The sequence below is a fragment of the Balaenoptera physalus genome (assembly GCF_965194825.1).
Source record: "Balaenoptera physalus genome assembly, chromosome: 15".
Taxonomy (NCBI): Eukaryota; Metazoa; Chordata; class Mammalia; order Artiodactyla; family Balaenopteridae; genus Balaenoptera; species Balaenoptera physalus.
The window spans coordinates 2023792-3177224 of NC_138894.1; the positions used below are offsets into that span (position 1 = coordinate 2023792).

General features: G+C 44.0%; 7 protein-coding genes, 5 long non-coding RNA genes and 1 pseudogene across 71 annotated transcripts; 5 read left to right on the forward strand and 8 right to left on the reverse strand.

Annotated features, from left to right (window-relative positions):
• Positions 1 to 27886: 27886 nt before the first annotated feature.
• Positions 27887 to 86877, forward strand: EDAR (ectodysplasin A receptor). 4 transcript variants are annotated; one of them, XM_082426493.1, is made up of 12 exons: positions 27887 to 28139; positions 64037 to 64105; positions 64609 to 64731; positions 65109 to 65290; positions 70211 to 70296; positions 75564 to 75650; positions 76862 to 76990; positions 77075 to 77149; positions 77268 to 77340; positions 78006 to 78147; positions 78974 to 79034; positions 80433 to 85350. In XM_082426493.1, the coding sequence occupies exons 2-12, from the start codon at positions 64055 to 64057 to the stop codon at positions 80753 to 80755; spliced, it is 1332 nt and encodes a 443-aa protein (XP_082282619.1). In that variant the 5' UTR covers positions 27887 to 28139; positions 64037 to 64054; the 3' UTR covers positions 80756 to 85350. The 4 variants fall into 4 exon arrangements, with proteins under 4 accessions (XP_082282619.1, XP_082282618.1, XP_082282620.1 ...); XM_082426492.1 differs by lacking the exon at positions 27887 to 28139 and adding an exon at positions 58115 to 58782; XM_082426494.1 differs by lacking the exons at positions 27887 to 28139; positions 64037 to 64105; positions 80433 to 85350 and adding an exon at positions 85365 to 86877 and having other exon boundaries at positions 64154 to 64731.
• CCDC138 (coiled-coil domain containing 138) lies at positions 86418 to 146769 on the reverse strand. 13 transcript variants are annotated; one of them, XM_082426482.1, is made up of 15 exons: positions 145768 to 146767; positions 145269 to 145326; positions 144654 to 144779; positions 142156 to 142278; positions 140281 to 140468; positions 134922 to 135080; positions 131724 to 131843; positions 128623 to 128700; positions 128402 to 128509; positions 125785 to 125949; positions 114960 to 115076; positions 105057 to 105249; positions 97946 to 98122; positions 89925 to 90063; positions 86418 to 87562 (listed from the first exon to the last, which is right to left on the reverse strand). In XM_082426482.1, exons 1-15 carry the CDS (start codon positions 146266 to 146268, stop codon positions 87514 to 87516), a joined length of 2301 nt encoding a protein of 766 aa, XP_082282608.1. In that variant the 5' UTR covers positions 146269 to 146767; the 3' UTR covers positions 86418 to 87513. The 13 variants fall into 13 exon arrangements, with proteins under 13 accessions (XP_082282608.1, XP_082282607.1, XP_082282602.1 ...); XM_082426481.1 differs by lacking the exon at positions 86418 to 87562 and adding an exon at positions 87803 to 88272 and having other exon boundaries at positions 140281 to 140465; XM_082426476.1 differs by lacking the exon at positions 86418 to 87562 and adding an exon at positions 87803 to 88272 and having other exon boundaries at positions 145768 to 146765.
• An 848-nt stretch (positions 146770 to 147617) lies between these two features.
• Positions 147618 to 202524, reverse strand: RGPD4 (RANBP2 like and GRIP domain containing 4). Of its 6 annotated transcripts, XM_082426459.1 has the most exons (30): positions 202321 to 202515; positions 197341 to 197408; positions 195929 to 196040; positions 195264 to 195416; positions 190797 to 191027; positions 190318 to 190463; positions 188234 to 188426; positions 184249 to 184336; positions 181898 to 182107; positions 180698 to 180879; positions 180437 to 180612; positions 180155 to 180278; positions 179296 to 179457; positions 178890 to 179027; positions 178667 to 178813; positions 177613 to 177792; positions 177442 to 177525; positions 174650 to 174785; positions 171254 to 171348; positions 165420 to 170400; positions 164656 to 164733; positions 162332 to 162502; positions 161625 to 161717; positions 161147 to 161325; positions 154040 to 154244; positions 153356 to 153457; positions 149902 to 150047; positions 148952 to 149225; positions 148500 to 148825; positions 147618 to 148130 (listed from the first exon to the last, which is right to left on the reverse strand). In XM_082426459.1, the coding sequence occupies exons 1-30, from the start codon at positions 202390 to 202392 to the stop codon at positions 147825 to 147827; spliced, it is 9558 nt and encodes a 3185-aa protein (XP_082282585.1). In that variant the 5' UTR covers positions 202393 to 202515; the 3' UTR covers positions 147618 to 147824. The 6 variants fall into 6 exon arrangements, with proteins under 6 accessions (XP_082282585.1, XP_082282588.1, XP_082282587.1 ...); XM_082426462.1 differs by lacking the exon at positions 195264 to 195416; XM_082426461.1 differs by lacking the exon at positions 153356 to 153457.
• Positions 202525 to 202565: 41 nt separating this feature from the next.
• On the forward strand, positions 202566 to 225546 carry LOC309643650. Of its 3 annotated transcripts, XR_014253945.1 has the most exons (4): positions 202567 to 202656; positions 204616 to 204849; positions 214847 to 214996; positions 225416 to 225546. It is a non-coding gene; the product is annotated as an uncharacterized lncRNA (long non-coding RNA). The 3 variants fall into 3 exon arrangements; XR_014253944.1 differs by lacking the exon at positions 225416 to 225546 and having other exon boundaries at positions 202566 to 202656; positions 214847 to 217314; XR_014253946.1 differs by lacking the exon at positions 225416 to 225546 and having other exon boundaries at positions 202572 to 202656; positions 204612 to 204849; positions 214847 to 217314.
• On the reverse strand, positions 216471 to 321011 carry LIMS1 (LIM zinc finger domain containing 1). Of its 15 annotated transcripts, none has more exons than XM_082426520.1 (12): positions 320939 to 321011; positions 320819 to 320893; positions 233637 to 233796; positions 226814 to 226880; positions 226050 to 226170; positions 225543 to 225692; positions 224134 to 224284; positions 223605 to 223697; positions 222753 to 222801; positions 221559 to 221634; positions 221179 to 221370; positions 216471 to 219169 (listed from the first exon to the last, which is right to left on the reverse strand). In XM_082426520.1, exons 2-11 carry the CDS (start codon positions 320848 to 320850, stop codon positions 221223 to 221225), a joined length of 1047 nt encoding a protein of 348 aa, XP_082282646.1. In that variant the 5' UTR covers positions 320851 to 320893; positions 320939 to 321011; the 3' UTR covers positions 216471 to 219169; positions 221179 to 221222. The 15 variants fall into 15 exon arrangements, with proteins under 15 accessions (XP_082282646.1, XP_082282647.1, XP_082282645.1 ...); XM_082426521.1 differs by having other exon boundaries at positions 320930 to 320948; XM_082426519.1 differs by lacking the exon at positions 320939 to 321011 and having other exon boundaries at positions 320819 to 320927.
• GCC2 (GRIP and coiled-coil domain containing 2) lies at positions 308611 to 371575 on the reverse strand. 14 transcript variants are annotated; one of them, XR_014253919.1, is made up of 26 exons: positions 371440 to 371574; positions 371270 to 371326; positions 370258 to 370342; positions 369067 to 369134; positions 364969 to 365073; positions 361744 to 364200; positions 360936 to 361005; positions 358325 to 358425; positions 358132 to 358230; positions 354079 to 354198; positions 353454 to 353618; positions 353054 to 353158; positions 352249 to 352411; positions 349108 to 349208; positions 348934 to 349011; positions 348050 to 348187; positions 347142 to 347263; positions 345618 to 345794; positions 343675 to 343892; positions 342017 to 342211; positions 340556 to 340695; positions 338772 to 339046; positions 337613 to 337782; positions 314731 to 314849; positions 312718 to 313026; positions 308611 to 312603 (listed from the first exon to the last, which is right to left on the reverse strand). XR_014253919.1 is itself a non-coding variant. In XM_082426471.1 (23 exons), exons 1-23 carry the CDS (start codon positions 371443 to 371445, stop codon positions 337779 to 337781), a joined length of 5013 nt encoding a protein of 1670 aa, XP_082282597.1. In that variant the 5' UTR covers positions 371446 to 371575; the 3' UTR covers positions 332724 to 337778. The 14 variants fall into 14 exon arrangements, 7 of the variants coding, with proteins under 7 accessions (XP_082282597.1, XP_082282596.1, XP_082282591.1 ...); XR_014253920.1 differs by having other exon boundaries at positions 308611 to 313026; XR_014253921.1 differs by having other exon boundaries at positions 308611 to 313026; positions 314731 to 314873.
• A 318-nt stretch (positions 371576 to 371893) lies between these two features.
• LOC309643647 lies at positions 371894 to 617471 on the forward strand. Of its 8 annotated transcripts, none has more exons than XR_014253930.1 (12): positions 371894 to 372034; positions 392687 to 392799; positions 421130 to 421233; positions 421885 to 422022; positions 422455 to 422518; positions 431090 to 431393; positions 431699 to 431926; positions 435055 to 435316; positions 454790 to 454916; positions 613032 to 615757; positions 616514 to 616730; positions 617383 to 617471. It is a non-coding gene; the product is annotated as an uncharacterized lncRNA (long non-coding RNA). The 8 variants fall into 8 exon arrangements; XR_014253931.1 differs by having other exon boundaries at positions 613032 to 613224; positions 615549 to 616730; XR_014253928.1 differs by having other exon boundaries at positions 421130 to 421237; positions 613032 to 616730.
• On the reverse strand, positions 379969 to 390352 carry LOC309643645 (sulfotransferase 1C4). The gene is made up of 7 exons (XM_082426523.1): positions 388804 to 390352; positions 386242 to 386367; positions 385652 to 385749; positions 385241 to 385367; positions 384929 to 385023; positions 382078 to 382258; positions 379969 to 381211 (listed from the first exon to the last, which is right to left on the reverse strand). Exons 1-7 carry the CDS (start codon positions 388955 to 388957, stop codon positions 381096 to 381098), a joined length of 897 nt encoding a protein of 298 aa, XP_082282649.1. The 5' UTR covers positions 388958 to 390352; the 3' UTR covers positions 379969 to 381095.
• On the reverse strand, positions 398893 to 412193 carry LOC309644136 (sulfotransferase 1C1-like; annotated as a pseudogene). Its single transcript has 6 exons — positions 411491 to 412193; positions 409525 to 409933; positions 406724 to 406808; positions 402861 to 402985; positions 401927 to 402021; positions 398893 to 400847 (listed from the first exon to the last, which is right to left on the reverse strand). The product of its transcript is annotated as a sulfotransferase 1C1-like (transcript).
• On the forward strand, positions 483382 to 488014 carry LOC309643653. Its single transcript, XR_014253949.1, has 2 exons — positions 483382 to 485582; positions 485927 to 488014. It is a non-coding gene; the product is annotated as an uncharacterized lncRNA (long non-coding RNA).
• Positions 598787 to 612164, reverse strand: SLC5A7 (solute carrier family 5 member 7). Its single transcript, XM_082426524.1, has 6 exons — positions 612009 to 612164; positions 608027 to 608175; positions 606951 to 607094; positions 603687 to 603840; positions 600806 to 601023; positions 598787 to 599805 (listed from the first exon to the last, which is right to left on the reverse strand). The coding sequence occupies exons 1-6, from the start codon at positions 612139 to 612141 to the stop codon at positions 599176 to 599178; spliced, it is 1428 nt and encodes a 475-aa protein (XP_082282650.1). The 5' UTR covers positions 612142 to 612164; the 3' UTR covers positions 598787 to 599175.
• Positions 617472 to 639905: 22434 nt separating the features above from the next.
• LOC309643649 lies at positions 639906 to 885389 on the forward strand. Of its 3 annotated transcripts, XR_014253942.1 has the most exons (5): positions 731234 to 731603; positions 763256 to 763400; positions 828359 to 828502; positions 876209 to 876786; positions 885094 to 885389. It is a non-coding gene; the product is annotated as an uncharacterized lncRNA (long non-coding RNA). The 3 variants fall into 3 exon arrangements; XR_014253941.1 differs by lacking the exons at positions 731234 to 731603; positions 876209 to 876786; positions 885094 to 885389 and adding exons at positions 639906 to 640349; positions 843321 to 850103; XR_014253943.1 differs by lacking the exon at positions 885094 to 885389 and having other exon boundaries at positions 731239 to 731603; positions 876209 to 877192.
• Positions 699292 to 715570, reverse strand: LOC309643652. Its single transcript, XR_014253948.1, has 2 exons — positions 709376 to 715570; positions 699292 to 709053 (listed from the first exon to the last, which is right to left on the reverse strand). It is a non-coding gene; the product is annotated as an uncharacterized lncRNA (long non-coding RNA).
• Positions 885390 to 1153433: the final 268044 nt, after the last annotated feature.

The following is a 1153433-nucleotide window of genomic DNA, read 5'->3' on the forward strand; positions in this document are numbered from 1 at the left end:
TAGTACTATCTTGAGTGTATTGCCTGACTTTTAAACGCAAAAGCTGATGAGTGAGATACGTGAACTGTATGATGTGTCTTAAGGGCCGCCAGCTCCACCTCTCAAGCACCTGTGTGTGGGGGGCTGTGGGGTGGCTTGTGGGCAGAAAGGAAACCCTCTGAGTTGCAGTAAGGGGCCCCCACCACTGGGCAGTGTCGGCCGTGGTAACATCAGCAAGCTTTTCTATTTTGCAGAAGGCACCATGTAAAGGCAATAATTTAAAGGTATTCTATGCTGAAAGCACTTTGACACATGATCGTACCTGCTCATTCCATCAGTATGACAGATAAAAAGAAAAACAAATTTTATTCCACCCAGTGGACGAGGAAATGAAATCCCAGAGAGGTGAAGGGACTTGCCCAGAGACACACAGCTCCTATGGCTGAGCTGGGCCCAGATGGGCTCCTGGGCTCCAGGTCCACCACCTGCCCACTCGGCTGCACTGCCCAGGAGACGGGCAGCGGTCATTCGGAAAGCCCTAGGCTCAGAAACTACACAAATCTGTCAGAAAGAATAATAATACCAAATATAGGGCTTCCCGGGTGGTGCAGTGGTTGAGAATCTGCCTGCCAATGCAAGGGACACGGGTTCGAGCCCTGGTCTGGGAAGATCCCACATGCCGCGGAGCAACTGGGCCCGTGAGCCACAATTACTGAGCCTGCGCGTCTGGAGCCTGTGCTCCGCAACAAGAGAGGCCACAATAATGAGAGGCCCGCGCACCGCGATGAGGAGTGGCCCCCGCTTGCCGCAACTAGAGGAAGCCCTCACACAGAAACGAAGACCCGACACAGCCAAAAATTAATTAATTAATTAATTTAAAAAAATAATAATACCAAATATTTACCAAGTGCTGAGTATGTACCAGACTCTGCTCGTTCAACATTCACGGGGCGCCTCTTGTATGGAATCCTGTTCTGGGCTCTGGAGACACAACAGTGACCACAGAGGGGAGCAACCTGCCCTCGTGGTGCTTCTGTGCTCCACGAGCGCACCTGTCTCTGCAGGTGACCCAGGGGCCCCTCCTGCACACTTCTGCCCCCACCCACCAGGTGCCAGCATCACCCACTCCCAGTTAGAATGACCCAGCGTCCCCAGACGTGGCCAAGGTCCTGAGGTCGACACTGGGTTCCAGACGGAAGAGCCGGGCTCCCCTTGTCACCTGCTGACCCTCCTTCCTTTAAGGCTCAGCCCCAAAGTCACCTCCTTGTGCATCTTGGGGTCCTGGCCACAGCCCCCAGCCCAGGCTCCCACCATGGCATCACGGGTGGTGCGGAGGGGGACAGGGGTAGGACACGCAGACCCGGGCCTCCTCCCTGAGGAGCTGGGATGGATCTGTGGGCAGGAGGAACCAAGTGCATTTTTTCAGCAGGAAAGAGACGTGATCAGATTTAGTTTTAGCGACTCAGCCGCCTCCACGCTGGGTGCAGAGGAGGGGCCTTTCTAAAGAAGGATCCGAGGCAGTGATGACAGAAGCCTAGACTGGAGGACGAGAATGATGGCGTCTCAGGATGGGGACCCTTGGCTGCCTCACCTTTGCTCTGCGTGCAGGAGCCCTGGGCAACCTTTCCGACAGACATGAGGCAGCTGCTCAGACACCTCCCCAGAGGGCGAGTAGACCCTTCCCTCCTGCACAAGGTCCCGGGTCTCTGCCACTTCCCAGCGGTTCCTTGTGCTTCTCTTTGGAGCCACTCGGTGTCAGACCACCACGCTTTTTAGACAGCCACCACATCCCCACCAGGCCTCCCCTTTCCAGGTCAAGGACCACCAGTGTCTGACCTTCACCAGCTCGCTCACGTCCAGCCGGTCCCCGACACTTGGGGCTGCAGTGACACAGCACCGTGGGCTGGCCAGGGAGGGATGCGGGCTCACACCATCCCTCCAGCAACATGAAAAAAATGAGCAAAAACTCAGGATCAACCTTGTTGGAACTCTGGAAAATAGTCAAAGGTCTGCAGCAAGCAAGTGAATGTTCAATCCAGAAAGGGTGACTTGGTGTGTGAGGAGCCCGTCGGACGGGGAGCCGGGGGACCAGACACTTCCCAGAGCTCTCGGGACAGAGGACAGGCTCCGACCAGGACGCCACCCAACTTTGCGACAGTGTCGTGTCGGACATCAGGGCATCAAAGGACGTCAGCCTTTGCTCCCGTGGTCTGTGGTCGACTCCGCCCTCTGCATTCGGCCTCGCGATGGACCAGGACCCCCGAGCCCACACATCTCAGCTCAGTCTTTGATCTAAGTTATAGGTGTTACATGAATCCTATCAGGTTCCATTTTATTTATTTAAGCCCCCAGACACCTGTCTTTCAAGTGTTTTGAAATTTTACTTTGTAACCAGCTCATAAACTATCCCTCCTAGATTTGCGTTCTCTGTCATTTCTAAAGCACCCTGTCTACGTCTTCCCTGAAATTGATTAAAAAGTGTTACACAGAACTGGACAGTACGGAGCTTCCATGGGAGTACCCCTGGTTCCGTGGGTACATTCATCCATCAAACGCACCCCCACGGACGTCTTACACCCCAGACGGCTGTGCTCAGGAAAGAAAATTGGTTTATTTTGTCTCGGCTTAAATCTGTTTAAAAGTCTACTCCAGAATTTTGCTGAAAACTGACTCACTCCAGAGATCATAGCTTCCAAGATTTCTCTTTCCACATTTAGAAAACTGAGCCAGTGCTGACTCGCCAGCCTCGGCCGTCCCAACTTCCGCCTGTGGTGTAAAGAGCTCCCGCCTCCAGGCTGCAGTGGGATGGACTCTGGGCTGTGAGGTTAATTGGTGGGCTCTTCCCCAGCAGCGAGAGATCACCGGGGCGGGGAGATGCCTTCCGGCTGGAGCCTCGAGGGCCACTCAGTCACCGTCCTGGGCAGAAGAAGAAGGAGGAGGTGCAGGTGGAACAGCCGTCCTCCCTCCCCCGGGGGCCCCGGTCATGCCCGACCCTCGCTCACCAGCTCCCCGCTCCTTGCTCCAGCCAGAAGGGGCTTCCACTCTTTAAAGAGCCTCTGAAACACTTGCTCTGTGTTTCCATTGGAGCAAACTTAGCTCTACCGTGTGCTGAAGGAAAAGGCTGCATCGAGAGGACTGGGCCCCTGTCCACACTCTGCCACTTACCAGCCCTTATTCTCTTTCAGCTTCTGTTTCTTCATGTCTAAAATGAGAATAACAGTGACACCTATGTTATAGAATTACCATAGGATTAAATGAGATAATGCTTGTAAGCACAGTGCTTGGCACTTAGTACACGTTTCTCTTCTCTTAAGGAGCCCAGAGGGGCACAGCCAGAAACCAACACAACCACCTTGAATGGATGTGACAGCTGGAGCTGGGGCAGCTGTTCTGTAGCCATGCAGCAACAGGCATGAGTATGAGACCAAAAGAATCGCCGTTAACGGTTATCACTGAACCCCTGAAACAAAGCCTTAGCTTAGTATTTGGTGAGAAAAAAAAATTCCATTTGTTAAAGGCACTAACAATTTTCCGGTTTCTCAGTTACTTGCAGTTACCCCTTTCAACCAGCCTGCCTAAGTCAAGCCACTAATTAGATGTGATTTGTCATAAGTCAAGAAAGAAAATCATCTTCATTTAAGACAGCAAACCAGAGGTTTGTAGTGCATGTGTGGGGCAAACGTGCCCAGTGTGTGTACTCAGGTGCCGGCAGGAACACTCGAGCTCTTTGTTCCCCAGCCAGGTCTCCCCCTCCTTGCTGGGCAAGATGGCCAGGGAGCTCGCCCTGCACACGAGGAGGGGCAGGCGGCAGGTGCTCCTGGAGGGGAAGCTGTGCGGTCCCGCGTTCTGGCGTCACAAGGGCGCCTGGGCAGGGAAAGGAGGCCCAGCCTGTGATTGGAGGCAGGGTCAAAGCTGGCAAGTGGGTGGCTCGCTCTCCCCCCCGCCCTCCACCCCTGGCCCCCGGGGATGTACAAGTGCAGCTGGAAAACCTACAGGTCCCACAGGCGCGGCGAGGGGGTCTGTGGCATCCCTGGGGCGCGGCAGGCCCTCTTGGGTCGGCGTGGGGGGTGCTGCACACCCGGCAGGTGGACGGAGCGGCGTGGGCGTGCGCTGGGGGGCTCTGCCCGCACAGGTGGTCGCCCTGAGGCCCCCGAGCGCGAGAGGCTGCCAGCACTCGCCCACAGCCCCCCAGCCCCATCGAGACGTGGCTGCGGGCCGCGGAGCCGCTCGGCCGAGCTGGTCACCCGAGAGGGCAGTGCCTCTAAGGGCGGGGGGCTGCCCAGGGCCAGGGCCTCCCTCCTCCAGCCACGGTGGGCCCTCCGTACGTGGGCCGGAGCCGCCAGCTGAGCCGGGCTGAGGGGCAGCAGTCGGAGTGCTCTGTGTTGACCCCCCGGGGGGCTCACCAGCTGCGCGTCAAGACGGCGCGCCGCTCTGGGTGCCGACGAGGGCTGCCCGAGGCCCCGGCAGGGCGGCCGCCTCCCGCGGGTCTGGCTTAAGGGCCCGGACACGTCTTTGGTGCTGTTACTGAGGAGGAGTGGGGCTCAGGGCTGCGGAGGAAGGACTGGGACCCATCTTCCCGCATCACCTCTTTGCCCAAAGGGCCTGCGTGAGGGCCTTTGCTCCGTCCTCTGAGGCGGGGGGAGCAGGCCCAGCGTCAGGCCCCTGCCGGCCCTTCCTCCTGTGAGGTGACCGTGGGCTGGGCTCCTGGGGCCCTGGCGAGGGAGAGCCCGGCTCGGGGCAGCAGGCAAGGGCCCTGGGATGTGACCGCTCCCGTCTCCCCCCACCCTCCCCTCCCCCGCCTCCCCCCACCCTCCCCTCCCCCGCCTCCCCCCACCCTCCCCTCCCCCGCCTCCCCCCACCCTCCCCTCCCCCGCCTCATTTGAATCAACCAGAGGGAGGCGGGCCAAGTTCCCAGAACTTCAACCTGTGGGGTGCGGTGCAGGGGCGTTGGTCGCCCACATGTTGAGAATATGGATTAACCACTTTTCAGTGCCCCCCGTTGTATGCCCCCACACACATAACAGGACTTGTATCCTTAGCAGAACATTCATGATTTCCGAAGTCACTGTGAATTAAGGGATTTAAAAAATTACTTTGCATTTGTCAGCCATGACGATGTGCACCTGTGTTTGAAAGATCATTTGACAGGTGTCCAAGCCGAAGAGTTTCAGCCCACACCCAAGGCCGGTGCCTTTCCGCCGAGTCCAGGGGGCCGAGGCTGCGTGTGGACTCCCACCCAGGACAAACGCCAACCTGACAGAGGTGAGAACACGACCAGCAGTGACACGGGAGGTGAAGCAGGCTCCCGGGCTGCACCAGGCACGCAGCGTCCCTTTGCACATGACTCACCAGCATCCCTGGAACCCCAGCAATGCTGCTGCAAGGGGGGCCCGGCCTCAGCTTGTGCACGTTCGTGTGTGTACGAGTACACACTCACACAGTCATTCACACGCTCACACGCACTCACACCCCAGCCCACGTGGCACCTCTCAGGATCCCCATTGGGGAGGACAGAGTCTCCTACCTGAGTGATTTCCGTCCTGCGTGGCTGGAATCAGGGAAATCACATGGGAATTCCGAGCCAAGGCTGCAGAAAAAGACAGGGGGACGGTTAGGAAAAGTCCTAAAATGGAGGAAAGTATAAGCAACACACAGAACTGCCAGAGAACTGGCCTCACCTCAGGAACGAGAAAGTGAGCAACTAGATAGTAACTGGACACTGGTGATCCTTCCCGAGTTCACAAATAATGAATCATCGTGTGTGCACCCGAAACTAACCTAACGTTATACATCAGTTACACCTCAATAAAGCATGAAGCTCATCCTCTGAAAAATAAAATAATATACAGTAAGCAACCCAGTTCTTAAAAATGGGCAAAAGACTCGAACAGACACTTCACAGAAGAAAATAAGCACATGAAAACATGCTCAGTCTCACCCGTCATCATGGAAACGCAAATTAAAACCATCAGGAGACAAGGCTTCACACTCACTGCCATGGCTGATGTTAGGAAGACGGACACAGGGAGTGTTACACATTCCCAGGGAAAAAGGGAAATAATGACGCAGCACCTGGGAAAACAGCCCAGCACTGTCTTATTCAATCAATCATGCACCTGATCTATGAACCAGCCATTCTTCTCTCATTTGTCCGGTAGAAATGAAGACCTCTGTCCTCTCAAATCCTAATAAAGAAAGTTCATAGCAGCTCTATGCATAATTAGCAAAAAGCTGGAAATAACTCAGAGGTTATTTATAGACAAATTGAGGTACGTCCGTACAACAGAACACTACTTTGTGATAAAAAGAACTATTGAAACTCAAAACACCTACAGTGTACCCCACGAGTGTTACATTGCAGAATAAGTAAAACTGGGCCCTGGTGATAGAAACGGGAGGGGTGGGGGGCCTGCAAGGGCCGGGGGGTTCTGGGAGAGGGAGGGGGTCTTGACTGGAGTGGAGGCTACACAGGTGTATGTATTTGTCCAAACTCATTCAGCTGAACTCTTCAGATCTGTGTGTTTTACTTTATGCAAATTATACTTCAATCAAGGAAACAAAGGTATGAGGCAGGGACCAGGGAGTCTGCCCCGGTCCCCCGGGAGGGAGGGACTTCCCTGCCCTTTGAAGTTCGGTAACAGATCAGCTCAATTAAGAGCAGAGGCAGAAAAAGAGGCCAGTACCTCCAGGAGGTTTGGTGCTGAGGGGAGAGGGACCTGCCCTGGCGGTCCAGGCAGGACGCCAGACTTGGTGGCCGAGGAGCCCCCTCGGGGCTGCCCGCACGCTTAACCCCGGGCACAAGAGTAAAGGGGTCAGCCAGGCAGGGGTGCTGAGACCCCTGCTGGGTGGGACCCAGAACCCAGAGGAAAAGTGGTGTGCCTGGCCCACCTCATGGGCAGAGACTCCCAGACGCCCGTCTGAGGGCGGACCTGAAGTAGAACGGCGGGTTTGTGCAATCCAAGAGCCAAAAACAGCCCTGACCAATACGCCCGTGCTTTCCAAGTGGATTCTCCCATCAACACTTATTTAGTATTTATGTCACCGTGATTGAAGGGATTCAGCGTCTGTTATGTGTCGCGCACGCACCAGGCTGGACACGGAGCCCCAGCGGTAACCGGAACTGATAAATCCTCGTGGTCATGACGGGAGAGGAACACGTAGCTAAACTGTCAGGTGGAGAAAACAAAGCAAGAAGAGAAGACGATGCATTCCGGGGCTGGCAGGGTCCTCTGCATGAGGGAGGGGAGGGTCTGGACAGTGGGACAGGCACATCCTGGCCCGTTGAGGGGGCGGGAAAGGAGCGCAGCGGGCAGAGGGCGGCGGGCGAGGTGCAGATTGACGATGGAGCTTCTGAGCTGAGGACTGACCAAGGCCGAGGCCAGGGCAGGTCTGTAAGGCCTGCCTGCCTGGCAGCCCAGCCCTTCCCCAGAGCCGAGACCCAGGAGGGCTGCTGTGTCCTCTTCGTGCGTGGGCCCGTCAGCGAGCCCGGCCGCGCTCAGTGTGACCACGACGGAGAAGAGCAGGAACCTGCCCCCAGCATGGCCGCGGCCGGTCCTCACGGCCTCCTCGGAGGGCCGGCTCTCCGACCTGGCCTCCTGCAGACGGGCTCTGCCCCCGCGTTTCCACCAGCTCGTTGGAAGCTTGGATCGGCTCTGAACAGACAGCAGCTCCCGAGGGACTGGGACTTGGGATGGGCGTGAAGTGAGACGTGTCACCCTCTGCTTCTCGGCGAGAGCGATCTTGGCCGGACCAGGAGCTCCAGGGCCACCGGGGGCAGCAGAGGGCGAGCCAGGGGCGGCTTTCCAGGCAGCCAGTCCCCTGGGCCAGGTGGCAGCCAGACCCCCACCTCCCCGTCCTGTTAGTATAGCCAGAGGCCACACCTGGGAGAGGGACTCAGCCCAGCTCTGCTGCTCTTGGGCACAAAGCCCGAGGCAGCTGGGTGAGCACGTTGAGATGCTGTTCCAATAAATTTGGGGAATTTTTGTGTTTTACCATTTTTGCCCCAGAGAACATTCAGAACTAAGAACTGGTTCATTTGCTGCTTCAGAAAATCAGACTATGTTCAGTCAAATCTTACTCCAAAAAAGAAAAATTGTGACTCCCCCAAAGTAAAAATAGTTTAATATGTTGAGCCCATGCTTAAAGCACTAATATAACCCCTCTCTCCATAAATTACGCCATCTGGGCTTATTTTTATGAAAAGGAATTAAACTTAAGTTTGAAGGACTTTCTGACATTTCTTAGGAGACTGGAGGATTCCTGGAGCATCAGAAAACCAATGTTAGTGATTCTGGTTCAATACTGTGATTACTGTTAGTGATTAAATTTCACAGCTGAACCAACACGAGCGAATAAACACATCGCCTTTCCTTCAGTTATTCACACAGTCAATCACCATTCGTTAAGCACTCATTGTTTGACGAGCACCGCAAACCTCTTTAAAAGATGGTCAGGACCCCACAACCAGCAGTGCGGTCCTGACCCGAGGACACACGCCTTGCACCCTCCAATGTGGGGAGTAACCACGAGTCAGCCCTGTCCGCTTCTCCCTGGAGTTTGTCTCCATTTGTCTCTTGAGCTGTCCAGAAGCAATCCAGAAATTTCAGTTACCCTCGCCCCCCCCCCCAAAGAAAAAGAATTTAAAATGTCACAAACATGAAGTCTTCTTGAGCAATCATAATGAGAGCCGATGGACCCTGGTGACCCAGCCACCTGCTTTTTTTCTTGTATTTGAAAAGCACATTCTTTCCTATAACTTACCCCTCTCCCTCTTGGGTTATTATTTCTAAGGGTCATATACCAAATATTGATTTGAGCCAAGAAATATTCAGAAAATATTCTAAAACAAACATTCCGCATACTTTCCTGCACACTGTGGAGACTGGAGTGGGTCGGCGTAAGGAAGTGGAGAAATCCCCCTCTAGGGAGAGAACTGGGTTAGGGATAAACGTTTCGATCAACTGTTTGTGACCTCGATGGAGGAGGGGGAGATTTAACAGCGAAGCAGAAAAGCATGGCAGAGCCTGGTCTTTCTGGGGAAGCGGCCAGGATGGGGCCCGAGGCTCCTTGTGTGACAGCAGCTCAGGGCGGATGAGAGATGCAAATGGGGAGGAGAGCGGCTTCCTCTACGTCGTCCGGGTTGGGAGCGGAGGGGGTCCACCTCCACCAGCGTGGAGAAGCCCCCTGGGCTCAGAGAGCGGGGTGGGGCAGACTGAGCTGGGGAACTGCAGAACTGGGGAACTGAGGCGGCTGCAGACCCTTCTGTGTAAGGCGCCCACCAAGCGACACAGACGGAGTCTCCCTCTGCAGCCAGCGTCCGGACATGGCGAGGGGAAGCCAGGGTCCCAGACGGAAGGCTCAGGGCACACAGACACACAGCAGAAACCCAGGGCGGGGAGAGCGCAGGGGGCCCTTCCCTGCTGCGGCCACGTGGCCTTCAGGGGGCGGGGGGCCTTTGTGGTCATCCTACGTCTGTGCAGGTCCTAAGTATGCAGCAAACTTATAGTCTCCTTCCACATTCTTTATAGTTAACACTTTGTTGTCTCTTAAAAAACAGTTAAGAACATCTAGCTAACATGTAATACGTAATATGTAAAAAAGACATATTGAGTCCAAAAGACTCATTGAACCCAAAATGATCACTGCAGTCAAGCATTAGTTGCCTGCAGAGGGAATGTCAGATACACAGCCCCTCAAAATCCTGGCTTTTAGGCCATGGGTGTACTACCCACACCAGTGCTGTCCAAGGGAAATAGAATGTGAGCCACAGATGTATGGTAGAAAGAAACAGGTAAATTAATTTTAATACTGTGTTTTATTTAACCCAATGTATCCAAAATATCAATATTATTATTGCAACATGTAATCAATTGTAAACAATTGAGATATTTTACACTTTTTTCGTGCTTAGTCTTTGAAATCCAGCGGGTGATCTATGCCTACAGCACATCTCAACTTAGACCAGCCGTTTTCAAGAGCCAGAGAGCCACGGGGGCCAGTGGCTGCACAGACACCCAGCACACTTACACACACACACACACACCCTCCTAATTTTGTTGTTTATTCTGAGCAAATGAAGAATAGCTCCAAAGAGGGAAAAGCTGAAGTTCTGATGAGGTTTTCCTGGCAACATTTTTGCGCTAGCATGATCCACAGATTTTATGTAAAAGCTCCATAAATCTCCGTGTTCCATAAAAGCTCGGCAGAGAAGAGAGGCACTTTCTCAGAATCGAGGGCCCCCTTGAGTGCCTGCATAATGACAGTCCCATGGCATTGACAGAAATAAACATGAAAACCAACTTAATCGGATCACATAGAGCTTCTTAAATCAAAGGAAGAGGGGCTCGGTTGCATCTCTGTTCTCAGATTCTAAGAGAAATGCCCCTAGAAGAAGCCTGGCCCAAGCGTCCCTCGGGTTTTCTCCAGGGGGCCAGGAGAGTGGCTCCAAACAGGACAAGCAGAGAAAAGCTTGCTGTTCTGTGAACCCGACTGAGATGGTCGGACAATTGGCTGCTCTGAGGAAAGCACACCCTAAAAATACACCTAAGCGCCCCTCCCAGAGGCATGCTTGGCAGACCTCGGGGGGAAGGGGGCGGCGAGGAGAGGAAGACAGGCTGCCGAGGACGGCTGGACTCTGCCCTTGGCCTCCCTGCACTGCCCCAGCTCCCTGGTTCCAAACAGCCCATAATGAACCCATAGTCTCCTAGGATACCTTTACTTCAAAACACCTTTGTTTGAAATTCTTGCCTTCTGGGTCCTTCAGGAAAAACGGTTTTCTTTCTTCTCCATCTTATTCACAAAGGGCACATTTCACACTGTAAACAAAACGGTTCTTTTAAAAGGAGACAGAGGGGAAACGGTGGATGGTCCAAAAATGAGGAACATGACACTACCTGGTAATGAGATCTCTTCTAAAACATAGGAACTGCTCAGGTTCGTTAACTCTCTTCACTGTTTTCATGGTCCAGACACAGGACTATATTGTGTGTGAGGTGGACCTCTCTCCTACTCTCCATCCACCCAGAGGTGAACCCACAGGAAAAGCTAAGGTGTGGGCACTTGCAGGACGCGGCTGTCAGGGGCCTCAGAGACACCCAGAGACTGGAGAACAGCAGCCTGTAGAGGTTCCTACTCCCCAAAAGATCGGTTCGCTTTTTACAAAAATTAAGAGAAAAATGGAAAAGGAATATGAACAGTCTCAAAAGAGCTAGACCCTGGAGGCTGCCCATGAATGCCCTGCAGTTCCCTGGTCCTGAGGGCAGGACATGTGGTCCTGGGGCCGGAGGGTCAGTGGGCGGCATGGCAGGGCCTCAGCTGCAACTTCACCGCAAGTTAACGCAGAGGAAGACCTGACTCTGAGAGTTCACAGCTGCTCTGAGCTGATGCTCCAGGACTGCATCGGATAATTGCCCAAGGTGGTTAAATTTAATCTCCCCACCATGTTATGTTACCTCTTTGGGGAGAGAGCCTGAGCTTAATTTTTAACGCCAAAGATGTGATTAAACCCTGAAAAGTTAATAAATTAATCATGCCTAGCAAGAGAGAGCAAAAATATTCTGCTGCAGCTATTATATTTATGGACAAAATTAATGGCCTGAATGCTTAGAAAAATTGGATTACACAGAATTTCTAAGTGTTTATCAAATTACTTTTTCTTCAGCTTATGCAGATATACTCAGAGACCTATAAAATCCTGTTGCACTTCAGTAGACAGAAACAGCTGGTTGGGACGGTAGCGTGTCCTCAGAAACAACGACAAGAGGGGCCATCACCCTCCCACCACCCAGGACCAGGGTCCAGCTGGGCTGAGGAGCTATTTGTTCATTGGGTGCTGTAACTGGAACACCGAGCTGTCCGGAGAGAGACCAGAGACCGTGGCAGGGCCCCCTCGGGGACGGGGGGCAGAGCAGGGCATCAGGTGCTCAAAGTGAGAGTTTCCTTTTCCTCTCGGGTAGTCAGGAGCCCTGAAGACAGTGGGAAAAGGCCCCTCTGGCTCCGAGGAAAGTCGTGGAGGGGTTTGGGGTCACAGAGGGTGGCCAGCGGGGGAACCAGGGATAGCCGGAGGAGGGGCACCGGGTGGTGCCCAGCTGCTCCAGTGCCCGGCTCGGTCCAGGCAGGTCCCCGGCAGGTGCAGAGGGCGGGCGGGGAGGTGGGAGAGGCTGCCATGCCTCCGGCTCCCCTCCCCCTTCAACCCTGCAGACTCTGGCTGCTGCCCCCAGACCCCAGCTCATAGAAGCCTCTGGTCAAGACGGGTCTGGAGCACAGCCAGAGCCCCTCCCACAGGGAGGACCAGGACAGGACGGGTGAAGCGGTGATGCTGTCTCTCTCCCATTTGTTTAAGTGGAAATAGCCTAGGAGTTTGCTTTGCTTTGTTTTGTCTTATTTTGGAAAATAAAAAGCTATACATGCTCATAAAATTTTCACCTAATTCAAACACAAATTTTTAAAAAAGTAAACACAAACACACAAAAATCACCCATGATCTCACCACCAAAACCAAAAACCAGTTTGGATATTTTGTATAAATGACTGTGCACAGACTGAGGCCTGAAGACGCTCAGACTTTGATTTCCTGTAACTGGGCTCCTCTTGTCTGGACCCCCAGTCCCACTGACGTGGGGAGGTTTGGTGGGAGGAAGATACTTAGATTTCCAATTCCAAACAACAGACTCGTTTTGGGTCGAAAACAGTGTCTTTCAGGTTAACGCAACCTCCTCAGAAGTAACTGGTCAGAGCTTCAGGGTTTCCAGGCCAAGAAAACTGGAAGTTAAAAGTAAACACAAACACACCGGCACGTGCTGTTTTCAGGCAGCCAGGCTGACCCCATCAGGGGTCACGCGTCAGGGAGGGCGTTCCCCCCCAGAGTCCACCTGCTTCTGCCCCGTTGTCGAGAGGGACGTCCTACCCACCCGGACCTCGGCCCTCACATCCACGTCCCACATCCTGGCCCAAGTCCAGTCACCTCTGCTGGTGGGACAACTCTCTGTTCAGCCCCCAGACTTGGACGTGAAGGCCCTTCCTCCTGGGGGTGGCCGTCCTCCTGGCTCAGCCCTCACGGTGAAGGGGAACAATGAAAAGTAATTGATTCCGTGCTTTCGAAACACCGTTCCTGTTGGACATGAAGCGCAGTGCTGGTACCCTTTCTGTTTTAACTGCGGACTTTGAATATCACCGGCCCCCTGCCCCCTGCCCCTGGGGCCTTGCCCCGCCATCTCCACCCCGTTAACCTCTCACACTTCCAGGCTGTTTATCACCACCCGCTCCCGGCCCCCCGCCTCTCAGGCATCCCTGCTCGAGACCCCCACGCACATCAGAGGTTCCCTCAGGGGGTCTTCCCGCTCCTGTCCTCACAGCTCACAGAGCCAGACATTTGGGATAAAACTCAGAGGGAGCGGCCCCCTGTTCACTCATTCCTAACACACTGGGTCCTGCTCAGATGAAGACTTCGGTAGAGTTACTGGTTTGCACAAAAGAAACCACCCTTTCATGTGACAGAAATACTCTGGGGTGCTTCCCATCAAAACATTACAGGCTTGCTTCCCAGACACAGACTGTGCCTTAATTGCGCTCAGAATGCCCGAACGTGAGCTGAACAGACAGGAGTCAAATCCCCTTCTTTCCTCCAGCCCCCGAGCTCCCCCCTCCCCCCGACCTCACCCCACACAGACACTTCAAAGCAGGACTTCAGAGGGAAAAGAACTGAACAATCTAACCCTCATTTGTTTAGGTTCCACCACCTTATAGTTTGGTGATGCTGTAAAATTTTATTTTAACAGAATGAGTCAGATAAAGACAATTCCATGAATACTGTTTTTTCACTTAAAATTGGCAATTCATCTTATTAATTTTATTTTTTTAATTCTGTTCTAATTAAACTATAATGAGAGATAACCCCATGGTTTCTCTCCCCTTAATAACTTATTTGGGGATGAAATAATTCTGTTTTTCTATTCTATAAAGTTCCTTTAAGCACCGTCGCAAGTTTCCTTACTGGAGCGAGGCTGAAGGAAGGGCCTCTTCTGATTCCTCCTCTTCATCACCTTCCTGCTCATCAGGCAACAAGCTGTGTGGAGATTCTGCCCCTGAAGCCTGCCCCACCTCCACCCCAGCCTGCCCCCAACCCTGGTTGGGCCACACCAGCACGGGACCCCAGGGCCACGTGGCCTCCTGGCAGCGGGAGCCCAGCTCCGTCCGGGCTGCCCCCATCCTTCCAATTACTCTAAAATAGCCCCAGCGTAAACCCAGGGAAGCGGTAACCATGGGACAAAACCCAACTACTTCAGTGTGTGGCTCAGTCTCCACCCTGAGCCTTCCACCTGGATCAAGGGCTCATTCATTTCATCTTCTAATGTCTGTCTTCCAACACCTGGCCAGGTGACATTTGGATAACTGTGCCATGGGTGCTTATGAAATCCATTCATGTCAGGAAATCATTGTTTCTACTAACGTGCTCTTATGCAAACATGGGATTTTGCTGCAATTCAAAGGTAAACTGTAGTGAAGTTTACTCTTGTATTAACTATTCTTAAAAAATAAAAGTTAGGCACATGAACAACGTAAATAAAATTTCAAGAAATAGCCTCTTAAGTGAATAGATTTCATAAAGTAATTCGGAAAATGAAAGTGGCATACAAATGACTAATTAGAAGTCATTCTTGGCTATTCGTTAATTCAGGAAGCCTGTTACTCTACCTGCCTCTGGGTAGGCAACGTGTTTCCAGGCCTCCTGCAGATTCCGGGGACAAACTTCACCTTATTTACCTCTGCAGTGGCAGTTCCTAGCTAGGGCCACGGTTAGTCCTCACACATGTTGCACAAAGGTGCCTCGTCTGGGTGGAGAAAACGCCACTCATGAGGGTGGCCAGCTGTGCATGGACTGGACTGAAGTCCCCACCTACCCCCTCGCCCAGGAGCCCGTGCAGTTGAACATCGGACATAGCTGGATGTAGGGGCTGTCTTCCTATCACGGGGCCTGGCCAAGCAGAAGTGCTTCATAAGTGTTGGCTGAATTATATAATAAAGTGAATTCCTTTACTCAGTAATATTTATTTAGTATGTGGACCAAAGAATTTAGGGCAGCTATTATGAGTAGTTCCTGATTCAAAAGGAATCATTACCAGGAAAAATTACCTCCTGGTCACGTGTGGGGCAACTGTTGGCTCCCCACGGGGGGCTCCCCTTCAAGCCCACGGAATCAGCAAGCTCGGCTGTGGCCCCCTGCAACCGGGGGAATTGATTTTCCATCCTGACCTGTGAGTCCCAATCAATGTTCATTTTAATCAAGGGCTTGGTGACCACAATCTAAGTTTCATGTGAAGCACCTGCCTGAGCGAGCGGTGACAGAGGCGCCTGAGTGTGGCCGCCCGGAGGCCTCTGGTCTCAGCTGGAGGGAAGGGCACCGCCTGGGGAGGGGCCTCGTTAGTGGGAAGCGATGGGGAAAGGCAAGTGCACTCGGTGTACACGTCACCGCAGGTAAGTTTCACAAGACTGAGCCCCGGGCACAGGACTGGGTGGGGGGCCTGAGCTCTGACCCTTTCCTTCGCCCTGTTACACCTTCCTCGGATGGGGGAAGCAGAACAATCGCTGTGCAGAAGCTCGCTCTGGAAAATACCTTGAAACAGAATCCAGGAGGTTGATGTGAAGGCCGACAGGTCGTAACTTTAGAAGTGAAAGAAATCTCGGAAGATCTGTGGCATGTTTAACACAAGGGTGGGAGGTGGGCAGCCCTCAGAAGGGAGCGGTGGTAATTACACCAGAGGAAGCCCTGAAGAGCCTGCAACAAAGCCCCAGAGACAGAAAGGAGACAGTCCACGCACTGTTTGCGTGACCCTGGGGGTTTGAACACGGAGGCCTCACCGTGCCCGACACACTGCAGTCCGGGCACTGGCGGGCGGCCGCGCCTGGAGAAAGAGAGTTTTTGGCAGAAGGTCAGAGAGTGAATGGATGTGAGGAGAGGGGTGGCGAGGAAATGGGGGTGGGCACAGCTCTCAGGTGAAAGAAATCTAGAAAAGTAAAAGCTTGTTTGCTGAAGAAAACGCGCACCTAATCTGCTGACTGGGGGCCAAGATGGGTGTGACCCCCAGGGCGTCGGGGGCCTCCAGTGGGGCTGAGTCTCCGGTGGGAAAGAGCAGAAACCCAGGGCGACCTGGGGCTGTGCACCCACCTCCGTGTTCGTTGAGTGGCAGTCGGGCCAGGCCGGACAGGGAGAGGCCAGGTGTGGCGGGGAGGACTGGACCCATGGCGACCGAGTGACCACAGGGGGCCCTGGGCGTGAGCGTCTTTGCAAAGTCCTTCCCCGTGTCAGCTCTGGGCCCTCACGGTGACCCGGGAGACAAAAGGCACAGAGGCTGCTGATTCCAGGACCATCCACACCACGTCAGTGGTTCCCCTCCCCGGGGCCCTCCCCGTCGGCAGGTGGACCTGTTTCTCCATTCATTCATTCACTCATTCATTCATTCAGCTATCATTTCCTGCTCCCCTGCCTGCACCAGGCACTGTTACATGCTGTGATGTCCATCACACGGTGGACGGGCTATGGCACCTCTTAACTTTAAACTAACCCTCCCGAGGATATTAAAAGTCCTGCTTTGTTTATGTGAAATCCACTTAAAAGAGAAATTTAAGGGATTTTAAGTAGCATACCACGATTTGGTCCGAGAGAGGGTGGAGCTTTCTAGGGAAAGCGCTAAAACACAGGGTGAGCAGAGGACAGAGCCTGGTCCCCTGGTTGCGAGGCTGGGGGTTTAGGCCGAGGTCACCTTCAGGAGCCCTTGAATCCAGGCCGGTTGGAAACTTTGTTCGCACAGGCTGGGCGTTGCAAGGTAGCAAGGGGCAGTTAGAGGTGGGCCCATTCTCTTTGGAGAAGCACGTCGGGCAGTAAATCTGAGACCGTGGCACAGGCTCAAGTGGACACTGGATGGAGGCTCCCCGAGGGCGTGAAGGAAGGAACCGGGGTGACCAGGTATAGAGTCGGCACCGGGATCCCTGACCCGAGATGGCTAGTGTCACATTCACAGGGCCCTCCAGCCTGGGAGCAAACCACCAGGCCGCCCCGATGGCTGTAGGGTCACCCCCCGGGCATCCCACCTCCCACTGGGCGGTCACAGCCTCAGTGTAACCCTCAGCCCAGGCCATCAGGGATGGTGGCGGACACGCTGTGCGGGCCTCCTTGGCCGCAGCTCCAGTGAGCACAGGAGAGACGCACAGAGAAGGGAGCCCAGAACACCCTCCCTGGGGGTCTGGGGGGGTCGGGGGATTCGGCGGGCCGGCTTCCTGTTCCTGCAGGTTGCCCCCCCCCTCAGCTTCTGGTCCCGTAAGTGAGATCCAGAGGACAGACCCCCGTCCCCGTGGACCGGAAGGGCCGTTTTCCTTTGGAAACTGCTCTTTCCACGCATGTGGGAGGGTCCACGTTAATAACTTGCAGGCCAGGAGCGGCCTCACGTTGCCAAAGTACGTTACAGGGATGCTGTGGGCTGAACTGTGCGTCCCCAGATTCCTCTGCCGAAACCCTGATCCCCAGTGCGGGGGTGTTGGGGCCTGGGGGGGCTGATGAGCTCACGGGGGTAGAGCCCTCCCGACGGCGCTGGCGCCCTGATGAGAAGGGCTTGCTTCCTCTCTCTCTGCCGCGTGAGGGCACACAGGAAGGTGGACGTCTGCACACCAGGAGGAGGGTCCTGAATCTGCAGCCCCCTGACCTCAGACGTCCAGCCTCCAGAGCTGTGAGAAATAAGTTTCGTGGTTTAAGCCCCTCAGTCTATGGCATTCTTGTCATGGTGGCCCGAACAGACTGAGACACCTCAGCACCTTCTGTTTTAGAATCTACCTTGAAGGTTCTGAGAGTCACTGTGAAAAGATTCAAAGAGATTAAGGACTACTTCCAATTTCACCAGCTTCTTATAGACACACCGGCAATATTATGTGTAAGATGCAGTTTATAAATTGCCCCAATTTCATATTTCTATTGAATACTGCCATAGAGAAATGCTTTCGTACATTCACGATGACATTGATCTCATCTTCTTGAAACCCCAGTGCCGTTTTAACCAGAAATAGAAACAGCAGTCGCAAGGCACGTCACCTCGAAGTGACGCTGAGGAACCCGGGGTAGACGCCGAGAGGGATTTCTAACAGGCGCAGCCGCAGGCGTCAGCCGAATGTGACAGGAATGGCCGGCAGCAAAGCGCCGTTTTACATCTCATTTCAGTGCTTTATTTTTCCTTCTGTCACTTTGTACATAACAGCTTTCTGCAATGAACATGCATTACTGTTGTCATTAGGAGAAGAGCGATATTTTAAAACCGCCCAGTTGTCCTGTTTTCTAGACTTTTTTGAGGTTTGGGGTCGCTCGCTGCAGGGACAGCAGTTCCACGAGCCCGTAAGTCCTCGGGGCCCTGCCACTGGCTTAGGGTCACCAGCAGTCAGTGTTCACGACGCTGCTCCTGTGTCATCCCCAGAAGGCGAGTCCCGTGATGTTTCTGTTCAGAAAAGCACAGAAGCATCTGCACGGATTATGTGAGTTTTCCATCAAACAGCGTGACTCTCTCAGTTCTCACGCTGCAGGAGCCTGAGCTGTCGGTGAAGGACAAGCACCTTTGTGAGGCCCGTCCGGGGCGCTGCCAGGCAGAGGGGCCACGCACACGTCTGCTCTGAATGGTCCACTCCTAGCAGACAGGCAAACAAGAGGCCGCTCAGGGAAGCAGCGTCGGGGAGGGCCTGCGGCTTACTAAGGTATTTAGTATTTGGCCGGAAGCTCACTTCCTGACCTTCGTGTTGTTTCCCCAGGGCAGCCGGTACCTGCAGACCTCCCCTCGGACTGGGGCCCTGCCCCCTGGAGGCTGGAGCTGGCGGGATGGCCGTGGTGGGGTCATCGTGTCAGTGTGGCCGGGGCAGGGTCGCCGTACGGTTCCTGGGTTCTGTCGCCCCAGGAGCACCCCAGAGCCCTGTCGGTGGGGATACAGACGATGTCTGTGCTGACTTCGATGGTCTCGGAGTTACATTAACTACAAAGACCCACTTGAATAACTTGAAGAGTTTGAATAGGGGCCAAACTCAGTAACAAAGCACAGAACCCCAGACTGGACCAATCCGTAAAGTTAGCTTCCTTTACTGCAATGTGGGCAGGATAAGCCAGAGGCGTTTAGTTGATTTGCCAGATAATTAAGAGTGAGATGGATGGATAGATAAATGAGTAGAGAGACTGATTATCTTTTTAAGGCCATATGAAGCTGAACAGTGGTTGCATTTTGGCAAGAATCAGTGAGTGAAAAGATCAAGCCAGCACGTCTAAATCCAGTGGTATTTGAGTCTGACCACAAGACGTCTCCTCCAAGATGACCTGGATGTTATGTTCTTTCCTGAGGAAGGAGGCAGAGCAGCCCCCCCCAAAAAAAGATTCCCCCCGGCAGCTGGGAGAATGGGGCAGCCGGGCCGAGCACCTTTCTAAGACCAACAATGCCGGAATGTTCCCAGACACTTTACTTATTTCAAGGTGTGAGCATAGGCCCTGGACAAACATGTCTCCCCAGATGTTTTCTCCAGCTGACCTAGTGCATTTGAAACCCAGTCCTGCCCCGGCACCAGCTCCCACCCTGGACACACACCATGGACACAGGAGCAGACATGCCGTAGACACAGGAGCAGGCATGCCGTGGACACAGGAGCAGACACGCCGTGGACACAGCCGCAGGCACGCAGGAGCTCAGCTTGGCCTGTTGTGATCACACACCCTGACTGGCACCATCTCCCTGCCCTCAGATAGAAGCCAAGGCCAGGAGCAGTTGTGTGATTTGCCGAGTGGCACAGAGGTTCGCCTTAACCCACGCTCCTTGCCGGAGCATTGCCAAGAGGTCTTCGACACAGCTCAGGGTCTTACATTGTTCCCTTTGGGATCCTTGCATCTCTCAGCCTACCTTTTCCTAAAGCAGTGGCTACTTGGGCAGCCACAAGGAAAAGAAAGCCTGTGTTCTCATGGATAGGAGATGTTTCCTGTCTGGCAGGAGATAATCTGGTTGATTCCATTGGCTTAATAAAAAAATAAATGTAGAGCTGAAGGGCTTACTGATCAGTAAACAATGCACATCAAATTTTGTCTTCAAAACACTAGCTTGCCTGTCAAATTGTCTAGTAAACTCAACTGGAATATTTCCCTGTTGTTCAAAAGTGGGGAAAAAAATAACTGAGACTTACTTCTGAACTTCAGACTTTATCTAGTAACAAGTCAGGATGGGAGTAGGCAGAGCCATTAAGAATGATTGGAGAGAGATTAGCCTGCACTTTGCAATACAAACAGGTTTGAATAGACACCTGTGTGTGTCACAGGGCTGCTCGAGGGCACACATTCCTCCGGTTTTCAAATGACGTGTTTGTATATTATTAAATCGTCTGTAACCCTAGTGCACTGAGGCCTCTCATGAACTTCTCAAGGTGGGCAGGTGTGCCTCTAAAGTGAACTATCCATTTACTCATAAGAAAAGCACTTCCTTCAGAGAAGCAAATCACTACACTGAGAATGATGCGGACAGCCTCAAGCTGTTAACAATTACCCCTGTATCAAGAGTCCATTAAAGTTCTCTAAAAGGAAGCAAACAAAACTCTAAACCCCTTGCTTTTTGAGAGAAATCAGTTGTAAAGTTTAAAACGAATCAGGCTATCACAGTGACAGCTGTTGGATGAAAAAAAAAATCCTAAAATACAAAGTAAATCACATGGAAAAAATTGCTTTTTGTGCTGATGATAAAAATGTATTTTTATAAAAATCTGCTGTGAATTTGGGCTCACTTTTCACCTCTGAGCTATATGACTCAGAAGATTCTTCTCTGCAGAGGTGAATCCCTCGCTGGTTTCAAGTGGAGAAGGACCTGGGTGTCCATACTGAGGTGCTCCCCCAAGGAAGGGACCAGACATGAATGCAATTAGAGGTACAGGAATTCTGAGAACCAGTCTGTGCCGTCCCCGGTGGGCCCCTGGCCGGAAGCAGGCAAACTGGCCCAATGGGCTTCGGGCGGACACAGCAGCTCTTTTCACCCCAGCAGCTGGAGCTGCATCCTGAGTGGTTCCAGAGTAACCTTGGCCAGAGGGACGTTTTGTGTGGGGTTTGGAGGGTGAACGTGGAGTAGCAGGTGTGTTCTCGGAGCTGAGAAGGTGGGTGCCGGGCGCCAGGAGCTGCCGCAGCCCACACGTCGTCACCCGTGTGCGGCTCCCCTGGGGCAGCAGGGCTGCTGCTTGGTCTCCTCCTCTGGCTTCTCTGAATCCCAGGGAAACAGAAAGACGCGCAGGGAGGGAGAAGGACGCGTAGCCTGCCACGTGCCTCAGCAGTGAACAGAGTGTACGCGCACAGCATAACGTGATGTAGATGCTGAAGGTAATCTCGCCCAAGTTAGGAGCAGCTGCGCTGGGGAGGCCGCAGGGAAGGGAAACACGTGTGTTGAGGGATGAGGTGTGTCGGAGAGCCCGTGGAGGTGGTAAATAAACGTTCGGCTTCCTAGGAGGAAGCTGGCGCTAGCGCCCAAAACTAGAAGTCCAAGACGGAGTGATGTAAGTGACTCGTTGGAAGATATGCAGGTGAATTCCAAAATAATCAGAAAAGAAAGTGTTTGCCTCAAAGGATCTAAAGGAAGAGGGCAGGGGATTGCTACCTTCATAGGAGCCACTCTTCTCTGTAACCATGTAAATGCACACATTAAAATTTTTGAGTGGAAGTATGCATTGCCAACGTCCAAACTTAGAAGAATTGTTAAATGTTCTATCCAGTGATAGAACATTAAGTAGCTGTTAAAATTATGTTTCCAGAGGATTAGGTAAAGTGAAATACTCAAAATGCAGATAAAGAGGACAGGACACGAAGTTGCACTTACAGCGTGATTGCAATTATGGAACCGAAAAACGCTGAGAACAAGGTCGAAATAATTAACATCCAGACGTTAACTGGTGATCTTTGGTGGTGAGATTATGAACGTTTTAGGTTATTCTCTGTTGCCCAAATCACTTTCGACATGCCCAGACTGTTCTTACAGGAAAAAATAAGTGTAATTATTTTTAAGCTCTCATATAACAAAAATCCCCCACTGAAATTTACCAGCCTGTCTTTTTACCTAAGTATATAAAATGTAAATAGTATCAGATATAAGAGAGGTCATTGTACGTGGAGTTTTTCTCTTGTTCGCTTCCCAGCAGCTGCTCAGCCATTCACTGGCAACACAGTCAGACGTGGGTGGGAGCACTGAGCCCCCAGGGCCCCCCCAGCGCCCAGTGCCCGGCAAGCATTACAGCGAAGGGACACGGTACTTCTGTTAAAATATTGCATTTGTTTTGGCAGGTCAGCGTTTGGCAGGTGCAATCTGGAGGTTGATTAGACTGTGGTCTCCTTCATCTGTGTGACTTCCTCACGCCCACCTTATTCGCTCACTCGTTCATTCATTCACTCCGCAGATGTGAGCTCACACGCGCGTGACGCTCCGTGTGGGGCGCCAGGATGCATCCTTCCTCACGGGCTTCCTCTTCAGCGGGACACGCACGAGCACACAGAGGACTGGGACACGGGACCCCACGTGGGAAGGGCCCTGAGGAAGGGTCTCCGAGGGAGTGCAGAGTGTGGGAAATACTAATTCTCAACTCTTGGCACTTCTGTATGGGGTCAGGCCTGTGAAATATTCTCCTGTTACCCATTCCCTACATGATTCACCATTTCACAGAAGTGGGCTCTTTATAAAATCAGTGTTTAGACAAAGAAACAGCAGTCAGCCCCGTGCAGCGGGAGCGGCGCACCCTGTGATGCTGGCTGGAGTGGGGGCGGGGAGAAGGAAAGGAGGGAGGGGGAAGGAGAGAGGAGCCCCTGCCCCCAACCCCGCCCTTGGTTACCCAGGCTGCCCACCGGTGGGCGTTTCTCTCTTAGTCTCCTGATTTTCTGAGCGTGCGGGGCTTCTAACCTTTCGCAGTAGATAAGAGAGCTTATCTCCGTTTCCTAAGACAGCACATTTCTCCCCATTCCCACCCCAGGGAAATGTCAGTTACTAGTGGGGGCTGTCTTTCCACCACCAGTAAGGCTTACACTCACTCAAGATGCTGAGTCTGGTTTTAGATGTTTCAGATCCAAAGCTGTGGTAGGCTCTGCAGATGGAAATAACTGGGGGGAACTAAGGAGCTCAAGGAAGAAGTGAGGACAGAAATCAGAGGTGAGAGATGCTCTCCAAGGAGGTGAGAGGTGGAACCGAGTGTGGATTAACCCCAGGAGAGCGGAGAGAGAAGGGCCGGGAAACACCCTCCATCCCACCCTCTCCGCTCGGCCCCCTGCATCATCCCCCGGGCGGAAGCCACCCCCTGGCCTCCAACTCTGTCCCAAAGAGGATGCCCTAAGGTTGGACCATGACAGAGCTTTCCAAGCTTGAGCGAGCAAGGAAGTCACTTGGAACAGGAAGGTCACCTGGAGTAGGGAGGTCAGTGGGATCGAGGGAATAGATTAGAAAAGCGTCCAGGAGGTCAAACTGAAGGTGGGGCCACACGGAGCTGCAAGGGCGCCTCACCTGGAGGAGAGCTGAGACAGAGCCTGGGTGCAGCTTGGCCAGCCGGGTGGGATCGCATCAAAATTAACCCATTCGGGGTTTGCTGCCCACAGTTTCTGAGGAGTATGAGGGCATATCCCTGACAGGTGAAGAGGGAGGGCTGTAGAATTAAACGCCCCCAAGAACACATAAGCCTCGTAAACTGATGATTCTTCTGCTTTCAGGTAAACTTCAAAACGTTCTCATAGGGACTTCCCTGGCAGTCCGGCGGTTAAGACTCTGTGCTTCCACTGCAGGGGGCACGGGTTCGATCCCTGGTCAGGGGAACTAAGATCCTGCATGGCGCGTGGCCGAAAAAAAGAAAATGTTCTCATAAATAAAATCCCATTAATAAACTTTGTTAAATATGACGCAATGAACTGACAACTTTACATGTTTATACTATGGGCTCATATTCCCCATATGCTGAGAGTTTCCACTGATTACAGGGTGATTATTTCTTGGACCACTAACCCCATTTCCCCAAAGCCATGAATAATGGTAGAAATATGAATCTGTCTAATGGAAGAATGAATTTGTTGATTTTTAAACGAAGACATCAATATTCCACATTTCCAAGTTCAGTGTTTCCCCCCTCTGTTAATTTTTCTGATGCAGTGCAAATAGGTTTTATAAGACTCCTGTGGTTTCCTTTATTAAAAAAGCACACTGATCTGTGCTACAGAGCTGAATGACAATATTACAGGTCATGAAAAACATTTCGCATTTTGAACATTTGTGCTATTTAAGCTCCCAAGGTCATTCACAGGAGGATCAATTTCAATTACATTTCAATTTACCGCTGACATCATGGGGAGAGGGCGTCACATTGTGAGAAGGGGAACACAGGGAGCTAAGAGCACGGACGGACGCTCACCTGTGCCCCCTCCCAGCCCTAATCGGAGCCTCCTCTCCACCCAGGTCTGCGTCCCCCTCCCTGGAGAGGGTTCCTTTGTAAGAAGCAGTGTCCAGGGTACAAATCCTGGGCAAACGGGGAGTAAAGAGAAGCCAGACGTTTATTTCTTTATTAGCAGCACGTGTTGGCATGGCCAAGTTCAGTCAAATAAACGCAGAACCTCATTGCTGGGGATAAAAGCAGGTGAAGCCCTCCTCGTTCACTCTGCCTTTGACCTGGAGCAGGCCCTCTTGTTCTGCGCTGGGGTGGGGAGGGGGTGGGAGGTGGGGTCACACCGCAGGCAGGCTGGCTGCTCACTTAGCATCTCCCCTCCCGCCTCCAGCTGGCAGGTGCCCCCCGGACTCGGTCTCTCTGCTTCTCACCCTGCCAGGACAGAGGCTGCTCCTCTCCTGAAATAAGCCCATCATCTTTCATCAGGATAAACTCGGTATAAAATCCAACCCCTCCCCTGGCGCACGGTGCCCGCTCCCTCCGAGCCCGGCTCAGCCCTCTCGGGTCGGCTCCCCGCTTCTCCCCATGTCCCAGGCACGCCGGGGTCCTCTCCCCGTGGGGCTGCGGCACAGCCCTGCTCCACCAGAACACCTCTCTGCCTTGCCCTGCAAGACTCTGTCCTTCCCTCTCAGAACCATCCAACCCCCTGTATCGGCCAGAGGCCACCTCCTGGGCTCTCTTCCCCGTCTCGGAGGCCTGCCTGTCCCCTGCGTATCACCTCACTCCACTCTGATATTTCAGGCATCTGTTTGTAAGCCGGGGCCCTCGTCAGGATCTGCACTTTTAGGAAGACATGGTGAGCGCTTAAGTCATGAATATTTGTTTTCCTGCCTTTTCTGTCCACGGAGCCATGACAAGCACGGGCGGCCGGGCTCTCAGGAGGACCGGTCTGGCACCCTGACCACGAGCAGCTCCAGGTCAGAGCACCTCCAGGGAACGGGGAGGGGCTGGGCCAGGACGGGCCTGAGAAGCCAGCTGTCCGGTCCGCTCCATTTCTGCACAGTCTCCGAGCTGCCAATTCCACACCACAGACGTAGCTTTGGTCATTTTACTCTGAATAACTTATCACTGAGCACCCACGTGGGCATAAAAACATTTTATCCAATACTCATAACTTGAGTAGTAGCTCTAATTTATGCAGCATCATTTACTGGAAGGAACTTGGGGATAAACTCTGTTTGTAGGTAACCAGAAGGACACTTGCTGGGGAGTCGTTACAACAGATAAAGGCAGGTAACGTCGGGGGTCAGCTCCAGGAAAGGAGCTTCCTGGTTTGGCGTGTTTGGTCCGATGCCACCTTTTCAGACAGTAATTAGACAGCAGGAAACTGTCACCAGCAAACGATAACAATCCCGCCCACACAGCCCAGGTGTCCTCCACCCCAGCCTGCTTATCACCTCCAGAAAGTATATTTCCGTTCCTTGGTACCTCGATGGCCCTGCCTCTCCCGAGTGTAGACACCTCCAGGCCAATTCCTCCTGGTGGTACCCAGCACCTCTCGTCGTGCCCGCTTCCTGGGGGTTCTCCGTAGGCATTCGCTGAATGAGTACGTGACACGTGAACACATCAACACAGGAGATGCCGTTTTGATGGAATGAGTGTGTATGCAGAGTCTCTCCCTGCCCACCCAGCAGGAGCCTGGTGTTAGGACACAGAGGCTGAGCACCGATGACCAGGATGTGGGCAGTTGCACTCACTGGAAAGTATCCAATCTGCTGGGAGAGCGTCCCTCCCAACCTGGGCATGTTTCCTACGGGCACGGGAGTCCCACCGAATCTCTACGATCACGTGCAGAGGTGGGGTTGCCCTCAGCCCCTCCGCTGGGTCCCAGCCGGGCATCTGTGAACGCTTGACGGTCGGGTGGACGGGGGGGATAGGCAGGTCGGCTCGGGTGCGAGTGTCCAGCACATCTCCGTTCTGCACAGACCCCGAGACCCATTCCCCCAACCGTGCTCTGCAATCTTGATTTACGATCTTTTTTTCTTTTTTTAATGCTATTTTTAACCTTCTGCTGTTGCTGCCTCAGTCTTTCAGGAAAGTCAGAAAAACAGACATCACATATTTTCAGATCTCCAAAGCCTTAAACGATGAAGATAAGCAATAATCTCACTTGTTTCTTTCCTTCTCTTAATCAATAAAATTACTTTGTACCTTCATTTTCATTGGACATGGTGGCATAATGTTTTAGATTTTTCAAAGAGAGGAAAAAACCTCTTTGGCTTCTACTGCAGCATCCATATTCTGTGCCCATTCTAATATTTCTCCTTTTTACCTCTCTTGCAGTATCAGTGTCATCTCTTTTTGGTAAATTTTAAGTCACCATTTAATTTCCAGTAGAAAAAAAAAGTTACACCGAAGATAATCTTCATCCTCAAACACACGTAACAAAACGAGCATGGCAAAAAGTCAAAATTGTACGCAATAGAAATTCTAGATTAGCCCAGAATATGTAGTTACCGTTCGTTTCCCTAGGTTCCTACATTAAAAATTTTAGTAATTGTAATTTATCACAAACCTTCAGTTTGGGCTCAGCATGGGATGTGTAAAAGGAGCAAATTTCAACATTCAGGGTAAAATTCTCATTTAAACCTTGTCTGTCTGGATAATCGTTATGTTGGCAAATAAGTCGGATGAACTGGGATCTGTTCATCCTCAGAAAGGAGTAGATGCTGCACTCGGGACCCTCACCCAGTCCACACATTTCTGTTTCCCTCTAAGCTGTTTCCTTTCTCACGTATGAAGTAAGATGCATGTATCTGGGCTGAGGAGACCAGAGGGAAAAGGAGGGGCTGGAAGCCGAGCCGGGAGGGGCCACCCCCGTTTGCGAGTGGGCTGGGGGTGGGAGGGCAGGAGACACTGCCTCCTTCTTAAGGATCACAGAACTTTGGAAAGCATTGACCAACCCTGAAAGGCAGGTCTTTTCAAAATGTTTGTTTCAAATGTCTTCCTCATCCCTCGTTCCATGGGGTGTATATTTGTCTGGAGTTTCACGGAGTGTGTATGGTTATCTGGAGTTATATGGGGTGTGTGTTATTTGGAGTGATTCGGCGTGTGTATGATGATCTGCAGTTGCATGGGGGTGTATGGGGGGGCGGGGGACAGGAGTGCAGTCCTGGTGACTCTGCCTGCAGCAGCTGTGGGGAGAGGAGGGCAGGACCGGGCAGGAGCAGTGAACGGCCATCTCGGTGGGGGCCCTTGGGTGCACACACTTTGATGAATGTGGTTTTAATGCTAATTTAGCTTTCTGGTGTTCCCGTGCCCAAAGGCTCCGGTTGTCCTGAGAGAAGCAAGACCCCCCCCACTCCAAAGAAGGGAGTCAATGATTTTACAGATTCCACGGGTGTCTTTGGGCAGGAAGTCAGAGCCAGGCGCGAGGGGCGGTGGGGAGGCCCCTCCGCCCGCCGCCCCCTTCCCGGGCCCTGCGTCCAGTGCAGGGAGATGCCTCTAGATGGTGCAGGTGAGTCTGCGTGCGGAAGGCTCCAGGAGGTGCGGGAACAGTCAGGGAGGAGGCCCAGGAGCCCGGGAGCAGAGAGGAGTGGGCTGACAGCACGCAGGGCAGAGCCCCGGCAGCTCTGCCGGCCACCAGCCACTCCACACCTGCTCCCGGGACACGGCCAGCGGCCACCGGGGAACCCGGTGGCCCCGACAGGACGGAGCCTGGCTTTCTTCCCGGACCATCTTCTGCTGGGATTGGAAACGGATCCCCCAGTGGGGTCCAGGTAAGCCTTGTCCTTCCCTCTTGGTTTCCTGAGCTCTTGGGCTGTGGATGAGACAGAGATGTCACTGCCGGGAGACAGCCCGGGTGCATTTTTGAAATGCGTGTCATTTTTAGGTTGCGTTTGAACAAGCTTTCCCGGTTACTGTACGTCTGCGCTACTGGTTCTAAGACCTGAGATTGTTCTTTGTTTTCAGGAAAACAGCAGAAACCCCATTTTGCTCTGGGCTGTGCATCTGGCGAAGGAGCCATACTCTGTGTGCCCAGCGGGCTTGGGATCTCGGCTACTGAGACGCCAGGGTCTCCAGGAGCCTGAAAGTTTGCTTCCTGGGGAGGCAAGCAGCGGCTGGGGTCCCACCCCGGGTCCCCTGAGCCACCTTCCCCTCAAGACTGAGGCCGAGGTTATGGCCGCCGTGTTTTTGGGGTGCGGGGGACAGAGAGTGAGCGGGTGAGGATGCACGTCTGGTGGCTTCAGCTCTCACTTCAGCCAAGAGTTTCCACTCGATGCCCTGACAGATCAGGGGCGGCTTGGGTTCCGGCACCAGAGCGGCTGATTCCCCATCTCCCTGCCGTAAATGCACCTGCTCCGTGGAGGCTGGAGGTGTTAGGGGAGCAGGGACAGCGGTGAGGGTCCAAGAGGGATGTTAAAGCCATAAGGAGTGGAGTGAGTTGATACATCAGCAGAGAGGAAGCCCCGTCCGTCCATCAGGGGAGCTTGATGGAGTTGGAGAGACTTGGGATAGGAGGTGACGGCTGACAAACGGGGTGGGGAGGGCCTGAGGAAGCCCGGCCTCTCCTGCCCTGAGGTTCTGAAGTCTGAAGTCGCATAGTGAGACATTCTCTAACCGAGAGTGAAACTGCAGCTAATTCAAAATATTTAAGAGGTAAAAATCCATCATGAGCTAAAGGAGAAAAGGGATCAATTCAAATAACAGAAATATTTCCCACCCAATTTCATGCGCTGAGATTTCTAAGCCTTAAAACCTTCCAAGTTACGTCTCAACAGGGTCCACCATAAAGAGAGCAACTCAGCAAAGCTGGGGAATGAGCATTAGTCCCGACGGCTGCCCCGTGTCCCTTGTCACTGGAGGAGAGGATGGGGGCCCTGCCTGGGCTTGGTCAGCTGGGGTCTCTCTGTGCCTAACCCCCCCCCCCCACCCCGCCAAGTGAGCCAGGCTATGACAAGGGAGAATTCTCTGACAGCACATTTGGAGGGTAATCCTGGAAGCACATGTCTTTGGGAGGAAAGAGTCAATAAAATTTCCCTGAAATGTTTGATTTTCACCCTCTGGCTACTATCCAGTTTCTGAAAGTAAACAGGGTTTTCATGTTGCGGCATGTTCGTATTTGTGAAGCTCAGACGTGGGGGCTCGCCCTCCTCCTTGGGTGTCACTGTGTCCCACGCCTCGTGCAGCCCCACCATGCTCAGACCTGGCCTGTCCCCCACGTCACGGGGTGCAAAGCCCACTGACTCTTTTAACTGGGGAGCATCCTCCCATCAAAGTTGCTGAGGTTCCAAAGGACCACAGATGAAAGCCAGGTCACCCGAGTCTTCTTTCTGACTTCTGTGGCTTCCAAAAAATGAAGTTCATTCTCAAGCAAATGCCCAGGAACCCAACTTCAAAGACTCCGGTAAACCTGAAATTCAAACACAGAAGCGGTAAACAGGATGGCGCTTTGGAAGCCAGCCCGGTGATGAAATGTTCACCCCGCCGTCTCCCTCCTGGCACCCCCCCCGGGTCCTGCCTACACACCTCCCTGCAGCTCTCCCCCTGGCCCTGGTTTCCTCAGTTATCCCCGCGGACACCTGCCTGCTCGTTGCTTTGACGCTGTTCTCGGCTCTGCCTAGGTAATTCCGCCCACCAAGAGCATCGTTAATTAACTTGCATTAAGCTCACTTAGCACATTAGATCCACTAGGAAACGAAGGCCAGGCCTCCACCCTCTGAGAGCCTCCCCGCCATGGCCGAGGTTGCTGTCCACAGTGAGCTCACATGCCCGGGTGGGACCTGTATTCAATCTCAGATTACTTCCCCCGGAATAAAGCAAGCGACGATGAGCTGACACCCGGGCCCTTAGCCTCTGCCCTTCGTTTCTATGGCACTTTACATGTTCATGCTTGTCTTCCCTGCTTTTCAAATAAGGGGGTCGGGCCCTAGAAAGGGGAAGGGACTTGTCCGTGGCCACAGCACAGGTGGCGATGTGACACCAGCCGTGGCTGACGAGGGCGGAGCACCGGGCGACCAGACTCAGGCTGTGTCCCTCGAGGGCAGGAAGGGGAGCTGACACCAGACGCTCAGTTGCTGCCTCTGTGGGGATGAGCAGAGAAAGTGCCAGGACCACCCCGCCCCCAGGTGCGACAAGTAGACCTCAGGTCCGGGGTCGTGTCAGCCTAGACGCCACACGTGTCTCCCTAGACGCCACACATGTCTCTGGGAGTCTCCCCGACAAAGGTTTGGTGGCAGAGGAAAGCGGGGTGGAAAGGTGGCACTGCTGTTCGTCTACAGAGCAAATGGGTGACTGTGGGTGATTTCAGGCGGTTCAGTCTGATGCACTCGAGCAATGAAGAGAGATTTTCATGGGGCCTTGGGGGTCAGGCCCGGCCTCTGTCAGCACAGAGAGTGAGACTGCACTGCGTTTCTCTCCACTGTCTGTCCCAAGGGCACCAGGCGTTGTCCGGGGTGGGCGCCCCACGTGGTCGGAGCTCAGGAGAAGCGTGGCCAGGGTCTCGGGAGCAGGGTGGGCCTCACCCAACAGCGCTCGAGGGGTCCCACCCTCCAAGGCGGCTTTGGTGCCCCCCTCGAGCACGGAGGGCGCTCGGTGCACATACGTCTGGGTGGTAGGTAGGTGGGATCCATCATGTCAGAGAAAGGTCGCCAGCCATTCTAATCACACCATGGGGTCAAGGGGCCCAGGAACGGCCAATAGGCAGCAGATCCCATTGGAGCCAGCCCTCTGGGTGCAGAGATGCAGTACTCCAAGCCTGGCGCTCAGGTCATCCAAGGTGGGACAGGCACACGCCAGGACCCGCGGAAATGCCCAGAGCTCTGGCACATGGTTCTCGCAGAACTAACTACCAGGAGGCCTTCCTCCGTCTCCGGCAGATGGGTCACTGGGTGTGTCCAGTGGGGCGGTGGAGACCAGCCTTCCCCGGGGAGACGCACTTGCAGTGAGAAGGCGGCCATGCCCCCTGGCCAGCTTGGTCCTCCAGACGCTCTCGGGCGGTGAGTCAGGCCGGGCCCCTCACTTGGCAGGGAGGGGCCCTGCTGGCGAGTCCCTCTCCCCACGGACTCAGCAGCCCCCGCCCGGCTGCCTTCACTGTGGCCGTGAGGGCCCTGTACTCGGAAGCCCAGCTCAGCTGCGGTGTTTCCAGATCCCTCAGGGTCGACACCTTTCAGAGGCTGGATACAGCAACTAAAAGGTGAGCCCAGACGCTGAAATAAGATATTAGTCTCCCGAAAATAATAGGGAGAGAATTCTGCCAACAGCACCTTAATCCTGGCATAAAGCACTTTCTCAGGATGTGAAGACAGACACGCGAATCCAGATTACAAATGCAAACCGAGAGGCCACCGTTTGACAGCTATCGGGCTAAATCTTTTCTACTAAAATGTCCATGTTGCCATATTTCCAGTTCCATATTTCTTAAAGTTTGTGCCCGGGAGAGAGAAGAAGGTAGGATTTCATGGTGGGTTTAATGTATGTTTAATGTTCACTCATTCATCCAAGTCTTTTCTGAGCATCTGCTCCACGGTAGGCACTGCCCTGGGACCCGCAGGCGGTGGGGAAATGCCCCTACTTTGGGACACTTGCCTTCTAGTGAGGACAGAGGAGCCACAGTCCAGAGACATGAATGACACTCCCGTAAACCCAGTGCCAGGAAGATATAAGTGGATGAGTGGAGAAGTGCCTGGGTGAGAGTGAGGGGCGTCCTGAGAAGTGGAATCTGAGGGGTGGCCAAGGAAAGCCCGGGTGGGGTGGACCCGAGACGCCTCGCCCCAGCTGGAGGGCAGTGTGGCTACAGCAGAAGGAAGGCGGGGTGAACAGGAGGAGGTGCGAGAGGAGACCAGGGATGGAGTGAGCAGGGCTGGAGGCCATGGTGAGAAGTCTGGGTTTCAGCGAGGACAGTGGGAAGGCAAACAGAACAGTGACTCAGGGCTGCCCGTGTCATTCTGGGGCCGTCAGTGCCCACAGCAAGACCAGGTGGTGTATTTTGAAATCCACCCCCACCCCCCACCCCGCCTTGAGTCAGTCTGTAGGAGCTTCTTTCTGAGAGCGCTGCTGGGGTTGGAGGGGCAGGATGGCCGCTGGCGCTGGAGGGTGGGAGTCGGGCAGTAGGGGCAGTTGGGTTTTCAACTCGACATCTGCTCTCTTTGCAATGAACAATGACAGAGGGACCCTTTCTGAGAAAACCTTTAAAGACTCCAACTTGAAACATGCTTCATTTTTTTTTTTTCATGTAAACTGCTCATTTATTAGCACTGGTAGCTTATATTTTTAAAAGGCTCAAACTGGAAAGGAAACACTTAAGGTTCTTGTAGAGTCAAACATGGCCCTCCACCCCTTTGCAGCCCTGCTAGAGACTCCCGCAGTCAGCCCAGGGGTCCTTGTCAGCTCCACTCCCCAAGTCTCACCTGGAGAGATGGAAACTTGCTTCCCAGCACTGGCAGAGAGATGGAGTTGGATGGACAGAACACTGCCCTGATGGTTCAATTCAGAAACCTCTCCTTCCAGGTGAGCTGTTAGGGAACTGAGCTAGGGATCGGTTTAGCACCCGGCTGGCAAGTCAGAGCTGCCAACCGTAGATAGGGTTTTACGGTTTAATGGTTTGATTGAGGCCTGTGTTCTTGCCTAACGAACAACACATCTGGCCCAGAAAAACCCTAAGTTTTAAAACTATGGAGACACGCTTTCTTAAATGCACTTCAGGACTCTCAAAGTCCATTTTCTTTAAGATTCAGTTCTTAATAATGACTCAAAATGGCTGTTCATAAAACTTCCTGCCCGTAATGAAGAAAATCAATCAGAATGTACACTTTGGGGCTACTTAGATGCTGCATCCTCTGCAGAAAGCCAGCCTCTCCAAGAAGTGCAGCCCAGAGTGGGCAGCGGCTGCTGGGTGCAGGGCGGCATCTGTAAACGGCACATTTGCACAGTGTGGTTTTCTCAGATGGGTTCCTTTATGGGAGATAAAATGTCCAATAAGTGTCACTTAAGTTCAGCAGAACCTCTTTTAAAGTTTAGCTCATTCTTAGAGGGACTTGGAGAGAGAGACCTGTGTGAACACACAGCAGGCATCTGATCTACCCGGTGCCCTCCAGCAGGGCCAGCCCTGTCCCCATGACCCCTGAAGTCCGAGCAAATGCCTTGATGCCCTGTTAGCTCTCATTTAAGTTATTTTGCTCCCCGTTTTACGGCCGGAGGAAACCAAGGCAGGGATGTCCCAGTGACTGGGGACACTCAGTTTTGAGTCAACTCTCAACACTAAGAAACCAAACTTTCCCCCAAATTGCTGCCTGTTGGTTTCCAGCCTGAGCTTTCCACATGAAAATCATCATCCAAAGAGACCACACGCAGCTCTCGCCCCTGACTTCTTCGACTGGCTGGGGCGTGGGGAGACAGTGCTTGAGAACATTACCCTGATGGCTTTCCCAGTTGTTGTTTTGAAGGCAAATATTTATTCTGTGAAGATTGCAAAAGTCAGAACAGTAGAATGTTGGCCTCTCCTTATGTTTACAGAATCAACAGAATCGAGACAACCACAAATGTGTGTCCTTGTTCCCTAAGGAACCGCCTGTTTGCCTCCTGTGGCACCAATTAAATAAAAGTGGGGCCTCTGGAGATGCAGGCCTCCGTCAGGCCAAGCATCCTTCTGCCTGTCTTCTGGTTCTCAACGGTGGCCTGGTCGGTGCATCTGGGGCTGTCCTTCCTGTTTACCTGAAGAACACTCCTCAGGGCTTCTCTGGAGGCTTACTTTATGCTCTGAATCTTGCTCCAGGTTTTGTAAGAGGATCTAAAAGAAATAGAAAGCCTGACCTCTGCTCTCATGGCCCACAGAATGGAAAGGAAGAAGCAGGACAGACAGCCTCACAGTCACACAAACAAGGGGACAGAGTCCTCTGGGGACGGGACAGCAGTGCCCACCACCCGCCCGGCACTTTGTCTGTGCCCTCTCTGAGGACGGGGGGCTCCCTCTGGTCTGTAGCAGGTGCCTGGCACACAGTAGGTGCCCGGCACACAGTAGGTGCCCGATAAGTGTTTACATAAACCAGCCTTTGTGGACACTGATTGCCTTCCAATGTTTTCCTTTCATTTACTCTGCTTAACAATCCGTGAAGTGGGTCACCACCACTCCTCGCAGACACGCAGTGGAGGCTCAGGGGTCAGTGAGGCCCAGGAGCTGTCCTGCTAAGTGGCGGCACTCCCACGCGGGCCACTTGACCCTGGTGTCCTCCCCGGGCTCCCCCAGAGGTCAGGTCTGGGATGGGGGGGCGGTGGCTGCTGCAGATTAGATCGAAGTTTAACTTTATATCATAACCATTTCGGGGGCGGGGAGATTTGGAGGGATTTCTAAAGCCCCAGCGACGCTGAGTTCCAGGTCCCTTGGCAGCCGCTCCTGCCGGCCGGGCCCCAGCGCCCGAGTGCGTGTGGTTTGGGGTGGGAGGACACAGGGAGCTTGAGCAGAAGACAGAACCTTCTCTTTCCAGAGCCAGGCAGCCTCCCTGTTCCCAGCGGCAGCGCCGGGACAGCAGGAGACCCGAGACCAGCCAGATCTCCTCAACTCCAGAAGTCTTGCCTCTCCTCGGGGGTTGGACTGGACGTGCCCCGCTGGGGTTGGAGCAGAGTGGGCACGGCCGTGGGAGGCAGCAGAGCTTGGGAAATGATGCTGGTGGGGCGGAGAGGGAGGTGGGTGGGAGCACAGCCTGTGTGTCCGCTGGACGGGAGCCCACATCCTGCTCCGCGTGCTGGGGCTGGTACCCTGGACGGTCGTCACTGTAACGACTCCCAGTTCCCTGAGAAAGGACAGTAGTGCTAACTCCTGGGATTACTGAGCGGATTCCAGTGCGACGAGGTCAGCAAAGGACTGAGAACGGGGCGGGGGCTCCGTTAGCCCTGTCCATACTCGGCGTGCCCTCGTGGGCTGAAGTTACTACAGCAGCCGGACCTCTGCTTCTCAATCATAACTTTGGTTTCATTTACCCATGTCCATCTGAGATGTCTGTCTTTCCCCGGAAGAGCCTGTCAATCTGTCCCGGCTCCAGAAAGCCACTGGGACCCTGCAGTGACAGGGCCGGGTCTGCGAGCCCCATGGAACACGGCGCCTGGCAGGCTAACCCCCGTCCACCCAGTGGCACCCTGACCACACTCCAGCCATGCCACCTCCGCTGCCCCTCCTCCCCCGCCCAACACACACAAGCCGCAGGCGCTGCATCCGCTCTTCCTCCTGCCCTGGGCTCTCACCCAGGACGTCTGTGCCGCCTCCACCCCTCAGGTCTCCTTGTCACAGAAACCCTCCCTGGCCGCACTCTATAAACAGCAGCTCCGACCCCAAAACTCCTGTGTAAGGCCTTGCTCACACCATGTCGTGTAAATGTGCCCGCCTGTGTGTGAGCCCAGACTGGGCAGGCGATCAGTGAGTCTGTGTGGAGATGCGGATCGCAGCAGGGACCGGGGTGGGCACCCTGCCACCGCCAGAGAGGGGGCTTCCTCCCGGGTCCTCGGGGCCACCCGGGGAGGTTGCAGACGTGACTCTCCTGAGCCCCCAGGTCTGTCTGGAATCAGTGAAGCACGTCGGGGAGGGGACGGAACGAGCTGAAGTTAAAGAACAACCAGGAGACGGACCGGCTGGGCTTCAGGCAGAGGACAAGGGGCAGCGGGTGGCTCCCCAGGCCCGCCCCTCGGACCCTCCAGCACTGGGCCCCATGTCGCAGGCGCCCGGGGCACACGCACTGGACACCGGACCAGGGAGGAGGGTCGCCGCAGCCCCGTGCCCACGCCCGCCACCTGTCCGCCGTCGGGAAACGGGGTCAGAGTGAGGAAACGCCACTCAGGGACCAGTCGTTCTCAGGGCAAGAGCTGCACTTCTCCCCAAACGGTCCTCGCGCTGACCGTCACTGCCCGAGACCCTCGGGTCCTCTGGTTGTCCGCTCTCATCTCGTAATTAATCTCACCCCGGTGGGAGGCAGGAGGGCTCTCCCTCCCCGCAGCCCTGCCGCTGACTGACATCTCCCCGCCGCTGACATCTCCCTGCCCAGGCTCTCTCCCTCCGTCCCTCCCCTTGCTCCTCTCCTCACTCACGGCGTTTTGGACAAACAGCTTGTCTGAACTGTGCAACTCTGGCCTCAGAATTCTGGTGGTAGGGGTGTCTTACAGTCTCTGCTCCTGGGGTGCCATAGGTAGGGTGCATGTGTGTGAAATGCAAAAACAAACAGCTTGGGATGAGGCTGGGACCAGTCTGGGGAGGTGGGGGGAATGAGGGCCCAGGGCAGCCTCCTGTGGCCCTAGCAAAGAGGGCAGAGGTTTGCCAAACTCAAGTGGCAAGTCTGGCTCTCAGCACCCCAAGCTGGATGGCACCTTAACCAACAGCCAGAGAGGTCTGTCCTGGGCATGAGTTTGATACTCAGGGAGGAGGATGAAGAAATGCTTTGGGGGTGGGGACAGGAGCCTTCGTATCCCTGGATGGCTGAGCATCTAGGAGTTTCAGGTGAATCTCGTTTTCTTCATCACTGAGCATTTTGGAGTTGGCACTTCTTGGCCGTGGGAAGTAGCAGACACCTGAGCCCCCCTGGAGATGTAATGTCTGCTCCTTACACACCCCTGCCCCTGCAAGAACTCCTGAGGGTTAATGGTTTCCTCTTGGAAAGCTTTCAAATTGTGTTCATTTGCGTTTACATGATCTGCTTCCTTCAGCTCTGTGTGTGGATTATTCTCCTGTTGGGTTTAATTTAACCAAGTTTGCAGCTGTGCTAACAAATTCACCGATGCCCCCCTGCTTTCAAATGGCTTTTTCTGACTTTTTTCTGGCTTTACTTCAAGACCAACTCCACACTGAAACGCGCCAGCATCAGGACTGTCTGCTTGGAGTACCTACTTCTTCAAAACCCATTTCCTGTGACTGAGCTTCACTGTGTCTCTGATTCTAACAAGTTAGTTTAATATTTTAATGGTCAAAATTAATGATTTCTAAAAATCACTGTTAAAAACAAACCAAAAATGCACCTTCTCTAAAGCAGTCAGCTTCAGCCTCTAGCAGGAGAGTCTGCGTGTTTCCTAAACATGAGGGTCCCTTGCAGGCCTGCTCGTCACAAACATACTGTGAAACTGAATCTTTAAGAAAATATCACAAACATGCAGATGTGCAAAGACACCAGAACCTGCCAAGTTTATTCTTTTTGTGATTTTTTAAATGAGCTCGTTGTATTTAATTAGACTTAGGAGAGACCTGGCCACCTGGTAAGGAGGTGATCATTAGGAACCACAGAGATTTAAGGGGCGTTTTGGGCCTGAGTGTCACGTGAGCCCTTAAAACACTCCTCCTAAACTCTGCCTGGATCCGTTTGTACTTCAAAGACCAGTAACCTGTTTTTAGAAGACACTCGGCTCTTCTCAGAGCAGACAGAGCCCAGCAGGCTTCCCCTGGAGGTGAGGTCAGGACCCACACAGCCGCCCTCCTGCCCGGGCAGACCCTAAGAAGAGAGAGATGCCCGTCCCCAGGAGAGGGGACTGAGCACCGCAGCCCAAGCTACAAGACGACGCTTGTTGGAGCTTGTCTGTTAAAAACAGGCTCCTTGAGACTGTGGGTCCAAAGATGCCATAAACCCTGTCGGTATAAGAATTCACTCCTGGGTTCATCGACAGTGTGATGTCTTGCTGTCTTGCATCTAATAAGGGCTAAGAAAGTGATGAGTTTGTGTGAGTGAGAGACTGAGCAAGAGAAGATAGTCTGCCTCTCAGCGGGAGCTCGCTCAGCCCAGGAAAGCCCTCCTGGCCTTTCACAAACACCGAAGGCCCCGCCGCTCTCGGCTCGGACGCCTCATGTTAACGAGGTGGTCTTCCCGTGAAAAGGTAGTGTGTGTCTCAAAGTGGAGAAAGCACCGAGCCCGTCATAACACCTAGACTCATTTTCCTATTGAAAGAATAATCAGAAAGGGCAAGTTCTTCAAGAGCCAGAGGTGAAAGGCCACCGGGCCTCTCGGGGAGGCTCCGGGCAGAGCTCTGGGCCACAGTCCAGGCCGCGTCTGTCCACCTTGGCTCGTCCACCTGGCAAACGCCAGGGCAGCCCCGCGAGCGACGGCATCCACTTCCCGTCGAGGCACAGCTGCCCCCGCAGCGCGAGCTCCGTCCCCAGGGCAGTGACGGGCACGCCGGCCCCTTGGGCAGCCCCTCCCTGACCAGGTCCGGGTCCTGACGCCATCCTCGGATAAAGGAACAGGAACTCCCGGAGAAATGGCTCATCCCGGGGCGGAGCAGGGACCGCTCGGTGTAGTGAGACGTGCCTGCATCCTGGGTGGGGTCCTGGGACAGAAAGGGGACATTAGGGAAAAGCCAAGGAAATCTGATCAAGTATGGACGTTAGTAACAACCACGATGCACCCGTATAGGCTCAGCGGTTGAGAAAACGTTTCCTACTGATGTAAGATCTTAACAAAAGGGGATCTAGCTGTGAGGCACCTCCCAGCTCTGCACTGTATTTGCAGCTTTCCCAGAGATCTAAAACTGTTCTACGGTAAGAAGTTTGTTTTAGTAAAAACCCCTTGTTTAGACTCAGTTGCGTCCTCTGCTCCTGAGCCATCTTCCAGCATCGGGTCCTGGGCCGTGTCCAGCGGGAGGGCCTGGAAGTCGGAACAGACCTGGAACCAGACCTCCTGCGTCCGGCCCTGCTCCTCGCTCTCAGTCCCTCGGTTTCCTCCTCTGTAAACGGGGGTAACAGCTGCCGGCGTGGGCGCCGCATGACTCACGCGTGGCGAGTGTTGTGTGCGCCATGCGTGTCGCTGTAACCCCTCCTTACTACCTGCTGGCCCCCAGTCGTTGCTTGTCACCTTGCAGCTCAGGAAGAGGGTGGCTCTCCTGTCGCTTTGCACGCCTGCCCCCTGGCGTCACCTAAAACTCTGGGGCCACTGGCCTCTGTGGGAGTAGATTGGGTGGGATGGAGGACCCGGGGTCCTTCCCTGCAGGACAGTCGGACGGCCGCTGTCTTACCACGAACATTAAGGGCAGTCAAGCTTGTGGCTCCAAGGAGGACAGTTCCCAGTGCTGGGGGTCGGTGCGGGGCTGTGAACAGCGATACTTACGTGTGCGGCCGGGACTCCCGACAGGCCCTCCAGAAATGCACCCTCACTTTCCTCCCTGGGCAGGTGGGTCCAGGAGCCACTGGTTGCAGGCTGGACCGGCCAGCGCCTACTCCCTGCTGGGGCTCAGGCCCCGAAAACCCTGGAGGCTGAGCCCCGGCCAGCCTGGAGGACCATCCGGCATCTAGCGGCCTATTTGCACTAAAGGCAGGGAGGTGCATTATAAACACCTGGTGAAGCACCCTCGTAGGAAATACTTTAGATTTGGGGTGCAGGTTGCCGTGTTCTGGGCACGTCTCTGCAGAAAGTTCTAGAAGAAAATTCAAGAAGGCCAAGGGGAGAATAGCCAGGTGGGGCGGGTAGAGCACAGATGCAGGAAGAGGCATGGAGATGCAGGAGCCCGCCATGCCCGAGGCCGCCCTCTGGGTCTCTGCGACTCCGTTCTGGGCCAACCCCTGCTGATCATTAGCAAGTCAGCCGGGCGGCGCTATTTGTTTGTTTTCAATTTAGCCAAGTTCTCACTCTGGTGCCGCCACAGCCATAGCTACGAGAGGCAGAGCAGGGAAAATCCACCCACCTCGTTCAGACTCTGGTTTGGCAACACTCGGCCTGTGGGCCAGACGCCCTGTTTCTGAACCAAGCCCACATCCTCTTTGGCTGGGCTGCTCCCAGGCCCGGCGGGCTGGGAGGGGCAGTGGCTGCAAGGCTGGCGCGCACACCAGCCAGGAGGGCTGGGCGGCCGCCTCTTCAGCCATCACACCCGTGAGCCGTACAAATAAATACAGCAAAAATAGGATGGGGGGAAATGGGTCATTTCAAATGAGGTCTTGGAGAAACAGAACCTGACTGTGTATCTAAAAAGGTGGGGTGGGGTTGGGACCGCAGCAGAGAGAGGCGCAAAGCAGAGGAGGGGAAACTTCACACTGATGTTGTCTTTGACCCAGCAATGCCAAGGGAGGGGGCTGAGTCCCACGGGCTCATTTCTCCGAGGTGGTGCCTGGTCACCGGGATGAAGCAGATGCTGCCCTTCACTGGGCACGTGGGGTCCAGCTGTCGGGGGCTGAAACCACGGCTCCTGTAAACTGAGCGTAAACAGTGATTTCTTCAGCTCATGGATGAGGACCTGCAAGGCAGCAAAGCTGCTTCCAGGAGCATCTGAGGAACTGGATACTTAGAGGCGGTTTTTCAAGGATGTTAGGATAATAAAACAGTTAAGGTCCTGCAGAGCCATGAACTTATCATCTTTGGGGTTATCTTTTCTACGAGGCCAAAATCCGCCCTTCAGATGCCTGGGCTTCCCTTTGGTGCAGCAAAGCCTGGGCCCCCTCCCCTCGGGCCCCCGGGGGGCCGTGCTGTCCTTCCAGGGCCCTCATTTCCCAGGTTGGGTAGTTTTCTGAGTCCGGGTCAAGCTTCAGCCCCGGGTGACGAGGGTGCACACAGTAGCCAGAGGACAAGCCGGCCTTGGACCAGGAGGTGGAGGCTAGACCAGCGCCCGCAGGGCTGCCGAGATGCCTACTTCCAGAATCCCGCCTGGGGGCAGCAAGGCTCAGGCGGGGATGGGAGGGGTCTTCCTGGCCCTTCTGCTTCAACCCCCAACAAGCACAGGGGCTCCGTGGGGCCCTGTCCCCTCACTGATCCTCCAGGCCATGGCCGAGGAGAAGAAACCTCCCCACCACAAACACGAGTTGCTACAACCCCGGTTTTCAAAGTTTAAACAACTGAAACGATTTTTGCACCATTAGGAAATAAATACTGCTTTTCCATCTTTGACATCCTGCTTTTTCCTCTCCACGTGTGTGAATATGTGTAATGTACGTAATAGCATGATAGGTATAGCGGGACATCACATACATATTAGTCTTTTTTTTTTTTTTTTTTAAACCAAAGGCACATATGGCCAACCCAATTTTTTTTTTAATTTTATTAATTAATTAATTAATTTTTTTTTTTTTAATTTATGGCTGTGTTGGGTGTTCATTTCTGTGCAAGGGCTTTCTCTAGCTGTGGCAAGTGGGGGCCACTCTTCATCACGGTGCGCGGGCCTCTCACTATCGCGGCCTCTCTTGTTGCGGAACACAGGCTCCAGACGCGCAGGCTCAGTAATTGTGGCTCATGGGCCTAGTTGCTCCGCTGCATGTGGGATCTTCCCAGACCAGGGCTCGAACCCGTGTCCCCTGCATTGGCAGGCGGATTCTCAACCACTGCGCCACCAGGGAAGCCCCATATTAGTCTTTTTACTGTCGGGGACATGCCCCCGAGCAGAGCTTGGAGCCCTGGGTGAGAATCCACCCGCCCCAGGTGTCTGTGTGTATCTGAGTCACCTGGAGACCTAATCAAACAGCAGATTCTGGTTCAGTGGTGAAGCCAGGGTCAGGGGTGAGGGAGCTCCGCCCTGCTGACAGGGGATGATGCTGGGGTGCTGGTCTGCGGACACGCACCGAGCAGAGCACAGGCTCAGGCCCTAACCCGTAGGAAGCCGCTGGCCCAGAGGCCCACCTGGAGGTGGTGTGGCCCAAACACCGGCCGAGGGGGAGGCCAACCCCACTCCCCCACGGCTGGCGTAGGAACTGTTCGGGCACTTCAGGCTCTGCTGCATCTCAGGTTCAGTGCTCTTTAAAAAGCGGGTATTTAGATAATCACCCAGAACATCACGCTGCAGGGTCACCCACACCTGAGGAACCCAGACGGGGTCAAGTCCCCGACCCACCGCAGTTTAGTTGTTACGACCTGGCTCCCCACGTGTGACTGAGACCGACTGCAGCTCCGCCCCTACGCTGGTCCCCGAGAACCAGGTGAGACGGTCCCCGGGGGGCGCTTGGCACAATGCCCGGGGCCAGGCGGGGGGCTCTCCACCCGGACCCGGGATGGCCCCGCGCGCTGGGCTCAGGCCCGCATCCTCACACCCGCCCCGCGTCCATCCCCACGTGGGCGCGAGCACGGCCCTGCTCTGTGTCCAGATGTCCTACACGTGCCGTGCACTGGGCTGGGGCGGGGGCCCTGAGGCGTCTCCTTCTCGCTCATCCGCAGGGTTTCCGTCCTTTGTCTCTGGGAAGTTGCTGTTCTGCTCACATTGTTCCTTGGGGAGAATTTTATCCCGAGGGCTCTTACTTTCCTTCTAAAAAATCCGCATATGAAACCCTCAAACAAACAGAGATACACAGGGAATCCCCTGGTGGTCCAGTGGTTAGGACTCAGCGCTTTCACTGCTGTGGCCCGGGTTCAGTCCCTGGTCGGGGAACTAAGATCCTGCAAGCCTCGCAGCGTGGAAGGAAAAGAGAAAGAGAAATCCACAGTCTAGTTTTACCCAGTGATTGTGTCCTCGGAAGCTTTGAGGGAAAGAGGGAAAGAAATTGGTCTGAAGTAAAATTGAGGCAATTAAAGGATCAAACTCACAACTTCTTCTGCAGACACTTTCACCTGCAGCCTCAGCACCTAATCCTTTTCAACTTTTATAACCACCTTGTTTGGCAGAAAGATCAGGAAGTCACTTGTTGCACACAGGACGGTTAGAAGCCTCTTGGATAATAAAAAAGGATGAAAAGACAAGCAAGAAACCTGTAAACGCTAACTGGGAAGACCAGAGAGGAGCAGGCACCCCCTCCTGCCCTCCCATCCTGCAGACCCTCGAGCCCTTGTCCCCAGCACATTCATCGCAGCCTCGGGCAGCACTAAGCGCCGAGCAAAAGGAAATTCTACCTTTGATATTCTTAATTTTTTTCCTGGTTTTCTCTGTGAAATATGAAGCCGCAACTGACTTGACCACAGATGTACAGGATTGGCTGGTGTCCGCTCAGCCCCAGTGAAGGGGTTCTGCTTGGCGTCCCTCTGTGGCCCGATCCCGTTGGGGAGCTGCTGTCCTGCGTGGGATCGGGGCCCCTTTCCAGGGGCCTGGGCTCCTGCTTGCAACCCCACACGCAGCTCGGGGGGAGGATGGACCACCCAGCACCTGCCCACAGGCAGAGCCCGCCGAGCTGAGGTCTTACGACAAAGCGCTGTGGCCAGGTGTCCTGGAGAGACGGGGTCCCTCTGTGGGACTGAACCAGAGACAGCAGAGCTGAACTCCACTGTCCCGAGGTCAAGGCTCTGGCCCCGCGGGGACCTGGTGAGACGCCAGGCAGTGGACTCCCTGCGCCCCACAGGGTGTCACCCCAGGGGCCCAGCGGGGACAGGCCTCCAATGCCCTGCTCATCCTGACGTCTGGAAGCTTGTTGTACAGCTCAGCCAACAAAACATGTTGACAACAGAGATAACAAAGACAGCCCTTGAGCAGCTAATAGAATGCGACGTGGAAACATCTTTGAGTTCTTGAAATTTAATACGAGATGGAAGTGGGTGCAGAACAGACCAGGAGGAGAGGATTCTTCAAAGTCAGCCCGATCAGAACCCCTAGGCGTGCTAATGGCCCGACCGCCGTCCATCCAGGGCTTGGGTGGTGATACATTTATTGTGCATGTTGGGTCCCAGGTGCAAATGGGGAGGTGTCCCTCACAGATAAGGGACCTGGGCCTGAATTTTATAGCCTAATTTCATTAGCACTGATCTGAGGCTGGTAGTACCTGGTTTTTCCAGTTTTCAGGAAATATACCTTTGCCTGGGGGTGGGTGGTGAGCGGGTACAGAAGACACGGGCTGGGGGAGGGCCAGTGTGGGGAGGGGCCAGGGAGGTGGGCTGTGAGACATGAAAGGCCCAATATTGAATTTCAGCTGTGATGTGATAAAACCCCAGGCCGGGCTCTCTTCACGTGCCAGCCAGCACCGGGAGCCGAAAGCCCGGGAAGGGCAGAGACTGCCCTCTGCAGCAGTGCCTGAGCGGAGGATGAAAGGGAGCACAGACAGCCCAAGGTAGGAGGGAAACCCAAGTCCCTCTGAGGCCTGCGGAGGTCGGGGAGACGGTCCGCAGGGCTGAAGCCCCCTAGGGTCTTGCTTGTTTGCAGTCTCTCTGGGACGTTTGTGGTTACTGAAGGACAGAACCATGACCTTGGGGACTCAGGGAAAACCACACCCCAAGACACAAATTTTAACTCTCTGGGGGAATATGAAATAAAGAGCAAGGTTTTAGGAAGTTAGTGTAAAACAAGCAGGTTGCGTAACTGAGGACAAAAAGCCTCAGATTGTTAAAAAATACATTTTCAAGTCTAAGCTGAACTTCGTAGGATTTAATTAGAATGAATGAAGTACCCCTACTCTAAGCGTGTTTTTGCGAGGCTGCGTGGTGTGTAGAGTTGACTGCAGTTTGGGGGCTTTGATGGAGAAGGACTGGGTCTCCCGGGAGAAGCCTCCCCCCACCAGGGCGGGGACACTCCTGCATGGGCAGTGGGTTCACCTAACAAATGGCGTCGAAGCCAGCGTTTTGTGAGCTCTCGTCTGAATTTACTTCAATGCTCTTGGCTTCCTAGAATTGGTTTGCTATTTGCTGTTCCTTTTGCTCATAGAAACTTGGTTCTTTAAATAGGGGTCTCTTAGTTGTCAAAAAACGATCCTTGTTTCCATCACTGGTTCCCGTGGGGTTTTTTTCCCAAAAGTGTCTGCCTTGCTGTTTAGAATATGAACTTTCATTTCCCATATTTTGGGTTTCACACTCCATTTAGGGGAAGGATGAGAGAAATGTTGGTGGGTTGGTCATGTGACCCGGGCATGGAGGTCACGTGACCGGGGCGTGCATCCAGCTGGGGCACAGACTCACTGAAGGCCCGCAGAAAAGTCCTGGACCACTCGGAGCCTCAGTTTCCTCGGGACTGAGCCTCACTGCCCATCCCACAGGGAGGTAGATGGCCACCTAGACAAGCCTAGATACTTAGAACATCTGAGAGGTGAGAGATTGAAGGGCCTTCTCTGTCCTGCCCGGTGGGGTCTCCACTAGCCACAAAGGACTGTATATTTAAAGTGATTAAAACTAGTTAACATTCAAGACACAGTTCCCCAGTCACACCAGCCGTACTCAAGGGCTTAGCAGCTGTGTGGACAGTGGCCATCGTCCTGGATGAGGCCGGGCTCAGAAAGCAGTGGGGAGGTGAGTGTAGGACCGGCCGGGGCGGGAGCCGGGGCTGGACTCTGCTGGAGCCCGGCCCACAGATAGTCCAGAGAGCGCGGGCGTCCTTGCTTCCGCCTTCTGTCCACGTCTTTTCAGGTAGAACTGACAGAATGAAGGGCCCCCCGTTTGCAGGTGGCAGGTCGGGGCTAGGCACTCCCGTGAGACCCTCGGCCTGGGAATTGCCCTGCACTGGTCAGAACACCCGAAGAGCCCAGGCTCATTCTTCTGCTGAAATGGCAACTCACTCTTGTGGTTGACGGAGTGTTATAAAGAGTCTCTAGAAAGTTCTCTCGTAGCTGTTCTGTACCACAACTCTGGGAGACACCCGACTACAAAGTTGTGAGATGAGACCATTGGGGTCAAGGGGACATGGGTCTCTCCATTATTTCTCACAACTGCATGTGAATCTACAGTTACCTCAGAACGAAAGGGTTAATTTTTTTGAATGTTTCCCCCTTGTAGTTCCTACAATGCAAGTCTTTTTAAAGTTAAGAATGTCTGCCCTGGGAACCCGAGGAGCAGATTGTGAATGACCTTTAAAAGCACATTGAATTTTTTCTCACAGCTCCTACAAACGTCCCCTTGACTAAACCTGGACTTCGTGAAGGTCTTTTTGCACTTTACATTTGCCCAAATTTCAAACAAGGACTCAGCATAAAACTACTTGATGGCATTTCCCAAACTCTGAAGCGTCTCTGTGTGTGGGCCCCAGCGATCTGAGTCAGGGCTACGAGGGCCTGGAGCCCCTTCCGGGCTGGATGTGGGCCTGTGAGTGACCGGCGACCTTGACCGCCAGCAGAGCCACAGCATTTGGTTCCCTTTGATGGTTTGTTGCTGACGAAATCACTGCAGGAGCTAGGACATGGCAGCCCCTCCCCTCGGCGTCCCCGTGAGGCGCCTTCCTTATCCTAGATCAATGCCAGGGGTGTTGGTAGGTCTTCATCATAACCGTTACAGACCGAGGGTCTTGGAATTTGAATTCAGTGTTTCTGCTCCGTCTCTTGGATGAGGTGGTGGCACGTGGCCTTGACGTGTGTGTGTGTGTGTGTGTGTGTGTGTGTGTGTGTGTGTGTGTGTGTGTGAGAGACATCATGCCGGCCGGGGGTGGGGGGGGCAGGGTGGTGGCCTTGGGTGGGAAGCCCTGGTTTGACTTCCTTCATCCCTTCCTGGTTGTGTGAATGTAGACAGTGACCTGACCTCTTTAATCCCCAGTTTATCAGTAAGATGCACACAATGAACCCACCTGTTTCATAAGATTTTCACGGGCAGTAACTTGGGTTAGGATTGGGGAGTTAGTGACTCGCGGCGGGCAGGGCGCTGGTGGCCTCAGGAAGCCCGGAGGAGAGGCAGGGGTGGTCTGAACGCGGCCCACGCGGCCCCTGGCAAGTTCACGTTCCCACCTGGTGTCTCCGTGGATTTCCCCTCTGCGCTTTACAGATAGAGTCTGCACAGGGAGACCATCTCTCCAGGGGTTTACCAAACTGCAGGACGCGGGGAGAGCCGGGGGTGGGAGGAAGGACCCAGCTTCCGGCCGCATTCCCCCCACCCCGCCCCCAGTTTCCCGGAACACAGCAGGGGTCCTTCTTACAAACAGCAACTTGGAAACGTAAGCGACAGCCCGGACACACGACACGGGGCTCCTGCCTGTGTCCTTTGGCAGCACAAGGACCCCTCGCGCAAGGCAGTGGCCTCACGCTCAGGCCAGAGCGGTTAAGAGCCACCCTTGCCGTGAACCTCCCTGCAACCCACCACCCACCTAAGCCTGAGCGGCCCAGGGCCCCTGCATGAGAACCGAGTTCATTCTGACCACAGGGCTTCAGGAAAGGAACAATTATAACCCCTCTGCCAGTAACAGTCACTTGGTGCGTCTGTACTTCTCAGAATCGCTGTAATCAGAAAGGCAGTTCCACCTTGGACGTGCAAATCTGATGTTTGTCCCCCAAGACCTTGGCTCGTCCCCCTCTGGGTCCCCCTGCGCCTTGCAGAGATTCCAGGTGAGGGCGGCCTGGGTGTAAGCTTGCACTCTGAGCGGGCCGGGTGGCTCCTTCCCCCCGCTCCAGGTGAGGAGGGAAGGGCTGGGTGGGGCCTTTGCATTTGCATCCTCTTCACTCTGTGTCTCCAAAGTCGAGCGGACCGGGCCTGGCAGTGGTCGCTTCTCTGCAGACTTCGCCCCACTCCCCGCCCCCACCCCCCTGCATCTCTTGGTCTCGGACCCAACAGTCCTGCCGCCAGGAGTGTTTTCTAAGGAAGAATCAGAGTCCCTCACACTGTGTGATTTGTATACGTTGTCGTCACATTGATGACAATAGTGGAAGACACTGGGATAAACACGAATGTCCAGCCAGGGGTTGGGTTACCTGCTCCTGGACCTGTGAGGTGGGATCCACGTCCTCATCCGTGCTCCTGCTGACCATGTCGTGACAGACGGAGATGCTGGTTAAATTATTAGGCAAAAAGGATACAACGCGCTGTATACAACATGACTCTCAATTCTGTATGTATATAAAATGGAAGGAAATATATCAAAATCTCAATAATGTTTCGAAGAGTAGGACTCTAAGTGACTTTTAAGTTTCTTCTTCATACTTCTACATATTTGAAAACTTTCTACGAAGTTTTTATAGTCAGGAAATTATGAAAAAAACGGAACAAATGTCGGAGACCGAGGCCGGGTGATGAAGTCCCCATCCACCTTTCCTGAGGGGCCAGTGGAGGCGGAAGTGAGTCCCCCATCTGGCACCTCAGGCCCCACCCCCCCCAAAAGCTCCGGAAAATATCTGTCCTTGATGGTCTTGTCTTGAGAACTTCTCTTCTGCACCGTTTGGGAGGATAACGTTTGACTACCATCCCCAGCGCCTATGACCTCAACCCACCCTCATTAAACATTCTGAGGTTCCGATCGCCTTTGTTCAGTAAGTGTCACATCAGGTCCGAAAACCAGAGTTAGAACGTGGCGACCGTCGAACACAGGGCTGTCAGTTACCGCCGGAGAAACCGCCGCCGGGAGACGTGGTGCGCGTGTGGGCGGGGCTGAGCCAGGACTGCCCCTCGGAGCCCGGCCTGCTCGCGTGTGGTCAGGAGCCCCTCCCCGGAGCTGCCTTCCTCCCCGGTTGCTGGTGGGAGTTCCGTGCCCGTCCCCCCTGGGGCAGTGTGTCCTCAGCTGCCAGCCCCTCCCTGAGGGCCTCGTGGAATCAGTTCACTCGTGGGTCACGACTCGCACCCTGCCCAGGACCGGGATGCGGTGTGTGCGGTTCCACGTGGCAGAGAGAAGTGCAGGCCGCAGGTGCCGACCGTGGGTAAGTCTCTTATTTCACTTAGACGCGCGCGTGCTGGTGTTTTACGAGGGGCCCGAGCCCCGGGGTGAAGGCCTGCGGGAAAGCCCGCATCTCAGAGGGTGCGTCGTCCCCGTTTCCCTGCACCGTCTGTGCCAGGCTCTGCGTGACCACGCAGGACATGGTGGGGGAGAGCCTGGCCCGGGCATCAAGACAGCCCGGTGGCCCGGCCACTCCCTCCGCTTCCAGGGCCACGTTCGCAGGGGCCCCTCGTCCCGGCGACTTCCTTGGAACCAGGGTCCCTTGAAAGCTTACAACTTGAGTCGTTTCATCCCAGAAAAGTGAGGTGCGGAGGGACGCAGCGTCAGGTTGTGACAATCGGGAGGCCCCCTCACGGGCCACAGGGTGACCCCTCGTCCGGCTCCTCTTGTCCGGGCCGGACCCCTCCTCCGCACCTCCTCCCTGGACTCTTTCCCCTCCGCCACGGGCGGTCTGGTGTCCACTTTCCAGACTTGCCTCCAGGGGCCGCTGCTGTAGCCCCTGCGTCACCAAACTCGGAAAGTCCCTCTCCTCCCCAGCCCCTTCCTCTCTGGGAGAGCACGGCGCCCACCCCAGGGCGCAGCCCCGGCCGCCTCTGCTCCCGCCAGCCCCGTGGGTGCCCTGACCCCGGAGCAGACTCGGCCCCCAGAGGCCCTCTCTGGCCTCACGGCAGCTGCTGCTCTACCCCCGTCACCCCCGACCAGCACACACTCTGCCAGGCCTGATTCCAGCACGTTCTCAGCGGGGAACCCCTGGCAGCCACGGGGCTGGGCGCCAACTCCACTGCTTCCCTCCCTGGTCCCTGAGCTCCGTGTCTGCCCTCCAGCCACGGAGGCCAATTCCTGGGGACGTGCCAGCGGGGAAGGCTCTTATTTCATTAGCCCTGCAGCTCCCAGATGCTCACGACCTGTGCCTTCGTCCTGCCCCGAACCCACTGCCTTCTCTTGTCCGGGAGCCTGCGGGACCCGCTCCCCCTGCCGGTCTTTTTGACGCGCCTTAAGCTCACAGCATCCCGGTCCAAAGCCTTGCTCTGGAACTTTACCCCGGGGGTGGGGGGTCCAGCAGAGGGCAGCCCGCAGGCCCGGGGTGGACTCCAGGAGCCCCTTAACTGGAGGGTGACGGGCGGAGAGGCAAGTGCCTGGCTCAGCTCCGCCACCGCCCAGCCGCGGTCCTGGAGCCACAGAGTGGCTGTGAGATGCCCGCCAGCTGCCCCTCTGCCCTCGGCCCCCTGCCGCCACAAGCCTCGGTCCATGGAGTGCATTCGCCTGTTTGGGTTTTGTACCTGCTGAAGGAAGGGATATTTCACGGTTATTAATGAAAGTGATAGCGATCCCGGGTGTTTATCTTGGATTATGCGATCGTTATAAGATGAAGCACCCAGCCCATCGGCCTGTGGCTGATGCGAGAGCAGGCGAGTCTGGACGACGAGCATGAGGGGAGGTGTTGGGTGTAAACCTGGTCTTCAAACAGCCAGGCTGCATTCCAGACTTCGGAGGCGCTGCTGTGTGCAGGGGCCTTCTCCCCCCTTCTTGTCCTCAGCCCCAGCCTGGAGGAGGATGAAAGTGGGGGCGGGCGTGCGTTTAGGCTGATAATGAGGGCGAGGCTCGCGGGCATGCTAATGTGGCAGCTTCAGTGCTTCCTGTAACAGTTTTATTTTTTTTTTTTTTATCCAAAGCCTGCTTAAAGACAAACATTTTTTGTTAAACTGCTGGTAGTTCATTTTCTGCAGGAACCGTGCAATTAATCTTGTTTACATTAAAGAGACAGGTTGCCTTTGTCAGCTTTCCTGAGCTATAATTAATGAAAATCAAAAATGTTACAAAGACACAATACTTAGCTCAGTGCAGATGCCGCCGAGCCACAGCTGCACCCATTAGAGGAGCACAAGGAAAGCCAGCATCCTTCCCTTCCGAATAACTCGGATCCATCAGAAAGCGAGGGTCCTGAGGTGTCTTCCCTCCACAGGTTCCCTGGTGGGCCTGGTGAGAGAGGCGGCTTGGGCGTCGAACGGTTTTTTATGCCCCGTCAATTATGCTTTAAATGCAGCTGGAGGCAAGAGCGTCTTTCCTCACTCAGCTGAAGCGCATCCAGGTGTGGGGCTGTGGATCCGAGGCTCGGAGTCTGGGCACTTAAAGCAGAAGGTGGTGAGGAAGGTGGCGGCCACGGACCCTGGTAGAGTCATCGAGCCCATGGCGGGGGTTTGATTTAGAGCCCTCGTTTGACGACTATTGTTAGGAAACGAGAGATTAAATATGTAATTATCTTCCCAGTGACCCTTGGCTAAAGTCACTGAGGGACAGGGTACAGGTAAGCAGGTAGAGAATTCTGAGGCTGGTAAAACACCAGATGAGATGCAGGTCTGCGCAGAAGAGGCGTTGAGTACGATGGAAGGGCAGGCATGCGTTTCACCATTTTTCCAAGAGGAGTGGGTGCGGAGTGTTTTTCCAAGCATAGTTTCAGGGCTGGTGGCCGCATGGATGCAGCAGGGGCCGCACCGACCCAAAGGTAGCAGGGTCTCCAAACCTGGAAGAGGGAAAGTCGGCTTCAGAACATCTGGGAAATTCTGTTAATTAATGAACCATTCAAATGATAAAACATTAAGATGGGGAAATTGCAGCGCATATATCGCAGGTCTCATCAGAACCATCTGCCGAGGGCACCCCCATCCTCCTACTGGATCTGGAACAGGGTCCTTGTTCTGAAGAGCAAATAGTCCAGGACAAGAATTTATTGCATAGAAATGCTTCCTGGGCTACCCGGGCTGCCATAAGTGAAAGATTTTAAGTAGATTCTCTACAGCACATCATTACAGTGTGCAGCATGCAATAAAACATTCCCAGACATATGAAGAAGACGGAAAATGTGACCCAATAATCCAGGAAAAAGCAGGACCCGGAGACAACCCAGATGTTGGAATTCACAGACAAGACTTAGGACGTCCAATATTAGTAGTGTTGCCAAGAGCTTTCGCTGTGTAGCGTGCATGTAACCATGGGCTAGTAGAGGTGGAAGGACACAGAAATCGTCTAGCCTGAGACCCTCGTTTCCCAGTTGAAGAAACAAGCCTCTTAGTGGGGTTCTTACCCAAGGCCCCACCCTGGTCCAGCACTCTTTCCTCTACAGCACATTACCTCCATCTCTATAGGGTTATACAAAGGATGTGACACAAAGGCCTCAGACATGCATGTAAATTCTGATAAGACTAACCCCCTTCCATCAAGATTGCTTTATATCGAATTCCTTTCAATTTCCCTGAAGTTCACTACCTGTTGGAACGATCATCACAGAAGCCTGTGGTTGAATTCTTGTCTGACCTCGGACACAGCGTTGCCCAGAAAAGAGGAATAACAGGAAGCTCAGCTCTTTGCGATCATCTGCCAAGTTTAGAGGTTCTCTGGGACCAGCCCTGTGGTGTGGCCACTGGAATTGGGGCCCACTAGTCTGGATGTGCACGTGGGACAGATGCTGAGACAATTCAACCCCAGCTCCTGTTGGGGGACTGAACCAGCATAACCAGGAGGAAGGGAAAGAGGGCGCCCCCAAGACAAGAGCCCCAGGCTGCACAGAATCCTCTCAGGATGCTGGGAACCCCCAGGATAGGTAGTTATCAGCCTGCGGAAGAAGCACAAGAAATGGGGGTGTAGTAGAGCCTGGGGTGTGCCTCCCAGATGCTGGGAGGATGGATGGCGGGTGGCTCGCAGCTGAGTCCCCCAACCTGGCCACTGCCCTTGGGTGGAGAAGGCCGCCTCGCCCGAGTCACAGCCCGTCCTGGTGCCCTTGCTCCCATCCAGGGCAACTCTGTGGGCCCACACCAGCCAATCTGAGGTCTCTGCTGGGACTGCATCACAGCCCCACTTCTCAAGCCCACCTCCCGGTAAGCATCTTGCACGCAGATCTCCAGTTCAGGGAGTCTCCTGGGGAAGAAGAAAAGCAGATGACGGAGGAACTCAGAGCCAAGGGGAAGCTCAGGCAGAGCTAAGGGGAGAGCATCTGGCAGGCATCAGGCAGGGAGCCAGAGCCCGGGGGAGTTGAGGTCTCCTTGTCCCACCTGCAGGCACCTTATGTTGGAACGTGAAAGAATGGAGGTCCCTCGCACCCCCTGACTGACCAGCCCTGGCTGCCCACCTGCTGGTGACCGGCTTCAGTCCTTGTCAAGAAACTCGGTCTTAGAGGCTGTTGTCAGCTCTGCTGCACCTGTGGCAGCAGCTCCCCAGCCAGGAGGCACCGTCCTGTGGTTGGAAGTCGCCAGGGCACCGTGGCCACTGCGGAGCCCGTGACCGTGAGCATCGACGATGGATTTGTCCCGCTCGCTGCACCCACAGTTCCAGAGGCAGGAGTTCCAGCTGCTCCCAGACACACCAGAGTCTTCAGAAACCTCAGGACATGAGGGCACTGGCCTCAGTCAGCTCACAGGCCTTTAATGTGGAAGGGGCGTGTTATCCTGAGGTCATTTCCAGCCCCATCTGCCTCAAAGGCAGCATGAAGACCTAGCCCGTGAGAAATCATAGGCTGTGTCCGGCACTGTTTCAGCTGAGTCACTCCGGAGTTCGGGAAGAAATGAGAACATCTGTTTCCCGTGTGGCCTTCAGGGCTGGCGGGAGTGGACGTCACTTATGTGGGCTCCTCAGTTGGCAAGATTATTTCCTGCAGCCCCGAACCAGTCCTCCAGCCTCAAATGATTCTTGTTTATGGGCAAGAGTAGGGATCTCATCACAATTGTTAGGAAAAAAAGTTTTCATGGTCAAGTAAATCACAAGTCATGCACCGGTTCTGAGGCTGGTCCTGAGGAGCAACGGCAGGAGGATGGTGGTCACGGGGGCAACTGGATGCACCAGGCGACGTTCTGACGGATGGGACACAGGCCTCTACCAACACAACACTTCGTAGGCTGGGAAGACTGGCCTCACGGTAGCCCTGTTCTCCCATTAACTGAAAAGCAAAATCATCAAATATTTCATGTGTGTGTGATTATCAATGCCATTGCTTTAGAGTATGCTTTAGAATAATTATTTTTTCAAGATAGCCTATGTCTGTAGAAAAAAAAAATATCAAGCAATATAAAAGTATGAAGAAGAAAGCAACAAAAAAATTCTACTTTTGCCACCCAGAAACAGTCATTACTAACATTAAGTTGATGTTCGAAGCGCGTGCATATACGTGTGAATGTGTGAGCGTGCCTGTGCAAGTGTGTGTGCATGTGTGTGCGTGTGTGTGCATGCACTTGTGTGTGCGTGTGTGTACCTGTATGTGTGCACGTGTGTGTGTGCGTGCATGTGTGAAGTCCTCAGCACACCTCCAGTGATGAGTTTCTGTCGGCCTTTCTTGCACTGTTTCCACCATGCGGCCTGGGCCCCGTGGAACCCATGGCGGGGCCCCTCCCTCAGGCTGTGACGGCAGTTGTGGTCTGAGACCCTGGACATATGACAACCCTCCCTTGATATCTTCAATACATACATATTCACATCTTATTCCTCCCAGCCTTGGGTGCAAGTCAACTCAGGTTTAAGGAATAGAATGACTACTTACCAAAAAAGTTAAATTAGCCTATGTTCCTATGGAATCGATGGCACTTTTTATTGTGATAAAAAGCACATAAAAATATTTACCACTTTAACCCTTTTTAAGTGTACAGTTCAGTGACCTTAAGTGCATTTACATTAGCGCCAGGGCTGGCAGCTAACATCAACTCAATGGCAAAAAAACGGAAAACTTTTCCCATAAGATCAGGAACAAGTCAAGGCTGCCCACTCTCACCACTTTTGTTCAGCGTAGTATTGGGAGTCCTAGCCACGGCAAACAGAGAAGATAAAAGGAATCCAAACTGGAAACTAAGTAAAACTGTCGCTATCTGTGGATGACATAATTTTATATATAGAAAACCCTAAGACCCCAAGTCAAAACTGTTAGAACTAATAAATGAATTCAGTAAAGTTGCAGCATAGAAGATCAATAGAGGGCTTCCCTGGAGGCTCAGTGGTTGGGAGTCTGCCTGCCAATGCAGGTGACGCGGGTTTGAGCCCTGGTCTGGGAAGATCCCACATGCCACGGAGCAGCTAGGCCTGTGCGCCACAACTGCTGAGCCTGCGCTCTAGAGCCTACGAGCCACAACTACTGAGCCCGTGTGCCGCAACTACTGAAGCCTGGGCGCCTAGAGCCTGTGCTCTGCAACAAGAGAAGCCACCTCAATGAGAAGCCCGCGCACTGCAATGAAGAGTAGACCCCGCTTGCCGCAACTAGAGAAAGCCTGCGTGCAGCAACAAAGACCCAATGCAGCCAAAAATAAATAAATTAAAAATAAATTTAAAAAATATATCAATAGATAAAAATCTCTTTTATTTTTACACACGAAGAGTGAACTACCAGAAAGAGAAATCAAGAAAACAATACTATTTACAAGTGTATCAAAAAGAATAAAATACCTAGGAATAAACTTAACCAAGAAAGTGAGAGACCTGTAAACAGAAAACTGTACGACATTGAAAGAAATTGAAGATGACACAAAGAAGTAGAATGATATACTGTGCTCATGGATTGGAAGAATTAATATTGTAAAAATGTTCATACTACCCAAAGCAATCTGTGGATTCAGTGCAATCCCTATCAAAATTCCAATGGCATTTTTCACAGAAATAGAACAAAAAATCTTAAAATGTGTATGGAACCACGAAAGATTCTGAACAGTGAAAGCGATCTTAAGAAAGAAGAACAAAGCTGGAGGCATCACACTTCCTGACCTCAGACTATACTACAAAGCTGCCAGTCATCAAAACAGTGTGGTACTGGCATGAAAACAGACACATAGATCGATAGAACAGAACAGAGAGCCCAGAAATAATCCCACACATACAGTCGGCCCTCCAAATACACAGGTTCTGCATATGAGATTTAACCAACCACAGATCAAAAATATCCACCACGACCATGCCCCACCCCCCAAATTCCAGCAAGTTCCAAAAAGCACAACTTGAATTTTCCTTGTGCTGGCAACTATTTACATAGCTTTTATGTTGTATTAGGTATTATAAGTATTCTAGAGATGATTTAAAGTATACAGGAGGATATACATAGGTTCTATGCAAATATTATGTCATTGTATATAAGGGACTTGAGCCTCTGTGGATTTTGGTACCTTCAGGGGATCCTGGAACCAATCCTCGTGGATACCAAAGGACAACCATATGGCCAATTAATTTACGATAAAGGAGGCAAGAATATACAGTGAGGAAAGGACAGTCTCTTCAATAGATGGTGCTGGGAAAACTGGACAGACACATGAAAAAGAATGAAACTGGACCACTGTCTTACCACACACAAAAAACTAACTCAAAATGGACTGAAGACTTGAATGTAAGGCCTGAAACCATAAAACTCCTAGAGGAAAACATGGATCGTGAGCACCTTAACATTGTAATTGGTGATTATTTTTCTGAGTCTGATGCAAAGGCAACGGCAACTACAGCAGAAATAAACAAGTGGGACAATATCAAACTGAAAATCTTCAGCACAGCAAAGGGAACCACCAACAAAATGAGAAGGCAGCCTACTGAATGGGAGGAAGTGTTTGCAGATCACTTTCCAACAGGGGCTGGTGCAGGGAGCCACCGTTTCCGTGTGTGCGTGGGGGACCAGCAGGACCTCCCTTCCGGTGCAGCGTCTGGCCCGGCACCTTCAGTGGGTACAGCACCTCTTCACTGAGGGCCCCAGTCCTTCCCCCACAGGGAGAGTTTGCTTTGAAAGAGCCGCCACCTCACCCACAGCAGGAATAACAGCCACTTCAGGTTAAAGACAGCAGTGTGGGGACTTCCCTGGAGGTCCAGTGGTTAGGACTCCGTGCTTCCACTGCAGGGGGCGCGGGTTCGATCCCTGGTTGGGGAACTAAAATCCTGCATGCCGTGTGGCATGGCCAAAAAAAAAAAGAAAAAAAAAAAAAAGGCAGCAGTGTGAGCCCCGTGGCCGTAATTCTCATGGTCACAGTTAGACTGTTCAAACTTTTCGCAAAGAAAATACGCTCCTTCAGAGCAGAGGTGCGTTTGCTCCATGTGGCTGGACAGTTACTGCCCGTGTGCCCCCGAGTAACCTCAGTCCACACTGAGCCCCACGTGCAAAACCCTCCCACATAAATTCATCTCGTACAACGTCCTGAGGAGCGGGCAGGCAGGGACCCCCCTGTGCCCCCAACTTAGAGGAAAGGGGATGAGGCTCAGGCCAGGCCGCAGGTCTCGGCCAGGCTGCTCCGTGTGCAGCTGCGGTGGACACAGCGTCCACCCCGTCCCGCTCGCCCTGGACGTGCTGGGAGCGCACACTGTGCAGCCTCCAAGGAAGGAAGTGCTGGGCGGTGATCAGACACCAGCACCAGGCAGAGAGACAGACAGACAGCCCAGCGTGGACTCGGGCTCCTGCACCATCAGCCAAGGAAGCCGCACGGCCAGTTCCGCTCAGAATTGCGGTGCGCGTGGCAGATCTTCACATGCAGACGAGTGGCTGCCTGTCTCAGCTCAGCGATGCCACCCCCTCCAGTGTCTCTAAAAGGACCCTCAGGACACCGGCAGTGACCCCGGCTCCTCGCCTTAGAGAAAGGACAGGCTGGGACACGAACGTGGTGAGCTTGTAGACGACTCTGTCTCACACCAACGTATAGTTTAACCCCACGGGGAACGAGCCGGGCGGGAACAGGGGGCTTGGACCAGCCAGTGGCCCGTGAGGCTGTGACCTTCCTCCGTCCCTGCGGCCTCAGGGCACTCCTGGCTGACCCCCAGGGGCCTTCCCTGGGTCACCTCCTCACTAGCCCGTCCCTGAACAAACGTGAAGAGAGCACGAAAAACAACTCCTCTCAAAGCAGTAGAACAAGCCCCTGAGCTTGACAGGAAGGATCCGAATTTACAAGACCCTGGCTTCCTGCTGGGACCCCAAGTCGGGGCACCTGGTGGTTACTTACCCCCGGTACCACCCACCTCCTCCCTCCAGCCTGGCCACATCAGCGGGACTGAGACGGGATGCTCGGAGCAAACAGACACACAAGCCCCTGCCCCTCCGCTGCTGGGGGTCCTCTCGCCCCTCCGTCCTCAGGGGGGTCTTGGGGAGCATCCTCACTGCCCCGTGTGCCTGGGTTCCAGGCATCTGGGGAGCTGACGCCCCGTCCAAAGGGGAGAGGAGAGAACAGGATGCACTGGAACCAAACAGCTCCCAGACTCTTCAAAGGGCTGGGGGGGGCGGGGGGCGGGGAGAGGGGCCTCACAGTAACAGAGCCGCCAAGGGAGGCTGGGGGTCAGCAGCTGTGCCAGCCCCGGCTCCCGTGAAGAGTCCAGCTCTCGCGGGGCCACAGAAGGAAGATGAGACCGAGTCCACGTTGAGCCGACGTGGCCCTCCGACCCTCCCTGCTCCAGCCCCACCCAGCCCCTCCTGTGCCCCCAGGACGCTTGGCAGAAACAGGAGCAGGTCTGGGCCGGGGCCCCGGCTCTGCCACCTCGTACGCTGGGGCCTCAGGCAAGCTGCGCAACCTCTCTGAGCCTCCACGGGCTCAGCCAATCAGCAGGGGCCCAGTGAGTGCCCACCTCCTAGTCTCGCGGGAGTAACTGAAGCGTGTGCACGCGCGAGGCCTGGCCGGGGCTGCGTCGCCCCCCACTCACCCTCCACAAAGTCGAGAGACGGGTGTCTGCCCGCGGCAACGCCTGAGGGCTCCGCTCCTGACAGACACTCGGGCGCCTGAGGAAACCCGCTGAGGTTCCTCTTGGCCCCCGTGGTTTCCGCCAGCGGAGGGCAGGCAGGGGCTGCGGCTTCCCCACCAACGGAACCTGTGAGGGGAGAGACCTCCCCGCAGCCCCCTCGCCAGCTGGGATCCCACGGTCTGGCCCGCTTGCCTGCCGGCCACGCGGTCATCCCCAGGCCGGGCGAGGGCCCGGGCCGCGCTGGGAGCGCCTCCTCGGCGCCGAGTCTGCGTGAGCGCAGGACGTGTCAGGATGGAGGATGCTTCGCGCGGGCGAGCGGGCTGCCGCTCTCAGCACGCGCACCGTCTGTCCCAGGTGAGCTCTGGGGAGGCAGCGCCTGCACGGCGCTCCGGCAGACGCTGTCATCGTCTTCCCTTTCGCGTGCTCACGGCTGGTGCGGGGAGGCGCTGCGGGTTTCCTCGTGGAGCTGCAACCGGCAGACGTGTCCGTGGTGACCAGCACGTCCGCGGGGCAGGGTGGCGAAGGGGCACAGGAAGGCTTCCTGTAGGCGGCAGGCGCCAGTCTGGTTGGGGGTGGCCACCTGGTGTAGACCGTCCAACTCACCACCTGCATGATGGAAATGAGTGGGCTTTATTGTGCGTTAACTGCACCCCAATGAAGCTGGTTGCTTTTTAAAGTACAGTCTCAGCGATAAGAACACAAGTGTCTGTGCCGTGAACCAGAGCGACAAGCCGTCGGTTCTGAGGGCATTCGAGACTCTGAGAGTTTCTAGCCCGTCTGCACGCAGGGCCGCCACGTGGTGAAGGGTGGCCCCGACCCGTCCCCTCCAGCCTTGGGAGGCCGGGGGCGGCCGAGAGCCCAAGGGCACAGCCCCGCCCGTCCCCGCACCGAGAGCCCCTCTTCCCTCTCGGGGCTCCAGGCCTCAAAGGGGGGCTCCAGGGCAGGAGCAGACTTGGGGGCAGGCGGCTGTCTCAGCACCCCCCCGCCTCCCCCTCCCTTTCAGGCCACCATCTGGAGGCCCCCATGGCCTCTGCCACCCGTGCGGGAGCCGTCTAATTACCCGCGGTCACATCCCGGAGCGGGAGCCAGCTGAGGGCCTCTCAGGGGCAAATAATAATAGCGGTGGTTTCCAGGTCCTTCTTGCTTCATCGCTGCTTGGTACCGATTTACAACCTATGGATCCCACTGCCAATGGAGTATTTCCTTCAACTTCCTTTACTTGAAGGGTATCTTCACCGTCAAGTGAGTGTCTCTTATTTGCCTGAGGTGGTTGGGATTCCAGGGTGTGTCTTACGGAATCGCCTGTCACGTCCTTGTTTTGGTCGTGCTGTTGCGCAGAACCGCTGTGGCCAAGCTCCACCCGGGCTCTAAGCCTCACGGCCCTGCCAGCTCCGTCCTCCAGGGGTCCAGGTACAGGAAGAGCTGGACTGGGGGTGGCAGGGTGGGCTGGGAGGGTTGGCTTCCCAACATCTCTGAGCAAAGAAAGGAGATTGATGAGCTGGGGGAGACGTGCACAGCGGTCCCTGGGCAGAAAACGAGAGCGATGCTTGACTTGATGGAACGCGGTGTAGGCGATGACTCACTGTCTGCTGCTGAGACAAGAGGACAGAGCAGTGACCTGGAGCGAGTGTGCCCTCCCGGGTCCCAGCCTGCAGGCCCTCCTAGCCCTCTGCCTTTCCAGGGCGATTCCTGGCTGACTCCCGGCCGTGCTCCCTTCTCTGGGCCGGGGGCAGCCTTCCTGACCTCCCCACACATGACACCCCACGTGCTCCCGTGGCACCCACTGCTCGTTCCCCTTCTCAGTGTTTATCTCACGGTCCCACCAAACTGGGGGACATCACCTGGCAGGGACTGTGTCAATTTGTGGTTCAGCCTGGTCTGGAGTAGGTGTTCAATAAATATTGCATGGATGGATGGATGGATGGATGGATGGACAGATGGTTGGATCACGGATGGGCAGATGGATGGATATGGTGTGGATGGATGGCCTGCATATTTAAGTGCTGGAGAGCAGCTGCTATTATGTTTCAACAAAATTTCATGTTTATGTTTATATAAGAGTCCTAGAAAAACTTCCCTTTTGTAATTTAAAGCGATGTATTTTAGTTAAAACAACCTTCCTGATTTCACCCTGGAAATGCTTTCCCTCGATTTTGATAAGGCAATAAAATAGGGACTTTTTTTTGAAGTTTCACCAGGCCCATCAATTCTACAAGGTCCTTTCAGCTGTGAGGCATTAAATGAAGTAGAAATGAATCTATGAGCACAGATCTTATGGCAGGAGGTTTGGACAAGGATAACTGCCCTCCCTCTGAACTTTCTGGATGAATAAATCTTGGCCACATTATTTTCACAAGCCCCCTCCTCGGGGTCCAGCCCCACTTCTATCGCTGAGCAAATGCACAAGCTCCTGCTGAATATGAAGTAGCTTCTGAGAAGCCCAAACAGGGGCTGACAGACAATAATAATACTGCTGGTGTTTAGGGCATCTTCTGAGGCCACGGCTGGGCACAGCACCTCAGAAAAAATTGCCATCGTCACTGGTCTATATGTAGGAAAATAAAAGCAAACAGGAAAGGCTGAGTGACATAGAAGATGTGAACAGAAATGTCCAAGATACCAGTTTCCTCGCTCTTTCCTGCCTTCCTGGATTCTGCTGCAGAAGAACAAATGCCCCAGATAAGATTCAAAATAGCTCGGCATGCTTATCTGTGTTAGCAGTGACCCTTCAAAAGAAAAGTCAGAAGTGGTCAAAGATTAATGCATGTTGCATGCATTATATTTATTCTATGTGTGCAAGAATATCTATTTTCTGAGTATTATTTCAATTGAAACTAACAAATGAAAATAGGGGATTCTCATTTTAAACTTTCAACTCAAATCACCAGATGCTTTGTCAACTTCTCCTGGGAAGGCCCCAACCAAGGGTTCAGGCCTGATGCGTTTGACCTTCTGTGGCCTCTTGGAGCCGGACAGCGTGGCGGCTGGGTTCACGGGGCAGTTTGCTGACCCTGAACCAGACCATCCCCACGGCCGAGTCCACCGGCTGACGGGAGGAGGTGTTTCCGTGCCCCCGACCGTTTCCCCACCACTGCCATGGTTACCGGGCTCAGAGTCGGTAACAGGTGGGGGGCAGGGCGCTGCCCTGCACAGGGTTGGGGACCCCCAAAGTGAAAACAATCGGGGGTCACGACGGGGAGCCACTCGGCTCCACCAGCTCCCAGGCGCCGCTGGAGCAGGGCCACCCTCTGTGACGGCTCAGACCTCGGGGCTGCACTCCTGACCGGGCACTGCCCTCGCCTCCCTTCCTGACCCCCTTCTTTCTTGGGCAGTTGGGGTTGATGATGGAAATGCAACCAAAGCCACAGGCTCTGCTTCGCTTTCTGCGTCCGTCTGAGGGTTTACTCATCCAGGAGCCTGGACGGCCCTGAGCTGCGGCCCGGCCCTTCTCAGGTTTACAGGGAAGCCCTCCCAGGTGCAGCTATATTTAGAAGTCAGTTAAGTTAGAAACCTTCGGCCTTGTCCTTGGAAGGGCCCCAGGGCTGCCGGCAAGGGAAACCCACCGTCCCGACCCAGGCCGGCTGACCCAGGGGCCGGTTCCTAAGTTCCGGCCTTTGTTTGCACCTTCCCTCCCCACCTGGCGGGAGCAGACCCAGTCCCCTCGCTTGCCCCAGCTTGCTCTTTGCTGGAAGGAAAACATCCAGGAGTTCACCACCAGGTGGCTGGTGCTTTAATCTAGCCTCGTCCACTTGGTGTTTTCAACCGTAAAGGTAGTTCTGAGGGCAGGACTGTGTGTGGGAACGTGGGGAAGGCACTTTTTGTGTCTCTTCAATAGATTTCGGAAAACCAGCCCCTCCCCAGAGCCACCTGATGTTACTGGGGTGAGAGGCCAACAGGGGAGTGATCCGGAAAGATCTCAGCCCAGGGCCCTGCCCGCGTCCCCGTGCCTCTCCCTGGGGTCGGCGGGGCATCCTCCCCAAACCGTCCTGCCTCTCCTCCTGGTCACACAGCTCACAGGGCCGCCCCTAATTCGTGGAAAGGGGTCGCTCCCCATAACCTCCCTCAGTCCGCGGTCACCCCTCCCTCCTCCCTCCTCCCTCCCTGCCAAGAAGTCTTTGTTGAAAAGCCAGAGGCTGTTGCTGCAGAACTGCTTCCACCTGTGTGTGGGGAGCTTTACAAACCAGCCGGAGCCGCCTCTGGGGAGCCGAGCCTGTCCTGCACCCGCTGGGCCGGTGGCCCACGGGATGGCGTTTGTGAGAGTGATGAACAAGCACCGACACCCACGGCCCCGCCTGGACCTCACCGACCCCCTTCGCGTGGGGAGCATGGGGTCGGGAGGCTGACGGGGCCGCTCGGACGGCCCGCCAGGGTGAGAGGCGGGTGGACTCAGAGTTCCCAGGACAGGCCCCGCGCCGGCCGCCGGCCACGTGTGTGTGTGTGGGGTGCTTCTCCCGAAAGTGCGTGTTCCCCAGAAGTCTCACTGAGCAGAGTCCTGGCGGTTTAGAGAAGAAGGCCCGTCTCGCATCGCCGTCTGCCCCCGCCCTTCCCCGATCCCCAGCTTTCTCGAACAGTGAGCTCGTGGCAGCTTTTCTCCCGGGGCCGTGAGGAACCTGATCTGTAGACACGAGGTCCTCGGAGCAGGAGTGGGTCCCCGCGTCAGGGCTATGGCTCGAGGCACCTGCTCCGTCTCTGCGTGGGTTTCCGTGACCAACGGTGGTCGCCCAAGGGACTAGGGGTGGGGGTGACCTTGGGGGCTTCCCTAGAGGAGCCGACCGGAGTCTTGAGTCGGTGGTTGATTCTGGAAGCTCCTCCCACAGGCCAGAGTCAGAACGGGGTGTGTTCTTTTGTCACGAATTCAAACCCCGTGTCCAGGCGAGACAGCAGTGGCCCGAATGTGGCTGCTGGGGAACGAGGAGCCCAGGTGAGCCCACCATCGCTCCGTGCACCAGGCTCCCAGGTAAAATCGCTGTGCGTCGGAAACACAGGCCTCTGATCCTGAAAAAGGAGAAGTGACAATAACGGCAGGGCATTGGTTTGGTTGGTGAAGCGGGCTGCGGTCGCCCTGCCCATGTGGCAGCTGTGTGGCCTTGGGCCAGCCCCTGACCTCTCTGGGCCTCAGCTGGCTCAACAGTAAAACTACAGGGTTGGACCCAAGTGTGCTCTGAATGGCTCCAACGGGTGCCAGGGAGGAAGCTCACATCGGGCAGGGGCGGCAGGAAGCGGGGGCGATGGGGGGTCTGGATTCTGACCTCTCTCTCAGGGCTCCCCCGCGGCTGGAGGATCAGGACCTGCTTCTTCAGACCCTCCGAGCAGGAGGACAGTAGCCGTCACCCTGGGCTTTTGCACCGGCCCTCAGTGGGCTCTGGCCCTTCCTCTCTGGAGCTCTTTCCCCGGGAGGGCACGATGCTACGGGGGCCATGGGTGGAGGCCGTCCAAGGGGCCTGGGGCTCAGCTTAAAACCTGCCTTTTCTTTTAGGGTGTATTCATTTCTGCTGCGCCTGCCGGGAGGCCCTCAGACCCGGGGACAGTGAAGGTGGGGCTGGGCGGGCCGGGCTCCCGGAGCAGCCCTCGCCTGCAGCCCCCCGCATGGATGAAGTGTGTTTTTCAGGTGACCCCTCGGGAGAGAATGGCCCACAGGGGAGGCGGCACACGGATGGCCTGGCTGCCCATCCTGGTGGTAAGTGGCCAGGGCACCTGGGTAGGTTCCAGTGGGAGCTCCCACCCGGCCGTGCCCTTCACCAGCCGTGTCCTTCTCGGCCTGTTTGTGTGGCAGCGACACGGGCGATCACACACCCCCTTCACTGCGCTCTCCTAGGCGCCAGCAAAGCGCGGACTGGCCCCGGGCCCGAGGTGGCCGCTGCTCGGAGTTCCCCTCGCCGGCTGCGTGCTCTGCGCTCCTGCAGCCACGGAGCTGGGGAAGCCAAGCCCCCGGGCTCCCCAGGAGTAGGTGCCCGTGGGGAGGGGAGTGGGGGGAGCTCCTGGGGTGGAGCGTTTGGGATGGAGCCTCCGACAGCAGGGCGGGGGCTGCCTGGTCATTACCGAAGGCGTCCAATCAGCGCCGGGGGCCGCAGAGCCCCGCCAGATCCTTCCGCCACAACTTCCGGACGTAGAACCCGAGTCGGGGGGGGGGGGCGTCTACCAGGGCGCGTAGAGGCCAAAGGAGCCCCTTACTCGAGGCAGGCGTCCCTGGCATGCTGGGCCGGAGCGGAGGACGCTACCTGCGGCGAGAACGAGTTCTACAACCAGACCGCGGGTCTGTGCCACGAGTGTCCCCCGTGCGGCCCGGGGGAGGAGCCGTACCTGGTAAGACCCCGCGCCGCGCCCGCCGGGGAGTGTAAGGAGCGCAGGCCTGGGTGGGGGGGTGTGGCCGGAGGCCGCGGCGTCCTGCCCCGCGTGGCTGGCGGCCTGGACGCGGCCTCTCCTCCTCCAGACGAGCTGCACGCCGATGATCTCAGCTCCGGGAGCCCCAACGCGGCTGCGGTATTTGGGGTCCTCGCGCAGCCCCGAGAGTCGGGCGCCCGGGCCTGCAGCTCCACCGGCTTGGCCGGTTGAGTTTATCCGGGACCGGCGGGAGCGGCAGCGTGGGGCCGGGCGCCGCGGGGCAGGAGGGCTTAGAGGGACCGCCATCGGGTCGTGGCGGGCGCGGCCGCTGACTCACATGTGTCCCCGTCCCTGGCCAGTCCTGCGGCTACGGCACCAGAGACGAGGACTACGGCTGCGTCCCCTGCCCCGCGGAGAAGTTCTCCAAGGGCGGCTACCAGATCTGCCGGCGCCACAAGGACTGCGAGGGCTTCTTCCGGGCCACGGTGCTGACGCCAGGGGACACGGAGCACGACGCCGAGTGTGGACCCTGCCTGCCCGGGTGAGCTCAGGGCCGCCCCGGCCCACCTCCTCTGCCGCCCCGGGCCCCACGGCAGGCAGCCAGGCCTGCGGATCAGCGGGGCGCACATGTCCAGGGTCGGGGTCCGTCCCTCCACCTTCCCCGGGATGGGCTGCCCACCCAGGCTCCACGTGTGTGTCCCTAAGTGGACATCGTCATCATAGCACCTCTGAGTACTCAAATCAAGGAGATCTGTTGAATACTTTCAATGAGACAACACATGTGGAATGCTCTGGAGGAAAGAAAACCAAGATTCCATACCAATGTATTATTTTTGGTATTTTTAGTATTCTAGGAAAAACTTAGTGTAAAAAGCTACTAATAGAAGTATTTGAGACATATGGTGCCTGTAATTCCACCACAATTCTGTTATGTGTCAAAAGTCTTCCCAAAAAAGCAAAGTGAAAGTACAATTAGCCTAAAAGACAGAAAGAGTCTTCCTTCTTACAGACAAGACAGTAGCAAGTTCCCCTTGGGAGAAGGAAAGTACAGCCCTGACACCCAGTGACTACCTCCCTCTGGTGGCCACCCAACCTGTGCTCACAAGGGCTGCAGATAGAGACTGAGAGCAGTGGTGAAGGCCACTGGTGGTGGTGACAATGGTAGAGGTGATGGAGGTGGTGGAGCTGGTGGTGACAGAGGTGATGATGCAGGTGGTGGTGATGCAGGTGATGATGCAGGTGGTGGTGATGCAGGTGATGAAGGAGGTGATAGAAGTGATGGAGGTCATGGTGGTGGTCATGGTGGTGATGCAGGTGATGATGGAGGTGGTGGTGATGGAGGTGGTCATGGTAATGACGAAGGTGATAGAAGTGATGATGGAGGTGATGGCAGTGGTCATGGTGGTGATGCAGGTGATGTTGATGGACATGGTGTTGATGGCAGTGGTCATGGTGATGATGGAGGTGATGATGGCGGTGGTCATAGCAGCAGTAGTGTGAACAATGCACCATATTTCGCAGCCGGCTTGTCGCTTGTTATCTGCCTGCTCCTCCCACCTGGAATCACTGTATTGAATTAAGAGGAGATAGAAAATAAGAAGACTACATGCAAACAAGAGCAGTGGACGTTAGTCTATAAAAAAAGGGAAGTGCACAAAGATCCTCCAAGTTAGAGACAGATTGAAAGTGAAAGACTCTTTAAGATGAGGGAGATATTTTAAACTTGCAGAAATTAATCTTAGTTCAAATTTATGCTGGGAAGCATCCATTTCCTCTGCCATCCCCCTGCTGGTGACCATCCCCACCCCGAGTCTCTGCAGCTTTCGGCCTTCGGTTCAGACCCGCCTCCTGAGCTGCAGACCTGCATGGCCATGTATCTGCCTGATAAGTCCACATCCCCATCCCTGACACAGAGTACGATCCAAACATATTTGTCAAACAGGTAAAGAAAGCAGGGGAACATTATTTCTCAGTATGCAAAAAAACAGGTAGCTACACCCAGGGAGGATATTAGGCTGTTCTTTTAGAAAGTTTGATAAGAATAAAAGTTCTGTAGCTGCCAGCCTTTAATTTAGTAGTGGAGGTTATTGTGTTGCCGTGTGCCCACCAAAACGAACATATTGGAAGAAGCAGAATCGAGGTTTTCCCACCAGTGACACAAGCATTGCTGAGGACTTTGTGCAGACACTGCCTGAACAAGAGAACTTCAGTAGGACCTTGACTTTAGGTGGCTGGAATCAGTCCCTCGTAACATACACTTCTAGGTCTTTGCCTTGACTGGTTTTTATCGGTGCAGACACATAATTCACGAGGGAAATGCAGTTTCGAGGATTAACTACAGCTGTGCCGAGGAAAAGCTTGCACACCTAGCCTTGCTCACCTTGGGAAGAAAATAATGCTCTTTGCAAAACCTCAGCTTACTTTGAGAGCTTCCGGGTGTGAGAATCGGATCTGACAGTCACAACCTAGCGTAGCAGCTCTCGCACTTACTTTCGTAAACCTCTGACTTGAGAGCCCGCCAGGTGGGTAGTAGTGAGACAAAGAGGAGAACTTCTTTCCTCTCTTTGCAGTGGAAAATTGGTGACTGCAGCCCAGTGGGGCAGGCATGCCCAGTCGTCTAGGGGTCCAGGAAGGACCCTCCTTGGTGTCTGGGGACGGGGGCCAGGAAGAGGACAGGGCTGTCTGAGGCAGATGCTCAAGACAAAGTACAAGGGGCCATGGGGCTGTGGTCCCTGTGGCCAAGCGGAAGGTGCAGGCAAGGCTGTGGGGATGGGCAGGGGGCAGGGATGGAGGGAAGACGGTGCTGATGAGGCAAGTCTTCACTTGGTGCCGCTGCAGGTCCCGTACAGACTTCGCGGCCGCGTAGGGCGCTGTCGGGCTGTGTCCAGAACAAGGAACCGGGCCGCTTGGGGAAGAGACAGAGCCGGGACCAGGGCAGGGGAGTCGTGGGAGCGGGGGGAGCAGAGGCAAAGGAAGCCTTTAGAGCGGCTGGAAGATTCTGGTGACGGAACTGCAGACCGGGTCGTGTGGGATGCCTGCCCAGCCAGCCGTGAGGGTGGTGACGCCTCTTGCTGGGACGTGGGTGCAGGAGGTGGAGAGGAGATGGAGGAGGGGTGTGTGGAATTCGAGGCGGTTGTAGTGTCCAGACCGGGACACCTAACACGTGGATGGAGGCAGGTGTGGAGCTCAGGTCTGACCTGGGAGTCACCTGCACATTCGTGGTCTGGATGGGATGATTCCACGTTGTAGGGCAGGAAGCGGGTGGGTGAGGCTCGCCTGGGCCTCTCCGACCCAGCTCAGCCCTGCGAGTGCATCCTGGGATCTGTGTGGCCGTGTCCCTGCCTGTGGTTTGGCAGGCGCTGTGTGTCGGCAGGCGGCCGGGCCCCGGCTGCACAAGGAGCCGTCCACGGGTTTTCCTGTGAGAAAGGCTGTGCAGAGGCCGGGGAACAAAGCACGCAGAGAGGCTGGATTTCACTGCCTCCCCACGACAAGCTCCCGCTGGCCGCGGCCACTCCCTGCCGGGCCTCCTAGGACAGAGGGAGGACGGGGTGAAGTTCGTGGTGGCTTCTGCCGGCCAGCACGGGGGGAGGGCAAGGGAGCGTCAGCTAGCCTAGGAGCCCCGAGCGGAGGAAGTCCTTGGGGAGAAGCTACACCCCATCGACTCGGAGGAAGATTCCAGAGGCCCCGTATGAACCGAGTCTTGTCTTGGGCCCCTCACCTTAATCAACCCTTGAAGAACAGGAGCAAAAAGAAAAAAGAACTAGGGGAAAGTCACAGTGTAGACCAAAGTGTAGGCAATCTGACCTTTGCATAAAGGCAAAGGGCCACGGGGCCCGAAGGGAACAGCCAGCTTCGGGTGGAGGGAAGTGAAGCAGCTGAGCCGCATCCTCACCCCCGTCCCGCCCAGGACAGGCTGAGTGACCCCAAGGAGAAAAACCTAACGTTTCTGAAAATTTCTGTGCGCAGCAGGTGCTAGAGACCAGCGAGGGGTTGAATGCAGACCCAGTTAGGAGGAGGCCCCTGACAGCTCCTGGAGGAACATGCCAGAAACCCTGAGAACCTGTTTCTCACCGGGCCTTCAGCTCATCACACCGCTTGGCCCAGGAGCCTCGTCAGGAAGGGGCAGAGCTCAGAGAGCCTCCCCGGGAGGGACCTGTGTGCCAGGAAGACGGAGGAGGGCCAGGGTGGGGGAGGGTCTCACCTAGGCAGAGCCCATGCCCAGGGCCAGTGGCCGGGCCCGGAGGGGAGGAAGGCCCATGAGACACCCTGGGGCCCCATCAGCTTCTGTGCCGGAGCCCCGGCCCCACCCATCCCTGCCCGCGCCTCCCCCGCAGCACCCAGCACAGGGCACCGGGGACCAGGACGGCTGGGCTGGAGGGGAGGGGTCACCCCGGGGCCCTGGCCCAGCCGGCCCGGAGCAGACGCGCCGGCAGGTGGCTCTGGAGATGGCAGACGTGCGTCTGAGAGCTTAACTGTGAGCCTGCCTGATGCGGCTTCTCTGGCGGGTGTGTTGCGATCGGTTAATTCACGTTTACAGGATGCGCGGGGACCTGGGGATGAAGGGCCCTAAGGAAGGGCAGGCGGTTACGATCATCACGGTGCTGGTAACCATCCAGCTCTCGGGGGCTGGAGTCCAGACCCCTCCGGCCTCACCGCTGCCGTCACGGGCTGGGGTGGGCACGGCTAATAAAAAAGAGATTGAAAAACAACCGCAGGCAGGTTCAGTGGTGGGGAGGAGTTTTCATCGCTTGAACTGAACTAGGGAAGACATTGGCAGCAGCTCACTTGTTCAGTGACTTCTCACCATGTGGCGAATGGCTCCGCGTGTGTTTACGGGAAACGGGCCCAGAGAGGGGCTGAAGCCTGCGGTGGGGGGGTGAGGTGAGGGGGCCTGGGCGGGCCCGGGGTGCGGCCTGCAGGGAACTCAGCCCTCGTGGAGGGCCCCGCGGGCTGCAGGGTCCCGGCTGGCACGCCGACATCAGTGGGGCATCACTGGGCGTGAAGGCCTGCGGGCAGCCGCACCTGAAGGCCTTGACGTTTTCTTTAAGTGGGTGCAGCCGCAGCGTGGGCTCACCAGGCGTCCTTATCTGAGGAGAAAGCGGGGGACTCTCGGTCGCGACCTGGCTGCGCTTCAGGCCGTCTGCCCTGACCGCTCTAGACGTGGCCACGGTCTCTGCTGCTGCCACGCCCTCCAGCCAGCCCCGCTCGGTCTCGGTCAGCAAGCGTCCGTGTGGTCCAGGAGGTCCCAGAGTCCCAGGGGCTCCTGGACACCCCTGCCCGTAACGCCGCCAGGCTGCAGGCTGTGCCCGTGCTGCAGGGGCGCTCCTCCTCCGAGGGGCCTGCCCGCCCTCCCCCGTGTCCGGCTTTGGTGGCGGGCATGCCGAGTGGTCAGCGCGTGCCGTGCTCACGCCTGCTCACCTGTCTGCTTTGTCTTCTCTCCGCCCCTCCCCCCCCCCCACAGCTACTACATGTTGGAGAACAGGCCTCGGAACATCTACGGCATGGTCTGCTACTCCTGCCTGCTGGCGCCCCCCAACACCAAGGAATGTGAGTGTCTGCGCTCTGGCAGCGGTCCTGGCTCAGCCCGATACCTCGCGTTACGCGGGAGCGTCCCACCCTGGCTCGTTACCGTGAGGGCACAGAGATGATGTGCGCGCTGGCCGGCAGGCTGCAGGTCCGTGGGGCGGGGCAGGGTTGCAGTGGCAGAACCACGAGTCAGATGCAGGTCAGCACCAGTCGTGGGACCTCTGTGAGCCTCAGTTTTCTCATCCGTAACGTGGACCATCCATCTCTCGCGATCTTTGCAAACGCGATCTTTGCAAATACCCACAATGCCAAGGTGTTTTGTTGAGTGCTGCAAAGGGCTCAGCAATTGTGAGTTCTCACATGTGTTTTATAAACCAGACAAGGCCAAGGGAATATGAGGAGTGATCACAAAGCACGTGCAGTAACCGTGAGTCTCTCAAGTTTAGAATCTCACCTCGGGCTGCTTCTTTCCTGCTCTAATTTTGGTTTGACGTTCTTGGGCGTCCATTTATGAGGAAGGGCCAGGAATCTCTGCTTCAGAGAAGGCGGTGTGTGGCCTCTCAGGTCTGTGGTCGGGAGACACGAACGAGGTGGGACAGGTGGACGGGTGGACGACGGGACGGCTGGGAGGGAAGTGGGAGTCTGGTCCTGGGCTGCGGCCCCGCTGCTCCCATTCCAGAGAGCTTGAGGGTCTGCACTGGGGCCCTGCCCTCCTGCTTCTCCATAAGGCCTTGCCCACCCCACTTTCTCACAATATCTTGTCAGGGAGACTAGAACAAGGGCCTGCCTCCTGAAAGCACCAGGAGGAAGGGGCGGAGGGCAAGAGGAGAGAGTGGCACCGCTCCTGCCCTTGGGATCGGCTGGAGGAGGTGCCTTGGGCGGTGGGAGGGCGTTCCCTCCCTTCCAAAGTCCTTAAGTAGATGAACCTGGCAAGGACAGTTTGCATGTCTTTAAAGCTGAGCTTTCCCACCCAGCCAGATGCTAATTAATTCAAAAATTAGAGGAGGTCCAGAGGCCTGGGCTGCCACTTCTGTGGCTTCTGCTGGGGAATCTAAACAGTTCAATCCCAGGGGGCTTTGGGATGAAGTCCTATCTGGGAAGACGGCAGACACTCCCCCACCTACTGAGAAAAAGCTCTTTGCTGTGTAACCTGGGATTCATGCAGCTCTTCCCCATGGGCCTTCATCTGAAAGCTCACGGGGCCTGTGTCCTCGTCCGGGAGGGACCCCACTAGCCACCCCGAAGCCGGAGAGCTCTCAGCCCGGGAAGCAGCCCCTCCTCTTCTCCAACACGTGGCCCATCACATGGGGAAAGACAGCAGAGTCCCCAAATCCAGCAGACTTCGACAATGAGCGCGTAACCTCCGGCCCCCAGCCCGTAATTAACTGCTTATCTCAAGAGCAGCCCCCAGCCGGGCCCCCAGTGGGTTTGCAGGATCCAGCCCCGAAGGAGGCCAGCAAGGAAGGGAAGCTGAGAGTCAGGGGACCTGGAGTCCTTCTGTGCGACCTTGAAAGTCACCTGACCTCTATTTGTCCCTCTGGGAAATGGGGAGATGCAGCCAGGAGAGACTTTGTGGGCTTACGTGGGGAGTGGAGCCTGCTGGGTAGGGGGTCTCCAGAGTGGGCTCCACCTCTGGGGTCGGCAGCTTCCTCTGCGCTGACCTTTTATCTGGGGCTCCTGCTCAGGGGCCAGCAGACAGGGCCAGAAAGGCTGATTGTGACCAACTCACAGGGCTGCCAGCAGCCCCATCCCGGGAAAGCCAGGAGTTGGTCAGGTCCCCGGGGTCGCCGGCTGGATGCCTGGGTCCCACCGATCGGGGGCCCAGAGCCCCTTTGCTTCCAGCCTTTGGTTGGATGTGATCGCCTGGGCTGGACCCCCGTGAAGCCAGCCCCTTGACACCCTTGGTTGCTGGACAGTGGATCCTACAGACCACATCAAAGAGAGCATGGCACGGACCCCAGGGCGGCATGTGACACAGACCCACGTCTCAGTGCTGGAGCAGCCCAGCCAGGCCAGGCCGCGGGAAGCTGTCCTGCAGGCCGAGCCCTGGGTGTGCCCCCTCCCTGCGTGCAGTGCCTGTCCTTGAAGAAGGAGGAGCAGTGCAGGGCGGGGCCTCGCGATGAGCTTCCACTCCTGGGAAGGTCCTTGACTTTGTGCCCAGTTTCTTCGTCCGTCAGGCGGACACCCTGACCCCCGTCCAGCATTGTGGGGACAAAGGTGCCCGAGGTGCCCGGTCCAGGGCCAGCTCTCTGCCCAGCAGTGGTGCCACTCGAAGGTGAAGCCTTGGCCCCAGCGGCGGGATTCCAGCTGTTTCTTAAGGCAGAGCTTCTCAGCCGGGAGGGCGCACACCCGTCGCCTGCTCCTGTCGCAGCCCCCGTGGGCTCCAAGCTGCGTCCCCCGAGAGCAGCCAGGCCCTGATGCTCCGCCGCTGCCCCAGCGTCTGCACCGGGGCCACCCCGTGAAGCCGTACGAATCCATCAATCGTCCCTAAAAATCCAAACTGTGCCCTACATGGAGGATCCCAGCCAGACGCTGATACAAACTGGTGTATTCACAGCTTGTGGATTAACAGACCGAGGGCCCCAGAAACTCCGGTCACCCGCGCCCCCCAACCCCGGCATGGAGGTGCGGCCTCATTAAGCCACGCGCTTGGGGCTCAGAGTCCCCAGAGGACGACCCCCACTCAGCGGAGGGCCGAGCAGACCCGGACCCAGACGCAGACACACCTGCTCTCCTCTGGGGTCTCCTGCCTCGCCTCAGCCCGGTTACAGAACGCCTCCTCTTCGCTCCCTTGTGGATGGAGGGACGGAGCGCCGACCACCCCACCCCGAGGAACATTCTTATCTCAGGAGCCAACCCGGGAGGCACGCACTGGATGGACAGAAACCTCTCGACACCAAATACTGGTGCTGGTGCCGAGTCGGTCATCGTGGGACCAGAGCGGAGCCTGGGGCGGGAACTCGGAGACTCGGCTGTGCAGGGTCCTGGTGGTGCTGTCCCGAGGGCGCCCGCCCACAGACATGCCCACCCCTCGATGTGCCCAGAACAGTCTGTCTGATCCACTGAAGATCAGCGAGGAGCCCAGGGCTGTGCAGGCAACACCAGCTGGAGGCCCCTGGGGGTGTCGTGAATCAGCGCAGAGGCCCAGCTGCCACCCGGCGGGGGCGGGGCACCTGCGGGGCAGGGGATGTGGTCACTGTGTGCCAGCCCCTCCCGTCGGGGGGGCAGAGGCATTTCCTAAGTCCAGCCGCCGGCAGCTCTGGCTGTCTCTCTCTAGACCACAGGCCTGGGCGCGTCTGTGTCCCCAAGCCTGTCAAACCAGCGGCACGGGCAAGCCCAGCAGAGAGGGACAGGAACAGACAGAGACGACAGACACCCACACGCAGAGCCCACGGGGATTTGTCTTTCTGAGACGCGGCTTCAGCTGCCTCAAGCCCCTTAGATGGCCTGGTTCCCAGCAACCTATTTGCTTTTGAAAGGAAATCGGGTGGTGCTTGAAGCTGCCCCCCGCCCCAGGAGAGATGGTGAAGTCAATGCCGTTTAAATCTCGCTTCAGTCACGAGATGTGTCGGACATTGGTGGGTGGGGGAAAGGCCAAGGGACGTCCCTCTAGGCCCTGGACGCACTCAGGAGCCCACCCGGGAGAGGATGCGAAGACCCACCGCGGCCACCCGCACCCCTCGGCCCCACCCTCTCAGCGGGAGAGCTAGGACTCACCCGAGGGCCAGTAGTCGGCAGTGGTGGGGACCTTGGGCGCCGGCCTGGCGTGGGGAAGGGGCTGCCCCGCTGTGTGCAGAGGGTAAAGGGCAAAGGCTGGGAGCTCAAAGGGGTGAAGGCCCTGGGCTGCAGAAACCGAAATCTCCAGCGGAGGTGCCTCTGGTCCTGGGACATCTGAGCAGCCGGCGGTGTTCTACGGACGAGGGAGGCCGCCCAGGAGGACAGAGGCCCGGCCGGGCTGCGGGGACCGCGTGTCCTCCCCCCTCCCCCACCGCGGGGGTCTCCAGGCACAGTTCAGTTTCTAACAAACAGAAGTGTGGTCACTCGGGGCCAGTCCCCCACTGCCCGTCCCTCCCAGCCTCCACCCTCTCCACCCGCCCGCCTCCAGAGCTGCCCAGGTCCTGGAGGGCCAGGACGGCCAGCTGTGGACATGGGGGCCCCGCACACCTGTCCTCACTCAGGCAAACCCGAGGCGCGAATGACCCCGGACCCGGAGAGACAGAAGCCAGACAGCAGGAAACTTTTTTTTTTTTTTTTTAATTAATTAATTTTTTTTGGCTGTGTTGGGTCTTCGTTTCTGTGCGAGGGCTTTCTCTAGTTGTGGCAAGCGGGGGCCACTCTTCATTGCGGTGCGCGGGCCTCTCACCATCGCGGCTTCTCTTGTTGCAGAGCACAGGCTCCAAACGAGCAGGCTCAGTAGTTGTGGCTCACGGGCTTAGTTGCTCCGTGGCATGTGGGATCTTCCCAGACCAGGGCCCGAACCCATGTCCCCTGCATTGGCAGGCAGACTTTCAACCACTGCGCCGCCAGGGAAGCCCAGGAGGAAACTTATAAAAACATGATCCTCTTTACGAATCACAAAGCTCAAGTCTGACCTAAGGAAGGTCTACCATCTGGGCGATTTAACAGGACAAACCCCTGCTGACTCAACCGACCCCAGAATCAGACTGCGACACCGTTTACGAAGGAACCAAGTTTGTGAATCACAGTTTTGAGGGAAGGAAACCTCATCTCGGTTCTTAAACCGTTTGGTCACAACTATTTTTAAAACGTATCATCAGAGGAAAATTCTAGAGGAAAATACATCAAAATGTCAACTTTAGACCATGAGGCGATGGGTGATCCTTTCCCTTCTTTCTTGGGTCCCGATATTTTCCAGGTGTTTAATCACGAGCATGTATTCGTTTTATAACTAGGAAAAGTATTACAAGTACGCCCCTGTTCGATGCAATGGAAGGACTCCCTCAGGTGTCCCCCCAAACACACGCGGGCACACACCTGCTTCCCTCTTCCCCACGAGTGCTCGTGGAGACCGAGTCTGAATCCCTCGGACTGAGCAGCTGTGAACCCGTGTGGCCCACGTAAGGAGCAACAACACCGGCGAGGTCAGGGCACTCTGCAGGGTTGTCACGAGCTCTAAGAGGTGAAGGGGCCCCCCAGCCCAGCCCCTTCCCCACGAGAATTCTGGATCCCTGGGGCCGGGGGCACTCAGCCCATGGCCTGTGCTCCGTCTCCAAGGCTGGGGCGTCCGGGTCCTTTCGAGGGACCCATGGTCACTGCCGTCCCCACAGGTGTGGGAGCCGTCTCGGGAGTCTCTGCCAGCTTCCTGCGCACGCCCGGCAGTAGCACCCTGTCCCCGTCCCAGCTCGCCCACAAAGGTAAGGCGGCGAGGGTGCCGGCCCCAAGGGGTGGCCGAGAGTGGGGGGGGGCAGGAGGGTCATCAGGACAGGACCTTCCCCACCTGGGATCACTCCCCTCACGTGACAGCCGCGCTCGGGCCCCGGCTGCTGGAAGTTAGCAACTTTCTCTGCAAGGAGGGGAGCCGATCCCTCCACGGGTGCCGGCGGCCCCTTGGACCACGCTGGTGATCCAGGCGTGCGCGGCAGCGAGCCGGAGGGGAGGCCAGCCCCCTGGGCTTTGGGCCTGACTCGGGGAGCCTTGCTGGCTTTCAAATGAACCTGCCCACCTGACACTTCAATACTTGTTTCCAGTAACTGTGCTTCACCCCCAAGCCCTCAAGGCTGGGGGCGCTGCAGGGCCCCGGCCTTGGTGTCTCTCGGAGCAAAACTGGGCACTGTTCCCGTGCTGCCCGGTTGGGAAGCACGTTCAGGGCCCAGGTCTCAGAATCCCAGGGTGTGCGGCCCACCAGCCTGACCCCTGCGTTCACACAGAGCACCAAGGCAGGAACTTAGCTGAAGTTCTGGACCTCACTTTCTCCAGGACGGAGGTGGCACCAGCACAGAGGAAAGGAAAACACGAGGACCACCCAGATGCACCCCACCCGGAGGGGCAGCGCCTGGCTACCGGCTCTAGTGCCTTTTAACAAAGAGGGGCCGGCCTCCCTCCAGGGTCCGGGGGCCTGGGTACCCGGATCCTGCTTTGGGAGAGCGGGCCCTGCTTGGTTCCCTCAGAGAATTAGGACGGGTCTCCCCTTTTTTGGGGAGACATGCAGAGGAGGTGCGTGCCAGCCTGGGCACACCTCTGCCTGGGCCCTGGGCACACGGAGCCCGAGGCTGCAGGAGAGGCTGGAGCCACACCGGGTATCAAGGCTCGGCCCTCGGAGGCGACGCTTCCACCCTGGCTCTTGCTGGGAAAAAGCTGGGGTTGAACTGTTTTCAGGACAGTTTATTAGCACGTGGGCCCCCTTCTCTCCACACCCACCTGCCGGGTCCCCAAAGAAGTAGAACCGAGAGCAAACACCAGGGAGCAACCTGGGTATCTGCCGCCGCTGGCCGGCAAGGGGGCCGGAGTGGACTTTTAGGTCTCGGTTCTCAGACGAAGCCAGCCTTTTGGATCCCGAGGGTCCCCGGGAAGGTCAGCGGCAGGGGCGCCCGAGCCCCGAGTTCACGGCCTTCTCTCCCGACCGCAGCAGAGCTCTCGGGCCAAGGACACCTGGCCACGGCCCTGGTCATCGCTATGTCCACCATCTTCACCATGGCCGTCGCCCTCGTCCTCATCATCATGTTCTACATCCTGAAGGCCAGGCCTCCCGCCCCAGGTGCCGCCCCCGCCCCCGCGCCCGCCCCCCCATCGCTCCCCACCCCGACGCGAGCCGGCCGCCCACGCCCTCTGTCCCCCGCAGCCTGCTGCCCCAGCGCCCCCGTGAAGAGCCTGGAAGCCCCCGTGAGCGAGGAGGAGGAGAAGAAAGAGGTCCCAGGTTGGGGGCAGCCCCTGGGCCGGGCGTCCGGGAGGGCGTGGGCTGAGGGCCGGGCGCGCGCGGCCCCTCCGGGGAGGCCGGACGCTGACGCCTCCCCGACCCTCTCCCGTCCCCACAGACAGCGTGGTGATGTTCTCCGAGCAGGACGAATTCGAGAAGCTGACGGCAGCTCCGGCGAAGTCGGCCAAGAGGTGAGTCGGGCGCGGCAGCCCCCAGCGCAGGCGCAGGCGGGCTCTCGGGGGTGCGAGCGGGAAGGGGCGCCAGGCCGCACGCGCCGCCCCCGCCTGCTGTCCGCGCCGGGCTCCGGGTCCTGCACCTCCAGGTGGCGCTGTGGCGGGGCTTCGCTTCTGTGACCCACTTGCTAGGACACAGGGCTCTGTGTTTTTAAATCGCTCTTCAGCCAAACCACAGGAGGTGAGCAGGGTGCCTATACGGAAGAATGTTGTTCTTCGTCCGCGTGGAGTGATTTTGAGAGCGTGACTAGGGCCGCGGGCTGGGTCGGGGCAGGGGGGGTGACGTGAGCCCCCCTGCCCCCCGTGGGAGGTCCCGAAGGCCCCCGCCCCACCCCCGTCTTAGGGGGTCCCCGGGCGCAGGCTGTGTTCAGCTTTGTTTCCAGTAACTCCAGGCGTCTGCGGGGTGCGGCGCCGGCCCGGGACCCCGTCTGTGCGGTGGAGACTTGGGTGTGGATGGCCGGGAGGTGGGGAGGCCCCAGAGCCGTGTCTCTCCGTCTCGAGTCCCGTGCCCAGAGCCGCTCGGTAAAAAGCGGACAGCTGTCGGCGCCCACAGGCCCCACTGCTGGGGCAGCGGGTGAGGCCAGCCAGCCCGGGCGCCCTTAACCCTAACCCTGTCTCCGTAGTGAGAACGACGCCTCGTCGGAGAAGGAGCAGCTGCTGAACCGGAGCCTGGACAGCGATGACGGGCAGGGCCCCCCGGAGCTGTGCCTGCTGTCGCTGGTGCACCTGGCCAGGGAGAAGGCCACCGCCACCAAGGCGGCCGGGGTGAGGCCCCCGCCCAGCCCCCAGACACGCCGCCCTCCGCTGAACGGGCACTGCTAAGTCCGGGGTTCCTCCCACGAGCCCCGCCAGGAGACAGGTTCAAAAGGAGGCATTAAGGACAGAAAAGTTAGTTCCCTTATTATGCAGCTTTACAGAAGAAAAGTAGAAATAACAAACCAAGAGGAGAAAGTTTAAATGGCTTGGAAAGCACAGGACAGCAACATCCTTTGTAAACATACTGGAATATACCCACCCAGACAAGACGCACGCACGCGCACACGTGCACATGCGCACACGTGCGGCTGCCGCCCAGAGAACGGCCGGGCGCCGCGGGGGCCGAGGTGCAGCCTCGGGGTCACTCCTGACAAGGATGCGCCCTGGCTGCCCAGCTCAGCGACCCCTGGAGGGGGCCTGTGGGGTCATCCCAAGAGATGGTGGCTCCGAGGGCCACGTGTGCACCCCGAGCCGCCCGCTCTGGAGAGGAGAGCGCCACATGGCTCCGCGCCTGCAGGAACCCGCCCACAGGCTGGGGCCCCCAGGTCCGTCCTGCCACACAGACCGAGGCCAGACGTGGCCTCTGGTCGTCTTTGAGTCTGAATGTCCAGTGGAGCCCAAGAAGGCCCTGTGAGCAATGAGGGCGCCGGAGCTGGGTGACCCAGGGGAGAGGCTTCCTTCTGCAAATCTGACAGCTGTTCCTGCCAGGACGCGGTTCAGCGTTTCTGATGGGAAACTGGGGAAGGCGGCTGCCCGGCAACACTGAGGTGGAGGATTAGGTCCTTTGCTGCCGTTTTCCCGCTTTCTGAAACTTAATACTCACCTTTTTTCGTAGATTCAGAGTCGAAGGAAGAAAATACTGGACGTGTATGCCAACGTGTGTGGCGTCGTGGAAGGTAAGCGGAGGGCCAGGGGGCACTTACTTCCCGGGGACCCTCTCCGGCCGTCTGGCTGGGTTTGGCTCTTGTGACTTTAAGTTTCTCTCTCTTGTTCAGGTAGGTAATTTCTGTTCTGCTATTCAGTTCACTAATTCTTTCCTCTTTATTCTGCTCTATCTACTGAGCTTTTAATCTTATTACATTTTTCAGTTCTAACATTTCCATTTCGTTTTTTATACTTTCTTTTGTTAACCTTTCGATTTTTTCTTATCTGTTTCAAGTGTCAATATGTTTGTAATTACTTGTTGAAGCACTTTTATCGCAGCTTCTCAAATCTTTGTCAGATATCCCAACATCTCGTTATCTCAGTGTCGGCATTTACTGATTGTCTTTTTTCACTCATTTGAGATCTTCCTGGTTCTTGGCCGTGATGAATTGAGTTTCTATGGAAACCTGAACAGTTTTATGTGATGTTCTGAGACTCAGGGTCTTACTTGAAGCTTCTGTGCAGCTGGCTTCCTCTGACACACCTGTGCGGGGGAGGGGCACCCCTTGTCACCGCCAGGTGGCCGTGGATGTGTGGGTTCCCAATCGGCCTTCACTGACACCCATGGGGGTGCGGGTGGGCATCTGCTCCTCCGAGTGGCCTCCACCAACACCATGGGGGCGGGGAGGCTTGTTACCAGCTGACGAGGAGGAAGCCCACGTCCCCACCTGGCCCTCCCGACACACCTGGTGCTACGGCCTCCTGGGGGTGGACGCCCAGGCTCCCGCTCAGCTTTGCTGGCCTCAGAGGGAGTGGGAGCAGGGCTGTTCTGGGTGTCTGGCTGTAAGAAGGCAGTTACCGTCCGAGTGTTTTCTTCTTGCTGAGAGAGCAGACTTCTGATGGGCGTTTTGTCTGTGCTTGTGGGTGTGTCCCGGGTCGTCAGCTGTGCTACCAGGAGGAAGAGGGCCGAGCATGTCTACTGCATCTTCCAGAAGTGGAAACACGTTCTTTTTTAAGTGCCCCTGGCTGAGTCTAACGTACAGCGGGGTCTGAGGAACGCTAGGCCACTGACTTGGCAGTGACTTGGCTCAGATGACACCCACGCCAGGCTGTCCTTGGAGCACCTTTCATGAAGGTGACCGTGGTCCCCATAAAGGGACTTGATACTGGCAGGAGCACCTAAGGGTGGCCTGTATCAAAGGCGTTGGTGATGGCTCACCACGTCCTAGAGGGCATCCGACAGGGCTGCTTGGATCAGGGGAATGGAGGGGCTTCGCGTGTGGCTGGCAGTGTCCCGGGAGTTGTTCGCGTTCAGCATATATTCTGTGTGGTTTTCTGCATTTGTGTTTTGTTTTAAAAAAGAGTCTAGAAAGCCTTTTCGAAGATGTCACACTTCTGCCGATCTCTGACTGTGGTCCTTTGTCGCACAGGCCTCAGCCCCACGGAGCTGCCGTTCGACTGCCTGGAGAAGACCAGCCGGATGCTCAGCGCCACGTACAACTCGGAGAAGGCCGTGGTGAAGACGTGGCGCCACCTGGCCGAGAGCTTCGGGCTCAAGCGGGACGAGATCGGGGGCATGACGGACGGCCTGCAGCTCTTTGACCGCATCAGCACGGCCGGCTACAGCATCCCGGAGCTGCTCACCAAGCTGGTGCAGATCGAGCGGCTGGACGCCGTGGAGTCCCTGTGCGCAGACATCCTGGAGTGGGCGGGCATCCCGCCGCCCGCCGCCCCGCTGCCCCCCGCGTCCTGAGCGGGGCCCGCGGACCCCGTGGGTGGGTGGTCTCCTGCGCACCAGGGACCCCTCGCTGGTTTGAGGAACGGGAGGAAACAGGCCCATCTCCCGGTCTAACCAAAGACAGAAATCCACGTGGACATGCCGGCCCGCCAGCCTCGCCGGCCCCAGCGAGTCTGCGCATCCGTGCGGCCTGCCTGCCACTCCCTCCTCCGCGGACACGGTCGGCGCCACCCGTGTGCACCAGCAGTGCTGGGAGGACAGACGTGAAGCCTCTGGTCCCTGGCTGCGGGGAGTTCACAGCCCGGGAGAGACAGATGTTCACCTGGAAGACGGCACACAACCTGAGGGGGGAGCGCTTCCTCTGGGAGATGAAGCAGGTGGGCGGGTGTCCCCACGAGGAACACAGCTCCAAGGCTGGGAAAGCTGCAAGAGGCAGGCCCCGTGCCACGCCCTCCTGCTCCAGGCTCAGGCGTGGGTCTGAATCACCCACGTGGCCCTGGGGTCACTGTCTCCCTGTGGCCCTTCCAGTCACACGGAAGCCCCTGCCACCTGCCCCACGCGCTGGTCCGCAGGGCATCCGGTCAAGGGCTGCCACAACCGACCTCACCGCTGCACGAGTCCTGCCTGGGGGCCAGGGGTCCCTGCACCGCTTCCCGCTCTCATCCGCACTCGGATGGCACCCTCTGCGGCCACAGTGCTCAGGGACACAGGCCACTGGCTTCAAACAGAAACAAGTGGTCGGCTCTGCTTGGAAAAGGAAATCACGACTTCCTGAGAGGCCAGCCGCATAACCCCAGGTTTCCTAGTGGCACCTTCCGAGCCCGTCACGGAATGTGGGCCTGCAGCCATGGAGCGCCTGGGCTCGGGGTCCGGGGACCTGGTCTGCTCGTGCCAATGTGGGCCATTTTCTTCCCCTGCCAAGCCTCAGTTTCTGTTCTGCAAATAAGAGGTTAGTCTGTGATTCTGCATCAGGGAAAATAAAGTTCAAGTGAGTAAAAATGAAATGGAGCTGGAGGAGATGCCAGGCCTTCCATGGACGTGAGCACAGTGTGAATCACCGGGTGAAATGTGGATACAAACTCTCAGAACAGGCGTCCTCCCAGTAACTACAGTGTTTCGCAGAGGCTGGGAGAGCAAGTTAGTAGACAGGCCTTCTTGGCAGATTCTCTCACTATACCTGCTGTCGCCGGGAACCGGGCAGAGACCACACCAGGGGGTTAATTTTGAGTTCACTGCTCAGCCCCCAGGGACAGGTCTGATCCTGGTTGTTCCTAAATTAAAACCAGTCTCGGGTTTATGTTTGTAAAATTACAAGTCACATGACTGAGCAAATACTTCTGGGGAGGAAGTCATCGTCGTATGCTTAAAGCAACCAGTGAGTTCCCACCAGTGAACATGGAACACACTGTGACAGGATCACAGTTAGGCCCTGAATGTTTAGTATTGTCATGTGCTGCGTCTGTCTGCTGCTGTTCTTCAGAACCTACTTGGTGTATCCTGCAGGCTGCGTTCTCCACAGCACAACCTAAGTATCCTTCTCGTTCCTCCGTGGACCCTTGGTGCCCCTTTCCCTGCTCTGTGATGATGGTGATGAGGCCCCCACCTCGGCGAGGCTGCAAACGTCAGGGGAGGAGCAGGGGCGGCCTCGGTTCACTCGGTTCTCGGTTCTCGCTGGGCCAGAGGTCCAGCGGCACCGGGCCTGTTTCGTTGGCTCAACCTGCCATTTCTAGGGCGTTCATCCTCTCAGAGCGACACGATCCCTTGTCATTTGCTTCTCTGGAAACAAATCCAAGAACAGGTTTTACTCTGGTGAGCTTTAGCCTACGTGGTGGGATTCAGATCAGTGAGACCCCAAGAATGATCACTGAGCAAGGCTGGGGTCCACTGCCAGTCTGTACGGAGATGGCCACCACTTCTGCTGGAATAAAAACACTTAGAGCACACCCAGGCCGGAGCAGTGGCCCTTGGCCAGTGAAGTCTTAATCATCAGTATTTGCGTCTAACTCTGTACATGTCGCTTATTTTACAAGTTCAGTAAACAAACCAATACAAAGGAGACTCCGGACTGCTCCAGGGAGCCCTCTCGGGGGTGGAGGGGGAGGCAGGGTGAGTCGGGTGTGGTCCCTCTGCTCCTGGCTGGCGCCTGTGTGAGACGAGCAGCCCCGTCAGAGGCCGGGCGGGGGTCCCAGCCGGCCCTATCCCCTCCAAGGGCACGCACCCTCCTCGGCAAGGGCCACCTCCCTGTCAGCGGGAGCAGAGGGGCTGGAGCAGAAGCCCGGGTGGCGGGGGAGTGTCGGGGAGGCAGGATGCGAAGAGGAGGCCCAAGGAGGGGAACAGTGAAGGGGCCCGTGGACACCAGACGGCCAAGGGACCACACGAGGAGGAAAGGGGCTCGGGGACTTGGCGACGACATAGCGGAAGGTCCACGGCGGGTCAGCAGTTAGAACAGGTAAAGACCAGAGAGAGAAACACAACTCCTGGAGAACTCCCAACCCTGAAAACCTCTGCTGGCACGAGACACAACCCGCACCTCGGTGCCGCCACGGGAAGGCAGCCAGCCCTGTCCTGGCCGGCACCCTGGTGTCCTGCAGTCGCAGGGCACCTGAGCACGGCAATCACAGGTGACAGGGACAGCCACCTGCGTGGCCTTGTTTTCTGCCGCCCAGGGCTCTCCTGCCCGTAATCTTCACAACAGTCCTGTGCAGGATCGTCCTGACTCTAGTCTCCTCATTCAAACAAAACCTTTTGTGAGCGTGCCACACACGGGCACGGTGCCTGACACACCCCTCCCTCCGTGTCCTGAAACAACAGGGCAGCCCAGCTTCCAGATGCAAAACCTGCGACTCAGAAATGCCGCTGCTCAGGGTCACACCACCTGGGCCAGCACTTCCCAGCCCACCTGCCGAATCTACGACCAAGATCCTGGGCGGGGCTTCCACACACACCAGCTTCACACCTGGACGAGCCCCTCCCCCAGAGCCCTGGTGGGGACGATGTCACACTTAGAAGGACCTGAGGCACTTCCACACCCTCCAGGACACCCCAGGATGGTGAACTCAGACGTCAGGGGTGGGGCAGGATGCTTTAAAGCCCACCCAGGCGACTGTAATGTGCATCCAAGATTGACAGTCACTGTGTGAGACAAATGACTGCTAATTGCTGGAAAATGGGACTACAAGGGTCAGCTGTGGAGTCATGGAGAATGAGACCAGCGGCTGGAACATACTCCACTACATGCACCTGTGTGCTTACATATATGTAAACTTTTAAACTGCACACGTGTACAAAAACACCTTCAAACAGCAGCAAAGCATTAAAAATGAGAATAGGAGTTCTGTTTTCTTTCTGCATCCCAGACTGTGCTCCCTGTACCTGGAGACCCCTTAGACCTGCACCCTCACAGGTTTTAGTTCTTTTTAGCCATAGTAAATATGGCTGTTCACAGTTTAGTTTTACTCACGTATTTACCACTTTCTTCGCTATTTCATCTTGCCTCTTCAACCTTCTGAAACCATTCTGCTTTTTCCTAAAGTACACCCTTTAGAGGTTGAAGTGGAATTTATTGGTAGTGAATATTTGGTTTCTCTGAAATGTCCTCCTCTTGCCCCTGTCTTGGGAAGGGTGTTGATGAGAACCCCCAGGCTGACGGCCGGCCCTTTGAATCAACCTGTCTTCTCTCTTGGGCCACGTGTAAGCATCTGGTCTTCAGTGTTCTTTCATTTCTTCCTATACGATGTTTCTAGGTAGCGATTTCTTTGTACCTCTCTCGCTTCTAATTCATTTGGCTTCTTGAACTGGAGATTCATATTTTCCATCCTTCCTCCGTAATTTATCCTTAGCCATTACTTTTTCAGATCTCTCTGCTGTTCTTCTTTCTGGAGCTTGTTTATACGTATGTTAGCTCTTTTTATGCTTTATCCTTTATGTAAGAGAGTCTTTTAGGTTTTTCTTGTTTCCCTATGGGCATTCTGCATAATCACTATGACCAATTTTCCTTTTAATCTTATCCGTTGAATGTCTAATTTCATTGGTTATATTTTCACTTCTAGAAGTTATTTTTCAAAACTTTGCAGTCAGTGTTGTTAGTCCCTTGTTTCTTCATTGTATCTGCAATCACCTCGTTTCTTTAAACCTAGGCAACAGGACTCATACCGTACTTCAGCATCTCCACTGCTCAGGCAGGCACCCCCCACTCACCCTCCGCAGACCAGAGTTTCCCCAATTTCATCACACGTGTTGCCTTCAGGGGTCCCAACTCTGCAGGGATCACGGTTCAACCCACCCCACTGATGGCCCCTCGTCTCTGCCTTCCTGGCTCAGGGCCCCTGGGCCCCAGGCCTCCATTACCCACCTGATTCTTCTGCGTCGCCCTCAGTTCTGGCTCCCAGGGATCCTCTGCTTTGCCACCAGCTCGGGGCGCGGGGCAGGGGGCAGTGTCCCCGACATTCTTAGCTGCACCAAACCTGGGGGATGGAGTCCGCCACCCGCTGGAATCAGGCTCTCTACTCGACTTGCTTCTCACTCCAGCAGGCATGGGGGCTGGAGGAGAGGTCGTGAGCCCCACCCAGAGCCGGGTGAAACCCAGCACCGCGAGCGCTCGCCTTCCCCTTCCCCCTCACGGCAGGTCTCCCCAGCCCGTGTCTCTTCCAACCTGTGTGAGGGCGACAATGACAAGACCCAGTGCAAGGCTCTGACGAGGATTAAACAACAACACAGGTAAGAACTCAGCTCAGTGTTGACAAGTACCAAAAACTTCTTTCTCTAATCCTGCCTGTTAATTTTTCCAGATGAGTTACGATGATTTTCCCAAGTTCTAAAAAGAATTCTTTTGGAATTCTGATTGGGATTAGTTTTAGTTGAAATGTAGAGCAACTCGGGGAGATGTGGCCTCCCACCCAGAACACGGAGTCCGTCCCCATCAAATCCTCCCCAATGTCTGGCAGCCAAGCTTGGACAGTTGCTCATTAGGTTCTGAACCTTCCTTGTTAACGTTTGATTCCTGTTTCATAAAAGTTTATTATGTAAACTATTAACTTCACTACTAACACTGAAGTGAAACAGTAATTTCTAATTAGTGATTGCTGGAGTATTTAAAAGCTCTGCAATTGTACGTTTATCTTGTAAACGGACATCCTGCTAAGGTTCCGTAAGCTCCCCAGGTGGGCACCTCACCTGCACCTCCTTCCCCAATGTTACGCTTCCTTAAACATCCACCATGTGTCACAGGACTTTTAACAGGCATGTGTCCAGTGTTTCACAGTAACTTTGCTGATTTCATGGCCCTTTAAACATACTGTAGTGAGTTTTATCAGGAATCTAAGTTGAATTATAGAGTGTATGGCTTTCTACCTTTGCTCAGCAAATACAGGAAACTATATATTTTTTTATTACCAGAAAGCCAACCTGGTATTTCTAGAACGCATGCTACCCTAGTTGGTCGTGGATTAATGTTCCTGTAACATACGGTTGGTGTTGATTTGTTCACATTTCTTTGAAACTTTTGAACCTTTTATTCTTTCTTTCTTTGACAATTTTTGGTACTGGGTTCATGCTATCTGTATAAAATGAATGTTTTTTCCTACATTCTGGGCCAGTTTAAATAGCTTTAAATATTTCCTCTTTGAAATGTTAAAACAATTCACCTGCAAAACATCTGGAATTAATGTCATTTTAAAAATTAATTTTCACGCTTTTATAAGACTTTAATGATTTTCTATTGCAGACTTCTTGAGGCAATTCTGATAGTTTGTCTTTTTCTAGAAAACAGTCCATTCCATCCAGATTTGCAAATTTATCAACATAGGGCAATACAGAATTTATTCATAATTTTAAAAACCTCCCTTACTTATCCTAAATATGTATTTTTATTCTTCACATGTTCCTGGCTTTCTATGTTTTGCCATGTCTGTATACGTATTTTAGTTTTCAGTTAAAAGCAATCTCTTCTGCTTTTAATAGTGGTTACTCTGACATTTTCCAAAAGCATTCTTTATCCTTCATTTTTCTGTCAAAGTCAGTAGTGAAATGGAATGGTGAAAATGTAGAAAACTGCTCCTAACTAGCTCCCCCTCTCCACCTAGATCCCAGGGCCCCTGTTAATTCTGTTTTTGACATCGATTAATAGAGTCTCATCCAAATACTCTCAACTACTGCTTTCCCCATTATTTACCCTTTTGAGGAATTTAACATTTCATTCCATTTTATACACAAATTACAACAAACCTTTAAACCTATTTATGTTTCAGAGCCCACTACAGTCTTTTGGTACGAGGTTGAGTTAATAAACTCAATTTTAAGTTGGTTAGAATAATCTGTGCAGTTTCTTTCCTCAGGAATAGTACGTAAGCGGATAACTTCTGAACACCTGCAAACCTGAAAACACCGACGACAGGCATGCTCACTAGGTGTAAGTCCTCCCGATCGACCTCTGGCATCGCAGGAGCTGGCTTGCTTTTCTTCTCCTGCAGGTGGCGGCCCATCATCCCTGGCGTGTGCTCACAGGCCTTCAGTCCCCACTCGACTCCGGCTCTCAGCTCAGCTCCTGCTCGGCCTGTGCCCTGTGGCCCCTTCGGAAAGAAGCACCAGCCCCGACGCTGTGCGCCCGCCGCCCTCTCCCGGCACCTCCCCTGCTGCCCAGCACTGGCTCCACCTCCTGAAGCACTGATGATGGGTTTGTTTCTCACGTTCACTGTCGCTTCTGCATTTTTAAGTGCCACATTAGCCAGCTCTTTCTTTATGGATTTCTGTTTCTACTTCACAAACAGCACAGTTTCTTACCTTCTTTTGAAGAGGCCCAAATTTCCTGAGACTTTCTTCCTGATTCTGAAAATGAGATTAAATGCTGATAGAGGATAATCTCTGTGAGTCTTCAGTATGATTTCTTCTGTGTATCAGTTTTCTGTCCTACGCCCCGAGCTCTACCCAGACCTCTGGCTACATCACTCACCTCTGATGGCAAGAGAGCTCTCTGGGTGCGGGAACTATGGCGGCTAAAGTGTGTGTACATATGCTTCTAGAAGGGGCACTTTTAACATATTAAGAAAACAGAACGATGACATGCTCTAACCTTGTTCCCATATGCATGCCAATTTATTCCAAAGAATTTTCCTACAACATTTTTACAAAACGTAACCCCAGGGTCATTAACCCTGAAAATTCCATCGTGTACATTAGTACCACCTTAGCTGAATGGAAGAAATCCACATTCCACAGCTTCTACAGGTTTCATTTTAAAGGTTAAAAAAATTTTCCATTTTTCATGATAAATGATGCTACTCGTAACTTTACTTGGTAGTTACTTTGGTGATTTTTACAATCTTACAAGTAGCGACACATAGGTAATACCTATAAATAATAATGAGCCAGCCTAAGGGTTTGCACTGGCGGCCAGGGAGTTGCATTTTGTTAAACCCAAATTGAACAGAGTTGAATTCAGGTTAATACAGAGAAATGCATGCTCTGGATGTGTCGTCCTTTGTATTTCTTGAAGCATCAGATGAACTGTAAAGAGTTCAAAGAGCTTCTTATTACTCCTGTAAGAGAATGAGCACATTAATTGAATTACGCGCACTTAGGGACAGTGAGAGATACGTTATGTGTAAATGTGGGCAAATGGGTAACTAAAGGATTAACATGCCAAGACAAACAAAACAGCTTGTATGAAATAGGCCTAAAGTGGAAAAGTATTCAAGGAGAAAAGAGAATGCTTTATCATCCTGAAACCTGCACCCTATTCACTACTAGAGCGGACTTTTCCCTCACAGCCGGAAAGAGTGAAATACTTGACCACCTTATTTTAAGTAGGCTGGGCTTCCTAATGTAGCAGAATATTACTTGGCCTCTTGACTTGGCTCCAAAATACCTTTGCAACCATCCTCTGTATAGTAACCAGTCAGTAACTTCACTTTCGATTAGTGAGAATGACACCTGGTAGCATATTTCCTATTTCCTTGTGTACATCTATCTCTTTGCCTCTCCAGTAACCCACGTGACCACCACCCGATACAGAAGGGTTTACAGATTTACGCTAAGACTTGCTTGGGCGTCAACTACTCCCAACTCCTCATTCAAGCTTCGTTCTAGTTCTTTATCTACGTCTGAAATGAACACAAACTACAAAACACATCGCCAGCCGTAAAGCACTCTGGCCGAAGGACACAGCTGCACTGGGCACTACTTCAACAAAGCCCAGGGATTAAGAGCTGAGAAGAAATTAAACCTAAGTGACGCCACTGCAGCCTTGTGCCACCACAGAGGGTAAACGGCAACAGGCCTCCTCGAGAATTTACTGATTACAAATCAAGACAATCACAGCTAGTCAGCCTGCAGGAAAAGGAAAACAATGAACTGACAAGTTTAGCTGATACCAGAGCTAAACTAATAATTTGGTGAGTTGCGTATGAGGTTACAATTTGACAATTAATAATTCCCTACAGTGTGGTACGGTGTGCGACACCAAACAGAACAGACAGACCTGCGGTCACACAACCACAAGTAATTTCAGGATGCGTTGTATTCACGATCCCTGCATGCTGAGGCCTGGCGAGATAGCCCGTTTCACTGCCATGGAGGTCACAGGCGGGGGGACGGGGGCGGGGTGGGCAGAGGAGCTGAACTGGCCCAACACTGCACTGTCATAAAAACGCAATGGACAGAAGGTGCTCAGAGGTGCCTCAAGAGAAACACGAGCGTATACAAGATTCCAGGAGAACACAGCTTAAAGTCTATGTCCTTTTTTTATAATTTAAAAACTGGTTATACCAGTGTGTGCATTGGGGAAAGAAGAAATATGAAAAGAAAGCCCTCAATTCTTGCAATAAAACCAAACTAGTGGCAGTAGCATGCCCATGAGAGTTTGTTACCAGCATCATTTAAAATCTTTTCTGCCTGATTCATTCTCTTCCCTAAACTCACTGCAGTCAATAATAAGGATCTACAAAATATATTCTTTTATTCTCTCCCTTATTTTCACCTGTTGCATCACAGAACACCAGTGTGCAGGAAGCTGTTCGAGGGTTCACTCTGTCACTAAGCGCGTGGTCTTGGATCAGTGTTAATATTCTACACATTTATTGGAAACTTTGATTTAGTCATCACAGTTGAGCCACTACAGGATTCGGAAACATCTAAATGATCACAGTAAGATATGTTCTAATAAAAAATGTTAGAAATACGAAATTCTTACTTGATTTTGGACAGTTTCTGTAGGATGATGCTGAGCTTCTCTAGGATGTGGAGATCAAGCTTTGGGCCCCGGAGCAGCACCGAGCAGGTCCGGAAGAAGAGGGAGCAGCTGCACACCTCCAGGAAGGGCTGCAGGAACCCTGCAAGACAGGCAGGTCCGCGGTGAGGGGCCAGCGCACCTGGGGGCGGGGCTTACCAACACTGAATTGGGTTTTCATTCTTTCCCCTCTTAAACTATGGGGAAAAGTGCCATCATCTGAAGAATTAAAATACTACTGGCTCTTGCTGAACGATGCAAACCGAAGGTAAGACCATTTCCCCTGGTGTCAAACTTCCATTAAGCGGAATCTAGAAGAAAGTCCGTAAGAGGACGCTGTTTAAATACTTAGCGGTAAGAAATCCTGTTGGGGTAGTAATTTTTTAAAAACCCTAAATTTAAGAATTGCATTTACGTGCTAATGACAACTTACATAATTGCTGAATAGGAAAAAAAACTTTTTAAAGCATAAAAGCAAAAGTGGGAAAGATTCATAAAAGATTGAAAAATTTTATAAAGTAAAAAACGTAAATGTCTATGTAAAAGAAATTAGAACAAATTAAAAGGCGAATGCTCTAAAAAGCAAAACAAAAGGGAAATGCCAAACTTGGTGGGGCGGGAGTGGGGGGCAGAAATCTCCTCGTAATATATTTGCCAGAAGAATTGATATTTTACTATAAAAAGAGCTCTTATAAATCATTAAGAAAAAGATGGACCTAATATTTTTAGAAATGAGCAAAGGGTACAAGCAAGCAACTCAAAACAGAACAAAAGCAGTAAAAATATTCAACTCAGTATTGATGTAATGAAATAACTGGAATTTGCCAAATTCGTATGAAAAGACTTAAGTGTGTATATCCTTTGACAGAGACGTATACAAAGGTGTATGAAAAAGAGTCCCTGTAAAGTCTGTAACCGTGAAAACTGAAAGCTCCACTGAACAAAACAATGTGTAAAAATGCTTTCCAAGGTGTAAATCACTTATATTTGTAATTAGGGAAGCTTGGACAGAAACAAAAATCATACAATAACATTAAACTGTGGCCTTTAAAATAGTTAAATTCCCCTGTAAAACTCAGGGGCTCCCACAATGGAGACAGAACTTTATTTCAAGCCAAATCAGTGACTAAAGGACATAAGAATAAGAGAAATTTGCACTCATCATTCTTTTTGAGCACATAAGCACAGCCGGAAAGACTCTATGTCAGTATTTTGATGGTGTACTGAGTAAAATAAACTATTAAGTAGTGAAATTGGCAAAACCCAAGATAACAGTCGGAGGAATGTTCTGGTAACAGGAAGTGAAAGCTGGTGCATGGAGACAAGGTCAGTGTGCCCTTTGCACGGGACCCCGAGGTGAGAAGCAGGAGGGGAAATGCACACCTCCCCACAGGAGTCCACCAAGTGTCTACATGTGTTTCGATCTCAGACACACAGACTCTTTCTGAAGAATGAACTTTAGGTTACGAGTATGGTGCACATAATCTGCAAATAGATTAAAAATACACCGAGAGTTCAAGCAGCTTCGTTAAGCAATGGTACACCTTCTTTGGTTCACATCCTGAGACCCGTGGTGCAAGTCACTCTCAACCGGAAGGCTGACCACTGCACGGCTGACGAGTGAGGTCCGGGGAGAGGGACCAGTCCCCAGTCACTGCCGGAGCCACCTCTGGGGGTTCTCGACACTGCTACAGGCCACAGTATCAATGCTTTCCATTTAAAAGCCCCCAAAACACCTAAGAAAGTTATGATAGTTGTTTGTAAATTGCAAAAGTGTAAGAGAGTGCATCTCCCTTTATTTTGCTTTACTTTACGTGTAAATCAGGTCCTGGCATGAATAAAAACACAGACATTTACAAGTAAGCACTTCCAAATAAAAGTGAACTTCCTTGTATGACCTCTGTAATGGAAAAAGGCCAAGACCATCCAAAGAGTTTAATATACCCGCATATTTTAAAAGTAAAGCTTATAAAGGTCTTTTAGAAGCAAAAGAGGTTCACTGGCTTGATTTCCAATCTCTCTTCTGACCTGTGAGACAGACATTAAATAAGAGAAAGGAAATTCTAAGATTCATATATGCCTTAGGTTAGGTTTACCTATAAGGGTGAAACATTGTAGTCTTAACATTTTTTTCAGTACTACAGTGTTTAACTTTATGTATTTTTTAAGCTTAGAAGAATTTCAATTTGAATACACGTGGCCAGTACGAGAGAGGAAAAGAAGAACGGAAGGCCCAAAAGGCCAGGTGATTCCTCTTCTAAACTTCACTGATGTCTTCACTGATTAAAATGGGAAGATAAAAGTGCTTGAGAGAATTTCTCTCCCCAACACCTAGTCATATGGATCAAAAATCGTAAAACAAATGAAACAAAAAACAAAAAACCTCATTTACAAAACCAAACCCACACACAGACACAGGAAGGGGAGAAGTCCTCGTCACGACCTTAAAACTGGCAGCAGGCGGCCCAGGACAGAAGCACCAAGTTCCAGAGCAGGGCCTGAGCCCACCTCGACGCCCCTCTTCCGCAAGACACGGGGGAGGGGACACAACCTCGGGAATTCTCACCAACCCCCCCCCCCCCCCAGCAAACCCGCAGGGGAGCCACTGCCGCCTCTTCACTCTTCCGACAGACAATCAACTGAAAACAAAGTCCCAGAGCGAACTGTACTGGGAACCAGCTGAAGCCAAGAGAATTTCTCTATGGGAACAGGACACCCACGCCTCCCACTAACTAGATTAAATGAACCCAAATGAGATATTTTAGCAGAATCTGAGAAGTGAGAACACAGCCCTGAGAATCTGGCAAAGAGCATGTCACCACCAGAGCCACCGGCTACAGGAAAGAATGGATACATTAGGGAAAAGGGCTTTCAAACTGTGGCACGGAAGGGAGAGAACACCTGGACGGGGACGAATGGTAGGCAGAGCGTAGAAGGCCCGCCCCGTCCACGAGGACAGGGAACCAGTCATCAGAGACAGATGAACCGGTTTGCAAGGCAGAAACAGAGACACAGATGTAGAGAACAAACGTATGGACACCAAGCAGGGGGCGGGGGGGGGAAGGATTGGGAGACTGGGATTGACATATATACACTAATATGTATAAAATAGATTTAAAAAAAGAGAGAGAGACAGCACGTCAACTCGGTGAGCATGTTACAGCAATCAATCAACCAATCAATCGGAAAGGGATATAGCACACACAAGGCAGAGTCAAACCTAAAAGAAAACACAAAGAACAGAACAGTTTTCCACAAGAGTTCTGAGGTCTCAGTTAACCTAATAAGAACAAGGCTAGTCAATAAAATAAGAAAGAAAAGATGATAAACAACAGGATTTAAGAGAGAGAGAATCAAAACACCACCATTAAAGAAGTAATAAATTAAAACATCAAGAAACCGAAAGGACAGAGCTGAAAATTAGATTACTATCGTAACAATCCGATCATCACAGAGAGTGAAAACCAAAATGAAAGGACCAGAAAGAAGCCAAGATATGGAAAACCATCAAAAAAGATCCATGAGGACAACTAGTGTTCCGAACAATATAAAGTTAATAAAAGAAAAGTATTACATATTATGTTATATGTGAAATGCTAAGTGGACACAGAACTGAACCTGCAGATCCAACGAGCACAACAGCAACCGAGACAACGTCCAAGGGCTACACCCTGGGCTTGCGGGAGGAAGCAGCCATCAACCACCCAGGAGAGCAGCAGGGCACCACTGCTGGGAAGGCCGGGTTGCCCACTGGCCTCTCGAGACAGCTGCAAAGCACCGCGTGTGACCCAGCATGAGCACTCAGACGGGACCTCCGTGAGTGTAGGCGCCCCGGCAGCACTTCCAACACACGAAGCAGCCTCCACAGCACCTCCTAAACTGGGGGTGCACACAGGCGAGGGAGCAAGATTAAGAGATTGTTCAGGGGCTTCCCTGGTGGTGCAGTGGCTAAGAATCCGCCTGCTAGTGCAGGGGACACGGGTTCAAGTCCTGGTCTGGGAAGATCCCACATGCCGCGGAGCAACTAAGCCCGTGCGCCACAACTACTGAGCCTGTGCTCTAGAGCCTGCGAGCCACAACTACTGAGCCCGCGAGCTACAACTACTGAAGCCCACGTGCCTAGAGCCTGTGCTCCGCAACGAGAAGCCACCGCAGTGAGAAGCCCGCACACCGCAACAAAGAGTAGCCCCCGCTCGCCACAACTAGAGAAAGCCCACGCACAGCAATGAAGACCCAACGCAGCCAAAAATAAATAAATAAATAAATTAATTAATTTAAAAAAAAGAGATCATTGAGAATTAAGAACAGAAATGCAGAGGCTGCAGTCAAAGGACTAATCCTGAGCCCTGAATGTGATTAAATGTGAAACTAACATAAAGCGAAGAAGAAACTAGCATGAAGCAAATGTGCAGATTCTGCGGTCACAGGAAAGATACAAACTAAAGGGCCGGGAAGTGGAGGTGGGGGAAGGAGAGAGCGGTGGTGCCAGTGCCCCTCCCTCCACGGCTGGGTGTCAGCACTGCCTAAACTGAGTGGTGCAACCAACAGGGCACACTTAAAAATGGTTAAAATGGGAGATTTCGTGTTGTATGTATTTTACAATAAAAAAGGTAAAATAGAGAGACTCGATGTCTTTCACCTTATTTCTTAACAGAAGGAACTTGTGATCATTTCTGACTCAACTCCGCTTCATTTTTCCTATTAGATTAAGCACGTCTCATTAAATAATGTGTGTAACGAGTCCCCTGTGTTACAGTGTCTCCACCTGCCACCCACCCACCCGCCCCCCTCCTCCAAGGACACACGCACAGGACAGTGTCTGCAATCACATCCACCAAACGCTGATGATGGTATTTCCAAATGACAAGCTTTCTGGGGATTTTTTTGGAAAAAACACTTAATGCTCTCTACAGTTCTTCCTTGCTTGAATTTTTTTCTTTTTGAGTACTAAAAGTTCATTTATATTTAATTTTCAAATTGTGGTTAAACATGCGTAACATAAAATTTACCATTTTAACCATTTATAAAAGTGTAGTCTTTGTTAGTGTGAAGTGCATTCACGCCATTGGGCAAACATCCCCCCGATCCCCCCCCCCCCGAGCTGTTCATCTTCCCCAGCTGACTCTGTCCCCGTGAAACACTAGCCACCCCTCCAGCCTCTGCCCCCACCATCCTACTTCCTGTCTCTATACATCTGATGATTCTAGGGCGCTCACATGAGTGGAATCATACAGGATTTATTCTTCTGTATCTGGCTTATTGCACTGAGCATAATGTCCTCAAGGCTCATCCAAGGTGTAACAGGTGCCAGAATTTCCTTCCTTTTTAAGGCTGAATAATATTCCATTGTGTGCAGACCACACTTCCTCTTGCTGCCTTCAAGATTCTCTGTCTTTGACTTTTGACAGTTTAATATCATGTGTCTCCGTGTGGGTCTCTTTGGGTTTATCCTGAACTTCACTGAGCATTGGAATTTGGTTAGCTACTTAGATTTGTAAAACCATGTCTTTCCTCAAATTGGTAAGCTTTCAGCCATATTGTTTCCTAGCACCTTCATGAATTCTCTTAGCTGGATCTTCTGGATAACCCGCTGCAGCTTCTCCATCAGCACTTGCTGCTTCCTCGCGTACTTTTATGTTATGGAGGCGGCTTCTTTCCTGAAACCTCATGAACCAACCTCGGCTGGCTTCAGGCTTTTCTCCTGCAGCTTCCTCACCTCTCTCAGCCTTCACAGAATTGAAGAGAGTCAGGGCCTTGCTCTGGATTAGGCTTTGCCTTAAGGGAATGTGGTGGCTGGTTTGATCTTCTATCCAGACACCGAGACTTTCTGCAATCAGCAAGAAGGCTATTTTACTTTCTTATCATCTGTGTGTTCGCTGGAGGAGCACTTTTAATTTCCTTCGAGAACTTTTCCTTTGCACTCACAGCTCGGCTAAGCGTTTGTTGCAAGAAACCTGCCTTGAGGCCTATCTTGGCTTTCGACATGCCTTCCTCACTAAGCTTCATCATTTCTAGCTTTTGATTGAAAGTGAGAGACGTTTGAGTCTTCCTTTCACTTGAACACTTAGAGGCCATTGTAGGGTATCAATTGGCCTAACTTCAGTACTGTTGTGTGGCAGGGAAGAGCGGCCGGCAGAGCAGTCAGAACACACACATTAGTAAGTTCACCATCTTCTAAGGGTGCAGTTCACGGCCCCCCCAAACCATTACAAGAGTAACATCAAAGACCACTGATCACAGATCACCGTAACAAATATAATAATAATGAAAAAGTTTGAAACACTGTGAGAATTACCAAAACGTGACACAGAGACAGGAAGTGAGCAAATGCTGGGGGAAAAATGGTGCCAACAGGCCTGCTCAAGGCAGGGTTGCCACAAACCTTTAGTATGTTTAAAAAAAAAAAAAAAAAGAGTGCTTGCAAAAAGCACAATAGAGGAGGGTGTGCTTGCAAATGTACATATTTTTGGATACTAAGACTTCCTGGCTTTTTGCCAGTTTCCGAATTTCTATTACTTTTATAATAAAAGTAAATTCTACTTAAAAAAAACAAGGTGTGCAACACGTACTCAAATACATCACTGCCATTCAGGTGTGTCACCTTGGACAAGGTGAATTCTGGGGCACACAAGAGAATAAACTAACAATACAAACACAAACTTAAATGTTCTATTTAAACTACGTCTGACAAGAACAGGAAGGTGTTCTTTAAAATAAAGTAAGACTCATGTTCTTACACAGCTAAACCCAGAGAAGTAACAGCTTTCACCATTGACAGGAAGGAAAAAAAGAAACCGCAGAGTAGTTTTCTAAAAGCACATTGCTCAGTTACTGTATGATTTACATTCACGCCCCAAACAGATGATCAGAAGCCCTCAATCTAAAAGTGACAGTGTGCTCACAATACGCATGTTCAGGTAAATCAACGCAGACCTCAACTTACACTCACGGAAACGCGTCACAGCAGCTTCCAAAGAGCTCTGCCTGCACAGCGAAGGGCAGCCCTCACGCCTGGGGAGCAGCGGGGGTGGGCGGAGAAGGGGCCCTGCGGCAGCAGGAGCCCAGGACGGGCGGAGCTCCTACCGCTTCTCCACCTCCGCACCAAGGACCAGTCTTCTTGAGCTTCCCACCCAGCGCCGGGAACCCAGCACACTTTCCCCAAATACTGTCACGACAGTCAGTAAACAAGGCGGCCACCAGACTAGGTGGATCCAGTCCCCCCAGGTCACAGCCCACCAGACAGAGCAGAACCCAACCAGAATCTGAGAAACCGAACTCAAGAACAACGATCCTAACAGCCAAATGAGGCAAACATTACATTAGAGACAAATACACAGGTGCTTCGCTTTGCTTCTGTGTCTTGCCTACAAACCCTCTGCCCAAGGCCGGCCACCGGGCACCCGCCCTCGTGCGCTCACTCCCAGGCGGAGCTCAGGCTTCCCGTCTGCGGTCTCCGCTTCCTGAAAGGCATCATCAGAAATGCAACACAGGGAAGAGGAGCAGCTCCACGTGAAAAAGAATGGCCGAAGCTAAATGGCTGCTTCGTGTAAGTCGGGAGCTTACCTGGGGTCCAAACAACAAGGCAGCCAAAGCAAATCAGAGCGCCGGGCTCGGCACCCTCGTCCGTATCCGGGCTGCGTGAGGAGCCAACACCCGCAAGTCGGAAGAGCGCGTTACACCAGCACTACCACCGGAGGGAACCGGGTCCCCACCCCCTGCAGGTGGGGGCGTGTCTGAGGGCCCCGCTCCCCCACAGCCTCAGGGACGACACGGGACACAGAGCGCAGAGAGAGGCTCGAGGACAGGGGTGACGCTGCAGAGCGAATCCGCACAGCCGGGGGCCCCTGGAAACTGTGCCGAGTTAGTGGAGATGTGGACGAAAGGCTGGGGTGGGACTAAAGACTCTACCGCACAGCATGTAGCGTGTAAGAGGCCCCAGGGCCTGACCCGCAGAGCCACACTTTCAGGACGGATGTGACACTCACTGGACTCCACTGTCATCTGCAGCAGGCTGTCGATGGCGCTGGACAGGAGCCCTTTGCTGGAGACCTTCAGGTGGCTCAGCACCACCGGGACAGCCTGGCACTCCAAGAACAGGTTCTTCCCTTCATCCGCCTTCAAGTCCAGACACAGGGAGTCAAACGCCTGCGCCAGAAGGTCGGCTGAAAGACAGGGCGCCAAGCAGCACTGCGTCAGTGGTCCAGCTGGTAACAGAGGCGGACGGCAGGAAGGGAACACCGCCACTCCACGGATCCAAGAGGAAAGGAAACTGCACGACCAGAGGCGACAGGCTGAAGGCAAACGGGGAGAGGCATTCCGTTATATGACAGGGCAAATGTCGTTCAGAATTTCCCTACTGTAACGCCGCAGTCACAATAAACACCATTCCTTTTTTACATCAAGAAAGAAAACAATGGATGTGTAACAGTAAATACCACAAGTAATGTTAGTTCCCACATCTGACTGTCACTGCCACATGCTTCCACAAATCTCAACAGCATTAGTACCACGATCTTGACAAGGCTCCTGAGATGACGTTTTCTCGCTACTGCTGCCACGCGGTCACCTGTTTCAAAATGTAAGTTTATACAAACGTGCTCAATGGATTTTAAACGAGGGTTTCTGCCTTCTGATCCAGACCAAACAGGAGCCCCTCAAAGAGCCTCAGGAGACTGACCTGCCCGGGGTCTCTCGTGATGCCTCCACCGTGACGAATGGCTGGAGGTCCGACCACGGCCGACGCAGGGACGGCACCTGCGCTCAGGGGCCCTGGAACGTTCTCCAAGATGTTCCACGGGTGACCGGGAAGCACTGATGTGGCCAGGATCAACGCAGGTGAGTTAAGATGCTTCAATGGCTACAACAATTCACACCGCGCTTTCAAGTGTGCAAGAACATTCCAGTTTTCTAAAAGTCTTTCAACACACTATTCGGAGCAATAGAAACTGTTCATGCTGTTCACGCACTAGTGAGTTAATTTTTCTGCTGAAAGTTCTGTTTAAAGAAGGCTCAGAAGTGTTCTGAAACACACTGAAAATATGATAGGATCACCACTAAAATTCCTGTCCTCTGGCCTCAGGTTTTGTCTCTTCTTTGGTGTCCATGCTATGTAAACTAAAGAAATAATTAGAACCCTAATTACTAAGAATGAGAAGCTGCTGGGACTTCCCTGGTGGCGCAGTGGTTAGGAATCCGCCTGCCAATGCAGGGGACATGGGTTCAAGCCCTGATCCGGGATGATCCCACATGCCGTGGAGCAGCTAAGCCCGTGTGCCACAACTACTGAGCCCGCGTGCCACAACTACTGAAGCCTGCGCGCCTAGAGCCCGTGCTCCGCAACAAGAGAAGCCACCGCAATGAGGAGCCCACGCACCGCAACGAAAAGTGGTCCCCGCTCACCGCAGCTAGAGAAAGCCCGCGTGCAGCAACGAAGACCCAACACAGCCAAAAATAAATAAATAAATAAATTTATTTATTTAAAAAAAGAATGAGAAGCTGGGAATAACCTGTGTGAAATTAAAACACATGTGAAAGAATTTTTAGAACTTAAGATCTGTGCCTCTGCGTCAATTTATAACACCCTTCATCTTTACTTCTAGTAGCATCTAGCCCAAGGCACACTAGTGCACTTAACTTCTGAGCTTCACAGACCACTGCAAAGCGACTGTGTATCTAGGTCGGCAAAGCCGCAGCTGCTCTCCGGAGCTGCCTTGCTGAGGCAGGAGAGCGCAGACGGCCCCTCCCGGGGACAAGCACCTCTATTGGTGCCGCCCCGCTGCATCTGACACTAAGTCCTCTGCCTTCTCATTTGGCATTGCCTCAGATTAAACGGGCCGACGGCTGCACGATACAGCAGATTTGCAAACTTAAAAAGTAGTAGTCCTTTATTAATTTGGAGGGGGTAGAAAGATGGTATTTGGTTATTTTTTTAAAGTGGTCTAATCTTTCGGGGGAAATTAAAAGTTACCTCCTTACTTTAATTTCCCTAATAGTGAAGATTTCCTAAAACCCAATTTAACCTCTAAGAGTATTCTAAAAAAGTTTAGTTACCACCTGTGCCAAACCTGGTTTCTTTCTATACACATGCCGTACTACGGAGTGTCTAAGAAACGTCCCGACGTTCAACGAGACCACCTTTTTAGTCCTGATCAGAGGCCATCGGTGGGCGACGGCCGGCTTGAGAGGATCGCATGGAGTCTCGGCAGCGACTCCGCCTCTGCGGCCGGGCCCACCTGGGACTGTGACTGCAGAGGTGGCAGAGACGGCCTGGGGCTCCCTCGCTCCAGCCAGGCAGCCCCTGGTGCGGTGTAGACAGGCGCAGGCAAGGGGCCACGTGGGGGAGGAGCCCAGCCCAGCCCCGCCCAGCCTCCCAGCGGAGCTGAGCCCAAAGAACCAAGGGTTTACATGGTCCATATGAGCAGCGACAGAAACCCAACGGCATCCAACAGATCGATTCTGTCTCAGGTGAAACCAACCCTGAGCGGTTTAATAACAGCAGACAGTAATGACGGCCACGGCGAGAGTGGCTAGCGTACTGCTTAGGGGCCTGCTGGACGCCAGACTCTTGGCTAAACCTTCTCATTCAATCTTGAGAACACAACGTCGCGGTGGAAACACAGAAAAGGGAGGGGCCGATCTGCACACCATGGACGGGGCTGAGCGTGCGGCTGCAGAGCTGAGCTCTCACCTGCCGGTCACGCTGCCGCCTCCCCAGGCCAAGCCTTCCTGCCCCCGAGCACGGCAGTCACCCCGCACCCCTCTAAGCCGGAGGCGTGAGGGCATAATCACAAGCACACAAACCCGCGCAGGTCGAGGGCCGAGGTGGGTAGGGCAGGACCACAGAACAAGCCCTGACGCACGCGTTAAGTCAGACAGGAGAGGCTGTCCCCAAGACAGGTAATCCAGCAGGTAAGATTCTTACCACTTCTTCTAATCCTCGTATCCTTACACGGATCAAGCGAGTGTGCATGCACGGAGAGTTGTATTAAAATGTTTCACGCTGATTCCCACACCTATGCATTATCATTGTTGATGACGCAGGACATTTCTCTGTCCTCGAGAAAGATCTGGCTCCCTTCCAGTTTGTTCTTCTGTAAAAATGAGAACCCCACGTCCCCCCTCAGATTCCCGTGGGGAGTAACCCTGAAACCACCGTGTGTGGCTAGAAAAAGACCGGCAACAGCGCGAGAACCCACCCACTTTCTCCACCATCGAGACAGCACACCAGCAACCTGGGACTTCCTTCCCTTTTGAACTGTTTCCTTACAATAAGTCTTATTAAAGGTGATGATGCATCTTGGTGGCTCCTGAAACCAGAATGCACTTCAAAAGTGATCATAAATTACAGTGCAATCAAAGCTGTACATGTCCCCTCCGGTGGCACATCCCCCGATCACTTAGCTTTGTGTGACGGGTTGGAGAGCCGCACAGCAGTGACAGAGGGCGCAGGCTTAGCCTCCACGTGTCACCTGCAGGACGCAGGTGAGAGAACGCTGACCCCTCGCCACCCTGCTGGAAGGCTCAGAGCAGCCAGTACGCAGCGCTTAGCCCAGGACTGCAGGCGCTGTGGAGGCATTTGCTATTATTACCTCTTTGATGGTCTCGGGAAGTCACACTGGAGGGTCACGAGGTGGGATTTAGAAACGGACAGAGCTGAGCTGAACCACGCTGTCAAACACTGCTGTGTGGCCCTGGCACAAAGGTCTAGGCTCTGTGACCTAATAACCACTCAAATGGGGATAACTATATTCAGACAACATACAAAGGGCTTGACATGACAGTGTCAAATCCACACCAAGGATCACTACCTGCGTCGATTCTCAGGAACAATCTACCCGCGCTGTCCAGTCAATGGAACAGGAAATCACCTTACAGACCCACATATGTTTGGGTTATTAAGCATTTAATATTATGTGTATTATCCAACACATCTATGCTCCACTGTTTCTACTAAATTTACCGATCTTGTAACAGACACTTCTATTTTATAAGTAGGAAATGTCCTCTCACCAAGTCTACTGTTTAATTTAAGAGCTTTTCTTATGTTTACTTGTTTACTTCTCCCGGAACTTGCTGCAGTGCGCGGCAAGACAGCGTGCCTCAATCCCCTTTCCCCACACTTGCACCGCCGCCCCTAACGGCACTTCCTACATGCCCTCCTGCTCTCCTGGCTCTTCCTCGGCTTTCTGGCTGAGACCCAACAGCCCCCTCCTAGCCCTCACGACCTCTCTGGGGCACCTGACAAATGAAGGCTAACAGGGAACCAGGGGACCAGCTCCACAGGGACTGGCTTATGATTCTATGTTCTTAAAAAACTGACTTGGGGGCTTCCCTGGTGGCGCAGCGGTTGAGAATCTGCCTGCCAATGCAGGGGACATGGGTTCGAGCCCTGGTCTGGGAAGATCCCACATGCCACGGAGCAACTAGGCCCGTGAGCCACAACTACTGAGCCTGTGCGTCTGGAGCTTGTGCTCCGCAACAAGAGTGGCCGCGACAGTGAGAGGCCCGCACACCGCGATGAAGAGTGGCCCCCACTTGCCGCAACTAGAGAAAACCCTCACACAGAAACGAAGACCCAACACAGCCAAAAATAAATATAAATAAATAAAAACTAAAAAAAAAAAAGAATGGTAGCAGAACAAATTATTAATATAGATTCCAGATTTTTTTTTAAAAAAAAAACTGACTTGGACCAGGAAGCAATCAAATTCATTAATTCAGTAAGTCCACATGAAGTGCCAGTTGTGTGTCAATTCTGGACTATTTTCCTATTATCATGTTCTATATCAATATTACTCATTTTTTATTACACATCACAATAGTTTTAAAATCTGCTAAGGCAAGCCTCTGCCCCAGTGCTGCTATTTCACTTGTTTCCTTTAAATTATCAAGCTCACTGCAAATATTTCTTCAAATAAACTTTTCTACTACTCTCTCAACTTACACAAACCATACTGGAATTTTAATTGGTATCATTAGATGCAGCCACCTGGGGTGTCTTATAGATTTTAATACTCTTGGTCTTCCCGGGTAAGAAGAATAAAAGTCCTTTACTTCTGCCCTTTAACTTCGGCGATAATCTTTATCAACCTGTTCATTCACCCATTATTTACCAAATCTTTACTTATGTCCTGTTATATTTCACAACAGATGAGGTTTTACAGACACCATGTTAGATTAATATCCACATTTTTTACATTATTTTGTTTTGCTTACATGAACAAGATCTCTTTTTTTCACACATTACAGCCGCTTGTTACTGATGCTCGCGGTAGTTACGCTCTAGTCACGATTAGTAGTCAAAATCAACAGATTTTTGTGAATTTCCTCTGGAGCCCATTTTCTGAAACCCAGCTTAGGCCTTAGTCCACTCGGGCTGCTGTAACAAAATGCCAGAGACTGGACGTCTGGGAAAGGACAGAAGAGTCCTGCTCGCGGCTCTGGGGGTCTGAGGTCGAGGTGCTGGCCGGTTTGGTGTCTGGCGAGGGCCCTCCTCCCCCTTCACGGTCTTCTTGCTGTGTCCTTGCGTGGTGGAGGCCCGAGGGAGCTCTGTGGGGTCCTGATCATCTGGGCACCACCCTCACGACCTGAGCGCTTCCCAAAGGCCCATCTCCTGACACCACCTCCCTGGGGATTAGGGTCTCCTCGTGTGAACTTTGAGGGCGACACACATTCAGACCACAGCACACTGATCTCTCAGCCAGTTTCTCTGTCTGACTTACACAGAGTACCCATGAGTTACCAGTTTTCTCTATTCCTTTCCAATGTTCATCCCCGTTTGTTTAAGGTCACCACAGGTGGTCAGCACGTCCAATACTGTGCTGCACAGAAGGGGGACAGGAGGCACCGAGTCCCTTCCTGCTTATTTCTCCCTTCCATTCGTTTCATCGGTAATGAGTATCACCTTGTATCAAATGACGCTATCATGTATGTTGACACGTGGTGAACTCTGGCTTTGGCTAATACCCCTTCTCACAAGCAACCTTTCAGACAGTCACCACCCGATCTGTTAGAACTCTGGGAACCAGAACCGTAAGGAAGAAGATAACTAACACAGACGCACAGTTTGGTTTTTCCCTTAAATTCCTTACAATCAGGAGAATACACTTCAGAGAAAGTAGTCACTGCGCACTTAAAAAAACAACCACCCAGACTGAGTTATATAATTTAACAGGGACGACAGAAAGATGGTCTATTTATTGTTTGACTACTTTGGTATCACTCACCTTAACACAAGTTCTCATATTTAATAATCCAAAAAAGATAACTACTTAGAGCTGTATTTCAAAACTGTACTAAAAACGGCCAACTTTGATGGAAACATTTTTTTTTTTGGCCGTGAGGCATGCAGGACCTTAGTTCCCCGGCCAGGGATCGAACCCGCACCCCCTTGCAGTGGAAGCGCGGGGCCTTAACCACTGGACCGCCAGGGAAGTCCCTGAAGGAAACATTTTTAATGCGTTCATTTCCTCGTTCCCTCGTATACATCAAGCACCAGGCTGGGTGCAGGGTGTGCAGTGGGCAACAAGGCGGTAAACTTACACACGAGTGTGGGGGCTGAGAAACTTTTTCTGTGAAGGGTCACATAATAACTTTATCGGCTATGGAGGGCAGGCTGTCTCTGTTGCCAACTACTCATCTCTGTTGTTATACAGCAAAAACAGAGACAACAGGAAACAAATGAATATAACTGTGTTCAAATAAAACTTTATTGACAAAACAGGTGGTGGGCCACATTTGTCCCATGGGCTCTAGTCTGCCAAGTGCTGCTCTAGTGGGAATCAGTAAACTATTAATAGCAATCTCAATACCATGTGGGAGAGGCAAGGGCGGTGGCAGCAAAGGTTGCTATGGGCACGTGATCTAAGAGCATCAACAAGGGCCTCTGGGAGGTGCAACAAAGCCAACCCACCACTCATTTTTCTCAAATTCAGCAATTAAAGTAGTTTTTAACAATGGGTCACCAGTATAAAACAACACAAAAGCTCATTCTGAAAACGTAAAATATATTTAACTATGTAAGAACTGCTCCACTACAGAGGATTCTCTTCTGGTTATTGACAAGAAATTATACCACAAGCACATCTGAAAGCTTACCTTGTGTGACTGTTTTGAGAACAATTAAAGTTGATAAAAATCTCAGCGGTAAACTGGAGCTCTTAAAGAAAGCAGCTGTCTTTGGTTTACTCTCCACAGAATGCTCGAAAGAATTATCCTGAAGGCCCTTAGTCACTACTCCTTTGAATATGTCTTCACCCAATCTCCTCAATGTGGACGTCATAGTCGAATGCTGTTAAAAACATGTACTATCTTAGTACACTTACTCATGTTCAGAAAATATGTATTTTAAATACTACAATCCAACATATGAACTAAAAATAAGCCAATCTTTTGCTAACTAAAAACAGATTAAATGGAGATGAAAATATGCAAGACTGGAAAGCAGTAATTTTATAATCAACTTTAAAAAATTATTTATACTACATATTTCTCTAAAAGAAATGGGTACAACTAAGAAATTAGAAACAGTAATTTCCAAAGAATTAAATTAGGAGAAGCACTATGACAAGATTCCATTTCAAAACATTTTAGAGCAGATCGTGAGAGATCTCTGGCACAGAGCAGCCAAAGGCACAGGGGGAGGCCCGTGGGGTCTGTGCTGCCCACTTTCACCACTGCTGGTGAAGAGCCCAGCATCCCACAGTGCCGGCTCACATGCGATCATCTAGCGCCTCGCTGCTTTACAGCCCAGACTGTAAATGTCACCATGATTGCGATACATTTTATCAATTTCAGAAGAATAAAATGCTGGGTTAGAACCATGGACAATTCTCAGGGCGAATCAACTCAAACAAGAAAATGTGCAAAACAGAAATGATGGCGTATTAACTACCTCTAAAACAACACAGGCTCTGACGGTTTTCCACAAATACGGTAAGAAGCCAACACAGGAAAAGCATTCAAACTGCTGCAGATGGGAGTGCTGAAGCCACACTCAGAAATAACTTAAAATTCCCTCTGTTATAAACCCATTCTCCAAACCCATATCACTGACTTTTGTGACAGCTTCCCCCATCTTCTGGGGATTTCTGACCCATCTGTACCCAAATCAGCACTGATCTTGCAATGTGGATAAAAAGTATCAGCTCTAGAATTTCTGCACATAAAATCAGAGACAGATATACTGAGATTTTGTAAGTGTCAGAGGCCAAATGATTTGGTGGTGAGTCACACAAGCAGTGCCATCTAATTCACATATATTATCAATAAGCTTTTGATATCATTAGGAAGAGATAATACGTTTGTGCTTTAAAGCCTCAGTGTAAAAAGGTAATAGAAGAAAATATTTCAAAATCCTACTCAGAATAATGCATTAGAAAGACAGGATTAAGGGAATTTTGCTTATGTTTAAAAATAAGCTTTTTGTTTTCTTAAACGTGTGTTGATACTACCTCCCTCTAAGTGGAAACAGAAGAGAAACCAAAGTCTTTGCTGAAGAACAACGTGAGGTCTCATGCATCTGTGCTCAGTGTGGCCCAGGACCTGCCTCCGGGGCTTGCTCGTCCCAGGACTTCAACCATATTTTGTAGGACAGGTTGCCTTCTCTACTATAAGGCAAAAAACATGTCAAAAACAACTTTGACCCCCCCCCAGGTTAACAAATTTTTTAAAACAGAAAATCAGATTTCTGGCCACAAGACTGAGTAGGTGTTACCTCCCCCTAGCCTTCCTGCTCTGAGGACAACGAAACCCCCTGGACACTGTACAGGAAACCACCACCAGATGACTAAAAGGCGGACAGAAGAAAGCAGGCTGGCTGGGGCCCCAAACACCCAACACGGCTTCACACTGCCCGGATCTGGAGCCGAAAAAGCAGCCACCAAAGGACAGAGTATGCCCACCCTAACGCCAAGCGCTGATCTCTGGCCACAGGAGGGGGAAAGGGCAGACCTGCGAGACAAAAAATGTGCAGACAAAACTGCGCTCCAGCCAAACACCACAGAAGAGCCTGTGGCCCAGCCCCCCAAAGCCAGCAAGGTCGTCAGGAAGGCGGGGACTCCCACCCCCGCCAGGCGGAAAGGCAGCGTCAGCGGAGGCCACGCGGGAGCAGTGAGGCGCCCCCAGCCCCGCCCCAGGTAGGGAGGGGCCCAGACCCCGCCCCACGGCCTTCCATGGCCACACAGGCGGGGCTTTGACTGAGGAGGCCCCTCGTCTGCAGAGCAGTGCCAGCCAGGCGAGACAAAATGTTTACTAACATCCGGAGTCTCATGACACAATGCCGGAATGTCCAGTTTCCAACAGAGAATCACTAATCACACCAGGAGGACCTCAAACTGAATGAAAAAGGAAAACCAATACTTGCCGACACCAGCATGACAAACACGCTCGAGGAGCTGTGACGAAATGAGAAATTACAGACATTTTTGAAACAAATGAAGAAAAAAACAGAAAATCTCATCAAAGAAAAAGAAAGCCTTACCAAAGAAAACATAAAGAAGAACCAAATAGAAGTTTCATAACTGAAAACACAACAACCAAAACAAAACACTCAATGAACAGCCTGAACAGCAGAACAGAGAGAACAGAGGGAAGAATCAGTTAAGTGGAAAATACAATAACAGAAATTACCCGATCTGAGCAGAAAGAAGAAAAAAAAAACTGAGGGAAAAAAATAAGAGACTCAAGAAACTGAGGGACTGTCACAAAAGCTGCGACAGTTGACGACAGTCAGAACCCTGAAAGCAGCAGCAAGCCAAGCGGGGCCAAAGGAACAGCGGAAGGACGGCGGCTGGGAACCCGGCAGATTCAGCAGAAAACCAGCTACAGAGGCTGAGGGAGCCGAGCAAGCCCCAAAGAGGACAGACCCAGAGACCAACGAGACACAGCACAGCCAAACTCATGAAAACTGAAGAAAGAGAACAAAACTGAAAGCGGTGTCAGAGAAATGAACATATATGGGAAAGCAATTCAAATGGCAGCAGATTTCTTAACAGAAACCACAGAAACTGACTAAAAGGAATTGGCACATTTTTCAAATGCTGCAAGAAAAGAATTATCATCCCCAAATCCGATATCCAGTGAAAATATGCTTTAGAAATAAATGATGGGGAAATCAGAGCATTCTAAGATGAAGGAAAAGCTTCTGCACAGCAAAGGAAACCATAAACAAGATGAAAAGACAACCCACAGAATGTGAGAAAATATTTGCAAACGAAGCAACCCACAAGAGATTAACCTCCAAAATATACAAACAGCTCAGCAACTCAATAGCAAAAAAACAAACAACCCAATCAAAAAATGGACAGAAGATCTAAATAGACATTTCTCCAAAGAAGACACACAGATGGCCAAAAAGCACATGAAAAGATGCCCAACATCGTTAATTATTAGAGAGATGCAAATCAAAACTACGAGGTATCATGTCACACCGGTCAGAATGGCCATCATCAAAAAATCTACAGACAATAAATGCTGGAGAGGGTGTGGAGAAAAGGGAACCCTCTTACACTGTTGGTGGGAATGTAAATTGGTGCAGCCACTATGGAGAACAGTATGGAGGTTCCTTAAAAAACTAAAAATAGAGCTACCATATGACCCAGCAATCCCGCTACTGGGCATATATCCCGAGAAAACCACAATTCAAAAAGACACATGCACCCCAGTGTTCACTGCAGCACTATTTACAATAGCCAGGACATGGAAACAACCTAAATGTCCACTGACAGAAGAATGGATAAAGAAGATGTGGTATATATATATACAGTGGAATACTGCTCAGCCATAAAAAGGGATGAAATAATGCCATTTGTAGCAACACGGGTGGACCTGGAGATTATCACACTAAGTGAAGTAAGTCAGACAAAGAAAAACAAATATCATATGATATCGCTTATATGTGGAATCTAAAAAAAAAAAAAAATACAAATGAACTTATTTACAAAACAGAAACAGACTCACTGACTTCGAAAACAAACTTATGGTTACCAAAGGGGAAAGGTTGGGGGAATAAATTGGGAGTTTGGGATTAGCATATACACACTACTACATATAAAATAAATAAACAATAAGGACCTGTCGTATAGCACAGGAAACTCTGCTCAATATTCTGTAATAACCTAAATGGGAAAAGAATTTTAAAAGGAATAGATACATGTATATGTAGAACTGAATCACTATGCTGTAGACGTGACAATAACACAACACTGTTAATCAACTATACTCCAACATAAAATTAAAATTAAATTAAAAAAAAAAAAAAGAAAAGTAAGACAGCTTGTCATCAGACTGCCTAAGGGAAGCTCTCCAAACAGGAGAGACGGAAGAAGGAGCCTCGGAACATCGGCAAGGAAGAGCACGGTGCGCTCAAACACGGGTGAGCAGACAGACTTCCCTGCTCATCTTGAGGTCGTGTGTGACAGCTGAAGCAAAAACGGTAACACCGTCCAGTGTCAGACTTGTCCTCAAGAAAACCTACTTTACCAGAGCCTAACCTACTGGAGTTTTATCGGAGTCTAATCAGACTAGGGGAAGGGAAATGACACCCAACTCCAGTGAACTCTATGCTCCTGCCCCACCTCAGGGGCAGAAGACCCGAGAGGCACCTGTGAAGTTCACAGGCCAGCGACACGTGCGCCCTGGAAGACTGAGACTTGATCACACAGCCACAGAGCACTCCCCTCCACCCACCTGCCACCGCAGCACTAAAGGCCTGTTTGCAGCAGCTCCGGTGCACAGTACGGCAGGTCCAGGTAGCAAGAAAGAATGACAAGGCACACCGAAAGGCAAAACACAGTTTGAAAAGCCAGAGCAAGCAACAGAATCAGACCCAAATACAGTAGGAATGTTGGAATAATCAGACTGGGAATTTAAAACAACTATGATTAACATGCCAAGAGCTCTAATGGAGAAAGGAGACAACATAAAAGAATAGACGGATAAAACAGGCAGAGAGATGAAATTCTGAGAAAGAACCAAAAGGAACACTAGAGATGAAAACCACTGCGAATGCAGAACAGCTTTGCTGGGCTCATTAGTGGAATCTACGTGGCTCCAGAAACAACCTCTGAGCTTGACGATACCTTCTACAGAAACTTCAGACACTAAAAAGCAAAGAGAGGGACTTCCCTGGTGGCGCAGTGGTTAAGAATCCGCCTGCCAAGGCAGGTGACACAGGTTCGAGCCCTGGTCCAGGAAGATCCCACATGCCACGGAGCAACTAAGCCCATGTGCCACAACTACCAAGCCAGCGCTCTAGAGCCCGTGAGCCACAACTACAGAGCCCGTGAGCCACAACTACTGAGCCCGTGTGCCACAACTACAGAAGCCCACGCGCCCAGAGCCTGTGCTCCGCAACGAGAGAAGCCACGGCAATGAGAAGCACTCACACCGCAACGAAGAGTAGACACCGCTCGCCGCAATTAGAGAAAGCCCGCGTGCAGCAACAAAGACCCAACGCAGCCACCCCTGCCAAAAAAAAAAAAAAAAAAGCAAAGAGAAAAAAAAAAAGACTGAAAAAATGGAACAGAATATACAAAAATTATGGGACAACTACAAAAGGTGTGACATACGGGTAATGGGAATACCAGAAGGGAAAGAGAAAAAGAAACAGAAGAAATACTTGAAGCAATAATGACTGAGAACCTCCCTCAAATTAACGTCAGAAATAAAAACACAGAACCAGGAAGCTCAGAGAACACCAAGTAGGATAAGTACCAAAAGAAAAAACAAAACAAAACACTACACCAAAGTGTATCATAAACTACAGAAAATAAAAGCTAGGGACTTCCCTGGTGGTGCAGTGGTTAAGACTCTGCACTTCCACCGCAGGGGGCACAGGTTCAATCCCTGGTGGGGGAAGTAAGATCCCACATGTCGCACAGCTGGAAAAAAGAAAGAAAAGAAAAGCTAATGAAAAGAATCCTAATAGAAGCCAGAGGAAAAAACAGCTCACCTATAGCAGAGCAAAGATAAGAATTACATCCAGGTTCTCTTCAAAAACCACAGAAGTACAAAGAGAGCAGAAGGAAATATTTATTAAAGTGTTGAGGGAAAAAACCTGCCAACTCAGAATTCTATATACTGCAAAATCATCCACCAGAAATGAAGTGGAAATAAAGATTTTCTCAGATCAACAAAAACTGAAGGAATTTGTTACCAGTAGACCTGTCTTGCAAGAAATACTAACAAAAATTCTTTAGAGAGAAGGAAATTATATATCTTGGGAAACCTGGATGTACACAAAGTAAGAGCATTAGGGAAGGAAGAAGTGCAAGTAAAATAAAAACACTTATTTTTCTTATTCTTAATTGGTCTAACAGATAACAGTTTGTTGAAAATAATAGCAATGTATTCGATTATGTATGCATGTGTGTTTATATGTGCATGTGCGTATAACATATATACACACTTGTGTGTGCTTATGTATAGGGGTAATGAATGACAGCAATGATACAAAGGAATAAAACACAGAAGGAAAGAATTAGGAATATTTTGTTCTAATAAGGTACTCAACCACTAAAAAAAGTAAAAAAAAGTAGTACAATTGACATGCTAAGAAAGGATGGAAAGTAGACTATCATATGTCCAGTTAAAGCCACAAAAGAAAGGAAAAGAGTAGAAGAACAAAACAAAGAACAATGTCAACAAATAGAAAACTGGCAACTAAGGTAAATATTAACCAAACAGTATCAATAATCACTCTAAATAACAACAGTCAAAACACACCAATTACAAGAGACTGTAATAGAAGATCCCTATACACTGTCTACAAGAAACCCACTTTAAATCTAAAGACACATACAAATTAAAAGTATTCAATAAATGGATAAAGAAAGATATACCATGCTGACAGTAATCACAAGAAAGCTGGAACAGCTTTGAAATCTTAATTTCAGACAAAACAGGCTTCAGAGCAGGGAACGTTACCAGGGAAAGGAGGGGCATCACATAGTGATGAACGGGTCAATTCTCCAAGAGGGTATAACAACACTTTGGGTACGGTGATCACTTTTTAGATACACCACCAAAGGGCACGATCTGTGAAAAATAATTGATAAGCTGGACTTCATTAAAATTAAAAACTCTTGCTCTGTGAAAGGCACTGTCAAGAGAATGCAAAGACAAGCCACAGAGAAACACCTAGGCTAGGAGGTACACCCTAGGAGAAAATACCTGCAAAAGACACATCAGACACAAGACTGTTATCCAAATATACAAAGAACTCTAAAAGCTCAGCAAGAAGAGAACACACAACCCAATTAAACAGCGCACGAAGGACCCGGACACCTCACCAAAACAGACACACAGACGCCAGGCAAACAGAAGAGGCTCCACGCCACACGTCATCAGGGAGACGCAAATTAAAACCTCCGTGAGACACCGCTACACACTCACTATGAGAAGGGCCCAAACCCAGAGCACAAACAACACTGAACGCTGGCGAGATGTGGAGCAACAGGAACCCTCATCACTGCTGGTGGGAACGCAGAATAGCACAGCCACTTTGGAAGACAGTTTGTAGTTTCTTAAAAAAAAAAAAAAAAAAAAGCACATTCTTACCATACTATCCAATAATCATGCTCCTTGATATTTACCCAAAGGAGGTGAAAACTTATATCCACACAAAAACCTGCACATGGATGTGATAGCAACTTTATTCATAATTGCCAAAACTTGGAAGCAACCAACATATCTGTCAGTAGGTGATGGATAGACAAACTGTGGTCTATCCAGGCGATGGAATATTATTCAGGGCTAAAAAGAAAAGGGTTATCAAACCATGAAAAGACAGGGAGGAACCTTAATTACATATGACTAGGTGAAAGAAGCCAATGTGAAAAGGGTACATACTGTATGATTCCAGCTCTATGACATTCTGGAAAAGGCAAAACTCTGCAGACAGTAAATGGACCGGTGGTTTCCAGGAGTCAGGGGTTGCGGGGAGGGCAAGAATAGGCACAACACAGAGGATTTTTAGGGCAAACGATTTTTTGTATCAAATTATCCTGTGTGATACTACAATGACGGTTACATGCCCTGATACACCTGTCAAAACCCACAGAACGTACAACACCGAGAGTGACCCTGATGTGAACCTCACACTGTGGGTGATGAGGACGTGCACGTGCAGGTCCATCGACTGTGACAAAGGTCCCATCTGGTGGGACGCTGGTAGTGGGGAGGCTGTGCACGTGTGGGGCAGGGGTTTACGGGAACTCTCTGTGCTCCATTTTGCTGTGAACCTAAATTCATTCTAAAAAATAAAGTCTAGGGCTTCCCTGGTGGCGCAGTGGTTGAGAATCCGCCTGCCAATGCAGGGGACACGGGTTCGAGCCCTGGTCTGGGAAGATTCCCACATGCCGCGGAGCAACTAGGCCTGTGAGCCACAACTACTGAGCCTGCGCGTCTGGAGCCTGTGCTCCGCAACAAGAGAGGCTGCGATAGTGAGAGGCCCGCGCACCACGATGAAGAGTGGCCCCCGCTTGCCAAAACTAGAGAAAGCCCTCACGCAGAAACGAAAACCCAACACAGCCAAAAATAAATAAATAAAAAAAATAATTAAAAAAAAATGAAATAAAATAAAGTCTATATATTAAAAAAAGCAACATAAGAAATCTTCATGGTGATGAAACTGTTCCGTTACCTTGACTATAGCCATGTCGGTATCATGGTTGTGGTACTGCACTAGTTTTGGAGTATGTCACCTTTGGGGGAATGGAAACAAGTGATCGCTCTATTATTTCTTATGACTACAAGTGAATCTACAACTATCTCAAAATAAAAAGCTTAATTTTAAAAAAAGTACTTGCAATTAGACAATTGTTAAAACTAAAATGTTAAAAACCCATCAGTAAATGTTGAGCCAACGAAAGGGAGAGGGGCAAGAATGGAGAGTGGCTACTTTTCACTAGAAAGTGGGTGCAGGCTGGCAGTGCAAACAGAGTGGTGCTGAGTGGAGATCTGAAGACAAGAACAGAGTACAAGTTATCTGAAGAAAAATGAGAAGACTCTTCTGGAAGGAAGATAAAACAAAGTTTCACTCAATTCTGTGAGTCTAGCCTTTTGCGGCTGAAAGCAAGCATTCGGCCAACCTTTCTCAGAAACCATCACAGGAACAGCAAAGTCAACAGTGACGTTAACAGACCAGATGATTTATATAACTTTGGTGAGACACACAGTTAAGGTCAACTGTGTGTATGTGCGTGCATGTGTGTGCACACACACATGCACACGTACTCGCTCGCGTGGGCCATGAAGGCAAAATATTTAGGATATCCTCAGGAAAGACATTTCCCCTAAACCTCAACCACCCCACTACTTACCCACCAGCCCTGCACTTAGCAGTTTAGCGGTGCGCTTCCTGAGCTCCACAGGACCAAGAGTAAGCTACCCGAGCGCTAATCTGTTTTTCTCCATGTTTAACCAAATGAAAGCTGTAACAGCATTTATCAATACTAACTGGGGAAGTAACATTTTGCAAACCTACTACAACTCATAGCACAACTGGTTATATATGTACGTCATATTTGGATTAAATAACCCTTACATGAGTTGGTAACACCTACCCTTCATTTTATAAGATGCTGGAATAATTTTCCCTCTTTGATTAGGTTATCCTAATAATCACTGTTCCATTTAGCTAGTGTGTGTTTACTGGCATAAACACAAAAAAACCAATTTTTGTTACCTTCAGAACAATATGAAAAACTATAAAATAAATAATGAGGCAGGGGGGGGGCAGTTGGTTTCAACAATAACCTAACACAGTGAAACTCCTTATTACACAATTCTGAAACTCAAAAACAATGTTACACCCTGAATCCGATCTACAGCATTGAGAAATAGGATAGTAAAAGAGGAAAGAAGAGAAAGTGGTGAACAAAGCAAGGGAGGCGAGGAAAAGTCCCGAAACAGAACAGGACACGTGGGGAAAGCTGTGAAAGAGTAAGATCAAGAGCAACAGGGTTTTTACTTGCAGATAGACTCCCATTCACCAATTACCTGTGTTCCAGCATCGAGCTGCCTTAGAGACCAATATATAAACTTTACAAAAGGCTCGTGAAGCTTGGCATTCACAAAAGGCATCCACTGTAGCTGCTCTGTCATCACAGGCAAAAGCTAGAGATAAAATGATGGAAAATACAAACACACACTATTTTTAGATGTCTGAAATCAATTATCACAATTTTCCAAAAATTATCTTTTTCCAAAAGAAAAAAAAGAGTTCTCTAACAAAAAATCTTCACTTTAAAACCATATGTAATACAATAAGGAAATATGTATTTGAAACATTACATATGTATTCTCTTGACCCAGCAATGGCACATCTAGGATTTTAAGATTAACCTATAAAAACACACTCTGAATCTTAAATGGTTAAATAAACTTATGGTGCATATATAACCATTAAAAATGATAATGGCATCTATATTTATTGCCATGGCATATCCTGAGGTTATAAAAGCAGGTTACAAAAAGTGTAATAAGATTCCATCTACATAAAATATGTCTGTATGAACTTATATTGAAAAAGAGATAAGAAAAGTTGTTTTCAAAAAATATTAACAGTGAGATTTCAGTAACTGGAGTGATATTTACTTTCCTCTTTATATGTCTGTCTTTCATAAACATCTTAATTAATGTCAACTTATAAAAATAATGCAAATTTTTTAAAAAGGTATTTATGAACACTGCTTCAACAGTATGTCATTTTGCTGAAAGATTAAGACCACAGTGATACATTCTAAACCTCTGATGAAGTAATCCCACTTCTGTTATACTAGCCTAAGAAAATCACCTAAAATAAACCCTTTCAAAAGCACATGCACAAAGACATTTATTATTACATTGTTTCTAAAACATGGAAGTAACTTAATTGTCTAGCAAAGGCTAGGTCAAGTAGATAGCTAGCTACTCAGTAGACTAAAGATTATGAACAGAAAAATATTAATGATAAAAATTAAGTAAAAATAATGAAAGCTAGGATATAAAACCATATGCAATTGGACCCCAGATGTGATAAATAAGGTATAAAGATAAACCTCTGAGTCTGGAAGGACATATATGACCTACGCTCTCCTCTGGAAACAGCCGCCCTGACTTCTCTGTCACCAACTTCTCCCGCGACACCCAGCTCTCCTCTACTTCTCGGGCCACTACCATTCTCTCCTGCTGGCTGGTCCTCACTCACCTGACCATTAAACACCGGAGTTCCTCGACTCAGCGCTAGCCAGTCCGGACTCACAACTCCCACATCCACACGCCCAGCTTGGGCCTCTCCGCAGAGCCCCAGCCCCCGGAGCCACACCTACACCCACACGCACTCCAGTGTCTGCAACTCAACTCGTCTAAAACTAACTTACCAACAGTGGAGGCTCAAACCCAGATCTCGTGTAGTATTTCCTACTCGCAGTGAACGCGACCAACGTTCATCCTGGTGCAAAGTCAGGAGCCTGGGCGCCAACCCTGAGAGCCCACCTTTTATACGGGATCCATCACCAAGTCTCATCAATCTTCCCCCCATAGCATTCTCTAGACGGCCCATTTCCAGCTCACGGCCACACTGTCCTTTCCCTGAACCACCTGCATTTCCTAACTGTCCTCCAGACCCGCTCTTGCATCTCTTCGACCCTCTTGCCGCGTCACAGCAGACACGACCCTTTCAAAGCATAAACCTGACGCTATTTTCTCCTGAAAGCTCTTCATTAATTTCCTCCTAGTCTTAGCTACTTTCTAGAATGAAATTTCAAGCAAAACTGAAAACTTACAGACACCCGAAACTGAGTACTTTTGTGGATGAACAGAATTTGATAACCACCTACTCTGTTAAGGTCATAATCACAGGAACATTTTGTATTCTTAATTCCCCCACCCTTAAATTACAGTATTTAAAACTGGTAAGGAAGGAAAGTGTTTCGTTGCAGAGAGAAATCTTTCAACCGGGACCACACACAGGCATACAAGATAAGGTACACAGAACTACGTATAAAGTGCTTCTGTCACAAACAAGGTACATAACACAAGGAAGCACGCAGGAAAATTACAAGTGTGAGATATTCACTAAGTTCACTAGGTTACCAGCATGAAGCTGGGGAGGGGAGGCGAGGGGAGCGGGGAGGAAGCGGAGTGTCCCAGGCCTAAGGACCCAGGGAACGCCAAGACCAAGAGCACCTCGTGTCGGTCTGGTGTCTTTCCTGTCTTTCACGGTGGTGGTGGTGAATTTTCTGGTAATCGTTTTAGTGAGATATAATTCACATACCATACGAGTCACCCATGTAAAGTGTACAATTCAGTGATTTTTAGTACATTCAGCGAGTTGTGAAACCATCGTGAGACTCCGTTTGAGAACATTCCCATCACCCTCCCTCCCCCCCCCCCACAAGACCCTAACCATTAGCAGGCACCTCAGCATCCAGTCCTCACAACCACTCGGCTACCTTCTCTGCACTGATTTACACGGTTCCAGGATTTTCCTATAAATGGGATCACACAACATGTGGTTTTTGTGACTTGCTTCTTTCACTTACAGTATTTTCAGAATTCACTCACGTTGTAGTATGCAAGGATACATCATCCCCTTTTACCACCAAGTAATATTCCACAGTCTACATACACCATTTTATTGAGCCATCTGTCAGCTGATGGGCATCTGGGTTGTCTCCACGTGTTGGCTATCGTGCGTCACGTTGCCATGAACATTCACATATGAATCTATGTGCGCACACGCCTGCATTTCTCTTGAGTACACACCTCAGAGTGGAACTGCTGACTCGTTTGGTAAATCCACGTTTAATCTTCTCAGGAACTGCCAGGCCATTTTCCAAAGTTCCTACTACACCTTTTTACATTTTCACCAGCAGCGCATGAGAGTTCCGATTTCTTCACATCTTGGTCAATGCTTAACATTATCTGGCTTTTTGATTTTAGCCATCCCAGGGGGTGTGAAGTGACAAAACAAAGTGACTCTGATTTGCATTCCCCAAATTACTAACGTTGCTGAGCATCGTTTGACGTGCTTATCGACCATTTGGGTGAGTGTCAGAGAACCGTCTATTCAGATGCACTGAGCGTTTTCAATTACGCTGTCTTTAATTACTAAGTTGTAAGGTCTTTTTGTTTAAATACTCGAGATGGAAGTCCCTTATCAGATCGATTTGAAAAATATTTTTTCCATTCACTGGGTTGCCTTTGACTCTCACGATAGTAAACTTTGAAGCATAAAAGTTTAAAAAAATGTTTTGACTCAAACTTCACTTTTTAATTAGTTAGAATTTTCTCTATAGTGAAGGTCTGTCTGTCTTCTGTTTTGGTCTCAATATCTGCTTTTATCAAGGCACTGCCAGGTGAGCAAAGGATGGAAAGTAGGCATTTTGAGTAGGCAGAGCACTCTATTCTCCCTAACAAAGGAAAGTGTTTAACCAAGCAGGATACAAGCCAAAAAACCCTACACCTAGGAATATCACATTCAAATTTCAGAAAATCAAAGAGAAAGAAAAATCTTGGGAAAATACCGGACCATACAGAGGTGCAAGAATAAGCATTACACTGGACGACTCCTCAGAAACCACATGAGGAAGAGGAGAAGGGAGTGAGACATTCCAAGTGATGAGAGAAAAACCACCAACACAGAATTCTGTATTCAGTAAAGTCATCCTTCAAAAGGAGAAATAAAGACTTTTTCACCAAACAATAATTCAGGGAATTTCTCACCATTAAACCCACCATTCAAGAATGTTGAGAAGTTTCCTGGTGGCCTACGGGTTAGGATTCCAGGCTCCCACTACCGTGGCCCAGGTTCAACCCCTGGTTGGGGAACTAAGATCCCGCAAGCCGTACAGCACCACCAAAAAACATACACACACACACACACACAAAATCAAAAAAAAAAAATGTTGAAACAAGTTCTTCAGAGCAAAGTAAAACGATACAGGTCAGAAACTGTGATCTACATAAAGAGCATTAGAGAAGAAATAAATGAAAGTAAAATCAAATCTTTTATTTTTCTTAGTCTTAATTGATCTAACAGACAACAGTTTGTTCAAAATAATAAGGGCAATGAGGTGTTCAGTGATTATATACCTTATGGCTCAGTGACGTGAATGACAACAAAGTGCAGGAATTGGGAATACAGCTGACCCTTGACCTGTGCAGGTCCACTTAACACATGGACTTTTATCAATGAATATACAGTTGGCCCTCTGTATTCGTGGGTTTCACATCCATGGGTTCAAGTTTCCATCTGTGGCTGGCTGAATCCAAGGATTCGAAACTTGAAGATACACAGGGCCATTTTATAGAAGGAGCCTGAGCACCTGCAGATTCTGGCGTACCCGCGCTCCCAGACCCAACTCCCCCGATACGGGTGTTACAAGGTGTTACAAGGTGTCTGCACTACCCTTGAAGTTACGGTCAAGGGTTATTTGATAGTGGACTTGGATTAGTTGTAAACACAACTATCGCAAACTCAAGAGCAATTGCTAAAAAAAGGAAAAAAAAGAAGTATAACTGATGTGCTAAAAGGGGAGAAAAAATGGTGAACAAAATTAAAACCAGAAAAGGCAGAAAGAGTGGAAAACAAAGAGAAACAAGTAACAAGGACAATGAAAAGAAAACAGTTAACACAGAGGGTACATACTAATCCAACTGTATCAATAATCACTTTAATGTCAATGTTCTAAATATACCAGTTAAAAGACAGGGACTGCCAGAATGAATACTAAAATGATACTACTTCTCCTTCTGTTCTTTCTAGTTCTATTTCTTCTATATTCATTTCTTTATCCTGTATTTCTACGTCTCCTATTCCTGGTTTGTTGAGTGTTTTTATCATGAGAAGGTGCTGAATCTTGTCAAATGCTGAACGTGTGGTTTTTGTTCTTCATTCTGGTAATGTGGCGAATTACAATGATTTTTTCCATATGTTGAAACATCCTTGCATTCCAGGAATAAATCCCACTTGATCATGATGTATATAACCTTTTCAATGTGCTGTTGAATTTGGTTTGATAGTACTTCATTGAGGATTTTTACATGAATCTTCATGAGAAATGCTGGCCTGCAATTCTATTTTCTTCTATCTGTGTCTGGCTGTGGTATCAGGGTAATGATGGCCGTACAGAATGAGTCTGGAAGTGCTCTTCAACTTTCTGCAAGAGTCTGAGGACGACTGGGGTGAGAACTTCTTTAAATGTTTGGTAGAATACTCCAGTGAAGCCATTTGGTAGAATACTTCAGTGAAGCCATTTGGTCCCAGGCTTTTGTTTGTTGGCAAGCTTTTCGACTACTGATTCAATCTCCTTACTACTTGTAAGTCTGTTGAAATTTTCTATTTCTTCATGATTCAGCCTTGCTAGGTTGTGTGTTTCTAAGAATTTATCCTTTTCTTCTAGGTTATCTAACTTGTTGGCATACAATTTTTCATAATATTCTCTTATAATCCTTTTCATTTCTGTGGCACCTGTTGTAATGCTTCTTTCATTTCTTTCTCTTTTTTATTTTGGCCACACTGCACAGATTTCGGGATCTTAGTTCCCCAACTAGGGATCGAATCCAGGCCCCCTGCAGTGGAAGTGCAGAGTCCTAAACCCTGGACCACCAGGGAAGTCCTACCTCCTTCATTTCTGATTTTAGTTGTGTCTCTGACTCTTCTCTTTTTTCCTTAATTTAGCTGGAGGTTTGCACATTTTTAAAAACTTCAAAGAACCAACTCTTAGTTTCATTAATTTTTTTCTATTGTTTTTCTATGGTCCGTTTTATTTACCTTTAATCTTTATTATTTCCTTCCCCCTGCTAACGCTGGGTTTAGTTTATTCTTTTTCTAGTTCTTGGGGTATGATATTAGGTTGGTTTCTTCTTTCTAATGTAAGCAGTAGATACAAATTTCCCTCTTAGCATTCATTGCTTTGACTGCATCCCTTAAGCTTTGGGTACATGTTTTTATTTTCATGTCTCAGGCATTTTCTAATTTCCCTTTTTAATTTATTCTTTGACCTCCTGGTTCTTCAAGAGTATGTTGTTTGTCTTTCCCATATTTGTAGATTTTCCCATTTTCCTTCTGCTACTGATTTCTAGTTTCATCCCACTGGGATCAGAAAAGATATATAAGGTCAGTCTTTTTAAATCTGCTAAGAGTTGTTTTGTGGCCTAATGTATAGTCTATCCCAAAGAATATTCCATGTGTCCTTGAGAAAAATGTATATTCTGCCACTGCTGGGTGAAATGTTCTGTATATGTCTGTTAGGTCTAACTAGTCTACAATGTTATTCAAGTCCTCTGTTTCATTTATGATCTTCTGTCAGATGTTCTTCTATCCATTATGGGGTACTGAAGTCTCCTAATACCAACCACATGTGTTGCTATTTATTTCTCCCTCTAAGTCTGTCAATGTTCGTTTTATATTCAGGAACACTAATGTTTTAGGCATAAATATCATTGTTATACTTTCTTGGTGAATTGATTCTTTTATCATACTAAAATGTCCTTGTCTCTTGTAAGTTTTTGATTTAAGGTTTGTCTATTTTGTCTGAACCACTCTGCTCTCTTTTGGTTACTGTTTGCATTGATTATCTTTTTCTACACTTTTCACTTTCAGCCTATGAGTGTCCTTAGATCTACAATGAGCCTCTTATAGACAGCAAATAGTTCAATGCTGGGTTTTTTCCATCTATTCAGACAGTCTTATGCCTTTTGACCTGGGAGTTTAATCTGTTTACATTTAAAGCAATTACTAGTAGGGAACGACTTGCTATTGCCATTTTGTTAACCGTGTTCTGCTTGCCTTACGGCTTTTTGTTCCTTTCTTCTTGTACTGCCTTCCTTCCTTTATGTTTCACTGATTTTTTTGTAGTGATATGCTCTCATCTGCTTCTCATTTCCTTTTGTGTAAAGTTAGAACAATTTTTTAAAGCGATAAAAACTAAACTTCAGTTATATACCAAAACACAACTTTTCTACAGCTCCTCCACCCCACTTCTATTATTCATGTGACAAATTACATCTTTATATGATGCATAACCCATTAACACAGATTTACAGGGTTTTTTTTTAATACTTTTGTTTTTTAAACTCCATGCAAGAATTAAAAGTGGATTTATGCACCAAACTTACAAGTTACTATATTTGTCCATGTATTTCCCTTTACTGTAAACTCTACAATATAGCTTCATGTGGCTGTTCAGTGTGTTTCATTTCAAATGGAAGGACTCCCTTTAGCATTTCTTACAGGGCAGGTCTATTACTAATGAACTCCCTGAACTTTTGTTTACCTGAAAAGTCTTAATTTCTCCATCATTCCGAAGGACAATTTTGCCAGATAATTGTATTCTTGGTTGATGGGTTTTTTCTTTCAATACCTTGTATATACCACCCACTGCCTTCAGGCCTGCAAAGTTTCTCCTAAGAAATCCGCTGACAGAGCCATATCTCATTTTATTGTGCTTCGCTATATTGCACTTTGCAGATATTGCAGTTTTTACAAATTGAAGGTTTGTGACAATCCTGCATTGAGCATGTCTATTGGCACCATTTTTCCAGCAGCATTTGTTCACTTCCTCTGTGTCACATTTTGGAATTTTCACAATATTTCAAACCCTCCACCAGCAAAAAGATTACAACTTGCTAGCATTTTGAAAGGTATGTACAATTTTTTTCTAGACATAAAGCTACTGCACACTTAATAGACTACATTACAGTGTAAACATAACTTTTATATGCACAGGGAGACCAAAAAATTCATCTGACTAGCTTTATTGCAATGGTCTGGAACCAAACCCACAGTTATCTCCCCAAGTGTGCTGTATTTTTACAAAAGCTCACTTGAATATGAAAAGTCACTTTTCTCTTGCTGATTACAAGAGTCTGTCTTTGACTTTCAACAGTTTAATTATAATGTGTCCCAGAGTGGGTTTTTTGGAGTTTATCCTAGTTGGAGTTTGTTAAGCTTCTTGAATTGTATGTCCATTTATTTTGTCAGACTTGGGAAGTTTTTGGCCATTTTTTTTTTCAAATAATCTTCAAAACAAATCTCTGCCCCTTCCTCTCTCTTCTCTTTCTGGGTCTCCCACGGTGTACATGTTGATCCACTTCGTCCACCTGCCAGGGTTCTGCAAGTCCGTCAGGTTTTCTTCAGTTTTCCCCATTCTCTCTCTCTTTTATTGCTCCTCTGACTTAATGACTTCAAATAACCTGTCTTCATCTTTGCTGATTCTTTCTTCTGCCTGATCAAGTCTGCTGTTGAGCCTCTCTAATGAATTTTTTCAGTTCAAATTATTATATTCTTCAGCTCCCAAATTCATTTGGTTCCTTCTTATAATTTCTACTTTTTGATATTTTCAGTTTGCTCACACTTCATTTTCCTAATTTTGCTTAGTCGTCTATTTGTGTTCTCTTTTAGCTCACAGAACATCTTTAAGAGAGTTTTACAGGGTTTTTTTGTCTGGAAGTTCAGAGAGCTGTGTTTCCTTATAGTCGGTTTCTGGAGCTCTGTTTCATTCCTTTGATAGAACCATATGCCACTTTTTCCTTGAATGCCTTATGACTTTTTTTGGTTTTAATTTTGGCATTTGGAAAAAACCACAACCCCTCCCAGTCTTAACGAGTGGCTTCATGGAGGGGAAGACCCTTCACCAACCAGCCCACCAATCAGCTTGTGGTTCTGGGACCTCTCAAAACTTTTCTAGGGATGTGTCTTCTCTGGGCTTGTGTGTGTGCTTTAACTACAACTTGAAGCTGCAGATTACACTCCAGGTTGTACTGAATTACTCCTTTTGCAATTTCTTTGAAAATACTCCACCTACCTATTTCTGAGTCCCACAAGAAAAGCAGTCTTATTAAGGCATACCATACTCAGTTTGATCATCTACTTAAATGTACCATACTTAGTCCCCATTGGCTTTTTGTGTTTTAAAATATTAAATCGATCTGCAAATGATAATGGGTCATGACTGTGATAAAATATACAACAAAGTATGTCAGAAGTTCCCAGAGGCAACTGGTAGAGCCATCATTCTGCAGAAGTATTTTCACAGCTATACTAGTGTTCTTAAAATAAATATAGGGATCATCAAAGTTTTTCAATACATGCTGTCAGAAAAAAGGCTTCATTATTTTAAAATCACAAATTGTACATACTCCTAAAAAGATCTGAATAGTTGCTTCTGTGTTGGCCACAAGTATATGCAGTTAAGTAATTCATTAGTTTGGTACTATTTATCCTTCTCTTATTCTATTAAGAAGGCTATTAATAAGTTTTAACATTATTCTACCTTTACTAATATACCAGGGACCATATATTAAAAATATTTTAGTTAAAGATCTAGGCTCAACAAAAACTGTAAATCCAGAATAAGTTAATAAATAACGATCCTCACTTAAGGATGATGACAAGAATCCCATGCCAAATATGTGCTCAACATTCTCCTCTTATGCCATTAACCTGATGTAAAAACAGAATATTACATGACCCATATTCCATCTGCTAAAATGATCGACTGTTAGCCTTAATATCCTAGGACTGCCCTATTGCCTCTAGCTCTAACAGATGATATTTCTATACAGAACTTTAATACCAGAAGCCTTCCTCATTAGCAGCTACTTCTAAAATGTGGTTAGATATAGATAGAATAGTTGATGCAAATTCTAAACGAAGATGTATTTGTTTCCCATTCCTGCCATAACAAATTACCACAATCTTACTGGTTTAAAGAACACAAATCTATTATCTCACAATTCTGTAGGTCAGAAGTCTGACTGAGTCTCAACCAGGTAAAATCAAGGTGTGAGCAGAGCTGAGTTCCTCCCTGGAGGCTGGGAAGGATCCCTGTTTTGCTCCTTTGGGTTGTGGTTGTAGGATGGAGGTCCTCGTTTCCTTGCTGGCTGTCGGCAGAAGGTAACTCCTAGCTTCTAGAAGCAGCTTGCATTCCTTGGTTAATGACCCTCTTCCTCATCTTCACAGCCAGCGAGGATGCAAGGATGCGCTGAGTGTCTCGCCTCCTCTTCTGCCTCTTTTGTCTGGCCTGAAGTGCTCACGTGATTACTGGACCCACCCAGATCATCCTGATTAATCTCTACTTGAGGGTCAGCTGATTAGTAACCTTAATTTACTTTTGCCATGTAAATGTGACACACTGACAGGTTCCAGGGATTAGGTTATGAACATCTCCAGGGCCATTATCCTGCCTAGCACAAAAAGCATTTAGAAGAAACTTTTTAGGTAAGGATGAAAACTGGAAATAATTTCCTCAAATGAAATCCTGGCCTGTATTTAATAATTCGTTAAACCAAACAAACAACTTTAGATATCCACTCTTCAGAATTTTAATGTATTTCTTGTAGAATGCAACCGTCAATCTCTAATGACAATTTATACTGACTGGAAATCCTGAGTATCAATATCCAAATTAATGTCTGTAATTTAAGAAAATGGTCATTTCTCTTTGTTAATGAGAAGTCCCTTGAAAATACTATTTAACCCTTCATGACAAAAGGCAAAATAAAATTATTTTAGTGGGATCTGAATCCTAAAATGATGTGTATCAGGAATTGTTCCTATCACTGATTATCTGCCTAACTCTAATACACAATTATTTTACCATTTTTGGAGTAGGTTTTCAATTTCTGGTCTGCCTTTAAAAAGAAATTCCCATCATGTTACAAAAAATATAAGTATGAATTAATTTGAATTAAGTCTGAAATGAATCTTTTTAGAACTGACTATTGGTATAATCAACTTTCTATCAAAAATACTTTCAATATTTTTTCTCTTGTAAAATGTACCACTTTTTCAATCTTCGTGTCTACTGAGTCATATATTTCAAATTAAAAAACAAACCTTCACACACTTCTGCTGAATATCATTTCTCTGAGAAGCAGATGTGGGTAGTGCCTTTTCACCATCCATTCCAGATTCTTCATGTTTCAATTTGCTAAGGTGATGATCCGAAATCCAGTCCATGAAGACAGTTAGAAGTTCATAAACTTGTCCATTAAGTGGTACCTATATGCCAAAAAACTAAATCAAGCACTTCTTTCAATTCACAGCCTCCTAAAACTTCAAAGGCAAGTTTTAAATTTGGTAAGTGACTACGGAATAATTTATCTAAAACACTAAAACATGTATTGGATGACAAAGCTTCTCCAAATGAAAGAAATTCCAAATCAAGTATCTCTAATTAATATTAGAAACATGTTAAATGCTGGCTGACAGAAGGGGAGAAACCCACCATAACAAGGAAATTGAAAGAACTGCACCTTATAACCAAAAGAGAGAATTTTCATTAAAATTCTTTATCCAAGTTTGATAACCGAGAAGAGTAAAATTGGCCTTAACTCAAGAGCATGAACCACCATAACTAATAGATTTTAATAAATTTAAAGGTCTCAAAAGCTAAACAATTTCCACCATGAAACTTCAAATCTTCTTTTTCCCAAAAAAGTTGTTTTCCTTTACACCATAACATTCTATAAATAGGGTATGAAAAATTTTTCCTGGAAATCCTGTTCTCTGAGAGTCTACCAAAATGGGAGGAAAATAAGAACAAAGTGCCATAAAAAAATTATAAATTCAACTAAACTGATTTCCGTGTTCCTTCAAATCACTTTTAGTCAGTTTAATTCAACATTTATCACACATGTTCCTTAAACAGGAACTGTGCTAGATTTAATTTTAGACAGAGAAATACAAAAGCAAATTAATAAAAAGGCAAAATTAAGCAGACAGCAATCCACAAAAACAGAATCAGATGAATGAAAACAAAGTTATACTATTCTGACCAAGAGTCACTTTTAACTTTCTCAATTTTCTTCACATAGGAACTTTTGATGAAAACTGCAATCATCTTGACTAACCTGAGTATAAATCTCCACTTTTTCCAATTTACTTTATTTTTTTTTTAATTAAAAAAAATTTTTCACGGGACTTCCCTGGTGGTGCAGTGGTTGGGAATCTGCCTGCTAATGCAGGGGACACGGGTTCGAGCCCTGGTCCGGGAAGATCCCACATGCCGCGGAGCAACTAAGTCCGTGCGTCACAACTACTGAGCCTGTGCTGTAGAGCTCGTGAGCCACAGTTACTGAGCCCGAGTGCTGCAACTACTGAAGCCTGGGTGCCAAAAGCCCGTGCTCTGCAACAAGAGAAGCCACCGCAATGAGAAGCCTGCGCTCCGCAACGAAGAACAGCCCCCGCTCGCTGCAACTAGAGAAAGCCCGCGCGCAGCAACAAAGACCCAATGCAGCCAAAAATAAAATTAATTAATTTAAAAAAAATTTTTTTTTTTACAGCCAGCATCCATGACAGGAAAAAGGCGGGGGTGAGTTAAATACGACCTTTTCCAACCACTAAACCCTCTGCACACAGCCGGGGCCTGGTAGAGGCGAGGGCAGGCGGGGCGGCCACAGGCTGGGGCAGCCCCATTGGGAGCGCAACGTGGGGCCCAGGAGGGGTCCTTGCAGGTCAGAAGGGGACCCTAGGCCTGGAGTCCCCGGGAGGGCCATGTGGCCAGTGCTGCCGCCCTTGCTGTGGCCGCCGTGCTCCTCTTGGACGAGACGCGGAGGCCGGGCCAGCGATGCTGTGGGCTTGGCTCCCTCCCCGCCCGACGTCGACAGCCCGCCCCGAGCTGACCTCCCACTGCAGGTGCCGGAGGGGATGCAGGCCGGGTCCTCTGTGCTCTCGGCAGCACGGCCCAGAGCCGCGGCACCTCCCTGCTGACACCCCGCAGCACCGCCAAGCGGGGGACCCGAGAGCTCGGCACAAGCAGCTCCCCCAGGCCTGGCCCTGCGGATGGACGAGGTCCCCGGCCTTCCGTCGAGGAGGTGCTGTGCGTGGACCCGTGCGCAGGACTGGGAGCGCGGCAGCTCCTGCTGGATCCGGCCCTGCCGCACCGCGCCGGCCCGTCACAGGCCAGACGGTGCCCATCCCGCCTCTGCTGCTGGGGCTCCCGTTGCCTTCCTGAAACAGGGCCATCCCCCCAGTTCACTCTATGAAAAACTAGAGCATTTATCAAAACCACTGAAGCCCAGTGAGGTATCACTACCCACCCACCGCAAAGGTCAAAATGAAAAAGACTGCGAACACCAAATGTTGGCAAAGTTGTCATACACACATTGCTAGCAGGAGTACGAATGGTACAACCGCTTTGGAAAACTGGCAGTTGCCCCAAAAGTTAAACATACCTCTACCTTATGACCCAGAAATTCCAGTCTTGGCTATATTTCCAAGAGGAATGAAAACACATGTCCCCAAAAAGCCTTATACACGAATATTCTTAGCAGCTGAATGTTTTGTTTTGTTTTTGCAAACAAAAGCATATTTGAAATATTATAGCAATACTTTTCTACAAAGAAATTATCACAGTGAATCCTTTCACACCAAGAAGAATGTTTGCTAAAGGGAAAAAAAAATAAGGAAGAGAAAAATGTCCTGGCTTTCCAATGGAGAAATCATATCATACCTTATAAGGTTTTGAAACTGGTACTTTTTCCTGTTTTAAACTTTTTGCTTCGTGAGCAGCGTGGGGATTTCCTTTCAATCTCTGTATTGTCATAAACTCATACTTCCTCTGTGACAGTACATATCCATGAATTTTAAAAAAAATTATATTAAAAGTGAGAAAGTCCAAAGGCAGTCATTTTAAATTTCACTTGTGTCTCAAGAGAAGAGCAGGTACCTTACCTGTAAATTATCTAAACGAGCTTGAACTCTTTTAGCCTGAACCTCCAGCTTCCTGTTTTCTTCACTTACTTCATTTAACTAAAGTAGGAAAACATTAGATATATCAATAGAAACCTCAAGCCGATTTCCTACTAAAGTTTTCCCAGTACTATCTTATCTAGTCTGTGTTACCAAGCAACATAACACAACAGACAGAGGTAGCACCCGTGATTAAAGATCACAGCTAAAACCACCATTTGGTCCTAAAACATTAAGAGTTTCTAAGAAAGTTTACTTCATTCTATGAAAAATGTGCAAGTCTCCTAACATCTTACACGTATACATTTTAATAGGAAACGTCTTTCAGTAGAACTTTTTATTGAACTATAATGTATGTACAGAAAAGTGTACAAATCATTAAATATCACCGTAATGAATTACTGGGATTGGAGTAAATGTATCTGTTAATTTAGGAAAACTGACATCTTTACCATATTGAGTCTTCTCATCCCTGAACATAACATAGACTTCAACTTATTTTGGTCCTCTTTAGCTGCTTTTAATAACATTTTGTACTCTTCACTATGTATGTTCTATACATGTATAATCTTTCTTTAGATTTATTCCTGGATAGCCATTGCTTTTTGATGCTACTACCCATAGTATCTTTTCAATAAACATTCACTACTTGATTATTGTTGATATACAGAAATACACTTGGTATTTTATATACTGAACTTATACCCAAAGATTCTCCTAAATTTGCTTAATTCTAATAACTTGTCTGTATGCTCACTTGGATACTTACTACATCTGTGCATAATCATGTCATCGGAGGATAATTCTTATTTCTTCCTTCCCGACCCTGCCTTTCCTCTCCTCACTGCACTGACTGGGACTTCAGCACAAAGTTCAACAAAACTGTAACAGTGAACACCTTTATCTTGTTCTGATCTCAAGGGAGAAGATTTCAATAACTTACATTAAGTGTGATTCAGAAGTTGGTTTGTTTTTTTTTTTGTAGATACTCTATGAGAATTAAGTTCTCTTCTATTACTAGTTATTATCTTTGAGTTGGTGCTGAATTTTAAATCAAGGAATTATATGATTTTTCTCCTTTTATTAGATGATGTGTTAATTTTCAAATGATAAACGACCCTTGTATTCCTGGACTAAGTCCACTGAGTTGTATTATACATTTTTTTTTTTTAATTAATTAATTTATTTATGGCTGTGTTGGGTCTTCGTTTCTGTGCGAGGGCTTTCTCTAGTTGTGGCAAGCGGGGGCCACTCTTCATCGCGGTGCGCGGGCCTCTCACTATTGTGGCTTCTCTTGTTGCGGAGCACAGGCTCCAGACGTGAAGGCTCAGTAATTGTGGCTCACGGGCCCAGTTGCTCCGCAGCATGTGGGATCTTCCCAGACCAGGGCTCGAACCCCTGTCCCCTGCATTGGCAGGCAGATTCTCAACCACTGCGCCACCAGGGAAGCCCCTGTATTATACTTTTTGTGTACCTCTGGATTCAATTTGCTGATATTAAAAATTTTTGCATCTGTACTCATGGGAGACTGGCTTGCATTTTTTTTCCTTGTAATGTTCTTGACAGGTTTAGTTTCAAGGTTATGCTGGCCTCATACAACAAGAAAGGGAGCATTTCTCTTTTTCTGTTTATGTAAATAAGGTACATGATATTTCCTCCTTAAAAGTTAGCCATTAGTCTTACTGCTCCTTCTTTGAAGGTAAGGTGTCTTATTTTTCTCTGATTTTATCTTTATCTAAAGTCTTTGTGTCTTAAAATAGCGTGCGTATATGGTTTTCCTCAGTATTTACCCTGCTTAGGGTTAACAGAATTTCTTAGAATCTACAGGTTGGCATCTTTCACCAGCTTTGGATATCACCTCTTCACATATTATATTTTTGCCTTATTAACTACTTTTGGAACTCCCGTGTTAAACTTCTTCATTATGTCCCACATGCCTCTCTTGTGAATTTTCCAACCTTTCTCCACTCCTATCAATAGGTTCAAACTCGTAATAATGCACACTTCCCGTCACCACACACTCATCAAACACACGCAAGATTATCAAGGATTATATCCACCTAAGAGACACATATGGGCAACAATGCACCTATACTAGCAGTTAAAGAAACCCTTCTCAAAAAAGAGTGCTCGCCTGAGACTGTGATGGGAAAAAGCAGTCTCTCCAGGATAAGGAGGCTTCCAGACAACAGTGAGTCAAGGTGACACTCTAATTGTGGGAGGTTAGACCTGATTCAGAGAAGCCAGAGCATCACATCAAGTGAGAAATGGGGGACCTAGTTATCACTGCCAAGGGGAAAGGTTGTAACAAGTAGTGAAGAACACACAGCTAGCCAAGGGATTCCAGGAGCCCAGTTCTATCCCAGAGTACGAGCTCACCAACATGTGGGAATCCACGAAGCTCCCCAGCCCAAGGCCTTAACCACTGAAGTGACGAGCTTTACCCGCTTCTGCTCATCTACGCTTCCCTCCCCACGAACACACACGATCACTCTCCTGTCCCTCTTCCACAGAGCCCTTCACTTTCACATCTTTCAGGCAAAAACTGGCAAAGGGAAGTGGAAAAAAAAAAAATACAACTCATAAGAATTTTGTGCAACTTGAGTATTATTAAGCACTGAGCTAAACCACAGCACTTAATACATAAGGGCAGTGCAATGTGACACGGTGGGCATGAGCTCACGCTCCCCAGCACAGGATCAACACATCACAGACACTCCAAACATAAAGAGTGGTGTGTAACAGCAGGTGCAAGAACAGCACAAAGCTACAAATCAGCGCCTAAAGTACCCAGGTTAGCAGGTTTTCTTTTGCTTGTTTTTAATCTAAGTCATTGCTATTAATAGTTTAAAAAATTTCAAGTTGTCAAACATCTCAGCTGGTTGTCAGAACAGATGATGAGAAACCAAGAGCTTAAGAATACTTTATTTATATTTGGAAGTATTTTATAATAAAGGTAACAAATAAAGACAAGCAAGGTTTTCTCAAGCCAGAATATGTTCTAAGATTTTGACTTAACAATTTGTTAATCTATATAGTTCTAAGAATGTCTTATAATCTAATATAGATATAATAGGTCTTACCTGTTTTTTTAAGCTATCATTCAATTCTTTCAATGCATCAAAAGAGGACCTTAGCCTCCTGCTTTCTTTATTTCTTTCCTTAAGAACTTCAGTTAAGTGCTCCACTTCTGCATCATGTTGCTAGGAGGGAAAAAATACAGATTCTATGTCACTAATGCCACTGAACATAAATTAATTAAAAATTAAAACTCCTTGAATCACACGGACTTTAATCAGAGTATTTAAGCATAACAACTAATACTGCAAATGATTTATAAAAACTGTATAATCAACCAAACTAATAACAAAGCATTAAAAACATATGTTAAATACCTATTAAAACATAGGACACAAATTAATTAGCAATTAGGCTACTTTCTGCTTCTGCTCAGAAAAATCCACAACAGAAACACACTGAAATAATTTCTATTTGACATCATGGAATGATAAAACAATGAAGGATTTCTGATCCTTTTCAAGAGACTAGTTAATTATTCATAGCTTTTTGAATTAAAATTTAAGGTTTAAATTACCCTTGTGGAGTAGAAGAAATATGCCATAGACAGAACAAACTAATTTCTTGTTCTCATAAATTAGCTAAAATTGTACATCTCAGAAAACTTAAATAATAAAACTTCCTGAGCCCCAAACTATTCGACTTTCCTTAACCAGTTTTATAGATGATTAAAATCAATTTCCCCTCTAATTCCATTTAAATGAGAGCGCTTTTAGATTTAAATTGTGAATACTTACATAGTTTCTTTCACCTTTTACTCTCAAATTTATGCATAATGTGTTAAAACAAGCAAGTTTCCACAGGAAATCAAGAAACTGAGTTAATTTCCTTCTTTCAAGTAATCATCTAGGTTCCATTAAAATAAAGCAGTTAGCTTTATACTTACTACAAGTAGCAAACACACAAATCCAAAGAGAAAAAAATCAAGGCTAAAACTGGGATGGAGAGCGCTGAGAATCCAAGCATTCATTCTTTGCCCTGTTTAAAAATCCAAGCTTGTGATGGGGAAGGGTAAGCTGGGACGAAGTGAGAGAGTGGCATGGACACATATACACTACCAAAGGTAAAACAGATAGCTAGTGGGAAGCAGCCGCATAGCACAGGGAGATCAGCTCGGTGCTTTGTGACCACCTGGAGGGGTGGGATAGGGAGGGTGGGAGGGAGGGAGACGCAAGAGGGAAGAGATATGGGAACATAGGTATATGTATAACTGATTCACTTTGTTATATATATAGCAGAAACTAACACACCACTGTAAAGCAATTATACTCCAATAAAGATGTTTAAAAAAAAAAAAATCCAAGCTTGTGAAAAAAACTAGCTTTATGCAACTTTATTATTACATTAAATGACTCCCGAAATAACTTAGGATATGGTCACAAATACTATACGTATTTTAAAAATTAAATTAATATTCTCACTGTACAAATCTTCCACCTCCAGAAGAGATTAAAAATGTATGACATGGGTTCCATTTCCAGAGGGCTCTCTTACCGATTACAACTAATTAAAACTAAAAACCGTACACAAAACACAAAAAGCTACTACCTAAGGAATGTCAAAGGGAAACAAAACCAGGGAATAGTAGAAAGGAGGGAAAACCTGGAGAAGAAACCATCAAGGGGCTGAAGTTTCCTGGGTTTCGTTTTCCCTTGCAGTCTTGCCCCAGGGCAGGCTCCAGACACTGCTAATCGGAGAGAAACTGCTTTTCAGGGCTGCGAAACCAGGAAGAGGGGACCCCACGAGCCAAGGAACGTGCTCAAATCTGGATCAGCCCTGAGCCGGCGAAAGCAGCAGAGCAAAGGAGCAGAGACAGGAATTCAGTTTAAAAACAGCCCCACTGCGCAGTAGGCACCTTAAAGACCCAGAGCATCACAGCAGAGGCTGAGAACCCCCAGCGGTGCCCGCGTGACAGGCTCCAGAGCAACAGCACAGGCTTTGGAAACCGAGCGACGGGGGCACAGCCCACACGGTGAGAAAACACTCAGCCTCGACCCACTGGGCTCACTGCTTAAGAAATGAATACATACAACCAACATTCTTCAGAGTGTTATGAAAGGATCCAGAATCTATACAAAATTAATAATATCCAAAAGGTCCCGAAGACAATCCCAAACTCACTGCACATACAAAGAACCAGAAAAATGTGATTAGGTTTCAAGAAAAATGCCAACCCTCAGGTGATCTAGAGTGGAATTTTTAACTGAATTCCAAATGCCAATGAATGCAAATGGAAAGACAGAAATTCTCGTAAGAAAAACTGAAAATAATTGGAAAATTTAGAACTTTAAAATGCCAGAAATAAAAAAATTCTCTACGAGCTCAATTGCAACATGGAAATGAAAGAAGAAACCGTGATCCCGTGATCAAATCTGAAGGACGCACAAGAAAAGGACTGAAGAGAGGAACAGCCTCAGAAACCTGCGGGGTGACAGCAAAGTGGGAGAGGGGGGAGGGTGCTTGCTAGGGGGTGCAGGGAGGCGGGGGGAGACGGGCAACTACAAGGAGCGCGTGGGAACTCTGGGGGCCGGGATACTCTTCTTCTTGATCACGGCGCCCATCACGAGACTGCACGCGCTTTCTAAACAAATAGTAAATTCTCCTCTATATAAGTTACATGTATAGTAACCCATCTCTTGATATGAAACAAAGAACAATACCATACCAACTACCTGACAGTCTTGATAAAAATATTTAATCTGAATATAAATGTTAGGAAACGATCAGGCAAATACAGAATAAGACACACTCTTTTAAGACTACAGGCCAAAAGTCTTCAAAAAAAGCCTCACAAAAAGCAAAAATGGTGACGTGGATTGCTCTAGATCCAGAGAAACCAATGAGATTTGCCTGCATTTTGTCTAGTTCTTTGATCAGAGAACAAAACAAAAAGCAATAAAAGACAATTTGGGGACCCACTGGGAAAGTGAGCGTGGACTGTGTGTGTATTTTAGGTTAAACTATACAATTAGCACGCATTTCCTGTTCAACAGTGGTGTGGAGAACGCCCTCATCCTGAGGCGATCCACAGCACGGAAGAAGGACTTAGGGTGCTGGCTCTTGATTTTTGCAACCCACCTTCAACTGGTCCAGGAGAAAACGTGAGGGCGGAGAGGCTGAGCAAACGTGCAAATGCGAACGAGCAGGGAGCCCAAACCAGAGGAGGAGGGCCCTGCGCGCTAAAGTCAGCGCCATGCGCTTACCTCCTTCAAGATCTGGAACCTTGTAAAAACCTCTTCTCTGACACCTTTAATCTTATTCAAGGCACTTTCATGTCTGAAAAGCAGCTCTTCTCTCTCAGCCAGAAAACGTTCTCGCTTTTGAAGCTCTTCAGCAAATTCCTGTTGTGCTGCAGTTTCATACTGTATGGAAAGGGCAGAGTTTAGTGTTTTTCAGAAGCACACGCACCAGCGGTACAAGTGAGAGTCTCATTCACTGAGATGGCAGCTCAATCGAACGGCGTTTCGGACGCAGGGGAACCGAGTGAGCGCAGACACAGCAACAGCCAGACTGGCGTGCAGGTGACCCTGTACTTTGCAGGATCCACCGGTGAGATTCCACCGTGAGGACTCGAGAGAATTTGGGGTGCAAGCGAGGGGAGCACCGCGGAGCTCCCCGCGCCCGCCGGGATGCCCTCCACCCCTCCCCTTCCCATCACCTGGGCTGCCCTCCAGCCACCTTCCCTGCCCCGACGCCACCAGCTGAGCTCCCCTGGAGAAGAAAGCCTCACACCTGAAGAGGCGCTCCTGTGCGGCCCAGAAATCCTCTCCCACCTCCCCCCATTCCCCACGGCGCCTATGCAAACCTTCTCCACCCTCCACCCTGAACCCATCACCTCCTCCAGCCTCTGTGCAGGCAGCCTGGTCTCTGCCTTCACGGGGGCACAGAAGACAGTGCGGGGAGGCAGCCTTACAAAGGGAGGCCGGCCTCCCACTGCCTCTGCCTCCTGGGGAGACTGCTGCCACGCAGTGCTCTATTATTTCCAACACTGCCGTCGCATCAGAAATGAAATCTCTCTGGACCCCGCCCACTGGCCTCCCCTGCTCACAAACTTCTTTAAAATGTTGTCTACGTTTGCTGAGCCCTCTTGACATCCCAGTCACTCCTCGACGTACTGATACTTTCATCTGGCCTCAACCCACGTCCCCCACTGAACCAGCTGCCCAATCACTGAACCCGCAGGTCCCGCTGCAGCCCTGGTTTCACGCATCGCACACTCTGGTCCCCTCCTTCCTCGCCTCCCTGACACCACCTCCTCCGGGTCCCCTTTCCCCTCCGCGGGCTCTACTCCCTCCCCTGCCCTTCAATTACTGCGCTCCTCAAGATTGGGGATTAGGCTGCTTTCTTTCTCCATACTTCCTCTGCTTGGTTCCATCCACCCAGGGTCTAAAAGCACTGCGTACGCAACTCACTGTTTCCAAACTGCGGTGCTCAGCTCTTTCCCCCAAGCTCCAGACTCAAGTCCAAGCTGCCTATTAACATCTCCACCTGTGTGCTTTCAGGTAGCACAAAATAGTCATGTCCAAAATTGAAATCAATTCGCCATCAGGGCAATGCAAATCAAAACCCCGAGACAGCACTTCACATCCACTAGGATGGCTAGAATCACAAAGACAGCGAGAAACTGGAACCCTTGCTCAGCACTGGTGGGGCGTAAAATGGTGCAGCCGTTTTGGGAAACAGTTTGACAGGTCCTCAAAAAGAGAAACACACAGGGCTGCCGTACGACCCAGCAACTCCACACCCAGGTACACACCCAGGAGAGGTGAAAGCACATGTCCACACAAACCTTAAACACGAGTGTTCACAGCCGCGTTAGTCTTAATAGCCAAAAGAGTGGAAACAACCCGAATGTCTACCAGTTGATGAATGGATAAAGAAAATGTGGAACATCCTTATAATGGAATACTATTCAACAATAAAAAGGAACAAGGTACTGATACATGCTGCCACATGGATAAACCTTGAAAATACCATGCCAAGTGAAAGAAGCCAGTTACCTCATGCTTATATGAAACATACTTACTACATATTTATATGAAAAATCCAAAACAGGCAAATCCATCGAGACAGAAAGTAGATTAGTGGTTACCTAAGGCTGAGGCGAGTATGGGGAGACATGAGGAGAGACATGCAATGGGTAAGGGAGTTTCATTACTGGATAATGAAAATATTCTAAAATTGGCTGGGGTGATGGCCAGTGTAACTCTTTGAGTATACCGAAAATAAATTGCACACTTTAAAATAAAGAGGCCCTTCCACCATGTGACGACACAGCAAGAAGATGCTGTCTATGAACCCGGAAGCGGGCTCTCATCAGACCCTGACCTGCTGCTTCCTGCAGTGCCCGGCAGGCCCTGTGAAGGTACACCTCCCTCCTCCCTTTCCTGGGATGGCTCACGGTCAGGCTCTCCTCTGACCACCAGTTCTGGACGCGGAAGCTTTCTGCACAGGACCAGCCTCCCCTCTGAACACCCAGCAAGGCCTCAGTCCCAGCAGTTCCTGAGGCAGATGGATGAGGCCCTCAGAGGGATGGGTTCTACTACAATCACTGGAAGATTCCCCATCATCAGTCAACCACTGGCAGAAACGTGCTGCAACCTTTTCACCTTAGCAGATGATGAAAGCCAAAAAATTCTGACATGGTGCTTATGTTGTCTGATTAACAAAGAACCACAGAATTCTGGAGAATTGAAACTGAACTCCTGGACACAGTCTTGTTACCTCGTGTACTCTCAAGGTCTTTAGGTTTGCACTGTAGGTTACTATCCTGGTTGGCTTAAAAATATGGTTTTATCATTAGTGTCTGAACTCAAGAGAGAATCACGTTAATGGAACGTAAGCGAACGGGCACTACCCGCCCCCCCCGGAGGACCACGTGGTGCCCGTGTTGCCTTTCCTCACGCGTCAGGGAGCAAACGGAGCTGCCTGCGGGGCGCACTCTATCCTGCTGCGCATCTACACAGAAATCAAGTCCTGGCGGTTTATTTACAGGCTGGAATACAAAACGGCAATTAAAACGAACGAACTAGATCTACATTTTCCACGTATGTAAATCTCAAAAATGTAATAATAATGACGCAAGGGAAGTTGTGAAAACATATCCACAATGTGTCATTACATAAAATTTTAAAACACTCAAAAACAACGCATACATACGAATACATAAAGGGTTTAGTTAAAACATAACAGAAATGATCCACACTAGCTTTAGGGGAGGGCTTTATCCTGGGAAGAGAAGAAACGGGATGGGAGACGGGTGCTTCATCTGTAATTGAAACGCTTTACTTCTTTAAAAATATCAAATAGAAATATTAATAAAATGTTAATATACTAAAATACTGGCAACAGGCACACTGCTGATGTTTCTCTACATGTCGTATTTTTTTAAAAACTAAAATACAGGGAATTCCCTGGTGGTCCAGTGGTTAAGACTCTGTGCTTCCACTGCAGGGGGCACGGGTTCGATCCCTGGTCGGGGATAATAGGATCCTGCATGCCACGTGGTGCAGCCAAAAAATACAACATTAAAATTTAAGAAAACAAATTAAAAAAACAAAAATACAGTGTTACCTTGTAAAATAAAGAAAATGAAGAAATTATTTCCTGCACAAAAAGTTAGAATTGTTTAAAAAATGGAATTAATTAATCCTCTCCTTCTCTAGTTTTGTCCCCTATCTCAGCAAAAAGCAGCCCATTTCCAATACCCAAAGAACTGACCTGCATTTCCCCCTGAACTACAAGCCTATCGCACATCTCCCAAATTGAAACAATCTCCAAGACCTTCTGATCCCACCTCTTCACGATGCTTAGAGCCCCTGGCTCCCCTCCACCCCCAGGGCCCTCACCCTAGCCCAGGGCACTGCTCCTACCTCTTCACACTGCACCTGCTCCAGGCCTCACCTACTTACCGCGTGAGACCTGCGTCTCCATTTCACTCTCAAACCTGATCCATTCCAGATGAAAATCTCGATCTTTCTCCCTAAATCCATTCTTCCTCCAAGTGGTACAAACCAGAAACGCGGGAATCATCCTCAACACCTTATTCTCTCTGCACCATATCCAACACTTCACCCCAAGTCCAAAATAAATCTCCAATCTACTCACTTCTGTTTCTCTGCCGCCATCCCAGTCCGAGTGACCAGTATCGCTCAGCGGGACCACTGCAGTAGAATACCCTATCTGGGCTATCAACTTCCACACCCGTCCCCTCCAATCCATTTCTTTAAGCAACTCTGCAGAGTCCCCTGCTACATTTCCCTTGAATGAGTGTTACCAGGCCTCAGGGGCTTCTCATACCAGAACGTCTGTCTACAATGGACCTCTTTCACTGGGCTAAACGCCACCCAACCTTCAGCGTCTGACTTCAATGTTATTTTCTTAGAAATACCTTGCCTGGTCTCTCAGTCCACTCCAATCAGGTGTTCATATTATAATTATATCATTCACTAAAATTTGTACAACTGTAACTACATGGGTACTTATGCATCACTTCTAATAAGCTATGCATGGCAAGGACCATATACTCTATTTACTTCTATATACTCAGCACTTAGCATCAAAAAGCATATTAAGAGGTGTTCAAATATTTGTTGAATGAATGATATCACACAACATACCAAAAATGTATGTTTAATGACAACACGATAAAAGACCACAAAGTAGTTTTTTAAATCAGATTAAACTACAGATTAATTAAACAAGATTAACCCACTGTACTTCATTTTTTAAATTAAATATTTATATCTTTATTGTGTTTGCTATACACGATAGCTATGTCCTTAGAACCCTTACTCTTTTTTACCCTGTAAAGTACGGTCGAAGGCATCTTCTTAACACACTGGCTTCACCCTGGCACTCCTTGGCCTGAGCTGTCAGCATCTTCTCTCCCGACAGGCTGGTGACCTCACAACCTGATAAAGCCCTCCTTCCAAAGTGTCTCACCTCCAACTCCTTGTACCAAGAATGTCCTCCCCGCTCCTCTCCTCTTGAACTTCTGCCTCTCTGTCAAGTTACCACATTAAGTCTCTCCCTGAGCTTTCCCCCAGCGATTTTAGGCCAAAATAATCTTCTGAAATGCTACAGTAATTATAATCTTATTTTTTATTTAGAATTATTTAGACAAAATGATACTGGCTTTTAAAAAACGTTTATTTCATGTGTATAAAAATGTAACGTATTTCCAACTAGAAGAATTTCAAACAGAAATTGTTATTACATATACTTCTGCTTCCTTCTGTACTCCCACTTAGTGGATGCTTGAGAAAGACATGAATTACATCCTTTAGAGACAAAGAAGATAAAGGCCACTGTTCTGAACTGAATTCTGGTGAGAGCTGACAGGAGAACTTTTTACATATAGGTATTTAAAACAATGAATCTAGAACACCTACTTCAAAAAGCATACTTTACCAGCAAATTCTCTTTTATTTCTTCAGTAAGGATGGAATGGAAATAAACACTTAACACAATTAAAACGAAACACCAGTGTTCGTGTTTCCTCAACGTTCGGCGCTGACAACATCAACATTTCCGGACCCTCAGTTCAGCCTGCGGGCTCACCTGCAGTTTCCGGTATATCTGGAGTAACTCATCGTAGATCTGGTTGACCTGACGCGGAAGCACACCCTGCCTGTTTGAGGCTCTGGACGCTGGGGAGCTGACACGTTTCGAAGGAGAGTCACTGGCATCACTGCAACAGTCAGTCCAGTTCCTTGAATCTGAGGCCGAATTAGTTGGCCTGGCAACTGCTAAGAAAATTAAACTTAAATTAAAAACTGAATTTATAGTTTTAAATATCCTCATAGTATTGTTAAAAAGTTTCAAGGACTATATGCAGAGAGAAAGAATGATACAGCAAACGGTTAACATTTAGAAAATTTGGATGAAAGCCACACAGGAATTCTTTGCGGTCTTTTTGCAACTTCTCCATAAATCTGAGATTACTTCAAAAATGAGTGCGCGAAAGCACTTATGGATTAACTGCCTAGACCAAGAAATGGAAAGTTACCTCAGAAACCCCGGAGCACATTCCCTTCTCTCCCTTACACCAAATTAACCACTAACCCAAATACAGTGTTCATCATTGTTTCCCTTCTTTTTAATTTTTACTACTTATGTTTAAAAAATTATTTGTTTTGCCTGTCTTTAAACTTTATGTAACGTCTGTAGTTAAATAATCATATAATGACGTAACCTCTATAACCTCCCCCGTTAAATAACACGTTCCTGCATTAACGACGGCGGCAGGTGCACCACCCTCCACTGCGTCACCTGTGCTGTGTTTTTCGTGCACGGACACCCGAGCGGGGCGGCCTCGCCCCTGGCCCCTGGCGCCCACGGGGAGCGCTCCCCTAGAGCACACGATTGGCAGCAACACTGCGGGGTGGCAGGGTACGCGTGCAGAGTCCACTGCCCGGGGCCCAAAGCTAACCAACTCCCCTGACAGCAGTGGAGAGCGAGGCCCTCCTGCTTCGCTTCTCGCCAGCACTGAGCTATCAGAACTCACGCTCTGCGAACACCGAGCACAGTGGTTTTCCCTTGCGTTGGCCTCCAGCTGGGGCAGCGGCCCCGGCTTTAAGAAGGGCTCTCCCACAGTACTCCCCGTCTTGGACAGACTGGGGAGCCAACACAAAAAGTAGGAATGTTTAAAAAGGAAAATGTCTCCCTTCCCTCACTCAGCAGACGCTCTTCAAGGGGAGACCCCCCTCTCCAGGCTCCCGTCCACCCAGCACCGGCCTGAAGACTCCTTAGTTCTGTCAGCCTTTACACACACTCAGCATTTGTTCAATGGTCATCCGTGGGAAAATCCACCGCACAGCAGGAAACACAAGCCGGCAGAAGTATTCTTCGTGCTCCCCGTACACTGAGATGAATGGCGAAGAGGACGGAGCCGCAAGTGTCCTGTGTGTGTGGGAGATGCATAGGCTCCCGGGGGCAGCCGGGTCCTGCAGCCAAGAGGGGAGGGCACCACCCCGGCTGCCTCTGTTCCTGAAATCCTGGCAAAACTAGGATAGGCAGCCAGGTACAGAGAGCAACCACCGGCTCAGGGCCAAAGGAAGCCAGACCTCAAGTGATCTGGACTATTTTCCTAAAATGTTTAAGGAAGAGGCATCTACTACCATAATTTTACTCACTTCCTAACAAATACTGACATGAAAAAGAACTGAAAAAATTATAAAAATATTCAGTTGATTATTAAGCACTTTTGATAAACTTTGAGAGTGTAGAAATTCTACTGGAAAATCATGAAGTTTATTTTTTCTTCTCCTTTAGCTTCATGACAAGCACAGTAGCCAGCTCATGGCTTACAAAGCTCCAGGACACAGATATACAGACCCCTGAGAACCAGCGTTATTACTATGGGGTAAGCTTTACGCGCCCTACTGGACAGAGGTACTGTTTAAATGACTGTTCTAAAATGAGTATTTCTCTTACCTTTGTTTATCTCTTTAAAAGACTGCTTGTTTATTTCGGAGGTACTAACTCTATGATCATTCCCAATGAACTCTTCCTCTGTTTCCCGTTGTTCTAAATCTTGAAAAGAATCCAGTTCATCATCTAGGCTTTAAAAGAAATTCTATCACAGCATTCTGGAAGATTTCTACAGCATTTAAAGCAGGTGAGACTGCTTTTCAAATATTAACAGCATAACAACTGAGAAAAATGTAACAAGTAAACATGTTTAAAAAAGCAAAAGGAAAAATTATAAAGTACCAGTCACTGATGCTGAAAACTCACTACAAAGATCCTTCTACACATTCAAACAGGCTCAACTGCAAACTGCTGAAAACTCACTACAAAGTTCCTTCTACACATTCAAACAGGCTCAACTGCAAACTGCACACCCTGCCGACACTCCACACTCCTCCTTCTGACCCCGGACACTGCTGTGAGGCAGATCTGACAGGCACTGCTTTGTCTAATTGTAACTAAGAGAACCAGTGTTTAAGGTGACAAAACGGAACCCTAAAGTTCAATTAGCTGACAGGTGACATAACCAGCAAAAGGTGAAGCAGAACTAGAATCCCAGGTGTTCTCTCCAAAAAGATCACCTGAACGTTGACATTTCCAGACCAGTGCTGTTCAAAAGGAATATACTGCAAGTCACAAAAGATAACTTAAAATTTCTGGGAACTCCCTGACAGTCCAGTGGTTAAGACTCTGTGCTCTCACTGTCGACCGCCCGGGGTTCAATCCCCCGTCGGGGAACTAAGATCCCGCGCAAGCCTCTCGGTGCCGCAAGAAGAAAAAACAAAATTCTAACAGCCATACTGAAAACATAAAAAGACATGAAATTTTAACAATATACTATATTTAACCCAGTATATCTAAAAGACTGTTATTTTAACATACAATCAATATTTTAAAATAAGACATTTTACATTCTTTTAGCCATCTTTAAAATCAGCTGTGTATTTTATACTCAGCACATCTCAATTCAGACCAGCCCCATCTCAAGAACTCAACAGACACCTGCGGCCTGTGCTGGGCAGTTCTACGACTCCACACTAGATCACAACTAGGGACTGTGGAAAAACTGTCGAATGTTAGAAACTTTCACAGTCCACAAGCTTCAACTTGTAACTTGAAATTACACCCAGACCGCTTACCTTAAAAATAAAACTATCAGTTAAATATATGAAAATAATTTCCATGAATTCATAATTAACTTCCAGCAATTTTCTCTTTCCTTCCTCTATATTCGATCAACCCCATGTCCAAATCTTGACTCCAGATCAACTAAGTGACTTTGTGAGCACCAAAGGAAACGGCAGTAACAGTAATGATGACAAATAGCGGTGCATCTGAGCGCTTCTCTACGTACTGAACACTGTTCTAAGTCCTTTACATGGATTAATTCGTTTAATCAGAGAATGAAGCAATTCAAGCTCCAAAATATCAATCACATTAACAACAGATACCTTAGGCACAATTTTCTGTTTTTCTCTCCACAATTACCCCGTTTCATTTTGTATACGTACACATTTTTATGGTTTAACGTTATTTCAAAATGTCTGCTCCCTCTCGATACCTAAGCACTTCCTTCTGCCACATATTTTTGGCACTAATAGTATTCAACTTAGAACTTTATTTCACCTCAGCCTCCATTGTTTTTACAGTGGTTTTACCCAGAGTAAAATCTCTTCTACAAAACTGCTGACTCCTCACAGCCCAGCACCACATCATACGTATGCTGTAGGCACTGATACCAACCCCCTGGGCTGACTTCTTCCGTCTCTCTGCTACCTGGGACACAGTACTCACCACACCAGGAGACACACGACACAGACTAAGTTAATACCGCCGCCTAACAAACTTGTACTCGTTTTTACCCTAATTCCTTAGTTAATTAAAAAAAAGGGGGGGTGATTCCCTGGTGGCGCAGTGGTTGCGAATCTGCCTGCCAATGCAGGGGACACGGGTTCGAGCCCTGGTCTGGGAAGATCCCACATGCCGGGGAGCAGCTGGGCCCGTGAGCCACAATTACTGAGCCTGCGCGTCTGGAGCCTGTGCTCCGCAACAAGAGAGGCCGCGATGGTGAGAGGCCCGCGCACCGCGATGAAGAGTGGCCCCTGCTTGCCGCAACTAGAGAAAGCCCTCGCACAGAAACGGAGACCCAACACAGCCAAAAATGAATAAATAAACAAATACTTTAAAATTAGAATATCACCATTAAAAAAAAAAAGGGGGGGGGGAGCAAGGTCTTCATTTGGGTCCTGGATGAAGAGCCATCTATCACACAGTGTAACTCTGCATTATGCCTGCAAACACAACGCTAGGTTTGTGCTTTTATCAAATTCTCCGTAACACTCACTCAGTTTCTCCAACCACTCAGCAGGCTCCTCTCAGAGAAAAGCAAACACACAGGCAGCCCCTGACCCTCCTTAGTTTCCCGAGATGCCCAGGGGAGGCCCGAGCAGGACTCGGGGTACCTTGCCAACTGACGGTCCCGCGCTTGAGGGCACCACGGGGGGATGCGGGGCCGCGCCTCCTCTCATCAGAGTAACATCTCAGCGACGGACCAGCTTCATCTCCACGTGAGTAGAAACCGAAGTCCTCTGTGAACAGGAAAGAAGACGGCAGAGGCTGCTCACTAAGGTCAGATATCAACGACCTCATTCTCGACCCCGAAACGTAGGAGAACAAAACTACGTAGCGATTTCCTGTCTGTGTGTCTCCCTAATGCAGACTTCCAGAAAACAGGCATCAAGTCTGCTCTTCAAACAGCACTGACGTTCATCCCCGCCCCCCCCCCCGCACGTGACGCCGGCAACGACGCGGGGAAGCAAGCCGAGCAGGTGCCTCTAACCCTGTTCTATGGGTCGGAACCTAAGGACCGCAAGCGATAGGCGAACTCCCCGAACGTTCAGAATCCGCCCTCCTTCCACCTCGTCACGACATCCCGCCAGTGCCCAAACGTTCAACACTTTATTTCTCCCCTTTATGCACTTCAAGCATTAAACGCTGCGCAATAAACTACATCTGCTGCGGTGAAAAAAAGACCGAGCGCCTCCCCAGCCGCGCGGACACCCGGCCCGCCTCCCTACCTGGGGTGCGGGGAGGCCGCCGCCGCCGCTCCGCCACGTCCGGCCGCCGGCGCCCGGGCTGAAAGAGAACGACGGAGCGGTGACCGGGGCGGGCCGGGCCGCCCGGCGCCCCCGCCCGGCACAACCGGCCTCATCCCGGTCCCCTCCCTGCCGCCCCGACACGCGCGCCGGGTCTGCGCACAGAGGCGGCCACCGCGGATCCACCGGGCCGCGCGCCCGCACCTTTAGGCGTGAAACCGCCTCGGACTCGCCGCTCTGGGGCGGGACCGAGGCGGTTCCGACCCGCATGCAAGTCACAGCCGGGAACGCCTGCCACGCATCTGCGCGCTGACGCGCCCGGCCCTTCCCGCTCCCGGTGCCCGTCGAGAGCACCCTCCCCGCAAGCGCACGCACGCCGCCGCCGCCGCCGCCAGGGGCCCTGCCTCGCGCCCACGCTCCGACCCGCAGATCCGGCGACCCGCGGACTTGGCATGGGCCGACAGGCAGGGCGGGACCTCACCTCGGCGGGGCAGCCGCCCCCCACGCCGTAGCGGCTTTTGAGGCGCTCCACCATCAGGTCCTGCCCGGGCGGCTTCACCACCCTCAGCTCCATGGCCGCGGCCGCCGTCGTCTCCCTGGTAACGGCGCGCGGCCGGGCGGGGCGGACGCAGTGGATTTGCGCCGTGACGCACGGCGCGCCGCGGCCGCCTACGTCTCCCCGGCAAAAGTGCTCTGATCTGCGGTTGGGCGGGCGCCTCGGACGTGCGTCACGACGCGCGCACGCCCCGCCCCCGGCGTTCCGTCGGCGCGGACGTGGCTGGGCCCGGCCGCTGGCGCAGGTCCGTGCTCGCAGGCCGTGAGGGCGCGTTGCGGGCCGGCGCGCGGGGCTCTCCTGTTTTCCTTTCTTTCCCAAGGGTCGCGCCGAGGCGCAGTCCGCGCGGGTCCGTCTCATAAGCGCTCGAACCCATCGGAAGCAGCTGTGAGACACTAATCCTGGAGAAGTCGGTTTCGGCCAAAGCATTCGTTACCAAGCTTGTGAGTCCACAGTTGGGATGCTTTAGGGCGCCTCCGAGTGCCTCCCGCAGCCTGGAATCCCTCGGGAGGCGCCCCGAAACGTGACAGGCACCCGTGTCCCCGCCGGGCAGCCGCGCGCGGGGACCCGCATCCACCCACCCAACCCGCATCCACACACAAACACACCCACACACCCACCCACACCCGCATCCACACACCCACACTCGGAGGGTCAGGGCCGTCCACCGCGCCCGGCACACGGACCCCACGTGACCCCCGCACTACGGGCGGTCAGCAGGTGCTGTCCCAGGACAGCCTGTTTCCAAACCCCAAACGGCGCGACAGCCCCACTGCCTCACTACCCAAAACGAGGCGGCTCCGCTGGAAAGAACCCCGGGGGGCGGAAGGCACCCGGCAGTGGTTGGAATACGCAAAATGTGCTCTCCCGGGGTGCTCTGTGGTGGCACGCGAGTAGGCTGATGAGAACGTCCCTCTTTTTCTGTCGAACTTCTGACACTAGCCATTTCCAAGTAAGTTTTCAGTGTATACCCAACTGGAAAACAGTCCTCTCTCTCCTTGGGAGCTCTGGAAATTAGGTGGCAGTTTGAGTTTACAGATCTTTAATTATCTCCTTACTTTGGTTCCAGAATGAAAAAACAACTAGATGCACAAGTAATGAATATTTTAAATGTCATGGCTGTTAACAATTGTCACTTTATTTTTGCTACAAAATTCACCAGAAAAAGGTACTGCAACAATCTAGTATAAACCAAATCTTTAACCAAAGAACATGGTATAGACCTTTTTAAAATACTCATACTTTATCACAATAACTGCAAGGAAAAATTCAAGTTCTATCAGAACCAAATGCAGTTTGAGGTAGTAGAAACAGATGACAGGTTTTTTAAAAAGTCTAAATACTCTACTTAAAATGTAAAAATTAATTTAATACCTTGGGAAGAGCACAGGAAGCTACATAACATTTTAAGGAAAGAAGGTACTCTGTTGGCTATACAGGAGGTGCAAGAATTGATAGAAGAGCACTTTGGTTAAGTCTCTACCCTCTGGCTCTACCCACTCACAAGTGAATCTTTATTCATAAATGAGCACACCAAAAGTGAAAATTACCAAATATATTCCAAATCTGAAATAAAAACTATCCAAGTCATGGTCCCTTTATCCAAACAGTAAGTATATCCATGCAGGAAGTCTAATATCTCAGAAGAAACTAAAGTTAAATTGCATATATCATATTCCTTCAATAGTTTGAGAAGGTCTATTGCTTTTAACAAGATTAGTATTACTCCATTTTAATACAAATATGTCAGGAGTACATAAACACAAGTACACCTGAAATACACCAGTGTTTAAACTTTTATTTCACACCATGCAAGGTCAATTATAACACATTAAAAAGTGACAACAGCTATAAGCTGCAATTTTACATTTATACATTGGAAATGTCCATTTTCAAAAGCTGAACATAATTACCATGTTGTCATAACAGCTAGGCTTCAATTCAACTGTTTATACAGGTAAAATCTACTATGAAAAACAATGATTTTATATCTGTCCACATTCTGTGATAATAATTCTTCGACTAACAGACCCTTTAGGAGAACCAAATGATTCAATCTTTTTCACAGTATCCATGCCATCTTTAACAAACCCAAATACTACATGCTTAAAGTCCAAATGCTCTGCTTTTTTCAGTGTTATGAAAAATTGAGAATTATTGGTATCCTTGCCTCGATTGGCCATGGATAGTAAGCCAGGACTGGTATGTTTCACATCAAAATTTTCATCTTCAAATTTATCTCCATAAATGGACCGTCCTCCTGTTCCATCGTGTTTGGTGATATCTCCCCCCTGAAAAAAGATTTCAATTAACAGGAATCTCAAATAAAATGTTAAAATACATACAGAACTAACCACTAAAGGGTAGGTCCTAAACACCCAGCTTCTTTGAGAATGTAGTCTGAAAACTCAGAAATACCCAGTTGTGAAAGAAGACAAAAAATGAAACGATCTTCTTCCCACCCTTGATTTCTAGCAGGTTCAAGGCATTAAAAATATGAACCGTTTTAGGCTGAAAGTTCTTGTGGGGACAGAAGCTGGGGGTGTGGAAATGCTAAAGAAGTCTAAAGAAAATTATAAGCACAGAGAAACACCCAAATTTCCCAAGTTGGTGTGCTGCACATTTCTAGACACCCATTGTGATGTAGAGTTAAGACTTACTTGGCAAACAAAATCTGGAATCACTCTGTGAAAAATGGAGTTCTTGAAACCAAAGCCCTTCTCTCCAGTGCACAGTGCTCTGAAGTTCTCAGCAGTTTGAGGAACAATGTTTGAAAACAATTCAATGGTTATACGTCCCAGAGGCTCATCATCTGCGCAAACATCAAAAAACACCACAGGATTTGTCTCCTTTGCTCTCGGTGATACCTGTTCTTCCTGGAGTTTCAATAAATTCTGTTGACATTCTTCAAATTTTTTCTTAAAACAATCAGCCATTTCTTTAGTTTTAAATCTCACTGCAAGCTGTTCCACTTTGGCTTCTCCATCTATTAAACAACAAACAACACAGTGACCTTTGTGTTATAATAACTGTTATAAATTGTTTTATGTATTTGTTATCAATTTTAGAAAAATCCCCAAACCGGAAAGAAGCATTTGCGTGTAGAGCTCACCAGCATAATCTGAGGCAGTCCAAACTAAAGCATTGTTGGAAACATTCAAGGGTTTCAGTTCCATTGTTCTGGTGATGACGTGGTTTGCACACACTTTGAGCACCTGGTCTCTTCTCATGAGGACCCGGTAGTAATTCTTCATCGTGTGCCAGAGGATCTTCATGTCTCCAACCCCACGCTCCTTCCACTGACTGGCCTCTCGATCCCACCTGTAAAGTTTGGCTCTCTCTTTAAATAAAATTTCTTCATCTTCTTCTCCAGATTTTACTTCTACCTGTGACAAGAGATGAAATTATCTATAAGCTGCTGCTTATAAAATATTCCATAACAAATTCCAAGATCCAAATTCCTTAAGACACTGGCATGAACAGAATTTGAAACCTGTTAACATCCTAGGGTTACAAATACATCTGATTTGGATGAGGCAGGAAAAATTTGTCATTACACATTTTCCTCTTACGTAACATTCTTCCTCATTTTGGAAACTAAATACATTCTTTTACAGGAGAGGTTTCAAAAAAATGCTTGTTCTTAAATATTATCTGCTGATTGAGGTTGAAACTGATAAGAGTAATTTGCCTAAAACAACATTCTTGTCCAGAAAAAGTACAATTTACTTTTTATTGAAAGGACTGTGGCAAATATGAGATTAGATGTTGGTTGGGGTTTTTTTTTTTTTCCCCTAGAATTATGTTACTGAAAACAAACATGAAAAATCAAGTTCTTCCCAAGGATTTCATATAGAATTTACCAAATAACATTTGTATATAAATTTTTTTAAAAAGACTATTTGAACTTAAAGGCTGAACTTCTAATAAAGAGCTTCCATTTGAAATGGTCAATGTTCTGAAAGAAATGCAAATAAGGCCAGCCCTACAAATCAAGCCCATGTCAAGTTTTAAACTTAAAATGTGAAGTTATTAGTAAGGTTTTCATTCTTCAATATTTACCTCTGGTAATGACACTATTGGTTCAAAATGGATATCTTCATTATGAACTACCTCTTCATCACTACCATCTTCATCTTCGCCAACTTTACTGGTTGACTGTGCTCCGAACACAGCTGCTCCAGTATTTGCCCACTGGAAATTTTTATCTGATGAATAAATTAGGATACTTAAACAGTGGTATCCATTTTAATGAGCTTTTAATCCCAGTTAGATTACTTTATGAATGAATCTAATTTCCAATGATGTAACATACTTCTAATAAAAATGTTTAAACTTGTACTCTTCTGGCATGTTAAACTCATGTAGTGAGTACACAGGACTTTTAGTAACGTTTATGCCTGGATATACAGATAGGGTCTAGGATCGTCTGAGCCTTAGGTCTTCATGATACTAAACTACACAAGAACTTTCAGTAATGAAGCAGGTTCTTAATTAAAAGTACATACTTTGAAACTCTGAAAACCCAGCTCAGCTCCAAAGGTAGTTCATTTCATAAAACATTCTATCACATGAAAAATATAACTTTTGAACCTAAAACTCTTCTCAAAGAAGCCAAATCTGCTACTTCCATATTAGCCGAAGCAGACTAAACACATGTTTATAACTTCTCTACCTCAACTTCCTCCTAAGGTAACTAGAGCTGGAGCTTAAACTTCTTGGCCAGGTGGCACTGGCAGCCTTGGGAGAAGCTGACCCCCACTGTCCTCAAGCAATACTAGGCTTAACTTAGTTAAGGGGTGAAAAGGCTCCCCACTCCCACACAGAGGAACAAAGACTTTTCCTCTCCCTCACAGGGAGAAGGTGAAAACTAAAAGCTTCTTCACCCACATCTCAAATTAAGGACCTAGCCTGCTAATACATTCCCCACTATCTTAGAGGAAAGAAACCTCTCAACTCTTCATCTCTTGCTGACAAATCACTGCTCTCTAATCCTACATCTGATGCAAAAACTCAGGAGAAGGCAAAAATGTCACAGATCAGTTAAAAACTCAGCACCCTGAAGAAAGAACAAAATGAGTGTCTAAAGCAGTAACTCCTATGCCAGGTTTAATGAGGAGAAAAAAACAAGAAAAAAGAAAGAAATTCTTAAGAAGACACAGCAAAAGAGTGCTCTGAAACAAGAAGAGCACAATCTCAGGTTGTGTGGGAACAGTAACCACAGATTTACATGATACACAGGCGTAGGGCTCAAAAATAACTGGCTCAGGAACTCCCAAGCAGAAAAAATTTTTAAATTACCCCAATACCCTGAGAGGTATGGCAGAAAGTCTCAAAATTCCTCTGAAGCAATGGTTCTTAACACTGGGTGCATATTAAAATAACACCAACAGCTTCTGTAAAATACCAATGCCTGGGCCGCACACCCAGAGAGCCCAACATAACTATCAGGTGTTTCTTTTTTCTTTAAAAAGCTCCCAAGAAATTCTAATATGAAGCCAAGAGTTGAAAACCACTGTTCTCAAGGGACAGGAGAAAGAACTTACACAGTAAGAGTATAAAGATGTGCACGTCAATAATACCAAGTTAACAACAACTGTGTTCTAGATAATAGTACCTAGGAAGATTCTACTCTGTGTCCGGTTTAATGAAAACATTACCGAATCTCAAGGAAATACGATAAAATGTGTCAAATCACGGACAAAGGGGAGCAGCAGATAAACAGGTGTTCCTTGTGTTCTCTTAGTTTCCATATGAAATATTACACAAAAGACAGGGAGTGACCGACAGACCTGCCTGTGAAGAGGACTTTCAGGAGAAGACAGGAAAAAAAAGGAACAAAAGAAAACGTGAAACAAAAATAAAATGAACATAACAGAAGAGGAGGAAAGGATTAAAAAAAAAAAAAGACTCCTGGTAGCTTAAAACCAACCAAAACAAAAAGTTTAAGATCAAAAAGGTCCACACAATGCCAGAAATAAGTTTAAAAAAAAAAAAACCATTCTGGTGAAATTGATTACCTTAAAAAAAAAAAAAAAAATCCCACAAGCTCTTAATCAAAGAAGGCAAGATGAAATTCTAAAATATTAAAAAAACTTACAGTAGTGTGAAAATTCCCCATGAAAAGCTATGAAATTGATTCCAGGGGAATTTAGTTTCAAAATGCTATTCTGTGCTTATTAGCACAACCTAAATTAAATAAAGCAGGCATTCAACACGCAAGAAAACTAATGATAATTTAAAGGAAAGTAATGACCAAATCTGAAGATAAATAACAAACATAAACAAAAGAACTGATAAAACCAAAAGCTACTTCTCTGAAAAGACAAAGCACAAATTCCTGTCAGATCTAAGAACAAAACAAGAAATGTAGTTTAAAAAAGAGCTTGGTAAATAATCTCACGGAAAAAGGAGTGAACATCAGCAAATAATACTCAGGGCGAGCCTCCCACATGGCATTTGAGTCTTGCCTACCTCACACTTTATTGTACAGTACTGATGGAGTACTTTGAAAAAGGTGTACCAAGTATCAAGCAACCTAACACATCAATTTTTATTTGGCTTTTTATTTGTGGATAATTATACCCACTATACTGTTGTATCTGTTGACCTATGACCCTGTGACTTCAGGCTACTTATTAATAAATCAAAAATAAAGCAACCTGACATCAGTGAAGCTATGAATTCCAACATAATGTAGCATCTGAAGGTAATTTCTAAAAGTTTTATATTGTGTTTCCATAATGACAGGAACTGTTTTTTTTGTTTTGTTTTTGCTGATTGGCTAAACCCAGTGTTAGTGAAACAAGTTAAAATATGTGAGAGGGAAGAACACTATTCTGAATTAGATTAATCAGTAAGTATGTATCTTCAATAAAATTTATTCGACAAATCAAGCATCGTGTTCAATTTAGGTGGTGCTATAATCAGATACATGAAAGCTATCTTAAGAATGAGAAAATATGCTAATTGTTTCAAGCTTTTGAAACAGTCAAGGAAAAGGATTATTTTCTACAAATGATACCCAAATGGACCAAAAATAGAAAAAATCACTGGAAAAGATGGGAAAGCTCACCAGTTATAAATGATCACAACCCTTATATTAAAAAGCACAATCAAGGATACTGCAAAAATAAAAAACTGCAAAAATAAAAAACTGCAAAATCTCCTTAAAAATTACTGATGCACAAATCTTGAAATATTAGTAAATCAAAAGTGTAACTAAAAGAACAATCTGCCAATCCCAAGGTTATTCCAAAACTGGAGTGACGGTTCTGCATTTCAGGATGGGAAAGACTAGCACCATGAGTTACAATGAATTAAGAGAAAATTCTTATGGTTATATTAATAGTAGCAGAAATAACAATAAAACAGAAGCCCTTCCTTTATTACAACACTAGACAGCTGGAGGGTAGGGCTGGGGAAACAAATGGCCAGGTGAGTAACAAAGGGCTTGCTCCTCCAGGTGTGCATATTTCTGTAATACAATCATTAAAACCGCTCCTCCTGATCTTACCTTTGGACCCAAAAGCAAAATCCCCAGAATTACTGGAAGCCAAGTCTGCAAATGACAGCCCTGTGCTACTTCCAAATCCAAATGAAACTGTTTTGCTTTCCACTGGCAAAAGGAAAAGAGCAATTTAATATTTCATTTAATACACGTTGAATATCAAAGCTTTACTCAGGACCCAAAGAGAATGGGGGTAGGACCTGCTGTACTACTGAGAGGGATGGGGTGGGATGGGGTGTGGAACATTTATAATCTGGTTATCTCTCTGAAGAAAACTTATAAAAGACATCCAAGTTCTGAGCTTCTTCATTGTTATTAAGTTTTCAGGTACTGTTCTCAATGAACAATATACCAAAATCATACCCAAAATCATTTTTTAAAAATGAGATGTAGATCTATACTAAGTCAGACAGAGAGCTATACAGTTTCCGCTTTACACAATCTAATATAATCTAAAACATTCATTCAAAGGCAGGATTTCAGGAAATATCTAAAGATTTTTTGTATTCTCAACTGTAAAAAATAAGCTCATAAAAGCGAAATATTTCATGCTCCTTTATACATCACAAATTTTGTTTTAAGAAAGGGAGTTTCTGGATCTGCATTTAAAAGTCTATCTTCTCAAAATCACAGGTGTACCTTATGTAGTAATGCATGCCTAGGTTTTTATAAACATATATCAAATTGTACCTTGACTTGTAGAATCTGCATCATTTTCCTTTCTAGTAGATAAATCCACAGGTTTATCGGCAGTTTCAGAAGAAATAGGTGGTGAACTAATAGATTTGGTAGTAAACTCTGGTTCTTCAGATTTACACAAAAATGGTACAGTCACTTTACTGCCATCTGTACACACACTGTCAGCCGTGCTAGTTATGTCCTCATTCTGGGATTTCTGCAAAGGGGAAGTAACAAATAACTATGCCATTAAGTACTGATTGACAAAAAGAATCATATACCCTATTTTAAAACAAATTGAGGACTTGGAGTTCTGGACAAAATGGAGTAAGCACTTTTCTCTCTCCCATTCCACCCTCCATCCTACCTCTCCCAGCACCTACAGCTGAATTGGACTGAAACAGATAAAGCAACTAGAAGAAGCCTCTGAAAAGTGGATGAAAGCAGAAGGATTAAAAATCTCAAGACATGGGACTTCCCTGGTGGCGCAGTGGTTAAGAATCCGCCTGCCAATGCAGGGGACACGGGTTTGAGCCCTGGTCCGGGAAGATCCCACATGCCACGGAGCAACTAAGCCCGTGCACCACAACTACTGAGCCTGTGCTCTGGAGCCCGTGAGCCACAACTGCTGAGCCCACATGCCACAACTACTGAAGCCCTAGCGCCTAGAGCCTGTGCTCCGCAACGGGAGAGGCCACCGTAATGAGAAGCCCGCGCACCACAACGAAGAGTAGCCCGCACACCACAACGAAGACTAGCCCTTGCTCGCTGCAACTAGAGAAAGCCCGCACACAGCAACAAAGACCCAACACAGCCAAAAAAAAAAAAATATATGTATATGTATATGGCCCACCGGTGAGGAGCACTGGCTGAGATGCAGGTGGCAGCTAGGCCCAGTGATGAGACCACGGACAACTTGGCCTCCACAGGCCAGCCCGTCGGGGTCCCCACACCACAGCCAGAACCCGAGGAGGTACTGGCCTGAGCCACGTGCCCCCATGCACACTGCTGGGGCGTGGGGGCACCTCCAGGCCACGTGGCCCATCATCCACAGGTGCCTGCCCCCAGCCAATGAGGCCAGTCCCTGCCTCCCGGACACAACCTCCTCCCAAACCCCCATAGCAACCATGGGTTCCGGAAATGGACTGGGCTGAGCCAAGGAGGAGAAAAGCGAGGTCGTGCCTGAGCCCCTTTGCTGACCCGCTTCCTACCTGCCTACAGCGGGTGTCACAACAAGAAAGTACTGAACCTGGAGGAAGAGGGTTTCTGGCCAGAGCTGCTGGATGGTGGCAAGAGATTTGAGATTTTCTCTGACTGTCCCCCAGTTTTACAGAAAAAAGAAAGCCCCTCACTATGGTGGATGGTCCCCAGGTGTAAAGACTACTGGAGAGACAGGCAAAGTGACAATCTGAAATTCTGGCCTTACCAAATTCACTTTCAATCAAGACACCACAAACTTCCCCCCTCCTAAGAGCCATCTCATTAGAAAATGTATTTATAGTAAACTTCTGTTTTTAACTTAGGAAAAAGAGAAAGAAGAAAAAAAAAAAAAAAGACTCTCAAGACCTGAGGGATAATCTTGGTGAGAACCCTGTGGGAAATTTTTCCTGCCCCCACCCACTAACCCACATCCCAGGCAGGGTACCAGAGCTGTCCAAAACTGCAGCTGCCGACGGCACAGATGGAAAAGGGTCCAAGAAAAGTCAACTCTCCTTGGCCGAGGGTGGGGAATGTCATGAAATGATCCGTGTGCTGAATGATCAGAAAAACTCTGAAAAGCTGTTCTAACAATGTTCCAAGTAAGGACAAATACTCTTAAGACAAATGAAAAGATAGGTGTCAGGCAAAAAAATATAAAGCACAAAAGAAAATCAAATGGGACTTCACAATTGAAAAATACAATAACAGAAATAAAAAAATTTACAGAATGCTCCATCCAACTGCAGCAGTATACACGTTCCTCTCAAGCACGCATGGAACATTTATGAAGAAAGACCACGTTCTAGACCATAAAACAAACTTTAGCAAGTTCAAGAGAACAGAAACCATACAAAGTATACTCTCAGTCCATAATGGAATTAAACTAGAAATCACTAACAAATATAGCTGAAAAAAAATCTCCAAATATCTGGAGATTAAACAACACATTTTTAATACACATGTCAAAGTCTCTGGACAAATTAAAAATACTTTGAACTAAACAGAAATGAAACTACAGCTTACCAAAATTTGTGGTATGCCAACAAAAGCAAGGAAGGGGAACTCTGTACCACTAAATGCATATATTAAAAAGAAGATCTAAAATCGGTAAACTTTCACCTTAAAAAACTAGAGAAAGAAGAGCAGTATAAACGGAAAGCACAAAGAACTAAAGAAATAATGAAAAGCAAAGCAGAGATCAATAAAACAGGAAACAGAAAAATTAACAAAATAAAAAACGGATTCTTTGAAAAGGTCAATAAAATTTGACAAACCTCTAGCCAAGCTCACCAAGGAAACAAAATAGATGCCATAAATTACTAATATCAGAAACAGGAGCTATCAACACTGATCCATGGACATTAAACAGGTAATAAATTTCAATGAACTTCATACACTTCACAAACACTGTTATGCCCCAAAATTTGATAATGTAGAGGAAATGGACCAACCAATTCCTCAAAAGACACAACCTACCAAAACTGACATAAGAAATAGATAATATGAATAGGCCTATATTTATTAAAGAAAATGTTACCATCAATTAATATCCTTCCAAAAAAAATAATAATGATAATAAGTACCAGGGGGCTTCCCTGGTGGCGCAGTGGTTGAGAATCTGCCTGCTAATGCAGGGGACGCGGGTTCGAGTGCTGGTCTGGGAAGATCCCACATGCCGCAGAGCAGCTGGGCCCGTGAGCCACAATTACTGAGCCCGCATGTCTGGAGCCTGTGCCCCGCAACAAGAGAGGCCGCGACAGTGAGAGGCCTGCGCACCGCGATGAAGAGTGGCCCCTGCTTGCCACAACTAGAGAAAGCCCTCACACAGAAATGAAGACCCAACACAGCCATAAATAAATAAATAAATAAATAAAAATTTAAAAATAAGTACCAGGCCCAGATGGTTTCAGTAGTAAATTCTATCAAACGTTTAAGAAAGAAATATTACCAATTCCTACAATGTGTTCCAGAAAAGAGAAGCAGAGGGAACACTCCCTAACAGAGTATGTGAAGCAAAAACTGATAGGAGAAACAAACATGCTCGGCAACACTCCTCTCAATAATCAATAGAACGAGCAGAAAAAAATCAGCAAGGATAGACTGGACTTGTACAACACAGTATCAACTGATTGGATCTATTTAGAAACCTGTTTTCCCTGCAAAAACAATAATGAATGAACTGTGGTACATCCTCACAAGGGAATACCACCCAGTGACAGAAAGGAACATACTCTCACTACACACAGTAACTGGGCCAAACCTCAAAGGCATTATGCTTTTGAGCTTAATGAGTGAGTGAAAAAAGCTAGTATCAAAGGTTACATAATGTATGATTCCATTCATGCTAGTCTGGAAAAGGCAAAAACGTAGAAACAGAAAACAGATCAGCAGTTACCAGAGGTTCTGGGTGGGGGAGGATCTGAACCGAAAGGGACAGTAGGAAGGAATTCTTTGGAGTGTTGGAACAGTTCTGTACACTGCCTGCCTGTGGTGGGGATTACAAGAATCCAGGCATGTGTAAGAACTCACAGAAAACATACACACAGCGAAAAGTGAATTTTCCTTACGTAAATCTATAAAATTAATACAAATGAAAAAAGTCGTTATTTCTTTTTTTTTTAAATTTTTATTTATTTACTTATTTATGGCTGTGTTGGGTCTTAGTTCCTGTGCGAGGGCTTTCTCCAGTTGTGGCAAGCGGGGGCCACTCTTCATCGCGGTGCGCGGGCTTCTCACCATCGCGGCCTCTCCTGTCGCGGAGCACAGGCTCCAGACGCGCAGGCTCAGCAATTGTGGCTCACGGGCCTAGTTGCTCCGTGGCATGTGGGATCTTCCCAGACCAGGGCACGAACCCGTGTCCCCTGCATTGGCAGGCAGATTCTCAACCACTGCTCCACCAGGGAAGCCCAAGTCATTATTTCTTAATGACTGAAGCACAAGAAGAAGACGGTCCATTCTGTTCGTGTCAAATGATTTAGGCTAACACAGCAGTATTATTCATAATAGCCAAAAAGAAGAAACAACCCAAATGACCATTAACAGATGAACGGGTAAACAAAATGTGGTATGTTCATACACTGGAATATTATTCGGCCATAAAAAGGAATGAAATACAGATAAATGCTACAATGTGGATATACCTCAAAAACTTACTTAGTAAAAGAAGACAAACACAAAGGACCACACATTATTATGTTTATATGAAATGTCAGAATAGGCAAATCTACAGAGACAAAGTACATCAGTGGTTATCCAGGCCTAGAGAAGATGGGTGGAAATGGGGAAGGGTGGTGACTGCTAGAGGTTAACAGGGCTTCTTTTTGGGATGATGAAAATGTTCTAAAACTGACTGTGGTAAATATACAAAAAACCACTGAGCTGTACATTTTTAAATGGGTGAATTATATCACAATTAATGTTACCCCAAAAATGCAGGGTAGATTACTTGGGGGAGGGGCGTGCGTAATCCAGCTCCTAATACATTCGCCACCTAAGAGTCCATGAATGAACAACTCTTGTAGACAAATCAAATACTGTATCCCCAATCCTCAGCACAGTGCCAGCTCATAGGAAGCACTTACAAATACAGTACACTTAGGTGTTTTATGCAAGGGATGCCTATCTGAAGATCTCGCATAGTCCAAGATGAATCAGACTGAGTATAAATCAGGAAGGGTGCATCCTAAGAGGATGTATACCTACACCCATTGCACAGCACGTCTCAGCTTTAATGGCTGTTAGTTCTCTGTTTTGTCTCTGTGTATCAAAGGGTGCCCTCCTCCAAAATTACAATCCATCTTGGCAATTTCTTTTCAACCCTTACAGTGGCTTATCATGTTTAATTTCTGTACCAAAGGTATTTCTGAACAGCCCCTAGGACCGTTATTTAATGAACACTATGAGAATGTTACAGGGTATTTTACAAAAAGATTTTAAGTTATAACAATGATAACACAATAGTCACTCAAATAAGCCATTTCAACGCCTATAAACAGCACAGTTCACAAAACACTGACAAAAGATACCAAGTCCTGTGTGCACCACAGCTGGGAAAAGAATAAACAATGTACAATTCAGTCCGTGCATCAGCACAGAGATTATTTTTCAGTGTTGTAAGTTTTGAAAAGCATAAATTTTAAATAAATATTTTTAAGTTTTGCACACAAAAGAGTGAGGCCAAATTTAAAATGCATTGTTTCAATCTGCATAACCCAACTTTATATTATGACTGTATTGTATCTGCTGAATGAAAAACTGGATGCTAAAAGCCTCCAGCAGGGAATTCCCTGGTGGCGTAGTGGTTGAGAATCCGCCTGCCAATGCAGGGGACAAGGGTTCGACCCCTGGTCCGGGAAGATCCCACATGCCGTGGAGCAACTAAGCCCGTGCGCCACAACTACGGAGCCTGCGCGCCCAGAGCCCAGGCTCCACAACGAGAAGCCACCACAATGAGAAGCCCGCGCACCGCAATGAAGAGTAGCCCCCGCTCGCCGCAACTAGAGAAAGCCCGTGCACAGCAATGAAGACCCAATGCAGCCAAAAAAAATTTTTTTTAATAAATAAATTTTTAAATAAATAAATAAAGCCTCCAGCAGCAGCAATCAGAGAAGATGATTAACAGAAATCGCGTATCGTGTACTTCCACCGAGTCCAGGGAAACTGCTGAGGGATTTAAAATATACTTCAGATTTAGCATAGCAAGGCCGCTGACGGAAAAACTTCAGATAGGGCTTCCACAAATCTATTTGGTTATAAACAAGGAAGTAATGTCTTTGCATCAGCTGATGGCCATTAGCTATATGTGCACTGATGAATAAGCTGAAGCCTATGGAAGAGGCGGCATATCCTAGGTGGAGAGCTAAAAAAGCAGGCCAGCTAGACTCCTCAGAGTCACACAGACGGTGAAGGGTAGTAAGTCTCCTACAGACTCAGGCCATGTGTTGGGCCATGTCTCTCTCCACCCATGAATCCTTTAAATAAAACACTGCATTCATAACTAACTCCAGGACTCTATTTCATTTTAACCATCTTTCCAACAATTTTTAAAAAACAGTATTTCGGGCTTCCCTGGTGGCGCAGTGGTTGAGAGTCTGCCTGCCAATGCAGGGGACACGGGTTCGAGCCCTGGTCTGGGAAGATCCCACATGCTGCGGAGCAACTGGGCCCGTGAGCCACGGCTGCTGAGCCTGCGCGTCTGGAGCCTGTGCTCCGCAGCAGGAGAGCCTGCGACGGTGAGGGGCCCGCACACTGCGATGAAGAGTGACCCCCACTCGCCGCAACTAGAGAAAGCCCTCGCACAGAAACAAAGACCCAACACAACCAAAACTAAATTAATTAATTAATTAATTAAAAAAAAAAAACCAGTATTTCTTGAGAGGCAAGGAACCTTTCTGAATATGTCAAAATTAGATTGTAAACAACTACAAGACAGGGACCTTGTCTTCTAGTTTCTGTGGAATACAAATTAAGACACCAAGGTGTTGACAGCTACTAAAATTGCTACACCTGAGCTAAGAAAGTAACCAAATCACGAAGTTACTGGCCAAGCAAGGTATACAGGTAAGGGGAGCTAGGTTTCAGATGCTGCTATTTCCTATCCACTCTGCCCACTCCACCATCAATTAACTTGCACAGAAAATGAACTACTTAACACCGTTCTTTGCAGGGCGTAGACCTTCTTAGGGACCTCTGCACCGCCATGCTGCCGCCCTGACTCCCCAAGCCCAGCACACACACCGGTCGCAGGGGGGCCTCCGGTCCTCCGGGCAGAACACGAGTCCTCCTCCTCTGGCCAGAGCTGCCTGAGGTGTCCGACCACTTGCCAGACGCACCCCATTATTACCACGCGGTGAGGACCCTCTAGCTTATCGCGTCAACAGAGGCAACTGGGCCAGAAGGAACACACAGAGACGGTCTTACTTGAGCTTCCTGAACTTTGTGAAGCTCCGACTGAAAGTCTTCCCCACTTCCATTGTCCTCGTCAGTGTCACTGCAGACTCCACAAAAAAATGTAGGTGGAAGCTTTAACGTATCTGCTTTTGCCTTTTCTTCAACTGTTGGTTTCTTTTCCCAAATAATAATACATTCTTTCTCATTATCTGAAAATCCCATACAACACAAGAAAAGAAAGTTAAGATGAAAGTAGATGAAGTCCAACTACTCCACCATGGCCCTCAGTGTCATCGACAGATTCCAGACCCAAATAACAAGACCCTGGATGCTGATGGAGAACAAGCACCACCAGGAGCACCATGTTTTTCACTTCACATTATTTTTAAATATTTTAAATCACCAAAAAGGCAAAATCGGTAATTACAGAGGTGACCAGATTGCGAGATTCCTTTTAAACAGAAGATTTTTAAAAAACATTGTAACTAGTAATTTTAATGTTACATACCTGTTAGATTTTCTTCTAACGGTCTACATTCTTCTGAGTCATCCAAATATAGTTTTCCATTAAGCTTCTTGACAGCTGTGTCGAAATCTTCATCTTAAAGTATAATTTGGTTTATTAAATAAAAGAACTTCCAGTAAATTTCAGGAGATTTTCCAGCCAGGAATCTAGGAAAATTATCTCCAACTTCACACTTTCCCTTACTCCCCACATCCAAATAGCAACCAACTTTGCCTATTCTACACCCCGAATGCCTCGTCTGAGCTGCTCTGGCATTTTAGCTCCCCTTCACACCTCCACTTCCCACAACCCAGTCCTCCACACCACTGCCCAACTGCCCTGCTGAAATTATTCTGAGCACGTAACTCCCCTGCTTGAAAACTTGGACAGGGCCCACAGAGCTTTCCCCAATCAGACCCTGTCTCTGCCTCACAGTTCGCCCACCCCTCTGAGACCCCAGGGAAATGAGAATTGCTTTCAGTCCCCTCAACATGCCTGCCCTGTTCACGGCAGCCACCCAGGGAATGCTAATAAATGAATGCAGCTCTTTCAGTCATGACATCCACTGACTGTTCACACATACATTTAGGATCAGTATCGACCTGCAGGGCGGCAGGGGTGGGCTCCAGGAAGCAGGCTGAAAACAATTCCGTCACCCCATTCACTATGATGAGCAGGAGCAGAATGCTTTAAAGCAACAGAAGACTTACCGTCCTCCTCCTCTTCGCTGACGTAGTCTGGCCTGTTCTTGTAACAGAAGAAAGTGGGAGGAAGCTGAAGTTTGCTTGCAAGAGCTTTTTGCTCAGGGGTCGGGGTCAGCTCATACACAATGAGAACATCGTCATCTGAGGGAAGATCTTCAGGCTTTTTCTTCTCTTCCACTGTAAGACAAGTCAAAAAAATTGATGAAGACAAGATGTTAAGTAATTAATTAATTAATGTCAATATTCTAACTGAAAATAAAAATCATGGAACTTAATCTTTAGGTTAAAACAGCATGCTGATAAAAACACACATACTTTGATTGGGACACAGCTCATAATAACCATGAATTAGAATTAGAAACCCGAGGTAATGTTCTATCAAAAACCCTTAGTGGACACAGAATCTACTAAATAACCAAAAAAAAATCCTGCTTTTACTTACTGATCATTGAAAACAATACTATTAACGGCTATAAATTAAAAAGGTATTTAAAAAGTGCAGCCACAACCATACTTGGAATACTCAATGGTTTAGCAAAATATCCATACATTTGCGATAGCTGAAACATTAAAGAAATCATAAGCGAAGATTAGTATAAATACAAAACTAAAGCAAAGCCAACCTCGATGAGACCCTACAAGGAAAGTTAACAACTGCCAAGGATGGCGGGTGATTAGAATTACATCCAATTTTCTGTATTTCCAAGCATGATAATAGATAAAATTAAATTAAACCTGTTATCCTCTGGGTAAATAATCCTGTAGGAACCTAAGACCATTTCTATTAGCTGAAAAACCAAAAACAACAAAAAGGCAAAAGATGGAGAGAAAAGGAACTCTTCGTACAGTATGCTCTGGTCTATAAAGAAGGACTTCTGGCTAAAGGAACTGGTAAGAGTAAGCAAACCATGAAGCATGCTCTGTACCAACTGGCGCTGTCCAATATGGCCGCCTGGCCACACTTGGCTGTGAAACACCTGCGGTGCAACCAGTCCAAACTGAGATGTGCTGCAAGTGTAAAAATACACACTGGGTTTTGAAGATTGGTAACAACAAAAAACAAACAAAAAAAAACCCCACCAAAAACAAGGGGGAAAACATCTCATTATTAATTTTTTATACTGATTAGAAGTTGAAATGGTATTTTGGACATAATGGGTTAAGCTGAATAGACTAATAAAATTAATTTCATCTGTTTCTCTTTTTAGTTTTAAATGTGACTACTAGAAGCTTTTTAATTACACACACAGGTCATATTTTATTTCTATTGGATGATGCTGACCCAGAGAACAGCCCTTTTGCAATGTTGAACTTGCCTTTCGCCCTCCTTTGTTACAAAAACGTAGCATTAATTCCTAGCCAAGGACCACAAAAAGACATGGTGAGATAAGAGATTCTTGTTTAGCAGACAGCCTCAAGTCTTCATCTCTACGGTCCTTTGAAACCATGACATTCTCAGACTTGAAACAGAACAGGACTCTTTGTCCTGCAGCAGTATTTTGGTACATTTGCTCTCAGACCAGGGACTTTTCACCTAGGGCCCCCAGAGTCTGTGTACAAGTATGTACCCTTTACAGAAAAAAGTCCACACTATTCACATAATTTTTCAAAGAATGCATCCTTAAGAATAAAGGCTAAGAGCTGCTGTAGCAAGTAGTACGACTGGTGCACTTTAAAACTGAGGGTCCCAGAACTCACAGGTTGTCATGTGATCACTGTAGTTGTTTGACAACTTTTAACACAGCTGTGTTGCTCAAGATATATTATTGAACCGTAACAGTGAGTTTTCATCTCCACAACCTGCTCCTGACTGTCTCTAACAGAGCCAGCTGCCAAGTACTCCATTACAGCACCAACACTCTCTCCCACAAGTGGTCTGTACTACACGGGGAACACACCAGGATATAATGGTAGCTCTTATACGTGGGGCCTACTTTCAGACACAGCATCTTCCATGTCCAAAAAGAAAGCGCTAAAAGCAACACTCGGTTCCCTGTGGTACACACGCTGCTGCCATCACGTTTGGACACTGGCAGACGATCAAGGTTAGGTAACATACAGGTCGTCATTAATCACAGTTGAAACAGCATCTGATGTGCAAAACAGAAAGGGAAAGACCACACGGATCTACCTCAAAACAGTGCTGTACAACATGTGAGAAAACATGACATCCAAGTACACGAGAGCAGCATTAAGGGGTCACGCCGGCATTCTGTCACATGCATGCTGCAGTGTTAAGCCCTTAGCTGCACACAGCCAGTTACTCTGCTGAGGACGAGCAGCTGCTGGAAAACGGATGTCCTCTCACACTGCCAGTGCCAGCTCTGTACCTTTGTTCTCAGGCTGGGAGGAAGGAGTGCTGCTCCAAAATGCCATTGGATTAGATTTAAAAAGGCTAAAATTAAACCCTAGAAAATAAAGAGTATTTCATTTTTGAACATTTGGAGAATCAAAATGAGTATAATTTTAAAATATAAAATCCAGAGTCCATCCATTTACACCAATGTGGCCGTCTCACGTACCCATTTATCCCGAGGGCTTCGTTCTTTGCTCATTTAACAAGCGGTGGCAAGACTGCCTTACATGAAACGTGAACATCTCAGTACCATGCTCTGAGTGACAAGAACGTAAGGGTAATAACCTGAAGAAGGACCCTGCTCGTGATTCACGCTCAAGGCCCTAAGCTGGACCCAGTGCTGAGCTGAGTCCTTGTGCTCTGCTCCGACACACGCGTCTCCCGGGAACCGACAGCTAAACAACTTACACACAAGCTCTCTGCTGCTGTCTGAACATTTGAACACTCACCAGTAAACTGCTTTAGGGAGGAAAAAAATCCGCACAAATATTTTTTGGCTGTTCACAGAGCACTGTGTTTATGAGCTGACTTCTACTAAAACATTAGCCTGCTACAAAGAGTCCACACCAAGATAAACGTTAAAAAAAAAAAAAATGAGGGCGGGAGAGAGGGAGAGAGGGAGGGAGGGCGAGAGAGAAAGAAAGAAAAAGGAAGGAAGGAAGGAAGGAAAGGAGGGAGGGAGGGAGGAAGGAAGGAAAGAAAGACAAATTCTGCTTAATCTAAAGGCTAAGTGCTTACCCTTTTCTGGTGTTTTAAACGTGTGACTGGTTGAGGACTGCTCCTTTGGAAAAGCAGGAGAGGAGTTTTTGACTTTGCTGTCGGAAGACGGTGTGAGATCAGAGCTCTGCGACTCTTGGTGACCACCAGGCTCCGCTCTTTTTTCAGATCCACTCTGGGCTGCTGAACTGGCCTCACTACTGTTATTTTTCAAAGGTGCATTAAAACTAAATCCAAACAAAGACCCAGTAGCTGAACTGTTGCCAAATGCAAATGGTTTTGACTTTTCACTGCTAAAAATGCTTTTAACAGACTCAGAACCAAATACAAACTTTGGAGGTGAAACCACTGCTTTTGTTGTCGTTTCAGGTGTGCCAGACACCCCGCCAACTTCTGAGGTTGCACCTGCCGCGTCATCACCCTGTGCCGAATCCGTCCGTTCTCTGGTGGTTTCCTCTAGCACAGCTACGGCGACTTTGCCGCAGGGTGACTCTCTGGGAGTGGTCGAACGAGAAACATGAGGTGTTATCAAAAAATCTTTTTCTTGGGCTATTTTTGCTTCATCAAATATTTTCTTAAACGAGTCTGCAACATCCTGTAGTTTAAAACGGACAGCTAAATGCTCTACTTTTCTTTCTCCGTCTGCAAAATCACATGCGGTCCACACCCACACTCTTTCTGTCCCTTTCATATTTTGCAAAGTCATGTCTGGAGTTATTCTGTGGTTGGCACAAAGCTTTAATACCTGGTCCCTTCTCATCACTATGCGAACTTGCTTATTATCATAATTCTGTAAAATCTTTATGTCGCCAATGCCTCTTTCTTTCCACTGCCCAGCATCTTTATCATACCTATAGAGTTTGGCTCTGTGACTAAAAACAACTTGTTCATTTTCCTCACCACTGGACACCTCGACTAGATCAGGCAAAGGTACGACGGGTTCAAAGTGCTGTCCATCTCTCTCCTCCTCCTGAGTGACATCAGAGTCTTCATCTGTGCCCACTGAGGCCCCACTCTGATTCAACTTGGCAGGAGACTTAGACGGACTCAAAGCAGATTTAAAACTGAAGTTAAACCCGGTGGTTGACTCACCGAAGCGGAAGAGATTTTTCCTCACGGGGCTGCTGGCCAGCGGGGAGGCATGCACTGAGCTGCTACTCACACTGTCGTCCAGAGCATCTTCCCTTAGGTCGTAGCTGTCCCACTCTAGGGTGGGCCCGGTGGTCTCAGGATTTGGCATGCCGCTCGCGTCTGCAGCACTGGCAGCTCCCGCTCCTGAACTCTTACTCTCTTCGTCAGTGACTTTTGTTTGATCATTCGTCAAAAACGTCTTGAAATCTTTTAGTCCGCTCTTCATCTCTTCCGCCCTCTGGATTAACTTGGCAGCTCTGCCAGTATCCACAAGCTTATGGGGAGTCTGCAGTGGAATATCTAACAGAAGTCGCTGGCACTCCTCAAATTTCTGTTTGAATTCTTCAGCCAGCTCGGGTGTTTTGAATTTTGCTGCCAGCTGCTCTAGTTTGGCATCGCCATCAGAAAAATCACTAGCCAACCACATCCAGGCCCTGTCCGACCCGGAGAGGGGCTTCAGGTGCATGGTGGTGGTGATCCAGTGGTTGGCACACACCTTCAGCACCTGCTCTCTCCGCATCAGCATTCTCAGTTTGCCATTAACTTCATTTTTGAGAATTTTTAAGTTCCCCAAACCCCTTTCTTTCCACTGACTTATCTCAGCATCAAACCTAAACAATTTTACCCGCTGTGAGTAAAGAACTTTCTCATCTTCTTCTCCTGTGACAAGCTCCACTTTCTCAGGCATCTGGACGACTGGTTCAAAATGGATATCGTCACTGTCCTCAGTCTTATCGGCGTCATCATCTTTCTCAAGGTCAGCACAAGTGTCGGCTTTATCAGCCATTCTACTACTTTGTGAGGAGAATAACTTCTCTCCAGCACCCGAAAAGCCCTTGAAATTGGGGTCTTTTTTGCCAAACTGAAACCCTTCTCCTGAATTTGATTTTGCAAGATCTGCAAATGTAAAAGTGTTGCCAGTTTGACCAAGAACCACAGCACTCCCGTCTTTCTGACCACCAGCATCCTGAGCCTGACAACCAGCGTCATTTCCAAAGGGCTTTTCACTCTTCCTCCCCTGACTTCCCGGCTCCTGAATGCCAAATTTAAACCCGTCAGCAGACACAGGGACAGAAAAACTAAATCCTTCTTTTGTTGACTTAGAGTCTGTATTAGAAGAACTCTGAAATGTAAACGAAGGTGCATTTTCTTGATCCACACGCCCAAATTTAAATCCTTGTTCTGCATTGCCAAACTTAAAGGCTTTTTCTGAAAAGTTACTTTTAAATCCTGTTCCCATCTGACTTTCAGAAGAGTCATTTGCCTTAGTTGTTGAGCCCAAAGCGAAAGCTGAAGGTTCTTCTGCAACAGGTTTATGGGCTGGTTTAGAACCATCACAAGCCACACATTTTAAGGAAGAACTCTCATTTCGCACAAAGCAAACGCTGCAATCCCACTGTCCTTCCTTCTTGGTGAACATCCCTTCAAGTCCACTGTTTGGAGCCTTGCTTGTCTCTGAGGCGCCAAACGTGAAAGAGGCAGGTGCTGGGACAGCAGAAGCAGGTAAACTCTGTTTTCTTGGATTCTGACAAGCCACACATTTTGTAGAACTTCCTTCATTTCGTACCAAACAAATGCTGCAATCCCACTGTCCTTCCTTCTTGGTGAACATCCCTTCAAGTCCACTGTTTGGAGCCTTGCTTGTCTCTGAAGCGCCAAACTTGAAAGAGGCAGGTGCTGGGACAGCAGAAGCAGGTGAACTCTGTTTTCTTGGATTCTGACAAGCCACACATTTTGTAGAACTTCCTTCATTTCGTACCAAACAAACGCTGCAATCCCACTGTCCTTCCTTCTTGGTGAACATCCCTTCAAGTCCACTGTTTGGAGCCTTGCTTGTCTCTGAAGACGCAGGTGCTGCAGCAGCAGAAGCTGGTGGATTCTGACAAGCCACACACACGGCCGCACTTGCCTCATTTCGCACTAAGCACAAACTGCAATCCCATTGTCCTTCCTTCTTGGCGAAAACTCCTTCAAATCCACTCTTTGGAGCCTTGCTTGTCTCTGAAGCACCAAACTTAAAAGAGGCAGGTGCTGGGACAGCAGAAGCAGGAAAACTCTGTTTTCTTGGATTCTGACAAGCCATACATTTTGCAGAACTTCCTTCATTTTGTACCAAGCAAACGCTGCAATCCCACTGTCCTTCCTTTATTGAAAAAACAGATCTGAAATCACTGCTGGCAGACTTAGGAAGATCTCCCTGGCCAAATTTAAAGGAAGGCTGCTGAACAAATGAAGATCCACTTTTGTTAGCAGACCTTGTATTCTGACATGCAATGCATCTAGATACAGTGGGTTCATTTTTTACTAAACAAATACTACAATCCCAGTGACCTTCTTTCTTTGGAGTCATCAATGCAAATCTATCTGGAGTATTTTCTGAGCCAGGTTTAGGAGTGGAAACAGTTTCAACTAATGGTGAGCCAAGGAGCTCTTTACTGCTTGGGTTTAGATTTTGGCAGGATACACACTTCTCAGCAGTTGCAGCGTTCTTTAATGAGCAGCTGTTACAATGCCACCAAGACCCTTCTTTCTTTGCAACCTGAAATTCAAAGTTCATGCTTCCGGCAGCAGATTTGCCAATATCCTTATTGTCAGGACCTGTGGGTTCTTTTACAGTTCTCGTAGCCTGACTGGAGGTTGTGGCTCTGTTTGCTCCTGAGGCTTTTAACATGCTCTGGGCCTCTTCAAACTTGCACTTAAAAAGTGCTGCCTCCTCAGGTGTCTTGAATCTAATAGCAAGCTGTTCTGGTTTGGGCGACTCGTCTGCATAGTCCAGAGCGTACCACACAAAGGACCTGTCTGAGCCGGCGTTGGGCGCCAGGGCCATGTCTGGGCTGATGTAGTGATTTGCACAGATTTTCAACACTTGCTCGCGTCTCATCAGTAGGCGGATTTTACCGGAGGTTTTGTGCCTTAGTATCTTTACGTTGCCAATTCCACGCTCCTTCCATTCTCTTGATCCCGCATCAAAACGATACAACTTGGCACGATTGCAGAAGAACTCTTCCTCATCCTCCTCACCAGTTCTCACTTCAATCTTATCGGGAAGAGGCACCACTGGCTCAAAGTGAGGGCCGTCGTCGTCCTCGTCCCCATGCGCACTACCCCCATCAGTGTCAAGACTCTTGTTGGCCGGCTCTGTGGCAGGCGTTCCAAACACTGATTTCCCTAGACCGTGGAAAGTAAACATATCTTCACTGCGTCGAAAACAAGAATTCTTTTGCTGATTTGGGCCCATGTTTTCAGTAAATGAAATTCCAGACACATTTTTGCTTCCAAAATTGAATGTATTTCGAGGTCCAATGGTCTGAGCAGCTTTTGGTCCACTGTAGCTATCTCCTTGCAAAGGTCTGTCTGAAGTCAGGAGACCTAAAAGGCTTTCACTATTAGTGTAAGTCGTAGAAGGGGGCTGTGCCACAACCTGCGGTGAGGAAAACGTGAAGTCGCCATCATTTGATTTGAAATTTGAATTAAATTTAAAAGGAGTTGGCTGTGATGTACGCACAGGTGCTGCCAAAGATGGCCCCATGCCTTCACCTGGCACGGGCTGGACAAAATTGGGTTTTCCAAATTCCATAACCTTAGATTCTGCAGATCTTGAAGCATGAGCTGCAACTGGAGGTTTTGTAAAATAACCTGGTTCTGGCAAAGGTGGATTTGTGCTTGTCTGTTGAACATTGTAATTAAAGTAATCATCACCCCTAGGTGATAGAATTCCTGTTGCAGGAGACTCAAAACGCAATGGGGGACCATACATCTCTTGAGAGAACATACAAGCAGACGAACTCTGCACTGGTGGTGTGTGCATCTGCTGTGGGTAGGTGTAGACAGGCTGATGAGGTGGAAGCCTATTCATGCCATAAACTGGTCCCTAGAAAAAAAAAAAATAAAGCGCACATTTTTGTAGGTTGTCTATAAAACTACAGCTTAACTAGATACCACCCAATTCTCATAAACCTCAAGCCTGAGTACAGGGTAAATACATCACTAGGGCATACAGTGCATCCATAAGAGAAGACACTTCTACATTACTACAAAGATACTTACAGGTCTAGTCCTGCTTGGCATATAATGAAAATTGCCTTAACTAATGACAGCACCTTAGAGACCTAATTCTCCTACAACAGATCCATAGAATAAGTACCTTCCTCACTCCTGAACAAGGTGTCCAATGATGTTAACAATGATGATGATGACAATGAAGACTAACATTTGTTAACGTGCCAACTGGGCACAGTTCTAAGCACTGTACATATATTATCTCATTTCAATATCCTCGAATACCCTATGAATTAAGGCATTATTATCCTCATTTTACATATGAGGCAACTAATGCACAGAGAAGTTAAGAACTGAAGAGCCAGGGTCTTTGCCCGGCTCTGCTGGATGCCGGTCTCCGTGGACACTTGGTCACAGCGCCCCAGGCCTGCAAGTTACACACAGCGCTCCAGTGAGGACAGCACCGTCCTGCTTCTGTCACGGCCGAATGACGAAGGACCCACCACCACCCCAATTTAAAAATATTCTACATGTTCACACTTATTGTAACACAGAAATTAACTAACTGAGAAACATACTTCTGTATCTGGAGAGAAATTTAAAATATCTGTTATCTGGTGGGACATTTAAGTTTTAATGCTGAACTACTTCTTGAATTTCTCTGTAGGAAGCCTGGACAATTAAAAAGGAGATACTTATAAATGTATAAATTATTCCTTTGTTACCTTTGTGGGAGTAACATTAGCTGCTGGTCTGAGTAGATACTGGGAATTATATGCTGGTGACTGACTATAATACATTGAATGGCCAGTAGTTGCAACTAAAAAAAAAAAAAAAAAAGAAAAGAAAAAAAAAGAAAGAAAACACTGTTAAAAAAAGTCTATGCTGCAGTTAGGACTATCTAGGCAAGAACTATAAATACAAAAGCAGTAGAAATCAAAGAGAGATTTAACTACATAGATTTTTTTTTTAAATTTCTAAACATCAAAACACATCATCATAAAGATTATCAAATGACAAACTAGGAGTAACTGCTAGGAGTGACACAGGAGGAGCGAGAGCAGCAGCAGGGTGGTCAACAAGAGCAGTCCCCACAAGCAGCACCACAAGGAGCCAAGAGGAGTGGCGGGGCCGCTCCCTGAGGAAGAGGGGCACGACGCAAAGGCACAGTCGTGCCGTGCCAGAAACACGGGGGGTACACTAGCCACAGGAAGGACTTAAGGAACCAAAACGCACGTGAGGGTCTCAGGGCCACATTTTTGAAGTGAGCCTTGAAAATGTGCAGAATGACAAGGCTGCACTTTTTAAACTCAAGCTGAGAACGTTCAGGTCAAAAATCACCTAACAAATTCATGCAAAGGATCTCACAAGTAACACAAAATGTGTTCCCTGGCTTAATAAAAAGGGCACAGCATGACTGACACTCATGCTGGTGTCCAAACTATCTGCTCCATCTGTTTTGTGTGTGTGTTATCAGGAAACCAGCAACTAGAAGACACTCATGTTGATGGTGAAAACAACCAACAATCATTTGCTTGATCTGTTTTAAGAAAGTTTTACCAGAAAACAAAACAACTTAAAGATCATTTAAGATCATTTATACCTTTACACAGAAGAGGAAGCAGAAATTGTGACCCAAGAGGTACTGGGCAGCTGATTGTGGAAAGCCCTGAAAAAGACCCAGTAAAGGCGAGCCAGGCTGTCTGTCCTCTCTGCAGTTACCAGAGAAACAGAGCCACTGCAGAGGCCCAAGCCTGAGCGTGGAAAACTAATGGGCTGCCTGATGATGGCTACCATGACATATTCTGGGGAGAAAACAGGCAAAGAACACAGAACAAGATGATGGATATAAGCCAAGAATCATAAAGTCTGAAACTTAACTGGTGACTTTATCAGGGATAGTGAAAACAAGTACTAAAAACATCCTATAGAAAAAAAGCACCCAATGAACAGATAACTCATGAAATATAAAGGATTATGAAGTGTTGAGCATGCCTAGTACTAAAAAAACAAAAACTTAAAAGCTGGTATTATTTTTGTTTTTAAAAATAGGCAAGGTTTTTATAAACTGGTAATAGCAAACAGTTGGCAAGAGTGCAAAGAGATAGGCACTACCAGATACTGGTGGTAAGAGTGTAAAACCGGCACAGCTTCTCAGGAAAGCAATTTCCCAACACAAGAAATTTTACAAAACCCTAAAATCCTAGGACTGTGTTCACAGCATTATTTACAATAGCAACAACTGGAAATTTAAAAATAAGGGAATAAAATCTGCAGAGCTTCCACATGACGGATACCTTGTATTCATTAACAGTACTGTCAAAAAAAAACGTTGAGTAGAAAACTGCTCACAACTTAAATATTTAAAAACAGGCTACTCGTCTCCATACAACGTGATAAAGTTCTCTAATATCCAAAGAAAAAGGACCAGAAAGAAATGCTCCAAAATGTTAGCAGAACTCAGTGTGATATGGTTAGTGTTTAGTTTTCTTTACACTGGTCAGTACTTCTGATTATTTCTTTATTATAAGCTTATTGTTTTTTAATCATCTTCTTTTAAAAAGACAAGGACCATCTTGGCACATCTGCACTTTCATTAAGAAAAACAGTCTGTGAACACAGGAATGGGAATCAGGAGACCTGAGCTCTCCTCTCAGGGCCACAAAGCTGCCTGTGACTTTGTCAAGTAGCCACTTGGGGTCTCCATTTTTCTCACTTGTAAAATGAGGATGTGCTGCTTCTACCCATTTCATAGAGTAACTGCAAGAATAAAATGAGACAATGTGAATGTTATGCTTATATATGTGTTTAACAACCAGAAGACCTGTTACGCCTGTACAAAGAAGAAGAAAACAGAACTTGTGACCAACAGGTGCCAAATGATGGCTCCACACAGCACTCGGAGAGCCCAGGAGAAAGCCAGCCTGCTTGCCTATCTTCTGTAGTCAAGGCTCTGCGCACTGCACAGGGTTTAGGTAACAATATTTAAACCCTGACGTCTCATATATTTATCTATGACTTACATACGACATTCAGTGAGTCTGACTTCACAAAGATTTTTCTATTACTTTGCGTGCACTTGGAGGACACTGTTACAAAAGGACCGTGAGTCTGCCTTAAGTATGGCCCTATGGACCATCACACAAATGTATGAAACTAGGCCACACCATTCTGAATCTGTTTTTGAATTTAAACCATTTAATCTAATTACCAACATTTCAGGAATCTGTCTCATGTGAAAGAAACCTGTTTTCCCCATCACTCTGGCTGCCTGGGGACAAGTGGCTTTAAAGTTATAGCACCAGAGTTTGAACCCCGACTCTACCAATAACTATCTGTACAATAATGGGTAAGTTATCTAACCCTTCCAAACCCATTTCCTCATCTAAAAAATGTGCATTCATAATGGTACCCACCACTCTGGGTCATTGTCATTAAATAAAATTACATACACAAGCACCTTGGCACACAGACAACCACAGGAGACACAGTCCGTACCCTTTGGTTCATTAGGTGTTTAATGCGTATTCTAAGTAAATGCCTAACGCACACCACCCACACACAAATGTTCACAATAATCATGTGATGCAAAGTATTAGTTCCAGGTTTCAAACAAACTGGCTCAGAGAGTTAAGAGAGCACAACCTAAAAATCCAGTATGCTCTAGCTCCACACTCTTTCCTTCTATATATGACCACAGTATTTCAAAATAAAAGGTTTCCCATGACTGTCATACCTCTCAGTATGTCATCAAAATAATTCCCAAGACGTTTAAGTTCTTAATTAGGCATCTCTTAATGAATAACGCTGTCAGTTAACATTTTTTCAATCATAAGGCATAGTTCCAACTCAGTCTCAGCTCCTCTGAGATGTGCATTAAAAGGTTCTTTAAGCCTTTAGCCTTCATATAACCAGGATCAGATAAAGCTTGTTTTGTTTCTGCTTAGAGTTATAGAAATCTTGGTAATACCAAATACAGCTTAAGTAACATATAGGCAGACATAGACAGACATGTATATAGATAAATGTATACAGACAAGGTGATTTCACAAGTTACCTATTCAAAGGAGGAGAAAGTACAGACTTCACTAATACCTGGGAGTATCCAGTTGCCAACTCACCTGTTAGTGGGGCCCCATGAAAATTCTGTGACCCCTGATATCCATCAGGCACTGAATCTGGTCCATAATTCTCTGTAGGCCAACGATGAGGGGACCCTGAGTTACTGCTATTTAGTTTCAACTCCTGCATTTCTTTCTGTTGCAAGAGAAAACAATTTTAAGCAATTATATCACAGCAGAAACAGTGCTAGAGCAAACTTAATACTTGATGATGCCTTTAAGAGATTCTGTACTCCAGTAGGATCTGAGTACCAGGTGCTGATTTAAAACATGATCCTTAATTTGTCAAAGCTTGTTATTTGCTCCCATTCTTTCACTCCTTAGTACCATTACCCAATTCATTCATTCTAGAGTCAGCTCTAACCTAAACAATGCCCTCATCTCCCTTTCCATTCTTCATTGGCTTAAATTAATCTTTCTGAAGTTCAGCTCTAGCCAAGACACTTACCTGCTCAAAAAAACAAGTACCTACGAAGTGGACGTCTTTCTCTGACGCTGCCGGTGCTCAGCGGCATCGCCCCAAACGCCCTTCCAGCGCCTCACTGCACCTGCTCTGCTCTTCAGTCCACCTGGACTGCCCTACACCCCACATTCCCTCCCAGACTAGCTTCCCCCTCAGCCGCATACGCGGTGCCAAACACTGCCAACCTCTCAAGGTAAAGCTCCAATGCTCTACTGGGAAAGGGAAAACCGCTAACATTTGCTCGGAATATATTACCTATAGTATACTGTATATATTACATATATACGTTGTATACAGTGATATATTCCAGACAATTTACTTACGCTCTTAGCTCTTAACTCTTACTAAGTTCCACACCGGCAGACACAATGCCTTCCAATGACAGCTAGTGGTCAGCAATCAGACCCATCACTCTGTAGACAACCAAATGGCAACGCCCTCCCCAACCCCAGAACCTACAAAGCAGGCACTTTTCAGGAATAGTAAAATTAACAAATGAGGCCAGAGACAAATCCAGAATGTCTGCTCTCTTCTTCTAGAAATGTTCTAGAGGGAATTCCCTGGCAGTCCAGTGGTTAAGACTCAGTGCCTTCACTGCCGTGGCCCCGGGGTTCAATCCCTGGTTGGAGAACTAAGATCCCACAAGCCACACAGTGTGGCCAAAAAAAAAAAAGTGTTTTAGGCAAAGAAATTTCCTGAAAACCGTAACTCTTGAGGTGAAAAATATCCTGAATTTTCAAAACAAAATTTTCCCTGTTCATCCATCTACTGTGTCTAGTCCAGATGCTACATCCAAAAATAAGAAACTGATGGAATCAACTGTAAAATTTTACTGGTCACTACTGGTATCTGGACCATAGATTTAAATATGCAATTAAAGCTATAAACATAATTTTAAACATTCAAAAAACTAGAACACATGATGAAAACCGGTTTCAACAATTCTCACTCACTTTACAGATGAGAAGCCAAACAGAAAGATAAGGAACTCCCTGACCCGAGATCATTCATCAAAGGCAGTTAGTACCGGAACTCAGCTTTCTAGGCACACGGACTAGTCCTCCACTACTAGTGCTGCCAAGAATACAATGTTGGGTGCCAGAAACCTACATGGTAAGTATGTAATATCATTAACAGGCCAGGATTATAGAAAATTAACATACAAAATCTTTGTGCTGGGACTTCCCTGGTGGCACAGTGGTTAAGAATCCGCCTGCTGATGCGGGGGACATGAGTTCAATCCCTGGTCCGGGGAGATCCCACATGCCGTGGAGCAGCTAGGCCTGGGTGCCACAACTACTGAGCCTGTGCTCTAGAGCCCTTGAGCCACAATTATTGAAGCCCATGCGCCCTAGAGCCCGCGCGCTGCAACTGCTGAGCCCGTGAGCCGCAACTAGTGAAGCCCGTGCGCTCCGGGGCCTGTGTGCTGCAACTACTGAGACCGAGTGCTGCAACTACTGAAGCCGACACACCTAGAGCCCGTGCTCTGCAACAAAAGAAGCCACTGCAATGAGAAGCCCGCGCACCACAACGAAGAGTAGCCCCTGCTCGCCACAACTAGAGAATGCCCACGCGCAGCAACGAAGACCCAACACAGCCAAAAATAAGTTTAAAAATTAAAACAAAAAAACTGTGCAAATTCACAAGTGCAAAAAATACAAATAGTATTCAGTCTCACAAATTGCTGACAGCAGTGCAATAGTCATACACATACCAATACTTCCTTGCTGTAACTTTAGAAGTATGAATGATTTAGTTCTTTGTCAACGAGCGTGAAACAACTTACCTGTACTTCCAATCTCAAAGAAGTAAAGCTCCTTTGAGTGCTATAGTTAAGGTCACTTCCATAAAGTTAAAATAAAATCATGTTCACATAACTATTTCTTTACATAATTAAGTCAAGTTCATATGAAATATTAAAAAGATAAAGAGACCTTTTGAAGTTTAGACCACTTGTGAAGTCCTAGCTATAAATTTAACATACACAACCACAGTCAGTCTGAGACAAACTCACAGACCAAGGTATGAGTAGTATATTTCACTAGTTCAATTCAATCACCTGGGAACCTCCTCTATGCCAGAAACAAGGCTATGTTTTAGATATAGGAGTCTCTACCGTTGAAAGATTCATATCTAGTGGAGGACGCAGACACTTAAGTAATTTCAAAAATATGCTAAGTGTCAAGACGAAAGCACATAAAACACAGTATGATTCTACAGTCACGTGGCAAAGGAACATTTTGAACAGTTTTAGAAATAAGTGAGAAAGTGGGCAAGGAAGGAATCTAGGAATATGAGAGGCACAGTTTAGAGAAATCAAGTGATTTACCTTAATGGCCTCTACTTGTTGGCAGATCATTTTCAATAAAGAATTTTGATCTTCTGCCCATGGAGGTGGTGTTTTGGGAGAATACTGAAAAAATAACAACAAAAAAGTACTTAAAATATTTAGAACAGAAACATATTCCACAGTGGAGTGACTCATTTCTTCCCCACTTACCTTGTAACTTTTATTTGGTGATAGAGAGTATTTGGTGGGAGACGGTGTAGAATGTTTTATTTCTGAATCTGCATTTCGCAAAGAACCATTTCTATAAAGAGGCCCTCCTTCACTGAAGTCATCGAGCTCCTGCATGACTAAATTAAGCATCTCTTTTACAGATTCCAGGGGCACGGGCAACTAAAAACAAAAGGCATGAATCAATGGCTTTAGCCTGCAAAATTACCAAAGTAAGAACTCTTTCTAAAATAAACACAGATTTTTTTTTTCTTACTAATTTACATTTTTCACTTTTGTGTAACAAGCATATTATACTTTATGTAACAACAAACATGAAACTGCTGTGTAATCAAAGGCTTCCAACCCTCAAGTCCATGCTGTTTCTATCCCTCCTGTTAGCCACAGTAATGGCAGAGCAATGTTAACTGGGGAAGCTTTTCGAAGTGAACAAAATAAGTTACTGACGTTTACCAACTGATTTTGAATATGAGGAGAAACACAGATGTTGGAATGCACCAAACATAAATCCTAATCCAAGAGCAGCAACACAACTAATCAACAAAACAGGTGGAAGGTTGAATGCAGTTGAGGTTAATACCATCACGACAGCCTCAAACTGCTGACAGCTGGGAAAAGGTAGTCACATCAGATGGTCATGATGAGAGAAACACTCTCAAGTAGTCAGCAACCACCTTTGATTTCAGTGACATGTTTAACTGCGAAGTCCATGCAGAACTAGTCCTTAGGTGGCAATATTTGTTGATTTCATTGCCGAGATAACAAAAATAAATGCGTGCCTTGGAAACCTTTTCTAATTCCCTAACAAGCATTTTTTTAAGAGTATAAACTTAAATGCCCAAGTTTAAAAAAAACACACACACCCCACCCCACCCCACCACCAAACCTAAGGCAAAGCAATGCTAATTAAATATTTAAACACCCTCCCTTTTGCGCATTAAGGCATCACTAAGCATTTTTGAAATTACCAAAATATAAAACCAAGGCAAAAGTACGTATCAAAATAATAAGAAAGTACAAACAACCTGCAACTTACTTTCTTAACCACTGAGAGATCTGAATCACTGTCATCTAAAATCTTTATCAGGTAGTCTCTGGTCCTTCTCAGGTAATTTTTGCATTCTTCCTGTTCTTCAGAAGAAAGTGCATCATTTTCAATGTCTTCTGCTTTTCTGTGAAAAATCTATACACAGAGTGCTTTTATGAAACAATTATGTTTTAAAACAAAAACCATTTAATTCAAGTACCACACTACTTACCAGTGCAAGATTCCAATAAGAAACGACATTATTAATAGATTCAAAAGCAGCCACAGCATCGTCTATATTCCCATTAACTGCATCCAATATAGCACATGTTATCTGTGCTTCCTCTTCATATTCACCCATTTCAGATACCTAAACATATTGGATAATTTTTAGTCACATTGCCTCTACCCAGAATATCAAACCCAAATGATTTCCCGAAGATTTTATACGATCTAGTGAGATTAGCATCTCAGTACTCTTTTCTGCCATACTGTATTTGTGACAGCTAGTGGACTTAGAAAACAAGACTTCCATGAAATAGCCAAGCAACAAATTTAAGCAGTTTATACTTCCATTTCTTTGTTTATAAACTGGAAATCCACATTTCCAGTTACTTCACAAAGGGATCCTCCATTACCTGAATGTCTGCACTATGAAAATGTTTAAACAGAGGGTCAATAGGTTCAGGGATACTGCTCTTCTTTTTGAGTATCTTCAACAATGGCAAAACCTTCTTCCAGTAATGAACACTTCTGCCTATGTATTCTCGTTGATCATAAAAAGAATTAAGACCACTGCCCTAAAAAAATACAAAGTTAGAAGAGACACAAATGATCAGATCCAAAAATTCATTTATAGATGGTCTGAACAACTGGTTAAAATTTCAAATCAAGGCAAAATAGAATCTCAAAAGTCATATGCTCACCTTTCCAAATACTGGAATAACTAACCACTTTAATACTGGTATACTTTAATACCAGTGATTATTCTAGAACCAACTTTTACACACTTTCAATGACACTAACTAATCAGGCAGCCCACTTTATTTTTCAGAAGTTGCTATTTTTAGATAGCCGAAACCTGCCACTCTTATAGATGCCACAGTTTGGTCAAAGGGCTAAACTAATCTAATCTGCCACAGAACAGACCTCAACTACTTAGCAAGAGATCTATAATGCCCTTACCTACAGAACCTTGTGCCACCAAACACGTAAAAAAATCTTCAGGCTGGACAATATTTATCGTAAGGTAATTGTAAGTAATAATAACAATGGCTAATACTTAAGTAACATTTACTGTGCCAGGCACTGTTCTAAGCACTTATATATTAACTAGACTAACTACTTTGTGGCAAGATTAAGAAAATACATTTCACCCGACATAATATGAGTAAGTTGCTACTGTTTTTAAAACTGAAAGGCTTTCAATGTAAAGTCTGTGATTTTAAAAAATAACGGTAATGTTCTTAAAAACTGCTTCCACTTCAGTGAACTCACCGTTTTCTGAAGGCACTTTGCCCAGTGCACAAGTAGAGCAGGCTGAAGGCCATGTTTTTCCTGGGCCCTTAGAGTGTTTATGTCATGCTGAACTAGAAGTCTCAATTTTGCTGAGGTTCCAGGTCTAAAAAAAGTTTTATTTAATAAAATTGATTTATAAACATGGAGTTCAACACTTACACGTATGTTAATCATCACATGATAATTAAAAATTAAAACTTCACATGAGAATTAAAGTCCCTAGGCAATAAGTCAAAGGAGTATTTTTATTTGACTACTTACATTGCTTTTCTGTGGATTAGATTACAAACTGCATCCCACCAAGATTTCTGTCTTTCTGTGCAAAGCTGTTTACACACAGGAAGTGGCAAGCACAGAGGCTGATAAAAGCTGTAGTGAGAATTACATTTCTCCTTTAATTGTAAGTGGCTGGTATATATTACTCCAAGTAGAAATACCTGTTTTATTTAAAGAAAAATCAATTTAAGTAGAAAAAAATCAAACAATACTCATAATATTTAAGTTGTTAAAATCTCTGCTTACTTCAAGATCTAAAATACATATTGATTCAGGTGCATTTGTTTCAAGTCTTGAGGTTTCCTGGGGCAAATGATGAAAAAGCTGTTTTAGCCATTTTCGAATTGCAGGTAAGGCAGGCAATGAATTCCACTGTAAGCCAAGCCAGGTGAGGTGCTGAAGACTACCATTATGTGCTCGAATGGCACCTGAAATACAAAAAAAAAAAAAATTGGCTTGAGGTTTTGGAAATCTTTGTGTCCCATCAGCTTTGCCAACATAAACAACTGACTCATATTAAATGTACCTTAATTTTATAACTGCTTTTCTATATCAGAGCACAGGGGAAATCTATGATAAGCAAAGTCTTATGTTCTTATTAAAAGTATTCAAACTCCATCTAGGAACTTTAATAAAGACGGTTATGATGGAAAACGTTCTTTTGAAGTCCAGCTAAGAAGAAAAAAGAGCCTCACTAGAACTCAATAAAACAAAATCTACTGACAGGTAAAATAAAGAATAGCCACCCAGTAAGAAATCTTGAAACAACAGACTTTCCTTTCAGTAAAGAAATATTAAAACAATGGGATACCACTACATTAGTCCATTAGGATAATAAATAGATCTTTTCCTCTACAAGAAATTCAATACTAAAAAAGTTATGGGCAAAAAAAAAAAAAAAGTTATGGGCTTAGGAAAGCATAAAGAGGTACAAGTTTTCTTGTAATATGGCAATTTGCAAGAGACTTAAACATGTTCATCAACTTTATCCCAGTAATTCTGTTTTTAGGAATCTCTACGGAAAAAATTGAAATGGAGGCACTTTAAAGTTTTCATCAGTATTTTAATATAAGTGAAAAAACTGGAAACATCTTCGATACCCAACAATAAAAAGTGGCAAACAAATTATGCCTACTTCACTAAAAAGATCATATTGCCACTATAAGTGATATTTAGAGAGACAGGATGAGAAAGAATTCATGAGACTAATCATGTGTACAGTATAAACAACTATTTACAAGAAAAACATATGCCACCACTACGGCTACCCCGACCCCTCATACTACCCCAACCCTTCAAAAAACTTGCAAGGAATACAGGAAAATATTAAGTCATTATTTCTGGGTAATGAGATTATGGGCAATTTATTCCCCTTGTTGCTATTATTTGTCTCCTAGTATAAAAGGATTAAAATGCAAAATGTTTCCTTAGAAAGACACAACTTACCAACATCATATCGAGCCAAATCCTCAGGATCTGGTGCTTGTACATCAAGGTTTCCAATATCATCGCTACCAAGGAAAGATCTATCCTTAGGTGACTGACTAGAAAACAGAGCATCATATAAAGCAGACTGCCCACTTTCATTGGCAAAGGATTCTACAACCTCTTTTAAAAAGTCTTGCTTGTCACGACTTAAGTTTAGCAGCATATGCCCTGAAAAACAAATTATTTCCATCATTTAAAAAATACAGATTGTTTTTATTCATCTCTCTCAATAGTTTCATTCACATACCCTAAGGGGAAATAACATGACTATCTCAGACCCAGCCCGCCAGCCCAACAACCACAGCTGGATCCAAAAGGGTGCTGATGCGAAAAATAAATAGACTACAGGTGTAACAGTATCTGTATCTACATGCTAGAATAAAAGGAAAGAAAAAAATGTGTGCGAAAAATACCAAAAGGATTTCCATTTTAGATGGAAAAGTGTGGGATTCAAGTGGCCAGAGGAGAACAGGACCAAGCTCAAATTTTCTGACCTGATAAACCTAACTTCTAAACCTGGCTGGTCAGAATCATCCTTTAAAAAGCTTAAAAAATTTCTTTTTTTATTTCCAGGCCCCACTCCCAGAGATTCTGATTCCACAGATTTGGGGTGAAGAATCTATTTTAAAAACACTCCTTGGATAAAGTTCTAGGTCACATTACAATATGGATGCACTTTGAAAACACTACGCTAAGTGAAAGAAGACAGTCACCCAAAGACCACACTTTGTATGATTCAATTTATATGAACTGTCCAGAACAGAGAGATATAAAGAGACAGAAAATTAGTGGTTGCCTAGGACGAGGGGGTCTGGAGGGAAATGGGGAGTGACTGCTAACGGGTACGAGGTTTCTTTATGAGGTGATGAAAATATCCTAAAATTGTGGTGATGACTGCACAACTCTGAACATACTAAAAAACCACTAAACTGTACACTTAAAATGGATGAATAATATCATATGTGAATTTTACACAATCAAGCTGTTTTTAAAAAAAAAACGTGGAGTAATTCTGCTGGTCAGTCAGGTTTGGTTACCACCAGACCATTATCTCTCTGAAAATTTGCAAAGACAAGCCCAGTAAGGCCCAGATCAAAGATAGTAAAACAAGTTCATTTTACAAACTGTGCAAACGTAGACGGGACACCTAAGAAAAAAACAGAAGGTCACTTCTTCAAGGACTCAAAGTCTGTCTCTCACAAAAAAGTAAGCTGTGGGACAGAGGGGCCTTGATCAACAGTCTACCCACAGACAACAGCTTATAGCTACTCTGATTTAAGACAACTTCTTAACTCTTAACAAAGTCCTTTCAACTTTATATGAAAATTGCTTCTTATAGAAACATTTTCCAATGGAGTTTTCAGTTCACTGCCTGATTCACTGCCTACGTGAACACCTGCAAGTTTCTGCCTTAGCAAAGCCAGATGGTCTGTAACAGACCTTTAGGATCCATCCCAAATAGTCAAAACTGGGAATAAATCTAAAAATTCCAAGAGCCTAACAGAATGTGAATATATACCTTCTATCTCTGTTACTATGATGTCAGTTCCTTAAGAAGGAGATCCATAACTTTTTCATCTTTATATCCCCCATAGTAATGTCTTATAAGCAACTGATGAGTAACTTATTCTTAGTTCAGGAAGTGCTTTAAAATATTCTGGATGGAGGGACTTCCCTGGTGGCGCACCAGTTGAGAATCTGCCTGCCAACGCAGGGGACAAGGGTTCGATCCCAGGTCTGGGAAGATCCCACATGCCACGGAGCAACTAAGCCTGTGCACCACAACTACTAAGCCCTCACGCCACAACTACTGAAGCCCGCGTGCTCTAGGGCCCGCATGCCACAACTACTGAGACCGTGTGCTGCAACTCCTGAAGCCCAAGCACCTAGAGCCTGTGCTCCGCAACAAGAGAAGCCACCGCAATGAGAAGCCCATGCACCACAACTAAGAGTAGCCCCCGCTCGCCACAACTAGAGAAAGCAAAAAATAAACATTAAAAAAAAAAGTTTTTTTTAAAAAGGAAAAAAAATATTCTGGATGGAAGCTCTAGCAGCTAGATTAAGGGCGGGGAGGCGGGGGGCCAGTAAGGAGTTTCTCTACCTGGGAGCAAACAATATTTGTTCCTTTTAAAGAATATACAATTTCTTATCATTCTTTCTATATCTCCTCCCTAATCCAATATGGTAAAGAGAAACAAATGATTATGACAAATTATCTCCTGGACAGAGAGAAGATACTATCATAAGATGTGCTCAAACAGAAATTTTCTTTTCTTTTTAAAATAAAATCAGTTAAACATTACTATTACCTGATTGGCTCAGACGATCACAGGCCATCATTTCCAGTAGATTTTGTCCAGCTTCTCCTTTAATAAATTTAATCTTTGGTCTTGGAACCTGATCATTTTAGAATCAAAAATCTTAATTTAGTGATACTCACATTTCTAATAGTAAGATGTTCCTTTCTATTACACTGTACTTTTTCGATAAAGAATAAACAGTTAGCCAATGTTAAACAGAGTTGGAAATCTAACTGCAAAACACTCGGAACCAGGGAATTTAGGTAATCTATAAAAGATGCCTACAAAGAGCACTTCTGAGAAACTACTTTCTACTAAAAGCACATTTAAGTTACAGTTGGGCAAACGGGAGTACTTGGTTAGAGACCTTTTCTACCCTGCATAAACAGAATGAGAGCAGTGGAAGAGATGACAGCTCTCCATGACCTGGCACTGGTGGACCCACACTTGGAAATGCCACACTGTGGACAGCACATTTCCAGAGAATATGAGATACCACTGGGATAACTGGGACAACCAAGAGAGTAAAAGGGCTCCAAGCCATATCCTATGAAGAAGAGCTGGAACAATTATGAATAAACAGAATGGTGAAAAAAAGACAGCTGCCTTCAGATATTAGGAAAATTACCTTGTAAAAGAAGGGCTAGACTTTTTAATAGCACCAAAAGAAAAAAACACCACCAATGGGTAGCAGCTTGAGAAATATTTTTACTCCATATAAGGAAGCACCAAGAACCAAATTATCCAAAAACGCAACAGGCTATCTTGAAAAGTAGCAAATGTCCATCACTGAAAATGTTCAGTTCCAGACAATGAACACTTACTGGAGATATCCTAAAACTTAACTATATGGATGGTGGGTGTAACTGCTGTTAAACCTCTAATGACTTTCTTAAATTGGTAGTGGGAGTATAATTTGGTACAACCTCTGTGAGGCTAGAAATTTGGCAATAGCTCTAAAACTTATAAATGCATAGATACACTTTGATCCTGCCATTCTTCTCTCAAGAATTTATTCCACCCGCAAATTTTCACATGTGAAATGGCATAAATTAGTCATTGCAGAATTATTTTGAAGTAGCATAGCAAAAAAGGAAAACCTGGTATCGTGGTTTTAGGGCACTGGTTTAAAGAAACCCAATCTATGGTACATCCATAGAATGAAATAACATGCAAACGTCAGAACAAATGAGGGTGCTGTACTCATGCTATGTTTTCTGGGCTGATATGGAAATATCACCAAGATATATTTCATGGAAATAAAGTAAAATAGATAGAATGTACAGAATTTCTTCTTTCTGTATTTTCTAAGAAGAGTGTGCATGCATAAAACATTTCTTGAAGAACTCATAAGAAGCTAATGACATCAGTTCCTCCAGGGAAGAGAAGTAAATGACTAAGGAACAGACACAGGAAGGAGTTTTCACTGTATATTCTTACATGCCACTACAATATGAAACCATGTGAATATAACCACCTTTCCAAAGATAATTTTTCAAAATAAATATATTACTTATGAACCTAAAAACTTCCGATTTTGAATTTTAGAAACATTAGTTTGACCTATGCTTTTACCCAGAAGTTTTTTAAGCATGAAGCTAAACTTCGTCATCTATAGATAAGATGTTGAAGACCACAGAAAATAAGAAACAAAATGTGACATAATTCTTTTTGCTTTCAAACCGACCTCAATTCATAAAACTGGCACCTTTTCCAGAACTACTCAACCGCTATCATTTGGGACCAGTAAATTAGTTATGAATGTACTCAGTCACATCATCTCAAATCAACACTTCCTCATCTTAATTAAAAGGTTTCAAAAGAGGGAATTCCCTGGCAGTCCAGTGGTTAGGACTCGGCGCTTTCACTGCCGAGGGCCCCGGTTCAATCCCTGGTCAGGGAACCAAGATCCCGCAAGCTGCACAGTGCGGCCAAAGAAAAGGTTTCAAAAGAGAATTTGCTTAAAGCCTAGCTGAAACACAGACACGCAGCTCTTCCTCAACTTACGATGGGGTTATGCCCCAATAAAGCCGTAAGTTGAAAATAAACTAAGTTGAAATGCATTTAATACACCTGACCTACCAAACATCACAGCTTAGCCTCACCTACCTTCAACATGCTCAGAGCACTTACATTAGCCTACAGTCGGGCAAACTCATCTAATGCAAAAAGCCCATTTATTATAAAGTGTTGAATATCTCATGTGATTGACTGAATACTGTACTAAAAATGAAAAGCAGGACTGTTGTTGTCTGGGTACAGATGGCTGTAAGTCCTCAAGGTTGTGTGACAGATGGGGGGTGCAGCCTGCTGCCACTGCCCAGCATCACAGGAGAGTATGTACCACGTATCGCCAGCCCAGGAAAAGATCAACATTCAAAGTACAGTTTGTACCGGATGCGTAGTACTTTCACACCGTTGTAAAGTTGAAAATCTGTAAGTCAGACAATCATAAGCAGGGGACTACCTGGACTCACTAGAACTGCAGCAGTCCCCTGAGCAAGGGTTTGAAAACCCTACCATTAAAAAAGTTAGCCTCACGCAATCAATTAAGAGGGAGATTTAGTTTTTACTATTTAAAAAGGTCAGAGTTTAATACAATAAACTAATGAATACAAGAAAAAAGAAAGACTCACAGATATATAGAACAAACTAGTGGTTACCAGTGGGGAGAGGGAAGGAGGGAGGGGCAAGGTATTGGTGGGGGGTTAAGAGATGCAAACTGTTGTGTATAAAATGAGCTACAAGGATATACTGTACAACACAGGGACTAGAGCCAATATTTCACAATAACTATAAAGGGAGTATAACCTTTAAAAATGGTGACTCACTATATTATATACCTGTAACTTATTCAATACTGTATATCAACTATGCTGCAATTTCAAAAAGGTCAATGTTTAGAATGGTTGACTGTGTGTTAACTTAAAAATACACATTTTTAAAAAATTTAATACATTTTAGTTTCCATTAAAAATAAGAAAACTGTCAACTACTTGAGGATTCTGTAAAAATATTAATCATAAGTACCTTTTAGTGCTTATATAAATTAGCAAACTTCATTAACTTCACTAATTTTCACTAAAACATATTCCTTATGAACCAAAATGCTTCCACTGAGCACACCGTAGCACCGTGGACCACATATCAACAGGTTTTTAAAAGATCTAGGTAATATGAACTAGAAGGAGGAACATTCCCTACAAGTAAATCTGTAGTGAACCCCTTTTTCTTTCTCTCAGGCAAAAGATTATTCTCCAAGCTAACAGTAATTTTTACAAGCTGGGCTTAATTCATTTTTTGGAAGATTGCTCATCTCTTTTCACTTCAGAATTACTACAAGCTCACTAAAGAAAACATTAAAACTACAAAAATGAATTAGGGAAGGGATAAGAGCCAGCATCTCATCATCTAAAAATAATGGTTAATATTTTGGCGTATTTTCTTCACGTCACGTTCTATGTATAAAGAAGTTTCATGTTTCCAAAGATGAGTAAGTATACTGCTATACATTAAATATACTATTAATGTTGTATACATATTACATATGTATGTTTCCAATTAACATGTTGAAATGCGTGTGGTAAACACATTCTTCTATCATAGCTTACGCAACCATACCCCAAAATTTACTTACTTAGTTTTTCGTCCAAGTTATGCGTATCTTTTTGAATGAAGTTTTATCCATACTTGAGACTATTTCCATACTACAGGTTCCCAGAAATGGCAGAGTAAAAAGATCAAATTCTTCAAACTGATCTTCCAAAAAGCCATAGCAATGCCAACTGCCACCAGCAATGCATCAATGTACCTGTTTCACCAGCCTCACCAGTACTGTATAAATCTTGTTATTCTTCACCCATCAAAGTAACTATTTCATCTTAATTTTACATATTTACCCATATTTTCATTATGTACCAGGACACACCTCCATGTGAAATACAACAAAGTCTCACTGAAATGTCAATTGCATGCAAAACTGGGAGTGGAGTACCTGAAAGGCTATGAGATAGCACAACACAGCCAGCTCAGAGAGCGCTCGCCACTGCACGTCACTATGCTGACCCATCTTCAAAAGCAGAGAACCAGCATGCATGTAGAAATGTCCTCTCACTTCGAAGAAAGTAGCTGAGAGTTCATCATTTCCACCCACACAAGGTTTCACAGACTGAAGAGCACTATCAAAACTGTAATATTAAAGTAATAAACATGCATTAAACTACTGCATTGTGAATAATCAGTTTCATTATTTAATTCAAAATAAAATTAATAACAATTTATTTCAAGCTTCATCTTCCACATTCTCTCAATAATCCATATTCTGTTTTATGAATTACAAATCATCTAGTGCTTATTGTTATTCCACACACTTCCTATACTTCAAGCTTAACCTCTAGAATGTCTTATTCCAAAACATCTTCTCCATATGGTTTTGTTATTTAATTCAGTTGAAATTTCTCAAATTAAACATGCCATTTTCAAATTATAATAACTAAAATATGTGCATTATCAATGCCATAACTGCTCTTACTATATACATAACTACAGAGTTAAATAAATTATATTTCTCACTATTATTTGTAATCTATGTACTAATTAATGCTTTTGAATCCTAATGGTTCTCAGAATCTTCATTTTGTAAGAAAATCAAAAGCAAACACAATAGAAATGTGAAGGATGATTTTAAAGTAGATTATAAGAAATCTGAACAACAGATATTTCTTCTAGCAGGTGAGTTCCTGGAACCCCTAGAGCAGGGGTCCCCAAACCCAGGCCTCGTGCCGATACAGGTCTGCAGCCTGTTAGGAACCGGGCCGCACGGCAGGAGGGGAGCGAAGCTGCATCTGCGGCTCCCTATCGCTCGCATCACTGCCTGAACCGCCCCCCAACCCCACCCTCCCCGTCCCCGCCCTCGCCCCACCCCCCCCAGTCCCTGGAAAAAACTGTCTTCCACGAAACCAGTCCCTGACGCCAAAAGGGTTGGGGACCGCTGCCCTAGAGGGTCTTAACACCCCTCCTAGGGATCCATGAAGTTAAAACTTTTTTTTAGTACTACTAAAAAATTGTCTCTTTCTCCTGCATTTCCTCATGTAACCAAGTCTTTAAGTATATAACCACACCAAAATAAAAAAAAACAAAAAAACCTAAATATTTTCTAAAATGATCTAAAAGTTCAATTTAGTTTTTTTTGGATACTCCCTTACCCTACCCATGTTAAGACACTAAGTACTTCCTCAAGAAAACTACCTCTACACTTCAGTGAAAAGAATTACTTTTCAGACAAATGGAGAGTGTAAACCAGGGAATGTCAAACTTTTCCTATAAAGGGCCACATACTAATGTGGCTTTGCAGGCACACCACCTCTGTCACAAGTGCTCAGTTCTACCACTGCAGTGTGTAAGCAGCCATAGATAACACACAACAATGAACATGGCTGTGTCCAGGAGAACTTTATTCATACAATCAGGCTGTTAGCCTTGTTTAGCCCACAAGCTCTAGTCAACCCCTACTCTAAACTAACACGCAAATCCAAGTGATGTTTCTGTTCAGTGGAATTTATTTTAATCAAGTGGAGATACTGGTCCTCAAAATTAAAACGTGGAAAACAGAAAAATCATGTATTATATTTTAGTTATCTTGTTTCTAAGCTAAAACACTGTTTTCTGAAATATCAGTCACGTTAACAGCTTATACTAGAATATCTGACAAATGAAGTTTATTCTCTGATTTTCAATCAAGATTGTATCATTTTTTTTGAAACAAAATATGGAACAGCAGTTAGAACATTCATTTTCAGGCTCAACTCTTTATTAAGTATGTCAAAACTAAATATTTAACTATAACTTAATAAAGCCTAAGCAGTAATACAGTTCTCTAGAAATCAAAGTCACACAAAACCAATTACAATATCCCCACAAAAGAAGATTCCTACTAAGTAGTTCATTATGGTAACTATTACCTCTGGATATATTACAGAAAAAATAATGCCATTAAGATGTTTAGACCAATGAACGGAATTACCACAAACAGAAAATCTGTAGTTGACACCGAAGTACTCTTTCCGTAGGTCAACATACCTCTCCAGTAATTCCCTGCTCTCGTGCACATCTCTCGTGGACAGCGTGAGTAGCATAAGGTTAGCATAGGCTAGAAGTAAGTCCTGATTGGTTGCTCGCCAGTTACTTTTATCAGACTCCAAACACTGTGAAGATTCCAGATATTCCTATTTTGCAAAAAGAACTCCAAGTTACAAAACTTTATCATGTGTTACAAAACTGAGTGCTTTACGCCTACAAATTCCTTTGCCCATTCCTATGCTGTAAAACCATGTCGATTTTAAATCAGCCTATAAAAACAAAAAATATATAAACGTATTTCTCATATTTATTTCTCCAATCCACCCATTATAAATTGAAATCATGCTAGTAAATATCTCATTTCACAGTTGCTATACATAAATGAAAGAAATTTAGGTCTTGGAAGGCAGCGCTTAAATACAAAGGGATATATGGTAACTGTCCATAAAGAAGTGTGAGACCCAACAGTTTTTACCCACCTTAAGGGTCTGTACAACACAGGAATTCCACTCTAAACTTGAACGCAAGGCTGTGTTTCTCTCTGCCTGGTGGCAGTGGGCCACAGCATCCTTCAGTCTATTGTTCGAGCGATACAGCTCTACTAGTCGGATGTTCATGTGGACATCATCAGGTCTTGCATAAAGTTCTGACTGAATCAAGTCGAAAAGTTTATTCCATCCATCTTCACCTTTACAATCTAAAAGCTGCTCCTATTTTTAAAGAACCGTTAATTAGAGAAACATCTGTGCAACTTCAAACACATCATGGCTCCTAGGAGCATCATCCCACTGCATCTGGCTTTAGTAAATTCCCACTCTACATACCTCATTAGCCCCTCAGAGTCACTTCCAGCCCAGAAGCTAAACCTCAAGAAATGTACGTGGGGAGAAACACCTGGGATGACACAGCAGCAGTGGCTGCCCATGCTCACCTCAGAGTGCGCCAGGACGAGCGGCCCGCGTCCCTGCACACTCCGGGCACTACCAGGAGCCTAGCCTCCCAGGAAGCTGCCATCAGGGTCCTCACCCTCAATGTGCTCTGCATCTCCCTACGGCCGACCCATCCCTGCCCCCTCTGCTCCCACTGTGGAGCTCCTACTGCTCTGCTATCTTCTCAAAGTCTTCACCTTCTGGCCTTTCTGAATGGGGTCCCATTCCAAGACAGCTGCCATCACTTCTCTGTTAGCCTACGCACAAGTAGAGGAGGTGGGGGTCTCCCGGCATCACCACCAGACCATGTCCCCGCCCCACCCCCACATCCCTGCTCCTAACTCTGTTTTCTAAAGGACTTGCTATCCGGCTACTCCTCCCGGTCCCTCCTCATCAGTAACTGGAATAGAACCGTCCTCCTTTATCCCTAACAACTGCCACCATCCGTGGCAACTGAGAAGTGCACAAGACACATAATAGCCTGGCCATTCTGCTCTTTAACGACCTCATCTCCACTGCTCCACACTCCAGCCTCAACCATCCATTTGGCAAAATCTGTACTTTGATCAAAGCGCTCAGACCGCCACACCCTCTCATTTTCCCACCTCACTGGGGCTCACATACCCTCACTGCCACACCTCTTTGCCTCTACCACATGAAAAGCGTTCAGTACACTGACATCACCAAGTTTTAATTTTCCATGAAATACACACATACACTTTCCTTCCATGTCAAGCTGAAATGCCACAGTCCCAATATCCACAATTACTCCTTACTTACAGATGCCTTCAATTAACTCCCTCCACCTTTCCTGGAGACCCCGCCACCTGCTTTCTCTGCGCCCATACACTAACAGATGAACAAGTGAGTGCAGGGCATTCGGGAATTTGAGAAATCACAAGCAAGCTAATTGGTTTACTTGCACAATCTCAAACTGCCAAACTGGTGATGCCTAGAAAAAATAAAGCCCTACTTTACTTCTAATAAACGCACTTTCTCCATTCCCTGAAGAGTTCACTTCATACTCCTCTTTCCTCCAACCCTCACTTTCGACTTATGATCACACCTCATCCCCCGCAGAGAAAATGGAAGCCATCACCTCTAAGCTCCACTCTACCTTCCTGCACTCACCTCCCCACCCTGCCGCCTCGCAGACCATGCTCGCCATTAGTGCCCTTTCTCCCTCACCAATCTCTCTCCTCCTGGATAAGTTCTGTAACTTACACTTGGTGTGTCTATAACTGCAAAAAAGCCCTAGACTTCAATTATATGTTTAAAAATAAGTAAGTAAAAGATCAACACCATTACGGATGCTTTTCAAAAATTCTACTCTCGGGACTTCCCTGGTGGCGCAGTAGTTAAGACTCCGCGCTCCCAATGCAGGGGGCCCAGGTTTGATCCCTGGTCAGGGAACTAGATCCCACATGCATGCTGCAACTAAGAGTTCGCATGCCACAATTAAGGAGCTGGCGAGCTGCAACTAAAGGAGCCTGGCAGCCACAACTAAGGAGCCCGTGAGCCGCAACTAAGACCCGGTGCAACCAAATAAGTAAATAAATAAATATTAAAAAAAAAAAAAATTCTACTCCCATACCCAAGAGAAAAAGCTCTCTCATTAATAATATTGAGTAGTTTTGTTCATTAAAGAAATGCCAAAAAACTATTTACTGTAAGTAAGCCTCAAATTTTAGGAGAAATAGAATTACTTTGCTAAATAGTTACAAATCTCATGGATTTCTATTCCAAAAGATGGGGGGGAAATCTGACATAAGATTTAGTTTTAGACAACACTGTCTTTAAAGAGTCATTAAAGAAAATCAGGATGCTTCAGAAACATTTAACTTTTGGTTATACTGCAAGAAGAATAATCCCCTCCCAGTTATACATGGTCCGTAATGTCACAATGGAATGGACTGTCATGGCCGATAAGGAAATTATGTTTGAGGCATAAAACAAAGATAATAAGGTAAAGAAATCTACACACTGAAACCTAACATTTTAGATTAATATTTAAAATCCAGGTGCTTATCACAGGGAGGAAAACTTAATGTTACTAGTATTTATCTCTAGGGGCTTTTAAAACACCTCTGATTTAAAAATCTGTGCACAATTGCTCATACCAGATTTGTAATAGGTAAAAATTGGAAACAACTGAAATTTCCCTCAAAAGTAAATGGTTAAACTGTGGAACACACCCATATGACGAAATACTACTCAGCAATAAAAGGAAGGAACCAACTACTGACTGATACACACAACCTGAATGGGTCTCAAGGGCATTGTACAGAATGAAAAAAGCCAACCTCAAAAGGTCACCCGATGCCTGATTCTATTTACACAACATTTTTAAATTACAAAATTATAAAGACAGAACAAATTCACAGTTGGCAGAAGTTAAGGACGATGGGAAGGAGAGGTGGATGTGACCACAGAAGGGCAAGCATGAAAGACGCCCTGTGGTGATGGGGCAGTTCTGTCTCTTTTTTTTTTTTTTTTTAATTTTATTTATTTATTTATTTATTTATGGCTGTGCTGGGTCTTCGTTTCTGTGCGAGGACTTCCTCTAGTTGCGGCAAGTGGGGGCCACTCTTCATCGCAGTGCGCGGGCCTCTCACTGTCGCGGCCTCTCTCGTTGCGGAGCACAGGCTCCAGACGCGCAGGCTCAGTAGTTGTGGCTCACGGGCCTAGTTGCTCCGCGGCATGTGGGATCTTCCCAGACCAGGGCTCGAACCCGTATCCCCTGCATGGGCAGGCAGATTCTCAACCACTGCGCCACCAGGGAAGCCCCGCAGTTCTGTCTCTTGACTGCAGTGCTGGTTATGCAAATCTACACACGTGATGAGATGAACAAGAACTGAACACACGCTGCACCAACGCCAAAATCCTGGTGTGATATTGCATTATAGTTACATTAAGAGGTAACCACTGGGGAGAGCTGGATGAAGTAAACTCAGGACCTCTCTGTACAATCTTTGCAACTTCCTGAGAAAAATCTATAATTATTTCAAAATAAAAAAGTTTTAAAAATTCTATCGGACACATGTATAAGTCGGGATGGAGGGGGTCCTGTTAAAAACAATGTACACTGGGACTTCCCTGGCGGTCCAGTGGTTAGTACTCAGCACTCTCACTGCCGGGGCCCGGGGTTCGATCCCTGGTCGGGGAACTAAGATCCTACAAGCCACCCAATATATTGGTTACGACCCAACACACACTTAAAATTGTTTGCCTAGTATATTTGGAAAGACTTTCTCCAGAAGAATCACTTAATAAACTATATTTCACTCAGTAAAGAATAACAAGCATAATGAGTTAATATATTAGCAACAAGTTTCTATCATTTTTAGAAATTACTTATAACATGTTAGAGAAACTGTCTTTTAACTTTTGCTTGAAAACCTCACAATCCATAACACAGTCCTTTCCAAATTTAGATAACAGTTCTTTAAAAACTTTATAACTCTAAACTGTCACCCTATGGGTAATTTTCACCCAATGAAGCAAAAATTTCATATCAGATAGAAGTCAGTTTAATCTTAGCTCCACCATCTAGCTAACAAACCGTAAAATCCCTAAAATATTAATCATTCCAAAGGGTAAATGAGATGCCATGTGTGAAGCAAACTCGTGCCTAATGAAACAGCATATTGTGATAACGTACGTACCGTGAAATGGCCTCCACAATAAGTTAACGTCCATCACCTCACCCAGCTACAATTACTTTTTCTTGTGATGAAAACTTTTAAGATCCACTCTTAGCAACTTTCAAATGCACAGTGCAGTACTGTTCCCTATAGTCACAAGCTGTACTTCACATCCCCAGAACTTATTTATCTTGTAACTGAAGGTTTGTACCCCTGTGACCCCCTTCACCCATTTCCCACACTCCCCATCCCCACACACACCGGTTTAAAGGTTACTACTGAAATCATTTAAACTCCAAATATTAGAAATAGCTGTGTCTTAAGTTCTCCCCAACTGCTTTTATTATATGCTTTCTTTTGCTTAATTTTTTACCTTTAGTTTATAAATTGCAGGACTTCCTGGAAAAAGTTTAGCTGCTCTTTCAACCCAGTATTTAGTTCTTCCATCACTAACATCATTTTTACAGAGCAATTCTGCAATCTTCAACACAAGATCTTTTTGTGTTGGGTTTAATTCCACTGAACGCTGATATCAAAAAAGAATTAAGAAATTAGTAGGATTCCTAAAGTCCATACACTCATACACAAAAATTAAAAATTTATCAAGTGACTCTATTAAAACTCTATTTCTAAATGACAGCATGTTATTTCAAGGCTGTTAAAGTGTCTGCAAGTTTTCTGAAGATGAATTAAAAAAATTATCTTTTTATTTGGTAAACGCAAAACAGAAAAGGAAGGGAGGGAGGGAGGGAGGGAACCACACACATAAGAACAGCATTTCTGATCATGGTAAACTTGAAATTTATAGGTGTTAATCTTCTTTTACAATCGCTAATCTCTTAATGATAAAATACAGCATTCTTTGGGCTAACTACTTTAAAATCTGTTTCAAGCTGTTTCACTTAATAGTACGATGATACCAGTGCTTGTTTTCAAGACATCCATAAAATATATTTGAATTATTTATTACATAAATTAATCTGGGCATTATGTGTGTTTGGCTGTGCGAAGGCTATGTTTTAATCTTATATAGTTTACCTTATAACATTCAACCGCTTTCTCTATGTTTTCCTCCACTTCGTAAAGAAGGCCGAGAAATCTGTGAGCTTTGGGATCCCTTTCTTGCACATTAATGTATGTAGATATATATCTGTTTAAAAATAATAATAATATAAAAACAATCTTTAAATTATCACATTTAGAACTGCATTTAACTGAGAGAATATGCTGAGAGAATATCTTAAGCCAAGCAACCACTAAACTAACATATTGTTATTCTAATTGTTGACTACCACTGTTTAAAGTAGAATATGCAGATAACTGAAAAGCATCCACAGAAAGAAAGAGATAATACTTAAACACAAGCACACGTACAAAGTTGACAACATACTCATTTTACCATTAAATGGTACATTTACCAAATTTTTTTTTCTAGTGCTACCCATTCTTAAGACATGAACACATAAATTACTTTTTTTCTATTATTACATTTTGGTAATAGCACTAAGTTTTGCACAGAAATTAGAAAGTGATTACAATATATCTTTGAACTATCATAATGCAAAACACTAAAGAGCAACAATTTCCAAATAACAACTAAGGGAATGTATTCACCTTTTAAACAAGAAAATAACATCTAACGGGACTGTACCCAGCTAAAACAGCACAGAAGAAAAATCACTCACTACACCACCAAATGCCAGTTACTTCCATTCCTTAACTCAAGTGACAACTAAAAATAAGCATATTCTAGGCCCAGTGAATGTTATCACAGGCGATATTAGACCAAAGATCAACACTGGAGGAAAAAGTGTCATATTAATAAGGAACAGGGTTAACAGCTCCAATGCTGCTAGTTAAATAAAGGCGCTAACACTTTCCTTATCAGAATTTTCATCTTCCCATCAATGCCTTTAATAGCCTGCCTCCCTCAGAATTTCCAACTTTAAGCCACTATAAATCAGGAAATCAGACCACCAAGCTTCCTGGTTCTATGGTGAGACAAAGCCTCACAGGATCACCTATCCAGTCAATTAAAGATCTTTTACACAAGCTATTCTCCTGCTCAGAAATTAGTTTAATTTTGTATTCATTGTCATTTTTTTTCAGCTGATAAAAGCAGCAGATATCTAACCAGGAAGAAATTAAAATATAGGCATGGTTCTCTTTTTATTCTAACCCAGGACAATCTTTAGAGAAAGTTTAATGCCAAACGATTTCTTGTCCCAGGTGTAAACAAGCAGCAGGCGTGCAGAAAGTATCATTCTAGACTCAACCTGCATATGGAATCCAGACTAGTTCTTATCACCAATCTGAGTGATGAATCCCTTATTTCCAGGACATACTTAGGAAGAACTGCTAAAAACGTGTACTTAACCATTTCAAAGAAGAACATGAGGTTAAAGCACCGGTTTTAGAAAATTAAGGCATGTTTACAGTTTGGTACTTACTTTTTAGCAAGATCATATTCTTTAGCTTCGTAATACAGCTTTGCAAAATAGAATCCTTTCATTGACTTCTAAAAAAAATTAAGAATTCTTTTATTTATCATATTTTGAATTCTGCATATTTTTCACAAGAGCTAAAATCTGTCCTAGCAAGGTTAATATTAATATATTTGATTTCTGTTCACTTAAAAGATTTTTAAAAATTGCCTGTAGAAATGCACATGTTCTAAAAGTCCTGAGTGCATATTTTCTAATTTTCATGAAACAAAAAAATAAATTTAAGAACATCAAGACAAGATGACATCAGAAATTAAGAATTTATATCAGCAAGAAACCGTGTGGTGCCCCTCTCTCACTTTACAGATAAGTAAACAGACAGAAGCCCACTTTTCTAGGGAAGGAGAGGTACACGAGAGACTTCACTTCTCCTGCCACGTGTAAGCCTTTATGGGGAGAGTACCGAAGTACTTCAGACCCATTAAGGCACTGGGGATTCCCTGGTCCAGTTACTGACCGCTCCACAGATCATTATTCTACACTCAAGGAGCTAAAGAGGCAGAAATAAAAATTGAACTCTTCTGGTAATAATCCAAGTCCACACCCTGGCTCTTTTATTTCTATAAGCTCCAAAGTCCAGCCTGCTGGGACACACCAGATGATGTTACACACATGTGATAACAGTACACAGCCATCAAGCATCTTATTTTTGAAAGCTATATAAGGACACAGAAAAACAAAAATCAACATACTAAGTGAAAAAGCAGCCTACAAAGCAATGTTTTCATTTACTGATTTTATTCCTAAAAATACAGGTGTTAGATTTGTTCGCTGTGCCTGCTATTCACCAGGCACCATTCTGGGACCTGGGGAATGGGCAGGAAATTAAGTCTGTCTTCATGCACGAAGCCTGCAGTTCAGGAAGGGTGACAAGCACAGAAGCAGGAGAGAGTGCTATTTTACCGTATTTCACCAATTATGTACAGTGCCCTGCATTTTCACAAGGCTACAATCAGATTCAGCTCACGAAGCACAGGCACCCTAAGGCTGTGCCTGTCCAACTGGCAGAGCCCCAGGAGTAGGTCCTAAGTCCTCTTCCCTCTCAGAGCATCGCATCTGGGATACATAATCCATCTCACCCATGACTATGCTGACTCTCAAATGTGTATCTCTGGCTCTCAGCTCTCCTGAGCTCCAAACTTGTGTGTAAAATAGTAAGACCTGTCAGTTCTACCTTCTGTGTCACCTCAATCCATCCATTTCTCTACATCTCTACTGCTGCTACCAAAGTACAAGCCTGCTATGATCTCTCTGTGGGACTACCAAAACGACTAATTCCTTCCTGTTTCCCTCCCAAAATTAATTCGCCAAAACATAAGACAAACCACATTGTGCCTTTCTTTAAAATTTTAAATCCCTTTATGGCTTTCATTACACTTTGAAAATACCCATATTTCTCACCAAAGACTAGCATGACATGGCACCTGCCCAGCTCTACAACTTTACTTCATCTGCCCCTTGCATACTATGGTCTAGCCTGTGACTAACACCAGAATGCACCTCTCCAACTGGGGCAGCCCTGAGGAGTCTCACTGCTTAATTAAAAGAGGCAACTGTAGGTATTGATGTGATGTGATTTCTGCCCAGTACATCCAATGTCAGAGTAAAGAAATTCAATGAAGGTAATAAATGGCAGAGTAACTATGAGTCTCTTAAGGTAGTCAAATGCCTTATCATCTAATTATAGAGACGTACGAATTAACGACCAAGATTCTCACTAACCTAGTCAAACAACAGCTAAGGGGCAGTGAGTTTGAGAGGATCAGCTGACAAGGAGGACCACGTTAAGCATGACTCACGTCTGGCACATAAACGGATATGAAAAGTAGAGTGAGTGGAAAGCCCTCAGTGCCACTCACCTCCCTCCCCTCCACACCTTGGGGAGGCAGAGCTGGGTCCAGTACACCTGCCAAAAGCATAACACAAGTATATCCATCACATTAAAAGAGCAAAAGAAATAAACCACAAGATCATCTCAAATGCCACCAAAAGAAAAAAAGCATGTGACAAAATCCAACACCCGGGCTTCCCTGGTGGCGCAGTGGTTAAGAATCCTCCTGCCAACGCAGGGGACACAGGTTCGAGCCCTGGTCCGGGAAGATCCCACATGCCGCGGAGCAACTAAGCCCGTGCGCCACAACTACTGAGCCTGCGCTCCAGAGCCCGCGAGGCACAACTACTGCAGGCCGCACGCCTAGAGCCCACACTCCTCAACAAGACAAGCCACCGCACCGCAACAAAGAGTAGCCCCCGCTCTCTGCAACTAGAGAAAGCCCACACGCAGCAACAAAGACCCAATGCAGCCAAAAATAAATTAATTAATTTAAAAGAAAAAAAAGGAATACATCATACGAAACTAAACCAACCAAAAAAATAGAGCAATTATTATTTACTCTAGGAAAAATAAAACTACACAATAAAGGTGACTTAAATGCAAAACTATTTACCTTACCATAATTATATAAACACTAGATATTCATTTAACTAAAATTTACAAGAACAGAACTGAAAAAAGGAGAGGAAAAGTAAATACATCCATGGACAGGTCTGGAGGAAAGGTGAAAGCCAGTAGAAAGTGTCTAAAATGAGGAACAGGAAATAAAGAAATAAAACTACAGTTGACCCTTGAACAAAGCAAGGGTTAGGGGCACTGACCCTCTGCCCAGTTCAAAATCCACATATACTTACAGTCGGCCCTCTGTATACACACTCGGTTCCTCCAGAACCTTGGCTCCTCCATATCCAAGTTTCCACACCCTCAGATTCAACCAACCATGGATCGCACAGTACTCTAGTACATATTTATTGAAAAAAAACCCACATATACTTACAGTCGGCCCTCTGTATACACACTCGGTTCCTCCAGAACCTTGGCTCCTCCATATCCAAGTTTCCACACCCTCAGATTCAACCAACCATGGATCGCACAGTACTCTAGTACATATTTATTGAAAATAAACCCACATATAAGTGGACCTGTGCTGTTCAAACCTGTTTTGTTCAAAGGTCAACTGTACACATGTATGTTATTCAGAAGTATGAAGTACAGATGTTAATGGTAGAACAAACACCTAAGAGCTGTCAAGTTGCCTCTAAAGAGCAGAAAATCAGGGGTGCAGAATAAAAAGCCAACTAGACAGAAAACTAGGAAAACTAAATAGAAGCCATCTGGAAAAAAAAAATTGAAGAAACATAAGTGACATTTTCAACAAGAACAAAAGCAGATGTAAAGGAGTAGAAAATGGCAGAACAAAAGATGAGGTGAACAAACGAAAGCACAGTGAAGCCTGGGAAGACAGGAAACTATGGACCCATCATGGCACCTAGAACTTGGACATCCTAGAAAGCCTGGTCTGTTCACATATGGCCAGTCTCTGCCAAACTGGCTACCAAGTAGATACTAATCTCTTCCTACTCTTCACAGTTGCTGTCTCTGCTCACTCCACCATCTCCCTCCCAACCTGTCCACAGCGCCCTGTTTTGTCATTTCACTGAGACCCAAGTCTATAGAATTACTGTCACATGTTCCAAAGTTATGCACTTGCTAATCAATATTCCACTGAAGGCCCCAGGTTCTAAAATCAATGATTTCTCCTTGTCTGAAAAAAAAAATCTGATTAAAATACTCTTTATAAATGCAAAAGAAGTGACAATAATGACCAATCCTTAAAGTTTTGTCCCCTTATTTACTTGACGGAAAAGTTCCTTAGTTCGAAGAACATTCTAACTCCTGTCTAGACAGTGGTTCTTACTCTTTTGAGAGCCAGGGTCCCCACTTAGAATTTCATAAAAGCTCTCAACTTGCTTTAGAAAAAAAAGTTATACTGGTTTCAGGGGTACAGGAACGTTCAATGAGGTTCTGGTACCGCATGTGTATTCATGACTACGGCAGCAGCTGGGAATTACAATCTGTATGTAGGCACCTGGTCCCCTCCTCCGGAGAGATGGGCTGTCCGCCACTCCACTGGTTCTAAAAGAAACTAAACCACAACCACTGCCAAGATCCTGCCAAAATCCTGCCGAGCCACCTGTCTCCCCCGGACAAGTATCTTTCATCCCTCCAGGTCTCACTATCCACAGGGTCGTAGGCAGTAACACAACATACGCCTAATATGTGGCTAAAGACACAATTACGGTGCCATTATATTCATGACTGTCACTCGGTTTTCGGTTTTTAACTTCCTCATGCATCTTTATTCGCGTAGGCCCCTGCCCAGAACACCTTGAACGACCGTGCCTTTAACAGCCACATCTGAGTGCTCACCAAACGCGCCGAGCACTGCCCCTCAATGTTTAACAAAGACCCGCCTAAAACTCCTGTCGATACCCTAACTCCACCCTACTAATGAAGTAAGCTACACTGGCCTCAAACCCCACAGCGCGTGAAGGGCAGGGTTGCGATTCGACCCCGGGCAGCGACCAGGGATCCGACCGGCGACTGTCGGATCCACGGTGCACCCAGCTCGCTATCTGCCCCCAAAGAGGGAAAGTACCCCGAGAGGCGTCGCCGGCAGGCCACAAAGTCTGCCCCAGACACAAGGCCCGGGAGGAAATTCACACACCCCCCCCCCCAGGGCTCCGCTGAAAAACAAAATGCCGGTAAAAGGAGCTGTGAGGGGCGGCGGGGTGTGAGGAGCGGCGGGGTGTGAGGGGCGGCGGGGTGTGAGGGGCGGCGGGGTGTGAGGGGCGGCGAGGCGGCCGGGCCTCGGCGCGGAGCCCGAGCCGTGGGCGCAGCGGTGTCGCCTCCCTGGCCGCCCGGGCGCCGGGAACGAAGAGGAGAGAAAGTGAAAAAAAAAGGGAAGAAAGAAGAAAAAGCGCCAACGCCCGCCGCCCACCGCCCGCCCCGCCGCCGGCCGCGCCTCAACGCGAGCCATGGCGCCGCCGCCCGCGGGCCCGCCCGGAGGCCGCGCGTCCCGGCCCGCTCACCTCCCGGGGAGACGGGGCAGAGCCCTGTACCGAGGCGATATACCGCTCCACGTCGGCCTTACTGCGCCTCATCCCGCCGCCAACCGGGGTTCGGGCGCGGGACGCCAGTGCCTAGGCCGCAGCGGCCGCAGTCTCGGGAGCGCGGCGCCCAAATGTCCGTGACGCAGCGCCGTCGCCGGCGAGAGGCCGACGCGCCTGCGAGTGTGCGTGCGTGCGTGCGTGCGTGTCGCGTCAGCCCTGTGCGCCGCGCAGGCCCGCGGGCGCCGGCGTGCGGAGGTGACTGCGCTTGCGCGGCGCGGGAATGAGAAGCTCGCGGGCTGTGTGACGCGGTAGAAGGTGCGCAACGACGACGCGGGTCGCGAGTAGCTGCGTCCGTGAATAGCCCGCCCCGCAGGCGCTGGAGGCGGACGGGGTGTAGCCGGTGCCGACGTCACTCTTCGGCGCCAGTCGTGTGCGTCAAAGCGCTCGTTTTTGGAATTTGAATTTTTAGGTCTTAGCTCTAAACAAGTTTCATAAAATGTTTTCAGTAGGTTTTAGGGTTAGAAAGAGCACATCCGTGTATACAGGGAGTTTAGGATTTATGGTTATGGATAATTTTGATCCTTTTTTTTAATAGACAATACAGTTTTATCCAACACATGGAACTAACCTGGCCTCTTACAGCCGATCCTTTTTGATTTTTCAATTTTTACAAATTTTCCACAATGAGCAATTATTGCCTTTATAAAGAGGGAAAATAAAACAGAACATTCTGGTTCTGTTTTATTTCAATCGTATTGGATGTGAATAAGGGTGGCTGGTTTGGGAGGGAAGAGCCTACCTTGGGTAGTTGATCTTCCTAGTATTGGGTGGGCCGAAAAGTGCCTTCCGTTTTTTAAGTAAAAATAAAAGACACATTTTTCGTTTTCGCCAACAACTACATTGAACAACGTATTCACCCTTTTGTTCCACTACCTTCTGCCATTTTTCAGGCAACTTCGTAATCCCATCTTCCCAAAACTTTTAATCTTTTTGAGCAAAGAACTGTTCCAGGTGCCTTTTACAGTCTTTCAGTGAACTGAATTTTTTTCCATTAAGAGAATTTTCTAAAGACCGAAATCAATGGAAATCCCCAGGCGCAATGTCTGGTGAATATGGCAGATGAATCAGAACTTCCCAGCCAAGCTGTAACAGTTTTTTTTTTTTTTTTTTTTTTTTGCCTGGTCATCAAAGAAACACGCAGTCTTGCATTTTCCTGATGGAAGATTATGCGTTTTCTGTTGACCAATTGCGGATGCTTTTCGTCGAGTGCTGTTTTCAGTTGGTCTAGTTGGGAGCAGTACTTGTTGGAATTAATTGTTTGGTTTTCCGGAAGAAGCTCATAATAGAGGACTCGCTTCCAGTCCCACTATAGACACAACACCGCCTTCTTTGAATGAAAACTGGCCTTTGGTGTGGTTGGTGGTGGTTCATTTCGCTTGCCCCACACCCCACAATCTCTTCCGTTCCACGTTGTTGTACAGTATCCACTTTTCATCGCCCATCGCAATTTGTTTTAAAAATGGAACGTTTTTATTATGTTTCAGTAGAGAATCACGTGTGAAAATATGGTCAAGGTTTTTTTTCGCTTAACTTATGTGGAACCCAAACATCAAAGTGATGAACATAACCAATCTGGTGCAAATGATTTTCAATGCTTGATTTGGATATTTTGAGTATGTCGGCTATCTCCCGCGTGGTATAACAATGATTGTTCTTAATTATTGTTTCAATTTGATCGCCATCAGCTTCAGCTGGTCTACCTGACCATGGAGCATCGTCCAGCGAGAAATCTCCAACACGCAACTTCACAAACCACTTTTGACACGTTTGATCAGTCACAGCACCTTCTCCATACACTGCACAAATCCTTTTTTGCAATTCGGTTGTGTTTTTACCTTTCTTGAAACAATAGAGCATAATATAACGAAAATGTTGCTTTTTTCCCTTCCAACTTCAATATTAAAATGGCTACACAAAAATTCACCAATTTTGATAAGTCTTTTTTTAAATGCACGTTGATATGACAGCTGTCACATACAGTCTAACAAAATTGTTTCAAATGAAGTTAAAGACCACTAAGTGCTGCTAGAGGCATCTTATAGAAAAAACCAAACGAACCTTTGGCCCACCTAGTACTTGCCCCAGGTCCCAGCTAATGATAGCTTATCAAGGGAGTGGTGAGGGGCCTGCCCCTATACTGGTTTCCCTGGTAACTAATGAGCCCACCTGACTTCAGTTCCCCTATAACTGGTAATCTCTCTTTCCCCGAGGAAGTGAAGACGCCACCCCGTCCTGCCCTCGGTCCGCTGGACACAGTGGGGTATTGCTCCAGGATCTTGCTTCAGACGCGTAAGCTCCCCCATCCATTAAACCATCGATGTCTCTGTTGCTGACTCCGGGCTCTTCCGTCTTGAAGCTGGGCAAGCACAGGGCTTGTAGGCCTGCGGGGTGCAGCCCAACAGCTTCACATGTATTGACTCATTTGATGCTTCCAACAACTTCGTGAAGGTAATGTTGTTTGTTATTATGCTCAAGTCGACAGATAAGGAAACCAAAGGAGTGGACAGGAAAGCAACTTTGCCAAGCACACCTGGTAAAATTACTACCTTTAATCTGTTTTACTAGAATATACTGAAATGGAGTAAGCCAAAGAGAAAACCTTGAGGCACTCAAGAGGCTTTTCTTACATACATTTATTAAGCTTTGAAACTTCAGTTTTCACCAAATGGGAGGATGAATCTGTCCTGCTGGGCTTTAAAAATAGACATTCTTCTCCAGGAATATGTCCATCCTAGCCCACATCTTTTCCCAGCATGGACCAGATCCATCCCAACTTGTTCTCACAAGTAATTATCCTTCCGCCAAATCACACAGCTAACTGTAATGTTCTCTACGAGGACCACCTTACCAGTGGGATGGATTCCGCTCTAATGGCTGCATCACTCATGTTGATGCACTGCAAATTTAATTCAAATGAGAGTTGAATCCATAGAAATATCTGACTTATGACGTCTTTCATCAGCCACAGTTTTACCTGATTAATCTGAGTCCTCAACTTCTGAATTAATTGAACTGACAGGCATCCAGCATTGATGCTGATCAAAATCAAGAGTTTTTTCATCTCCTCAAGTCCCCCTGTCCTCTGTTGCTGATTATCTTCCCTGGCAGACACCTTGTCTTTCGTGTAATCACATGACTCTTTCTTTCTTCAGAATCACTCATACTGTCAGTTCATCCCATCATTTTCTCAGCGCTCTTATTTTGTATGATTCTACAGTAATCCTAAACTACTTGTAGGTAGCACTGTGAATATTCTCATGAGTTTTGAACTTAGTAGACATGACGAGGTTAAAATGTTCATAAAGAACCTCAGAAACAGGAGGAACCAACAGGACTGCTCGTTGCCACCGATGCTATCTTTTCTTCTTGGACATAATTAAGTTTTCATTTGAAAACTTTTGCTTTCATCACATCTGTGAAAATAGAGGCTTTTGTACATACTACTCTCAATGTCTGTACAACCTAAACTGCCTTAGAGGTGCAGAAATGGATCTTTCACCCATGAGCTGAGGAAGGATTTAGAACTATCACATGATAGAACAACCCTGCCTGGGATCATGGAGGCAGAGCTTGCACAAATCATAAATTAAGAAATGTGTATACACACACGTATGTATATGCATTTGTATGTGTACATCTATATGTGTATACATATAGATGTATATATATGCACGCACATGTGTGTTTGTGTATGTGTCTCTGGAAATTGAAGTCCCTAAATCAGTGCTGTCTAATATAAATAAATATAAATAAAATGTGACCCAACATGGATTTAAAAATTTTCTAGAAACCACACTTTAAAAAGTAAGAAGGAACAGGAGAAATTAATTTGAATAACCTTTTATTCAACCCAGTATATTTAAAACATTATAATTTCAACATGCAATTAATATGAGCAAGTTGTTAATAAGCTATCTTACATTCTTTTTTTTGTACCAAGCGTTCAAAATCTGGTCTATGGAAATTGAATCTGTGTTTAGATTTCATAAAATTTAGGGTTGAAAAAATAGATGCATATACCCAAGTTGTTCCAAACATACTTAGAAGTTCTCAATAATTGAATAGCAAGTTTTAAATTTTAAATTAATTAAATTAAAAATCCAGTTCCTCAGGAGCACCAGCTACATTTCAAGTGCTCAATTGCCGTGTATGTCTGGTGTGTTGGATGGCAAAGCTCTCATAATTCTATTGACGTCAAACTTAAAAAGGAACAAGTTGTGTTGGAAAATAGATACTACCTGTAGCAGTCAGTGTGGCTGACAGAAAACCCCAAAACTACAGCATCCCAGAAGCTAAAAAACAGAGCTTTAAGGAGAGAATAATCAACAGTGTAAAATGCTGCAAAAAGATCAGGAATGATGACTGAGGAAAACTCTTTAGACTTGTTTCCTGTAAGTTGATTTTTGAAAGAAATGGTGCAGGCAAAAAGCAGCCTGCAAACAGTGGAGGGATTAGGTGGTGAAGAAATGAACGCACAAAGTGATAATTACTGTCTTTTTAATAGGGAAAACTGACGTCCATATTTTTGGTAAATAATCACATAGAAAAATTGCGCATTTGGGGGTGTATAGTTTTATGAATTTTAAGGCATGCATAGATTCATGTAATCACTACCACAGTTGGGATACAGAACAACTCCATCATTCCCCAAACTGATTCACACGAGTGCTTTAGAGTCACGCCCTCCCAGCACTGATCAGTCCCCCCACTATAGTTTTGTCTTCTCAAGAATGTCTTATGGATGGACTCATACAGTGTGTTTTCATACTGGCTTTGTTCACTCAGCATAATGCCTTTGAAATTCATCCAGGTTTTTGCATCCTCAATAGTTCATTCTTTTTCATTGCTGAGTAACATTCCACAGGTGAGCGGACCACAGGGTTATCCACTGACCAGTTGTAGGGCATTTGGGTTGTTGCCAGTTTCTGGTGGTCATGAAGAGAGCTGCTGTAAACATGTTTTTACCAGTTTTTTCTTCAATGAACACAAGTTGTCATTTCTCTAGGGCAAGGGTTTGAAAACTATGGCCTGTGTGTGGACTGGCTGCCTGTTTTTTTTTTTTAAATAAATTTATTTATCTATTTGTTTTTGGCTGCGTTGGGTCTTCGTTGCTGCATGCGGGCTTTCTCTCGTTGCGGTGAGCGGGGGCTACTCTTCGTTGCGGTGCGCGGGCTTCTCATTGCGGTAGCTTCTCTTGTTGCGGAGCACGGGCTCTAGGCGCGCGGGCTTCAGTAGTTGTGGCTCACTGGCTCTAGAGCACAGGCTCAGTAGTTGTGGCTCACGGGCTTAGTTGCTCCGCGGCATGTGGGATCTTCCCGGACCAGGGCTCGAACCCGTGTCCCCTGCATTGGCAGGCAGATTCTTAACCACTGCACCACCAGGGGAGTTCCCTGGCTGCCTGTTTTTGCAAATAAAATTTTTCTGCAACAAGACCATGCCCATTCGTTTATGTGGTGTCTTATGGCTGTTTTGCACTGTGACAGGGTTGAGTAGTTGGTTGTGACTGAGACCTATGTCCTATAAGCCTAAAATATTTACTCTCTGGTCCTTTAAGGAAAACTTTGCTTATAAGTCCTCTAAAAAAAGACTCAGGCCTCCAAGCCAGGGTCTCGCCCACGCCTCTCACCTCATTCGTGCCACCTCCCTGCCTTTCCAGCATCCTCCTCTCCCACGCCCTCCTCTCTGTGTGCCTCAGTCTCCTGCCGGAAGAAATGGGTTGAGCCCCCAAGGAGGCTATCTGAGGAGGGATGGGGGAGGGCCTGGGGTGGGTTCTACCCACCGCCCACCCCAAGCCATAGGGGCTCTAGCCAGGGCCTAGGAGAGGAGGGAGCTGGCTCTGTGGTGTAGCTGCCCCCATTATTGCTGCTGCTGTCTTGCTGTAGCCACCTCTCCCGTCCCCTCCCTCTTTCCCACTGCTGTCCGTGGTGAGGAGGAGGGAGGTGCAGTCCCCAATCCCTACCCCCCAGGTCTGTGTTACTCGGTTTTTAAACGACTGGTTGGGATAAAATCCTAAAGAAATAAAACTTCCAGTGGATTAAAAAAAAAAAAAAAAGACTCAGGAGTGGGATTGTTAGATCCTATAGTGGGTGTTCCGTCTGGCTTTACAAGAAACTGCCAAGCTGATAGAGTGGCCATCTCAAGTTTGCATTCCCATCAGAAGTACATGAAAGATCTGGTTGCTCGGCCTGCTTGTCGTCACTTGGTATCGTCAGCATTTTTTAATTAAACCATTCTAACAAGTGTGTAGCAGAATTTGTCATGGTTCTGTTTTAGCCCCTCACAGGTAATATTGCTGGACATTTTTTCATAGGCTTATTTGCCATCCATATATCTTGTTTGGTAAACTCTGTGTTTTACTTGTTGCCCGTATTTTAATCAGGTTGTTTGTTGTGATGAAATAAAATCTACATTTTAAGGCAGGACAAGAAAATTTAAACATCAAGTTCTCTCTCTGTGTCCCCTGGGCTTTCCCCCTCCCTCCCTAATGAGCAGTGTGCATCTGCATCACACATTAACCAGACTTCCTCAAACATGGGAGTGCCTGCTCGAAGGTAAAGAGCTTTCCTTTTTCCTTTCTTCTGAGCTAGCAATGTGACTTCTTAAAAGAATCGTGCTCTTTCCCAGCTCTGCACGGGGTCATGGTGACTTGCTCACCTGGGCTATATATCCTTGGTGAACTTTATGTGAAATATCAGTAAGTCATTTTGATTTACGATCCTTTGTCTTGAAAACTGTTTATGACTGTGCCTTCGACATCTAACAGGTGGAACAGTTCTCAGAGCTTCTGAGAGTCGGCTTCCCAGGTTATAATCCTCAGTTTGGCTCGAATAAAATTCCTTTTTTTTCTTCTTACCTTGATTGTTAATTGAATTTTCATCAACAGTTGTCTCACGGTTGAGTTTTGAGTGGGCTTTAGGTATTCTGACTGCAAGTTCTCTGTCAGACATGTAACTGGGAAACATTTTCTCCTAGTCTATAGTTTGTTATTTCATTCTCTCAACAGTGTCTTCCACAAGGCAGACATTTTTTGATTTTGATAAAGTGCAGCTTATCAATTCTTTTGTTTTCTGAATCATGCTTTTGCTGTCACATCTAAGGACTTATGACCCCTGGTCACGAAGGTTTTCTTCTGTCTTACACTTTAGATGTATGACCCACTTTGAGTTAATTTTTTCATTAAGTGGAAGGTTTTTGTCAAGAGCCTTTTTGCTTATGGATGTCTAATTGCTATAGCAGTATCCTTTTCCATTAAATTGCTATGGCCCCTTTATAGAAATCAAATGACCATGTTAGCATCTGTATCTGGGCTCTCCCTTTTGTTTCATTGATTTATACATCTAACTTTTTACAGATACCTCACTGTCTTGATTGCTGCAGCTTTATATATGTCTTAAAATCGAGTAGTGTGATTCTTCCAACTTTGCACTTCTTTGTCAGAATTGTTATATTCTAGTTCCTTTGCCTTTCCACATCCATTCTACAATCACATTTTCTGTATCTATAAAATATTCTGGAGGAACTTGATTGTAGACGTGTTTAATCTGTAGATTAGGGCAGAGAGAATCACCATCTCTACCATGTCTTCCAATCCACTGCATGGACCAGTTATTCAAGGTCTTCAGTTTCATCAGTGTTTTGTGGTTTTAAGTATATACATCCTGACATGTTTTGTTAGGTTATAGCTATTTCATTTTTCATAGAGCTGATGTAAATGTTGTTTTTTAGATATTAGCTTACAACTGTACATTGCTCATATAGAGAAATACAGTTGATTTTTGTCTGTTGACCTTGTATCCTGTGACCTTGTTAAAACTCACCTATTAATTCAAGGAGTTTTAAAAAAATTTTTTTATAGGTTACTTGGGATTTTACACATAGACAATCATGTTATCCAATCTGTATGCCTTTTATTTCTTTCTCTCGCCTTACATCATGGTCTAGGAATTTTAGTACAATTTTGAATGAGACAGGTGAGAGAGGACATTTTTCCTTGTTTCCAATCTTAAGGAGAAAGACTTTCACCAATAAGTACAATGTTAGCTATAGGTTTTTTGTAGATGCCTTTATCAAGTTAAGGAAATTTCCATTTATTCCTGGTTTGCTGACAGTTTTTATCATGAATGGACATTGAAATATGTCAAATGCTTTTTCTGTATTAGTTGATACGATCATGTAATTTTTTAAGATGTTAATATGATTACATTGGATTTTAGAATGTTAGGCCTTCCTTGAATTCCCAGGATACACCCCACACGGTGGTGTTGTGTTTTGCTTGTTTCTTTTTTTTTAAAGATAGAGAGGGACTTCCCTGGTGGCGCAGTGGTTAAGAGTCTGCCTGCCAATGCAGGAGATGCAGGTTTGGTCCCTGGTCCGGGAGGATCCGACATGCCGCGGAGCAACTAAGCCCATGCGCCACAACTACTGAGCCTGTGCTCTAGAGCCTGCGTGCCCCAGCTACTGAGCCCGCGTGTCCCAGCTACTGAAGCCTGCCCGCCTAGAGCCCGTGCTCCGCAACAAGAGAAGCCACCGCAGTGAGAAGCCCGCGCACCGCAACGAAGAGTAGCCCCAGCTCACTGCAACTAGAGAAAGCCTGCGTGCAGCAACGAAGACCCAACACAACCAAAAATAAATTAATTAATTAAAAAATAAAAAGGTAGAGAGAGAGAAAACATTTTATTCTTTCTATAATGAGCAGCATCAGTCAGTTAAGCTTCACATTCTGGTTAGGACTTTTAAGTATGATTTTTTTTTCATAATGTATTTTATTTTTTAAAAAGGAAGCACAGGTGTATTTTGAGAGAGAAGTAAAATATAGAAAATGCAAAATTTGTCTTAACAATTGGTATACCATATTTTGAAACAGTATAATTATTTAAAAATACAGCATAGCCAACAGCCTATAAAATTTCTTTTGGCATTTCATTTGGTAGAGTTAAGTAGGAAATCTTTCTTAAATAAAAATTAGCTATCAACACAGTCCATAAGTTAGATTGTATGTTTTTTGGGTTTTAAAAAATTTTTATTTTATATTGGAGTGTAGTTGATTAACAATGTTGAGCCAGCTTCTGGTGTACAGCAAAGTGATTCAATTATACATATACATGTATCTATTCTTTTTCAAATTCTTTTCCCATTTAGGTTATTACAGAATATTGAGCAGTATTTCCTGTGCTATACAGTAGGTCCTTGTTGGTTATCTATTTTATAATTTTATTTTTTTTGATATTGCTTCTTTTTTTAAGTTATTTATTTTATATTTTGGCTGCATTGGGTCTTCGTTGCTGAGCGTGGGCTTCTCTAGTTGCTGCGAGTGGGGGCTACTCTTCGTTGCGGTGCATGGGCTTCTCATTGCTGTGCCTTCTCTTGTTGCAGAGCATGGGCTCTAGGCGTGCGGACTTCAGTAGTTGTGGCGCACGGGCTCAGTAGTTGTGGCGCACAGGCTGAGTTGCTCCGTGGCTTGTTTCTTTATCGTGGTAAAATACACATAACATTAAATTTACCATTTTAACAATTTTTTAGTGTATAATTCAATGGCATTAAATACATTCACAGTGTTGTACAGCTATCAGCACTATCCATCTCCTGAAGTTTTTTAATCATTCCAAACAGAAACGCTGTACCCATTAAATAGTAACTCCCCATCCCCCCATCCCCATCTCCTGGTACCCTCTACTCTATGTCTCTAATGAATTTGCCTATTCTAGGAACCTCATATAATGGGAATCATACATTATTTGTCCTTTTGTGCCTGGCTTATTTGACTTAGCCTTATGTTTTCAAATTTCATCTACGGTACAGCATTTTTCAGAATTTCATGACTTTTTATGGATGAGTTTGTATTAACCTTTTATATACTACCCAATTCAATTTGCTAATTTTTCTTGAGGATTTTGCGTTTAAGTTCATGAGGGATATGGACATTTTCTAATTTCCCTTGACTTTCTCTCTTTGATCCATCGATTATTTAGAAGTCTGTTGTTTAACCTCCAAGTGTTTAGAGATTCTCTTGTTATGTTTGTCTTATCGACTCCTGGTCTACTTGCATTAAGGTCAGAGGACTAACTTTACACGATTTTAGTTACTATTTTTAAATGGATAAGGTTTGTTTTATGACCCAAGATACAGTCTACCTTGGTGAATCTACCATGTGCACTTTAAAAGGATGTGTATTCTGCTGTTGATGGGTGGAGTGTTCCACAAATGTCGATTAGATCCACTGGGTTGATGGTCTGTTCAGTTCTGTGTCACTATTGACTTTCTGTCTCCTGATTATGTCAATTACTGAGGGAGGAGTATTGAAGTCTTCAGCTATAATTTTGGATTTGTCTTTCCCTCCCTTTAGTTCTGTCAGTTTTTGCTTCATGAATTTTGAAGCTCTGGTGTTAGATGCAAACACATTTAGGATAGTTGTGTTTTCTTGGTGAATTGACCCTTTATTATTGTGTGATGTCCTTCTTTATCCCCGATGATCTTCTTTGCTCTGAAATCTACTTTGTCTGATACTAATATGGCCACTCTAGCTCTTTTGATTAAAGTTTCTATATTTCTTTTTCATCCCTTTACTTTTAATGTACGTATGTCATTATATAATGACAAGAAAAGCTAAAGCTAGTTTCTTGTTCAACATATAGTTAGGTATTGTTTTATCCACTCTGACAATGTCTTTTAATTGTTACGTTTAGTCCATTTATATTTAACATAATTATTGATGTTTAGATCTATGTCTCCTATTTTATTATTTGGATTCTGTTTATTCCATTTTTAATTCCTCTGTTTACTCTTTTCTGCCTTCTTTTTGGTTATTTGAGTATTTCGTATAATAATATTCTCATTCTGTTTTGATTTATCTATTGTTTTTGAATATATCTCTTTGTATAGTTGTTTTTTAAATGGTGGCTCTAGGGCTTCCAATATAGATAATTATTCACAGAGTACTCAGAATGAATACTTCACCATTTCAAGTAGAATGTAGAAACTTTATGGCCATATAGATAGCTTTACCTTCCCCCCTTTATGTTGTAGATGTCTTATATTACATGTACATGAACTATAAATGCCACTGAACAGTGTTATAATTTTTTCTTTGTCATCAAATATATTTTAAAAATAGAGGACAGATCCACTAGACAGAGATCACCAAGGAAAGAGAAGACTTTAACAATACCCTAAACAAACTAGACCTAAATGACATCTATTGACAACTCCACCCAACAAGAGCAGAATACACGTGCCTCTCAAGTGCACATGGAACATTCTCCAGCATAGACCATATGCTAAGGCATAAGAGAAACCTCAATAAGTGCAAAAAAAATTGAAATTATACATACGAAGTATGTTTTCCCACAACAATGGAATGAAATTAGAAATCAACTACAGAGCAGAATTTGAGAAATTTACAGATATGTGCAAATTAACAGCATACTTCTAAATAACCAATGAGTCAAGACATCACGAGGGAAATTAGAAAATACCTTGAGATGAATGAAAATGAAGAGTCAGCATGGTCTGTCGTAGCACATATGTGTCCAAGGGCCAGCTGGGGGCCATGGGCGCTGCTGCTTCTGAGCTCTAGAAGTTCTGATAGCTTTGTGGAATGCTGGAAACTGCTCAGGGTGGAATGCGCTTTGCCAAGTATCCAGCAATCGCCGAGCTCCTCCTGTGAGTGGCAAGGGTACAAGGACAAAACGAGTCCTTCCGTTGGGAGCCATCCTTTTGTCAGGAACACAAATCAATACATACAAGTGCTCAAAACAACTACTGAATCAGAGGTGTGAGCAGAGGATTTGGGGAGCAAAGGAGAGTGACTAGTTTTGCTTGAGGAAGTCGGGAAAGGTTTAAAAAATGGGGTGAATTTGATGTGAGTCTCAAAAGTGAGGAGGGTACATGGATCTCAGGAGGGCAGGTGAAGGTCCGGGAAAGATAGTCCTGCGTGATGGGCATGGCCATTGGGAGAAAACAGACTCAGCAATAGGTTGGGACCTGCTTGTTCAGTGAGCCTAATGAGGCTGGTAAACAAGGGGAGTCGAGTGATGGCTGCTTGGAGGTCAGAGCAGAGTGAGGACAGTGTGGAGCCAGCCAGGGCGCCAGCTGGGAGGAAGAAGGGCTCTGGGACCTTCTGCAGCTGAAGGGCTGGACTTTGGAGTCCTTAGCTGTGGGGATGGGAGGGGTGGGGGAGGGGAGAACAGACGGCAACTCGACCTTAGCCCGGGAGCCTGGAGAGGTGGTGATGCCACTAAGGGCAGTGGGAAAATGGAGGAAATGGGAACTGGAAGAGGGCCAGGGCCCCTGCTCCCAGGCCGGGCTAGTGGGTATTTATTCTCCTTTCAAGATCCAGCTCCAGGAGACCCTCCCCCGCCACCTGCGGGGTGCTGCCCGTGTGATCCTGCAAAACCTTATGCTTCCTCCCATGCTGTGCTGTAATCGCCCGTCTCTCTTTCTTGGGCAGGAGGAAGCCAAGGCCTGCACCTGCCCAGGGGAGGACAAGGCGTGCAGGACTCAGGTCGGACGTTTGAGGAAGGAGAGGAGGAGCCCAGGAGCGATGGAGCCCCAAGAGCATGGGGCAGCTGAAGGGTGTGAAGATAAAGAACTGAAGCAGGTCAGAATTCACAGTGAACGGTGGGAAGACTCCACCACCAGCGTACCTGGTTCTAAGATTTGCCTTGTATACAGCAATCAGGCCACTTGCTTTTATTCATATACATGAATGTTTCTGTGATATACTCAAGAAGACTTGAATTTTTCACACACACAGACATCCACCAAGTAACGGGGCAGAAATGTGCACAAGCTCGGAAGCACAGGAACCACCTGGGTTCAGGTTCTGGACACGCCACGTCTTGCCGTGCAAGCTCAGAGGGCCTCCTTGACTTCACAGCCCTGGGTGATTGTCAGGATTAAACAACACCGTGTTACCTACAAGGAAGCTGCCCTGTGAATGCACAGAGGCTGTTTGACATTTTTACATGGTTTTAGATATAGTACCACTTAAACTGTGTTCCAGAAAAAAACTACATACAAGTAAAAGTTTAAAATGGCTTTAAAAAAAAAATGTGGAACTCTTTTTAAAATTGAAGTGTAACTGACCTATAACATCAAGTTAGTTTCAGGTGTACAACATAATGATTCTGTATTTGTACGCACTGCAAAATGATCACAATGTCTAGTTAACATCTATCACCATGCAGTTTTTTTTTCCCGGAATTTTAAAAAAATTAATTAATTTTTGGCTGCATTGGGTCTTCGTTGCTGTGTGCAGGTTTTCTCTAGTTGCGGCGAGCGGGCCTCTCATTGCGGTGGCTTCTCTTGTTGCGGAGCACAGACTCTAGGTGCGCGGGCTTCTGTAGTTGCAGCATGCGGGCTCAGTAGTTGTGGCTCACGGGCTCTAGAGTGCAGGCTCAGTAGTTGTGGTGCACGGGCTTAGTTGCTCCGCGGCATGTGGGATCTTCCCGGACCAGGGATCGAACCCGTGTCCCCTGCATTGGCAGGCGGATTCTTAACCACTGCGCCACCAGGGAAGTCCCCACCATGCAGTTTTAACATGTTTTTCTTATGATGAGAACTTTTAAGATCTATTCTTTAGCAACTTTCAAACGTGCAACTCAGTGTTAATAACTATAGTCACCATGCTGTACATGATGTCCCTATGAATTGTTTATTTTATAACTGGAAGTTTGTATCTCTTGACCCTCTTCACCCATTTTGCCCACCTCCACCCTCCCACCCCACCTCTGACAACCACCAGTCTCTTCTTGTTTTTTTTTATGATTCTTGCTTTATGATTATTGGAGTTTTTTTTTAATGATTCCACATGTAAGTGAGATCATACAGTATTTGTCTTTCTCTGACTTATTTCACTTAGCATAGTGTCCTATCCACGTTGTCATAAACGGAAAGATTCCCTTCTTATCTCTGGCTGAATAATATTCCATTGTTATATAGACCACATTTTTTCATTCATTCATCCATCAATGGATGCTTAGGTTGTTTCCAAAACAACTTTCTTAGGCACTAGTCCTATATTCTCATGGTTCCATGTCTCAAAGCCATTCAAGTTAAGCAAAACACAACAGTATTTTTAACAATTATGAACATTTATTAAGCACCAAGAGTATACTGCACGGGTTGCTATGTAAAAACACAATTATTGACATAGTGTCCCTGCCACTGAGCTTACAATCTAAAATGAAATACAATAACAATGCTGTAAGCTGACCTCAAAATTTCCTTAATTTAGAAATTGCTATTTTGGCAAATAAATGAGGCAAAATGATCTACCATCAGTTACAATGTTAATAAGGCTTTGAACACGATCCAAAGAACGTTTGACTTGTACCCAAACGTTTTCCCAATTATCTTAGGCTTGATAAGAAAAAGACCACCTAGAAGTGGTAAACAGTGAATTATTTCAAACTGCCTTGTAGGATTTTAAGCCAAGATTTGCTCACTAGCCTGAGTTTCTCTCCGGCCAGAGGAAGCCGTGCAAAACACCGTGAAGTAAGCAATTCCGTCCTCTCGTCCACTGACAACTGTTCGGCCCTTCCTCCCCCCACGAGTGAGGGCTCTGTGTCCCCTAAAGCGGAGGAGGTGTGTGTCTGGATAAAACACCCCACAGCCTCGGAGGCTCAACGGGGCAGACTTGCAGGAAATACGAACTCGTATTTTATGAGAGGGGTGAGCAGTGGGGCCTCTGGCTGCAGGAGAGACGTAAACTTGGCAGCAGTTGAGCCCATGCCTCTTCCCAGTGATTAGGAACACAGGCAAATGGGCGCCTCTGCTCCGAATTTCTGGTGTGAGAGCATTTAGGAATTTAGCCTCAAGACCCCAGACTGAAAACCCTGCACTATTCTGCCTGTATCCACAGTACAGTATTTAATAAATACTTTGAAGATTTTTGTTGCTGGTCATATATTAGCTGACAAAGGCACACTGAAGGGATTTTGATTCTTGCTGTCAAATGCAAAGACAGTTTCAGACTTCTAAGCACAGTCTTAAACTATATATTGATTATCTTCAATCACTGATAATTCTTTGAACTCTAAAAGAACACTAAAAAATAAAGCAATTGGTTATAAATTAACTGAAGACTGACATACAGTTTACTCTGTAAAGTGCATGCACAAATGTTTAAAAAATACATGCATACAAATATTTTAATGGCAGACTGGTAGCATCCTGAGATTTTTTTTTAATGGTAAAACAATATTTCAGCAATTTTTGGAAAAACCAATAATTTTCCCCTAAGTCCATCTTGGCAACTTTCTTTTACGTCATAACATAGCAGCAGCAACATTTAAAAAATGTTCACAAAATTTGCTTTGCATACAAGTTTATCAGGAAAGACTGGTCCAGAAACTTCAGGATAAAACTTTTTACAAAGTGAAATAATTCACCACTTTTGACCTAAAATTGACACTTGAACATTCCTCTTCCAATTTAAAAGTGTCATTTATACCTCCTACTTATAGTAAATAAAATCTAATTATGAGATTTGTAATGAAAAATTTGAAACACACATCAACATCATTCTCTTCTAGTAAGATTACAGAAATTAATTTCAATGTGTTTCCCCAAAAAGTGAAAAAAATTTTAACATATAATCATAGCTGTGGTAAATGAATTTGAGTTTACAAATCTCAGTCAATGCACTTGTTTTTAGTTCGTAAGGTCTGAAACAGCTAGAATTCCTGATTAATGTATGTATTTTTCTAAGGCAAGGCAAGTTCATTTATGTATAAAGCATAGATATTAGCATGGTTATAAAGGCAATATGAGCAATACATATACATTCACTTTTTTTTGAAGTGATACATTCCAAACTACATAACATTTAATTTCATGTCCTATTCTAAGACTACATCTTTGACCTTAACCTTAGAAGCATAATTCCTGTAATACATTAAAAAATACTTCATTTTCCCAATATTGTAAAGTATACTGTATTTTCAAATACCTAGTATAAATTTTTTTGCAAAAATTTAGAAAGGAATACTATCAGCTAACTAACTACTATGTTAAGTAATTATTGTATGAAGAAGTTCACAAGGAGAATAAAATATAAAACTAAGCATAGTAATTATGGCATTTAACCATAACAACAAAAATCCCCAAATCAAGTAGTTCTGAATATACTTGTTTCTTATCTTAGTAATGTGTATATTCATTTTACAGCCACTAGTTTGATAAATGTACTAAGATTCTGTAAGGTCTCTTTTTCTTGATTGGTTGTTTTTCTTTCTTATATCCTCCCAAACTGCAGTTGCAATTAATTTGCTTTTGAGTACAAAGTTAAATAGTGTTTATATTTTTTATCTGAGTCATGTAAAAGCTGACTCCTTACTTTCATTTTTAAAAGTTATATTTAACTTTTTGGACCTCAATTAAAATTTAACATTTAACCATGTTTCTTTTGCTATTAAGTACAGTTGACATTTCAAATTGATAAGGGTTACTAACAAAGGCAAATTTTGATCTCATCCATGTTTTAAATATGATTACACAAACTTTTTTTAATGAGAAAAAGGAGATGAAGAAAACCATTCAATAGGTCCTCTTCACTCTCAACTATTTTGCGATGCAGCTTTAAGTAAGGGTGTATCAGGTCAAGCAATGTTGTAATCTCTTATCTTTGCATAGAAGAGAAAAAATAAAATGAAGTTATTTCCTTCCTAAGGTCTCAGCTAGCTTCTTAAGTCTTTTTTTCAGCTCCAACGGAAATTTCTCATAGCACTTCTTACAGACAGGCTTCATGTCAAACTCCACAAACTTATTCCTAAAGATAACAATAATAATAATAAAAAAGAAATTAGTGGAAATGTAGTCAACATTTGTATATAGACAGACAAATAATGTGCAGTAATTTTACTGAAGTAAATGAAGACACTATGCATATTACATCTATATTCGTATTAGCAAAAAACTTTAATTCTAATCTCAATTCTAATCATTATGGTAAACATAAAAAATTCACAATATCATTTGAAGAAAGTTGCCCTTGTAAATTGATCTTGTCCATCTATCTGTGTAATACAGAATGGATATTATTGATACATTTTAGTCTGTGCTAAGTATACAGGGCATATAATGTAAATAAAATTCAGATAATTAAAGTCAGTCACATTTTAAAGTACCATGAGAGCACTTTTAAAGAACAGTCATTCAAAGCAAAGAACTGTATTTCTGTAATTTGAATGATCCTCTCTTTATTGAAGGCAAAATCATCTTACTTAGTATTTTATATCATGTAGCTGTGAGGTTTCATCTTTCCTGGCCTCCCATCCCCACAACAACAACAAGCATCTTGAAAAAAAATCTAACATAATATATAGGTTATTTTGGTTGGCTGTCTGACAGAAAGCTTTAAATCACTCTTCAAGAGCACAAGTGGACCAGGTGGTCACATCTGTGACCTGTGGCCTGTGGTCACATCTGTGAATGGCGTATATACGGAGAACTCAACTCTTTTTAAAAAGCCAGGGCAATACACACTCTCAATTCACTTGTAAAACAGTTGTGGACACGTGTTGAGACGGCCTCCTAGCTATGGGTGATGCATCTCCAGCTGACAGTTATGAGGGCTTATCCCCGCTGAAATCATGGGTCCTTAATTGTGAATGAAGCAAATGCAGAACTTTACAACTTGCTCATTTTCTGTGAAATTACGTTTAGGAAGCATTTGTGGGACAGGTCCAGTGATATACTGTCAGCTGTGACAAATTATTATATCTGCTGATATAATTTTAAAGAACAACATTAATGACAAAGTTAATTCCTGACCACACATTTAAAGTGAAAAATCTTTTATTTTAAAGCACCACATGGGAATTATTTTCTACTGTTTTTCAGAGAGCCTAATGCTGACAGTTATTCAAATGATGTTACATTTCAACTGGCAATTTGATTTAAATAGTACCATTGAGTTAAAAGTTCTCCCAAAGTCTTCTTAGAACAAAAGCTATTAAAACCGCCATGTTTTTGATGAAAGAAATAAATTATCCCTGCTCCCAGAGATACTGCTAAACAAACCTTACGTTGTTTTAATCTTATATCTGAATTTTAATTCCTCTTTAATTTTAAACAATAAAAAAACTCTTAGAGCTCAGAACACAATGGTACTATGAAGGAACTGGGACAATCATGCTAGCAATTCAGGAGAATTTCAAAGATTGAAATATTTCCCATAAAAATCAGGAATACAATTGAGTTTGAAAACATCAAGAAAATGAGTTCATAATCAGTAGCATGTGGGCAGCGAATGAAAGCACAAATACACACACCAGGGATGCCGTATCTTATTATGTACCTTAGAGGGTCTCTGCTTAGACAGGAAACATGCTGAGAGGGTTCAGTTTAATACAGAACTTAGAACATGCAACACTGGAATTGATCAAATTATATTATTTTAGGCAAAGAAACCAAAAACCAGGATTTTAAAAGCTGCAATTATCAGACAAGAATACTTTGAAACTTTTCCAGTATCTATTAGGAGATTAGAATTCTTCCCTTTGAATCCATTGGAAAAAGAAAAAAAGAAATCTATACCATATTGTGATTAAAAAAACGAGCTGAGAGTCTACAGGTTCAGGGACGAAAGTGAAGTACAAGCCAGTGTTAAGTGTGAACCCTTCTCAAGGTGTGTAACTTTAATAATTAGGCAAAAGGACCAGCTCTACATGGGACAAACGCTTCTATTTCAGTCTCTCGTGGCTACAGATACATGCCCGAAAGTAACGAAAAAAGCAAGAGACAAAAACGAATGAAAACATATTCTAAAGGACTAACCAAAGGAGAAAGCAGTGAAAATGATGACAGAGGGATAGAAAAGTTTACAAACAGACTGGCTTTTTCTTTTTCTGCTTGTCCTTATCCTTTGCTTCTCTCTCCCGTCTGGCAAGTCGCCTCTTAAATTCTTCTGGCATTTTCTCATAACAGTGTTTGCAGACTGGTTTTAGATCAATTTCAACAAACTTATCCCTTTGCGCAGGACAGAGAAGGAACAGGAGAAAACAGGGAACAATTAAAGGAAGAACCTTTGCTCTTAGAAGGCCTGAACAGAGAGAAGAAATAAGGCATCAGATCATTCTTTTTAAACTCTGCGAATGTTTTTACAACGCCCCCTAAGTGTTGGTGGCGGCGCTCGCGGGAGCCGAGGGCGGACTTACTTGAGCGTTAACTTGGCGCTGCAGGTGGAACAGGCGAAGCAGTGCACGCACCAGGCCTTGTTGAGCGCGGAGACCACTAGGGGACAGGAGGGGGGCCGTCACTCAGCGCACCCGCCCGTCCCGGGCTGGGTGCCCTCCTCGAGGGCTTTTCTCACCGAAGAGCCACACACGGCACTGAAAATCTCGTGCCGTTAACTGACGTTCACAGGATCGGTCGACGTTATTTATTAATTTATCTCATCACGTTGTTAGAGCACACAACCCCAGGTCTGCATTTGTCTGCCACGACTGTAGGCTTCCCCTTAGGGAAGATCACCGTTGCCTTTTCAACCCGTGTTGGTGGTTCATGTTTTCTTCTCCCGTGAGGCATCCGAACGGCAGGTACCAGGTCTTCACGCCGACACCCCCCAGCCCCGCCCCCAACCGCCAAGCTGTGACGGCGCGGCCCGGCTTTCCTAGCACGGCAGGTAATTAAAACAAAGTCCAGACGCTAAGTCACCGGCCTGCAGGAGCCTGTCTGCCAAGCCGACACGAAGGCAAGAGCTTCCCTCCGGCAGCTGCCTCCCGTGGGCGGGGGTAAGATTTATTCCCAAAGGCACTAGAGATCACTTTCCTGAACCCACCCCTTCGTGAAGGGCACACGGGCAGTGTTTCAGAAAGCGTTTGCCGAGTTAGGCTCTCTGCTCAGAGGCTGAAGCAGGAATGTTTGCAACTTCGCCAGGAAACTTCTGGCAGAACTTGCTGCGCCTATTGGCAAACACAGCTGCTTCCTTCCCGTCCCCATCAATCAGGGGCGAGGGGGCGGGCCCTGGAAACACCTAGAGATAACTGCCAGGGTGAAGGGGACCCTTCCTAAGTGCTCCCAAGAAACCCGCCCTGCAGCTTCCGGAAGGAGGAACTGGAAGGAGAAGAGGCCTTGGGGTCAGCCGCTCCTATGGTAACGACCCTAGGTCAGCCGCTGCTATGGTAACGACCCTACGGCACTGGCCTAAAGTATCACCACAAACGAGCCACAAGCCCACCGCTGAGGAGTTAGCATCCCCCTGCTAGAGAATACTTGGCAAGTATGCAAAGAAAGAGGAAAAGTAACGGATAACCATCACATTGCAAACAACCTTTTTCAATCTTCACATGACCCAAGGGTTTTTGTGTCAAAATGGTGCCCTACAGGTTAAAATCCCTGCAGGTACTTACCATCACCTTCTATAACACGGTTGCAGTGGAAACAAACATCACCAAATAGCTGAAAATGAAAAAAAAGAAAAACAAAAAAGTAAAGATGTGTTACAACTAAGTATCAGAACACCAAACACTTAATATAAATAATTTCAGTTCTTTGTACAACTTAGAAACAAATAGCTGGCTACCTAAACCCAGAATTTGCCATTACTAGAGAGAGAATCAGTAAAAGTTCACTGACTAGTTTTTACTTCCTACAATGAAAAGAATTTACTCTTCATCATGATCAAAAACAAACAAAGGCTCTGGAAATGTTCTGGATTTCAGGAAGCTGAAGGAGCATGAAAACCCCACACTGGGTCCAGTTCTGGAGTGGAAAAAAGGCCAGAAGGATTGATTGGGTCAAGTGACAGAACTGGAATGGACAGACTGAAGTAATCAATACAGATAACCATGGTTACATAAGAGATTCCTGTATTCTTGGGAAATGTATACTGAAATATTTAGGGGTAAAGGACCATGGGGAACTCATCATCAAATGCTTCAGAAAAAATACGTGTGTGTTTATATGTGTACATAAACTTGTATATAATGAAACGTGCATTTACGTAAGTGTCGTCTTCATAGAGAGGGCAGGACACACACATGATGAAGCAGGTAGTAAACCTGAGTAAAACAGGTAGGTATTTTCTTTGTATTTTTTATTTTACAACCTTTCTGTGAGCCTGAAATGATTTTCCAAATAAAACGTTAAAAAGCAATCGCTATAGCCCAACGTATGTTCTCCCAGAGCTCTCCTTGTACTTAAGCATTGAGAAGCTCAAGTTCATACAAGTGTGTGTAGTATTCCACGAGCCCCGTCCCTACCTGGTTGTAGTGGGTTTCGCAGTACGCCAGGCCCTTCCTCTCGTAATGGCGATGTCCGAGAAACGGTTTCTCACACTTGGCACAAACAAAATGCTGAAAGAAATTGCGTTAGGTCTTACTTGGATTGCCATGTTTTATTTACACAGTGAAGCAAAACCCCGAAGCTGAAGTAGCTCAGAGGAGATCCATGACAGCCTGAGGTGCTTATGTCATTTGGGCCACAGGTGACCCTGTGGGGCATCCAGCCTTCGTCCAGGCGTCTGGAGGCCTTGACTCGACAGCACAGAGTGAGGACAGAGGTGAACGTGGGGACACATCTCTGGGCTGGACCAGGCCACCTCCTGCCTCAAGGATCTAGGAACCAAGAGCACTGCTTGCCTCGCCACTTGGAGGTCACGGAGCCGTGTAGAGTCTATGTTCTTAGTCTTCCATGAGGTCCACGTGTGCCCCTCAGCATCTCCCAGCCTCGCCAGCGCACCTGAGCCTCGGGCGTGCGAGGGCCCCGGCCACCCCTCCGCAGGGAACTCACCTCCACGTGCCACTGCTTGCCCATGGCGTTCACCACGCGCCCTTCGATGGGCCGGCGGCAGGCTCCACAGATGGGGACCCCCATCTTGTCGTGGCACGGCAAGCAGTACAGCTCCCCCTTCAGCTCCCGGGCGTCGGCGGTCAGCTCCTTCCTGCCCACGAGAAAGGGACCAGCTGAGCAGCGCCACCGCAAGGCAGGCAGGCAACCGGTGCAGCCCCTGTGCCTCCGAGAAGGTTTCCGAAGAGAACCCGCAACAACCCCTGTAGCTGCTTTCCTCCCCCTTGGAGGTGGTCAGAGTAGTCTGATCAAGAGGCTTGAACAGGCTTCATATTTGTATCCAAACATCAACATCATGCAGTGTTGATAGGCCGGACACACACCACCACGCCGGCCACAGCTACCGTCCCCTGTCTGCTGTCACTTTAGAGTCCCTCGTCTTCCTTAAAAAGCTGGGGAGGAGGATCCCAGTCGTGAGGACAGACGCGCCGATATTATCTTCCCAAAATAACCGAGGAGTCTGGACTAGTTCCGCTTACTGACACTCACTAGCACGCTGCTAAGAATAGTTTTAGGTTAATAGAAAATACACAAACGAGATGCTCAGGCCGTTCCTCCTCCAAATGCTTAAGTTCACTACTATTTTCAGTCTCCTGAGTCCATAAACAGAGATGGCCCCAAAGCAAGATGAATTTCATCGGTTTTAAAAGATTCTTTAGAAGTGCTCATGAAAAATGAACCGAGGGAGGACAGGCAAGAGGACGAGATAAGGTAGAAACTGAACTCCCAAAAGAAGCTGTCTGTCAGCCTTCACCCCAGCTCTCCACTCCCTACCGTAACTTAGCACGGATGGTCACGCTGACCACAGTAAAGTATCTTTTCCATTAAGTTCTTATATTAGATGGCAGATTCCGAAGCTCATAGCCTAACAATTTATCATGAGCTTTTGAGGAAAAAAAAAAAATTCCCTTTAGGTGTAAATACAGCAAAAGTAACAAATGTAATTTAAGATAACACTCTAATTGTCACACATTGTTATGCACGTATGAAGATAAGACCTTTTTAAGTTTTTTGTTTGCGGGGGGATCCTGTATTGGAAGAACACAGTGATGAAAAACAGTTGTGGGAATCATTAGGGGTATTTTAATACGAGCTGACTATTTAAAGGTATGTGTATACATTCATGTGTACACGCACACACACAAATGTGGCAACATGTTGCCTGGTGCAACTGAATGAAGGGTATGGCGGTTCTCTATGTATTATTCTCTTGACTCTTCCACAGGTTTAACGCTTTCCAGATTAAAAGTTGAAGGAAACCGATTTGGGTGCCAGAGTAACAGAAAGACTACAGCTCAGTGTGATCAGTGGCTCCCTCTATTTGCACAACGAAAAGGAAGGCACTGCAGTACCCGCAGTTGGCACAGTTGAAGTGGTCTGGATGGTAGGGGTCGTTCTTGAATATCAGAGGCTGCTCGTCGATGATGGCATGACACTTCTGGCAGATATATTTCCCAAGGCCTCGGGCTTTCTCTCGGTTATGGCAGGGGCGACACAGATGTCTACACAGACAGAGCCAAAACTGTTTTAGAAACTTACATTTAAAATCTAAGGTTCTTCCTAATAATAAAAAAAAAAAGATTCCCATATCTATGAAAAGAAATTAAAGAAACCATTTCTTTAAACATCACCGCTGGGCTTAAAAGAGCAGAACCGAGCCCCGACTTTTCACACGGGAAGTTATTTATCCCTCCCAGAGGACCAGACTGATGGCTGAGAAACTCCCTGCGGTAGCCTCTCCCGCAGACACCGGGCCCCACGCCCCAACTCCGTGTCCGAGGCCCCAGGGAGCACGCGCGACCGCGGAGCGCCACTCTGCCCACCCGTGCCCGACAGGTGACAGGGTGACCTGCTCCTACCTCCCGGCGCTCTTGACAAACCCGATGTCTGCCAGGACCCCCTGGCAGAGGTCACAGCGGAAACACTCGGGGTGCCAGCTGTTGTTCATGGCTTTGATCACTCGGCCGATGATGAATTCCCCTGCGGAGAGGAGCGCACGGGCTGCAGCGCGGCGTCCCCGCCCCCAGCCGCCGGCAAAACACCTGCCCCTTTCCCCACGTGTGCGGCGCCCGCACGAAGCGCTCCTAGAAAAGTGCTTCCGTGTCATCTGAGTCCTTGTTTTGGGTTCTGTAGCCGCCACACTTTCAGGCTGTCTATCACATCTCTGAATCTGCTTTTCCAGAGGAGGTACTGGGCTCTCCCTCTCCCGAAGGTCTTTTTGGTTTTTTCTGGTCACGGACACAGAAGACAGAAACCCACCGCACGTTTTCTTGTACCACATACTTAATTTCTTCCTTCATTCAACCTTGTCAGCATGCTACTCGGTGTCCCCCGTCTCTCCTGCCGTGTGACACGCAGGCCACCCCTGCGCGTCTCAAGGTCCCCGCTGAGGCCGCCCGGGCTGCACTGACAGGGGAGAAAGGAATCCTACGGGGGCATCGGACAGAAGTCCGGTGAGTCCTGGGGTTACCTTCACCCTACAGGCCCTGAGAAGCGTCATTAACATTACTGATGGGAAGAGGGCTGACAAAGCACCTGCACGCTTTCCTTCCTATGAGCACGTGCTATGAAGTCGTTCTGAAGGAGACTTACTTTTCACCCTGCTTTCCGCAGTGAAACTTACCACACTGGTGACAGCACGGAGCAAAGAGCATCTGAAAGTCATGTTCACAGTACTTCCTTCCTTCAAACTGAAACAGAAAGTACCGCCGGCTCGTAAATAGGAAACAATCCCGGGATGAATGGAATTTTTCTGCGGAGACTGGAGGAAAGAGCTTTCTGGACTAAAGTTCTGCCCAGAATCTGTAATCCTCCTGAGATCCGTAAAGGCGGACACACTTCGGTACCTTCCCGGCACCTAGTGTGGGCACAGGAAAGACCCGCTGAGGCCAGAACTGATCCTCCGCCCCCAGAGAAGGGTGAGCTCCTCCACACTGGCTCCACCCGGGGGGATCGGACGAGAGCCACAGACACCCCCCCGGAAAATGTGCACAGACGTACAAACCTCCCCCCACGTTGAAAATACGTACTTACGAACAGTAAATGTGCTAGCATATTTTTTTAAAATGTAAACATTTTTAAATGGGGCCAAAACCCGTTTTAAAAAATATTCTTTTCCTATAGGTGGAAAATGTATCCTTCATTTCTCTCCTTGAACTGTTTTCCTTTCATTTCCCCACAAAAGTTTTATGCTACAACAATACTTTTTCCACTAAGGTCTTTAACTGATCATCCTACCATATTTCTCTGCAATTAAAATGTATTGTGAAACTTTAAAATTTGTTTTACTTTCCAAATCCATAAGGCCCTAAGGGTTAACATTCCTTTTCTTCTGGATTAAGTTATCATTACAATGATTGTTGGTATACAAATGATGAAAACATAGGTATGTTACGAATGTTACATTTTATTCACTATTTAATTATTTACATGAGAAGCAAACCCTAATGAGATGAGCAGGGCCACTCTTTACCCTCACCATTATTTCATGCTTCCATGGATAAAGATGCCTGACCCCTGGGAGACTCAGGGTTCAACATTAATTCTAGATTTATTTTCTATTTTGGGGGTTGCTTGTACCCTTTTCACGTAAATAAGTTGTGGGAATTATATAATGCGTCCCTTTGAATCTCTGAGCTCCTTACAAATTATTTGTCAAAATCACATATTGTTTAATTATCAAAATCCATGCTTAATGATGTTCCAGTTGTCAACTCAATCTCCTCAATTATGGAAATTAGCTGCAGATTTAGCTCATTCAATTTATTAACCATATCCCCTACAGCTTAACTGGCATTCCGGGCAAAGCAGATTTATCTTGTGCCAGAAAAAGTCTTACTTCATTTTTAAACTCAAATGAATGAGCTCTGATACATTTAATGAGTCTATTTTTTAAAGTTACAAACAGAAGATATTAACTCAATACACTATTACTCAATATTCCGTCACAATGCATTGTAACGTGTAGCCCAAAGCAGAAGTTATTTATAAGTGAGATATGTTCCTTTACTGAGTGTATACTGTGTACATTCATAGAAATCTGATATTGAGCTTTTAGCAGTAATTTTTTAAAGAAACATAATATAAAAATGCAGAAATGACTGTGGTTAGAAATGATCAACTTTTTATCTGCCACCCTGTCTTGTTCAGTGGAGGAAGGAGACTCAAACTGTCTCAATTTGCCACTTAAGTTTACTAGTGAAAGGCTGGGTAATGGTAACAAGGCGTCGTAAAGCCTTCGGAAGCAGAGTGCCACTGCGCACGCGAGTGGCAGTTTTAATTTATCAGTTTTTAAAATCAGTATTTTCGATGGAAATAACTTGACCAAAGATCTGTCACAGACTTTTGAGACCCATTAAAATCAAATGTAAGGAGAAAAATAAATGATCAGCAATGACTCTGCATTTAATGAACAGAGAAAGACACATATTGCTTAAAAAAACAAAGCAAAAGGAGGCCAGCAGTTGGCATATATGTTGTATTTGTTAGTAGAAGACTGAAAAGCTTAGGGCCGATTGTGGCTGGAATAAGTCTTTAAAGCTGTGATTCAGGTGGGCAGGACACGGTGGGGCTTAAGGACGCTGCCGTGGACGCAGCCCGGCTGGACCGTGACCCGCTCGGGGCCCGGTGAGCGTCACGCCTGCTCTGCTCGGCTCCCACCGCGCCCGCCCTTCCGCAGCCTCTCTCCACGCCTCTCTCTGTCTTAAAACGATGAGTCCTTTTGAAATTAGGGGACGAGATTAGGGCAAAGTCCTAAAAGACAGTTGTCACGACGACTCCCCACATTCCCAAACCTGCCATCTATCTGCATACAGAACACCCAATACGATTCCTCAGCTGGGCTGCATCCTTAGCAAGAGAATACATAAGGCCGGGAAAGGTGGGTAGCCCTGTGGGTTTAGGGACCCCCCAAAAATCTCTTCTGATGGGGGTCCTAGAGCAATTCGTCAGAGTAAGATTTCAGATCCCTTCCTTTCGTCAAGGGCGAGGACTAAGCGCTATCGTGAATACAAAAATATCATCAGGCAAATCGATTTTAGGATGAACAGGCCCTGAGACCAGAATCTGAGGGTCCAGAAATGGGCCCTTGAAGCCATCCCTATGGCAACCCCCCTGCATGCCCGGGGTGTGCTCCCCCAAATGAAGACTTCAGCAAAGGGCGAGCTTCTTTTGCTAGAACGAGCTGCCTCTTTTCTAAGCATGTAGAAATGATCAGACATACTGTGGCTCGATTTCTGAGCGCAGGAGAAAGGCCGGAGGCTGATCCAAGGTAAAACTCTAGGGTGTGAAATGAAGAAAAGTCAGAACGCATCAAGTTGGAAGAATCAAACTTCCATGAATACTGTCTTTCTAGGTACAACCCAGAACTGGTTTATCATAGAACAAGCCTGTAGAATAAGAAAAACTAATGCTCCAAATTCGCAGTGTTTAACAAAATGCCAAAGAAGCCTGGGACCCGCCAGGATGGGGAGGGGACGCTAGCCAAGAACAGCCCTGCTTTTAATGGTTCTAAGTTTGGTTTGGAGTTCCGTGAAGATTCTCTTTGGGGGGAAAGAAGAATCCTGCCGCTTTAAAGAAAGCTCAGAATTTGAAACTGTGCTGATGGTCTCACCTCCAGCCACATACAGATGTGAGAAGTCTTCCCAGGTTTCCTGCCCACCAGCCTTGCCCCCAGGGTCCAGCTTCCTGAGGAATCACGATTCCTTCCATATTAGAGGAAACGAGGGAAGTAACCTCTTTGTAAAGTCTTCCCACCAAATCACTCACCACAAATGGGTCTTTCCTGTTATGCGTTTGTGATGGGGGTGCGGGGGTCATATTGGGGGAATTCACACTAAGGAGAGAGAAAGGTGAGGTGTCCTGAGCCGAGCTGGGCAGGCTGCCTGGCCTCCCCCGCTCCATCCTGTCGGTAACTTTTCTGGAATCACGTCACTCTGGAACTGTTGGTTCCCCTTTATTTCACAAACCATTTCCTTTGGGGAAAAATTAAGATAATCCTTCTGGAGGAAATCCCTGATGTCACAAAATGAGATTTAGGAAGTGGTGTCATGGCCACACACAGTGTCAGGGCCTGGGGGCCAAATGGGTGTTTCCCCCTGGAAATGGCATTTAATCAACCGCCTGTGACTTGGCCGTTTTACAAACACTTCTCCACGTTATTGGAGAATGATGGGCAAAACTGACAGCCCATGAAGACAGGCTTCTCTCTCAAGATTTAACCGCAACACCAAAGTAAGGATCACGAATCACACGCAGTGTTTTATTCTTACTTGATCACTGTCTTCCGATATGGATAAAGTTAAAAGATGGATAACTTTCAGGGACTTCCTTGGTGGCGCAGTGGTTGAGAATCCGCCTGCCAATGCAGGGGACACGGGTTCAAGCCCTGGTCCGGGAAGATCCCACATGCCGCGGAGCAACTAAGCCTGTGCGCCACAACTACTGAGCCTGCGCTCTAGAGCCCTCGAGCCACAACTACTGAAGCCCATGCGCCTAGAGCCCATGCTCCACAAGAAGAGAAGCCACCGCAATGAGAAGCCCGCGCACCACAACGAAGAGCAGCCCCAGCTCGCTGCAACTAGAGAAAGCCCGCGCGCAGCAACGAAGACCCAACGCAGCCAAAAATAAATAAATAAATTTATATTAAAAAAAAAAAGATGGATAACTTTCATAATCATCAGTAATTAAAAGTTATTTAAAATTAAAATGTAGAAGTAGAATCTTCAAAAAGAGAAAACTGAATTTCAGTGTGGGGAGCGGTTCTAGTTACTACACAGAAAGTGTGTCTTGGCTTCTGGTAAATGACGACGATGTTTTCGTTACAGCTGAGTGATGAGCTGCCCAAGGATGCGTACAAGCACATCTCACTTTATTGCATTCATTTCGCAGATAGCGTGTTTTCTACACACTGAAGGTTTGTGGCAACCCTGCTTCCCGCGAGCCTGTTGGCACCATTTTTCCAACAGCATTATTATTTTTTTTAATTAATTATTTATTTATTATTTATTTTTGGCTGCGTTGGGTCTTTCGTTTCTGCGCAAGGGCTTTCTCTAGTTGCGGCGAGCGGGGGCCGCTCTTCATTGTGTTGCGTGGGCCTCTCACTATCACGCCCCCCCCCACCCCCCGCTGCGGAGCACAGGCTCCAGACGCGCAGGCTCAGTAGTTGTGGCTCACGGGCCCAGCCGCTCCATGGCATGCGGGATCCTCCCAGACCAGGGCCCGAACCCATGTCCCCTGCATTGGCGGGCAGACTCTCAACCACTGTGCCACCAGGGAAGCCCCCAACAGCATTATTTTTAATTAAGGTGTGTATGTTGTTTTTTAGCCATTATGCTACTGTAACTTAATAGACTACATATAGTGTAAATATAACTTTTCTATGTTTTGGGAAACCAAAAAATTCGTGCGACTCGCTTTATTGCAATACTCGCTTTGTTGGGAGGTCTGCACCCAAACCCACACCATCTGAGTCTGCCTGTACTTACCTCCCTGTGCCAATTTACACAAGAAGGGGTATGCTTTCTTCAGGGTCTTTCTTAAGTGAGTTCTTTCTAGAAATACTTTCTAAGTACATTTTATGGCACAGGAATCCACTCTGACTGCAGTCAGAGTCTTAGAGACGGACCACGAGGAGGTCTTGCTCTGTGAAGGGCTCTGCGTACACGGCCTGGGGAACGAGCCATTGAGAACCAACCTGCTGCCAGCACGGGGGAGTTCATTACCAACGGGAAGAGGTGTTAGTGCAGCGGGTCTCGGCCGAGGGTGGCTGTGCTCCCCAGGGGACAGCCGGCAATGCGTGTAGGTACTTCCAGTTGTCACAACTGGGTATGTAAGGGGAGAGACTAGGGGCGTTTCTAACACCCTATGACACACGGGACGCCCCACAGCAAAGCGCCATCCAGCACAGAGGGCCAGCAGTGCGAGGACGGGGACCCTGCTTGGAGCGTGTCCGGGGCCGGCTAACCGACGGGCACTGCGCGTGCCGCCTGCTTCGCGCTCATCACCCGGTCCTGCTGCACGATGTGGCCGGCAGACGCACAGCATGGGAAAGAGAAGGCGACAGAGAGGGAACGGCGGGCCGTGGAAATAAGAAAAATGTCTGGAAAACAGAGCCTGCCTTTCTTCTCCCTTGCTCCCCTGGACTCTCTCTCCTGAGCCCTTTGTCATAATTACTCACTTCAATAAAAAGATCTTAGATTTGAAAAGAGTACGTCAGGGAAAGAACACCATATCGGATACTCAAGGACCACACTAGGTTCTAATCCCATTTATGCCACTATTCTGCTGTCAGCAAGGGCATTTCCGCCTCTCTGGGCCTCAGGGGAGAAAAGGCTTTCCCGGGTGTGGAGACCAGTGTCTGCTCGGGGGCAGGCTCCCTGGAGCCCCGTAAACATGTTCTGGGTCTGACCGCCCTGCTCCGGCTCAGGGGCCGGAGAGCCTCGTGAGACCTCAGGCCCCGCCCCACCCCCTCTCCTCCTGCTCCCCTCACCCTCCTCGGCACCCAGGGCAGCCCCACCCTCCGGCTGTGGGTCACTGGGTCCCCTCTTCCGCTCAGCCCCCCAAACTGTCCCCTGCCGTTCCCAGCCCGAAAGCCATCGCCCTTCACGGAAAGAGAGATTCTCGTTCCAATTGCACGGGTTTCTGTCGTAGGGAACGTGTGTTTCTGGGACACAGCAGGAGCTGGAAAAATGCGTTTGAGTGAATAACATGGTGTTCCCTGAGTTGTGTCCCGACACGCTGCGCCGCAGGCTGGCCGGGTGCTTCCCTCCCAGGGGCACTGTTTCTATGGGAAAATGCTGTCGAGTTGGCCAACAACTGACTTACTAATGACCTTTAAAAACCACCGTTCCTTCCTCAGGAATGGCCTATAAAACAGAAAAGTTTAAAATCTGCGTGGTAGAAGGAGAAGGAGAAATCAAACAGTGGCCATCTCTGGGTATCACATAACTCTACGTATATGTATTATCACATAGAGAGACACGTGCAAATGCGTAAGGAGGTGATCACACGCGCGCATGCGTGCACGCACGCACACACACACACACACACACACACACTGTCGTCCTCGCTCACAGCTCGGGGTCATCCCTAGACCAGCCCCCCCAAAGTAGATGTGAGAAGGGGGTTCCAGGACTGGTCAGAATGAACACACGCGAGCGCGGGCCACGTGGTGACACCACAGGATCAGGGAGAACAAGTGTTGGGGAAGAAGAGGAGACACAGAGAAGAGCTGGATACGGAGGGGGTGCCCCCTTCCCCCCCAAACAAGAGCCCCTTTAGGACACAGGTGCTGGGAGTCGTGGGGCCAGAGGAAGCGGGCTGTGCTGGGGCGGGGCGGGGGGCACCCGCAGGGCGGGCGGGCGAGCCCCCGGGACCCGCCAGCGTCACCGCCCAGGGCCACCCCCACCCTCGCGCACCGCCTGTGGCTGCTGCCCGCCGGCACCCACCTCGTAGAAGAGGCCCTCGGGGAACTGCTGGAAGCATTGGGCACACACGAAGCACTGCTCGTGGTACAGCTCGCCGTTGCTGTTGACGATCTTCTCGGCGGGCGCGAAGCCGCCCCGGCAGCGCTCACAGCTGGCGTTGGCCAGGGCGTTGGCCATGTTGCTGCAACACACAAGGGACACAGGTCACGGACGCGGCCCTTCCCAGGAGCTCAGTCTGAGGCCACAGCAATCGTATCTTGTCCATAAAGCCCGTTTCCCGCTTGCGACCCAAGGTCTCAACCCCACCCAGCGTCCGGGGTGCAGACCCTCTGGTTCGCCGACATTCCTGCACCTCCTGCCAAATGCCCACGAGCGCACCCACACCACCTTCCAGGAGGCAGGGACGCAGGGGGCACCGAGAGCCGCCTCAAGGGCTGAGCCGACAGCCTGACAAGCGGCCTCATTAAGTCCCCCCCACGTGGGTCAGGACACGCTGAAGGCCCGGCCAGACGCAGGCCCCCTCACACCCGCCGTGAGGGCCTGCGGAAAGCAGCTTCAGTAGCTCTACAACCCGCCAAACGCCTTAGCCCTATAATCCAATTGGGAAGACAAATGTTGAACACTAATATTACAAAATGTATCTTAAAAGCACAGAATCTTCCACTCTGAAGATCATTTTACAGATGGTGAAGTGCAGGTTCAGGGACGAACGAGCCCAACCTTGCAAAGCTGTCCAGTTCCCAGGAGACACAGGCCCAGAATCCAGGTCCCCCGCCCACGAGTCACAACCAGATGACGGTGTCACGTCAAATGCTCGAGAGGAACCGCTACAAGACCCCGGCTGGTGAGTCCGGGCCGGGGTCCCCCTGGACCCCAGCACACGCGGGTGTTTCCAGTAAAGGCCCACGTCCCACCCAACCCTGTGCAGCCTGGAGGAAAAGCATCCAATCAAGCCCGTGACCAGACCACTGCTTACTCTGAATCTCACATAAAGGAACGGCCTCCAGGTGGGAAGGTCCCCAGGCAGAGCAGGCACTGGCCCAGCCAGCTTCGTGGTTTGCAAGTTTATTTTCAGATATCCAGACCCCACTCAGAGCACACGCTCTGCTCTGTGGCCGGCCCCGGGGCAGCTTCTCTCCACCCAGACACCCAGTCAGCCCAGCTGGGGAAGTCATCGCCGACATCCTCCGAACCTTCCCAGCCCCCCAAGCGGCAGGTGGGCGGGGGTCCCTCCCGCAGGCAGATGGGCTGCCCCGTCCCGTCACAGCCTACATCTCAGCCTACATCTCGCTGCTTCCTTAGCAAGGTTGGCACGGCGCATGCTTCACCCCCGCCTACCCCAGCGGAAGACAACCCCGCCCTCTTCCCCCAAAGCTCTCACCCAGCAGTATCCTGCCCTGGGGTATTCACACTCCACCAGAAGTGCCATGTTCACAACCCCACCCCAAGCAAAACGCAATTCAAACACCACCAGAAAAGGAAGGAAGGGAGGCAGCCTCACTGCTTGTGGCAAACCTGACCTGAGTCTCATACCAAATTGAATTTTCTACTTTGTCACTGCAAAATTACTGTGGATCAGGGAGAAAAACCCATCAACTCCCTTCGTCACCTGGCTTTGCCATAAGCCAGACGAACGGTGGTAGTTTTATCAAAGCTCTGGAAAGGCTTGTTGCCCCCCTTCTCCAAAGGGGGGGGCCAGCATCCACAGGTGTCCCTCGACGAGGTGTGCTCAGCCCACAGCTGCCCCCATGGGCCTAGGACCATTTTGAGGATGAAATAAGAAAAAGTATATAAAACCACTTTGGAAACCAGAAGATGCTACTCAAATATGAAGCATTATTATTACTTTAAAACTTTCTCAAAAGAGTCACCAAATTCTCAATGATTTTAGTAGAACCCCAAGAGAGCTACAAAAGAAGAAATCCTGGAACATCCTGACTCATGATTTCCTAGATCAGTGACCCTCTCGGGGTGGAAATGTCCTCCCTTTTCCCACATCTCTGTGGGAGGCCACATTTTCTTTATAAACATCATGTGAAACAACAACATATTGCAGAAGGATGAATGCAGGTGAAACAGTTTTATCAAGACAGACATTAATGAGATTTGCAAAAATGTAATACAATGCCACTCTTCCCCCCAAGTTTTCTCATTTTGGAAACATTTTTCATAAAAACTTAATTAATATTAATATGTATTAATATTATTAATGTGTGATGAGCTTATTGTTATTTTAAATGAACTAATAAATACTTAAAATTTTTCTCAGTTTTATTTTCTAATACAGTAAATGCTGATAAAACAAAAGCTATCTGGAGACCTCAATATTGTTTTAAGAATGTAAACGGGTCCCAAGATCAAAATATTTATCATTGACCTATTTATACTCATTACACTATAGACCGTTTACATTCAAGTTCAAATACTCAAATAGTTAGAAAACAGATAGACACATTATACAAACAAGTTTTCCCCACACACAGGAAAAATAAAGTAGCTTTAGAGATAAAGTAATATGTATTTTTGAAGAAGTACTCATTTTAATAACAAGCAGGAAAAGAAAAGAAACAGAACATTAGAGGAATCTTCCAGGAAAACAACCAACCAATAGTCTCACCCACCTACTCAACTGTTTACATTATTTCCCTTCCTCTCTTGTCTCTGACCCTCTGGCACCGTGTATTTTTTTTTTTAATAGGCTGTTTTTAGAGCAGTTTTAGGTTTACAGCAAAACTGAGTGGAAGATACAGAGAGTTCCCATACACCCCCGACCCTGCAGGCACAGTGTCCCCAATTGGCCAGCATCCCCTGGATGGGAAACTGACACACACATTCTTTCCACAGCGACTGTCACAGTTAACACAGATGATAGAAGCTACTTATTAAAAGTCAGGGATGATAGAGCTGTCACTTGGTTAGTTATAATTAATAGGCTAATTTTTCAGAAAAGGATTTCCTTTTCCTTTTCCTTTCTGTCAGGAAACATACACCTCGGGGAACAGAAAAGCCTTTGTAACTGTCCGGTCAGAATTGCTTTGGCCGACCTGCTTCCACACATCAGCTGCACACAGAAAACCTCGAGCTTCCCCTTGTTCAAGTGCCTCGTTTATCAAAGCATGCGAAACAAAACCTCCAGCGTTAAAGTGCAGAAATGTAAACCCTAAAAGCCTCTTGACAGTTTACCAAGTGTTTTGGTTACAGTGTAATTATAATTGCCCAATTAGTCTTAAACAGAGCTCCTCAGGAGTTGTGAAGAGAAGCAACATCTGTTGCAAAAGCGCAGGGAACGGATGGGTGGAAACAGAGAATCAGGCCCGTTAAACGCTCCTTCTGGCTAATGACTCCTTGGAGGCCCCAGGCACTCCCAGCTTCCAACAGGGAGACCTCAGGGCTGCACGGGCAGCCACTGAAGGCAGAGCTGGACGCCCCCTCCACCCCGGGAGGCCCCACTGAAGGTGGGGTGATGTCAAAGCCCAAGGCAGGGAACTCGAGCCGCAGGAGAGGGCTGGGAGGGGCACTCACAATTTGATGTAGAAGTCACAAAACTCCTTGTAGACCCTGACGTCGCTGTGCCTGCGCTGTAGCCTGGACACGGCCCTCTCATCCTGGCCACAGGGCACCCGGTGTTCCCCGTTACAGGCCGCCGGGGGGACCTCCTCGCCCTCCGGGATGGCAGCGGGGCGCGGGCCCGGGAGCGCCATCGCGGAGCGGAACGGGGGACCAGAGGGACCCGGACGGAGGCACGACACCCAGGCGGCGTCCCGGTCACTCCCCTCCCCGCTCCCACACGTCAGCGGCTCCAGGGTCGCGCCGGCCCCTTCACATTAAGAGCTCCGGGCAAGGCAGTTGTGCCCGAGACGGCGTGGATTCGCTGAGGGTCTGGAAGCTCCAGGAACTTTCCCCCGCGCACACGGGACCGGCTGTGCGGCGGCCCGGCCGCCCTCGGGAGGATGGAACAGATGTGCGGGGGCTGCAGGCATGAACCCTGCTCCGTGACGCTGGCGAAGTGACAGCTCAGTCCCAGGCTTGGCAGGGGAAGAGCCGGCGTCCAGTTACACCTCCTTCCGTTTGGCCCCAGCTGAGCCTGTAACCAAGGCAGCCCGTCCTTCTGGGCCTTTGTCACGGATAAAAGATAAAGGATAAAGGATGCGCTGCGGGCTCGCTGTGCTCCTTCCACGCCACTGTCGGCTCCAGCGCACCAGGGTCAGCCGCAAAGCGATGAGGACACGGCGCCCTGGGGCGGTGAAAGGGGCCCGGTCTCTGCAAACCGACCTCTCGGCAGCCCTGTGCCTCCCGCCAGGCCAAGGCGAGCAGGTGGGAATCTAACAAATACAGCAGACTAGCGAACACAACAAAAAGGAAGCAGACTCACAGATGCAGAGAACAGAAGAGTGGTTTCCAGGGGGGAGAGGAAGGGGGGAGGGGGAGGCAGGGGCGGGGGGGTGCTAAGAGACACAGACTGCTACGTATAAAGCAAATAAGCTACAAGGCTACACTGCACAGCACAGGGAATACAGCCAGTATCTTCTAATAACTATAAATGGAGCATAACCTTTAAAAATGGTGACTCACTAGATTGTACACCTGTAACTTAAACAATATTGTACAACTATACTTCAAGTTTAAAACGTCAAGAAAATAATTTAAAAATTAAAAAAAAATGTAAACCTACATGGTTATATAAGATGCTGAAATTATATTTAGTGGGTTTTTAAAAAAAAAAAATTTAGTGTTTTAATCAATCAAAAAGAAAAAAAGAAAACCTAGGGAGCAGGTGAAAGGCACACTGACTGACAGAGCAGGTCACACGAGAGACAGAAGGGCCATGAAATCATCAGCAAACAGACAAAACGCGTCTGAGACGTCCGCAGCATGACGGCCAGAACTGTAAACAGCGTTCCTAGGTGCTCACTGCCGTGTCCCCAGGAGGTACAGGTGGGGAAACCGGGGCACGAAGAGGCTGGATGACCAGGAAGTAGGTGGTGGAGCCGAGATTTAAAGCCAGGTGGTCTGATGCCAGAGACGAGATGCTAACTCTCCGGGGGAGAACGGTTACACGTGGTCACTGGGGAGCAAAACAGGTTATCCAGGAGGGCTGGGTGGTGCATACAAAACGGGCTAGAGGCCGAAAAGGGGACACGCTCTCCCCACTCTGGACCCTAAGGATCTCAGGGTACAGGTGAGAATGGCCCCGGCCCAGGGCCTGCAGGGGATGGAGCAAGAGGCTCGCCATCTTCACACAGGAAAGAAACAGCCTCGGGGTTAAAACATTTTTGTTTACAGTGACCATGTGGAATAGAGAGGGAAGGAGACAGCTGGTGTGGAGAGACACACAGACACACACACTGACACACAGACACAGACACACTGACACACACTCAGACACACACTGACACACACACATAAACACGCACACACACACTGACACACACACTCAGACACACACTGACACAGACACACTGACACACATAGACACACAGACACACACTGACACACAGACACTCACAGATACACTGACACACACAGACACAAAGATGCGTGACAGGTACTTGTTGGTGAGTGAAAGGGGCTAATCATCTGTCTACCTGGTCTGGAAAACCATGAAAATCAGCTGCTGTTGGCACATCTAAAAACGTAGCCAATTATCCCATTCCCTCCATAACGACTAGTCCCATCTCTACTAGACAGGAAAGCAGGACTGCGGAGAAGCTGATGGTTCCCGAACACACGACGCGATGAAGTCTCTCATCCAGCAAGGAACTAAAGATAATGTGAAGGACCTGCAATCACATTTTAAACTTTTTATTTTGACATAATTATAGTCACAGGAAGTTACAAAGATTGTACAGAGAAGACCTTTGTACCCTTCACACAGCTTCCCAATCACTACATCTTATGTACAATCAAAACCAGGACTCTGGGCTTCCCTGGTGGCGCAGTGGTTGAGAATCTGCCTGCCAATGCAGAGGACACGGGTTCGAGCCCTGGTCTGGGAAGATCCCACATGCCACGGAGCAACTGGGCCCGTGAGCCACAATTACTGAGCTTGCGCGTCTGGAGCCTGTGCTCCGCAACAAGAGAGGCCATGATAGTGAGAGGCCCGCGCACCATGATGAAGAGTGGCCCCCACTTGCCACAACTAGAGAAAGCCCTCGCACGGAAACGAAGACCCAACACAGTCATAAATAAATAAATAAAAAAAAAAAAAAAAAAAAAAAGAACCAATGATCCATCAGATCAGTTGCTCCGCATTAAAAAAAAAAAAAAACCAGGACTCTGACGCCAGCGCGATGTGTGTACACTTCTGTGTCACCTTGTCACACCTTGTAGATTCGTGTAACCGCCACCCCCATCCAGACCTGGAGCTTTTCCATCCCCACAAAGACCTCTCTCACGTCCCCTCTGATGGTCACACCCACCCTCCAGCAACACCCTAGTCTGTTTTCCATCCATGTAACTATAATTTAGAGAATGTTTTTGCTGTGGACTGAATGTCTGTGTCCCCAGAATTCATACTGACAGCCTAATCCCAAGGCAATGGGATCTGGAGATGGCCCTGTGGGGTGTCACCAGGGTCGAATGAGGTCATGAGGGAGGGGCGTTAATCCCCCAGGATGGGGTCAGAGACACCCAGGCGAGAAGACAGCCAGAGACAGCCGCCCACCAGCCAGGACGTGGGCCCCCAGCAGACAGCATCCGCTGGAGCCTTGATCTTGAGTTTCCCAGGCCCCAGAACCTTGAGAAACAAACCCTTCCTTAAGCCATGCAGCTATGGCATTTTTGTTACAGCAGCCGAGCTGACTAAGACAGCTGCATAGAGGGAATCACGCAGCCTGTGACCGTCTGAGACTGGCCTTTTTCACTCAGCAAATGCCCGTGAGACCCACCAAGTTGTCACATATGTGGATTGCCTGTTCTTTTCACTGCTGAGTAGTATTCTGTGGTGTGCACACACCACAGCTTGTTTAACCATCACCCACTGGAGGACACTTCAGTAGCTTCCGGTTTGGGGCTGTTGTGAATCCAGCTGTGGGTAAGTTTCTGGGTGAATATAAGGTTTAATTTCTCTGGGATAAATGTTCCAGGGCGAGATTACTGAGTTGTATGAGAAGGGTACGTTTAGTTTTTTAAGAAACCGCCAAGCTGTTTTCTAGAGTGGTTGTACCACTGTACATGCCCACCAGCAAAGCATGAGAGATTCAATTCCTCCACATCCTCGCCAGCATTTGGTGTTATCATTATTTATTTTAGCTGTTCTAATAGGTGTGTAGTCCCAATTTTATTATGTATATGTATTAAGTTCACATATACGCAGGTAAGTACAAAGAAGAAGTCAGAAATGTCACTCCACCAGATAATCGTACTGACAGAAGGGAAAAAGAGTAATACATGTTATTTGGGAAAAAACTCAAACGCTACAGAGATGTACAGCATGAACAGTAAGGTGTCTTACTATTTACTTTGTGTTTGTCCTACTAATCTCAACTGTGCCTTTGACGGACTAAAGCGCTCACTAAAGAATGACTTGATTCTGATCACCAAGGCCAAGAGTTGAGGTTGCGATCAGGGCAAATCCGGTCTGTTGTGTGTTTTGTTTCCCCGGCGCCCTGAATGCAGCCAAGCTCGGCAATCTCTCCACGGACGGAGCCGCCAGAGGCTGTGCCTGGACAGGAAACGCGCCCCGACCCTCCTCCCCACCAGCTACTAACTGTTCCACACCCTCCACGAGGTCCTTCTTTCCAGACTGTGCTGGAAACTTCGTACAGAGTCCCTCCGCTCTTGAAGCTCTGCTGTTTCGGGAACACTGTGCGAAGGCGAAGCAGGAGGAGACCCTCCTTTTTCCCGGTTTCCTCTCCCTCCAGCTGGAACCGCGCTGACGAGGGCGCACAGTTGCCCCAGAGACACCGACCTGCCACAGTAGTCCAAGCCCCAGGTGCCCTCTGCCCATCAGCACAAGGGCACCGCGGCAGATGCGGAGGGGTAGATGAGGCTCCGTCTTACACTTCTGCCGCATCTCATTCTCTCCTCCTTTCATTTTTTTATCACCGAGGTGTAGCCTAACTGGGAGCTGGGTCGAGGGGCAGGCTGAGGTTTGAAGGGAGGAGACGGAAGAGCCGCGGCCCTTCATCACACATCTCCCCCTGCCGGCCTCGTCCCAGGAGCAGGTTCTCGCAGAGAAGCTCTCAGGGCAGAGGGGTCCCTGTGCCTTCCATGCGCCCCTCATGCTCAAACAACACAGGAGCGAGAGGCGAGGCTGCAGGGCCGCCGGCTGATGGGGAGGAGCGGACGGATGGTCGCCTCGGCCCCAAGGGCATCCCGGGGCGGGGGGGCGGGTGGACGCCTGGCCTCGGCAGCCCTACTGTTGGGGTCTCAGCTTCTTAAAAAGTAACTGCTCGAGTAACTTCCTTACCTCACACGTGTCACATCTGAACACACGGAACTTCTGCTACGCGCTCACGATTCTACAGACCTAACCGGTACGTAAGAGGCACCCGCTCAGCACACAGGCACGTCCACGTGTGACAGGAGCTGCCTGGGGATGCACGTGTTCCCTCCACCGCTCATGCAGGTGACAAGTGCGTCTCTCCCCGGGCCCTGGAGCCGAGGGCAGACCCGTGACTACGCGGCATCCACTGGTCAGGGCACCACACGCCCAAAGGGTTGCACAGGACAGTCGGCTGGTCCCGCACGTCCCCATCCAGCCATGCGGAGTGGAGCTCAAACACGCGTGTAATTTCTCCAAGAAGGCAGGGGGTAATCTGAGGCCAAGTAAACACCATTGCTCAATTTTCATAGCCAGGCATTTTGTTACTTTTAACCCATTTTTGGCACTTAATAATGTCACTCTTAGAAATGCAAACAATCCTTTTAGACTGTGGTTGTAACCATGAGAAAAACATTTATCTGAACTCCCTTGACTGAAATCACTGCAGCCCATGCAGCGCAGCAAAACAGCCCTTGAAGCAGGTGCGAAGCTGTTGTATAAAACATCCCAAAGCCATTTTTTTCTGAACAGTGGGCCTGTAAGGTGGTTTCCTGGGTCCTGGGTTCCCAAAGGTTCTTCCCGAGAGTTTCCATCACCGGCTCAGGCCTCCTCCTCACCAAGGCTGACCTGGATCTCTGGGGGATCCCCCAGGACAGGCCTGGACCCCAGACGTCCATCCAGAGTGGAGAGACTTGTTGTATGCTGGGCAGTGGCTCAGTCCTTTAGGGCCACTGTAACCAAACACCACCGACCAGGTGGCTTATACACAACAGAAATTCATGTCTCACGGTCCTGGTGGCTGGAAGCCCGAGACCAAGGCACCAGCGTGGCCGTGTGCGGTGAGGACTCTCCCGTTCCCCTGGGTCCTGGCCGGCACCTCCTCGCTGAGCCCACACACAGCGCAGGGGCAGGGGCTCTGTGCGTCCGTTCACGAGACCTTCACCCCGCCCCCCGACCTCATCACCTCTTAACACCACATCGCGCGTTAGGACTTCTGTACATGAATTGAGGGGGTGCACAAACACTCAGACCAGAGCAGGTAGGACCTGGGACCCTGGCTGAGTGTGCTTGACTGCGTGTTAGATGCCAAACCACACGCAGCACGTCTGCTGTTGAGCTGACCACTCCCGTGTCCTGCACAGAAGGGTTCAAGTCCATCGACCCAGCTAACGTCATGATTTCAGCCAGAACAAATTCCGCCCCTGAGGAAACACCCTGCCCAAGACAAATAACCTGCTCAGAGGCGACAGACCAAGAAAGGGCAGCTATTTCCACCAGCTCAAACACTGAGTGTAAGCCTGAGCATGGTTGGCAAAGTCAAAAACGCAACTTTTTAATAACTGGTACCTTTTAAATTCAAATTCCCTCAAATAGCAACAACTGAATTACACGCACCGCTATCAAATATTTCATCTACGTTTTAAAAAAAATTTTTATTGGAGTATCGCTGATTTACAACGTTGTGTTAGTTTCAGGGGTACAGCAAAGTGAATCAGTTATACATATACATAGATCCACTGTTTTTTAGATTCTTTTCCCATATAGGTCATTACAAAGTACTGAGTAGAGCTTCCTGTGCTCTACAGTAGGTCCTCATCTACGTGGCTGAACATGTTGACCGATTGCCTGTAAAAAGCGGGCCCTGACATAGGAAACGTGCTGTTAATGCTGCCCCTGTCACACAGGCAGAGTCGCTGTGTGGATGTGACCCCAGCGCCTGGGAGGAGCTTCTCCAACCTCTATCCACAGGAACCCGGGGCGTGCGGAGTGTGGGGATGGCAAACCAGCTATTTTCACTGTTTCTCTATTTCACTCAAATGGAAAACCTACTCTGATTTTCCTCTCCTATTAAAACAAAACAATCGTGACATGCAGTAAAGATAGCGGTGCTGGAAAGGTCCTTCTCATACCCCCGTCCTGCACAAATGCCCCGTTCCGTCCAACAGACGGGAGAGACAGGGCACTGCTGCTACCAGGACGCCTGCCCCATCCGTTAAACTGTTCCCAGCTCCTGGCTGCAGAGAAGGAAAGCATCCACCATGAGGGGCCAGAGAGAAGAGACTCGGCGTCACGCCTCCTCCAACCCAGTGGAAATGAGGGAGCTGCACACCTGTCACCTGCTGTGCAGGCCCAGCCCGGGCAGCAGGGGGACGGGGAAGCGTGGAAGGCGACTTCACACATGGAGGTCTGGGGAAGTCACTCTGGCTTATACACAAGTTAACTCAAACTTTATGCCCGTGTGTGGCCTATGAAGCAAACGCCGTACGTCTGCTTTCGTTATTAAAGAAAAGTGCGCAGTGACCAGAAGTAAAGAGCGTCCTTGTTAATACAAAGATGAACTGCCCCCCTTCCCGGGACGCCAGCGCTGGCCCTCCCTGGATGATAAGCCTCCCTCCCCAGGTGCCAAGGCCACGCTGACTCACTGCGTACGTGCTGGTCTGTTGTTTTTAAACCTTGAAGGAATGCATCCCTGGCTTGTTTAATGTTCTTTGTTCTGATGAAATATAAAACTGTGCTGGGGCTTCCCTGGTGGCGTAGTGGTTGAGAATCTGCCTGCCGATGCAGGGGACACGGGTTCGAGCCCTGGTCTGGGAAGATCCCACATGCCGCGGAGCAACTAGGCCCGTGAGCCACAACTACTGAGCCTGCGCGTCTGGAGCCTGTGCTCCGCAACAAGAGAGGCCGCGATGGTGAGAGGCCCGCGCACCGCGATGAAGAGTGGCCCCCACTTGCCGCAACTGGAGAAAGCCCCCGCAAAGAAACGAAGACACAACGCAGCCATAAATAAATAAATAAAATTAAAAAAAAAATTGTGCTGAAAACCCTGCTTCTCCAGAGCAGTTCCTCAGAGTTACCTGAGAGGCTGTCTTCCGGGCTAGAGTCCTCCCAGTTTGGCTCAGAAAAACGCCCCAAACTCCTTTCTATTCCTGTTCTAGATTGTTTATTGATTACTTCCATCAACAGGAGCAAAAGGCAAAATCTTTAATAGCAGAAAACTGGCGAATGATGTGTGCAGCGGGCAGCCCCGCGTGCAGGGACATGGGGCACCGGGACAGCAGGGCCCGACTGCACGGCTTTGTGGGGTGAGCTAGACTCCCCGACCCCGTCGGCCCACACACGGTGTAGCTTGTTACAGAAAGTGTACAAAAGGCAGAGAAGACTCACCACATTCCTGCCACACACAGAGGTCTGGGGAAGTCTTTGTATCTTTATATGAAGAAGGACTTGACTTCTGTCAGTGTGCACTTTTCTTTACTAATTAAAGCAAGTGTACGGCGTATGCCTGATAGGCCACAAACAGGCGTAAAATCTGAGTTAACTCGTGTATAAGCCAGAGGGACGTCCCCAGACCTCCGTGTGTGGAGACAGCCTGATAACACCCAATCCCTTTTCTTGTCAAAATGCACGCACACTCGAGAGGGCTGTTGCCACGTGGTTGTTTACAATCGCCTTTACTGGTGACGATCAAATGTTCCCAGCACTGAGGGCACCACTCAAGCGGACAGGGACACTCCAGGCCCTTTTCTGCCGAGCTTTCCCGGAGCTTCCGGCCCTCTGAGGCCCGCCCAGCGCTCAGATCCTCCTGTGAAGCTCCTCTGACATTCCGCCTGTGCTGACCTGCGGGCCCGGGAGCCGCGGGATCTGGGAAGATCTAACCCTGCTCCACCCTGGAGAGGGACCGGCGCCGCACGGAGACACTCCGCCACCGGCCCCGTCACGCTCCCCCATCTCCCAACAGCTGGACCAGCCCCGTGTGCAGTCGCAGGGGACGGGATGGGCCAGCTGGTGGGCAGACTGCCGCCCTCCCCCGGGACTGGATGACTCCATCTAAGGGTCTCACTCACCACCTCAGCCTGGTTTCATCCCCTCAGTAAAGAAACTGCCCCCACCCCCCGAACTGTCATCACGGCTGGAATCTGGAACTGGGCTCCCAGGTTCCCTCCCACTGGGTCCCCACGGTCACTCAAACAAGCAGGGTTCGGTCAGCTTGAAGAACATGCTCAGAATTCCTCTTACAGGCTGGGCCGTTTTCTCTGCGTGTTTAGCCGTCTCCGTGGGAAAACGCCCCTGGAGCAGCCCTCCACTCTCGGGTCACTTCTCCCTGGCACTCATACTGTGATCCACAAACACACCGTCTCACCCTGAAACATCCTTTTTACGGGATCTATCGTGTCCTGACCAAAACAGACAAACTTGAGAGGGTCTCGTATTTCAAATACAAAAGGCCAGCATTTTTAGCAAGAGTGTGGACTTCAGAGAAAGTCCGGTTTACGAGGAAATCCCTGCAGTGTGTCCACGAGCCCTTCCACGGCCATGGGGGCCACCGGCGCCACTTGCTTTCTGGCTCTCCGTTAGGTCCTTATTTTAGTTCTGACTCAGCCGGGACGGCTCCCTGAAAGCTGACCTTCAGCAGGCCTTCGGGGGAGGAAGCCAGCCCAGCTATCTTGTGACCGTGATGGAGCTAATTGTGAGGTCGGCCCTCCTCAAGGAAAAAAAACCCTGAGAATTTCAGGACAAAGGACAGAAAGAAACATTTCATTCAAGTGAAAACAACCCTTTCAAATTTTAATCTACATGTCTCACTGCTTTTCTTTTAAACAAAGAACATGTTTTCATGTATGTTTTAGCACATTAAGCAACATTTGAAAAATATCGGACAAGATAAAGTGGGGGAACTGCAAAATCCGTGTTTTTTTGATAACTTTAAAAAGCTTTCTTTTCTTTCACTCACTTCAAATTTCACGAGGTGTGCACAGCAAGGCCGGAGCCTTAGATGTTTCAGCTGCCGAGCCTTAGATGCCCCCGCGGGACCGTCGGAGGACGTGAGGGGCCCGAACAGTGGTGTCCGGCACCGGCCCGCGTCTCTCCGTGGGCCCACGTGTGTCCCGCGTGTCCCCCTCTTCTGGTCCGCCCGGCACCCCTCCCCGCACCGGGTGATCTGGGTTTCTGAAGGCCGTTCCGCAGGCTGAGGGAGAAGGCTCTCGGCCAGTCCCCTGGCTTTTCTCAGGGGGAGGGGGTCTGCGTGTCTGGAGGAGCGGTGGTCACGCCCGACCCGACCGGACCTCAGGCAGGCCCGCCGGCTCAACAGCATCACTCGGGTCTCTGCTCCGACCCGGTCCGGGCGCTGGGCCAGGCGGACATCCCACCAGCCGGCTCCCGGCTCCCTCTGCGGGCTCAGATCCTGCCCCTTCTTCCCGGCCCTGGGCCCCCAGCCCTGCGCCCTGTGGGATCCCTGCTGCAGCCCCTCTTCCCAAGCCCGTTAGAGTTAGGAACTTCATCGTTGCAGCGAACCTTCCTCCTTCTAATCTCTGTGTGGGTCTCCCCTCCTGATTGGACCCAGATCGAGGCACGAGGTCATGCTCAGACCCCAGGGCCTGGATCCAGTAACAGGCACGGGGCTCACTCAGCAGCTGGAAACATCCACACCTACACGTGAAACTGGGCAGGGTGGCGGGTCACGTGATGAAATCGCTGGGAGTCCAGGTCAGCTCCCACCCGTGCCCCGAGGAGCGGTCCCTCTGCCCCTCCCGTGCCGTCCTCTCCCATCCTGCGCCGTGTCTGTCCTGCCCCCCTCCCTCCCGCCTCAGCCATAAACTTCCCAGGAAGGTGTGGAAGGACAGGTCTGTGCAGGGGAAGCTCTGGAGCTCAGGGCAGCGCCTGCGCTGCGTCTTTCACATTTAATTACTTAAATGATATAAAAGCAACCTTAAGCCTTCCTGACTGCAGGGCTCCAGTTCTCTCGTAAATGGAGCTGATGGGGGGTGGGAGGGTTTCCGTGCAGGAGGCCACGTGCACCTGCCCCATCCTGGGTCCACACCAAGCACGGCAAAGCACAAACCAGAACAATCTCTCATCATGGCATAAAGGAAAGCAAATTTGCCATCAGAACTAGCCTGGCCCAGGTCACATGACTAAGCTGGGAAAAGAGAAAGAACAAAATAATCGAGTTTTCAAAGAGCTCAGTCTACTAAGAAAGTCCATCAAAAGACGGATGCTGAGAATAGTGCAAACAAACGAAGAGAACCACGTGGACGGAGTAAGAGTAAGAGCGGCTGGCCCTCCAGCGATGAGTCTGCGAGGCTGCACCACACATGGACTTAGTTCTATCAAGAGCGCGCCACGGATGGGAATGCTCTAAACCACGGAGACAAAGGACCAGGATTATTTCACGGGACCGTTTTCTCCTTTCAGATTCAGAAGAGAATTCTGTATTCAAAGGATAAATTTTAAAAACCCACCAAATTGGGGCTTCCCTGGTGGCGCAGTGGTTGAGAATCTGCCTGCCAATGCAGGGGACACGGGTTCGAGCCCTGGTCTGGGAAGATCCCACACACCAGGGAGCAGCTGGGCCTGTGAGCCACAGCTACTGAGCCTGCACGTCTGGAGCCTGTGCTCCACAACAAGAGAGGCCGCGACAGTGAGAGGCCCGCGCACCGCGATAAAGAGTGTACCCCGCTTGCCGCAACTAGAGAAAGCCCTCACACAGAAACGGAGACCCAACACAGCCAAAAATAAATAAATAAATAAATAAATTAAAAAAAAATTTCTGGGGTGAACTTTAAAAAAAAAAAAAAACCCACCAAATCAATTACTAAGGGTAAGATGCTGGCAAAAGTGACAGGACAGAAAAACAAGAACAGCTCTCAAGGACAAAATCCACACCTTACGTTGCCGTCATGGTAAAAACACTGAAGTCAGACGGATGGCTGAGCACCTTCAGCACGGAGTGGGGCGGGGACGGGGCATCACCTGGGCGGTCACCACCTGGGCACAGGCCGGAAGACAACGGCATGAAGGCTCAGGGGGCGACGTCCACGTTTCCTCATCCAGAAGGCAGTCTGTACACTCGCTGTGCAGGTGTAGATGGTGCCGAGGTGAACTGCTTACTCACGGAGTCCTGAATGAGCCAGGCTACCTTCCCTCCCCCGTCTGACGTTCCCCATGGACTTGGATGCCTGAGCACTGGTCCTGAGCCCCGAGGCTGCATCCGGGCTCACGCACCTACCTGGGCTCATGCACCTGGGCCCATGCACAGCTCTGGAAGCTCCTCCTCAGCCTGACTCGGTTTCTCTGGACCGCCCGCGTTCCCCGGACGTCCTCACAGCTGAGGAGGAGGCCACAGGCTTTGCCGCAGCCTGACCACCCTTCCCTTCATCCTGCGCCCTGAGGTCGGACCCCGCCCGTCCAGGAGCAGACTGTCCAGAACCATGGACCCTGAGCCCCTGGGGCTCTCTCCTGGTCCCGCAGGCCCAAGACCCTGGCTCCAGCACCTCACCGCCGATGAGGCGTCTTTAGGGACAGAAGCAGCTTAGGCGGCAGCACCGAGCTCCAGCCGGGACGCTTCGGTCCAGCTCCGGGACCTCGGCCAGGGTGCCTGCCGGGGGGTCTTCCAGCCTCCCGCCCCCCACCCCTGAGCCCGGCTCTTCCATCTGCGCATTTCTGTCAATTCTGTGAGCAACCTGAACTCTTTCCAGTAAAATTCTTTCCTGCCTCAGCCAGCCAGAGCCTGCTACTGTCACTGCCCCCCACCAGAACCAAGACTGATGAGGTGACGTGGGCCAGTGACGGGGGGTCAAACTCTGGGCTGCGAGGGCTCGGCAAGAAGAGACCAAAGTCACAGCGTTCCTGGGACCGTCTATCACCGAGGGCAGGGGGAAAGGTCAAAGAGGCTTGGGGAGGAGGGCCCTTGTGGGGCCGGGCAAGACCCACGGGGGCGGGGGGCGGGGGTGACCCCCAGGGATGCCGGAAGCAGTTACACCGACGCAAGAGAAGAACCGCGCACCGGCTGCGTAACATCCCTGCAAACCTGAACGTGTCCCCACGTGAAGTTCATCTGCACAAATACGAGGGGGACAGAGAGAGAAATCTTACACCATTGAGCTTCGGTGATTTCAGGAAAGCAGGTGAGGTGAAGAAAACCAATGATGGGGGAGGTTTCAAATAGTTACAATAACGAGGGTGATAGAAAAATCAATAAAAGAAGAAGACTGCCCAGCGGTAACCAGGAAGAAGGTGAGGCTGTAAGGACAGAAATCTGTCTTATATCACTTGTTCACCCAGCAATCAGAGTCTAGGAGTTACGTGAACTGGGAATCGGTCCAGGGAATAACTGGCCCGGGAAGGTGGCCATGAGGTGTGTAGGGCACTAAATGGCCCAAGGAGGCTGGCAGACTGGCCAGGGCAGAGGGTGTTGGGGCCAGAGGTCTGGACGGCCTCGCGGATCGAGGCTGCTGTCACAGCGGGGAAGCCACTCGACGGGGTGGCCCTGCATCAGGACGTGTGATGGGCCCTGCAGCGCCGTGCTGCTGTCAGGGGGACACGAGGAACCACGAAGCCGACAGCAAGGTACCAGGACCTTCATTTATTCCTGCAACTCAGCGACCCTGTACTGAGTGTGTATTAGCAAGAAGCCACCGTGATGGAAAACCTGGTCCCCGCACCTCTGTGCCCTCAGACGGCTTGCACTTCAGCAGAGCCGGGACGCCCGCCCGCCTGGCGGGGATGGTGACAGGGGCTCCCGGGCGCATGAGGGCACGTGGGCGGGGCGGCCGCGAGCCCCAGCACCCCCGCACCAACCGGGCGAAGGAGGGGTCAACCACGGACGTGGGAGAACGGCTGCGACTTTGCAGCGTCCTGTCTGCAGACGTCCGCTTCTTTCCTGTGTCTCCTTTGCTTTCATTCAGCAAGTGTTTACCTACGCCCGGCTGTGAAGTAATAAATGGAGCTAGAAGTCGGGGACGAGAGGAGCAGGACGGAAGGAAATGATGCGCCCGGGAGGCCAAGGCACCGTGACGACGACGGAGGCAGAGCCACAGACTCCGGACCAAGAGGAGCCCAGGCTGACTTGACAGCACAGCTGGTGGGCACGTGGGTCTCATCTCCCTGCACTGCATCCACTGCCTCTCCTCCGGGACCCCCTGCGGCAGCCCTGGGGCGGCCACCTCCAGGCACCCCCAAAGACTCCCTGCGGAGCCTTCTGACGAGGCCCTGACTCCTGAGTGTCCAGTTTCGCAGGAATCCTGCTGTCAGCCTGGCCAGAATCCCCTACCTGCAGATCAGATGGCCCTCTGTACCCGACCGGTTCCTCAGCCTCCACCCCGCCCCCAGGCGACGTCTGATGTCCTGGCCTGTCTTCAGCAGGAATCCTGGGAGGTCGGTTTAGCCAGAATCCCTCCACCCGGCTGTTCCCTCTCAGTATCTTTCCATCCGCTGACCCCCGCCTGCTCCTTCGCTGTGAATCCCCCGTTTTCCTTGGTGGATTCGGAGTTGAGCCCCGTCTCTCTGCCCCACTGCGGGGGTCCCTACATCCATCCTGGTGGTCCTTCCTGTTCTCTACCAGGCGTCATGAGTATTTTGCCTTTGACAGTATTCGCACCTGTGTGTAACGGCTCCCTCCCCGGTGTGGGCTGGACTCGCTGAAGGGCTCCTGATGAAGACAATTCAGTAGAGGTGGTCGGCACTCATTTCTGGAATTAGGCTACAAAACGCTCTGGGGCCACTCACCCCATTCCAGCCTCGAGAAGAGGCAGCCCTGACTCAGAGACCCTCAGCCAGAGGCGCTGGCCTGAGCTGAACCCGGATTCCTGACCCACAGCAACCCGGAGATAACCAACGACGGTGATTACAGGCCTGCCATCAGCAAATCCGTGCCCACAGGTCAGATCTGGCCCCCCGGCTGCTTTTATTAAGTTCAGCAACACATTCACTCACATGTTCCACGGCCCGTGTTCACACTACAACCGCAGGCCGAGCAGTTGTGACACTGACAGAGGCCTACAAAAGCCTGAAACATTTATTATACGGCCCTTTACAGAAAGTCTGCCAACTCCCACTGCCGCTAAGTGCTGGGTAATCTGTTTCTCACAATAGAGGATTAACGCACTTGCTCCTGCAGTGCTATGGGCCTCCCTCCAGCGATGCAGGGTCTTTAAGTATCTCGCTGTTGTCTGTTGTCCACACACAAGAACTTCTATGTTAGCAGATAATGAATGTTTCAACCAGCCTCACATCCCTGGCACGTGGCAGGACCTTAGCAAATGCAGACTGAACCACAAACGCCTAATTCAGAAAACCCATAACCTGACAATATATCCTTTAAATAAAGCACGACATTAAATCAAGAAGAGCCAAAACTGCAATTTGTGTTGAATAGCTGATATTTCCGGTTGAATCCATTTTAAAAGGCATTTGTTGACTGCCACACAAAGAATGATTCCATATCCAGGAAAATTTTTGATCTTTTAAATTGGCTATACTTTTATAAAACCTTGTTGTTTAAAATACCCATAACATCAGTTTATCTCCAATACTTCCAAGATGACTAACATTAGCTTTTACCATGAAACAAAGAATGTATTTCCTTGCACCTGGAAATGTTATTGAAATTTTCCAGAAAGGCTTATTTTTTTTTCTTTTCTTTTTTTTTAGTTCCCCAACCAGGGATGGCACCCGGGCCCTCAGCAGTGAAAGCGCGGAGCCCTAATCACTCCTGGAGGTCCAGTGGTTAGCACTCTGTGCTTTCACTGCCGAGGGCTCGGGTTCCATCCTCGGTTGGGGAACTAAACTAAGATCCCGCATGCTGCAAGGTGCGGCAAAAAAAGAAAGAAACAAAATTTTCCAAACCACTGCAGAATTTCTGTTTTGTCCCAGTTTTGTCTGTCTGTTAGAACTGAGAACTAAAGTTGGCAGCAGACACGCTCAGACATAAGCAAACATCCTCTGTGCCCCGATGCCTGGTCAATTCCTACGCTGTCCGTTCCCCCACATCCTGATGCCAGGGCAGGAGGACAAATGTTTTAGGTAAAAGGCTGGACATTCTTATAATGCTTAATTTTAAGTAATATATTCATTATGACACAAAAATATAATAGTTTTAGCTTTCTTAACCTAGATAGTTTCTCTGGCAAACATGTATGAATTACCTGCGAGGCAGAAAAATTCCACTTTTGTTTCAACGGGCATCACAGGAGGTCACCCTTGGTAAATTTTTAACTTTTAAGATATGATCAAGCGTGTTCAGACCTTCCAGGTAAGAAACCTTACCCTAAAACCTAAGTGAGGCTTCAGTGTGTAGTTAAGAGCGTAAGACACACGGGGAAGGAACAGCCCCGGCTCAACTCCCGAATTACCAGCCACGGGTCTCCAGGGCCCTTTTCCTTTCTTGTGAACTGCGCAGCAGCCCTGTGAAGACTCAGCATAGCCAGAAAAGCAGTAAAGGGCAAGAGAGGCCAAGCTGGTGTAAAGAAAGAATTAATGGTTTTACATTTATATGGAACATATTTATTAATAATCTTATTCACTGTGGGTTTGGGAAAGATTTCCTAAATAGGACACAGAAAGCACAAACTTTATATAAAGAAAAAGATCAATAAACTATCAAAATGAAAAAAAAAAAAACTTTTGCTTGTCAACAGACATTTATAAAAATGAGAAGACAAACCGAAGACTGGGAGGAGACATTTGCAAAATATGTAGCTGACAAAGGGCTTGTATCTAGAATATATGAAGCACTGTTTCAACTAAATACTATAAGAAATAACCCAGTAAAAGTTGGGCAAACACCTGAATGGTAAATTTGCCAAAGAAGATACAGGAATTGCAAATAAGCACAAGAAATGATACTCAGCTTCGTGAGTCATGAGGGAAATGCAAATAAAACCACAAGGAGATAGCAGGACACTCCCCCGAAAGGCCAAAACTGGAAAACATCAACCGTGCCAAGTGTGGCTGAGGATGTGGAGAAAATGGACCCTCAGACGCTGCCGGTGGGAACACGAAATGGTACAGCCTCTTTGGAAAACCGTTTAGCCGTTTCTCCAGATAGTAAGTGTGTGCCCACCAAACAACCCCACCATTCCACCCAAGAGAAATGAAAGCACAGGACTTGTATGCCAATGTTCACGCAGCTTCATCTGAAACGGCCAAGAGCTGGGCACCACTCAACGGCAACCAACAAACGCACTAAATCCATAAGCGGAAGGTGACTCAGCAGTAAAATGAATGATACTGACTCTTGCACCACGGACGAGTCTTAAAATAACGATGCTGAGTTAAAGGAGCCTAAAGAAAACAAAGGGTACGTGACCGAATGGTTCTATTTATACACAACTCCAGAAAATGCAAGAGCATCCAGAGCGACCAGCTGCCTAGGGATGTGGGAGGGCTACAAATGCAGGCAGGGACTTGAGGACAAGGAGGACGCGCGTGACCTTGACTCTGTGTACGTGTCAACACTGACCAAGCTGCACATTAAACTGTGCATCTACTGAGGCCCATTCGTTTCACCTCAATAACGCTGTTTCTAAAAAACTGCACACTGGAATGATCTTTAACCTTTGAAAAAACCACTGCTGTGGGTGGGATTCTGTCCCCTAAAAAGACGTGTTGAGGGACTTGCCTGGTGGCGCAGTGGTTAAGAATCCGCCTGCCAATGCAGGGGACACGGGTTCGAGCCCTGGTCCGGGAAGATCCCACATGCCGCGGAGCAACTAAACCCGTGTGCCACAACTACTGAGCCTGCACTCTAGAGCCCGTGAGCCACAACTACTGAGCCCATGTGCCACAACTACTGAGCCCGCATGCTGCAACTACTGAAGCCCACACGCCTAGAGCCCGTGCTCCGCAACAAGAGAAGCCACCGCAATGAGAAGCCCGTGCACCACAACGAAGAATAGCCCCCGCTCACCGCAACTAGAGAAAGCCTGCGCGCAGCAACAAAGACCCAATGCAGCCAAAAAATAAAATAAATAAATTAAAAAAAATTTTTTTTTAAATAAGAAAGCTGCAGTGTATCATGCAGACACCACTGTTAGGGCTCCTACTGCAAAAGACATGTTGAAGTCCTGACCCTGGTACCTGTGAACATGACCTTATTGGAAGTGGAGTCTCTGCAGATGTAATTAAGGCACAAGCTGAGGTCACACTGGAGCAGGTGGGCCCAACTCCCATGTGACTGGTGCCCTTACAAGAGGAGACACACATACAGAGGAGGACGCCACATGGAGACAGAGCCACGTGAGAGAGGCCAGGGTGGGGTGATGCCCCACAAGCTGGACACACAGCCCTGCAGCTGACATCAGAGGCACGAGGAGAGCTGCCACGCTGATTTCTGACCCCGAGTCTCCAGAACTGAGAGACCAAACATCTCTGCCGTCTGAAGCCTCCCAGGGTGTGGTACTTGTTACCACAGCTCTAAGAAGCTAATGCAACCACTGTTTCACATTAATTCATAATTCATAATATTAATTTCATAATTCATATTAATTAACTTATTTAATGATTGTTTCTAAAAGTAGATTTTATGTAAGAGAATATTTGTCTAAAGTCTGTTTTAATCACAGAATGGCCACTGGGTCGCACAGATACACAATTAAGTGGCTGTGTTTCCAAGATATATAAATACATATAAAATAAATAGCACTGTTTCATTTTAATAGCATCTCTCCAAAGTACTATAAAGCACACGTTTTAGCCAATTGTAATTTTTTTTGTTTTTATAAGTGATTTATAACTGATACATCAAGTTTTGTTTTTCTTTTAACCTACAGAAAAGCAATTTATAATGATTAAAATTTATAATGATTAAAATCTTGGCATTTATTTGTCATAGTAAATCATTTAGAAAACTTTATGTGAGTGACAGCAAATTTACAAATTGACTCTGCTGAGGCCGAGGTTCTCTCCCAAGGGTCTCTGAGCAGCACAGAGACACAGAACAGGACCTTCAACCCTTCAACCGTCCCTTTAACACACACTAACTTTAAGCATTAATACTATTTTTAATTTCAGCATATACCCCCTCAACTGTATGGAAATACTTTAGGTGACTGAGAGGAAAACATTTCCCTTCAGAAAATAAGCCTCCCAAAACCACTGAAGGAGGAAAACCGGAAGGTCAGGGTCCATCCTTTGGTAGATACATCCCTCTGTGTGGGACATCAGAGGGATGGACATCAATTTAACTTACTCTCTCAGAGTCAAAGGGGTTTAACCTGGAATAAAAGAGGCACCTCGAAGCCAGTGTGCTTTCATTCCTTCAGGGAGGAGCAGACCCTGGGCAGGGATGGCTACCAGGCTCCGGGGTGGACGGTGGGGCCTGTGGCTTGGATTCAATTAAGGGGGGGGGTGAGAAGGGTGAGGAAGGGGTGCCTGTAAAAGCTGTTATTCCAACAGGGACACTTGTGTGTTACACATTTTTTACAGTGAGATAATACTGGACACGTAACGTGCGAGTCTGAGGTCCACGGCTGCTGGTTTGACATGCTTAGTGTTGCTGTATTATCACCCCGGAGCATCAGTGACACCTCCGTCACGCCACGTGGCACAGCCCTGCTGACTGCTGTCACCGTGCCGTGTGGCAGGCCTCCCTCCAGAGCTTGTTCATCCTCTAGTTGCAAGTCTGTGCCTTAAAACACCCCTCCCCAGGCCTCCACTCCCTGCCCCTGGACCCTCTTCCACTCTGGTTTTAGATTCTGCATATAAGACAGAGAACACGCTGTCTGTCTTCCCCTGTCCGCCTCATTCACTTGGCACTGTCAGAGCCCATCCTTGCTGTCCGGACTGGCTGGATTTCCTTCATTCTCATGGCTGAATAGCACTCCAGTGCACGTGCGCGCGCGCGTGTGTGTGAGAATTACACCCTTAAACACATACGAGAAGGCGCTACTACCTTTCAAAAACCAACACTGGCCAGCTGACACCTCCCTGGACCAAAGAGAAGAAATACTTGCTATCGGTTGAGCTCACTGTTGGGAAGACTAAATGTGCTCTTGCTGAACCGTTAAATGAGGACAGACAAAATGGCCAAGCTGCAGTTTTATCCCTCTAATAGATTATGATCTATTAGATCATAGATCATAGATTATGATCTATTATGATCTATTAGTCTATTATGATCTAGACTAAAATACAGACGCTGGTTTTTCAGTCAAAAGATGGGTCCCGGCCTTCCCTGGTGGTGCAGTGGTTGAGAATCCGCCTGCCAATGCAGGGGACACGGGTTCGAGCCCCGGTCTGGGAAGATCCCACATGCTGAGGAGCAACTGGGCCTGTGAGACACAACTACTGAGCCTGCGCGTCTGGAGCCTGTGCTCCGCAACAAGAGAGGCCGTGACAGTGAGAGGCCCATGCACCACGATGAAGAGTGGCCCCCGCTCGCCCCAACTAGAGAAAGCCCTCGCACAGAAACGAAGACCCAACACAGCCATAAATTAAAAAAAAAAAAAAAAAAAAGATGGGTCCCCCAGATGATCGGCAAACAGCAGACAGGTTTGAAGGAAACGCTCCCCCAGCCCACCCCGGGCACCGGGACGGCCCAGTTCCCACCCGACAGGACGCTGAACCAAGGCCGGGAGCTGGGCCCCTTCACGGCCTGGGTCCTTCTCCCCCTTTCGGGACTGAGTTAAGAACAGAACCACGGAAGTTCTCACCACAGCGCCTGGCCCCCAGCAAGGGCTCAGTCAGCATGGGGGCCTGATCCGTGTTCCCTACTCTTAACCAAGCAAAGGCATCCTGCTGCTGGAAAATGACGCCATCCCAGATCTAGAAGGACAAGAGATCCAAAGCCTTCCTTAACCGCCATAAAGTAAAGGTTACTTTTGTCTGCACCCCCTTCCTGGTCCTGGTAACCCAGCTCCACCAGGAAAAGCGCAGGAAAGCACAGCACAAGCGAGTCCTCCCCAGTGGACCTCACAGAGGGGCCCAAACGCCAGCCGCACCATCTGATCCCCCTTTGTTTCATGCAGGCGGGGGGAGGAGGGGGGCACAACTGAAGGAACAAGAGGGGAGGACCCAAGGGTCCTTGATCTGAGCTCGAGACCAGGGGGCGACTGCAGAGCCAGAGGCCAGACCCGTCTTTGTGGCCACAGCTCAGCTCGGGCACCATGGCAAGAACCCACCAGAGACCACGTGTACTAATACGCCTGCTGTATGTCAATAAAACTTTATTTGTGGACACTGAGTTTCATGTAATTTTCCTATGTCATGAAATATTTTTTTCCTTTTTTTCAACCATTTGAAAAATATAAAATCCATCCTGAGCTCGTGGGCCACCTAAGGGTCATAATTCCCCAGCCCCTGGTCCTGCATTAAACTTCCTTTCTGAGCCGGCTGGCAAAGACTTGGTTCTGACATGTCCCCAGTTAGTTATAGACCCCATGTGTCTGAGGCAGAGCCAAGGTGACTCTGAGAATTTTTAACAGGGGGGTGGGGGGGGAGGGGCTGTGGATCGCACAGGTGTGTTTTTCATTCAGGTTTCCTCAAAAAAAAAACTGTGTTTGGGTGCAGCACAATTTAAGAGGGAGAATAAATAGCTAAGGAGTAAATACACACACACACACACACACACACACACACACACACACACACACACACACACACACACACACGGGTATATCTTGGATGGTATTTTCAGGCATCAGGCACTTTAGGAAAAAGGGTCCATGCCCGGGAAGGTACGAGGAACAGCTTCCGAGCCCACAGGGCGGGACAAGAGCTTCACTGAATGAACCCACGGCCAGAGCAGGAGGTCAGAAGTCCTGTCCCCGAATGAGGAGGTGGCACCAACGCTACCTGCACGCAGAGTCCTCAGGTCCACCTCCACGGAGGAAGGTGACGTCTAGGGGTCTCTCAGGCATGTTAGGTTCCAGCCACACTTAAGGACACGTTCTAGAGCTAAGAGGCTCCCGTCACACAACTTTTTCCTGTTGGGACAAAGTCTAAACGAGATGAACTGCCTGCCGTGACTCAGCCCTCAGGTGTGGAGGCTGACGGTCTGCTGTACAAAGCAAGGAGAGCACGTTTCAGGCTGTACTGGATACTTTAAAATAAAAATCGATACAGGCAGCGTTCTGTTCTAAACAGTTTGGAGTTTGAAGCCGGAAGCAGTTTCACCAACTCTTTTTTAATTTTTTAATTTTTTGGCTGCGTTGGGTCTTCGTTGCTGTGCGCGGGCTTTCTCTAGTTGCGGCGAGTGGGGGCTACTCTTGGTTGCGGTGCGCGGGCTTCTCATTGTGGTGGCTTCTCTTGTTGTGGAGCACGGGCTCTAGGCGCACGGGCTTCAGTACTTGTAGCGTGTGGGCTTCAGCAGTTGTGGCTCACTGGCTCTAGAGCGCAGGCTCAGTAGTTGTGGCGCACGGGCTTAGTTGCTCCGCGGCATGTGGGATCTTCCCAGACCAGGGCTTGAACCTGTGTCCCCTGCATTGGCAGGTGGATTCTTAACCACTGCGCCACCAGGGGAGTCCTTCACTAACTCTCATGTGCTCTTTAAACACTTGTGTTCTGTTTCAGAGCACAGTCTTCAATTTAAACTTAAACATGTTTTCTGGCAGTGAGCACAGCCCTGTTAGTCTCTGATGGTTTTTCTGCCAGAATCCATAAACGTGCTGAGAAAACGGTGTGTGAGTGAGGGGGTCAGAGTGGGAGTGGGTTTGTGCTACTTGGAGGTGCCCAATGTCACAGGTGCTCAGTCCAGTGACAGCTCCTGGGAGGAACACCTGCAGGTGACCCTCCAGGGCCCAGACGCCAGCGTCCCTGGGGCAGCCCTGAGTCTAATGTGGCCCAGCCTCGACGTGGCACACAGTAGGAGATGGATGAACAGTAGCCAAGTGAGTAATGCACGAGGTGCCCTTCACCAGATGACAATGCCTGCCATCAAGCTGGTGGCGAGGGTTTGATGAGATAATAAACGACACTCAATAGCAGCAGTGATTTTTATCCTCCTTTTAAAGAGGAGCCACCTGAGTCCATCAAGGTTATCTGCCTGACCCAGCGGCCTGAACTGGGCGTGTCTAACCTCAAAGTCACCCCTCCAGCTTCTATTACCTGAGGAACCCGACTTCATGCTAAAAACAGGCTTCCTATAAAACTAGGCAAAAACCCTGACTCTCTAAATCGATAAAAGGCTCTTTTCCTGGCTGAGCTCGAAGTCCTAAAATAAGTAAATGGTCACTTCTCTGAACCCGGGGACAGAGACATGGCAGAAGCCTAAGCCCCTTCTAATCACCAGGGGACAATACAGCAGAAAAAGTGGGAAAATGGCTCCTCAACCCAAGGCAACAAGCAATACACCTTAAGAATGATTCTTCCTTCTGTAATTTAAACTCGAGACAAAACAAAACAACCTAGTTGTTTCAAAGGCTATTATGACTATACAGATAACCACCCCCTCAGACATAACAGGTAATCTCATTCATGGGTACTTCTGCCACTGTCTGAAAATAAGTGAAAGTTGGCTGGTCTTGAATGTCATTTTACATATCTTATTTCTTTTAAAGTGAATTCCTTAGGACCCCGAATCTGAAATTAAAACTACTTTTGGTAAGTTTTCACTCTTGGATCAAGAGCAGATTGGAGGCAATTTCAGCGGTCACGTCCACCCGTGCCCATCTGGTCAAGCAAGAGGGGGCTCAGTATTCTCACTAACCTCATACTTAAAATTTACAAGTCAAACTCTGAAGCTTTAAAATTCTGTTTAATCCAGTCAATTCAAAGTTAATACACTAATTGTAGCTAAGAGACACCCGATGTGGCAGGGAATAATATCTAATAGTGTAAGTATCAGTACCAGCCAGAGTCAAAAATTTTCAAATCAACATCTCCCTCCCAAAGTACAGTTCCTGTAGTAAATTTGTAGACAAATTTAATATAAGTTTAAAGAGCTTCCTTGTCAATTTTTTCCTGTTAAGTTTAAATAATTTAAAATAAACTCTAAAAGCGAATTTATAGGAGAAATATATATATAGAGAGGATATAACTATTATATACTCTCTCTATATATAAAACGTATCTATTTCTCTCACCACCTGAGTGGAACATTCAAACGCGTGGATCAAGTGTCCACAAAGGCACTGAGGTGCCACCCAGCACGCGAGAGCCGGGAGGAGGGTCCCTGCAGCCTGCTGTCAGCTCAGGGTCCCCACCCCTCGCGGCACACACAGCAGTTTAAGCAACAGCTCAGTGCGCAGGGGCTGCTCAGAACCTGTAACCTAAAAAAAATTCAACAGTGGTAAGAAAAACTAACACCGTGTTGTTTTAGGCCAATTAACGGTGGAAACAGACAACCCCTAACCTTTTCAGTTAGAAAGGTCTCCCTCCCTCCCAGGTTACGTTCAAAAGTTGCCCTGCCTTCCTCTGTGAAATCCATGTCAATACCGAAGAACACCCTGCCGCCCACCCAAGACCCCACCCGCGACCCTCACCGTCAGAACGCAGAGAAAAATCCCTCTGAAACGCGCCCTGAGAAGCCCAAGCGATGTGCCTTCCGCCAGCGGCGGGCAGGTCTAACCCTCCCTCTGCGAGCCTCGGCCCTGGGGGTGTAGCGAGGCTGCGGGGCTGGGGAGCCGACGCCAGGAGCTCAGCCCGTCGCCCCTCGCCGCGCACCCCCTGGCCGGGCAGGGCCGGGGCTCGGGCTGCCGGGCCCCCCCCCCCCGCCCGGGCTCCACTCACCTGAGCGCCTGCTCCTGCGGCCCCGGGAGCCGCAGGCTGTCCGGCCGGTCCCTCCGCCGGCGGTACAGCCCCGACTGCGAGAGCTCTTTGAGCTGTAGAGCCGTCATGCTCGCGCACCGCGACCCTCGGAGCCCGGCACCGGAGGGCGGGCGGCCGCCAGGGCTGGGGACCGCCCCGCGCACACCTGGCCCGGGGAGCGGCCTGGGGCGGCGGCGGCGGCCGCGTTTCCTGCTTGCCGGGTACACACCCTCGCGCGGGCGGCCGCACCTCCGCGCCGGCACCTGGGAGGGCCTGGTGCTCACGTGCTGCCGCCGGGCAGAGCCCGGCCGCCCTGAGCAATCGCGCCGGCCCCTGCGTGGACCCTTCCGGCATCGTTCTGCATCAAAACTGGGCTAAAACGCTCCAGAGAGGTCGTGACTCAAGAAGGGTCCTGCTCTGTGCTCTGTGCCAGGAAATCCACCGACACTTCACACGCAGCCGTCGGTTTCAAGAAGTGCCTGGTCATCCTGAGCTCGTTGGGACGTTTTCCTTCCAACGGAAAAGCACAGTTCTGAAGGGCAGCAGGCCGGCTCTCTCCACGGTGCTCTAAATCCTCTTCGGAAAGGAAGGAAGTGTCTTTTTTCTCCCCCATTAAGTGTTACTCAAAAATTCATAACTGAAAGGGAGGTGGTTTCTTCTGCCATCCCCCACCCCGCGATTCTCTACACCCGAAGCCGCCCACCGGGACGGGTCCCCTCGCGGGAGATGCGCACGCTGTCCGCCTACGGCTGTCCCCGCGTGTTTGACCCCAGCGGCCACCGCGTCAGGAGGCAGGGTCTGGTTCCTGGGGTGTGGGGTGCGGGCGGGTGTCTGCAGCGTGGGGGACAGATCAGAGGGGCGCGTCCTTGTCCCCGGGCCCCGCGGGACGCCCGCGCGGCAGCAGGCGGGTCTGACTCAGCCCCTCTGAGGACCAGTCCCGCCGGCGCGAGCGCGGGCCTGCTCTCAGCCAACAGCTTGGCTTTGCGGTGCCGGCAGTTTCTCTGCGTGTCAGCATCTTTCTCCCAGAATCCCCTCTAGGACGAGAGCGCAGAGAAATGGGCCTGAAAGTTCTTTTCACAGCAAGCGTTAAAGAGTTAATGCATTCCCCTCTCTAGAAGGATCGGTATTATAAATTCAAATATTCAGGACCCCAAGGAAGGGGGGCTCTGCATCTCATCCCTTCACCCGGGACAGCGGCCCTGGCTCCTTTAGGGCTGCAGCCCTGGTCCCCACCCACGCCCACCCCAGTGGAAACACAACTTTTTACAGTCACCATCAAAGTGTAACATACGTTTTTAAAGAAAATGCAGGGGGAAAATTAGTAATTTTGTTACCACACTAGATGTAATTAGTGACAAAACATTACCAAAAAAAATCTAGGGCCAAATGTATCTCTTTCTCTCTCTGGAAGGATACACAGAAAACTGGTATCATCGGGTGCCTGGGGGACGGCAGAGCAGCATAAGACAGCTTCTCTGTAACCACTGCTCTATACCTGCTGGACTTGGAATGCCCTGCACATTCAAAAATAAATAGGAAAAATTTAGAAGGTTTACATATACCTTTTGTACAAAGCTCTAGGATCCTACTGAGACATAAAACACAGAAAAGTTTGAAGCATGCAGTAATAGAAACATAAAATTAGGATTCCTTAAAGCGCCTAATTCTTACATTTTTGTCATGACAGGTGAAAAATGCAGAGAAACAAGCAGCAATCTTTTTTTTTTTTTTTTTAACTGTAGGCATCAAAACAGAATAGATGCCTGAGGAATAAACTACAAACTAATTGTAGCCACTGCAAAAACAGAAGCCTCAACGTTGAAAAGGACTTGTTTCTATAGGAAAATGTACATAAGAGAGCTTGATTTTTAAAGAGAACTTGCAAAAGAGTAATGCAGCCCGCTGACAAGGGAAAAGGCTCGGAAACTAGCAAAGTTGACAAGACAGGAAACACTACTGTGTAGGACGAATCCTGTATTTGATGAGTCTAAAGTTAAAAGGATGTGAACAGGGGGAAGAAAAGTTATGTAAAACAAACGGAAACAACTCTCGCCTGCGGACTTTTCACATGGCTGTGCTGACGCACACAAGCTTCAGTAGATCTGTGCTTGTCACAACTGCAGAAAATTAAATCCTGGGGCTTTGGGCAAAGGTCTTTAACCACTGCCATTTCACTGACAACACAGACCGTGGGAGACAGTGGTACCCTTCCCTCCCCGCCACATGCAGCCAGAGAGGGGCCCCCATTTCTGGGAGGGAACAACCCCCTACCACACAATGGCTCAGGCTGCAGCCAGATGACACCCCCGAACAAAGGTTTCTGTGCATCTACGTGGGGGGAGAGAGGGAGAGAGGGCACAGCCCTGGGACGCGGCAGGTGACGTGACGCCAGGAGAGGCCCCACGTCCCCATCCCTGTCCCCGTGGTTCCCTCCTTTCACACCCTCCCGTAGAAAGTTATCAGTTGAGCCTGGATTGTAGATCAGGCCTATTTTAAGTGAGTTCTGAATTTCAAACGACTGTCTTAGCATTTGAGGGAGGCCCACGTGGGTGTCCATACAGGGATGTCCATTTCGCCGCGTAAACGGTCTCTGAAGGGCAGTGCTGCCACCCTTAGAGCCCAGCGGCTATCAACGAACAAAGGTTCACAGAACGTGTCGAGGGGGCACCCCGGCCCGCTCCCACCGCGGGGTGGCAGCTCTGTGAACCTGCCCACTGCTCCCCCCGACCGCCGGGCTCTCCTGGGACCTGAGCTCCGACTCCCAGCGAAATGAGACATCAGCTCAGCGGGTACTTTCTTCTGCAATAGGTTTGTGCTCTTGGTTGAAATGACTAAACAGGAAGGCCCTGGGAGCATCACACCGGGCCTCGCTCTGCAGGCTGACCTCTGACCCCGTCCTCCACCTTTCGAAGTGGAGGGGGTAGGCGGTCACGGACCTTCTGTGAATCCGAGGAAGGTCAGTGAGCCTCAGAAATGCATGCGAGCACAACACGCCCCCATCTCAGGGCACTGGCAGGCGGACTCACCTTCCGACCTGCACAGACGCCCCTGCCCCAGGGCAGGACCCTAACCTCAACCACAGGCCAGACCCTGGTTCAGAAGAGCCCCTATTGTCCCCCCCCCCCATTTCTCTCCACCTCCCAGTCATCTCTCTGCCTCTGGCCTCACCCTCCTCTACTCTATCCTCCAAATTTCCAGGAGTTCCTTCCAAATGTAAACCGGTCACTCGCGGGTCCTGGAAGACCCTGCGGTGACCCGACGGCTCCTCCCTGTGCTGAGCGTGGTCCCAGGACAGATGGGGCGTCCTGGCCCCGAGTCCTGCCTCTGGACTCAGCGCAGGGGTCCCTCTCACAGGAGGGCTTTGGAGACCCTTCACTCACTATCACCAGGGTCTCCATCCCCCCATCCCCCCCAGATAACAGCCCTCCCAGGGCAGCCGTGTAGCTACTGCATCGCTGTGTCTTACAAGGCCAGGTACGTGGTAGAGTGTGCGTTTGCTCAGTAAGTTCTCTGGTTAGTTGTTCGACCAATTGATTTTGAGAGCCTCGCCAATTTATGATGATGGTACGTTTCAGATGAATGCTCCAGAGCTTTGAAACTCGTTTTGCTTTGTTTTGTTTTTGCATTTAACACTCAACATTACCTAAATGAGATTCTTAAAAGGCACATCCATTCCACAGTTTTGGAAAGCTGTACTTTCCTGTGAGATTGCAGAAACTCAGATGCTGCACATTTGTAGAGCTGAGCAACACTTCCACCAGTGTGAACACTTTCCAGCGGGGCTAAGAACTAAAACACCACCCTCCACCTGACTCAGCCCAGTTCTCGGTGTACTTGGTCCCAGTACCCCCTTCAGGCTCTGGGGGGTAGAGAAACCTAATTAGGCATCAAGCCCCTAAGACCCATCCCCAGCGTTCCGGCGCTGACGGCTCCTTCTCGGCAGAACTGAGGGCTGCACCCTGGCTTCGGGGCCCAGCTGGCTGCTGGCCCGTCAGCAGACCTTCCAGACCAGGGGCCTCAGGCCTGCAGACAGTCAAGCAGCTGTAAGTTTCCAGGCCATTAATTTCCTTGTACACACGCGGTAAGAGAAGAATTTTGTTTTGCAACCACTCTGAACTTAATGGAAATGAATCCTTTTTAGTTTAAATTTTATCCTATGAATAATCCCCTACAGGGGAAGTAAAGTTTCTCTGATAAAGCAGAGCACCGTCCTCCCTCCTTCCACACTCCCGTCTCCAAAACTCTCACTTCCAGCCCCACGCCCTCCACACGGGCCCCCAGGCGTGTCCCGGGTGTCACACGAGGGCTCGGACCTCAGCGATTCTCAGGAGCAGGTTCAAGTTCAAGTCGACCAGAGCAGAGTGTGAGAGGGCAGAATCCACCGTCCAGAAGAGTCAGAAAAAATCACCAAAGACACGGTCCCTGGCCTGCTGCGAGCCCCTCTGAACAGACCCTCGACCCTCCTCTCGCCAAGCAGGTGGGGGGGGGGGCCTCGGCCGAAGTCTGAGACCCGACAGGTCAGCCGTCAGAAACACAGAGAATCTACACGGGTCACCCACCGTCTTCTGCGAGACAATCACAGAACATTCCCAAAGCCGCACCGCAACAAGCAAGCTTTCCTGCGTCCTTCAAAAGGATTTAAAACAAAACTCCCGGTCACCCTCCCACCCCCAACCTTTCTACGGGGCCGAGGGGGGGACAAGCTGGTGCGAGGGTGCAGGGGGAGCCCGGGGTCACCCGGCTGGTGGGTCCACACGGGCAACGTCCCGGCTGCGGCTGGCGGGCAGGCAGGCACACGAGTCACATCACTCCCGAAGGCCTCAATCTTTCCCTTCGGAAATAGAGCGGTCGAATCCGATGATCTGAACGGTCTTTTCTGCAGATTAAAATTTCAGCAAGGGCCCACGGCAGGGGAGGGCCCGAGGCTGGCAGGCTCCTGGCACGCTCACCCCTCCCCGCAGGTCAGGCTCCCACCCCGGACCCAGATGGGGCCTGAGGCTGGCTTCACACGCTCGGCCGGCTGTGCCCCCGACCCCCGGCCTGACCCCCGCCTCAGCCCGCTTCCCGGCTACCTGCTCCACAGCCAAGAGCCGAGCTGCACATAAAATCCAGGAAGGGACCCTGACCACCCGCCTGACACACGAGCCGCGGAGACGCTGAGGCCACGGGGAGAGACGCGGCAGAGTCAGCGGGCCCCAGCCTCCATCCACGGGCAAGTGCAAGCCCATGTGACACCGTCAACACGGTTTCAGAAGACTGCACATCAAGCTAAACTTCTGTAAATAAGATAATTTTTAATTCTCTGAAGGAATTCTAGTGGTCATCTGTTCACAAAAGAGAGCTTAGCTGAAAATCCAGATTTTCACATGATTTGACTTAAAATGTGTTTTGCCATCACCTTCTGTATAAAGTTGCTACACACACTGTTTCCACTCATTCCACCCGTCCACCCCGCAGCAGGAGTGGACCTGCTGAGCACATTTCTGCACTAAACGTTCCCGTGACAAAACCAACAGGCGAAGGTCCCGGAGCAAGAATCCCCGGATGGCAGAGTTACCGGCAGCAGTTATGAGCTTCTGAGGCCATGGCTCTTCTCCCTGGAATTCCAGGGGGTCGTGAGCGTGATCACAGCTCCTGCGCAGCCCCAGCCTGGTTTCAGTGCCGCAGTCACTACTGTCAACTTCCACCTCCAAACCCTTTCACCAGGGCATCAAAACATCCGCAGGTTCTGTGTAAAGTCTCATCCTAAAGCTTTCTGTCTGGGAGGACACCCTGCCAACCATCTAACCCACAAATAAATATGCAGCTGAAAATGTGTCACGTCACAAGAGACAAGGCCGCTGTGAGGACGGCAGGGACGCAGGGAACGCCTCCCGAGACAGAAACCTCGGGTCTGATCCCCCAGAGCTGGAGGGAGGGGCGGCTTGGGGAGAGAGCAGCTCAGCTCGTGCAAAGGCCCAGAGGCTGCAGGGAGGGGCTGGGGGGGTGAGGCGAGAGAGCCAGTCAGGGGTGTCTCTCCGGTCCAAAGACCCCTCTCCCAGGCCTGGGGAGGGGGGAGACCGAGCTGTCAGGGCGGAGACGGGGGTGGTGGCCGGGTTGGGGGCGTGGGGAGTGGGCGGGAGAGGCTTTCAGGGAGAGGAACCGGTGGCAGACCAGATGCGGAGCCCGGGCTGCACTCGTGCTGCCTTAGTCCTGCCCGCGGAAAGCCAGCATTTTAAACTGACTGAATCTAAGAAGACCGTTTTCAAAGAGTACTTACAAAAGAAAGGGCTGGGGCACAAAAACGCCCACGCCGTGCCGTATGCGGAGCTGATGTAAGTACTGCTCACAGCTGAGGAACACGCTCCCGTTTAACGTTCACCTCCGTCCTACCAGCCGTGGACCACTATTGTCCCCACTATGCATTTGAGGTAACTGAGTCTCCAAGCAGCTCAAGGTCCTGACAGGCAACACAGCCAACGAGGGAGACTGTGGATCCACAGCCAGGTCTGAACGCGGACAAGCCCAACCCAGGAAGCTTCGGGGACACACAGGAGCAGGACAGTGTTGGGGTCCAGGGTGAGCTGCCCCCAAATGTCCCTCAACAGCACATGGATTATTCTGAATTAAAGCTGCTTAAGAAACGGCCGATGTAAGAGGGACACTGTGACCCCCTCCTCTGTCTCCCTGAAGCAGGAGATAAGTCTCCATGTGAAGGATGGAGGACACCCTAATGGCCAGAGACGGGGCAGCCCGTACAAACAAACCCGCGACCTCTTTCGGTGACTAACCCCAGGGCCAAACCACTCAGATCCTTCACTAACTGGGCATCCAAAGCCTACGTTTCTTAGTCCTGTCAATTCCTCACAAATTTATTGTTTCTTTGTCTAAAAAAGCCACCTGCTTTGGCCACATCTTAGGTCCCATTTCTGCGAGATCTCCGTGCGCAGGAATTGAAACTTGTTTCTTCTTCTCCTGTTCATCTGTCTTGCATCAGTTTTACTATTAGTTCAGCAACGAGAACTCCAGGGGGCAGGGGAGGTGTCCCCTCCCCACTGTGGGCACAGAGGCCCTGGGGACAACCCCAGACTAAACACAGGCTGGAGACAGACTAAACCACGGTCCCTCCGCCTGCCCACTTTCTCTCCCAGAAATGAGCCAGGAGCCCAGCTGCACCTGGGTCCACGTGGTGGACAGGCCGCCGAGGGTTGGGAAGGAGGCCGAGGTCACTGACACAGACCTTCCTCCTATAGCTCCGGGGGCAGAAGCCAGTGGACGGCGTCAGACTTGAGCCTTGACGTCACTGAATTCCTGGACTCCTTGGAGGCTGTCTCCCTTCAGGGTACGTGTGATGTCTCAGGCCAAGCGTGTGGGGAAAGAGGCAAAGATTCTAATGAAAATGGGTGTTCTTGAGACCAAGTGTGTTGTTGGACAGCAACAGGGGACCTGACGGGGGCCCATGTCCCCAGCTCCCGGTCTGCCCTCCCTCCTGGTCTGACAGCCTCCTCAGTGTCTCTCAACAGGAAAGTGCATGTAACAAGTCGTGACCCCTTCCTGGAATACCACACAGCTATAGAAAAAAATAATTCACTAAAGCTGCACAAATCCACATGGATAAACCTACCTAAGAACCGAGAGAGTGAAAAAGCACAGCTTGCACAGTATCACAAAGAGCACACACTATTTAAAATCTAAAACAAAATAAACAACCCCATGAGTGCTAAGAATACACAGTGTGTAATAAAAGGATGAACAGGAGAGTGGTTCCCTCCCAGAGGAAAAGCGGGAGGGAAAATCATCACAACGGGAAGTGTACCAAGAGCTCAACTGTACTTGTAATGTTTTATTTAAGGTAGGTGGTGGGTATTTGGAGGCTCTTTCTATTAAATTCTACCTTCATCTAAAAAAAAAAAAAAAAAAAAGGATGAAGATGCAGAGCAGACGTTCTGTAAGAGCAGGTTTGTAAACCCACAAGTTTCAAAGCACCACTTCTGCCACCACGTGGCTTCTCAGGGTATTACATGCACACGATTTTCAGGAAATGAAAGTCTAAAAAAGGGCATTGTTAATTCTCAGGTGCAACGTCACAGGAATGTAACCCACTGCGAGAGCCTGAGTGTCCACCACTTGATAGGTAACCAACACTAAAAGCCTTTCTTACCACTTCTGAATGATGCTTAATAACACAGAAGACAGAAAGTATCACGCTAGGTGCAAAAGAATGAAACTGGACCCCTATCTTACACCATGCACAAAAATTAACTCAAAATGGATTAAGGACTACATGTAAGACCTGAAATTATAAACTCCTAGAAGAAAACATAAAGGAAAAGCAACTTGACATCTGTCTTGACAACGATTTTTTTGTATATGACACCAAAAGCACAAGCAACAAAAGCAAAAATCAACAGGTGGGACTACATCAAACTGAAAAGCTTCTGTCCAGAAAAAGAAACAATAAAAAAATAAAAAGGCAACCTACAGAATGGGAGAAGATATTTGCAAATCACATATCAGATAAGGGGTTAATATCCAAAATGTATAAAGAATGCATACAGCTCAACACCAAAAAAAAAAAAAAGAATCTGATTTAAAAATGGGCACGAGGGCTTCCCTGGTGGCACAGTGGTTAGGAATCTGCCTGCCAGTGCAGGGGACATGGGTTCCATCCCTGGTCCGGGAAGATCCCACATGCCGCGGAGCAACTAAGCCCGTGCGCCACAACTACTGAACCTGTGCTCTAGAGCCCGCGTGCCACAACTACTGAGCCCGCAGGCCACAACTACTGAAGCCCGCGCGCCTAGAGCCCGTGCTCCGCAACAAGAGAAGCTACCGCAATGAGAAGCCTGTGCACTGCAATGAAGAGTAGCCTGACGGGGGGCCCACATCCCCAGCTCCCGGTCTGCTGTCCCTCCTGGTCTGACAGCCTCCCCAGTGTCTGTCAACAGTATTGTTAATTGTTGTTATACCCCTGCCACAACTAGAGAAAGCCGGCACACAGCAACGAAGACCCAACACAGCCAGAAATAAATAAATGAATGAATGAATGAATGAATGAATGAGTGAAAATGGGCATGAGGGAATTCCCTGGCAGTCCAGTGGTTAGGACTTGGTGCTTTCATTTCCGTGGACCTGGGTTCGATCACTGGTTGGGGAACTAAGATCCCACAAGTCCTGGGGCACAGCAAAAAAAAAAAAAAAGGGCACCAGACCTGAACAAGCCATTTTTCTTTCTTTCTTTTTTTTTGGCCGTGCAGCATGTGGGGTCTTAGTTCCCCGACCAGGGATCGAACCCATGCCCCCTGCATGGGAGGCGTGGAGTGTTAACCACTGAACCGCCAGGGAAGTCCTTGAACAGACATTTTTCCAAAGACATACAGATGACCAACAGGTACACAAAAAATGCTCAACATCACTAATCATCAGGGAAATGCAAATCAAACCACAATGAGCTATCACCTCACACCTATCAGAAATGTTATTATCAAAAAGACAAGAAGGGACTTCCCTGGTGGTGAAGTAGTTAAGACTCCGTGCTCCCAATGCAGGGGGCCCGGGTTCGATCCCTGGTCAGGGAACTAGATACCACATGCATGCTGCAACTAAGCGTTCACATGCCACAACTAAGGAGACTGCCTGCTGCAACTAAGACCCACTGCAACCAAATAAATAAATAAATAAATTTTTTTAAAAAAAAGACAAGAAATAACAAATGTTGGCAAGGATGTGGAAAAAAAGGGAACCCTGCTGCACCATTGGTGGGAACGTCAATTGGTACAGCCATGATGGAAAAGAGTATGGAGGGTCCTCAACAAACTAAAAATAGAACTGCCATGTGACCTAGCACTTCCACTTCCGGGTCAATATATCTGAAGGAAATGAAATCACGATCTCAAAGAAATATCTGTGTCCCCTTGTTCACTGCAGCATTATTCACAATGACCAAGACATGGAAACCACCCAAGTGTCCATCGCTGGATGAACAGATAAAGAAAACCACACACACACACACACACACAGAGGAGTGTTACTCAGCCATAAAAATGAAGGACATCCTGCCACTTGCAACAACATGGATGGTCTTTAGGGCATTACACTAAGTGCAATAAATCAGAGAGAGACAAATACTATATGATCTCTCTTACATGTGCAATCTAAAAGCATTGAACCCATAGAAACAGAGTAGAAGGGAGGTGCCAGGGGCTGGGGAGTGGTGGGGGAGAAATGGGGAGATGCTGGTCAAAGAGCACAGAGTTCCAGTTACGAGAGGAATACGTTTTGGGGATGTGATGTCCAGCATGGTGACAACAATTAACAATACTGTATACTTGAAAGCCGTGAGAACAGTTTTTATGTTCTCATCACAACAAAATGGTAATTATGTGAGGTAATGGGTGGGTTAATTAACCTTATTGTGGTAAACATCTTGCAAAACTATATACATGTCTCAAATCATCACATTACACACCTTAAAATTACACAATGTTATATGTCAATTACATCTCAATAAAGCTGGAAAAAGAAACATTTTTTTGAAACATTATGCTGTGAAGCCCAAAGATAATGAGAAAGTTATTGGACATAAACTGTAGGAAAAGAAGGATGCATGTAGGCTGCATCAGAGATAAGAGGGTTAAATGAGTCATAAGACCAGCAAAACCAGGTGAGACGGGCCGGCTTCCAGACACAACTACCTGGTAGGTGAATGAAGACCTCTACTCCAAACCCAGAAGTAAAGCAGCAGGAAGAACACAGTAAAAAGAAACCTGTCCACAGTATGGACGCTGACGCGCAGAACATAGTACTTTTAACAGCAAACTTTGCCTGAGGTCAGCACCAGCACCACGGTTGGAGAGAAGCAAACCTAAAGCTTATACACGGGGGTCTTAACTAGACATGTAGAAACACGTCCTCGTGTGAGATGATTTGCACACATGCACTTATCTGGTGGAGGGAGCAGACAGCTGGCTTAACTGCAGTCCATGCATCCCTCGGGGGGGGGCGTACAGCGGCGCTCGCCCGACCCCTCATGCTGGTCAAGCTGCCCCTCGCACTACGCTGCCCCAAACCTCCAGTCGCCCTCGGCAGCCTCTTTCTCACCAGCCCAGCCACTGTGCGAAAGGTCATGTCGCCCCTCCCTTCATACGCACACCCCGCTGTCCCCGGTCCCCAGGCCCACCCTTCCGCGCTGGGCCAGGCGTGGTCCGTCAGCCTTGAACTCAGATCCCAGCCTGGCAGGGGTTTACTGGAGAGTTTTTCTTCCTCAGGGGATGGTTATACCCATGCCCCACGGAGCTACTGTGAAAAGGACGTGGATTAATGGAGTAATCAGCACATGGGGAGTGCTCGATGAAAAACAAGTATCACATCATCATCGATACTTCTCCTTTTACTCACTGCTGTCAAAGCTGTATTTTTTTTTAACTGCAAATCTGAGCATATTATGTTTCAGTTCGGAAGACGATGTCTATTTTCCAGGGGGCGAAGTCCAGAGACCCTGGTGTCGCAGGAGACACAAGCCTTCACCACCTCCTTACCTGCGGCCTCATTTCCAGCCACTTCTCCCTCCCAGCAGCGGCCCCCCTCCCAGAGCCCACACGCTCTGCGTCTCCCTCCCCTGTGATGAGCTGCCAGACACCCCTGCCCCACTGCGCCGGTAGCAGGTCTGGATCCCCACACGGTTCCACTCTGTGGGGACTCGCAGAGCTCCCGGAGGGGCTCCTGCAGACAAATCCTCCCCGTGGCACCTGCCACACTGTGGGGCTCGGAGCCAGCACACAGTAGGTCCAAGGAAAAGCCTGCTGAATGACTGACGTTTGGAAACTTCGCAGAAACACAAGAATGTTGATCGATCTTTCTTAAAGTGTCTCACAAAATTGTGATACTTTTTCTTACTAACGTATACACGCACGTAACTGGAGTTTACCCCAAAGAGGTGCGTGATTCATGGGGACAGCTGGCTGGGTGCTGGGAAGGTGAGCAGCTTCCCATAAAGAGTCTCTCCTTGGTGAATTTTCAAAAGCTTAAAAGCTTGACCTTCAGTTTCTGAAGGCTGGCAACCCCGTTTTGTCAGTTTATCCAAAGCGGATGCGTCTCAGCGGTTGTGATTAACACGTGCAGAGCGGATGTGAAAACCAGGAATCCAGGCTGTAACCACCAGGCCAACTAACACACTCAGCTTGCACGACCAGCCCGTCCCCTCCCGGGTGTAGACCAGGTGAGAAGTCAGATCACCGTGAGAAGGTTTGTCTGGTGGGCGTCCCGGGGCATCACACGAGCTACCAGGTTTGCTGCGGGGGAACCCGGTGCTCAGGCCTCACCTGTTTCCTTCTGTTTCTTTCTACATTCAGTCACTCATCCCTCAAGGTGACTACAGGTCTCTGTCCTGTACTGATTTCAAAGTCTGACCTCCTTCCTTCCTGAACTGCTCTCGGGCTCCTCACTGCTGTCCCCAAGTTGACACGGGCACAGAGAACCTGGGGACCGAGGTCGGGACCACCCCTCACGACATCCTCTAAGTGAGGCATCACTACAGCCCAACATGAAACGTTCCTCTGCTGACATTTAACCACGCGCCTGGCAGGTGGCAGGTACACAGTAGATAATTGTGGATAAAGAGGAAAAGGTGGACAACATAGGATATCAAGAGGAATAAATAAAAGTTTCAAAAAGAAAAAAAATTTTTTAATCCAAAATGTTTGACATTTTGAATGGGCACTTTCAGCTCAACACACGCAGGTTTTCTAGGATGCAGGCAATATAAACCACCTCAGGTTAATTTCAGCAGAAGAGGTACTTAAAAAAGGACGTGGGGTTGTTCACAGAATCTCCGGGATCAACAAGGCACTGAGCTCATAACAGCAAAGAGAGCCCCCTGCCCACTGGCCGGCCAGTCACAGACCTTCCCCAGACACAGACAGCACCGCAGGGGCGTCTGGCCCCCCAGCCCCGCCCCACCCGACCCCACTGCAGTCACGCCCTCTAGGAGTGATGGCGGGCATCCCTGCCTGCACCTCTGAACCCGACAGCCGGCAGTCACGCCTGGGTCTCAGCTGCACCCGGGGCTGGCGAGGCCGGGGCGGGGGGCTCAGCGCCTCGAGTGGGAGCAGGACTCAGCATCCCGTCCAGACTCATCAGATGGGGAAATCGACAAACAGTGGGATTCCATTAAAAAGGAATGATATAAATTCACCACCACCCCCAAACAAAAACAAACAGAAAGCTCCCCCCAGGGGAACTGTTCTTACCTGGTAGAGGTGCACATGTCTGAGTGCCACGTGCTGGCGAGACTCGGGTCGGTCTCGCAGCTCTACAGACACCCCAGCCCCCAGCCCCCTGGTCCTTGGTCGGCTCCGAGGAGCAGAGGGCAGGCGGCTCTGACGAGTCTCCAGTGTTCTTCCAGGACAGGAAGGAAGGAAGCTAGTTCACGCTGGTTACAAGAAACCCACTCGTGAGGATGGCGACCAAGTGAAGACTTGTTTCGATGTAATTAAAGTATGTCACTATCTAGTCATTTCCACAGAACTGGATTTAACTTGCGAGGATCTGAATGCAGGGATGTCTGAAACCTGACAACGTTAAACAGCGTCTTCACGATTGCTAACCTCCTCCGCGGCAGGGTCAGCAGACTGTTTCTGTAAAGGTCAGAGCGAGACTATTTCAGGCTCCGAGGGCCACACGGCCTCTGTCATGACTCTTCACCTGATCCTGTCCAGCAGACAAATGCTGGGCTGCGTCCCAAGACTGATGTTTGAGTTTCATGTAATTTTCACATCTTCTTTTCATTTTTTTCAACAATTTAAAAACGTCAAAACCATTGTTTGCTCACGGGCTGTGGGTTAGATTTAGCCTGCAGACTGAACCGTATCTGGCAAACTCACTCAAAGCACCATTTACTGGAGAGCCGTGAGAAAACAGATTTTTCTTTATAAGATGCTAACTCCTCAAGCAAAATATCCGACCCCACTTTCCCAAAGCGAATGCCCCAAAGAACCACAATCACAGCCTTCACAAGGACAAGGGCGGAATTACAAGAGGAAAACAGACTCCCAGCTTCCACTGCGCCTGCACACATGACAGCGTCAAGACGGGGTCTGACCTGCGCACACCCGCCTGACCGGGGCCTCACTCCCCACGGGACAACCTGCCCAGAGAGGAAGATGACAGCTGCGGAGTCGGGGAAGAACAGGGACTGCTGTGCCCAGGGGGCAGACACACCTTCCTCTCCCCAAATTGCTAGTGCCCAACAATCAGGACTCCATCCCACGCAGAATTCCAAACTGGGTGTTTTATCATCACTGACCTGCACCGGGATGCTCACCGCCCAGCGCTCCATCTTCAATCTCTCCTTCTAAGTACAGTACTAATCAATCTTTCCTTTCTCCCAGCTTATAAGAAGCCATGAGTTTCCTTCAATTCTATTAAAGCTGTGATAAGAAAAAAAGTCTGGCAAACTACTTTAAACTAAAACGTTAAGGATTGAAACTATAATTCCCCAGAACATTTTTACTTGACAGTTACCTTCATTCTTCTGACCACAACATGGAAATACCACCCACAGTGGGAGGTATTTTTTAGCAGAAAGCTTTCTTTGCCCCTCAGATCACATCTAAGACCCACCTGGTGAAAAAATCCACTTGTAAAGTAATAAATTTGGCGAAAGTAGATATTTATTTTGGTTCATGGTGAATTTGATACACTGGAAAATTGACTAGTTGGAGGGTCTCGAGCCAGCTTCTTACACATCAGGTCCTGATTCCAACATGCGTGCCCTGCAGGGCTGAGGCAGGGGTCAGAGGTGACGTGCACAGCCTCACACGGGGCAGGTACCCGCAAGTGGCAATTATCACCTTAAACAGGACGTCTAAGAAAGAGCTTAGAATTTAATGTGTAGAACATGTAGGAGAAGGCTTTAAAAGAACAGCATTTCTGTTTGCATTATGGAAAAGGGAGAAAAAGGAAATGGGAGCAAAGAAATTCTTCTGGTTGTGGAAGTGGAAAGACAGAGCCTGTGTGTGTCCCTGTCTCTCACACAGGCAAACACACACATACACAGGCACCTGCCGGAAAGTACCAGACCGCTCTGTGCTCGTGAATTTGCAGATAATTCAGTTATCAAGAATTCACAATATTTTAACTGTCCTATTTAATACAAGGCTTCTAAAAAAACCTCAGAAACGCAGTCGCCATTACAATCGTGTGTTGTGGTAGAGGCTGGGAGCACGAATCCCCTGACGTTATAAGAAAATTTTCGTGTACGTGCTTCTGTGCATTTTTCTGTGAAGGTCTATAAGCCTCAGCGCCTCAGAGTGGTCTGGACCAGTAAGTCCCACTAAGACTGTAATGACCCATCCAACTGCTCCAAGCACCTCCGGCCTCTTTTCTCCACGCCCTCGTTGTGCGCACCCCTACCAGGGATACAGGACAGGAGACCGAACCCACCCACATGTTATGTAATCATTTTACACTAAGCTAAGCTTCCTAAAGGGTCCGCCACGTCCCCACCCCGTCTGCACAACGCTGCCATTGTGTGCACCGCCACCTCCAGGGGGCGCGACCACTGATGCGACCACCTCATCTAACACAAAACTCTCATCTTCTCATCTGTGCAACTGAGAAAACTGCGCACGTCTTTCCAACTGGTTTGGCCAGCCTATCGCTGTGACATCTCAAGGCTGAGAGAAGGGGCTGACAAAGCCAGAGTGATGGGGGGCAGGGGGAGGTCTCCTGCCTCAACAAACAGCCCCTCAGCCTCTCCAGTAAGTTTCAACTGTGAACCCGCATTCTGGAATATGACCCTGTGGGGTGGATTAAAAAGGCTGAGTTTAAGGATCATTTTCTGGACTTCGGAATTGAGGTTCAGTAAGATTAACTGCCCCCCCCCAAACAAGCAAAAATACCTAAAGTGAGGGAACTCTGCTCTGGCCACTGGGCTCTGTTAACTTTAATTAGAACAAATTATTTTTGGTGTCCTGGCTAGAGAGGATGCTTAACGATGTACAATCGCTATCCCTTAAAGGCTGCACATCGTTAAAAAGTATTCTACAAAAAGAGGGAAAGTAAGTTGTATTGAAAATCCTCATCTTGCAGAGAATTGCCAAAATAAATAATTATTTTTAAAGCTATATTTGAGGTATATATTGAAGACTAACATTGAATAATAAATTATTGTTTTTGCTCTTTTTTCTTATCACAGAGTATCCTCAACAACTCATTTATGAATGGGAAAAAAAATGAGGCTCTAAACCCTAACAAAGTGATGTCTCTTGCAGGAATAGAAAAATCCATCCTAAAATTCATAGGAACTTCAAGGAACCCCAAAAAGCCAAAACAATTTTGAAAAAGATGAAGTTGGAGGTCTCACACTTCCTGATTTCAAAACTTACTACAAAGTTCCAGTAATCTAAATAGTGCAGTGCTGGCATAAGGACAGACACACAGACCAATGGAAGAGAACGGAGGGCCTGGGAATAAACCCTCACAAATATGGTCAAATGATTTTCAACAAGGGTGCCAAGGCCACTCAATGGGGAAAGTGCAGTCTTTTCAACAAACGGTGTTGGGAAAAATGTATATCCACATGCAAAAGACTGAAGCTGGACTCTTAATCTCATACTATAAACAGAAATTAACTCCAAATAGCCCACATAAAACTCTTAGAAGAAAATATAGGAGAAAAACTTCATGACATTAGCTTTGGTTATGATTTATTGGATATGACACCAAAAGCACAGGCAACAAAAGTAAAAACAGACAATGGGAACTACACCATCATTACAAACTTCTGTGCGTCAAAGGGCACAATCAACAGAGTGAAAAGGCCACCTACAGAATGGGAGAAAATATTTGAAAATCATGTATCTGATAAGGAGTTCATATCTAGAATCTATAAAAAACTCACACAACTCAACAACAGAAACCAACCAGATTAAGTGGGTACAGATGGGAAAAGACTGGAAGACAGAAGTTAAGTGGGGCCAAGAGGACAAAGTAGGCAGAACCACAGGAAGAAAAAGGAGGAAGGGGAAATTCCAAGAACATTTAAAAATAATTTCTGCTTCGCTGGAAGAGAAGTGTGCGCTGTGGTGGGTCTTGCCCCCAGTGGGGCTGAGGGCTGTGCAAATTCCCATATAAGGACGCCTGCTCACAGCTGCTTCCGCAGGCAGACGCTACATCTCCTCATCTGAGTAAGGCATTAGGCATTTGGAGGAAAAGATTCTTTGGCAACAGTGTCCATATATACATTAAAGGCTGTGGTTTCCATTCTTAATGGCCAGTAGATTTGCCAAGACAAGTCATCCCGCCCAAGTATGGTTCAGCGCCTGGCAGTCAAGGTGTCACAGTTTTCCTGTGGTCACTGCTGGCAGTGGAGACTGAGGCCGCAGGACTTTACTGCTCTCCACGAACGGCCCCTCAGTCGTGCGGTGACGTTCTGCCGTCCGTAAATGGGACCTTTCTATCTCAGGCGAAGCTGCTTCCTGCCCACCCAGAATCCCTCCCAAGGGTTTCAAACAGAGCCTCTATGTTTGGATGAGTCTCAGTAACTTCTCCTTAGGTCTACGCTGTGCAGCTTGGTAGCTACCAGCCACACACAGCAACTCAGGTGAGGCGAGTCCAAATCGAGGCATGCTTTCAGTGTAAAATACACTCGGGATTCCAGAGATTTAGCTCCCAAAAGTGTAAAGCATCTCAGTAATTGTTAATGTGACCACAGGATGTATATAGTTGGGACATGATAATAGTTTGGCATTTTGAGTTAAACCTAATATATTATTCAAGTTAATTTCACCTGCTCCTTTCTGCACGTGGCTGCTAGGAAACCTTAAACTACACAGTGGCCGTGGCTCACGTGACACGTTATTGGACAGGCCGTTCTAGATAAGGTCACAGGCCCCGTTTACGGAATCAAGAAATGTGGCCCAGAAATCATCCTGAGGATGAGGCACTGAAAACTCAGGCGTAACAGGAGCCTTTGATTCCTTTCACTGTAACCGCGCAGCCCGGGGTGGGGCTGGGAGGGCGGCCTGGGCTGGGACCCCCCCCCCATCAGCTGGGGCAGGCTAGACTCCGGCCGTAACGCCGCACACGAAGCTCCCTTGGGGGTTGCCGAGGACTAGAACCGAGGGAAGGCATTTCCACAGTCAGCGCGGGGAAGCGCGTTCTCAGTAAGGGTGCTGCCCTTTCTTTCAAGGTCTTAGAAATCCTGTGGACACGCTCAGTGGCTGACTCAGTCACCCCGGGGCTAGTCAGAGAGCCTGGATCCCGAGTCTCCTTGTTCCTTCCTCTCCACTCCAACCACGTCCATGGAATTCAGCCTCACCGGGCAGGGCGCGTGCAAAGCTTTCCGGCGAACCCATCCCCTCCCACAGCCGCGCTGCCGGCTCCGATCCTCCATCAGCTTCGCCCACCTCCTCGTGCTGGTCCATGAATTCACAAATCAGTACAATTAACTCCAAAATTCTAGCAGCGGCTCATGTTCTCCTTAGGACCGTTATTAATAACTTGCTGCTACCGCACACATTTAAGTGTAGCTCTGCCATAACTGTAGCTATTTCCTGCCCACGCCTGCAGCCTCCTAAGACGCATGGATACGTCCTTTATTTACCACAGGGTCTGATCAGATGCACCACAAATGAAGACCTTTACAGTGGCCTGAGAAATAAGTCAAGTCAGACTCAACACTGACTTTCAATTACTGGCCAGGCCAATCAGGATTACAAGGAATGAAAAGCACCCTGACTAAGACATCCTGACTTGGCAGTCTGGACTTTATTTCCGGCTGGTTTGTGGAAAAGCCACGTTTATGATTTCCTTGCAGCTGTTGCTAGCACCGTGCTGGGCTGGCAGCCCTGAAGACTGAATTCCCCGCTTCGATGATGCCATTTTCTTATTCTCCACCCAACTTTCCGCAAATACTCACCATCACTTATTACGAGCGCCAACCCTTCTGAAGGTCTGGCTTAAGGAAGCTCGTTGTGCGTGGGTCCCTCCCACGAGGACAGCAATGCCAGGTGGGGGCGGGGGGAGTAGAGGAGGAGGACCTGCAGGATCCCCCCCAACCACGCCCCTTTAGAGAAGGTGGGGGAGGGGCAGAGCAGAGGGAGGAAGGGGAAGGGAAGAGAGGAGAAGACTGAAGAAGGAAAAGGCAAAAGGAAGAAAGAGAAGGTCTCTGCAGCAGTGGTCGGGCTGTGGAGGCTCTGAACAGGAGAGATTCTCAGGTGCTAAACAGAACGTGGCTCCTTCCAACCCTGAGGTCCAGGAGGTCCAGGTCTTTAAGGAGACACGCTCAAATGGTGCAGAGTAAAATAAAAACCAAAGGGGGAGAAACAATGTGGTGGTCCCTCAAAAAGTTAAACACAGAGTTACCATATGCTGGGACTTCCCTGGTGGCGCAGGGGTTAAGAATCCGCCAGCCAATGCAGGGGACACGGGTTCGAGCCCTGGTCCAGGAAGATCCCACAGGCCGCGGAGCAACTAAGCCCGCGAGCCACAACGACTGAGCCCGCGTGCCACAACGACTGAGCCCGCGTGCCACAACTACTGAAGCCTGAACACTCTAAGGCCCATGCTTCACAACAAGAGAAGCCACCGCAGTGAGAAGCCCATGCACCGCAACCAAGAGTAGCCTCCGCTCGCCACAACTAGAGAAAGCCCACGTGAAGCAATGAAGACCCAACGCAGCCACAAATACATAAATGAAATAAATAAATTTATTTTTTAAAAAAAGGAATTACCATACGCCTCAGCAATTCCACCTCTGGGTACCCGCCCCACAGAACTGAAAGCAGGGACCCAGATACCTGTACAACCATGTTCACAGCAGCGCTACTCACAACAGCCAGTAGGCGGAAACAACCCACGTGTCCTTCGACAGATGATGGATAACAAAATGTAGTCCATCCATATGATGGAGTAACATCCGTCCAAAAAAAGGAAAGAATTCCAGACACGTGCCACACGGGGATGAACCTCAAAATCATTCTGGTGTGTGGGAGGAGCCGGACATCAAGGTCATATGTTGTGTGATTCCACTCATGTAAGATACACACACAAGGCAAGTTCACAGAGACAGGAAGCGGATAAGAGGCCATCGGGGCGGGCAGCAGGGAACGGGCAGTTGAGGCTTCATGGTGCACAGCAGCTGTTTGCGGTGATGCAAAGTTCTGTAAGTGGACAGTGGTGATGGTTGCACAACATCATGACTATAGTTAATGCCACTAAATTTTATACTTAAAAACGGTTAAAATGGCGAGTTTTATGTTAGAGGTATTTTACCACAATAAAAAAAAAATGGGGGTGGGGAGGGAACATTTGTCAACCACCTAGATGTCACCTAGAATCCTTTTACATACAATATCTCAAAGACTCCTCACTCCTCACAGATTAGGGGTTATTGCCATCCACAGATAAGGAATCTGCAACTCAGATATTAAATAACTTGTTCAAAATCATACAAGGGGCAGAAGTAAGATCTGACCTAAGTCTGGTAGCTGTAAAACCCACACTCTTTCAGCTACATCACAGTGTTTCAAGGATAAACAGTCTCAGTGGATGAACCAGTGAGGAAGGCAGATTCTCCTGAGCAGCCCTGAACTGTCACATCAGTAACAAGAAAGAGCACGAACAGCTGAACCCAGAGGACTCGGCGCCCAAACACCTTCCCAGGCTGCAGATGAACTTCTTTCCAGCAGCAAAGAAACTTCCTCTTAGCACAGTTTTTAAGCCCTAGCAATATACTGCTAAGGGCATCTTTGCCTCTTCTCACCTCACCAAGAAGATTTGGTAAATTTATTTTTCGATTTTTTCATGTTCTACATACCCTATCCCAAACTCTCACCAGGAGTGTTTTGGTTTTTTTTAAAATAAATTTATTTCATTTATTTTATTTTTGGCTGCGTTGGGTCTTCATTGCTGCACGCGGGCTTTCTCTAGTTGCAGCGAGCGGGGGCTACTCTTCGCTGCGGTGCGCGGGCTTCTCATTGCAGTGGCTGCTCTTGTTGTGGAGCACGGGCTCTAGGCACGCGGGCTTCAGTAGTTGTGGCACGTGGGCTCAGTCGTTGTGGCTCACGGGCTCTAGAGCGCAGGCTCAGTAGTTGTGGCGCACGGGCTTAGTTGCTCCACAGCGTGTGGGATCTTCCCAGACCCGGGCTTGAGCCCGTGTCCCCTGCATCGGCAGGTGGATTCTTAACCACTGCGCCACCAGGGAAGTCCCTCACTAGGAGTGTTAAAGGGCCCAATTCCCCCCAATGACAGCATGAGATATTTGTAGCAACATTTGGTACATACAATACTTTCCCATATGTCCCATCATGTCACCCACTCCATCACTCTGTAGACGACTGACACCTCCACTGTGTAAACGGATTAACTATCCCCGGAAATGACACACTAAGGTTGCAGCTATAATCTGTCCTCCAGGCAGAGGCAGTGAGAGGAACCCGGCTCCCGTGTCACCTTCCCTCTGACAGCGAGTCGGCCCACCAGTATGTTGCCAAGGACTCGGGGGCAAGACCTAATTCGAAATCGCTGCAAGGCCTCTGCTTTAAAAAACAAAACTGAAAATACTTTCCTAAAGTTCCCGTAAAGGCTCTATCTTTTCTCAGGGAACTCTCTCGGAGCTGCTGACATCAAGAAGTCGTTAGTGAAACTTAAGACTCCTTCCCCTCCCCCCAACCCCCAGGAGACCCGGGTTCCCACCCCATCACGGAGCCCTCACTTCAGGATGTCCACACACCTGGTCCCACCAGCTGCACCATTTCTTAGCGTCCCCAGGACCTAGCGCAGCGCTCAGCATGGAGCAGACGAGTCACTGTCACCTGGATGACGGAATTGGTGACACCACGTTTCATGTGCCACCACCTCCCAGTCTGCCCCAGGGCAGAGGGGGCCCAGGACAGAGGGGGTCCAGGGCAGGGCACAGAGCAAACACGCCCTCATGAACCAGCTGTCACTCTGGGAGAGGGAGGCAATGGAGGGTTCTGAACAGAGAAGCCAACCTGACCTGCAAACCTTCCTCCTGCTGTCTCGCCAAGCCCCCCTGAAGAGCCCCCTTCCCACTGCCTGTGAGTGTGAAACACACTCATTCTCCACAGCCCATCACCCACCACCCGGCGCCACCCCCGAGGATTAGAGCTCCCCCTCTCACCCCCAACGTGACCACACTCATGACGGTCTGATTGTGTTTGTTCTCTGCTGCGTTTTTACACCAAGTGTGTGTGTTCATCCACAGTGTTTTTATCCTACAAGCCATGCACAGTGCCTCTGGCTGCAAACTAAGGTATGCACCCTTTTTATTAACTGAAAGGCCAAACGGAAGTGATCAGTGATCGCCCTCTTTTTAACTTTTTCTTTCTTGTCCCTGAAAAAGATAATTCTCTTCTCCTGATCACTATAACTGTTCCATATTTCATGATTATGTATGCTTGTATTATATATGTATACAGATATGCATAACATAAATACATGTATATATATAAAAGAAACTCCCTTACCCATCACCCCAATCACCCCATCCTATACCACAGGACTATTCCTCTCAAGGTTATCATGTTCCTGAATATTAGCTGTAAAATAAACGTTTTCATAAATACATTTAAGTCTCTAAGGAAATTCACTTCATAGGGCAAATCATGTGTAAGGCCTGAGATTTTCTTGGGGTGAATAATCTCCTCTTGATAAACGTTTTACAAGTGCAGATCTGGCGCATTAAGTTTCCTCTAAAAGGCCCTCCCAGTTTTTAAACAGTTACCAGTTAATGAGTAAGAGCAGCTCCCCCACTAGTTAGGCTGCTTTTTTCTCACCACGGTTAAGACCAAAGTTCACTAACCACAGTGTTAAACAGTACACGTTTGCTGGTGTGTTTTAAGACCCTAGACAGAATTTGAGTTAAAAACATTTCATGTAATAAAATGCCAAAAAGCATCCCTGAGGTCTTGTATAGAAAAAGTCTCTGCAGGACCATAAACTATGGCACTGAACGTTATCAAGGTTGTTAATATTTTCTCTGCAAACATAGAGTATAACCTCCCTTTCTCACCCGCCCTTGCTGTGAAACCCATAAAGCATACAGTTGCTTTTACACACATTCGACGATACACACCCACAGGAAGTACGACCACATCATTGCCCTTTGCAGCAAGAAGCACACATTAGCGTGGCCAAAGGCTGCTAGGAGACCTTTCTGCTACTGTACTTGCAAGTTTAGACCAATGTCTTTGAGGTTTGCTTTCAAATGACTGAGAAGGACAGGTCAGGAGGGAAACAAACCCAGAAACACAACAGTAGCCTGTGACTGGCTGCTCTGGGCCGTCACCTCCACTTCTCTGGAGGCCACCGCCCATCTTCTCCCCTGTACATGCATGGCCTCACCTCTGCAAAGAGGTCCTTACCTGCTGCCTCCAGACTCAGGAATGGGGGACCCCTCTCTGTGCGTCTGCCCTTACTCCATTCATTTATCAGGGCTCCGGAAGCTGGGTTCCCATCACAGCGAGTTATCTTTAAAGCTCCTGTTTCCTACACTGCATAGAACTTCCTCATCTCAACTCCGTGTCTGTTGCCCTGAACTATATTTAAGCTGATGAAGCCACATCGAGGGTTCTTCCTGCACGCAGTTGAGCCATGTGACAGTGTTACAAGATAACCCCGCAGCCCTGAAGCAAGACAACACCCCCAATGTCACAACTCACATCCTGTTGGCTTGTTTTACATACTTTACTAAGTCAAGAAGTTCATCCGCAAACTTACTGAAAGCACTTGTAATACGCAGGAAAATATTGAGGAAAATAAATAATAACTGGTCAGCATGCAAGGAGCTGAACCCCTTTGGGTCTTGACGACACCTTCACATCTGAACTGACCGAGCATCTCTGAAGCCTTCTCTGGCACATCAGGTCAAGCAGCTGGTCTTTATTCATCTTCCCGGTGACGTGGCCCAACCCAGAGCCGGGCGGCCGCATTTCATCAGGCCGAGCGGTGGAAACAGCTCCTCCTGTCCTGGCTGAGTCACCACCAGGGCCGCCTTGCACCAAGTTTCCACGGAAGAATAAAGGGGTCTTTGCTGGAGATGCAGGAAGAACTCGGGAGCCACTAGGTCAACCTTTCTGCAAGAACACGGCTTCCCCACCTGGATTCACCGAGAACACAAGGCCGGTCCTTGACTGCCTCCTTCACTACAGAGCAGATTCCTGGGTTACAGGCCCTGAGGCTAATCTTTGAAAACAAGAAAACAACCCATGGCCTCTGCTTGTCCTCCAGCATGGCAGGCCCCTCTCAGGGCATCTGACCTCAGGGCGTCTGACGCCTAGTAGGCAAGTCAGGGCAGAGAAAGTTCTGAGATTCGGGGCTCAGCCCTGAGCTTCACCCTGACGCTCAGGGCTGGTGGGGATTTCTCACACGATACACGCACAGTAAACTTCCAGCCAGAATCTTCCTCTGGGGGCTTCCCTGGTGGCGCAGTGGTTAAGAATCCGCCTGCCAATGCAGGGGATACGGATTTGAGCCCTGGTCTGGGAAGATCCCACATGCTGCAGAGCAACTAAGCCCGTGCACCACAACTACTGAGCCTGCGCTCTAGAACCTGTGAGCCACAACTACTGAAGCCCGCGCGCCACAACTACTGAAGCCCGTGCGCCTAGAGCCCATGCTCTGCAACAAGAAGCCACCGCAATGAGAAACCCACGCACCGCAACGAAGAGTAGCCCCCGCTCGCCACAACTAGAGAAAGCCCGCGCGCAGCAATGAAGACCCAACGCAGCCAAAAATAAAATATTAAGTAAATAAATCTTTAAAAAAAAAAAAAAAGGGAGAATCTTCCCCTGGCCTTGATTTTTACTCCCTTTCAGGAAGCGGGCAGTACAGGGCGGTCTGTGGGGAGAAACAGGCCCTCACCCCCAATTCCTGCCCCAGACACAAACCCTAGGAAGCAGCCACGATCTCTCTCAGGAGAAGGAGAACAGAATGGAAGTCTCAGGAGCTGCAGCCCCGGGATGTGGAATTCTCCCTAAGAATGTACCTTATGCCACTGCAGTTAACACCCAAGAGGGGAACGCTGACATCTTGGCCCCATTCCTGACTGATCGTGGCCACCGCGAAGGACAACCACAGGGTGTGTGGGCAGGGTGTCCAGACAGCCACCTGGAGCCCCTCCTCCTTTCCAGATGGTTCTCTAAGGGCAGCCCAGTCATTCAACTCTTTGCCGTCGGGAAACACCTCTTATTAAGGTCCCAGTCACCTTTTAAAAGACAAAACCAGGAGGGCCGTTCTCAATCCTTCCCCTCATGTTTGACTTTATAAACAAGGCTCTCCAGCAAGTCCCAACTCAATTCCCTCGGCCTCCAGACAGCCCCGCCCGCATCAGGGTCACCCGTCACTGTCTCCTGCAGGATCCCTTCTGCTCCCGCCTTTAGGAGGGAGAAGCCCCCATCCTGGCTCCACTGTCTCCCCGTGACCCCCATCCTCACGGCTCCACCACCTCCTCTGTGCCAGCAACGCCAGCCAGATCCCCCCCAGCTTCACGGTCAGGCACCAAACTGTCTGCGGGCTACTTCTACGGGACATCCTCACCAGCAACTCAAAGCCCGGAGGATTAAAGGAAACTGCCCGCGCCGGCGCCTGCACCCTCCGGGCGAGCCTCCTGTGGCCAGGCATGCGCTCCACCCACCAGCCGGTGAGCTCCCGGCCACCCGTGCCTTCCCGTCCTCAGACCCCCCCCTTCTGCCCAGCCTGGCTCCTGAGCAGTTTTCCCATTTCTTCTCTCCCACCTCACCGTTGTTGGAGCCCAGCCCAGCCCAGGCCCCCTGCTGCCCTTCTGGCCTGCGGTTCCCGGGTGCCCGGCCGGTGCCTGTGATCAACCCCCAGAGACCCGGCCAGCAAGGACTGCCCCGGGAAGCGGGTCCCTAACCAACCAGCTCCGCTCAGCGCGGAAGCTCACCTGCAGCCCCCGGCCCACCCCGTCCCCATCCTCTTCTCTGGACACTCCCGCCACTGAGGCAGTGCAGCCCGGAAGCCGCACGCGCGCGCGCACACACACGTGCGCTCACACACGCACACACACGCGCACAAACAGTGCGCTCACACGCACACGCGCGCACATGCACAGACACACACAGACACACACAGGCACACGGTGCGGGGAGCTGCTGCACACACTGGCCTCTCGGCCTGGAAGACCCTCCCCACGTGCCCTCACCGACATCCCTGCACACGGAGGGGGCACCGGGTTCGCAGGACCCCTGACCCTCGCGCTTCTGCTGCACGGCTTCCTTTCCTGCGCTCCGGGGAGCTGGACTCCTGCCCGTCCAGGCCCCGGGCCCATGCCTGGCACACACTGGACACTTGGCAAAGTTCAACGAAACCGAGCCTGTAGGAGGGGTGGCGGTTTGCACCTCTCGAATGAGGACGGTGGTGCAGGCGGAGGTTCCAGACTCCCTCCGGCCCCCAGGGAGAAGCGTCAGAAGACAGCCACGGAGGTCAGAGCACAGCCGCCACGTGAAAGCCTGGTTCTCAAGAACAGGACGCCTCTCAGAGCGGGGACGGGGCTGTCACCCTGCAGCTGGACAGGGGCCGCGGCGCACAGCGGTGCCTGGTACCCCCGCAGGTGGCCAGCGAGTGGGAGGCCCAGCCGAGGCCCAGCATCGTCCACCAGGTGGAGCGTCTGCTCCGTGTCACCCCTGCCTCAGGCTGGGCGCCCAGGAACGGGACGTCTTCTCCGTCCATCCGCGGCCAAGCTTCTGTTTTCCTTCACAGGCCTCACACAGACAGAAAGCAGTCAGGTTAAATGCCTTCCACGGGGCACCCCCTGAGCGCACATGGATCTGGTGTACAACACGTTCCATGTCCTTGCGTGTCTCTTCCTCTCTGCCTTTTAAAAACTCTGGAGTAATTTCACCCAACTTGTTTTACTCAGTCTATCAAGTGCTACTGAATCTCTCCATCTTTAAATACTCTTCTTAATCCTGACTATGAATCACATTTATAACCCCCCAAATTTGTCATATTCATCCCTATATATAAGCTTTCCCTGAGGTCTCTGCTCTATTTCACTGAAAAAATATTAATTGACTTTACCAGCCATCTCTCGTTTAAAAACAAACAAAACAAAACAAAACAAAAACCTTTCCAATAGATTGTAATCAATGTCTTAAAGGCTTTGAGCTTCTAAATAGGATAAAAAAGAAATTAATACCACTTATGAGAGTAAAGATTAAAGTAAAATCCCAAGCAAACTTTGTGCTTCACTCAATTTACAAATCTCAGGGCATTCCTAGAAAACTTAGTGTTAATTAAAACTGTGTAAAAGTACTCTGTGATCATATCTAAGATAAAAGTATGTGCTATGCTCAGAGAATTATAAAAACGTTTTTCCCCTTTTTGTTTTAACTTGAACCACAGTCCTGTGGATGTAAACTTTGTGACATCCAGCATCCCTGACCTTATCCTGCATCCCCGGCCCCATCCAGCATCCCCAATCCCATCCAGCATCCCCGATCCCATCCAGCATCCCCGGCCCCATCCAGCATCCCCGATCCCATCCAGCAACCCCGATCCCATCCAGCATCCCCGATCCCATCCAGCATCCCCGGCCCCATCCAGCATCCCCGATCCCATCCAGCATCCCCGATCCCATCCAGCATCCCCGATCCCATCCAGCATCCCCGATCCCATGCAGCATCCCCGATCCCATGCAGCATCCCCGATCCCATCCAGCATCCCCGATCCCATCCAGCATCCCCGAGCCCATCCAGCATCCCCGAGCCCATCCAGCATCCCCGATCCCATCCAGCATCCCCGATCCCATCCAGCAACCCCGATCCCATCCAGCATCCCCGATCCCATCCAGCATCCCCGATCCCATCCAGCATCCCCGATCCCATCCAGCAACCCCAATCCCATCCAGCATCCCTGAGCTCATCCAGCATCCCTGGCCCCATCCAGCATCCCCGGCACCATCCAGCATCCCTGAGCCCATCCAGCGTCCCCGATCCCATCCAGCATCCCTGAGCCCATCCAGCATCCCCGGCACCATCCAGCATCCCTGAGCCCATCCAGCATCCCCGGCACCATCCAGCATCCCCGGCACCATCCAGCATCCCTGGCCCCATCCAGCATACCCGGCACCATCCAGCATCCCCGATCCCATCCAGCAACCCTGGCCCTAGCCAACTCCACATCTACGTGCCCCAAACCATCAAGGTAACAAAAAATGCCCACAAGTTCCCAGTGGCTCCTTAGGGAACAGCTCTAGCCCCACTGAGAACTACTGACCCAGAGGATTTCTGAGGCCATCAAGCTACCTAACGGCAAAAGCGCTGATCGAGTATCTGAGGGACCCTCTGTCGCAGGCCTCCCCTCCACCCCAAGCCCCCTGCTCTGCCTGCCCCTCCCCCACCGAGTGCAGACAAACGTCACACTGGCCTCGGTTCAGTCCCTCTGTCCCCTGAGGCAGGTGTCCTGTCAGTGTTACCCTGCAATTTCTCCTGTCCTGTTGGCACCTCTTTGGGGCTGGGTTTGGCTACAGACTCAAGAATGTTGTATCCCACATTATCCAAGTAGCCCCCCTGACTCTCAGGAAAGACTAAACAACCCTGGTGACTCAGATTGACTTCTGGACAGTCATTACAGATCAAAACATACAATTCTTTAGAGGAAAGAGGGCCTAAGAGGAAAAGGACCACAAGAGGGCGCAGCTGCACTGCCCCGCCCACGGGTCAGCGTCCTTTCCAGACCCTCAGCCCCACGAGGGCAGGACCATGAGGCCGCAGCGGAACAAAGGCCCCGACAAACTCCCCGGAGAGAAGGGGAGAGCTGAGGACGTCGGGATGGCTACAAGGCCGGGAACGGAGAGGGAGCCATGCTGGGTGGGCATGAGTGGGGAGCCAGGCCTGGCCGCACAGGCATCGGGGCCAAGCTTGCTGCCTTCTGTTGCCCACTGTTTGAAGAAAGGTTAGTTCCCGTTTTTAAGCATATCCTATGTTTGCAAATGTATAAAAAAATACACCACTCCGGGTTTAAAAATCCCATCCCCCGACCACGGAGGGGAAGTTACAAATGATAAAACAAACTAGTGAGGAAAAAAGTAGTGTGAGAAGTCACTCCACATGACTGATAACTCCAAGGGTGTTAGGGCCTGTTAACAAGGAAAAGTTACCGACAGCAGCTAGTACGTAAATTCCCAAAGTAATAAGAGTATCCCCCGCCAAACGTGGAAGCACACTTACCCGAATTATTACATTTCAACATCAAAAAAAAAAGGGAGGCATGGGGGTGGGTGGGGGAGGGATGAGGAGGCAAAGCACAGAGGATTTGGGGGCAATAAAAACACTCTGCATGAGACCATAACAGTGGATACATGTCATTACACACTTTCTCAAAACCCACAGAATGTACAACACCAAGAGTGAACCTTAACGTAAACTAGCAACTATGATCTATCAATGTAGGTTCATCAATTATAATAAATGCACCATCTGGGGGGGATGTTGATAACAGGGGAGGCTGGGCGGGGGGCAGGGGGTGTATGGGAAATCTCTGCATCTGCCCCTCAACTTTGCTGTGACCCTAAAACTCCACTAAAAAATAAAGTCTTTAAGAAAAATTAGCAAGGCTGTAAAAACTGAATGATACTCAAGTAGTCCCCAACTCAAGCATCAAAAATTTGAAGCCAATTCTGTTTACAATTTTGCAATTTCCACAGGAGCCATATAATAAATTTCATTAATAAAATCATGACCAACCCACAAAAGCTTGCTCAAGTCCAAACTGTAGCTGAAAAGGGAGACGGCATAGCAGCAATCCAGGGATGATCACCTCGGACAAATTACGTCATACTCCTCGTCTGTAAAACAGGTATGGGAATACCCGCCATGGGAATTTCATGTGGCGTTCAAGTTCAAGTGAGAAAGTTACACCTGACAGTCATGAGTGACAACCCCCCCGAACCCAATCTGGGGCTGAGTGACAGGCAGAGGGGAGTCCAAGATTCAGCAGCCTGGACGACGGGTACAGGGTCTGTGCGGAAGGGGGGTCCTGGGCAGTGGGAGCGGGGCCAGAGGGAAAAGAGCCCCCAGCCAGGGCGCCCGTCAACGCAGAGGAGAGGCGTCTGCTAAGTACGGGTCGTGGTGAGCAGGGAGCACCTTACACAGCCCTTCACTGCCAAATGCTCGTGCGAGAGCAACACCAAAAGGTTTCCAGAGCTTTAATCATCTGTTCTCCCGTGAAAAGTCCTTCCCTGACGTTGTGTAGCTCTCTATGGCCCCTAGAGAAATTTCATCCACTTAAAAATGGAAATTCAACCACAAAACTCATGTATTTTCTACCCTTAGGAAAAAGATATTCAAAGCCTTGGAAAATATCCAGACCTAATCAAAAGCAAAGTCCACAAAGAGAGCAGACTTTCAACCTATTTCCTTGACACACGTAAACTGCACTCCCAAATGGATTTCCACTGTATTTGGATTCAGGCATCTTTTAAACAGGAGCATGGAGACTGAATAAAGACTTTAAAGCATGATAAAAAAAAGCCAAATTTGAGTTCAAACCCAGATCAGCCATCTACTACCTGGGAGAAAGGTCTTTAACTTCACTGAGCTCCCCAAAAACTTCCAGGAGCCCCACCATCACTGCTGGCTTTGATGGTGGGGATGGGGGGGGGGTCTCTCCTCTGCCCCTTCGTATCTTTGCTCAGAGGTCACGGCGGTGAAACCTTCCCTGACCTCCCACCCCAGACCTTCCTCTAACTTACGTCTCTACCCATCACTTATCACCATCTAATGCGTCTCATTTCTTTGGTTATGATCTCTCCCCACAACAAAGACATAAGCCCCCTGAGTATGGGGAGTTTCATCTGCTCTACTTCCTGCTGTATCCCCAGAGACTGGGACATATCTGGCCCAGACTGAGGTTTCAGACATATTTAACTGAACATGTGAATTCAAGTGAATTAATTCACCCCTCCGCTGAGAATCATACACTGTGATCAAGCAGAATTTTATTCCAGAGATGTAAGAATGGTTCAATATCAGGAAATCAATCAATGTGATACAGCACGTTAACAAAATGAAGAATAAAAATCATATGACTATCTCAATAGATGCAGGAAAAGCCTTTGAGAAAATTCAGCATCAATTCATGAAAAAAAAACTCTCAACAAAGTGGGTACGGAGGGAACATACCTCAACATAATAAAGGCTGTACATGACAATCCCATAGCTAACATCATAAAAATAAAAATGTTTTGCACAGTGACCGGCACACAGTAAATACTCAACTATTGTTAGTTTCCTTTCAGTTCCCAAGTCAAGGTAATTGGCCAACAGCTGCTGAACACTCCAAGTGGGAAACTCTAAAAGCATGGTCAAAAGATCACTCTACCCAGTGAAACAAACAGGAAAAGCAGAGTTGCCTATCACAGTACTACTCAGCGTAGCTGTGACTGTGAGATTTTCTTTTCAACCTACAATGAGATCAGCGCAGAAGTTGAGAACAGGTAAAAAGTTACTAATTTGACAGAGAAATTTTACATCTTCCCAATCTAAAAAGAAAAAAATTGAGATTTGTACTCGTATGATTTTTTTTCACTTCATTTTTCTAGTAACCCATTTTTATTGCCTTTTACAGAAGCATCGGTCAACAATGGACCAGAATTTTTCTTTTTTTAAAGAAAAGCCTCACTCTTCACTACAGTCTGGGGAGCACTGGTCACGCCCACCTGCCGGGGCCCAGGAAGCCGCAGAGAACCAGCAAAGCTCGCTCGCACTGCATGTGCAGAACTGCAGATCGGGCCGGGTTCTAAGCCAAGAGAGGATGGACGAGGGGCGGGCGGAGACGTAGGCTCGGCCAGGAGCTGCCTCGGGGGTCCAGGCCGGTTCCAGAACATAAGAGAATTCCCTAAGACAATGTTTCTCAGATTCTCCTATGACTGCAGTGGCAAAGGAATCAGAGGCCCAGGGGTAGAGGATGACAAAGGAGCACGAGGGGCCTTGCGGCTGATGGGCTGCACGGAACCACCCTGTTGGCAGAGATGATGTCATGAGGAAAAACTGACAGTGTGAAGCTCAGTACGCGGCTTACGTGCGCCAGTTACACCCCAGTACAGGGAAATTCCTGGAAGGCGAAGGAGAGACATGAGGCACGGAAGATGGATACGAAGTCAGGTCAGGATGAGCAGGCTGCGGTTCCTCCAGCCCCCCGTCCCCAGCAGCTCTGACGGGCCACGCGCAGCACCGCCAGCGCGCAGACATGGGCTGCAGCGCACTCACTGCTCGTGTGTCTGTGTCTCATCAGAGTTTTGCAACCGCTGCACTAAATTCACACTGTCCGGGAGAACTTCACCCTTTACCCACCTTTTCTAGCATGTAAGGCTCAGCGATCCTTAACCTACAGGCAGGCTGTTGGTCAGATCTGGCCGAGCTCCCGAAGGACACATGACTCCGAGGGAGACCTTCCCTGTCGGTCACTTGCAGGACTGTCTCTGGGCTGCCTGCCCCTCCACCCCCGGAGCAGCTCCCGCAAATGAGGACTTGAGCCCACGCCACTCTGTGTGTACCTTCTTATCATACAGGATTATGTGCTAAATGCGCAAAAACTAAACAGCGAGAGTCTTCCAAGACAGAGCAGATGAAATGTTTGAGGTTCACTGTCTAAAACAGTTATCACTCTCTTTTACCACCGGCTGGTGAGCGTTTACGGAACATCACGCGAGGCTGCTTTGGTCCCTCCTGAATGCGACCCCAGAGGAAGGTATCACAGCGTTTCCGTGGGACTGTACTGCCCACCTGGAGTCAATCGTGTAGGGATGAGCGACTACATCCGTCCGTGTCTATTTTCGGGGGTAGCCACACTGTTTGCAAACAGCTCCAAGAGAACATCCAGAATAGTGGAACAGGGATGAAACGTGGCTCAAAACATTTCTCAGTTACCAACCGCCCCAATGGGACCCACAGAAGTCCTGCTACTTCCACACAAGACGCAATGTGGTCGAGGGCCTAGACCCATAAACTACATAATATTTCACCCCAGCCTTAAAAGACCTCTCTCTTCCTGCAGATAACCTCCGAAGACTATCTAAAAAGACCACCTTTTGTCTTATTATTGTTATTACTTATAAACATCTTGTCTTCTGTACCGCATTGTAACCCGAGGGAAGGATGCCTAACATTTAAATCCCTCACAATAAATAATACACACATGCGCTTAACACTTACTGCAGAAACGAAAGGGGTAAAAATACTAATACGGTTTCCATAAGCCTATTTATAGCCCAGAGATTTTAACAAGAGAATCAGACATTTGAAATGTTTAGCAACTTTGAGAAATGTTAGCACATTAGTAGAAAAACATATATATATTTATATATATGACACAAATGAGAGAGATACACCTGTCCCCCAGGTAGCTGTTCAAGAGTCCCTGTGGACCAGTTCTCCTGGAGCCCACGTCTCTGCGTAGCCTGAGGCCAGCGCTTCAGCTGCGGGAGGAGTGGCTCTGTGCCCCCGACCCCCGCCGGGGCCACAAGGCTGGGTACCTCAGTGGGTCCCCTTTCCTCAGGGTCTGTGCCCAGGCCCTCCAGGACGGTCACCCCCCCGAGACGCCGCTGCTGAGGCTCCAAGCGAGGCCGGTGCAGAACAGGGACACAACTTGTTGGAGGCATGGGCTCTGTTTCTCTCCTGCCGAGTGCAGGGCCTCATTACTCTGCCATTAAAAAGGTCTCCTGCCCCCCTCCACCAACCTGCCAGCACTTCTGGCTTCCAGAAACCCTGGGTTTCTGGAAAGTGGAATTCTTCAGGGCCAGAGAGAATATAGTATTACTGTCATGTCTTGACTTACTTTTCTCCACACAAATATAAACAACAGTTGAACTCTAAGTTGAGGAAGCAACTTCTCCATAATTCTTGTAAAGATGTCACACAGGCAAAGATTTAGACATGCCTTTCTCCATGAATGCAGCAGTAAACGAGCTAAAAAATATTTGAGCTTTATTTTTCCCCCAAATAACTATCTCCCCACCTTATCACTCTCTCTCTCCTACCCTTAAAAAAACAGCACGATGGGGCTTCCCTGGTGGCGCAGTGGTTGAGAATCTGCCTGCCAATGCAGGGGACACGGGTTCGAGCCCTGGTCTGGGAAGATCCCACATGCCACGGAGCAACTAGGCCCGTGAGCCACAGCTACTGAGCCTGCGTGTCTGGAGCCTGTGCTCCGCAACAAGAGAGGCCGCGATAGTGAGAGGCCCGCGCACCGCGATGAAGAGTTGCCGCCGCTTGCCACAACTAGAGAAAGCCCTCGCACAGAAACGAAGACCCAACACAGCCAAAAATAAATAAATAAATTAGTTAATTAATTATTTAAAAAAAAAAAAAAAAAAAACAGCACGATGGGAAAAGAATCTCTCCAACACATAATGCTGGGAAAACTGGATCTCCATATGCAAAAGGAGGAAGTCAGACCCTTACCTTGAACTATATACAAATATTAACTCAAAGTAAATTAAAGACCTAAAAGTAAAACCCAAAACTATAAAACTACTAGAAGAAAACATAGGGGAAAAGCTGCATGACGCTGGATTGGACAAGGATTTTCAAATATGACACCAAAAGCACAGGCAAGAAAAGCAAAAATAGACAAATTTGACTATATCAAACTTAAAAACTTTTGTGCATCAAAGGATACCATCAACAGGGTTAAAAAGGCAACCTATGGAACGGGAGAACATATTTGCAAATCATGTATGTGATAAGGGGCTAATCAGAATATATAAAGAACTACAACTTAACAACAACAAAAAAATTACATAATCCAACTAAAAACTAGGCAAAAGACTTAGAATTGACAATTCTCCAAAAAAAGACATACAAATGGCCAACAGACACATGAAAAGATGTTCAACATCACTAAGCATCAGGGAAATGCAAATCAGAACCATAATGAGATACCCCCTTCGCAGCCACTAGGATGGCTATTACAAAACAAAACAAAACAGAAAATAACAAGTGTTGGTGGGGATGTACAGAGCTGGCAGCCTTGTGCGCTGCTGGTGGGATCGTAAAATGTGCAACTGCTATGGAAAAATGTACGGCAGTTCCTCAAAAAATTAAAAAAACAGAACTACCAAATGATCCAGCAATCCCACTTCTGGGTGTGTATCCAGGAGAACTGAAAGCAGGGTCTCAGAGGGATATTTGACGTCCCATGTTCACGGCAGCATTATTCACAATAGCCAAGAGGTGAAAGCAACACAAACATCTATGGACAGATGATGGGTAAATACAATGTCGCCTGTCCCTTCAGGGAACACCGTGCAGCCTTAAAACGGAAGGGAACTCTGACACATGCTTCAAAATGGATGAATTCTGAGGACACTATGCTCAGTGAAATAAGTCCGTCACCAAAGGACAAATACTGTATGATTTTGCTTACGTGAGGTAAAGCAGTGCTAAAGTAGTGAGATCCATAGACAGAGAAAGCAGGAGCATGACTGCCAGGGACGGGGGATGCTGTTTAATGGGTACAGTTTCAGTTCCACGGGATGACAACGTGGAACTGGAGATGTGATTCACAACAATGTAAATATACTTAACACTACTGAACTGTACCCTTAAAAAATGGTTACGATGGTAAATTTTACATGTTTTTATCGCAATTAAAAAAAACCCACAACATATTTGAAACGGCACGAGTCAGAGCCTTACAGACCCACGTTTGAGCCCCGTCAGCCCTGCTACTCACTGGGTGGCCTGGGGCAAGCTGCTGTCTGAGTGCCAGCCTCCTCATCTCTATAAATGAGGGTATAAATAATGTATGACCCAAGACGCTGATCTGAAGCCTAGAGAAGAACGGCTGACACAGAAGACGTGCGCAGCGGGACGGTGATCCCACCTCCGGGGCTGCACCCCTGCATCACACCATCAAGGCAGCCTTCACCCCCCCGAAGGACACTCCGGGAGGTTCGCCAGGAATCCACATCCAACCCTCACAGGAAGGAAAGTCGGCAGGACTGTAATCCCCACTTTGCCGAAGAGGAAAGTGAAGCACTTACTTTGGGGCCTGACCTGCCCCGGCCCCGAAGTAAGTGACGGAGCCCCGACAAACCCTAGAACACTCACTTTCCTTCACAGACAGGAGTCGGAGCTGGCAGTGAGAGAAGAAAAGTGACAGCGTGGAAACAAGAGGGGCCTAACACAGGAAACAGGCCATAAGGACAGTGTCCCAAAGGTCAGTTAAATGATCAGACAGGATTAAGGAAGATACCTTTTCCATTTACAATCTCCGTTTCCAAACTTTGGTTGAAAGGCCATCTAATCCCAGGCCTAACTTTACACAAGGCCAGGCCCCCCCGCAGACACTCATTTCCATACTCAGCTGTCTTTCAAGGCAGTTTTAACTCCACCTCATGATGCAGTTTATTTTATTTTTTTGGCTGCACCATGCGGTTTTTGGGAGCTTAGCTCCCCAACCCAGGACTGAACTTGGGGGTGGTGTGAGCACCGAGTCCAAACCACTGGACCGCCAGGGAATTCCCATGGTTAAATCAATGTATTTTCTTACTTCTCTCCCCAGCTAAGCTGGAAAAGAGCTGGTTAACACCCAGGCTGAGCTGGAAGCATTTCAGAGGTCAGTCCAGTGCGGAGCAGCCCTGGGCGTAGACAGATCAGGCCGGAGAGAGCTCAACGCCCCAACTCTGCACACACCTCCTGAAGCTCTGCCCATGCCTTCCTGAGACCCGGGGCTCGGCCGCAGCCCCAGAGGCCCCTCCTGACGGCAACAGCGGGCCCTCGGACGGACGGACGCACTGTCACCCACGCCTCCTCCTGGGAAGGAGGTCAGGGATCAGGGACAGGAGGTCACAGCCATTGACAGGGGCGACGGAGTGGGCCCTGCAGCCAGCTGTGGACAGAGCGGCGGCTGATGAAAGCTTCTGGGCGGGGCCTGGCCAGTGAGTGGGAGGAGCCACAGGAACGCAGGCGGGGGCAGGGGCGGCTGTCGGCCATCTGCGAAGACCAGGGCTGCTCTACGGCCAGGGGACACCCGGGAGGCCTCTGAACCAGACAGGAAGTTACTCAGGGTTTACCCAGATCGCTCTGGCTGCTGTCTGAGCCGACAGGTGGGGAGCCAGGAGGAGGAAGGGGACCGTCAGGAGTCGGGGGCCAGAAGCCAGGTGCGCGGTGACTGTGACCTCATCAGACCCCCTCATTTATTCACTGGGGCCCGCCGTGAACCCGCACGCCCACCTCCTGCTGGGGCAGGGAGTGAAGAGGCCAGGACCGTCCAGGTGGGAACCCCACGGCGCTGGGGGAGGGGAGGGAGGGGCTCCATCACTCACTGCAGGATCCCCAGCGCCTAGGGCAGGCCCTGGGATAAAGGTGTGCAGAATAGACGACCTGCAGATAATGGCTCTCAAGGCTGATTTAGTGCCAAACCAGTTATAAATGTTTGCCTGTTTGTTTAAATGTTGACCAACTAACTCACTGAAAACATCGTAACACACACACACGTGTGCACACACAGCTCACAAGAGAGTGCTGAAGGGGGCTCCAGATCTCACACCAACCATACCACAGAGTAAGTTCCACTCCACAGAGGTTGTATTTGAGGGTGGAGGGTAATAGGCTGTTTTAAAAGGTCAAGACAAAATTATTTTAAGTGTGCAGACTGGGATACCTCTTCAGAGGTTAAGAGTGTCACCATACCCCTTCATAATTCCACAGTCATTTCTAATGGAATACAAACCAACACTGTGCTGCAAAATAAAAGTAACGGTTTGGGAAGTTATTAATAGTCGATTATAAGACAACAATTAGAAAGTTTTATTTTCTTACTCAAGCACAGCCAATTAAAATCAACTCATATTTACAGACTAAGAAACCAAAAGAAGCTTCTTCGATGCCATGCAGCGAGCTACCTGAGGACGACACACTTTGGTTATTTTCAGACACTTTAACACTGCTAAGGACATTTAGAAACTCTCAGGACCAATGCCCACGTTGTCCAGACGGGCATCCGTAACAGCCCGGAGCATCACAAGTCTCCACCTGCACAGCCTCCAGACAGGTGTCACCTGCAGGCTCTGAGCCGAGGCTGGTCTGCACGGGTGTGGACGTCAATCCACACAGAACAGCTTCTAGGAGGAGACGTGAGCTCAACCACCCCCGAGGGCGGGACCCAAGTGCTGCGTCACGCACCCTGGCAGGGCCGCTGTGGTGCTCCTTTCCGACGGACCGTTCAATGTGTTCTTAAAAGTTTTCTCACAGCTGATGTCAAAGGATGTTTGCCTCCAATACATTCTGCAGACTAAGCCAATTTGACTAAGTCACATTAAAAAAAAAAAAGAGAAAAGCCAGAACAACAGAGGCACTGAGCATTATAAAAACATGAGCAAGCTTTGCTGGGCTGTTAGAACGGAGCCTACAATCCAAGGAAGGGAAGGGTAAACACTTGTACATCTGTGATTACCTGCCAGTAGACATCAGGGACGCTGAGCAAGAATGCCCACAATGACCTTCCTCCTGCTCCGAACCTGCAATGTCTTAGGTGTCTAACAGTCCAAGGTCATTTCTCTTTGCTGGGAAGTGTTAACATCTAATGGTCCAAGGTCATCTCTCTTTGCTGGAAAGTGTTAATAGAGCGTAAGATCTTGTATTTTACGTCTTTATTTCATTAGACATTCAGCCCTTTGTTTATCGTGCATCATAAAGATGCCGTGTTTACTGGAAGAAATAAATCAATTCTTTCTCAAACACACACACAAAGTTGGGTACCCTGACATCAAAAATCTCATGAAGCATTTTACACTTCAAACTTTGAAACTTTAACTTGCAGAAACTGCCTATTCTCTAATTTTGATTAAAGAGGGTAATACATATGAATCTGACAGTATGTCCAGCGTGTTATAAAAAGGTCAGTTCACGAGTCCCGTGTTAAAATTGTAAGTCCTTGCAATCAACGAAAAAAATATGGTCCCAAGAAGAAAGGCATAGGTTCACCTTGTAATCTGTTTCTAAATATAAATAACAACTCAATTTAAAAAATGAATTTATTTATTTATTTATATTATATTTTTGGCTGCCTTGGGTCTTTGTTGCAGTGCGTGGGCTTCTCATTGCTGTGGCTTCTCTTGTTGCAGAGCACGGGCTCAAGGCGCATGGGCTTCAGTAGCTGCAGCACATGGGCTCAGTAGTTGTGGCTCGCGGGCTCTAGAGCACAGGCTCACTAGTTGTGGTGCACGGGCTTAGTTGTTCCGCGGCATGTGGGATCTTCCCAGACCAGGGCTCAAACCCTTGTCCCCTGCATTGGCAGGTGGATTCTTAACCACTGCGCCACCAGGGAAGGCCCAACAACTCCTTTTTTAAAAGACTCAAGTTTTTAACACTTTGGCAATTCCTCAAAAAGGTAAACACGGAATTACCATATGATCCAGCAATTCCACTCCTAAGTATATAGTCAAAAGAATTCAAAGCAGGGACTCAAACAGACATTTGCACACCCATGTTCACAGCAGCATTAGTCACAACAGCCAAAAAGTGGAAGCAACCCATGTGTCCAAAACAGGTAAACGGATAAACAAAATGTGATCCATACACACAGCGGAATGTAGTTCAGCCATAAAAGGAAGGAAATCCTGACACCTGCTACGACATGACGAGCCTGGAGGACATCGTGCTCAGTGACATAAACCAGACACTAAAAGGCAGATCCTGTGGGACTCCACTTACACGAGCTCCCCAGAGTCATCAGATTCGTACAGACAGAAAGTAGGACAGAGCTCCCAGCGGCCAGAGGCAGGGGAACAGGAGTTAGCGTTTAACAGGGACAGGGTTTGTTTGGGATGATAAAAAAGTTCTGGAAATAGTGGTGATGACTGCACACGTTTGGGGGTTTTTTTAGTTGTAGTATAGTTGACATATAACATTATTTTCGATTCAGGTTTACAACATAGCGGTTTGACATTTGTCTACACTGAGAATTGATCTCCACAATAAATCTAGTTACCATCCATCACCATACAAAGTTACAAAATTTTCTTTCTTGTGATGAGGACTTTCAAGATCGACTCTCTTAGCAGCGTTCAAATACACAGAACACTATTATTAACTACAGTCACCATGCTGTGCATGACATCCCCCGGACTTACGTGTTTCCTAAGTGCAAGTCTGTACCTTTTGACCCCCTTCACCCATTTTGCCCACCCTCCCTCCCCACTTCTGGCAACCACCAATCTGTTCTCTGTATCCGTGAATTTCATTTTGTTTTGTTTGATCATTTGTTTTTTGTTTTTTTAAGATTCCACATAAGTGAGATCATTTGTCTTTCTGTGGGGCTTATTTCACTTAGCATGACACCCTCTAGATCCATCCTTGTTGCTGCAAGTGACATTATTTCATTCTTTTTTATGGCTGAGTAATATTCCACTGCATACACACCACATCTTCTTTATCCATTCATCCGTCGATGGACACTTAGGTTGTTGGTGCCCTTTCTTCTCAGCTCAAAGAAGTCCCTTTAACATTTCCTACAAGGTCAGCGGAGTGTTGATGAACTCCTTCAGCTCTTGCTTGTCTGGAAAACTCTTTATCTCTCCCACAAATCCAAATGGTAACCAAGCTGAGTAAAGAATTCTTGGTTGGAAGGTCTTTCCTTTCATCACTTCAAATACGTCAAGCCACTCCCTTCTGGCCTGTAAGGTTTCTGCTGAAAAAAATCTGATGAACTTAACAGTTCTGAACTGTACACTTAAAAATGGTTAAATGGTAAACTTTACATTATGTATGTTTTAGCACCATAAGGAAAAAACAAAAGCAATTAGAAATGAGAAATAAACTGGGGAAAAAAAGGAGTCCAGTTTTCAAAGCGTTTTCACCTCCACCATTTCATTATTATTCTTTTCATTTTACAAATGAAAAACTGAGCTCCAAACACCAAATAAGGGCAAAGCACGGATCAGCTCCCCAGCCGGGGGGCTCTGCAGCCCAGCGCTCGCCCCCTCTCAGGACAGCCTTCTCGTTCTTCTTACTCCCCCTCTCTCCACCAACCTTCAACTGAACAATTTAATGATCACCCGGGGGCAAAAGCATTATTCATAAGACTAAGAGAAAAACCTGTAACCATCTGAAAAAGTAGGTATTTTACAGAGGATCGGCACATACAACACCTTGTGTGTCCAGCACCCATTTCCACGTCTGGATACATTAGGATGCTTTCAGCTGCAAGGAACAAAAAACACCCAAAGTCAAACTGGTGTAAACTATGAGAAATTTATCACACTTAATTGGGAGATCGGGGTTGGGAGAGACCCAGGCCCAGGGAAGATCAGCAGCTCACAAATCCAGGTTCCTTCCATCCTCTGTTCTGACAACTTCGTGCCAGATTTGTCTCAAGGCTGATCCCTTCATGGTCGCAGGATGGCTGCCAGGGGGGAACGAGGACTACCATTTCATCATCTGAAGATTCATTACTACCATTATTACAAAGGGCACTGAAAAAAGAAAACAACCCTGCATTTTGTTATTAAGAAGAACACAGGGAATGGATGCCGCCAGGCAGGCGACAATGCCCACTCTGCAGCGTCTCAAACTTTTACAGGTCCGTGAATCCCCCGAGGATCTCATTCAGTGGGTCAGGGCGGGGTTAGGTCACAGGTGATGCTGAGGCTGCTGCCCTCCCCCCGCCCCCAGCATCTGACAGCCTCGTCCTGTATCTGTCAGGCTGGCTGCCGGGGCGCTTGGGAGCTCACCACCCAGCTCTCTCTCGGCTGCACAAAACACTCAACGGTGACAAATCAACCATAAACTCCAGCCCTAACGCAGACCCCAGGGCCGCCTGGAGCGAAAGACATCAACACCGTATCAACCCAGCACCCCCTGGAGTCTGTGGCTTGGAAACATTTCTTAGTGAGAACTGTTCCTTCAAATATTGTTTACTGCATGAACTAGTCCCTCCCAGGGTTCAGGCTGCTGAAGGGCCCCCCGCCTGCTCTGGCATCCTGCTGCACCTATACTCGGTCCCAGGCTGCAGACTTTGCTCTCCTGTCTCTCTGGGTCTCTCTCTTTAACATACAGGAAATCCTTTGAAAGGAATACGCCTCAGCTGCGTCAGCAGACCCCACTGGGCACCTGGTGCTCAGATTAACAGCACCTGAATCACCTTTGTGTTTAAAAGGATGGACCACAGCCAGGCAGAAAACATTTGTTTTCCCTGATCCACCCCTGTTTCTAGTGCTGACGCCTCGGTTCTCCTTCTGTGAGACCGAGTGAGGAAGCCCTGCTCCCCCGGGTGGACACCCGCCCACTGAGGCCAGGCCGACCCGCTGCTCCCGACACCGGGATCCTGAGCCCAACGACACAGCGGGTGAGAAAGCCGGAAAGGACTCATCCCAAGAGAGGCAATCTGAAGACAGGGTGACTGATACCCCGGTGCTTTCCGAGACATGAATAATCAGTTTTCCCCTTATCTACAATTTCACAGCCTTTCCAATAACCCCCTTTCTTGACTTACGTTAGCCAGAGCTGCTTTCTGTTGTCTGTAACCGAAAGAGCCCAGTGGACAGACAGACTGACTACGGAGAACCACGCACTTCCCTGCACAGCAGGACGGGTCACTCAGCTTCAGAGACGACCTGACAAGGGGACGGGGTCCATCAGCACATGTACTCTGTGTCCCTTTGCAAACATGGAGCGATTCCTTCTGTGTTTTATGGCCAACAAAGAGGGCACTTCAGACATCAACAAACGGTACTTTCCCAAAGGAAAGCCCCAAACTGGAAGGGTCCACACTGCACGGCTGACACGGCTGTGAACGAGGCACAAGTCCTGCCACGAGGGCTCACCGCACACACTCTAGAAACAGAACTGTCTTCCTCAAACGTGCAAAGGAAAATGACCAGAGAAAGAAGCAAGCCACAGAAAAAGATACCCGGCTTCCCCTGAGACCAGAGACCGACCCTTCCCAAGAACCGTAACAAGAAGAACACGCCAGGAGCTGTGAATTCATGGCCAGTGGACATAACGGGCGTTGATCACATCCCAACTCCCCGCATGAGGCCAGTGCTACCTTGACACCAAAAACCAGACACAAAATAAGAAAACTACAGAACACAGCAATTATGAACACAGACTCAAAAATCCTCAAAAAAAAAAAAAAACCCAAAAAACAAAAAAAAGAAAACCTAAGGAAACCTAAAAAATAAAACACTGCAAACATCTAAAAAGGATTTTACACCATGATCAAGTGGAATTTACCCTAGGAATGCAAGTTTGGTTTAATATCCAAAAATCAATCAATGTAATATACCATATTTACAGCCTAAAGGACAAAAACCAAATCCCCGATTCTCTCAACGGGCGTAGAAAAAGGATTTCAGCAGCCTTTCATGATAAAAAACACTCCTTCAAAAACTAGGAATAAAAGAGATATACTTAATGGTCAAAAGATGAATGCATTCTCCAAAAGATCAGAAACAAGACAAGGAAGCCACTTGTAGTCATCCTTGTACTGGTGGGTCTACACATACCATGGATTATTGCTGAGCCTTAAAAAGGAAGGAAATTCTGACACAGGCTACAACACGGATGGACCTTGAGGACATTGTGCCGAGTGAAATAAGCCAGACACAAAGGGACAAATCCTGTGTGATACCCACTGAGACAGAAAGTAGATGGTGGGGCAGGGGCAGGGGCTGGGGGAGGGGACGGGGAGTTGATGTTTAGTGGGGACAGAGGTTCAGTTTTACAAGATGAAAGTTCTGGAGACGGATGGTGGGGACAGTTGCACATTATGAATGTATTTAATACCACCGAATGGTGCTCTCAAAAATGGTTAATTTTACACTCCAGGTGGATAGTGTCAGAATTGAATTAAACTGTAGGACAAACTGTAGTATAGATAATGCTGCCAAAGTATTTTCACATCAAATTCTCTTCACATTTACAATTACTTTCTTGGGTTTGATTTACAGAAGTGGATATTCTGGATTACAAGTTATAAATCATTTCAGACTTGATACATACTGCCAAATTATTTTCCTAACAAATTTTACAAATATACCCTCATACCAGCGATATAAGATAAGTATGTTTTTAATAAGATCTGCTAATATTGTAGGCAACTGATAATATCTATTTTATTTCTTTGAAGAATCACTAATCACGCTGGAACACTTTTTGTACTTTTGTACATTAATTACATTTCCTCTTTTGTTTCTATTTTGTTATAGTATCTCTGTTCATGTTCTTTCCCTTACACATGTACTAGGGTTTTCATATTCTGATCAACGCATAATACTAATATTTTTTATGTTGCTTTTGTTGCAAGTGTTTTTCCCAGTCTGTTTTTTGTTCTTAATTTTCAGAAATTTAATTTATTCTTATTCAAATGTCTTTCCTTCTGTAATTTGTTCCTAAAACTTCTGAATTTAAAAAGTACTTCTCATTCTAGGACTTCCCTGGTTAGAATCCACCTGCTGGGGCTTCCCTGGTGGCGCAGTGGTTAAGAATCCGCCTGCCAATGCAGGAGACGCGTGTTCGAGCCCTGGTCCAGGAAGATCCCACATGCCGCGGAGCAACTAAGCCCATGCACCACAACTACTAAGCCCACGTGCCACAACTACTGAGCCTGTACTCTAGAGCCCGCGAGCCACAACTACTGAGCCCACATGCCACAACTACTGAAGGCTGTGCACCTAGAGCCCGTGCTCCACAACGAGAAGCCACCGCAATGAGAAGCCCACTCACTGCAACGAAGAGCAGTCCCCGCTCGCCACAGCCAGAGAAAGCCCACGTGCAGCAACGAAGACTCAATGCAGCCAAAAATAAATAAATAAATAAATTTATTAAAAAAAAAAGAATCCGCCTGTCAATGCAGGGGATACAGGTTCGAGCCCTGGTCTGGGAAGATCCCACATGCCACAGAGCTACTAAGCCCGTGAGCCACAACTACTGAGCCTGCACCCTGGAGCCCGCGTGCCACAACTACTGAAGCCCACGCACCTAGAGCCCGTGCTCCGCAACAAGAGAAGCCACCGCAATGAGAAGCCTGCGCACCGCAACGAAGAGCAGACCCAGCTCTCCTCAATTAGAGAAAAGCCCACGCACAGCAACAAAGACCCAACACAGCCAAAAATAAATTAATTAATTAAAAAAAAAAAAGTACTTCTCATTCTGAAAAATTTAATAAACATTTCTATTTTATTTTAGCATTTATCTGGCTGAATTTTATAAGTAACTATTAAATATTATGCATCTGGAATTTCTTCTAATGTAATATAAGGCTATAAAGCTATAAACTGGTTTTTCCCCCCTAACTGCTAACAAATGATCTCACCATATGTGGGACATTAATTGAATAATTTGCCTCTTTCCCCCTGAAAACCTCGTTATCACAGAGCTTGTGTGATGAGCTATGATGTGTAAACAGCCAACACGGCTCATGTCCCCCGCCCACCACATTCTTCCCTGCAGTAACCAGCTTTCTGTTATTCTTGCCCCTGTATTCCTCCAAAGAAAGAAACGTCAGGATAATTCTATCAATTTTACCAGAAGACTCCCACCTGGAATTTTGATTAATGGTATTGAAGCTATATATTAATATGGAAAACTGAAGAAGTTCACAAGAAAAAATGTTCATGTTTGACCCAGAAGATTTCAGCCATTCACCTGGAAGCCTCACTGGTGCAGAACCGCATCTTCCCATGTCCGAGAACTGTTCCTGCACTAATCCCGAGGGAGAGAAGAAATACTGAAATACTGCACAGAATTACTGAAATTACATGGAGTTGAAATAAGCCTTCAAATCTATTTTAATGCTGACTGAAGGCATCTTTATTAGCATTTACTCACGTGTTATTATACGGCAACATTTAAAGAGCTCTACCTCACTAAGTCAAACCCCATACATACCAAATAAAACATACGACACCATTATTCATTCATTTGACACTTACTGAGTGCCTCCTGTGTCCTCTGCATTGTCACCTGGGCGTTGGTTACACAGGTATCCCAAAAAGCATCAGCAGCTTTTTGTGGGACAATGTTGCATTCTTACAAGTTAAGCCCTTTAATCAAAATTTATCTAACAAATCCAACCTCAAATTTTGACTTTCATCCCATTTGTTTAGCTAATCTCTAGCAATGCTTCCGCCTGGGAGGCATGATTAACCCAGACTGCGCAAAACAAAGCTTCATTTCTAAAAAGTTCCCAAGCCCTGTATCCTTGGCTTTCCCATCACCCACTTAATCTCTGTCTGCTGCAGCCTTCACGTTCCAGAAACTATCACCACAACTTCCTTCATAGAAAGCATCTAAATGACCAAACGTATTAACAGAAAGAGATGTGGGTGTTTCTTTATTTTAAAAATCAAAAGGGCTCAAGCTGGGAAAACGCTTCTTTTAGGTCTGGTCTCACGGTCCTCAAATGACCTTTGTGGGAAAAAACAGACCTCTGAAATTTTGAGGAATCGCTAGAAATTTTTTGTCTTTTGTCAAATTCAATAGACAGCTATATAATAAAATTAAGCACCGCTTGCTAAACTTCACTGATGTCCTTTGTCATCACCAGTAACACTAGAGAGGGGAAAGCACCTGACAAAGGCTGGAAAGCCCAGGTCTAACACAGGGAAGCAAAAAATCACGTAGCCTGCATACAACTGTGCATAAGTACCCATGCTAACACATTCTGTTAAAAGCATGAAGAAACTGCCTTAAACAGACATCTGCAGATGCCTCCTGCTTTGTGCAAATCTGGCAAATGCCCAAGAGACAAAAAGTGCTCTCATTTCCTGACGCGAGTAAGCCAGCATTTAAAAAAAAAAAAAAAAGACATTAAGTCCAGAACCACCATTAAATTATCTCAGACATTAGCCTGGCACCCACTTCAAAGTTACATCATTGTAATTCTGGTCTGTCTTATAAAACAGATAACCTAGTGTCCTATACATATATCTTTAAAAATTTTTTAAACATATTTTTTTCATCATCATCCTCAATCATGTAAATATATTCAATCACCCGAAACCGGCTAAGTGCTAACAGAACTCTCCAGATTCTAGTTGGAGCTGAAGCTCTTACTATCTTAGACTCATTTTTTAAAAAAATTTATTTATTTTTGGCTGCGTTGGGTCTTCGTTGCTGCACGCGGGCTTTCTCTGGTTGCGGCGAGCGGGGGCTACTCTTTGTTGCGGTGTGCGGCCTTTTCATTGCAGTGGCTTCTCTTGTTGTGGAGCACGGGCTCTAGGCGCGCGGGCTTCAGTAGTTGTGGCACGGGGGTCAGTACTTGTGGCTCACAGGCTCTAGAGTGCAGACTCAGTAGCTGTGGCACATGGGCTTAGTTGCTCCGCGGCATGATCTTCCCGGACCAGGGCTCGAACCTGTGTCCTCTGCATTGGCAGGCAGAGTCCTAACCACTGTGCCACCAGGGAAGTCCCTTAGACTCATTTTTGAAAACAGAAAACTAGTCTCAGCCATGTTCACAAAGGATCCCTGGCTTTTACAGAAACATCACTACCCACACTCCAAAAACAAAGGCTGCTCGTTTGGTGGATGAATCACTCCACCTCAAGATTCTAATGAAGACTACGCTCTAATCCCTGACACATGTCTCACGGTGACAAAATCTACACTGTGCTCCACAGAAAGAACAGTTCTGACGGCAATCCGTTAGGACCCAAGGGAATTGGGGTATTCTAATGTGGGCAATGACCTTAAACTGTGATGTTTTGGACACCATTTTACCACACACTCTCCGAATGAGAAAATTTGAAAGTAGTGAACGAATATTTATTTTGTTGTAAAATTTCCCATTAGAATATCAGAAAGAGGCATTCAACTCAAGCCTGAGGAGTCAGGCTCAATTTTAACCTATATTCAAACCTCTGAAGAATAAATCCAAGCTGGAAGGAAGGCATAAGCCAGACGCCAGAGGTCTCTTCTTTAATTATGTGCTCATTACTGATTAGCAGGGGTCGTTTTTGTGTTTCTGCATCTGCCTCTGTAAGCCCAGGACTGACAGCACGACTGCCCTTGAGGGCGTCCAGGCACTCGAGGCCGCGGCTGGTGATCTCCCCATCACGCTCCAAGGATTCGAGAGAGACATCCTCGACTGACGTCACCGCATCCCGCCCCTCCCCCGCTGTCCTCCGGTGGAGACGGCAGGACGCCCGGCAATTCCCACAGAAGCCCCGCCCGCAGGGCCACCGCCTGGCCGGGGTCAACCTCCTGGGCAGGCTCGGGGGCTCAGGAGCTCCTGGAGGAGCCCCTTCCCCACCGAGGGCGCACGGCTCAGAGCACGGGTCTTGGCCCCAGCCGAGCCCTCGCGGCACGGGAGCACAAAGATCACAGGCACCACAACCACGTGCTTGTCCGAGTGCAGGGCTCCCGTCCAGCACGAGGCTCAGGGGCTGAGCGTGGGGCAGCAGCAGACACGGAGAGGGGCCTGGACCGAGTCGCCTGACAGCGCGCATCATCCGACACCTGGTTCCGCCGGGTTACCAAGTAGTCCCGGAGGAAGAGGAAGCTTCTCTTCTCAGAAGTGCGGCAGCTAAGACGGGAAATGCCTTCAACTGCAGCATCACAACATCAGCCGAACCCTAAGGAGTTAACCATCTAGGTGGGAAGTCCGCAAAACGCGGCCCCCAGGCCTGTGAGCTCGGAGTTCTCACATGTTCACCCGTGTTCAGGAAACCTCCACTCCCCCCTCTTTCCTGACAACCAGCAGGGAGGGTGCGTGATGGGCGGGGCCCCGTTCGTTCTGGATGTCTCACACGTGGAAACTGGTCTAACTCCGTGACCAGCACACGAGACCAGCACTATTCCCTTTGCTCCGCACCCGAGGCAGAGGCGAGCCAGGCCACCCCCAGCGGGTGAGCGCAAAGCTGGGGTCTGAGCACAGGCTCTTTCCCATGGTAACATCTGATCACACAGCTCTTTTCATCCCGGTAACGTGGAGCTGGCAGGGGTACAGGAGCGCCAGTGGGCCGGTGCTCCAGCTGGAAAAACCAACATCCCTGGAATCAAGTCACCAGAATTCAAGCTCCAGCTCCTTCCTGGGTCAGCTTCCTACCCTGAGCGCATCTTTCAAATTCCCAAATCTCTGATTCTTCATGCGAAAGCAAGGATGTTCGTATTTATTCTTATTCGTCATTCACCTACTTACTGAGCATCTAAGAGGCGCCAGGCGTTGTCGCTAGATCCTGGGACACAGGCTGAACGGAGAAAAACCACCTCTGAAGGGAGTGGGGTGTAGGGTGGAGCTCTGGGGAGTCACCCCTCACAAGCGACGTGGCAGGTTTTATACCATCGGGGTCATGGTGCACGGGGCCGGCAGGGGGCTGGGGAGGGAGGAGGGGGAACAACAGGGCTGGACTGCCAAGGCCGCATGGAAAAGATCACTCCAGAAACGAACCCAGAGGGCTGGGAACACCTCACAAGGCACAAAACGTTGGGAAACAGGATATGTAAAAACCTGAAGACACAAAAGAAAAAGGTGTGTCCTAGTTTCAAACAGCTCTCAGAACACATTTCTCCCGGGCAGCTGGGGGAAGGAAGGGGCGGATGAATCACAAATGGGGCTGGAAAGGTAGGGACTGGGGACGAGACAAAAGGCTTCATAAACCCCAAAGCTCTGCACACACAGACGAGGTTCAGGACAGTCGTTACTAAGGCCCAAGTCATCACCAATGGTCAACATTCCCCTGTGATGCGAGGCTAGCACACACACAGCCCGGACAAGCTCAGACACAGGCTCCAAGACCAGTCCTGAGCTCTGCTCCAGAGGCACTGAGGTGCTTCATACCTTCCCACCCTTTCCATGCAAAATTTCAAATCCAAACAACTGCAGTTCTCAGCCAGACGGTCTGCATCTGGAGAAGCCAGCCTGTGTTTCTAACAGAAGCTTAGAGGAAGCTGAGATCTGTAGGGTCCTTATAAAGACCTTTCAGTCCCCCCTTCTGGAGATGTGAGGGTCCGACACCAAAAACACTGTGCCGCGTCCCTCTAACCTCCATAGTCTCTGATGAAAACCTGTTGTCTTTCCAATTCCTTCCCATAAACGAATGGTGTCATTTTCCTCTGGCTGCTTTCAAGGCTGGTTTTTGTTGTTGTTGCTTTAATATCTATCTCTTTATTTATTTGGCTACACTGGGTCTTAGTTGCGGCACGCGAGATCTTTAGCTGTGGCATGCGAACTCTTAGTTGCGGCATGTGGGATCTAGTTCCCTGACCAGGGATGGAACTCAGGCCCCCTGCATTGGGAGCACAGACTCTTAGCCACTGGACCACCAGGGAAGTCCCTTTCAAGGTTTTTTTTTTTTTTTTTTAATGTCTTTAGTTTTTAGAAGCTTAATTATGATATGTCTTGGCCTGAATTTTCTTGGGTTTATCCTATTTGTGGTGTGTGCAGCCTCTTGAATCTGTAGGTTTACATTTCTTGCCAATTTGGGGAAATCTTTAGCCATTATTTCCTCTGGGCCTTCTCCACCCCACGCTCTTCCTCCTCTGCTTTCAGAATTCCAAGGTCCCACAGGTCCCCAAGGCTTTGCTCTGTTCCCCAGTCTATTTTCTCTGCCGTGAGTGCGGGTGAGGCCACAGTTTTTTCTGGGTGTTTGGTTGAAGTCGAGCATTTACCGTCTAAACATTTTTCTTCTCGTTAGACTGTCTTTCCTGGTCCCACAGAGAACAGTCTTCGTTGTGACATGTTTTTGGTCTGTACCTGCTGGCATTTCTAGACGGCCAGAGTCTGGGATAAGACGGGGATAAGAAGGTAAAAAGAAAAACCAGACAACTCATCACCCCATTGTTCATCAGGCCCCGTGGTCCCTGCCAGCTTGCCTTCTTCTCTCCACATTTCAGAACTTTTTTTTTTGGCCGCGTCATGCAGCCTGTGGGATCTTAGTTCCCCGACCAGGGATCAAACCCAGGCCCATGGCACTGAAAGCACCAAGTCTTAACCACTGGACCGCCAGGGAATTCCCCACATTTCAGAGTCTTACGCTTGTTTTATACATAATGTCCAGCGTTTATTGTGCTTAGTGGGAGGAATAGGAAAATGTCCATCTGCTCCATACTCCCCAGCTTCTTAACAGTCTGAATGCTGGGAAAAAATCTAAAGGTTAATACTTGGCGATGTGTGAAAATTCTATGAAATTCAAATTTCAGTGTCTGTAGTTAAAAGGTCATTGGAATGCAGCTGTGCCCATTTACTTACATGCTGTCTACAGCGGCTTTCACGCTACAACAGCACAGCTGAGCCGAGGTGACAGTATCTACCACGTGGCCCTTTAGAGAAAAGGTCTGATCGAGGGCCCTGATCATCCACAGCTGCCGACATCCTCGCCTCCTGACGGGAGGACCCACCGCCTTCCCTCACGCAGTCACGGGTGTGGGAGCCCACTCAGGCTTCTGGGCCGCAGCTTCCAAGGAGACGTGCAGGTCGAGGCCACGTTCACACCAACACTAAGACGGCAACTGCCTCTCTCACTCTCCTCTCACGGGTCACTGTGAAGTCTTCCAGAAGCTACGTGACATGAAGTATTACAAAAGAATGAAAGCCAGCTGTCTTCCATTAAGACATTGACGAGATCTGCCCAAAAAGTATTTTTAAAGCCACTCTTCTCTCTACGTCTAAAGTATTTTAAAGCCACTCCACTCTTCACTATTTTGTTTCTTTGGAAAATAATCACAAAATATTTATGTTAACATACAAAAGGCTGATTAAATTTCAAATACAGCAAATATCAAGAAGCTCTTCAGGGTCCTCAATAATTTTTAAGAGTGGAAAGTGGTCCTGAGACCAAGAAGTTTGAGAACTGCTTCTTTAGATCCAACAATCAATTTATACACTTTATAGGGAACAAAGAAGTTAAACTATGCCCAGAGGATGTGACCTGCCAAATCCAGACTGTAGGAAATTCTTCAAGACAAGGAACCCGTTTCTTCAACAAAAAGAATCACAAGAACAGGAAGGGGGAAAAAAAAGATGGAAGGGGTACCTATATGTTAAAAGAAACTGAAAGACTTATCAAGCTCTCAAAAGGTATGAACCTTATTTAGATCCCAATTCAGAAAAAACTATAAAATGAATGTCTGAGATAAAACGAAAATTGAACACTAACTGGGTAGTTGATGATATACAGGAAATAGTACTAATCTTTTTCAGGTGGGATAATGATGTTGTAGTTATGTTTAAAAATCTTTTCTAGAAGAATCCTTACCATCTTAGGATACCTATTAAAATCTCTAGGGACTTCCCTGGCGGTCCAGTGGTTAAGCATCCTTGCTTCCACTGCTGGGGGCGCGGGTTTGATCCCCGGTAGGGGAACTAGGATCCCACATGCTGCGAGGTCAAAAAATAAAATAAAATAAACAAAATCTCTAGGATACGACACAGGGCAGAGCAGAGGGACAGGACTGGGCCTCAGTCACAGGTGAGGTCACGCCAGGCTGTGAGGACTGAAGCTAAGGTAGGACATGGGGACACATTATTCTACTTGTGTTTATGTCTGAACTCTCCATTAAAAAAAGTTTAGGGGCTTCCCTGGCGGTCCAGTGGTTAAGACTCCTCACTGCCACTGCAGGGGGCACTGGTTCGATCCCTGGTCCGGGAACTAAGATCCCACATGCTGCACAGCACAGTCAAAAAATTTAAAAATTTTTTTAAATTAAAAATAAAAAAAGTTTAAAAGTACAGACTTCATGACATTCTTCCCCAGAAGCAGGGGATGAGGCTGGCCAATCTGCACTGGCACGACCCCCGTGCAGGGAGGTCTGCAGCCCACGTTTCGGGAGCAGCTCTCCCCGGTTCCTGACTCTCCCCCAAGACATGCCAAGTAAACCGGGCTCCCGGTTGAAGGCTGGCACGTCCCTACCTCCTGAGGGGCTCAAGAGACACTGCCTGGGGCCCATGTCTTACATAAATGACAGCAAAGCTATAATAACTGGTGACAAATGATCAGTTCCTCCTTTAATTTCGCAAAGACTTTTTTAACTTCTCCTCTGGTACCTGGACACAAATAACCCCCATACAAGACAGACAACGAGCTCCACACTGCATCGTAACTACACACACCCCGGCCGACGCACAGGACAGACCTGCACTGAACTGGAACATCGGTCCCCAGATTTGTCAAGGTCACCACTACGTGCGCGGCACAGCCAGGAGCTCAAAATGAAAACAAATACACACAAAGACACCAAATTTAAGTGAAGAACATGATCTCACCTGATACGTTCTCTGCTGGGCCTCCAGAGTGAGATCCGGGACCCTCCAAGCTCAGAAAGAAGGACCATCTGGCAGTGAGATGATGTAGCTCCCTCGCGGCTGCCGTGCTCGGGGAGCAACTATTAACCACACGAAGAGGACGCCTTGAAAGCGAGAAGTGGGAGCCACAGCCTCGCCTGAACGGGAGGGGACACGGGGAAGAGACCTGGGGAGGGGGCACGGGGAGGGGACACAGCTCAGCATCGACCTCGGCTCAGCTCACCCTGACCCTGTGACGCGGGGACTTCGCAACCGCCTGTGCTGTTTCCTCATCTGTAAAATGGGCATAAAAATCCTGCCTCAAAGTGCAGCCATGTCAGATTTGTGAAACAGATGTTTAACTCCTTTAAAGTACTTGTGTCATTGCAGGTCATTAATAAAAGATGGTTACTACTAAGAAAGTTTCCAGAAGAGCGGCCTAGCCATGAAATGAAATAATCTAAACAGGGATGACATCATTTGAACTTCTTCCCAGTGGTCCGTGGATGCTGGGTCTCTGCCTGCAGAGTTAAGTTAAACCACATGTGAAGGCCATCTCGTCTTACGCCAAGTTCTGAGAGTTTATTCAAGCACTGTCACAGGCACTCAGAAGAGCTGGCTCTGGACTCTTCAATTCACTAATGAATGAAGGAATAAAAGGAGAAATAAAGCTCATTTAAATCCCGTTTGTTTTTCCTTGGACATCTAACAAACATGATGAAGACGTTCCTTTACTTCCAGAGCCTACAATTTGGCAGAGAAGATTAGATATCTATATGCGTAACTATAATATAAAACAGAAGTTGATAACTACCCGAAAAGAAGCCAAAGTGCTTTGGGAGGAAAGACACAAGCTCTGAGCCCTGAGTCCCCAGCACACAACCTCAGTCTACGTTGCAGGAACTCAGTATCCAGGGGCCAGAGGCAATCCTGCCCCGACTGCAGACAAGACACAGGAGAGGAAGGTTTTCCAGCCCAAGAGAGCCACATTGACAGAGGCCCTGCAATGGGAGAGCACCGGATGTTTTCAGAACCAAGGGGCCTGTGACCCGCTGGAAGGTGACAAACAGCCTGAACTCCAGGCACGGGAGTTTGGCCCTTATTTGACAGGCAATCGGGAGTCTTCTCAACATTCTGGAAAGAGGGGGGACATGACTGACGTGATGCTTCAGGAGACTCTGGAACCGACATGAATGACAACAAACTGAAAGATTCTCATGAGCTGGGACCACGTCTCATCCGCCTGGGAATCTCCGCGGCCACACCCACCTGGCACCTGAGAACCACATGCCGCATCCACCACGTGGAGAAGGAGAAGGACCCACCAACGGCCCAGTGCCACCACCAGCTGTGCCCACACGCCCCCCCAGGCGGGCCCTGTGCTGCACGGCGACACGCGCGGCCTCAGGAGTCAAAACAGACACACGAAACACGACACGAGGACCACCACTCTCCCCGTGAGAAATACCTCACGGTCTGTCTAAGCGGATGGTCAGACCTGTCCCCTAACAGATGCACCAGCAGAGGAGCCCGCCAACAGGAAGGACTCTCGGGCTGGCCCTGTGGGGACAGCGCACGGGGTGAAGAGGAGACCCAGGCCCCCGGGGGACGAAGAACCACCATCACCAGCACGAGGGCCTCAGAACCCCAAGTCCCCAAGGACGCGCTTCACAAAAGGAATCCACTTCAAAGAGGTTGACATCCGGGACCTTTGTGATACACTAGCTCTGGGGCAACATCTAATACTTCATCCAGACGTTTCCAGAATTACCATGTTCATGGGGCTCAGATACATCAGACAAGGTCTCACCTGGGCGTCTGCAGCCTATGGGGATGTCCCAGGGTCAGGACCGCAGGTAAAACTGGGGAAATCCGAATGAGATCGAGGGACTGCGTGACCGTCGATACTGTGGCTTGGATCGCGCATCACAATTTTGCAAAATGTTACGAATGGGGAAACGGGGTAAAGGATACACTGGATCTTTCTAAATTCTTTCTTACTGCTGCATGGGGCCCTACGTGACCTCAGGTGAGCTACGTCGCTCCTACGTGTCCCAGCCCAAGCTCACCCTCCACCCTCCGCTCCCCTCCCCTCCCACAGGATGCACTGGCCACGGCCGGCTGTGTCTGCAGCTCCCAACCCGCACACAGAATGTCCCTGTGGACGCATCAAGGCAAAAAGTATGCTTCGACATGAAAAGAATGCAGGAACGTGACCCCCTCTCCTGTGAGCTCCTGAGTGCAAACGTCTGATGAGATGAAACGAGAGATGAGTGGCCGTCGCACAAGGGGTAAAACCACAGCTGCTGGAAGGTCCACGGAACGTGGCAATGGGCACCCCAGCTCTCGCTTCTCAAGTATCTTAAAATTAAAGTTTTTGGAAGACAACCTGGCCACGGGCCAGCGTGTAATGTAGACGACATTTCTGTAGGCAGGAAACCACAGCTTAAAGCACAATTAACGAGAAATGTAAAATCAACCAGCAGTTTGAGATGCTTTTCCTTCTATTTAAGTGCAGCCCTAGTTGAGAACGTGACCTACGCTGAGGTTTATTTACTTGATCTTCTGAGGAACAGACACAAGATTACTGAAAACAGAGGCTCCTGGGGTAAAGCTCTGTGCTTCCATCACCGGCCTGGATCTGCCTTCCCCACTGCAGGCCCCCGGACCCTGAGGAGGGCAGGAAGGTCCCCTCGGGGAGGAAAGGGAAGGCCACTCACTGCACCCACATCCAGCAGGAGAAAAAGCGTCCAGGAGTGGTTCAGGGTCACCCCAAAGGAAAGGGGGGACGATGAATCGTCAAGACAGCGGTCCTGACAGTCCTAGGTCCGCAGGGCACACGGCAACCAGAACTGAGGCATCTTTCCTACTACCAAGTTTTCATTAGTTTCCTTAAACTAAGAGCTCAATTTCCTCAGCGCACAAACAGGCACAGAGCACTGAAGACCTACGAAGACCCTCACTGCCAGGACACCATCCCTCTTCATAACACGCTGGCATCGTGCCCGGAAAAATCCTTCAGGGCAAAAGTTGCTTTTCCCCTAGTGGTTCATCAAGTCCCACTAAAACTCCCTCCAACTAGAAAGCACTTACTACAACAAGCATTTGACACACATTTCTAAGAAAACTCTTTGTAGATATTCCTTTTTAAATATTCCAAATATCTGCATTTCCCTCATGATTTCAGATTATGTTAACAGTGGTTCTCAAAGGGTGGTCTCGAAACCCTGGAGGGTCCCCAGACCTTTTCAAGAAACCTGGGGATGAAAACTGTTTTCATAATAATGCTAAGAAGCTCCCGGAAGATGCCGAGCCCTCCGCGTGGTGCTGGCCCTTTCACTGATGGTGCAAAGGCAGCCGTGGGCCCAACGCCAGCCCCCAGCACCAATCAAGGCAGGGGCAGCAGCGGTGATGGGACCCAGCGCCTCACCCCCAGGCACCTGCAGGGAAAGAACGCCCCTTTCCCTTCTCAGTGTCCCTGTTGAAAGCGGTGTTGTCCCAGCCACTCTGGGAAAGTCTATGCTCCTGAGAAAGCTAAACATGGAATCACCACGCACCCGGCCACTGCTCTCCTGGACAATTATTCCAGAGAAAGGGACGCTTATGGTGACACCAAAAACCTGTCCACAAACGTCCATATGTCCTTATTATTAATAGCCAAAACCGGAAACAGCCCAAATGTCCTTCATTTGTCCCTCATTTGACAGTTAAGCTGTCCTATATACACCCACCCTGAGGAGGACTACTCAGTCGTAAAGGGAGAAACTACAATACACACAGCAGCCTGGACGGGTCTCCAGGGAATTAAGCTGACTTGTTTAAAAGGCAATCCCCAAAGGTTAAGAAGGGTATGACTCCACTCATACAGTATTTCTGAAATAACAAAATTTTAGAGATGCTGAATGGATGCGTGGTTTAATGAGCAGGCGGGGGAGAACACAGAGGAAAATGGAACAGGAGGGACCCTCGGGGCGAGGGCACTAGCTGTCCTCTAGCTGGACCACGGTGGGTACACACACCCACACTCGTGATAAAGTTACACACCACACACACGACTACAGGTGAAACTGGGGAAATCTGAATAAGATTAATGGATTGTATGACCATCAGTATTGTGGCTGAGACTGTGCACTACAATTCTGCAAAATGTTATCAATGGGGGAAACTGCGTAAAGGATACACTGAATCTCTCTATACTGTTTCTTACAACTGCATGTGAATCTACAGTTCTCTCAATAAAAGTTTCTATTAAAAAACGTACACCCACATAGCAGCGTTATTCACAATAGCCAAAAGGTGGAAACAACCCAAATGTCCATTGAAGGATGAACGAATAAACAAATGAATGGTATAAACAAACAATGGAATATTATTCAGCCTTAAAAAGAAAGGAAATTCTGACACAGGCTACACCATGGATGAACCCTGAGGACACTATATTGAGTGAAATAAGCCAGTCACAAAAAGACAAATACTGGATGATTCTACTTATATGAGGAACCTGGAATAGTCTAAATCAGAGACACAAAATACAACAGGGGTGTCCAGGGGCTGGAGGGAGAGGGGAATGGGAAGTTGTTTAATGGACAAGAGTTTCAGTTTTGCAAGAAAAAAGAGCTCTGGAGATGGACAGATGCCAGCGATGGCCACACAACATTATGAATGTGCTTAATACCACACAAAAAAGTAAGGGATTGCGAAGGGAAAGTTCAGGATGGGAATGGGATGGGATCAGGAGATGATCAAGGCTCTTAAAAGGAAATGGTTATACTCTTAATTCATACTGTATCCACTGTATTGTCATTCTTTATATCTTACATATATTTTAAATTTTGTATTGATTGAATTTTCAATAAATTTTTTTAAAAACAAAAAAGTGTCCTTGATGAAGCAATACAAATTATTGTTATTAAATCTCGAACTCTGACCTTGTATTCTGTTTCTTGTGATGAACAAAGCACTTGGGCTGCATACCACAGTAAGAGGATTGTCTGCAGGGAAAGCACGAGTGTGATCCAGTGCCGGCTGAATTAGATGCTTTTTTTCATGGTCTACCATTTTTACCAGAAAGAATAACAAACTATGGTTTTTAGACTTGCACTTGGCAGACATTTCTTGAAACTAAACAAAGTGAGTCTGTTACTTTGAAGAAAACAATTGACAAGAGTTTCCTATCAATAATAAAAATCAAGCTTTCAACTGAAAATTAGAGTGTTTGAAAACTTGTATCCACCACCTGGAGCTTGACAGCTTCTCAAACTTAGAGAGTTTCTGAGGAGATCAGCGGTGATATTAAGAAATGTTATTTAGTGATACTGTATAAAGAGATGTGTCAACATTTGGAAGAGCTGCCTAACTCAGTGAATCAACATTTTCCAAATGAGGGTGATGTTACAACGGGGCACAAGCCCCTTCCAACTGCAGGGCAGACGGTGAATTTCAATGTCATGGAGAGTGAAAACCTCCTTGGTAAGGCTTCAGACTCCACATCAAACTAATCTTTAAGAAACATTAAGCTTGTCTAGTTTTGGAGTAATAACGAAAAATACCGCAACTACGTGAAAAGCTATTAAAGTACTACTGCTCCCTTTTCCAACCACACGTCTGGTTAGGAGCAGATTTTCTTCAGACTTCAACCAAAACGGACCGCAATGGACTGAACGAGCAGGCAGGAAAATGCAGACATTTAGGAGATATGCAAAATGTAAGAGCAGGGCTCTCGTCGCACTAATTTTTTGTTTAGGAAAATGCTATTTTCATAAAGCATGCATTATGTATGTTGAGATCACAGACTTATTTTACGTTTAATGAATGAGTCAATGTCCTTTAAAGTCTCAGTTTCGTTTCTAATTCGGTAAATCTCGAGCCCTGAGACGTCCCGGCCCTCACGGACGCCTCTCGCAACACGAGCCGGGCTGCGAGCGCCGGGCGGGCGGAGCGCCGGGCCGGGACGCGGTCCACTCGGGCCGCCGGCTCTGCAGGCCCGTCCGCCAGCGCACGGGGAGGGGCCGGCAGCGCCGCCAACGTGGCTCCGGCTCCGGCTGCGGGTTCACGGCCGCCGCAGCCTTACCTGTTGGTCATTCCTGCCGCCACGCCCAGCATCTCCGGCGGCCACGCGAACCCGCACCGCGTACTCGCGCCGCTCCCGCCGCTGCCGCCGCTGCCGCCGCTGCCGCCGCTGCCGCCGCTGCCGCCGCTGCCGCCGCTCCGCCTCGCTGAGGGGACTGGCAGGAAGGGACGGGGGCGGGGGCGGGGGGCGGAGGCCACGCCCACCTAGGCTCTGCCCCGCCCAGAAGGCCCCACCCCCCACTCCCGGAACCGCCCGCCCGGATGTCGGCCCCGCCTCCAGCTAGGCCCCGCCCGCGTCGGCCCCGCTCCCGGAACTGCCCAGCCTCCAGCCCCGGTCCCCGAAACCGTCCGCTCGGAGGTCGACCCCGCCTCCAGATAGGCCTCGTCCCCTGGACCGCCCCATGTCGGCCGCGCCCCGATGTCGGCCCCGCCCCTATGTCGGCCCCGCCCCGCCTTGGCTCTGCCCTCGCCCTCAGGCCGCCCCGCCCCGCGCGCCGAGGCCCCGCCCTAGCGGAGGCGGACTCTGTCCCAGGGCTTGAGGGCCCGGCCCGGTCGGGGTGCGGGGTCGGGTTGCCCTCCGTCCTGCTACGCTGTCCCCGCACCTGAATCCCGCGGGCGGGGTGGGTGGGCGGTGTCGGTGCTGATGTGAAGTCAGCTACGCTCTGACCCAGTGCGCGCTGTGGGGCCGCTGCCGGAGCTGCAGCAGCGCTGAAGACCCCATTTACGGACGGTTCTCGCGGAGCGTTCCGGGGAACCCGGTGAGCCCCGAGGGGTGGCGGTGCTCCTTACGGAGGACTGCAGCGCGGGTGGGCGGCGTGCGGCAGCGGAACAGAACTGGCCACACGCTTGTACAGGGAGGGCCCATGCAGTTTGTTTTTAAGAGTAACTGAGGAAGTTTGTTTAACCAGGACATTAATTAAATAAATCACGGTTTCTACACATAATACTACACAGATGTTAAAAAAATAAGAATAGCCAACAAGCACATGAAAAGATGCTCAACATCACTGGTCATCAGGGAAATGCAAACACGCGCAGGGTGTTGTGTTGGTTGAGAAACTGGGGCCCTGGTGCACTGCGGGTCGGAATGTACACTGGTGCAGCCACTGTGGAGAACAGTACGGAGGGTCCTCAGAAAACTAAAAAGGGAGTTGCCATATGATCCAGCAATCCCACTTCTGGGTATTCATCCAAAAGAGTTGAAAGCAGGGGCTAGAGGAGATACTTGTACACCAGCATTATTCACAAATGCCAAAGGTGGAAACAGGTCCATGGATGGAGAAATGGGTAAACAAAATGTGGTCCATCCATACAATGAATATTATTCAGCCTTAAAAAGGAAGGGGGGCTTCCCTGGTGGCGCAGTGGTTGAGAATCTGCCTGCCAATGCAGGGGACACAGGTTCGAGCCCTGGTCTGGGAAGATCCCACATGCCGCGGAGCAGCTAGGCCCGTGAGCCACAACTACTGAGCCTGCGCGTCTGGAGCCTGTGCTCTGCAACAAGAGAGGCCGCGATAATGAGAGGCCCGCGCACCGTGATGAAGAGTGGCCCCCACTTGCTGCAACTAGAGAAAGCCCTCGCACAGAAACGAAGACACAACAAATCCATAAATAAATAAATAAATAAATAAATAAATTAAAGTAAATTAAAGAAAAGGAAGGAAATTCTACAACACGGATGAAACTTGAGGACATTGTGCTGAGTGAAATAAGTCAGACAAAAAAGTACAAATACTGTGTGATTCCACTTATATGAGGTCCCCAGAGGAGTCACACTCATAGAGACAGAAAGTAGATGGTGGGGGCCAGAGGCTGGGGGAGGTGGAAGTAAGGAGTTTTGATTAACAGGTACACTTTCAGTTTTGCAAGATGAAAAAGCTCTGGGACTTCCCTGGTGGCACAGTGGTTAAGGATCCACCTGCCAATGCAGGGAACACGGGTTCGAGCCCTGGTCCTGGAAGATCCCGCCTCCCGTGGAGCAACTAAGCCCATGAGCCACAACTACTGAGCCCACACGCTGCAACTACTGAAGCCCGCGCCCCTAGAGCCCGTGCTCCGCAACAAAGAGAAGCCACTTCAATGAGAAGCCTGCACATCGCAACCAACAGTAGCCCTCGCTTGCCGCAACTAGAGAAAGCCCGCGCGCAGCAACGAAGACCCAGCGTGGCCAAAAACAAATAAATAAATTTTTTTTAAAAAGATGAAAAAGCTCTGGAGGTTGGTTGTACAACAATGCGAATATACTTGACGCTACTGAACTGCACACTTAAAAATGTTTAAGGTCAATTTTATGTTATGTATATTTTACCACAGTTTAAAAAAAATAAGGCAGATGATTTGTAGTAATAAAGAATGACCTCTGCAATATATTTTAAGTAAGGAAATAATGAAAGGGAGAAAAGTTTGTTTAGTATGCTGCCGTTTGAGGGAAGAGAAAAGGGAGACACGACCCACAGGCACACACACACACACACACACACACACACACACACTCACCACTTGTATATTCAGAAATATCTGGAAATATTAGATATGCAAGAAACTAGTAACAGAAGTTGAATCTGTAGAGGGTCTAGGGATTAGAAAGAGGGGAGAACATGCACACAAAATATATTTCCTTAATGGAGTATTATAAATTCATTAAAAATTCAAGTTATAAGACAGTAGTAATTTGAGAAAATATGCAGTGTGGTTAATTGTATGGGATAAGTTAAAAATTTTATATACAGTGTGTGATTTACAACTGGTTAAAAACGCTTAAATATCAACAGTAGTTCTGATTTGTTTGGAGAACAGTCTATGTGATGTTTTCCTACATTTCTTTGTTTTCCAGAAAAGAATATGTATTAATTTTTAAAGAAAAAAATAAAAATATTTAGAGACTTGTCTTGATATCTCATCTCCCAACAAATTTCATCTCCCACTTCTTTTCGAATAAAGAGTTGGGGTTGTTTTGCATATATATTCCAAATGTTCCCAAAAGTAAGAGATTAATTTTCATATCAATTGCTTTGCTTAATTGTTGTTGTGGTTATATTTTATAAAGCAGGTTTCTTTTCATGGTAGCTTGCTTCCAACATGCTGTAGTTTGTGATCTATTAATCTTGCTGTCACTTCAGGACACTTGGCTAAAAACTGGCTACCTCTGGGTCTCTAATTGGTGGTTTTAAAGCAGTAGTGCATTTCATCATAGTTATCCTGTCTGTGGATGGTTATCTGGGAGAGCTGCTTCCGTGGTTGACCAATGCCCGTCACAAAGACGGAAAAAAATATTGTCTCTTGGTCTTAAATGTTAAAATGTATTTCTTATTCCATCTTTCCCTGGAGTCTCTCGGGATGAAAGCACGATGTCTCCAAGACTGCTTCATTCATTTTTGTTTTGACTCTCATTACTCAGCTTTTAAAAATGAAATTTGGTATTTGTAAGTTTATGTGTTATACGCATGTGGATACACGTTTACACACAAAAGGCATATGATTGGAAATAGTTTAGAGGTTGTATTCACAATAAACACTTATTTAATGTGGCTTTTCTTTTCATCCTCCATGAATCTCCAATAGACAAGTATATAATAGGAGGACAGGGAAAACAGTGTTTATCTGTCCAGAAATGGTGGGTTAGTTAGACAGCTTTTTCCTGCATCCTCAGGTGATATATACTCATCTCTTTTCTGGCTCCATACCAGAAAAGCTCTGCTCATATGTGATGTGTCCTGGTGGAGAGGGAAGGGTGTGGGCTCAGGCACATCCGGGTTCAAATCCTCCCAGCCACCTGCTGAGTGGTTTACCTTCTCCCTGCTTCAGACTCCTCCTCCTCAAAATGGAAATAATAACAGGGCCTACTTCAAAAGTTTGTTAGAGGATTAAATAAGATTCACCTTTCAACAAATATTGGTGCCAGGCACTGTTCTAGGCACTGGGGAATCAGTAGGGGAAAAAAAAGACACAATAGAAGCACTGAGAACAATGCCAGTTACATAGAAGCGTAACAATTGTCAACAATGTTTACTACTCAGGAATTCAAACATTACATAAACATGTAACTTATCAAGAGACAGCATATTGTAATACCTGTGATCTGATGTTGCAGAGATAGTAATTGAAAACAGGTTGGTGTCTGTTTTCCCAGATGTTTTCTATACGTTTAGCCACTGTGTATGTTTTCTTAAATGGCACTATATATACTACTTTGCATCTTAATATTTTAAAAATATATATCCTGGACAGTCTTCTACTTCAATACGGATATCTCTAGTTCATTCTTTTTAACAGCTGCACTGTATATTCCATTTATTTATAGATCAATGGATCTCGGCCCTGGCTGTTAGAATTACCTGAGAAGTTTTTAAAAACTGCCAATGTCACTCGGATTGACAGATACATGCTACCATATATAAAGTAGATAAACAGCAAGGATTTACCGTATAGCACAGGGAGCTATATTCAATATCTTGTAATAACCTATAATAGAAAAGAATCGAAAAAAATATATATATATATAACTTGTTTCCTCTCACTGTCCTCACACCAATTTCTTCTCTAATCTGACCTCAGCTCTCTGCAGGCTCCAGTGGATCCTTGTTGCTAAGTCCCACGGACCGCTGGTTCCCAAACTTGAGTGTAGACCAGAACCGCACAGCGTGCATGTTAAACCCTGCCTGCTGGGCCTCTGGCCTGCGGTTCTGATGCAGGGGGTCTGGGTGGGGCTGAGACTCGCATTTCTAACCAGCTCCCTGGAGATGCTGTGGCTGCTGTCTGGGGAGCAGACCTTGAGAACCACTGAGTAAAGGGAATGAAACGATCAGATTTGCAAGCAAGAACAGGCACGTGAAAAAATAGAGTCCTAATTGGTTTTAACCCTAGGGGGAAAGACTTGTTAATCATTCTACTATTGTTAGTAATTAATTATCAATTTAACTTAAATTTTCTTTCATTATTTCTCTCCCTTTTTTTTTCCCTTCACACTCATGCTCTCCCTCCCCATTGCTCCCAACTATAAGGAAGGATTCTCACAGTTTTGGTGTACGTCCTTTCTTTTGCTTATGTTGTTGGAGAATACATATGGTGGTTTGTAAATGTCCACATGTTACATTATGTGAGGGCTGTTTGGCCGTGGGTCTCGCTATCTCTTGCTCTGCCCTGTGTTGAAGCACCACCTGCACACGAGCCTCTATTTCAGGCACTACTGTAGCTCCGCAGACCCACCTCCACGCCGCCTACAGGTAGACACCAGCTTGCCTCCCCCCTCCCTGCTACCAGGGTGGACGCTTAGACGAAGACTCCCAGGCTCGAGCCTATGGCCTCCTGAAAACGCCCCATTTCACGTGGAAGAAACAGCCCGGGGCCAGGGGACATTGCACAGGGTGCTGAAAGGTGAAGAAGGCTCGGCTTTTATACAGGTTCCTGAAACGCTGCTCCTTTGAGCTACACAGGGACCAGCCCCTCCCCCTCCCCCTCGGGGCCATCTGCCACCACGAGGTCAGTGCAGTCCCAGCAGAAGCCAGTCTGGCTTCGTGTGTCCCCTGGTGACGTACGTCCCACAGTGTCACGGCCGGGGAGAGGCTGGTCAGGAGGGCGATGGGGGTGTGTGTGTGTCTGTGATCACTCATGCAGGAAAACACGGCAAGGAATGAACCACAATGTTAATAACGGCTTCCTCGGGGGTGATCTTTACACTGCTTGTATTTTTCAAGTTTTAAACTTTAGGGACATGGAACTGGTTGATCATAACACTTAGTTCCTGACACACTTTCATCCTTGGTCCATTAATGGCTCACTTTTAGTTCATCGTTTTGTTACATAGTTGATTATTTTTAATAATGTAGTAAGAACCCATGAAAACACTTAAAGAAAAGCTAGGTCCTTCATAGTAATTTACATAAATACATGGTTACCCACTGGAGCCATCCTCTTCCCTCGCTCCATCCAAGGCAGCTCTCATCCTGAATTCCTTGTTTACCGTCTCCTTGCTTTTCTTTTTATATAGTTTTATTGAATCTATATGAATTCTTGAACATACACTCACATATCTGCAAACAAGCAACTAAAATTTTAGTTTGGTTTAACTTTATACAGAGAATACACTATATAAAATCTATTGGAACTTATTTTTTATCAGTTAATATTATGTTGCTAAGATTCACTGATATTGTTCCATGTTGCTGTAGTTAATTTGTTTGACCACTGTGTGAATATATCACAATTAATTAATTCCACTGTTGCTGGGCTCTGGGGTTATTCTAGGTTTTTACGATTGTGAAGTGTTCTCCTACGAACATTCTGACTGTTTACTGTTGTATATATGCTGGAATCTCTCTTAAATATTTATCTTGGAGTGAGTAGAAGATAAGGCCAAGCCACTTTTTAAAGTGTTTGCTCCAAACTACTGATCTCGAAGGCAAACATCCTCCCCGATACTTGGTGTCACTTTTTCCTTTTGCCAATAAAATGGGGGTAAAATGGTATTTCAGTTCCCCAATCAGGCACTTCCCTGGTGGCACAGTGGTTAAGAACCCGCCTGCCAATGCAGGGCACATGGGTTCGAGCCCTAGTTCAGGAAGATCCCACATGCTGCAGAGCAACTAAGCCCGTGCGCCACAACTACTGAGCCTGCGCTCTAGAGCCCACAAGCCACAACTACTAAGCCCATGCACCACAACTACTGAGCCTGCGCTCTAGAGCCCGCGAGCCACAACTAATGAGCCCGTGTGCCACAACTACTGAAGCCTGTGTGCCTAGAGCCCGTGCTCTGCAACAAGAGAAGCCACCGCAATGAGAAGCCTGCGCACCACGACGAAGAGTAGCCCCCGCTCGCCGCAACTAGAGAAAGCCCGTGTGCAGCAACAAAGCGCCAACACAGCCAAAAATAAATTAATTAAAAAAAAAATCCTTTATAAAAAAAAAATTCCCCAGTCAATAATGAGATTGTCTATTTCCTCATGTATTTGTGGGCAGTATGTGATTCATCTTTTATGATGACTCTGCTCATCTTTTGCCTAAGTTTTGGTTGTGTGTGTGTGTGTGTGTGTGTGTGTGTGTGTGTGTGTGCTTTTCTTATTTATTTGAAAGAGATTTTTGTTCATAATATTGTGCTTTTATCAGTTATGTTTACTGTGACTATCTTCTCCCAGTTTATAATTGTCTTTTTACTTTCTTTAAAGTGTTTCTGAGAAACAAACAAAAAAACCCAACCTTACTACAATTTATCAGTTTTTTCTTTAATAGTTAATGTCTCAGGCATCTTTTTCAAATCTTCTGTACCCCAAGTTTTAAAAGGTATTCCTCTCTATATTCTAAGAGTTGTAAAGTTCTGTTGTTGACATTTAATCCTTAATCAATCTAGGGTTGTTCTTAAATTTTAGTTGTGATAAAATACACTTAACAGAAGGTTTACCATCTCAGCCATTTTCAAGTGTACAGTTCACACGTGTCAAGTACATTCTCACTGTTGCACAGCATCTGCAGTGTCCGTCTCCCAACTCTTTTCATCTTCCCCCATGGAAACTCCGTCTCCATCAAACAACGACTCCCGCCCCGCCGCCCCTGGCCCCCACCACCTTACTCTCTGTCTCTGTGAATCTGATGACCCTAGGGAGCTCTTATGAGTGGGATCATATAGGATTTTTCCTTGTGTGTCTGGCTTATTGCACTCACCACAATGTCCTCAAGGTTCACCCATGTTGTAGCCTGTGTCAAAATTGCATTCTTTCTTTTTTTAATTTTTAAAAGTAAAAAAAAAATTTTTTGGCTGTGCTGCATGGATGTAGGCTCCTAGCTCCCCGACCAGGGATCAAACCCGTGCCCCCTGCGTTGGAAGCGTGGAGTCTTAACCACTGGACCACCAGGGAAGTCCCCGGAATTTCCTGCCTTTTTAAGGCTGAATAATATTCTATTGTGTGTATGGACCACATTCTGAGTTGATTTTGTGTGTTGTGTGAAATAGCAGAGTTGCACGTACATGTGGGTCTGGCCTGGCTCACTATTCTAGTCCATTGGTCAGTGTGTCTTGTACCCACACTGTATCCATGTACTGCCTTAGTTACCATGGTTTTGTATGATTGCAATATTTGATGGGGCCAGTCCCATGTCCTTGGTTTTGTTTTTCAGAAGTGCCCTGGCTGTTGCCTGTTCCTCTTAATACATACAGTTTGCTATCATTTTATCAAGTCCCATAAAAAATCCTATTGCAGGAAATTCCCTGGCGGTCCAGTCTAACTAATTCCTGGTTGAGACTCTGAGCTCCCACTGCAGGGGGCACGGGTTCAATCCCTGGTTGGGGAACTAAGATCCCGTGTACCACGCAGCCGAAAGAAAAAAAAAATTCCTATTACATTTTGCTTGAAATTGCTCTGAATTTATGATTAGGGAAGAACTGACATCTTTATGATATTGAGTCTTTCTACTCATGAATATGATGCATTTCTCCATTTATTTAAGTCTTTAAAAATATATTCTAATAAGTTTTGTGACTTTCTGTCTAGGGGTGTTCCATATCTTTTGTTGTATTTATTCCTAGGTATTTGGTATTCTCTGATTTACAAAGGTGTCTTCTCTGTATTTCAGTTGTTTGCTAACAGTACAATAAAAACAAAACTGACCTTTTACATATATTAATCTTATAACCAGCCAACTTGCCAAACCCTCCTAAGTTTTCTAATAATTTATCTGTAGATTTTGTTTTTAATGTAAGCCATCTTATCAGCTGAAAATAATGTTTTACTTCTTTTCCAGATCATATGTCTGGAATTTCTCTTATTTTACTGCACTATCCAGGGCGGTCAGTGCCACGTTAAGTAGAAGTAATCCTAGCGAGTGCCACGTTATTTTTCCTTATTTTAAAATGAATGAGTCTAACAGTGTCCAGTTAGGATGACATTTGCTCTTCATTTTTCATTGATACTCTTTCCTCCTATTTTTAATTCACTAAGAGTTTATATCAGTGTATGTTGAATTTGGTCAAATGCCTTTTCTCTTTTCATCTGTAAATGTAATAAGACATATTTATGTATTTTCTAATATGAAAACACCCTTGCATACTGAGGATCCACCCAACTTAGTCATGAGGTATTAGCTTCTTTTATACACAGTTGGGTTCAATTTGTTAATCAAATGTTGTTTAGAATTTTTGTCGCTATATTCACTATGAAATGGCTTGCAATGTTCCTTTCCAATTATATCTTATCTGTGGTATCAGGGTTTATGCTGGCCTTATAGAGTAAGTTGGAGAATATTTCCTTTTTATTGTCTGAATAAATCTGTATGAAATTGGGTCAATTGTTACTTGAAAATTTGGTGGGACATGCCTGCAAATCCACTTGGACTCTGTGTTTTCTTCTTGAGAAGATTTTAAACACCATTTCAATTTCTATTGTAGTTATAGGGTTATTCAAGCTTTTAAAATCTACACAATCATCGCACACAGTAATACAGAGTAAATTTAAATTTTAAAGGAATTGTTTTATTTCATCTCTAAAGTTTCACAATTGTTAAGTTATTTATATCATTCTCATATCTTTTAAAATTCTACTTTATCTATTATGTGTCCCCTGTTTATTAATAAAGTTGTGTCATCTCTCTGCTTCTCTTGGTCAATCCTGCCAGAGTTGTGTCTATTTTACTACTTTTCTCAAAGAACCAAGTTATTTTTCGTATGCCTTTAAAATCTCATGTGTATTTTATACTTACAGTATATCTCAGTCTGGAATAACTACATTTCAGTCTTTCAATATCCACATATGAATAGTGGCTACTGTATTAGACACAGAAGTTCTAGAACAAAGGAGTTCATTCTAAAATATTTCAAAGTCGTCATATATAAGGCAGTTTGAAAGCTGATCTGAATGATTCCTCCTTTTCCAGGAAAGGAAGCAGAAATAGTGCAGTCATGAAATTAAGTTAGCTGCATATTTTATGGGTCCCAGGAGAAACGCACAAGGCCAGAGAGAGTGATCTCAGTCAGAAATTCAGAATGAATCATAAGAATTAAACATTGGACAACGTCCAGTGGTTAACATGAGTTTTCAGCTTACAATGAGATCACTCTATACTATAAAATGTAGAGAGTTCCTAATTATGCTTAGTGTAAGAGGTATACGGATACGTTGTTCTACAGATACTACAGATCCACACTTTGTGAAGAATGGTATTTCACTCTTTGGGAACTGTATCTTATAATCTTAAACTGCACTAAAATAAATAATATAAACTATCTGTTACATTGCTCAGAACAGGTCTGAATTCTAGCCTCTACTTTGGTTATAAGAGAAGTAATAAAAATCATGCTTTTGTATACAAACAAGGTATGGAAAGAAATAAATTGTGAATTAACAAGCAGTGCTCTTAGCAAAGGGTGGCTCTTTTTAGAACCTGGTACAGTATGGGCACAAGGTCTGTTTACTAATTGTTTTTCATGTTTATAAATTTTCTTAATTTTAAGAAGAATCCCTTTCACTGAAAGTCTGTGGTGTCTTCGGTTTTCTTCCATCTTTGCGCCACTAGACTTAATGCACCACTACCCCTCCCACCCCGTGCAGTGAGTCACATTTATACCTATGCTCAGACAAAGCAACTGGGAAATACATCACGGGATAATGTAGATACTCTGAAGCCAGGCAGACCAGGCTTCACGCACAGATCCACTTCCTCAGGGAAGTTACTAAGAGTAAAGACTGAAGTCGAAACAGAAGTGTTCTCCAGGGAGTGTGGCCTTCTGGTAATCTACTGGGGTAAGAAAAGGAGCAAGAAGGCATGGCCAGTTCTCAAGGGCCCCCCTAGGAAAGCGTACCCTGTATCTTAGCCAGCAACAAGTTAAGAAACAGCATAACATTTAAAGTTGATCAAAAGCCAAACAAAACCCAAACACCTGCTTTCTTCTAAGTTACCAAAAAAGATACAAGAAACACAGCTAGCAGAAATCGCAATATCTTGGATAAACTACATTTTAAATTGCTTTTGCTAATTAGGAAAGCAGTAACAGAAATGACCTAAATGTCATTGATATTAATTTTAAAAATATTTAATTTTTGCATTTAGAATTTAGTACATCCCTCAGAAAAGACTTGTAGCCACAAACAATGGTTTCACTGGATAACATTAATGTTAATCTTCTTGGCAATGACAGTGACAAGAGTGTGCTGAAACTAGTTTGTAATTATACATTGAAAGTGGAAAATAAAAACATCTAACATTTATTGAATGTGTCCTATGTCCCACATTTATTGTATGTGTCCTATGTCCCAGATAATGTGTTGAGTCAGCCTCTGACTGCACCATTTCATTTAATCTCATGAGATTATTATTTTTATTGGAAAATAAGGAATGAGTTAGTTGCAATGTAACAGGAATTATACAAATCAGCAAATCTACAGACAGAAGGCAGATTAGTGGTTGCCAAGGGTGGGATGGGTTACTGGGGGAGAGGCTAACAACGGGTAGGGAGTTTCTTTCTGGAATGATGAAAATTGGGGATGGTTTCACAATCCTGTGACTACACTGAAGCCATTCAGCTGTACAGTCTACACAGTGAGTTTTATGGTAGGTAAATTATATCTCAATATTTTTAAAAAACACAATGTACAGATTATGTAAAAAAGAGAAAACTGTGTGCTTCAGGTGTGTGGGAAAAGAATGCATAAAATGAACATGTTTGCCATGAGAAAACCATGAATTTATTGTTGATCCTCTTTCATTTACACTCTCACCCACTTTTCCCTCCTCCCATATTAATTTAGATCAAATGTGACTTCAATAAATATTTCAGCATGTTTTTAAAATAATTCTTTTTAAACATAAACATTATCAAAACTAAAAAAGCTAAAAATATTTCCTTAATATCAAATATGTTGTCAGTGTTCATGCTTCCATTTCCAACATCTTTTTTTTTCAGTAAAACTGTATTTTTTTTTAAATTGGAGTATAGTCGATTTACAATGTTGCGTTAGTTTCTGCTGTACAGCAAAGTGACTCAGTTATACATACACATATATCTACTCTTTTTTAGATTCTTTTCCCATACAGGCCATTACAGAGTATTGAGTAAGAGTTCCCTGCGCTATACGATAGGTCCTTATTAGTTTCAACATCTTTCAATAAAAGTTTACACATTAGCTACATCAAATAATCTATTAGTTCCACTTTTTTTTTTCCGAGGAGAACCCGCATCTGGAACCTTGTTTATTCGTCCTCAGCCTCTTGGCCGCTGCCCAGCCACCATCCGGGGACCCGGCTCAGTGCTCTCCCGTGTCGAGTCTCTGCTCGGCGGCTGCTGTTTTACGTGCCCTTCTCCCTCTGGAGCAGGTTCTCTCAAAGGTTTCTTAGAAAGGACATGGGAAGTAATTTTTTTTTTTTTTTTTTCAGTTCTTAAGGATCTGAAAATGTCTTTCTCTTTCCATTTAACTGAGAGCTTGTGTTTACAGAATTCCAGGCTGGAAATCATGTTTCCTCAGAATTTTGAATGAATTTCTCCAGTGCCTTGAGGTGTGCAGTGCTGCTGTCGAGAGGTCTGATGCAGCTCCCCTTTCCCTCCTGTGTCCTGCGTACGTGACTTGTATTTTTTCTCTTTGGAAACCTTTTAGGAGCCTCTTTTTCTCCTAAAAATTTACATCGATATTCCTGTTTCATTCATGTACAGACCTTCCTCCACTTACCATGGGGTTATGTTCCACTAAACCCACTGAAAGTGGAAAACACGTTTAGTACACCTGACCCCACAAGCGTCGTAGCCCAGCCCACCTTAAACGTGCTCAGAACACTTACGATAGCCTGCAGTTGGGCAAAATCATCTAACACGAAGCCTGTTTTATAACAGAGTGTTTACTGTCTCATGTAACTTGTTGAATTCTCTACTGAAAGTGAAAGCAGAATGGTTGTCAGTGTACCGACTGTTCACCCTCTGGTCGCGGGGTGACTCGGAGCCATGGCTCCACTGCCCAGCAGCACGGCAGGGGCCGGACCACGTATCGCCAGCCTGGGGGAAAAGAGCCAAATTCAAAATTCCAAGTACGGTTTCTACTGAATAGGTATCGCTTTCGTACCATCAAAAAGTCAAAAAATCTTAAGTCGACCCGTCGGAAGTCGGGACTGTCTCTGCTGGATCTTTGATCAGCCCTTTATTTTGAACTTGTCTTTTAGTTGCACAAAGCTTTCTTGCAATATTTCTTTGAAAATTTCTACTTCTTTTATTTTCAGAGACCAGAGACTATTAAGTTCTGAGCTTCCTAGATTAGAATGTCTGCTTCTTTTTTTTTTTTTTTTTTTTTTTTTTTTATTTATTTAATTTATTTATGGCTGTGTTGGGTCTTCGTTTCTGTGCGAGGGCCCTCTCCAGTTGCGGCAAGTGGGGACCACTCTTCATCGCGGTGCGCAGGCCTCTCATTATCGCGGCCCCTCTTGCTGCGGAGCACAGGCTCCAGACGCGCAGGCTCAGCAATTGTGGCTCACGGGCCCAGTTGCTCCGCGGCATGTGGGATCCTCCCAGACCAGGGCTCGAACCCGTGTCCCCTGCATTGGCAGGCAGATTCTCAACCACTGCGCCACCAGGGAAGCCCCTGTCTGCTTCTTTTTGTTCAATTTTTTTTTTTCTGTTTGAACTTTAATATCACGAGCTCATTCCATATTGTTAATTGAAGGCCCTAGAACTCTCGGCCCAGGTTTCCGTGATCTCTGCGTGTCAGCTTAGCCTTCTTGGCACTGGGCTTTGGTGGGCTTTCCCCGTTCCTTCTGGGCATCCGGAGCCCCTGCGTTTACACGTCTCAATTCTGGGTGCACAGACATGCTGACTTGACTCTCGGCCCCAAGTCCTCACCCTGAGAGAATCTAGGTGGTTTGGCTCAGGTAGGGCCCTGCACCTGGTCCAGGTGACTATGGCTGGGCCTCCCTGCATCTGTATGGTGTGTGTGGGGAAGGGGCAGTGACCGTCCTCAGAGAGGAGGGGTGAGGGCAGACTCTGGAGAGGTGGGTGGGAGTGGGCCCATCCTCCAAGGAAACCAGGTGGTCACCTGCATTACTGCACCTGAAATCACGTTTCCTCACCATATTCAGCATTCGACTCACAGGAGCCTTTCTATTTTTTTTTTTTTTAAATAAATTTATTTATTTATTTATTTATTCATTTTTGGCTGTGTTGGGTCTCGTTTCTGTGCGAGGGCTTTCTCTAGTTGTGGCAAGCGGGGGCCACTCTTCATCGCGGTGCGCGGGCCTTTCACTGTCGCGGCCTCTCTTGTTGTGGAGCACAGGCTCCAGACGCGCAGGCTCAGTAGTTGTGGCTCACGGGCCTAGTTGCTCCGCGGCATGTGGGATCCTCCCAGACCAGGGCTCGAACCCATGTCCCCTGCACCGGCAGGCAGACTCTCAACCACTGCGCCACCAGGGAAGCCCCAAAATATTTATTTATTTATTTTTGGCTGTGTTGGGTCTTCGTTTCTGTGCAAGGGCTTTCTCTAGTTGCGGCAAGCGGGGGCCACTCTTCATCGCGGTGCGCGGGCCTCTATCGCGGCCTCTCTTGTTGCGGAGCACAAGCTCCAGACGCGCAGGCTCAGTAGTTGTGGCTCACGGGCCTAGTTGCTCTGCGGCATGTGGGATCTTCCCAAACCAGGGCTCGAACCCATGTCCCCTGCATTGGCAGGCAGATTCTCAACCACTGCGCCACCAGGGAAGCCCTATTTTTTTATACAGTAACAACTTGAATGTCAGAACTTGATTCTATTCCCATGTAATCACATTTTGAACGCAGGAGAAAAACATTTCCCTCCTCTATATAACCAAATACGTAAACAACCAAATGCTTTTTAACACTCACGGGTGAAAATCAGCCCAAAGACACCACAAAGTTGTAGCAGGTTGTCCTCCTGGGCTTATGCCGAAGCCACAGCTGATTTTCAGACACCAAATCAAAACACAACAGTCTTGCACCAAGTGCCACCACCACGTTCCTATTTAGTCACACATGAGCATTTCTGTGTGCTCTGTTTACCAAACAGCAACTTTGTTGTATCTTCGTGGGACCTCTTGGATTCATCATTGGCTAACGTGGGGTAAAGGACCCGGCGCCGCTAGTGAGTACTCCGCTTCTGCCTAAAGGAATGTCATTCTCCACTTACGCTGTCTGGAGCATAAGCAGAGCTCGCTGCACAAGAAACCCTCACACCACCGAGGCCGGAACTTGAGAGGTGCCCACGGAAAGGCCAAGGTGGCCCGAGTTTCAGCTGGAAGGTGGGTGTCAGATGCGGCAGGCACCACCGACCCAAAGGGCGACCTGCGTTCCCTCCAAGCACCCAGGGTCTGAGGTCCCGACTGGTAAAGACAGCAGAGAAGGAACCCAAGATTCATTTCATAAAGCAACTCAAAGTGCCCAGGAGACCTCGGCTAATAGAAGATTAGCAGGCATAACAATGCAACACGTTTAATAGAAATATTAACCATGACATTTCCTCTCATTGCTGAAACCAGGGAAGGATACCCCTTTTGTAATCAAAGTAATAAATTTTTTTATCTTGCAAAAAGCCACTTTTGTTATTATGTCCATAGGTAGAGACTATATTTCAAAACAAGTTGTTATAGATTTCAAAGAGGCCTGGACTTGCAGAGCCAGTGAAATTTATTTAAATACTGTGACAGTTATAGCGCATACTGCTGGCATACTCATATTCACAGCTTATAAAGGAAAAAACTAAACTTAAACTTTTAAAGTCAGCTCTGAAATAGATGCATTTCATTAATACATTCACTAGTAGGTCTGTTCTTCTAAAACAGGAGGAAAGACAGACATTGAGATTTTTGTTTAAAGAACAAACTCAACATGTCAGCAGCAAATTTCAGTTAAATTAAATTGGAAACCAAAGTTCCCAGTCACCAAAGTACAAAGTCAGTTCACCAGCTGAGACTGAAGATCGGAGTATGAGCTGGAAGCTGAGAGAGCTTCCCAGAGCATACTGTGAGGCGACTTTTTCACAAAGAAACTCTGCAACTAGCATTCTCACGTTTATGATTTAAGGACACGTGTTTGATGGGCTCCATGGAATATTCAGAGGCGCCCAGGCAGGTGACCCGCACCTAGAGCTGCTCTCGGGGGCTGTGCGATCTCCCAGGGCCCCATGCAGCACGCAGCGACCTGTCCGCTGGGGCCGGGAGCACGCGGAGCCGCAGGCCGGCGCCCCGGTGAATGGTCATCTGGGGACGCGGCCCGGGTCCCGCCAGACTCCTGGCGCGGAAGCAGCTGAAGCACAGCAGGAGCCTGGGCAGGGCCCCAGGGCGCCCCCCCACCGCGGGAACGTGGCGACCAGGGCTTCTGATCTGATCCCAGAACAGGTTTTGAGGTAATACACTTCAGAGAAAAAAGAACAGCTCATTTGAAAGGAAATAACGAAATGAATCACATTTTAACTTAGTCTCGTAACGAACGGCAGCACATTCACTTTACATTCCTGTCATAAAGACGTCAGCGTTACTGATAAAGCATTTTCCTTCACACTTTAACTCACAAATTTTCTCTCATAATTTGTCACTAATAACAATCTATCTGGAAGTCTGACCTTGTGATAAGTGGTCTTCAAACATTATTTTAAAAGCCTAAATCCCAGCTGGTACAGGACCAAAATCTAGTTTAACTCCAGAATTCACAGTGCGGCCCCGACACAGGTGGCCTGAGGGTCCGGAGGAGGGAGTGGGGTGGCCTCGTGGCCCCTGGGTCTGGTGGCAGCGGGAGGGGCAGGGTCCCTGAGCCGCAGCCCCTCCCACACTCCACCTGCTGGAGTTAAACCCATCAGACACATGTATGGACACACACGGAGACGTGACTTACGTACACACGCTTCTGGACAAAAGAACGACAGCCATGTACGTGAACCTTTTTTGCCGAATGGATTCTATTTGGTTAATAAATAATGCTTTTCCCTTCGGTCTATCGAAGTCCAGACCAGCTGTGCAGATAGGACGCCCAGCCGGAGGAACGGGAAGCATTTTCCTCCTCACCTGTGGGGAGCAAAACAAACGTGTTAATCTTCTCACACAGCATTTCCATGCTACAGACCTGTCTGTCCTTACGCTTGCAGCACCTTCCTGTCTGTCTCAGACAGTCCCCGAACGCATCCCGAGCACAGCACGCAGCCCTGGGAGCCGTGGCTGGCTGGCAGCGCACGTGTACAGAAGCAAGGCTCAGTCTTGTCAGGCAGGGGCTGAGGTCCTGACGCTGCACAGAAAAATGCTGTGTGACTCACTTCCTGGGGGAGCAAAGCCGACGTATCACAAGTCATACGTCAAGTAGGAAAGACACACGCAGTCTGTGAACCTGCTGGGACCTGACACGCAGGGAGCAGGCGTGTGAACACGTGCACGGCCGGCAGAGCGCCAACCTTCCCCGCCCAGCAGTGCCCCCTGCACGCTGCTCGTGTAGGGACCAGGGTGGCGCTTTCTGTTGTCCTTCCTCACACAGAGGCTGGAAGTTTTCCCCTGTTCACATAAAAGTGCAACGGCCCCAGAGAAGGAGAGAGAAGACTCTAAGAGCAACCAGAGAAAGGAGACACACTGCCTCACTGCCTTCGAAGGAGTAACAGGCCCACAACGGCCTTCTCAGCAACGAATTCGCCCCGCTGGAAATTCTCCGCAATGCACTTCGGGTGTAAGGAGAGCTTTCTAGCGGAAGGTCCGAGAGGCAGGTAGGAATGTACGCTCCACGCACGGTCCTGGGCCCCGGCAGCCCCACTGGGACACTTCTCTCCCACGGCCCTGTGGGGAACGACTCCCGGGGGGTGGGTAGGGTGAGGACGTCTACCACGTGATAAAAAGTATGACACAAAAGGAAACTGTGTTCGCGGGCAGAATTCAACGCTAGGATCACAAATCCAATTTCAAAGAACTGGAAGATCGAACTGGACACTGCCCCGTTGCCCGCTGCGTGAAAATGACGCAAACACACCACGGCTGCCCTGAAACGTTAGAGCCAGCTTTTCAACCCTACTCACGGGGACACACACGGCAGAGCGCGTCCAACGGACAGAGTTTCAAAGCTCTGGTCTGCGCCCCAGGCGCGCGCACCTTGGGCGGCGGCGGCCAGCCTGGCCTTCTCCTCGGGGCTGAGCTGCAGCATCGTGCCCACGACGGGCAGTAGCCGTGCCCGCTCGCTCCCCGGCTTCAGGAGGACGAACTGCAGCAGCACGTTCTTCAGGTACTCCAGGTTGGCGGCCGACTGCTCTCGCGCCTGGTTCCTCTCCAGCCGCCGGATCTCACTCTTCAGAAGCTGGTGTCAGAGAAAGGAGTGCAGACGGGTTAACACGGCAGACTGGACGCACGCGGTCTTCTTCTCTCCCCCGAAACGCCCCCAAAATGGCAACAAAGGAGCGACCAGGCCGGGAGCAAAGAGCACATGAGAAACATCAAGAGGCCCTGGAAGTCGGGAAGCAGGCGCCGTGGGAGACGGGGCCCAGGGGCCCGGCCGCAGAGGGAGCACCGCGCACGGTGGGAAGCGCGGCCGAGACCGGGGACCGGGGCGGGGGGATAATGCGGGTCGGCGCCGCCTCCGCGCTCGGCAGAAGGGGTCCAGGGCTCAGGGCTCCGGGATGACAGGCTGTGGGCCACACCCACTGCCATCCCCACTCCCGCCCCCACCCGGCAGGCAGGCAGGGTGTCCACAGCCAGAGCCGCTACAACACGAACAGCACTTGACCAAACAAAAGTGGAGTCCAGGACAGAGAGAAAATCACAATGAATATCAATCAGAAACTAACAGAAAAGAGGGCACAGGACGATGTGAAAAAGATGCAGGATGGTGAATATTTGAGGAAGATTTCTGGGTTGAAACAAATAAAAATACATGGTTACATCTTATCATTTCAGGTTAGTCCATGAAAGTTGGCCAACTCTGTCCTCAAACATAGGGTCATTTAAAAAAGTGACACTAAGGTCTAAGAAATCATGGGACAATGTCAGTCCGTGGAAGCATAACATCTGAATAGTCACTCAGGTTCTGGGCTACTTAGTGATTTTTTTTAGCTGTGATAAAGCTTTGACAATGTGGGAAAATGTTATTTTATATATTTTATAGCGATGCATACTAAAATAGTTAGAGGTGGGATGTCATGATATATACAATTTACTGCAAACAACCGAATTAACTCAGCATTAAAAACATAATTTGACAAGGACAGCCTCTGGCCCTACACTGAGGTAGGACCATCTATTTGGAGAAGCAAGTCCAGGGCAGAAGCAGGCGCTTTTCAGACAGACACAAGTTTGAACTTTCTCCACCCTGATCAGCTTGTTCTCACCCAGAGATGATGAGGATTAAATATGATAACATAATGTAAAGTGCAGGGCCTGGCTTGTGAGAAGAGGTCAACGAACAACACGACTGTATTACAGAGAGTTCGGGTGCAAACAGCTGCGTAATCCTCAATCGCCTGGTTCCTACACGCTTACAGAGTCAACTTTAAACAGGAAAACCTCCCATGCCACTTTGCCACTAATTGGAAGTGCTCCACGGTCCATGTCTGGAATTTAGGGACTCACATCCGTTCAAGTTTTACTCAAGCAAACGTGGAACAAGGACTTGTGAACAGCTGTCTCATCTCTAAATCTTTTCTGGCTTCTTAGAAAAAGTAGGAATTAAAATAGTCTTTACATAAAAGATATAAAAGCCAAGAATATTTCTCCACTTCAGGAACGTAACATTGTAAGGGATCAAGGTGTGATGGACGCATGAGTGTGTGTATGTGTGGAGGGCTTCCTGGAGGTGGCATCCCGCCCTCACCTTAATCTGCTCCATGAGGATGGCGTTGGTGGCTTCTGTTTCCCGAAGCAGCCCGTTTAAGTGGTCGGCACTTTTTGTGGTGGAACTGAGCTTTTGAACCAATTCTTCTTTGGTGAATTCAGCGTGCCAGGAAGGAGGCTCTGCAAGGAATTGCCCCAACAATTAATTTCCAAAATGAGGGGTCACAGGAGAAGATTCTAAATAAGAAAATACCCAAGTATTGACACTTCGCTCTGCTCTCTGTCCCCCATGGCCCAGTTAAAAGGCTGCACGTGACAGAGGTAAGACAGACTCTGCCGTGGAGCGGGCCGCCTGCCTGGACACAGGCTCGACGAGCTCGTTCTGGAAGCTGTTGGGCCAGCGTGCAGGCACCAACTTACTGGTTTCATCCTCCTACATCTGTTAACGTCCCAAGAGCGGGTGTCACTTTACTTATAAAGAAGGAAGTACCAGCAGTTACTGATCACTTAAATCATGGTCTCTCACAAGGATTTTCTGCCAGGGAAGGAGCGGTATTATTACTCACATCTAATAAACGAGGGAAGAGGCTCAAAGTCAACTAGTAATTCTGGCAAAAATGGCAAAGCCAAGTCTGATTGTGGAGCTGTGGCCACAGCGTATCAGGACTAACTCTTCCTGGGTGACAAGGACCAACCACAGCCTAGGACTGAGGACACAACTGGTCCTCCTCACTCCAGATCCGGGAGCCTCCGAGATGACGAACAGAGTTATCTGAACTAGGAACATTCATGTGCATTATAGGTAAGAAGAAAACAGTCCAAAACTTTACTACAGTTAATAAGGCAAGTTTAGCATGACCACTTCATCAAGAGGAACAAACGGAAACTGTCAGTTTCTTAGAAGGGTGAGGGAAATTTATCCTATTTCTAACACCACCACAGAACTTCCAACCACCTATTTCTGGCTCAAGCTGTGGGCAGAACTTTTTATTTTGTTTAAAAAAAAAAAAATTTGTGTTTTTTGGTTTCATTCTGCAGGAAAGTTTTCCATTTGAAAAAGGGTGGAGGGCTTCCCTGGTGGCGCAGTGGTTGAGAATCTGCCTGCAATGCAGGGGACACGGGTTCGAGCCCTGGTCTGGGAAGATCCCATATGCCGCGGAGCGACTAGGCCCGTGAGCCACAATTGCTGAGCCTGCACGTCTAGGGCCTGTGCTCTGCAACAAGAGAGGCCGCGATAGTGAGAGGCCCGTGCACTGCGATGAAGAGAGGCCCCCACTTGCCGCAACTAGAGAAAGCCCTCACACAGAAACGAAGACCCAACACAGCCATAAATAAATAAATAAATAAATAAATAAATAAATAAATAAATAAAAAGAAAAAGGGTGGAATACTGAAAAAAAATGTTATTAGAGGAGCTCAAAAAAGCATTTATAAATCAGAGTAATATTAGCTGGATAGGACGGCAGAATTAACTAAAGGCACAATGGAGCAGGAAGCGTACCGAGTCTGGCTTCGGGAGAACGGAGCAGCTGCTCTAAGGACTGCGCGTGGATGCCGGCGGAAGATACGGACTCGGTGTCCGTGGTCTCCATCCCCTCCCCCTCCTCCCGGGTCGTGGCCGGCACATCCAGAAGCGGGAGGTCTGTGCTTCTCCTTTCTCGAAGGCTCCTCAAAGGTTGCTGGGAAGAAGCTGGGCCTGTTACATGTTATTTTTTTAAAGAGTAAGAGATTGTCCAAAATTATGGATTCAGCATCAACAGAGATACACAGTAAAGTTAAAATGAGTCTAGGGATGACAAATGATATGGTAGGGAATCTGAAAAACCAGAAGACAAGCAAACGGTGTAGAAAGAAAGAACTTCTGAAACAGCTCTGACAATTTAGTTATTGAACTTTTAACCACTTAAGTCAATTCAGCAAAAGTGGTACTTGCTACCAGAGTTAAGATAAACCATTAGATGACACAATGCAGAGGCCTGGCCAGCTGCTAAACAAGGGCAAGACCCCTTCAACCAGATTCTGAGGATTGGGTGTTTATGGCACTGCAAACTCTGGGACACCACCCTGTTGTTGAGATCAGCTCCGAGGATGCTCTCGCTGACCACTGGCCTCACACTCCGACCCTGCTGGTTCCTGCCACTGCCCGCTCCTTTTGCGGCATCCAGTAAAGAAGAGCCCCGAATCCAGGGCAGGCTGACTCATCACGGTGCCCGGGCCGGGCTCCCCTGCTTGCTGGTAAGCAGCACTGACTGGAACTGGGAGATTTATAAGGTACTTCCGAGCACGTTACTTTATTAATCGCGAGAAACCGCAAGGTCAGAGAAATTAAATGGCTTGGTCCAAGATTTCAGAGCTGCGTTAGGGACCAGAATTCTGACCAGATCTTTTCAAGTTTCCTTTATTCTCCTTTCCATGAAGTTCCCTCTCCCGCCCCCCTTTTCAAACACTAGCCCTTCGGCTGCCTTTGCTGAAGCACCTCCCTGAAAGTTTGCTGACTGCTTATGCTACTGCCAATTCCTGATTCCAGTGTCCCCCTGGCTGGTTACTTTCCTCTGATGACTCCTGCCATAGGTTTCGATCCTGAGGAGTGACCACAGCTGCCAATGCCCTGGTGACAAGGAATCAGTAACACGTATAAAGTGGATAGTTAATACTGAAGTGTGGCCTCAACTTGGCTGACGGGTTCCCATCTCTTCCAGGAAGCAGAACGGAAGTCGTGTGTGTGGTTAAACTCAAACTCCACTAATTAGAAACTTGAAAGGGAAGAAGCTGTGTTTGGCCAAATGATCCTACAAGTTCAGCGCTTTCTGGAATTCCTGATTAAAAGACAGACGTATTTGAAGACTAGCAGTTAAGAACACTAAATGAATGCAGTGGACACTGGAATCTGGACACAGGTCTTGAGACCGACAGAGTGTCCGTGAGTCGGAGGAAAACACAATTACGTGAAGGTCGGTATCCTGAGGGGTGCAGAGGCTGCTGTAAGTACTACAGGAGGGTTCAATGTCCAAGTCTCCTCTCAGTAAGCGGATACAGTATTCACTGACCGCAGCACTGACGCTGGTGGTCACCCAGTAAGTCACCTACTTCCTCAGGACTGTGGGAGCGCAGACACACAGGACAGGACAAGGATGGCAGTGTCCGAGCATACATACATACTTCTTGTGGACGGCTCGCTCCGGAGCTGGAAGAGCTGGGCCTCCAGCCTGGTCAGCTGCTGCTGCAGCGTCTCCACCGTCCGCCGGTGCTCCTCCTGCAGCTGCAGCACCTGGTCTCGGAAGCTGCCACGCAGGGCCTCGTGCTGGGCCGAGAGCTGACTCACGGTCTGCGCGTGCTCCGACTTCATCGCGGAGTTCTCCGACTGCACGGCGCACAGCCTGGGGAGAGGGCCGCACTGTGTGAGAGCTTCCACCCCAGACATGGCCTTGGCCTGAGACGTGGACCGCACGTGCACCTGGGGAACTGAGGCAGGACACAGACGGGCCCCTGGTCTGAGCCAACTGGAGCTTGTGTCCCCCTGACACTTCAACGAAAAGGTTAATGGCAGAGCAGAGAGAAACTAAGCTGCTGGGGTAAAAAGATACGACGACCGCATCTACCATTCTTGAGGTGAAGGAGACCTCCCCGACTGCACGTGCAGAAGAGCTTCTCAGGAGGGTCAAAAAGGGAGGGGGCGCTATCCCATAATACGTGCTGTCCATCTCCCAGAGACCCTCACGCTGAAGTCCATCTTGGCTAAAAGATGCACACGCATATTGGGCAGGGCCCTGGGTCAGATCAGATGTGGGAAATGAAGCAAGATGCTTGGCCAGAGGACAAGACAGACCCGGAAGATGGCCCCTAGATGAGCAATGTAAATCATCCCTTTAGTGCACTCCTCATCAGCAAGGATGCCCACGCCCTTCTCGGGGTGTATAGCTCTGCTCTGCTTCTGTCGTAAATAAACCGCTTCTCCGTGTGCTCCCCCTACGTGTGCTGGGCTTCTGATAAGCTCTGTGCCTGTATTACAGCCTTGGTCTTTCTGTAAAACTCTTTTGTTTTCAAAGAACATAAGAGCCAGGCCTCTGCTTCCAGCCTCCAGCCCCTGGGGGACTAGCGGTTAGGGTTCCTGGTTTTCACCCAGGCAGCCCAGGTTCAATTCCTGGGCAGGGAACTAAGATCTCTCTTCAAGCTGCTGCTCACTGCTGACACACGAGCTCAAAACCACCCCGGCCATCATCCAGTTCAGACAAGGGGCCTGAGCTGGGGAAGTACAGCGTGTGTTCAGATGAGGAGCCTCCTTCATAGTTTATCAGAACACAGGGCTACACGTGGAGCATGCAATAATTGCACTTCAGTTGTGTTAGCACTATAGTTGCAACGACCCTTCTAGAGTAAAGAATAAGTGCTGGAAACTTCTGACGTAAATAGCAAGTGACCATCACCGTGTAAGCTAATCTCATGGAAAACCTGGCGCCAGGCAGTCAGAAGACTGGTGGGTCTTCCTGGAACTGTGAGTTACATGATTAACACAGGTAAGTCACACTATGGAAAGGTCAAAAGCCAAGCAAACCAAGTGCTTCCAACTCGTAAGACGAGCACACCTGAGCTCTGCAGAGCATCCCCACACCCTGGACAGAAGGTGCTCCGTGAACCCAACTGCTGTATCCCGGGAGCTCAAACTTTCTCGTTCACGGTAATCCGTCTATTCTGCCGACACCCCAGCGACCCCTGGGAGCGCTGACTGACACGAGTGTGGCGAGGCGACAGGCCGAGGATGCAGCTGCACACGGAGCGCAGGCAGCAGCTTTCGGAATGTCTTCCTCTAGAGAGAAAGAAAAGTGCTTGTCCTCTGACACCTGGCTGGAAAGAGGCATCTGGCCATGAAGGCCACAGGAGCCAGAACACTGGGTGAGCAGATAACATTACTCTTAGAAAAGCGAAGTACAGAAACAATCAAAAGGGGGAGCTCTAAGGTAGAAGCAGCAAGTCACCAAGCCTGTGGAAACACCTATTTCCAACCATCAGCCTGCATCCTCCCCCGGAGCACCACGCCGGGAGCTCCAGCAAGCACATGCTCTGCTGCCCGGCACCCACGGGCCTGCTGGCGCCACCAGCCTTACTTCTCTCGGAGCCCGGTCTCCTTGGACACGGTCTCCTGCAGCATCCTGCTGTGCCTTTCTAGCAGGGCGTCGTGTTCAGACTGCAAGGTCTGCAGTTCAGAGACGTTGATCTGTAAGTTATTTTGGGTGTCTTGTAATTTGATCTTTAGTTGGTCAATCAGCATTTCCAGATGTTCTCTGAAACAGAAATAGTTAAAAAAAATTTTTTGAAAGATGTAAAACTGATTTTGTGATTTCAAATAAATTTTACTTTAATCATATAACCTTTCAATGTCATACTCTTTGCAATTATGGATGATTCTAAAGGAAATATAATAATCACAAGAATTCAGAGAATAGGATTAAATGTGAAATAAAAGACGCTATAATCTGACTTCAGATCGCAGACACTACACGCTTACAAAAGTCTCTGAATTTACAAATTTCACATTCAAATGGAGTAGACCAATAAATGGCATCAAAATAGTCTATTTTATATTACAGGACTATGTCATTAGTTGAAAAAAAAAGAAATGCAGTTCTAAGCTCACCATCCTGGGAACAGCATGTTACACCAAGTTACAGTGAAAGGAAGTCTTTGGAGAAAAACAGCTAAAACCTGCAACTCTGTCACAAGTGGTATAACACACTATTAATTTATTTTTAAAAAAACTATTTAATATATAAGAAAGAAGAAGGAACTTAAAACATTTATATTAAAATAATTTTAACACAAAATTCTGGCATGATCAAAATCGACTCTTGTAAGTGGTGATATTTTTATAGTAAGTGTGTCAATATTCAACTTCGGCTTTAAAATGAGCTATTGAAAGAAAAAATATCTCATCATTTTTTAGCCTACAGTTCCCTTGTTTATTAAATACTTAAAAAGTAACATAAGCATAAACACACAAATACTGCAGGATATTTAGTCCTACTGAGAACAGTAAGAGCCAGATATAAAATTGCTCTGAACAGCGGGTCTCTACGTACAAAAACAAAACACACATGCTGTAGAATGCCCTACCTATCTCTCATTCCTAGTATATTTTTGAATAACTCACAAAAGTGATCTGTATGCTAGTTTTTAAGGAGCATTAAATAATATACTGTTGAAACAGTATGTAATTGAGATTGTCATAAATTTAAGAAGAAAAATTTAATTCTAGATGAAAATTTAGTTCTTAACTTAAAACTTTTTGAAGTAAAATGTTTGTAATCAACTTATGCTTAGACTAACTAATGGTGAATAAGTACATCAAGGAAGCATTTTTATTCTCCTACTGTATTTTCAAAAGTGGAAAAACTGGTCCTGACGTAACGGTGACGTCTGTCCTTACACTGTGACCGGAACCGGCGGACAGGGTTGGACTGTGTGCCCCGGGTGGCCGGACGCCGCCTGGCTCCACGGCTCCTGCACACGTCTCTCCGTGTGAACAGTGCAGTGAAGCCAGCTCTGTCCTCACATGTAAACCTCCACAGTCAAAAGCAATCAGGGCAGGATCTCCCACCCTCGTGGAGGGTTCCCTGTAGCTCAGACTTTACCTTTCTTGTTTGGCTCCGTCGGTCTCAGTCTGAGACACAGACTTATTTTTCTGTTGTTTTAGAACATTGTGAACTCGGACTTTGTAGCTCTCAAATTCAGAGGTGACAGCAGCTTGTTCTGCCTGTAACAGTTCAGAGAGAGAGAAATTTACTGCATTTTCTAGGTTGTGTGATCCTCCTATTTTCTCTCGGAGACTAATGAATTAAGATGAAAACCTTTCTTTAAAAATAAGCAAAATGGCTGATACTTTTTAGCCCCCAGTTACCTTTCCCTAAAAAGTGTACTTCTGTTGGCCTTACACTTTTTTAAAGCCTTTGAACGACATAATTTTGTCTGACAAGAGGTACATTTCCACCTGTTTTCGTCCCATGTAGATTAATTTACTGCCCATAAATTTTATAATAGCACTATTTGCCTTTGGAACTTTAGAACAATTTTCACTTATGATAAATAAAAGAAAAATTAATTCAAAGAAATTAAGCTACTTGAACTTCAGTTTTCAAAAGACAGTGGGAAAAGTTAAATTCTAGGTCTTGGACTTTCTTGAAGTGACCTGTGACCTTCCAAGGCCCCTTTGCCAAGGTGGCTTAGACAGAGCTGCACCTGTAACAAAACCACTGCAGGGGTCTGTTCTGTACGTTGAAGAAAGAAAGTGGCTGTTCTAACAGAATATGATTTTATAATCACTTAGCCCTCAGAGAGAACTATAACCTTCCTAATGAAAAAACTAAAAAAAAGCCTTTCTTCCACACAGAAACTGCAAAACCAGGTTAAAATGGGAAGAGTATGTACCCATGTCTTTCCCTTTAGCAAAAAGAAGTTACGCAAGTGAGATTCAGGGCTGGGCTGGGGTTGGGGTCGGAGGGGCCCAGCCGGGTGGGAGCCGCGTGTCCTGGGGAGGACGCACCCTGGCAGCACGGCACTCCTCCTGCAGGGCCGCCACCCTCTGCTGGTAGGCGCCCAGCGTGCGCTGCTGCTGGTCCGCGGACGCCTTCAGGTGCTGGTGAGCTTTGTGCTTCTCCGACGTCATTTCCGCCAGCTGAATCTGGGGGCAGAGGCTTTCGGTCAGGCTCTGGTGAATCAGATCTTTGCTGGTTAAACCGACTTTCGTTAAACATCAACTTGGGTTTTGAGAGAGGACTATTATTTAAGGGACGTAATTAAATAGTAGGATTTTTAACTTATGATTATTGAAAGACTGGAGCCAATATGAGTAGAGCATTTTCACAATAAATTAACTTGGTTTTCCTTGAATCAAAATCAATCAAACAATCAATCATGAAAAAAATTCCAGACCACACGTTACAGTTCAACGTTTAATTAAATACCTAAAGATATTATATATAAACATAATGGATATAAAAAAATATAAACAATAAATAAACATAATAGATGTAATGTAACATGAATATATAAAACCTTTCTATGAACAGATTCCTGTGACCGTACTATCATTTAGAAAGTTCAGATGCAGGTTTGGGGCCATGTTTATTTTCTGCTGCCGTATTCTTAGTGTATTACGGGTTTTCAAATACATGAAAAGAGCCAGGCTTATGCTCAGTGGCAAACCCAGTTATAAGCCACACTTGGCTCACTGCTTCTCCTTCCTCAAAATGTTGATGAAGAATATTTAGGGGGAAAAATGTGTGTGTGTGTGTGTGTGTGTGTGTGTGTGTGTGCGCGCGTGCACATCTGTGTAATATATACATATATACGTAGAAAAATCCCCAAGTGGTACCTTACTTCCACATGCAAATTTTTTTAAATCTTAAAGAGTAAAAAGAATCTTACTTTATACATTTCTACTTGCTGCTGGCTTGCCTCCAGCTCGCCCTTTAAAGACGCTTGGAGTATTAAGTGATCAGTTTCCTGCAGAACAAGAAACTCGGTTAAATTAAATAGTGAAGTTATTCATAAATACTCTATGAATAAGGACTGAAATATGAAACTGAGAAATTCGCATACCGCTTGCTTTGAATCTGCCAGTTCTTTTTTGGTTTTCACAAGCAACTGCTTGATTTTGGTGTTTTTTTCCTCATACTGTTGTACTGAAGCCTGCAGCGAAGCTAGTGGGAGAGATCGTTTCAGGAGAAACAGTTTTATGAGTGAATTTAAGTGAACAAATGACAAGTCTTTTCTTTGTATTAGCCTATCTCTGAAAGGAACTTGTCTTAGATTTTTATTACGGACCATTTCAAACATATATGACACTAGTGACAATAACACACTAAACCCCACTGGACCCATCACCGCCTTTAACGATCACCAACACATGGCCAATCTCATTCCACCCAGAACAGGCGTCAGGCCCACAGGCCACTGTTGCTGCCTGTTTCTGTGAACAGTTTGTTTACATACTGTTTACGGCTGCTTTAGCGCAGCAAGAGACCACAGGGCCTGCAAAGCTGAAAATGCGTGTTGTCTGGCCCTTTACAGCAAATGTCTGCAACCCCAGACCCACACTCTCACTTACTACTGTGCCCCCTGGGCCCCCCACGCTTGAAATCCATTTGTCTGTATGTATTTTAGCGCGTATCTCTAAGATAAAGGCATATACTTACTGCGTATCTAAAACATAAAGACTTTACTTGTAAGAAATACCTCAAAAGAGGTGCTGTGTGTTTCCAATTATCTTAGAGGCACAGACCTGATCTGTGTTTGTGATACTAATTATTTTGTAGGACAAAGATAGTTCATTAAGGAACAGACTGAAACATGATTAAAACAAAAAACTTTTATGCTAACAGAGGTAAAGAAGAAACAAGCATCAAATGGGAATAAGTGGATTCACTGTCCAGATCACAGTACCAACCACACCAGCAGGCCAACCTGGCCACAGCCATTGTGAAGCAAATAAAGAATGTCCGACAGAGACCTTGGGGCCTGAGATTTATGACCTGGTCCTTTACAGAACAAGTGTGCCTGATGCTGAGTCTAGGCCACGAACGTGGCCATGTGACCGCTGCTGGAAGACCCCACCAGCAATGACTAACTCCATGAAGTTAAATCGACATGCAATGACTGTATCACTCAGTAAACAAGAGCAGGTGTCCTGTAAGAAAATACCTTAACTTGCCTTTATGATATGTTATCATCAGTTATTTCCTGGCAACTATTTACCCAGTCCTGAAAAGATTGTACAAGGCACAAATTACATACAAAGCCTTTAAGTGCTCCAGGAATTATGAGCTCCAAGAACACAGAATGAAATTAGGGGATACCGTCTGGGATAGTGTGATAATGTAAAGCAAAATATAACTATTAAAACAAATGCAAAAGGCCATGCGGGCCCACGTTGGCTAAAGGTTATATCCAGGTTATATCTGCTTGGGACAAGGAAGACTTCCTGGAACAGCAAACATTTAAGATTAGTAAGGATTCCAGAAGGTGAGCACAGGGGTAGGAGGGTGAGGGCATGGCAGCAGACACAGTCGTGGAAAAGCATGAGTCGCACTTCAGGAAGAAGGAAGGGCCTCTGCACCGAGGGAGTAACGAGGGTTAGGCTGAGAAGGTCCACGGGGGCCCGATGCTGGAGCGCCTGGGATTAAGAAGATGTGTGCTCCTCATGCCCCAGGCAGAGTGAGCTGGCTGAGGGTTTTGCATGGGCACTGTCCTAATGTGTCCTCACCCTCCTCCCCGGGGGTCCACAGCTCCCCCGCTCAGCCTTCCAGGGCCTGTGCTGCCCGAGGCGGGCAGCATTTCCAAGACTCCACACTGTGCTCACTGATCTGCCCCGCTGCCCTTCAAAAGGGCCCAAGTACATTCTGGTATGCAGGGCCTTTCTGAACTGGATAGAGAAGAGCTTCCTAATTACATTTCACTTCTCCCTAGCAGGGCAAGCCTTTTCCTCCAACTACTTAAGACTTCCAAAAGTACGTTATTTCGTCTCACTTTTGCTCGTAACTATGCTGCAGAAAGGACCACCCTTTCCCACCCTGCTTCTTCTCTTCAAATCTCAAGGCCCAACGCAAGCCCCGACTTCCACTCGCTTGTCTGCAGAAGCTTCCCCCCTGAGCTCCTGGCACCCACTGCCTGAACCTCTCTTTCCTGTACGTATTCACCAGTGACAGTGGGGGGCTTCTTGAATAAGCAGCTCTTTTTAGTTTTTCCCAGGTTCAAGACTCTTTTTCAGCTAGTTGACCAACTCGCAAAACCAAATGTTTGCAACGTGTGTGCCCTGGAGCCCTGCTACCCAGTTTGCACAAGAACGCAGCTGGAAGACGTGGTAGGTGCACAGTGAGGAGTTACAGAAACCGTTCACAGAAAGATATCTGAAAATTCCGTTAATTACTTAGGGATTAAAAAATCCATGGGCCAGGACTTCCCTGGTGGCGCAGTGGTTAAGAATCCGCCTGCCGATGCAGGGGACACGGGTTCAGGCCCTGGTCCGGGAAGATCCCACGTGCCATGGAGCAACTAAGCCTGCGAGCCACAACTACTGAGCCCACGTGCCACAACTACTGAAGCCCACGCGCCTAGAGCCCGCGCTCCACAAGAGAAGCCACCGCAACGAGAAGCCCATGCATCGCGACCAAGAGTAGCCCCCGCTCGCCGCAACTAGAGGAAGCCCGCGTGCAGCAACGAAGACCCAATGCAGCCAAAAACAAAACAAAACAAAACAAAAAACCCATGGGCCAAAGAAGAGATTCAAAGGAAATTTAAAAGTATTTTCAGCTGAACTAAAATAAAAATACAGCATATCAATTTGTTAGCTGTAGCTGAAGGAGTGCCTAAAGGGATACTTAGAGCTCTAGATGCTTACATTAGAAAATATTTAACAGATAAAATGGAATACAATCACCTTAAAAAGAAAGATTTCGCCGCTACTGCATTATCCCACTCTGCTGACAATCAGCAAAAGGTGGCCCAGGACCACCTGAGAAACGTTTACGGGAATGACTGCATTAAGCACCCACCTGGACTGCACACAAGGGTACAGGAAGTGGTTTCACAGCCCCCTCTCTGGTCCTCGGGCACGGTCCCTGCTGTGTGGATGACCTGGCCTCCAAGGGCTGGTGAAACCAACAACTAGCATCCCCCTAGCACCGACCCCGACTTCTGCTGGGGGCAGTGACCGCGAGCTAAAGTGGGTTCCATTTTACTCACTCATTTCTTCCTGCAGGGTTTCTTGTTTCTGTTTTTGGATTTTTATTTCTTGTTCCAAATCTTCTATCTTGCTGTTCTTATTAGCTAACTTTTGATTTAGTTCTTTCAACAAACGTTCGTAATCAGCAATTTCCATGTTCATCAATGTGGTTTGTTGGGCATCCTGCACATATTATAATAAAAGATCCACATAACACTAGATGAGTTAATTTTGTTCCAGAATTTCTAAAAGGATGACACAGGAACACACTGGTTCTATAGAGGAAGTTTATACATTAATGCAGAAACTACAAGTTGGATACATTCTAGTTTGTAATTTCATAAAGTATTTTTGTAATAATTTGACTTTTCAGTTTCATTGTATTTCATTATAGTTTTCATTAACTACAATCGGTCTATCTGCTCTTGTGGGGCTCTTATCTATAAATATTCATATTTAAGCATCTCTTATAGTACCTTTATTTTTGCCCTCATCTTTGAAAAAGTAGAGAAAAATTAGCCAAAGTTCTAAGCATAATACAAACTTCAGCTTTTGACATTAATTAAATCTTCATTTGTCATGCAACAATCACGTACGAAAAATAAAATAGCAAACAAGTCTAATAATTTGTGAGCCTAGATTCTTCTGGAGAGACGGGCACTCAGAACTAAGTTAAATTTTCAGTATTTGGAGGCAAATAATCTATAAAGCAGTATTTCAGCACCACAAATAACCTTGTTTTTCAAATATTTCTTTTCTATGTTTACAGAATAATTTAAGAATGTGAATATAGGTATCGGTTTTGAGTCTGGTGTTTCATTTTACCTTTCTAACCAGCTCTAATTCTTGCATGGTTTTCTGAAGCTGTTTCTTTTCCTTTTGCAGTTGTAGCTGAAGCTCTTCAAGTTCGTTTACAGAACTGGCATGCTCCTAAAATTAAAAATAAAAACATCGCCACCCCTAAGCCAACCAGCATTAAAAAAAGTATTTGTAAGGGGCTATAAAATAAATCTGACATATAAAGTACAGAAAGTTCCATACTTAAAAAAAAACATACCCAAAAATTATAACTTGGATTCTCAAATTCATAGTTGGCATACATTAAGGATTTAATAAACTTTGCTATATTAACAAACGCTACTCATTAGCAAGTCTTTCATTCACTTAAATACTTTGATAAAAATATCACTGTATAAATGAATTAATCCCACAGAATTGTTTTTACCTTTATTTTCTGCTCTTTCTTAAGTTTTTCAGCTTCCAACTCTTTGTCTGCCATGGCCTTGGCTTTGTGGACTTCCAAAATCTGCACTTCTAATAACCGGGTGTTAGACTGCAGTGTCCCAATACGGGCCAGGAGGTCTTCATTATCTGAGTTTAATTTTTCACACTAGAATGACAAATGATTCACTACTGTAAACATGCAGAAAATACACACAGGAGAGGAAGAATAAAATGCAACATTAATGAGAATATTGGCATAGCATAAAAAAGTGAAGATTTCAAAATCGATTCCACAGAATGAAAACGTAAAATCAAGAGTAAGTTTAAAACACTGTCACTGTTGATATTAACTTGGCAAACATTACAAGAGACCAGGAGCACTAACAGAGGAAAAGGCAAAAATGAAAAAATGAAAACAAAAACAAGAAACCCAGAAGAACTGAGATTACAGCAGTAAGTAAGACGGGATGGTGGCTAGTTTTCTGTCATATTCTTCTCCCAACAGTGGGAAAAAGAAAATAAAGTTTCTGACTATGTATTAATTTTAATTTTTTGTGCAAAAAATATTAGAATTGAAAAATACTTATTACAATTTCCATGTATGCATTTGCTCAGTTTAAAGTTACCTGAAAAGCCATATTCCTTAGTTGTCTTGTAAGGTCTTCTACTTGGTGCTCAAAATTATTAGCCCGTTCTTTCTCCAGATCCAACTGCTCTGACTGCTTATCATATTCCAATACAAGATTCTTCAACAAAAGACAAAAGGATTTAACTTTAGGGTATTATCATACATTCAACCAGCCAGACTGTATTACTGAGCCATCTTAATATAAGATTTATGAGTTCATTCTGGAAGCCTGAAATATTTACCTAGGTTCAACATTTGGCAGAATACCCAATGGCGTTATATAATACAATTAGCATAATCCAGACGACTTTTAGTATGGGTGGGGAAATCTATTAAAGGGAAGAGGATTTAAAATGTATACAATATAGCATCTCCCAGTTATAGATCCTAGTCATCAAAAATAAACTTCTGAAATGTATACAACATTTAAGGAGGGAGGAGAAAAAGTTTAACCTGGTCCCGTTAACTCCACCAAAAGAATTCTGCTGAGGGAGCTGTTTCGGGCCTGGCCTGAGGTGAGGCAGAGGTGCTAATCGAAGAACACAAGAAGACATTTTATACAGTCTCACCCTTTGATGCAAAACGTTCATCAATTTCCGAAGACTCTAAAACCAACTGAATTTTTTTCTTTGATATTCCTAGTTGGCCCCTACTCAAGGACAGAATCCTGGGACTGACCTTTGTGCTATACGCCAGCCTGTGGGGCTATCCTCCAAAATATATGAGAGTCACTGTTTCCAGATTGCCTGTAGTTTGTGTTTCCTCTCCCCGCTTCTTATAAATCCTGTTTTTGCCTTGTTCCTGACTGCTCTCCTGCACAAAAATGAATCCCTGTACAAAATAACTAACAAAATGGTTCTGAGTTTTCCTTGAAAGTGGCCTTCAAAGAAGTACAGCTTATCAGTTCCTTCATGGATTGTGCCTTTGGAGTCTTCCCCAAGGTCGTCGAGGGTGTAGATGACCTATGTTTTTCCTATGTTATCTTCTAGGAGTTTTATAGTTTTGTGTTTTACACTTACGTCTGTGATCCACTTTGAGTTAATTTTTGTGAAGGTGTAAGGTCTGTGGACAGATTCATTTTTTTTGCATGTGGATGTCCAGTTGTTCCAGCACCATTTGTTGAAGATTATCTTTGCTCCATTGTCAAAGATGAGTTGACTATATTTGTGGTCTGCTTCTAGGCTTTATTCTGCTCCACTGTTCTGTTTCTTTATTCTTTTACCAATATCACCCCACACTGTCTTGACTGCTGTAGCTTTATAGTAAGTCTTGAAGTCGGGTAGGATAATCCTCCCACTTTGTTCTTCTGTTCTTCTTCAATATTGTGTTGGGGACTTCCCTAGCGGTCCAGTGGTTAAGACTCCATGTTTCCACTGCAGGGGGCCTGGGTTTGATCCCTGGTCGGGGAACTAAGATGCCACATGCGCAGCACGGCCAAAAACAAAAAACAAAAAATATTGTGTTGCCTCTTCTGGGTCTGACCTTTATCATTTTCCTTCTCTCTAAAGAACTTTTAACATTTCTTGAAAGGCATGTTTACTAGCAACAAAGTCCCTCAATTTTTATCTGAGAAACTCTACTGCTCCTTCACTTTTGAAGGATAATTTTACAGGGCACAGAATTCTAGGTCGGTGGGTTTTTTCTCTCAACACTTTAACTCATTCCACGTGCTTCTTTTTTGTACGGTTTCTGAGAAGTTGGATGTAATTCGTATATTTGCTCTTCTATAAATAAGGTATTTTTTCCCCTATGACTTCTTTCAGGACTTTACCTTTGATTTTCTGTAGTTTGAAAATGACTGTTTTGGTATGTACCCCGTGTGGTGTTCTCTGAGCTTACTGGATCTGTAACTTGGCGTCTGACCTTAGTTTGGGTAAATTCTCAGTCATTATCGTGTCAGATATTTCTGTTGCTCTTTCTCTTCTCCTATGGCATTCATTACGCATATGCTATGCTTTGTGCAGCTGTTCCACAGTTCTTGGATGTTCTATTCTTTTTTTCCCAGTCCTTTGAAATACATATTTTAAACAAATAAATTGTTATACCTGGTCTACCTTTGCAGGAGATAATAAATCATATGGCTTCTGAAAATGTAAAGAAGCAAGCTCCTAATGGCTCATAAAAGACAACCCCATATATGAATTTCAAAGAAGTGTTTTTTAAAAAACGGACTTATATCTTTATATATTAAGGATACTAACCCCCTGTCATATTTTCATATGTCAATTTCATATTTTATCTAGTTGAATTTGTCTTTTCCCTTGTAACTTCTTTAACTGCTTCAAGTTGAGAAAAGTATTTTGTATCCAGAGCTTGAATGATCAAGTATTTTATTCTAGGTTTTAAAAAAATCACTTTCATTTTTTTTTTTTTTTAATTTTTATTGATTGATTGATTGATTGATTGATTGATTGATTGCTGTGTTGGGTCTTCGTTTCTGTGTGAGGGCTTTCTCTAGTTGCGGCAAGTGGGGACCACTCTTCATCGCGGTGCGCGGGCCTCTCACTATCGTGGCCTCTCCCGTTGCGGAGCACAGGCTCCAGACGTGCAGGCTCAGCAATTGTGGCTCACGGGCTTAGTCGCTCCGCGGCATGTGGGATCCTCCCAGACCAGGGCTCGAACCCGTGTCTCCTGCATTGGCAGGCAGATTCTCAACCACTGCGCCACCAGGGAAGCCCCCACTTTCATTTTTGACAAAACTGCAGAATTTATTTTGGTGTGTGGCATGAAGTAAAAACCTAACCAAATTTTCCTGAAGTAGTTTTCTGATTCCTTCTGCATTGGCTTCTCTGTTTTCAAATCTTACTGGGGTTGCATAGCTTAGCTGGTGAAAGAACAGATCTGGAACCAGACTGCTTGAATCCAACCCCAGCTCTACTAGTTACTTGCTCTGTGACCTCCGTGCCTCTGATTCCTTACCGGTGAATCAGCAATGTTAATAACATACTTATCACACACATATCAGGTGTGATAAGACATGTAAAGCACTTAGAAGAGAGCCTGGGGCCTGTAAGTGCTTGTTTTTATACACAAGTCTCTGTCTTCTTCTTTTTTTTTTTTAAGATTTTTTGATGTGGACCATTTTTAAAGTCTTTACTGAATCTGTTACAATATTCCTTCTGTTTTGGTTTTTTGGCCCCAAGGCACGTGGGATCTTAGCTCCCCGGCCAGGGTTCGAACCCACACCCCCTGCATTGGAAGGTGAAGTCTTAACCACTGGACCGCCAGGGAAGTCCCCAGAAGTCTCTCTCTTCTGTTCAATTAATCTGCCTTATTTTTGCATCAGAACTGTATCACATTATGTAGTTTTATAATAAATTTTAGTGTCTGGTAGAGCAAGATGTCAATTTTCTCTTTTCACTTAGTCTTATTAAAGTTCTTCCTGAAATTTCATTTTTTTGGACTACTTTGGTATTTTCTTCTTTCCATCAAATCCCACTTGACTACTGGCCACTCTACTCCCCCTACCCGCCTTTACTTTTCCACACAGTATTTTCTTGGATTTTTGTCTGCCACTGGAATTTAAGTCCCAAGCAGACAGGAACTCCGTCTACTTGGTTGACCGCCATCTCCCCAGTAATCAGTACTTAGCCTGGCTGTATAAATATTTGAATGCATAAAGAAATATAATGGTACTCTCTTATTTTTAATTCTTATATTTTTTATAATAGATTCTCATGTTATTTAGGTAGACAAGCAATATTGCCTTCAAATGTTTTCACTTTCGTGTTAGACATGTCTAACTTTCACATTTATTCATTTGGCCAGAAGACTATTAAATAATAACAGTAACGATAGCCATCTTTTTTGTTACTGATTTTATTTGGAAATCCCAAAACAGAAATTTAGTTTTAAAAAACAATAGCTTAAAGGCATATTTAAAGCTTAGCCACTTAAAATCTGATACTAGGATACATTACACAAAAAAATAGAAAAAGATTTACTAAAAAATACAAGGTGATTATGTTATGGACAAGAGTTTTACATTCCTAGTGCATTCCTTAACTTAGAAGTTACAAATATAACTTGTTATTAAAATAACTATTTTTACCTTATAGCTTTCTGCTCCTTGAATGAGATCTCTCATGGAAGTAGACACCTGATCCCTTTCTGAGCGAACAGATTCAAGTTCTTCCCGTAGCATCTGGGCCTATTTTAAATATACAATAGTTTTTTTATGTAGAGACAAACTTGATTTTCTAACATGTAAGTTCCTTAAACGTTGCCTTTTTAAGTCACCTTACCTCTTTTCTGCTAGAACCTAGTTCTTTCTTTGCCTTCACAGCAACTAGTTTTAATTTCTCTATTTTCTCCTCTTTGTCTTTGCATTCTTCTTCCAGATATGCTAAAAACATACAATGAAACAATTATCTATAGACTCAAAGGAAAATAGCGAAAATACTCCCATTATTTACTTACTTTAGCCCTAGAAATGGATCTTTAATCTGGAACACAAAATCTGCAATTTGAGATTAAAAGTAATAAAGTAAAAGCAAAATATTAATATCTAGTTTTTAAAGTAAAAGCTTAATTACTTATTTTCTAAATGAGGCAAACAATGTAAAGAATTTTCATTTTCTTCAATCTTCCACAACAGCCTACTGTTTTTTTTTTTTTTGGCCATGCCACGTGGTATATGGGATCTTAGCTCCCTGACCAGGGACAGAACCCGTGCCACCTGCAGTGGAAGTGCGGACCGCCAGGGAAGTCCCAGCCTACTGTTTTTAGCCATTTCGTAAGTGTCTATGAACTGGAGAGGCTGGCAGGACTCCTTTAACAGTAGAAGATCTCCTGGAGACGCAGGTATGCTAGGCTTTCAGGTGGTGACATGCACATCAGCATCAAGCAGAGGAGATATCAGATGCACTTAAACATTTATGATCCATAGGCACATGCCTCTTGGTTGGTGGGTCTGATTTTTACAACTGAACTTGCAATCTGCTTACATGTCCAATCTGGATCTCTCCCGTAACCTCTCTAGCCATCTCCCCGACTTAAACGCCAGTGTTCCAGATCTTACTTCTTGGTATCTCTGCTTAACTTCAGCTATGATCTGAATTTCTGTCCCTGCTTCTTCATCCAGGGTTCACAGCCCCCGTGTTCACTTATGCTGCCCTCCTCTGGCTGCGACAGGTGCACTGTCTGTGCACGTAGCACAGGCCAAGTGTTCCACTTCTGCATGTCATCCCGCACATTCTCACCTACTCAGGCTTCAGTGTAGCAATTCTCCCCTCTTGTGCAGCAAATCCCCCCCTCTAACAGATTTCTTCCCAACAGTTTACAAACATGCAGTAAGAAAAATATCACCAAGAGATTAAGGTCAGGAACAAAGAGTGGAAGCAGCTAAAGAGGGGAGGGGAGGGTCATGATAGGACAGGTGAAACATCACACAAAGAAAGGCAAAAGAGCACATCTCCCCTCTGGACACTGTCCCATGTCTTCTTTCTTTTACAGCAAAACTCCATCTAGGCGTGGTCTATACATGCCCTCACATTTCTCTTTGCCCATTTTCCCCTTGAACCTACTTCAACCAGGCTCTGGCTTCAGTACATCGTGGCAAGTGTTATCAAGTCGCCAATGAGCTGGATGCTGCTTGGCTCGGGTTAGCTCTGAGTGCTAGTGTGACCCTTCTTCCCTCCTCAAGCACTTCCTCCACCTGTACTTCATCTGTCTTAGCTTCAAAGACATCGTATGCTCTGGGCTCTACCTCACCGGCTATTCCTTCTCATTCTCCTTGGTTGTTTCTATCTTTCTGACTTTTGACAGAGAACTGTCTCTGGGCCTCGTCTTTTTTCCTACGCTCACTTCCTTGGGATCTCAACCTCGTGGCTTTTAATGCCCACTGTGTTAAGCACGGAGTTTTACCTGGTCTAACCCTCTCCCCATTAACTCCAGATTTGCACAGTTAGTAGTCTACTCGACATCTCCAGTTGGGGTGGTAATTAAGTTTCATTTGTCTAAAACTGAACTCATGCTCTCCCCTAACCCAACCTTCCCCAGTCACCCATTACAGAAAACTGTCGGTCATTCCAAATTCTTTCAACCACCCGTCCCCTCTCCCCCACCAATCCCACTGGGCATTAAACTGAGGAATTATGGGTACATCACACAACACTTTTTTAAGTTTGTTTCTCCATCTTAAAATGGGAATAAAAGAGCTACCTCCTAATGTTACTCTGAGGAGTAAATGGGTATGGGGAAGTCCCAGCTCTTCTGCACAACACACACCAGCCCTCTCATGCTCAGACTCCTGCCTCTCCAGAATTTCCTAGGAGGCTCCTGGACGTCATGGATGTTAACGTACAAGCACCTGCTGTTCCCTCCTGCTGCAGCACCTTTCTCCTCGTGTCAAATTTCTCATTCTTCAACACACAAGTACAGCCTATTCTGTGATGTTTTTCCTAACTCTAACGAGCAGTTAGTCATGTCTTTCTGTACTGTCACCAGCGTACCCTGTCCACACCCCAAAGTACTGCAGTAACAGCCCCTTCTTGCAGTGAGTTCTTTGAAGACACGGTCTGTGTGGTGTGTATCTTAGCCCCCTTCCTATTACCAGTGCCTAGGTAGTTGGGCATTCAAATAAGGTTGCTAAATGCATGAAAAATCCAAAACCAATCATGGAACCATTTATAAATGGAATCACATCACTCCTTTGGATTAAACAATAGAAAATGAGAGCTTTGAAAGGGAAGGCAAGCAGATGGCAGCGGGGCAAGAGTGGGGGCATCAGGAAGAGAGAGCTACTCATCATGTTTTTAACAACTCATTAATTGGTGACAATACTTCCCAATCTATTCTAACACTAAAAAGAATCTGTGTAATTAACTGTGACAACATATGCAAAACCATAGTTACCTATTTTTTCTTCAAACTCTTTTACTGAAGGTTGATCACTTTCTACAGAAGGTGATTTCTCTAAGGAATCCTAGATTTTACAGGAAAAACAAAGACAATCACTGCATTCCCCATGATGTACTGGCCGTCATGTTAAGCATGAAAAAAATCATTATCAAAGAGAATTCATACAAAAAGCAATGTGGTGAACAGTCTTTTTCTTCCCTTGATAGACCAGGTAAATCTGACCTTATCATGCACGTAGCATGATGTTTTTTACTATAAACATAGTATAGGTCATGTTTTTTACTATAAAAAACAGCAATATCCAAGACCAAGACGAACCACCCAACAGATATCAAATACATAATGCATCAAGGAAAAGATTAAATGATGATTATAGTTTATCCTGTCATGATTTGGGGAAAACACCCTAAATTTTTGGTTAAAATTAAATACCACTTTAGTCTACATTTTTGCTCAACAGTGCTCTTTAAGTTAATATGCATACCACACAAAGATGAAATTCCAATTTTTCCATGTTTACTTGTAGCTTTGCTGGTAACTAATTATACAATTTTAACATTTAACCCCCAATCATCTAATCTTATATAAAAACAAAATTCTAAAATGATCTAAAACCAAAAAGTGCTCACTGTGATAAAGTGTGATGTGAAAATGTTTAATGTACTTTCAGAAATATGCATTTGATCTTAAATGCTAAAAATTTACTTCTGACTTCAAAGTGCAATAATATATATATTTTCTAGAGTCTATGACTAGAACTAAGAATTTATTTTAAAATCAGTAAAATGCAAATTAATAGTACCTTTAATGATATCAACTCTGCTCTCACATCTTGCAATTCTGATTCTTTTTGTTCTAGTAATGGCCTTAGGTTTTCAAGTTCCTTTATAAAATATTTTTCTTCTTCATTATGGTTTTCATTTTTGCTACATAATTTTTGAGATAATTCATCAACTTGAATTAGGAGATTCTGATTTTCAAGCCTTGTTTGTTCATTAGCATTCTTCATTTCTAGAAGATCAGACTGCAGGGCCTCTTTTTCCAAGACGGTTTCTTCTAATTCTTTCCTTAAGAGAGCTTTCTCTAGCTCATGGTCTCTTAGTAAAGACCTAAGTTCCTCACATTGCATCACATTCTCTTCTTGGAGGAACTTAATCTCTTTTTCTAACTCTGCTACCCTTTTACCATACTGGAAGACCAAGTTGTGTTTTTCTTCATTTATTTTAGCTAAGGATTCACCTACAGCTTGTAGGACATTTACAACATCTTGTGCTTCACTTTTTTCTGAAACTTTTGACTCCATTTGTTCAAGAAAACCACACAACTGAGTTTTGACAAATAACTTCTGAACTTGCTCATTTTCCAACAGTTTATTTAAATTATCTCTTTCTTCAACTGTTAACTGAAGTTTCTTTTCTAATTCAGAAATCTGCTCCTTCAGCATAAAATCTCCTTCTTTTTGAGACAGGAGAGCTTCCAAATCCCTGCTCAACTGGTTCTTTTCTGAACTCAGTCTACTATTTTCCTCATGAAGAGACTTCACTTCAGATGACACTGCTTCCTGGTCTTCAGAGAGAGTTTTCAACTGAGCCATAAGCTTTTCCAGTTTTTGGTCCTTTTGATCCTTTTCTTCTAAGGTTTCTTCTAGTCGTGCTGTTAAATCGTTTACCTTTTGTTCTAGCTCACTGCTGTACTGGGTAGTCTGCTCCACTTTCTCCCTGGGTCCTACAATCAACCTTTCTTCCCTTTCACATTTGTGATAGACAGTCTCCACCTCTTCATGGTAACTTTTAATTTTACTTATGAGATCATCTTTTTCCTCAGTAAGAGAACTTATCTTTGCTTCAAATTCTTGTAACATGGTATCTCTCTGACTGAGACTAACTAAATACACTTCATTCTTTTCTTGAAGGTTCTTTATGGTATTTTCAAGTTCTGGTACAAATTGTTGCTGTGTTAATAACTTTTCATTTTCTCTCTGGAGACGATTCACAGTTTCAAGAAGAGCATCTTTTTCATTAAATGCAGTTCTGAGCTTCTGCTGAAGTTCATTAACATCAGATGCTTGCTGTTGCTTCATTGATTCAAACTCTTGACTTATTTTTCCAGCAGATTCCCCCAACTCTGTTTGTAAAATTTCCATAATCTCTCGTAAACTCTCATAATTTAAAATTGCTTCTTGCTTTTCTTTTTGTAGGTTTTCACACTGTTCCTTAAGACCCTGTATTTCAAACATCAATGTTAATTTTTCTTTTTCTGAACCTGACAAAAATGCCTCATTTAGTTCTGATATTTCTTTTTGATGTTGTTCCTTAAGACTCTGTACTTCTTTGTTATGTTGTTCTACGGTACAGCAAAATTGTTTATTTGAATCTTCTAGCTCAGATTTTAATTTTTCAATTACACACCCCTGCTCTTCTTTAGCTAGTAATAATTCATTAATTTTAAACTCTAAATCTTCCCGTTCGTGAAAAAACTCATCCTTTGTATGCTGGGCATCAATTTCAAGTTTTAATTTAAGATTATTCATGTAAGTTAACTCGTCTTTTAAGATGCTATGTTGAGACTTCAGTTCTTTTAGGGTATCTTCTAAGTGTTTGACTTTTTCATTTACTGCTTGTTCTACATGAGTATCTTCCTGTAAGGGCAAAGAACACATTTGATTTTCCTGGTCTGCGTTTTCTAATTCACGTTCATATTCCTCCTGAAGGTTCTTCTCACTTGCCTCACACTGTTTGACTAAGTTCTCCTTTAGCTGGTTTAAATGATTTACTTCTGCTTCGTGTTCTTTAGCAGATGCTTCAATTTGGCACTTCAATTCTTTCACCTCTTCTTGGTGTGTACATTTCAACCGTAAAAGTTCTTCTTGCAAACTATTAATTTCTTTTTGGTACTGCTGAGAATTAGCCTCAATGACTCCTTGGAGATGAGTAATTTCTTGCTCCTTTTCATTTGTGGCAGTTTCTAACTGCTTTTGCAGACATAAAATTTGCTCCTCAAAGGCTGGCTTAATTTTCTGAATCTCTTCCTGTAGTTTTTTAACATTATCTTCAGAATCACTCTGAAATTTGATTTGTTCTGAAAGCTCTAATTGTTTTTTTGCTGCTTCCTCCAGTTCCTTTTGCCAACCAGCTTTATCGTTACTGTATTTGGAATGTACTGCCATTAATTCATTTTTCAAATTTTCCATTTCTTTTGCATAGTTTCTTTCTGATTGTTCAAACTCCTTATGCACATCTTCCAACTTAGTTACAGAATCCTATAAAAGTAAGCACACAAGAATTAATTAAGACAAAACAAACCCCTGCCCTCAGGAAAAATATTAGACATAGGCTCAAAAAATAAGAAATGAGCAGAAATGTACATAAAGAAATACGATACTGAGATTCCAAGAATTCTGCTTAGAAGCTCTGACTACCTTAAGCAGTACTAAATAGGTTACTCAAAGCAATAACTAAAAGCTAGGAAATCTCTGAATTTAATTTTCCTTTAAATGGTAATAAATTATGTAAATTGTATTAAGTCATAGGCTTTAATGAATATCTCCTGAATAGAGTAATATAGCTTTTGGGAGAAAATTAGCACAGACCCAAAAGACACCTGAATATCCTAGAACTGAACAGTCAACTTTTCCTTTCCTTTCCCTCCCTCCCTCTCTTTCCTTTCTTTTTCTTCCTTCCTTCCTTCTTTCCTTCCTTTCTTTCTTTCTTTCGATAACATTTAGAGTATGTGTGACAATCAACTTATTTAAATAGGTAATTTTTCATAAAATAGGTATTTTTTTCCCATTTTTACTAAAGAATGATATTACAACTAAAATGAAGATTAAACAATGGAACAAGTAAATGTTAGCTCTATGTAGTTGGGTGATTTCAGTTATTTTCCTTTTTAAATATCAATCTGTTTCCTTGTCTGTAAATATTACAGTTAAAATCAGATCAGATGCTTTTTAAGGTCTTGGCTCTAAAATGCATAGCTATACTATATAAGTTAATAAAAAGCAAAATAAATTAAAGTGTTGCTTTACCTCAACCTCTTGCTTCATTTTAATATTTTCCTTCTTCAAAGAAACACACTGTTGCTCAGTCTCTGCTTTTTCCAAAAGAATAGCATCCAGACGTATGGTCAATGCCTGTTTTGGAACAGGATGATTTGTTTGCCTGAGGTTAAAAATGGTGGATTGACTTCATGCAAAATTATCTCCTCACCTTTTCCAAACCATGCTAAAGTAAGAATATTTAAAAAGCTATATACATAAGAGCAAAGAAAAAAGGAGAAAAGACATGAGGGTATGAGAAATTTCAATATATCTTCGGAAAACTGAAAGTGGAGGACGTGGAGGACGTGAATTAGAAAGAAGAAGAAAGCTATAACCTAAGGGCTCGCGCTGGGAAACACATGAGAAGCTGGCAAACACTCATTAGCAAACTAAATGCTCAGGAACTGGAGAGTCAGGTTCAAAAATCGGATTGACTGACAATCTCAATCGGGCGTGCTCAGAATAATGGGCAAGAAATCACCAGTGTCCCCCCTCCCCCAGAGAAAGTTTACGTCTTGCAGAAATGAAGCAGGAAAGGAAGTTAATGAAGTGGAAAATAGAACAGCCAAGAGTCAGTTCTTTGAAAAAAAAAAAGCTAACAAAATAGACTTCTTGTAAGACTGATCAAGAGAAGACAGAAGTCACAAACAATATTATGAATAAAAGGAGAACCTATCTATATATAAATTACAGATTATACAGTTAAGAAGAATATTATGATTATTAATCTGCCAATCATACTGAAAAGTAAAATGGTATGGAAAAAAATTCCTAGAAAAATGTAACTCAAGAAAAAAAATTAAAAAGCATCATCAATACTATTACTACTTAAAAATCAAACTAGTGGTTTAAAATTGTCCACCAAAGAAAACAGGAGGAATAGATAGTTTTATAGGTGAGTTCTATCAAGCTTTCAAAGAACAGATTATCCCAATTACATATGAATTTTTTCAGACAAAACAAAAAGCAAGAAGAATTCTCAAGTTATTCTACACAATTGGCATAACTTGATAACATTATGCAAGGACTTTACAGACAGGAAAATCACAGACCCATTTCACGTGAATTTAGATAAAGTTAATCTTAAACATTAAAACCGGGATAAAATCCTAAACAAACCTTAGTCAACTATCACTCCAGAACTGCCTCTGAACTTCTTTTGTGAAATAATAAAGAAAAACTCTGTTGTTCAAAAATACAAAAACAAAGCAGATGTAGAAAATATTTAGAGTTCTATACCAAGTTATAGCTATTATTCAAACATGAGAGTAGAATAAAGCCACTTTTAAATACAAGATGACAAAAATTTTCCTCCTATGCATCTGTTGTTAGGAAGCTGGAGAAGGACATGCTCTACCAAAATGAGGTTATCCAAGAAAGTGAATGACCTGTGACCCAGCAAACGGGGTGGGGGGCCAACACAGGAAAGCAGTATAATTCCCTGAATCATGGCAAAAGGCCGACTCCAGGAAAACCACAGCAGACCTGGAGAACAACCAGACCAAATTAGCACAGGACAGAAGGCTTTAGGAGGCAGGTGTCCAGAAAAAAATGTAAACGATTATTTGATCTGTTTGACCAGTTGGAAAGTAGGAGTCATTGTGAAAGATAGCGAAATTTTCATCTGTTATAACAGGAAGTTAATAGCTAAGTGTCCCACCAAGGGATAAATCAAGGAAAAGCAGTATAAGCATATTATTCAGAAATAGAGAGATAATTTCCATAAGCTATTTAGAATTATAAGTTATTTAGTTGTTAGTACTATTTCTAAATCATGAGCATATATTGCTTTTGTTAAAACAATTTTAGTTTTAAAATTAGTTTTTTCACATTATATAGTATTGCAATGTAAACTTCTGTTTGGTATATTATCAGGGGAAGCCTGAAAACATTAATAATTTTAGGAGATATACAGAAGGCATTATCTGAAAGCAGCTATAAATATCCTTAAAGACTAGAGGCACAAAATGGACAGTTATTTCCTAGGAAATACAAATTTGATTCCAGCAAAGAGAAAACAACAAGAGTGATACATTCTAGAAATTCCACATCTTGACGTGTAATTTTTACCTTTCTCTTGCATTTGGAAGCAGCGTATAAGTTCACTGTAATACCATACACCTCAAATTTTGACATGGAAAATATGGGTTTTTATTCCTCTTTTTTAAAAGCCAAATATGCCAGGTTTGCAATAAAACTTTAGATGTATTTCAATGCACTAGAAGATGACTATCAGAAATTTTAATAACTAAAACTTGTAAAAAGCCATACATTTTTATGGAGGACAGAAAATTCTGTATTCAAAGCCATGTTTTTCCAGTGTACTTTTCCCAGTGAAGAGATAAAACATAGCAAGAAAGTCTTTTCCCTTTTCCAGAGGTGCAGAGGACATATTACATTGCAGTACATGATTTTCCTAAAACAGAAAACTTACTTACAGCAACTGAATAACTGATGCACAGCTCCTTGAATCACTCCCCAATGTAATTTTCTCATTAACACTGGAAACCAAAGATTTCATTCTCATTTAATTTTACCAACCTTTACTTTCTGAGACTTGAGTGGTCAGGATAACATGCTTTAATATTAAATTAATAACCTGAAAGATAAAGTTAGCTAACTGAAAGAAATTTTCTACCCTTAAATTTTTAGGAGTAGTTTTGACAGAAGGGGAGAATACATTGATAAGGAGGAAATAAGGGACAGATATTTGAATATTCTGAAATGCAACAGCATGAAAAGTATTTTAAGGGCTAAGAGTTAACTGATCCAAAATTAGAACAGAATCTCTGGAGTGCTCTTTTCAAATACAAAAACCTCCTTTTTAGTGTGGGTGTGCATGTATGTATGTATGTATGTATACATGTGCGTAGAAAATATCCCCCAAATAATATATGGTAATAATAAGACCATTGAGTACTTATGTGACAGATCCAGCTCTACGTACTGTAGGTACTAACTCATAATACAACTCTATGAAAGTAGGTCTTATTATTATCCCTAGTCTACAGATGAAGGAAGAGAAAGAAGTTAAGAAACTTAGCCATGGTCACGCAGCTGGTGTGTGGCACAGCAGGGGTCTGAAGATCTGAATCAGGCGGTCTGGCTCCACAGTCGGTGCTCTTTAACTACATGGAGTTGTACTTTTGCTATCACTAATTAGGGAAATACATAGTGACCAAATAAACAAAACCATTACGAATTCAGTAATGCTTAAACCAATCAGCACATTACGAATCCAAATGGTACTTCTGCACACCATTCAGGATTCATACACTGTTTTAGCTAAATGAAGAACAAAATGGTAATGCAAGGTATGCACAGCGATTTAAAGACTCCTGGTAGTAGCTTCCTGGGAGTCCCTCAATTGTGCATGGCTCACAAGTCGGGAGACTAAGATAACATATAATCAAAGAATAGATAGATACCATGACTCAAATTACAAATATGCAAAAGCAAGGAAAAAAACTTCTGCAGAGCTTTGAGAAGCAAAGAAACTTTAAAGAAGGTAGGCCAAATGGGGGAAGGAAAAGCATTTAATTACCTTAAGGGCACATAAGTAAGAATGAGCAACTCAGGGTCTTAAACAGGGGATAACAATATAAAAACAACATTCTATCATCTGACGAGAATATGTAGAAGTAAAAGAGAAAGAGAGCCCAGTTTCGGGTCATCAAGGTAAGTATGGTTAGCAAGTAAGACATGACGTGTTTAACAAAGAACCATGGGAATGGAGAGAATCATCAAAGTCCTGAGCGTGGCAGGGTTTTCTGACGGGGAGAGGGAAGAGCAGGCCTGAGACTGAAGCAATAACCATAATTACAGAGTGTGTAAAGGATGACAAGGACAGAAAGGAACACCACTTCAGAACAGAAAGGGATGCAGAGGTCATTCACCTCTCTTTTTACAGTCAACCAGAAAGGTGAAGCATGTAACCAAGGGCAGAGAGGAAGTGGAACAAAAGGCTCGGGAGCCCGATAGCGCTCAAGTAGGCTGACAGCCCTCAAGGAAATCCGATTTATCATCCGGCATCTCCTCTAAGTAAAGACATGAAAATTAAAGCAATACGCACAACTGTTTCATTACCTTAATAATATCATCAGTTTCTCCAGCAACAGGTTTCGATCTCAATTCTTCAATTTCTTTCTCCAATTCTAAACAATTAAAAAAATAAAAGATACTAGTTCAGAAATGAAGAAAATAATTACTGGCTCAAGTGATAAGTACATTCTTAAAAAAAAACACTATAAATTAGAACACATTTAAGAAGCAGCAGATATTTTGAGAAAGCACTAAGTTCACCCAGCATTACCTTTTATTTTCCTTTTTATTATGGAAAACTCCAAACGAATTAAAAAACCCAGAGAGAATAGTGTGATTAATCTCTATGCTCCAACATCTTGGTTTAATAATTACTACATGACCAACCTTGTTTCATCCCAACCTGTATTCACTTCCTCCTTCCCCTCTTGTCTTATGCATCCTGATATTTTTGACGCAAATCCCAGACATTATTTCAGCTGTAAATAACTTCTTACTGTATAATCTTAAAGCAACAACTAACCTCATATTAAACACACATGTTAATCTATTTCATCAACTCATGTCTAGGTCTGGAGCCTAGAACATCTTTCCAAATAAATTACTCTCTTATCATAAGCTGATCCAACCTCCAGAAACACAGTTTGACCTTTTCTAGTAGTAAATAAGTCTTGGCTTTTAGGCTGGGCAGGTAAGTTACTGAAAATTCAAGAGCTCACCTACACATATTAAAAAAGGATACTAATATCTTCGTCTTTTTGGAATATAAAGAAAGGGAAACTGAATAGGCAATCAACCAACTTCAGTAAATAAATATACTTCAAAATTCCAGGAATAGAAATCTTTTACTACTTTACTTGGGGCCTCTTCTTACTTCCTTGGGCTCAGAACTTCATGTCTCTAACATTTCAACTGGCAACTCTAGAAAAAAATGCTTTACTCAGAAGAATATACGATCCACATGAGGAAAAAAAAAAGTGCTGAAGTTTAACAAACTGTTTCTTAAAATCCTCCTTCCTGACTTTATTAATTCAAAGGTAACTGCAGTTTAGGGATATGAGATAATAAAAAATATCAGACGCAAACTTTAGAATGTTAAGTAATAACAGATTCCACTACACTAATATTATTGGATTCAATGATAAACAAAACAAGCTAATGTACTATTAAAAAACTAATAGTTGTAACCATGATTAAACAAGATTGCGGTCAAGATGAATATTTTCAACCCAATACCTGTACATCTTGATTTAGCTTTCTGTATTAGCATCATCTGCTTCTTGGCAAACTTGATAAGATCTTCCTTGGGCAATGTTTCCAGCTGGAAGAGGCAGGGATGTTACCAATTTGCGAGAATTCATGTTTCTACTATACCACAAAAAAGAAACATAAAGTCTGCCTAAAAATAAAAAACATCCTATTGAATAGATCTTTATGTCAACCAAACACCACATTTTTTAAGATTAGCAAATGCAAGTTTCACTCAATAACTATTAGCTCGGCAACTACTATGAAACGTAGAGAAAATCGCACGTATCCTCTTACGTTACAGATATCCTTGTTACAGGTTAAGACACTTTTTAGATCTTGATTAATTGCAAAATTAGGGAACTGGGACTAATTCTACGTAAAGTTCCTTAGATCTGTAAAATTGCTTCGTCCTATTCAAGGCTGAAAGGAGTCTCTGGCCACAGAAAAACACGTAAGCCTAATTACAGCAGTAAGATGAATCCGGGTGCGTTTAGGCTTTACCTAAAAATCAGGGAAAGTTCCTTAACCCCTGCAAGCTCAGTTTTCTTAGGCGTAAAGCTGGGATAACCACGTTATTTATCTCACGGTTACCGTGAAGCTTCAATGCAGCCGAGTGTTTGGGCGAGTGTCTCAAAGTCAGCTTGAAACAATAAACCTCGGCGGCAAGTCCCCAACTCCTGGGCGCCCGTTCAGGGCCCCAGCGGTGACCTGTGCTCACATCAGCGGAGGCGCCAGCAGAGCCGAGCCCGCGACGCCAGCCCACCGCTCGGACCTCACAAACCAGACGGCTTCGTCTAACGTTGGGAAACTGCGGAATCTCTCAGCAGCGCTGAGCGGGGCGGCAAAGAGACGAACTCAGGCTTCACACCAGGGAGCTCCGAGAGGAGGGACTAAACGCGCGACCTCGACAGCTCAGGCCGAGAGCCCGGAGGAAAGCTGTCCCCCAGGGAGCCCCCTCCCCTCCCGGCAGGACCCCGCCGCTCCGGCGTCTCTTCACCTTGGATTTCCCGGTCCCAGGAGCGGCCGGCGAGGCCACCCCGTCGTGAACAGGCTCCTGCAAAACACAACGAAAGCCAGCCGGTCACATGCGGCTGTGCGGACCCCGGCGGGCGGGGAGGGCAGGCGGGGAGGGGCGGTGGTCCCTCGGCCCCCGGGATCACGCGTTACCTCCATGGCCACCCGCTGCCCGCACTTCCGCCCGCCGCCTCCCACGGAGCCCCGCCGCGGGTCAAAGGTCGCGCTTCTCCGCCGGCCCCGCCCCCGCGTCTCCAAGGCCGCGGCCCGGCGGCGCTTCCGCTTCCGCCTCGGGAGGTGGCTCCCCGCGCGCTCCGCCTCGCCCCCGGGCCGGCCCGCGATGGGGCGGGGCGTGGAGGGGCGGGCCCCGTGGGCGGGGCCCGGCGCGCCACCAGGGCAGTGGGGGGCCCGGCCCCTCCTGGGAGGGTCGGGCGCTGTGGGAGCGAGCGCGCTCAGGCGGCCGCCCTAGTCTCCTGTCCCCTCACCTGTCCCCTTAGCTGTCCCATCTCCTGTTCCCTCTCCTGTCCCTCACCTGTCCTATCTCCTGTCCTCCTGTGCCCTCAGCTGTCCCCTCAGCCCCCCTCAGTTCCCCCAGAGGCCCTTAGCCTCGGAACGGGCGCGTGGCTGTGCCCTGCGGCTGCAGGTGGCCGAGGGGACGAGGCGCAGCTGTTCCTGAGGCGAGTGGGTGACCGCAGAGCGGGAGCGCTGTCCCGTCTGGCAGCCTGGACGCCGGCCCTCCTCCTGGACGGTGAGTAGTCCCGGAGCCCAGCCCCGCTCCGGGTGGACGGGCGGGTTGGGGACCTGTGCTGACACCTGCCTTTCGTGGCCGGTAGCTCTTTCTTTGAGCGGGACTGAGGAAACAGGCCCGAGTGGGGGGACGCTGGCCGGGGGAGGGAGGCGGCCTGGGGGCCCCCGCCCGGTGGGGACGGGCGGCGCCAGGGTGGTCTGGGGCGAAGATGTGCTGCCGCAGCCGGTGCCTCCCCTCTGCTCCGTGAGCCACCAGCCTGGCACTGGCTGTCACTTGTCACGCCCTGACGCAGGTCGTGGGATGAAGTTCGCCAGCTTGGGGAAAGGATCCCCCTGCAGTGAGCTGGCTTCGGAAAATGCCCGTAAATCTGGACACTGGGCGGGGTTGTAAAATGAGTGACTTTCCTCGGGACTAGAGAAATAGCCTCAGACAGCTTTTTGGAAAAATCACGAGTAATTCGTGAAAGCCACCAAAGTTCTCAATGTTTACGTGGCAGTGAATACCGTTAAGGAAGACTGACTAAATGCGTTGGCAGGTCGTGTTGGTGAAACTCGAGACTTTGAGCACCTTTTGGAGAAAAAGAGGACTTTCTGGTGCCCCCTCTCCATCTAGTCCGTTGCCTTGTATATATATTCATGCATTGCACTGCATGAAGACTTAATTGAATCTATGAATTAATTGGTAGAGAAACCAATCAGCAGGACGGAACCTAAGATCACTGGTCATTTTCTTCTGGGTTTTGAGGCAACTTAGAACCGAGACTACAGGGATTTTGTTGTATCTATTAACATCAAGGACGTTATAGCATTTGTTTTTTCCCTTCCAGTATGGAATCCAGGCTAGAATCAGGTTTTGCATTTAATTGTCACATTTCTTTAGACTTCTTTAATCTGGAACATTTCCACAGCCTTTCTTTGTCTTTTATAAAATGGACATTTTGGTCAAATTTTGGACATTTTTGACATTTTATAAAACAAAACAAAAAAAACCCCCAAACAACCGAACTCATAGATACAGAGAAGAGATTGGTGTGGCAGAGGCAGGGTGTGGGAGTGGGCAAAATGGGTGAAGGGGGTCGAGAAGTACAAACTCTGATTTATGAAGCAAATAAGTCCGGGGGATGTTGTGCGCAGCATGGTGACTACAGTTAATAATACTCTACTGTATACTTGAAAGTTGCTAAGAGAGTCGATCTTAAAAGTTCTCATCACAAGAAAGAAATGATGGATATTTACTAGACTTATTGTGATGATCATTTCGCAATACATACAAATATCAAATCATTATATTGTACACCTGAAACTAATGTTATATGTCAATTATATCTCAATTAAAAAAGGAATAAGAAATTTGGCATTTTTGAAGTCCTCCCCACCTTTTATTTTATTTTTTCAATTAACGTACAGTAATATTATCTTTTCTTTTGGCATACAGTTCTTTGAATTTTAATACATGTACAGACTCTTGTAATCACTGGCATAATCAGTCCACAGAATAGTTTCATTACCCTCATCCTACCGCATCGTGGCCGACACGCCTCCCGTCCCTAATCTCTGACAACCATCATCTGTTCTTCATCACTATCACTTTGTCATTCATGAATGTCATATAAATGGAAACAAACCTTTCGAAACAGGCTTCTTTTCCTCAGCAAAATGCCTTTGAGATTCGTTCAGGTTGTCTCATTTGTCAATAATTTGTTCCCTTTCATCGCTAACTGATACTCATTGTACGGATGTGCCATTATTTATCCATTCACCAACTGCAGGACATTTGGGTTCGTTTCGAGTGTTGGGGTAATTATGAATAGAGCCACTGTAAACATTCACGTACAGAGTTTTGTGTGGACATAAGTTTTTATTTCTCTAGGGTACAGACCTAGGAGGGGAAATTGCTGGCTTCTATGGTAAGTACATGTTTAACTTTTTAAGGAACTGCCAACTGTTCTTCCTGATCATTACCCAGCAAGTGGCAGAGGGCATCTTTCTGGGGATAGCCACATTTCATGACCACCTGCCTTGGTAAGGTGTGCAGACCAGGATGTGAGGGAAGCAGTCAAACCCTTTTTGAGTTGATTTTTACAAAGGCCATTTCAATGCTTAACAATATCAAATGCCTGCGGAAGGCATGGGAGCTCCATGGAATACCCCCGGTCAGCCATTGTCGAGCTGCTTTTTTGGTAAAAGGCATGCTATGTTCAGGTTGCAAACTCCGCAAAACCAAACACACGACAAATTCTAGTTTCAGGGGCTGCAGTGGTGTGACTGCAGTTGGCTGACTGGACTGAAACAGCAGCACCAAAACCTGAAAAAGTGTCGTCGGTGATGAGGCTCCACCAATAGAACGCCTGGGAGGGGTCGGAGGTCAGTCTGCCAGGAGAGGCCAGAGCAGCTCTGGGCAGGAGTCACCAGTCTGGAACCCAGTGGCAGCCTCTGCAGAGACGGAGCCCTTCACTTTGTGCCTTTCCTGTGACGGCGGCTGCGTTGTCACGTCTGATGTGATGGTGGATCCGGGCAGCAGGATGGTAGCAACCAGGACAGCGCGTGCCCACCTAGCAGTTTAGTTCCCGTGTGTCCCATCAGAGAAGGGCCCTTTCTGTGGACATCCACATGACGGCCCTGGAAAGTGCAGTCAGCAGTCATCATTTGTTTCCACGGTTCACAGCCCCACGGGGGGCGTCTTCAATGCTACTCTAGTTTTCATAATGGCAGCCCCGGTAGCTAGGCCACTGGCAAAGCCCAGGGGTCAGTAAGCACAGAGCAAGGTTCACCGAGGCAGGCACTGGCCAGAGCCCTGAGAGGGGCCTGGGTTCCGGCCTCTGGGTGGAGGGGCCGTGTCCGCCTTTGGTGTTGCAGGGCCGGCACTGCAGTCCAGTGCAAATCAGTGAGCTTTCGCTTAGCCAAAGCAGGCTCAGCGTTTAGGGGCGTCTGTGAATTGAGGGCTCCAGTGAGCCAGTGCAATGACTCACCTGGCTCAGCGGGGGGCAGAGCTTTCCCTGGAGAGGTAGCTGCTGCTTTCGCAGGTAGGGCCCAGATGCCTGCGTGGCCAGGCCGCCGCTCTTGAATCCACCATTTGCACTTGACAGGCAAGGTTTTGTGAGTCGAGCCACCCCAAAATGGGAGTATCAGGCTGGAGGTTCACGAGGCCTACCGGGGTCAGTCACCCAGTTTTGACAGGGGCTCCCGGGCCGCTGATGGCTGCTCTTCAGGGGGGACGCGGCCGGCAACCATCCCGGGAGGCACCGAGGGCAAACCCCCAGGGGCACTTGCAGGTGGGGCCCCTCCCTTCCCCAGAGGCTCTGTCGGCGGTCATCAGTCACAGCGGCTTCTGGCTCAAACTGCTTACTGGGCGTGCAGAGCCACCAGAGTAGCCAGCGTGCCACAGCTTGCCGGACACCTTCAGGGGAAGCCTGTCGTTCTGCACGACGCTCAGATGGTACCAGTTTATGGACTAGCCAACGTAAAGGACCAAGAAGAACGTCCCCAGTACCCCTAGTAAGGCTTTTGGCCTCTATGTTGGTGATGGTGAGGGTAGGGCAGAGAGAAGGCAGTCTGGAGCCATAGTTCCAGAAGCTTTACTTGTTGTCAGGCCCCTGACTTTCACCGGGGAGGCTGCCTGTTAGGAGGGCGTGGTGAGTCCCCCTTCAGGGCCATTGAAATGGGGGCTTCTAACCTGCCAGCTGAGAGCCGTCATCTCTGTCGGGGTGCTCTGGATGTAAGACGCATCGCCACAAAATCCCCTGCCCCTGCACACACACGCACACACGCACACACACGCGCACACACACTGGTAGCGAATGGCAAAGGGGTTTCTCCCACTCCCCCTTTTTACAGGAGGCTCTTTCTTACGGGGACGATCCCCTCTGGCACTCGGGACGGAGAAGCACAGACGTATGACGTGTCAGTTCCCACATAACATTCAGACGTAGGGACAGTAGGACATTGAATCAACCGAAAGCGCCCCTCCCGTAGGGTCCCTTTGGCTTCCTTTCTCCTGGTGAACCCTGTCCAGACCCCGCCAGGAGAATGTGGGCGCTCCTGCCCTACCAGGGCCCGGGGAAGATGGTGACTTGGGTGTCTTTACCTAACAGAGTCGTAGAAACTTGAGCCCCTCGCTCTTGGTGTTCCTGAGCATGTTCGTGTGGATGCATACGGACTCATATCCATCTTGGAGGGAGCGAGACCGCTGCCCATACCCTAATCATCTTTCTTTTTCAAGGATCTGGGTAGAGGGGACAGATGTGGAGGGAGGGGTCCGGGAAGCAGAGGGCCAGAGCAGCTCCATGTCAGTAAACAAGGCTTTATATTAATTACACTTTATTTAAGCAGGGAGGTGGCTGCTCAGGGCTTAACCAAGTGAACTTCTGATTTTTCGATCCATGGAAAGCTCTACATCCTCGTTGCTGACACCCTTTGTTTCAGCTCCCCAGTGTCTTTGAAAAGATAGTCCAGATCAAAGACCGTAATTGCCGCTGCCTGAAAGATGCTCAGAAATGTGAGAAATCCAAGCAGAACTGCCTCTCAACACCTTGTATCTTGTGAACTCACTTTTTTGTTTTATGAGGCTTTTTGTACGTTTTTCCTCTGGATTTTTCACACAGACAATCATGTCATCTAAGAAGAGGGACAGTTTTATTTCTTCCTTTCCAAAAGTATGCGTTGTATGTATTATTTCTTTCCCCGCCGCATAGGCTGAGGCCCCCAGTGCTGTGTTGGAAGGGGTGTGAGTGCACATTCTTGCCATGATCCGATCTAAGAGCAGTGGTGTTCAGTCTTTGACCGTTAGGTATCATGGTGAAAGTAGGTTTTGTGTGGATGCCCTCTATCAACCCTCTGCACCTGCAGTTAAAAAACAACAACTCTCTGTTTTCACAGTACCACTGTGTCTTTATTATGAAAATTAAATGTAGGTCTGGTGAAATTAAAAGGATTTGCCTCAGTCCACTACCCTTATTCTTGTCGTGTTCCCTTCGTCCCACTTCTCCGACTATCTGTTGATTTAAATTGGTACACCTTTTAGTAAACTCAACAAGGCAACAGCGGGCAAACCCCTTCTCCCAAAGATTTGGTTGTGTGCTGGATCTCCAGATGCAATTACTTTTCGCAAACAAACGACCTTTGCTTGGTATCTAAATTTTACTCTTAGTGGGACCTCCCTGGTGGTCCAGTGGTTAAGGCTCTGTGCTCCCAATGTAGGGGGCATGGGTTCGATCCCTGGTCGGGGAACTAAGATCGTATGCACACGGTGCGGCCAAAACAAACAAAACCAAATTTTACTCTTGGTAAGCCTTACATCCCTTTATGAAAACTGAAAAAATCATGTTAAAATCTCAGAAGAAGTATAGTCCTATCCGTTAGATAATTATCTTTAATCCATTGAATTCTGCAGATATCTCAGCGCACCTTGTTTACAGCCCTTAAGGACTTCTTGTTTCTATTCGCGTGAAATAAAACCCGACACAGAGACCTTTGTCAAGCTGAAGGAATTTATAAGAAATCACACCTATAGTCTCATTTCTTTAACAACTGCATGTTGAGTTTTGGGTCTGATCATTTCAGATTATCTATTATTATAGGACTGAATTTGAGTAGGGTTCAAAATAAGGAGCCTGCTGTGTTTAGATGGATTCAACTCTAATGTGTCAGAAGGACAGTGGCCTCAAGAAGTGCTCCTGCTACTTTTGAATGCGATGTTTTTTAGCATCATCTGAAGACCCAGACACAGAGGAGGCACATGATCCAGGCAAGGGTCTGTTAGGTAAAGTTTGGTCCCTTTCTGCCTATTTCCAGATAACTGGCAAAGAAACTAAGCATGGGTAACTCAAGCACAAGAGAAGGTTCCAGGCACCGTGGTCATTAGGCAGGGTGGCTCTTCTGGGCTAAGACTGCAGGTCCAAAGCAGTGGTGCGCTAGGTTGTCTCCGAACTCCACTGGCCAATAGAGGGGGCAAGGAGGTCAGCCTGGCACTTCCCGTCGGCTCAGAGACTGAGGAGGACATCCTGCAGCTGGTGGTTAATTGGGTTGGGCTAGAACAGGAAAACATGGGGGCTACTGCTGTGTAGTGGTTCATTCGGTCCACACACATTAACAGAGCATCTTCTGTGTGCACCAAGCATTCTGCTAGGCACTGGGTGGGGGAAGTACAGCTGTAATTAAGACAGAAAAAGTCTCCCTGCTGAACTAGTGGTAGAGACACACCATAAGCAGGGAAACCATTAATTTAATAGATACACGAGTTATGTAGAAAGTAAAGCATATTATATAACAGGGTCTGTTTTATTTTCATTTTAATTAAAAAAAATTTATTTTATTTTCTAACAGTAATTGTATATATTTAAGGTGTACATGATTTGATATGCATAAACATAGCAGAGTGATTACTACAGTCAGGTAATTAACACATCTCCACATACACTTACAATTTTTGTGTGTGTGATGAGAGTATCTGAAATCTACTCTCTTAGCAATCTCCAGTATTCAGTCATATTAACTGTTGTCGTCATGCTGTGCACAAAATCTCTAGACTTATCCTACATGACTGCAACTTTGTACCCTTTGACCAGTATCTCCAAGTTTCCCCCTCCACCAGCCCCTGGTTGCCACAGCTCTGCTCTCTGCCTCTACATATTTGACTTTTAAACTTATTTTTAATTTTTAAAAAATTTGTGAATAACAGTTTATTATTTTCATTTAGACAATATTTCAGTGTAATCGTCTAAACATTTAACAATGTAATTATTTATTTTAAAAGCAATATAGACAAATTATTTATGTAAACCCACGGCTGTAGACTTGAAAATACCCAGATGTTTTTCTTTTTCTTTTTTTTAAGTTTTATTATTTTTTAAAAAATAAATTTATTTATTTATTAATTATTTATTTTTGGCTGTGTTGGGTCTTTGTTGCTGCGCACGGGCTTTCTTTAGTTGTGGTGAGCGGGGGCTTCTCATTGCGGTGGCTTCTCTTGCTGCGGAGCATGGGCTCTAGGCGCACGGGCTTCAGTAGTTCTGGCACACGGGCTCAGTAGTTGTGGCTCGCAGGCTCTAGAGCGCAGGCTCAGTAGTTGTGGCGCACGGGCTTAGTTGCTCCGCGGCGTGTGGGATCTTCCCGGACCAGGGCTCAAACCCGTGTCACCTGCATTGGCAGGCGGATTCTTAACCACTGTACCACCAGGGAAGCCCTCTTTTTACTTTTTTTAATTGAAGTATAGTTGACATACAATATTATATTAATATTCAAGTGTTCAACATAGTGATTGGACATTTATATTCATTAAGGATTGATCACCACAATAAGTCTAGTAACCATCTGTTACCATATAAAATTATTGCAGTGCTATTGACTATATTCCCTATGCTGTACATTACATTCTGTACCTGTGAGTCAGTTTCTGTTTTGTTATGTTTGTTTGTTTTGTTTTTTAGATTCTACATGTAAGTGTAATGATATGGTATTTGTCTTTGATTATTTCACTTAGTGTAAAATCCTCTAGGTCCATCCATGTTGTCACAAATGACAAGGTTGCATTTTCTATGTCTGAGTAATATTCCATTGTATATATGTACCACATCTTATTTATCCGTTCATCTATCAATGGACATTTAGGTTGTTTCCATGTCTTGGCTATTGTAAATGTGCTGCTGTGAACATTGGGGTGCATGGATCTTTCCAAATTTTAAATAATTTAAATAGCCACACGCAGCTAGTAGCTAACACAGCACAGCTATAGATGATAGCTGTTCCAGGGACTACTTAGAATATAAAAAGTTAGCTTTTTAGATTTCCTTAACTGATATAGTATTTAAGTTACTTATTTTTGAGCATATTGTTTGCCATTTGGTGTGCAGTGAAGTATCTAGCAATGTCCCTATCTTGGAGTAAAAATAAACAAATGAAAATTTAAATATGCACAAAAGAGACAATATAGACATCCAAGAGAGAGCATGATATACTTTAATCTGAATCACAGAAGAATTATGCTAAATATAAAGGACTTCATAAGAGCAGCTGGTCCCTTCAGGTTGCAGTATCTGTAGGAAGATGGGAGACCTGTGCTGGTTATTGGACTTGTTGTCTATGTTTTGGATGGGTAGGAAGGAAGGAAAGGAAATGTCAGGAGGAGGTGGGGTGAAAGTGAAACTCATCGTCTGGGAACCTGTGAGATGTGCTCGGGCCCAGCGCGGGGACTCGTCGCTGAGGCAAGGAGGGTGGTTGGCAGAATGAAATCCAGCTGGAAGGTGGTTTGGAAGGTCAGTCAACCGTGTCATATGGTTGTAGCTGCCTTTGAATTTATGGCTAAAAAGCTTGGGATTTATCTTCTAGGCAGTGAACATTCAGAATCATTGAAGGATTCTGAGCTAAAGAGAAATGTAATGAGTCTTGTTGTGGGAAAACAAGCTTGGCAGATGTATGATGAACAGAGAAGAGTCAGGTAGCTTATAGGCAAGAGGGAGAGGCTTCTGAACCAGGGGGGTGGCTGTAGAGATGAGACTTCCTGGAAGTAAAACCGACAGATGTTGCTGATGGATTAGAACAGGATTGCAGAGGCGCTGGAGGGAGGGAGGTTAAGATGGGAGACCGGGACGGTTTGCAGCGCGGCTGGGCTGAGGGGGGCGAGTCCCGTTAAATGTAGAGGCTGCGGCGAGAGGCTGGGGTGGATGCACTGGAGTGACTTAGAAACAGAGTCACCTGATGGTTACTTGGCTACGAAGAAATTGCTAGAAATAACTGTTTACACATTTTAGTGCTGCATTTAAAAATTGGCTTGAACTTAATCTGTAAATTTTAGTGTGTTTTTGTGTGATGACCGAAGCATTTTTAATACGTTAACAAGCGCACGATCTGTGGAAAACTGACATGTGATGCTGATTAGCAATGAGGCCATGGTCTTCACGCTGCCACCCTGCCCACCCTCCACCTTGCCCTGGCCTCTGATAGCCCTGTCACCTTTTTTAGGGTGAACAAAAGCAAACACAAGGAGCACTAGTCTGACCACCTGAATCCAGTATCACGTGGTCGGGGTAATCAGCTTCCACACCGATGACTCTGGTTCTTTTTCTTCCTTACAAGAATCGGAAGTGGGAAGTTAGAGTGGTGTCTGCCATCTTCTTCTCGTGATCTTCATCAAATCTCTCGTTCTGGGCCACAGTGAAGTGGTTCTTCCAATCTCCCACGGCCCCTGAAACAGACGTGGGGTGGTGGGTGTCAGTACCGTGGGGGGATTTGGATTTCTCTGTTCTCCCGCTTCTGTGTGAGGATTTCTACTCCCCGTCAGGGAGGGACAGAGTTGGGCAAACATTTCTCTGGCTGGTCTGGCAGCATCTCCTCCTGGAAGGGGGCGGAATCGCCTGTCTGGCTTGTGGGTCGGGAGGTGACACGGCCGCGTGAACAGCAGGTCTGAGGAGCTCTCTTGTCTTTCCCTCCTGCCCGTCACAGCATGCTCGGTGCTTGTGCCTGTGGCTGGCATCCTGCAGGCAGACCAGGCAGGGCCTGCTTCTGGAAGGACTCAACGTGTGGTTTTGAAAAAGGAGGGAAGAAAAAAGAATATTCCCCCCCAGTTCTGCAAGTGCAATCCCTGTTACCTTTCCCAGACTGCTTTTTCTCCATAGTACGTACTAGCAACTATTATCCTGAATTTTCGTGTGTTTTGTTCACTGCTCTGAACATTGCCCAGAACAGTGCCTGGCACATAGTAGCCACTCCAGTCAGTGAGTATTTTGGAGTGAATGGACCTCTCTGATAGCTTAGAGCCCTCTGTAAAGTAGATTCTTTGCTCCATCTGACTTAATTCTGTATATTTTCACCTTATCAGCCAGAACTCCAGAAGGAAGGTGAAGATAAAGGGTTGGACTTAGACACCAAACCTCACTCTCCAGTTGTGGCTGAACATTGATTTCATTTCATCTGTGGTTTCTTAAATAATTCTTTTCCCAGAACCAATTATTTTTGATCTTATTTTTCTTATCTATAGAAAAGAAACTCCCCAAAGACTCTGAAATATTGGACAGTTCCTTTAAGATTATGGTGAAAAGGAAACATAAAAACCTTTTCTCATGAATGGAGAAATAGAGTGGTTCATGAATTCAGCTGGAATCGACGTGTAGTTTGCCATTGGGTTCTGCTTCATGACGTCAAATGAACTGTAATGGACAATTTTATCCAGAACTTTATCGTCTAGGCTCTTTCCAATAAATTCTGCCAGCTTCTGAATTTCATGCTTTGGGTTCTATGATCAGAGTCAAAAGAAAAGACTTGATATAATTTATATCAATAAATAATAGTTTTAAAAGACTGTTGGAATGAATGCTAGTAATCAGTAACATGTCATGAATTAAAATTTTAAAATATCGTGTCTCACAAATGCTCAGCTTTTCAGAAATGACTCATTTTGATGTGGTGACTGTATCAATTGGAGTCATTACGCTCTTCTTGTTCTAACATGGAAGCGTCAACTGAGCGTGTCGGTGAGACACTCACCACACAGTGACGTGCAGCGCACAGGGCGCGTGCCATGGAGGGATATGTCCGGAGTCAGGCCCAGATGTCCTGCTCTAGCCCGTCCAGCTAAACGCCCCGTGGGGACAGCCACTGGACTGATGCTGAGAGCAGGTGTTGTGGCAGCGTCGGGGACCCGGCCACAGCGGCCCGTCTCCTGCTTCTCATGTGGACAGAAGTGGCCCCAGACCTTCCCAGTGGTTCCGGTGAGGGGGGCACGAGGGTGGGAGGGACTTCTTTGCACCCAAGAGGCCCCGTGGCAGCAGCTGCAGTGCCCAGCTGGTCCGGGTGCTTCGGTGTCTCTGAGAAGGTTTCAGCCCCATTGTTGCCACTGTTTCCTCCTCAGAGGGACGTGGCCCAGGGGCGCTGCGGTGTGGGAAGGCCCCTGTGTCCGGGAGGAGTGGTGCGTTGCCGGTGGGAGCGTTTATCCCCGCCACTGTGTCTCCAGCTTTAAAATGGGCTCCTGCTTTGAAGCTTGGATGTCAAAAGTGCTTAATTTAGTTGGCCTCACACAGACTAGGAATCAGCAAGAGTGCTGAGAACGGCGTGCTCTGAGTGACCACAGGCAGGTGACGGTCCAGAGCATGATAGCAGAAACATGTAAGAGGGCGCTGGAGACCCTGAGGTTAGACTGCCCATTTCGGTAAAGTCTCTTCCTGGCATTCATAATGCATTAGGATCTACCCCAGGGATCTATCCACCGTTCCCAGGGACACATCCTCCTTTGACACTGCTCTGACGATATGTGGGCAAGCGTCACCTACATGGACTTTCCCTGATCTTAGCTTAGTAGCATCTGATATCATGGCCCCTGTTTGTCACATCCAGTCATAAAAGAGCAAACCCTTTCTTATAACCCCTGCCATAATATTCCTTAGTTGAGTGTCTATATCTGGAATCCTGTGATGAGACAGCTCTTGAACTGCAGCAGTACATATATGTGTATGTGACCAGAGTCTCCTTTTGTATGCCCTCCTGTTGTTTAGTTTTTCGGTGCTCTCTGTGGTGTCTCCACACTTTTGTACCAAGTAAACACGAGGGAGAGAATTTTATACAGATGCGTGTATGGGTTGTCCTGCTAGCCCTTGAATCATGGTTCTGAGCCTCCTAGAAATGGAATCCTAGAAACTTACCTGTTTAGAAAAACCATACAGAACAGATCAGTGGTTGCCAGAGGTGGGAGGCGAAGTGGGTGAAGGGGGTCAAAATGTTCAGAATTCCAGTTGTAAGATAAATAAGTCCTAGGATGTAGTGTACATCATGGTGACTATAATCACACTGTATTGTATAATTGATAACATTGTACCGTACAGGAAAATAACACTGTACCGAGAATAGATCTTAAAAGTTCTCACCACAAGAAAGAAAATTTTTGTCACTATGTGTGGTGACAGATGTTGACTGATTATGGAGATAATTTCTCAGTACATACAAATATCAAATCATTACCCTGTACACCTGAAACGAATATAATGTTACATGTCAGTTGTATCTCAATAAAAAACATAGAAAAATGATGCTGTGTTTTTCACTCTTCAGATATTTTGTAGACACAACTGGATAAAGCCCAGTAGTGGTGGAGCCTAAGAGAAATGCAGCTAAACTAATGTGCACAGGAATCCCCGAGGAATCTTTTAAAACTGCACGTCTGACCTAGCAGGCCTGGCATGGGCTCTGAGAGGCCATGCAGCTGTCTGTGACGTACCTTTTGAGAACCAGGCTTTCAGTTATAAATTCGAGAACAGAGGCTGTAATTCTGTATAGATCCCTGTATTCAGTGGAGTCACAGAAAGGACTGGGTAGATGACCATTTACAATATACTCTCATGACACCACCTCATTTAGTCGTTATAACAGCTCTTGGAGTGCATATCACTATCTCCTTTCTGCATGTAAGGAAACTAAATTCCTAGATGCTAAGCATCTTCACAAAGAATAATTGCCAGCAGGCAGTAAAGCCAGAACTGGGATTCAGGAATTTTGACCCTAAACCATTAGCGTTTCCCACTGCACCATAATTTCTTAAACTGTTTCTTGAAACTATGACGTTCCTCAAGTACTAATAAAAAAACCCAAAATATGCTAGATTTTTTTCCCCCTTCTAAATGGAATTTAAAAATCTACATACAAGGAGAAAAAAAGGCATCCCTCATTTTGCCATCCTCTGCCTATAAGGAAAAGGTGTCCCAGAGCCCAGAGCTCCAGGAAGCTCAGGTGAGACTGTGTGATACAGAAACTCATGACGTCCCAGGTGTGCTTTGATGTGTGGACAGCTGCAGCCAGTGAAATGTAGCGTCTTCCGTGCCCTGTTTCAATCCGTGAGTCCCTGATGGGGTCTGCACATTATGACTGAAATGTTTTACGGTCAGAGGGGAACACGTTAGGCGGCCCTGCTCCTTACCCTCTTCATGTCCTCGTAGAAGAGGTAGAGGATGCGGTGCTGGTCCTTGGCGTCCCACCACCCCTTCACGTGGTCGTACCAGGAGCCCCAGCACACTGCAGGGCGGGATCAGAAATAGGGCAGTGAGTCACAGAAACCCAGCTGACAAGCACCCCCCTGGGAGGAGAATCCTGAAGAGAGGGAGAAGGTCACACTGGTGATTCCCTCACTGTAAAGAAGGCAGAGCCCCTGCTGTTCTAAGGAAATGATGACTTCTTTGTAGAGTATTTGAGGATTTTGAGAAAGGATGGGAACAAAGCTGAGTTCTCTCACCGTTCCCAGCCAGAAAACTCTCAAAGTACTCTTCCCAGGTTCCTGGAGCAGGAAGCCCTTTATTCATCCTTTGGAAGTGGTAATAAGACACCATGCTGTCCTTGGGGTTTCTTGCTACGTAGATTATCTGGGAGCAGAGGGAGGGAGGGAAGAAGCAAAACCAGGATTAGACCAACAGTTATGTTAGGGTGGGTATATTCCATACCGATGAATTTTTCCGATGCTGCATTTCTGTGATTTGGCTTTTGTGGGAGGTGGAAAGCATTCATATTAATTTGCATATTGATGATGTGACAAGGTGGACTCTTTTTTTTTTTTTTTTAACAAGCGAAGTGTTTTAAGAGGAAATTGACTGAGGACCAGTCTGAGGTCCTTCTAAGGGATCAACTCTGAATTCCTTTGGCTCTTTACCTTACAGTTTTTCTCCAGGAAGGATGGTGGCAGCAAGTGCATGGGAAGGTGCGTCTTCAGGATCCGTGGTGAGGGCATTGCATTAGCTTGTTCCAAGCCTGTAAAATTGATTTTCAATGACTGCCCATTATTTTTCTCTATTTGCTTCAGAATCTTGCTGCTTTGTTATTACTACGTTAGGAACAGTTCCAGGCCGCCTGTAACTCTCTGTGGATCTCATCTGAGAGAATACTTGTAGCCCACGAATGGGTTTTTTGGGCTAGAGCAGTTTTTAACCATAACAATAAACCAAATAAAGAAGAACCTAAAAAATTCAAACCCTTCCACCATAAAATTATCTTACCTAGGCTCATCCTTGTGGAGTGAAGTTAATTTCTAATTGGAGAATCAAAACTTAACTTACTTTTGCATAAACGGTAACTTGATTAGAAAATGTCTGGAGTTAGAACGATGGCCAGACGGTGAGAAAGATAGTCACAGAGTCCATCGATGGTTGTTTGAATGCCTAGGATTCTGAGAGGGCTACTGGATAGTAAAAATCCCTGGTGGGTGTCTAGGCCCGGGGTCAAGTGCAGCTGTGCCGTACTCACCAGATTCCATGCCCGGGACTTTCCACTCGATGAAGGGGAATCGCTTGTGAGTAGGTGCCCGCTGGCTTCTGTCAATATCACCCTCGTTTTGTATCAAGTCCACGATCTCCTGCGTCCAGGTCGTTCCTTATTCCCCAGGAAGATGAGGAAGCACAGGCTTTATCTACTGCAGTTCTTAGAATGTGACCAAACACTTGTTAGAGCAGCTGTGTGCACTTTAAAGCCAGCTTTATAATGGAATTCAGAAACCATCCTTCTTTGTTTATATCTTGTGTTATCATAATATGGTATGATATGGATTTTTACACAAAGACTCCAATTTGGAGTGGACGTTAGATTCATAAATATGTAGTTCTTTTTTTATTCTGTACAACCAATAATTAGGATTGTTATGCTATTGAGTTAGCTGCATAGTTCCTTAGAAAGGCAGAACGAGCGTCTTTCTCACCAGCCTGTGATGTGGAGAGTCATCACGGTGTGGTCTTCAGACTCGGTTTCCCAAGTGCATAGCGTGGGGTTGCTACGCAGAAGGAGGCTCTTGTTATATGTTGGCCGAATGAATGAATGATTAGGGCTTAGTCTCCATTTTTACGCTTTCCTTTATTTTACCTGAAAGGCTAAAAAGTGCATCCCCTAGGCTCCTTTGCCGCTGAGATTCTAAATGTCCTGAGATCTGATTTACATTCTGGGATTTGAGGGAAGGAGGTAGAGGTCTGATTGATAGAAGATGTGCAGAGGCCACTCCTCATTTTGCCACCTGGAACCTCGACCCAGAGGCTGCGCCCTCACTGCCCCCGCTGCCCCCGAGAAGGGCCTCTGTCTCCTAGCTCCGGTCAGCTCCTGCGGGCCGCCCCATCCTGACCAGCGTGGGGTTGCCACCTGACCTTCGGCCTTGGCTGAAGACTACTGACCAGACACCTGACTGAGTCCGTGGCGGGAGGAGGCTGGGAGACTGAGCTCTGAGTCCTGGGTCTGGGCTGATCGACTCTGGTTACGAGACCCTTTCTCATGCTCCCAATTCAGCACTTCTAGGTCTACCAGGGGGCACAGCTTAGAAAACAAGAGAGCAACTGCAGTTTGTATCCTCGATGAGTTGGTTTCTAATATTTTCTGGCACCAACTCTTTCATTACAGGATCCAGGACCGATATTTCTTTAGCTATTGACTCAAAGGAAGTTCGAGTGTACTCGTTTTGTGTGTTTATTCTGAATTGACAGCCACGGGCTAACGCTGGGGCAGGCTCCAGTGCGACTGGAGGTTCAGGGTCAGATTGTCCCCCAGCAGTCAGCGGTTCTACAGTGTGTTTGTCTCGCCTCAGTCACAGAGTATTTATTATTCTGCTAAAAATTTAGGTGTAAACCATTCCATCATCTGAGCTTGTTTCTTCTTCCCTCTGATCAATATAGCCTTTATTAGTGTACGAGTTTTGAGTGATTGACTAAATATCACCTTAGCTGGCAAGTGCTTCACTTTTTGAGTGTGTTGTTTGGATTGTACAGTCCTGCTCGCCCCTAACCCATGAAAACCCTACATGAACCGAATCTTAATGCTCACATTTGGCAGGTGGAGGAAAGATGAACGATTAAGCATTGTACTGAAATTATGGTAATAAATTAAGAGTTGTGGGTGAAATTAAGGCAGTGAGATGTGATCCCCACCAGTGAGTACTTTCAGAAATTCACATTTAGAAAATTTTAATTCTGAACAGACTTATGAGTAAGATCAGAAAATCAGGGCCGATATGAAACCGATGGACGGGTGAGTCCAGGGCCCCTTCTGCCTGTAGAGCCTTTTGTCAGACTGTTACAGATAAAGGCAAAGGGGGTGGAGCGTGTGTGCGTGCATGTGTGTGTGTGCGTGCACGTGTGTGTGAGCATGTAGCAGAAGTTATTGACATGGAGCTTGACTTTGCAAAGAGCAAATGTCTATGCAATCGGGGTATGAGTTGAATACTGTATTTTTGGTTTAACTGTAGATGTACACAAATAACTGCAGAGAACTCTTTTTCTCTGCTCGCCCCCGCATTTTTATGATGCAGTGGCTGAGCTCAAGTTTGTCTTGTTTCTTCAGTGACTTTGTTAAACCGACTATTGAAATAAGAAACTAGGTTCACAACATACCACCAGGGAGGGTGGAAATTAAGAGAGTATTTCTGGGACCCTGAGCTGGGAGACTTACAAGCTCAGCATTGCAGAGCCCAAGCCCCTCCTCTTCCCTAGATCAGGCAGGGGTACCCTGTCTGGCTCTGCTATAAGGGCCTGTGCTGGGAACAAGTAAGGCAGCAAGTCTGGCCCCTTTGTTTTGGGCTGTTTGATTCATTCTCTTTCAGGGAAGTAAAAAAACAGGTACATCACAGAAAGAATTAAATTCTTAAGATGTGTAGGTCATTTTAATACTTTTTGTGTGGTTTCAGTTACTACCTGTGATTTGTCTTGGCGGTATCACTCTGCCCAGGAAACAGCTTTCCACTCAAATCCAGGTTGGTTTATTTCATTATTGATGCACCCTTCCCGCTTCTCTTCCTAACCCTCCTCTGCGTCTCCCCCCATCCCTCCCGCCTACCTGCTTTCGGGTAGGTGGAAATGAGCAGATCATCAGGCCTGGCTTGGAAGTTCCAGATCTGATCCCAGGTGTCACAGGTGGGCGTGGGCTGCAGAATCCCCTCCACGTAGTCCACAGCCAGGCGCGCCGTGCTGTCAAATTTTACATCCTCCATCTTGTTCAAGGCCAAGAGCGTTGGATATCAGATTTCTGCTCCAGGAGAGTGTTACTCTCAGTCAGCTCAGAGCTGCGTTCTTGGCATCGTACAGACAGGGCAGAGCTCAGACCTCAGGCCCTGCCTTGGGCTGGCAGTCGAGGGGGGAGCCAGCCCATCCAGGGAGCTGGGACTCTTGTTTAGGACTTTGCACACAGCGCAAAGGCCTACACAGCCCCAGCGGGGCTGTGATGTAGCCGCCAAGCCCTTGGCTCCTGGCTGCCATCCAGGGTCCTGTGCGCATTCAGCCCTGCTGTTCTGTACCGTCAGCAAGAGTCAGTGCCACCTCGCTTGTAGTTCTCCTCTGTGTTCACAAAATAATTCACAGATCTCCATTAATTGTTTCTTCTGGGAATTTTAAGCTAATTGAGAAGTTGCAGGGAATCTGCCCGTGGGATTACAGGTTGCAACGCAGAATGCCTACACCGAAAGGCTGCAGGGAAGTTTCTGTGCTACTAACAATGACAGCCTAGATTGAACCTCCCAGCACAGATGGCCGAAGGGGTCAGCGATGTTATTTTATTTATTTATTTATTTTTAAAATTTATTTATTTATTTATTTGTTTATTTATGGCTGTGTTGGGCCTTCATTTCTGCACAAGAGCTCTCTCTAGTTGCGGCGAGCAGGGGCCATTCTTCATCGCGGTGCGCGGGCCTCTCACTGTCGCGGCCTCTCTTGTTGCGGAGCACAGGCTCCAGACGCGCAGGCTCAGTAGTTGTGGCTCACGGGTCCAGCTGCTCCGCGGCACGTGGGATCTTCCCAGACCAGGGCTCGAACCCGTGTCCCCTGCACTGGCAGGCAGACCCTCAACCACTGCGCCACCAGGGAAGCCCAGCGATGTTATTTTTACGAGTAAAGTAAACGAGGCTCTAATAGGGAAGGTTCCCTTCCTGTTGTAGGCTGTTCAGTGTCCATATCAGTCGGGGTCTGTCCACAGCTAATAAAACATGTTTGTCTTATTCGAAGCCAAGTGGATGCAAAAACTTGGGAGCTACAGAACACACACCCTCTGGCTTCTTCCTTCCTGGAGTTCACCTCCAGGCTCGTGCCACATCCCCTGTAAGCCCCTTGTTTTCCTAAAAGCCCTGGTGCTTATTTATCCTCCTCGTGCCTTTCCTTGGAATCATTCCTGGCTCCAGCGGAGGTTTTTTTCCCTCCTATTTCCACCACAACCCTTCTCGGCTGACCACCTCGAAAACAAGACCAGACCCGCCCAGCTTTCCTGTTTCTCCTTGTGATATAATCGAGAACACGTCTGGTCTTTGTCTCTGGTTCCCGATGCCGAGTTTCAAAAGCTCTTGGAAGTCCCTGAGTGATTGGAGCCTTTGGTTGTTCACCATTGAGTCCCTTTAGACCACACCTGAGTTTGTGCCAACGAGGTGACACCTGCTGGGCCCATAGACAGTTCCAGGGGAGGGGCCACCACGGCAGAAGATCAAGCACGTGATCACAGGGTTGGGCCTTTCCGTCCCATGCCCCCTCCAGGGAGAGGAGAGGGGCTTGGAGAGTGGGGTCAGCCGTGTGACCCGTGACATGAGACCCCACGAATCCCGGACCCCGAGGCTCTGTGTAGCTTCCCGGCCGGTGAGCACAGTGAGGGGCCGGGGCAGGGGTGTGCTGTGCCTGGGCTCCACAAGGACAGGGGATAGGGCACGGCAGCTCTGCTCCCTCTGCCCCAGACCTTGCCCGCAGCACCTCTTCCATTTGGCTGTACTGATCTGAATCCTCTATGATGGAACTGTAATTGTAGGTGTAGCGCTTTCAGTGAGTCCTGAAAGCACCATTATGGACGCTATGGGCGTCATGGGGACCTTCCACACTTAGCGCTGGTTGGTCAGAAGCACAGATGGTCCCCATGACTTGTGGGTGCATCTGGGGAGTGTCTTGGGAAAGACTGCCCTTGACCTGTGGGGTCTGCGCTAACCCCTGGTGCTCAGTGTCAGCACGGAAGCGAGTTGACAGAGAACCACCCTGAGATGCCTCTCCCGCCCCCAGCTGCCCCAGATGCTGTTCCTGCCGGCAGGAGTCTCCTTTCTTGCTTAAACCGCTTCCCACCCAGACCTTCACAGCACCCCATGAGCACAGCACACCCATGACTCAGCATGAAGGGAAGTACCATCCATGCCTGGCAACGGTTCCCAAGGTGACCTGAGAGTGCATCTCCATCTCTGTGTGCCTGGGCTGAGCCTGGTTCTGACTCCCTCCATGGGTGGATCGAAGGGCCCAGAACAACTTACATTGGTCTCGTGGGGTATAAGTTTTTCTTTTCTTTGCTTTCCTCTTCCCTCCTTCCCTCCTTCCCTCCTTTCCTCCCTCCTTCCCTCCTTTCCTCCCTCCCTCCCTCCTTCCCTCCCTTCCTCCCTTCCTTCCTCCCTCCTTCCCTCCCTTCCTTCCTGCATCCTTCCCTCCCTCCCTCCCTCCCTTCCTTCCTCCCTCCCTCCCTCTCTCCCTTCCTTCCCTCCTTCCCCTCCTCCCCCTTCTTCTTTGTTATAAACCAGTCTTCCGTAGTACCAGGCATAGGTACACCACGGTATTCTTTGGTTGGAAATCTGGCGGGGTGTGGGCCCAGGAAGTGCTTGTGCCCACAGGTGACCTACATTTCCTGAGTGCTTTTAGTGTTGTTTACCCAAATTTCAGAAACAGAGACCTGATGGAAACACAGAGGCGTTTATTTGGGGTTTGTTAGGACTGTAACCAGGAGACGCAGAGCTGAGAAGCACCTGAATTGTGTTCTGACGGACGATGAAGTGGGAGAAGCTTATACAGGCAAACCCAGCTGAGGCCACAATTAGTTCCCTGTGCTGTTTGTCAGTAGTTAGGATCTGATTGGCTGGAACTAAGGGAGCTGGTTGAGCAGGCTTGGTTGGGGTCTGATGTTGTTGCCCAGTTACCAGGGGACCGGCCTTGAGACCAAAGTGGGCAGCCTGCAGGTGTTTTAGGAAAGGCTGGTGGCCTTGGGGTTGTTGCAGGTCTCAGAAAGTTCAAGTTCTCATTGCTGCAGGGACGCGTCTGAGACCAGGCCGCCCGGCTCCATGTTTGTCTGCCTGATCTGGGGTCGCTCATTATGATTTCAGTTTGTCATCAGTATCTTCATTTCCAAACGACCCGCCGTCTTGTATTGTACTTTAAGGAGGCGGGAAAGTCTTCCCGGACTTTCCTGCTGACTCTCAGGCAGACAGAGCTTCAACGCCATTGCGTAGTAGGTGTTATCTCTTCCCTGGGGTGGGAGCTGCCTGGGGCTGGGACTTTGATCAGTTCTGGGTCCCCACTGCCAGTACCCACTCTGATGATTGGAGGAATCAGATCCTGCCCTGTCCTCCGGTTTTGGGTTCCCAGTTACCTTCAAATGTCATCCCACACAGAGAATGATGTCATTAAGACTAAATTGATTGTGATGATAATAAATCCTTTTAAGGAATGTTGCTTTTGGAATAGGAGGTAATATGGGCTTATTCTTTGTGTGGTTATTCTGTGTAGTGTGTGTGTGTGTGTGTGTGTGTGTGTGTGTGTGTGTGTGTGTGTGTGTGATGTTGGGGGGTGGTTTACAGGATGAGGAGGATTGTACTTGCCCTGCTCTCGTGTGCGGGTTTATACACACATACTGAGGCAGGGGGTTGTCTTATTAGAGCTACTTGGTTGCAAGCAACAAGAACGGACACAAGTTAGACACAAAAATGCTTTATTTATAGGATACCGGACAGGTCACAAAACTGAAAGAAAGAAGAAGCGCGAGGCCAGGCAGTGGAGTAGCTCCGGGAGCCATACCTGGAAGACAGCCTCTCCTCAGGGCACTTCTCTCAAGGTAAGTGAGCACCGAATAAAGTCAGTTTCTGCTGTAATTAAAATTCCAGGCAGAGTATCTGACTGGCCTAGTTTGGGACATGTGTTTACCCTTTGGCCAGAGAAGGGTGCAATTGTATGCATTTGGGGAGGGGCCGTTCCCCGAAGCAAAATCAGGTGGGATAGCAGGAGGGGAGATTAGCGTTGGGATGGAGAAAACAACAGGTGTGTAAGAGAAAGGAACAAGGTAAATAAGTGAACGTGAACGGCAATCACGGAAGGACACAAATACCAGAAAGGAGTTGTCAATAAACTAAATACTTAGAAGATTCTGAGGAAGGAAATGCACAGACAGACACACAGACACACACATGTCGTGGTCTGAATGCAGGTTGGAAAAGAATTTCCAGACACAAGGCAGAATGTAAAGAAGATAGAATTTATTAGAGGGAAGGGTCGCTGCCAGACCGACTTCCTAGTAGTCTGGGAGAGTTGAGCCCGAACATGTGCTATTGATCAGTTTTTATAGCCAGAAAACAAAGGAATGGTCCGAGATGAGAATTTCATTTACTGATTGGTCGAGGCACATATACCTTCCTTCTACAGCGTGAAAGTGGGATAGGGCAGATGCCTTTCCTTATTTGGGACAGGTCCCATCACCCAGGTGGACTCAGGAAATTCGTAACCACGGCAACATGGCGGGGAGGGCGATTAAGAGTCCGGTAGAGGGTGAAAGGCTGAAACTTTTTCAGGCAGGGTCGTCCTTTGTCCTTGAAGCACCTTTGTCCTTGGAGCACCACACCACAGAGACACAGACACACAGACATACACACACACACACACACACACACACACACACACACACACACACACAAACACACGCAAGTGGTGGTGGCCAGCATGAAAAAGCGCACAAAAGGGATGACATTTAAGTTCCTCTTTCAGAAAAGAATGCAGAGTCTCTGACATGGGATGGAGGGCAGGGCAGAGAAGACTCAGATTCATAAAGACAAGGAGGTGGGATGGTGTGAATCTGTTTGGGGCCCGGAGACCAGTCCTGTTTGATTTTAACTTGAACAGCAATTTCCCAAGTGCTCTGGGAATCCCTGGTGATCCCTCTTTCAGGGGTTCTACAACATCAACACTGTTTCCATGGTAATAAGACGGTGTTTGCCTGTTTCACACTCCCTCTCTCAGGAGTGTAGGTGGGTCCAGAGCTGTATTGTGTGTGATGATGTCAGTATTTTGATGACCAATGGGAGGATGGAATGAGTGTGTGTGTTCCTGTGTTTTAAAAATTTCTCAGCTTTAGTTTCTAATATTGAAAACATTGATAGATATAACCCACACAGACAAGATCTAGTGGGGGTCCTCAATAATTTTTAAGAGTATGTAGGGATCCTAAGACCACTGGTGTAGAGCATGCGGGAAAGAGATATGGAGATAAACTTTGGAGGCCAAGGAGAGGGGTGAGTTTGATGGTCAGCAGATGACCGCTGAAGTGTGTGCGCAGGAGGATGACATACTTGACGCTGCCTTCTAAGACTAGTATGAAGTCAGCTGTAGGGTGGGTTGGGGAAACCCGAGTAGAGGCTGGGAGGGAACTGCAAGTTGCCATAAGAGCCCAGGTGAGGGGTATGTGCCACTGAGGCAGAAACTAGAGGACCAGCAGAGGTGGACTTTCCTGGACCCAGCGTGTGACTACGTGGGGAAGCTAGAGGTGAGCTGGTAAGAACACATGACCTCAGTGTGGAAGCCTGCATGCTTGTGATGGTTGGTTTCATCTTAACTGGGCTGTGGGGCACCCAGACATTTGGCCAAATGATATTCTAGGTGTTCCTGTGAGGCGTTTCTGGGTGAGACTAACATTTGAGCTGGTAATCAGAGTGAAGCAGATTGCCCTCTGTCATCAGGGTGGGCCTCATCCGATCAGTTGAAGACCTGACTGGAACAAAAGACTGACACGCCCCAAGTAAGAAAAATTCTGCCTGAGAGCTTCAAACCAGGACATCAGCTCTGCAGCTTTTGGGCTTGTTAGCCTCTGTAACAGAGTGAGCCAGTTCTTCTGTATATACATAGGTTCTGTTTCTCTGGAGAACCTGACTAATACAGATTTTGGTGCCAAGAGTGGTTCTAGAGGAACAGAGTCTTGAGGATGAAATTTCTGAATTAGTTTTGGGGGTTTCTGGAATTCGTTCTCTAATCCGATTAGATGTAAAGACACTAGTGATTCTATTTCCAGTAGTGAAGAGAGCACTTTAGACCATGGCATGTACTGTCAATAAACCAGTAGAGATGTGCAAAATATCACCATTGTGTATGTCTAATGAACACTTGTAGGAAGCAAAGATCTGAGTGACCATGTGTACAGCACGTCCTAACATCTTTGTCAGCCTGATGTGTACCCTGTGATTGGCTGGTTGCTCCCAGTGTCCCTGGACACCAGGCTGAGTACACTGGACCATGTCCACCACGGAAGGGGCAGCGTTTTGTCCACAGTGGAAGAGACACGGACTGGTGCGATCTGCCTTCTCTGTGTGCAGTGCTGCTGCCAGAACTACCAGAGGGGTTAGTCCGAAGGGAGGGACGCTTTCTCCAGAAGACTCACAAATGCCTCCATTGAACTGGAAGTTAAGACTTACCGGCCACGCCGGGCTCCTTGCGCCTCAGAATCAACAGGCAGAGAAGGGAGGTCCTGTCCTGACCTCCAGGGGGATTTGGGCTGTGTCTGCATCCACACGGGAGGTGAGGACCAGCGAGTCTGGATCACGGAGACCCCCGTGGGGCGTCTCAGTGTCACCACGCCCTGTGCTCAAGGTCAGCGGGAACCAACAAGAACCCCACCCAGGCAGGATGGCTGATGGCCCAGACCCTTCAGGAATGGAGGCCTCAGTCACCACCAGGTCAGAAGCACGGCAGCCGAGCTGCTTGCTGAGGGCGAAGGGGAGACGGAGCGGGTAGGGGGAGAAGGTGGTTATAGAAACCCGCCGTGACCAGTTGCAGAGACAAGGGTTGTAATCATCATGACGATTTCCTTCTTGCTTTGTTATAAGTGTGTATTTATACACAAATATCTCTATTTCCTTCCCTCTTGTATCCACTTTTCATCTAACATACCATGTATTGGCTTTCCATCATTTTATTTAAGTATTAGCTTTACCTCATAACATCAGAGTATTTGAGTTGTGGGAGATCAAGGAGAAGAATGCCCAGGAAAGTCGTGCCTTCATGAACAGCAGGTGGAAATCAGGGGCAGTAGATGGTGTGTGAGGATGGGGTGGGGACCAGGAGGGGACGGACTCCGGCTCTACCATCTCCAAGACTGAGGGGCTGGAGGTACCACATGTGAGAACACCTCCCCAGAAGCTGCAAACACAACAGTCCTGGAGAAGGTTGGGTGTGGGAGCAGATCACACAGAGGCGCCATCCGGAGTTTTGGAGAGAGGGGAGTGTACGTTCCTGTTGAATTCCAGGTCCACAGGCTCCAGCTTGGAAGAAGCTGAGACAGGTTGGCAGCCTGTGGTCTTCAATCTCCTTCTGACAATGAAGCCCAGTCTCTCAATAAGAAATGTATTAATCAACTATACTCTAATATAAAATAAAAAGTTAAAAAAAAATAAACGTTTGGTGGAATTCACCAGTGGGGGAAAAAAGCCCGCAAAACGCCCTTGGACTAGTCAGCAGAGCTGTAACCTGCTCTCACGGTTTGCAGGAGAAGCAGAGTCAGATCCTGGGCACCCGAGACTCCCAGCCCTGCTGACGGCTGACACTTACAACAATTTCCAGAAACAACGCTGACATCCAAGGGCTTTCATCGTAAATCGACAGGCTTCCAGTGCGAAGCTTTGTGTTCAGATTGCTTCACGATTTCGAAGTATTTTTTTTCCGTTTTAGATCAACGTGGAGGTAACTGCACACCAGCCTGAACGCCCCAAGGCTGTTTGTTAAGGAAAATCTTTGAAAATCAAAACATCCTGCTGGGGGTTGACGGGCCAGGCAAACCTCATTGTGAATTCTCGTGGTGTGGAGGCGTTAAGATACACCCACGCGACCCAATACGCTGGAAAGCAGTGACACATCCCCTCCCCCATCTGTCCCTCTATCGCAGTGAAAGGTTTCATGATAAAATTCAATGTCAGGTGGAGAAGTATAAGTGTTTTCATATTTTCAGCTTTCTTTCAGAAACTAGGATCTATTTAATACATTCAGAAAATAAAGCAATATTTCGTCCTTTAGTTTGAGTGAAGCTGCTCTGTTGCGAGTTGCGCCGTCTCGTACCCTGGGGTTCAGGTGTTGCCCCAGACCCTCCTGTTTGCTCCCTTCCCATCCTCCCACCCCGGCCGTCCTCCAAGCCTGCGAGCTTCCTCCTGATCACACGGGGCCCTCCCCAGGCCGACTGCCCCATCTTCTCCGGCTGCCCTGTCTCAGTCCCTCGGTTCAGACCTGACCCTGAGTCTCTGCTCCCCTGAGCACAGCAGGACTCGTGCCCTGAGTAGGGGACGTGCTCTCCCGGGGCCCCACCGGCTGGGCCCTCCCCTCTGCCCTGCAGGGAGCAGGTGCTGGGTGGTCCCACCTGAGAGGCCACGTGTCCGGCAGCAGGATGGGGTGGGGTAAGGGGCCAGGGGTCGGGGCAGAGCCCACCGTGCTGGGCTGGCAAATCCACCCAATGAGCATCGGCTGCTGCCCCATCCCACCCGCTACCCTCCCGACCACCCAGCTTCCCACTGCAGGATGAGGCTGTCAGGCACACAGAGCTCGGGGTTCCTGGTAGGGAGCTTTCCACATGGGACTCAGAAGGGGGCTATTCCCCACTGGCGCTCTGGAAACGTGGGGACCCGCAGGTGCTCTGCCCAGATGCCCCCAGGCTGCTGCGTCCCAGCTCTGTGCTTCCTTCTGACGGGCCTGGGCGGCTTCCTTCAGAGGCAGGGTGCCCTGGGTGCTGGGCGGCTTTGCCCAATGCTCTGAGGGCACGAGAGCCTGGGAGCTGACCTCTCCCCCCAGGGAGGACCGATGCCTCGAGGACGGGCCCTCCCCAGGGCCCCTGAGGATCAGGCAGGGCTGAGCTGGGCTAAGTCCCCACCCCTTCCTGCCCCTCCAGCCTGCTCCCCCTTCCCCCTCCCCGAACCATGAGTCTCTCTTGGGAGCACGTGGTCCTCAGCTCAGGGTCTGCCTCTGGGAACCAACCCCAGGTGGGGCCTCACGTCTCCCAAGAGCAGCCTGAGGCTGGTGGCAGCTTCTGGCTGGGCTGGAAGCCGGGAGTGACCCGACGTTCCACCAACTTCCATCTCCCTGGGACCTGGATGGTGGAGGGTGCTGGGAGGGGTTGTGCTAGTTTTCTGTCCCCCGCCTGGAACAGGAGTTGGGTAACGGGGAGCACAGGCCTTGCTGGGTTGATGGGGCCTCAGGGGCTCTGCCCACAGGATGGACCTGGCTGGGCTTCTCCTGGACCAGGGCTCAGTAACCCCCTTCTGTACGAGACCAGATGGTGGAGGTTTCAGGCTCTGTGGGTCACATCCGTGCTGTTGTCTCTGTAACACCTTTTGAAAATACAACAGCCTTCTCATCTTCCAGCCATACCAGACACTGGGTTTGGCCCACGGGCCATGGTTTTCCAACCCCTGTGACCCTAGATCAACAACCCACAAAGGGAGAGAGAAGAGAGGATGAGGATGATGAGGAAGAGATGGCGGGTTTTCCAACTAAAAGTAAACCTCTTAGGAGGAGAAAGCTGGTCACCAGATTCCTCCAGTGAAGCTCTAACTCCACGGAGCAAAAAGAGAGAGAGGGAGAGAAGACGCCTAGAAAGGTTTAAGAATTAATCCACTGGGACTTCCCTGGTGGCGCAGTGGTTAAGAATCCACCTGCCAATGCAGGGGACACGGGTTCTATTCCTGGTCCAGGAGGATTCCACATGCTGCGGAGCAACTAAGCCCGTGTGCCACAACGACTGAGCCTGCGCTCTAGAGCCCGCGAGCCACAACTACTGAGCCTGCACGCCTAGAGCCTGTGCTCTGCAACAAGAGAAGCCACTGCAGTGAGAAGCCCTCACACCACAACGAAAAGTAGCCTCTGCTCGCCGCAATTAGAGAAAAGCCTGCACACAGCAGTGAAAACCAACGCAGCCAAAAATAAATAAATAAATAAATTTAAAAGTAAACAATTAATCCATTAATTCTTCCTCACAGTACTGCAAGTATTTTTTAAGAAGACAGAGCAGAGCTTTGTAAGAGAGAAATCCATATTTTCTGTACCTGAGATTTATTGAGAATATGAGTGGAATTTACTTTTACAATGAAATCAAGAAGAATTTTACAATTTATAAAAGAAGAAAGACAAGCTTTGCCTATGCCCAGGCCACACTGTGCGCAGGACGGGAGCTGTTATGTGCTTGCTGTCTGAATTTTTAGGAGCTCCCAGAGGTGAACTGCAGACATTAGGTGTGGGTGTTCAGCGATGGAAATGTATTTGCTGTTTAATCTCGCAGGCTCAGCGCCCCCTCCCTTTCCTCGGTGCAGCTCAGTGGTCGGCACAAACACCACACGGGATTATCTGTCCTGTGGTTAATGATTTGCACGCTTGCCTTAGAAGGTAAACGACCAAGGACTGCAAACAGGGCGTACGTAGATCCTGGGAGGAGGAGGTGATTTTCAGTACCAGACGATCTGGTGGCATAGGAAAGCACCAATCCCACAGAAGGAACCTTCCTGACTTTCTTTTAAAGTAAAGCACTGACCTTTGCACGAATTGTGTGAATGAGGCTGGGCACTTTCTCAGGCAGGTTTTAACAACAACAAAGAATCAGAACATTACATGTGCAGCTAAACAAATTGGCCGTCCTGACAATCCTGCTTAGAGCGTCTGTTTACGAAGCATAATGTGGGATTGATTCCTCCCAGAGACCCGACGGTCACCTTGTCCTTTACGTGCACATGGTGCTGGGTGTTTTCCTCTAATTCATTTCTCTTGGGTTAATTTGAGGCTTTTTTCCTCTCTCTCGAAGAAGTCTACCTGGAATGTGAAATCTCCCTGGCTTTCAGGCCTGCTTTTACCGTGCGCTCCTCACACTTTGGTCTCTGGGCTTCAGACCATCCCTGTCTCCGTCAGACCCCATCCCCTGTTCCACCCTCTGAGCCTCGCGACCCCGAATCTCCCTCATTCTGGACGCTGGGGGATAAGACCTGGTGCCTCTCACATTCTCCCCGGGGCGCCGTCCTCATCTCTTTGCGTCTCACGTGCCTCTTGTGTCAAGGGTCTGATCTGACTCTTTTCTCTCTTTTCACGAGCATTGACCCTGGGAGGCCAGGCGCTGTGCACTAGTTAGGGGGTTAAGTCGTGTGCTTATTTTGCTCCAGCATCGCATGTGGCCGGGCCTCTGTGAACGACCGTGTGATTTAATTTTAAACTTCTTTCTACCCAGGGTGTGATCGCATTTTGTGTATCACGTGGCATGGGATCTACAGACAGTGTGCGAAGCTCAGGAGGGGGGAAGGGAGTCATTGTTTTCAGTGTCCTGATCATGAGGCTCAAGCGTCTAAAGTCTAGTGAGGGGCTCTGCCAGGCTCCCCAGCGCTCAGACGCTGTGCGGAAGGTCAGCGTGCTCCCGGCCGTCTTCCTCTCGTAGTTCTGCCCAAGTCCTCGTTCTGAGGCACCTGAAGTAGTTCTTCCAGGCCCCCGGCATCCCGGCAACGAGGCGAAGCCTCAGTGAGTCCGGCGTGGTGGGGGATGGTGGGTGAGCCCGCCCGCTCGGGGCCGGCACAGGGCGGGGAAGGGAGTCTGCTTCTCCCGGCAGCGTCACCCACAGAACAGGCACAGGAGCACGAAACGTCACCCAGAAACTGGGAAATGGGCCGGAGTCCCGCCTGGCCTCTGAGAGTGTGGGCCTCACGCACCTCTCCTCGTGAAGGCGGAGATGCGTTGGTCCATGATGCTGGTGGGCAGGGTGCTGTAGCTGGCCATCGGGTTTTGCTTCATTACATCGAAGGAGGAGTCATAGATGATTTTATTCAGAACTTCCTCTGATACGTCTTTCTCCAGGAACTTCAGCATCTTCAGAATTTCCCGCTTTGGATCCTGTACGTAGAATAGTCACACAAAACAAATAATTGGGAGTTTTCCATTAGGGGATGACATTCTGTTTGGACAGACTGTGTTTGGGGAGGGATGAGTTAAAGGATCAGCTCAAATTTAGTCAAGGTGTCTTCCTCAAGGGATGGCTGTGGACAATGCCGGACGGTCCCAGGGCCGCAGGACACGGAGGTGAGGGCCGTCCCAGCCCCGAGGAGGCTGACCACCGTGCAAGGGGGGAGAGAAACATGAACACGGCCCTGCGACGCCCGCCCAGGAAGCGCGCTGCCCGCGGGCATGCAGGGAGGGCACGCGCTTCCATGGGAAGGCGCGGGTCCATCCCTTGGAGGAGATCACAGAGGCGCAGAGGAGGGAAAGTGACTGTAGAGACTGCACAGGGTCTGCCGAGAGTTTAACAGAAGGTCAGTAAGAGGGTGAACAAGGGATCTCACGCTGACCCAGAAACGAGAGCCCTGTGGCCCGGTTCTTTCTGATCACAGAGGTGCCGAAGGAGGACCTGTGGCGTCTGACTAGATTCCAGAGGACCTCTCAGCGCCGGCCCAGGAGGTAGCTTTGTAATTCTAGGGCACTGATTCCTGGGTCACGAGAGTGACTGTGCGATGCCTGAATGACAATGAATGCAGAGAGCAGCCCTGTGTCCCCACGTGGGAGCAGTCCTGCCGGCGGCTGTGTGGACGGCACTTCAGTGTGAGATGTGGGTCTTGAGTGAGGAAGCCGGACGCTTTACAGTGTGATCTCATAAATCGTCACCATAATTTCCCGAGACACAGACAGAGCTGACGCATGTTTTGTAGGTGAAGAAACATGGTTCGTAAGTGCCAGGATCAATCAGGTTATAAAGGCATGTGATATTTCCTGAGCGGAAGGATCTTCTGGAAATTGTGAACGGAAGGAAAGTTACAAGATTTTTTAAAAAGTAGTTGCAGCGTTTGAGGGTAAGGCTGAGTTGGAAAGGGTGTCAGGGAGAGAGGGGGCCCTTGTGTGGTCACGCCCGCCTACAGGCCTGACTGGTTGGTTCCACTGGAGGACCTGGTGGGAAGTGATGGTGGCCGCACGCCCCTCACCTCCCTCATGTCCTCGTAGAAGAGGTAGAGGATGCGGTGCCGGTCCTTGGTGTCCCACCATCCCTTCACGTGCTCGTACCAGGAGCCCCACAGCACTGAGGGGAAGGAGAGAGATGGGGCGTCGTATCAACCTGAAGCTCATAAAGCGAGCATGGGTGTCTCAAATGAAAAAGGACGTTTAGTGAAGATAACCAGAATTCTTATTTGCAGAGACAGGGATTTTTAATATTTAGAGAGATGATAAAAAGTACCCTGGATTCCCTGGTTTATGTTTCCACCCTTGAACTTGCTAGCCCGTGAGAGACTGTCCCAAGGGCAGGGATGCAGGCTCTGTATTCCTCTTGCATCGCTGCATGGTACCCAGACCAGCGTTTTGCGATAAATATTGTTCCCTAACAGGCTGATTGTGAAAAGAAGCCTTGAATTAATTCTGAAGAATCACAGTGACCAGCTGTTTGGGCCCCTTTCCCCACTGTGATGGTGAATGGGAGGAAGCGAGGTGCATGGTGTCCTCTGCCGGCCCCAAAAGCCACCCTCTGTCTCCTTCTGCTGCGAGGTTGACCCTGGCGTCAGTGTCCCTGGGGTTCTCCGTCCTCAGGGTCCCACCTGGGGGGCAGGAGGGTGACGATGGTGTTTATTTCCCTGCAGGCTCCCTGTGGCTGACTGTCTCCTACCAACCTACCTGCTAGGGACCCTCCCCTCCTCCCCATCGGCCACACCCCAGAGTCCCGTACCATCGCCTGTCGGGTTCGGTACACTGCCCACAGCTTTCTACATAATGTCTTAGCTAAACCCTCGCCAGTGACCCTGTCTGAGAGCCACCTGCATCCTCCCAGAACCTTGAGCAACACAGTTGGTCAGCGAAAGCCCTGCCTCTCTGATGTCCGCGGCTGAGGGAACAGGGAGGCGTGAGCCACCATTTCCTCTTACTCACCTTTCCCCTTTGAATGTCTCAGCATATTCCCCCCAGGGACCAGGGTCCGGCACCATCCTAGTCATTCTTGAGAAATGGTAGTAGGACACCAGAGAGTCCTTGGCATTTCTGGCCACATGGATGATCTGAAGTCAGCCAGGAAGGGGATGGAGACACTGAGAAAACAAGACAGAAAAGTTACTGAGTGATTAGAAGAATCTTAGACCATCCCGCCTGAGTGACTAGACTTGCATTTTCTGTGACTGTTTCTTCCAGTTTGCCTGGCACAGTTCCAGTTTACAGCTGTGGTCGTAGCGTAGTCAGTGACAACCTGCCCTTCTCTCTCAGAGTGTCCTGGTTTGTGTGACAAGTGCTGCAGCCACCCTCGCTCTGATGCTCCTGGAGGTCAGAGAGGCCACGGGGCATTTCTCAGGGTGTGAGAGGGGGGTCCCCTGGCTTTCACTGAGCAGGGGCTGTAACCAGGTTGTAGGGCGGGAGCCTCTGCCTTATCCGCACACCAGGAACCGCAGCCTCACAGATGACTGTTATCCGTGATAAGATCACAGGACGGCGCTAAGTCCGCCTTGGAGCTGCTGGTGACCTGTCCCCTCCTGGGAGTGGCAGAGCTGTGGTCCGGCTGCTGGCCTGCTGCACGCCTCCACTTCTGCCCACCGGCTCCCCAGGCTGTGTGCACCCTCGGCAGGGTGCCCGTTCCCCGTGTCGCACGTACTCGTTAGAACCGTGCATGAGTCCAGGCCGGTCACCCGGGTGGTGTTTTCCTCTGAGCGAATTAGCTCCGGTCCTGCGGCCTCAGCTTCGTTTCCCCCACAGCTCCTCCCATGAGCCCAGCCCGGCCGTGACTCTGCTCTCTGCCCCTTTCCTCCTGCTGGACTTCTCTCCAGTGTTTACGAACGTGCTCAGGAAGCCAAAAAGGATGCACAGCAGCAAGGTCTTATGATTAAGTAAACATATATCTCAATGCTTATGTTGGTTGTTGCTTTTTTTTTGCAAATCAAAGCCTGAGTAGCTGGAACAGGGGAAGCCCGGGCTGGATGGGGAGCCTCTTGAAAAGGCCTCTGGTCTGGAGTCAGATGTCCGGGTGAGAGCGAAGGCCACACACTTACATCTTCTGAGTCTGCAGATCCATCTGTGTGAACCTCTTATTGCTGCTGTGCAAATTACCACAAGGGTAGAGGTTTAGCACAACAAGAGGTTGACCCTCCTACGGTCTGGAGGCCAGGTCTCCCTGGGCCGAATTCCAGCTGGTCACAGGACCAGCTCTTGCTGGTGGCTCGAGGGAGGATGTACTTCCCTGTGGTTCCTGGAACCTGAGGCCACCTGTGCTCCTCAGCCCGGACTCCGCCCTGGAATCACTCCAGTTTCTGTGTCACGTGTCTCCTCTCCTCCTTCCTCCTTTGACCTTCGTGCCTCCCTCTCATCAGGACCCTTGTGTTGATGCTGAGGGCCACCCAGGGAACCCAGATAATCTCCCATCTCGAGATCCTCTACTGAATCACATCTGAAAAGCCCACTCTACCATGTGAGGTGCATTTGCAGGGGTTTTGGTGGCTGGGGTGTGGATGTCTTTGGGCAACACCACTTAGCTCACCACTCTATCATAACAGGAAAAGCTCGGACTAAGCTCCGTCACATCACCTCCTACTCTCAGATGATCGACAGCTCTCAGCAGATAAAGGGGGTGCTGCCTTCAAGATTTGTACATTTTTTAGAAGGCCCAGTTTCACAAAAAGAAGCTGATAATCTGATGACAAGCCAAGTGTTAATGCATCTTCTGACCTTGCATCTGCACTATAATTAGGAAGTCATTTGTTGGTTCTTGAGCAGCAAAATTAAGGTATCAGTCTGTGGGAATAAACCAAGAAGTTTTCAAAGCTGCGGTGACCTCGGTGTAATCCCAGGGCAGCAAATCAGGGATGGGATAGCAGTTGATATATGGAAACCTGTTCAATTCGATGGCATCTTGTTTGGAGATGGGAGATGGACAAGATGAAGTGATGGAGCGCCATGGAAACCAGAGCAGAGAAACTCAAAAGCAGCCACTTGCACTGCATTTCTGAGCCCTGCACCCAGGAGAGAGTGTCTTGGCTAAACAGGCTTGACCATGTGGTTTCCCTGGAAAAGGCTCAGCCCAGAATGTGGAAGGGTCTGCAGCTGGGTCTCCAAAGTAGCCTGCCCACAGGGGGAGATGTACGGTCCAGCTGAGACAAGCATTTGACTCTGCTGGATGGCTACACTTTTCACTGCAAATCTCTAAGTTGATACTTGGTGTATATTCTGTATTTCATTGATTTCCAGACTCACTGATGAAGCCGACATCAATAAGAAACACTAGTACATTCAGTGCACTCTGCATTTATAGGATCTGAATTTGGAAGTGTCAAAATAAGTCAAAAAACTTAAAAATGGAAGGCAGAGGCATGACTGTTCCCGGAAGCTTGTCCATGCGGTGGACCGATTTCCAGACACCGAACGTGGTCCTGGGGCGCCCCACCCTCCTTTGTCTCGCTCCACCTCCCTCCTCATGGGTTTTCCCTAAATAAACCCCCTTCACGTCTTACTGTGCCTCAGCTTTGCTCCTTGGGGGGCTCACACTGAGGTAACTGACTCGGCCAAGCTGGAACAGCCCCCAGTGGAGGTGGCCCCCGCGCCTCCTCTTTTCCTGTTATAGGTGGAGGTGCCCTCGCCCAGAGACACGCCTGGTGAAATAACCCCAATTCCTGGCCTTTCTCGTGGGAGCTGCCAAACGGGGGCCTCCAGCTGCCTTCTCCAGTGTGGACAGTAAATGCGCCACGGCACCGGCTGAAGCAGGGACAGCGGCCGTTCATCCCGTCATTAGAGACGCGCTTGCCTCCGGGTCATTAGGCCACCGTGTCACCCCGCAATAGCCCAATGGCGCCAGCGCTGAACCTGGCCGCTGCCAAGTGGAGATGCACAGTCGACTCTCAGTACTTAAATGCAGAGGTTCCTGCCCTGAAGGCTCCCAGTCCCCGTACTATGGAGCAGGCAGATGACACCCAGAGGCTCGGGCGCCTGCTACGATGCCCCAGATCCGGCCACCAAACGTTTTACACACTCGGTCCCAGTCACAGAAGCCGTGCAGCCCCTATTCGCTCTCACTCTCGAGGGCACCCAGTTCCCTTCACCGTGGGTTACCTGAAGGTCTCCACCACCGCACACAACCTGTGCAGATGAGATCTGAACTCACCCAGCCAGCCCACTGCCGCCCCTGGCGTCATATAGACGGGCTTCTGCTCCGCTCTGCTCCAGAGGCCTCTGAGGATGCTCTTAGGAAGACTTACACCCAGTGATACACGCTCTGCAGCAGAGGGGGTGGGCCGCTCCCCGCTGAGATTCAAGGACGGCACTTCTGTGGAGTTTCTGGGCTGGGTGTGGTCCGCTGGGGGCCGTGAGATCCCTCCACCCCGCCAGCGGGCCCCCTGCCACTGTGGCCCAGCACACGCTAGGTGTCCTCACCTTTGGGAGACAGCACGCAACACGCTTGTCCATCCCACTAAAGCCTGTTCGTGCGGTTCCATGCAAATCGGCTTCTTCCCCCTGGGGAGCATCCAGCTGAGGGCCCGGCCCTTCGCCCCTCTGGGCTCAGAAGCACCGGACGCCTGACTGTGCCTGCGTCCAGGGGTCTCTGGACTGAGTACAGCCCACCCGGCTGACCGTGCGTTCTGGACCAAAAGTGCCTCCCCAGAATGCCAAACTCTGGCAGCCTGCTGGGCCCTTTTAGAGACAGAGGTGTTCATAGCCCACACGGTTCCGCTCGCAAGCCCCCATCCTGCTGGGGCCAGGGATTCAACCCGCAGAGGCGCGGCACGGCCGCCGAGGCCTCACTGTTAAAGCGGAAACGGCACCTCAAGTTTGTCAGGGACTTTGCGGATTACAGGGGGATGAGGTTTCCCCGAGCTCAGCCCCTTGCCCACCAACACTGAGGTGCAGCTGGTGGCCCCCCCCAATGCCGACCCCTCAAGCAGTTCGGGGAGCCCCTGTGTTCTTCACCAGTGACCGCCCGCTGGACAGCTGGGCCGAGTCACCCTGCTGGTGCACCCCTGGTCGAGCAGATCGGCCCGACTGGCAGAATTGGGGGCAGTGCCCTTGGCTATACAACAGGCCATACAAATGAGACCCCCAAGGACGCGCATTTTTCCTGACTCTGGGCAGTAGCCGATGGGTTGGCAGTCGTCTGGACAGTGGCAAAAGGATAACTTCATGGTTCAGGGAGAGCCTCCCTGGGGGGCCTCCACTGGGAGACCTCAGACACGTCCATTGTGGCCGCCCGTGTCTCAGCACACGCCAGCAAACACCAGGGACACGTCGTGAGGACGCTGCGGACTCCTTATCCAAACCACAAGCCTGTTCCGAGGCCGCCCATGTCTCGGCCAACAAACACCAGGGACACGTCGTGAGGACGCTGCGGACTCCTATCCAAACCACAAGCCTGTTCCGAGGCCGCCATGTCTCGGCCAACAGACACCAGAGACACATCGTGATGACGCTGTGGACTCCTTATCCAAACCACAAGCCTGTTCCGAGGCCCCCGTGAGCCCCTCCCAGGGTCCCAGACAGCCCTGGACCACTCTTCCTCCAGCGATGCCACGCCCCTAGCAGGGTGGGGCGGACAGCGCCCACTGACGGGGCACACAGCCCAGATGATGGCAGATCACTGCCCCCATTGTTCCCCCCAAAACTCTGGACACTCTTCCCTATGCAAATTGATTTATGGGACCGCTGCCAGCCTCTGCTGGTGCCACGGTTCGCAGCCACCATTACGGGCACCTGTACGATCTCCTGCAGAAACTCTGCTTCCCGTCATGTCACCTCCTTCTTAACCAGGTCTATGCTCCTCCCTTTCGGCCCACCAGACCCCACAAAGTCAGATCAAGGTACTCATTTCACCTCTAAGGTGTGCGGTCATGGGTCCAGAGCACGGAGTCATGTGGGGTTTCCACGCAACCTCCCAGCCCCCGGCGGTGGGCTCATAGAGGGGACCCAAATGACAGGCCACTCAAAGAAACGCTCCTCAAGCATTTTAAACAACAGATGGTCCCACATGGACAGAAATTTAACCCCTGGCCCCAGCACAGCGGAATTCCCAGCCCTCAGCTCTCCAGCCCTCACACCAACCGCCAGGCTTCTCCAAGCCTCCCTGTTAGCACTTGAAGAGACCCCGCCCCTCTGACATCCTCGCCAGGGGAATGTCACGCCACCAGTCAGGGTTTCCGACCGCCTGGCTGTCCTCCGTGTGCTGGCGCCTCGAGCGAGGGAAGGCTGTGCAGAGCGACCCTCGTGCAGCAGAGAACCCAAGGGGACCCCTTGGGTCCCTCGTGATTACACAGGTTTCTCGGCCCACATGATGGCCCAGCACCAGCTGAAACGCTGAGGCCCCTGTCTCTGCCTCACGATTCAGGTTATAAAACCTCATGAATTCAATCAAATGCATCAAACACGTTGCAGGAGATTGAAATTACAGCTCCTGGATCCCCTGGCGGGACTGTGGACCCCAGGGAGAGGAAACGAGGCCTCCACCTGGTGGACGTCAGTCACAAAGGAGCCCCAGAATCAAGGGGTCACTGTCAGTGACTCAGGTCAGGTGTCCGCCCCACCTTAGACAAGAGGTGATGACCCCCTGCTCCAGAGCAAGGACGCTTGGCCTCGGTCAGAATCAGACTGCTCTCCCCAGAGGAGGCCCCCAGCCTGCCCGGCGCACACGCTCTCCTTTGGCTCTTCCAGTTGACAGCCCGGGTCGAAGGCTTGCTAGCAGACCCCCTGGGGCTGCCCCGTCCCAGGAGCGGTGCTGGGACAGAGCCAGCCAGGTGGGCCCCTGCTCCACGGGTACCTGGGTGTCAGATGCCGCCGGCCCCGGTAGGAGGGCCTCGGCCACGGCCCCACGGGCGTGGGTTCTGACCCGGAGCTCAGCTTCTTCTACCTTAAGTGGTGCCGAGTGATGCTGAAGCCCGTCAACTGCCTCCTGACGTCATGTCTCTATGAAGTACATCCCGGGCTGGGGCCGGCCCAGTGTCACTGGTCAGGCCACATAAAGCTACGGTCGTTGTCAACAAGTGTGGTGTTGGCATAAAGAGGGACACACAGTGGAAAAGAACAGAACAGAAAACCCAGAATGCACCCATATGCTTATGGTTATCCGATTTTGGTGAAGGGGCCGTGGGAATTCGATGGGAGAAAAGACAAGTTTTTCAACCAGGGGTGCTAGAAGAATTGGCCCAGTCAATCATGGGTTTTCAACAGGTAGTATTTTACAAGTGAAGCAAGATTAGGTTTTGAGAGGTTTAATAACTTGCTCAAGGTCACCCAGATAAGAATCCAAACCAGAACTGCAGCTGGACTGTTTGATTCCAAAGTCTGTGCCTTTTCACCACTGGTTTGTGTCCTATTGCAAAGCTACACTTTGCTACTATTTACTCTGTAAAAACATGTCCTTTATTCCTAATTGGTTGCAAACTCTTCAAGGGTGCTGCCTACCTGCCTGCCGTTGTTTCTTAGTATCTCTGGTGTGAAGCACGTCCTTTGTTGATAATAATGGTACCATATATAGTTTAGCTTGATTCTCTGGCAGACTGGTTGTAGATAAAATACAGCAGAAGACATTCCTCCAGGAGATGGTAGCACAGTGACACGGAATGAGGTTCCCGCTCACTGGAGGCCAGCAGGCCTCACCCCACCTCCACTGCGCTGGATGTTCGTGCCTGCTCTGGAGGAATGCGCTGTCTGAAGCCACCCAATCATGTATTTTAGGAGACGGGTTGAGGGGTCTTTTTTCCCAGCCGAAGGGAGTGTGTTGACCCGAACCGTCCTCAGACTCCTTCCCAGCTCCCTTTGGAAGTATTTTCTAGAAGGCCGACCGTGGAGATAACTCTCCTTCACCTGCACACTAGTCCAGCACAGGTTACAGCCCGCGGGTCCCCACGGGCGCGTGCCTGAGTTGAGTGACGGGGGGAGGGCCTCCTCCATGAAAGGATGCCGGTCGAAGGTCCTGGCCCGCTGGCTCTTCTGCACATCTCTGTTGTTCTGGATCATGCCCACAATCTCCTGGGTCCAGGTCGCGCCTGGAAGGGTTAGTTCTCCTCAGTTCCACCCACTCACTGTACAGCTTCACTCGATTTCCTTGATTATGCACATATTCAGTAAAATTCACATTTGCTTGTGTTGAGCGGAATCAGCTCGCTTATCACCTCCTCTGAGGGACACTCAGGGAGGACGGGCCTCTGCTCTGAGCGCCTGTCCCCTGTCCTCACTGTCCGGGTCTTCACACACACCTGCCTTCTTGTGAGACCGTGAGCTCTACTGAAGCGGGGGCTGTCCTTTTGCTCCTTTGTCCCGCATACCTCGTACCTCACATAGGGTTTTGTACCTAATGAATGTAGCTTGAGTGAAAGAATATTGACTCAAAGGAAGGTACGGAAACACAAAGATGAAGTAGACGCTGTCCCTGCCCCAACAAGCTTCCAGTCGTTTTGGAGGAGATAAGATATGACAGAGACTGCTTCTTGCCTGGTTCATACCCATTCTTCTCTTCTTTCTCAAGGTAACAGAGCCTCAGTTTTTAGCTGGACATATAGCTCAAGGCTCACAGGTTGCAATTTTCAGTCTTTCTTGCTGCTAAAGGTGGCTATGTCATTACATTTTGGGAAGCTGTCTTTGTGGACATAATTTCCAAGGTGAACTGAGAACAAATTTCTGATGAGGTGCAGTACCAATTTAAGCCAGACAGAAGATGATGCTTGAGAAACTGAAAGCTTCCAGCAGGAGTGAGCAGGAGGTCCCTACCCTGGTTTACTGACCAAGCCTGGGCGGCAGTGCTGTGTGATGGGAGCAGAGAGAGGCTAAGGAGGGCGTCCTGAGCCAGAGAGGACAGAATACACGCCAGCATGATCAGGAACTGCGGAGAAGGGGCTCTTCTGGTATCTTCCTGGTTCTGAACATCCAGGGTTTCTCTTGTGAAGTCCAGTGGCCACCGAGAGACTTCCCCAGACTGGTTACTGGTTACCTCCCTCGCTCCCACTGCTTGGAGTAATGAGCACGTAACTCGGAGCGCCCTCAGACCTTCCATCCGACTTTCCATCCAGCCCTCTGGGCTCTGGGGTCCCTACTCCTTCACCCTGCACGAGCCTGGCTTCTCCGCCTCTTCCCACCCTGACTTCCCCACAAGCTCCTCTCCATTTCATAGGATTCTGGTACGTGTTCCCCCCCCGCCCCCTTCCCACAGTCCTCGTGCAGCTTTGGACCCGATGCTATTCACACTTTTCCACTCAGTTCCAGCTCTGTCTCCGCTTCCAGGAGAGCCCAGGGGAGGAGCGCGGGGAGCGGCAAGGCTTCCCGGAAGGAACCTCTGTGCTGTTTCTCAGACTCTGTGCTTTCAAGTAGTTTTGTAATTGATCCAGTCCTTTGATCATGTGGGATTCTGCCCATCTCTTTCTCTATCAGGGACCAAAATAAAAAGGAGGCTCTTGGCCCCTGGGGGGTTGGAACTCATAAGTGAGTCTGGTTTTCATTGTTCCAGGGTCTGGCCGTGGTGAAAACCTGCGATTTTAAAATCGGGGGCCCCTCCAGGTATCCCGGCTCTGCTGAAGCTGGTTTCCTCACCACCACTTTCTCCAAACTACCTGCCTTTGCATGGGTTACAATGAGCAGGTCATCAGGCTTGGCTTGGAAATTCCAGATTTCTCCCAGTTGTCTCTTATTATCTGGGTCAGGAGGATTCCATTCACTTCTCTGGTTTCTGGTTGCAGGTATTTCTCCTCCAGGGGGAGATCTTTCATTTCCTCAGAGGACATCTTTCTATGTGGACCTATTTCACAGGTGCTTAAAAGAAAGGGGTGCTTGTGTCATTTCTAAAGCTTTGAACAGTCATTCCTTTTTTTTTTTTTTTAAGATTCTCTGAGAAAGTTAGGAGAGATGCATTGGGAATTCATTATTACGTTTAAGGAGAAGAGAAGTAAAAACTCTGGGAGCCTGAGCATTTTAAATAGCTTCGTTTCGGGGTGTAAAGATGATGAAGAAATAAACATGACCTGGGGGAGGTAAACGCCCCGAGGGAAGCGCAGCTGGGAGGTAGGCAAGGCGGTGGTGCCCCTGAAACCGAGTGGGGCCCTGTGGGGCTCCCGGGCATGGAGGTCTTTTTGTCCCCCGTTTCTTATAGGCAAGACTCCAGCCTCCATGACCTTCCCTGAGTTCCAAAGGGCAGATTCGAACAGCTGCTAATCAAGGGAGGGGCAGCCGAGAGACCACCTGAGGCGAGATTAAAGGGACCAGAGAAGCTCATCAGGATTAGGAGACCGACCACCTGAGACCCTGCACACACCCCAATCTGGTTGAATTAAGCCTCACCTGATGTCGTGACCACCCCCCCTCCAGCCCCACTCTCCTCTCACCCAACTTGGGTCCCACCAGCAGGTTCAGATCACCTGTCTTCTTCTTTGGGCTTCTGCGTCCCTTTTGTTTCAAAGGAACGGTCTGGGGTTAATAAAACGAGAGTGACAACCCCTTTTTTAGGAGCCTCTCTCCACCTGTAACATGGCGATCCGTCCACACTAACAGTGAGTGAAACTGTCCAGGGGTGAAGGTCCCTGAGGGCAGAGCTGAGGAAGGGGCAGGAGGGAGGAGAAAGGGCCACTGGAGCGGTGCCCAGAGCAGCCTGAGGCAAAAGAGAAAGTTCTGGACCACTTTCTTATGTCTTTAAAGTTAAATGAGTTATTGGGCTTCCCTGGTGGCGCAGTGGTTAAGAATCCGCCTGCCAATGCAGGGGACACGGGTTCGAGCCCTGGTCCGGGAAGATCCCACATGCCGCAGAGCAACTAAGCTCGTGCGCCACAGCTACTGAGCCTGCGCTCTAGAGCCCGCAAGCCACAACTACGGAGCCCAAGTGCCACAACTACTGAAGCCCATGCGCCTAGAGCCCGTGCTCCGCAACAAGAGAAGCCACCGCAATGAGAAGCCTGCGCACCGCAATGAAGAGTAGCCCCCGCTCGCCGCAACTAGAGAAAGCCCGCACACAGCAACGAAGACCCAACACAGTCAAAAATAAATAAATAAAATAAATAAATTTATTTTAAAAAAAGAAAGAAATTTAAACATCATAAAAGAACACAGGATGGAAAGTTATGTTTACTCCTCACTTGAGACTTCCAGGCTCCCACCATAGAAGCAACTACTGTAACCAGTTTGTACAATGTTATTCCAGAATGTTCTATGCATATTTAAGCATATATGCATATATATGTATATATAGATATATGTATATAGACACGTAGTTATTTTTACACAGGTAGAGGCATACTGTATGGATTGTTCTACATCTTGATTATTTTCACTTAAATATTTCTTAATGACATATATTTTAATAACTGCCTTCTAATAAATGAAAAATCATATTATGTTGACATTTTATTTTTCATTTCTTTATGATTGAGGTTGACTATCTTTTCATATATCATAAACCATTTGTGTTTCTTTTCCATGAACTGCGTCTAATAAGTTCTTTGTCAATTTTTCTATTGGTTTAATGGTCTTTTATAACTGATTTGTAAGAGGTCTTTATATATTTAAAAAAATGAGCTCATTGTCATGTGTTGAAATATTTTTCCCAGTTGATATTTTGACTTTGTGTGGTAATTTTTTTTCTGTGCAGAAAAAAAGATTTTTTTTATTAGTCATGTTCATGAATCTTTTTGGAATTTGGCTTTTGTGTGTTGCTCAGAAAAGCGTTCTTATCTCCAAAAAGAAATAAATTCTCCTATATTTACTTCTAAATGTTTTATTATTTTATTTTACATATTCAAATTTTTGATTCACCTGAAAGTAATTTTGATAAAAGGTAGCTTTTTTAGATGTTTTCCACATGGCTGCTCAGTGGAATAAGCCACATTGCTAAATTTCAATGTATTTAAGCACCCATTTAAAAAAATTAACTTTGTTATTATGGAAAATTCCCAACTTATAAAAGTAGATAGTGAATAGTGAGGCCGAAGACTTGAGAGGCAAGATTTTGACATTTGGACATATCGAAGCCTGGAAGTTTTCATTTCTTTCTTCTAACGATTTCAACTGCATAACCTAGAAAGAACAAGGATGTTTTATTTAAAGCTGATTCCTCACCTTGCTCCCCCAAATATAAAACAAACAATCATCTCCACTAGGAAGGAATTAGGAAGTTTTTTCATAATTTTAAAGTGCTGAAACAGTGATGATTTCAGGGAACAAAGTAACAAACAATATTGTGTAATTCTGTTTCCACGCTTGCTATCTTTCTGTAACTCTGTGCTCCAGTGACCTTGGGGATGCCTACACTCACATGGAAAAACCTGACTTACTCATGAATAACGTTTTCTAAGAGTCCAAATGGATTCCTTATTTTTCTTCAGTATATTTATGAATAGAAGCTATTGTTTGGATGACAGTATGCATTAGCATGTTTTGTTACTTTGTGTTTCTGGCGATATTTTTATTTTTATCTTGCTCAGTTTTCAGTATATACCCAGCTAGATTTAGTGGACTGAAGGCATAGACAGTATCGAATATGCTGCATTAAAATATAATGATTGTCAGAGAACGAGAAGACAAGCCACAGACTTGGGGAGAATATTTGCAAAAGGCATATCTGATAAAGTGCTGCTATCCAAACTATACAGGGAACCCTAAAACTCAACAAATAGAAAACAAACGCCGTGATCAAAATTGTGCAAAAGATCTGAACATACACCTCACCAGAGACACAGGTGACACAGAAGCACATGTTGCTAAACTTATGTCCACAACAGAAACCTGCACACAGATGTCCGTGGTACTTCATGCACAAGTGCGCAAACCTGGAATCAACCAAGATGCCTTCATAGGGGATGGATGAAGAAACTGTGGTCCCTCCAGACAATGGACTATTACTCAGTGCTGAAAAGAAATGAGCTATCAAGCCATGAAAACACATGGAGAACCTTTGATGAGTATTATACCAAGGGAAACAAGCCCATCTGAAAGAAGGTTATGAACTAAATGATTCCAACTGTATGACATTCTGGGAAAGGCCCAAGGAGCAGTTCACATAAATGTCATGTTACTGCCCTGTTTATAATCCTCCACCTGAATACGTTTCACACACATGACTCAGCTTGTCATAATTATTTTGAGATTCACCCCTGTTGGTGCATGTATCGATATTCTATTTTTATTTATTTATTTATAATGAAGTGCTCTTCCATTGTATGGGCATACCACACTTTTTTTTTTTTTTCCACACTTTGTTTATCCGTTCACTTATCGATGCACCCACACAGCCATTAGATAGTGTTGCCAGGTATACATTTTCCTAGACCTTTATTGTCAGCCTAATTATCCCATTGTTTTCTGACCTTTTTTTGTTATTGAAAATTTTGCTCTCTTAAATAGCTCATTTGTAAGTAAAATGTGTTTCTTCCCCAATTTTAAAAATAATATTTCTTCTTTGTTGTTTATAGATTTATAGGATGATATCTAAGCTTGCATTCATTTTTATTTCTCTTTCTTGGAACTTGTACTTTTTGATTTCAAGGATCACGGGTTTCATAGATTTGGAACATGCTCAGTTCTTTCTCCCTTTCTCTCTGTTCTTTCTGTGGGACTCCAGCTGGCTCTGTTCGACCTTCTCTTTCTGTCCTCAGATCTCTTAGCCTTTCCTTGCTCTGCATCTCTGGCTACAGCCAATGTAATTTTTTTCAGCCTGCCTCTATTTTATAAATTGTATTGAGTCTGTTATTTAACTCGTTCTTAGCTTCAACTGTTGTCATTCTTTTTACTCATAGATATTTTGTCTGTTTCTTATTTAACGTGGTTTATGACTTTATCCTTACACATCTTAGTGGACATGTTTTACATCGCTGGCGATCCCAGCTTCACATCTTTGCAGGTGGGACTCAGCTAGTTCTGCTCCAGCTAGCCTTTTCCTAAGTTGCTCTGTAGTTTCTCATCCTGCACTCATGACCGACAGCCCTTTATATGTGGGAGTTCTTTGCTCATTTTGAAGGCAGGCTCCTGTCAGGCTCTGTGACTGTTTTTTAGAAGTCTCAGCTGATTTCTATGAAGAATGCCAGCTAATAAATGGGGAAGGAATATTAGAAAAAAATCACCAATGGATGCTGACCAGCACTGGATAAAATGGGGAAACAGGCTATTCACAATCTCAGCCCACAGATTATAGATGGAAAATGTGCCTTCATATGGAATGATGTGCAGGAGACCACCTTGACTAAGTGCTGCCGCTTAGCACCCAATGGCAGGACCACCTGGTGGTTTCACGGTCTGATATCGACAGTGTGACAGGTGCAGTTTTCTAGTAACAAAGTTTAACCTGAATTTAATCATGAAGAAATCATTGGATAAAACCAGAGTGTGGGATGTTCTATGGGACACCTGGCCTGAATTTTTCAAAAGATTCAATATCATGGAAATATACGACAAAGGAGAACAACATGGTGTGGTCTGGGGGCACTGTTCCAGATTACAAGAGGCTAAAGAGACGTAACCAAATGCAGCACAAGACACACCAGGATTCTGGGCTGGAAAGAAAGCTCCGGAAGACATTATGGGGACAGCTGGGGAGGGTGGACTAGACCGTGCGTTTATAGGGAAAATGAATGTCTTTTTCTTAGGAGATACCGGCTGAACTGTGCAGGGATGAAGGGTCGCAGTGACTGCAACTTACACTCCGATGCTTCTTTAAATTAGTCCACGTTCACTGGTACACAGAGGTGTGTGTAGATGTACATACACATACACGTGTGTGGGGAAGAGGGAGGAGAGAGAGGGAGGGAGGGAGGGGGGAGCAGGTGCAGCAAAATCTTAGTTGGTGAATCCAGGAGAACGTTCACAGGTGTTCTTTGAACCATTTAAAAAGTTTCAGTTTTAAAATTTTCTAAAGAAAAGTATAAGAGAAAAACAAAAGTCTCATTTGTTTTCCTGACTACCGAGATAACATGAATGTGGGCTGTGGCGGCGTCATGGGTAACTTGTGGTTTCTGATGTGCTGGGAGACCCCCGCCCCCCGCTTCCCAGACACCCCCTCGCCTACCCCGCAGCCAAGGCTGGGAGATGCTCTGCAGGGTGTTGACTTCTCCGAACACGGAGTTCTCTTTCTGGCAATGCGTGGTCCGTATTTTACAATACTGGTGGCTGTGTGTTCCCTTTACCTGCAGTTCTGGCGGGGGTGGGTGTCTTACCGTGCTGTCTGTCCTTCAGCTGGTTCTTTCTAAATGAGGTTTCCGTTTGGGTTGCGAGTTCGTTTTCTGTGGGGACACCTGTCAGATCCTGTGTGGCCTGCTGAGGGCTTCTCTCTCTGGAGAAGCTGTGGACATGCCGTGGCAGGGGCCCAGGGTACCACTAACCTGAGATTTAATTTCATATTAACTTAGTGCCTTGAGGGGTCGCTGGACCGAGTGGGTTGTGTAGTTGGGCCTGCATCCCAGGCCTGGGGTTCCAAATCCCAAGCTTCCTCACCCCCTCCCTGCGCGGACTCCCGTTTTCTCCACGGCACTTTGAAGAGGCCAAGCTGATCCAACTCCAGATCCCCTCAGACAGGGCCCCCGTCTCCCCTCCTGACTTTCACAGGCCTTAAAACACCCAGGTGGGCGTCTGCACCCACTGCCCAGGTCGGGGTCAGCCCCTCCGGCCTGTGGCTCAGCCCTCTTGAGTGTCCTGTGCCCACTCCACACGTGGCTCCACATTTAAAGGACTGTTTGTTGTCTGCATCTAGAATTTCTTGGTGCTTGTGTTGGGAGGGTTTTCAAGTAATCTGGTCTTGTCATTGGATCCGGAAGTTCCTTAATCTATTATTTTTGGCTTACGTAAAACCTCTTTATCCTGTATGTTGGCAGAACGGACCTCCTTGGATACGTTTCACACTTTTTAAATTTACACTGAGTCAGAAAAGAAAAAACATTTACCTAATACCAAATTCTTTCTTAAATTAAAAGGTAATCTACACACATTCAGTTTAGTAAAAAGCAATTTCAGTGGCATAGAGAAACAGTGATACTTGAGCAAACTTTGCTCTGGAAATCTAGAAATGAACTAGCTTTAGCTTCTGATCACAGGGGCCTGTCCTGTTCACCTGGCGCCCCCTGTGCTGGTCTGATGACTCGCAGGGCGGGAGCCCGATTTTGTCACTGTTGTTAAATCACCACGTCAGCCTCCTCTGCTGAGGCCTCGGGAGGTCCCTCTCCCTGGGCGGAGGCTCGGGGGTCCTGGGACCCACCTCCTGCCCGCCCCCCACAAATGGCTCTGCTGGACCCTCCGTGTGTGTAGCTGCCCAGCCGGAGCCCGTCTTGGGGTGACAAGTGAGGGGAAGGAATCTTTCCTGCAGCCAAAAGAAAAGCTGAGAAGCCCTTTGGCCACCCCAGCTCTGTGGGGTGCCCGCCTGGGCCCTGATCTGCCGTCAGTTTTCCCTTCTGCTCTTTCCAAAACGACTTCCAGTGAAAGCAGGGACCCTGGTTCGGGGTGACATCCTGGGCAGAGGGCCTGGGCCCGGCTTCCTGGGTGGTCTGGGCCCCGCCGTGGAGGCCCTGCCATGTTCCCTGGAGGACACGCTTTGTGAGGGCCTCACTCTGTGGAGGTGGCTGGCCAGGCCCCCCTGCAGGGAGGGAGGGACCCCAAGTGAAGCCCCCATGAAGGGGGTGCCCTTCGTGCAGGAAGGCCGCCCTGGCACCAGGGACAGTGTCTCCAGGGAAGTTTGGGATGAGGGGCAGAAGAGTAATTTTCCTCCCTCATGTCTTGTGAGCAGAAGCAAAGGCAGGCGCTTTCCCCTCCTCGCCTCTGGCTCTGTTCCCCTTCGGGGGGCTGAGCTGATTCCGGGGAAGGAGCCCCGCTGGGGGGCTCACCGACCTTGACCTCTGCTCCTGTGTGTTGGCCCTGAAGACTCCTTTCCGCAGGCTCTTCCTCCAGGGGCTTCTCGAGTCCTGAAGCCCCAGACCTGTACCCGTAGGAGGAGCAGCTCCTGCTCTGGCCCTGCCCCTTAGTTCCCTGGAAATAGGACCTGCTTAAGGTGGGTCTGGATGGGGCTGCGCCTCAGGGCTCAGGTGGAAGCAGGAGGTGAAGGAAGTGGCCAGTGGGAGCCCTGGTCGTTGCCTCCCCTCGGTCTTCCCGGAACTTGGTCTTCGGTTCCCGGAACCCGGCCTGTGGCTGCCTATTTCCTGGCCCTGGCAAACCAGTTTGGAATTACAAGGACAAGGAGCAGTGGTTCTGTGGCCCATGCAGTGGCTTCTCCTGCTCCTGGACTGACTTCGATAACTGACCGGGAACGCGTTCCCCACACGCCCAAACGTGTCCTGGGAGTCCTTTAAACTCTTTCCAGAGTGTCACTTCCCACTGAGTTGGCTAAAACAGAGGTCCTCCACCCCCAGGCTGCAGACCAGTACCGATCCGCGGCCTGTTAGGAACCGGGCCGCACGGCAGGAGGTGAGTGGCAGGCGAGCGAGCGAAGCTTCTTCTGTATTTACAGCCGCTCCCCATCGCTCGCGTTACCACCTGAGCTCCACCTCCTGTCAGCATTATGGTGAGTCGTATAATGATTTCATTATATGTTACAATGTAATAACAATAGAAATAAAGTGCACAATACATGTAATGCGCTTGAATCATCCCGAAACCATCCCCGCCCCCGCCCCGCCGGTCCGCGGAAGGATTGTCTTCCACGGAACCGGTCCCTGGTGCCAAAAATGATGGGGACGGCTGGGCTGAAAGATAAAGCCTGGTGGCCCTCCCTGGTCTAGAGTGTACATAATACTCTGATAGAAAAAAGTCAAAGGTTAAGAATGCAATGATATTTATTTTGTTTGTTTAGGATTCCATTTATTGACAATTGCTTAACAAATCCTTCTGATTTTGCTTGTTTTTTAATATTTATTTATTTGGCTGCACTGTCTTTAGCTGTGGAGTGTGGGATCTATTTCCCTGACCAGGGAGCGAACCCTGGCCCCCTGCATTGGGAGCGCAGAGTTTTAACCACTGGACCACCAGGAAAATCCAGTCCTTTTTATTTTGTTTTGCTAGTTTAATTGAACTGCCTGAGTGTTCACGCAATTCTATTGTCATAAAATGTCCTTGTGGACACACTGTGTGTACCCTTGCACATTTGCTAAAATCTGTTTGTTTTTATTTATTTCTAAGTGCTTGCTTGTATTACAGTGTTTTAAAAATCCTTCCCTCAGTCCTCCCAGATAGGTACTATCATTACCTGTTTTACAGGTAAGGAATTGAAGTCCTGGAGAGCTTAGGTAACCCACCAGAGCTGAGAGCTGGTCAGGGGTTTGAACCCAGTTGGTCAAACTACGAGGTTTGAAGCCTCGTAGCCCTATTCTGTTCTTCCCGCAATGAGGTGAGAGGGCAGGTCAATCCCAGGACACTCACTTTGAATATACAGAATCAGATCTCTTAGATTTATTGGATTCTCCATATTTTGAAGCAATGCCTTTAGATTATGAAATTAGATTATGAATTGGATTATGAAATTAGATTAGCATATTTATAATTGTCCAAATAAACTGTAACATTATTATATGTTAAACTGATCAAATTAAAAGCCTACCAAGTTATATATGTGTATATTACTACATTTAAAAAACGTTAAACCAGGACTTCCCTGGTGGCGCAGTGGTTAAGAATCCGCCTGCCAGTGCAGGGGACACGGGTTCGAGCCCTGGTCCGGGAAGATCCCACACGCCGAGGAGCAACTAAGCCCCTGCGCCACAACTACTGAGCCTGTGTGCCACAACTACTGAAGCCTGTGTGCCTAGAGCCTGTGCTCTGCAACAAGACAAGCCATTGCAACGAGAAGCCTGCACACCGCAACAAAGAGTAGCCCCCACTCGCCACAACTAGAGAAAGCCCGTGTGCAGCAATGAAGACCCAACACAGCCAAAAAAACCCAAAAAACTATAAAAATAAAAAATAAAAAATGTTAAACCAAGTGTCTTCTAAGGATACTTGCTCTAAGCTGTAAAATGTTAAATTTAAAGTACTATATATTTGATCCCAATTTATGAGATCTGTTTGTTCTGGAGGAGAAGAGTGAGATGGAAGAAATAGTATATTTCTCTTTACAAAGAAGGACAGTTTCTGGAAATTTCATGTTTTGGACTTTCAGTGACATTTAATATTCATCAACTCTTAGGTGCACACCCAGAACTTAAATCATGGTTCTCTGAATGTGTGTTTAATTGTGAATCACAGATAAAACTTTTAATAGTTGTATTGCTTCTGCTACCCATGTTCAAATGCCTTAGGATTTCTAACTGGACTAGCCAATGGGAAGGATGGCGGATTCCCCAGGGGGAAGTGACCAAAGAAGGCTGCACTGCTCTTCACGTCTGGACCACAGTTGAAAATGGTGGGTGGGTTTGTGAGTCCAGTGGAGTGAAATACAGGGTGTAGGCACTTAGATAGTTGAGCACTAGATCACTGTGGAGTTTTCTGTCTGAACTCTATAGGTAGATAGATGGTCCTTATTTATCCATCCATGATCCCTCCATGCCTTATCCATCTATGCATGCATCCATCCATCCATCCATCCATTGTCCAAAAAAGAGTTACTGAGCACCTCCCCTGTGCTAGGCTCTGCCAGAGGGTTGGTGTTGTGGGATGAATCTTCCCATCTAGTACAGATAATAACAAACTAGCCAACGAGGTTAGAGCAGGTGCTATGCTATGATGAGGATAAGGAGAGTTAGTGATGGACGCCATGGGATGCTGGCTGAGGAGCCGACAGTCATGGACACGCTCCCCAAGGGAGTGGATTAGACCAGAAGGAGCCAGGCTGGCTTAAAGCCTTGGCAGCGGAATTCCGGGCAGAAAGGGCTACAGGTCCTAAGACCCAGGGCTGGACCAGCTCCTGGAACCAACAGGAGCCCGAGCCTCCCAGTGAGGCAAGGTCAGAAAGGTAGGTGGGGTCAGGTCGTGCCGCTTTGGGCCTGGAAGCGAGTTTGGCTTTTGTTCTAAATCAAAACGGCCCCTTTGGGGCGCTTGCATCCCCTGTTCACAGTCAGGGCTCTGATTCACGTGGGCAGAGAGCACGCTGGCTGCTGCTGGAAAATGGTTCGCCGGGGACAGGGACGTCAACAGCAGGAGTGGCACAGAAACTCTTCTGGGATTGATTCAGCCTTGGAGTAACGCTAAAGAGGTGAGTGCTTCATAGACACGTTCTGGGTCGCAGGTTTTGGCAGTGGCTGTGGACGTGTGCACTGTGGCTGACACTGTTACAGACCTGTGCTGTCCTCAGAGAGAGAACCAGTCCCAGGGCCCAGCGGCCTACCCCCCTGCACACCTGTTGGGGTGTCTTGGTTTACCTTTTGGAAACCTGCAGGGGGCATTCATTTCTCTCCACAGCAGAAGTGTTCTCAGGCAAGGCCTGACTCACTGCTCAGTTTCCCGGGGGACTTAACACGAGTTCATCGTGGTGGGAATAAGCTCAACTGTGTGCAGCCACAAAAGGATTAGAGGCTTGTTTACTGCTCAGAGCGAGTGAAGTGCAAGGAGGGCCTGGGGGCAGGTGTGCCGGCCGAGCGGAGTGGGCTTGTCCGGACCACCCACCAGCTTCTTCCTTCCTTACCAGGTGAGGAGGAAAAATGCAGTTCGGTGAAATTCACCTCTCAGAAAGGACAGGACTATAATTTTAGGTAAGTCTGTATTTGAAAACCAAACAAAACAGAACCAAAAATTTCTAAGGAGAAAAGTAAACTTTTCCGAGACATGGAGTCCCAGCCCCCAGAAATTTGCTCCCCCAGGGTTGAGTTCCTTGGTAGATTCTTTCATTTTTATTGAGGTCCCTGGGATGGGGGCCATGTCCTGTCTGTGTGTCCCAGTGCCTGTTATGTGTCCTAGTTTGGACAGGAGAGCTCAGTGGGCAGGTCCTGGAGGGGTTCCAAAGCGACCTTGGGACTTTACAAAGGGCTTGTGTTCCTGCCCAGTTAGGGAGCCTGGGGTGAGCCAAAGCACCTGGACCTGACTCTTGGTCTGGAACTAGACCAGCCTAGGCTGGTTGACCTGTGATGGTGACACGCAGCTTTTCGCAGGAGCTCTACGGTCGGGGCTCCCAGACCAGCTCTGAGCTCCTCCCCCTCAGGCAGGACCAGGAGCACAGGGGTCGCTTCTGGGTGCTCAGGGTACCGGCCCCCACTCTCACCCACCCTGGGCAGCCTCGGCGGGAACCGAGTCAGCCCCAGACACTGCAGAAATAAACTCAGACACGTGTGTTAAAGGTCATCTTTAGCAGACACTGTTTCCTCTGCCTGCACCACCCCCCAACTTAGTTTCTGGCTAAGACCTTGGAATGGGCTGAATCGTGTCCTGGCAAATTCGTGTGTTGAAGTCCTAACCCTCAGCACCTCAGAATGTGACTGTGTTTGGAGATGGGGCCTTTGGTTAGTTCAGATGAAGTCATTAGGATGGGTCCTAATCCCATCTGACTGGTGTCCTTGTAAGGAGAGGGGATTAGGGCAGAGACACACACACAGGGGCGACCACGTGAGGAGCCGGGCCTGATTGGTCCCAGGCTCCACCCTTGACCCCTGCCCACAGGGTCAGGAGGGCCCAGTTCCAGGACAGTTTCACACCAGGAGAAGCTGCTGGAGGCCCTCCCACCCCCTGGTCTAGATAAGCCTTTCCTTGGAGCCTCACAACCCTGTGAGGAGACACTGGTTTTGTGCCCATTTTCCAGTTGAGAAAGGCGAGGCTCAGAGCCATTATGTGATTTGCCCAGGGTCACTCAGCAGGCGAGTGAGTGAGCTGGGATGTGAGCCCAGGCTCTGTGGTCCCAGACTGCATGTCTCAGTGCACAGGTCTTTCACCTCCTCGGTTAAATTTATTTCAAAGTATTTTATTCTTTTGATGCAGTCATAAATGGGATTGTTTTATTTCTCTTTCTGATGTTTATTATTAATGTAGGGAAATGCACAGATTTTTGTATACTGAGTTCATATCCTGCAACTTTGCTAGATTTGTTTATTAGTTCTAATAGTTGGTTTTTTTTTTGCTGGAGTTTTTATGGTTTCATATAATATCATGTCATATGCAAATATTGACAGTTTTACTCCTTCTGTTCCAATTTGGATGCCTTTTATTACCTTTTCTTACCTAATTCCTCTGTGTAGGACTTCCAATACTATGTTGAATAAAAGTGGTGGGAGTAGGTATCCTTGTCTTATTCCTGATCGGTCAGAAAAAACTTTCAGCTTTTCACCACTGAGTATGATGTTAGCTGTGGGCTTGTCTTAAATGGCCTTTAGTATATTCCATGTATAACAAGTTTATTGAGAGTTGATGTCATAAATAGATGTCGCATTTTGTCATAAGATTTTTCTGCATCTATGGAGATGATCATATGATTTTTATCCTTCATTTTATTAATGTAGTGTATCACACTGATTGATTTGCATATATTATAATTTAATATGCAGGATAATTTCCTGCATCCCTGGAATAAATTCCACTTGATCATGGTGTATGATTCTTTTAATGTATTCTTGAATTTGGTTTGCTAATATTTGTGGAGGATTTTTTGCATCTATGTACATCAGGGTCCTTCTTGACATTCTTAAAATCCAAATTTAAAATGTTATCTCAGTGAAAAATTACAGTTAAATGAAAAAAATGATAAGATGTAACAGGTGAAAAGGACAAGGACAGCAGATAACTTACTTTTCATAATAATTTTAGCTTTTCAGAGGAATTCTCATTAAAACAAATCTAAAAGCCAAGCGTTAGGTTAAAATTAAAAATTTTTTTTGGCACTATATTTCTATGGTGAAATTGAAACATGTAATTTATGTATAAGATATTAAGGAACACTGTTTTCAAAAACTTTTAATGACATGGATAAGTACTAATATAAAGTGAAAAGGTAACTAGGAATATAGGATGATCCCATTAATTTAGATGAAATATAGATATGTTGAGTGATAGTTTTCAAATTTTTAAAAATGGTTTAGTGTTAATATAATTGGAAGTGTTGCATAAACATGCTTTGGTTTGATATTCTGTTTTCTTTCAACTAGACACACAGAGCTGTGATGCACACCAGGTGTGACCCACACTTTCCCACCCCGCCCCCTGTGGGTCCTGCGAGGCACTGACTTTCTGTCCTGGAGCCCAGTGCCTGACTCAGGGGCTCCATAAATGCTCCCTGATATACTGCACTTGGGAAGAAGCCTGTTTTTCCGTAGTGTGAGATAACAAGATAATCCCTTCCACTAGAAGATCCCCCCTTAACATTGAATCTTACAAGTTTGGTTTTGATCTACCTGCAATCCTGTGAAGATGTCTGAGCTTAGATGTGGCTTCTTTTGCCCCAGAACCAGGGAACCCTGAGCACTCCTGCCATTTCTCATGTGACCACCAGAGGGCAGTGCGTGGCTGCTTGTGACAATCACACTGCCCCACGTCAAACCTTTTACCAGTTACTCTTCCTCAGAATATGGTTTTTTTTTTAATTAATTAATTAATTTATTTTTGGCTGTGTTGGGTCTTTGTTGCTGCGCGCAGGCTTTCTCTAGTTGCAGCGAGCGGAGGCTACTCTTCGTTGCAGTGCATGGGCTTCTCATTGAAGTGGCTTCTCTTGTTGTGGAGAACGGGCTCTAGGCGCGTGGGCTTCAGTAGTTGTGGCATGTGGGCTCAGCAGTTGTGGCGCACAGGCTCTAGAGTGCAGGCTCAGTAGTTGTGGCTCACGGGCTCTAGAGCGCCGGCTCAGTAGTTGTGGTGCACGGGCTCAGCTGCTCCGCGGCATGTGGGATCTTCCCGGACCAGGGCTTGAACCCGTGTCCCCTGCACTGGCAGGCGGACTCCTAACCACTGTGCCACCAGGGAAGTTCCTATTTTTGTTTTTATCCATTACTCTAGGAGGTGGGTCAAAAAGGATCTTGCTGTGATTTATGACATAGAGTGTTCTGCCTATGTTATCCTCTAAAATGAACCAGTAATTTAGAGGGAAATGTCCAGTCCCACTTTCTCCGTACGTCAAGCTGGCTGGACCAAAGTGCTAGGCTAGCGGTGGTGCTTGCCTTGATCTTGCAGGGGAGGGGGTTTCCTGTCAGAAGAAATCTGGAGTGGAAGAAGGTAGGGAAGAAAGCCAGATCCTGAGGTCACAGATGCAAATAGCACAGTGCAGAGAAGGGTGTGTGAGGGGGGCAGGGCGGAGGGGTTGGCTGGGTAGATAAATAGCCAGGCTACCATAAGGCAAGTTGCTATGAAGACCCCAGTGGCGGAAGTGAGGAACACTGGAGAGGATGGAAGTGGGTTGGTTTGAGAACTCTTCCCTTAAGAAGTGACATTGGAATGTAACTCAGCCATAAAAAAAAGAACGAAATAATGCCCTTTGCAGCAACATGGATGGACCTAGAGATTATCAGACTAAGTGAAGTAAGTCAGACAGAGAAAGACAAATAGCATATGATATCGCTCATATGTGGAATCTAAAATATGATACAAATGAACTTATTTTCAAAACGGAAACAGACTCACAGACATAGAAAACAAACTTATGGTTACCAAAGGGGAAAGGGGGAGGGTACATTAGGAATTTGGGATTAACAGATACACACTAATATATAAAATAAACAACAAGGACCTACTGTATAGCACAGGGAACTATACTCAATATCTTGTAGTAATCTATAATAGTAAAGAATCTGAATAAGAATATATATACACATATGTATTACTGAATCACTTTGCTGTATACCTGAAACACTGTAAATAAACTATACTTCAATAAAAAAAAAAGAAGTGATATTAGAACTGACAAGAAAATATGTAGAAAGTTGCCCTGGAGAATAGGGATACTATGGAGAAGGCCCTCTGGGCAAGGTAAATCAGTAGTATCTATAAAATCATGAATATCCACATGTACACACTGTATCTAGGGCACAATGAGTATGTTGGGTAGAGAATAGTGTACTTTATATTCAGGGAAAGGCTAATATTTTGGAATGAAAACAGGAGGATGATGGGAGCAGAGAAAGATAATTGGAGAAAGACAAGATGATAAGAAAGATGACATGGAAGGACAGTCCCTTGTAAAGACTCTGACCGGCAGCTCAGGAAAATGGCCTTGAAACGAGGTTTCTAATCCAGTGACGTGAAGGGACCCCTCCACAGCAAGGTTCTCTAATCCACATGCCTGCAGGGCCAGGCTCTTCAGGTAATGGATGAAGAAGCCGTGTGAAGGCAGGGATGAACTACGCCATCTCAAGGGGGCCGTGCTCCCCAGCTCCAGGGAATTTTTATCATTTGAGACTATAGGCCAATGTCCTCAGCTCTTTTAGAAAATTTTTATCGAAATATACTTGACATATAACATTGTGTAAATTTAACATGTACAACATGTCAATTTGATACATTTTATATTGTAGTATGACTGTCATTGTAGCAATAATTAGCACCTCTATCATGTTACATAACCATCATTTCTTTTTAGTGGTCGGAATAAGTAAGTTCTAGTCTCTTAGCAAATTTGATGATTATAATAAAATATTGTTGTCTATATTTGCTATACTATACTTTAGATCAGATTTTTTTAATTTAAAAAAGAAGCCAGAAAACCAGCTACACGAAACTTCTAATTTCAATATTGGTAACTAATTGAAAACCAGAGTTTTCAGCAGTTTCTTGGCCAAAAAAAGCATTTCTAAAGCTGGATTTGTGTGGATCTGAGGGTGTCTAGATTTTTACTCAGCAATCAACAATGCTGTAAGGTACATAAATTGCACATGTGTTATCTGTTTTCATGGTTTAATCACATTGAATTTTTAAACCAGATTTGAAAACCCAAAGTATTTAACGAGTCTCTTCATGGCAACTCAGCTCAGGAGACAGGTTACACAGAAGGTCTCTGGGGTTAGAAGTCCAGTCTTAGGACTGAAACTGATTTATTCAGTGACCTTGAACAAGGTCATTAACCAGGAGTTCACTTAAGGGTATGCTGTGAAAAGAGCTAACCAAAGGGTTTTTTAAAAATAGAAATCCATTTTTAATTAATTTTATTTATTTATTTATTTTTGGCTGCGTTGGGTCTTCGTTGCTGCACACAGGCTTTCTCTAGTTGTGTCAAGCGGGGGCTACTCTTCATTGTGGTGCACAGGCTTCTCACTGCAGTGGCTTCTCTTGTTGCGGAGCATGGGCTCTAGGCGCATCAGCTTCAGTAGTTGTGGCTCACAGGCTCAGTAGCTGTGGCTCGTGGGCTGTAGAGCGCAGGCTCAGTCGTTGTGGTGCACGGGCTTAGTTGCTCTGCGGCATGTGGGATCTTCCCGGACCAGGGCTCAAACCCGTGTCCCCTGCATTGGCAGGCGGATTCTTAACCACTGCGCCACCAGGGAAGCCCCCAACCAAAAGGGTTTTAAAACATTTAGCTCCCTCCCAAAAGGTGCTTCAAGAATTCACGATGCTCTCTGTCTATAATTTTAAAGTCTGTCTCATTTGGACAGTTCTCGTGAATTTTGTCAAAATTATCAGCATACTATGAAGCACCAAAATTTTAAAAAAAGATCCTCCTTTTATAAATTACAACATATGTTTTCCAGAAAAGAATAGTTTTGTTTAAGTCAATATTTTTTTTTCAATCCCTTAGGCTCTGAAACTAATTTCCTTAGCAGAAAAATGTAAACACATTCAGTATTTTACACCTCCAGAAGGAAGTAAAGTGGTGGAAGCAGCTAATATTTACTTCTCTGCTTATTCACTCATGTTTGTATATGATCCTTGAGTCAAAGCTGTGAAGAGTGCTAATTGACACTATCCCTTATTAGAAGAATGCATTCAGCAAAGTGTATTTAATATTCTTATGCTGTATTTTATAATCCTAGATGTGTACTGCATGGATATGCAAAACAATTATAATTTTAGCAGGGTCAGTCCAATTAATACATTTTATATACTCCAAAATTATTGTGTGGTATATGGAACCATACTTTCCCTATTCATCAGTATGAAATTCTCTTTCCCTTTGATACGGTTTGATGTGGGCCTTTAGTAACTCCCTCAATCCCATCCAACCTATCAGTGGCGTTAAAAACTAATCCTTATGTTTCTCATTTGTGAACTTTGTGGTTTTCTTCAGCATGAAAAATGAGTTGATTGCCCTTCTGGAACCCCTACAGCTACTTTCTCTAAAGAACATACAGCATCGATCTTACGAAATCACTGCGCATTGTCAGTTTCGGGACGTGTTCCCTCCCTCGTCCTCACCGTTCGCCTCTGCCCCTTCCTCTCCAGCCACACCTCACCCGCTTCGACAGTTCTGCCCTTGTTTGCTACATTCCCATCCACTGCCTTTTCTCGGCCAGCCTTCCCAGCTTCAGGCAGACCTGACACGTGTGGCATCTGTGTCCGTTTCTGGCCCTCGCGGCTCATGCACTGCTCTGCCCAAGCCATCCTCTGACCTCAGGCTTTCTCCCTCTCCCACTCCACAACACCCACCCCTTGTGGTTTTTTAATTGCCCTTTATGTTCAGAACGGCCTCCCGTGAACATTCGTAAACCTCCTTACCGTGCTCCCTCAGATCCTTTCTCCAGAAACGCTTCCTACTCTGTGTTGAAAAAAAAATGCACAACGTGAGAGTTGTGAGTTAAGTTTTATTTGGGGCAAAATGAGGATTGCAGCCCAGGAGACAGCGTTTCAGGTAGCTCTGAGAAACTGCTCTGAGGAGGCGAAGCGGGGACCCGGGTTATATAGACGTTTTGCAACAAAAGGGCAGGTAGTCTGAACGTCGAAAGATTATTGTTAATTAAAGGAAAACCAGATATCACAAGTGAAGGAATTTAGTACCTTTCTCTGTATGGGAAGATGCAAGAGTCTGGGCTCACTGAAATCATTCCTTTGATATGCACCTCAGCCAACTGGGGCCAGTATCCTGTGTTTTCACATACCGAGTTTCCTCAGGGCTCACCGTGGGGAGTGGCTGCAGTCTGACGGCTGCTAGATGGCAGGTGTTCTTTGTTTCCTTCCTGGGTCCCCTCAGGACTCACCAGCTCACCGTCTGAGGTGGCTGCAATCGCTGCTGACTGTGACATCCTTTGTTTACTGACACGGCAGGAAATATTCCATTTCTCCTCTGCAAGCATCTCCACTTTTGTGTCTGCAAGTCACATTCTCACCTCTTCCTGGCCTATTTGTAGCAATTCACTTTTCTACCTGAACGATTTTATTTTGGAGCCTTAATTTTTTTCTGGATCCTTTCTTTACAGAAGAATCAGGGAGACTGCAGCAGTATATGTTACATAATCATGCATACATAATCATGCATAATATTTATTTTTAGGTAGGTTATGCAAACACATGGGAAGGAGTAATTGTATTGCCTGATGTTCATACGGAGCAAAGAGAGCAGAAGCAAAGCTGCTTGTCACACATGAGACACTTACATCTTTGCTATGTAGTATGTTAATAACTGCTACTTTCAGGAAGTTTGATTTTTTAAATAAAAATGCCAGGTTAACATTTAGAATGTTTGTTAAGATGTTTACTGTTTGTTGAAATTTAATGTTTGTTAAAAAGGCTTTTTAAAACCGCCTTTATCGTGGATGTAAGAATGCATGATTCTTAGAATCTTTGAGTAGTTTCACTCTGTATAGTATCAATATATAAGACTTGAGTTGAATGAAAACGTCTTTCCTTCTTTGAAGGAAAACACCATTACTATGTCTTTTTCAACTAGAGCAATCTACTAAACTACCTTTTGGAGGAACCATTTGTTACCTCCTTGCTGCAATAAAACTTCATGCAGTATCCAGAAATTGAAATTCTGTATCTGTCTTCATTCCCTGTGACCAGATATGAACTGATACAAAAATAATAATAATCAATAGCAATTACAAGCTTTGAATTCACCGCACTAAAGTCCTATGGCAGGCTGCCCAGCCTCTCTTCCAATGATAGCTCCCAGTCTTGGAAAAGATGGAGGGTAAATAGTTCACTGCCTTGCCCGAAGGCTCACAAAATGCCATTTGTTTTCAACTATAAAAGTCATGAATAGAAAATGTAGAGACTCAAGGTCTTCATCTGGTCTCCTCCAAACAATCCATCAAGCGCCATCTCCCTTCTCTCAAAACTTCTGTTGCACTTACACTCTGTGTCACTCACTCTCACAGTAAACCATACAGTCTTGTCTTTCTCTGTGTGTCTGTCTCCCTGCCCCAGTCTTCTGTGTTACTGGTAGCGGCAGGGACCATCGACTACACTCTCTTTGCTTTCCATTTCAGCTATTGGTGCGATGTGAATGGGAGGAACATGAATTCATTCAACAAACATCTGCTGCATATTCTACTGTGTTCCAGGCACTATAACCAGAGATACAGTGGTAAACAAGACAAGGTCCTGCCCCCAGAGAACTGAAATCTAGAGGGAGAGAGAGAGGCAGGCAAACAGGCAAGTACCGTCAAATGCGATGCGGGATCCTTGAAGCCAGCAGCGGGGTCACGAGAGCACATTTGGCGGGATTCGAGCTGGTCGTAAAGAGTCCAGGAAGAGCTCTGGACGAAGTGACTTCTGACAGGCAGTCTGGAGGTGAGTAGGACTCAGCACAGTGAACAAGGGTTGGGGGAGCGGAGGAGTTTCCCCCAGAGTTTAAATTGCATCCCAGAGGTGAGAAAGAGCGGAGCGCATTAAAGGAACGAGAAATACTCCACCAGACGTGGAGTTCACAGTGGTGGTGAGGGTTGGAGAGGGGGCTGAAGCTCTAAAATGGGCTGATTCAGGAAAGTTCTCTCACTGGGGACTGAGACCTCCAATGGTCCCTGCCACTGTCGCTGACAGTTAACACATTTCTGGTCCATTCTGAGCACTTTTGAAGACCATTTTCTTCTCTTTAGCTCACCTGTTGTTAGAAGGAAATACTCTAGTGTTTGGAGGCTGGAACATCAATTCATAACGTGTATATCAGCCAGCCTGTCGCTGTCAATAATGTGACAAACCCAGCCAGAGTCCGCCCCTTGCTTGGCCTGTCAAATGTGACGTCACCTCCTGCAGCTGCCTGGCGTTCAGGACTTCAGAACATTCATGTCTGGAACCCGCTGTGAGGTTCCTTTTGGACCTGAGAGGTGAGTTGAATTTGGGCACCCAGGCGAAGGCTGCAGAGAATTTGTTGCAGCAAAAAGAGAAATGAGACTTTTCTGGTAAACAAGGAAAATAAGGAAACAGTGAACAGGCTGGGAAACAGCAGAAACAGGCCTGAAAGAGTTAAGCCATCTTGGTTATTCTTTAGCTGTTACTACTAGCAAACACGTGTAGCTAGACACGTCCTTCACCAAGCTGATGGCTCTGACTCCGTGTGAATTACCCTTTGCTCCTGGCATTCTTCTCCCCCCATGCTCCCTTGTAGCACTCTTCATTTCCGAAAGAAGGGCACGGCCCATAACTTCAGGGACACCAGACCTCTCCGTCTCTATAAATTTTCCTCATCTGGACATTTCACATAAATGGGATTGTAAAAGATGTGGTCTTTTTGTCTGGCTCTTTCACTTAGTGTAGTGTTTTTGAGGGTCATTCATATGCCAGCATGTATCGGTAGTGTGTTACTTTTTATTGCCAAAGAGTATTCCATGGTCTGGGTATTCCACTTTTGTCTATCTATTTACTAAAACTATGAGTGTTTACTATTAGATCATGAGAATGTATTCTAGCTCAGAAAATGTATTCTGGGGAACCTCCCAGATGCAGTCAGATATGGGGTACTGGGTAGATTCCTGTCTGGTTGGGAATTCCTGAAGTGGACTCAAAGCTCTTCTCAGATTGAATCTTCTGGTTAGGAGTCCCAGGTACACTGACTCAGGGCTCAGGCTCTCCTAACCCACGCCTCTGAGGCTGTGGTTGATAAAATCCAGCATGTGGGGTAGAAAAACCCTGGGGCAGTCAGAAAAACACTCAGCCCTTGGCACTAAGTAAAAGGTCTTTGTTCACAAGATGATGACAGCTCAGAACACCTAGCAACAGAACTTGAGAATATCCAGCTTCTCCTGGCAGGCTTCCTTAGTCTTGGTGAATTAATAATTCTGCCTTCCTGTGTTTTTAGGAGGCCTGGAAGAGTTCGTTAAGACATCTGGATGTATCTGGACTGCATAACTGACTCGTTTCCCTTGTTCAACATTTATTGAGCACCTAATATATGCTAGGCCATTTTTATACATTATCTAATTCAATCCTAGCAATGATCTTATAAAATAGCTGCTATTATACTTATTTTACAGATGTGGGAATTGAACCTCAGAGAGTTTATTTGTCCCATATCACTCAGGATAAATGGTAAAGTCAAGATCTGAACCCAGTTTCTCTAAGGCCAATTCTTCCTACACACTAAAGCTACGTTGAAAAAGTATCATTGAAGAAAGGGGAGATTTAATTTATTATGCTAGAATGGTGAGGGAGGAAGTAGGAGGTGGTTAAAATAGGTCTTTTCCAGTGGTTTTAGCAACAGAAAAAGGACAGAGGCTGGATACCTATGAGAATCATGGGGGGGGGTGAGGGGGGGTCAGTTTGCAGGTGCCCCCAAGGTGGGTCCACTAATCTCTGCTCCCCCATTTCATGCCGTCACTTGCCTCATACCTTCGCTACATAAATAATTGCAAGGATCAGATTGTTCTTAAAAGATATTAAAGAATTAATACGGCATTCTGTTACACTAAAAATAGGTGCTAAGCGGAAATTTAAAAAAAATGTTAAAAGACGTCCTAGGAACTCAGATGCCCTGAAAGTAGGGTCATATATTCTAAGGCACGGAACCACCTCACCAGTTCCTCTTCCCAGTAAACGACTTGGCTTCCTCACCCTGATTCACGCTCTTTCCTCTGCCCGAATACTTTTCTCACACGTTTTGCCTGCTTGAACCTTCTTAACTGCCATCTCTCATCAGGCGTCTCAGGCCCTTGGAGAGGCCTTCCCTGACCTCCCACTTTAAAGCAGGTTATTCCCATTCGTAGACAAAGAACGTGTTCTTAACCTCCAAATCTGCAGGCGTTCACAATTTGTAATTAGGTAGTTCATTGGTTTGTTGGGTGAGTGTCTTGCCTCACCCGTTACACTGTAAGTTCCCTGAGTGCAGGGAGCAAGTCTGTTAAAATCAGCAGTAAGACAGACAGGTCAGGCTTCAAGGAATGCCTTCCCCACCGGCTCACAAGCTCCTTGAATATCAGAGGAGCTGCTGCTTTGCGGGGTTAATCCATTTTGGAGACCAGCAGGCTGGGGGTGCACGGGAGCCGAGCTGCACTCGGCCGGCTTCCGTCTGCAGCTGAGCTTGGCTCGGGAGGACGCGCTCCGTCCAACCTCCCTGAGGCCAGTAAAGCTGTGGGCCTGATGGGGACAAGCTCGCACACCCTGGCCTTTCTCCCCGGGCTCCCGAGATTCAACAGCCCCACAGAGCCCCAAGAAGGGCCACTGTAAATTGTGAAAGGAACCACTCAGCTCTTCCACTGCTATTTGAATTTTTGTTGTCAGTTTTTGATCTCGTATATGCATCTGCCTTAAATAAAGTCCCAGGAGCTTTCCTGGGGCTGAGGAAGAAATGCCTAGAAAATGTTGTGCAGGCTAGGAAGCTTCTAGAAGACAGATGAGAGGAATGCACTGAAGAGTGCCAAGGAGTGCGGTGATGGGGCCGGCAACGTGCGTCATAAAAGAATTTACAGAGCCAGAAGTGAGGGTAGAAGGCGAGATTTATTGAGTGCACTGCGAGGGAGCAGCGAGAGAGACCGAGGGGATCTGCCCTGGGAGTGAGAAACGGGGCTTCTTTTATGGTCCCGTCTGGTCACCCTTGGGTTAATGTTCCACTCATGTGGCGGTTAGGGCATAGGTCTATCTTCTTAGAATGCCAACTGCTTGTGACTGCTGGTAATTTCCATTGGGGGAAGGGTGCGACTGTGTTATCTTGAAAGGACCTCCCCAGCCTAACATGACTGTTCAATTGTGAAGCTCTACAGAAATGCCTGTGTGCTTCTAAGCTACAGGGCTGATCTTAAAAGGGAGGCGCTCTGGTGACTGTACCTGGGGATGGTGTTTGTTCATTCACTCAACAATCTATAGTGTTTGGGGTCAAGGGGTGTGGGTCCAGGGCCCACAATGCAGGTGTCCCTGTTGGGAACAACTCTGGAATTTCTCTGTGGGAGGGGCTGGGGTCCCTGTGGACGCCCTGCTTGGGTACCACCCTTTCCTTCCTTCCTTCATTCCTTCTTTCACTCAGGCATGAGTGAGGCTGAGGTCTGTTGCGGTGACCCTTTCTCCTGTGGTGACGGTGCCTAGACGCAGACGTCCTGGACCCACAGCATCCTTGTCTGGTTCTCACGTGAGGCTGCCCGGCGTCACCATGGCCTTAACCGTGGACCTGCTGCCCGGACGCACCGTGTTCCTCCTCCGTCTCCTAGGAGCTCTGCCCACTGCCCTCGCTGACATCTGAGTGTGCAAAGGGGCCGTGTTTATCCGATTTGGCAAGTTGTGGAGTTGAGGTGAAAGTCTGGAAAGTCCACGCCCCTGGACACCAAGGGTTTGGGTGTGAGTCCAGCTGATGTTTCAGAGTCCGAGTTCTGCCGGGGGTGGTGATGGGGTCGTGGGCAGGGACATGTTGGCCAGTGGTCAGGATCCCGCTCTCCAGGGAAAGAACCAGCACGCGTGCGCAGTTCATGATACAAGCTGATGTGAAGGGCAGTGGTACACAGACAACAAAGATGATAATATGCTGAGATCATGTGATAACAGATAACACACAATCCTCTATTATCAATGGGCTCCCCCCAAAAGGTGCCTGGATGGGCATAAACGTTTATTAGCTAAACTGATACACAGGATGTGTGGCACACAATTCATGAAAAATACTAACAGACAGCACTCCAGTGTAAATTCCAGAGAGCCCAGGGCCTCACCGGATGCTTTTGTGCGTGTTTGCCCGGCTCCTGTTCCCCAGACGTCCATAGTCCCTGAGTCGACACACGAGAGCGGTTCTGACGTTGTTTGATATCTGCTGGTAATTAAGGAGTAAGACCGCGAACTCCCAGTGTGTGGAAGCTCACTCCTCCCTCTGGAACATCAGCAGCCTCTGCTGAATCGCGTCCTGGGTTTCAGATGCGGAAGAGTGTTCTCTGGGTCTTTATACTGCAGCATCACAGACACGCACCTGTGCATCTGGTCTGCACGAGTCCCACTTTCCCCATCACTCTCTAAGTCCAGACGATCAACAGAACAATCAAGCAAGGCTGGGCTGTGGTATTTGCCGTTTCTGTGGTGTAGACATTCCCACGGTGGCCAGTTTCAAGTTTCCAGTGTGATGTCCCTGAGCAGGGAGTCGGGAGGAACCCCAGAGAGTGTTTCCACCACACGCACTGTGGGTGGGAGGGGGTAAGAGTGAGCAGAGACAGTGGGAAAGGCAGTACGATAACCAGTCAGCTCCACAGTAACAGTGGTGAGTTTTGAGAACTTGCTGCCTTAATTATTTTTTTAAATTTATTTTATTATATATTTGGTTGAAGCGGGTCTTAGTTGTGGCACATGGGCTCCTTAGTTGTGGCCAGCGGGCTCCTTAGTTGTGGCTCGCAGGTTCCTTAGTTGTGGCCTGCGAACACTTAGCTGCGGCATGCATGTGGGATCTAGTTCCCTGACCAGGGATCGAACCCGGGTCCCCTGCGTTGGAAGCTTGGAGTCTTAACCATTGCATCACCAGGGAAGTCCCTGCTGCCTTTATTCTCGATATAGATTATCCAGTGTAAGTTTGTAAGTTAACTTCTAACACCAGCTGTGGTGAACAATGGCTCATGTCAGTCCTGGAGATTCCAAGATGGCTTTCATGATGGATGGCAGCCAGCTGCAGTGCCCTCTCCCCTTCCAGGTCAGTGCCCGGAACCCAGAAGTTAAACTGAGAAAAGGCAGACCAACAAGAGAAGAAAAATTTAAATGGCGTATATAAAGGGAGTTTATAAAGAAATGTTACTCAGGGAGGTGGTGAGAATGGGGCACTTAAATGCCATCATGGAAGGGAAAAGGGGTCTGGGGGGAGTAAGTTATGGGAAGTCGGTCAGGATAGCAGTGTGAACAAGGGTGTTTAGTGGGGTTTGTGGTGCAGATTCAAGTCAGTGCCTTTTTTATTGATGAGAGTCATTCAGCAGCCTCCTCTTCCAGGTATGGGAGAAGGAGAGGGCCTACAAGTGGGCATGTCCTTTATCAATGTGAACTTCCTTTGCAAAAGGAATGCTTGTGCCTGTTCTTTGAGCGTTTCCTGAATCTGCCGGTTCTCAGCGGCCTTCCGCTCAGAATAATCCTTACACCAAAGGGGCACATTTTGGGTTGGTGAGTTCTGGTTCCCTGCATTTGAAACCCAGTGGTTTTCCCTTAAAAGCAAAATGGGGAATCCCTATTAGATCCCAGGAGTCACCTGAGCCCCTCGGTCTGGGATCATTGAGACCTGGCCCAACTCGGATAGGATCCAAGAGGGTGCAGATTCCAGTCAATACTCCAGTTGGCTGTGAAGGGGGCCCAATGGGGTGGGTGGTCAGGAGGGGCACAGAGCCACTCCTGTTCTCCTAAGAAGGACAGCAGAGGTGTGTGTCTCTACTTCGGGGCTGACCACTCTCCCACTTGGGGTCCCCAGGCTGCAGACATCCCACAGCACAGAGTCCTGAGGGTGGAGGTTTGGGATCTGAGCCCTGGCCCTGGTCCACCAGCATCTCAGAAACCTGCGTGAGGGATGTGTGGGCCATCGTAGGTGGATGGCACCGGGATGGGATCACACCCGTGTGTGCTGCGCGTGGCAGAGGCCAGCTCCAGCCACCTGGACACGTGCTGCCTGAATGTCACATGGCCCCAGGTGGCCTGGGGTCCCTCTCTTACGCCTGGGGGGCCATTTATGAGACAGGGCATGAGCTGGAGAGCCTCAGGACAGGCTGTGAGAGAAGATGGAGTCAGGGGTTCCGGTCGAGTGTCTAATAGGTGGGGAGAGGGTTGGGCTCTGTTGCTGCTGAGGCAGAACAAGAGCAGAGGGGAGTTGGCTGTTGGTGTCCGCGATGCTGTGTAGGGCACAAAAAACTTTCCCTCTACCCTCTTATATGCTGTACCAGGGCTCTGCAAATTAAATTGACGGCCAACAGATTAACAGGAGCAAAAGTTTTATCATGTCTGTGTACAGAGCCCTTCACAGAAAAGAAGTGGAGATGCAAAGAGACACTTAGACTTAAGGACTTGTGTGTGTGTTAACAAAGGGTGATAAGTTTCTGGAGAAGTCACAAGACAAAGGAAAACAGGTTTCAGTTTCCAAGGACCGGAAGTTGTGGGAAGGTAAGTAAATGGGGGAAAATAATGGAAGACAGAGCAGATTTAGTGAGGTTTGTTATGCAGACTGAAGCCGGCACCTTCTCAGACGATAAGATTCTTTCTCCTCTTCCTGGTACAGGAGAGGGAAGGGGACATCCTCACAAAGGGATCAGGCAGATGGAGGAGGGTAGACTTTTTCTTTTTGCTGCATCTCAGTCACCTCAACTCAAAGTAACCCTTATGCCAAAGTGGCATATTTGGGGTGTCAAATTCTGAACCCCCTCAACTGTATACAAAGAATTTCTAACAGCTGGAGGTCATACCGCTGGATGGGCCTTCTCCAGACTCGAGGGAACACTTCCCCACCAGAGGAGAGGGTCCAGAATGTCGGGGTGATGGCCAACACGTTGTATGGTTATCGTGGGCCCCAGTGCTGAGTGCTTTAGCTCACGACCCTATGAGATGGGCACTATGACCAATCCTATTTTACAGGTGAGAAACCGAGGCATGGACGGTGGGGTAACTGGTCCCAGGGTGGCTCGTTGGTGGTGGAGCTGAGGTGCAAACCCAGCTCTTCGCCACTTCTCACCGAGTATGGTGTCTGTGTTTCCTGGGGCTGCGGTAACAGACACCACAGCCTGGGTGGTTAAACCACAGACGTTCATTGCCTCCTAGGTTCCGGAGGCTGAAGCGCCGAGTTCAAGGTGTCTGCAGGGTTGCTTTCTCCTGCAGCCTCCCTCCTTGATGTGTAGACAGCCGTCTTCTCTTCCTGCTGGGTCCTGTCTCAGAGAGAACCAGAGCCAGATGGTGAGGAAAGCACCAAAACCAGATTCTATTCAGGAGCTATTGCAATGGGGGAACAGAAGCCTCTGTCTAGAGCCAGGCTCCTTCCTGAATTCAGCGTGGGCACGGGGTTTACAGCCAATCAGGTTTCCAGGGTGACCAGGTATCCAGGGTGAGGCCAAGGACAGATGCACCAGAGAAAGACACACACAAGTTCCTTAGGATAATGTTAGTTGACAGAAGGCTTCATGACGTCGCACATATGCACGGGGGTACCCGGCGCTGATCACTCCAAGAGGGAAAAGAAGTCGGGATTCTCACCCTTCTTGGACTGTACAAAGGAAAGGGGTTCGGGCTTCTTTTGAGGGGAGTAGATTACGGGAAGGCAGCCAGGAAACCATGGTGAACAAGGGTGTTTAGTGGGGTTTGTTCAATGGGCATCTCCTCTGTAAATGTGAATTTCCCTTTCAGGAGGAAAACCTGTGCCCTGTGCTAGGGCTTTCCCTGCATCTCCTGGTTCTTGGTGGCCTTTAGCTCAAAGTAATCCACACACCAAAGAGGCACATTCTGGGCTGGTGTGTTCTGGTGCCCTCATTTGTGCACTGATTCAGCAGGATTCTGGCTAAGACTGGGCTGTGCAGGCCCAGCAATGATGGGGCCAAGGTCAAGGCCAAAATCGAGGCATAGGACAAGGTCTGTGTGAGATATGTTTGAGGAGAGTCTTGGTCACCTCTCGTGGTCCTGGGCGTGTGCCTGGTGTCTCTGTGTCCTGATCTCCTCTTCTTATAAGGACACCTGTCCTATGGGATTTGTTGTCTCAGAGTGAAGGGGGATTGTGTACCCCCCAATGGAAAGTGACATCCACATCCTGACCCCAGGGCCTCAGGACAGTGACCCCATTTGGAAGTAGGCTCTCGTCCTGTAAGTAGTTAAGACAAGGGCATTAGGGCAGCTCTAATCCTCTGTGACTGTCTTTACAAGACAAGGGGAGACACAGACACAGAGGGGAAGCCATGTGAATACAAAGGCAGAGAAGGGAGGGATGCAGCCCCAAGTCCGGGGACTCCTGGAGCCCCCAGAAGATGGAAGAGGCAGAAAGGACCCTCCCCTGGAGCCTCAGCACTTTCCAAGTAGACAGTTGCCATGGGTGGGCCTGAACTGAAGGCAGTGCTGTGGCCCCCAACCGCTCTGTGTTCCCCATATGGCACGCAGGGGACGCCTCTCACAGGACACTGACCAGTGAGGTGGTGTCACATGAGACTGCAGGGCTGGTCCTCTAGACATGCAGGCCCGTCTCAACCTTCCTCCTGGGCTCTGGTCACACAGGGTGACTGTGCAGCCTTTCAGCCCCTGCACAGGACCCCTGGGTGTTGGTTAAAAGTGCAGGTTTCACCCCAAGAATGATGGAAGGTGAATTTCTCATCCACCCTATGCAGTGCAGGCAGGGAGTCACAATTAATTACAGAGTTAAAAGCGGGGGGAGGATATTAGCCATGAAAAGGAGTGAAGCACTGACACAGGCTACAACATGGGTGAACCTTGAAAACATGATGCTCAGAGAAGAAGCCAGACATGAAAGGACAATTAGTGGATCCCACTTACATGAGACATCCAGAACAGGCAAGCCCACAGAGACAGGAAGTGGACTGGGGATGCCGGGGCTGTGGGAAATGAGGGGGGACCTCTGAAGAGTGGGGTTCTGGGGAGATGATGGAAATGTTGTCAAATGCACGTGCGGTGGCTGCACAACCCTGTGAATATGCAAAACACCATCGAGCCTAATACTTAAAATGGGTTAACTAACTGCGTGGTACAGAAATGCAATGTCAATAATGCTGTTATCAAATGTGAAAATCTGGAGGCTTCCAGGCCCACCTCCAGAATGTGACCCCAGAGGTGCGGGGTCGGACAGGACCTGCGCATCTGAAAGCCCCATGTGTCGAACCAGGTGGTCTGACGGCACCTTGCAAAATTCTCCCTGTGGCATCAGAAGCGTGGGGCACTAGTGTGGCCAGGCCTCAGGCAGAGAGGCTGGATTCCGTGGCCTTGCTGTCCTCTCTTAGGGACTGTGGCATCGTCTCCGTAGAAGGAGGTGGGTCAGCTTGAAGGCTGGTTCCCTCTTCTGCACGTTTCTTCTTTCTCTCCCAGCGATGGTGCCGGCCGAGCTGTGCCACAGCAACCAAGGCAAAAGGGTCATGCACAGAACGACTGAGAACTTTGACCAGGTGCCGTGGGCTCCTCAGAGGCAGTGACCCAGGACTGAGGTCCCAGAGCCTCCTTCTGAGTGTCGCGGCCCCGCTGCCCCTCTCACGGGAGTTGTTGTCAGGCTTGATGGTTGAAGCAGCCATGGTATCGAGATTTCACTGCTAGAAACTATTCCTTTGCTTCCCTGGGAGAAGCAGGCCTCCTTCTACTTTGTTGGGGAGACCCCCTTTTTAATAAACAAAAATGATAAGCTGTAATTTTATATTAAGAATTACTTTAGGGACTTCCCTGGTGGCGCAGTGGTTAAGAATCCGCCTGCCAATGCAGGGGACACAGGTTCGAGCCCTGGTCTGGGAAGATCCCACATGCCATGGAGCAACTAAGCCCGTGCGCCACAACTACTGAGCCTGCGCTCTAGAGCCCGTGTGCCACAACTACTGAGCCCAAGTGCCACAACTACTGAAGCCCACGTGCCAAAATTACTGAGCCTGCACACCTAGAGCCCGTGCTCCGCAACAAGAGAAGCCACCACAATGAGAAGCCCACTCACTGCAATGAAGAGTAGTGCCCGCTCGCCGCAACTAGAGAAATCCCGTGCACAGCAACAAAAGACCCAACACAGCCAAAAATAAATAAAATAAAATAAATAAATTGAAAAAAAGAATTACTTTATATACACGTAAAGAATAATCATAAAGATCAGGAAACAGAACGTGACGAGTGGACACCCAGGAGTGCCCTTCCCTCGTCACAGCGTCCTCCCCACCGTGAGGTAGCTGTTCTCCTGATTTTGTGTCAGTGACTTGTCCTCATAGTTTACGCCCAGGCTCGCATCCCTAAACAACGCGGCCCAGCTTTGCCCAGTTCCAGACTCTGTACGTGGGTGTACCGTGCAGGCTGCTTTGTTGCTTTTGGTGGCTCAGCATTGTGTCCATGAGATTCTTTCATCTTGTGCATATAGTTTTTTTAAAAATAATTTTTATAGTTTTACTACCTTTAAACAAAATGTGCTCCATTGCTGCAGAATATTCCTTCATAGGAGCGTGCATGGTTCATTTCTGCATCCGCCTGTGATGGCCTTCAGGTTCTTTCAGGTTTGGCTCCCGTGGCTGCGAGTCCATGTCCGTGTGTCCTGGTGCAGGGCTGGGGGGTTTGTGTTCAGCTGGGAGGAGCACTGTGGGTCTGTGTGCACGGACTTCGCTATCTGAGGCCCGATGGTTTCAGAAGTGGTTACATCCCCCGCTGCGTACCAGGCTTTCCATTGCTCCACGTCCTGCTGATATTTGATACTATATCTTTTATGTCTGCCATTCTGGTAGGTGTATGCACAGTATTTTTCTTATGGCTTTAATCCCTCGGTTGTTAGTGAAGTTGTGCATCTTGTGGTATTCATGGACTATTTCCTGTTGTTTTTTAAAAAGTTTTAAAAATTGCGGTCAAATACACATAACATAAAATTTACCATCTTAACCATTTTTAAGTGCACATTTCAGGGTCATGAAGTAATTCGCACTGTTGTACAACCCTGACCGCCATCCTCCTCCAGAACTTTTTCATCTTGCAAAACTGAAACAGTCCCCATTAAACACTCACCCCCCCCCCCCACCCCCGCCATTTTCCCTCCCTCAGTCCCAGCACCCACCATCCTGCTTTCTGTCTCTATGGTCCTGACGGCTCTGGGGGCCTTGTATGAGTGAATCAAGCACTGTTTGTCCTTTCGTGTCTGGCTTACATCACTGAGCATAATGCCCTCAAGGGTCATCCCTGCTGCAGCCTGCGTCAGAACTGCCTTCTGTTTAGGCCGAATAACCTTCCCGTGTATGGATGGACCGTGTTTTGCTTCTCCATTCATCTGTCAATGGACACATGTAACATCTACATTCATTTCTCATGTCTTAACGATATTTGTGGAATAACTTCAGAAAGTCCTATGAATCAAAAGTCATTTGCCAGTAACTTTTTATTTTGAAAAACATCAAAGCTAAGAAAAACGTAAGAACACATGTGAGCTTCACTTGTGTTCAGGAATTAAAGCTTTATGGTATTCACTTTATTCCCTGTGTGTGTGCTATGCGTGGCCAGGTGCCTGTTTGCATACATGTGCTGTGCAAGTGCATAGGTATGTGCACTGGCACACGTTAGTGTGTGCATGGGCGTATGCGTGCATGTGTGTTCATATGCTAGTGTGTGAATATATTTGTGCTGTGCACGTGCGTATGTTTGTGTGCTGTGCTTGCCTGTGCGCACACCTGTGTGTTTGCTGGAACCACTTGGAAGTTGGCTGCAGACTGAATTGTGCCCCAGATATGTCCGCACGCACCTGCTCTAACAATCCTGCGTAGCCACGTAAAGGTCACAGATCTCAGGGATTTAAATGGATGAAGCAGGATGTCCTGACACAGAGTCTCTCTTCCAATTACTGTCACTGTCTCAGTAACATCCTTCACACCTTCTTTAAACCCCATTCAGGGTCCAGTATAGACCCCCATTACTAATATACAGTCACCTGCCCCAGGTCCCCTAAAGCTACAATGTCACCGTTGGAGAGCCCGGCCAAGGCTGGGGGTGCCCCTCCTGTTGGCCTGGCCTCCAGGCCCTGCACTTGGCTCCTGTGTTCCCATCTCTCACCCAGGCCCCGACTTGGATGGGGCCGCCATTCCTCACAGGGTCCCATCGCCCAGTCAAGAGGGTTCATTCTCCCCAAACTCAGCATCAGGAGTGGGGAGGTGACAGCCCCCACTGGGTCTCCTTCATGTGAGACCCTGCGCTGTTGAAAGAGGAGGCGCCCTGCCCTCGGGGGGTGGGGGGCTGGGGGTTGACATGCGGCCCACGATGGGCAGGCGGGTCCCCGGGTGGGGCGAGCCCGTGTGCAAGGAGTTCCGCGGGGGTTCTCCTCTCCAACGGCTTCTGTGCCCCAACCTCTCCCCGTGCCTCCCCTCGAAGACAGCGCGGTGCCCGGTACAGTAGCCATGGGAGCCGTCAGCCACCGCCCCCTCTGCACGCACACACGCACACGCACGCACGCAGCACGCACTCATGCACGCACGCAGCACGTACGCTGCGGTGTAGGACCTGAGTGCAGGGCTCTCAGCGGCCCTGAGCGTCCCGCCCGGAATCAGCCAGCGGAACGGACAGACAGGCTCTCTCTGCCCGGACCGTGCAGGACTGTCCTGCCTGCGCTTCCAGTGCGGCCGCCTCCAGCTGGAAGCCTGGGAGGCTAGAATCAGGGCACTTCCTGTCTGTCCTTGTGGGAGACTGGACTGCTCTACAGGAAGCTCCGGGCTCACCCCTGGATTCGGACCATCACGTGGCCAGAGAAATTGGTAACAGTTTTGTTTTGCCTGTTGAAATGTTTAATGACAAGGATTTTGTTCAGTTTCCTGATAGAGACCCGGCCTGGCCTCAGTCCTGGGAGCTTCGGGGGGGGGGGGGGGGGACATGGGCACCTGGGTAGAGACCCGGCCAGGCCTCAGTACTGGAAAACTCCGTGCCCGCATCTGAATGTCAGTGCTTAGATGTCTGGGGTCTGGAGCTGAGGTGGGCTTCTCTGAGTAGCAGCGCTCTCCCCCGAGGGTGGTTACCTGACCCTCCCAGCGGTCTGTGCTATGGTCGGGGCTTTAGTCTTTACCCCGCGAGGTTCCCCTTCCCTGGGGCTCGTGGAGACTCCTCAGGTGGGCTACCTGGCAATAATCCCAATTACCAGCACGTGCATGGTGAGTAGGGAGGCAGGTTTAGCTCGTGAACTGATTGCAGGGTGCGCGGATCTGGGCTTAAGGCTGATGGGTAACAGCTGAGGCTGCTGCTGAGCTCTCCTTCCAGTCTACCGTCCCTACTCAGCGGCGTCCAGAGCTGCCCCTCGGCTTTCAGCCCTGCTGTCCTGTGAGTTTTCTCAACATGTAAGTGAGACGAGAAAGGACTGAGCATGCCAGCACCAGGGTCGTGTGTTCAACTCTAGTATGAAAGCTGTAAAAACAATTAAAATCACACAGAACCAAAGTGAGAAGAGGAGGACTCCTCTGGGACAAGTGTGGGGAAAGGAGACCCACCTGACACTTTTTCCCATCCCAGGAGGTCCCAGGGACCCAGCTTGTTTCCACATTGGGGGAGCCCCTGCAGAGCCATGGTGTCCTGACCAAGGGGACGTGTGACCCCAGGTGCAGGGTCTGGGGAGGTGAGGGCACCCTGGGACTGTGGACATGTGACCCAGGTGGAGGGGTCTGGGGAGGTGGGTCACCCTGGTGAGTGTGGATGTGTGGCCCCAGGTATAGGGTGCGGGGACTGTGTGGGTCTCACCATACCTGCATGGGTCAGGATCACATGGATGGGGAGACCGCATATGCGCTCTTTGCCTGCAGTGTGTCCTGTCCCCTTTGAGATTTCCAACCTCTGCATTAAGGGTGTTGCCCTGATTAACCTGTGGTTCCTTTTCTTCTCTTAATCTTGTCACAATCATATGAGGTCAGGCATGTTTGAGTGGGTTGCTGCTCTGTGTTCTGGTGAGTGACAACACTTGGTGGTATCATATTAATATCCTAGCATATCATATGTCTAATCTATGGGGGTCACCACTGCCTGGGTCCCCCTGGACAGAGGTCAGGTGAGCAAAGACTAGCCCCCCACTAAGAATGGTCTCCCACGTGCTCTGTGAGGGTACCGTGATGGCCCCTAAGGTAGGGGACTGTGTCTGGGCCTCCGACATTTGTGATGAAGGGGAGTCGAAATGGAATCTCAATTAACAAGACATTATTTTAAGAATTTATTTTAAGTGAGATAAAACACACGTCACATACCCTTTACCATCATCACCATTTTAAGTGCACGTTTCTGAGGCATCAGATATATTCACCTTCTCATGGAGCCATCACCGCCATCCCTAGAACTTTTCATCTTGCAAAACCAAAATTCCACAACCATAAAAGTCTCACTCCCCATTCCCTCCCACTGCCCCGGGCACCGATATCCACTTCAGTCCCTGAGTTGTCGACTCCAGGGCACCCACTGGAGTGGAATCCTGCAGTGTTTGCTGATGGGTCATTTTGGAAGAGCTGACTTTCAGTCTGAAGCTCTGCCTGTTTCCATCTGAAGAATCTGCATTTAAGGAGAGGGTGTATGAGGAAGGGAGTGTATGCGGGACAAAGGTGTCCGGGGTGCAGGTGAGCCAGGACCTGACCAGCTGCCTGTTGGGTCCTCTGGTCCCATCTCTTGGTCTGTGCCTCATCTGCATCATCACTGTCCCCGCTGGCACCGCTGGGGTGTTGTTGTCTGAGAGAGATTCCCCTGGTGCCCCTGCTCTCCTCCCCTCCTCCTGCTGATGGGGGAGGGAACTGCTTGCTGGGTGGTCTCTGCTCCTGAGGCAGGAAGGACCATGCAAGGCAGACCTGCAGAGTGTGGGGTGTGGTCCCAAGAGCATGGGGCCCACATAGGACACAGCACTGGGACCTCACAAGTGCTCTGGCTACCTCATCACTGACAGGGAATGTTCCCAAGATCTCACTCAGGAGGGCGTGGTGGGCGGCCTGGGACCCTAGAGGCCCCGTTCCTGCCCTGGAGCTCAGAGAGCATGTCCCCCATGGCCTCTGGATTCACCCCGTGTCTCCTCCATCTCCCTCGGTCCTGTCTGAACGCAGGAAAACGACCTCTACTGGGTATTGTCCACGATGTAGGCTTTGTCCTGTCAATGTTAGGATCCTTTAGTTTAGGAGTTCTGACATAGCCGCTGTTTTTTAGACCTAAAGAAGGAACAGCGCATGAGTGTAAAACATTTTCAGGTGAAACTAATATTCGATGACTAGCTCTATACGACTCGGTTGCTGACTTCTATTAGTGATAATTCTCCTGGTGTTAGATCTGATGTGGGAGCTGGCAGGCTCTCTGCACCCTGAGTGCCTGTTCTTTCACCAGAGACACGACTCTGAACCCAGAAATACCTAGCTTAAATCTTGGTCTTGCAGTTCTCAAGTTGCATGCCTTTGTGAGTGTTGGAATCTGGAAAATGGAGCTGGTGGTAGTGGACATGGAGCCTGTAAAACCAGTGGGATTTGGGTGGGAGGGCTGGTAACCGATACAAAGTATGTTCATGGGTTGACATCTGTCCCTACAGTAAAAGTATGATGGGCCCACAAGACAAATCCTAAAAAGCCTGTGAACATGACTCATACTATTCCCATAGAGCTGAAAGGCTCTTTTTGTCCTAAATAGTATGCAATGATATGTGAAATTATTCCAAGCCCTGGTAGGCTACAAATACAGACTTGAGGGTGACCAAAGAATCAAAATAGGTGTTAGTATAGGACCGGGTCTCCTCCTGCAGGGTTAAAGAAAGTAGTGTTTAGATTTCTATTTGTTAACAGTGTGGCAATTCTGGCTGCTTGGACTGAGAGTGGTAATTATAGTAATACGGCTACAGTTGGGGCAGATCAAACAAATACTGGTGTTTGGTATTGGGACATGACTGCTGGTTTTATATGAAAGCTTGTAGTAATAAAAGTAATAACACCAAGAATAGAAGACACACCTGCTAAATGTAAGGAGAAAATGGTTAGGTCGACAGAGGCTCCTTCGTGGGCCAGATTGCAGGCTAGAGCTGAATATACGGTTCCACTTGTACCAGAACCAGCTTCTACTATTGGTGATACGAGCAGGAGTAAGAATGATGGGGGAAGTAGTCAAAAGTTTATATGATTTATTTGGGGAAGAGCTCTATCAGGTGCCCCAGTTATTAGTGGCACAAGTCAGTATTCAAACCCTGCAATCATAATGGGTACAACCAAGTCTGTAACATAGTCGTAACAGAACTTGCACTTGTAATAAAGAAAGAAAATTATCACATTGCAGGGACTGTATGACTGCGTTACGGGTTTGGGCATCTCCGGGTAGCTCTCCAGGTTAGCAGAGCTCAGCTGAGATTAACAGACTGAAGGTGGTGCGTGCTACCCCAGCTCAAGCACCAGAGAGTAAATATAAAACGCGATATCTTTTGTGATTTGTTGAAAATAATCCGCTGTTTATGAACAGAGGTAAAATGACTGAGCTAGCTTTAGACTGTAGATCTAAAGACAGAGATTGAGCCCTCTTTTTGCCAAACCCTGTGGTGAATCAACAAATTGAATTGTAACTTCAGAGAAGCAGCTTCAACTCAGCCGGTGCTTTTCCTGCCTTTTTTTTTCCTTGATGGCAGAAGTAGATTGAAGCCAGTTGACTAGAGGATTTGCCTGTTAACTAAAATTTCCTGGGGTGGGAGCTCATCAATCTAGTAAAGATTTGTCTTAATTAGAATGTTTGATTTGCATTCAATTGATGTAGGATAGTCTTGTAATCCTTAATTCTATGCATTAATTAAACTATACATCTCAGGGCTTTGAAAGCTCTTGGTCTAAGCTACCCTAAATTCTTAGTCTGGCACTGATAGAATGGGTGTTAAGGGTAGTAATCGTGTGGCTATTATGATTAGTAATGATTAGAAGGTTGTTTTGTATGTTCAAATGATTTTATGTTTTTGTTGTTTATTGAAGGGAATATAGTTAGTGATGTGTAGTATGTTAGCTGCAAGTAGAAACATGCTGAGTACTGCTTTGATGGCTGTTAGTCTTGGTAGAGTGATGTTATTTGTGTTATCTCTTGGATAATTATTCATTTGGGTAAAAACCCTGATAGTGGTCGGTGATGTCCTAATGATACTATAATGGTGAGGAAAAGGATTGTGATGGGAGGTGTTTTATCTCATGTGTGTGATAATGATACTCTTTTAGTACATGATCTGGGCATAAATAAGAAGAAGATAGTGTTGTTATGATATAAATTAGTATGTTTAGGATTGTTATAATCTGAATATACATTATAATAGCTGTTATTCATCCTATATGGGCAATTGATGAGGAGGGTGTAATTTTTTCCAGGTGAGTATTGCGAAGTCTGCCTCAGCCTCCAGCTATGATTTATAATATCACTATGATTAATAGTATATTTAGGTTGATGGATGGTGACATGTGGTATAAAACTGATAGGGGTGCAATTTTGTCACGTTAATAGCATCAGGCCTGCTGTTCATGGAATGCCTTGTGTTACTTCAGACACTCAGAAGTGAAATGGGGAAAGTCCTACTTTTGTGACAAGGGCGATTGTCATGAGGGTGGATGCTGCTGGATTAAAGATTTTTGTTATTCATTGTGTTCTTTGACCAGAGTATATTAGATTAACAATAATAGCCTTTATAAGTAGTATTGATGTGGTGGATTGTTTTAGGAAATATTTGTTGGATGCTTCTATAACTTATGGGTTCATATTTTTATTAGAATGGGGATACCATTAACCAGTGTGAGCTTGTTACTAAAATTATGTTTCCTGAGATAATGGTCCATAGAATGATAGTAAAAACAATAGGGTTAATTAGTATTGGAAGGATATACAACAATATTTTGGAGGTATGGGCCTGATAGCTTACTTAGAGAACCTTACTATAGCATGTGGTGTAATGTGGTGGCATGGAGAACGTACAATTCTCAGGAGTAAGTTCAGTTCCAGGAATACAAGCGTTTAAACCTCTATCATTTTCTCTGTCAAAGTAACTCTTTTGTCAGACATATTTCTTAAGTTTGTGGTGGGATGCCTGATGTGATGACAGGTAATGTGATTAGCCCTCTGATATACATAGGGCTAATGTTAGTAGTGAAAATTTTTTAATAAGAGATGTATAAGTTGATCATATCAAAATTGTGCGTAGGATGCTTGAATTCATAGAAAGGAGATTGTTAGATGTGTTTTAATGATGACATGGGCTGTATATAATTCTGGCATAAAGGGGTTGTGAAATGCTCCTAAAAATAGATTGCTGTGAAAATGTTTATTATAATGATATTGACATATTCTCGAGGAAGAACAGGGCGAATGGGCCTGCTACATTTTCTACATAGAAGCCAAATACAATTCTACTTCTGTTAAATCAACTGGGGCTCTGTTAGATTTCTGCTAGTATAGAGATAATCAAATTTTGGGTAGGGGTCAGGAGAAAATTAGGCATACGTGTTCTTGTGCAGTAATTACTGTTGGAAGTGTAAATGATCCATTTATCAGCAGGACTGATAAGAGAGTAACTGCTAATGTTACTTCATATGCGATTGTCTGTGCTACTACCCATAGATCTCCAATGAGTATTTTGAATGTGAAGCTCATCCAGATCAGAGGATAGAATAAAAGGCTATGCTTGATATGGCTAATATAAATAGTATGCCTACATTTATATTAATTAGTGGATAACATATGGGAAGAGGAATTCATGTAGTGAGAGCCAGGGTTAAGGTTAGCACTGGTGCAATAATAGATAAATTGATGATGTTGATGGTCATAGTGGTTCTTTAATAAATAATTGACTGCATCAGCAATGGGTTGTAATAATCCACAGGGACTGATGATATTTGGCCCTTTCTGGATTTGTATATAGCCTAGGATTTTCCATTCAGTTAATATGAGGAATGCTATGGTGAGTAAAATTGTGTAATTTGTGAAAAAATGTAGATTATAAACATATTCTTAGGAAGAGGACTTGAACCACTGCAGATAAATGTTTCAGTTTTACATAATGACTGGGCTCTGCCACCCTAACAAACCCTGTTCTACAGTAGGGTATGTATAAATTAATTGAATGCAGATTATATCATCATTAGTTTGAAGACATTCTGTATAGTAAGCCGTATTTCTCTTGTCTTTTCATACTGGGAGAAATCTACATATAATAGACAGAAACCAACTGGGATGACTCCAGTCTGAGCTCAGATCAGGTAGGACTTTAATCGTTGAACAACAGACCATTAATAGCAGTCACACCATTGAAATGTCCTGATCTAGCATCAAGTCATAACCCCTATTGTTGATATGAACTCTAGAATACAATTACACTGTTATCTCTAGTATAACTTGTTCCATTGATCAGTGTTTTAAAACAATAGGTGATAAAGCATTTTGATTAGTTGGTCTAAATTTTAATCACTGAGGTGGTTTTATTCTCCAAGGTCATCCCAACCAAAATTGTTAATTCATTGAAAGCTACATTGTCCCTTAGAGTTCAGTGGTTTACTTTTTTTTTTTGATTAATTAATTAATTAAAGCTCCATTGGGTCTTCTCTTCTTATATTATTCCTGCCTCTTCACGGGAAGGTCAATTTCACTGATTAACAGAGACAGTAAAACACTGATTTGACCAGTCATACAAGTCCTGTGTTCTGTATATATCTGTTATGTTTACTTATCTGAAGTGTCATTCAGGTCAGTGTTTTCTCATTAATTTACTGTCTGGATGATCTATTCAATGTTTACAAGTGGGGTATTGAAGTGCTTTACTATTACTTTATTGCTTTTTCTCCAGTTTATATTTGCTTTAATAATTTACATACTCTGGTATTGGGTCCATGTATATTTACACTTAAAATTGTCTCTTGATAATTTGACCCCTTTACCACTGTGTATTAACATACTTTGTCTCTTGTGACTGATTTTGATTGAAAATATATATTATCAGATACAAGTATAGTTACTCCTGCTCTCTTTCGGCTGCCATTTCATGGAATATCTTTTTACATCCTCTCACTTTAACCTATATATGTCCCTAAAATTAAAGTGAGCCTCTTGTTGACAGCATATTGTAGGTTCTTTTTAAAAATTAATTCAACCATTTTGTGTTATTTAATTTGAGAATTTAGTCCGTTAAAGTTTAACTTCATCGTTGATAAGGACTGAAAATTACCCTTTCATTGTTTTCTGTTTTTTTACTGCTGTTGTTGTAGTTACTTTGTATTTTTTTAGTGTTGTGTGAATTCATTCTTTGCCTTCTCTGTAACTACAATAGATTAACATTCTTGGTGCTGAAAAAAATAAAAACACAATTCAAGTGATAGGGTTTGAAAAGTGTTCACAGTGGGAAGGAAACCACTGTAACAATATAGACAGAACCCTTTGGAAGGATTCATCATCTTTGTACTTTTGCTGTTTCAGAGTCTGTAGTAGAGATTATTAGTGTGCTACATGATGTTCTCCCCCACCTGACAAGTTCTAAATGGACTGTCTTATTAGGGAGAAGCGCATGGAAAGAAGGTTAGTGAGTCAAAGTCCCCTGCCCTCTGTCAGCTGTGGGTGTAAAAGGATTTAGCTGATGCCTTCATTCTTTTTTTTTTTTTTTAATAAATTAATTTAATTAATTTATTTATTTTTGGCTGCGTTGGGTCTTCGTTGCTGCACACAGGCTTTCTCTAGTTGTGGCGAGGGGGGGCTACTCTTCGTTGCTTTGCACGGGCTTCTCATTGCAGTGGCTTCTCTTGTTGCGGAGCATGGGCTCTAGGCATGCAGGCTTCAGTAGTTGTGTCACATGGACTCAGTAGTTGTGGCTCGCGGGCTCTAGAGCGCAGGCTCAGTAGTTGTGGCACACGGGCTTAGTAGCTCTGCGGCATGTGGGATCTTCCCGGAGCAGGACTCGAACGCATGTCCCCTGCATTGGCAGGCAGATTCTTAACCACTACACCACCAGTGAAGCCCCTCCTTAATATATTTTGAATTAATATTTCTTTCTGGTGTGAGGAAATGTTCTAAATTAATTATTTTACATGTAGCTGTCCAGTATTCCCAGCACCACTTATTGAAGAGACTGTCTTTCCTCCATTGTATATTCTTGCCTCCTTTGTAGTAGATTTATTCACCATAAGTGTGTGGGTTTTTTTCTGGGGTCTCTCTTCTATTCCATTGATCTGTGTGTCTGGTTTTGTGATTATTATAGCTTTGTAGTCAGGGAACGTGCTCTCTCCAGCTTTGGTCTTTTTTCTCAGGATTGCATTTGCAATGTGGGTATTTTGTGGTTCTGTATTTATTTTGGGATTATTTCTTCTGTTTGTGAACAATGCCATGGGTATTTTGATAGGGATTTCTTTAAATCTGTGGATTGCTTTGAGTAATATGGTTATTTTAAAAAGATTTATTCTTCCGATCCAGGATCATGGGGTATCTTTTCATTTATTTGTGTCATCTTCAATTTCCTTCATCAGTGTCTTACACTTTTCAGGATAGAAGTCCTTCATCTCTGTGGTTAAATTTATTCCTAGGTATTTTATTATTTTTGATACAATCATAAATTTTTTTCTTAACTTCTCTGTTAGTTTATTAGTGCAGAGAAAAATAACACATTTCCGTATATTAATTTTGTATACTTCAATGAAAATAAAATTAACAAATGGGACCTCATTAAACTTAAAAGCTTTTGCACAGCAGAGGAAACCATAAACAAGATGAAAGGATAATCCTCAGAATGGGAGAAAATATTTGCAAATGAAGCAACTGGCAAAGGATTAATCCCCAAAATATACAAACAGCTCATGCAGCTCAATATCAAAAAAACAACCCAATAAAAAAGTGAGCAGAAGACCTAAATAGACATTTCTCCAAAGAATACATACAGATGGCCAACAAACACATGAAAAGATGCTCAACATCACTAATTATTAGAGAAATGCAAATCAAAACTACAATGAGGTATCACCTCTCACCCATCAGAATGGCCATCATTAAAAAATCTAGAAACAATAAATGCTGGAGAGGGTGTGGAGAAAAGGGAACCCTCTTGCACTGTTGGTGGGAATGTAAATTGATACAGCCACTATGGAGAACAGTATGGAGGTTCCTTAAAAAACTGAAAGTAGAACTACCATATGACCCAGCAATCCCACTACTGGGCATATACCCTGAGAAAACCATAATTCAAAAAGACACATGCACCCCGATGTTCATTGCAGCACTATTTACAATAGCCAGGACATGGAACCAACCTAAGTGTCCATTGACAGATGAATGGATAAAGAAGATGTGGTACATATATACAATGGAATATTCCTCAGCCATAAAAAAGGAATGAAATTGGGTCATTTGTAGAGACATGGATGGACCTAGAGAATGTCATACAGAGTGAAGTTAAGTCAGAAAGAGAAAAACAAATATCATATATTGACATATATATGTGGAATCTAGAAAAATGTTATAATCTTATTTGCAAAACAAATAGAGACACAGACGTAGAGAACAAACATATGGACACCAAGGGAGGGAAGGGGGGGTGGAAAGAATTGGGAGATTGGGATTGACATATATACACTAATGATACTATGTATAAAATACATAACTAATGAGAACCTACTGTATAGCACAGGGAACTCTATTTGGTGCTCTGTGGTGACTTAAATGGGAAGGAAATCCAACAAATAGGGGATATACGTATATGTATAGCTGATTCACTTTGCTGTACAGAAGAACTAACACAACATTATAAAGCAACTATACTCCAATAAAAATTAATGAAAAAAAGAAAAAAATATGTATACTTCAAATTTACTGAGTTTATTTATGCTAATAATTTGTTGGTGAGATCTTTAGGGTTTTCTCCACATATTATCATGTTATCTGCAAACAGTGACAGTTTTACTTCCTTTACAAATTAGATCCTATTATGTATTTTTATTGTTTTTTTGCTGTGGCTAGAACTGCTAATACTGTGTTGAATAGAAGTGGTGAGAGTGGGCATCCTTGTCTTGTTCCTGTGCTTAGAGGAAATGCTTTCAGCTTTTCACTGTTAAGTATGATGTTAGGTCTGCTTTTGTCATTTATACCCTTTATTTTATGTATGTATGTATGTATGTATTTATTTATTTATATATTTATTTATTTAGGCCATACCACGCAGCATGCGGGATCCTAGTTCCCTGACCACGGATTGAACCAGCACCCCCTGCAGTGGAATTGCGAATTTCTAACCACTGGGCTGCCAGGGAAGTCCCTGTCCTTCATTATAAAAAGGTATGTTACCTCTATATTCACTTTGTTGAGAGGTTTTTGTTTTTAATTTTTAAAATTTATTTTTGACTGCATTGGGTCTTTGTTGCTGCATGTGAGCTTTCTCTAGTTGCGGCGAGTGGGGGCTACTCTTCGTTGTGGTGCATGGGCTTCTTATTGTGGTGGCTTCTCTTGTTGTGGAGCATGGACTCTAGGCGTGCGGGCTTCAGTAGTTGCAGCGTGCGAGCTCAGTAATTGCAGCATGCAGGCCCTAGAGCACGCAAGCTTCAGTAGTTGTGGCATGTGGGCTCAGTAGTTGTGGTGCATGGGCTCTAGGGCATTTGGGCTTCAGTAGTTGTGGCACATGGGCTCAGTAGTTGTGGCTTGCGGGCTGTAGAGCGCAGGCTCAGTAGTTGTGGTGCATGGGCTTAGTTGCTCCGCGGCATGTGGGATCTTCCCAGACCAGGGCTCGAACCCGTGTCCCCTGCATTGACAGATGGATTCTTAGCCACTGCGCCACCAGGGAAGTCTCAAGAGTTTTTATCACAATTCAAATGTTGAATTTTGTTGAATTTCGCCAAATGCTTTTGCTGGAGGTATGAATATGATCATATGTTTTATCCTTTGTTCTGCTAATCTGGTGTGTCACTTAATTGATGTGCATATACTGAATCCTTCCTGCATTGCTGAGATAATCCCATTTGATCGTGGGGTATGGTTCTTTCGATGTGTTGTTGAATTCAGTTTACTAATATTTCGTTGAGGATTTTTGCATCTGTGTTCATCAGGGATATTGGCCTTTAATTTACCTTTTTTGGTGCGTGTTTATCTGGTTTTCACATATGGCTGGTGCTGGCCTCAGAGAGTAAGTTTGAAAGCATTTCTTCTTCAATGTTTTGGGATAGATTGAGAAGGATAGACGTTAACTTTCCTTTAAATGTTTGGTAGAATTTGTTAGTGAAGCCACCTGGTCCTGGACTTTTCTTTATTGGGAGTTTTTTGATTACTAATTGTTTTATTTCTAGTAATTGATGTGTTTAGATTTTTTTATTTATCACTAACTCAGTCTTGGAAGATTTATGTTTTTAGGAATTTATCCACTTCTTCTAGGTTGTCCAGTTTGTTGGTGTATAATTGTTTGTAGTAATCTCTTATGACACTTCGTATTTCTGTGGTGTCTGTTGTAACTTCATCGCTTTCATTTCTGATTTATTTGGGCCCTCTCTTTTTAAAAAAACATACTACTTTTGTCTTTTATTCTTTACAGAAGCTTAATAAGCATTTGATCTACTACCCTTACTGTATGTATACTTTTTCCAGTGAGATTTTTACTTTTGTGTGTTTTTCTTGTTACTATCAATAATTAGTGAGACTTCTTTTAAGTTTAAGTAAATTGCTTCAACATTGCTTATAAGGCTGCTTTATTAGTGATGAACTCGTTTAGCTTTCCTAGTCTGGGAAACTCCTGATCTCTCCTTCAATTCTGAATTGTAATCTTGCTGGTAGAGTATTCTTGTTGTAGGTTTTTTCCTTTTAGCCCATTGAATATATTCTGTCATTCCTTCCTGGTCTGCAAAGTCTGTTGAAAAGTCAGCTGAGAGTCTCATGGGACTACCTTGAACATAACTAGATGCTTTTATCTCACTGCTTCTGTGATCCCTCTTTATCTTTAATTTTTTTGACACTTAAACTATAATCTGTCTTGGTGTGGACCTGTTTGTCTTCATCTTGTTTGGGACTCTGTGTTTCCTGGACCTGGATGTCTTTTTCCTTCCCCAGGTTAGGAAAGTTATCAGTTATTATATCTTCTAATAAGTTCTCTGCCCCTTTCTCTCTTCTCCTATTTCTGGGACCCTTTTAATGCTCATGTTAATATTCTTGATGTTGTCTCAGAGGTCTCTTTGCCTATAGTCTTAATTCTTTTATCTTCTTGCTCTTCAGCTTGGTTGATTTTCACTACTCTGTTTTCCATTTCACTGATCTGTTCTTCTTTTTTAAAAAATAAATATTTATTTATTTATTTTTGGCTGCGTTGGGTCTTTGTTGCTGTGCACAGGCTTTCTCCAGTTGTGGCGAGCGGGGGCTACTTTTCGTTGTGGTACATGGGCTTCTCATTGCAGTGGCTTCTCTTGTTGAGGAGCATGGGCTCTAGGTGCGCGGACTTCAGTAGTTGTGGCTCGCGGGCTCAGTAGTTGTGGCACGTGGGCTCAGTAGTTGTGGCTCGTGGGCTCTAGAGTGAAGGCTCAGTAGTTGTGGCACACAGGCTTAGTTGCTCTGTGGCATGTGGGATCTTCCTAGACCAGGGCTCGAACCTGTGTCCCCTGCATTGGCAGGTGGATTCTTAACCACTGTCCCACCAGGGAAGTCCTGATCTTTTCTTCTGTATCGTATACTCTAATGTTGCTTCCCTCTAGTTTGTGTGAGTGTGTGTGTGTGTGTGTGTGTGTGTGTGTGTGTGTGTGTGTTTTAACCTCAGTTATTTTATTTTTCAGCTGTTTGGTTCTTTCTGATATTTTATTACTTTTTGTTGAAATTCTCACTATGTCCATCTATTCTTCTCCTGACTTGGGTGAGATTCTTTATAATAATTACCTTGAACACTTTTTTTTTCCGGATAGAATCCTTATTTCTGTTTCCTCTAGTTCTTTTTCTGACCTTGTGTCTTGTTACTTCATTTGTAACATGTTCCTCTCTTTCCTTAGTTTCCTAGTTCTCTGTGCATTTCTCTTCTTCAGGTTCAGGTTGTTGCATTCCCGGGTCTCGGAGAAGTGGCCTCGTATAGGAGATGAGTGATAGGGCCCAGCAGCACGTTCTCCGCCGGCCAGCAGAGCCGCATGCTCCAGGGCTGCACACACCTTTCTCTTACGGCAGGGCCAACTGCTGTGCACAAGCTGGTAGGCGGTGTTGGACCCTGGCCTAAACGGCTGTGAGGCCCTACAGTATGGAATTGCTGTGGTGTGCTGGCAGCCAAGGCAGCCCTCCGTTGTGGGCGGCTGTGTGGTGCTCTGGGCGCACAGGCGGACAGGGTAGGCCCCCAGCGTGTCTGGTCATGAGGCCTCGTGGTGCGGGAGTGCTGTGGGCATGGTGGTGGGTGGGGCAGGCCTCTGATTCTAATTAGTTCCAGGGAAGCCTCTGAAATGTTGCTTGCCAGTGTCTCAGTTCCTCGCGGGAGTCCCAGCTGCCTCTTGCCTTTCCAAGAAGCTCTGCGAGATTAGCAAGTGGGTCTGGCCCAGGTGTCTTTCACACTGCTGGCTCTGCACAGGGACTGAGAACGTGTGAGATGTGTGTGTGCCCTGTGAGAGCAAAGTCTCAGTTTTCTTTAGCCTCCAGCTTTCCTGAAAGTAAGCCCTGCAGGTTTTCAAAGCCAGACCTGCTGTGTTCTTTTCTTCCCAGGGCAGGAACCCTGGGCTGAGCAGCCTGATGCAGAGTTCAGACCCTTCCCTCCGTGTGGAGGACCTATGCAGTTGTGGTATCTTCCAGCTGTGGGTCCCTGTGCTCGAGGTGTGGGTTCCAGCTAGACTGTGTTTCCAGTCCTCCTACCTGCCTTGTGGTTTCTCCTTCTTCATGTCTTTAGTTGTGGAAAACCTTCCCTGCTAGTCTTCAGGTCATTCTCAGCGATAATTGCCGTGTAAGTTGTTGTAATTTGGGTGTGTCCATGGCAGGAGGGGAGCTCAGTATCTTCCTACTCTATCATCTTGATCCCCTCTCAAGAAAAAGTTTTAAAATATATGCATTTATTACTGTAAACATAACTCTTTGAATTGCATTGTTTTTCCTGTATTCCGTAAATGTAGGTACTTCGTGTTTCCAATTTTAAGACTTCTAAAACTTCCCTTTTGATTTATTCTTGTATGCATTGGCTGTTGAGGAGCTTGTTCAGTTTCTAAGGGTTCTTGAATGTTCAGTTCTTCTTAATATTGCATTTCAGTCTCATACCATTGGGGTTGGAAATGATACTTGATATGATTTCAGTCTTCTTGGATTTTTGAAGACTAATTTTGCAGCTTAATATTTGACCTATCCTAGGAAATGTTCTATGTGTACTTAAGAAGAATGGAAATTTGCTGCTGTTGAGTGGAATGTACTACGTATGTCTGTTATTTTCACTTGATATCAAGTGTGTGTTCATGTTCAGTGTTTCCTGGTTAATATTCTGTCCGGATGAGCTATACAGTGTTGAAAGTTGGGTATTGACGTTTCTTACCATTATTTAATTTCTGCACATTTTCAGCTTCATATGTGTTAATATTTTCTTTATATGTTTAGAGGCTCCAATGCTGGATACATACATATTTATAATTGTCATAATTGATTGATGAATTAATCCCTTTATCATTTATGATAACCTTCTTTTCTTTGAGAGGTTTGACCTAAAGTCTTTTTTGCCTGATAATAGACTAGTCAGGCAAGTATCATTTGCATGGAATATCTTTTTTTCCAATCATTCAGTTTTATCCTATATATGGATTTAAAGTTAACATAAATATTTTGTACACAGTATATAATTGTACTTTTTAAAATCCACTCAGCCACCCTATGGATTATTTAAATTGAAGTATAGTTGATTTACAATGTTACATTAGTCTCAGGGGAACAACATATGGATTTAATATTTTTATAGATCACACTCACTTAAAGTTATTACAAAATAATAGCTGTATTTCCCTGTATTGTATGATATATCCTTGTTTGTTTATTTTATACATAGGGGTATTGGATTAAGAGAAACAAACTACTATCTCTCCCTCCCCCCTTCACTCTCCCCATTGGTAACCACTAATTTGTTCTCTGTGAGTATTTCTATTTTGTTATATATATTCCTTTCTTGCATTTTTTAGATTCCACATAGAAGTGAAAACATAGAGTATTTGTCTTTCTCTAACTTATTTCACTAGGTATAAATATTCTAGGCCCATCCACATTGTTGCAAGTGGCAGAATTCTATTTTTGCTTTTTAAAGGCATCTCCATATTGTTCTCTATAGTGCCTCTTACCATTTTACATCCCACCAACAGCAGAGGAGGGTTCACTTTTCTCCACACCCTCTCCAGTATTTATTGTTTGTAGACTTTTTGATGATGGCCATTCTGACTGGAGATAGGTGATACCTCATAGTTTTTATTTGCATGTCTCAAATAATTTGAGATGTTGAGCATCTTTTCATGTTTTTTTTTTAAAGTGTGAGAAAAAGTTACAGTTGAAATTGGCTTTTTGAAAGTCTTACCATTTTGAATTTTTTTTTAATACCTACCACAGGACATTTTTTGAGGGCAGGTGTCATTTACACCCTAGCAGTCCTGGCGAATATTAAGTGCCCATAAGCACATGTTTTAAAGTTGCTGTTGTGGAAATGGCCACAGGCGGTAGGACTTATTCATGCTCCACTCTGGTTACTTGGGTAAACAGCGCCATTGTGGAAGTCAGGTTCCTGGGTTGTACATTAGTGTGCACTGTGCCAGAACAAACACCCAAAATCTTGTGTCTCATTACTTCTTGTTTTTTGTTAATTTTTATTTTTTATTAGAGTAGAGTTGATTTACAGTATTGTGCTTGTGGTAGGCGTACAGAATCTTGTTCAGTTATATATATTCATATGTCTAGTCACCTTCGGATTCTTTTTCCATATAGGTTATTAGAGAGTGTTGAGTAGACTTCCCTGTGTTATACAGTAGGTTCTTGTTGATTATCTATTTTATATATATTAGTGTGTGTAGGTTTTTCCCAACATCCTAATTTATCCCTTCCCCCGACCTCTCCCATTGGGTAACCATAAGTTTCTTTTCTAAGTCTGCGAGTCTGTTTCTCTCTCTCTCTCTTTTTTATTTGGCTTCACTGTGCGGCATGCAGGATATTAGTTCTCCCAACACTAGGGATCAAAGCTGCGCCCCCTGTAGTGGAAGCTCGGATTCTTAACCATTGGACCACCAGGAAAGTTCCTGTTTCTTTCTTGTAAATTAGTTCATTGGTATCAATTTTTAAATTCCATCTATAAGTGGTATCATGATATTTGTCTTTCTCTTTCTGACTTACTTCACTTAGTATGATCATCTCTAGGTCCATCTATATTGCTGCAAATGGCATTCTTTAATTCTTTTTCATTTCTGGGTAATATTTCATTGTGAACGTGTACCTTTTCTTCTTTATCCATTCATCTCTCGATGGACATGTTGGTTGCTTCCAGGTCTTGGCTGTGGTAAACGGTGCTGCAGTGCATGTTTAGTTGCATGTATCTTTTCCAATTCTGGTTTTCTCTTGATATATGCCCGGAGTGGGACTGCCATATCCTATAGTAGCTCTGTTTTTATCTTTTAAAGTCACCTCCATACTGTTCTCTATAGAGGCTATTACCACCTTAGATCCCACCAGAAGCACGGGAGGGTTCCCTTTTCTCTAAGCCCTCTCCAGCATTTGTGGTTTGTAAACTTTTTGATGATGGCTATTCTGACTGGTGCCGGTGATACCTCGTTGTAGTTTTGATTTACATGTCTCTAATGTATCGTGATGGTGAGCATCATTTCATGTGCTTTTTCTTTTTTTAAAAACTCTGTGAGTAAAATTTACCTGTTGAGATTGGCTTCTGGAAAGTCTGCCCTGTTTTGACTTTTTTTGCTGTTACCTACCCCAGATCATTTATTGAGGTCAGGGGACATTTACAACCCTGCAGTCTTTGTGAGTATTCAGTGCCCATAAGCACTGGTTTTAAAGTTGCTGTTGCAGAAAAGATCCACAAGGCGGCAGGATTTCTCGTGCTCGACTCTGGTTACCTTGGTAACGAGAGCCTTAATGGAAGTCACGTTTCAGCGTTGTACATTAGAGTGGAGTGTGCCAGAACAAATACCCAAAAGCTTGTGTCTCATTACTTCTTGTTTTATTTTAAATTTAATGCTTATTTCTTATTGGACTAAAGTTGATTTACAATGTTGTGTTTGTTGTAGGTGTACAGAATCTTCTTGTTATACATATACATATATCTATTCATCTTCAGTTTCTTTTCAGATATAGGTTATTATAGAGTGTTTAGTACACCTCCCTTGCTATACAGTAGGTCAATGTTGATTATTTATTTTATATGTATTAGTGTGTGTATGTTCATCCCAACCTCCTAATTTATCCCATCCACCCACCTTTCCCTTTTGGTAACTATAAGTTTGTTTTCCAAGTCTGTGCATCTGTTTCACTTCTATAATTTAGTTCATTAGTATCAATTTTTACATTCCTCCTGTAAGTGATATCATATGATATTGTCTTTCTCTTTCTGACTTACTGCACTTACCATGATTATCTTTAGGTCCATTTATGTTGCTGCAAACAGCACTATTGCATTATTTTTCATGGCTGAGTAATATGCCATGGTGTACATGTATCACTTCTTTTTTATTCATTCATCTGTCAATGGACATTTTAGATGCTTCCAGGTCATGGCTATTGTAAAGAGTGCTGCAGTGCATGCTTGGGTGCATGTATATTTTCAAATACTGGTTTTCTCCAGATATACTCTAAGGAGTGGGACTGCAGGATCGTATGGTAGCTCTATTTTTACCTTTTAAAGGCACTTTCATACTGTTCTCTATAGTGGCTGTTACCATTCCCATCCCAAGAGCAGCATAGGAGGGTCCCCTTTTCTCCACCCCCCACTCCAGCATTTACTGTTTGAGGATATTTTGATAATGGTCACTCTGACTGCTGCAAGGTTTTGATTTGCATGTCTCTAGTAATTTGCGATATTGAGCATCATTTCATGTGCTTTTTTAAAAAAACATTTTGAGTAGTATTTGCCTGTTGATAATGTCTTCATGAAAGTCTGCGATTTTTAGGTTTTTTTCTTTTTAAGAATACTTATCCCCAGAAATGTTCTGAGGGCTGGTATCTTTTATAGCCCAACAGTGCCTGTGAATATAAGTCCCCATAAGCAATAGTTTTAAAGTTGCTGTTGTGGGAAAGGGCCACAAGGCGGCAGCATTTCCTCCAAGACCAACTCTGGTTACCCAGGCAACCAGAGCCATTGTGGAAGTCGGGTTCCTGGATTGTACATGAGTGTGGAATATGCCAGAACAAACACCCAAAAGCTCGTATCTCATCACTTCTTGTTTTTTTTTTTTTCTAATTTAAGTTTTATTTTTTCTTTGAGTAACAGCAGTATACAATGTTCTGTGTTTTGTAGGTGTACAGAATTTTTTCATTTATACATGCAGATATATCTATTCATTTTTGGATTCTTTTCCCTTATAAGTTATTCCAGAGTGTTGAGCAGACCTACCTTGGTATACTTAGGTCCCTGCTGATTATCGAATTTATACGTAATAGTTTGTATTTGTTAATCCCAGCCTCCTAATTTATCCCTTTCCCACATCTTTCCCCTTTGGTGAGCATAAGTTTTTGTTTTCTAAGTCTGTGAGACTTTTTTATTTTGTCAATTAGTTCATTGGTGTGAATTTTCAGATTCCACCTATAAGTGATATTATATGGTACTTTTCTTTTTGATTCTAACTTACTTCACTTAGTATGATTATCTCTAGGTTTGTCTATGTTCCTACAGATGGCATTATTTCATTCATTGTCAGTCCGAGTAATATTCTGTTGTGTACTTGTACCACTTCTTTATCCATTCATCTGTTGATGGATATTTTGGTTGCTTCAAGGTCTTGCCTATTGTAAGTGGTGCTGAAGTTCACATTTGGGTGCAAGTTTTCTGTCAAATTCTGATTTTCTCTGGATATACTCTTAGGAGTGGGACTGCCGGATCATACGGTAGCTGTATATTTACCTTTTAAAGGCACTTCCATATTGTTCTCTACAGTGGCTGTTACCATTTACATCCCACCTGCAATATAGGAGGGTCCCTTTTTCTCCAACCCAATCCAGCATTTATTGCTTGTAGAAATTTTGATAATGACCATTCTGACTGCTGTGAGGTGATACTTTGTTGTAGTGTTGATTTGCATGTCTTTAATGACTTGTGATATTGAGAATCATTTCATGGGCTTTTTTTTTTTAAAACAGTGTGAGTAGTATTTACCTGTTGATATTGTCTTCATGAAACTCTGCCCTATTTTGGTTTTTTTTTTTAGAATACTTACCCCCAGAAATTTTTTGAGCGCTGGTATCTTTCACAGCCCAGCAGTGCGTGTGAATATGAAGTCCTCATTAGCGATAATTTTAAAGCTGCTGTTGCAGGAAACGGCCACAAGGCGGCAGGATTTCTTCCAAGACCAACTCTGGTTCGTGTTTTGGGGTTATAAATTAGAGTGAAATGTGGCAGAACAAACAACCAAAGCTTCTGTCTCATCACTTCTTTTTTTTAAACTTTTATTTTTTGGGCAGTACCAGTGATATACAATGTTCTGTGTTTTGTAGGTGCCCAGAATCTTCTTCATTTATGTATAGACGTACATCTACTCATCTTTAGATTCTCCTTCCTTATAGGTTATTCCAGAGTGTTGAGCAGACCTACCTTGGTATACTTAGGTCCCTGCTGATTATCGAATTCATACGGCACAGTTTGTATTTGTTAATCCCAGCCACTTAATTTACATTTCCCCACTTCTTTCCTCTTTGGTAAGCATAAGTTTATTTTTTAAGTCTGTGAGACTTTTTCTGTTTTGTCAATTAGTTCATGGTTGTGAATTGTTAGATTCCACCTATAAGTGATGTCATATGATACTTGTCTTTCTGATTCTGACTTACTTCACTTACTGTGAATATCTCTAGTTTCATCTGTGTTCCTGCAGATGGCATTATTTCATTCTTTGTCATGCGGGAGTAATATTCCTTGTGTGCATGTACCAATTCTCCTTAATCCATTCATCTGGTGATGGACATTTGGGTTGCTTCCAGGTCTTCGCTATTGTAAGCGGTGCTGTAGTGCACATTTGTGTGCATGTTTCATTTGGAATTCTTTTTTCCTCTGGATATGCTCTTAGGATTGGGACTCCCAGATCATATGGTAGCTGTATTTTTACCTTTTAAAGGCACTTCCCTTTTGTTCCCTGTATTGGCTGTTACCATTTACATCCCACCTGAAACACAGGATGCTCCGCTTTTCGCCTCACCCACTCCAGCATTTATTGTTTGTAGATATTTTGAAAATGGCCATTATGACTGCTGCGAGGTGATACCTCCTTGTAGTTTTGATTTTCATGACTGTAATAATTCATGATATTGAGCATCATTTCATGTGCTTTTTGTTTTTTTAAACAGTGTGAGTAGTAATTACCTTTTGATAGCGTCTTCATGAAAGTCTTCCCTTCTTTAAAAAAAATTTTTGTTTGATTACTTACCCCTGGAATTTTTTTGAGAGCTGGTGTCTTTTACAGCCCTGCAGCCCTTGTGAGTATTAAGTCCGCATAAGCAATCGTTTCAAAGTTGCTGTTTCAGGAAACGGCCACAAGGAGGCAGGATTTCTTCGGAGCCCAGTTACGGTCACTGGCAAGCAGAGCCTTAGTGGATGTGGCATTTTGGGGCTGCAACTTGGGGTGGAATGTGCCAGAACAAACACTGAAAGGCTTGTGTCTCATCACTTCTTGGTTTCTTTTCAATTCAGTTTCTATTTTTTATTGAAGTAACAGTGATACACAATGGTGTGTGTGTTGTAAGGGCAGAGAATGTTTTTAGTTTCTACATAAGCATGTGTCTGTTCTTCACTGGAGTCCTTTCCCGTATAGGTTATTACAGAGTGTTGGGTGGACCTCACTTGGTACACCTCAGTCCTTGTTGATCATCTGTTTTACATGTAATATGTAATCCCAGCTATCTACATTATGGCTTCCACACATCTGTCCCCTTTGGTAACCATAAGTTTGTTTTTGAAGTCTGTGAGATAGTTTTGTTTTGTCAATTAGTTCCTTGGTGTAAATTGTTAGATTCCACCTATAAGTGATGTCATATGATACTTGTCTTTCTAATTCTGACTTATGTCATTTAGTATGATTCTCTCTAGGTTTATCTAGGTTCCTGCAACTGGCATTATTTCATTCATTTACATGGTTGATTCATATTCCATTGCCTACATGTACCACTTCTTTATCCATTCATGTCTCGATGGACATTTTGGTTGCTTCCAGGTCCTGGCTATTGTGCATGGTGCTGCAGTGCACGTTTGGGTGCATGTTTTTTTTCCATTCTGGATTTTGGTGTATGTACTCTTAGGCGCTGGACTGCTGGATCATATGATATCTCTATTTTTACCTTGTAAAGACACCTCCATACTATACTCTATAGTGGCTTTTACCATTTCCATCCCACCAGCACCATAGGAAGGTTCCCTTTTTCCATGCCTTCTCCACCATTTATATTTTGTAGACCTTTTGATTAAGGCCATTCAGACTGGGGTGAAGTGACACCTCATTCTAGTTTTGATATGCATGTCTCTAGGAATTCAAAATATTGAGCATCTTTTCATGTGCTTTCTTTTTCTTTTAAACTGTCTGAGTAGTATTTACTAGTTGACAATGTCTTCTGGATAGTCTGCCCTGTTTTTAATTATTTTCTATTACTTAACCCTGGACATTTTTGGATGGCAGGTAATTGTTGAGAGCCCGGTAGTCCTGGTGAATATATGAAGTGCTCGTAAGCAATCGTCTTCAGGTTGCTATTGCGCGAAATGGCCACAAGGCGGCAGGATTACCTCCTGCCCATCTCTGGTTACCCAGGCAACCAGAGCCTGAGGGCATGTCCTGTTTGGCGGTTGTCAATTAGAGTGGAATGTGCCAGGACCAACACCCAACAGCTTGTGTCTCCTTATCTTTTTTTAAATTCAATTAATTTTTATTTTTTATTGGAGTAACAGTGATATACAACGTTGCGTGTGCTGTAAGCGTCCAGAAGTTTTCAGTTATACATGGACATACATCTATTCATCTTCGGAATCTTTCCCCACATAGGTTTTTACAGGTTGGCGATAGAACTTCTTGGTATACATAGGTCCTTGATGATTATCTATTTTATACGTACTAGTTTGTATTAGTTAATCCCAACTTCCTAATTCAACCATTGCCCCCTTCTTACCCCTGTGGTAACCATAGGTTTGTTTCTTAAGTCTCTGAGTCTTTTATCTTTTCTCAATTAATACAGTGGTGTGTATTTTTAAATTCGACCTATTAGTGATATCATATGATATTTGTGTTTCTGATTCTGACTTACCTCACTTCGTAGGAGTCTCCCTAGATTTATTTATGTTCCTGCAAATGGCATTCTTTCATTCTTGTTCCTGGCTGAGGCTTATTCCATTGTGTACATGTGTCACCTCTTCTCTATCCATTCATCTGTCCATGGACATTTTTTATGCTTCCATGTCTTGGCTATTGTGAATGATGCTACAGTGCTCGGTGGGGTGCATGTGTCTTTTGGAAATCTGGATTTCTCCGCATATAGTCTTCAGAATGGGACTGCCGGATCATAGCGTAGCTGTGTTTTTACCTTTGAAAGGTACTTCCATACTCTGCTCCATAGTGGCTCTTACCATTTACATCCCACAAGCACCGTAAATGGGTTTCCTTTTCTCGGTGCCCTGTCCACAATTTATTCCTTGTAGACTTTTGACGATGGCCTTTCGGACTGGTGAAAGGTGAACCCTCGTTGCAATTTTTACTTGCAGATCTCTAAAAATTCACGATGTTGAGCCTGTTTTCATGGATAATTTTTTAAACAGTGTGAGTAGAATTTACTGGTTGAAATGGTCTTCTTGAAAGTCTGCCCTGTTTTTAATTATTTTCGAATCCTTACCCCTGGAGATTTTTTGAGGGCAGGTATCATTTACAGCCCAGCACTCCTTGTGAATATTAAGTGCCCCTAAGCAATAGTTTTAAGGTTGCTGTTTTGGGAAATGGCCACAAGGCGGCAGGATTTCTTCCTGCCCAGCACTTGTTACTTTGGTAACCAGAGCCTTAGGGGAAGAGGCTCCTGTTCCCTAGTTGTAAATCCGAGTGGAATATGTCAGAAGAAGGCACCCAAACTTGTGTCTCATTATTTATTTTTTAAAAAAATTTTATTTATTTATTTTATTTTAGGCTGCGTTGGGTCTTTGTTGCTGCCCGCGGGCTTTCTCTAGTTCTGGCGAACGGGGGCTACTCTTCGTTGCGGTGCGCGGGCTTCTCATTGCGGTGGCTTCTCTTGTTGCTCAGCATGGGCTCTAGGCGCGCAGGCTCAGTAGTTGTGGCACGTGGGCTCAGTAGTTGTGGCACACGGGCTCTAGAGCGCAGGCTCAGTAGTTGTGGCGCACGGACTTAGTTGCTCCGCGGCATGTGGGATCTTCCTGGACCAGGGCTGGAACCCGTGTTCCCTGCATTGGCAGGCGGATTCTTAACCACTGCGCCACCAGGGGAGGGAAGCCCCTAGGCCATTTACTTTTTAAGCTCTGTTTCTATGTCAACTCAGAAGTGTGTGAGAGGAGTTCTGGAGATACTGGGATTTGGTGCCAAAATTAGAGGAAAACTGGGGACAGATATTATATGTTTTCTGCTTTAAAGTACCCAATATTATGGGAACTTCAAATATCACCCTGCAAATGTTTTTCTTGGTAATTCCTTCAGAGTATCAAGGACCTTCCTAAAATGCAAAAATGTAATCCTCAGTTTCACTTCAAAACTTCCATTTCCTTTGGACGAACTAACATTAGACATTTTAAGTGTATTTTGCACCAATTCATTAATGGTAAAATAATTCATCTTTAACTCATATAACTTTACGATGGATAACCTAGGGGAGCTTAGACCCTTACCCACTCTATTTTCAAGCCTCAAATCTTATTTAATTTCTTGATAACTGTCATTTTATAAGTTTGTCTTATTTAAGATGAAGCTTCCTGGGACTCTGTCCTATATGTTTTCACTTTCTGATTAGTTCTATGTCAAAATCATCTATGATTTTAGATTCGAAAGATCTAATATAAGATGCTCAAATGAACACGTTTGGTAAGAATTAAATTAGCTAATTAGTAGGCATTGCATATTTGTAAATTGTTTGGTTATTAAATATAAGATTATTTCAATCAAAAAGTAATCATTTGACACAACTTTGTAAATCAACTATACTTAAAATTTTAAAAGTAATCATTTGATTTTTCATCCATATTTCACAATGTGCATCTCAATCATGTTATAATTTAGACACAAATATTTATTTTATACATCAGTGATTCTCTGCATGTTTTACAACTTTCATCTTGTTCCTTTCTTTATAAAAAATTTTTTCTTTTTCTTCTAAATATGGATTATAGCGTGTGTGTCTTTTAAATGCTTATATATGCAAATTTTTTATTAGAGCTTTTTATGAATGATTGTAATGCATTTTCTGTGAAATTCTCCTGCCTTGCAACAGATACCAGTGATTCAAAATGGTTATTTTTTATGGAAGCGTGATCACAGGTGAAAATTATTCTTATTTAGAAGGATTCTTTCTTAATAATGCATACATTTTATACTCAGATTTGGGGGGATACTTTTTCTCCTAGTCTTGTGTAGTAATTCCATGACAATTTGCTTCCTTTTTAATGATAGGTTTCCAAAAATTGCTTGATTGCATTTTTGTTTTTACCTATAGTTCATGAATGTAAATGACAATTTGCAACACAGTGCACTTAAGAAAATGTGTGGTTTAATTCAAATTTGAATCTCCCAATATGTCTACTGCCAATAAAATGATGTGTGTGTTAAGCTGTTTAATTATTACCCCTATGGAGTTCATGAATTTTCTACTTTAGTTTCAGTTTCTACACCTGAAACTAACACAACATTGTAAATCAGCTATACTTCAATTAAAAAATATATAAAAAATAAAAAAGTAAATTACATGAAACAATTATATGAGTGCAAGGATAATGTGGGAAAGGAGTAAGTTTTCAGAGCAGAAGGTTTTTCTTTTACATTATACTTTCCTTTTTCTTTATTGTTTTTTTTTTGCCTGTGCCCCACGGCTTGCAGGATCTTAGTTCCCCGACCAGGGATCGAACCCATGCTCCCTGCAGTGGAAGCGCGGAGTCCTAACCACTGGACTGCCAGGAAAGTTCCAACAGTATACTTTCAATGATGATCTGTGTTGCAATGCATGATATGCTTCAGAATGTTATTGTTGATTTGTTGATAAATTATTTTTTTTTAAAGTATAATATACCCCATAATTGACTGTTTGACCAGGCTGTACTTTGTCCTCCCGAACTTATTCACCCTGCATAACCAAATTTTTATACCATTTGAACAACATCCCCCGTCTCCCCTCCTGCAAGCTTCTGACAATCAAGATTCTGCTCTGTTTAATGGGTTGGACTTTAGTAGATTCCACATATAATTGAAATAATACAATATTTCTTTTCTGTGTTGCCTTATTCCACTTAGTATAATGTCCTTCATGTTCATTCATATTGTCCCAAATGGAAGGATGTCCTTTTTGTAAGACTGAATAATATTCATTCATGTATATCACATTTCTTTATCTATTTATGCTAGACACCAGGGAAACAATGGCGAGATGCCACCTCAAATTTCTAGATGTCTAAATTAAAATAAAAAGATATATATATATATATATATATATACATACACATACATACACACACACACACACACACAAATTGGTAACACTGAATTTTAGTGAGGATGGGAAGGAATTTAAATTACCATATATTTCTGATGGAAGTATAAAAAATACATCCAGTCAGGAAAACTGATTGGCTTTTACTTGTAAAACTTTATCTAATCTGTTAGGAAAAAAGTAACAGTAACCAGCACACAATGAAAATTCTCTGAACTTCTAAGATACCCTTCCTTTCTGTATTCCTGCAGTCATCTATAGTTAGCTTCTATTGTATGCAAACATTTAAAAAAAATCAATGATAAGGAAACAGAAGGAGAGACAGAAAGGTGAGTCCCAGTATCTGCATCTTCATGGTTATTATGAGACTCCCACTGGCCAAATCCCAGGGTATTATGAGGGTTAACTCCAGTAATATCTGTGAGGTCCTCAAAATAGTGCACCATAACCTACTTGTAAACACATAGTAGATGCTCAATTATCCTTGCACTAATGACTGTATACGTGTCGTTTTCCAAATAAAGACTCACTCAGATGTTACCAACTTTACCAGCCTTCCATAAACTTTAAAGTGTAAGCAAAACTTGAGATCCTTCAAAACCATGATGGTGGTCTTTAGTAGAACCAACAGTAGTCGTTTTGAGATAAGATGGTTGGGACAGGGGGCTGAGATGTGTTGTGCCTGCTTTCTCTAGTGTAGTGACACTAAAAATGGGTCTGGGGGGGCAACATCAGCACAAAACAGAAACTTGTTAAAGATGCCAGTTCATGGGAGCCCCTCCAAAGCTGCAGAATCACAGTTTCTTCCATGGATCCCGGAAAGCTTTGTATGCATATTAAAATTTGAGAGGCAAGATTTACATAAGTACTTGTCACTCTAGGCTCACAATAAAAATGACATGACTAGTTTTAATAACTACTATCACCTGTGACCTCCTTCACAGATTCTGCCTGAGAGCGCATTTTTTAAAAAATGAAGTGTAGTTGATGTACAATATTATATTTGACTCAAGTGTACAACATAGAACAAATAAGTAATTTACCAGATAAAGACTTCAAAACATTAGTAATAAGAAAGCTAACCGAATTAGAAAAAATAGATGAACGCTATATGAAATTTAACAAGGAAATAGACTATATGAAAAAGAAACAGAACTGAAATATACAATCAGTAAAATGAAAAAAAAACTGAAATATACAATCAGTAAAATGGAAAAAAAAAATTGTTCCTCTAAAATCCAGAACAATTCAAGAATGTCCACTCTTGCCACTTGTATTTAACATATTATTGGAAGTCCTAGCTGCAGCAGAGAAGAAAACGAAAAGGCACCCAAGTTGGAAGGGAAGTAGTAAAACTCACTATTTGCAGATGACATAATAGTATGTATAGAAAATAAACCAGAAAACTATTTGAATCAATGCATTAACTTATTCAAAGTTGTAGAATGCAAGATTTATATGCAAAAATCTTTTGCTGTTGTAGACACTAATAATGTCCTATGAGAAAGAGAAAGCAATAAAAAAAAATCCCATTTAAAATCACATCAAAAAGAATAAAATAAATAGGAATAAACTTAACCATGGAGGTGAAAGGCCTGTACTCTGCGAACTATAATACACTGAGGAAGGAAATGGAAGGTGATACAAAGAAATAGAAAGGAGTGTGTGGGAGTGTGTGCCTTGGGACCTTGGGCGCGAGCCAGGCTGCCGGGGTTGCTCCTTGGTTCTGCTATTTGCTTGGTGCAGCTGTGGGCGAGTCACTTCTCTACGCCTCAGTTTTCTCATCTGTAAAATGGACTTAGTGATATTGTAGTGTAGTTGTAATAATTTAATTAGCTAATATATGTAATCAGGGGAACACATTGTAAACGTTGCAAAAATGTTTACAGTCATGGTTTAGTGAAATGGGGACAACTTCATGGGAGTCTTTTGGGAGAGAAATTACTCATGCAGTTCTTTCTAATGTAGCTATTTATTTACGTGCCTGTCAGCATTATGTGTCTGGAGCCCCTTGGAAGGGCTGGGAGGTGACCCGTTTTCTGACTGCATCTTCACAGCCCCTGGAATGGAATGCCTGCTGAGAATGTAAAGGGTGTGAGATGCACAGGGTCCAGGGATAGCCCTGTGGTCTCCTCCGTCCCCCAAACATAATGGACCCAACATTAAAAATCAGAAACGCTGTATTTGCCATGGAAATTCACTTCAAGGCACCCCCAGTGAAATGTACCGTCCTACAACAAGGGGAGGTAAATGTAGTTCAGACAGAATGACCCTTCTTAGACAGAAATTCTGGAGCCACTATTGAAGGCCTTGAGGCAGAGGGTTAGTGCTTTGGATGTGGTTGGCAACGTGTCAGGGGCTCTGGGGATGGGCGGATGTCTAATGAGTCATTCTGAGTCGTCTAAAGTTAATAATGTCCTACTTTATTCTATTTGTTAGTGCAATTAAAATGATTTTCATATTAAGTAATTTAAGAATTGAGGCAGTTTTCTCTGGCATTTTAAATGGGCACGATCCCTGGAGAATTAGCCTAACATCTGTGGATTCCTGTGCTCTCTCCTCCCAGCATTTATTTTGTTGCCCACGTATGACCTGGAGGAGGGACACCCTGGGGTCCAGCTCTAGGGTGGAGAATGGCTTCTGCAGACAAGTCAGGTCTCCACTGAGAAGTCTCATTCCAGGAACCACCCTGGGCGAGCTCCACCTAATTCCCAGTCCTGACATCTTCTCAGTTGCCCATTTGCTGCTCTGGGTTTGATTTTGAGCTGCTTTCATGGCTTCTGTGTTCTGATTCCGCCAGGATTTCAGTGTCTCTCTCTCGCTCTCTCTTTTTTTAAAATTTTTATTGGAGTATAGTTGATTTACAACATTTGTTAGTTTCTGCTGTACAACAAAGTGATTCAGTTATACATTACATATACCCACTCTTTTTTAGATTCTTTCTTGAATAACAAGCCCTGGCCACATTCACAGGCTCTTCTCACATTCTTGAGTTGATGCTGGTGTTGACCCTGGTCGTCCCAGCTTAGATGGTTTGCTACGCCCAGTGGATTTCTGCCCTCACCCCCTCCCACCTCACCCCTCAACCTGAGCCTTTGTTGAAACCTCACCTCCACCCTGACTCGGGGGTAGAACTGGTGATACATTTTAACTGTGACCACGACCAAGAACCCAAGATCTGGAATCAAACAAAATTGATTTTTCATTCCAGCTCTGATCCTAGTTCCACGATAGAGTGTGCGTGTGTTGACAGATTGTTCTGAGTATGCTTCCTCCTGCCTAAACTGAGCACGGCAGTGATGGCTTTCCTCGTGGGGCTCTTGCGAGGACTAAATGATGACCTGTGTAAGGGCCCTATCACAGTAAGCGTTCAACGGGCGTTAGTTGCTGCTGTTATTAGTATGTCAGCCTTTCTACGGTGCCAGACACCGCGAAGGCTGGTCCCTCCAAACCAAGCCTGCAGTGTACCCTCTCTACTAAGCATGGGAAGAGGAGACAAAGAATGGCGAAGCTTTTCACCTTTCAGAAATAGGAAATAGAAATAGATGTATTTAGCTGCCCTTGCTACTTAGAAAACCTTTGCACACCACTGCTGGAGACTGAGTCAAAGAGAGAAACTCCTGAGCGGGATGGGGGAGCGGCGCCCAGGTGGGTGTGGAGCCCTCCTGGGGCAGAGGCGGCCGGGAGAGCATAGCGGTCGTGGGTCATTGGTGTTGGAAGAGATCTCAGCGTTCGTCCAGTGCAAACTCCTCATCCACCAGTGGCGAGCTGTGATCCAGAGAGGTAGGCGCCGTGCCTCCGTTCACGTAGCAGAGCTAAGGACAGAACCCTGGTTCTGAGGCCCCAGGGGACTCTGGTGGTGGCTCTTCCGCATCACAGGCTCTCGGATGTGGTCCCTTGAGCAGCGGCATCAGCATCGCTCGGCAACTGGTTGGAAATGCAGATTCTCGGGTTTCAGCCCAGACCCGCTGACCCAGGATCTCTTGGAGTCAGGACAGGAATCGGTGTTAAAACAAGGTGCCACCCAGGCGATTGGATTTTAGAAGCACTGCTCTTCATTATATTGGTTTGTCATTATGTTGGTTCCTAACTTGATTACATATGTTTCTGCAAAGCAAGGAAGGTATGTAAAAAAAAACACAAATATAAGAAAACATACAGAAAGAAGAGAAAACCAGGAATCTTTTGATATTAACCAAGACAGACCAATATCTATCTACATCTATTTCTATATTTTTTTTTCAGAAAACACATATATATGTATACTGTCGTGTTTAGGTCCCACTATTAAGAGCGCTGCTCTCTTTGTGTGATTTATTACAGATCCAGGTACAGCCCCGGTTCCAGTGTTACTGGTTGGGTGCAGTAACGGACTGTTAGCTCTTCCAAGCATGTGAACATAAATACACTAGAGAGGGAAGAAGGTGCATGTGTGTGCGCGAAATATTACTGTTTGATATAACTATTTCGTGGAAAATATGACAACATGAAAAACTAACGTAAAAGTGGCAAGAAATTTATGTTTCATGGCGAAGCCCACAGGCTCTGGGATACTTAAATCACATTACATGGAGTTGTCAATCCCTTCTTCCCTTGGTATTAGTGGGTGATGTATGAAAGCAAGTGTGTTTAACGTAATAGTGATTTTTCATGGGTCTGTCTGGACAGACCTTTCTCACTCGTCATCAAAACCTATAAAAGTGCCTGGTGATGTTTTAGCTCCTGGAGTGTTTGATTGTTTAGGACAGAACTTTATGGTAAAAGCATTGAATCTAACTATCTCACAACAAAAGAACAAAGTAGTTGGATTATTTTTGGAAAAGTTTGAGATGAAATGGTTAAAGTCATTGATGGACCTGGAAGAATGTAAGCAAGTCAGATTATTGTCTTAGATACTGAGTAGACTTGAGAGGGCTATGGTTTCTATGTGAATGTCTACAGTTCTGTGTATGTGGGCTGATGTTTTAGCTTGAATTGGAGTCTTCGTCGTAAAGGGGGACCACAGATGTGGATCACTGAATCGCGGGAAGGGTGGCTTCTGTCCGGAGCCTCCTCCATGTTCTGGGCCCTTGGTAGCCCCTACTCTTCTCCATGGTCATGACCATCGTCAGTGTCATCAGAGCTGACACCGAACATTAGCGACAGGTTAGGCTCTACGATGAGTCTTCACGTGCCAACTCACATAATCCTCACTAGATCCTTAAGGGTAAGCACTGCCATTGCCCACTGTACAAAGGAAGGAACTTAAATGAGAGGTGAAGTGATCAGCCCAGGACCACTCAGCTAGTAAGAGAGACTCAGAGAGAAATCCAGGTAACTTCTTTCCAAAGCCCACTGTCTCAACCTCCATATGATGCTGCCTTTCCATTTCATGTAATCCTGACATCAGTGTTAAATTACATGTCTCATTTTTCCCTCTGTACGGTTGAGGATAATGGGGCTCAGGGAGAGGACAAAGCTGGTGAGGTCACAGGGCCAACCAGTGTCTGCATTGGTCTGTTTGCCCCTCCCCATGCTGCCCACCACACTTTCTGGTGTCTGGTGTCTTTGCGTTTTGCCTTTGGAGCTACTATGCAATGCTGTTCCCAACATTTGTTCGAGAACCAGACAGGACTCTGATAGTCTGTCCTTTTTATGTGAAAAAAATGGAGAATGTGGCTGAATGCCTAGACTCTGCTAACAAAGACAATGCAAAACTTCTGATTCTATCAGAAGCTAGTTTGTAGAATGTGAATGGTGCTCCAGAAAAATAAAAGGGTCAGTTCCAATCTGAATCCCTGAAGTTTATTTCTGTGTGATGGTAGGCTGGTAATCCAACCAATATTGGCTTGGATTTATACTGGCTGCTACCAGATGCACTTTTGATATTACTTTTTTAGTAATAAATAAGAAGACAAAGTGTTATCAATTAACCGATATTCCCAAATTGGTACTGGATGACGTAATGACCTTTGACCATTCACTTCAATCCTCTGAGCCTCGATTTCCTAATCTGCAGAAAGTGAGATGATCGTAACTCGCATGACGATTAGGTACTGTTCCCGTGAAGTACTTACTTTATCAATTCTCAAGCCCAGCGGACGATCCGCCACTCTTGCCCATCATGTGGATAACTGCGAAAGTGGCAGTTGTGTGCATTTGACCCTGAAGTGCAGGTCTGATGCCCACAGGCTTGTTAGTTGAGTGTTTTACTATGTGGTTGGTTTGGTATAGATTTGGGGAAGAGACAGAGATAGACATGGAAAAAAATGGAGACGGAAAGCAGGGCTTTTTGTTTTGTCCTCTAAACTCTGAGGATCTGGGGAATATTTAGTATGCTTCTAGAAGGGAGTTTGTTACTCAGTTTCCCCAGGGCTCCTGGACTTTTCCCAGGAGGTTTGGAAATGAAACCCACTTCTGCTCAATTTTTCTAAACTTTCATTAACTCCATACCACTGAATATCCCTCTAAGCCAGTTTTCTCCAAAGTGGGGTGTACACTTAAATTCCAGGGGGAGGTAAGATAATCCTATTGATCTTTTATATTGGAATTTCTTATTTTTTTTAAGCTAAAAAAAGAACTATTATTAATCTTTAATACCAGCACTTTCTCTCACAGCCTGTACGTTGGAAAGTTGGTCAAAAGCTGTCATTCCATTTGCTTTTGGTAAAAAGTGACTTACGGCAGTTTGCTTGGAACCAATCAAAGGGATCTTGAGACTTTAATGATAACAGTACACAGATATAATTTGTCAGTGAATAAGTCAACACCCCGAACTCCACAATTACTTCCCTTTCTTCCTCTGTCAAATTAATGCCTCTAATTTTCCCAATCTTGTTTCCCAAATCCTTCACATTGTAGCCAGTTTCATTGTTTTCAAACATAAATCACAATTGTCCTTCTCACACTTACCCCAGCTTAAAGCTCTTCAGTTGCACTTAAGACCAAATCCAAAATCTTCACAGAGGCCCTATGATCTATCCCTTCAACCGTATCACGCTCTTCCTGCTTCCCGCGCTGTGGTCACCCTGGTGTCCCCTCCACCCCTAGGACAGGCCGTGCTGTTTTCTGCGTAAGGGTTGTTGCATCAGCTATTTTGTCTTCTAAGAGTAGCTGACATCCCTTTATTCCTTTAGGCAAAGTATTGTGTCTCTTTTTTATTGTTTGTATAGGCAGTCTAAGTGCAGCAACCCTCTTTCACTTTAGAGGCTATAACCGGTATGACCAAGATCACTCCATCCCTACCAGCTTCACTAAGGAGTCATGCTTCCGAATTTCGTGGGTTTTATCATTCTCATTCCGACACCAAGGCGTCTAGGCTACTTGGTATTTCCTGTTGCTGTTTACACGATTTAATCAACAACCTGGATTAGGTCAGCAGAGGAGAGCCGTCATGGCTGGGGGCCTGGTGGCTGGTAGGGTAGACGCTGTGTCCACCAGGTGCAGGTTGGTTAGGGCTGGAAAAGCATGTGCCGAGTCAGTCTCTGCGTCCCGTCTAGGTGGAGATGCACGACGTCTGTAATCACAGCTCCATCAAATTTATAGTAACTCAGAGTCAATCTGGAAGTACCATTTGGCTTCACCATTTTGCATCTTTGATGTCTTTTATGGTTAACACTAAACTCTGCTGTTTCTCTCACAAATGCTCTCAGTATTACTTTTGGTTTACCTGTCATACCAGAAGGGTTCATTGCGGGAATTATGCCAGTTCCGAGTATATTTATTCCAATTATTCATGCAGAAAATAGGGAAATAAGCACTGCATGGGTCTTTGAGATAAACTTAGACCGAGGTTGTTTATCAAGTGTCCTTCTGTAAGCCCCATGCTAACCATTCAACCAGAGTGGCATCTGTGTCCCCTCGATTAGTGTCAATTTAGAGCCAACACCTGTAACCTTCTGAAGATCTGTCATCTCTTCTTCACACACTCATCCTTCTAAATGGCTGCAGGTTTCTCTGGGAAAGAGCGGAGGAAGCTTTAAGGTGTGTACTTGGGCCATGTTTTAAGGTCCATTCCTAATGGTTCTCACTCCAGGGGTTCAGGATGTGTGAACTGCCCTAACGTCTAGTGTCTGGCTGTGGATTCATAGTGATTTCTGGATTATCTAATCAAGGAATACTTTAGTAGGTCACCCGTCTATTAATAGGGAGCCAGTAATAAACCTCTACAGATTTCTAAGTGTCGATAAACTCCACCATTGCATCTCTGTGGTGTATTATGCTAACTGGGTCAATTTGTCTCTGATAGTTAAGCCTCGTGACCGGGTCCCCACCACCCTGAGATTTCATTATTCTAACCCTATCCCTAACCCTAACCCAGTAAAATCAGAGCTTCCAAGTCAATGGCACGATCTCACATCATCATTTCAGGGATCCATAGGACAGCCTCGCAGGATGGTTTGGGGATGCTGGAACCCTCACCAATGTGTTTCTTTTTGCTTTGCCACGGGGTAAGGTTAGGAAGTGCCTACAGGTCTCGCACATAAGAGGTCCGCTCCCACATCCCATCTCCTTAGACCTCCTGTTTCCTCAGCTGCAATATTGTCAGCGAGGTTTCCACTTCTCAGTTCATTGCTCGTAGCACCACTGGATCCAGGCTTCAACTGATCAGACCAACAAACGGCTAGACCACTTGCTGCTGAGTGAGCGAAGACAGTAAATCTCCCACAGTGTGCTCATTGATCTAACACCTTTAAGATATGCTCCATTGTGCCTTTTATTTATTTATTTTTTAAATTTAATTTTTATTTTATATTGGAGTAGAGTTGACTTACAGTGTTGTGTTAGTTTCAGGTGTACAGCAAAGTGGTTCACTTATACATACACATACATCCATTCTTTTTCAGATTCTTTTCCCATATAGGTTATTACAGAGTATTGAGGAGAGTTCCCTGTGCTATACAGTAGGTCCTTGTTGGTTATCTATTTTATATATAGTAGTGTGTATTCCATCATGCTTTTATATTTATATTAGAATATATATTATGATACTTAGGTAAGATGTTAATAGAAGATAATTTAATATATCATAATAGTAATAATATACAGTATAGTATGTATGTGTATTAGACTATACAGAAAATATATATGTATATAATTACATATAATATCTACTGATACACATTGGCAAGACCTTTCTCTTCCTGGAGGAGTGATTAGACACCCAGAGACTAACACTAGAATAAAACTATCAACAATCCCAGAGCAAGGGGACAAGGGGAATTGCTGTGAGAGCTGAAGCCTTGACCAAAGACCACTTAGAGGCACCTCCAGTTGTGAAGGGACCTGGCTGCATTTAGAGAGCAGGACGTTGCAGGGAATAAAGACCCTGACCTCTCTCTCCTCTGTCTTCTGGCCTCTGGGTGGTCACTCAATGGCTGAAACCACCTGGAAACAAGCCGGCAAGGGGGCCCCACCCAGTGATGTCCTCTGTGTGGGTTGCCTCCCAGGGCCCAGAGCAAGACAGAAAAGGTTGGACAGTGTTCTAGAAAATGGGTGTGCAAATGGAGAATAACTAGCAATCCATAAAACCTCACAAAGTCAATATAAAACACCCCAAATTTAAATTTTAGGGGCTCATAAATGTTCATTCTCATTACTGAAACGTGAAACTTTTGGGAATTTGTCAAAGTCTTGTAAAGTTGCTCTGTAAGCAAGGAAAATCTTTCTTGCTGCATGGTCGCAGCTGATGGTGGGATGAGTTATTCCCACAGCTGTAAACTGTCACAGTTTACCCACACTCCCGATACATTGGGAAAATGTTAATTTGGGAATTTTCATCCATTTCTGCTTCTGGTATGCTCGCTGCGATGGAGGGTAAGGAGAGACGCATCTGGGGAGTTTCCATCTCGTGCTTTATTTCTTTTTCTACCTTTTAAATACTTTGCAATTTTAAAATTGAAGTCTAGTTAATTTACAATATTGTGTTAGTTTCAGGCGTACAGCATAATGATTCAGTATTTTTGATTATTATTTAGATTATATCCCATTACAGGTTATTACCATATAATGAGTATAAGTCCCTGTGCTATACAGTAAATACTTGTTGTTGTCTATTTTACCTTTAGTAGTTTGTATCTGTTAATCCCATACCCTGATTTGTCCTTCCCCCTTCCCCTTTTTCTACCCTTCAATAACCATACCTGCTTTAAATCATATTCTTAGAAGTATCCAGTTTTGATCCTTAATTAAACTGTGGTTAAGAGGTATTTGCTTGTTAATGGTAATTGACAGTTGAAGTTTATTCGAGCCCTGTAATGGTCTTAAAGCACCACAAGCATCCTACTTGTATTACCTTTGAGCATCTGAAGGTTGATCCAGAGAATCAGCATTAAAATCAGTGCCAAAAAAAGAATCTCCAGCTGGATCTTAGCTGTATTGTCTTGAATGAGTGAAAAGGAAAAACGACGTTTACTGCGTGCAATGCTACCCATTCCTTCTAGGGGAAAACTCTTTACCAAGGGGCGTAAGAGACGGGATGCTTGACCATGGAAGTGCATTATCGAGTTTTCTTAGATGCTTCCTCCAAGCCATCTGAGAGGAGGGCTTTTATCACAACTGACTTCCTTCTCTAAAAGGAGTAGCTCTGAGACAGCCTGTCTCTCTCTCTTTCTCTTTCTTCCCCCTCCTCCCCCTCCTTCCCCTCTCCCCCTCATCCCTCCGCTTCCTTCTCCTTTTTTCTGTCTTCCCCCCTCTCTCATTCTTCTCTCCCTCTTTATTCCTTCCTTTCTTTTTCTTATCCTATAGAAAATTTGGAAAATATAGAAAACCATAAAGTTAGAAATTATCAAAATCATCTAGAATCCCATTTCATGGGAAGAATGCTTAATGTTTGGAGTGAAAACGATTCAGAGTGAGTGTGTGTGTGCACAGGCATGCGTGCACGTGCGCACACAGGCAATGTGTAATTAATCAAAATGGAAGCTTTAACTTTTAGTGTCTTAAGAACAATTAAGCAGGTTATTCCTAACTAATAATTCTCTTGTAAGATATAGCCATGGGAAGTGCTCATGTCATTTACAAAAGGGGCTGATGCAATTCCTGAAAGTATATTTCCATAGAGCGGCACAGCCTCACTTCCGTTTTGAGTATTGTTTTGGGGGTGGGTGGGCAGGTTCTCAGAATTCCCTGTCTCAAAGGGTGGTCTGGTGTCAGTTCTGCCTTTCCTTCTCCTCTGCCTCTGCTGGGCCACAGGTGCCGCGGGTAGCTGTGGATAAGGCTCCAGTGAGGCCATTGGGAAACTTGCGTTTGGGGCGGAAGATGTTTAAAATGTGTTCAAGTGAAAAAGTTGGCTTGGAGACGTCACTTGAAAGCATGGAAAATGTCTTTAGGCACAAGGGCAGGCTCTGAGCACCACGGTACCCCAAATGAGGCTGTGCGAGGACTGAGAACATTCCGCAATAAACAGCACCTCCTACATGAAGTGCTCTAGCTGCACAGTCTGCCTCTTCCCTCAGCCGGGCACTCAGGCTGCCCAGAAGCTGCGCTGTGGACCGGCCGTGCTCCTGGGTGGTCCTTGCTGTCTACATAGAGAGCGGGGACGGAGCCAGGTGTGTACATGCAGCCTCACAGGTCAAAACGCGGCAGTTCTTACAATGATCTTGCTCCGGACTCACTACAGTTCTGCCTACCTGGAAATAAGAGCAGGAGAGAAACTCCAGTGCCAGGACCCAAAGAGCGAAGTCACTTCCGAGCTCTTATTATTTTCTCTCAGTCGATGGCACTGTTTTGAATAAATAGGCTTTGGTTGAGTTACCTTGACAAAGTGGAATAGAGTAAGCTTTCTTTGAATAAAGAGGATTTCGTTGTCATAAATTCCAAAGCTTTGTTATCAAAGATAGAAATTGTATAGTAGCAGAAGAATTTTAACTAAGTCTTATAACAACACTACCCTACAGAGAGATAATGCGAGTCTACTTGGATCTAGATGGGGGAGTTGGAGGACGGGGTGGAGGGCGGGAGATCCGCCCTGGAGACTGACAGACTCCTGTACAACCATGCCTGTAAGAAAGACACACATGGAATCAGACAGGAAGGGAAGAGAAGCCATCAGGTCGGGACCTGTGCTCGTGGGAGGGGACTCAGGAAAAGGGAGATGACATGCGGGGTGGGGGGAGCGAAGTTCTGTCCTGGGGAGCGAGTGCTTTGAGCCACATACTGGGACCCCCAGCCCTGGGGTCTGACACAGGGAAGACGAGCCCCTTACTTACTCAGTGAAGTAAGTCAGACAGAGACAGACAAATAAATACTCTATGCTATCACTTATATGTGGAATCTAAAAAATAAAACAAATGAATGTATATAACAAAACAGAAACAGACTCCTAGATACAGAGAATAAACTAGTGACTACCAGTGGGGAGAGGGCTGGGGGAAGGGGTGAGATGGGGTAGGGGATAAGAGATGCAAATTACTGTGTATAAAATAGATAACCAACAAGGATTATTTTATTACATGGAAATATAGCCATTATTTTGTAACAACTTTAACTGGAGTGTAATCTGTAAAAATATTGAATCACTGTGTTGTACACCTGAAACTAAAATAATATTGTAAATCAACTATACTTCAATAAAAAAATAATCTGAGACAAAAAGAAATATAATGCAAGCCACATATGTACTTTAAAATTTTCTAGAAGCCATATTGAAAAAAACAAGATGAAAAGTGAAATTAATTTTAATAAAACATTTTATTTAACCCAATATAAAAATATACTAAAATTCCAACATGTAATAAAAATATGTAGTGAAATGTTTTGCATTCACATGGGCAGTATTTCACTTCCTCAATAACTTGTAATTAATGGCTGTTTTTTTCCCTTCTTTTCTTCCAGCAAGAGGGGGTGATTTTCCAGAACAACTGGCCTGAATAGAAGTTTCTTCACTTTGATTAGTCTAAATTGTGGTGTTGCATTTGATCCTTGCCAAAATAGAGCCTTTGTCCATGGGAAAGGAAAAAAATATATACATATATATATATATATATATATATATACACACATATACATATAAAATTTATTTACTAAAAGATATATGTCTATATAAGTGTATATGTATATGTGTATATCTATACTGATACCACTTTTCGTCCTCCCTGGAAGACTACAATGCCAGCATCCAGGATAGCTACTAGAAAGTACTCTGTCATCCACTAACCAAATATCGATTGAATCCCTACTATGCACCAGGCACCGTTCTAACAGTTGAGTCCTCCCTGTATTTCTAAGAAGACTGGCATTAGTGAAATGTGTGTATAGACACAGTGTGACTTGCACATTTTTCCATCCACTCTTTTCCATTCGGTTCCTCTGAGAACATTTACTGAGTCCCTCACCTCCTCCAGGAAGTCTGCCAGGTGCTGAGGGTGCACACAGACCAGTGGGGGAGCAGACCTAGGATGGCATAAATGTTATGATTAAAAACATGAGCGTGTAGAAGAGGTTATGAGAGTTAGAAGAGTGCAGGAGATGAGCCCACATGCTGACGAGGGTGCTTGTGCGGAGGAGAGGAAGTGGGCTGTTTCTTGAAGGGTTTGCTGTCTGAGCTGAGACATACCAGGATGAGTGGCAGGGAGGAGTTGGAAGGCAGCATCCTCCCAGTGGAGCGAGGGCAGGAGGGAGCGGCATGAGCGTTTGCTCGGAGGCCTCGGAGAGAGGGGGGTTTGGTGGGAGAGCTACAGTAGGGAAGGTTTCCTGGGCTGGGGGTGGAGGGCAGGGGATACAAGAGAGGAATAACGCTCAGATCATCAAAGTGTCTCACTCAGCCTCCTTTTGTTATGTATGAGGAAACCGAAGCCTAGAGGGTAAGCAGGTGCCAATCACCTCTCTCATCTTGGTCCCTCCAGTGGCAGCTAAATATTCCAGACACAGGTCTAAGGGTGCTGAAATGAACATAGTCATTGGTGCAGCATTTATTTTAGTGAGCGTGTAATCCCAGCGGCTCTAAGTCTGTCTTTAGTGAGTTTAGATGTTGAGATGGTCTAGGTCATGTGTGAGCAAATACAAAGCAAGGCGAGAATGGAGCGTTCCTAAGTCTGGGGGCGGGGTGGGGCACGAGGCCGTTGGCCGCACGTCATGAACAGAACTGGTGGAGGAGTGAACGTTCCTGGGCCTGTTGGTTCTGACCGAGCGCCCAGGTACGTGAACGTGGATGCAAAAATGGTGCACAGGGGTTCACACGGCCTGCACCGTTCAGGGGAAAGCTGCTGTCACTGAGGCCCTAACCCCTTGCTGCCAAGGCCCTGCCCACAGAAGGAAGCCCAGAGTGAGCGTCCAATGTGGGGAGAGCCCCGTGAAGCTCCCCACCACCCGCGCAGAGAGACAGCTGCCCCGTCGGCTTTGCTGCTGCGCAACGTGGGCCCCGCCCGCTGTAAGCAGAGGGCAGAGGGGCACGTGTATTTATTGGCCTTGGCTATCTAGAAGGAATTTAAAAAAATATCTCAGTATTTATATTTAATGTTTACACTTAAGGGGTCTTTGCTGACCACCTCTCACATTTTCCTTTCGAAGCTCACTCTTCTTTAAAGATCTAAAAATAATTGCATTATTTCTAATAAAATGACGATTCTATTTGGGGGCAGAAAGTCAGAACTTTCTATACATTTTTTTCTATCTGACTTTTAACAAAGCTGGTGCCCTCTTGAGACGTAAAATGGCCTTCTTGGTGTCTCTTAAATTCCCTGCTTTCCCTTCTCATTCTCTTTAATTCCAGAGCAGAAAGAAAACGATTAAGAGAGATGTTCCTGCTGCCCTTTCCAATTAAAAAAAAAATCGTTTTCCTAAACCCCCGAAAGCCAGAAACCCGGTATGATTTTTCTTGCTGGTTGGGTTGCACATTTAATCTAGCGGGTTGTTGAATTATTGATGCTGTATTTCTTTTTTCTTAATTTTGTAATACGTCCTGTAAACTCAACTTCACTCTGGGCTTTGATCCTGATTTCACATTTTATTTTAACCCTGGACGACTATTAAAAATTTAACATCCAAAGTTACATGTTATCAATCTCCTTTGGTGATTTTCAAGGCAATGTTGGTTGAAATGAAATTCTCTCCGTATCCCTGGATGTTTATTATGGAAGGTGCAGCTGCGCTGTTTGTCTGAAGCATAAGCATGACCATGTATCAATGTGGTTACCCAGCGAGCACATATGTTAAGGTACAGGTTTACTGGAGGCTGTGTTTTGTAATTGGGTTTAGTGAGTTTATTTTTTTTATTTTTTTATTTTTTTTTAAATTTTTTTAATTTAATTTAATTTAGTTTTATTTATTTATTTATGGCTGTGTTGGGTCTTCGTTTCTGTGCAAGGGCTTTCTCTAATTGCGGCAAGTGGGGGCTACTCTTCACCGCGGTGCGCGGGCCTCTCACTATCGCGGCCTCTCTTGTTGCGGAACACAGGCTCCAGACGCGCAGGCTCAGTAATTGTGGCTCACGGGCCTAGTTGCTCCGCGGCATGTGGGATCTTCCCAGACCAGGGCTCGAACCCGTGTCCCCTGCATTGGCAGGCAGATTCTCAACCACTGCGCCACCAGAGAAGCCCTAGTGAGTTTATTTTGATAGAGATGGCCAAAGGGATTAGTGAGGACGCTGACGGGGAGGGTTTCAGTACAACTGTGCAGGGCCCAGAAGTACACCCTCTGCAATCGAAAAGAGATTGGGTTAAGAGAGTTATGTACATGAGCTTCTCAAGAGGTGTGTATGGCTGACAGAAGTCATTGAACATCTGCATCTTTTCCAGCGCCTGGAGTGGATGATGGATAGTGGGTGTGGGGAATTGGGAGTATTTTGTTTTTTTTTTTTTTTGCTGTGGTAGATGACAGGAAAAATATTTTTTCTTTTATTTTGGAAAGGGAATTAAAGTTTCTAAATTTGAGGTAGCTTAGCCTGATGGTTCTACAAGTAAAGAGCCTAAATTATTAAAATTTCCTATGCTGAATTTAGAGATGCCAAAGAGCCACTAATAATTCCTTCCTTCTCTTTAACATTTACTCACGTGGCCTCTATGTACTTCTGAAAATAATAAGAGAACCACAAGTGTCTGTGATTGTATTTTAAGTGTAGTTGTGACACTGGAAGATTCTATTGCCAGAAAGCTAAGCTTACAGAATGGGGGAGGCTTGTTTTCTGTGGGAAAGCCTGCTGGGCACACTCACGAACGGTTCAGCCCATTTAGGACTGAGTACACGGCAAAAATAATTTTCATTGTTCTGCCCCTGAAGTGCCACGAAGCACAAGCTCAGAGCAGGGAGGAAGCGCCTTTCTACTCAGTGTTCCTCTTCGTTGGGAATAATGTACATGTGTTTGCATACGTGTCAGCCAGTAAAGGCCCCCTGTGTTGTGGGATCATCAGCATTTTGTCGAGGTGCTTGCACGAGTGGGGAGACATCATCAGGGAGCATCCCAGGGGCAGCACGCGTGCCTCTACTCCCATCGTGTTCCTGGACCATTTGCTGTACAATGCTGGGCACAGAGTGAGCACTGAATGCCGCACGGCGTTTAATGCATCAGCAAGCCTAGGACACTGAGAATTCCATGCCGTGGTCTGATTGAAGCTGGAAACGGCTCACACTCGCTCCCCGTTGCACTGCAAGCGTTTCCTCCACGCTGGGTCTCACAGTCTTTCATGACATAGACAATCTCTTACACCTTCCGTGTGTCTTATTTTGCTGATGAACTCTTTCCGAACCTTAGCCATGCTTCCTGAGCTCCCCGAAGCTGGAGGGAACCCAAACTGCCTCTCGCTGCCTACCTGTGTCTGTGTCCTTTGCTCCATCCTCCTCCAGACCCCCACCACACGTCTTTCCTCTGAAGGATTACAGCAGCTTGTGTCTTAGGGCCCCTCCTCCTCCTCTGCCTGCATTTCTTCTCTTCCTGCCTCTCTAGAATGATGAAGCCCCAGACTTTGGCCCTAGGAACTCCACCTTGAGCTCTATGCTTCTGCATTTTAAAGTCCCGTTGGTCTCAGAAGCATTGCACCTTGAGATGTTAGAACTGGAAGATGCCTTTGAGATGCTCCTGCTGCATCTCTTTGGTGTTCAAATGACTGAAGTCACTCAGGAGGCAAAGAACAGGGATGGGATGAAAGGTTCTTGTGACTCCCAGGCCCTGCGCCTCTCTGCTCGCCTGCGCGGCCTCCGGGCTCTTACCAGAATCCGGCAGGCGGGTGCAGGGGTAGCGCTTGGGCTGTCTCTTGGACCTGCATCCCAAGCACAATCTTAATTGCCCTGTGGGGGAAGGACTCAGGGGCTGAAAAGAGAAAGCGAAAAGGAAGACATGGAGGTGGGAGGAGGAGGAGAAAAAGACAGGAAGGTTCTGCGAAAAAGGAGGGAAGGCTTATCTCACGAAGCGTAACGTCCTCAAGGTTCATCCGTGTTGCTGCATATAACAGGGCTTCCTTCTTTTTTAAGGCCGAGTAATATTACATTTTATGAATATATCACATTTTCTTTATCCATTCATCTGTTGATGGACATTTACATTGTTTCCACATCTTGCCTGTTGTGAATAGCGCACAGTGAACGTGGGAATGCTAATAACTCTTTGAAATCCTGATTTCAAGTATTGTGTGTAAATACCTAGAAGTGGGATTCCTGGGTCATATGGTAGCTGTTGTTTTTGTTTTTTTTGAGAAACCCATACTGTTTTCCATAGCAGCTGCACCATTTTGCACTCCTACCAACCTTGTATAAACGTTCCAATTTCTGATTCTACTTTATGAAGTATCTAAAATAGTCAACCTCATAGAAGCAAAGAATAGAATGATGATTCCCAGGGGCTATGGTAAGGGGGAAATGGGGAATTGCTAATCACTGTATGTAAAATTTAGTTATGCCAGGTAAACACGTTCTAGAGATCTGATACAGAACACTGTGCCTATAGACAACAATGATGTACTGTACATGTAAGTGTCTGTTACAAGTGTAGATCTCATGTTAAGTAAGGTTTCTTACCAAAAAAAAAAAAAAAAGTCTAAAAGGACAACTGCACACATTCTCACATTCCGGTTGCTAGTGTTTTCCGTCACGCCTGGTGTGATGATGTGCACGTGATGGTGAAATGGTCCCCAGGCTCCTGGCTCTGACTCCATTGTTATTGACCTTGAGCTGCCGAAGAAGTCTTGGGCATGATTCCATACGATCTGTATCTAAATGCAGATATTTTCTTTCCTCCTTTTTTTTAATTTTAAAAATACATTTAGTAGGGAGGTTATGGCTTCCACTAAGCTGGGATTTAGTATTTTGAAATGTGTGAAAGAGATTTTTAAACTAGATAAGAAGATCTATGCTTTTTCCTCTTTACATTTTGAGTCAATTATATATTTGAGTTTCCACTGCACAGTTGTGTAAATGTGCTTCTGAGTTTTTCCAGGCATCAACAGATAAAAAAGACATAAGGAAAAGTAAATGCCTAGAAATAAGAGTACTTTTGGAACCTAGTTCTACTGCAGAAGATGCTGCTGGTTAATACCACCTGCCTCAAACTTTATATTCTAATTTTTTTTTTTTGAAAAAAAAAGAGGACTTTATTCACTCTAAGAAAACAATGCACAAGAACGAAAATGAAACTATAGTACACTACATAGTTCTGCTGTATGTAATGTTTACAGGATCATGATGTCATAAACACTGTATGTGAGGAAGAGAGGGAAGTTGAATCTTCCCTAGCAGGAATTTTTTTTCTTAACATCTTTTTTGGAGTATAATTGCTTTACAGTGGTGTGTTAGTTTCTGCTGTATCACAAAGTGAATCAGCTATACGTATACATATATCCCCATATTATTCTAATAGTTTTAATCAAATAAATAAACATCTAATCAAAAACATTTTTTCAGTTCTCCATATTTGCTTTTTCTAATCTAGGTATCCAGCATGTATTTAAGTCTGTCTTATTCATTAAGATCTTCCTTAAGATTTTGATTGTTTTTACGATACTGTCTCATGCATTTTGACACTGTGGTAACGCACTATATGCTTTTACAATGAAGTCTGTTTATTGCAGTCTCCGCCCATTCACAGGTCTTACGTACAAGATGATTTACCCTGTTTCTGAGCAGATGCTGCCATCAAGGAGAAAGAACTGTGCTTCAATAGTTAGGGTTACGCTGTAGACTTCAAAGTACCTTAATTGCATTTGAAAATCTGACTCTCAGAGCTCAGGAAAAACACACATTAGTCCCAATGTAAATTTAAAATTTTACTGAATGAAAGATGTTGAAATTCTTTTTTAAAAAATTAATTAATTTTTATTTTTGGCTGCCTTGGGTCTTTGTTGCTGCGCACGGGCTTTCTCTAGTTGCGGCGAGCGGGGGCTACTCTTCGTTGCGGTGTGTGGGCTTCTCATTGCAGTGGCTTCTCTTGTTGTGGAGCACGGGCTCTAGTTGTGCGGACTCAGTAGTTGTGGCATGTGAGCTCTAAAGCGCGGGCTCAGTAGTTGTGGCTCACGGGCTTAGTTGCTCTGTGGCATGTGGGATCTTCCCAGACCAGGGCTCGAACCCGTGTCCCCTGCATTGGCAGGCAGATTCTTAACCACTGAGCCACCAGGGAAGCCCTGAAATTCTTATTTACCAAGAGCATTCTAGATATCCATCTTTATGGTATGAGTAATGTGAGGGTCCCTGATGATTAGTGTTGTGTTTTAGGGTCTGTTCTATGGTTCTCTCTTATCTAAGGTCAAGAAATGCCTTTATTAAACATTTTTTGAAGGTTTAATTTTTTTCCACTTTTATTGAGATATAACTGACTTATAATGTCTAAGTTTGTGGTATACAGGGTAATGATTCGATATACATATATATTGTGAAGTGATGACCACAATAAGATTAGTGTACACATCCACCACCTCGCATAGTTACCATCTTTTTGGCACCATCTGTATGTGTGTGGTGAGACCTTTTAAGACATACTCTCTTAGCAACTTTCAAGTATACAATACAATGTTGATGACTGTAGTCACCAAGCTGTACATTAAATCCCAAAACTTATTCATCTTATAACTGGAAATTTGTACCCTTTGACCACCTTCACTCATTTCCCACAGTGCCTCACCCTACTGCCCCTGGAAACCACCAATCTATTCACTGTTTCTATGAGTTCTAAAAAAATTTTTCTATACATAAATGAGATCATACAGTGTTTGTCTGACTTATTTTACTAGGCCTAATGCCCTCAAGGTTCATCTATCTTGTTGAAAATTGAAGGATTTCCTTCTTTTTTTATGTCTGAATAATATTCCAAAATATAATATATATATAATATATATATCCAAAGGAAATGAAATCACACTCTGAGATATCTCCACCTCCATGTTCATTGCAGTATAATTCACCTTTGGATATATACCTCAAGTGAGATTTTGGGATCATATGGTAGTTGTATTTTTAATTTCTTGAGGAACCTCCATGCTTTTTTCCCTAGTAGCTGCACTAATTTACATTCCCGCCAACACCATACAAATGTTCCTATTTCACAAGACCGTCACCAGCACTTGGTATCTATTGTCTTTTTGATAATAGCCATTCTAACAAGTGTGAGGTGATTTCTCACTGTGGTTTTGATTTGCATTTCCTAATGATTAGTGATGTTGAGCACCTTTTCATGTACCTGGTGGCCATTTGTATTTTTTTTTTTTTGAAAAATGACTCCTTACATCCTTTGCCTGTTTTCTAATTGGATGATTATTATTGTTATTTGCTATTGAGTTCTATGAGTTCCTTGTATATTTTGGATATTATTCTCTTATCTGTTATATTGCAAATATTCTCTCCCATTCTGTAGAATGTCTTTTCATTTTGTTGATTGTTTCTTTCACTGGGCAGAAGCTTTTATGTTTGATATGGTCTCACTTGTTGATTATTGCTTTTGTTGATTGTGCTTCTGATATTATATCCAAAACTTCACTGCCAAGGTCCCTGTCGAGAAGCTTATTCCCTGTGTCTTCTGCTGGCCGGGATCTCCACTCTGGCATGCACTACTGCAAGCGAGAACGCAGTCTGCTAAGATCTGAGCCCTGGTGGCTGTAAGCCCCGCCTCCCTTCTCTCTATCTGACCCCCAGTGGTCAGGCTCTGTAAGGTGAGGCCTGAGTGGACCTCCCGGGAAGCTTCCTGAAACAGTGGGGAAACTGGATGTCCGCCTTGGGTTCTCTCTTTTCTACTGGAGAAACCATAGGTCCGGGGGAGGGGATGGGCTTTCTCAGTGTGGTCCTGTGCTGGCCTGGGGGATGGGCTATGCGGTCAAAAGGAACCTGCTCCTCTTCCCCTTCTAAGTGTCCTTCTTGATCTCTGCTGTCCAGGGGGTGCTTCAGCCTCACCCTTGGGTTCTGGGATGTTCCTAATGGTGTCTTGTCTATGGGTAGTTTCTAGTTGGCCTTCTTGTGAGGGGGACTAGAGTTGAGAATGACCTACATTGCTATCTTGATGAGGTCACCCCAGGTACTTTTTATTAAAAAATTAGGACTGTGGATCTAAGCACTAGAAGAAAATTAAGTTCTATCATATAAGGTCATTCAAAAGCATGGCAGGAGTATTGTCCGATTTCTTAGAACCCTCGTAGCTGATAAATGAAGATATTTTTTCTCATCACCTCTCCCCCCAGGGTATGGGTAGTCTGAAGTCTTTTCCAATTCTATACAGGCAGAGGCAATCAGAATTTGAGAAGAGTTGGACCTAAAGAATATGTATGTATGTGGTATCATTATGGAAAAGGGAGTTTGGGGTTGAGAGTATGGCTTTATCCAGTACTGTTGAAATGCACTAGCTTCAGTTATGATGTATGATGAATAAAACAAACTGTAGTGGGGAATCAAAAATATAGTGGTAAATGGTATTGCATTTTGTTTTGCTTCAGGTTTTGTTATTTTAGCTCAAGCTGCTTATATTTCTTTCTGAAACTACTATTACTCAACCACCGCACAAAGGGAAAGTTGCTTCTCTGCCCATGAATCTGTCATTGTGCTAATTACTTGGATGCTATATATTGAATTTATAGTGCAAGTTTTCAATATGAATTCTGCAGTACTCAAATAAAATGAATAATTCATACCTCAAAAACAAAAAAACAATATTCTTCGGTAATTATGGTTTCTGAATATTCAAGTCTTTGATAGAGATTTGACCCATGAAGAATTGGTCAAATCTACGATACATAAGCATATCTTTAAATTAAATTTTGATATGCTTTATAATACCAGAGTTGTCGCTCCATAATTGGATCATAACAAATTCAATTTACGTGTTGTCAAAACTAGTGGATTCTAGAATTTTAGTTATAATTACTCTTGGAAGATCCAAGAATCGCCAAATATAGCACAAAGAATTTGCAAGTGCTGATTAGAAAAATTCTAAAAACTTTAAATCCATATTAATTTTGAGTAAAATGTGATTTTTTCCCTATCATCATCTGACACTTGTAAATTCCACAGTTTTTCTTATTTCTTTTTATTGTCCAAGACATCAGTTTTTATTCCTTTTGAAAATCCTCTATTCATTTTGTAAATAATTATTGAAAAACTTTCTTTTGCTGTACGTGTGTGCACCCTCCCTCCCCCCCTCACATAACACAGATCAATTTATTTCTCAGCCACTGGAGGATAATTTACATAACTATGGCTCTGATCCCTAAATATTTCAGGGTATATTTCCTAAGAAAAGGGTATTATCTTATTTAAAAATCGTACAGTTACCAACTTCAGTCAATTTTACATTGCTATCCTTTATCAAACCCCTGGTTCTCAGCTCTACCTGCTCAGCTCCGGGAGCTCACCAGCTCCACCAGGTGCTCCTGGAAACCCACTCAGGGCTGTGAACCAGGACGACAATACAACTTACCTTGCTTGTTTCTCATGTATCAGGAACCACTGCCCTTTGCTGCTTGAGGAGTGTGTCTTGAAAACCTTTTTCTTTCTCACATATTTTTCCTGCCATATAAAAGTTATTTCAGGGGAATGTAAGTTCATCCCCTGTTGCTCCGTCTTGCTTGGGAGCAGAAATATTTTCCCCTTAATTTTGAAAACTTCTCTGTAAATTAGGGAAATTAGTCTCTTATCTGTAATGTACATTGCTAATATTTTCTCTCAGTTTGTCATGTCTTTTGATTATGACGTGCTTTACAATGCAATTTTTTCACTGTTAGGTAGTAAAACTTATCAATTTTTCTTTACTGAATCTGGAATTTTAGTCATCATTAGAGAGCCTTTCCTAAAAGTTCTACTAGTGCCCTAGTATATTTCCAGTTTTTATAAATGTTTGATGCGCATTTGAAAAGAAATATTGTGCTTTCTTATCAGCGTAAGGTGATTGGTGTATATCTAAAAGATCGATCTTATTGATTGTATTGTTTAAATCTTTTATATCCTACATTAATTTTTGTCTACTTGTTTTGTCTTCTGTTCAGAGTGATATGTTAAAATCTCCTATTGTTACTGTGTTTCTGTTTCTTTTTACATCACCTGTAATTTTTGTTTTGTGTATGTGGTTGCTGTGTTATTTAGTGCATACTTATTCATCACTACCAGATCTTTATGTGGCAGGTGCCTTTAAATATTACAGAATGTCCTTCTTTGGCTCATTTGCCTTGAATTCTATGTTTTGTATCAGGATTGCAGCCGCTGGCTTCTTGTTGCTTCTTTGCCCAGGATGTATTTATTCAAGTCTTTACTTTTAGCGTTCTTGAATCACTGCATTATAAGTGTGCTTTGTATGTAGTAGAGAGCTGTATTTTGTTTTATGGGCCAATTTGAAAATCTTTTTCTTTTTATGGGCACATTAGTCCTAGTCACGATTATTGATATGACTACTCTACTGGTCCCAATTTTGTCTTATTATTTTATGCAGTAATTAATTTGCTTACTACTTTATCTATTTACTTATTTATTCATTTATATTCTCTCTAGCTGTGGTGGGCTGGGTCTAGAGCGTGCGGGCTCAGTAGTTGTGGCGTGCAGGCTTAGTTGCCCCGCGACATGCGGGATCTTAGTTCCCTGACCAGGGATCGAACCCGTGTCCCCTGCATTGGAAGGTGGATTCTTAACCACTGGATCACCAGGGAAGTCCCCCTATTATTTTATATTTACTGTGTCTATTTCTCTATTTGGTGTGGTTGCTTTAAATTTTTTCTTTTGATATTTAAGAAGGTATAAATGTTTATTTTAGTGGTTACCTTTGGATTAGTGCTTTTTATAGTGCCCTTAATCCATGTAAATCCTTATTTTAGTGGTTACCTCTGGATTAGTGCTTTTTATAGTGCCCTTAATGCCGCCCTCGCAACCCGGCTCTTTAACTTGACTCTCCACCATCTGTCAGCCTCAGTGGTACCCGTTCACTCCCACTGACCACAGTCACTGATCTTATCCTACTTTCTCCCTTTTCTCTTTTGTCCCGCCTTGTTTGCAGTTGCACTTCCCTCCTTCACTAGAACAAAATTTCATATTATACTTGAATTCATGACCCTGCCCTTTTATTGGTCTTAGCTCTTCAATGAAAAATATGAAATGTTCATTGTAAGTCCTTTTGCAAAGTCCCAAGTAGCCATCCTTTGGCTGGATAAAAAGCCATCTTCTGGTAGATTTGTCTGGAAGTACGTATTCCCTGAATTCTGGCAGAGGAAAAACTGCTTTTCTATAACTTTACTACCTTCAGGGAAGTTTGGCTGGATAAATATCCTTGGTTTTCATTCCTCAAGTTTCTTGAAAATTATACTCCCCTGTTGCCTTTCTTTATATATTATTTTGAGAAATCTGTCTGATTCCTCTGCCTTTATAAATTCTTTCTTTCTTTTTTCTCTTTCTTCTTCTGTCCTCCCTCCCTTTCCCCATCTTTCTTACTGTATCTTTCTTTCTTTTTTTTGTCTGGAGACACAAAATATTTTTGTCTTTATCTTTAAAGTTTAATACCTTTACTAGAATATATGTTGATTTACTTCTCTTTTATTTCTGGGATTTTTTTGATTTATAGTTTTAAATATTAGTTCTGTTCAATTGTTTTGGTTTTTCTCCTCAAGGACAACTATTATATATACATTCAGCCTTGTTCGATTGTCTTCCATTACTATGCACTTTCTTTCTGGTACTTTAATTTCCTTTTTAGCTCACACTTTTTCTCTTTTTTTAAAAAAATTTCTTAATGCCGCTATTAAGTTTTTATTTGAGTATGTCTTTATTGGGTACCTTGCAATTTAATCTTAATTTTATATGCTTTTGTTTTATCTTTTATTCATTTCCTGAATCTAATCAACTCCCATTTCATTTCTTCCTGCTTTTCTATATATTTCTGTTCTTTGCTTTTGTATTTCTGATTAAAGACATTTTACCACATCCCCAGATTCTTGACTGAGGATATTTAATATAGTCTGAAGTTGTTTAGTACAGTTTTCTTCAATCTTGTGTTGAGTTTTTTGGTCAAGTCTTTTCATCAGCAGAAAAGGTTTTTTTAAATGTATGTATTTATTTATTTCCCAGACGTTTCAGTCATTTTACACCAAGGTGATCTGCTGTTCTTTATTCTACTCGTTTCATGAACAGGATTCCTAGTCCGACGGTGCCCCTCTGTGCCATCTGCTTTGTGGATGGAGGTATTGGTGGTGGGTAAGGAAGAGAAGAGTTGGCGTGTCTTTCATTTCTGAAACATTCTCAATTTCTCCCTTTCATTTCCTCCTTTCTCACTGGGTCTTCTCCAAGGTGTATCCCCTCTGTGTGCATCTAATTCTTTCTAAAAGCAATAGTTCCTCTAAGCTGCCCCTCTGGTCCCTTTCTCCATATAAGGCTATAAACTGTGAAGTCCTGGTCTGGGTTCCTTATTTGGGCATTTATTCTTGCAATTTCTCTTCTGAAGGTGGTCTTCTGCTGTTTTATACGAAGTCTTTTAAGCTTCTCTTCTCCACGCTTCACACCTAGAGGACTGCTATGGTAAGAACACCTGGTTTCCTTTCCTTTGTTTTTTTCTCTCTAATTACAGGTAATTTGATGATTGCATTTTCTCAGTTTTGTAGAAATGCTGAATTTGTCCTCCTTGTAGATGTCATGTGTTTTGGGGGAAGTAAGTGAGAGGGAGATGAAAAATAAGGCTTGCCATTATCCTGAAATGCCAGATCTGAAATTCCCCACATGTCTGTCATCTTTTATCTGATTCCTTTCCATGTTTCTTCTACCTTCCCTGCTATTATCTTAGGCTTCTCCTGAATTTCAGTAATTGGATTTGTAGCAAGTCTATTTATATCCTTGCTTTTTCTAATACAACAATTAAATCTCTACTGGCCTTTTAATTTCAGCTTCTTTCTTCACTCTAAGATTTTTTTTTTCTTTTCATCTTATTCTTTTGTTTGATCATCTAGATTTGGAATTCTTCAAGTTTTATTGAGTCTGTATTCTTAAGTTCTTCTATAGCTTAAAGCATTTGTAGGTTTTTTCCCCTCCCCTGGGTAATGTTCTCTTTCAGAATGAGTTCTTCTTAGTTCCTCACTTTTCTTTTGTTATTTTTCTCCCTTCCTTCCTTCCTCCATTATCTTTCTTTCACTTGTTTACCTACTTGCCAGGCTTTGTATTATTATCTTGTTCATTTTATAATTGGCTGCTCTCTCTACACCTTTACCTTTCAATGATATAGTTTAGGCAAATACCTCCTGGGCTGGTTTGTCTTTCTTTCTGAGTTTGCTAGATGTTGTCCATTGATACTTAGAACCATCTCAAATCTTCTAAACTCTAACTTGTATCCCAATGGCTAGAAACCTGAAAACAATATTTTCCACATTCCTTTGACATTTCTGGCCTACGTTTCACCAGTAAGAGTCACCTGAATGCTATTTGGAAGCTGGAAAAGAAAGGGAGACCATTACTGTCCTTTGGCAGCTGCTGGTGGACCCACAGGTGGATGGGGCATGAGGTTTGTAGTGACCTTCCAATGGGTTCCTGTGAATCAGCTTCTCTGACATGGCAAGTAGCAAAAATAGTGGTTTCCATTTTCCTGACTGAACACTGACTGATACACTGAGCCTCATTTTGAGGGCTGATGTAGTTTTCTCCCCACTTTCACGAAGCCTATGATGTGAGAATACGTATGGCGATGTCAGGTAATATTAAATGTATTATCTTTGCTGTGACTGGGCTCTCTCTTCAGAGAAGCCACCAACTCTTCTAAGCTTGAGATCAGTCCCTTGAGATTAGTCCCTTTAGTGGGCACAGCTTCTGTGAACATCAGTTATGCTAATTTTTATTTCAGAGATAACTGTGTGGTAACTCCCAGGATTACTGTGTATGATGACAATGTAAAAATGTCCAAGATGACAGATTCATAATTTGCTATGAATAAAAAGAGGGTCCTGTGTGGGCCTTCTCTGTGTCATCATTTATTTATTTATTTATTTGTTAAAATATTTATTTATTTATTTAGGCCGCACCGGGTCTTAGTTGAGGCGCACGGGGTTGTGGACTTCTTAGTTGTGTCATGCGTGTGGGACCCAGTTTCCTGACTGGGGATTGAACCTGGGCCCCCTGCATTGGGAGCGCAGTCTTACCCACTGGACCACTGGGGAAGTCCCTGCGTTATCATTCAATTCTGAACATTTGACTGAGAATTGGATCAAATTTGGAAAATCCTCAGCCCTTCTGGCTGCCTCTCCCCTTGATTCCTGGGAAAATAAGGCAGGTTCAAAGTCAATAGGAACACCAAGCTTACCTGGGATTTCTAAGTCAATTTCTGGGCTAACTTAAATCACAAAATGGAATGAATGTGGCTCATTGGGTCCCCAGATGTTGCCATGATGAGAGGAAGGCTGGTCAGCGGCATTGCAGTGAGCCGGGGTTCACTCTAGCTGGCAGCCGAGCTCAAGAAGAAGCAATAGGGATTGATCTCATACAGCATGCACTTCGCCTTAGAGGGGTGTCCAACGCAGTCCACACGGCATTGCAGCCTCACACGGCTGGCGTTACCCCGGATCTTTCGTGCCCTCACTGGTGTGGGACGCGGGGACCAGCCGTCGATGACAGTGTGGGAGCCACCTTATGTTTCCCACCATTTTTACATTGTTCTAGAACAGAGCTGTGGCAACTCACAGCTCCCCAAATTCACGTGCCTCCCTGCAGAAAAAAGAAATGTACACAGCGAACAAGACGGACACGACATTCCATACTTTTCGTAACTCCATTTTCAAGTATTACCACGAGGAGATCAGCTCTGGCCTGATGTTAACCTTTCCCCAGAATTAGATTGGTTATTCCAGGAAGACGAGCCCAGGTTTCAATGTTAAGGTTGTCAGGACCCAACAAAGTTAGGCTGGAATACAGGATGCACGCTGCCCTGTGTCTTCTAGATATGGTCCTGTGGCTGTGGAGAGTCTAGGATGCTCCCGGGAAGAGCCGAGGCAGCACCATTTTGGGACAAGTTTTCCTTGATTCCATAGTTCTAAGCATGGGCTGCTACCCACCATCAGGTGAGTCTAGGTTTGCTCACACGCCAGTGACAGTAGTTTGGACTGGCTTTGTTTCCAAATTAGATGAAGTCCATTTACAATAGACAGAGTTAGGATTTTGCTTTGTTTCGTCTCTGGCCCCTCCTCAAAAAGAGCGAGATGACAAAATACTCTGCTTGACTTTTCCATACCACGTGCGTCCGGTGGGTTAATCAGAAGAAACGCTCTTGAGCCCTCTCTCTGCGGGTCTTTTGTTCCACGCCTGACCAGGCTCCTTACCCAGCCTTCGTCAGTGTTGATGAGCCCAGGGTGGAAAGGCACTTCTCTCTGTTCCTGACGGAATCTCAGCTCGGGCGTCTCACTTTTAATCACCGCTAATAGCTATTTTGGCACATATTCAGAGCAGGCTCAGCGAGGGGCAGAGGAAATACTTTGCATTAACTGGATGATGTTAAGTTTCCAGCCACGCACTGTTGCTTCAGGACAGAAAGGACGTTGCCCGGAAAGACAGCTTGGCTCACTCAGAGCCTGCGAGCGGGTGGCTCCTGAGATGCGAAGCGGGCTAGTTCCCTGCTTCTCTGCACTGGACTCTGTGCTCGGGGGCTTTTCCTCCAGGCAGCGGAGGTGTGATGGTTACAGAGCCTGGAAAAAGGCAAAACCCATAGCAGTGTGATTTGGTGACTCCTTTCAGGTACTTCCGTGCTGGGTCCCCAGAGGTTTCCCCGCAGTCCATTCAGGAGTTCATCTTGCTGGTGAATATTGAAAAGACAGAATATATGCAGGTCGGGTTTGCAGCTTCCTACGTACCCCGATTTGAGGGGCTTTCCTCCTCCCAGTGCCCAACACTGACTGAAATGGACACATCTGGGCTCGATAGGGACCTGGGGTCAGGCTGGTTCTGATTGGTTTGAAGGCATAGAGCACAAAAGGCATTCTTAAGTAACCCCAAAGACAGGTGCTCTGCCTAGAATCACTGTAAATTAATGGCCGAAAAGGTAGACCTTGGGGGTTTGGCTTTAAATCTTGGACCCGCTCGTTGTGTATATTTTGGCAAACGGATCAGCATTCCTGAGACTCAGTTTCATCAGTTAATATAATGGGGGAGATACTATCAATCTGATAGGGTTACTTTGAGGACTTAATGTGATCGCGCGTGTGTGTGTGTGTGCCCGCGAAGCACGGTGCCTGGCTTTAATTATTCAATAAATAACAGCTAATATTATTTATCAGGTTGGGACACTTTGTACAGTATTCCAGCTTCCTCCAGGGCTCCTTCAGTTTCACAGTAAATTTTTATCTTTGTTGCTGACAAAACCCCCGATGAAAGCTGTCTTAGTCGGCTTGGGCTGGATAACAAAATACCATAGTCTGGATGGCTCAAACAAGAGAAATTTATCTTCTCGCTCTTCTGGAGGCTGAAGAGTCCAGGGTGGAGGTTCCAACAGGGTTCGTCTCCGGTGAGGGTCCTCTTCCTGCCTTGTTGCTGTGTTCTCTCACCGTGAAGAGAGATTTCTCTCTTCCTCTTTTTATCGGGCCACAGTGCTGGTGGATTAGAGCTTCGCCCTTGTGACCTAATTTAACCTGAACTAACTCCTGAAGACCCTGCCTCCAAGGAACAGTCATCCTGGGGGTTAGGGTTTCAACATGTGCATTTTGAGGAGACACAATTCAGCCCATAGCAAAAGCCAAGCTCTCCTAGGAAAGGATATCCTTGACGGGGCAGCGGGTTGTCCCCAATTCACAGAGACCGTGGGTTCTGGCTTCTGGAGTGTCCCTTCCTAGTTATTATTTGAGTCATTGTCTTCTGATCAGGGAGAGAAAATCGAGTGTTAGGACCTTGCGCTCTTCATATAAAATCATGTTTATATGCATAACAGTAGAACTTGAATTAGTGTCTGTAATCAGATTCTCTCTCTGGGGCATGGGGAAATGGAATAGTAGAAGAAACCTGGGTGCTGGGGCCTCTCCAATGCTTCCTGAAGGCAGAGGGATAGAAAACCAGGGTGAGGGCTTCTGAAACCCTGTTCGCTAATGCGTGATGTTGCCCCTGGCCAGTCGAGTGGAACTTTGTGTACAGTCCCCACGGGAAACTGGCACTCAGTCAATGTCTGTGGGATGCATGAGTGAACATCCTCACAGATCTGCTTAGTGGACATACAAATACCCGCTTCTACTGTTACTAAGTCACAGGAAGTCTGGCCTGAAATGGTGCTCCTGGCTGACTTGTATGTGAAAAGAGAAGGTGGCCCACGTATGTATAGTGTCTTATTGTGAAATCTTTGCTTGATTTTATTATAATAGCTGTAAATAAGATTAAAAGTTTGAATTAAAACGAACATGACTGTAAATTGGCAATAATGATATAATAAAGTACCATTTTGTCCTTCAAATATTTATTTCCAATAGTGTTGGAGATGTTACGGAAAAACCTGAATGAACTTTTTGGCCAACCCAATAAAATAAAATGTATCCTATACAAGATCCTTTAATCATGAGATAGTTTTGCCCTCAAACAATCCACTAAAAGTGATCTTACTTACGTGAGACCCAATGCCTGTCCATGGTTAATGAGCTCATGGACTTTGCTTCATAAAGAAAAGCCGTATTTAATGTGTCTGTATCGTTTTGAATGATGCCCTGATACTAGATGCGACCGGCAGCCAGTGTGACTAAATTGCTTGCAGGTTCCAGACCACTGAAGCGAAGCTCTTTTAACAAGACGATCTGTCATCCCATCAGTTTTTGTTTTGGCAGTTACAGACAGTGATAATGTCGAGTCTAGCATCGAAATGTTCTATTTTGATCCCAAAATGAACCCTCATAGTTGTTATCCGTGAGAAGTGAGATGTATAAAAAGGCAGCACTTCAATCAAAGTTTCCAAAGTGTGCAGCATAGCTGGGACCCGCTGAGATGGGTGGTGTATGTTGTCAAGACGTTTGCGTAAGAAGTAGCTTGGGACCTAGGTGATGAGTCAAAGCTGAAAATAGTTTTGTTTTTTTGTTTGTTTTTTTTTTTTTTTGAGGGGGCAGGGGATGGAATGATAAATGCCTCACAGTGTTTTCCTTTTAGAATATTAGGTTATATTTCATACTATGGAAACTATTCCAGCGGATTGCAACTCCTTGAGAAAAATTTATCATTCTGACTAAATGTGCAGAGCTTGTCATATTTAGCAAGAGGTAAATATTTTTAAATCTCTAAATGGATTTGTTGGCAGCCAAAGGCTCTTTTAATCTAACTTAGCCCATACACTGGCTTAGTTAAGGTCAATTTATCACAAAAGTGTTCTGCTCCAGGACCCAGACCAAGAGCTTTGGGGAAATTGAAGAAAAAAGCAAAATAACGCTAAAACTCGTGAGACGCTGTGCTTCAGATCAGCTGCAGCATTCCCCGAATTCCAGGCTGGGGCAAAGAGCTTCCCAGCAAGGGGACGTGGCTTCGGGCAGGATGCACCAAGGAGCATTCTGTCACAGCCGCCACCGAGGGTCCCTTTACGTCCTGGAGGGACGGCTCTTACTCAGCTCTACAGGCGTGTGTGGAGGACGCACGGTGCACCCAGCAATTTCTCGTTCTTTGTCTGCATGTGGCAGCCAGAAGCAGTGCTTACACGGTGCTAACCTGGGCAATTCACCAGGCATTTAGAAAACCACCGTCAATTTTGTGGGCGATGGCACACTCCTGGTTTTCTCTGAAAAAAAAAAAAATTGGGTCTTTCTTGCATTGGGTCACCAGAAGGTGGCTCGGTGGACAGCAGAATCATTTTCATTAACTTGATTTTTAACTGATTCAACTTTTGTTGTAAGTCTTCATCAAAACTAAAAGCCATACATATTACCCATTATTACATTTGCTGTAAAAATGTTGCTGTGGACTTCCACACCAGAAACTTCTTTCAGAAGTTTTGTGTTCTTGGGAAATCTGTGTTCCTCACTTTCTGTGAAGGAGAAATGTATAACTGATTGCTTCCATTCAGGCTCAGGCTAACAGGAAGCACAGCAGGAAAGTGAGCAGTCGTTGAATTCCTCAAATTCTTCTCTTCTTTGAGCCTGACTTTCTAGCAATTTTTATATTTTAATACAGTTTAATAATATTTTTCCACAGTGGATATTTTTGGCAAACCCACTGTAGATTCTGATGACTAGTTTTGACCACACTGTATATGCATGTGGATGTTTTTATTGTGAATTATCTCTGAAACTTTTTGAAAGTAAGTGGAATGCAAATATATAAATACACAAAATAAAACAAAATATTGGAAATGAGCAGTGTCAAGCAGGCCAAGACACCTGCAAGGGGCAGGATAAGAGCACAAGCAGAGGACCATGTGCCTAAATATTTAAAGTTATAAATCAAGCTGATGAATATATAGATGTATATGTATACATGTGCATATGTAGACACTCGTATAATCTTCTACCTTTACAAATCACAGCTTCTAAGCAAAAATATAAGTATATATAACTAAAAGTCTGCAAAATATCAAAGAGAACTGAGTTTAGCTGTTATGATTGTATTGGGCTGGCCAAAAAATTTTCCATAACATCTTACGGGAAAACCCGAACGAACTTTTTGGCCATCCCAATACAGGCCTGGGTGTTCTGTTCATGGGTCAGCAATGCTTCGATGGATAATAAAATAAAGCTATATATAATGCACACACTACTGTGTTTACAACACATTGATTTATTTAATAGAGTGCAGTACTACATTTTTTTAAAAAAATAAATTTATTTATTTATTTATTTATTTATGGCTGCGTTGGGTCTTCGTTGCTGCGCGCGGGCTTTCTCTAGTTGCGGCGAGCAGGGGCTACTCTTCGTTGTGGTGCACGGACTTCTCATTGCGGTGGCTTCTCTTGTACAACACATTTATTTTTAATCTTTATTTTAGCAAGATCACTATGTTATTTCAGGATTTCATTTGACCTATTGAAAGTATTAGATTAAAAATTAAATGTAATGGGATTGAAAATATGTAAAACTTGAATATATGTTTATAAAAATGTAAAAGTAAAAGTTAGACTTTTTGTATATTTTAAGTACTCAAAATGGTTATTAAAATTGAAAGGTAAAATATAAATTAGAATAACATCTACCAAAATTTTAAATAAAAATTATTTTAGAAAGATTATATATACTTAAAATTTTTAAATTAAATATTATTAGTTTATAAGATTTTTGTAAGAATATATACATTTGTAAGAGTAAACTAACCGTAAGTTAGTTCAATGTCCATCTAGTTGCCCTTACAAAGAATCAGTATTATTCTCCGCCTGATATGTCTAGAGCTACATATATACATATGTATGTAGTGAAATCTTTTTTTTTTTTCATGGCCATGATTTATTACAGTGAAAGAAGGCAAAGCAAAATCAGCAAAGGAAACAGGCACGTGAGGGAAGGGGGAAACCAGGCACAAGCTTTCAGAGTCATCTCTCAAGGGAGTCCCACAGGATGCACTTCATGCCCCCAGCAGCAAGCTGTGACGACAGCGTGAACTGTTCCCAACCAAGAAAGCTCGTTAGAGACTAAGCTCCCGGGTTTTATTGGAGGCTCATCACATGGGCACCCTCAGTTTGGCGCACAGACAAATTTCAGATGCCCAGAAGAAAATCAGGTGTTGGGCATAAACCATACAATTTGTACAAATAGTTTGGGCTCAGTGAACCCCTCTTACCAGTTAACCATGGGAAGTCTCCCCAAACTTAAGTTCCCAATTGCTAGCCAAGGGCCAGCCTTGTAAGCAGGCTTGTCAAAAGAGGCTGTTCAGGCCTGTTATGTTGCTTCTTTTCTGCACAGCCATGAAACAGTTAGGAGTCAAATACACAATAAAAGTAAAATTACACCACAACCTCCAGGCTGTTTTTGTGGTGACAGTGGAGAAGCCAGTCCATATCTCTTTTCAGGAAATAGCATTTTCTCTCCAGAGACCTGAGGATACAGTGTAGAACCCTCGTGTCACAGGCCAGACAGCCCTTTGACATCCACTTTCTGTGGACAAACACACTGCACTTCTTGTCCCTTTCTTCATTTTTCACATTTTTCTTCATCTTCCAAGAAAGTTTAGAAACAGTTTTCCCTATGACTATAGCAGTGCCCACTCAATGGCCCGATGTAAGGAAGGTGTTTGATGTACTGGCTGAAGGCCTTTAAAAAGAGATTGCATTTTGAGCTTCTCGGTCACTATTGTAGTCTTCTCTTTGATAGTCACTTCCAAATCAGGTGACTTGTACAAAGAATGCAGGCTGAGGAGAAACCTAGCCAAGTACCTGCTCGCTCAGAAGGGTGTAGTGAAATCTTTTTTTTTTTTATTTTTTATTTAAATAATGAGCCAGAGGCTTGCCATGGGCTTTCTTTTTTTTTTTTAATTAATTAATTAACTAATTAATTAATTTATGGCTGTGTTGGGTCTTCGTTTCTGTGCGAGGGCTTTCTCTAGTTGCGGCGAGCGGGGGCCACTCTTCATCGCGGTGCGCGGGCTTCTCACTATCGTGGCCTCTCTTGTTGCGGAGCACAGGCTCCAGACGCGCAGGCTCAGTAGTTGTGGCTCACGGGCCTAGTTGCTCCGCGGCGTGTGGGATCTTCCCAGATCAGGGCTCGAACCCGTGTGCCCTGCATTGGCAGGCAGATTCTCAACCACTGCGCCACCAGGGAAGCCCGGGTGTAGTGAAATCTTAAAGAACGGTATTTGCTATTCAGTGTTGCAGAATGTTTCCAAGCCGTCATGCTGGGCTGTGCACACTGTGGTAATTTGTGAGTATTTCCAGGAACGCGAAGAAAAGCAAGACAGTGGGTCCTCAGGCGACTGGAGAAGGGGGGTTTGGTGGGTTTAATCTTCTCTCTTCCTGTGTCCGTCATTCACACCGTTCCTGGGCCAAATGTGGTGTCACCTCTGCAGATGGTGGCACATCCCTGGGACTTAGCGCACGGGCACTTTTTGGACACAGAGCACACGAGGTAAGAGGTCCAGGCCCCCCTTACCTGGACAGAACCATGTCCTCCGTGATGCTACCACTGACCCCCTGGCGGCCTGTGGGATGTTGTGCAAACAAAACTACCCCGTCCCCCATTCCTCCAGCACACCTCATGGAAACAGTTTCACGGACAAGGATGTTCACCTTATCGATTGTAGTAGCAAAATGTTGGAAACAGCCTAAATTGATTCTGGGAGGTGGGGGGGGGGGAGTCTTGGTTATACGTCAATATAAAAAATGCAGATAAAAGGATGAGGTCATCCTATATTTTATTGACCTGGACAAGCTTCCAAGATATACTTTTGTGTTAAAAAAGCAAGTTACATGTTCTAGTTCTGTGAAAAAATGCCATTGGTATTTTGATAGGGATTGCATTGAATCTGAAGATTGCCTTGGGTAGTATGGACATTTTAACAATATTAATTCTTCCAATCCATGAACACAGTATATCTTTCCATTTGTTTGTGTCGTCTTCAATTTCTTTCATCAGTGTCTTATAGTTTTTGGAGTACAGGCCTTTTACCTCATTAGTTAGATCCATTCCTAGGTATTTTATTTTATTTTTTTGGATGCAATTGTAAATGGCATTGTTTTCTTAATTTCTCTTTCTGATTGTTGTTAGTGTATAGAAACTCAACAGATTTCTGTATATTAATTTCACATCCTGCAACTTTACTGAATTCATGGATACGTGTTATACATTAAAGTTGTTGACAGAGGAAACCCTAAGAGTTCGCATGGCATGAAAAAATGTTTTTCTGTTTCTTTAATTTTATATCTGTATGAGATGGTGGATGTTCACTGCACTTACCGTGATAATTATTACATGATGTATGCAAGTCAGGCCATCACGCTGTGCACCTTAAACTTACACGGTGCCGTATGCCAGTTATGTCTCAATAAAACCGCAAGAAAAAATAAATAAACTAAAAAAGCAAGTTACAAAACCACATGCCTAATAAAAAGCTAAATGATGTATCTGAATCATATAAATGCGTATAAATGCACAGCGAAGATCCTGGAAGAGTTCCGAGCCACTGCTTGTCTTTGATGGAGTAGAAGAGGGGTAACTTCCTTTGGGCAGTGGCAGCCTCATGCTGGGGCACCCATTTCCGCATGTGGGCACAAGCTGGCTTTCGATTTCACTCCCCCCAGCCCCCAAGCATCTGAGGAGGCCTGGAGAGGTACTAACCTGATCACGAAGGTGACCCCTGGGGAGGTTCCTGGAATTTGAGGGAGGTCAGTTAAGGAGTACTTTTGCTTTAATTCTACTACTTCTATATTTTTATGAACTATTTCTGTAGTTTAGATAAAGTGAAATAAAACTATTGTGATTTTTCCCAAGGGCTGTGGGAATCTATAGCCTATAGAATAGGCTTAAAAGTGGCTTGTAATCCCCCAGCTCTGTTTTTACTGTAACCACTGTTTCCATCCCTCCAGAAACTCTCCTGCTGCTCCTCTCCCTTCTCTCCCTGTCTGATGCTGGGCTTTCTCTCCCACGGTAGTGGCCTCCCTGCTTCAGGAAAGCCATTCTCTGTGGTCCCCTCCCTTTGTTTGCTGTTACTCAGAAGGTCTGAGGTGGTGGGATCGCCAACTCAGCAGAGTCCAGCATCCTGGCTCTGGTTTCACAGGTGTGTACCTAGAAAAGCCTGCAGATTAATTAGCTGGTATTGATTCATATTGTGTCCTGTCTCTGAGATGCTTCTAGAACTCAGGTGGGGCTAGGGGTTGTCTTTTTTCTTTAACAGAATTAAACTAAATGAGTTCTGTGAGCCTGGAAAAATCCAAGACCCTCTCAAAACATTTGACCTCTCACGACCCAGCAGGCTCTGGGTAAGTGGAGAGGAGAGCCCACTGTCCGTACAACTTGCACAGCAGCAGGGAATGTAGGTCTCGGATTGCTGTAATCTGATTCCTTTATGTCAGCAAAGACACATGTCCACTGAAGCCGGTATGCAATGAGAAGTGCAAAAGATTTTCTTGTGGCTAAAGCTCAGTATTCCCAGATAAATTTCACTAAACAAAACTCCTTTGTGTCATTCCTTTAAGAACACAGACATCAAACCGTCCTTGATTGATGTGGGTAGTGCCTGGGTAAGGCATAGCAAAATCTTCTTCCATCAAACAAACGTTGTCTGGAGCAGGCTGTCCACTAGATTTATCACTCACACTCAGAGGAAACGACCGTTTCCTATAATACGCTCCTTTCAGAGTGAAATCTATACCCCATATTCCATCTAAGCGCCCAGCAGCTACTGCCCAGCATGGTCGTTTTTCCTGCAGCCAGGGCCAGAGGAGGACAAATTGCACATCTTCTGATTACTCTGGTCATGTTAGCTAGTATTTCATTTGTTAAAAATATATTTGCAAAGTGAAAAACTAACAACCCTGGTGCCATGAGAGCAAGATGCCTTCGTGTGAGGATAAATCTACACCCCAAAATGACTCTGCAGACAGGAGCCTGCGATGCGTAATTTGGATCCATCTCTAGTAAATACTCCTCCACTCTGTCCCATAATGTAATTAACATTGCAGGTCTCATGGCTCCTTTTAAGAGAATTAGAAGCCATGAGTCATTTGGACATCATCGGAACAAGCTCCCCTAATGCAGAATGACTCAATCACAGAGATTGCTATCTGGCAGCATTCCGAGATAGCAAGATCCGAAAGCCAGCACTTAATCTGATTTAGGGCCTCTTAAAATATTCTTCAAACTTGACTAGACATTATTCTGGTAAAACAGATTGAGAATTATTTTAGGAACCAACCATGGTCTGAACTGTCTTAGCTGTGTTATTGATTCCTTTTAAGTAATTGCATTTAATTTGGAAACCTATGGACAAACAAGCTAATGAAGAAATATGACTATACTAAGTAGAATGAGACTGAATGTGTAGCACAAAGATCCTGTAAACACAGGGGTCTTTGAATAGATGTACTATTGTTCTGCTTGGTGTTCCTAATGTCAGGACTTAGTCTGTTAATCTAAGTAGGGACATTTTCATGGTGATTTTAGTAACATTGAAAAGAAAATCTTAATGGCTATCACCATAGTGTTCTAAGAGGTTGTAAAAGTTAACCCATCAAAGTGGTAGCTTTTCAGAATAGAAAGTTGGTGTAGATGTATGGTATTACTTTAATACTTAAAATGTTTCCAGTGTGGTGCCTTATCCTATTGTTTTTGGGTCATATTACCCCTTTTTAACTTATTCCCTTGAAGAAATATAATGTGACAGCAGGATGGCTCATGATTAGTTTTGGTAGGGCAGGACATAGGGTACCTTTATAAAACTCTCAAGCAGGGATGAAAATGAACAAAATGAATCAAGCCTCCAGGTTTCATTAGGAAATGATGACGCTATTCCAGAGTTCTCAGCTGGCATTAATGGTGCTTTTCAATGCTCATCAAGATTCTTAGTAGAACTTGTAAACCAGTATCTTTGCACATCAAATTACGGTTTCAATTTGTAATTCTCCAGCCATTTATTGAGGATTTACTATGTGCAAGTTCCCCAGCCATTCCCCCTGCAGACTCCTCCCCATGAGTTCCACAGAGTCAGCTTTGACTGCCCCTGTTCTCCACTGGGAACACCTTTGTCGCCTGCAAGTAGAAACCCCAGAAGGAGCTTGTGTTAGAAAGTGACTCAAAGCTCGGCAAAAATTTTCCTAGGGCATTCATGAGGAAGAGGTGCCATAACATCTGTCCTCAAATGTCTTATCTGTTGCTACATATGATTTTTTTTTTTGAGAAAACAAGAACAGAGTTAGAATGCCAAACCAACAAGCTCTTCCTCATTGGCTTTTGGGCAATAGCCTCAGAGACCTAAACTGATGCCAACAGGGAAATTTTGGGAGGAAGGGAGAGGGAGAGGAGAAGACGGGCACGTCAGAAGATGGGCAAGAGCACCATCGAGCATCAAGGTGTAAGATGAACACTTTTGGAAAACGTGATTGACATTTTTGTTTTGGCCAGTTCTATTTCTAATTGTGTCTGCTCTGTCCTTTTTGTTTTGCAGTTTAATCCTTAGGTTGAACACAAAATTTCCTTTCCTCCCTTTCTGTTTACAGAAGTTATTAAATGGGACTAGGTTTTCACTGTAGAAAACAGAAATATCTGTATTGAAAATTGTCATGATGAAAATTCACATTAAAATTGGAACATTAAACCAGGTACAGGACAAATGTTGCTGAACTCCAGTTGATGGTGGAATCATTTAAACCTGGAGTGTGATTAATTGTAGGTGATTTATTTGGTTACTATAAAATAGACATATACACACAAACACCAATTTTCAGCTAGAAGGGAACTCAGAAATTTAATCTAAAACACCCTATTTCAAGAGATAGAGGCCCAAGGAATTAAGTGAGTTGACAAGGCCACATTGCTGTTTAGGACCAGTTCCAAGATGAAGACCCAAGACTTCTGTTCCCTGTCTGTTGTTCTTTGTCTGACATCCATTTCCTTTTACCGTAAGAGATAACAGTATGTGACCAGTAGCCATGTTTGGAATTAGAATCAACTAGAAGCTGTTAACAAGTAACTGGGTAGAGTGATTTCCAGGTGTGGTTCTAAAAACATGCATGGCCCCCAGGACTCAGTCTCAAAGTTCTGGCCTAAACTGGTCAAGGAGGCTCCCTGTAGCCTCTGTTTTTAAACAGTTAACATGAAGCTAAGATTGGGCACCTGTGGCCAGAGCGTGCAGAGTTCCTAGGGTTCCAGCAAGTATGAAAACTGAGCTTTGTATGTGGGCTGTACGTACACATTTCTTTATCTAAAGCAAGTTATATGGCTAATGAGGTCACAGAGATAATTCAGTTCTATTGAAAAGAAATAACACTGCACTCGAAAAGTGTTGAAGAGGCAAGTTAGAGTGATTTGTTACCTAGGTACTCAGCGTTCCTGCACTGCTGACGTGTTGCCTGAACAGGTCACTGTCGTAAGGATCCCCGAGTGTAGAAAGAGTTAAATGATACTTGAGAAGAATTTGAAGGGAAGGGGTAGGTGGCAGTCTTTGTAGATATCTTCTCACATGGACTACGAGGACTGAGGAGCCTGGTCCCAGGGCAGAACTGTCCGCGGTGGTGCTGAGGACGTCTCCATTGACGTATTGTCTTCTCTCTGCCCACTCCCTTCACCCCCTTTCCCTCCAGAGCAGCACCTGGGGTAGGAGCCGCCGGTGCTGAGGCGGGAATAAGTAATAACATTAATTCCTGGCCCCAAATCACCAGGTGCTTGATTTTTATCCAGGAACTATTTAGGAAGCCGTGGGGGTCACCTTTCTGAGCTCTTATTTGCAGCAGGAGTGGCTGGTAGTGTTGGCTGTAGAGAAGGAAAGAAGGTAGGATGTGTACGTCCGTCTTCATGTCGCATTTTCTCCCATTTCAGTAGGAAGGGCCCTGAGAGGCCCCGTGGGCCGGAGAGAGGAGTCCCGCCGTCCTGAGAAACAGCCGGTGTGGTCGAGAGCTGTGACCTTCTCTGTGGAACATTTGAGCAACCTCTGGGTGGGTGACGGGAGCAGTGGCATCCCTGAGTAGCTCGCAGCTCTGCAACTAGAGCAACAGACCTACAGCGTGGGTGCCTCTCTCCCTCCTCACTCTTCTCCTCATCTTTCCCCCCCTCCCACCTGCTCACCACCACCCCTCAGGCCTCTCAACTTGAGTGTAATTTAAAGAGCTTTCCAAGTTATCTCCTCTTTTTCCTTTGGTGCTTAGGATTTTCTTCAGAATAACAGGCATTCCTAACTCAGGGCCAGCACAAGTCCTTGTGGCCTCTACCCTACATCAGAGCCAGACAGATGCAGATGCCAGACACAAACGCTACTTCAGTGTGTGCTTGGTGGGACCATGTCATCAGAAAAGGATAACATAACTGCAGGCATGAGCTCACCTTGGGTCTGGTTGGGGCATATTCTCCTTTTGGGAATCTTCGTAACGGTCCAAACCCAGAAAAGATTTCGAGTAAAATATGATTTTCAACCTGGTGGAGAATAACAAAATTTGATTGCCCACCTGTTGCCCCTGGGCTCCGTGACTGTTACGTGGCTCCCTCAGCTCCTGGCAACAGATGCTTTTCTGAATGATTTGACGCAACTAGTTACTGCTTTTTCTTCCATGAAAATAATTGTCGGTGGGATGTATAATGGCTGTAAGATTATATCCAAAGGAAAGGTGGTGACTCCGAGATTGGCATGAAATAGCAATCGCAATAAATTATGTCTTAAGAAGTTGTAGATTTATTTTCCTGCAGATGTCCTTAATCCAGAAGATTTTGAGCTAGGAAACAGAAACTCTAGTTGGTAGTACCAGAGATTTGTTTGCAAATAGAATAATTTCCCAAATGTTCACCCAGCAATTAATTTTTAACATAGCACAGGGAGATCAGCTCAGTGCTTTGTGACCACCTAGAGGGGTGGGATATAGAGGGTGGGAGGGAGACGCAAGAGGGAGGGGATACGGGGATATATGTATACATATAGCTGATTCACTTTGTTATACAGCAGAAACTAACACACCATTGTAAAGCATTTATACTCCAATAAAGATGTGGAAAAAAATTGTAGTAAAGTGACAACCATTTTCTGTAACACAGGCTTCTGTGACTGAGGCTATATTGCTGCTACCCATATGTATTTAAAAATGAAAACAGAAGTTTGCGTCATAAGTTCTTAGTCACCTTAAGGAAGGAAACCCCTTACCAAACTCTTACTAACGTTGGTTTATTCATAGCACTAATTATATTTGACATAATTCTGTTTATTTGTTTATGGTGTATCTCTTCCCAGTGGAATTTAAGCTCCGTGAGGGAAGAGCCCTTGCCTATCTTTGGCATTTCAATATCCTTCCAGTATCGTTTGGCTCCTACCACTATTGCCTATAACACTGTGTAGCAAATCATCCCCAGACTCAATGGCTTAAGCTGTAGCCATTTATTCTCACAGATCTGTGGACTGGCTGGGATGTCTTGTCTTCAGGCTGTGGTGTTAGGGGCAATCTTCCCTACAGTGTAATTCTGTGTGTCCAGGTCTCGCTCCAGGTTTCTCTCATCCTCCTTCTGGGATTTGTTTGTTTCGAGCAATGCAGGTATGACAGGGCAAGCAGAACACACAGACCTCTTAAGACCTACGTTGAGAACAAATGGTTTGACCTCCACCGTTAGCCAAATCAAGCCACATGGACAAATATCAAGTCAAGGAGTGGGAAGTACAGTGTGCCCACGATGAGGCCATGGCAAGGGTGTGGGTGACAGGACGGAGAAGATTGCATAAACTCTCTCCTTTGTGTACTCCTCTCTGTATCATAGCTCTGCAGTGTGATTTTGAATATTCTCTCACCCAGAGGTGGAGCGTGCTTATCTAGGTTTTGAGCCTAGGCTGGCTTTGTAACTTGCATTGGCAAAAAGAAATACGTCAGAATGCAATGTGCCGGTTTCAAGCCTAGACCTCCATGGGCTTTGAGTGCTTTACTCGCTCTTGGAACCCTGCTACTGCCGTATCCATGGTCCCGAACCAACCTGCTGCACAATGAAAGACCCATGGCTCCGTCACCACTAATGCCCCAGGTGGGCGACGGCCAGACCTGTGAGTGAGGCTGTCCCAGACCTGCCAGTTCCCAGACAACCCACCAGCCGTCCACGAATGCACGATCAAGCCCTTCTCTGATCAGCCAAGCCTGGTGCAGATCAATAGATGACCATAAACTCATGCGCAAAAATTAATTCTTACTGTTTTAAGCCAATAGGTTTGGGGAATTTTCTTTTACACAGAAATAGCACAGTCCCTATTGAATAAACAAGGCAACTCTCCAAGTTGCATATTATAGAAGTCATGAAAGATGAACATGTACACAAACACACAGAATATCGCATATGATATCAGGGAAGTCTTAGACCACCTGGGCCTGCCTGTGGACTCCAGTGAATTCCTGTGGCCTTGACCAAGCTATCTGATTGCCTGGATGACTTCTGTAAGATTTGACTCCACAACCTGGAATCAATGTACTGACTTAACCTTTTAGATATTCCTGGATTCTTTCCGTAACTAAACACTGATAACAACTTCACTTATTTCTTCCCTTCTGGTGTGTCAAGCCCTGTCTGACACATCACAGAGTGTCTCTATCCAAAGCTTCCCTGTGATAAATGGTATAGATGCCCACAAGCTCCCCTATATTCTGTGGCTTTCCTGAGACACAAGAAATCCCTGGCAAGAAAAAGAAAACATATGTTTCTCTAAAACACAGACTCTAAACCATAGAGAATGACAGTTCTCAGGAAAAGTCCAGATAGCTTTCTCAAGTTATTGGCTGGTTGCTCACATTTGTTCTACATTAAGGGGTAAAAGAATATTTATAACCTCAAAACATTAACAGATGAGTGAGTAGAACTTTTCATCTGCAGGGCCCTTTTTTTCTTTCTTTCTCTCTTTTCTGCTTACAGAGAAAAGAAATAGTCTGTATCTAAAAATTTGAAGTTGTGCTTCTTTTGTTACAAGAATCTTTACTGTAAGATTTGAGAAATTTCTTCCTTTTCAAGTGAAATCTCAATAGGTATTTTTAAAAGCTTGATAATGTGATAATGTGAATGCAAGCCAGTGCAAATATGTTTTGGTTTTATTGAATTGTATCTGATGTGGTCAGAAGCCCAATACATAAATCTTCAACTGAAGGATGCACAAGTCCTAATTTTACCATAGTTCTACAAAGATGGCAGAGGAGAAATCTCAAGGCTCACTAGATAGGTAGCCAGCAGAGAAACCTCAAATCCTTTGATTATCTCCCTTGACTTTTAAATCCCACTGATTGGAAGCATTTACCAAAAGTGCATGTCAATCTGTGGGATCTGGGATTTTTTTCCCCCTTGTATTTTTATTAGGCAGAGTCCATTTTGATGCATATTTTTCAGAATTTCATTTTTTCCTATCCCATTTCACAAACATCATGGTGGCCTTGAGTGCTCCTTTTTAAAGGGTTGATACACTGATACTTTCTGTTTTGACCTAAATATTTGATATTGTGTAACAAATATTTTAGGGACTATACTAAAAAAGAGTATTACAATATTAAGATAGGGTTCATCATCTAATATTAAATTCTTAATTTGTCCTATAAGAAAACAGCTTTCTAAGGTAAATTTCCTCTATTGAATTTAAGCGTTTCTCAAATGTGTTATTTATTTTTTTTCTGGACTTACAAGAAATGAAAAATACCCTATTATTTTTACATATCTATACCTATCTGTGCTTATAATGTGATTGATTTAAAATGCATAAGCAAGTTATATGAATGGTTGGTGTGAGTACTGATGAAAGACACAGTTCTGAAGCATCACAGCACATTTTCTTGTGAAATGTTGGATGAGTTTTATTTCCACTGCATCTCACGCATTGCAGCTAAAAACAAATGGAGAAACATTAGATACCACAGAGAAGCTAATCAAGGCCACTTAGGAAAGATGAGACTAGACAGTCCAGGCAGACAAGAAACAGACTTCTTGCATGACAAATTTAACACTGTTCTAAGGTGAAACCTGCAAATATCCCCATATATGACACCCTCTTGACCCCTCTGTCTGACATTAGGTAGCTGTGCGGCCAGGATGCTTCTGTTTCTAAGTCTCCATTTGAAAAAAATCTGTAAAATGCTAAGTAAGGGGGTTGACTTACCGTATTAGCTGGCCATCGGGATTCTTACCAATTCTAAACATTTTGTGTATTTTTTCTCATCTGGGTCTGCTTAGGAACCAGGTTTATCTCCAGCATTAAAATATCAGAGTGGAGATCCACTTCCGCTACAGCAGTGTGAAGAGCTTCATGGTCCGGCTGCCCAGTAAAATAAGCATAACTGCCAAAAATTACGTTTAAGAAAACAATCATTTAAATCTCCGGAAATTGTTCCAAGAGCATACAGCAAATGAAGAAGCTTTTGTTTTAAGAAAATCGATTAAAACTTGGTAAAAACAATGAGAATCTGGCATTTGACCCATGACCCACTTCCTCTCTCCATCCTCACTGCTCAATGTGATGGAAATTGCACCCTAGGTGTGTACGGCCTAGGTGTGTACGGCCAAGCACACGGGGGTTTCTCACTCCTCAGCTCCCAGCTGAGGCCATGCGATGTCCCTAGGAGGGGAAGGCCACCTGAATGTCTCATCGCATGAACACTGCCCACCAGCTGTGTGTTGCAGAGCCTAAATTCTAGACAAGTGCTTCTCAGAGGTCAGGGCACCTGTTTTCCACCTAGCCCCTGCTTATAGAACAGTCACCCTTCCTCAGGTGTGGCAAACCAAGAATACTACGGCTCTGATCCCCTTGACCTAGTTTTCTTGTAGGGTGGAGTCTCCCTTGCTAAAGACAAAGGAGAAAAATCTTGAATATTATTCAACCATAAAAAGGAATGAGGTACTGATACAAACTGCAACATGACGAACTTCCAAAACACTAGGCCATTTGAAAGAAGCCAGCCACAATAAGGTCACATCATATATGCATCGGTTATGTGACACGTACAAAGTCGTCAGCTAGAGACAACACAGATGGATGGTTGCCAGGGGAGGGAAGGAAGGGGAGGGGAGCAACTGCTCCAAGGGGATGGGCTTTATCTTGGGGTGAGGAAAACATTTGGAACAATACAGAGGTGGTGGTGTCACAATGCTATAAATGCACGAAACGCCACTGAATTGTTCCCGTTAAAATGTATAGTTTTATGTTACGTGCATTTCACCTCAATTTAAAAAATAAAGGAACTGCCATCCAGAAAGAGGTAGATGGATATTTGGAAAAAGAAGACATATTCTGGAACTTAATTTTTTTAAATCCTAGGAATTTTTTCATCCTACAGAGTGGGAAATAGAGCAATGATTTACTAAACTAGTGTTTCTGTTTTTGAGAGCTAAACACTTTGGGGTGAGAAATCTCATTTCTAAGTACTGTTTCTGGTTGTACATAATTGATTAGCTTCAGTATCCCTACCTGAAAAATGGAGATAGTAACAATCATACCTGCTCTGCGTACTTCCCTGAGTAGTTTTAAAGGTCAGACGAGATGTGTAGTGGGGGAAGTTGCTCTGTGATGTGCGGTCTGAACGCAGGATGTCACCAGTCCTGCCACGTGGTCCAGTTCCGGGGGTTGGCATCTCCTGAGGCTTCCGCTAACGCACACCTGCTCTTGTGCACTGCAGCCAGCATGACCATTGTTAAGTTGTATACGAGGCTTCACTTGAGCGTAGCTATAGATTTAGTCATAAGTAAAACTTATTTACTCTATTTTCATTTAGAAAATTTGAGGGCACTTCGGAAAAATAATTTTTTAAAAGGACAAACGTGAAGAGTTTTTCAGGCCAACATTCCCTGCCCCCCTCCATCCTGGGAGCTTATCCTAAAGGATTCAAAGCTGTTTTAGGACATAGTTTGGTGGCTTCTGCCTCAGCTTCTTTTATTTATTTTTTATTATTTAAAAAAAATTTTATTTATTTATTTATTTATTTTTGGCTGTGTTGGGTCTTCGTTGCTGTGCGTGGGTTTTCCCTAGTTGTGGCGAGCGGGGGCTACTCTTCGTTGTGGTGCGCAGGCTTCTCATTGCGGTGGCTTCTCTTGTGGAGCACGGGCTCTAGGTGCGTGGGCTTCAGTAGTTGCAGCACACGGGCTCAGTAGTTGTGGCACGTGGGCTCAGTAGTTGTGGTGCACGGGCTTAGTTGCTCCACGGCATGTGGGATCTTCCCGGACCAGGGCTCGAACCCGTGTCCCCTGCATTGGCAGGCGGATTCTTAACCACTGGGCCACCAGGGAAGCCCGGCTTCTTTTATTTTTATGGTTTCTACTACTTCTGCCACTAACAGGATGAAATATTCAGTAGATGTATTTCCTAGAATTACTCATCTTGATCTGTTTAATGCGCTTTCTCCTTTTTAAGAGTGAATCTAGGAGAGAAACAGCAGGCTCTTTGACCCCAGCTGTAAATTTGATCTTGCCGGTGATGGGGTTACATTTCATGGGTGGGTTCAAGTTGTATTTTACCTTTTTGAAAAGCTCATGCCTCACAGTTCTGCATTCCCGGAGCTGCTGCAGGGTCAGCTGGAGTTGGTGTAAGGCCCTCTGCATAGATGAATACCTGGTCCCTCTCAGCTTGTGTGCGGAGGTCCACAGGAAGATCATACTAAGCCTGCCAGGCCAGGGTTATTTATTGACAGCTTAGCAGTAGTGGTTTGTTTCTCAGAACAGCTTCCCCAGGAGGGTCTAATCTACACCAACAGCTCCTTAGTTTAAGCAATTCTGCATTTGATGTGTATCGTGTCTTGTTGATTGCACACAGGGTCTGCTCGCTTAGGTTACTTTAAAACTCTGTTTGATTTCATTATAGAATTAATACATGTTCATTATGGAAAATAAGAAAATACACATAAACTAATAAGATAATAAGATGCTCTACCATTCAGAAGTAATCAGCAGCACGTTGGTGTACACGCATAGATATGTACACACTTACACTTAGACATTTCAAATTGGCACCATAACTGGGTTGTTTTGGAACATTCTTTTTAAATCCAAAATACATAATTGACACTTTTCCACTCAATAAATGTTTCCAGGGTATCTTTTTTTTTAATTTATTTTTTATTGAAGCATAGTTGATATACAATGTTGTGTTAATTTTGGCTGTACAGCGAAGTGACTCAGTTATACACGTATATACATTCTTTTTTATATTCTTTTCCATTATGAATGGAAAAGAATATGGTTTATCCCAGGATATTGAATATAGTTCCCTGTGCTCTACAGTAGGATCTTGTTGTTTATCCAGCCTATGTATAAATAGTTTGCATCTGCTAATCCCAAACTCCCAATCCTGCCCTCCCCCACCCCCCTCCCCCTTGGCAACCGCAAGTCTGTTCTCTATGTCTGAGTCTTTCCAGGGTATCATTTTTAATGACTATGCAACATTCTGTTTTATGGATGTGAACATTTACTCCACCAATCCCCTATTTTTATATAGTTCAGTTATTTTCTTGGACAACTTTTGAAAATGCAAACATTTATTTCATTCCAGGAATGATTTTATGATCAAAACACGCTTTTTAAAGAATTAGTTGCCATGGATGACTTTAGTAGCTCTCTTCATTAAACAATGGTGACACTTTACTTAAAGGGTTTTAAACTCCCTCTCAGAGGGCAGCTCTTCTTATAACCTCATTGTCCCTAACACATTCCCATTCTTTCTTTCCTGAGATTCATTTTTTTGCATAATCCCCCCAAACTTGGTAATTATGTCTTGCTTTTTGTACCCATTCTGGGAAAATACCTCCTGAGCCTCCTGGTAAGAATTGGCTTTTAGAAGATTTAAAAACGTCTACTCAATGGGTTCATGCTTGAGAAACTGCATTTTATGGACTCACGTGTTTTTGGAAAATTCATATTGCAAAGGCCTTTTCCCAAGGATAATGAATGTGAATGGTTGCACCCACAATTTGTGGAGGGAATGGTTTGTTCACTTCCCTTTTATTACAAAGATGCTCAAACCAATTCCCAGGAAAGGTGATTTGTGTTTTTCTACTAGGACTTTCCTTGGAGGCATTAAAGCTTTACCTGTTCAGAAGCACACCGTCAGGCTAGTCTCCAAGCACGGGTAAAAAGAGCTGAAGAAGAAGCTGGGAAATCATGCCTTGGCTTTGGACACAATGATAGAAGATCCACAGCAGGTCAAGGGCTCATACACACTCAGGAGAATGACAAAGACTGATAGTCGTCAAGGAAGTCAAGCCCATGATGTATTAAAAGACTATTTCAAGGTCACATATACTAATTTTACCTAAATCAGAATCAGGGTTTTTATTTTCTGATTTCCAGGTTTTTTTTTTTCCCCCATAAAATCCAATTGTAGACGACCATTCAATTCATATCACAGTAAAAGGTTGTTACATTTTCCAATTGCCTAGAAAGCCAAGGGAAGTTTCCAGAGGAAGTAAAGAATAATGGCCTTGGGCATTTATGTAATTGAGTGTGGACTCCAGAGCCATTAAGCTTTCAAATTCCAGAACCATCACTAGATAGTTATGTGACCTTGGTGTCCTAGCAGCTTCTCTGTATCTCTGTTTCTCCTGCTGAGTAAAATGGAAAAAATAATAACAATAACGACAACAGTAATAAAAGCAATACTTACCTCATAGGGTTGTGAGGACTGAGTGACTTCAAGCCCTGAAAAGTGTCTGGTCATTTATGTCAATGCCTGTCAGATGTGTCTGTGCCGCTGTTTCTTTGCCAAGATGGTAGAGGTTGAATGGTCTGGGCTCATACGGCCATGGGCTAGTAACCCTGCTCCTCAACTTACTGACTGCGTGATCTGGGGTAACTCACCAACTTCTTTAAGCATCACGTTTCTTCATCTACAAAATAAGCATAATAATATTATCTATATCACAGAGTTAATATGAGGATTAAATGATATGTTCCATGTAAAGTGTTTACAAAGGTGTCTGTCAGAGAGTCATTTCTCACTAATTATTTCCCACCCAGCCTTTGATCACTTCTTATTGATTTTTAGCCTTAAATTTTACCATCTGGTTGCTTCTGGAATGATAGTTGAAGGCCATGCATATTTGCCATAAGAACAGAAGTTGAAATTAGGCCATATGGTTGGCAGGTTATATTGGATTTCTCTCCAGATCACCTGCATGCCCAGAGTGCTGCAAGCACTAAGTGTAGAGAGCTGTTTTCTTTCTGAGGATAATGGTGCCTGTGATACTTTATGTTCATAGCCTTGCCAAGGCACTTCTGCATTTAGAGAAAACTTTACAGTGGATGAGTAGGTCCAAGGTTGTTCTAATTTTAACAAATAGTGGTATCCTGTCAGATGAATTCTGTAGCACTAGAACCACAATGGTCTTCTTATTGTTAACTAAATGAGGCTGAAGCAGTCAGTCGCTTTAATTTGGCATGGCTGCTATGCTCATGGCTTTCAGAGACGAAGCATCATTTTTCTCGGGATTTGAAGGACAAGAGCTACAAATTGACAGGTTTTCTCCTCTGATTCTCAAGTTGCCCACTAGGACCTGTGGGGGAGTGGATAGCTTCTGTGCCCTCCCTCCTACCTAATCTGAAATGTTCAAACATCAAAGGGTGAACAAGATGCTTTAAGCATTTCTGGTCACAAAGAATATGTCTGCTTGAAGCCCACTGTTGAGGCAGTTTTATCACCAGAATAATTAATGTCTTAGCTGGGCTACTCACTCCATGTTGCTTCTGGCTGTGAATTTTGATTAGATGTTAAGAGGAGAGAATTTCATTAGCAGCTCACCAGAGATGTCGTTATTCGATTGCTAGGAAACCAAATAAGGTGCTTTGAGGCTGAACGTGTTTGTTTTTCCCCCCTTTTGACCCAGCTGGTTGGTTGCTAGTATAATAAAAAATGACGCCATTTGAGCTACTTTAGTGACAGACACGGTTAGGCTGTGAAGGTTAAAAGCTTACGTCATCAGATTTTCTTCTCGGCACTCTGCCTCTGACCCTGGAATTACTAATCACATTACTGGAAAAGACTCTTCCCTTGATTTATCATTGCATGATGACTCCATCCCTTGGTTCCAAAAGAAGTTACCCATCACGGCTTGTTCTTTTTGTTTCCTTGAGCAAGGTCAAAAGAGGGTCCCAATAATGGCTGAGCAAGACTGAATTCTTGATCATCTTCCAGGTTATAACTTATTTCATTAAAACTATCAATTTTTAAAACTTTTCTATATTAAACCTTGGTTTATAACACTACTTCAGCACACATGTAGAAAGTCCCCAGGGAGTGAAATTAGTTATTGTAAGCCCACACTCCACAAAAGTATATGCTCTATAAAGAAGTGGGGGCAATATATTGTCTAACCTGGGTCTCTCTTCAGAGAAAGCTGTGTATAAAGATGAATTAGTGGGCTGTACGTTCGTATCTGCAGGTATTTTATCTACATACATTTTGTTCATTGTCTAAATTTACTTGTGCATATAACAGTGTATTTAGGTTGAACTATCATAGCTCAAAAACGGTTTTAAGATTTTTTGTTTCTTAAGACTTTATGGTACTTCTGGTTTATGAGAGCCACATTTTGAGTTCAATTTTGTTTTTCTTGGAAGGTGAAGATAGACAAGAAATGTGACAGAGGATGACAGTTGATTTTTGTTATGATATTCATTTCTACCTATAAAGAAAGTCAGAGCAATGCATCTACTTAGCCATGCCAATTAATCAGTGTGCTGTATATGACTAGCTCTAAAGTTCTGTGTCCAACTTGCTACATGAAAAGGCAAGATGAGTCTATCTATTCAGACTCAAGAGGAGCCTCAACTAATCTGGTGATCTAGAAGTTTCTATCAGCTTGATAAGAGAAAATACTGGAAGAAACAGATGGATAAAAAAGAACAGATGGAGAAAGCTGTAAAAGAACAGATGAAGAAAGCTGTAAATAAATAATGATAATAGTTTTGTTACGTGCCTACTGTGTGCCTACATTTTATCAGATACGATGCTAAGCACTTAACCTGCATTTTGTCATCAGACCACACAATAAACTTTCAGACAGGTTCAGTTTTTACACCAGCACAACTGGACCACATTGAGGGGATAACTGGCTCGCTCCATTCTGACCAGTGAACGTGGTCTATCACGCCACTTGTTTAGATCTTCAATATCTCTGAGATGTTCTTTAGTTCTTCATGTAGAGAAGTTATAAAAATGCAGGGATTGGAAGGAGGTGGGAGCTGCCTATCTTAGACCAGTTCTTTAAGCCTTAGCTGCAAGTTACTTTCAGTTTATCACACATGTCTGTGTCTCAGGGATCAGCTAGAGACAGTCTGAGCTCACACACAGAATTAAGGGTTCCCCTTCCCCTCTATTTTGAGGTTTTCCTTTTGCTCTTCGGTGGACCTGGTTGTCCTGGCTCTTTGTCCTGGTCCTTCTGGTCTGAAACATGGTGAACTTCCTGTTGGGCTTGAGCTGCTTCACACCGACCCTGCTCCAGCAGTGGCTGCCCTCAGGGAACCTCCATGCCGGTTACTTAGTCCAAGTTTTGACTCCCTTCCACAATTTGTCTGCTTTTGTTCAATCTCCAGAGCTCTCAGGTAGTTGTGTTTTATTTTCTGCCCAGCGTCTGTTGCTGTTTTTTGTTGGAGGATTGGTTTGTGTGCTTTCTTCTCCAAGTAAGACACGGAACTCTTTAGCTTGGTTTTGAATTTCTTTTCTCCCGAGATTAAAAGTATTCAACATAACTTAACGCTATTCACGTCTAAGGATTTGTCAGGTATCACCTGATGTGTGTGTATGTGCCTATGTATATGTATGTCTGGTGCATGTGTGTGCGTGTGTATGTGTGCAGGTGTGTGCGTGCGTGTGTGTGTGGTGCATGTGTGTGCACGTGCGTGTGCAGGTGTGTGCATGTGTATGCATGCATATGTGTGTGTGTGCATATGTATATGGATGTCTGGTGCATGTGTGTGCGTGTGTATGTGTTCATGTGTGTGCATGTGTGTGTGCGTGTGGTGCATGTGTGTGCAGGTGTGTGCATGTGTATGTATGCATGTGTGTATGTGCATATGTATATGTGTGTCTGGTGCGTGTGTATGTGTGCAGGTGTGTGCACGTGCATGTGTGTGGTGCATGTGTGTGCACGTGTGTGTGCTCGTGTGGTGCATGTGTGTGCGTGTGTATGTGTGCAGGTGTGCACGTGCATGTGTGTGCATGTGTATGTGTGCAGGTGTGTGCGCGTGCATGTGTGTGGTGCATGCGTGTGCACACGTGTGCGCGCGCGTGTGTGCACGTGTGTGTGTGCATATGTGTGTGCGTGCGTGCATGCGCTGTGTTCCGTTGTCTCCTTCCTACTCAGGTCCGCCTTTGCCTCAGCAGCTTTGCTCTAGTCCAGGGCCAGGAATGGGGCAACGTGGATGGTTCTCTGCTGTAGAAGGTGCCCTGTGAGGACAGCAGCTGGGTCTGGGGGGGGAGGGAACAGGGGTGTGCAGGCCCCTCAGATGCTTTGTGTAGAATGTGAGCAGGTTGCACACTGCCAGTGTCTCACCGCTTCTTTCCTGTAAGATTCCCTTTAATTCGTTGGTATCAGCACTTATAGCCTGGGTACCATAACGTCCTTCTTAAGAATATTCTAAATACAGGAAGCACAGGGACAAAGGGTTACTACTTTCTCTGTGGGGGAAACGCTGCTGATAGCTTGAGTGAGCAAAGATGATGGAGCTCCTGATGGTTCCAAGGAATGAAATTCTCCTGTTGGAAACCCGAAGGGGCCAGGTTGATGTGAAGAATATCTCCCTTTCTCTGCCTCTCCCCATTCCCATTTGGCTTGTTGTCAATACAAAAAGCTTTGCCCCCTCTAATTATGTCGGCTAGATCAATAATTGAAATGAACGTGTTACTGCTTAAGTAATAAAGTTAATAACTGACTTAAATTATTCAGTATCGATTCTCAATTTCCTTGTGTTTGACCATTTCCATATGAATGCTTGTTTCAGGAGAGTTAATATGGGCCCATAGCCAATTCTGAAATATAGCTTTTGTACACACAGGTGCACACATGTGGGCACATACACGTGTGTATGCATGTATGTGTGTATGCATGTGCATATGTATGTATATGTATGCTAAAACATATGTGTGTTAGATATATTTATATTTATTTTTCTTTAATGTCTCCTCAAAGAAAGGTCTGATTATGGGAGGACAATCATCTGGCTTTCCCTGTGTCGAGATGCTTGTTATATATGAGGGTAGATGTTTCTGCACTTTTTTGAGCCAGAAGAATAATCACACTAGCTTCTTATGATGGAAACTCAGTGACATGAATGGGCGACGTGAGAATGTTGCTCGTTTCTGTGCTGATCTGACCACACACGAGGATTTCTGTAGTAAGTGATGCAAAGAGGGTGTGGATAGACTTGACGTGTCAGAGGAGAGTAACCGGACGAGGGGCGAAACCCAGTGCTCTGTCTCCAGGACTGCCGGGAACACGCCTGTGGCAGGAAGTTCAGTTACCAACTGCTGCAGCAAGACAGTTCACACACCAGGGGCACGTCAGCCAGAGGAAGGAAGGACGGGTATACTGCAGGGGCTGGGCTTGTGCTGGGTGGTTATGGGGACGGCTTAAAGAAACAAGCGTCGATTCTGGATTAGGTGATGCAGGAAGCAGAGGCAATTGAATGATTGGGATATCTAACCGCCCTCGCCCCCCCCGCCTTGAATTTTTTAAAAAGTTGTACTGAGATATAACTCACATAATGCACAATTCACCCATGGGAAGTACACAATTAAATGGATTTTAGTATACTCACAGTGAGAGACTGAACATGCAAATAGACAATGGCCAGAAACCTATAAAACCTATAAAAAATCCACCCCAAATGGCCAGGGACTTGATTAATAACTGACAGCTTCCCTGAATTTTGTCCTTGCTTCCAACCTAGGACCAAGCAGACAAAGCCAAAAATGCATCCCTAACCAATCACACAGGACGCTTTCTTCCACTTAGCTTACCTACAGCTTTCTCACCCCAATAGCCTTCAATCAGGGCACACCTAAACCCTTCCCTTTTTTCTGTTGAAAAGCTTACTCACTCCTTTGACTACTTTTGAGTCTCTGCCAAACAGAAGTGACAGTGGCTGACCCCTTTGCTGCATCAAGCTCTGAGTGAATAGACTTGGTCTGTTTTCATTCAGTTGGTCTTCATTAACTCCCCCAACAGATGTGAGCATCCATCACCACAGTCGATTTTAGAATTATCACTATCCCCAAAAGAAGCCCTGTGCCCTTGGCTATCACCCCCGGACCCCAATCTCTTCCCAGGACCTTAGCAACCACTAATCTACTCTCTGTATCTATAAGTCTCCCAATTCTGGACTTTCTTACCATTGGAATCATATAGTATGTGGTCTTTTGTGTCTGGTTTCTTCGACGTATAATGTTTTCAAGTTTCATCCACATGGTAGCGTGTATCAGTACCTCACTCCTTTTTGTGGCTGAATACGATTTCATTGTGTGGATAAACCACGTTTTGTTTACCCATTTGTCCTTAAATAGACATTTGGGTGGTTTATACCTCTTGGCTGTACGGATACTGCTGTTGTAAAGATCAGGGTATCTTAATTTTTATTTAGAATCCAGGTTGAATGAAGTGAGGCTAGAGCAGTCACTGATAAAGAAGCAGTAGTCTCTCAGGTTAGCAGGGAGAGAGGAGTGTCTGATTACTTGTGGTGCTAGAACATCCTTGTCTTTGTTTTATGTTCAGACATGAATACAGAGAGGTCTTGTTTTTGTCTTTCTTCGTCATGGTAACAGTGACCTGGTCTGTTTATTGTTGGATTGTTTGTGTTCATCATGGAAGACTACAGCCTAGCTCCTAACGGTCAGCTTCCAGGGAGGTTTTCTACTTTCTTTCTTGTTCTCAGAGGAAAGTGGTCTCACAAGCATGATGTAAGGAATAGTTAAGGGGAATGTAGATGATATACTAGAAAGGATGTCAGTGAAAAATGAACACAGAGAACCTGCATTGTGACAAAGAAATGACACAGAGCCTGTTTGACTCTGAAGTATGTAACTAGAACCAATAAGATGGAAGCTACAGGCGGCCGACTTCAGTTCAGTACCTGGCCGTTCTTCTGATCAGCTTAACTCCTGGAAATGGAGTTGGCTGTCTAGGAAGCAAATGAATTCCTTACCTCTAGGTGTGTTGAAGTAGAAACTGGCTTTCCACTTGCTGGTGATTTTGCAAAGGGATTTCGGGCAAATGGCAGAATCTTACCTCAAGTTCTCTTCAGAGGTTTTATTGAGATAAGTTCTCTGACGTTACTTCTCGGGAGTGCCACACATGGCTCTGTCGTCCCTCATTGTGGATGAAAAGCAGCCTTTGTGATGTCTTGCTGGTCCAGACCATGTACATGTAAAGCCAAAAGGAATAGAACCACCCCTCATTTCTGTGCACGAGTAGATAATAGTTTTCTCAATATTTTCTGATGTGTTACAAGGTATTAAAGAAACACAGTGACAAAGCACTAGAGAGAAGGTGCGCAAGCTCTGACCGTCCGTACCTGCTTGAAGACAGTTATTTTCTAGAGCAGCTCTGTAAGACAGACACTTGGGTTGTCACTTCTTCTGGTTCTGTCATCTCACCTCTACTGCCTTTGGCAACCTGGAGACACCTGGGCATGGTGTTCTGTTTTGTTTTTGTACAAAGGTTCTTTCTAGACTCAGGTTAAGCAAAGGTAACTGTTTACTCATCTGTTCTTCTGTACGACTGAATGGATGGTTTGATCTACTTCATGGTGTTATCTAGGTAAGCCTGCAGTTTCCACAAAGATGTACAAGCAAGGCAAAAAGGTTAGATTAAAAAACCCGATAATAGAATGCCAGTGGCAATTGTTTACTGATTCAGATCTTATAACTGGGTTCTCCTACAGCCACCCCTCCTCTGCCTTTTAACAAAAATTTTGTTTCTCCCTCAAATTGAGTTTTTGCTATATACATATTTAAAAATATTGTTGCACTTCTTTTTATTGTTATTATTATTTTAATCTTTTTTTTTTTTTCTGCTGCACCACTCGGCACACGGGATCTTAGTTCCCCGACCGGGGATTGAACCTATGCCCCCTGCAGTGGAAGCACAGAATCTTAACCACTGGACTGCCAGGGAAGTCCATACACTTCTTTTTAGATAGTGAGTTTTCAGGCACAGTGACAGCGGGTGCCCAGGAAAACCTTGAGTGGCTTCCTATTATCTTCAGAGTAAGAAGTTTTCCCTGGTCCAGCATTTTAGGTTCCCTATCATCTAATTCCAACTTGGCTTTTTACACTAATAATGATGATGATGATAACAAAATCTACTGAGTATTTTCCATGTTCCAGGGACTATTGAAACCCTTTACAAAGATTATCTCATCTGAGCTCCACAACACACCCATAAATTAGGGAAGTTCTATTATATCTATTTTACAGATGAGGCAGTTGAGGCTTAGATACATTAAATAACAATTTGCTCGACAATACAGTTATTAAGTGGTGGATTTATATACGCATCGAGATATGGCTTTAAAGTGTATTTATTTATTTATTTATTTGAATTCTGCCTTACTTACAACTTCTACCTTCTGGAGGTATTCTCCTCCAGTGCAAGACTGCTGTCCCCCCAAATACTGTAAGTTCCGTTCATAATCTGCCCATTTTCTCTTCTCCATTCCATTGAAAAGCTTCCCTTCCCATTAATCCACTAAGAAGACATCAGGGCAAATGTCATCAATAGGAAGGAGTCTCAACAATTGATTGGAACAATCTCTGAAACATAATTCATGGAAACCCACATGGCTGAGACAGTGTAGGTGCAGAACATGAACAGAAGTAACTGAGCACAATAACAACTAAGGAAGAGAAGGCTTCCTGACAGTGGGTGGAAACTGATCTTTACCAGGTGCGCACCATGAGATAGATGACTTAGTGTTCACAGTAATCCCACACAGGAGGAAGACATTCCCACCAACTGGTATTTACACCCTTGTGTAATCCTGTCCTTGAGTTTGGGTGGGACCCTTGACTTGCTTCTAACCAAAAGAATATGGCAAAAGTAACAGGATGTCATTTCTGTGATTAAGGTACAAAGACTGTGACTTCTGTTTTGCTAGTTGACTCTGTCTATTGCCCTCATGGCTTGCATCTTTGGTGAGCAAACTGCCACACTGAAGAAGGCCATGTGTTGAGGAAGTGAGGGTGGTCTCTGGTCAGAAGTCAGCTAGGGGTGGAGACCCTCAGCTAACAGCTCTTGGAGAACTGGATTCTGCTAAGAACCACATGCTCTTGGAGACAGATCCTTCCCCAGTCAAGCCTCCAGATGAGACCTCTTAGTTGTGATCTTACAAGAGTCCATGTTTCAGATGCAGATATATCTTACTCCAGGTACTGTGGCTTTTTAAAACTACTCCGTATTTCCTCCTATAGCTTATAACAGATTTCTCCTGAACACCTTAAGGTATTTAAAGAAACTCTTTATGTGTGAACCCATGATTACCATACATTCTGCTGCTCTGAAAGGCAGATGGGGTGTATAAGGAGAAGGGCAGTATTTATTCCATAAGTATTTCCCTTCAACAAGTTAAATGTTACAATGGAGTTGAAGAAACAAAAGACCAGACTAGGATGGTTTTGGAATTCTTTCCTGTAAAACAATTATCATTATCTCTTAGTCTCAGGTCACTAGATTTAATCCTCCAAGAAGATGTTTGCCAAATACATCAGCACAGATGCTTTTTTAAAAACCTTATATTTGGAGACAGCATAATAAATATTTATGAATGTAGGTCATTTGACAGACATTGAGTTTGGTCTTTTGCCCTCTTTGTTTACTGGTATTCACTGTTCTTTTTCTCTGACGCTTTACTTGATTGAGCCAAACCAGAAAACTACAAACAGTGTTTTTAACACTGGGCAAATTTCATCTTCACTGCCTTCCACAGGTTTTTTTGTCTTGCTGTGACCTTGAGTAGAAGGAAATATTTCCATTTACCAAGTAGGATGGGACAAAGGCCTTTAATGATTACAGTCTCAGGGAAAAAAGTGCAGTCTGTGTCATATGATTGGAAAACAGATGCCTCAAAATATTTTCCTACCTTGTGATTTCCTGCTAATTAAAATAAACATTAATATGTTGTAGTTCAATTATAAAAGTTCACTTTTGTATAGGTTTAATTGTGATGAATAGTAACATATTTTTATCATGAAACTTAATATTGAATTTAAATGTCATTAATCTCAGAGGGTGCTGAAGTGTGCCCTTCTCTGCAGGCGTGATGCTTCCTATAAGTATGGAATTCTTATTAAATAATTTTCTTCCCTCCGCTCCGCCTTTCTTCCATCCCAAGGACAGTTGCTATTGAAGCTGCGAGGTCCTGAGGCAGATTCACAAAGGAACATTTTGTTTCTGCCCTGACAGTTGCATTTCCTTTGAATGAACTGTTGTGCAGGGCACTCCACTTTGAAGGACCCCAGTTTGCAGCAGGTGTTAACACGCACTGGAATATTTCATTAGGTAGGATTGGAGAGTGAAGTCAGACTAGGCTAGTTGAACGTCCGAGGGAGAAAATGCAGAGAATTCAGGGAAGCCGTTTCCTTCCATCTCTGAGCATCGTTCTTTCAGTCTTGTCAACTGGAGTGGAATAAATAAATCCTGAATATTAGCCAGCAAAGTGAGGTATCTGCCTCAAAGTATTAAAGTAGTGGTAAGTGCAACAAGATATTTTCCTGAGAACTCGTGCAGGTAACTTTCCACAGGTGTATGAATATTACTCAAGTGTATTTTATAAACATGATTTACCTGAAAACACAGACATTTCACTATGATCATTCACTTTCTACTGCACTTTCTGAGTCCAATTTTGCTTGGCTTTCTCTCAGCCTTGCCTTTCACCACATTAACAAACTGAAGACTTGGAAGCCAAGTCTCCTGGCATCTGGAGAACAGTGATGGATCACGGAACGCTTGTGACACTCAGCCAGGGAAGTGTCTATGGTGTGTCTTATTTTCCAAGGAAACATTAACTTGCCAGTTGATCTATACTTTCCTTTGGGGAGGGAGGATTTGTTTGTTTGGTTAATGTCTGTAGATTCAGAGGACTGCATTTCTTACAGCTACATTTGTCACTCAGGATTTGAATTAACGCTTTAATTTTGTTTGTTTGTCTTCAGTTATTAGGCTAAAACCTCAGTGCCTTCAGGACCCCCCTCTGCATATCCCACTGTTACTTGAATGTTGATGAAGAGGTCATCACATCTCATTGATTTTCGTTCTCCCTGGCTTCCTCCACATGAGAAAATAGCACAGATGGGAGTCTTCAGCTCATTAGAGGCAGCACTTTAGGTGACCTCATCAATCTAGTCTATTTTTATGTTAGAGACACTATAAGAATTTCTACCCCAGAGAGCTTACCTTTATAGTTTTCCTATTGTGTGTGCACCCAGGTCAGAAGTTTCTGAGCTAGTGAGGCAGAACTGGGAAGTAGACACGTCTTTATGGGATGAATAGGAAGGTTTGAGGCACCACTAAGGATCGGAAAGCAGGTTTATGACCTGCCTACAGTTATTTAAAAATACACAGCAGCAGACAGATCGATATTCTTGAAATGCAACCTGCTCAGTGTTTTCTCTGCTAAAAAAGGAGGCCAGATTGATGGAGAGCCGTTGCTTCCAATGTAATCACCTCAAGGCAATTAAAGCAGTTTTGTGTTTTCTACTTTAGTGCTCCCCTGAACCGACAGCATCTGGACAATTTTAATTACTGCTTCAATTCGGTAAAATGCACAAAAATGGCGGGTTTGGGGACTCAGAGTGACTCTCTTCCCTACTGTTTTTCTGATTTCTCGACTGTGAGGTTTTTGCTTATTTTCTGTTCATGCTGGGGGATGTGACTGCACGTTTGAGGCTGGGAATGTGGTCACGAGGACCCCGAGGGAAGGTCACCATGAAGAAGCTGGAACGATGGACGTTCAGGTGTTGGCCGGACTCAGTGTTGTCCTTGGATTCTCTCTCTGACGTGATTCTAGTCCCCTGCTCGTGCTCACTCGGAATTCACCGTAGGAAGGTAGTCCTGGGACGCGGCGAGACCTCGGTCGAGACTAAGTGCCGGACGCTGGGCATCAAGTGACAGGGTCGCCGGGTGATGCTCCTCACCTGTCATGAGGTCGGGTGAGCACAGCAGCAGTCCGCCGCGTGTTGGAAACGGCGTGTGATGGATCACGTGCGAGCAGGTCCGGGGGCGCCAGTGCGTTACAGGAATACACCCGCTCCACCTGTGTCTCCGGCAGCGCACACCTGTGGTCCCGTGGAAGCGTCCCTATGCCCAGCCGATAGAGGATTAACAATCTCATGTTTAGTTCGTGAATAAATTAGTCTGATAGACTGATGCGAGCAAAACTGGATTGTTGCTACATTCCATCGCACATACTAGAGCAGCTCTGAGAGACCGCGGATGGGGTGCCTCCTCGCAATGGGCAGAACTCGGAGCGATAAACCCGCTCAGAAACTTGACGTGGAGAGAGATCTGTCTGACGTAAGGACTTAACAAGGCCTTCCGGGTGCAGCTAATGACGTGACTTGTTGCTCTGGGGACCGGAAGAGACAGTACTGGAGGGGTGCAGGTCAGGGAAACCGGGGAGACGCCGGTGAAGGAGTCCCTGGGAGTGGTTCAGAGTGTGCGCCTGTTTGGGTTTCCTGTCAGTCAGTACCTGCTGGAGAGCATCCACCTCAGAGGGGCGCTAAGCAACTGAGGAGACGGATGCCTTGTCCAAAGGATGAACTCCAACCTCTGGAATTGGGCACCTCCCTACTGGCCCAGTGGAGCTGTGCATGCAGCTCTGCCACCAGGGCAGACGTGGCGGCCGCATGGGCTCCGCCTTCCCCAGGTCAGTCTAGCTGTTGCCACCGTTGAGTTTATGAGCTGTCAGCAGAGATTAAAACTGAGACCTCAAGATGGTACCATCCCTCCATCCTTGAAGGAAATCAATGAGCTACTTGGTGGCAGGTTGATTTCTGTTTTGGAGAAAGTGGTTATTTGTTCATGCTGGGACTGATGTATGTACTAGATGTGGGTTTCCCTCCTCTCCCACAGTGCCTCAGCTTATACTATTTGAGGGTTCATAGGCTTTATGATTTATCAGCATGAGGTCCCACAGAACCCCAGGTGCATGGTTACAGGACCATTTATTGGTACAGGTTGTACCATGTATTGCATTACCTGGAGCTGCTGGCCTGATAGAGCATTAGGATTGCCTCCTTAGGGCTAAGGTGTCACTTTGGAGATGGTGCTGTTTTGCTTTGGGCCCTGTCCTTTAGACATAGTCTACACTTCGAACCAATAACCGTTATACAGCATCGTGTCCGTGGTGGGTGGAGAACCTGTATTCAGGGACAGAGGAATGGAAGGAGTATTCCTCTTAACCGTCACTCGAAATCGACGATGGGGAATTTATGTTTCCTGTAGCTGTTGCTTTAATCTATGTGGTATTTAGAAACCCTTGTTCCAGGTTTGAGTGGGGATGCTTCTACCAGGGACTAGAGTAAGGGTTCCACTGAACCCAAAGCTCTGGGTCATCATTTTGGGCCTCTTACACCAATGGACCAGCAGGCAGTGAAAGAAGTCATACTGTCAGGGGAAATGAGCCTTTATAATCACGATCATATAAGCTTGCTGCTACTTAATGTGGGCGGAATATGAAGGAACATGGGTGATTCTGTGGGGGCACTTCTTGGTGCTTCCCTTCCCAGGAAAAACCACAAATGGGCACTTGCCCCAATCCTAGCCTGACAAAGACATGGCAAGATGGATGGTGAAAGAGGGGAATAAGGAATATAAATTATCGTCCAGGGAGCAATTGTAGTAGCAGGGACGAGAATTCAGGGCAATTACCCCTTTGTGGTAAGTCATGCAAAACTTTCTTTGTTGTCAGAAATTGTAACTGCCCACTATATTGAAGAGTCAGGGACAGGACAAAATGACCTTAACATGGAACATGGGTGGACCTGGGCAGTATGGAGGTATACAGTGTGGATAGGTTTGGTGCCCCGCCAGAATCCCTTCAGCATTTCCATTCCCATGGAAGCTTTCTTCCTGCAAGCACATCAAATTTCCTGACAAATATTCTTTGGTGAAGGGAACGTATTTGACCTATACACAAGGCAGGTCAGAATTAAAGGAGTTAATATTCTCAGATGCATCCTTTAATCAATGACAAAAAGGAGTAGGTGTAAGAATGCTCTGGGTGTCTGCATTTTCAAAAGGCCATCTCTTGGAGTGTTCTATGCTGTGTTCCAGAAGTTTTCCATGGGACTTACCTCTAGATGCAGTAACCTGCTCAGTAATGATTCCTGTATTTCCTTCCCCATTTCCTTTCATATTTGCCCTATTAGTGCTTTTTGGGATCATGTTTCAAACAACGACTTACACTCAAATTCTTGCCTCAACGTGCGTTACTAAGGGAACCCAGCCTGAGGCCATCACTGTGCCTCTTCCTGCCCCAGCTTTCGGCTGTCAGGTCCAGTGCTCCCTGCGCCGATGGAGGGGTGTACATGTTAATAGGAGCTGGTGATGGTCCAGCACGTCACCGAATTCTACGTTATTCTCTGAATTTCTGTGTTGCCAAGCTCACCCGTCTTCAGCCCAAGTTCCAAACCCTCCTACCTCACCGGGCTTCATCCCAGGCTCTAGAACCGCTTCCTGCCCTCCTTCAGCTCCACAGTTGCCCTGAGGAGCGGTCCCCTCTTCTCTGAGACTGGAGTTCTTCTGTCTGTCTGTTTGCGCTGCTATAACAAAGTACATAGCCTGAGTGGCTTATCGACAACAGAAGTTTATTTCTCACAGTTCTGGAGGCTGAGAGTCTGAGATCAGGGTGCCAGTGTGGTTGGGCTCTGGTGAGGACTGTCTTCTGAGTTACAGACCGCTGACCTCTCGCTGTCTCCTCACGCGGGAGAAAGATACTGATCTCTGGCCTCTTCTAAGGGCACTAATTCCATTCACCAGGGCTCCACTGTCATGACTTTACCCGAAGGCTCTACCTCCAAACACCATCCCACTGACAACTAGATTTCAACATAAGAATCTTGGGGAGATACAGATATTCAGTTCATAACAGCTTCTCTGAAGCACCGTCCATGGGAGGCTCTGATGCCCTGTGCTACTAACGCCGATTTCCTCTCTCTGCTGAATTCTAGACTCACTCCTCTGACACCTGGGGGTGTGTTTTCAGGATGGTACTAACTCTTTCACCTGACTGTGCCTGTCCCTCCTGCGCAAACACCTGGCCATTGTCTTCTACCCTCTCCTGGATGTCCAGGGCTCTCTCACTTTGTCTGAAGTCGTTGCAAAGGTCAGCAGGTTCCCTACAGAGGGACACTGTCCTTCTCTTACCTGGATGCCCTGCAACTGGCCAGATCTCCTGTCTCTCTCCCATCCTAGTATTTAGTGACCAGCCCAGATTCTCTCTACTACGTGCCTATGGTTTACAAAGATAAATGGTAATTCTCCCATTGCTTTAAAGACCAGCATAAGAGCAACCCAAGAGAGTCACTCCTCATGAAGGCTTATAGTTTCTTTTCATCTAGAGGCAATGTCACTCTCTTTTGAGTTGTTTACTATGCCTTGCATTGTTTCTGTGAAGATTTTCCTTTATGCCTCAATTTGTAGTTATTTGTGTGTGAATCTTACTTCTTTTATTTTCTATAAATATTTACATTTAGTCCCATGATCCGTGTTGAGCAAATTTTCGTGTTTGTCTTGAGTTAAGGGTTAATGTTATTTTTTACCCCACAAAGGTATCCAGTAGCTCCCTGCCAGAGTTTGCTGAAAAGACTTTCCACATTGAATTTCAGTGGCATCTTCGTAGAAAATCATTTAACCCTAATGAATTGTCAGTCACTTCAAGGTGGAAGTTGTGTTAAAATTATATTTGTATTCTTTCCAGCATCTAGCCCAAGAGTGTGCTCAAGAAAATAGAGTAGAGTGTGCTCAAGAAAATAGAGTGTGTGCCAGAAACATCTGTCAAAATCATGTACATCTGTGAGGATTTCCCTTGGTGTTATAATCAGAACAGCCCATCTGATCATTCTCTATATCAGTGTTGCACTTTACTCAGGTGGTCTGTGATCTGTCTCTGGACACCTTGACCACACCCAGAGCCACCATGTCTCATCCAGGAAGGTCTCCTTGACTGGAAGCATCCTCAGCCCTTCACAGGGGAAAGCTGGCAGAGATGAGTGGTCACAGTCGTCTGATTTTTGGAAAGCTGCTGTGTCCTGGACTCTACCTTCGTTACTGTGTTTGAGAATATGATCCCCTGCATCCATATACTTTTTTTTTAAATTAATTAATTAATTTATTTATTTATTTATGGCTGTGTTGGGTCTTCGTTTCTGTGCGAGGGCTTTCTCTAGTTGCGGCGAGCGGGGGCCACTCTTCATCGCGGTGCGCGGGCCTCTCACTGTCGCGACCTCTCTTGTTGCGGAGCGCAGGCTCAGTAGTTGTGGCTCACGGGCCTAGTTGCTCTGCAGCATGTGGGATCTTCCCAGACCAGGGCTCGAACCCGTGTCCCTTGCATTGGCAGGCCGATTCTCAACCACTGCGCCACCAGGGAAGCCCCATATACATTTTCATACTGAAGCAAATCCGTTTTCTCTCATGCTTCTGACTTGAGTCTTTCCAAAACACTATTATTCATTATTTTTTTCAGAATGAGTAATGACAACTTTAAGGTACCACTGTTGGTATCTTTCTAACCATGATGAAATGGCTGTAACTAAACTCACTGCTCTCTGAATACTCCTGAGATTGCTTTCTCTCTGTAAATTTGAACCATTTTACTCTAGAAAGCTGCTATAAGTAACAGTGGAACAAAATAATGGAGAAAATACTTAAAACTTATTTCATTTGCCTTTTCTCAGTTTGTGAGCTGTGTAATGAGAGACTATAAAAGTCATTTCATCAGTGGTACTGAATTAGACATAGTGAATTATCAGGTATTTATAAGTCCAGCAAATGTGGTGAACTGGAGTTAATTAACTGAACAATGGAATTCTCAGCAGTGTCTGTAGTTTTCAGAGTGGAAGTTTTTAAGCCTTTCATTCGGTGTTTTTCTAGACACCATTACAATGGAATTTGAAAATAGAATTGTTTGCTGCTAATAGAATATAATTAGTTTCTCTTTATTAACTTCGTATTCTGTGTCCTGCTAAATTTACTACTAGTTTCTTTAAGTGTTGTATTGATTTCTGAAGATTTTCTATGTAAACAAACGTGATTTACAGAGAGATACAGCATTATATCTTATTTCGCAGTCTTGATGATTTTTTTTCTTGTCTTATTGTACTGGCTTGGAGTTCAGTGCAATGCTGAATAAAAATGTGGACAGTGGCCATTCCTAACTTGTTCCCAATCATAAGGGGCAAATGTTCAATATTTCAACATTACATATGATGAGACTAAAGACATTTTTTTGTGTGTGTGTATGCTCTTTAGCGGATTAAGTTCTCTTTTATTCCTGTTTTTCTGAGGGGAGGAAAATTCATATTTACATGTGAATGGATGATTGAATTTGGTCACACTTTCTCTGTATGTAGATTATTGTGTATTTTTCTCCTTTATTCCTGTTAATATGCTGAATTTATTAACATTTGAATACTCAATCTTGCATTCCAAGTATAAACCCTACTTCATCATGATATTTTATCCTTTATAAATATTTATGGATTTATTTTGATATGTTTGTTAAGAATTTTTATGATATGTTCATGAAGAGTATTAATCTCTAGTTTTGTCCCTTTAAATTGTAACATTTGTTTGCTTAAAATTGTTGATCATTTTTTTCCTGTTCTTTTAATGTCTCTAGTAACTGTAGTGATCACTGATCTTTCATTTCTAATATTGGCAATTTGTGTTTTCTCCCTGTCTTATTTTCTTCATCAATCTAGCTAGGTTGTCAATTTTGTCAGTCTTCTCAGAGAATCAGATTTTGGCTCTGTTAATTTTCTTTGCTGTTTGATTTTCTTTTTACTTGATTTTAGCTCTTACTCTTATTAATTACTTTCTTCCAGAGGTACCTGAGGCGCTGAGGTTTTTTTAACATCATTTTTTTTCCCTCTCTCTTATTTAGATTGGATAGTTTTTATTGATCTATCTTCACGTTTATTGATTTTCCCTCTGTTCTTCTACTAAACACATTCAGTGAACTTTTTTCAGCTACTGTAGTCTTATGTTCTAAAACTCCCTCTGGCTCTTTTAAAAATGGTTTTATTTCCCTTTTGAAAACATATACAGTATATACATGCTATAAAATATATATGTGCTATACATGCATATATACGTGTATGTGTATGTGTGTGTATGTGTGTGTACATAGCTATGTGTAGTTTTTACCTCATCAAGCATAGATATAATAGCTGCTTTAAAGTCTTTGTCTCATACACAGATGTAGAGAACGGACGTATGGATACCGGGGTGGGGGGGAAGGGGGGGTGGGATAAACTGGGAGATTGGGATTGACATATATACACTACTACGTATAAAACAAACAACTAACGAGAACCTACTGTATAGTACAGGGGACCCTACTCATTGCTCTGTGGTGACCTAAATGGGAAGGAAATCCAGAAAAGAGGGGATATATGAATACGTAGAGCTGATTCACTTTGCTATATAGCAGAAACTAACACAACATTGTAAAGCAACAGTACTCCAATAAAAATTAATTTAAAAAGGTTAAAAATTCAAAAATAAAGTCTTTGTCTCATAATTAAAACAGCCGATTGATCTAGAGTTGATATTAATTAGCTGGCTTTTCTTATAAAGTTGGTTTATAATTTTCCATTATAAAATTATATTCACATACCAAGTCCTTCCAGATTGTATTCTTGATGGTGTAAATATTATGCTATGGAAATTCTGTATTTTCTCACTGCTCTGAAGAATTTTGCCGTTTTGTTACGCAAGGGGACTAACTCAGATGCAAACTGCACCTTGCACAGCTGTCTGGGCTGCCCCTCAGCTCTCAGTTCAGTCTTCCTGCCTTAGCTGCACATCACTTTCAGTTTTCCTACACATGCACAGTTAGCAATCTTGGAGGTTTGGGCTGAGTTTAAAACACATTTGGGCTTGACTTTCCCCCGCTTCTCTCTGTTCTGAGGTTGCCATGTAAGACAGTGGCTTCTGTATTGTCAGACATCATTATGCTGCCGCCACGGTGACCGTGTTGCCCTAAGGGCACAGCTGCAAAAAAATCAGGGGCTTGCTCCAAATTTAGACAGCCTCCAAATCTGCCTTTTTAAAAAATCGAAGTCCAGAGTCCTCAGGTAGTTGCTTTTCTGTATTCTGCTTAGAGGTTGAGCTGTTACTTGCAGAAGGACCAGTGAGACAGGCTTCCACGGGATGAGGTTTCTACCAACTCAGATCCTCTTTCTTAGTGTCTCCTCCCAACAGGAGCGTCTCTGCTCTCTGTGCCTCTCGTTGTGCCCTTGCCTGGAGCACTGTTCTGTCTCCACCGCTGCCTGCCTGCCAGCCAACCACCTTGCTGCAGGGATTCAGAGCCATTTGCATTTTCTAGAAAGAATGTACTCAGCCCTAATGAGAAGTATAGAATGTAATAAAACAATCTGAAGATTTTACAGGTGAAATTGGGGGGTGTAAATCTCATCAATTGCTCATTAAACAGAACATCCCTCCCCTGACGTCCTTTCCCTCCCGACTCCCTGCCATTTCCCCCGCTTTCCGACCTTTCTCATTCCCATCTTTCCCACTCAGAGCTCTGTCTTCTAGCTTCTGAATGTTGCTTTTGCCTCTCAACACTTGCCTATTTCTAATGGAAAATATTCAGTATGTACAAAAGTAGAGAGAATACTGCAAGGAAATCCATGTAAGCATCTTCCAATGTCAACAGTTACTATTCATGGCCAGTCTTGTTTAACTTACAACCGCAATTACTTCCCTGCTTAGTTTGAGCAAAGTCAAGACATCATATCATTTTATTATTAAAAATTTCAGTATGTTTCTTTAAATAATTTTTATAAAAAAATGACTGCAATACCATTCACAGCACAAAAGACAAACAATAATTCCTTTTTATCATCAAATACCCATTACTCGCTATTTAAAGTCCCATTAATACTGAAAGTTCATCTTAAGATCTAAATAAGGTCTATAGATTGCAATTAATTAATATGTTTACTATTTTGTTTTGCTATTTGAAGTAGTTTGTATTTTCATTCCAATGTTTACCTCTATGTTAATATCTCCATTGAAACCATTGTCTTCTTCCTTTGCATGTATAGTCTATGGGTTTCATACTAAAATCAATATTGATATTAACTCAAAACCTCATTTCTTCTCTTTCTCTGCCTCTTCTCCACCCTCCTCACACAAATTCTTCCAAGCCCCCCTTCGGCACTGGCTGTCTCTCCCGGCAATGCCCGATCAATAGAACCTTACTCAAGTGTCTAATTCCAGTCCTGTTGAAATGTACAACTTCTGTGTACTGCTCCTTTCTGGTCCTGTATTCTAATTTCCAAGCCAATCTGTCAGAGGACAAAGTTATGACTCTAAAAACAGTGTTTAATATTGGCATTCATTCTAGTAATCCTCCACTGTAACAGCTCCTTTACTTTGCAGTGAAAATTGATTTGTATATTCTTTGCCTCTGGGTCATTGTGGGATTTTTTTTTTTATTATTCAAACACAAAGTCACAAAAATTATAATCATCCTCATCAGTCGTCAGTTTATTTATGTCTTGTAAAAATAAAATACAGTGTGTGTGTGTGTGTGTGTGTGTGTGTGTGTGTGTGAAAAAAATAAATAAAAACAGTGTTTAAAGATAGCATCTTAATCCAGTACTTCTTAAACTGGAATCTGGCCACTTAATGCAGGGTAAGTCATGGGATAAATATAGTCCTTCTTCATGAAGTGCTAAGATTACTTTGTGATGAGTAATTTTTTAAATGACATTACATTTTTATAGATTTATTGTATATTTATGGCTATGTTATAGAGCATCAGCTTCAATTCATATTAAATCTTAAGGTTAATCATGAAACCAAGAAGGAATTTATGCTAGTAGTAGGCATTCTTTTCTGCCCCTAGTTGTGCTATTGTGGAGAATTTTGTCTTATTTATTTTTATTTCGTTCTAGCTTTGCTGAGATGCAATTGACATATAACAAAGTGCACAGTGTGATGATTTAATATACATATATATTGTGAAATGATTATCAATCATGTATTAGTTAACACATCCATCACCTCACAAAATTACAATATTTTGTGGTGAGAACATTTAAGATCTACTGTCTTAGCAACTTTCAAGTATGTGATACATACAGTATTGTTAATTACGGTCACCATACTGTACATTAGATACCAGAACTTACTCATCTTATAATGAAGTTTGTACCCTTTGACCAGCATCTTCCCATTTTCCTCACTTTCCTGCCCCTGGAAACCACCATTCTAGTCTCTGTTTCTATGCATTTGGCTTTTTAAAAAATATTCCACATATAAGTGAGCTCCTACTGTGTTTGTCTTTCTCTGTTTCACTTAAGAGAAGTTTGTCTTAAAGGGTGACTGAGTATAAGAATTTCTCTCTCAGTGATGGGCTAGCCTGAAGAACTTTTGGCACACAGGGCTTTGTGGTGACTTTCAAATCACAGGGGATATATACTCTGTTTCTTTTGCATGTTATTAAACTCGAACTATTGGTCAACCACATCCAACACGGCTGACAAAGATGTATGTATTTATGCGACAGTAAATTCAAACCTTTAAATTCCTAACAATATTTAACTAAAGAATGCAAACTATCTGATGGTATATTCCCTGTGGCCATTTTATAACTTTATGTACACATCGAAATTGCTGATATTCATTAAAAATTAATGAGATTCTGACTAGATAAAAGGCATGTTATTCTTGGCTCTTTGACATTTAAGGACCTTCGTTTAAATTCAGGAAGTACTTTTCCTTCCTTTGAAGTCTCATCATCTGTGAATAGCTTTCTACATTCTGTTTTCCAGCCATACATGACTATATATCATTCATTTTTATTTCTGTATGCCTCTTCTGATGTCTCTGTCTTGAATTTCCTACACATTTTCAAGCATGTGGAAAATTTCAAATCTGGAACAAAAGTCACTTTCTCTGCACGGCCTTCCTTAGTTTCCCCCCAAGGAATGAGCTGCTTGTGTTCTGTGCGGAAGCTGTTCATCCTGTTGGCCTAACAGTGTAGCACATGTGCTCTGGAATCATGCCCATGAATCTCTGTGTTATCCCTCACTAGCTCTTTGATACTGGTCCAATTGCAAAACCTTTCTAAGTCTTTGTTTCCTCATATGTGACATGGAGATAATGATTTTATATCTAATGTTTTATAGGGTTGTCGTGAGGCTTAAATGAGATAACGTATGCAGATTGCTTATTCCAGCTCTTGACACAGTATGTATATTTGGTATGTGCCGGCTGTCGTTGTTATTATTACGTTGGAATATGGTTAACGATGCGTTTCTTCAGTATCCTCCCCAGATTATGAATTCTTTGGCAAGGGGACCATTTCTTATTCAATTGATCATAATCTTCTACAACATGCAGTCCTGCACAAAGTTGGATAGTAGGTATTCAGTCAGTTTTTGCCAAATAAATTATTTAATAAACAACTCCATTGCCAGTTATCACTGTTTTATTCAACTTAGACCATTATTTTATTAAAGTAATTTTCTTAGCAACCATTGGCGATATCACAGAAATTATTTGGGTTTAATATACATATTTTATTCATGACTACCATTCTGACAGTTAAGGATTGCTATGAAACTGGAAAATAATTACATGGATTTGATTTTTTAAATGCTTAAGAAGACTTAAATAAGAAAAAAACCAGTCACAGGTGATTATAATTTCAACAAGAAAATGGGCAGTGAGATCCAGTGTTCATGTCCTTATCCCAAGTGTGTAGCATTGTGAGAGCAGAGGGTAACTAAACATCATCAATTCATGTCGAGTTTTTCTACTATTTCTAGAATTCATCTCCTCCACTGTCACAACACCAAACCCCTAGTTCAAATGATCATCCGCCTGGACCTCTGTGGAAGTCTTTTAACTTGTGTATGTGCATCTACTCTGCATACACACATGTGCTAGAGTGAATTTTTCAATATGAAAATCTTATCACCTCACTTTTATGTTTAAAATAATCTGTTAATATATTTCCATTAAAAAATAAAATTAAAAAATTTTGGATTGTAAAATTAACCCAAGCTACTAAAAACATGTACAAAATTAAAAAGAATAAAAATTTATAGCAAAAAGGTCCATTGCTAAAGCTGTAGTATATACATTTTTAGATGTTTTTCTATGTATATACTAACATATGCATATATTTCCAAATTAGGTGATTAGTTAACATACTCCTTGGGAAAGTCAACCTATTTTTTAAACTTAATAATTTAGTATGGATATTTTCTATGTCAGTAACTAATAGGATTGATACTACAATGTTTGATGGCTGTGTACATCATTCTGTCAGATCATAGGGTCATCTGCATTTTTTGTCACTTTAAACAATACTTTGAGTAGTGTCTGTAAATGTACAGAGTGATGAATGAACACTGTGTCGAGGAATTGTTGGTAATATGTAGGTAATTTTATTATGTTTTATGGAAGATAGGATTAATATTGCTAAAACTAGAAGAATACTGGGATTCATCCCAAGGATGCATGGATGGTTCAATACCTGCAGAACAGTCAGTGTCATACTCCTCATTAATAAATTGAAGAATAAAAATCATATGATCATCACTAGATGATGAAAAAGATTTTGACAAAACTCAACATCTATTTATGATAGAAACTCTCAACAAAGTGGGTATAGAGGGATCGTACCTCAACATAATAAGAGCCATATATGAAAATGGCCATATGTGAAAAGCACACATCTAACATCATCCACAACAGTGAAAAGTTGAAAGCATTTTGTCTAAAATAAGGATCAAGACAAGGAAGCCCACCACCTCCCTCTCACCACAGCCTGTTCTTCCTCCTGGGAAGCTGTTGTATTCCCAAGCTGAAATCCACACTCTAGCCTCTTATAACAGTCTCTTCTTTGACAGAGCATTTCAGATTTGCAACTTTACATTGATTTATAAATTATTATTTTATTAGTACCTATCTCCTCCACAAGACTCTGTGACAGCAGAAAGCCAGTTTATTTTGCTCATAATTTTGTCTCTAGAAGCTGGTACAGTGCTTGGTACGTAATAAGTTCTCAATAGATATTTGCGGAGTAAATAAATAAATGGAGGTAACAGTTGTGATCCTTCAGTCCTCAGATTGCACCAACTACTCCAATTTTGTTTAAATCTGGTCAGTAAGCCAGAACAGTCTACAATAAAAGAGGAAGTCTAGACGAGTAAGTTGGCCTCTATTATTCAAGTCATTCTTAGAATTAATATAAAACACATTATCCATTCCATTTGGGCGAAGAGGGAGTAACGAGTTCTTGGTATTATTCACTGAGTTATTAGGTATGTTACAGTTACTCTTATGGGAAATTTAAATGCCTATAATATGCTGAGCATTAGACATAGCATATAGAAGACAATTTGATAGTACATTAAGTGCTCAGTTTTCTCTCCACATCTTCTCTTACCAAAGCCCTTATGAACTATTATCAGTGCTAAAATAAAGGGGTTGCTTATTTGGACTACTTCGAAACTGAAAAATTCATGAATTTTATCTTTGTGCCACGGAATAAAAAGATATTAGAACTAGGAAGAACTTTACAGATAATCTAATACTCCTTCTTTAATTTACAAATGAGAAGGTTGAAGCTTAGACTGATTAATGATTAACTGAAGTCACGGAGCTGGGAACTTAAGCCCAAATTTCTAAAACCCATAAGAGACCTTATTCAATTATAACGTGTTGCTGCCATGGCATCTCTCAATGAATTCAACGTGTACTTATAAGAAGCTTATTTTCATGATGTTAAAAGTAATGCTGCTGCTTCTGGTTTGCACCATGCTTCAGTGATGGATAGCAGATGTATATTCCCACTGCAAAGAGCTTTGAAACCACTGTGTTTAGGGATCGGATGAGATAGAGCATAACGCTGTGGTCCCGGGGGAAGGGACTCTTCATGAGATGAGCTTCACACGCGCCCTGGTTTTCTTGCTGGGGGTACATTCCAGCCGTGCCATAGGGTAATGGAGCCCAGGTCCAGTGGCAGTGCTGGATGGGAGAAACATAGAATAAAGTTCAGGGCCACTCAGGCTGCGGGAATGTGAGGAATAGGGTGTAAGAGAAGAAGGCCCACAGAGGAGGAGCCCTGTATAGGAGTTCCCTGGAGTGTTTGGCCAAACACTAAGTTCTACAGACACAGGACGAAACTCCTCGAAGGCCGGCAAAGAGCAGCTACTGGGGGCTGTCGGGGTCACACAATGTTGAGAGATGCTGGTGATCTGAGAAGCCATCATAGGTACAGCAGGCATACGACTGAGACCCCAGCAAGGTCAGAGCACGGGGTGCGCTAGCGCTCGAGTATGGGAGCTTAAAGCTGCCTAACAAAGCCTAAAAATAAGCACAAACAGAATAAAGCTAATTGGCCAGTAAATGAATAAAATAAAGCTCAATATTCTTCTAAGGAAGTTAACATAAATCAGACTCTGCAACATAACATCTACAATTTTCAGAAATCCATAAAAAATGAAAACCCCAAGGGATGCTGGACTTGTAAGATAAGGGCTTGAATACAGCAAGTGATAATTATGTTCAAGGACTTAAGGGGAAAGGGCACAAAAAGGTTGACAAGATGGGGACTCCATACAGAAATTAATTCTTTAGAAAAAGAACCAAATGAACATTCTGCATCTGCCAAACACAGTATCTGAATTGGAAATTTTATCTGATAGGCTCAACAGCAGGTTAAGAGAAGAAAGTTTAGTGGGTTTTAAGATAGGGTGATGGGGACGGAAATGCAGAGAGAAAAATGACTGAAAAAGATAACAGAGCCTCTGGGCATGTGGTCTAATGCACATGTGATTGAAGTGCCAGAAAAGGAAGAGAGGGAAATTGGGCTAGAACTACATATTTGAGGAAATAATGGCTGAAAATGTTCAGATTTCATGAAAAATATCAACCTACAGATTTAAAAAGCAGGACAAACACAAAGCAAACTGCATCATTTTTGATTGATGCAAACCAAAGAGAAAGAGAAAATCTTAAAAGCAGTCAGAGGAGAAGAAGAACAATGATAAAAAAAAAATCAGTGCTGAACGTTCATCAGAAATGAAGCAATCCAGAAGAAAGCAGAAAGATACCTTTAAAAAGCTGAAAGAGAAAAGGAATTATGAACCTAGAATTCACTATGTGGTGAAAATAACGTTCAAAAATAAAGGCAAAAATAAGAACATTTCAGATAAACAAAAGCTGAGATCATTTGTCTTTGGGAGCCTCCACTACGAGAAATCTAAAAAGACGTTTGCGGGTGAGGAAAGGCCCCGGGGGCTGGAGGACCGGTTTCAGGCTCCCGGCTCCCAGTTCTGTGTGATACTACATTACTATTCTGGTTGTGTGGTCTCTTTCTGCCCCACTGGTTTTGCAACATTAGAGCCCTGGTCCCCGCTGCGTGAGAGGCAGCGATGAGCTATTTATGAGGTGAGTTATCCTTGCTAGACCCAGCGGTGAGGGACCTAATTTGTATTTGACCAGTGAATGTTTAAAATATGAAACTCAGTTAAGTGCCAGTGCTATTACATGGGGAAACTTCTGGAGCAGAGGTCCCAGCGGAAGATAACCTGTGAGCAGAGGCGTCCGGGCTTCTCCAGCCACGTTTGTTGGTAGACCTTCCATCCGCTCATAAAGCAGTCCTGACCCCGCTAGTCTAAACGTGGGGTCTTTACATTCGAGGCTGACACCCTCGCATTTCTACTCTTCCGTGCGGGTGCGGGGTGGCGGGGGCCAGAGGTGAGGGTGCACCACCAGGACCTCAGAGCCCCGGGGTCCTCACGTGCTTGGCCCCGATTACATGCCCCTTCATCACCAGGGCGCAAGAGTTCAACCCCAGAGGCATTTAGTGGGAAGTATAAGCAGTGCCTCTTGGGGTGGCCCTGACCCTCACGATTCATCATGAAAATTCCATCTGGGAGAGGATGCGCCCGGCTGCCCGAACACTATAAATGAGCCGTAAACTGCAGTGCGGTCCTACAGAAAAATGACGGTGGCAGCACTTCAGATGGAAATAGAAAGTACAGCTGCATGAAATGAAATATCAAGAAGACAAAGCAATCCCACTGGAGTCACATAGAGAAAACGTTAGACCCGGAGTCTGAAGACCTGAGCTTGACTCCTTGGCTGACTTGTGACGGGGTGCTTCCTCTTTTTCATCCTCACTTCCTTCATCTGCAAAGCAAGACGTTGGTCTAGACAACGTTTAAGCACTCCTTCAGTCTGTGCGGGAATGAGTCAATGGAAGAGATCATTTGACTTGTAAATTAATAATTAAAGCTCAGCTCTATCTGACAACAGACAAAACAGTCTCATTAGGTGATGGTGGGAGGCCTGGGGTGTGAGGGAAGTTTCCTCTGTTTACTCATAAGTTGGATTTAACACCTTAAAAGTGAGGGAATACATTTCCAATTATGTTCCTATCCAGGCAGTGTTTAGATTTTCTTTCTAACAAACGTAAAGGATGTAGTCTTTTTCTCTACCCCTGAAAAAAATTCAGAAGGAGGGAAGGAGGGAGGAGGGTATTTTGCAAACCTTGAAACTCTGACTTCGGTTTTGGCGTTGTGGGAATTTCTCCAGCGTGGGATGAGAATTGTTCAATGTGCGTAAGTCTCAGGTCACATTCCAGTACATGTGGCCGTGTCTCAGGAGCCTAACTGTACCCCGTCTCAGAGCTGCGTTGGGAGGAACCTCAGGTTCGTCCCCTCCTATGGGAAGACCCACGATTAGACGCCTGGGGCTGGGCAGGCTTCCCAGCTTTGCACAGCTGCTGTGCAACTTCGGGGCAGTTGCTTGCGTGCTCTGGAGCTTCTTCGACCCTGCGGCCCTGGGTGCCCTTAGGCTTTTATGCGTGTGCAGCTGTGGGGTCACCATGGACTCACTGACTAACGGGTGGCATGTACTGATGGACAGGTTTCCCCTTTCTTACCCCGGGGAAGGCAACCTGACACGTTTCAAACAGTCCCGCGGGACGGAGCAGCCCATAGCAGGAGCCAACTCCTTTGTGCGTCCCAGTATTACTGGCTTTACCCCTTTCATATTTCAATCCCCTGTTCTTTATTCCTGCTCCCTGTGAATCACTTTCCTGAATAATTTACATTTACAAAAGCCTTCCTCTTGGCCTCTGCCTGTGTGGGAAATCAGCTGAGACAAACCTCAGTGTTATTAAAAATCTAAACTGTCAGTGACCCAGGCACATTTGTCCAAGTATTCTCGCTGTCGATCTAGAATTTTTGTTTTTACTTTGGCCTGGATAATGACAAAAAGTGAAACCCGTCGTCAACTGAGACAGTGGCATTTTGTGGTGGTCCTGGGGTGGGGCAGGCCTTGGTGATGCAGGGAGGTGGGTGGGGTGCTGAAGGGTCACCTCAAATGGAAAATAGAAACAGCTCGTGAGACGCGGAGACAGGACTGAGGCAGCGCTTGGAGTTAACCCACATTTACTTTTGCAGTTTTCTCCACTGGGGCGACCAGCATGATTGGTCACTGGAAGATCTGAAAAGGTTCCAGAAACAATATTTTCAAATTGCAGAAAAGAGCGCCCTTCCCCCTTCAGTTATCCTGTATCATCTTTATTCCCATGTTCATGTACTTGCTAATTTAGTAGTTTCTTTCTTTTGTTATCTGAATGGATAAAATATCTTCCATTCAAATTCTTTTGCTTGATTTTCCATCTCTTAATGCAATTAAGTGATGGTCACTGTCTTGGTCATAAACTAACTGGAGATTGGAATGGAGACCTTTCTGAGGTCTTGCTACGCCTTCTTTTCAGATTGTGAAGCTTGAATGTCCCTATAGGTAAGAAGCAAACAAATTCCACTGTGGAAAATAAAGGCTAAATGCTGTTCGTACTCAACCAAAATTAACAAATATTTCTATTTTGTCATGTTCTCCTAGATTTTTAAGTAAAAGATAAAATATTGTGATTAAAAAAACAATAGAATGATACAAATGTTATTAACTTATGTAAATTTTGAGACTGAAAGACAAATTATAAATTATATATTATATGGAGATATATATGTATATATGTGTATATATATATATATTTAAGTCATGGTCTTTTAAAACAAGATAGATCAAACCAAAAGGTTCTGTTATTTTTCCCAAATAAATTTTCCCAAAATAAATGATAATTTTCTGCAATTGTCTCAGCTATATCTTATCTGTTACGGAACACTGGAATCCCTTTTCAGTGAATTCAGTAATTTAAAGAAAAATTTCATTTTGGTGGAGATTTTGCGGTCCTAGATAAAGACTATTCAGTTATCTCAGCAAAAAATTTATATAAATATTATACATATTTGTGCGTATGTGTGTGTACGTTGTGTAATAGAAACTATGGGTCAAATCCAGCCTGCTGCCTGTTTTTGTACAATCCACAAAATAAGAATGGATTTTACAGAAGCACATTTGCAATCAATATGATAATATAGAAAATTAACTTTGAACTCCAATTAAATTAGCTATCTCCCCACCCTCCAAAACATTCCTTTCATTGGTAGACAAAAAAAACTGCTCTATTTATATATATTTGTGGAAATTTGTTTTCTCTCTTGTTATAAAATAAACTCTACATACAGCCTTAATTTTGTCTTTTGGCTTTCAAAGTCTAAAACATTTACTTCCAGCCCTTTATTGAAACAGTTTGCCAATCCCTAGTGTAATACATCTTTTAAGATGAAGCATTTTCTGTATATTTGTGAAAAAAAATCACTGTACTGTTTGCAGTATTTTCAGTTAATATCTTTTGCACAATCAAAATACATTGAGTAGAAACCTTATTTCCTCACCTTTGGATGTTACCTCCACCAAGATCTGGCCCGTGTAGCACCAACCTCACTTATAATTCCAGGGAAATAAGCGCTTTGCTTCCATACAAATAAAACTTTCAAAGAAGCCCCTGAATTCTACGCTGGATTTACTGAAATGAGTGTGTATATTTTTGTCCCTTTATAGATGCAACCTACTATTTTTGAGGATCCAGATGGTTCATGTGTGCCAAGAATTGACAATATTAACTAATACTTGAAAGAAAAAATAGTAATTTCATCTACGAAAGTAAAAATAGTTTCACCAATGACTTGCATCTTGTGAAATTCGGTGGTGGTTTTGGGGATCCCTTAACACCGATTTCTCGTCTTTCCTGAAAGCCATTTGTTCCTTGGATTCCATGATGACCTGTCCTCCTGTATTTCTCCGACTTCTCTGGCAGTCCATTCTCAGCCTTCTTTCTTGGATTATCTGCTTTTACTAAATTTCCAAACGTTGGAGGCTCAGTCATTAGACCCCTTTCTCACTACACATTCTCCTTAGTTTATTTCAATAACTTCCAGAGACTTCAACTTCTATTTGATAACTGCCAGATAAATATCTCCTCTCTAGGTTTTCACCTCTCACATCCAGATACTTAGAAGCTTTTCTGAAGCTCCAAGTGCTTAGTAGATGCCGCTCTCAGGAAGACACACAGGTCCTTCCGAACCTAACTCCTGACTTCGTGTTCCAAACTCATGTCCTCTTTCTGATTCTGACTCAGTGGGACGCGCCATTGGTCACAGACTTGGGGACCACCCGGCACAGAGAGTCAAGGCCCAGGCCTACAGCCCCCTTCTATCTGCTGCTCTCAGATTCACTTTATTTTCAGCCGAGTCTACACCACGACCGTATTATCCTCCTAGCTTACATCCCAGGCTCACATCTTAAGCTTCTTTAATCCTTTCCTCCACAAGCGGCTATGCAATTTTAAAAAATCACCTAAAACAAATCTGACCATGCCGTTTCCATTACTCTGAAGTATGGGGAACCAGCGGGCCTGGTGTGCCCAAGAGGAAGGGGATTCCTACAGGTGACTCTTTCAGTTTTAAAATCGGGACAGTCTTGGGGGAATTGTCCCTGTTTGCTTGGGACAGAGGTGTTTTCTGGGATGCAGCACTCTCAGTGCTGAAACCAGGAAAATCTAAGGCAAACTGGGGTGAGTTGGTCGCTCGAATTTTAGGACAGATTTGCTGAAGTCCCTGAATGCCCTGCTCCTCTTTCCTTCGTTCTCCAAGCTCCAGCCACATGGCGTCCTGTCCGCTCCATAAGCATGTCCTTCCACTTCCTGCCCCAGGGCCTTTGTATGTGCTCCTTCTGCTGCTCTGCTTTCTCTTTGAAACTATCTCTTCCCACCCATCAGACTTTAGCGAAATATCATTTCCTCAGAGAAATTCCCCAACTCCCCAGACCAGGGCAGGTCTCCCTGAATATTCTTTCTTATTATTCCGCACTCCTTTTAGCACTTACAGGAACAGTAGTTATGTTATTTAATGTCTGTCTCTTCCTGGGATGTGAGCCCAGGAGGGCAGGACCCCCTGAGAGTTCTCAAGGGCCTTCCAAAGCATAGGACGGCGCCTGCCACAGAGCCAGTGTGAGTGAACACTTGTTCTTTTATCAGCCTCTTTATAATATCTATTTCCATGGTCAAAATATTTCCACAGCAAAATATTCAGCTGGCCCTATTTTCTGTAACTTACGTATTTAATCAAATCATGTTGCAAGTGCCTTCCCTTTGTTGGCAGTAAGATCATCTTTCAGCAGATGGAACTGGCTGGATGATACAGTCTGATCTCCCGAGGGTTACGTTCAAGGGAAACTGGGGGCACAAATTGTCTGCACCCTCAGGGTCCGGTGCCCCTCAGGCAGCCCCCATCTTTACCCTGATGCCATGGAGATGGGCGGAGGAGCAGAGGCACCTGCAAACCAGGAAGCAGGGACCCCGTGGGTGATTCCGAGAGACGGCTCCCTGCTCCTCTAGGTGTCCCTTTGCACCCCTCCTGCTGCTGGCGGTGGCCTCTCAAATACTCCTTTGTTGTCCAGGACAACTCAGTATCCTCCCCTGGCCTGTGTAATTCCAACTACAAAGCAAAACCCCACCGTGGGCCAAGGAGCCGGCCTCCTGTTCCCCAACCACAGCCTCGGAAGGGTTCTTGTCATTTCCGTCCCGCATCTCTGGAAACTCACCTTTTCCATGGACAATACATAAGCCCACAAGGAGTCTTAAGGCAGTAATTACACAATTAGGGAAGACAACAAGCATCTACTAAGGAGAGAGGGTAGAGAATTTGGGTTGCTATTTTCATCATAATTTTAAAAAATCATACCATTTTTTTTAGATTGCACATATAAGCAATAGCATATATTTTTCTTTCTGCCTGACTTACTTCACTTAGTATGATAAGCTCTAGGTCCATACATGTTGCTGTAAATGGCATTATTTCATTCTTTTTTGTGGCTGTGTAGTATTCCATCGTATATGTGTACCACATCTTCTTTATCCATTCATCTGTCCATGGACATACAGGTTGCTTCCATGTCCTGGCTATTGTGAATAGTGCTTCTATGAACATTGGGGTGTATGTATCTTTTTGAATTATGGTTTTCTCCAGATTTTATTTACAAACAGAAATAGAGTCACGGATGTAGAAAACAAACTTATGGTTACCAAAGGCGAAAGGGGGGGAGGGATAAATTAGGAGATTGGAATTAACATAGACACAATACTATATATATAAAATAGATAACTAATAAGGACCTACTTTATAGCACAGGGAACTCTGCTCAATATTCTGTAATGACCTACATGGGAAGAGAATCTAAAAAAGAGTGGATATATGTGTATACATAACTAATTCACTTTGCTGTTCACCTGAAGCTAACACAAAATTGTAAATCAACTATACTCCAATAAAAAAAAATTTTTTTTAATGCCAAAGGAAAAAAAAATTCAAGGGAAATTGTGCTGGAGTTTTGGCACTAAGACGCCGGTAGCAATTTCTCCGCTGAATGAGAGACACGGTGACTTACCACCTGTCGCTGGGCGGAACCTCGCATCCCTGCATAGGTGGGCGCCGCGGAGGGGCGGTGCCAGCGGGTCAGTCTCCCTTTCCGTCCTCCTCTCTGCTGGCAGTTGTGCTTCAGGGGCTTCAGCTGGAGAGGGTGGGCTGCCTGGGGGGTGGGTGGTGGGGGGGTCCCAAGGCCCAGCTGAGCTAACGGGGCAAAGAGGGAGAGGAGCTGCTGAAGATGCAAGGAAGCTGCGCACACGGACAGAGCGCAGCCCCGCGGAGCGTCTCCCAGGAGCGCGCGGTGCGCGCGGTGGACGGAGCACAGCCTGCCCTTTCCGGCGCTGTGACTGACAGACAACAGCCCATGTTGGGAGAATCCTAGGACCTGATGGCGTGCGAGCTGCCAGGGAGCTGAGAATCGTCTGCTCCCCTTCCCCCCCGCCCCCCGCCCCCATGATGGAACTCAGGCCTCCAGGGGCTTATGCGACTCGCTGACGGTCTGCGGGTTATTTGCAGATAATGAAAACCCCTGGTTTCTACTGACCGGGACCCAATCTTGAATGCACTCATTCAGGAATCTCCCCTAACGTATGTGAATTTGTAGTCTGGAAAAGCAACATGGTCGATGGTGTCCATTTTTAAGAACAAAAATCAGGGCTAAGTGACTTTTAAAATGGAAGGTTGATTAAAAATACACTTAGTGGAAATACTTGTGTTTATCATTCTGCCGCTAATGGCTTGGAACCGCAAAGTGATGTTTAATCATTTATCTCTTTAATCACCAGCGGGTTTTCATCAGAGCAGTGGGAGGGGCGGTCTCCCTCCTGAGCACACAGCAGTGACGCTCCTTGGGTCTCGTAGCCGCACAGCCAGCCTGGGTCTCTGGTCCTCGTGTTCTGAGAGCATCTTCTATATACATCCCTGTTGACATCCATGCTTGTGATCATAATTCAGCTTTGTAAAGTCAAATTTGAAGTCTGGGGCATCCCTTTGAAAGTGTGAGGGAGCAGCAGGTTGATCCCAGGACATCCCACATCACAGGCCTCTGATCTCTCCCGCTCTGTTGAAATCGGTCCACACCCCGGCGGCTGTGCGGGAGCAGGCGAGGAGCCGGGCGATGGGTCTGCCCCATTCAGGGTGGGAGGGTGGTTTATGCGAAGCGAATGTTCTCGCAGAGCAGGACCACTTCTTCCTTCAAGGATCTCAATGGGCTGTAACATTCTGCTGGCCGTGGACTGCTGGATCCCAGGCTACACCTCAGCGTGCTTCAGGGTTTACACGGATTCCCTCATTCCATCTTGGTAACGGCACTGCTGTGTCCTCACGTGTGTAAATGCAGAGGGTTTAAGTGTCTGAGCCAAGGCCTAGGGCTTCGTACAGCGATGGTGATCTGCGTTACCATCATGAACCAATCAAAAAGGGAAGCAGTTGGGGTCTTCCTTTGTATTTACGGGGTAGGGGTTAGCAGGTAAAATTGTTTGGTTATTGGCAGAAACTGAGAAAGACCATCTATGCTGGTTCATATTTTCTTTTTTTCTCAGAGACATGAGTGTCTCTGGGGACGGCAGCCTCACCAGTGACTCTGTCCCGGCATCTGTCCCAGCTCAGCTTGGGAACCTGGGGTCAGGGTTCTAGGTTCTCCAGTGTGATGTCAGGAAACTAAGACTGATTTTCCAAACAAGCGACTGGCCTTCATATCTCTAAAGATTTCTTCAGCTTCCGTCTTGTGACCCCTTGATACTCTTTTTCCTTTGGCTCCTGGCCTCAGACACCTGGCTCACCTGCTGGACGCCAGGAAGAGGCACCAGGTCTTTCGGCTTCAGGGACTGTGCTGCTTCAAAATCCTACAGTCCGTGCGCTGGAGTCTAATAATAATAATTGAGATTGAAGAATAATGATGATAATAATAATTGAGATTGAATCTAGGTTCGAAGCAAGGTCTGCCACATACCAGCTGTGTAAATAGAGGCAAGTAACTTATCTTCTCTGTTTCCATTTTTTCATACTTAAAATTCTAAATAAGGTTGTTGAGAGAATTAAATGAGAAATGTGAAAAATGGTGTGTACACACAGAAAAATGATAAATGTTGGCTGTGGTAGCTATTAATGCAATTGCTGGTACTGCTATTCCTGGTTTATACTCAGCAGAAGAGGGGGCCCATGGCTGAAATTCCCGAAACCTCGCTGGACGGTAAACAGAAAGCTGATGGAAAGTGCCAAGTTCATCCTCCCTAACAGAGGTGGACAGAAATCAATTCATCATCAGCTTTCTCTCTCAGCCCTGATCAGTGTCACCAGCAAATGAAGTCAGTCAGAGGTGGAGTGAATGTGGGCTGGGCTGGTGGCCGTTTGGGTGGACCATCCTCTGCTGGGAGCCTGGAGGAGTCGGCCACTGGGGAAGGAGAGCATCTCCTGGGCAGGTGACCTGAGCTTCCTAATGTGAAGATGAGGACAGGAGAGGATCATAGGGCTTACTTGGAGAGAGGGAGGGAGGGAGGAGGAGGGAGAGAGACAGAGAGAGAGAGAGAGAGGGAGAGAGAAAGAGAGAGAGAGCCCAGCACGGGGTCCGGCACAGCCTGACCCTCCAGATCAAGTCCGCAGACGTTTGCATCCCGCCCTGTGTGGAGGCTGACCTCAGTGCATTACGTCAACCTGGCTTCCTTGCTCAGCGCAAACAAAAGTGGTGACCAGGGAGCACGCGTACGGGGCACTCGCTGGGGAAACTCAGGGGTGGGATCATTAGGACCAGTGTGGGTTCCTTGTTCCGCTTTCATTCTAGGGCAGTGCGCGGAGGTCTAGTGGGCGTGGCTGCGGTTAGGAAGGCCGCAGCTGTGGCATCAGAGCTGTGTGATCAGGGAAGCGCGGATCCCTCCAGCTGCGACTAGGGCTGAGCGAGGGTGTGTGGAGAAGGCCAGCTTTGGGGGCCAAGCCTGGAGGTTATTCAGGGTCCGTGGCCTTAAGAACAGGGCTGTAGCTGGTTTCCATGGAGCTCTGGAGGAGGTCGGCTCTTTTTCTTGAAGATCAGCCTGCAGGGATCAATCTACCTCTTCCTTGTCAACTTCTGGTTGCGTTTGGGCAATGAGGGGCACCAGCAAGAGACTGGAGAGAGGACAGGTAGAGGGGAGGGGGCGCCGCTTCCACCGCCGCCCCCCATCCTGACTGCGGCCAGGCCACGCCCCTTCCCTGCAGCCCCATCTTACAGCATCCTGCAGCATCCTGCAGCAAAGCCTGTTCCCGGGCAGCCCCTCTCCCTCACCCCTGCGAGGGGGCTTCACCTCCCTCTCCTTAGGCCTGACCAAGCCCACACTTTTGTGAGCTGTCCTGACATTGACCTTTCTTCCGTCAGCCCCTTGAGGGGACCATCTGCTTCCTGCTGCAACCCTGCCTGGTGCAACATGGAAAGATATGTAATTTGTTTAAGATCTGAATGTTGCTCGTTTTAGGCATTTAGATCTATATGGGCGTCTCTAAAACGTCACATTTTCTCAGTATGTTCAAACTTATGATCTAAAGAGGAGAATATAAGAAAGAATTTGAATGGCTGTTAGACAAATGATTGAAAATACTCTCCTTTCTTCCCTTCTATTTTAATATCCTAAGAGTGATTTTTTTAAAACCTCAGTGTTATTGAATTCCATAGCTTTGCCGGGTAATCAAGACAAATGTGGAAAGAGGAAAGTTCCACTATTAGAGAAAAATCTCTCAAAGGTTTCATTCCAAAAATGACTCATTTTAGACTTGTCACAATTCTTTGTTTTGTACAACGCTCTAAGCAAGTACAAATAAAAATAGCCAAGGAAGAAGCTTATGGATAAGCTCTGGTCTTAGGGTTTTTCCACGGGAAATTGATTTATTCTTCACAAGTCTATGAATTCAATTACCTCCTTGACTTCCTGTATTGATACAAATGCCGTGGATCCAGCGAAGGCTTAGGCAGACATGTCTGGTAAACACTGCCCATTTTTCTTTCTCAATTAGATGAGCTGAAATTGCATTACAGACTACTCTGCTCCGAGAGCCCATACATATATCGAAAGCCACTGTCTGGAAAAACGTGAGCCTGTGCAGGCAGCTGCCCTTCTGACCTGCTGCGTGATGCCCTGGCATCTGTCAGCGAAGCCCCTTTTGTCCCCGTAGTCTCTGTTGGCTGAGATCTGAAGAGACTGCCCTGGGTGTCTGTTTTCTGTGGATTAAGAAGTGGTTTAGGGACTTCTTTGGTGGTCCAGTGGTTGAGACTTCGCCGTCCAATGCAGGGAGTGTGGGTTCGATTCCTGATCAGGGAGCTGGGATCCCACATGCCTTGTGGCCAAAATACTAAAACATAAAACAGAGGCAGTATTGTACCAAATTCAATAAAGACTTTAAAAAAATGGTCCACATCAAAAAAATCTTAAAAAAAAAAAAAGAAGTGGTTTATTTTTTATGCCCACTCACACTTTAAGAGTTTAGAGTGTGAATCTGAATAATAAAGCTTCCACTTGGTTCAACAGGCTTGGGGTAGCTGGGTTTGCAAGCTGCTTTTGGAGAAATCATTTGTTCACTGTCAGTACTTGTGAACTTGTGTCTCCCCTTCACGTGCCTGCAAAGGAAAGTAGAAAAGACGAGGTCGGGATGTATAATCCACTCCTAAACACTGAGAACATGCCGAACGTTGTACCCTGAGCTCTGCTGAGCAATGAGCGGTTCAGAAAGAAGCGAGGGCCACGTCTCCATCTGGAGAGGTTAGTATCCCGCGGGAGAGCGAAAGCTGAGAAAAATAATAAAATGCCACTCATCAAAATTTAGGCTTTTCCCAGCAGACATATGAAATAATTGTTAGTGCATTTATTATTTGAAATGTCATTATGTTTCCTCTGGTCAACTGGAGAATTTCTAGAATTCCTGGTATTGCTGGTGAGCCCCCAGGCAGCTCCCCCCTCAGTCTTCCTGTGACGTGACCGTCATCTGACTCTACCTGGTGACAAGAGCTTGTCCTCCATGGGGTTGCCAACAGGGTCTCACTGCAGCTCCTGAGGGGCCCCATCCAAGGGGTTCTTTGAGAGGAGACAGGAGAAAACAGCCCCTAAGAGCGCAGGTTCTAGGGCCAGGCTGTAACCGAGCAGGACCCTCTGGGGCCCTCCCCATATCCTCTGCGTTAGCTCCTCTCTGAAGTACCTGGATAAGAGTAGTCGACGCACACTCCTGAGTTGTTTTGCAGATGTGAACTGCTCCCCCCCCTCAAATGGAAGAACTACTTGATGATCATGAGCGCGCAGCCCCAGGCCTCCTGGAGCCTCAGGACTGATACTGTGACCCCTGTGACATCACCTTGCTCCCTCACCATCAGCCAATCAGAGGATTGTGCACGAGCGGATCGCATACCCTGCGACCCCTCCCCAACTCCTGGCCTTTAAAAAGGCTTTGCTGAAACCCTTCGGGGAGCTCGAGGCTTTTCACGGCAAGAGCCACCTCGTCTCCTTGCGTCGCCCTGCAATAAACCCTTCTCTGCTCCACACTCCGACTTTTCAGTGCGTTTGGCCTCTCTGTGCGCCCGGGGCACGGACTTGCGAGAACAGGGCATCCTGGGTATGGGGCAACGTCCATCACGTGGTAATCGTGTGGCCCTTGGCAAGTTACTTACCTTTTCTCAGATTCAGTTTCTTCACGTGGAAAATGTGAATAGTAGCAGGTCCGATGCCTTAGCACGTGGAGCACTTAATGCGGCCCCAGCAAGTGGTCGTGGCATCTCAGCTGTGACTGTTTTTCCTAACACTCCTGAGGCTGCAGGACCCTGAAGCCTGGCCCGGGTCTAATCAGGCCCCTGGTAAACCTGCGAGGGGCCGGAACATCCGATGTTGCTGCCGAGTTCTTCGCTTTATTTGCAAGGAGACGTCTCAACAAAGTGTCAGGAACACTTACTTAAGAATATATTTGTCTCTGTATAATCGAGAAGAAAAAACACAGTGCAGTGAAACTGTTGTATTTTCCCCCAAGTAGTCTGTCAGTGGAAAGAACAAGAGAGAGAGTAGTCTGGAGTGGGCAACTGGAAAGGAGCATGCATGGCACCTGACATGAGGGGGCTCAGGCAGGAGCGGTGTGAGGCCTCTTGTCCTGCCCCATAACAAGACTTTAGCACGGAAAGGTCCACGTCCCAGGAAACCCTTCAGCAGCAGGCCAGCTGGGACTGTTGTTCACCCCGTGAGTCACAGCACTGCGGCCTCAGTCTCCTTTCTGGAAGCTCCTGTGGCTAGACTAGTCTTTGTTAGTGGAGAGAGCGGGTGATGTGCAGCTTCCCAGGTGGGCACGGGCAAGCCCCCCAGCCTGGCTCTTGTACTGGAGTCTGGTTTAAGCTGCATCTCACAAGCCTGCTCTCTGTTCTAACAAAAACAAGAATTTATTCTGTTTTCATTTCTGATTCATGCATTATTTTATGTATACTATTATACAGTCAAAACAAACTGTTATAAAATAGATGCTGGATCAGGGCCCCAAAATTTAACAGTTCCTCTTTTTGTGGAGATCTAAATATAGAACAATTACTGGTGGGATTTTACTAGAACTCTGAGATCTGGTGTAATCTAAACAAACTGACCAATGAATAAAGCCAGACTGCAAGTAACTCCAATTAATATTATGCAGTCAAATCCCAGAGTTACCCTCTAGCTGAATTCACAAAGCATATTTCTGTGAAGAAAGACCACACGCATGGTATCCTGAGGTACCTCAGACCTTCAGTGTGTTAGGGAAGCTTTCCATCCCTAAACTGCGCGATTCCAGAAAGGTCTCCAACCTGACCCCAAAGCTGCAGGCACAGCCCCGGGGGCCTCTTCTGCAGACTGATGTTAATGAAGCTGCGGGCGGCCTCTGTAGGAAGCCCCAGGGAAATCAACGTAAACAAAAAGAGCTTCATCTGTTTAGATCATAATTTTACCTACTTAATGGGCTCTGACAATCCCTGTGCTTTCATAAACCAACTGAACTACCCTCTTAATCCAATTTGCCTCGAAAAATGTTAGATCACACAAGAAATTAGAACAAAACAATAAAAAATTCCCAAAGATGTTATGTTGAGAACCCTGTTGGGAAACAGATCAGTCCTGCAAACTCGACCTCCTTTCTTTCGGGATTGCTGAGCTGCGGAGGGGACGGCTGGGCAATAGATGGTCCTCAGCCTCAGACCAGCCTCGCTGCCGATGGAGAGGCTTTGCCAAGTTTCTGGAAAAACTACTTATGCAGCTCTGGAATTACATTTCCCCATTATAATCACATGCTCTAAATTCTGAGGCCACCTTAATTGGGAGCAAATGTGATCGGCGTGTCTGAGAGCACTGTGGGTTTTGAGCCGGGAATGCAGCATCTGGAGACAGCTTCTGGGTGAAGCAGCTGAATCTACACCCCGCCTCACCCCCCATCCCCCGAGCCTGGCTTACTGGATTCGCTGATGGCGGACCACCTAATGCAGATGTTGTCTCTGGAACGCTGCCCGTTGCCCGTCCTGTTCCTTACAGATTCAGGCTCACAGGTCTCGTGGGGCAGGTCCCCACATTTTCTGGGCCCGTGCTAGTCCTGGACCAGTGATGCATGGCCCTCCCCCTCCCCGACCTTGGCCTGTGCAGCCCTTGCTAACACCGCACTCGGAATGGCCTCCGAGTCTGCAGCAGTGGAACCCCGCCTCCACCCTCCTAAGCTCCCCTGTGCCCTTCTGTCTTGAATCCAGCACAGCCCTGGTCCTTCTCCCTCCTCGTTGTTGCCTGGGATGCGGCTGCCCCTGAGGCTCTAGAGTTAGACAACAAACAGAGAGAGAAAGGGGAACAGCGGGAGGCTGGGAGCCTAGGTCCTGATGTAGTTGAGACCAGACTCTAAGGATTTACGCGGGCACCGGGTGTAAAAGGAATGAAATAGCAAGTACCCTTCGCAGCCTCTTCTCTGGTTGGCTGCGCTCAGAGTCAGCAAGAAACAACTCTTCCAGGCACTGACCACAGCTGGGTGGGCTCGTCCAGGTCAGGGAGAAGATACAGGCGTTGGCATCGCTAAGTCAGCCTGGGGTAGGGGGGTTGGGGGCTAGGACGGCACCTGTTCTCACGTACCAGTGGTTACGAAGGAGTTGGAGAAGACAAGACAGAACCATGAAAAGCACGTGACATTTGGGGGAAAATCTGTGAACTGCTAATAAGTTGTGGTTCAATTTGATTTTTGATAGGATTTTTTAATATCACAAAAATGCATTAAGACAGAAAGAGCCACCACGAAGCACAGACAGTTTGGTGTGACTCGGCCGAGCCCTCGCCCTGCAGTCACGGCCCCCAGGACCTTCTCGCTTCTGATGTGAGCCTGCAGCTCCCCTCAAGTCAGGCTTGCACAGCACGGCTCCGCCTGCCCCCCCAAATATGCGTTCGTAAATCTCCTTTGACCTTGGAACACATCTGCTGTGGTGGACGGCGGCTTCTTTCTCCGATGCTCCTCCCGGGCTCTCACGTCTCTCATCACACCTCCTCCTCTCCTTCTTCTCTCCTTCTCCCTCTTAGCTGGCATCTCACCTGGCTTAGGTTCCTCTGTAAGGGTTTGGACAGAGCAGCCCTGTCCTGGTGCACAGAGAAGGATCAGGATGAAAGTAGAAGTACCCGGATCTCCTTGTTGGAGATCTTGTGTCCTCCTTACCTCATGCCCCACCCCCGTGATCCTACCCCAAATATTCTGCCCAAATTGATGCCAAAAGCTCAGCTGCTCTGTGCACCGGTGCCAAATTGAATCTCACAGAGAGTTTTGGGCAAAGTAGAAAAGAATAGCTTTATTACTTTGCCAGGCAAAGGGGGCCACAGCAGGCTAGTGCCCCTCAAAACTGTGTGTCCCAATTTGGAGGGGGTCGTGAGGAGTCTTATAGGAACGGTTCAGAGAGGGCGTGGTCAGCTCATGGACACTCTTCTGATTGGTTGGTGGTGAGGTAATCGGGAGTTGGCATCATCAACCTTCTGGTTCCAACCGGTCTGGGGTCTCCGTGCTTGTGGGCAGCAGACAGTTAACTTCTCCCACCTGGAGGGGGTTTCAGTATCTGCAAAACAGCTCAAGGATATTGTTGTGTGTATTCCTTGAGGGGAACCAGGACCCTGGCCCAAGGCTGCACTATTGTTTCTCTTGACTGTTTGTTTCTCCCTGGTCTTGCATCCCCTCCCTTCCCTATTTACCAACTGCTTGAATCTGCCCATTGGAACTCAGGGAAGGTCCTGGAGTCTGAATGAAGGCTATTTCTTGTAATCAAAGAAATGGGGGACACAGAAAGACTTTGTGCCCAGGAGCCCCACAGGGCCCTGCTCGGTATCAAAACCACCCTGGAACGCTGGGTGAGCACAAAGTCTCCAGCAGAGGTGGTGGGGGAGGAGGGGTGCTTCAGAGCACCTTCACTCTGGCAAGGCCGGAAGGATGCTTCCTTTCTGATACTCTTTTATTAACCTTGCTGGAAGCCATACACGTTGCCCCGAGGATTTAAGATGTGAGGATTTAAGTCTGAAAGTTTAGAGGAGGATCTGCCTCAAGTCTGCGGGTGTTTCCAGGCATCAGGAGCTTCAGACATTTGGAGGCCTTTTCACAAAGCTGTGGGGTGAGACTAGGTGTAGACTCAGCTGAACCACAGTTCTGCTTAGGGCCGACCCACAGTATGATTGGTGGAGACTTCCTGGGTGTTTGCTCACTTGGCGCTCCAGGAAGGATATTTTGATGGCTTAAAAGGCCGTAGAAAATTCCAGCCAGCACGAATCCAGAGCTTCCCCTTTCCTCCCACTGCCTGCGCTCCACCTTCTGTCCAGAGGGGGACCAGCCGACCCCTCAGGCTCTCCTTCCCCACCCCACCCCCAGGCTTCTAGAGCGTCCCAGGGGCCACTGGGCAGCTTCTTTCTGAAGTACCTGCCACCTGCTGTGTCCAAGGGGCAGGAAAACACAAGGGAGGGACAGCCCCCATCACCTGGCCCAGCCACCTCCTGGGACATCCCTTCTCTTCAGTTTCAGGGCCGTCAAAGGTGGAGAAGCGGCCGAGAGTGGGACTCAGTCTCCCTGGGACCGGACACAAGCCTCCCCCGCTTATCTGCCTTTATAGGATGTTTCACGGTGGGAGCCACCCGGGCTCATCTAGAAACCTGATGTCCCCTCCTGGTGCCACTCGCCCACTTTGGACTAATCTCTGGCTGGACTGAGGCCTGACTTTTGGTTTTATTTATGGAGTTTTCCTCTTGGAATCACCCTGGTTCCCTCCCACCAGCTGGGGACCACTGGCCCGACTTCGGCTTTTCCCGCATGTGTGAGGTATGGGGGCAGTTCGGTGGCCCTCCTGACGCTCGGCCCGTGTGAGGAGTGATGGGAACACTTAGCGTGTTGCCATGGCTGCGCGTGCACAGACTGTGTCTGGACGGGTCCCGCCTCCCCTCTCAGCCCCAGTGACCGTTTATCGCAGGAGGCTGGTCTACCCTGTGTGGGCCTGAGAGTCTATTTAAATAGTGTCTCAGGCTTTGGAGAAGTCATTTCCCACTTGTCTGATTAAATTCTATTTGGATTCCCAAATTTATTGAGAAAACATTTAATTTTCATCATTAAGTCTGATGTAAGGTTTTTTTTTTTTGAAACTTACTTTTGTCAAATTGAGGAACTTTTCTTCTATTCCTAGTTTGCTGAGAAGTTTTATCATGAAAGGTATTGAATGTTGTCAGATACTTTTTCTGTGTCTATATGATCTGAGGTCATAAGAGTTTTTTTTCAACTCTCTTCTGTTTGAGGCAAGACATAGATGGGCCCCAAGCTAGGCATTTACAACTGGCCTCCCATTTACATTTCACGGGGCAGGTAAAAGTGGGCTTCAGGCCAGACACTTACAACCAGCACTTACAAAATGCACTCCTGTTTGCACTAGGAGATAGATGGGCTCCAGGTTAGACATTTAAAATCAGCCTCCTGTTTGTTCTCCGAAATGGAAGTAACAACAGAAACAAGGTAAGTAGCCAGGCTTTGTCTCTTGAGGACACCTAAGATAACAGTCGTGGCAGGGACAGAGAGGGGCTGAACCCTGTTAAAAGATCAGGAGGTCACATATTTCCCATCCTTGGGGCAAGGGAGACATTGCACATGCGCAGAAAGGCTCCTTGGGGGTCAAACAGGAGGGGGCACCACCCCATAATAGGTGATGCTAAGGCCGTCCCATAGGCCTCTGGGCTGTAATCCACCTTGGAAAAAAGTAGCGCACGCATGTTGGGGAGGGTGCTAGGGCAGGGCAGGTGCGGAGAAAGAAACCAGATAATTGGCCAGAGGTAAACAGAGACCCGGAAGAGCTGCCCTGTATGCATGACCTAACCGCCCCTTTACTGCACTCCTCAGTGGGGGGACGCCCACTCCCTTCCTCTCCGGGTGTGCATCTCTGCCCTGCTTCTGTCTTAATAAACAGACTTTCTCTGTGTGCTCTCCCACTTGTTGTTGTGCTGTGTCTCTAATAATAAACTTGTACCTGTTTTTAGAGTTTTGCCTCTGTGAGAAATGCATTTTTCACGGCGGGCAAGAGCCAGGGGGTGTGGTGGCTAGGATTCCTGGTTTTCATCCAGGCTCCCCAGGTTCAATTCCTGGGCAGGGAAGTAAGATCTCGCTTCACGCCACCACTCACTGCTGCCTCTCCGAGATCGTGTTGACATGGTACACTTGGCCATGTGTACATTATCATGATTATTTTTTGATGGATTTGATTTCCCAATGTTTTGTTGAATATTCTTATGTCTGTATTTTTGTGAGGGATATTAACAATACATTTCTCTTTTTATAATGACCTTGTCTGGTTTTCATATCACATTGGTAGTATTTTTCCCTGAAATATTTGTTAAAACCTACCAGTGAAACACTCTTCCGCCTGACGTTTCTTCACCGGAATGTTGTTTACTCACTAGATTTCTTTAACAGATAGTGCTGTTAAGGTTTTCTATTTCTTTTTCTGTCAATTTTGGTTAATTGTGTCTTTCAAAGAATTTATCTTATCTAACTTTTAACATTTATTTGCATAAAGTTTTCATAATATTTTCTTGTTTTCCATTTAATATATATAGAATTTTTGTGATGTCTCCTTTTTTATTCTGATGGTAATAATTTGCTTCTCTTTTTCTTGGTCAGTTTTTCTAGAGGCTTATTAACTTTATTGATTTTTTGAAGAACTGAAACAACCAACTTTAGATTTCATTTATTTTCTTTATTGTTTGTCTCTATTCTCTTTATTTCCACTCATTTTTAGTATTCCCTGTCTTTTGCTTTTTTGGGCTTAATTTCTCTTCTTTCCCTGACTTATTAAGGTAGAATCACAGATTACTGATTTAAATTTTTCTTTTTTATTATATCCATTTAAAGCCATCAACTTATATTTAAACAGTATTTTTTGCTGCATCCCACAAATGTTAATATGTTGTATATCCATTATCATTCAGTTAAAAACAGTTTCTAATTTACTTATAATTTGTTCTTTGACCCATGGATTACTTGAAAATCTGTTGCACAATTTCTAAAGGGGACTTTTCGGATACCTCTTTTTATTTTAATTCAGCCGTGGTCAGAGAACGGACTCCGTACTATTTTAATCTTTTGGGATTTACTGGTACCAGTTTAGTAACTATTGATACTTTTTAAAAGATTCCAGATGATTTTTTTTTTTAATTTTATTTATTTATTTATTTTTGGCTGTGTCGGGTCTTCGTTTCTGTGTGAGGGCTCTCTCTAGTTGCGCGAGCGGGGGGCCACTCTTCATCGCCGTGCGCGGGCCTCTCACTGTCGCGGCCTCTCTTGTTGCGGAGCACAAGCTCCAGACGCGCAGGCTCAGTAGTTGTGGCTCGCAGGCCTAGTTGCTCCGCGGCATGTGGGATCTTCCCAGACCAGGGCTCGAACCCGTGTCCCCTGCATTGGCAGGCAGATTCTCAACCAAAGCGCCACCAGGAAAGCCCCAGATGATTCTTATTTACTGTAGCAGTTGAGGACCACTGGGCTAGATGATCTTTGGGGGCCTTCCTAATCTAATAATCTATGACTCTTTGCTTTCTTTTGTTAGAGAGAAGTTCTTAAATAATGGTTTTTTGGCTGACTTATGTGTGGGTGGGCTCTGCTCCATGGGAACTCGCCTTGGACACCTGTTTCCCGGGAGCCGGTGAGGCAGTGCATCGGCTGCCCCCAGGCCAGGCGGAGTCGTTTGTTCCAGGCTTATGGACAGGTTGCACTTATCTTGATTCATATCCTTTCTGTATGATGTGCTCCAACAAGAGCCAGAAACCAGCTCTGCTAACAGCTTTTCTGCAGAGACGCGACTTGTGCTATTAATAAAAGAAGAGCACTTAGTGAGTTTGATTCATTTAGCAGCTTTGGAGGGTGACAGATCATCTGCAGAACATATTAATTGGGTGTATCGAGTAGTCTGGGATGAATACCGATGTTATTAAGGACCTTGTGTCAAAATGACTTCCACTGCCAAGTCATAAAGCTAAGGCATAAGAGGGAGATGTTATGAATGTAGATTGAACCCATCTCAGGCATTGCAATGTGCGTTTCCTCCTTACTTTCATTATTTTGGAGTTAACTCTGCTGAAGCATCTATTTCAGCAGGAAAGCCATGGGCAGTCCTGGTGTGGCCCTTCTTTGACACTGCTAGTCAGAGCCAGAGAATGTGGGGAGGGAGATCTCATTGGAGTTTCTAATTCTAGCCAGATGACTCCTTAGGTCCTGTTCCATGGGAGGCTCTGTGATGCCTAAAATGACTTGCAAGTTATTTTCAAGGTGCCGATTTGCTTGTGCAAAATCTCAGTGGCCGGGCTCTTTGTCCTTCCCTTACTTTCCTGATTCACTGTCTAATGAACCCGTTCTATCACAAGGCCTTAGGTGCCCACAGGTACAGCCTGCAGAAGATGGAAAGGTGACGGGCAGCAGAGGTGCTGGTTGAAAGAAACAGTTTTCCTTTTCTTTTATTCTTCCAGGCACAGTTCAACATTTTCTTATATTTCCTTTCCTTTGCTCTGGACATACACCCTGAACAATTGATATTATGATACACACTTTTACAGATGAGGAAACCAAGGCTCAAAGAAATCAAACTGCCCACAGTCATGCTGCAAGGTTTATCTGATGCTGAGCCCTGTGTTTCCCCTTATGACTTTTAAAATCACACATATGACTCTTGGGAACTTTTGATTTCTTAGTGGCCCTGGGGGACGGCTCATCTGAAGATTCTCCCCAGCCCCCTTTTAGACTTTGTGTCACCCTGAATTTTCAAATTCTAGTTCTGGGACTGCTTCCAGAGAAAATATTGTCTAAAGTTCCATTCTCTCTAGGTAATACCTGACCTGTTACACAATGATTTCACTTGAGTTAAGATTTTAGTGGCTGCCTTTCCCACACACGGTGACCCACAGTGGCAGAGAAATTGCTCAGTGAATTCACAGAGATTGAGAGGTAATTAAGTTGGATACAGAAAAATATAGGAATACACATAAATCATGAGAGGAAGACATATAATTTAATAATTATATTCTTAGAGAAATACAATTTTTTGAAATTGAGTTTCTAATAATGCTGGTTTTAATTTTATTTGGAGCTAATTTTAAATGGTTTGTTCTAGAAATATCTGTTGATTCAGGAATGGTAGAAATGAGTGGGATGGTATTTCAGATAAAGAATGGTGCCTCTATTTAGTCTCAACAAAATTAAACAGAGCAAAAACACAAACAGGCAAAAAATTTTATAGGCTGAAAATGGCTTAATAGGTTATATTCCTTGATAACATTTTCAGGTTAACAGGGAGATACAGTATCTCCAAACAAAGTAGTTAGCAATGTGAAAATCTCAGACGGCCAGGCGTGACTTGCAAGGGAGATATATTTGGACAAAGATAGGCCTCGGCACAAGACGCTTTGAAATGCCAGCATTAGGGGCAGGCTGAGGAGGAGAGCAAATCAAGTCTGAACAGGACAGGCCTTGGGGAGTTCACGTCAAATCTAGCTCTCCCACCAAAGCCCCTGGGCACATGCCGACTCTATAGAGATGTTCCCACAAATGGGCACCCCTTCAAGACAGGGATAGGTAAATGTTTCACCTAATTTCATAGAAACAGAGAAAATTAAACAAAATGAGAACAGAGGAATATGTTTCAAATGAAAGAACAAGAAAAAAAACCCTGAAAAAACAACTAATGAAATGGAGATAAATAAATCACCAGATAAAGAGTTTAAAGTATTAGTAATAAAAATGCTAATTGAACTTGGGAAAAGAATCGATAAACTCAGAGTTTTCACAAGGGACTAAAAAAAATAAAATAAAAAAAAACCCAGTCAGAGCTGAAAAATACAACCGAAATGAAAAACACACTAGAAGGAATTAACATCAGACTGGGTGATATAGAAGAATGCTTAAGCAATCTGGAAGATAGAATAATGGAAATCATGAATCAAAACAGCAAAAAGAAAGACTAATTCTAAAAAATGAGAATAGTTTAAGGGATCTCTTAGACAACATCAAGTATACCAATATTTGCATCATAGGAATCCTAGAAGGAGAAAAGAGAGAGTACAGGATTGAAAATACATTTGATGAAATTATGAATGGAAACTTCCTGAAGCTGAAGGAAGAAACAGATTTCCAGGTACATGCAGCAAAGAGACTCCCAAACAAGATGAGCCCAAAGAGACTCACACCAAGACATTTCATAATTAAAATGACAAAAATTAGAGAATTTTGAAGACAGAAGAGAAAAAAAGAGTCGCATACAAGGGAAGCCCCATAAGGTTGTCAGCTGATTTTCTGCAGAAACTCTGCAGGCAAAAGGGAGTGGCAGGATATATTTAAAGTGCTGAAAGGAAAAAACCTGCATCCTAGGATACACTACCAGCAAGTTTATCATTCAGAATTGAAGGAGAGGTAAAGAACTTCTCAGACAAGCAAAAACTAAAAGAATTCATCAATATTACACCGACCCCACAAGTGTTAAAGGGTCTTCTCTAAGTGGAAAAGAAAAGGCTATAGCAAGAAATAAGTACCTATAGGAAAGGAAAAAAATCCCACTAGTAAAGGCAAATATATAGTAAAGGCTGAGGATCAACTTAAATAAGGTGGTACAAAGATTTAAAGATGAAAAATTGTAAAATCAAGTATAACTGCAGTAAGGGATATACATGAAGATGTATAATATGACATCAAAAACACAAAGTGTAGGGGAAGGGAGTAAAAAAAAGTAGATCTTCTAGAATATGTTTGACCTTAAAGGACTAGCTACTTGAAACAAATAGATATAGTTATAGGTCAACATATATGAACCTCACGGTAACATAAATCAAAAACCTACAATAGAAACACAAAAACAAGAAAGAAAGGAACACAAACATACCACTAAAAAAATCATCAAATCACAGGGGAAGAAACTAAAAGAAGAAAAAGGAACAGGGAATAATGACAAAAACAACTGGAAAACACATAATAAAATGGCAATAAGTACATACCTACCAATAATCACTTTAAATATCAATGGACTAAATGCTTCAATCAAAAGACATAAGGTGGTTGATTAGATTAAAAAACCAAAACAAAACAAGACCCATCTATATGATGCCTACAAAAGACTCACTTCAGAGCTAAAGACACACACATACTGAAAATGAGGGGATGGAAAAAGATATCTTATGCAAACTGAAGTGAAAAAAAATTGGGGTAGCAATATTCAAAACAGACAAAGTAGGCTTTAAAACAAAGTCTATAACAAAAGACAAAGGGCACATGGTATAATGATAAAGGGATCAATATGAGAAGAGGATATAACATTAATTAACATATATATACCTAATATAGGAACACCTAAATATATAAAGCAGATATATAGGGAGAAATGAACAATGATACAATAATAGTAGGGGACTTTAACACCCCACTTCCATCAATGGATAGATCATCCAGACAGAAAATCAGTAAAGAAACAGTGGCCTTAAATGGTGCATTAGATCAGTTGGAATTAATAGATATCTACAGGACATTGCACCCCCAAAACAGCAGAATACACATTCTTTTCAAGACCACATGGAGTGTTCTCCTGGATAGATCACATGCCAGGCCACAAAACAAGTCTCAACAAATTTAAGAGGCTAGAAATTATATCCAGCATTTTTTTTTTCTGACCACAATTGTATGAAACTTGAAATCAATTACAGGAAGAAAAGTGGGAAAATACAAACATGTGGAGACTAAACAACATGCTTTTAAAAAACCAATGAGTCAATGAAGAAATCAAAGAGGGAATCAGAAAATACCTCGAGACAAATCAAAATGGAAATACAACTTCCCAAAACCTATGGAATGCAGCAAAAGCAGTTCTAAGATGAAAGTTTATAGCGATACAGGCCTTCCTCTAGAAACAAGAAAAATCTCAAATAAGCAACCTACCATACCATCTAAAGGAATTATAAAAAGAAGAACAAACAAAGCCCAAAGTCAGCAGAAGGAAGGAAATAATAAGGATTACAGAGGAAATAAAATAGAGACCAAAAAAAAAAAAAATTAGAAAAGGTCAATGAACCTAAGAGCTGGGTTTTTTTAAAAGGTAAAATTGATAAGGCTTTAGTCATGCTCATTAAGAAAAAAAGAGAGACTCAAATGAATCAAATATGAAATTAAAGAGGAGAAATTACAACTGATATCACAGAGATATAAAAAATCATAAGAGAATACTATGAACAGTTATATGTCAACAAATTAAACAACCTGGAACAAATGGATAAATTTCTAGAAACTAACAATCTTCCAAGACTGAATCTGGAAGAAATAGGTAATCTAAACAGATTACTCATTAGTAGTGAAGTTGAATTAGTAATTAAAAAATTCTCAGCAAACAAAAGTCCAGGACTGGATGGCTTCACATAGGAATTCTACCCAACATATAAAGAAGAGCTAATACCTATTCTTCTCAAACTATTTCAAAAAAATTGCAGGGGAGTGAGCACTCCCAAATTCATTCTATAAGGATATCATTACCCTGATACCAGAAGTAGACAAAGACACTACAAAGAAGACATTTATAGGCCAACATCTCTGATGAATATCAATGCAAAATTCCTCAACAAAATATTAGCAAACCGAATTTAGCAATATGCTAAAAAAATTTAGCATACACCATGATCAAATGGGATTTATTCTAGGGATGCAAGAATGGTTCAACATCAACAAGTCAATTATTATGTGATACACTACATTAACAAAAGGAAGGATAAAAATGACATGATCATTTCAATATATGCAGAAAAATTATTTTACAAAATTTAACTCTCATAAAAGTTTGTATAGAGGGAACATATCTCAACATAATAAAGTCCATTTAAGACAAACCAATGGCTAACTTTATGCACGATGGTGAAAAGCTAAAAGCTTTTCCTTTAAAATCAGGAACAAATCAAGTATGCCAACTCTTGCCACTTCTATTTAACACAGTATTGGAAGTCTTAGTCACAGCAATCACACAAGAAAAAGAAATAAAATGCATCCAGATTGGAAGGGAAGAAGCAATAGTGTCATTATTTGCAGATTACATGATACTATATATAGAAAACCCTAAAGTCTCCACCCAAAAACTATTAGAACTAATAAATGAATTCAGTAAAGTTGCAGGATACAAGATTAATACACAGAAATCTATTGCTTTTCTTTAATAATAAACTATCAAAAAGAGAAAGCAAGAAAACAATCCCATTTAAAATTACATCAGAGGAATAAAATACCTAGGAATAAACTTAACTAAATAGGTGAAAGACCTATTCTCTGAAAACCATAAAGGAAAACCATGAAGGAAATTGAAGATGATACAAAGAAATGGAAAGATATTCCATGTTCATGGATTGGAAGAATTAATATTGTTAAAATACACATACCATCCATAGGAATCTACAGATTTAATGCAGTCCCTATCAAAATATGTGTGATATTTTTCACAGAACTAGAACAAATTATGCTAAAGTTTATATGAAACCACAAAATACCCCAAATTGCCAAAGCAATGGAGGAAAAAGGAGAAAGCTACAGGTATCATGCTCCCTGACTTCAGACTATACTACTAGAAAGCTACAGTAATTAAAACAGCATGGTACTGGCAGAAAAACAGACACTTAGATCAATGAAACAGAAGAGAGAGCTCAGAAATATAGCCACACACATATGGTCAATTAATCTATGACAAAGCAGGCAAGAATGTACAATGGAGAAAAGACAGTCTGTTTGATAAGTTGTGGCAGGAAAACTGGACGGCTACATATAACAGAATAAAATTAGAACATTTTCTCACACCATATACAAAAATAAACTCAAAGTGGATTAAAGACCTAAATGTAAGACTGGAAACCATAAAACTCCTAGAAAAGAACATAGGCAGAACACTCTGACATAAATCATAGCAATATTTTTTGGGTATGTATCCTAAGTAAAAGAAATAAAAGTAAAAATAAACAAATGAGACCTAATTAAACTTAAAAGCTTTCCACTGCAGAGGAAACCATTGACAAAACAAAAAGACAACCATGGAATGGGAGAAAATATTTGCAAATGATACAACTGATTAGGGCTTAATATCCAAAATACATCTCAGACAACGATATCAAAAAAAATCTGATTGAAAATGGGCAGAAGACCTGAATAGACATTTTTCCAAAGAAGAAATACGGATGACCAACACCTCACACCTGTCAGAATGGTTATTGTCAAAAAGACCACAAATATCAAATGTTGGTGAGGAGGTAGAGAAAAGTGAACCCTAGTACACTGTTGGTGGGAATATAAATTGGTGAAGTCGCTGTGTAAAACAGTATGGATGTTCCTCAAAAAACTAAAAATAGAACTACCATATGATCCAGCAATTCCACTCCTGAGTATATATCCAGAAAATATGAAAACACTAATTTGAAAAGATACACACACCCCGGTGTTCATAGCAGCATTATTTACAATATCCAAGCTATGGCAGCAACGTAAGCGTCCGTCAACAGATGACTGAACAAAGAAGAAATTATATATATATATATATAAATAAAACAATATATATTGTGTGTATATATAGAGAGAACAATATGTATACATACAATGGAATATTAGTCATAAAAAAGAATGAAAAATTGCCATTTGCAATAACATGGATGGATCTGGAGGGTATTATGCTTAGTGAAATAAGTCAGACAGAGAAAGACAATACTGTGTTACCACTTATATGTAGAATCTAAAAAATAAACAAATGAATAAAACAAAACTGAAACAGACTCACAGACATAGAGAATAGACTAGTGGTTACCAGGCGGGGAGAGAGAAGGGGGGAGACACAAGATAGGGGTGAAGAGGTACAAACTACTAGGTATAAAATATATAAGCAACAAGGATATATTGTACGGCACAGGGAAGTACAGCCATTATTTTATAATAACTTTAAATGGAGTATAAATATAAAAATATTGAATCACTATGTTATCCACCTGAAACTAACATAACATTATAAATCAACTATACTTCAATATAGAAAGAAAGAAAGGAAGGAAGGAAGAAAGAAAGAAAGAGGTAGCTTCTTGGACTTCCTCTGTTATAAAGTTATGCATTTTATTATTAAGTTCTGATTATTAAGGTATGTAATTGTTGTCCCACCTTAGATAGATGGCTGGCCCTTTCGTAAACAACAGGGGTGGATGATTAATTGTTAACTCTCTGAAACACGCAGTGCTATTAGCAAAAGCCTTCCCCACTCCTGGCTGCCTGCATTTATGACAGTCTCTTCTAGATAGGAGTAATCACAAGTAATATATGACCAATGTTAATTAAAGTTATGTTTGTAATTTAGGACGGGCAGCAGTGCATCCAAGCACAAGTAATTACCTCTATTAATTCCACTGAGTGGCATCAGCTAGGGTAGGGGAACTGGTCACAAATAGCCCCCTGGGTCCCCTACAGTCTGTTTGCTTCCCTGTCACTCTTCACCCTTCTGTACCGGTCTGCTCTGATGACCACAACAAAGTACCACAGACTGGGTGGCTTAAACAACAGAAAGTTATCACAGTTCTGGAGGCTGGGAGGTCCAGGATCACGGTGTGGCAAGGTAGGTTTCACTCTGTGGCCACTCTCCTTGGCATGTAAGTGGCCACCCTCTCCCTGGGTGCCCACACGGGAGAGACAGAGAGAGAGCAAGCTCTTGGGAGTCTTTTCTTATAAAGGCGCTAATCCCATCGTGAGGGTCTCATCATCACGGCCTAATCACCCTTACCCAAAGGCCATCACGTTGTGGGCGAGGGCTTCAGCATATGGATCCTGGGGGCAGAAACATTCAGTCCACGGCACCAGCTGAGTGATCTGGATCATCACAGCATCAAAGGCTCATGCACTTGGACGAGGTGGGGAAAACAGCCAGCCTGAGTCAGCGTAAAGTCCAAGTTCTAGAAACTTTAAGGAATGCAGTTTAACATGCAATAGCCAGCGTTACGCCCATCAGGAAACACCAGCTGGAGTGAGGCAGGTCTCTGTGTATTCCATGGCCTTGGAGTCACCCTGTCTTATTAAACAGGTGAGACGTTTTTCATGCATCTCAACTATGTTATCGATCTGTTCAGTCACTCTAGTCATTCCTGGATACAACCATCACCTACTTCCTAACCGTGGAATCAGAATAAGTATATTTCATCACTATCCTGTATTTCTACTTTCTGAGTGTATTCCCTCTTCTGCGACATTTAACTTGCCCTCATGCTATAGATTATAAATATCAAATAACAAAATAAGAATGAGTTAGTGGATGACAAACATTCTGTGGTCTCTCCAGTTAGACACGTAAGGGCTTCTTGGTAGTTGGTCAGAGTATAATTCAAAATTTGACTTTGGCCCAGAAGCTCTTTTTAGTTTCAGTCTGGTTACTAAGGCTTACGTGCTTTGTGATGCGTTCTCACCAAGTGAAGACTTACTGTACATTTTTGGAACTTGTCCAAAATGCTACTTAGCCTTGAATTTAAGTATGCCCTTGATAAAGGCAGCTTCAAAAGCTCTTCAGCATTAGTGCTTAAGCACTAGGTCAGCTGTCATTCATTGGGCAAATCATACTCTAACTTGGTTGTTTGAGGACACGTTTCTAGTAGCCCATCATATATGAATGTAATATGTGCAAAAAGTACCCATCTTCTCTTCTAGGAAACTCCACAGCTTGTTATTTCGAAAACATAAGCAGATATGTATGTTTTTGATGACGTGACATAAGGAATCATGTTTCTAGTATTGTGACTCTGACAGGACAGGAGAGGGAATCTATTATTTATTGAAAACTTGCTATCTGCCCATTATCGTGCTGGGCTCCTTCACAAACCACTCTTCCAGTTTTTAGGGACAAGAAGATTGAGGTTTGGAGAAATGATTAAATTACCCCAAATCATAGCACAGGTAAGAGCAGACACAGATTTCAAACCCAGGTGTTTTGAACCCAAAGTGGGAGAGCTTTCCACTGCACAGTGGTTCTCAACCTGGCTGCACGTTGGAAATACCAGGGTGGGAGGAGCCTCTAGAAAGGTGACCAGTGCCAGGCTCCACCCTCAGCAATTTTGATTTATTTGGCTTGGAGTGGGGCCTGGACACTGTCATTTTAACAAAACGCCTCCCATCCAAGTGGTTCTGCTGTGCATCTGGTGCAGATCCACCGCCCTCTCCCACTGCTGCTTCAGAACGAATAGTATTATTTAACACCATAAGCGGGTGAAATTTTCAAAAGGAAATGATGTTTAGCAATTTGAAAATGGGCTGGCGGCAAACGATCGGAACGCTTCTATCCTTGTGTCCAGACCACCAGATACGTAACTGGAGCCCCAGGTAACCCCAGAACTCACCTGCTGTGCCGCAGGTGACAGAGAGCAAAGGTGGAGCCACTCTGGCTTTAAACCTCCGCGGAAGCAGGTCACGTGGAAGACACATGCTCAGAATCTGCATCGTGAAGCGGAAATTCTGTGTCTGGTTTCTGGAGCGTACACGTGGATTGTAAAACAGGTTCACGCAGTTATTCTGAAGATAAGTGAAATAACAGGCATGAATGGACGTTGTGAACCACAGGGCGCTCTACAATAACTGTTAATTTCATAAATCACAAAATATTAATGAAAGTAAGTTCATTTTTCCACGACATTCACTCATTTGTCTCAATCCTGTTATTAATGTCACCTGCAAATTGGCACTTGCCATCTACCTCTACAAGGATTAAATCATGAGCCGCTGCAGCGGCTGACCTTCAACACCCCCTGAAAGGAGTTCAGGGTGGAGATCAGGAATGAGGCCCTCTGTGCTCTGGGAAAAACTGGCAGAACAGGTCCTCAGATAGTTAAATATTTTCAGGAGACAATTTTATGAGCCCAGTTCTTGTATCTCCTCATATCTAGAAAAGCGCGAAGATCCTTCATGGTGACGTCTGTTCCTTGTGACTAGCAGCAACTTTCAAGAGACTAGCAGCAGCCTTCTGCAAAAAAATATGTGCGTGTATCCCCCCTTCACAAAATCACACGTATCCTGACCTTCCCCCGACCTCTTTGGAGCAGTTTCTCAGAGCTATCTGCAATGCTGTCTCCCGGGCTACAGTCCTCATTTTGCCCCCAATAAAACTTAACTCACAACTCTCACCTTGTGCATTGTTTTTCAGTCGACATTAACTATTGTTTTTTAGGAAAGGAACGCAGTGCTTGGGGAGCAGCATGTTTGAATCTTGGAGGGGTGAAACAAGGAGGAGGGAGATCTGGTTCCGGGGAAGCCGGGTCAGTCAGCTTTCGCTGCGTCCTCTAAACCTTCCAGCTTCAACTTAGAATGAAGATATTGCAATGAATGACCTGAAAAATGCATCTTTTACCCTTAAAAATTTGTTATATTTCAGACATGAAAGATAATTATTCTAATCAGCTAATGATCAAATCAACTGAGAAATGGAATATTTCCTGCCATATCAGTAAACAAAGAATGTCACAGTCACTGGAGATTGCAGCCACCTCTGATGGTGAGCTGGTGAGCCCTGAGGGAACTCAGGAAGGAAAAGAATACTTGCCACCTAGCAGCCATCACACTGCAGCCACTCCCTAAGGTGAGCCCTGGGGAAACTCAGGATGTGAAAACCCTGAGGGAACTCAGGATGTGAAAGCACAGGATACTGGCCCCAGATGGCTGAGGTGCACATCAAAGGAATGATTTCAGTGAGCCCAGACTCTTGCATCTTCCCATACAAAGAAAAGCGCTACATTCCTTAACTTGAGATACCTGGTTTTCTTTAATTAACAATAATCTTTTGATGTTCTGACTACCTGCCCTTTGTTGCAAAACTTCTATATAACCTGGCTCCCCCCACCCCGCTCTTCCTCGGAGCAGTTCTCTAAGGGTTACTTGAGATGTTGCTTCCCCGGGCTTGAAGTCCTAAAAACTCCCGCTGAATAAAGCATAACTCTCAACTTTTAGGTTGTGCATTTAATTTTTTAGTCAATACAACTAAGAAACCCAAGTATACCAGATTTTTGAAGCCAAAGAAAAAAGGAAAATATTAAAAGCAAAAATCTGGAAAATCAGGCAAAATTAATGCTAATTTATTTGAATTAGCTAACTTTTTATCTCAGATATGAAGGCAGCAGTCCTAGATTTAAATATCTTTGAAATGAGGTATTCAGAAGCAGAAAGAAATCCCATAAACTGGCTGAAGCAGTGAGTGTGATGTATGACATCAAGGGTGAGACGAAGCAAGTTAAGGTCAAAACTGACCTGGAAGAAAGTCATTTTATTAAATGGAGTTGGTGGCACCCATCTACTTCGGCAGTAGGTCAAAATGTTTCCATCTCCCAGTGCTAATTTTTCTCCTGGCACCCCTCTCGTACTGGCAATGTAATCCCGACAATAAAGAATTGGCGATAAAACTGTGGATTCCAGGCTGAATATGCTGATTTCATAGTATGTTTAGGAAGGGAGCAGAGCTGAAGATTTATTTTCAGATTAGTTTTATAAAATAACTCAGATTATCTTAGACAATCCCTAGTACCTTTTCCTGCAGGAACATTCTTTGAAATTCCCTGAAATGTAACTATTTGTTGCCTCTTTCAGAGAAGCTGTCCCTATGGTCTTCCCCTCATGCAACAGACTCAAACCCTTTTATCACCACAGGCAAACTCATGGGGAGTTTGCTTCTGGGATGACTGGAATACATTTGAAAAAACAAAACCAAAAAAGCTTCCCGTCTGGGCACTTGCAGGAGATGTTCGCATTTTAGAAAGTTTTACAGTCAGAGTACACGGCTGTGTGTTTGCTGCGTCAGCTGGTAGCCTCCCTGCCACCTGGAGCTCCAGGTGGGGGATGAAGTAGGAAGGAAACCGGCTGCGGCATGAACTCCCTGCAGCCGGCTTGCAGGGAGCTCCAGTCACCACGGCGGAGTTTTATTGCAGTCATCGTCTTCCCTGATTTAGTTTGAAATGAGCAGAAAGGGGAAAGAAAAGAATCCTCATGAAAGTTTTCCAAAATCTGGGGACTGAGAATTATCCTAGCAGGCGGTATTGGGGGCGAAGGGGTCAGAAATCAAAATGACAAGCGTGCTTTTGGGTAGTACAAGCCACGGTCATCTTTCGCGCAGATCGCCACGGGAAACAAGTTGAAAGCTTTGTTCATGTGCAGGGAAAGGAAACAACTGCAGGGTTGTAGACATTTTTCTAAGTCGTGTTGAGCCAACGAAATTGTTTGAGGGAGAAACAGTTCTCAAATGAAAGCTGGGGAGGGACCAAATTTCCAAGGCATTGCAGACTAATACTTTTTGTAAAATACAATAAAAAGAACTATTAGAAAAGAACAAACAAAAAGCCATAAAATATAAGCCTACTGATCTCATGCTTGGATGTCAGGGTAGTTCAAATTGCTAGAAAAGCTTCTGAATGCCTACTCTCTGTTTTGTACTTTTCTCACCATGATAACTACAGCGATTGGCATGGGGGGGGGGTCCTTGTCTTGAGGGGCACTGGCTTAACTTCTCCGCAGCTTCTTCTCTTCCTTTAGGTCTCAGTTGAGATGTCCCTGCCCCAGAAGCCTTCCTCAGTGTCCCCAAGACTGGCCTGGTTCCTCTCCTGGGTGCTTCCCTGGCAGGCTGTGCTTTTCCTAAGCCTCCAGGGATTATGTTTTGTTTACCTTCCTATTTCCACGGCTGTTGAATCCTGGTGCACAGCTGATGCTTAATAAATATCGTGTGGATGCATCTCTTTCAAGTCAGGAGAGAATTAAGGTGCATATTGTTCAATGCCATTATTACCTGAACTTGGGGTAGGATCATTCCTGGCATTAACTAGACTTATTTCTCTGTTGAGAAGAATGCTTCCTTGGCAAGAAAACAAAACAAATAAGTATATTTAGACTCTGGGCAAGTCATATTCATAGAACTTACTCATCGAGTGGATTTTATTCACGAGCTTCAGAAGAGAGATTGAAGGTTTAATCTGTGTCCCTTTCTTAGAAGTGGATGTATATATCTTTGGAAGCTTTTCCTATCTTTAAAATGTATTGCGTTAGAAGATTTGTCTTTGACAAATCATGATTCTTTTGACTCACAGACTTGCTCAGAGTATAAATTGATGTGTGCAACAGTTTCCCCTAAGGGTTAAGGAAATGCCTCACCAAAGGAGTAGATAAGATTTTCCCTTCCTTCCTTCTTTCCCTTAAGGATAAAGGGGAAATGTGATAATATGGTTTCTGTTTTATAAATGGAGGTTTTGCACTTCCTTGGGGAGAAGAAAGGCTCACCCCCCACCCCCACCCCCCCACTTAACAGAACAGGTCATTGTTTGGATAATCAAAGGAAAGAAAACACAGTTCACTTGAAAGACGATCCAATTGTTTTTCTCCCCTTGGGGGGGGGGGGTCAGTTATTCCACAGCAATTCTGACCAAATCAACATTAAAGAAGCACCCATGCGCCCCACCCAGAGTGCACTATCTCGACTCTGCTCTGCGGGTGGAAGTGGCTGTCCTGTTCTCTCCGGGACGTCCTCACCACGGACATGGACCCTCAGCTGGCCCCACGAGCCTCTTGCAAAGCCACAGTCTTCCTTTGTCTGCGAAGGAGGGGAGAGCACTGAGGTGTCTTCGTGATGCCGAGCATCTGGGGATAAAGCAGGAGTCTCCTGTACCAGTGGGAAATTAGTCCAGTCTAACCACATAGACCCGGGGAGCTGGAGACCTGGGGGCAGGAACCCTGGGGCCGTGGACGACGTGAAGCCGGGCGTCTGCCCCCGAAGTGTGCACCTTGCACACCCTGGCGACCAAACACACAGCTTTTCTTCCCGTATGCGGAGCGATCTCTAAATGTGCAGAGATTGTTATGCTTAATAATTTAAACATTTAAAAAAAATTATTGAATACATCTCAAAAATTTTCACCATTAAGGTTTTTCTTCAATCAACAGACGATGAAAATGCCACTGCTGCGATCACGTGTGAGTCTGTGAAAAATGTGGAGATTACTAAGGGCCCCTGAGTGTCTGGGACTGGAAGCTGAGATGTGCGTGCCCTGGCTTCTTCTCTGCACCTGCACAGGTGCGTGCAGGGCAGGGCGGGAGGGGCGGTCAGGTCACAGCAGGATCCAGGCATCCCTGGGTCTCCCCATCGAGATGCCATCACCACACCTCCCTGATGACCATCCCAGCCGTAACGCCTACCATGGAGGAGAGTCCGCATCCGAGAAGAGGAAGGGAGAGCGGCCGAGAGCGGGACGGACCTTTCCCACCAGTGCTTGGAGTGGCCCCCAGGGAGGAGCTTCAGCCGCCCCGTCCATCCTGCTGGAATAAAAAGTATAAGGGGGAGAAAGAGAAGGAGAAGAAGAGGCCTCACCACTTAACGTTTTCAAGGTTAAGCCCGATTCACAACTGACCCTCGCAGGCCACGCTTCCTCTTCCTGTGGCTGGATTCTTGCTAAGAGGTCGGGGAGGGTGACAGCTCGAGGGTCGGGGAGGGTGACAGCTCGAGGGTCGGGGCTCGTGGGGCAGAGACCTGGCCAGTCTTGTTCAGCTCTCCTATCCCAAGAGCTGAACCCTGATCCTGACATAAGGGCGGCCCAGAGTTAATATTTGTTGCAATTTTGAATGAATGAATGCCCTCTTTCTCCTAAAGGCTGACGGAGACCTCTGACCACAGATTTATTTACTCGAGTTTTGCCTAAATGGCTTTCATTCACCCTGACTTGACTCCTTCCGTTCGCGGCACAAGTAAGGTTATTCATTCGTGTTAAACACAAGAAAATTACAAAGCTGAAGATCAGGATCTCTGGAGAGATTCTAAACGATTCTAAAGATTCTAAACACAATGGGAGTCTCTCTGCCCTGTGTACATAAGCAGATCCGTTGATACAGTTCCCAGGCTGCTAGCAGGCATCAAGTCCGATGTCACACACACACACTTTTCCCTACAAGGGGTGTTTGCACAACAGTACCTGAAGGCGGAGGAAAAAGCACATTCATTGTGTGACATGAAAGGTCCACTTCATATTCATCATTGCGTGTGCGTGCGCGTGCGTGTGTGTGCGCGCGTGTGTGTGCGTGTGTGTGCAGGTCGTCCACCTCACAAAGGTCTTGGTGAACAGCGTCATCTTGGGCCCCAGTCACGGGTACTGTGTTCCTGCCCCATTTACAGGGGTCACTTCCCCTCTCCTTTCACTTATTTTTCTCTCTTTGCTTCTTATTTTCATGTTCCCTCTCTTCCTTTCACTTTAATTGTTCTTTCTCCTTTTTTCTATTCTGTTTCCCTTTCTTTTTCCTTTCAGGTCTGGTCTGGAATTCCCTGTTTGCCCCCCTCTTCTGTAAACCCGCACAGAGCTCAGCCGTGAGGGGGACTCTCCGCTGTGCTTTGGTTTGAGCCTGTGTGAGACACCCACTTCCCGTGAAGGGGCAGGGATGTCCTCCCTGACGTTAGGCCGAGATGGAGCTATTTGTTTACCGTCGGTTCTTCCCACTGGCATTAGAAGCTATGTGGGAGCACTTTCTTGAGCTGCGCCTAATACGTGTAGAAACTGAAGAGGATTTGTGGAATAAATGAATAGACACCGGACGTCTGTGTAGGTAGACAGGGTATGTTTCACAACTTGATGTAAACCGATGCGGCCTGTCTGCACTCGCGCCAACTGAAATGAGGACCCCGGCGGCTTTGCAAAGACCGGCTGAATCTCCTGAAAGCAAAAGCCTTATATTCCTTTCCACTCTACCCCCAGGGACTTGCTGGGATTTCTCCAAATCCACAATGTGTCGTTGTGCCAGGCCCTGACTGTTTGTCTCTGTGATGAATACTTAATGCAAATGGCAAGCCATCCCAAGGGCGGCTGGCATCAATACCCACGGAGAAGGCCGGCAGTAGAGTGTGAAACACTGATGTCAGAGGCCATTAACGCAAACGAGACTGAGCACTGTTCATCACGGTCTGATGGTTTGTCTCCAGGTGGGCCAACCACCGCGCCACCTGTTTACAGAAACACGCTGCTAATCAGCCAGTAAAAGCCTGCAAATATCTGTGTTTCTCCATTAGATTAGTCTCAATTAGTAAAGCTAAAGTGTGCAGAAATATGGAACATTTTATTTTAATGGAAAGCATCCTGCTGGGTGGGAAGTATGGTTTCTATCTGGACCCCCTTTCTTTAGCACAAGCTGTTGGTTCCCTGTCTTGAAAGGTTAATCACAGGTTTATTGCGATCAAAACACTGATGTCTACTTTTTTTTTTTTTTTTTTTTTGCATTTCTTACAAATCATTAAAAACCTTGATATTCGTTTCCTCAGTGATGAAGCTCCATCAGGAAGGTAATGACCTGATTTGTGAGTTTGCATTTTATCTTGTCTTCTGTTGCAGCAACAGAAGGGAAGTTGCTTCCTCACGAATGTTTTCTATTGTGTGAATAGTTTCCGTACAAATAAAACAGAAAATACCACCAGGCAGCAGCGGTGATGGCTTCATACACCCTGCTCTCTCGTTCCTGTAGAGTTGGCTCTGTTTTATTATTGTGCCTGCGGCCTGATTTCCGGGGGGAGGCCCTGTGTAATGTAATGGAATGCCAGTCGAATTCCAGCTCCCTGTGATTTAGCGGGCAGCTTTGTTCTCGAAAATAAAGTGAGAGGACTAGACACAGGTAATGAGAAAATACATTTTTTTTACTGGCTGGTGTTTCTATGTTGATTTTTACAGGGCTTTAGGTTTTCAGCCATCACTAAACTTCACAGAACTGGCGACAGATAACTTCAGATCTTCCCGAGGGTCATCACAGTGAGAGGCTGACAGGCAGGATATGACAGGTGGAAATACACGTCAAGTATATGGCCATCAAAAGAGAATATCTCAGTAATCAAGGTCAAGATAAAGTTAAATTAAAAAGATAAAATCAAGATAAAATCAAATGTCATAAATCAAAGATAACCTTTTATTCTCATCCATCATATTATGAAAATAATAATGATTCCTGGTTGTGTTTATCAAAAAAAGATGTAAAGGGTGAAAAAAAGTAGTCTGATGCTGGAGCTCAGGAGGGCGTGGAAGAGAAAAGGGGTGGGGTGAGCCGCTGGGCTCAGGGCTCCTGGGCGTATTAGATCCCGACCCACTGCCCTTTGTGGATGGACTCACATTTCAGTTGTGGATTTGACTCCCTGACCTGTAAGCATCTCTATTCATCGACATACTACAGGGCACACAGTGGGCAGCAAAGGACGTGTGACAGTGGGTCTCAACCGTGGTTCTCTGGTTCTTACCAAGGTCCCCAGACTCATATGTTGAGACTATAATGGCCAGTGTGGTGGTGCTGGGAGCTGTGGCCTTCGAGAGGCGACTAGGTCACGAGGGAGGAGCTCTCCTGTTGGGATCAGTGCCCTTGCAAGGAGGAGAGAGCTGGTTTTCTGCCTCTCTGGTCTCTGCCATGCGAGGGCACAGAGAGAAGAGGGCTGTGTGCAAGCCAGGGAGAGAGCTCTCCCCTGGAACCCAGTCGACTAGCACCTGGATCTTGAACTTGCAGCCTCCGGATCTGTCCTACAGCATTTGTTATAGCAGCCCTAGCCGACTATGGGCTCCCACACCCCAGAAGCACCTGGCCTGGTAGAATCCTGCATGGCCCACAGTGGGTTCAGTTATGGGAGAGTTGGGGGTGAGTTTGCACACTTACCCGTGTGGTAAATGCTCTGTACGAGTGGAAAACACATGGTGTTATTTCCACCATGGACCCAGAGGTGGGAATGGTCCCTCTCACTATCCTAGCTGTTACCCCACTGGAAGAATGTTTGATTCCTTCCCACACCTTGGACTTGTGTGTGTGTGTGTGTGTGTGTGTGTGTGTGTGTGTGTGTGTGTATGTAGGATCTGATCCCTAGGGAGGAATCCATCCACCCAGGGATATGACCATCCTTTCCTTGAGCTGGAAGCTGAGACCATCTCCTGGCCGTTTTGGCTTCTTCAGCTATTGAACCAACAGAGAAGAGGGTGTGGCTGTGATGACTGAGGGGTCGATCTCAGTTACTGAAGGACATTTAGGTTTCTGTTACACAGTTTACACGAGGAGGACCACGCCTGGGTCAGAGCTTTACTGGGGAGCCTCTTATTACTGTCTCGTCGAAAAGTGCTGGTCTGTGAAAACGTGCAGCCAACCCAAAAATCAGACCTGCAAGGATTCACATATCAAACGAATAAAGGTTTGATGCATCCTGCTGGGCAAACAGTCCCACACAGCTACAGTGCAGGAAAAGACAAGGAGCAAAGACTGGGTGTGAGAATATGGAGCTATGCACCAACTTATGCTTCATGAGTAGCTGTAGAATTGGGGCTCCCAGAGCTTTGTTTCCTGTTAATTAACTTTATTCCCCCCCTCTGTCCCCCTGCTACTAGTAGTGACTTTTAGATTTCAAATGTAAGTATGACAGAATCAACATTACCTCGAGAAACCCCTGTCAGCGTTGCTAGCTACCCCCAGGGACTTCGCTGTTCCCCAGGGTTTCCCTGCACCCTACCCACATCCTCTAAATATTCGCTTACCTGTGCTCTCCTAAAATTACCCAGTTTGAGTGTGTTGCATCTTTCCTGCTTGGATTTTAATTAATATACCCTTTAAATAAATAATTCAAGATGCTTAAAAAATGTTTTTCTGATGCATGTTTTATAATTATATTCAGTACTTACATAGTGCTTTTTTACTACACAAAATATTTTATGTACATTACCTCATGTGTAACACTCACACCAACATTTTGAGAAAGGTATTAATGTTACTACTTCTTAGATTAAAAAAAGGAGAGTAGAACTTTCAAAATAGCCACACTCACAAACTTGAAGAAGCAGAGCTGGGGTTGAATATTTTTCTTTTGGATCCTTTCCATTATGCAATTACTGTTTCACAGACAACAGTGCAAATGCTTTTTAAAAACTTATGTTCAGTAAAATTTACTTCCTCTTGGTGTACAGTTACATGAGTTTTAATACATGCATAGAACCATGTGACTTCCACCGCAATAAGGATAAGAAAACTTCCATCATTTCCCCAAATTCTCTTATATTTCTTCGTCGTCAATCTGTCCACCATTGTTCATTTCTTAAAAAAATTATCTTTCTCCATTAAATTGCCTTTTCAAATTTGTCAGAAAACAGTTGATCATCTTACCATGAATCTATCTTTGGACTCTGTTCTGTGTCTATATTTTTGCTAATACCACACTCTGGTACTAGAATGGGAAAGGGGTTGGGGGAGGGGAAGGGTAGTGAGGGAATTGGGCGTGGTACGTGAGCCAGGTGGGAGGGCAGGAGCACAGGGGTGGAAAAAACTGGGAGAGAGCGCGACTGAATATGAGCGAGCGCGAGGGAGTACAGAGCTCCAGCTGCCTGCCTGGGGGACACATCCAGTCCAGGCGCATCCCACGCCCAGATGCGGCCCCACCCATATCACGTGCTGATTGCTGGTGCTGTAAGCCCTCCAACTTTATTTTTCTTTGAAAAATTTCTTTGGCTATTCTATTTCCTTTTCTTTTCCGTATCATTTTAGAGTCAGCTTATGTATCTTTAAAAAACACTGCTTGGATTTTGATTGCATCTGAGCTAATGTATGTATAACTTTGGGGAGAATCGATATATCATCTATATTATAATTCTTCTAACCCATGAACACAGCATATCTCCCCAATTATTTAGGTCTTCTTTGATTTCTGTTATCAGTATTTCATAGTTTTTAGCATGTAAATCTTGGACATATGTTGTTTTATTTATTCCTAAGTATTTCCTTTTGGCGTTATTGTAAATGGTACTGTTTTACTAATTTTAGTTTACTGTTGCTCAATTTATAATTGTTCAAGTGTATAGAAATATGGTTAAGTATTGTATGTTGGCTTTGTATCCTGCAGCCATGCTAAATTCATTTATTAGTTCTTGGAGATTTTTGTAGATTCCTTGAGAATTTCTACATAAACAGTTATGTTTCTGTGAATATGAACAGTTGTATTTCTTTTTTTTCATTCTGTATGTCCTTTCTTCTTTTCTTTCCTTTTTCTTCCTTCCTTCCTTTCTTTCTTTCTTTCTTTCATTCATTCTTTCTTTCTTTCCTCTCTCTTTTTTCTCTCTCCCTCCCACCCTCCCTCCCTCCCTTCCTTCCTTCGCCAGAAATAACTATGTTGAATAGAAGCAACAAAAGTGCACAGTCTTGCCTCTTTCCTGAACTTAGGGGAAAAGCATAAGTATGTTTTAAGCTGTAGGATTTTTGTAGATTTTCTTTATCAGATTAAAGCAGTTTCCTTCTATTCCTGGTCTGCTGGGGAATTTTTATTGTGAAAGAATATTTAATTTTCTCAAAAAATTTTTTCTGCGACAATTGAGATGATCATGTGCTTTTTCTTTTCAGTCTGTTATTATGGCAGGTAACATAGATTTATTTTCTTAGTGAATTGACCCTTTTAACATTATGTCACTTGTTTTCCCTAGCACTTTTCCTAGTTCTGAAGTCTATGTTTTTTTGTTTTAATATTGCTATTCTAGTTTTTTTTTTAGTTAGTATTTTCATTGCTTTTTTTTTTTTTTTTTTTAGTTTTTCTTTTATTTCAACATATCTATATCAATGACATTCCAAGTGGATTTCTAATAGTGTTTCTGGCATATGGTTGCATGTTTTCTTGGTTTTTTAAATTCAGTATGATTGATATTTTTAGAACATTTACACTTAGTGTAATTATGAGCATGGTTGAATATAGTTCTACAATTTCATTATTTATCTTGTTTGAACCCTTTGTTTTTCTTTCTTTTATCTTCTTTGTCATGGTATCTTTTCTATTATTTGAATATTACTTAGTATTCCATTTGCATTTGTCTATTGGCCATTTGTATCTTTTTGAACAATATGTTTAGTGGTTGAGCGAGGGATTACAATATGCAACTTAACTTTTAACAGTCTACTTAGAACTACTATTTACTGCTTCAAGTGCAAGCAGAAAACTTGCCCCCATATGTGCCCATTCCTCCTCCTCCCTTATGTTATAATTTACACATTTATTGTATCCACACGCATCGAAAATTCTATCAGACAATCGTATAACTTCTGCTTTCAACTGACATACATATTTTACAGAACTTAGGTGAAAAATCATCTCCTTTTGTTACATTTACCCAGATATTTGCCATTTCTTTTGCTCTTCCTTTGTTCCTAAAGTATTAGATTCCTCTGATATCATTTCCATTTTGCCTAAAGAGCTTCTTTTACCATTTGTTTTGGTGCATGTGACTGACAAGAGTTCCTTTTAGTTTCATTTTATTGAGAATACCTTTATTTTGCATACATTCATGACGAATATTTTCATAGGGTATAGAGTTCTGGGTTGACATTTGTGTTTGTCCTAGTCTACTGATAGGGATGCTTTTGGCTAGCAATGCCTGGTATACTCACCAGGGCAGTAATTCTCCAAGCGAGCCTCTACAGGCATTCTCCCCATCAGGGCCAATTTTGTGCCTGGACCAGCCCTTGGTGTTCTTATTATGAATGCACAACACAATTCAGCAAAAATCATTAGGGAACGTTGAGGATTAAATTTTATTACTCACAGGTCCTGAAGGGTACTTATTCTCAAGATTTGGAGCTTTTGGACAGTTTGATCTGATGAGTGAGTGACATAATCAGATCCGAATTTCTGAAAGCTGTCTCTGGTAAGAGCCCAGGGTATAGATCTGAGAAAGTTGAGGCTGGAGAGAATGTCCCAGGTGCGTGATGATGTGAAGTGGAAGAAAGTCAGTGGCGGGGATGGAGAAGCAGGGACAGGGGAGGAACCCAGGGCAGAAAGATCAAAGGGGCTTGGTGACTGCACGGTGAGTGGTGACCCAAGGCTCTGACTGGGGGCTTGGGTGGGTGTGGCTGCCATGCATTAGGAAAGACTATCCAGGGAGAAGTAACTCAATGAGCTCTGCTTTGAACAAGAAGAATCTGAGATGTCTGTGGAAGTTTTCAGTAGGAATAGAACTGAGAAATCTGGATTAAAAATCAGGATTTGAGGAATACTGTGGTGTAGGTGGTTGTTAAAACCAAAAACGTGGATGCAGTGACCTAGTGAGGATATTTACAAGGAAAAAGGGCAAAGGCAGAATCCGGTATTTCGGAAGCTCTGGGCGGGGAAGGGGCTTTCAAAGGAGGCCCCACAGCGCAGGGTGTAGGATGGACACAAAACTAGCAAGAGAGCCAGGAAACGGTGCTGTCAGGGAGCGCGAAGGGGCGAGGGGCCACGGGAACTGGGGCGGGCGCGGGTGGGCAACAAAATGCAGTGCCTGAGGAGGCGAAGTCCCCAGGAAGGCAAAGCCTGAAAAGTATGATCAGATTTGGTTGAAAGGAGGCTGCTGGTGACCCCAGCGAGAGGCGTTCGCATGGCGTATTGGGGCAAAAATGAGATTCTAACAGATCCAGGGCGGAGAGTTAGAGAAGCAGAGCCAGGGCTGTGCGAGCCTTTGGGGCTTCAGAGCGGAGGCGGAGGCGAGGAGGGAGCTGGACTCCCCCTCCCCCTGACCCCCAGCTGAGCAGGTACTCAGCAACCTCGCCCCCCCCCCGCCCCCCCAGTCCAGCCTGCGGGACAGCGTCATGTTGCTCTTTCTGAAACATGTTCCTTAGGTTTGGCGGTGTGGTCCTGGGGCCTTTCTTTAACCTCTCTGGCCCTCAGATTCTCATCTCTAACAGGAACGTCTGGGGAGTATTTAATAAATTAAAAATATGTGAAGGGTGTAGCCCAGAATCTGGCATAGGGTGATGGCTTAATAAATAGTAGTTACTTTTTAAATTGGTGTTTTTGTTATTTTTTACAAGGAATAAATACTAGCTACTATTGGCTATTGTGGTCAGTGGATTATTATCTTGCTTCATGAAGTAAAACCCTAAACCTCCGAGCTTGCCGGAGGAAGGAGACTCCCTGGAGGAGGGGACAGTTAAGTGAAGCCCACTTTTCGTGTCCCCTGAGCTCACCTCCAGCACCACTTGGCCCCCCGGCAGGAGCAGATTAAGGGATATCGCTTGTACCTTTAACACTTGCGCCAGGAGTGGATGCAGAAGTTCCCGATTCCTTTAGCAGAGACGGTATAACCTATGAAAACCTTTTCACCAGAGGAGTAACAGAGGGGAAATTATGAGAATTCCCCCTTAAGGGAAATTCTCCTTCCCCTAGGACTTCATGCTTCCTCCGCCAGGATCCTTCGATTAGTTTCTAGGCATCTTAAAGTCCTTTTATTTTCCATCGTAATCCACTGAAACCTTTACACCTTCTGAAAATGCTTCCTCTGTTGGTCCCTGGTTCTCCTTTAAGACTTTCTTTGTGGTTTTCTGGATTGGAACTTCGCTATGAACCCGCAGAGCCCGGCTTCTTTGAAAACCTTGTTCTCCCTCTTGCAGACTTTTTATTTGAAGTCAAAACCTTCCTGTCATAATCCCTCTTCTTGTTGGATAATCAATAGCGGACAGAACTTTCTGCAGCTCCCTCACTCCCTGAGGACTTAGCCCAGGGACTCCCAGCCTTCCTCTGCTGCCCCACCTCAGGCCTCCCGCTTCCAGAGCCACGTTCCGGATGTTTAACAGCCCAGAACTTTGGCATGACTTTTTAGCCTCGGCATTTACATTGAAACAGTGCACGGCCCAGTTGTTTTTCCAAACGTCAGCCTTTCCTGCCGTCTGTCTGGACACCATTCTTCTACTTGGAGACTGCAAACACTGTGCAAACTTAAATGAACTAAAATCACATCTCCAAAATAAACTTCCGTATTATATCTGGAGATGTACATAATCTTTTCTCATAAGCAAAATAGGCTTATTTTTACAGGTAGCTCCCAGAGAAACCCATCCCTACAGCCTGGTGCTAACACTTAGGTGTCATAGTATCGCTTCCTGTTTTTTCTACTAGTTTTATCATCTGTAGAGTAGAAAATGAAAACAACAGCAGCAACACAACCAAATACCTTTCCTCTCAGTCTGCCTGTTACATTTGGGATCAGCAGGTATCAAAGATAATTAATACAGGCTGAAAGGTGATCGTCTGCACCTGCAAATTTTGAAAGCGACTTGAAGCAGTTTGCACAGCATAGGTATTCATGCTCACCAAAAGCTTTCCTCTGGAGAGTGTGTGTCTGTAGACTGTCTTTAAAAAACACACCCTGCAGAAGAAACCCCCTTTTGAAGAGAGTCCTTTTTTTTGCCACTCTGGAAGAGCAGAGTTCAAAATGTATCCCAGTGAAGCAGGGGGCTCCTTCCCCGAGCAGCTTGGCTTCTCTGCCCTGGGCTCCCTGGAGCTAAGATGCTGCTCTGGGCTAATGCAGCCCTAGTTTCTCTCCATCCTGCTCCACCGCCCTCCTGTGGGCAGCTCTCACCCAGGGGTTTTGGCCTCCGTCCTGGGAAGTTACAGAGGAGGACAAATAAGTCCATGTGACGGCGCTGCCATTTAAGTGTCTGTCCCCAGGCAGGTGATGAACTTATTAAGGGTTGGCTCTTTGAAAGGCCCCCCAGGGACAGCTCTCTGTCTCTCTGGCTTCTATGCTCAGAATGTAACAGTCAAGCAGCCCCTGATGGGCCAAGCTTTGGTTGTGCTCAGCGTGTCCTTTGTTTCTGCCTACACACCAGGTCTGCTGGGTGAAGTCTTAGGGATGGAGACTGCTGCTCCTATTCTATTCTATTCTACTGCTGCATCTATTCAGGCAGGTCCTTCTTCCCAGGACTGGCTGACTTCAGGGTGAGCAGAAGAAAATCAACTTCAAGAAACTGTAAAGCAATGCAGTTTGGTGAAATGCTTAGAAGTAGAGACATTGACCTTACCAACTCGAGTTAGAGTTTGGGGTTCTTTGGGGATTTTTGGTTAATATCCCGTCTCCTCCAGTGTCACTGCTTAGTGCTGTGGTAGATTTCTAGCAGTCACAGTGGGTATATTGTTGTGAGAACCTCACGAAGCCATAAGCATATGAGTTTCAGCAGAAATATTGCTTCACATTTTTTGAAATGAGTCAAGTGTCAAAAAATACATCCAGTATTATCATAATGGCAAAACTGGCCACAGAAGCACCTAAATCCCGAATATCCTCTCCTTTTAGGTTAATGTTTCAATTTTTTTTTTTAAAGATTTATTGATTGATGGATTGATTGATTACTATGTTGGGTCTTCGTTTCTGTGCTAGGGCTTTCTCTAGTTGTGGCAAACGGGGGCCACTCTTCATCGCGGTGCGCGGGCCTCTCACTATCGCAGCCTCTCTTGTTGCGGAGCACAGGCTCCAGACGCGCAGGCTCAGTAGTTGTGGCTCACGGGCCTAGTTGCTCCGCGGCATGTGGGATCTTCCCAGACCAGGGCTCAAACCCGTGTCCCCTGCATTGGCAGGCAGATTCTCAACCACTGCGCCACCAGGGAAGCCCCTAATGTTTCAATTTTTCAGTAAATTACCCTTGTGGAAGAAAACATATTGTCGCCATCCACGTTTTTGTTTACTGTCAATAAGATGATAGTCTAAGACTTACAAATAACTATAGGCTTTATCTTTATAGCTTTATCCTTATAGCTTTATCTTTTTGCATTACTTAGAAAAGAAGAAAATACAACAGGTTCATTGTACAGATTGAAATATTCATATATTTATAGTTATATATTATATATTTCTATGGTTTCTAGCTGAGATTACAGTAGTAAAGGCTTTTGTGTATGATTCTTATAGCAAATTACATTTAACAAAAGAGTGGGATTTTAATATACTAGAAAATTAATAGAGGACTAAAAATTAAGACTAGTCACAACCAAAGTGGCTGACGGAATTAAAACTTGCAACTTCTATTTGTCAAATGGTAATTGACCGTGTAATCTTTTTTTCTCATGATAATTATTTTATTTTTTTCTTTTATTTATTTTTTTAATTGAAATATGGTTGATTTACGATGTTGTGTTAGTTTCAGGTATACAACAAAGTGATTCAGTTATATATCTTTACCTATATCTATATCTATATATAATTTTTCAGATCATTTTCCATTATAGGTTATTACAAGGTATTGAGTATAGTTCCCTGCGCTAGACATTGGGTCCTTGTTATTTATCTGTTTTATATTTAGTAGTGTGTATCTGCTAATCCTAAAATCCTAACTATACTTCCCCGCCTTTTTCCTTTGGTAACCCTAAGTTTGTTTTCTAAGTCTGTGAGTCTATTTCTGTTTTGTAAATAAGTTCATTAGTATCATTTTTTTAAAATTCCACATATAAGTGATATCATGTGATATTTGTCTTTGTCTGACTTACTTCACTAAGTATAATAATCTCTAGGTCCATCCATGTTGCTGCAAATGGCATTATTTCATTCTTTTTATGGCTGAGTAATATTCCATTGGATAATGTACCACCTCTTCTTTATCCATTCATCTGTCAATGGACACTTAGGTTGCTTCCATGTCTTGGCTATTGTAAATAGTGCTGCTATAAACGTTGGGGTGCATGTGTCTTTTCTAATTACGGTTTTGTTTTCAATCAAAACTGGGGGAAAGGAAGCTTAACTTTGCAGTTTGTTACAGAGATCAAGTTTTTTTTTTTTTTTTTTTTTTTTCAGAGATCAAGTTTAAGGGAAATGCAGATTTTGCCCAACAAGATGAATGTTTGTTGAATAGTAGGGAATTTCTAATATTTGAGTAGGCAGACTCAGGTGTTGGTGAGGATCCTTCACTGGTATCTTTCAATGCGCTCTGAAGGACCACTTGGAAGGAGGGAGTAGGCAAGCGTTACTGAGGGGTCCAGAAGTTTTAAGTGAGTCTTTCAGGATTCCAGTGGATCTCTTTTCCTGGGGGAAACTTGGGAGAGGAAAGCAAATGGTACCAACTACAGCCGCACCACCGCACGTGGTTCCAGGGTCACAGCTAATGCTCATGGTCCCCCTTCTCTGCCAGCCGTTCTAAATCCCGTTCACCCAAATCAAGATACAGAACAGATCCATCACCACAAGTACTCTTCCATTTCCATAATTCTTCAGTTCTCAGAAAACACTGAATTTGAGATATTGGAAAGCAAATTTGAGTAGTTCTAGGATGAGTAATGAAGTACGTCTGGACTGATATGGAGTGGAGCTGTAGACTCATGTAGTTGTTAAATTCCATGCCAGAGAGATGCCCTGAAGATCATCATTTATAGAAAGTGACTTGGGGCCAAGACAGGTCAATTAGCTCATTGAAGATCAAACAGGAGCAAAACCAGGAGTGAAGGGCTGTGTCTCCTAACTCCTTGGTTCAGGAGGTGGTAAAGGCTAGAAAGTACAAGCCCTAATTCATTTTCAACGAATGTTGAAAACTTGCTTTTACTTCAGACATCATTGTTTAAAAGTCTCGAATTTTTTTCGTAAATTAGAAGATAAAGTGAATTTTAGAGTTTTTTTTAGCCATCTTTCTAAATAACTGTGATCTCAGAATTGTTTTGTAGATACTAGGTGTAAAAGGAATAGAAGACTGAATCAAATGTGCGTGAAGCAGACACACACATAGATGTTTTTATTTTATACTATGTTTTAAAATCTCTAGTTCTTTCTGAAAAATGAAATGTGGGAAATACTTACCAAACATAGCATCATTTAAAAGAAATTTTACTCTAAAAACTGAAGTATATGAAAACAAAGTTGTTGTAAAATGGAAGCCTATGTAGGTCAGATTTTTTCTGAAGGCTAAATTTCAACTTACTGTTGATTAGCAGAAAATAGAGGCTGCAGCGTCCATTGTATCTCTTCAAGCTCCGAGAACACAAACAAATGTGGTGCGACTGTGATTGCCTTGCATGGATTCAACCCAGATTGTTCCCTGCACTTAAGTCAGAGCTTATATTTTATGCCCTTGGCCATCTAGGCCTGGGACATTTTAACCTACATAGAGTAATATGGTTTGCAATACTTTCTTGACCTTGATGTCTTTAAATTTCATGTTAATTTGTATTGGTTTTCATCAGCACTCTTTGACTTTGAAGTTCAGCTTTGGGTGGTATTTGAAGAACAAAATTTGCTTTTTCAATCTATAATTTTTATTACCTTGTAAAGAATTGTTTGAATCATGATGCTTTTTAATGGAATGATCAGAAATATACAGAGCAACTAAATTAAAGAATTTTAAAATGACTTTTCCAAACCTGCACACGTCCTGTAGACTTTCTACTCCTTATTCTCAGTACAAAGTACTCTTGGGAGGTGGTATTGCCTGAAAATCCCAGTATGAATAGAGGTCAGCTTTCCATAGACTTCGCCGCTCCTAGTTCAGCCATATTCATACGCGATCCACAATTTGGTGCATTCAGAGCAGCACTAAAATTCTGTTAAATTAGGTCCTTGAAAAGCCCAATAGAGCAAATATGATCTCTAGCTCAATATACTTTAAAACATGACTCTCCTTTCTTCATCCCTAACTTAGAATCCATGCTTAAAACTAGCTGAATATGACAAGATTCAAAGTCAGAATGGTTTCCCAAGTAGCTAGATATGCTTTGTCACAGTTTTCTCAGTTGGAGAGCTCTGTTTATAGTTCTATATCTTTGCATTTTTAAGGTGTGTTCTACCATGTGGTCTCTTACGTATCCTATAATTTCAGCCTAATGACAGGTAACTGTGACCCTCATTTGGGAAACTGAGGCCCCAGAGGTTCAGAGACTCGGCCTGATTGCACAGCTGTTGAGACCCTCAGTCTGAGGCAGAGCTGCTATCAAAGCCACATGTGTCCTACTCTGTGGTCTCCCTCCTGTCTGCTGACCCCAAGTTATGCTGTGGTCCCTACCCGGGTTTCCAAATTAGGGTGTCGTCAAAATTTAGAGATTTAAGAGACCTTAAAGATGATCTGAATCAGAAGCCTTAAAAGGACAAAACAGAGCCCGAGAGAGTTAAGTAATTCTCCCAGCTACATCCATGTTCAGGCCAGAAGCCAGGAGTCTGATTCCTGGAGCCCTTCTTGTGCTGTGGCCCACTTCAGCTGCATTCACAGCACTATTAGGGGGATATTTCCAATTACTCCTTTCATTAAAACCCACTACTCTGTCATTAGGCCTTTAGTCCTAACTAGTTTTTAACTACTTCTAGATCAAAAATTACTAAACCAACAGAGTATTTTGGCTTCAAAATACATAATGCAGTACTTCTTTTAAATAGGTAACCATAGTTTTCCAACTAAAAATCAACATAAAATTTCCATACACTCTTTGACTTCAGGGAATATGAGTAATATGACATGACTGTTTTCACTATTTTGGAGTTTTTCTTTAGATGATTGTATAAAAAAGGAAGAAATAATCATTTTTCATTACCCTGTAGCTCCCTGGATTTCTCTCACAATATCTGTCTTAGGAGAATGCTGATGGTCAAATTAAACTCTCTTAATACAATGGTCAAAATGAAGAAGGCAGTTACAGGCTCCAATATCATATTCTAAATTCTCTTTTCTAGCTCTTAATAATTTCCCCTATAGTATAGATTTGTGATAAAGCAAATATATATGCTCTCCAGAAATGTGTCCATATGGCAGACCAAACTGATGTTATCTCAGTTGGTTAATAGTTTCCTGCCAAAACTATTTATTCTTTTCTTCATTCATCTTTTAGATTACTCGAGGCCCCTACTCCCTGTATACATCTGTAGGCACAAATGCTTATGACTAAGTTGTAAGGGGCAAAGGTTCTTCTGCGAGTTTATATAATTATACTTTTAAAGACCCCTGAGGGAGTTAGATAAGAGATATGAAGTATATACTTGGAGCACAAAAAGAACCAGTTCATCGCCTAACGATTGGTTGCATATCCTAAATCAATAATTATCAGTTACTATGGTTTTTAAAAAGCAGATCTTCTTGATATTAACGATATAGATATAATGTCTGTTGATTTCTTTGATTTAAAGAGAGGCCTGGGTACAGTGATAGAACTTCTTTTGCAAGCAAAATAATTCATATTTTTTGGAGCTATGATATCATATATTGCCCCAAGATTTATGTGAGGTGCAGCATTTCCATTTAGCGTTTTCATATGTTCCGGTAATGAGATGGTTTACTTCAATTCCAGTGCATTACTGTCTTGCAGCACTATTTATATTCCTTATAAGAGAGGGCCCCAAAAAGCCAAACCTAGACAATAATATCCTGAATTGCACCAGCACAATTTAATACAGTACCATTACATTTAAAGCATTTACACAGACAGTTGCAAATCTACTTATTTTAAGCACAATTTATATAATACTTTGACAGACAAAAATATATGTTTAGAACTATTATATGTATCTGTCTGTTCAGTAGCAAACTTACAATAAATTATACATTATACCAGAGTAAATTTTCTTAAAGACTAAAAAGAAAAAGTCACATTTATGTTTAAAATACAGTGCTAGTTCATTATTTCCAAATAAAAAAAGCTAACAGCCATTACATTAGATTCACTTATTTCAAGCTTACAGTCATTTGATAGTCACATCAAATTCATTACTTGTAAGTGTAGCAATGAAGTCGGATGTTAACATGGAGTGTTTGAAAGTTTGTTCCTAACACTTCAGTCCGGCTACAAGCTTGATATTTTGAAAAGCATGTGTGAAAAGAAATACTAAAATGACACAAGAAACATGTTACACTTATTGTAAAAGTATGAAAATAAAATATGTGTTTTATTCTAACACTTTATCCACAGGTATTGCCTCCAAAGGGTAATACACCCAGTGTCTGAGATGTTGCTCTTTTATTTTCATTGAGAACGGGTTTTTGAAAATTAGGCCCACGGAGGGAAGACAGAAGCCTACAAAGCCATGCGCATGATGTCGAGACAGAGCAAATGATGGGCATAAAGCATTGTCTACCATGTTTCACAATTTTGTTCCTTCCTTAGAAACTGGGGGATTTGTGTGTAAATGATCCTAAGTAAAGACCCTACGACTGTTGTTTCATTCCTTTTGATCCTCAACTTTTTTTTTGTCCTTTTAAAAGAATCATCTTGCTAATATTTAGCCATTTACTGATGTATTTTACCCTAACCTAGTTTTTTTTTTGTATATCTAGTTTGAGAATAAGAAAGAAAGAATAAGTTAAATAAACACAGAACATTATTTATTAGCTTAAATTATTTAAGGTTTCTAGTTTTTAATATCTTGGACAAGGTAAATGCTTTTTCCCCTTTATCTTTCTACTATTACAAAATGAATGGAATGGAAGAAATTTTCACTATTAGTATTAATTCTTTTTCACTGGATTTAAATACGGTCATTTGGACAACTGTTGCCCAACAGAATTGTAAAATATAATATCGGTAGAGACCATACTTCCCTGTTTCACTCTACTATAACATGGGTGATGTGTTTCTATGGAAGCATGTGCCTAAAGGGGTTGAAACAAAAATTTATGATGATGGAGTGGGTGAAAATAATTATTCAGGTAGAGTGCTGGAAAGAGGCACATATGAAGTATCTCATTTGCCAGGAGCTGCAGTCCCCGTCAATTAATTACCTTTACCTGTCAAAAATTTCCACCTTTGTAGTTTTTAAAAACTGTGTTTCCTGCCCCTGTTTCTTCTCTCAACCCATGTCCAAGAAACTTGGGACTCCCACACTTGCTCGTTCCAAAACTGTGCTCCTTTCCAAGCACTCCATTCTGAGCAAAGAGATGGGTACAAAAAAATTCCCTTTTCATTTAGGTTACATACGATGTTTTGTAAAGATTCTGAATGCAATGTCACATTCACCACCAAGCTTGGATAAAGCATTAAAAATATGGGAATGACAACATATAAAATTATTTAATTTCACGTTTTAAAAATTACCCTGTAAATTTAATTCATGTTTAATAACAAAGGAGAGTATTATTTGATGCTTTTGGACAGTTGCAGTAAAAAAAGGAATTCTAGCTTCCCAAACACAACTTTTATACTTAATGTCGAACACTGAATTTTCACTTTGTCTATGAATCACAAAAAAAGAAATATTTTTTGGAAAAAGTGCTTTAGTTTGAATAATTCAGGCTGCCTTTCTTTAACTGGATCAAATGCTTAAATAATTTTTCCGCTGATCAGCTCACTCTGCTTTTGTAGACGCAGCTCCAGTTATTTCTATAATGTGACTGATGGGAAAGCATTTAAAATTCGAAAATGGATACAAACCATTACATATAAATATACACATATTTTTTTAACTCCAGAAAAGGAGCAAAATAATATTTAATGACCAACGTCAAGAAAGTTATGTAGACACCAAATGTTAAAATTAAGTCCTTCTTCCCTTTAGGATTAATTTTACTTTCTCCTTTCTTCTGCATTTTAAAATTCACTATATACGATTTATAGTGGTGATCTGTCCAGTACCTAAGACTGGTTTTTGCAAAAAAGGGCCACAGAGTAGCTCTCTTGACACTAAATCATCCTCATTAACTAACATTCAAAATCGAGTGGTTTCGTTTTTCTAATTTTACTACTATCAGGAGGTGTGGTTTGCCTCTCACTAAGCTTAATTGGTGTGTAGCTATCTCACCTTACAAATGGCTCAATCTCACTTCCAATACTAATACATAGCAAGTCAACAGATTACTTCTTTTCTCAGAAGCAAAATTTTCTAAACTTCAGATGAAGGTAAAAGTTCACTGTTGTTCCTGTCACTTTCTACTTAGTGGCCTTCTTGATTTATTGCTATAAGTTTGCCTAATAATCACGCCTTTCTTGCCATAGGTACTTTCCCCAACGCATATGGTAGTTGTATGGTAGTTTTAGACACACCCAAAGGAACCAGGGATCCTCTATCAGGACAGAATCTACTTTCCTATCATGCCGCCTGTCAAGAAATGCCACTACACAATATTTTTGTGTGTGTCTGCTTTGCCTGCACTCAGAATAATACATACCACTACTAAAAGAAAAACAAATTGCATATTCAGCGAATGTTATAATTAAGAACATGAAAGAAGGAATTATTCATCACATCAGGGAAATCAGCTGATTAATTCACTGCACCGTTCACTGGAGTGATGGGGATTTGTTCTCATAACTTCAGTGTGAGAGTTAAACTAGACTCACAGGGCATTCGCAAACAAGGTCGGGATCAAGGCTACCCAGTCTCCTTGGCTTTCTCACATCTACTTCCTTTTTCCATAATAAAGGTGAACACTCTTTTTGGCTCTCCATTCTTTGAGTGGGGTTTTATTCATGTTTGAATACTTAACACAACTACTGAGAGTCGAAGTGAAATGAGGATGAGATGCGTCCACGAGGGAGAGAGAGATGCTGCTTCAGGCGTGCTTCCTTCTGGCTTGTCTTGGATGTGTGCAATTGCACTATTATATGGATTTTTGTTCTCCTGAACGTTATTTTTTAAATATATTTTATATGCCGCAAACCACCCTTCCGGGACTAGCCTGCTATAGCGCTCCGTCTAGGAAAGCAGTGAGGATGTGTTTATTGTAAATTATCTTCAGTCCCAGACCCCTCTGGACTGGAATCCATGTTGAGGAGGGCCTCCTGATTGGTGAAAGTCGAGCTGAGAGTTATGCTCTGCCGAGGCTTCACAGGTGCAAGTTCATCTAGCTTAATATTTTCATTTCTGACCAGAATTGTCCTATCCATGTTTTCTTCACTGTGCCTTGCAACGACAGCATCAAATACATCTAATTTTGGTGGCAAGGTTCCACTTTCAAATAGGTATTTGGCTAAATAAGAGATGCAAATGTTGGATAAGAATGAGGTCACCATGGCAAGGGTTTTAAATGGGAATCTCTGATTATATATGCCACTTTTATCAATGTAATATCCAGGGTAAAAGATCAAGGGCTGCAGGTTCAGGTACGGCTCCCCGCCGGTCACTCTCAGGAAAAGGCCAGAAATGTAACCTGCCACGGCCCCATACGTGTTGGTCCCCTTGATGAAGAGCACGCAGAGCAGCTGCGGGAAGATGATGATGTATACGAGGTCGGAGCTGAGGTACCAGAGCCCGTACACCGTCTTCGTCAGCAAGGCCATGGTCATTGCAGAAGCTCCGAACACGAACACGGTGATGCGCATGACCCAGACGAGTTCCTTGTCGGAAGCCTGCAAGAAATCGCCATCGAGTCAGTTTTTCTCAGGACGTGCTGGCTCCTCTAGGAGGAGAATGAGATGCCTTCCTGGGTTTTAAAGCTGCTCTAAAGAATCCCCCTGGTTCAAAAGGCTCAGTCTATGGGTAAAACCAGCCGAAACCACAGCATGTGAAGCGAGCAATCTAGGCAGCCTCCCTGGGCGACCTTGGGAGAGGCTTCAGTGACCCGTATGCAGGAAGCAGAGCCCACTCGCGCTCTTCGCTGAATGTCAGAGGGAGACGTGAGATGCGCCCTGGGTCCTTGTAGGGGAATGATAATGCAAGGGAGGATTGCTTTACTTTTCACGTTAAGGAATAGTTTTTCACGTGGCAGTGAGAGGTTGTGGCCTGTCTTCCTCTCTTCCTGGAGGGTAACCGCCTTAGAAAACAAGTGGGACCATTTTGTTAACTATGACCTAGAAAACCTAGAGAAAGGCAAGCCTCAGTCAAGGAAGAAGGTGGAGGGGGCTCTGGGCCCCTCAGTGAGCACGATCGTGCTGCTCTGCGCCCTTGCATTCAATAAGGAAAATCAAATTGAGAGGCTGTTTTCTGACAAAGAAGGACTTGGGGTTCAAGTGAAGAGCAGGACAGGTGGGAGACCAAAACCCATGAAATAATTACTTATTATCTTCTGCCTCTGCCAGGGTTCCTGAATTTCTTATCGTATTTAGTTAAACTCAAAGTTTTTCGAAGTTATTTGAGGTTTCATTGCTTGTTCATTAGAAAGAGAAGACGTTTAAATTATTGCAATATGACTGTACCTCTTGGGAAATAGTTAAATTGATTAGTGCCCTTCAGTATTAGCGTGAATGACAACATGCATTAAAAACCTCATATACAGCATAAATAAAGTACTGAATCAAAGTAGGGTCAGGTTTTCATGCAGATTATTAATAAGCATAGAGAAACACCTACACAGTAAGTGCAAGGAGGAGAAAAAGAGCAATAACGTTATGTTGAAAAAACTGTTCTTACATTTTGTCTGAAGGAAAGCTGGTAGATGTTGCGAGCAAACATTGAACTTGCTGACAAGATGGAAGAATCTGCTGATGACATGACAGCAGCAGAAACGGCTCCAAGACCAAAGTAAGAAACGTACACAGGGCAGAGATACTTCAGGACAATCGGCAAGATCATGTCTGCCTGTTGGTTGTCCTTGGGGTCGAGAGGCCCGTATCCAGTCTGGCTCCAGTCTGTGGATAGAAACAACAAACACAACAACCGAAGAGCCATCCATTCATCCATCCATCCATCCATCCATCTGGGGTCATCCTATTTACTAGGTAGCTTTCGAAATAAAGTTGGAACCTATAAACTAGTCTAATCAGTGGGAAATCTAATTAGTCTAACAGGGCATGTTAGTTTAATTAGGTGGGAAGTCCATGTACTGGTCCAGTGAAATTGTCTCATATATTCCAGCTTCTAATGGGTTACAGTTAGTCTTATGCACAAGACCTGAACAGAATATGGTGGTGTGAAATATATATATATATATATATATAATTAAATATATATTTAATATATATTTCTCATCTTCAGTGTTACAATGGTGTTACATTGTGCACACTCATAGAAAATAAGTGTTCTTAAGCTGAAGCATATAGCGTTCCTCCAGCCATGCAGAGATGTGAGAGAACTCATACTGTTTCATTCCTCAGGTACACACATTAAGTGGATAAAGACGGCAGTGGGGCTATTCTCACCCATCCTCTTCCTGGATAGTCTTGTTATTGGAGCTTCCTCAGCATTATTCTTCTCTCAATTCTTTCTTGCATCGAATTCCACTTACTAGAAATAGGCATGATGGACCAAGGACAGTCCCCTTTTATTGAATAAAAAGTGCAAGTATGGGGCTGAAATTTTCAGGCAGTTTTTAGACTCTGTAGTAAAAGGACTTGAAACATAACTTTATCTTTGCATATATATCTTCTTTACTGTTTAGTTTTACTAGCATGTGCTGAAGAATACAACAGAAGCTTTAAATGTCCTTTAGTACAGTTCCTTTTTTATTCGTTGAACTTTAATGTCATGATTTCAGGACCAAATAGGAGTGGTTTCCCTTGGATCCTACCATTTTTCCTTCCTCCACTTTCTATTACAATTGTTCAAAGCCGTGCTTTGATGTGGCCAATGTTATAGCATTAACTGAGATGTTATGGTACCAGAAATAACAACCAAGAATTTGTATCTCATCCAAGAAAAAAAATAGGCTTTATAATTTTTTTTTTTAAGTCTGTTTTCCAACAACACACACACACTAAATGGCCAGACCTGTTTTCTGATTGTGACGTAAATGCCATCTTTTATTCTAAGGCACACAGTCACCTTTGTCAGCCACCTTTTTGAGTGTTCATCACATCATGGATGAACAACTGGAATAGAGCATGTACACTATGAACCGCGGTGGTTCTCTTCAAAATTAAATAGTCCAATCAACATCTCTATTAATTGAAAGTCAGAGTAGCCACTGAGCTTCATCCTGGGTCATCTTTACAAAACACAACAGAGCGAAAGGTAAACTTCCTTAATCTCTTTTAATTACCTCTACCTAGAGGGCGCCTTTGATTTTCGGTTAATGTGATATACTTTCATGAAATGCTCTTGAAAGTTGTATATCACGGGAACATAAGGGTCAGGAGTAATTAATAAGTGGAATCAAATTAAGGATGTGATTTAAAAAATGTTCTGGATAAAATGTAAGATAGATAGCTAGTGGGAAGCAGCTGCATCGCATGGGGAGATCAGCTCGGTGCTTTGTGACCACCTAGAGGGGTGGAATAGGGAGGGTGGAGGGAGACGCAAGAGGGAGGGGATATGGGGATATATGTATACATATAGCTGATTCACCTGTTTAAAAAAACAACAAAAACAAAGAAAAAAACCAAAAAAACAAAAACAGAAACAAAATGTTCTGGATAGAGGCTAACTGGGAGATAAGTATCTCGTAAAGGTCTTTTTTTTTTTTTTTTACCAATTTTGAGCAAGATATTCTCTAAGCGCCTTAGTGCCTTAGTTTATCTTTACCTACAAACTTACTGATTGGTTTCTCCAAGAAAGGAAACCTTTAATTAACAAACTATTGAAAACGTAAACAGAAGCCTCAAGTTCAAAGTGGTCCTTAGGTGGTCATGGTGATGGCAGGTCAACTTCTGAGTCAGTGGTTCTCAAATTTGACTCACCAAGGGGACGTTTATTATTTATTTATTTATTATTTATTAATTTAATTAATTATTTTTGGCTGCGTCAGGTCTTAGTTGCAGCACACGGGATCTTTTGTTGTGGCGCGTGGGCTTCTCTCTAGCTGTGGCACATGGGCTCCGTAGTTGTGGTGCGTGGGCTTAGTTGCCCCGCGGCATGTGGGAATCTTAGTTCCCCAACCAGGGATCGAACCCGCATCCCCTACATTGGAAGGTGGATTCTTAACCACTGGACCACCAGGAAGTCCCTGCCAAGAGGACTTTTAAAAACACCAGTCTCTGGCTCTATCTTAGCTTATTAAAATAAAATCCCCGTGGGGTAGGATAGAAATGAGTCCCTCCGCCTCCCCAGATGACGACAGTGTGCACCTTGGCTGAGAACCACTGCTGACAGGATCACAAATACACAGTTGAGAAATATACCAACACTACGGGGGGGGTGGGCGGTGCTCAAAAATGTCTTATTGGTGAGGTGTGCAATCAGTGTCTGAACTATAAGACAATTTGTTGACATATTACAAAGGTAGATATATGAACATGATGAGAAACCAATTGTGTGCGGGGAAGAGGGAAAGTGGGGGAGGGAGGGCAGCTGAGTGCTAACTGGTGACTTGGATGAAGCCTGAGTGAGGCAATTAGTGAAGCTGCAAGAGATTTACCTGTTGATGCGCCAATGGCTCCAATGAGTATGGCTGGCAGAGCCATCACCATGCACCCGAAAGCTGCCAGGAAGGACAGCACTTGAGCGTAGGTGGCTGAGGATGAAGACAGGACCCTCTGGAAGTAGGCTTGCCACGGGATTCCACCCAGCATCTGCATGGGAACCACGGGGACTCAAAATGAATTGGAGGCAAATAGCATCTATTAGGTATTTTTAAAATGAGATTTTTTTTTTTAACAATCACATTCAGAATAGTCACATGTATGGCTCTGAAGGGTAGAAAATGGTCCTACATGCCGCTTGTCTCCACTGCTGTCACTAAGTCATTGTCATAGGTTCAGTTGTGCAGAATTTCTCAAGTTCTTTTCTCTCATAATTATGTAGCACAATATTTTCTTTTGCTTAATTTATCTACTTTAAGCTGCATTATATACAACTACCCGGAAACCTTCAGTTTGTTCTTATCGGGAAGTTCTAACAACCACAAAATTATCTCAAAAAATTAAGATTCTGAAAACATGAAGTTTAATTTGATTCGAAACACCCAATGGATATTTCTGGATTCCAATCATGTGCCAGGCAGCGTAACGGTTGTCAGAGCCCAAAGATGAGTGAAAAGTGGTTTCTGCTCTTGAGGTCACTGTCCGCTGGGAGAGTCAGTACATTATGGTGTTTTCTAGACTGGGCTGTGCAGAGGCTCTGGACAATATAGAGCATCAAGAAGATACTAGAGTTTCTCTTTATATTCATTTCTACCTCGTACCTAAATGTTATATTGTTGTTTTATTAAACGATTTACACAACGTGCTAGTACAGTACATATAAGCAGTTTATAATTCCTATCCCTACCTTGGGGGTGTGCTTAACATTCTTATGGAGGATATACAATAAAAAAGTTTGGAGACACTGAACTAGCGTGTAATTTGTTGATGCTATAAAGAGGTACATATGGGAACAATAATGAGAAACAATCAATCATCTGGGGGTAACAGAGGGAGGGGAAAGGTGGGAGGAAGACAGAGGCATGGTAACCTACAGAAACAGCATTTGAGTCCCCTTAAGCATCAAGAGGGTGTCACTAGGTGGAGATGGAGAGGGAGGAGAGTTCTTGGGAAAGAACCCAATATGAAAAAGAAAAAGAAAAAAACAAAGAGGCAGCCATTAGACCACCGTGTGTTTGGTATGGGTAGAGGTCAGGGTGTGTGTGGGTGGTGAGAGAGGAGGCTGGAGAATCCTCTCACTGGCGTAGAGTCAGTGTTCAGTAAATATTTATCATGTGAGTGAGTGAATTGAGGAGGGAACTTCCCACATCACAATGTACTGAAGTTGCTTCTTTGATTGTCTGTCTCTCTCACTGGCTCCGAGTTCTGGGACATCTGTCTTGTTTATTATTGTCACATCTGTGCCAATCACATATTGGCTCCAGAACAATTTCCTTCTTATAAAAGCCATACAAGCTCAAAAGCAAAACAAACAAAACAAAACAAAGGCAAAAGAAGAAATTCTAAAATTCATAATCCCATGCCTCAAATCTGTATGCTTCCAAAACTTTTCCTTTTGTTTTGCAACCTGTAAATCAGTATATCATTGACATCTTCCATGTCGAATATTTTGTCAATAATTTCAATGACTATGTGAATTGATATATCATAATTTACATACCTGTGTCTATGGACATTTAGGTCATCCAGGTTTGTAAGTCAGGTAAAATCTGACCTCCACTGACAAACAGGAGCTCTGATGGGAAGGTAGAAATGGGCTTGGAGGAGTGGGACGTGGGTGGGCTGCCAGCGGGGACACCAGTGAGGGGCTGTCACAATAGGGCCGGGTGATCCTGGAGCTTGGTCTAGTGCTAATATAGGGATGGGGGAAGTTTAGGGTGGGACGGGGAGATGCCTGTAGGGTACCATGAGCAGGACTTGGCAAGTCATTTCCATGGCAACTGGAAGATCAGAGGCCATTGGTGAAACGTTTCAAGGCTCGCATCTACAGTTTATTTATTCACTCAGTCATTCCTCATCTATTATTTCATTTCAACTTATCTTACAATTTGAAGGATGAACATGACTTAGTCATACAATTTTTTGAGATGGGAGAAATTGTAGCAATCATTGGATATAATGCCTTATCTTGAAGATGAGTAAATCCGAGGACTAAAGTGTGGTGTAGGAGAAAGGACTTTGGGGTCTTGGTTCTCTGTTTCAGTCTGTCACTCAGACAATGGTGTGACTGATAATCAAAAAATTGCCTAGTTTTTCTAAGTCTCATCATCTCTCCCATATAACCATAAATACACCAGCCATGAAGGTAAAATTACACATACATATAATATTTAATCGCCTTCTCCATTCAATTCATAATTGTAAACCATGCCAGAAAAATTTCAGCCAATGCATTTCTTAACATTCATTGGGGAAAAAGCCCTCCTCCCCACCACTGGAAACATTAGTTTACATGTTTTCCTGTCTTCTTACCAGTAAGTTCTTCATGGGGGCAGACACATCTACTTTCAGTGTTAAAATTTAACAAAGTGCCACAGACACATAATGAAATCACAAAATATTGTGAATCTTCTAAAAAGGGAACAAACATAAACAATTTCCCCTTAATTTTGATAACAATCTATTGCTTACTTTGAAATCAAATACATTGTTTTCTTAAAATAATAACCCCTCTAGCAAAATCACAAAATCACAGAATCTCTGAGGGAGAGGTTCTCTGGTACTCTCTCTCGCTCAGTCTGTGATCTGCCTTGATTTCTTCCACGCCCACCCCTCAAGGCCACCACCTTCACCCACAGGTTCTGCACATTCCCAGCTGCCTGATCTCCCAGCCTTCTTTCTTGGCATCTGTCCTGGGTGACACCTCCCTTCCCTACGTATCTCATGCACTTAAGGCCTTATGACACCACAAATTTAATTAGAGACTGAATGATTTACTTATTTCAGAAGAAGTTGGATTTTAATGCCTTAATCCAAGATACAAAATAGAATTTTTAGATGGTGTGGCTCTCAGATTGGGGGAGGTATCCGGCAGTAGGGCATGGTGTTCAGCACAAGTGTGGACACACCACACGTAACCCCAGGGAAGTGATCGCTTTGACACTTGTCAGTGGCCCCATCCTTCTTCCAGTAGGAAGCAGTCAACCCAGAAACGGACAGGAGCGTGCATTTTAGTGTTACATATAAACACTAAAATCTTGGAAGTGCGTCTGATTTTAGGACAAGTGAGAGGGCCTTCCTCGGGTAAGAGCATCACTTACCAACAACAGAAAGCTATCGAGCCACGTGTAGACTTCAAACGGCTCAATGGTCCCCAGCCAGGGCTTCTGGTACTTGGTGTGCACGGCCGTGAACCCGATGTCAGCAACCGCAGAATGTGACAGCGCGAAGGGAACGCTGACCCACTGCAACGAGAGCGCGGGAGAGCGTGAGGCCGTGCGGCTGTCTGGGACGTGCAGGATTTAGTCTATTATTTTTTTCTCGTGGACGGCACAGCTCAGTGTTCCTCTTGTTCAGGGAAGGACCTGGAAGCATGTTCTCTGTGGGACACCGTGAAACACTGATTTAGGAGAGTTAGAGCAGCACATAGTCAGCTTTTGTGCGAATGATGCCATTTCACATTAACTACACAGCAGCCAGCAAAGACCTTGGGGAAGAAAACGTTGAATGTGAGAACTTTACATATGTTTATATGTAAACTTTCTGTGTTTTCTTAGAATTAGAAGAAGATATCCATTCCTTAAAGTGACCGAGAAGATTTGATTACAAATAATTTCTATGTCCCATGAGCAGTTTCATGGATTAACCAAAACTAATAGAAGGAAAGGTTAAGAGACAAATACAGATTAGTGTCAAGATTTAAATTTTAACTCGGAGGGAAGTTATTCAAGGACGATCCCACATGTGTTTCCATCAAATGGAGGCATGAAGGAGAGGAAGCCCTAGACCTTACTAAGACTTAACTGAGGGCACTTTTCTGTCAAAATCTCACAACGTGACTAGAGGTTTTTCATCCAATTAATCCACAGAGAAATGAAAAATTTCCAATAGTATACGACTTACTGTATATTACTCATGATGGGAAAATAGCATTTCTGTTCATTTTTGCTGAGTTAGTATAAAATAACCACATTATCTTTCACAAAAGGAGAAAGGAAGGAAAGAAGGAAGAAAAGAAGGGAGAGAGAAGGAAAGGAAGAAGGGAAGGAAGGGAGGGAGGGAGGGAGGAAGGAAGGAAGCAAGGAAAGAAGGAAGGAAGAAAAGGAAGGATGGAAGAGAGAAGGAAAGGAAGAAGGGAAGGAAGGAAGAAAGAAAGTCTGTGAATGGCCCCACTTACCAGTCCCACGAAAATGCAGAAGAGCTGAACGACATCTGTGTAGGCCACGGAGTAGAGCCCGCCCACCAGGGTGTACAGCGTGGCGATAAGGGCGGAGACGATGACGGACACGCGCACATCGGTGCTAATGATCACGCTGATAGTGGCTCCTGGAAGGATTGGATGAGAACAGCCCAGGTGAAGTCTCACATTCAGATTCTTCCGTCTCAGTAAACTGAATATGCACATTCATATCTGCATTTATATACATATATATACATATATATATATATATATATACACACACACATATGTTTAAAAATCTTCTTTCTTTCTGAAATTAGTGCTTTGCTCACTTATTTATGTGTGGACACCTGAAATTCACGATTTGTTTACAGATCCATGGCATATACTACACTGAATACTACTATAAGATCTTGCAGTAATGCCACCAACTACCTGAAACTCTGACTTTGTTGAACATATGCAGTATATTTACTCACATCCATGAGAAAACTAAGCCTTTATGATAAGCATAACCACCCATCTCCACATTTTACAGTCAGCATTCATTTGCTCTTTTGCATTAACTCTGACCTCAGCCAGCTTTTATTAGATGACACATGGTATAAGGTACCAAGGTTTGAAACAAATGCGTAGGAGAAAAGAATAAAATTGGTAACTTGTTCCTTCCAACTTTTTCAGCTTTGTGAAAGACTGCTTTTATTTTATTTGTTTGCTGGAGCATTGCAGTCTTGCCCCTGGGACACCAGTGCACCGAAGAGCCGTAGATTTTAGCATCATGTTTTAAAGTAATTTTCATCATCAAAATTGTAAACCTGCCTTAGAAGTCGATCTATGCTTTTCTGACTTTCTGACTTTGTTTACTGTGTTTGTTGGTGTCTGGATTTCCAATAGAATGTTATGGTATGCACAGCTGGACCACTGCAGTTCTTGGACTACCAGTTCAGAATTCACTTGCTGCTCTACACACCCTTTCCCTGTTCTTCTCAAAAGTGGTACAGTTTATATTTCGTATTGTTAAACGCAGCAATGATATTCCTGCCACGTTAACATACATGCAACAAATCTGTGATTTCTTTGAATCATTACTTGAAATCTTACATTCTACTATCGCTTCTCAATGGCGTGCTAATAGCATAGGCAACCCACTCGAGATGAAAAATCCATTATCTAAAGAGCAGTATATTTTGATCTAAGATAACAATACAAAATATTTTTCAAGAAATTTTTCCTTAGTGCTTTGGCTTTGGTATCAAAATTGAATTACTTTCTTGCGTAAAAACCAGTTGAGAAAAGGAAATGCCTAGTAAGGAATTAGGAGAAGGGAAAGAGGTCAATTATTTACAAGTGACTTTGGATAACTGAAACAAGTTATTATTTTTTTTCTCCTGAGATTATTTACTTCATGCTGAAACTTTAGTCGCAATTCTTTGTCATTCATCTTTGGTCTAGTTCTCTACTTTAAGAACAACATTTTAGAGTCATACCCCATGAATTATGAAAAGTCCAATTATTACCCAACCTCTTTTGAATACTGTTTAATTTCCCACCCTTTTGTGAAATTTCTATTAATCCTACACATCCAAAAGGTAGGGAGGCTGTATGTTATAGAAGAAAGATCACTAGATGGGGAGCCTAAAGATTTAGGGTCCTAGTAAATGCTGCCATTTGGATATAACTCAGTGGTTTTAAAGAAGTCACCTACTTTTGTACCACTATTAAGGTTGGGATAAATTTTTTCTCTAAATATTTTCTAAATCACCCCATCATTTGTAGTGAGTAAAATCAAAGTTATACTTCCAGATCTGTTGTGAAATATTAATTTACTCATGCAGCCGTAAAACTAAATATACTGCAAATAAAGTTATAAAAGTTATCTGAATTGAGCCATTAAAAGTGTAAATATACATTTCTTTAAGAAGCTGTAAGGGTGTTGTCTGTTTATACCAAGAAGATAGTTTAAGATACTCCTAAGCTTTAGTGGTGAGCTCTGCTCATTCATACATATTCACTGTAAGGTGGTAAAAGATCTTGTCCCAAGTTATTTCTAATAAACACTAACTTTGAATTATGTCCAACTATTATTTTTGAAGAAAATAGAGGTGTTAATTTAAAATTCACACACATTCTTTTTACCAGAGCATATATTTCAAGAACAGCAGTAATATCTTCATAAATGTTGTTTGATATGTGTGTGTGTAGAGAGACATTAATATATTTTACATATATGTTGACATGCACCCACAGATGTAGACACATATATTTACAAAAATAACTAATTGCAGCAAAGTTGAGTTTAGCTATTAAATTTCCAAAATACTTTAGAAATAATAGATTATTCATTTTATTCTCCCTTCAGGGGTCTGTTATATAAATTGATCTTTGTTCAGTGAGAGTGAACATTTTGTATTCTGTTAGATATTCAGCCCACTCCTTTTTTGATATCTCAGCAGGCAGTTTGTTCTCAAAGCCAACATTTTCTGGCGTTGAAACCAGTGACAAATAAACTACCGTTGCTTCTTAGCTAGTGAGAGCAAGGTGGGAAGGGGGCTGTGCTTTTATATAAAATTTCATTAGGATATGGCAGTGGTGGTTGTGCAGTATGATTACTTAGTGCCAGGAAAGTGCAACATTTTCACTGAGTTATTACAGCTTTTTTAAAACTATCAAGTTCTCTTCTTTTCTACACCAAGTCATTCCTTCATTTTACAGTTGGAGACCAGGAAAATAAGATAGGATTATACAAGAGTCTAGAGAGACAGGAATGAAGAGTGGTGTAAACTAATATCTGATATTACAGAGACCAGATCTGATGATAATACTGAGACCAGAAGACTAGCTTGTAGTCTAATATGCAACAGAGAAGGAAATTCATCTTATCTGACTTTTGTTTTGTCCACTTAAAGCCTGACTGTAGACATAAGCCCATTGTTCCCATTTGTAAGAGGAGATGGAGAGTAACGTGCGTGTCCTGGGTGTCACACATGCACACGGCTCACTGAGGAAGGACAAGGAACGTCCAGCTCTGCTGGTCTTTAGGAAGGAACTGAACACTCAGTAGGATGGTGTAGATTTCTCCTTGATGAGCAGGGAGGTACTGAGCCTGAAGGTCTCCCACTGAAACCTCTCAATTTCTAGGTTGTATCAGTGGGCTGAGAATCCAAGCACCAAAGACAGGCTGTCCTCAGCACTGATGGATCTTGATAGTAAGTTAGACCCCAAAGAGTCTAAGTCCATTTTCCAAATCCCTGAATATGTCTACAACCCAACAGTCTAGGATGCAATGGGATTACACTGAGAAAGGAAGGACTGTTGTTTTCCTTTTTCTCTTTTGAAGAACATGTAGCTATAGGTGATTCATTCATTCATTCACTTGTGATAGGACTGTAAGTGTTAATAAGACACAGGTCCTGCCTTCAAGAAATTGATAGTTCTTTTTGTGAGGCTGGAAACTGGGAAATAGATAATATTGCGAAATAGATAATTCTGTTTCCATTGGATTTATCACTTTGTGTGCACATAATCATACAAAGTGATAAATCCAATGGAAACAGAATTCCTGGTGCCTCAGGAAGCCCATAGGAAAGGCATCCAGCAGGTTCAAGATGACTGCCCTGAGGAAGTGACATCTCTAGCAGATCTGAAGACACTACCTGGTTGGCTAGAAAGGAGAGAGGGGCGTGAGTCCTAAGCAGAGGGCAGTGTGCTTGCAAAGTGTCAGAACTGCCATTCTGGAGGAAGGGAGAAGGAAGAGCCCAAGTCATAAGAAGCCTTCCTAGCCTGGTTCAAAGGTCCGGTTTTAAGCAGGAAAGGGACGTGATCAGATTCGATCTTATGGGAGAAAAGCAGGGGGGTGGTGGCATTAATCCAGGTGCTGGAGGTCGGGGGTGGCCTGGCCTGTGGCTGAAGAAAGTAAAGCCGTGTATCTGATGCTCATTCAACCAGAGATGCGCACAGAACGATGTTCTTTGGTCCTTACCTAAGGCAGAGAAAATGGCCGCAGCCCAGAACATTTCCCCCATCAGTGCGGGAATGAACAGGAGCCCTCCCATGCGCTTTCCATAGATCTGCTGAAAGGGGTCTAACATGGTCACGTATCCCTTGGAACGCATGGGTTTGGCAAAGAACAGACCACCTAAAAGACATTAAAGCAAGCGTTAATGAGAAAATGGAAAATCCCTAATACAATAGTCTTTGCCAACCTTTTACTATATATAATTTCTGAAGGGAAATGAATTTTTTAGAACACTTATACGTGTTGAGGAACCTGTCTGCAAAATCCAGTGAGTACAGGACCAAGAAATATATAGCAACAAAGTGGAAATTTCTTAATACAATTGTCATTGCTTGCATCCAAGGCCACACATGGCATGGAAGAGGCGTGTGGATTGAAAAACGTGGACCAGCACTGCACTCCGTAAAATGTCTTCATGTATTTGTGTCACCCAGCAGGGCATTCAGATATTTGATTAAGCACAAGATCCAACAAAAGTATTCTAAGTGCAAAAGAAATTTAGGAACTCTCTATTATATAATATTCTTGACCTTTTATTAGTCTGATTTACAAAATGAAATGCAGGTACAATTCAAGTTGGTTCATTTTTAATGATATGTCCGCACTATTTTGGAAAGGAAAAAACATCATTATGTTAAGAAATTCACTGTTTTGATAGCAAAACAGTCAAGGGAATTTTTAAAAACATATTCCACAATCAAGAGATCCAATCACCTAGACATTAGTGTTACCACTTTCTGATAACAGCTACTTAGGGATTTCTGGTAGCATTTCCCGCAATAGTTATTCACATCGTTTGACTTATTTCACTTGTTATTTATATTCCTGATCTTTATGCTTTACTGACTGAGTCACTCAGGTGTAAACTTTTGCTTACCTAAAACCAGACTAAGGGAATATCCAATTGGTGCCTGAGCCCACGCTAGACCGTAATCTGGAACATATACGGCTTCGGCTGTCCCATTGATGTAACCTCCTCCGACCCAGGTGGCTGAAACAGAATGAGAAGCGAGGGGAAGACGTGTCATACCTGTCATTCCTGAGACCTGCTCCGCCCCACACGGCGGCCCTGAGCATCAAGTGGCTGGTGAAGCAGCCACCGGAGACGTGGCTTGTCTGAAGTGTTGGAAGAATGCAAAAGGCACATCGGATTTCAAAGACGTAGCATGGAAAAATAAATGTAAGGGCTCTCATTTTTTTTTTTTTTGTAATGGTTACATGGCAAAAGTAAAACATTTTCAATGTACTGCATTAAGCAATTCTATTATTTACATTAATTCACCTACTTTTTTATGTTTTTTTAAAGTGATATGTAGAAGATTTCAGATTATATTTGTGGCTTACATCATATTGCCATTGAACAGTGTTGCCCCAGATATTTTCTAAATCCATTGTCATCAACATTTTAAAATGATATTATTATATCATAAAGTCTGAGATCATATACAATATGTAATACTATATGACTACTTCTCAATAATACTACGACTTTTCCCCCAGCCTCCATAACATGGGGTCAAGGGTCTTCATTTCAAAGGCCTTTTGTTTTAATTGTATTGATCTTTTCTCATTGATCATGACTGTTTTCTTCAAGGAGTGGGAGGGGTGTGTGTGTGTGCGTGTGCATTTGTGGTTGTGTGTGTGCTTTTCACCAATAGAGTCACTCTGTAAGCATGCTGGGTGCATAGGATTTTGGCAAGTCTATTCTGAATTATAAGGAAGTTGTACTCACTCCCTTACACTGTTAAGGGAATGGAGGGAGGTGGGTGCCAGGTGCCCTAAAGTGAGCTTAAATTACCTTTTCCTTCTCTGTCTTCCCAAGCACCCAACCTACACTTAGGGCTAGATCAGCCTTCAGGAGAATTTACAACATTGGCTGCATGCCCATTTGCAATTCTTTGTTCTGCTCTGGGTCTTTCAGTGAGATGCTTGATATTTCATAAAGAATAATAAGAAATATGTCTTCTTCAGATGTTATTTAATAACATTTCTGTAGCATAATAGGTGAAGAAGGGCTATGGAACCAAAGAAAAGACATTTTGATTAAACAAGTTTGGGCCAAGAATGCTCTATAAACTCTATCTTTTTCTCTGAGAAGACACTAGACTAGTTGATTCTTGCTGAAAAGCCAAAGTTAATGGAACACTCAGATCTTTGCAGTTTATATCCTTTTAAGAGTATAGTCAAAATATTTAAAATAATCCCTAGGTAGAATTTGTGTAAAATTATGAGGAACATAGGCTGGCATGAAGCTTATCAAATATGAGACTGAATTCTGGGCTGTATCATGCAATGGGGAATAAAATTTGACTCTGAAAAATTCCCTGAAACTTCACGGTTAGAATGTAAGTAGAATAAATAATATGTATATGAAACTGCCAAAGACAAGTGTTTCTATTGTGTTTCTTGCCAAAATTTATCTGGCGTTTAATCCAAATCCAAAGCAAAGAAGAGAGAACGTTCAAGGGTTAATCCTATTTTTAAAAGTCAACGTGAAAAGACCTTCCTGCAAAGGAATTTTAAGTACATTTAAATGGAGAGTTTATATACAAAATCCTCAAGTGGACAAATGCGTGTTTAGCAGCCGTCCCATCTTCAAGGCAGCTTTTCCATGGTGTTGATAAATAGCAAATGCTATGATGTGCTTTTCTCATCCTAAACCCTGCTGAAATTTTAAAGACTCCCCCCACCCCTCACTGGGCGAGTAACTAGGACCTGGAGCAACGGATTCTCACAGGCACAGCCCCTGAGACCTCACCTTCCGCCTGGCACCTGGGACCCTTGACTCCACACCAGCAATGTTTTGCTGCATTAAGTAAATATCTGATGGTCTTACAAGCACAACACTTATTAGTGATCATTTTTCATTGTGTAGGTCTCCTCTCCATTTCCAGAAAGAAAACTGGCGCCTGAATGATTGCAAATATTATAATATAGAAGGGCAGACTTGGTTACTTATTATGACTAAAGCCCCTCCATTTTTATCCATCTGGTCCTTTGCATGTTTGTATATTTCATGTCAGATTCATGAGTGAGAACAAGAATTCTTTTACATTGTATGCATTTTTATTTTCAATCTTTATTCTTTATCGAATAATACAATCAATGAATCTGACAAGGTTTAGATAATATGGTTCAGATTTTAATTGAATTATGATATTGATCAAGGCTCTTTTCAGTTCTGAGAGATTTAAAAAAAGTCTTTAAAAGCTGAGCTCGAGCATGACACTTTATAAGAAATATCATAATTCAAATTTTTTCTATACATTTTAATAGCCTATTAGATTAAAAATCACTCTAAATGATAAAAGATAAATTCTGAAATATTATCTTTATGGACATAATAAATGTACTACTAAATTATAGTAATAGAACCTTATCATAATTTACAATGAACAAAATACTTTGGTATACAACAGCTCATTTATTCTTTTCAACAGTTTGAGTGAAATCAAAAACTTCTGTCCTTCTATTTTGCTTTTCTTCTTATTTTCTTTGTCATAGGAGAAATCTGAAGGAAATATAATTACAATGCTTTAATGCAGTTCAGATACGGTATCATATGTGGATCTTTAGAGGAAAGAATAAATGTTTGTGCTCTAATGAAAACTGAAAATGAAGGTATGAAGGTGTGTATTCATCAGCAGTTGGATACTAAGAGAAAAAACAAGAAAATCTACATGAAAGTTTCAGTAAACATCTGCAGGTGGTAGGTAAGCGGGTGATTTTTATTCTTCATGTTTCTGTATTTTTCTAACTTTGTATGTTGTGCATCACAGAAAATATTTTGCAAAACACATTTTTTTTCTGCATATGTGTGTATGTAGAAAAAATTAGAAACACAGGGTAAAAAAGAGCTCTTTTCACCCTGGGTATCTTCACGAAGAAGTGGGCAGAGACCTGTGGAGGGCTGGGTGTGGTCACTGCAGGGGCCCTGGCATGGCTGCCAGACCTGGGTGTGGACCTGGCTCTGGTCCTTACTAACCACGGGAGTCTGGGTCCTGACGTAACCAGAGCCCTTCCATAGTGATGTCATGAAGATTGAATGAAACCATGTACAGCTGGCGAAGAGTTAAACAAACAAAATGTGAATATCTGAAAGGTAGAATCGACTGTGCATCAGTTATTCTACAACATTATAGGTTTCAGATGGCCAAACAGGGATGCAGTCTTCCCAGACTGGTTTGGAAAACTTTGTGATAAACAGGGTGAATCAATTTTAACTAGCACTTCGGGAATGAAATTTGACATCATTTCGATATGATTTGCAATGGGATATTTTTCCACTGAGTACTCCACTCATATTAATCCACTGAGAATTCCTGTTAGTATGGATTATGTCGCTAACATTGAAGAATTTACTAAGAGTCTAAAATGAAATGTGTGTTGTTAGTGGATACGTATCAGGTGATATTACAGATATAATTTTAAATTGTTGTTTTTCAATATTATTTTCAACAACCGAGAAGAACACAAAAGAAAAACAAGCCACCACTTAATCAGAACCACCTCTGGGCAAAGGAGGAAACACTGCTCCTAGAATAGAGAGGCTTGAATGGGCAAGAGCTGCAGCTGGGAACCGAGGGGTTCCTACTAGGACACACCCTGGCTTTTTTCGTTTCATATCAATGTTCCTGGGAATGTTTTTCTCAGAGCTGTGGATTCATAACATGTGATCGTCTTCCTGTGAGTAAATTATTTCATTACATGGGAGAATAAGGTTTCAAAACAGGACATCCATCAATTTGGAATTGGGTTGCCCCCACGTTGATTTATTCAGTTTTAACTAGTTAGTTAAAATCACTAGTTAGTGTCCATTGACTAGTTAGTATTCATTAAGACAACTCGAAGTCACAACTTCATGCCTGTCTTCGTGAACAGGAGAGGATGCTGCTTGTATCACATGAATGAACAGAAACACAACTTGTAAGGCTAAGGCACTTCTGCATGTTCCTCCACCTCTTTGTTTTTACTGCTTCCACCGGCTAAACAGCCCAGATAGCCCAGATTTGTTTCACTGATATTCTGTCCAGTAATTGATTATAAAATCATTAGTTCCAGCGCTACTGAGTTGAAACCATTTTAGTTTTGTTCTAAATAAATGTAAAAAATTATTTTTTCAATATATAAGTAGTGAACACAGAGAATCCCCCAAGGACAAAGAACAAGATTTGCTTTGTCCCTGGAGCAGCAAGGGTGGGATGGCTGCAGGGGTGGGCGCGTCGGAACCCACCTGTCATGGTGAATCCGCCCACCAGCAGCCCGATGTCGCGGCCACCCACAATGATGGCCTCGCTGCGCTCCCCCGAGCTGCCGCTGTTCTTGGTTCTCCACGCAGCCCATATTCCAACCAGCAATATGAGAAGGTAGAACGCCACGATGGCTATCAGCCCTTCCACCTGGAAAGTGCTGGCTCCTGACATCCTGTGCCACTTTAAAGAAGAAGTACATTGAAATCGCAAGTTCACCTGTGGTTCCAACAAGTGTCCTTTCCATCACTCTATTTCTATTCAACAACTGAACCTTGTTTTGGGTTTTCAGGAAACAGAAGAAATTGGAGATGTTGTTTAAGGAATAATCATTTTGTGTTAAATAAATTCTTGCAATGTAAAATTAACCTTGTCTTGTGTTTTAACTCAGTAACAGTCAAGAAATCACTTACAGTGTGTCTGTATTTGCTTTTTGGAACTATGTACTTATTCAATCTAGAATTTCTCAGTAGTGTAAGTGTATCATAAAAGATTACTCTGAGAATTGACCCATATTCATTCATTCATTATCCTACCCCTCCTTTCAAACAACTTAAGGGAGTTGTTCCAGAAGTAATGTGACATGCAAATATCTGGGGGGAAAAAAACAACTTTAGGGAAATCCATTTCAAAACCACACGGCCTCCAGTTTTCAACAAGTGAAGTGCCCGAGGTTTAAGTTACTGCAGCCACTGAAGAGTTGCGTTGTTTAAAGGGTCTCCCTCCCGATCAACTGTCCCCATCCACTGTCTTCTGTTCCTTCGATCTGTCCTCCACCCCCTTAATGGCACATACAAGAAAACGATTTAAAGTACAGAAATGCCTAAAACATAATGGAGCGTCAGAGGCACTAAAACCAAGACGCTTGGAAGAGACATGCCAAGTTCTAACGCCTTTACTTTCTGGAATTCTCTTGTTCTCTCTTATTTCCCCGCGTGACCGCGTCTATTCATGCTCCCCAATTTACACAAACAAGTTTCTGGGGGAAAACTCAGATATCTGCGCACGCAGGTGAGTGACAGACCTTGGGCGAAAGAACCAGCCCCCCTGGGGTTCTGGGGAGGCGAAGGGAGCCCCGGCGGCGGGTGGGGAGGTGGGGTGGGTTTTGCCTTTGTAGCCAGAGCAGGGAAGGGCCGCTGCCCCTCCTGCGCCCCCGGTGTCCCTCCTGCGCCCCGCTGCCCCTCCTGCGCCCCAGTGTCCCTCCTGCGCTCCCGGTGTCCCCGCGTCTCCGGCGCCTCTCCTGCGCCCCGACTTCACAGCCGCTCGCACCCGCACCCGAGGACCCCGACTGCGGGACCCGCCCCGCCGGGCGTGCCCGCGGGAGGCTCAGAGCCGCGTCGGAGGGCTCGCCCGACGCGCTCCTACCTGGAGAGGTCGCCGCGCAGGGAAGCGCTCCGCGGGTCCCGGCTCCTCTCGGGAACCGTGGAGGCCGAGGCTGCACGGGACACGGGAGGGGTGGTCAGGGGCGCAGGGCGGCAGGGCCAGGAGGGTCAGGCTCCGGGGACTCCGCACCCCGGGTCTCCCGGAACGCGGCGCGCGCGGAGCTGACAGGTGTGGGCGCGGCGAAGTGGCGATCGATCCAGTATTGGCCACAGACCCCTTTATAAGGGCGGCAGGCGGGCGATCGTCAGAGCCGGGGAGGCGGACGTCAGAGGAAAGTGCCCCGCGAGCCGGCGGGCGTGGGGCGCAGGGGACGCGCCGGAGCCACCAGGCCGGGCTGGGCTCTGGGCTCCCGGCCAGCGGCCCGGCGGGGTCCCGGCCTGACGCCACGGGCGCGGCGCTGCCACTCCCGCTCCCCTCCTCCTGGAAGCAGGGCGTGATTCCCCGGGGTCATTTCCAGTGCCTACTTCCCACGACTCTGGTTGGAAGCAGGGAATGGGGAGACGGGGAGGGTCTCAGGAAGTTGTTTTCAGGTGCAGCCGCTGGAGGTGCAGCAGAGAGGAGGGGCCGAGGGGTTTTGTTTCCGCAGACTTTTTCGGGAATGGTTTCTTGAGGGGCCTCTCACCGGTACTCAGGGGCTGCCTCCCTCCCGGGCCTCTGGTGGAGGCCGATTCTGGCTTCCCTGCAAGGTGTTCTCTGGAGGAGATATCTTGGGAAGATTTCGAGAGTCATTTTTAAATTCATACCCTTTCCTCTTAAAAATGGGATCAAAATGAAAGACTGTAGGAGTCCTGCAAAACAGCAATGAAGGTAGCAGGTAAGCCAGACAAGGTTGAGCCAACAAGGTTGCTTGCCCACCAAAGTACGCTATTCCAGTGCTGCAAAATTTTGCTATATACGTTTTAAATATCTATCTACACCTAGACATCTATATCTGACACCTACCTTATATATCCATGGGTATAGTTGCATATCTGTAGCTATATTTACATCTAGCTATATTTGTGTATCTATATAGATAGATACAGGTATCTGTGTGTATTTCTGTAAGTGTGTGAGTGTAGGGGATGGAGAGAGAGAGAGAGAGAGAGAGAGCGAGAGAGAGAGCGTGAGCATGCCATAGAGCCACAGCCCCTCTGGCCGCTCTCTCACTCGGTCCCATATTCCACCAGCTGTGTCAGTGAATTAAACAGTGATACATAAAAATCTAGTAAAAGATCGAATAAATAAGAGTGTTCCTTAGCTACTGTCCACCTCTCTCTGTGCAAGATTTCAGATCGTCCCCCATTTTCTTACACTGGATTTGGAAGTGAACCTTCACACTTATCTCGTTTTCTTTGTTCTCTGTATATACAATGACAGCATCCAACCACCTTGGCTGAGATAAAGCCTACGGAGGCCAAACAATTCAGATAGAGGAGAAGGGCCTGTGTGTGATTATTTTGTCTGGTTTGTATGATTAGCTCACAGCTTTTCTGGAAAACAGTTGCATAGCCTGTCAATATAACTCCATTTTTACATTTTTACATTTACATTAATTTAAGCAATTTTAAGAAACTGATAGAGGGAAGACAGAGGTGGAATTTCATATAATTACTCAAGTGCTTTTAGCAGCGATTCATTCATTCACTCATTCATTCATTTTGTTTTTGACAGTTATAACTCAGTTTCTGCTTCTGGACATTGGCCACAGGTTAACTTCGGTCTTTCTTACTAGAATATACTTCAGGTGATGACGGCAGAAAGCGTGTGACTGTAGCAGGCCCGGCATGGGCAATGGCGGTGTATGAAGTAGTGTCCACTGCTAAGGTCAGGAGGTAGACTCAGATCCAGGGAGGGACGAAATAAGAGGCTGTCCTCAGAGAAATAGCACCAGGGCTTTAAGGTATAAGCGTCGGAATGCAGCCAGAATGTGGGCTGTCCGTGGGGCCCACCTAATCCACTTTAAGAAGCCGGACTGGCCAGAGTCCAGATTCAGTGCCAGATCTGGGAGGTACAGTGACCTTGAAGGCGGCCAAACAAATCCTGACCTGGCAGAGGGGCTGTCCTTTATGACAAAGAGCACCAGTTGAAAGTAACAACAGCTGACGTACTGAGTCTACTTCTGGGGAGACATTTGCTCATTTGCCGCGTCCTTTGGGCTCCTCCGCCTGATCTCAGGATGACGCTGCTTGTGAATTCCTGCTGCAGGACGTGCTCTCCCTGACACCCATTCCTCTTTTGCCTTCAATATGCATCTCTCTGTCCATGCTCCAGAGAACGCGTGATCATGCGTGCGGTTAGAGAAATTCATGTCAGTGGAAGATCAGTTGCAGCTCTGGTGGATAGAAAAGCAGGGATTGCCTTTCCAAATCATTCACTTACTTCATAGACATTTCCTAAGTGTCTTTTATGTTCCAAGCCCTGTCCTGAGTACAGAGAAGCATGCAGACTGTTATATAGCCTCTGCTCTTAGGCAATTTATCATTAGTGAAAGGAAAGAAGGAAACAAGCAAAAGCTGTCCTCCAGTATATTCTCATAAACACTGCGAAAGACGTATCATCTATACACACGGATTTCAGGGAAAACACAAACAAAAGGCCTTAAACAGAATAGGGTATTCTCCCTGGAGGGGGGGAGCATTCATTCCACAAACACATGGTGAGTACCCACTATGCACCAGGAATTCTGATCCCTGGTAGGTATATAGTCAAGGGACTTGAAGGAAGACAGCCCTGTCCTCAACGGGCTTACAGTCTGCGGCCTTGCTACTCAAAGTGTGGTCCTCAAAGCAATGTCACCAGCATCACCTTTTCTTTTTTAATAACATTGGTCATTTGAGAAAGACATCACTTGGCTTATACATACTGAACCTGACTCAGATAGGAATGAAAATGCACAGTGAGATTTTTGGGCATCCATTTTCCTTAAGCCATTGTCCTTCATCATGTCTTCCTTTCCTCATACAATTTCTACTTGAACCTTTCACAGTTTTTAGTTGATTGCATTCAGCTTCAATTGCAAGTTTGGCCTGTCATTTCCAAACCAGGGTGATGATCAGAATCACAGAGCTTTAAAAATTTCAGACCCTAGGACCCCACCACAAGAATTCTGGTTCAGGAAATCTTGGGTAAGAGTTGAAATCTTTTTTTAATAGGCTTTCTCTCTTTTTTTCTTTTCTTCTCTTTTTTTAGAAGTAGTTTTCGTTTCACAGCAAAATTGAAGAAGAAAGTATTTCTGAAATACTCCCTCTGCCCCGACGCAGGCACAGCCCCCGCCATCATCAACACCCCACCAGATGGTACACTTGTTGCAGAGGATGAACCTATATGGGCACAGCGTCAGCCAGAGCCCATTGTTCACCTCAGGGTTCACTCTTGGTGTTGTACAATCTGTGGGTTTGGACACAGGTATAAGGACATGTGTCCACTATTATTGTGTCGTACAGAGTGGTTTCACTGTCCTAAAAATCCTCTGTGCTGCACTGATTCACCCCTGCTTCCCCACTAACCTGTGGCCACCGATGATCTTTTTACTGTCTCCATATTGCCTTTTCCAGAATGTACAGTAGTCTCCCTTTATCCACGGTTTCATTTCCCATGGTTTCAGTAACCCCAATCTGAAAATATGAAATGGAAAATGCCAGAAATAAACAATTTATAAGTTTCGGATTGTGTGCTGTTCTGATTAGCGTGATGAGATCTTGCTTCATCCCACTCTGGATGTGAATCATCCCTGTGTCCAGCAGATCCGCCCATTAACCACTTAGTAGCCATCTGGGTTATCAGACTGACTGTCAAGGTATTGAGGGGCTTGGGCTCAAGTGACCCTTATTTTCTTTAATAATGGCCTCAAAGCATAAGAGTAGCGATGATGGCAATTCGTATACCCCAGAGAGAAGCTGTAAAGTGCTTCCTTTAAGTGAGATGAAAGTTCTCGACTTACTAAGGAAAGAAAAAAATAGTATGCTGAGGTTGCTAAGATCTATGGTAAGAATTAATTTTCTATCTATGAAACTGTGAAGAAAGGAGAAGATATTTGTTCTGGTTTTGCTGTTGCATCTCAAACTGCAAGACTTACAGCCACAGTGCATGACAAGTGCTTAGTTAAGATGGAAAAGGCATTGAATTTGTACAATAAGATATTGAGACATAGAGAGAGGAACTACATTCATATAACTTCAATTACAGTATATTGTTATAATTGTTCTATTTTATTATGTTATTGTTAATGTCCTACTGTGCCCTAATTTATAAATTAAACTTTATCATATGTATATATGTATAGGATAGAACATAGTATGCTTAGGATTCTGTACTATCCTCAGTTTCAGGCATCCACTAGGGGTCTTGAACTTATCCCCTTCAGGTAAGGGGGAGCCACTGTAATTGGAATCAAAAAGTATGCAGACTTTTCAGATCGGCTTTGTTCCTTTAGTCATATGCATTTAAGGCTCCTCCATGACTGTTCATGGCTTGATAGCTCATTTCTTTTCAGTGCTGAATGATATTCCGTTGTGCAGATGTATCAGTTCATTTATCTATTCACCTACTGAAGGACATCCTGGTTTCTTGGTTGCTTTCAAGTTTGGGGGATCATGAATAAAAGTGCTATAAAATCCATGTAGATGTTTCTGTGTGGATATAAGTTTTCAACTCTTTGGGGTAAATGCCAAGGAGCATGATTGCAGGATGGTATGGTAAGAGTATGTTTAGTTTGGTAGGAAACTGTCGAACTATCTTTCAAACTATCTTCCAGTGGTGTCTGCACTACTTTTCATTCCCACCAGCTGTAAATGAGAATTCCCATTGCTCCACATCCTTACCAGCACTTGGTGTTGGCAGTGCTCTGAAGTTTGGCCATTCTAATAGGTGTGCAGTGGCATCACATTTTAATTTTCATTTGCATTTCCTTGATGACATGATGTATAGCATCCTTTCATATGCTTACATACGGGGATGTTGCAGCCTCCAGTGACAGGTAATTACACGACTAGTGTGGTGGATAAAGGTCCCTGCTACTGCATGTCAACCATCTACAGGTCACACGTCGATTTCTTTATCAGCCTGTGGACTCTGGGAAGGGGAAGGTCACACCCCATTCTTTATATTCTCAGCACCCAGCACTATGCCTGGAGTACTTCTCATCAAAAACTTAGTTGAACTGAACTGCCTTATTATTTTACATAAGGAAAGAATTAAGACTCAAAATGAATGAAGGGCTGAGCACATTGGAATAGACCTCCATGTCCTGACAGTAACAATAATACTGGAATTAATCACTTGGATACAGATCAATTAGACTCAAAGGCAATTGCCCAGCAAATGCCAAGTTTTTTTCTTCTGTCCTTTTGATAAATGGCACATGATGACTAAATCTTCATACTTTTCAGATAAGAAGATATATGGGGGTTCTGCAACTGTATTCCCTAATCCTGGTTAAAAAAAGTATAACAGTGATGAATAATGTATTTTAGGGTCAAAGATTTTGCTCTGTGGGTGGTATCAGAATCATTCTGTGTAACCACTGCTAGAGTTCTTGGGAGCAGCAGAAGACATTTATCCTTCTGGTTATTTTTCTAACATTTTCTTATGAAAATATTCAAGTAAATATCAAAGTTGAAGCATGTATCAAAGTTGAAACATGTATCAAAGTTAACACTTGTATAGCCACCCTTTAGATGGAGTTACATTGTTTAAATCTCATATATATGTTTGTCCATCTTCTATCCATTCATCAATTCACCTTATTTATTTAATGTATTTCAAAGAAAATGGCATAAGTACAACTCCCCCTGAGTAATCATACCGTTAACTAGAGTTCAGTAATTGTTTGCAGGTATTTTTTTTCTCTTGCGTTAAAATTTACATGCAATGAAATGCATGAATCTTGAGAGTGTATTAGCTGAGTTTTGATAAATGTAAGTACCACTGTAACCCAAACCCTGATCAAGATGTAAAATATTCCTTTTGGCCTCAGAAAGTCCCTTATACCCCCTTCTGAGTCAATGCTTGTCATTGTCCTAAAAGGTAAGTGATGTTCTGATTTTTCTTCTACCGTAGATTAATTTTGCCTACTTTAGAACTTCAAATAAATGGAATCATAGAGTATGTATCAATACTCAGCATATTTTTGAGATTCATCCATGTTGCTGCATGGATAAGGGATGTGTCCCTTTTTCACTATCATTTTCCATTGTGTGAAAATCCTACAGTTATCTCTGCTTTTATTGATAGGCACCTAGATTGTGGCCAATTTCGACTATTATGGATACAGATGCTCTGAACAAGTACTTTTGCGGACACAGGTTTTTATTTCTCTTGGGTAAATACCTAAAAGTGATATTTCTGGGTCACAGAAAAAGTATATGTTTAGATTTTTTAAAATGCCAATCTTTTCCCAGAGTGGTGGTACCATTTTATACTCCTGCCAACAATGTGTAAGATCTTGCTTCATATCCTTGCCAGCGTTCGGTGTAATCAGTCCTGTTTTAAAATAATTCTAGTGTATTTTCACTTTAATTTTGACTGTTCTGGTTGTTATGTAGAGATATGTCATTGCAGGTTTAATTCGCATTTTCCTAATGGCTAATTGTGTTGCACACTTTCTCATGTGCTTAATGATTAATATCATGGCTTCTTTTGTGAAGTGTGTATCCAGTGTTTCTTCCCATTTGTGATGGGTTACTTTTTTATTATTGAGTTGTAGACATTCTTTCTATATCTATTTTTTTAAATCAGGATCAGAGTTTTCAATTTTGACCAAATCTAATTTATTTATTTTTTTAGTTTTAGTTTCAGTGTCCACTCTAAGGCTTTTCTTATCCCAAGTCAAAAGATATTCTCTAACGTTTCCTTTGAAAAGCTTTATAATTTTACCTTTTACATTTAGTTTTGTGAGCTACCTCAAATTCATTTTTGTGTAATGTATAAGGAGATTTTACATCATCCTTTAAAAATTTTTTTCTGCCCCATTCTCTCTTTTCTCCTCCTCTGTGTCTCCAAATATATATATATATATATATATATATATATATATATATATATATATATATATATATATATAGCCTTTTGAATTTGTTCCACAGATTATTAAGGTTCTATTTATATTTTCAGCCTTTTTTTCTTAGTTTTCCTTCAGGATATTGATGTGACACATTTCTTCCTTTTTAATGTAAACATTTGTAGCTATATTTCCCTCTGAGCACTACTTTTACTGTATCTCACAAATTTTGGTATGTTTTCTTTCATTTTCACTCATCTCAAATTATTTCTAATTCCTTTCTTTTTTTTTTTTTTAATTCTGGAACCTGTAGTATTTTTATTAGGGCATTGCTCAATTTCCACATATTTCTGTTCTTCTGATATGCATTTTTAGTTTCATTCTTTTGTGATTGCAAAAAAATACTTTGTATGATTTAAGTCTTTTTAACCTTATTAAGACATGTTTTGTGGCCTAAAATATGTCCTATCCTGGAGAATATTCCATGTGTACTTGAGAGAAATGTATATTCTGTTGTTGTTGAGGGAAGTGCTCAGCATATGTCTGTTAGGTTCAATTGGTTTTTAGTGTTGTTCAAGTCCTCTGTTTCCTTATTGATCTTCTGTCTGGTTATTCTATCAGTTATTGAGAGTGTAGTACTAAAGTCTCCAACTACTCTTTTAGAACTGTCTATTTTGCTGTTTGCTTTGTGTATGTCTTATAGCTTTTTGTCCCTTATTTCCTCCATTATTGCCTTTTTTTTGTTGTTTAGTGCATTTTTGTAGTGACACGTTTGATTCCCTCCTGTTATTCATTAAATTGTGTCTCTCTAAAGTTCACATATTGAAGCCTTAATGTCTGTATTTGGAGATGGAGTGTTTACAGAGATAATTAAGGTTAAATGAGATCATAAGGGTGTAGCCTATAGAAAACAAATAGCTAAATGAAAGCTGTAAATTTTATGTTATCAATGATGACTGGAGTTGTAAAGAGTTAACACTTCAAACAAATGCAGAGATTGGCAGAATGGATTATAAAAACCATGATCCAGCTATATTCTGGATCTACAAGAAACACGCATTAAACCCAAAGCAACCAGTAGGTTGAAGGTAAAGGATATATCAAGTAAATAGTAACCAAAAGAGAGCTTGAATGAATATAGTAATTTCAGGCAAAAAAGATTTTAAAATCAAGAATTTTACTAGATATGAAATAGAAATTTGTGACTATAAAAGTGTCAATCCATCAAGGATATATAACAATTATAAACATATAATTGTTGCATACCTAGTAACAGAGCCCCAAAATACATGAAGCAAAAACTGACACAATTTAAGAGAGAAATTGACTGACAGTTCAACTATAATAATTGCAGACTTCAATATTTGTTTTTCAATAATGGGAGGAACAACTAGACAGAAAATCAGAAAGGAAATAGAAAACTGGAAAAACACTATAAACCAACTAGAGTTAACATATATTTATAGAACACTCCTAGTAGCAGCAGAATAAACATTCTTCTCTAGTATACATGGAACAATTTTCATAATACACAACATGCTGGACATAAAAGAAGTCTCAATAAATTAAAAGAAAATTGAAATCATATGAAGTATGTTCTGTAAATGCAATAGATGAAATTAGAAATTAATGACAAAAGGAAATTTTGGAGATAAACAAATATGTGGAAATTAAACACAATCAGTCAAAGAAGAAATCACAAGATAAATTAGCAAATACTTTGAGAGCATGAAAACAAAAACACAACCTACCAAAACTTATGGGATACAACAAATGTAGTGCTTAGAGAATTAATTTTAGTGGCTCAAATCAATAATCTAACTTTCTATTTTAAGAAACAATAAAAAGAATAGCAACTTGATAAAGAACTTCTACCAAAAAAACTGCAGCTGACCTGAAACTTAATAGAGAAAAACTATAATTTCCTGATAAGATAAAGAACAAGACAAATGCAAAAATCAGACAAAAATTAGACAAAAATGTCTGATTCATCATTTATTTTTGAAAATAGTTCTAAAAGTTCTAGCCACTGCAATAAAGCAAAAAATAAAATAAATAAAATAAAATAAAATAAAAGCATACATATTGGAAAGAATAAAACTGTCCCTATTTTCAGATGACATAATTTTCTAAGTAGAAAATTCCGAGGAGTCTACCAAAACACTCTAAGAACCAATAAATGAGTTCAGCAAGGTCACAGAATACAAGATAAATACTCAGAAATCAATTATATTTCTACATATGTACAATAAATGTGGGGAAACCAAAATTTAACAAGCAGTATCATTTACTATTATCCCAAACAACATCAGTACTGAAGTATAACTTAACAAAACAGGTACAGAATTTACATGCTGAAAATTACAAAATACCAATGGAAAAAATCAAAGACCTGATGGAGAGATGTGCCATGTTTATAGACTAGAAGACTCAACAGACTAAATATGTAAATTCTCCCCAAAGTTCTAGTGCAATTCTTTTCAAAATCACAGAAAAACTTTTTAAAAATAAACTTATACAAGCTTATTCTAAAATTTATATGGAAAACACAAGCCTTAGAATATTTAAAACAATCTTTATAAAAATAAGGTGGGCTAAATTACTTTACTTGATATTAAGACTTAACTGTATAGCTACTGTGATCAAGAGTATGTGGTATTGCAGCTGGATAGACCCAGATCAATGGCTCAGAATAGAGAACCCAGAAATAGACCCACACAAAAATGCTCAACTGATTTTTAATAAAGTTGCAGGAGCAATTCAATGGAGGAAGAATAGCCTTTTCAATGGACGTTGCTGAAACCACTGGCCAGCTATAGACAACAGAAACAAAGACAAAAAACTCTATACAGTTTTTTCAATTTATCAGTAAATTTGAACATTCTTATAATAAAATGTTGGGGGAAAAGAACCCAACAGGTATCGCTTCCAATAATACTATTTGGTAAAGTTTTTAAGCCAATTATATTTGAGACCAACTTATTCCTTGATATATTTGGTCAACGTAGGAATCTTCCCATTTTTATTGAGCAAGAGCCACTTTTAATTTCTACGCAATCCTTGATAGCACCCTGAGTTCTGCGCGGTGCTCTTGTTTCAGCCTTTAGAAGCTGGGTTAGTATTGCTACTCCACATCTTTATTTCTAGCTGGGGTTTCAAATAAACCATGGAAACAAAGATGGCTGTGGAACCAGCAAACGGCCGGAGGTCTACCAGGTAAAATTTCAAAATCTTCTCACTGATACTAGTTTTCTGCTTCAGGGACCCTGGTTTATAGAACTGAACTGAAGACAAATGTGATATCTGGAATAAACATTTTTGGGACAATTATTTAATGCTTTAATTTTCTTTAAAAATCATAGCCCATTACAAAAAGATTTATTAAGGTAATTGGCTGTAATATAAAGAAAAACATGTGAGTTAGCCAAAATTGTATGCTTGCATTTCATAATGTGTAAACACCTGATGCTTTCTTTCATAGACCTTTTCTAGTCTTCTTTCCAGAAATTTAATTTTAATAAGTTTCAATGCTGCTTACTGTTAGCAAGTTATAATTACATTCCATTTCTCCCCTTTATATTTGCTTGATCGTTTGATATATGAGTGTGCTTTTTTCTTTGTCAGTTAAACTATTAAACAGTTAGAAAATAAAGACTTCTGTTGTACTTAATAATAATATTGATTTCTTTTTCTCTGGGTACAAGTGAAACTATATGACTGTACTATATGTTACTTTAAAGGTAGAAAGACTTTATTTTTCAAAACTAGACTAACATTTTTCTTGCATCCTTTTGAGAACTTTCTCCATTAACTTTAAATTATGCTCTTTTGAGAAAATAGTTTTACATGTGCATTTGTATTGATTGCAAAAACTTCTTGCAGAGAACATAGGAATATGATACGTAATGGATGGGCTCCCTGAGAACATCCAGCCTGGACAGGTTTGTGATAGCAGTAGTAACACAGGCACACCTTGTTTTATTGGACTTTGCAGATATTCCAATTTTTTTTTAAAAACAAATTACATGTTTGTGGCAAGTCTGTATCAAACAAGTCTATTGGGCCAATTTTAGCATTTGCTCACTTCATGTCTCTAAGTCACATTTTGGTAATTCTTACAGTATTTCAAACTTTAAAATTATTATTACATGTGCTATGGAGGTCTGTGATCAGTGACCATTGATGTTACTACCTCAACTTGCTGAAGCCTCAGATGATGGTTAGCATGTTTTAGCAATAAAATATTTTTCATAAGGTATCTATATTGTTTTTTAGATGCTTAGTTGGTTTTTTGCACACCTAATAGATTACAGTATGGAGTAAACATAACTTTTATATGCCCTGGGAAACCCACAAAATTGTGTGACTGGCTTTACTGCAATATTCGCTTTATTGAGGTGGTCTGGGCCCAAACCTGTAGTATCTCTGAGATGTGCCGGTACTGGATTTTGACGTTGATAACCAACACATTTCTTATTGTTGTAAATATAATTAAAAGCGTAGTAGAGATTCACTGTCTATATCCTAGGTATCGGCAGTAAGGATTTGGGAAATGGCTGGCAGCACGGGCCAGTTTTCAGCACTGCAGTCAGTAAGAGGTTGTAAATGTCAACAACATGGAGAGGAAGCAAGCTCTCATGTAGGAGAACACCAAACAAAAAATCTACAGTTACCATTATTCCAATACGGGAAAAGTCAACGTCATATATTTTTTCGATGAATTTTTATTTTAGAATATTTTTAAATGACAGGAAACTTGTGAATAGATAAAAGAGTTCCCATATATCCCACATTGTTTCCCCTATTGTTGATATTTTACATTAGTGTGGTACGGTTGTCACTCTGAACTAAAATACATTCTTGCTAACTAAAACCCATGCTTTATTCAGATACCCTTAGTCTCTACCCTTTCTGTCCAGGATACCATATGACATCGAGTCCCCCACGTTTCCTTAGATTCCTCTAGGCTGTGACAGTGTCTCAGACTTTTTCCTGTTTTTGATGACCTCAACCATCTGAAAGGGTACTGATCAGGTAGCTTATACGATGTGCTTCAGTTGCGTTTGTTTGATGATTTTCTAATGATCAGATTGTGATTACAGGTCTTGGAGAAGAAGATCACAGAGGTAAAATACCATTCTTCTCGTATCGTATCAAGAATACATGCTGTCAACCCACTGCTGATGTTGACCTTAATTACGCGGTTGAGGTCGTGTTGTCACGTTATCTCCACTGAAAAGTTTCTCTCCCCTCCCCTCCTCTCCCCCTTTCCACACTATATTCTTTGGAAAATTTGCTATAGGAACCTACGTTTAAGGGGTGAGGAGTTGTGAGGAGTTATACTCTACCTCTTTTGGGGGGGAATAGCTACATACATTACTTGGAATTCTTCTGCATGGAAGATTTGTCTATTTTACCATATATATATATATATATATAGATAGATAGATAGATAGATAGATAGATATATAGATAGATATATAGATATAGATATAGATATAGATATATATTTATATATTTATATATATTTATATTTATATATATATATTTATATATATTTATATTAGTATTATCTCAACTGAATTATTTATTTTATTGCTTAAATTGTTCCAGCTTTAGAATTAGGAGTTTTACAGTTGTCTACTGTACCCCTTTGATGTCCCCCATTGTGTGTGTGTGTGTCTGTTAGCATTTCTTTACCTTCTACAACGACACGATGTTCCAAGTTCATTTTGTATATCTCCCACCTCTGCTGTAGAATGAGCCCTTTTGCCAAAGAACTCTAGTTTGTTTTATGGACAATGGTCGTGGGTGAGCTCATTGTTTCTGGAATATCATTTCTTCTAGCTCCTTTCAGATAAAAGAGTTTGGAAATATGTATGAATACTAACCACTGTGTATGAACATATCTATAAATAGTCTACATAGGTCCATCTGTATCGGTACAGCCATCTGTATGTTTTGAAGCACCAGTTCATACTGATGTCCCCCAATCTAGTCCAGCTCCCAAGGGGTCATTTGAGCCTCTTCCCCTCACTTTCTGCAGCCTCCAACTCCAACAGTGAGATACCTGATTTCCATCATCTTCCATCACTTGCTTGGTTGTTCACTTCCAGTACATGTGTATAGAGGTTTCAGAATTTCAACATCATATTTTAATGACAAAACAAAATTGTGTTAGCCCAGGAGATTCTTGAACTCTGTATATTTTTCTTTCGTAACATAAAGGATTCTGTACTAAGTACTCACAAGAAATATTTTATGCATTTAAGGAAATTAAAACCCAGTTAAGATGAATAATTGGGAATGGACTTTAGTTTTCCACCTGCTATTCACATGAATTATTATTAGTGTTAGTACTAATATTATTACTATTATTAGTATTACTTAGAAGTGAAGAGGGAAATAGATAAGCCAATTCTTCATCCATCACTCTTGTTGCCAGAGAGAAATCATGCTCTCCTGTTAGGAGAAATTTGATATTGTAGTGAAGAGCCCAGCTTTAATCCAGCAGACATGAAGACCTACTCCTTAACCACGGAAGACAGTTTCTTTTTTTAAAAAAATTTTATTGAAATACTGTTGATTTACAATGTTGTATAAGACAATTTCTTTTATTCCCAGTATCACCAAGCAGGTCTGATGTCATCTAAGATACATCTGCTATCTTTTGGGGACTATTATGTTTAAAATTGTGGAATCCTAGATTTTTAGGGGATAAATATCATAAAAACTAGAAACTAAAGATAGGTCTCTTTGCTAGTTTTTTTCTAATAATTATCTTGCTATTTTAGAGATGAATAACTCTGTAAGCATTTAATTCAATTTTACAGTGAGTCTGTGAATGTGAGTGTAATGGGCCATTTGGTGCATCTTCTCTGATTCATAGCAGTGAGACATTAATCATTCCTTAGTCACAGTGAGAATCGTCTGGATTGGGTGTCATGTTCTGCACATTGTAACTGATGATTTTGATCGTTTACTCTGTTCATGTTGAATGTAAACACATTCTGTAAGTAACTGCTTCTGACATTACTGCTCAGTAAGGAAGAAAACAGAAATGAACGTTATCTTTACCACTATCCAACCAATGATTCAACAACTTAATAGATGTGGATGTTCAGAAGGTATTTGATATAAAAATGAACAGAAATTAACACTGTAATTATTTATATTACTGATTAACTCCTTAAAATAAATAAACAAATAGATTTCCAAATTTTATTAAGGATAAACATTTTACCTATACTCGTAATGTAAAATAGTTTTAGAGACACCCTGGATTATTAAAAGAAGATTTATTCCGTATGCAAAGAGTTCACCTTTGGTCCAAATAATAGTAAAGCAATTTAACCTATAATTTCTATGTATTTCTTAATTGTATATATTTTTATGTTTATATTCAGATTGAATTTTATTAACTGCAATAAGTCTATAATTAATGGCTTTTAGATGGTTACATAAGCAGACCCAGTGGTATGTTCCTGTTAATTTTAGTTATAAATGTCTAAGACCCATATATGCTCTTGTGCTGAACATGGTAAGAAAACAATCCATTCTTTCAACAAATATATATTGATCACCAACTATATGCCAGGCTTATGTGCATAATTTTTTTTTAAGAGTAACATTTTTTTAAGAATATTTTATTTTTATATTTTAAATATTTGTTTATTTATTCATTTGGTTGTGCGGGACATTAGTTGCGGCTTGCTGGCTCATTAGCTGTGGCTTGTGAGCTCTTAGTTGTAGTATGCATGTGGGATCTAGTTCCTTGACCAGGGATCGAACACGGGCCCCCTGCATTGGGAGCACAGAGGCTTAACCACTGTGCCACCAGGGCAGTCCCCATAATAGCTTTTTAATCTTTTTTTTTTTTTTTTTTTTGCATGCCATGAAAGTTGAGTCATAAAAGTCAAATTTTATTTAAAGATACATGTAATTACGCACTTGTGATCCTCTCGGAATAAGCACTGGCTCACACTGTGCTGGTATTGTGAGTAAGCAAGACAAGATTTGTATTATTGTTCATCTCTCTCTTTCCTTGCTGACCCAGAGCTCCCTACGTACGCTTTTACATACTGTAGCGCATAGACTACAGAAAGTCCTGTTAACCATGCTTTCCTAATCCTTGGCCTAATCCTTGTAATTGCACTCTTCCTTTTATTTTTCTACTTAAGTATTTCAAATAAAAATAAATGTGGCATTATTATAGAAAGAATAGTATTTTATTTAAAAAAGTAAACAATTCAGTAACTTGATTCTTTTTTTTTTTAAACATCTTTATTGAAGTATAATTGCCTTACAATGGTGTGTTAGCTTCTGCTTTATAACAAAGTGAATCAGTTATACATGTACAATATGTTCCCATATCTCTTCCCTCTTGCATCTCCCTCCCTCCCACCCTCCCCATCCCACCCCTCTAGGTGGTCACAAAGCACCGAGCTGATCTCCCTGTGCTATGCGGCTGCTTCCCACTAGCTACCTATTTTACATTTGGTATTGTATATATGTCCATGCCACTCTCTCACTTTGTCACATCTCACCCCACCCCCTCCCCATATCCTCAAGTCCATTCTCTAGTAGGTCTGTGTCTTTATTCCCGTCTTGCCACTAGGTTCTTCATGGCCTTTTTTTTTTTTTTCCCTTAGATTCCGTATATATGTGTTAGCATACTGTATTTGTTTTTCTCTTTCTGACTTACTTCACTCTGTATGACAGACTCTAACTCCATCCACCTCATTACAAATACCTCCATTTCATTTCTTTTTATGGCTGAGTAATATTCCATTGTATATATGTGCCACATCTTCTTTATCCATTCATCTGTCGATGGACATTTAGGTTGCTTCCATGTCCTGCCTATTGTAAATAGAGCTGCAATGAACATTTTGGTACATGACTCTTTTTGACCTATGGTTTTCTCAGGGTATATGCCCAGTAGTGGGATTGCTGGGTCGTATGGTAGTTCTATTTGTAGTTTTTTAAGGAACCTCCATACTGTTCTCCATAGTGGCTGTATCAATTTACATTCCCACCAACAGTGCAAGAGTGTTCCCTTTCCTCCACACCCTCTCCAGCATTTATTGTTTCTAGATTTTTTGATGATGGCCATTCTGACCGGTGTGAGGTGATATCTCATTGTAGTTTTGATTTGCATTTCTCTAATGATTAATGATGTTGAGCATTCTTTCATGTGTCTGTTGGCAATCTGTATATCTTCTTTGGAGAAATGTCTATTTAGGTCTTCTGCCCATTTTTGGATTGGGTTGTTCGTTTTTTTGTTATTGAGCTGCATGAGCTGCTTGTAAATCTTGGAGATTAATCCTTTGTCAGTTGCTTCATTTGCAAATATTTTCTCCCATTCTGATGGTTGTCTTTTGGTCTTGTTTATGGTTTCCTTTGCTGTGCAAAAGCTTTTAAGTTTCATTAGGTCCCATTTGTTTATTTGTGTTCTTATTTCCATTTCTCTGGGAGCTGGGTCAAAAAGAATCTTGCTGTGATGTATGTCATAGAGTGTTCTGCCTATGTTTTCCTCTAAGAGTTTGATAGTGTCTAGCCTTACACTTAGGTCTTTAACCCATTTTGAGTTTATTTTTGTGCATGGTGTCAGGGAGTGTTCTAATTTCATACTTTTACATGTATCTGTCCAATTTTCCCAGCACCACTTATTGAAGAGGTTGTCTTTTCTCCACTGTATATGCTTGCCTCCTTTATCAAAGATAAGGTGACCATATGTGCGTGGGTTTATCTCTGGGCTTTCTATCCTGTTCCATTGATCTATATTTCTGTTTTTGTGCCAGTACCAAACTGTCTTGATTACTGTAGCTTTGTAATATAGTCTGAAGTCAGGGAGCCTGATTCCCCCAGCTCCATTTTTCATTCTCAAGATTGCTTTGGCTATTCGGGGTCTTTTGTGTTTCCATACAAATTGTGAAATTTTTTGTTCTAGTTCTGTGAAAAATGCCGGTGGTAGTTTGATAGGGATTGCATTGAATCTGTAGATTGCTTTGGGTAGTAGAGTCATTTTCACAATGTTGAGTCTTCCAATCCAGGAACATGGTATATCTCTCCATCTATTTGTATCATCTTTAATTTCTTTCATCAGTGTCTTATAATTTTCTGCATACAGGTCTTTTGTCTCCTTAGGTAGGTTTATTCCTAGATATTTTATTCTTTTTGTTGCAATGGTAAACGGGAGTGTTTTCTTAATTTCACTTTCAGATTTTTCATCATTAGTGTATAGAAATGCAAGAGATTTCTGTGCATTAATTTTGTATCCTGCTACTTAACCAAATTCATTGATTAGCTCTAGGAGTTTTCTGGTAGCATCTTTAGGATTCTCTATGTATAGTATCATGTCATCTGCAAACAGTGACAGCTTTACTTCTTCTTTTCCGATTTGGATTCCTTTTATTTCTTTGTCTTCTCTGATTGCTGTGGCTAACACTTCCAAAACTATGTTGAATAATAGTGGTGAGATTGGGCAACCTTGTGTTGTTCCTGATCTTAGTGGAAATGGTTTCAGTTTTTCACCATTGAGGACAATGTTGGCTGTGGGTTTGTCATATATGGCCTTTATTATGTTGAGGAAAGTTCCCTCTATGCCTACTTTCTGCAGGGCTTTTATCATAAATGGGTGTTGAATTTTGTCGAAAGCTTTCTCTGCATCTATTGAGATGATCATATGGTTTTTCTCCTTCAGTTTGTTAATATGGTGTATCACGTTGATTGATTTGCGTATATTGAAGAATCCTTGCATTCCTGGGATAAACCCCACTTGATCATGGTGTATGATCCTTTTAATGTGCTGTTGGATTCTGTTTGCTAGTATTTTGTTGAGGATTTTTGCATCTATGTTCATCAGTGATATTGGCCTGTAGTTTTCTTTCTTTGTAACATCTTTGTCTGGTTTTGGTATCAGGGTGATGGTGGCCTCGTAGAATGAGTTTGGGAGTGTTCCTCCCTCTGCAATATTTTGGAAGAGTTTGAGAAGGATAGGTGTTAGCTCTTCTCTAAATGTTTGACAGAATTCGCCTGTGAAGCCATCTGGTCCTGGGCTTTTGTTTGTTGGAAGATTTTTAATCACAGTTTCAATTTCAGTGCTTGTGATTGGTCTGTTCATATTTTCTATTTCTTCCTGGTTCAGACTCGGCAGGTTGTGCATTTCTAAGAATCTGTCCATTTCTTCCAGGTTGTCCATTTTATTGGCATAGAGTTGCTTGTAGTAATCTCTCATGATCGTTTGTATTTCTGCAGTGTCAGTGGTTACTTCTCCTTTTTCATTTCTAATTCTATTGATTTGAGTCTTCTCTCTTTTTCTCTTAATGAGTCTGGCTAATGGTTTATCAATTTTGTTTATCTTCTCAAAGAACCAGCTTTTAGTTTCATTGATTTTTGCTATTGTTTCCTTCATTTCTTTTTCATTTATTTCTGATCTGATCTTTATGATTTCTTTCCTTCTGCTAGCTTTGGGGTTTTTTTGTTCTTCTTTCTCTAATTGCTTCAGGTGCAAGGTTAGGTTGTTTATTTGAGATGTTTCCTGTTTCTTGAGGTAGGCTTGTATTGCTATAAACTTCCCTCTTAGCACTGCTTTTGCTGCATCCCATAGGTTTTGGGTCGTCGTGTCTCCATTATCATTTGTTTCTAGGTATTTTTTGATTTCCCCTTTGATTTCTTCAGTGATCACTTCGTTATTAAGTAGTGTATTGTGTAGCCTCCATGTGTTTGTATTTTTTACAGATCTTTTCCTGTAATTGATATCTAGTCTCATAGCGTTGTGGTCAGAAAAGATACTTGATACGACTTCAATTTTCTTAAATTTACCAAGGCTTGATTTGTGACCCAAGATATGATCTATCCTGGAGAATGTTCCATGAGCACTTGAGAAAAATGTGTATTCTGTTGTTTTTGGGTGGAATGTCCTATAAATATCCATTAAGTCCATCTTGTTTAATGTATCATTTAAAGCTTGTGTTTCCTTATTTATTTTCATTATGGATGATCTGTCCATTGGTGAAAGTGGGGTGTTAAAGTCCCCTACTATGATTGTGTTGCTGTCGATTTCCCCTTTTATGGCTGTTAGTATTTGCCTTATGTATTGAGGTGCTCCTATGTTGGGTGCATAAATATTTACAATTGTTATACCTTCCTCTTGGATCGATCCCTTGATCATTATATAGTGTCCTTCTTTGTCTCTTGTAATATTCTTTATTTTAAAGTCTATTTTGTCTGATATGAGAATTGCTACTCCAGCTTTTTTTTGATTTCCATTTGCATGGAATATCTTTTTCCATCCCCTCACTTTCAGTCTGTATGTGTCTCTAGGTCTGAAGTGGGTCTCTTGTAGACACCATATATATGGGTCTTGTTTTTGTATCCATTCAGCCAGTCTGTGTCTTTTGGTGGGAGCATTTAATCCATTTACATTCAAGGTAATTATTGATATGTATGTTCCTATTCCCATTTTCTTAAATGTTTTGGGTTTGTTATTGTAGGTGTTTTCCTTCTCTTGTGTTTCTTGCCTAGAAAAGTTCCTTTAGCATTTGTTGTAAAGCTGGTTTGGTGGTGCTGAACTCTCTCAGCTTTTGCTTGTCTGTAAAGGTTTTAATTTCTCCATCAAATCTGAATGAGATCCTTGCTGGGTAGAGTAATCTTGGTTGTAGGTTTTTCTCCTTCATCACTTTAAGTATATCCTGCCACTCCCTTCTGGCTTGCAGAGTTTCTGCTGAAAGATCAGATGTTAACCTTATGGGGATTCCCTTGTGTGTTATTTGTTGTTTTTCCCTTGCTGCTTTTAATATGTTTTCTTTATATTTAATTTTTGACAGTTTGATTAATATGTGTCTTGGCGTGTTTCTCTTTGGGTTTATCCTGTATGGGACTCTCTGTGCTTCCAGGACTTGATTAACTATTTCCTTTCCCATATTAGGGAAGTTTTCAACTATAATCTCTTCAAATATTTTCTCAGTCCCTTTCTTTTTCTCTTCTTCTTCTGGGACCCCTATAATTCGAATGTTGGTGCGTTTAATGTTGTCCCAGAGGTCTCTGAGACTGTCCTCAGTTCTTTTCATTCTTTTTTCTTTATCCTGCTCTGCAGTAGTTATTTCCACCATTTTATCTTCCAGGTCACTTATCCTTTCTTCTGCCTCAGTTATTCTGCTATTGATCCCATCTAGAGTATTTTTAATTTCATTTATTGTGTTTTTCATCATTGCTTGGTTCCTCTTTAGTTCCTCTACATCCTTGTTAAATGTTTCTTGCATTTTGTCTATTCTGTTTCCAAGATTTTGGATCATCCTTACTATCATTATTCTGAATTCTTTTTCAGGTAGACTACCTATTTCCTCTTCATTTGTTAAGTCTGGTATGTTCTGACCCTGCTCCTTCATCTGCTGTGTGTTTTTCTGTCGTCTCATTTTGCTTATCTTACTGTGTTTGTGGTCTCCTTTTCACAGGCTGCAGGTTCGTAGTTCCTGTTGTTTTTGGTATCTGTCCCCAGTGGCTAAGGTTGGTTCAGTGGGTTGTGTAGGCTTCCTGGTGGAGGGAACTAGTGCCTGAGTTCTGGTGGATGAGGCTGGATCTTGTCTTTCTGGTGGGCACGGCCACGTCTGGTGGTGTATTTTGGGGTGTCTGTGGCCTTATTATGATTTTAGGCAGCCTCTCTGCTAATGGATGGGGCTGTGTTCCTGTCTTGCTATTTGTTTGGCATAGGGTGTCCCTCACTGTAGCTTGCTGGTCGTTGAGTGAAGCTGGGTCTTGATGTTGAGATGGAGATCTCTGAGAGATTTTTGCCGTTTGGTATTACGTGGAGCTGGGAGGTCTCTTGTGGACCAGTGTCCTGAAGTTGGCTCTCCCACCTCAGAGGCACAGCCCTGATGCCTGGCTGGAGCACCAAGAGCCTTTCATCCACACGGCTCAGAGTAAAAGGGAGAAAAAATAGAAAGAAAGAAAGAAAGAGGCTATAATATAGTGAAGTAAAATAAAGCTATTATAAAGCAAAGCTATACAGACAAAATCTCACCCAGAAGCATATACACATACACTCACAAAAAAAGGAAAAGGGGAAAAAATAATATATCCTGCTCCCAAAGTCCACCTCCTGAATTTGGGATGATTCGTTGTCTATTCAGGTATTCAACAGATGCAGGCACATCAAGTTGTTCGTGGAGTTTTAATCCTCTGCTCCTGAGGCTGCTGGGAGAGATTTCCCTTTCTCTTCTTTGTTCGCACAGATCCCGGGTTCAGCTTTGGATTTGGACCCGCCTCTGCGTGTAGGTCGCCTGAGGGCGTCTGTTCCCCGCCCAGACAGGACGGGGTTAAAGGAGCAGCTGCTTCAGGGGCTCTGGCTCACTCAGGCCGGGGGGAGGGAGCGGTACGGAGGAGGCGGGGCAAGCCTGCGGCGTCAGAGGCGTCGTGACGTTGCAGCAGCCCGAGGCGCGCCGTGCGTTCTCCCGGGGAAGTTGTCCCCGGATCACGGGAGCCTGGCCGTGGCGGGCTGCACAGGCTCCCGGGAGGGGCGGTGTGGATGTGACCTGTGCTCGCACACAGGCTTCTTGGTGGCGGCAGCAGCAGCCTTAGTGTCTCATGCCCGTCTCTAGGGTCCGCGCTGAATGCCACGGCTCGCGCCCGTCTCTGGAGCTCGTTTAGGCGGCGCTCTGAATCCCCTCTCCTCGCGCACCAGGAAACAAAGAGGTAAGAAAAAGTCTCTTGCCTCTTCGGCAGCTGCAGACTTTTTCCCGGACTCCCTCCCAGCTAGCCGTGGCGCACTAACCCCTTCAGGCTGTGTTCACGCCGCCAGCCCCAGTCGTCTCCCTGCGATCCGACCGCAGCCCGAGCCTCAGCTCCCAGCCCCGCCCGCCCCGGCGGGGGAGCAGACAAGCCTCTCGGGCTGCTGAGTGCTGCTCGGCGCCGAGCCTCCGTGCGGGAACCTCTCCGCTTTGCCCTCCGCACCCCTGTGGCTGCGCTCTCCTCCGCGGCTCCGAAGCTTCCCCCTCCGCCACCCGCAGTCTCCGCCCGCGAAGGGGCTCCTAGTGTGTGGAAACCTTTCCTCCTTCACGGCTCCCTCCCAGAGGTGCAGGTGCCGTCCCTATTCTTTTGTCTCTGTTATTTTCTTTTGCCCTACCCAAGTACGTGGGGGAGTTTCTTGCCTTTTGGGAGGTCTGACGTCTTCTGCCAGCGTTCAGTGGGTGTTCTGTAGGAGCAGTTCCACGTGTAGATGTATTTCTACTGTACCTGTGGGAAGGAAGGTGATCTCCGCGTCTTACTCTTCCGCCATCTTCTCCCTCGATCAGTAACTTGATTCTTTTGCTTATTAAATGCTGTTGGGCTGTGGCTAAGGAGGTGAGAGCCTGAATTTTGGCCCATTTGTCTGTTCTTTTCTTTTCTCCACCTCGCCAAAGTAGGTCATTATATCTGGGGAATAAAATCTTGGGCAGGTGGATAGGATCTTTTTCTCTTTCCATCCCAATAATTTATACTAGTCATGTGCACCTAAACCTGTATTACTAGTAGAAACATAATGGTTTATTGTTACGATCGTTACTGGGATTGGTGATGTGTTTTCACTGAGCTTTCAGCTCTTACTTAGCTCTCTGGCTCTCCCAGGAGCAGGGAGATGTTGCATGAGCTGGGTTCAGTCTGCAGGTCTGCTGTGTTTTAGTCACAGAATTCTGACATATATGAACGCCTTAAAACCAGATTTCCCCCAAAATTCAGATTTCTCCTGAGAGCTGACAAGCTGGCCTGGCTCTGTGGGTTTCCGCAGGGAATGACATGACGGGCCAGGTAGAATGGTTGTTGCTCCCTTTTAGTGTGGAGCTACGGGCCTCACTGACTGCTCTTGCTTTCCTGAGACCAAGGGCAAGTGTCACTTTGCATTTAATTCTACATCTTTACTTTGCATTTTAGAGTAAGAGTGAGGGTTTGGAGAAAAATGCACTGTTTATTGAATTAATATCTACCAAAAGTAGGAAAATAAAAGATGGACAGAGAGGGTCAATTGTTTCGCTCTTTCCCTCTCACTAATTGTACTATCTGCATATTTCAGTGGTGACCTCCACTGTACCTGAACATTATTTTGAATAAATATGCACTTGTGTATGTATGTGTGCTGTGGGTTTCATTAGCTAAATTCAGTGCAGTGGACATTGAATTAATGAGAGCTCGTGCACTCCGTTAAGACCTGAGGACACAAATGAATGAGACGTGATATTTTTATAAGGGAGTTCGTGGTCCAGGCAACGACAGTGGAAATCCTTAATAATTGTTTCCTCATTCATTTTTCATCCTTTAAAATGTACCTCTTTTTGTTGTGTGTTGCACGATAATCCCCTGAACTAGTGCTGAATTCCCCGTGAAATTAACTGTTAGTCCGAATATATACTAATCTTTAGATGATGGCTAAAATCTAAACTCACTTATTCAAAGGTACTCTTCATTTAAGTCTGCAAATAAATTTTCCAAAACTTATTGATAGTGTATGTGAAAAAAAACCGGTAGCTGATTTATTGAGGAGGTTAAGATTATTTCTATTGAGTAAAAAGTAATTCCTGGCAAGAATTATAAGATAATACCCAGAGAAAAGTAAAAACTCCATCAGAGAAAAAATTGATCAATTCATCTGTCATTACTTGAACATCAGTCAAATCCATGAATGGATTTATCATATTGTTTGGGAAAGAAAGTGAAAAAACTGTAAACATCTATAATTCCAGGCAGGCTTTACCGTCACTAACTTTCAACACTTTCATTATACACCCTGGGGATTCACAGAATGATGGGTTTCTATTTCTTAATCCTTCCACCTGGAAGAGCTCACAGGAGAGAAATCAGTTCGTAAGACACAGTGGCAGTGGATTCAGCCGATGCTCTTACAATTAAAGCCCTAAGTGATTGCTCTGTTGAGAGCATGGTCATCTCGACACTGAGGTTGAGGGGGTTGAAGGTGAGGCTAGAGATGCTCCAAGATGAAGAAACATAGTGGGGATCAAGAGAAATCCCACAGCTTGGTTCTGAGACTAGCTGCTAGGTAACGACGGTGGAAGGTAGGCAAATTCTCAGGGAAGCCATCAGAAATTTGCCTTCCCTACAGCACAGCTGTATTCTTGTTTCCTTTCTTCTCTTAAAACTATTCCTGTTTGTAATTTATCCCTCCCCCCTTCCGCTTTGGTAACCATTACATTTGTTTCCTATGTCTGTGGGTCTATTTCTGTTTTGTATATAAGTTCATTAGCGATTAGGAGTTTGCGATTAACATATACACCTACTATACATAAAATAGATAACCAACAGGGACCTACTGTATAGCACAGGGAACTGTACTCGATATATATATTTTTTTAAACAAGAAGAAAGACTTTCTTTTTATTTGTTTTTGGCTGTGTTGGGTCTTCGTTTCTGTGCGAGGGCTTTCTCTAGTTGTGGCAAGTGGGGGCCACTCTTCATCGCGGTGCGCGGGCCTCTCACTGTCGCGGCCTCTCTTGTTGCGGAGCACAGGCTCCAGACGCGCAGGCTCAGTAATTGTGGCTCACGGGCCTAGTTGCTCCGCGGCATGTGGGATGTTCCCAGACCAGGGCTCGAACCCGTGTCCTCTGCGTTGGCAGGCAGACCCTCCACCACTGCGCCACCAGGGAAGCCCTCTCTTAAACTTATCTCACTTCTCTGATTGTGTCAGTTAGGATGTTTTGGTTATGGGCAACAGACTCTGCTTCTAACTTAGGTCAAAAAAAAAAAAAGATTTAAGGTAGGTCATAGAATCAGTGGAAAGGAAGAGCCGGACTGGATAGCTAGCGAATAAGGATAAAATGTGAGCGTCTGCAGGGCGCTCCTTGGAGATATTCAAGGCCAATCGTTTTCTGAACTTGTGTCCATTCATTAAAATTTAAAACCTCTGGAGAGAGTGTGTGATTGAACTGGCTGAGAGCCAGCCCCTCACCTTGGGTGTCAAGGGCGGGTCTCGTGGTGGGTGGCTCAGGGTGAGTAGGGGTCCCACCAAAGCAATGGGAATGAGGAAAGCAGGGTGTTTGGTTAACAAAATAAAGGGGAAGGAATGCTGGATTGTAGGAAACAGAAGATAGTCACTACACTTTTGTACTCGATTACTTTTGACCTCTTATTAGAGATATACTGGTAAGTCTTACCTTCAGCATTTTATTAATTTTTGGATCCTTTTCACACCCACCACGTATTACTCACACACACACACACACTTATATTTGTTCAATAAATATAAACATACATAGATAAGACTTCTCATTTTAAGACAAAAACTAAAAGACAGAACGTCTTAACGTACATAGTAAGTGTTAAATGAGTTCCTCACCTTCATGTACATTCATATTACTTCCTTCTTAGGGTACTTCCTTCTTCTTTTTAAAATCTTTACCTTTATTATAATCATACTTTGTAGTTCCTGGTACTTTACCGTCTGTTCTCAAAACGTTTCCTTCTGTAGAACTTACTCGAGTCCTTCCCTAGCGGACGCGTCTCCTCCTCCTTTTCCTGATGTCTGTGATGAATGAGAAAAAATTGGGAGAAGAGATTTATAATCTTTTGTTTAGATTGTGAATTTGGTTACTGGGGCCCTATGGACAACTTGCAGCTTATTCATTTGAAGATTTTCATTGCTCAATGATTAAAAATGTTGCAAGCCTCTCCTGTTAGAAACTGAGGCACTCAAGTGGAGGACGGAGTCCCTGCGTGAGCGAGCTTGCAGTCTGCGGGAGCGCGGGCCGGGCGGGGGCTGCTGTGTGCCGCCGTGATGGGGCAGGCGCGAGGCACAGGGTAAACGGGCAGGCACTCTATGCCTACTGGGGATGTGCAGCAAAGACAGTGTCCTGGAGCTGGAGGATCGAGTCCTGAAGGTCACAGAGGAATCCAGGGACAGAAAATTTCAGGAAGAAGATACAGGAGCAAACGCATGGGGCACGCAGGGCATGATATATTTAGGAAATTGCACGTATTCAAGTTTTGATTTTATTTTATTAATTCATATAGAACTTAGTGTATGCCAGGCCCTGTTCTAAGAGTTTTATACGTTTTAATTCATTTAAGGTCCTTTAATTATGATTAGAATTAGAGTTGGCAAATTAACAACCTGCAAGCCACATCCAGCTCATTATACATGTTGGTAAACACAGTTTTATCACAAACACTCGTGCTCATCTATTTATGTACCGTCTATAGCTGCTTTCATATACAGATGGGAATAGTGAGAACCTGCTAGAGAGATCGCGTAGCCCCCGAGGCCTCAGATATTTGCTATTGGGTCCTTTATTTTAAACGTTTGCCAGCCCCTAGTGTAACTTGAGAGGGGACACATAGGCTAGAGAGAAGGGGAGAGGTCACAGAGGATATTCGCTTAAGGAAGGAGATTCATTTATAACATAGCAGGGGTGTAACTGTACCCAAAACAGGCATAATTAGCAGCAGCCCTCAAAGACTGCTCAGGGAGAGCAGCTAAGGTACCTGCCAGACTACAGCAATATCTCGCGGTCTGTGGTCTACCCAGTTTTGCATCAAGTGGGAAACTTCATGAAAGCTGTGTGTTTGCACCTCCTCCTGAGGCTTTGGTTGTCTCCTGAGCTGCAGCAAAACATGTCCGTATTCACAGTCTAATAGTGTAATAGACAAAATAATGCCTGGATTGCAGATGAGCATCGTTCTAGTAAAAAGACAGATCTTAAGTATGTTTTTCAGCAACAATGATATTTAATATCTCATGCAAAGACCCTATTCATACCTAGAACCTCATACATAGGTCCTTACATACATAAGAGCTCATTCACAGGTCCATACTAATTCCTTGATAAATTATGTGACTTCTTTGAACCCCATTTCCTTCACCTTGCATCAAATAATGTTTTGAGGATTCAATGAGGTAATAAATGTATAGCCCTTCGTATAGAGCTTGGCACATAATGGGAGCTCAGTAAATAAAGTTTAGTATTATAGAAACCACAGAGCTTTAGAGACCTCCCTATATATCTCTTTAAAGCTGTTTTCTTGCAACCCATTTTTTGGGAAGAAAAGCTTACAGTTGGAAGTCAACAAAATCTACATCTCCTAAAACCTCAACTGAGTAAACAGCTGGAACACAGCTATGTACACACAATAACACAATAAAAGCACAAACAGATAACGATTATTGGATTTTTTTTTTTTTCAAAATTAACCTGAGCACAAGGCAGAAATCGTCTTTCCTGAGAAGAGGTCTGATTTCAGTGGAGTCTGGAAATATTATCAGAGGAAATCGATATAGTGTTTTGGTTTTCAATTTTCCAGACTCAATAAAGATGGAGAAGAATGGGAGTGTGTGTGTTAACTGTGATGCTGAGAAAGATGAGAAATGATGGAATTCAGTCACCATGAAACACTCCCCCTACTGGGAAAGCAAACCCATCCTCCGTCTGAGTTCTGGATCCGCCCAGAAAGCGGCTCAGTTTCTGGGTCTCCGAGCTCACGTACTTCCTGCCCATCAGTCGGTGTTGTTAGAACGGCAGGGATTAGCCCTGGAGACCACAGCGTCAGAATCAGAGGAAGGGATGTTAAAGTTTCCACTCTTGATAATTAACAATCTAGAATATTAAACTGACAGAGAGAGGAAAAGAAGGAGGAGAGCGAGAAAAAGCAGGGCATGCAGTCATGGGCTCCTGGTACCCACAGGTCCTGACCCAAATGTTTTTGATAGGGACAGAGTAAAGGGACAAAGGAGGTGATTAGATAGTTAATCCCACTAGGGGATTGTAAGTAAAGAAAAATGCATGGGAGACCCCTGTAAGTTAATGATCACTCAAGAAAGCAGGTTTGCTTAACCACAAAACCAAGCAGGCTGGCTTGGCAACAAAACCATGCAACAGAAGCATGAAACATGCCCCCCAAACAATAAAACAATGGTGGCAGGAGACCCACGCCCTGCCCAGTGAGCTCAGTAAGTTAATGACCCCTAGGACGTGCTCCTCTGGGCACATTAAAAGCAAAAGTATAAGGCAAGGATGACATTATACTGAACCTGAGATGATTTACCATTTTTAGTATATGTTACCACCTTTTTGCTATTTCCATTGGGCCATGACATTCCCGGCTTGACCACGGAGGGACAAGAAAATTCTCCCACCCAACCTGGAGGAGGAGCTGATGATGGAAGCATGACGTCTACTCAAGAATGAGGAAGAAAGTCATGTTCACCCCTTCCCTGCTTTTCCTTTGATTATAAAACTGTAGCCGGCTAAGTTCTTGGGGTGCGACACCTTCTCACCTGCCCCTTGTAAGCCTCCCAAGCGTCCTATTCTAATAAATCACTTCTTATCTATCACCGCCTCTCAGTGAATTCTTTCTGCGCTGAGACGTAAAGAACCGGAGCTCCTTGGAGCCCCCGAAACACCACCTAGCAGTTTCATTTCAGCAGAAGACTTTCCCATTGAACAGTCTGGGGTAGTCTTGGGAAAGGTTTTTCTCCTTGTTGAAACAAGCTCCTGGAGAATCCCAAGAGATCCACAGTTTACGTGCCCCACAGGCATGGAGTCCAGAAAATGGCTGTGTCATGTCTTTTTAACTGAGAAATATGAACTCAAAGGTTGTTTCCTTGGAGTTTTCCTGCAGATTTGTTTCCCCCTTGAACAGTACCTGGTCGGATCTCTTTCCGTGGGTTCAAGAGCAGTCTGCAGTGGTGTTGTTCCCAGGTCTCTGAGCTGAAGTTCATGCAAGGGTTCCTGTCCTTTATCTACAGGAGAAGCTGCCTGTACCTGCTGGTTATAAACGTGGGTGTCCTGCAGAAAACAGTATGGCAAGTCTCAGGATAGCTTTGCAGTTTATTTGTGGTGCCATTTGTTCATTCAGTTTCCTCTGACGACCGAGGATGAGAGCAGTGGAGTTCCTGGGTGATGGGCAGGGTCTTTCAAAGCCCTCTCATTACTTCCTCTGTCGAATTTGCCACTATACAAACAGGAGGATAATCCCCATGTGAGAAATACAAAGTCTAGACAAGACAGTTGACTTTTGACAGAGAAAAGCATCTAGCCATTCAGAAAATAGACAGTAGTAAGAAGATACTGAACGAAGAATATCCATTTGAATGAAGCAACTGTATAAAATCCATCTGCAAATGTTCAAATAAACCTTAAAGCTCTAGTTTTTTCCTATATCCCACCTTTACAGTTTTGCCAGGATTATGAGTTTGGCTGGTGAAAGGTGCCAGAAACTTCCTCAGCAATTTTGAATAAAATTGTTCTTTCAGTATTGGCTTCATATGGTAGCCATTTTTCCCACTCTGCTGTAGTGATAAAATTGAACAATCCTGGCTAATGAATTATGTTATCCATCATTATCAGAATGGAAGAGACTAGAATTCTTGCTTGAGGAATAACAAACAATTAATTGTTTACAATTAATTGTAAAGATGTAATCAATGGTTATTCTTATAAATGGTGAGACCATCAAAAAATTTATAAATGGTGAGAACATCAAAAAATTTCCAAGGTCTTTTGGTTTATATCCTGAATTTTATGATATTGTTCCAGACTGATAAGCATACTGAAACTTACAAATAATTATCAACTTGTACCAGTTCTTATGCTTGAACAAGAATGTTTCTTTAAACCTGAGGAGTATGAAATCATTGAAAGTATTTATTTTAATACATATTATACCACAAATGATGAAGAATGAATTTCTCTCTTGATCTTTCAGGATTTTTTTTCCTTTTATCTTAATTTTGGTAAACAAAGAGTTTACCAAAACTTCAATGTTTTGTGTGTATGTGTAACAAATGGAATTCTTTCTGTAACTGAGCTTTATTTCTACTTTAAGCCCCCACTCGGCTGCAGTGACAATAATCTTATCAGCGGAGGCCGGCCCCCTTCTCAGGACTGTGTCTGGTTAGGGAATTTGTGAAGTGCCGGGGGTGAGGAGAAGCGGGAGAGGTCACGTCCTCGCATCCCTGGTCCCCACACGGATTCTGAGATGCTGTTTGGCCACTCTGGGGTTTGGTTTTCAGTCTTTTGGTTTTGGAGCTGACAGGCCTGGCCCCTCTAATCATGGTGACTGCCTGGCTTGAGGGTCAGGATGCCTGTAGCTTCCTTGCTTCAGTGTGGCAGGAATCTCTGTGAGGCGGCCCTTCTGCCTGGACACAATTGAAACATCACCTTAGAAACTGTTAGAAACGCAAATTCTAGCGGCATCCCCCTGCCCCCGAGTAACCTCCGAAGTCAGAAACTCTGACTAAAAGAACCAGCAGACTGCAAATTCTCCGGACTTCCGCTCTCCAAGGCTCTGCCCAGGATGGAGCAGGGCCGGGCGTTACCAAAGAGTTTCTCCTCCCCCTGGAGTGGGAAGGGAGATTAGAGCCTTATTCTACTCCCTCCTCTCTCTCTTCTTTAAGACTGTCAGTAGACTTTATTTTTTAGAGCAGATTAGCTCTGTAGAAAAACTACCCCTCTTCCCATCACTCAGTTTTCCCTATTACTATCTTCCTTTATTGTGGTATATTTGTTAGAACCAATAAACCAACATTTATGTGCTATTATTAACTGAAGTCCAAAATTCACATGGGGGCTCACTCTGTTGTACGGTTCTGTGGGTTTTGTCATGTATCCTTCTACACAGTATCAGACGGAACACAAAACTTAAGTTTAGGTAAATTAATATTTAAAGACCACAGGGTTGTCCTAGGGAAAATGAGTTAGGTAAGTAAAGTCCATATTCATCATTAAATGCCTTGAGAAACAAAAACCAGTATAGGAAATAAGGTAGTTTATGGATTTAGAATAGTTTACCCCCAAAAGAGACATGGTGAAAACACTCTGCATTTATAAAGTTCAAACTGACTAATTAAAAGTAGTCTGGAAGCAAATAACATGATTTAACTGATTAACCTAGACTAGAAATCAAGCAAAGTAATAGCCTTGGGTTCTCCAACTTGACTGAAGACTAAATTCTCAGCTAACTTAGACTGCGAAGAAATCAGACCCTTTACAAAAGCAAGCATTTTGATGTTAATCTTGAAACATCATTTGCAAGAATTTCATATTAAATAATGTTTGTCAAGTCAGGCTAGGTGTTCCTTGGAATAGCTACAAACTACCTTCCATCCCTTAGCATGTCCTGCGTGACACACAGCCTGTCTTCGAATCTAGAAGGATACATGCATATGTTCTGTGACCTTACAAGCACATCTGATTGCTTTTAAAGATGATAAATGAGCTATATTATGTAATCGAGTGGATTCTGATTTTTCTGGCCACTTGTTCAAATTGTTTTGTTTGCAGGGGGAGAAGAAAAATGGTATCAGGGCGCCCTCTGCTGGTGAGCTCACATAAGAAATAAAAACGAGTCAAGATTTTGGAAGGATAAAATGACATACTTGGGGGGCTCTCCACCCTCCCCACCCAGTCCTGTTAAAGCATTACAGGATCGGGACTCAGAGACATGAGGGCCTGCACTTTGGGTCTGAAGGGTAGAACACAGAACTGGGTGGGAGAACGCAGCTGTTAAATACAGTGAGGTTGATACCTGGGTTGTTTTTCAGCTTTATTGAGGTATAATAGACAATATTATAATGGGTTTAAAGTATACAACGTGATTATTTAATATACTTATACACTGTGAATGGATTTCCACCAGCAAGTTATTACCATATCTCCATCACCTCATATACTTACCTTTCTAATGTATTGGTGAGAACATTTAAGTTCTACTCTCAGCAAGTTTCAGTTATACAATATGGTGTTATCAACTATAGTCACCGTGTTATACGTTAGATCCTCAGACCTTATTCATCTTATAACTGAAAGTTTGTGCCCTTTCACTAGCCTCTTCCTATTTCCCTCACCCCCAAGCCCCTGGCAACCACCATTTTACTCTGTTTCTATGAGTTCAACTTTTTTTTTTTTTTTTTTTTTTAAGATTCCACATGGAAGTGATACTGTACAGTATCAAACATTTTCTGCCTGGCTTATTTCACTTAGCATAATGCCCTCCAGTTGCATCCCCGTTATCACAAAGGTTGACGGGATTTTTTTTTTCCTTTTTAAGGCTGAATAGTGTTCCATTGTATGTATATATCACATTTTCCTTATCCATTCATCTGTCAGTGGATACTTAGGTTGTTTACATACCTTGGATATTGTGAATAGTGCTGAAATGAACATGGTAATACAGATATCTCTTTGAGATAATGATTTCATTTCCTTTGCATATAAATCCAGAAGTGGGGTTGCTGGATCATATGGTAGCTCTATTTTTAATTTCTTGAGGAACCACCATACTGCTTTCCATAGAGGCTGTGCAGTTTACATTCCCACCAATAGTGCCCAAGGGTTCTCTTTCTCCATGTTCTCAACAGCATTTCTCTCTTACCTCTTTGATAAAAGACATTCTAACAGGTATGAGGTGACATCTCACTGTGGTTTTGACTTGCCTTTCCGTGATGATTAGTGATGTTGAGCACTTTTTCATGTACCTGTTGGCCATTTGTATGTCCTCTTTGGAAAAATGTCTATTCAGGTCCTTTGCCCATTTTTAATTGGATTGTTTGATTTTTTGCTATTGGGTAGTAAGGGTTCCTTATTTTTTGGATATTAACCCCTTATCAGATATGTGGTTTGCAAATATTTTCTCCCTTCCACAGATTGCTTTTTCATTTGTTGATTGCTTCTTTTGCTGCGCAGAAGCTTTTTCTTTTGATGTAGTTCCACATGTTTATTTTTGCCTTTGCTTTGCCTGTCAGATCTAGAAATTCACTGACACTCATTGAGTTTAATTGGCCCGTAGTTCAGCTTCCTCTCCTCCCATGGCTTTGTTTTCATAGGTTCCCTTGGGTTCCGAGGAGCTTGGTAGAAAGGAGGGGATGTGATTATGTAGCTGGTCATTTAGATGGTGTAGACGACAGCCCACCTCTGTTCTGACACATCCACCTGGGTTCTTGAAACACGTGTTATCTGTGTGTGCACTGCCTAGTTCTTGCCTCATAAAGCTTCCCGAGTCCCGATATCCCGGATCAGAGATATTCTACCAGCACAGACGGACTTGGTAAAATTTCTAATTTCCTCTACATTACTTTTAAAGATCTGATTATTTGTATTCGGAAACAGTCTCCACCAAAATAGAATTAATGCCCAAACTGAAACAGATATGAGCTTAAATTGCAAGATACTTTGACCTTTGGCATACAAACCCTGGGGGCTCATTGTTTTCACTTTTTACCCCAATTTAAAGTTTTAACAGAAGGAGTTGCTTGTGTTCCTTCTGTTTTGTTGCTGTTGATTCACTAGAGGGGGGTAGAGGAAAAGGTTTCAAAGAGGCTGAGCCAGAAATCCCACAGAAAACCCAGTACCCATTTAAGTTAGCGTTCTGCAGCTCTCTAAAAACAACTCGGGTCCAAATGTCAGATCCAATGGGGAAGCAAATTAAGGCACCGTGCCCTCACCTTGAGGATAAACTTATGATGCGTAATTCAGTCGGTGCATTCTTTGGCTAGGAGTTGATTACTGATTGGATTTGATGTCTTCTGTTTCTATGTCAATTAAAAGCATTCACAAATAACATATATATTTTTCTTCTGCTCTCTCTTCCCTTGATTTTCACTGGAAACAGCCTAATGAAATCATTTCCCTACTAGTCCTCCAAATTTCTCTTGCTTGTAGATGATGGCATTTTAAAAGTTTTGATGTTGGTACTCAGCCATGAAGATTGTTAGGAATCAAAACATAAATACATTTTCGGGGCACTCACTATGTCTAATGATATGGCAACCTGCCGGTTACACGTCTCCTGTTATCCCTTCTGGGGACTCGATTGTTTTAGAGGTTTTGCACGTGGTGGGATCTTTCTGGATAACACATGTGTTTTTACCCAGAGGGCTAAAACTTTGCTGATGACATTTTGGGTGCTGGGGCAAAACCACGGAGGAAGGTTCTCTGAGTCAATTTTCTGAGACTGCTCCTGTGTGTCTATTCGCTCTGTATCCAAACTCAGGTGAGGTTCATTATTTTAGCGCGTCTCACTGTGGGATCACAGACGTGAGTCGTTCTTGGTGAAATGATCTCTTCTTTTTCTTTCCACCCCCAGGCACTGGCAAACCCTTACTAGCTTGGCCAAAACTGTCTACAGAAGAAACCAAAATTGGCCCTTGGAGAGAGAAGTCACGTGGGCTTCTTGTATGCTCTCCCTGGGATCGTGAGGCAAACATACCTGGGGTGAACTTTATATAGCCTCCGACAGGTAGGTTTAAAGACAATTGTGGGAAAGTGAACACAGTGCCTGCCCCCTGCCCCGCAGCTTTAAAAGGAGAAGGAAAGAATTGTGGCCTCTCCCTGGGGTGAGGGTCCCTGCCAGGAAGCTGAGTATTAAACGCAAATTGCAGCGGTGGTGTCACAACCCTCCTCCTGTTACTTACAGAGCAACTGCACTTCATTGCATTCTGGACGGAACACTGTTCCTGTTTCATTAAATACGTTCCATAAAATATGGATTAGCCTGGGCTTTGCTGGTGATCAGTGCGTTGCAGACTTTCCAATCTGACCTAAATTATTCGTGTCGGTTTTATGGCCTGGAAAGCAAACGTATGCATTCCAAAGACTCTTGCTAAGATGCTTTAAATTATTCCATTGTAATATGGAACAAATCCTCACATGTCATCGCTGAAAAAAAAGCAAGCCCGTTACACTGCAGAAATGAGTTAGCCGTTAATTCAGGTAAGAGCCTGTGGCCCCATCACACAACTGCCCATCATTTATTCAATGTTGTCTTCTCCTCCTGGTTTGAATCCTGTTCTCTCAGGCACTGTGGCTTGTTGAAGGTTGGATGGCTTGATATATTGTTACCTTTCCTAAACAAAGGAACTGGGGTGTGTTTAAAATACAAGTACACTAATTGGTTCTGTGCAGAAATGATACCTGGAAACTTGAAAACGTATGGCTTTCAGTGAGGAAAAAAAAGGCATGCAAAGAGATAATAAATGATAATTCATATCGTCATAAACTGTTGTTAAATCTAGCACTGTGAGTTAATTTTAAAAACTAGTCAATGTAATCAGTATGTTATTTTTTTGCTCTCATAGGAGAAAATGTGTTTCCTTTGCTAGAAGGTTTCTAGTTTTACTGGCTATGTCTAGGTTTATCAAAATGTAAAACATATTGGAAAGAGCCCACTTTCCCCACCTCTTGATAAACTAAAATTAAAATGTAAAATGCTGCTGAAGATTAAAAACACCATCTGCTATATGGAATTGTACCAAATCAAAAGTCGTGCATCATTTCTTGGGGCACCGACCGAAAGGGATCCTAGGGCATAATTTTTATGGCTTTTATTAAACAAATGAATTTTTTATTCCTGAATAGCATACAGAGGGAGTTCGCTTTCATGTAGGGTACATATTCTCTACAGATGTATTTAGCTTATTCATATTTAAAGACATTCTTCTCTTTATAACTTCCTTTAATGTTTATGTGTAATTAACATTTACATAAAGCTTTGCATTTACAAGACAGTTTCAAAATACATGATCTATTTAATCTTCATAATAACTTTAGAGGTAGGAGTCATAGCCCTGTTTTACAGATGGGGGCGCAGTAACTTGGAGAGATTACATCTCTTCCCCAAACTCGCGTGGAGTAAGGGGCAACGTGGGACACGAATCGCAAATTCAAGTCCCTGGTTTCAAGTCTTAACCGCCCCAAGTGTCAGCTGACATTTAGACCCTTCCTGTCCGGAGCACCACGTGGTGACCTTGGCGTCTGCCCTTTGGCTCAAGGACTGTTGGCAAATTTACAGGAAGCCCATGCATTCTTACTTTTTTCCTACTTCTACATCTAGATAAAATTACCTACTTGCTATTGAGGTGAAATATAGAATTAGTACAATATCTCCATTTTGAAATCTTAACCAGCTAGGTCCACGCCTGGCCCACACTCAGCTCCGGTGGCTTTTAGCGCTCACTGACGTCGCTGTGCGCTCACTGGGCTCCTTCGCTAGAAGATAAACTCCTTGGGGGACACTCTTTGCTGTCACAACCTTTCCCAGGCTTAGCCTAGGGGCTTCGTATATAGTTGACGCTCAAAAAATGTTGCTCAATGATAATGCCTCAAAGGCGAAGGTAAAGATCATCTTCCCTGGATGCTAAATTCTATCTCAGTGAGTCTAAAATTTTATAGCAAATATACAAGAAATTTGAAATTAATGAAACTATATCATGGAACATAGATTCCTTTTACTGTATCTTACATTTATTATACAATTTATATGCTGATGAAATTACAGCTGAAGACAGTTTTGAAGATCTGTTTTGCTTATCTTTTCCCCTGGGATCATTAGAATTTGGGATGTCTGTGTTTCCCTGAGGTTCTGCTAAGCAATGCTTACTAACCAACACACCTGCTGATGACATCAGAGCCCACGCTCAGCACACCTCAAGGCATTTTCTGAGAGTGAACTCTCTGGAGGTTACCTTTGCAAAGCTTGGATAGGAGATCTCAATTTAAAATGTATTCTGTGTCCACGAAAACTGGTATCTAGGTTTGAATTGTTACATAGCAGTAATTGATGATTTGAACACTTCATGTAAAATGTTTTCTATAATTATTAACCTGAAAAACGGCTGCCTTCTCCAGGAGTTTTCATCAACTATTTCTTCTGTCTCCTAAATCCCTAATCTCTGTTTTTCTGCTATGAGTCCACAAATCTGTGGCCCGTTCTAAAAACTCTTCCCTCAGTCCTATTGCCACCTCAAGCAACTGTTCTGATTCCACCATTTCTACACTCTAAACTTTCTGTAGGAATAACTATTCTTCTTGGTTACTTACTCCACAGCCAAATCCCTTCATCCTGACATGCTTGCCTCCCGCTCATGTGGAAAGAATTTTAATAAGGTAGCTAATGTCTCTGGATCACCCGATCTAATCAGCAATTCGACTCTTTACCTTACATTTCTATTAAATTTTAATAATGACATTTTACGTATTTCTGTACACATAGAAAGTATAGGAAGTACACAAAAATAATATAACACTTCCGCCAAAGTACTATGTAGATTTTGTCATATGTTAATACTTTCTCATATGTTGTTCAATAGTCTCCCTTTAAGAAATAAAATAGTTCAGTACATTTAAATACTCACCTCATCTTTTCAGTACTTCTCTGTCCACTTTTCTGCAGACTTGACCCTGTGGACAATCCTTTCTTTCTAATGTCTTCCCGCCGGTACTGGTCCCGTCTGGATACTCCCCCTAACACTGCGTCTGTTAACTTTCGTCGGTGCTCCCCACTCTTCCTTCTCTACCTGCCCCGTACTTGTTGGAATTCCCACGTCTTGCATCTTGGTTCTGCCTTGTGTCCCCAAATCTATGTTTCCAGCCGTGACTCTTTTGTGTTCCCGGGAACACAAGACATGGATTTCTGGGTGTGGTGCACACCCACCCCTGCTGGTCCTTCATGTGTCCACAAGCTCCCTCCCATGACGCAGCCCCATGTGTCCTCCCAGCCCCATCCCTTCTCATCCGTTATGATCACCAGACATGGTAAGCAACCTCAGGAAGTTTCCCTAAATTCGGTCTCCTACCCATCGTGACTAGCACTGCATCGATGCTCTTCCTTATCACGTTATCTCAGCTTCTCACCCCAACCTCCACCTTCTAAATGGCTCACCTCGCTAGACGTTTATACTCCATCAATTAGCTTACACACTGTCAGAGTTTGCTTCTAAAAAAGTGTCTGGTCATGCACTGCCAACGCTTAAAAATTTCCACGGACCTCTGGCCCTATGAGGGAAGAAAAGGCGTGGGTTTATTTTTGTGCCACGTGACGCCCTTGGCACCTACCTGTTCCTTGTCTGCCTCACTGCTTCAGGCCTGTGCCGCCCTGCCTTGTGCACCTGGTCTCTATGTGCTGGGGGTGCGCTCTTCCCCACATGCAAGCAGAGCACTGGGTCCAGATGGCAGACGAGACCGACGTGCGATGCTGCCTCTTACCTTCATTCTAAACACAGACAGGAACTAAGTCACAGCAATAGCAAAAATAATACAAAATAAAAGAAAATGCATAGCTGAGCTTAAAGGTAAGAAAGGGAAACCTCTAGGTGCCTGAGAAGGAGTGGGCCGTCCATTAACCCCAAAGGACTGGAATTTGGTCTACATCTCCAGGTAGGGTTTTCACGTCCGTTCTACAGAGGCATTAGGGCTGCATTCGCTGTGCTCCGTGTGAAGTAGAACCAGGGTCCTTGAATAAGGGAGCTGAAAAGAGGTATTTATAAATGAATGGAAACGAAAATAAGATTGTGTTCACCACCCCAGAGATGTCCCGTACAGCACGCCATCTGCCTTGGACCACGGGCATGGAAAGAGTCTCCAGCAGCAAGAACGCAAGCTACCCAAATGTGTGCTCTGCCTAAGTTTGGGATCCAATCTTGAATTTTTTACATGGTGAGAAAATCATGAGCTAAGAAATCAGCCATAAATACTTGATTTGTGAAACTGGTGCCACTCATAGTGCCTGGCGAGAGGCAAAACTGCCCCACACTGATGGCTCCATCACCAGCCCCTAGCCAAACTCCTGCGGAAAATGAGGCACCTTGGGCATAAGTTCGGAATCCAAAGTAAGAGCAAAAATTAGACACAAAGAATTCACAGACGATGAGCTCTAAGTTCAGAGTAATCTGAAAACAATTTTCAAGAAGTGTGCTTCAATTATTCAAAATGCACGAGGTAGGACTTGAATCCGCAAGGAAACTATGAAACATTAGGAAAGAAATGTTGCAGCTAGATTCAGAAGGGAACTTAAATATGTGAGGACCCCCTTTCTGGCTCTGGGGGTGGGGTGTCCCTTGAGAGAAGGGAGACGGTAAGTATCCACACAGACCTGGGGGAAAAAGTGGTCAGTTTTTCTCAGGAAGGAAAAGGGCAGAGCAGAGGGGCCCCCGCTCTGCTGCACCTCTGTCACCTATACCTGCCCCCGAACCCACTGCTGCAGCCCTGCTTGGAATCACACTGCTCCTCCCAGGAAATCAAAACAGCAGCGTGGACAGCCCTACTGGGTGTCGCCTGGGAGACCCCAGTTCTCCCCCCACCCCGGGGTGAAGGCCCCCACGGGAGACACTGAGCCAAGTCGGGAGACACGCTGGATCGTCACACGGAGAGGGTGAGTGGCAGCGTCTGGTGGACAGAGGCCAGGGATGCCCTCCAGGGACCACACAGACCCTACAACAAGGATGCTGTGGTCCACGTGTCAGTCGTGCTGAGGTGGAGAAGCCCTGCTGTGGATGAAGCAAGACCTTAAATATCAATCATCAACGTCACGCTGGCTTGGTGCCCTGTACTGACCGATGGGCTGGAGGTGAAGGGACTGGATATGGGGGGGGGAGGGGGGCAGAGGTACTGTGAACACATTTCTATCTTACTGTGTGGAGAAGTGAAGGATTCTGCCCCAATTTAAGAAAAGGCCAACGGCTAAAACTCTTAGTTTTAGAAGATCAAATTATATGGAGATCAGAAAAATAGAATATAAAATAATATAATATTTTTACAATAATGGAATAATATATAAATACTATAAAAATAGTGAGAAGGTGTGGAGAGGGAGGTGGTCGAGGTGAGCTGAGCTACTTAATCTATAGCACAGGTGTTAATTCGAATTTGATGTATCAGGAAACAGAAACATGTTCCACGGCTGTATAGTGTTAATCAGCAGATGTGCTGAACGCAGAATTTATTGAAATACTGGGGCTGTTTGAATTTCTTAACGATGTGAACACACTGTTTCTAAATTTAAAATAACACAATTTTAAAACCAAGCGTTAGCAAGAGTGGGATTGTGAATATAAAAGGAACCATCTTTCTGGAGGGCATTTTGGCAAATATGTATCAAAAGCCGTACAACATTTCAGATCGTCCTACCCAGTAATTCTGCTTTGAAGTATTTATCCTAAGGAAATAATTAGAGATGCAAAGATAGATTTATATGCAAGAATATTAATTGAAGTTATTTTTTATACAGAATTGTTAAAATTGTAATATTTGAAGTACCAGAGTAGAAATCTGCCAAATGAAATATGGAACATCCAGACAAAGGAATACAAGTTCTATTAAAATTGATGCTGTTAAATACCAGAGACACATACAAAAATGAGCATAATATAATGATACATGTCCGGGGGGGGGGGGGCGTATTTCAAGAGTGTGCTCCCAATTATATTAAATATATACTATTATCAAAAGGGCACCTCTGCACCTTTTCACACCCAACTTACTTTGTCCTAAGGGCAGAATGGGCTTAACGATCAGATTATCTGATATAAATTTTGCTCAGGAAGAATTAACATAAACACTATGTTGATTCTCCCAAAGGCCTTCACAGAATAATGTTAAATAAAGAAAACATACAGGGGCTTCCCTGGTGGCGCAGTGGTTGAGAATCTGCCTGCCAATGCAGGGGACACGGGTTCGAGCCCTGGTCTGGGAAGATCCCACATGCCGCGGAGCAGCTGGGCCCGTGAGCCACAACTACTGAGCCTGCGCGTCTGGAGCCTGTGCTCCGCAACAAGAGAGGCCGAGACAGTGAGAGGCCCGTGCACCGCGATGAAGAGTGGCCCCCGCTTGCCGCAACTAGGGCCGCCCTCGCACCGAAACGAAGACCCAACACAGCCAAAAAAATAATAATAATAATAATAATAAATTAAAAAAAAGAAAATGTACATTTTCCAAGAACGTATGGATTTTGATCATAAGTTTGTAAAAAAAAAAAAAAAAGTCCGTTGGTTAAAAATAGAACAGATGAGGTTATGTGGAGGAAAAAAACAGGTATCTGTAAAAAAATACTTCAAAATATTAATGGAATATGCTTCTGGGTACTGGAGCAGTGGGTACTGTTAGATTTCCTCTTAATTTGTGTTCCAAATTCTCCAAAGAAGGGAAAAAAATGTTTTTTTGTGAGCATCTGTTTTATTTCCCACAAAAAGGCATTTGCTCTTTCTGTTAACCGAGCCTTCCTTTTCCCATGGAAAGGTACCTGGTCCTCCACTCACAGACCGTGTGGCTTTAGCGAAGCGTCTTAGCCAAGATCTAAGGGTGGAGCGCGGGACCCTGGACGCTGCAGTCCCCTGACCACAGGGACTCGTGTGGGGAGAGGTACGTGAGCCAGACGTAAGTAAGACCTAGAGATTTCTGAAAAGGACTCTTTCCTGCGTTGGATGTGTACTTGGGAGGATGTAGGGTCTAGAGCTTCTATCTCAGAATCTGCAGCAACCAGAGGAGAAACTGAGCCGACCCCAGAGAAGAGGGGAGATTTGGGCTTTGCCCTGACGTCCCCTCCGGACTTTGCGGTTACGTGCACGAGCTGATCCTGCCTTTATGCCTGAGAAATCTGGGCTGTGGTCTTCAGTCATTTGCAACCAAAATGACCCTGGTAAATTTTTATAGGATTTTTAATTTGTTTTTATTCATATCTTTGATGTGGAGTTTATCTTAGAAGTTGTGTCCCTGCGGTCATAAATCTCTGAAAAGAATCATAAAAATTCATTTTGGAGAATGTTTTATTGTATGGGAGCTGTTTTTCTCCTTCAACTGTATAGCAATCAAGGTGCTCATTCATTCTCATTAAATGCAATACTTCAGTTTGTGGTGAGTCATTATATCTCTGTAATATCCCCCAAATATACCTTAACTGAGAAAACAAAGGTAATGTAAGCAAATTTTCTCTCTCAGTTAATCCAGGTCTTCTCTCTTGCACAGCAGTAAGAGAGTGATGCAATTTTCAATCAACTCAGGCAGAAAAATGGGTAAAGGCACTTTTGATCAGAAGTGTCTCTCCCCTTGATACTCTATGACAAGAATGATGAAATAAGCCAGGGAAACCTCTAGAAATACCATGTCAAAAATTGGCTTCCAGCATTATTTTCAGGAAACAATGAAGATCCCCTCCACTTCAGAGCTCTTCCCTTTATTCGGCACTTGCTTGGGTGCAGAACAGACCCTGGCTGAGTCAACGCAAGCCAGGCAACCGTGTTCACTTCGTCCAGTCGGGGTCAGCATTGACATTGTGCACCAATAAATGAGCCATCTTAGCCTGAATTCTGAGCCTTCTGTCGGGTATAAGCGTGTGGGGTTAACCAATGAGAAAAGATATGAATGGACCAGTTCAAAATATTACAGAGCTATCAACTCTGGTATTTATCTAGTTTTGACAATCCCAGAGGATAATGTCCTGATGTCTGTTGGTGTGAGTTTTACTTTTCACACTTTTAATCAAAGAGATTTTGGTCCCCTGGAAACTTTGTCTTCTGGCTGAAAACCACCAGAATTTTCTAATATTTCCTAGAAAAAGTCATGTGGCCCAGATTCCATCTTCCCTGTGCACGTGCCCAGGGAGGCTCAGGGCTTTTGAAATCACCGAGCATTTCAGGCACAGAAGTGTAAATGGGGGTGCCCAGGGATGTGTAAGAATTAGGCCTACTGGGTTTTTCTTGATTGGGCTGAGCTACAATCCGAATCTGATTTTAAAATGAAGTTAGTCCTTTAAGAACCTAATGATCTTCCTTTTCATGTCTGAATAATGCAGCTTGAGGGTTGGCTCCCTGGTGTGACAGGAAAGTAAGGACAGGCTTGTCCTGATTCCCAGAGTGGTTCTACCTGATTTTTACTTCATGCCACATCATTCCTGTTGCTGATGGAACTCTATTTCTCTCTGTCTCTCTGTTCAGTTTTAACTACACTGCATATGATAATGCTGATTAACAAGCACCCATTTCAAAACAATCTGGGACATGATATTTGTGAATCAATAAAAATTAAGCCAAACGGGGAATTCCCTGGCAGGTCAGTGGTTAGGGCTCTGTGCTTTCACTGACGAGGGCCTGGGCTCGATCCCTGGTCGGGAAAGTAAGATCCCGCAAGCCACGCAGCATGGCCAAAAAAATAAATAAAATAAAATGCACGTCTTTATGTAAAAAAAAATTAAGCCAAACGGAACTCAGTGCCCAGAAAAATCAGGTACAATCACTTGTAAACAACTGAGTATATATATATATATATATATATATATATATATATACACATACTATAAATTCAGAAAAATATAATATATAAATTCAGAAAAATATAAATTAATTAAAATATAAAACAGTTCAATTAATATGTGGAATATTGTGTAATTAAAAACAATTAAAATGTCCCTTGGCCATATGGAGTCTTGGGCCTTTATGACAATGTCAGGGGCAGGGTGTGTAGACAGTCCCTAGTGTGGGCCTGGCTGTGGCAGCTTTCAGCCTTGGATGTCCTGATGGGGGGATAACAGTAGTGGTGATGACAGTAGTGAGATCGTTCCCGTTGAATTTTCTCTTCACTCGTCACATCCCAAGTCATCCCTTCATCACTTTTGTTCCTACCATGAGCCGTCCTGTGTGCTTCAGTGGACTGCTTCCCTGTCCAGTGACCCTAAATGAATCAGCCAAACTTTTAGGATAATGTCAACCTTTTTAAGGCTTTTTGCAAATATAAGTTACTTGGGAGTGTATTTTTCCCCAGCTGGTTATGAGAGTAAAAAACTTAGATGTATCAGAGCATCAGGTCATTTGAACATGAATACTTAAGTGTTTAAAAGCCAGAGAAATGCCGAGGAGAGTAGATATGATCTAAATCTTTTTCTGGACGCTGAGCACCTTTTACGCTTCAGCTGGGCATCCAGAATTGCTGATAACTTAGCAGCCACGGCTAATGGTGTTTGAACCAGTGTGTGAGTGGCTCAGAGGTACGAGGGCGCTGATTGGAAGCTGCCTTCTGCTTCACGACTTAAGCAGCAGAGTAAAGGGCAGGTAGACGCTTTGTTGGGAATAATGTAGGCTACTAATCTGCAAGGAAAATACTATGAAAAATAATAGAAACAAATGAGAAATTTGCTTTAATTGAGAGCTAATGAGCTCAGGAGACCAGAAAACCTTTTCTAAATAGTAATTAAACAATGTAACTGGGCAGATTTTGCCTTTTTGTAGGATTTGACTTAGAAATGAGGAGACAGAGGCCAGTAAGACACCATCAAAATTTGCCTTGATCCCTACCATGAATGGGAGATTGCAAAGGGAAAACGCTTACGCTGACACAGTGAGACGCTGCATTAATGCTTGCCTTTCAGATCCCTGGCTTCTCCCACTAGGTACGGTAACTGTCGTTACTGAAGGAAACATCTCAAAGCATCTTTAGTTGCAACAAGCAGTAAACATTTACAGAGTTGGCTACTTGTAAAATGTATTTTACATTGAAGAAGCAGTACGATATAATTCAGAAATAATCATTGCAAGCAAGACACCTTGATTAACCAATAAAGAATAAATAATCCAATTTTAATTGAATATGTAGTATGTCTATGTACTGCCCCACGAAACTGAAGATACAGTTATCTTGAGACAGAAGTCATCCCTGCCTTCCAATTGTTAGCGGTCCAGCAGGAAGGACACACGTGGCACAAATAATTACAAGTGTGATGAGTCTTAACAAAATAGGGGGAGAGTGTGGGTAAAAGAGCTTATAGCAGGGGAACGTAACTCTCACCAAGGGCACAGGGAAGGCTCTATTAAGGGAATAACATTTAGGTAGAGACCTACAGGTGAGTAAATATTATGTGGTCAAAGATGTAAGGAGAGTAATCCAGGCCCAGAAAACAACACATGAAAGGCGTTTTGGAATGAGAGTGCATTTGAGGCATAGAAGATAAATACTCCTTCTGGCCAGACATAGAGAATTCAGGAAAGTGTTGAGTAAAATGAGGTTGGAGAGGTTGGCCATGGATTTGGAATTTTAGCAGATTAACAGGTAACCACTGAAGGATTTTAAGCAAGGTTAGCGTTAAACACGTTTAGGTTAGATTTTTATTTTTTTATTTTATTTTTTAAAAATAAATTAAATTAAATTAATTTATTTTAAAAATTTTATTGGAGCATAGTTGACTTACAATGTTGTGTTAGTTTCAGGTGTTCAGCAAAGTGAATGAGTTATACATGTACATATATCCCCTCTTTTTTAGATTCTTTTCCCCTATAGGTCATTAGAGAGTACTGAGTAGAGTTCCCTGTGCTATGCGGTAGGTCCTTATTAGTTACCGATTTTATATACAATAGTGTGTATATGTCACTCCCAATCTCCCAATTTATCCCTCCCACCCCCTAACCCCCTGGTAACCTAAGTTTGTTTTCTACATCTGTATAGGTTAGCTTTTTAAAAAGAACCTAGTTTTATCCTAGCCGTGCAACAAGGAACCTCTCTGTACTTCAGTGCGGTCCATCGGGGCAAAGAGGCTGGACATGCTGTTTGCAGACCCCTGCTGCTCTGAGTCAAGTGCAAATAAGGCAGACACAGAGGAACAAAATTGCTAACAGGGAGGCGGGAGGCGTGAATGTCCCGTCTTGACTAACCGGCCATTTGTGCGTGCATGTGCCTGCGTGTGCACGTGTGTGTGTTTGTGTGTGTTTTCTACTGGGGGTGGTGAAGGTTACTTATTATTCTGGTGCATGACTGAGTGAAAAGTGTCTGCTATTTTCTTCAATCAGCCCAGGCACAGGTGCCATATAATTGCTGAAATTATTTACATATTGGCTTTTAATGACACATTTAAAAATACTCATCCCATTTCCTGACTTAGGCAGACAACTTACTTTTGCAAGTGTGGGCCAGTGTCATGGTTATTCCCAAGCTCCCGTTTATTTAAAGCACATCACCCCGGTTTTTATGCTTCCCCCACAGGAAAGACAAGAGAATCCTGGTTCTTTGAATACTGACTCCACAGAACACCAAAACAAGATGAATGATAAAAAAAAATGCATAATAAGAGAGCCACTTCGTTTTATCAACAAGGCAAGAAATAAAATAAGCTGATTTTCAGGTTGTATGCCTTGTGCTACATTGTCCTAAAAGTTCTTACATTTATCAGTCCTTAGGGTAGGTTAAGGTTTTTATTATGATTATTTTTATTTATTTATTTTTGGCTGTGTTGGGTCCTTGTTGCTGTGCGCAGGCTTTCTCTAGTTGCGGCGAGCAGGGGCTACTCTTTGTTGTGGTGCACGGGCTTCTCACTGCGGTGGCTTCTCTTGTGGCGGAGCACGGTCTCTAGGTGTGTGGGCTCAGTAGTTGTGGCACGTGGGCTCAGTAGTTGTGGCTCACAGGCTCTAGAGTGTGGGCTCAGTAGTTGTGGTGCACCGGCTTAGTTGCTCTGCGGCCTGTGGGATCTTCCCGGACCAGGGATCAAACCTGTGTCCAGGGATCGAGCCTGTGTCCCCTTCATTGGCAGGTAGATTCTTAACCACTGCGCCACCACGGAAGCCCTATTATGATTATTTTTAAGGTCTCTTATCTAAAACCGAGCATGGATAGTGAAATAGATGTTATGTTGGATGTGAACAGCATATAAGATGAAGATATTATGTTCCTTCCCAATAGTCATTGGGGAATGTACCCATTGGTACATTGGTCACCTACATTTTCTAGTCAAAAAGTGGGTCGTGAGATGGCACAGTGGCAGACTTCAGGCTGTAGAGACTTCCCGCTGGCCTGGAAGCAGCTATTATACCTGAGGACTTGGAGTGTGTAATTCAGGCTTAATTCCAAATTTAAATAAATTTAGAGAAGAGTACCGATTGGTATTAGTAGTGGCTATTACCTTTCCAACTTTCAGAAGATGGTGGTGTTGATATTAAACTTTTAATCTTTAAGAACGGTTTGGAGAGGAAAATGCAAATGAAAATGCATTTAAGAATTTGATTTTAAAAATTATATATCTTCTCTATATGTAACAGCACTTATTTATGTTATTTTTATAAAATACATCTTGTTATTATTTTAGTGAGGCTTCTGCCCTGAATCCTATTCACAGTTTGTTATCATAGAATAATAGGAATATCATATGATCATATGAGTTATAGAATCATAGGAATATCATAGAATCACTGATTAGTTGCATCATATGGGGTTATACTTTGCTTATGCAACATTTGTTTTTTTCATTATGCTAATAGCATATGTATTCTACCCACATTTCAAATTAGGACCTTTAATTGGAATTTACCATGTTTGTTTTATTTTATTTTATTTATTTTTATTTACTTTATAACATCTTTATTGAGGTATAATTGCTTTACAATGCTGTGTTAGTCTCTGCTGTATAACAGAGTGAATCAGCTATATGTATACATATATTCCCATATCTCCTCCCTCTTGTGTCTCCCTCCCACCCTCCCTATCCCACCCCTCTAGGTGGTCACAAAGCACCTAACTGATCTCCCTGTGCTATGCGGCTATCTATTTCACATTTGGTAGTGTATATATGTCCATGCCACTCTCTCACTTCGTCCCAGCTTACCCTTCCCCCTCCCCATGTCCTCAAGTCCATTCTCTACATCTGCATCTTTATTTCTGTCCTGCCCCTAGGTTGCCATGTTTGTTTTAAATGAAAATTGGGCCTGTCGAATTGAGGCTAGAGACGCAGGGTACGGCTTGCCCACAGGGAGTGATGGAGCCTGTGGCCCCGTCACTGAGTAGCTCCTGCTGCCTGAGATCAGACGGTGACAGGACTTCTGAGACTGAAGCTGAGAATGCCCCAACCGATAGCACTCCAGGGAGGAGTGGAAATCAATAACCAGGAAGATGATAAAACTAATGTAGCAACCCAATGACCTCTTCAGAGGCTGCTCGCATTGGTCAGGGCAGGACGGAATGTTAGGGTATCCGAGTAGGCTGGAGTGTCAGGGACAGAGCTTGACTCTTCCTGCAGACACTACAGGGCAAGTCCGCATACTTATCCCCACATGCAGAGGTAACCACTGGCCCAGATTCCGGATACAGACAACTGCAGACACTTGTGGTCAGTGAGGGTGTGGGTAGCTTTGTGGATTGGGGCTGTGTGGATATTTAGAGAAACTTAAAGTATTGTAGAATTTGTGGTCCTTGGTAGTGCCAGCTATTCTGCATCCATTCTGGAGCTGTAGGGACCCCACTCCCACCCTCCAACATTGCCAACATCACCACGAACAAAGAGACTTAATAATCATTTGCACCAAGCTATTCAAAGGCTCTTTTGAACAAGCAGAGATCTAAGGATACTTTGAGTTTTGACCCTCCTTGTATCCAGAGGGTTGCTCCTTTGTGCTTTCTCCAAGAACAACTCAGAAAAGAGACACTGCTCCTGGCCTTTGGCTGCTCTTGGCAATGAGAATCAGGAGAAGCATCTAAATTTCCTGGGATCTAAAAACCGGAAGGTTGTCAGAACAAGCTCCCGGGCAAGTAGGTGTCTACATAACTCAAAGTGTCACATTGTATAATGTAGGGAAATATAGCCCACACTGATCAGATTTGGGAGAATTCCCAGTGACACAAACTCTAAGAATCCCTGAAGATATCTTGGTAAGATAGTCACTAACAACATGGAGTGAAAGAGCACAAAAAGGAAAGAAAAGGAATAAATATCAAAGGATTATTTTAAGTCAAAACAAACAAACAAACACTGCAAGATTCTCTCCTTGGACAGGTACAAAAATCATGTTTCCATGATGACTTAAATGGAGTGTTTGAGACTCTTTGTTTAAGTGTTGATAAAAGAGATTAGATATATTCAGCTCTAGCATTTACCCATTTGTGACACTGAAGCTAGATTTCCCAGCTGGCAAATATCTATTTTCAGAACATGAGAGCTAACAAAATGTGAACATAAAATATTGGACTGAACCTTTGCAGATATCTGAGTAATTTAAGATTGAGGCCTAAAATTGACTTCGTTGCAGCAAAGCAAGGTACAGCTTGGAGAGAAAATAGAATACCAGACATAACAGGTATTTAATCTCATCCAAAAGAACATAGGTTTTCACATTATTCCTGAATAGTCTCCTATGGATATTCATTAAAAGAAAAAGAAACCTCTCATCCAGATAATTGTTTTAAAGCACAAAGTCAAGTTTTTTATAGAACGACATATGGTAAAGTGAATGTAGTGTTTCTAAGAGGAAATTTCCTCCTAGTATTTCTCAGGAAATTCATGTTTTTTTCAGAATCCCAAGTTCTAGGAAAAAAAAAATCAAGAAATTGGGGAAGTGGGAAAGAGTAGTATAACTCTTCTATGAGAATTAAAAGTTAACCATCAATACAGGGGCTAATTAATTAGTTGGTCTAAAGAATCCACTGACACAAAGTCAGCAGCTGAGGTGGGGTTGAAGGTTAAGGTCCATATTTCAGGAACAGGGGCAAACACACTCTGATCTGTGCGGATTGCTTGTGGGTGTTGACACGTGCAAAGCCCGGTCTGCCACTAGTGGCAACTCGTTCTTACAAACAAAACAAGTAGTAATAAGTTTATATGCAGAGTATGTTTTATACTATGAGTGATATTCCAAAAATTGAGTATCGAAAGCAAAATGAGTCCTTAAATTGGCATTTTCAGCTCCTGAATCTGTACTGCTAACTTTGCCAGGGGACCAGATGTTGTATTATTCAAATGCAACCCAAGTTTGCTGGTATTTTCCAGCGCTAGACTATCTGGAAAGACTTTTGTTCTTTAACAGAAGAAATGCAAAGAGAAGGTGGGACTGATGAGGAATACCGCAATGTGACAACAGAAACTGATCTAAAATCTGAATTAGCAGCGCAATGTCAATTCCAATGGCAAACCCAAATGAGGGCAAGTAGACAAAAATATCTTCATCTTTAAAAAGAAATAAATAAAACAAAAGAAAAGCTTTTTTTTTCTTCTGGAATATTTGTCATGCAACAAGGTCAAAGCTACAGAACAATTAGTTTTTTTTTTTTTTGTCTGTTTTAAGAATAACTTTAAAATAGTGAATATTTGTGGTATTATCTTTTAATTTTAAATGATTTTTATTAACATTCATTTTATGTTAATATTCTTTTCCTTTAATGTTTCATATTATCAAATGTCCAAATCAGATAGAGAGTTTTTACATATTACTGAAATATATAATTTTGTCATATTATATTTTATATATTATTTGTTATATCTTTTTAATTGAAAACCTCTAAAACTTTTACTTCCTTAGTTAAATTTATTCCTAGGTATTTTATTCTTTTGGATGCAATTGTAAATGGGATTGTTTCCTTCATTTCTCTTTTACCGTAGTTTGTTGTTAGTGTAGAGAAATGAAAGATTTCTGTATATTAATTTTTCACCTTTGAGTATAACGTCGGCTGTAGGTTTGTCATATGTGGCCTTTATAATGTTGAAGTATGTTCCCTCTATATATTGTACCTCCTTTGTTGAGAGTTTTTATCATAAGTGGATGTTGGGTTTTTTCAAATGCTTTTTGAGATGAGCATATAATTTTTATCTTTCATTTTGTTAATGTGGTGAGATATATTGATTGCTTTGCAGATACTGAACCATTCTTGAACCTGGGATAAATCTCATTTGATCATGGTATATGATTCTTTTAATGTATTGTTGATTTCAGTTGTTTTTTTTTTTAATTTTTGAATTTATGTTTACTGAGGATATTGATCTCTAATTTTCTTTTTCGTAGTGTCTTTATCTGGTTTTGGTATCAAGATAATACTGGCCTCATAGACCAAATCTGAATGATCATTCCTCTTCGATCTTTTGAAATAATTTGAGGAGACCAGGTATTAGCTCTTCTTTGAAGATTTGATAGATTCACCTGTGAAGCTGTCTGGTCCTGGACTTTTTTTTTTGCTGGGGGTTTTTTGATTCCTGATTCAATTTCAATACTAGTAATTGGTCTGTTCTGATTTTGTTTCTTCCTGATTCAGACTTGGGAGATTGTACATTTCTAGGAATTTATCCATTTCTTCTAGGTTGTCCAATTTATGGGTGTATAATTGTTATCAGTGATCTCTTATGATCCTTTGTATTTCTGTGGTGTTGCTTGTAACTTCTCCTCTTTCATTTCTGATTATATTTATTTGAGCGCTGTCTCCTTTTTTCTTAATGAATCTGGCTAAAGACTTATCAATTTTATTTATCTTTTTAAAGAACCAGCTCTTAGTTTCATTGATTTTTTCTATTGCTTTTTAGATCTGTATTTCGTTTATTTTTGCTCTTATCTTCATAATTTCCTACCTTCTACTAAGTTTGGGCTTTTTTTCTAGTTCCTTTAGGTGTAAGGTTAGATTGCTTATTTGAAATTTTTCTTGTTTCCTGAGGTAGGCTTGTATCAATATAAACTTCCTTCTTAGAACTGCTTTTGCTGAAGTCTGTAGATTTTGGAATGTTGTGTTTCCATTTTCACTTGTCTCAAGGTATTTTTTGATTTTCCTTTTGATTTCTTCAGTGATCAATTGGTTATTTAGTAGCATATTGTTTAGACATCCTGTGTTTGTATTATCTTCAGTCTTCTTCTTGTAATTGACTTCTAGTTTCATACAGTTGTGGTTAGAAAAGATGGTTGATATGATTTCAGTTTTCTTACATTTACTGAGACTTGTTTTGTTACCTAGCATGTACTCTATCCTGGAGAATGTTTCATGTGTTCATCCATTCTTTTCCTGAAGCGAGTAAGCACCTTTACGATTATTATCTTGAATTATTTATTGGGTAGATTGCTAATCTCCTTTTCATCTAGTTCTTTTTCCGAGGTTTGGTTGTTCTTCCATTTGGAACATATTCCCATGTGTCCTCATCTTGCCTAATTCTCTGTGTTTATTTCTGTTTATTTGGTAGGTCTGTATGTCTCCCGATCTTGGAGAAGTGACCTTACGTAGGAGGTGTTCTCTGGGGTCCAGCAGCATGCCTCCCTTTGGCCACCAGAGCTGGATGCTCCAGGGTGTTCCTACCGGGGCTGCATCCTCCCTTCTGTTGTGGTGGGGTCACTGCTGCAGGCACACTGGTGGGGGTGGGTCCTGGCTTGGCTGTCTCAGAAGCCCTCCCTCATCTGGTTGCTATGGGAATGCTGGTGGGCGGGGCCAGCCCCTGTGTCAACACTGTAGATTGAGATCCTGAAAATGGCGGCAGTGGGTGTCTATGACCTTGAGGGGGTAGTCCCAGCCCCCTCTTGCCTCTCCAGGTGGTTCTCCAAGATCAGTAAGTGGGTCTGACACAGGCACCTTTCAAACTGCTGCCTCTGGGCTGGGACGCAGAGTGTGTGAGATTTTGTGCACCGCCTTTGAGAGTGGAGTCTTCGTTTCCTACAGCCCCCCAGATCTCCTGCACATAAATTCTGCTATTTTCAAATCCTGACATTCTGGGGGTTCACCTTCCTGGTGCAGGGGAGCCTGATGTGGGGTTTAGACCCCTCGTTCCTTGGGGAAAATCTCTGTGGTTGTGATATACCTCCTGCTTGTGAGTTGCCGTGCTGGGGGTGTGGGTCCTGACTCCACTGCATTTCCACTCCTCCTACCCACCTCGTTGTGGCTCCTTCTTTGTATCTTTAGTCGTGGAAAATGTTCTCTGCTAGTGTTCAGGTCGTTCTCAGAGATAGTTGCTCTGTACGTAGTTGCAATTTTGGCGTGCCCGTGGGAGGGGGTGAGCTCAGGGTCTTCCTGCTCTGCCATCGGGACCCCAGCTCCAGTGCATGTCATTTAATTGTAGCACAGTTGTGTCCTGAGAGAACTTGGATGGTAGAAAATGTCCCTAATAAAACGGGTGGATCTGGCTACGGAGGTCTCCAGGCAGGATGTTGGAAAGATCGGTTAAGTTCTTCTAGTCGCATGTGATATGTTAACTGCATGAAAGAGACACACTAAGAGGAAATTTTTCAGCTTGCAAAGAAGATTTAGAGGAAATACAGTGTCTCTAATACTTGCTGAATTGGAAAATGATGAAAACTGTTTTTCATCCCCAGTTTCTCTAGTCTGCAAATGATTCTCATTGTAAGAAGTGGTCTCTGGATAAGGATCAAGGCAAAGGTATGACTGTAAGACCCTTATGTACAACAGTGGGTCTCGAACTTTACCATGCATCAAAATTGTCTGGAGGGCTTGTGAAAATACAGGGTCCCTCCTCTCTCTTGAGGATTCTGAATTAGTCGTTTTAAGGTGGGGTCCAAACATCACATTTCCAGCAAGTTCTAAGTGATGCGGCTGGTCAGGAGACCCTACTTTGTGAAGCATTGTCCTACACAGATTTAAGTCTGTGACAGTCAGGCCTGCTAAGCTAGACAAACGGCTTCTAAGAATCTTAAAGGTGCCATCCTGCAATAGCCCCAAATAGGGCTATTTGGCATGCCCCAAATAGGAGAGATTAGTCTTGAAAAGAATTATAGATGTGGTCTTTGGGGCATAGAGTCAATCCCAGTAAGATTCAAAAGAAACTCAGAAAAAATAAAGAGAAATGTATTGGTGAAAGTTCTAATTGCTTGAACTAAATGGACAGAAGCACTTACAAATGAAAAGAGGTCTCCAGAGACTGGAATTTCCGTGGGCAGGAAGTGACTGAGAAAACACTGCAGATGCAACATAGATTATTATTATTATTATTTTTTTGGCAAGGAAGACATATCAGAAGCTGAAGCCAAAGAACACAGGAGAACAGTGGATTAGGGAACCCCTCCCAGGGACCAGAACCGGGAACGTTCAAGGAGCACTCCCTGCCCCAGAGAAGTGGGCCCTGGGCACCTGTCTGGGCTGCACTTCAGGACTTCCACAGGCTAACGACAGCTCTGGGCCTCTTTCCTCCCCACTTTGAGTGGGAGTGTCTGCTCGAGTTTCCCTCTCCCCGACTCCCCCTTGTACACGTGTGGAGAGCCGACGACGCGTCCTTTCGGTTCACCGTCTCTGGATCACTATGGGGTGTATCCAAGGAGCTGCCCTGGGGAGCTGCATCCGCGTGTGAACCTGAGGCAGGACGGAGATCCCCACCTTAGCTGAATGCTGCAGTTGGATGGGACTTATTGGGTCTCTGGGCTGATGTGAACATTGTGCAGACAGAAGTAACAGAAATACTTCAGGACAGATGGCAGACAGTCATAGATTGCCAAGTGTGAGCAGAACTTCCTCTGATCTCTGCGCACCACGTCCCATTCAAGAGAGAGTCTGTTTCTCCACCTCCTTGGATCTGAGCTGAGCCTGTGTCTTGCTGGGACCCACAGAATGAGCAGAGGAGGGTCTGTGAGGCTTCTAAGCTGAAGCCTCCAGAGGTCCTGTCCTTCTCGTCGTCTTCACGGAAGGTAGATGCCACGAGACAGGACTGAGCTGGCTGTGGAGGAGCCTCAGGGGAAGATCCAGGCAATTTAATTGTGTCTGAAGACTAGAAAAAAGGGGACCCACGCTATGCTGGTGCAGAACAAACTCTCTCCTGGTGCCATTAGATGATAGAAATTTAAATTGTACCATACTTTGGTACATACTTCTACGGAACATGCCAAGTCTATGTGCATGATTAATAAAAGGTACAGAAATTCCAAGGCCAGAGTAATTCCCATCACACGCAGTATTCATAGTTTTCTTTGGAGAAGAGAGCCTAGATTTTAAAAGCCAACAGAATTTCATCAAAAATAAAATGGCCACGCCCAGAAGACAGATGGTGTATTGCCAGTGGTACCAGGTAGGCATAGTGTCAGTACCCACATCTGACTATACTTCCAATTTGGTGTAAGTGTAAACGAAGAAGAAAGGAGGTGCCTTTTCCAGTTTTCATGCACTTCAGCAAGTATCTGTTGACAACCTACTATGTGCAATATGCTGTACTAGATGCTGTGGGAAAGGCAGTAAACCAAGCAAACAGAAGTGACTTCTGAAAGGAACTTAGACTTGTGGCGGGGGAGAAAGACGATGCATGAAACAAGTGAAATAAGGGTATGTGGGAAAGCAGTGAGTGCAGAGGAGAAAATACAAACTAGAGATGGCAGGTCGGACGTATCTTTGAGAGAGAGTGGCCGAAGCTTAGGTTGGTGCTTGCGTTCAAGAGGGCCTCCCTTGAAGCTGATTTTCATGTAAATACCTAAAAGGAAGGAACGGAGGGCCATGAGGATATTATTTTAATTGGAGTATAGCTGATTTACAGTGTTGTGTTAGTTTCAGGTGTACAGCAAAGTGATTCAGTGTGGGCAGTTTAAACAACGGGGATCGAGGTTCTCATAATTCTGGAGGCTAGAAGCCTAATATCAAGATGTCGGCAGAGGTGGGTTCTTCTAGGGTCTCTCTTCTTGTCGTGCAGATGGCTGTCTTGTCCCTGTGTCTTCACATGGTTCTCCTCTATGCCTGTACACTTGCGACCTCATTTTAGCTAAATGACCTCTTTAAAGACCTCCTGTCTGCATTCTGAGGTACTAAGGGTGAGAACTTCAACACATGAAGTCTGGGAGGGCACAATACAGCCCGTGACATTAGCATATGTGGTATTTAAACACGAGACTGGACGAGACCATGCAGGATGGGTTTAGATAGAAGATAGAAAATGTGCCAGGATGAGGCTTGAAGTCCGACAATATTTGGAGGCTGCAGAGATGAGACAGAACCAGCGACGGAGATGGGCCTTGTTAAACTGATCCTTTATCAAAGATGTGAAGTGCTTCATAGTTTGCCAATATGAAGAGATATTTCCTGAGACCCTCTGTCACTCCAGAAAAGCCTCCAAAACACCAGCCTCTTCTGGAATACACATACGGGTTAGGTCCCCCCTTCGGGGACTTGGGATAGGAAACTGGGAAGATTGCCTAATGGGAACTCTTCATTTGAAAATGAATTAAAACTCTGTGACTTCCAGCTGCGGCCATGAAATCCGGGCTTCTGTGCCTGAAACAGGAATGTGAGAAAAATCAGGTTGTGTCCAAGTTTGATATTTATTTGAGTTGACACTGTCTGCCACCGGTGCTAATTTTGAGCCTTTCTGGGTGTTCATTGCTGCTTCTCCTTTCAAGCCTCAAGTAGACAGTATACCTGTGAAAGCAAGTGTTGATGGACCTAAAACTCAGCATCGGAACCCTCCCTTCTCATACCGGCCTTCATTTGGCCTCCTCTCCAGGAAATACCCATTTTTTCTTTCCTTTTCTTTTGTGGTCAGTCTTCATGGAAGCAGCACTGTGCCACTGTTACTGCTTTTAAATTAGTTTCACCACCGTCATCAGCTTTGAGATTAGATCTGCTTCTTGAACACCTGGTCTGACTTCAGAAATTATTTGCCATCTGGTCAAATACTGAGTAATTATAACAACTTGATGGCAGGAGAAAACACAGTTTGTTAAGAGACTTGATAGTCTTTTCAGAGTTAGGGAGCATTAAATTAAGGTCTGCCATTAACTTAATAGATGTGCTCCCTTTACTGATGGTAAAGATGCTACTTTTCAGGGTGTCCTGTAGGGGTTTCCTTGGTGTTAGCCTTCCAGACATCGTGCTAGCGAGAGCTCGGGCGGGCAGGGGCGTTCCCTTCTCAGATCCACTGACATCACACTTACTCAACACTTTCCATCACATATTAAGTCAAGAAGCAGTCCATGGCTTCTGGCTGACAAGCGCAGACCTGAGACCACACTCAGTCCGCACTTTATCGTTAGGATCTTCAACTCACCCGAAACCCCAAGTCTGTTCAGGGCTGTGCGCCTCGTGCACAAGCAGCGCCGCCGTGTGAGGCCCCGGTCTTCCGAGGACACCCTGGAAGGCAGGGTGCATTCAAAGCCGGGCACATTTTGACGTTGGAAGCCGTTCGGGTGATTGGACAGGAGAGGCGTCCTTGTGTCACGCTTAAGGGCATGCAGTCTGGAGCCTCCCTTCCTGAGGGGACACTGTTCTGCCGCTTACTACCCCGGGTTCTTGGCCAAGATGTTACTCATATCTGTCCTCTCATCTGTAAAGCAGGGACGATAGCAGTAATTACCTGAGGGTTATGGGAAAGAATGCACACAGTAGCATCTATTAAGTGCTCAAAGCAGTGCCTGGCATGTAAGAAGTGCTGTGTCAGTGTTAGTAAATAAACGTGACTATAGAAAACCATACATATGTAAAACATGAAAAAGCAAATAGCCATTCTTGTTAAGAATTAGATGAGATTGTATGAGACTTGGATAGATAAGGCTCTTGGTCTAGGACAAAAAGAAAAAGACACGCATCTCACAGGTCCCTAATCGCCTGAACTGCCGAGATGAACCTTTCCTTCAATGTTCAGATGGATTCCACTGCGTTTCCACCCATACACAGCATGTACAGATTCAGGGCGTTTAAGCTACGTTGAATTATCACTTGTATTGTCTAGCCGGCAACCTCACTGTGCTCTTATTCTAGTTTTGGCTTTTCGCTGACCTGTTTCTTTCTTTTATTATTATTATTATTTTACTTTATTTATTTATTTTTAAAATAGTTATTTTATATTGGAGCACAGTTGATTAACAGTGTTGTGTTAGTTTCAGGTGTACAGCAAAGTGATTCAGTTCTACATATACATGTATCTATTCTTTTTCAAATTCTTTTCCCAGTTAGGTTATTATAGAATATTGAGCAGAGTTCCCTGTGCTATACAGTAGGTCCTTGTTGGTTATCCATTTTAGATATAGCAGTGTGTACATGTCAATCCCAAACTCCCAATCTATCCTCCGCCACCCTTTCCCTCCTGGTAACCGTAAGTTGGTTCTCTAAGTCTGTGAGGCGGTTTCTGTTTTGTAAATGAGTTCATTTGTATCATTTTTTTAGATTCTGTATATAAGTGATATTATATAATATTTGTTTTTCTCTGTGTGACTTACTTCACTTAGTATGATAATCTCTAGGTCCATCTATGTTGTTGCAAACGGCATTATTTCATCCTTTTAAATAGCTGAGTAATATTCCATTGTATATATGCACCACATCTTCTTTATCCATTCCTCTGTTGATGGACATTTAGGTTGCTTCCATGTCCTGGCTATTGTAAACAGTGCTGCAATGAACATTGGGGTGCATGTATCCTTTTGAACCATGTTTTTCTTTGGATATATGTCCACCAGCAGGATTGCTGGGTCACATGGTGGCTCAGGGAAGCTGGGACAGGAGATGTGGGGAGAAAACCTGATAAAGGCCAGGACCAGCCGAGGCCCCTGGTGAGGAGTGGGGGGCAGAGACGAAGTTATGGGAGTGGCGGATTCTGCCCTGCTCCCTGGGGGCTGACGCGCCCCCTCCTCCTTCTCCCTCAGCACCTCTACCCCAAGGCTGTCACGCTAATGGATTCTTTCAAGATCATTGGAAAATGCGAAGTAGAGTCTGACATGGTCATGGAAAGCCGTGACTCCTGTCCTGGAAAGGTTTCCACTCTCCCCTCGGTCCTTGGTTCCCCGAGTTACTGAACCATCTCCTTGCCACTCCTGTCTCTGCATCACATGCACGTACCTGTTACCTTCTCATGCAAAGAGGCTTAACTCTCTCCCCTCCAGCCCCAGGCAGGTTCTGGGCTTACTTTGCACTTTTAAAAATATAAGTCTTCTGCTAAATAAGGAGTTGTCTACTTGTAGCAATATAAAAAAATGGAGGTTTTGAAATTACAATTTTTTCATTCTTACACATAGCCAGCACCAAACTGTTCTAACCCCACTCCTGCAAGCAGAATACAAGACTTCCCCATTATTTAGAATGGACATCCAGGGGACATGCTTTTTTTGTTCGTTTGCTCTCCTTTTGGATCTGTATCTAAAGCTGGCTGTGTAAGGTATGGTTTTACCTGTAGCTGATTAAACAAATCCTTATCTTTAAAGCTTCCCCCAGTGAGGCTCCGTAAGGATTAGTTTCCTCCATAGGAGACAAAACTTCCAGCAGGAATCATCTCTTCCTTCCACCTTTCCATCTCAGAACAGCATCGGACCACAAGCCTTCCTTCTTCCTTCTCCCTTCTTCCCACGCTCACAGTCTGCTTCAAGAAGGAAGCCACTTGGCATCCTTACAGACAGACAAGAACCACAGTGAGAGACACCAGCGTTCTACTGGTGGCCTGGGACACTAGGAGTCCCGACGTGTGCGAGCTACTCAGAGCTTTGGGGGCGCCTCCTGTCTGACCTAAACTTCACAGAGGAAGAAAACGTTTCCTGTGATCGGGCTGCATGTGAAGGCAGCGTTCCTGGGGGAGGGGATGTAGCTGCCATGGTGACGACATGGCCCAACCACTCTGCTTGGCCTTCCAGTTTGCATGGGAAGCTTCCAGATGCCAGTTCCACGGCCCCGGTGACGGCTCAGGCCCAGGAGCAGCCCTGATCCCAGAGCACAGGCAACAGCCGCAGCATCCCAGATGGCTGCTGGTGCGCCTTCCCTCATGCAGACCTCCCTCCTGCCGTTGCCCTCAGCTGTGCTCACACCACCAACATCATTTCCACAGGCCAGTTGTCTCTGTGCAGGGGCTTTGCACCCCAGGACAGCTGTGAGCTCAGGGAGTCTGTCCCTGAGCTAAGGCTTTGGAGCCTTCTCCTAGAAGCCAGCAAAATGCCCAGCTCACTCTGCATGTCTCTGTGTCAAGTACTGATGTTTCACATTGGAGTCTAAGTGCCAGGAACCCTGGTGAACACACAATTATTTATGTGTTATGTGTAAACCGAAGGCTTATTATTTCAGGAAGCTGCAAGTTGGAAATTTTTTTTTTAAGTAGCACATACTAACAAACTACATCCTCACATGTGCCTCTTGGAAGGGGTTAACGGCCGTCAGGATGAGTGATCCCCATCCCAGACTTGCCTGGCTTTATCAAGAATGTGGGTGAGGACTGTGTCGTCCGTATCTGGGAAATGATACAACTGACAATTGTATCATTTGATACAATGATACAACATTAAGAAGGGAAATGGCTCTGAATGACTAACTCAGCCAGCCTGTGACCCACTTTCTTCACAAGGACCCGTCTCAGTAGTGAACTTGGAACTATGCATTGGAACGTAAGGCAGCCTCCTGCTGACTAAAGTGAATGAATGCTGCCTATGACAGCGGCTGAAACAAGTGACCTGTAATTAACACACTAGAAAGGAGTGTCCATAAGTCAGCACACAGCTAGGTTTGAATACCACATCCATCTCAGCTGTGTGGCTGGTCTGTGACCCGGCAGCGGGGTCTGATGGGCTGTGGCTGCATTGGGTGGGACCACGCGATGGATCTGTGGTCCCAGTCCTGAAGCCTATGCAGATTTTCTGCTGAGCTGCAGCGAATGAATGGATCCGATTCTGTTCTATGGCCAAGTTGGTGTGTAATGGAATCCTCTCTATTATCTTAAACTCACTTGGAGGCTGTTAATACCAAGTGAATAGAGCCCTTGACTATAGATTTCTGTATTTAAAGAAAACACATGCTGTATTTGCCGAATTTCCGCATTAGCAAATGCTTTCCATGTGAGCTTTACATTAATTATCATGGGACCAGTATTTCATGTTTTTGACCTCCTTCCGTTTTGCTAAGGCAAACTCAGGACTGGCGTGGGCGGTCAGGCCAGAGCGAATTCTTAGTGGTGAGGACGAAAGCAGACAGTTAATAAAGCACTGCTGCTAGAAGGGAAATCATGACTTGATGATATAAACACAAATGTAGATGGATTGTTAAAAAAAATTACCCGGCAGGCACGGCTGCTGATGAAATTCCTCCATGGTCGTGTCCAGCTTCTTTATGAGACGTAAACTCATTAGGGTTTTCTCCAGAGAGCGTCAGGGAGTTATGATTTATGTTCATCCTATCAGACTTCACAGAGGTTTCAGAATATTCACGAAAACAGAAGAATATGTTCCAGTAACTTCCCAGAGCAAACCGCAAATCAAACTCCTCGATGAAGATGCACTAAACTTTTAAATGACTGTCTGACCGTCCTTGTGCAACGGAGGGGATCTGCTGACACCTGGCTCCTGGTGGAGATGGTGTCTGCAGCTTTCGGTTGCAGGGTCTGTCAGGGTAGCTGCTGAGAATGCCCCAAATTTAATATCTTTAGTGACAGACATGCTGTATCCCTGGTGTACACAGCTCACCGGGAAAGTGAAACCTCTGAACAAGTGTTACATAAAAGTACCTTGTTACGGACAAAATGTGTCCCCCAGCAAATCCGTATGTTGAAACCCTAACCTCCAGTGTGATGGTGTTTGGAGAGGTGAGGGGCTTTGGGAGGTGATGAGGGTGAGATGAGGTCCTGGGGGTGGTGCCCATGATGGGATTAGTGCCCTTGTAAGAACAGACACCAGGGAGTTCATTCTGTCTCTCTCTCTTCCTCTGTCTCTCTCTCTCTCCCCCTCTGTCTCTCTCCTTTCACTACATGTGGTCACAGAAAGAAGACAACCATCTCCAAGCCGTGAAAAGGGTCTCACCAGGGACCAAGTCAACAGGCACCTGGATCTTGGACTCCAGCCTCCAGAACTGTGAGAAATAAGTGTCTGTTGTTTGAGCCCCCAGGTCTGTGGAGTTTTCTGACAGCAGCCCGAGCAGACTGACAGCCATGCTTTGTGCAGAATATCATGGTCTGTGATGTTGTTTGTAATGAAAACCAAGTCTGTCTTCACAGGCAGCATGTGGCCCTTTGGAAGTAGCACTAGCCAGATGGACAGAGCTCAGCCTTTGTCCTCGTGGACTGACTTCAGGGAGTTGACCTTGAATCCCCATCTGTCCCTGTCCTGGCTGCTAGAATATCAATGGACAGATTCCCTGTGTGGGTTCACCTTCCACTGTTTTTTTTTTTTCATTATGGACGCCTGCCCATCACAGAGAATATAATCAGTGAAATAAAGCAACTTAAATATGAAGAGAATTAGCTTGTAGGTGGCAAAGGAAGCCTGAGGGTTTCCTTAAGGGTCTTGATATTATTAACTGAGACAGTGGGCCAGTGGTTAAGGGGGAGGGTTTCAGAGCCACGTGGATTCAAGTCCTGGTTCTGCTATTTATAAGATGTGAAACTGATGATTTTCTTACCTCTCTGTGCTCTTGTTTCCTTATTTGGAAAGTGAGGACGGTAATAGTACTTCCCTCTAAGGTGGTTGTGATCTTTGGCAGAGGTAAGATATATAAAGCACGGTGCTTGGAACATAGTAAGTGCTCAATAAACATAAGCCTTTATTACCTCCTTATATTTTAATCTGTGTTTTATCATGGCCTGAATGGGAAAATAATTGTGCTGGAGAAAGCGTGCTGCCATGGTGAGATATGGCCACTTGTAATTAGCTCTTGAATATGGCACCAACATTTGGAGGCCCACTTAGCACAGATCACAGATGGGCTGCACTTATATATAACAGTGCGTGAAATAGAGCAGGAAGAATATTTGCTGGTGATAATGATGGCAATTAAAATTGCAGTGATGTACTAACCAGTGCAGTGTTTGTTAGAGATGCCCAGACAGAGAAAAAAGACAGGGAGGAAGACGGATGCTTTGCAGTAAACAGAGAAGAAATACTGAAAAAAAGAAAATTCAGTTTAAGTCTTGGCAGTGGAGACTTGTCAAGGGCAAATTCCCAAGGCTTGCCCTTTCCCCCGAAGCTGAATCCGGCCTGTGTACCCTGACACCGAATTAAATCTCGGAGACAGAGTTTTGGGTGAAGTAGAAAAGAACAGCCTTATTGCTTTGCCAGGCAAAGGGGGCCACAGCAGGCTAATGCCCTCAAAACTGTGTGTCCCCACCGGGAGGGGGTCGTGAGGAGTTTTATAGTAATGGTTCAAAGAGGGCGTGGTCGGCTCGTGGACGCTCTTCTGATTGGCTGGTGGTGAGGTAATCGGGAGTCGGCATCATCAACCTTCTAGTTCCAACAGGTCTGGTGTCTCCAAGCTTGTGAGCAGCAGACAGTTAACTTCTCCCACCTGGTGGGGGCTTCAGTGTCTGCAAAACAGCTCAAAGATACTGTTGTGTGCATCCCTTCAGGGGGAACCAGGACCCTGCCCCAAGGCTGCGCTATTGTTTCCTGACTGTTCCTCCCTTGTCTCTGCATCCCCTCCCTTCCCTGATTAGCATCTGTTTGAACCTGCCCGTTGGAACTCTGGGAAGGTCCTGGAGGCTGAATGAAGCCCATTTCCTGTAATCAAGAAGTGGGGGACATGGAAAGGCTTTCGTGCCCAGGAGCCCCACAGGGTCCTGCTCCGTATGACCCCTCCCACCCAGCCCTCCAACATCACCTACTTTGCTAATAACTTATGAAGAATTTTTCACCACTGTAAAAAGATAACAGGAATTAGAAAATGTAACAATTATGAGTCAAAACCGTTGCATAGAAAGAGGTAGGTTTCAGTCATGAACGTACCACTTACCACGTCTTAACTTTGGGCAACTTGGTCTGACACTTACCAGCTTATCGTGAACGCTTGACTTCGGTTTGTCCTGTGTACTAAAGGCTCTGGCTGGCCTTTGTCCTCTGTTCCTGGGCCCCTAAGTCCTTGACACTTCTTGAGTGACAGGAGCATCTTTGTTATTCATAATGGGCCTGAAGGTTTACGAGCTGAGGAGCAGACTCAGGACAGGCCACGTGCGCTGGGAGGACAGGCGAGCAGAGGGTGGGGCTGATAGCAGCCCAGCCTCAGGGGAAGGGAAGGCGTTCAGTCAATCACGCCGATGCAGTGAGCCCCGGGAACCCCTGGGACTCGAAGCTCGGTGAGCTTCCTGGGTAACAGCCCCCTGCACGTTGTGACACGTGGATGTGCTGGGAGATGGCGTGTCCTGGTTCCACGGGATGAGGGCGCTCCAGACCACACTCTAAGCACCTCCTTTTGTGGACGGTGCTGGTTTATATCCTTCTCCCTCTAATAAAACCGTGACCGCGAGGACTGCACTTTCCTGAGATCCCTGGGCCAGCCTAGAGCCTTACTGAACATAAGGGGTAATGAGACCCCCGGATTTGTATCCCAGGTTGGCCTTGGGAACCCTGAGCTGTGGCTGGAGCCAGAAGTAGGGGCATCTTGTGGCGACTGTGACCCAACCCTGTGCGGTGCTTAGTGTCAGAAGACATTTCAGCTGGGAGCTTCCTCACTCTAGAATCCAAGACACACGGCGGGAATCCCATCATCAGTGTCGTCTGGTCGCACAGTGGTTCTCAAAGTGTGGTTCCTGAGAAGCATGTCGGGCTCCTTGGGAAGCTGGGAGAAACCAGAATCTTGGGCGCCATCCAGGCCCGCTGGTCAGAGGCTCTGGAGGGGCCCAGCGCTCTGCTTTGAGAAGCCCTGCTGGTGTCTCTGATCCACTCGTAACCGTGAGGACAACGCTTCAGCAGTTAGAGGTAGAGCTCGGCTTGGGTCGCCTGGTTTGAAACCCCGACCCACCGTAGATTAGCTCTGTAACCCTGGGGAGGTTGCTTAACCTCTCTGGGCCTTGGTTTCTCATCTATAAAGGTGGAGATGGTGATAGAATTCCCCCACAGGGATGTCGAGATGGGTAAATGAGTTACCACACATAAAGCATTTCGCACTGGACGTGAAACTTCGAGGGCTTTTCCAAACGTTTGTCATCATCATGGATAAAACAAGAACACTGCTGCTTGTCCCGGGGTGGCGCCGAGAGCAGGTAAAGTACATCACATAATTCTTGATGCAAATGACAATGATCCTTGATGATCGTTGTTTTTATTACCTACAACTTCAACTCATTTAGGCATGGAGCAAATACCACCATTATTTTCTGAAGAGCAAGTGGAAATTATAATTAAGCTGCTTGGGATTTCCTCAGAAGGACAGACTGTCCCATTCCTGACTCTTCACCAAGCCAAGGGCGTGTCCACAATCTATTAGAAATTGGTGATTGTATTAGAAACGCCCCCCTCCCTGCCGGGGGCTGACTTCAAGCTAACACTGAGGAGGAAACAGCAATTTGTTCCTCCTCAAAGTTCAACTGGTTGTTCTAGATGGAGACCATCAAACTACTGATGGTTGTTCAATGGTTTCATCACCACTTAATGATTTTCTTTGTGGCATCTTATGATTATTTTAGGGCAAGATGTGCTCTGCTTAATTTATTGATTTTTTTTAATAAAAAGAGATATTTCAGTTTAATTTTCTGCACGTAGAAATGCAATGTTTCTTAAAGACTATTCCAGAGATGTACGTGCATCGAAATTGCCTGGGGAGCTTACGGTGAAAATAATTACACAACAAAACCTGAATTAAAACCTCAGTCCTGGACATTGAAGTTTGAGAACCACTGTTTTCAGAAATAATAGGATAGTAGGAAATGAATCAAAATAAAAAACCCCTAAAGCGTCAAGAGGAGTTTAAGAGACTTAGAGGGGTCACGATGAAGAAGACGTCAGATCAGGAGAGAGACAGGAAGGGACGTGAGGACCAGGGGGAGTCAGGATGGAAGCACATCAGAGCATCTCAGACACCTGGACCCGTCCCTGCGGGGGTGGCACAGGCAGCCTTTTGTTGACTGGGTGACGGAACCACGTCCGTTCAGCTCTTGATTGAGCCGTGGTGAGTGTTGTCTGTCCTGCAGCACAAACCCCAATCCCTCTAATTCTCTCTGGGTAGAGCAGGGCCCCGTAGGGCCAGAGCTCGCCACTCCTGAGGGAAATATTAATCTTTTAATGGTGTGTTCTAAGAGCAACCACCTGCCGTGTGCCCTGCCTGCCACTTTTTTTTTTCCTTCGGTCACTTTAGAAAGAGCATACAAAGGAATCTTCTTGTTTCTGCACATCTCGTAAATGCCAGGCATGTCTCTGCAATCCGGGGCCAACAGCTGCTCTTCCTCCCCTTCATGCCCCCAAAGCAAAGATAATCTGCTTGCTATTCCAATGGATCCAATGATGAGACACTTTTTCTTCTTGGACAGGTGCAGTGAACAAAACATCCTTAGAGAGACACACACAATGAGAGACTTATCTACGTGAAAGGGACTTAGTGATTTCTAAGTAAGTCATAGCTAAAAATAGGGAAACCAGATGACTCGATCCTCAGATTGTTCACAAAACTCCTGTTAGAGTTCTGCTAACATGAAATCTTTTTACTGATGCTGTTAAAATGGGACTTGCCAATGCTTGTCTAATTCCCTTCCCCGCTGTTCCTCTGGAGGAGACGTCAGTGAGCTATAAAGTAGGAATATACACAGAAGAGGGAACTGTCCAAACAAGGCATGAGATGGATGATTGGTCCCTGGATAAATGGAGATTATTTCTGGGATAGCTCGCCATCAGAAAACACAGAGTCAAAATGCAACAGTATGGACCAATTGTGTGTGTGTGTTTGTCTGAATGGCAGGACTACTGTATATAGCAAGTTGGCCCATTAGGTAATCTGAAACGTTCCTGCTACCAAGACACCTAGAAATGATGGATAAAGTTTAGCAAGTATACTTTTAAGTGCAGAGGTGAATTTGTAAGAAAGTAAGAGAAATTGCCCCAGGCTGAAAGCAAGGAGAAAACTACAACTAACAGTGGTCGGTGGGTACTGAACCAAGTTGCCTTGGGGATTTCACCAATCTCAATAACCAGGAAGCATGCATTTTATGGCCACAAAAAGTAAATCATGTACCTGATCAAGATGGGGGATTGGAACTGAGAATCCTGCATTTGGTCCAGGCCTTGAAAGGGAAAGCCTCTAGTGGAAGCCGTAAATACAGATGAATTGCTCATTGATGAGGGAGGAAGTGTGGAAGCTTGTTTATCATGATTAGAGTTTGGTGTGAAAAAATCCATAATCTCCCTGAGAGTTTGTAATCACTAGTGCCCCATAGAGGTGGGTTTAAAGTTTGAATTTATATTAATTTATAATCCCAAATCTCCCAAATGAAAAATAACAGAGACCAGAAACATCGCTGAGGTGCCTACAAAGTCAAATGTATAATTTATTTGGAGTAATACCTTCTTAGTGCAGGTGGCATACTATTTCCGCACATGTAATCCTACTGAAAATGTATTCACAATCTAAAATTACAAAGCATAGGAGGACACAGAGAGAATGGGCAAGAATCAACACAAACAACAAATATCAAGACACTGGGACTTCCCTGGTGGTCTAGTTGTTAAGACTCTGCCTTCCAATGCAGGTGACATGGATTCGATCCCTGGTTGGGGAGCTAAGATCCCACATGCTTCGGGGCCAAAAAACCAAAACATAAAACAGAAGCAATATTGCAACAAATTTAATAAAGCCTTTAAAAAAATGGTCCACATCAAAAAAAAAAATCTTTAAAAAAAAAAGACAGTGCCCCCAGAGTTTCAAAAGTCATACAGACAGAAACTACAAAATACGTATGTTTAAAAATAACAAATATAAAATAAATAACAACATGAGAAATAAACAACAAGTTACTATCATCCAAGATGAGGTACAGTTGAGAAGAAAAGAATGTTGAGGCCGGCAAATTGATTCTGAAATTCTTCCACCGTACCTTGGTGTCTTTGACTAAGTCAATTAATCTATTTTTGGTCTAAACCAACTGATCTGTAAGACGTCCTCTTGATTTTCCCAGCTAGGTAGAGACTAGGCTCCCTTCTTATTAGTTTGAGAGATCAATGATGCTTTGGCTCTTGGTACCCACCTCTCTTGGATAGATAATTGACCAAGAAGGCAGCTGTGACAGCTGGGGGAATTTGGAGCCAACTGGCTACATCCTTGTCTTTGATCATCATCAGCCTGTAGACTAATGGGCCACCGGGCATTCTCATGTGCATCCCAACAACAAAAGGACCCACATCAGCTTCCTAGCTTATTATCCTCTTTTGTACAGGTATTTCCACTTTCAGCATGTGCATTTCATTTGTACAGATCAGAGTTCTTTGCTAAGTACAGGATTAAAAATTTGCACAATTATGGGATTGAAATCTGTTTATCATAAAGCATGATTTCGGTGCAGATTAGGGTCAGAGTGGGGGCCGGTAGTGGTGGCAGGCAGAGTCCGCTGGCAGACTGATCACTGACTACACCTACAGCCCTGTGGATGATGCCTGCGTCTGCAGGTTCTTCCCTCCGGGCGTTTACCTGAAGGAAGTTATTGGAAATCAAAGCAAATCCAAGTAACTTCCATATGGGTGGAAATTAACCAGCAGTGACCCTGCAGACGTACACTTCTTTCAGGACATCTTATTGTACCAATCATTCTGGGAAAAGGAAACAAGAAAATCATGTCCTTTCACCACCTGTCTGTAATTAAACCATTTAGTCCCGTGCTTGGGGACCAGCCACTATTAGCAGATTTCAAAAGAAAGGCTGTGAAATCACATCTCAGATAGGAAGTTCGTGTTGGATGACAGGATACCTTTTTCTCGCCTGAGAAAATGACACTTCTCAGAAATGTGTAAAGACATGAATTGTCACAGGGAGTTACTTCCCGAGTAATTGCTGTCTGTAAGAGGTCAGCCTGAGCAACTTTGAACAGACTCCGCCGTGATGGAAGAAGACGGAGCGTAGAGGGTTCAGATGAAATCAATGCAGTATTTTATGAAGTGTGTTTGTTTTGGGCTTTTCAACAGTGAATTGCTGATTTGCATTAGCTGAGTTCCAAATAAAAGTGTGTGATGAGAGGACATAGTGGATAAGGCGGGGAAAATGTCATCTTCTTCCTTCGTATGGATGTCAGTGGACGCCCTTTGGAAGAGTGTCGCTATTTTTTTAAGATGCTGCATCTATATGTGGAATCTAAAAAAAATGATACAAATGAACTTAATTACAAAACAGAAACAGGCTCACAGATTTAGAGAACGAATTTATGGTTACCAGGGGGGGAAGGGTGGGGAGGGAGAGGGATAGATGGGGAGTCTGGGGTTGACATGCACACACTGCTATATTTAAAATAGATAACCAACAAGGACCTACTGTACAGCACAGGGAACTCTGCTCAATGCCCTGTAATGACCTATATGGGAAAAGAATTGGAAAAAGAATAACACATGTATATGTAGACCTGAATCACTTTGCTGTACACCTGACACTAACACAACATAGTTAATCAACTCTACTCCAATATAAAAAAAATTAAAAGAAGCTGCATGACTTAAAAAAAAATCCCAGTTATCTGTCCCTCAATTTTGGATTTTATGTAGCTTTCAGCCTGTCTTACAATGACCCAGACAAGAAAGTAAGTCTTGAAAAAATAATCCTTGCAATAAAGACATCAGCCCTTTCCTGCCTTTGGACTCCAGCTGAAACATCAGTTCTTCTTGAGTCTTGATCCTAAGGCCCTTCAGACTGGAACTTACACCAAGGGCTCTCCTGGGTCTAATTGTATAATTGTGTGAGCCAATTCCTTATAATGAATCTCTTTAGATATATATGTATCTTGCTGGTTCTGTTTCTCTGGAGAAGCCTGACTAACACAAGACTGACTTCCGCCATCTTGTTATTTGTTTCCTATTTGTCTTACATCTTTTTGTTCCTCAATTTCTTCATCACTGTCCTCTTTTGTGTTAAATCGATTTTTTTTTTCTAGTGTGCCATTTTGATCCCCTTCTCATTTCCTTCCCTGTATATTTTAAATTTATTTTCTTGGTGCCTATCCTGGAGATTATAATACACATTCTAAATTTCTAGAAATGTAGTCTGAATCCATACCCACTTAACTTTGGAAGCATACGCAATGTGGCTTCTTGTTGAAGCGTTTTTGTTATGGTTGCTTTAAAATCCTTCTCATCCTCTGATTCATCTTCACATCAGTTGATCATCTTTTCTCATTCATGTAATTTTCCTGGTTTTTGGTAAGATGAGCGGATTTTCAGTGTGTTCGCATTCTTTGATTGTTGGCTTTTGAGAGTTCTTTATGTATTCTAGATACTAGTCCTTGTCACACAAGTAATTTGAACACACTGGATGTTACATTAAGAGAATCCTGATCCTCTGTGATACTCTTTTTCATCTGGTGCCCCCCCTGCTCAGGTGCAGTGGGCTTGTGTGTTTGGCTTCCTCTGGGTCTGGCCGACACTGCCCTGCAGAAGGAGGGCTGCACGCCCCCTGCAGTGGAAGTGAGGAGCCTTAACCACTGGACAGCCAGGGAAGTCCCTAGAACAGTGCCTTTTGGATGGTAATGGTAAATCTTTGATTAACACTTTAATTTCCTCTACTTTTATTAATCTATTTGGGTCCTTATTGCCTAAAGTTTTTCAAATTAACTTAATATTTAAAATTTATGGTTAAGTTGTACATAGACTTCTCTTGTTAATTCTTAAATCCCTATTATATTTGAAGCTGTGCCCCACTTCCTGATATTTTCTTTATTTATATCTTTTTATTTTTTATTTTCCTGATCACACGTGCCAAAGTTTCTACTTTATTAATTTTTTTACTAGCTCTGTGATCTTGGGCAACTCATTTTAACTCCATAGGCCTTGGTCTCCTCATTTTTAAGAAAGTTATAAAAATGGCATTTATTTTGTAGGGCTGTTAAAAGATTAATTCTGTTAATAGATATAATGCTGAGAATAGTGCCTGGGAAAGCCCTGTATAAATGGTAACAATTGTTATTTATTTCAAAGGATCAACTTTTGCTTTGAATACCTATTTCTGCTTTTAAGAAAACTGCTATTTCTTTAAGTATCTACTCTTATTTTTTAAAATTATTTTTTCTACTTGATTTAAATTTTTTTTCTCCTAAATTTTTAAGTTTAAACTTTTGTTCAATTCTAATTCAACCTCACTTATTTCCTAATAAATCAATATAAGGCTCGATATTTTCCTCAGAGTTACCTCTTTGCCATGTAGCCAATGTTAACGCATTGTGGTCATATTGTTTTTAGGTCTAAAAAGTCTGTACTATCTGTATCGTTTCCTCACATCGCCCTCATTCTTTCTCCTCTTTTCTTGCACAAGTCAGCTGAGAAGCCAGCCTGGCTGGCTCCGTCTCCTCCAGGCATCTCGCGTCTGCATCGTCACTCCACCTTCCGGTCGCTGCTTTCCTTCCGGTCGCTGCTTTCCTTCTTGCCGGCACTGTCTCTTTCTCTGGAGAACCCCACGGGCCTTTTAAAGTCTACCCTCCTCCAGTTTCTTCCCTTCCACTTCATCTTCCATGCAGCTGCCGTGGTGCCCATTACAAAAATGAAAATTTGACCATATAATTCATCACCTTCCCATCAGCCACAGAAACGTGCTTATGCATCGCACCCAAAGGTTTTCATTACCTACTGCTTATCCAACTTATTATTATTATCCTAATCTTCATCATCATCCTTTGGCACTTTCCTCTATAAGTCCACTATATTTTGGTTGGACTAACTTATTTGCTGGTCCCGGGAATAAAGCATGTGCTTTCACATCTATATATCTTTGCACATACTTTTTTCTTTTTCTGGAAAGTTCAAGTTATACCGTAAGTCTCAGGTCAAAGGCTGTCCTTCAGTGATGATCCTGTGACCATTCCTTTCCTCATTTAGAGTTAGGTGTCCCTTCATGCCCTCTGTTCATTAATCATAACACATCATATTATGGTAGGATTTATTCTTCATATGTTTTCTCCTTGTGGGTAGAGACTGGATCTGATTATTTTTGTAGCTCCAGCACCTAGTACAACAGCCAGGAACATAGTGGGTGCTCAATAAATGTTTGTTGAAAAATTATCAAAGAAGAACAAATGTCCGTATGTTTTTTTTTTTTCTGTAAAAATTTCAGGTAATGCCAAATGTGAAATTGAGAGCTAGTGGGAAGCAGTGGCATCGCACAGGGAGATCAGCTCGGTGCTTTGTGTCCACCTAGAGGGGTGGGATAGGGAAGGTAGGAGGGAGACGCAAGACGGAGGGGATATGGGGATGTATGTATACGTATAGCTGATTCACTTTGTTATACGGCATCTAACACAACATTGTAAAGCAATTATACGCCAATAATGATGTTAAAAAAGGAATTTCAGGTAATGAATTTGATCCTTTGGCTGACTGAAGCTGGATTTACTGTAGCTAGGGAGTCAAGTCCTCATTGATAAAGAAAACTGACTGAATTGTGCCTTGGATAGATCATTGCATTATTAGGTAAGTCACATGGGTGTGTTTATAAAGATGAGTTTGTTTGACTTAGTCCATTTACCAAAAAAGTAATTCACATCTTTTCCAATATCCCTTTATTAATAATATTTTCCTCATTATCTCTGATGATAATGAGACAATTTATTAAATGCAGGGAATGGGGGGAGGTGACAGGATTGGATATTCTTCTGCTTTTGTCTCACTGCTAGTGGTCAGGGTTTAAAAAAATTATATAAACTTCACTCTTGGTGTGTCCATGGTCAGTAGAAGATCTTTCATTTAGTGTCACCCAATCCTTAGATTTGCTCATTCATACACCTCACTCCTTGTTCTGATGGCGTCCACCTGCTCTGAACCACCTCTTTGATGGAGTGAAAAATACATTTCATACCTGTATTTTTCCTGTTTTTGGCATTTCCCTTTAAGAGCTTTACATTCAGGGAACTACCTGAAATCCATGTTGTTTTGACTTTGTTAGCATTTGTGAAGAGGAGTACAGGGTGCTGGACGGGGAGCCTGGTTCAACAGCACAAGAGAAGTTGAAACAGAGAAGCTTATGACTCACAGGTCCTGGGTGAAGCACAGGGAACATCTCAGGGGGCCCAAAGGAAGGTCCAGAGGGAGCAGAGAGAGAGAGAGAGAGAGGGAGAGAGAGGGAGAGAGGAGCAGGACCAGGGTACCTGCCTTTATTAGGGACAGTGGTGGAGAGTTTTGTGGTTCCTGGGCTAAGGCCAGATGGGTCAATTCAAGCCAAAAGGGCAGGATTTTGGTGAGACCCATAGGGGTCTCATCTAAGGGGCACGTAAGGGGAAGACCCTGAGAGGCAGGGAGACCACTCATCACAAGGGCGGCTGGGAGTCATGTCAGGAACATACACCCGCTCGTGACCCTGTGGGCTGTCATCTAGGGCATGTGCTGGCACCAAGGGCTGGTGTCCGTCTAAGGGCCCCCCAGGCCCCTGCTTGGCCATGCAGAACGGATGCTGAGGCAGCAACACCATGGAGCAGCTGAGCTAAGCTCTGGACACGTGTCCATTGAAACCAAGCCAAAAGCATGTTGACCTAGCAGAAAAAGTTCCACTCTATGTTTTTTCCCTCAGTGGTATGTTGTCCATGCATTTTTTTTTTTTTTTTTTTTACTGTATATATAGGTCACCTACTGTTTTTCCAAGAGGACCCCAGAATAGAAGACTTTTGTCATATTTCCTTAATGACAGTGTCTTGTGAGGATGGGCTTTCTCCTTCTTCCCTTCCTTGGTCAAATTACTTGAGTCTTCTTCTCAAGAGACAGCAGGAGAGTAAAATGGAGCGCATTCCAATAAGTTGGATTGTTACCTGGGTTCAAAGTCATTCATAAGAAAACCTCTGCCTGGTTACAATAATTCAAAGCCTCAGGGAAAAAATGTGGACTTGTAACTGAGCAGGACCCTCTGGGGCCTTCCCGGGACAGGCCCTCCCCATATCCTCTGCGTTAGCTCCTCTCTGAAGTACCTGGATAACAGTAGTCGATGCACACTCCTGAGCTGTTTTGCAGATGTGAACTGCCCCCCACCCCCAGACAAATGGAAGAACTACTTGATGATCATGAGCGCACAGCCCCAGGCCTCCTGGAGCCTCAGGGCTGATACTGTGACCCCTGTGACATCACCCTGCTGCCTCACCATCAGCCGATCAGAGAATCGTGCGCGAGCGGATCACGTACCCTGCGACCGCTCCCACCCCCCACCACCAACTCCTGGCCTTTAAAAAGGCTTTGCGGAAGCCCTTCGGGGAGCTCAAGGCTTTTTCAGGGCAAGAGCCACCTCGTCTCCTTGCGTGGCCCTGCAATAAACCCTTCTCTGCTCCACACTCCAAAGTTTTGGTTTGTTTGGCCTCTCTGTGCGTCTGGCACGTGAACTTGCGCGAACAGTAATGCAGCTTCTAGCCACTGCCTGGTACCTAGTAGGAATTTAATATTATTTTAGAATCATATGGATAAATTAAAGACACAATCACCTAACTTGGACCAAAAAAGCTCTCTCAAAATTTTGTTGTTTATTTTCTGTAGGAATAAATGAGTCTTAAAAAATTTTAAAAAAAAACAACCCTCAGTGACAAGAGTCCTGTTTCTTGTTCCCTGACTCCTCACATGTGTGACATTTCCGTGGTCAAGGCTGATGGTGGGGTGACAGATCTGCTGCCAGACTGGAGGCTGAAAGGTCTCCCTCTCGGCTGTTATAAAATGTCAGAATTGACACATCTCCAGAGGAAAATCTGAAGCAAATGCAAAAAAACCTGTTTTTCAGTAGGGCTTAAAAAATGTGTGGACTCTTGCATTCATACGGTTTTATAATTTTGAGATCCAAAATGGTTCATCATAAAATGTGATTTAGAATATTATTTGTTCGGTCAGAATATTTCCCCTCAGTCTTCAAACTCTTACACAGGAGGATGAATGCATACCTTCTGGGGGGATAAGAGAAGTAGCTCAAAGAGACCCTCTTCAAGTCAGAGATTATTTGGCAGTCTCATTTTTCATCTTAAAAATTCAGTTGAATGTAGTATTCTTTTCCCTAAAATACCCCATGTCTGTTTTAGTAGTAATGTTTTAAATTACTTGTCATCAAATAAAATTGGGATCTTAAAAATGTCAGGTTTCTCCTGTGGTACCCTCTGGGCAGATGCTCACCCCAGAGTAATAAGCAGAAAAGAGCATAGAGGGAAGACTAGTGGAAGGACCGAGCTGTTTTGTAAAGTCCAGATGACTCTGCGTTTCTACGAAGCTGACCTCTCGACCTCCCTCTGTGTCTGATGGCTTTGCCCAGGGTGTTCAGAAGTGAAGACCTGTCTTCAGAGTGTGCCCAGACCCCCTCCATCTCGTCCCTCTGCCTCCCCCCACACCCCCAGCCTGCAGACCGTCTGCTGTGTAACCACCTGTCATTCTCTCGGGGTGAAGAGGAGAGAGGGTTGGATTTGGAGTCTGCGACGGCTCAGACCTTGTTCTGCCACCACCTCAGAGTAAAGCCTTGAGGGAACCACTTGCTTCCTCAGAGTCTACTTTTCTCTTTAGTAAAATTAGAGGATGGGTTGGGATGAACATATAAGAACCCGTTCCATGCCGAACTTTCTGTGATTTCCTCTCTCTGGCTAATGACACCGTAGCCTTAGACACTTCTGCAAACAAGCGCAAGCAGCTGGGACTCTCATGTAGGCAAAGGGAAAAACTGAACTTACTAAACATAAGGACAGAGAACTGACTTAGTGGGCATTTAGCAGATTTACAAACAGAATGGAAACTAACAATATAGATACAGGAAAGAATACCCTCTCTGGAAGGCAAAGTCTGAAAACATGTTTTCTAGCAACACCATTTTTATTTCCACTTTGGCATATAGAGTAATTTCAGATAGACAGCTTAAAATGTATCCAGGACAAATTTGAAGGAAAAGGAATTCACTTGATCAGTGAACCAAAGTATTTTTCTAGGGACTCTGGAAAATGCTACTTGGAATATTTGGCAAAAGACGCCAGTGCAGGTGTTTGAAAAATGTGCATGTCACGTTCCTCTAGAGATCAGAGGAAGGGAGACAGGGGCAAAAGGAGTGATGACATTCCAGAAGCCAGTGTCATCATATTCTCTCTCTGGGGCTTGGTGGTGTTTAGCTTGGTGGCATGATGTGATCTCAAATTATATCAAATTACTGTTAATTATTTATAAGAGAAATGATATAAAAACGAACATGGCATTTCTTAATTTGCCACAGATTTGTGACTGAAGTCAAAAGGTGCTGAATACCCCCCCATCCATCACATCTCCCATGTGGGAGGTCTCGGGAAGGATGAGAAGAAAGGAAATAAATTCTCTCCTGCCTTCTTGTCCTCTGCTCTAGGTCTTACTGATCCTCACTGAATCTGTTTTCTTTCCAATTCCTATTCATCCTCGAAACCGAGCAGGAACGGGCAGGGTCTTCCCAGATACAAGCCCCTCTGGGTCCCCTGCTTATTGTTTGTGGAAAAAGCTTCGTCTCCTAGACCTTGCCCGAGTTCCAAAGAGCAGACTCAAACAGTGAATAATTAAAGAAGTGAGAAGATGCAGAAACAAAAGAAAAGCAGTCAAGAAAGAAAATTAATAACCACTTGAGCAATAGTTCATCGATAAAACAGTCACAGGACTCCTAGATCCTCCTAAAGGGATACAGATAACAATCTGATGCATATCCTTCGGTTTTATAGAAACCAGGACTCCACCAGATAGAAACTGCTGACCGCAAGCACGAAGACCCCAGACTGCTTGGAACGAGAAGGTTGAGCATTGAGATTCCCATAATATCTCCCAGTTATGTCACCACCAACCAATCATATGAATGTTCATGAGCTGATCACACACCCTGCGACCCTCATCCCTAAAGTTGCCTTTAAAAATCCTTTGCCTGATAGCCACTGGGGGTTCGGGTCTTTTGAGCATTAGTTGCCCATTCTCCTTGCTTGGTGCCCTGCAAATATACGCTGCACTTTCCTCCACCACAACTGGCATCAGTAGACTGGCTTTGCTGCCTGTCAGGTGAGCGGACCCAAGGTTTGTTCGGTACCAAACTTACCTTGAACTCACTGACCCTATTGTTCTGTAGATACTTTTGCAGTCGCTCTTCTTTGGAACTCCAATCCACCTCGTCCTTGCTGCTCCCACTTACCCGTAGATCCATCTCATCTTTCAGGTCTCAGCTCACAGGTCTTGTCCTCAGAGGGACCCTTGGCAACCCAGTGAATGTAGCCCCTGTGTTGCCTTCCATCACACTTCAGAGGGCAGACTTGAACACACCTGGACCCTAATTTAGGGTTAAGAATCTCCGAAAACTGTATATTAAGACTCTACTATAAATGCATCTCTGTCTGGACTGACCCCTGACCTGGCCCTGATGTTTGCTTGTTGGGCAGGTCTCTGCCCGGCCAGCCGTCTGCACTGACCCCGCCCGTCTCTGACCTCTCCTAAGCCAGCCTGGCTCCCCTGGGCTCTCCTCACACCTGGCCATGCCTCAGTCTGGCTCCTGGGCCCTGACTACCTGGCATTCCGCACACGCCTCCTTCACTTACGCTGAGCTCGCCTGCTCAGAGGCCCGGCCACACCCGGGAGGTACGTGACTCAGGCTTCATCAGGCAGATTTGCTCTGCTTCCCCAGGCAGTGGGTGTCACGATGACTTCTGAACTTGCTGTGAATAGGACAACCTACTACTCAGTTTTCTCCTTGTTTAATCATGATCATATTATAAGTGACCTCAGAACAGAACCAGAGCTGAGAAGTTGATGAAAACTCTTCGCCCGGGCCATGAGGATTTGGGTGGGGCAGAGTGGCTCCCTTCCTAGGCAGTGGGTTAAAAGGCTGTTCTGTTTTAGCCAGAAAGTATTACGGAATTATAAAACTTCCCGATGGTTAATTAATCATTGTTTCATCCACAGCTCTCAAAACAGTGGAGCCCATAGAGTGCCTGGCTTCCTCTCAGTGAAAAACAGCCCGTGACATTTATTACGTACATTGACAGTAATTCACCCTTGATTAATCAGAGCAGTCAGCTACAGTACTTTTCAATCATGCATAATACTTACTTTACTAGTTGGCTGGAATATTTTATTCAGCCATTAGTCTCAGAGGCTCTGCAAACAGCTTGTAAATTTAGACAGGGCCCCAGATCCTGAAAGTGTAGTGCCCTTTTTATGGCTAATTTATGGCCCATGTTTATATTTGTGCCAAGACTCAGGATTTCTCACTGATCAAGGTTTGAAATATGTAGTCGTAAACTCTACTTTTGTATTGGTCCATCAGATGGAAGGTGTGTGTCCTGTTGTCCCCAGCTCTGCTCTTTATGGAGTTCTTATTCACAGCTGGCTGCTGGTGATCACATCTAAAAAGTATCAACACTAACCTTCCTGGAATCAGTCATTCAATTTAATATACTACAAGGAGACATCGTCTCTGTTTAGCTTATTTGTTCATTGAATTCCTATTGAAAAAATAAAAGGGGCATTTGTGAAGAAGTTGAAGACATCTTTAATGCCTTGGCATCATTTATGCACAGAAATTCATTTTCTTCACAAACTCATGTCCTCATGCATATATTTTTATGGGCTTACCTGGTTTAACAACCAAATAACCAACAGTTAAAAAATCTATACTGAGAGCAGTATGTATACAATTACTGAGAAAATACTATATACACTTTTGTAGAGATGTTGGCTTTGGAACTTGTGCCTAAAAGAGTTGCATTTATTGTCACCATTTTATATTCTGAACGTGCATATTTGTTCATTTCGTCTACTTTAGATTTTCTGTCTTACAGAGTTTGAAACTGCTGGGTCCCAGCCAGTCACCCTAATGCATATTAAGTTCTATTTCAGTGAAATCTCATGTGGTAAAACCAAAATGGTTTATTTCAGTTTCTTTCAGTTCTGTTGCCTCTCCCCGATTGGTTCATTTGGATTCTCCACTTTTCTGTGCAGAATTCAAATCAAGATAGAGCCTTGAGTCCAAGAAAATTTCAAGAGCCAGTGAGGATCAGTGATATAACCTGTGCTAATGCAGAAGAATCAAGAAAGTCTTTCTTATTTAAAAATCCTCTATGATCCCCTAAGTTCATTTGCAATAGCATCACTCATTAGTTTTAGTAAAATGGCACTGGGCAGGGGAGGACGCTTACTTTTTTTTTTGCTAAATAAACAATGTGAGGCATCCTGGAGATTAGCGGCATGCAATGTGCATGTAATATGTAGGGAAATCACACGTGCAGGGAAATTCCTCTAAGTGCAAAATTCACATTAATATATGAATCTTAGACGGTGTTTGCCAACAAATCTTTGTCTTTCTCTCTCTCTTTCTCCCCTTCTTTCCTTCCTTCCTTCCATGATGCATACCTCACAAGGGAAGCAATCGCTTCACAGAACTTTCTTTTGGGAAATGCCAACTTGCGTAAAAGTTTAGGCAAATCTTTTGCTCTTTTGGATGAGAATTTGACCACCGGTTAACTCCCTATCTTGTTCTCCCAGCAACCAGATGCAATTGGATCATGCATTACAAGCAACGTTTCTTGTGGTCCAAATGACCCCCGACTGGCAAATTGCACTTGGACTATAAATACCTTATGGGAAATCAGTGTTGGGCTTCCCTCACTGTACGCTCGTAACTGGGCACATTTCTTGCAGAGACCCTGGAGGTTATGCCTATGGAATTGTTACAAAAGTGTTGGCTCCTGTGCAGCTTGAGTCTTCTAGGCTGGAATGCCCTGTGCTCGGTCAATGTGAGGTCAGTCCCGCTTTCTGACAGGTAAGCTATCACCTGGAGAGCTGGGGAGAGCAGATTCCAGAGGGTTAAGTGGACTGCTGTGACCACTGCCCCACAGAGGAGGGTGCCTGGTGGGCTGGGCTTCCTGTCCTGTATCCCTCCGAATAGACAGGTTCCACGTGTGGTCAGTCAGAGTCTTGGGAGTTAAACTAGGAAGGCACCACGTGGGGCGTGGCACCAGGTCTAAGAACCTGAAAGTCTTAACCACTGTGAAAAAATGGGTTTCAACCCATATAGCAAAGGATTTTTCAAAGAAGATATTTTTCAAATCATTTTTGACAATTTTTTAGACTCTTTGTAGCGATGTGTCTGCGATCAGCACGTCTTTTTACAGAGATGGTAGGCAAGATTGTTCCCATGTCATGGAGATATCATTGAACCTCCAGTGACCTTCTTTGTTTTGCTGCACTTTTCTGTTCTTTTGGCTACATCCTGGATTCATAAAAATGGCCTATAATAGTGAACAGGTTTGTTTTATTATGGTATGAAATATGCAGGTCGGTTCTTTGACATATCCTGCAATTTTATGAGTAAATGCAACAGCTAAAGCATGAAAATTTACTTGGGATTTGTTAGAAAAGAGGCAATTTTAGCTCTTTGTTCATAACTTGGAAAATGGAAACTGTTTCTTAATGAATCCAGAACCTTCAGGAGAGGTGTCCCCTAGGTCATGGGTAGAAGTACCAGGAATTTTGAGGCCTGACCTTGAAGGGCTACTATCTTATCTCTCCAGAAAATACAGTCTTAAACCCTCAGCAACGTTTGATATTGCTTTTTGACAAAGTAGAGATGTAATTTTAAGTGGTTTAAGACAAAAAGCTATAAACAGGGGTTTGGAAGAGACATAGAGACATGAGGCAAAGAGGATAAATCATGAAACAAGCTACAAAATGTTTCATAAAAGAACAGTCTGGTTCAGTGAGATTGTTTCCATTCCCCTAGATGCCTCACAGCCTTTTTGACGGGTTTATTTAAGAAAGAGTTGAGAAAATCATAATTCAAAAAGACATGTACCACAGTGTTCATTGCAGCACTATTTACAATAGCCAGGACATGGAACCAACCTAAATGTCCATTGACAGATGAATGGATAAAGAAGATGTGGCACATATATACAATGGAATGTTGCTCAGCCATAAAAAGAAACGAAACTGAGTTATTTACAGTGAGGTGGATGAACCTAGAGTCTGTCATACAGAGTGAAGTAAGTCAGAAAGAGAAAAACAAATACCGTTTGCTAATGCATATATATGGAATCTAAAAAAAAAAAAATGGTACTGATGAACCTAGTTGCAGGGCAGGAATAAAGAGGTAGACATAGAGAATGGACTTGAGGACACGGGGTGGGGGAAGGGTAAGTGAGAGTAGCATCGACATATATACACTATCAAATGTAAACTAGATAGCTAGTGGGAAGCAGCCGCATAGCACAGGGAGATCAGCTTGGTGCTTTGTGACCACCTCGAGGGGATGGGATAGGGAGGGTGTGAGGGAGACGCAAGAGGGAGGGGATATGGGGATATATGTATACATATAGCTGATTCACTTTGTTATACAGCAGAAACTAACACAACATTGTAAAGCAATTATACTCCAACAAAGATCTATTAAAAAATAAATAAATAAAGTAAAAAATTAAAAAAAAAGAATGAAATATTGCCATTTGCAGCAACATGGATGGACCTAGAGAATATCATACTAAGTGAAGTAAGTCAGATGGAGAAAGACGACTATTATGTGATATCACTTATATGTGGAATCTAAAAAAATAATACAAATGAATTTATTTACGAAACAGAAACAGACTCACAGACATAGAAAACAAACTTATGGTTACCAAAGGGGAAAGAGGAAGGGAGGGATAAATTAGGAGTATGGGATTAAGAGATACACACTATTATATATAAAACAGATAAACAACAAGGATTTACTGTATAGCACAGGGAACTATATTCAATATCTTGTAATAACCTATAATGGAAAAGAATCTGAAAAAAAATATAACCGAATCACTGGGCTGTATACCTGAAACTAGCACAACATTGTAAATCAAGTATACTTCAAAAAAAAAAAAAAAAAAGAAGAAAGAAAGAGTTGAGTGTGTAAAAGTGGAGTACGGATGAAGAAGTTACCTGTAATAAGGTTCCGTGATACCCTCAGTTTTACTATCAGGCACTTTATTGATATTTACTCTTTGTGCTTCTCCAAAATAATTTTTACTTAACATCCCCAGAACAACTGTCTGACAACCACAGAGATGGATTTTGGATTCCTTGGATTTTGCTTCGTTTGTGATTTTCCTGTCTGTCCCCTAACTTATTAAAGCACACACACGCAACATCCTTAGCATTTTGGTCTGGCTTACTAAACTGACATCTTTCAGAGCTTGCTGGATGATAAGACCTTCTACGAGCTCCGATGCAAGTAAATTAATGTCATTGTTAACCCCAGACCTTAGGTCAGCTCAGGTTTCCTGCATTTGTAAGTGAAACTGGAGCACGTGACTCAACCGATTTTGACAACACAGCTTCCTAAAGAACAAGAACAAAAGCAAAACTATGGTAGTGATATATTAATAACTGCAGGATGAGTTTGTACTTATATTGATAGTTTTTCAAAAAAATATACAAAATATATTTTTATAAGACAGATTATTTTTTGGATACAATTTCAGGATATCCTGATTCTGCTTCGCATCAGGCATCCATCATGTTACAGAAGCATAATGTTATCCCCAAGGGTTTAACATTCTTTCTTTTTGCCATAAGCAGTAATACTTCTTAAACAAAGAACCCAAACTCTGCAAAAAAAAAAAAAAAAAAAGAAAGGAAGAAATAGGAATCCTTAGAATTCCAATATTAATCTGTCTTCTACGTTCTTTAGAAAAGGCTCTAATTTAATATTTTTGTTACTGCTATTAATTATGCTGATACATTTGTATTTTCTCCCAATTCATTATAATCTATATTCAGCAGTGTTTCTGAATCTGTGGAAGGAAAGATATTTTTATTGCAAAGATGAATTAGTTATTATTTTAAAAAGCTGAAAAATAAGCCTATTTTGCTCTCAATCTGCTTATTCTTTGCTTTTTAGAATGTTAACTCATGTTTCAAAGTCTTAGAAATAAAGCAGGATATACGATAACATCCTTTGCCATAGTCCATCAGCCTCCTTCCTAAACTTCCTGAAATGTAGTTCACTGGCAATTATGCTTACATGTGTTATAATTGTGGCTATGTTTCATTGTTTCAACAACACCAGCCTTAACTCTATTCAGTATTTTTCCTTTGACAGAATCGTCAAGTTCTCACCTCATTCTCCAGGATGCTAACACTTCCCCTGTCCCGTCCAAGGACTCCCGGGGTGACTTTCTGTCCTCTTCCTTCCCCTCCACAATTTTCCTTTCTCAATTTCCACACTCAGTGTATTATTGCACCCAGTGACAGCATAAATCATGGTTTCTGCCCAAGAGCTTTTATTGTCTTTTCCTTGAGCCCTGAATAAATGCCTTCATCACTTTTTCAGGATTTGTGAACTGAAATATCAATCAATCATCAAATACTTATTGAATTTTATTATGAGCTCAGCACCTTGCTGGAATTTTATAAGGATATAATAGTATTTCATCTTACCGCTTCTATTCATTTTATATCTCTGGGTGCTATTTGTTATTTTTGTCTGATATTATAAGTGCCTACATTTCACGGGTCGAGTACTAAATACAGTGGAATAGACTTTCCCCTCAACCCTAAGTTTCATAGCTTCTAAATCTTCCTGGTTTTCCTTTCTACGTTTGCAGTCACTGCTCTTACACCGTTCCCGTTTTCTCTTGTGTTTTCTGGCCACAGGTGAGGTTTCAGGTGCTCTCATCTCCACTGGACTATGACTTTTGGTCTTTGGACATTAATCATCTTCTGTCTTGAGCCTCTAAAATGCTCTTTTTTTGACAAGGCTGCTCTTTCAGAATTTTATTCCATGTCCAACTATGCTTTTCTAATTTTTCCTGTGATTCTACCACTGTCGTACTTGGAATGGAATTGGAAGAATTAGGCAAGGAATAAAATGTGTGTGTGTGTGTGTGTGTGAGAGAGAGAGAGAGACAGAGAGAGACAGAAACAGAGAGACAGAGAGTCAGAGAGAGACAAAGAGAGAGAGAGGAGAGAGAGCGAGACAGAGAGAGGAAAGGGAGGGAAGGAGGAGGGAGGGAACCAGATGACAGCATGAGCTGACTTGACTTGTATTCGCTGCTCCTTAGAGACTCAAAATGGGTGTATCTGTAGTTTAGTCAATACTTTTGCATTTATGTGTTATTTGATCCAACAGTTACGTACTGAGAACATGTTATATGTTAGGAGCTGTATTAGGCACCTCCCCCCAGGATGCACATGTAGATCGTCGCACTAGGGAGTAATAGGGACCCGCTGTAGGGATTGGGGAGAAGGTAGGTAAAAATGTCACTAAGCTTTCCTACCATTTTTGTATTTTTCTTCATTGCTGCAAACGGTGCTGTTTCCTGGAGTTCTGAAAAGTTGTTTCTGACAATTTCTTTTTGTCTTTTGATGCCTCCTGGGGATAAGAGCTTGGAGCTGCCACTTTGCTAATTTGCTGAATCACTTCTCTCACATACATTGAAGAAAGCCATTGATGTTTGCAGGGCAAGTTTGCCATAAAAAGAGAATTTATTAAAATTGCATTTTGTGGTTATAAAAACTTCAAGGGAGTTTTTATGTGTGAGGAAATGTCAGGTAAATCAAAATAAACTGCAGCGTGACACAGCCTAAGAGAGAGGGCTCTGCTGACACCGGTGGGAATAACAGAGAAAGATGCAGAGGAAACTGAACTCCAGAAGTGCAGTGTCTCCTGAAGAGATGCAGGTAGCCCTGTGACACAGGCAGGTAAGTCCTGCATTACTCGCGGTAACTACGATCATCATCACACCTCTAATATGCACCAGCTCTCTTGTAGAGCCCTGTGTTAGGTGCTGGTGTTAAAGAGGAGGAAAAGACAAAGAACACATCTGCAGTGCTCAATCTCAACTGTACATTAGATTCATCCTGCTTGTATCTTTTTGATATTGAAATATAGACATTGTCCCTAGAAAATTAGATTATACAGTTTTAAACATTAAGGTGGGCGAAAGTGCTGTAACCAATAGGCCCCCAATTTTGTGGCTTAATAAAGTTTATTTCATTCATATGGCAGCTCAAAGGTCTAGATCAGCCTGGGCGGGCAGAGGGGGGGTCACTGCACATGGAGATCCATGGATCCAGGCTCTTTATCACGCGGCTAATCCACCTCCTCGAGCAATGCTGCTCAGAGAACTTTCTACAGAGGTGGAAAGATTCTGTATTCATGTTCTCCAATTATGGTGGCCACTCACCTTAGTGCTTGAACTATGGCTAGTGTGACAGAAGAGCCAAATGGTTAATTTGATTTAATCTTTAATTTTAATTTAGTTCATTTACATTTAGATAGCCACATGTGGCTAGGAGTTACTGTTTCGGACGGAAGCTTCTTTAATCACCTGCATGATCAAGGCTAGACGTCTATGTCCAGGTACTGGTCAGCCTAAGAAAAGATAGCTTAGATGAGGCACAGCGCATGAAGGGACCAAGGTGACACACCCATATGGCAATGTTAGTAGCATACCCGATGCTGCATAGCAAGTGAATACTTTGTAAATGCTGAGTAACTTAGATGACATGAAGCTCGTAGCTCATGTCAATCAGACGCACACGAATCAGAGCTCTTACCCAGTGTCAAGCTGCACTAATAATATTAAGAACTCAAGTTAATGCAAAGCACAGATGAAGTACGGAGAGTCTGGGACTTTCAGAGCACCTTCTATTACTGTTTTGTTTTTGCAGAGTTATATCTTACTCTGACTCAGACTGACATATGAGGTCTCCAAGGGATGTGTGAATTCACGTCACTCACACATAATACATGTTTATGTTATGCTGAAGTCTTTTCAGACAGCTGCATAGCTAGTTATATTCAGGGATATTCAGAGAGCTACATTTTAAAGGGAGCTATGTTTCCTAAACTCAGAGTTCCTTACCATGAGTGATCCTACACAGCCCGATGCAAGCACCCAATAGACAAGGACTCTCCAGCGAGCAAACACAGTTAATTCATTTGTTGGAAGATCCGTCATGAGCCTTGTCCCAGGAAATTTGATGAGGTCACCTTCTTTCCTTCCTGCTGGTGTTGCTTCCACGTCAACAGGAGAGGATGAATCACAAACATTTAGTTCCCCACGCAGCTCAAGATTTCCCACGCTCTCATTCCGCAATTCATCCAAAACGTGGATTGAGCCTTTCCCACATGTAGGGCTTAAGCCATGTGGTGGCTTGTGTTCCAAGCCCAGTGACTCCACACTTGCTATGAGAGTTTTGAGCCTTTGCTTATTATCTGTTAAATAGGGATAATTACACCTGCTTCATAAGGTGGTTACAAGGAATTGCCCTAAAATAAGCCACATTGTAAACTTGTAGCAACTATTCTATAAGTTTTAGCTGCTAATTTATCATTGTTTTGTTAGTGACTATAATTTCTGAAGGAAGGCGAGCAGGTTCTCCTATTTCTCTGCTAGACATTAATATTCCTAAAGAAAAGAAATAACAGTTTTTCTAGATGCTATATGATGTGAAAATTTCCTTCACATATTCTGATCTCCCTACCCATTTTTACTTTTTTTTATTCTCCAATTAATAAAAAAAAAAAAAACTCATAGAATTCTACTGTATCTAAATATTGAGAAAACCAGAAACTCCAAGATCTGGGAATACCGACATAACTAAGATAAGACTTTCCCTGTAAGTGATATCACGCTGCAGAATGGTGGTGCTCTGTGTAAGGTATGTACAAAGGACTGTGCGTGGAAAAGGCTGGGAAGAAAGCAGTTCTTTTCTGGCACATTTGAGTAGGATCCAGGTTGGTGACTACATTTTCCAGGCAGAGAAATGGGAAGACTTTGAAATCCTATGGCTCTCAGTAGAGTAACCTGCCCTGCTTATAGCAGAGGCTGAAAGTTGTCTCTTGATAATTTGTGAAGAGATTGCAGAGTCTCCCATATAAGAAGTTATTACAAACACACCTGATCCCTAGGCAGACTTGCAAAAAAAACCTGAGGCACTAGCACAGCTCTGTTTTGGCATATCTGAATATCCCCTCTCAGCAGTTGCCAGATATGTCTGCCTCTGTTGGGATGCTGAAAAAATGTCACCTCTCGGTTGAATGAACTCACTGCTAGCTGGAGCGGAAGACCCCTAGTTTACGCCTCTAGACTGGCAACAGCGAATGACAAATGGTAGAACAGAATTCTGGAATCAGAATGACATTAAAGGCTCTGTCTTAGATGGTTTACCTTATTTGCCACCAACCAAATAACTCAATCCAGTTGAGTGATAGTTTCTAAAGCCTGTTGGAATGATGACCTGGTTAGGGTTGCAGTAGAGAGCAACTCATTAAGACTTACAGAAAACAATTGTCTTCACTAGAGCTTTCTTCTTTTCACTTTTTGCTCTCTAACCACTAAAAGAAAATTTAAGAATGAATATTAGTGAGTTTTACTTTCTGAAAGCACCTCTTCTTGTCAAAGAAAAAATTACACCTTCTAGCTTTTGTTGCACTGGGGCTTTTGTTTTGTTTTGCTTTTGTTGTTATCTTTAAAAAAATTTTTTTTGTTTTTTTTGGCCGTGCTGTGCAGCTTGCGGGGATCTTAGTTCCTGGACCAGGGATTGAACCTGGGCCCATGGCAGTGAAAGGGCCGAGTCCTAACCGCTGGACCGCCAGGGAATTCCCTGTTATCGTTTAAGATTTTGTTTTTCCACGTCAGAGATTTAGTATATATATCACCTTAACCATCATCTTAACAGTTTACCATTACATACACACACACTGTATATGTATATGTGTATGTATGTATATGCGTATGTATTCATAATTCAGCGAGACCAGGAATTGTATGTTGGGGATGCTTTAAATGAAGAGCACGTGGTCCAGACCAGCAGCAATGCACATATACACACACACACACACGTACATGCATTTTGTGAGAGATGCATTCTGTCTGGGGAGCCGCCGCATCCTTAAAGACCTCTGTGCTTGCTCTTCCCTGATCCCATTGGTTCTGTTTTAACGGAGAATCTTGATGAAAAGAGCATGTGATGAAATTTTAGTCCCAGTTACAAAGAACTCAGAGACAGAGGTTTGGGTTTGGAGCCCAGCTTTGCCCCTGACGACGTGGCCCTCAGCCAGTCCTCCTTGGTAAGCCTCAGCGATCTCACCTGCGTTTTGGGGTGAGATCACCAGCTAGTGAGTCTGTGAGGGTCAAGTGGGAGGATGTGCTACAGAATCTGGGAAACGTTCTTCAAGGATGTAACCAAGCTCGGAGACATGGTCGGTTTTACTTGACTGTAATCTGATTTCTTTTTTAAAAAATTTTATTGAAGTACAGTTGATTTACATTGTTGTGTTAATTTCTTCTGTATAGCAAAGTGACTCAGTTATATATATATATATATATAATATATAATATTATATATATGAATATGTATATATATTTTCTCCCATTCCGTAAGTTGTCTTTTCATTTTGTTTATGGTTTCCTTTGCTGTGCAACCAAACCATGATGGAAAAGAATATATATATATGTATATATACACATATATGTGTGTGTATATATATATTCGATATATATATACATACATATATGTGTATCTATACATAAATATATATGCATATATACATAAATATATATGTATATATACATAAATATATATATGTATATATACATATATGTGTGTGTGTGTGTGTATATATATATATTCTTTTCTATCATGGTTTGGTTGCACAGCAAAGGAAACCATAAACAAAATGAAAAGACAACTTACGGAATGGGAGAAAATATTTGCAAATGATGCAACCGACAAGGGCTTAATTTCCAAAATATACAAACAGCTCACGAATCTGATTTCTATTTCTCATTTCATGATGTTCATTTTTGGCCATTCCAGTGGGTTTTTGAGGCACTTCATGAATTCATAATTCCGTAAGACCAAGAATTGCCTGTTGAGGATAGTTTCAACCAACAGCATGTGGTCCAGGCCAGCAGAAATATAACGTGAGCCACATTAAGACAGCAAGAAGAAATAGGTAAAATTAATTTAAAAAATATGTTTTATGTAACCCAATACATCCCAAATATTATAATTCCAAGGGTAATAATACAAAAAAGAATTAGTGAGATATTTTACTGGGTTTTTTTCATACCACGTCTTCAAAGTCTAGTGTGCATTTTGTATTCACAGTAGATCTCCTTTTGGACTGGCCACCCTTCACGTGCTCAGCTGCCACGTTGGGGGAAAGACCATTGGACGGAAGAGGTCTGGGCTTCCCCAAAGGCAAATCCCATTGTCCTTCACTTTGCACTAAGCACTACACCATCTTCATTTGTGTATAATAAGGTGTAAACTTGTATTAAAATTCCATGTCAAATGACTAATTGTTTTTCCTACCATGAGAGGCAACCAGGGGGATGGGAGGGTCATAGTCAAATATTACTGCTGCTTTGAACACTTCTGAGTTAGAAGGAAAGAGAGGCAATTTTTCTTCTTTTCTTTCTTCCCCCAAATTACATACTGGATTTATTAATCCTCTCCATCACTCTGCCTAAATAATTGTGTCACTCCTTTTTAAAAATGCTGCAATTACTATGAAATTGTTGATTAAACTGTAATTTGATTTTGGATTTAACATGCAGCTCAGAGTATAATTCTTGTGTAATGGCCCTCTTTCCTGGTCATGTGCTTTCATTTACAAAGAACAGCTATGCAACGTCTGTGTCATCACACATAAGTGACTATAATCGCTGCTGATGGGTGTGCTGAAGTTGAGCAAATAGAAAAGTAATTTTTCATGTTCCATTTTAGCAAAGGCCGTTTCTGGGGAGTCATGCACTATGAGGGCAGCGCAGGGACCACCAATAACTAGAAGTGCCCCCCAGACCTCGACAGCTGAAGCGAGGAGGCTGTAAGTGTCCTCACTCCGTTTTCCAGCTAAGCTCAAGGTCATATTCAAAGAAATTCTAAGCACAACATTTCTTGGCTTTATGGATACAAGTGACCTGGCACCAAGGTGTCCAGAGCAGTAAACAGGGCTAAGACTTAGTTAGAAAGAGTCAAAGGGGAAACCAATCATTTTCTAATTCACTGGTTTACTTAACAAGAGTTTTCATAAACATTTACTACGTGTGAGCCAGCATTCTACAAAGCGACAGTGGAAGTCTGATATCATATCATCATCCACAGAACCTGAAATCACCTAAGAGAAAAGAAATCGACCCAAATAACTATAGTGCAGAGCAATATGAGAAATGTGTGAATAAGAACCAGGTTGTTCAGAGGAAGGAGAAAGCGTTGCTTGCTTAGTAATCAAGGGGGGCTTCCAGGAGGAGGGGGCATGAGGAATGGAGGATTTGGATGGACAAAAATTGGAAAATGGAAATTCCACTTTGGTTTGGCGATAGGGTTTAGCTAGAAGGATAGGTTTGTAACAGGTTAAAGGACGGGATGGGATGGTTGGGTACCAGACTCGGAGATTTGAGCCTCGTCTGGCAGAACAAGCACCCTGAGGCCGCAGCAGGTAGGTTGTTTTGTGCCGTGATTGGAATGGTGATCGAGGGATGTTTTATCCAGCAGTGGCGTCCACTGGGAGGAGGGATGTCCGCAGCAGGGTTGGGGAGAGTTTACTGCAATGGGCCAAGAATGCAGAAGCAGGGCCTGCACTAAGTTGGTAGCAGTGGGAGCAGGGGCTGTAGCAGGAAGGTGTGATTGTGGGTCTGGACGTGAGCATCGCACAGAAGAAGGGGAGGGGGAGGAGAGGCTGACCCAGGTCTCAAGCCGGGAGACAGAAAAGGCTCATAGAAGTACTGTCTTCACAAGATGAGACTGTAGTGAAATCGGTCATGTGCGTTGAACTTGGGACGCTCAAAACTGCCCTCAGGGAAGGCTGGCAAAACAGCCCGAAGATGTCCACGTCCTAATCCCTAGAACCTGTAAATGTTACTTTATATGGTTTAATAAAAAGCTTTGCAGATGTTATTAAGTTTGAGATCTGGAGATCCGGGGTTCATCCCCAGTGGTCAGGGTGGGCTGTTATGGGTCCTTGTAAGACAGAACAAAGGGAGAAGGGACACACAGAAGAGAGACGGCAGTGAGGCCAACACCGCGGAGGGAGACGTAAAGATGCTGATCTGTGGGCAGCTGCGGCGGAGGAGGGGCCCCCAATACGGGGAGTGCAGCTCTGCATCTGGAAAGGCGAGGAGACAGATCCCCCAGGGGGTCTCGGGAGGGAGTTGTGACCCAGGGAGACCGACTTCAGACCTCTAGTCCCCAGCACTGCAAGAGAGCAAATTGGCATTCTTTTAGACCACCACGTTTGTGGTCATTTGTTATAGCAGCCCTAGGAAACTATGACAGAAGACATCGCCAGAACATGGGAAAGGTGGGGGTGAAGCAAAGAAGACCAAGGCCAGAGGCCAAGAAGCAGGGAGGGTCTGCGGACGTGGGGTGGAGGGGTGAAAGGGGTGAAAGGGGGGAAGGGAGGGGAGAGCTTTGGGTCGTCCACATTGGGGTCAGCGGAGGGGGGGAAAAGGGATCTGGCCATGACATGAGAAGCAGTTGTTGAAGACCTAAGAGGAAAGTAAGGTGGCCGAGATACTCAGGATAAGATGATCTAGGTTTGAAAACAAGACAAAACAAAACAAAGGGGGAAAACTCTTTAAAGAATTTCAGAGGTGGAGAACGTAGCAGGTGGAGACGCTAATGGACGTTCCTGGAGGGAATTCCCACGAGGCCCTTTCAGACCAGCTAAGGCTGACGAGGGCATCCCTGTGACTGGAGAAGAAGAGCCAGTCCAGGGTTGCTACAGCCGTGATGCTTCAGGAAAAGCTCCAAGAGCTGAAGCACACAGTTCTTTTTAGCTGTAAAACACTGGATACAGACACAATAAAAGGAGAGACATTTTTAAAATTCAAAGTGAACTTTTAAGTAAAATTCATGCTTTTCAGGAATCAAGTGTTAGTGAATTCGAGCCCACGTTAAGATTTTCAAAGTAGAATTTGGCAAGTAAACTGATTCACTAACCCTAAACATTTTCCCTCATTCCTTCCCTACTTCAGATTAAAATTTTCACCCTATTTATTTTAGAACATGTGATGGCCAACTTTATATCTAGCGGGAGGTGATTCCAAAACATCATTTGCTTTGAACCAGAAACTTATTTTTCTCCAGAGAAATATTATTGTGAATAATGCTTGGGGAACCCAGACCAGCTCCCTCAAATCTCAGCACACACAATAAGATGAAAGAGTGTTGATGTGAGCCCCAAGCTGGAGCTCCAGTGAGCTCTGAGCTCCCTTGAGCTGCAGGCCTGAATTTCTCCTCATCCTGATGGAAATTCCACACTGTCTGAGCTCTAAGCTCTGTCCCCCTAAATCCTAGAGGACAAAGGAGTTGATTCAGGGCCTTGCAAACTCCCCTTGCCACAAAGTAGCATGATGAAAAACAGAATCTTATAAAAAAAAAAAGCAATACCTGGGGACTCCCCTGGACTCCGGCTGCAGGACCACTGGACAGCTGGTGGGACCAGGAGGTGGTGACCGTCACATACGTGGTCCCCAGGCCAGGCTGCACATGCAGTGCCTCCTGCACTTGCCATCAGAGGAATTCTCTTGGTGCTTGACTTCGAGCCCAGACTGAGATCTGGGCCCAGGATCACAGGAAAGGGGTTGGAAGAAAAGAACAAGGATTCCAGTACACAGGAGAGCATCCGTTGTGACCCAGGTGGCCAGGATTTGTGGCCGAGAAGTAATAGCTGAGAGGGGAGACATCTGGGCCAGTAATTCTGTCTACCTCCACCTCTGTGTGCCCCTCACTCCGCCCTCCCTGCTCTGTGCCCTGGCAGCTGACCCTGCCTGGGTAGTCCTGCCAGCTGGTCACCGGGAAGCAAGGGCCCGAGAACGGTGGCAGCTCCCTCCTCTTCACATCTCTTTGCACCGAGCCTGTGTCTCTGCCAGCAGCTCGGTCTTTCCTTGGTTACCTCTCCTGCCGGGCAGCCCTCACTGCCCGCTCCAGGGAGGGTAACAGCTGGTCCCCGGGTGCCCCAATATCCCTTGTTTTTCCTTGAACCTACTCACATGCCCCTGTCTAGTATCTGGTCGTTTTATTAGCGTCTCTTTGTTTGAACCATTTGGGCTGAATTAAGTTTCCTGCTGGGACACTCGTCACCTAAAGGTCAGAGAATGGTGTTCAGTCTTCCGTCCCCCACTAGCCCACCCCACTAAGGGGACCCTGAAGTGCCACCCCGTGCTCCTTCTCCCCCCACCTCCTACATGGGAGATACCCTTTCATGCCTAACACAAGTTACTCGGAGCCACGTGACTAAGGAATAGAGAGAAAGGGAGTAGGTTGGAAAGAGAGAGAAAAGAAGTGCTGCTGGGAGCTTAATTTGCAAAGCGAAGTAATGTCAGAGTGTGGGAGGAGAGGGTGGGAAAATAAAAGACAATTCGGGGCTTTCTGTAGACTCTGAAACTACATACCCTTCATGGATTTTTAGAAAACCATATATAGATCTTCACTTATTTTGGTTGTTGATCTGTTTCTGTTTTTACTGACATGTAATTGACACATAATATTATATTAGTTGCAGGTGTACAACTTGATGATCTGGTATTTGTATATACTGTAAAATGATCACCGCAGTAAGTCCAGCTAACATCCATCACCACACATAGTTACAGTTTTTATTCTTGCAAGGAGAACTTTTAAGATTTACTCTCTTGGCAATTTTCAGATGTAGAGTATTATTAACTATAGTCATCATGCTGTGCACTACATCCCCAGGACTTATTTTATAACTGGAAGTTTGTACCTTTTGACCACCTTCACACATTTCACCAGTATGGAGATTCCTCAAAAAGATCAGAGTAGAACTACCCTATCATCCATCAATTCCACTACTGGTTATTTATCTGAAGGAAACGAAGACACTAATTGGAAAAGATATCTGCACCCCCATGTTCATTGCAGGATTATTTACAAAAGCCAAGACATGGAAATGGCCCAGGTGTCCATCAGTGGATGAACAGATAAAGAAAATGTAGATATATAGTCATAGCTATAGATATATACAATGGAATGTTATTCCTCCATAAACAGAAAGGAAATCTTGCCATTCGCTACAACATGGATGGACCTTGAAGGCATTATGCTAAATGAAATAAGTCAAACAGAGAAAGATAAATACTGTAGGATCTGTTTTTTTGTCTAAATTTTTGATCTGTGGTTAAATCATGCAGGTTCTGGATGTATCAGGGTTTCATTTTTGGATAACGACATTTTTCTCCCTCTATAGAAGTGGAGCTCTTTTCTGAACAAAATTAGGTATCTTGAAGCCCCCTCCGCACATCCAATCCACTATCCCACATCCTTCCCAGAACGCTTTCTGAATGGGTGGGGGTGGGTGCAGCAGGTCTGTTTTTTCCAGCCTAGTTCGTGGGCTTAAATGCCGGGCTTGCACTACCTATTTAGCAAGGATGCCGTGGCATTTCCCTGACAAAAACTGGAGACATTCACATCATTAGTCATCTTTTCCACCATTACATTGGGTTTAATTTCAGGCTCACCCATGACCCAATGCTTTTTTCATTGCTTGATTTTTGACATCCATCAGGAAGGATCTTATTCATTCACTCCCCGAGGCAGTTATTTCCTGAGCTTTCACCGTTATGGACTCTTCTAGAACTCCGGAAGGCATCCTATAATTATCAACATCTGATGACTTAAGTATTTTTTGCTATTTCTTAATGTCTCTTTAGCCTTTTTTTGCATGCATTTCTCTTATTGCCATTTAATTTATGTTACAAGTATAACTTTGGAGCTGAAAATAGCATTAAAGCTCATTTACTAACCCATCCACCCACCCCCTCAATTAGCATCAGAAAATCAGACTCTCAGACTAGTTAAATGATTTTCACAGGGCAAGACGGCTAATTACCGAAAAATCAAAAGCTGGAACCGAGTCTTCCTATGTCTCAGGCCAAGATAACAACACTTTACTAATGTTGGATATTTTTTCATTTCTTTCAGAGTCTGATTTATTATACCTTCATTTATTCCTAAACAATACAAACAGCAAGACGAAATCTGGATATTAAACCTCTGGGAGTTTGATTTGTATTCAGAGCATGTTCTTGGATCTGTTCATTTCCTACAGACTAGATTTAGAGTAAAGATAAACAGGTTGATACACTGTCTTGCCCACCTCAGATAGAAGTCAGAGATCACGTAAGTGATGGATTTGGGAACCCAAACTGACAGGATATCTTAAATGTGTATGGAGAGTTTTGGTAAACAAGTCGGCCTGTAGTTATCTGTTGGCATCTTTGAGAGAGCAGCTCTGTGTAATGAGTGCAAAAGTGCTCTGTCGCTGGTGGTATAGGTGGGAGAGGTTTGCTATGGTTTCGTCTCCTAGGAACTTAGAGTCTAAAATAACACCAAACGCTTATTATATCGTTTTGATACCCAAAAGGGCAGAAAAGCACACACACACAAACAGCCTAAAAATGTAATAAATGTGAATAAATATATGTGAGGGATGATCATTTATTTCTTTAAGACAGTAAGCTGTTCTACTTCAATGATATCATAAAGAGAGAGCAAAGGGAAACAAAGATAGAATATTTAATAAATCTAGCTGTAAAAGTATTACGGATATGTAGGTAGAGATATAAATGTACACCCACAATAATTGACATCTTCTTTTTGACCTTGTTTTGACCTAGACCTGAGCCCCAATCAGTCTGCAATTCACACTGCCTCATTAGAACTTAATGAGTCAGGTTCAGATCCCTAGTTTTGTCCCTGGCTGCAGACAGCACCAAATGAATTTCCAAGTGGCGACCTGAATTTTTTTTGAGCGGGTCTTAGTAAATCATAGAGAGAGATATTGAAGGGGTTTCTGTTAATACGATTATTTATTATACACTGTTATCTGAGTGTAATTCCACCCAGAACTCAGGCGGTGGCAGGGACTCCGAAGGACCGAGCCGTGATCTCTCCCACACATCCTGTCACCTCCTGCTCAATCCTCAATGCTGTCCATTTGGAAGTCTGCCTCTACACTGTACTTGCAGAGCCCCTTTTTTTAGCCTCTGCAGACCCGCCCGCCACCCACTGGCCCTCCCTGTCACTCTGGAAGGCTCACTGGATGCACCACATCCCTGGGCTCCCTTCCAGGTTCTAGCTGATCCAACCGATGGAGAGTCAGCAGATCAGAGGATAAAGAGAGTCAGGACAGGATGCCTATTTCCCCAGGTCCATCCCTGCAGGGTTGCCTGGGGCTGACGCGGCCTTCGACGGAGGTCACTGCCTCTCTCAAGATGGGACTCTCTGAAAACTCTCTCCACATGCTCATCTGATTTCCAGTAAGTTCTCCCTCCCCTCAGCCCTCTGAGATGAGGCTGTGGTTACATCTCCATGGTTACTAGTTTCAAGCTACTGCACATCTCTAGAGCTATACCTGCATCCTGCTCCCACCATTGCAAATAGTTTCTTATTCGACCTACCTTGAATAATCCTAATTTGAGTATGTTACCTGTTTCCCGCTCTGGCCCTGGCTAATACACCTCTCAAAGTATTGTAGCCCTCTGACAAAAAGTCATTGTTTCCCTTATTTTGTACTTTTGACAAATCCTTGGAAAGTTTAGAGAAAAATCTTTATGCTGGATGGCATTAGATGAGAAGTAGTGAATGTCTTTTCTGTTGTCCGTTCTCCTACTGGAGAATAATTCGAGGTGACTGCCATGGAGACACCACGAAGTCACTGTCACTCCAGACATCTGAGGGCAGAAAAGTGGTGATCCAGTTTTAGAAAGCACTAAATCTTGTACTAAACGGGTGAAGTGAGTAGATACAGGCGAACAAACAAACGAACAAAAACCATTAAAAATATGTTCTCATTCTCTTTAAGCCTTTAGCTGGTTCAAGAGTTTAAAGGCAAGTCTTTAGAAATCACTCCGTTAGTAAGTCAACAGGACTATATGGTGGACAAACACGGAATGACAACTTGAGTAATGAGAAACCTATCAAGGCTGACCGGTCCTCTCTTCTGCAGCATCCTTGTGGGAGTTCTGAGCAGTCTGTGTGGTCCTGTCATCTTGGCTATTTTCTTGGAGGTGACAGGGCAGGATGGCGGTGGAACTTCACCACAGGTTCCTTAAAATGAGCTGCAGTCAATAAAGACCCACTGTTGGGAATGATGAAGTCCGGTGAATCTCATTTCAATGAACTGGTACAAAACCATGATTGTTGCTGCTGAACTTCGAGATAGACTTGGTAACACGTTGAAAAGGAGTCTATCAAAGTCGGAGATGTTTATCCCTGGAAAGAATCCTGAAAAACATCAATGTGGAGTCTTGGTTAAGTTTTCCTGATTATTTGTCTTGAAGGAAATGATGACAGATTATGCCAGTTAACTGGGTATATAGTACAATTTCTGAAATGTTTCCAAATCTAGAATTAATTTTAGTACACCAGAAATGTTGATTATCCATAGAATTCATGGAAGGAATTTGGGCAGGGCTGTATGACAACTATCTTCTGAAATAATAGCACTTTAAAAATAAAATAAGGCATTTTTTGCAGGTAAATACTGCTGACCTTTGAGTGGCTTGAATGTCAGATGCCTCTTCCACAAGCAGTATAAAATATGTAAGTGTGAAAATCCATATTTATATGAAAATCCACACCATTTAATTTGATTATATAAAGAAGCAGATCAAGGAGTTCTTCCAAATCAAAGTTTGCAGTGTGGAATTTGCATAGGCAAACGGTGCCATGTACCAGCATTTCTTGCCTCCCTTCCTTCCCTCCTTCCCTCCCTCCTTTCCTTCCCTCCTTCCCTCCCTTCCTTCCCTCCTTCCCTCCTTCCTTCCCTCCTTCCCTCCCTCCCTCCTTCCTTCCCTCCTTCCCTCCCTCCCTCCCTTCCTTCCCTCCTTCCCTCCCTTCCTTCCCTCCTTCCCTCCCTCCCTCCCTCCTTCCTTCCTTCCCTCCTTCCTTCCACCTGTAGCGCCCCTTATAGTTGCTATTTTTTCTATCCGTCCTCCAGCTCATATGTGATGTCCTTTCAGATTTTGTATCTAATACTTTGATGGTCACAACATTGGTGACCTCACCCTAAGGCGTGTTTTCTTCCGCTCTGCACCATAATACAGAGCTATGTCCCTGGGCTCTATCTGCAGCCTTTAGCTACAGCCTTTAGCAGGACTAAACCCTCTAGATATATTATATATGTTATATATATTATATATTATACATTTTACATATTATATATGTTCCAGGACAGTTTACCTGATGAGAAGTTCAGGAATTTTTAGCTGTTTTCGATTACAGAAGTTGGTTACTTTCTAGGTTTCGAGTGACTTATTTCAATACCTATCTACAAATAAAATTACAAGGGCTTATCTTTTAAAGTTGTTTCTAATTTGGCCAGTACCTCGTAAATCTCTTTACATCTTCTTTCTGTTGGAGTGATCAACTGAGATAAACATCTAGAGCTGTGATTATGAGTGTTATGAATTGGGTCTTCCTCTGAGACGCTTTGGGGTCCCTCTGTGCTGTAAAAAGTAAAGCGTTTCTTATGAAAGACCCATACACCAAATTTATTCCATGAAGGGCCATGTATGGTTTGAAACCCTGAAGACTGCAGACTCGAGAGCTTTGATAGGGTCTCGGCAGAGGTGGACTGAGGTCTCGTGAGGCCTGAAGTTATCACATTTAGAGTCCCTTTTATGGAAAAGAATGTATTATACATTGAAAATTAAGTACAGGGCCTTGGAAGTAGCTGGTGCAACTAAGCTGCCTGAAGCTTGAACTTCATTGACTTATTTGTAAATTCATCTCTGGATCTATGGAAAGATTCTCCCAAGAAACTCAGCCCCAGGCATGCCTGTTGGCCATACTTGCAAAGGGGGATAGTGTTTGAGAAGACTTGGAGCAGCTCACATGTGGGCTCTGAGCGTAACTGGGTGACCTGCACTCAGGTCCTGATGTGTCCCTGCAGGACAATGTACAGCCTTCTTCTAATGGCCCTGCTTTGTCAGTGCCGCTTCTTCTTGGTGTCCTGATTAATCTCTCATTTATCTCTGGATTTGGAGCCCAATCTTGGCTCAACTTACGTGGCTAAGATCTAGAAACTGTACTTGGCTCTTGTGTCTCTCACTTTATATGGGAAACACCAGCCTGGACCATGACACTGACATTGAACACGACCACTTGTAGAAGTTCTTCCCACAGCCTGCTGCTGTCATGCACCAGACCTCAATCCTCTGGATACAGATACTGGTTCAGATTGAGAGTCTTGGGTTGCCTTTCCTTCTTTGCACAGAGTGATGTGGGCTTTTGGCTTGAAGTCAAGTTCTATTGTTGAAATCGTATCTCTAGGTAGGATTCTACCTATTCCATACTTCTTATCCTTCTTTGCAAGTTCAGTACGGTTGCACTTGCCTTGAGAAAAAGCTCATTGACGCAGGAGATCTATCTTCCTGACACAACCATCAGTGAATTTTTATATAAATAATGTAGCATTTTGACATATCTTATGCTGGGACTTCTGAATATGATAACAATTCCTGGGGTTTCCTGCCATGTATAATCAAGAATACCTAATGCAGGATGATAAGAAAAGCTGTGACATTTCTAAGTCTTATTATGATCAATTTGAGATTGACAGAGTTTTCTCAAGTTATTCTTCATCTTATAGAATCTGAAGAGCAGAGAATTGGTGTGACTCTCCAAAACAGTGAGAGTTGACCTGCTCAAATCAATCTGTGAATACGGAGAGGTGCAGTTTTCCAGGCTGGCAAAAACTCTCCACCTACTTACGATAGAAGGTGGTTGTATTACAATCCATTTGTTTCATTTCTGTGAAGTGCAATGATGCAAGGGCAAAGTTTTACGCTAGAAATGGTGGTTCCAAGAACAGAGGAGGGGTGTTGAGCGTCTCAGGTAGTCAAGCTTTTCAACTCTGTGGTGAGGCATTGGAGAACCAGGTGACAATGCGTCCATTTTACTTTTAGGAGTAACGCATCCTCTTTGTGCACCATAATGGGCCATTATAAAGTCCAGAAGTGCCAACACAACTCAGAGGGGATGCACAGTTGGGTGTCAGAGCCCCTTCCTTTAGACGGCTCTCGAGACAGGTAAAGGAATTTGGCTTTGCAAGTTTTCGGGGCTATTTCAGCCATGCAATGAAAACTGCCTCGTGAATCTTTGTCCTCCCCCTGTGTAAATTAAAATATACAAACTAGGACACAATTTGAATAATGTCTACCAATAATTTGCCTAATGGCAGCTCTGTTTTATACTCCTTTAAAGGAGGCTGGCAAAAATACAAATCAGTAATGAGAAAGTATAAAAAACAAAAGTAACTCATCCAGAACTAACAGAATAAATCACTTAAGGGAACATTAAGTCCTAATTGTAGAAATAACACACATTAATCACCCCTGGGGTGCCACCAGGGGACGGGTTTGCTGATAGGCATTCCACAGCCTGGCACAAGGGAGAGAAAATACAGATGCAGCCGAAAGATCTAAGTTTCAGTGCAAAGGTGAACATTCAGAAGCCTAGGTGGGCGTATGGTTACATCATTTTGAACTTTATAACGGAGAGAAAACCCTGGCAACACAACATTAGTGTTGCCAATGCAGGCGCCTGTAAAGGAGGCCATTCAACTTGGAATGTCACCGAGCTTTCTTCTGGCTTCAGCTCAAAGGCATTCGACATAAGGCAAAGCTCAACTAGGAACTGTTAAATGTTTCCATTTACCTTCAGGTTGGGAGGCAAGAAGTTTCAAATGATGGCCACTACCAACTTCTCAACTGAGCGGAATTGGCCAGTTATGACCACTGGTTCTCACTGTAGAAGCAACTTCAGCCTCTAAACTAAATTAAAAAGCCTGAGCAATGAGAACCCATGACGGGTCTGAGGTCTGGAGTCAGATAGACCTGTGTTTCTGTTCTGCTTCTACTGTGCACTGGATGGAAGGGGTCTCCATGCCCTGCCTCTCAAACGGGGATGCTAATAGCCACAGGCAGGGTCGGTGCGGATTTCTGGTAATGTACATGGAGATTCTAATATAATACATGGCTCCAGAAGAAAATAAGTGACAGCAATACCGTAGCCTCTGAGAACAATCCGCTGGTGCCTATGGGGGAGGGGAAGCTGGTGACTACAGGGAAATAGCTCCCAATCAAGTCTAATTCATTGACAGTCTCCTAAGCATTTTTGTGTGGCCCATCCATCCCTGGACAATTTTCTTATGTACAAGCTCCCAGAAGCAAGAAGGAGATAAAATGCAAAGTGAAATGTAGAACTCCAGGTGAATTAAAGCATCTGTCAGCATGATCAGTTCTAAATCGAAAAGTAAACTTAATTAAAAAGAAAAGAAAACTCTTGTTGCTGCCATAATGAAGTTCAGGGTTTTGAGGCTGACAAAGAGGAAGCTGTGCGGAAAGGTTCATAATTAAATGATGGGGTAAAATTATCACAGGATGTTTACTCTGCAATCTATGCTCAAATTTATTTATTTTCTTGCCTTCCAAAAATAAAGGCTATAAAATTGAGCGCACAATTAAATTATACCTGTAGCACCCCCAATTAACCAAATCCTGGAACATTTCAATTTGTGTGATCCAGCTGTGTGCATCAAAAATTGCACATTAGGAGCTGGGAAATGTCTCCTTTAAGCTTGTTTCCTGGCACAGGATTGAAAAACCTGGCTGGTTAATAGCGCTCTGCACTCCTTCTAGCCCGGTCTTGCTGGCCCTGAAGGTCAAGCAAGAGGCTGCAAGGTCAATTTGCAAATGAAGTGTGAAATATAGACCTTGGACTTTGGTGAGGACAGAAATGGCGCTGGGGCTGAGGCGAGCTTCTCTGATGGGATTAGAGGATCCGCTGTGGTTAAAATGGTCAGCGTTCAGATGGCAGCAGAGTTTTCTCATTAGTAAATTGTTTTAAACGTGCTTAGTTATCCACCACTCAGATCAAACACATGCCAGCATTCTGGCATATTTTATTTAGTTTAGATACATGTATATGTAGAACTGAATCCCTTTGCTGTACACCTGAAACTAACACAACATTGTTAATCCACTATACTCCAATATAAAATAAAAATTTAAAAATAAATAAATGAGATATAATTAAAAATTTTTAGTTTAGGCTCCCACTTTACCTCCTTCCTTTATTCCTCCCTTTCTACTCAAAGTGCTATTAGTATATGAGGTTACCGTGCATTTATAATATTTTAAGTACATATGTATGCGTTCATACCCATTCTGTAGTGTTTTCTTGTGTATAAATTCATTTCAATAAACAAAATGTTCCTGTATGGGCACACAGAGACATAGAAAGGATGCTCATTGCAGCCTTGCTTATAATAGCTAAAAAATTGAAAATAACCGTATTCTCACCTATAAAGGATTATTTATTCATTAGTTTATTCATACCACGAAATACATTATAACAGTTTAAATGAATGAACCAGATCTCTCTATGTTAATATAAATATCCCTGAAGTATAATTTTGAATGAAAAAAGTTGCATTTGAGATTTTGAGTGAATAACGTCAGGACGAGAAGCGTGGATGGGAAAACCCCCAGGGTCCATGTGTGTGAGATGCAGGAAGAAGCTCAGCAAATGGGGCTCTTAGATGATGCTTCCCAGGTGTTCCCACAGCCAGGTGGGCCGAGTGACAGTTCTGGTCAGTGTCACGTTGGAGAGGTCCGGTTCACCTTTCCCAGGCCTGACCCGTTCAGGCGTCTCCCAGGAACCTTTCCCACTGCTGCCCGGATGCAGACGACCCCGTGGAGATGCTCAGCCCCGGGGGATGGCGGAGCCGGGAGCCTCGCCGGTAACACAGGCTGTGCTATGACATGGCCGAGAGGCACAGCTTCCCTGTGTCAGGACACTGACATCTGTGATTGTGGCTTCTCCTGACATGCTCGCCTCTCCAGGAGCCCCTGTGATGCTGGCCGTCAGTGAGCAGTTTGCAGGGCAAGAGCAGGACCGGCTGCGGACGGACCAGCCCCGCGTCTCCTCCACGTGGCTCAGCTCTGCTCCCACCATCCATCCGCCATGGCTACATCCGAAGTGGGCGCCTGGCTTCCTGGGCCCCCGCCACAGCACCCCTGGCCCTGCTGCTGGTGAGAAGTTAGAGCAGAATTTCATGTAATCACAGGCTTTTTAGTGCAGAGCCATCCTTTGTCTGGAGAGCGTTTCTCTAAAAAACGTAGAAGGTACCCAGTATATTTGCCTTCTTCCCTATGCTAACAGCCGCATCGGAATTCATACACACACATCTTTCGTGATTTTCCTGTTTCCCCGTACCTTACCCTCAATTCTTTGTGAAGGTTCCCTTAAGAATGCACATGGGCTTGCATGGGAAAGCCAAAGGCTTAATCCAGTATTTGCCCTGGGTTACTTTAGCTGAGATTGTTTAATGGGCCATTTTCACACAATTGTTTGTTTTAAATAAAATCTTTGAAAATGATCATTTTAGAATTACAGAAACGTTGGAAAAATAGTGAAGAGTTTCCATACAACCTTCACCCAGTTTCCCCCTATGCTAACGTCTTATCTAACCATAGCACAAGTATGGAAACTAGAAATGAACTTGGCCCTAATCTACAGAACCTTCTACGAAGTTCATCAGTCGTCCCACTAGTGCCCTTTTTTCTGGGCTGGGGTCCAGTCTGGGATCGTACGTTACATGCAGGCGCCTGGTCCCCTTGGTCTGAACAAATCTGTGTTCTTCACGTTTTTTTTTGAATGACCTTCCACTTTTGAAGACTGAGTTCAACTACTCTGTAGAATGTCACCCAATTTGGATACGTCTGATGTTTCCTCACGATTAGATTCAAGTCATATCTTTTTGGCAGGAATACATCAGAAACAATGTGCCCACCCCAACCCATTTCCAAGGGGTGTGGAATGTAGGCTCAGCGTCTCACTGCCAATGGTGTTAATGCTCAGCTTCATTGCTCTGTTAGGGTGGTATCTTCAGGCTTTCTCCACTGTAAAGTCACCATCTTCCCCTTCGTAATGAATCAGTATCTTGGAGGAGATAGTTTGAGGCTAGGCAGCTACTCTATTTCTCATTGTAGTTTCACTCACTAGTGTTAGTATTTATCGATGATTTTTGTCTGCAGTAATTGCTGCGGCAGTACTGACGTCACGGGGATACTTCTACTCTTCCCAGTCCTTCTACATTTATTAATTGAAATTCTGCTGTGAGGAGGAGTTGTCCTTTATTCCTCAAATATTTATTTATATCAATACTGAATCTGGATATTTATTCCCTCTGAGGATTATAATCGAATCCTCTGACTATTTACTTTGCTGCTCAGATTGTCCCAGCATTGGACACTGAGGGTTCCTTCAAGTTGTTTCTGTGTCCTTTCAACATGTCCTTGTTATTTGCTGAGCATTTCCTTACTTTCAGGAACCACAAGATGTTTGGGCTCATTTTGTATTTTCCTTGTCCAGAACCAGTCATTTCTCCAAGGAGCCCTGGTTTCCTTTATGCGAGAATCTTATTTAGAAACCAAGATCTGGGTTCTGGGTACACTCACTGCTTCTGGGGTGTCACTGCCTTTAGGCGTCCCCAGGGCACACAACTAGGAAGTGTATGTAGTTTTTGTAACACACACATATACAGTCGTCTCTCGGTATCCGTGGGGGATTGGTTCCAGGAGTCCCTTATGCAAATGGTGTAGTAAAATAAATACAGTCAGCCCTCTGTATTCCTGGATGTTGCTTCTGTAGCTGTGGATACAAAGGGTTGTGGTACAGGTTTCCCCTGTTATCCGAAAGTAGAACATTCCTAAGGAAACTTTTGTAAGCCGAAAAGGCACAAAGTAAAGAAGCAATTAAAGAAGCAATTACCTGTTTTCATAAAAGTGATATCCTCTTCTTTCCCTTAGTGAAAACAGGTACTAGCGTACGTCTTTCGTGAAAGCAAAGTGGCGTAAAGTGAACTTTTGAAAAGCTGGGGATCCCTGTACACATATGTCAATCTATTCCAGTTTTGATATCTCTGCACATGTATTAAACCCATAAATTCATACCGGTACCTCTGATTCTAACCCAACACCACGCTGTCATTATAGTCTCCCCCCTTTCAACGATTGTAACTTCTTTATATTTTAGTATTTCAGTACTGTGACTTCTTTCTGCAACAGCGAGATACCTGGTTTTCTTTTCCATATTTGCATAGTTCAGTACTAGTATGCATGTAAAACTAACCCTTTGAGAAATATGTTTATTAGCTAGAATAAAATATTTGTGTATATTCCTTTTTGTCATAAGTCTTAGAGTATACAGTCAAAATGGTGTTTTCCATAGTTACTTAGGCTAGTTCGTTTCTTTTCTACGCCCTACATTGCGATTATGTAATTAAGCAATCTTTTTCTAAAATAGATTCATTTTTTTACAGCTGGTATTAAATTTGAGTTCCATTCACATCCTAGTTAATTTTAATTTATTATTTTGAGTGTATATGAAGCTTTACCATTGTGCTAAAAGTCAGAGCTACTAAGAAAAGAAGCTGTATTAAGAGAAATGTCACTGCCCCATCATTCCTATTATCCTATGGCCTTTTCCTCCCTCTGCAGGTAACCAGTCTCACTAATTTCTGTTTATCCTTCCTGTAACTCTTTTGCACACAATGAGGAGACACATATAAGTTTTTGTATACCCCATCTCTCTTACGTGAAAGGTGGCGCAATACAGTTACTCTTTTGGACTTTTCCTTTTTGCATTTATCAACATATCAAAGAAATCTCTATCACTGCGTAGATCTTCCACATTTCTTTACAGTTGCATGGTACTGGTACTCTGTTTTGTGGATGTGCCAGAGTTTATTTAATCATTCTTCAATGTACGGGCATCTAGTCTCTTTCAAATATTTTGCAAGTACAAACACTGCCACAATGAATAACTTTGTGCATGTTTATTTTCATATTGTTGAAGATGTATCTTCAGTGTACATTCCTAGAAGTCATATTGCTGGGTCTAAATGTAAGTATATTTATAGTTTTACTAAATATTGCCAAATTCCTCTCCCCAAGGGTTGTGCTTGTTTGCATTTCTACCCAGCGATGTACAGAAGGTGTAATTCTTCACAGCCACACCCACAGGATGTATTGTCAGACTTTTTCACGTTCTCCAATCATCATTTCAAGGTGTCTGTGTTGTATTATTTTGCATTTATCTAATTGTGATTAACTTTGAGTAGTTTTCAAGTGCTAAGAACCATATGTATATATATGTATACGTGTGTGTGCAAATTTTTTCACTCAATTTTTTAAGCAAACACAATAATAGTAGTACACTTTATTGATGCATTTGACACATTATTAGTTGGCAGCTACAGTGGTGAGATAATATAAAGGAAGACAGTTATTCATGGAGTTTTAGTTTAGTGGGGGAGACCAGTTATGAAGCACTTTACTTTTTTTTAATCACATTTTTTATTTTGAGAAAACTGTAGATTCACATGCAATTATAAGATATAGAGAGATCATGGGTACCCTTTACACAGCTTCCCTGAATGCAAGCTGCAGTAATGGCTAAAAAAAAATAGAACAGCAAATGCTGGTGAACATATGGATAAACTCAATCACTCACAGGCTGCTGGCAGGAATATAAAATGGTGGAATCGCTCTGGAAGTCAGTTCGGCAGTACTTCACAACTGCAGTACAATATACGACCGGGATACTGACGTTGATGTACTCGAGACACAGAATAGTCCCATCGTCATGGGCTCTCTCTTGTGCTTTTACAGCCACACCTGCTTTCCTTCTGTCCCTACTCCTTCCCTCACCCCTAAGTGACCACTGTTCTGTTCTCCGTTCCTATCATTTTGCCATTCCAGGAATGTTTTATAAATGGAATCACATAGTCTGCAACTTTTGGGGACTGGCTTTTCCTCTTATAATAGTGTTCTGGAGATTCATTCAGGTTCTTGCATATATCAATAGTTATTTCTTTTGATTGCTGGGTAGTATTCTATGGTAGGAATATTTTGCTATCAACAGTTTATCTAACCATTCACCCCTTGAAGGACATCACACTTGTTCTCAGCTTTTGGCTATTACAAATAAAGCTGCTGTGAACACTGGTGCAGAGGTTTTTGCATCAGCTTGTTTTCATTTCTTTGGGATAAATGCCCAGGAGTGCAATTCTGGGTCATATGGTAGCTGCATGTTTAATTTTTGAAGACACTGCCGAACTGACTTCCAGAGTGATTCACCATTTTATATTCCTGCCAGCAGTCTGTGAGCGATTGAGTTTATCCACATGTTCACCAGCATTTGCTGTTCTATTTTTGTTTTAGCCATTCTAATAGGTGTGTAAGAATATCTCGCTGCATTTATCTAATGGCTAGGGGTGTTAAGTATCTTTTTTTTTTTTTTAAACATCTTTATTGAAGTATAATTGCTTTACAATCGTGTGTTAGTTTCTGCTTTATAACAAAGTGAATCAGTTATACATATACATATGTTCCCATATCTCTTCCCTCTTGCATCTCCCTCCCTCCCACCCTCCCCATCCCACCCCTCTAGGTGGTCACAGAGCACCGAGCTGATCTCCCTGTGCTATGCGGCTGCTTCCCACTAGCTATCTATTTTACATTTGGTAGTGTATATATGTCCATGCCACTCTCTCACCCTGTCACATCTTACCCCTCCCCCTCCCCATATTCTCAAGTCCATTCTCTAGTAGGTCTGTGTCTTTATTCCCGTCTTGCCACTAGGTTCTTCATGGCCTTTTTTTTTTTTTCCCTTAGATTCCATATATATGTGTTAGCGTACGGTATTTGTTTTTCTCTTTCTGACTTACTTCACTCTGTATGACACACTCTAACTCCATCCACCTCATTACAAATACCTCCATTTCATTTCTTTTTATGACTGAGTAATATTCCATTGTATATATGTGCCACATCTTCTTTATCCATTCATCCGATGATGGACACTTAGGTTGCTTCCATGTCCTGGCTATTGTAAATAGAGCTGCAATGAACATTTTGGTACATGACTATTTTTGAATTATGGTTTTCTCAGGGTATATGCCCAGTAGTGGGATTGCTGGGTCGTATGGTAGTTCTATTTGTAGTTTTTTAAGGAACCTCCATACTGTTCTCCATAGTGGCTGTATCAATTTACATTCCCACCAACAGTGCAAGAGTGTTCCCTTTCCTCCACACCCTCTCCAGCATTTATTGTTTCTAGATTTTTTGATGATGGCCATTCTGACCGGTGTGAGATGATATCTCATTGTAGTTTTGATTTGCATTTCTCTAATGATTAATGATGTTGAGCATTCTTTCATGTGTCTGTTGGCAATCTGTATATCTTCTTTGGAGAAATGCCTATTTAGGTCTTCTGCCCATTTTTGGATTGGGTTGTTCGTTTTTTTGTTATTGAGCTGCATGAGCTGTTTGTAAATCTTGGAGATTAATCCTTTGTCAGTTGCTTCATTTGCAAATATTTTCTCCCATTCTGAGGGTTGTCTTTTGGTGTTGTTTATGGTTTCCTTTGCTGTGCAAAAGCTTTTAAGTTTCATTAGGTCCCATTTGTTTATTTGTGTTCTTATTTCCATTTCTCTAGGAGCTGGGTCAAAAAGAATCTTGCTGTGATTTATGTCATAGAGTGTTCTGCCTATGTTTTCCTCTAAGAGTTTGATAGTGTCTGGCCTTACACTTAGGTCTTTAATCCATTTTGAGTTTATTTTTGTGTATGGTGTCAGGGAGTGTTCTAATTTCATACTTTTACATGTATCTGTCCAATTTTCCCAGCACCACTTATTGAAGAGGCTGTCTTTTCTCCACTGTATATGCTTGCCTCCTTTATCAAAGATAAGGTGACCATATGTGTGTGGGTTTATCTCTGGGCTTTCTATCCTGTTCCATTGATCTATATTTCTGTTTTTGTGCCAGTACCAAACTGTCTTGATTACTGTAGCTTTGTAATATAGTCTGAAGTCAGGGAGCCTGATTCCTCCAGCTCCATTTTTCGTTCTCAAGATTGCTTGGCTATTCGGGGTCTTTTGTGTTTCCATACAAATTGTGAAATTTTTTGTTCTAGTTCTGTGAAAAATGCCAGTGGTAGTTTGATAGGGATTGCATTGAATCTGTAGATTGCTTTGGGTAGTAGAGTCATTTTCACAATGTTGATTCTTCCAATCCAGGAACATGGTATATCTCTCCATCTATTTGTATCATTTTTAATTTCTTTCATCAGTGTCTTATAATTTTCTGCATACAGGTCTTTTGTCTCCTTAGGTAGGTTTATTCCTAGATATTTTATTCTTTTTGTTGCAATGGTAAATGGGAGTGTTTTCTTAATTTCACTTTCAGATTTTTCGTCATTAGTGTATAGAAATGCAAGAGATTTCTCTGCATTAATTTTGTATCCTGCTACTTTACCAAATTCATTGATTAGCTCTAGTAGTTTTCTGGTAGCATCTTTAGGATTCTCTATGTATAGTATCATGTCATCTGCAAACAGTGACAGCTTTACTTCTTCTTTTCCGATTTGGATTCCTTTTATTTCTTTGTCTTCTCTGATTGCTGTGGCTAACACTTCCAAAACTATGTTGAATAATAGTGGTGAGAGTGGGCAACCTTGTGTTGTTCCTGATCTTAGTGGAAATGGTTTCAGTTTTTCACCATTGAGGACAATGTTGGCTGTGGGTTTGTCATATATGGCCTTTATTATGTTGAGGAAAGTTCCCTCTATGCCTACTTTCTGCAGGGCTTTTATCATAAATGGGTGTTGAATTTTGTCAAAAGCTTTCTCTGCATCTATTGAGATGATCATATGGTTTTTCTCCTTCAGTTTGTTAATATGGTGTATCACGTTGATTGATTTGCGTATATTGAAGACTCCTTGCATTCCTGGGATAAACCCCACTTGATCATGGTGTATGATCCTTTTAATGTGCTGTTGGATTCTGTTTGCTAGTATTTTGTTGAGGATTTTTGCCTCTATGTTCATCAGTGATATTGGCCTGTAGTTTTCTTTCTTTGTGACATCTTTGTCTGGTTTTGGTATCAGGGTGATGGTGGCCTCGTAGAATGAGTTTGGGAGTGTTCCTCCGTCTGCAATATTTTGGAAGAGTTTGAGAAGGATAGGTGTTAGCTCTTCTCTAAATGTTTGATAGAATTCACCTGTGAAGCCATCTGGTCCTGGGCTTTTGTTTGTTGGAAGATTTTTAATCACAGTTTCAATTTCAGTGCCTGTGATTGGTCTGTTCATATTTTCTATTTCTTCCTGGTTCAGTCTCGGCAGGTTGTGCATTTCTAAGAACCTGTCCATTTCTTCCAGGTTGTCCATTTTATTGGCATAGAGTTGCTTGTAGTAATCTCTCATGATCGTTTGTATTTCTGCAGTGTCAGTGGTTACTTCTTCTTTTTCATTTCTAATTCTATTAATTTGAGTCTTCTCCCTTTTTCTCTTGATGAGTCTGGCTAATGGTTTATCAATTTAGTTTATCTTCTCAAAGAACCAGCTTTTAGTTTCATTGATTTTTGCTATTGTTTCCTTCATTTCTTTTTCATTTATTTCTGATCTGATCTTTATGATATCTTTCCTTCTGCTAGCTTTGGGGTTTTTTTGTTCTTCTTTCTCTAATTGCTTCAGGTGCAATGTTAGGTTGTTTATTCGAGATGTTTCCTGTTTCTTGAGGTAGGCTTGTATTGCTATAAACTTCCCTCTTAGCACTGCTTTTGCTGCGTCCCATAGGTTTTGGGTCGTCGTATCTCCATTGTCATTTGTTTCTAGGTATTTTTTGATTTCCCCTTTGATTTCTTCAGTGATCACTTCGTTATTAAGTAGTGTATTGTGTAGCCTCCATGTGTTTGTATTTTTTACAGATCTTTTCCTGTAATTGATATCTAGTCTCATAGTGTTGTGGTCAGAAAAGATACTTGATACGACTTCAATTTTCTTAAATTTACCAAGGCTTGGTTTGTGACCCAAGATATGATCTATCCTGGAGAATGTTCCATGAGCACTTGAGAAAAATGTGTATTCTGTTGTTTTTGGGTGGAATGTCCTATAAATATCCATTAAGTCCATCTTGTTTAATGTACCATTTAAAGCTTGTGTTTCCTTATTTATTTTCATTTTGGATGATCTGTCCATTGGTGAAAGTGGGGTGTTAAAGTCCCCTACTATGATTGTGTTGCTGTCGATTTCCCCTTTTATGGCTGTTAGTATTTGCCTTATGTATTGAGGTGCTCCTATGTTGGGTGCATAAATATTTACAATTGTTATACCTTCCTCTTGGATCGATCCCTTGATCATTATATAGTGTCCTTCTTTGTCTCTTGTAATAGTCTTTATTGTAAAGTCTATTTTGTCTGATATGAGAATTGCTACTCCAGCTTTCTTTTGATTTCCATTTGCATGGAATATCTTTTTCCATCTCCTCACTTTCAGTCTGTATGTGTCTCTAGGTCTGAAGTGGGTCTCTTGTAGACAGCATATATATGGATCTTGTTTTTGTATCCATTCAGCCAGTCTGTGTCTTTTGGTGGGAGCATTTAATCCATTTACATTCAAGGTAATTATCGATATGTATGTTCCTATTCCCATTTTCTTAAATGTTTTGGGTTTGTTATTGTAGGTGTTTTCCTTCTCTTGTGTTTCTTGCCAGAAAAGATCCTTTAGCATTTGTTGTAAAGCTGGTTTGGTGGTGCTGAACTCTCTCAGCTTTTGCTTGTCTGTAAAGGTTTTAATTTCTCCATCAAATCTGAATGAGATCCTTGCTGGGTAGAGTAATCTTGGTTGTAGGTTTTTCTCCTTCATCACTTTAAGTATATCCTGCCACTCCCTTCTGGCTTGCAGAGTTTCTGCTGAAAGATCAGATGTTAACCTTATGGGGATTCCCTTGTGTGTTATTTGTTGTTTTTCCCTTGCTGCTTTTAATATGTTTTCTTTATATTTGACAGTTTGATTAATATGTGTCTTGGCGTGTTTCTCCTTGGATTTATCCTGTATGAGACTCTCTGTGCTTCCAGGCTTGATTAACTATTTCCTTTCCCATATTAGGGAAGTTTTCAACTATAATCTCTTCAAATATTTTCTCAGTCCCTTTCTTTTTCTCTTCTTCTTCTGGGACCCCTATAATTCGAATGTTGGTGCGTTTAATGTTGTCCCAGAGGTCTCTGAGACTGTCCTCAGTTCTTTTCATTCTTTTTTCTTTATTCTGCTCTGCAGTAGTTATTTCTACCATTTTATCTTCCAGGTCACTTATCCTTTTTTCTGCCTCAGTTATTCTGCTATTGATCCCATCTAGAGTATTTTTAATTTCATTTATTGTGTTTTTCATTGTTGTTTGGTTCCTCTTTAGTTCTTCTACGTCCTTGTTAAATGTTTCTTGCATTTTGTCTATTCTAGTTCCAAGGTTTTGGATCATCCTTACTATCATTATTCTGAATTCTTTTTTGGGTAGACTACCTACTTCCTCTTCATTTGTTAGGTCTGGTGTGTTTTGACCCTGCTCCTTCATCTGCTGTGTGTTTTTCTGTCGTCTCATTTTGCTTATCTTACTGTGTTTGGGGTCTCCTTTTAACAGGCTGCAGGTTCATAGTTCCTGTTGTTTTTGGTATCTGTCCCCAGTGGCTAAGGTTGGTTCAGTGGGTTGTGTAGGCTTCCTGGTGGAGGGAACTAGTGCCTGTGTTCTGGTGGATGAGGCTGGATCTTGTCTTTCTGGTGGGCACGTCCACGTCTGGTAGTGTATTTTGGGGTGATCTGTGGCCTTATTATGATTTTAGGCAGCCTCTCTGCTAATGGATGGGGCTGTGTTCCTGTCTTGCTAGCTGTTTGGCATAGGGTGTCCAGCACTGTAGCTTGCTGGTCGTTGAGTGAAGCTGGGTCTTGATGTTGAGATGGAGATCTCTGAGAGATTTTTGCCGTTTGGTATTACGTGGAGCTGGGAGGTCTCTTGTGGACCAGTGTCCTGAAGTTGGCTCTCCCACCTCAGAGGCACAGCCCTGATGCCTGGCTGGAGCACCAGGAGCCTTTCATCCACACGGCTCAGAGTAAAAGGGAGAAAAAATAGAAAGAAGGAAAGAAAGAAAGAGGATAAAATATAGTGAAGTAAAATAAAGCTATTATAAAGCAAAGCTATACAGACAAAATCTCACCCAGAAGCATATACATATACACTCACAAAAAAAGGAAAAGGGGAAAAATTAATATATCCTGCTCCCAAAGTCCACCTCCTGAATTTGGGATGATTCGTTGTCTACTCAAGTATTCAACAGATGCAGGCACATCAAGTTGTTTGTGGAGCTTTAATCCGCTGCTTCTGAGGCTGCTGGGAGAGACTTCCCTTTTCTTCTTTGTTTGCACAGATCCCGGGTTCAGCTTTGGATGTGGACCCGCCTCTGCATGTAGGTCGCCTGAGGGCGTCTATTCCCCGCCCAGACAGGACGGGGTTAAAGGCGCAGCTGCTTCGGGGGCTCTGGCTCACTCAGGCCGGGGGAGGGAGCGGTACGGAGGAGGCGGGGCGCGCCTGCGGCGTCAGAGGCGTCGTGACTTTGCCCCAGCCTGAGGCGCGCCGTGCGTTCTCCCGGGGAAGTTGTCCCCGGATCACAGGAGCCTGGCAGCGGCGGGCCGCACCGGCTCCCGGTAGGGCGGTGTGGAGAGTGACCTGTGCTCGCACACAGGCTTCCTGGTGGCGGCAGCAGCAGCCTTAGCGTCTCCTGCCCGTCTCTGGGGTCCGCGCTGATGGCCGCGGCTCGCGCCCGTCTCTGGAGCTCGTTTAGGCGGCGCTCTGAATCCCCTCTCCTCACGCACCAGGAAACAAAGAGGTAAGAAAAAGTCTCTTGCCTCTTCGGCAGCTGCAGACTTTTCCCGGACTCCCTCCTGGCCAGCTGTGGTGCGCTAACCCCTTCAGGCCGTGTTCACGCCGCCAACCCCAGTCCTCTCCCTGCGATCCGACTGCAGCCCGAGCCTCGGCTCCCAGCCCCGCCCGCCCCGGCGGGGGAGCAGACAAGCCTCTCGGGCTGGTGAGCGCTGCTCGGCGCCGAGCCTCCGTGCGGGAATCTCTCCGCTTTGCCCTCCGCACCCCTGTGGCTGCGCTCTCCTCCGTGGCTCCGAAGCTTCCCCCCTCCGCCCCCCGCAGTCTCCGCCCGGGAAGGGGCTCCTAGTGCGTGGAAACCTTTCCTCCTTCACGGCTCCCTCCCACTGGCGCAGGTCCCGTCGCTATTCTTTTGTCTCTGTTATTCTTTTTTCTTTTGCCCTCCCCAGGTACGTGGGGAGTTTCTTGCCTTTTGGGAGGTCTGAGGTCTTCTGCCAGCGTTCAGTAGGTGTTCTGTAGGAGCAGTTCCACGTGTAGATGTATTTCTAATGTATCTGTGGGGAGGAAGGTGATCTCCGCCTCTTACTCTTCCGCCATCTTGCCCTATCCCCCTAAGTATCTTTTAAGAGCTTAGTCGACATCTGTATATCCTTTTCACTGAAATGTCTTTTCATGGATGTTGCCCATGTTTTAACTGGATTGCTTGTTTTTCAACTGCTCTGTTTTGAGATATGTACATGTTTATCTGTATCTATAGATACAGATATTCTAGATACCAGTCCTTTGATATGTAGCTGGGGAATATTTTCTCCCACTTGATAGCTTGTCTCTTCATTTTCTTCATAGTATCTTTTACAACGTGAGATTTTGAATTTTGATGAGGTCCATTTTATCAAATTGTCCTTTGATCGATGATGACTTTAATGTCAGGTCTAAGAATTCTTCACCTACTCCTAGTTTTCAAAGATTTTCTTCTACGTTGTTTTCTAAAAGTTTTATAGTTTTTTGTTTTACCTTTAAGTCCATGATTTATTTGTGCACTTTGGGTTAATTATTGGATAAAGTGTGAGTCATAGGTCAAGATTCTTTTTAAAATTTTTGTCCGATTGCTCCAGCCCCATTTGTTGAAAAGTCTGTATTCTTCTGTTAAATGGCTTTTGCACTTTTTTGGAAAATCTTTTGGATCTATTTGTGTGGACCTATTTCTGGGTTCTCTGTTCTATCCCATTAATCTATGTGTCTATAACTCTGCCAATTCCATAGATATTATTATATCCATGTAATAAGTCTTAAAACCAGGTAGACTGAATGCTTCCACTTTATTCTTCTTTTTCAAAATTATGTTAGCCGTTCTAGCTCCTTTACTTCTTCATAGAGATTTTAGAATAATTTTGCCTATATCTACACAAAATCTTTCTGGGATTTTGATAGGAATTATGTTAAGTTTACATCAATTTGTCAAGAAGTGACTTCTTTACTATGTTGAATCTTCCAATTTTTGAACATGGTATATCCCTCAATTTATTTGGTTCTTCTTGGACTTCTTTCATCAGTGTGGTTTTTAGCACATAAGTTCTATACATGTTTGTTAGGTTTACATGTAAATAATTCATTTATTGATATTTTGAGTGGTTATAAATAGTGTTTTTAAAAGTTTGGTGCCCACATGTTTATTGCTAATACATATATATGTAATATAAATGTACAATATATGTAATATATATATTATATATACATATTATTAATTCATATATAATATGTCATATAAACATGTATATGTATTACATATATAACAATTTATAATTGTAAACATTATATTATATATAAATTATATACACACAACACAATTGATTTTTAAGTGTTGATCTTGTATCCTGTGAACTTACTGAGCTCACTTATTAGCTCTGAGAGTATTTTTTTTCTTTTGTAAATTCTTTGGGATTTTCTATGTAGACAACCATGTCATTACCAAATAGGGATGTTTTATTTCTTCCTTTCCAATCTCTATGTCTTTCTTTTCCTTGTCTTGCCTTATTATACTGGCTACAACTTCCAGCATTATGCTAAATCAAAGTGGTTTTCTATTTTCTGGAAGAGATTCTGCACATTTCCTGTTAGTTTTTTATATATTAGGTAGACTTCTCCAGTGAAACCATCTGGGCCTGAAATTTTCTTTCTTGGGGAGTATTTATAAATTCAGTTTCCTTAATATTTACAGGGCTATTCAAATGATCTATTTCATCTTGGGGGAATTGTGGTTTATATTTTCCTGGCTCAAAGGGGTCTGGTACCTCCCCTTCAAGAGGCAGTAAAGCATGCTAGATCATGACCTCTTCAAAGGGACGTAACTAGAGTGAGGACCCTCTAGGGCCAGAAACATACAAAGCAGGAAAGGGACCCAGAGAAAATCATGGGGGAAAACTGTCCCCCAAATGAACACTTTTCTTCTTTCCCAGGTCAAATGCAGCTTCTTCCACAACCCGTCTATCCTACCCTACCTTGCTTTGAACCCTCCATGTTGCTACAGTCTTAATTCTGGTTCTGGCCTTTGTGAGCTGTGTGACTGTAGGAAAGTTATCTGCCTACTCCGTGCCTCGGTTTCCTCTCTGTAACAATGGAGATAGTCATAGTATTTTCCTCATATGATTGTGTGAGAATTCAAGCGAGTTCGTAAACATAAAATGTTTACATGGTGCTACTGGCTATCTTCTTTTTCCAGGACCATTTATTGAGAAGGCTTTCTTTTTCTCATTGAATTACTTTGACACCTTTTTTTGTTCTCAGAATAACCTACGACACATGTGAGTTTATTTCTAGATTCTTCTCATTTCCGCTGATCTCTTTGTATATACTTCTGCAAATAGCACATGATCTTTGTTACTGTTGCTTTAGAGTTAGCCTTGAAGTCAGGGAGTGCAAATGCTCTAATTTTGTTTAACTTCATGATTGTCTTGCTACTTGAGGTCATTTGTATTCCCATGTAAATTCTGAAATTAACTTGCCAATTTCTAGTTTTTAAAAAAGACTGATATAATTTTTTTGGAGTTGCATTGAACCTCTAGATCATTCTGGAAGAGAACTGACATTTTAACAATATAGAGCTTTTCAATGCACCAACGTGATTTATAGCTCCATTTATTTGGGCCTTTTAAAATTTCTTTCAGCAATGTTTTCTAGAAGTGTTGCCCATCTTTTGTTAAATGTGTTCCTAGGGGTTCTTTATAATGCTACTAACAATTCTGAGGTTTTAAACCCCATTCTCTAATTGTTTATTGCTGGTAGAAATATAATTAATATTTTATATATTGATCTTTTAACCTGAGACCTTGCTAAATTCATCTGTTCTGGTATTTGTATGTTCCCTCAGATTTTCTATATACAAAATCATGTAACCTGCACATACAAAAGCTTTACTCTTTTTTTTTTTTTTTTTCTTGTAAATGAAAGCTTCTTTATTTATTTATTTTTGGCTGTGTTGGGTCTTCGTTTCTGTGCGAGGGCTTTCTCTAGTTGTGGCGAGCGGGGGCCACTCTTCACCGCGGTGCGCGGGCCTTTCACTGTCGCGGCCTCTCTTGTTGCGGAGCACAAGCTCCAGACGCGCAGGCTCAGTAGTTGTGGCTCACGGGCCTAGTTGCTCTGCAGCATGTGGGATCCTCCCAGACCAGGGTTCGAACCCGTGTCCCCTGCATTGGCAGGCAGATTCTCAACCACTGCGCCACCAGGGAAGCCCCAAAAGCTTTACTCTTTACTTTCCAATCTTCCCACTTGTCTGTTTCTCTTTCTTTCTTTTTGTTTTTCTCTCTCCTTTTCTCAATCTCTCTGTCCATCTGTCTCTCTCTCTCTCCCTCCCCTTCTTCCTCCTTCCCCCCACCCCTCTCTCTTAATTGTCCTGGATGGGACCCAGGATACGTTTCGAATAGAAATGGTAAAAGTAGATATTCTTGCCCTGTCCCCAACCTTAAAGGGAAAGGTTTGGTATTTAACCTTTAAGAATAACATTAGCTGCAGGTTTGCATAAGGACCCTTTACCTATGTATCTTTTAAAGCTTTGTATCCTCTCAACGTTTTATTTGTAAGATTCTTCCAAGTTGGTCGGTGTGTAACTGTGTCTTCTTTTCCACTGCTGTGTGATACGTCACTCTACAAAACTGTCACAACTTATTTATTCACCACTTAATTGATATTTGGATGTTTCCACTGCTTAAAAAATGCCTATAGAATCCCTTCTATAATTCCGCTACATGCTCTGTACGCTTGTGAATTTATTTTTGGCATCTTCCCAGACCTGGAAGGCATGTTCACTGTTGACCTTAATATTTTTAGACAAAATCCCTCTGCAAAATGTTTGTCCAATTTATACTACGCTGTGTGCAAGAGTCTCTATCGCTTTACAGTCTTATGGACTCTTGTTATTATCAGACTATTTAATTTAATTTTTACCCATCTGATGAGTACGAAATTATATCTCCCTGGGATTTAGTTTCACTTCCCTGATTAATTGAGAGATGGCAAAAGTTAAAATTTTTAAGTTCATTTCTAAGGTTTCCTCTCCTGCAAATGTTGTCCAGTTTCCTGTGGCTGTTGTTTCTCTACTGTTTTGTAGATTTAAAAAATGCACACCAGGCACTGATTCTTTGCCGAGACTATGTGCCACCCACGTATTGCAGCCAGTGTCTCCCCGCTTTGTCACCTCTCTGTCTCTGTCACACATGCTTTATGCTGAGTTTTGATAAGCAGAAGGGATGATTTTTGTGTGATCAAATGTATCCATTTTTAAATGATTTTGCATCTTGTTTTAAAAATCGACTCGAGATGACAGCAGTGTTAATCCTTCATTTTCTTTCCGAACTTTCCGGTCTGACGCTTCATATGAAACTCATCTTAGTTAATTTTGTCAGCGAGGGATGCTATCCTTCGTTTGGCTGTGTTTATAAACAGCTGCCGGGCACTGTCATGAAATGTTCCACCTTCTCTCCACAGCGGGCAGGCCCGCTCCGCGACGTGACAAGAGTCATAAAAGTCTGTGCGTGTTTCCAGCCCCTCCATCAGTTCCTGTGTTTCCACCCGTTTCTGCAGCCTCACTTTCCTGTCCTACCTACTGTCACTTTTCTATAAGCGATTACACCTGTGGGACCGTCCCCGAACTGTGTGTTCATTCACATACATTTTGAAATTAGTATGTTAAGTTTCAGGAAGTTCAAGAAAAACTCTGTTGGAATTTTAATTGGGTTTACATTGAATATTTTACACGAATTTGGGGAGAACTGACAATTTTAGGACATCTTTCAATTTCTGGATATGGCATTTTGCTCCATTTATTTAGGCCTGCTTTAATTTATTTAAAAAAGGCTCTGAAATTTTATCCAACTGGGTTATATACTTCTCATGAAAATTCATTCCATATATATATGGAATATTATTTTAAATGGTATCTTTTTAAAACTACATTTTGTTGTTGATGTATAGAAATGTCATTGATTTTTAATCTATATAATGTATATCCAGCAAAATTGCTAAGTTCCCTTATTACGTCTACGTGTTCCCTAGTAATTCTCTTGGCTATTTTATAAGAAAACAGGATGATAGTCTTGTTTCTTTTCTTCCAATCCTAGTATATTTTGGATTTTGTTGCCTATTCAAAAAACCTGTCTGTGATGGTTGTGAGCTACAGAACGGTGAATCTGGGTAAGGAGATGTGCTGTGATTTTTTGGTACATGTGGGGTTTACACTATGGGAGGGCACACATGTCACATACACCCCTCCTCGTGTGCTTGGTTACGGTGTGTTCTCAGTCACTAATTGTACGTGTTTACTAGACCAACACTGTTCATTGCTCTTTTCAGAATGTCAGCATTCTCACTAACTTTTTTGCCTATTTGAGAGAGACATTTTATTAAGGTAGTAAGTTTTTCAGTTGTCCCCTAAATTTCTGTAAATTTTCGTTTTATACATATTTTTTTTTTTTAGTAGAATTTAGAGCCTTGACACAAGCTTGTTTTTTTTTAGAAACTTGTGTTCTCATACATTTCTTTTTTTAAACTTTTGGGTTTATTTATTTATTTATTTTTGGCTGTGTTGGGTCTTCGTTTCTGTGCGAGGGCTTTCTCTAGTTGCGGCAAGTGGGGGCCGCTCTTCATCGCGGTGCGCGGGCCTCTCACTATCGCGGCCTCTCTTGTTGCGGAGCACAGGCTCCAGATGCGCAGGCTCAGTAGTTGTGGTTCACGGGCCCAGTTGCTCCGCGGCATGTGGGATCTTCCCAGACCAGGGCTCGAACCTGTGTCCCCTGCATTGGCAGGCAGATTCTCAACCACTGCGCCACCAGGGAAGCCTCTATACATATTATTTTATCTGCTTTGAAATTTGGCTACAAGGGATCTTTATTTTCTTGGAACCTTTGAATATCAACTCGGGCCGCCATAACAAAATACTACAGACTGGTGGCTTAAACGACAGAAATTATTTCTCACAGTCCTGGAGGCTGGAAGTCTGAGGTCAAGGTGCCAGCGTGGCCGGGTCCTGGTGAGGACTCTCTTTCTGCCCTGTAGACGGCCACCTCTTCCCTGTGGGCTCCCATGGCAGACTGAGCAAGCTCTCTCCACACTTGCATTAGTGTACTAAAGACACTAATTCCATCATGAGGGCCCCTCCCTCACGGCCTCATCTAACCCTAATCATCCCCCAGAGGCCTCATCCCCAAGTACCGGCACCTTCGGAGTCCAGGCTTCAACATAGGAATCTCGGGAGGACACAATTCAGTCCATGGAAACCTCTTATCTGTAATTATCCTCTTTCCCTACTAATGCTTTTGTTTGTTTTCTGGCTAAAGTAAGTGTTTTGTCTGAAGGTCCTTTTGGTGGTGAGTAATTATCCCTCGGTAGTAGTATAGTATAATAATATAATATACAGCTGGAGATTAAAAAATATAACAATGACTTTTAATGAGAGTTTACCCACTTTCATTTACTGTGATTACTCATATATTTGGAATTAGGTTTTTTTGAATATTATACTCCTAATCAATCTTTTTCTTTTTTGTTGGGAGGGGTGCTTTATTGAGGTTTTATTGCTGCACTGTACTTTCCACTCCTGGTTTGAAATTTATATGGGCTATTTCTATTATCTCAGTGGTCACTTTTTAATTGTAAGTTGCATAACCAGTCGAGTACAAAGTTAGCTAAGTGTTCTGCCATCACCCTGAAACATGTAAATACCTTCAGTGTGCCTTTCCAACTTGCATGCTATTATTAACCAGTATTTTGAGTATTTTGTTTTGTTTATCCTGAAATTTGGTAACCCTATTTCTTATGTAACCAGCGTTCATTAAGATCTACCCGCGTGCTGAATAGTTTCTTGCTCACTATTCCTTTGTGTGTTTCAGGTATTTCTTCTGGACTTATTACGTTCCTTCTTCTATCCTTCCTTTTGACTTTCTTTTATGAGAAAGTTCTTAGTAAACTTCAGTTTTTGCCTGAAAATAGAATGCACTGTCTTTCTTGTGTAACTGTCCTAAGTGTTTCATACTTTGGGTGGGTAAATATTTTCTTTCCAGATATTGAATGAGTTATTCCACCATGTTCTGGCTTCTATTAATTTACTGAGAAGTCAGTTCTCAATCTCATTGTTTCTATTTTGTAGTTATAAGTCTTAACTCAGGGGCAGCTTGAGCTTTCTTTCTCTTTGTTGTTCTGCAGTTTTATTGTCATATTTTTAATATTTTTCCTTAATTTATTGCCCTATGACTGTAGATCTTACTAAATCTAAGATTACACGACTTGCTTCAAATATGGAAATGTCTCACCAATATCTCCTTGACTACTCTCTCTTCTACATTTAATTTCTTCTCTTCTGAAAATTATGTTCTGTCTTCTCATTCTATCCAACATGCCTCTTAACCTCTCCATATTTTTTCATTTCTCTCTCAAATGCATTTTTTAATATCTTTCAAGACCATTGCTATTTTTCCCTTCAGCAGTGTCTAGTCTGCCTTTTAATCTATCCATAGAACTTTTTAATGTATTTATTACACGTTTTTCATCTCTAGAAATTATATGTGGGTAGATTCTAAACCTGCTTGCCCTTCTAAGATAGTAAGTTTTGGGGGGTCATGTTATCAATTCTCTGGTTTGTTCCTTTAAAAAATCTTATTCATGTTTATTTTTATTCTGTATGCAAGGATCCTAACATATGATGTCGTCTGGACTCTCTTTGCTCCTTAATCTTTTGGTCATTTATTGCTCATGTGTTTCATAATTTCAGATTGGAGTTTATGCTGCCCTGAATGCCAAAGACACTTTGCTTTTGCATCTACTGGTCGCCATATGTCTTTGAGCCACTTACTGTAATTTTGCAAATCTGTGTTTCCTGGACTGGGCAGAAAGTATACATTCAAGCCTCAAATGCTCGTGAAGGCAGAACCGTGACCACAAATCCCAGACCAAGACAGACAAGTCTCTTTTCCGTGCAGTTGGTTGAATTTTTGTTTCGTGTTATTCTATCATTGAGGCGTCAGCTCTCTGAGGGTCCCAATTACATGTAGGTTTCTCAGTTCTCAATCCTCCACTTTCTTGGGCCCAGGCCCATGTCTCTTATCCCTCTTGTGATTGGGAACATTCAGTGCTTGAATTTACTAAAATTGGCAAAAAGGTTTGGGGGCACTTGTGGCTTTAGTGCACTCTTAAAAATTCTGTTTTCTGCGCTTTCTTTGTTTTGGGCACCTAGAAATTTTTCTTAATTCCTTGTTGGTTCAGTTTAGGGTTTAAAGTTTTTATTTTGCTTTGTGTTTATCTTTACATTTTCCAGCATTTTATGTGTTTTACAGACAGATAAGTTTTCAAGATATCATGTTTTCCTGTTGCCAAAAGTGAAATTTAATTCAATATGTTTATTCACAACCTGTGATATATAGGATTACATCACAGTGTCTACATTGAGGCAGTTGCAGAAAAAGCTCCAGTATTGGTTATGAAGTAAGGTATTGTTAGGATAATCAGCCAGGATTTAGGCAAAGTAAGCTCACCCTGTTGATGGGCCAACACTTAGTTTGGAAGAGAGCTGAGACTCTCAGCTGACAGGACCAACTGGTGGAGGCCAATTGGTGGTAATTCCTCAAGGTATTGAGTATACTTTCTCTTCTGAGAGAGAGAGAGAAAGAGAGAGAGAGGGAGAAAGAGAGAGAGAGAGAGAGGAAGTTTAACCATTGGAAACCATTGGAAGACACCGATAAAACATTATGAAGAGTTCAGGCAGACTGGGGACAGACTCCCTAGATTTGAATCATGGCTCCTACCATCACTATGTATGTGACACCAGAAAAGCTACTTAAACTTTCTGTGCTTCAGTTTCTTCACCTGTGAAATTGGGAAAATAGCGTGCCTGTTTCAAAGGGCTGTTATAAAGAATAGGTGAGTCAGTACTTAGAACGGTGTCTGGCATATAATGTTCAGTGCATCTTAGCTCTTCTTATTGTAAACTGTTTTCTGAGGTCTGTACTATGCAAAACGCTGTGGATGCAGTAATGAATGTCAGTCCCTGCCCTCAGAGGGCTCAGTCTGCTGACTGTCTTGGCAGATACTAATAGGCCACTGTACCCTACATTACTTGTAGGTAAAAGGTGATCATCGAGGCATCCGTACACTAAACTAGGTATAGAAGTAGCTCAGAGGATGAGTTGATGAATTCCTCCTCAAGGGGTGAAATGAGGTAGAAAAGAGGAGGACCGCATTTGGGAAGAACATGATAAATATACTTTGTTGTCATGATAAATGTAACAGCCTCTTGGAGATGACCGGCAGGCAGTTAGGAAGAAAGGTCTTGAGTTACTGAAGACAGCTGGAGTTCTTTATGGGCTCCGGGTTTCTGATTCAAATGTGTTTCCAGTCTTGGGTTTCTTTGACACTTCTCTCATTGTGCAGAATTAATCACCAGGTGTTTGAGAAGGCTGATGAATGCTAGACGGAGCATAATGCTTGCTTCAAGACCCCGACAGATCGCCTTGAAAGGACAGTCCTTGCTTCTCTTATTTCCCTCCTATTTCCTATTCACCCCAATCCCAATGAGGGTGGAAAACGACTAATGTGTTTTTGTCCTTCTGTTGAATACAGAGGACATGTGAATTTCTGTGAACATTAACTTTCTACTTCATAGAACTGAAGGCTTTGTGCTCAGGACCCGCTCAGGCTTGTCCTTTTAATGAAACACTTGGTCTGAACACTTTTATCATTAAAAAAGTAATAATGAATCCGTTACGAGGCCGCAGAAGGAGGGTGGAAAGTTAATGCATGTTATAGAACAGAAAACAATTCAGCCACCACAGCCAGTGAATACAAATTCCCTTTATTCTCCTTGAAGTCATCCACTAAATTTTTTTAACACTTTTCTCTTCTCTTCCTGACTCAGTTTTTACTCTGTCTTAAATGAGCAGAGTAAAAACTGACCCTTCAACCAGAAATCATTATTACCGCACAGCCACAGGAATGATGATGAATGCTTCCAGCACTGACCCCAAAGCCTGTGAGATCTTGTTGAATCATCAAAGATTAAATTTCACTCAGTAGCATGTCTTTTATCCTATTCTGCTTCTTTGAAATCTGAAAATCAATTGCAATTACAAAGTGAAAAGGCAAATTCCACCAACCACTCACACAAATCCATTTCGTCACTGGATAGTCACATCTGACTTGTTATTGCTCTCCATTAATTAGAACACTAGATTGACTAAAATAATTTCATACCCTGGACAGGCTCAATAATGACATTTAATTTATATAGGAACTATTAATATGGGTTTCCTAATTGCAGCCCTCAATTCCTTAATATGAATGGAACCACAGAATCAGAAAATATATCCAGCTTGCCACCTAAGGGGTAGTAAGGTGCACCTGCTAATCTTATGGGATGGGCAGATCCTGGGAAATATTGTGAAGTTATGGGCCTCCTCCAGGAGACAGGTTCTGTAAAGCTGCTTTTGGAGAACTTCCAATTTATTTCACCTACAGACACACCCTAGCTCAGTGGCAAGTCATAGATTTCTTGATTTATCTTGATTCTTGATTTATCAGCTTTAGATAGTACCTACTGGCTCTCCATTATGAAAGATGATAAATTTTCCCTTGAAATTTATTCTTTTGGAAGGCTTTTTTTTTTTTTGCTTTATGATTTGTGCATTTGGAGCTTCGTTTAGGAAGTCCTACTTACATAGCCAAGACATGGAAGCAACCTAAATGTCCATCGACAGAGAATGGATAAAGAAGATGTGGTACATATATACACAGTGGAATATTACTCAGCCATAAAAAAGAATGAAATAATGTCATTTGCAGCAACCTAGATGGACCTAAAGATTGTTGTACTGAGTGAAGTAAGTCAGGCAGAGAAGGACGACTATCATATGATATTGCTTATATGTGGAATCTAAAAAAATGGTAAAAATGAACTTATTTACAAACCAGAAATAGAGTCGCAGATGTAGAAAACAAACTTTTGGTGACCAGGGGTGTAAGTGAGGGGAGGGATAAATTGGGAGATTGGGATTTACATATACATACTATTATATATAAAACAGATAATCAACAAGGACTTACTGTATAGCACAGGGAACTCTACTCAGTACTCTGTAATGACCTATATGGGAATAGAATCTGAAAAAGAGTGGATATATGTATATGTATAACTGATTCACGTGACTCTACACCTGAAACTAACACAACATTGTACATCAACTGTACTCCACCAAATTTTTTTTAAAATGCAATTATTTCCCGTACCTGCCCCCGCCCAAAGTACACATCCACATGCTTACGACATTTGACATAAAATTTCAAGGGAATTGTTTGAATTTCTGAAGTTCGTACAATGACCTCATGTTGAGAATTGTTGATACCTAACTGAGTGCGTTCTATATGCCAGAATACATGGGGGGTACAAATTGAATAGCGAGTGTTTTCTGCCTTCAAGGAACTTACAATCAATTAGAGGAGGCACGCAGAGAATAAAAGATGCAACAGGAATTCACTGGAAGGATACTTAGAATTATCCTGGGAGAGGGTTGAGAGAGTCGTCCTAGAGGCAGAATGCCTTACTAACAGCTCCATGAAGAATGGGTAGAAATTAGCCAAGCAAAATTGGTGAAGAAGTAGATGGAAAAGGATGTGCAGTGGTCCATTTGAGGCAAGAATGCACACAGAAGTGTTCAAAGAAATGAAAGTATCTAAAATAAGTAGAGTGTGATGCAGGATGGTCAAGGGATCAGGCTACAGGATGGAGCTACCCTTTGTGAATTATTAAGGAATTTGAATTTTCACCCTGAGGGTAAAAGAAAATGGTTTTAGTGTTCTAGGCTTAGGTGAAAAATACTTTGAAGGGATAAGTTACAGTGAGGTGTAAGAAAGAGCACAGACTCTACTGCCGGGTCCCCTGGACTTAGTCCTGGTTTCACCACTAAGCACTTAAATATTTAACACTGTGCTCCGGTTTTCTCACCTGGAAAGTGGAGAAAATTACACACCTACCCAGCCGAGCCATTGTGAGGACAGAACGAGTTCATATGTGGAAAGTACTTGGCATGTACGAGCCACATAAGTTCTGCTCTTCCCCTGTCATCACCATCATCATGATCTGCAGCATCTTCAAGGTGCAGATGTCACCGTGTTTAAGGAAGTTTGTGGCTGTAAAAATAGACAGAAGTGTGCTGATTGGGCAGGTGCAATTGACAGAATATGGTGATTGGTTAGATGTGGGTGAGGAGGTGAATCTGGGTGGATTCCTGGGTTCCTACATTTAAGAATTAGACGAAGTGTGTGGTCATCACCATGCAGACTGAGGAGTAGAAGGACAATTGAAATGGATATAAATTTTCCCATTTTTAGATGTAGAACTCTATGCATCTCTACCAGATACTAAATCAAGGTTTCTAATGGTATAGTTCAAATCTCCTGTGCCTCACCAAGTTTTTGTCTGAGAAAACCTTCATGTACTTATGTAAATGCATGAACATCTTCTGTTCAAATGGTGGATATGACAGTCTTGTAGCTATGTCAGTGCTTATGTATATATTAATTTTTATCATCCTAGTGATTCGAAAATTCTATCAGAACATATTTTTTTAAATTATTATTTTGAAAATCTATTTTATCTGATGTTAGTGTAGACACCATCTTTCTTCTGATTACTTTTTTTACTTGATTTGACTATTTCCATCCTTTTATTATGCTGGAATGTTAAACGTCACATCTAATTATCTTTATATTATAATGGACACATTTTGTCAAAGAATATCAAATGTGGTTTATAAGATATATAGATTAAATTTCTGTAATAGTATGGGTGGTTTCTTTTTCTCTCTTTTAATATCATCTCTATGATTTCTCATCTCTGGCATACTTTTAGGACTGCATCATTTTATTCACATTTCTTTCCCCTTTGTCACTTTGGAAGTTGTATTCCTTGTTTCTATTCTTTTGGGAGTTGCTTTATAAATTTTAATAATTTTAACAGTGTCTCTGCCCAACTGAAAAATATATATTCTCAAGATGATTAGATCCTTCTCTCTGCTATTGATATCTGGTATCGTACTTCAGCTGTTTTTATCCCCACTCTTTGAACACGGTTATTGTTTTATGGTCAATTTATATCAAATTTACCCATGTGTTTAACACTTTAACATTTCTTTGCTTTTTATTCCTTTCTGTATCTCAGACCTTCCATCTAATGTCATTTTCATTCTTCCTGAGGCATATCCTTTAGATGTTTCTTTAATGAGCTTCTTTCATATTTAATATCCCTCATTCTTTTGCTAATTAGTATATGTTTTTGAGTCATATTAATTCATGCATGATAGTTTTTCTATATATGTAATTCCAGGTTGACAGTTAATTTCTCTCATTACTTCATATGTATTATTTCATTGTCTCCTGGCATTCACTGCTGCTTTGAGAAGTCAGTGGCCATATGAATAGTTTCTTCTTCTTTTTGTATGTTGCATTTAGGAATGGATTTTTGTTTGTTTGTGTTTGTTTGCATGAGGGACTTTCTAAACCTGTGAACTGGAGTCTCTTATCAGTTTTGAAAAATTCTCACCCATTATTTATTTTGCCCTATTCTCTCCTTCCTCACTTGTAGAATCCTATTCTAATAGGATTACAATGTTAGACCCATCCACCGAACCCCCATATCTGCTTGTCTCTCTCATATTTTTATATTTCCATTTTTAGTCTCTCTGCATTGCATTCTGCAATATTCCTTCAGATACATATTACAGCTTACTAATTTTCTTTCTTGCCATTTACAAAGTGTTGTATTTTTTTTCCATTGTGTTTACTTATTAGAATTTTTATTTCTAAAAGCTCTAATTGATTCTTCCTCAAATCTTCCTAGTCACATCCTGTTATATTTTTGACAAATATGATTAAACATACTAAACACTAATATTTTTTAATCTGTTGATTCTAATATCTGCAAAATATTTTATTCTAATTCTGTGTAAGGTATTTTCCTGATGTTTGCTCATTATGTCTTAGTTCCTCAAGTGTTTTGTGATTTTTTTCCATACACTGATTTTCTTACATGTACCATTTGTGGGAATTATTTTGGACCCAGGTTCAGGGAGTGTCTTCTCAGAAATGGTTCGCTTCTGTCAGCCACTTAGCCACATAGAGGTACTGCAAACCTAACTTAACTTAAATTTGTGGCTAGAGTTATTTAGAGCCTCGTAGGCAGTATTTATTCCAGCCTTATAGCCTATGAGGCCGAGCTTGTTGTCAGGAATTGTCAGAGAGGGCATTTTTCTCTCTCTCTCTTCCTCTCCTCTATCCAGAGTGGAGCTCAGGAAAGGAACATCTTTTATAATCTTATTCTGGAAGTAGAGTATATTTCTCTCCATCTACCGGCAGAACAAAGAACCTTTCGGGGGTCTCAGTTGTAAGAGGAGGTCTCTGATATGAGCCCTCTCCTTGTGAAAACCCCTAGCTTTGTCTTCTGCCTCTCTCCTTAAACCTAACCAAGGCTAGCAGAGATTTTATTTCTCTGTTCCAAACCTAAGGGAAGTGGGTAGATAAATGGAAAGTCTATTCAGTATAATATTTGCATTTTAATGGGGCTACACAGTAAGTCTGGGTCTCTCTTCACCTCAATGTACTGATTTTTGGCAGTTGTTTTCTGTGATCATAGGCTTATCTCTTTGGTGGAATTTATTGCTTTCCACATTCACTAGGTATTGCTGTCGATGGATGACTATTATTAAGTCATTTTTTTCTGTTTATTTATAACATTTAACTTAATCTCGAAGCTGTATAGAGCATTGTCAGCTCACTGAAAAGCCATCCAGAGATGACAGTTGAAGACAGTATGGTATTATGAGAGATAAATATACTGTTGTGTACAGTTACCATTGCCATTTTCCACTGGCACACAGACGAATGAAAGTTGAACATGAATTTTACATTGTAAGCCTGTTGGTATTAAGAGCAAAGTAATAAATGAACATGAAACTCTATTTTCTCATCATGGTGTTATTACTAATCCGGAACTATTGGTCATTAAGAATTAAAAATATTATTCACTGGCTAAAGGTTTGGGTTTCTTAAAATGTCTTTATAAGTTAGAGGTTTTTTTTTTGTTGTTTTAATCAAACCTGAGAGTTTAAAAAAATCAATTAAAACCCTACATGGACTACGTATTAGTTTGCTAGGGTTTCCATAACACAATATCACAGACTGGGCAGCTTAAACAACGGAAATTTATTTTCTCACAGTTCTGGAGAGTGGAGGTCCAAGATCAAGGTGCCAGCAGGGTTGGTTTCTCCTGAGGCCTCTCTCTTTGGCCTGCGATGATTGCCTTTTGCTGTGTCCGCCTGTGGTCTTTTCTCTGTGTCCTCTTCTTATGAGGACAGCTATCTTATGAGATTAGGGCCCCGTCCTTATGACTTCATTTAATTTTAATTACCTCTGTCAGAGCCCAGTGTTCAAAGATTAGGGCTTCAACACATGAATTTTGTGAGGACACAATTCTGTCTATAACTGACTGAGATAATCGAAATAAATTTTACAAATATTTTGGTCTAAATTTTAAGGGGATGTGAAGATATTACAGGATTGTTATCAGACATCTGAAGCTTTGCTACCCGAAGCTCTCTGTCTGTCTAGCAATCTCTTCTCTTCTGTAGTAGATACTGGATTTATATTATATATTCAGAAATAGTCAATCACATGAGTGATACCTGCTGTGCCTTTTCCATCAGAGATTAAGGCCATTCATTGCCCAGTGGGAACACTAAGTCAGAGAAAACACATTTCCAAGACAACAAGGAATGACCTGCAGGTAACAGTAACCCCACCTCTCAGAACCTGATGAGGGGTGAGTACTGTTTTGAGTGTGTGTGGAGAGAGGAGAGTGAATCACCTTTTACAGACTACAGTCTGTAACTGCGTTTGCAAATCAAAGGAGTTCTGGACAGGGGCAAGGGTCTCTTATTTGCAGCTTTTTAAAAACGTATGAATAATAGCAAAGCAATTCCATAGTGGACGTGGACATGAGATAGAGGTTTAATTACCGACTGAGCTTGTCTTAGGCATGGTGCCATCGGTTTTGTTTATTAAGAAATTAAACAAAGTTATAAGCACCTTTTTGAAACTCACGTGCATCACCCACAATAATGAATGCAGTTATAGTTTTTGAGATGCTCTGGGCAAGAAATGAAAATCAGCACAAACTGAAGGATTGCAGGAGCAGAGGTGTAGTGGAGCTCACAAGCCAGCATCTGTCCGAGGCACTCATATCTGTCCCTGCATCTGGAGGCTGCAGAATCCAACCAGGCACGCGTGTTGCTAAAAACCTCAAGCCTCAAGTGGAGACACACTGTGTGGTCTCCTTCTGTAACCCTGATGAACTCAGAATCCCAGAATTTCTGAGTTGCAATTTCTTGCTGTTTATAATTTTGTAAACACTTAAAATTTATATAGCAAATTACCTCTGAGTAAAATAACTGGAACCAATCTGTTCTGAAAGGGTTAACCAAACTCCAAAACAGCAAGAATTCTTTCCATATTTATGTAGAGGACTATACTCTTTACCACAGTATTACTATTCATTACTCCCGGAGGTCTAGTCTGGTCCTGGACCACCCCAGAATATCTTAATGATGAATACAATGAATAAATGCACAGCAGGTCCCAGAGACGTACACATGAGTTTTGCTTTAAGAACAGCTGACCTGGAAATTCATTTAACCTCTATTAGGTTGGACAAAAATTCTGAGCAACTGATCTTCTAAGAGCCTCCTTTGAACTGTGTTTGAAAACAATTGAGAGATGCCTCCCGGAAATCAGAAACCTGGAAATGTGTTAGGATACAGCTTCAAAACAAAGTTCTTCCTGGATATATATCTATTATTCAGAGTGATATATATATATATATATATATACACACACACACATATATATATCTCTCTCAACTGTTATATATATATGTATATATATAACATATATATATATAACTTATATATATAAAACTTAACTGTTGAACATGAAGGGAATCAGAATGTGCCATCCCAAAATATGCCACCACTTTGGCATGAAGATTATTTTGAGCTGAAGATAACTGAGAATCATCAGATGCAGGAAGAGTTCTCTGCCCGCCCTCATCTGCCCAATGCAGGGCATAAATTTCCCTTGATGAAGATGCTTGTTTATATAAACAGATCTTACTAAAATAATTTGTATCCTTCATCAGTTCTCCATATATTTCCTAGTCACTTCCATATGATCTATCATCCCTTAAAGCCCAATCCCCCCTCCTTTTTTTCTTTGTCAAAATGGTATATAAGACCCTGAGTACAGCCACTTCTTTGAGTTTCACTTCTTTTCTGTGAACTCCCAGGCATGTAAATATTAATAACTGTGTGCCTTTTCTCCTGTTAATTTCTTTTCTTAGTTTAATTTGCAGGCTCCCAAGCAATAACCCAAGAGTGTGGAGGAAAAGCTTTTCCTTCCCGACAACAACCTCTGGTAAATCGGAGTCTAGGCAGCCTGCCTACAAGATCCCAGGCCTAGGCTGACATTTGCAATGACACCCTCAGAGTGTTTCACTGACCGAAATTTTCCAAGAAGACAGGAAAACCAGCTAACATTTATTTGAGTGCCCACTTCTTGTCAATCACTGTGTTCCTAAATGTACCAAAGCCTTCACAATAGGTCTCCTTTTACAAAGTAGGTCACACTTTCTTAGTTTACAAATGAGGAGATTGAAGTTTAGAGAGTCTAAAGAAATTGCTGAAGCACACCCAGGCTTCCCTTTCTGCTTAGCTCTGGCTCTTTCTATGGCCCCTCTTGTCCCCGTGACATACAAATATTGTCTTAAATTATACTATTAAAACTAAAACACTCCCCAGCCAAGTTCCCGCAGAATCTTCTCTTGGTTTGCACTTTGGCACCACGAGTTTTTAATGCAACCGAAAAGTCTTCCATCTGCTTTCATTTAAGAAGCTGACTATCTTGTACTATGAATTTACATATCTGTTCCCTCTGTGATTTCATAACTTCCTAGTGAATAATGCATTAAGCTTGTGCAGTCTCCTATGACTGCCAGATGAAACTCACGATGCTGCCTTCATGTCCATTTTTCCTGTGATAGTGAGGGATATCCTAGCCTCCATTCCCCCTCCAGAACAAATTTCTGACTGGTAAAATAAAAAAAAAAGAACACTCTTAAAAATTCACAGTACTTTCACACTGTTTGTCACAGCCGACAGACACCTGTCTGCCTGTCTATTAACTTTCTGCCACAGAATAACAGTTCCATATATCCAGTTCTTTCTTGAATTATTTTTCCCCTGGGATAATGTTTCTTTATAATAGCTGAAGACATAAGGACACACGAATCTTAGGTGCACTTGTGTGCATTGATTTCTCTGCTAATCAGTCCCATTTCCGGCATTTCACCGTACAGCATATGCTTCTGTCTCAGAAATCTCTAGAATTAAGGGGAACATACTTCTTCAAGAAGACATGACACATAAAACCTCACTTACTTAAATTTTATCCACATAGCCAAAATATATTTTGGTTTAATTAGAGTTCCTTTGAAGGGTAGTAATAGATGTTAATTTAGCTGTATTTTTAGCTGTGGGTCATCATTAAATGTAACAGAATTTGGGAGAAAGAACTAACCAGCTTCAAGAAAAGAGTTTGGCATTGAAATGGTTCAGAGTTTTATTGCATCAAGGTTGAGTATTCATGGCAGGTGGCGTGAGGCTGGGGATGAACTGAGACCCAAGCAAGGGCCAAGATCTGTGGGAACAGGTGCTGAGAGACAGGCCTAGCTAAAAGCACATGTTCAATGGGACGGCAAAGGCCTGGATTCTCCGCTGTGAGGCTCAGTTACAGCCCAGGCCATGGATTCTCCGAAATCAGACTGTGGAGGATACTGACCAATCAGTAGAACAGAAGGACATCAGAAAAAATACAACCACACGCCTGTGTTCAGGGTCTATCACTGTAGATGAAAAGCACGTGGGGTGTGTATGTGTGTGTGTGACGTGTAGCGTGTGCTGTGTGCCTGTGCGTATGTGGAGGTGGTTTGGATATATGCACACATAGTGTGTGGTGTGCACCTGTTTGTGAGGGAGTCGTGTGTGATGCGTGCATATGTGTGTGGGGTGGTGGTGGTGTGTGTGTAGTGTGTGGCGTGTAGTGTGGTGTGCATGAGTGTGTGTGTGGTATGTTGTGTGGAGTATATGTGTGTGAGTGTGGGGTATGCGTGGTGTGTGTGTGTGTGTGTGTGAGAGAGAGAGAGAGAGAGAGAGAGAGAAAGAACACCACCTTTAGAACTGGGCAAGTGAAGTGCCTGTATTTTAGAGCACCTTCATTAAAATGTCTAAGTCACTGAAGTGTCTGGGACAAGCTATGGCTGGCAGTGCCATCGGGTTAAGGCATTTCAAATTTGAAAAGAGACCTTGTCCCCATTTCTCCCCCTTGGGAGACTGTCTATCTCTTGCATGGGGTGAGCCAGATGCCCTCTGGGACTACACTTACGAGGTCATCTCAGGACCTTGTATCCAGCTTCTGATTCTAGGAGGTGGCCTGGTAAACAGATTATTGTCACTGGTCAGGCAACGTTTCTTTCACGGGATTGCATGATACTGGGCTGTTAAAATGGTGCTGACACGCCAACTTTGGGTGAGCCCAGTTGTCTCCGTGTCCAGAAACCCCATCAAAAGAGGTTGCCAGGGACCCTGCACGTTAGTGGCAGCCCCGGTGTGTGAGATTTTCAAAGGTTGAAAAGGAAGACCTACGGGATGGGGATATTTGAGTAAGATCAGGAGGAAGCGATGGAGTAGATTATTCCGATATCTTGGGCAGAATGTCCAGGCAGAAGATAAAAACAGTGCAAAGGTCCTGAGGCAGGAGGATGCTTGGTGTATTTGAGTAAAAGCAGAGGCCAGCACAGCTGAGCAGAACGAAGGAGGGACACGGCAGCAGAGGGGACAGAGAGGCGGAGGAGGGGCCAGATCATTCAGGTCATTGTAAGGATTTTACCTCTTACTCTGAAGGAGCTGGGGAGGAATTTGGGGGCTTTGAGCAGAGGATTAATTTAATGTGACGACTTTTAAAGGGTGTTTTGAGGCTTATGGTTGTAAGAGATCTAAGGTGGGAACAGAGAAGATCTATTACAATAATTCATGTAAGAAAGGGTAATGGCCCAGAGCTGGGTGATAGTGGAGGGTATGATGAGACATTGTCAGATTCTGGATGTTCGTGACAGCAAAGCCAATTGATTGGGTTTCGAGGGACGGGAGACGGACAGGAAAGTTTTTGCTGCTCCAGAAACGTATTTATTAGGCAAGCCACTGCATTTCCTCATTAGTCAGATGCGGGCTACGTTAGGACTGTTCCCCGCTGGCTTAGTGGTTCTGTAAATTCAGGCTTGCTTTTTATTAAGCATTCATATATCAAGCAATAATTAAGTGCTTATTGTGTGACAGGAAGTGTCCACATGCTGGGGCTCTAGAATAAAACAAGGCAGGAGAATTCTCAGGAAAGAGCAGTTTGGTGGAAGAACCAAGAACAATAAGAGAATATAAGACCGAGGTGTAAACAGTTGCCGTCGAACCGACCGGGGCAGCAGTGAACAGGCGCAGGGGCCCTCGGCACCTGGACCACGCCCCCTCCCTCGCGCTCCGGCCCCGCCCACGGTGCTGCGAGAGGCGCCACGATTCCAGGGCCTGGACTTAAGCATGATGATGTAAGGGAAAATCACTATGTAAAACGAAAACAGAGAATTTACAGCCCGTTTTCACAGGGAGTAGGATGTCTGCCTGCTTTGCAAGTTGCCAGATATAGGTCACCGACCCTGTCAATTCTACCATATCAAGAAAAGCCTATTCAACCTGAAATCTGGAGCTAATTTATACATTTGGGATGGAGAAAATATCCTTATATGTACTAGAATAACTCCTCAGTAAGATAACGTCACTGCAAATGTTTCCAGAGGAGAAAATTAAGACCAGAAGCCCGGTTCTTGTCTTCCTGGCAGTTCATCAGACTTTGTTACCACAGGACTGGCTCCGGGCTAGTTAATTAGTGAGGAATATTTGGAGAGATGGATACACTCAAGTCCCACGTGGCGCAACTGCTATCTCCACCGGCACCTCTGAGTTTCTATTCGCTGAGACAAGAGTGAGCACCTCACGTGAAGGTTGACTATGGCAGGAGGAGGAACCGGGTCTCACAGGGCAACTGAGTGTCCCCTCCGGACACTATTGCCGAGTCCCAGAGCTTCCCAGGGCCACCAGGAGGACCAAAGTCTCTGGGACCTGTTACTTAGACAATCACAGCTGCTCTCACGGACCGGTGTCAGGGGGGCTTTTGAAAGGAACATTGGATCAGAAAAAGGGAAAACAGCGACTTCCTAATGGACTAAATGCTGGAGCCGAGGGCAAATGCTCTCTGATGCTGCATCACTTCCATCGCCTCCATCCTCACGAGGTCAATGTTGCATGTCATGTTTCTTAATGAGGGGTTCGAAGCGGCTCTGCTTCTGCTAGCTCAGCCGGAGCCCCCCACCCGGCCCCTGGGACCCCATCGTGTGCCGGTCACTGGGCATGCTCAGAAGACAGGACATTAGGGCAAATTAGGGCACGCTGCCTGGAGAAAGCCCAGACCTCCAAGGCAGGGTATGTGTTTTCACTGACTGCATCGCGCTGTGCTGCTGGACTAGTGAAATTGCACATCCGCTTGCCCTTGTCTGCTCCGTGGGGAGATGCAGCGGATGTCTCCACAAAACAGACCTAGAAGCAATATGCATGAAATAAAAAGAGCGAGTGAGACGGATTTGCCCGAAGCTAGAATGGAACAGACACGCTCGGTGAAGGTGTCTGCTTCTGCATCAGGCACCTGTTTGTTCAGCACCAAGTAATCACCTGACATTTTTATGGTGTGGTCACTTATGCCCGTGTGCTCGTCGGGGTTTCCTGAAAGAGCCAGGGAAGGCAGGAGGTAAGAGAAATGAAAACAAGGGGCAGGAAAAGTGAAACAATCTGAGGAAGCTACAGCAGGGACATCCAGGAGCGAGATCTTCAAGATGGGGAAGTCATGTTAAAGTAGAAGTTTTCTCTTTCTGCCCTGACCGCAGAGCTCCTGGTTTCTCCTGTGTGCCTGCGTGCACACACACACACACGCACACACACAGCAAAACAACATGCCAGATTAACCCCATTCAGTTGTCAGCAGCACTCGTACATTTTAATGGAGGGCACTTGCTTGTCTGGAAGTTCAGGAACGTTGATTAGCATAATCAATGCACAGACAGCCTGAAAAAAGATAATAAAAACAGCACCTATTTCTTAATTGGAGAAGATAGTGCTGTGAGGGCAAAAAATAAACACTGTGCTTGCGACGGGTTTTGTGGGGCAGAAGGAAGGATGAGTTAGCTGTGAAAGCTTCTCTAGACCTTGGAAGTCACGGGTGGGCAGTTCAAGTCAAGTATTAGCTCTTTGAACATGGGAGACGTCTATTTTGTCATGTTTCCAAGACAGAGATGTGAACATTTTCAGTGCTTGACTATTGTTTGTTGTGTGTGTGTGTGTGTGTGTGTGTGTGTCCTTTATCAACACTTACTAGTATTTTAGGGGAAGAGGGGCAAACGGTGTTCAATATGGCACTTTGACTCTACTTCACTTAGAAATCTGGAATTGTTTTTCTCAAATAGATTTTGTTTTCTTCAATGAATCTTTTCTTATCATCAGTGCCATTTTAGAGCTTCACTGGAAAGCCTTCACAGAAAAGGAAGCAGCAACACACCAGGACCGTTGCGTGGTCTTCTCTGTTGAGTGATGGCCGAGTGACTTAAGGTTGAGAGTTGGGGTCTCCATCTTACCTTCCTTATTCTGCCCTTCAGAATGGAAAGTGGCAGTTATGAGTTCTGTGTGCAATGCACATGTCTGCCTTTGTATCTGTGGGCCCAGCCTTACCTACATCCATCCACCTCCTTCTTCATGGGTAAATCCACCAAACAGTGGCTTCTCAGGCCCATTTTCTAATGTTCCCCAGCTCAGGAAATAGGAAGAGAAGGTGACACATTTTCCAGTCAGAGAGCCAAGGCTTCTGTTCTACCAATACTGATCACCAAAGTTCCTCTTGAAGTTCACGCAATGGGCTAGGCTTTTTCTACCCTTCATATTTACAGCATTGGTGACACGAGTCTAAACATGAGCAGTGATTCTCAGTGAGGAGGTGGGCAAGACTTCACCCCCATGGTCAAGAGGTTTCAAAACCGTCTGGTAGAAATTTACTAAATTCCACATCTTTTTACTGAAATGTTTATATATTTCCTTGAGGGTACATCTCACCCCTCCCATCCCCAGGAAACAATCACTGTCTTCTTGGGAGCTATGGTTACTGGTGATGAGTGGTCCCCCTCAGATAATAGACCCATGAGCAGTGAATATACACAAATGTCTCTAGAGTAGGAACCCCTGTGATTACATACAAGGAATTTTATGCTATAAATATGATATAAACAACTTGTTTTCTTCATCAATAATGTGGGAATAATGATGTGTAACTTACAGGATTACTGCATTAAGTGATACACTGAATATAGTGTGTTTGGCATGTAATTGGTCAATACACATTAGCTATTATTATTATTATTATTAGGAGAAAAGATGGAAACCCACAAATGTAAAAGAGCATTGGGGTATATCATCTAGTTCAGTTCAGCAAGTATTTACCAAATAAGTGCCATGTACTAGGGATACAGAGGTAAGATTTTGCTCACTTTCTCAAGGTCCTTGCATTCCGTGGGAGAGACCCTTGCACGGAAACGTGGTCATAAATGAGTGTTATGTGGCACACAGGCTGCTAGAGGTATGCATAGGGTGCCAAGTAGCAAGAGGAGATGGGAATAATTCAGCTGGAGTGGAACTGTGGGTTTAGGAAAGATTTCTAGGTAGAGATAACATTTACTTCTGGTGTTAAAGCAGGTTGGAGGCTGAGTATTAAGGGGAGAGAGTTTGAACATCACATTGAAAGGAGGCAAAACAGGCAGGCACACACTAGTATTGTACTCTTTTTAAAAAGAATTTATTGGAGTAGAGTTGATTTACAATATTGTGTTACTTTCAGGTGTACAGAAAAGTGATTCAGTTATACATATATATATATATATATATATATATATATATATATATATATATATATATTCATTCTTCTTCATATTCTTTACCCATATTTATTACAGAATACTGAGTAGAGTTCCCTGTGCTGTATAGTAGGTCCTTGTTGGATATCAATTTTATATATAGTAGTGTGTGTATGTTAATCCCAAGCTCTTAATTTATCCCTCCCCCGACGTTTCCCCTTTGGTAACCATAAGTTTGTTTTTGAAATCTGTGAGTCTGTTTCTGTTTTGTAAATAAGTTCATTTGTATCATATTTTAAAAATTAGATTCCACATACGAGTGATATCATATGATATTTGTCTTTCTCTGTCTGACTTACTTCACTTAGTATGATCATCTCCAGGTCCATCCATATTGCTGCAAATGATATTATTTTGTTCTTTTTTATGGCTGAGTAATATCCCATTGTATATATGCACCACATCTTCTTTATCCATTCCTCTGTCGATGGACATTTTTTTTGTTTTGATCTGTGTTTTGAAGACTCAGGAGGCCAGCGTTTGTGAAGGGCATAGAAGACCTTGTGGAGAGGAACTATTTTAACTGGAGAACCAGGAATCTGCATGTTGAGAACAAAGTGTGAAGGCTTTGTTAGCCTTTTTTTTTGCATTTAGCGCCTTAACATCATCATATTTTCTCTGACATCAAGTTGTCATCCTCAGTAATTTGGGGGAAACTCCTTTGGGAAAGTACCTTAAATGTCATCACCTTTGGAGTCTTTTGGAACTACTCCATATTCCCATTCTGAATTTCCACAATCTCTTCTCTGACTTCATCTTTCGCTTTCCTACTCTGCACGTCTGTGTCTCAGTCTTCCCCATTTCAATTCCGTGTACCCCAGCCAGGTAGCCCCTGTCCAGATTTCATTTGCCTCTCCTCCTCCTCCTCTGGATTGTAGATGAGCCCTGTACTCATTGCCAGAGTAACATTGTTGATTTTCTCATCACTTCTCCACAGTTTCCTACTGTTTGTTCCTTGCCAACCATCAACCCTATATAATGTACACAGCCTACTTTCTTTGATGCTAGAATTCAAGGCACTGGTGGTTGAAGGCACTAAACTATCCATTGGATTTGCCACAGATGTACCGTGTGGTCCATTATTCTGCAGATATTTAACGCTGTGCATGATAAAATTTTACTTTTCTACTAATCTTATTTGACTGAAGATCTTTGTTTTTATCACTAGCTGAAAACCCAGCAAAATATTTCTTAGTGGAAGCCGACAAAATCCTCGTACATCTGTTCACTGTCTTAACTTTAAGCCTATGTTAAATACGTCTGCTCCCAGTTTGCTAAGAGCCTTCATCCGTTCCAGTGGATTCTTCCCTCTTTGCTGACCCCTGTCCTTTGCTACTTCGCACATACATATATAAGTATGTTCAAATGTCTTTTATCTTAAATACACACCCTTCCCTGTACCCCGATCATGCTCAAGCCATCCCAAACTATGTGTAATCTTCCAGCCTTTGCTCACGTGTCTCCCTTTGCCTGAAATGCCATCCTCTTCATCATCTGGATATTACATCATCAGTCTCTCTCTCTCTCTCTCTTTGAACACTTTCTTAACTTTTTGAAACCTCAAACTGTTAGAAGCTCACTGGAATATTTCTAACCTCAGTTCAGGAATCCGCCATTTCTCCAGGGAACGCTGTTTCCTTTTATTGGATAATGGTGTTAGAAACCAAGGATGGGGCACTGGGTGTGCTCATTAGTACTGGGCTGCCACTGTCAATGAACTATCTCAGCTGACAGAGCAAGGAAATATATGTGCACATACTAACCCCTGGTACACGTATTTGTAAATAATTCTCTATATAACTATTTGTGATTAGAGTAAACTCTAGTCCATTTCCATGTGGGTCATTCTAGGCTCCCCCCTTGCTTATCTGTGACCTCTCCCTCCAGCAGTGAGAAAAGGGGCTCATACCATCCACGAATCATTTACATAATTTTTTTCATTCCAATGTACATGTATAGCAGTATCAGAATTCTTAAACTTACTCCTGAGGGATACAACTTTATCAACTGGAGTGCAGGTCTTGTGGACAATTTCTTTTGTCTTTAATTTTGCAGACTCTTCTCATTTTCGAAGTTACTTAGATCATCACCTTTTCTCCCCATCCCTTTAGTGAGATTGTTTCATATATTTAGAATACAAATTGTTGTCAAATTCTGCCTTCCATTCTATGACTCAACCAATTTGTTAAAAAAGTTTTTAAAAATATGCATGCATTCGTTAAGTTTCACTCTTTGTGCTGCAAAGTTCAGTGGGTTTTGACAAATGCATAGGGTCTATGTCTAAAATAACAGTGTCCCACAGAACAGTACACCCCCAAAACAGTCCCCTGTGCTACCCCTATTTCATCCTCCTTGAACCTCAGGCAATCCCTGATCTTTTTACAGTCTCTGCCTTTTCCAAGATATCACATAATTGGAATCATACAGTATGTAGCATTTAAAGAAATTTTTTATTGGGGTATAGGTGATTTACAATGTTGTGTTAGTTTCAGGTGTACAGCAAAGTGAATCAGTTATGCGTATACCTATATCCACTCCTTTTTAGATTGTTTTCCCATGGGATTGACATATACACACTACTATATATAAAATAGATAACTAATAAGGACCTACTGCATAGCACAGGGAACTCTACTCAATACTCTGTAATGGCCTATATGGAAGTGAGAGCTGGTATTTCTTCCCTAAGTTTGTAGGGTGCACCAGTAAAGGCATCTGAGCCTGACGTTTTCTTTGTTGGAAGGTTATTCATGATTCCACTTCTTTAACAGATACAGGCCTATTCAGATTATCTTATTTCTCCTTGTGGGAGTCTTGGTAGCTTGTATCTTTCAAGGAAGTCATCACATTTCTGGGCATAGAGTTCTTCATAGTATTTCTTTTTTTTTTTTTTCACTTTTACCATTTTTTAAAATTGTATCATTATGTTTTTTACATCTTTATTGGTAAAGGACCTACTGGTCCTTTATTGGAGTATAATTGCTTTACAACGTTGTGTTAGTTTCTGCTGTATAACAAAGTGAATCAGCTACATGTATACATATATTCCCATATCCCCTCCCTCTTGTGTCTCCCTCCCACCCTCCCTATCCCACCCCTCTAGGTGGTCACAAAGCACGGAGCTGATCTCCCTGTGCTATGCGGCTGCTTCCCACTAGCTATCTATTTTACATTTGGTAGTGTAATGAGGTATCACCTCATACCGGTCAGAATGACCATCATCAAAAAATCCACAAACAATAAATGCTGGAGAGGGCGTGGAGAAAAGGGAACCCTCTTGCACGGTTGGTGGGATGAACAGTATGGAGGTTCCTTAAAAAACTAAAAATAGAACTACCATATGACCCAGCAATCCCACTACTGGGCATATACCCTGAGAAAACCATAATTCAAAAAGAGTCATGTACCATAGTATTTCTTTATTATCCTTGAGCATTCATGGGGTCAGTAATGATGAAACCACATTCATTTCTGATATTCAATTGTGCCTTCCCTCCTTTGTGGTGAGATTAGCCTTGTTATAGGTTTATCAATTTTATTAATCTTTTTAAAGAGACAGCTTTGGGTTTACCTATCTCTCTGGTTTTCCTGTTTTCTGATTTCATTGATTTCTGTTCTATTTTTATTGTTTTCTTTCTTCCGTATGCTTTAGGCTTAAATTTCCCTTTTTTCTATAAATTCTTAAAGTGAAAGCTTAGATTATTGATTTTAGAACTTTATTTTTTTAAATGTATGCATTTTGTGCTATAAATTTCTCACCAACCATGGTTTTCAGTGTATCTCACAATTTTTTTGATAAGTTATATTTTAGTTTTCACACAAAACAATACCACGTGACATGTGCTAGACCTGGGTTCCTCTACTGGGGATTATTGATATTTGGGTCAGACAATCCTTTTTTGTGACAGGCTGCTCTGTGCATTGCAGGATGTTTAGCAGGATTCCTATCCTCTACTTACTAGATGTCAATGGATATAACAACCAAAATTTCACAAAATATCCCCTGAGGGACCCTGATACCAGTTGATAATCACTATACTAAATTTCAATATCAAAATACTCTAGGAGCTGAAAATGGATGGACCTAAATGTAAAATGCAAAACTATAAAAACCTCTGGAAAATAGCATAGAAAAAAATCTCAGTGACCTTGGGTTTGGTGATGATTTTTTGGATATGACACCAAAAACATGATCGACGAAAGAAAAAGTTGATAAGTTGGATTTCATTAAAATTAAAAACTTCTGCTCTGAGAAAAACACTGTTAAGGGAATGAAGAGACAAGTTACAGACCAAGAGAAAATATTTGAAAACACATATTGGTAAATGACTTGTATCCAAAATATGCAAAGAACCCTTAAAACTCAACATTAAGAAAACAAACAACCCAGTTAAAAAAACGGGCAAAAATCTGAATAGATTCTTCACCAGAGAAGACAGAGAGATGTCAAATGAACATACAAAAAGATGCTCAACTTCACATGTCCTTAGAAAATTGCAAATTGAAACAATGAGATACCAGTACATGTCTATTAGAATGGCTAGAAGCCAAAAAACCCTGACAACCCAAGGCTGGTGAAGATGTGGAACAACAGGAAGTCTTATTTGTTGCCACAGGGAATGCAAAGTGGGGCAGTGACTTTGGAAGGCCGTTCGCTGATTTCTTACAAAAGGAAGGGCACTCTTACTATGCGAGTCAGCTATTGACTCAAATGAGTCAAGAACTTCTGTCCACACAAAACACCTGCACTTAAATGTTTATTGTGGTTTTATTAATAATTGTTCAAAACTGAAAGTAACTGATATGCCCTTCAGTAGGTAAATGGATGAACAAAGCGTGGTACATCCATATAATGGAATATAATTCAGCAATGAAAAGAAGCTATCAAGGCAGGAGAAGACTCAAAAGAAACTTAAATGCAAATTTCTTAGTGAAAGAAGCCAGTCTGAAAAAGCTGTAGTGTACGATTCCAACTATATGACACTCTGGAAAGGACAAAGCTATGGAAACAGTAAAATGTTCAGTGGTTGCCAGGGTTTGGGGAATGGGGGTGGGAGGGGTATATAGATAGAGCACAGGGTATTTTTAGCACAGTGAAGTTATTCTGTATGATCCGGTAATGGCAGATACCTGATATTATGCAGTTGTCAAAACCCATAGAACATACGGCACAAAGAGTGAACCCTAGTGTAGACTCTGGACTTTGTTTACTGATAATGTATCAATGTTACTCATCAGTTGTAACAACTGTACCCCACTAATGGAAGAGATTACAAATAAGGGAACTGTGTGCAGGTGCATGAGTATAAATGAAAGTAATTTTTTACTTTCATAAATAAAAGAAATGCTACAGCAGGCTTGTCCTAGCTTGAATGACTGTGAAAGTGTGAAATAACCCAAAGGTCTTTGTTTACTGATTAAGAAAACTAGTGTGTCCATGTGAAGATTTTATTTTATTTTGTTTTCTAACTTTTTATTTCATATTGGAGAATAGTTGATTAACAATGTTGTGTTAGTTTCAGGTGTACAACAAAGTGATTCAGTTATACGTATACATGTATCTATTCTTTTTCAAATTCATTTCCCAATTAGATTGTTACAGAATATTGAGCAGAGTTCCCTGTGCTATCCAGTAGGTCCTTGTTGGTTATCTATTTTAAATATAGCAGTGTGTATATGTCAATTTAAATTGTTATTATTCGGTTTTCTTTTCTGAAAATGTTGGAAAGTAATGACATTTTCTCTTCAAAAGGGCGTCTTAGTTAAAAAAAATACTCTGGAGGACATGAACGATGACACCTGTTTTTGCCTAGGATATCAAAGAATATCCATTCTGGGGGCACTTAGGAGAGATCAGAAGACCCCCCTGATGTTTTCCTTTCCCTTCTGCTAGCTGGATGCAGAGGACCAATAGCCATTTCAGATGGATGTCCCCAACTTACAGTGTTTTGACTTTACAATTTTTTAACCTTACAATGGTGTGAAAGCGATATGCATTTAGTAGAAACTGTCCTTTGAATTTTGAATTTTGATCTTTTCCCAGACTAGTGATACATGGTACAATCCTCTCTCGTGATGCTGGGAAGCCCTGCAGTCACAAGGGTGAACGACGGATGTGTACCAAGGCTACCACTCTGCTTTTCACTGTCAGTACAGTAGTCAATAAATTGCATGAGATACTCAACACTGTATTATAAAATAGCCTTTGTGTTAGCTGATTTTGCCCAACTGTAGGCTAAGGTTAGTGCTCTAAGCACGTTGCAGGTAAGTGAGGCTAAGCTGTGATGTTTGGTAGGTCAGGTGTATTAAATGCATTTCGCCTTAGGATATTTTCAACTTATGATGCGCTCATTGTGACATAAGCCCATCAGTCGAGGGAGATCTATATGTGGGGGTGACCTGAATGCCTGGAAGAGAACCAGCTGCCCACCAGGGTCAGCAGCCTATGGGGTTTAGATAATGGGAAAATAAAATTCTATCGTGTTTGAGCCGTTAGCATTTTGAGTCTGTTTATTAGAACCGTCTAGCCTCTATTAACTAATACAAGTGACCTGGGGGCATCCAGTTTGCATCACTGGAGGAAGGGAGAGTGCGTCATGGGGAAGAGCGATGAACATTTTAAACCCATTGAGCTGGGAACCAATTTTAACCACTGGATATTTTTCCAGGACTTCTGATCCTGTCACATTTGAAAAAGTTTCTATCTAGCAAAAGCTTGTGTCTGGACTTTAAAATTAAAAAAAAAGAAAAGTTCCTAAGCAGTCTACTGCAGTGAATGCTGCTCTGAGACGCACCTGTTCCCAAACTCGGGTTCAGCCTTCAATTATCCCTGCCACACAGAAGTTTCCCTTCTCCGCCTTTGCCCAAACTTGCCATCAAAGAACCCTTGCCTTACTTCAATATTTCTAATTAACCTTATCTCAGAGTTTCCCTGGGTGGCTTCATCTGTTGCTCAAATGTTCTTCTTACAGAAATACAGTTAACCTGTGGCCACCCAGCCATGTGACTGAGCAGCCGTCGCCTGGCCTGAGAACCTGAGGCGAGACTTGTCTGGAACGGAACTCAGACGGAAGACCGCTTGTCCGGATGGTTTGCGTAAACACTTTGCTCCCAGAGGTATGTGGACTGATATTTTCTTATACTCTTTCCTTTGCTCGCAATACAGGAATTTAATGCCTGTCCTGATGCAGGTTTGTTTACCGTCTCTCATAGGTTTAGACATTTAGATCAACAAGAAAAAAATGATACAGATAGCTTACTGCTTTTTTCAAAATCGAATAAACTGAATAACATTTTTATTCAAATAGTTAAAATGTTCCAGTGCATACACAGCAGAAAATGTGGCGCTTTAACTTTTGATAGAAATGAATTCATGCCGAGCTATTAAGACGTGTTTCCAAAATAACCAATGGGCCGCAGTAACTTCATGAACACACAGCTTCTAATGATCTCCTGTAGAATAAGACTATGTATTCTTTTACTGCTATGAGTTTTATTTAGGTGATGAGAGTAATTATTCTGGCTATCATTAGATATGATCGTCACATGTATTCTGGTATTCTTTGTTACTTTATTGAAATATCAAAAAAATTCTCCAGAAATGATCCAGAGAAGGGTAATAACATCTTTGATGTAGGTCTACCCATCAGTCAACAACTATGTATTGAGAGCTTATCATGAGATGAACAGGATGAAGATGTGTGAAGACCTCTGGGATGGATAACATATACCACTTAGAGGTTCAGGCAGAAACAGATTGAATACATAAATTAGATGCTTGTAAAATAGTTGAGATGATGAAGGCTCCAGACTGAGCCTCCAGAATTTTACTACTAGAAAAATTCCCCAGACTGCCTTGCCAGTGGAGCCTCTGCCTCTGCCACAAGCAGGGATCGGGGCGGTGGGGGGGGGGGCGGCGTGCAACTGCTCCGGCGGCCTCCAGGATGATACAGCCTTACCTGAGTCCCAGGTGTGGCTCCAGAGCCAGCTGTGCAGCTGGTGATGCCCACAGTGGGAGCCTCATGTCCCAGCACTCACCTTCCCACTGCTCTGAACTGTGGTCCCTATGCAGGTACATCTAACTGGGGAACCTAAATGTATCCAAAAAACCTGGCCACAAGGAAGTGTGAGAAGTGTAGATTTTAGCTTTCAAGCCTTTGCATAACAGGAAGGCACACTGACAAAAGCTGAAACGCATGTGAATGGCCAAGTTACAAATCTATTGTACGGGAATAAAGGTAAGTTAACTGTCAACTGAAATATAACATAATATAGGAAATACAGATGCTATGAAAACACATAAGGGCATCATCAAAACCAGACTTGGAAGGATGGCTGGTGAAGATTTCCTCTTAGAAGTGATAGCTAAGCTAAGCCCTGACCAAAGAGAAAACTGAGTTTGCCAGGTGAATACATCTTTAGCTGGTCCCATTCACTCACCGGTTAAGGGGCTCAGGCAGGAAACTTGAAAAGAGTTAGTTAAGCAGAAGCCAGATTGCACTGGTCTTTGTAAGCCAAGTTAAGGAGTTTGCTCTTTTTGCTAATAGAATGAAGCATTAAAGAATTTAAGCAAGGGAAAGACATATGCAGATTTCCATTTTAAAAAGTCCACGTTGACAGTGAAATTTTCCAAACGGATTGGAGAGAGGCAACCCTGGAGTTAGGAATACAGGTTGGTTGCAGAGGCTGGAAGTAGATTCACAGAATTGATGATGGAAAGAGTGGACAGGTTTGAGAGCTGTTAATAACCAATGTTTGGTATTTGGTTTTAGGTTAGTTGAGAGAAAAAGAGAGAGCATTTCTATCTATTTATCTATATAAAATATGTTATACTGTAACTATAAAATTGTAACACATTACACTATCATAAAATTGTATACTGTATTATACATAAATAATACTGTAATATATAGTAATGTATATTGTAATAAGTCATGCTACAGTATACTTTTTTGGCAAGACAGTGCATGGCAGTGCCATTTACTGAAAAAGGAAGCACCAGACATAACATTTATTTGGGTACAATGACTTTATAGTGCTTATGGGGTATCCAAGCAGATATCCAAGGAGAAGTGGAATAGAAACTCAGGAGAACATTCTCGAGTGGCCGCAGAGATTCAGGAATTACTGTCGTATCGATGGCAGTTGTAGCAATAGGAGTGAATGGGTTGTGTAGGAAAGGCGGCAGAATAAGAAGAGAAGAGAGACTAGGATAGAACCCAGAAGAACAGAAATGGTAAAAGGACTGGAAAAAAGTAGAAATTCCTTTCAAAAATGAGATGCAGGTAACCGAAAAAGGAAGAGGAAAAACTGCAATTGTGGTAATGGACATTATGGGAAGAAAACATTTTAATGAGAGAGAAATAATGATTCAAATCTCCTGAGAGATTAAAAAACATGGTCCTCTGAGTTATCAACAAGGCAGCTCTTGGCAAGTTTGACGGAATAATGAGAGCAGAAATGGGTGTGCAGAGGGCTGAGGTGTGAGTGAAGAGAGGTGGCGACAGGAATTTTTGACAATTATTTCAAGAGATTTGACAGAAAAGGGGAGAAAAGAATGAAGTAATTGGGGAGGTTAGGAGATGAAGGGGTTGTGTGTCATTTTATTTTAAGTTGAAGGAGACTTGAGAACATTTAAGTTTTATTGCAAAGTAGCCAATCGAGAACAATATATTGAAATTAAAAAAAGATTTCCTGCTGCAGTTCTGACATATTGAGAGCTTAGAAGTTGTCACTCCTACCCTTACAATAAGAAAAAATGAAACGAATTAGAAAGCAATGACTTTCTTGGATCCAACAAGAATTGAGATCTCAGGGCAGACCCCCCCCCCCCCCCCGCCCCCTGCCCCAAGTCTGGAGACATGGTTGAATCCAGAGTCACAGCCAAGATCTACTTACCTGGAAGAGAAGCTGTTGGACCCATAAACTGGTAGGAACACTTCCACGGTTGTTTTGCTGAATTGCCGAGCCTGCGTGTGGACTTGGGAAGTGAGAAGCTCACGGACCTCCATCTCGGGGGGGCTCCCACACTTACGTGACTCTTACCTCCAGGAACTTATCAGATTTTCATGGTGAAGAGCTGAGTAACCTCCCCTCCAGGCTTTGGCAGGAGGAGGAAGAGTTCTCCATAACAAGGACCTACTTTGGGGAAAAAGACCTCACTGGAGCCTCATCTGCCCCGGGGGAATGGCATTTCTCAGACTCCAGACCTCTCTTCCTTCCCTTTCTCATCTCGGGGGGAGAGTGAGAGACACTTGTGAAGGTCACAGGACCAATTAAAAGCTGAGATTCATTCATAATATTATAGAACAATTCCCCTCCCCACCCATTATCACCCCATCCACAATTCTCCAATATAAGAGTGGATTACAGCTGAAAAAGCTGCAAGATGCAGACTCAGCTAAGGAGGCATTCTTACAGAAGCCCCCAAACAACACAGGCGATGAAAACAAGATGCTTAAGTAATTTGAAGACTCTGGCACCTACAACTAAAAATACATTAAATGCAGCCCAACTCTTATCCAGATTAACATAAAACCTCACAACAGAGGACTGTTCTTCTCAGTTTCTATCTGGCTTTTCACAACAACAGCAACAAAAGGAGAAGGCATGATAAAATGCACGAAAAAGCAGACTAAAGAGACAAAACAAGCATCAGAACCAGACTCAGACATGAAACAAAATTTGAAATTATCATACAGGGAATTTTAGAATAACTATGATTAATATATTAAGGACTCTAATGGAAAAATTAGACAACATGTAAGAACAGATGTATAACATTAAGCAGAGAGATAGAAATCCTAAGAAACAATCAAAAGGAAATGCTAGAAATTAATGAGAAAAAAAAAGCTTGAAGATAGGTCAATAGGAATGTCCACAAATGAGATGGAAAGGGGAAAAAGAATGAATAAAAATGGAACAAAGCACTCAAGAACTGTGGGGTACTTTCAAAAGGTATAACAAATATATAATTGTAATACCAGAAAGAGATGAAAGAAAGTGTGGAAGAAAAGAGATATTTGCAGTAGTAATGGCCAAGAATTTTCCAAAATCAATGACAGACACCAAACCAGAGATCCAGGAATCATAAATAACATCAAGCAGGATAAATACCAAGAAGAAGGGACGGAGAGTAGATAGAATGATTTCTGGACATGGCGGTGGGTGTGAACCAGATTACAGGGGAGGTCCTAGACATGAGCATAAGTGTCAGTTCCCATTTTATTGGGGTTGGAGGACAAGACCATATGGATCCAGGAGTCTTGCTTAGGGTTGAAAAGTCCAGGTGATATCAGTCTGAGGCTGGGGTTCCCCCCCGCTGCTCCCCTTCTTCCTCTTCCTCCTTCTTTGGTAGCAGAAATAATTCTGACCGTGTGGTCAGGCTTAGGAGAGAGAGAGGGAGTTTTCTAGTTCAAGAATTATGGTGAAGTTTTATTGAGTATTGAGGCTCCCTTTGAAGGAGAAAACTTCATATTCATCATTCTGTGATTGCTGTTGCTGGACCTCCGAGGTCTGTCTACAGTTGGATGGAGACACAGGACTTCAGGGTTGATCAAGGGAGTTCTAGTCGGTCAAACAGCCCAGGTAGTGGCAGAGATTCTGTGTGAAACTGTCTCTTCACCTCCCACCCGCATCTGCCCTGACCCCAGCCTTGTCCTCCTAGACCTTAGCATGAATGCTCCTTCCTTTCATCGCTCGTAGTATTTATTCGTTCTTCTCATGCAACACAGTTTACAGGGTCCAGTTGCCTCTCATATCCTTTTTGAGAACAAAATATGGTGTAAAAATAAATATACAAATAAACCAATAATATGCATTATTTACAATAACACTTGCATGACTTACATGCCTTCTCTCTCCTTCTGTACTGTAAATGTGGTGGTGCGTATAAAGCAATCATCTGTGGACGGATGTGGAAGTGTTATTTTATTTACTGTTCTTGCCCTTCATCATGAAGCCCGTCTTCTCACATTTGGGAGCCAGCTGAAAAGGGACCAATGTAATAAAGATCTAAGAAAAAAGACTTGCTTTGATACTTAGTGTCTAAGTTCAAAATAGGACTTACAGTGGGTGAGAATAGACTGGAAACACAATGCAAATGTGTAGGACAGACACCCCACAGGTCTCACACACACACACACACACACATACACACACACACAGAGAAAACCGAGTCCACCACTGAATAATCCATCCAGGGGTGGAGGAGAGCATTTTGGGGAGAAGAATGCAGTTGGAAGCAGTAGGGGTAGGTGTCCTCCTATGCTCATATCTTGAGATGAGAGAGCTGAACAGCAAAATAGAATGCTGCTCAGTGCTCCGGAGAACCTAGGAGCGCAGGGGACTTGCCATCCACTCTGCAGACAGGAGGCTCACAAGTGTGATCGTCTAGCCACCAAGGTACAGAGCAGCCACCAAAGCCCCAGAGCTTCCCTGGCTTCTTGGGAAGCCAGGGATGAAAGACAATCTGTAAATTTCCCTGGGGGCCTCAGCAGAGCCCTGAGTCAACGGAGAGACAGAAATGTCTTACCAGGAGCTAAGACAAGGTCACCAGGTAGGAACATGAGAAAATGCATCAAAAAATGTGGCGTGAATGGCCTGTCAGGGATACAGGAGAAAAACTCATTGCAACTTGAAGTGTAAGCAATGCTGCCCGCCAGGGAAAAAAGGCAGGGGTGGCGGGGGTCAGACAGCCTGCAGAGCCGCCTGGAAGGAGCCCGCCTGCCCCCTGAGCGTAGAGTTCAGGCTGGCGGAGGGAGCCCCTCAGGGCACCAGGGAGGAAAGGGTGAACGGGAGATTTCTCTCTCTTTCCTTTCCCCTCCCTCCCTCCCTCCCCTTCCTCCCTCCCTCCCTCTCTCCTTCCTTCCCTCCCTCCCTCCCTCTCTCCTTCCTTCCCTCCCTTCCCTCCCTCTCTCCCTCCCTCTCTCCTTCCCTCCCTCCCTCCCTCTCTCCTTCCCTCCCTCCCTCTCTCCTTTCCCTCCCTTCCTCTCTCCTTTCCCTCCCTCTCTCCTTTCCCTCCCTCTCTCCCTCCCTCCCTTCCTTCCTTATTTTTATTTATTTATTTTTAAACAGGCAAGTGTCTAAATTATAGATTTGAACTGACTGAGGAATCACTGGCTTGAATTGAGAACAAACACAAACACAGAGTTGATTAAGCTTTCTGCTTAGGCTGGGACTTGGAGCCCAAACCTAAATTGAGTTAAAGACATAAAGTCACAGCTTTGCACACCTATGTTTTGGGAGCTTGTTGTGACTGTATAATTCATGCTCACTAAAGAGGCTTCTGGACAGTAAGCACTGTGTAGAATTTTATTTCTTCATGACACTTTATTATGAAAAATTTCAGACATCTACAATAAAGCTGAAAAAATTTTGCAGTGACGATGCACATGTTGACTCCCTAGGTTCCACTATTAACATTTTAATGTAATTAATTTATCGTGTATCTGTGTATTTATTCACTCCTATATCCATCCATAAATGTCTTATTTTTTTGAAGCACTTCAAAGTAAATCGCAGTCATCAATGTAATTTCTCTAAGTATTTCTTTCAACATCCTTGTTATTAACTAGAGTTAAACATTTGTTTGGAGGTTTTAGTTTTTATCTTTTTATGTAAAATATACGTAAAATGAAATGCCAAGCTGTTAAGGGTCCATCTTCTGAGTTTTGAAAGTGCGAACACCTGAGTAACTCAAGCCCATCTCATGATAGAACAGGAGTAGCCATCCTTTTCCTGTAAAAGCCCGTAAGATATGTACACTATTTTGAGTTTTATAGGCCACATACAGACTTTGTTCCATATTCTTTTTTAATTTTATTTTTTGTGTACAACCTTTAAAAAGTGTAAAAAACATTCTTAGCTAGTGAGCCACACAGACTGTGTGCTCTGGGGCTCAGTTTCTCATCTGGGACTGTATCTGATCATCTTCATGTCCTATCTCTAAAGACCCCCTCAATGTCGTGAGGACGTTACCTACAGCTCTTTTTGTCCTTCTGTCATATTTGGTTGAAAATATACTCTTCCTACACTTTATTCTTTGTTTCTGGATTGTTTCACATTGACCAATTCTAATTTGAAAAATGAATAAACCAGCTACGTCAGGTGACAGAAGATAATTAGATGAAATGTAAATGTAATTCGATTACATGTAGGGTTATTTACCAAGGAGTCATAGTGCTGTTAACTCTATTTTTACATAAACATATTGATTTCCCTAATACAAACTATAGTAAAAATAAATAGAATTACATAATTTTTTGGTTGCGTACTTGCTATTTGTGTTATTTATCTACTGCTGTAACAGATCACCACAACTTAGTAGCTTAAAAACATGCCTAGCCATCTCACCATTTCTGTGGGTCAGGGTCTGGGGGTAGTTTAGTTGACTTCTCTGCTGTAGGACCTCTCCTGAGACTGTAAGCTGTAACCAAGGTGATGGTCGGGGCTGGGGTCTCCCATGAAGGCTCAGCAGGGCCAGGATCCATTTCCAAACTCACTTGCACGATTGCTGGAAGCATTCAGTCCCTTTTAAACTGCTGGACCAGGTCCTAGCTAACTGTCAGCCAACAGCCACCCTCCGTTACTGGCCACAGGGACCTCCCAAACATGGCAGCTTGCTTCATCAGAACCGACAGGGGACAACCCACTAGCAAGAAGGAAGTCAGGCTCTGGTGATCTAATCATGGAAGGAATATCCCCTAAACACCGAGGTAGTTTATGAGTGAGAAGTCAGGCGCTCAGAGGAGGGGGTTACATGGGGCAGGGCCTGCAGCAGGAGGGTTCATTGGTTCCGTCTTAGGAGCTGCAGGCCACGTCCTTTCATTCTGTACTTCAGCTGGATCTAAGGTGAGTTTGTAAATCACTGCATCATAAAATAAAAGCTGATGATCTAATTAATTGTTTTTATACACTGGCGATAGCATAACCATATGCTATAGAAAGGCTTTCTTTTATAGAGAAACAGATAACTGTCGTTCTCAGGAATTACCAATATTGAGTGTCTTTTTTCTATCTTCCCTGCTGGCTTAGCACAGTCCTTGTATATGCATAACTGATTCACTTTGCTGTAACCCTGAAGCTAACACAACATTGTAAATCAACTAGATTCCAGTAAAAATTAAAAAAACCAGCGAAACGACACAGCAAAAACCTTGCTTTCCTTTTCTTAAATAGGCAACTCCTCAGGACAGCATTTCAGAATTTCATAGCTCTTAAGTTTTCCTCAGTCTTCCTTTAACTGAGCTGATTCTTCACTTCTGCCTTTATGCAGTCAGGTTCAAATCTGCCCGCAGTGTGATGATTAATGGCTACATAAAAGCACAACCTGAGTGGGAATTTGCCTGAAAGTATTGTTTTGAAGTGGCTGCGAAACAAATCAGAATTGCCTTCAGGACTCTTAGAGGGAGGATGGATTAGGCCTCAGCAATGTTACCCTCACCTACCAGGTAAAAACCCCTTTGTTTCCGGAAACTTGACTCTCATTAATTCTTTAATTCTCTCCTCTCTCCCTTTCTTCTATTCACTCTTGCAGCTTTTGCTTTATTAGAAACATGCTTCTCTTCATTTGCTTATATCTTCCGGTCCTAGGAGCATAGTAGGTACATGCATATTTGCTGTATGAATAAATGATGAATCTACCCATCCTTGATGACAGAGTCTTCTAATAATTTGTTACATCTACAAAGACATTTGAAGCTTAGTCTAAAGGCAAACATGGCTAGTTGATAAAGGTAATATCTGCCAGCACAGAAATATTATTAAATTAAAAATAAGCTTAGAATGATGTTTTGTGATGAGTTACATTATCGAAATTAGAATACGTTTTGTAACTTCTCCTTTTCAACTACTTGAGCACTTTTGCTGAGTACTTCTAGTTCTGTTGAGTTTCGTTGTTGCAGATTGTTCTTTAGAGAGTTTTTAATTAGTTTTAATTTGGAAAAAGAACATTTTTGTGTTCTGTGATTAAAACTGTCAAAATAATATGAATAAAGAATATACTTCATTTGTACTCACATGGAAATTCATGATTACACTCATCTAATCTGTAAATAATTTTTCCCCTATGTCACTTTCTAATTATTTTGCACAAAGTTTTACTCATATTGGTAATGATTATGACAGGTCACTTGCAAGTTTATTTGGCATCTTTACTGCATGTTTTGCAATGGACTTTCCTTCCAATCATATTAATTTATTTGGCATAGCAAAAACATGTGGACGATTCCACCATCTTGTAACTTGTGCTAGTTGGGAGATTATTATGTAATGTACATTATGAAACATAATAACCTAATAATGTCTTAGGAGTTACTGCTGAAGATCAGGGCACACTTTTGACAAAGGGGAACCTGTGACAGGAGATGGAACTTCTTTTCTCTTCCTGCTCTCTGACTTTCCTGCAACGCTGAAATTCATAAGGTGTCTTAGAAGACTGTCCCACGAGATTAGCAATCAGTTATTCTTGGTGTCAAGCAATGATCAGCGGGGAGCGTTGCCTTATATTTGCTCTCCCTCCTTCTCTGTCTCAGTCATCTTTGCGGTCCTTCTGCTTCCCCATAATTTCATTTCATGATATATTAGTAGCATATAAGCTTTTGTGCTTATATATATACCGAATTTTAAGAATAAATTTTCTAAATTGGTTCTGGGGTTTCTGGAATCTGATTGGATTTAAAGACACTAATGACTCAATTTCCAGTAGTAATGAGAGCGCCGATAGCTCATGGCATGGTCTGGCTCAGAGATACAAAGTATCACTGTTGGAGACTCCTAGTCAAACAGCTACAGGAAATAAGAATGTCAGTGAACATGTATATGACACTTTTGAACATTTTTACCAAATTAACAAGTATAATGAGGTTGGCTACTTACTCCTAAGGTCACTGGACAAAGTGGGGAAAGAAAGGGGTGGGGTGAGGTATTTGAATACCCAGCTCAAGTACCACAAAAATGACCTGAAAGCTTCTGTGACTACCCTGAAAGAGACCTTCGTCTCCTGTAGCTGCTGGGCTGGGATTACGGAAAATCAAACTCAGAATCTCATCCTGCAAAAGGCTGAATTACAATGCTAGTTGAGAAACCCCTGCATTCTCTCTCTAGCCTCCAGGGCAGGCACAGAATTCAGCAAACATCCCTTGAACAAAATGAAATACGTATTTGAGGTTATTCAAGTTTCCCTTTTTTCCCTCCAGTCCTATTTGGCTGCTTCAGGTTTTGTTTGTTCCCTTTCCCCCGACCTGGGGCTTTTCGGGACCTGCCTGATTCATACAGCTCGTGTCTACAGCTGGCAGATGGCCCCGGATGGAAGGAGAGCTAGCTGCATGGCACCCACAGCTCCCCTGGGAAGGCTTCTCCTCTCTGGGATTGTATTTCATCTGGTTTTCTTCAATCCCATAACTATCCCAAGCCTTTAAAATTAGACAATTTCTGTAAATTATCTGTTTTTTCCCTAAAGTTTGCAGAGGTGACCCTGCCTTGTGCAACCCACTCTATGCTACCTAGAAGTGGAATCCTTCACAAACACTTTTTCTTAAGCTTTAACTAGAGCAGGTCTCTGAATGCTGACTAGGAAAATAACTTTGGGGTACTATTAGCCTAGTTCTGAAAGTTTTCCTCTAAATATAACTTTCTTTTAAGTATTAAGGGCATCTATTAATAATCTATTTCTTCATTACCAAAATTATTAATTAGGTTTAGCCTCACAGATCCTTCCTTTTTTCTTTCTCTCCTGCTTTCTGCTGCTTCCATGCCAGTTTGGGCCTTTTATCATGGAAAACATATATGAAATAACTTCCCAACAACCCTTCTAGCCGTTAACTTACGTCCCTTGTCACCATGAGTTTTCAAACACAGCTTTCTATTTAGTTCAGCTAAAGACAGAAAGATTCATTAGGACGCATTGGAGAAAAGAAACATTTTTAGCCAAAAGAAAAGATGTTTCAATGTCATATATTTTCCAACATTTCAAGAAATGTTCTTGGAAGCTGTTGTACTTCTGAGTGCAAGATTTGGGGACCAATTGAAGGTAATCATGAGAAATAAAATTTCTGGTAATAATAATAATAATAGAGCTCTTAGGAGAAAGGAAAGCTCCCAAAGAAGACTTCACAAGATGCTGATTCTGCCACGAAATGAAGCTTTGCACTCCTTGTTACCAGAATTGTTCCCTGAAGGTTAAACTGTCCATGTCACGTATGTGGCTTTGACTAGAGAGTTACACCAGTTAATCCCTAGGAATTTTTCCCATCTAATATTTTATGACTTAATTAGACACAGGGTAGTGCTAAAGAAAGACAAGGGATTGGACCAGTTGGTGGTGGGAAAGAAGGGAGCAGGGAGAAAGAGAAGCCTCTTCAAAAATGCAGAGATTTGTTGAATATATAATACTTACATTTATAAATATATATTTCATGTTTATTTAATATATACAAATATGTGTGAATGCAGGTATATGTATGTGTGCATATATATGAGCATGTATATAAACATATATATATATAACTGTATATATATACATACCTTATATTTTACTTTTATATGTAAAAGAGCTCGGGGTTTATACATTATTATGTAACCTGCTTTTCCCACTCAATACATAGTGTTTCCACGTCATTACATATTTTTCCATAACCTGATTTTAGTGACCATGAAATACTTTATTGTATTGAATTGGCCATAATTTATTAGACAAGACTCCCTTAATTGGACATTTGGTTTATGTCTAATTTTTACTTTTTAAGGAAAGGTAAAAATTGATGGACTTTATAGAGATCTTTATCCATCCAGAAAGTTTGCTGTTATAGTACAGAGTGTCATGTTCAAACGGCATTGCCTAAGTGGATAATAATGGAGTGTTTTTCACACCTCACTAATAATTTTTTAAACAGATGATTTGAAAAAGGAGTAATTCTTTTGAATAACATGTAAATGGCAGGCCCTGTGAGATCCGGTTCCCTCGAGACACACCAGATTGTACACACAGTTGAGTGATTAGAGAACAACAGCAGAGCATGCCATGCGGTGAGGCAATAGCCTATATGTTCCCTTTGGGAGGAAATGATACTCAGGGATGAAAAGTTTATGCTATTATTCTACTTACTTAGCGTTTACAAAAGCACTTGCTCTACGAAAAGATTTCTAAACATAAATTATTTTACCTCATTCTCATGAAACTATATTATCACCAATGAAAACAGAGTTTCCTGCAAACTTATTCCCCTGGTTTAACATGGCATGGAAGTTCTGATGAGTGAAAAGCTAAAACTGTTAACTTTTTTGATTTGGTGCTTCCCTAGTACCTGCCTGATCTTCAGCATTTTTGTTATATTACAGATTTGATCACATAACCCTCCCTAAGACTGATTAGCAGAGCTAAGACCATTCTACAGAAATTAAGAATTGAAACATAACTACAGTGCAGAAACCCACTGTCTTACTTCCCATTTCCTACAAACAGAACCGAGGCAGGAATTCTTGAGTGAGCAATTTTGGACAGGGGGAGTGAGAGAAGCAAGAGAGGAAGAATAAATGTTAGGAGAATATGCTGTTAGCTGGAGACAAACCTCCCACTTAGCCTCCGGAAGGCTGTGCAGAGTTGGTCCAACCTTGAGTCAAGGTCAAGCATTGGCAAGTGGCTTCTTTAGGGATGAGGGAGGGGACAGGAGCGTCACCAGTGAGGTGGCCCCTAGTCGGCAGAAGAGGGCTTCTCAGAGCTATTAGCAGCAGCCAGCCCCCAAAGCTCACCTGGATGGGGTACCGACAGCACCTACTATGGTCCAAAACTTGCATCACTTTGACCCACTTCCATCTGACACTGAGTTTATGTCATCCAGATCCTGCCTCTTTAGGACTCTGGTTTGTCATGACTTTTGGAAAACTTAAACGAAGAGGATTGCTGGGACCATTACTGCACTCCTGAGGCCGTAATGCTTGTCCTTTATCAAATTCCTCCGCCACCTGCTCTGGATTCCCTTCTCTGGCTAGTTGATCAGTGTGTCCTGCCTCGTGGACCCAAGCTTTCACTCCTGAGAGGTCTGAGTCCGGATATCCGTGCCCTCAGCAGTCCTTGTTCTTGTATTTGCCCGTTTACAGTTATAACAGGATATAGAAATAACCACGTGAGCGATTCTATCATCCCCATGTTACTGGGGAGCCCAGCTCTGTCACAGCTTCTCCTCCCATCACCGTGTCCTACGGGGACAGCTACCCTTGAGCTCGCAGTGGACGGTGTTGGTGACTCACTCACCTGCACGTGTCTTGTTGCCTCTGGGAACTATTTAGGAAGAAAGGCACCTTGTAGGTGTCCTGAACTTACACCGTAGATCCGTTACAGCGTGCCTACTTTCTGGAGCATTTTGACTCCTTCTTCCACAGTTTTCCATGGTCCCTACTGAATATGGGCTCTTGCTTCTTCCCCTACTGAGCCACCCAGGAGTGTATGAGACCTTTTTCCCGGGGAACTTGCCAGGGTGTTAAGCCCTATGCCACAGTACAGGTCTCCACAGCGACACTCTTGTACTTACCTAGACGTCCACTCAGCCTGCTCTGGAACAGCCCCTCAGATCCACATCCAGGCCTTCTCCCCTGCTTCCTTCTGGAACGTGTTTTCCAGGGATCGCAGTGTTTTCGGTGCACGATTGCTCTCCCCCATCAGTAAACAGTCCAAACATTTTAAAAGATTAGTTTTATTGAGTATAATTGACATAAAAATCGCATATTTTTAAAGAGGACAGTTGAATAAGTTTTTTAAGGTAAGAAGCAGATTTAATAATATCACCTGTAAAGAGGTTGCAGGAAAATGGGTTGCGAGAGGACGGTCACATCCCAGGTCTCGGCGATTCCTGGGTGGGGCTGCCAAGGGAGGGTCCTTGGCTGCGTGCAGGAAAGAATGAAGCCACAGTAAAATGAAAGCAGAGAAGCACATTCCATGGGCAGAATGTGGTCCATCTCAGAAGGGGAGAGCCCAGTTTAATAGGTTTTGACACATAGATAAACCTGAGAAACTATCAGCACAGTCAAGATAGTGAACATATCAACCACACTCAGAGGTATCTCCTCTCCCGACTGTGACGCCTGCCCCACATACTACCCGGCTCCTAGGTCACCACTCTCTGCTTTCTCTGACTGTAGTTTGTATGTTCTACAGTTTTCCATAAACGGAACCATGTAACCTGTACTTCTTTTTGTCCAGCTTCTCTCACTCAGAGTAATTAGTTTAAGAATCTTCTGTGTTGCCACGTGTATCAGAAGTTCATACCTTTTTATTGTTGACTATTTAAGTATTCTATTCAATGTATAACCACTGTTTACACACACAGAATTGGTGATATTTGTCCGCAAACTACCTTGTGCCTGTAATACAGGTTACCATTTGTATGTATCAATAACCTCATTAGATATTACATAAACAGATGAAATTTAACAAAATAGAAGAATTTTTTTCTCTGAAAACAAATTGTAACACCTTGGAAAGAATAGATGAAAGAAAGTTGCCTTAAAATATTGCTTCTAAATTAGGAACGGGCAGAGGAACATAGCATGCAGGGAACACAGGGTAGGTTTTAGGGTCTCCTCTGCACAGTTTCCTTGCAAGTCTGGGGGAGGCCCAACCAATGTGTTTTTGTAAAATTTGTGAAAGTAAAATATTTCATTTTCAGTTGATGAAGGCCTGTGTGTTCCTCTCCACTTTACCTTCAATGATGCTTCACCTGTAACTGCGAGGTGTTGGGATGGGCAGATACCAAGTTGTAGCTAAGGGGTTGTTGAGTGAGTTGGGGGTGCATTCACTTGGGTTTCATGCAGTATATTTGTGTGGTTTGAAGTCAGATTTCTTCTGTTATTGCGAAGTATCCTGCTGTAAGAATGACTTCCCAGAAGAGCAATACAGTTGTTGTATGGACTCACCAGCCAGGAGCTGGTCTGTAGAAAGTCTTCCAAATCCTTGGACCTGGCAAAACTCACAAAACCCCACAATAACAAGAGCATACCAAAAATCTGGTTAATGTGTGTTGTCAATTCAGAGAGTATTAAGATTAATCACTATTCTAGAAAACTCAAACAATCCATCTGAATTTGATAGCAAACCTAAAATGTTTATGTCATTACCAGTAATGAATTGTAAAGCTAAAAGCTCAATAATAAAAACAAAGTTTCCATCAATAATTCTAGAGGAAAGATAAAGTGATCTTTCTGTTCTCTTTGTAATCAGTGACATTACAATAGTTTTGTCATAAAGAAAAGCAATCAAAATTAGGCAGCCTAAAAGGGAACCAAAAATAGAGTTATGTCAAACAGTTGATTATTAAAAAATTCTATTTGGACAATTTTGTGATTTTGTGGTAGTTATTAGTTCTTTGAAAAATTTTATTTTGTTGTGATTACTTTTCTCCTTCTAAATAAATATGCACTTTCTTACCTAACTTTATCTTCACAAATTTGTATTGTTTTTCATAAATAGATCACACAATTATATCATTTTCAGAACCCCAAAACTTACATTCACTCTGTGAACAAAACAGCAGTAAATGTTTGGAGAGAAAAATTATAACATTTTGAAGGCACCTGTATTTAGTGAACAGGTCTTTAAAATTCTCATTCCACTTTAGGTTTATACCATTTTGATCAGCAGTGACACTTAAAGAATAAGCCTTGACACCACAACATAAGATTGGAAATGAATGTGAAGTAGTATCTTGTCATAAAACAAAATGTCTAAAGTTGTGTGTATCATTTTTAAAGATTCCCTGCTTTAATTAATATTAATTTATTGATTCAACTGATGATCAATATCACCTTAGATAAGAGCACATCTACTACAATACAATCATGGAGTATTTACCATGTGATCCTTCCCAGCCATTTGACATTCCCCTCCCCCCCAGTCTCCATCCATCTCAACAAACTCCCTAAGTAATCTAGGTAACTGTAATCTAAACACACACACACACAGAGTTCACGTCAAGTGTGGAGCTTATGAATTGTCCTTCTTACGCTTCTGCTATATAGAAATTTGGAAACTTCCATGGATTTCATTCCATTCCATTTTTATACAACTTACTCAAACTCAGGGTAGGTGGAAAACAGATGAGCTGGAATTCAATTCCAGGGCTGTCTGACCCAAACCCCATTCTACTCCTGAGGATCTCCAGCCTTCTCCTAGTAACATCCATCACTCACTCACCTTTCAGCATCCTTCTAACCTGTTCACCATGACTAGGTTTCATTCTTAAACATGCGATGAGTTTGGTGATTCTAGATAAGCTGTGTTTTAGTCAGTTGGGGCTGCCATAACAAAGTACCATAGACTCAGTGGCTTATCAACAACAGACATTCATTTCTCACAGTTTTGGAGGCTGGAAGTCTGATGTCAGGGTACCAGCATGGTTGGGCTCTGACGGGGACCCTTTTCTGGGTTTACACTGCTGGCATCTTGTACCCTCACAGGCAGAGAGCAGAGAGAGGGGTCCCAAGTATCCTTTTTTTATAAAGGCACCAATCCCATTCATAAGGGCTCCATCCTTATGACCTAATTACCTCCCAAAGACCTCACCTCCAAATACCATCACAATGAGGATTAGGCTTCAAAATACTAATTTTTAGGGACAAAAACCTCAGTCCATATCAAGCCTTAACACCAAAATTGATAATGTAGTTGATAACCTACCGATGACCATCCTCTGCTAGGCAAATGAGCTGTTGAGTTTTAGGGAGGAACTTGTGTTTCAATGGAAAACTATGCAGGTTATCTTGATTCTAGCCTTTTATTGCCTTTGCACTATTTTACAGCTCTGTATGTTGTAGGTGACTGATAACAATGCAACCTCTTGTCCGTAAACATACAGATTCATTCTTCTTCTTTCCCCATCATGAAGAGGCTCCTTTTGTATCTACCAAATTTATTTCAACATCCCTTTACTCCATTTTTTCTTATTCCTTATGATCCTTTGAACTGGATGCAACATTTTATCAATCCCTTCATTATTGAATTAAATAAAACATGTAATATGTGTTCATTTTATATGAATGATGACGTCACTTCTTTTTGAAAATTATCCTTTAACAAAATATAAGCTACCCTGTGTGTCTTAAAAAGAAATTTTATAAAGTCTTCTTTCTGACCTCCGAGTTCTCTCACGTCCTCCCACCAGTCTGTATAATTTCTGTGTCTAAATGCAGCCTTATTTTTCTCCCAGTTCTAACTCTTGGATTGCACTGTCTCTCCTTTCTGTCAGAGTCCATGACTTTGTGACATTTCTCGTTCCTGTTTGGAGAGGAGAACTTTTCAAATTTACTTTGCGGTAAACAGCTGGACTGTGTTATGCACTATTTAGTTGTACGTAAATATATGTAATTACTCACATCTTGCATATTGAAAATTTCATATTGTTCTTTGAGATAAGAGCCACATAGAATATTTTAAAACCTTGGGGAATTCTGTTAGATCCAGGAATATGCTGTGTGTGGTTTGAGTGACAGCTTGCTGCCTGACTAACAATGGGAACAGTAAGATAGGTGTCAGACAGGAAGCAGTGAGAACAGTAGCAAAATTAAGTGTTTGATTTAAGGAAATATAATGTGTCTTTGTTAACAGACTGGTAGTTATTTAAACCGATTTCCTTCCAAGGCTGACTAACCAACTGAAACAGAGAATGAAAACTGCACAAAGTGTCCTTTCTATAGAAGGGCTAAAGGTAGCTGAGAATGAAAGGAATTCCAATTCCCCCATATACACGCTTATTTTTGTTAATGACCAGGGAAGAGCCTCTAAATGTATTATATTAGCAAGAGCTACAGGGTTTTTTTTTTCCTGGCCAATTCCTGCTGCTTTTAAGGGGGTGTCAGTGTTCCCCCTTTTGCTCCTTCTCCGTTGTGCAGGCTGTCCCCACCTTGTCCACACCCTATCACTGCTTCAACGAAAAAGGTTACCCAGGGTTTTTTAAAAAAATGATGTTGTAGAAAAGTTTTTTAATGAAGCAAGCTCTCTAACAGAAATAGACTTTAATACCTTGAGGCTTTGAGCCAAGAAGAAATGGTGAGATGTATTTTCATGGCTGGTTGGTTTCTTATTCTTTTTTTTTCTTTTTTTTAGTCAGATGTGCCAGTAGGAAATTTAAAGTGTTCCTCTTGATGTAAAAGCCTATAGCATAAGAAGCTATTCCTACTTTGTGTGCAAGCCATTTCTTTTTCTGAGAAGTCCATAAAATCAGGCTGATAATTCACTAAGTGCTCTGTTTAAATTGAAGTCTTCTGCTTTAAAGAACATCATGTCCCAGACATTAGTCTTACTTTCTCTGAGTTCAGTGACAACCCCTCTTTTATCTCTGGTGTTTGTTAAATAACAAAAATTCAACTGAGTAAATTTTAAAGATCTAACTGGCTTTTTGGAACAATTCATGACTCGGGCATCATCCCATGTAGCAAGTAGAGAGGAGCTCACAGAGCTGTAGCTTGTGTAGGCAGGAGGGGAGGGAAAAAGAGAGAGGGTTTACCTCCCTGGCTCTGGGGGAAGGGAGGGGCCACGTGGCCTATCACCTCACTGGTGCTGACCAGAAACTTCCGGACTGATGGTTAAGACTGCATTCCTGGGGGAGGTTTAAACTGCAATTAGCTTAGGTATTGAGTTTCAGTTGTGATGTGGGCTTAGCACAAGTGACTCCATTTTGGACCCGTTGTCTCTTTTTTTAACCTGTATTTGTAAAGAACTCTGAGGTTGGTGTCCAAAATGTCCAGCCAGATATCTGAGAATTTGACTTTTCCCCTATGGAGGTGAGAAATGGCTCATTGACTGGGTGCAGGTGAGAAAATAGCGTTTGAAAGAGAAGAAGGGAAGCTGCAGGCAGAGGGAGAGATGGGTCTGGTTCAGTGAGAGGAAGGAAGCTCAAAGGAAACAGGCATACCTGTATGCTACATCACCAGCGTAAACAGTCAGGAAATCAAACTCCGCTTTCCCTTACCGAAAGCACTGAAAGGTGACTTTTGTCCATTTCTGTGTCATCAAAAGCATCAAGAAATTTGATTTTTCAAAGGAAGCTAAAACAAGCTACTAAAGTCTATGACCATATTTCATGAGTATAATTTGATTTGTTCTATTTTTAAAATAATTTGTAATACACAAACCAGTTTTTGCAAAATGAAAAAAAAATCAACTCTTTGTTGTGAACAGGCTGTTTAACAGAGTAAATCCATTAAGGTACCTCACTATAGACCACTGTTCCCCTGGAAAAATTAAGTGATACCAATATGAAGAAGTTCTCCATTAGAAAATGACATGTTACATAGATATGGATAAAATTCCAGAAGCAAAGGACAATATAGCAATTTAGGAAAGGATGCTTATAATGCCCTGCAGGAAATGTTAACTGCCTCATTATTGGACTTTAGTCTTAGCTCATCAGATGTACTCTTCCTGGGCTTCCCTGGTGGCACAGTGGTTGAGACTCTTCCTGCCAATGCAGGGGACACGGGTTCGAGCCCTGGTCCGGGAAGATCCCACATGCCATGGAGCAACTAAGCCCGTGCGCCACAACTACTGAGCCTGTGCTCTAGAGCCTGCGTGCCACAACTACTGAGCCCGTGTGCCACAACTACTGAGCCCGTGTGCCACAACTACTGAGCCCGTGTGCCACAACTACTGAAGCTTGTGCGCCTAGAGCCCGTGCTCCACAACAAGAGAAGCCACGGCAATGAGAAGCCTGTGCTCCGCAATGAAGAGTAGCCCCCACTCGCCGCAAGTAGAGAAAGCCTGCGCGCAGCAATGAAGACCCAACACAGACAAAAAAAAAAAAAAAAAAAGATTTACTCTTCCTTGCTTTTTCATTTTGCATCTGAACAGAACTTCAAGGGAAGTTAAAAAGCAGACACTTTTCACTGCATGTGATTTGCTGTCCTCTGTATACAACAGTAGAGCTAAGACCTTTCTTTGCCTCTATTTTTTCCCAAAGAAGAAGTGAGTATTTTTTCCTTTGTCACTGGAGCTCATAAACTGAATCAGCCGTCTGCTTTAGAGAATGGGAAATAAGACAGTGTTAAAATGTGAGCATTTTCTCCTATTTTCTACTCAGCCACGTAGTGTTAGCTTGGAAACAGGGCTGCACCCAGAGGGGCCTCTGAGACTGTCTCCTAATTGTAATTGCTTGTGGATGTTGGCTGTGTGTGTCTCTAACCAACTCTGTGTTTAGAAACTGGAATTTGCAGCTTGAAATTGGCCACGGTGAAAGTATTTATGCCATAGACATTGACAAATGCTGCAAATCAGAGATTACCCTCCCTGCAGTGGCTTCCCAACATACTATAGCTGCAACCAGCTTTCTCTTTTAACTCAAGACCTATCTCAGGTGGAAATAGTCTATTTTATGCAAATAGGTTTCTATAAACCATAGTAATTCTTTTTATAAAATTCTCTCATTCCCTTTATTCAGAGGCATTACTTCTCAATTTCTTTTTGGCCCTTCCCAATTTTAGTCAGTTGGCTGTCTTTTCTTTTTGTTTACTTTAATCTCCAATAATCTTGCCTGTTCAGACTTTAGCCGTATGTTCCCATTTCAAAGAAAGTTAAAAACAAGGTTTCCACACAAGTGGGAAACCAAGATGTCCTTCTCAGAAGCTGGGAATTTTTTTATTTGGCATATGAAAATTGATTACTATCGTGCTTTCACCATCAAAAACTTATGATCTTGGTCTTTCCTCTTGCCTTTGGATAAGGCCAAAAGAGAGACATTGGCTACTTTGACAACCTTAAAGCAGACTCCAGGAATGTCACCAACAGCATGACCTCTGTGACCAAATCCAGCAACAAGATTGGAACAATTTGAAACAATTCTCTATCATTCTTAGCTACTTCTGCCCCAGTTGTGTAGAGAGAGAGATTTTAAGAACTGAGTTATGCAATTGTGAGTGCCAACAAATACAAAATCTAAAAAAGACCTTCCCAGGGACTTCTAGACTGGTGTTTGACAACATAGCTGGGTGCCATGGCCAAGCTGACACTTGTAATTAACCATCACAGTAGCTACTGTTAGACTATGAAGAAATATGTTTTGTATTTTAAATTTTCATTCCTCTCTTAAATACATGGAAAACAGTCTTACTGCTGTGGGAAAGGAATGATAAGCTGTTTGTCCTTTATAGGAGGTGCTCTGGGACCCAGAGTCATCCAGTTCAGGTCTTTCCTGACTTATGTGGACTTTGCAGGGATCACTTAACTTTCCTGTGCCTGAGCTTGCTGGTTACCCAAGGGGACCTCGCTGAATGTGGTCTGGGGAAAAGAGAAAAACTGCTACTCGGTGTTAATGGAGTCCATGATGTCTCTTCACACTCCTTTGAAGAAAGGGGCTATGAGAACACAAATGTGATTATTATGAGAGATTTAACACTTCCGTTAAGATAGGAACAGATATTTCTGAATTTCTTCTGAGGGCATTCAAATTAAAAGCATCTCTGTGCTACTTGAAGTGCTGTGTTGGGAATAATTACTGAAGTTTTTCTTTAGCCAGCCACTTATACACTCATAATTACTATCATTTTTCTGGCAAAAATTCACAATCAGATACTGAAAAAAACATACAGGACAAGATTTTTGATTAAGAAATAATAAGCTTGACAAATGTTACAACTAAATGTCTCCTTTTGTTTCTGATCCAATTTTTTTTTTTAATGTGCTTTTTTTTTCAGACATGGAAGAATGATTAGGGGAAAAATGTTGAATCTTAAAATTTCGTATGTTTGTGTTACTGACCATAGAAAATATAGTATTTAAGGCTTATTGTGATGGTTAACCTATCTAGTGACATTATTCATTTTATTATATACAGAATCCTATGTTGCTTCATACCAGGAAAAGTGGCTAAAATAATTGTCTGAATAATTCTATAAAAACAGATACCTATTTTTTTTCAAATTTCCCCAAGTATCTAGGGAGGTGGGGGAACTTGAGTCTAGAACCCACATTTTCAATGTGATTACTCTAATTATTCATGTAGACGTGACTTAGTTTCTTCTTATGGCTAACAAATGTAGATATAGACTTTTATTTCCCTGTGGTGAGAGATTTAAATCTCATTCTTAAACAAGCTCTCATAAGAGCTTGTGTTTATCTGACAGCCACTTCTGTTTCGTTCTATGGAGGAGACTGTGGAAAGTTAATTTCTCACTGCCATTAAGTAGCAATATTAATTTGGTCTTAATTATACCTAATTTTGTATAGACATTGAGAGATTCGATGATCAGTTTATAAAATGAGCCTTCTTATATTTGATGCGTCCCTGAGATTTAGAAAAATACCCTTCCATTCTTACAAATCCAAAGAAATGTGTAAAGTCTCCTCACTACTAAAATTCGAAGTACCTTTGATGATTTTGTTTACTCCAGGCTCACATAAATGATGACAAGATGATTGCCTTCAGTCTTGTCAAACCAATTCTCCTTACAGACTATGAAGTATATTCCAGACTGTAAGGCCAATACATCTTGCTCCGTGGGCTTTTTACAACTTCTCCTCCTGCACTTATTCTCATTATTTTCTAACTTCTCATGCTAACATCCTGTATTACTCCACTCTACCGATTCTTACAATGGCTGACCTAAGACCTTTAACATTCTTTTTCAGGATTTAGAAATAATTTTTAATGGAAATAAAAATTACCATAAAATTCACTCAGAATATGGAAATTAAAGCTACGGAAAGAATGTTACAGATATTTAACTCCATTATTTTAGAGTTAAAGGAACTGAGATCAGGAAATTTGTTAAAGATTTCTCCAAGGACAAATATTTAATGTCTCATTTATTTGGACCCATGTTCCAGCGCTCTTTCTACTATCCCACCGAGACAATAAGTAGATAGCTATTTATCAGTTACTAATCAATAATAACTTATCACATTATGATCTATTCTGTTCAACAATCTATTCTTAAGTTCAGTTGGAAAGTGAGTGTTTAAGAGAAAATGTTAGGGAGTGTTTGGGGAGAAAAATATTAGAGGAATGAGATATTTAGTGTAGAAATTTGAATCTTGTGATTGAATAAATATATTTTATAAATAAATCAGACCAGGGATCAAATTCCAGCCTGACAGTGTGATGTGCTTTGCTGACTAACTCTCCAGTAAAATTGGTGAAAATTAGTTATTAGAAAGTCAGACTCTGGAACTGGTTCTAACTGCAAACAGAAAGTGAAGCAAAATGTATTCAAATATATCTATGAAAATTTGTTAAGAAAGGCAAGAGTCTGCGGTGTTTGACCCAAGATTGCTCCCTCCCTGTCATCTCTCCTCACCTCAGTGATACAGAGACTCCATTCCAGACTGCTGCAGTCAGGAACACAGGCTTCTCTCTCCTCCCAGATCCAGTTTGGAGGGCTTTCTTCCCGGAAGGAGTAGAACTTTAACTCTTCTCATCCCGTCCCCAGCCACCTGTTGCCGAATCTCAGTTCAGGGAAAGTGCAGTTGAGGGATAAGGGCATCCTTTCTCTGCCCTGCCCCACTCATTGGACAGGAGCTCTACCTTGAGTGCAGCTGAGATCCTGGGGCCAAGCTGCACTTTCGCTGGCTTATGAGGTGGTGTTTACATTCCAGGAGACAAGATGAGAGGATCTCAAGCTGCTGCCCCCTCCCACTCTCGGCCACTGAACTACAGCTCCCAAAACAGGGGCGTCACTCAGAGAGAAGTTTGCCATCGTCCTCACACCAGCTCCAGACTCTTGGCTCAGACTTTATGTTAAGGGGGCCAGGGAGAATCAGCCCATAAAACAAATAGAATCTTTTCCCATCAGAATTGATCTCATTTACAACAGAGTGTGGAGAAGTTAGAACCTAAAGCACTGTCAAGAACGCTGGAGGCTGTGGTGAAAGACAAATGAGGGGTTGTTTGTAGACTGAAGACGGTACAACCTAGATAGTGTACCGGCTACTTCGGAGGATAGAACTAGGGAATAAAGAGCCCCCCTAGAGTCAGAACAAATATAAAAAATGGACCTTGGAAGTTACTCCGCAAATTGCGGACCTTAGAAGATGCTGCAATTTGACTGGATTAGCTTGTAGAGCAGTTTAGGTCTCAGAGAATTTCTGAAAACAGTAAAACAATCAGCAACAATTAGTGGAGTTCAGAAGACCTCATGCTATACTTAGAACCTCCACCTTGTCCTGGTCTGTTAGGTGACTACTAATTTAAAAACAAAACTGATCTTAATCAGCCTTCCCTCCCTCTACATGACCCTCTCCAGAGGGCTTCCAGCACTGATACCAGTAGACCCCAATGATGAAAACACGGAGGCACTTCAGGGGAGTAAGAGAGTTCTTACAGATGAAGGGTCAAGGGCTTCCTGTAAGTCACTCTGTTCTGACAATAAGTGGAGTACCCTGTGTCATTAATGAATTTTTGAGATAAAAATAATGGGTCACTGCTTTATAAATGAGAACCAAAAATGTATTTCCAATGTCAGCTATCTTCTCCTTAGCAGGGCATTTTTTTGCTTCAAAAAAATTCCAGTTTTACCTGAGTATTTAGGGCAACTGCAGGTGGGTCTTTTGCTAGTGTTGTTTATTGGTGCACATCGGTGAAAAGGAGCATAAAATAACAGAACACTGAAATGTAGCGACATGAGTGGCAGACACTGAGCAATCCTTGTGCAACGCAGGAAGAGTTTTTGCTGCTGATTTTTATTTTTTTAATTTTTCTTTTTTTAACATCTTTATTGGAGTATAATTGCTTTACAGTGGTGTGTTAGCTTCTGCTGTATAACAAAGTGAATCAGCTATACATATACATATATCCCCATATCCCTTCCCTCTTGTGTCTCCCTCCCACCCTCCCTATCCCACCCCTCTAGGTGGTCACAGAGCACCGGGCTGATCTCCCTGTGCTATGCAGCTACTTCTCACTAGCTATCTATTTTACATTTGGTAGTGTATATATGTCCATGCCACTCTCTCACTTCGTCCCAGCTTACCCTTCCCCCTCCCCGTGTCCTCAAGTCCATTCTCTACGTCTGCGTCTTTATTCCTGTCCTGCCCCTAGGTTCTTCAGAACCATTTTTTTTTTAAGATTCCATATATATGTGTTAGCATACGGTATTTGTTTTTCTCTTTCTGACTTACTTCACTTTGTATGACAGTCTCTAGGTCCATCCACCTCACTACAAATAACTCAGTTTTGTTTCTTTTTATGGCTGAGTAATATTCCATTGTATGTATGTGCCACATCTTCTTTATCCATTCGTCTGTCAATGGACACTTAGGTCGCGTCCATGTCCTGGCTATTGTAAATAGAGCTGCAACGAACATTGTGGTACATGACTCTTTTTGATTTATGGTTTTCTCAGTGTATATTCCCAGTAGTGGGATTGCTGGGTCATATGGTAGTTCTACTTTTAGTTTTTTAAGGAACCTCCATACTGTTCTGCACAGTGGCTGTATCAATTTACATTCCCGCCAACAGTGCAAGAGTGTTCCCTTTTTTCCACACCCTCTCCAGCATTTATAGTTTGTAGATTTTTTGATGATGGCCATTCTGACTGGTGTGAGATGATATCTCATTATAGTTTTGATTTGCATTTCTCTAATAATTAGTGATGTTGAGCATCCTTTCATGTGTTTGTTGGCAATCTGTATATCTTCTTTGGAGAAATGTCTATTTAGGTCTTCTGCCCATTTTTGGATTGGGTTGTTTGTTTTTTTGATATTGAGCTGCATGAGCTGCTTGTATATTTTGGAGATCAATCCTTTGTCAGTTGTTTTGTTTGCAAATACTTTCTCCCATTCTGAGGGTTTTCTTTCGTCTTGTTTATGGTTTCCTTTGCTGTGCAAAAGCTTTTAAGATTCATTAGGTCCCATTTGTTTATTTTTGTTTTTATTTCCATTTCTCTAGGAGCTGGGTCAAAAAGGATCTTGCTGTGATTTATGTCATAGAGTGTTCTGCCTATGTTTTCCTCTAAGAGTTTTATAGTGTCTGGCCTTACATTTAGGTCTTTAATCCATTTTGAGTTTATTTTTGTGTATGGTGTTAGGGAGTGTTCTAATTTCATTCTTTTACATGTAGCTGTCCAGTTTTCCCAGCACCACTTATTGAAGAGGCTGTCTTTTCTCCATTGTATACTCTTGCCTCCTTTATTAAAGATAAGGTGACCATAGGTGTGTGGGTTTATCTCTGGGCTTTCTATCCTGTTCCATTGATCTATATTTCTGGTTTTGTGCCAGTACCATACTGTCTTGATTACTGTTTTGCTGCTGATTTTAAAAACAGAACTTTCCTCCGGGTAAAATGAAGGGCATTCTCCCAAGTTGCTGTAAACACTTCGGAAAAGAACCGAAGGAAAGGAAGCAAATGCGATGACTTTGCTTTAAACCCAGTGGCCTGAATGTCTCAGCAAGTCGTCCCCGCAACATGGGTATTTTCATATTCAGAGACACAGGCTCAGTGCCAGATCACAAGTAAAGAGCCCGAGTCTCTTTGGCGCCCACTGTGTGCCAGGCGGGGTCTCTAGGTGCCTGGCGCGCCCACCTGCACCCTCCATCACGGCAGGTGCACAAAGGTGCCCCCTCTTCAGGTGAAGGGAGGAGCTTGAGGGTGGGTACCCGAAGTTCTCAAGCTCACACAGCCAGGGAGCGTCGTGTTACTTCATTTGAATCCTAGTGAAAACACTTCACGTGGTTGTTCCCGTGTGATTTTATAGCTGAGGAGTCGTGTCAGGGAATTCAAGCGGCTCATCCGTGGACAGGTTTCCAGCAAGCGGCGGAGCGAACTGATGCACAGCGTCTGCGCGGTGACAGGCGCCCCGTGACGCTCTACTCCTCAAGGGGCGTCCAGATGGGCAGCGAGGTCGCACCTGGGAGCGTGTTAGGAATGCAGAGTCCCGGGCCCTCCCCAGACCTGCTGCGTCCCGTCCTCATTTTAACAGCGCCCTCTCCACCCCCTCCCCCCCCCCCGACCCCCAGGGATTGTGCAGCACACGAACCTTTGAGAAGCAGTCCCCTCATCCTCTGCTCCCCTCAGATGCACAGCCTGGAAGCACGTCGACTACTTCAGGGTTTCACCTGCGCTTTCCAGAAGCCCCCTGCGATTGATAGACACTCCTTCCCTGTCCCCAGCCACAGCCCTGCCGGCCCCGCCCCCAGTCCCCACCCAGACAGCACTCCCCCCACCCCGAATCCCGTGTACAGAATCCCCGGCTCCAGGGAGAGATGAATCAAGTTGAAAGTTCTCTTTTCAACTTGACCGCGCGAAGCAGCATCGCCTGGTAAAAGCTACTGCTGATTCCGCTGTGAGAGGCGCCCACCCACTTCCTCCCGGAGATGCCCCCAAAGAGCTCTTCAGTTCCAGACGGCGTCGGCAGGGCTTATGTCCGGGCTGTTCCATTGATCTCTATTTCTGCTTTTGAGCGTGTAGTCTGGCCCTCTGCGCTGTGCGCCCGGAGGTGTGCTGGACAGAGTTTTTAGTGGAGGTCGCCCTTCCCTCAACCTCATTGTCTCGAAATGTGCTTGTTCTCGTCTGGATGAGAACTGACGGCAAGGCCGCCTGCCCTTTCCTGTCGTTTTCTGTAATGTATATGATATGACATGTGAATATGATTGGGCGTGCCCTACTTCCCCCCCCCCCCCCCGCCCCATGTCTGATCACACTGTGGAGAAACACACGTGCTGCTGCTGGGACGCGGGAAGAGCATCTCACAGGGGGCCCCGCGACGGGAAGGAGCGCGTACACAGTGCAGTACACAGGGTATAACACTTTAAGGCCCCGCAGGATTGTGCTTTTTTAGATATGAAATAGTAAATTCTCCTTTAGCACTTTGTACAATGCAAAGAACTTCCTCATTGTCAGTTACAGCGTTCTTGCGATCTAATGTGTCTACCTTCATTATTCTAGGGGCAGCAAATGTCACTTATTAGCATAGTTTCATTTTTGATTTTCTTAATGAGTCTAATGGTAAAAATGTTTCCCTAATGGACAGAAGTGGCTGAAAATATACGTGACTCATAGTTTCTGCTCTGGATTGGTTAAATCATAGTGGTTGGACCAGAAAATCTGCTTTGATATTGTCTCTTGATTTTCCTTATATTACTGAAGTTATATTTTGGTCTATTTTAGTGGCTTCATCTTTCATAGTCTTTTTGGCTCAATGTAAAAAATATCATAGACACTTTAGAGGCATTTAATTCCAACCTTCTCAGTTAAACCTCTTGTCCAGATATTGTAAACAGATAGTTTATAAGTTGCTCCAGTTATTTAGAGGCTGCTCTTAGTCAGATTATTCAGCGTTGCCTTACTGAGCAATTTCTGCAGAACTGTGGCTCAGTTATAATTCCAGGCATAAGAGTAGATTGTTATTCTTCTACCTTTAAGCCAAAGCCATTCTAGCTACTTAAAAACATAATCATAAATAAATAGTACGCTCCAAAAGGATAGGGCTGTATCTTCAGTGCACATAGCCTGTCTAGCAAGTAGTGTTTTTTTTTAAATTATTCATTCAGTAACTATTTACTGATTATCAGGCACTACGATAGGTTCTAGAGATACTATGAAAACCAAGGTACGTATTAATCATTGTCTCTCCTACCAAAATGTGGGCGTTACGAGGGCAAGGACTTTTTGTCTTATCCATTGCTTGTTCAGTCCTTGCACCCAGAAGAGTGCTCGGTACATAACCGTTCTCGGTAGGTCTGTTGAATGGGTGGGTGAAGTAAGGGAGTAATGGCAGTGGTCCAGTGTAGGAGACAAGTAAACACAAGAAACATATGACACTATTTCAGATCATGATAATGGCTCTGAAAGTAAAAAAAAAAACTTTTGTTCTTTGTTTTCTAACATATGTCATAACCACTTTTGGGAATGTCTTTCTTGTTTCACTATGGCTATGAAAACACCAATGCCATTTATTTATTTATTTTTTTATGGAGGAGAACATTTCTTTTTATAATTTGAAACAGTGAAATAGCTAATTGGAGCAGTTAAGGTGTGGTCCTTTAAGAAATATGGAAGAGGGCTTCTCTGGTGGCACAGTGGATAAGACTCTGCCTGCCAATGCAGGGGACACGGGTTCGATCCCTGGTCCGGGAAGATCCCACATGCCACAGAGCAACTAAGCCCGTGTGCCACAGCTACTGAGCCTGCGCTCTAGAGCCCGCGAGCCACAGCTACTGAGCCTGCATGCCACAACTACTGAAGCCCACACGCCTAGAGCCCGTGCTCCGCAACAAGAGAAGCCACTGCAATGAGAAGCCTGCGCACCACAACGAAGAGTAGCCCCCGCTCACTGCAACTAGAGAAAGCCTGCGCGCAGCAACGAAGAGCCAACGCAGCCAAAAGTAAAATAAATAAATAAATTTAAAAAAAAAGGAATATGGAAGATTCATTTACTCAACAGTATTTAGTTAGTGCCTGCCAGGCACCAGGCACTGTCCAAGATTCAGGAATTCCAGCAATGGACACGCAAACAAGGGAGGTTCCTGGGCTCCTGTCTGCTCTGGGCGTCTCTAACGAGACCCTTGCGGTGACCCCAAGGTCACTCTGTGCGTGTGTGTGAATCAGGACAAGCACAGGTCTAGAACTGAGTTCCCTTAAAGGGTCAGGGCTTCAGGCAGATACCTGGTGAAAACTCTTTAGGACACATTCAAGGTCCAAGTTACCCCTCAGCATGATAATAACAATTCAAATGCTCGCCTACAGCTTAGAGACCTAGACCAGTCCTGTTTTTACACTATCATTTAAAATCTCTGAGTTTTACTTTCCTAGATGGCAAAAAGGATGTCTAACCCAGTGGTCACCTAGAGATTCCTGGGTACCTAAGTGGTTCTTCTGCATGGGTTAGCAGTATGATGCTTTAAACATCCCTTTCTTGCATGTAATACTTAGTATAAATATCTAACTTATGAATGAGGCATAGCTTAGGTTCTGAGGGGGACAGAGAGGGTGCACATTTCCTAACTTCCCACAGGCTCCTACACGACACTCTCCCTGTTATTTCCATCCTTATTAACCTCTCTTCTATCCTCTCCTGCCTCATTCTTCTGCTCCCCTTTCCCTGTCACACTCGCGCCTTCTGTTAAGCACACATCCCCGGAATCCCATTTCTCCTCTTCCTCTTTCACGTCATCTTTTTAGCATCCTCAAATTTTTAATTCACTATTTGTGTTTCACACAGATCAATTTTTAATACGCCTCTTCACAGTACTAGGTGGATGAAAGTCCCCCCTCCTCCCCTGCAAGGGAGCTTTCTCTAGTTTCCTTCCTCTATAAATCTATCATTTAATTCAACAATTATTGATTAAGCATTACCACATGCCAGGGACAGGGTATATACATTGGTGGGCACATCAGACACAGCCCCTGTCTTCCCTGAGCTGATAATCAGAGGAGGAAGATATACCATAAATGCTTAGGGACACAGAAAATTCATTGAGATAAGTGCTCTGAAGAAGATGAACAAGGTAGAGATGAGCAGACCGGTGGGGGAGTCTGCTGAGTGTGTGTTGTAGAAGCAGACAGTGAAAGGATGTGAAGAAGGTGGCCGCGGAAAGACCAAGCATAAGTGCATGCAGGGCAGCCATGCCAGTCTGCGTGAAAGCTTTGGGGTAGCAAAGACAGGTCTTTTTAAAAGAACTGTCTGCTGTGTCAGATTTTGAGGGGCAAATTAGAAGAAGAGAAATATGCAGAAATGCCTAAGGTATGAGAAATTCTCTCTCCTGGGACTTTATATCTACATTTCCCCGAGATAGTAGAGTCACATCTACACTTACAGCCCTGACCCTACTTGGATCCAAGACCCATATCTTGCATCTGGGTTCCTTCCCGTCACCCCCAGCTAAAATCAGCCTGTTCAGACACGGGTTCACTGTGTTCCCCTCACCAGCAGGCCTTTCCTCCAGGTGTCTCTTGTCATAAATAAGAAAAGCTCCAATCTGGACACTTCCTTTGGGCCTGACTTCACCTCTCAGCTGCCTGTGCCCAGTTTGGCCTCAGTCTTGCTCTTTGAGTTCCTGACCTTAGGCTCTGGCGTCTTTTCCTCCACCTGTACCTCCTCTGTGTGGGGTCTGGTACCAGCAGCTCTCGCCTGGGTCACCGCACTGAGGCACTAGCTGGCCTTGTCTTCCGTGTCTTTCTGCTTCAGTCTGTTGTCCTCGTGTTGTCACCAGGGAAGTCAGGTGGCACCGTGCTCCCAAGCAAGATCTCTCCTCAGAGGGACATGCAAGTCACCTCTGAGTCTTCCCACCTGCTTTCCCAGCATTGGTCCCTCCCCTGGATTCCCTTCATGCTCAGACACAGTGTACTTCTCTGTGGCCTGGGCACCCCGCTCTCTTTAATGTCACCATTCCTTTGCACAAACTTTTCTATTTCAACCATCTGCCTTTTATTTCTCTGCCAGAGGAGTGCCTAATCTTCCTTAAAGCCCCAGCTGAAATGTTTCCTCCCCTGCAAAGTCTGCTTTTGACCCTCTGCTAATCGTCAGTGAGAATTCCTTTCTCTCTTATCTGTACTTAAAACTCTGTTTTATTTATCAAAGCAGTTTATGTGACCGAATCTTTCCCAATAGACTCTATAGTCCTGGAGAGCAATGCCAATGTGCATTTATCTTTTATACCAGCACCTAAAATAGCGTCTTGTCTGAACTAAAACTTTTTTTTTAAACATCTTTATTGGAGTATAATTGCTTTACAATGGTGTGTTAGTTTCTGCTTTTTAACGAAGTGAATCAGCTATACATATACATATGTTCCCATATCTCCTCCCTCTTGCATCTCCCTCCCACCCTCCCTATCCCAGCCCTCTAGGTGGTCACAGAGCGCCAAGCTGATCTCCCTGTGCTATGCGGCTGCTTCCCACTAGCTATCTATTTTACATCTGGTAGTGAACTAAAACTTAATATGTATTTATTAGATTAATAATATAGGATTAGGCTGTCCGTAGGAAACAGAAATTCACTGGAAAATCCCCTCCCAAACTGTAATCCAGGTAGAAGTCAGCCTTTCTTTATGGCATTATGAAATGATACAAAGATGTAATGATCCTAGAATCATTACTAAATGATTACTAAAAAAAAAAACCTAGAACAAGTATTTTGTCCCTTAGGTTATAACCCCAGAAAATGCTGAAACTCCTTGTGACTCAATCTATTCCAGGACTTGTATATAAGGAAGCACAGTACAGAAACACTAAACGATGAAATGGCATCTATGCTAACCTGTAGCTGAATCTCTTAGAGAGCAGAGAAAGGGTTGAATTCATAGAAAGGCTATGTTTCTCAAATCCATGTCTCTACTTCCCAAATGTCCCCACCTTGGTCCTCCACATACTCTGTCCACTTCTATCCATTTTTAAATATTTATTCCACGGAAACACCTGCCCCCTCTCTTTAGACCTATTTGGTAGAGAACAACTTTGCCTTTTTAATGCCTTCCACCCATATCTATTTCTTCCATCTTCTCCTGATTTAAATTGCACGCAATCTTGGAACCAAACCAGCATCAACTTTCCATTATGTGGGTGAGAGCTCACAAACACGTTTGCCCAACTCCTATATTCCTTAAGCACTGCAAAGTAAGATAGGTGCTTGCTTGGCTGAGTATAATTTGATTTTTTAAAAATAGAGTTGACTAAAATTCCAGATGAGAGAAGGGTAAAATTCATAACACATGTTGACTCTGATTTCTTTGTTAAATGAAGACAATATTTAAAAAATTATTTGACCATTTATATCCCTTATCCTAGATTTATATCATCTCACATAAACATTTGGGGGCAAGTTTTCAGTTATTTTTCTCTGATATGATGGTGTAAATCTGAATAGAAATTTCTTTGGACATTAATTTTCTCTTGCAGTAGGGGGGTGGATACACTCAGTGAATATGGCTTTTTACTTGTCTTATTTATCTTTTTGTGTTTTGTTTGGTTTCTTCTGTAACCAGTGGAAAGCAAAAATCAAGAGCATTTTTTTTTTCTATGTTTGGCTAACCCCCATCTTAAAAGTCCTTTCATATAGCAGGTCATTTAAGAAAACAGCAAGCAGACACTTAAAAATCCATTGATAATTGCTTTCAGCTTTGTGACTCACACCCCACCTGCCCCCCAGGAAGTGCTCTTTGTGTTTGGGTTTTAATTTTTGGTTTTTCAAGCTGCCCTAAATACTCAGAGGCGAGCAGGAGGAAATGGCTGTATGTGGCATGTGTTTGAAGCCATCTGTTTGTATGGAATAAAAGATAACTCTGGAGGTGTCACTTTCATCACTGTTGATGGGCAGGGTAGCATTTGTTCTTCCCAGGCATCTCCTCGCACTGCATTTTCCGTCAGTTCCCCCCATTCAGAGGATGATCCAATTAATGTCAGGGGTGGAGGGTTTGACAGCTTGCCAACACAGGTGTGCTGCAACTACTCTTCTTTCCTTTTTATTTTTCCTTCTATCTAGGGAAAGAGGAAGAGTGCATTTTCAACCATAGAGAAAAGAATCTGCCAGAATATTTCTGGTGTCTTTTTGGAAAAATAAAGCTTGGGGACACATAATTTTTAGCAGTACTTTGATTTTTAAGGCAAGTATTTATTTACAGATTCATTATCATTTCTACAATTATCATTATTGGCTAATCAGTTGAATGATACACGTGTCCTAGATACGTATTATTTTTCTGCAAATGTATGTTGTACCAAGGATCAAAGATGAGTAAGACCTGTCTTTGATGCCAAAGGGCTCACTGACCAGTGATGAAGACAGAACTCCATAAACAGCACATAACAAACATGTTTGGAAACGTAACAAACATCATAACATACGTACTATAGAAAAATGTGTATGATATGCTAAGGAGGTAAGATGGGAGAAGCTGTGTGCTCTATCAAGGGTGCAGAAGAGATGTTGCTTGGTGGAGATGGCATTCTGCTTGGCTGTGGAGGAGGTTCAGGTAGAGGAAGCGGGCATTGAAGATATTAAAAAACAGCTTGGGCAACATTGAGAGACATAGAAGGGCGTAAGAGACTTAGGGCAGAGATTATTTTATTGAATCTAGGGCTGGGAAGGGGTGAGAGGTAGGACTGAGAAGTAGCATGAGCTGGTGGAGACAATTCTGTAACACGCTAAGCAATTCACATTTTCTATTGAAGGTAATGGAGAACCACCCAAGGTTTCTGAAACACTATCTGAAAAGTTCTAGTTTAATAGAAAAGTGAATGCAAATGACGTGAGTTGTGGTAGTAGAGATTTGGGAACATGGAGCCAGATAATGAGATACATCAATAGAGGACCATAGGTTTATTCTACAAAATACTTACTGAGCACCTCCTATGTGACAAATGCTGGGGATAACAAATGAATTTAACAAGGTTACTTCCCTTGAGAAACTCACAGCCCAGTGGAGAAGCTAGACTTTTAAATATGAATATAACAGTACAACTTGGCAATTCCTTGTTGGGGTTTTTTAAAAATGCCGAATAGAGAGAGCCACTGATTGCTATGAAGTGACTGGGAAATGTAACACAGGGGATAATATTTAAATGCTCCAGGTTAAATAGAAGTTTTCAAATGTAAAAGCATTGGGGTGGGGGAAGTAGAATGGGAGATTACAGTTCAGCCAGAATGGACGAAATGAAAAATAAAGACCAGAGATTCTGTCTTGAGACATACGGCAGTTAATTTATGTTAGTTAAAAAGAATAAGAAAATGATAAGACTTAATTGCAGCAGGAAATATTAGTGTTATATATGTAAGAAAGAGCTTCCTGGGAGTAAAAAGATACCCCACAAAGCTTACAAAATAATAGTAGTAAATGGGAACTGAGTCGTAGCAAAAGGGCAAATGGGCCACGATTTTTACCTGTGCCCTTGAAGAGTTAACTGAATCACAAAGACAGAAACAGAAGGAATAGGTTGAGAAAGAAGAATGACTCACTGAAGAGGAATCCTTGGGTTCTGATCATCTTTTCTGGGTCTTGATATAAACTTTTATGATGTATATTAGTAATTCCTTCAATAGGCAAAAGTTGTCATATGCCTCATAATACATCCTTTGCATCACCCACTGAGATGCCACTGTACCAAAAGATTGTGATTGTTTATATGCCAGTCTCCCAGCTAGACTGTAAATTCTTGAAGACAAGAAACACCTTCCTCACTCACATCTGCCATTGTAAATAGCTGCTCAGAATAAGCTATCAGTAAATATTTGTTGGATGCAGGGATGTGTTAATGAGTTAACTAATTAATTAAGCACTAAAACCATTATTCAGCTGGATGATTTTGTGTGTACTCTCCACGATGTGTGTGTAAATGCACAGTGTGAATTCAGGATTTCAATAAATCTAAGTTTTATCAGGTGATGATTCATTAGAAGTCTTTTCCACTGTCATCCATCTTGGGGAGTAAAAAACCAAAGTCCTTTTGTTGTTCTCAAGTGTAGGTTTGGGAGGTGAGCTGTCCAAGGTCTCATTGTGCAAGAAAACAAAATTATTAATTTTCTCCACATGCCCCTGCAATGATGTCATTACTAAGGCTACGTAAAAAACTAAATCACCCACCAGACATATCTTACACTTGTCTCCTTTGATTCTTTCCTGCCAAGTGTTTGATGTGAGAGTTCCATTTTGCCAACAAATGGTATCTATTACCCTGAGACGGAGTTAATGATATACTAACCAGTTTAAAGCAAACTTCTCAGAGAAGGATGGAAATTTTATTGGAAGAATCTGTACCTAGAAAATTGAAAACTGAGAAACACATTGTCAGATTGAAGTTGTAGCTTGCCTATGATAATTCCTGCTTGGGGGAGGATCAATAAGGCTGCTCTGCATGTGCAAATTCATAGTGAAGAACAGCCACAGAAAATCACTTCAAAATTCCCATAATATCCCTCCTTAATGACTGGATTCTGCCATTAACGGTTCTCATCACATGGAGAAGTAAACACAGTAACTGCATCTCACATGAATAGCCAACCAGCATCAGAGCGGCAGAGTCATTATCTAAATGTATTTCGCATCGACTGGCAGAAGATCCTCAGTGGCTCTAAGGGTGATGAATTCTAACTCGGTTAAAATCCAAGGCAACAAAGGCTCTGAAGGTGGTCCTCAAAGACTCCTGTAGGGTGTAGTCATGTCTTGAGAAGTGGAATTAGAGATTTTTGAGGTATAGATGAAGAAGAAACCCCAAAGTGAATGTATTAAAATCCTTGCACCTTGGTGAAATCTTAGTTTCAAGCCAGTAGTGTTCTCACGGTTTGGTAGTTGTTAGATCTATAAAGGGGAAAAAATTGAATAAAATTTTTTTGCCTTCAGCATTGCTGAATATGTACTGTTAGTCTCTCCAGGATGAGAGACATTTCCTGCATGAAAAAACTTACTCATTTTCAAAATGAATTGGTCACGTGGAGGACACTGAAAACTGTACTCTTCCCCCCCAAAGCTGGCAGGATGGTGACATGCTTCCTGACGTTGATGTCATTTAGTTCAGATAAGTTTCTTGTTATAATTAGTAACACTGTACGTTTTCTGAAGAATTCACCTTACAAAACATTATCCCATGCATTGTTATGCTGAAACATAACCACAGTCCCAGCTGTTTTATACTCCATTTAGCACATGAGGAAGAAAAGGTTTAAGACTGACCTACACCGCGTAGGATAGGAGAACTGTAAGTGTGAGATCAGAGCCTCGTCAGAAACATGCAGAATCCATAGGACTTGTTCCTTCCTTGGTGTAATTTACCTGTTATACGTGTGTGGCTTGAAGACCAAGCAGAACGGGGAGAGGCTGGGCTTGCCTTTCAAACCTTCCTCCTGGTCCCTCTGTTACCGGAAGTGGGGTCCGGCTGCTCGCCGCTCAAAAGCCAATACTCAAGAGGCAAGGTTGGTGGAAAGGAGAATTTGCTTTATTTCAAAGGCCAGCAACCTGGGGAGAAGGCAGACTCATGTCCAAAGGCCGACTCCCCCTTGACAAGCAGTGGGTAAGGGCTTTTAAAGGGGAGTTTCAGGGGTGTATAGACAGAGGGAGGGGGCTCCGTGCAGAAACAGCGCAGGCAGCTCTGACAGGCATCTTGAAACTGATCATCGGTGGTCTGACCAGCGTCCTCTTGATGGTTTTAGGTACCGTTCATCTTCAGTTCCAGGGTCGGTTTGTTCCCATTTCTTTGGGGCCAGTTCTCAGAATTGTGGCAGCTCATGTCATGGCTACAGTCTGGTCATCATGTAGTTCACTTCTTCCAGCAGGTGGAGGTTTCAGTATCTACAAGACAGCTCACAGGATATGGCTCAGAATATTATCTAGAGCCCTAAATGAGGAACTAGATGTTCTTGATTTTGCTTAATGACTACACTGTTTTTATTTTGTCCTGTTTGACTGTTTTCTTTTGCTTCTGTGTTTTCTCACTTCTCTGATTAAACTTACCCTTTGGCTAAAGTTTTTCTACAGCAAAAGGCAGGCGGAGGACATGGGGTGGGGGAAGGACCCTAGCGTCCTGCTCCATTTCACCTCTGCTTTGACAGGCCATGAGTTCATCCACAACATGGGTGTTGAGAGCCCCCTGGTCAGCACCCGACCCTGAGTTAGACCACCTGCCCTTCTCTCCTGGACCATTCTCACCAACAGCTCCCGACCGCAGCTGCCAGGATGATCAAATTCCCGGACGCCCCCTGGTCAGCCGCGTGCTGGACCACACGCGTGAGGAGGGTACGGGGAGCTACCAGAACAGACCCTGATCACCTCTTGTACTGGTCACTTGTTAGCTCTATGGTCAAAGGCACTTAGTTCACACCTCTGAGCTGTGGATTCCTGATTTGTAAAACAGAGATTAAAATGCCTATGATGCAAGGTTTTTGTGTAGATAAGAGAATAATAAAGCAAATCACCTGTGAGGTAGAAAACATGTATTGGTCTCTGCCCTAGTTCCTGGCAAGGAGCTCCTGAAGCCCTCATAATTGCCTAAGCGATAAAAATCACTGCGAGCATCTGCCACAGGGCGCCTGAAACCCTTGGAATTTCCTGGGCGATATTTTGTCTTTTGATGAAAGTGTCTTTTGTCCTAATGAGGAGACTCTGGGCGGGCTCCTGGGGGGCTGATCACTGGAAAGACCAAGACATGATTAGAAGCTTGCAATTTTCAGCCCCACCCATTCTCTTGAGCAGAGAGAAGGGCTGAAAGCAGAGCAGTGACTGATCATGCCTACGTGATAAAGCCTTCTTAGAATTCCCAGAAGTGCGGGGTTCAGGTTGGCAAACACACCCACGTACTAGGAGAGTGATGCAGCCCAGCCTCAGGGGACAGAAGCTCCAGGGCCCAGGACCCTCCCAAACGCCACCCTACGTACCTCTTCATCTGGCTGTTTATCCGTGTCCTTTGTCAGATCCTTTCATAAACTGGTAAACCTAAGTGTTTCCCTGAGTTCTGTGAGCCACTCTTGCAAACTAATTAAACCCCAAGGGGGGGTCATGGGAGCCTCAGATTTGTAGCCGATTTGTCAGACTCTCAGGTGGTAACCCAGACTTGCAGTTGACATCTGAAGTGGGTGAGAGCAGTTTTGAGGGACTGAGCCTTAACCTGTGGGTCTCACGCTGTCTCCAGGTAGTGTCCGAATTGAATTAAACTGAGTTAAACTGTAGGACCTCCAGCTCATGTCACAGAATTGCTTGGTGCGGGAAAATTCCCACATGTTTGGTGACCAGAGTGTCAGAAGTGAAGTGTTTTGTGTGAAAGTAAAGGACACACAGGAGGAAGACTGGTTTTTCAACACATCGCCGAACCACCGCCCTTTCGCTGCCATCGAGAGATGCGGGCCGATCAACCTCTAACTAAAGACGCACAGCTGATAAGAATCAAAAGGACGGCCTTCCTTCACTTGAGAAAGGAATCTTGAAGTCTTCAAAGAAATTTCAGCATAATTTCACTCTCCGTGGTAGGACTGGGGCCTCTGTTTAAGACTTCATTCCCCTTAAAAAGAACATGTTGGGCACCGACCGCATGTGAGGTTTCGGGCTAAAGAACAAGATATGGAGCCTGACTTTGGAGAGTTCTTTGCAGCAGTTTTTCACCCATCGGCCGTGCGTGGAGCGTGGAGACCAGCTGTCCCCCAGCCTCACCACCTGGTCTCTCCTCCTAGAACTCCTCCCCCTGCGTTCTCTGATGAGAGAGGTCATCCTTTAAAGATCACCTGAGAACTCACCCTCTCCAAAAATATTCCGTAACAGAAGCTTATGGGACATAACCCCATCCATACACCTCCTGCCCCAGAGCACACCGTGATTTAATTATACCCACTCACGTTACCTTTGTACATCTTCTTACACGTGTGTGCCAGCCCTACCGCGAGCTCACTGCTTCCTCCCATCACCCGGCATCGTGCTGTGCCCTCCCCACCAGCAAGCACGCAATTTTCGTATTGAATTAAGTTGAATTGGGCTACATGAAGGTGTGCGATATTTAACTTAGGTTTGAGACATTTCTAGTAGGAAAAACTGTTAAAACCTTGAGACTGACATTACAATCAGGTCACATAATCGGGTCCCCTTGAGAAGAATCCACCTTGAGATGCTTTAGGCGTGGAATTACACAGTAACATGGGATAAAGGTAGACAAGCTCGTGGTACACTTTTTATCTGAGGTAAAGGTTTTTTGTCCACCAGCCCCTGTTTGTTATTACCTTAACAGGAGGAAAACAACTACAGATTTTGTCAGAGGCTGGAATCCTCAGACCTTAGTAATAGAGTCGGTTTTTTAAAGTATAGTTTTTGAAGTAGAGTTAATTTACAATGTTGTGTTAGTTTCAGGTATACAGCAAAGTGATTCAGTTATATATATATATATATACTTTCCAGATTCTTTTCCCACATAGGTTATTAAAAGATATTGAGTAGATTTCCTTGTGCTCTCCAGTAGGACCCTGCTGTCTACCTATTTTATATGTAGTAGCATATATATGTTAATCCCAAACTCCTAATTTATCTTCCCTTCCCCCACTATCCCATTTGGTAACCATAAGTTTGTTTTCTACCTGTGTGAGTCTATTTCTGTTTTGTAAATAAGTTTACCTGTATCATTTTTTTAGATTCCACATGTAAGTGATATCATATGATATTTGTCTTTCTCTGACTTACTTTATTTAGTATGATAATCTCTAGGTCCATCCATGTTGCAAATGGCATTATTTCATTCTTTTTATTCTGAGTAATATTCCATTATATATATCTATCTATCTCACATCTTCTTTATCCATTCGTTTTTTAAAGAAAAATTTTCCACTAAGTTCTGAATATATTAGATAAAGCTATTGTTTTAGTAATATACTGAATAAGATAATTGCTTATCTGTGACGGTGAAAGGAGCAATTTTTCTAGCAACTTCTTCCTGACTCACCCTTCAAAAGATATCAGGTGCAAAGTTTAGGACCATCTTGCCCATTTTCAGGTATTCGTTTACACCAGCCTTCTGAGTGCTACTATATAGCTGCGAACAGATTTTGAAGAGAACATTTAGGCATGTCTCTCATAGCTAGTACATCTCTCTGCTTAATTAAGAGATCAAAATAAGGACGAAAAAATAATGAACTATTTTTTTTTAATTTTTCAGGAAAAAAATACAATAATGAGGTCTTGCCGAAGTGCGTAGTTGACAGCCTGGGTGCCTCACTGATAAAGTTATTTCCTGGTCTTTTCAAAGCCTCTCGCTGATGATGGTGTTTCTTGATCATTACAAACATTTTCTAGGCCATGCTGTTCATTTTGTATAATATTCTGAAAGATCAGAGAGAAGATCTGCCTTAAATGAGGTCATGAAACATCAAGAGGAGACTCGGCAATGAGAACCCAGGGCATGGTGATGGTCACTGAGCAAGCGTAACAAGCTCTGCACACCCACCGCTCTGTGACATCCGACCCCTTACAACTGTTTATGGACATGCCTCTAAACAGAGGGGGTGTCTCAGAAGCTACTCTTGAATGTTCTAAAGAGGATATTTTCTTCCACTAAAATACAAATAAATCAGTGAAAATAATTTTTATTTCATCATTCCCAGGTGTTCCAAGTGTTTTTGAAGATGATGTCCTTGACAATGAGGGTCCTTTTGGTTAAATATGAGCTATGTTTATCACACACTATAGGAAGATATTGCAGCAAATGACTCTGAGTGCCATTGAATGAGAAGCGAGTTCCATACCTCCACTACTAAGCTTTATAAACCAAAGAAGAAAAACTTACCACAGCTTTCTTGCAGTTTATTGTACTAGCTAATTTCATATTCCTGAAATGCTTAAATCGGCTTGTCTGCTCTCATTTGCCTTTTTCCACTGATGCTCGTAATTCACCTTGTACCTGGGTTCACCATAATCAGACCATCAGCAAGTCTCACAGAACATTAGTGATGGATGGATGAAAGTACCATACAAATCTGTCTCACTTCCAACTTCACCTTTTTCTCTATCCATTTTTCACTCTGATGTGCTTTTGCTCTTACCACACACAACTAGAGAAAGGTCAAGTTAGAAACAAACAGGTCTTGAAGGAAGGTACTCAAAAACTGAACATATTTTAAACGAACAGGTTGAATTTGTTTTTTCTATGTTGACTCACATTCTTAGGACAATTTGTATGAAAATGTATCTGTTACATTTGAATTTCAGATGAGAGGTAATTACAGGACCAGAAAGGAGACAATTTTAAATCTAGGTTAGTGGGAAGGTGAAGGGGGTTCAAATGAAAATTATTTTCTGATTGAAAATTAGATTAAGATTTAGTCTAGAAAAACATTAGCACTTAGCTTTGGGTATTAAGCTGATCAGATAAAACATAGGTTGTCTGATAAAATACAGAATGCCCAGTTAAATTTGAATTTTAGATAATTGTTTAGTATCAACATGTCACAAATATTGCATGGGACACACGTATAATTAACTTTTATTTGTTATTTATTTGAAAACCAAATTTATCTGGACTCCTGGTATTTCATTTGCTAAATCTGGCAGCCCTAATTCACATACTGAGATTTAGGCAGCAAAAGGAAACAGGCTGAAACTGAATTCAAGGACTTAAATTTTTTTGTGGTTACTCAGTAAATATTTGGTGAATAAATTAACATATTTAAAATGTGCAGGAGACACCCTGAATTTCAGAGGAAAGATCAATAGCATTTAAAGTTCTCAAGACTCGGGCTGGAGAAGTCGTTTCCGTACAGGAAAGGTTACTCTTGAAAGGTTACTCAAATAGGCTTTACTTCAGGGATTTCTAAAATTGGGACCATGCTCCCCTCCATGGGGGAGGGGTGAAGAGTCACCTTGGCAAAAAGCAACGGATGATAAGCATTATAATAGAAAATATATAACCGAAGTAGGCCTGAAGGATGTGAGGGGTGAAATTCAAAGGCCTCATGCTGAGTGGAGAAAATAAAGGCGATTCTGCTAAATAATTCCAGCTCAGTGAAGCAGATGAGACTCCACTGACAATCCCTTACCAAAAGCCACTGATGTTTTAGACACATTTAGCCTCCACCTTCTTTCTGAGACTTAACGGGGCTGAGCTGGCCAAACAGACCCAGAGGTGACCAGAGACGCGGGGGTCAGGGCACCTGGTCTCAGGCTGCAAAATAACACCCAAAAGTCAATGCACGTTCCTAGCTCATCGAGGCTGGATGACATGGAAAAAACAGCTAGGTAAGGAGTAGGACTTACCAGTCATCACACAGTCCCTGGAGCATCTTTTTTAAACAAACAAACAAACAAACAAACAAAACAAAACAAAGTGCAGAATTGAAGAGCCCACATTATTCTGTTTTAGAGTTTAAGGGCTGCAGAGTCCGGTTGTCCTAAATGCTGGTGAAGGATGTGGGCACCACCCTCAGGGTCTGTGGCCCACTCATTGTATTCCGCCTGTAACTCCAGGGAGTGTTCAGATACTGAAGCTTGTTTTCCTCTGTCCTGCCCTCGCTAGACCCTAAGGGGCATTACTGGCTTTTCCAAAAGTGACTGGTGTTCTTTCTTGCCACCCACGTAGAGAGCTGACCAAGGAAAACCATTTAGCTGTTTCCATTTCAACTCTTAACATGAGAGGGTTTTGTCCTTATGGGTTCCAGCAAGACAACTACTGAACAAAATGCCACAAGATAATGAATTCACAGTCTTAGCAGAATCCTTTATCATTAAAAATTAAAAATATCAGGGACCAAAACCAACCCTTAGGTACTGCTTTCTGGAGAGATGGGTAGTATTGAACATTCCATAGTTTTAAAGTGTTCGCTTGAAAGGTTTGGAGAAAGTGAGATATTTCATCGCCCTCCGTGCTTTGTTGCTACCCCACTTAACAAACCCTAGTGTCAATAAATCACAGAAAATCTCTAGTCCTCTACCTCTGAAAGGTATTGTACTGAGAACAGAAATCCACAGAACAGTAATTATAGAGCAGTAGATGAAGTGGACTTTACAGGGGGACTCTTTGGGTATCAGGATTAATAAGAAGAATAATGATAATTACAGCTAGCATTTATTGAGTGATGTTTATTGCAATCTATCAATGAGTACTTCCAACTATTCCTTAATGAAGTTACCTATTATTATTCCCATTTGCCTAAGAGAAAACAGGCTTACAGGGAGGAAATGCTTCACCCGTTTGCAGCTAGCCGAGTCACCAAGACTGGCATCTTGACCTTTGACTCCAGACTGCGTGGTGACCACCATTCCCATAGGTCCCAAAGATGAAAGAAATGCCAGAGGAACACTCCAAAATGTTTATTGTTTGGTCTACCCTGATGCTTACTTAGGAAATATTTTCCAAGATGTTTAAAAAGTCAATAACCAGTTCATGAAAAAAACAAAGAAAAAAGAAACCTTATTTTGACTTAAGCCCATTATATATGCAAGGATAGACAGGAATAAAAGCTAACTTTGTGGATATCCAGGCTGCTTTCGGCTTAAGCACAAAACAAGGCAACGCAAAACAAAAGCTGTCAGAGCCAGCAGTGAGTTGTGGGTAAGCTGCAGGGGATGGGGCACAGAGGCAAGGCAGAGGTTAAAAGGCTCTGACAGGCAGAAAGCTGGTGTCAGCACGAAGGTAGAGGGCTGCGAATCGATACTGAGTGAGAGGTTCCCACTGTGGAGCCCGTGTCAGGGTCCTCTCGGCCCACTCGGTGCCGGGTACCTTTGCCAAGCTCACCTGCTCACCCTCTCATTTGCCCTGGGCTCTGCCAGCAAAGCAGGGTCCCTTAGACGTGGGGACGCTGATGAGAGAGCGGAGCAGTAACGCCACCTTCAGCAACACGAGGTCCTCGATGATCAAATGCTTCCACGTGAACCTCCATACTCCCCAAATTGGCATGAATTCCAACGCAAAATCCTCTTGTTTATTAAAAATTGAAGGCAAATTCCTAGTCTCCTAAGAAGCTATAATTCTAATGACTTCACACCACTTTTACAAAGAGAATTCCCTGACAACCATACCTCGAGGGTTTCCTTGAGTTTTCTCTTTTCTGCCACCATTGCCAAAGCAAGAGCTGTTTTGAACTAGCTGGGGGCTCCTTTTTTTTTTTTCATCGCTTCTCACCATTTCACATCCCTGGGCTTAACGGAGACTTCCTTAAATTTAGATCTAACTTAGATCGCTAGTGTCTATAACCTATATAACTCTTACACTGGGTTGAGCCATATGAAATTGACAATATTTGACTGTTTTTTACCTACAGAAATGGTAATAAGATTTAAGATTCAGGTTTCCCCTTTCTTTCACTTGCTAATTTCGACACCGCCAGACTGCAGTTACATAAGTCAATGAGAAAGTCTCTGTCACCTTCCAGATCAATCCCTAAAATTCCCTAACATCCTCCCACAAAATCTTCAAGGACAAACTGCCTCACCCACACTCCCTCTGTTCACATTTTAGGGAATTTATTTATTTTCAGTCATTCGAGGCAACCTTAACATTTGAGGTCACTGTGCCTGCAGCAGGAACCTGTATACTGTGCATGGACACGAAGGTCAAGGTGAGCCGTGAGCTACTCAGGGATGCCATTTCAATCTAAAGTAGAGACACAAGCTTCTCCATGAAGCCAGATGCTGCATCCCAGCTCAGCATCTGCTAAGGAAGGAAAAGCCCCAATGGGTCCTGTTCTCGGAGAGTGTGCTCGTGAGCCTGTGCTGCTTTTCCTCTCAGCAATGCAGGCGGCAGTAGGATTTAAATGCAGGGCTGTGGCCGGAAATCAGCAGTGCAGGACCTCATGGGGGGACAGCCGGAGAGCCTGTCCCAGAAAGCTGCACTTCATCCATGGACCCATTCACTTGCATCATCCTCTGGCACTGCCAGGGACATCCCAGCCCAGCTTTCTCTTACCCACACGCCTCCTCCCAGCCAGAGTTTTGCTGCAGTAGCTTTTGGAGAGAAGCCAGTCTACGCATCCGTAGGATTAGACAGAGCAGCCCGAGTTAGCAGCACCAACGGCACTGTCTCGGGCCTGTGTTCAGAGATAAGAGGAACACAGCTAGACAGGGAGAAGCCAGGTAAATATCCTAAAAGACCGTGGTTATTCGGATGAACATTTTAGGAGTATATGAACAGAAGAGATTTGAAAACATTAATAAGAGGTGGACCTTGAATCTGCTCAGCAATGGAAAACACAGGTTTAGCTTTGATCCAGTTCAGACCCAATACCATAAGAATGTCACTGACCTCTCCTAGGTGGACTCTGTAATTTATTGACAAGGACAGAAAACTTCTAGATATGAAACAGCCTTAATGTAGGACTAGAAATATTCCAAACTGGATTTTTAAAAATGTATATTTTAGGACACATTTGTCTGAGAAACACGTCTTAAAATCTTAGAAGATATAGTATCCTTGGAATGAGTTGTGCCAATGACTTAAAAGCTTAGGCTTTCTATTTCTTTTTGAGTCAATCTTGATAGGTTGTATATTTCTAGGACTTTATCCATTTTTTCTAGGTTGTCCAATTTGTCATTGTATAATAGTAGTGCATAATAGTCCTTTATGAGCTTTTTTTAATTTCTGTGGCATCAGTTCCAAGGTGTCCTCTTTCATTTCTGATTATATTTATTTGAGTCTTCTCTCTTTTTCTTCAGTAGTCTAGCTAAAGGTTTGATGATTTTATTGATTATTTTGTGAAAAATCAACTCAATATTGTCAATTTTCTATTTTCTATTTTATAGTTCTTTTATTTCCTATCTAATTTTTATAATTCGCTTTCTTCTACTAACTTTGGGCTTAGTTGGTTCCTTTTCTAGTATCTTGAGGTGTAAATTTAGATTGTTTATTTGAGATCTTTCTTCTTCTTAAATTTAGACATTTATCACCATAAACTTCCCCCTTAGTACTGTTTTTACTGCATCACGTAAGTTTGGTACATTGTGTTTCATCTTTATTTGTCTCAAGATATTTTCTCATTTCCCTTTAGACTTCTTCTTTGCAGTGGTTGTTGAAGAGTGCCTTGCTTAATTTCCATATATTTGTGAGTTTTCTCATTTTCCTTTTATTACTGATTTCTAGTTTGATTCTATTGTGGTTGAAAAAGATACTTGAAATGATTTCAATCTTAAATTTGATAAGACTTGCTTTGTGACCTAACATATAATCCAACCTGGAGAATGTTCTGTGTGCATCTGAGAAGAATGTGTCTCATGCTGCTGTTGGGTGGAATATTCTGTGTATGTCTTGTTGGTCCATTGGTCTAAAGCATTGTTCAAGCCTGTCGTTTCCTTATTGATTTTATGTCTGGATGATCTATCCAATATTTAAAGTAGTGTATTGAAGTCTCTTAATATTACTGTCTATTGCTCCTTTCAGATCTGTCAAGGTTTGGTTTATATATTTAGACAGTCTGATGTTGGGTGTAGATATATTTATAATCGTTATGTTTTCCTTTTAAGTTGATTGTTTTATCATTATTTGACTCTTGTGACAGTTTTTGACCCCGTGATCTTCCTGGAACGTAATTCTTATCTCCAGGATTCCATCACCAGTCTTTTTCTCTAATTCCCCAGTTATCTCACCTGCTTCATGACTTCAAATGCCATCTACATACCAGTGACTCCTAAAGCTGAATCTCTAGCTCTAATCACTTGTATCAAATTTATTGTTCTACCACCTTTTGGCATAAAATTTAACCCATTATATTTCACCACTTCTATCTCCAGGAACAAAAATATTTTGCTTCCTATCTTGATTAACGATACTACCATCTACCCAGCTCTTCTGCTTATATGACTCTTGATATGCACGTAGTCAGCCATCAGCCCTGTCCATTCAACATCCGAAACGTCACTGAGCTCTTCCTCACTCTCATTTATGCTGCCTGGTTGATTCCCCATCTACCCTTGCCTAGACTGTAACAACTCAGTCTCCTGACCGACCTCCTGCCATTAGTACCCTGCCCCACCATTTGACACACTACCGCCAGAGGTTCTGTCCACAACCTGTCTGCTCATGCCATCTCTTCACCTAGGTGGCTCTGGAGAAGGTGAGAGGCCAAGGTGGCATCTGTGTGGGCAGCTTTGATGTCTCCTTCCCCCACGTCCGGTCAAGAAATGTGTTTGAAGGAATTATTTTGAGTAGGGAAAAAAAATCCCTTTTTTTCCTTTATGAGTCTTTAAAACACAGAGAGCCTCTTTAGTAGATTTGGTTTCAGCCATTGACGTTGGAATCCTCTCTCCCCAGGTCCTACTCTCAGGGTCCTATGTCACACAACCCACCCAGCCCTCCCCCTGTTAGGGACAGTCCATCAGCCCCTCGTGATACCGGTGCCCAGACTGTAGTCTAAACCTGCTACCCAAAATAGCAGGTACCAATACATGCTAGAGGAAAGAATATAATTGCTAAAAATTGTCACTAACATTGGAAATCACTATATAGTCACTAATATTGCAAATATTTTCTACTACTCTGGAATAAATTGAGTATTTTTATGAAAGTAATAAAAAATAAAGCCAATTAACGTCTTGGATACATGCAAACTTTCTAAAGAAGACTAAACCATCTAATACTTTGATAAGTAAAAAGAAGCTAATTACAAAAAGTAGAAAATATAATTCTAATTTTGTAAAACGAAAGAACATAGAGGGTATATTTATGAGTCATTGACTAAAACAATATAAACAAAATGTTGAGATAATTATCTCTGTGTGATAGGGTTATTATGGCAACTTTATTTTCTCTTTATTATTTTGCTGATTTCTCTAAATGTTCTACAAAACTGTGGTAATTGCATAATCTGTAAAAAGAAAACAATTAATGTAGAAGAATAATACATGATCCTGTGTTACTGATACAGTGGTGATTTATGAGTAGTGGGGTTGTGGATGATTTATACTTTCATTTTCATAATTTTGGTAGTGGTCTAATTTTAATTGTTTATGAAATAAGCTACTTATAATTCATGGAATAGATTTCACAATATAATTTAAATTTAAAAACAATAAATATTATTTTTATACAGAATGTGAGAAGTGTGTTATTCAGGGTTTCACTGAAAGGTAATTGCTGGGCTAATGGGACTACCTAAATTGCTAACCACCTCTTCTATTCCCTTAGAATTTTCTCTCCAGATCAGTCCCTGGGAAAAAGCCGAGGAACGATGAACAGGAAGCAGAATGGTGAATGCGGGGCTGGCTGGGGAATACTGAGAGTAGTGAGACCCCAGTGGGTGTCTAATATTTACCTTTTCTCACGCACTGTGCTCTTGCTGTGCTACAATGCCTGAGGGCTCACTTCTGGAAACTGGAAAGTGCGCAGCTGGCCATTCTACGACTGCTATTCCATTCACCTGCCAATGGCTCTTCTCTATCTACCCTTCAGGATGAAGCAGAAAAGTAGGAGTCTGCAGCCTCTGGATGTTCCCTAAGCTCGGATCCCTCCCTTATGGCAGCACTGCCAGATCGGAGGTGGGCGATGAGGCAGTATCTCAGTGCCATTCCTCGTGGAAAGGACAGGCAGTGCTTTCTGCCTTGTGACCAGTGACCCAAGAAACAAATCTCATCCTTCGGCCCATGGCGCCCTTTTCTCCTAATTGCTTTCAGGCTTGGCAGAGCATGTTCAGATCTTGCACATAAATCCTTTCTTGGTCCAGGACACAGGGAAAGTGATTCCCTTTGGTGCCTTATCCGGGCACATGGTCATCCTAGCCTAGCTTCCCCATATCACTAAGCACGTTTGTCAACTATCTGCCCCAAATCTGAATTGTTGAGTGATCAAGGAATGCAAATCAGTCTTGCTGTCCAGCCTTAAAACATAACTAGAAAGGTGAGTTGGAAAGTGCATCAATATATGTAGACAACATATATTCAAGGAATAACACGTCTTATGCACCATCATCAGAAAATTCACCCATCCTCATAGATTAATTTTCCTGTGCCTGAAGGTAAAGACATTATGAGCATGGGAACTTTCATCTTCAGCATTTTTGTTGACCAGAACACATTACCCTGTACCACAGAGCACAGAGAGGAAGTTAACCTTTTAATGGACATAAAAGCATCATGATGAACATCAATTCCTGGGCTAAGCTGGGGTGCGATGTGCCTCCTTCACGGACTGTTGAAGAGGAAACACTTTCACTTACCACCACCGCAGGTTCTGGGGTTTCTCGGTCGCGTGTGCGGTTAGGGTGAAGCAGTGGTGACCGTGTGCCCTGCTACGGGGATGCTTTACCGACTGGCCCTGACTGCACTGTGCTTTTGAATCAGTGCTGACCGGGGTGTCCAGCCGTCCTGATTGGACTGCTCCTGCGTTGTTTCCGTGGATAGAGGACTTCCAGCGCTGAGACCGGGACATCCCAGGGGAAGGGGGAGCTTCGTCACCCAGTGCAGCCCGGTGATGCGGTGGGGGGATGGGGGGGATGGCAAGTATCAGTGCTACTTGCTCCCGTCACGTAGAGCTGTGGTAGTAGATGGCTGTTAGTTACTTAGTCGGTGAATTTAAATGCTTTTCCTTTCATGGGCAGTGCTCTCTTCCTCCACTGCCATGTCTTGCCGTTGGTCTTCCCAACAGCTTAACCTACCATCTCCTCTCCTACTCGCTTTCCCTTCTGCCCTCCATCGCCTCTGCTCTGTCTCGCTTTTCCTTCTTCTCTTCCTGCCACTTCTCCACACCCTCCCTCTTGTTCTTTCCTCACGATGCTCATTTTGTGTGTGTGTGTTTGTGATTTTGTGTCGTATTCCCTTAGTTCTTTTTTTTTAAAATTTATTTATTTATTTATGGCTGCATTGGGTCTTCGTTGCTGCACGCGGGCTTTCTCTAGTTGTGGTGAGTGGGGGCTGCTCTTCGTTGCGGTGCATGGGTTTCCCACTGCAGTGGCTTCTCTTGTTGCGGAGCACGGGCTCTAGGTGTGTGGGCTTCAGTAGTTGTGGAACGTGGGCTCTAGAGCGCAGGCTCAGTAGTTGTGGCACACGGGCTTAGTTGCTCCGGGGCATGATCCCGGACCAGGGCTCGAACCCATGTCCCCAGCATTGGCAGGCGGATTCTTAACCACTGCGCCACCAGGGAAGCCCATGATGCTCATTTTTATCCATGGGACTTCTGCTGTCTCAGCCTTCCCCGAAGCGAATCAATTTTATATTCCTTTCCTGCCAGAGACATTCCTTTTTTCTTAACTTAGTGAAACTGACACCGATGTCACATCATGTGCTCTTTGCCTTGCTGCTATTTTTAACCTTAGTCACTGCTTGAAGGCTCTCAGTTATGCTTCCAAGGGTGTTGCTGTTCTAGTGGTTGAGATTCTCAGGTCTGACCCCCAGCGAGGGTGTTCTCCAAAGTGTGGCCGATGACGTAACATTAATGTTTCAGGAGTCCTTGTGGGTGTTACAGAGAAAAGTGGATTCATCATTGAGTAGGTTTGGGAAGCATGAGATTGAGAGCATGGAAATGGGTGTGTTCTGGGAAGTTTCTCGCCCCCGGGGTGTCCACTGTGGATCTCCAACCCGCATCATGGCTCTTCCTGACGCGAAGCGGCGAAGGGCAGCATTGGACATCTCCAGGGCACGCCTACTGTGCAGTCACTGAACACAAAGGGTATCACGGAATTTTTCCTGGCAGAAGGCAATACAGTGCCCTGAGGAAGCAGCACCTTGTGCTAAATTACGGAAAGTCTTTGAATCAGGTAGAGGTGGAACTAAAGCAGCATTTCCAAACTTCCTTTATTCAAGGAACATCTTATGCAGAGGTGATCTGAGGACAGCAATTTGGGAATGTGGCTGTAATATATTTCAAAGCCTATGTAAACATTTCCTTCATTATCTGGTCACTGCTAGCATCTCCTCCTTCAGTGTTTATGTATTTTATAGACAAATAAGAGGCTGAGCAAAATGTGCCACGTGCCATGTCAGTCGCCGCAGGCGCAAGGAGACGTATATCTAAACTCTCCCCTGTCCATTATCTGCTACCAAATTTTCCACGACTTACAATGTAAATTTAGATGACCAAGCAGCATTAAAAACAGGCAATATGGGCAGACCATGTGACCTACACTCCCCCCTCTCAGAGGGTCACAACGCACACAATCTGTGTCACAGGTTCTGGGGTGTTCTGCAAAGCCTCCCATTTCACTGGATCTGACCCTGTGCTTCCCAAACTTGTTTTACTACGAATTACTGCTCTGTTTACTGTCTGGTACTTCATTATAATCTGTGGCATTAATGTCATTTTGGAAGCATTGGTTTAATATATTTTGCCTTCTTTCAAATTTACTTCCTCTAAGCCCATTGTCTGCAAAGTACCACCCTTTCTACTGCCTGGCGGCACTTCAGGACACTTTTTTTTTTGTACATAAGAAGACACATTTGCTCCTTACTGGAACAAAAAAATACTTTAAAAATTGATTAATTAATCTCTTTCCAGAATGATGTGAGAATAGTTCCGCCTGGTGTAGAGGTGTATTAGCTTTTATATCCAGATCTTTTCAAGTCCTTTTGTTTTATGGTGAGCTGCTTGGGAAACACTGGAGCAAATTGCTGAACAAAGTTTGTTTGTGAATGTGATAGGCATTTATAATTATTGCAAGGAAAAACGTATCTCTTCAGAAATAATACTGTCTGAGAACACACAGGTGGAAAACGTCTTGACTACACAGTGGAACAGATGGGTCGTCAATATTTCATAAAGTACATTTCATATTCGAGACTTCAAATGCTTTATAAGTATTAGTACTGTCTGCACAGTATCTCTCTTAGATAAGGCAAGTACGACTTAATAAGCCATTTCACAGTTCGGAAAACTGAGTCACCTAAAAGCGTATTCTTTGACTCTTATTTGTTGAGAAAAATTAGTTGCAGGGATGAGCTTTGAACAGAAAGTGAGGTGCGGTCCATAAGGGAGAGTTGAAGAAGGTTCCAAAGAAGGAGAACGAACACGCTCGGGAGAGAGTGAGGCCCCTCAAGGAGGCCTCAGGTCCCAGTCACCTGGGAGCTTGTGGAGATGCAGCGCCTTTGATCGAACCACCCGGGATTGACGCACAGGTCTGTGCGTCACCTAGCAACCTGCTGATGAAACAAGCTACTCATGCAACTCCCCAGCACCCTGAGGTTTGAACACCCTGCAAGGGAGAAGGGGGCCGATGATCTTGGTGCTTCTGTTAAGTGTTGAACTGGGACGATGACTTGACGTGGCATCACAACAGAAGAGCAGCAGGGGGACTTGCCTGCGTTATCTGAGGTGATGACAGGCCAGGTTTTGGTGGGACCATTTCTTTCCTTCCATTTATAGAGATGAAGGAGGTGAGAACTAAGGATAGAGACTCCTGGAGATGATATAAATGGCTTTAATGTAAATGCTGACATAAGGGGAAGACAATGAGCAAAAACACACAACGTGCCCCTGGATTGGGAGTCCGTAGAAAGTCGGCACCAGGGACACCTTCCTGAAAGTGAGGCCCGGTGAGGAATGCGGACCCTTCAACCCCAGACGTGTTCCCCACTAGCTTAGCTTTTTCCGGTGTAAATAGTCATCCACGTGTTGCCTGGATGAACAAGGTGTTAAAAATGAGAGTCTTTCTGAAGCAGCCAAGGTCCAAGTACACAACAGATGTGCTGCCTGATACTCCGTCATCTAAGGTGAAGTGTCAGGTCACTATCAGGGCTTGTGACCTTTGGCCCAACATGTATTTCAAAGTATAAACTCAAGGACTGTTTTTTAGTTCTTAGAGTGCCCTGCCTTAGATAAAGGAGAAGGGTTTTGCTCTGAGGCCTGGACCCAGATTTCTTGAAGCCTTTGCTGGGGCAGGGTCCTCAGTAGGGAAGAGTCTGGGGGGCACGCTATGCTGTGAGAACTGTTCTGAGGAAGCAGCGTGGACGGGGCAGCTGCCTTGGAACTGGGGTCTGCATTTTGCACGGATGGGTCAGTTCTTCCAGACTCCGGGCTTTCTGCAAGACTCTCTCTTCTTGCTACATGCTGTACAGACAAAGCCAGACGGCCTCCCCTGCGGGCCCTGAGTCAGGCCCGTGGGCTCCTGTGAGGTCAGTTCCCACCTAGATTCTTGATCGACTCCTTTCCTTCTTGTTTCTGGCACCTAAAAATATCTTTTTTTTTTTTTTTTAACATTGATATATATAGAAATACTATACACAGTTGTAGCTAAAGTTCAGACTCTGACTGTTATCATTCCTCTGCTTGAATCTTGTTCCTGACATTCACTTGTAATATTTTGGGCAACATAAAAATATCTCTATGCTTAAGTTTATTCATTGTGGGATTACAATGACAGATCATTGCAAAGACAGTACAGAGAGTTCCCTGACACCCCACATCCATTTTCCTTAAGTGTTAACACCTTACATTAGAATGGTACATTTACCACAACTGTTGAACCAATAGAGATGCATTGTTATTAACTAAAGACCATATTTTATCCAGATTTCCTTAGTTTTAACCTAATGTCCTTTCTCGGTCTCAGGATCCCACCCAGAGGACTGTGTAATGTTTAGTTTTATGTCTCCTGAAGCTCCACTGGGCTGTGACAGTTTCTGAGATGCTCCTTGTTTTTGATGACCTTGACAGTTTTGAGGAGTGCGGGCCAAGTATTCTGTAGACTGTCCCTCAGTTTGGGTTTTGTTGGATGTTTTTCTCATCATTAGATTGGGGTTTGGGGAAGGAAGACCACAGGGGTAAAGTCCATTTCATCACATCATATCAAGAGTACACACTATCAACATGACATCATTGTTGATGTTGACCTTGATCCCCTGACTGAGGTCGTGTGTAATGCAATGTGGTGGCCTAGATGGGATTCTTGGACAGAAGAAGAACATTAGATAAAACATAAGGTAATCTGAATAGAGTATGGGCTTTAGTTAATAATAGTGTATCAGTATTGGTTCATTAGTTGCAATAAATATACCATACATAAGTAAGATGTCAGCAATAGGGTGTGGGTATATTAGGTCTCTTCTGTATTATATTTGCCATTTTTCCTGTAACCCAAAACTATCTTAATTAAAATAAACATTATTTATTTATTTAAATAATTAAATAAAATCACGAAGGAAAAGAAAATCCCCTGTGCTTCATGTATTCAACGCTTTGCCCTGACAAGCACTGATCTGTTTTCAATCTCCATGGCTTTGGTTGTTATGAAATGTCACGTAGTTGGAAACACGCCGTATGTCGCCTCCTCAGACTTGTTTCTTTCACTTAGAATGATGTGAATTTAAGATTCCTCCACTTTGTCGCATGGGTTGACGGTGTATCCTTTCTTAGAGCTAGATGATGTTCCATTGTACAGATTCTGCTTGTTCACCTACTGAAGGGCATTATGTCTGCTTCGAATTTTTGATGATTATGATTATGGCTGCTATAAGTATTTGCACGGAGATTTTTGTGTGGACATACGCTCAGCAATCAGTTGGATAAATACCTAGGAGCATAATTGTTGGATCGTATGATGATACTATGTTTACCTTTGTAAGAAACTGCCCTCTGAAGTGACTGTACCCTACTGCGTTCCTACCATCAAGGAATATAAGTTCCTGTTGTTCCCCGTCCTCTCTAGCGATAGGTTTTTTTGGGGGGATTTTAGCTCTTCTAGTAGGAGGGTAGTGTATTTCACTGTTATTTTCATCACAGACTTTTTGTGAGAATTAAATGAATGGTTGACATATAGTTTTGTATTGTTATTGTATTTTATCCAAGATTTCTATGTGTTTTAGTGGACTGAGTCTTGTGCACCATGTACATGTTTCCTTCATGTAATTTTTTTTGCCATTTAGCACGAACTCAGGCAAGGCCGCTTGTCACGTCTCTCTACAAGTTATTGTTTCACTGACAGACATCCCCCAAATTAAACCTTGGGGATATTTTCTACTCCTATGGTACCCAGTTCTCCGAAAGCTCATCAGTACGTGTTTGCTGAGCGATCCGGTTGATGATCCGTTTTTTTTCGTTCTTTCATTTACCCCATCTTCTTTCCTCAACCCTCTGTTTTACACTGAGTAGTTCGAAGGATTTAGGATTCTGAAGATTATTCAGGTGAATTACACACACACAGATGAAGATTGCTGGCACCGTCAAATCTGCCTGCAGGCATGCTGATACCGTGCATGTTGCCCTTGTCTTTTGCTAGTTTGTGGTGAGTCACCGCCTGCCTCATCATTACAAAATGACGAGTTTGTTAAATATGCCATCCTGTCTCTGAAGTTTTGATTTATTGTAGCTGGTGCAATGCATCACAATACCTGTTCATCCCTTATCGAAACTGACATCGACACACTATCATAGTCTTTTCTGTTTTTATTTAAAAATGCAACAATTATTAAAAAATGCTTTCTGTCGAGCAACGTTTCAATTAACCACTCCAGAGCTCTGCTGAGAGTGGTAGAATTTAGATTTTTGTCTACTTACATTAAAGAAATGGGAAAATTGTGACAATGTGAAGTCTTCAAGGCAAAACAGCACAGTGTCCAAATTTATTCAGCAAACAAGTATGAACGTTCCTTATCCAAAATACGAGACGTGGAAGCAATAGCTAAATAACATTAGCGGCTGCTGTTAGCCCTGGCAAAGCAGTGGTGTGGGAAATTCTTGTCGACTTCTCACGGGGGAAAATCAGATGAAAGCAATGCTCTGATTCACTGTAGCCAAATAAACTTGGAACATTTTGTGCACTCCTATAGTTAATGAGAAAGCTAGCATTTCCTGCTATGTCAAGACAAACCTGCAACAGGGAGTAAAGGCTAAATCTAGAGTCTGCTGGGACTTTGTATCTGCAGCAATTCAAACCTTCTCTTCATTAAAGTCATAGAGATGTGAGTTCTCAATGTTTCAAAGAACTTATAGAAAAAAGCAATAGAAAATCAGGTTGGTTGAACTATGGCCATTACATCATGGGTATTGGTAAAGCACTCCATCCCAGGTAAGGAGATGAGCTTCATTCTATTAAAAGACTGAAGCCAAGAGATAATCTAGTCAGAAATAGTATATAAAGGAATTATTAGAAAACAAAAGACAAACAACAAAACATCGATAGGACTACATCATCTGTTATCCACCTGAAACAGCACCAACTCACATAAACTTTCTAAAAGTGAATAGATCAAAAGCTGAAAATACAGAGGAGGCTTTTATTCCAAATAATGGTGTAAGCTGGGATGGAAGAGATTAACCTATTATGTCTGCAGTAAGATCAAAAATAATTTTTTATACATGCACTTTCTGAATTAACTCTGATACTGCTGAGATATTAAAGAAACCTTTGAAGAAAGCAACCAACATTTCTGTGTTTAGTTCAGGTGACCTACTTCGGACCCAAGTACGTGTATAACAAATGAAAAAGACAATACACGAAGGCAGCATTATAGTTGAGATTTTGTACACACAAAACCCCAGAAAATCAAATTTATGGTTCCCATGGCAACTGTAACTCTGCCACACTGCACGTTATAGTAATCACTGCAGTGAGCTCGATAGTCATAGTTGCAAGATATTTTGGGCTGTAACTCCTTATTTTCCAATGCTTGCAATAATTTTTAGAAAAAATTCTCTTTCAGGGCTCTAACTTTTAAAGTTTGTCTCTACTGAACAGTGCACAATATTGGAAAGTTGTTGAAAGACTCCTGTGGAAGAGAAGCCTGGAAGTTTTCTTTTTCAAATGTATATATATTATATATCTATTAGTTTATATATATACTATATATATTTGTGTATATATGCATATATATATATAGTGTTTGTGCCTTTTCCTTGCAAGGTACTGTGTGAGCACAAATTGGTAGTATAAACAGTGTTGTCACCCGGTAACACAGAGTTTATATATATGCTCATACAAGAAATACACAGAGGCAAGCCCCTACACCTAGAACATGAAATATAGTAGGCAAATCCATGTAACTTTGCTGGAATAACAAACAAAGATAATTGCATACAAAAATGTCAGAGGAGTGCAAAGAAAGATGATTTTTACCTACATCTTTATAAAGAAACTGGATGTCATGTTTGGGAAGGTGGTGCTTGATTATGACGGTAGATTGCAGGCTTCACCACCAACTAGACTCTGAACTTGGCTACTCTATGGACACTGCCAGTTGCTTATCCATTGCCCATCTTTTCCTCCCTAACAGAACACCAAATGTGTTTGGATCTCTAGCTTTCTCCAGCGGATCCCAGATGACACTGACTCACCCCCAGCACTGGGAGAGTATCCGTTTAGCTGAGTCAGCCAAGTTATCCCATTCTCTTGCCCTCAAGTGTTCTGGCCTTGGACACGTGACCCAGTTGTGGTCAGTGAGAAATGAGGTCAATCTCAGGGGGAGTTTCTGGGAAAGGTTCCTTGACCCTAAGTCTTGGGCCGGGAGGAGATAGTCTTCGCCCTTGCGCTGGCCATTGCCAAGTCCAGCTGGACTGCCCGAACCAGCCTGAATATCAAGGCAGAGGGTCCAGCCAACACCGAGAACGTCAGAGGAGAAAGGGAACGAGGGAGGGTGTTTAAACTCATCATGAGGGACACGCACAGTTCTGAAACCTGATTTTCCCTTTGGTGTGCCCATTACAAAGATACTAAACTCTTTATTTTTAAGTCAACTGAAGAAAGGGATGTCTATTATTGGCTGCTAAAATCATCCTTCTTGATACCATAAGTCATTAAATTCTCTGAGTTTTAATTTCCTCATTTATTAAACATCAATAATAATATTTCCGTGTCTTCCAGGAAATCTGTACAAAATACTATGAATTGAAAGGCATTATACAAATGGGAGGCCAATAAATTGACCTTTGTACATACATTATTTATATCCAGTGGTGTGCTAAAGGCAGCTTGTAGCAGCTCACACAAGCCAATTTTCAAATTTTTAGGAATTGTGAAAGCTAGTTGACATCACATAGGTTAAAATCAGCTATGATGGGCTATTTCTATTACAGGAAAATGCTACATATTAAGGATCTTCTTTGTTTTATGTTTCTTTACTGCGGAGAGCCAGTTGTTAAAAATGTACCAATATGCCATTATTTATATCTGTCTTGGAAACTAAAGGGTGACGACCTGGGATGTCTTGAGTATCCCAAAGAGAGTGAGAACTTCTAGTTTTAAACCATGCTTAGTTAAAGGGTAGTCAATTTCCTTTAGCATCTGTCCTCTGTTCAGAAGTCCCCTTTCTTTCTATTTTTCCAAGACCCTGACTCCTTGATATCATGCCAGCCATTCATGCCCTAGCCCAAAAGGAAATAAAGGGAAATATTAACAATAATGACTATAGGTAGTTCCCATCTTCATCTTCATTCATCCACCAAATATACACTGAGGTCCTCCTACAGAGGGCCCTGTAACAATGGGCTGAACACCTGGTGTAAGATAGAAAGTGTTCAACACCTGTACTCAAGGAACTCACATTCCTACAGCAGAAGACACATAATGCAGAAGTTGCTTTAAGAACACAGATATTTCAGAAACCCAGCCAGAAATGGCCAGGAAGGCTTCCTGGAGGAAGGAGGGTTTAGTAGGTTAAGAATAAAGCAAAAGGGGAGAGAAAGCAAGCCATCTTCCATTCAAGAAATTCTAATTTATCAGCTGTCTGGTGACCTGGACACATATAACAGATGGTTGAGAGAAGAGAAAACCAACAGCAGGACAGGGGTGGCAAATAGAACCAAATTTCACATACAGTATAATAAGCAGTGAAAATTATCTATGGGATTTATTACCTAGGGTGTCACCACTGATCTCAGAGCAGTTTGAGGGAAATCATGGGCATAAGAGTCTCATAGTCATGATAGATGGTCATGAATTAGACAGGGAGTTGCAGTCTGTGCATATCTATATGTATATACATATATACGTGTGTGTGTGTGTGTGTATATATATATATATATATATATATATATATATATATATATAATCACAAACCATGCATATGTGTGTGTGTATGTGAGAGAGAGTGAGATGGACCCGGGAGATAAAGAGATAGAAGTAAGAGAAAATAATTCATAGGATAAGAAGAGGAAGTTTGAGCAGGTGGCAGGGATGTGAAAGGCTCAATCTTAAACAGAGAGAAGGATATCTTTTTCTCCAGGATGCAAAAGGAAATGGTAAATTTTTGTGTTGACGTGGATATATTTGTAAATTAGGTGCGTAAGGTGTTGGGGAAACCAGAGATAAAATCACCTAGGAAAACATGTAAATCCAGAACGGTAGAGAACTAACATAAAACTGAATCAAATGCATAAAATGCATCATTTTCATCACAGGCAAGGGGACAAGACTCTTTTTCTTCTTCTTTTCTCTGTTTTATAGGATTGGTTTTGTGTTTTGTTTTTATTTCATCCCTACCCCCCGACACACGCACCCGTTTACCCATATTCACTCTTTTGAAAACATACACACTCTATTTCTATCTTAGTGATTATCATTAAAATTCTTATCATCAAAATCTCATAGTTATTTCAAGTCTAATCAGTATCTCCAACCTGCTCTAGAACAGTAGATGTATTTTAGGACGTTTTAACTTTGGTCAAACCCTTTTCCCCTTACATTTATTGTTGACCAGTATTTTAGTTCTATCTTGTTTATCTTTATGTTTTTAATTAATTTTTATTGGAGTATAGTTGCTTTACAATGTTGTGTTAGTTTCTGCTGTACAGCAAAGTAAATCAGCTCTACGTATACATATATCCCCTCTCTTTTGGATTTCCTTCCCATTTAGGTCACCATAGAGGATATGTTTATTTTTTAAAATAAATTTCACTGAGGTATAATTTACACACAATTTAAGTGCACAGTTTGAGTCTTGACAATTATGCACAGCCGTGTAATCACCAGCCCATCAAGATACAGAGAATCCCCATAAGCCTCTACCTTTGAGCCCCTCCCCAGGCAAACTCCACCCCATCCCTGGCCCCAGGTGACCACCGATCTGCTTTCTGAAACTCCACGTTAGATTTCCTTCTTAGACTTTATATAAATGGAACTCATCCTTCATACAGTACATACACATTTTAGTTTGACTTCTTTTACACACCATAATCACTGTAATGTTTTTGAGGGTTATCCACATTTCTGCTTATAACAATAGCTTTTCCTTTTTATCGCTAAGCAGAATTCAGTAGTACAGATGCACAGTAATTCGCTTATCCAGTCACCTGTTGATGGATATTTGGGGCGTTTCCAGTTTGGGGCTATTATGAATCAAGCTGCTATGAACATTCATGTAAAAGTCTCTGCATGGACACATGTTCTCATTTCTTTTCAGTAAAAACTCAGAACCTGCTGGGTCATATTGCCAGTCTGTGGTTAACTTAAAAGAAATTGCCAAACTGATTGCAAGATGATTGTACCATTTCATACTCCTCCCACCAACACGTGAGCACTCCAGTTTCTCCATATCTATGCTCACACTTGGAATTTTAATTTTTAATTTTAGCCATTCTACTGAATTACAGTGGTACCACATTTGGGTTTCTATTTATGTTTTCTTAATGCTACTGAGCATGTATTAATGAGTCCATTTGGCATTCAAATATCTTTGAATGTTCAAACCTTTTGCCTATTTTTTTATGGAGTTGCTTGTCTTCTTATTATTGAGTTGTGAGAGCTCTTTATGTATCCCTGATACAAGTCCTTCCTGAGATGATATATATTGCAAATATTTTCTCTCAGTCTCTGGCTTGCCTTTTATTTTTTAAAATATAGTGTCTTTCAAAGAATAAATGTTTTAATTTTGATAGGGCTTATTTTATTGTTTTTCTTTTATCATTCATGACTTTTAAGTGTTGTCTATGAAATCTTTACATACCACAAAGTTACAAAGATTTGTTGTATTATTTCCACTACTGCAGTTTAACTTTTATGTGTAGGCATATGATCCTTTTTAGTTAATTTTGGCATATGGCGTGAGGTAAGGGTCAAGGCATACTTATTTATTGTCTGTACAGATGTCCAGTTGCTCCAGGACCATCTGTTGAACAGAGGACCTTTCTCCACTGACTCATAGCACATAGTGAGGACCAAATGAGCTAACACATGTGAAGTGCTTAGACAATTGCCTGGTACATAGTAATTGCACAATAAGCATTTACTACGGTCTTTGGTGTCTACATTCCGTCTTGCAAATTCAACCTTTTGTCCAGCGTTGCACACTCTTCTCCTGAAATACTTTCTTTACAAAGTCCTTTAGAGAAAGTCTTTTGATGATCTGTTTTCATTAGTCTAAAAATGTCTGTATTTCACCATTCTTGCAAGACTTACTGTGAATAGAATTTGAGGTTGACGGCTGCTTTCTCTCAGCACAATTGAAGATACTATTTCTCCATCATCTGAAGCATCTTCCAATATCTGACGAGAAGAGTAGCAAGCCTTTCCTTTGTGGTAATCTGTCTTCTCTCCCTTGTTCTTTTATTCTCTCTCTTTCTCTCTCTGTCTTCCTTGTGTGGATTTATTTTTATCTGGAGTCATTAGACTTTCTGGGTCTGAGGAATAGGGTTTTTTTTTCTTTTCCTGCTTTTATCTTTTAAGTGCTTCCTCTCCTTTATTCTTTCCATTTTCTTTATCTAGAATTCCATTTAGACATATATCAAACCTACGCATTTTATTTTCCATTTCTCGCTCATATTTCCTCTCTCTGTCTCTCTAACCTGCTTTATGGGGAAGTGCTTCACATCTAACTTTCAGTTTACTACTTCTTTTATCATCTATGTCTGATTTTAGGTGTACTTATCCATTGGGGATTTTATTCCAATGGAAATGTTCTGTTTCCAGAAGTTGTATTTGAATCTTTACCAAGTTGGCTTGGTTATTTGTGAGAATAAATTGTACCTTGCTCATATATCCTATTTTCTCTTTTACAGCTTCAAACATTTAATCCTACTTCTTTTATTTAGTATCACAGAGTTCCGAAGGCTGAATCTCTCAGTTAGTGAAGATCTGACTCCACGACTGTTTGTTATTTCTTTTCTCACTCATGGTAGTTTGTTTCCTTGTGTGTGCACAAGTGTGTGTGTGTGTGTGTGTGTGTGTGTGTGTGTGAGAGAGAGAGAGAGAGAGATTTGATTAAGAGTTCATCATATTCTGGCCACTATCTGTGAAGTGTCGTTTTGAGTTGAGCATGCAAATCTACTGAGGTTTTGCACCCTTCCAACCCAGGAACATGCTGTGATCAGAAGGCATGTCAGCTCAAAATTTAAAACCACATAAAGTAGTTGTGGCTATAAATGAATTCTCAGGTAGATTTTTCTCGCCAGAGCCAAACCCAGATGGATTAATGCCATTTGAATCTCCCCACATTGGCAAGAAGATTTCTTTCTAGTCTATTTTTTCACAGAAGGTGTAGCTTATCAAAGTTCCTGGCTCTTTGTGTGAAGTTTCCCTTCTAAATCCCCAATTTTCTGTGTGTCAAATTACCGTCTCCTCTGCCCTGCGTGGACCTTAAAGCCCAGTCACCTTGGATCACAGCGACCCTCACACATTTGAGGGTAGCAGAAGCTTCAGTGGTATTTTGTGGCTTTTTTGTAGCAAAAAAAATGTTCCCAATTTCCAAACTTGCTCTGCCCTTATTGTCTCCAATCCAGTAAGTTGAGTAAAGCCTCCAGCATACTGAGCCCAAGTACTAAAAATTATAACTGATTCACATCTAAGTGATAACAGCTAGTAGCTAGTCAACCTTTCCAGAAGCATTTGGATCTTAGACTAAGAGTGTCTTAGCCTGAACCAAAAAAAAAAGGTCTCTAATGAAGACTTTTCTATAGATACATTTGAGGGGAAGGAGATTTCTGGAACCCACACATTTTACCAGCTAATCCTTGTTGTGCAAGGAATGTTCCATCGGAGCCATCGCATTTCTCCTTCACATGTGCTGTGGTGGAGATCATGGCACCTCTCCTTCAAATGTTAGTTTCTTCACTAATCTGTTCAATCAGTAAATATTTATCAAGTGCCAGCTCTGGGCCAGGCACTGAGCTGGAATAATGATGAGAAAATTAGTGCTTGGTCCTTTCTCTAGTGAAGACTATGGCCTCGTGCTGAAACAAAGAGCCTGATAATCACCTAGATATGAAAAAATGCAAAAGGACCCCTGAGAGATGCTTTGAAGTAGACGCACCTGTGCTAGGAGAGCCGTGATGACAAATCCCAGGGTCAAAACCAGCTCCTTGGGAAGTGACGCCAGTGGCAACATGGGAATAGTGAGGCAGTCTGGTGAGCGCGTACAGAGGGGAGGGTGGCTAATGTGAAGGGAAAAGAAAGAGTGATGGAAACGATGCAGCCAGAGCAGCTGGGTCACAAGGGGAAGACGTTCCTCTATTTTCAGTCTCTTAATCAGGAGACGAGCATCGGGCTCTACACTAGAGAAAAGGGCGAAGGGAAAAAAACCATCATGGTTAATGTCACCAGGACTTTCTTTCCTGTGAGAATAATTTAGTTGTCTTAGTCATGTCTTAGCCATGGCTGTACCATGACACCCCGTCTTCCTCTCTTTTAAAATATTAAAAGACATTGTGAACCTGAAATTAAAGGAATCTGATCAGTGAGTCAAAATCCTTTCGTATTTTCTCACATGCAAATTCTGCAAAAGCAGCCAACTGAAACTTTGCAGGGAAAAGTTACTTGGATCCATTTCATTCCTCAAATAATGTGCAATCAAAGGGTCTGTCTCTCTCATTCAGCATCAGTCCTGGTCCAAATGGCAGCCGAAACAGTTAATCAACTCGTCCACTGGGAAAAAACTAACATTTAAGGATAAAGGAGCACCAATTTTACAATAATCGTGCATCTATCCACTCATTTAGTTAGTGAAAATTGTTCAGCAACTACTATGTGTCGGGCTCTATTCTCTATCCTAAAAAGGAAAGTTAATTAACTTCCAATAGTTTTATTTTTATTAGCAAATTTGTCAAGGTCTGCCAGAGCTGTCATCCCTCCAATAACAGCTTGTACCAAATTCCTTTCACCCCCTGTTTAGTGAAACAGCAAACTAATGGACACCAAGAATACAGAAGCCAAAGCAGAGATGACTGCTCATGTTGAATGGTGTTATTCTGAGACAGAGCAGGGACATTTCAGGCCAGCACAGGGGTAATTAGTGGCTGGTCATGGACACCCGGGTATTGTGTCAATCTGAGTTCTGTGCTTGTCTCACTTTTGGAAATGGCTCAGAAACAACCTGCATGCCTGTCAATGCTCTGTGAGCAAAATTTTGTACAGGGGAAGAGGAGAGAGTAAATATCACAAAAGTGGTCACTTCCTGGTCCACAAATTTCAATAAGTTTCCTCCAGATGGACTCCAGCCTCACCTTATTTTTGTACAAGAAGTTAGCTGAAATTAATATATGGGCTGACAGTTCAGCTTAAAGTCAAAAGGAAGAGATCCCAGGAACAAATACTGGCTAAAAAACACAGAAAGAAACGGTTATGTCTCTACAGTCCTACTGCATTTTTCTATTTTCTGTACCCAACCAAGGCAAAGAAAGTGCGTGCATTACAGGCGTGGTTCCACTGCAAAAGCAGATTTGGATTTACCCACTTATTTTTCAGCTGTAAGTTGCCTAAATTCCAACATCTGCAATCCTGGCTATTGACTGGGGCTGAATGGGCTCAGCTTTTATAAGGAGAAGTCATTTCTGTCCATGACAATCTTATGTTATCTTACAGTTAAATCTATCTATTTTTTTTTTTTTCCCTTGGCAATAAAGAGAAGTCATGAACGCATCATTTCTGATTGTCCTCAGGAAACGTGGATCTGACTGTTCCCTGGAAACATTTAAACAGAGAATGTTCTCATCTGCAGTGAATCGTTTCTGTGCAGTCATCCCTGGATGCAGGGGAAGGGCTTGGATGAACCCCTCGAATCCCATCCAGCAGCAACCTTCCTGGTAAGTCTAATGGAAGCATCTTTCCTCTGAGCTGCTTTGTGAGAAAAGCAATAAGCCGTGACTCCTATGGTAGTTCCAGAAATGGAATTGCTGCCCACAGAGCACTGTTTTCTGTCTCTCTAGGAGGGTAGCCTCTCGCCTTTGTAGGAATTTGCAGTAATGCAGCTAACTGCAAAGAGGCAAATGCTTACCAGGATTTTCCCTGCCACAAAGCCCTGGACCTTGGCAAGATTATTTTCCTCCCACAGTGATGAAATAGAGTATTAAATGCATATCTCAAAATGAAAAATGCAATAACAATCCCTTCTTAGCCGGTTGTTTATAGAAACTTTTCATTCTGGGTTCATTACTGATCTTTTCTTTTTCTTTTAATTGAAGGCAGATAAAATTAGAGATGCATGACCCCATGGCAGAGAATGTCTCTTTCTGTGAAAAATGGGAGATCTAAAACTAATATCAAACAGAAAACACTTTCAGATCACAGATAACATCTCTTACCAATTTGTATCTCCATAAGCTAAAAGAATGGCTGATATAATCACATATAAATGATATTGACCAGTGGGCAGAAATGTTATTAAAGAAAGACAAAGAAAACAGGTTGGGAGAGATGGAGACACTTTTCACTCTGTAGTTCGTATTTGATAAGAGTCTCTTAATATAACACTTGTGGCAGCAGAAAGGCAGAGCTGTTCAAGTGCCTTCCCCAGGGCAGGGCACTGCCGAAGTTGCCTGCAAGGTGGCTTTGACCATGGGCTAAGCAGCTGGTGTGAGTGTGTGCATGTGTGGATGAGAGAGACGAGGCAAGTCGCTTAGGATTCGTTTTAGAACTTTAAAAATATGGACCAGGCTTTGGGTTTTGTGTGTGTGTGTGGTATTTTTGTTTTTTGTTTTGTTTTGAGCCTTTAAAAGCCCAACAGAAAGTATTGCCAAGGGCCCTCTGCTCTTAATGCTGAGATAGGAGCAAGCTTACAAAGTAGCAAAAAACCAGAGCTGTGCTGGAGGGGAGGGGGCTGGACCACCTCCCGAGGTGTGGATGTAGTCATTTGAAGTGTCCGGTCCTTGAGACATGTAAAATCGTAGAGAAGCAGATTTTGGTAGGAGTTGTGGAGGAGTTAAAAAGCCAAAAGCTCAGTTTTGGAAGTTAATTTAGAGACGTCTATTAGCTACACCAGTGGCGTGGGCGTGGTTGGAAACAGGAGCTCTGGGGAGAGGGCGAGGCTGGGGATACCAATCTGGGAGTTGCTGGTGTGTAAAACGCACTTAAAGGTGTGACCCTGAATGAGATCATCTTAGGAAAGAGGGAGACTACTTAAAGGAGACGGGAGGTGGGGACATCTCTCTCTGAGACGAGGAGGAACTGGGGAAGGAGACCGAGAAGGAGCATCAACCAAGGGAGGGAAAGAACTAGGAGAGATCGGAGTCTAGACAAGAAAGAGTTTCAAGAAGCAAAGAGCGACCAGCTGTGCCATGTGCAGCTGAAGATGAGTGAAGGTGGCCCTTGGCTTTGGAAAGGTAGGGCTGGCTGGTGGTCTTGCTGAGAAGTGTTTTTTCACTGGCACTCTGGGGACAATGCCTGACAGAATTGGAGGCGGAAGACAATAAAAGAAGAAAGATGGAGACGGTTGAGTACACATGGCCATTTCAAGAGGCGACCCAAGCAGGCAACCGGATGGACACACTAAGTTGGCCACAGATGAACTATTCTTGTAGAAAATTGGCCCATTGGAAATTGGTGATTCAGCAGGTCCATTTGATTTGAAGACACAAATACTGTCCATGAGGAAACGGGTGGAGAAGTTCTCCAAAGAATTATTCAGTATTATTGCATCTGAAACACAGCCATGGTGAAACCAACCACAGACAGTAGGGTCGAGTAGAGGGTCTCAGACATCAGGATGTAATATTCAGATGCGGATAGACACTCAGCTGAAATGATACTAAAAGTGAGTGAAAGCAGAGAAGTTAAGCAAGATGGCCGGGGCAAAGTGAATTTGTCCTGAAAGAAATTTCTGTGGGGCTGAGTTCTAAAAATCAGGGCCAAATTTGTACTTCCAGTTCTGTCAATGTTAAGGAAACATGAATCAAAAAGTTAAAATTTTGGTGTGATACTCCCTCTCAAAGGATAAGCCTACGTGGGGCTAGAGAAAGCAGATGCCTATCAGATGAGGTGGAAGGTCGTAGGGCGAGATCCTGCCACCAAAATTTCCAGGCTACTGATCATAAATGTGAACTTCGACTCGTTTATTTTTCTGGACTTTGAAGCACTTGCTGGAAGGGTTAATACCTTAACCTCTTACCAGGTAAAATCTGAGTGAGGGTTAGTCTTACTCTGGTGGGAACTTTTTGTAGCTCATACTAATTCCCTGGGAAGAGGTTAATCTGGAAGGAAAGAGAGGGCAGAACCTGAATCAGCCGGGTCTCAGTGTTGCTGAAGGCGGGTCAGTCCTCCCACGGCTGCCCCCTCCTCAAGGTCTGGATGTAACGGGAAAGCAGTGAAGCAGATAGTCACCAGGGAAGCTGAGTCAAAGCACAACAAAGTCACCAGGGATTTCAGTGAAAAAATACAGGAGAAAGAAATGTTGTTTGTTGTGTCGTGAAACTCACAGCCTTCCATCTGGATAGCCCCATGCTTTGAAACGAAGTTGCCAGGAAATAGTTAACTTTGCATATCATTGAATAAGATGACTAGGGAATCTTCACAAATAAGATGTAGAAGAATGATGTTGTTCATCCTTTTTTGTTTGTTTTGCTTTTTAAATTGTGATGGAATTTTATTTGAGGCTTAGGAAGAAACCTTGAACCAGAAAGAGCTAGCATGCAGCAGGTATAACGCCTTTCAGAGAAAATCTAATATCCCGTACCTCATAATAAACAAATACATCTTGCTTCTAAAGGGGAAAAGAAACCCTGAATTGTTTATTTTGTCTATGGGGATGTTCAATCCATAGACCCGTTTTTCTTTGAGCATCTGTGTTTTCCATCACCTTCAACACCCATCTTGATTTTTCTCTTTGACTTCAATGATTCTTCCTGGTTTTCCATTACTATATCCAACTTTCACTTACTTTTCTGCATTCTGGTTTCACCCTAAACCTCTGATGCTGCATCACCTGGTTACACTAACTGTAAGATATGCTCCCTGCTCACAGCAGGAGCTGCAAACAACACTTCTATCCTGTTTATACTTATTTTGATCTATGAGGCAGGCAGTTTCATTACTTTTGTTTGTATAGAGTGTCTATTAAATGTCTATGGTACTTAGATTCCTCTACTCTACCTTGATGAAAGCACACTTTGGGGGTAATTCCTATCCATATGTTTCTTTCATTTTATGGGACTCTTTCTTCATATAGGAAAGATTAAATTTACATCAAAATGTGGGAGAAACAAATCCTTTAAGAACAGCAAAAAACAAAGGCAAGACAGTATGTCTGGATCTTAGAAGAGTCAACTATTCCTATATTTTAATTTCACGCCTGGTTTTTTACCTAATATTTTGAAGGGTAAAATCTACCCTCTAGCTTGACACTCTAGTTTCCTTTACATTTTATGGTAATTCCTTCTGCTTCCACATTGCTTTCCGCATTTTTCCTGATTTCTTCATCTTCTAAAAGGATGCATTTTACAGTTTTGTTATCTTAAAGGTTTCTTTGTGTTTGATAAGTTTTCTTTCAAGGTTATCATCTGTCTCTTCCATCTTGCTGGTTTCCTGTCCAGCTCTCAACACACGTGTTCCTGTAGGAGCTTTAGAGCCATAGTTTTACATTCTGTCTGGGCTTATTACTTGGACACCCAACAGGCTCGACGTAGCATGTCCAAATGATATCATCATTTGACTCCCAATCTAGTCACTCACACTGATTTCCTTATATCTGTCAGTGGCCACACAGGGAGTATAGCTGGGCCAGTGCTGCCATAACAACCACCAATGAGATACACACACTAAAAGCAGTGTTTGCCTCTGGGATGAAGCAAAGAACGCAGCCTTCAGAAGCAGGAGCTCTTGGTCGGGGGGACGGTCTTAGGTAACGTAATACCATGGGAGGTATGGGGAGACTCCCAACCTAGAAAATAAACTCTAGGTGAATTCCAACTTAATTCCCATCCTACTGGTCTCCTGAAATCACCAAATGTGACATTCTTAATGTGAATCTTCATTTCTTTCCAAGAATCCTTGCTGTAAATGAGAAAACAGATGACACCTAGGAATTTATCCACCTTAGACTCTTATCTACAGACATTTACACACAGGAATCAAAGCCTAAGAGCAAGACGTCAAATAGAAAAAAACCCTATGGAAACAAAAGTAATAGAGTGGAAAAGAAAAACCTTGAAATAAATGGTCCTCATCAAAAAGTGAGATATAATCCATTAAAAAAGAAACCAAGGAGGAGGAGGAGCAGGAGGTAAAGGTAGAAGAGAAGGAAAAGAAGAAATAGATGGGACAGAAGTAGTTAATAGGAAGGAAAGAAATCTCTCAAGGGTTCTTGGAGCTCTAAAATATTGTTGTGGAAACCAAAGACTAAAGATTTAGTGAGTGGATAATAAAGGGTCTTGGTGAGAAAATAATTTGTAAGGAGGAAACGTGTGTGAAGGAAATAAAAGGTGGGTATTGAAAAAAAACATTGAAATATGGACAATAAATTTATAAGTTCTAAATCCACCTCTAGGAGTTCTAAAAGCCGGGTAAAAAGGTATGTAAATGATGAAAACATCACAGAAACTTATAGAAACATAAAATAAAACTTAAAACTGCAGAGGAACGAAAGGGTCCACAGGGTGCAGAGCAGACTAACTAAATTCACATCCTTTGTACAGTCTAACTATATGGCAGATAGTAGGATTATAAAACATAAAGCAGCTGCCAAGAAATTATTTCTGAGTACTCAGAGGCCTAATGTAAAAATAATTGTCATCTGGAACTAAAATTCCACTGGATTTTAGGAAAGCACAGGAGGTGGCTAAGATGGAAGGAAAAGTAAAAGCATGTCAAAAATAGAGTCTTTCAGTGTGCAGTGTGGAGAGACACAAAGGAATATGTAACCAAAACATATTTTGTATAAAGCTTCTGAAAATAATAAACAAAAGAAAAACAACTCAATAGAAAACAACCAGGCAAATGGTATAAAATCACAATTCACAAAAGTCCAAGGGCCAACAAACAAGTAATTAAAGAAACAAAAACCATATAAAAAATGACGAAATAGTACTTTTTGTTCTCCAGATTTCAAAACTTACAAATTATACTGCTTAACGCATATTAAGTGCTTACTGTGTACATGGTCCTGGAGTGAACGCTCCAAAGACATGACCTCACTCAGTGCCCATGCTAAGCCTGTGTTATTTATATTAACATCCTGTCTAAGATTGTGGAGATTTTCCACTCCTCCAGAAATCCTGTCACCTCCTCTGCACAGCTGAAACTCTTGGAAGCCAACTCAGAACGTGTTACATCCACTTCCTCACCTCCTTTTTCTTCACTCGTCAATTTACAGCAGTCTTGTCTCTACCTCCAGTGAAATTTTTATTTCCAAGCAAACCACTATTTTATTGTTCTGATTCCTACGTTTCAGTCTCATCTTTACTGGCATCTCCAGATGTTTGACATTGTGTTTTTCTTGAAGGACCTTCCTCCCCGACTCTGTCCCAATGTTTGCACGTTTCTCTTGGCCTCCTCTGCTCAACCCCTCACCCCCCCTTTCTCTCTTTGCCTTGTCCCCTACCTCCCAAGCTCTGTAGTGCTCTCCAAGTATTAGTTTTAAACAACTTTCCTTAAAATATACAGACTCTTTCAGACAAACATATTATTACATCTAGATATAAAATGAATATGCACAGAAGGCAATTACATTTCTTAAGATAAAAAAATAAGTACGGCAGCTATGACCTTAGCCCACAAAATCAGACTATCTCGTATTACACTTGTTCATGTTCAAAAATTATACTCTTAACTATGATGGTTGTTTTGGTATAAATGGGGCTAGAAAAAGAATACAGCACAGTAACTTCCTGACTTGCACCAGGATAATAATCTAGTAAATGCTCCAAGAGAAAGAAACTAATAAAGAGAAACAAGATTTTATCATTAAAATCATGAAACACTCAATTTACCTCCATTTTTTTCAAAACTGGTCACGGAATTGAATCACAGTCTTTTAAAGGAACGCCTCACTGGACCATCTAATACTATATAGTGCATCAAAAGTTCAGAAATAACAGAAGTAAAAACAATAAATCACCAAATAATAGTTAATAAAAGTTTACTGTGCACACACCAAAGAGACGGTTTGCATCCTGGGAGCACGCCAACCAAAACAAGGAAAGAAGCTCTGGGGTATATTGTTATAAAGCAGCTTATATAGTGAAAAGCAGTGACTGCTTATTCTTCACAGTGATTGGTTATAATATTAGAATTTTCTTAAATGATAGGAAATCGGTTAGTGTTATCTCATATCAACCTTGGGGAACACAAGTTTTCCTCATGATTTACAGAGGCATAAACAAGAAATGACCCAGGTCAAGGTAGTCTTGCAAAATAAGCTAAATTAAGCTTTGTTTGTATGACTAAAATGGTATTGTACACTCAGGGAATTTTCAAGGCTGGTCGTCATTCGTTTTTTATTTTAACACCTGCAATCAAGCATTCTTGAATGCTATCTGTATAGGTAGCAAGCTTCAGAGGCTTTAGAATCTTGTCATAAATTGTTGACTTGCTTAGATCCATATAATTGAGAGAAATAATATCTCAAAACAAACACAGCAAAGGGCAATCATTGTTTCTGTCATTGATTGAACCCCAGGTTAACGGTTGAAAAAAGTTTGAGAAATATTAGACTCTATTGTTCCAGAGGTGCCTACAATAAATAATTTCTTACCGTCAAACTGCAGATTCTATAACTGTATTTAGTGTTTTTAAATCTCCAGTATTAAATATGAGGATTCAAGGAAGAGAAATTAAAATTCCCAGAAATTCTTAATATTAAGAGTTACTCTTCATTTTTTGTAACTCTTTATTTTTGTATTTTAACATAACAAGTGACTGTGATGCTAGGCATTACATCGTATTTCTGTGGCAGAGTTTCACTAAACCTTTTAGAGGTTTTCTTTAAAAAAATTATAACTATATATAATATAATAAAAGCATGGCTTATTAACAAATATATTTTGATGTATTTTAAAATAATAAAAACCAGAAATATTAAAAATATTCAAATAGTAAAAATATTTGGAAATAGAGAAATGATCTCTACTTGATAGAGACATTGTTTGGCAATAAAAACAGTAATAGCAGGGAATATTGATACTAAAGACAATTTTGTAAAAATTGAAAGATAATACTACAAATATTTAATATTAGAAGATTTCATTACCTTAAGTACAAAGGATTAATTGCCCTATCCTATAATGTTGATCTTTGTTTCATGACAAATATCCCAGATATAGAAAATGCCCCATTTTGTGTTGAAGTTGGTCTCGTTGTTAAATGCGTCCCAGAGCATCTTCACATTGAGCTTTGCTGTCTTGCTCTAATACTGGGTTTTTGGTTGACATCACTATCGCTTTTTAATTCAGATTTCAGATCAGTTTCTAACTCCATGTCACAATATTTCATAACATTATTATTATTTTTCTTTTATCTCTTCTGTTCAGTTATTGACAGAGAACTGTAGCCTATAGCTAGCAAGGTTAATAGCACTCCACGGAATCTCCTAATGAAGTCGCCAAATTAAGGACTCTTTTTCTTGCTTCCAAAGCTTGCTATTCGTTGGAGCAGTACTCACAGGAGTCGTACAAAATATACTGTGCATATAAATGTATTAATATCTGTTTTATTTGCAAGAATGCTTCACCATTAGCAGCACACAGAGCCAGAAAACACATAATATGGTGACAACTACATGAGAGACGAATTAGAACAGGATGTCTTCTCTCTCCGTGTTCCTAACCTGGTCCACGGAAATGTTGACCTTCACCGTCAACTGAGTATCAGCTCTTGCTTTTGACTTGTTGTCAATAGGTCCCCCTGAACAGGTAAAGTCTCTATGTCGCTTGTTAAGTTTTATTTTTTATATGAAAATTATACTGCATTTCCTGTTTTCCTGATTTATTGAAAGATTTCTCACAGGATTTGGGATTTGAAAAAGCAAGATCCCAGAAAATTCTGGGAAGGAATTTGGACACAGAAGCATTTAACTATGTTTACACATATGAGGACCATCTGTTTTATAACATAATATTTAACTTGAAAATGTTTATTGTAAAAGCCAGTAGTCCTTTCTTCTTTCTCAACAGGTATTTATCAAGTGCTTATATGTAGGAGACATTATCCTAAGTACATAGATGAAGGAAAAAAATAGAGTTGTATGGAGCTTTGAACTCTGGTGGCTCCAAGGAGGCAAGGTGACTTAGTAGTACATAAATTAGGACATAAATTAATATAAGAAGAGTCTTACCAAAGAAAGAAGTAGAGATAAAACATAACAGGATATCAGTGGAAGGTGAGTTATCACAGCTCTATCTATTCCATGTAGATCCAAATATCTATTCCAAATGGCACCTTTAGATAAGTGATAGAAATGGTTTAGAACAAGTTCTTAGCTCTCTTTGTCTCTCTTTCTCTTTCCATTTCTAATCCATTTAATATTAACTCTTAAATGTCAGCCCTGGGTCTGCTTTTGTGTCTGCTATAGTAGCATTTAGCAGACTAAACCTCCCAATGAAAACAATTAGAAAGCTCATAAAATCTCACCTAATCTCTGTCTATAATATTTTGTATAAATGTATAAATATAGTATAATGTATTATATGTACTACTATATAATATACAGTACTGTTTACAATATTGTATATTATTACATAAATAATACAATATATCATATATTATGTATTATTATATATTATATAATATTATTAACTATGTATCTCCAGACAAGATGAACAAAGATTGCTAAGAGATGAGCTCACATTTCATAGTTAATTTTCTGTGGGGACCTTTCCTGATTGTGAGGTTGGATCAAGCTTTGCCCAGGTAAAGGGTCACTACTTGGTAGTGGAAAAGATAGGTAAATAGGCAGAGTTTGGGCAGTCATGAAACTGAAAAGGAATAAAAAAATGGAGAATTGTCTGGCTAAGATCCTGTTGACCAGAGAAAGGTGGAGAGCTAAGCTTGACACAAGACAAAAACAATTTTTCTATATAATATCAGCAGCCAATTGGAAATGCCAATTTTTAAAATGCCATTTTTAATAGTGTAAAAATCATAAAATACTTAGGAACACATTTTGCAAAAGAGATATAAGAACTCTACACAAGAAAATTAAAAAGAAACATTGGTGAAAGAAATTAAAGAAGATCCAAATAAATGAGGAGCTATATACTATCTGACTTCAAGACAATATAAAGCTATAGTAATCAAGACAATGTGATTTTTCAGGCATGAAGAAGAACAAATAAATTAATAGAACAGTATAAACAGGACATAAAGCCCAGAAATAGAAACAAACTTAGTCATTTGATTTTCAACCAAGGTGCCAGAGCAATCCAAAGGAAATTGAAAGTCCGTTTAAAGATGGTGATGGTAAATCTGCACACCCATAGGAAAAAAAAAAACCAACAAACTTTGATCCATGCTCCACCATGTACACAAAAGTATTTTGAGCTTGATTACACAACCTAAATATAAAAGCTGAAGTTATGAAGACTTTAGAAGAAAACATAGGAGAACTTCTTCATGACATGGAGGAGGAACAGTCTCTTGGCCAGGATACAGAAAGCAATAAACATTACGGGAAAACAGTGACAAATTATACTTCATCAAAAGTAAAAGCACCAGCATATCAAAATACATCCTTAAAAATACATGGCATGCCATAGAATGAGAAAATATTTTCAGAAAACATGTCTGACAAAGGATTGGTATTTAGAATATATAAAAGGTTCTTATAATGCAACAAACAAGCAATTATAAAATCTTAACAAAAGATTCAGACAGACACTTCATAAGGAAAGAAATACAAATATCCAATGAGCATATGAAACATCAGAGAACATTAAGTAAAGGGGAATGAAAATTAAAACCATAGCAAGACTGTTGGCAGGAATGTAAATTGATACAGCCACTATGGAGAACAGTATGGGGGTTCCTTAAAAAACTAAAAATAGAGCTACCATATGACCCAGCAATCCTACTACTGGGAATATACCCTGAGAAAACCGTAATTCAAAAAGAGTCATGTACCACAATGTTCACTGCAGCTCTATTTACAATAGCCAGGACATGGAACCAACCTAAGTGTCCATCATCGGATGAGTGGATAAAGAAGATGTGGCCCATATATACAGTGGAATATTACTCAGCCATAAAAAGAAACAAAACTGAGTTATTTGTAGTGAGGTGTATGGACCTAGAGTCTGTCATACAGAGTGAAGTAAGTCAGAAAGAGAAAAACAAATACCGTATGCTAACACATATATATGGAATCTAAAAAAAAAAAAAATGGTGCTGATGAACCTAGTTGCAGGGCAGGAATAAAGACGCAGACATAGAGAGTGGACTTGAGGACACGGGGTGGGAGGGGGAAGCTGGGGCGAAGTGAGAGTAGCGTGGACATATATACACTATCGAATGTAAAACAGTTGGCTGGTGGGAAGCAGCCACATAGCACAGGGAGATCAGCTCGGTGCTTTGTGACCACCTAGAGGGGTGGGATAGGGAGGGTAGGGAGGCTCAAGAGGGAGGGGATGTGGGGACATGTGCATGCATATGGCTGATTCATTTTGTTATACAACAGAAACTAACACAGTATCGTGAAGCGATTATAAAGATCCAATAAAGATCTATTTAAAAAATAAATAAATAAGTCAAATGGATAACCAACAAGGACCTACTGTATAGCACAGGGAACTCTGCTCAATATTATGTAACAATCTAAACGGGAAAAGAATTTGAAAAAGAATAGGTACATTTACACGTATAACTGAATCACTTTGCTGTGTACCTGAAACTATCACAACATTGTTAATCAATATTTGCAGGGCAGGAATAGAGACACAGACGTAGAGAATGGACATGTGGACACAGTGGGGGGAAGGAGAGGGTGGGACGAATTGGGAAATTAGGATTGACATATACATATACTACCATGTGTAAAACAGAGAGCTGGTGGGAACCTGCTGTACAGTACAGGCAGCTCAGCTCGGTGCTCTGCGGTGACCTAGAGGGGTGGGATGGCAGTGGGGGGAGTGGGAGGGAGGTCCAAGAGGGAGGGGATATAGGCATACATATAGCTGATTCACTTCGTTGTACAGCAGAAACTAACACAACATGGTAAAGCAACTATACTCCAATTAAAAAAAAAAAACTATACTCCAATATAAAGTAAAAAGTTAAAAAAAATATCTCATGGTATGTGCTGATCTTGTCTATTACATAACCTCTCTTGACTTCGTTTTCCCCATGGTGTCTATTTCATAAGGTTGTGGAGAAAATTAGATAAGATGCCTCATCCAATCTTAGGACAGGTGAACATGCACACATGCTAAGGTCACTGGGCATTAATACCATCTCCACGACTTCAGAGAGCTCTTCCATGAAGACCAGCTCAAACTCTGCGAAATTCTTCATAAATATAAAGTGTAGATGTGGTTTATTAATGCTTGTCAAGCCAATGATCTCTTGCCTCAATGGCAGTCCAAACCGAGGCTTGTCAAGCACGGGGACTGAACGTGGAAAAGAGAAGAAAAAGCAGATCAGATGTAGAGTTTAGGCATCGCCTGGGTTTCAGAAAGTAAGAGCTCTCTCCAGGAGCCGCCCAGGGAATGAGGTGACCTTCTATTATTCTACATTGTATTTCATGGCGTCATTCCTGAGACTAAAGTCTCTAGTGACATTTCATTTAGAAAGCAAGTCGCCTGAGCTGAACCTCGTCCATATGCATGCATCTGGCTTCAAAGAACACGGCCCCTTATTTACACTTTTCAAGTGACTGACCAGGTGGCTTTAGCACAGGCCACGGAACGCCTGGAAGTTACAAAAGCTGCCTGTGCTTCAGACAAAGGCAGCTGCCGAAAGTTCTCGGGTTTACGCAAACTCTCTGCCACTGTCGGGCCTCCTCAAACAGACAATATTTAGTATGCAAAAGGTTGCCTCAAAATAAGCACTGCTTTTACCCCCAGCAGTGAAGTACAGGACCCCCATGGGAGGCCAGTGGCCACAACGATGTTCTGTCTGAGCCCAGATCACTCTGTAGAAGGTTGCAGTCAAGACTGGTCTGGGCTGACATTTCAACACGAGGGACCTGAGACACAGCTACCTTTCTTCCTTTACAGAGTGTAACCAAAGTATACTCGCTCAAAACACTGCTCTGAAGACACCCAGCAGACATTTTCCCGTTCCTTTGGCGGTGGGACACTATGATAAAGCGCCCCCCGCCCCAGTTCTGTCTGTGATCAGGGGTCAGCAGCCGGGGTTTAGCCCTGTGCTGTAAGGATGCCCAGCGCCAGGCCTGTGTTCCTGCTGGGGGAAGGGGGAGGCCTTGCTGTTAAATCACCCATCCCCCCACGCAGGCCTCTCCCTGCGCTGGGTGCTTGTAAGACACCAGCCTCGGGGGGTATTAGGGTGCTGCACCTGGGGCTGCACATCCAGGATGGGACACTTCTGTCAGCAGACTTTAAAATAAAGATGAAGACACAGCAGGCCTGTCTGTCCACCGTTTCAGGAGAGGAGATAAAGCTGTCCTGTTCGTGGTTTAGTGGAAAATGTGTGACATTAACCGTTGGGGGTGTGATGAGTGCAGGCTCCAGAATGTTCTGTGCAAACCCCTCGGCCTTAGTACACACTTTCCCTCAGAGTCAGCGGTCCCAGGGGAGATTGCTAACAAGACATGAAGACAGGTCTTACGCTGTCATCTATGGCTGGCAGACTCTGAGGTTACCTGGGTTATTTTCTGCAGGAGTTCTCAAAGCCTTGAAAATGCTACGTACAGGATGCGGCCGAAAGGCGGCTGTAGAACATGCAGCGCCACTGATGACACACAGTCCTCCCCACAAAGCATCCCGTGTGGTCCTCAAACAACGCTGTGGACACACAGACTCAGGGGGACCCTGAGAAAACACATGTGGGGTAGCTGATAGAGTCCCAGTAACAGAAACAGGCTCCAGTCAGCTGGGACAATTGAAAGCACAGGCTTCAGGCTTAGTCCCCAGATCCCAGGTGGGAGCTGTCTCATAATCACGGGGGATGGGAAAAGCCAGTGTCCAGATGACTGTCCTTGGGTGGGAGTGAGGTCACGTCTCCCTGGATGTCCAGGGAGTTAAGCCTGCGGTTGCGCTAAGCACACGGGTAAAGAGGAAAAGGAACTGGGTTCTGACCCAGTCCCTGAGCCTGCCCTGCCTTGCAGCTGCCCACAGGGCCCCAGGCCCATGGGTCCATTGTCTGTCCTGGTGGGAGGGATACTTCTGACTCCCTGGATAAAACGAAGTGCAGAGAAACGTTCAAAGGAGCCAGAGAAAATTAAATTCTCTCCTTGGACTTCTGTCTATGTGATTGGAAGGACTCTGGGCTTGGTCTTAGGAGACCTACATGGTCATTTCCTGATCTTTATGATGAGAAGATCACTTAAGAGAATCTCCAGGGTACCTCGAAGGTGAAAAATCTAAAACTCTGTGTCGGTATCAGACCACGTTTGCTTACCTTGCCTGCTCAACCTCATTGCTGTTTGTTGAGTGATAGTTACCCTGTGGTCCATTAGGAAAGGAGAAAAGGAAATAGAAAGCATGAGTTTTACAAGGAATTTCTAAGCTTCTCTGTGCAGGGCACTGTTCAGAGAAAGAGCTGTAGCGATGCTGGCGTATTCCCCGAGGGCGTGCCATGGATTAGCACAGTGGCACTCACACCATCACCAACTCTTGTCTACAGCCATCGCCCTTTGGGGTGCTTAGGGAACAAGTGGGAATTCCCCCCTTCCTTCCCTTCCTCCCTTCCTCCTTTCCTTCCTTCCTACCTTCCCTCCTTCCTTCCTTCATCCCTCCCTCTCTCCCTCCCTCTCTCCCTCCCTTCCTTCTTTCCTGCCTTCCTTCCTCCCTCTCTGAAATAAAATGAATAAAATGAATTAATAAGATAAACCTATAGGAAGTAATCAATTTCTTTCAGTGCATTATTATGAAATTTTGTATGCTCTTGATTAAGGCTTGTGTCAGGTTTCAATGCAAGTCGAAGCTTTGCACTTGATATAAGGCCCATATTTCCTCATGTCATATACTGTAGAGAAATAGGAATTATTACCCTCCTGATATAACCAAAAGTACTGGACTGAGTATTCTAGGATTAGATTTAAGTGTGGCAATGGCACGCGGCCTTACAGCTTCTTGGTAATCGCCACATCCACAGAAACACACGAGGAAATTTACCCAAACACTGCTCTGTGCTGCTGATAACAAAAGTCGGTGTTTCAGAATCACCTTTCATCTTGAGACTCAACTTCCTGTGAAATCTAAATAGCCCCTACACTCCCAAATGGCATTAGTGCAGCAGGATTAATACATCACATGCTATTCTTTGCACTGTGTTGGCAGCAATGTCCTCAGGCAATTGAATTGTTCATTTTGCTAGTTAATACAGTTGTGATAACCTCCACAAATAGTGCATCTTACAGGATGCTCCCACCACTTTCCATATTCAATCTTAATGGGTCTGACATTCTATTTTGTAAAGGGTTATTTCCAATTATTAGCAAAAAGAATTCTGTTTAAGCACTTGATATCATTGCTGAGATGCGCTTACGAGGTGATAAGATGGGCATTCTATTTCCCCCAACAGTCTCTGTGAAGATGCTCTGTAATAAGACAGCCATTTCTGAACGGGTGTGTTCTCTGACTGGCTCCGTACACCCGACCCACTTCAGAAAAGCAAACTGAATGTGATTCACTCATCAGGGAACAATATTCTACAACCTGTCAGAGACTAAAGTGCTGGAGTCATTGCATTCTGTTGCCAGAATCCAAATATCAGGATGCCCCTGATGCCTCTAAAATAGCCAGGAAATAATAAAAACTCTCAAATGACCTTCACCGTTTGCCACGGGATATGAGTTCACATTAGAGGTTCATTCTGTGGGATGAAGGTCTCACGCCTTTGGAAGGGCTCTACTTACATCAGATCAGCCTTGGGTGCCTGACACTGAATGAGGTCAACTCTCCTGAGAAGAGCTTTTCCTGGAGGAAGTTCAGGAGAAGCATGGGGCTACTGGTGGATATCTAAGGACCCAGAGCTCTCAGACCCAAAGGGAAAGGCCACTCACACCTTCTGACAGGATCCCACTCTCATCCAGGGCAGCCTTACCAGGGGCTTTCCGCGACTCGCTGCTTTAATCTGAGGGCTTAACAGCCCCATGGCAGGAGTGCCTTTTAATGCAAGCCACTCCAAAAGCACTTTAAAGACCTCTTTAGAATAAATACTATAGAGCTGAAGTGGCACTCAGTCCATCCCACACAGCTGCGTGTACACACACACACACACACACACACACGGTTATTCACCATTGTCCCTATAATCAACCTCAGTAGTTGGCAAACTGCTCTAATAAATGCTGGTATTTGTCTACGCCCACGCTGCTTGGCTCACGGCACACGCTTCTGACTCACCACTGCGCCCCTGAGCCCAAACCACCCACGTTTGCTGTGCAACCTAGAGGTTAGGGTCTGGAGCAGGTGGGCAGCATCTTGGGATAAAGGAGCACATTGTGATGTGAGGGTGGGGGAGGGGAGGTGTAAGAAGAGCAAATAACTGACCAGAAGACCTCCTTCTTGATTTTTGTTTGTTTGTTGGAAAGGAACCATTAGGAAACATTTTAGAGGGCTGACTTCAAAGATAGATTTGGGAAGCCAAAGGCCACTCAACAAAAATGTAGAATTCTAGACTGAGCTAGAGAGCACAGCTGCCCCTCCTCCCCGGTCTCCTCACTGATCCTTCCTCCCTGGTCCCCATAACACTCCTGGCTCTGCTCCAGGGCCCTGTGTCTGCTCCAGGTTACACCAGGAACGGCCAGCGGTGTTTCATGCCGGGGCCCTGGCTCTGCAGCCTTTGGCGAGCTGAGGGTATCGGAGGGCATGACATCTGTGCTGGATAAATAGCACTTCTTCTCATCTCACTTCCTTCTCTCAGCTCTGACCTCTTGAGCCAGTGGTCTCTTAACCACGAGGAGCCCACCTGTCAAGTCAGAGCATCACCCAGGTGCCTGGCCTGGTTCTCAGAGCTGGGAGCTCAGGACAAGGAGGCCTGACCTTACTGCAGGTGACAGCCCACCCGCTGTCCACCGAGAAGGCCAGCACACCCATCGCAAGCCCACCCTCAGCTCTGAACTTCCGGGGAGCACGAGGGATCCCCAGCAGCCTCTAACTTGGAGTCCAGGTGCTGAAAAGAAAAGATGGGCAGTGAAGCATAAACACATTGCTGTTACTACAAATGCAACCCAAAGTCTATCTCCTGTGGATGGCATGTCCCACTGAGGGATGATCTTCGCTGTGGTTGAAAGTAATGTGCACTTCCTAACTCATTCCAGGAGGCGAACATCATGCTGATACCAAAACCAAAGCCATTCCAAGAAAGGGGAACTGCAGGCTAATATCTTTCATGAGCATGGATACAAACATCCTGGACAAAATTCTAGGAAAAGAAATCTAACAATGATTAGAAAGAATTACACATCACAACCAAGTTGGATTTACCCCAGATGTACAAGGCTGGCTCAGCATCCTGAAATCAACTCTTGTAATCCATCACATCAACAGACTGAAGAAGAAAAGTCACGACTATCAATAGATGCAAGACATTAATAATAGGGAAAATGCAATGGAGTATGGGGAGACGTTTGAAAATATAGGCTTTATTGTAATTTAGATAAAGCAAGGCCAACAGACCAGGAGACGATTGCCAGTGAACCTTAGTCTGTTACATTTCCCAAGAGCAGAGGGTCCTTCTCCTCCCTGAACCATGGGAAGCACTGGGGTCTGTGAAGACGCCGGAGCTGCCAGCAAGGGGCTTATTACAATTTCCATACGAAGGAACAAGCAAGGCAGGGTAGGCAGGCTTAGAATCAGCTGGTCTCAGTGGTTCTGGTAGGCTCTGGGTCGTGGGACTGTCCCTAGCTGTGCAGGACCTGCCGCGGTGTGATGAACTGTCCAGAGGGGGGAGCTCGGCAGAGGAGAAGGTGGGTCGGGGTGTGGACCCTGGACCGGGGGTTTGCATCTGGAAGGAGTCGTTTATTCTCCAGAACTGACCAATGCTGGTGGAGGGGGGGCGTTCTCTCCAGGGTCAGCCAGACCCCTGATGCCAGAGCATCAGATACAGGAAACAGGAGATGCAATCGTTAGAGGAACTCTCTGTACTTTCCACTCATTTTTCTGTAAACCTTAAATTGTTTTAAAAACAAAAGTCTATTTAAAAAAAAAAAAAGTAATGTACAACGAAAGACACAGTTTAACAAATTAGTCTGGAATTTCCTATGTGTTTCAGAGCTAAAAGAGGCACGTCATGCCTGGGCCTTCGGGCTTAATCCCCTCTCCCACATCTCTTTAAAGGGTGGTTGCTAGACCACGTGCCAAAGCAAGAATCTACCCTACCCTCCCTCCAAACTATGTAGGAAGGACTGAAGGGGCCTTTGATCCTTTGAAAGATATAAGCAAATAAAAGTGTGGACCGAACCGGTTCATCTGTACCATTTTTCTGGATTCCACATATATGCATGAATATAGGATATTTGTTTTTCTCTTTCTGACTTACTTCACTCTGTATGACAGTCTCTAGGTCCATCCATGTCTCTACAAAAGACCCAGAAATACAGACACAGATGTAGAGAACAAACGTATGGACACCAAGGGGGGAAAGTGGTGGTGGTGGGATGAATTGGGAGATTGGGACTGACATGTATACACTAATATGTATAAAATAGATAATAAGAACCTGCTGTATAGCACAGGGAACTCCACTTCGCTGTACAGTAGAAACTAACACAACGTTGTAAAACAACTACATACTCCAATAAAGAAAAAAGGAAAAAAAAAGTGTGGACCGAGCGTGTGGTGTGGTGACACGGCAGCACTCGGGCTGCGTCTGTAAGGGGTCTTCACTGAGATCCGCGATCAGAGAACCTCGGTGCAGCTCTTACAGGAAGGAGCAGGGGTGACACAGAGAGGGTGCACCCCCTGCTGTCCCGGGTCTCCTAGGCAAATGAGCTTCACTCTTCCTTCTCAAAGTCTTGCTAGTTAATACTTCCGCTAAAACATTCAGGCTCCTACACACTTCGCAGCTTTAAGTACGTGGCCTTTCCCCTCTTCCCCTCCCCTGCAGAGAGAGACGGAGACAGAGAGACAGGGGATGGTATTTCTTTCCTGTGATTCTCGGCTGCGGTTTCCCAGAGTTCTTAAAATCTCCTAATCTCTTGACATTAACTTGGAAACACTTTGGCTGGCAGAAATCCCTTTTCCGATGCCTTTCACATAGCTCTGCTCGCCAGGCAGGAAGAGGGGTTAAGATGCTGGCTGACCGGCAGGTTCTGTTCTGCTGGGGTGGAATTTTTTTCCATTAGCTTGTTTTTGTTTTTAGAGAACATCATTGGAACCTGTGAGTAAGACAGCTGTAACTCCTTCTTGGAAAACTACATCTTGCCGAAGGAAAATGACGGAATCTATACAAGCCTCGCTCCTTTCTGCTCAGAGAAGCCCTTGTCCCCGAGGGAGGAAGATGTGGGTGTCTCTGAAGGGAAAGAAGGAGAAACCCTTAGCTACACTGCACCTTAAGGCAGGCTGTCTTCCTCCCAGTGGCTAGAGGGTCCTGAAAGCCTTTGTGTGTAGAAGTCCCTGAAAACACTGACAGTCTCCAGTTCTGGAGGGATGATTAAGAGGAAAATTGAAATAGATATGGAAGGACAGGTGGGGAAAGTACAGGTCTCTTGTTAAAAACATCTTTTTAAAAGATCAAGAAAAGAAGGGGTTCCAGGAATCAGGGCCCCCAGAAGGTGGGCTCTGGTGTCTTGCTGGGGCAGGAGAAGGCGCGGGGAGAGGCCCTGGCATTGTGCAGGTACACGGGGGCTGCTCCCTCCTCTGGCCTCCCTTCCACTCCCGTTCATTGCACAGCAGGTGGAGGCACGCCCCGGTGGTGGAGATGTGTCTCTGAGGACGCCCCAAGCTGCTAGGACGCAGGCTCCCTTTTCCCTGCAACGCATTCTCGGTAAAGGGCGCCTCCTGTAATCAGGAGCATTGGCTGTGCTCAGAATCCTATCAGATGGCAGCAGGCTCTTAATCCGTGTCTGGGGCTGAAGATGAATAACATTACAGATGCCTGTGTTACGGTCCCCCATTCGCTTTCCCTGCGTTTGCTTGCCACGCGAAGACCTTATGAGGAGCTTTCCTTCTCCAGGAAAGCTCAGACCCCAGTGCCGCAGGGCTGGGTGGTTTCTGGGTAGGTGCTGTTGCCCAGAAACAGGTGGTGGCCACTCCTCACGCCTGCAGGGACTTTTCCTTTCCTTCTGTGAAGCTCTTCTATCTCCTGGAGTCGTCTTCATAGGGTTAGATGCATTCTGTGTTCATCATTCATGAAATTCAGAAGGTGGAAGCCATTTTCGTGTCTTGGGCTACCCTGAAAGCAGAGGTGCTGTTGCTGGGCGACCAGGAACCCAATTCTTGGCTCCACTGATGGAAGGGGACACGGATGCCGTCCCGTGTACACGGGATGGAAAACAACCAGTGAGAACATTGCAGAAGGCGGCCCGGCCACGCGAGAGCCGGGGAAGCTAGTGAAGGGAACTGGGACCACGATGTTTGCAGCAGGGCCCCGGCGGCTCTCATCCAGCTCTTATTTTTGTGTTTTGTTTCCTCTTTTGATGGAAGAGAAGGATTTGAGAGAAAGGTAACTCCAGGAAGCTGCTTTTAACAAACTCAAAACTGGAACACTTTCCCAGGGAGTTACAAGATACTTCAGGAGTTCCTGCTTTCACTTTTATTTTTGCTTTTTTTGACATTTAGTCTCATTTCAAAAACATTCAATTAAAATACTCAGCAAAGACATTCTGTTCATACATCCCACCCCCTGCGATGGCAGGTCCCAGCTTCAGACCTGCAAGCTGAATTTTTCAGCAACCATTTTGTCTCCTAACAGCGTTTAGTTGCTTTTATCTCCTTACTTTTGATTAAAAAAAAAAAAGAATGTTTCTCTTCCACGTGAAACTTCATTTCACAAAAAAGACTGACGGCAGATGTTGAATCTGGAAGCTCTTCCACCAAGAACGACAAAAATAAAGAGTGATGCTGAAAGCTGCGCTGCATGAAATCCTCTCTCTGCCACACTTTCCCCAAAGCCCTAACTGGCTCCAAAAAGATATTCTGAGAACAGAAATTGGGCATCGCACAGACAGGCTTTTATGCAACGATCAAGCGATACCTCACCTCCTGTGTTTTCCGAATAGACAGCAGGGCTGTTTTCTCCAAAGTGAAAGAAAATATTGGCAAAAATCTCACATTATCTGGTCATTTTCAAGGTCACTCACAGCCCTATTATCTACTGCTTCCTAGTAGCCCGAGGGATGGGCTCAGAGGGCAGGAAAATATCCTTTAACCTTGGTCTGTAAAGGCATATTGCTGGACTTGGCCAGGGTAGAGACAGGCAACCACAGACTTCTTTCTTGATGCAAATAAGGGGAGTCAGTCCCTTTGTTACCAGTTGGTAGCTGACATTGGCATGTACAGCAGCAGGTAGGTGCTGGCACAGAGCAAACAAAATGGCCATTTTAAATGTTGTTGTTCCGTTGGGGCGCGCACACAAATTGGAGTAGCGAAATCAAACCTCATGCATAGTAATGAGCCCGGAGGTTGAGTTTAGAGAGAACACCCTCTTGTGTTAATGCAGACGGGCAGACATGGGAATGACCTTGGATGCAACACAGAGATAGTGAGACAGAGAACAGTGGTGAGTGCAGGGGGCTCCTTCCAAAATGCTCTCACCCACTGTGTGTCGCTATCTGTGATGGAATGAAGGACAAGTCAGAACAACTGCCTGCACTTCTCTTTGCCGTGATTACTTTCACCAAGGATGGAGAAAAATACGCTCATGGGAGACCTTGAGGGCCGGGGAAGACATCTCCTGATCGACACGGATGATGATTTCACAAATGGAGACCCTAAAATGTCCCCTGACAGTTGATAATTCCATGAAAGTCTGTTGTCCAGGAACACTGAGACCGACCTGGACCTGTGGGGCTGATCATCTCATGTTCACATCACAGAGTGTGACAGCGGCAAGAACGCATGCGTAATAACCTGATTTCCATAGTAATCGAGAATTGGCTCTCAGATCCTTAATTGAAAATAATAATGGCCAACAGTTATTGAGCCCTCACTGAGTGCCAGCTACTATAACAGGTACCTTATGTATATCTAATATCACAACATGACCATGAAGAGTAACTATTTTTATCTTCATTTTAGAGAATAGGAAGCCGAGACCTGGGAGGGTAAATAAATCACACAGCTAGAAAGTGGTGGAGAAGAATTACAAACCTAAGCAATTTCACTTTAAAACTCATGCTGTTAATCACTACGTTAAATCTGCTGTCATGGGCTTCTCTGGTGGCGCAGTGGTTGAGAGTCTGCCTGCCAATGCAGGGGACACGGGTTCGAGCCCTGGTCTGGGAAGATCCCACAGGCCGTGGAGCAACTGGGCCCGTGAGCCACAACTACTGAGCCTGCGCGTCTGGAGCCTGTGCTCCGCAACAGGAGAGGCCGCGATAGTGAGAGGCCCGCGCACCGCGATGAGGAGTGGCCCCCGCTCGCCGCAACTAGAGGAAGCCCTCGCACAGAAACGAAGACCCAACACAGCCAAAAATAAATAAGTTAAAAAAAAAAAAAAAAAAAAGGATTGCCATTTCATTAAAAAAAATATATATATCTTCATTACTTAATTTGACTACGTTGCGTTAGACGTTCATGAAAATTGAAGAACGCTAGAACCTTGCGTTTCTTAAAAGAAACAAGTGAATACCCTCATTGACCTCATCCTAATCCTTCCTGAGTATTGACTGAGCTGAAAATATCTGAGTGCTGGTCATGAAGACCTCACAGACCCCTTGCTGATGGAGTTTATCCACTTCTGATGCCGCTTCAGGTGTGAAAATATGAAAAGTGTGAATCACACAAATGGAAGTAAGTTGCTAGAGACCAGGCTTATTTCACCAGCCGTACTTATGCACATGGCCCGAGCCTTTTAAAGATGGTACGAGCTATTTCCCTCAGCATTTCCCAGCCCTAATACCTGAAATGTGCTTTCCACAGAACTGCACGCTTAATTGACTACGAGCTACATGGACTATTTGTCCTTCCTTGATAGAGGGAGTCCGGTTACTCCACCATGTGCTTGTGGATGGCTTCATTCATCCTGACCTTGTACACGATCAGTGTGACAGGTGTGCAGAGCTGGGTGATCCTCTGCATAACTAAGGACAAATGGAGCATTTAGGGTAGGGGTGGCTGCTGTCACCCGGGTGTGAAATGACTGAAGCTTTGGTGTGATTTGCGTAGCTGGAAAGAAGCAAAATGGAGACCGGAGCAGTAGCCGTGAGTCGTAGTTGATCTTTTTACTAATGCTGGTGGCAGATTTGCAATTCTATTTTCCATTCCATATAAACTAAAATAAAGGGTTTTGCTATCAGGCGTCAGGCAGAGGTGCTCATAGACAAACTGAGCTTGTCTTAGTGATTTGGCTTTTTCTTGCTATTTGTGGACCAAAAAAGCAATATTTAAAAGAATATCCATAATATCTACTTACCCAGGAATTTCTGTACCAGTGTATGCTAGGCACCAGCCACTAAAAAGGGGGAAGAGGGGGAGGTTATTAGGTCATGCAAATCACTTATTAAATCATCTTATTTCATCCTCTTGACAACCCTAAGAGTATGTAGTCCCACTGCCACCAAGTACAGGCAAGGAAACTGACCCGCCCGAGTCAGTGACCTGACCTGTCCGAGTCCCATAAATAAAAAGTAGCATAGCGGACCTTAACACCTGTTTTACTGGCCTCAGGGCCCACTCATGGTCCTGAGCACTATTGCCCTGGCTCCATAAAACAAGGAATTGGCCCTGCAGTGGAGGACAATATGAACTGAAGAATTTTTCAAGGCTAAGGATATATTTACTTATTAATTAAAAAAAAAAATCTATCTAGATGCTATCACATGCAGGCCATGTGCTGCAAGCTGAAGATATACAATCACAGCATCAAAAGTAGTTCATAGTCATTGAGAACTGACTACGGGCCAGACACTTTAATTCTCTATCTCATTTAAATCTTATAACAATACTGTGTGGTAGTTACTGTTATCTCCCAAACTATTTTGTTTTTTTCAGGTAAAGTCTTTATAATTAAGTTTAAGAGAGAGAGTAATAAAACATAATTTAACTAGACACAGAGACCTGATGATGGGATGTCCACAAGTATAATATGATTAATTTTTCACTGACTTAATTACTTTAATTAATAATTTAGTAATTACAATTATAATATTTATTGTGACTTAATAGGATTAATTTGTAAGATTCTGACATTCTTTGGCCACTCAGTCTGAGGATCACATCAGTTGTTTTTACAGTTCCGATTACTCACATGCTTGTTTTCACAAATTTTAAGATTCCCTGAACTAAATACATTCTTAGTGTTGTGGACATGATATTTGAATAGAAGGCACACATGTTTTCTCTCCACCTGTAGATGTATTAGACGTCATCACTGTACTGAGAGAACATCGCTCCTGACCCAGGGAGATAGTGACGAAAAATAGCAATACAGGACTCCTTCAAGGCCCCAAACTAATTTGTTTACATATAGACAATGGAATATTACTCAGCCATAAAAAAGAACGGAATAATGCCATTTGCAGCAACATGGATGGACCTAGAGATTGTCATACTGAGTGAAGTAAGCCAGACAGAGAAAGACAAATATCATATGATATTGCTTATATGTGGAATCTAAAAGAAGTGTACAAATGAACTTATCTACAAAATGGAAATAGAGACACAGATGTAGAAAACAAATTTATGGTTACCCGGGGGGGAAAGGGGAGGGTTAAACTGGGAGATTGGGATTAACATATACACACTACTACATATAAAATATTCAATAGATAACTAATAAGGACCTACTGTAGAGCACGGGGAACTCTACTCAGTACTCTGTAATGGCCTATATGGGAATAGAATCTAAAAAAGAGTGGATCTATGTATATCTTTGCTGTACACAGGAAACTAACACAACATTGTAAATCAACTATATTCCAATAAAAATTTAAAAAATAATTTTGAGGATAAGATAGTTTGGCCACTTGCTCAAGGCCAATGAAGTTGCAAGTGGCAAAGTCAAATCTCTGCAAGGCCGGAATCCAAGGTCTTCAATTTCAAATTAACAAAATGAAAACTCGGGAAGTGGCATGAAACTGGATGGGCATATCGAGAATGACTAGGGTCGGTGTTGAGACCTGAGTCTGATTCAAAGAGAGTTTATGCTGTGATACGGAACCATCAAAGGATCTGTGTGCAGTGTAGATACATTGATAAGGTCTATGTTTTACTTTTTTATGCTATAGGCTTATGGTCAATACAGCCTAAATTTCAAGTTCTCTGTTCAATGGTGGTAATAGATTTTTATAACTCTCCACTCCTCAACCAGTGACCCATTTGTACCTGATTCTTCTAGCTGTTTGTAATATGAATCCCCTCAAACCCACTTAAACTGAGAAGAAAAATAGACAAGCACTAGATCCCACATCACTGTCTCTAGATGCTCAAAAGATGCCCTGAAAATATCTCTCTCATTCACTCCCTCTCTTGTCTCTACTTTGCTCAGGTGATGGCAAAGGTGATTCACAGGCTTACCTGGTCCTTGGTATTCATGACCAGAATGAGATTTGCTTCCTCTTCCTGGGCTCGTATGGCTACCCGGTGAAGCGGTCTGCTTGGGTCACATGCCCACCCCTGTTCCAGTTCCCCGGGCAAGGAGGATTCTGATTGGCCAGGAGAGGAGGACCACTTGGTGGTCCTGCCACATCAGGGAGGGGTAGTTCCCAAAAGGAAAAATGAGTATTCTCTTCCTTCACCATGGAAACAGATGCTGGGTGGGCAAAAAATAACAGACGTCCTCTATCAGGGCAGATGCCTCTATGACCAAATGGGAATGGCAAGGAAGAAACCCCATTGCTCACCCCTGATTCCCCACACGACCTTCCTTGGGCACAAGAATTCCACGGTTAGTGACTCCTTTGGGATAGGACATTGAGGGTTCTTTCTAAAACGACAAATATGTTATATGGGAAGGCATTATCACCCACTAACAGTTTATTAGGAAAGAGCTTTTCAGATTGTCCACTGGACCTCCTCGTTTTGCCCAGGGCAGGCTCTCACGTTCCTGAAATGGTGGGTACAGTTACTAGTCGAAGAAAGAAACAAAATAAATTGACCTTTGAGGAGCTTCATCCTGCGCCATGGACTCACTAGCAGGTGGCAGTGAACTGAGGAATCTTGGCGGCATTTTACCCCTAAGTTGTAGGATGGCCTCAGGAAAGGAGTGTCTGGACACGGGAGGTACCGATGCTGGCAGCTTCATATTTAACACCATGTACCCAGCACGATGCTGGGCATGCTGCCTAAATTATCTAACCTGACGTGCTCAAGAAAACTGTAATGCACACACTTCCATTATCCCCATCTTATGATGGAGGAAATTAACTAACCCAGGCAAGGTCACGCATCTATTAAGTTGTGCAGCAGGGTGGACCCCCCAGGACTCCATGACTTCAAAGCCACGTTAATGCCATCAGGCTGCACCAGTGCAGATGCTATGAGAGAGATGCGTCCATCCAGAAAGAGTCCCCATAGACAGAATCTGGGTGTCCTTCCAGCTCGGAGGCCCATGAGTCTGCGGGGTCTTCAGAGATTTTTGTGGGAGAAAGTCATTATTTGCATGGTATGTGGCTCTCTCCACTCTCCTTTATCCTCATCACTGGAGATTACATGTGTTAGCAAGTTCCCTACGGGAATATTGTCTGGGCGTGAGAACAGCATAGAGGAAAATCACCAGCAGTTCATCACCAAGGCCAGCTGAGGGCTGGAGCCGCATCCCCTGGCTGTATTGTCTTTGCGGAGCACTCACTGTGGTCATGATGCTACAGGCCAAGCCCCTGCATGAGGGCTATGACCAGGTAGGTCACTGTGTCTGCAAGTGGAAGAATAGCTCTAGCCGCTGGACCCGCCCTCCCATCCGTGGGAAAGCTCTACTGAGATTGCACCCTGTATCCTACCCTACCTGTACTGCTAGTCTTAAGGTTAGGGAGGACTTTTTGTAAAAAAAAATACGATGATAGATGTAGGTGTATTGACCTTGGGAATCTGGCTGAAAACCTATACACTTGCATCATCTGAAAAGCCTACACCCTGTATTTGCAAGTTAATTCTTTTTATATTTTCTTAACGTCTACCTACACCTGCCCAAATTCCCATTTTTCACCTAGATCTGGAATCCTGGACAATTTTCCTATAAACTAGTAGGTGATGTTTAGCAGCTGAGTAAGTTTTATGTCATAATTAACCTGGGGTTCACAAACCACATGCTTTTCAACAGGTGCAAACACCCAAATGCACATATATATGGAGATGGACAAAAAGTTTGCACAAAATCATCTGTAGGAAATATACATTTAAGACACGCAGGGTACCTCGATCCCTACCTCACTCCTTAACACACACAGAATAATTCTAAACAGATTTGAGATTTTAACATTTTTGTTAAATTCAACAAGTTTTGAATGGGAGTCCTTTCTGTGGGTGACAGAAACTCAAGGACCCACAAAATAAATGATTGATCAATTGATATGATAAAGAAAATTCTAAATGGAAAAAAAAAAACTAATAAAGCAAGACAAAGCCAACAACAGAAAGAAAGACAACACCTTTTTTAAATAGGCAAAAGTATTTACAGGCAATTAACAAAAAAATAAACATCACTGATTACTAATATTAAAAATAATTCAACGGAGGGACTTCCCTGGTGGCACAGTGGTTAAACTCCGGGCTCCCGATGCAGGGGGCTGGGGTTCGATCCCTGGTCCGGGAACTAGATCCCACATGCATGCCACAAGTAAGAGTTCACATGCCACAACTAAGGAGCCCGTGAGCCGCAACTAAGGAGCCCACCTGCTGTGACTAAGCCCCAAAGCAACCAAATAAATAAATATTTTTTTTGAAATGTTTTTTTAAAAAATAATTCAGCGGAATACTACTTGGCAATAAGAAGGGGTAAATAGATTGATGCATGTATTAGGCACCACTGTATGACACAACATAAGGGCATTCATCATGCTGAGTGAAAAGCTGATGTCTAAAGGTTACGTGTTGAATGATACCGTTGTTATAACATCCTTGGAATGGCAGAACTGGAGGTGGAGAGTGGCCCAGTGCTGCTGGGAGGGCAGGGATGGGGTGGGCTGGAGGGTGTGATCAAGGGGGTAGGGTGACAAGGTTCTCTGTGCTTCTCTGCCTTGGCTGTGGGGATGGATGCACAGATCTGCACACGAGATCCAATCACATGACGGACTAGAACAGTTACCCGTACCTACCACACACACAAGGTACGTGTGAAGACTGACGAGAACAGCGTAGGATCTGTAGTCTCGTCCACAGCATCATACCAGCGTCCGTTTCCTGGGTTTAATATTATACTGCAGTTCTAGAAGACATCACTTTTGGAGAAAACTAGGTGAAGGATTTACAGGACTCCACGCACTATTTTTGCAACCTCCTTGTGCATCTACATTCATTTCAAAATAAAAAGTTCACAAAATTACATAAAATACTCAAATCCAACTCGAAATGGAAATGGAAATCGTGAGGTGCGGATTTTTACTTACCATGTTGGGGAAGTTTCATAATAGTCCCCGTTGGGAGCTGCTATGGCTGTATTGAGTCCCCACCGCACAGTGAAGCCCTAACCCCCAGGACCTGCCAACGTGACCTTATTTGGAAACAGGTCCCTGCAGACGATCAAGGTAAGATGAGGCCACTAGGGTGGACCCTAGTCCAGTGGGACTGGCATTCTTATAAAAAGGGGAAACGTGAGCAAAAAGACATGTAAGGGGAAAAACACAGGGAGAAGACAGCCGTCTATAAGCCAAGGAATGTCCCAGGTTCCTGGAGCTGGGAGTGGAGTCTGGAACAGACTGTCCGTCATAGCCATCAGACAGAACCAGCCCTGCCAACGCTGATCTCATACTTCTACCCTCCGGGGCTGTGAGGCAAGGCATTTATACCACATAAGCCACCCAAGTTGTGGTACTTTGTTACAGCAGCCCAGATATCTAATACAGGAGGATTACAAGGAAACAGACCTTTCATATACTGCTAGTGAGAATATTACATTGGTGCAACTTCCTTGGAAGGGAATTTGACGATATTTGCCAAAATGTAAAATCACATGTCAATTGACTTCATCTTCAATATCAATTCTACTTCTGGAACTTCATCCTAAGGATATATCCTCGTATTTCTCCAAAGATGCATTTTTAAAAATGTTCATTTCAGTCCTGTATTTAATAATAAAATCCCTAAAATAACCTGAGTTCCATCCATAGGAAAATGGATAATAAATCTAGTGACTCCAAGCAGTGTGATACCCATCTATATCAGCAATTCAAAAATCCAAACATTCTGGACACTGAAGTTTTAAAAAGAGTTTGCAGTGTACACATTTGTTGGTGAATCTGTTCTGTGTTGTTGATAGCTTTTATTCATTCCAGTCAGTGTAAATTTGTTACACTGAAGAAATATCAGTATGGTTGAAAAAGAAGTGCCTCCCCAGACCTTTCTGGGAATTTATTATAAGGAGTATTATCTTTCCAAACTTTGAAAAATTGTGACTACTGAAATACGTCTGACCCTAAGGATGCGGAATAGGGGACTGTGGGCTTGTATTCACAGCAGTTGAAATTTATGAAATAAATATATGTGGTGTTGATGGGATATTATTACCTGATAAAAAGCAAAGATATAGAATAGTGTGTATAAAAGTTCTTTGGGTAAATGCTTCTATGTGCATGAGCATAACTGGAAAAATATATAAAAACCTAATTCTGATGTTTTACTCTGGGAATTGGGATGGATTCCGCCCTAATTCTCTGCCAAAGCTGCCCTCGTTAACTACGCACTGAAGTAAAGCAGGTACGTAGCTCCTTGGGTTCTGGCTTCGGCACGAGGCTTTTAGTGGCTGAGAAACTTGCTCCCTCTGCTTGACCCTGGCAAAACTTAACCCAATTTATCTGACAATACATACTTTCTAAAATAATGCCTCCTGGGTATTAATAAGTTGCCTTCTTTGGGGATTAATATACATTAAATAAGCATCTCTAAAGAAGTTGATAAATAGTATTAGCGTGTAAAGGAAAACATATTAGCTTATTAAGCTCAATATCACCAAAAAAATAGAATACTTAACAAATACTACTAAAAGAGGAAAGTTGACAATAGCAAATACACACACACACACACACACACACACACACACACAGCCCAGGAGGTTGTAAGAGCCCATTAGTAACAATGGAATATCATTTCTTACTATTTTGCCTTCACATGTAGTAGCTTGACAAGGACTCACTTTAATTGAATTGAGCCACTGAGCCCTTAGAGACGGTCCATTAAGAATGCACACGATGGGTTATTAAACAGGTGTAATGAGGGAATTCCCTGGTGGTCCAGTGGTTAAGACTCTGCACTCTTGCTGCTGAGGGCCCAGGTTCGATCCCTGGTCAGGGAACTAAGATTCCACAAGCTGTGAGGTATGGCCAAAACTAAAAAAAATAAAAAATAAAACAAACAGGTGTAATGATGCAAATTCACCTTGGAGGTTTAGATCTTAGAGATAACAGAGGTCAACCCTCTCAGCTTCAGGATAGGGATTGTGTTTGTTTGTTCATTTTAACTTCCAACTTCATTCCGGGATCTGGGACATTGCAGAGAATGAGATTATAATCTTACATGGAATAATAATATTATCTGGCTGATATAGAAGAAGAAGCCTTTACCTTATTCTGACTTTTTTTGGACATAAACTAGCTATTGGCTCAAAGCCATCTTTCACACTTCCTACTGGTGGTCCTCTTCTTTATCCAGGAAGCTAATTATATTCATATACTTGTTCATGGTTTGGCTTTAAAAATCTCCATTTCTATGCTATGTCATTAAGATACTCTATGAACCCTTAATCCTTTCCTCACTGACTTTGATATGATGTCGTGTTACATCCAGTTACGTGTTTCTTTTTTCTTGCTTTATTCTTTATTCTGGTCTTATGCACTCCCAGACCCATCTCCTGCCCCACGTGGTCAGTGCCTTCCCTCCCCCTTCCCTCCCATTTCTCTCCCTCCCTATCCACACCCGGCCCGGCCACACCTTTGCCCCCAGGGCCCACCATGCCCTTGGCCCTGACCTTCCCTCTAGGAATTTATAAGGGAGACATTGACAGACCACAGCCTGTCCTGGCTCTGCTCCTTCTTCTGTTTCCCTATTTAGTTATTTTACAAGCAGACTTCATAAAATCAGCTAAAAATTCGCCTTTATTCTTTCATAGATCACACAAAATTCCTAAGTCTCTTTGTCTGTATCATCCGAATGTTTAGATTTTCCTACAGTGTCACGTGATACTTTTCTGAAAGAACCAAACTGGTCTGTAAACTTTTTTTAGGAACATTGCCGATGAAAGCATCATTGTGACCACGGGGATCGCCTGAGCTGCCTGCCTCCAGCTAATTCCCTCCGGACACGCCAGCATTTCCCCAAATTTTGTGAAGGTTGTATTTGAGAACCTGAACACTACACAGCCTTACAGACACATCAGACGCTGTACATGCTTTGGGGCTATTCCTCCCTTTTCTCACAGCTGTGTGATCCGGAGTAGCTAAGGGGCACTGCCGCAACCGCAGGATCCTGTCAGAAACACCGTGGTCCGAAGACAGCATTTCTCATCCTTGATTCTTCTTCTTCTCTGCCAGCTAGGGTCCTGCGGTCCCTGACGGTAGCACAGCCCCTGGGGCATCTGATCAGCTCTCTGCCCAAGCTCTTTCTAAGAGGGTCAGGCTATGTGGACTTGAAAGTCAAAACACTAGACTTTATATCCAGCCTGTCATTGTTTCCTTCTGGGCTCCCAGACTCTGCTGAGGTCTGAGTTCCTGTGATTAGGCTTTTCTGCATTAAAACCCACAGAGTCCCTAAATGAAAGGGCTGTCTTAGCTGTTGTAAATGAGAACCCCCAAGTTAAAACGCCTAAGTCTTCTCCCCTGTTGCCTCTTCACCTATTTTCCCATCTCTTTGAAGAGCATCAGTGTCTAGGCATTGAAGAGAAACCTGGAGAGAATGCAGACAAAAATGGTTAGTTTGGGCGATTTGGGAAACAGGCCAAATACAAAAGGAACTCAGGTAGATTAGCAATACCTGTACGAATTAATACGTGTAATCATTTCATCTTAAAAGTAAATAAAGCTTATTCGTGTGATTGTAGGTTAAACATCATTATAAAGGTATTTTGATGAAGTTGGTAATGTCTAATGTTGATGAACTTGGAAGGAAGCCTCAGATGTTCTTATACAGAGATTTTGGGGGATTTATCAACTCCAAGGAATCTTGATAAAGTCCGCTGGTCTTCAGCCCTTTTTGTCAAGGAGCGAACAGACCATCCACAAGACATTGGGAAGTGTGTTCAATGTGGCACTTGGCCTGCCAGTCGTCTGACTAGCTCTTCTGGACAATGGTCGTACACTTCATTTCTTAATGTAAAATTGTAAGGTGGTATACAACATTAATTAATTTTGCAAACGTAGAGATCTCCAGTGCAATGTGAGCCCTCACTGTACTGGAACCTCAGGGACATTCCTGCAGAGTCTCTCTGGACTGACCAGAATGCCCAGTACAGCCCCCTCTGCCCCTGGACGGACCCTCACACATCCTGGGACGCAGCCAGAGCGACTGTGACTGTGGACATGTCTGTCTCCTACTGAGACTGTTACTGGGGGGCTCTGCTTTATTCCCAGTGTCTAATGCAGTGCCTGCCACGCTCGTGTAATTCCTTAAAATGAAGTATTTACTGAATAAATGAAGGAACGCTTATTCCAGGCAAGTGCCTCCTAGCAGGTCAATACCATGGCTCAGCTCTTTAGGAATTGTGGGCACACAAATGAGGTACGTTCCTGGCTCAGCAGCTGTTACGTCCCTGGGTGCTTTGACAGAGATACCATTTCTCTGGTCCAGGCAACAGGATATGAGGGCGGGGGGCAAGTCAGTGCCACAGAAGCCACACGCAGTCAGTGAAAGGCTGTGAAGATAAAACTGCAACCAGGCCGGGCTTCTGGGGGCCTGCGGGGGGTCTGCTGGGAGGTCGTCGCCTCTTTTCCTCAGTAATGGTTTATTACATAGAAAACATGCAGGAAGGAGCCCAGTTTTCAATCCCAGTGTAACCACTTCTTAGTTCTATCACCTCATAAGTCACTTATCCGCTCTGAGTCCCCAAATCCTTATATGTTTTTTGTTTTTATAAATTTATTTATTTATTTGTATTTTTAATTTATGGCTGCGTTGTGTCTTTGTGGCTGTGCACAGGCTTTCTCTAGTTGCGGCGAGCGGGGGCTATTCTTCGCTGCGGTGTGCGGGCTTCTCATTGCAGTGGCTTCTCTTGTTGCGGAGCACAGGCTCTAGGTGCGCAGGCTTCAGTAGTTGTGGCGCACGGGCTTAGCCGCTCCACGGCATGTGGGATCTTCCCGAACCAGGGCTCGAACCCGTGTCCCCTGCATTGGCAGGTGGATTCTTAACCACTGCGCCACCAGGGAAGTCCTCCTTATTTGTTTAAAAAAAAAAAAAAAAAAAGTAGTAACTGCTTTATTTATTTATTTATTTTTAAAATTTATTTATTTGTTTATTTATTTTTGGCTGTGTTGGGTCTTCGTTTCTGTACAAGGGCTTTCTCTAGTTGTGGCAAGTGGGGGCCACTCTTCATCGCGGTGCGCGGGCCTCTCACTGTCGCGGCCTCTCTTGCTGCGGAGCACAGGCTCCAGACACGCAGGCTCAGTAGTTGTGGCTCACGGGCCCAGTTGCTCCATGGCATGTGGGATCTTCCCAGACCAGGGCTCGAACCCGTGTCCCCTGCATTAGCAGGCAGATTCTCAACCACTGTGCCAACAGGGAAGCCCCCATAACTGCTTTATTTTTGTCATTAAAAAAATAAATTTCATAACTGATTGTTGTAAGGATTAAATTTCATGAAGTATGTGAACATTCTTAAAATACCACCAGACATTTTTTCATTGCTCAGCCAATAAACATAAATAGAATCTGAATCTGAATGTTGTGTCTGGGGAATTTATAGTTTCTTTATAGGAATATAACGGCCTCAGGAAGGTCCGTAAGAAAAATATGATTTGTTTTGAGGAAATATGCGTTATAAACAATTTAATGGAATGCACCTTTTCTATAAAAAGCATCATTTAGTGATTGTCCGCTACGCAAAAGAGGCAACTGTTTCTAAAACCACCTGTGCTTAGGAAAAGGAAGTAAGCTTTGCAAGATCACGTCAACTGGTGACCAAATCAGGAAAGTAATTTGAGAGCCTGGATTCATGGACATATGCTCAGCTGTTTGATTTATCCTGGAGGTGAAGCTGGAGCCAGTGGGGATAAGATGGTTGATTCTATTTTTCTCAGCCCTGGAAGTGGATGCCAGAGCTATGAAACACACCGGTGCTTGTCCTCTTTATTCATTGCCTTTTCCTTGTTTTGCTCCCTTTGAAACATTAAATCTGTAATTTTTTCAAGTTGTTATTATAATATGAATGAAATGCATTCTCTCTCCTCCATCTTCTGATTGCTTGAAACCACATAAAAGCAAGTGAATATGATGGGAATTAAGTCTTGGCAGTGGGTATTAGGTTGATGCATTGATTTCAAGTTGCTATTAAGGAAATAATTAAACCATGATTTTGTTGGTGATTTTATTTGTCTGCTGTGTGTGAAGGACATTTATTTGCATTAGTAGAACATTAATTAATAAATTTCTATGCTGTTATATAAACTGGGGTCCATCTAAGCAAAAAAGGATAGATTTGCTTATCTAACTAGATACTATTAATTTAAGGGGAAAAAAACAACAACAGCAAAATTCCTAATCAGCAAATAATTCATTTCAAGCCAATGAGTTCTAAAAGGCCAAACAGTTGCTTGTGTTTTCTTTCTTTCTTTCTTTTTTAAATAATTTCAGCATTTAAATGTTTGTTTTCTTCTTTTGCCCTTACATTCTCATTGTAGTGTGTTTATTTTACTATCATGGGGGCTGCAAATATTTATTTTTAATACTCTAGTCTTAGAATAAGAAATGATATTCAGCACCAAGGCATGCACACTTACTTAGCATAAGAATGTGTTCTGCTTTAAAAGCAATTGCCTGGGAAACAGCAGTGCCAGAGCTAGAACAATTTATATTGGGGAAACTTGACTACATGAAGACACTGAGTGCTGAATTATCAGAATAATCCTGAGATCAGGATGGTGTCTTCCTATGCTTGCCTTTCCTTGCTTATCTCTGCCATGGTCATGCTGTAGTCATATTTTGATGATTTTGAATTTTCAACATCTTAGTGCATTTGCATTTTCCCTATTTTCAAGATAGAGATCGTGCTGTGTTATAAATACATTATAATGGTAATGTCAGGGTAAAGAAAACCCCCCTTTTTTTTAAATCTTGACAAGATTTTTGTCTTTCAAGTGGGGGATGAAAGAGTAAAGATGGATTATAATTCCTTTTCTTAAAATAATGAAGAACATATTTTATAAAAGGCATTTAGAGCTGCAAACTAGCATCTATAGCTACCATTTGATTTTTTTTAATGTATTCAAAGTAGGATTTTGGGGAGAGGGTGGGGAAAGCTTAAATATGGAATTAAAGAGTTCAGTGCAATTTCAAACTATAAAGAAGAACGTTCTTACTGTTTCCAAGAAAGAAGATGTCATTTTCTCAAGATTCCACTTCTTTCTTGTATACAGCTTTCCTCTAGTAAACTATTCTTTAAACTTTCTATTGGAGGATAATATTCATTATATCAGTGAGCATGTCTGTGTAACCAGCACCCAGGCACAGGACACACCTGTATCCCAGGAGTCCCCGTAAGCTCTAGCAGTCACTACCCTCCCCACAGTAACCACCACTGACCTCTATCAACAGACTGGTCCACCTGCTTTCCTACTTTACATTCAAGGAGTCCCACAGTATCTACTTACCACTGACTTTTTAAAAATTGAAGTATAGTTGCTTTACAATATTATATTAGCTTCAGGTGTACAGCATGGTGATTCAGTATTTTTATAGATTATACTCCATTATATGTTATTACAAGATAATGGCTATGATTCCCTGTGCTGTACAATATATCCTTGTTGCTTATCTATTTTATACATAGTAGTTTGTACCTCTTCATCCCCTACCCCTATCTTGCCCCTGCCCCTTTCCCTCTCCCAACTGGTAACCACTCGTTTGTTCTCTATGTCTGTGAGTCTATTTCTGTTTTGCATATACATTCTTTTGTTTTATTTTTTAGATTCCATATATAAGGGATATCATACAGTACTCGTCTTTCTCTGTCTGACTTATTTCACTAAGCATAATAATCTCTAGGTCCAGCCACATCACTGCAAATGGCAGAATTTTTTGGTTTTTATGGCTGAGTAATATTCCATTGTACATATGCACCACATCTTTATCCATTCACCTGTCGGTGGACACTTGGGTTGCTTCCATATATTGACTATTGCAAATAATGTTGCTATGAACATTGGGGTGCATGTATCTTTTCAAATTAGTGTTTTCATTTTTTCCCAGTATATTCCCAGGAGTGGAATTGCTGGATCATATAGTAGTCCTATTTTTAATTTTTTGAGGAACCTCTATAACGTTTTCCATAGTGGCTGCACCAATTTACACTCCCACCAACAGTGAGCAAGAATTCCCTTTTCTCCACATCCTGGCCAACATTTGTTATTTGTAGACTTTTTGATGATGGCCATTCTGACGGGTGTGAGGCAATATCTCATTGGGGTTTTGTTTTGATTTCCCTGACGAGTAGCGATGTTGAGCATCTTTTCACGTGCCTGTTTACTATCTGGCTATCTTCTTTGGAAAAATGTCTCTTCAGGTCTTCTGTCCCACCTCCCGCCCACTATGCAGGCAGCAGCTCTCGGAAGCCCCTCCCCTCAGAGGCAGGATCCCCCTGTGAGCTGAGCCTCACCCCTCACTTAGCAGCAGGAAGATTTAACACCCGAAGGCAGCCAGGCTACTCAGCGCTCCCCTCCACCCCTCCACTCACAGTCAGTGACGCCCAGAGGGAGGCTGAACCCTCTCACCTTCACGGCATCAGCAGGGGGAGTCGGGTTGGCGGGGGCAAGGTGTGAGGGCTGGGACTCGGTGAGGCTGCCCTGCCCCCCGTCCTCCCCTGGTGTCAGCGGGCCCCGCTGAGGAGCTGAGCGTCCGCCTCAATCCCGCAGCTAAAGAGGGTGTTTTCTGAGTCAGCCCTCTGCTTCCCATCCCTGGCATCAGTGGGGGGCCCAGCGGGGAGCTGAGGACACACACCCACCGGGAGAAAACCAGCAGTTCAAGCAAGTGCTCACTTTCGCTGGGAAGGTTAGGCGTCAGTGGGGCCCGTCTGTAAGAATTTGGACAAAAGATTGTATATCCCGAGTTCGATGACTGACATAGATTTTCTTAGATTTAATGTGTTATTCCAGTAATGTGTTGCATGTAGAAGTATTGTGACATTTCTTAGAAAGGATATAATTCATTTAAAAATAAATATGATAATTAGCCAATAATTATTCTAATGTGTTTAATACTTACTCCAGTTTTTTGGATATTGGATTGGCAATTTAATCCATGAGAATACATTAAGGTTGATTGAGGAAAAGGGCAAGAATGAAGGGCGTGACCCTTCAATAATGAAAAGTAGAACAGGTATGAATATTATACCCCTCTGTAATATCATGTTTTATGAAAAAATTGCATGTATTTGACTTTTGGAGTTTTCTTTAGGGAAGAACAATTATTCCCTTTAGGAATTTTCACCTCATCCAAGTTTCAGTTTGAGTTTAATTAATTCACTTTTGGAGACAATTCAAAGTAGAAAATAGAGAAAACTATACCATCAAATATGAGATATTGAATAGAAAACTCACAAAGGAAGATACACAAATGTCTGATAAACACCCAGATCTTGATTTCTAAATATCATTCTCCAGTAAAATGAAAAAGCTTTCCTTGGATAAATGAGGCCACAGTTGGGACAGGGAAATTCTGAGATGGTCCTGGGTCATCTTATTGCACCAGAAAATGGAGAAATGCTGAAAGGATAGTGGGAGGAGGTCATAGGTCACAAGGTCACAAGGTCACAGGTACTAACATGAACGGGTTTGTCCTGGTCACTTTTGGGACAATTTGAACGTAAAAAGAAACAATTATAGTAATGGATTAGCACCCACTGAATAATAAAAAGTCATTAATACATGACGATATAAACAAGGAAAACAAACAACCAGATAATAAAAAATGAAGAACAGTAAGCTCCTCCTCACAGTTGAGTGTTAATATAAAACGAACAGTGGACTTGGGAAATTATCAGTGTGTTTCAAAACTAACAGGTTATTTAATGTAGAATTGGATATTTACATGTTAAAATGACCTCCCCACAAATTATCACCACAAAAAATTACCTAAAAGGGACAATAGTAACATTATTGTAGGGAAACCTGGCAAACACCATCTTAAATGACATCATGTGCCCCCTAATAGGATGTTCCGGGAAGGATGTAATGTCACCCTGATGCCATTCCTGCCAAAAGACATCACCTAATCATGAGGAAGCATCAGACAAATTCGAATTGAAGTACATTCTAAAAATCATTGGTCTGTACTCTTCCAAAGTATCAAGGTCAGGAAAGATATAGAAAAGCTGAGAAACACGTCGAACTTAAAAGAGACATGACAACTAATTGAGATGTATGATCCTGCATTTGATCCTAGACTAGGAAAACAATAATTAAAAAACTATAGTTTATCAATAAACCATAACTATGAGGACTAGTGAAAAATTAACATGGACACAATGGATTAGATCATTATATATTAATCTTTCTTAATTTTGTCAATTTTGCCAACGATATCAGCATTATATAAAAGAATGTCCTCATCTTAGGAACTATTTACTCAACTATTTAGGAGTAAAGGGACATGATAATTCCAAAAAGTAATTCAGAAGAAAAATACCTATCTATATATTCATATGTAGATATAGAGAGAGAAATTTATAATACAAATAGGGCAAAACAGAAACACTTGGTGAATATGGGTAAAGAGTATAGGAAATATCCTTGTTTTATTCTACCAACTTTTCTATGTCTTAAATTCTATCAATAGAAAATTTTACCAGAAATGAAGGAATACAGCTAAAAGCTAGAAAAAAATTCCAACGGTAACATTTTAGTCTTCATCTCACTCCACTCGTCCCCAGCCTCTGACACAGCTATCATTCTCATCCTTGAAATTTTTTTCACTTGGCTTCCACAAACCTGTATTCATCTTCTTTCCCTCTTCTTTCTATGAATGCTCCTTCTTTGTCTACTTTGTCCTTTTCCTCATCGCTCCAACCTCTAAAATTAGGTGCCCCCGACCTCTGCTCGTTGCTGTCAACGCCCATGTCCTGTATGATCTCGTCCTGTCACATGGGTCCCCATGCTGACCACCCCAAATGCAAGTCCCTGGGCCCCTTACCCAACATTCACACCCGTCCATCCAGCTGCCCACTTGACCCACCTGAGCGCTCAGGAGGCTTCAAACTACATGTCCCGAGTTGCGTTTCTGATACTCACTTTCCCTGTACCACCCTGATACCTAGATTGTTCTCCTCTATCCTTCCAGCTGTTTAGAACAAAACCTGAACGTCAGCCTTGATTTCTTTTTTCTTTCATATTACATCACAAAATCCTCTTGGAATCTTATTACCTTCTGTCCCTTCCACTATGATATACCATCCTTCAAGCTACCACCATCCATGCCTAAACTCTTTCAATATATTTTTTTAATTTAGTATCCTTTCTTGTGACCTTGACAATGTATTCTCAACACGGCAGCCGGAGCGATCCTGTTAAAATACCAGTTATGTGATGTCATTATTCCCTCAATGTCTCCTCTCACTCAGGAACGAAGGAAAGCCCTCACTACGGCCCGGGAAGTCCTCCAGGATCTAGGACCTCACCCCCTTTTCACCTCCCCCTTCATTCTGCTCTAGCCGGCCTGGCCTCCCCGCTATTTCTAGGACATCTGGGCATCCTACTTCCCCACAGCCTGTGAACCAGAGCATCCTTCCCTCAGACACGTGCACGATCACCCCACACTTCCCTCGGGTGCTTGCTCAGAGGGACCTCACGTGAGGCTCCCTGGTCACTGCGCACCTAGCCCTCTCCCCTGCCGCATTTGTTGTCCTTAGAATTATGTAGAATGTGGGTGCGAGTCTCTCGTCTTCTGCCTGACTCTCCCACTATAACTATTCACAGAGGCATCTTTATGTGTTCCCTCACTGTTTATGAGCTCTAGAACATAACAGACATCGAATATTTGTTGAATGAGTGAATAAAGTCTTCAAACTTAGTTTTACCTTTTAATATTGTGAAACTGGACTATTGCAACAAACTCTAGCTTCTAACCTCCTCCAGTTAACCTAGAAGCTCCTCCAGTTAACTTATTACCAGATTAACAAGCAGACTGGGACCCACACTCTTCAGGAACCCTTCCGTGATGACCTATTAAAATAATCCAACAGCTAATTTACATGTGTCTCCCACGTGCCAGACACTGGCTAGACGCTAGAAATAAAATATGTCCAAGACTCTGTCTTTGTCCCCAAGGACTTCAGAGTGAAGCAGTAGCAGATGAGGCTGTTAAGTAATATATAGCAAAAAAATAAATATGAAAAAACCCTCATATAGCAGGGAATTGGATGTTGTGTTCTTCAGTGTCAATGTACATCGTGTCCAGGTTTCCACTGCAACTGGTGATGGAAACAGTATCACTAGAGTTCAGTTCCTGCTCTCATTTTCCACAATGATGCTGTGGGGTGTGAGATGGTGAAAGAGGACCCGGGAAGCCGTGGCTCAGGAGCTGAGAGCAGCAGATTGTCTGCAGGGGGAAGGCGTAAACAAAGGATGAGGGGCATCGCTGAGTCTGTGCGTAAGATCCAGCCAAAAGCCTTGGCATTGTCAAATGGGAGCTACGGCAACAGTGTCACACGTGTATACCCTTTCCAGTCCTTAAAAAGCAGCTATCTACAGGAACTCAGAGGCAAATGGGCAAGGTCTCTTGGCCCCCGATCTACCTTCCCAGGCTGTTTCTTGGCCGAAATTCCCCCGAAGGTCACAGGCAACTCGACTCTGTAGTGGCAGGTGGAGATCACGCAAAATGAATTGTGACTTTGATGTCTTTTCTTTGGGTTTTGTTCTATGAGCTTTCCAAGCAGAGCAGAATTGAAATGATCAAACCAGTGGATTCTGTAGTGTAGCTGCTGTTATGGAAATAAACACATGAATATATATATATACACTTGTACACACACGCGCGTGCACTGAAGAGGCTTCCCGCTCTGCTCGTGGGAACCGCTAGAGCAGTGAGAAGCTGTCTATATGGAAATCCTGACGTTCATGCAGCCACGTGCTGCACCTTGCAGGTGACCCAGTAACAGCTGGAAATGCAGGAAAACCCGAAAGTGCGTGGTGAACAAAGAGGAGTGCTGAAGAGAGGCGGGAGAAGCACAGCCCTGGGTAATCAGCGCTGAATTACCTGGGGTGTATTTGCACGCAGTGCTGCCGGCAGCCCTGCACTGCGCTGATTTAACACTGCTTTACTCTCTGATCCTGGCTTTTCCGTTTCTGTGGCTTCTGTGTGCGATTGTCCAACCTACAGAAACTTTCCTCATCTCCGGGCAGCTGCTTTTCCAGGTGGCGCAGGTCGAATTATTTTGGAGCCGAAAAGTGTGCATGTTTCCGTTTCGGGCCGTCAGGTGCCTCCCAGCCCCCAGTCCCAGAATGGCCTTGACTCCCCATGTGCACAAATAGAGCAGCTCACGCGAGATGGTTGAAACTGCACAGTTGGCTCCAGGGTCAAAAATGAAACTCGGTCTCATTCTGTAACACGTCTGTTGTCTTTTATTTACCTCCCACTTTCCTGACTTTTTCCCTCCTGAATCCTGGGGCACCCTGAGCTGCAGTCGGGGGACAGCTGTGGCACGTCTATTAACTCCGCTGGGCACTAACCCACAGGCGGTCCTGGGCTCACCGTCTGCCATCTGCTTGAACTGGGAGACCCTCTCCTCTCTCACTGGCACAGGGTGTACCTATGGGGCTTTACAGAAATGAAATGAAAACCCCATAAACATAGTCTAGCCTGGAGGCTTATATACCATTCTAACAAAGGGCAATACATTTGTGGAGAAGTGAAAACACACAGGAAAAGGGTTTCGAATTTCTAGGGGCAGTAAATTGCGGGAAGGTAAATATATGGGGAAACTAATGTAAGATCAGGGTTACTTTTGTAAGGTTTGTCTGTACAGGCCCGTCTCGGTGCCAGCTTCCTGCCTTCTTCGTGGATTTAAGACACTCCTCATTTCTAGAAGTTCCTTTCTTAGTCCAATAAGGGAAGCTCCAAGGAGGCTTATTTCTGCGTATGTTGATTCTCAATTGCCTTCAGCTCAAAATAATCCAAAGTGGCTTACTTGGGGGCAGTGTATTCTGGTCCCTTTCGCTGTCTTGTGGAACTGAGAAATGGAGAAACAACCAGAAAGAGCCGTAGGATGAAGGAAGGGCTTGTGTATTAAAGGTGAGAAATACTGCACCATAATGGCAATAAATCAAGAAAGAGGAATTGATTGTGTAAAAGACAATAATAATAAGGTGTAACGCAGGAGCGAAACCCACGAGACGGTGCTGGGGTGGTTTCCCCCACAGTGAGGAATGGCAGGCATGCGCCTACTTTGTCCCTCTTTACAGGAGGGGAGGGGATGCAGGAGGCTTGGTGGACTTTGTGGAGGGAAGATGAAGAAGTTCCCCTTTCGGTCGCTTCTGTTTTCTTGGTAGAAGACAAGGTTCTCATCTGAGAGGGGAGCATGTGGGCCTTACGCTGTGACGACCCAGGGGTGCAGCACGAGCGGGACACACAGGAAGCCTCTTGGTTGTGGCCACATTAAGTGACGCTTTTTATGTTTAGCCTGAATTGTTTCCTATCACTATCCACAGCCCCTTCCCAAATACACACGTACACACACGCGCGCGCGCGCACACACACGCAGCTGCCATTTTTCAATTCAGGCTAAACTGAGGCTCTGCCATCTGTGGGGAGATGCCGTGAACAGCCTTAGCAAGAGATCGTCAAGCCTTTGCCAATTTTCTGCTTAATAAAATCTACTCATCTCTCTCCCTCTGTCTCTCTCTAAATGGTGCCTCTGGTTTCACATATAACCTTTTCTCTTGCAATAAGTTGATGGTACAGGTGAACCTCCTTTTGTGGAAACCAACCGTGGCAGCCCTTCTGAGAGGGTTTGGATAATAATTTTAATAAGGAGCAACAAGCAGCCTTTGTGCAGTTTCTCAGAGGAGGACTTCTGTAACCCAGTTTCTAAGGAAAATAGCTTAAATCGACTTGGTTGTCCAATTATTCTGGGTCTACCCTAGTCTCTGGCTGCTGGTCAGGTTTCTGCAGTTTTGACACTTGAATATGTCACCCTGTAACGAGTCAGAGACCAGACCTAGTTCAACCACAGGCGAGAGAGGGATTGGTATGAGTTCAAGAATAAGGTAAAACCTGCTCTGTGGACACCCACCATGGCTTGTCCTTTGGGTTAATCAGTTCGACTGTGCCTCTTTGAGCTCCTATGTGGGATACACAACATTATGGAAAACCAGCATAAAGTCATTTCCTTTCTGCCTTGTTACAAAATTCCTGGAATCTTCATCTGTTTCATTTTGGGTCTTTCTTTTTCTTTTTCTTATTTCTTTTTTGAGAATCGGCATTCTCAGCTAAGGGTGATAACAGCTTCATAATGCTTTACCTAACAGACTGGTTCTGACTGAAAGACACATCCATTTCAGCCACAGATTTAAGAAGAATCCATTTTTTTCTTTTGGAATTGCTTTTTATTTCTCCATTTTCTGTTACACCTACCAAGACCTTGATATAAATGTCGTGAATCAGGCAAGTTTATATTTGCCTACCATCTCCCATTGAATGAATTTCTGAATGAGCTTGTCCTTTTTTCCTATTCCTTGAGACTGCCAGTTGACCTAAGACAATCACAGTGGCATAGAATAAGTCTTCCTATTCCTCTTGATGTTCTGGTTGCCCAGATACCCATTCCCATCTCATTTTGTTCCCTACTAGTCATCTTCATCTTCCTCTCTTCTTGGTACTTTACTAGAGAAATTGCATTTTCCTGATACTTACATTTTACATTTTAGCTCTCTTTTTTTCCCCTGTGCTGATTGGCCAAAAGGAAAGTGAAAGAGGGCTTGGGGCCAGGGGCCCAGCTGCCACCTGACTTCACCCACAGCCCTGCTAGCTTTTTTCATGTAATATAGTATGTGATATGTCATGATACAGTAGAATAGAATAGAATAAGATATACTGTGATGGACTTCAGGGTATGCTTGTATTTGAAAGAAGTCATGATATACCCAGGTCATCTCCGCTTGGCCTTTTCTGGCTTTGAACTTCTGTTCAGAGACCCTGGGTTCTGACCCCTTTGACTATGAGTGGACCACCCATCAGACTGGCTCCCATGCCCTGGAGGGAGGCCTGGCAGATAGAGACATGAGCTGGGAGTGAGAAGTACAGACAATGCAAGTTCTGACCTGTCACTCCCACCAGCCAGCTGGGAGACTATGAGTAAGTTATTTAGCCTGCTTGACCATCAGCCAACTTAGGTTTAAAATGAAAGATGGATTCTAAGGGCCTTTTAGACTCTTCCCTCGTAAGGGCTAAAGGCCTGGAAAAATAATGTGTTCCAGGCACGTGTTCACTAAGTGTCCTGCCAAGATGACTGGCCTCTGTCTCTACTTGTCACGCCAGGAATATCTGAGCCTTAAAAGTCCACAATGTTAAGAGCCTAAGCATTAACCTTCTGATATAAGTTAACCTCAAGCAGCACTGATTTCCATAGACTGACAACTGTTCAGGTCAGGAAGAGCTGTTCTGTAATTCATAGCATTGGCAAACTCAACCTGGATCAGATTCTGTAAAAATATTTCAGCCAATTATGATGAATTCACTGAGGCAACTCCTAAACACACCCAGGACAGTGCATGCCTTTCAAATGAAAAATAAATGAAAATCTCTCTTTCAATGAAGAACTGGATTCTAAGTTTTAAACTAGAGAAAGGCAGCACTGTTTAATAATAGGCTGTAATTAAAGAGGCTGCAATGGCACAATTTATTAATGGTAAAAGCAAATTGTGAGTGGGTAAAAGTTTACTTATTCAAGGAACTTTTGGTTATTCCCAAAGGTTAGACATATATCTGAAAGTTTTATTTTTAAAAATATTCTTTAATTTGGGATTGAAAATTCCCCCCTGAATCTCTCACCCATCCCCTCTACTTCTCATCTCCAAAGATGTCTGGATGGAAACTGGGTTCTTCAGCTACAAAATATTTGAAAGCCACAGACCTGCTGAGCCCCATTTTTAAAAGTTATTTCTGAAAAGAGCCATGCAGCAGAAAGTCTAAGGGCACATCTATCGCATATATACACATATCTGGCTAAGGAAATGGTATTATTGTGGAGCCCAATTGAGACCATCAGATCTGAGAATATAAGTGCAAACCTCTTCCTCATCTATGGCAGAGGCGTTTTTCACTTAAAAACAAATAATCAAAGAAAATTTTTAAATAGATCCAACCAAGCCTCAAATCTATACCTGTGGTTTACAAATGAGGACAATATTGTCCTGTAGTGGACACCTGGCACCATCTGGGGACAGTTTGGTTGTTACAACTGGGGTTGGAGGGTAGGTGGAAATCTAATGGGTAAAGGTTAAACATTCTGTAATTCACAGGAATTATCTGTCAATATGTCAATAGCCAAATGTCAATAGTGACACTGTTGGGCAACCCTGATCTACACACATTGCTTGTGACAGTGGGTTGGTGTCCAGATACCTGGAAAGTGACTGAAAATTTAAGAGAATACCAGCATTAGGATGTTAAAATCTGATGTGTCATGATGGGATTGTGTGTACTAATCTCAGAGGTAAATTCTTGCTCTCTAATTTTCTTTTTATCTTTTCCTAATGGAGCTTCATAATAATTCTTTCATACTCCATGCAACCAAGAATCAACAGCAAAAGCTAATCAGAGCGCCTTTTTCAAGGGATCTTGAAACAATCCAGATAAAATCAATTATATGCTAATGTTCCATTCAGAGTCTTATATTTTTGCAATATCTTGTTACCCATCTCATCACAACATTCATCTGAATTTTATACCAAGTTGAAGTAATCTTCTTTGGTTACACACAAATAATTTTTTAAAATGAAAAACCCATAATCTAAGTGAGAAGACAACTAACTCAAGGTTAGTCAGAAGACAACTAGCATGGTATTACAGATTAACAGTTCTGATACTACTACACGTGTATAATGGATTTGAACAATTAAACAAATCAATGCCAGATGGAGGGAGTCGGGTTCCTCATTGTTGGAGTGTGAAATTTCTGTTAAACAAGGGAGAAAAACTAGAATGAATCATTTGTTCCTAAACTAGATGCAGAGGCATCAGTATGAGCTCATGTTTAACCTAATATAGATACAGATGGATAGATTAAATAATTTATAGATACGTGCGTACACATGGGTTAGTAAACATACATGTATTTTCTAGTTCTGTCCTCTGAGAGAGCCTAGACACAGTGACACTGCATTAGAAATGAGCACAGTCCTTGGTTTCTAATGTCATTCTCCAATAAAGGGAACCAGGGCTCCTTAGAGAAAGCTGCTCCTAGGGCTGGAGAAGGAAATGTACAAGACGAACTGGGGATCCTTGTAGTTCCAGGAAGTAAGAAAGTCCTCAGAAAACAAAATGATGGCAGCATGTGAAAGGGACACCACAGCTAAACTGAAAGAGCTTGCAATGACCAAAGCTGGAACAATCTGAACAGCAAAATACAGTAGTCCTGGATTGTAATGCAAAGTATTACATAGATATCCACGAGTCCATACTGAAATGGATAGGAATCGATGTCAGAATCGTATAGCCTCTGTCCTCAAAGAGGAGACGCACTTAAGATCAATGCACAACAGCGCTAAGGGGAGCAACTCAGGAACAATCGTGTGTTAAACAAAGAGAGAGGAATAAATAACGGGATTGCTCTTATGGCAAAGAAAAAAAAATTCAAAGTGTAATCCATGAGAAATGAGTCGTAGGATTGTCACAAATATTATTTTACACACAGTAGGAAGATCCTAAACAGGGTTTATTAATTTTAACCACAATTAAGGTAAGCATTCTCTCATTTCTCATCCAATAAATATTCAGTGAGCATTAAATATGCATCAGAGGATAAAACAGGTAATCATTTTCAATATATTTTGACATTTTATGTACACAACTCTCTGCCTATGAATATATGAGGGCAAGTTTGAAGAAGCTGGCTTGACAGTTAGGGGTAAATTCCCGCTCGTGGGAGACTCGTAGTGATGATGGGGGTCAGATCGAGGCTGGTCCCGCCGTCCTTGACGTGTTTACATGTTTGCTTCTAAGCAAGCAAATAAGGTCATGGTTTCTCTAGCCATTTAGCTGGTTAAGGGGGAAAAAAAAGATCGTGGCCGCCGTCACTTCCTCTCACTTTCTAGGACAGAACTTGAACATTTGGCCGAATCCATCAGCAAGGGCAGGGGTTGGAGGAGTGCGGGGGAAACATGGTCTCTGGCTGGAAAAAGATGAGAATGAGAATGGACTTGGAACCATTCTTGACACCTAATATCATAGATGCATTCTGGTGTGGATGGCTTGAAGTCCGCACCACAGCGCATCTGTCATATTAGGCATCAAGAACATGCCTTGGTTAAAATGTCTCAGTGAGTATGGTAACTCCTTTACTTTCTGAATACATTATTTGAGCAAATTAACCCCTCTAAACCTGTTTCTTGTCTGTCTGTCTATCTATCTATCTATCTATCTATCTATCTATCTATCTATCTAACATCTATCTATATATCATCATCTATCTCTATATTCATATACTTTAATATTTATTTGATTTAATATTTAATATATAATTATATAAAATGACATTTAATATTTAAAATTTATTAGTTAATATATGTTAAATCATCACATTAGGTACCTTAAAAATCACATTGTACAACCTAAATACATACAATTTTTATTTGTCAATCATACCTCAATAAAGCTGGGATAAAAAAACGTAGAAAAGTAATAAATACAAAAATAAAAATAAAACGGGACTAATAGCATTCCTACTGTGCCAGTTGAATTTACTGCTTTCAGCTGGAAATCCATCCTTCAGTACCTGCTCTGATGTAATGGACTTTTCCTTTGCAGTTAGCACAGCGTGAAGCTTTGTGTGTGGAGAGAGCTGGGGAGACACAGCAGAGGAAGGCGCTCCTCTTCCTGGTTCCTGCGCAGAGTTTGCTCTTTTCTGTGCCCGTGGCACTGCCAGTTAGCTCTGCATGTCTGCGTGGGCACCCTATTCACGCTGCCCCAACCGTGCCCTCAAGCAGGTAGCCTCTCAGGGACCGCACAGCCCCACCTCGGCTCGGGAATCACAGGCTCCAGCTCACAAGTCGTGGACACACCAGCGCCGCTCCTATCTTGTCCCAGCAGTGGCACCCCAGCTCCATCTGCACACATCCCACCTGCCTTTCACCTGTTCCCCAAAGGGTGCTAGCCGGGGCCCTCCTAAGATGGACACTGTACCACAGTTCCCATGGAAATGCTGCTGTGACCTCGAGCAGGACTCCCTCTGCATACCTGCCCACCACCTGCGCTCCCATGTGCCCGAGATGGTGGCGTCCTTCTGTCCTGTGACTCTGGTTCGACTCTGGCAACCCAGCAACTGTTTCCACTGTGAACTGGGCTCCAACCCACTGGTCAAACGAGGTCTGCACCCCAGGCTTGAGGTAGGCAACCCTTCCAAGTTTTCCTTTCCTTAGATGCTCCCCCTCAGCTGTACACTACTTTTTAAAGTTCCTTCTATATCTTTAGTCCTCTTATAATTGTTTTAAAATTCTTTATAGTTAATTTCTATTCAAATTACTGTGAAGTTTCTTTCTCCTGATTGGACCCTGACCAATGCACTCAACTTTTAATGATTCTGTGAGTATTTAATAAATTCATTCAATCTAAGCCCCTACCACAATCCCTGGCCTTTATTTAGTTTCTGATAACACCATCATCACCATCATTATCAACATCATAAGCCTTATTTTCACCATCATCAAGAGCTGCAGAAGTGGCATGGATTCCTTTATTCAGATTATTACTTATGGTTTTAAAAAAGGTGTTTGTTACAGACATAGAAAGCAAACTTATGAAAACTAAGTATTTGGTACTCCTAATTGTCAGTTCTGAGTTCCTAGAACACTATCATTTCTGCAGTGAAAGTCATGTACTTCTCACTTGGATTAAAAATTTTGTTAATTACTTTAAAAAAATTTGTCTCAGTAGACAGAGGGCCACTGAGCTATTCAGATGACCTCAAGTGCATTTTTTTCTGTTTAATTTTCAAATAATATTATTGAGATAGATTTGTTTAAGGTTAGTATATATTGTTTGGACATTTAAATATTGATGCATCAGACATGTATCTGAGGTATCAAGATGATTCTAAAGTATTTTGGTGTAATTTTGTTTTCAAGGCTTAATGCAGGTGTTCTGGGTACTTAATTTGGGTGTTTAATAAGTGCTCAATAACTCTAAATCGAGTCTGATGAACTTTATAATATTTCCTTAATAAATATCTCATATAAAAAAAAAAAAAAAGAAAGCAAACTTATGGTTACCAAGGGGAAAAAGGAAGGGGGAGGAAGAAATTAGGAGTATGGGATTAGCAGAGACACGCTGCTATATATAACATAGATAAACAACAGGACCTACTGTATAACACAGGAAACTATATTCAGTATCTTGAAATAACCTGTAATGTAAAATAATCTGAAATATATATATATTTATATTATTATCAGTCATATACTTATATAACTGAATCACTTTGTATACACCTGAAACTAGCACAATATTATAAATCAACTATACTTCAATTAAAAAAAAGGTATTTGTTGAGAGCTACCTAAACTTGCCTTTCATACCCCTTGGCCCCTACCCCTGCCATAGCCACTGTTGATACTGTGAAAATCACCTTCAATACCACTGTCAGAGGAATTCACTTCTAATAATTAGTACGACCAAGGCAAATCAAATTGCTCTATAGTTCAGTGTCTTCATTTAAAAAAAAGCCTTATAAAGCCTGCCTGCCTCCCTGGGTGAATAAAATGAGTTAATTCTTTATGTAACAAAGCTTGGAGCGTGAAGTGCTGTCCCTATACAAGGCCTTATTACTATGGGACGATAGCCCATTTAGAAAGAAGGGTCCCCTGTAGCAAAAAGAGTTCCCATCTTAGCTGCCTTTTGATGAAAAGTCAGTATAATGGATTTTAGATGATTCACTTTTGAATACAAATCAGCTGCACCATGAATCTTCTTTTTTCCTTGAAAATTTTACTGTGTCTTTCTGTGTATGAAAAACTCATGAAACCTGAATAAAAGGAGAGGAAATTCAGTCTGGATGTGCTGGAATTTCCGTAAGTACTATAGGGGGTTAACAGCTAAGGTAATGAAACATCCTCTTCATCAGGACATGAAAGGCAAGGTCATACCTGGCCCTTCCAGGTGAATGAGAGGGTCACTAGGGACCAGGATGGATCAAAATGAGATATTTGCATCTACGATGTCCAGTGGAACGAAGCATCATGTTCAGGCTGATTGGGTCCTTATACGCATCCTATCATTGTCTTATTTACTTCCTTTGTAAATATTGCTCACACGGCATGTATATTATACAGCTCCACCAGCAAATTGTGGTGTGCGCTTAGTGTGTTTATTAAGTAAATTAAACACAATCTAGGTCATTATCATTTAAAAAAATTAACTCACCATCTACTACATACTGAATATCTTTTACTTGCTCTCAAGAAACTCATAGTGTAATTAGACCTGACAAGTGACTCATACTCCATGGTATAAAAATGTGCTGTAGGAAATTATACGTAAGGGGGAAGAACAATGGACCCTCCTGCACATAAATGTGACCGTGAATATTTAATGGAGCAGGAGACTAACGTTGAGTTGCTAATTGCTTCCAAAATAGGTTAGACCTTATTAAATAGAAGCAATTTTTTTGTTTGTTTTTATAGACATTTTGATGAGTTTGGGTATGTAACAGAGAGCCTGAAGGTGAATCACGGGATAAGAGCTGAAGAGAACTGACTAACTGATCATATTGTCTGAAAAGAATCAGGAGATATTGGAGGAGATTAGGCAGGGAGATGGTAAGGAGGGAAGTAGAAGTGAGAGAAGAGAGAGGGCCAGCCAGATTCTAATGGCTGCAGCACCTTGGAATATGAAGTTGCCAGTAAGCTGTGAAAATCTCTGATGGTGATTAGACAAAGAGTTTGGTAACTGCAGGGCTCAGATTACTTGGGTGCACATTTCTGGTGTGAGAAATTCTATGTTTCATTTCAGGGACTAGATTGATGCAATGACTGTTAGAAATAATCCAGGATAATGAGAGTACATGCAAGAAAAATAAAAACAGATAGTCTAAATGTCTTGATCTGACAAGATATCAAATGGCAGAAACCATAAGGGCCAGAGGCAGTGGGTGACTTATTAAAAGCCCTGAAAGAAAAAGACAAAACAAAGCTGCCAAACAAGAATCTTGTAACCAGCAAAGCTATGCTACAGAAAATGAAGAAGAAATTAAGAAGTCCCAGATAACCAATAATAATCAGATAATCAGATAAACAATAACTAAGAGAGTTCATTGATAGCATATCTATCCTACAAGAAATACTATAAGCAATCCTTTATTTTGAAAAGAAAGAACATCAGACATTAACTTGAATTCATTAAAGAAATAAAGAGTACCAGTAAAGGTAATTACACAGGTAAATACAAAAGGCGGTAAAAATACATTTTTTGTCTGTAACACTGTTTTTCCCTATTTGATTTAAAATAAAAATGCATACTGCAATAACTATAAGCCCAAGCTGATGGAAACAATGCATAAAGATATATTTTGTGACAATAAGTGGGGAAGGGAGACCACAACTATACAAAGTTTTTTGTATAGCATTGACTTCAATTTGATAGTAATCCAAATAAGATTGGTATAAATAAAGATGTTGACAGTCATCCCCAAAATAAACATTAAAAACTTTAAAAATGTACAGTAAAATAAACAGTAAGGGGATTAAAGTATTCACTAGAAGAATATCTAGTTAACAAAGAGGGAGGCAATAACAGAGAAATCGAGGTACAGAAAAGACATGGGATATATAAGAAACACATGATAAAATGGCATACATAAATTCTACCTCAGTAATTACACCAAAAAAAAAGGTAGATTGGCAGAATGGATACAAAGACAAGATCCAGCTACCTGTTGTGTAGAGGAGATCGTTTATATTCAAAGGCACAAAAGGTTTGAACATAAAAGGGTGGAAAATGATACTCCATAAAACAGTAACCAAAAGAGAGCTGGAGGGGCCGTACTAATATCAGTAAGAACAGGCTTAAGACAGCCACTAGAGACAAGGACACACTGTAATGATGAAATGACCAATCACCTAAGAAAATATGACAATCATAAACATATATGCACCAACAACAGAGTCCCGAAATACACGAAGCAAAACCAGACAAATATAGGGAGAAATAAACTAATCAGCAACAAAAATTGGAGACTTTGACAAACCACTTACAATAATAGACAAAACAACTAGGCAGACGATTAGCAAGAAAATAGAAGACTCAAACAGCTCTGTAAACATAGGCCTGACAGACATGCACAGAACACTCAACAACAACAGAATCCACATTCTTGCCAAGTGCACATAGGACATTCTTCAGAATAGACCGTATGTTATGCCACAAAACAAGTCTCAATAAATTTAAAAGGATTGAAATCATAAAAAGTATGTTTTCTGCCCGCAAGGTAATGAAATTAGGAATCAACAGCAGTAGGAAATTTGAGAAACTTACAAATTTGTGAAAATTAAGCAACACACTTCAAAGTAAACAATGAGTCAAAGAAAAAATCACAAGGAAATTTAGAAAATAATTTAAGATTAGAGAAAACAAAAGCACACTGTACCAAAAATTATAGGATGCAGCAAAAGCTGTGCTGAGGGAAATTTGTAGCTGTAAATGACTAAATTAAACAAGAAGAAAGATCTCAAATAAATGACCTAGGCTTTCATTTTAAGAAATTAGAAAAGGAAGAGAAACTAAATACAAAGCAAGAAGAAGGAAGGAAATAAGAAAGTCTAGAGTGGAAGGAAATGAAATAGAGAAAATCAGCAAAAGCAAAAGTTGGTTCTTTAAAAGGATCAATAAAACTGGCAAACATTTAGCTGTACTGACCGAGGGGGGCAAAAGGACTCAAATTACTAAAATCAGGGAAGAAAGAGGAGACATTATTGTTAATCTTACAGGAATAATAAGGATTATAAGGAGATACTTTCAAAAGCATAACGAGGCGCCACTACACACCCACCAGGATAACAATAATTTAAAAGTTGGACAATGCCATGCGCTGGCTAGGATGTGGAGAAATCGAAACCCTCAGGCAATGATGGTGCGAATGTGAAATGTCACAGCCACTTTGAAAAATCACTTTGACAGTTCCTCAAAAATCAAACGTAGAATTACCATATGAATTAATTTCCCAGGGCTACCAGAACAAAGTATTATGTTCTGCAACAACAGAATTGTATAGTCTTACAGTTGTGGAGGCTGGAGGTGTGAGACCAAGGCGTCCACAGGGTTGGTTCCTGCCTAGGGTTCTGGGAGAGGATCTGTTTCTTGCCTCTCTCCAGGATTCCGGTGTTTGTTGTCATGGTTGGTGGTCCTTGGTTTGTAGACACATCCCTGCAATCTTTGCCTTCTTGTTCACGTGGTGTGTCTGTGTCCAAATATCCCCAGTTTATATGGACACCAGGGCTACTCCAATGAAGATGACTTTATCTTAACTAATCACATCTGCAATGACCCTATTTCCAAATGAGGTTGCATGAGGGTTACAACATCGACATATGAATTGGGTGTGGGGAGGTAGACAAAATTCAATCCCTGATACCACATGATCCAGCAATTTCACTCCTAGGCATATGCCACTCCAAAGCATATACCCATGAAGACATATGTTTATGTAATAACTTGTAAATGAATGCTTATAGCAGCATTATTCAGAATAGCCAAAAATAGGAAACAGTCTAAATGTCTATCAACTGATGGATAGATAAACAAAACATGGCATAACAATACAATTGAATATTATTCAACCATAAAAGAAACGAAGTCCTGATACATGCTACAATGTGGATCTACCTTGAAAACACTTTCTAACTGTAAGAAGTCAGACACAAAAGGCCTCCTATTATGTTATTCCATTTTTATAAAATGTTCAGAATAGGAAAATCCATGGAGATAGTAAATAAATTACTTTTTTGCTACAGAAGGCTGGATAGGTGAGTAGGGAGTGACAGTAATGAGTGTGGGTTGCTTTGGGTGCTGAAAATGTTCTGGAATCAGACAATGGTGATGGTTGCACAACCTTGTGAATATATGAAAAACCACTGAAATGTAAACTCTAAAGTGGTGAACTTTGTGGTATTAGAATTCTATCCCGATAAAAATAAATACATAAGTATCTTGATTCTGTATGATTCCCTTCCTTAGTGAAGCCCTTAGCAAATCCAGCTGTACTTACTGCCCTGTGTTTCAAGGGTCTCCCCACTTCTTTTAATATATTTCTCTTTTGCATAAAGTAGCTCATGAACATTATCTTCTTTGCAACCCAATAATTTGTAATTAAGAATGGAATCTTGGGACGTACGTTCAAGGCAGTTTGAAATGAGTAGCTCTGTGCCGTGGAAGACTATTAAAGTGTTTTGGGCAAGGTCCAGTGTGCCCAACCTGTCTTGTAGGAAGATTAATGTGGCACTGGCGTGGGCATGAATTAGAGGCATGCCCTTCTTGCCCTTAAATTGCTCTGGGGGCTATTTGTCAAATGCATTACTTTCCACAACTGCCACATGGAATTTTTCATCTGGAATAATCTCCAGGGATCTGAATATGGGTGACAGAAGAACTCTCTACTTGTTTTGATAAAAGAAAATCCCTGTCTTTCTTCAAATGTCCTTTTTGCCGGATGGGAAATTCTGTCAGAATCACGGCATCAAGCTTCAGAGCAGGAAGGAAAAGTTTAGCTCAATTTTCTCATTTTCAGATAAGGAAAGTGAGGTCAGGGGGGGTTAAATGACTTTTTCAGAGTTATAAAATAAATTAATTATTTAATATTTGGCTTAGGAAAAAAAAAGACCTGTATATCTTCAACCCAATTTTATTTCCTCTTTATTTTCAACCTTCAGTGATTCTGAATAATTTATCTTCAACTTGATTTAATGTGCTTCTACTTTATTTTTGCTCCTTGAATAAGTTTTATTTTTCTTTATAGATTATAATCTTTGAAGTTAGACCCCTTATACTTTCCTCATTTATTATTTAATTCTTCACATGGTTTAGGATATTATTTTACCTGCAGTTACTGCTCAGTGAATGTGAATTAATGAGTGACTGGATATGATTCAAGTCACTGGATATAATTCAAGACGGTACAGTTTCAGTGCCTAGACTAATACCTTAATTTCCTGAAAGCTCTCCTAAGTGTCGTACGGATTAGTGAAACACTGGAGAACGGGACGTGTTCCAGGTTCACAGTTCTTACAAGGGGAGTTCTGAGGTTAAATGTACGTGGGCAGTAGCTGCACAGAATTAGTCAGGTTTTCTGGTCCAGCACGGCAGTTTCTCAGAGCTTCCATGCATCACAATCCGTCACGAAACTCCCAACATCACCGACCCGTCTTTGGCCACTTCTCACGGAACAGCTTCTGAAAGTCGTGTTTTATGCAACATACTTTTGGAAATGTTCATCTATCTTTTTTATCTTCATTTCCAGATTTCTGTATTTGTTAGGGATGATGGCAGCAGAGCAGATGTGTCTGTTGTTATCTTTTCTAGTCCCCGATGACCCTATTCCTTCATCTGGAAGGAGCAGAGCTTCCAATGAAGATGTTTTTTTCATTTTCTGAACTTTTCCATAAACGGTGCTGAGTGAAGTGTCAGCCCTTTAAATCAGTGATTTCCACACAGTAATAAAACTACCCAGGCTATTTTGTGATAAGGTTTTCATCTCTCAAGTAAGAGCTTATAAAAGAAATCAGAAAAATACACTGCACTTCTCATAAAGCTGAACTCATTTAATTTAAAAATTAAAAATTTTTTTAAATTAAAAAATTCTTATTCTGAGGTCATGTTTTTTGCTGTTTGGTGTGTTAATTTTCCTCGCTTGTTTTTTCTTACTTAGTAAAATCAAAAGTTGGTAATTTGGTTCGATTCCCTTGAAAGATTTTTCAAGGTGTTTCTGGTCTATGACTCCTCCAAGCTGGAAACCACCATAGTAGCTCATGACTGGGCATGTACTTTCCTGCCTTTCCTGTTTGAATCTGTGGTCTTGTGAACATTTTAATATTTTTAAAATAATTTACAGTATTAAAACTTGAAGAAAAGAATTTCAGTCCAACTGATTGAATTTTTAAAGTGAATTTTTAAAAAGCATATTCAACTGACGTAATTGAAGAGACATGTAAGTTAGAAGGTCCCAGACTTAACTCTGGTACAGGAGTCATTCCTTTTCTTTCTTTCTTTCCCTCTTTCTTTCTTTCTTTCTTTTTCCTTCCTTCCTTCTTTCTTTCTTTCTTTTTTTTCTTTCCTTTTCTTCCTTCTTTCCTTCCTTCCCTCTTTTCCTTCTTTCCTTCCTTCCTTCCTTTCATTCCTTCTTTCTTAAAAATTTATTGGCAGTTCCTAAATGGCTTGAAAGAGTTGGTGGAGTTAGATTTTTTAAAAGTTCTTTGTTTCTGAGAGAACCCATCTCAGTAAATTTTGGTCTTTATTTACCAAAAACATATTAATTGTACTTCAAAACGGTTCAGACACTGTGATACTGAACTTCACTTTCTCCTTGTAGAGAGGAAGTCAAGAGAATGTCAACTTACAAAAAGCTAAAATTTTATGGTTCAACATATTTTCCCAATGTATTAATAGTGAAAACTGGTATGAGTATTATTTCCTCTGTCACACACCTACAGGTAATGAGAGGAAGACACATTCAGACAATGGGTGAGAGTGAACTTCGAAACAGATCATCCACCTGACCTCCCTGGTTGTAAACAGCAAGGGCAGCCATTGCCCCTGATGTCTCAGGAGACAAAAAGCCTTGGAATATGCAAACAAATGTTGATTCCAAGGCTCCAACAACAGTGACTCTTATTCTTATTGAAAGGTGGAGAAATAAAATGGGATTTAATTGATTCACAAGTTATCAGAAATTTTACTTAAAGGTTACTCAGCAGGATTTGGAGAAAACATGGAAAATAGGGCAAAAGCCATCATCACCCTGGAGCTGGACACATCATTGGTTTTCAAGAGATGAAGGAAAGCAGATTCTGCTGACAGCAGCCCCGTGAGCCTGGTGATAGATGTGGAAAGGATTCTGAGTTATTTGTGAGCCTATTGACACAAAAGCAGAGACTACTAAAACAAAATACTGAATCAATAATAAGTAAGAAATCAATTTTGATTTCACTTATGGCTGGATTACTCAACTGATGGGAAAAAAAATGGAGTCATGGACACTGATGACTTGACTACCAGATGCTGGGCATTTCATAACTTCCCTGATGGCAGCCCTATGGAGAAGACTGAGAATAATTACACAATTCACTGACAACGTTCTTTGAAGTTTGAAACAAAACATTAGCATTTGTCTCAATGTTTTTACCTTACCTGTTCCTCAACTTCCCATTTCTGTGTCCCATGACTTGTCACCTGGTACATGCCCACTCCATCTTTTCTCCTGCGTGGGAATGACAAGTTTTCTGTTGTTTCCATGTTGTGTGGTCTGCCTTGTTCATTGTATGCATTAAAAATTTAAGGATGCATTGGGGATATTTAATAACTCATCTTCCTACACTGGAAGAGAATCAAACCTTAAAAGTTCTCAGTTTTCACCAACCTTACATCTTTTAGGATCCTGTGTCTCAGTAAGTTTCTGTCAGAAAGAAGGATATTGTCAATGAGGTTTATCATGATTTTTGTCACCCTACCCGCACTCTATCTCTGTAAGTCGTCAGCTACGTGTTTGCCAGTGGCGGTGAGCGATGATGCCCCAGTAGGAGAAATTCTTGACATGGACATAGTTTCCTGAGAAAAAACGAACAATCGCTGAGTGTTCAAAAGATCTTTGTTCTAGCACTGCATTATAATATGAGACAGAATGCCAAAAACTAAGCTAAAGAAGGAATTCAATTCCTTACAACGCACTGTCTAGATCAAATATGTCTGAGTACAAAGATCAACTATGTTAGGATATTTTAACTATTGGAATAAGACCCAAAGATTCAAGCTTTCAGGAATTAGATTAATTCAGTAGATGGGATTAGGGTCTCTATCTCTAAACCTTTCCCAACATGCACACACACACACACACACACACACACACACACACACACACGCACACACACTCCAGCTAAGTTTCTGTTTGATTTAACTCATATGTACCTAGCAGTTCCCTCCACCAACAGGACCTACCATGAAAAAATTCACATCTGCTAACATTTGTCCATTAAATGCTATCGGGAAAATGAGCAAAGGAATAGGAATTTCAATATATAAGTGGAGAGCAGACTATGGCATTGTGCCTGCCCTCCTAACTCAGAATGCAAATATTTTATTGAAATTCTTCATGTCTCTTTCTCACATCACTATTTGAATTCTAGTCTAAAATTGAGTGAAAAGCATCACAGTGCGGCGAGGCAGAGGAGAATCAGCTCCTGGGAATTGCAGTGGTCCTGCTGGAGACTTCTGTTCTGCTACCATGACTCAGGTAGTAATAACTCTGGCAAGCACTCACCCAAGTTCAACTCCACGTGGAAAGCAACATGGAAAAAAGCTTGTCTGGGGCCAGAATTATGCCATTTGTTGCTTTCATGTTCTTTGTTTTATTTTTTTAAAGTTTGTAAATTAATACAGGCAGGTATTCAAAGATCAAACAGTACAAAATTTTATAGTGAAAATTAGCCATTTTTTTCCCTACCACTTCCTACCTGCAAACCCACTCCTCAAATGATCACTTTAAGTTTTTTCTTTTTTTTTTTTTTTCTGCTGGTATTGACTGTCATATTTCTAAATACCGTGCTTCTCTGCTGTTTCTTGATTTCTGTTTTAAATGTCATCAGGTTCTGGAGAAATATCGCATGGGTGGCTCTAGGCTAGAGGTTAAAATCCATCTGTTCATTATCTATAGAAGCGATAATACCAATACCATGTAGTCAGTGAGATCATTAAATAAAATAACACATAAATAGTGTTTGGAACAAGCCGGGCATGTGGTAAGCATTCAATATGTGTAAGTTGTTGATTTTGTCATTAATCACAATTGCATTGTTTTTCCAGTTGATTCACTTTACAGCCGATGATGATGTGTTATCCTAACACTGCCCCCATCATGTCCTATCTATCAGGCACTATAGATCATTGCTTAGGACCTATGAGATTTTCAAGCACTTATGTGTGAAAGCTGAAAAAAAAGGGGTTCCCAAAAGTAGGAAAACAACAAAAATAAAATTCATAACTGCTCAGTTAATTGTAAAATACAACATTTGTTAGCTATTCATAATTATCTATAAGTTATAGGCAGTAAGGGTGCATTTCACCGTGTCATGATGTGAATGGGGCTCTTCAAAAGCCATATCACATTCTCCCAATGGCGCCACGTCACATCTTTTGATAACTAAGCGATAATCTGTGTTCTTATTATTATCGCTGATAGCAATTGTGTGCCATGAAACTTTTATACAGCATTTTCTTCTTCACTATCGTAAACATCTGCCTAACTTTTTCAACTGCATGCTTTTCCAGGTGACTTTTCTTTCCAGTCTGCCCTACCAGGTCATCTTTTCCCACAAGCGACCACCCCTGCAGAGATGTCTGCCCCAGGCTCTCCCTCCACCCCACTCATGCAGACCACGCCTCAGGCTGGGGCACAGCTGCTGTCCCAGGACATCCCTGTATCCCTTATTGGGTTGACCGGGTGCAGCCCCCAGTCTGTGTCTTCCTCTCCCTTGTTCGAGCCCCTCGTTTCTTTGAAAGCACATCTTTAAGCAACTTCTTAAGAAAGAGTAGTGGGAGGCGAACTTAAAAATGTAAATTTGAAAATGTCGTGGCTTCACACTTCAGAAGAGATTCACTACATACATTTCTAAGATAAAAATAATTTTCCCCAAAAAAAAAAATAATAATAATAATAATTTTCCCTCAAAATTTGCGAGATATTGTTCCACGATTTTTACCACCTGGTAATTTTGCTGAAAAATTGACAGTCAGCTGATCGTTTCCTTGGAGGTGATGTACTTTATTTTTTCTTGCAAGAAGGTTTTAGAACTATAGCTGCAGCCTTGCTGCTCTGAAGTTTCTTGATGAGATTTCTTTTACTCGGATTCAATTATAAATAATTCTCATTAACAGAGACAAACAAGCCCAAGCCCAAATGAGCTTGAACAATAAAGGAATTACGTGCTCCAGTAACAGAGACATGGGTGCCAACAAGGGCTCGGTTTCTCCCTGTGTCTCCACTCAGCCTTTCAGCATCAGGTCAGGGGACCAGGCTGGCTGCCACCAGCTCCCAGCTTCCTTGTTTGGGGTCCAGTGTTCCTCATTCAAATGGTTTATCTCTGCATTCCCAGAAAACCTGGGAGTCACCAATTCAGGCTGCATGAGTAGCCTTTTGAACCAATCTCTGTAGCCAGAGAGATGAAATAGACTATAGCATCCAGCCCTGGGGCTGGGGGTGGAATCTGCTTCCCGGGGACCACAAGGTCCCCATCAGAAATAAAAGACTGTCGGGAAGGAGAGAGGGGAAATGGGGGCTGGGAAGCAGTCAGCTAATTTCCATGAGAAGTTTCCTTTCTTTCCCCCCATTTTTATTCAGGACACTCAATGGAACCTTGTAATGTAGAAACTAAAAACGTTTCTTTTATTATTTCTTAGGAAAATCTGTCTGCTGCTTTTCCTCTCTTGTTTCCATTTGGAACTCTCATCAACTGTTTCTCATTGTTCTTCCCTCCTCACTTTTTTAAAAAATAAATTTATTTATTTATTTTTGGTTGTGTTGGGTCTTCGTTTCTGTGCGAGGGCTTTCTCCAGTTGCGGCGAGCAGGGGCCACTCTTCATCGCGGTGCGCGGGTCTCTCACTATCGCGGCCTCTCTTGTTGCGGAGCACAGGCTCCAGACGCGCAGGCTCAGTAGTTGTGGCTCACGGGCCCAGTTGCTCCGCAGCGTGTGGGATCTTCCCAGACCGGGGCTCGAACCCGTGTCCCCTGCATTGGCAGGCAGATTCTCAACCACTGTGCCACCAGGGAAGCCCCCCCTCCTCACTTCTAATACTGGGTCCTTCAGTCCTTTTGTGGCTAAAACAATAGCTCATCAAGGGTCCTCGGGCCTTCACGTCCACGTCTAAAACCCAGACAGGCGACCTGCCCAATGGATAGGAATTGAAACTATTTTTAGTCGAAGGGAGGGAACTGGATGTGTTTCATGCAAATAAGTACAAATTAATTTGCTCCAAACAAACAAAATCACCAGATCTTAATAAAGATGTTAGCTGTTGTGATTCCAGGAAACACTCAGCACCCAGGCCCTTAGCTTAGGCCTTGCTGGTGCCCGGGTCATTGTTTCACATCTTGCTGTTGTCAGCTGGTAGCTCTGAAGGTCCGTGGAGGTGTCATGGTCCCATTTTGGCTTCTACACATACTGGAAGTATTTCCTCTTTCCCGTAATAATGTCCAAGCTAGGTTTGCGGTGGTGGGGATTCTGATGCCACCCATTCTGTCAGTAGTATTATCTGGATTCAATCAGTAAAAATGTGGGTTCCCACCAACTTAACACACACTTGCTCTCCAGGAGAAAAAGGTGAAAGTGATGGGAACTGCAGGTGTGAGGGGCTCTGACAGGGAACGGGTGCGTTTCCCTCTTGCAGAGCATGGATCTAAACTTCACAAACTGATGTGTTTGTACTTTTCAACATTGTGTTCCAGAATATAAACTTGTTGAAGGAAGTCCGTCCTTAACTTTTATATAGGATATGCAGCTGTGAAGGTAACAGAAGGAGGTCCTGAGCCTGACTCTGGTTGGAAGGTCTGGCAGATGGCCCCACATCTAGCCAGAGTGCTTGAATCATTGTGTGCCCAACTCTGTGGGCAAAGCTTCCAGCTGGCCAGTGTGATCTGCTTTGAGGCTGACCACCAAGTCCACGTTCTTCCAGAACTGCTACTGCCCCACCCCCAATTCACAGACCATCTAACCTGCTCTGAGCAGTGTTCCTGATGCCACCTGCAGCCCCAGGGCCCCCGTCTCTCTCACACAGACTGCAGCTTATTCCTGCCCGTGGTTTCCCCCATGGTTAAGTCCTAAGTGAGATGGGGAAGAAGGGCAACAAAGCCGCCTAGAGAATCATTCTTTTCACTTCTAATTCTGCTTCCTCACTGGCCTTTGAGTGAAACAGGTTGCTTCGGGGGGAGAGTTAGGGCACTAATTAGTGTTTTGAAATCCCATTCAAAACCAGGATAATAAGATTCTAAATTCCCAGCTTTGCCTCCAAACTAAATCCTTGAGATATTTTGAGTGGTTCCTTAAGTTCTTTGTTCTCCACTCAGCATTCATTCATCCTCTTGGTCTAAATTACTCCTTTTACTCCAGGATAGTTTTAGAATTAGGAAGGTGTCTCCGAAGATGTGATGTGCAATTTTCAAGCAGGAAGAGACTCAGCTGCCCTCACCTTTCATTTATCTCATAGCAGCCTCCAATGAAGAAATTAATCTGCTTTTCATTAACGTTAAAGAAATGAGCAGGAAAGCATGAAGGCACTCCCACCCCTGCAGTGATGCAGATGGATTCGCAGAGCAGGTCACAATTCTGTGCTCTGGTTTCCTCCAGCCCTCAAAGGAAATGATATAGGTAGTACATTACCACCTGTATGTCTCCTAGAGGTAGACTGAATGATGATTTGAGTGCATCCAGTGGTTGGGCACAAAAGTGCTCTAGAAAAGCAAAGTGTTATCTCTAAGGTCCTTCTCAACTTGCAGTTTATTCAGACATGCTCTTCTTGGGACAGAAACAATAGTTTAACCACGTCCAAGAGCATAGACGTTTTCCGTGGGCATTCGCATACCATCCAGCTCCTCTCTCCTGGCACCAATCTACAGAATTAGGTGCTATTAAATCTATTTTAAAAATATGCAGAATGCATAGAAGGAGTTTGCAACATTACTTTATTAGACTTCTATTAAGTCTTCAAATTTCCATGTGATTATACTACTGATATAGATTAAGAAATAGTCCCCAATCCCACATCCTTGCTGTGGTGACCCTGTTAACTTGAGAACCGACAATCCCCCAGACTTTTCCCACCAGGCAGCCCAGGGTAGACACAGCCAGCAATGCTCACTGGAAATCAGAAACACTCCCCATAAATTCTTAGCACGTAGTAACTGTTTCATTATTTGGGGGAACAGAATATTCACTTGTATTACTTATTAATTACAAAGATTGTTTATTAATTAGAAATTACAAAGGTACCTTTGCACTGGAGAGGTCTGACAGATACCCCACCTTTAACCAAGTTATTCTACTGAATTTCACTAAGACTGGGACAGTTGATATCACGTGTCCAGATATGATACATTATCATCAACGTGATCTTGCCCAAAGTGTTTAACATAAATCTATACTTTAAAAAAAATTAGAGGATATTTTAAAAAATAACTGGCCTTGACTCCTTAAAAATGTCAGTGACATGGAAGATAAAAGAAGTAGGGAGACCGTCTTGGATTGAAAGATGTTAGATGTCAGGCAATGATTTGATCCTGGATCTGGGCCATAAAAAGCTATAAAGTGTCTTGCAGGGAACACTGGGGAAACGATACTAATGACTGTGTATCATCTACTCGGATGCTACACATACTGTCACCTGTGGGTCTCTTGCCGGTGGTGGTGCTGAGGTTATATAGGAGAACATCCTTGTTCTTAGGAGACACATCCTGGATCGGGAGTATTGATGAGAAAGGACCACGATATCTGTGGCTCACCATCTGATCATTCAGATGCACATGCACACACACAGGTGGTAATACGTTACCAGTTATTAACGTATTAATAATTGTCAGATATGGACAAAGTGTATTTGAGTGTTTATTATACTAGTCTTTCAGTGTTTCTGTAGGTTTGAAAATTTTCAGAATAAAAGTTGGGGGAAACCTGTTACTGCCCCGGATAATTTACTTGAGGAGATAAATGGCTATATTTATTCAATTTCCCAAATCCTTAATCTTGCTCACAGGCCTTGTGGCAGACCATCACGCTCTTGCAGGTAAAGACAAGAACGGCATTTGCTTAGTTCAAACAAATTAACAGTTTTATTGAGATATAAGTCACATACCATACAATTCATCCTTCTGAAGTGTACAATTTTGTATTTTGGTTTCTTACTTTTAGTATATTTGCAGAGTTGTTTAACCTTCACCATTATCTAATTTTAGAATATTTTTTCACTTGAGAAAAAAAAATCTCATACACATGAGTAATCGTGCCCTATTCTCTCCCTCCCCCCATCCCCTGCAGCTCCTAATCTACTTTCTGTCTCTGCGTATTTGCCTGTTGTGGAACTATAAATGGAAACAGTGTAGACTCTGGTGAATGTCTTTTCACCAAAGACTTTGCTTTCACTTAGCACGATGTTTTCAAGGTTCATGCATGTTGTAGCATGCATGCAGTTTTTTCTTTTAATTGCCAGTTATATTCTGCAATATAGATATACCATATTTTGTTTATCCATTCCTCGGTAGATAGATATTTGGGTTGTTTTTATTTTTTATAAATTGGTAGTTGCCAGAGTCCAAGGAGTGGGGGAAGTGGCAGATGGTGAGCAAAGGGCACAAATTCCCAGTTATAAGATGAATAAGTTCTAAGGATCTACTGTACAGCATGGTGACTATGGTTAACGATACTGTATTATATACTTGAAAGTTGCTAAGAGAGATCTTAAACGATCTCACCACACACACACACACACACACACACACTCACACACACACACACTCACACACAAATGGTAACTATGCAATGGATGTGTTAACTAACCTTACCGTGGTAATCATTTCATAATGTCAATACATATCAAATCATCACAGTGTATACCTTAAACTTACACAATGTTATATGTCAAATATATTTCCATTAAGGTGGAAAAAATTAACAAAGGACTTGAATAGATATGTATCCAAAGAAGATCTATAAACGGCCAATAAGCACATGAAATAATACTCAAAATCATTAGTCATTAGGGAAATGCTAATCAAAACCATGATGAGATACCACTTCACATCCACTAGGATGAATAAAAAAGGCAAACAATAACAAATGCTAGCAAGGACTAAAGAAAATGGAACCCTTATACATTGTTAATAGGATTGTAAAAGGGTGCAGCTGCTTTGGAAAGCATTTTGGCTGGCATTCAAGATGTTAAACATAGAGCTTCCTATATGACTCAGCAATTCCATTTCCAGACATATACCTCAAAGTGATGAGAACATACTTTCACTTAAAGTTTGCTTAATTTTGCATATAAATATGTTTCCATAATCTTGTTGTATTAATATCAATCATGCAATATGTGTGTGCAAGAATATTCAACCCTTTTAAAATAAGAATATTTTATTTGGGGTTTTTTTTATAGTTCAGAGTTGTTTAACTAGACATCAATAGATACTTAAAGAAGACTGTGCTGTGAAGAATAAAAGCAGACTCAGTAGCTCACAGAAGAGACAGTATCACAACCAGCGGCTTTGTATGTATGCGTCAGGGACAGACATTGGGACTGATGAGATTGCAGGTCATACCAGTAACCACACTTGGAAACTGAATAATAGGATCGTTTATGAGGCATTTCTAGAAGTAAAAATCAATTGAGAAATGGATTGCCTGCAAAATAAATAATGATAAAATAAACAAGTATACCTATTACTGAAAGGTCTATGTAGGAGAAGGAACAATAAAATGAAAGCATGAAACACAGTATATAATAAGACCAAAACAGTTGACCTTGAAAGACTGAAATGTGGACCCCTCACCCTCTCCTACCACAACCCATAGTGAGATGATCAGAGGGTGGTAGACCCAGGTGCTGTGGAGTGAATTGTGTCTCCCCGACCCACTCCCAAGACATTCATATGTAGAAGCCCTAATTCCCAGGAAGGTATTTGGAGGTGGGGCCTTTGGGAGATAATTAGATTAGGTTTAGAGGAGGTCATGGGGGTGATGTCCATGATGGGATTAGTGTCCTTGTAGAAGAAACACCAGAGCATCCGTCCTCCTTCACCCCCTCTTTCCCTCCCTCCCTCTCCCTCTCTCCTGCCAGGTAAAAACACAGCAAGAAGACAGCCATCTGTACACCAGGGAGACAGCTCTCACCAAAATAAATTACCTGACCCCTTGATTTTGGACTTTCCAGCTTCCAGAACTATGAGAAATAAATGTCTGTGGTATTTTGTTATCAAAGTCCAGGCTAAGACGCCAGATGAGGAAATGCTAGTGATATTTTATGATAAATGCAAATATCAGCGTCTGGGAGACTTAGACCAAGTGGTAAACACTGTCTGTCTTTCATTCTCAGAGTACATATTTGATTAAATGTGTATTGACTGGTTTTTAAAGTTGGACCTTCTATTGACAAAAGACCCTCAGGAAGTGTGTCTAATAAAGGCTCATTAAATAGGACAGCAGCACACAGCAGCCTTGTAACACAAACACAAAGAGAGCATCGCAACGCAGACACTGTGGCCAGGCTTGGATCTGGACAGGCCACTTAGAGACGGGGGCTCTTCTGTGTGGAAAGCAAAACAGTGACGGACTGTGTCCGCCCAGAGCAAGCGGGGGGCTTTCTAGTCCCAGGACGCTGAGTATCACTGTGGACTTCTAAGCGCTATTGGCCCAGAGAACTGAATGGAGAACCGTTGTTCTGCAAGCCTGGCATTCACCGTGAGAGGCCCCTACAGCTCTTGCTCCTGATATACATGCTGTCATGCACTGCAGCCATGACAACATCTATATCCACCCCCATCGTAATCCATAACAGGGCCCAGCGTCCGACATCGCCCCTCCCACTGTGTAGTTTACACACAACGGACGTTTATCGCTTCAGGCGAAAATCCATGTGGAACTTGATCAAGAAAACGGCGTTTTATTAACTGAAAAACTTTAGTTTTTAAAATTATAAGAATGAAACACGTTGATTTTTAGAAAACATATGAAACTTGTAAGGAAAAATACACATACAATTCTCCAGCAATCTCATTAAAGGGAGAAAAGCACTACCAAAAATTCTTTAAAAATCTTTTTTCCACCATGGATTATAAAGTTCAAATTTCACTAAACTCAGAAATCTGCTTGCATCAAAGCCGTATCACTCAGAATGATTATATTACACTGAATCATTGTTCTGGGCTCTCAAATGCCTCTTTAACAAGGAAGAGATCTGGGCGCATTTTTTTCTCCCGTTGCAGAATTAAGCTTCTAAGCTCCCGGTAGCTTCTCAGCGGTTCAGGTCATAAACTCTCTTGAAAACACCTAAGGCCTGTAAGCCCTGGAGGTGGGAGCATCGGCTCGGGCTGAAATGCTAAATCCCGGTGGGACAGACACCACATTAATTCACTGTCTTCAGATTTTCCATGATTGTTTCAGCTTTGGAGCCAGAGCCTAGTGAACATAATGCAAATAGAATAAGTGCAACAAGGACCAACAATCATTTTTTCTAACATCTTTATTGGAATATAATTGCTTTATAATGGTGTGTTAGTTTCTGCTGTATAACAAAGTGAATCAGCTATACGTATACACATATCCCCATATCTCCTCCCTCTTGCGTCTCCCTCCCACCCTCCCTATCCCACCCCTCTAGGTGGTCACAAAGCACCGAGCTGATCTCCCTGTGCTATGCGGCGGCTTCCCACTAGCTATCTGTCTCGCATTTGGTAGTGTATATATGTCCATGCCACTCTCTCACTTCGTCCCAGCTTACCCTTCCCCCTGGCCTTGTCCTTTATTCCTGTCCTGCCCCTAGGTTCATCAGAACCATTTTTTTTTTTTTTAGATTCCATATATGTGTGTTAGCATATGGTATTTGTTTTTCTCTTTCTGACTTACTTCACTCTGTATGACAGACTCTAGGTCCATCCACCTCACTACAAATAATTTCATTTCTTTTTATGGCTGAGTAATATTCCATTGTATATATGTGCCACATCTTCTTTATCCATTCATCTGTCGATGGACACTTAGATTGCTTCCATGTCCTGGCTATTGCAAACAGTACTGCAGTGAACATTGTGGTACATGACTCTTTTTGAATTATGTTTTTCTCTGGGTATATGCCCAGTAGTGGGATTGCTGGGTGGTATGGTAGCTCTATTTTTAGTTTTTTAAGGAACCTCCATACTGTTCTCCCTAGTGGCTGTATCAATTTACATTCCCACCAACAGTGCAGGAGGGTTCCCTTTTCTCTACACCCTCTCCAGCATTTATTGTTTGTAGATTTTTTGATGATGACCATTCTGACTGGTATGAGGTGATACCTCATTGTGGTTTTGATTTGCATTTCTCTAATGATCAGTGATGTTGAGCATCCTTTCATGTGTTTGGCAATCTGTAATCTTCTTCGGAGAAATGTCTATTTAGATCTTTTGGATTGGGTTGTTTGTTTTTTTGATATTGAGCTGTATGAGCTGCTTGTATATTTTGGAGATTAATCCTTCGTCAGTTGCTTTGTTTGCAAATATTTTCTCCCATTCTGAGGGTTGTCTTTCTGTCTTGTTTATGGATTCCTTTGCTGTGCAAAAGATTTAAACTATAAATTATATATGCTTCCAAAATATATTCTCAATCAATTTTGATTCTGTTGTCGCCATTAAAAAAGATAACCTATTGCGGCACACAGGCTTCAGTAGTTGTGGCTCGTGGGTTCTAGAGCATGGGCTCAGGAGTTGTGGCTCACGGGCTCTAGAGCACGGGCTCAGGAGTTGTGGTGCATAAGCTTAGTTGCCATGTGGCATGTGGGATCTTCCCGGACCAGGGATTGAACGCATGTCCCCTGCGTTGGCAGGTGGATTCTTAACCCCTGGGCCACCAGGGAAGTTGCCACAACGAGAAGCCCTGCACCACAATGAAGAGTAGCCCCCGCTCACTGCAACTAGGAAAAGCCCACACGCAGCAACAAAGATCCAACGCAGCCGAAAATAAATAAATTAATTAATTAATTTAAAAAAATAACCTGGGGATAAGCTATAAGCACCTCCAAGCTATAAGCACCTCCACCACTACTCACTTTGGTGCTCATTTAGATCTAAGTGACTTGTGATTTTCAAAGGCATTTGGAGTCACAGGACCTCTTTAACTTTGGAAAATCAAGTAGAAGTGTTTGTGTGTGCTAGAAAAATGCTTCTCAAACTGTGTGTGCCGAAATAACAAGTTTTTTTTTAAAGTTTTCAACTTTCACAAAATATATAAAAATCAAATTATTAGAGAAATGAAAAATATATATAATAAAGGCCCTAAATTTTTTATTAGATTAAACAGATATAAACTTACTATCAATGCTCAAATGACTATAAAAGTTTTTAAGGTTCGATTTTTTGCTTATCTTACCTCAGAATGGCAACATCTTGCAGACCAGTCCCCAGGACCACACTATAAGCAACAGAAATAATTTCTAGAGTCAAAGGAAAACACTCTTAAGGAGAAAAGCTTGACTCTTTTTAAGAAAAAGCATTAAAATTCATGACACTTTTTAGCTGTCAGAAAGAAACTCGTTTCCATATTTAATCCCTTATCTGGTGGCTTTTACATCTTACACCCAGATTCAGTTCTGCAAAATGTTTAGTGACTCATCAAGAACAAAGATTTGGAGAGTTTTGTGTGAGCCAAAAGAAGATGTAACATTCATGGCAGAAAATGTTCTAAATATTCCGATAGCTTTTTAGAAATTCCTTATACATTTCTTCTATGATTTGACAGTTGAGCAGAGCATCAAATATTCTTAAAAGAAATAAATGGTACCAACATTTTGATCCAGATTTATTTTACCATACTTGCGAAAAATGATCCCAATTATCTTTTTTCAAATTTGTCTGTTCTGCAGGGGTATTTCCTGTCCAATAAAGACTGATTTAGTTTTTTTTTAACTTGATGGATCTATATAGCCAATGCCAAGAGGAAGATTTTGAAATAGGCTGCTAAATTTCAGACAGTCTAAAATATAGTTTGAACAAATTCCTTTTTAAGCTGAATAATGTTTAATAACTTTTGGGATTGAAAAACTGCTCAAATTTTAACCTCTTTTTTTCTTAGCTCTTTCGACCTGTCCCAAATGAGAACAAGTCAGGGACCACATCTGTATTGTGGACAAAGAATCCCAGGGAATATATCCAAAAAGGACAACTTGAACACGGCCACATCAGATGATAAAGTGACAGCAGACTTGTTTCTTTCTCCTGGTATTTCTACCAAATCCAGATGAGTGACAGATGCAGTTATATCTGATACCCTTTATGGTGGTTACTAAATTTTCAGAGTCAGCACCGATCTCTATGGCAGCACATAAAATGTGTTTTTGCTAATTATGGTTGCGTATAGGGTTCACCAGGGAAAGAAATTTGCACACACACACACACACACACATTCTTAAAAGCCAGCAAATAATACCTGCCAGGCATTAAACTCCCAGAATGTTCTTCTTTCCTTCTCTCTCAGCCCTCACTCAGAGGTATCGGAGAGGTGATTGTGAGATGAGGGTTTAAATCTCAACCCCTTTCTGTGATGCACAAGACAGTGTCCCTGGCTGCACCTTACCATGTCCTCATGTTCTCATGTGATGATTGAAAGTAGTCTTTGACCTTCAAGAATTTAGCAAATATGACAACATTTAGGTGGGTCATGACAACAACATCTCGCTTTTCTTCGTACCCTGAAGATCGAATTTCTGCAAAATTCCTTTTTGAAAATTCTTCCTTCTGAAGCTCATAAAATACTTTTTAAAAATAGAAGGTGCATATACGTCTTTTATGGTAATAACCTATTACGGAACCCAAGCTTTGGAGGCATGAATCATTCATACTAATGTCATTCTAGATTTTTCTGTTTCTCTAACTACTTTCTATTGCTCATGGAACTCAGTACTCTTGCATTATTTGGATTTCTCTTTTCCCTGCTCCTTTCCACATTCTGGATTAGTTTGGTTAACAATGGAGGCTGATTTTCTACTTTTATAAAGTGGAAAACTCAACTGAAGTTTCAGGGTGCAGACATCATTTTTCTCCCCATTTACCAGGATGATGATGATGATGATTGATTTGCACAATCACCACTCACTGCTTTTCCTGCTCATGGCTTCATCCAGATCCTTTTCACAGAACCCTATAGTTTTTCTTATGCAAGATCCCTACACGCTCCCACCCCCAGAGGTTGTCCAGCAGTTATTCTTGTCTGTCAGCCCTGCCACGTTGAGGCTATTACTTTATAACATGTTGACAGATGTAATTTCAGCTGTGCTTTAAGCAGACCCTCAGCCATAATCAGACCCTTGAATTCTTTTTACACTAAAGATCTACAGGTGAAGCATGAGTCCAAGAGGGCCCCAAAGTCTAAAATAACTCAAGAACACCTATGTGTAAATACTTTGCTGATACACTGCATGAACGTATAATCTATTATCCAAACCAGGACACTTCTGGGAGTGAAAGGGTCACTATTAATCATTACAGAGGGTCCACAAGCGTAAACACAGCCCGGGAATCTGTAGCATGAAAAAAGTCACCACACCACTCCCACTCAATTTATTATCTACTTTATTTACACATAGGCACCTTATACAGCTTGCAAAATCCCATTTCTTACAGTGTTTAAGTAACCAGATCATTTCAGTTGCTTTGAAGTCAAGAACTAAAGACTGTACTGAACACAGTAACAGACCTGGAAGGTTTCCCTGGACTAACTGCTGCCGCCTTTGCTCATTGTGGCTTTCATTACGCACTCATGTCATCTGCAGTTTGCTAGTTTTAGCCTTAGTTTGGCATTTTCACTTCTAATTCTGCTTCCTCACTGGCCTTTGAGTGAAACAGGTTGCTTCGGGGGGAGAGTTAGGGCACTAGTTAGTGTTTTGAAATCCCATTCAAAACCAGGATAATAAGACTCTAAATTCCCAGCTTTGCCTCCGATTCCATTGTATATAAATGTACACACAGCACTTCTTTATCTATTCATCCATCGATGGACAGTTGGGTTGTTTCCATATCTTGGCTACTGTGAATAATGCTGATAAGATTTTAAAATGGAAATTTTCCCCATAAACACCAAATAGAAAGGGAGGGGATCAAAAGACAAGGTCTGCATGACACAAAAGAATATTAATGAAGGGACAACGAAGGAGAGCGCTATCTTTATTTCCTGGAAGTTAGCAATTGCTATTTCTTCATCTGTTTCCTTCCAGTTACTTATTTTCTATTCTTCTTGAAAGAAGAATATTCTATAAATGACAGCACTTTTCCTTCTCTCCTCTGTATAGCCTACATTTTCTACCTTTTTTCTTCCGTCCAAAGTTCCCCAGGGCGTGTCCACTAATTTGTCGTGAGCAATTTAGCCTGTTCATCAGAGTCTTTATTACCGTTGTTACAGTTGTTAAACCAAACGCATGACCTTTCTTCTTTATAACTGCGTGTTTTTCCTTCCTGCTGCCCTTATCCCCTTTTACATCTTTGAGAGCATTTACTACGCTTATTCTCAATGTTTGATTTGGTTCATTGATTCCGCTTCTTCTATTTAAGATGGTTACGTGAGTCATTTTATTCTGGTGTGTCCTTCAAATGCCCGAGCTCATCGCGGCTGGCGGAACCAGCCCCCCCAGCCTAGGATGCGTGAGCAGAAGCGGCGGAGTCAGCCTCTGGCTGTTGCGTCCTGTGTGCTTGTGCGGTTGTGGACCGAGTCCACTAACAGGAGGGAAAGGAGCTCCAGGGAGTCCCGAACCTCCCATTCTGAGCCACAACTACTCTCCCTCCAGCCCCAGCTACTTCTACAGTCTTTACTTTGGCTTCTCTAAGGGTATATTTAAAAAAAAGTCTTGGCATCCCGAAGGTAGTGTTTGGAGAGCATCCAGCGACAGGTGGGGAGTGCCCACATTTTCAGGAGTCTCAGCCCAAGTCTCTTGGATTCCAGAAGCTCTCTTTTCCCATCACACCTGCTCTCCTGATAGTCCAGTACATTTTGACTCTGCTTCCTGAACTTTTCAGTAGAAAGAAAACCCCAAAGATGTGTCAGGGTAAAAGAGAGTATATCCGTGTTACATATGAAGGAAGAGACTCTAAAACTAAAGATACCTCCAAAGCTTCCAGGATAGAAATCGTAAGAATAACCCCATCCCCATTCCCAACTCTGTGCCCACTTATCTATGTAGCAGAAGTTATATTCAGTCCAATATCGAATGTTAAGAATGTCAGTCACAGAATATTCAGAATATATTCCCCTTCAGCCCGGGACTATACACATTCTTTTTAAAAGACTTGAATAACTGTGAGTTTATTATACACCCTGGGTTAAATTCAGAAATCAGGGTTCCTGTCCTATTAAGGGAGATAATAATGCTAGCAGATGTATACAGTATTAAGTAGCTCAGTCATTATTATTAATCAAATAATTACGAAAAGAACAAAATAGCAAGATGTTGGTAACATCCCTGCATTGGCTCTGGCCATGATGGAAAACCCAGGATAGAAGTTTCATCAGCCCTGGGAGAGGAAGCTGAGGGCTCATTGGACAAGGAGCATTTCCACTGGCCACCTTTTCAACGTGTGACACCTGAGGAGAGACTTGCGTCCACTTCAGACACATCTGTTCACTAATTGTTCCTAAAGTGCCCCCGTCCCATGTCAAAGGGGCTTCTAAGATCTTGATAATTCACGTAGAAAGAATGGATTAGCCATAGCAGCCACACTCTTAGTCCTTCATCTATTCCTATGGCAACCAGAGAGCTGGTCTTCCCACAACGCTACCGCTCCACTCTGCACACACCTTACCACCTCCTCTGACCCACTCTGTATGAGCAGCCACTGTACCCCCTACTGATCGGCCACCTCCACGTCTATAAACGTTTATTGAAGTGACCAAGACAAAATTCAGGTGGCTGAAGCTGGTTACTCCTTACAGGTCCTAGAGAGTAAAGGAAATGGCATCATCTAGTAATGCGAATTCTGTACAGATCATGCAATTAAACATTTCAATAAGGTATTTAGCACAGATTGCATGTTGTACCAATTTCTAGATGAACTCCTATAGATAGCTCTCTTGTAAAGACCTGGCCCCTATCTCCTGCACTTTTCACACTTTCACTTTTAAACTTAATAATGCCAAGCTGCCTGTGGAACCTGTTTTCTAGCTCTCTCCATTTCCCAGGCTCCATTCTCCTCCTGGAATGCTTTTCTCAGCTTTTCCATCCGGTTAACACATTGCGGAAAACCCAGCCTGGGGCATCTCCTCCTCTGAAGCCTGTTCTGAACCTCCCAGTCAGGCCACGTGAGTTGCCTCTGACCTTCCCCAGAACCTGGGCTAACCTCTCTGCCTTCACTACATGGGATGGAAACCACCTGTCTAGGTGACAGACTCTCAACCAGACCGTGAGCCTCTCCAGAAGAAGTACCGTGGCTTCTTCATCTTTGTGTGACCCACACGCAGCTCACACACGCATGTCCCATCGGTGGTGCTCCGTGAGTGATTGCTGACCTGAGCTAGAGCTGACAGCAAGGGAGGCGTAGATGCTTCAACAACAGCCTTGAGTCCACCTTCACCTGCACTGGACCGTCAGCCGCGCACAGTTGCTACCTTTGTAGATGCTATACCGGCACCAACCACTCCAGGTCTCACAGGTGTGCCCCTGCCTCCTCCTTAAGAAATCTCAAATATGACGCAGAGGAGAAAGAGAATCTTAGGAATCTCTGTGTCCAAGAGACACGTCTGCTCCAGGATAAAGTGTTCTTGGAACAACTGAAAGGCACTGACCTTTGCAAACCATCCTCTGAGACTAAGTTGATGTTTTACTAGAAAGTAATCCTCCTCCAGATTCAGACTTTTCTTTCCTCTTTCCAACACTCCAGTCTACCCTTGGGTACAAATCTTGTCAATCCCTTCTTATGCATGTCCTAAAATATTCTTCAAGTTTCTTTGAGGCTCAATCCAGTTATTTAAAAAATCTGCTCTGCAAACTATTATATATAGGATGGATACTATATATATATTTGGTTCCCTGTTCTATATATGTCCTACTATATAGCACAGGGAGCCATATTCAATATCCTGGGATAAACCATAAAGGAAAAGAATATGAAAAAGAATGTATATATATGTGTGTGTGTAACTGAATCACTCTGCTGTACAGGAGAAATTAACACAACATTGTAAATCAACTATACTTCAATAAAATAAATTTTTAAAAGTCTGCTCAAATGACTTAATAAATAATGGAGAAGACAGGTAATATACAGAGTTCTCATGTAATTTCAAATTTGTCCTAAGATCTCTTGACCATTCCACCAAGAGAAGAGCCAGTTTCTAGTGAGCTGGGGTCCTTGACCAGCTTTCACACTTTTCCCCTTACTGGTTCAGTTTCTCTGTCATAAAATAGAAATGATGGTTCCACCTTTATACACGTATCTATGGCGAATCTGATTATTTTAGCTCCTTTGCTGGCCAATAACTGCAGCTCAATCGTATGGTATTTGGCATTGATTTTAAAACAGGCAGAAACACTGACTGCTGTTCTTAATTTCAGATCACTTCATGCTTAAGGCCGTAGTCAATACCTACTGAGATTCAAGGATTAAATGATTCACAAATGGGAGATTTCCAATAGTTCTACTATTTTCGGTTAATTTTGGAAAGTGTATAAAACATGTCATCATCAGGCTTTTACAGAGAAAAACTAATGAATGCTGACTAAACCTTGGATAAGCCACAGAACACTCCAGGGAGGGTCCTGATCTAGTGTCCAAACAACTGAGAGCAGAAATACTGATTCTACTGGAAAATGCCAAAGCCATGATATACTTTTGACCTAATCTTTCTACTTATTTTTTCCCTAAATATTGAGATTTTGAGACAAACATTAGGGTGGTACAAAATACCAGCCTTCTCTCCAGCTTGACAGGATCTTTCCTTGTCCGAACAAACCTTCTCTGACTCTCTTTGAGGCATTTTGATAGCATTTAGGCTTCGTAGAGTAGTGAAACTGAATTGCACAAAGGTGTAAGAAAGCCATTTATTTCTTTTTGGCGCCGATCAACTATTTTCCCAGAAGTACTAGCGAGCTCCTTTACTACATTTTTGGATCACTGGAAGCAAAATTTTCTTCCCTGTGTTTTCTTTTTGGGGACCAGCACTCCGAATGACCTTGGCCTCCTTATGCTATGAACTGACAGCCAGGGTCCACTGTTCTTCCTCAGGCCCCGAGCCAAGAGCTTTATGAACATCTTCTCCAAATGGTGCGTGACTCTTTCACCTTCTCCTTCCTGCTTGTGCACATGCATCTATACACTATACGTTATATGGGGGAATCTTCTCCTTCTTACAATTATTTGAACAAAATAAATAATTCAGACTCTGTAAATTAAAAAGTTCTAAACTAAAACAATGGTGATAATGAAGAAAGAAGGATAGTTGGGAGGGTGTGTGTGTCACTTTCTGTGAAATACCAGAAGAATAAGTAATATCTGGTAATCACTTTCAAACACGTCAGCTGAGTACTCATGAGGTCCATAGTTTGAAATGAGGTTAGTTATAAAAATTCAGATCAGAATTCTTGTATGAAATTGCATTGTTGTGAAATCTCTAGAGAACTGAATCGGGTAAATAATTCTGGCTTGATGTATATTTGTAGAGAATGTATGTAAATTAATTAGGGGAGCCCCTAGGAAATATCACCTGTGAGGATTATGTAATTGCCAATTAAAACACAACCCATGACCTGGCTCCGTAATCACCACCTAGTCACACTTTTCTCTGTGCTCTTGGTACAGAAGAGAATTGCAAGCTGCATTTCCCTGAATTCCATGAAGCTTGATCTACTAATTAGATGCATTCTTTCAAGATTTAGAAGCTAGAAGCTGGGTACAAGGAAATTTCCTTTATTTTTGGTAGTTGTTGCTGGCAAGACCGGTTTTGGAGATGCTGGGGTTTTCTGAGCAGTATCCCAGGGCCCCTTGCTCCCTCCTTGTAAGTCAAAGGGCAGCTGTGACCAGAGAGGTTCCTGATCCTTGCTTCCCGGTGACACCAGAGTGTTCTTTTAGTCACCGGTTCCAGTAGCCACTCCTCACTGCCCTCCTTCCTATTAAAGTCGTTGGTTTACCCGCAGTGGGCCAGCTTTACGGTGCAGTTCTGAGTCTGTCCTAGAGGCAGCCTAGTGCACAGGCCTCTGGCCCATTTCGTCAATTTCCATTTCTTGTAAATGAACCTTAACTGATACACAAAAGTAACACAATACCAAATACAAAACTTACATGCTTTTAAAAGAAACACCCACCCACATACCACATAAAGATGTTCAATGGGGCAAATGATAGAAAACAAAGGAGAATTAAAATAGAAAATATAAGACAAAATTTTAGGACAAATATCAGATATCTATCCTGCAAATATAAAGGAGATAAAATTATCTCTTTAAGGAAAAAAGACACATATTGGGTCAAAAGACATTGTACATAAGAAATATCAACAAAACCTACTGACTCAAGGTTTAAAGAAGGAAAAGGCATTAAAACATAATATCAAAATAGTAACAAAATGAAGTTTTATCAAACAAGGCTGATTTAAAGAGAGAAATTGCTCAAAAAAATAAAAAGTCACCAATTAATGATAAAGAGTAGGGACATTGGATAAAAGATGTATCTTTATGCATCAAAATTTTAGGTTTAGATTTCTTGTAGATGCTATTTATCCAACTAACTTTCACTCAATTTCTAGTTTATTTAAAACTTTTATGATAATTGGGTGTTGAATTTTGTCACATCTTTTTTCTGTACCTATTAAGGTAGGTATAGGAACTTTTCCTTAGTTACATTAATGTGATGAGTTGTACTGGTTATTTTTTGAATGTTGCACCAACTTTGTATTCTTGGTCCAAACCTCATTTGGTCATGAGGCATTATCCATTCTACACATGCTTGAATTTAAGGTGCTAATATTTTATTGAGATACTTGTATTAGGTTTGGACCAGCTTCATAAAGTGAGTTGGTAAGCATTCTTCACCTCTCAAATTTCTATAACAATTTGAATAAGACTGGTATTATATTTTCTTAATTTGTATAAGACTGATATTATATTTTTCTGTTGGCAGAATTCAGCATTGAAAAAATCTGCTCCTAGAATTTTTTGGGGGGAAAAGTTATCGAGTAAAAAATCAGTTTCTTTTATAGATACAGGGACATTCAGGTATTCTCCTGTGTCCATTTTATAAAATTACTTGTTAAAGAACTTTGTTCATTTTTTTTAAGTTTCAAACTTTATTGGCATAAAGTTTTATAATATTCCTTATTGTCATTTTAACATATATAGTGATATGACCTTTTTAATTCCTGATATTTATAATTTGTATTTTCTTTTTCTTAATTTTAAACATGCTAGAGATTTTTATTAATTCTTTCCAAGAACAGCCTTAATTTTACTTCTTTGTCATTGCATGGTTTCAGCTCTAAACTATATTATGTACTCTATTCTACTTAATTTGCATTTCATTTGCTCTTCTTTTTATATATTTTTTAGAGTAGAAACTTAAAATCATTGATTTTAAACCTTTATTCATTACTGATGTAGGCATTTAAATGATATTTTTCCCCACTACACAATGCTTTGCTAATATCCCACAAATTTTGATATGTTGAATTTTTATTATCATTTTTGGGTGATTTCTTATTTGACTCAAAAGTTAGCTAGAAATGTCTGGTTTAATTTCCAAGCATTTTGGATGTTTGTTAGTATGTTATTGCTTTCCTTTTTTCCAATTTAACCAAAGAATATATTCCGTAACATTCCAGTAACTGAAATACTTTGTATTCATTTTATGCTCAGTTATGTTTTCTGTCATGGTGCATATCCCACGCACATGTGAAAAGAATGGGCATTCTGCCATTGTTGTTTGTAGTTTTCTGTAAAAGTCAATTAGGTCAAGTATTGGTGCTAATGTTGTTCAGAGCTTCTATTTCCTTACAGATTTTTTTGTTTGGTCTAATTTCTCTATGTGTTACAGAAAAAAATATACAACTCCTGTTTTGGATTCAACTATTTTGCCCTTTAGGTGATCAGATTTTGCTTTGTATTTTTTGAGAACTGTTACTAGATACATACAAAGTTAGTATTGCTATGTCTTCCTGTTGAATCATGCTGTATCTTTGTTAGTAAAGATAACTAACACTTTATCACTTTAGCTTTGTTAGTATTTCCTGTCTGATTGATATTATCAGTTATATCAATACTAACAGTAATGGCAGTATTGTCTGCTACATTTTCTTTTTTATAGAAATATAGTTGATTTACTATATTATATTAGTTTCAGGTGTACAATACAACATAGTTATTCAATAGTTTTATAGGATTATACTCCATTTAAAGCTATTACAAGATAATGGCTATATTCCCAGTGCTGTACAATATACCCTTGTAGTTTATTTTATGCATAGAAGTTTGTGCCTCTTAATCCCATATCCTTATCTTCCCCCTCCCCTCTTCCCTCTCCCCCCTGATAACCACTAGTTTGTTCTCTATGTCTGTATGTTTCTGTTTTATAATATTTGTTTGTTCTATTTTTTAGATTCCACATGTAAGTGATAACATAGAGTATTTGTCTTTCTCTGCCTGTTTTATTTCACTAAGCATACTGCCCTCTAGGTCCATCCATGTTGTTGCAACTGGCAAGATTTCACTCATTTTTATGACTGAGTAATGTTCCATTGTATATATACACCACATCTTCTTTATCCATTCATCCATTGATGGGCACGTGAGTTGCTTCCATATCTTGGGTATTATAAAAAATGCTGCTATGAACATTGGGGTACATGATCTTTTCAAATTAGTGTTTACATTTCCTTCAGATATACACCCAGGTGTGGAATTGCTGGGTCATATGGTAGCTCTATTTTTAGGTTTTTTAATAACCTCCATACTGTTTTTCATAGTGGCTGCACCAATTTACATTGCCACCAACAGTGTACAAGAGTTGTTTCCCTAAAAATAAAACTACCATATGACCCAGCAATCCCACTACTGGGCATATACCCTGAGAAAACCATAGTTCAAAAAGACACATGCACCCCAATGTTCATTGCAGCACTATTTACAATAGCCAGGTCATGGAAGCAACCTAAATGCCCATTGACAGACAAATGGATAAAGAAAATGTGGTACATATATACAATAGAATATTAGCCATAAAAAGGAACGAAATTGTGTCATTTGTAGAGACGTGGATGGATCTAGAGACTGTCATACAGAGTGAAGTAAGTCCGAAAGAGAAAAACAAATATCGTATATTAACGCATATATGTGGAACCTAGAAAAATGGTACAGATGAACCGGTTTGCAGGGCAGAAATTGAGACACAGATGTAGAGAACAAACGTATGGACACCAAGGGGGGAAAGTGGCGGGGGGGGGGGGGTGTTGGTGTGATGAATTGAGAGATTGGGATTGACATGTATACACTATTATGCATAAAATGGATAACTAATAAGAACGTGCTGTATAAAAAATAAATAAAATAAAATTTAAAAATTAAAAAAATGAAAGAGTTGTTTCTCTGCATCCTCACCAGCATTTGTTATTTGTGTTCTTTTTGATGATAGCCATTCTGGCAGGTGTGAGTTGCTATATCATTTTGGTTTTGATTTGCATTTCTCTGATGGTTAGTGATGTGGGGTATATTTTCATGTCTCTTGGCCATCTGTATGTCTTCTTTGGAAAAATGTCTATTCAGGTCTTCTGCCCATTTTTTAATTGGGTTCTTTGGTTTTGTGATGTTGAGTTGTATGAGCTGTTTAAGTATTTTGGATATTAACCTTTATAGGTCACATCATTTGCAAATATTTTCTCCTATTCTGTAGGTTGTCTTTTCATTTTGTTGATAGTTTCCTTTGCTGTGCAAAAGCTTTTAAGTTCCATTAGGTCCCATTTCTTTATAGTTTGATATTAATAGAGCCATACTAGCTTGCTTTAACTTATCCTATACGTATATGATTTGTTCTTTCCCAGTCTCCTACTTTCAACATATTCGGGTCTTCATATCTGTTTTACATCTATTGCAGGCAGCCCAGAGTTAAATATTACTTCTTTCTCCAGTCAGATATTATGTATGTTTTAATTGGAATATTTAATTTATTTACATTTCAAGTAAAGATGGATATGGTTTAGGTCTGCCATCTTCATATTTATTTTTACTTGTCCCTCCTGCTTTTCTCTCTCTCTCTCTTTTTTCTTTTCTTTCTTTCTTTTTTTTTTTGGTCTCTGTTCCTCTTTTCTAGCCTTCTTTGTAGTTAATAAAATTTTTTGTCTCTCATTTTATTTTCTTTCTTGTTTTTTTTTAACTATACTCCCTTTTATTAACTTTTAGAGGGTGTTCTATGGATTGAACTGTGCATTCTTAGGTTATCTTCATCTGTTTAAAATTAATATTATAAACTTTAAACTTCACAAAGTATAATTACATGTAACCATCCTGTGAGATAATGTTGTTATATATTGTACTTCTGCATAAATTATGAATTCCGTCTTATGTAATAATATTTGTATTTTAATATCCATTTGTCTTTTAAGGAAATTAACTTAACTTGTACTCAAAAGTTGATGATGTTGAAGGAAACTTGGTTTATGTTCTAATATTCCTGGGAAAAGTGGAACATGGAATTTTATCCAGAGTAAATCATAAAAAGGGCCAGAGTCTGTATTAAAAGTAATCTATAAAGAAGGACCTAGAAGCACATGGCAGGAATGGGCATCCATGGGGGGAAGAGGATAAAGACTGTTTTTCTAACTGTCGCTTTCCTTATAATTTTACTAGGACGGAACCTACTTTGGTACTTGCTCCCTTTGTTTTATGTGTACATTTTTAGTATTTTAATATCAGATTTTGAGAACTACATAAGCAATATAATCAGACACTTTTGTGAGAAAATATATAAGAAAGTGAGCTGTTCTGCAAGCAGAGTTAATGCTGATGAACAATATTGCAATTTCCTAAAATGGAAATAAACATCAAAAAGCAAACCTTTATTCTGTTCTTCCAGAGATCCCTGTGGTTCACCCAACAGAGGCACAACGCATCTTCATTTCTTGAGAAAACGACAGGCAGAAAAGCTGTAAAACTTAGTACTAATAATTGTTGCTATACACAAATCCAGACGTTAGCTCAAATTATGATTATTTAGCGTTAACAGGGCCTCTGGGTGTACAGACATCAGCATTTTGTATATATTTCTCTTTTATCTAAAGAGCTGTCTGGAATGAGAATGTCAGGTCATTTTTCTAGTAAACTAGGCTGAGCGGATATGTATGGAATTGTGGGCATCCTCGAACACCAAGATGGGATCTCTTTATTCCTTGTTACAAACACCATATCGATGATATTCTGCAATGTTAATAGAAAGAAAATATTGTGTTTAGAATTCTTTATGGGCTGGAAAGAGAAAAAGTAGAAGCTTTCATAAGATTACATAGCCAGGGATTTTCAAATTTTAGTGTGATTAGTATCTGCCAGGAAATGTATTTAAAATGCGTAAACTAAACATTCCCAGAGCTTCTGTTACAGTATACCTACCTCCGATAAGAGCCAGGAATCCACATGTTTAAGAAGCATCCAAGGGTTTCTGTTGTGTGTTGTTCTACTATCACACTTTCAGAAACACATTCTTGAAGACTTCTGAGCAGAGATGGTGGGGTGCAGCCAGATCACAGAGCCCCCTGCCGGGAACTCAATGAAACAGCAACTGCAATGTTTTAAAACACGCCACCAGCACCCAAACAAGGAGCATGGATGGTGTCATGTTGCAAACTTCCAAAGGGGGCAGCTAAGAAAAGAAATAAACAAAATTTGAGAATGACGACTGATGTCTAAGTCTAGTACAGTAGTCTAAAGTAAACTTCCAGAACTCAGGAAAGACCCTCTTGTTTTTAATTTTCTTAATGGGACAGTGAGAATGCTGCCCAGAATGGTGGCTGCCTGACTCTTAAAGGAGCAAAGACTTTGGGACCATTTGGATTTGGGGAACGATTCAAAGCTAATAGGTATCTTTATTTGAAAATAAAATACACACCCCACTTGATGAGTGAACCCCGACACACTTACCAGCTTCCCAGAAGGAAGTATAGAGCCCCGATTTCTAATAATGACTCTGCATGGTCTTCTCTGTGCCCCATAACCATATCCACTCCCCGCCCCGAGTGTCCCAGTTTAGGCCTCAACAAAACAGATGAAACAGCAAATAGCTGGCTTAAAATCAGACCTATGAGCCGGAGGAGGAATTAACATGCATGAAATTAGAGAAAACAGAAAGTCTGGACAGGGGACCCTGTTTCAGTGCTCAATCAAGATGAAAAGAAATGTGAGGGCACATCTGCTCACGTTGTGTGAAGAGAAGGAACGAGAAGGGGAGGGGGGGGGAAGAACGCAGGACATGGGTCAAGAATCTGGGCTGGAAAAAATGAGAGAAGAAAAGGAAGAACTTCTTGAGTTTTTTATGTTCAAAAAGAACTTAATAAGTTCTTAATATCATGAAAACCGGAGCTCAAAGGAGAGATGGTTCAACAACAGGATGATACTAAAGGGAGATTGTGGAGAATTTTAAGGACTTATACTAATGCTTTTATAACACTAATTGCATACCTTAGGAGCAGCTAGACAGAATAGAGTCATCAAAATTCTAATCTGTTATGACAGAAGAAAGGTAAGGTAATCGTGGTGATTTCAAAAGAAAAAAAAAGGAGCAGTTCAGAGGAATGAGGAAAGTAAAAGAAAACATGATTATATGTAAAAGGATCATTTGTGTTGAGAAAATTCAACATGTGAAATGGAGAAAATGGTCAAATGAATAACAGAATAAAAAAGTGTTGAAGTAAAGGAAAGATCTGTTTGATTTAAAAAATATTCTGGGGAAAATATTGAAGAACCACTTATGTAGTACTTATTCTAGTTAAGATCTGAATTCCAAGAAGAAAAAAAGAAGTTTGAGGCACCTAGGAAACAAAAATAACACCTTTACCCTGACCCGCAGGTGCAGGTAGTTACAATGCCCAAACCTACTGCTTCTTTCCCAGTCTCCTGACAGTGAGGTAAGGCCAAGTGACAAGTTTGGATAAATGACAAGAGATAAGTGACGTGTGTCACCGGAGAGCCCAGGCAGGTGAGTGACTGTGAATTTTCCATTTTCTCTCTTGCCCTATATTACAGACGAACCAGGCACACAGACTGGTCCCTCCATAGTCATGGCCTTGGAGTGACGGAGTAGAGCAGAAAGAAGCCTTTGCTGGGGTTAGACACTAAGATTTCGAGGTTCATTTGTTTCTGCAGTGTAACCTTTGTCCTATTAACATGACCCAGTTTTATTACCAAGGTGTCCCAGAATAAAGGCGGCCTCCAGACACTCTGCAGCATGAAAACCTCAGCCAAGAGCATCCCAGTGAGAACTTTTTGACAAAACAACTACATGATGAGGTCCATTTAGGGGATGCATCAAAATAACTCAAGAGTGGAAAATGCATAATAGCATAACTGGATAGGGAGATTCAAATCAATTTGAGTATAGAATTATACTGAACAACTGTAGGCAATATAGTTACAGCACAGATGAAAAGTGCTGTAAACCTTGACAGATTAAAAAACATAATCTTATCTAATGAAAAAACAAACAAGAAAACCAGGAAGCAGAGGAAAGAGAGTTAGGAAGAAGTATGAGAGTGCTAATTTTTCATCATGAGCGGCAGGTAAACAGTGATAATCTCTCTTTGAGAATGACCCTAACATCTAAATATTATTTTAAATATTTTCTCTACATTAAAGAGAACTTTTAAGAATCAATATTACTACTGATCAAGAAATATTTCTTTCAGTTTCATGTTAGTTTTCGTGTTATTTTTCCCTCCATTAAAATTAAGAAAAATGAATCTGACTTTTAAAAAGTAATATACAGCATGAATAGAAAGATTCCATCTTAATAAAATTATTTTATCCAGGATTTGAGCAATTCTTTCTCCGTCTCTTTTTTATATTTGCTGCATAGACTGAATTATTTTATATTGAATGTGTGCTAATTTTATTGCAAAAATTATAAAGTCATTGACGGAGAGGGAGGAGACAAATAGAGGAAAAGAGAGTAAGTTAAATTATAAATTTATGCAAGCCCAAGGAAAAATACTATCAAATTTTTTAAAATTCTGAAGCTAGAGAAGTTGACAATAAAGTTCATTTGGAAGAGCAAGGAAGCAAAAGTAACCAGGAAACTTTGAATAAGAAGGCTAGTACTACTAGACATAAAAATAATATAAAAACTCTGTAATTAAAGGTGCCGAAATCACATGAATAAACAGAAACACCAAGGGAACAAAATCCAAAATCCAAGAGAAGACGCAGCTGCACCTAGAAATTTCTGTAATATGATATGAAAGGGCTGCATTTTAAATCAGTAAAGGAAAGATGGACTTCTGAAAAAAACAATGTTTGGATAACTGGAAACAATGTGGAAAAAGATAAAATTGGATCCATTTCTCACAAAAAACATGATAAACCAAATGGTTCAAAGAGTTAAACAAAAAGGAATGAACTAATGAACAAACAAATAAATAACACCTTAAAAGCATTAGAAGAAACAGGGGTGAATCTCTTAAAAACCTGGGAAAGGGAAATCTTTCCCATCTGTAACTCACAAATCAGAAGTAATAAGAAGGAAAAGGATAAATTCTACTACAAAAACAAATCCCAAGCACCTCTACCTGAAAAAAATCAAAATAAACAATGTAATAAAATATGAAAAAATTTATTTGTAATCCATATCACAAAGCATTGCTAGTCCAAGAAAGTTTCCAAAAGTAGACCAGAAAACTATACAAGTAGAAAAAAAAATGTGTAGAAAAAGGAGCAAGAGATAAGATCAGATAATTCACAAATAAAGACAAATGGCCTTTAAAAATTAAAAGATGTTCAGTCTAACTCATTTTTGGAGAAACCAGAGTACAAAACTGTGTAAAAGAAACTTAAATCGACCCCAGCTTCCTCCCTTGGAAGAGTCTTGCTGACAATCATCTCCTTGGCGGAATCCTGCTGTTGAAAAACTCCAGAATACTAACTAGATCCCTCTAGACCAGAGCCTAACCCACAGAACCCTTTTCAGAATAATGTTTCAAGTGGATAAAATAAAATACATAAGTTTACAAAGGAAAACTTAAAAAAACTACACTGAGATATAATTTTTCGCCAATCAGACTGAACAAAATCTAGAAGTGTGTCATGCTCTGAGGAAAAGCCTTGGGGACACGGCGCTGTCATAATTGTGGTGAGGATGCAAAATGATTCAACAACCGTGGAGAAAAATATGGCAATACCTAGTAAAATTACCTAGAGAGATGTAAAGACAGAAAGAACTGACAGTGCTATCTTAAACTGCAACCAATAACTAAAGCCTTAAGGATAAAATCACATTACTGTTTTGAAACTATTATATATGAAATAGGATAAAGCAAATAAATAATCATGCGAATTATATTAAACATCAACATTCTAAGTATAACATCAAAGAGACTGTGTAAGAGACTATAATCTTAAATTTGAATGGGAAATATCCATACGAACTCATTATATAACTTTCTTTTAATTATATGCATTTTCTACCTCTCTGTACTGGAAAAGCCCAGAAGCAAGGATTAATTCAGTTACAATGAGCATGCCTAGTTTTCAGATTGAGGTCTCTTAATAGTATTTCCCATGAAAAAGAACTAAGGCTCCTTGACAAATGACTGATCCCAGGTCTGCAGCAGAAAATGCACAAGTCTGGGATATAGTGTAACTGAAAGCAAAGACACTAATAAGAACTCTGAGGTCACAAGCACACATGAGCCAAATGCATGGGCTCCATCAGCCAAAGCTAGGACAATGGGAGCATTAAGAGAGCAGTGACTATGATGAATTGAAACCCACCAAGTATGTCAAAATCCATGTGATGCTAATGAAAGCCAATGAACCCGAACTCTAGTTAACTCTGGAAGTTATTAGGCCATCACTGTAGTCTGAACATTGGCAAATAAAAGCCAAGTATCAGGGATTTCTCCTGCCTTTCCCACAAAACATATGGTAATAGAAATTCTTCTTTATGGAAAAGTTTCAATTATTAAATGCAGAAGGAAGAGCAAGACATCACCATTTTGCAAACCCAAGCGAAAATAACAGACCAAATGGCAGTCGCCGGCAGCTGACAGTCCCCTTAGATGAAAGTCTGATGGGAACCCTGGAGGAGCTGGATCAGGCCGTTGCTACACGAACGCTTTGTTCAACGTCACTATCAGAAAAGAAGGTACAACCGGCCACCGTGTGCTTCCTGACGGCACAGCAGCACCAACGAGTGTTCTTGCAAAAAAAACTGAATCTGAATCTGATAGCCTCTAGAACCCAACTGGCAGATTAAAGGAAGGGAAGGGGGTAAAGGATGTATAAAATAACATCACAGGAATGCAATTACCAAAATCTAGTTGCAAAATATTCCACAAACAATGAGCTGGTTTCTTGATGACTGGAGGAGAGAAGGAGAATCGAAAGGGCACAAGTCTTTGCCCCTGTGCCGAATGACCAGCCCCCTGTTTGCCTCGGAGGGCCCACGTTATCTCTGTTTATTCGGGCAGTTAGGGCAGCATCCCTGATCACTCTCAAAACATCTGTGTGGTGATAACATGATCACCTTACCCATCAGCCTGGATCAGTTCAAAAGTACGGAGCTATCAGATGTCCAGCTGTATTTGGTACTTACAAAGATCACTGGGACTCAGAATCCGAACCTGTGTGCCCTGGTTGACCACTATGTTAGTCCTCTAGGGCAGCTGTAACAAAGTGCCCCAGCCTGGGGGGCGTTAACAACAGGCATTTATTGTCTCACAGTTCTGGAGGCTAGAAGTATGGGGTCAAAGTGTCAGCAGCGTTGGCTCCAGGCCCCTCTCCTTTGCTGCGGGCCGTCTTCCTCCCAGGTCCTCATGGTCTTTCTTCCACACGAATCTGCGTCTAAATAGTCTCTTCTCGTAAGGACACCAGTCATGTTGGATTAGAGACCACTCTAATGACCTCACTGTTCACTTGATTACTTCTCTGAAGATCCTGTCTCCAAATAAGGTCCATTCTGTGGTGCTAGGGGTCTGCACGTCAACATATATATTTGTGTAGGGAGACACAATTCAAGCCACGATAATCGCCATGACTCTAAGTGAAGCAATTAAGATTTTGTCCGAACAATGGAGGAAATTTGAGATCCACTTTGGAGACTTAACAACGCTGGGATGAAGATCTTGAAACATCACAGCCTCTGAGGAAAAGGCCCTCAGCATCCAGACCCCTAGCCCGAGCCAGTGGAGACTCAAGCTCCATCCTGAGACGGTGCTTGCTCCCTGGTGGAGGGAACTGTGAGACGCAAACCCTGGGGCTCCTCTAAGTGTCCTCCTCAGCCCCGTAGGACTTTGCTCCCAGGTCCTTACAAGCTAGTCCAGCAAGATTGAGGTCATCGTTGGGAAAGAAGCTTCTGGTGGAAAGGAAGCTCTCGCCTGTGCCCCTGAGAACAGCCTCTACAGCTGTGGGCTGAGAAGCCCATGGGCACAGGCAGCCAATCGTCCACAGGGCATCGGCAGAAGCAAAAGCACCCATTACGGCCAGGCACCAAACAGCGGGACAAGGAAGAGAAATCTGGACATCAGAGTGTCTTCCTCCAGGAAGACAGCCCCGCACGGATGTGGGAGCACTGGATTCAAAGTCCCAGGAGCTCCAGGAGCTCTGTTAGCTGTGGAGTTGCACTTCAATATCGTTTTTTGGTTTTATTGTAATTATTACTTACATATACTTGCTTTCCCCCGGTGTGATTGGACTGGGAGAATTAAGGAGTTCACAAAGAAACATGAAAACTCTAATACAGAAGAAAATTAATATTTTTATCTGAATGCTGAAGATTTTTTTACATCTGGTAACTTTATGGACAATTTGTTTTCAATCACTGGAGGATATATCATAATCTTCTAATTTGATGGAAGTTCTCTCTGTGGTTCAGAGCTGGGGTCATATTTAAACTCACTGGCAGGCACTTTAACTGCTTATGCTGGTTTGTTATTATTTCTATCAAATATTAATGCTGGCAACATAAAACAGGGAACCTGATGAGAAGGATAAAATGCCATGTCTCCATCATATTTTTATATATTTTAGGAAAATCTCAAATTCTCTATATCCAATCACATCTCATCACATCCAATTGTTATATAAATACTGTTTGTTTAAAGTCAGTGAACAAGCTCCTGGAACACCGGTTTTTAAAGACGTTTCCCCCTTTTATGAACAGATATTCTTTGGCTGACTCAAAGCTTCCCGCATTTGAAACAAGATTCACATTAACTTAATATTTCAATAAATAAATAGAGTAGGAGTTAGAACTAATGTATATGTCTCACAAATTGGTAACGGTCTCCCAAACCACTTATTCTTTCAAGGCTGCCTCTTTACCTAAAATTGGGTGGCCCACAATGTCATATGCAGGTTGAAGGGCATCTCTCCCTTTGCCCTAAGGGAAAACAAACTGTCACCTGCCTTCACTCGTGGGGCAGGGCGCTCACATCCAGACAGGGCGCCTTAGGTACCAGCCCCTCCAGTGACACAGGCTCACTTGAGTGAACGCTAAGCCCAGGAATCAGGTAAGGATTAAAAAGTAAGCACAGCAAATGTTCTAAAATTGCTGAAGGAAAAAGTGAGTGCTGGCAGACACGCGTCCTCTGTGAGGAGCCCCGTCAGACTCAGCGATGGTCTCCTTCACCTGAAGCAGAGGGGCGGTGGAGACACCTGCATCTACTTGTTTGCAAACATGGTGAATCGGGGCAATTCTGCTCTGTTTCTCTGTTTAAAATGGACGAGACAGAGGCTTCTGAAAGCAAGATGTCGGGGAGATGCACGCACAGAAGAGAAACACAGAAAGGAAAGCAAGTAGGTCTTGGCCAAAACGGCTAATGAAGGGCTGTGTCTGCTTACGGCTGTTTTAAGCATTTCTTCCTGTCCAGCAACATCCACAAATGATGAGAAAACTTCACTCGTGTACGGAACAGAGATTATATTTGCAGTCAGCTGCCTACCAAATAGGGGCGTTGAGAGGATTAATGAGGATCCGGGTGCTACACTGATCGTTGCCATGGAAATGCATAGATAAGCAGGGCAGTATAAAAGACGTGCCAAGTGCAATACTTTTTATCCCGTGGCTGACAATAATGGAAAGGCAGAACGTCTTTTTGCATTAAGGAACCCAACGGATTAGCACATCCACGACCTCTGTGCTCCCGCCACACTCTGTTGTGTGTTTGTGACTTTTAGACCCAGGCTGTCAGTTTGGATGCAAAGGGGCACTGGCAGAATTGAGACGCCCGACACATCAGTATATTTCACTGACCTCTAGCAACCTTACGGCTCAGCAAATGACTGGGGCGTAAAATATTCACCTCGGCCCACACAGGGTCTTCATAAACAATGTGCTGTTTACTCTGCTTCTAGTTTTCCTGATTTACAGTGGTGCGTGGGGCCTTTTTCTTACCTTGTCTACTATTTTCTTTTCTGGAAAATAAACCCAAGACCCTGCTTTTTCATCAAAAATCCATGTAAGTCCATTCTACACCTACCACAAATCTTACACCGGCCCAGGAAGAAAGAGGAGTGTGCAAGGAGTGGGAAAAGGGCCACCACCGTGCCTCAGGGCTTTGTGGCTTGGACTATTCTCCCCACCCAGACTATACCTGCCTTTTAGGACTAGGGTGATGTGGTTGTCCGGGAGTGCCCAGGAGAGTGGGGAGAGGAGCCAGCAGCAAGGGTGGGGTCTGAGGAGTGCTTTTCAGAGGGAGAGCTGAGCAAGCGCATCTCTCCCAGAGCCTCATGCTGGGGTCACAGAGCTGCTTTGGGCTTGAATTATCTGCATGCAATTCAGAGCAGCAACAGCAGCATTTTAGTGTGGATGTGTGGGTGGGGCAGGCAATGCACATGTCAGGTGTGGGAATGGAGGGGATGCGGCCACTGCTGTCGACAGCAGAGGCAAAGTCGTAGCCATGAGCAGGAAGAGCAAGGATGGGCTTGGGAGATCCCCCCTTTTGGGTCAGAGGTGAGGGAAGGCTGCTGTCTGAAGACCACTGTGGAGCCTGTAGGCAAGGTGAGCCCTCAAAGTCTCTCCAGCTCAATCAAAGAAAGCCCATCTGGTGATGCTGTGTAGACTCAAAAGAGGCTGCACTTCCCCTGGATGTTTCACTCCCCATCAGCTAAAACTTTCTCTTAGTAAACATATGGATCTCTGACAGCTATGACAGCCCCCTGGAGTTGTGCAGTGCACAGCCTGCACGACCTGACATGGCAGCTTGGAGTGGTGTTGGGCTATGGCTGCTCCAGGGACACAGTTTCTTTGGGGGCACCTATGTGACAGAGCCAGTTTGTCAGGAAGAGCCAGACACCAGCATCATTGTTCAGAAGCAGGTGGGCCAGAGACAGGATTACCCAAGTGACACCAAGCAAGTCTGGCTGCCAGGATTTTCACTGGCCTAAATCAGCCCAGAGGATCTTCACTGGCTTAAATCAGCCCCGAGGAGGATCTGTTGGGTCCTTTGAGGATCTAGGCCCACCTGTGTGAGCATTTGGAGGTTACGGGACAGACTCGAGAATTAAAGAACATGGTTGTGGAGAACGCATGAGCTCCCCAAATGCCAATCTTAGGATAAAAGGAGAGTTTGAAAGTAATGAGCTTAGCATTAGTTTCAAGGATTTAGTAGTAACAGAATGGCCAAATAACCTCAAGATAAGGTGAAAGAAGAAATAATAAAGAAGAATCTAACCCAGTCAGGAAAAGTGTGTTTGTTGGGTCAACCAAGGTTCCAGCAGGAAGACTGTGTTTCTCTCTCGTTGTTGTCACTGTCTCTGCCCCTGTGTCTCTAAAGCACATGATATCTGTCTCAGAAACACACACATACACACGCACACACACGCATGCAAGGGCGCTCTGGAAACCTTCTGTCCGTTGCTTAAGGGTGGAAATTTGCACTTCTGATCTAGTTGTCAAGATTTAAAAGCATAAAAATAGAAATGTCCATAAATTTTCCATCAAGGAAATTTTGAAGACTAACTGTTTAAGCGCATATTTGCTTTGTTCTAGCCGAGCCTCACCGTGGCATCTGAGCCACTGCACACGGCCAAGCACAGTCAGGCCAGCACACTTCATGCCCTGAGCGAAGGCTGTAGCCTTTGCCATCTGGGCAGTGTGGCTGGTGCACTTTAAGTCTGGTGCTTATGTTTCTGGAAACAGAAATATAACCATCAGGTTGGTTGAGCTTTCCTCATGTTTTGTACTAGAAAGAGAGACAGTAGATTACAGGAGACAACAATTATGAGACAATTTCTATGGGTACTGCAATTCCACACCCTATGATAACACATTGATTTCAATGTTCCCCTCTGCAAATAACTTCTCTTGTTGCTAAGGGTAAATGCAAACTATCCAGTCCATCTAGGCAAAAATAAAGTCCCTTAAGTGGAAGAAAAACCACTCAAGCTGAATTGGCCTCGTGTAGAAATGGCTCAAGAGTCAAGTGAGGAAGTGCACACTAAAATGCGGATTATGAGGAAATTGCTTTCACTTAATCAGGGTCCAGATGGGCTGAAGTCAGAACACGGTGCCCTGATTTGCATAACGTTTTGTTCTCTGAGCCACAAGAAAGGGCTGTTCCAGCATCCGAGGAAGGCCACGGAATTCAAACCCTCATTCTCGTGACCTGCGGCCAATCCCTCAGCCTCACACAGACGCCTCCCTTCATGTATATGGAAGGAATAATCCTATCACCCAAGCTCAGATGTTCACTTGGGGAATTAAAGAACATTTTAAAAGCTCTGCTTATAAGAGCCATTGCACGCAAAAGGAAATTGGCTTGTCCATTTAATATAGCAGCTCATGAAAGAAGTCTCCGCCGTGTCATGGAGAGAATGCTCTCCTAGGAGGTGGGCAATTTGTTCCAGTCCTGGTCGCCCACATTTAGCAACACAACGTTGAATGCATCACAGAAACACTTGAGCATTTGCAGCAACATGGATGGACCCAGAGATGATCATACTAAGTGAAGTAAGCCAGACAAAGACAAGTATCATGTGACATCGCTTATATACGGAATCTTAAAAAAATGATACAAATGAACTTATACACAAAAGAGAAATAGACCCACAGACATAGAAAACAAACTTATAGTTACCAAAGGGGAAAGTATGGGGGAGGAATAAATTAATAGTTTGAGATTAACATATACACATTACTGTATATAAAATAGATAACCAATAAGGACCTACTGTATAGCACAGGGAACTTACTCAATATTTTGTAATAACCTATAAGGGAAAACTATCTGAAAAAGAATGGACATATATGTATGTATAACTGAATCACTTTGCTGTACACCTGAAACTAACACAACATTGTAAATCAACTACACTTCAATTAAAAAAAAGAAAAAAACCTTGAGTCACAATTTTCTCATCTATAAACCAAAACATCTGTATCTGACGAGCTAACATCCTACACTACCATAGCCACTGTACACACATGTACACATGATAGATAAATAGTAGATAGATGATAGATAGTAGATAGATAGATAGCTAGGGATAGAAGAGTTCCTCTTCCCAAATTTGGTGAAATAAAGAAACATGGAAATAAAGATTCTCCATTTAATACTGAACAATATTAAATATACTGAGAAGCAACAAAAACAATACTAAGCAAAATTGTCACAGCTAAACATTTGCCTGATTTGAGGTCATTTCCAAACACTGTCAATTAATGAGGCCCTACCATGCATTAGAAACAGAATCTTTGAAATACTGTATTGAATCAATGATGCCCTAGGCATCCTTGACCTACAAAGTAATTTGTAGATGAAATGTAGGTAGTCAATTAAACTTTAACACACATTTATTCATTGATTCATTTAACATCTATTTATGCAATAGCACCTACCAGGTGCCAGGTGCTGTGCTGAGGGAACCACGGGGAATTAAACAGAATAGGTCCAGGTGCTGATGGAGCACGGAATCTAGGGGGAGAAAGACAGTAAAAATAAACCTATAGACACATGTCTAGTGCAGATACCTGCTAAAAGGCTAAGGACCGTACCGTAAGGGCACAGATGGGGACCACTGGAGCTGGTGGTACCCATGCTTTCTGCCCATCCCATGCTCCGGGCACTTCCCTTTATCCCCCCCAAGGCCAGCACTGCCTCTGGAGTTCTTGGAGGGTGTTCAGGCCTTTCTGTCTGGTGAGCCAGAAGTCAGGGAGAGCCCGTGCCCCAGACTTCTGGGGAGAAATGTGAGCTGTGTTTGGGGCTCCAGCAACCCCCTGCCTGGCAGCCCACCCTTTCTTGCCTTTCTTCTCTTCCCACCTCCCTGCCTGTGCTTCCTGGGACCACCTCCTGAGTAAAACAACTTGCCCTCCGATTCTTGTCGCAGAGGTGGCTTCTGCAGAACCCAGAGAGGAAGGTCTCTCTGATGCGAGATTTGAATCAAGAGAGAGAAGGAGCCATGCAGACACCTGCTACAGAAGACTGGAGAATTATAACTACTTGCCTCTTTCTGCAATCTACTTTCTCCAGTCTTCTGTAGCAGGTGCACATGCACACACACACACACCCTCAGTGAACATGCTAAAACACATATGAACCCAGAAAAGTTATGAAAGGAGTTTGACAGTGATATCTTTTCAACCGTACAGTGCAGATAATAATAGTACCTATCTCGGAGGACTGTTCTGAGGATTAAATGAATGAACACAGATAACACATTTTAAATATGCCTGGCTGTACTAAGTGTGAACCCCCATCATTACTTTTATGAATCACTCACTTTAAACTTGGAGGAATATCTTATTCCGTAAATGGCTGCTAATCTTGACCTGTAATATCAAGATTATTAAATGGCTGTATTTATTTGAAAGTGGCTATCACACTCATAGGGGAAAATTTCACAGCCACGAAAATACCCAAGGAGACTATTAAATCCGCAGGGTCTAGATTGACAGGACAATTATCTTGTCCCTAAATGAACATTTTCTTCCAGTTCCATAACCATTCCATCCATGTCCAATTTTTTCCATCAGGAGCTTTCATATGTTCTCAGTCTGCTTTTGTGTTTCGCGTGTCATTGCATCATACGTCTTTGCCAGTTACGATAGACAGCTAAATAACACCCACATTTCATTGTCATTAGTGAGTTGAGAACTTCAATTGAAAAACATTTTCAGGAAGATTGCTCACTTTTAATATCTTCATCACTTTAACATTCATGCCTCTTGTAATTAGGAATATTTAAGAAAAAACCCACCTATGACTCAAATTTTGAAAATGAACATAAGGTTTGATCTAAAAACCAGAGCCTATAATTGGAGAAATAGGTGTGAGTGTTTGCACTCTTTGGAGGATCTCTTGATATTTCTTCCTGATCCACAGCAGGGAAAGTATTGCTGTCCATCCAATTAGAAAGCACATTATCGGGAACCAAAGGTACAATAGTGCTGGGTAGCACATTCCGGGTTATTTGGGGGAATTCCTAACCCAGGACAACTTCCCAAGGTCACCTAGGGCGTTTCAGCCGATTCTTCCTGGAGTACACTGGGCTTAACTGAGTGAATATATCCTCAGTTTACTCGTCAAAGCGATCGCTACATTCAGGAAGCCCGATCTGCTATAAAAACGTAATAAATAAAAGAAAACAGCAATCTACTCCATTAGAAATCTCCACAGAAATGACTTTGAGATTGTACGTTCTATTAGGTGATTAATTTCACTGTTCTCTACATGACGTGCAGATTAGAATCTGACAAAAGAGTGAAACATCCGTAGACTTTGCAGGTACTATAATAAGCTATCTTTTTTTAAAAAAGAGGTTTACAGAACAAGCCCAGCGAGAATCTTTTTCTTTCCTATTTTTTGTGTGTCTATAAAAATCATAAATGGAATACATGCCCATTTTTTAATTAAAAGTGAGAGGAAAATATTAAGAAGAGAAAAGAAGTCCTCTGGTCATAGAAACGGCTAAGAGACCCCACCATGCTCTTTCCCACGTTTAATACTAGGACCCCCGGCCCTTTAGTGGGTACGCTGAAGCCCAGCCAGAGACAGTCTTCCCTAGGGGCTCCTGTAGCAAGATGAGGGTATCCAGTTCCAGATCACATTTCTAGAGGAAAGCCACTTAGCCCCCTTCCCCCCTCCCCCCACAGGCTAGAACACAGACTGATGCTAGTGGACCAGCTTTGAACAAGAGGACAAGGACCACACCCCAGGGTGTGGTGGAGAAACAAGGGTCCCTAGTGAGCTCTGAGGGCACAGCCTGCTACAGGCTCTGAACCACCTGCCTGCTTCCAGGCTATTGTATGAGAAATAAATACTCTCCTGTTCTGATGGAGCACCTATATTTTTGGCATCTTTTTTACAGCATTTTAGCCTATTACCCAACTTATACCACCTCTTACATTCTACTCTCCTAAAATGACCTAGTACCATCCAGTTGATTTTTTAAGCACTTAAAAATAGAGTTAATCTGTCTCTCTCTACATAATTTTGCATTCTTTTTGTTAGCTTGATATTTTACTTAATGTACGTTCCGTGCCATTAACAAATCATCCTCTTCATCAGCCTTATAGGTCATTACTATAATGACGTTATTCATTGTCATTATAAGGGCATTACTCACTATCATTTTAAGGATATTCCCTAACGCTGTACAATAATACCAGTAATACACAAATTTGAGACTATTTTCTAAAATATATATTCCAAGAAGTAGAAAAGGAAGGATTGATATCTTTTTAAGCAATTTCCCTCTTTGTGAGTTGTTAACTTTTATTCATCTCTCTCTTGGCCAGGGTGGTTGTTCAATCAGTTTTTTTTAAATGATGCATGAATAATATCTGTGTCTATATCTAACTGAAAAAGGCTTCTCATTGCTTTCACAGATAAAAGGCACCTCTGCCTGGGTACAGATCTTGCATCATCCCCTTTTGCCTCAAAATTCTACATTTTTATTTCAAAAATAAAATTTAATTTTTTCAATAAGATGATTATATGCTTATTAGCAAAACTTTGAGATTTTACCTGTTTCCTGAGGTAAGAGTGAATTGCTATAAACTTCCCTCTTAGAACAGCTTTTGCTGCATCCCATAGATTTTGGGTCACTGTGTTTTTGTTTTCATTTGCCCTCTGGTGGGCAGAGCCAGCCCTGGGGTCTCTGGCTGCAGGGCCCTGGGGGTCCCAGGTTCTAGTGCCTATGCCATGGTGTCATGTGGGGTCAGGTCCTGGTGAGTGGGCTTGCATCCCCGCCAGTTAGTTCCTTGGCCTGAGGTGTCCCAGTACTGGTGCCTACAGGCTGGTGGGTGAGGTGGGGCTGGGTCCTGAGGCTAGTAAACTAGAGGGAGGGTCCCACAATGTCACTTGTCGTCACCAGCATCCACATGGTAGAACGAGCTCCCTGAAGTGGCTGCTGCCAGTGTCTATGCCCCCAGGTGAGATGCAATTGCCTCCTGCTTCTCCAGGTGACTCTCCAAGATCAGTGGTAGGTCTGACCCAGGCTCTTTCCAAATTACTGCTTCTGTCCTGGGACCCAGGTCATGCAAGATTCTGTGTTCACCCTTTAAGAGTGGAATATATCTCCCTCAGCCCTCTGGGTCTCCCAAACGTCAGCCCTGCTGACCTTTAAACCAAATGTTCTGGAGTCTCATATTCCTGGTGCAGGATCCCTGGGCTGCAGAGCTCGATGTGGGGCTCAGACCCCTCACTTCTTGAGGAGAACCTCTGCAATTGTAATTATTCTCCCGTCTGTTGGTTGCCCACCCAGGGGTGTGGGTCTTGACTATACCATGACTCTGCCCATCCTACCCATCTCATTGTGGTTCCTTCTTTATATCTTTAGTTGTAAGAGATTTTTCTGGTAGGTTCCAGTCTTTCTCATCAATAATTTCTCTGTAATAGCTGTAATTTTGGTGCCTCCATGGGAGGAGGGGAGCTTAGGGTCTTCCTACTCGGCCATCTTGGGAACTTTCTAGTTCTTTAATTTTGTTTGGCAGAATTGTGTAATTTTCCTCATATAGATCTCATATATATTTTGTTAGATTTATACCTAAGTGTTTCATTTTTGAATGGCAACACTGTGAAAGCTTTTGTATCTTTTAAATTTTGAAAAGTAAATATATTCAATATTCTAAATTTTTAAAATTAAAATAACAATAAAACTGAAAGCAATATGAGGGGAAAATGACAAAAATGAAAGACTGAGGGGCATCTCAGCTCCCAACCTGCTTTGTCAAAGCACTGGATCATCCCCCAAAGACCCTCTCCTTTCAGGTCTAGCCCCGCCCTCCCCTCACCCCCCTCCTGCTCTTGTCACTGATGTATCAATAGTATTATATTTGGGGAGTGTTTTACTTTCTGTCCTTTGCCACCAAGTGGAGTATGATATCCTTAAGGGCAGTGACCATTTCTTCAACCTCTTTTGGTCCCCAGCACTGAATACAGACATGCATATGGTAGGCTCTGTCAAAATATTTTAATAATAATGAGACTTTTGTGATTTAAGTATAAACCATGGCCATAATTTTCACAAACTGCTCCAAAACATCAGTCTGAATAATTTATAGCCATCATGTATCTGTATAGGCTTTTAAAGCCCCATAAAATCAAAACAAACCTTATGTTTTAAAATATAGGTTATAAAAATAATGAAAATGTAAACAGATATGATTTTTAAAGTAGCAAACATTGCAGCAGAGCACAAATCTGAATAAACAGTGCATTTCAGCTATAAAAATGTTGTATAGACGGAAGGCAAAACTCTGGCCAACACAATTTATAGTTTTCTACATGTACCACAGACTTCAAATGTCAACCCAAACTTTATCTGAAAGCTTATTGCTAATACTTCAAGCCATTTGCTGAAATGGCTTTCCATTCAAATATTTACTGCATGCCCCTATTTTACTTCTCTTTCTTAAAAAGGCAAACTCTCTGTTGAAATAAATATTTTCCAGCCAATTTACATAAAGGATAAAGGGGCGTCCATCTGTATAGTTCCAAGAAAGGTAAAGAAGAATATACAGTTGGTACAAGCCGTAATAACGAATCCTGGGGCACTTGGCCATACTCAGGCTGTAGCTGAGGCCACCAGGGTGGAGGAAAGTGGAATAAAACCTGCCTGAAAACATGTATGTTTGTTAAAAAAAAAAGGGGGGTCTGAGGCTGCCCTGTCAAGCCAAATCCACACAGGTCTTGGTATTCTGAACACCTCCAAGCAGGTGCTTCCCCAGATGAAGAACGTTCAGTGGGGTCTCACCGCGGAATTCATCACGAACTTCTCAGCACGCCATATCCACCTGTCTCCCACCTGTTTGCACACGTGCCCCCCACCCTTGGCCCATGTGGCCCCCTGCAGCCTCCCCACCTCTTCCGCCTCACAGCCAGCCGCCCGCCTGACCCTCCGAGCCTCATCTGAAATTACAGCTCCTTCAAAAAGCCTGGCTGATCCCACCTGACCTCGCTTCTCTCCGAACCCTCAGACCCTTTTATGAGGTGTCGCCTGTCTCTTCGGTGCTGGTCCTTTGTGTGTACACGACTCATCCCTCTGCGGCTGGGGGCTACGTGGGAAGCAGGTCTGCTTTCTCATCATCACTCGAGTCCTGCCCGGAGGCTCAAAGAGCAGTTTGCATATAGCAGATGCTCAACGCAAATTCATCGAACTCAGCTGGACTTGGTAAATCTTTAAAGGGTCAATTCATGCTGCATAATGAAAACGATTGCAGTAAGTTCAGAAATGACTGGCTTAGCGAAAGTGTGAATAAGGCATCGAAAGCTCATTGAAATATGAGGGACATGTACCACTCACCGCCTTCTGTATCAGACGAGTAGCGTTTCCTTTCTCCGGGGTCACCCCGTGGTTTGCAGAGCTGACTCAGTCCTCTCCCAGCTGCTCTGCTCCGGCCCCGTCCGCCACCAGGCACTGAAGGCGCCAACCTGTGAATACTTAGAAAGGCAGAAACCCCCGTCCACTCATCTCTTTGTCTGGACACAGGGCTATTCATGGAAACTGCACAGTCAAGGTACCGATGAGTGTCAGAGGAGAGGGTGAACAAAACGACTGATTGCCCTTTTCTCCACGAGAGCATGATTCCGAACAAAAAGCCTGATTATCAAACCACTGACACAAAAATAGAAGGAGCTGATGGCATCTTCTGCTGATGAACTGGAGGTTTTCTGCTAAATTCATCCCGAGTGTTTCCTGCCCGGGCATCCAGGTACCATACGATCACACTTGATTGACTGGCCTTTGGACCAGGGGCTGTTAATTTATAGATTAGCAACATAGCGGCTTATGAATGGGTTGTTGGGCTCCCTTGGGCATAAGCCTTTGGGAACTCAAGGACTCTGGCCCACTGGGTTTGGAGAGAAATTTCTCTATCAGCTCAGCACAATCTGAGGAAGCGTGTGCAGGCTTGGGAGAACACCTCTGATGGTCTCGTCTTTTGATGGAATTCAGAAATCATCTGTTACCTCCAGCTGACCATTTCCAAAGCTTCAAACTGTCATAGCTTATTGAAGCCATGAGCTGGAATTGTTGTGCACAGAACAAAGACGAGACGTATAAATCTTCATTCCTCTCATGAAGAAGTGCGGCACATTTTCTCGGCAGGCAAAGAGATGAAGTATTGCAACAGGGATGCTCTAGTGAGATCAAAAATATAGTTTTTACCTTCCCCTTTTTAAAAAAATATGCTTATGGCTGCAAATATAGAGCAAGATGAAAATAATGTGTGCAGACAACCAAGAAGGTCAATAATTCTTTAAATTATTTTTGCCCTTTTTATTGATCTAAACGCAGGAAACAAGGAGTTTCATCTGAGTCTGAGGCAGAAACACTCGGCTGTCTTTGAAGGACTTGGTCCAAGTACAAAGTTAACATAGAAGAAAAGAAAATACCCAGGGTCAGAAAGTGTGATGGATTATGGAACGCTCCTGATTTGGGGGAGCGGATGGAAGGGTCCATCTGCTGGTCTGCCTTGTATGGGGTTCTAGGGTGGGCGGTGGCAGTCTACACCTCCTCACTCTTAACCTTGACCTCTGCTCTCTTGCTCAGCCCAATCTGTCTGCCTTTCACCCTGCAGAGTCTCCAAGAGTTCCTCATAGACTTTGTGCCTAGATTTTACATTATTTTTTTCACATTTCTGTGTAGAATCCTCTCAAAGTCAGAGAATGGGAAAATATAGGGTACAGTAGGGATGCAGAAAGATGAGGGTCTCAGGTTGGAGGATCAATCAGAGCAAACTTTTGGGAAAGCAGCTTTGGAAATGGTGCTGACTCTCGACTCAGACACTCTGCTTCTGAGAATCCAGCCTAAGGAACAAGCCCAGAATGTGAACCCATGTTCAATAGCAAGAAGCTCCCTGAAGCATCAGACAGCGCTGCTTCCTTGCAAGCTCCAAGCATCAGACAGCGCTGCTTCCTTGCAAGCTCCAAGCATCAGACAGCGCCGTTTCCTTGCAAGCTCCAAGCTTAGCAGGGGTGCAGCCCAGTCTCCAGGGAATGGTTGAGGAGGAAATCGATGGCCTCCTGTGCTGATGGGCCCCTGTATTGGGCTGGTTCTCTAAGTAGACATGGAAATCAACGTGTATGTATGTGTCAGGCACTTTGGGAGGCAGCATGCTTTTGAATCTGCACTCCAGCCCTATGGAGTTCTTACCATTACTATTGCTGTTTTCCTGTTGATAGAGGCATGAGAAGGTTACTTGAACCCATAAAACAAACTAAGTACCCAAGTAGTTAGCAGAGCATAGGTCTGCACCCGGGCATTTCGGTCCAGAGCTTGAGTATTTAACCACTTTCTTTAATTGCAAAAGAATCTCCCACTGCACACGGGCAAACACATCCTCATTCAGACCCATGGCCGTAATGAGCCTTGAGTTCCCCCCAGAGAACATGGCTGAGAGCTACTGGTCTAATGGGGAGGAGCTCCAGGTCATCAGGCTCCCACTGCCCCCTGGAACCACCCCCCCACCCCCCAACCCCAATAGACTGATGCTTCTTATGGTGATGTTTCTACCTACCTTAATAAACGCTGTGCTAACCAGAACCAGAATGGAGATATTTTGGTTTTGGATGAATGAAAACCATGCAGGATATCTGGATCTTCATTTTTATCATCAATTCATTCCTGAAACCTACTCTGAACTGGCACCGTGCTGTGGGGACCTAATGCGTGAGCTCTTTAAGGAGCCCAGAGCCCAGTCTAGGAAGAAGGCAAGTAAGGAGATGACTCTAGTTCTCAGGGGGGTTCTTGGAATGGGCACGAAACTGCAAATACTCAGGGGCTTCAGAGGTCATTAGCCCGTGTCATAGCCTCAGGCCCCGATTTTCCTTTTCTCAATGTCTTGCTCTCAATATTTTTTCCTACAAGGTATCACTTTCCTCAAAAGACAGAATATATGTTAAGGTCTCATTAATGGAGGATGCTGGTTAGTTCATCCTGATTTAATTGACTCTTTTAGTACGTGTTCATTGCATGTTAATATTTAAGCCAATTGCTTCTCCACTAAGCATTTATCAATTAAGCCTTAGAGAAAAAGAAGGAGAAAGGAAAAACCAAGCTGGACATTTTTTTTTTTTAAATTACAGATCATGTTTAAAGTGAAATACAAGGCAGAAAATATTTTTAAAGGGCACATTAAATAGACCAAGATGTCCAAAAAATTATTATATCACATGAAAATGTAACATCTGATATACTTTAGAATTCCCGGGTGGGCATCCAGTGTTAAAATATTTGCTTTGATCAGGAAAACCGAACCTAGTATACATTTGTTTGTTTGTTTATTGTGAAGGCAGGGCTGAATGTCTCTTCTTTCCCTACAAAAATTGCTATGGGAACATTGGGACAGGTATCAGTTTCATTTTTCTATGTGCCCATTTTTCCCCCTTTAACTTTAGGGGCTTCCCTGGTGGCGCAGTGGTTGAGAGTCTGCCTGCCAATGCAGGGGACACGGGTTCGAGCCCTGGTCTGGGAGGATCCCACATGCCGCGGAGCGACTAGGCCTGTGAGCCACAACTGCTGAGCCTGCGCGTCTGGAGCCTGTGCTCCGCAACAAGAGAGGCCGCGATAGTGAGAGGCCCGCACACCGCGATGAAGAGTGGTCCCCACTTGCCGCAACTAGAGAAAGCCCGCGCACAGAAACGAAGACCCAACACAGCCATAAATAAATAAATAAATATATGTGAAAAGGGACGGTGAAAGAAAAGAACAACGTGAGGTAGATGTGAAAAATCACTAAAAATAACCTCCAGTTGCTGTGGAATTGAGACCTAGCTCTAAGTCCGACAGCAGCTTCCCTTCGGGAGAGGATATTTTAAATTTTTATTTATTTTTATAAGACAGTTGTTATCCTATAGAGGAAAAGAATCTTTTTCCTGTAGAGCAATCCTGTACCATATACATTTATGGTTAGCAAATATGTAAGCCTACAAGAGAAAAACATCATGTTCAGGGTTTCTAAAGAAACTGAACTTTTCACATTTCTGAGAATATTTAAGAGCGTGCCTTTCGTTTTGTATATTTTATACAAGCGTATTGATTTCTCAAAATAAGTAGTCTGTTTAAATGCTTCCAATCTTCCAGCACTGAAATATAATTTGCAGAGGCAAAACAGTGAATAGTCATTTAACTATGCATATTCCTTATGCTGTGCAGGCTGTGCTGTAGCCTTTGGGGGAAACCAAAGACATAGAACATATGATTTCTGCAGACAGAGTTTACAGAATGTTAAAAAGTTAAATAACAATGCAAGGGATGTAATGAATGAAAATATGATTAAATGCCAACAAACTAACATAGGCTACAGGTAATACATTTGGCAAACTTTAAAGAGAACAGTGTTTGCTCTAGGGTAGAACAGTTATGAGTAGAATTTACATAAACAGGGAAGAGAATTTAAGTCTTGGAAAAAGCACGGTTAGAGATGGAGTGATGTAAATACAGGGAGAGGTGAAGGACAGTTGGGTTGACCAATTCCACTGAAGGAAGAAACATAAAGCAAGTTGGATGGACCCTTGGGTTGTGGGGATGAACCCAGGAGTCTAAATTGGTTAGATTCAAGCTGAATCAATTAGCTTAGTTCACCTCTCTCACTGGAATACCGCAAGACACAGCATGGGTATTTCTAATGAAATTATATCTTATCCACAGTTCTGGGATGAGGTCCTCCCTGGAATACCAAAGAGAAGCCAATTATAACAGCTCAAACAGTGCAATCTGGGACTTTCAGATCTTCCAATACCTCAGTTATCATGTGTGCAAACAGAAAGAAAATATAAAGAAAGGAAAGAAATGCTAGATTGAAGCTGCTCTCATAGATGGGTCACAGAGCCCCTCTGAAGAGTACCTTCCGGGGATGCTGGCTTTGCTGCAAAGTCCAGGTCAGCATCATGACATTGTTGGTTCAGGATGCTTGTTCCTGAGGTGGACGCTGTGCATGTGGCCCTTCCTCGGAGGAAGATGAAGGCAGCGGTCAGAACAGGGTGCATCAGAGCCACAGGAGACGGGAAGTCGGGCCCAGGACCCTGCTTTGAACAAGCATCCCAGCAGCTGTGGAGCTCCCCGTGTTAACTGCCACTAACAAGGTAACACAGTGAAGGGGGAAACACTGGGCACATGATTATTAAATCAGCACCAGTGAAGTCGGTTTACTAACCGTGGAGGCCTGCCTGTTTCAGCCTCTGGTCACTTCCTGAGCTTAGGGCCATCTCAGCACCTGCTAAAGATTACTACCATGTTGTTGAAAGAAATCCATAGGTAAAGAACCAAAAACAATTGCATGTGGTGACTACAGCAGTCAATCAATGGTGGCGATTTTAAAGAGCCCAATTATTGGCTCAGTTTTCTGCTTTTCTGCCTTGTCTCAACAAGCTTTAAAAACAAGGTGATACAGAGAGGAATTACAAAGAAGGTCACCTAGATAAAGGCCCAGGATATTTGTTTGTACCACCCTTTTCTCATCTCCATCTCCAAAATTATGAACTTTATTTCATGGTTTCAGAAGCTACATGAATCGATCAATGCTCAGGGTAATGAATTAGAAGATAAACGAGACATATCTTTCAGATTCAATATATTTTATTTGCTTTATTAACAGTAGTCTTTTAAAAAATTCATACTAAAAGTTTGAAATATACTTCAGAAATCATAAAAAAAATAAAAACAAAAATGAAAATAAGGTGATAAATGGAAATGGGTCTTCCTAACCCAGTTTTTGAAGAACCCAAATATCGCATTGATTTCTTAAATCATTTACTATTCCCAGGAAACCACTACCCAACGGTAGCCTCTTCTTTTATCCCAAATCCTGTGCACTGGGTGTCACTTGCTCTCAGCCTAAGGTCCTTTCTCCGTCCACTTGTCCTTTCAACCTTTCCATCCATGTGGGACTTCTTCGGACAACTTTTGGGGAAGTGGAATGGATTTGGGCCTTAGAGACATGTCAGCTGGCTGTCACCGGGAAGATAAAGATACGAACTCACTTTTTCAAGCAGGACTCAGCCTTTGAAAAGATAAATGTGGACCGAGGCCCATCAGGGAACCAGGAAATAACCCCAGGAAAAGGGAAACTAAAGCCAAGCTTGTCAGCAGTACCACCTGTGCTGGGCGCCCTGGTCCCCTCTGGACCCCTGTCACCTGCCTTTTCCATCATTTTAGCATCTCTCTTCGTCACGCTGACCACTCTGGGCCCCAAGATCTCTGGGCAGGCAGTTCACAGCGTCGGGGGGTAGTGTGAACTGGGGGCCAGACAGTCCTCTGTACCATGTCACCCAGAAGATGGGGGCAGCTGCTGAGTTAGGGGTAAACGTTAGCTCTGTGTTAGCAGGTAGAAGTCACATCTGGGAAGCATTTCTGTGCTTGGATCTGGCGAGAGGAAAGAGTGATGTGTTGATCTCTTTCTCTTGCTCTGTCTGCAAAGCTACCAAGTTAATAGGCTTTCCCTATTTATTACTTTCTCTTCATATTTTATAATCCACGATTACTGAAGGCATTTAGGGACTGTATTTCTTAAGTATCTTGCACGGAGTTGGCTGTGTCTTCACAGCACTGCGTGGGACAACTCTTGTCTTTTTTACAAAGAGTAACTTTGGACCGTGGTTCAGCGGGTTGGCTTGACCTTGCCTTGAGCCGGGCACTGTCACGGGGTGGAGGAGGGGGACACCCAAGGGTTTGTTTCCGAATGCAGCCGCCGGGGCTGCCATCTCCATGCCAGCCTGGCCCCCGGGCTCCCGCCATTCCTGCTGCAGCTGCTGTCGAACGCTGCTCTGCAGATAATGACTTTGCTGGGCTGGCAAATGGGCTGAGGTCTGCCTTCGAGGCATTCTGCTCCCAGCTCCAAGTGGCAACTTCTGGAAAGCAGAGAAATGCTCCAACAGTTGCCGCTGCGGGGTTTGCTGTTAAGTCATTAAACACTGACAAGGCAAGAATTCAGAGCGTGGAATCTTGCGTGCGTCTCTCCTTCTGTTCTGTGGAGTTCAGGGGGCTCACATTCATATGCTTATGTGGACATATATCAAAAGCAGCTACGTGTAAACACCGATCTACTCCAGAATGGAAACTTTACCCTTAGAAAGATAGGCTTTCGCCCGTCAATAAAACATTACTATAATGTTTTCCCAAAGACGAAATGAAATTGCTCCTAACGTTGGAAGCGAGGTCCAAGAGGAGGTACGCAATGTAGGGCTCTTCTCTACTCCTAATCCATGTTATGAAAGACTCACAATCCCTTGTTTTAGAGTTTGATCTCACAGATAAATTTGAGAGGAAAAAAGTTTACAGACAAAAAGAAAGAAGTGTGTTTATGTACATGAATTGGGTTGGAATTAAGACATAATTCAGTAATAATGAAACAACAAATATTTACTGGGCATCTGGTTGGCGCTCATTATTTGAAAAATAAGACATAGCTGTGATATCAGATTACTCCTGAAGCAAAGACGCAAAAAATTAGAGAAAAGTGTTTATCTTTGGAACAGTGTACCCGGATGGCTGGGAGCCAGTGGGGATCAGGGGAGAGGAACAGATCTGACAATCTGGTATGATCCATCACTAAGGGTGCTTCTGGACCAGAATTATTTGTATATAATTCCAATTACTGTCCTCACAACTGCAAAAATCAAATAGGTCACCCTCTTTGAATTTATCGTTGCCAAATTTTTCACAGAGGGGAGGTGAAAACACATTTGCATGTTTACTGAGGAAGCCAGGCGTCCTGCAGGAAAACTCCAATTTGATTCCTATTTGGGGCTATTTGCTGGTTCACTGCTTTCCCCCAGGTCCCCAAGTTTCCACCTACTGGCTTTTCTTTCCTCACTCCCATCACTAATTCTCCCACCTGTGTTCTTTGACCTCAAGGTTGTGCCTGCAGATTAGATAAGAGATTCTCCAGATCTCTCTGAAACAAACATACATAGTTTTACGTTTTAGGAGGGATTTTTGCATTTTATTATAAGATAATATTATTTTTTTAAAACTTTTTATTTTGTATTGGAGTATAGCCGATTAACAATGTTGTGATAGTTTCAGTTGCACAGCAAAGGGGCTCAGCCATACATATGCATGTATCCAGTCTCCCCCAAACTCCCCTCCCATCCAGGCTGCCATATAACTGAGCAGAGTTCCCTGTGCTCTACAGTAGGTCCTTGTTGGTTATCCATTTTAAATATAGCAATCATGTCAAAATATAGTATACATGTCAAACTTATGGTTACCCGGGGGGAAGGATGGGGTGAAGGAATAGTTAGGGAGTTTGGGACTGACAAGATAATATTCTGAGGTAAACAAAACTGAGATAATTGTAGGAAACCTCCCACAGTAGCAGGGAGGTTCATTCTGAAGTCGGGGGGTTAGATCCGCCTTCTCTGACCCCCTTCTCTGACACCTGTGGGAAATTTCCAGGACATGTGCGGTCAACCTAGCCAAGCCTGTCTGCCTTGGTTCTGGCTGGCACTTTTACAAGCTGGTGAGATACTGATTTGTTTATCTCTGAGGAGGAGTCTTCAGAGAATTGTCTGTCTCAGGCATCACCAACCTCCACTCGTGAGGCATCCGACTCTTGGATTTGTTTATAAGCCAGGAATGAGCACCTGCTATATGTCAGATATCATACTAAGTGCTGGGGATTCTGAAGGATTAAGTCACATGAGTGCCTTCTTGGGTAAGGAAGGTAATGCCTTTCTGGTCCCCACACAGAACTCCTTTAGTCTGCAGAACTCACTACACAGATTTTGCATTTATTTCTTGAAGTCAAGTCTGAATGGCTCTTACCTCTTGAAGACCTCACTTTTCACTACCTTGATTTGCTCTCTCCCATGCGGCTTTCCTATAGGTGGATCTTAGCTTTTCTTTAATATTCTTAAGTTGCTACTCAGGTTTTATTTTCTTACGGTCCAGGTGGCATCCTGGGATTCTGACTGCTTTAGTTAACTCTCGCAAATAGTCTCAATCCCCATCTCTTCTGATTTCAAAGCTCTCCTTGTCAGGCTCCCACTAAGTTCCGATATCAGACCCGAGGGGCACCATGGCTCTCAATTCATGGTAAGAACAGAAACAGCAGATGTCTTCTGAGTCCAGTGCAAAAGTACACGCTTCTTGACTCAGATTGTGAATTCCACACATTCCTGAGTTCCTGTGGACTCAGCTCAGAATGTCATCCAGAATTATCCTCAGAGGCTCAGAGGCTGAAGAAGATAGAAAATAATACACCAATAGTATAAAAAATAAAAATTAAAAAAAAAGACAATACTAACAGGTAAAAATGGAGGATTGATTCTCAAAATCTTTTCTACTTGTCCTGAAGAATGTCTTATCATCCGTAAATCCTAAATCAGAGAAGGATGGCTATAAGGTTTACCCTACAATTGACTGAAGGATAAAACTGATAACCAGATTCATTTATAGATGATGTTTGACTCCAAAGATAATAGTTAGCCATTCTTTGCCTTCCCTGACAACAGACTAAAGTATCAGAATACTGCATCTTAAAGTATTTTAAGATGCAGCATAAAAAATTTGTAATCTTTAACATGAACATTTTTGGACACTGGAGTATTATGAAATCTCCTACATAGTTTGAAGTTCTGAGTTACTTACTGGAGATTTAAGTGTAGTTTTATCCAGAAATGGATGTCTTACTTCTCAAAATTCTGTATAATGCATGTTAACTGGTTCGCAGACATTGGATTCCATTTGCTTGACTCCTAGATTTTGCACTGCTGTGGTTTTAGGAATAGATTTTTGAATTGCTTGATATTGTTCAATATTTTCTTCCCATTCAGATAGGTTACCTAGCCAGAGGTCATTTTTCCAGCCCTACTGAAGATTCATCTGACTTAATGAAAATTAATCTTTTACTTTTCAGGGGCTCTGAGCAGGGCCAGACGTGTAAGCTGCAGAGAAATCTGAGAAGGAAACACGTTGGCCGCCACCAGGTACTGCTGATGGAAAAATAGACGGTACGTTGTTTCCTTTCTAGTCTGTTGATGCTGTTTCTAATATGCGTGATTGTTTCTGGACTAGTGAGTCTGGGGGCAGTTCTGGAACGGATGGACGTCTATGTGGAGTGTGGCTCCATAAAATGGCTTTTGTTTATTTTTGGTCTCTTGAGAACTATTTACACTTAGCTCATTTTTCTTACATAGTGACTTGGAATGTATAAGTCCAATCATAGATAGATAGATAGATAGATAGATAGATAGATAGATAGATAGATGATAGACATATCTAGATAGATATCCCTATTTATCTATCTAGAGGGTTGTATCTATTTTCCCTAATTGGAAATAGCAAGGAAAGAAACAGTATCTATTGTTTTTACCGTATGTGTGAAAAGAAATTTAGCCTGCCTTTTTCTCCCATTCCTTCTTCTACCTCCCCTGATGATTCTTGTTTCATTACTATCACCTTGGATTTTAGGCCCATATTGTTATATAAGATTTGTGTGATTAAAGTTTTTAATCCACCACAAGCCCTTAATAAATGGCATTATTATTATCAAGTTATGATTTTGTATTTCAAAAAAGTTATTTGCACAATTTTCTAACAACACTCTTTATATAACTGGTTTCATTTGTTCCTATTATTTTTTTCTACTATATTTCCCCATTCCTGAATTAGTCAGTTATTATTTCAGTTGGCAAAAATATACATTTTTCCAGGAGAGGTCCATTGATGGTAGGCTTTATACACCAATGAGAAACACTATTTTTCTATTCATTTGCATATGACTAACAACTTGGAAATCTTGCACTGGAATAGACAGAGCAATTTGGTGCAGTGTGGACACTATTTGGTAGTGAAGAAGGGGAGCCTGTTTAATTGTAATTGGATATTCATGGATTTTTTTTCCTTCGTTTGCCTTAAAATTAAAAATTCTCAGATTGGAAATTGTTACCAGTTTATTCATTTTAATTGGTACTTTATGAGCTTTTGTGCTCTGCACTTTACTGGAAAAAAGGTTTCCTCTATTAATTTGAGAGTCCTATAAACATTAAACTGCATTTATAGGACTGTCTTCACCTTTTCTCTCATTTTTTCTCTCTTTTTCTTACCCTTTAAATTCCTTCAAGTTCTTTAAATTCTCAAAATTCTTCCTAGAAGAAGTAATTTTGTAATATCTTTAATACAGAATTCCTGTTATTAAAATTTTTATCTGAATTCCTCTGATCTTAGATTTTTCCACCTTTAAAATGAATGCTCCTTAATTTTCTTGGTGAGAGGACTAATCAGAAATTTTCTAAATTTTCTCCCATTTCTTAGAGTAAATCTATTTCAGGAAATTACTTACTGTGAGTTTTCATAATGTCCCCCTCCTTTGAGTAATGTTTCATCAGCTGTATAATGATTTTTTTTCTGTTTGCTTTCTCTTACTATGGAGATTTATGAATGTCTGTATTGCTTTATAATCAAATGAGAGTTGAGAGTGTGTCACAAATTGGTTGGTTGGTCCCTGCAGATCCAGATGAGGTGTAGGAGATCCCTGGACCCTTTTCTGCTCCATGTGAGTGACAAAGAAGGGAAGCAGCCCTGCATGGACACTTGTCTTCCTCTGAAGCCCACTGTATGGTCTAGTGTCATTTCTGCTTCCTCCCTTGGTCTCTTTCACAGGAGGTAGACTCATGAAGAAAAGAGAATTACATTGATTGCCAAGGAAGCACCTGTCAAAATTCAGCACCTGTAAGTAATTCTGGAAAGGCCCCTGGAGGCTTCCATGTACCAAGCTATCTCTGCTACCCCTGTTATGGGTTACATTGTGTCTCTCCAAGATACATACTAAAGACCAAAGCGCTGAAGACTGGAAATGGGTCCTTGGCAATGTAACCAAGTCAAGATGAGAACATAGTGAATTAGGGTGGACCTAATCCAATGACTACTGTCCTTATAAGGAGAGGAAGTTTCAGACACAGAGACACAGGGAGAAGGCCATGTACAGAAGGAGACAGAAATTGGAATGAGGCATTTATAAGCCAAGAAACGTGAAGAATTTCCAGGAGCTTCCAGAAGCTGGAAGAGGCAAGGAAGGAGTCTTCCCCAGAACCGTCAAGTGGAGCTCGGCTCACTGACCTCTTGATGTTGGATGTCTGGCCTCGAGAACTGTAAGAGAATAAATTTCCGTTATTTTAAGCCACCCAGTATATTTTTGTTCTCTTGGACCACTTGCCCGGGTAAAGCCAGTCATGAGCAGTCTTGTTCAAAGTTTCCCATGGCAGGGGATGGAGCCTGGTCAAAGCCACGTGAGATGCTCAACAGCAGACACACCTGCCACGTTTGAGCCTTCAGATGCGACCGTGGCTCCAACCAACAGCTTGACCACAAGCTCATGAGAAACACTGAGCCAGAGGTAACCCGCTAAGTCACACCTGCATGCTGAGCCGTAGAAACTGTGCAATAATGATGCTTGTTATTTAAAGCCACTGAGTGTGGAGTAATCTGCCATGTGGTGATATATAACCGATGTATCCAGGTGCATCACTCAGTCTGCCCTCCCCAGCTGTCTATTTCTATGACAGACTTGGAATAAAAGCAGCCAGTGCATGAGTCATTCATTCATTCATGCATTCATCTAACCATTTACTCAACTCTGTCCTACCAATTATACTTTTGACTGGACCTGCAGAAATGAACAAATCTCAACCACCATGGTGCTTAGAGTCAAATTCTTCCACTTGCTATAAAACTTAGCAGACACTCTGCTGGGGAGAAAGGGTGGACAAATAAAGAAAGGAAGGAAAGGAACAGAACCTGGTAATTGAGTACACACTGTACTAAGTACAGCTTTAGGCATTTTCATATATTTTATTCCATTAATACAACTCTTTGAGATTTATAAGAAATCGTTATTCCTTCTTTACATATAAGGAAGCTGGGATTCATAAGATCATAGTTCCTTGTACAGGTTCCCATACCTAATAAATGATGGTCCTACAAACCAAGTCACATCTGTCTTATTTATTTCTATGTCACGCATTTGCAGAATTGCTACTAACTTAAAATCCTACATTGTTGTCAGTAATGTGAATAATGTGGATAGCATTTTCTGAGCATGTACTATGTAACAGACATGGAATTAGAAATTCCCCACATGTTATTTCACTAACAGATTATTTTAAAAACAAAAAACAAAAAAAAAAACTGTGGCATGGCCAGGCAGAGAAGGGAAATCACGTAGTGTGTAGAGATAATTCTAGCAAAAAGTGCCATGCCAAGTTGGCAAATGTTTTCAGAAAGGACAATGCAGTCAAATTCCATTCATTCATGCACAATATAATGTGTTATAAACTGAGCTATTCATTAAAATAAAAATAACCCAAGAATGACCTATGTTATAGGGCACCAGAGGAGTCAAGAGGAATTTATTAAGCAAAACTAAATGGAACAACAATCTTTACCTTAAATAATTTTTAAAAACCTCTCTCTGAGATGGCAGAGAGGAAGTCAGTTTGATGAGAATTATATATTTTTTCCCAGATCTTGCTTTCATTAAAATGAGTTTCATGGTGCCCATGTGCCCATATGCATGATTTTGATTGCTTCCTTGAAATTTTATACATTTTCTACAATAAGCTATTACATTTATAGTCATAGAAATAGGACTTAAATGAAAATTAAAGTGGAATAATGCAGTTTTGTATTTGTATTTGGTTTCACATTTCTTGTGAAAATTAGAAACACACTGTGAATCTCATGGCAGGTCATTTCACTGCCTCAGGAGAGTAAAGAGGCACATTTCCTTAAAATTTCCTTCAAGAGTCTGGAAAAACAAGTAGGATTTCCCGGGGTTAAACCCTTTCCCCCTCTTTGTAAGGGGCACCTAGATGTGGAGGTGTCCTCCTGCACCCCCGTGTCCCAGCAGGTGCACACAGGTGTATGAGACGCTCACAAATCCTCCTTGAACTCCCGGGAGGCTGGGTGGCCACTTGTGCTCAGCAGAAAGAAAACAAAAAATATCTTTTGAGATCTGAGGCTTTGTTAGACTACACACTATTTGGTCTGGCTGAAGTGAGGGACATTGATTAAGAATAATGTGTTCTCTGTCCCCTACAGCCGTCTGCCTGCCTGGTCTTTAGACACGCCTACAGGACCGTGTATCAATGTTTTAAGAACTTTGGAATGTTTTCAACATCCCTTGTCTTGTCTGAAAAATAGCCTTGCCAAAGCCTTCTAAAACTGAAGGTTGGTTTTTCTTTTTTTGTACCACATGAGATTTTTAAAACTAATCTATTTGGGTCAAAAATGTAAACTTGGACGAAGAAAAGTCTTATAGAAAATATTTACCTCCCTCCCCATAGAAGAGTGAGGCTCCGTGGGCAGGACGACATAATTCACCAGCTTCACCAGGCAGAAGGGAGAATCATGAGTTTGGGATGAAATCAAAATGGTCTTTTGTTTACACCTCCATCCAGACCCCTAGAATTCTAAGCTCAGTGACTCTTCCAGTTACAGCCTTGTAGGGAACAGACAAGACTGAGACCACAGGGTCTCACATCAGAAAAGCAAGACACTCTCAATTAACAGAACTGAACCCTGTCTAGGGTTAATACTTTTTGGCCACAACTAACCCCAGAGACATCTGAAAACCTCCCTTCCATTTAGGGACTCGGGATTGTTGCTGTGTCACCTTGGGGTCGGCTAGATGTCCCATGTCACACTCACACACACACGTCCCTGTTCTCTGTGTTCTTTGTCCCGAGGTGGAAGCCCCATCTCATGTATCCTCTGATGACTTACCCCTCATGGCTCCCTGCCTTGAAAGCATCCACGTCCCGCTACAGAACACCTGTCTCGTGATTGGACACACTCCACTAACACCTCAAATCCTCACTAAGTGCTCCTGACCCCAGCAGGAGCCAACCTGCTTCTCTCCAGAGGACATTACATCCCTTCCAGTCTCTCCAGGGCAAAGTGCTCTTTCTCCTTCTTGTGGTATTTCCTAAGACTGTGCTCAGAACCATGAAGAGACACTTGACAGCTCCCTCTTGGAGGAAAAAGGTAGTCCTTTGAGATCCATGCAGTTCTATGGCACTCTGTCCCTTTTCACTATGAGCCTCTCATGAGTCCCACTCATTGAAGACTTGGGCCCAAGGTCTACTGTCTTTACACCCCATTCTCTACCCCTCATTAGCCCCATCAGACTGCCACCAACAGAACAGAGCAATGTCTGTGCCCGCAAGGAAGCACCGCCCACCACACTGACCTGCCAGCTCCTGGAATTCTTCATCCCCCTTGTCAACTCAAGTTTAACCACAGCCTTATTTACAACCCCCCTACCCCCCGACAAGGGATTACGAAGACACAACACAGATGGAAAAGAGAAGACGGCTGACCGTCCCTTCTGGGACTCGGAAGTGGACAACCACCTCGGCCAGCATCTCTCTGCAGTTTACATAGATCGTGTGCCATTTTGCAAATTAATACCCAGTGTTTCTGAGAAATTCCAAAATTCCTGAGGGAGGCATACAAAATAGGCTGGAATCGGCAGATGAGCAGTATGTCAGCTCGGAGAGGAACCTGGGGAACTCTTAGTGTAAGAGAGCATGATTTACAACCTGAGGACACAGAGCTCAGAGCGCAGCCGACCCGGGGCATAGATTCAGTGGGAAAAACCGCGTCCAAGTGGGATGTGGATGACTTTTTAAAGTTACCAAAGTTTCATTCCACTTCTGCTAAACGGAGACAGTGGGCCCTACCTCAGGGAGCGATGGGCCAAATGAGATGTGGTAGGGAAAGCATGCAGCATGGCGTCTGGGACACAGATGCCCTCAAGAAAGGTCAATTCGATGGTGTGGATGATGGTGGGGATGGTTTCCAGACCTTGGAAAGATCTGTGGTTCTGTGAGCTCCGTAACTGACTAGGATTCCGATCTTGTCTTTGCCACCAGTTACTCAGTTAAGTCATCTTCGAGTTTCGTGTGCATCCTTTGTAAAATGGGGAGCGTGACGCCTAGGTGTGGAGCCCTGTGTGGATTCCGCGGGATGACCGCCGCTGCACAGCGCTGCCTGGTCTAAGTTCACGGGTGCTTCCGCCGTCCACCTGGAGCCCCGTGCTGACCCCGCCACAGACACACGCTTCTATTTCAGACTCACGGGTACCGTGCAGCCCTTAATGAGCCAAAATAAATAAGCACATACACTCCACGGAAGCAAATGGAGGACGCTACACGAGCTGCTGGGTTTACTTATGTTCATACTTTCCTCTAATTGTTGCACATACCACATCTGCACTTTCAAAGTCCTATTTTATTTAATTAATTAATTTATTTATTTTTACTGTCCCCAACATCCACTTTTTAATTTACTTATTTATTTTTTTAAAATTTCATTGGAGTATAGTTGATTTATGATGTTGTGTTAGTTTCAGGTGTACAGCAAAGTGCATCAGTTATACATATACATATGTCTATACTTTTTCAGATTCTTTTCCCATACATTACAGAGTATTGAGTAGAGTTCCCTGTGCTGTACAGTAGGTTCTTACTAGTTATCTATTTTATATATAATAATGTGTGTATGTTAATCCCAAGCTGCTGATTTATCCCTCCCCCTCCCACCTTTCCCCTTTGGTAACCATAAGTTTGTTTTCCATACCTGTAAGTCTGTTTCTGTTTTTTGAATAAGTTCTCAAAGTCCTGTTTTAAAATGACGGGACCATGCAGTTATTTTGTGAAAACGTCATGAATGGCAATGCTTAGCAGTAGTGGAATTTTAATAACTGTATCTTGATGGATCAAATCATAAATGCTGATAGCTTTTGTGCAATAAATGTGTTCCTAAGAAATTGTATGTGTCTTTTTATGTCAATTCAAGCCATACTTTATATGTACGATAGTAATAAATACTATCAAATTGTTTTAGAATATAAGAAATCATCCATTTACTTATGTTTCCTCTAATCTTGAATTTTTACATTTGAATTTTCCTTAAAGCAAGGTTTACTGTATTGCATACTATTATTTTGTAATTGAGGTAAGATATTTTTCTTTTTTATTGTAAGAACTGGAAATGGCTTTCCTTCAGAGAGAAGTGGCTTCCTAAGGTCATAAAGAATGCCTAGAACTCACCACAAAATCCACCTGATCATCTATTCAGGTAGGATTTTTCTGCCTATGAACCTCTGCAGCTCTATTCCGTTTACATAATTGTTAATATTATGCAGATATGCAAATATCAACCCATGCTGTTTGTTTATTCAAGTAGTCAGAATAACTATAATGGGAAAACTGCAATATTTACATTTTGTTCATTTTATTTAACAGAGCTCATTTCATGTTTTAGACCATCACCAAGAGTAAAAGGATAAAAATGACAGCAAACTTGGGATTTGATTAATTTCATTTTATGCCTTAAATTAAGAATCCATTTCTCTCCTGATAAATATGCAGAGAAGATTATGAAACGACACTTGATTTTCTCATGTCTTTACATCAACCTATTTTCTTATTATTTTGAATGAAATGCTGAAGGGCTTAGATTTTTCAATCAATCTTCATTCCCATTTTTAACTTGCTTGCCAAAAATATGTTTACAACATGAGTTTCTGGTTTATTAAGTGCTCATCTCTATGCTGTCAGGTATCAATACTTACATCACCCTGATGGTTTTATGTTTTCCTATGTAAACCTATGTGATCATGAATCAACTGTCACTTCTCACCTATCATAGCAACTCTTGTAAAATCAACTTACCCTGGCAAAATTTCACAATGGATGGCCTTATAGTCAAAATTCTCTATCTTAGCTTTCCCGTTCAACTTTTAAATATTTTTTACATTAATCCAGTAGGAATTAAGGGATGGCAGACTGTAAATTCAGTTATTTCATAGACTTTTGGTGGTTGTGTGCAATGCACTTCACTGGCCCAAAGTCTTTCTTGATGAGATTTCTCCTTCCTCTCTACCCTCAACAAGAACTATTTAAGCCCCTTCAATGTGCATGACAGTGTGCTCACAGAGATTAATATCTAAAGATTCCAACTTTCAAGGTAGGTCACAATTTAATGAAGAATATATGCAAGCGCTACAGTATAATATGACAAATTCTAAAGCTAATGCATGTCCAAAATATGAAGGCACCATGGAAAAACAATTCACTAAAATTTACTTCAAGGTAATATTTGACCTGGCTCTTAAAGTGTGTCTAGGGATTTGTCAAATGGGAAGGTTGAAGAAAATGCATCAAACTGCCCATTTCATTAGAAATTTGTTTTAAAAAGTCAGATTTCCAAGTGGAAGCAGAAGCTAACTGAGTCAGGTTTAGACGTAAACACTATTGAATCTCATGTTTCTTTAGGTTTGCAGCAGATTTTCACATGTTCTGAAGAAGGGTTTTGTTTTTTAATAAAAAGGGCATAAATTAACTTTGTCATAGAAGATAAGGTTGTTAAGAGGACCTTCTGTTTCCTGCCTGGCATAGGGGGAGCTTAGACGTCATCACCTCCATCCCCACAGGAAGAGAAAAGTTGAGAACCTGAAAACCAACAACTATTCTTAGATAAACTGAGGCTGAATTGATGCCCCTAAATTGGAGACAGACGCTTCTCTGGATATCCAGACGCTTCTTTGGATACAGAGAAGCGTAACTCAGCAGAGCAGAAGCTGGGGTGCGGGACCCTCCCAGGCCCAGGCACTGGGGGAGGAAAACTTGAACCGTAATTGATGAACTGCTGGAGGCTTGGTGTCGACAAGTTTGAGAGGCAAAAACTCCAGGGGACCCCGATTTTTTGAGTTTTATCTCCAGGACCCCATCTAGTTCTCACAATGAACGTGAGACGTGCTTTCAGCAAGAAGAGAGGAAAGTCAGCCATTGTAAATCCCCCGGAGCTCCCTGTCCTTGGCAGGGCCTGCCCTCAAGGGGAATTATTTCACCAGAGCCTAAGCATCATGGCAGAAAGGGAACACCCAACTCCAGCCCCCTCTAGCCCTCCTGTTATACACAAGGGGTGGCGGCAGGCAAACCTGAGAAACACTTGTTCACATCACAGCCCAGAGCACTGGCTCACTAGGGCTAAGACCTAATCATAAAAACATAGGACCCTGCCCTGCCCACACATCTTACCTCCACATCAGTAGGGCTTCTGGGTAATAACAGGGTAATAAAACCAAAAGAGCACATCTCAGGCTTATCTAAGAAGCTCTAGAAACCCCCCTGCAGCACCCTCCCCCCCAAAAAGCAGAGGAGACAAAAACAAGGACACCAGGGAAATTTTTGCCTCTGAAATCTATAGCTGTAGCAAATAGCAAACACACCCTAACACCAGGCAGAAAAACATAAAGCATCACATTAAGGACCTATTTACCTCAATTCCTTTTTCCTGGTGTATTACACAGATTTTCAAGAAAAAGTTACAAGACATGCCGAAAGAAAGAAACAACAAGGCCCTACTGTATAGCACAAGGAACTATATTCAATATCTTGTGACAAACCAGGGTGGAAAAATATGAAAAAGAATATATATATATGTATATGTATAACTGAGTCACTATGCTGTACAAAAGAAATTAACACAACATTGTAAATCAATTATACTTCAACAAAATTTTTTAAAAATTAAAAAGAAAAAAGAAAGAAACACAGTCTGAGGAACAGAGCAACACCAGAACCAGACTCAGGTACGGCAGAGAGATTAGACTTGGCAGAGCCAGAATTTAACACAACAATGACTTATAAGCTAGGGCTAGTGATGGAAAACCTGGACAGCATGGCAGAACACATGGATCATGTAAGCAGAGAGGTGGAAACTCTAAGAAAGAATCAAGAAGAAACGTTAGAAATCAAAACGTTGCACAGAAGTTAAGAATGCCTTTGATGGGCTCGTCGGTAGATGGACACAGGTGAAGGAAAAACTAGTGAACTTGAGGAAACGTCAGTAGAAACTTCCAATACTGAAATGCAAAGAGAAAGAGAATGAAAAAGACAGAACAGAATATCCAAGAACTTGGGAGAAACATAGAAGGTATACCAGACACATAACAAATGTAACAAACAGACCACATCACCCTCATGTAACATATTAGTAATGGGGGAAATGGGAGGGGCGCATATATAAGAACCCTCTGTACTTTCTTTTCAGCTTATCTCTAAACCTAAAATTGCTTAGGATATAAAGCCTATTAATTTTAAAAAAGCTAGAGGCAATGATCAGAAAATGTCACATGCACAAATACAGTTGTAAATGAAACAGTTTATTGTCTGAAACAAGAGCAGTGAGAATCTTTATATCTTTATAACATCACTCTAATATCTCAAGAAGATAGTAAAAGAGCAAGGACATACTGTCATTAATAATGATGTTTTAATAAACATTTGACACACATCCAAGAAATGAGACTACCCATTCTTTCTAAAGGTTTATGGAATATTTATACACATCCTTCCTGTACAAGACTACAAAGATACTTTTAATAGATTACCCAAGTCCTAGAGGTATAGGCTATATTATTTAATTAAAACACAACAATATAGAACATTTATAACACATGTAATTCCAATTCCAAACACTCAGAAACGTTAAAACATATGTAACTCTCTTAAACAACCTAGTTTGAAGAGGAAACATACAACTGCAGGCTCTTTTGCTATAAATATGGCGTGTAGGCATGTCTGTATTCACGTGGATAGTCATGAACTTTGAGTTCCCTCTTGGCAACACTCAGGATTTCTCAGGATGCAACCACTGCATGAATGGCTAGAAATATACTGAGAAACTTACAGAAATAGTCAGGCAAGAACTGAAATATAGTATATTGGAAATGGGATAGAACAGTGTGTGTTTCTATATATTATAGTAAATATCTATTTATCTAGAAATTGTGGAGAAAAATATAAAGGTTCTGATATGAAAATGAAACGAGGGTCCAGCTACATTCATCAAGAATATTTTATTGGGACTTCCCTGGTGGTGCAGTGGTTAAGAATCCGCCTGCCAATGCAGGGGACACGGGTTCGAGCCCTGGTCCAAGAAGATCCCACGTGCCACGGAGCAACTAAGCCCGTGCACCACAAGTACTGACCCCATGCGCCACAACTACTGAGCCCACGTGCCACAACTACTGAAGCCCGTGTGCCTAAAGCCTGGGCTCCGCAACAAGAGAAGCCAACGCAATGAGAAGCCCACGCACTGCAACCAAGAGTAGCCCCTGCTCACCGCAACTAGAGAAGGCCCACAAGCAGCAACAAAGACCCAATGCAGTCAAAAATAAATAAAATTTTTTTTAAAGAAAGTATTTTATTTTCAGAGGAGGCCACACGAAACTTGGGCACTCATGTTTTTACCGCCTTCCTCTCTCCCTGGTGAACTTGTAGTCACACCCCTTGGAAGGTCTCAAAAGATCCTGGGCCTCCCTGAGCCTGTGTCACATGCGCTCAGGGTACTTGGGGGGCGGGGTCCAGCTGGCAGCACCCTCTCAGGCGCTTCTCCAGAGCTCAGAGACAGAGGACAAGGTGCCAGAGTGTTCGCAGGTCATCCACGCTGGGAGAAGCTACGCTTTCTCCGGAAAACGAGGCAAGGTTTCCCAGCAGCATCTCACCCCCATTCCCAACTCTGCCCTCCGTCCACGGCCCTGTGGCCAGCAGGCCAGACAGCTGGAAAGCAGAAGCGTGTTTGGGGGGAGAGAGTGCATCCACTGAGGAGAAACCGAGAGAAAGGAAGAGGGACCCACGGGGGGAGGCACAGAACCGAGGCTACCTGAAGCATCCTGTAGACAGATGGGGCAGACCTGCGTCTTCAGGTCCTGGTACACGCGGCACGGGGCGTCCCGCGTCTGCAGGGACCCCGGTCCGGGTTGGAGCCTGCACTCAGTGGACTGCTTTTTGGACCCGAGGGCTGTCACACTGTCTAACGTGCGACGTGGCAGGACAGCACAAAGGTGTGGGGTGGAATAGTGGTCTTCAGGGGACACGCGAGACTCTCCCGGGGGGAGGGACTGAGATGTGGGAAGAGGGGCCACGGGCTGTGGAGCCGTGAGCGCAGGAGGGGGCGTCTGCCCTCCCTGAATCATTTCCCCTTTTCTTTGGGTCTCTTCCCAGCAAATCCTTTTGCCAGAAAAAGCACTGAAGTAGAGAAAGCAGCGTTTCAGCAGTGCTATTGAAAAACGTTCTCTCCTTCGGCCAAAACAGAGACAGAAATGCCAAGACTTTTACAACCCAGAGAAGAGCTGACCCGGAGCCAGGCCTGTGCTGGGCTCGCTTGGCTGGGGACCTTCACGTGATGGTGTGAAATGGCACCGGGCAAAGGCATTGCAGGGCAGAATCTGCAACAGTTAGCACCTTCTCATTACTCCGCGGACCTTCAGAGAAGGCAAGCTGCTTGGGTTTTAAACAATAAGATGAAATTATCCAGCTGGCATTTCCCGAGGCCCGAGATGTCCTGTTTCCTGGGCAGCAGTGACTGCACAAAGGCCCAGTGACTCAGGGAAGGGGCGACACAGAGGCCTCTTGTAAGAATTCACCCGCAGCTTTGGCCTCTCCCCATTTCTTTAGCCTTCCCTGTTTTTAGGACCAATTTGCAATTAGCCGGGCAAGGGGGATGAAAGGAGAGCTTTAGAAAATGGACCGCACTGATTAGCACACCCCGACTGGGGTTTTGGGTTACCCCAGCGCACCCTCAGGTCACTTAGGGCTGCTGTAAGTGCTGAGAGCAAAACCATGAAAATCCACTTTGATTTTAAAGAAAAATATATACACAGTAATCACTTTACTACTTGGGGGTTGAGGAGAAGGTCTGGCGGAATCAACAAGTAACAACAAAATCTCGTAAGTGGCAAATGCTGGGATAGTCTCAAACTCATTTGGGTTGGGGGAATGCATTGAGAAGTACAGAAATCACTCTAGTGAGGGCCTGGGAACAGGGAGAAAAATATAGGATCTCTTCAGCCACAAACTGAATCAACTGTTTCTCTAAAGAGATTGTGGGAGAGACAGAGAGACAGAGACAGGGATGGAGAGACAGAGACGGAGAGACAGAGACAGAGTGAGAGAGAGCAGAATGTCTCTCTTCTGTCCAAATCCCTTGTGGCCGTCCGCCCTCTTGGTTTTAGACGTGTGATGCTTCTGTTTAAGTACGTGGCACCTTCGGAAGGAGGGGCAGATTTGGGCAGCTTTTGTTCAAATCAGCTCCAGGAGGAAAAAGCCTTGGGACACACGTCCCAGCAGCTCCCTCCTGGGAAAGCACAGCAAGAATAAGGCGTTGCAGAGGGGTTCACTGGGGACACGCCATGTGTGTCCCAAACAGAATCCCCGAAGCAAATGTAATAGAATACGGTGAGCTGCTGCCCGCCCCCGACCCAGGCTCCTCTCTGTGTCTCTCTCCTTCTGCATCTCTCTCTGTTTGATGGATCTGACGCCACCTCTATCAGTGCGCTGTAGCCTCTGAAGTAAGGGCCAGATCAGGGGGAGGACAAAACCGTGTGAGCGGCTGCGCTTGCGGAGCTGCTGGCAGGAGGGGTGCCTCCGGGAGTGGGGCTGAGCTACAGACCTGAGGATGCAGACTGACTCACCGACCGGACCAGTGGCTCGCAAACGGCTCCAGGGCACCAAACACCAGGCGGAGGCATCGAACGGTCTTAGTCCAAAGCAGCGTATGCGTCATTGTGTCAGTGTTGGCAAAACAGTGACAGCTTGTGAGCTGAAATATTAGCATCGTGTAGTCTGGAATCCCATGAAGGGTGGGTAGAATGAGAACTGAAACAAGGAAGGAGGCTGGGGAATTGGAAGAAGAAACACAAAGGAATTTTAGTTCGAGAGGATATTAAGAGGACAGTGGCATAAGTACTGTCCTTCAGGGGAAGGAGAGAAGCGGGCAGGGAGGGGATGACTTGAAGACCCAGAGCCCAAATCTCAGTCACTCGTGAGAGCGCCGTGGACGCCCCTGCAGAACTTCGGAGGGGAGGCCCCCAGTGCCGCCCTCTGGAGTCTCCCCCATCCCCGTCACTGCTTGGCTTTCTCTCTCCACGGCTGCAGACTCAAGTCCTGACGGTCGCCGACCTGACGCACCGTGATCTCACGTTGGCCAGGCTGACACAGGTCACCTTGACAGATGGACAAGCCTTCAAGGTTTTGCCTGAAAGTTTGTTTATCACTCTTTTCCATGCTCACTGCCCCAAAAGCAAGGCGGGTGGAAAAGAAGACCCATCCTTGAGGAAGCAGGGGCAGGAGCACACAGTCTGCTGAGGCTGGAAGCAGGGGCGCTCAAAGTGGGGTCCCTGGACCAACAGCACTGGCATTGAAACTTGTTAGAAAGGCAGGTTCTCGGGCCCCACCCCAAACCCATGGCATCCGACATGCTGGGGGGAGACCAGCGATCTGTGTTCTCACGGGCTCTCCAGCCGAAGTCCCAGAATCGCTGATCTAACAGAGCTTTTATGGGAACACACATCCCTGCTTCTCTCCTTGGAATGTGCTTCCCCTATTATCTGTCTGGCAAGACTCCTCTCAGCCTTTCAAAATGCAGCTCAGCTTTCGACTCTGAGTTCTTTCCTAATTCCTCACCGTCGGTGCTCTCACGGTAAACCTCTATCATAGTTGTTAAGAACAGCCTTTGTTTTTCTGTCTGGACGCTCCTCCGTATCCCCAAAACCTACGATAGAGGTTGTTTGTTTTAAAACTTGGATAGATTTTAAATGAAACGGAACCTATAAAATATGAGGAGTTGTATTCTATTTTTTTCTCTCCACCATGACTGGAGTTCATACTTTCAAACCAAGGGATAAATAGAGGTAAAAAAAAATAGAATGGATAAGAGAAAGATGGATATAGGAGAAGTAAGAGGCAGAAATTTTAGAATGTCACTTAATAGGTTATCTTGTTGGCAAGTATTTAGAAAGAGCTGGTCCCACAACCAGAGTTAACAGGGGAGCGGTCTGTCCTGAGCGGTAATGAGCTCACGCTCGCTAAGGTGTTCCTAGGGAGAGCGGATGGCAAATATGAGTTGGCGCTGGAGATAAAAACCAATCAACTGGGGGAAGTCGCTCAGAGCACTGTGTGAAGAAGCATTATCCCTGGGTCGGGGACCAGCTGGACAAATCCGGAGTGGATTAGTAAGGTCTGCTTTGGGTGTGAGGTGAGGACAGGATCTCATGAAATCGACCTCCCAGGCCGTGACGCTAACGGCGTCCTTATGTGGCTCGCGGTGGGATTGTGTGCAATGCTCTCTCAGGTATGTAAGTTCCATGCGTCTGTGGTAAAAACAGGAATGTTCCGCTGGACCCACAAGGTGTTCTTGTTCCGTGCTTGGCGTGTGGTTGGTGACGAGCCACTGCCGATGAAGGCAGTGAGGAGGATGGGTGACTTTAGCGATGGACAGGGCGGGGCAAGCCAGCTCTGATCACAGTAGCCAGACTTGTAAATCAATATTTAATACCCGACATACCTCACGAGGCTACTAACGAACAAGCAAGCATAAAACACTTGGAGAATATAAATAATTAACAGGAAAGTAATTAGAGGTCTTTTAAAAAACAATCTATCTTGATTAATGTGAAGGAGCTTAGATGAAGATTTCTCTGTAAGAGCAAACCATCCTTGTCTCCATCATTGCCACTCTTGAGTGCTGTGTGTTCACTCCAATTATTTATAACCACAGGCGGATTGGAAAGCTTAGGGGGGTTACTTGGAGCTAATGATACCTCGAGCAGATATTTTAATAAACAATTCCCTTTCCACTTACTTTCCTGTTTTACGGGGTGGGTGGTAAAGGTGTAAAGGTATCCAGATTGGGGGTGGGGGGGGGATCATCATTTTGTTTTGGAGGCAGTTGTAAAATGGAAACGTTGTAAAATGTGGTCTGGAGACCTCAAGAACCAGGTGGATTGATTTGGAAGGTTATTTTCTGAGCTGAATTTAAAACCACTCACAAGGTGGTTCCCAGGCTTTAAGTTACAAACACCTCATTCAGTATTTATGGACACTGGGATCCTCAGTGTCAGACGGACCCCTGACCCATCCTAAACGCTCAAGGGGTCTTCCGTGACAGAAGTCATTCAATCAGGTTACTTCTGAGTATCATTATGTCCTTAATACAATACAGGTAAAACAGCCTTTGCCATAAATCACCTATAATTAGTGGCAGGAAATCTTTTAAGCAGTCCTTTGAATGCATGCACTTTTATTTAGGACATTCAGGAAAGGACCCTTCGTTACCTAGCCCGCTGTCATAATAAAAGGAATAGCTTCTTTTCAGCAGAAATGAGTACAAGTAAGGGCCAGAAGAAAATCTTCTTGGGAAACCTAGATTCTTCTTTGCTCAGCAAGAAATATGAAGCGAACCATTCAATGGGATTTCTGCAAGTCTTTGAACTTAGGTCTCAGTTGATGAAATGGGAAAAGAATAAGCGCTTCAGAGTGGTTATGAGGATTTAAGGGGGAAAGAAATCAGTAACGCCGGGCTGCATCTGCCACGACGCAAGTGGGTAAATATCACTTATCCCCTACTTTCTTCCCTTCCCCTTTGCAAGCTCTGGCTTTCCCTCCCAGAGGCCAGCCCTCATCTAATGCTTCGGGGAGAGGATAACGTGATCAAGGCCACTCCGACTTCAAATTTCAAGCCTAATAACCTGATTTCTGCCTCGCGCCTCAGATTCTGTCTCCACTTTCCAGCTGAGATCTGATAACCAGACTCTGGGTTATGGTGGCAAAGTTTGTCTCATCTATTTGGGACGTTAACTGTCCATCCCTCCACCATCCTGCCCATTTCACCCTCACGCCTCCGTCCCAGAGCCCAACGTCTGGAATTGTCCAGGGTCGGCGGGGCGAGTGCTAGGTGCTGACCGCGCTCCTTCTCCCAGAGCACCTGCCTGGCCCTCTAAATGTGACTGTTCCCGTGTGCGTCCTGGCAGGATTCTCCCTTTTATGAGGATAACTCCATCCCATGTTAGGCGAGCTGACACCTGCCGTCTGTCTGGCCTGGACCTGCTGTCTGTGTGCTCACTCTTTGACATCCAGCTTCTGAGGGATGGGTTGGACGTATTCCTAGAGACTAACACTGCTTGTCTCTTAAGTGACTGACTTATTCCCACGCAGACCAGACCCACATGATGGAGGGTGGTCTGCTTTACTCAAAGGCCACCAATTTGGATTTTAATCTCATCTAAAAACCACCATCACAGAAACATCCAGAATAATGTTTGACCATATATCTGTGCTCCGAGGCCCACCCATCACAGACCCAACTTCTGCCAACCCCTGGTCCAGGCATGGGAGCTGCAGCTACCAATAAAATACTCACGAGCACACACTCTCAAATATCAAACTGCATTTTTGTCTTAACTTTGGGGGACATTTTGAGCCCTTTGACAGTCCAATGAAAGCTATGAGATTTCTGCTCTGAAGAATACACATATACATGAAGTTTGCATAGACTTTGAGGAGGGATGGTCTACAGTATCCTTAGCAGATGTGTGGCCATCTTAAGGGGAGATTTCTATATGTCACACCTGCCCACAGGTGCATATGCTGTGATTTGTGTATATGTGTGTCTGTACTTAGAGACAGGAAGGGTTCCTTTCTGCCTAAATATTGCAGACATATTGCCCTAAACATGCACATATTTATTTTAGATATAGGCTAACCATTTTCAATTACATTTATTATTGGGATTTTTAAAGGCTGTCAGATGAAGGATCTTTTAATAAATAAAGGATCTCTCTAGCAGATTTAATATTGTTAAAACACCCAAATATCTGTCAAATGAAAAAGATGTTGTGACATTTCCAATACTCTTATTTTATTTGAAACATCTTAGATATGACAGTTTCTCTGGGACTTCAGCCTATGGATTTATAAAGACACTTTTAACTCTTATTACATTTTGGTCAGATGGCTATAGTGTAATTTCTCATAAAAATTTAACTAAACACTCCCTCTCACTTAACCGTATTTTCAAAGAGCATTTATGTGTTTATTAAATCATTGCCTCCTTAACTGATAAATATTACTATGTACTTCTTTTTATCATAAATAAAAGAATATTTGCATGACATTCCTAACCTAAGCCTCCCAGCCAAGCGGCTATTCCAGTTAAAACGCTATTCCTGTTAAAAATGATTCCCCTTTGACTGTCAGCTCTGAGGTCAAACCCCAATAGAAACAGAAACAATTTCCTTACAAACACACCCATGACTTCATTCCCCAGAGAAAGTGCCTTTTGTTTGTTCCTTTCTTTTAGGAAAAAGGATACAATGTTGTTGGGTTGTTTTTTGGTTGGTTTTGGTTTCTTAAAAGAGTCTAAAGCAATTATACTCCAATAAAGATGTTTAAAAAAAAAAAAAAAAAGGACTTCCCTGGCGGCACAGTGGTTAAGAATCCGCCTGCCAATGCAGGGAACACTGGTTCGAGCCCTGGTCCAGGAAGATCCCACATGCCACGGAGCAACTAAGCCCGTGAACCACAACTACTGAGCCTGTGCTCTAGAACCCATGAGCCACAACTACTGAGCCCCACGCCACAACTACTGAGCCTGCGTGCTACAACTGCTGAAGCCTGCGTGCCTAGAGCCTGTGCTCCACAACAAGAGAAGCCAGTGCAGTGAGAAGCCCACGCACAGCAACGAAGACCCAACGCAGCCAAAAATAAATAAATAAATAAATTTATTTATTTTTTTAAAGAAAAGAGTCCAGGTCTGTTTGCAGACAGATCCCTTTCTAAGGCTGAGGCCTGAGGAGGCTTGCATGGGTTATGCAACAAGGCGTCAGCTCAGGCAGCAATCTGCTCATGACTCTCTGCGTTGGGCCACTTTGCTGCGTGTGCTGGGGCACATCTGGGTGTCTGGGAGGTGTGTCCTCCTTGTGGGGTCTGAGTGTGTATGCGGGGAGGGTGGGGGGCATGCAGAGAACGGGAGAAGCGATGAACTACCCGCATGGCCACTGAGTGAGCTGGCTGCTCTCAGCTGCTGCCCGGCCAGTCTGACTGTGGACAGTGGCTCTGCTCCCATCCAGACCCTCGCCCCCAGGTCCCCCACGCCCATCCAGACCCTCCCCTCCCAGGCCCCCCATCCCCATCCAGAACCTCCCCCCAGGTTCCCCCTGTCGCCATCCAGACCTGCCCCCCCCAGAACCCCCATCCCCATCCAGACCCTCCCCTCCCAGGCCCCCCATCCCCATCCAGAACCTCCCCTCAGGATCCCCCTGTCGCCATCCATACCTGCCCCCTTCAGGTCCCCCATCCCCATCCAGAACCTTCCCCCCGGTCTCCCATCCCCATCCAGACCCTCCCAGGTCCCCTTGTCCCCATCCAGACCCTCCCCTCCCAGGTCCCTTTGCTGAAACTGCAGTTGGTGAACTCAAAAAACAAGATGAAAGAAGTGAGAAGCCAGTTAAATGTCAAACACTGACAAAGTAAATGTATTTGCTGTTTTCTGACTTGCAATGAAAAGATATGCTGACTGTTTTGCATGTTCTGGAGCAAAGCTGAATAAATTCCTCTGTCTGAAGCACAGCTGCACAAGTGTCTGGTGGCATTTCAACTTCGCAAACCTGCAAACACCTTTGTTCCTTCACACCCACCACACTTTCCTTCAGTTTCTTTGCTGACCGTACTGAATGTACCAACAGGTATGGGAAACGAAGACTCTGGTCCCTGGGTAGTTGATAGCTTTTAAGAATTTGTAGTTCTTGCCCCCGAATAAATCTGAGTTGAAATCTGGAGAGTATATCTCATGTTCACATCCTGAAATGTTTCTTTGGCTTTGAGACAAGTGAGGGAAGAAAAATCACAGCAGAGTCAGAGGATTTAGGCTGGCGAGTGTAAGCGTTTGGCTAAAAGATAGGCAGATCCTGCTTGCCCATCAGGTCCTGCGGCCGCCCCGGTCCCCCGTCTCCTTCCAGGAGCGCTTTCCTCTGAGAAGTTGTTGCCCAGGGAGCAGAAAGACGCCAGCTCCTCGGACACGTGTGACTCAAGGGTGCAGAGGGACACCCTGCAGACACACGTTTGTGTCCTGAAGGACCTCTGCCTTCACCCGGGGCTCAGGGCTGGGGTCGGGCTGCTGTAGGACTTGCCCCCAGCGCAAAGGTTGTGGCGTGGTTTCTGGGAGCTTCTGTTCAGAACAGGGCCGACGCTGCTGCATCTATCCAGCTGCCGTTTAACTGGCACGTGGTCGGCGTGGAGCCCTGTGCCAGGGAGGGTCCCCAGAAAGCTTGCTGGGGGCTGAGATGTGGTGGACGTAATGGCTGAAGCTGGCAGCCCCTCGAGGAAGGAAGGACACGTACACCCTCTGGGACCCTCTGAGCTGGCTGTCGCTTGCCGTCAGCCCGCACGGCTCTGGGCCACCTCCTATGGCAGAGGCTGCGGCTGAGGGCACCGCATTTGTAACTGCCCAGGGACTGCCCCTAATATTTGGAGAATGTATATACAGCTGATGGAAGGAAGGCTTGTCCGCACCATCGTCCTAAGAAGCTAAATGGCGTGGATTTGTGGGTCACCTTCTAAGTTCGCTCTCAATTTACTTCAGTTAGAATTTGTATCAACTGGTTTGGAATTGGCTTTCTTAAAAAATTTTTTTCTTAACCTTTTATTGTCTAGTGTCGTTTGCTTGTTTGTTTTTGGCTGCACCATGCGGCTTGTGGGAACCTAGTTCCCAGACCAGGGGTTGCATCTGGGCCCTCGGCAGTGAAAGTGTCGAGTCCTAACCAGTGGACCGCCAGGGAATTTCCTTTTTTGTTGTTATTTTTAGTTTTTCTAGGGTTTTTTTGTTTGTTTTGTTTTTTGGTGGCAAGCTATTTCTTCTTTATCGGTAAGATTCTTAGTGTAGCTTGACTGGAACATAATTTTGTTTCTGTTCAGTTTTGTTTTTTTTTTAAATTACAAAGTCCTGTGACTTGAGGTTAGAGGCAAACAAGTCAAGAGAAATCCATGGTCCTCCCGTGAGCTCACGAAGTGCAGCACGGCTTTGTCAGCCGCAAAGAAAAAGGGAGACGAAGGAGAGAAGGAAATGGTTCAGGTCGCATTAGCCCCTAGAGTGTCTGGAAAGTAGAAGATGGAATTGACTGAGGAAATGACATCACAGGAAAGTTTCCAACTGTTTATTCCTGTTGCCAGTAAACCCTGAATACACGTGGCCTCTGGTGGTAACCCCGAGAGCTTTAGGGATGATGTCATACTTGGAAGGGTGGCGCCCTGTGGGCCGAGAAACTTGGAACAAAGCAGCAGAAAAGAAAGACGGGAACCAGGTACCTGGGGTGCGGAGGGGACTGAGTTTCTGCCCCGGCGTGTCCAGAGGATTTGCCTTATCAGCTGACATTCCCCGTTGTCCCAGCCACCTGCCCACAGGACCTCGTAGGACCCAGTCTTGGACTTGTGAGAATCTCTCCTGCAAACCCAGGTGCCCAAAGGTCTCTCAACCCAGGAGACAAGCGATGGAAACTCCCCTTCCCAACCCCAGTTCTGAGGGTTGTGACCAGCCCAGCTGCTGGGGCAGGACGCCTGGGGAAAGCCTGGAATCCAGTGACGGGTACAAGACCTCCTCTAAGACTCTCTCGAGTCCACTTGAAATGGAAAGTTCTCGGGCCTCCTGCCCTGAGAAGAGCGACACACAGCTGTCTGTCTAAAAGCTACCTGGTCATTTTGAACCTTGTGAAAATCCAGATCACTTAGAAAGAAAATAATCTACCGACTACTACAACTACTTTTTAACTGTATTTCTACTTCTTCTTTTTTTTAAAATTTATTTATTATTTATTTATTTATGGCTGTGTTGGGTCTTCGTTTCTGTGCGAGGGCTTTCTCTAGTTGCGGCGAGCGGGGGCCACTCTTCATCACGGTGCGCGGGCCTCTCACTATCGCGGCCTCTCTTGTTGCGGAGCACAAGCTCCAGACGCGCAGGCTCAGTAGCTGTGGCTCACGGGCCCAGTTGCTCCGCGGCATGTGGGATCTTCCCAGACCAGGGCTCAAACCCGTGTCCCCTGCATTGGCAGGCAGATTCTCAACCACTGCGCCACCAGGGAAGCCCTGTATTTCTACTTCTTGAATCCTTTGTAAAATACCCATCATAGTGCCAAACCCGTAATAACAAGAATAACAAAAATCAACATTTTCATTCTCTGTTCTCATCCTCTATAATGACAACTCTTGTTACTGGCCTATATTTGAAAGCATTTTACTGTTTGGTGTTTTCTGGTTATGATACAATTCTTAAACAAATTATTTGTTAGAATTAGGCAAGTGTGGAATCAAATACCAAGCAGTTTTCAAAATGTTCACTTCTGACACACATTGGCTTCACATATTCTGACCTGACGAATTTGCCAACAGAGGCTGAATTCATGGGCGATTACAACCCATGCACTTATGTCCGCTTCTCAGGGTGAAGACATAGCACAGTGCGTGCAGGGCACTGAATACACCTCAACCACACATTTTCTCAAATCTGTGAAATCCAAATCTGCCCTGTGACAAAAGACCAAGCTGTGCTTGGAGCCCTGTGCATTGTTTGACAGATCTGGGGTCAGGCACGCATCCCTTCACGAGAAGGTCCCCTCACCTGAGCCAGCAAACCAACTGCCCACAGAACAAAGTGAGGACTTTTTGCTCCTTTTGTCATTATGCCCCAGAATTCTGGGGGAAATCAAGAATAAGCCCAAAGACCAACAGTGCCATGTCCAGGTCCAAGTCCAGGCCCCATCAGCTGCTCCAGGGAATGGCAGCATGTACCAGAAAAGAGCTTTCGGAGGGGTCCCTATATTGTCCATTGACAGATGAATGGATAAAGAAGATGTGGTACATGTATACAATGGAATACTACTCAGCCATAAAAAAGAAGGAAATAATGCCATTTACAGCAACATGCATGGACCTAGAGATTGTCATACTAAGTAAAGTAAGTCAGAAAGATAAAGACAAATATCATATGATATCGCTTATATGTGGAATCTAAAAAAAAAAAAAAAAAAAAGATACAAATGAACTTATTTACAAAACAGAAATAGACCCGCAGACATAGAGCACAAACTTATGGTTATCAAAGGGGAAGGCGGGGAGGGATAAATTAGGAGTTTGGGATTAACAGATACATACACTGCTATATATAAAATAGATAACAAAGACCTACTGTATAGCAGTATAGCACAGGGAACTAGACCGAATATTTTATAATAACCTATAAGGGAAAAGAACCTGAAAAAGAGCATATATACATATATATATATATATATATATGTGTGTGTGTGTGTGTGTATATATAAAACTGAAGAGTGTATAGATAGATAGATAGATAGATAACTGAATCACTGTGCTGTACACCTGAAACTAACACAACATAAATTAACTATACTTCAGTAACAAAAGAAAATCTTTTTAAAATAATTTTTTAAATTTTTAAAAAGGAAATGTAGAGTGAACAATTCCTAGTGTTCCTGAATACCTAAGTGAGCAAGTATTCCAAGCTCTATCACTCTTCCTCTCAATTCTCATGATACACACACACACATACATTATATATGCACACATACATATATACCTATTTATACATATATACACACATATAAACACATATATATACCACATATATACACACACACATATATATACATGTATATATACATATACACACATGTTGAAACATTTATATGTTAAAAACATCTGCATCATTTCCCAGCATTTCTAATACAGAACTTGGTATCTGGGCTCCCCTGGCTGACCACCTCCACCCCCTTCCAAGGTTGTCCTCGCACTGGCGAGTGAAGGTCATGGGGGAGGCAGAGTACGACCAGGCTGTTAGGAAGCCCTAACTTACATTAATGAAGAAGAGGAGAGATGGGCACGGCCTGGAGGAAGAACTTTGCAGCGTGTGTAACTAACTGGTGAAGGAGTAACGTTGGAATTATGAAGAACACTTAAACAAAACAAGACAATTCTATTTATGCAAAGTTCAAAAATATTCACAAGTAAACTATGTATTATAAAGGAGACAAAGTTATAAAGAAAAGGAGTAATTTTGAAATCCAAGGCATGGTTATCTTTGAAGAAGGATCAGAAAAGGGCATACTGTCACTCTCCTTTGACAGTTTGGAAATTCAGCCCCTCAGTCAGCAGGTGACCCAAAGCCCATCCTTTAAAAGTGGTACAAATGAAACTTATCTACAAAACATAAATAGAGTCACAGATGTAGAAAACAAACTTATGGCTACCAGGGGGAAAGGGGGGAGGGATAAGTTGGGAGACTGGGATTGACCCATAGGTACCGCCATATATAAAATAGGTGACCAACAAGGACCTACTGTATAGCACAGGGAACTCTTCTCAATACTCTGTAATGGTCTATATGGGAAAAGAAGCTAAAAAAGAGTGGATATATGTATAACTGATTCACTTTGCTGTACAGCAGAAGCTAGCACAACATTGTAAATCAACTATACTCCAATAAAATTTTTTTTTAAAAAACGCATAGATAACAAAACAAAGGCGAGGAGACCAATCGAAGCATCGGGATATGAAAGGACGGTTGGTCTGAGGGTTGAGGACACATGCAACACAAGATGTCATGTCAGGATCTCAGCCTGATGGTGTTTCCAAGATGCAGTGCAGTCATTTTGCACGTCCTTGTGTTGAAAGCAGCCAAAGTGATTAAAACATTCCAAGGCTCAAGCAAGCAAGCCTCAGGAACCCTCACTTACATTCTGCTGTTGGCTTTAATATAAACTCTCACGTGTGGCTTTTCTATTTGGGAAGTAGAAAAAAAAAAAAAAACCACTAGATATTCTGAAAAGATTTACATACTTGGTGTTCGTAATCTCTCTTTACATAAAATCAGTTGTGAGATGAATTCTCTGTCACATGCCACAAGGACGCAAGCTCTTAATCTGTGCTTTCTTGTTCCAAAATAAAAACTTAATTAAAAATTTTATGCATGAGAGGCATTGTGTTTATCCTTTCCAAAAGATTGCACATATTACTTCCTCAGCCACAAAGCCAGAAAATAACTCTTCAGGAGTCTTATTTCTAAGCTTTATTTTCTGGGAAGATAGAAACTTTCCTGAGTATGATGTCAAAAAAATTGATTAACCAGCATTCAAACTTCTTCTTTTCTTTCAGCAGCTTAAAAAAACCTATTTTTTTCTTTGTTTCATTAACTGCAGACTCTGCTTGATTCTCCAAAACCTATCTTTTTTCAATCCCACATTACATATTCCCCACATGCATGTTCTGATGCTACAGGGAAGGTGTATGTTGGGGGTTTGATGGACAGTGTAAGTTAACACAAGCTCCCAGGGGACCTAGGTTGACACCTCATCTCTGTGAAGACCGTGTCCTTGACACCGCACAGCAAGAGCCTAAAAGGAGCTGGACACGTGGACCCAGCCAGTCTACGTCTAAGGATGTATCATCAGGAAAGGATCAGAAATGGGATTAAAGGTTTGTAAGAGAACATAGGTACCATAGGTATTTATATACTAGCAAAAAAAAAAAAAAAAAAAGAGCTAGAATACGCAGCAAGAGGTGAATAATGAATTATAGTCATTCATACAAAGAAACATTTTATAGCCATTAAAAATAGCCTTCAAGAAACATTTAACAGCATGGAAAATGCTCCTGGTAAAATATAAAGTGAAACAAAAGTCATCAAAATTCTGTGAACCAAATGATCCCAATTGTGGAAAAACACATGTGTACAGGAAAGAAAAAGACAACACACTAAAAGAAATATAATAAACTAGCAAAAACTTCTAGATAATGGAATTACAGTAATTTTGATTTTTCTTTTTTCTATCATTATTCCCCAAGTTGATATGCAGAGTATTATTCTTTTTCTAATAAGAAAATCATTGTTTATTTATTTATTTATTTATTTAGTGTTTGTACATTTATTGATCTCTACCCTTATACTGGCCCTGGGGTCTATCCCCAGGACCTTTTCAGTGAATTGATTTTAAGAGAAATAGAACATATACCCTGACATTTCTCAATAGCAGAGATTTTTGTTCCCATTCATAAACATGAATTAATTAGTATATTCATGTAAACAGATTCAGTTGTAAAGTGGAAGCTAATCTTCACTCTGGGTGTTAGAAGCAGTTCTACATTCTTCTCTGTTAATGTCACATTTGCAAATCGTCGAAAGGATCCTATTCGGGTGTTGTTCTGGAGCTGTTCTTACTCTATTCAGTAATATCAGGCCCTCAAGAAGTAAGATTTATTAGGTTATTATGATGTTAGACCACTTTTATGAAAGAAATATGCACTGAACATCTGATACAGCATAATACTCAAATAGAAGGGTCTCCACCAAACAGTGGTCCCTGTGGGCATCAAGTTGTCCATATGCATCCCACCCTCCTTCTTGACTCCTGTTTCCACCAGCTAACTTGGAAACTGGCATCTGCGGTAGCAAAGGAAAGATCATCAAATTCTGCTCTACTCAAAATCATCTGCTGCCAATTATATATAGAATTAATAGTTTCCTGAGACAACATACATCTCAGGAAATTCAGGCTATGTTCCTGCACGACTCATCTTTAACTCTCCAAGGAATTTGCAATTTTGGTGTCTTTCGACTGCGATAGCACAGAAGGCGCAGAGAAGCTGTCCTTACAAGGCTGGCTTCCCTCTGATCCACAGCATTATCCCCTTCTGCTTTTACCCGTTTTCTCCTGCAGTAAAGCAAACAGGATCAGCTATTTAAATTACACAATCTGCTTTCTTACAACTCAGGAAACTCTCAGCTATAAACTATGATAGGGCAGATCTGTCATTCCTTATTGGTTCACTCTTTTTTTCTTTAGAAAATCATTATTTAAAATAATAGTTTCATCGAAGGACAATGAGTCAAACTCTTGCTATACATTAAAGGAATAAATCTAAAGTAAAATCTAGTTCTTTGATACAGAAATTCCACATGAGTATTTAAAAACTTACTGTACCAAGGCACTGGACAGACTCTGCCATGGGTGTGTGTCTGTGTCTCTGTGTGTGCATCTGTGTGTGTGTGTGAGGGTGTGTGTGGGTGTGTGGGCATACGTGTGTAGGAGGAAAGGCCAGGAAACAGCAGAACAACAGGATGATGGACGAGCTTTGAAGTCAGCCTGACCTGGCTGCTAATTCTCATTCTGTTGCTTGCGAACTCTGTGATCCCAGCCAAGTCCTCATCTCAAATTTGGGTGACTGTAGTTATTAAGAAGATACCGTGAATGTACGTGAGGGCCTTAGCATCACACCTGGTGATGATGGTTTCTAAAAGATGCTGACTTTAATGGACATTTATATGAAAAATCTAATAGTCTTGACTCCTACCTCACACTATAAAGATCAATTCCAGATGGATCACAGATCCACATATGAAAAAAAAAATACGTCTTTTTGAAGAAATCATAGAAGAACGTCTTCATGAGCTCGGAAAAGACAAAAATTACTTCACTAAATCATGTGACATGCTAATCATAAAAGAAAAAGTATAATAAATTAGACCTCATTAAGATAAACAACTTGAATTCACCAAATATCATTATAGAGAGAGTGATAATGTAAGCCCCATGTATTTGACTAAGTCACGCCCAGAATATACAAAGAGCTCCTACAAATCAATAGGAAATAGAAAACACAAATGAGTTTATCCAAGTCACCACTCAGCCTATGAAAAGATGCTCGATTTCATTAGTTATCAGTGAAATGTGCATTAAAAGCACAATGTGATAACACTAAAATGAAGAAGACACAAAATACTAAATGTGGTTAAGGGTGCAACTGAAACTCTGAGACACTTCCAGCATCAGTGTAAATCAGTATCCGTGTCGGACCTATTTGTCAGTATCTACTAAGGCCAAGAACTTTCCTATCACATGACCCCAAAATCCCACTCTTAGGCTAATACCCCCCAGAGCTGTGTACATGCTGTCATCAAAGGACATGTTCAAGGAAGCTTGTAGTGTAACTATTTGTAATAACCAGAAATCGGAACTTATCTAAATACTCATCAGAAGTAGCTTGGATGAAGAGGGGGTGGTGTCCTCACATGATGGAATACTGTAGGGCCACGTGGGCAGAAATAGTACAGCTAGATGAATATCACGGATACAGCAGTCAGTGACATAAGCCAGACACAGTGGACTACGTACTTTATAAAACTAACGAAAGTAGGTGAAGCTTATCTCAGCTGTTACGAGTCAGTATCGTGGTCCCCTTGGTAGGAAGCAGTGGCTGGAAGGGGGCCAGGGGGGTCCTGGAATTGCTGGTAATATTCTGTTTCTTGATCCAGGTGCTGTTTACGAAGGGGCGTTGTATTTGTGAAAATGTCTTTATCACATGTGCAATTCTGTCTCCATACAATACTCTTCAATAAAAGGTTAAGAATGCAATGGTCCTTGCACGATTAGGATTTGATTTCTGCAAGGCTCACCTAGAATGAGATGTAGCTGTGATTTGGGTGGTAATAGATCAGAAAGGAAGAACAGAGGAGGGAGGGGGTTGTCAGAGCCATGCCCGCCCTATGTCCTCCTTGGGTCCGGCCAAGGCTTTCTGTTCTGGCTGGAAGGTCTCTGAAGGACAGATGTCAGAAGTGCAGCTTCACAGAGAAAGCCTGCAGCAAGCAGACAGGTTGGTCAGCTTAGACTGACAAGAAACTAAGAAATTATCATGTGAAAAATAAAGAAAATGAACACACAGGCAAGAATTCAAAATCGTTGTTATAGAAACTGTGAATTGACCTGAATGTCACAGGAACTGCTGTACAGCTGTTACACCCCCTTCCTTCATCAGCGGAGTCATGATTGAAATTTTAGGAAACTGTGTTTAAAGGGTGTGCATGTGTGTGTGTGCATGAGTTCGAGTCTGCAAGCATGGGCAATTGTGTGTGCATTTGTGTGTACACGTGTGCATGCATGTGCACCTGCATGCATGTTGCGTGTGTGCTCAAGTTTGTTAGTGTGCAATGCTTGTGTGTGCACAAGTGTGTCTGCGTGTGTGTATGCGTGTGTGTGTGTGTGTGAAATCTCTTTCTGTGAACACACCGGATCAAAGTCCCTCCGTTTCCACCCTTCTTGCTTAGATGACAGGCCCGGGGTGGGTGAGCGCTCAAGTGTTGGCATTTTGGAGACACTGTGACCGGATGTCCCTTCATCGTGCCCTCTGGCTGGGCACTCCCATTCGCAAGCGCAGGGCGTGTCAGTCAGGTTCACAGCGTTTCGCAGAGTCACTTAGTCTTCAAGGGTCCAGCAGAGAAGCCCTAATGTGTTTATGTTGAATTCCCACGGCCACCTCCCGTGGTCGCTGAGGTCCTGTCGGTCAGAACAACCGTCAGCACCTTATTAAGCTCAGCTTTGGAGCAAGAATGCAGGTGGCGGGATGTTCAAAAATGAAACACGGACAGCCGATGTTCCCAGAGTCCTGGGCTGTGACATGGACACAGAGTGTCCTGGGCTAGTAAGAGGCTGCCCTGGGGGCCTGTCCCAGCGAGAAGGACAGGCTGAGTGGAAGACGCTTTGCCCTGAAGGTCCCCGGCGCTGCTGCCTGGGGGCCTTGCTTGGGGTGCTTGATCCCTGGCACTGCCCTTCTGCAGCCTCCAGACACTCAGACCAGAGGCTGTTCTGTCCTCCTAACACCCCCTCACTGCACTGGTAATTTTCCATCTAAATAGCTCCCTGTCAAAAAGCATTTGGTACCTGGGAGCGAGTGCATCTTATCTTTTCCAGCAAATGGCTTTTTTCTTCTTCTTTTTTTTCCTCCTGACAGTCAACTGAGAAAGGGGTAATAACAATCCACTCAAGATGAATATGAAAGCAGTTACCTCTCACTTTCCCAGGATCCCATCTGGGGCAAGGCAGCTGGAACGCAACCTTAGGGAGAGAAATCTCCAAGCCCTGCTCCTGATGGCGGCTGGCGGCTGGCTCGCTCCTACTGTGGGACAGGCTTGGGTCCCCTCGCAGGTGAGCGCAGCGCAGTGGGCACACCTGCCCACCTTGTAGACGAGGCAGCTCACTCCCACCGGCCCTGCAAGACCCTCTCCTCTGTCCAGCTCACGGCATGGGCCCAGAAGACACCTGCTGTGGGTCCCCACTTCACACGCATGGCCACGTCTTCATTTTATGGTGGACGAGTTCTCTAGGGTCAGGAGCTTATTTCAGAGGCTACTGAACTTACTATGCTCCCTGAGACTTTCCAGTTGGTCTAGTTTCTTTAAAATTGTCACTTCCAGGGGCAGCCTACCCAGTGCCCTGGAAGAAAGCATGGCAGGAATGCAGCCTTTCTCCAGACCCTGGAAAGTCAGTGACCTCTTTTTTTCCCAGTGATGTGTCTCTAGAAGATGGATTCCAAACTATTGCTAACACCTTGTGATTTGAGAGGACTTTGCTCTTGACAAAGAATTGCCAGGTACTTCTTCTCATCAGGCTCCTGGTGCAGGAAACAGGGCCGCTGTCCACACTTCACAGATGCTGAAACCGAGGCTTCGGGCAAGTATGTGCTTTGTTGAAGTTCACACGGAAGACCCGGTACCCCAACCCAGACATGGGACTGTACTTGGCTGTTTGGCTTCCAGCATAACCGTTTTCCGTGTGCCGGGAGATGCACTGCAGCTTGCCTGCTTCATCTGGACCGTCTCGCTCTTGGTATCGGTCTGTCTGTTGTCTGCCCTGAGCACCAACCCTGTGGGAGGTTCATGGAAGGGCAGGTGTGTGGGCTCGCTCCCTCCTCCCTCTTCTCAGGATCCCTGTGTCCACCGTCACCACGCTCGTCCCTTGCATGCTCAGTGATGCAAGCCAGTAGAGCGTGAGGCAGAGCTTCAATCCTGCCCTGAGCCAGGACTAACCCTGGGCCTTTCAATGCAGACTGAGGCCTGGAGTCGGGATGTCGGCTGGAGGTGCCTGCCCACTGGCTTCTCTTGATGTCAGGCCCTCCCAGGGCACTCGGGCTATGTGAGTGCCCTCCTCTTCCCTCCGCAGCACCTACCAAACCCTCTTTCTTAAAAGCCCAAGAAACAACCCTTCGGGATGGACAAATGCAAAGTGTGTCCCTCAGAAACTTGTTCAAAGGACAATTCTACAGGATGTAGCATCTTTGAACATTTCAATGATAAACTACTTGATAGAAGACAAAATGAGTGGATATTATGTAGGAAAGAGAAGCATAGAGATGGAAAAATAAAACCACTGTGTTTATTAAATCACTGCTCCACTGTGAAGAAAGACGTTTGGTCAATGATTTTTTTTTTTAATTAAAAATTTCCACTCCAGGAGGATCGTCAAGATGGCGGAGGAGTAAGACGTGGAGATCACCTTCCTCCCCACAAATACATCAAAAATACATCTACATGTGGAACATCTCCTACAGAACACCTACTGAACACTGGCAGAAGACCTCAGACTTCCCAAAAGGGTGCACAAGGAGAGGGGATTCAGAACACCGCCTAAACGAGCTCCAGAGATGGGCATGAGCCGCAGCTATCAGCACAGACACCAGAGACGGGCGTGAAACGCTAAGGCTGCTGCTGCAGCCACCAAGAAGCCTGTGTGCAAGCACAGGTCACTATCCACACCTCCCCTCCCAGAAGCCTGTGCAGCCCACACCTGCCAGGGTCCCCTGATCCAGGGACAACTTCCCCGGAGAACACACGGCGTGCCTCAGGCTGGTGCAACGTCACGCTGGCCTCTGCTGCCACAGGCTCACCCCACATCCGTACCCCTCCCTCCCCCCAGCCTGAGTGAGCCAGAGCCCCCTAATCAGCTGTTACTTTAACCCCCTCCTGTCTGGGTGAAGAACAGATGCCAGAGGGCAACCTACATGCAGAGGCAGGGCCAAATCCAAAGCTGAACCCCAGGAGCTGTGCGAACAAAGAAGAGAAAGGGAAATCTCTCCCAGCAGCCTCAGGAGCAGCGGATTAAATCTCCACAATCAACTTGATGTACCCTGCATGTGTGGAATACCTGAATAGACAATGAATCGCTGTTTCATTATACATACATTATACATTATGTATTACATACATAGTAATTATATCGATAATTACTTTAAATGTAAATGGATTAAATGCTCCCACCAAAAGACATAGACTGGCTGAATGGATACAAAAACAAGACCCATATATACTGTCTACAAGAGACCCACTTCAGACCTAGGGACACATACAGACTGAAAGTGAGGGGATGGAAAAAGATATTCCATGCAAATAGAAATCAAAAGAAAGCTGGAATAGCAATTCTCATATCAGACAAAATAGACTTTAAAATAAAGACTATTACAAGAGACAAAGAAAGACATGACATAATGATCAAGGGATCAATCCAAGAAGAAGATATAACAATTGTAAATATTTATGCACCCAACATAGGAGCACCTCAATACATAAGGCAAATGCTAACAGCTACAAAAGGGGAAATTGACAGTAACACAATCATAGTAGGGGACTTTAACACCCCACTTCCATCAATGGACAGATCATCCAAAATGAAAATAAATAAGGAAACACAAGCTTTAAATGACACATTAAACAAGATGGACTTAATTGATATTTATAGGACATTCCATCCAAAAACAACAGAATACACTTTCTTCTCAAGTGCTCATGGAACATTCTCCAGGATAGACCATATCTTGGGTCACAAATTAAGGCTTGGTAAATTTAAGAAAACTGAAATCATATCAACTATCTTTTCTGACCACAACACTATAAGACTAGATATCAATTACAGGAAAAAACTCTAAAAAATACAAACACATGGAGGCTAAACAATACAACACTAAATAACCAAGAGATCACTGAAGAAATCAAAAAGGAAATCAAAAAATACCTAGGAACAAATGACAATGAAAACACGATGACCCAAAACCTATGAGATGCAGCAAAAGCAGTTCTATAAGGGAAGTTTATAGTAATACAATCCTACCTAAAGAAACAAGAAAAATCTCAAATAAACAACCTAACATTACACCTAAAGCAACTGGAGAAAGAAGAAGAACAACAACAAAAAAAACCCCAAAGTTAGCAGAAGTAAAGAAATCGTAAAGATCAGATCAGAAATAAATGAAAAAGAAATGAAGGAAACAATAACAAGGATCAATAAAACTAAAAGCTAGTTCTTTGAGAAGATAAACAAAATTGATAAACCATTAGCCAGACTCATCAAGAAAAAAAGGGATAAGACTCAAATCAATAGAATTAGAAATGAAAAAGGAGAAGTAACAACTGACACTGCAGAAATACAAAGGATCATGAGAGATTACTACAAGCAACTATATGCCAATAAAACGGACAACCTGGAAGAAATGGACAAATTCTTAGAAAAGCACAACCTTCTGAGACTGAACCAGGAAGAAATAGAAAATATAAACAGACCAATCAAGCCCTGAAATTGAAACTGTGATTAAAAAATCTTCCAACAAACAAAAGACCAGCACCAGATGGCTTCACAGGTGAATTCTATCAAACATTTAGAGTAGAGCTAACACCTATCTTTCTCAAACTCTTCCAAAATATAGCAGAGGGAGGAACACTCCCAAACTCATTCTATGAGACCACCATCACCCTGGTACCAAAACCAGACAAAGATGTCACAAAAAAAGAAAACTACAGGCCAATATCACTGATGAACATAGATGCAAAAATCCTCAACAAAATACTAGCAAATGGAATCCAACAGCACATTAAAAGGATCATACACCATGATCAAGTGGGGTTTATCCCAGGAATGCAAGGATTCTTCAATATACGAACATCAATCAGTGTGATAAACCATATAAACAAATTGAAGGATAAAAACCATATGATCATCTTAATAGATACAGAAAAGGCTTTCGACAAAATTCAACACCAATTTATGATAAAAACTCTCCAGAAAGTGGGCATAGAGGGAAATTTCCTCAACATAATAAAGCCCATATATGACAAACCCACAGCCAAAATCGCTTCAATGTTGAAAAACTGAAACCATTTCCACTAAGATCAGGAACAAGAAAAGGTTGCCCACTCTCACCACTATTATTCAACATAGCTTTGGAAGTTTTAGCCACAGCAATCAGAGAAGAAAAAGAAATAAAAGGAATCCAAATCGGAAAAGAAGAAGTAAAACTGTCACTGTTTGCGGATGACATGATACTATACATAGAGAATCCTCAAGATGCTACCAGAAAACTACTAGAGTTAATCAGTGAATTTGGTAAAGTAGCAGGATACAAAATTAATGCACAGAAATCTCTTGCATTCCTATACACTAATGATGAAAAATCTGAAAGAGAAATTAAGGAAACACTCTCATTTACCTTTGCAACAAAAAGAATAAAATACCTAGGAATAAACCTACCTAAGGAGACAAAAGACCTGTATGCAGAAAACTATAAGACACTGATGAAATAAATCAAAGGTGTTACAAACAGATGGAGAGATACACCACGTTCTTGGATTGGAAGAATCAACATTGTGAAAATGACTATACTACCCAAAGCAATCTACAAATTCAATGCAATCCTTATCAAACTACCAATGGCATTTTTCACAGAACTAGAACAAAAAATTTCACAATTTGTATGGAAACACAAAAGACACCGAATAGCCAAAGCAATCTTGAGAAAGAAAAGTGGAGCTGGAGGAATCAGGAATCCCCGACTTCAGACTATACTACAAAGCTACATTAATGAAGACAGTCTGGTACTGGCACAAAAACAGAAATATAGATCAATGGAACAGGATAGAAAGCCCAGAGATAAACCCACACACCTATGGTCACCTTATCTTTGATAAAGGAGGCAAGAGTATACAATGGAGAAAAGACAGCCTCTTCAATAAGTGGTGCTGGGAAAACTGGACAGCTACATGTAAAAGAATGAAATTAGAACACTTCCTAACACCGTACACAAAAATAAACTCAAAATGGATTAAAGACCTAAATGTAAGGCCAGACACTATAAAACTCTTAGAGGAAAACATAGGTAGAGCACTCTTTGACATAAATCACAGCAAGAGCCTTTTTGACCCACCTCCTAGAGAAATGGAAATAAAAACAAAAATAAACAAATGGGACCTAATGAAACTTAAAAGTTTTTGCACAGCAAAGGAAACCATAAACAAGACAAAAGGACAACCCTCAGAATGGGAGAAAATATTTGCAAATGAAGCAACTGACAAAGGATTAATCTCCAAAATATACAAGCAGCTCATGCAGCTCAATATCAAAAAAACAAACAACCCAATCCAAAAATGGGCAGAATACCTAAATAGACATTTCTCCAGAGAAGATATACAGATTGCCAATAAACACATGAAAGGATGCTCAACATCACTAACCATTAGAGAAACGCAAATCAAAACTACAATGAGGTATCACCTCACACCAGTCAGAATGGCCATCATCAAAAAATCTACAAACTATAAATGCTGGAGAGGGTGTGGAAAAAAGAGAACACTCTTGCTCTGTTGGTGGCAATGTAAACTAATACAGCCACTATGGAGAACAGTATGGAGGTTCCTTAAAAAACTAAAAATAGAACTACCATACAACCCAGCAATCCCACTACTGGACATATACCATGAGAAAACCATAATTCAAAAAGAGTCATGTACCACAATGTTCATTGCAGGCTCTATTTACAATAGCCAGGACATGGAAGCAACCTAAGTGTCCATCGACAGATGAATGGATAAAGAAGATGTGGCACATATATACAATGGAATATTACTCAGCCATAAAAAGAAACGAAATTGAGTTATATGTAGTGAGGTGGGTGGACCTAGAGTCTGTCATACAGAGTGAAGTAAGTCAGAAAGAGAAAAACAAATACTGTATGCTAACACATATATATGGGATCTAAAATTTAAAAAATGGTTCTGAAGAACCTAGGGGCAGGGCAGGAATAAATACACAGACCGAGAAAATGGACTTGAGGACACAGGGAGGGGAAAGGATAAGCTGGGATGAAGTGAGAGAGTGGCATGGACATATATACACTACCAAATGTGAAATAGATAGCTAGTGGGAAGCAACCGCACAGCACAGGGAGATCAGCTCAGTGCTTTGTGCCCACCTAGAGGGGTGGGATAGGGAGGGTGGGAGGGAGACGCAAGAGGGAGGGGATATGGGGATATATGTATACGTATAGCTGATTCACTTTGCGATACAGCAGAAACTAAAACACCATTGTAAGGCAAATATACTCCAATAGAGATGTTAAAAGAAAAATAAATTTAAAAAAATTTCCACTCCAATAAACATGTTAAATAAATAAATTAATTAAATAAAATAAAATGCCAATTATTACTTAAAAAAAAAAATTTCCAGGCTGGTTGAGCAGACATATCTTTGAGAGAATGACCTAATCTTCACTTCATAAAAAAAGCCAGTTGTATAAATCATGCTTCTCCCCATGCCTTTGATTTACAGTAAGCAATGTTCATAAAATTCCCATCCAGATCATCACCCCAAATTGGGCCACACCCCACTTAAGTAAGCAGATTTTGAGAAGGGAAGATTTACTGTTGAAGAGAGGAAGATAGAGCAAAAATGGGAATTAATTAGGGAAAAAAGAATAAATGAATGAAAATGAAATCTTCAATTTCTCTCAACTTTCGGGAAGAAGACAGGACCTCATTTGTGTTCTCACCTTGTTTTTCTTGCTGAAGACACCAACTTCACATTCAAAGGCAGCGCTGACTGCACACCAAGTGATTCATACATCACCTCACCCCAAATACCCGCCACAAGTATTTCAAGTCAGTTACAACTGGTAATCTTCCGGTGGATCATTGCTTTTCTTAAAACCCTACCTGTTTACTGCTCAAAGTCTAAAACTTCAGAGAAAGGTTTTCTGAAAAGGAGAGAGCAAAGAAGACATGGGGGTGGCAGGGAAATGGGAGGGAGAATAAACGAGATACAGAAATAATCCCATGAGGTATCGTACAGGCTTTTTTATTGCTTCATCCTGATTCTATATTAAATCACCAGATGCAGGATTTAAGCATTTTTCTCTTAAAAAGTATTTGGTATAGTGCTTCAACCGACAGGAACACGTTTTCTATTTTATTCATTTTGTATTCTGATGGAAAATTATAAGGAGGACCCCTGTCTTTCTCGACTCTGGAGAACCTGAGAGTTCAAATGACAGAGATTATTTTTCTAGATCGTATAATAAAAACGGAATTCATTATTATGACCTTGTGATGTTGCAGGAGGGCTATGCTGGCTTCTAAATCAGCTCAAGAAGAAGATAATGGTGGTCATCACCTCTGTAGTCCTAAAATGCAGTTTTCTATATTTTAAAGCTTTGAATGTTATCAATCTGTGTGTGGGAAGAATTCTGCTGTAATGTTAGTTAATTAGAAAAGGTTAAAAGAAAAATGAGAGTGCTTGATCTGGATAAGGGGGAGTTGGTTTCAGAATAAGTCAGCAGCAAGCTCTTTGCTGTGGGTGGGAAGACCCCTGATCTGGAGCTTTGCCGACTTCCAAGAGGCAAATGCTCCCGCCTTGGCAGATTGCAAGCACCTAGCCTGGCATCACCGTGTGCAGGTGGGGCGAGAAACCCAGGAGTCCAGCACCGTGTAGCATGTCCACCAGGCTTATGCACTACATGTGAATAATCTCAACAGCAGAGATAGTAGTCAATGTAAAAATAATTAAGAAGTACACACTATTTTAGCATATTACCTTTGTTTTTAATGAAATGCATTTAATTGTAAGTTTACACAATATCATTTTTATTAATGGCTGTGTTTAACACCAGGCTCACAAAATTCCTGAACATTTGCCAATCACTCTCGTGAGCCACTCAGGCAGGCAGCAGACCTCGCTGATCACGGAGTGGGTGTAGAAAAAAACCCAAAACGTGCATTTTAACTTTCTACTGCAAAAGCTGCAAATGCAAGGACCTGAAAATATGCTGCCTTCCATAGTGAGTTGGACTGACTTTTTATCAAATGTCTACCATTGACAACCGTGTTTGGTTGTGGGGAAAGGCAAAGAGGGGTCCGAAATGGCTTCTGGCCCCAGGCAGCTCCTGACATAGAGGAGAGGACTGGTGATACCAGGGCGGACGTGGGTAACACCACAGAACAGGGACACACACACATGGACCCACCCTGGCAGGCGGGACCCAGGGTGGGCATTAGAGCTTGTCGTTAAGGGTGAGTCCGAAGAGAGATTTCAAACAGAGAAAATGGGAAAGAATATTCTCTGCGGGGGACACAGGATATGCAAACTCAAAACTGGCATTAGCAGGCACGCACTTTTCTCAATTTGTACGTTTTTCAAGCGCGGAGACTGTGGTTAAGGCGTTACCTGGGATACAACTTTTAGATTCGTTACCTGCCGGCTAAGTTGGACATTGACTTAGCCTCCCTTTCCTCTGTAAGCCTGTGACTGATGAGGTCCTGCGTGTGTCTAGAACTTAGCCTGGCACACTGGACGGACTTCAGCAACCCGGGGAAAGGAAGTGGGGGAGGAGGGAAGGGTGGAAGAGGTGCTGCCGGTGAGGAGATGATTGCCTGGGTCTGAGTTCCCTCTTCCAACAAGGGACGTGTGGGTGATGATCAGTTTTATCTGGTGGGTGTGGGGTGGGAAGGAAAAATGGAACCACTTTCAGGCCTCAAGTTGCCCAGAAGTTTGAAGGCTCCAGTGTTAACCTCCAGCTGCCTTCATGTCAAATATCCCCCATCCCTCCAAGTTCCACACCTGGTTGACTTTCCCACAGTTTTCTTTACAGGTACAAACCAAAAGTGGGGGCAACTGTCTTCTGGAAACCGTTGTTTAATAGTCACATGAGTTCTCTTAACCCAGAAGACCTCCCAGTGTTCGTTTGAGCTTTTTTCCAGCGAGACAGTAAACGATTTCCAGGTGTTCGATTCTGAACCAGAGAGTGCGATATCATTAGCACGTGACAATGTGGCTGGTGCTGAGTGTTTCAAGTCACTCTCTCAGCCAATACTAGTGCTTTGCCCATTCCTCACTTGGGTACCATTGCGTGAGTTTTCCTTGTACGTCGATGCAGCACAAGGAATTGAGTTGAACAAGGACCAGCCATGTTAGGGAAAGACTGGTGAATAGAATTTAGTTCTAATTCCTCCGAAGCAACCATGATGATCTGCTTCAGGACACGTGCTCTGTTCACGTTGTGGAGGGGTTACTGGTTCATCCAGTCAGGAGCCTGGAGCACTGAGGTGTGTCATAAGAGTTCACACCCTAAAGACGTCATTTCCTCCTTCAAATTTAGCAGATGACATTCTGTGTGTGTAGTGTTTGGTTAAACCTGAGAAATGCCCTTCTTTTGATAAAGTAACTGAAATCTAGAGACTCTCATCCCAGAAACTGGAATGGCTTCTGGATTCAAGTTCTCCTCCTGAGAAAGTTAATGACTTTGGAATGATGTTCTCTACCCTTTAAAAAATTTCTTTTTTATACCTTTCAATGTGGGATATAGTGTCCCAACATTTAAACACTGATTGGTATTCTATCTTCATTTTTGTGTCAAAATCTGGTACAGAAAGAATTGTCATATTGTAATGTCATGGATAATTTGGGGCTAATGATCTTAACAGTGTAAACACAAAGTTCACTAGAACTGAACTTTGTGTGTATATATATATTTGGAGGAGTATAATATATATATTTGGGGAATCATATATATATATAATATATTTATTTATTTATAATATAATATATATATATTTGGGGAATTTTACCTCCAGGAGGCCTATAAGTTTGTAAGGGTCTAAAGATCAGAGAAAAGTCTCCTGATTCTGGTGGTGGGAGGGGCAACTCTCTACTCTGAAATATGCCCAGAGCTTTCAGCTCTCTGGCCACAGGGAAATTCTTTTACTGGAGTCTAACCAATTGGAATCTTGCCAGGCAGACCTACCTGGCTGATTATCTGTGGGTAGCGGGAGTGGCTGGTGAGGATAGGGGGCTGGGAGGGGATGAAGCCAGCTCTCTGTGTGGCTGAAAGTCAGTGAACCGCGGGACAGGAAGAGGTCCGCTTCCTGAGAGGCATGGCTTGCCAGGGAAAGCTGGAAAGGTCCCACCTCAGCGTCACCTGTTGCCAAATGACTCTCAAAGACGGCAATGGGTCAGACCCAGTAGGTGGCAATAACACTTAGACTGGGGTGTGCAATTAAGGATTTTGGAAAAGGGAGCGTCTGACCTGAATCCTATGTTATCCTACCTTCCAACCCCTTCTTCCAGGTGGAGAACAGTGGCCTGGAGACAGTGATTTCATCGAAGGCAGACGGTCAGGACACGCGGTCTGCTGAAGGCCGTCCAGGGCTGTGTGTCTCACAGAGTGCGGCAAACATGGGGACGGTTCACGCAGCTGGAAATGTTGAGGGCAGCACGGGGGGTGGGGGGTGGGACGCACAGGTGAGGGGACAGAGAAGGGCTGAGGTGTGATCAGAGCTGTAGGATGGGGAAGGAAGTAAGGGAACTTGTATGGGAGGAAGTGGTCCGATTTCCCTGGAGGTCATCAGAAACCACTGGTGATATTCTTTTTCTTGGAAATTACACACAAAAGAGCAACCAGAATAATCAAAGCCGCAACTTCTTTCATCGTTTGGGTGGACTGGTCCATGAGCTAAAGATCAGGGGCTACGTCCCCGAGCAGGAGAGCTTCCTACTGACCCTCTTATTGGACAGACTGCCTCTCTGTCCAAAAATACAACCACAGGTGCCTCTGCCGCTCTCTGCAGCTGCTTCCCAGGGCAATGCAACGCGGGTTTACTGTCCTTATTCTGTTGTAGTTGGGTTTTGTTTGTTCATTTTTGAAATGACAGTAATGACAATCGCCCCCAAGGATGTCACTTCAACTCTAGCCTCCTGTTCAAGACCTTCTTACCTACAGACTACAAACTGCCACCAAATGAATGAATGAATAAATAAACGAATGAATTATACACAGAGACAAGTTTCACTATATATAGGTATGTCTATCTATGTCTGTCTATCTATCTATCTATCTATCTATCTATCTATCTATCTATCTATCTATCATCTATCTATCTATCTTGTATAAAGGCCAAACAAGCACTGACTTTGTCCATCACGAGCAGAACATAATGGTGGGAAACATAATGGTGGGAATTGTCAGCATCCCTTTGAACTCTATCTTTTGTCACCAAGTGAAAAACTTCTGTTGGATATTCAGGAAATATTAACTGACAAATGATTATACCCCATTAATCTTGACCTTCCCATTTATAAATAGAGAACTAAAATCATAGCGTCTCTTGGTTTTCAATTTTTGTTTTCTAATCTACCCACATCTGTTTTACTTAATATTTTTCCAGCGACTGTTTTCACTCCTGTGGCTCTTTACCGGACAGCACCTTCTAAGACACGGTCCAGCCACGCTGGCCTTCCTTGGCTCGCTATGTGTCAGGGCCACCCCTGTCTGGAGGGCAGCTCTTGCCCCACTTCTCAGAGTGGACGCTGATACCTGACTCCACGCATCTCTCCACTCAAAGGTCACAACCTCAGAGAGACTTTCCCATTCCAACCAAGACACCTCCCCACATCCTGTAAGTTTATAACCCTTTTATCCTACTTTATTTTTCCTCAAAACACCCATCATGGCTTGCAAACACAGTCTGTGTGTGTTTCTTTGATCTCTGGGTTTTTTTCCATTAGATATAAACTCCAGGAGGACACAAACATTGTCAGTTTAGCTCACCACTGCATCCCCAGAGCCCAGAAGAGGACCCAGAACAAGATAAACACTCAATATTCAAAGAACTAAAGAAGGCTCAAGGGGACCCTCGTCCTGAGAAAAATTCTTTTCGATGCAATGCAAATAATCAACCTCTAGTTTATCTTGCTCATCAGGACTGAGTCAGTTGAAGTCGAGGTGCCTTTTTCAGGGAAGCCACTAATTGGTTAAGTCATCAGAATAAAGACAGGAATCTGCTGCGGCTGAAGACTCAGCTGACTTGAACTTGAGCTTGGGAGTTTATTAAATTCCCAAAGGGATAAGCAGAGCAACGGGAGCTCAGGACTACATGGAATATACCTGATAACGCATGAAGTAAGGGTACATACGTACTGGGCAGAGTTTTGGAAAAATACATTATAAACCACTGTTTCTATTAAAATGACTTAATTGGCTGAATATTTCCAACTCAGCTTTGTGAAGTAGCTAGAGTCTGCTTTCATGGAGAGGGTTCAACAGGCTAGCAGTGTGAGTATCAGGGGGGTTATTTGTAACTTGTGTAACGTGCATAGTCGTAGGGCGGTGCATGATTACAGAAGCAATAGACACTGAATCTCCATCCTCCGCAGGGATGCTGACGGCTCTTAGACCCATGGCTGGCACTGGATCTCCCAGTGAGGCATCAGCAAACCTCTCACTGTTTTGAGGTTCACTCACGTGCACAGATGAAGCCCCAGGAGAAGCAGCTGTGGATGCAGAGGCTGAGATCCCCTCTTTCTTCTGCTCTTGGGTCTGCCTGGACGTCCTCACTCCATGAATTTCATTCACTGAGGACGATAAGCCCTTTCATGCAGTCCTCCAGCTGTGCCCTGGGCTTTGCATATCCACCTCTCTCCACAGTTCTTCCTTCAATTTGCAGCTATCTCCAAAGACCTGATTCAACTTTCAAGGCCTGCCTTTAAATGTCACGTTCTCCACGAAGTCTTCTGAGATGACTTTCTCTACATCTAGGGTTTTTCATAATGATCCACCACCATCAATCTTCCCTATGCACTGTACTTTATCTCTTTGGACATTAAGTTTTTATCTGTTAAGTGTGGACATTGGACAAAGTCAGAAGTTCTCAAAGTTGGTGGCAAGTCAGTCAGATGAGTGGAGTTTACTGATAGTACAGATTTCCGATCTCCACCCCTATCCTAATGAATCCAGATTCTCCCGGGAGTGAAGGGGAAGTTAAGTCTGAGGCGCCTCAGACCTAACAAGGGGTTGCTTCTTGCGCAGTCTGAAAATACTGGGGTGGGAGTGGGGCAAGACAAACTCAAACCTAAACATGCTGGTTTTTTTATTGACTTGATCTGAATTGTTGGCAGAACTAGACCTGATGCTGTTCCAATTGCTTAGTTGTATGGAATTGATTTAAATTGGATCTTTACTTTTAATATTCCATTAATTGTTCAAAATGCCCAAAGAATATTAAAATAAAGCATAAGACAAGGTATATGCATGGGGAGGGAACACACTCTTTCTACACAGAAGTGTGTCCAGGCCAACCGCAAAGAGTCCTGAGTTTTTTGGGGACTTCCCTGGTGGCGCAGTGGTTAAGAATCCGCCTGCCAATGCAGGGGACACAGGTTTGATCCCTGGTCCAGGAAGATCCCACATGCCATGGAGCAACTAAGCCCATGCGCCACAACTACTGAGCCTGCGTGCCACAACTACTGAAGCCCGTGTGCCTAGAGCCCATGCTCCATGACAAGAGAAGCCACTGCAATGAGAAACTCGTGCACTGCAACGAAGAGTAGCCCCCGCTCGCTGCAACTAGAGAAAGCCTGCGTGCAGCAACGAAGACCCAACACAGCCAAAAATAAATAAATAAATAATAAAATAAAAATGTTTTAAAAATGTAAAAAAGACTTAAAAAAAGTCGGGGCTTCCCTGGTGGTGCAGTGGTTGAGAATCTGCCTGCCAATGCAGGGGACGCGGGTTCGAGCCCTGGTCTGGGAGGATCCCACGTGCCGCTGAGCGGCTGGGCCCATGGGCCACGGCTGCTGGGCCTGCGCGTCTGGAGCCTGTGCTCCGCAACAAGAGAGGCCGCGATGGTGAGGGGCCCGCGCACCGCGATGAAGAGTGGCCCCCACTTGCCACAACTAGAGAAAGCCCTCGCACAGAAACGAAGACCGAACACAGCCAAAAATAAATAGATAAATAAATAAATTTTAAAAAAAAAAAAGACTTAAAAAAAGTGATTTTAAAAGAGTCATGAGTCTTTTGATGTCCCAAGACTCCAGTCTGAGGGAGAGACACGCCCTCAACATTCCAGACTGTAATCCACAAATTATACTGCTGCCCTGGGCAGACCAGGCCACCGTTAAAACCATTTACCAAATGAAAGCAATTTAATACAAAATGGTAAAATGCAAATATCACTTTTTTTGCAATGTAGGGTAGTATAGATACTTGCACTTCTCAAACGATAAGCAGATCTAGACCCAATGCTGTTACAATTGCTTTTAGTTGTATGGAATTGATTTAAGTTGGATATTTACTTTTAATATTCCATTCAGTGTTCAAAATGTCCAAAGAATATTAAAATAAAGCATAAGACAAAGTATATGCGTGGGGAGGGAACACACTCTTTCCACACAGAAGCGTGTCCAGGCCAACCACAAAAAACCATGAGCTTTTTGACGCCCCAAGACTCCAAACTGAGGGGGGAGACACGCCCTCAACATTCCAGACTGTAATCCACAAATTATACTGCTGCCCCAGACAGGGCCACAGCTAAAACTATTTACCAAATGAAAGCAATTTAATACAAAATGGTAAAATGCAAATTTCAATTTTTTTGCAATGTAGAGTAGTATAGATACTTGCACCTTCTCAGATGATAGCTTTTTTTTTTTTTTTTTTTCAGAAATACTGGGACATCACAAAGGTGGAAAGCATGAATGGCTTTTCTCCTCTACCCCAAATGCCAAAATCAAAAGGAAAGAATGGAGGAGAGTAAAGTTTATCTGCTGCTCCGATGGAAGACTGTTTTCCAAACCAGTTTTGCTGAAGCAGAGCTGAGAGTGCAAAGGGTGTAGTAATAACGTCATTTCTGGATTTAATTTACCTTGATTAGCACAGCAATTTGCTATACCTTCCTCAAAAAGTGCTAATCAGTTTTAGCAACAAGTAGAGTGAATTGCTCTCATGGCCCCAAACTGCTAATCAATTTTGAAAACCTAAATCAATCTGCATTTTATCCTGTCATTTCTCACTTGACCTCTTTGGTATCTCTCATGCTCTGAATTCTGAGGAACGAGTTTTCGTGCCAAATGATGAACTGACATGCTGTTACCTTTTGGCTTAAGGATTGTCGTTTTTTCCCCTCCCAACACATATTCCTCTGGCTTGCAAATGCCGATGGTGTGTTTGCAAGAGGGAGCAAGTTATGTTAATGATCAAGGCTATTGCTAAGTAGCTGTGCCGCTATTCTTCACTCCAGAAAGGAAATTGCTACATTTCTGAAAAAATTTGGTTTAAAGATATGAATGAGATACTGGTATTATTAACTGAATAATAAGAACATGAAAACCACAGCATTTTTTTCTTTTTAAAAATTTTTTTATTGAAATATAGTTGATTTATAATGTGTTAGTTTCAGATGTACAGCGAAGTGACTCAGTTATGCATATACATACATTCTTTTTTAGATTCTTTTCCATTATAGGTTATTACAAGGTACTGAATATAGTTCCCTGGGCTATGCAGTAGGTCCTTGTTGGTTATCTATTTTATATATAGTGGTGTGCATCTGTTCATCCCAAACTCCCAATTTATCCCTCCCCTGCACGTTTCCCCTTTGGGAACCATAAGTTTATTTTCTGTGTCTGTGAGTCTATTTCTGTTTTGTAAATAAGTTCAATCATATCACTTGTTTAGATTCCACATATAAGCGATATCCGCATTTTAGAGTGGGACAGGATTGGGGACCCCGTCCCAGTTCTTATCTCAGCTGGAGAAGGAAACTCACACAGGCCCGCAGGCCTCCTCACTGCAGATGCCGCCAATGGCCCACACCTCGCACAAGAGTTTCCGCCACGTGTGGCGTCAGGGGTATGAAATTACTGCCTCTAACACCCTCCGTTAGCTGTATGCCCTGCAAAACCGCTCCTCTTAGGTGATTTCAAGATGCACTGATCCCATCCGACCCATCCAAACGTTTGCAATATTTTAAGCAGGCTAAGCTTGCTTCCTAAATTGAGATTTCTTTGTTTCAGATATGAGTAGGTCAGACTTTTCTTCTCCCTTGCTTAGCAATTGAATTAAATCAGCAACCATCTGGATCGTTCAGCAATAACACATCTATTAGAGAAGGATTGGGACAGCTCTTTGGAAACGAGGTCTGAAGACCACAGTTCTGCAAATGACAGTTAATACATTAGCAGAGTCTGCACATAAAATGCACTCTGAGATTCTTAGCTGTTAAGACCTGTATATCACATTTCAGATTGTTGCGTCTAAGCATAACAGCTGTGGATTACTGACTCAGGGCAAGAAGTTACCACTGGGAGGCCCAGGGCAAGCCAGGGGTGGAAAACATGGAGTGAGCAGACCATTCGGTCAGGATTCCAAGGCATCAAACCCCAAGACATCAGTCTGGAGTTAGGCAACACACATATGCCAAGGATCAGGGTGAGGCAAAGGGTTCCAGGTCAGGCTGGCCGGCTGGTCAGCATAAGAAAGAACAGCTGCAGAGAGATGGTGATAACGTGATATTCAGAGCATGGGAACTGGGTGTCCGTGGGCTCTGTTTTCTTCTCATGAGCATCTTCAGGGGAATGACCGCTTTTTTCTCCATACAAGGACTTTTCAGATTTTGTTTTGTCGTCAAATGATTTTATTTGATTTTCATTCTTCAGGTATACTTTCACTGTAAAGAACTGTAGGTCGGCAGCTGTTTCTTTCAGCACTTAGGATTATTCCACTGTCTTCTAGCTTCTTTATTTCTGTGGATAAGAGAATGCTCTGTCTGGTTTTCAGGAGTAACCAGATATTTACACAGTCTTAGGTATCTCATCCAAGATTCTTATTAATTACCAAGGGGAAAATAGTAACTTCACAGTGGAGACATTTCACAGACACCATTACAGTCAAGTGACTAAAGTTACCATCCCCAGAAGGGGACCTGTGGGCATCCTGGTTCCCTGGTGGGATGCGCAGTGAAGGACACAGCCTCCGTTCTGCGGTATTTCTGCCTAAAGTGCATAGTCTTGAGGAAACAGCCAACAAATCTAAACTGAAGATGTTCTTCAAGACAGCTGACCTCTTTTCTTCAAGATAGTGAATGACATCAACAGTGCGGAAGCACTGCAAAACTCACCAGGGTCACAGAGACCCCACGACCCAGGGGAACGTGTGGTCCAGATCTTCCCTCTACTGAAAGAACACCATAGAGTAGATAGTAGGATTGTACCAATGTTACCTTCCCGAAGTTTAGTAATTGCACTGCTGTTATATAAGACGATGTCTTTCTTTTAAGGACACATGGAGATATTAAGAGATAAATGGGCAACATGTCAACAATGAGCAAACTCGCAAACAATTCAGAAAAAAAATGAGGGGTGTGCTTTGTGTTCACGTGTGTGTGCACGCGTGTGTGTGCATGCACAATGGGAGGGAGGGAGAGACAGAGAAAACAGAGTAAAGCAATGTGGTGAAATGTACATACCTGAGGAATCTACATAAAGAATCTATGAGAATTACTTGTACTTTTCTTGCAATTATTCTTTAGGTCTAAAATAAAAAGCTAAGATAATGAAAAAGAGGAAAAGAAACAAAAGAAACAACAAACAAAAATTACAAATCAGAAATCCTAGTAGATGCTGCTTTTTTAAACTATGATAACAACTGCTATGCCTTATTTATTAATAAAGACATAAGCGAAGTCTTTAAAAGAGATAAACTTGTAAGAAGGTATCTTTGAATATTACTTATCTGTAATGATAATATATGGAGGATTTAAAATTGGTATGGAATTAAACTACATTGCCAGTAGTGTGTAAAGCCTATAGCAGGGTGCATAAAACTGAAGACTTATAAATTACTCGTTGTTTCAGGAAAGGGTAAGAGTACAAAGTCTCATTAGATATGATAATTCAAGGATTACTAGCTTGAATTATCTTGAATAAACACTAAACATTTTTTTAAATGATGTAAAAAATACTCAATCCATAAATAAGCAAAATAGAAGAAAGAGAAAAATGTAGAAATAGCAGAACAAATGAAAAACAAATAGCAAAATAATAAATTACATGCAATTTATCAGTAATTACATTAATAGAAAATAGAGTAAATTATGTAATTTAAAGAAAAAAATCACCAGGCCCAATTTTTTTTAGAAGTACTAGATGTTGGCTATAATTGATTTATCTGAACTGTAAAGTTACACAAACATTGAGCATAAAAGGACAAAGAGGATACACTACGCATACACCGACTAAAAGAAAGCAGGTAGAGGAATATTAGGTGTTTAGGCAAAATGAGTAACAGATAAAGACATGTACTTCACGGTGATAAAAGGTTTATTAGGCAAGAAGACAGAATAATTCTAAATTTTATGTAGGTAATAATATACCTCAAAATACAAATTAACAAATGTAAAAAGATAAGTAGACAAATATACATCAACACTCAGTGACATGTCAGTAATTTATAACACAAGTGGACAGAATAATCACTAAGAGATTTTGTACATTTGTACACAGAATTTGAACTTTATGATTGACAAAATTGGCCTCACTGACACTTATGAAACACTGCAGTCATTTTTTGCAAAACACATATTCTTTTTAAGCATACACAGAAAATTTATGAATATTGACCATTTACAAATCCATAAATAATATCTCAGACATACGGAAGATTGAAATAATATAGCATATAACTGACTTCAGTACAAGTTAGAATGTATAGCAAAATGATCATGGAACAGTCTCATATATTCGGAAAATAATATATTTCTAAATAACCTATAGATCAAAGAATAAATTATAATAAAATAGAGAAAATATTCTGAACTAAATAATAATTAAACTATAATATATTAACACACGTGGGTTCCTTTCAACTCCTTGAATGATCCACTGCCCTGATGGCCCTGCCAGAATCCCGAAGGCCACAGCCAGCAAGGTCAGTCAGTGTTGAGGGAGTGAGTGGGCGAAAGAATGAGAAGCGGAGGTGATGGGTCAGGCACGTGGTGAACCTTCCCGGAAGGCAGCCGGCACATCCAAAGCACATGGTCCCCGGAACGTTCAGATGAGACAACGCCGAGCTCCAGTTTTTCAGACCCATGACCCCCAGTTGCGAACGGGCATTTTGGCATCTCCGCCTGTGCCCCGGGGAAGAGCTAGGCTTCAAAGCCCTGCACTCATACTTGGCCCCTTTCCTTCTCGCCCTCCTGCCACCTCTTCCGATTCTACCCGGTCCAGGCCGCTGTCCCTTCCGGTCTCAGTGCCCGTCGCGGTGTCCTTGCTGGCCCCATCCTTACCCTCCGACAGCCTGTGCGCCACTTGACAGCAGAGACAACCTATTAAAACATGAGCAAGCTCGCGTCCGTCCTCTGCTCTCCCCGCCAGCGGGTCTCCGCCCCGTTGCTCCTAGAGATAAAGCCGATGTCCTTACAGGGACTACAAGGCCCACGTGACCTGGCCGCCGGCCGACCCCCTGCCCTCATGTCCTAGGACGAGCCATCCCATAGCTGGCCCTGCCGCCCGGCCGGCTTGCTGGCCCTGGGCATCTGGATGTGGCCCCGCTGGCCCCTTGTACAAGCTGCTTCCTCTGTCATGAAACCCCTGCCCAGACGACAGCAACACTCAGGCCCGCACTCCTAGGAGACTTGCTCCAATGTTCACGTCTTCAGTGAAGTCCACCTGGACCCCCGTTTAGTTTACGACATCCCCCCTTCCTGAATTTCTAAACTTCTCTTACCCCAGGCTACTTTTCTGTTTCCATATCCCTTATCACCTTTTGTTTTCTGTTTTCTCCTCCATGTCTCCCGCCTATCCCCAGCCTCCAGAATGGAGACTCCGTGAAAGCACGGACTTCTGGCCCGGTGTTTCCTGAGGTGTGTCTCCAGGGCATCCGGCAATGTGAGACGTGCCTCCTACATCCTTGCTAAGCGAACGGACGATTAAGTGAAGGGATAATCATTACGCTCTTCCATTACGTAGAGAACAAGCAAGATCTCTGCGCTGCTTCAGACCCGAATCACAGACAGATGAGGGTGCCAGGCCCGGTATCAGCGTATATTAGCTAAGTAACGATGGGAAAGGCCACTTCCCGCACTGGAACAAACAACAGCCAAAAACAAGTCATGAACAATTCACATAAGTCAAGAAAAAATAGTCCACTTTTCAGTTTGATAGTGAGTCATCCCTAGTGATTATTGATCAGATGCAATTTTGTCCCCCAGGCGATACTGACCATACCTGGAGATATTTTTTTAGTTGTCACCCTGGGGGTGGTGGTGCTACCGGCATCTCGAGGGCAGAGACCATGGCTGCTGGTCAAACCCTAAAACGCACAGAGGGCCCCCATAACAGAGAAGCATCCGTCCCCAAATGTTAACAGTGCTGAAGTTGAGACCTCAATATTCCAACATACGGTGAGTATTTTCAAACTCCTTAAATGTGTTCATTCATTTATGTGGAATTTTGTAGGTAATGTGCTAATACTTCATTTAATCTAAAATGTAAATGATTCACAAAACATTTTTTTTTACCAGCCTGCAGTCTCAAAAAGAAGGTTCAGAGGTAGCAACATTCATTAAACCGATGTATTACATTTCTCCTAGAATAAATTGTTTCTCTTGCTCAAAGAGGGTGCTGGAAATCATATAAAGGTTACATATTTATATTTGTATAATGTATAAGTATGTGAAATATCAGACAGTTTAGAAAATACAAGAATAAGTAATTGGGGAAATTATTTCTTGTGGATACATCTATTACCTATGTGTTAACTTATTCATACCATGCTTTTAATACCACAATCTTTATTCATGTTTATTCTGAAATTTGATTGCAAAATCTTTCAGGTCATTGAAAATCTCTGCAATAGTCTTAAAATCGATGATGGAAAATTTCCCCAGAAATGCCACAATAGCCATCCAATTTGGTGACACTTGAGGTCTGGGACTGTTTATTTTTAGGAAACTTTCAGCTAAGAGAAGGGAAAGTTTTCATAAAAGGGAGGAAAGAGGGAAGAAAAAAGAACTCGGTATTTTGCAATTTGTATGGTTTTTACAACACGGCAGCCCTTTGTGAGGTGAAATTACTCCGTCTCTGCAGGACAGAAAACTCAAATGTGTATGTGCAAACATGCACTAGGCCTTACATCTCAAAAATATGATTATTTAACATTTCACTCTAAATCTACTGTTTATTTCCTCCATATTTCCAGCCTTTTTTTAAAAAGAAATTAGTTTCCAAAAATAAAAGAAACACATTGAGAATAGGCTCGAGTTTCATTGACTTTAATTATGCCCAGAGATTTTCCATTTCAACAAGCCTTGTTTACATTCAACTGCCAACTTCTCTGAAAAAGAAGAAAAGGGAAGATTTTGCCAATCATTTGGCTTCACCCTAGCCCTCCCCCAAAAGCATGTTGAGACCTCAAATATTTGTGTGTGCGTGTTTGTGCGTGAGTAAGTGTGTTTCCCTTCCTTCCAAACAGCAGGAAGACAAGCCTAAGAGAAGGCGTGAGTGACGTGAAGCATAAAAGCACGGCTTCCAGAAGCATCACTCGGTCCAGTGTCAACATGAACCATCAAGATTCGGGGTAAATGACAAGCTAACGCAGCAACCACCAGGAAGCCCGCTTTCGGTATAATTTACACAAGTAAACTTTTCCATTTTCCCTGATGTAGGCGTGGAAACAAATTCAATGAGGCCGCTATCAGTGGAGCTGGCGTTCTTGCAGCAGATCTGGAGACCGAAACTGACAGTCGGGAAGTGGCGCCTCCAGAGAAGATGAAACACACAGCTTCTGCTCAGGCGGTTTCCCAAGTGAGGGGGCTTCCATCTCTGGGCGTCCACTTGCTGACAGTGAGCACTGAGATAAAATCCGGGAAATACCAGAAAGCCACAGACCGATCGCAATTCCCAGGCAGGCCAGCCTTTCACACCCACGGAACAGACTTCTGGGGGTGATGGGCTGCCACTCTGCAGACCTGCAGCCAGCTCTGATTCGGAGACTCAGACTGACTGAGTGAAACTCTGCACGCCTGGACCCCGCCTTAAATGGATTAGCTTGTCCCCTGTGTCCTCTCCCTTAAATGGCGTCACACTCATGTAACTGTTGAGAGGTTTAAAAAACAACTGTTTTCCCCTCAAAAGGGGCTTCAGCCTACAGCACATGTATCAGGGAAATACATGTTTTTCACTTGATTATCTCAAGTCACCTTCACAACAGTTCTAAGAGGCCAGCTGTTATCCAGTTCCACCGATGAAGATGTGGAACTGCAAAGGCATTAACTAAACCCCTGGAGGTTATGCAAACACCCAGCCGTGGAGCTTGGATTTCAGCAGATCTTTCTGGGGTTTGCACAGTGGCACCCCTGGGACCCAGGATGCGCCGACCACACCACAAGGTGCCACGTTTCTGGACCAAGAAGGAAACAGCCATGAAGGCATCCATCACCTTAAACACAGAGCTGCCCCCTATCCTCCCCCACCCCCATTTCAGGATAAATAGAGAAAACATGACAAGACTTTGGTTGGCATTTGACTTAGAATGGTGGTGTGTCTGGGCACACGGAGAAGCTTTTATATTCTGTTTCAGATTTATATCTGCTGACAAGTGTTAAAATGAATTTTTTGGTCTGTGTTGGGCTGAAAAAAAAAAAAACCTCCATTCTCAGATTCCATGATATTTTATTTAAATCTTTTTTAGAAACTGTTGGACGTTGCAGCTGGGGGAAGCGTGCCTCTTTGCTGTCATTAAGGAAGGTGTGCATCTCGGTTAAAGTATGCCAAATGTACTGATCCAGTTTCTCCGAACGGCCTTGGGGTAAGACGTTCAAGTCACAATTGGAAAACTGAATATGGAAAGCAGGGTTTAAAAAGTCAATTCCTTCAACTCCTAAAACCATCTTTTCAGAAAAAGTTAGCACTGAAACAGGAGAAGATAATTAATCTACGTAACAGCCTCCAATGCCATTTCCCCAATCCCATATAAAGGCTTCACTGATTTGAATGGATCATTGAGAGAGAAATAGTTCCCTAGTCTGAAAGTGAAAAAGGAATAATAAACCCAGAGATTCAGTTAGGATGAGGTTTGCTGCGATAAAATGTACTTATTTTACATTCAGACATTCCAGTGGCTCGTATAAGATGCGCATTTATCACTCTCACTCGTAAAAGAGATCTGAAGAGGGGCAGCCAGAGCTGTTAGCTTCTACTCCGCTGCCTGCCTTCCTTAGATGACACCTCATAGACCAGTATGGCTGCTTAGGCTCCAGCCATCATGTCCACAGTCTAGCCCCTAGGAAGGAGAAGGTGACCGAAAAGGACATGCTCACTCTCCTTAGAGAACAGTTCTGAGAGATGCTCTTTTCATTCTTACATTTTGTTGACCAGAAGGTACAGACATGGCCACATCCAGCTGCAAGGGCAGCTTGGAAATGTAGGGCTTATTCAGACCCACCAGGTGCTGCACTAAAATGCAGGGTTCTGATACAAAAGAAGAAGGGAGAACAGATATTCAGGCAGGGCTGCTCAGCAGTGATTATTTTCATGCTGGTGCTACACTCGTGGGACCAGCCAGTCACCTGCAGATCCAGTTCTGGCAGGAGTCAGAGGGGTCGAGGCAGGTCTACGAGGCCTCCTGAGATCCGGACCCCGAGTGAGTCCCCCCACTCCTCCCGGCACGTGGGTTCCCATCTTCGATGTGTCCTGTTGCCCACGTCTCTCCCCGCCTGAGGCCTGGCCTTCCCTGCATGGTCCCTGCTCCCTCCTCTGGCTCACCTGCCCCTCCCACCGTCTCTAGGAGCAAGACCTGGGCCTGGACCAGCCTGGTCCCAAGGCCACACCCTTACCTGCCTGGGTGCCATTTCCTCCTGAAAGGCTGCAGTCCCCTGGCTGCCCCCCTGGCCCCCCAGACTGGATTCCCCACCGCGGTGCTCCATGCCCCCAGCAGGAGACGGAGGCACAAAGACAACCCAGGGTCATGGAGTCTGCCCTGGAAGAGAGGAGCTAGACAGTTACTTTATAAAGGTCTCATATCTAGTGAGGCCATTAATGGGGACCATCAATTCAATCTGGGACTTACCCCGGAGCCTCTTCAGTGCCGGGCTGCTCAAGAAATGTCTGCACGATGAATCAAGGGTGAGGAAGCGGAAATAGGAGTCCTGAGGTCCAAACGTCACCAGTGATGTTAACTTGGCCTCTGAATCTGGCAAACTGAAGCCAGTGGCCTGGGCCAGGCTAGCGGAAGCCAGACAGCATGGGCACAGGGGATGTACCACCCGCCCTAGGGGGAGGGCCAGGAGGGGAAAAAAGGGTTGCCACAGTTTGGGGGGTGGGTTCCCGTGCAACATTCTGTCACCATCCTTGTCTCTGTACTAATCATGTTGTTCATTTTCTGTATTCTGTGATGCTTTGACATCTTGGGGCTTTGAGGTGTCAGGGAAAGATGCTCCCCTCAGCGTTAGCTGATTCCTGAGATGGTGTCCACACCTTTGAATGCAAGCCGGTCAATCCTGGGTCCACACTCTTCTTGTTTCCTTTTACCAGGCTCCTGAAGTCGGGGATACTATCCTTCTGCCCCAAATCCCCCCCTCCCAGGGCTGGGTACCAGACAACTAGAGACCACCCACGTACCCCAGAGCCTGCTGGAATTATTCAAACCATCCAAGGCTCAGCCTGCTTACTTGCTTCTCCCATTCTGTCCCTTGTAAACCACAATAAAGTCTCCTGCCCCTGTTTTCGCCTCTCTGCCTCTACCCGCTGACTGACCTTGGTGCTTCCCCGGGGGCGGTCCCTGCATGGTGTGGTATGACCCCCGTCTTGGGCTCTGTGAGTAACAAACTGTCCGTTGATTGGTGGTCATCTCCTGCTCTGTTGGCATCACTGTGTTACCGACCAGGGTTCTTGGCCTTCCGCAATCAATAGAAATTGACCAGAAGCCAGATAAGAAATTCAGGCAAGGCTTTATTGGGGCCCCTGTTGCAGCAGAGCGGAGTGAGAACAGACAACAGGTTCCCTCGCTTGCTCGCTTCCTGAGGGGGGTCAAGTTTGTTTCTTATATGGGGTGAGGGTAGGGACGCATCCAGGGGTGGGCCCAGAGGGCTGGCTTAAGTGTTCTGTCCACCCCTAAGGTGGTGTTGAGTGCAGGCGGCATGTGCAGTACCCTGCTTTTGTTCCCAACACCCTGTTTTTGCTCCAGGCTCCTCAAAATTAGCAGTTGGGTTTTTTGGTCTCTTTGTATATTTGGGGTCCAGAATGTGCCTCAACTGCGCATGCACGCAGTTATTTTTAGTCCCATGCAGTTTCTTTGTATTTTATTGCTCAAGTAGAGGTGTGTCCAGGTGCAAGCACTGCAGCAAAGGGTCCCAGGTCCCAGCAAAGCTTCCCAGGTCCCAGCCTGTCTCAACTGCACCTGAATAAAAACAGAACTTCGGGTACAATTTGGAACAATCTCAATATCCTCCAAGAGCTTGGACAGAGGGGAAGGTGGAGAAAAGCAGTGAGTGGAGTGGGCGGGGAGATGCTCTATCACAGAATTACCCGGAGCCGGGGGACAGGGGACGTGTCTCCCTCATCTGTCTCTCACCAGCTTCCCTTCCTCTTGCTCTCTTCCCTCCCATACTATTCAAAGTCCTGTTTCTGCAGCAGAAATGATTCGTGACCCTGTTTTCAGCCTTGAGCCTGACTCGTGAGGCACCCAAAGCATCGGTCCAGATGCACCTCCACATTCCCTCTCTTCTCGCCCCACACCTTCTTCAGCTTCTCTTTTCTACCCTCAGCCCAAATCTTTGCACTGTGTTTTTGCAGTGTTTCTCACAATTCACACTTTGCAGGAGGGCTGGCTGACCTGCGGGTCGCAGGGCGTTTAACAATGTGGTCCTATCCACCAATCGCCATGGCACCTCCAGTTAGTGGGGCACCAGAAATACCCACTACATCTCCTCACTCCCCTTGAAAGCCAGGACCACCGCCCCGGTGGAGAGGCAGAGCCCCTCTGTCCCCCTGCGCAGCTTCCTCCTGAAGCTAAGGTAGCGAGTGAATCAGCTCGGAAAGGGCACCGTTAGCCCTTCTTGGTCACATTGGTCATTGCCGCTGGAGTACCTGCTCTCTCGCTCCGGCAGCAACTCTGCGGAAGCTGAGATCCCAGGAGGCACAGGAGCCCTCATCCCCTTCCCGGGGCAGGGGGTCTCGCCCCTCTGCCCAGCTCCCCTTCCCCACGTCTCTCTCCCTCCCATCTCGGCTCCTCCTTTGTTTCCCGTCTCCCTCCTCCAGCCACCCGCGCCCACACTCCCCGTCACAGCCCCGCCTCTGGACCAGCTGCTCCCCGGGCTCTCACTCCACAGGCGATACATCCCTTCAATACGATCTTGCTGATATCAGCTAGACTTTCCCTACGATTGGCTGACATTCTTGTGCACAGAGAACTCAAGCGGAGCCTGGGTTTGGTTTGGCAAACCGTGCGGAAGGCTCACCAGCCAGGTGACTTCTCCCCCCAGCGTCCCTGCTGGTCTGAGCTGGAACAGCTTCGCTGCTGGTCTGAGCTGGAACGGCTCCGGACGGGCCTAACTGCTGAGGCCGGTCCAGCCAGAAGCGGCTCTCTGCCCCTCTCTGAGTGTTCCCGCCTGACCCCACAGCTTTTCCCTGTGCGGTTCGCTGTGCCTCAGGGGCGCAGCTGCCTTAGCACCTGTGAACCCTTCTCTGGTCCCCAGAACCCTGGAGTGGGAGCAACCTCGGCGAGTTCTCCATTCACCCTACTCTCCCCTCCCTGACCCGTCCATGGGATGGTCACTGGCAGCAGGGTCAGACGGGCTTTTTCTTGGTATTTTATTTTATTTTACTTTACTTTTCTACTCTATTCTATTCTATTCTGTTCGGTTCTTTTCTATTCCATTTTGTTTGTTTACTTATTATTCTAGGCTAGAATAAGAGAGAAAAGCCCATAACTCTGTCTTTCTTCTAAGCAGAGGCTCCATGGTCCATTAGAGTAGTTTCTGGTCTAGCAAATACATGCACAAGCATGCTTCGGAAAAACTGGCCTAGGACACAGCTCAGAAAGTGGAGAATAAGAACAATTTGACCAATGTAGTAAAAGTAAAAAAACAGAGCTTCCGGAAATAAAGGGGAAAAGGTGGAAACACTTAGCAGGAAAGAAGAAACAAAGGTCCTGCCAGGGGTTCCACCAGCAAAGATGACCTAGGCAAGTTAGGAAGTAGTTTGTTGGTGGTGTGTGTGTTTGCTCTTCTTGGTGCAATTCCTAGCAGCACGTTCTCCTCACCCCTCCTGCACACGTACGCCTTGTCCGCACAACTGAAAGAAAGATCTGTCGTAGACGTAGCCTCCTGCCTGCTTTGTCTTCAGGCGTAAGATCCAGGCCCAGCACGTCAGCCTCGCAAGGGGCAGGCAGGCCTCGGTGGGGAGACTTTGGGGTCACCCTGCTCAGATTTAGTCCCCACTCTGTCACCAACTCTGTGACTCCAGGCAAAGTATTTCTTAAACCTTTTAGTGCCCCAATTTTCTGATCTTTCCAGTGAGGATAATGACACCTGCTTACAGGTTGTTTTGAGTGCAAAATGAGTTAATTCTGGTGAAGCATAGCCTATGGGAAGTTTCGTCACATACATTCAAAAGATAAGCAAACACCACAAAGTTGGTGAACGTAGGCACGCGGGACCGAAAGTAACTGGGAGAAAATCGAATCCTGGGAAGAGCAGGGGACATGGTGTCTCGCCTCACAGGTGAAGGGAACAAGCCCGTTTCACGGGAGTGGAAGCAGAGGAGGACAGTATCAGTGGCCGATGACAGGGCCACATCCCTCCCTGGTCACCGTGCGGTTTTCAGGGCTGAAGTGCCTCCACTCTCGGCCGACCACCTTTTCCAGTTGGAAAAGTTCCCAATTTGCATGCTGTGTGGAGCAGAGACCCCGGCCACGTTCTGAGCTCAAGCACCTCCCGTGACCCGGGTGTCCCTGGAGACAGCATCAGCAAAGGTCCTGAGCTGTGGACCACGGGCACTGGCTCTGGCTGGTAAGAGCAGAAAAGAAAATTACTTTTATAAAAACAAGTTGGGTTGATCCTCGAATCACACAGAAGCCAGGAGAAGCGGCCTTAGAAAAGGAGCAGGGATGAGAGAGGCTGGATGGGAGTCAGGGGTCGCAGCCAAGATCTGCGAGCAGAGGCGGGGCTGCAAGGACCACAGGACACTGAGCCCCACGGCTCCTCCCACGGAAGCATCCACTGTGCGTCCCCTGCGTGTCCACCTCCCCCACTGCACGTCCACTGCGGCTGCCAGGCCGGGACCCTTCACACCACCGCTGCAGCAACACTGGACACTGTCCTTGGAAACTGGGTGCTGCTGCCACCGCAGGCCGCACGGCCTGCCACCGTCAGGGCTTCCTGCTGTCCCCCTTCCCTGAGTCACTTGCTCCCGCTCCAGACTTCTGAGGGTGGCTCTGAGGCCAAGCCTAAGTCGCATGCTTTGGCCCTCAGTGCACGCGAGGCTGGAGGGTCAGTGTCGGACACGTTCACCTGCTTTGGTGGGAGGCGAGCTCTGCCTTCTCCAGACTCAGGGGATGGGGCTCCCTGAGAGGTGGGAAGGGGCTTGGGTGCTGAGCGGTCCAGCCAGGCAGGGGCGCCTAGCGCAGCAGCGAGTGTGGGCGCCGGGGCTGCCCGTGCGGAGGCCAGGCTGGCTGGGGGCTGCCCGCCCTGGGTGCTGGCGTGTCTGGGCACCTCACTGTCCGAACTGTGAGCTGCTGGGGACCATTCAAATGAAATACATCTGGTTGTTTTTTAAGTACTTGGTAACTTGGTCTTCTTGTATTATTATATCAACCTGTAGAATAGTTCTGTTCCAAATCTATTTTTTAGAATAATTTGTGTGTGTGTGTGAGATAGACAATGTGTGCACCATAAGGAAAGTTTAAAAAACATCATAGCGATAGTCTGCCTGAAAAATATACATCCACATGTATAAGCGAAGCTTGGAAAGTAGTCAGATACTGTCATCAGTTTCTAAGCCATGTATCCCTCTTGTATCATGTCACTGGTATTTTTCTGGAGTTGCTAATTTTAATATAATTTTATTGTTTGTAAATGTTTTTCAAGAAATCTGCAATATTATTTTATAGAGATTTACAGTTAATATATTTGAAATTGTTGATACCTTTCGTTGACTCTTCTTTGGAAACAACAGTATTTTTACAAGAGAAAATAGTGTTTTTACCACTGCTGAGGTACCTGGTAAATTTAGATCAAACTCTACTAAATGGAGGATATTCTCAATTAAAATTATTTTTATATCCAAAAAATACTGCACTCAATAAATAATTTAAATATTACTTAATATTAAAATAAATATTTTTAAAAGACAAAACATATGAAATTTATCTCTATTATGTCTTGAAATATTATGCCCAGTTTAGATGATACAAAATTGTAGATCTTCTCACTTTTATTATATACTACCTCAGAATATAATTTTTTCTATTGAAAATAGGACCATCAAATATTCCTCCTTATAGTCAAGATATTCCAGAGGTATCAAATGTCAGAATCATTTCTTGTATACTCTCTGATCTACCATCATTTAATTTCTTCTCTTCCTAAGTGCTTCTGTAGGCATAAACCCTGTTATCTTTCTGTTTGCAATTTTTGTTCTTAAAAATGGCAATTCACTAAAAGCCTTGAAAGCTGAAATTTCTTGGTGACCCATTTGTTGAATTACTTAATTAAAGATTTCCAACCAGTTTTGAACAAAGTACAACCAAAATTTAGAGAACTGATTTACAAAAACGTTCAATACCATGTAGAGCACTCAGGTTGATTTAAAAGTAATCCTTTAGAAAGGTACAAACATTTCCAGAATATTATTCCTAATGAACATCAAAGAGAGAAAACTCATACTGCAAGGCTGAAGTTTTATTAATTTATTTTTATTCAACGTTAGCTTTATCAGAAAAAAGTTGCAGTTCAGACACAAATATGTAAAGATCTGTAAACTTTGATATAAAGTTGACCCTTGAACAATGCTGGGGTTCGGGGCAGCGACCCACCCCCATGCCACTGAAAATCCGTGTATAACTTTTGACTCTCCCAAAACTTAACTACTGAGAGCCTACTATACTATTGGCTGGAAACCTTACTGATAACCTAAACGATCAATTAACACATAATTTGTATGTTATTTGTATTTTACACTGTATTCTTACAATAAAGTAAGCTAGAAAAAGGAAAATGTTATTAAGAAAATCATAAGGAAGAGAAAATACGTCCACAGTACTGTACTGTATTTGTTGATATGGTAAGTTTACAAAGTCTGTTTACAAGATAAATTGTCTATTGGTACCTACATCAATTTGTCTTATATAATAAAAAAAAACACTGTATGCATAGTGTTACTAACGCTAGACATCAGAAATGAAAACATAATGTGAAAAATAAATTCATATTTATTTACAGGTGTAACGATTCAGGCATCTATATTTATTTATTTATTTATTTATATTTTTTTTGTCTGTGTTGGGCCTTCGTTTCTGTGCGAGGGCTTTCTCTAGTTGCGGCAAGCGGGGGCCACTCTTCATCGCGGTGCGCGGGCCTCTCACTGTCGCGGCCTCTCTTGTCGTGGAGCACAGGCTCCAGACGCGCAGGCTCAGTAGTTGTGGCTCACGGGCCCAGTTGCTCCACGGCATGTGGGATCTTCCCAGACCAGGGCTCGAACCCATGTCCCCTGCATTGGCAGGCAGGCTCTCAACCACTGCGCCACCAGGGAAGCCCCAGGCATCTATAATGAAGCAGCAGCAATATGATTGCTAATTGGTAGCCTAGTGTAATTGATACAATTGCTTCACGGTAGTCTGGCCTATACACTGGGAAAGAATCATTATAAAATTTTTATGGCACCGTCATATTCATAATACAGTATTGGAAACATCACTACATTTTAAACATTTACCTGTGATGATAGGCCAATATGCAGTTTCTCCAATTATGAGAGAGAAAGGCATACTATATGGTAATGTAATTCTTTGAAAGCAAAGTTATAAAATAGGAAAACTAACACATTATTAATTTTATAGTTAGTATCACTCACTTTATACTTATAAGGATAAGCTATCCACTTCAATACAAGTCTTGCACACAACGTTCTACACGATGAATATTTAGATGATGATGATGGCAGAAAACCATCTCATACAGTTCTTGCTGTACAGTTACTGGATTTTCACAAGACACGTACACACACAACAGATAATAAACAGATAATTTTATTAACTATACGGCATGATGGTTATTTACTGTTCATTAAGTAGAAGTGGATCGTCATAAAGGTCTTCATCTTCCTTGTCTTCTCATCGAGCAGGCTCAGGAGAAGGAGGAGGAGGAGGGGTTGGTCTTGCTGTCTTGGGTGGAGGAGGTGGAAGAGGGGGAGGAGGGGGAGGGGAGGAGGGGGAGGGGAAGGCAGGAGAGGCAGGCACACTCGGTGAACTTCATGGAAATACACTGTAATTTCTGTCTGACATTTTTGCTTTTTCGTTTCTCTAAACATGTTTCTGTATGGTACCAATCCTTCTTCCACCACTTGCTTTAGCTTCAGTGCCCATACCATAGAAGGTCCACGTCATAAAAGAAGTCAGAAGCAGTCTTGAATAATCAGAACCCTTCTGCCAGGTGGTCTGACGTCAACTTGTTCCCTGGTGCTGCTTCTTCTGTCTGTATTTGTACAAAACAGTAGAATTAGCCTATTCCTTCCTTCCTTAAATCCTGGCGCTCGCTTCTCTTCCTTACTAATAAATGTACTTTGCGGCATCTTCTTCCAGACTAGGACACTTTTGTCTGCATTAAAAACCTGTACGGGTGAGATATCCTTTCTCCTCAATGATTTTCTTAATGGCATCTGGGAACACGTTTGTTGCCCCTTGGTCGGGAGAAGTTGCTTCTCCTGTTATGTTGACATTTTTTAAGCCAAACCTCTTTTTAAAATTATTAAACCATCCTTTGCTGGACTAAATTCTCCAGCTTTAGATCTTTCTCCTTCATTTTGCTTTAAGTTGTCATATAAGGACTTCACTTTTTTTCTAATCCTATGGCAATTCTGCACCCACGTAAAAGCTGCATTTTCAATATGAGATGAAAAGGTATTTCTCAAGAAGTGCAAGTTTTTTGAATCTGCTGCAGCAATGGCTTCAGGAATTTCCTTTTCTCTTTTTACAGTGGTCCTTACACTGGATACATTTATCTTGAAATGGTGGCAACTGCAGCTGCAGACCTCAGTCTATGGTCCAGATCACGCAGGCCCAGCTGCTCCGCGGCATGTGGGCTCTTCCCAGACCGGGGCTCGAACCCGTGTCCCCTGCATTGGCAGGCAGATTCTTAACCACTGCGCCACCAGGGAAGCCCTGTGTGGGTAAGTTTTGATAAATTTTTACTTTTAATAATAGATTTGTGTATAGTCTATGACAGTAAATAATAAAATAAACTAGTATCTAAATATATTTTATATATTCATAACATACCTAACTTTTTCTTATTTTTTTAGGTATTTCTAGGCTATGCAGTTTGGTGTTTTCTCAAATTGTTGCAAATCTCAAAAAATTTCCAATATATTTATTGAAAAATAATCCATGTATGTGGACCCATGCAGTTCAAACCCATGTTGTTCAAGGGTCAACTGTATAAAGATTTGTAAACTTTAAGCCATTTCTATTGGTAGGAAAGTATACCCTGTTTGGGTGCAATTATGGACTATGTTTGTGCTACAGTGAATATGTAGATTTCTTAAATTAAGAACATTAATTTTTTTTTTGATACTGTGTCCCAGTAAAATTTATACTCATAATATAATCACAAAACAAATAATTTTATCTTCAACGTTGAATTTTAACTAACTTCACAATAGCATTCACAAATTATGCCAGATAGTTCATCTTTCACGGAAAAAAAAAAAAGGTCTAAAATTTTATTTTCATGAATTGAGTAAAAACATCAAATAATTTTTGGGTTTATCTTAACTGATTTTATATTTGAAGCATCTGATGTTACTGGTTAAATGTGGAATTATGTAACTTTTTGCCAAGTTCTTCTCCTGCTAATGGAGATAACACATCAGTAGCTATCAGCTTGCTTTTCATGCATGCACACAAAAACTTGTAATAAAAAAATGTATACAACTAACGTAGAAACACAGACATTTGATCTAAGTGAAAAGCCATGTTTCACTAAGTGAGACGTAATGCACCTTCAGCAATTGTACTTATTCAAGCATTATCTTTGGGCACAGACTTCTTAAAATAACTGCTAACTAAGGAAATAGGAGCTGAGGTTTTGTTAGCAGATGTGTGCCTTCTGTTTGTCAAGAGTCTGTGAAATCACTACGTCTCTATAACGGATGGTGGATGGTAAATACTGAATAACATTCTGGACAGATTATGTGTCCATCATCAACTCAAAAATTTTTCATTTTTATTTTCCTTAGAGTTGCATTTTCACTTTTTAAGCTCATTTCTGCTAAAAGGGCGGATTGCAAAATTAAAAAGCAAACAATAAAAGAAATACAGTAGCCGTTCTACACCCTACATGAATAACAAAACCCCTGTAGAAAGAGGCAGACTACCCTCTCCACTTCCTACAGAGGAATGCTCAGCTCCGATCTCACTCACTTGTTTCAGGGACTCTGATGAACAACGTCCCCAGCTCTCACCGACCACGCCTGACACACCTGCTGGCTTGCACACGGCTAGAGCAGGGCCACAGTTGGATGCTTCGGTCATCAGCACCCAAGACCACTCATGTCCCAGCGCACTTGGTTTCATCTGGGTGCGCTAACAGCCGGGCCCTGAAAGGAAGTGTTATTATGCAGCTGGGAAGGGCCAGGGAACCAAAGACAGAAGATCGCTGGCCACCGTTTGTGTTTAATCCCATGGTAAGAGCTCCCCACTCCTGCTGCCCATGCTGCGAGACTGGGGCAGAAGCTCACAGGACAGAATGAAAGTCTTCAGAACACGCTCTGGATTATCACGATGCAACCATTAATAGTAACATTTGGTATAAAAATGACCTAATCTGGGGAAAATGCAGGAATGATACCAAAAAAAAAGGATACAAATGAATTTATTTACAAAACAGAAGCAGACTCACAGACTTAGAGAACGAAATTATGGTTACGGGGGGAGTGGGGGGGAAATATTTAAAATGGATAACCAACAAGGACCTGCCGTATAGCACAGGGAACTCTGCTCAATATTCTGTGACAACCTAAATGGGAAAAGAATTTGAAAAAGAATAGATACATGTATATGTATAACTGAATCACTTTGCTGTACACCTGAAACTATCACAACATTGCTAATCAACTATACTCCAATATAAAATAAAAAGTTTTAAAAAAAGATTGCTTTGGCATCATAAAGGCAAAATATGGTTAAACATAGCTTTTTAAAAACGAAGCTATTCAGTGAAAAGGATGAGAGCAAAAAAAAAAAAATGCAGGAGTGGAAAGAAGGCCAGGACGAAGTTTCTAGCTCCAGCAGGCATTCACTGGTGTCCACACAATTCCAGCCTGGGACGGCATCTCTGCACCACGCAGGGCTCGTTCCGGGGGGCTGGGAAGCGATATCAGAACATCCCTTCGGATCCCAGCTCCCCAAGTTGCCGATAGTCAGGAGGCCAGTTCCCCCATGGATAACAGGCGGACTTCTCTCTAACACACCATATGTGTCTGTCATGTGTCTCCCCGCAGCCCGCCTCCCACAGGCCACCGGGCACACACAGTCTCGTCACCCTGCTGTGGGGACAGTGACATTTGTTTTCTAAAGCACAGGGGCTGGTATACTTTTAAAAAATGTTCCAGGGCTTCCCTGGTGGCGCAGCGGTTGAGAATCTGCCTGCCAATGCAGGGGACACGGGTTCGAGCCCCGGTCTGGGAAGATCCCACATGCCGCGGAGCAACTGGGCCCGTGAGCCACAACTACTGAGCCTGCGCGTCTGGAGCCCGTGCTCCGCAACAAGAGAGGCCGCGATAGTGAGAGGTACGCTCATCACGATGAAGAGTGGCCCCCGCGCACCACAACTAGAGAAAGCCCTCGCACAGAAATGAAGACCCAACACAGCCATAAGTAAATAAATAAATAAATAAAAAATTAAAAAAAAAAAGTTCCAGTGACCCGACTAGTGTTACTGTTTGATTGTTGTGATGACAATTCATGAGAATATTCGAGATGCAGCTTATAAAATATGAAAATGAGAAGATTCTGATGAAGCTAATTACAAAATTTGACCACCTCAGGAATCCATGTACTTTCATAGCGTATTTCAGTATCACATTTCCCATCCCGAGTGGGATTTTTTCAGAAAAAAAATCTGGAAATAGACTCGTAATGTCAAGACATTTTCTCCCAAACGCCTTCTTTAGAGATTATAACCAATTTTTAAATCTCCCACAGTCCTAAAATGCCTCGTGTGTGCCGTTTCCTTTTCACAATAGGATCTACCAATTGCAGACAGTTTTAATGTTTTTCCTCAGGCAGATAATTGTCCCAGCATGTTAGGAAGATTTTTTAGACCAGTAAGATTAGCAAGAAAAAAAACTATTTTAAGCACCAAGATGAGTTTTGTGTGTGTGTATATACGTATATATATATATATATGAATAAAAATATCTTAACTAGGAAAAGTTGCCACAACTCAAAATTTGATTTATATTTACTATTAAGATGTGGAGTTATAAGTATGCTTCCTGATTGCATTAATTCAAAAACATATACATATTTCTCATTGTCTCTGCTCCAGATTCGAAGTGTGTCTGACAGTGACACAACAGGACATTGCGACAGATGTAACCACAAAAATGTCAAGATTGTCATTTCACGCCTCACTCTGAACAGCGGAGACACAAACAACCCTCCGTCATGTGCAGAAACTGTGGGTATCAGTTTCGAACAGCTGGACAGTTTTGAAAATACAATACTCCTCAAAGCAAGCATGCAAAGTGCAAGATTACAGAAAAATGTCCAACTGCTACTTAGCCTGCGAAGTCATTACCAATCAGGTTTTGAAAACCAGAAGTTCTTTTAAAGGGAATTAGGACACAGAAAAAAAAAGAGCCCTGGGTGATCCTGAGTGGTTTTGTCTGCAAATACTGGGCCCTCTAAGTTTGTAAATTGGTCGCATGGAGAGAAAGGGCCGTCCAGCATCACAATGGAATCCGCACAGCTGCGGGAGGAGCCCTGTGAGAGACACAGCCCAGCAGAACCGCAGGCAACAGAACGGACGGCGTCCGCGAGAAGAACAGTGTTGATGAAATTAAAGACACTGTGGAAGAAACAGTGGGGATTTAAGGAAGGAACACCACGTGGAGAAGAGGAAGGTGGAAATGATGGAAGTGGCGCCCATCCTGCTTTTAAATCTGGCGAAAGCATTGGGAACGGCCGAGGATGCTAAAATGAAAGTGTGAGACTGAGTCACAGAGAACTGAACCATTTTCCAGAAAATTATGCTAAATTAGACACTAGGAACCTGAGCGGCCATCTGTCAGTGACTGCCCTCCGCCTTTCAGGAGGGGCTCTGACCCCTCTACTCTTTCATCAGGGAAAAAAAATAAAAATAAAAAACTTCAAAACTGTAATCACTAAAAATTCAACTTTTTATTATGATCAAAGGAGAAAAACAGCCAGCTTTGTGATATCAGCCATCAAAACGATACCTAAGAGCTGAAAATGACCACCGAGTAATTATCACAGTTTAGTGCTCTCTGCTATGGAGTTAAGAGTGTGTCAGCAGCCCCATTACAAACCCGACTATTCACTGGTTCAAAGCTGACCTAACAAATCTACTCGGAGCTGTTCTGCAGCTCCAAGGAAATTACATTTTAGAATAAACTGTAAACTCATTTCAAAGTTACTGAAATGTAAGAGGGTAGCAGTTGCAGGTTTGGAGATATATAGATTTGAATTCTGTGGTGTTGGCCATCTCTGTACTGGCTGCTTCTTAAAGTTACAAATGCCTTTTTTACTTTCAAACAAGTGCTTGCAAGCAGCCTAAGGAAATGGAGCTCACGGTGCCCCCCGGCCGAATGAAAGGCCAGCTTTACCCTGTCTCTGACCTCTAGATTCTTGCTCATTGTTACTTTGCTTTTCAAGAGTTTTATAAACCTGAAGCGCAAAGCTCCTCCTTTACAGGATGGGAAAAGACCAATGTCTCATCCTTAATCGCTCAAGACACCCTGGAGAGTTCACTATAAATGTGATTTATCCGGAGTGGCCAGGGACCTTCTCTAAATTAATTCGTCAAACGATCAACATACCACATGTTTTGTGCTTTCATTATCAACCTGAGCCACGTGATAATTTTCCAGCCATTCACTTTGCTAAACCCGTGAATAGTATTTATTGTGGTTAAAGTCTTAATAGACAGTGACAATCTGAGAAGTTTGTACTTCGGGTCATCGATTTTAGTTCATCTTAAATCTAACTTTAGTTTTTTCATAGACAATCTGTTGGTCTTGGCAACTGTTTTCAAATTTTCTGCTGCTAACTTTGGCCAGAAAAGCCCACATTCTCAGACCTGTGACCGTCTCCCGCTATCCGCCAGTGAGCACAGGACACAGGGTGTGCTGATGCCCTGGGGTTTTGAGGACACTCTTACTTCACTTCCGGTCCCTGAGACTTCACGCTCACCCTAGGACTTGGTCTCTTAATTACTTTCAGTCAAGCAGTTGAGATTCAGAAAATCTGGAAAATCCATTAAACATTTCCAACCTTCACATGACCCACTTGTTATCCTTGAACTGGGGCAAATGCAGCCACCCACCATTTCATCATAACTCAAAGCAGAAAAATGTCTCCATATCCAATTGATTTTTTTGGCTAGAAAGACTTCTGTACCAAAAGATTTTTAGAAAAAAAAAATATTCACCCTCTTCATCATTCATTTCAGTTGTTTGAAAATTTTTTCCACCCTTCAAAAAAAATCCTAAAAAAACTATGATATTGACATTTGCAAGTAACTTTTATTCCAGAGTGGTAGCTATTTTTCAAAAAATGCTGTTCCTCATCTAGCCATGTCATGCAATTTATTTTATGCAGCATTTGCCATACGGAGCGTCATACAATTCCCCGAAGACACGAGGATGAATGAAAGGGGACTTGTCACCGGAGCTGGGAAGAGCGTTCTCCCCCTGCACACGGAAGCAAAGCACAGGCAGAGGGAGAATAGTAACCATAAAGGAGAGAACACATCAGTGTAAGAGAGGACTGCACATTAGGCCCTTCGGACCTGCCAAAGAAGACCCATACCCCTTCTGTTCGCGCTCCACTCCCTGCTGCCGCACTTGACTTCTGTCACCAGACGTGTAGGATGGGGGGTTAGCACATCAAGAAGCTCTCCGACGCCAGCTGGGCGTCCTACAATTAAACTTAACACCCACGCTCGTTACCTGGAGACTGTGTCAGGTGGCACAGGTCAGGGGCTCAGTCCCACGACACTGCCCACACCCACACCCCCATCAGATGCCAGTCCCAAGTCCCAGGATGTCACCTGTATTTCTGACCTCCTGTCTGTGAATTGGGGTTCCCACGACCCCCCTCTGGGTTCCATACTTTGTTTGAATTGTTCACTGAACTCAGGGAAAGAGAAACACTGACTTATATTTACTGGTTTATTATAAAGGGTGTAATAAAGGATGTGAATAGACAGCCAGATGAAGAGACACAGTAGGTGACGTCCAGAAAAGTCCCAAATGCGTGAGTTTCTGTTCCCGGGGGGTTTGGGTGCGGCACCCTCTCAGTCCCTGGATGTGCTCACCAGCCCAGAAGCTCTCCAGCCACCCTGTTGGGATACTTACGGAGGCTTCACGCTTGAGCGTGATCAGTTATCAACTCCATTTCCCTCTCTGGAAGATGGGCGTGGGGCTGAAAATTCTACACTTGCGGTCTTGGCTTGGTCTTTTGCTGCCCAGCTCCATGCAGGAGCCCCCCAGGAGCCCACCCAGAGTCTCCTCATGAGAACAAAAGACACTCTATCACCCAGGAAATTCCAAGGGATACAAGCAGGTCTGTGTCAGGAACCAGAGACAGAGACTGATACACATGTCTGTATCTTACAGCATCTTAGACACAAAAGGAAATCCAGGATTTGAATGGCCTCAGAAGACAAATACTATCTCTGTGCCTGACTCTCACCTGCACCTGAAGCTTCCACAAGTCCTGACTCTCAGGACCCTCTCTCTCCCCCCGACCCAAACAGAGCAGTTACAAGGCTGGGTGGTACACAGGGCACTGCCAGAGTCTGCAGGAAGGGAGGCAGTGTGCCTTTCAGCTGGGGGTCGGGGTGTATGCTCTGCAGCCCACCTCACCACGCGGGGTCTTGTCACAGCAAAACTCCTCCTGAATTTAACCCAAATTATTGATGTTTGCGAGATCCTCTCAAACATCTTGGAAAAGCTCGAGATCATCTCTTTCCAAGGGACTAGTTACTCCTGGTCGATGAGGCACTCTTTTTACGTTGCCCTTCATTAAATGAGATGGTTGTCTTGACCAGAAAAACATGACATCTGTCTTTCTAAGATGATTTTGTTTTTCATCCTTTATCGAAGCCCTGCCCTCTCTTTCACAGCAGATCTCAGAATGGCTGCAGGAAAGGACAGGCTTAACCAGAGGCACTATTTGGTCTGGTAAGCTATAGGATGAGCGTGGACATTGTGGGGAAAAATAAAACAGCCAAGGGGTCATTTAATACAGAGATTGGTCAAGGAGTCACATATTTAGGAGAAAACAAGGACAGAGACCCTGGGAGACCAGCAGAGGGGGGGAGGGGTTTCCCGACAGCGAGTTCTGTGCAGGCCTAGGGACTCGGGATCTTGGCTGTGCTCTTGGAAACTCGGGGACAGGGGTGCCCGCACGGAGGGATTGGGGGAGAGGAATTAACTGCCCTAGAATCAGGCCCAGGGATGAGCTCACAGGAGTCGCAGGCGCCTGTGTCAGTTTTCTATTGTTGTGCAGAAAAACCACAAACACAGAGGCTTAAAATCACATACTACCAAATGCAAAATAGATAGCTAGTGGGAAGCAGCCGCAGAGCACAGGGAGATCAGCTTGGTGCTTTGTGACCACCTAGAGGGGTGGGATAGGGAGGGTGGGAGGGAGACACAAGAGGGAGAGGATATTGGGATATATGTATACATAGAGCTGATTCACTTTGTTACACAGCAGAAACTAACACACCATTGTAAAGCAACTATACTCAAATTAAGATGTTAATAAGTGGATGTGATTTTTTTTTTTTTAATCTCACAGTTTCCAAGGATCAGATATTCAGATTCAGTTTAGCTGGACCCTCTGCCTGGGGTCTCACAGGCAGAAACAAAGATGTGAGACAGGTGGCCTTCCTCTCTGGAGCTCTGGGTTTTCTTTCAGCCTCATGTGGCCGTTGGTAACATTCAACCCCTGCAGTTGTAAGTCCCATGTTTCTTGCTGGCTGCCAGCAGGACATGTTCAGGTCCTAGACGCCATCACAATTTCCTGCCCTGTGACCCTCTCTACAACATGGCAGTTTGTTCCTTCAAGGCCAACAGGATCACATCTGCTGAAGCTTTGAATCTTTCCTAATTCTTCTGTCTCTGACCTCTAACCTTCTTTTCAAAGCACTTCCCTGATGAGGTCAGGCCCACCCACACGCCAGGAGCGGCGATGGCTCAGGGCATGCGCACCTGGGGTTGGGATCTTGGAGCATCTTAGAATCCTGGCCACCACATAGCCTTCAAGGAATGAATGAGCGAATGATAAATGAAGGAATAAACATGCAAGGTGGGAAAGAAAGAGAAACAGGAAGAGAGGCAGATAGGAAGAGATAGAGAAAAATGTTCAAAGAACTAAAAAGGGTTGGAATGGAAGAGAGACTTAGTGACTAGAGCAGGAGATCCCTACAGAGGGGACATATAGATCCCCCCAAGGGCTTCAGGAGCGATGGTGATGTCGGCTGACTGGGCCCAGAGAGCCCTGCCCTGTGCCCCAGCCTGTGCCCTGGGGGCGGGGCTGGGGGTTTGGACAAGGAGGAGTGGGTGCACAGTAGCTGATGGGTGTACACCCAGGAGGAGGGCAGCGAGGTTGGTGGCTGCTTTGTGTCGGGCCCTGTTTGAGAAACTGTCACTTACATTACGCAGGCCTCCCAATATTCCTATAGTGTATTTTCCTTATGTTATGGGTAAGTGGAGACTCAGAGAAACTCAGAGATGGATGCAGGTTTGAATAATGCACAGCAGAGCCCTTGTTCTAACCTGGGTTCTGACAGATGGGCATCTTGAAACTGAGCAAGGTTCTCCCTGTCGGGGGGAAAAATTCTTACTACACACCACTGTCAACTTTTATGATGCTATGACTCAACTATGTAAAAACATAAAAACTAGATGTAAAAAGTCGAACATATTTATCTCTTACAGCAATAAATAAGAAACTAATTTATAAGTCTCGTGTAAATAAAATGAGACAACCAATACAATTAAAATCTCCAGTTAAAATATCTAAGGTGCTATTTTTCTGCTAAAATAAAACCAACAGTGTTGATTGCAATAGAAGACACGTTGTGTGTTTTCTGTTTCACAGATTGTCAACTAGATTCTTTTGCTTTTTGATCATAAAGTGGATTAGCACTCAAGTCATTGAAATTGTTTTTCCTATTTTATAATAAACTCACTTTTGATCTCTGATATTTGAACTCTCAATTTTACAGAACAGTCTAATTCAATACCAGAGTTAAAAAATAAAAACAAAACAGACATCATTTACAGAAACATGATTTGGCCGCATTACAACATTGCTGCCCACGTCCTGTTGAGGGTGGGAGCGGTGGATTCACGTGTTTCATAGGGCTTAGTTCTTAAACACGGTGCACATAGAAAAAGTCACTTTTAGCCAAAATTACTCTTTAACAATGTCTCTTTAGACTCAGCGTGCCCAGATGCTCATCCCACAAGACGGTCCTGGGCCCTGAGACGAGTGAAGGTAATACCGCCCAGGGTTCTTGGCCTTCCCTAACCAATAGAAATAGACTAGAGGCCAGACAAGAAATTCAGGCAAGGCTCTATTGGGGCCCCTGCTGCAGCACGGGGGGAGCCAGAACAAGTAACAGGTGGCCTTGCTCACTCCCGAGGGGGGCGAGCTGCTTCCTTCTGTGGGGTGAGGGTAGGGGTGTGTCCGGGGGTCGGGCGGGAGGGGTGGCTTAGGTGGTCTGCCCACCCCTTTGGTGGTGCCGTGTGCAGGGGGCATGCGCAGCGCCCTGCATGTGCTCCCAGCTCTTCAGAAGTGGCAGCTGGGGTTTTTTGGTCTTTTTGTATCTTTCGTTCAGAATTTGCGCCGACTGTGCATGCATGGGGTTATTTTTAGTCCCATGCAGTTTCTTTGTATTTTGTTGCTCAAGGAGAGGTGTGTCCAGGTGCAAGCCCTGCAGCACCGCAGCAAAGGGTCCCAGGTCCCAGGTGGTCTCAAAGAGACCTAGGCTCACATGTCCATGTAATGCTCACTCAGATAGAAACTCACGGTAATGAACGGAAGGGTGCGACACCTCTGCTATTGATGTGCTGTTTTTCTCCCTCCCTCCCTCCCATATTTCTTGCTTTTTTCTTCCTTTCTTTTTATAAGCATTAACATGTAAAAGAATATCTTTACTTTTCCAAAAAAAGATAATATTTAGGAATGAAGGGTCATGATATAGGTAACTTACTCTCCAATGGTTCAGAAAATAGAAATTAAAATGCGTTTGTACATGTAAAGGAGAGAGAGAGAGGAAAAACGCTTACACCATGTGAATCATGGTAGCAGGTACCTGGGAGTTCATTGTGATATTCTTGCAGCTTTCACTGAAGTTGTAATTTTCAAAATAAAAATGTTAATTAAATGTTAGAAGCTACGTGAGACTTTTTTTGTAAAGCGCGGGAGCATCTGTGCTCAGGAAATCAAGGGCTTTTATTGGAATGCTTCCTGCCCTTTCCATCCTGATCGCTTCTGCCTCGTACTGCTACAGATCAAACTGTATTATTGTAGGGCTTCCCTGGTGGCGCAGTGGTTGAGAATCTGCCTGCCAATGCAGGGGACACGGGTTCGGTCCCTGGTCTGGGAGGATCCCACATGCCGCGGAGCAACTAGGCCCGTGAGCCACAACTACTGAGCCTGCGCGTCTGGAGCCTGTGCTCCGCAACGAGAGAGGCCGCGATAGTGAGAGGCCCGCGCACCGCGATGAAGAGTGGCCCCCGCTTGCTGCAACTAGAGAAAGCCCTCGCACAGAAACGAAGACCCAACACAGCCAAAAATAATAAATAAATAAAATTTTTAAAAAAAGAGTTCCAAAAAAAAAAAAAGAAAATTGTAAATAAATTACACTCTTATTTTTAATTTACTAGAGTGACACTAAATTATTAAGGGAAGGATATTCTTTGGTTGTCCAAGATCAGCCAGTTGTTAGCAAACATGGGGAAAAAACAGTGGACAAAAGATGGCCTATTTTCGTGTACAAAGTCCTGTTCTCACCCAGTGTCCATTCATTCCCTCTGGCTTCTGACACCCGCTATTCTAGTTTCTGTTTCTGTGAATTTGACTACTTTACATAACTCATGTAAGTGGAATCAGATATTATTTGTCATTTTCTGACTAGCTTATTGCACTGAGCACAATGTCATCAAGATTGATCCATGTTGTAGCAGGTGTCAGAATCTCCTTCCTTTTTAAGGCTGAATTAGACTCCATTGTATTTTTGTATCACATTTTGCTTACCTGTTCATCCGTTGATAGGTACTTGAGTTGGTTCCACGTTTTAGCTATTGTGAGTAATGCTGTTATGAATATGAGTGTATAAATATCTCTTCAAGATCTTGATTTCAGGTTTTTTAGGTGTATATCCAGATGTGCAACTGAGGGAAGAAACGTACAGTGTCTATAAATTTTGCGTTTTCACCGGCAGTGCACAAGGGTTCCAATTACTCCACATCCTTGCCAACACTTGCTATTTTCTGGGTATTTTCTTTTTATAGTAACCATCCTAATGGATGTTAGGGGACACCACATTTTGGTTTTAATTTGTATTTCTCTAATGATTAGTGATGTTCAATATATTTTTACATGCTTTTTGGCCATTTGTGTATCATAATTGAGGAAATGCCTATACAAATCATTTGCCTTTTCTTTTCTTCCAGTTTTATTGGGATACAATTGACATATAGCACTGTATAATTTTTTTTTTATTTTGGCCACGCTGCGTGGCTTGCGGCATCTCAGTTGCCCAGCCAGGGATTGAACCCGGGCCTCCACTGTGAAAGCACCAAATCCTAACCACTAGACCACCAGGGAACTCCCTAGCACGTTTCCTTAAAAAATATTCCCAGAAGTAGAATCTCTGGATTATATAGGAGTTCTATTTTTTTAATTTTTAAAGAATCTCCATACTGTTTTCCATAGGGGCTATACCAGTTTACAACCCCACAATCAGTGCACAAGGGTTCCCTTTTCTCCAAATCCTTGCCAGAATTTATCTCTTGCTTTTGTTAATAGCCATTCTAAAAGGTTTTGATTTGCATTTCCCTGATGATTAGTGTTGTTGAGCACCTTTTCATGTATCTGTTAGCCATTTGAATATCTTCTATGGGAAAAATGTCTATTTAGGTTATTTGCTCATTTTTAATTAGCTTTTTTTTTTTTGCTATTGAGTATACGAGTACTTGTATATTTTGGACATTAACTCTTTATCAAATATATGAGTCACAAATATTTTCTCCAATTCTGTAGGTTGTTCTTCATCTTGCTCCCAGTGGGCATTTAGGATATAAATCTAGAAATCCCAAATCATCTTAATCCAGCTAGGGCCTGAGGTGAATGAGGTGGGCTTTGGTCTCTGGAAGTATACCTGGCAAATATAAGATCATGTCATCTGTGAACAGAGACAGTTTTACTTCTTCCTTTCTGATTTGGATGACTTTTATTTATCTTTCTTGCCTGATTGCTCTGGCTAGGACTTCTATGTTGAATAGAAGGGGGTGAGACTGCCCGCCTTCTCTTGTCCCTCATCTTAGAGGAGCAACTTTCATTCTTTCACCATTGAGTATGATGTTAGCTGTTGGCTTTTCATATAGGGTTTTTATGATGTTGAAGTAGTTCCCTTCTGTTCCTAGTTTCTTGTTTTTATCATGAAAGAGTGTTGAATTTTATCACATACTTTTTCTGCATCAATTGAGATGATCATGTGCTTTTGTCCATTCTCTGAATGCAGTATATTACATTGATCTTCATATACTGAATCATCCCTGCATTGCAGAAATAAACCCTACTTGGTCATGGTGAATAATCCTCTTAATGTCCTGTTGAATTTGGCTTGCTAGTATTTTATTGAGGATTTTTTGTGTCAATATTCAGGGATATTGTGTTGTCATTTTCTATTCTTGTATTTTCTTTGTCCAGCCTTGGTATTAAGGTAATGCTGACCTCATAGAATGAGTTTGGGAGTATTCCCATCTCTTCAATTTTTTGGAAGAGTTTGAAGAGAATGGATGTTAATTCTTTAAATGTTTGGTAGAATTCACCTGTGAAGCCATCTGGTCCTGGCTCTTCTTTACTGGGGTGGGATTGATTCAATGTCCATATTAGTTGTAGGTCTGTTCAGATTTTCTGCTTCTTCATGATTCAGTCTTAGATGGCTGTGTGTTTCTAGGATTTATCCATTTCTTCTACGTTATTCAGTTTGTTGTACATAATTGTTCATAATATTCTCTCATAATCATTTTTATGTCTATGGCTTCAGTTGTGAGTCTCCTCTTCTTTTTCTGACTTCATTTTCTGAGTATTCTTTCTTTTGTCTTAGTTAATCTAGCTAAGGATTTGTCAATTTTGTTGATCTTTTCAAAAAAAGTCTCAGTTTTGTTGACTTTTTCTATTGTTTATCTGTTCTCTATTTTGCTTATGTCTCCTCTAATCTTTATTATTTTCTTCCTTCCTCTAGATTTAGGTTTAGTTTGTTCCCTTTCTTGGTCCTTGAGATGTAAAATTGGGTTGTTGATTTGAAATCTTTTTTCTTTTTTAATGTAAGCATTTACCACAGTAAAATTCCCTCTTTGTACCCCTTCACTTCATCCTGTGAGATATATTATGTTGTGTTTTTGTTTACATTTGTTACTAGAGATTTTCTAATTTCCCTTGTGCTTCTTACTTTGACTCTTTGGTGGTTTGAGAGTGCATAGTTTAATTTCCATGTATTTGTGGATGTTCCAGTTTTCTTTCTGCTATTGATTTCTAGTTTCATTCTATTGTAATCAGAAAAGACACTTTATATAATTTCCATCTTTTTTAGTTAGATAAGACTTATTTTGTGGTCTAACATGTATTGTATCCTGGAGAATGGTCCTTGTGTGTTTGAGAAGAAGGTTTATTCTGTTTTTCTTGGCTAGAGTGTTCTGTAGATGTCGGTTAGATCCAGTGGGTATATAGTGTTGTTTCCTTATTGATCTCCTGTCTGGTTGTTCATCCATTACTGAGAGTTGGGTATTAAAGTCTCCTACTATTATTATGCTGCTGTCTATTTCTCCCTTCAGTTCTATCAATGTTTGCTTCATATAATTAGGACCTCTGACGTTTGCGTCATAAGTATTCTATCAAATGGGGTTATACTTCCAGCATAATGGACCTGGTTGGCCTTAACCCTACCAGTCATAAAGAGAAAAACTAGATTAATTACACACACAAAAAAGAAAGAAAATAAATAAACAAATAAATCTGTACGGCAGAAAAAATTTACAGGCCCAAGACTGGGAGACAAGGATTTGTGCTGCTTTTTCCTCTGGAGTCTTTGCCAATTCTAAAAGGAATCTTTAAGCGACAGCTAAGCAGTTTCCAGCTAAAGGGTAAAAGGTGGAAGTCAGGATGTGCCAAAGAGGAAGGACCGTTTCAATACTCCAGGCTTGCAGTAAAATGAAAGGCTACAGTCAGGGAGTAAAAGAGAACCAGAATAAATCAGGACTTCAAGGGACAAGAGCCCACCTCATTCACCCTGGGCCCTAACAGGATTAAGATGATTTGTGATTTCTAGATTTACAGTCTAAATGCCCACTGGGAGCAAAAGTCAAAACCTTCTGAAGGAAACAATATTATTCAGAAGCTCAGATTGTCTCTAGAATTATCATACACAGGTCTGGCATTCGATCAAAAATGATAAGACTTAGAAATAACAAGAAAACAAGATAACAGAAATCAAGGGAAAAGCACACAATAAAGCGAGATATAAAAAAATTTGGATAATAAGATTATGAGAGAAGAGCATAAAATAAGTATAGTGAATATGTTAAGGAATTTAAAAATAAGATTATTTGGGCAGTAATTGAAACTATAAAAAAATAAAATTAAATTCTAGAACTAAAAATTACATTAATTGAAACTCTTGAAATAAAAATTAATTGAGTGAGGGCAATCAGATTAGACACACCTCAAGAATGAAAGTTCTATGATGTCTTTAGTTGGGATTTTGGAAAGGAAAGAAATAATGGACCAAAGCAATATTTAAAAAGTTAACGGCTGAGAGTTTTCCAAAACTGATATCAAGATAACTAGTAAATAAGTTCAAAATTTTCTACTAGCTCCAAACAAGATAAATACACACACAAAACACACAACAACAACAATACCAAACAAATAAAAATAAGCTGTACTTAGGCATATCCTGGTAAAACTGCTGAAAACCAAAGACAAAGGGAAAAATGTAGAAGGATCCAATTTAAAACACCTTATCCTTCAAAGGAGGAACAATAAGACTGATCTCTAACTTCTCAACAGAAAACCAAGAAACCAGAAAACAATAAAATATCTCCAAATTGCTGAAAAAAAAAATAGCTGCCAACCTAGATCCTACATCCAGTGAAAACATCTCTTAAAATTGAAAATGGAATAAGGACATTTTCAGAAAAACAAAAAGTAAGATAATTTATCACCAGCAGACGTGCACTAATGGATATATTATTGATGAAATTCAGACAGACAGAAGGAAAATGTTCCCAGATGGCAGCTCAGAGATGCAATAAAAAGCAATAGAAAGGGAAAAAATATATATATATTTTAATTCAGTGGTTAAGAATCTGTCTGCTAATGCAGGGGACACAGGTTCGAGCCCTGGTCCGGGAAGATCCCACATGCCGCGGAGCAACTAAGCCCGTGTGCCACAACTACTGAGCCCACGTGCCAGAACTACTGAGGCCTGTGAGCCTAGAGCCTGTGTTCTGCAATAAGAGAAGCCACCACAATGAGAAGCCTGCACAACGCAACGAAGAGTAGACCCCGCTTGTCTCAACTAGAGAAAGCCTGTGTGCAGCAACGAAGACCCAACGCAGCCAAAAATAAAAAATAAATAAATAAATAAATAAATAAATTTAAAAAAAAATCTGTATGCATACTAGCAAATACAACAATAATAAGGTTGTAGGTCTTCAATTATAAAAGAATTAGAAGCACAGACATAGTAAATTGGTAGAGAAGAGTCAATATGGTTAAGCTTCTTAAAGTCCTTGTTTTGTTCAAAATATAGTAAAATATATGTGGTAATCCTTAGGGTAGCCATTAAAAGAATAGTAAAAGCAAATATAACTAAAAGGGCAATAGAGCTAGAAAGAAGAAAAACAGAATGATAAAATATGCTTAAATCTTAAATAATCCAAAAGAAGGTAAAGAATGAGAGATATAGAATATTGAACTGATAGGACAAATAAAAATCATATACTTAAAAAAACTAAAAATAGAGTTACCATATGACCCAGCAATCCCACTCCTGGGCATATATATCTGAAGAAAATTCTAATTCAAAAAGATACACACACCCCTATGTTCATAGCAGCACTATTCACAATAGCCAAGACATGGAAACAACCTAAATGTCCATCAACAAATGAATGGATAAAGATGTGAGATATATATAGATATATATATATATACATTCAGCCATAAAGAGAATAAAATAATGCCAAAGACTAGAATTTTCTGGGTGAGTGGAAGTTTCCCAGTGCTGAAGAGACAGAGACCCTCCACGGGGAAGGGTTTGTGAGTAAAACTTGGTGAGAGTTGAAAATCCCGGGGGGAATGCTGAAACACATGACAGCTTGTGGCTTCCTTCACTCTGTGATGCCTTGGGTGGTAACAGCCTGAAGGGGCACCGAAGGACTGCTGAGGGATGGTTGTATTTTGCCTCTTCATCCAAGTGGTGGTCACACAGTTGTGTTTCATTTATGAAAATTCACGAAGCTATACACTTATGATGTGAACAGTTTCCTTGTACGTAAGTTATCCTTCAGTGAAACATGAAAGAAGACAAAGATAGACCACGTGCGAAATTAAAAAAGAAACAGAAACAAAAGCAATAAAACACAACCATATGTTACTTTAAAAAAAAAATAGGTATGGAATGGTTGAAAGTAAAAGGAAGGAAAAACAAAGGAAGTTGACTATAATTAATTCAAAACAATGTAAATACTAAAGCAAGTATTATCAGAGAAAAAGAAGGAAATTTAATAGTGACAAAATAATCAAATTACTAGGAAGACAAAAATATTCTAAATTTGTAGGCACTTAGATATATAGCTTCAAAATATATTCAGCAAGTATTCACGGAATTAAAAGAAACAGACAAATCTACAATTAAAATGGGAAATTTTAACATGTATCTCTTAATATATAATAGAAGAAGCCGAGAAAGACATCAATAAGTACATAAAAGCTTTGTGCACCATTAACCAGCCTGACCTTACAATTTCCCCTTGTAATTGACATACACAGAGGGCCACGTGCCAGGAATACACAACACACATTTTTCTCTGCACATGAAACATTTACTGAGATTTACGGTACATTGAGCCATAAAACAAGCTTCATCAAATTTTAAAGGATTGTCTCATACAGAGTAAAATCGCTGACCACAGTGAAAATAACTAAATTTGTAATAAAAAATGAGTAACAAAATCTTGACAAAATCCCCATGCTTTGCAAAATAAAACACAGCAGTTTTAAATAATCCACAGGTAAAGCGACATCACAATAGAAGTTGGAAAATATTGTGAAGCAGATTATAATGAAAATAACGCATCAAAAGTTGATGGATGTGGCTAAAGCTGTGTTTTGAGCGAAATGTTTGACAGTAAATGAATACACTGGAAAGAAGAAAGGCCATCAATGACCTAACTTACATCCCAAGAAGCCAGCAAAAAAAAAAAAAATACCACATATTAAAAACAAAGATAGTAGATGAAGGAAATAATAAAGATAAGATCAGAGTATAACTAAAAAACAAATGTATAATCATGAATGGCAAAAATCAATTATTTATAGAGCCCATAAAACTGATAAACCACTGGTAAGAATGATCAAGAATAAATAAAAGGATGCAAAATTACCAACGTCAGGAATAAAAAGGGAGATACTCTACAAACCTTAAAATATAATAAAATATTATGAAAAGCTCCTCGCTCTTGATTTAGTAAAATTTTAAATAAAATAGGCATAGTAATACAATTTATTGAAATCAGAAAGGTGCTGTATCTGTTTAAAAAATTGAATCTGGAGTTCCCACAAATAAAACTATAAACCCAGTTGGTTTCATTGGTGAATTGTACTAAATGCTTTAGGGATGTATAATACCAATTATTACCCAATTTCATCCGGAAAGTAGAAACAAGGGCTCATTTTTCAACTTATTATGACTTCAGCATAGCCTTGGTACCAATTTCTGAAAGGGACAAAGAGTGTCAAAAATACCTAGATCCAAGTGAACTCTTTGAAAAAGCATATGGAAATGTCCTAAAGAAAATATTAACCAACTGAATGCATTGTAATATAAAAAGAATAATCCATCACAACCAAGAGAGATGTATTCCTGAGTACGAGGTTAGAAATCGATAAATATAATTCACCATTCACTAATAGTATAAATATGTGTGAGTATGTGTGTGTATAATGTGTATATCAATGACTAAAACTTTCTCCATATCAGCAATAGGCTGTTTCACTTCTTATCATCTGTGCGTTCACTGAAGTAGCACTTTTACTGAAGTAGAACTTGTCCTTTGCATTCACAGCTCAGCTAACTGTTTGGTGCCAGAGGCTTACTTTCAGCCTGTCTCGACTTTCAACATGCCTTCCTCACTAAGCTTCAGCATTTCTAGCTTTTGACTTAAAGTGAGAGACGTGTGAGTCTTCCTTTCACTTTAACACTTAGAGGCCATCGTAGGGTATTAATTGACCTAATTTCAATACTGTTGTGTTTCAGGGAACAGGGAGGCCCGAGGAGAGAGAGAGACGGGGAACACCTGGTCGGTGGAGCAGTCAGAACACACACAACATTTATCAACTAAGTTTATCATCTTAGATGGGCCTGATTTGTGACACCCCAAAACAATCATGATAGTAACATCAAAGACCACTGATCAGAGACCATCATAACAAATCTAATAATAACGAAAAAGTTTGAAATATTGTGAGAATTACCAAAATGTAACACAGAGACATGAAGGGGGCAAATGCTGTTGGAAAAATGGTGCCATTAGACTTGCTTGACACAGGGGCGCCACAAAGCTTCAATTTGTAAAAAATTGCAGTATCTGCAATGGACACTAAAGTGAAGCACAATAAAATGAGGTATGCCTGTACTTAACGGTAACCTCGTGAAATGTTTCCTCTTAAGCTAAGAAGTAAAATAAGATTGCCTGACCTCATAGCAACTCTCCAGCTATGCACTGGAAGCCATAGCCATTGTAATAAGATGAGAAAAAGAAATGACACTCATAATAAAATATATATAACTGTCATTTTTTGAAGACCAAATGCTTGTGCATATATAGTAATTCAAAAATAATTCATAAGCAAACTATTAGAATTGACACATGAATTAAGCAAAAGTGCTGGATACAAAGTCAGTATACAAATAGTAACTATATTTTAATAAAGCAGAATCAATTAGAAAATAAAAGATTTTTTCTACAAAGAAAACTCTAAAACATTATTTTTAAAAAACTAAATAAATGGAGAGAAAATCCATGTTCATGGATTGGAAAACTAAATATTGTAAAATTATTGTCTTCCCAAATTAATCTATAGGCTCATGTCATCCTAATCATAATACCCTTAAGGATATTTTTGTACAAGTTAATCCTCAAATTCACATGGAAATGAAAAAATCAAGAATTATTCCAATTTGATTATGCCATATTTTTTCTTTCAGCAAATTAACTCATTTACCCTATCATTCTATAATTAGATTCCTAAATATGAAATCAACTGACATGTATAGATAAGTAGAAAAATGTTCATTGCCACATTATTTATAGTCACTAAAAACTGGAAACAGTATAAGAGATTTACTAAGGTGGTATATTCCTATTATAGGATACTACACAGCAATTACAATGAGCAAACTCACGCTTCATACAACAATATGGATGAATATGGTTGAGTAAAGGAAGCTATTTACAAAGAATATGTGGAATGTATAACTCTTCTTACAAAAATTTCAAAACCAGGAACAACTAATCTATGGAATTAAACATCAGGACAGCGGTTAATTTTGAAGAAGCTGGATGAGTAGGAATCAGGAGGTCGTATAAAAGGGCCTTGGCATCCTGGTTATTTTATTTCTTGGTGTAGGTGAGATTATGTGAATATGTTCACTTACTGATAATTCACCAAGCTCATTTTTTCTATAATAAAAAGTAGTTAAAATAAAAAGTAAATACAGTCCATTAGGTTTTGTTTTTATTGTTATTTTAATAGAATTAGATATTCTGGGCTTTAGTTTCTCATGAAAAAAAGTTTCAGCTCAAACTGATCACTTGGCCCGAAATTCCTATTCTGTAAGATTGCTATGAGATTTTGATTTACTTTTCAAGAGTAGACTCAAAGACTAATTTTAAGTAAGTAAGTAATCTGAAGAGACATTGAAATATGAAAAAGAAACTATGAACATAGAATGTGTTAAGGGACGTGATGGGATGGTTCTAGGGGAGTGAGATAGGAAATGTAGACCATCAGCTGTTGCCATTAATAACACGAAAACCAGATGCTGTTCTAGCCTCCAGAAAGGATGTGGAACAGCCTCGTGCTTCACAGTATGGATTCTAAACCAGGCACACCTGGATCTAGGTCCACGTATTATCTAATTATCTGTGCATTAGTATGCATTTAAATAAAATAAATACATGTGAAACTATCTAGTACACAGATTTTTTTTAAATAAATAAATATACTAAATTAGTTTAAATGACCTCATCTCATTTATATTTACACTTAATTGTGATTACTGATAGATTTAGTTTAAATCATGCTCAAACGTCTGTGTTCCCTATTTCATTCAACTGAATGCTTTAATTGAAAGAAAATCTTAAAGCATGTTATCTATTCTGAAAACCCAGCAGGAGAAATAATGCTGTTGTAATTAATGTAGGCAAAATGGTCATTAATAATATGCCCAAAGCTCATTATGCAATCAAAAATGATATTTGCCTGAAGCATCTGCCAGTTTTGTCATTTCATGCTTGAACGACATTGGAAAGGAATCTCACCAGTTACCTGCCATATCAAGATTAATGGATAATAAAATAGAAAATCCCTTCTCATGGAAGCTTTCAAAATTTACCCATCATTCTTAACTCTTAACATCAACTAATTAGTTTTTCTTGTCAAGTCAGGAAATTAAAGTCAGAGATTTTTTGGAGGGGAAGATACTATTTTTGTGATTGACCACTTACATATTGCAATAAGGTAATTCCAAAGAGTTAGCTCATAGTTCTATGTATAGGTTTGCCAGATAAAATACAGGTCACCCAGTTAAATTTGTTTTTCAGATAAACAATATTTATTATTATTTTAAAAAAATTTGAGTAAAACATGTCCCTAATAGTACATGGAATAAACTTATACTAAAAAAGTATTTATTGTTTATCTAAAATTCAAATTTAACTGTTCTGTACTTTTATTTGCTATATTTGATGACCCTACCCGTGTAATAATCATAAGCAAACCTGGAATTGCAGTCATATAATTCATAGTCTAATGCTGTTTGAACAAAGAAAGAAGCCAGGTCATTTTATTGCTTAATTATTATATAAGCAATTTTGAATTATCTAAGAAGCAGATTTTTTGATTGGTTTATTTCACATATTCTAGTGCAACATCACTCAGAAGTGTGATCTGTGGACCATGCCAGTTCTCGAACGGTCTGCTACTCCAGACCTGTTCATACTGAGATGAGGCCAGAATATAAACCACCTGTATCATTAAAGATGTGGGGGTTTTTTTAGTGGTGAGACTTTCTTGATGAAGGAAGCAGCATGTTGACTGCAATTCTCCCTCCAAGGAGCAACGTGCTGATTTCACTTTGACCCGAGCTCCCCATCCACACATCAACCAGGATCAAAGACATCAAGGATCCCCTGCCACTCTGATAGACATGGTAACTGAGAAGAACAAAGTTGAGTTTTCTCTGTAGACAGAGAAAACTATCTTCTTCATAACTTCATAACTTCATATGAAGAGTAACTTCATAACTCTTCTTCGGTGTGAGTTATGTATTTTCTATTCTTGGAGCCGGAACATAAGGCTTCCTATAGAAGGATGTATCTTTAACAATTGGCATTTTTAAACATTATACTCAACTCTAATGTAGATCATGAGAATTTTATATTAGAATCATAAGTAACATAAGATAGAACCAGAGAGTGTCAATCTGCCAATTCATTGTGTGGGTTCCTGTTCTATTGTTAAAATAGCCATATGCTTCGTCAAGTGAAACCTTGTGACTACCTCTCATAATGTGAAAATGCTGGTGAAGTAACAAAAAATATTATTATAAGAACTAGAATTTATTGGCCACTTACCATGTATCAGGGATTTTTCTAAGTGCTTTACTCAATTAATTGCATCTCCTGTTAGAAATGCAGGTTTCCTGTGCTCACACATAGTCAAAAATTCATGCCTACCATTTCTTATTAAGAAACCTTAAGAATCACACTAAATTTAGGAGAATTCAGTCCAAATAAAATTGACAGTAAGAATGCAAACATGACTCTAATTAATGAAACTTCTAGCAGTTATTCTCTGTTGTGTTCCTGACTACCATTCAGTTCTGATGTGGACACAAAAGAATAGTCTAAATATAACAAATGTAGTGGACATAAAGGGGTTACTCAGCTGTGTTAATTTTGTCTCATTATCAATGCTTATTTGTGAAGAGCAGTGTTCCCTGAATTGTGGAAGGGTGACCCTATTTTATTGTAGAAGTTCACGTGACAGGGAAAACCATGTGCAGCTAAAAGTTCAGAGAAGAGGGATTCATGTGACATCGTGGAAGAGGACGCATCTGAGTTGCAAAAGTTTGGAAAGAAGAGGTGGCGACTTCTCAGCTTCCAGTGTCCAGGTGACGAGTGAGCGTGTGTGCACACACGCGTGGGCAAGGGTTAGGGGCAGGGGCTCGTGGCTGGTCCAAGGGAGACCTTCGGAAAGGGAATCATAACCATGAAGAAAGACTTGGACTAAAACGGCGGGGGCGGGGGGAGGGTGTATAACGTGGCCCTGAGAAAATATACAGAGAAAAAGGAAAATGATGAAAGGAAAGGCAAGTGTGGCACTAAGGACCCAGGAAGTGAAAGCCCATCTGAAATCACCCTCCAAGCCAATGACTCGAAAAATACTTTAAAAACTTATATTTGGAACACAGGTAACAAAGACGGGGCCATCTCCCGCTGTTAGAAGCAGGCTGATTGATCAGTGTTTAGAGTAAAGTTGAGAATAATATATTTTTAAATTAAGATGTATTCTTATGTATCAGAACTTTATTTTTTCATGGTGTTATTACATTTTATCATCCCCTTTGAAAAATATGGATTTCTAATATTTGGGATTTGTCTAAAAGATGTGCTTTGTTCAGGTCACATATGCGTGAACATGCCCACATGGACATACACATGCATATATATAAAGGAAACAACACTTTCTTTAAACAATATTTACTCTTACTGTGTGAGATGAATGCTGACATTTTCTATTTTGTTCTACTACTTGTTTAGATGAGCCATTAAACTAATTTTATAGCCAATAATAGGTGTTCAACATTAGATGAAAGGATCCCAGTGTTCTCTCAAATCCCAAGCCCCAGTGTCTATTTTAGCATAAAGAAAATTACATTTAAAACTCTACCTCTCAGTGAAAATTCCTGAAGGTCCAAGGGAGCCAAGATCCCTGAGTACTTGGTAAAACAAAATGTTTGTGGAGTCCAGCTGTGCGCTAAACTCCTGACAATCCTTAAAAATCTAGATTTTGTTGGTTTTGCTCACCCATCCACCCTGAACCACCTGTTACCAGCCTTACAGAAATCCTGATCCTCCTGTTTAGCTTTTGCAAACTCCGGGATACCTCCTTTTTTAAAAGAGCCTGGGTTTTATAGGTAGTATATTGCCCCCAAATAATCCATTCACTCAAAGCACATCTAAGAGTGAAGTTCATATTTGTGAAGGGTCCTGAAAAGGTGTTACTCATAGAAATGATGCGTCACCACAGGCGCCTGCATCAGAGATGCAGCTTGGCTGCGCCGCACCTGGGAGTGGGCTGGTCGCCACCACCCCAGCCTCTCCCTGCTTGCTGGACCGCGGCCTCCCCGTCTAGTCCTAGGGCTCACCTCCCTCAAATCCTCCTCCCTCCAGCCCCTGCTGCTGACCTGCACACTCACAGTGAGCGTCCCAGACAGGTGGCCGTGCCATCCACCTGCAAGACGGTTTGCCCCCGGGCAGGTGAGGCTACAGGAAGCCGACACTGCTGGCCTTATATATTGTTTGGTTCTGCTGTGGTTTTTTCTTTTGGGGGCTTTTCTGGGTTGGCAGGGAGAGACATGTTTAGGAGATAAAAGAACCAACACCCAACTTCCCCAAAGTGGACCAAGAACACAGTAGAGCAGAACGGAAAAAGGAATATGAGATGCGTCCAACACTGGGGATGGGCAAAGCTGAGCCAGGCATCTTGCAAGCATGGAGGTCTTCCTGGAGGAGGTGGAGGTGGGCTCTGGGTATCGATGTGAGCCCGAGGGCGAGGCAGGGGCCAGGCAGTCCCAGGAGCTGGAGGGAATGAGTGACTGGCAGGGACACGTGAGGCAGCTTAGCTCAGACAGAAGGAGAGGGGGCCTCCTCACCGTGAATGTGCAGGTCAGCAGCATGGGCACAGATTAACCATGGTCGGGACACAGAAATGACCAACCACAACACTGGCTTTAGATGGATAAATACATTAGGTGGAGTTCCACAGACGATTTTTAAGTACATTACATTTTTCACAAAAGCTCAGCAAATGGCTAAATAGGAAGGAGGGGAAAAGCAATCTAGAAACTTAAAATCTCCCCTGAGTCTGAGGGGCAGCAAATGGTGAAACAAATATTTTCCTCTGCTGAAACGATAATCAAGTAATTTCAACATAGAAAAAAAAAATAAGTTCCTTTTCAAACAAAGAGTGAGGAATGAGATAAAAAACTATTGATTAGATCTGAGAGAAATCAACAGATGAAGCTCTCACAGTCAGGGGCCTGCATTTCAAAGGGATTCCATTCTTCTGTTGTTGGGCATTTGGGGAAAACACAATATTACAATTTTTTTTTCTCACTGTAGCAAGTGGAGAAGGAGAATGTGCCTTTAAATCAATGAACAGACTTAGAATATCTTTTAAAAACCACATGAATATTGTTAGCATGAAAAATATTTTTAAATAAACATAACAAGGGAAATTGATTACATACTTGCTGAGTACAAGTACCATTAGAAGATGCAAATGACAAAAAGATATAAAGATTATTAAGGACATAATAAAAACATGACAGTAGGACATGTGATAAAGTTTAAAAAGAGAAAATTCTATTCTAAAGCAGGATTTTTCAAACTTCTGGTCATGAAACCAAATGGCAAAGTCGATGGGTTAGAATTCCAGGAGATTAAAATGGTCTGATTTATTTTTACCATTGCGCCCACAGAACTTGCTAATTGATTGGATGTATGTATTGAGAGAAATATAGGGGTAAAGGAAGGCTCCAAATGTTTTGGTCTGAGCATTTTTTACAAACCAGTAATAACTTAGCACGAACAATGATCATCTTGATTGTCAAGATATGTGGTCCATTCTGAGTTCAGTTCCTCCACTGCATCAAGAAAGGTGCTTGTATTTCTCCGAGACAGAGATGGAAAAACGATCTATGTCTGATAAGCACTTCAGTATCTTTATCACCAAATTTCTGAGTCCTTGCTTCCTCTTTCTAGACCTTCTCAGTAAAGAAATTCACTTAAAAAAAATCTCACACAGAAAAGTCATTTTCTGAAAATGCACTGGAAGCCTTTCTACCTCTATCTGAACCCTTAGAAGCCCTGGCTTCCTTAGTCAGTGCTCTGGTGATGATTAATTCACTTATTCATTGAAAATAGACACTAAACATCAATTTACACATGTAACTATAGTACACAAAGATTAATATTTATTTAATGTTCGTTTATCCAGGAAAGTGTGCATTCAAAGAAGCCTCAGTCCAAGCAGAGAGGACTCGTGTCCTTTGAAGTGACTCAGGTGGCTGTAGTCTTATTCCAAAGTTACTATCTTTCCTCAAAAATTTGGGGGAATTTTTCACTGGAATAGCCCTAGGACCCTATGAGTCACATAGGGATGATGTGACCCTATGAGTCACATAGACAAACGGGATAATTATTTTTAGCCAAGTGTGATTTGGGAGTAAAGAAATATTTTCACTCACTCAACACACATTTTTGAACACCTGCTATGTGCCAGACACTGCTCTAAGCACGAGGGATTCAGAAAAGTTTCTGCTTGAAATATCTTTGACCTGTTTCCAAAATTTAAATCAAATCTCAAAGAACAAAGATCTGCCTGCACCAAGAACTTTCAGAAGAATGTGCTGAAGTCTTAGAACTAGCTTTCCCAGAGGTAACTCCAAACGTATGGAAGTGTGACAGATCCCTGGAATGAGTAGATGGCCTCTCTAGACAACTATTTTGCACAGTTGTCATCTAGTTTACAGCCATGCCTTCAAATAAGGATTATAGGATTTAATGAAAAGGTGGGACCTGTGCACCTGCCCTCCATCTTTCCCTCTTTTCTGGATGGCTGCCTCCGTGGTCATTGGAGACTCAAGTTAGTGGTCACCTCATCCATCCTGCATCCATCCATCCATCCATCCATCCATCCAGCAAATATTCATTGTGCCAAATGTGTGCCCCCAGAGCACGAGGGACGCAAAACTGGAAAGAACAATCTTCTCCTGACATTTCACTTGGTTTAGGCTGGGAAAGAGACAATAAACAGACAAACCCAGTAAGGTAGGTGCTGAGACAGAGGACCCCAAGGTTCTAAGGGAGAACAAGAGAGGAACATCTAACTAGACCTGAGGCAGAAGATAGATGAGCTCCAGGCCGGACATTCATTACCAGCCCCCTGTTTACATTTCCTGAGGAAAGAGACAAACCGGCTCCGGACTACATATTTATGACCTGACTCCTGTCTATATTTTGAGATCTGCATCTCGATATAAGAAACAACAACGGGAATAGGGTAGATAACCGGACATTGCACCCTTTTATGGCAGGGACAGAGAGGGGCTGAACCTTGTTAAAAGATCAAGAGATCATACATTTCCCATCCTTGGGGCAAGGGAGACATTGCACACGTGCAGAAAGGCTCCTTGGGGGTCAAAAAGGAGGGGGCAGCACCCCATAATAGGTGATGCTAAGGCCGTCCCATAGGCCTCTGGGCTGTAATCCACCTTGGAAAAAAGTTGCGCACGCATGTTGGGGAGGGTGCTAGGGCAGGGCAGGTGCGGAGAAAGAAACCAGATAATTGGCCAGAGGTAAACAGAGACCCGGAAGAGCTGCCCTGTATGCATGACTTAACCACCCCTTTACCGCGCTCCTCCTCAGTGGGGGGACGCCCCCTCCCTTCCTCTCCGGGTGTGCATCTCTGCCCTGCTTCTGTCTTAATAAACAGACTTTCTCTGTGTGCTCTCCCACTTGTTGTTGTGCTATGTCTCTAATAATAAACTTTGTACCTGTTTTTAGAGTTTTGCCTCTGTGAGAAATGCATTTTTCACGGCGGGCAAGAGCCAGGGGGTGTGGTGGCTGGGATTCCTGGTTTTCATCCAGGCTCCCCAGGTTCAATTCCTGGGCGGGGAAGTAAGATCTCGCTTCACGCCACCACTCACTGCTGCCTCTCCGAGATCAGACCCAAGAAACTGTACATTCAAAGAAGGCTTAGTCCAAGCAGAGAGGACTAGTCCTATTTTATGGGTTTGCCAAATTACGGGTGCTTGGGGGAGGGAGATCTTAATAGAATAATCGCAGGACAGATTAACTGCTGGGAAATCGATAAGCATGTGGTTGCTTTACACGGGTGTCTCCTTCAATAGAGCATAAGCTCCTCCAGGGGAAGGACTGTCTGATTTAGTTTTTGCATCGCTGGGGCATGGACCAGTGCCTGGAACCCTGAGCTTAGTTGGTGCTGAATGAAAACCTATTGGAGTGAGTAAACTGTTATTGTGCTTGAAAAGATAAATGTCCATATCTGGGCAAGTTCAAAACAACTCAAGTGCCACTCTTAAATGATGCCTGATAGGGAAGATGGTTTTTTTTTATTGGTCCATTTTGGGGTTTTGATAATCAGCCATGCCAGCCAGCAAAATTTTGTAAATCTGGGTTAATGAAGTTTCTGACATACAAATCCCATGCGCCATATAAGATCATGTTACATGGAATTGCACCAGAAAATCAACTTGAAAGAGTCAAAACCCTGGAGAAGAACATGAAGATATGGGCTATTTCAAGGTGAGAAAGGAGAGAACTGCCCAATTTGGAACAATAAAGCTAGATGCTGTCTACAGAATGTATGAATGAATGAGTTTCCTTCTTTGAAAAGCCTGTTTGCTCTGTGTTAGAATAAGGAGTGGGAAGAAAGTACAGCACAACATGAGCATTTCCCAATCAATAAAGGGTCCTACAATCGTATTTCCAGGGAAGAAGGTTAGAACTGAATATGTGATGAGCTTTCTTGGAAAAAATAAATAAATAAAAAGCATTCATGGGACTTCCCTGATGGTGCCGTGCTTAAGACTCCGTGTTCCCAGTACAGGGGGCCCAGTTTCAACCCTGGTCAGGGAACTAGATCCCACATGCATGCTGCAACTAAGGAGCCCCTGAGCCACAACCAAAAAAAAAAAAAAAGAAAAGAAGTATTCATAATCAAACGCAAAACTGCCGAAACCGTGAAATTACTTGAGAGCAGGAATTACCGCTCTAGCAGTCTTTACATTTAGGGTTGGCTTGACTGTATCTTGGTGATGCCTTCTTTTGGGCCACAATGATACTATCTCATCTAGAGCAATTGATCCAGTCTCCCTCCACTGCTGTTAAATAAAGGAGCCAAATGGTGAACTTTGTCGTGGGCAAGACCCTACTCATGTACTCATTGATTCATGCCTTCATAACAGACACTGACTCCCAGGAACCAAGACTACGAAGACGAGCTGTGTGTGATCCTGATCCTCAGAGAACTTATGATGTAGTAGATGGAGATAAACCCGGGGATCCAGGGCAATCACTCTGCAGAGAGCAGAGAGAAGGAAGTGGCCACGCCCACCGGAGGGGAGAGAGGAAAGGCTCCCGGGAGGAAGGATGAAGCAGCCTCTCCTGGGAACCAGGTCACAGACACCTGGGGGCCGGGGTGGGGGGCGAGGGCATGGACTCTGGCCAACGTGGGACTTGACTCAGAGGCTCTGGGGAATCAGGGCTCAGAAAGGACCTCAGGAGGGACCGCCGGAGTGAGACTTGGATTTTTAAAAAGATAACTTGGGCGCCTGAAGAGAAGGGTAGGCAGAACCAAGGGACCTGGGGCTCTTTCCCTCCTCCCCTTTTAAACATCATTGTATTTCATTTCCATTTAAAATTTAATTGCAGTTGTACCCTGAGCCTCCCCACGGGGTACACTGAGGGCACATCATTGCTTCTGTGGGATTCTAGCCCAGGATGCATAACCTGACTCCAATCAGGAACAAACAGACAAGCCAGAAACTGTAACAGGGAAGAGCTAAATGGGACTCCAGGTTGGATCTGTTTCTTTGACTTTAACCTTTGCTTTTCGTTGCTTTTGTTATTATAATCATACATAATAGGCTGCCTCAGGGAACCCTGCCCGCCTGTGAATGGCTGCAGAAAAGAAGAAATTAACACATCCGCTCCCTGAGGCTGTTGATTCCAGGAGATGTTTTGCAAGACTGGTGGCCCTTTTACTTTACTTCCTCACCGCCTCCCCCTCGCTGATTCTATAAAAGAAACTGGCATCCAGACCCCGATAAGATGGTTTATTGGACACACTAGTCTGCGATCTTCTCGGTCTGCCGACTTTCCGAATAAAGTCGTATTCCTTGCCTCAGCACCTCGTCTCCGCCTTTCGTGGGGCGAGCAGAACAACCTTAGACTCGGTAACAAAAGGAAGAATGTCTAATAAAAACAAGATCAGAGTTTCTTCAGAAATGTCAACATTGTAAAGAAAAAACAAAGATTGTGGAAATAGTCCCAATTAAACAAGGCTAAAGAGACATGACAGCAAATGTAAGGGAAGAGGAAATATCCTAAAGATCACTCTTGGGTCAACGGGCAAAATTGGAATATGAACAACAGATTAGATAAAATATCGCATTGGTGTGCAATTTATGAATTTGCTGAGGTTGTTAACTGTACTATAATTATGCAAGAGAACATTTCTATTTTTACAAAACACACTGAAATATTTAGATGTAAAGGGCCATGATATAACTTACACTCAGACAGTTCATCAAATACTATATAGTGGGGGGCTACAAGCACAAAGGTGCTTCAAGGACAAAGGACGACCCTACCTGAAAAAGTTTCAGCATTACACCCCCTACCGGACTCTTAATCGCCCTCTCCACCATGTTGCGATGGTTGTGAAATACCTGAGCCCACCTGGGCGACGCCCACCTGGGCAATGGGACCTGTCCCAAATAAGGAAAAGCATCTGCCCTGTCCTGCTCCCACCCTATAGAAGGAAGGTATATGTGCCTCGACCAATCAGTAAATGAAATTTTCACCTCGGACCATTCCTTTGTTTTCATGTTCGGGCTCGACTCTCCCAGACTACTAGGAAGTAGGTCTGACAACGACCCGTCCCTCTAATAAATTCTATCTTCTTTACATTCTGCCTTGTGTCTGGAAATTCTTTTCCAACCCACGTTTGGACCATGACATTTAAAGTTACATTTATATAGATGCAAGTATGCTTATTGACCCCTTGTATCAAAATGTCAAATATAGAGAAAAGTACAGACAATATTCAGTCCAATATTTTCTGTGTTCTGTTCATTTCCTACTTAAGTATTACAGTTAGGTGTATGCCTATGAATATTTCATTTTGTCTTCTACTGAAATTGTGTCTGCACATTTACATATGGAATACACACCATTTTTTTTTTAATTAATTAATTTATTTATTTATTTTTGGCTGTGTTGGGTCTTCGTTTCTGTGCAAGGGCTTTCTCTAGTTGCAGCAAGTGGCGGCAACTCTTCATCGCAGTGCGCGGGCCTCTCACTATCGCGGCCTCTCTTGTTGCGGAGCACAGGCTCCACACGCGCAGGCTCAGTAGTTGTGGCTCACGGGCCCAGTTGCTCCGCGGCATGTGGGATCCTCCCAGACCAGGGCTCGAACCCGTGTCCCCTGCATTGGCAGGCAGACTCTCAACCACTGTGCCACCAGGGAAGCCCAAACCATTTTTTTAATGTAGAATTTTATTACAGTGTGGGCTGAATAATACTGACTGAAATTTTCTTTTGAAATTTTCTGAGGAGGTGGATTATCACCTGTGAATCTCACTCCAGGAGAGGTGAGATGGTCGCACACGAAGCATCCTTGCGTTCATCCAAACTTTAGTGGGAAGGCCTCTATGTTTTCCCCATGTGCTGGCTTTTGGAACGAGATAGCTCTATTTTATTTGGTTTATTGAATAAAATCTTTAAAATCAAGAATAGATATGGGGGGGGGGGTGACGGATAAATTGGGAGATTGGGATTGACATATACACATTACCAGATATAAAATAGATAACTAATAAGGACCTACTGTAGAGCACAGGGAAGTCTGCTCAGTACTCTGTAATGACCTATATGGGAAAAGAATCTAAAAAAGAGGGGTATATGTATATGTATAACCGATTCACTTTGCTGCACAGCAGAAACTAACACACCATTGTAAATTAACGACACCCCAATAAAAATTAATTTAAAAAAAGAATGGATAGTGAGTTTTTTCAAAACCCTTTTGCCATCTGTGGAGATGATCTTTTTTTTCTTTATACCTAATTCGTATGGTGATTTCTATTACTAGGTTTCCTGCTATTGAACACAATTTCCTGTTTTTCTGGTATGAAGCCTATGTAGGCAGCCCCCCTGGGGATGTCTCACGGGTGATAAGCGATGCCAGGGTAGAGCCTGGGACGTCCCCTCTGTCCAGCACAGCAGCCCTAGAACACTATTAACATTTGTACCTTGGTGAGGTTCCAAACAGCGGCCACTCTCAGGATTCGGTTGTTAAATCTGCAAATGTCCCGAGGGCGCACAGGTCTGCTGGGATAAGGACAGAGCGTCTCTGGCACAGTGGTTCTGGAGAGCGAGAATGCGCCGGGCAGCCCTTACAGAGCCCCGAGATGTCCCCTACATGGGTTATCCTGGCAGCATTTCTCCTCTTCTCCCTCCTACCACCCCTCACTCTTGCGACCTCCCTGCAAAATGCAACAAGCCTGAGCCACGGCACCGATCTTGGCCTTTTCCTCGTGATGCAGCAGGTGGTCAGGACCACAGGACTATCTGGCCAGGTTAAGTCGAGGGCTATAGTTAGGGCCTGGAATTCCCTGATGAACGTGGAGGAGTCCTGGCTAAAGGAGCCCAGTTTCCCTTGAATAGGAGAGAGATCGGACACGGGGAAGGGGCCCTGAGCCCTGATAGCACCTAGGTCTCTGTTAGCGACGTCTTGTAGGGGAAGCGTATTGGGACTCGATTCAGAGAGTTGGGCTGCTCGTGACCGAGCGTGGGGAGGGGAGGGAAGGTCTGCTTCCGGGTATGGAGGTGGGCGTTGGGATGCTGAAGGTTGAGGAGGCTGGTGAGATCGGGGACAAGAAGGGTCATTCAAGATATCTGGGGGAGGGGGAGATGGGGAGGGACGAGGTAGCAAAGCTGAAGGAGGAGGAGGGGGGGAGGTCGGGGCATGAAAGCGGCAATGCAGAGACACCCGCGACGGAGTCCCTCAGGCTTGGATTCTGACTGAGGGTCGTGAAGGCCTGGACCGACGGCACCTCGGAATCCTTTCCCAGCCTCTGATAACAGAGATCAAGTTGGAGGGTGGTGATATAATTTAGCGTCCCGTTAAGAGGCCATTGTTCTTGGTCCCCCAGTTTGTATTGGGACCAAGCCATGTTACAAAAGAAAATGAGCCTCTTCTTTTTGAGGTTGTCTGGGTCAAATTCCTTCCAATTCCTGAGAATACAGCCAAGAGGTGAGGCTAAGGGGTTAGACGTACCTGAACCCATCCTTAGCGCCAGTGCCGTAGAATGGGGGTACTGAGAATCGCTGACGGGCAAAAAGGCCTCCCTCTTCGTCCCAGTGACGTCTCCGTGCGACTAAGGCACAGAAATGCCGGCCGTCTCAGCAGTCGCGTCCGACTGAGAGAGGTGGCCAGAGCAGTGACAACCGTGCGGCCAGGGCACGAGTGACCAGAGAGGCGACTCCTCGGGAGCCAGCCGGGAAGTGACTCGCCCTGGCCTGAGCTCTTCCGTTGCTTCCACAGCAACTTGCCTGTTCACAGAGGGTCCCAAGGAATGAGGACAGGAGGTGGGGAAAGAGATCCCCCTGGAGATCCCCTTACGGGCCACCAAATGTGATCCGAACACGGGCCGGAAAAGAATTTCCAGACCCAAGGCAGAATGTAAAGAAGATAGAGTTTATCAGAGGGAAGGGTCACTGCCAGAACAGCAAGCTGACTTCCTAGTAGTCTGGGAGAGTCGAGTCCGAACATGTGCTATTGATCAGTTTTTATGGCCAGAAAACACAGGAATGGTCCAAGGTGAAAATTTCGTTTACTGATTGCTCAAGGCACATACACCTTCCTTCTATAGGGTGGGAGTGGGACAGGGCAGATGCCTTTCCTTATTTGGGACAGGTCCCGTTGCCCAGGTGGGCGTCGCCCAGGTGGACTCAGGTATTCCGTAACTATCACAACATGGTGGAGAGGGTGATTAAGAGTCCGGTAGGGGGTGTAATGCTGAAACTTTTTCAGGCAGGGTCGCCCTTTGTCCTTGAAACACCATTGTCCTTGGAGCACCACACTTATGACCAATGCAACTGTTGTGACAGCCGTGAAGGCTGGTGACATACACCAGGAGGGTCACTGTCCTTGGAGACACCATTTCCCAAAAGCGATAAATAAGTCAATGAAATTCCAAGCAACACAAATACAACCCTCTCTCAATTTACTTGGCAGTTACTGTCTTTGGAAACCCAAAGTATATTAAATTTGCAAAAATGTTTAGAATACTTATGTGAAACAGAGTTAGGGTCAAGGCTTAGATCTTCGTAAGCAGGTTTTTATCTACATGAAAGTCTGGGGACATTTGACATTCATGATTTCGGGGTGTGGACAGATTTTTATCAAGTGAGACTTTTCCTGCACTTTCAGGACGTTTCGTGTCCTTAGCTGCCACACACCGAATGCCAGTCCCCTTCAAAGTACTGTGACGATCCAAAGTGCCTTGATTCCAAAACAGGCATGGGTGCCCACTCTACAAAGCACTGATTTCCTGGACCCGGGACTGACGCAGTCCCCGCACTTGGCCTCAGAAGACCCCACGCTTGGGGGTTAGTGCCCTGCGGGTACCATCTTGAAATGCTTAATAATTTTATCATCAGTCTTGGGAGACAAGGAACTGAATTCTGCCAGCAAGCCTGTGCTCCTGGAGAGCCCTGCTTTGAAGGCAGCACACCCTGGCTGCACCTGGATGCAGCCTGTGTGACCCTGAGGGGAGAACCCAGCTTGAGCACTGCCCGGGGCCCTGGCCCACCGACACCGTGAGGTGATGAGTGGGATTATTTTAAGCCAGCGATGCTGCAGCAACAGAAAACTAATTGTACGTAGGTATGTGTGCACAGGAGGGTATGTATGTATCTGCAGGTGCACACACCTGGGAAGGCTTGCACAGCACAGAAGTTCACCAGAGGGATAAACAAGAAGCTATGAGTCAAGTTAGCTGCTGCAGGTGTTGGAAAATGGACAGAGAGGGAACCAGGAGAGGGTGGGAAAGGAGCTGGCGATTGTCTTCCTTCTTCTAACCTGTGATGTCTAAATCACGTAAGCACATTACTTACACACAAAAATTAAAGACCCAAAAACCCATCTTGGGGTCGATACCATTTCAGGACACATTCCGTGTGAGAGCCAGGCTTGCTGCCTGAGTTCCAGCCTCTGACATCCCTTGAAGGGAACAGTCCTGACAAAGGAGAGGGGAGGTCGGTGGGAGGGTTTCTTAGAAGCGATGCCGAGATGGCTGGGAAGGAATCAGACCAAAGCACTTCATTTTCTAAAGGTTGTTGTTGAACAATTGAAGGACGTCTAGGGGAACAGGGGAAAAAAGGACCTAATCAGGCTACAAATGAACGTGCCCTTCGTGGCTAAAAATTTCATTCTAAACATGAAGCTAATTTTGAGCAGTTTGTCTCGCTTTATAATTTGAAAGAAGAACTTAACTTTATTATTTTGTCCCAAATTTTGCAACGGGATTTATGCCGACACTGCACAACAGAATCTCCATTTCATTCACTGTATAATTAAAGAAAGTTATTTATTCCAGTAGAAAACTGGGTTGCACTAAATAACCAGAGATCTCAGAGAAATATCCGTCCATCAGTTTACGAGAGATGCGAAATGGAAAATGTATGCGGCTCGCTATAGCATGACTGTTTTTTCATTTTTTTTAAACAAATGGACTCATGTTTTCATAGCCAGAGGGATTCTGCTCCCTTCAAGGTCACCTTGAAGAGATGTGCACTTCATTTTGATGGAGCTGCTGCTACCTGGGGCTTTGCGTTGCCACTTTGAAGGTTGTCTTCAGAAACATGCAGCCTCTTTCCTTAAATTTCTTCCTGGCTCTCCATCCTTTGAAAATGGATTTAATATTTGTCCATAACCAACATTTATTTGCACTTCTGCCTGGGGGTGGATGGATGATGAGGTGGAGAAAGACATGAACAGTTAATGAGCTTCTACGGTGAAGAAAGCCAGGCCTCCGCCTCCCCTGCGTCTCTGGTCCTCAGTGTTCTCACAAGCCAGGCGTCCCCGCAAGCCAAGCGTCATTACCTACGCTGAAAGGAAACTGACACTCAGAGAAGGCAAGTAACTTCCTTAAGGTTACACAGCTTAGTGGCCCAACCAGCATTCAAATCAGGGCTGTTTTATCCTGTCACCATCCTGTGCCGCGCCCTCCAATGTTGACCAAATATTTCAGGTCCAAAAATAAAGAAATAAGCAAAACGTGGCTGTGAGTGAATTATAAAGGCCTTAACGCTGGGCAGATGGTCAACTGCCTTCCGTGGGTCAGCTGCCATGTACAGAGGCAGACGAGGATGCCAGGAAGGTCAGGACCCCCCAGGCAGCCCCTGGCCCGCCAGTGGTGGGTACCTCCGCAGACTGTCGCTTGGAAAACCTGGGGAGAATAGCCTCGTCCAGGGAGGATGCTTGGGTCCTCCTGGAGAGCCCCTGCTGGGTACTGGGCACACGCAGGGCCACCCCAGAGACCTAGCCGCTGAATTAAATACAGATGACACAGCAAATAGAGCACCTTGGTGAGACGTGCCCACTCACCCCTGAGCACACAGGCCGCGTCCCATGCGTCGTGCCCGGGAACGCCGTGCTCAGGGCCGGCAGCCCGTCCGCCCCGTCGGGCACAGAGGCACCCTGCCCAGGGCCATCTATACTTTCAGGAGCCACAGAATATTTTCATTTTAATTTATCTTGAAATCTGAAGATAAAAATAAATATCATAGTAATGAGTATATAACAATGAATTCAGCCTGGAATAGATTCATCGTTATACCATTGTAGTTGTAAAATAGGATGTTTTCATATTTTTTATGGAGGAAGTAAGGACCCATGATGACAAAGTGACAAGGACTGGTGAAAGGGCTGCTGCAGCCCTGGCGGTGCTTCTGGTCCCGGCAGCTCAGTAAAATCTGCGCAGTGAACCAGGGAGCCACTTCTTTAGGGCAATGGTCACGTTAGGGCCAAGGCAGCGAGTACAGACCCTTTTAATAAAAGCTCGTTCTGGACACAGGGATGTGTCCGAAGCATCCAGCGACCAGGGGTTTAGACCCTGCGCCTCGCCGTCCTCTCTTCAGGCCACTGCACTGTTGTTTACCCAGAGACAGTGAGTGTGATGTGTGTTCAGACACATGTAGGTGCGTCCACACCTTCGGCACTGTCCTTCTGCATGATTCCATGCTTCACAATTCTCCAGCTTGCAACCAGTCATAAAGGTGTGTCCTTAAAAGGTCTGCACCACAGCACAACCAGATGTTCAGCATTACCCTTCCAAACCCCCGAATTTTCTTTGGGATCAACCAGGAAGCCTTGGTCAAAAGTCTACACTGATTTTTCTGGACCCTCAATGAGAAGAAGCTGATTGAGCAGGTTTCCCTGTTGAAACTGCTCAGTTATCCTGGTCACATCTCAGGGATCACGTGTGTGACCACAGTGATCTTACTTCCGTGCACACTGTGTATAGACGGACAGTGTAGACTGTAACCCTGGACCTGCTGTTATCCCAATTGTCACATCCTCAGTCTCCATCAGACAGATTTACCCACACATGCCTGAAATGCCATCAGCTTCCCAGGACAGGGTCTTCGTCTCCCTTAGTCCCCATGGTGAGAAATCCTCCTCCATCTTTGGGGAACCACCCTGCTCCCACCCTCAGGCTCGGATGCTCTAGGGTGTGCAGAAGTGAGCAGACCGGGTTCTACAGTCACAAAGCTAGTAAGCTCTGAAATGACATTCTCACACATTATGATAATTCCAGTTAGACTATTTTAAGTCAAATAGTAGAGGAAAAGTTAAGGCATGTTCCTTAGGACCCCAGATGGTTCTCTTACTGCAAAATGGCATCACTTGTCAGTTTGCTGAAAGTTCTCTGCCTTGACTACAAGTAGCAGCATAGTTCTGTGTGTTTAACAAATAACTGACTCATCCTGAATCTCTCCTAAGAAAATAAACACTTGATGCTTAAATACACTTGCGGGATGTGATCACTCTGTCATTTGCTCATGGATTTTATTAATTTTAAAGAAGCAGACATTCCCCCCCCCGCCAAAAAAGAAAAAAAGACCATGACAAGAGACATGCAAATAGCAGATTAGAGATCTCTAACTGTGTTTTCCTCATTACCGGCAGTTTAATTCTTCATGATCCCTGCAGCCTCGCATATGTTTCTGCACATTTGCAGTGTTCACATCTTCCAGACTTTATGGATTGATTTAAGTAGGGGAAGACTTGCACCCGCAGATGGGGACGTGCGATCATGCTGTGACCCTGGGTCCCGTGATGCAGGTGCGTGGTGTCACTGAGTCTGGGCAGCTTGACGTCTCTTCCACCCAGGCCACTGGGGTCCACAGCTTCAGCAACTGTGTGGTCCCTGGGAGCACGGTGGGAGACTCACGGGGCTGCAAGGACTGCTGCGGGTCTACGCAGGGCCTCCGGATCAGGTCGGCAGCTGGGACCAGGGCAGACAGAGGGGGCGGCGGAGCCAGTGGCGTGCACGTACGTTGCTGCAGGGATCTGCGTAGTGGCAGGGCCGGTTGCAGACACGCTTACGGTGATGGCTTCCAGGTCAGGCAGCAAGGGCTGGGCCCCACTCTGGACTTGCTGGCAGCTCAGAAGTCCTGGCTGTTGGTGTGCTCTCCTCTGCGTGCACACCCCCCGAGGCGTGCACACCCCCCGAGGCATGCACACCGCAGTGGAGGCCAGGGATGGGGGCTGGGCTGGGTGCGCGCAGGTGCACGGCTGGAGGGGCTGGATACAGATGGGCACGGCGGTGCCAGCCAGAGGGGATCCCAGCCAGAGGCAGAGCCGGAGCCCAGCTCACGAGTAGCTGCAGGGCCCTGGCTGTCCGCACGCTCTCCAGCTGCACGCTCTCCCCCATGCTCGTGCGCTGCAGTGGAGCCCACGAGGGCCGTCAGGCTGCTGGCGTGCAGGTGCGCAGCTGGAGGGGCTGGTACCCAGTGTGGGCACATGGGTGGCGGTCAGCCATGGGGGCTGGGCTGCTGTCTTGCACTCGTGCAGCTGCAGAAGCCCCAGCTGCCTGCGGGCGTCGCTCTGGACTCTGGTGGGTCGGGAGGGGCTCAGGTGCTGGCGTCTTACACTTGTAGAGCCACAGACCTTGGATGGGTGCCCTGAGGGTCCTGGGCTCAGCGGGTGGGGAAGGAGCCAGGGAGCTGGCCCCAGCAGAGGTGGACATTCTGGGGCAAAAGCTGTGAGGTCTGCAGGGCGAGCAGGGCTATGCTGGCCCAGTCAGGGGTGGGATCTGCTGAGAGCAGGTGCCTGGACCACAGTAGCTACTGCTACCTGTCGGCTAACAAAGCCTCTGCTTTTCCGCCTGGTTCCTGGCCCTGGGCTCAACGCACCTCAGCTCTGCCAGCCGGTGAGGCCAGTGCCCCGGGGCGAGACAAGCTGTTCGCCCACCTTCCCGGCGAGGGGAACTCTTTCTGGCTGGGAAGATCCTTCTTGGCCCTGAGAGTTGCTTGCTGGGGGAGACAAGTGCAGCACAGAGAAGCTGTCTTGCTTTCTTTCCTGTGTGATCGTCTCAGGTTCTTGTTCTGCGGTGTTGCTAAAACTCCTATACGGACTCCAGAGGTGCCCAGGGCTGTTTTGGTCAGTAGATGGCTGTCCAGTCATTGGTCTTTGCGGGGGACAGGGAAGCTGGGTTCCCCTGTGCAGCCATTTTTTCCACACTTCCTTTGTATTTTCTTTAACTTTGAACATGCACCTTAAATGGCTGTGGTTGAGAGTTTAGCTCAGCTGCTCCGTGGTGCTGCTACCTCGGCAGCTGTTCTGTGTAGCCACGCGGCCCTTGGGGGCCTCAGACGGACACCAGCCTCTGGTGCCAGCACGTCCCCTAGATGACAGCCCACAGGGTCACGAGCAGATGTACATTCCTGACATGACTCCCCAGCCGCCCTTTGTGGAGCGTTCGCTCCCCTGATCACAGCGTCCTCCCCTTCTGAGCCCCTTAGATAAGACTCCCACAGAGCTGACCAAAACCCCTGAGATTTTTGGTTTGAACTGACCCATCGGCCTCAGCCCAGAAACTACAAAACACTCTATCCCTGGACCCCAATAAAGGCATATGTCCTGGTCCCGCCTCTGTCTCTGTCTGAACCTGCCTAGACCTCCCCGCATGGTCCCTTGAGGTATGCTGGGTCTACCTCAGTCCCCTATTTCAATGGTCTTTTTGTTCACCATCCAGTACCCCAGGGCTCCACTTAAAAAAATGTTAATTTAACAAAGTCATAACATTTGTACACTCTCATTTATGAAAAAAATATACGACCTTGAAAACATATGTAGATATCATCAAAGGAATCTTGTAGATGGTTTTCACCACTGCAACTTATCATTCTTAATCAGGTTACAGGGCTTCCCTGGTGGCACAATGGTTAAGAATCGCCTGCCAATGCAGGAGACATGGGTTCGAGCCCTGGTCCGGGAAGATCCCACATGACGTGGAGTAACTAAACCCGTGTGCCACAACTACTGAGCCTGTGCTCTAGAGCCTGCGAGCCACAACTACTGAAGCCCACGCGACTAGAGCCCGTGATCCCCAACAAGAGAAGCCACCGCAATGAGAAGCCCGCGCACCACAACGAAGAGCAGCCCCAGCTCGCCGCAACCAGAGAAAGTCCGTGCGCAGCAACGAAGACCCAACGCAGCCAAAAATAAATAAAAAATCAGGTTACAAAGATGTTTTCAGTTCTTTTCAGCCTTAGCGACAGGTTACTCCAGGGGTGAGGTCTTCTTGCAAGAAAACACAGGGAGCAAGAAATACTAAAGATGCCATCTTAGCAAGACAGATGAAGATGGATGCTTTTTCAGTATAGAAAATGATTCTAGTGAAGAGGCACAAAAGTAAAGTTTTATACCAAATCATTAGGTTTTTATAGTTCCCCAATGTGACAGCAAGAGATAATGCTCATTTAGATGCATGCGTTCTATTTTTAAAATAGGTAACTTTTATTTTTATATCGCAAAAGTTATATTTGTTTACTAAAGGAAGAGAGAAAAGGAAAGAGAGATGATACAGATAAGCCAAACGGAGAGAAAAAAAGCCATCCTTGAGCTGCTGTTGACATGGCGTGCACTTTAATATCCTTGATGTTACAATTCATTTAAAAGTAGTTTGTGCTGCAGAGCTATATCAGTTTTTCCCAGTAAAATGTGCAATCAGCATCTTTTCATGCCAATAAATAGATTTCAATAAGTTCATTTAGTAGCTGCCTATTACCCTAGTATATGACTGTGCTGTAATTTTCTCACCAATATCCTATCATTAGAGATTTAGCTTTTCATTTACTCCTTCTCTCAAAATCACTGTGATATAAACACACACGCACATATATGTCTTTGTGTGACCTTGTTTAATTGATGTATCAAGGGACCGCTCACTAACGTAGAGCCTCCTGCACCCGCTGTCTCTGGGACCCTGGGCTCCACCCTCCAGAGGTGATGATAAGGAAGTGTCTTCCCACGCTCTCCCCATAGTGGTCTTGCCCTTCCTGTTCCTCTTCGGATCTTACAAGGAAACACTTCATTCTCATTGTTTAATCAGCCTTTTCCGGTTTCTAACAAGGCTGACATGTTGTGGGTTTCCTGCCTACCTGCATTTGTTTCATAAACTACTGTTCAGGCTTTACCTGACCTTTTCTAAGGAGGAGGTGCATTATTTTCCTAATGCATATGCATGCTTTACATATTAGGGACGTTAACACATCACAGGTTACAGTTGGATGCTGGTTTTGCATTTGACTTTCATTTTTCTATATTTGAGCTAACCCTAAAGTGTTTGTGTATGCCATTAAATATTCTGTTGTTCTTTCAAGTAGCATAAATACAGTCACACTGCATATCCATATTCGAGCCATTGAAATTCAGGAGGAAATACATTTCAAAAACTCTTGGAGTGAAGTGCCAAGGTGACACCTATTATCAAACAATCCTCAGCATTGCCGAAATACAGGAGCTCTGCTGTTTTCCATGAAGATTTGCTGAAAGGCTCAGTCTTTTGCGGGGCAAGGAACGAATATACATAGTAATACCCTCTATAGATCTGTGATAATCCTTTGGGTACATATTGAAATTTCTGCAAAGCAGCTCAATGTGTCTCTAGGATTTTAAAATGCCTCATACATTAGTCCGGAAACACAGATGTCTATCTGACCAAACAAAAGGATGCTTAATAAAGTTTTCAGTGGAGAAATTAGGGTCTGATATCTGTAGCACACCTAATGCCTTAGACGAGAAATGGTAAACAGCTGTGCTTATGGGTCTGGAATGCTAAGTATCAAAATGCCAGCAAGTCATTCCATGCGAACCATTTTGTTTTAAATGAATGGCCTTGTTATAATACAAGAAATGTGTTCAACTGGTTTAATCAAAATATTCTTTTGGTTTAAAAGGCAAATCAGGGCTTCCCTGGTGGCGCAGTGGTTGAGAGTCTGCCTGCCAATGCAGTGGACACGGGTTCGGGCCCTGGTCTGGGAGGATCCCACATGCCGTGGAGCGACTGGGCCCGTGAGCCACGGTTGCTGGGCTTGCGCGTCTGGAGCCTGTGCTCCGCGGCAAGAGAGGCCGCGATGGTGAGAGGCCCGCGCACCGCGATGAGGAGTGGCCCCCGCTTGCCACAACCAGGGAAAGCCCTCGCACAGAAACGAGGACCCAACACAGCCATAAATAAATAAATAAATAAATAAAAAATTAAAAAAAAAAAAAAAAAAAAAAAAAGGATATATCAAAAAAAAAAAAAAAAAAAAAAAAGGCAAATCACTTACAAGACTTGGCTTTAGTGATTTGTCATGATAGCTATGTAGCAAGACTTAGCGGCCAAGCCAAACGGTTCAGGAGGGGAAAGCAACCCTACATCAGGGAGTCACTTTGTGCTGGATGGCTTTAAATGGCACAGCTCACCTGGCCACCACACCTTCCATACTGCAGGTGGAAGCTTTAGAAGCTTACCTCTGCAGGTTCAGTTCCCCCAACCCAAGTAACATGCGAGGAATGTTGGGTAGAGAAAAAGCAATGATCTGAGTTGTTAATTTCAGTAAGGTGAATGTCGCTTACAAACTTACACAACTGGAATAAACTATACCCATAGGAATTGTTATCTCTCCCATTATGCTAACTGGACATTTTAAGATCGTATGCTGGAACAAATTACTTATAAAGGAGGCATCAATTTCATTTTTTTCCAGCATGTAACAAAGTGGCATAAGAAATGATGGTTCTCTACTTTGTTTATATTCATTATGTACAGACCCTGAAAGCTGATAGCATAAGATTGATTGTAATTGAGCCATAAATTTAACACAGAGAAACGTCATCCATTTACTTGGACAGCTCTTTGCTGAAATATGTTTCTGAGCTGGGGTAGGAGGGAGAGGGTCTAAAGATAAGGATGATAAATGTCTCCTGCCTGAGGGCCAAGTCAAGCGATCCTTAGTCTAAGCTGGCGACCACTCAGCCAGCAAAGTTATTCTCCTGCGATAGGATTCATGCAGAGTTTGAACATTTAAAGAACAATTTATCACCCAAGATTTCTATGTTTGGCAAATATACATAAGCAATTCTGAATTTGGGGCAATAAAAGGGCTTTAATAGCAACCTCTGTGTCACCTCCCTCTGTGTCCAGCCCTGTAAGGTGTTTGCAAGGCCAATTCAGGTGCCCAGAGAAGGCCACGCAGCAGCACACTGATGCCCTGGGCCTCTGAGAGAAACCCCGGCAGCCCTGAGACTGGGCTGAATTTATAACTTTATATCGAGCGACAAAATAGAGCAACCTGAGCTCTCCAGACAGAGCACGGTGGGGGACAGGTGAGAAGGGGGTGATAAACACCAGCCTGTTCTTCATACTCCTGCCACCTTCTGGCGAGCAAACGTCCCCCAAGGCCAGCATCCCTCACCGGGGCGAGGATGAGACAAAAGGGCAGTGTTGGCCACGCTATGACCCTCAGCAAAGGAGTAGGAAGGGCAAAACCAACCGGTACCCAGGCCGCGGGCTGTGTCCAGGATGGAGCACAAATTCTGAAGGGACTTCGGTTGGCGTTGACCAGGTGCTGGGAGATGAGGGACCATCGGGGAGGGTGGCAGTGCTGGGGGACCCCGATTCAGGCAGATCGTTAAAGGTCCAGTGCCGTGGAAAACCTTGGGATTTCCATCTGACCTGGATTTGGAAGGACACTTACGAGCCGCCTTAGGAGCCGACCTGAAGTGCCATTTAGAGTGGGTTTACCACGGGCTGCGTGTGGTGGTAAAGGAAAGCAGTGAATGCACACGGAGGGCCTCTCCCCAGCCTTGCCTTGTGCACCCCAGGGGATCCTGCAGGGGAGCCAGGAGGTAAAGCCGGTGTTATTCCCGGAGGGAACTCGGGAACCACATGCGCCAGGAGACCCCTCAGACACAGCGGGGCCTGCTGACCCAGGCGGCCTGGGAAGTGCCTGCCTGGGCCCGCCTTGTCCCGCCGCTACCCCAGGCCAAAATGTAAATAAAGTTAAAATTTGAAAATTAAGCGAAACAAATGACCCTAACTGTATATCAGGTTAGTGACCCAACCATAAAGAAAAGAAATATTTTCAGTGACTCTGAAATACAGTAATTTTACTGGAATATACTCTAAGGACAAAACACACACAGAGAAATTTCAAATACATTTAGCAATTATAGTCACTAATAATAATGATTTATTTTGAAATTGATACATATGAGCAAATATTTAATGATGCAAATAATTTTTTCAATTATTAAGCAAATAAGCAGTTATGTTACTATAGTTAAAAACAAAGATTTCTAGGGTAAGAGAAAAGAGGTATAAATGTAAAAATCAATAACAGATAAAAATTCTATCATTTTTATTTTTATTTTTTAAAAATTTTTATTAGAGTATAGTTGATTTACAATGTTGTGCTACTTTCAGGTGTACAGCAAAGTGTATCAGTTATACATATACATATATCCACTCTTTTTTAGATTCTTTTCCCATGTAAGTCATTAGAGAGTATTGAGTAGAGTTCCCTGTGCTATACAGGAGGTTCTTATTAGTTATCTATTTTATATATAGTAGTGTGTATATGTCAATTCCAGTCTCCCAATTTATCCCTCACCTCCCCCCGCTTTCCCCCTTTGGTAACCATAGTTTGTTTTCTACATCTGTAACTCTCTTTCTGTTTTGTAAATAAGTTCATTTGTACCATTTTTTTAGATTCCACATATAAGCAATATCACATGATATTTATCTTTCTCTGTCTGACTTAAAAATTCTATCATCTTTAATTTGAATTGTAGAAATGTTACTATGGGCTTATAATTTATGTTTCTTGTTCTTATAAAAGAGACGTATTTCCTAGCTCTGGCCACTGTAAAGGCCAAGTAGACATAATGACGATCTAATAGCAATTAGCACACCTTGTACACAAAAGTGGCCTCTGAGGACGATTTCCCACTGAAAGGAACAATGCCCCAAATCCCAGAAAGGACATATTCAAGTAAGTCCAAACATCTCGTGTGGCCAGAAAGCAAGAGGGCTGCCCATGACCATGGGGATTTTGTCCAGGACTCAGCTGGCGGGGTGCCCACAATCAAGACGAGCTGGTCTGAGCATAAAATTAAAAATAATAAAAGTTTTAGAATTGCAATGAAATAAAACATATCAAATCCATACAACCCCATGCATTTGTAATGCTCTAAAAAGGAGATCACTGGTATTGGTCATTCTCCGAAATTGCTAAGGCATCAGATTATTATTTTGAAAATCGATACATATAGGAAAAGAATCAAGCCCATAGTCTTCATTTTCCATGCAAACATATTTCAAGTATCCACACAGTTGACAGTGGAACATTCTTTTTTTTTTTCTTTTTTCTTTTGTTTATTGGAGTAGAGTTGATTTACAATGTTGTGTTAGTTTCAGGGGTACAGCAAAGTGAATCAGTTATACATATATCCACTGTTTTTTAGATTCTTTTCCCATATAGGTCATTACAGAGTATTGAGTAGAGTTCCCTGTGCTATACAGCAGGTTATTATTAGTTATCTATTTTATATATAGTAGCGTGTATATGTCAATCCCAATCTCCCAATTCATCCCACCCACCCCTTTCCCCCTTGGTAACCATATGTTTGTTGTCTACGTCTGTGTCTCTATTTCTGCCTTGCAAATAAGATCATCTGTACCACTGAATAGTGGAACATTCTTTCTAGGGAGAACTCTAATTCTTAAATAAAGAAGAAGTGACAGGATTAGAATATCACTAATGAGACAATGGATCCAGGCTCTGGTCCTCGATGGTTGTAAAAACCCTTGAAGGAGACACTAAAAGGCGGCCCTAGGACCCTGAAGCAGGCGGACAACATTTGAACCCAAGGTGCAAACACACTTCCGTGAAGGCAGGACAGTGGGGTATCAAGTGCCCCCGTTGTTATGCAGTGGGGTGTAGACAAGACCATCTGAGATGTGCTCATGCCAGAAACATGAAGAAAGCGCCTTCTTCTAATCAAGGCTCTAGATCTGATCACTCAGCACCAGTTACTGCACCTTGAAGACCCCCTCACCAGCGCAGGACCTAGTCAGTTCTCCTCTGTGTAAATCCTCCGCTTCCCAGGAGCTGGTAGGTGGTCTGTGAGGGAAAAGATGGAGCGAAAGCTAATACAGAAAAAAGGCTGTAAGAAGCATGCCAACCAAGGCTACTATGTCGAAGCCTTTGGGGCCCTAATTCAAACAAACCATATCCAAAAAGACATTTCTGAGGAAATTAGAGATTTGTACCCACACTGGGTGTATGATAATACCAAGGAATTATTTTCGGTTCTGTTGGTTGTGAAAATGTTATTATGGTGACGTTTTAAAATATCATCTGTTAAAGAAACATACTGAAGTATTTATAAATACAGTGATGTTATGTCTGAGATCTGCTGCCAAATGCTTCAGGGGGTATTGGGGGAGGGGAAGAGTGAGAGAGGGGTTATAAATGACACAAGATTAGCAAAATGAATCATGGAAGCAGGTGACAGGTACCTTCACTAAATTATCCTCTACTTTCGTGCAGGTTTGGAAATGTTATTAATATAAAATGTTACTAATAAAATGTTATTAATATAAAATGTTATTAATATAAAAATCAAAATAATAATCAATAAAGCCAATTGCCAATGCTAAGCCATGCTGTTATCCTGGAAGCTGAAAAAGGCCCCGGAGATTCTGAGCTGCGACTCCCACTTTGAGCCCAGCCAGCTTCTGGCTCCGTCCAGGAAAGATATCGGGATGTAACTGAGTCTGATAATCTCCTTCATTCAAAAACCATGAACTTTAACCCCCCCAGAGCCCAGACTGCCTCTGAGCAAACCGGGTTATCAGCCTCACCCCAAGTCGTGGGGAAATCTGGATAATATTTTCAGCAGTCCTCCAACGAGTACGTCATGTGCAGACTCTGTCACCATCAGTCTCAGACCTTGATTATCGCTGGCGCATGAGACCACATGGCAGCTGGTGAGCGGAGGGTACCACCCCTCATCCCCAGGAAACTCATCTCAGGGTGAGGGGAAAAAGCAATAAAGTTGTCACTGCAATAAAGCTTCACCTTGTGAAGCATGGATGTCTCGATGTCTCTACATATTTTGTTTAGTAAATTATCCCCTTGTCTGCTAAGAAGAGAAAGCACAGCTGCTTAGACACAATGGGAAAGCTGTTCATTTCTTTTTTTTAATTCTTTTTTTCTTGAAGTATAGTTGATTTACAATGTTGTGTTAATTTCTGCTGTACAGCAAAGTGATTCAGTTATACCTATATATATACATTCTTCTTTTATATTCTTTTCCATTATAGTTTATTATAGGATACTGAATATAGTTCCCTGTGCTCTGCAGTAGGACCTTGTTGTTTATCCATCCTATATAGAATAGTTTGCATCCGCTAACCCCAAATTCCCACTCCATCCCTCTCCCACCCCCCTCCCCCTTGGCAACCACAGGTCTGTTCTCTATGTCTGTGAGTCTGTTTCTGTTTTGTAGATAGGTTCATTTGTGTCATATTTTAGATTTTACATTTAAGGTGATATCATACGGTATTTGTCTTTCTCTTTCTGACCTACTTCACTTAGTATGATAATCTCTAGGTCCATCCATTTTGCTGCAAATGGCATTATTTTATTCTTTTTTATGGCTGAGTAATATCCCATTGTGTATATATACCACATCTTGTTTATCCATTCACTGTAGAGGGACATTTAGAGAAGTTTCCACGACAGGGAAGTTGCTCATTTCTTTGAAAATCGCTTTTTTCCTTCACATAGGTGTCTGAGTGTAGCCAACGCTGACCCAAACTTTTGTGGGGTCCTTAGATCAGCTGGGTTTACGGTGCACTAACACTACTGAAATGGGGTCTATTTTCGCAGAATTCATAAGAAGCATCCTTTATCCTAATTTTTTTCCATTCTTAGGCGAGAGCTCAGCTGCCTCAAGTGCGGTGGTGAATTTAATTGTCCACTTGGAGGGCGTGGAGGGATGAGATCAACATTTAAATTGGGGAATTTGGGGTAAAGCAGAGTGCCTTCCATATGTGAATGGGTCTCACCCAATCAGTGGAAGGCCAGAATAGAACAAAAATCCTGCCTCTCCCAGTGAGATGGAATCCTCCAGCGGACAGCCTTTGGGCTTCACCTGCACCATCATCTCTCCTAGGTCTCCAGCCTGCAGGTGGGGGGCTCCCAGACCCCATGAGTGCAGGAGCCAATTCCTTATGAGGAACAAATCTCATATACCTTTACCTATGTAATCTCTTTATATATAGAGAGAGAGAAAGAGATAGAGAGAGATCATATATTTATATATGCCCCATTGGTTCTGGTTCTCTGGAAAACCCTCTTAAATCAGGGAAAGACAAATAGTTCATTTGCCTTAAAAGCTCACGTTCCCTACTTACAACCTCAGACCCTCACTTGACACAGAGACGTTGGGAAACCACAGCCCTCCGACACAAATCCCCCAGCCGCGGTTGTGTGACGATCCCACCCGGAGATGCGGCACAGATGACCTGATATGCGTTATTCCAGGGGCTTTGGGGTAGGGCTCCTTCTCTCAGAACAGTATGCCTCCACCTCCAGCCCTCCCTTCCTTAGTAAGCGTGTATTTGAGTTTGTTTTCTAAAAAGGTACTGTTTACCTTTTTAAGAGAATATTAAACTTAAAATTAGAAAATACAAATCTGACCTGAAATTTCCTCTCCACTCCTCACCAGCTGTGAAAACTTGGGCCACTTCAACTCTCTGTGAAGAGACAGGACCTCTGCCAGGCAATCCAGGCCCGCACCAGCAGTGGTAGGTCGTGTTGACAGTTGCACCCTCCATACGAGATGCTGAGAAGACCTCCTGGCCATCCCCCTAAAGACACACAGCCCCAGGCTAATCACGAGGAAAACACTGGGCAAATTCCAGGTGAGGGACCTTCTCCAAAAACACCTGACCAGCACTCTCAAAACTGTCAAGTCCTCAAAAGCATGGAGAGTCTGAGAAACTGTCAAAACCCAGAGGAACCCGTGGAGACAGGATGACTAAATGAGATCCTGGATGGATCCTGGGACAGAAAAAGAGCATTAGGGAAAAATGAAGGATATTCAGAAAGAGTATGGGCTTTAGCTAATAATAATGGATCAATATCGGTTCATTATTTGTAACAAATGTCCACCACAATGTAAAATTTAATAATAGGGGAAAGTGGGTGTGGATATATGGAAACCTTCTGTACCACCTTCACAATTTTCCTGTAAATCTAAAACTGCTCTAAAAATGTATTTTAATTAAAAATGAAGCCATATATTTTAAGTTCTTTACCTGATGAATGGCTATTCCAAAATATTCTTTTCTATCACCATTACTATTGTTGCTGAATTTCTCTTAGAGTAAAATTAAGAGAACACTAGGTAAATCAAAATAAAACAAATCTTAAATGCAAGGCCAGTTTTTACAGTAATGATTAGAGGAGGACTAAGAAGATTCCCCTGTGAACTTTATTGATTTCTAAGTTAGAGGATTAAATTAAAAGAAGAAGGAGTAGCAATAAAAATCAAGCCAGTTTACAAAGCATGCATAAAGGAATGGGATGAAAAAAAAACTGTAGTTTCTTTTCACTGTAAAGCTTGAGTAGAAGTGTCTATTAAAAATTGACAGTAAAGTGAAGAGGTATGTTTTCAATATTTGTACGTAGTGCCAGAAAAGACCTAAAGAGACAGTGGTGACCGCATCTTTCTCTTTCTCCAGAACGGAGCCAATTTCCTGCTGTACACTGTGGTGCGCTAGTTTGCTAGGGCTGCCATAACACAGTACCACCAAATGGGCAGCTAAAACAACAGAAATGTATTTCCCACAGCCCTGGAGGCTGAAGTCCAAGATGAAGGTGTGAGCAGGGCCGGTCCCTCTGGACGCCTGTCTCCTTGGCTGCCTTTCCCAGCGTCCTCCCTCGGTCTTCCCTCTGAGGGCGTCCGAGACCCCGTCTCCTCTTCTTATAAAGATGCCAGTCGTATCGGATTAGGGCCCATTTAGTGAATTTAATTTTAACTCAATCACCTCTTTAAAGATTCCGTCTCCAAACACAGTCACATTCTGAGATACTGGGGGTTAGGACCTCAACATAAGAATTGAGGGGACACGATTCAGCCCATAATGTATGGTATAAGAAAGATCATATGTTCTTATAAACATCAAATGAAGTGACGTGTGTACAAAGCACTCAGCAGAGAAGCTGGCAGAGAGCACGTATGCCACGAAGAGCGGCTGACCTCCATTTCGCCATGACCTTGCAGGCAGGGCGGCAGCAGGCCAGGTGCGTTTGCCCTGCTCTCCTCCCCACCACGTGCGGTTGGGGCCAGGCCCGAGCTGATGTTATTTCCGTATCTCCTGTGGAGCCCTTTTTTCTCTTCCTCTTCACATCCAGCTTCAGCCTGTCCCTCCTGGGAGCCCAGAGCTCTCGGGCCCTTCGGATCCTCCCATGACAAACACTGATCTTGGGGAAGAACGCAAGCCTTGCTCATAAGAAGAGACATGACGGCAACGGCTTGAAAATGTTGTTGTTCCCAAGAGTGTTTATCCCCATGGAGTTAGTGATGTCATGATGCAGCTTTAGGCTTAGACCCTAGAGTAGGGCAAGCGCTGAGTGTGTGTGTGTGTGTGTGTGCGCACTTGGAAGAGGTTGGGAGCAACAGGAGGGGAAGGGGACCGTGGATGGAGAAGCAGAAATGACCCCGGCCTCTCTGAAATCAGAACGTGTGCATGACCGCCTACCCAACATCAAGACTGAGCTCCTGGGACCTGCTTTTGCTTTGTACACTCCAGCTCACTTTTTCTAAAATGGCCATTTCCTGAGTCAGATGCCCAGGTGTGAGCTTGTTGAATTTCTCTATTCATGTATTGCTAATCCCTTAAAACTTTTTAAAGCTAATAATAACACATAATTTTAGATGCATTTAACTTTTCATAGTATTTTTATATCTATGACGTAATTTTCTTCTTTAAACAGCCACAGACAAGGATAACATAAATAATACTGGCCCCTTTTAAAGGAGAAAATGGACCTAGGGAAAATTCTACTTGCTTAGGGTCAAATAATAAGGACAGAAAACCAGGTCTTCTGAATTTTATCCTAGAAAAACAGATATTGCTTCCTTTAAGCTAGTGTAATGAGCGGAGATTTAGACTGGATAATTAGACTGTTGTCTCATTTGAATGATGAATTTTAATGTTGAATTCCAATAATTATATCCATACCACAATTTTGTACTATTCGAATTATATTTCCAGTGCTCTACATATGCGGGTATGAATGTATGTGCTTGTTATAAAATTTTGCTAGACATGAATATGCTTCTGTCTGTGCTGTACAGTAGATTTAGGTGTACAAACAGAATTTCAGTAGGTTTATTTGCTTGCCTCATCTCTGCGACTTCTGGGAAATTCAGCCCGGTGTGCAAGCAAAAAGACTTCCCGGTTAATATAAAATATAATACAGCATAAAGGCCTACGTAGTTTTGACCATTCTCCTAGTTTCTTAGCAGCCATCCATTACAGATTCATGAAGAGAGAACTTCAGTCTGTAAAACCAAGTAGGAGACTCTTTCGAAAGTGGCATATAATATAGCACATTGTGATGTGAAATACTGTAGCTTAAAGGAATTGACTTCAGTTTCCATTTCTGCTGTGATGAACTAGTTGCAGCAGACCAACACTCCCACCAGGAACAACAAGAAAAACTGGTCACATTACTGAAAAAGAAAGAAGAAAATCTGTTTGAAGATGTTGATGATTAGCCGTGGTGACCGGGGGGAGGTGGCCAAGGTCCCTGTGAGAAGGGACTTCAGAAAGGTGAGCCTAAATTCTGCAGCTGCTCTTGTGTCTCTCACTTTTGGTATGAGGTTGGGAGTCTGAGCGTGAAGGCAGAGGGCCTGGCACATGGCCACCAGTGGGAAGAAAAGAAACCAGTAGAACTTTTAGTGATCTCATGATGCAAGACAGACACGTTTGAGATCTGAGGATTTAAGACTGTCAAGTCAAGCAAAACTTGGATCGTCAAATCCAGGTGATGAAGCAGGTGCAGGGAAGCGATCCTGCGCTTAAATTTGTTCCCCTTGAGACGTTTGCTGAAATCTGGAAATGCAAAGGGCAAGAGAATTAAAACCAACAATAGCAAAACAGGCAGAAACGGCTGATGGGTGGAATGAAGTTTTATACGGTCTCTGTAAACTGAGACAAGCCCCACCAAAGACACCTGAGGATCAGGGTTGGAACCTCTGGAGAGCATGTGGAGGAACGTGGGGTAGCTGTGGCCTCAGTCAGCCCAGTTCCTGTTTGGGGTAAGATAATCTACCCCTCATCTATCTGCTTTCCAGGTGACAGAAGCATCCTCTCTGGAGTGAAATACCATCATCAGAGCCTCTGCAACTTGCATTAAATGTCCAGCATTCAATCAAAAATGTTTAGGCATGGCAAGAAACATAGCCATGAAGAAAAAACAACAAAAGAGAAACAAACCCATAGAGCGCTCTAATAAAATAAGTAATTTTGAAAATATGCTAAAAGGACTTTTGGGAAAGAGAAGAAAGAATGCTTAAATAGAGAAGTTGAAGAAAGTTCCACTGAGAAGATGCCTTTGGAGCTGGATCTTCAGGGGAGGAGAAGAAATGGCAAAGGCTAAAACACAAAGACACAAAGGGCAATAGAGAGGTGACTACACGAATACAGAGCAATCCCAGGTCGGGTGCATAAATTTGGGAGCAGGTTTAAAGTTGGTGAGGTGTGTTGAGACCCACCATGAGGAATCTTGGGCTAACGGCTTGAACTCTGTTCCTTGGGAAACTTGGAGCCCAGAAGTCCTTCAGACAGTCTTCAGCATGGTCAGAGAGTTTCAGGAAGATCGTAGAAGGAAGCTGAGCAGGAAGAGGGCATCTCATGACCCATGTATGAGGAGGAGCCTTGCGTGGATGTGCAGGGGATGAAGACGGCCTGAACTAGTCAGTAACCCAGACACGCAGACTGCGAGCATTAGAAGGTGACATAAGAGCGACTTGGCAACTGTTTGGATGAGTGGAGACTTGATGAAGAATGAACGTGAGGTTTTATCTTGGAAGCATGGGTGGACCAGTGAATGTTAGATGGACACCAACCTGGGGACAGGATGAGTTACAATGACTACAGGTCACTCAGATAAGAAATATCTCTCATCACCTCTTACACGTTTAGAAATAGGTCTGTACCTCAAGAGAGCCACCTGGGGACTCGGATTTGGGAGTTATTAGCATGAAGTTTGAAGCCAGGACGGTGAATGTGGTCATAAGGAAAGCTTGACTGCATGAAAATCAAAAGACTCATGACCACCGAGATCTATGAGCCAGAGGAAGCAGGACGTTTCTTGGCCATTGTTCTTATCTGTCTTGTTCTGTCAGAGCTACAAGCAGCGTGGATGCCACTGTGGGAACCTCACCTCCCCACGAAGCTGCAGGGCCTTCCCCACTCATTCTACTGTGTGCATCACCCCAGCTCCGGATGATCGCTCAGCTTCCCCACCTCAGGGGCCCACATCTGAGCTGATCTCTCTGACTATCAAAAGACACAGACAACAGGAAAGGCCCAGGGAAGCAGAGCTCTGAAAGCATAAGGTGAGGCAGTCCATCTCCATCTAGTTACAAGAGAGGCATGGCCCAGGGGCTCAGGCTTGCATCAGGATTCAGACTCAGTTCTAGCACTCAGAAGTTGGTTGGCTTTTAATAAATTACTTCAACTATCTAAGCCTCGTTTTATTTGGGAAATTAATTTTTTTTAAATTTATATTTATTTTTGGCTGTGTTGGGTCTTCGTTTCTGTGCGAGGGCTTTCTCTAGTTGTGGCAAGCGGGGGCCACTCTTCATCGCGGTGCGCAGGCCTCTCACTATCGCGGCCTCTCTTGTTGCGGAGCACAGGCTCCAGACGCGCAGGCTCAGTAGCTGTGGCTCACGGGCCCAGTTGCTCCGCGGCATGTGGGATCCTCCCAGACCAGGGCTCGAACCCGTGTCCCCTGCATTGGCAGGCAGATTCTCAACCGCTGCGCCACCAGGGAAGTCCCTGAGAAATTAATTTAGTCAACAAACAAGGATCAGACAGCTACATGAGAGGGGCAGTGCATTTGTAGTACCCGCTCATAGGATTGTTATTAGATTAGAATGAAATAAGGCATGGAAACTGTTAAAGCACGGGTCCCCGGACAAGGTACAGTCTAGTTACATAGGAGCTAATGGTCCTGTGTTCAAAGCATCGGCCAAAGTTACATCCTGACTCTCTGCTTCCTGAGTGTGCTTCTGATGTTAGAGCAAACTGGGGAAATGCATTAAAAAACCAGAAATATTACAATCAGCTGCATTGATTTTACTCATAAACTAACCGCATTCACCACTGTGTTATCAGTGATAAGTTGCCAATATTAAAAATGAGACATCACTCTTCAAATGTTTCTCGTTAGCTTTATTCACCTTGAAAAAAAGGAGAGAGAATCTCAGCTTAAACCGATAAATTATTGAAGTTTGAATGCGCCAGTGGTTTATTTTATGGGTTATCTACCAGTGATAAACGGTATTTTGCCACAGCCTATTGAAAGAGCTGAGATGGGTCCACAGAGGAGGCCCGGCATCCAGAAGCTCTCTCCAAGGGACCCAGACACGTTGGGGGAGGATGTGGCTTGTGTGCTTTCATCAGACACTCTGAGAATTTTAAACAAAAATGTTAAAAGCTCCCAAATTAAAGCATCGTTCTAATTTCTGCAAAAACATGACAAATATAAGACAGGTTGTGAGGCAATTAATGGAGCGTCTCTCAGATGATTTTGGAAATACAGAGAGATTAACTGTCGGAAGCCTAGAAACGGCAAAGGCAAGTGTCAGGAACGTCTCAGGTGTGTATACCTTGCTCAGGGCCGCTGACCCCGCACCCCAAGCATCTTGGTCCTCCTGCTGTACCCCTCCGATGAGACTGAGACCACAAAGATGACGTGGATAATTATGAAATTTAACTTTAATTTCTGATTTTAGTCATCAATTTCCTGTTCGTCTGGTTGGGTGATTCATTTCCCCAGGGCGTGATCACTCATGGTTACACTCTATATATGCAATGATGAGGACTTGGTCTTTCCAAAAGAATATAAAAGTGATCATTGTACTGAATCTTGCTATTTTTTGTTCAGTGACTGAAGCTCGACCTGGTCTTGGGGAAATTCAGGAGCCTTTGTTTTGCGATAGTAAAGCAGAGATTTATCACACTGCACATTCCATTTAATAGCCTGAAGTAAAGAAAATTTCCTACCTTTCTTTGCAAACTTCTAACTAATGTATAAAATATTAAAAAAACAATAAACGTACTTCTTCAGTATGGTTATGCATACAGAAAGCACCCAATCAGTGGTCATTACAATATAGAATAAATGGCCTAACCTTATCCCTTTGGCTTGTAACTCATTAATTCATGCATCAAACTCTATCAAATCAAACAGAGATGAATCTTTTAGACAAGGAAAGACAAACGCATCTAGCAGTCAGGTAGGAGAGAAAGCCTGCATCACGGGGGGAGATGCCTCATTGCAGGAATTCTGATAAGGGCGTCTGTGCTTGCAGCCAAGGGGTCAGCCACCTCTGGAAGGAATGGAACAGAAAGACAACCTGCATTCACTGCTCCATGGCAGGGCAGGTGCTTTGTTTTGGCGAGGCTCTTTTAGGCTGCAAAGAAGAGAGAGGTGACTTGAGCTCTTGCAGGGGTACAAAGAAGCAGGGGATCCAGGAAAGCAACGTCAGCTACCTCCCAGCCAAGCAGCCCCAACCCCACCCCAACCCACTGCTGGACTGGAATTCCATGTGGGAAGGGGCGGTCACTGAGGGGGGAAGTTATCCTGGCTGCCCTCAGCAGTGGGAGCTATTGTCCTAAAATTCATTTGGGACCACAAAAGACCACACATAGCCAAAGAAATCCTGAGAAAGAAGAAGAAAGTGGGAAGCATCACACTTCCTGATTTTAAATTATATTGTAAAGTTACAGTAATCAAAACAGTGTGGTCCTGGCATAAAAACAGACACATAGATCAATGGACCAAAACAGAGAGCCCAGACATAAACTCAAGCATTTACAGTCAACTAATATTTGGCAAGGGGGCCAAGAATACTCAATGGAGAAAAAACAGTCTTGTCAATAAATGGTGCTGGGAAACTTAGATATTCACATGCAAAAGAACGAAACTAGACCCCTATCTTACACTATGCACATTAAATAACCCAAAATGGATTAAAGACTTCAAGGTAAGACCTGAAACCATAATACCCCTAGATAGAAACATAGGGGGAAAGCTCCTTGACAAGGGTCTTAACAATGACCTTTTGGATGTAAAGCACAAGCAACGAGATCCCAAGCATGGGTAGGCAATCTAAGCCCTGACATATCACAGGAACCACTGTGTTGGGGACATTACTGCAGACCAAGAGGACCTTGTTTCTCCAGATTGAGACCCAGCAGTGATGGTAGAACTCGTGATGACAATATATAGAAGTCCTCACTTCACCAGGAGGTCCGACAGCCTCATAAAACTGAACAGCAAAATCAAATCTTAGCATCACGAGCAGCTGACATGGATAAAGAGTGCACTGGGCTATGCTTGCCTTGGCCAATACCAGCCTTGGAAGTGCACAGACAGGGCAGCCTTATCTAAAAGGGACTCTGAACCTAAAACAGCAGAATTGTGGCTCTATTTATGAATCTACACCATGGCTGAAGGAACCGAATGGCACTTCATTAATAACTCGTAGCAAACAGGAACTCAACAAACAATGGGTTCCTTTTGTTGGTGAGATTTGACATATCATTACATAACACATGGGATTAAATAGGGATTTTGCTTGTAATGAAATTGAATTGATTTCCAGGTAGCGTAAAATTGTTCTTGAAACCAGAGATGCAGACTGAATTGGATGCTTTTTACACTTTGCTGAGTCTCTCACAATGTGAAGGACAAATAAGGAGAAATACAAGGGGCTCTGAAGATGTTTGTGACAAGCAGATGTGACAGTGCCTCAGGACAGGGCAGGATGAAGGAGCAGTGAGGGAACACCTGCGAAAACAGAAAGCAATGTTTCAGCAAAAATGATTTAATTATCTGACTCACCTGAAGAAACGGATAAATGTCAAGAAAACCAGTTCATATGAGGAAATGCTATCCATGATTTGTCCTGACTTTAATAGCCATTTGGTTTTATGTCCTAAACCTTCCACAGTCACGCACTCAGGGGTAATTACTGCAGAGAGAATGGTAGCAAAGATAACCCTAGGACATTACAAGATCCTGAACTATCACAGAATCAATTCATGGTCACTAGATCATACTTATTCCAAGCACACTGAAGTTTTTTACAATGATTATCACACTATAAAAGGAAACAAAAGATAGAAATGAAATAAAAAAGATTATGTTTACCAAGGTATTCAGTAATGTTTATGAATTATGATTATGTTTACCAACATATATTCTGAGAATTTCACTTTATTGGGATTTTAAAAACATTCACGTGATGTTCAGATTACATTGTAAAGATGTGTGGGTGTTCATTTAGTTCTGTCATGTTCCTTGGTCCTATAACTTTTCCTAAATATTCTGCTCTGCCATTAAAATAACTTTTTAATTAGCAATGAAAAAACCTGCCAATTTTTCTTTTTCCCCTTTTTAAAATTGCACTCGTGTAGAGAAAAAGCAAGAATTCTTAAAATCCTTATTTTCTTTGTTTGGTTACTCCCGAAGTTATTTTTGGTTCCTCATTTTAAAAAGATGCAAAATGCATTTGTCTAGTTGGAGGAGTGTATTCTTTGAATATCAGAGAAGGAAGAAAGGAGCAAATTATCATCCCTTTAAATTCCCCCAGATAATGGGTGGCAGATAATGGGGACCCATAGTTGCCTGGAAGCTGTAGCTCATATGGCCCCTTAATCACCAGTGGGAACATGCTCCTTGTCTCCTTGTAATTCAGGATTTTGAGGGGTAGCACATCTGGGGAAATGTATTTTTCCCCAAGGTGTTAGGCAAATATACACTAGACGTATATGTTAATGGCATGCCATTGCAAAATGTCATTTGGAAACTCCATGAATTCTCTATTTGCAGCAACATCAGTGTGGCAGGGTTGAGAGGAGGATGTGACCCAACAATGGTGGTGAGTGGTAAATCCGTAGACCTAAGCTCTCCAGCCTCACCCTCCCTTTGGCCAGGAAGAGACTCAGGTTGCAGCTGGCATGCCCCCAAGTTTCAAACATTTTGCTGAGTAATGGGGAAAGGCTCTTCTCCAGCAAGTCTTAGAATTATATTATCAAGCCTTCCTTTAAGAAATACTTTCTGCTTTTTAGCTTATTTGATTACTTTAATTAACAATCAAAGACAATGTATGGAACTTGATTAGACGCTGGTGCAAAAATTAGACCAATTATAAAAACATGCTCTGTCCTTGTCTCTCTCTCTCAATCTCCCTTGAAACCTTGAACATGTGTTTCAATAACTAATAGTTTTCCTTCTTTTTTTTTTTTTTTTAAAAATTTTTATTTATTTATTTATTTATTTTTAATTTATGGCTGTGTTGGGTCTTCGTTTCTGTGGGAGGGCTTTCTCTAGTTGTGGCAAGTGGGGGCCACTCTTCATCGCTGTGCGCGGGCCTCTCACTATCGCGGCCTCTCTTGTTGCGGAGCGCAGGCTCCAGACGCGCAGGCTCAGTAATTGTGGCTCACGGGCCCAGCTGCTAGGCGGCATGTGGGATCTTCCCAGACCAGGGCTCGAACCCGTGTCCCCTGCATTAGCAGGCAGATTCTCAACCACTGCGCCACCAGGGAAGCCCAGTTTTCCTTCTTTTTGATGCTTTAATTTCTCTAAATTTGTCTTCAACATGCTGCCTGGGTTTTTTAAAACACCCATCAGCCTTGGAGTAGTTCTTGCTTTCTGGTATATTAAGATATTTCAGATTTGTATTATACTGTTTCTGCTCCAGACCTGGAATCTGCCATTTCTTCAAGAATTTCTCATTCCTTTAAGTGTAGAAAGGTGTTTAGAAACCAATATATGGGTGCTAAGTGTACCCAATGGTGTTGGGGTGTAATTTTAGATCTTGTCAGCAGCTGGTTCTAGGGTATCACACACACACATAAACTCACAATATACATATACACACATACACAAATATACACATATGCCTTTTTTTGAGATTCTCACTACATGTGTGTGACTGTTTGGGGTAGTAACAGTCAGCGATAGAGAGTCATTGATTCAGCAAAGATTTATTGAGCGTCTACCATGAATAGTATCAGCACGAAGGATATAACAATGAAAACAAAGTTTTCCTTGGAAGTTTTCATTTGAAAGCAAAGGTTTTGCCACCATGAAGCTATATTCTAAAATGAGACAACAAACTAAAAAATGTATAATATAATGGCTGGTAATTATAAGTGCTATAAAAAATAATATGGCAAGTTAAAGGACTACAAATCAGAGGTTTGTGGAAAGAAAAAAAAAACTATATTTTAGATAAGGTGGTCAGAGAAGTCAAAATTTGAAAATAGTGTAAAAGAGAGCCATAAAAATATCAAGACAAAGAGATTGTAAGTGGGAAGGAGCAGAAAGGGAGAAGACACGGAGGAACAAGCTTAACACATTCAAGTATTGGTGAAAAGACCAATGTGATTGATATGGAATAAGGGGGCAATGACCAAAAATGAGGCAGGGAAAGTAGGCAGGACCAGATCCTTGCAGGATACTTAAGCCATCATGACGACTTTGACTTTTTCTCCCCATGGTAGAAGCCATTGGGAAATATTGAGTAAAGAAATGGCATCACCTGGTTTTCTGTCGGGAGACCACCCAGGCTGCTAAAAGGAGAAGAGACTGCAGTTGAAGCAGGAAATCAGCCCTGTGGCTGGTGTGACTGTCTGGGCAAAGGGACATAAGCTGAATGCAATGGTAGTGGTGGTTCTGAGGGGAAGCAACTAGCTTCAGGCCATATTTAGAAGGTGGAGCTGGTGGATTAGATGAAGATATGAAGGAAAGGGATTAGGAGTGATTCTTGGGCTTAGGGCACCATTTACTGGGAAGGGGAAGCCAGGAAAAGGAGTGACTTGGGTGAGGATCAAGAGTTTTGGTTTAGAACATGCTGAATTCGAGATGCCTGTCAGACTCCCAAGGGGAAATGCCGAGTGGATGGTTGAACATGTGATTGGGGTGTCAAGGCAGAAACTGGAGCTGGAGATGCAAATTTGGGAGCCCTTGGGCTAGAGGTGGCGTGTGAAGATGTGGGATGGGGCAGTGAGGACAAACTCAGGAACTGAGGTCTGAAGCCCCATTTGGAGTTTAGGAAATGCAGGAAGATTCAGAAAAGCGTCCAGCCAGGGGGCAGAAATCAAGAAGGAGCGGTGTCCTGGGAGGAACGGGAGAAAGTGGTGCACATAGGGCGTGGTCCCGTAGATCAGATGGCTCTTAGGACGAGTAAGATGAGGGCTGCAACGTGACCTCTGATGGGGCAGAGTGCAAATTACTGGTGACCTTGATAAGGACAATGCCAGTGGGTGGTGGGGACAAAGGCTTGGGTAGTATATGTCCACTAAGAGGGCAGAGGAAGGGGTGATGTGCAGGCAAACACTGCAGAAGGCTCCTGCTATAAAGGGAAACAAGAAATGGGTGGAAATGATCAAGTAAGGAGGAAAAACACCCGAGGAGATTATTGGAATGGCTATGCTTCCTGCCACCCTCAGTAACTGGCTCAGGTCCAAATGGGACGTGCGCTGGGGCTGCCAGATGGTTTTAACAAAAACACCTTGTGTTTTTGTGTAAAGGTCCATTATGTGCCGGTTTTACCTAAGAAGCAAATTGTCATAACCGCGAATGGCGAAAAGACAAGAGAATGAGCGATAAAATTAATGCTCACGTCATGTCAGAATACAACGGTACAAGCTTTCTGAATTTGAAAGGTCAAGCGTCACCTGTCGAGTATTTTCAAAACTTTTTGCTCAGTAGGAAGCTCAAACAGCAGACAATCAGGTTCAAAACTGGACGATGGGCAACTCTGACCTTAACGGCTCTCACCCTGACTGTCCAAGCAGCATTATTGTGATTTGGAAGCGGGTGTTCCATTGCTTGGAATGTTGTCTATTTCATTTGAAAGATGCTTCCTGCCTCTGGAACTTTCTCTCATTTAAAATTCCACTAAGGCTAGGTCTTCATGCTAGGTCTGACTAGATAGTAATAATGAAAGTAAAACATAGGCAGTTGTCTTTTACAAAAAAGGCACTGATTGATCATTTGTCTCCTATCTCCCTCTTCCCCTGGCCCATTCCCTGTCCCTCCCCCTCCGCATCCCCCTGTCCTCTCTCTTGCCCATCCCCCATCTCCTTGCCCCTCCCCCTCCCCTCCCCCCTCCCCCCAGTTTCCTTCAGTTTTGAGTCAGGGGAGGTAAGAGCTGCAAGGCCAGGTTACGTAAAGATGCTGTTTCGTGGACCTTCCCAGTTTCCCTCACTGCCCCACGCTCACACCTTCCCTGTCTTTCCCATGACCTTCCCAGTCTCCCTCACTGCCCCACGCTCACACCTTCCCTGTCTTTCCCATGACCTTCCCAGTCTCCCTCACTGCCCCACACTCACACCTTCCCTGTCTTTCCCATGACCTTCCCAGTCTCCCTCACTGCCCCACACTCACACCTTCCCTGTCTTTCCCATGACCTTCCCAGTCTCCCTCACTGCCCCACACTCACACCTTCCCTGGCTTTTCCATGTTGCTTTTTGCTCACTGCTTTCTTCCCACCATTCAGCTTGACTTCTTTTGGCAGATTACTCTCCTGTTCATCATGGCTTTCACCTTTCTTTTCTTTCCTTTATGGGGATCTTTCTCTCTCAGCCAACCCTTCTTTCCAGCCCCTCCTCTGTGTCTGAATCACCCGTTCCTCCTATGGAAGCCTGTGGATTAGAGAATCCAAGTGCAGGTACTAATCTGGACCTGTCCACCTCCGTCCATCTGTGTAAACTCTCTTAAGCCATTTCTTCATGTATAAAATGGGGATGGGAGTCATATACACTGCAAAGGACTTTGGTGAGATTTAAGTGGACAAAGAATGTAAATGCTTAACAGAGTGTTGTTTTCATTATGATTTCCTTGATTTTTAAAATTATCTGAGTCATTATAAGATAATTAAGATTGAGGAAACTTAAATTTTCGGAAAGCCAAATTTTCAAAGAGGTCTTTTTCAATATTGAGTTTAAAGCCCTAATTAATGTCTTTAATTATATATATAGCTCAGTCAGGATCCTGGCAAGTCACAGATAGCTGACTCAGATTGGATACTTTGAGGAGAATTTAACAAAGAATTATTTACAAAAATGGTTACGTAGTGCCCTGGAGCTAGCAATATCAGAGGGCTGCTGCCCAAGGCCCCAAAGGAGCAAGGGCAGGGAGCAAGTGGACATGGTGGCCAGGTAGCCAGTACATGGGGAGGGCTGGGAGATAGGAGTCATGGCCATAGTAGAGTGTCACATCGCCCAACTGGAAGGAAGGGTCCGAGGAAATAACTTCTCCAAACTCTCTATCCCACTCTGGCCTTTGCTGCCTTGACCATTCTCCCTACTAGCCAAATCCATCACAGAGGTCAACTTCCCGGGACACCCAGCAGATGAAAAAGGATGTGAGATGGGTCCAGAGGAGCAGGAATCCTGACTTGGTGGCGATTCTTTTACACAAGACTAGGGCTGTGAGTCTAAATCCACCAGTGGTTGTGTTTTACAGGCTCAACTGCAATTTACACTATTTCTATGTGCAATTAAATAGATTAATACAATAGCCCACGTTTCTTAGTGATTATGTCCATCTTTAAATGTGAACTAGATACTTCACCATGAATTATTCCAGACACTATTTACAAATTCAGAACCACATTCATGCAGGAGATTACAGCTGCAATTGCCATTATATTTACATGCTTATTATAACGATGATGCCGTAAGTGTGCAATTAGACGATGAAGCCGTAGCTGAAAACCTATAGCACTTAATTCACAGAGAAGATCAGAAACAAAATCTCATATGCATTTACTCTCAAGATCATACCTACAAACTCTGCCTTCTGGTTTTAATTATCTCTTCCTGGTATACCTTGAGCTGGCAATTGCTCTTTGCAATTGAGGGAATTGCTGTTTGAAAGATAAATCTATGAGTTAAATGTATATATTCATATAAATGTGTGTGCTTGGCAAGATTTAACTTCTCAATGGCCACACAGAACCACCTGAGAAAGAGAGGTTTATCTCTCTCTCAAAGGAAAACCATATTTCCTCTTTTCCCATCCTTAGTTACTTAATTCGACACATTTCCTTACTTGCCTTGGCCGGAAGAAAGCTTAAGACCTAAAGTGGTTTGCTTGTATATAGCTAATATTTAATAACTGAAATTGAAATGCTTCTTTTTCTTCATTACTGCACTTGATTTGCTTGCATTATGTTCCAATGTTAGTGTTCTTATTTTACATCCCTTTAAAGAAGCCTATGTTTTGGGGGGTTTTGGCAACTACGTAATGTAAACAATAAATTTTTTAACATTTGGAAATTCCATGCCAGGCATGTTTATAAGCTATGTGGGTTATTTTCTCATACACACCAGTCCCCAGACTGCAGAGCTCATTTCTTCACGGAAGGTTGATTTGTTTATCAAATCATATCAAAATCGGTGCATTTAGCATCTATTGCTTTTCTCAAACTGAATTCAACCACAAACTCATTTTTATGGTTGCACAATAATAATAACAATAAAAATATATAGGAACAAACGCCCAAATAAGAAAGGCTTTAAAGGAAACCCTCAAACAGTTCAGTGAAGAACTCGGTAATTTCACCCAGATGCTGTCTATAATCGAGAAGATCAAAATGTTTATGTTGCCAGGTTCACCAAAGGGGGAGACAGAGCTTTCAGGAGAAGAGAATTCTGCACTCATGCAACATTAGACACGCTGAGAACAAATTTCGCTGGTCACGTTTCCTTCCTGTTGGCACAAAACAATATGAAACTTGTCCTTCATATTAATAATCAAAAGAAATGCTGATACACCCAGAACAGTTTAGGTTAGAAAGTTATTTGAAGGTGCAAAGCTTTTATGAGTTCACCAGGTGTTCCATGATGAATTATTCCAAACAAAGGAGCCAAAAACATTTCAAGTTAGTACTGGGAAATTAGCTCTCCTTATTGATGAGAAACGAGAAGGTGTTGACTTTGAGTCTCTACAGATACATCCATCCACCTATTGATAGAGAGCGTGCCCAGGAGCCTCTCCTAACAATTAGCTTTCATCTAGAAGGATGAAATGTCAGACTCTGAAATATTATAAACGTCCACATTTAATTCTCAGAAGGGAAAGCTTTTTAAAACAGCTACAAGCGGAGCCTCCAGGAAAAGTGAGGGCCAACCTCCTACTTCACTGTGCAGTAACACATGACTTGCCTCGCCAGGACCCTCCGCTTCTGAGTGATTCAGCAGCCCAATTCCTCCACGGTGCACGTAGGTGAATGCTTTGAGAGCACCAGCATTGGCCGCTTTTAGTATTAGGCCATGCAACCCCAATTTTGACCACTTTCTACAAGCACTCCCTAAACGAGTGGGGAGATTTAGAATTAAAGGTTTACACCAGTAGATGAATTAAACTAAGATATAAAATATGCATTAGACTTCACACCACTGACTTTGCCTCAAAAGAAATTATTTTAGGTTTCTCGTGCCAGGATAGATTTTTCAGACTTTTGGGATTGTGTATTAGTGGCTTTCATGCAGAGAACACACATGAAGAAGAAAGCAGCCGTTCCCTGCCCGGTAAAGTATAAGACAGAGAAAGAGCCATGCTTTTATTTTTTAAATAAATGTTTAACTGTTTTCTTCAGGATGCTTGTTAATGCCAAGATTGGGTGAGAAGCAGTGAGATAATTTCCAATAGGAACAGGAGCTTAAGACGCAGTCAGGGTCTGTCTGTCAGGATCTGTCTGGCTCAGGAATGCCCAGCTTTTTACTAATAAGGTGAGAGTGATCTGCGGACTGCAGTCTTCTCCCCCAGCTAACGATTAGTGTCCCCGTGGACTCGAGAAGGAGAAAGACAGACTGTGTGGGCTTGACCCCAGCCCGCCTGTGCTGCCCTGTTGATGTGGGCCCGTTAAGCTCCTCTAGGCTTTGGGGACCTGGCTCGGCATCCCCCTTACAGTTTGTTTAATTGTAACTTCCAGGTCCTGACCAAAGCTACTATGTGACTTTAAAATTCTCTGTGGATGTGGCTACAGGGAGCATTGTTTCAAATATCTTTATTATAGGAATGACTGGAGAGAATATTTGAAATCAAGAATATCATGGAAAAGCCCTTAATTCAACTGCTGTTGTAGGTTCTGACCATAGTACTCAATTTATGATCCTGAGCCTGGTTTCCAAGTCCTGCTTTGCTTCTCAGACCTCTATTCAATGTCTCATGATTGATTTTTCTTTTTGTATTTTCGTGAGGTGCTCAGTTTTAATTTCCAAAAATAAACAAACAAAAAACCATAATTGTCACCTTAAAGCAAGCCATTTAATGATGTGAGAATTGATAACCCAAGAGCTAACATTTTTAAGCTCTTATTCTGTACAGGCAATGCATTAAATGCTATGCAAGTATTAACTCCTTTAACCTTTACACCTTCATGGTATATGTGCTATTATTATCCCAATTTTATAAATGAGAAAATGAAGGCAAAACCAGGCATTGTAACCTGCTCCAGGTCATGGAGTTAATACAGGGCAGAACCAGGATTCAGACCTACGATGGGTGCTTGACTCTAAAACCCAAGCCCTTACACATTATTGTATAAGCAATAATGAAATTCTCCTTATCTTAGTAAGTAACTTCATAAATAGTCAAAGGGCTCACCTGATATCCTTTTATATAATGACCTCTAATGCTAACACTGTGCTGGCACTCTAGGGAAAAAATTAGAGGGCTAAGCATAGTATCCACTCTCAAGAACTTAGTAATCTGCTGTTAGCCAAATATTAAACCTGAGGGTGAAAGGTAAGGTTATTACACTTTGGTAAACATGGTGTGTTGTATTTACTTACATATGGGTACATAGGATATACATGCACTGAAACACATCCACATGTTTTATGTTTAGTTTCTATAGAGACGATACTTATATAAAAGCTGGCCATCACATGATTGAGTGAAGACCAAGTAGCAAACCCTCACATCTAAATTATTACCAAAATCTTCCAGGTTAAAACAGGAGTAAAGTAGTAGCAGGGCATAATTATTAATATAACAGAGCCACTAGATTTTGAAGCAGTGATGCAGACACTTCTAAATATGGCCCCCACCAGACCTGGGAATACTGAGTAATAAATTCGAGGTTATGGAGGAAATGTTTTAATGAAAGCTTATTGGCTTGGGTATCACAAAATTGGCCTAAGAGGGGCTCCCTGAGTGTATCTGTTGGGCTCCAGGCAAAGGGGACCATCACAATGTTATAACTCAGGAAGACCAGGCATGGAGAGCAGTATTATTACCATCAGGAGACACACTGCCTATCGATTACCATTCCTGTCCTTCCCTGTCTAGCTCCAGGATTTAGAATCTTGGAAGAGAGAAGGATGTGAGTCAAAACTGAAAGTGTTGGAAGTTTTTATAACATTAAGACACAAGAAGCATGGCTTTGCTGTCATCCAAAGGGCGTAACTCAAAGGCAGAGACTCGTTCTCCCAGGGAGACAGGAGCCACAGTGTTGGCACTGAGAGGTCCCAGCCGTAGGTGCCAGCCTGGCAAGGAGGCGGCTGCCCCAGGAGGGGGCCGGGAGGCCCAGCAGGAACAGCTTTGCGTAGGAACTCACGCAGCATCCCTTTTGGGGCCCCGTACTTTGGGGGATGTAGATACACATTGGAAGCTGGAGGTCAGACTCAGCGGAACTCGGGTAGCTACAGATTGGAGTGAGGCAACAGGAATGAAGTGTTTTGAGCCTTGTGCAGGCACGCACGTCAGCTGTGCGCGTTATCTTTCAAGACCAGTGTGATGGGAAAGCTATTACACAACAAAAGCTTAAAATAAAAAACCTCATTCGTTCCATTCTTTATTTTTTTAAAAAGATAATTTCCTATTAATTTTTGCATTCCGCTTCTATGTTATCATTCAAGAACACTGTGAAAACTTAACGATGAGCATGCAGCGGAAACCGGGAGCAATTGCAAAAAGTCCAAAACTAGTTTGTATATAGCCGTAGGGCAGTTATGCACTCAGTCATTGAAAAGGACATTAAACAGGCACAGAATCTAGATGGCAAACCAACAGGGACAAGCGTGAGGCTCGGTTCATTGCTGCCCTGGAGTCCCAAATCCTTCCAGCGTGCAAAGCTCTCTTAAAACTTGCAAATGAGGTACCAACCCCGTAGAGAGAAAGAACTCCTTGACTGTGCTAAGGAGAGAAATGCTGAAATTTTCAAAGTTTCTCTTGGCCCTGGGAGTTGAGTGCTGGCTGAACCTCAGGATTGCTTATAAAAACGAGCTATGAAGACATCCCTTTTTATTTTGGATAACAGATTGGGATAAAGCCATTCTGCAATTGGCAACGTTTTCAACATCTAACTCTGAATAGCCTCTCTGACCTTTTCTTAGTAAGTTATGTATAGACCGTACTCATTAATCATTTTTCTTCATAAGGTTGAATTCATTAGTTTTTAAAGCTGATATGGTTACATAGTTGTTAGTCATAATTAGCTGCTTAAAAGGGTGTGTGGGGGGGGTGATTAGCACCTCATTAGCGCCTTGGTTTCTTCTCAAATGCTAGCAAGTTATTAACGCAGCAAAAGAGAGACCACTCATGTTCTGGAGAAGCTGACCCATACTGATAAATTAGTTTTCACATTTTACTTTGTCTTTCTGAGCACAAATTATGGAGCTAGAGAAATAGGGACAGTGTCTTTTCCCTGCATATAAAACAAAGGAATAGAGGGGCGGATGCTGTACCCTTCATTCCGATCAACAGACAATTATTGTGTCCTTGTTTCCTGCCAACCTCTGTGCTTATTGCACAGAACACATGAGGATGTCATCACAGAAAATGCCTGTAAGGAGCAGAAACCTCTCTTGGAGATTATATGGAAACGCTCACGTCCAGGAAGCAGTCAGAAAACAGCAGAGGCTAACGCTAGATCCATCATGCTTAGGCTGGACAGTTCGGCCGCACAGGGCAGGCAGAAGATGGGCTCCTTAGACCCACTGGGATGTCCGCCTCCAGCCCTGAATCTGCGGTCTTACATCACCTGGAACTCTGTCCTTAATTTTCCTGAGTCTCTTTTTTTTTTTTTTTTTTTTGCTTGTAAAATTCAAGTGTTGAGAAAATGTTCAGAAAGCACTCTTAGCACAGGGCCTGGCAATGGAGGGCCTTGGCCGGAGGGCAGTGTGGCCTGAGTTTTGTCAGGAGCTGTGTGATGGTCCCTTTAGGAAGCAGGTGGGAAGGGCCACGTAGCATCCAGCACTCACGGAGCCTGGGCCCCTTTCTTTGCTGATTCTCTCCTCCCACTTGGGTATCAGGACAAGTGAGAAACAAAATGATAACAAAGCATCCAGCGGTCAGATCCTGCATCCGGGTACGCAGAGGATTCCACAAGCTCGTGGAAAGTCATTAGCAGATGTGAGGGTCCCACAGCAGACCCTCAACAAGTGTGAGCTATTATCTTTCTTGCTGTTGTCACTGTTATTTAATAGAGTGTCTGGTTCAAAGTAGGCATTCAAATTATAAGAACATATTTCATGCAGAAGCATATGAGAGCCTTTAGGTGTTTCACAAGCTTAGCTATAAAAAGGGGTGGTGGAGAGGACTCATTATTATATAGGAAGACGGATCTAGGACCTTTCCACCAAGACAGGGGTGTATTCTACAGGAAACAACTCTTTTCTGTGACTATAGCAGCCCCACAATTCAATGGACCCCCTGGAAACATAGGGAAGGCCCATCTCTCACATCAGGAGAGGCTCCAACACAGAGGACATTGTTCTGATGACCTCTGGGTGCCCTTCCGCCTGGCAGAGGATAGATGCCCAGCACACACGGAGGACATGCCGAGCAAACCAGGTCCTGTTCAGGAAAATCTGTGTAACTAACAAAGTGGGTGGATGCCAGGGTGTCCCCTGGACCCCGGGAGGCCGAGGTCAGCCCTCAGCTGAGGCCACGACCAGCTGTGCTGACCTGGGCTCCTCTGAGCCTCAGTTTCCCCCTGTACAAAGTGCAGGGGATAAAAGTACATTCTTCTTGCGAGGCATTAACGCAAAACACTTGGACTGGCTAAGAGTAAACAGTGCTGTTCTCCTAATCTAGTGGGGAAGGAAAGGGGCATCCTGAAGAGGAAAATCATGACCGTGGATCAGCGTGGGGCATGGCAAGCATTTAAAAGGTGTTTTTAGTTGAGCAAGATGAATGATAGTATGAGTAGACTGACCGGGCCTGCAGGGTAGAGAGAGGTGGGAGTCACATTACCGAGGTTCTGGAGCCCGGGCAAAGATTGTAGACTCGATTTTTTATAAAAGGACGTTACAGATTGTTTCTAATGAAGACATAGCAAGGTAAAGGCCTGATTTTAGGACAATTCTTCTAGCAGGACTCAGGTTCGAGAAGCATATTCATACCCACGTTTTCGTCGGATCTGCCGCTCTCCCCTGAGGATTCATTATCATCACCATCTTACAAGAAGAATGAGGTCCTTGAGGACGTGTTATTATCACCCTGTTATAAGAAATGAAGGCTCAGAGGAACGAAATGCCTTCTCTGATGGCACAAACTATTGAGTGACCTAACCCTATGTCTTTCCAGGTCCCATTGGCACAATTCAGCAGCGGGCATCACAGAACAGAAAGGGTTGCAGAGCTGGAGTTCAAGGTTTCACAAGTGTTTGATGGTTCAGTAACAATATTTTTATTTCATAGAAATTTGAGAAATCAATCATCTTCATAGTAATATTCCTACTCTATAGGATTTGCCTCTATACTTTTGGTATTATTTGTTGAACAAGATAGATATGACTCTCACTTTCTTCCATGTCTGCAATTTTGAAATTAACTGAGGCCTTTACAAAGTGCTTCTGTACACTCTTTTAGCTTTTAGCCACCAAGTCTCTCCTATCTCCTCTTCCAAGATTTCTTAGCATCAATCCAAGTTCTCTTATGATGACTTTATAGCACAAACGTCTTTATTTTAGAACTCGAGGGCGAGGTGGATGTGAGTGTGATAACAGCAGTGGCTGACATTCACAGAGGACTTACGGTGTATCAGGCCCTGGTCTAAGCTCTGTTTATATGTGATGAGCAATTTAAGATCTGCGACAACCTGAGAAGGTAAGTACTGTTCTTATCCACATGTCACAGACGGGGAACCCAAGACCCAGAATGGCTGAGAGATTTGCCCAAGGCCGTGCAGTGCGTGGGTGGCAGATGGAGGGCGCAGCCGTCCAGGCCATGCGCAGCGCCTGCCGTGACTTCTGTGGTCCACGGGAGGGAGGGAGGACCTCGACAAAGCAGTGTGTGCGTGTGTGCACGTGTGTGTGCATGTGCGCATGCGTGTGGGTGGGTGCACATGCGTGTGGTTGCACGTGTGTGTGCGCATGTGTGCGTGTGCGTGCGGTTGCACATGCGTGTGGGGTTGCACGTGTGTGCACGCGTGTGCATTGTGTGCACGTGTGTGCACATGTATGTGCGCGTTGTGGGTTGCACATGTGTGTGGGTGCACAGGCGTGTGTGCAGGCGTGTGTGTCTGACAGCAGCGGTGCGACGTCTTCTAGGAAGTGGGGCCCTTGAGCCAACGTCCACAGCCCTGCATCCGAGCTCTCTGAGAAGAAGAGCCGCAGAGGGAAGCTAGGAGTGGGTGTCCTCACTGAATCCACGTGAGACTCGGGAACTGGACACAGCCTTCCTGTTGGTACCTGGAGGTGGTCTCGCACAAACGGCTGTTTCCCTGTTAGAAGGGAGGTGTCCCCCCGGTGGCTGCCAGCCCCTGAGTCTCTGGCATCGTCCAAGGTTGTAGGCCCCCCAGGAAGAGGCACAAGGCGGGGTAAGCACCCTCGCAGGGTCCTTGGAGGTGGCGGGACAGCATCACCGAAGGGAAAGAAGAGGAACAGTGGGTGAGGCGGGCTGTGTGTGGTCCACTGTTTGGACCCCTGGTGGGAGGTTGTTCGGTTAGACTTTGCAGAGTGAAACAAAAGCCACACATTCGCTGCTGCCAGGATGGAAGAGGGAGAGTGGTGGGTACCCGAACTTCAGTCGGCATGCATGCGTCCTGAGACACCGCCACCCGCCTGGGCCCCTCTGTGCCTTTTCAAGGGAGTCACCACCTTATCCACCCTGCAGCCCAGCGTCAAAGGGCTGCAAACATGCAAATACATCTTCAGTCACAGGTTGGAGATTGTTGATGAAGCTTTGGGTCTCTAAATTAACGTAGAAAATAAGAAAAATGATTCTATCCAAAGGCCTTTCCCAACCTAAAGAAATCACCTTCTAAATGAGCAGGCATCGTTTGCTGAACTTGACAGGAAAGCCATTTTTGTCTGGGAAGCAGCGATTTTAATAAATTCCTACGGAGGTATTTACTGGCCTTTGACAAATCTAGATAAAGCAGAAGATTGACTAATGGGAAGGAATAACTTATCAGGTGCCTATTGTTTTAGGAACTCGTCCTGGTTGTTTTCGTGAGAGAATAAGATTCTAAGAAAAGAGACGTGTGATTCTTTCGAAACTCACAGTCTAACCGGAGAGGGATTCAACTGCTCTGGCAGGAAGTCAGGTCTGTCCCAGACAAATCAGCTGCCTCTGACGTTTCTGCCCCTCTTCCCCCGGCTCTCAGAGCAAAGAAACTCTGTGTGGTGACAGAGGCACTAGACACGCACGGCTCCCCTTACGCCATGGCCCGTCCTTGGGGGCTGAGCATCTCTGGCACCACCTGCCCTTGCACCCCAGGGAGGGCGAGTGTCTGCAAAGCCCGTGTCCCCAGGGCTGGGGGACACAGAGGGGAGAAGATGGCAGGGGAGCTGGGGTGATGTGACTGGATGGGCCGCCCCCCTCCACCAAAAATATCCCCTAACCAACTTTGTCGCAGCGCCTGACCTGCTATTCAGTTACTTTGGTCTGGAAGGCAGTGCAATCCCGGTTATTAAAGATATAAACCCTGGGCTCAAGGTGCCTTTCAGCTTTTCATAGAGTGACCACAAGTCTTCCTTTGCTTAGAACAGCCGTGGGTTTCACCTACTGCCCCAGCTTCATTCTGAATAGGTCTCTTTTCACCCTCAAAGTATCCCAGCTGGGAGATACCTTGCATGGACAGGCTAGTTTCTAATTGCCTAGAAAAGACCAGATGGAACAGGCGTTAGATGAGGACGTGTCAGCCATGGTGGGAGGGAGAGCAGAACGTCTGACCCACCGAAGGCGTTGGGTGGAAACAGGCCCAGGAAGCTGAGGGCAAACCCTTTTAAGCCTCCCAGCTTTTCTTTGGAAGAGGCTGGACGGAATCAAGACAAATTTAAGGTCTGGTGAATTCATTGTTAGGACCGAACGTTATAGTGAGTAATCAGGGTTGTTTTGAAGTATTCTGATTTGGGAGTTTTCACCAATCTTTAAAGTTCTGATGTTCTATTTACCGTTTTGGTTTGGAAGACTATAAAATCTTAAGTGTACTGAAAAATAAACTTTCTTTTAAAAATATTGTAAGAAACCTCTATACTCTTGGAGGTTTTTAAAAAACTAAAAATAGAGCTACCATATGATTCAGCAATCCCACTCCTGGGCATATATCGGAGAAGACTCTAATTCTAAAAGATACAGGCACTCCTATGTTCATAGCAGCACTATTTACAATAGCCAAGACATGGAAGCAACCTATGTGTCCATCAACAGGTGAATGGATTAAGAAGATGTGGTGCATATACACAGTGGAATACTACTCAGCCATACAGAAGAAGGAAATATTGCCATTTGCAGCAACAGGGATGGACTGAGAGATTATCACACTAAGTGAAGTAAGTCAGACAGAGAAAGACAAATACTATATGATATCACTTACATGTGGAATCTAAAAAATAATACAAATGAATATATATACAGAACAGAAACAGACCCACAGACATAGAAAACAAACTTATGGTTACAAACTACTACACATAAGATAGATAAGCAACAACGATTTACTGTAGAGCACAGGGAACTATATTCAATATTTTGTAATAACCTATAATAGAAAAGAATCTGAAAATATATATATATATAACTGAATCACTTTGCTATATACCTGAAACTAACACAATATCATAAGTCAGCTATACTTCAATAAAAAAATATCTTAAGAGTTACAAAGGTCTGTAAGGGAGTGAGGACAAGACAGTGTAAGGTGTTACAAAACCAGAATTTGTGATGAGGGGAAAACTGAGAAGCAGATTAATCTATTTCACATCAATTTGCCACTCACATAGACTTAAGATTTATATGCATAAAACAATTATACATCATTTACAAAAATTATGCAAAACAACCTGAATCACATTCAACACCTTAGAATAGTTGGCTGCGGTCGGTGGGTGGGGAAAGACTATGGGGATACAACTAATAAATACACGGAAAAAACTTGAGCCTCAAACGTGGTGAGGAGGGTGACAAAAAATAAAATGAGGGGTAACGATTTGATTGGAATCTATGCGTTGTTAACTTTACCACCTTGAGCAGAGAAGTCTTGTCGGATCTGACGTATTTCACGGCTGTTTGTCTCTGTGTCCCTCAGTAAGATGAAAGAGAATAATTACTGCAGTAATTCCTGAACACAGCTAGAAAACTTGGAACATTGCTTTTCAAGATTTTTCAACTCAAACGTTAGAACTGAATTGAGCTTGAAATGCAGCCTGTTAAATTACACAGGGAAAGAGTCGCTGATGCAATCTCTAATGAGATGTGAGCTTCATAAACTTTAAATCCAGAACGGGAAAACCTGATGATTTAAAAGAACACTAGGAGAAACCAGTCTGTGGTTGTTATAAGGCAAAGGAACAGCACCAAGAAAACAGCCGACCCTGGAGGTGACGGAAACGCTCCAGAGAGAAGACTGGAGAACTGAATGCACTGCCCAGCAGGGCCGCTTAGCCCCGGACAGCGCCCTTGCCCAGGACCACTGCGGTGTCCTTCCCAACCCATGTTCCCTGTATGCCCAACCTCCTAGAAGCAGACTCAGTCCCATCACAGCCAGCCCAGAATAATGAGAATGCTTATTCACGTCTATGAAAATCAGTCCTGCTAGGAAGCAGTAGCAAAAAAGACACAGGATTTGGGAAGGGAGAGAGGAGATATAGTCCAGGGCGCAGGGGAGTTGGGGAGCTTTACAGCGTGCTTTGGGTACCAGGTTAAGAATTTCAGTCCTAGGCTTGTGTGGAAAGATCCGAGAAAGGGAATGTCAACAACTTGGAGACAAAAGTCAGAAAGTCAGAAGGGGGAGGGGCAGACGGTGAGACATTCCACTAGTGCATTAAGTGAAATAAAGCCAAACAACAATCTCGGTGAAATTTTGAGGTAGAAGATTTAGTGAACAAGAGATGGCAATGTATTTAATTTTCCATGTCCAGCATGTAATTTTCAGGAGTGCAAAATGCTAATGACTATTCTCTTTATTCAGCATGGTACGACTATTTTACTGAGCATCAAACTATTTTGAAAGGTCTTTGTAGTTCCTCTTGTAATTTGAAATACTTTAACATAAACAGGGTCCCCCAAATACCTTTTTCCCCATAAAATAAGCTTTTGAATCTTGACTTCTTCTACCAAAGGGCTTTCAGGGACATCACGCTTGCAGTTGGAGAAGGAAGGTTACCCGTGGCTCCTGTTCATGATGACAAGGATGTTGGAACATCACAGACACACACAGATACAAACACACACACGTGTGATTACATACCATGTATTTTGTCTGGAGAGGAATTCTAAACTAAATTTAGGCAATATTTTCATAAAATTTGATCATATCTTTAGGATCATAGAGGGATAATTGGAGATTATATAGGAAATCCATCCAGAATGATGCATACCACAGTCTTCCAGATCACACAGGTTTTATAGATTTTAAATGCCTGGTTTTATGACTACCATTTTATTGCATAGAAAATACATTGTCCTGGGTACCTTCCATAAATGTACCCTATTTAAACCTCACAGAAAATTGTATGCGATAAGGATTATGAATCCCAGGTTTACAGTTGAACTGAAGTTAAACTGAAACTAAGATTAGTTAAAAATTGGATGAAACCTTGAATCTGTGGGACTCCAAATTCCATTCATTTCCTAGACAAGAAATCTACTATGAGACCAAGGAAAGGAGAGGCATTTCAGATTTTTATGTAAAATTCATCTGCAGCTGTTATAATCACTCTGTCTTAGCAGTGGGACAACACAAGACACGGCCAGCTAACACTGACTTTCTAAGCACGGTGCCTTGAGGACAGGGTGAAGCTGAGACACCGGGGCTGGAGGGCGGAGGTGGTGGCGTGCGGTACGTCCCTCGGCACCGCCAAGCAAAGGATGTCGCCGAGAAGTGGTGCCCGGGCCACTGCTCTGGGCCTGAGCGCCTTCAGAGTCCGTTCCATCACCCACCTCATTCAGACTCTCGGCGTCAAAGTCACTGCCTTGATGGATGGCTCCAAAGCCGAAAGGGAAGTTGCCGGCGGGAGAAGGAGGAAGTGGCGGGTCGCAGAAGCGGCCAGTGCATAACGGGCGCCCTACCAAGGGTAACACACGGGCCTGGTGAAGGTCAGTGACGCGGGCCCCATGGCCCTTAGTATTCGCTGGCAAGTCATCTCCAATGGAGAGACGGGTAGCATGGCGATTTATTTGAGAAAGGTTGCAGAGCTTGACATAGTCTCTGTTTCTCTTCTCCTCCAGAGGATCCGTGACACCACAATTAGGGAAAGAACCGTGTTAAAGGCCAGCAGAACAAAACTCCCCTTCAGCAACACCCTTGCTCACTCCTCGTTTATCTTACCTGTGTTCTATAAACAAAGGCTCTGGGCTTCCCTGGTGGCGCAGTGGTTAAGAATCCGCCTGTCAGTGCAGGGGACACGGGTTCGAGCCCTGGTCCAGGAAGATCCCACATGCCGCGGAGAAACTAAGCCCGTGCGTCACAACTACTGAGCCTGTGCTCTAGAGCCCGCGAGCCACAAGTACTGAGCCCATGAGCCACAACTACTGAGCCCACGTGCCACAACTACTGAAGCCTGCACACCTAGAGCCTGTGCTCCGCAACAAGAGAAGCCACCGCAATGAGAAGCCCGCGCACTGCAACGAAGAGTAGCCCCTGCTCGCCACAACTAGAGAAAGCCCGCGCGCAGCAACGGAGACCCAACGCAGCCAAAAATAAAACAAATTTATAAAAACAAATAAACAAACAAAAAAACAAAGACTCTAATTTTCCAACAAAACCATCTTGACAGCTCATTTAATAGCAAATGCTACACGGAGGCAGCTTTAGCAGATGGATCCTGGATTAGCTGCTGTACATAATATGTTTTAAAGACTCAAGATAATACAGGCTCTTAAAAATGAGTATAAGTCCACCAAAATAGTATAAGCAAATGTTCCATGTGGTTTCAGGCCACAAAGTCTTCTTGGCTTGTTTTGACAGAGTTTGAAGTGTTTTATTATGCGCGTTTCGATTCTCACACATTTAGTGTTCACGAGGACCAGGTCAGCTCAAACTTAAGTCACACTTTGTAACTAACTTTTTAACTGATTCGGTTCCTGTGTTCAGATCGGTCCCACATGGGATACAGCTTCGTCAGAACATAAAGCAACAGAGAAAGCCTGGGGTGAGCGCGTGATAAAGGGGAGGGTGGAGCTCAGAAGAGGAACCGCGAAGGGCAGCAGGAAACAGTGAGAGGACAGAGCGTGGAGACGAGAAGGTGGGTGAGCCGGATGGGCCGCACAGCCTGAGCAGCGCGGTGCAAATGAAGGTGCCGGGCCCCCTGTCCAAACAGTACTGAGAAGTTCCAGGTGGAGGAGTGTCAGGCCACGCACGGACTGGTGCCAGCCCGGGGCCCCGTGGGACTGTGTGTGCTGTACGCCCATGAAGCCGGCTCTGCAGGGATGAGCCTTGGGTGCACCTCCCCCTCGCCTCAGCTCTCAAAACCCGGCCGAACCAGTGACCTCCCGGGATGGTTGATTTTATGGGTCAGCTTGAGCCACAGTGTGCCCGGAGGAAACGCTATTTCTGGGTGTGGGTGTGAGCATTTGTGGTGAAACTAGCACGTGCGTCAGTGGAATCCACAGATGGTCCTTCCCGAGGTGGGTGGGCATCCTCCAACCCACTGGGCCCGAATAGAACAAAGGCAGGGGGAGGAAAGATTCACCCTTTTTCCTGCCTCAGGGCTTGAGTGGGTGCCTCTCATGCCATCTTCTCCTGCCCCGGACGGGGATTTACGCCATCGCTTCCCCTGGTTCGGGGGCCTTTGGACTCAGACTGAACCACACCAGTGGTCCCCCCAGGTCTGCAGGACACAGATGGCAGATGATGAGACTTGTCAGCCTCCAGACCCACGTGAGCCAATTCCTGTAACAACTCTCCTACTGGTTGTTTCTCTGGAGAAGCCTGATTCACATGCCTCCCCAGCAGGGCAGTCTTGTTTGGTATTACACACAAAAGCATATGTTCTCTAAGAAATCCATGTTGCTTCCCCGGCTGAGAAAGAAATTGTGCACCTCGTCCCCCCTTTAGGCCGACCTTTCTGTTAAGTCTCAGGCCACCTCGTTTGTCCCTCACCTGGCTCCCAGAGAACTCCTAAATTGAGGGGTTGAGCATTTCTTCCTCATGAATTCCCGAGTTTTCACTCACCTCCTACAGCCTAAAATGGTGAGGGAGAGGAGATGGAGAGGGTATTCTTCCTAAAAGACCTTTTCAATCTCAGAGTCTACCATGAGGATATACGTCTGTCCTATTGGCTTATATTCTAAAGATAAAGAGTGTTCACCTGGCATCACATTTGTCTTCTAACTACACATACAGCTTGACCCAGTCTTCAGAGCGATCTTTACGGAGGAGAGGAGTATATTTAGATTCCAGTTCTGATAACTTGGAGTCAGTTGGATTGGTTTTGCTGTCATAAATGCAGTTCTGTGAAGGTGATCCCAGGCTTCCTTTGCACCCCCAAACTGAAGCCTCTTCTCAGCCCTGCTGTGCTTTCCCAGCTGTTATGCTCGGCTTCCAAACTTCAGCTTCCAAATAGCAATGTCTTCCCACGGAGACCAAGCTCTCCCCTGAATCCTAGAACACTTTTCTAGAGCCCATTCTCCAAAGTGATCCTTTGAAGCACAGGAAGAAAGCACACAACTTCCATTTACATTTATTTTAAGTTTTAATTTTTCAAAAGTATGTTCAGTCTTTGTGCTTTTTATGATGTATATATATGATGTTTTCTTTTAGATGTAGGGTAAAATATTTATACTATTTAAATAAAAATCAATGTGCACATAATGAGGAAGGGGCTAATTTTTTATTTAGATAGGAGGGCACCGCTAAAATATATTGGAACCACTAAGGTGCTGGGTCCTTCCCAAGTCTTTGGAGCTCAACCTTGCCCTCGGACGAACCAAGGGTTGGCAGAAGCCCAGTTCCCAACAGAACGGACCACCCAGAACCAGGACTACTTAATGCCAGACGACTCTGCGCTCTGCTCCAATCTGCGACTATGACCCAGTTGGATGTTAGCATCGGCCCAACTGAAACCAAAGCTTCTATGTCCCTTTGCAAATCGCTCCCCACTCCCAGCTCCCTGGTAGAAAAGCAGTGCCATAGCCATTAGACCTCTTGGTTAGCTCCTGTTCTCTGCAAACCCAGGCTTCTGAAGCCCCAGTATTCCTTGACGAGGGCTTACAAATGGTGACAGACTATACCTTACAGGCTGCTGGGCGTGTGTAGCTGAAGGTGGAAGTTGTGCAAAGAGGTAAGGCAAGAAGCAAGAGTATGGATCTGGGGAGGGGGAGGGTATAGCCACACTTGGTCTACATTTTGCTACTTTTCAGCTTGCTAAGAGGCCCCCATATACCCCCCATTAGCACCCTGCATTTGTGTCCCTAAAACTCATCTTCCACATCCTCTTTCACTCGGACATCACTGCTCACCAACTACGACGGGGACCTCAGACTGACTGAGGCACTAAAAGCTCCACTACTGAAGCTACATGACATTTCAGGCTCTTAAACAGAGAACATTAATCCCATCATTAACCATCTCATATTAACCCCACATCTTGAAACCGGTTCAGAACGTATTTTACTCACTTATGTGTCTATGTGCAAAATGCTCCAGAAATTAATGCTAAACTGTGTTGTCAACAAGTATCCCACGAATTTCTGTTCTCTGATACAATAAGTCCTGCCAGGTTATATAATATTCTACTGCTCACTTTCCAGATATAAAATCTATAAGAAGCAGCGTAGTAAGTGGCAACAAGTTAATCACTCCTGAATCTGCACCAAGAACGTGGGCAATTTTTGCTGAAATGTTGGCAGAGAACTTGAAATAGATTTACTTCATATCTAATTTTCAGGTTTAATTAGCTTTTGGAACCAGAGCCAAATAAATGGAAGAGTTTCCTGGCATCAAAACTAGGTAAGTCTGAAAGGGAAAGTGACGTTCTGGCTGGCTGTGCCATCCTGACACATGACAGGTTTACTATCCAGGTGGTTCCTGATGTTACAGGACAGGGCAGACGTCTCTCTACGCTGTGGATTTTCCATCAGTCCTTTTCCCCCTCTACGCACCTTAGAGGATGCTTTCCAACATGGCACCAACTGTCCATCATTTTTGAAAAAAAGTGACTGGCACAAATGAAAATTACAAATGACTCACACAGGTCATTTTTAGACTGGAATTTAAACCACCCTAGCAGAATTGAAAGTTCACAGCTCGGTATGAAATTTCACTTTGCCTTCCGTGACTGGACCTGTCATCACTTCCAGAGCAAGAGATGACAGAACCGCAGTGGATGCCGAGGTGTCCTTAGCCTGGGCCATCATCCCGGGCCCAGAGCCCCACGCCCAGCACCGCATTCCTGTCATCTCAAGCAATACCTTGTAAATCTTATGAGTAAAGTATTGTTACTCCTACACTTATACAGGGGTAAGGAGGCACAGGGCTTTAAGTAACTTGCCAAGCTCAAGAAATTAGTAAGTTGTGAGGATTTAATTCTATCGTTAAAACCCAACGCTTTTCGCTGCTGGATGGATTGTTTCTGTTGAGCAAAACTAGAGCGTGGGAAAGGCCCAACATTAAGCCGTTGGCATGTTGAGGTGTCAGCGGCCTCCCTAAGCCACAGACCGTGTCGGCAGGTTTCGTCTCCTTTGAAATAAGAAAGGAACAGGTTTAAATAAGTCAAAAATGCACCCAGATATTATGCTCATCTGGTTAAGGCACCAGTGAACAGAGGTAAATAATAAGGTAAAGGTAAAAACAAAACATATACTTGTCTATACTGCTGTCTCCTTCCATGTACACTCCCGTTCTCCCCCAAATCCACCTCCACCTCCTCCACCCCCAATACCTACAATAAGGTACATAAAGAACTGCCTCAAAGGATCACTCTTTGTAACACGGTATGTAATGGATACATAAAATAATGGGACACACTGGGGCCAAGAGCCGGCCCAGAAGACTCCATGTGGGAATGCATCCCTGCAATACTTAGAACTAATTGTTCTAAATAATAGCTTAACTTATAGCAATAGAAGTGGAACATTCCTCAGAAGAGGAATAGATTAACTAAGAGCAATAGAAGTGGAACATTCCTCAAAAGAGGAAAAAGATTCCAGGTAAAACTATTTGAAGTTGAAACACAGTATATTTATAACGTCTGTACTATACTATACTCATTTGAAATGCATACAAAAGCTACCAGTGGGCCATGAAAATGCATTGGTGCAAAAATAGCACTGACTTCTGTGCTGCCAAAACTCGCTAGCGTGTTCATGATTGGGATAGAAATACCTGCCATAAACTGTGGAAGACACTCAAATTACCCACTTCAGGAATGGTGCAGACCGTAAATATTCAGTAATAGGCCCTAATGTTTGGTAGCTCTAGCTTGAGCTTGCCAAGCGCCCTGTGTTTTTTGGCAAGTATGTGCCCTAGATTTAACATCTACTTGTGAATATAAGTATTTCTCTCTATTTTATTGGTTTTGAGAAAACTAAGAGGTTTCTGCCCTCTGTGCCTTCAGACAGAACAGACTTAGCCAGTTTGCTCCTAAGGCTTATGCTAAAAATATGAGGCAGTTTTCCAATTACATAAAACCAAGTCACAGCACAGAAAACTGCAGATCACTCCCTACCAAACCCTTAGCTGGATCCCTCCCCCCCATCACCAACCTTCTTCTGTGCTATCCCACTGGCATCCTTTGTTTCAATAAGCTGAGCTGCCCTGGCTGAGGTCTCCGTATGCAGTCTGTGCGTTGCCAGCTCCATGCTTCCGAGTTTCGCTATCCATCCTCCTGGGACATTTTCCATTTTCCTCGCACATCTCCCTGTTCCAAATCTCCTGGCTCATGTTCTGAATGTCTTACTGCTTATATGGGGCCTTTCCTCATTCCGACCATTTCCCTTGGAAGTAATCTCTCTCCTTAGAATTATTTTCCTCTTTATAAATGTAATATTTGCATATTATCCAAAACTTGGAAACTTATAAAGAAAACCAAAAGAAGGAAGAGAAAGAAGAGGGCAAAGGAAGAGGAAGAGGAGTAGAGAAAACTATAAGGAGGAGATAAAAGTGAAGAAAAAGAGGAATGCCGTGATAAAATGCATTTTGGTAGGGTTTCTTCTTTGCTTGTTCAGTTTATATCGGAATATAGATTTAATTGTGCAAAACATATACTTGTCTATACTGCTGTCTCCTTCCATGTACACTCCCGTTCTCCCCCAAATCCACCTCCACCTCCTCCACCCCCAATACCTACAATATGGTACCTAAGAACTCCTCCACCCCCAATACCTACAATATGGTACCTAAGAACTGCCTCAAAGGATCACTCTTTGTAACACGGTATGTAATGGACACATAATTTCCACCACCAAACACTAGCATGATTTCCATACTCATTTTCCCTTTTGTGAAGCATGCAGATGATTTCCTGTTTTTCTGTATTTGCAGATGACTTTGTCTGAAGTTCTCTTACAGCAGTACGAAATAGGATTTGGAATTTGCAATTAGAAGATCGGGGTCCACTTTGTTGATGGTCTGCCACATCATGGCTATTTGATGTGATAAACCACCAACCAGGCTCAGCCTGAGTTTCTTTCCTTGTAAAATAAGGACAGTAATGACTACATTCTCTAGATGCAGCCAGTCATATCGCTCACTGCAGACACCAGTTTGTTAGTCAACACACAATCACTGACTAGCTATGAGGAAAAATGGGGTAAAACTGTATACTATCAAATTTAAAAATTACTTATGCTTAAGGCCTATATTCTTTCTTAGATGGTCATCTCCTAGATCCATGTATCCATCTTCATTTTACCCTCCCCAAGTGAGTACTTGGTAAATACTCAATGAATAAATGAATAGAATGACTCATTTGCTAGATACCGTCATAGCAACAGAAATAGTTGCATATATGTGTGTGTATACATATATATATATATAGAGAGAGAGAGAGAGAGAGAAAGCCACACCCTGTAATCTGTGCTGTGCTAATTGTTACCTACATACCTACCTACCTGCCTGCCTGCCTGCCCACCTCTATACCTGCACCTACACCTGCACCTGCATCTACAGTTCAACATCTCCCTTAGCTGCCTCAGCATCATGTTTTAATTTAGAAAATTAATGTCTTCTAAATAGACCATAACTCACAAGTCCAAGAGGCTGATGACATTTTCTATGACAGAGACTTCTATTGAAAGGACTTTGTGGTGACTTTCTCCTGGGCTTCTGCCAATCCAGCTTTGAGTTTTTAGAACGTTTGAAGAAAATCTAGGCTTTCTGTAAAATGCCCATAAGATGCCTGTGGCTCTGGCTTCACCCCTGTGGTAGACTCCCACTTCTACAACTGTTTCTCCCTGATGACCTAGCAACCTGTAAGTTCAATTTCCCTGTCCATTCCCCTCGACTATGTGAGGCCCAGAGATGAACCGCTGTGCCCTCTCCAGCTAGAGCAGACGCGTCAGGCCTTAGCTTTAAAGACGTTCCATCTTTTCACACTGACGTGGGGGCCTAGTGTCCATGGTGACTATGTGCTACTCGGGTGGCCCTGCCGGTGGCCCCAACAGGTGCGGCCACTGATGAAACAGTTTATTTAAAATGGAGTGACTGCATCTGACAGAGGCAACAGATTAAAATTCATGGAGCTGCACAAACAGAGTAGAAATCATATTTAGATAATTCAGCATTAAAATTCAGATGATGGCTAAGGCTTGGAAAAGGAGATGCAAAAGCTTTACAGAAACCAAATGCAGATACACACCAGGCAGATGCCCCCTACTCCTGGGGAATATCTGATCAGCAAGGCAGCTCACACGGGAAGCCAAGCGGCAGGGTCGGTGACACGACTTCTCAGGGTCGAAGGCCAAGTCTCTGCCTCTCCTGCCTAATGGCAGACAGAATGAGAGTGTGCATTGCCAGGTGGAGGCTGATATAAAAAATATTTTAAAACATAAATTTCCATCTGTGCAATCTTATAGCAGAAACAATGAAAATCATGAAATATATCAGATATATAGATTATAAGCTCGCAAATTACTCTTGTGTTCACAGTTTAGGGAATTCACTGGAAACTGGTGAGAAACCCACTTTGAATTCTGCAGCTCTCCAGCCTCTGAAGAGATAACTCCCAACAGATCTCTAATCTGGATAGTGAACTTCAATACTTCCTTCAATATCTGTGGTCCTAGGGACCCTGGAAGTTAATGTGGCATTGATGCCATCTTTAAAGTCCTAAAAATTACTATCGCATTGAGCCCTTTATCATTTATGGCTGCAAACACTCGCTCACTTGATGTTTGATTCTTAAGTTAAACTCTCCTACTATAACAATAACTCAGACAATAAGCAGGGGTCTATTGAGTAACCTATTCTGTTTGAGGGTCTTAATTAGGAGTCTTGAAAATGTTCAGGGGAAATTTGGGGCAGTCCCAATAGTTGAGAGACGCCACTAGAATGCAGTGTCTGAGATCCAGGTATGCCAGGCTTTCCGCAAAACGCAGAACCATCCACAGAGTGAAGAATTACGCTGCATCCTGCGCAACTTTAAAACATCCCGAGGAAAACGCACGTAATTGAAAAAAAAGTATTTAAATTTATATAAGCTAGAACCTAACTTTGTTTTTTATAAAAGTTACAAAAATTTTGCACGATTTCATTTTACATGGGATTTTCCAAGAATGCAATTGCAGTACAAATTGAAGAAATTTTGTGTTTTATTTTATTCAGAACTTTCCAAAGATGTTCAGTACTTTGGAAAATTTTGTGACCTGGAAAAGCACCACTTGTGTGTGGTATTTGGATTATCTGTATTGGCAACTTTCTTACTAATTTGATGATATGCACGGAAGTAAGACTCACTACCTTACTTTGTCCCTTTCATTCTATTTCCACAATATATTGTAATTAGGGGATCTGATATTTTGAAATTAGGGAAGTATATTCATTACGTTTTCTGTGATTTTCATTTCAATACAGATCCTCCTTGGCTTACAATGGGGTTATATCTCGATAATCCCATCAAGAGTTGAAAATATCGTCGGTCGAAATGCGTTTAACACACTTAACCCACCAAACACCACAGCTTAGCCTCACTTACCTTAAACATTCTCAGAACAGTTACATCAGCCTACAGTTGGGCAAAATCATCTAACACGAAAGCCTATTTTATAATAAAGTGTTGACTATCTTGTGTAATTTATTGAGTCCTGTACTGAAAGCGAAAGCAGAATGGTTGCCTGGGTGCAGAATGATTCCAAGCGTGTTGACTGTTCACCCTGGTGATCGTGTGGTTGACAGGGTGCTGTGGTTACCCCACCCAGCGTCAAGAGACAGCACTGTACCGCAGATCACTAGCCCAGGCAAAGACCAAAATTCAAAGTACAGTTTCTACTGCATGTACATTGCTTTCACGGCTTCAGAAAGTCAAAACATGGAGAGAACCATAATCCGAAAGGATACACGCACCCCAATGTTCATTGCAGCACTATTTACCATAGCCAAGACGTGCAAGCAACCTAAATGTCCATCGACAAAGGAATGGATAAAGCAGACGTGGTATATGTACAACGGAATACTGCTCAGCCATAAAAACGAATGAAATGATGACATTTGCAGCAACATTGGTGAACCTAGAGATTATCAGATGAAGTGAAATAAGTCAGACAGAGAAAGACAAATAGCATATGATATCACTCATATGTGGAATCTAATTTTTAAAAAGAGATACAAGTGAACTTATTTACAGAACAGAAACAGACTCATAGACATCAAAAACAAACTTATGGATACCAAAGGGGAAACATGATGGAGGGATAAATCAGGAGCTTGGGATGAACATACACACACTACTATGTAGGAGATAGATAACTAACAAGGACCTACTGTAGAGCACAAGGAACTCCACTTAATATTCTGGGATAACCTACATGAGAAAAGAATCTTAAAAAGAATGACTATAGGGCTTCCCTGGTGGTGCAGTGGTTGAGAATCCGCCTGCCAATGCAGGGGACACGGGTTTGAGCCCTGGTCTGGAAAGATCCCACATGCCGCGGAGCAACTGGGCCCGTGAGCCACAACTACTGAGCCTGCGCGTCTGGAGCCTGTGCTCCGCAACAAGAGAGGCCGCGATAGTGAGAGGCCCGCGCACCGCGATGAAGAGTGGCCCCCACTTGCCGCAACTAGAGAAAGCCCTCGCACAGAAACGAAGACCCAACACAGCCAAAAATAAATTAATTAATTAATTAATTTTAAAAAAATGAATATATGTATATGTATAATTGAATCACTTTGCTGTACACCTGAAACTAACACAGCATTGTAAATCAACTATACTCCAGTAAAGTTAAAATTTAAAAAAAAAAAGAAAGCCCAAACACCCTAAGCCCAGCCATCGAGAGTTGGGGACAGTCTGTATATTAAAGGGACCAATTAAAATGCAAGCATCTCCCACTTTGAGTTGTTTATCCATTCTTTGCAAAAACACTAACCAGAAACCTTTCTTCATTATCTTAAATGGGAAAAACTGCAATGCATTATAGTTTAAGCTGATATCTCCAACCAATTTCCTAAAATAAGATGAAAACACAGTAAAACATTTTATATAAATAACAACCTACAATGTTAGGGTGAAATTTCTTATGGTATTGCTTCCTGATCACAAAATAATTAATATCGTTGATAAAAATATATAGTTGCTTTATATACATTACATGCAGTTTATGTGTAAACCATAAACACTGTCTTTATGACACAGCAAAGCAAATCACAGACAACAATACATAAATCAGTGAGAAAACTGCAGGAAAAAAGTACCAAAAAGTGACATATAATGAACTTCTCATTAGCAAATGAAGCAGAGGCTTGAAAAATGACGAAAGCTGAGAGGGGAGAGGAAAATTGGAGCAATCATTCTGCCACTGGTTACGAAAGACGACAGGGTGGAGAACTTGGGTTTGAAGGGGCAAAGGCAGGTCAACTACCAGAATCAACACCGTGTTAGCAGTCCCTGCCCTGCAGCAAGGTAGTGTTACGTTTGGTAGTGTATATATGTCCATGCCACTCTGTCTCTTTGTCACATCTTACCCTTCCCCCTCCCCATATCCTCAAGTCCATTCTCTAGTAGGTCTGTGTCTTTATTCCCATCTTGCCCCTAGGTTCTTTATGACCTTTTCTTTTTTTTTTTTTTTTCCTTAGATTCCATATATATGTGTTAGCATACGGTATTTGTTTTTCTGTACGGCATGTTTTTAAGTGACTTTCCAAAAGTCTGATTAGATCTCTTTTCCAAAAGTCTGATTAGATCTCTTTTCAAAGTCAGTGTGAAAGAATTAATTAACATTGCACATTGCTGTGTACATGGTACATTACATTGTACATTAACATATGTACATGACCGAGGTATGTATGTCACAACAAATGAACCAATACTGAGACAGTATTATTAACTCAACTCCATAGGTTATTACAATCCTTATTTTTTACCTCCTGCCCATTTTCTGTCCCCACATTCCATCCAGGAAACCACAATACAATTAGTTGTGGTGTCTCCTTAGACCTATCTCCACTGTGACAGTTTTTCTGATGGCTTTGACAGTTTTGAAGAGTACTAGTCAGGTATTTTGTAGACTGTCCTTCAATTTGAGCTTTATCTGATTTTTTTTTCTCACGATCAGACTAGGGAGGAAAATCACAACGGGAAAATGTCATTTCCATCACCTCGTATCAAGAGTACATACTGTCAATGCAACTTATCACTGCTGATGCTAAGCTTGGTCACAAGGAAAAGCTGGTGTGTGTCAGGTTTGCCTACTGCAAATCACTCACTTGTTTTTCCTTAAAAAGGAAGTCACTATTAAATTATCTGGAATTCTTCTGTACAGGATATTTGTACAGTTTTTTTCCCATTCATGTACTCATTCATTTTTATATCAGTATAAACTCCTGGCTATTTATTTTATACTTTGAGTTATAATCTAGTAAAATCCAATTATTCATATGCTTGCCCAAATTGTTCCAGCCAGCTCTGGCCACTGAGGACTCTTTCAGTTCCTTTCTGGGTCCCTTTGAAATATATTTCAGCGTCGTGTGTGTGTGTGTGTGTGTGCGCACTTCTTTACTTGTTGGCACTACAAGATGGCCCAGGCTCATCCTGTATGCTCCCTCCCAATCCTAGAACAAGCCTTTCTCCAAGGATCCCTGATTCCCTTAACTGAAGAACGATATTAGAAACCAAGATCTAGATGCTGGGAATGCTCACTGCTACTGTGATGTCATTGCTCCTAGACCCTCTTAGAGCGTGAACGTAGATGTGTGTCCGTAAACTCATCTGTGTACACTTACCTATAATTGTTTCCACATATCTTCATTTATATGTACATTACACTGAACATGAGTTCAGACTGGTGTCTCCAATTCTAGTGTAGTTGCATACGGTTCATTCTAACCCTTCTCCCCTTCATCGTCCTCCATCCATTTACTTATTTGTTCAGTTTCGATGTCCTGATAGAGTGGTTTCAGACTTGTGAGCCCAAACATCCAAACAACTTTGTCATCTTTAGTACAGTGCTTGTGTACAATTCCTTTTGTCTTGAACAATCTCCACTCCACTCAATTCCACAGTTTTTTAGGACAGTGCCTCTCCCCCCACCTTGTTCAATGAGCCTATGCCATACATTTGTAATGCAGTTAGATTATTTCACCTCATGAGGCAATTAAAAACTAAATACAAAGCCACAAACTTACTTACAAGGCTAACGTCACTTAGAATTCCGACTCATGTCCACAGACCCTAAGCAACCTACCAACGTACAGTCAGGAGTCCATATGTCCTTGATCATGTTTTTTAATTAAGTAAATTTATTTCGAGATAATATTTTAGATAATGCATTTCCATCAAATATTCGCCCCAGTGTTTACGTTTGATTTGTGTTTACAAATGTATTCGAGCCATATCATCACCTAGGGCAATAATGTTTAATTTTTAACACATTGAGGGGTGTATCTGGCTGTCCTGGAGTTGTCCTGTTGTAACGTCCAAATGACACGGTTGTGCTTCGTCAGACATTGAACTCATTAACTTATTTTTACCAGATATAAAGATAATAGAGATAATAGAGAAAATTTACAATTGAAAGGCACATTCACAGAGTAAGACTGAATTTCCTAAATGGTTTCATGAAATATTGATTTGACACCCCAGAAATCACATCATGTGTCTGGGAAATGTGTAACTCGACCGCTGAGGGCTAATGAGAAAAGGACAGAGAGACCTGATCACAAGTGATGCGTCCTGTCCGAGTGAGAGCCAAGTGGCCTAACAGGGCACTCCACCCACTGCGTCGATAAAAATTGCACGGTCATTTGAACAGAAAAATGTGTGAGAGAACTGAGTCTTCCTACAACTTACAGTAGCACAGCTGTCCGAGCTAGTAAAAACCTGCATTGCAGGCTAAGGCTGGAACGTCTAAGGAAATCAGACACCTGCTTGGCTTCTTTCCTTTCCCTAGCCCGCTTCCACTACTCTCTCCTCTGACTCTCCTGAGAACCCTTCCTAAATCAATCCCTTTTATGCAAAACTTCCTCTGAGGGCTGACCCTGTGGACCCAAAACTGAGAACAGGTGCATGATTGGGATGATTGGCTTTTCAAAGTAAAGGATGTTTGTTAGCTTATGAACTAGCAAGTTCATTGTTAAAAAGGAAAAAGGAAAATGGTAATAATCACGATTCAATGGAATCATTTTCACAATCAAAAATCAAATCAAATCAAGTCATCAAGAACTAAAATGAGGTAAATAATTTCTCTACTTAAACCCGGCATCACCAATTTTGTCTCATCAAAAGAACCTCACGTTAAATCAGCTTGTTAATTTTCACTGTATCACTTTTTTTAGTCTTTTTAATCTCCTTTTGAAATTTGTTTGTTTCATATGTTTATGAATGCTATCAGTACAAAAAAGTATATGCAACTTTGTTAATACATATTTAAGTAACATTAAATGGAAACAATTTCAATTAAACAGTAAAGTGTCCACTAGACATCATTTACAGGGTCTGCAAGCTTTTTCTGTAAAGGTCCAGATAGTAAATATTAGACTTTGTGGGCCACACATTCTCTGGGGGCACACATTCTCTGTTGAAATCACACAACTTTGCTGTTGTAGCATGAAAGAAGCTATAGATAATACCTAAGCAAATGAGCATGGCTATTCCAATAAAACCTTCTTTATTAAAGCAGGCCACAGGCTGCTATGTGCTGCACGGGCTATAGTTTTTCAAGTTCTGCATCAAAAATAAGACCAGCAGCTCTTCTTGGAAAAAAAAAAAAGTAAACTACTATTAGAGTGATGTAAGAAAAATGGAAGAATAGGCAGTTTGAAGTTTCTGCCCAAGTTGGGGCCCTTAGAAATATCAAAAACCAAGCAGAAACTGTCAGAAGCAACATTGTCAGAACTATGGAAAACAGTCAAAGTTTTATACCTACCAAGAGAATGCTGAATCAGGAAAAAGGCAAGTTAAAAGTCATAGGAAAGCTTTGTGGCGTTTTCCCCCGTCCTGTGCTCTCCCTGAGTCAGTGACAGTCTTAGAGCTGGGAATCTCTGTTCCCAGTGTGGACCCTGGGCTCTGGTTCCAGAAGGAAGAGACCAGATCTTACCTGTACATTGTGTATGTCTGTTCAAGGCTGCCTGAAGGACTGAAGCAAGGTGATCATCTGTGCTGTGTCTAATGTGGAAGCCACTTGGGGTAGAAAAGTGGCAGGCAATGGTCAACGATACACAGTGACCTGGGATAAAGTATTACGGTGAAGACATACCACGATTGCCCACTTCCTCAGAGGAAAAGCTGGGAGAATTTCCTTAGAGCTTTAAGAAACTCAAAAGCACCTATATATTCAGAGGAATTTAGAAAACCATGTGCATATGCAGAACAAGGCACGTGCTCAGAAAACACCGAGAGGACCCTACTTTTTACCTCTCATTTATCTCTAGGCTCAGGGCAAGACAGGCCAGCATTTGAAGGAGTAATTCAGCAAGAAACAATATGCCAAGACTGGAAGGGGTGTCATTGTTGTTTTAAACCCTGGCATCCAAGGAACTCTCTGTCAACATATCAGCTGAACACAACCTAAAGGAACAGACTTCAGTGACCACAAACCAAGAATGCGTCTTTCCTAAATACTTTGGAAAAGTCGCTAAATGAATTAAACTAGACAACCTTCAACAATCACAAATGGGCAAACCCTGGGGAAGGGGAAAACTGATTTCCAGAGTACCTACATTATAATACTCAAATTCTAGATATCAACAAAAAAATACCAAGGCATACAGGAAAGTATAGCCCATTCAAAATAACAAAAAAAACGAACAGCGACCATCCCTGAGGAAGTTCAGTCATTGGACTTACTAGACAAAGACTTTAAAAGAACCATCTTAGGGACTTCCCTGGTGGTGCAGTGGTTAAGAATCCGCCTGCCAATGCAGGGAACACAAGTTCGAGCCCTGGTCCAGGAAGATCCCACATGCCACGGAGCAACTAAGCCCGTGCACCACAACTATGGAGCCCATGCTCTAGAGCCCGCGAGCCACAACTACTGAGGCCACATGCCACAACTGCTGAAGCCCACACGCCTAGAGCCCAAGCTCTGCAACAAGAGAAGCCACCGCAATGAGAAGCCCACGCACCACAACGAAGAGTAGCCCCCGCTTGCCGCAACTAGAGAAAGCCCAGGTGCAGCAACGAAGACCTAATGCAGCCAAAGATAAATAAATAAATAAATAAATAAATAAATAAATAAAAGAACTATCTTAAGCTCAAAGGTCTAAAGAAAACATTAATCACGTAACTGTAAAAAAATGGAAAGCAACATATGAACAAAATGAAAATGTTAACAAAGAGAAAATATAGAGAGGAACAAAGCAAAAAATCTGGAGCTAAAAATACAATAACTGAAATTTAAAATTTACTAGAGAGGGCAAAAGATTTAAATAGACATTTTTCCAAGGATATACAAATATCTCATAAGCATTTGAAAAAATCCTCAATATAAGGAAAGGAAATTTACACTAAGGAAAGGTAAACTGAAACCACAGTGTATGAGATGCCGATTCACACCTCCTAGAATGGTTATAATAAAAAATGGAAAATCACAAGCATTGGCAAGGTTGTGGAGAAATTGGAACCCCCATAAATGGTGGTAGAAATGTAAAACAGGGCTGCTGCTGTGGAAAAGCTTGACAGTTCATCAAAAAGTTATATATAGGATTACTACATGACCCAGAAACTCGAGTCTAGGTATGTACCTTAAAGAATTGAAAACAAGAACTCGAACAGATATTTTTACACCAATGTTTATAGCATCATTATTCACAATACCTCAAAGGTAGAAACAACCCAAATGTTCATGGACAAATGAAACAAAATGTGGTTTATGCATACAATGGAATATTATTCAACCATAAAATGAATGAATTTCTAACACAGGCTACAACCTGGATAAACCTTGAAAACATTATCTAAGTGAAACAAGACAGACACAAAAGGACTAATATTGCATGATTCTACTTCTATGAAATGTCTAGAAGAGGCAAATTCATAGAGGTTACAGGTCACCAGGAGCTGGCTGGCAGGAGGAATGAGGAGTTATTGCTTAATGATTACAGAATTTCCATTTTGAATTTTAGAAATAGATTGTGATAGTGGTTGTACAAAATTGTGAAAATAATCAATACCACTGAATTTTACACTTCAAAATGGTTAAAATGTTAAGTTTTATGTTATATATTTTACTACAATAAAAAAGTTATTAAAATTTTTTAAAAATTAAACATTACTCAAGTTTGGAAATGCTATTCCATTTCATACTGAATATGAAGGGTGATTTCAAAATATACTTTTCTTTATATTTTTGACCTGTGCTATAAGAGCACACCACTAAAATCCATGGTGTCTAGTCAGGTAAATATTATTCTACTGTTAATAATAAAATAGCTTGTTTGGGGGAAGAGAATTACATTCACCAGGTCCTGGGAGAGGCCGTAGAATCTATAATTCAGCCTTAAATAGGATCTCATCTTGTTCTATGTTATACATTAATCTACAGAGGAAAATAGTGAAATACTTTTTTGCTTTTGATTTTTCATGAGGGAAAGTAACTTGGAACATTATATTTACATGTAGAATATTTGCGTAACTTTCCCTTCTAATTTAACCTGTCCTAACCGTAGACCCTGGAAGACCAGCAACACATATCACGTGGTCAAAACCCACTTCCTTCCTAGCTCTAGATGTCTGACCCTATGGGTGGCCACCTGGTTTAACGGACATGACCATTCCACTCTGGAACGAAGATGCTGTAGGTATTTGATGCTGAAGGCTAGAACTATAAGGCTGATTAGACCTAAGGGCGGGGCGCTCCATCCTGAACCACATGTAAATGTAAGTAAGCAGATCTGCAGAGAGGGAGACCACCTCCCTCCTGATGGTTCTAGAACACACCACCAGCCCCTCCGCCTGACCTCTTCTGGGACTCTGGGAGACAAGTCCACTTACAATAAGATGCCTTTCTAGACTTAAGCTTCTTCAAGTACATTTCTGTTCCTTGCACCAAAGAATCTGAATAGAACAACTTGAGACAGACACAAAAGTATTTTGGTTTAAATTGTAAATTATGCATAGTTTTTACAACTTCAAAGACCTTTTGTTTGTGGAGGACAATTTCATACTACTAGCCTCTCTTACCTTAGGGATTCAATCTCCTCAGCCTGTGGGGTATTTTTGTGAAATCACATGGGAAACAAAGTCCCGCCGTCCACATGTGCTAACGTCTCCTCGACAAAATCCACAGCAAATAGAAATGAAGTTTCCACCACGTGACTTTCCCCAGCAACCTGGCACCCCCCATGCTGAACTTGGTGATGCACCCTCCTCCCCCAAGGGAGCAGCATCTACCAGCCCCCCAGGGCAGCAAGCTCAGGGCAAATGGAGAAAGCTCAGCAAGGCTTTTACTCAAGGAGCCCGTTCTGCATCTCTGGGGTGGCTCACTCCTACAACATACACTCAAACCGCAGCACAACATATGCGTGACAGCTTGAAACTTCCAGATAGACAAATAAACAGACTCCAGCTCTAATGCACCTCTGGAAAAGTGCATGGGGCTTAGGGAGTGTGCTGTCAGCAAAATCAGGAAAACTTTCCATCAGATGAGCTGGGCTTGTCACCTTCTCCACGTTACTGCCAACCCGGAAGGGTATTTAGCAAAGCTGAAGAAGTCGTGTCCCACCAGACTTAAGCAAGGACATTTGTCACTGCTGCTCTGATGGCAGCCACAGCGGGAAGCGTAAATCACCGTTAACTGAGTGTGTGCACACGAGGAAAGGGCGATATTACACCACTGCTGGGTGAGAGCTGCGCAGGGACAAAGCTCAGAGCCGGCAGCAGCGAGCGATTAGCCTGGGGTCTCTTTCCTACTGAAGAGGAAATTCAGTCTTTATTTCTCAGCATCAGAGATGCCACGACTGACGGAGATGCTTGTTGTACGTTCGCCCACACATCGTAGTTATAACACTTCAGGGGAGGACTGCCGTGCACAGCCGTCTCTGTGGACCACAGATCCCTTGTGGTAATCCTCACGGCCAAGCAAGCCCAGGGCCCACGGGCGGAGGTTCTGGGTGAGAATGCCTTGATCCCCGCCTCAGCCCGACGCCTGGGTTTGCTGAGGACCCAGGGCGGTACATCGGCTGATCCGGCCTCTCCCGGCTGCCAGGCTCGGTGCTGGCGATCAGCCTCTCCCGAAGGCAAAGCGGATTCTGCTGAGGCACTAGCTTGCCTTCTGATGAGGCATCGCACAAACTTCCTTCCACGGAGGCGTTTCTCTCCATCACGATGCTACTCCACGTTCTTCTCGTAACATTAGACTCAAGAAAGTAGAGGCCTCAGGATTTGTGGAGGAAAACGAGCCTTTATCTTCCTTCATGGGAGACATAAAATTCTGGTCTTATTGCTTCTGAGTTGATTGTAAGAGTGAGGGAGCTGATGGGGACCAGTGGCTGGAGGACTGGCATCTCCCTGTGCTGTTTATGGTGAGAGAAAGGGACGCGCTTCTTCCACGACAGATGCCGCCTGGCCTGGCTTCTGCTGCTGAATCTCTCTCTCTCACTCTCACACACACACGCACACGCACACACACGCACACACACTCACTCACTCCATTTCCCTTTTCAAGTCCTACCGATGGAAAAGATTTGCCAAGCTGGATAATTCAAATTGCTGTGGATCTGTCTTCCTAGGACGTAGACATAACGGTTTAGTTTCTTACCATAAATTTTAAAGGGAACAATAAACTGCCTTAAGACTATGGACACGGGATTCTCTCTGTAGTCAGGACAGGGTCCGAGGCAGCAATGGGCGGATAGTGGTGGGAGGGGCGGGGTGGAACGAGAAAGGCAGTAAATGAGGAGGGAAAATCCATGGGGGTCAAAGGAAATAACCGTATGTCTCAGCGACCCCTCACCCGCCACAGCCCTGTGGAGCGTGGCGCTAACATTCCTGGGTCCCGTGTCCTTATTCTCAGCTCCCAGCATAGAAACACTCACAACCGCTCACACAAATCAGAACAGTTACCGTGAAATAGTCAAGAAGGCAGCATGTAGAATCCTGGGTGGAAAGGAAAGTCATGAATAAACTGCTCTTTTAAAAATCATAAAAGCCTCTGGTCTCTAAATGATAAATGTAGGGCTTATGTGTCACTGGAAGGTTAACACACCTTAAAATACAAACCCTCACATCACTTTTGTTCATGGGAAGGATTATTTTTCATTCTCATAAGAGAAAATGCAGAAAGATAAGGGCTTTGCCTGTGCCGCAGGAAATCTCAGCTCGTCGCTGTGCTGCTTACAGGCGGCTGACCAGGTCACCTCACTCAGGCAAACATGGGAGGCCGCCTCCACCCAGATCCTTTGCTCCTTGCAGACCCAGCCTTTGTGATCTTACAGGCCTCAGCTTGTCTCCTTTTCAGAGACTGTACTGAAATTCTTTAAGAGCTATCATCTGAGTAGCTGCTATGTATTAAGTGCTTACTCTTTGCCTGGTGTTTGGCACATTTTTCTTCAAAGACACCACATGCATCCAACACAGATCTGCTCTTATTATATAGAGGGCTGGCAGAGCTCAGAAGGCATGACCCTCACTCCTCAACCGGATCCACCACGTTCTTACAGCCCCAGAGCGTGTGCTCAGACCAAGTTACTTATTCAGAGGCTATACACTTTGGAAGATGGGAATTAATTTGACCTCAGAACTTGCTTTCTTTTCAAGCTCCTTAACAAGTAATCATTTTGATGTTCCTATGATATTGGTGTTTTACATGAATTGCAGTGTAGTGGGTACAGGTATTGAGTTTGGAAACAGATGTATTTTGTTGGAGTTTGACTCAGTATTTGTGTACTGTCCAGCCTGGGCTAGTGACCAAACCCTTACAATCTTCAGTTTTCTCGTGAGTAAAAACGAGTATAATTGTACCACCTCGTTCAGTTATTGGGATTATTAGATGAATTAATGCATATAAAGTTGCTTTATAAATAATAAGCAGTCATTAAATTTTGTTTTAATGGGATTCTTGGCATAGTTGTTTTTGTTCATTGCTGTAAAATATGTAAGAAAGCATATGTGGAAGGTATTGCATTCTTCCAGCCCTACATGGATAAGGCTTGGTTAGCCTTTCCATGAAGCCAGGCTCTGCAGGACTTAGGGTCTGATCACCACACCACCTAAAAATAAGCATTTTCCTGCTGATAATCTACCCTTATACCTACTCACATATCCCCACTGACTTGTGCCCCACTGGATTTTGAATGCATAGGTAGCTTATTCATTCTGCATTTATTGCAAATGTACTTGGCTTGACCTAATCATTGCCTTCTGTGAAAACACTTGATTCTAAGAGGACTTGCCTCAGCTTCAGGTCCTGTTCTCTAAATGACCACATTATGGATACTCTGACCCAGGGTCTCCAGCCAGAGAGGACTGGACCAAGAGATGTCCCTTAATGAAAGGACAGGCACCCAGATCGTGGCTGGTCAGCCAACTAGGGCCGACCTGCAGAAGTGAGTTGGTCTATCGAGTTACAAGTTCTGGAGAATGTGCAAAGCAACAGGACAAAATCTGTATCAGCAACCGTGTTCCCCCCAGACTCCTCCCCTTACCCACTTTTAGGTATCTCTATTGGCCCCTCAAATCTTGCCCCTTTAGAGAGAGTTCTGCCTCTGCCAGAAAAGTTCCTTTGACATTTTCTGCTGAAGAATAGAAAACACTATCAAGGAATCAAATGACAAAGAATTCATACGGATGGATTTCGGAATAAAGGCAACAGGAACAGAAGAGAAGTTAAGAAGCAGCATGTGGTCAGGGAAGAGAGCTGTTGTGAGACGGGTGGGGAGCAAGGAAGGGAATGAAGGAAAGATTCTTTGGGGAGGAAAGTGAGAGGTTCTTCCCAGATGCAGAAGGTTATAACAAGACACAAAATCTTTGGAGAGCCATTGCTGAAAACTGGGGAGGAGGAGGTCCGTTGATATGGATGGAGAATCTGATTGAAAATGGGACTGAACTTCTTGGATCACATGCCAGTGGCGGGTGTGATCACAGGAAGTGTGCAAGACCACAGCAATGGGAGCTGATGTAAACTGAGGGAGGCCACAGGTGGCCTCAACGGGCCACGTGCCGTCCAGGGATGGGAGAGACAGTAGGAGTTTTCCAAGCAAGGAAGAGGATTGGTAGAGAGAGGGGATCCAGCAGACGGCCAAAGAAAGACTTTTATTGGTGATGCTGGGCCAAGAATTCCTTAAAATCAACTCCAGTTTTGTGGAGGTGATGTGGAAATTCTTTACTTTTTGATACCCAAAAAAGTCTAAAAGAGAGCGTCAGTGGGTGAAATACGCCAAGGGGCTAATCCCTGCCCTTAAAGAGCATCCCTCCTAGAGCACACAGTTTTCCAATAAGTCACAGCAGGTGTGGTAGGACCCTATAAGACAGGGCGCAAAGACCCCCACCTTCTCTGCGTAATCGTCTCCCCTTGGGTGTAGGTTGGACCTGGTGAAATTTCACGTCTCAGGTTAGGTTACCAAGACTGGGACTTCCATCTTGGGTTCTCCCTGTCTCTCTCTCCATCTCTCTCCCTCTCTCTCTCGCTCTCTCTCTCTCTCTCTCTCATTCTCTCCATCACTTTGAGGGAAGCCAGATGCCATATTATGAGCTGCACTGTGGAAGGTCCATGCGTCAAAGACCTGGTTCTCCTGCCAACAGACCATGAGGATCTGGGCCTCTGACCACCACACACGTGAGCCGGGGATGGGTCATCTCCGCACTGAGCCTTGATATGACAGCAGCCCAGCAGACACCTCAGTCACACCTTTAGGAGGGGCCCTGAGCTTAGCTGCACCTGGATCCCTTCCCTTCAGGAACTGTGACATAAGCAATGTTTCTTGCTCAAGCCACTGAATTAACAAAATGGTTCATTTTAATGCAGCAAGAGATAACTAACACAGGAGGATTCATCTTTTCAAAAGAATACAGATTTCATGGAGGAAGGAAAGATAGTTGAAAGGAAAGGAAAGAGTTTGGCTGACTTTTTTGAGAAGAAGTTTCAGCCTTAGATGCAAGGCTGGTTGAGTTTGCTGAATGGCCAGGAAAGGTACATCAGTGTGACTTTGATCACAGGCTTTGTGTTGATGGGGGTGGTGTCTACAGAAAAAGGGACTGCATCTCCAGGACCCCACAGAATCTCTAAATCCCACAGTGGTCCTTCACAGGGAGTACTTTAGCTCTATAGAAACCATGACAAGGAACACAGTCAAAGGAGGGTTAGAAAAACTAAGGGCACAGCAAGCAGGAAAGACAAGTCATGCTTCTTTCCTGCCCTGGAAATAAACAAACACAGTTGCCTTTGGGTATTCTCCTGCCTAACATGGAAACTTTCTTCCTTTCTCTCTCTTGCAAATTTCCATTTTATTAGTGTCATCTGATGATGCAAACTTAGACTTGAAATCTAGTTGAAGTCGTACCTGGTAATTCAGAACCTTACCTGAAAATCTTTCCTCGTAGCAGAAGAAAACAGAGATACCTACCTATTTCCATGTTGAGAAACCAAAGGCAGAAGGAATAAGGACCATGAAACAGAGAGAGAGAGAGAAAGAAACAAGCAAAATTCACACGCTGGAAACATCAAAAACCCCAAACACAGAACTTACAAACCGTAGGGCAGTCACGTGACCTGCAAAAAATCCATCAACTCCCTGGACGTTTAGGGCCTTTTGTCAGATTTTTTCTCTATCAGCCCAATGCAAAGTTTTATTTAGTAAAATAAATCCATGCACTTGACCTCAGCACCAGTCAGCCTGAGAAAGAGCAGAACTGGCTCATAAAGAAAGCCAACAATAATCAACATCTGACATGATTTCTATTTATTTTCTCCTTCCCCTCCTTTTGATTAAGTACTTTTTGAATTTTGAAAAGAGCTTCATGAATCGTTCTGCGGCTGCTTACTATTGATAATAATGGGATTTATTCTATTGAAATGAGTTCATTATCCTGCCAGCTGCCGAGCTTGTGTCCCCAAGTAGGCTTCTGGAAATAGAACCTTCTAAATACCTTTCTTGCAAGAGAACTGCAGGCTCAAAGTGGGAAAATACAAACACATTGCCAAGGTTCACACCAAGGTCAACATACGCTGGCAAGTCAACCTCACCAACCCACTCAAAGCAGTACCACTTCTGCTCTATCTATGGGTTTGTTCACCCTCTAAGTCCCCCTAAACTTTCTGCGTGTTACTCAGCACGGAAATAATCTATTAACCTCTCCATAAAGCTTTGCTCATTCTCTTTCATAAGAAATAATTTCTCCCCTCTTTGTGCACATTTGGCTTAGGGGTAGGGTCCTGTCTAGAACATTCTATGCTCCTTGGAGACAGAGTCTGCATCTGTGTGGCAGCACCCAGAACCTGGAGCAGAGCCATCCCTCCACACACCCGTGATGTGCGTGTGGATGGACACTTGACCATCCACCGAGCTCCCAGGCCTCTGCGGCCAGCACAGGGATGTACCTTTCTAGGTACATTCCCTCAAATGAAGCAAACCAGAATTAAATTTCACAAACCGAAACTGCAGTACAGAGATATATTGAGTCCACCAAGTGGTTTAAAAAAAAAACCTTCTAAAAAGGAAAATCACAAGAAGAATGAGCTAATTTGCAAATTAGCTCACAGGGTAGAGAGCTTTTCCCGCCTTCAGCACTGGAGGATTTACTGCCTAATTACCTGCATGCCTGTTTCCAGGTTCAAAGTTCCCCAAGGCAGGGACCAGTCTTTTTATTTCATTTCTGTCAAATAGCACCTCGCATAGTTCTGAACACATAGGAGATTCCCAATGAGTGTATTTTTATGAATTTGTGATGTCCAGGAAAAGGAGAGAAGGCAGATAGGACATGCACAGGCCCCAACAAAGCCAGGTTCAAATGTAATCATCTCTCCTGTGATATTCCTTAAGCAGGTGGTTTCTTGACAAGTGACAGACTAACTTACGGGGCGGGGGGGTGAATGTGTATGTGAATTCAATCTCATTTCAAGTGTATAAGAAGGACTGAGTGTTTAAAGGAATTCTTTATCCCTTGTGCAAGTCTGGGTGTCCCCACGTTGGGCTGGCTTCCTGTGACACTGTCCCACGTCCATTTCCATTTTTACTTGCCTTTCCAAGGAAGTGGAGAAAGTGCTGCTTCTTTGGGAAGAAGCACTGGTCTCACTCAGCCGGAACCTTGTTCAGAGACCACACAGCAGGGATGAGGCCAGAGGGCAACTGGGAGGAGAAACCTAGATTTCAAAGGGCAAGTGGGAGGGACAGGTCACAATTCTGCTGCTAGAACAAGTGGGACAGACGTCAGCAGCTGGCCTGGCCCCTAGCCACGGTCAAGCAGGCCAGTTTGACATCTGGTACCCTCTCTCTCTAAGGAAACAAAACCCTGCTGTCATCACAACCTTTTCTCTGCTGTCTCTGTTTGTCTTGTTTTCTGGGCAGGAAAGCCCTCTCTTAAAAAAAATGTTATGAAAACGACGTGTACATGCGGATGTCTCTGGAGGCTGATACACGCTAGTGGTCGCAGATGAGCATCACCTCTGCTCTTCATCCCCCCGGCCGCTTCCTTCCATCCTTACGTGTCCCGCTGGGGAGATCAAGAGACTGCCCTTCAACTCTTGTCCCACCTCTCTGGTCCTCTCCCCTTTTCCCTCCATTTCTTTCTGTTGATAAAAATGAAAGAGAGGGAGATTGTAGCAATAGGAAAAACAAAAAGTGGAAAAGGAAGTGGGGAGAAAGCCATCCTGCAGAGCCAGAGCAGGAAGGGAAACAGCAAGGCAAAGAGGGAAAGGAAGTGGGTGGAAAGGCTTTGAAATGGGGTTCAGGTTGCCTTTGTACCTCTAAGTCCTATAGCCCTCCTTTCACTGGGTGTAACATTTCTTAGATTTTTTTTTTTTAAATGTTCTCATGAAAATTTTACAGGGATTAAGTGGTTCTGAAGATCCTAGGGGCAGGACAGGAATAAAGACGCAGACGTAAAGAATGGACTTGAGGCCACGGTGAGGGGGAAGGGTAAGCTGGGACGATGTGAGAGAGTGGCATGGACATATATACACTACCAAATGTAAAATAGATAGCTGGTGGGAAGCAGCTGCATAGCACAGGGAGATCAGCTCCGTGCTCTGTGACCACCTAGAGGGGTGGGATAGGGAGGGTGGGAGGGAGACGCAAGAGGGAGGGGATACGGAGATATACGTATGCATATAGCTGATTCACTTTGTTATACAGCAGAAACTAACACAGCATTGTAAAGCAATTATACTCCAATAAAGATGTTAAAAAATAAATAAATAAATAATGCCAATAGGACATAAAACATAAATAAATAAAATAAAATTTTGATATTTTGTTCATCATGGGAAAAATAAGTGACTATTGCTACTGAATTCTGTTTTGAATGTAATATTATTTATCCACTGTCCAAAGGAATGCCCCTTGAATTGCTACATAAAACAGAATGCGTATATAATTAGGTGCACAAGCAAAGGAGGAGCTAAAATAAATGTTTATTGAGCACTTGCTCTGTGCTTGTCTGTTGTCTGGTCAACCAGCACTACCCTCTGAGATCACTGGCATTGTCACACTCACAGGAGAGAAACGAGAGCTCAGAGGACATAGGAACACCAAGGATATTGCTTAATTTGCCCTGGGGCAGAGTATGACTTCATATTTGGCTCCACTGACCCAGAAGCCCATTCATTTGTCCATATTTGTTTGTCTGTTTCTCCGATAAATAACTGCCAGGCACCTACCGATATATGCCAGGTGCTGGAGACACAGTGGAAATCTAGCCAGACAAGATGCATGGTGTTGAGACTTGTACCTAGGCCCCAATTCAGTCGGATACAAAGAAGAAAGGCTTTTACTTTGTCCTGTCACTGCCTTCAGCTATACACCTCCTGTTTCCACGTTGTCAGATGGATCCCAGGCCCTTTTATTTTTTCCTTTTACGCCCCCCCAGCTTTAAATCCCAATCCACACCCAATTATAGTCTATTTCTTCCCCTCCCTGCTGCTCAGCCAGGCGTGAGGTCTGGGGTTTGGGGAGGACAGAGGGCAGAGCTCACTTCACCCCTCCTCGTCTTTCTGTCGAAGGAGGTGCTGTTGCTGGTGCTTGCCGCCCGCTCCAGAGGAGGGGCAAGGACGCAGGGGGTGTGGCACCAGGATGGGGGCTCCGCCTTGGGGGCTCCCCTGGCCTCTTCCGGGAGGGAGGGAAAGCCAGCCAAGGCCAGGCTGCCACTTCCTGCAGGCAGAAGTCCGACCTCCCGGGCCTTGGGGCTTCTGCACGAGAAAGCCTCCTGAGTGAGACTTGCCTGACAAGAGCCGTCTGCCCAAATCAAACAGCAAGCGTAACGGGCCATGACATTGACTAAATTCGATCATTTGGCTCAATCTGGCGTGGGAGAAATGGATACAGAGAGACACCAGAGAACAAGAGAAAAAGCAAAGAATTAAGATTGAAATGAAAACCTTACCAGCAAGTACTTTTCATGCATCCTTTTAAATGGTCCAAATATATCCCACTTATTTTTGCAAAATCTAAAATGAATTCTCAATTTAGGATTATTACGTACTAAATGGCTCTGTGTTCAGATCCACTGACTTTTAGGCAGTGCGGTGTTTTTAGAGCTGGTTAGAGAACACAAACAGAGGCGTAAATTTTCTCGAAGGAACTTAATGAGGTGCTAAGTTAAGAAAGCTAATGGTAATGATGAGAATCTCAGTAGCCGTGAGAAGGTGTCCACAGGGTCTTGAGAACGTCAGCCTCAGAAATGCTGAGTGGGGCTCAGTGCGGATTCTGAGGCCCGGGAATAAACAGGACCCGTCTCAGCGCCGGAGACAGGACCACGGAGACGGTAGCCTAGAGGGGGCTTCCAAATTCAGGGTTCTACCAGTCTGCCTGGTAGAAACAATTTCTTTAAAAATAATTATGTAAAATAAAGTGTGTAGCTTTGAAATGGATCTAACATAGAATCAGACTGTAGTCACAGGTGAAGGGGACACCTTGGTGCCATTAACTGGTCTCAGTACCCACCCCCTTAGCTCCATCCACTCATGGTTAAGCCCTTACTTTGCAGCACCTCTAACTGAGTAGTTTAGGGAAAAATGTTCCCTTCTCTTCAAAGACAAGCTTGCTTAATATATCTCCCCTATGAAATACGACCATGGAGGGTTTAGTACCTTAGAGACCTCGAAAGCTTTGTCTGTTGCTTGTTCTAAAGCAAGTTTCAGGATGAATAATTGATTGATTCTTTTAGTGCAGTATTTATACCGATTCAAGATTAGGAGCTCCTGCGACTTCCCTGGTGGTCCAGTGGTTAAAAATCCGCTTGCCAATGCAGGGGACACAGGTTCGAGCCCTGGTCCGGGAAGATCCCACATGCCGCGGAGCAACTAAGCCCGTGCGCCACAACTACTGAGCCTGCGCTCTAGAGCCCACAAACCACAAATACTGAGCCCACGAGCCACAACTACTGAAGCCCATGCGCCTAGAGCCCGTGCTCCGCAACAAGAGAAGCCACCGCAATGAGAAGCCCGCGCACCGCAACGAAGAGTAGCCCCCGCTCGCCGCAACTAGAGAAAGCCCGCGCGCAGCAACGAAGACCCAACGCAGCCAAAAATAAATAAATAATAAAAATAAATTAATTATTAAAAAAAAATTTTTTTTTTTAAAGATTAGGAGCTCCTTGGTACTTGGATAAATCTCCTTGGATAACGGAGCAGTCGTGCAGACAAGAAAGATCTTTAATTTTTAAAACATCTTTAATTCCTTTAAATTTTTCATTCCTCCAGTAATCTGCTGGGTACCGGAGCTTTCCATCCTTTATGGGCCTCTACCACAGCTGCTGTGAGCCCAGCTTCAACAGCTCAGAGAACCGCAAACATTTCAGCCACATAGCCACTGGCATCACCCTGAACGGAATGAGGCCAGAGCCCTGTTCTCTCCTCCTCTTCTGAACCTTGGCCCTGTGATGACTTGGTAGCTTTCTGAAACCTTCAATAGGTTGTTTTACATATTTTGACCAATATTTCTAAATGCTCTCACCTGCACGTTTGGTGAAAAAGTCTCTAATCTAAAATGTCCTATGATATCACTTAGATGCAGAATCTAAAAAAAAAAATGATACAAATGAACTCATTTACGAAACAGAAACAGACTCACAGACATAGAAAACAATCTTATGGTTACCAAAGGGGAAAGGTAAAGGGGAGGGATAAACTGGGAGTCTGGGATTGGTCATAAACACACTACTATATTTAAAATAGATAACCAACAAGGACCTACTGTATAGCACAGGGAACTCTGCTCAATATTTTGTACTCTAAATGGGAAAAGAATTTGAAAAAGAATAGCTATATGTATATGTATGACTGAATCACTTTGCTGTACACCTGAAAGTAACACGACATTGTCAATCAACTATACTCCCATATAAAATTAAAATTTTTTAAAAAGACATCTATAAATCTGCACAGAGGAAATTTGGAAAAATAAATGCAAAAAAATAAAAAATAAATAAAATAGAATTTCCAGAAACACACTCATGTTCACTTTTCGTTTACTGCTAAAGTGATCATATCAATAGTCTGACACTGTTTGACGTGATAGAAAAGCTAGGAGTTTCTGAAAGTGGCTGTAGGTTTAAAAATTATCTCAGTATTATCAAGAAACGTTCTGTTGAACATTACTTATTGAACAAATAACAGCATTTATGAAATTTGATCTCAGGGCATTTGAATATAAAGTTCAACTTGAGATCTTTAGAAAATTAATAAACCACCTGAACATTGTCTGTAAATGGAGAAGAATACTACCTTCTTCAAGGTCTTGCTGAGAGGATTTTAAGTCTTCTGCAAATAATAACAATTATGTTTGGTTCCAGAAACATAAGGCAAGCCATGAAGCTTCCAAACCCATATCAAAAATATAAAATCACTATTACCGTTCTTCACTTGAATACAAAAAATCACAAACATTTCTTTCTGGAGTTCAGGAGAATTCAATATTCTTTGGCCCACCTTTAGCTTATGCTGTCCTCAACCTTGGCTCTTTGTTAAACGTAACCCCTCCAACTCTAGTGAGATAAACTCTAATGAGTTAAAACAAACCGTTAGAATTTTTCAAAGGATAGCATGTCCAAACACATCTATCCCTAGCCTAAGACATCGGCAGTGAGTAGCCAAAAGCTGTAATTGGCCTTCTGAAATTTCAAACTTAAATTACTCACTGATTTACCCCAAAATGATGAAAACGCAGCTTTCCACATAATAATTCATTCCACTGCCAAGAAAGCTCTAGATTCAAAAAAATGATATAATAATCCTGGATCGTTTAAGCAGGTTGACTAGCAAGGGGAAATTTTTCTAAAATAAGGTAAAGATTATGGACAACAATTAATTACTCTAATATCTTGAAAGTTGTAGAATGAACTCTAAGGTAATTCATAAGCATGTTTCATTAAATATTATTAAGCCATTTACTTTTTTTATTGCTTTGCCATCAGCCACAATAGTTTGATTAAGCAGTAATTCAACCTAAGTTGCTGCTATATAAATATATTTTAACATTCGTACATTTTAATGTGCATGATATATTTCCTTTGTTTAATACATTTTCTTTCTTTCGTATTTTTTCCAATTTAAATATATATATATATATATATATACACTTTTCAAATGGCATTTTAGCTGTTGGAAAAATTTTTTTCACTTGTGATGCACAGCAAGCCACACAGGCATCTGTACTTTACACTTTGAAGGCTGCTCTATCGAAGTGTGATTGATTCTCAAACATCCTTCCAGCCATCATCATCCAGTGGTGATGAGACCGTCCGCCTCAGTACGCCTGTGTACTGTCTGCTTGGCCCTGGAGTTCACTGCTAGCTAAATCATTCCTTTCTGTGTATGAAATGTTTTGGCAAAGTTTCTCCATAGCCATAAGAAGGACGTGGAGAAGGACTTACAAAAACCCTGCCGTCTCTTCCCCCTTGTGAGTGCCGTGCGAGTGATGCAAAAATCCAGAGAGAGATCAGAGCCTTCACAAATATACATATATACACAACAAAACTGTTCCTGAGCCCACACCTTCCTAACCCCACTCTCCAAATCGCCGACATCCTTTCCACGTCGTGGGATCCGATCTGAACTCTACACTGAGATCTCACAGTCTCTGCCACAGGATTTCAAGCAGCAGAGAGGTTTGGATAAGGGCTATAAGCAGAATCACAGCCCAGAGTAGCCTGTGATTTGTCGCAACTAGCTGTTGTAACAAATGATGCTTGACTTGGGTGTTTGCTGTTCTACATTTGCTTCTGCTGTGTTACCGTTTCTTCGGATTTCTTTGATTGCTGAATATTCTGAGGCTACTGAGCTATGGGGTCACCATAGGAAGACCGGGCTTACAATTCAGCAGTTCTTGACTCCAGCAAATATGCTCCCCTTCCGTCTTCCCTTCTATAAAACCCAGTGTGACTGTGTGTTCTGGTGCATGCTGCGCGTTAAGGGATAAATAGAGAGGGGAAAAAAGGGACCTCTGGATGTGTGCATGGCCCTGGTCATTCTGTCTTAAGGTCTTAGTTTCCTGGCACCTGCTTGCTACCTTTAAAGCTCATTTCAGTCCTTTTCTACACCTAAGTATTTAGGAAGTCTTCCAATGGGGTCTCCCCAGCCCTCTGAACCTTTGCACAAACCGCCCTCCTGAGGCTGGACCTCTCCTCCACTCCCTCTCTCTGGTTGCCTTCTCTCCATCATCACGTCCAACTTGAAGACTGGTTCCTTGAAGGTCTCTCCCCAAAGTAAGTTAAATCCCACCGTGATCCAAACCGTAGCATCAAGTCATTCTCCTTTTCAGCCCTTTGCACCCTTGGAAATGCTTATTTATTTGTATTTCCATGTTTCATATATGCACCGCTGCTGTGTCCGTTTCCCTTACGGGGATTCCCCAAGTTGGCCACGGGCCTCCAGAGAGACGATCAAGAACAGTTGCTGACCACAGCAGTGGTCCAGCACCACTGGGGCTCGGGGTGGTTTAATTCTCCTCCTAAACCGCCGTTAGTGTTCTGTGAGCAGCCATAGGGGACAGAAGTGATAACTAGATAAACATCTCATGGAAGGATGAATGTGTGAATCATTAGGAACTGTCACAACGTTCATTGATCTGTTACATACAGTGTACAGGAAAACTCTTTGCTACCCTACAAATGCAGATTCAGGAGGAACCTTCCTTCCCCCACCTCCGACTCCAGTGTCACCCGTAAGACCCCCTGCAAAGTGCTCCAGTCCCATCAGTCACTGAGTAACTCAGCCATTTCTTCCCCTCCTTGTTTATTTTGCAACTTTTAATCCCTCCCTTCTAGAATTACCACTGTTTGCAGGCAAAGCTGATGGCTTTTAAAGTCCATTCCATGACTTCAAAATCTGGCTCTTGCAGGGCCTTTGAAAAAGGGTACACAATCCAGCACTTGCAGGGTGTGAATTAATACATTTCTGGAAAGTGACCTGGTGATCTTAAAACGCTCATGCCCTTTGATGTAAAAGTCTTACAATGTCAGATTCTTCCTAAGGAATCATCAGCTAGGTATACATATTTTATCTACAATAATAGTAGTTGCAGTAATACTTATAACTAAAAATTAGAAGAAAGAAACACTCAACAATAGCGGGATAATAAGATCCAAATGCACATTCTGTGACTGTTTTGTTCACAGTCATCATTCAAGATAATTATGTAAAGGAAAAGCTTACGGTAGACTGTTGGGTTAGGAAATGCAGTTTCAAAATTGCACATACGGTTTGGAATTGACTATGTAAAATGAGTCATTGTGGAATATTCTAAAGCACTAACTATCAGGCAGAGCATGTGTGGTCCTATCAGATCTTAGTATTTATCAGTAAAGTGCCGTATGAACTCAGTGTGTTCAGGTGGGTCCCAGCATCTCATCGTTGCAGCCTCCTGCTGTCAGGAGGACGCCCTGCTCTAATCGTGCGGCCCGACCGCAGGGGTGGGCTGGCGGACGGTGTTTGGCCCGGGGATCCCATGGAATGTGCACCTTCCTTTATGTCCAATCCATCTTCTGTTTCTTCAACATTCTCAGCCCATGCCCATCTTCATGGTATTTCATCTCTGCTCAAATACTTCCTATACAGTTTCTCAGGTATGGAACAATATATTTTACAGCTTTAAACTTTTACACCTTTGATTAACTAACTGAAAACTGCAGATTCTTGTAAACCCTTTAGGTACTTGTATGTGTTTCCTGCGGCGGCTGTAACATATGACTACAAACTTAGTGGTTTTAAGCAATACAAACGTATTATCAGTAGCTTACCGTGTGGCGGTCAGAAGTTTAAAATCAGTCTCATGGGGCTGAATCAGGTTTACGAGCTGTGGGCAGGGCTGCATGCCTTTTGGGGGTTCTGGGGGGAACCCTTTCCTTTACCTTCTGCAGCTTCTAGAGGCTGCCTGCATCCTTTGGCTCCTGGCTGCATCCTTCTGACCTCTGCCCCCATGGACACACCTCTTCTTTCACATTGACCCTCGCGCCTCCCTCCCTCCCTTCTAAGGACCCTTGTAGTTACTCTGGGCCCAGAAGAACTTCACCATCTCAAGACCCTTGACTCTATCACATCTGCAAAATCCCTGTACCTTGTGAGGTCACATTCACAGGTTCCGGGGATTAGGATGTACCTATTATTCTGTCCACCACGGTGTTTCAAAACACCTAGTAATATTGAAACGCATTAAAGTCATTCTGTGCTTAAATTCAAAAAGTGGAACAATCACTCAGAATCTGATACATTTACTAACAGCAGGTCACTTGTCAGTGTTATCAGAGGTGGTTTTGCACACCTCCAGACACACATTCATTGCCTGAGATGGACACTTGAAAACCAGAGCCGGGTGAAACTGGAAGAAACATGGTCTCTCATCAGTTTACATTTATGAAATATCTATATTTGCCTCGAGGTCACTTTTTCCTGTTTCTTCATACTGTACTTTCTGAATCTTCTATTAAGAGTATATTGCTACTTATTTAATCAGAAAGATGGTTACAACAAATTCCAGGTAAGTAAGAAAAAAGTAGAAAAATAAAAACCAAACTTTCCTTCCATAAGGAGCTAGAGAATTCCACCTACCAATCTTTCAGGACTGACTCAAATCTGACCTCCTCCAAGAGGGAGGCCCTGACTCTTAAATATATATATACAACCATATATATATTATATATATTTATATATATAAATATATATAATATATATATATATTTATATATATAAATATATATAATATATATATATATTTATATATATGAATATATATATTTATATATAGGTACTGAGACCACCTCTCACCTCCAACATCCATGGCTTTAAATTTAACCCCACTAGCATTTGGTCTGTACTCTTTTTAAAAAAATTTTATTGGATTATAGTTGATTTACAGTGTTTTGTAAGTTTCAGGTATACAGCAAAGTGATTCAGTGATATGTATATATATATATGTATCCATTCTTTTTCAGATTCTTTTCCCATATAGGTTATTGCAGAATATTGAGGAGAGTTCCCTGTGCTATACAGTAGGTACTTGTTAGTTATCTATTTTATATATAGTGGTACGTGTATGTTAATCCCCAACTCCTAATTTATCACTTCCCTCCACGTTTCCCCTTCGGTAATCATAAGTTTGATTTCAAGATCTGTGTCTCTTTCTGTTTTGTAAGTGAGTTCATTTGTATCATTTTTAAATTAGATTCCACATGTAAGTGATATCATATGATATTTGATTTTCCCTGACTTACTTCACTTAGCGTGATAACCTCCATGTCCATCCATGTTGCCGCAAACGGCATTATTTCATTCTTTTTTATGGCTGAGTAATATCCATCTTTATTCAACGTAGTTTTGGAAGTCCTAGGCACGGCAATCAGAGAAGAACAAGAAATAAAAGGAATCCAAATTGGAAAAGAAGAAATAAAACTGTCACTGTTTGCAGATGACATGATGACATGATACTATATGTAGAAAACTCTAGAGATGCTACTGGAAAACTGCTAGAGCTCATCAGTGAATTTGGTCTGTACTCTTAAAGCATGATACAGGATCAGCCTGTATGCAGAGTCACACAATGTGGCCAAGTCCCTATTGGACCGTGAGGTCTTTTAAGAGGAAGAGTGTCCCTCATTCATTTCCGCATGACTCCACTCCCGCCCATATCCTGAGTCGGCCACGGTGCCCTGATAACCACTAAACTGTGGATAACAGAAGTATGATACATGTATGCTTGTGTATGTATACTATACACGGCTGATATTCATATACACGTTTTTAGATTAAAATCGCAAACACTGCAAACCAGCCAACATCTATTAACTGCAAGAAACTTGGGGGATTCTGTCTGTGCTGACATTTCTCTTTTCTATTTAATGGTTTGTTTAGATCGTTGCCCTTATTAGGGGACCTTAATTCATTAAGAGGTACTTGGTTTTTTCCATTACAAATAGCCTTGGGACAAAATAGTAAACTGAAGCAATTCATCACCTTGCCAAGCTAAGAAAACATTACATATGGTACAGTGAAGAAACACTAATTAGACCTAATTGAGAGAAATTAATACAGAGCCCAAATTATTTTTTTAAAAATTGAATCTTACGGTTTTAAATACAGAGGGAATCTTCAGCTAACTCCGGATAGTGTGCTGACGACTGGCAGTCATACTGGGCTTGTTTAATAAATAATTAAGATTACATTCTACTGAGCATAGTATTTGTTTGGGTTCAAATTAAGGCTGTTAAAATACATGACATTCTTCGGGCTTCTGGCTTCTTGATTTTTGCCTGTGAAGATCAGCTGTGCTTCACTCCAGCCCTTGGTCCCTCACCAAGGAGATTCCTCACCTCCTCTCTCCCTCTGCTCCTCAGTGAGGGCCCCCTCTCAGCTGGAGCTCCAGTTCCACCCTGTGATGTAAATGACTCTGTAAATGACTCTGATCGTTTACAACTCCTTAACATAGCCATGCATATTTCAAAGTCAAAAACACGTTGTAAGTTGCCCAACATCATATAAAACTATCCTGGGAAGAACATGCACCACATTTATCCTTTCTGGTCTCTTCTTCCTGTGACAACACCACGTGATCGTGGGCAGCTCAGTTCCAGACATTCATCAGTACTGTATATTTTGGCATGTTCTCATTTGAGTTTCAACGAGAAGAAATCTATTACAGATACATAGTACTAGTTATTCTTGTGTTTTCAGAAGAGTGATAATGAAAAAGGGCTATAATTGGGAAGTCTGACTGAGTCTTTACAAAAGAAGGAAAACGTTGGGAGACTGAAGACGTGGGTCTCCCAGTAAAAGCCCTCATGTAAATCTTCTTTGTGAGGATGAGGATGGCTTGAGGGTTAGGGGCTGGCTCCTCTGCCAGCCACACCACTCCCACAAGTGTTGTGACTCTTCCCAAAAGGGGGATACTCTGTGCCAAAGTCAAGATCGCGGAGACTTTCCACATATTCCTTATCTGCAGCATGCCTGTCAAAACAGGAAGACCCTTGCCAAGAACTTCCAAAGAAAGGTCACATCTCTGTAGTCGAAGAGATCCGGATTTTCCTACCCATGCCTCCCAGACCCAGTAGGAACAACCCATCAGACCTAGCAATCCCCTCATATTGAATATAGTACCACATTTTTCAAAATGGCAACGATTTAGGATGATGGGGACCACTAAAGGATGCCCCACTGTGAGGTTATGGTCTCACGGTGGAGACCATAAACTAACCCACTTGTAAGCCTGGACTCACAGAAAGGTGACGTAGGCAGACTCATACAGTGTGATTTCAACAATGCTCAAAGGTCCATTTCTTTCCCTATATCCTCCTCTCACACTCAGAATAATCTAGGAAATGCCAGTTTCATAAGTTCATCCCTACACCTGAGGACTTTGGTTTCTCTAAAAGTACAAACACTCCCGGGAAACATTTTAAGCCATCAGTCATTTGTAATTCAGTGCAAATTATCTGTGAGCAAGACATAGTAGCAAAAAGGACCACTAGACACTGCTTGGAAAATCAGGGGCATTGGTACAAATAGAAAGATCAGAAAGCAAAAGAAGACCTCCTGCTACTTCATGATGTTTACAAACTCAGCCCTTTTCACAATCATGTTCAATTTGTACAATTCAATTTGTACAAGAAATCTTCTGAACCCGTACTGGACACCAGGATAGATAAAACCTGCACCTCAAGGAACTTAGAGGGTGGCGCGTGTGGTAGGTACCACATCTACATCTGACTCACATAATAGAGTCATGAACAAAGGAGGGAAAGAAAGGTGACCGATTCCACTGGGACAGTTCAGAGAAGGATCAATGGAGATTATGGCCCAGGGACTGATTTTTCTTTCTCCTTTTCACTATGAGACTTTAAGGGCAAGGCTCTTGGAAGACAGTCATGCAAAAGGAAGACACAGAGGCTGATCAGGAAGTCTGACTTGGGAACAACTGTAAGCAAAGCCCTGGAGGGTAAAGGGAAAGGGCATGTCCAGTAAGCATAATACAAACTCAAGTAGCACCCAAGTGTCCTTCAACGGTGAAAGGAGAAACACTCTCTGACCTTTCTATGCGGTGGATAATACACAGGGACAAGTTCATGACACACTCAGCAACATGGTTGACTCCCAAAGAAACCATGCTGGCGGAAGGAAGCCGGTCTCAAAAGATGGCATACTGTGATTCTATGTATGTAACATTCTCAAAAACAAAGACGTCCTCAAAGACAAAACAGCAAAAGGCAAAAAGACAAAACTATAGGGACTGACCACAGATCAGTGGTTGCTGGGGAATGCGATGGGGGGAGAGTCTGACTACAAAACGTCAGCACGAGGGAACTGGCTTGGGGATGGAATTGTAATTACACACATCTCTACATGCGTTAAAACTCAAAGAACTGCACACACACCGAAAAGCCAATTTTACGGTATATAATTTTTAAAGCAATATAAATTTAAATTCCCCCCAAAATGCAAGGGGTAAGGATAAGAGAGTGAGTATAAGGATAGATGATTTAGGCCAAATTACGATGGGCCTTGGATGGCAATAACCTGGGGACATCACGAGTACAAAGCCCCGCAGGCATCCCCTCACCTGCTCTCACAGGAATCTCCACCGCACACAGCAAGGAAATTGGACTTGGAACAAATTAACCTGCCAAAGAAGATTCCGTTATTATGTGGCAGAACCAGAGTTCTTACCCATGTCTGTGTCTCTCTAAAGCCTGTGATCTTTGCAGTTAAACACCTAAAACCAGAAGAATAATGTCACATTACATCACTGGCAGAACAGACCATGTAGAGATGGCTTGAGGTTTATTGTTTGCTGTTTCTGAGTTGTTTGGTTTTTAAATCTTAAAATAAAAGCTATTGCTATCTGTTTAAAAACGTGTATTTAGAAGAATGTTTCAAAAACCAGCTGACAGCCAAATTATTCCAAACAAAGTTCAATGCAGAATAATTTCAGTACAACCAGAAAATTAAGACAGTGTTTTCCTATTGGAGCAAGTAGGGAATCAGAGCTACTCCAACTGACAGTGCAGAAAGAGGTGATGGAAAGTCCTATAGAAAATTCCCTGCAATTTTCCAGTTTGCACCAAATTTATATGACAATTACCGGTTACAGGTGAGTCAGAAAAATAGACATTTTCGTGATGATATAGAAATGATCTTAATGTCCAAGACACTAGGGTTCAAAATTTCATAAAACTCTTTTCATCATTCTCTGGAGGGAAAAAATCAGTATAGACTCTGCTGAAACAAAAATGGCTCTTCGACTTCAGTTAAAATAATTACACAAAACGTCAAATTTAGCTGCCGACCTCCTCTGAAATAAGAAACATGAAAATCTGCAGATGAAAGGCACTAAAAGAACAGCTTGCTCTCTTCCCCACAGCAGTTATATCTTTCTGCCCATCACTGTACAAGCCTGTGTTTTCAGATCCAGGCATATATCTTGCTGAGTCTTAATTCAAAACAGCATATGGCAGGTGGATCTGGGAACCCCCTAGAGAAAGTCATGGCTTCTGACAGTGGGCTGAGCCGCCCCCTTCAAAGCCTCCAGCTCTGAGTATTCCAACAAGCATTTCTCGTGTCAAGGGGGACAGTTTACTGAACTTTTGAATATTCTTTTCATTCCCTGGGATCTACTACACTCTCTCTGAATCCTTTTTTTTTTTTTTTTCTCTCTCTCTCTTTTTTAGCTTTAAGGTTTTCAACCTTGGCTCATAAAAGAGTGCTTTAGTGCCATTCCATAATGAATTTGCTTTCCTCTCCTTGCATTGCTCCATAAATAAGAACATAATGTGTGTATGTTTATACATGACACTCCATGGGAGGTATCAGAACTTAAATACTCCACCTTGGCCTCTCTTAGTAATGACAGAATCCTTTCTCGGGTAGAACTGTCCACTTGCATGGCCTTCTTATCTACCTATCCTAGCTCACTAGCATCTTACCTTTTTCTTGTACTGAGATTTTTTTAACAGCTTTATTGAGGAATAACTTACAAACTAGAAAATTCACTCATGTTCAGTGTACTGCATTGGGCTTTTATTCCGTTTCTGTTGCTGCCATAACAAATTGCCTTTCAATTTAGCAGCTTTAAACAACATAGATGTATCATCAGACATTTTTCTAGCTCAAAGTCTGGCTGGGGCAGCTGCCTCCTCTGTCTGGGGTCTCACGAGACCAAAATCAAGGTGTCTGCGGGGCTGCATCCTTCCCTGCAGGCTCTGAGCAAAAGTCTACTTACACGCTTGTGCAGGTTGTTGGCTGCATTCAGTTCCTTGTGGTTGTAGGACTGAGGTCCTCAGGTTCTTGCTGGCTGTCAGTCAGGCGCCTGGCTTCCTTCTTGAAGGCCGGCTGCATTCCTCTTCATGCTCTTCACGTGACACCCCACCCCAGCAATGGTGGGTCCACTTCCTCGCATACTTTGAATCTTTCCAGCGTCCCTCCTGCTGCATCTCTCTGATTCCAGTCAGAGAAAGTTCTTTGCTTTTAAGGGCTCATGTCATTAGAACAGGTCCTTCTGGATAACGCAGGATAACCTCCCTATTTTAAGGTCCATACTTCAATGACTCTGCCGAGTCCCTTCCACTATGTAATGTTACATGTTCACAGCTGGCAGGAACAGCTCTGGGGTACTATTTAGCCCACTGCACTGTCATTTCATCCAGCCCCTCAAAGATCTGATGAACGGGGAAGCTTTCAGTTTTCATGAACCAAACTTGCATGTGGAGACTGACCCAGTTCCAGAGTTTTCATAAGAATCTTTGGCATTTTGACTCAACGCTTGTTGAGATCTTGAGGGTAAACAGATAAGAATCTGCATTTTCAGTTTCCTCCTACACCAAGCGTGTTCCAATGCGTTTTCCCATTAAATCCTAGGGCCCCTGTTGGTGTACATCATCGTCCCCATTTTAGAGACAAAGTAGACGAGAGTCAGGGAGGTCAAGTAATTCGCGGCAGGTCACAGTGCTGGCGGAGGAGCCAGGATGTGAACTGGATCTTCTCTGAGACCCAGATTCTGTCCAGAGGAGGTGAAAGATGGGCAAAATGCTGTCATCATTTCCCAAGTGTCTTAGCTTTACTACTTAGCAAGACTGTCTCATGAGACATGCATTCTTTCATTCACTCAGGAAATATTTACTGGGTTTGTGGCATATATATATATATATATATATATATATATATATATATATATATATATACACACACACACATTCACATACATACAGTGGAATATTACTCAGCCATAAAAAAGAACGAAATGACGCCATTTGCAGCAACATGGATGGACCTGGAAATTATCATTCTAAGTGAAGTAAGTCAGACAGAGAAAGACAAATATCATATGATATTACCTATATGTGGAATCTAAAAAAATGATACAAATAAACTTATTTAAAAAACAGAAACAGACTCACAGACATAGAAAACAAACTTATAGTTACCAAAGGGGAAAGGGTGGGGAAGGATAAATTGGGCGATTGGGATTAACATATACACACTAATATATATAAAATAGATAACCAACAAGGACCTACTGTATAGCACAGGGAGCTCTACTCAATATTTTGTAATAACCTATAAGGGAAAAGAATAAGAAAAAGAGTATATATATATATATATGTATACACACATATATATATAACCGAATATATATACATATATATATAACTGAATTACTTTGTTGTATACCTGAAACACTGTAAATTAATTATAATTCAATAAAAAGAGGAAATGTTAAAAAATAAAATAAGATAGAAAAGAAAATATTTACTGGGTTCCTACTACTGTCAGCTACGTTTCCAGGGACCTGGGGATTCATCAGTGAAAAACAAATATCCTTGGCTTCATGGAACCCACATTCTAGTAGCCTAACAAATAAGTAAGTGATATAAAGTCCTTAAAAATGTTAAGACACCATGGAAAAAAATGAAGCAGAGCCAGGCTGGGGCTGGTGGAGGGAGCAGGGCTTAGATTTTTAGCTAAAATAGTCAGAGGCAGCCTCACTATGGAGGTGACATTTGAACAAAGACTTGCAGGACGCGAGGCCTAGACACACACACGTCCAGAGAAACAGAATGCATCGATGTGCAGAAACCAGAACGTGTTCATTTCAGTCTCATTCTTTCCCGGAGCTTAAAGGAATGCGTGACCTGAGGTGGAGAGGAGAGTGGCCTCCTGATAACGACAAACACCAGCTGAGCACGTACGATGTGCCGCTGTATCATTTATCCGCCCCTTAAGGACCCTGCGAAAGGAGCGCTGGTCACGTTCCTGTTTTTACAGATGAGCATAGAGGGTCTCAGGTGCCTAACAGCCTCCTGAGGTCACCGGGGCACCCACAGCCCACAGTCATGTCTCCCGGTCCTGGCGCCCCACCTCCTTTGAGGAGGGGTGGGTAAGAGGACAGCAGGGTCCTCAGATGTTGTAACAAAGCCCATTTTCTCCGTTCCTGCAGAAAAACTCCAAACAGGGAGAATTAAACTTGCAGGGTCAATTCCAAAGACACTCATAAAGCAGAAGCAACTTGCAAAGAACTGACTTTTCAAAGCGTGTTTTTTTGGAGGAGGAAAGGCCCATGTGCAGGAGGGAATCCCTTCAAGTTGTCATAGGAATCGGGAGAGCTAAGCACAAGCAGTGGATGACAAAGGCCACCATAGGTTTACAAAACCCAAGTCCCCAGCATCTCCAGCAGCAGGGTGATGACCTCAGGCCTGGCCAGGGCAGTTTTTGTTTCCTCTGCTTTGGGAAATATCCCCTAACTGACTTGTCAAAGCAGAGCAGACCCCACTAGACAGGACAGAGCTAGTAAACAGTTCATGAAGTCTCCTTAGCTATTCACTCACCTCAGAGTTTCAAAATTGCAATAGTCTTTTTTGGAAAGGAAAAGAAAGAGGAAGGCAGAGAAAAATGTATCAATACAACGGAACGAAAGAGGAAAAGAGAAAAACAAAAGATCAAAGGATTCAATTTCCATTAGGGTTTTCCCTTTGCAACTTAACTTTGCCTAAAGCCAAGAAAGAAAATGCCTATTTCTTATCTCAGATCTGTTGAGATTATAGTGTTTATTTCTCTGAATGCCAAGTCTCATATCTTTTTTTTAGTATTACTTTTTATCAAAGATCCAGTGAGGGCAGCTCCCTAGACTTGGTTTCTGCGTTCATAAATAACAGCTCAGGAATCCAGCCACTTTCTGTTTGCCCAAATCCATCGGTTTTCATTCAAAAACCAGAATTTTTCTGGGATAAAACTTGAAAGAGCATAATCTGCTCTGCTTCAGTTAACTCTATCATGATACCTCGCGAGCCGCGACAGAAACCTCAAAGTTATGTTTAGACACTTTTCTTTGATTTTGGAACAAGCTCCCTGAGAAGGATTATGGCTCTCAGCTCACACATTCACGAGGGCACTTTGCCGGCCTTTCAAATGTTGCAAATTCAAGTTCTAACTTGAAGAGCAAATCAGTTTGCAGGGATGAGATTTTGAGTTCATTTATACTGACCATGCTCAAAATCTGGGGACAGCAGAACCAGTCCGGGGGCCCAGTTCAGCACCCGCAGGGTCAGAGGTCAATAGCACAGGGAGAAAATTCTGCACCAGACCTGTGAGTAAAGAGACATTTCTCACTTCTCATGGATCTCTTTTCTTGTAATCATATTTAGTGACATAGAACATCAATACATAAAAGTGCACAGATCATCGGTGTACAGACTGATGAATTAGGGTGGAGTAAGTACCCCTGGGTACACGGCACCCGAGTCAAGGACTAGCTATGTATCTTTTGCATCAACAATTTTGTGTGTGAACTGAGGAGTTCCCGATTTAGATGTTATTTAAAACAGGTTCCTATCCAAGGCTGATGCGCAAGAAAACACGAGGTCCCTGTGGGGGGAGAACCACGAGAAAGTAGCAAGTGTGCCAGACGTCCGAGCTGGGGTTGAGCTGTGTCCTCCACGTGGGGAAAGCAGTGGCCCCTCAGTCCACACCTGAGAGGCACCCTCAGTCCACATCTGAGAGGCACCCTCCCAACCTCCCCAGCCCGGAGAATCGGAGACCTGGGGGTACTTGGAAGCATGCAACGCCTAGGTCTGCTACATTGCCATGGGCCCCCTGAACGTAACACACAAAAACAGGGCAGCAATTCTCACCAGCTAAGAGAGAAAATGTGCTTTCAGCACCACGAACGCTACAGAAATCCAGCTTCACATACTGGTGACAACTTGGAGAGATGAAACGGGTAAAGAGGAGACTGCATTATAGAAGCAGTCTGCTCCTAAGTTGCAACTAATTAAAATCTTGATAGGCAATTTGAGATTCTGGAGTAAAAAAAATTTTTTAATCTATAAAAAGGTTAAGTTTAGGTCAAAAATCAAAAGTACCCCAAGGGCTTCCCTGGTGGCGCGCAGTGGGTAAGGATCTGCCGGCCAATGCAGCGGACACGGGTTTGAGCTCTGGTCTGGGAAGATCCCACATGCCACAGAGCAACTCAGCCCATGCACCACAACTACTGAAGCCCGTGCACCTAGAGCCTGCGAGCCACAACTATTGAGCCTGCGCGCCTAGAGGCCGTGCTCCACAACAAGAGAAGCCACCGCAATGAGAAGCCCGCGCACCGCACCGAAGAGTAGCCCCCGCTCACCGCAACCAGAGAAAGTCTGCACACAGCAACAAAGACCCAACGCAGCCATAATTAATTAATTTTTTTAAAAAGTACCCCAAAATACCATGTGATTACTTTAAAATAAGCAAATTTGATTTGTCACAAATCCAGCGCAGATTTACCAAGAGGTTCTTTATTACATGATTAATTAATATCATAGGCATTTTTTGGAAATTGCTACTTTCTACACACAAAGTACAGGAACTATTTTACATATTTTACTTTTAACTAATTTCTATAAAGAATTAACCTACTAACTCCTAGAAGGAAAATAAAAACAAGTGACCCACAAAACAAGGAAAAATATAAGGTAAATTTAAAGTATCCAGAAATGCCCTGGGGGTATTAAAAAGCTATCCTAGTTTTCTTGCCAACGTGGTTTTCCAGGGTAGAACTCTATAGAGAAGGTAACCCATCGGTGTTCTTAACAAGTGACACAATTTTTTTTTTCCAAATGTCGATAAGGAAGGATACAGGACAGATGCCACAAACAGCTGTGTGTAGGTTCCCCTCGGAGGAAACACGGAGGAGAGACAAGTATGGAGGAAAATCAGAAGCCAGCAATAGGGGATGGACAGGAACAGCTTTGGGTGTTTTTGCAGGAAGACATCCCCCGGGTTGCAGGCAGGGCTGCGTGAACCTGACCAGACACCTCCTGAGCTCTGAAAACCCCGTGTGACCCGAGCATGACACCCGTCTACCTGTGATGGTTTAAGGGCCAGAGCCAGGCTGCCCGATGTCGAAGCCCGCCGTCACCATGGGTCTCTGTGTGGCCTCGGACGAGGCGCTTGACCTCTCTGGGCTTCACAGCCTCCTCCTGTGTAAACAGCTGTGATGGAAGAGCCAGCTCCTAGTGCCGCCACGAGGGTTGAGTGAGCTGACCTGCGTCCACAAGCGAGGCCGGCCCTCGGCAAGCGCTTGCTGCTAAGGGCCTCTGTCGGGGTCGTGGTCGCATCCGGCACCTGGGCTGTGAATAAATCTCAAAGCCTGCCACTCCTCTTGAGCTGCTGAGTTTGGGGAGGAGGGGACTACGCCCAAGCTGATAAACACCCGCCTGGAGCGAGAGACGAGAAATGAAGCGGGAGGAAACCAGAGCACGGTCAGGGTTTTAAAGTTGCAGGCAGGTGGGGAGCAGGGTCCCCAGCGAGTATGGGGAGCGGGCAGGCCTGCCCCAGGGACACCTCTGCGGTGGCACCAGGGCCCCGGCCGTCTGAGTGTGGCCTCTGTGCGCCCACAGAGCTGAGCCGTCAGGGTCCCGTTCCGGGGTCTGGACACGGATGCGGGGAGGATGAGCGGCCCCGTCGCGGGGCCCCTGGGAGGGCTCACCTGGGCCAGGACCCAGAGGACAAAGGACACGCCCCCCGGTGAGCCCTGCGGGCCACTGCTGCCTCTGGAAACTCAGCAGTTTTCCTTGCCATGAGTGAGGCCGACATTCAGTTCAGAAAACGAGGCCCAAGACCAGGCAGGCTAACGCCTCACCCCAAATCTGCTGTTCTCTGTTCAACCCCGCCTCGGTGTGAGGATGCCCGCTGACCGCTCTCCAAAGCCGGAACTCGGGGACCATTTTACGGCTCCTGCACCATCTGGTCCCAACGCGGCCCCCCAGATGGCAGCGCTGGGTGTCTGACGCAGCAGGTTTGAGCCAGGATGGGAGAAGATGCTGGAAGAGATCAGAGTCCGAAGGGAACCACCACTGCCCGGCAGTGTCCAGGCCAGTGGGAAACGCCAGGGCTGGAAGGTGTGAGGACAGGGCCTGGGGAAGGGGGCGGTCACACTGCACCAACGGCACCGCGCGGAACTGAGGCCACCGCCGGGGTGGACGGCGGTGAAATTCCCGGGAAATTCTCACGGAGGGAGAGAAGACCGCTTCCCTGCTGAGGAACCAGCCGAGCCAGGAGGGCGGACATCCCAGGACGGGGAATTAATTCAACTACGGAAACAGAGAATTAGTAATCTGCCCTTCGGCTCCTACCTGAGACTGTGGCCGAGATCAGAGGTTACAGTCCGAAGGAAACAAGACGCCGCGGTTGGCTACAGAGGACAGACGCTTGTCCCTCTAAGCTTTCAGGCCACGTAAGCGCCCACGTCCTTGGAGGCAATTCCCTCTTCTTGGGAGGCATTGGCACAGCGTGTGCCATGAGCTCCAGGAAGAAAACACGCTAAGGAAAGTACTGAGCATTAGGTGTACATAGTGGGGCAGACGTAAATAACAAAGTAAGGGCATATCGATTATTCTCAAAGCCTGACACGAATACAATGAGCTGTGTCCTCCTCTGGCCGTTCCCTGTGTTTCCCCCAGACACGTTTTACTGTCGTGCCAGCCAATGAAATGCTATCAAGTTGAGGAAGGGCAGTGCGTGCCTCCTCGCAGGGAAGAAATAATGAAGATGACAAACGTGCCCATTTCAAGACTTCCATGTCATGGCGTTTTTTATATATAATCGATGTTTAATCTAAAGTGGAAAATCTTTCTCCCCTGCTGCTGCGCACGGCTGAGTGAGCAAGTGCTTGTTGCGGGGACCACACACCAGCTTCCCAGCCCTGAAAGCATCGCTCCTGGACTGGGTAGAGGAGGAGGGCACGGAGCTGAAACCCCCGCCTCGCCCCCAGGAGGGACACAGACCTGACCGGTGAGGCAGTTTGCACTGGAGCAGTTACACGCGTTGCCCAACAGGTACGTTACAGGCAGAGTTCTTGAACAATCGAAATGCCGCTTCTCCCACTTCTCGCAGAGCTCTGCTGGCGGGAGGGGGTATGGAAATGTGAGTGGAGGGTTTATGCCCCCTGAACCCCTTAAGTTAATGACTCCAGAGCCATCCATCCGGCTCCCGCTATCTTCTCTGTGACAAGGTAAGAAGGCTTCCCAGAATGATGAAGACTTTGGAATCAAAAACAAAAGGTGATTTTTATAAAAATGTGCAGACCGCTTTCCAAGATAACTTTTACCCCCCGCATAGAGAAGCTGAAAAAAGGATGTGAGTTGAATTTAGCAAGAAAGGGTCACAGGTTCAAGAAAGAAAGACCGGTTAGTGTTACACCTAAGTCCCAGCGTGAAGGAAAGATGTCCTCCACGAGGTGAGCCGTCCAGGAGGAGGCTGACCAGCTCCGGCCCTGGGCGTGTCCCCTCCCACGGGAATGGGACCCCCTCCTAAGGTGGCCTCACCCAGTCCAGAGCGCTCCCCGTTTTTCAGGGGAACAAAGCTCCTGAGAACTTCTTCCAATCTTTCTTGCTTCTCTCTTCACAGCTTTACATTCCCCTTTCCTATGTCCTCACCTCTTTCACACACATCCAAAAATATTTAAATTTTTAAAAATTTCTAAGTAAATGAGAGACAGAATGGGAGGTGGTGGCCACGTGAACAAAGGGGATTTTTTTAATCTGTAACATCCTAGGACAAAGGTGTATTTAGAGAGTTGACCTCTCATATTCCGAAAAAGGATCGCAAGATTTAATGGTTCTTCATTGGCTATAGTGGTGGATATTTTAAAAAATTTTTTGACCCATTTGAATTACTTGCTCAACAAATACCTATAGTTTGTGCCAAGTGTTATTCTAATGTCCCAGGAAACAGTAATAAACAAAACGAACAAAGAAAAGGAAAAAAAGGCCCTCGTCTCAGGGGGCTTATAATCCTGGTAAAGGCAGACAGGCAGGGAAAATATAAAAGTTTGGAGATCAGGATCAGAGAGGAAAAACAGGCCAGGACCGGGGCAGGTTTCCCGAGATTTGGCACGAAAGTCTCCAGCCCAGGAAACCCCTCAGTCCTGGGCAGACCCGGAGGTGCATCACCCAAAAGTGTCAAGAATGCCCTCCTGAGGAGATGAGGACTGGGCCGGGCCTGAAAGAGGTGAGGGTGGGCAGGTGTAGACGGGGCAGGTGTAGACGGGGCAGGTGTGGGAAGAACCAGTCCAAAGGGGCAGGCCGGGGCCTTGAGGTGGGAGAGTGGGGACTAGGGTGGAGACACTGGGGACAGAGGTGTGGGTGAGCGAGGGAAGGAGACAGGACTGGGGGGAGAGGAGGAGGCGTGGACTCGGGACCAGACTGCCTGGCCTCAGGTTCAGACTGCCGTTCACTGGCCCGATGACCTTGGGAAATGTATTAACATCTCTGGGCCTCGGTTTCTCCATCTGCAAAATGCAGATAATTACCCACTTCACAGGGTTGTTGTGACAATTAAAAAGTACTTGTGAAGTGTCTGGTGTGTAGTAAATGCTATTCTTGCATCTATCAAGGACCTATTTTATAAACACATAGTTAGTACTTGATTAGCTAACTTTGCCTGATGTTAGGAAACAAGAAACCTCTTGTCTCAATCGATTCTAGGTCTCATGTGATATTGTCTCTAATCGAATGTCTATAGAGTTTCATTTTGGTATAAATATATCAATATTACACACTCTTATAAAAAGTGTGAACACTCACTAGCACTTGAACCTTTTCTACAAAGCAGTAACAATGAGAATGCTTTCAGATTTCTTCGGCAATCCTGAATTCTAGAAAATATGAAGTAATGCCTCCAAAGTTTTAAGGAAAACTTATTTTGAACCTGGAAATCCAAACCAAATCCAACTGTCAGCAAAATTGTAAAGACAAACAAAAAGGTAATTTCAGACACGCAAGAAATAAGGACATGATACTAGTAAATTTCATCCAGAATATATTCCATTAAAACAAAAAGGTAATCTGAGAAAGAAGAAACTTGAGGAATCCAGGAAACAGGGGTGTACACAGACACATATCGGAATGATGACTAAGTTGGAGGGAAAGAAGGTGATTGGTCCAAACCAGGACTGAAGCCGATTTGAGAAAAATATTTTCAGAGAAAATATGTAGGTTCCCTTGAGCAGATAGACAACACAATCAAGATGTGAAAGATACCATTGTTTGTTAAGAATGCTAGGTGTCTTCTGTTAAGAAGAAATTTGAAAAATGCAATTAGAAAATCAAGAAAACAAAGCACTTTGCAAAAAAGCATTGTCTAAACATGGAGAAATCTAAAAGGTGGAATGATACCAAATAATTGAAGAATATGGAAAATAGAAATAATTTTACCTTACTCTTGCAATTTCACATTTGAGCAGAATTTAATGGCATGAAACTACATTCATTTATCTTAGGACTAAATCATAAAACTTGGTTCTAGAGTGAATATTATTTTATAATTATAATATTCTAAAGGTTATTATTTTTTAAATTTTGTGATCTAGTAAAATATGAAAGATTTAATTTTAGTTATCAAACATAATATAAATAAGAAACTTTGATAATGCAAATGTAATATAAACATGACAGAGCTAGAAGGAAAGTTGGTGAAATGGAGGGAGTGAAGGAGGGATATTTCATCATTTTATGTTGAGGGTGCAAAGAGATTGTCCATAAAGTATGTGGATTACCTTTGAGAAAATTCAACACCTTAACACTAGAAATCTTACCAATTAGGAATAGGATAAAACTTCCTTACATTAATAAATATTTTATAGCAATACCTACAATAATAATCACACTTAACAGAGAAACTTTAGACACACATATCTCTTAATATCCTTTAAGATCAAATCTTATCTTACCATTACCATTAAGGTTTAAAATCAATGGGCCTTACCAACACTGTTAGGAAAGAAAAAGAAATGAGAAGGGAAAAGAGAGGAACGGAAGAGGTAAAACTGTCATTTCTTGGAACAGAATGAAATTAAACTACTAGAAACAAGAGGTCAGCAAGTTGCCAAATAAAATATCACCTTGTAAAACTCAACAGCATCATTCTATAAGGGTAATAACCAACTAGAAAACATAATTCAAAATAAAATCTTAGAGACAATAGCCATAAAACTATAAAACACCTAGGAATGAAATTTTTAAATGCCAAAGGCTTTATAGAGAAAAATTTGAAACTCTATTAAGTAACATAGAAGAACATCTACTACATGTTCTTAGATGGGATGTCATGATGTCAGTGTTCATCAAATTAATCTGTAAAATCACTGCAATCACAACAAAAATTCCACCTGAAATTCATATGGCAAAATAGCTAATTCAGTTTTGAAAAGGAAAATCAAATAAGCGAGCTTCATATTTCTAGATATTAAGACAGTCTCTAAAGCCGGGGTAATAAAAGTTAGGATAACAGCACAAAGCTAGTATGAGAACAGGGAAGAGAATAGAGCAGTGGAACAGATTAGTTCAGAGACACACCCATACGCACACACCCATGTGTACCTACAAATACACATGTGTACATCTAATAAATATATCATAAAGGGGACAGTGCAAAGACAGACAGGGAAAGAGAGACTCCTCAGTCAATGGTGGTAGGAAAACATGGAGAAAGAACATCCAACCAGCACATACTCCATGACACAATGTAGAAGCCAGGTGAATGAGCATCTTGAGATTAAAAGTAAAATTATAACTTTGGTAGAAGACAATGCAGCAGGATATTCCTGTGAGTTAGGGGAGGAGATGGACTAAAGGGAAGTCCTTAAGAAGGAATTCTTAAATGAAACTCCAAATGCACAACTCATAAGGCAAAAAAAAAGTGCCTCCAAAAGAATAAATTTTAAGGAAAAATTTCTAATCTTTCATAATGGAGAGCCCATAGATACTGAAGTTGATAAATCAAGAATCAGTAGCACAAATGTATTTGAACTATAGCAATAACCACAAAAGAATTTAAAAGAAACACAAAATTACTGGAATTTGGTTACTGTGGGATTCTGAAAATAGACTGAAAAGTATTTCTTTTCCTTTTATGAATTTTGATGTTGTTTGAATACAATCCTGTACTTTCGTATACTGATATCATGCATGTGTTATCTTTTTTTTTAAACTTTTTTTTTAAACAAATTTATTTATTTTTGGCTGCGTTGGATCTTCGTTGCTGCACGTGGGCTTTCTCTAGTTGTGGCGAGTGGGGATTACTCTTCGTTGTGGTGCGTGGGCTTCTCATTGCGGTGGCCTCTCTTATTGCAGAGCACAAGCTCCAGGCACACGGGCTGATTCAGTAGTTACAGTACGCGGACTCAGCAGTTGCGGCTCCCAGGCTCTAGAGCACAGGCTCAGTAGTTGTGGATCGTGGGCTTAGTTGCTCCACGGCATGTGGCATCCTTCCAGACCAGGGCTCGAACCCGTGTTCCCTGCATTGGCAGGCGGATTCTTAACCACTGCACCACCTGGGAAGTCTCACATGTGTTATCTTAACATGTTGCTTTTAACATGTTTTTAAACCATTGGTGCTGGACCTGGTCCCTCCCTTCCTGGTGATGGAAACTCTATCAGGTAGTGTTGGAGGTTGTTATAAAAGGAATCAGATCTAGACTAGGAAGCTTTAACTTATTGTAATCACCTAGCAAGAGCACTGCAAAGCTTTCCTTTTATGCAAAATAGAAAGGTAAATATTCTCTTTATTAATCAAAATTAGTCGATGCTTGGAAGTGTATAGCTTAATAAGAGCTATGGGAGGAATTTCCTTTTGGTCAAACGGTGTCAGGAAAACCACACCAAAAATGCGACTTCACACACACATAAATGCACTTATTAATTGTACAGTTTATACCCTTTGTCTGCAGACACTTAAAAAAATTTTTAAAGTAGTCACATCAATTTCCATTTACAAATTTTATTCTAGGTTCTTAATATGTTAATTTCTGATGCTTTCTCTCTCTCTCTCTTTTCTTATTTTTAACTCATCAGAATCATATGTGTTGTAACAAGTGATTTCATACTTTTTTAAAAATTTTAACCATTTCTTAAATTAAAGTATAGTTAATTTACAATGTGTTAGCTTCAGGTGTACAGCAGTGATTCAGTTATACATATATATACATATATATATTCTTTTTCAGATTCTTTCCCATTATAGGTTATGACAGATTACTGAATATAGTTCCCTTTGCTATACAGTAGGACCTTGTTGTTTATCTATTTTATATATAGTAGTGTGTATATGTCAATCCCAAACTCCTGATTTATCCCTCACCACCATCCCCAGTTTTATATTTGTTATAAGGGAAGGAAGGAAGAAAGAAAGGAAGGAAAGGAGGAGAGAGGGAGGGGGAGGGAGGTGGTAGAATAATTAGGATTCAGTTATGCTGTTCACAGCAGAAAACCCAAATACAATGTCTTAAACAAAAAAGGATTTTTTTTTTCTTCTCATGTTAAATAAATCCTGAGCTGTCACTTCAGGCCTGGTAGGAAGCTGTGTGACTCCATCGTTTTCCCAGGCTGCATCTATCTTTCTGCTCTGCTGTTTCCAGCACACTGGACCCAACCTCAAGTTCACAAAGTGCTTACTAAGATCCAGACATCACGTATTCTTTCCTGACATCAGCAAGTACCAAGTGGGGGAGGAATGCATAGGAAAAGGAGTCCTCCTTCCATTTGAATCACTTCTTTTGGGGAACTTTCCAGAAAATTCCCTGAACACTTCTACTTTCATCACCCTGCCCACATTCCCTATATTTCTATTAAAATTCTGTTATCTGACCAGATAAATTTCTGTTACCATCTTGAAATTTTATCATCTTAAAGAGCGGTCTACCTGTGTGAACTAAAGTTGTGTGAGTGTTGATGTGAGTTTTCAAGTCTCTGCATAATTGGTTAATCACAGACTATTCTTTGGGATCCAAATACCTAAGTTAAGAATTAGCCCTAAATATTGTTATGCCTACAGACTAAATATCCACTCATTATGAATAAATTATTTTATTTAATATTTCATTGATCTAAAAAGAATTAATATCTAATGACCTACAACTGTGGTTCCCATTTCACCAGAGCTAATTCCCTCTTTTGTGACACATGTTTGTCATGCACATTGTACTGTTCAGAGATTTTACTATCTCCCTAAAGACAGCATTCGTGGATTTTAGGCTGGACTGTCATTCAAATTTACAAGGTAGGCTTATCCAGCACCAACCACGCTTGGCTTTAGGAGAGTAGCAAGGCCTGCACAAGACAAAGCATTAGGAAGGTCTCCGACACTCAGACAAGACCTCCAATCTCCAAACACAAATCCATACTGAACTTGAGAGATGAGCATTGACCACTGACATAAATGCAAATCCCATGAGCACAGGTAACTCCGGACCTGGGGTTTGTCAGTGTAAACACCTTGCTAGTTGTGTCACATCGGATGGGTAACTGCCCAACTTCCATTGTTTAACGCAGCTGACAGCAAATCACAGATCACAAAATACACAATCCCGACAACCAAGAGAGCCATGTTTAGGAATCTCTCTGGTAGGTATATTCCTTGAGTTGATACTGCAAAAAGGTTGATGGAGCATCAGATTTTTCTGAAGCATCCCTGGGGCTAGAGGAAGGGTTACAGCCCAGCTCTGAAATCCCCTATTTTAAAAATAACTTGTATTTCAAAACATAAATTCTTACAGACAACTGTACCAGAAAATATAAAATAGATCCTGCTTCTATAGGAGGTGTGTGATTTCATAGCATTGATTATCTAGCAGTGCGTCCTTCATAATCAAGAAGGAGGCTTCTATTTAATAAAAACTTCCAAGACTATGTATTTCTTCCTGATTTTAGCTTTGACTGCATTCCCTAAGTGTTTATATGAAGTAATCTCCTCTTTAGATACTTTGGCTCTTTAGTTCTTATTACATCTTTGATGTAGGGGTTATTTAGAAAGACGTTACTAAATTTCAAAGAAATTAAGTTTTGTTATTATCATTGATTTTGTTTGTTTTGGAGGGTATTTTCCTTTTCTTTTTATTTTTAACATAGATTTACTGTTGATTTCTGTTCATATGGTGAGAAAATGTGATCAGCAAAATCTCAGCTTTTTGGAAATCATCAAAGCAATACTTCCCAACATTTTGTTTACATTATGGTACACACAGGAATGATAATATTTGCACAGCACACTGGGTAAATGGATGAGACTGTCTGTGGGTAGAGGTGCTAACTGCCCAGGCCCTGCCCCATTTTCTGGATAGCTAAGAGGAGCTACATCTCAGCAGATCTGTGGGCCATTTGTGGAACATTTGTTGTTCAGCATTAAGGTTTCCTTGATGGTCCAGTATTTGCCTAAGAAATCAGGGATTATACCACTAATATTCTACTTAGAATACAACATTTTATATGTGATTGAGCCGAGTGTTGCTTTAATTTCCTGGATTCCTGTTTAACTTTTGTTCTCTTAATCTGTCAAATTCTGAAAGAATTCTGATTACTCTTAATGTTGAAAATCTTTTCATGTTTTTGTCTTTCTAGATTTTTCTTCTGTAAATTTTCTGTTTATATCCTTTGACCATTTTTCTTCAATTTTCTATTTTTCCTATTATGTACCTATCAATAGATGTGTATGAATTATTTACAGTTCTAAATATAGATCAGTTCTTTGACCGATACATCTTCTTCCAGTCTATCTCTTTTAAATATTATGTGTGTTGCTTTTTGTTATACAGGTTTTTAAAAATTTATACAGTCAAATGTATCAGTTTTTACCTTTATAATTTGTACTGTGCGTCTCATTGAGGTATTTCCCTGTATTTTCTCTTGCTAATTTTAAAGATTTTTTAAAATAATTAAAATCTTGATCCACCATGTTTATTTTATGTATACTGTTCAAAGGGGCCACTTTTTTTCAATTTGCAAAACCACTTACTAAATGGTTCATTCTATTTCCAAAGATTCTAATACTTCCTCTATAAAATTCCAGGGTCCCATTAAGATAAATTTTTTGGGTAAAATTATATGTTTAGTAGCTAGAAGCAATGTTTTTTAAAAATATCTGTATGCATATTGTCAAGGCACAATTATGTCTCTACCATTGGTGTTTGGTTGACTGTACCTTCACCAGTACTGTTATGATTTTCTATGTGCTCATTTTAACTGAAAAATGGTGAATTTTGGTTATATACATTTGAATTCCTTTAGTTATTCATGAAAGATCTACTTTTGTGTTTATTAACCATTTCGTGTTGCTTTTCTTCTGTGAATTTTCAACTTGTGTCACTTGAAAGTTTTTCAGTTGTCTTTTATGATTTTTCCTTTAACTGTCTGTGGGTTCTATATATTGCCCTCTGTTTCAAATATCTTGAGTCAGAAAGAATATCTTGACAATTTGGTTGAGAGGGTTGAATAAATTAACTTATGTAAGTCTCAGAACAGTGCCTGGCACACAATAAATTCTCACTAATTATTGGTTACTCTTGTTAATAAGGGCAAGGTGTTTCTTTTATGACCCTGGAGATAAACTTTCAGTGCAGTCATGTGTATCAGTCCTGGCAATTAGACTCGTGTGATGGGGAAAAGCATACACGCTAATGTGAATATTCACAGTAAAAATGCCAAGAGTCAAAATTTTGCATAGAAATCCCTTAGGAAAGTACTCTTTTGGAGACCAGTTTCCCATGAGTGTAAATGAGTCCAACACTTCCAGGGTTTCTGCAAACATTGGAATGATGCATACTGATTTGTATTCAGGGGCCGTTTTAGACTCCAAAAAATGCAGACGTGAGCGCTAGAAACACTTTCACAGCAGAGAGAAGCCCATTGTGAAGAGCCCTTGAGAATGTGGATGAGATAACAATAGATCCATCTCCTCCTCACGTTCACTTCACAAACTTGTTGAAAAGAAGAAAACGTTTTTTTTTAAAGCTCTCCCTCTGAATGTATAAATTTGAATGCACAGAATTTATGGGCATGTGGCAGATAGTCAATAAATACTTACTTCGTGAGAGGTAACTAAACACATTCCTTTAAAAAAGAGCATCATAAACTTATTCCTGCATTCACAGTTTTAAATGATCATATCTTTTAAATATATATGATATACACCAAAACAACGTCTTGTTCTCAAACACTAAAATTGTAATGAAACTTCCACCATTTATATATTTTTCCCATATGTGTGCCAGCACTGCAGAGAAAACACATTAGTGAATGTTAACCTATTGACTCAATTATTATCAAGTTATACAACCAAGTTTATTTCCTAAATTTAAAAAATTTTATTCTTCCTCTACTGAGGTGAATGTGATGCTTTTTCTTCTGATATTGTTCTTTTTCCATAAAGGAAAACGAATGCATGAAAACAGTGTTTTGTCAGGGAAAGGGGTAAATTCAGGTAACTGAAGCTTATCCTGTAATCACAAACACTCTTTTAAACTTTAACCAATTTTGTTCATGTCATGATATTTGTTATATACATTCTTGTTTTATTAAACTGATTTCACATGCCATTGGATTTGCAGGGCCAATCTTATATTGGTATGTTTATTTTATGCTAAGCACTATCCTTCTAATTTAGGAAGCTTCCACCCACCATACTATGATGCTTCTAGTAATGTCACATGGATTTCCCAGGAATTCCTCAGCTGTGAATAACTGGCAGAGCATAATTTTGTCAAAAAGATAGAGTTTGCATATCAGTATTTACTAAATAATATATCCATCAAATTATCAATTTAAGCAATATTAAGCAAATCTTTAAAAAACAGAATTATGTAAATTTAAATCATTAAATGGATTTATTAAATTACTCATATAGATCTTAAATTTTAAAAGGTAGAATTCCACAACTTACATTTTCATTTAAAAAAAAGACATAATATTGGAAGTTCTAGCCACAATAATCAGACAAGAAAAAGAAATAAAAGGCATACAAATTGGAAGGGAGGAGTAAAACTGTCACTATTTGCAGATGGCATGATAAAATATATAGAAAAGTCTAAAGTCTCCACCCAAAACAATTAGAACAATAAAAGAATTCAGTAAATTTGCAGGATGCAAGATTAATATACAGAAATATGTTGCTATTCTATACATTAATAATGAACTATCAGAAAGAGAAGGCAAGAAAACAACCCCATTTAAAATTGCATCAAAAAGAATGAAATAAACTTAACCAAGTTTATTGACCAAGTTTAGGAATAAACTTAACCAAGGAGATAAAATAACCTATACCTTGAAAACTATAAAACATTGATTAAGAAAATTGAAGATGATACAAAGAAATGGAAAGCTATCCCGGGGTTATGGATTGGAAGAATTAATATTATTAAAGTGTTCATACATCCAAAGCAATCTACAGATTTAATGCAATATTTCTCAACATACTCATGACATTTTTCAAAGAACCAGAACAAATAATCCTAAAATTTACATACAATCAGAAAAGATACTGAATCACCAAAACAATCTTAAGAAAAAAGAACAAAGCTGGAGTCATCATGCTCCCTGACTTCAGACTATACTACAAGGCTACAGTCATGAATACATTGTGGTACTGGGACAAAAACAGACACACAGCTCAATGAAACAGAATAAAGAGCCCAGAAATAAACCCATGCACCAATAGTCATTCAATTAATTATAATATATGAAACTAATATAATACTATAAATCAAATACACTTTAATAAAGAATTATGTTGGGATTAGGGTGGGTATTGCATTACATTTAAAGATGATTTTAGGGAAATTTTCCATCGTTATACCATTTGTCCAACATATTCACCATCCCTCCACTTCTCCACCCAAGCCATATTCTTGCTCTCAAGAAATGACAACTTCACCTCTATTTGCTGAGTATATACACCACCAGGTTCATCCCTGACTCCTATTTTTTTTTTTTTTTTTTTGCATACCCCACATCCAAACCATCAACAGTTTCTGTTGGCCCTCTCTTAAATCCAGAGCCTGACCAATTCTCAGCAAATTTAATCTTACCCTGGAATGTTGCAAGGGCTCTCTAACTTGGTTTATGGTGTTCATAATCAGTTCCCTTTGTGGAATCTTTACTCAGAGTAACAAGCAGAGTAGTTCTTTTAAAATGCAAGTTCGATCATGTCAGACCTCGATCCATAGTCCATAAGTATCTCCACCTCTCCCGTGGTGAAAGCCAGTTTCTTAGAGCAGCCTGCATGGCTCCACACCACCTGGCCCCTGTCACCTAACCTCCTCCACTCCTAACGCTCATTCCCCTCCAGCTCACACCTGACCAGGCATGAGTCTGCCCAGGGCTCCTGCATTTGCTGTTCCCCTACCTGCATACTCTTCCTCAAGAGAGCTACTGTTTTTGCTAAAATACAGTTTCTCCAATAAGGACTTTGATGACCACTGTATTTAAATAGCAACCCCATCTTCCCAATCTTCTTTCGCTGCCTCATTTTTCTTCCATAATACTTATTACCATATGATACTATTTATTTTTAATTATGTGTTTAATATCTGTCACTCCCCCATTGCAATAATTATTTTTTCCTGTGTTGTCTTTAGTATTTAGAAAAAAAGCCAAGCATATTCTAGGTGCCAAATAAATGTTGGTTTAATAAACAAATATTGAGTACATACTATTTAATCACCTTCATTTAATTTAATTTAATCACCTTCATTTTGGCCTTTCAACATATTTTTTGAAATTTTTTTGTAGGTTTTCATGCTTCTATGTGATAAGAATGTGTTTTCTATCATATTTTAAATTGGTTATTAATAGGGTATAAAAAAGGTGTTCTTTTTGTAGATTGATTTTTGATCAGCCACCTTGCTGAACAATATCACAATTTTCTTATCAATTTCTCGATAGATCAGATATTGCCTGCAAACAATACCAGTTTTTTCTTTTCTCCAACATTATTATTCCTAATTTATTTCTCTTTTTTACTGTACCTTCCATTAGAATGCTGAGAGTGGGCTGCTTTTCTTATTCCAAGCTCTGGAGGGACTGACTTTTGTGTTTCACCATGAAATAGAGTGTTTCCTGCAGTTTTCTGATAGTTTTATAAAATTAAGGAAATTTCTTTCTTTAAAGATTACTAAGCATTTTTATCAGAAATGGTAGAGTTCAATCATTTTTTCTTAGAATCAACTGGATAATCATTGTTTAATATTTAATTTTTTAATATTAAAATATTTTTCATCTTTTTCATCTTTTATTAAGTAATGCAGTGATTTTTTACATATATAGATGTCTTAATATTGAACCATTTATGCATTCCTCAGATATATGCCAGTTGGTCATGAAGTATTATTCTTTTCTGAAAATGTTTTATGTAATAGTTAAAACATGTATCTGGAGAGAGGGAGGAAAAAAGAGAAAGAGAGATAGACTGTGAAACATTACAATAAAATGAATAATCAAAAACTTTTATCTTAAGAACAATTGCATCTAATTTTGTACTGTTCTCTATCAAATCTCTGACTCCCCACTTTCTTAATTTTGTAATTATCACTCCTTTTCTTGTTTGTTAAGTCTTTTTTCATATATATATACACACAATAATGTATATATGTATATTGTATATACAAGGTCTGTGCGTGTGTATATGCACATATACACATACAGACAGATGTTAAGATTTTAGAGTTTCCAAAGTATTTTTTTTTAATTAATTAATTTATTTTTGGCTGCACTGGGTCTTCGTTGCTGAGCATGGGCTTTCTGTAGTTGTGGCAAGCAGGGGTTACTCTTCGTTGCTGTGAGCGGGCTTCTCATTGTGGTGGCTTGTCTTGTTGCGGAGCACAGGCTCCAGGCGTGCGGGCTTCAGTAGTTGTGGCACGTGGGCTCAGTAGTTGTGGCTTGCAGGCTCTAGATGGCAGGCTCAGTAGTAGTGGCACACGGGCTTAGTTGCTCCGCAGCATGTGGGATCTTCCCAGACTAGGGCTTGAACCCATGTCCCCTGCATTGGCAGGCAGATTCTTAACCACTGCGCACCAGGGAAGCCCCCAAACTATTTTTATAGGACCCAGTTCAACAAGGATGAGGGTCTTTGAGAATCATAAGGTAAGAATAACACCTAAGACCAAGGGAAATCCATACTGTGCAGCGATCAGGAAGGCCTACTTAGTTTTAATTATCTCTTTTAAATCCTTTCATGGAAAGCCAATGATCTCCAAGGGAGGAAGTTGGTATTATTCACAGGTGGGTAGTTCAAAACAGAATCTTAGCCAGTTTTCTTTCTTTGCTCTCTCTTTGATCTGTGAATTGGCTTAAACCTTGCTTGTATCGAGACAAAACTTTGGCTCCATGCCAATTCTTTTATCTATGTAACTCTGGCAAAGTTCTTAAAAATGAACCCTGGGATATTTTATAGACACTATATGAGCTCTGCCTGTGTCAGCTTATGGATAGTTGTGTCCTAGGATCTTTAAAAACACCACAGATGCTTCTTTCAGAGGCAGACTCATCTGAAGGGGAAAAAAATCTAAACATACTTACAAGAATTAGCTATAAATCCACAGAATTGCTAACTACTCTGTAAGTGCTCTGAAAGGCAATCCTTGCAGAATATTATATAATAAAATCATTTGATCCTTAGAAGAGAATTTAACTGAAGAAGAGAGTTTCAGGTAACTTAATATATTTCAATGTTTATCTCTTCTCATTTGGCCAAAGGAATAAACTCCAAGTCTTTGAACGGCAAGGATCAAATCCATTAGCAGGAACTAAAAAGCTTTTTTTTTTGTTCTTTGTTTGTGTGTTGTGATTGTGGCTGCCCATTTCTGTAAACTTACAAAAAGTCATTGAATGATGCACTGAATTTTATGGTATATAAATTATATCTCAATAAACCTCTTAGGAATAAAAGAGGTTTCACAACATATAATGTTGGAATTCCAAATCTGGCAAAGTTTTCAAACTTTTACTGACAAAACTGAAATACAGGAAAGGAAAATCCAAAAATGTTTTAGTAAAACACTATATTTGGAGATCTATGTTTACAAAGCAAATTGGGTTTAATTCTAGCACTTAGCCAGAAATATGGGGCAGTTTTGGGAAGTATTGTCCAACTACTGTGTGGGAGTGGAGATGGCTATCCATTCTGGTAAGTTCAGCAGAATTCCTTACTTCTTTGAAGTCCTACTCAGTAGGAAATTACAAGGTCTAAAATAGATTATAATCCTAAAGACGGAAAATGACTGCATTGCTAGTAAAACTACTTAACAATGAAGTTTAAAGTGTATAAAATAATTTAAGTATTTCAAATACATAGAAATTTGTGTATATTTGTGCAAAAATCATCAAAACAATGAACTGTATGCAGCCTGGAAAGATACTTAGTTCTTTTAATTGCGGAACTTAACCATGTAATCACTAAACCTACATAAAAGAATCAAAGCCCCACAGGAAACAAAGGTGGATGAGGTGAGGGTAAAATTTAGAAAGACTGTTGTAATGGCAAAGTAGGATAAAAGAATTGCTGAAGACATAATGATGACTAAGTCAATCCAACAAAAGGATATAGTATTTGTAAATACACATGCACCCAACATAGGAGCACCTAAATGTCTAAAGAAAATGTTAACAGACCTAAAGGAAGAAAATTGTATCATACAAATAATAGTAGGGGACTTTAATACCCCACTTACATCAATGGTTAGATCATCCAGAAAGAAAATCAATAAGGAAATATTGGCCTTAAACAACACTTTAGAACATATAGCCTTAGTAGATATTTACAGAACATTCTATTCAAAAACAGCAGAATACACATTCTCTTCAAGTGCACATGGAACGTTCTCCAGGATAGATCATATGTTAGGCCATAAAACTAGTCTCAATAAATTTAAGAAGATTGAAATCATATCCAGCATCTTTTATGAGCACAGTGGTATGAAACTGGGAATCCATTATAAGAAGAAAACTGGAAAGGTCACAAACACATGGAGACTAAACAACATGCTACTAAACAACCAAAGGTTCAACAAAGAAATCAAAGGGGGAATCAAAAAATACCTAGAGACTAATGAAAATGGAAACACAATACTCCAAAATCTATAGACTGCAGCAAAATCAGTTGCAAGACAGAAATCCATAGTGATAAATCCTACCTCAAAAAATAAGGAAAACCTCAAATAAACAATATAACTTTAAACCTAAAGGAACTAGGAGAAGAACAAATGAAGCTAAAAGTCAGTAGAAGAGAGGAACTTGTAAAGCTCAGAGAGGAAATAAATTAAATAGAGACTAAAACAGGAGAAAAGATCAAAGAAACTAAGTGCTGGTTCTTTCAAAATATAAACAAAATGGCAAACCTTTAGCCAGATTAATGAAGTAAAAAAGAGAGAGGGCTCAAATAAATAAAATCAGAAATGAAAGTTACAAAAATACAAAAAATCATAAGAGATTACTATGAACAATTATACACCAACAAACTGGACAACCTAGAAGAAGTGGATAAATTCCTAGAAACAGGCAATCTTCCAAGGCTGAATCATGAAGAAATAGTAAATCTGAATAGATTTATTACTAGTAAGGAGATTGAATCAGTAATCAAAAAACTCCCAATAAAAAAAGTCCAGAAACAGATGGCTTCACTGGTGAATTCTGTCAGACATTCAAAAAAGATTTAACACCAAGCCTCCAAACTATTCCAAAAAATTGAAAAGTAGGGAACACTTCCAAACTCATTTTACGAAGCCAGCGTCACACTATTTCAAAACCAAAGACAAAAAAAAAGAAAATTACAGGCCAATATCCCTGATGAACATAGATGCAAAAATCTTCAACAAAATATTAGCAAACTCATTTCAACAATACTTTAAAAGGATCATCCACCATGATCAAATTGGTTTACTAAATGGATGCAAAGATAGTTCGACAACCACAAATCAATCAACATGATACACCACATTCACAAAATGAAGAATAAAAATCATATGACCATTACAACAGATGCAAGAAAAGCACTTGACAAAATTCAATGATAAAACTCTCAATGAAGTGGGTGTAGAGGGAATGTACTTCAAAATAATAAAGACCAGAGATGATAAACTCACAGCTAACATCATACTCAATGGGGAAAAGCTGAAAACTTTTCCTCTAAGATAAGGAACAAGACAAGGATGTTCACTCCCACCATTTTTTTTCAACATGGTATTGGAGTCCTAAGCCACAGCAATCAGACAAGAAAAAGAAATAAAAGGAATCCAAATGGGAAAGGAAGAAGTAAAACTGTCACTGTTTGCAGACGACATGATACTATACATAGAAAACCCTAAAGACTCCACCAAAAATTATTAGAACTAATAAAGGAATTCAATAAAGTTGAAGAATACCAAATCAATATACAGGAATCTGCTGTGTTTCTATATACTAATAATGAAAAATCAGAAAGAGAAATTAAGAAATCAATCTCATTTACAATTGCTTAGAAATAAGAAAAATGCCTAGGAACAAATTAAAGCAAGTAGGTGAAAGACCTGTATAATGAAAACTATAAGACACTGATAAAAGAAATTGACGAAGACACAAAAAAATGGAAATCCATACAATGCTCATGAACTGAAAAAATTAATATTGTTAAAGTGTCCATACTACCCAAAGCAATGTACACATTCAATGCAATCCCTATTAAAATTCCAATGATGTTTTTCATAGAAATAGAACAAATAATCCTAAAATTTATATGGAACCACAAAAGACCCCAACTACCAAAACAATCTTGAGAAAGAAGAACAAAGCTGGAGGTTTCAAAATCCCAGATTTCAAACTATACTACAAAGCTATAGTAATCAAAAAAGTATTGTATTAGCATAAAATAAACACATGGATCAATGGAACAGAGTAGAAAGCCCAGAAATAAACCCATGCATATATGGTCAATTAGTCTATGACAAAGAATGCAAAAATATACAATGAGGAAAGGACAGTCTCTTCAGTAAATTGTGTTGGGAAAACTGGGAAACTACATGCAAAAGAAATAAACTGGGCCACTCTCTTACACCATATACAAAAATTAACTCAAAGTGAATCAAAGACTTGAATGTAAGACCTGAAACCATTGAACCCCTAGAAGAAAACATAGGCAGTGACTTCAATGACATCAATCTTAGCAATGTTTTTTTGGATCCGAATCTGCAGGCAAAGGCAACAAGAGCAAAAATAAACAAGTAGAACTACATCAAACTATTCATAAAAAGCCTCTGCACAGCAAAGGAAGCCATCAACAAAATGAAAAGGCTGCCTACTGAATAGGGGAAGATATTTGCAAACCATATCTTTAATGAGGAGTTAATATCCAAAATATATAAATAACTCATACAACTCAATAACAACAGCAAAAATCCCAATCAGTTTTAAAAATGGACAAAGTATTTGAATTGATAGTTTTCCAAAGAAGACAAAGGTTAAATTAAATAAAATTTAATTAATTAAATTAATTAAAAATAGTATTGTTGATGATTCAAACTGGTCTCAACACATAAAAATTTATATTCCCACCTTCAACTTAATTTGAAAACAAACAATAACCAAAAGTAGCCAATTCTCGATTTATTAAGTTATGCCATGGTCAAAACTAGCAGAAGACCACAGAACCTAACTCCTGGAAGAATCTGTCAGAGTTGAAAGGCTTCCCAAATAAGCCACCCCTTGTTGGTTGCCCTCTACAAACTTTCTGACAAATGATGACCCTGGTGCCTCCCAGCATTTATTCTGATTTTGGGAATCAACCATTTCAGCATACAAAAATGGAGACCCCCAAGCTGTGCCGTGTGCAGCATACACAACTACACAGCTGGCCCTCTCTTGCCTTGCATGACACAGTCAAGGTGAACCTTGCTGTAGGAGAGGCATGTGATCCAAGCTAGCACAATCAGATGCTTCTGCTTAGAGCTGGAATCTTGAACCAAGTGATACATTCAATCCAAAGGTGGCACCTGAGAAGGTAGTCCATTAGTTCCTTCTCCCCTGTCCCTGGAGCTGCCCTAGGTATTGATTTGACACTTAATTCTTCAGCTTTTCCAGCAATTCTGTGGGCTACTTGAACTCTAAGCAATATATATATTTATAGCTGTAGTTACATATTTTTTTAATTATTCAGAGACTGTTCTAATTGCTGGCTAAGGACCATGGCTCACACAGTGCCTGTGCTCTGATAGAAAATCATTTCCCCATCAACCGTGTCCTCTGAGCAATTCTGGCTGTGAGGTCTGCTCCATCATACCAGATGACACTTCTACCCCATCGTCCAAGCTCTACTTCCTGAGGCTGCCAATCAAACTGAATCCTTTTGCTACGTAATCTCTAAATTCTTAAAGGTTGGTTCTATGTTCATTCTGCCCACATTTGGCAAAATCTTCCCTGATTTTTCAGCCGGTCTTTTTTTGACAAGTCAGGTATTATACAAATATTCCATTCCAGCCCCTTAACTTTTTGCATGAAGAAAATGTGTAATCTATGGCCACCAGTTATAGCCTAAAACTTAACAAACATCTTACCAGACATAGTCTTGGGCATAACTGGGACCAAGTGAATGAATATGGATGTTTTAAAAGGAAATGCAGCACAAAGTTAACGAAGAGCTGTGGACAGATGTGTGGGGTTTGGTTTGGTTTTGTTTTCTATGTCATTAAGACTCCAGAAAACGTCTTGCAAAATAGTCAATTTATGAGTAATCCTCGTCCTTAATCTGAGGTGTTTATTTCTGTATTCATCCACTTAACTGGCTAGTTTGGGTTCAAGAATTTCCTTAGAAAGAGAACTGTTCCACTGAGAAATGATGTCCCTTCTTTGCATTCGCTGAGATTCCCGACTACAGGCTTTCAGAGCTGCCTTAGAGACACTGCTTTTTACATCTCTTTAGGACAGGATCAGTAAATACATTCACTCATAGCTCTTAATCCCATGCCCTCTGCTGTGCACACACAGTGACTCGGTGTGTGACTCAGGGACCCCTCCCTGGAAGTCCCAGCCCCCCTCAGCCAGGAAGACTTCCTGAACTTCAGGGTGTGACGCGGACTCGCCTCTGAGGTGGGCCTCATTGAAGCCATTCTGCCCATCCTGCCATTTTACAGTCTATAAATTTCAGTTAACGTTTTATCTTCGTGCTTACACACTGAGGAAGTTACAAAAGGCCGTACTTAGAAAAGTCAAGTTGATAATCATGGTAAATACCAATCAAACTAAAATATCACATTAGGACAAGCTAATCAGTGCTAATTCTGCTGCGATTTTCCTTGTGAATTAAAATAAGAAAATCTTCCCATATTAACTACTGATCAAACATTTATTCAATGTGTCTGAACTCGTTCAAATATACACAGGGTGCTTTTGGTTTGCCAGTAGCTGCTGATGATTCTGTTCCCACTTCACACCCACCTGAGTTAGTCTCCAGCAAGCCCACAGCTCTGTTCTAACTTAGGATTTGGGGGTAAGCTTGGGGGCCCAGTGGACACAGCAGGATCCATCTCTGTACTTCGGGTACAGAGAACAGAAAGGGATGATTCTGGTTTGTCTTCTCCTGGCCACATCACACCCCGTCTCTCCAAGGCCCAGCAGCTCAGAGAGGAGACAGGCACAAGCGTTACCGGAAATTTCTCCCTCAGCCACTTTTCCTTTGCAGCGGCCCCTGTGAGTGAGTGTGTGTCCCTGGTTATGTCAGGTATGCCCACCTCCATCCCAGGATCCAGTAGCGGAGGCAATCAGCCTGTGCTCCTGGAGGGCAGGGATGAGATCACATCATGAACCCAGGGTTGGTCGTTTCATCCCAAGTGCCATGCATAAGATGAAAACCCTCACGTAATTGAAGACAGGGAAGAAAAATGTGAGAAATCAGCTCATAGACAAGCAGTAAACCTTCTGAAAGTGGAAGGAGAATCAATCCAAAAAGTACTTCTCAGGAACAATATATTAAAATGAACATACATATATACCATATATATTTACATACATCACCACAATTCCATGCCAATTAACTTCACCAAGATTTCAGATGTCTATATTTCAAACTCAAGAAGCAAACAGGGTGAAAATGCCTCAAAACCAGCAAAATTTAATCTCAAAAATCTGTCTACTTTATAAACACCATGTTATTTATATGTTAGTGTATATATATACATACATATATATGTTATAAATACATGATGCTATTATGACATGTCTAATACAATATGTCCCATGAAAGCATGAAATGAATCAAGTAAAACCTCTATCTTCATGGTGTGCATCACTCAAAGAAAACTTCACTAAATAGAGGGACCACATTCCCAATCCAGCTTGTCAGACTTACTTAACAGCTTAGGGACAGTGTCCGCAGGAGGCCCGAACAAAAGATTGTTGGGTCATTCACCATTTCCTTTAGTCTTGTGAAAATAATCCAGAATTTATAATCATGAGGATAGCAATGATGCTTACATTTCATGTTGGAGTTTTAAATCAGTTTCTTAGCCATTATGTGGTTTGACCTCACCACAACGGATATTAGTTACTCATAGCAATCATTACCTCCATTTTACAGAAGAGAAGAAGCAAACTCTGAAAGTTTGTCACTTCTCAGAGGCTGTACAGTTAGTCCTTAAACCCCGATCTTAGGGGTAAAACCCAGTGCTTTTTCTGCTAAGCTGCCTCTTCTGTGCTAACTTATATTTCTAAAGTAAGCAGCATTTACAAAGCATGGAGGCAAGCGGGGCCAGATACTGTAGTCCCAAATTTCAGACTAGGAAACTGAGTCTCTGAGCATTAAATGACTTTCCTAAGAACCTCTAACTGGTTTGTAAGTGAAAAAAAATTAGTGGATTCAAATCAAAGAGTCTTGAGTTCAAGTTCAGCCTTCTCTTCCTAGCAGCACTATGACCAAGAGGCCAGAGGTAAAATCTCGCTCACAAGAGACCCGAGGCTTTGGAGTCAGAGCTGGGCTCCCACTCCCGCTGCACCTTGAGCCGTGAGCTGGACAGTGGAACCATCTCAGGATCAGACCCCTCCTGCCTCATCCAACATCTCAGACTCAATGTGATTAAGCCGAACTTGGGATTCACGGCGGCTTCTCCTAACATGTTGCTGTTTTCAGGGCGCCTCCCCTTGTGATGGGTACCAGGCCCCACCCAGTGGAGTGACCAGACGCTGGCCTGGTCCTGCCCCTCAGCCGCCCAAGCAGCCTGTAGCGGACTCACGCCTGCCCTGCTCCACTCCCTGTGGGTCCCACACTGCTCCCTGCTCTTCCTTCCAACCTCTTCTCAGCTCTGCAAACAATCCAGCCTCATCAGATCAGGTCCCTTCTCCACCCAAAATCCTGTAACAGTTTCACATTGTTCTGGCAAAAAGCAAAGTCCCCTCGTGGCCCTGGGTGACCTGGACACGGCTTCCTGAATCAGTCCCATCTCAATCTCCATCCCCATCCTTCTGGACATGGGGCTCTGTGCCGAGACCCTTATGTCATTATCTCATGAGTTCTCAAAAGCTCCACCAACCCACACAGGAGTATTACACAGCTCGTGCGCTAGACCTCTCTGTACTGTACTGGTTCTTATGCATAACAAGGAAAGTCAAATAAATATTTTGGAACTATTAGGGTTATTTTTTTCTTTTGGTCTCCATTTCCAAGCTTAATCTCTTATTACTGTAAAAGCATATGCTATTAAAACACTTAGTATTCAATCAAAGTAGATTTACTGAGCCTGGCTTACCAGTATGAAACATAAGACGTGAAATCCAAACACATTTGCAGAACAATAGAAATGCTTAATTACTAATGGTTATAAGAAAACCGATACTTGGCCATAAATTTCTCAATGAAAATTCAACTCATGAATCCTCAAATTGTTCTTTTTTCAACAGAGGTTTGAATTTGTGTTTGCTATTCACTGGTGACACGTGTACACAAGTATCTGCATACACAGTCCCTGACACTGAAGAACCACAGCACAACTTAGGAAACTGCCTGCTTGTCCTTCTTTTAGGAAGCAGAATTGGAAAACGACTACTGGTATACTTTTTATCAGACTTTCAAGTTTGTATTTCAGAGTTTATACTTTATTGGGTTATTCAATCGGTGATATTAAATGTTAGATTGGCCCTGCCTGGGGTAAATCTTTGGTCAAAGTACTTACTTTGTCAACGAAGAAAATAATAGTTTTAAGTTTCTGGGAGGTCTCACAAGATGGGAAGGGGGAGGTGAAGACTATGAACAGTGTGAGGTAGGGAATCCAATCCTAGTTACTGTGAGAAATTTATGATTTCTTTTGGGGGAAAAACTGAATACTGCCTGTTCCAGGAAAGTGCATGAGCATTAGAGTTTATGGCAGCCAGTGTGGATCAAGATTTTATTCTTTCCTTGTAGAATATCCAATAAAGTGTAGATTTAAAAAAGAGATAGAATAAATTAAACCAAGGACTTGAAAGAGCTGTACACTGAAAACTATAAGACATCAGTGAAAGAAATTGAAGAAAACACCAGTAAATGGAAAAATATTCTGTGCTCATGGATTGGAAGTCTTAATATTGTTAAAATGTCCATGCTACCCAAAGAAATCTACATATTCAATGCAATTGTTATCAAAACTCCGGTGACATTTTTCACAGAAATAGAATAAAAAATTCTAAAACTCATATGGAACCACAAAAGACCCCAAATAGCCAAAGCAATCTTGAGAAAGAAGAACAAAATTGGAGGCATCATGCTCCCTGATTTCAAACTATATTACAAAGCTATAGTAGTCAAAATAATCAATTAGTTTATAACAAAGGAGTCAAGAATATACAATGGAAAAAGGACAGTCTCTTCAATAAATGGTGCTGGGGAAACTGGACAGCCACATGCAAAAGAATGAAACTGGACCTCTATCTAACACCATATACAAAAAACTCACTCAAAATGGATTAAAGGCTTGAATGTAAGACTTTAAACCATAAAACTCCTAAAAGAAAACACAGGCGGTAACTTCATTGACGTTAATCTTTTTTGGATCTGAATCCACTGGCAAGGTCAATAAAAGCAAAAATAAACAAGTGGGACTACATCAAACCAAAAACTTCTGCACAGTAAAGGAAACTGCCAGCAAAATGAAAAGGCAACCTTTATGGAACGGAAGAAAATATTTGCAAATCAATATCTTGTAAGGGGTTAATATCCAAAATATATAAAGAACACATACAACTCAATAGCAAAAACACAATCAATTAAAAAATGGGCAGAGGATCTGAGTAGACGTTTTTCCAAAGAAGACATACAGATGACCAACAGACACATGAAAAGGTGCTCAGCATTGTTAATCATCAGAGAAATGCAGATTAAAACAACCATAAGATATCACCTCACAGCTGTCAGATAGGCTGTCATCAAAAAGAACACAAACAACAAATGTTGGGCAGGATGTGCAGAGAAGGGAACCCTCTTGCACTGTTGGTGGGAATGTTAATTGGTGCAGCCGCTGTGGAGAACAGTGTGGAGGTTCTTCAAAAACCTAAAAATAGAACTACCACGTGATCCAATAACTTCACTCCTGAATATAAATCTGAAGAAAATGAACACATTAATTTGAAAAGATACATGCACTGCTATGTTCATAGAACAGTGTTATTTACAATAGCCAAGACATGGAAACAACCTAATTGTCCACTGATAGATGAATGGATAAAGAAGTTGTGGTAGATATGCAACGAAGTATTACTCAGCCACGAAAAAGAGTGAAATCTTGCCATTTGAGACAACATGGAGAACCTCAAGGGCATTATACTCAGTGAAATAAGTCAAACATAGAAAGACAAATACCGTATGATTTCACTTGCATGTGAAATCTAAAACCAAAAATTTTTAACGAGCTCATAGATACAGAAAACAGATTTGCGGTTGCCAAGGGCAGGGAATGGTGAGTGAATGAAATGGCTGAATAGGGTAAAAGGTACATATTTCCCGTTATAAAATAAATAAGTCATGGTGATGTCATGTACAGCACAGTGACTATAATTAATAATACTCTATTGTATATTTGAAAGTTGCTAAGTAGACCTTAAGAGTTCTCACCACAACAAAAAATATCTGTAACTATATGTGGTAATGCACGGTAACTTAGACTTATTGTGGTGATCATTTCACAACATATACAAATATCTAATCATTATGGTGCACATTTGAAACAAGTACAATGTTGTATGTCAATTATACCTCAATAAAAAAAAAATATGGGATTTTTTTAAATGACTGAATGAAAACCGACTTCATAATAATCAACATATGCCTGTGTATTTTTAAATGTTAATACTTATGGAATTCTGCATACTTTGTTTGAATGAAATAAAGCATAGTATCAAGTCAGATTACTGAGTCATTGGGAGAATTTTCCCAGGATGTTTTGGCTGCTTATTACACAAATGCCAGCATGATAATAGTGGTCTTGCTGTTCAGCTAAACTCCCCACTTGACTAGTGGTATCAGATGAAGATGTCAAGAAACCACAGTAGTGTTTACGGCAGCTGAGATGCGCAAAAGTAAATTCCAGGGGTAGCAAGATCAGCAAGACCGCTCTGCACAGCTAAGCGTCTGTGACCAACCACACTGAGGAGAAGGAGGTTTTGCTTTCTCAAAGGTACATCGGAAGCATTTAATGTTTGTTTAAAAAATCGCTTAAGCAGTACAGTCAACAAAAGAAAAAAAATAGATAAATTCTTAGCCAATTTTAAAACCTTTAAGCATTAAAGGATACAATCAAGAGAGTGAAAACACAAGCCATAGAATGGGAGAAAATATTTGCAAGGCATATATCCTTTAATGAAGGATTAATATCCAGAATATCCAGAAAAATTTCACAACTCAACAACAACAAAAAAAACAACCTAAGTCAAAATGGGGCAAAGGACTTGAATAGACATTCTCCAGAGAAGACATACAAACGGCCAATAAGCACAGGAAAAGATGCTCGACATCACTAGTCACTAAGGAAATGCAAATCAAAACCACAAAGAGCTATTGCCTCATACCCATTAGGATGGCTACTATCAAAAAACATAAAATAACAAGTGTTGGCAAGGACAGAGATGTTAGAACCCTTATGCATTCCAGGTAAGAATGTAAAACGTTACAGCCATTGGGGAAAACAGGTTGGCAATTCTTCAAAAAAGTAAACACAGAAATACCACGTGATCCATCAACTCCACTTTTGTGCATATCCTCAAAAGAATTGAAAGCAGGGACTCGAACAGAAACTTGTACACCCATGGTCGCAGCAGCATTATTCACAATAGCCAAAAGGTAGAAACAACCCAAGTGCTCATCAACAGAGGATGGATAAACAAAATGTGGTCTATACTTGCCATGGAATATTATTCAGGCTTAAGAAGAAACGAAATTTTGATACATGCTATGATAAGGATGAACTCTGAAAACATGCTAAATGAAATAAACCAGACAGAAAAGCACAAATATAATACAATTCCACTTAGATGAGGTCCCTAGAAGAGTCAAATTTATAGAGACAGAAAGTAGAATGGTGGGTGCCAGGGGCTGGGGGAGGGGAAATGGGAGTTTTGTTCAATAGGGACAGAGTTTATATTTGAGATGATGAAAAAACTAGGGAAATGGGTAGTGATGGTGATTATACTACATTGCAAAAGTACATAATGCCACTGAACTGTGCACTTTAAAATAGAAAAGCTAGGGCTTCCCTGGTGGCGCAGTGGTTGAAAGTCCGCCTGCCAATGCAGGGGACACGGGTTCGAGCCCTGGTCTGGGAGGATCCCACATGCCGCGGAGCGACTGAGCCCGTGCGCCACAACTACTGAGCCTACGCTCTAGAGCCCGGGAGCCACAAATACTGAGCCCACGTGCCACAGCTGCTGAAGCCCGCGTGCCTAGAGCCCGTGCTCCGCAGCAAGAGAGGCCACGGCAGTAAGAAGCCCGTGCACCGCAACAAAGAGTGGCTCCGCTCGCCACAACTAAAGAAAGCCCACGCGCAGCAACAAAGACCCAACGCTGTCAAAAATAAATAAATAAAATAAATAATTTTTTTAAAAAAATAGAAAAGCTTATGTTACGTATATTTTACCGCAATTTTAAAAATCACTTAAAATGAAAAAATTTAGCAGAGTTTACATCTTTAGAATGTATAAAGAGAAGTATGGGCTCTTTGATTCATTCATTAGCTCTATGGGCTAGGTGACATGGAGCCGAGGGCTAGATTATGGGATATAGATTTCTCATCCCCAAATTCCGAAGCCAAGTAAACAGTCTTCAACAATGCTAACCTTTCTCAACTAAATGGAAGGACCGTAATCATGTTGTGGGGATTTAAGAAAGAAAAGGAAAATAATGCAGGGGAGGGGGGAGAATATTACATGTTCCAATTATACTGAGGTAAACATCCTCAGCCTGTGCTTTACAATAAACAATTGCTAAAGAAAACGAAAAAGAGAATTGAAATGAGAACATTTAAACAATTTGCCAACGAACGCACACCTAGAAATCAAGCTGAGATTAAAACCTAAGTCTTCTAAGATTAAAAGCCCAGTGTTTGCTCCATATGACTACACATGGAAAAACAAAACACACACATACAAACACGCAAGCATGTGCGCCCACACCAACTTTTGTTTTAAAAGAGTCACGTAACTAACTAGCTCCGATGATCCCTTCTGATCCTGACTCATCTAACCCTACCCCTGGTCTGCGTACTCACGCCCGCAAGCCCATCCTATATGTGGATTGTGTGTTTGTATGAGTAATTGACCACAGACAGAAGGAATGGAAATGTCAGCTGTTCTCAGCCACTGCTGAAGGGGCCCAGCACCCCCTGCCCTGGACCACTTCCCCAGGCAGCCCCACCAGAATTGGTCACGGTTAGTGGATTGGATTAGACCCACCCTATTCGTCACACGTTTCCACTGGGACCTCAGAATATCCGCCTTTGGTCTGAAATTGCAAGTGGTTGGTATTTCACTGAAAGCAAACCGCACAGAGACAAAGGTGCCGATGGCCACATCCTCAGCATGGCTGTCCTCTCCCAACTTTGCCCCTGCTTTGTCTTTAACGAGATCAGGTTGGGATCAGGTTTCCAAGGCTGAAATTCAAAGCCACTGCTGCAGCGCAAGCCTGGCTGTGTCTGTAGTAACCGACGGTCCCCTCGGGCTAGCGAGAGAGCTGACCCTCCTGGCAGCCTCTCGTCACCCTGGAGGAGGGCTATTTCCTCTCCCTTTATTGGCACAGTTGCCAACTGTGTTGGTTTATTATCAGCTGAGGTTTGGGGACACCTCAGTTACAGCGTTTGGTTTTGAATTTGCAAGTGTCCCATTACACTAATCTCACTCTCTGAGTCTTTAAATGAAATCCCTCAGGTACAGGGTCTCTGGTCGCTTCGCTTTGTGTCCTGCTGACCTCACTGCTTGAGTTCCCGCCCAACAGCCACCCAGAGAACAAAACCTCAAAAAACTGTAAATTCACCCAATTTCCTTAAGGCCCTTTAAGCCCATCACTTACAAAGGCCGGTGTGTTTTCCTTGATGGTCCTATTGGGAAACCATATTTACATCAATCTGGGTTTCTCAAAGTTATTTCTACAGTGAACACTTGCTATTCCTCCTTCCTATTTGATTGAAGCAAATTCCTTTTTACAAGGGATCAATGCATTTTCATCTTCTTTTTGTTGGGGGGGGCGGGGAATCAAGAGTCAACTAAGTATTGCCTTGTATTTTTACAAAAACCCACCCAATGTCTCAGCCAGTCACAGCCCCGTGGCCCCTCCACCTTTTCTAGCTCTGGTGGCACATAAACGTGATTTACACCAGACCACCCAGCAGTCACCCACCAAAGACACAGCAAATGCTCCCCTTGCCCTAGTCTTCCTTTCCCGGCCCACGTGTGTGTCAATCATGGGGCTTCAGGCAATTTCAAAGCATCTGGCCTGTGTGCTTCCACATATGGAAAGGAAATTGGGCCCAACAATCATAAAATAACCAAAAACATGTGTCTTCTCCCCGTCACTCCCAGTTTCTAATTAAGCTCCTTCCTATAAGCGTTCCCAGCAGATATTGCAAACCCCGTCACTTTCTTTTCTATCCTGTCATACGCAGCTTGATTTATGGGCTGGCTTCCGCACGCTGCAAATACAGAAGTGTGGCAACCCCAGTCAACGGCAGTCATAGTAAAGCAGGTGGGCAATGCTCAGTGCACAATCACTGGAAATGCACATTCGCAAAACCCTATCAGTGTCATTTGGGTCCATATCAAGTCTGCACCTGTACCTGCGCATGGCCACACACATATCTGTGTATATGGTGCCTGGGGCCCAGGGGCCACATGCACCATCGCTAAGTCTTCATCACAGCTGGGACCTCTGCGGGCCGGCTCCCACCAGGCCAGCAATTCTACCACCTGAGTATGGGAGGTTCTGGGGCCACGTTAACAATCCGGTCACAAGGGATAATCACTGTAACGTCCCAGGTGTTCTTCTCATGTGGGAAAACCCAACGTGGGTACAGGAGGCCATATGGCTTCCTGTAGAGCCAGGATGTGAAGACTCCCTTTTGCCGGGGCTCACTCAGCGTCATGGGCAACTGTCAGCTTCCTTGTACTGAGTGCCCTGCCCAGTGCTTCGTCCCAGGCACTTGTGCCCAGATCTGGGGGAGAATGCGGCTGCGGGGAGGGAGAAGGGAGGGAGGGGAGACGAGGGAGGGAGAGCCGGCAGAAGAGAAAGGAGGTCGGGAGGAACACACAGAATCTAAAATGGAGAGAAACAGATAGTAACTTAAAAAAAAAAACCAACTCTGCATTTATAAAATGACAACCTTAAAAGCGCTGTTAAATTAGAGCTACATGGTGTGAGAATGATACTGAGAACTGACCTAGATAGATCAGGAAAGGTGTGGGGAAAGTTTATCTCCTTTTTCTTATTCGGCAAGACCCCTGTGTAGCTCTGTGTGAGTGTGTGTGTGTGTGTGTGTAAGTGTGTGTACTGGAGGAGTTGTCTAGAACCCAAAGGAAGGCTTCAAATATGCTGAAACAATTGAAAAGACCTACTTTCTTTCACCTGTAATATTACCCACCACAGTTATGAAAGGATCCGAGGGCTTTTTCCTGCCCTTTTTCATTATGGTCCACCTTCCTTTTTCTAAGCGATGTTTAGTGACAGGTCTGAATGATGGCAAACCAGCTGTTGGAGCCCAGCATCCTGCCTAGTGCACAGCAGGGGCTCGGTACACGGTGGTTCTGTTATTAACTTGGGGCCTCAGAGTAGACAGTGACCCTCACAAGCCCTGTTCTACCCCGGGTGTCCTCCCAGTTGCATCTCTGAGTTGGCCTGGGAGCCAGTCTTTGAGTTTTCTTGACTCGACTTGGGGCCAGGGGTCTCTGAAGACAGAGTGCCCTCCAGAGGTTCTGAAGCCGCCTTCCTAGAACCCAGGCCCCCAGGAGATGCTCCAGGAGCTCTCACACCGAGGCTTCCCTCACCCTCCAAGGGCTTCCCGTCTGCTCCCTGGACCACGTCACATCCACGTCGGGGCCTCCTCCTCCACCCCAATCCCTCAGCCAAGTCCTCTGAATTTCTCTCTCTGGCAGATCTCCCGGAAGGTTTTGTGGATTTAAGAAATTAAATCCAAAAATCGTATTCACACAGTGATTGTGAAGATGTCAGAAGCTGGGGGGCGGGGAATCAAGAGTCAACCAAGTATTGCCTTGTATTTTTACAAAAACCCACCCAATGTCTCACCCAGTCACAGCTCCGTGGCCCCTCCACCTTTTCTAGCTCTGATGGCACATAAACGTGATTTAAAATGCAACCACTAAGGTAGAAACAGCTGATGTGTGAGATTGGGAGGGTTTTTTTCCCTTTGAGAAGGCTTTTTATTGTTGTTAGTATATTAGATACACGTTTTACAGTTGAATCCAGACTATGTTGTACTATATAAAAAATGGGAGAAAAGAGAAACACAGCATGATTATATTATGTTATAAAGGGACATCCTAATTGTGTGGTATAGAGGGAAGGAAGATAGGTCAATATTTCCGTCATAATTGTTCAGAGATTTTTTTCAAATCCGAGAAACAATTTAGTCAAAGCCTTTTTGAAAGTACCGTGTGTTTTTCCATGTCTTTAGGGAGGTGACAAGGTAGGAACACAAGAGTCCAGAGTCACGAGGCATAGACGAGACACCTGACCCATCGTGAATTGTTATCAAAACGGGGCTTTGCTGTTAGACAATAGTCTTCGTAAGTTTTGGAGTATCTGGAAACTTGATAAGCACAACTTTTCTCATTCATATTTAGAAATCGGACTGGATTAAATGTCCAACACTGAAACAGTGAAATAAGGATGTGGGGAAGAAATACCCACGCCCCCCAAAAAAAACCACGTAGCCTATGATAACTCTGAAAATGTACTCACGTGGCAGTTAACTATTCTGTGCAGATGATATGTCCCTCTTCTTTGGACCTGGAGTATAATTCTTTCTTTTGATGCAGTCTTGCCCTGTAACATCTCTGCTTGGCTTTTGTGGACGGCCCCTGGGTGAAAAAGAATACTACTAAATATTTCTGTTAAGTGGCCATAATATTCTAAGCAGATTCACTAAAGTGATATACT

Coding starts and splice junctions, on each gene's coding strand:
- CCDC138 (XM_082426476.1), bottom strand. CDS start 146,268: ATGCTTTGGCCGAAACCGACTTCTCCAGGATTAGTGTCTCACAGCTGC. Junction 131,844..134,921: donor GGTTCCAGATCTTGAAGGAG/GTAAGCGCATGG, acceptor TTTCCCTCCTAG/CAACATGATGCAGAAGTGGA. Junction 105,250..114,959: donor AGCTCGATGCTGGAACACAG/GTAATTGGTGAA, acceptor TGTTTTTAACAG/CATTCGACTATGACGTCCAC.
- RGPD4 (XM_082426459.1), bottom strand. CDS start 202,392: ATGAGGCGCAGTAAGGCCGACGTGGAGCGGTATATCGCCTCGGTACAG. Junction 171,349..174,649: donor TCATGGGGCCCCACTAACAG/GTGAGTTGGCAA, acceptor TTTTTTTTTTAG/TTGCAACTACTGGCCATTCA. Junction 164,734..165,419: donor GTTTAAAACACCAGAAAAGG/GTAAGCACTTAG, acceptor TTTATTTTCTAG/GGTTTAATTTTAGCCTTTTT.
- LIMS1 (XM_082426508.1), bottom strand. CDS start 237,316: ATGGCGCTCCCGGGCCCGCGCCCCGCTGCCATCCCGGAGGGCGAGGAG. Junction 226,171..226,813: donor TCCGTGCTGTCACCAGTGTG/GTAAGTTTCACT, acceptor TCCTCTCCGCAG/GGGAATTCATCATCGGCCGA. Junction 222,802..223,604: donor GCGAAACCCACTACAACCAG/GTAGGGACGGGG, acceptor TTTCATTTTCAG/CTATTTGGTGATGTTTGTTT.
- GCC2 (XM_082426465.1), bottom strand. Junction 361,006..361,743: donor CAGAGTTGATATCATTAAAG/GTACTATTAATT, acceptor TGTAAAATCTAG/GATTCCTTAGAGAAATCACC. Junction 358,426..360,935: donor AGAGTTTGAAGAAAAAATAG/GTAACTATGGTT, acceptor GTATGTTTTTAG/CATATCTGGAAGAAGAATGC.
- LOC309643645 (XM_082426523.1), bottom strand. CDS start 388,957: ATGGAGGATGTAAAATTTGACAGCACGGCGCGCCTGGCTGTGGACTAC. Junction 386,368..388,803: donor TTCCACCTACCCGAAAGCAG/GTAGGCGGGAGG, acceptor CTGGGGAATAAG/GAACGACCTGGACGCAGGAG. Junction 385,368..385,651: donor TCCTGGAGAAAAACTGTAAG/GTAAAGAGCCAA, acceptor CTCTGCTCCCAG/ATAATCTACGTAGCAAGAAA.
- EDAR (XM_082426491.1), top strand. CDS start 64,426: ATGGAGCCTCCGACAGCAGGGCGGGGGCTGCCTGGTCATTACCGAAGG. Junction 75,651..76,861: donor GTCCCAGCTCGCCCACAAAG/GTAAGGCGGCGA, acceptor TCCCGACCGCAG/CAGAGCTCTCGGGCCAAGGA. Junction 77,150..77,267: donor GGAGAAGAAAGAGGTCCCAG/GTTGGGGGCAGC, acceptor CCGTCCCCACAG/ACAGCGTGGTGATGTTCTCC.
- SLC5A7 (XM_082426524.1), bottom strand. CDS start 612,141: ATGCGTTCCAAGGGATACGTGACCATGTTAGACCCCTTTCAGCAGATC. Junction 607,095..608,026: donor TCTGCATTTTCGTGGGACTG/GTAAGTGGGGCC, acceptor CTCTCGTTGCAG/TGGGTCAGCGTTCCCTTCGC. Junction 603,841..606,950: donor TCGATAGCTTTCTGTTGTTG/GTAAGTGATGCT, acceptor GTTCCCATGCAG/ATGCTGGGTGGAATCCCGTG.